The 1,062,845-nt window shown below is 39.7% G+C and overlaps 2 protein-coding genes across 6 annotated transcripts; both read left to right on the top strand.

Annotated features, from left to right (window-relative positions):
* The first annotated feature begins 38,128 nt into the window (after window positions 1-38,128).
* LOC136863104 (U3 small nucleolar ribonucleoprotein protein MPP10) lies at window positions 38,129-166,129 on the top strand. Its single transcript, XM_067139447.2, has 10 exons — window positions 38,129-38,284; window positions 38,405-38,862; window positions 42,488-42,684; window positions 56,431-56,618; window positions 65,132-65,373; window positions 81,273-81,457; window positions 88,782-88,931; window positions 117,095-117,203; window positions 132,911-133,131; window positions 165,884-166,129. Exons 1-10 carry the CDS (start codon window positions 38,202-38,204, stop codon window positions 166,037-166,039), a joined length of 1,989 nt encoding a protein of 662 aa, XP_066995548.2. The 5' UTR covers window positions 38,129-38,201; the 3' UTR covers window positions 166,040-166,129.
* Window positions 166,130-212,536: 46,407 nt separating this feature from the next.
* tgo (Aryl hydrocarbon receptor nuclear translocator homolog tgo) lies at window positions 212,537-991,169 on the top strand. Of its 5 annotated transcripts, none has more exons than XM_067157348.2 (14): window positions 212,537-212,700; window positions 213,461-213,509; window positions 787,884-787,964; window positions 864,012-864,181; window positions 943,065-943,237; window positions 950,022-950,169; window positions 955,511-955,705; window positions 956,414-956,542; window positions 957,012-957,170; window positions 963,275-963,425; window positions 975,515-975,651; window positions 981,378-981,562; window positions 987,287-987,422; window positions 988,442-991,169. In XM_067157348.2, exons 1-14 carry the CDS (start codon window positions 212,670-212,672, stop codon window positions 988,678-988,680), a joined length of 1,983 nt encoding a protein of 660 aa, XP_067013449.2. In that variant the 5' UTR covers window positions 212,537-212,669; the 3' UTR covers window positions 988,681-991,169. The 5 variants fall into 5 exon arrangements, with proteins under 5 accessions (XP_067013449.2, XP_068086512.1, XP_067013436.2 ...); XM_068230411.1 differs by lacking the exon at window positions 212,537-212,700 and adding an exon at window positions 659,936-659,984 and having other exon boundaries at window positions 213,458-213,509; XM_067157335.2 differs by lacking the exons at window positions 212,537-212,700; window positions 213,461-213,509 and adding an exon at window positions 505,418-505,732 and having other exon boundaries at window positions 864,015-864,181.
* Window positions 991,170-1,062,845: the final 71,676 nt, after the last annotated feature.

Genomic DNA, 1,062,845 nt, shown 5'->3' with positions numbered 1-1,062,845 from the left:
GAAATCTGTACGAGTCACTCCAGGTAGAACAACAGAGGGAAGATGAGGGACAGGAAACTGTTGGTGAGGTGTGTGGAAGTAGGAGGAAGGGAGAAGGTAGGAAAGGGAAATGTAGAGTAGAGGATAGGAAAAGACAGGTGGAACAGGGTCATGGGAAGGAGAAAAGGGAGGAGGAATTAGCTTCTGCAGCTATCAGGAAAGACAAAGCTGACCAGGAGGGGAGGGGATCAAATGAGGTGGGTAGGGTTGAGGCTCTGATCATGGGGGATTCCATCGTTAGACACGTGGGGAAAGTGTGTGGAAGAAAGGGAACCAGGGTAGAATGTTATCCAGGAATTAGGTTGAGGCAGATGTTGAGGAAAGTAGAAGAGAGGGAGGAGGGGAAGGAGAAGGTAGTAGTGTTTCACGTTGGTACCAACAACGTGCGGCACGCTGATATAAGTACCAACATAGTTGGAGATGTGTGGGATCTGGTAAATGCAGCACGGGTGAAGTTTAAGAAAGCGGAGATTGTTATTAGTGGAATACTGTGTAGGAGGGATACTGACTGGAGGGTGATTGGGGATTTAAATGAGACTATGGAGTGGGTATGTTGGAAACTAGGAGTGAAATTTCTAGATCCTAATGGGTGGGTAGGAGATAGGGATCTGCGCTCAGATGGCCTTCATTTAAACTGCAGTGGTACGTATAAGTTAGGAAATTTGTTTGGAAGGGTAATAGGGAGGTACATTCAGGGAAACGGGATGGCCTAGGGAGCGGTGATAAGGGAACAGGGAACTGGAAATCAAGTAGGGATGACATAAAATTGTTAGTGTTGAACTGTAGAAGTATTGTAAAGAAAGGAATAGAATTAAGTAATTTACTAGATATATATTTACCACATATTGTAATAGGAGTTGAATCATGGCTGAGAAATGATATAATGGATGCAGAAATTTTTTCACGGCACTGGAGTGTGTATCGTAGAGATAGGATATGAATGGTTTGAGGGGGAGTATTCATTCTGGTGAAAGAAGAATTTGTAAGCTACGAAAAACTTAAAGATGAGACACATGAAATTCTAGGTGTAAGGCTCATTTCTAAAGATAATGGGCAACTAGATATATTTGGAGTGTACAGATCGGGAAAGGGTAGCACTGACGCGGATTCGGAATTATTTGATAGAATAGTCGGCTATGTGGGAAACGACATGGAAAGAAATGTGATTGTAGCGGGAGATCTGAATTTGCCAGATGTCAATTGGGAAGGAAGTGCGAACGACAGGAAGCATGACCGACAAATGGCAAATAAGTTAATATGGGAAGGACAGCTGATTCAGAAAGTGATGGAACCAACCAGAGGGAAAAATATCCTGCATGTAATGCTGATAAAACCAGATGAGCTCTATAGGGAAACTGAAGTAATAGATGGTATTAGTGATCATGAAGCTGTTTTTGTGGTAGTTAAAAATAAATGCGTTAGAATGGAAAGTCTTACATGTAGGACTATTAGGCAGTACCATTTGGCTGATAAAGCAGGCATGAGGCAGTTTCTAAAAAGTAACTATGATCGGTGGAAAACGTTAAATAAAAATGTAAACAGATTCTGGGATGGGTTTAAAGAAATTGTTGAGGAATGCGGAAGCAGGTTTGTACCTTTAAGGGTGGTAAGAAATGGTAAAGACCACCTTATTATAATAGAGAAATAAAGAGACTAAGAAGGAGGTGCAGACTGGAAAGAAATAGAGTTAGAAATGGCTGTGGAAGTAAGGAGAAATTGAAGGAACTTACTAGAAAATTGAATCTAGCAAAGAAGGCAGCTAAGGATAAGATGATGGCAAGCATAATTGGCAGTCATACAAATTTTAGTGAAAAATGGAAGGGTATGTATAGGTATTTTAAAGCAGAAGCAGGTTCCAAGAAGGACGTTCCAGGAATAATTAATGAACAGGGGGAGTGTGTATGTGAGGATCTTCAAAAGGCAGAAGTATTCAGTCAGCAGCATGTAAAGATTGTTGGTTACAAGGATAATGTCGAGATGGAGGAGGAGAATAAGGCCAAAGAAGTAATAAAATTTACATATGATAACAATGACATTTACAGTGAGATACAAAAGTTGAAAACTAGGAAAGCGGCTGGAATTGATAAGATTTCTGAGGATATACTAAAGACAATGGGTTGGGATGTAGTACCATATCTGAAGTACTTATTTGATTATTGTTTGGTCGGAGGAGCTATACCAGATGAATGGAGAGTTCCTATTGTAGCCCCTGTGTATAAAAGAAAGGGTGATAGACATAAAGCTGAAAATTACAGGCCAGTAAGTTTGACATGCATTGTATGTAAGCTTTGGGAAGGCATTCTTTCTGATTATATTAGACATGTTTGTGAAATTAATAACTGGTTCGATTGAAGGCAGTTCGGTTTTAGGGAAGGTTATTCCACAGAAGCTCAACTTGTAGGATTCCAGCAAGATATAGCAGATATCTTGGATTCTGGAGGTCAAATGGACTGTATCGCGATTGACCTGTCTAAAGCATTTGATAGGGTGGATCATGGGAGATTACTGGCAAAAATGAGTGCAATTGGACTAGACAAAAGAGTGACCGAATGGGTTGCTATATTTCTAGAAAGTAGATCTCAGAGAATTAGAGTAGGTGAAGCTTTATCTGACCCTGTAGTAATTAAGAGGGGAATTCCTCAAGGCAGTATTATCGGACCTTTATGTTTTCTTATATACTGTATATAAATGATATGAGTAGAGAGTGGAATCGGAGGTAAGGGTTTTTGCGGATGATGTTATTCTCTATAGAGAGATAAATAAGTTACAAGATTGTGAGCAACTACAACGTGACCTCGAAAATATGAGATGGACAGCAGGCAATGGTATGTTGATAAACGGGGTTGAAAGTGAGGTTGTGAGTTTCACAAATAGGAAAAGTCCTCCCAGTTTTAATTACTGCGTTGATGGGGTGAAAGTTCCTTTTGGGGATCATTGTAGGTATCTGGGTGTTAATATACGGAAAGATCTTCATTGGGGTAATCACATAAATGGGATTGTAAATAAAGGGTACAGATCTCTGCACATGGTTATGAGGGTGTTTAGGGGTTGTAGTAAGGATGTAAAGGAGAGGGCATATAAGTCTCTGGTAAGACCCCAAATAGAGTATGCTTCCAGTGTATGGGAACCTTACCAGGATTACCTGATTCAAGAACTGGAAAAAATCCAAATAAAAGCAGCTCGATTTGTTCTGGATGATTTCCGACAAAAGGGTAGCGTTACAAAAATGTTGCAAAGTTTGGGTTGGGAAGAAATGAGAGAAAAAAGAAGAGCTGCTCGACTAAGTGGTATGTTCCGAGCTGTCAGTGGAGAGATAGCGTGGAATGATATTAGTAGACGAATAAGTTTGAGTGGTGTTTATAAAAGTAGGAAAGATCACAATATGAAGATAAAGTTGGAATTCAAGAGGACAAACTGAGGCAAACATTCATTTATAGGAAGGGGAGTTAGGGATTTGAATAACTTACCAAGGGAGACATTCAATAAATTTCCAATTTCTTTGAAATCATTTAGGAAAAGGCTAGGAAAGCAACAGATAGGGAATCTGCCACCTGGGCGACTGCCCTAAATGCAGATCAGTATTCATTCATTCATTCATTCATTCATTCATACTAGACTCCAAGATTCTACTTGCATGATGTTGACAAATAACACCGCACGTGTCGAACAACAATGTTTAATATAATGAGTATTTTTTTTTTTTGCTACACAGCTGGATTTTTTCCTGCACGACGCAGAATGTGACTTAGCACTTTTATACTTCTATGCAGAAATTATAGGTAGTTTTTGAGAGAATACTTTAATTTTATAGCATACACTTCTAAAGGGTCTTGGCGGCATCTGCTCAAACCCGGGATTTACTAAACTGTCACCCTCAACGCCCTAAGGGCATGCAGTTGACGACTACGAGACGCATAGCTGAGTCTACCGACTACAGCAGTGGGGCTCGAACCCGTTACAAGCTGATAGCTACGCGCAGTAGAAGCGACCGTGGTCTTAGTTATGATACAGCACCAGGAATTTGCCTGCTGTTGAAAGAAAATGGTAACGAGAAGGGCATCTCTCCGTAAAACATATCCCTGTGTTGTTGTTGTTTATGCAGGTATTCGGAGAAATAATATTTTAACTGTTATTTATATTTCTAAACTGACGCCCTCAACGCCCTAAAGACATGTAGTTGACGACTACAGGGCACATAGCCGAGTCTGTATGTTACCGACTACAACAGTGGGGTTCGAACCTGCTACAGGCTGATAGTTACGTGCAGGGCGACTACAACAGTGGCGGTTCGAACCCGCTACAAGCTGATAGCTACGTGTCACAAACCACGCAGCAGAAGCGACCGTGACTTAATTAAGGTACAGCAACATTTGCTTGATGTGAAAATGAGAAACCACGGAAACCTCTCTCCAGTGCTGCCGACAGTAGAGTTCGGACCCGCTACAAGCTGATAGCTACGTGTCCCAAACCGCGCAGTGAAAGCGACTGTGATCTTAATTAAGGTGCAGCCCGCAGTATTTGCTTGATGAAAAAATGAGAAAGAATGGATACCTATCTTCAGGGCTGCCGACAATCACACTGCATCGTAAAAACTTACATAATTAAATTACACACGCGCGCACACACCCATACACGAGTGCTCCTAAGATAAGTGTTCATAGATGCATTCGGTTTTCGAAAGCGTTCAGGTATTCGAATTTTTTTGTAAAAATCAGTAATCACTACCACTATCACACTGTACAGTACAAACTTAGTTAATAAAATTACATGCACGCATACGCATTTATTACCTTACCTGAGATTAACAATAGTTACATATTGAAAGTGAAAATTAATCATGTTTAGAATTAATTTACAATTAGTAAATAAGAACAAAAGTGATTTGTATTTAACACACTGTACAAACGAAGTGAGCATTTTCTTGTAGCGAGTTGGCCGCCACACGTCTCGCAACAGGGAACGAGTGTTAACGTTCTGAAGACACAGCATAGCTTACTGTGTGCACTGACTGATCGTCGTGGCTAGGGGCGATTGCGCAAGATGGCGGGTATGCCCATCTTCCTTGCGCTATCAGGCTGAGACCGCTGAAAGGCAGACCCTCTGATGAAAGTGTGCAACACACATATAATATCTGAATTGGCTACGCTGTTAGGAATGTGACTAGGGCTGAGCAGCGGTCGCTTGGTAGGGCAAGACGCTTCGTGGCTGTTTTTAAGACCCTAATCGGGCTGTACAATCAAACATTCTGTGTTCTATACACCTGTGCACGTGTTAATGTTACTGCAACATACCTATACTAAGCCAATTGGCTACACGGTTACGGATGTTTCGAGGCTGAACAGCGGTCGTTGGTAGGGGTGTGTGATGTCGAGAAGGCAGCTCCACTGCAGGTAGACCCCCTGATATCGTTCCAAAAAACCCACGGCGCGACCTAAGTCCCAAATAGTGTCGGGAAGGGGCATTCAAAAATTCCTCAGCGTGGTTAAGTCCCTGTCTTGATCATTTAAATTCCGCGCTCCTACGTGATTAGGGTGCCAGCAGTGAGGATAGGTTCTGTCAAGATGCCAGTAGTGAGGTTAGCGTGTTTAAATTCTGCGCCCAAGTGGTTAGGAGTTGCCAAGTTGACTGCAGTCAAAACACATGGATTTTAATTTCCGCGTGTCCTACGTTGTTAAGGTGGCAGCGGTGAGGTTAGGCACTGTCAAGTTGCCAGCAGTGTAGTTAGCTCAATTCACTTGTTTCAATTCCGTGCCCATGGGCTCAAAGTATCTGACAGCTGTTAAAAGCACGTGGATTTGGAATTCCGAGCTCCACATAGATAAGATTGCAACAATGAAGTTTGGCCCTGTAAAGATGGCAGCAGTGCGGTTATCTCAGTCCACTTGCTTAAATTCCGCGCCCACGTGGTTAGGTCTGTCAACATTACAGCTGTCAAAACACATGGATTTTAAATTCCGCGCGCTCTACGTAGTTATGGTGGCAACACTGAAATTAGGCCCTGTCTAGATGACAGCAGTGAGGTTCGCTGTGCTAACGTGGTTAAGACCTGTCATCTTAACATCTGTCAAAAAAGGACGTGGATTTTAAATTCCGCGCTCCACATAGTTAAGATGGAAACAATGAGGTTTGCCTCTCAAGATGGCAGCAGTGAGTTTAGCTCCGTTTACTTGTTTAAATTCCGCGTCCACGTCGTCAAAGATGAACTGTAGGAGGAGGGGATTGAACTGACCTCCGAAACTGTGAGGAGAGGGAGGAGGATGGACTGGGCTCTTAGATACAGAAATGTCAGGAGGAGGAGGAACGCGCTAAGCCTCGACCGAGGAAGAGGGATTGACCTGACCTCCATAACTGAGGAGAAGACTAATGAGGAGGAGGATAGCCCAGTAAGGTTAGACCCCTCGAAGTTAGTGTCGAGGGGAAGGGGAAGAAGGGCAGCTTGCATTAAAACTATAATCCTCTATCGGCAAAACAAGTTCACGTAGATGGGACCTGTCAACATAACAGCAGTGAGGTTAGCTACACGTTCAAAACAAGTGCACATAGTTGATGATAGCAGCTATCATCTTAACGGCAGTTCAAATTCTGCGCTCCTACATGGTAAAGGTGGCAGCAGTGAGGTTTAGCCCTGTCAAGATGGCAGCACTGAGGTTAGCGATGTTCTGTTGTCCTCAAAAGTGCGCCTACGTTGTTAGGACCTGTCAAGTTGACAGCTGTCAAAAAGCACGTGGTTTTTAAATTACGCGCCCCTACGTACTTAAGGTGGCAACAACGAAGTTAGGCCCTGTCAAGATAGCAGCATTGAGGTTAGCAGTGCCCACGTGCTTAAAAGTGTGAGGTTATGGTCCTTCAAGGTGGGAGCTGTCATAAAGCGTGTGGATTTTAAATTCCGCACACCTACGTGCATTATATGGCAGTAATTGAGGTTTGACCCCCTCAAGATAGCAGCACTGAGGTTAGTGATGTTCTGTTGTCCTTAAAAGTGTGCCTACGTGGTTAGGTCCTGTTATCTTGACAGCTGTTAAAACAAGTGGCTTTTAAATTCCGCGCCCCTACGTGCTTAGGGTAGCAACAACGAATTAGGCCCTGTCAAGATAGCAGCATTGAGGTTAGCAGCGCCCACGTGCTTAAAAGAGGGAGGTTAGGGTCCGTCCAGATGACAGCTGTAACCTTGACCGCTGTCATAAAGCACGTGGCCTTGCTGACAAACAATGAGACGTCACGGTCACGTGGTCATGACTTCATAAAGTCAATGACCCCGAGTTCAATGACCTCGGGTGCTGAGTCAGCAGAATATAATGCTGACGATGTGGTTTATAACTGTCACAGCTCCCCTACTTATCACGCGTGATAGATTGTGCCCAGTCACTGGGATGATCGTCATCCAAAACCCATCTTCAAAATGGATGTCACTTTCGAAATCACAGTCACTACCTCCTCCGTCTTGCTCCGGGAGTTCCATAAGACACTGTCGGATGCCATCAGGTTGAATATATCTTCTTCGCTCCTTGTAGCGAAAAATAAAAACATATTTGTACATTTATATATTGGAACGTATAATAACTCCTACTTGCAATTATATACATAATGAAGTACCCACCTTCATTAGTCATTAACACTTTCTGGAAGTAATATTGTTACAGTGGCAATAATTTATAACACTGCTTGGAACAGTAAACGTAAGCTCAAAAATATACTTACATTTCTGTGCGCGTTGCGGTGTTAGGACCGCTCTCAGCAAACTGAATGGTGGACACTGTCTTCACGATTGTTCCCACGCTGAATTGCAGCATTACACAACGTACCAGTAGCACTGTCTGATGCTTAGCAGAGTAAGCAAAGATTAGCAGTGAATCCAATCGGTCAGAGCGCGAATTAAAGAATATTACAAATCAAAAATTCAAAAGTGCGGTCCAACCATCTGAGTACGGTCTACATTTTACAAGGGCTGTTTACAGCGGTCGTATTGCATCAGATGTTCTCGTGGCAGTAGTACGCTGGCAACAGAGGAAAGGCGATGCTTATGTGTTTTGCGAAACGTAAATGTAGAAGTAAGGATATGCGCAGTATATATAAACGAATTTTTGTTCTAAGGGATACATATGCTGCGAGTCATTATTTCTCCTCTCAACATTGTCACATAGCAGTATTTCGACATTCAACGACGCTATTTTGATGGATTCATCATACCACCAATTGGTACTAAATGCTTCATCAGACAATTCTTCTTTTGTAACCTAGGACAATATATTGTTATTCATAACTGAAAAGTACTCTCTGCCTGTCATCAGAAGTCCAACCCTTTTAGCTCACGTCAGCTGTTTCCTCTTCATGACAGATGAAACAACTGTTTCTTTGTTTGCTTTCTGCCCAGCATCAAGATACCTACGCTGTATTGTTGAAACCTCAGGGTCAACCCATTAGCCGGAATATATCTCTGAAGGTCATTGCCTGTCTTTTCTGTGTTAATTTACAGTGTCTAAGTATAGATTTTATCAGTTCTGATGCTTGGTTTCACATTATACCTCTCTTTGTCTGTTTGGAGGCAGTGGTCCGGAACCATCATAAGATTCCTCAACACACTAGATTTTCCCACATAAAGAACACAGGCAATATATGCCGTACAGATGTGTGTTTTCTTAAGAGAATCAATTTCTGCCTGCTTACTGGGTTGAAATGTCCATTTTCTTATACACTCTAATATCTCTCACTGAGCACAAAAAATTTAACACACAATACTGTTCCACATATTTAGATGAAGCGGAAATGGTCATTATTGTTTTGCATTGTTTTTAAACTAGTCGAGGCTAGCCCCATCAATTGGCTAAAAGGAAGAATAAAAGCCAGTTCGAGCCAAAGCCACAAACGAAATAAATATGAATTACAATATATATATAAAAGAACATGTCCTGACTGACTGACTGACTGACTGATTCATCATCGCCGAGCCAAAACTATTGAACATAAAGAAATGAAATTTTGAGGACACATTTGTATTACAATGTAGGTGCTCCAAAATGCAAGATGCTAATATTCAACCTCAGGAATCCAGATTCGGCCCCCATGACCAGGAAAGTCATCATCAGCGCCCTCATGCCTATCTTCTCCGATCACATCGCAGTATCGTAGTAATCGAAGAGTCGCATAACAACCAATTGTTGGTCAATCCTTATCGCAATAATTCTATCAAGCATATTCTGGAAGCGCATGAGCACACAAACATCCCTATCCCATCACTATTAATCCCTTCCATAATTACGTCAATCAATAAATTATCTTGCCGCCCAAAACCACGAACCAAGCAACCCAAACCCACCCCACCCGTACATCTCAAACCAAGCTCTCATCAGTGGAAGCAACGACTCCAACAACCTCAACTAATGTTACCAACAAGCACGCCAAGAAAACTCAAGACGCCAGCTGCAAGCCACCGCCAACAGAAGAAGATCGAAGCCAAAAGCTACCAAAACCAATCCTCCCCAACCCACCAAAATCACCCCTCCACAAGCCTCCCCAACCACCCAACAGCGAGAATCCCAGACAACTCCAGACACCCAAGACAAAGCTCAGCAAATACATCCCATGGACGCCGATATCCACACTTAAACCATTCCCACCCATCCCCCACTATCACCCACCGTCAAGCAATAAATCAACTCAAACAACCCACATTACTACCCAGTCACAAACCTCCCAAACTACAGTCAAAAATAACCCACCCCAGATGCAAAACCAACGAAAACAGTCAAAGAATGCCAAAACATTCCTTCCTCCCACACCACATACCAAAACCACATCTCAAAATCGCCCACCACACCCCTCATTAACCATTTTCTGCTATAATTGTCTCAAAGTAAATCACCACGCCGACAGGTGCAAAAATAAGCCCCGATGCAACAGGTGTGGTGGATCTCATCAACACACTGAATGCAAGGTGCCACGTGACCAGGCGGCCTGCGCGTATTGCCACGGCAATCACGCAGCATCGTTCCATGGCTGCCCGTATTTTAATAAGGCAATCAAATAAAATCTTCGCAAAAACACCTATCCAAAACCAAACAGAACACATACACAAGCAAACACATTCCCGCCTCTTCTCACCACACCACCCCCTCCAGCTAACTCAATAAACAATCACCTACTACTCTCATCCTCAACCTACTGCAACACCAAACTCAGTCCAACACAGGGCGCTCTCGGTGGATCGATAAGCCCAGTCCCTGACGAACCTAACTAGACAACCCTCCCCCCCAACACTTGCCAAGAAAATAAGACCTACCATGCCCAGCTTTCACCTCCTTAACTACTGGTCCTCAACAACAACGGCCTTCTTAACATCATAAGTTGAAGCACTAGTTCCCGGAGACCAGGCGCTGCACACACCATAAATGCTGCATATAAACGATGCTAATCAAAATTAACACCCGCAAACCCTCGTCAACGTAAACTCATGTTTAACGAAAGTGGTCGTCACTGCGAACAATGTCGTAACATCTCACAGTTCACACACCAGCAACATTTGGCGTGGCTAGCACTTGGACAGGTGACCATCCGGTATTACCACTTACTGATACATGTAACTGCTGTGCCAGCCATGTTCACTGAATGCACATCAGTCTTCCTAGGCACACCCACGATAGAACAAAACACACTCATACAGAGATAGCAAACAAATACGGAGTTAAGCAACATTGGGAGTAGTCACCAACCGGATGGGTGAGCAAAAAAATACTGTCCGAGTTACAAATATAGAAATATCACCTATACTGGAAATATTAATTTTAAAATCTCATAACTTCAAGTGATAAATCACATCACAGTCTAAAAACATCCTCCGACAGAGGAGCTCCGATGGGAGCACCGGTATCGGTATATCACAAACCACGTGTCCACAAGACAGGTGGACCATACAGAACATAGGGGGGAAACGTATATGCGAAAATGGATAACTAAATTACGTCCATAAAGAAAGAGTAACTAAAATATTAACTTCAAATTTGCTAAATTAATTCTGGATAAATGAATGAAGAATTATTTAAGAGGTTATATTTTATAGACTGAAATTAGACACTGAAACAGGAGCGCCCGTACTTCAGCTTTGTAGAGAGTATGCAAAACGCCAACGCGTGTACGGTACATGCTTTAGAGAGTACGAGAAAAGGGTAGTGAAATGAGTTCATATTTAAAGTGGAACTTGCAGTTTATTCAAAAAATGCATGGAAATTATATCACCTTTTACAGACGAATGGTTTGAATGTCCTCAAAGATGTTAAGAAGGCGTCGTTCAGCGGCATCTGCGTCGTCCCACGTCACGGCGTCGGCGTCGTCCCACGGCGGTTGTTAGCCCTTGATGTTGAAAGATACTCGAACCTGGAGCGGTTGTCTGATGATAGTGCAGCGTGAAACAGTTGTTGAGTTTTGTATTCCACGAAGTCCCATGAAAGGAGCAGAGGAATATAAAACTTTCGCACAGAATGTCAATAGAATCTGATACGACACTCTTCTACCGCACTGCACTGCAAATTATGGCGAGGCACTGTTTACTGGCCGAATAAGTTCCACTATAAATGGTGTTGGACGCACATTTGAAAAAAGAGATGAATTCATAATCACAGTTCTGTAAGAATGATTAATATTGTTCGTGCAATAGTCACTATCGAACTTGAAGTGATAGGCAATGAAAATAATCTGGAACTTTCTGAGATATGATGGTTTACCACTTCACTTAATCTCAGTGCAAAAGAAAATAAATTAAGTCCCTCGGACACAGTCCCTGCACTGTTTGTAATGAGTGCATACAATGTTCTAGCACACACAACGTAGAAATAAATTAAAGTTTCTGCGAAGACAGAAATGAAATAGTTTATGACACAGTCTCGTGAAAACGAACTAAATTCTGTTACGATTCAGTCTTAACAAAAGAAATCACGCAGTTTCTCAGAGATAATTTTTCAACTGAGGCACATTTTTACACGTAATTTAATACAACTTGTCGGCTATAAATGTAGACACAGTCCTGTATGAGGGGAATAAACATAGTCCCTTGAAAAGAAATAAAGGTACCGTATTTCACGAATCAGCACAGTCTTTGAAAGGAAATATCGGCACCATTTTATGAAAGTAAATGTTAGCACAGTTCTGTGAAATGGATTGACACAGTATTTTGAAAATGAAGAATGGCACAGTCTTACAAAAGAGAATGTCGACACTGATTTTTCACGAGGTGAATTGACACAGTCTTTAAAAGGAAGGTTGGCATTGTCCTTTATGAAACAAATTGACACTGTCCATAAAAAGAATTGTACTTTTACTAGGGCACAATTTTACGAAATAGCCTAACACAGTCTCTTGTAGAGGAAACAACTAAACCACAGTCTTTATGCCCTAAGTCCTTTAAACACAGCTTCAAAATATCAAGTGATTACACTCTCTTTAATTACACAATTCTCAAAACGAAATAATGTTACTCGGCTCGACAAACCGATATTATCAGTGAATAAGCTTTCGCTTACACGCGAAGTTAGAGTCCACAGAGAAGGCTTTCACTTTCAAACCTCGGTCCTTAGCCAGACAGAGTAACGAACTGTATCACATCAGCGAGACGACTGGTTCATGACGAAGTACTGTGACACACTGTGACACACTGACACATTCTGATCTCCTCGAGGCTGGCGAACCCTTATATTACTCAAGGTCAGACGCCGAGACTGGAAATATGAGCTTCAAAAAAAGCATATCGGCCATCATTCCGCCGATTTTAATGACATTTTGGGTCGTAGCATTTGTTGTCCAGGCCTACAACATAACGTTCTCCAAAATAACTATCTCACCTTCCGTTCGTGATGAAACGACATAGTATCGAATAGAAATTTCGGCGTGACGTCACTTGGCCTTGGTTGGCACTCTGTAGCAGCGCTTGGTTGCATGCTGTCCCCCATGAGGCCTGCACGCTCGGTGATCGCTTTGAATCCATACAGTGGGATGTTAGTGCGTTCTTCTCAAGAAATACGTGAACGCGAATGCTCGCAGGGAATTCCCGTTTCATCTCCCCCTGCTAAAGAAAAAAGAAAACTGGTGGACGATTTTCTTTTTGTTCATGACCTGGTAAAGTATTTCTTGAGGTTGGCAGAGTTGAAAATTCCCTCGACGTTACCATCTGCTCTTACTACTTCGTAGGCACCACTGTCTTGTGCGGTAAGTATCCTGAAGGGTAATATGAATAAGGGACAGTATTTGGCATAAATTCCCTGGACAGGTTGCGAAACTGCAGGCTTGCTTATTAACACCAGGTCGCCCACTTGTAAGGGTTATGGAAACATATGATGCCGTAGCTTTCTCTCTCGGATTTGAACAGCATGCCGTAGTTGCCGAAGTGCCTTGGTAATGCGAGCTTGTTGGCTCACCGCTGTATCGGGTGGGACAGGCAAAGTTCGATCCCACGGTCTGTCAGGAGTGAGGCCTTTATGTGCTCTCAAAGAGATGTCCTGAATAGACTCATGCATGGTGGTATCCTTTGCATAATGGGGAGAACCTCCACCCACTTCCAATGCTGTTGGCCACGATATAACCTACAGAATCTCGCGATCTCTCGCAAAACACGTTCGGCTATGTTGGCTTCCGGGTGTCGGATGGAGTTTATGATATGCTTTATCTCAAGCTCTTCTCGCGCTGCTTGGAATTCCATAGAGGTAAACTGACTTCCGTGGTCTCTTAAGAGAAATTCCTGCTTGCCCATCTCGGGAATGATGTTTCGACTAATCCTTCGGAGAATGTTCCCTGTGTTTGCCTTCTGAATTGGAAGCAACATAGTGTACTTAGAAAATACATCATTGGTGACGAAAATGAATCTGTTGGCACGTAACGCCTTAGGCAAAGTTCCGTACAGGTCCATTGCGAATATCTAGCCGATTTTTTCAGGAATTAAAGGGCGTGGATATTCCCTGAGGAGCCTGTTGTTTGGTTTAATCTTCTGGCAAACATCACAAGTTCTGATTGCGTGACGGAGGTCACGGCGAAAATATTCTCAAGTAAACCTTTCCCTAATTTGGTTTAGGACCATGTCTGTACCGGCATGCCCAGAGATGGAATGGCAATGTCATATAACAGCAGTCCTTATTCGGGGTGGGGACCTGTTATTCTAGCGTGGTCAATGTACTTGTTAAGTAGACCATCATGTTAACAAACGTTTTGAGTTATACTAGAAATACGAGGATACTCATCGTCATCTGGAGGGATAAATCCTTTAAAAAACGAATCAACCCATGGCTAAGAGGATCTCTTCCTTGAGCTTGCGGTAGGTATTTAAGTCGTCGCAAGAACTCTCCATCTTCGTCATTCATGACTTTGATCGCATGGATCGAAATCTCATTTGTCCGATTCCGACTCACTGCGTTGACGAGGATATTTTTCCTTCCGGGCTTATGAACAACACTAATGTTAAATTACTGTATAAACAGCGCCCACCGGGTTATCCGTTCGCTCGTAATGTCTGATTTGAAAATAAAGGTTAGTGCTTGATGATCCGTGTTAATAATCACCGGATATCCAAAGATTGTCTTCTTCCTGTAAAGGAGAGAATGCACTATGGCATGGGCTTCTAATTCTGTTATTGTGTAAGCCTTTACATGAGGCCTCAACTTGCGGCTCATGAATGGGACAAAGATGCGAACTTCGGGTTCCCTTAGATCAATTTGGAAGAGAGCTGCACTGATCCCTATGCGGCTAGCGTCGCACTCAATATAAAAATGTAGCTCATAGTTAGGATATACCAATTGAACCCTATTCTTCAACATTTGTTTTTTGCCACAAATGCCTTATCGCAAACCTCAGATCACTTCGACCTGTTGTTCTTCTTCAACAACTGCTGCGGGTGTGCCACTGTTCCAGTAAAATTAGGGCAATGTTGCGCGAAGAACTGGCAGAGAGCTAAGAATTGCCTGATGTGCTTCATTCTGGTGGGTTTGGGAAATTCTAGAATACATTGCATCTTAGCCGGATTACGCTTCGTCCCATCTCCTCCAATAAGATGGCCCAAAAACAAAACTTCAGATTTGTAAACCTAGCTTCTCTTGGCGTTATTTTAAAGTTCTTGGACTGTAATTCCTCCAGTACCTTATGAACATCCTGTAAATGTTGTTCCAGGGACTCGGACGCGACGATAATATCGTCCACATAAATGGTGGTGATTGCCTTTACTTCGTTGGAAAATTGTTCTTCAAAGGCCCTAATGAGAACTGCACCAGATTCCTTAATGCCAAAAGGAAGTCTTTTAAAGCATGACATTGTGAAAGATGAACCCGGTAAATTTCCGACTATCTTCGTCCAACAGAATGTGTACATATGAAGAACCCATGTCCATAGCAGAAAAGAACTTCATGTTGTGAAATCTCCTGATTACATCCCGGAGTAGAGGAGGATGGTCATATTCTAGCACAAGCCTACCGTTCAAAGCCCTTGCATCAAGGCATATGCGCAGATTACCATTTGGTTTTCGCACTATCGCTAGAGGATTAATGAAGGGCGTAACACATTTCGATATTATTCCATCATTCTCCATCTGTTTAATGATGACCCGATCTTCTTCCAAGTACTTCATGGGTATCGGAAACGCCGTTTCTTATAGGGTGAAGTGTCAGAAACATATAAGTGGTGCTCAAAACTTGATAACTCCAGGTTTATCAGAAAATACATGTGGAAACTTCTCGAAAAGCTCTTGGATCGCCTCTGCTACTTCATCGTCATTATCATCATCTGGGATTTCAGCTACAATGGCATACATCGTGAAGTTGTAGTGGTCCTCGTTGAACACATCATCGACGATGGAAGCCATCTGGTCCTCTACGGGTCCCACTTCCTCGGGTCTCCCCTCTTCGTGGACGCTTTCTTCGACAGGCGGAGCCTCGCTCAATTTGCCTTCTACTATATCCACAGGGGTCTCAAATTCCGGATGTTTCACTTCATTACGGGCAGCCAACTGTAGCTCTACAGATTCGACGTGGAAAATTTTAATCATGTCAGCAGGATAATCAATGATTCCCCCATGTTGAATGAGGAAGTCCGATCCAAGGATTAAATCAAATTTCATTTGAGTCAAAATCAAAATTTCTAATTCAAGAAACGCCTGGAATTTATATTTAATACCCTTTTCAGGAACTATGCCTTTAACCTTAACTTGGGAAACAGGCAGGATGGAAAAGGTAGTCTCTTGCGCCACATCTATCAATTTTTGCGAAATTAGTGAAGCTTGTGATCCGGAGTCTACTAAAGAATTGAAAATCATATCGCCTAACTTAATAATTATGATCGGTAAGCCGCGCTCTATCTCAGGCTGTCGTGGTGTTGAATCCTGATACAGTAAATCCGTATCCTCTAAATACCAATGTTTGATGACTGTGCTGCATCTTATTTCTCCCTCCTCCGGGTTTTCAGGCAATCTCCTTATTGTTTTGTCAAAGTTTTCTTGCACCCGTAGCTTCGGGATCCATTTCTGTTCTTTCATTTGTTTGAACCTCTGCCTGGTATTCCAAAGAAGCTGATCCAGGTAAACCTTCTTCCCTGTTCTTATTCCTTGCGTATTCTCTAGTCCCTCTCCAAACTTTCTCTAATTCTTCCCGATGGGAGTTCCTATTGTCCTTAGGTTGGCTAGCTGTCTGCCTCCACGAAGGTCCTTTTTGAAACGTGGCCCTCTCTTCGTAGGGACGATTTCTATATCTTCTGTACCGGAACGGATTGTCTTGACGAGTTTCCCTTTCTTCTCGCGGTAATGGATTTACTTGAACCGGAGTCTTCACTTCCGCGGAGTTAGCCATAGTTTCTTGGCTTCTACCCGCTTTTGTTACGTTCTGAGTGTGCGCAGTATCAAGTTTCCTTAGGACGTCATCGAGCTTCTCTAAGTCCTGGACGTTTGCCGCTACCAATATCTCCTGAACGTTTGGAGGGAATTGTAGTGTTATGACCTGAATAAATTCTTGCTCCAGCAAAGGAGGGTCTAAAAACTGCATCTTTTTAAGCTGAGATATCAGATAATCTGATTATCGTGACGAATTGACTGAAGTGTGATACTTTCTAGAGTATAATTGGAGTTTTATCAAGTGCTGAGTTTCAGAACTCCAAAATCGTCTAAGTAGAGCTTCCTTAAATTCTTGAAAAGTACTGATACTAAGTTTGAAAACAGTGTACCACATTAACGCCCTGCCTTCTAACAATCGAGATGCTATACGTAATCGGCGGTCTGTCTTAATGTGATTTCCCAGTAAATACTCCTCAAGGTTAAGGAGAAACTCTTTAGATGTATACTACTCCTTCCCCGAAAATTTGGATGGTTTTTCCTCAGTAATTTTAAAAGCTGTGGAAACATTCATGGTTTCTCCACAAGTACTGTGAAGGCTGGGTGATAAGACATCCTCTTCGATTTGGGATACGTTGTTGTTGAGAGATTCCATACCTCCTTGGAGTTCGAGTTTAGGGTTTTAATTTTCCCCTGTACGGAATTCTCAATTTCCTTGACCCCCTTCTCTAAGTCGGTTTAACTTATGCTACATCGCGACAGATACGAGTAATCTGTGTGTGAGCACTATCTAGTTGTATCTTGACACGTTTATCGGCCTCCTCTTGCTGAGTTTTCACAAGAGTAATTCCGTTTCCCAACTTCACGAAATTATTTTTAACAGATTCATGAAGTTTGTCTTGAATAGAAGCCATTTTGGTTTGAATTGAGCATGGGACCCTTGAAATTCTTCCTTAAGTTTTCTACTTCTTTAAGGACTTCCTTAGAAGATGTGAAAGCAATTTTTATGTCCTCCGCTACTTGTGATGTGATGCCTTGTTTAATGGTTTCAAAGTCACGTGTTAATTTTTCATTTATTTCCGGAAACGTAGAATCCATTCTTTTGTTAGACTCTTTAAATCGTTTCTCAATTTCGGCACCCGCACTATTGAGTCTACGTTCCAAATAGTTATTAACTCACTGCAAACTTTTTATCAACAGACTCGGTTAATTTTACAATGTTAGCCTCATGAGCCTAGTGATGTTGCGATTAGATACTTCATTAGTCTCCCTAAGCTGACCTACACTAGCATTAGTGCCCTCATTAGTTTCTCAAAGTTGAATCATATTGGCATTAATACAATTTTCCAAGGCGGTGTTAGATTCTCTAAGTTGAGACATGTTAGCACCTAATGTAGAGATAGATTCTCTAAGTTGAGCTCCTAAGGTATTATTAGCGGCATCAATACGACTTTCTAGGTGAACGCAAAGTTGGTTTATGCTAGTGTTAGTGGCATCAACACGACTTTCTAGGTGAACGAAAAGTTGGTTCATGCTAGTGTTAGTGACATCAATACGCATTAGATTCAGCAATCTTACGCCCTAAATTAGTGTTACTTTCTGTGATCCTGTCATTAGGACTAACTTTTAAAGCCTCAATAGCAGCTAGTATATTCTCCATATTAATGTCGATATTTTCACAAAATGCAGAAAATACAATCATTCAATTCATACGTAAAATCACCATTATTATCCAATGGTAAAGTTCAATTAGTTCACTAACACAAATATTAAACACTTATATGAGACTGTGCATAAATCAAATATTGTGCCTGAAATGTTTAAGTAAAACGAAAAAATAATCATCACTTGTGCGATAAAAATCAGTCTGAGTTCTGTGCAATGAGTTCAAGATTTTATCAAAGTCATTTAACTGAACTTGGTAAAATTTAAAGTATTCACTGAACTGAAGTTAATGTATAAAGTATTCACTTCTATCTGAACTTGAAAGTAAAGATATCACCGTTTTCGTCAAAGTTAATTATTGTCAGTTTGTACTCTCTTTAATCAGGCACCAATGTCATGGGTGTCTCTGAAACATGAATGTCTGTACTTCAGCTTTATGGAGAGCATGGAAAACGCCAAGGCGTGTACGGTTCATGCTTTAGAGAGTACGAGAGAAGGGTAGTGAAATGAGTTCATTTTTAAAATGAAACTTGCAGTTTTTCGAAAAAATGCATGGAAATTATATCGCCTTTTACAGCCAAATGGTTTGAATTCCTCGAAAGTGTGGAGAAGCCATCGTTCTGCGGCGTCGGCGTCGACACATGGCGTCGGTGGCGTCCCACTTCGCGGTACCCGCGTCGTCCCACGGCGGTTTTTAGCCTTTGATGTTGAAGGAGTCTCGAACCTGGGGCGGTCGTCTGATGATAGTGCAGCGTGGAATAGTGTTTGAGTTTTGTATTCCACGAAGTCCCATGAAAGGAGCAGAGAAATATAAAATTTTCGCACAGAATATCAATAGAATCTGATACGACACTTCTCTACCGCACTGCACTGCAAATTATTTTGAGACACTGTTTACTAGCCGAATAAGTTTCACTATAAATAGTGTTGGACGCACATTTGGAAAAAGAGATGAATTCAAAATCATAGTTCTGTGAGTGATTAATATTGTTCGTGCAATAGTCACTATCGAACTTGAAGTGATAGGCAATGAAAATAATCTGAAACTTTCTGAGATACGAAGGGTTACCACTTCACTTAATCTCAGTGCAAAAGAAAATAAATTAAGTCCTTCGGACACAGTCCCTGTACTGTTTGTAACGAGTACATGCAATGTTCTAGCACACACAACGTAGAAATAAATTAAAATTTCTGCGAAGACAGAAAAGAAGTGGTTTATGACATAATCTCGTGAATATGAACTAAATTCTGTTACGACTCAGTCTTAACAAAAAAATCACGTAGTTTCTCAGAGATAAATTTCCCCTGAGGCACATTTTTACACGTAATTTAATACAACTTGTCGGTGATAAATGTAGACACAGTCCTGTATGAGGGGAATAAACATGGTCCCTTGAAAAGAAATAAAGGTACCGTATTTCTAGAATCAGCACAGTCCTTGAAAGGAAATATCCGCACAGTTCTATGAAAGTAAATGTTAGCACAGTTCTGTGAAATGGATTGACACAGTCTTTTGAAAATGAAGGTTGGGACAGTCTTATGAAAGAAAATGTCGACACGGGGTGAATTGACACAGTCTTTAAAAGGAAGGTTGGCATTGTCCTTTATGAAACAAATTGACACCGTCCATAAAAAGAATTGTACTTTTACTAGGGCACAATTGTACGAAATAGCCTAAAACAGTCTCTTGTAGAGGAAACAACTAAAGCACAGTTTTTATGCCCTAAGTCCTTTAAGCACAGTTTCAAAGTATCAAGTGGTTACTCTACAGGCTCTTCAATTACACAATTCACAAAACGAAATAATGTTACTCGGCTCGACAAACCGATATTATCAGTGAATAAGCTTTCGCTTACACGCGAAGTTAGAGTCCACAGAAAAGGCTTTCAACACTCGTATTACGTACTTTCAAACCCCGGTCCTTAGCCGGACAGAGTAACGAACTGTATCACATCAGCGAGACGACTGGTTCATGACGAAGTACTATGACACACTGTGACACACTGTGACACACTGACACACTCTGATCTCCTCGAGGCTGGAGAACCCCTTATATTACTCAAGGTCGGACGCCGAGACTGGAAATATGAGCTTCAAAAAAATTCATATCTTGGCCACCCTTCCGCCGATTTTAATGACATTTTGGGTCGTAGCATTTGTTGTCCAGGCCTACAACGTAACGTTCTCCAAAAAGCTATCTGACCTTCCGTTCGTGATGAAACGACATAGTATCGAATAGAAATTTCGGCGTGACGTCACTTGGCCTTGGTTGGCACTCTGTAGCAGCGCTTGGTTGCATGCTGTCTCCCATGATGCCTGCGCGCTCGGCGATCGTATGAATCCATACAGTCGAGTGTTAGTGCATTCTTCTCAAGAAATACATGAACGCGAATGCTCGCAGGGCATTCCCGTTTCAACATACAATCAAGATGGGAAATGGACTGCTGTGAAAGGATATTTCATTTATGCATAACTTTTTTAGCTTTAGCATACCTGCCTGAAATTCCACGGCTAGATTTGCTTTTTTCTCATTTAAAAGCATTGTATCAATACATTAGGACACTTGTCAATGAAACTATCGGCACATTCCTTACACACATGATTCAATGAATTTGCATTTAAGAGCTGGACAATTTTCCTTTTAACTTGAAGCCTACTAACAGAAAGAAAATCTATAAATTTAGCCGCAAAGTCATTCAAAATTTTCCTATAAGCAATACTGGCCATTTCATTTGGGTAAAGCAAATGTGCATCACATTGTTTCAACAAAATATGTACATTTCTTAAATCGTCCATATTTTCTTCAGCGCTTGAAAACGCATTACGGCATTCCAAATGGGGTAACTTGGAACACAACCAGCCACACACATTTGCATAAGTATTTTCCTGAATTAAATAAAAAGCCACAGATCACACCTACAGCAGCACATCGGTACTGAAGGTTAACTGCTACACTAATACAATAAAATAAGCTTCTAATATTTTAAGCCAGTTAAAATATGGGTCGCACAGGTCAGAAGTTTAGGAAGTACCGGTACTATAAAAATTTCTTTGTAACTGGAAAAATATATGTGCAGACACAGTATTTACTTACATTTTCTTGTCACGAGTAAGACGGAAGAAAGACCGCGAATCCATCTGCACTTCATAGTTATTGCAGCCTAATGGGGCACATATCTTTCCACTCGTATTGATAGGAGATATAAAGGAATGACACACGCTTCTATTTACTTATGTCGACTTAACGCAAACGCATAAATAACGCCAAATACTTCACAAGCAAATACACGTTCTCTTATGACAGAAACAGTAACTCCAGGTCACTTCGCTAGACAGAGCTCTAATCGCTGCCCTTCGATACCTCGCAAAGAGTCGCATATTATCTCTACTGTCTTTGCTTATGTATCGCTTTTCATTCTGTGTCTCTTTACCACATTTTATAGTTCTCTTTATTTCTCATGGCATGTATATTACTGCTTTATCCTTTGTTACTGTTAATATGATTATTGACATGTCCCATATCACTGTATGATCAGTCATATGAAATTAAAATACAATCAATCAATCAATCTATCAATCAATCCACCAATCAATCAATCACTACTGATCTGCATTTAGGGCAGTCGCCCACGTGGCAGATTCCCTATCTGTTCTTTTCCTAGCCTTTTCTTAAATGATCACAAATGAATTGGAAAATTATTGAACATTGCCCTTGGTAAGTTATTCCAATCCCTAACTCCCCTTCTAATAAACGAATATTTGCCCCAATTTGTCCTCTTGATTTCCAAATTTATCTACATATTCTGATCTTTCCTACATTTAAAGACACCACACAAACTTATTCGTCTACTGACGTCCTCCCACGCCATCTCTCCACCGACAGCTCGGAACATACATCTTAATCTAGCAGCTCGTCTCCTTTCTACCAAGTCTTCCCAGCCCAAACTTTGCAACATTTTTGTAACGCTACTCTTTTGTCGGAAATCACCCAGAACAAATCGAGCTGATTTTCTTTGGATTTTTTCCAGTTATTGAATCAATTAATCCTGCTGAGGGTCCCATACACTGGAACCATGCTCTAATTGGGGTCTTACCAGAGACGTATATGCCCTCTCCTTTACATCCTTACTACAACCCCTAAATATCCTCATAACCATGTGCCGAGATCTGTACCCTTTATTAACAATCATATTAATGTGATTACCCCAATTAAGGTATTTTCTTATATTAAAACCTAGGTACTTACAATGATCCCCAAAAGGAATTTTCACCCCATCAACACAGTAATTAAAACTGAGAGGACTTTTCCTATTTGTGAAACTCACAACCTGACTTTTAACCCCGTTTATCATCATACCATTGCCCACCGTCCATCTCACAACACTATCGAAGTCACCCTGCAGCCGCTCACAATCTTGTAACTTATTTATTACTCCATAGAGAATAACATCATCTGCAAACAGCTTTATCTCTGATTCCATTTCTTTACACATATCATTGATATATATAAGAAAACATAAAGGTCCAATAATACTGCCTTGAGGAATTCCCCTCTTAATTATTACAGGGTCAGATAAAGCTTCGCCTACTCTAATTCCCTGAGTTCTATTTTCTAGAAATATAGCTACCCATTCAGTCACTATTTTTTCTAGTCCAATAGCACTCATTTGTGCCAGTAATCTTCCATGATCTACCCCATGAAATGCCTTAGATAGGTCAATCACAATCCAGTCATTTGGCCTTCTGAATTCAGGATATCTGCTGTAACTTGCTGAAATCCTACAAGCTGAGCTTCAGTGGAATAACCTTTCCTAAACCCAAACTGCCTTCCGTCAAACCAGTTATTAATTTCGCAAACATGTCGCAAATACGTCTAACGGTAATATGAAACGAAGAACATCTTCGTGAGGAATGGAAGATACCGAAGAAGTGTGAACTCTCAGATTGCAATTACTTGAGGGGAATAACGTTGCTCTCATATGTGGGAAAAGTGATGTCAAGAGTTATACTGAACAAAATAAGCATAGCCGTTGACTGGAGACTACGTCAAGAACAGGCAGGTTTCAGAAAATGTCGGTCTACTGTGGATCAGATTAACACACTGAGGCTAATCATTGAACAATTTGCTGAGTGTCAGGCATCTATGTATACACTTTTAATATATTTTGAAGAGGCCTTTGATTCTGTCATAGGGAGGAAAATGTGGAAGGCTATGGACACTTCGGAATACCACAAAAGATAGTCCTTCTTACATAGGCAATGAATGATGGATATACTTGTCAGGTAGAACATAAAGGGAAGCTCTCTGAACATTTTGCTGTAAAATCTGAAGTAAGACAAGGATGTTTACTGTCGCCAATCTTGTTTATAATGACATTTGGTTGTATTGTGAGAGAGGTAACGAATAGAAAGCGTGCCATTCAATGGGGATTGAATAACCGACTGGAAGAACTGGATAATGCGGATGATCTCTGTCCTCTTGCTGAATGTTTTTGGGACATGGAAATGAAACTGCATGACTTAAAAATAGAAGCTAAAGAAGTAGGCCTAAAGGTTAATAACATAAAGACTAATGGAATGCGCATATACCACCGTAACAATTCCAGATTTACACTAGATTGACTGGATATAAAGGGTGGAAGAATTTTGCTATTTCGGAAGCATGGTAAGATAGGATGGAGGTGCAGAGAATAACGAGTCTTGCCTAAGCCACCGACAAAGGAGGTCGCATTGAGCGGTGAGTCCCGGGAGGGGGAGTGGAGTTCGAGAGTGTGGAGTGCTGGAAGGTCGCCGAGAAGTGGACCGACAATGATTGGTATAGAGCAGTACAGAGCGACGATAGGAAGATGGCAGAGGAAAATGAAGAAAGAAGAAAAGAAGCCAGGTGGGTGTAAAATGGATATGGAAAGGAAAGGAGAACTATTGTTATCGGCAGCAGTGATTATAATTTTACTATGTATTGGGGGAGTCGAGTTGAACCCAGGCCCGTCATCTAGTAGAAATGAGGAAAGAAAAAATATGGACGCAATCAAAAGAGCTGTAAGAGAGGTGTTGACAGAAGTTTGCCCTTTCGGGCAAATAAAAGAGATGATTGAAGAACAGACCAGTAAGATTGAAAAAATGGAAGTATGGATAAGAGGAAAAACGGACGACATAGCAGCACAGGTGAGAAATAACACCGAGGAAGTGGTAACATTAAGGGAAAAAGTAGGACGACTTGAAGAGGAGAATTTAAAGGTGAAAGTAGAAGTGGAAGCGAATACTTTATATAGAAGGAAGAAGTGCTTGTTTATTTATGGGGTGCCTGAAGAGACGAGTGAAGTCAAAGTAATTACAACTTATAAAGTAGTGGACCTAATACAGGGAAAAATGAAAATAAATTTTAGTGAAGTGGATATTGACGATGTGCAGAGAGTGGGGAGAACTAGAGGCAATAGGCCTATAAAGGTTCAATTGTTTTCAACATTGATGGCGGATATTGTGTTAGCAAATGCGGGAAATGTCCAGAGGGATAAAATATGGATAAAGAGAGACGTGGGAAGTGACGCGATCAGAAATGAGAGGCTACTCAGAAAACACAAGATACTGGCTGTAAAACAGGGGCTGAGGGGAACTATCAGAGGTCAAAATCTAGTGGTGTCAGACAGAAACTGGAAGAGAATCTGGTCTGTGGATAGATTGATGGATTTAGAATCGAAGTTAAAACAAGAGGGAGAAAAGGAGAGTAGTGCAATAAACTGTAGGCAAGTGAGGCGAAATACAAATAACAATGTGCTGAGGATGGACTTAGAGATGAAGTCAAAGCGGGCTGAAGAAAAAGGGAGTAGTGCAGCGATTAGTGGAGAGGATAGGCAAAATACAAGAAGTAACAGTGCACCGTGTGAAGAGAGGCAGGGAGAGGTGTCAAGTGATAAAGTGACCAATAGCAGTGTTCGGAGTGAAGAAGTGCTGGCAGAGAGGCCAAGTGAGAATGTGAATATTTGCAGAGAAGAGAGAAGTAAGGGAAGTGTATGCAGTGAAGTAAGGGAAGAGCAGTGTAAAAAGGTAACGGCAAGGTTAAACTTGAGGTGTCTCGACCAGAGTTTGGCCGGATTCAGGAACAGAGATATGACAGAAATGTGGGGTACAAGTGGACATGAGAGGGGGGTAGATACTAGAAGTAAAACACAGTAGTAGGTGGTTCGGTTACTGAAAGTAGAGTTGAGAAGCGAGAATTGTATTTATTTGTGGAGGTTGAAATGTTGTGATGGAGAAGTGGTATATAAGTTATGATATGTTATAGGGTTGAAATATGGTGTTGGAGAAGTAGTGGTATAAGATGGTGGATGGCAGTAGGTGAGTGTAATGGTAGAAGAAGTAGAGGTGGTATATGAGGTGGAGTTGGTGTTGTATTGCTGAAATGTGGTGTTGGAAAATATTGAGGGCTTGGTATTTTTGATTATGTGTTATGATTAATTTGAGAAGTGGTGATATAAGATAGTGGAAGGCAGAAGGTGAGTGTAATTGTCGGAGAAGTAGAAGTGGTATATATAGAAATGAGGTGTTGGAAATGCGAATATGAGGTGATGAATGGTTCGGTATTGAGATGGTTTATTTACGGCTGAATTCGTGGGAGTTGGGAGGTGGTGTTATTGTATTGGTGTCTGGTATGAGTATTGAATTTTTGGAGTTGGAGAGAGGTGATTTTATTATCATTTTGTAAATTTTGGTTTGTTTGTATGGAGAGGACGAAGAAATGTGATGTTGGAGTGGTGTTGGTATATGAGTGATTGGTATTTGTTATTCATTGCCGAAATTTTTGGAGATGGAGAGGTAATTTTATTATGGAGATGACGAAGAAATGTGATGTTGGAGAGGTGTTGGTATATGCGTGATTGGTATTTGTTATTCATTGCCGAAATTTTTGGAGATGGAGAGGTAATTTTATTATGGAGTGTTATGACGTAATGAAATGAAATGAAGCAATGTTAACGCGGATTGGTAAAAGTTGTGGTATGGTGGAATGGAATGCAATGACGGAATATTGTTGTTATTATTAGCCTTCTACTATAGGAGGTGGAATCTGAAAGATGGCTGGTTTGGTATGCAATCGTGTAATGTTGCTGTTGTAGCTTATTTTGGAGTAGGTCAGGGAACAATAAAGGTGATGAAAATGCTGAAGCAAGAAGGTTGCGTGATGAGTGGGTACGTGTGAGTGATAACAAGAAGAAAGTTGCAACACCAGCAGTAGAATGTAAATATAGACCCGGCTGAGGAGGTAAGATGGAGTTGGTTTTGGTCTATAACTGTGGCGTTAGGTCTTTTTGTTTTATTGTTCATTTTATTTTGTATATGGTGGAGAGGGGTGGCTTAGGTTGGACTATGTTTATTAATATTATTAGTTATTGATGTTTTAAGTGTGAATTTAGAATTAGACAGGGGAGTAGCTGGACGTGGCATGAAGAGACGGAGGATGACTACCGTGGTGACCTAACTTTTGAGGTCACGTTTCCGGAGTATCTGACGGACTTCATGGCACGGCCAAGGTGTACAGTAGCAGTAGTTAGTATTTATTTATTTATTTATTATTATTGTGAACATGTATTCGGGGCTGAACGCCTGTTATGTTCATTAATAAATACGATACGATAGTTAGGATGGAGGTGCTTTCAGAGATGTGGTGATTCGTATAAATAAAGCCAAAGGAGGTTTTGCACAATTACGATCAATATGGAGATCCCCGCACATGCGTATTAAAACGAAGCTAAGGATAATCAAATCAAATGTTAAATCTGTGTTACTGTATGGAACCGAGGCCTGGAAAGTGACCAAATACATTACCACAAGGTTACATATTTTTAGAAATTTTTGTTTGAGGTACCGAACATTATGAGACCTTTGGGAGTTAACAAGTCAAAGTCCCATACATGGACAGATAATGAGAAAAAATGGAGATGGACTGGGAACACCGTGAGAAGACCACTTCCGTTAACAAATTATATTTATTTCAACAAGTTGTAAGGTGCACAATGCAAAGCTCTTCTATTAATCCATCATTTAACCTAAGTTTCCCTCTTCTTTTCTTAAAAGACATATTTGTAATTCATGTAACAGTAATGTGCAAATTAGCTCCACGCATTCTTGTATTTGTGTACTTGGTATCTCCACTTCAATAAACTGAATGCAAATTCACTGAAAGTTACTAGTGAATTACAACATTAAACCACTGAAGTTTACGTGCGCTTCTAATAAGGCAGGTCTCCACCAATATGTTAAATTTAGCATGTTACAATTGACATGTATATTGTGATTGTGTGTTCCAATTGACTTTGCATGTTAACTCAGAATGTTGAGGTGAACACTTTTAACATGGCGTGTTTTCCGCTCCAAGTGGAAAACAAGTCAATTCGTTGTTTGGAGATGTCGGCACAGCTTCGGCAACTTCCGTGCTGTTTCCATGCCAACATATAGCCTAAACGACGCAAACGACATGCTTCTCGTGAAGTAGGATTATAGTTACAACACTCCGCAACTGCCATCCTCTTTGTTATCAGCTACAAATACAGTTCGGGCACGCACGTGCACGTGTGTCGTTCTCTCTGCACTATAGTAAAATTTATAGTCAGAAATGGAGAAATGGAGTGGAGTGCATATTTTTTAAAATGCTATTTGTTCGGGACGTCGACCTAGAAAGATCTTTTGCCCCTACTTGCACCATATGTGAGGAACCTGCGTGTATTTTTTAATGGCGAAAGTGTAAAGTGTTGAATGTGAAGAAAGGAACGTTAAGAACCACACAAAAACCCAGTCCGCAGGCCAGGGATATTAATCATTTATAATTAAAAACCCCTGATCCGGGCGGGACTCGAACCTGGGGCCGTAGGGGGCCGGCGGACGCGTTTCCCCCTAGACCACGGGGCCGAATAGGAAACAAGGAGATTAGACTTAATTAATGATATCATTGAAAGGCATTGTTTGTGGGATATCTCATCAAACGAATACAGAGATAAAGCGAAGAAAGCCGACAGTTTCCAGGAACTCGAAGATATCTATAATTATTCCCGCGACTGCATCGAAAAAATCTAGCTTCCCTCCGCTCCCAGTATAGTCGAGTATTGCAAAAAAATCAGAAAAGTCGGAAGTCGGGGGGCGGGAGCGGACGAAGATTATACAGAACTTCAAAGAGGTTTGCTTTTAAATCAATGAGCAGGATGAGAGGAGGAAATGTGTCTAAATAAAACTGCATTTCTAAATCATACCAAGAAGCAAAAGTGTCAATAACAAAGGCCAAATCCTCTTCACCTGAGTCCATCTGAGTTCATCTGAGTCTGAAAATACAAGACACCACAGATGAACTACCTATATGTAAACAAAGAAAATCAGGTTTAGAATGTTTATTAAGTGTGGACACAATGTTAAATAGAACAGTATTCAACATTTAACATTTAACATGTTGATGGTGTCACCAATTAACATTTAACACTTTTAACATTTAACATGTGTTTGTTAAATGTTAATCAGTGGAGACCGGCCTTAATAAAACTGCATTTCTAAATCATAACAAGAAGCAGCAGTGTCAATAACAAAGGCCAAATCCTCTTCGTCTGAGTCCATTGTCCTTGTCTGAAAATACTAGCCGCCACCTAAATGTATTACAGCAAATTGATATGATGAACTACCTAACATGTTAAATGTTAAAAATGTTAACTGGTGACACCATCAACATGTTAAATGCTCAATGTTGAATACTGTTTCATTTAACATTGTATCCACACTTAATAGACATTTTAAACTTGACTTTCTTTGTTTATATATAGGTAGTTCATCATATCAATTTGCGGTAATACATTTAGGTGGTGTCTAGTATTTTCAGACAAGGACAATGGACTCAGATGAAGAGGATTTGGCCTTTGTTATTGACACTGTTGCTTCTTATTATGATTTAGAAATGCAGATTTATTATTAAGGCCGGTCTCCACTGATTAACATTTAAAGGCTGGTCTCCTCTGATTAACATTTAACACCAACATGTTAAATTTAACATGTTACAATTGACATGTAGCCTATATTTGTTTGTGTCTTCCAATTGACTTTGCGTGTTAACTCAGAATGTTGAGGTTGGTACAGCTTCGGCAACTTCCTTGCCGTTTCCATGTCAACAGATAGCCAAACGACGCAAACGACGTGCTTCTCAAGAAGTAGGATTATAGTTACAACACTCCGCAACACTCATTCTCTTTGTTATAAGCTACAAATACAGTACCAGTACCGGTATGCGTACGCGTGTCGTTCTGTCTGCACTATACTAAAATTTATAGTCAGAAATGGAGTGGAGCAAGATTCCTTTGGACTTAATTATTGATATAATAGAAAGGCCTTGTTTGTACGATGTCTCATCAAAATAATACAGAGATAAAGCGAAGAAAGCCGACAGTTTCCAGGAACTCTATATTATAATTATTTCCGCGAGTGCATCGAAAGAAACCTAGCGTACCTCCGCTCCCAGTACAGTCGAGTATTGCAAAAAATCAGAAAAAGTCTGAAGTCGGGGGCGGGAACGGACGAAGTTTATACTTCATAGTGTCTTGCTTTTGAAGCAATGAGCAGGATGAGGGGAGGAAATGTGTCTAATAAAACTGCATTTGTAAATCATAACAAGAATCAACAGTGGCAATAACAAAGGCCAAATCTTTTCATCTGAGTCCATTGCCTTGTTTGAAAATACTAGACACCACCTAAATTTATTACCGTAAACTGATATGATGAACTACCTACATATAAACAAAGAAAGTTAAGTTTAACATGTTTATTAAGTGTGGACACAATGTTAAATGAAACAGTATTCAACATTTAACATTTAACATGTTGATGGTGTCACCAGTTAACATTTAACACTTTTAACATTTTACATGTTGTTGTTAAATGTTAATCAGTGGAGACCGGCCTCTAAATGTTAAATGTTGAATACTGTTTCATTTAACATTGTGTCCACACTTAATAAACATGTTAAACTTGACTTCGTTTTTCTATATACAGGTAGTTCATTATATCAGTTTGTGGTAATACATTTAGGTGGTGTCTAGTATTTTCAAACAAAACCAATGGACTCAGATGAGAGGATTACCGATCAAGTTGGCCGCGCGGTTAGGGGCACGCGGCTGTGAGCTTATATCCGGGAGATAGTGGGTTCGAATCCCACTGTCGGCAGCCCTGAAGAAGGTTTTTTATGGTTTCCCATTTTCACACCAGCAAAATACTGGGGCTATACCTTAATTAAGGCCACGGTCACTTCCTTCCAAATCCTAGGCCTTTCCTATCCCATCGTCGCCATAAAACCTATCTCTGTTGGTGCGACGTAAAGCCACTAGCAAAAAGAAAAAAGATGAAGAGTATTTGGCCTTTGTTATTGCCACTGTTGCTTCTTGTTATGATTTAGAAATGCAGTTATATAAGGCACATTTCCTCCCCTCATCCTGCTCATTGTTTCAAAAACATACTACTTTGAAGTATAAACTTCGTCCGCTCCCGCCCCCGACTTTTCTGAACTTTTTACAATTCTCGACTGTACCGTACAGGGAGCGGAGGGACGCTAGTTTTTTCGATGCACTCGCGAGAACAATTATAAATAATTTCGAGTTCCTGGAAACTGACGGCTTCCTTCGCTTTATCTCTGTATTATTTCGATGAGACATCCCACAAACAAGGCCTTTCTATCATTAAGTCCAGAGTAAACTCCTTGCTCCACTCCATTTCTTACTATAAATTTTAGTACCAGTATAGTGCAGAGAGAACGACATACGTGCGCATACTGTATTTGAAGGTTATAACATAACAAAGAGAATGAGTATTGCGGAGTATTGTAACTATAATCCTACTTCACGAGAAGTACGTCGTCTGTGTCGTTTAGGCTATATGTTGTAATGGAAACAGCACGGAAGTTGCCGAAGCTGTGCCAACATCTCACGAACAACCAACTGACTTGACACAGAGCCATCTACAGTTAAAGCCGGAAGGTACTCTTGGCAACGCTGTACCCATCTGTCAAGCGGTGGCCGAGAGAAAAGGGGGGAGTGTCCGACTTTGAATTACTTCACCCATATTCACCACATTTAGACCAACACGATGAGCATCATAAATGCACACTTTTCGTAAAATGTGCTAAGAAACACACCCCCATCAGTAAATGCATTCACTGAAGTTAAAAATACACATATAATATGAATAAAAACAAAACACTTAAGAGCAGGACTCTCAAGCCCATTATTGTGGAGCGTTGACAGCTTCCTCCGGTTAATTTTTTTATCCTCACTGCTGACATAACTCGTGTTCTTCATCTTCTTTCAACACTTATTTAACACGACATTAAAAAATGTGGGCAATACACAATCTTTCGCACCATTATTGTCATGCCCACAATGAAGGCGTTCAAACCAGAACTGTTGATTGTCATCTCTTCCCAAAACAGCTCAGGAAAGAGTGAAGAGAAATTCTTTATAATTTTCACAATCCAGGTAGTCCTCATATACCACTGTTCTGCAGACACACACAACACAATGTGATGGTACCACTAACCCTCCTCTCTGAAATACTTCCAAATAGGGATTACCTGTTTCATAACTCTGCAGGAGACCTAAACAAGTGTCACGGCTTATCCTTCTGGATACTGTCCTTAGTGTATACCCAGAAATGTACAGCATATCACCCCTCACATCTCAAAATGCCCACAAAAATCACATGATAAAAGTGAGTCTAACTTGTTTATTACTTCCGTACTGAGCCCGATAGGATATGTCTTGATGGAATCAGACATTTCTAATTGGCTACAGCCGAATCTCACTTTTCCATACCATCACCGCCACCACCGCAACCCTAGAACAACTTTAACCGTAATTTTCATCTCACTTTCTAGAACTTGAAGTGCAGTATCATTGTAGTTACAACTAATAAGCTATAAGTACTGGCCAAACTTTCTTTCTAAGTTATCACTTTGAAACTTTAATGACAGTAAATAATTTGCTTTCACAGTTCCAAACGAAACTTTTTGAGTAACTCTTATTCCTTTTAGTGAAAATAATAATAATAATAATAATAATAATAATAATAATAATAATAATAATAATAATAATAATAATAATAATAATAATATATGCTTTACGTCCCACTAACTACTTTTACGGTTTCTGGAGACGCCGATGTGACGGAATTTAGTCCCCCAGGTGTTCTTTTATTTGTCAGTAAATCTACCGACACGAGAGTGACGTATTCGAGCACCTTCAAATACTACCGGACTGAGCCAGGATCGAACCTGCCAAGTTAGGGTCAGAAGGCCAGCGCCTCAACCGCCTGAGCCACTCGGCCCAGCCCTTTTAGTGCAAAGTTGGAAATGTTTCCTTAAAATATGAGGTAAGACAAAGAGTGTGCTTCCACTGCTTACCTCACGATACTGTATGAGGTTGTGAAGCATTTTATTAGATTTATTTGTACACATTTAACACTAACATTACAAGAAGTGATTCCTACATAATTTAATAAATATAAATTTAGTTGAGACCACTTTGATATTTTAGTATTTTACCATCTGTTAAACATGTCATTTCTTTTACCAACACCTGATAACTATTAACATATACAGTGACATTCATATCTTGGTGAATTTTGAGTAAATGAGTTATGTTTGGCATATCTTGTTTACCCTACTCTACATTTCCAGGCTCCTACCATCAGGATCTTTTCTTTTAACATTTTTCGATGACTAATATTTTGACAAATTTGAGAAAATAATTGGACATGCATCAGGGAGAAGCTCATTAATTTATTATTGAAAACGCGCACATGCCGTGCACAATACCATTACATTACATTTACATTACTTTCCTTTGCTATAAGCTACGATGGATTTCTGTCTATTCCTGCATTTTACAATATGGTATCTATCACAGAATTCCAAGCACAACTCACACACACATTCGTCATTTGGTTCGTGAAATAATTTGTTGCAGCACACCTTGTGGTGGAAACCATGGATCGCCAATCTCGTTGTCACGTGTCGCATATCATGATTAGCTTCCATCCAGGTCCTGTTTTGCATAGCAGATGTTGCTTAGAAGTCCTCAGGTATGTTGTTTTTATCATGCAGATCTTGTATAAGCTGTTTGAAGCTGGTACTGGCTGGAAGTATGAGCTTGCATCTCAGATCTTCTATTAAAAATGTCTCCCTGGTTAGCCTCGATCTTGCATTCTGCGGGACTCCTAAAATTCTCTTCAGGTATCTAGCCTTTACTCGCTCCAATTCTTCCAGCTGTTTGTACGTGAGGTATTCTCCCACTAATTCTAGGCCATACGTCAGAAAAGGTAGTATCTTTAACCTAAACAGGTCCATAGCTGTGCTAATCGATGGTCGTGTGATGTTTCTGATTTCATTCATAGCTCTAGTGGCCGCCGCTGCTCTATATCTTATATGTAAACTGAAACTCTTTCCCGTTATTTGAATTGTGATACCTAGATATTTAAAATTGTTAGCCCTCTTGAGTAGTTTGCCATTGCATTTGATCTTCTCTGCTTCAATGAGTCTTCCTCTTTTCCTAAATACTGCCAATTCCGTCCTCTCTTCGTTTATCTGGATGTCGTTTCTCTCCCCCCATTCACACAGTGTGTTTAGCGATACTTGCAGTTTATCTATATCTGTCGCTGCGATGGCCATGTCATCAGCGTATACGTATGTGCTTGTTCCTGCCATTCCTTTGGTGACATCGTTCGTGAGAACATTAAACAAGATAGGTCTGAGTGGATCGCCTTGGAGGACACCGTTCGTCTGTGACAGCCAGTCAGATATGCCTAATCCATCATCTATCTGTATGTAGTTTTCTGCTAGTATATTCGATATCAGGGTCGTCGTGTTCGTTCTTCCAATTAGTTCATCCAGTTTATCTATTAATACCTTTCTGTTGACCATATCAAAGGCTTTTGAGTAGTCAACAAAAACCACATAAAGTTTTCCTTTTGGTCTTTCTATTGTCTGTTTTATTTGTTCCAACAGGTTTTCTACTGCCAGAGTCGTGGACCTTCCCTTTCTAAAACCAAACTGTTCCTCTGGTGGAAGGGGTTCTAGCTTCTCTGCCAGTCTATTGGCGAGGGTTCCTGTTAGGAGTTTCAGTAATGTAAATTCCAACGCTATTTCTCTATACGCGTTTGGGTTCTCTGTGCCTCCTTTTCCCTTGTATAATAGCTTGATTGTCGACTTTCTCCATTCGTCTGGTATACTTCCTAATTCTAAACATGTATTTAGAAGGGAGGTCCGTATCGGTAGATATTCTTGTGCTGTCTGCTTTAAGTGTTCACTACTTATTCCATCTACTCCTGGTACTCTGTTATTCCTCATTTTCTGTATCGCTTTCGCAATTTCATCTGTGGTGAAGATCTCATCAGCTTGTGGAGTCATAGGTGTCTTAATCATGGGTCTTGTTTCTTTTGAGCAAATTACAATTCGGAGAAGCTCATTTAGTAGTAGTATGGTTGCGTTGACTTTACTATCGTAAATTTTATCCCCCGTTGAAAAACTTTCGTGTGTGACATGTTTTATACATACGACTGAATCCTACCTAGGTTCCCAATTATCCCGTTTAAAATGATAAATCCATTCTTGTTTTAATTCCTCGTCTGAAGGAAACCTAAACGAGGTAACAAAACCCTTTTTAATGCTATAGTTGTTACGATACATGGGAACCCAACATTTTCTGGGCATCTGCATAACACGAAACGTTTTATTAATAAGCCAAATTCAGTCTTCATCTTCACAGATAATAACGTTATTGATTTAACGTCCCACTGAATACTTTTACGGTTTTTGGAAGACGCCGAGATGCCGGAATTTTGTCCAGGAGGAGTTCTTTAACGTGCCAGTAAATCTACCGACACGAGGCTGACGTATTTGAGCACCTTCAAATACTACCGGACTGAGTTGGGCTTAGAAAGCCAGCTCTACAGTCAAAGCTATTCAGCCCTGCTTAGCCTACACATTATTTCGATAATAGGCTCTACATATGCTTGTTCTATCACTTATCTTGTTATATATACTCGAACATATCCGTGAAAAATTAAACGAAACACGAGACGAAGTTCACTAGACATCAACATGCACGGATAGATCCCGCGCTTTCACCTTAGCCTCCAGTGGACGTTGCCAAACTTACATGATTCCGACTTGTAGCTTTAGTCGGCTATGACTTGACATGTTTTCCACTTTGAGCGGAAAACACGCCAACATGTTAAAAGTGTTAACCTCAACATTCTGAGTTAACATGCAAAGTCAATTGGAAGATACAATCACAATATACATGTCAATTGTAACATGTTAAATTTAACATGTCTATGAGTTTTGTCTGTACATTGCTCAGAATTTGAAAATAATGGTATTTCTGTATCGGTCATGTCCATAGTAACAAGAAAGTGTACTTTTTACTTTTCCGTAATTTCTGTCTGTCTGTCTGTCTGTCTGTCTGTCTGTCTGTCTGTCTGTCTGTCTGTCTGTCTGTCTGTCTGTCTGTCTGTCTGTCTGTCTGTCTGTCTGTCTGTCTGTCTGTCTGTCTGTCTGTCTGTCTGTCTGTCTGTCTGATTGTATGTATGTACACGCATCACGAGAAAACGGTTGAAGAGAATTTAATGAAAATCGGTATGTGAAGTCAGGGGATGAGCCTCTATAATCTAGGCTATAAATCATTTTACTCACGCTGAGTGAAATGGTAGTTTAGGGGAAGGCCTAAAATTGAATTCTCAACTATTTATGTTATTAGTGGTCGTATTTATAGAAAATGGGTATGCAAAGTTGGGGAATAAGTTGTTACAATCTAGGCTATCAATAATTGTATTCACGCTGAGAAAAATGGCAGTTTAGGGGAAGGCCTAAAATATAATTCTCAAATATTGTTGTTATTAGTTGTCCTATCTTGATGAAAATCGGTATGCAAAGTCAGGAAATAAGTCGATATAGTCTAGGCTGTAAATTATTTTATTCACGCTGAGTGCAATGGTAGTTTAGGGGAAGGCCTAAAATGTAATTCTCATATATTTCTTATTAGAGGTGTAATCGATGAATGCTACATAACTAGGGTTATATAGTATTAAATTTCCTATTATTCATGTCTTATACATTGTTACCGTACTGGCTATGATCACAAAGATATTCATGATTTTGGATTTTTGTTACTAAGTCCATATCAGCGCCGAGTAACCAGAAATGGGTAAACAGTATTTAATGAAAATCGGTATGTCAAGTCGGAGAATAAGGAACTACAGTTTATGGTATAAAATATTTTACAAATCTCATAGTCGAAAGAAAACTAAATGTGAAGGCCTACAATATAGAAAGCTCATAAAATTGATCAACAATAACATTACATTTACCATTGTTTGTCGTGATGTGCTTTGTGTCATCTGTTGCCCTTCATCTCCGGTAGATAGGATTACTGCTGCGTACAGAGTATTTTTATTTGATTTACGTCACACCGATATAGATAGGTTTTATGGCGACGATGGGATAGGAAAGGGCTAGGAGTGCCTTAGGCCTTAATTAAGGTACAGGCCCAGCATTTTACTGATATGAAAGTGGGAAACCACGGAATACCATCATCAGCGCTGCCGACAATGGTGTTCGAATCCACTATCTTTCGGATGCAAGCTCACAGTTGCGCACCGCTAACCACACGGTCAACTCGCCCAGTCGTACAGAGTGTAACAGCCTGCCTGAATATTGATGGGAAGTAGCTGGGGAGTTAGATAACTTTCTTCTTTAGCATGACATTCCCCTGGTTTATAAATTTTCTGATACTACTGGTACGTAACACACTGGATCATCATAGCATTCGGGCTATTCAATCCCTACTCTGAGGCACTGATTGGAATGAACAGTGTGCATATTTAGCGGAATAATGGCAGATGAGTGTTCATGGCAATCTGCGGCCTGGTCATCCCAGCTCTGGAACTTTGGACTATTAGTTTGACACCGCAAACTAACCGCAGCACTGTTCGTTTAAAGTGATAAAACGCGCGGCTTTCCATTTAATCGAGTATTTTATATGATAGCATTGCTTTTAATCGCTTCATTCATACTTACGTTTTTGTAATGACCTATGTTGATTTCAGGTTAAGAAAACCACAAAGTCAGTCTTTCTGAGAATCCCGTAGCGAAGCACTGGTACATCAGCTAGTTGGTGTTAAATGTTAATCAGTGGAGACCGACCTTTAAATGTTAATCAGTGAAGACCGGCCTTAAAACAGATAGGAGGCGCTTTCCCTGTCCGATTAAAAGTATTGGCTAGAAGTTTAGAGTTTTGGTGTACTTGACTCTAGTAAACTATTCCCGAGTGAATTAGGCTATGTACATTAGTATGCAATAATAATAATAATAATTAGGCTTAAGCAAATACAACCGAGAATGTGACAGATACCACCTATAACAAACAAGGTGCACTCAAAGAACAATATCATTAACGAAAAATGGTAAGATGTACCTTTTTTTGGCCTTTTGGTTGCAATAAATTTTTATATTTAATAAACTATGTCAAAAGTCAGACTTCCTTGACTTTTCCCGATATTGCTCGGGATTTGTAGCACTGAAGGAGTACTGGTTTATTCGTTACTTATTCTTTGGCTGTCAAAATTGCACGTGGTTTAATAAGCCCGTCGTGTCGTTGTTTTGTTTACTAGCCATGTGTTCAGCCTAAGCTGGAAATGTTCGGAAATGGATATTTTCAATGGTAGCGTCTTAGAAGATGGTTTGAATAGATTAAAGCAGATTACAAAAAAGCCAGAACACTTTCTAGGGTTAGTATGATCATACTAAATTAAAACTTTTCATGGAACTTTTTGGAATTAGTTGCTTATTATTACTACCGGTATGCTATTACTGTGAACGTATAATAACACATTTCTTTTGCGTTGTAGGGTGCAGGAAGAAGTTGGAAAGGAATTGAAACATCTTCTGAAGAATCTCTACGACTATACGAAACGTTCGGAATGTGTATCTTCAAGTAACTTTTCAAATGGCAGTGCTCTTCCAGAATTGGTTATTAAGCATTTTGATGAAGAACAGATATGGCAAGAATTAGAATTACAGAATGATGATATATGTAACAGGTTCATTTCGGATGTGTCTCAATTAGTTGCCCGCAAGGACAAAGTTAACTTCAATCATAGTCTGAACAGTAATGACAACATTAATCAAAGAAATGGCAAGAGTTCAATCAAATCAGATCACTCTTTTGAAAGTGGTAACAGCGGTGATGAATATTTATCAGATAGACTTAAGTCAATTGATGAGGAGGAAGAGGAGGAGCTGGTAGAAGAAGAAAGCGAAGGACCTAAGCCAGAGGATGTAGAGGCTGTTGAATCAAAATCTAAAGGTATTCTTTTTAAATATTTCCTATGTGCAGTTTGTGCCCATAAAAATGTTTGCAAGAAATTTGATCTAAGGTTGTAATATTGAAAGAAGCATTCTGACATTTCTTAGAGGGAGGTCCGTTTAGTACCTGCCTGGGTGGGAATAAGGGAAGAGAAGGTGGTATGGTTGCCATGAAAACGTGGGTTGGTCTGCTGCAGTTGCTATGCAGAGCCTGCTGGCCAGCTCATGTTGATTTGAGTTACCAAACCTCTCACTTCTCTGTTGTGTACAACAGAACACAGCAGTCTGATTGAACGAACAAGTGGGCTGGAAGCGAGCAAAAAGAGAAAGGAATGTGGCAACACAGTGCATTGGCACGTGCGATGCTGCTCCCTATCTGTCAGAATGCTTCTTTCAATATTATAGGTGTAGTACTGAGAATTATAAGGGTTATTCAAAGTTGATATGTGATAACATTGTTTGTAGTATATTTTTAAAGATGTTTTAGAGTGCAGTTTTGAAATATTTACCTACAAAACAGTAGCGTATGCTGGTATTAAGACATGGGCTACCAATAGACTTAGGTTACCCCTTTTCGATGGTTGGTTTAGTGAACGTCAAGCCTTCGGCGTTTTAAGCTGCAGCCAGTAGCCAACGGAGAAGCCTGCTGTGTTGTCAAGACTGCTTTACAGGCTACAGCCCCGGCCTCTGCTACTGCCAATGCTCAACCCCTGATGGAGATGGTAGCCTAAGGTTTAGCAAATGAAAGTCCGGCTTTGTGGCTAAATGGAGAGAACGTTTGCCTTTGGTCCGATGGCCCCGGTTCAGTTTCCAGAATCAATCCCCTTATACTGTTAATTCCCCTGGCTTGGGGACTGGGTGTTTATGACGTTTTCACCATTCATTTTATCCCCATTAGGTCAACACCAAGCCTATATAGATGCCATGCCCCATTATTATTATTATTATTATTATTATTATTATTATTATTATTATTATTATTATTACTATTATTTTACAGCAGTCGTACCCATCGTTCACTGGTTAATTAGATTCCTCGGGAGATCAGTGGTGGTGGCTGACCGATGATCACGGGTTCGATTCCAACCAACAAAAGAAAACACTAAACCTGAAAGATGGCATTTCATTTTAGCAGATCTACCAATAAAAATAAAACTATATTGCTCCTCTAACAACAGCCCTGCAGTCTCTTCCTGCAAGGATGTAGAAGTAAACGGGAGTGAGGAATACCCGCACTCTTTTATCTATATCAAAGTCAGAAGTATGAGGTGAGGAATTATATACGATGAGTAACGCATGGTTGATAGTTAGCAGTGGCGATCTGTCGGACCGAAACCTAGCACACCTAACCTCCGCTCCTATCCGATGTCCAGCAGCAAGCCGCGTGTCAGGAGTCGAGGGGAGAGAGGCGAGAGTCTGGGCTGCAATATCAGTCTCCGATGCCTTGCTCTCAGAAATATGTGCAACGTTTTTTCTCACTGCTTTCAAGTTTTGTAAATGGAACAATGTTTCAGATGATTACATTATAATGTGCTTTAGACTTCCATCATTCTCAATTGAAATTTGGGCTTCACTGATAGCCTTGGTAGCCCTCAGCATACGCCACTGCTACAAAATCAATACTGAAGTTGGCTGAATTCCTGAGAAGTGATCTAGAGGACCCAAACAATTTTTCAAGAAGGGGATGATATTACAATTGTTGAAGAAAATAGGCTAATTAAATGTGTGTCATTATGGTTAAATCAGGTATAAGTGTTTACCTTCAGCAATTGAGACTGCTGTCATGGACTTGATATAGGCCTAATCCTAGAATGGGGACCCTAGGGAGTAGAGTTGGAGGCTTAATGCAGGGTGGTGCTTCTGTGTTGTTAATTGAGTAGTGTCAATAGGAGTGTCGTTAGATGCTATCAACTGTTGAAGGAAATGTGTATTTGTTGTGGGAGGGGGCTGACACGTATTGATTTGCACATGTCCTGGCTAGTGACAAAAAAAACCATTGATGTAACATGTCAGGAGTGTTTAGCAGAAAGCCCCTTGAAGGGAGAGCCCTCAGATAGTGGGTGCTGTGTTTCGTGTCGACTGGCCCACATTTTTGGCGCGCAGGGTGCATGTGCGGTTATAACTCTCTTGTTAAGATCCATTAGCGAGGTGAAGTTTGTTACGTCTGTGTTAAATTATGGGAGTGAGTGTTCAGCAGAAGGTTGCGGGTAATGATGTAAGATTCCTGTGTGTTTGGTTATAAAAGTAAGTTTCTTCTGCTGAGGCATGGAGGGATTCTAGAATTGGTGATGAACACACCTGTCGACAAGCATTCTAAGGTAAAATTCATACATTTTTTCTCGCTAAGTGTTGTGTTTCATGCTCGTCATCATAGAATGCTTCCAGTAATAAACTATGTAAACAATAGCACAAGAAACATCATAAAGGTTGAAAATCATTAACTCAGAAGCTAAATTCAATTACTGAGAGGGAAGCTTTTCTGTAAAATGCACACAAAATTGTTGTGTAATATACCTTTCAGCAGATCTCAATGCATTTAGTTAATCTTTCCCTTCTTTTAGGTTTATCCTGCTTTGCTCTTATCCTATAATTCCCACATCAAGAACAGGGCAAAAGTTCAACGCAGGTCCTAAACTTAAAGTACATAATTTAGTAAGTTGAATCTTATAAATTTTACCTATTACTACATGTAGGAGAGAGAGAAGTATTTATTGACACTGCAGGTGAGGGCCCACCAACCTACCACACGATGTAGCCTATATATACTTTTTATTAGTAAAATGGCACAAAACAAGCAACATTTTCCAAAGAAGCCAATTGAACTAACATTGCTATTGACTGAAATTAATTCTGCATGATATGAGTCTAAGAATTTAACACAGATAGATTTCGTTATTAATTAGGGAACAATAAAATCTCCTAAACAGTAGACCTATAGTCTGCCACAAAACAGCTACTGTTCCCTTTGAGGGGCTCTATGCTAAGCACCCCTGACATGGAGACCATTGGGATTGTCACCAGGCAGGACATGCACAGACCAATGAATTCCTGGTATTTACATCAGAAGTGGGTAGCATAATCTGAGCAACTGACTAAGACTAACAACAACAGAACGTCTCCCTCCATTCTCACTGTAACCTGCTGTTGTGATGCTAACCTAGGGTCCATGCTGAAATTATGTCGTCTAGTTAACTGTTTCCCTCCCTTACGTTTGTCCTGTTTTCTCCTTAACCTGTGATTTCCACACACAGAAAATATCTTTTAAGAAGTGTCCTCTCAATTAGTCTTGCTACCCTTCCTACCGTGATGATACTGAAAGTAGAAACAAGTTTTTCAGGGACAGAAAATAAATAAACTGGATGAAGTAGGGTTGCTGGGGAAAGCACATCTATGAAAATGGCATTCTTTTTCCCATTTCTGTGCCACACTTGTTTGTCGTATCCTTTACTTATGTGTCTTTATACCATTCCTAGCTTCCTTTCATGTATGTATGAACCTGTAGTTGTTCTCATTTTTGTCATGTATGTCAAGTATAGCATATAATGCAAGGTATATGTGAATAATTTATATCAAAGAGTTTACAAGATTAAATTATTTCAAATGCAATGAAAGGTATTATATTTCAGGAAAAATTAAAACCAAGCCCTCAGTTGTGGATGATAAGTTTTTTAAACTACAAGATCTTGAAAGGTACCTAGACAGAGAGGATAGGAAAGAAAATCAACACAATAAGAAAAGAGCTACTGGTATTGATGAGGGTGATGATGATGATGACGAATCCATTGATTATTTTCAGGATACTCTATCAGATGAGGAAGACGAGGTATGTATGTTGTTTAAAAGTTCATACCATTTCTGATCACAACTTTGTTATTAAAGTGATTATGGCAGAACTATCCTAGAGAATAATTTTCATTTCTGTTTGTGCTTAGTAGTATCATATTGTAATTAGGATAGGTCTGAACATAGTTTAAATTTATTGTAGTGAAATGTAGTATCTTATTAGAAATTAGTGTGCTTATTCTATTATTGTGAAATATTTGTGTAGTATAGTAGAAGTATCTGTAGATATTCTCTTACTAGAATTCAGTTGTTGTAATTAGGATAGGCTTAACTGCAGTTTAGAATTGTGTAACTCTTGTGTATTCCTTTCGATATTCAGTAATTAATGGCAGTTTTTATTCTGTTAGGGTGTTGTAGGATAAAAATATAGTAAGACTATGTAGTATTGTAGTGTAGTACTGTAGTATATTAATTACCATATTGTTGTGTGTTCTTTTTATACTATCCTAGACAATATTACTTTCTATCTTTTTTTTTTTTTTTCTTCACATAATAAGTTATTGTTATTTCCTTTCCATGGTTCATGTTTGTGGGTTACTGAGTCACGTCCTAGTTCGTGAACCATGGGCAACGGCTGAGTGGCCTAGTAAGTGGTCCTGAGAGTCGGGATACCAGTTGCTATGGAATGGGAGTGGGCATCTCCGATATATGCTGAGTCCTGGCCCTCCGTGTGCTCAGGCGGCTAGGACTATACAATTCACCGGTGGTCCATGACCTGTTAGAGGAGAGATCCTCACTTGGACTATGTGCAAGTAGGGTAGCATCCTGCTTCATGAATTTACCGAGCTCAGAACATTTTAAGCAAGCCTCGGACCTATGGGAGTAATGGAGTCCCACTCCCATTTGACAGGCGAGGGACTCCTTGGAAACAACTTGGCGAATGCCCCTCGATGGGGAGCTATCAATATTAATGGGGCTTATGGAAGAAAGAAGGTAGAACTGGCTGAGTCAGCAAAGAGGATGCATCTGGGTGTGCTAGGAGTAAGTGATATTCGGGTAAGGGGAGATAATGAGGAAGAGATAGGAGATTATAAAGTGTACGTGACGGGTGTTAGAAAGGAAAGGGCAGAGTCTGGGATAGGGCTCTTTATCAGGAATACCATTGCACGCAACATAGTTTCTGGTAGGCACGTAAATGAGCAAATGATGTGGGTAGATTTGTCAGTTGGAGGAATTAGGACAAAAATTGTGTCCGTGTATTCACCATGTGAGGGTGCAGATGAGAACGAAGTTGACAAGTTTTATGAAGCATTGAGTGACATTGTGGTCAGGGTCAACAGCAAGGATAGAATAGTGCTAATGGGCGATTTCAATGCGAGAGTTGGGAATAGAACTGAAGGATACGAAAGGGTGATTGGTAAATGTGGGGAAGATATGGAAGCTAATGGGAATGGGAAGCGTTTGCTGGACTTCTGTGCTAGTATGGTTTTAGCTGTTACGAATACATTCTTGAAGCATAAGGCTATTCACCGCTACACATGAGAGGCTAGGGGTACCAGATCCATAATAGACTATATCTTAACAGACTTTGAGTTCAGGAAATCTGTTAGGAATGTAAGGGTTTTTTGCGGATTTTTCGATGATACAGACCACTATCTGATCTGTAGTGAATTAAGTATCTCTAGGCCTAGGGTAGAGAAAGTGAAATCTGCCTGCAAACGAATAAGGGTAGAAAATCTCCAGGACGAGGAAATTAGACAGAAGTACATGGATATGTAGTGAGGAGTTTCAAACAGTAGACAGTAAGCAGGTTCAGGATATAGAAAGTGAATGGGTGGCATACAGGGATGCTGTAGTAGAAACAGCAAGGGAATGCCTAGGAACAACTGTGTGTAAAGATGGGAAAAGGCGAACATCTTGGTGGAATGATGAAGTGAGAGCAGCCTGTAAACGTAAAAAGAAGGCTTATCAGAAGTGGCTCCAAACAAGGGCCGAAGCAGACGGGGATTTGTACGTAGATGAAAGAAACAGAGCGAAACAAATAGTTGTTGAATCAAAAAAGAAGTCATGGGAAGATTTTGGTAATAACCTGGAAAGACTAGGTCAAGCAGCAAGGAAACCTTTCTGGACAGTAATAAAGAATCTAAGGAAGGGAGGGAAAAAGGAAATGAACAGTGTTTTGAGTAATTCAGGTGAACTCATAATAGATCCCAGGGAATCACTGGAGAGGTGGAGGGAATATTTTAAACATCTTCTCAGTGTAAAAGGAAATCATCCTGGTGGTGGTGCAAACAGCCAAGCTCATGGGGAGGAGGAAAATGATGTTGGTGAAATTATGCTTGAGGAAGTGGAAAGGATGGTAAATAAACTCCATTGTCATAAGGCAGCAGGAATAGATGAAATTAGACCTGAAATGGTGAAGTATAGCGGGAAGGCAGGGATGAAATGGCTTCATAGAGTAGTAAAATTAGCGTGGAGTGTTGGTAAGGTACCTTCAGATTGGACAAAAGCAGTAATTGCACCTATGTATAAGCAAGGGAACAGGAAGGATTGCAACAACTATCGAGGTATCTCATTGATTAGTATATCAGGCAAAGTATTCACTGGCATCTTGGAAGGGAGGGTGCGATCAGTCGTTGAGAGGAAGTTGGATGAAAACCAGTGTGGTTTCAGACCACAGAGAGGCTGTCAGGATCAGATTTTCAGTATGCGCCAGGTAATTGAAAAATGCTACGAGAGGAATAGACAGTTGTGTTTATGTTTCGTAGATCTAGAGAAAGCATATGACAGGGTACCGAGGGATAAATTGTTCGCCGTAGTGGGGGACTGTGGAATTAAAGGTAGATTATTAAAATCAATCAAAGGCATTTATGTTGACAATTGGGGTTCAGTGAGAATTGATGGTAGAATGAGTTCTTGGTTCTGGGTACTTACGGGGGTTAGACAAGGCTGTAATCTTTCACCTTTGCTGTTCGTAGTTTACATGGATCATCTGCTGAAAGGTATAAAATGTAGTAAGTAGTTTGGCCTATGCTGACGACTTGGTCTTAATGGCAGACTGTGCCGAAAGCCTGCAGTCTAATATCTTAGAACTTGAAAATAGGTGCAATGAGTATGGTATGAAAATTAGCCTCTCAAAGACTAAATTGATGTCAGTAGGTAAGAAATTTAACAGAATTGAATGTCAGATTGGATACAAAGCTAGAACAGGTCGATAATTTCAAGTATTTAGGTTGTGTGTTCTCCCAGGATGGTAATATAGTAAGTGAGATTGAATCAAGGTGTAGTAAAGCTAATGCAGTGAGCTCGCAGTTGCGATCAGCAGTATTCTGTAAGAAGGAGTCAGCTCCCAGACAAAACTATCTTTACATCGGTCTGTTTTCAGACCAACTTTGCTTTACGGGAGTGAAAGCTGGGTGGACTCAGGATATCTTATTCATAAGTTAGAAGTAACAGACGTGAAAGTAGCAAGAATGATTGCTGGTACAAACAGGTGGGAACAATGGCAGGAGGGTACTCGGAAAGAGGAGATAAAGGCTAAGTTAGGAATGAACTCGATGGATGAAGCTGTATGCATAAACCGGCTTCGGTGGTGGGATCATGTGAGGCGAATGGAGGAGGATAGGTTACCTAGGAGAATAATGGACTCTGTTATGGAGGGTAAGAGAAGTAGAGGGAGACCAAGACGACGATGGTTAGACTCGGTTTCTAACGATTTAAAGATAAGAGGTATAGAACTAAATGAGGCCACAACACTAGTTGCAAATCGAGGATTGTGGCGACGTTTAGTAAATTCTCAGAGGCTTGCAGATTGAACGCTGAAAGGCATAACAGTCTATAATGATAATGTATGTATATTTCCTTTCCTTTTTATTTTTCCGTAACGAATGGCTAAGGAGTGCAAGTGTAGGAACTGTGGATGTGGCCAGGCATTAAGGAATATGAGGGAGGAGTTGCAGAGTGTGAGGGAGATAATCAGGATTCTTTCAGAAAATAGGATGAAAGGTAAGCCTCCCTCAAACGATGTACAGCATACAGTAGGTGTAAAAGAGGGATGGGAAGGAAAGGGGGGAATTGTAGAAGACAGGTGGTCTAATGTTCTATGGGGAAGGAGATTGCAGGCTAAGGTCTCTATTCAGGATCAGAATTCAGGACAAGTGTCTGTGAGAAATCGATGAATCACTGCAGGTAGAACAACAGAGAGAAGATGAGGAACAGGGAACTGTTGCTGAGAAGTGTGCATGCAGGAGGAAAGGGAAATATGGAGTAGTGGATAGGAAAAGACAGGTGGACAGGATCATGGGAGGGAGAAAACTGAGGTGGAAGTAGCTTCTGCAGCTGTCAGGAAAGATAGGGCTGACCAGGAGGGGAGGGGATCAAATGAGGTGGTTAGGGTTGAGGCACTGGTCAAGGGGGATTGCATTTTTAGACATGTGGGGAAATTGTGTGGAGGAAAGGGAACCAGGGTAGAGTGTTATCCAGGAATTAGGTTGAGGCAGATGTTGAGGAAAATAGAAGAGAAGGAGGTGGTAGGTTTCACATTGGTACCAACACCATAAGGCAAGCAGGTATAAGTACCAACATAGTTGGGGATGTGTGGGGTCTGGTAAATGCAACACGGGTGCAGTTTAAGGAAGCAGAGATTGTTTTCATTGGAATACTGGGTAGGAGGGATACTGACTAGAAGGCGATTGGGGATTTAAATGAGACTATGGAGTGGGTATGTAGGAAACTAGGAGTGAGATTTCTAGATCTTAATGGGTGGGTAGGAGATGGGGATCTGCACTCAGAGGGTCTTCACTTAAACCGCAGTGGTACGTATAAGTTAGAAAATTTGTTTAGAAGGGAATCGGTGTAGTGTAGGGAGCAGTGACAAGGGTACGGGGATTACATATTAGAGTTTTAATATAGCATACTATAGATGTTTAGGATTTAACTAGTGCAATATTCTATTGTCTACCGGGCGAGTTGGCCGTGCGCGTAGAGGCGCGCGGCTGTGAGCTTGCATCCGGGAGATAGTAGTTTCGAATCCCACTATCGGCAGCCCTGAAAATGGTTTTCCGTGCTTTCCCATTTTCACACCAGGCAAATGCTGGGGCTGTACCTTAATTAAGGCCACGGACGCTTCCTTCCAACTCCTTGTCCTTTCCTATCCCATTGTCGCCATAAGACCTATCTGTGTCGGTGCAACGTAAACCCCCTAGCAAAAAAAAAAAAAATATTCTATTGTCTGTATATATGTATATTAAGGAGTTAAGTATGACAATATGTTGTTTAATGTTTAGATCACCAAGCTCGATAGCTGCAGTCGCTTAAATGCGGCCAGTATCCAGTATTCGGGAGATAGTAGGTTCGAACCCCACTGTCGGCAGCCCTGAAAATGGTTTTCCGTGGTTTCCCATTTTTACACCAGGCAAATGCTGGGGCTGTACCTTAATTAAGGCCACGGCCACTTCCTCCCCAGTCCTAGCCCTTCCCTGGCCCATCGTCGCCATAAGACCTGTCTGTGTCGGTGCAACGTAAAGCCACTAGCACAAAAAAAATGTTTAGATCGCCAAGTTTTTTCGCACTTTCTGAGCAGTTGATGATGGTGTCAAAAATTGAACACCGAAACATGTTCTGTAATAAATAATGTTGTAAATACCATCCAACAACATTGTATTTTGTATTGAAAAGGTGGAACCCGCTAGATTCTAATTTAAGTCGAGGAGGGATGACATAAAAATGTTACTGTTGAACTGTAGAAGTATTGTAAAGAAAGGAATAGAATTAATTTAATAGATATTGTACCGTTTACATCGTCCTGATAACGGAATAAAGGATGTCATACGATGTTAAAAGTTTGCCATGCATGGTAATGAGATCGCAAAGATTATGTAATTGAGCCATACATCTAAAAAAGAACGAATATATTAAGTGAAATAGGCCGTGATTTCAGAGTATATATAAGATGGACGTATAAAATCAAGGAGGCCATGCATGTGACGGCAAAGATGTTCATTTGGTGAATTAAGTATGCCTAGGTCATGGAGTTACACGTAAAGTTATAAAGGATCCATGCGGCCGTGATAAAAAATAATAGAAAGTTTTTAAAATTGTTAAAAAAGAGGAAGAGTGTGAACAATAAAAAAAATTTTTGGTACCAAAACTTCGAAGTAAGTTTATCTACGAAAAAAATAATCCTCGCGGAAAGAAGAAGGGAGATATTTCAATTAATAAGAGCTGAAGAACCTGCACAGTGAAGAGATTTTAGTATTACGCCTATATCTGATCAAATATTGAGGCAGATAGTCAGAAGAAGTTGAATAGTATCCGGACAGTAGTCGGAATATAGACCGAAGGCCGTTACGAAATACCAAGTCAAATTTAACGTATTATAGGTTGATTGGCTGGATAGAAAAAATTAAAGCTAATTTGATAATTTACCTGTTAAAATCTGTCACAAGGAATTGACATTGAATTTCTGACATAATAACCTGAAACAAAAATTTAATCTAGATTCTTTGTAGAACATTCTGAAGGATATGGACGTGATATTAATTTCCATATTGGAAATGTTTCTTTCACATATGACTAACGGCTTCAACATGAGAGGCTAAATCGGAGATGGAGCCGACTTTCCGACTTAGACCGCCCAGCTGCTCCTGCTAACCCGGGTTTTGAGACTACAACCTGATGGTGACGTAACGGATGTTGGGGGCTTTATACGCAGCCCTAAGATGACAACATCGGAGCTATAACCCAGTCATCTAACATCAGCAGCCGCAAGCTAAGTTCCAAAGAATTAATTTATTATCTTGAGATTAATGTATCGTAGACGTAGTATTTATGTATTTGTAGTGAACATTGGTATGTTGCTTGTTACAGAGTTCTTCGTGATGAAATCTCAGTCGATACTATCTTTGCAATGAGATTATCCTAGTTGATTTATCATTATGGGAATAGGTATTTCTTCCAGACTTTATAATCAATGTCATAGTATAGGAATGTTTATAATTGAACAAGGAGAGATTTAAAGTGATGTTTTCAACCATTACGGGATTGAAACAACGTATACAAAAAAGACATATCCCAGACGTAATGTTTAAAAGAAGATAGTTGATTTCTGAGTAACTTAGATCTGGTTACTATTACGACGCGATGACGTGAGTAAATATTAACTTGTTTAGTTTATACATGTGTTTCATTTACAGGAAAACGTGTTCATGTGTATTACAAATGAAACTTAACCTAGAAATGTACCGTTGCAGTACATTAATGATATGTTAAGACGATTTGCCGCTTAGTTGGAAATGATAAATGTTTACGTAGGGAAGTTAGGATTTGAGTGACATGTTGATATGGTTTTACGAATAATTATTAGCTGAGATATATTTATGGGAATGAATAAAGAGATATTATGGTAATTAATATTGGTAAATGGAGAGATAGATATGCTTATGGATAATTTTGGTGGTAAATACGATGTATTACTGGCCAATGGTGATGTTTGACATATGCGGCAAGATATTAAAATGGTAATGCGAGATATATTGGGTTAGTGGTACATGAATACAATGAAATACATCGTAGATTTCGTATGTGGGTTACCGTAAACTGTCTTCAGATTAAATATCCAAATAAGAAATAAATAAGGGGAAACGTGTTGTCTTCATAGAGAATATGTCAACGTTGTACTGAATGTTATTTGAAGTTTGGTATCGAGAATGTCTTTAATTGATAGAGCAATTTCATAATTTGAATCTCTACCACAATTAAATAAAATAGGTTACTAAATACATTCCTACGAATTTTATGATACTTGATTGGACATTGGTGAAACCATAAATCATGATAGGTATATTTTCTATTTGAACTACGATAATAATTGTTCTTTATACGATACCTACATTTAATTTTAGGATGTTATCTGAATATTTTAACCAAATGACATGGTCAAAGTGACCAATATTTTTCATTTAATGATCGATATATATTTGAAATAGCCATTTTGAGCTGTTATATACTTGGAACTTACTTGCAACTGCTGACGTTATAATATTGGAAGATACAAATGTGTTAGTGACAGAATATTAATTTAATATCGACGAAAATAAGCATTTTATTTTTTTTAGAAAGAAACAAGAGCTGATGGACTCAGATTAAGCATATTTGTTATGAAATTTACTAAGGCTTAGGGACTTAATTTTTTTAAACCCATATTAATTTTTTTTTCTCTGCTTAACAATTAATTGTCATTATTATTATGAGATAATTAATTTCAGACAATATTTAACTACATTTTCAACAGATAGAATATGTAACTACGATTTATGTGATTAAGAGAATTTATTCTTTATTCTAATGATGCGGTTAATAAGTGCAAGAGGATCAGTTGAATCAGATTGTAGATAGATTAATTTAATTTTTTTTCATATAGAGAGGAGGAAGATAATTGATGTAAATAAATGTTATCAGATTTTCTTTTATGATTCTAGAATCATGAAATAAATTATAGATTTTCCAATTTAGAGGTTATTATTGAAGATAGGCTAATATCATTATGGTATAGATGATTTTGAATTAATTAATTTAAAAAAATATATATTTTCTTTTCTTTTCTTCGAATGATTGGACTTGGACAACTTAACATTGACTCCGATGGATGGATGGATGGTATCGATGGTAATTTATTAAAAAGGAAATGCGGTTTCCCAGTTGACCTCACGTAAAAATAATACTATTCACAGATGCATTTTAATTATCCCTGAGAGGTGTTGTGTGGCAATTTAAGGATTATCCTATCGATAAATGTGATATGAGAAATTAAGATAGCAATATCGCTTAAATTTTATGATGCGGATACTGTTTATTCAATGAATGTTAGAAGCGAGCATAGCTACCGACACTTAGCATTGTTCTTCTTAAATGCATTGATCCATTTAATGATCTGTAGAAGTGATGGTTGGATGAGGGGAAAATAGCCGGAGCAATTGTTGGGACGCCCAATATGGTGCATTAAAGAAATCCCCTCAGGATGGTGCAATATATACTTACCAAATATTGTAATAGCAGTTGAATCATGGCTGAGAAAGGATATAACGCATGCAGAAATTTTCTCACTGAACTGGAGTGTGTATTGTAGAGATAGGGTAGGAATGGCAGAAGGGGGATTATTCATTATGGTGAAAGATGAATTTGTAAGCTACGGAAAAGTTAAAGATGACAAACATGAAATTCTAGGTGTAAAGCTCATCTCTAAAGATAATTAGGCATCTTGATGTCTTTGGAGTGTACAGACCGGGAAAGGGTAGCGCTGACGCTGATTCAGAATTATTTCATAAGATAATCAGCTATGCGGGAAACGACATGGAAAGAAATGTGATTGTAGCAGGAGATCTGAATTTACAAAATGTCAATTGGGGAGGTAATGCAAATGACAGGAAGCATGACCAACAAATGGCAAATAAGTTAATATGGGAATATGATTCAGAAAGTGATGGAAGCAGCTAGAAGGAAGAATATTGTGGATGTGATGCTGGCAAAACCAGATGAGCTTTATAGAGAAACTGAAGTAATACATGGTATTAGTGATCACAAAGCTGTTTTTGTCATAGTTAAACAGAAATGTGATAGGAATGAAGGTCTTAAAAGTAGGGCTATTAGGCAGTACCATATGGCTGAAAAAGCAGACATGAGGGAGTTTTTAAACAGTAACTATGATCAGTGGAAAACTGTAAATAAGAATTTAAACAGACTCTGGGATGGGTTTAAAGAAATTGTTGAGGAATGTGAAAACAGGTTTGTGCCTTTAAAGGTGGTAAGGAATGGTAAAGATCCACTTTATTATAACAGAGAAATAAAGAGACTAAGGAGGAGGTGCAGATTTGAAAGAAATGGAGTTAGAAATGGCTGTGGAAGTAAGGAGAAATTGAAGGAACTTATTAGGAAATTGAATCTAGAAAAGAAGTCAGCTAAGTATAACATTATGACAAATATGATTGGCAGTCTTACAGATTTTAGTGAAAAATGGAAGGGTATGTATAGGTACTTTAATGCAGAAACATGTTCCAAGGAGGACATTCCAGGAATCATTAATGAACAAGGGGAGTATGTATTTTAGGATCTTCAAAAGACAGAAGTATTCATTCAGCAGTATATGAAGATTGTTGGTTACAAGAATAATGTCCAGATAGAGGAGGTGGCTGCCGACCCCGCGATATAGGGGTAGTGTGCCTGCCTCTTTCCCGGAGGCCCCGGGTTCGATTCCCGGCCAGGTCAGGGTTTTTTACCTGCATCTGAGGGCCGGTTCGAGGTCCATTCCACCTACATGATTAAAATTGAGGAGCTATCTGACGGTGAGATAGCGGCCCTGGTCTAGAAAGCCAAGAATAACGTCTGAGAGGATCCGTTGTGGTGGCCACATGACACCTCGTAATCTACAGGCCTTAGGGCTGAGCAGAGTTCACTTGGTCGGCCATGATCCTTCGGGGCTGTTGCGCCGTGGGGTTCGGTTTGGTTTTAGAGGTTGTGACTAATGCTAAAGAAGAATTAAAATACACCTATGATAACAATGACATTTACAATAAGATACAAAAATTGAAATATAGAAAAGGGGCTGGAATTGATAAGATTTCTGGGGATATACTAAAAATAATGGGTATGGATATAGTATCATATATGAAGTACTTATTTGATTATTGTGTTCATGAAGGAGCTATACCAAATGAATGGAGAGTTGCTCTAGTAGCCCCTGTGTATAAAGGAAAAGGTGATAGACATAAAGCTGAAAATTACAGACCAAGAAGGACATTCCAGGAATGATTAATGAACAAGGGGTGTATGTATGTGATGATCTTCAAAAGGCAGAAGTATTCGGTCAGCAGTATGGAAAGATTGTTGGTTACAAGAATAATGTCCAGATAGATGTAAGCTTTGGGAAAGCATTCTTTCTGATTATATTAGGCATGTTTGCAAAGTTAATAACTGGTTCGTTAGAAGACAGTTTGGGTTTAGGAAAGGTTTTTCCACTATAGTTCAACTGGTAAGGTACAGGAATCAAAACCAATGAGAAAAGGCTGAACTTATGGTTTGCAGAAAACATTAAACTTTTGGCCAACGACATCAATGAACTACAAACCCTAATACGATTATAGATTTCGGTCCTATAAAAAAAATGTATGAGTGACAAATACTTTGAACTTGTTTTTCTGTGATGCTCCTCAGCTTCAGTTTTTTTTTTTTCGTGACTAACAAGTTGTCAGACTTGTATGAATTGTGTATTCAGACCCATTTAGAATTATTATGCTTAGTATTTTAACTTGTTATAGACAGACTTTTATAACTTGTTAGAGCCAATTTTGTGTGTTTAAACTTTACTATGTATCTTTGTATAATTACCCCACTTGGCTGATGACGACGTCCATGGATGTTGAAACCAGTACCATAAATAAATGAGGTTGTAATTTTAACCAACAACACATCTTGTATTGAAAAGGTGGATCTTGCACAATCAAATTCATTGTTTTGTAATCTCTATTCAATACAGACCAAACATGAAATTCTTGACTTTAAATGCCCTCTCCTTTACATTCTTACTACAACCATACCCTCATAACCATGTGAAGAGATCTGTTCCCTTTATTTACAATCCCATTTATGCGATTACCCCAATGAAGATCTTTCCTTATATTAACACCTAGGTACATACAGTGATCCCCATAAGGAACTTTCACCCCATCAATGCAGTAATCAAAACTCAAAGGACTTTTCCTATTTGTGAAACTCACAAGTTTTAACCCCGCTTATAATTTTACCATTGCCTACTGTCCATCTCACACCATAATTGAGGTCATTTTGCATTTGCTCACTATCTTGTAAATTTACTATGTATCTTTGTATAATTACCCCACTTGGCTGATGACGACGTCCATGGATGTTGAAACCAGTACCATAAATAAATGAGGTTGTAATTTTAACCAACAACACATCTTGTATTGAAAAGGTGGATCTTGCACAATCAAATTCATTGTTTTGTAATCTCTATTCAATACAGACCAAACATGAAATTCTTGACTTTAAATGCCCTCTCCTTTACATTCTTACTACAACCATACCCTCATAACCATGTGAAGAGATCTGTTCCCTTTATTTACAATCCCATTTATGCGATTACCCCAATGAAGATCTTTCCTTATATTAACACCTAGGTACATACAGTGATCCCCATAAGGAACTTTCACCCCATCAATGCAGTAATCAAAACTCAAAGGACTTTTCCTATTTGTGAAACTCACAAGTTTTAACCCCGCTTATAATTTTACCATTGCCTACTGTCCATCTCACACCATAATTGAGGTCATTTTGCATTTGCTCACTATCTTGTAAATTATTTATTACTCTATGCAGATCAACATCATCCACAAAGAGCCTTATCTCTGATTCCACTTCTTTACTCATATCATTTATACATATAAGAAAACATAAAGGTCCATTAATACCGCCTTGAGGAATTCCCCTCTTAATTACTCCAGGCTCAGATAAAGCTTTGCCTACTCTAATTCTCTGAAATCTATTTTCTAGAAATATTGCAACCAATTCAGTCGCTCTTTTGTCTAGTCCAGTTGCACTCTTTTTTGCCAGTTGGCTCCCATTATCCATCCTATCAAATGCCTTAGACAGGTCAATCTTGATTACAGTCCATTTGATTTCCTGAATCCAAGATATCATGGCAGTTAATATCACAGCCTTTTCAATATATATATTTTTTTTTTAATAACTGGGGTTCTTCAGTTCGCCAAACCTAATTTTGAATACAATTTATGAACTACCTGAAAAAAGAAAACTATTGTAACAGAATTATACCCGAAAGAGAAACACCCTAATTAAAATAGAATGACATGTTTCTTTCTTGAGAGAACATCATCAGATTCTATCAAATTACACTCAAAAATATTTAGAAATGTATAAACATTTATGTTTATTTCTGTTTAAATTCTTAAAAACTTAAAATTTAGATTTTAATGAAGTCCTCATTTCTCTTCACTTTAGCATAGAATGCAAGTTACTGAGCAAGTTGGCTGTGCGATTAGGGTCACACAGCTGTGAGCTTGCGTTCAGTAGGTGAATTTATCGCAGTTTTACGGAGGGATGCCCTTTCTTTTTTTCTACAAGTTGCTTTTCGTCGCCCCGACACAGATAGGTCTTATGTCGACGATGGGATAGGAAAGGGCTTGGAGTGGGAAGGAAGTGGCTGTGGCCTTAAGGTACAACCCCAGCATTTGCCTGGCATGAAAATGGGAAACCACTGAAATCCATCTTCGGGGCTGCCGACGGTGGGGTTCGAACCCACTATCTCCCGAATGCTAGCTCACAGTTGCGCGTCCCTAACTGCATGGCCAACTCGCTCAGTGGATGCCCTTCCTGATGCAACCATGTGTGAGGGGATGTATTCACTGTTACATGTTTCTGGACCCCAGAGGGCCGGATTACTGGAAAAGCTGAATTATGTAGATCAATAGAACTGTATTAAGATGAATGCAAATACCCAGTCCTCGAGCCAGAAGAATCAGCTATATGCGGTTAAAATCTGAGTTTGGTAATCGGATCCAAATGAAAGCCACTGTTATGACCTTCAGCCAAGGAGCCAGGCTCGCTGTTTAATGACTGATACACAATTGTGTCACTATTGTTAATTCATACCTACTCAAAATTTGTATTGGTATTGAAATTTGTCCGTCTATTCTTTATGGTGATATTTTGATGTTCTTTATATTGTAATAATGCACTGAGATATTTTATTTCCCAGGAAAATGAAGGTGGAGGTACTGATATGTACTACAAAGATTTCTTTGATCCACCTGATGAGGATGACAATGTAGAGAGAAGAGTGGTTGTATCAAAAACTGCAGAAGGTGAAGAACCTAGAAGTGATGAGGAGGAAGAAGAAGAGGATGAATCAGACACAGACAAGAAGTCTGATGGAAAACAAGTTAGGTCAGTGTTAGTTGTATCTCAAGGGATGGTAATAGTTAAGTACGTAAATAGAAATTACAGATCCTCTCTATTCAGGTACTTTATGTAAACAATCCCATTTGGTGCCTATCAGTATAAAATATAATATCCTGAAAAAAGAAAAAATATTGAAAATAACACATGCAAATGCTGTTTTGTATCAAACCTAAACATATCAGAACTGTTTGGCTGTTTGAAGAAAATCTAGTTAAGCTACGAAAAGTTTGCATTAGTGTTCAATACAGCATCCCTCTGGACCCCAGAGGGCCGGATTACTGGAAAAGCTGAATGATTGGGATTCATAGGCTATATTGTCTGGTTTTATAGAAAAGAAATACCTTCTTTACATATCCATAGAAGTTACAGTAAATCATTTTTCAACTTACCCAGCTATCCAACGCTAGCTCGAAACTTATCTTTGCCCATAATTTGTTTGTAGATCTTATATTTTTAATTAAGAATATTTCTGTGTGCATTTCAGCTGCGTTCCTGAATAGACTGCTCTATCAACTTTGAGTTATGCTCCGCCTTCATAATCTGTCTCTAATGTATTTCACAAGCAGCAGTTTTTACAAATATCTGTATTATCGCCCAATTCTTTTTGATATATTAGATTGTTGCACATCCTCCTCTACATTAGATTGCTAGATTGTTCTTTTTCTCACCTCTATTCAGTTTCCTATAATAATATTGCACTTTTCACTTAACAATAATGTTACAGTATGTGCTTGTGTTTTTCTGAGTTTGGCATTGTTCAAATCATGGCTGATCCTTAACACAAACACGAAAATCTGAAGCTGCATGAGGAACACAGAACCCTAGCATACGACACAAACCTAACAATAATCCAAGTGAAGGGTAACAAAGAAGATAGTGGTAATGGGAAAAAAAAAGTGCAAATAAAATCATATATAGAGAGATAGTAATTATCGAGGAATTTCTTTGCTGGATATCACTTATAAGATTTTTTCTAAGATTTTATATTCCAGAATTCATGACCAACTTGATAGTGAATTTGGTGAATATCAGGAGGATGGTTTTTGTCCAGGACGAAGCTGTCCAGATCAAATGATCAGTCTCAAATGGATTATAAAACATCAGAGGATTAGAAGCAAAAGTTTTGTAATCACCTCTGTTGATTTTTAAAAATCTTATGATAGTATCCATCGTGAATCATTATTACATATCCTTACTGAATTTGGTTTACATTGGAAACTTGTTAACCTTATTGCGGTCATTCTTAGAAATTCATAATCTAGACTTAGGTTCAGCAATGAAATCTCTGAGCCATTTGAAGTTCGTACTGGTCTTCGACAGGGGGATGGATTATCCCCATTGTTGTGTAATTGTGTGCCGGAAAAAATTATGCATGAATGGAATAAGTCATGTCCACCGACTGTTAAGATTGGAAGAAATATTACATGTTATAATTCTCATATTTTGGTCCGTATTGAATTGTACAATAAAGTCAAAGAAATATTAATGTTTATTTATTCCACCTATTCAATACATAAAAAGTTATAGGGACATGTTTCACCCTTTATTTAAGGGCATCTTCAGCCTAAATCTCAATCTGAAAGATAAAAAATCAGGATCCTGATTGTTCTTCATTGTGGTTGATTTTAAAAAAAAATTACAAATGAATGTGAGGATGATGTAGGAAATAGTTAAGATATTCTTAAAAAATAAAGTCTTAATAAAGTCTTACAAACAAATAGACGTAATTTATACACTTTCTTGAATGCCCTTGTCTAAAAATGTGGTAACAAGTTGCATATTGGTAGTTCTATAAGAACGCAAATTGCTACGTTGAATCTTGTGAAGCGGCACCCTGTGTTGGTTGAGGACGTTAGAGAAAAGGTTGGATCCTAAACAGTTCAAACGTCAGAATAATGATGAAGAATGTTGCTGATTACTCCAAGTGGAGTTTGAACATGTCCCTATAATTTAAAATCACTTTTTATGTATTGAATAGGTGGAATAAATAAACATTAATATTTCTTTGACTATACTGGAAGAAATATTCGACTAAATTGTCTTGCATTTTCTGATGATCTAGCATTATTAGCAAATAGTACTGAAGAAGCTAAATTTCAAGTAAAGGATGTGAAATGATTGGCAGTGAAGATTGGGGTGGAAATTTCTTTTGAGAAAACAGAAATGATGCCATCTTTTCAAGTTGTTAAATAATACTCAGAAAATAAAGGTTTTAAACAAATTTAAATATCTTGGTGAGATTATAACTTGGAATGCTAACAAAAATAAAGCACCCATAGTAGAACTCAAAAATTGAGACGTGCACAACAAACCACCTGGCCGAGTTATAAGAAACAGTCTCTTTCGATTAATGCTGAATTTCTACATTATTACTCCGTCGTTAAGCCAGAAACATATGCAAGTAAAACATTATTTAAACTGAATACCCAATCAACAACAGACAAACTGCAGAAAGTAAACTATTGATATGCGATTTATCAGGATTGTACATTGCCATAAAGCAGCAGGAATAGATGAAATTGTACCTGAAATGGTGAAATACAGTGGGAAGACAGGGTTGAAGTGCTTCATAGAGTAATAGGATTGTCATAGAATGTTAGTAAGGTACTTTCTTATTGGACCAAAACAGTAATTGAACCCACCTATAAGTAGAGGAACAAGAAGAACAACAACTATTGAGGTATTTCATTGATCAGTATACCAAGCAAGGTGTTCTCTGGAATTTTTGAAAGGAAGGAAGGTGCAAACATTGGTTGGGAGTAAGTTGGATGAAAACCTATGTGGTTTCAGGTCACAGAGGAGCTGTCCGGACCAGATTTTTAGTAGGTGTCAACTCTTGGAGGACAGAATTTAGTTTATTAAATGGTCAGAGATCCAGACCAGCTGGACAGCCCCATCTGTTGAGTTTTTTAGTTTCTGGGAATATATAACAATTGTAGGTCTGACTGAAAGGGGAATCCTCGATTGAAGTTGCGTTGTCCTCCTGCTAGCTGTTTACAGGCTGTGGGAGGCTATTGTATTCAGTCGAGCATGTGGCATGAGTTTTGAGAGAGTTTGCAATTTATAGAGTTATTCTGCAACATGTTTAGTACGAAGAGAGTCAGTGAACAAGAGATTGCTTCAATTTTGGACTCAACAAATGTAGATGAAAGTGATTTTACATTTGAAGAGTCCAAAGATGGAAATTCATGTAGTGAGTCTTCTGAGAGCAACTTCGACTCAAATGCCCCAGAGAACGGAAGAGTAAATGAATGGACTGACATGAGTAATTTAGACCTTTGACCTTAAAGTACCATTCTGATATATAATGTTAATCAAAGACTATTTTTACCTTCATATTTTGAGATGGCAACCAAGCCTATAGAGTAATTTTCACTATTTATTGATACTGAAATTTTTGACCTCACCAGGAGACAGAATTCAGGGAAATAAACGGAAGCAACAGGCAACACCTCCAATTAGAAAGTGTAGAATCAAATATTGGTCATCACCAAGACTATCTGATATAAGGGCATTGATTGGCATAATCATTAATAAGTTATTTGTGAAATTACTCTTATGCATTTTATGCGCTAACATGCTGCCACGAAAAAATTGATAATATCTTACACACCTTTGCGACGGAGTACATCTAATATTCAAATAAGTCATTAATATTATGAACATATGCATGTTTGTAGCTCTGTTCAATTATTCTGGATGAGTTTTAATTTGCCATATTTTCGGTCTGCGAACAGACATGAAACGCTTCCATCCACGTAGAGTTAAGTAGGTAATTGAAATGTTGTGAGGGGAATAGCCAGATATGTTTGTTTGGTAATAATAATAATAATGGTGTATGGCCTCCAAAGAGGCCTGGTGCAGGTCTTTTTCTAGAAGACGGCCTATTAGGCGACCGGCATGTCTGTGAAGAGGAGGGCCCTACCTAGGATGATTTCTAATGTTGAAGACGCCACACACACCCAGCCTCCGAGCCATTGGAATTAACCAATTAAGGTTAAAATCCCCGACCCAGCCGGGAATTGAACCCGGGACCCTCTGAACCGAAGGCCAGTACGCTGACCATTCAGACAACGAGTCGGACTTTGTTTGGTAGAAGGCTTATGACAGAGTACTGAAGGAAAAGATGTTAGCTGTTCTCAAGGGTTATGGGATTAAGGGTAAATCATTACAAGCAATCAAAGACATGTATGTTGACAACTGGGATGCAATGAGAATTGATGGTAGAATGAATAGTTCAGGGTACGCACAGGGGTTAGACAAGGCTGTAACCTTTCACCTTTGTAGTTCATAATTTATGTGGATCACCCACTGAAAAGTAGTGTCAGGGAGGGAGTCAAGTAAGGTGGAAATGTAGTCTGCGAGTCTGATATGAAAACTAACATTTTCAAGACTGAAGTGATGTCAGTACGGAAGAAACCTAAGAGAATGGAATATCAGGTCAGGAATACAGAACAGTTCAAATATTTAGGATGTAATTTCTACCGAGATGGTAGTATAGTAACACAGTGAGTCAACAGTATTCTGTAAGAAAGAAGTCAGCTCTTCAACGAAACTCTTTTTACACTGGTCTGTTACTGAAAGTAACAAAAATGATCACTGGTACAAGCAGGTATAAACAATGGCAGTAGGGTATTCAGAATAAGAAGAAAAAGGCTAAGATAGGAAAAACTCAGTGGATGAAGCAGTAGGCATAAACAGTGTTCAGTGATGGGGTCGTGTGAGATGAATGAAGGAGGATAGGTTACCTAGGAGAAAAATGGACTCAGTCAAGGAGGTTAAGAGAAGAAGAGGTAGACCAAAGATGATTGCTACCAACTTCTTTTCAGTTTTAATGATAATTTCGTGTGGCTATTTCTAGCTGAGTGCAGCCCTTGTAAGGCAGACCCTTCGATGAGGGTGGGCGGCATCTGCCATGTGTAGGTAACTGCGTGTTATTGTGGTAGAGGATAGTGTTATGTGTGATGTGTGAGTTGCAGGGATTTTGAGGACAGTACAAACACCCAGTCCCCAAGAAAAGGGAATTAACCATTTAAAGTTAAAATTCTGACCCAGCTGGAAATCAAACCCGGGACCTTATGGACCAAAGGCCACCATGGAGCCAGACTTTTCAGTTTTGATTGTCATGAACATCTTCAAACCAATAAATATGCTTCCACCTCAGAATATCTAGAATTATCCCGAACTTTTTTTTTTTTTTTTTTCCTTCTTCCTGTTACTTCCCATACAGCCTATGAGGTAAAGAATGCGAATGCCTGTCAGTGCTTGTATCTGCTTTATCCATGAAATTTGCATCAGGTTCATGTTGTAAATTATACTTTGCTTAGTTGTGCCTGGATCTCTGTCTCGTCCATGAGTTTTGCACCATGTTCACATTGAAAAATACGCTTGATTTTGTATATAGCCATAAATAGTTGCGCATGTAGTTATCACTTGAATAATAGTGTTGTGTTGAAAGGTTCTACACATGCCAGCTCGGAGTTTGTTGTTCTTGTTAGGCCTGTAGGCCCAGAAAGATGCAACAAAATGTCATGTGCTTGTGTTCTCACATTCTGAGGAGGATTTTCCTCTTTTCGCTTAAAATTGTCTGTAGCAGTATAAAATCTGTAATTATCTGCAATCAGCATAGATTTCTGTTTCAGAGGAATCTTCATCAGACTGATCATCACTGGTATTTGCTCAGTGTTTGAGGGATGTGTATTTTTATGAAATGGTCCTCTCCACCATTGTCACTTTCTTCAAACTCACTATTGTTTCCAGTATCAAAATTTAACTCATTCTTGACCCACTGAGACATAATATCATCCTGAGGTCTGTCTGGATGATAAACTAATTTTCCAAGCCATTGTAACACAAGTAGTTGCTTCGGCTGTATTTGTAGCCTAGTTGAATTTGACTAAGACTGGCAGCATTGTGTTTACTCTGAGAACATTATAATCACACTTGATGATGGGATGGAAATGTACTGGTACTGAAATTCCCACCACTTGTTGGTCGGTCGGTCTCATCTTATTTTAAACTAAAGCATTAGCACAAATATTTAAGGAGTTTAGTTGATTCAATTATCTTGTGAACAGAGTAGTTCATGTGTTGTGAAATACACTGACTGACAGAGCAAATGCAACACCAAGAAGGAGTGGTCAGAACTTTATGCCAATTGCAGGGTAGACTGACGTCACTGAGGTATGCTCATGATGTGAAATGCGCCGCTGTGCTGCGCACGTAGCGAACGATAAATGGGACACGGCGTTGGCGAATGGCCCACTTCGTACCGTGATTTCTCAGCCGACAGTCATTGTAGAACGTGTTGTCGTGTGCCACAGGACACGTGTATAGCTAAGAATGCCAGGCCGCCATCAACGGAGGCATTTCCAGCAGACAGACGACTTTACGAGGGGTATGGTGATCGGGCTGAGAAGGGCAGGTCGGTCGCTTCGTCAAATCGCAGCCGATACCCATAGGGATGTGTCCACGGTGCAGCGTCTGTGGCGAAGATGGTTGGCGCAGGGACATGTGGCACGTGCGAGGGGTCCAGGCGCAGCCCGAGTGACGTCAGCACGCGAGGATCGGCGCATCCGCCGCCAAGCGGTGGCAGCCCCGCACGCCACGTCAACCGCCATTCTTCAGCATGTGCAAGACACCCTGGCTGTTCCAATATCGACCAGAACAGTTTTCCGTTGATTGGTTGAAGGAGGCCTGCACTCCCGGCGTCCGCTCAGAAGACTACCATTGACTCCACAGCATAGACGTGCACGCCTGGCATGGTGCCGGGCTAGAGCGACTTGGATGAGGGAATGGTGGAACGTCGTGTTCTCCGATGAGTCACGCTTCTGTTCTGTCAGTGATAGTCATCGCAGACGAGTGTGGCGTCGGCGTGGAGAAAGGTCAAATCCGGCAGTAACTGTGGAGCGCCCTACCGCTAGACAACGCGGCATCATGGTTTGGGGCGCTATTGCGTATGATTCCACGTCACCTCTAGTGCGTATTCAAGGCACGTTAAATGCCCACCGCTACGTGCATTATGTGCTGCGGCCGGTGGCACTCCCGTACCTTCAGGGGCTGCCCAATACTCTGTTTCAGCAGGATAATGCCCGCCCACACACTGCTCGCATCTCCCAACAGGCTCTACGAGGTGTACAGATGCTTCCGTGGCCAGCGTACTCTCCGGATCTCTCACCAATCGAACACGTGTGGGATCTCATTGGACGCCGTTTGCAAACTCTGCCCCAGCCTCGTACGGACGACCAACTGTGGCAAATGGTTGACAGAGAATGGAGAACCATCCCTCAGGACACTATCAGCACTCTTATTGACTCTGTACCTCGATGTGTTTCTGCGTGCATCGCCGCTCGCGGTGGTCCTACATCCTACTGAGTCGATGCCGTGCGCATTGTGTAACCTGCATATCGGTTTGAAATAAACATCAATTATTCTTCCGTGCCGACTCTGTTTTTTCCCCAACTTTCATCCCTTTCGAACCACTCCTCCTTGGTGTTGCATTTGCTCTGTCAGTCAGTGTATATATATTAAGCAAGTTCAAAATGAAGTACAATGCTTTTCCAGTAAGAGCTCTTCGTGAGCAAAGCCACGGAAGTCCCTGCAGTAAGACCAAAACCCTGGCGCATGTCCTTGGGCTTTTGTCGTCACGGGGAGCTTTTAGGAAATCATCTCATACGGAAGATGATTGCTAAAGCAGTTACAAAGTTCACGAGGAGATTCACTGCGTGGCTGAAGGTGGAAGTACTTGCTAAATAGACATCATTGCGCTGGGCGGGACAAGGGAAAGAATTTTTATAATTGACTCCACAGTATGCTTCTAGAAGAGTCTGGATCAGCTGGCAGCTGTTGACCAGGAGAAAAAAGAAATTTATGAGACAACAATAAGCTACTTCAGGGAAGCATATAAAATTAAAGAATTGCACGTGGTATGGCTGATGATTGGAAGCCAGTCCCAGAGTTTGTTGTGGAGTTTTTCAAATCCCTTGGGATCCAGCCACAGATTTGCTGGGTTATTGCACTCTACTCTTTTAGTGATTTGATTGATCAATCCAGATACCGACGAACCACCTGTACAACCTCAGGAATTAATACATGTAATTGTCCCATTCCTGTTAAGCTGTTGCTTCTAGTTTCCTCTTCTTACTTAATTACAGTTTCAATGTTTAAATTATAATGTGTGTTGATATACTTCGTCCTCATCAGCAACCCAAACAGTTTGGGAAGTTAAGGTAAAAAATAATGTAAATGTTTTAAGAGAAGAAAGGAAAGAAATGTGAATGAAATGGTTTAATGTTGAGATTTCTTTGTTTCCTTCATTGTGTCTCACTGTTGTAAATATGCCTAAAGACTGGCTTGTAACAAGAACAGTTTCCATAAGAAGTATGGCAAATGTTGTTTTTAGGGTCAAAACAACAAGATCATCAGCCCCAAAGGGCACCTTAACTACTAAATGTTACATGTGATCTCAGGTGAAACTGAACTCTTGTATGACTTTTCAGGTTCAATTTGTTGCCTGCCAGCAGCGGATCTGATAGCTCTGAATCAGAAGATGAAGTACAAACAGATGTCAAGTCAAGTTTTGAAGCTCGACAGGAACGTCTTAAAACACGGATAGAACAGTTAGAAGAAAAGGCACTTGCTGAGAAACCATGGCAACTAAAAGGAGAGGTGTCAGCTGCTGCTAGGCCACAGAATTCACTTCTTGAAGAGATAGTAGAGTTTGATTTAACTACAAGACCTGGTATGTTTTAAAATCTTGGTTTACTATTATATTTTAAAAAAACACTGAGAGTACCGTAATACATTATTTCAGGAAAAGTGGTGGAAGTTAGTTTCTTTCATATCATACGTAAATCAGTTGAAGGATCAGAATTACATCAATATCCATTTCATCACAAATTCTAAATTTTATACTTTTCATTGAACATCACACTATAGATACACGAGGACCTACAAAAAATAGTGTTTTTACTGAAAAGTTAAATTGTTTTTCCAAGAAATTAGCTTAATTTTTTCAGCCTGTCAGAACTTTTCCGTATTTACCTGAGGATGTTCAGAGAACTAATTACCGTTATTATTGAAAAAGTGGGAGCACAGGATAAAATACACTGACCTGCGAATTTAAACTTTCCGATCATTGCATGAAGTTTTCATAGTGATCTTTTATATTTCGGGCATGCTGATTCCAGAACTGAAGTCAGTTTTCCCCTATCACATCAGGTTTTTGTGCAAATTCAAAATGAAAAAATGATAAATATGCAGCATGTGCACATGCAAGATTACTACGAGGGCTATTTTTTTTCAAGGTCCGATTGGTCACGAAATGAAACAGCAGTACAAATTTGACACTTTTCTATTAGTAACACTTACTGATACATCACAGCTATTTTTCAACATAGTCGCCTCGCAGATTGAGACATTTGTCGTAGCGTGGTACCAACTTGTCAATGCCCTCTTGATAGAACGTCGCCGCCTGCGCCTGTAACCATCTTTGTACGCCGGTCTGCAGCGCCTCGTCGGTGTCAAAACGCTGTCCTCCTAGCCAGCGTTTCATGTGAGCAAAGAGGTGAAAATCTGATGGAGCCAGGTCCGGACTGTATGCTGGGCGATCGAAAACGTCCCACTGGTAACGCTGCAGGAGGTTCATGGTGGCAGCTGCAGTGTGCGGCCGAGCACTGTCATGGAGGAGGACAATGCCTGATGACAACATCCCTCTCCGCTTATTCTGAATTGATAATACCAATATAAATGGTCCATTATTGGACATTATAAATTTTCCAGCTAGCTCATTCTTGGTTGCCAGCGTTTCGCCCTCGTGTGCTAGGGTGGGCTCATCAGTTGGTACCTAGCACACCTACCAATACGCTGGCTAGTGCATACCGTGGAGGCCACTGCGTAGGCTAACTGGAGCCACCGGCAGTGCCAATGCACTAAGAGACTTTGTCTCATCACTAAAAATTGATGCCTGCTTGGCCATCAGATGATATAGATGTTGATTCCCATAGGGAATCTGAAATATTTGTCCTGAATGAGCAAATTTATAATACCAATATAAATGGTCCATTATTGGACATTATAAATTTTCCAGCTAGCTCATTCTTGGTTGCCAGCGTTTCGCCCTCGTGTGCTAGGGTGGGCTCATCAGTTGGTACCTAGCACACCTACCAATACGCTGGCTAGTGCATACCGTGGAGGCCACTGCGTAGGCTAACTGGAGCCACCGGCAGTGCCAATGCACTAAGAGACTTTGTCTCATCACTAAAAATTGATGCCTGCTTGGCCATCAGATGATATAGATGTTGATTCCCATAGGGAATCTGAAATATTTGTCCTGAATGAGCAAATTTATAATACCAATATAAATGGTCCATTATTGGACATTATAAATTTTCCAGCTAGCTCATTCTTGGTTGCCAGCGTTTCGCCCTCGTGTGCTAGGGTGGGCTCATCAGTTGGTACCTAGCACACCTACCAATACGCTGGCTAGTGCATACCGTGGAGGCCACTGCGTAGGCTAACTGGAGCCACCGGCAGTGCCAATGCACTAAGAGACTTTGTCTCATCACTAAAAATTGATGCCTGCTTGGCCATCAGATGATATAGATGTTGATTCCCATAGGGAATCTGAAATATTTGTCCTGAATGAGCAAATTTATAATACCAATATAAATGGTCCATTATTGGACATTATAAATTTTCCAGCTAGCTCATTCTTGGTTGCCAGCGTTTCGCCCTCGTGTGCTAGGGTGGGCTCATCAGTTGGTACCTAGCACACCTACCAATACGCTGGCTAGTGCATACCGTGGAGGCCACTGCGTAGGCTAACTGGAGCCACCGGCAGTGCCAATGCACTAAGAGACTTTGTCTCATCACTAAAAATTGATGCCTGCTTGGCCATCAGATGATATAGATGTTGATTCCCATAGGGAATCTGAAATATTTGTCCTGAATGAGCAAATTTATAATACCAATATAAATGGTCCATTATTGGACATTATAAATTTTCCAGCTAGCTCATTCTTGGTTGCCAGCGTTTCGCCCTCGTGTGCTAGGGTGGGCTCATCAGTTGGTACCTAGCACACCTACCAATACGCTGGCTAGTGCATACCGTGGAGGCCACTGCGTAGGCTAACTGGAGCCACCGGCAGTGCCAATGCACTAAGAGACTTTGTCTCATCACTAAAAATTGATGCCTGCTTGGCCATCAGATGATATAGATGTTGATTCCCATAGGGAATCTGAAATATTTGTCCTGAATGAGCAAATTTATAATACCAATATAAATGGTCCATTATTGGACATTATAAATTTTCCAGCTAGCTCATTCTTGGTTGCCAGCGTTTCGCCCTCGTGTGCTAGGGTGGGCTCATCAGTTGGTACCTAGCACACCTACCAATACGCTGGCTAGTGCATACCGTGGAGGCCACTGCGTAGGCTAACTGGAGCCACCGGCAGTGCCAATGCACTAAGAGACTTTGTCTCATCACTAAAAATTGATGCCTGCTTGGCCATCAGATGATATAGATGTTGATTCCCATAGGGAATCTGAAATATTTGTCCTGAATGAGCAAATTTATAATACCAATATAAATGGTCCATTATTGGACATTATAAATTTGCTCATTCAGGACAAATATTTCAGATTCCCTATGGGAATCAACATCTATATCATCTGATGGCCAAGCAGGCATCAATTTTTAGTGATGAGACAAAGTCTCTTAGTGCATTGGCACTGCCGGTGGCTCCAGTTAGCCTACGCAGTGGCCTCCACGGTATGCACTAGCCAGCGTATTGGTAGGTGTGCTAGGTACCAACTGATGAGCCCACCCTAGCACACGAGGGCGAAACGCTGGCAACCAAGAATGAGCTAGCTGGAAAATTTATAATGTCCAATAATGGACCATTTATATTGGTATTATAAATTTGCTCATTCAGGACAAATATTTCAGATTCCCTATGGGAATCAACATCTATATCATCTGATGGCCAAGCAGGCATCAATTTTTAGTGATGAGACAAAGTCTCTTAGTGCATTGGCACTGCCGGTGGCTCCAGTTAGCCTACGCAGTGGCCTCCACGGTATGCACTAGCCAGCGTATTGGTAGGTGTGCTAGGTACCAACTGATGAGCCCACCCTAGCACACGAGGGCGAAACGCTGGCAACCAAGAATGAGCTAGCTGGAAAATTTATAATGTCCAATAATGGACCATTTATATTGGTATTATAAATTTGCTCATTCAGGACAAATATTTCAGATTCCCTATGGGAATCAACATCTATATCATCTGATGGCCAAGCAGGCATCAATTTTTAGTGATGAGACAAAGTCTCTTAGTGCATTGGCACTGCCGGTGGCTCCAGTTAGCCTACGCAGTGGCCTCCACGGTATGCACTAGCCAGCGTATTGGTAGGTGTGCTAGGTACCAACTGATGAGCCCACCCTAGCACACGAGGGCGAAACGCTGGCAACCAAGAATGAGCTAGCTGGAAAATTTATAATGTCCAATAATGGACCATTTATATTGGTATTATAAATTTGCTCATTCAGGACAAATATTTCAGATTCCCTATGGGAATCAACATCTATATCATATTCTGAATTGCCCGTCGTAGACGTTGAATAGTCGCACAGTATGCGGCTGCAGTGATGATGGAACCACGTTCCATGAATTCCACCAACAGAACTCCTTTCCGGTCCCAGAACACAGTAGCCATACACTTTCTGTTGGAGAATGTTCGCTTGAATTTCTTTGGCTTACTCGGGGAGTGCGAATGCATCCACTGTTTGGATTGCTCTTTTGTTTCTTCCGTTTCAAAATGAACCCATGTCTCGTCCCCTGTGACAATTTTGTTCAAAAAATCCGGTCCTTCATCATGGTAGCGCTGGAGAAACGCTAAGGCGGCGCCCATTCGCTGTGTTTTGTGACGGTCAGACAGCATCTTCGGAACCCATCTCGCACAAAGTTTGCGGTACTGAAGTGTCTCCCTCACAATTGTGTAGAGAGCTGACCTGGAAATTTCAGGAAACGAAGCACTCAAAACAAATTGTGAACCGACGATTTTTTCGAATTGCCTGATCCACATGCTGAACAAGATCATCGGTTGACACACGCTTCCTTCCCTGGCCGCCTGCATCATGGACGTCTGTACGCCCTGCTGTAAAGTTCCTGCACCATTGTCGCACTTTGCTGTCGCTCATGCACGTTTCACCATACACACGACTTATTCGGCGATGAATTTCGGCTGCATTGCACCCCTCAGCCTGAAGAAATCGAATTACACCGTGCACTTCACACTTGGCGGGCGAAGCGATCGATGTAGCCATGTTTACGAGCACGCTGCACGTTCACTACTGACGGGACTGAGGTGAGGTGCATAACGGTCATTTCAGAGACGTTGCACAACACATCTGCGCAGTGGTTCATCATATATTCGCGGGCGTTTGACTGTCGCGACCGATCGGACCTTGAAAAAAAAAATAGCCCTCGTATTATCACATGTAAAGAACGCTTCTTTCTTATTATTTTCACCCATCTGGACTCTCCCATCTTACACTGGTATACTTATGAACATAATATAAAGATATGTAGTGTATTGTGTTAACAGGTCTGTAGAAAAACAGCCAAATGGACCAAAATTTACCACGCATTAAGCCTCATAACGTACTGAGAGTGATAAGTCTATGGTTTCAGTTTTATAATGTCCTACCTTTAGCATAAGAAACGTCTTCGCCTTGTTTTTCGTGTGTGAGGAGTAGTTGGACCTTCTCTCTTTAGTACCAAACCAAACCCCATGGTACTACAGCCCTTGAAGGTCCTTGGCCCACCAAGCAACCACCACTCAACCCGAAAGCCTGCAGATTACAAGGTATCATGTGGTCAACATTATGAATGCTCTCGGCCGTTATTCTTAGCTTTTTAGACTGGGGCCGCTATCTCACCGTCAGATAGCTCCTCAATTCTAATCACGTAGGCTGAGTGGACCTCGAACCAGCCCTTAGGTCTAGGTAAAAATCCGTTACCTGGCCAGGAATTGAATCCGGAGCCTCCTCCGGGTAAGAGGCAGGCACACTACTCGTACACCACGGGGCAGGCATTCGTCTTTAGTAACCAGCAGTAATCTGCCAGCATGTTTTTGTTCCATTTCCCTTAATATCTGCATTCCATTTCCTGTAGATCATGATGAAATCTTTCTCCTTGCTCTTCGCTCAGCATTCCTAGGTTCTCAGGGAAATAGTCCAGATGTGAATGTAACATGTGCATTTTCAAGCTCATTTTGCAGCCTAAATCTTGGAAAGAAACAAGCAATCTATCCACCATTTGTTTGTAGTCTGAATCCTTTATGTTTCCAAGAAAGTTTTTGACCACATTCTGGAATGCTGTCCATGCTGATTGCTCTGCAACGCACATAACGTCTTCAAAATTAGCATCAGAAAGAAGTTTTCTGATATCTGGACCTGTGAAAATACCCTCCTTGATTTTGGAATTACTGATGCCTGGGAATCGATGACACAAGTACTGAAAGCATTTACCTTCATTGTTTAGGGCCTTAATGAATTGCTTCATAAGCTCTAGTTTGATATGAAGCGGAGGTAACAGTATTTTGCTCTTGTGAACAAGAGTTTCTTGTTTTATGTTTATCGACCCTACAATCCATTGTCTACGTGGCCATTCTTTTTTAGTCCAGTGATGTAACCTTGCTCGACTGTCCCACTCGTACAGAGAGCAGGGGTGCTTTGTGTAACCTCGTTGTAAACCTAACAGAATACCTATCACTTTGAAATCACCACACACTTGCCACTTGTGTTCCTGGTACTTCAGTTTACACAACAGCATTTCGAGATTTCCATATGTTTCTCGCTTAATAACTGAATGAGCAACGGGAATAGATGCAAGTTTGTTTTCAGTATAAAGAAGCACGCACTTCAAACTACAGTACACTTAGAGGCGTCAATGAAAAGTCTCCAGTCATTAGGGTCATACTGTGGTGCTCCTAGTTTTAAGATAACCTCCGGAATGTTGTTGCAGTAAACCAAGGCTCCCTCTTCAGAAAATAGGGTGTAAATCCTTGTTTGTGATGTCTATATGAATAGTACGTCGTCCCTGGTGCCAACATGTTCCTTTTACGAAGTCTAGACCCGAGTAACTTGACAAATTCCTTTGTAAGGCCAAGATCTCAAACGGTCATTTAATGCACTTTGTTCAAACAGTCTTGGTTATTTTTCAACACATTCAGGGAAGAAATCACAGTCAGAGTTAGTGCCCGCCACTTCTGCGTCAGATTCAGAAGAGGGACAATCCTGTAAATGTTCTGGACGCTGTGGTACTGGTGTATCAGGGCTATGAGAAACGTGTAAAATTACAGGTCGAATATTGCTTGGATACACAATGTTACTTTTGTTACTGCTGTTAAATCCCTTCACATTCACAGAACAGAAGTTGCAGTGAGTACTGTGGTCTGGGGGTTCTCGCCACACCATTGGAATACCAAATAGCAACGCAGTTTGCTTACCGTTCACCCATTGCCGTAACTGCTCTGTACAGGTTCTACAAGCCTTATGTGGTGCCCACAACTTGTCTTGGTCTCCAAGTTTCAAGCCAAAGTAGGCACAGTAGGCCTTTCTCACGAACTCTGTTATATTGGGCCGCTGTCTCATCGGAACGAAACTTCCACATACATAGCAGAATGTGTCTGGATTATTCTTGCAGTTACGTCATGGCATGTTGATATATGTAAGTTCAATAAAAATATTAACACAGTACGTCACTCACATATAGAATGCTTGTGAAGACAAAAATGTATTTTCGCTAGCAAGCGAAACACAACTCAGACTGTCGGAGACGAAGCATAACGAGAGAATGACGCCACTCAGCCAAAACCACGCGTTGCCAGCTATGTTGTACATAGTTGCCGGCTCTAGGCTCTACACTCTGAGCGTGATAATACAGGACTACGAGATGGCTGGAGGATGTCGAATTAATAAAATAATAAAATAAATTAATAAAAGAATATGGAAATCTAAATTAAAGCAACACACTTCCTAACACCGTAAGAAGTGCATTAGTGCATGTGATGAAATAAACATAATATAGGATTTTTGAGAAAATGTAATGTGATGGGGAAAAATTAACATCGGATCCTGATTCAGGTGCAGAAGTCATCCTAAAAAGCAATACAAGATGGCGGCAATGAAACCATCGCTGGACAGTGATATGTTTATAAACATGCTCAACCTATTTTTTTAGAGTGATGCTACAGTTTCTAGTCTTCAAGTGAAAAGAATTTTCATTGTAGTCCAAGTTGCTATCTTTCAAGTTTGTTCAAAGTTAATTTAGAACTATCTTATGAAGAGAAAAATCTCTTGGAATCTACAGGGTGGGAAAAAAATCCCTTTACACTAGCTCATAATAAAAAGTAATGTGTAGACAATTTTTAAATATTTTATAGACAGTCCCTTAAGATACCATAGTAACTGACAACAATGTTCTTAAGTCAAAAACCAACTTTCATTATTATTTCACTGTTCTCACTTGCTTTAGTCGAACATGATGGTGGATACAAGTGGTTTCAGTGTTGAGGAGTGTTTGGTGCTTTCATGTGGTTTCACAAACATCCATTGACGCATAAGACAGTGTGGATAATGTCATGAGGTTTTTGCTGTGCAATCTGGGAAACCGTTGCCATCATGGCGAACGTTATTGTATGGGAGAAGGAAGCTTTTGCAACAGGAAGAGTTTTGTGAAATAATAATAATAATATTGGCTTTACGTCCCACTAAATACTTTTATGGTTATCGGAGATGCCGAGGTGCCAGAATTTAGTCCCATAGTTCTTCTTTTACGTGCCAGTAAATCTACCGACACAGGGCTGACATATTTGAGCACCTTCAAATACCACCGGACTGAGCCAGGATCGAACGTGTCAAAGTTGGGGTCAGAAGGCCAGCGCCTCAACCATCTGATTTGTTAAGAAGAAAGCCACACTTTCCAATGTCAACTCATTTAAATTTAACTTAAAAGCTCTTTAGTCTGTTGACCCACAGGTTAAATATAAATATTATACTACAACATACTCGTAAAAAACCTTACTAAACAAAGAATAAAAAAATTACACACTATTAAACAAAGAATGACATGTTTCATTCTTGAAAGACCATCATCAGATTCTATAAGGTCACACTCAAATACTTAGAAATAATATTTGTGTTTATCTCTGTTTAATGTTTAGGAACTTAAATTCTAGAACTTATCATAATAATGTCCTGCTTTGTCTCCACTCCAGCATTAACTGCGAGGTATTTTGATAACCATTGCTCTGTCATTGGCGTGGGTCCAAGCTGTAATCCACTGACCTACTTTCGCCACGTCATGTCACATTCAACCGTCTGAGCCACTCAGCCTAGCGGAAGAGTTTGTGACATTCTACATAACAGGAGACTAAGCATTCGCACCAAGACTTGCGTTGCTGTGGCAGAATCAATTGAATGATTGCCAGTAAAGTGAACTTGTCAACATTATGCAGAGTTAGGTGTCCTGCAATCGACTATGCAACATCACATGCGGAAGGATGTATATCTTTCATGTTTTCGCCCATCCTCAGTGAATGATTTGAGTGATATGGAGCAATGCGTGCTTGCATGTCAAATGACACTCATACACTACCTGCATGCAGACGATCAAAAGAATGTTATCGCAGCTCTCACAGTCGTAATGCTTTTTGTGGGCAAAAGACATGTTATAGTTTGGGCAGGACCAACAGCTTGATATGTATTTTTTATGGTGACCATGTGAATCAGCACACACGCCTTCAAAGAATTAACAAGCGGTTGCTTCCAGAATTAACAGCCAGAAGAATATCTGACATCATTACATTCCAACAGGATGGTGCTTCACCACATTCTGTACTGAGTGTCCCCAGATGGCGGAATAAACTGTTTACAAAGACTTAATAACAATAAAAATTCTTCCACCTTTTTGATACTTATATTTGTATTTTAGCAAATCAATTAATCATACACAGAACATGTTTCGTTCCTTTTTAGAACATATTCAGCTGTTTTACATTGCTTAGGTGATTCACTAAGTATTTTTCTTTTTAAGAACATTCTAAACAGGTCCTTGTTTTTCTTAAATACTACGTAAATTTAAAATAAATTAAAGACAATGTGGATGATTGAATGGGTTAGTGAAATGAGAGGGAAATGGATCTACTTATAGTTAGACTATTTAAAAAAAAATTATTTCTATTCATTTGAACAGATGTTGTAAAAAATGTTTCCAGTACTTTTATCACTAAAATATTCCGCTTGTCTTCTAATAAAAAGTTTTTGAAAAAATATAACTTTCCTTTGTCACTGTTCTGAATATTGCTAGGTATACACTTCATTTACTCCCTCCAAGGTGGCTGCTATTTGTTTTAAATGTACAAAATGTCTCTGGGATTCGATTAGTTCAGGAACCTTAAAGCGTATTGCTGTTTTGCTATTAATAAAGGAGCTTCCCCATAATCTTGTTGTTGTCAAAATCCACTCCTACTGTGACCTTGGAGGAGCTACGGCTGAAGCAGCCTTCCGTCTTGATAGCAAAACAGCAATCAGCTTCAAGGTTCCTGAACTAACCAAATTCAAGAGACATTTTGTAAATTTAAAACAAATAGCAGCCACCTTGGAGGGAGTAAATGAAGTGAATACCTAGCAATATTCAGAATAGTGACTTCAAAAACATTTTATTAGAAGACAAGCGGAATATTTTAGTGAAAAGGATGCTGGAACCATTTTTTACAACATCTGTTCAAATGATTAGAATTTTTTTTAGGATTTTTTTTAATTTGCTAAAATGAAAATATAAGTATCAAAAAGGTGCAAGACTTTTTATTGTTATTAAGTCTTTGTAAATAGGATTTGATATGGAAAATGAAGCTGATTTCTTGCAATGAATAAACTGTTTCTGAACCTCTGGATTGGGTGTGGATCATAAGATTTTTCTGTCCTATTACCATGGTCCCCGCATAGCTCAGACCTCACCACATTTGCCAGTGTGTTCTCGGGTCATGTTAACAAACATGTGCATAAACCCCCCCACTACCACTACTACCACCACTGCTACTACTACGAGTTGCTATAGTAGCTCCAGTGTACAAAGGAAAGGATGATAAACATCAGTGGCGGCGCGTGACTTTCGTCACTGGGGGTTCAACAGAAGGAAAAATCATCCCCTCAATATCTCCTCTCCCCTGTCACCTGTGCCATAACAAAGTTCAAAGAAAGGTTCTAACGGTGAACATAATGTGCATGCCTAAAATCTTCCCTGATGAGAACTTGCACCCTGAATGGCGACCACTCATTACATTTGCTCCATCGTAACCTTGTGAAATCATCTTATCTGGATTAGCCACAACTTCGCGCAAAGAAAATTTTAAACACTCTACTATTGTCTTAGCATCATGACTAGAGGGTGAGAGGAAACGCCAAAATCTTTCAACTGGCTTACCGTTGGGAAGAACGATAACAAATTGTGCTGTAGTTGATATATCGGCGGTCTCATCTGCAATTACAAGTTATAAATCTCATGTTTAGGTCCGTATTGAAATGTACAATGAAGTCAAATAAATATTAAAGTTTATTGATTCCACCTGTTCAATACATAAGAAGAGATAATGAATTAACTATCTTAATTCATTTTTATCTTTTTTCATGACAGATTTCATACATGCACGAAAGCAAATCATTCTGAATGTCTTTCGAGGTGCCTTTGAAAACAGTAGCTTTGGACAGATGGTCTCTTAATGCAACGTCAGTTTCAGAACTAAAATTAACAAGGCCTTGAAATATGCCAGGATTCGATGATTCACTTGTTTCGTCATGCCCGCACAATGCCATCTCAAACGCATCACAGAACTTTACACAGCATATAACGATTTTTCCATACTTGATCGTTGTCTCTTTCCACAGGCTGCCTGTAAGCACAGTCAAATTACTGACGGTTATCGTGTCTTCCCAGGGGATCGAATTGTAACTGGGCAAGCATATAAGATTTAGAACGTTTGTGTTTCTTTATTTTTTTGGGACAAATGTCCTAAATCTACCACTACGACTTTGGTCCAAGTCCCTTCGCTTTCATCACTCATCACTTTCATCACTTTCGTTTTCAGTACTTTTACTTTTAAGATGCCTCATTATATTAAGATCAGTCATTGGGCATCCGGCATCCTTAAGATCCACTGTTCAAACTCATTATGTAGCTCCTTACCTTTCCTGGGAACAAAGATTATGGACGCAACTACAGTGCACAAAAATACACACACGGACAAAATATAGAACTTCTTTATGTCCTAAAAATTAAGTTTTTGAACGGCACAACAGTGCAGAGGAACACTCACATGCTTGCACAGCGTACAGTAATATTACGAATTATGATAACTATAGCAAACTTGTGTAAACACGAGCATCACACTTGAAGAACACGAGTAAACTTTAGGGATGTATGTTCGCACTGTTCACAATGTAGGTAACTTAATTTTAAGGGCTCCTATGGCTAGGCAATTAGCGTTTTCATTGGTATTACATTCTTGCTACTCGTTGCCTCGGTGATTTTTAAGTTAATTTTCTCTCCAAAAAGTAATTATTCCAAAGAAGGCAAATGAATAGATGTTTAGTAAGTATTGATGTATTTGGGAAAAGACATCAGTTGGAATTTGGCAATTTAATGTGACTGCTGGTAGTAATAATGCTTTTCAACACTACCGCTAATTATATGCACTATTTTCTGCTACGTAGTTGAATTCCTGAAAGGGCAACAGATGGCAGGCACATACTTACCCCTACACCCCCGACAACACGACTTGAGAGAGTGGCATATTGTGCATGTGTAAACCACAGATATCCGTTTCTAAGATATCCTGGTCTTGTCTATGTGCCGGCCGATTCCCCCCGCACCTCACCACTCCCTTCGCCCAGGTACAGACGGAGAGATCGCCTTCCAAGGGGGTTCATTCCAGACAAGTATCCAGTCACGGAACGTGCGCGGTTACATGAATTGAAAGCCAGTACAAGTATATTACGGATAGATGGGCTAAGCAAGAGCTTCGAGATTGACAAGGGAGTTATGAATATTAAGTAGTTGAGTACAATTTGATATAAACTGGAGGTTCATTGCTCCATTGCCCTATACCAGAAAGCACCACTGATAAACATAAAGCCGATAATTAATGGCCAGTCAGATTGACATGTACTACCTGCAAATTCTGGGAAAGCGTTCTTGGCTGAGCAAAGTAGACATTTAGGCTATGAAGTTCGGTACTGTGCCTCACAAAATTCAGAAGCACAATTCCCTGAACTCCTGCAAAGGAGTTACATTCCACAGGGATTTTTTTTTTTTTTTTTGCTATGGGCTTTACGTCGCACCGACACAGATAGGTCTTATGGCGACGATGGGATAGGAAAGGCCTAGGAGTTGGAAGGAAGCGGCTGTGGCCTTAATTAAGGTACAGCCCCAGCATTTGCCTGGTGTGAAAATGGGAAACCACGGAAAACCATTTTCAGGGCTGCCGATAGTGGGATTCGAACCTACTATCTCCCGGATGCAAGCTCACAGCCGCGCGCCTCTACACGCACGGCCAACTCGCCCGGTGTCCACAGGGATTTGGTAAAGGCTTCTGATGATGATATGATCAGGAACCTTGCATGTCGGGGTGTTGACTATGTGAAGAGTTTAAAGAAGTGTGTCGATGATAAGTTGTTCCATACAGGTGCTTTCGTCCTGACCTTTGACGCCCAGCAAGTGCCTGAAGACATCATATTTGCAGTGTACCATTTAAATGGTCGGCCATACATACCAACTCCTATAAGGTGTTACAACTGCCAAAGATTTGGCCACATCTCATGATGTTGTCAAGGTTCAATGACCTGTAAAATGTGTGGAAAATGTGAGCGTGCTGGTGTCTAATGTACACAACTGCCAGCTGCTTAAGTGCGGCCAGTATCCAGTATTCGGGAGACAGTAGGTTCGAACCCCACTGTCGGCAGCCCTGAAGATGGTTTTCCGTGGTTTCCCATTTTCACACCAGGTAAATGCTAGGGCTGTACCTTAATTAAGGCCACGGACACTTCCTTCCCACTCCTAGACCTTTCCTGTCCCATCGTCGCCATAAGACCTATCTGTGTCGGTGTGACGTAAAGCAAGTAGCTAAAAAATTCTAACACAACTGCCTATGGGCATCAACTGCCCAGGTGTGCATGCTCCCATTTCTAAGGAATGTCCTATATGTGGGAAGGAGAAAAAGATCCAGGAGATCAAAATCTGAATAAGCTCTCTTATCCAGAGGCCTGGAGGGAGGGAATTCTCCATCTCCTTCGACAAAATGGTCGTGAATACTGTATACCGATTATGCCAGAGAACGTTGTGCATAGTTCATTATAACCTCTGTGATAAAGTCCATTTCTCACGCAATGAATCAAAGACAGTCCGAAGTTCAGAAATGCTGGTTGCTTTCACAGGCAGATTGGCCAGTGTTCTCAAAACGCGATGATATCCGATGAGATGCTGGAGTCTATTGACTACCATTACCACTGGAATTATGGCTGCTGCAGAGGAAAGAATACCTTCCTCTTCCAGTATCCTTCGCCAGAAACGGGTTCCGCGGTGAACCGATGAAATTGCAGCAGCCATATGTGATCACCGCCAGTCTTTTAAGCATTATCATTGGAATTCTATAATGGGCAGTCATATTGCATTTAAGTGCCTTTGCGCTAAAGCCGATTTATTTATTCAAGAGAGTAAGAAAGCTACTTGGGAAAAGTATATGTTTGTGCAGGGCTGAGTGGCTCAGACAGTTGAGACGCTGACCTTTTGAACCCAACCTGGCAGGGGTTCAATCCTGGGTCAGTCCAGTTATATTTAAAGGTGCTCAGATATATCAGTCTCCTGTGTGTAGATTTACTGGCACATAAAAGAACTCTTGCGGGACTAAATTCCAGCACTACGGCGTCTCCAAAGAACTGCAAAAGTAGTTAGTGGGACGTAAAACCCATAATTATTATTGTTATAAAAGTCTCTTCTATGATGGCACATACTCCGTCAGTACTATTGTGGACAAAATTCTGCCATAGTATTGGAGTCCAGGACTTGCCCTCAGTCCCCAGAATCTCCAGTAATGGAGATGTACTTACAATTCTTTCAGTCATTGTCGATCACATTGCATAACATATTGTAGATACGTTCAGCTCTGGGGGATACGAGCCTGCATTTCTGCCTGTTAAGCACGAGATAGAGGCACATCATCTCTCGTATAACGAGATCATTTATTGTAATCCTCCTATTTAATACCAAGATGCCATCTAATAAGATGGAGTTTTTTACCCATACATGTTTCAACTCTATGGAGTCATCCTCACATAAATTACAAAACCATATTGCTAATAGTATGCTGTTATTACAATGTCACTGATAAATTCCATTTTACTTAATATTCTAAAAGAGTCCATCTTGGTGTGGTCTTAGTTGACATAACTGGCAAAACACATAAACAACTGATGTGAGGTTGGAAATCCTCTTGTCTAATATTTTTTGAATAACACGTTAGTGTTTGGTATAAACATAAAACGTCCATCTTTAGGTTCAGTCAGTAAGTATACAAATATCTTATCTTCTTCCTTTGCACTGAATTGTACAGCCAAATTGCATTGGACATAACAAGAAGCATCAGGCATATTTTGGGTAATGCGTGACAAGGACCAGGAAGAAAGTGCTCAAACCACTAACTAATTTACATCACAATGTGCGTAAGTCTGGAGTTGATTACAGTGATCAGCACATTCACTATAGCCTGTTTAACACAGAACTTTGAAACGGTGGAGTAAATTGTACCATTTTGTAAATGCTCAGTATTTTTTTATACCATGCTTATAGTATTGAATTTTTCAGGTACAAACTTTCAAATATACTAGCATCCAATTCCTCTTCTTCAAAATCATCCACATCTTCATCTGTAATAGCTAAACAATCCTCAATATTATGCTGCAATATATTTTGGCAGGCCTCCATTTCCTCTCACGTGCGCGCGGAGAAGTGGCGCAATAACACTGTCATGAGGAAGGTGTATCCTTGAAAATATGTCAGCTGGAGTGTCATCACTTGCTCAGTGTTGTTGCTGACAGTACGAGGCATAAATCCCTGATGTCCAGACAGTAGAAACACCACTTAGCAAAATAGCATTTGTTTAAATGAGTGACTTCGTAGAAACTACATGCTTGGTAATTTTCAGAAAAACAGCAACCCATAAAATCGATGGGCTTGACAGCGAGAGTGTTAAAATAGAGATGAACTATGTCTACCCCAATCTGACTGCATCTTAACAGGAGAAAATGATGTTTTCTGTTTTGTTTTGAAATCTCCAAATAAATTTTCTTTTGTCATTATATTATTGATTTAATTAAAAACCGAAGTAAGTTTCTATTTATAGTGAGCTGATTACTTTTCAAATATCATATATTTGTGCTTTTAATTTACTGATGATAATCATTCTGAAAATAGTCAACATCTTTGATAATTATCCTGAAGCTTTAATTAGAAATTCATTGACATTTGAGAACAAACATTACCTACTTTCTTGAAATATGCCTGTATCTGTGTGTCTTCCTCCAGCTCCTGTGATCACGGAACAGACAACCTTGAAACTAGAGGATATAATCCGACAACGGATCAAGGACAAGGTATGGGATGATGTGGAGCGTAAAGTAAAGCCTGTGAAAGCTCCCGATGAATATAAGAAGCAGTTGGTGATGGATCAGGAAAAGAGCAAGTTGAGTCTTGCTGAAGTTTATGAACAGGTATGATGAAGTGACTCTAGATCTTGTTTCTTTTAGTAATACCATATAACAGCACTGATATGTTTTGTAATAGAAAGAAACAGACATGTGACAAATCAAATCATTTATATATACAAAGGTTCTGCATGTGGCTGTTTTTAGTGGATACAGTGTGTTTTTGCATCTGTCTACTGACACAGGCTAAAGCAAAAAGTAGCTTCCACTGAAGTCTCAGTCTCATTTATGGCTGTGACAGTTTGGTGACTGCTGAGGTATGGGTGGTGCTAAGTATTGACATTTGGAGCACAATAAGTGCATCTGAATGTTATGAAAGGTGATACCTGTATGGTCAGTCTTACTGCAATAGCACTTGCTTGCCCAGTGAGGAAAGCAGTTGCAAAGCTACCTCACTCCTCATCATGCCTTTTACACCTCATTATGGCACTGCCATGGTTTTTTGTGGTTTTTCTATAACCACATAAACTTCAGTGGTGCTACTTGCGGATTTAACCATCCTTTGGACTGAAGAATTAACAGACAGAAAAGTAGGAATATAGATAGGTCCACATACAGTAGAACCTCAATCCATCGTTCCTGGAACTGTCGTTTTCCCGTATTCATCGTTCAATTTATTCGGTCCCAAAAACGTTCCATATAAACCAGTGTTAAATTTCCCCACATCTACCGTTCCTTGAACTATCGTTTTATCGCACTGATCGTCAAAAAAATATTTGTCCTCAGCCACAATTTTCCCACATGGATCGATCGTACGTAAGAAAAATATAATCAAAAGTTTTTTGAATTTAAAGAGACAGCTCAGTACTATACTATATAATAGTGGCATTGTCTGCTCCCAAGTCCAGTATGGGAAAGGAAGAGGGTTAGCTGGTTTGACAACAAGCTGTAAAAGCAGCAAACGCCGAGTGTCGAGCTGCTGTAAATAACTTGATCCCCCATAGGGGCCAACGGCTTTGGGCAAATGAGCACCTTTAGGTGGGGTGATGGTCCCCTCAGGGTAGGAAATGACACTAGAACCCATCATCTGTGTCTTTGTCCCAACGGCAAAATGGACAGAGGAACCTCCTTTTTGTGGTTCTCATCGGTCGTGGAGGAGGATGAGGTCATGCCAGACTAGACTGTGAAAGTGCAACTCAGTGGTATTTTGAGTCTGCAGCAGTCTGTTGCAGTCGTGGTACTAGAACCTGCATGTCGCATCTCATTTGTGCCACAGGATATGTTCCGAGACCATAGTGTGTGAGTCACTTCCTTGCAAGCTGCGATCCACATTAAACAAAATCCTGCTTGTTGCACTTTTTCCTGCTGTCACTTCCTTCAACTCAAGTCCAATGGCGATGGGATAAGGATGATGGAGGCAGGTTTTCGGGTGAAACTGGAAGAATTTGGTTCGGACCTGCACATTGGCAGCAGATGTGTGATGAACGGCTTTTTGAGACTCTGTGACTACTCAAGAATTCAGTCCTGGGCAGGCCTATTTAGGATCACAGCTGCCCACCCTGAATGGAGAAGGCCCTAGAAAACTTGGGCTAAACATCGGTAGTCACACTCTCAGCCGGCTGGGAGGCCGCACCCAGCGGGTCACCCCTTATGCGGTCGAAAATCTAAGATTACCAAAACTTTGATTTTAAACCTGGAATGTTCAAACCCTACTTGATTTGAAAGACAATAACAGACCTGAGAGAAGAACAGTGCTTGTCACCCATGAGCTTGGACGAATGAACATTGATATTGCTGCCTTAAGTGGAACCAGACTGTCCAGCAAAGGTAAACTTACAGAGTTCAGCTCAGGCTACACAATTTTCTGGAAGGGAAAAGATGAGCTAGAACACCACATTCATGGTGTGGGATTCACTGTGAAGACTACATTGGTGAATGATTATCAGCTAACTCCAACCGCTGTCAATGCAAGAATTATGACTCTCCGAATCCCACTCTCTGGAGCGAAATCTATGACACTCATCTCCTCATATGCTCCCACCTTGGATGCTGATGTAGAAGCTAAAGACCAATTCTACAACCTGCTGAGCACTACCATCACCGAAGTACCACCAAGAGACAAACTCTTACTGCTTGGCGATTTCAACGCCAGAGTTGGTAAAGATCACCAATTATGGGGCAATGCCAGTGGTCTATGTGCTGAGGATGAACTCTTCATTAATATTACTCAGTTCCGCCTGCCTAATCACTACAAGACCACTTGGATGCATCCTCGCTCAAAGCACTGGCACGTTCTTGATTATACCATCACCAGGCAATGTGATAAAAGAGATGTCCTTGTTAAAAGGACCGCAAGAAATGTTGATGACTGCTAGACAGATCATAAGCTCCTTTTTTGCCAGTTGAGAATCTCATCTGTCGCAAACCAGAAAGATCCATCCGCAACCTGCCCAGAAAGAAATTTGATACTTTAAACTTCAATTTGAATCAATTGCTACAGATTACAGAAATGCAATCTCAAACAAACTGGCTAGTCATCCAGCCAGCAGTGATAGTACAAATCAGGAATGGGCCACGCTTCAGAAGGTCATCATTGAGTCAGCTGAGGAAAAAAATTGGTTTTGTGAGTAAAAAGAGACAGGACTGGTTTGATGAAAATAATGAAGAAATCAAATGTCTGATCAGTGCCAAATGGGGAGCCCACCTATCCTATCTTCAAGATCCATCTTCCAATGTGAAGAAATCACATTTCTTGGAACTTAGAGGAAAATGTCAGGCACAAATTGGGGAAATGAAGAATAACTGGTGGCAGCAAAAAGCTGAAGAACTGCAAAGTCTATCTGATGCCTATGACCTGCAAATCTTCTCTGCTGGCATGAAGGAGATATATGGTCCAATTCAATCTTCATCAGGGTTATTGAAGACTGCTGACAACTCCATCATTTTAACTGATAATGGAGAAATTTTAGAGTGTTGGAAGGAACATTTCTCTGTGCTTCTAAATCATGTCTCCAATGTTGCTGAGGACTTTCTTCATAATGTCCCTCAGCAGCCCCAACAACCATGGATGACGGTTCCACCTACGTACAGAAACTTCACCAAAGCACTCAATCAACTAAAACCAAGAAAGGCTTCTGGTTCTGATAACATACCTTTGGAACTGATACAAAATGGAGGTATATCCTTGAAGACTAGACTTTTTACTCTCATCCTCTTGATTTGGGAAACTTGAGAAGTACCTGACGACTTGAAGAATGCTACCATCATCACTATCTTCAAGAAAGGCGATCGTAGTGTATGTGGGAACTACTGTGGTATATCGCTTTTGTCAATTGCAGGTAAAATTCTCGCAAACCGGCTCCGAGTTATCTCAGAGAGGATTTTTCCTGAGTCTCAATGTGGTTTCCGAACCTCCAGAGGCACAACAGATATGACCTTCTGTGCTAGACAACTCCAGGAAAAATGCAGAGAACAACAGCAGCAGCCTCTGTATTTAGTTTTCTATGATCTGGAAAAAGCCTTTGATTCAGTACCAAAATCTGCTATGTGGAAAGTATTAAGACATTTTAGATGTCTGTATCGTTATGTGGAATTGGTTCAAGCTCTTTATGATGGCATGTCTGAACAGGTTCTTCATGGTAACACAGTATCAGATTCATTTCCAATCACTCATGGGTTGAAGTAAGGCTGTGTGCTTGCTCCTACACTCTTTGCACTGTACATGGCTACCATGCTGCATGAATCATCTGCAAACACTTAGGCAGGAGATTAAATTTCGTTTTGATGGAGGCCTTTTCAATCTGGCAAGACTTCGCTCACAAGGACGTAGTCTGGTTACCCGGGTGACAGAACTGCAGTATGCCGATGACACTGCATCTCCTACAGAACTACTGTACAACAGTCAGTCATCTGCTTTAAAACTGCATGTGATCGCTTTGGTCTTGCCATTAATGCGGAAAAAAAAACTAAGATACTTGCACAACCTGCCCCAGGATTAACTCTTCCTGAGTTCAGTATCTCCATCTTAGACACAACACAGGAACAGGTGGATCACTTTTCATATCTTGGAAGCATCTTGTCTCATAATTTCATCCCAGTTTTTAATGTCAATTTGTATATATTTGTTTAATTTGTTTTATGTCAATTGTGTGCACGTACATTTGTTTAGATATTAGATGTTTTACATTAAGGCTGAAGATGGCCAGCCCCGGCCGAAACTAGTCCCTAATTAATGTAATTTAGAATATTGCATATTATAGTATTGAAAGGTGGACCATTACTACATTCATTTAATAATTATATTGTAGATCACCTATCACATGACAACTCGAAAGACCTGCACCCGGCTTCGGAGGCCACACGACATTATTATTACTTATAATTACATGACAAAAAATGCCCAAATACAATACCTGTACTATATTATTTTGCATTCCCCCTATTTTTTTATGTCACCCGCATTTATCGTTTTACCGCATCCATCGTCATTTTCCCTCTCCCCCTTGAAAAACGATGCATCAAGGTTTTACTGCATTAGGGTAAACACAATGACAGCTCAGTATCGAAAGAGGGAACAATAAAAAAGGAGACAAGGACAAACATGAAAACAAAAGGACAAGGACAATCTCCACATCTTCATACAGTGCTCTCTTCAAAATACATAGGCTCCCTCTTCATCAACCCCATTCTTTTACATCTGTTACTTCTCATCCCTCAGTGAGCTCATTTCTGACCCCTCCCCCCAGCATCATCAGCAGGGCGGGCTTCAACACTCATTGTGGAAGCACATTGACCAATTTTCAGTCTTGATGGAGGAAATGTGGGATGATAAGAAAGCCAAATAAACAAAGGAAAAAGAAAGAGATAAAAAGATACCACCACATAATCATCACATTTTTTATACCAAAGTTCTCAAAAAAATAGTAGGGTGCGACCATTATGCAAAAAGAAAAGTTTAATATCGGTATTTGTATTACTGAGAAAGTTAATTTATAACTAAATTGTATTTGATAGAAGTTTAAGGTGCACATATTACTCGTATATATACATCAAAATAATTAAAATAGTCCAAATCAAAATTCATCATTTATTCGCAACAGTTTGGCGAACATTTATCCAATCTGAAAATAAAAATGAACTTGCTGATTTGAGCATTAAAGTTAAAATACTACACTTTGCAAAACATTATTGCATTGCTGGGAAATACAGCCTTATCGGTAAACAATTTACTCCAAATCTTCTGTGTCGCTATCGCTGGTTTTGGTATCTGATGCTTTGTCCTCACCACTGGTCATACCAGCATCAGATTCTTTGTCTCTCTCTGCCACACTGTGTCATCTTTGGATCTGTCTAGTGCATTCGAAATTACAGTCTTTTGAAGCTCTTGGAAACTAGTTCAGGTGGTATAAGATCCCAACTCTTCATTACCCATGTGTATAACAAGTCCAAGGATGGACGCCTAATATTTCCAGTGGGCGTCAATGGCTGATCTCCGCTTATCATCCACTCGTTGTAAAATCGATGTAAGTGGTCTTTAAATGGTTTGTTAATACATATGTCCAATGGCTGCAAAATAGATGTTAGGCCACCAGGAATGAGTACCTGTCATATCTTATTTTCATTAAGAAGTTGCTTCACTTCGTTCATGAGGTGACCTCGGAAACTATCTAAAACAAGCCTGTCCAGGATGAGTTCTACATCCATCCAACCCTTTGGTTGCACTTGTACATGAATTCCACGGGCAAGCTATTTGCTTAGGCATCGTATTCCTCTTGAAAATTACATAAGATGATTACCTGTAATCACAGAAAAATGCTTCACACGTTAATGTGTTGCTATGTAAATTATTGTCCATAACTGTTCAGTATTATTGTATTTGAAAACAAAAAAGGCTACAAACATGCCAGAAACAGAATAAAACTTAAATTCTCCTGCACACATGTTTACAGTAATCACATCACTCACAAACTGCACATTCCAGTGCATTTGATACTTCCGCAATAGTACCTAATAAATACGAAACAGGAACAACCTGCATAGCCTCAGGATGTGGAGAGGCCCACTTGAGTGAAGTACAAGGGTTGCAAGCAGGGGTGTACCTACTCGTAAATTTCCCAATACCGGAACATATGATTATGTATTATAGCAGACCACAAGTATGTGGCCCATAGCCTAGGCAGCTGATTACATGACAATATTATGGAAAAAAGAACGCATTCATTTTGATATTTACCAATGATAAGAACAAATATTAACTTTTTTGTGAATTAGATCCTCAGTGACTCATTTTGTCACCATTTGCCTGCGCATTCTGATACCGATGCACCCTGGTTGCAAGGCTTTGAAAGCCATACTAGAAATTTTACATTGTCTTACAACCACATCCTCAAACTACTGATAAGGTGTTCGTTTCTATGTTCTTACTTCTGAAACAACTAGTACAACACAATCTCGTCTCAAAAAATACCACAACAGGATGTAAATGGATCAGAGAAGTAAGAGAGGATCTGAAGGAAATAGGCCTTACAACAGAAGACACCACAAATAAGATAAAATTGAATACAAAACTCAAGAATACAAACCTCCGCTTTACCCTTATACAAAACAAACCAACAACACGCACATTTTCAACTGAGGAAAGGGCACGAAGATCGGAGCGTCTGAAGAAGTACTGGGAGGACCGCAAAGCCCGAACAATCCCTTCAAAGAGACCTGAACGACGGACTGACTAAAGTGATCCTATGTGGTCATAAAAGAAGAAGAAGAAGAAGAAGAAGAAGAAGTATTGATGTATTTTCTTAGGAAGGACTATGTTACTGTTATTACCATTTTATCACTGGTGATTCTATGACTACAGTATATGTAAGGTTTAGGAAAATGGGTAAGCTGGAATATTTAACATTTACACTGGTATTTGATTTCTAGATACATCTTGTACCTATTTCAAGCTATTACAGTAAGTAAGAGAGTGGATTATGATTTAGGTCAGCAAATAAGTTGAGACTATCTGCAAACTTACTTGCTCTTGTGGAGTATTGTAAAAGAAAATTGACCTTTGTAACTGATTAGGAGACCATCTTGTTAGGTATTCAAACTAAGAGTAGTGGTGGACAAGCATGAAGTGAGACCTTGTATGTGTTGAATGGCAGTACAATAAATTTTTCATAAATGATAAAAATGATTATGATATTTGTGAAATTGGCATTGAACAATCATATCCATTCTCATTCCGTTCCAGGGGTATAAGGATCACAGCCAAAAGCTGTCTTATCCATTGATCTTTTAACAATAATTACCAACTTAACCTCAGTTGCACTGTCTCCCAAACAACGCTTCCTAATTCTAGTAATTTGTATGCACTAATAATTTATTTCTTTATTGTGATATACAGGAGTACATAAAGCAGCGTGAAGCTCAAAATCCTTCCAACCAGGAGAAACCAGAAGAGGAGCCAAAAGAGCACCAGGAAGTGCGTGCTATGATGTCAGCACTTTTTGCCAAGCTAGATGCTCTTTCCAACTTCCATTATACACCTAAACCTGTAAGTTCATTTTTAGCTGGTAACACCATAACAGTTCTGGTAGGAGTTTACAGACTGATGCCGGTACTGTAGATGTATGTAAACGATTTTCCTTTTAATATTAAGTACAGAAGATGAGCTCATCTAACAAACCTAGCACTGCAAGCAGAAAGAATATTGGCTATAATCTTCTAAAAGAATTACACACCTAGAGACAGGATAGAAAAAAATTTGTCTGACTAAAAGTGCCTTCTGCCATTTCCTGTTAACAGATTGAATTACCCCATACTGAGCAAGTTGGCTTCATGATACAGGTCGTGTAGCTGTAAGCATACATTTGAGTCAGTGTAACTAGAATACTAACAGGTAGGCCATTCTGGGGAGCTGCGCTGCCATTGGCTGGTGCACGTGATGTCACCCTGAGGATAGTGCTACCGCCATATTCAGTGCGTTATGTGTTAAATGGTACAGTTAGCTGAGTGTTATTTTGAGTTAATCTTGTTAGGTATTTTAATTACACTACACTTTGTCATGTATCTTTAGGGTACATAACATTTATGATTTAAAATTAATACGAAACATAGAACCTCAAATCTGTAGCGGTAATGATACACATACACTCACAGCGGCCATTGCGAAATTGAGAAAATAACATTTTTATGAATGAAGTACTCGAACTAATAAGCATATAAAACCCCATGGCACTACAGACCTTGAAGGGCCTCGACCTACCAAGCGACCGCTGCTCAGTCCGAAGGCTTGCAGATTACGATGTGTCGTGAAGTCAGTGTGACGAATCCTCTCGTCCGTTGTTCTTGGCTTTCTAGACCGGGGCCACTATCTCACCGTCAGGTAGCTCCTCAATTCTAATCACGTAGGCTTAGTAGTCCTCGAACCAGCCCTCAGGTCCAGGTAAAAATCCCTAACCTGGCCGGGAATCGAACCCGGGGCCTCCGGGTAAGAGGAAGGCACGCTACCCCTACACCATGGGGCCGGCAATAAGCATATAAATGAGGTAAATACTGAATTCGACACCTTTTTACCTTAACATAAACGACAATTCGTATCCAACTTATTATAGTTAACTAGCTGATGTACCCGTGCTTCGCTACGGGATTCTCAGAAAGACTGTCTTTGTGGTTTTCTAACTGAAGTCAACATAGGTCATTACAATAAATGTCAGTAGGAATGTCACGATTAAAAGCAATGTTATCATATACAATACAGTGAAACCTCGATTCTCCGTTTTTCGAGGGACCATGAAAATAAAACATATAACTCGGGAAAGCGGAAAATCCGGGAATGAATGAAAACCATCAACAATTTGGCTAAACATCACAAAAATTAAATATGTATAATTATAATCTTACAAAAACTCCTAAACCAAACCAAACTACAGCCCCAGTGGGACTTTGCCTGCCAAGCGACCGCTGCTCAGCCCGAAGGCCTGCAGATTACGAGGTTCGCATGGTCAGTGCGACGAATCCTCTCGGCAAATATTCCTGGCTCTGTAGATCGGGGTCGCCATCTCACCATTAGATAGCTCCACAATTAAAGGTATTCACGTAGGCTGAGTGGACCTGGAACCAGACTTATATCCAGGTAAAATTGCCTGACCTGGTCGCAATCGAACCCGGGCCCTCTGGATGAGAGGCGGGTATGTTAGACCACAAAACCGCATTAATTACCGGTACGCGAGTTCAAAATCTCGATACCCGGTACTTTATATTCAATTTTACAGGGGAATCTTCGTCAGTTTCCCGTGAAAACTTCTTTCAGTTCAGCAACTTTGATTAGGCTAGCCAAACTTCGAAAAATCTAATAACGCCAAGCCAAACGACAATCGACCACAAGTAGTTTTTAATTCTCTCATCTAATTAAATAAAGCACATTAGATACAAAAGCACCCAAAATGATGGCGAAATCCGTTCATTTCTTAATCTTTCATTGTAATTTGGTCTCCGGTATATTGTTTGTAGTCAGTTTCTGGAAATCTCGTACCACGCAAATTAGGCCTACATCGACTTTTAAAGGTAATGTTGAACTCGAAAACATGGTTTCGAATGTAAGTATCGATTCTTAAAAGTTCTCGAATGCATTATATTCAATTCTGCGCGTCACAAATCCAATCAAATTGGAAAGATAAAAGAAATGTAAACACTTCAGAAATTACGGTTATTCGTGACCTTGAGGTCATCTGGAAAGCGCGCTCGCTGCACATGTCAGTACGAGTTTGAAATGATACCAACCATTTAACATGTAACGTGCGCAAATAAAACGACTGCAGTTTTTGGTATTTTAACACGAAAACGTAACATTCCCAGTCTTACATCAGGACCTAAACAGTAATAGGCAATCCCAAGACCTCCCATTGCTTTCTTTTCTTTCTTTTTTTTTAATGTAGGGTGCAACATCTGTTTTGGTCTCGCTAACATATCATGTACGATAATATCAAAAGGTACTGAATTTGTGTTAAGAAGGAGCAGTTTCGATTCCTGCCTGAAAGCCCAGTTACTCTGCAGTGCCCTGAGCAAAGTGCCGAAAACCTCTTCGGCAGTATGGTCGAAAAAATGTAAAAATATAAACATCTAACCCTGGACATAATATGGACGCTTTATAAGTGCGAACATATGACGAAACTCGTTCCGTCTTCAAGCAGAGCTGTCAAAATGCGCCGTGTCTCCTTGCAATTGTTGTGGGCACCCTCTGCTTTATGATTTTCCGAGATTCTCTAAACAATACCGCCCGAATGCAATGCTAAGATGGTCTCTTATGCAAGTTCACCACCGATCGCTTTTCTAGTACCGGTACAGTACTTGCTTTAATTATCGCAGTGATGGGGTGTTAACGCCAAGATCCATAAATATGCCATAGCCGTCCTTTCGTGAGATACAGTTTATTAAAAAACGATTCATCGAGGATTTAGCATTGATGGGACTGGAATTTCTGGACGGTTGATCCGGGAAAGCGTTTCTTCGAGGAACGGATAATGCGGGACTTTTACAACGTGATTTAATTACGATGCTCGCGGGATCACGTAATTTGAACGCATATTCCGGGAAAACGTATTTTCCGGGAACGGATAATCGAGGTTCCACTGTACTCCATCGAATGAAAAACAGCACATTTTCACACTTTTAACGAATAGTACTACAATTCCGATGTAACAGTCCAAAGTCCAAGTGCTGGAATGACCAGGCCGCAGACAGGCGTGAACACTCCTCTGCCATTGTTTATGTAAGTGAGCACACTGCTCATTCCAATCAGTGCCACAGAGTAGGGATTGAATAGCTCGAATGCTATGATGAACCAGTGTGTTACGTACCAGCAGTGTCGGAAAATTTATGAACCACAGAAATGGCATGTTAAAGAAGAAAGTTATCCAACTCCCCAGCTACTTGCCGCCAATATTCAGGCAGGCTGTTGTACTCCATACGACCGGGCGAGTTGGCCGTGCAGTTAGGGGCGCACAGCTGTGAGCTTGCATCCAGGAAATAGTGGATTCAAACCCCACTGTCGGCAGTCCTGAAGATGGATTTCCATGTTTTCCCATTTTCACACCAGGCAAATGCAGGGGCTAAACCTTAATCAAGGCCATGGCCGCTTCCTTCCCACTCCCAGCCCATTCCTATCCCATCGTCGCCATAAGACCTATCTGTGTCGGTGCGATGTAAAGCAAATTTTTAAAAAATATTGGTATGCAACAGTAATCCCATCTATCGGAAATGAGTGGCAACAGAAGACACAAAGCATGTCACAACAAACGGTGGTCAATGTCATGTTATTGTTGATCAATTTTATGAGCTTTCTATATTGTAGGCCTTCACATTTAGTTTTCTTTCGACTCTGTGATATTAGGGCATCTTATAAAATTATTTATAGCGTAGATTGTAGTTCTTTATTCCCCAACTTTACATACCGATTTTCATTAAATTCTGTTCACCCATTTTCTTGTGACTCGGCGCTGATATGGACTTAAGCAACAAAGATCCAAATTCATGAATTCATGAATATCTCTCTTATCATAGCCGGTAAGGTAAAAATATATGACATAAATGATTGGAAATTTAATACCATATAACTTTACTTATGTAGTATTTATCGACAGGACCACAAACAACATAAATATTTAAGAATTCAATTTTATGCCTTCCCCTGAACTACCATTTCACTCAGCATGAATAAAATTATTTATAGCCTGGATTGTAGTGGCCCATTCTCCGACTTAGCGTACCAATTTTCATTTAAGATAGGACAACTAATAACATAAATATTTGAAAATTAAATTTAAGGCCTTCCCCTAAGGTACCATTTCTATCAGCTTGAATAAAATTATTTATAGCCTAGATTGTAGTGACTTATTCCCCGACTTTGCACACTGATTTTCATTAAATTCTCTTTAGCCGTTTCCTTTTTTTTTTTTTTTTGCTCGTTGCTTTACGTCGCACCGACACAAATAGGTCTTATGGCGACGATGGAACAGGGAAGGGCTAGGAGTGGGAAGGAAGCGGCCTTGGCCTTAATTAAGGTACAGTCCCAGCATTTGCCTGGTGTGAAAATAGGGAAACCACGGAAAACCATTTTCAGGGCTGCCGACAGTGGGGTTCGAACCTACTATCTCCCGAATACTGGATACTGGCCGCACTTAAGCGACTGCAGCTATCGAGCTCGGTAGACCGTTTTCTAGTGATACCTGTACACACATACATACAGACAGACACACAGAAATTACGGAAAATTAAAAAGTGCATTTCCTTGTTACTGTGGACATGACCAATCCAGAAATACCATCCTTTTTTAAATTCTGAGCAATGTACAGACAAAACTCTTTATTTTATATATATAGACTAGCAAGATACCCGTGCTTCGCTACGGTATTATAATGAAATTTATAATTGAATGCTTATCGTTTTATATATAATCCGCCGAAATTCGCGATCTAACTCGTTTTCTGAGAGAATCCGCCAAAATTCATAATTTGACTCTTTTTATGAGAGATTACGGCAAAGTTCCTCCCATTTTTCAATCTTCCTTTCCAGCAATCGATTTCATACTTCCCGGGCTAGGTCCGGGTATTCCACTCAGTCAGTTGGATCTCTAAATCTTTGTTATCTTTTCCTATAAGCATTTTTAATACAGATCAAAATCCTTGAGGTGATCCGGCGTGGTGTGGTCTTAGGTGCCTTGGCGGTACTGAACCCGCGGCCGAGCTGCAATCGTAGTCATTAACCGGCCAGGACCCGTTTCCAGCGCGGTCCTCACATTTTGACGACGGTGCAGAACATTATTATCATTATTACATTATTATGATTATTATTATTATTATTATTATTATTATTATTATTATTATTATTATTATTATTAATGGCCTGAAACCCACAGCAAGATGCAAGACCGCGACTTGGCGGTAAATTACATCCTCTGCCATTGTCATTGCTGACAATGTGACCAGCACCATCGTCGCGCGTAGGCAAGTGCGCGAGATTTCTGGCGACACGAATTATATACTTACGTAAATTATTGACCTTATTATAGAGGTGAACAATTGCACCGTCAATATCATTCATATTGTTCATTTCAAATGTGTTTAAATTTTTATTTACACTTAAGAAAATGGAAATTGCAACACAATGAAGGCATTGGTCGTTTGTGTTGATTTTCAAGATATGGAACGATGCCATGTAGGTATGTAAATGATCAAAGTTTCAGACCCATTGGATTGTTGCTACAGGTCTCCCTACGTGATTGGTCGTGGAGGTATCAACTCCAGTATATGGACTCTGGTGTAGCGTAGTTGACTTGCAGTCTGTGCAGTGAAGTGTTCCCCGTCAAACATGCCTCAACGACAGAGAAGAGCACGCTATCAGCATCTGTCGCCGTTTCAGAGGGCTCGGATTATTGGGCTGTGTGAGGCTGGATTATCGCTAAGGACTGTCGCTGCACGTGTTGGCCGACAGACATCTACGGTACAATGTGTATTGCAGCAGTGGTCAAATGAAGGTACCCACACTTGTAGACCTGGCACAGGCCCAGCGCGACAGACAACTGTGAGAGAGGATCGCCACATCATTCGAATGGCCGGATGGAACCCTATGCAACAGCAGCGCAAATTCGAGCAGCTGTGGCACCCCACGTTACACAACCAACAGTTGGTAATAGCCTGCGTGCAGCTGGCTTACGAGCCCGTGTCCCTGCAGAAGGTGTTCCATTGACCCCACAACAGCGACGTGTAAGGCTGGCCTGGTGTTGAGAAAGATCGATGTGGGTCGATGAATGGCATAGGGACGTCTTTAGTGATAAATCGCGCTTTTATCTTGCCCGCAGTGATCGCCGGAATCGTGTGCGCCGACGTACCGGGGAGAGGGGCCGCCCAGATCTTATTGTCGAGAGGCACACAGGGCCAACACCAAGCATTATGGTCTGGGGAGCTATTGGCTTTAATGTGAAATCACAGTTAGTGCTTGTTGAGGGCACTATGACTGCTCGACAGTACGCTGATAGGGTACTCAATCCAGTGGTTGTCCCTATGATGGCGAACATTGCTAATGGGATGTTTCAGCAGGACAATGCCCGGGTTTACACTGCACCCATCTCCAGAGAGGCTCTCCACGACATCACAATCTTAGAATGGCCCGCCAGATCCCCGGACCTCAGTCCTGTTGAGCGTGTGGGGGACATGATGGGTCGACAACTGGCCGTCCTCAGCCACCTACAACTCTGGAACAACTGACCAGTGCAGTGCAGCAAGCATGGGCCACAATTCCTCAGGAAGTGATCCAGGGCCTTATTGACTCATGGCTTGACGAATTCATCAATGTATTGCAGCTCGTGGTGGGCAAATCCTGTATTGATTGTTGTCCAAAATTGCGGTCAGAGGGACCTGAAATTGTAATCGTCAAATCACAATGGAACACTCGTCCTGCATGTTTAATTGCAGCAATGTAGCACCACTCCTTCTGGGTGTTGCAATTTCCATTTTTTTCAGTGTACTGTATATGCCAGGAGAATCTGAGTACTGTAATCTAACTTTATGTACTCCAAAGGAAAAGATGGTTCTTGAAAACAAACCCAGGAAGGATAAAAAATAAGTACATTATGAACAGTAAAATCAATTGGTCTCAACTCCTTTTTCACCCCACTGCCGTTCAGTTGATCCCCCCCCACCAAAAAAGAATGCGTGTTTCCTTATGTTTAAAGGAGATTCCAAATTTCAATGTTCACGTCTGTTACCTTCAGTTCTGAGATATAAGTATCCCCATAAAAACAATTCATTTTTATTCACTTCCTTTCACACTCCCCCCTTACGAGAATTTCCCGTTAAAAATACTGTCTCTTTAATAGTAAAGTATTTTCTAAATATCAATTATCACGACTCTAATATCTTCATTTTTTGAGATATGTGTCCACGTAAAAGAAATTCAACTCCTTTTCACCCCCGTCCCCCAGAATGATTTCGCCCAAAAACGCTTTTTTCTTTGTTTTTTAAAGGAATTGCAAATATCAATTTTTACGTCTGTAACAACTTTAGTTTTTTTAGATGCAAGTATCCTCATACAATTAATTCAATTAATTTTTCAATTTTTCACCTCCCCCCCCTTCATTTGATTTTCCGAGAATACGTGTTTGTTTCATTTTAAAACAGATTCCAAATACCAATTTCACGTCTGCAAAATCTTTCGTTTTTGAGATAATAGTATCCTCATAGAAATAATTCAACTAATTTTTCAATTTCTCTCCTCCCTTTAGGTGGATCACTGAAAACAAAAAAATACATATTCCTTTATTTTTAAAGGAAATTCCAAATACCAAATTTCACGTCTGTAACATCTTCAGCTTTTGAGATATCAGTATCCTAATTAAAAGAATTCAACCCCATTTTCAGTCACTTTTTTCCCCTCCACCGAAGTGGTTTTTCAGAAAACAAAAAATACACCTTTCTGTATTTTCAATAGAGTTAAAAAATTACTATTTTTCACTTCAGTAACATGGTAAGCTTTTGAGATACACTGTAGAAATGCTCATTTTAAAATTTCACCCCCTTTTTAGTTCCTCTGGAGTTTCCAAAAACAAATCACCTAGGTTTCTTTACTTTTACAGGAGATTCCAAATACCAATTTTTACGTCTGTAACATTTTACGTTTCTGAGATATACTGTAGATATAGTCTTTCTAAAAATTCACCCCAATTTGTCACTCATGTTTAACCCCCATTAATTAGATTTTCCAAAAACAAAAATATACTTTATTCTTTATTTTCAAAGGAGATGCCAAATACCAATTTTCAGGTCTGTAATATCTTCTGTTTCTGAGATATAAGTATCCTCATTTAAGGCATTAAACCCCTTTTTCACCTCTTCGCCCCTCCTATTGGGATTTTCCCAAAACAAAAAATACGTGTTTCTTTATTTTTAATGAAGATTCTAAATACCAATTTTTACATCTGTAAACTTTCAAAGTTTTGAGATATAGATACACTCATTTTAAAATTTCACCCCCCATTTTCACCCCCTTAATGAAGTAATATCCAAAAATCCTCTCTTAGCAAGCACCTACATGTTAATATGAATGTATCCCCAAAATTTCATTTCTTTAATTCCAGTAGTTTTGGCTCGGCGATGATGAATCAGTCAGTCAGTCAGTCAGGACAAGTTACTTTATATATGAGGCGTCTAGTATCAAAACCGGCCAAGTCACTGAAGGCATATTTTTCAGTATAGATGAAAAACCTGTAGAGACAAAGCAATGATAGCCACAAAAGATTTTTTTTTATAGTTATATCCTTAATGGAAAATTATTTAAGTCCCGCTGTTTTGAGAAATTGACTTATAATGAACCCATCTATTTTGTTAATATAAATTTTGACTTGGTCGTTTTTGTTGCAATTTTGTATAATTTTAGGCTTTTTTCTGAAACTGTATTCAATTTAAACTCCAAACCCTTGTGAAAAAAGGCAATTTAATGAAAATAAATTGACATTGTAATTACTTTTCTTTAATGCAATTTAAAAAAAGCTTTTCAGCACACATGGGATAATAATATATATAGGAATAACATCAGAAAGCTGAGGAGAATACAAAAAAGTATTTCTCTCACTAAAAGTTTGTAGTTCACTTAGATCTTGAACACAGTAAAAGAAAATGATCAGCAGTAATAGTCACTTATATTAATAGAATCATTATTAAGATAGGTACTGGTTACACATACTAAGTAATATTCTTGTTTTAAGCCTTCAATTTGCTCTTATCTATAATACAATGTCAGGCACTTTACGTGGACTACTGATGCAGACTTCAGAGACGGTTTTGGAACTCTCATGACCAGTGAAAGCTGTTTCACTTGCTAATATTATAGTTTTATAAAACTGCAGTGATGGATGATCTTGGCATGTTGAGCCAAAGTGGTTCTGCAAGGGATTTTTTATGTCTTTTGTTTTAGAGACAGGAAGAGTAATGCCTTTGATCACTGTGTGAGGTGTCATTTGAGCCAGCGATTTTCCTCTTTTACACAGACTTTGGTACTTCCCAAGATCATTATTGTAAAATACCTCACCTTTTACACGAACAGAATTTTGTGCGAGAAACTTTGATAATCTGTAGTATAATAAAATGAAATATTATTCTTGCCACTCTCGCTTTCGTTGTTGTGATTTCCAATGTGATGTATCTCTTGTTCTCTTTCTTGCAATTGATCTGGGGAGTTTCATCTATTGATGTTTCCATTATGTAGGACAAGGTATGAAAAATAAATTGTTCAGTTCACCACTCGGATAAATATACACGTTATACTACACAATAATGACAAAATATGACACACAGGAAATAGGATTGCTTTTGCACAAATTATGTTAGAAGCCTGCGAATACGTAAATCAGTGTTGCAAACGAACAAAATACGAAATATTATGACTTCAAAGAGTACCCTGTACAATATAAGGAACAATTTTGCCTACTGATATTATCACATTGTTGTATAATATAACAACACAAGATTCCAGAGAATAATGGTGTAACATGACATGGCCGGTTTTTCAGTGCTCTATAATGTGAAGACATGGACGATTTCAAAGCATATTTCTATTTCACCTGGTAGTACTATACTTCTACTTCACGTTAATAACCTTAACTCATTTTCGTAGATTTTGTGACTTGGCCGGTTTTGATACTAGACACCTCATATAGATTATAGCAGCTTCAAAAGAAATAAAAATACGAGTTGTATGATATGTAGGTTACAGGAAATTCAGTAATTTAAGAATAGTTTTTTATACATCTAGACTTATGTTCTATTGGAGATTAGATATTAACTCGTCTTAAATGATGATAATGCTACCCAGAGAAGATTCTTCTTCACAGCATTTCTTCGTAAAATGTCTACATATCTGCTCTGTTTCGTCTAATCCTAATGCATGTTTTTCTTCTCACATACAGCGATATTATTTTGTTGTGAATTTTAGGAAATTATGTGGACCTAAAATCACATCATCAGATGAATCGTAACATACGACCATATATATCCATTTCATCGAAGTAGTTCGTTAACTGCTACCTTCTGTAAGTGCTTAAATGTATCTGCCTTTAGCCTTAATAAGATCGAGAACCTCTGTCAGAATTCCAGGTTTACACTATTACACTTAAAAATGCTTGGCCCAATTTTGAAATGTTGGGCAATAAGGTAGAAGATATCTCTGTTTACGCAAATAAACATATACGTAAGGAAAGTGAGGTGGTGGTGGTGGTGATTATTGTTTTAAGAGGAAGTACAACTGTGCAACCATCCTCTAATCAGAGGGAAAAATGGAAGGTATCGACACTTCGAGAAATGAAGATATTGGCCAAAGGAAGACAAGGGCTATGCAGGGCTAGATAATGAAAGACTCCCCAGCCCTCGCAAACCTAATAGCATCGGGGTTGGAAAAGAACTCAGCTAAGGGCGCCGTGGTCGCGAACGCACGCTCCATAGTTCAGAGCCCCTGGGGCATCTTTTAGTCGCCTCATACGACAGGCAGAGGATACCGTGGGTGTTATTCTACCGCCCCCACCCACAGGGGGATAAGGAAATAGAGCCCTTAAGGTAAAGGCATTTGCAATGTCCTGGAGGCCCCACTTAACTCTCTTGTACTTGTTCAGAAGGGATCGTATTTGGCCCGGACATAAACATTAAGACCAGACACGCTGCAGTTCGCTATGCGATTCTTGTTTTGAATTGTGTTGAGATTGTTTCATAAAAGGTACAGCATATTTTGTAAGTTGGGACCTGTTCAGGGCCATAAATTATTTCCTTAATGACAACTTTTCTGTCTTCAGTCTGTGTATTTCTGTTTGTTTTTTTTTTTTTTGCTAGGGGCTTTACGTCGCGCCGACACAGATAGGTCTTATGGCGGCGATGGGATAGGAAAGACCTAGGAGTTGGAAGGAAGTGGCCGTGGCCTTAATTAAGGTACAGCCCCAGCATTTGCCTGGTGTGAAAACGGGAAACCATAGAAAACCATTTTCAGGGCTGCCGATAGTGGGATTCGAACCTACTATCTCCCGGATGCAAGCTCACAGCCACGCGCCTCTACGCGCACGGCCAACTCGCCCGGTATTTCTGTTTTTAGCCGATTGATTTCTTCTTTGGTATTTTCAGCTACCTCGATAATCGTGTCTGTATTCGTTGACTGGTGAAGTTCTGGAGAACCTAATGTAATCATTTCTGTGTACAAGTAGAAAATCATAGAGAGAAGGAAATATAGTAACAAGAATAGCCTATTCGCAATGATTTCAGACTTTTTTCATTCAGAATATCAGTATAGTAATTATTTTAATACCACTGATGGTGCAAATGTTGTCAGCTGATCATCATTATTTCTTGTACTTGTAGCATTAATGTCATTTCCATACCAGTTAGGAATATTTTGGGAGGATACAGCATCTACCTCCAATTTTCTCTTTTAATGGCAAGCTTAGTAGTTTGTGTTTTAAGTCCTGTTCATAGTTGAAGGAGGAAATGTGCTGAAACAATTCTAGCGGCGTTAGGGTTGATTTTATCAGGACACTTCCTCTAAAGCATTACTTTGTCAATTTTATATATTTTTCATCTAAACAGTGTTATGTGGCTGAAGATGTTGATAATATACGAAACATGTACCACTTTTGACCATTAAAAATTGCCTTAAGCAATCATTGTATCGACTAGGTGGAAAATAAAAATATATACTTAATTGTGAATCTATTGAAGTGCGATACGGACCATGAAGCTGATTTTATGTAACCATAACATCCATTTAACCCATATAATATTTTTTGGAAAGCCGTGATAAATAATATTCTCAGTTTTATAGGCCATACTTTTACACTCTGCAACAGCATCATTATTCCTCCTTTTACTCACTTTACTACCTCCATGCACTAAATAACAGCACGTACCGTATTTCACGGCATAATCGTCGCCACCGCGTAATCGTCGCATCCTTTATTTTCAATACAAAAATCGGACTTTAAACATTTAATTACATAATCGTCGCACGTCCAAATTTTGTTCACTAATCTGGTTAAAAGGTAAATGGAACTGCAACGTAAGTTGCACATGAATGCGCAATTTAAATACGTGTATGGTTTATGGGCAATTTGGCAACACAGTCACGTTTGCGACATGTTGTACAACGTATAAATAAATAATACCGGTATATGTACGACGCATGGCTTACCGGTAGACTATCGGCAGTTTGACAACGTGGTCGCGAGACAGTGTACTATTTATTCACCACCTACATATTATGCTTACCGGTAGGCTATCGGCAGTTTGACAACGTGGTCGCGAGACAGTGTACTATTTATTCACCACCTACATATTATGAGTTCCCATTTGAAATACGTAAGGCTGTAAGTTATCGCTTATCGGCAACGTCGCCAGGAAATACCGGCTAGGTAGGTTGAATGGACCTCGAACCAGCCCTCAGATACAGGTAAAATTCCCTGACCCGGCCGTGAATTGAACCCGAGGCCTCCGTGTAAGAGGCAAGCACGCTACCCCTACACCATGGGGCCGGCTCCTGTGTTATTGCACACGAAGTGAAATCCAGGACGATAACGCAGATTTCCACGGAATTATTCAGCCGAATTATTTACGATGTCTCAGTTGTCATCGCTAGACTCTTATCTTACTACTACGTCATAAGTGTCCGGGCATGGGATGAAAACTTTTATCCAAGTAGTCAAGATAATTATTATCCAATGCTATTAAAGTTTTATTTTATAAACTCGTCAGTAATGTAATGTAAAATCATCAATAACTGGGAAGAAATATTAACCTAATTACCGTATGTTTAAAAGAAATTGAAAAAAATGAATGTTTGTTACTGACGTCTCGGAATACAGTCAACCAAAGAGAGCAGTCAACTATACAGTAGATCTACACCGCGCTAGCTAGAGCTCCGGTTTGCGAGCTTTGCGCAAGCGCAGTAGTGTGTCACAACCAACGAGCTAAACTGATAAATTGTTGCATGCTTCCTTGCTGCCTAACAGTATTGGCTGCTCTGGAATGGACAGGTCACAGATGCATTTATTTGTTTCAGATTTACGTGATTACTGTAGACATGTGTGCGTGAGAATTTGTTTTTAATTTGTGTTTTGGGTGTTTGCAGAAATAATTTGTTTTAATAGTGAACAATTATGGAAAGTCATTTATATCGCAAAACATTAACGTGTGAAGCATTTATAAGCGATTATGGGTAAATATAGAAACTATTCTGCAGGCTTCAAGCTAAGCGTAATTGCCTTCGCTGAACAGCACGGAAACAGAGCTGCAGAAAGAAAATTTTCTGTGAGTGAAAAGTTGGTGCGTGACTGGCGGAAAGTAAAAAACAAGCTAAAAAGCACAAAACCTTCTAGACGTGCGTTTAGAGGTCCTAAAACAGGGAAGTTTCCTATAATTGACGAAGAAGTGTTTAGGTACGTCAGTGAAATACGTAACAATGGCTGCAGTGTATCATATGAAATGTTACAAATTAAGGGACAGGAGGTAGCGCGCAAACACAACATACCAGTAACTCAGTTTAAGGCGACTCGTGGGTGGATTAAGGGGTTCATGCGACGACACAATCTGTCAGTGCGAAGGAGAACAACACTAAGCCAAAAGTCGCCTGCTGATTACACGGACAAGATTGTAAATTTTCACCGATTTGTCATACGTTTGCGCAAGGAAACTTCGTACTTGCTTTCTCAAATCGGTAATGCCGATCAGACTCCAATCTTTTTTGATATGCCTCGCAACAGCACTATTGCGCTAAAAGGATCACGGAGTGTATTAATGAAAACCAGCGGTAGTGAGAAGTTGCGATGCACGGTAATGCTAGCCATTACAGCTGACGGGAGAAAGTTGCCGCCTTACATCATTTTCAAGAGGAAAACGATGCCTAAGAATATACAGTTTCCCCGTGGAATTCATGTACGAGTGCAACCAAAGGGTTGGATGGACGTAGAACTCATGCTGGACTGGGTTAAAACTGTGTGGAATAGAAGACCTGGTGCACTACTAAAACAACCAGCTCTGCTTGTTTTAGATAGTTTCCGAGATCACCTCGTGAACGAAGTGAAGCAAATTCTCACTACAAATAAGACACGACAGATAGTCATTCCTGGTGGCCTAACATCTGCTTTGCAGCCACTAGACGTATGTGTTAATAAACCCTTTAAAGACCACTTACGTCGATTTTATAACGAGTGGATGATGAGCGGCGATCAGCAATTGACGCCCGCCGGGAATATCAGGCGTCCACCCTTGGACTTGTTATGCTCGTGGGTGAAGAAGAGTTGGGATCTTATACCACCTGAACTAGTCTCCAAGAGCTTCAAAAGGACTGGGATTTCGAATGCACTAGATGGTTCCGAAGATGACGCAGTGTGGCAGGGAGACGAAGAATCTGATACTGGTATTAACAGAGGCGAGGACGGCGCATCAGATAGCGAAACGTGCGATAGTGACACCGAAGATTTGGAATAAATTGCGTACCGGTAAGTCCGCATTTCACAACAAAGCGATAATTTTTTGCAAGTGTAATATTTTAACTTTAATACTCAAGTTAATGACAAATTAACTTAATACGATCATTTTTATTTTCAGGTTGGGAAAACGTTCGCCGAATTGTTGCGAAAAATTATGAATTTTGTTTTAGACTATTTTAATTATTTTCATGTATAAACGCGAGTATTACGTGCATCTTAAATTTGTATCAAATACAATTTAGTTATAAATACATTTTTTGAGTAATACAAATACTGGTATTAAATATTCATCGTATAATGGTCGCACCCTACAATTTTTTTCGAAAATTTTGGTATAAAAAGTGCGACGATTATGCCGTGAAATACGGTATTCTAAACGTCACTCACACATTGTACTAATTCACTTAATAAACACCCAATAAACAATTAAACAGCTGACCGGAGACTGCTTACTAATGTTACCACTTGGAACACTATAGAAATGTCCTCACAGTGACGTCACAAACTACGAGACCAGTTAACATAGGAAAGCGATTCTGGCACTCCCTGCATTTGAGTAATGGTAGGTTGGATCTCCACTGTGGTTAGCCCTGGCATTGTCTTTATGCCATTTCCCATTTGCACACCAGGGAAAAAGTGAAACTGTACCTTAATTAGGGCCACAGCTACTTTTTCCTTCTTAACATCGCCAAGAATCTATATTAGCATCAAAACACATAAACTCGCCATAAGAAAACTCCAGTTCTTATTATTTATTAGGTAGCAAATTAGTGATATTTCAAATGGTATATACCATATTTACGTGGATATAAACTTAACCATGATATGTCAGTATGGTTGTTTGATCTGTATTGACTAGTCTGAATGTATTACAGAACTATTTAAAATAGTTTTATTTGAATCTGCCTTGTCAATACACTTATTAATGAAAGAAAACTATTTATTTAACCAAACCATACATGTTTCGGGAAGTCACCCATTCCCTTCATCAGTGGTTAGTTCAAAGAATAAAACAATATAACACAACTTTTTGTTTTTACAATTCAAAGAAGTATTGTGTCCTAATACACCATATCAGTAAATTAAAAAAACTTATGAAATATTATTAAAATGTTCAATACATAAAATTTTTTTGAACTGAAAGAGAATATATAAATTTAAGGTCTTCAGGCTTTTCTTCTTTTTTCCTTCTTTTTGTTCCTTAAATGATCATATGCTAGTCTATACAGTGGGTTATCTTCTGCACTTCTCTCATTTAAACTTGATTCAAAATTAATTTTTTGTGTAAGATAAATTTCTCGGACACCGCAGCACTAGATAAATTTCTAAACTTTCCAAAACTGTCATTAATTTTCCCTTTTTGGCCGAATGTAATAATTTCATGTCATTAGAAATGTCTGTAAATTTATGATTCTTTTCAACCATATGTTCTCCCATTGCCAAATATCTTTTATGTTTGACTGCATTAACATGTTCTTTGTACCTTATAGCCAAACTTCTTCCAGACTGTCCTATGTATCGTTGTTTAAATGTTTGGCATGTTAATTTGTAAATTCCTAATTTATTAAATATTCATTTAGTCTCTATCTTATCTGAATTGAAAATTATCTTATTAGTATTATTATCCATTTTGTATACAACATTGATGTCCTTTTTTCCTGAAAATATTAATCAGTTGATAAAAGTGCTTATTTCGAAAAGTTAGAACTGCATATTTCTTTTTCTCTTTTCGCTCTTTAATTAAAGTTGTTTTTGTTTCATTTTTCACTTTATTTATCATTCTATTAATAAATCTTTTGGAATATTCAGTGCTACGAGCAATTTGATGGATTATATTTATCTCTCTATTATAATTCTTCTTAAACATAGGTATGTTCATTGCTCTCTTAATTAAACTGTAAAATGTTGCCTTTTTATGTTGACCTGGATGATTGAAGTCGTTTCTGATAATAGTATCTGTTTGAGTAGCTTGACTGAAAATTTGAAAATTGAAATGACCAGAATTTCTAGTAATTGTTAAATCTAAATAATTTAAAGTCCTATCACTTTCAGATTCCATCGTAAAATGCACTTGTTTATCCAAAGTATCGATAATAACAATCAGTGAACAAAAGGTTAAACCTGATGTTATATTAGAGTAACCAGCATGTGCAAATAGGATACGGAAGTGGTCAGGTGGTGCTGTTGTCAATGTGTAGTGTGCATTTGACGGGCATCCATGTGGGAGTGTTGTTGCTGTATGGCGTTGAAGTAAAGAGTGTCGATTTCACTGCTCTAAAGCTTGTTTTCAAAAGGTGATCGATGTTCTTGGATTAAAATCGAGGTTGGCCATGGCAAAAGTGCGTCAGAATATTATCGAGGATTACATGAAGCCTGTGGCAAAAGTGCATTACTGTATAAGACGGTTGCACGATGAGTCAAAGCATTTCGTGTGGGTCGGAATGAGACTGCAGATTTGCAACCCACAGGTCGGCCGTCCATTTCTCAAGATCAGATTGACATCGTGAATGGTCTCATTTCCGTGCCTCTAATTGAAATCCATAAAAGAATGAAAGCTGTGTACAATGATGATTGTGTTGACATCAGTAATGTACGATGTTGGGATGTTCGTGCTCATAATGAAGGAAACAATGGTGCAAACCTCAACTTGTGTGACATAGCTCAGAGTGGACGACCGCGTACAGTAAGCGACAAGACTCGTCTTAATTGGGTTGTTGCCCTCTTCAGAGAAAGTTTTCGGATAACACAGAGACAGCTCTCGGGTAAGTGTGGCATATCACGAGAGCATGTACAGGCCATCCTTGCAGAACTGGGGTACAGAAAACTGTGTGCACGGTGGGTGCCTCGAATGCTCATTCTTGATATGAAACATCTGGATATCTGACATATGGGCATCGGTGATCCTTTGCGGCAGAACTCCATTGATGCCCTCTTGGATTCGGGGACATAATGCTGAGCCCAGCTTTCATCACCTGTCACAACGTTGGATACTAAATTCTCCACATGCATAACCTGCCCCGAGTAGTTTTTCCCCACTTTGTGATATTTAAATATTTCCTTCATAAATGTGTACACAATTAGTTTAATCTAATACGATAGTAATTATTATTCCTCAATAATGGGATAATAACATCGTGTACATTATTTACATTGTTATGAATCCAAATGGGTTACTAACATTATTGACATTGTTCTGAATCCAGATGTTTATAGGTTTTGTAGATTGTCATCTGTGTGATATAGGCGGAAACAAGGTGTTACACACAAAGCTTTTTCACAGTCAGGACACCAGTATGGTGTTTCCTTCTTCTTTGCTTGGCACCAACACACAACACACCTTCGAAGAGGTTTTTTCCTTGATGCTGTGCTGGGAATATCTTTCGGGAAGCAGCGACTGAGGAGACGAGATGGCTTTGGTGATTTAGAAGTTCGACCCATTGTGGCTGCACCACCCCTTCAGACGATGACAATATCTCACCAAATGTCAATTGGAAATCGAGTCTCTGAAGTTTCGTGCCTTGTTTCTTGTAGAGGACGTAGGCATTTAGGCAAACCATATCAATCAAATATCGGAACATCTTTTGGTAATACTTCTTGAGATGTTCCCGAGCACTTTTATAGCTGTGAAGTTGACTGTCATTCTTATCCACCTCTCCCATATTTTTATTATAGTGCAGGCCTACCACTGGTTTCTCAATAACTCCTTTTCTCGAGTTCATCGTCTCCATGGAATCATCATGGAAAGTGCTTACAAGAGTGATATCACGCTTATCTTTCCACTTCATTATCATCTGTTTCTTTCGATAACCTGAAACTCTTTCGCCCTTCTGTAATGTTGCCTTCTTCACAAAGTCTGGAAACTCCTTTCTATTAGCCCTCATGGTCCCTACAACATCAGTTTTCCTTTCACAAAGCTTATACACCAATGTCGGGCTAGTATACCAGTTATCAAGGGACAAACAATATCCCTTGTCTAGTAAGTCAAGAAGTTCAAGAACTATTCTTTCAGTTGTACTCTCTCCTGGATGGTTCTGATCATATAGAGTATCCTTACCAATATACACAGGAAATTTCCAAACATATCCAGAACTACACTCACACAATTTGTAGAGTTTCATGCCAAATCTGCTGCATTTTGAGGGTATGAACTGTACCCAGCTTAGTCATCCTCTCCAGAGGAGAACGGATTCATCAGCACAAACATTTTGTTCAGGAGTATATAGAGAGGAAAATTTGTGTAGGAGATGGTCGAGGATTGGCTGTATTTTGTACAGTTTCCTGTTGTGGATCTGAGGATCAAACTTGGTATTATCTCCAAAGTGAAGGAATTTCAAAAGCAGGTGGAATCTTTTTTTGGACATAATTTTGGAGAAAGGGGGTAGCTATACTGTCACATTTTGTGAAGTAGAGACCTTTTTCTGGTTTATTAATGACACCCTGTAGAAGGAGAAGTCCAAGGAGAGTTTTTATTTCAGCAGCATTTGTGTCTTTCCAGCTTCTCACTCGGGGTCGTGGTTTTAGGTTAGGGTTAGCAGCTAGAAATTGGTTAGCATATAAGTTAGTCTGTTCAGCTGATAACTGGAATATATCATCACCTATGAACGCGCTGAAGTATTCTGTGACATTGTGCACATCACTAAAGTCTATATTTATCTTATTTACACCTGTAAAATCAAACCTTGGTCTTGGGGCACCATTCGCAATGAAGTGAGCCGGCTGAGTTACATTTTGAACGTCGCCCGCGTCACTTGGTTCGTCTGGAACAGCTTCACTTTCAGGATCACTTTCACTGTCCTCTTCATCAGTATGAATCCACTCATCATCATCAGATTAAGAAGATACCTCATCATCACTATCCGCTTCTAAAACTGTCGAAATGCCTGCACATTCAAGCCGATCTACTTTACATTTGGAAGCCATGCTTCGCGACATAAATGACTGCGGGGGAACTTCGTGCAAGGCGCCAAAACAAATACAATTCACGAAGCTGTGACAGCTCTAAAAAACAATACACAGCATGATTTCATGGAAAACATATCAACTAATGCAAGAGATACCATGGCAATGCCAAATGCCTTTACCCTCAAGATAAATACATGATAAATTTTATGATCGACTAATGCCATCATACCCACTGTGGAAGCCCAGCGCGAAAACGTCTAAAGACGTCATACCCATTGAAGGGGTTAAGGAACCCATCACCCTCATGCTCAAAATGCAAAAGCAATTGTTGACATATTATGTATATTTATTACTTTCTGTGTGAGGGAATCCAATTCTTGAGCTACTTCAGTTGCTGAGATACTGATTCTTTCCTACACCTTTGTTTCAGATGTAAATACTTAACTCTCATTAAATTGAAGCACCAGGTGAGTTGGCTGTGCGGTTAGGGGCGCGTGGCTGTGAGCTTGCATCCGAGAGATAGTGGGTTCGAATCCCACTGTCAGCAGACCTGAAGATGGTTTTCCGTGGTTTCCCATTTTCATACCAGGCAAATGCTGGGGCTGTACCTTAATTAAGGCCACAGCCACTTCCTTCCAACTCCTAGGTCTTTCCTATCACATCGTCACCATAAGACCTATCTGTGTCCGTACGACGTAAAGCCACTAGCAAAATAAATTGAAGCCAAAGATATGATTTTGGATTCTTTGAATTGTAAAATGTTGGACATCTGCCCAGAGACAAAAAACAAGACTTCAGTCCATGATACATTTCAGTTACTGTCGTAACAGCTGGTAACAGAGACAGACCTCTTGTTTTAACAGGTCCCACCACCTGCTTATACAGGGCATTCTTTTATCTGTGTAGGGGATTGTCAGTCAACCAGTCGCCTGCGCTGTGGGCCTGTCTTCTGCCTAGCATTTTGCCGTAATGTGGCTAGCGCTCGTCCGGCACAGAGTTATAGAGTACTTTCGCACAAGATTTCATGTACTTTATGAAGGTATTATGTACATGCACGCACTCACGTAATGAAAATGGCATTGGAACAACACAGTGAGCACTAAACAAGTGAACACATGATTAAACTAAACCTTATGGTGATAAAGCTCTCAGAAGGTTGCAAAGGAGGGGAACTTGTAGCCCTGAGAAGCGCTTTACGACATAGTGCTTGGCGGGAAACAAGCTCACAGCGCTGGCGACCAGGTGAGTGACAGTCTCCTGCATAGATAAAAGAATGTCCTGTATTTAGTAGCAACAAAATCACAAAACACGTTCAGTTCATCAACTCTTAAAGTATAAATATGTAGCCTAAATATTGAGAAATTTTATTTACTATCATTTCAATGTGAATTGGCAGAATATTTTCACTCATCTGTGCCTCATGGTGAGCAATATGAGCTGTACAACAAATGCCCTGAATATAATAATATACAGTATTGCGCACAATGAGCAAGGTCCTGAAATATTGATTATTTCATCATTAATAGATTTACATCTTTGCCTGCACATAAGTAGATGGTACTGGTTGCACATTTTTTCACGTAATTCACACACATGATATTCACTGGGCTTTGTTTTGCAGATCTTGAAGTGGTAGCCAGGCCCATTACTACCCGCCTCAGTATGAAGCCTTCTTCAGTCCACTCCTGTTCAATCATAGTGCCCGTTGCATAGAATTCTTCCCATATTTCCTCTTTCTTCCAAATCCTTTTCTCTAACACTATAGTTCTCTGTGGCTGACAATAACCATTCTGTTTTGAGATCTGTTAGAAAGAAAGTCATCTCCCAAGTACTCAAACCAGTCTTAATGGTGTATATTTTGATAGCATCCGGGAAATAGTGGGTTTGAACCCTACTGTTGGCAACCTTGAAGATGGTTTTCCGTGGTTTCCCATTTTCACACCAGACAAATGCTGGGGCTGTACCTTAATTAAGGCCACGGCCGCTTCCTTCCCATTCCTAGGCCTTTCCTACTCCATCGTGTGGAAAAAAAAATTTTGATAGCCTTAGGGCCCTTTTTAAAAATCTTGCTTTGATGGATTCTAAATTTTGTAGCTGGGTCCATGGCAGGCTCCAAGTAGCCTGCGCAATGGTCTCCACTATATCCACTAGCCATACGTCTTGGTAAGTGTGCTAGTAACCAGCTGATGAGCCCAAATTAGCACACTGGGGCAAAACACTGGCAACCAAGAATGAGTTAGCTGGAAATTTTATAATAAAGGACCATTTATATTGGAATTACATGTACCTATTCACCAAATTTTGACCTAAGATAGTTTCAGGGCTCTAGCCAGTGATATATCTGTTAGGCATTTGATCTCATGTATGACATACATTACCTCCCCTTTCCTTTATATATATTTGCAAATGCTCTTCCTGTTAACTGTGTAGTTACCCCTCAGTATCTGAATGAATTTGTCATTTTTAAGGTCTGCCCATTGCAGATCACCTTCTGTCAGTTCACCCCCTCCCCAACACACCATCAGTATTTTTTTCCCCCTTGTTTATCTGCATTTCATTTCTAACCCCTCCCCCTCACTCTCTCTCTTAGTGCATCCACTGCCTTGTGCATGTTTGAAAGGTCTTTTGAGGCTAGAACTAATTGTCTGCATGGACATACATTCTAATTTAGGCACTTTTCTTATTGCCTCCACTACATCATACATGAGTTTGTTGAAGAGGAGAGGGTCCATAGGATATCTCTGGTGCAGTCCATTCATTTGACTAATCCATCTTGATCTGCCCACATTGTCCTCAATTTGGAGATAACCATCTTTACTCGTGTATTAGACCCCCCTTTTTTCTTCCACTTTTACTGCTTTAAAGAAAGTAAGGGGTGGGTCCAATATGTGATAACCTCAAATTTTATGCAGTAAACTCATGACTCCTTGTCTATAAAGAGCTATAAATTATACATGTAAACATTCTACACTATTCTTTAACAAACTTATGAATGTATTTGAGTCATACTGGCTATTTTTGTTGGAAGGAAGTATTTCAGAATGTAAAAAGACAATAAATGGTGAACACAACTTTTAGGCCCACATTCCAAGTAAATATAGTCAGTTTTAGTTACTCATATTATGTCATTCGTTTCATCTCATTAATACCTCTGATGGGCCGATGACCTTCGATGTTAGGCCTCTTTAAACAACAAGCATCATCATCATCAATACCTCTGATGAGGTTGATGTCAGGAAGGGCATACGGTCGTAAAAACTCGCTACGAAGATTCATTTTATTTCATACTCAACCCATAGAGAAAAGGGATAAGGGTATCATGCAATATTGATACAAAAGAACTTAATGGCCAGTCATTTGTCTCTGTCAGTTGAGCAGTAGGCCTATCACATAGTAAACCTTTGTAAACCTGATCACTGTTTTCATTTGAATTATCATCTTGTGCCGCCAACGTCCCTGCTACCGGCATGTCGTCATTCCAAATGACGTCATCTTCACTGCCATCTCATCAGCCATGCACTGCCATCGAGAGCATTCAAGATCCCGTCTTTTTGAAACTTTCAAAACTAGTTTCCTTCTCAACTGTAGAGTCTTAAACAGTAAGAATCTATTCCCAAATGGTTTCTGGAGATGGTCTCTGGTATTTCCAGTTGGTGTATGTGTAGCAGAAGCCACTCCTGAATAAAGCCGTGGTGTAGAAAGCGTGCCAAACCACCAGCTGAAAACTAGTGTATGTTAAGAGTTGTACTTCTGAATGTAATACATAGTGCATACCTGCCAAGTATTCCGGTTTTTCCGTAAAATGCACGGCTGCACTTGTTTTCGCTTTCTGCGGTCAAATCGGATTTGTTTGACTTTCGATAGTAGCTGGTAATACGAGATGCAGTGTTTGAAATTCAACCGGTAAATATATCAGTTATCGATTATCACTTTGCCTTTGTCACCTGTTCGACTTCAACTGCTACTTTATTCACTGAGATGTTCCCAAACAAGTAGCAGGCTGTGATTTTGAAGAAAAGAAATCAGTGAATATTAGCAGTCTGTGAATTTATATACAACAACTTTAGTAACTGTGTCATGCTTTGTAGCAGCTGTAAGGCTTTGTTTGTGTGTGGGTGTGAGTAATATTGGTGGTAGTTCTGAAACTCGTGGAATTGTGTGGTGAATTTGTAAGTGATTTACTATTTTTAGTGGTGTGTTCGTAATGACAATGAGTTCAACTAAGAAACAATTATATCAGTCTTTTAGGAAGGCATATTCTGCTGAATTTCCTTGTCTTATACGATCACGGAAAGGCAAAACATTCGCATTCTGTTCCATGTGCTCGTGTGATACAAACGTTTCTCACAGAGAAGGAACAGAATTAGTAAATCACATTAAATCTGTTAAACACGTCTCCAATACAAAATTTAAGGATGACAGTCAGAAAATTAATTCGTTTTTGCCTCTTCTGGAGCCGACCTGGATATAGTAAGAGCGGAATGCTTGTTCATTTAATTTTTAATTAAACATAATATCCCGTTAGCTGCTGCCGATCATGCAGGTGCTCTGTTTAGGAAAATGTTTCCAGGTTCAGAAATTGCAAAAAAATATGGCTGTGGTCATACGAAAACCACACACATTTTGAAAGAAATGGCTCCAGATTCAAAAAGTGAACTTGTTGGTTACAGGCAACGTGAACCATTTTTTTTAAGCTGTAGATGGAAGCAATAAAATATTAATGCTAAGCTTTACCCTATTGTCATCACCTGTTATATGGCAAAGCAGGAAAAGAGTTAGTTCAGTGTTGTCTGTCCCAGCCTTGGTGGGTGATTCAGCGGGATGTAATATTGGTAATTTGGTAATTTCACAGTTAGTGTGTTACAAAATACCAATTCAAAATTGTGTAGCGTTCTGTACCGACAATCAATGCTCCAGTCACGATTGGGAAGAAGAATGGAGTTATTGCTGTTTTAAGGGAAGTACATCTGTCTTCGTACTGGATTGCTCATGCCATTTGATTAACTTAGCTGCTGAGAAAGGTGCAAGCAGTTTTCCTGTTAAAGTTGATGAACTATTAGTCGACATTTTCTGTTATTTAGAAAAGAGTTGTAAGATGAAGGAATGCCTCAAGAAATTCCAAGGGCTTCACAACAAGGAAGCGAAGGAGATACTGAAACATATTTGTACAAGATGGCTATCATTAAGGAGATGTCTGCAGAGGCTGTTAGAGTAATGAGATCCACTACTTGGTTTCCTTCATTGTGCATCAGCTACTCGCTTAACATCATTTACGATCCCAAAAGCCAAGCCTGGTAGTTCCAGCACTGTTCGTGTACTGTGTGAACTGCCCAGTGTAAGTGAAAACATATGAGCACTCATCAAGATGTAACTTTGTGTAAGTATTTAATTTCAGGGATGTTTTTTTGCTAGTGGCTTTACGTCACACCGACACAGATAGGTCTTATGACGATGATAGGATAGGCCTAGGGGTTGGAAGGAAGTGGCCGTGGCCTTAATTAAGGTACAGCCCCAGCATTTGCCTGGTGTGAAAGTGGGAAACCACGGAAAACCATCTTCAGGGCTGCCGACAGTGGGATTCGAACCCACTATCTCCCGGATGCAAGCTCACAGCCGCCTCTAACTCGCCCGGTAGGGGTGATCATAACGTGTATTTGACTTGTATTAGTATTGTTTGTAATCTCCCCCTTGCCGTCCTTTTTCACTATGTCTCAAGACTTTGCGATGCATGTGCGTGCTGTTAAAATTTCTCCGCTTTACAATCTTCTGGATTTCTCTTTTTGAAATTTGGCAGGTATAATAGTGATTGGAAGCATTCTGTGGATAACTGTGGCTGTTCAAAGCCAGGTCCTTATTTTTAAGTATATTTCATGCTTGTTCTCTACATTTATCACATAAGGATTTACCTACAACAGCTGTAAATGAGAGAAGAGAGATCGCATTGTTTAGGTTAGGTATGCTATCAAGTGCCCGGATAATGCCGGAAGTTCCACGACAGAAAGAATAAAAATAAATAACGTGAAAGTTTGCCACATTTACGGATATCTACAGGTGTAGCGGTAATGCGTTTTATATAATAATGTTTAATTTCGTACGATCGTTGTCTCCATTTTTTTTACTAACGTATATTATGTTTTGTTTGCCGTCTCCAAAAATCGTTAAAAGTAAGTGGGGACGTAAAGTCCATATTATTATTATTTGTTAGGTACGTTGGTAAGTAAAATAATTATGATGATTGGATTATTTTTATCACGTTTTAAGCCTACTTCTCTCCAAAAAATAAATATATTGGCATGAGTTAAGAAATATTAAACAATCGTTTTGTTAATGATCTCGCCTGCTGTATTAATAGCAACAAGCTTGAATATTTCTTAACTAAAGTAAACTTGTTTCCTCATCCCGAGGTGTGCAGCTCTTTTTAGTCACGCCCCCAATGGAGTTGCATGTACGATTTTTACTGCATATCAACCTTCCTGCCATTTGTAAATCTCTGGCAGTACGGTACCTGTGGTACCGGGAATCAAACTCGGGGTCCCGAGAATGGCAGCTAATTGTGCTGACCATTACGCTGACGGACATTCTTAACTACAAAACACAGACATATAGCATGACTGATGTGTGCTTGCAATGCGCGGGTCGGACACAAAACTATTCACCTATTTGTGCGACGTCATCAGAGCTGCAGTAAGTCTACACCGCAGAGGCGGACATTTCTTAACTACGAAACAGAGATGAACCACAAAACTTCAACACAGACAACACTATTCACAAATTTATGTGATGTCGTCAGAGCTGTAGTAAGCCATGTACCCGCTTCAAAGTGGAATTGTTGTTATTCTCTGACGAATTACGTTGGGGGATCTTGTATGCAAGATTTATTCGTTTCATTTTCGTCTCGAAAAGCGAGGGGGTGTAATAAACGAGTAAATACAGAATTTTCTGCCATGATATTGACAACCAGTCTAGTGGGCATGGATTTCCTTACCATGGACTCTAGCTTATGAATCGACTTTTGCCTGTTTACTATTTATTTTAGAGAAGTCCACAAATGCTATGTACAGTTTTCCATGTTGTGTAGATGTATGTTATTGGATTTTCCATCACTGTCTTGGTGGATTTCTTCAATCTGAAACCAAACATCTCTTCCTCCATCAGTTTTTCAAGGTACTGTATGCCTTCCTCCTTTGCTTTATCACGTTCTTATAACTGGTTCTATCCCTATGATATTTTCCAAGTCTATGTTGTTCCTTGATTCCTTCACACAGTGAAGACTGGTTAGAGTTCTCTTCCTTTTCTCATGGCACTCTTTATCAACTATCTTTTCCCTTTATCAATACCAAGAGAGGGAAAAGATACATTTTGTCACTGCTCCCTTTATCCATCTGTTGATGTGCTCTGTCACTTTGTACAGTTCCTTGAACTGTATGGTTTTCACCTCACTTGGTTTGAAAGCCCTGAATATTCGTTTTCAAGAAATTGTCCCATTTTGAAAAAACTTTTTTTTTTTTTTTTCCAGCCCTTTTACATCCACCAAGTTAGTATTACATTTCTCTGTACAAAATGCTATTACCTTGTCAGTTAAATTATGTTTCTCCAAAGTATTTAAAATATGACTGGCCAAAATCTATAACACTGCATTGAACACATTTATTACAGATGAAATATCTTGAAAGCACTGGCACTAATTTCAGACTCTTGTGATTTGAAGTGTCAACCAACACAGGCACATATTTTGCATCTTTCAGTTCTGAATGAATTTCATGCTCTGTTAAAAGTGAAAAGAACATTCATTCACTTGTATAGATCACACTTTGTCCATGAACAGGAGAACTATTGTACTATATTGTACTCAATTTATTCCCTTATTGTATTATAGGGAGAACAGTAATAGACAATCTTATCCAAGCATATGAAAGCTGGGACACACTCCATCCATGATTGATAAGAAGTCAAGATTATGGTGAACCAAAATTTCTGGATAAATAGCACAGGAGAATTATTGTTATAAACATTTGTGCAGATTTTTACTTATGTATTGTAGTTTGTAAAGAGAATACCCTAAAATTCTATAAACAATGATTCAAATTATGCTGGTTCTACAGTATTTGACAAAGCATTATAGAAAACTGAATATGTACTTTGGTAATTTAGATTATCTCATTGGGACTAATTTTGTAAGGAGTGCAATTTTTAATTTGTTTAATATTCTTGTAGCATCACTTTTATACATAATATAATTATGTTTTTCAAGTGTGATGCTATGAGTATTGACATACTCTGAAAAAACTTTGGTTTTCTTTCAGGTTGCTCCAGAGATCAAAGTAATCAGCAATCTGCCAGCAATTAGCATGGAAGAAGTTGCTCCAGTAGCTGCAAGTGATGCAAACCTTTTAGCACCTGAAGAAGTGAAAGGTAAATATGCTTGGCTCTTCCAAGCAAGCACTTTTTTTTTTTTTGGTGTCGCACCAACACAGATAGGTCTTATGGCGACGATGGGATAGGAACAACCAAGGAATGGGAAGGAAGCGGCCGTGGCCTTAATTAAGGTACAGCCCCAGCATTTGCCTGGTGTGAAAATGGGAAACCACGGAAAACAACCTTCAGGGCTGCCGGCAGTGTGGTTCTAACGCACTCTCCCTCGGATGCAAGCTCACAGCCGCGCGCCCCTAACCGCACGGACAACTCGCCCAGTCGTTAAGATATTATGCTAAAATTACTGTTACTATAGCGCAAAGGTTTTACACTATTTACTCATTGTGTTATCTAGTTAGCTTAAGGGAAGATCAGTATAGATTAATGCATTCTTATGGTAAATACAATAGCCTTTCACACTTCCATGGTTTTCAGGTAACTTCCACATTGATTCCGCTGATTTACGAGGAGTAAGCCAGCCCTCAGTATGTAGAATAATCAGAAGAATATTGAATCTGACTGCCGGAAAGAGACCACAGTTTGTTTCGTTCCCAAATGAATCTGAATGTCAAAATAATGTGCGACGTGTGTATGAAAGATCCCGATTCCCTGGAGTGGTTGCAGCTATTGATTGCACCCATGTACCAATAATAAGTCCATATGGCAACCATGCTGAGGTTTTCCGTAATAGGAAAGGAATTTTTTAGTTTCAATTTTCAGGGCATAGTCAACCACGAGATGAAGTGTATTGATTTCGTTTTCAGCTGTATCTTTCTTCTCTTTCACTAGTTCTAGTAACACCTCCCTTTCATAGTTATTGAAGGCTGGCAATTTTTTCTTTCCATCCATCGTCGAGAAATAAAAATTAACTGTATTAACTATATTGGATTGAGTTCAGAGTTAAGTGCGATCTACAACGCAGGAGACAGCTGAATTTCTTCTTCTTCTAATTATTTATTAAGAAAAAACATTGAGTGATGGGAGATGCTACACTGCTCTTCCATTGTTTTCATTGCCAACTTCATATCTAATTCTTCACATCATAACTTACCAAAGTCTACTTATACTAGAGTCTACTTTGTAAAAGTTGCGTCTATGAAACAGACTTCCACGAAACTCAACTAAGCGAACTTACGTAAGTCGAAGTCAAAGTCTCGTTCATGAATATGACCCTAAGAGAATCACAGAAAGATCCTACAAACACGTGTGATTGAAAAGGGAACAATTAAAGGTACAACAATAAGCGCTACAAGAGCGGGAAAACATTATTGGCTCACATCCAGCGATGTGTTCTCCAGGTTGCGCGGGAAAAACCAATTGAGGCTAGTGCAATAAACAATCAACAACACTTCATTGTTTACTCGCAAAGCAACGCCAATAGCATACCCCATCTAAAAACAATGGTTGAAGTGCTTCACTTCGATTAAGTAGATTTTATTTATTTACTTGTGTCAGAAGCATACTTAATCATACAGTTGAAAATAAAGTAGTAACTAAACTATTTACAAAAATTAACAGACAAAAGAAAATAGACCAAATTTACTATACATCTAGATGGTGTTTTGCCAAAACTGAGCCACACCTAGGGCGTTGTCTTCAGCAAGCATTAAATCTTGCTGTGAGCATGAAAATGGGCAGAGAGGACATTGATACATATGGCTCATTGTTTGTTCTTCACCACAGTTGCACTTGCTGTCCTCTGATATGAAGCCCCATAACTTAAGTGAGTACTTAGCCCTGCCGACACCAGTTCTTAATCGGTTAAGGGACCTCCAAACACTCCAGTCTACATTGTAGCCAGCCGGAAGTTGTTCACGCGGCTCCATCCATTCTTATTGCTTAGATTTCCACAAGGAAAGTCTTGCCTTGTCTGGTGGTCCTTTCAAGGGCTTTGATGTCTGGAGGAAACTTTTCCTGGATTTCAGCCTAGATTGAGATTGTTGGTGACCAAACAGCGGGTGAGCTTCAATGTTCTCAACCTTCAGTTGTTCTTGATCAGCAGCGACTTCTCGACGAATACTTGGAGGTGCAATGCCAGCAAGACAGTATAGCTTCTCAACAGGAATAAGTTTCAGGCATCCTGTGATTAATCTACAAGCTTCATTTAGGGCAGGGTCCACAGTCTTGGCGTGGGATGATCTATACCACACAGGGGATGCATATTCGGCAGCAGAGTAACACAGAGCCAATGCAGTGGTTCTAAACTTGTGGCTGTGCACCCCAGTTTGTACCTCTCAGCTTCCTCAGGATGTTGTTTCTGGCACTGACTTTGTGTTTGATGTTGGAACAGTGTTTTCTGAAAGTGAGGGAGCGGTCCAGCGTTACCCCTAGGTTCTTTGGGGTGAAAGAATGTTCCAAGGGGGTTCCATTCCAGGAGACATGTAGTTTCCTTGATGCCTCTCTGTTCTTGAGGTGGAAAGCACAAAGCAGAGATTTTGATGGATTTGGCTTTAGGTGGTTAGCCTTGTAATATGTGCCTAATTCCTTCAGAGCACTATCAAGAGTGAGTTCTACGTCTTGAAATGTTGCACTCTGGCAGGCTAGTGCAAGGTCGTCTGCATATAAGAAACTTCTTGTTTTGTTTGGGAGTGGTTGGTCATTGGTATAAATATTAAATAGCAATGGAGCCAGTACACTTCCTTGGGGCAATCCATTTTTCTGTGATCTCCATCTGCTTCTTTGTCCTTGAAAGTCAACACAAAACCTGCAGTTCTGCAACAAGGTTGACATCAATCTGGTAAGTTTTGAATCTTTCGCGAGTGTAAAGATCTTATGAAGCAGTATACGGTGGTTCACTGTATCATATGCAGCACTGAGGTCAATAAAAGCTACCCCTGTAATTTGTCGATTTTCAAAACCATCCTCAATGTACTGCGTGAGGTTCAGAACTTGTGCAACAGCATTCTTGCCTGGTCTAAAGCCTGCCTGTTGTGGAATGACGTTTTTGTTGATAGTCTGGATGAGTCTGTTGAGTATCATCCTTTCAAAAATCTTATATAGGTGGCACAGGAGAGATATTGGTCTGTAGTTCCTGGGGTCTCTGCTGTCCTTTCCAGGCTTCAGAACAGCAATTACACGTGCTTTGCTCCACAATTTTGGAATCTTGAACATCTCTAGGCAGTTATTATAAAACTGTAGCAACCATTCTTTCGTGTTTCTTCCAAAATTCTTTATTTGCTCAACTCGCATATCATCCAGACCCGCAGCTTTACCTGATTTGCACTTGATTATTGCGTTTTCCAACTCAGTGAAATTGAAATGATGCATGAGCTCAGATGTTTCTTCATCCCTACCTGCAGGTACTTTCAACATAGCTCTCCGGGTTTTGGCTTCTTGTTTTATTTTACCATTCATGAGAAGTTGGTGGGCAGTCTGATTGGCTGTTACAGAAGAATGTGTGTTACTCATGGTTGGATCTCTGCTCAGCTTCTTTAGGAGTCTCCAAGCCTTCTGGCTGCTCTGCGTCATATCCAATTCTTCCATTAATTTTGACCAGCTCTCTCTTTTCGATGAGGCATTTTTTGTGCCACTCAGTGTAGAAACAGGATTGAGACAAATAAGTGTTCTCTCATCTATGCTATTTTATTGGTAATAAACAAGAATATGAAGGAAGCAAAAATAGTAAATGAAGAAATAAAAATAATGTTCTTTGCTGTTGATATTCCAATCTGGGGAACGGATAATGTAAGGTACAAGAAATGTTGTAAGTTGAAAGATTGATCAGTGGAGATCGAAGATCAGAGCAGAGAAAAGTAAAACAATGGTAATGACCAGGGTAAAGAGGGAAGGAAAAGGAGGATTAAAAATAGGGACAAGGATCTAGAAGTATTAGAGTACATTAATTATTTAGGATGTGATCTAATGGCAAACACTAGACTGGGTGTGAAAATCAACAGCAAATACGAATACAAGTGGAAAGTACTTTCTACAAAGGTACACCAATTAAGGCTAAGGAAAGAATGTACAAAGACATATTTTATCCCTATAACAACATATGGCAAAGGCTTGGTCTATAAAAAAAAAAGAGATAAAAGCCATATCCAGGCAGCTGAAACAAAGTTTCTGGGAAACATGTTTCAAAAGACAAGAAAGGACAGAGTTAAAAAATGATGACATAAGGAAAGCAATTAATGTGGAGAAGCTAAATGATAAGATAGAGAGGAACAGGTTGAGTTGGTTTGGACGCACGAAACGTATATGCAGTGAAAGGGTGAGAAAACAGGTTGTTGATTCTTTTGCCGGGCTGAGTAGGTGGGATAGTAGAGCACTGGCCTGCTGAGCTCAACTTGCCAGGTTTGATCCTGGCTCAGTCTGGTGGTATTTGAAGGGGCTCAGACATGTCAGCCTCATATCGGTAGATTTACTGGCACACAAAAGAACTCCTCCAGGACAAAATTCATGCGCCGTGACATCTCTGAAAACCATAAATTTAGGTAGTGGGTTGTAAAACCAACTTCACGTTCTTTTTTTATTTAAAACAAATATTGAAACTGCAGCTAGAAGGAACGAGAGGTCAAGGAAGAGATGGATGGATTTAGTGAAGAACAGCCTTAGAAAATGCAACATAGACTGGACCACAGTATTGAATGAGAAGTGATGGAACAACTGGAAAAAAATGGAGAGAAATATTATTTGCCCCAGCCAGAATGAACTGGATAAGGGAAAATGATGATTATTATTATTATTATTATTATTCTGTCTGCAGATAGGGTCACAGACAGATGTGAGTTCTACAAGTTACTTTCCATTCTGCAGTGAACACTCAAAATAGCAACACACTGACTACTTACGGGAGTGACGAAAAAAAATGATAAGTGTATTGGAGTGTATTTTCATATTTAATAGTTTATTTACTTAATCATATAGCAAAAACAGAATGTAGATAATGAAAAAATTGAGATGAAGAGCAAATACCTATCTAAGGACATGACTAATAACTAGACTTGGGATTTTAAGGCAAATACCTATTTTGTTCCTTAAGAAATAACGTTTTCTTTTTTTTAATTATGTTGACGTTTCATGATAAATCCCTTAGATTTTCAGAGTTTTATACAGTAGTGCCCTAAAATACCTATTTTGACCTTTAGAGCCTATTTTACTATTTAGTGCTTAAAATGCCTATAGTGGAAGCAAAAATTTTCAATTCAGCTAATGAAAAACGTAAGTTTAAAATGACTAAATGTTTATAAACTTCAGTGTTCAATAGGTAGGGGATAAAATATGACAAGTGGGCTAGTATACTGCAGAATAATCCAGGTTATTCAGTGCTCAAAGACAACATCAGGTAATGGATGGGGAAAAAGTAGACATACCTAGTGAAGATGTGAGTGCACGTCCCAAACCATATACAACCTCAAGACCACAATAGCAGTAAGTACACGTATAGATTCTCTCACATGACCTAAGACATTCCTTCAACATATTAGTATCACTCACATCTTACTCTTATCTTTCACAGATAATTCTTACAATATCACACAACTACAAAGAGAGAAGGAACCTCCACTCTGGTTTAATGTAACACATCATCATCTTAATATGGCAAAAGACACCATGACTCATCCTTTAATGTAAACAACTGGATTTTATATACGACAAGCAGTAATTTTTACACTTCCTTCCAAGCCTCAACTGAATCTACACTACGTCTATATTTTGTCTTTTAGAGATGCAAAATGTTCTTATCCTTTGTGTACATATGTGACAAAATATTTTTTAAAATGAGATATTGTTATTTTAAATGTAACTCATATTACGATTCAAGCCATTGAGTTTTTTAATATAATGCACAGTTGTGGACAACTAGACTTATTAAAGCACTCAAACTGAAGAATTAAGAAATAATGCAAGAAACTCGAACATTCACAAGCATGAAAGTGTTTTACGCTCATGTTATTATTTTATGAATACTTATAAGTTAGTTTTAAATTTTAGTCAAACTGAAGAACTAAGAAACAGTGCAAGTCATAAACTTGAACATTCACAAGCATGGAAGTGTTCTATGCATATGTTGCTTTATTTCATGTATACTTATAAGTTAGTTTTAAGTTTAAGAATATTCACTTTTCTCAGATGCGCAATTTGACAAATGCCCTACTCATGAGTACCTGACATGTTACCGTCACATGACATTCCTTTCTGAATATGGTAATGTTTACAATTGTACGATGTATTATACGTATAAGTATTACACCCTTCCGGGCTTCGAATGGATGACCCACGCATAAGAATGCCTCCACGTAACGGGGTAAACACCCACGGATGAAATTGGATTGAAGAGCGGGTCGAATTGCTTAACGAGCTTCGAACCACTCCCCTTCCTACTTTCCGTGCTGGCCCGGCAGCCTGAGCACTTGGGGGAGTGGTACGTTCGGAAGAAAGAAAAGAAAACTAATACTTAAGATGGAGCCTTATGTCTATAATATGAAAGTAGGATCTCTGGGTTCAGATGCCTATTGGATACTGCTTAGCACTGCTACAAATGACAAGAATCATAAAATAGGGGTTACGAATACGAATTTATTCAAATATGACAATTTAAAGAAGTTTACACAGCTCTATACAATGACTCTCCACATATGGGAGGAAAAGGAAAATAATAATCACTTTAAAATACGAATCGCCCATGGGCGTCGTCTGCATAACGGTATGATTGAGGTTTTGCGACTTGCTATCGTTCATTTTTCCTCATAGTTCAGACCGTTCATGAAAATTTTATATTATTCTGTCAATCACACCGTGAGATGATCTGATGTCCCTATTCACAAATTACTTGTTGTTCTTAGCACGAACATAACCGGGGCCTACGCTACATCATTATCAAATTAAAAGAAACATTTACATGATACACAAACAAACACACATACCATTTAGCTAAACCCCGGACTCCTCATCTATCACCAAGACCACACAACGTGCATATAGGTTCTGTTTGAACTCAAAAGTATATGCACATAATTACGAAACATACACTGATATATGGATATATACACTTCATGCACAAAGGAGAGCCATTCCTAGAAAAAAAACAGCATGGTTATCAATGTCTCCGGCCCAAGGCGCACGCCTGGAGCAGCCCGCTCAAGGGCGCCATCATAATCCGGAGTCGAACTGGCCAACTCCCGACCGAGAGGTACCGTGGGTTTCTGTAGATCCCTAGAATCGCTATAGTCTCATATCACCGGATATCTGGGGGAGATCCCTACTCATTTATTAAATACCTTTAAAAGAAATCACCGTGATATTATAATTATACAAGTATTCTTAGCTAGGCCATTTAAACCAAACAAAAGAACGCGGGTAGACCCGGGCTAGAATGTCCTAATACAATGGGACACGGGATCCTTTTGTCACGAGGGCGAGAGCCAGACATTCACAAAAAAGGAAGGCCGGCCATTCACTTCGCACGGCCATTTCTCATTCATTTGCCACACCAGATTCTTCTCTCCCTCACACGTCTACCCTCTCATCTCGGGGACACACATCCATGGCCCGCTTCATTTGCTTATTCATATTATCGTGGAATTCCCATGAAATACTCTTTTATTCTCTCCCTTCTCATTATTATCACTGAGCGCCAACTGTGGGCACGATCACTTCTCAATCATCTCATCATAAATTCCTCGGGCATTCGGCCCTCTCACTACGTCTCATATCGCGTATCTTCTTCCCTTGGGCCTATGGCTCTCATGGCTCCTCGTTCATACCACATAAAATACACTTATATTTAAACCTTCTGACCAAAGATTAGGGACTCCGGCCCCTGGGTCTCACCCGGCTCTAGATTAAAAAGAACACTTCAAACCATTGTGGCCAGTTAATAAAAATAATAAAAAAAAAAAATCACGGGAGACTTGCACATGGTTCCACACACCTATCTAAATCACACAATATGTACCTCTCCCGGTCGGGATTTCTTCTTTCTTGCTGTACATGCACTGATCATATGTGTAAGCTAGGCATGCGTTGTCTGACTGACCCATGAGTTTTCCCGGCATACACGACAACCACGTGGGACAGTAACTACCAACATTTTGACATGGCTTTCCCTGCTCGCCAGCACTATTGTTCCAACCACCCCTATGGGAAACTCAAATATTCTCCTAACCTTGTTCCCATATTTGCTAGAACAATCTACATATTACTAAAAATATAACCCTCACGATAAGCTAATCATTAAGAAAGAAATATGAGTCGTCCGGGAATTTAGCTCCCTTGAATTTACTTCAACATTATAAAAATCAATAAAATTTCCATATAGGACATGCATTAACTTACAACATTTTGATATTTACAAAAGAAAGCTAATCCTATCCCTGGGTTATGTGACATGCTTAGAAATTAGATTTGGACATCACTCATCTGTTTGGTGGCCGTTGTTTCTCCTTCCACGGGAGACCCATGGTGAAGTTCTTAGCACTGCATGACCACGTGGTTGGTGGCGGGCGTGCAGTCCTTCATCCCTGGTCCATACAAGTCCGACATCCTGGGGAACTCGTTCACAGCTGAAATCTTACAGTAATCCAAATGGGTAACACTTTACACTCGTCACACGTCCTCTATTTTCAGAGTTTACACCACGAATAAGACGGTCTTTCAAATTACGGCGAGCGCGTCCACAGCAGGTATCGGGTGGCTCACGAGACTCGAGCCCCTGATTCAGAGTAACACTTTGGGTGATGCCCAATTATGAATTTCACTGACTCATTAAAGCCGGCACTGTCTCAGCCGAATTCTGATACTTGTTTGTAAATTAGGTTCGCGGATTAATTAGTTTGACACACAGCACAGAGACAATTCACCTAGGCTCGTTTGGCCTCCCCTTTTACTTCACAAAGGCTATGGACACTATAACACTTCTTTGTACGCAGTCAATGGGTTCGGACTGTAGACTGGAGCACCGCGGGACACACTGTCCTTCTCAACGACCCGTAAAAGAACAACTGTTCTCTGTGATGGCCAGCCCGGCCTATATTATCTTGCCCGCCGGAAGCTTGGGGGTGTCAACGTTCACGGTTCATTAAGAACAAGAGCTCCTTTCACACCAAGAATTGAAGATATTTAAATAGTGCATCTTGTAGCCCTCTGTCTCCTCTTTCATTTTAGCCAGGCGTGCTGGACCTACGATCAGCAGTTTTTATGTAATTTGCTTCCCGCCTTTGATTAATTCATTAGCGTCCCTCGGGAGGTGGAGTCATCTTTGAGCACGACTCTTGGCTTGGGTGACGCCACTGTATTCACATGTGTTAACAATATGTTACAACTTGACAGCTGGTGACCTCATTTCTTCCCCTGAATAAGTTATTACATAATTTTAGTCTGGGAAACGCAGAAAATTCCGCTCTATTCACTGGTGTGTCTCACATAATTTTCCTATGTCTGGATCAAAATATCATCCCATTTTTACGCGCCAAAATCCGACGTTGGCACCCGTGACACGTGCATAAAAAACCGGAAGTTCCTTATGTTAGTTTGGAACTCTGGTAAGCTAAGCCACACCTCGGGGCGTATCTGACTACTCCAGCATCGCGTCCCCTTCTATCTCTCTCTGCAAGTTGAGAGCGTATTTCCGCGGGGGCTTGGCTCTTGCTCTGTCTTTCCTTTGTTCGCAGGCGCTCTTTTCGCGGGTTCCGTTCTGGCCGGACGCCGCTCGATCCCCTTCGCCTATACTGCTACCAATGACGCGACCTTTTGGAGTAAATTTAATGGAGTAGAAAGGCCCACATCATTCCCATGAGCTGTACAGGACACTGTACGGTTTCAGTATGTCCAGCTGAATATGACCCGTTAAGGTCGAAACCAGTCCTGTATTAATAATAATAATAATAATAATAATAATAATAATAATAATAATAATAATAATAATAAACAAGTATTGATAAGGTGGAGTTCTTCTCCTCTTTGCATTTGTGTGATTTATCAATACGGATATGAAACTTATAAATTACGATATTGCTATTACTGTTGTTTATAAGCTTTAAGCTTTTACCACTACATGTGATGTTTTTGTAAACAATACATTTTTAACGCTTGTCAACTGAGGATGACCCCCTAGGGGTCGAAACTAGTCTTGACTACATTTACTTGCTTAATGTAAAATAAATTTGTATTGATAAGGTGGAAACTCATATACATATTGTTTTTTGCTATTACTGTCGGAAAAAACTTCTTCTTCATCTTCCAACTATTCACGAATGTCGCTAGATCTACAAGGATCCATTATTTACTGGAAAATGCCATAAGACAATATATCTAATACAGATAACCAGAAACCTCGACCAGACCTCGCCCGTAAAGCTCAGCAATTCAGAACTACGAAATTATTATTATTATTATTATTATTATTATTATTATTATTATTATTATTATTATTATTATTATTATTATTATTATTAACAAATACATTGCAAATGGGAAATATCCTGGTGGCAATGGTCACTTACAGTAATGTAATAATAAAGTAAATTTAACATAATTACACAACAACACAAAACAAACAAGCAAACAACAAGAGTGCAACAAGCAAATATATGGAAAGAAACTATTGCAAGAATTACTACTAGTTTAGCATTCTAAATCCATCATCATCATCATCATCATCATCATCATCATCATCATCATCATCATCATATACAAACTCACACACAACTTAAGTATTTCCGTGCTTAACACTACAACTTACAATACTATAGGTTGACCTTACTACTAGCTTAACATTATAAGTGATAATAAAGTGAAGTTAAACCGTAATTACCCCACTACAACAACAACAACAACAACAACAAGAAGAGTACAACAAGCAAGAAGTACTACTAGTTTAACTTTCTAAATCCAGCGTCATTATATACAAATTTGCACACAACTTAACTATTTCCAGTACTTAACACTACGAATTACAATACTATAGATTGAACTTACTACTAGCTTAACACTACAAGTGATAATAAAGTTTAAAAAATTGGTAAATACCCAACAACAACAATATGAGTACAACAAGCAATTCCCTGGAAAGAGAATACCACAAGAAAATACTCCTAGTTTCACATTCTAAACCAAGCAGAAAAATCACCTATTCAGTGTCCGTAATTTACAACTTTTACTTTTAACTTTACACTAGCACTAATGGTCTTCATAAATGACTTGATATTGGAAGGGAATCTATCAAAGATTGCTTCAGGTAATTTATTCCAATCCCTTATGGTCCTGTTAAAGAAGGAAAACTTGCCCACATCCGTATGCTGGTTTCTGGCCCTAATTTTATGCTTATGATCATTTCTCGAAAAGTATGAGGGAGTTCCAACCTATTCCTAATGCTACTCCAGGCAGCACTTCCCATATAGCTCTTATAAAGACCACACAGGCGAGCTCTAGTTCTTCTAGATTCAAGACTTTTCCCAATTAATGGTATTCCTCCTATTCCCAGTTACGAAACGCATCGCTCTTCTATGAACTTTTTCTAGGGAATTTATTAAACCCAACCTGTATGGATCCCAGCACGCAGATCCATATTCGAGAATTGGTCTTGCCAAGTATTTATAAGCTTTACTTTTGGCACCAGAATTAGCTTTCTTGAGATTCTGCATAATAAAATGTAATGATCTCCAGGATTTCTTAACTACTTTTTCCACTTGCTCTGACCAGTTTAAGTCTTTTCTAATAGTAACACCTAAGTACTTACAACTATCAACTTCAACAACACTTTCTCCCTCAATTTCGTAATCCCTCTTTCCTGTCATTTTCTTTTTACTGAAACACAGTTTCTTGCTTTTCCCGCTGTGGATTTTCATTCGATTTTCACGCACCCGTTTTTCAATCGTATCTAAATCCTGCTGAAGCAATAGTACGCCCTCCTCTGTCTTTATCTCCCGATATATGACGCAGTCATTGGCAAAGAGGCGCACCTCCGTTTTTATCGAATCAGGCATATCATTCATGTAAAGTATGAAAAGAATTGGCCCAATAACGTTACCCTGAGCCACACCAGATGTAACACTTATTGGAGAAGATAGTGTTTCTCCCACATGCAGCCTCTGAGATCTTCCATTGAGGAGTTCTCGTATCCATTTCTCAACTCTGATATCAATGCCCGTACGTGCTAACTTGTTATGGAGTAGATTATGTGGCACAAGATCGAATGACTTAGCAAAATCAATTACTATTGCGTCAATCCTTGACCCACTGTCGATCTTATCCGATATATCTTGGCATATGGAACAGAGCTGACTTTTGCAGGAGAAGCCTTCCCTAAACCCATGCTGCCCCTTAAATATCATTCCAGAAGAGTCCCATTTTAACCTCAAATAATCTACTATTAATTGCTCCATTTGTTTGCATACGATTGACGTCAAACTTACCGGTCTGTGGTTATTCAAGTCGCTCTTGTCACCCCCTTTGTGAATAGAAACTACAATGGCTGATTTCCAATCTTCTGGAACCTTTGTATTGTTCAGTGATATATTTAAAGATTCTTATTAAATATGGTAGGATTGCTTCACCCCCGAGTTTAAGTGCCTCTCCAGAAATAGAATCTGGCCCACAAGATTTACTTCTTCTGAATTTAGAAAGACCTTTGCACAATAATAAAGCTTTAATTTGGAATTCATTATTAGTTTTCGGAAAATTGTCCCTGAATAACTGTGCTGCCGGATTAAAAACCTTTCCGTATTGCTTATTTAATGCTTCCGCTTTATCTAGATTTGTTGTCGCCAATAAATCATCTCCTATACAAAGAGAAGGAACTTATTTGTTCTATCCCTTCAATCTTCGTATATATTTTAAAGTGTTCCAGGAATTCTGATTTTCATTTAGGATATTGTCAAGATATTTCTCTTCAGCCATTTTCTTTTCTGTTAGCAAAAGCTTCACCAAATGTCTATACTCCGCTTTGCACATATCATTATTATTTCTTCTGTTGAACACTCTCCTAGTCTTACGTTTAAGCTTCCTGATAGTCGTGGTGTAGTACGGCGGATCTGAATTTTCCCTAATTATCCTTTTTGGGATTTATTCAGTTTAGTATTTAAAATGGTTTTGAAGTTCTCCCAAATGTCGTCCATCTCCTTGCCCTCCTTTAACCAGTTAGTAAAGTACAACCTCAGATAGTTCTGAAAACCTATGGAGTCTCCCCTTGCATTGCACCGAATAGTCTTAGAAATTCCCACATGCCTCGTCTTACAAGTTTCCCAAGAGAGATCGAGTACCACTGCACTGTGGTCACTAATCCCCTGAATTACATCACATAACTATGTCATCCAGTCTAACTATAAAAACATATAAGAGTGCTCGTTTACATGTGTTCTTTGTAATGACTTGGGAAAAGCCATTATTCCACACTAATAAGTTAGCTGCTTAGTGTGATAGGCCCCCAGTAATTGACCCAGCCCAGTTTACTGACAGTGGATTTAGATCCCCTGCAGTTATAGTTCCTTTCCCGTAGCTTATATTTGCACGTCAATTCTGGAAGACGAGTGATTGTGTTTAAACCTGATTTTGGCGGGTGAAAAGCTCCAATAATGAATATATTTTGTTTATTGGATGCATTATTTACCTCCACCCCAATTATTTCGCAGTCATCGAGAACGCATTTTGACGTACTGCTTAGCTCTGATGTAACACAAATGATAATTCCCCCTCCTTTAGACCCCTCCATGTAAACATTAAACATTTTGACCTAAATATTTCTGAATTATATGTATTTTTCGATAACCAATTTTCTGTTCCCACAATTACATCAGGGTCACTCGCATTGAAAATATGGAAACATTGCCTCATTTGTTTTACAATCAGTATTCAGAAAAGTCCACAACGGAAACCAGAATTGCAATAGGTACGAAGTTTGTAACGTCTGCTTTGGAGAATGTACTTTGATTCTTATTCCATTGATTTTAAAGGATTTCTATCGATTCACGACGATGACTTCATTGCGTCGCACAGTGCAACGCTCTCACTACAGAAAGGGTGAATAACGTTGCAGATGCAATGTTTATCAGTTCTAGGGTTAATGTACAGTTGTTATGTCTTTTTCTGCTTTGAAGAGTCTCAGATTGGCTGTGGTAATGGTGGTGGTGGTGATGGTGATGTAAAATGTTTTAATACTGATTAGAAAAGAAAGAGTTCTGACCCTTTGAAGAATGAAAGAATTGGTAAAAAAGAGGAAAGGGCCATGAAGTGTAACCTAAACACTCACCCAACGATAATACCCACCAAGTAATCAACCAGAAATAAACGAAATACTGCAGAGTTATATAGATGCACGGTGGTAGCAGTTGAAGAAAATGCTGATGGCCTGTGATTTTCCCCAGAATAAACGTGACAACCCGCAGGAACTATCTACAGTACTAGAATGCTGAAAGAAAAGGGAAGTTAAAGGGAAACACAGTTTATTCATCAAAACAGGGGATAAGATAAAAAGTAGATCAACAGAAATCAAGTAATGGACAAGAGATAAATACTCACAAAGTACTGTTGTGCAGTAACAAAGAGCAGGCTTAAACAAGCTTGCTGTAATATATATCAGAGCTCATTAAAACACATATTGGATTCATCTTTGAGTATATAGGCAACATCAAAGCTCAGTCTTGTATTATCTTAAACCCCCAGTTTGTGGAGTTCAGTAAAATTAAGGTAAATAAATAAAACAATTCACTTAAATCTTTTTGTAGGCCACCTAAAATTCCATCCATAGCCAAAATAATTAACATGGGAAAGAATGCCAAGGAGAATAGGACATAAGTGACATAAACTGAGATCCATATGTCAGGAAGGAAAGGCAACAGTCTGCACACAAAATACAAAATGGACCCTGGGTGACCCTGCCCCCCTCCCCCCCCCCCCCCCCAAGAAAAAACTCACACAAGGTTACCATGTTGTTTCATATAAATTAAAGGGAGTTGCATGATGAAAAGCAGAAACAACAAAGATAACCGCATGCAATATGGAAACATTAAAATGAGTAAAATAAAAGAAATAAGATTAAACAAATAATCTTCCTTCCAAGCAGTCATGTCATACTTTTCACCAAACATACGCACAACCCACGCATCCAGAACCAGCAATAATCCTGGTGAGGATCCCATATACTGGAACCATACTCTAATTATTGTTGTTGTTTTTATTCCTTCAAAATATTGCTTTTCTTGTGTCATTTTAATCTACTATGTGTACACTTTGTATTACTCAACAAGTTAAACTCAGCTCTAGGTACCACCCATAAGAGTTCCTCTTTCACTGCCAGGCAGCAACACTGTTGAAATGTTGAACTAGATAGGCTGGCATCATCATCATCATCATCACCAAATAGGACTTTATTTCCTTGTATAAATTGTAGGACAGACATAAGCATAAAATTTGGTAGCCTCCAAATTGTTTACCCCTTTCCTTTTTTCAGGTAAGCTTTTGCTCTATATCCTTTCCCTATCTATAATTTATTTATTTGCTTAAGTTTTTTGTTGCTGTTATTTTATTTTTATTCTGTGTTCAGTATCGTATTAAAATATAAGTTTTAGCTTGAAAATTACAACAAATTGTCTTATTTCTACTATACCTAATTATCCAAACAGTGAGAGAATAATTCTGCAAATAGTGGATATTCTGTGATTAGTCACATAACTGCTACTTAATTTCTTAAGGGATAGGTTCTAAGTGTCAGATTGTATTTTTATTTGTTTTAATGTTTGCAACAACTTACTTTTATTGCCATATTGTTACAGCAAAACTCAAAGGTGATCTGATTGGAAAAGCTGAACGTACAAAAACTGATAAGAAAAGAGAAAGAAGACACAAAAAAGCAATGCAGAGACAGCGTCATAAGGAGAGAGAAAACAGGGTGAAAACTGTAGAGAAGTTGAAACCTGGCCTTGGGAACAAGTATAGCAAGGAACGAGCTTTGCAAATGCTGGAGACGGTTACTAAGGACAAGAATGTGGAACAGGTTGGTGTTTATAAATTTTTTTTGTTTGCTTTCTAACTTGCTGAGATTTTCTCTGTATTAGTGGTAATATCTCTGTGTACATGCACTAGATTTATAATATTACTTGCAAAATACAGAGTTACTTATAGCTAGGTTGAACATCAGTCCATCATCTTTCCGACATCCTGATATACCATATTACTGGCGTAATTCTCTGACTTTTTCCTCAGAATATAATGACCAAAATCTAGGTGCAACAATTATGCCAGAAGTTCTGATCAACTAAGGAACTGGCATTAACTTTGTCCATTCATATTTATATATTGTACTAACCATTGCCACTCTTTGAGGAACGCACACAGCTTGAGCAGTTGCATAAAATTATATACCATATGGTAATATGGTTTTATATCAGATCTGTAACAAATACATGCATTTTTTCTGTACAAAATTGAGTTAAATACTCGTAAAGCTCATCAAATATACAGCAAACCAGATGGTCACCTCTGTTGCTAGCCTATCGTTCTGGTCTACATTACCCGAATCCATCAATGAAATCACTCCACATGCTGTCATTTTATCAGACAATGTAATGAATAACAGAAATAAAGTAGAAGTCCGTTATAGCGAGAATTCATAATGGCGAAAAATTTATTCGCTATAGCGGATTGTTGTTATATCAGATTTTTTCGTAAAAGTTGGGGAAAACTCCTGCACACATTACAATCAGTAAGTAACTTGTGTTTTTGCAGATTTCCATACTATGGCTTACTCATAAGTTAATTTTCTAATTCTGAGACAACGTGAACGCGGATGTTCAATTTCATTCTCAAGAATTTGAGTAGTATCACTCCAGTGGCTTCGGTGGCAAATTTTTCAGTTTTCTTGTTCAAACAAAGTCACCTAACCTAACTTGACCTCATATGTATCACGAAAACATATTTCAAGCACCAGTAGAATAATGATAACCTTTTTGCTATAAATTTCTCGGGAATAGCCTTTCCGTAATTTAACCAGACGCGAGAAAATACAGTGTAACGTCGTAGTGTAACGTCGTAGTGTGCATTCCTCATTAAGACGATTTGTCGCTTACTATATCGTAAATTCGAAGTCCCGTTTCACGTTGGATTAAATCTATTTAAAAAAACCTCATTTATCACGTCACAAAATTTCATTATTACTGATCAGTACAATTACAATTTTTCCATCCCCGAAATTGTTCTTTATCATCTCTTGTGAAAGGAATATGATTTCCAACACAGATTAGAGCCCTCGCCACAGGAGGCAGGTCGGGGAAAGTTATGCGAAAACTGGAAATGGCTTTAAATTCCGGAACTTTAGAGAGTAAATTATAGCTTTGGGAAGCAAGCCATTAGCTTAAGGAAAGTTCAGTTTTGCTCGCCAGTTTTCATTGACATTGCTGAATAACCCAGTAAGCCTGTTTGTGCTTGTTTTTGCATTCTGTTCAGAAGTTAGAAATGTATTTTGTATTGAGTGGTGCAGTAAAGGGTAGCAAATATTTGTTGCGTAATAGACTACGTAAGGATTAGGAACATAATCGTGTGAAGTTGACTAGCGTAGTGCATATTTGTCTTGCGGTAGCCCCGTTAGAGATACTGAAAAAGTCATGAAATTGTTTGTTAATGAAGACAAATCCAGGGAGTGGACAGACATCTGCATCTTTCAGCGGTGGCTTGTATGTTGAAACTCGCACCATCGAGTTTCGACTCGAGTTGATCGAACTGTTGTTGCATTCAGAAGTCGGTCAAAGTAATTTCTCTTGCACATGGCGAGTTTAACCTCCAAATAATTTATGGTCGAAGAGTGGGGTCTGCAATAATGCTTTGATACTTTTATGGGGCCCCACTGCAAATGTTTTTATATTTGTTGTCAGGTATTTTACACACCTCTTAATACATTGTTTTTATTTAATAAGCCCCAGTGGAAAAGGTTTTGATATATGCTCTCTAATCTTTTTCACGCCTTTTAATACTCTCATCGCATCTTTAGAAATGGTAGATAGACGATGTCTTTCACTGTACCCATACATACATGACATAAAATGCACGTACTTGGAAAAAAAAAAAACAAATATTAAGTGTTTATATATTTGTGTTGGATAGTTTTTATTCATGTATTCAATAGTACGTTTTCTCGCTTAACACATTTTCTTTCCTTGTCCCCTGCAGAAACGTCTAATGAGGTTTTACTGAATAAACTAACCTCCGAAATCAGTCATCCACTCTGCGCTGTATCTTGAGGGGCATCACATTCTTGCTTAATTTCAGTACATAATTTTCAAATAAAGCGATCGTTTACTTCAGCCTTTATTTCTAACGAGTTAACTCTTGCTATCGGCCACATTATTTACGCATTTATTACGGAAACATGTTCTCTTTCATTTAGAATTGTGCGTATAGAACACCAGTCGACAAGTATTACTGATAGACTCTTATATTACCTTCGAGTTCAAATGTCAACGAGAGAGCTCACTAATGCACATAGCCAAAACTCTATATGAAGATAATCGATCACATTCGATATATTATTATTTATAAGTTTTATTTTCCGTATTGATTGGATTCACTGTACAGACAAGAAATGTGTTCCACCTATCAATACTTATTTATTGTAAATGGATTTACATTAGTACCCGGTTTCGGCCTTCCATGGCCATCATCAGCTAATACATAATTATATTACAGCCATTAGACAATATCACAAAGATGTCATTATGTTAGATCATCCGGATGTCTGATGGGTATGAAAATAAAATATATTATAGTAGTGTTTTTCTATGTGGGGTTAAAATATCTGTGATCAAAGTGGTAATGAAGGCTACAGTGAACTAAAACCTATTGAGTATACATTGGACATGAGTATATTAAACATATTAAAATACATAAGGCACAGTAGAAAACACTTAATAAGTTAAACACACTAAAATATGGTACATATATATGTTAAAACACTTGTTAAAATTTTAGTTTGTGTTGCGTGGAGTTCCTTCTTCAATCTTCTATATGGTTCTTGTGTTTCTGTATCTATGTTAATTTAGTTGCATGAAGTGATCTTGGAGATTATTCTATGGCTGATATATGTCATATTGATTTGTGGTGAAAACCCTTGTCGTGAAAAATTTTTGAGCACTAGGCTATGTAATCCAACCATTGATGTTCTATGACAGACTGCAAGAGTTGAGTTTAAATTTGATTAGGAGCTGTTGGTGGCGACACCTCTCTCGTCTGTATTCGTGTTGTATTTAATATCTGTAAAGATAAGCTAATATAAGTATAGTGTGCGTATGAAGGAATGCCCGGTGTGTGTATGGAAATGAAAAGAGTACTTACTATTGTTGTTGTGGAGGTCGTGTAGCGATATGTTTGGAAGCTTGCTGTGTTCTACTACGAGTGCGTCTGGGGCTTATGTTAGCTGTGGAGAGGAATGTCGATGGAGGGGTAGGAGGAGTGGCTACTGTGGAGGTAGGGGTGGAGTTAGGCTTGTGATTCGTCGGTTTATTAGGGCGTGTGTTTACTATTTTGAGATAGTCATTTTTTAATGCAGGAATGGCTTTTTTCAAAGATGATGCTGGTTTTTTCTGTAATGTCGTTAATGTTATGATTGGGATTAGCGTATTAGTCCAGAGAAATATAGAAATCTTCGGTTATGTTGAGCAGGGGGCCCTTAGAGTTTATGTTTAATATCATCATATCATTATTGATGTCTGTGAAACTATGCTTAGATTCTTCTATATGTTGGCCTATTGATGAGAAATGGTTGTGTTTTACTGCATTTATATGTCCATTGTAGCAGATGGCGAAGTTTCTGCCTGTGCGTCCAATATAACTTGTGTCACAGTTGTTGCATTTGATACAGAAATTTATATAGACTACCTAGGACACATATCAATCAATAAAATAGATAATATATATTTTTGGTGCAGATTTGTTGAAGACATCTTCGTAATCATAGATATTAGATCTACTGACGCAGATACTATACTAGACAAACTTAACACTTTAGACCCTCAAATTAAATTCACTAAAGAAACCGAAAATAACCGTATCTTAAATTACTTAGACTTGACAATAACCAGACACGACAACATCTTATCTTACAAGATATGCAGGAAACACACATACACACACCTTAAATACCATAAAAAATGATTCCATCCATCTTAACACACACAAAAGAGCAGCCTATTATAGCATGATGTATAGAGCTTTTAATATTCCAATGATAATAGAAGATCTAAATAATGAATTAAAATTAATCCGCGACATAGCCAAACATAACGGATATAGCAAAGAAATGGTCAACAAAATCATTCACAAAATAAAATCCCAACCTAAAACCAAATTAACTAAAACAGCCAAACCCAAGAAAGATTATGCCTTATTCGCCTTCAACAACACCCATATATATACTGTAACTAATATTTTCAAGAAGCACAACCTGAAAATAGCATTCAAAACCACACACAACAGCACCAACACCATACACAACACCAAAACAGTCAACAATAACAATAAATATAACCAGTCAGGTGTTTACCGTATCAAATGCAACAACTGTGACACAAGTTATATTGGACGCACAGGCAGAAACTTCACCATCCGCTACAATGAACATATAAATGCAGTAAAACACAACCATTTCTCATCAATAGGCCAACATATAGAAGAATCTAAGCATAGTTTCACAGACATCAATAATGATATGACGATATTAAACATAAATTCTACAGGCCCCCTGCTCAACATAACCAAAGATTTCTATATTTCTCTGGACCAATACGCTAATCCCAATCATAACATTAACGACATTACAGAGAAAACCAGCATCATCTTTGATAAAGCCATTCCTGCATTAAAAAAATGACTATCTCAAAATAGTAAACACACGCCCTAATAAACCGACGAATCACAAGCCTAACTCCACCCCTACCTCCACAATAGCCACTCCTCCTACCCCTCCACCTACATTCCTCTCCACAGCTAACATAAGCCCCAGACGCACTCGTAGTAGAACACAGCAATCTTCCACACATATCACTACACGACCTCCACAACAACAATAGTAAGTACTCTTTTCATTTCCATACACACACCGGGCATTCCTTCATACGCACACTACACTTATATTAGCTTATCTTTACAGATATTAAATACAACACGAATACAGACGAGAGAGGTGTCGCCACCAACAGCTCCTAATCAAATTTAAACTCAAATCTTGCAGTCTGTCATAAAACATCAATGGTTGGATTACGTAGCCTAGTGCTCAAATATTTTTCACGACGAGGGTTTTCACTGCAAGTTATAAATTTCATTTTTTGTCCGTATTGAAGATCTACTTGTGATACAAATTCTTATAATTTTGTTAATTACCACCTATTCATTACAATAAAAACGTAATAAAACCTTACATATTTATTAAGTTGTTGATATGGTACATGTTTCGCTCCTTTTTCGTGAGCATCATCAGCCAATTATTATTTACTTAAGGTTATATAAGATCATGAATCTATTCTATTTAAAATAATTTTAAAGGATGCTCACCAGATGAGATTCGTCAATAAAATGTTAGACTTACATAAATTTTAGACAAATATGTTTTAACTTAAAGACATAATTTTATTGTTATATGACTTGTAAATTATAAGATTTGTTAATCAGGTTTACAAGCATAATCTTAATCCAATAGAATAGAATCATGATCTTATATAACCTTAAGTAAATCATAATTGGCTGATGATGCTCACGAAAAAGGAGCGAAACATGTACCATATCAACAACTTAATAAATATGTAAGTTTTTATTGTATTGAATAGGTGGTAATTAACAAAATTATAAGAATTTGTATCACAAGGGTTTTCACCACGAATCAATATGACATATATCAGCCATAGAATAATCTCGAAGATCACTTCATGCAACTAAATTAACATAGATACAGAAGCACAAGAACCATATAGAAGATTGAAGAAGGAACTCCACGCAACACAAACTAAAATTTTAACAAGTGTTTTAACATATATATGTACCATATTTTAGTGTGTTTAACTTATTAAGTGTTTTCTACTGTGCCTTATGTATTTTAATATGTTTAATATACTCATGTCCAATGTATACTCAATAGGTTTTAGTTCACTGTAGCCTTCATTACCACTTTGATCACAGATATTTTAACCTCACATAGACAAACACTACTATAATATATTTTATTTTCATACCCATTAGACATCCGGATAATCTAACATAATAACATCTTTGTGATATTGTCTAATGGCTGTAATATAATTATGTATTAGCTGATGATGGCCATGGAAGGCCGAAACTGGTACTAGTGTAAATCCATTTGCAATAAATAAGTATTGATAGGTGGAACATATTTCTTGTCTGTACACATTCAATATAATCGCTGAGTGCATAAATATTGATAATGGAAAAAATTACGCACGCTTAATCGCTTATAATAATGGATGCATCAGTGATAGGATTCTCGCTGTTACTGAAGGATAATACACAGTTTAATATAGGGACTTTCAAAGGACAGAAAAAAGCTGTTGTTATAGCAAAGTTCTTACTATAGTGGACTTCTGCTGTAATAATGTGAAGTGCCTAGTATCAGACAGGGACAAAAGCCATTTTGTTAACTTTTCAGTAGAGCCACATTTTTGTTTCTCTATGTTAACCCTCCCATTACGAGTGTGAAATTTGGTATATTGCCAGCCCTATGAACAAGAAAACCATGGTCGACACTTAAGAATTTCATCCTGAGTCAATGTAAAACACGTTCATATATTACGATGTCCATTTTTGAAACTGAGATTGTCTTTTGTCCATTTTTGATACAAACATCCATGTAATTGTCCGCTTTTGAAACTATCCCAATATTTGGAGAGAAAAAAATTGCAGGATGACACGAAAATAAACTTCAGTTTTAAGAGAAATTGAAAAAAATAAGGTTATTCTTATACTTTGTTAACATTTTTAACATTCATTTTAGTTCTTGCTGCACTGTATTTCTCAGCAAATAACCTCTGGTTCATCTTGCGGGTCTTCAAAACAATCACATTCATAATCATTAAGAGTTTGTTCATTTTCACTACAACTGTTCTTATTAATGACTTCGACATACCACTTCAGAGAGGCATTTCATTTCCAATCTTTTCTGAAGTGCTTTCCTAGTAATTCATCAATATCTTTAAGTTTCTTTGGGTTTACATTCATGCCAATATCAGTAGGTAAAGGATTCATTATCATTAGACTTACCTGTCCTGCCTTTGTGATCTTGCGCTCAATAACTGTGTCCAAATAGTAGCCTACCTCACCTTTAGCTACAACATTGCCTCATTTTGTGATCCTGAGTACAATTCTTTTACACTGTGAAATCTTGAAATGAAGTTGACTAGCAGATTAACAAATGGAAAACTAGAAAAATACTCCAGGATGCAGGCTTGCAAAGGAACAAGAAGCATACTAAAGAACTGTTGAAACTCAGCAGAGAAAATATAAGATGGGTAGTAGGACTGTTGACATGACACTGCCATCTGAAAAAACACCTACATAGAATTGGAGTAATAAAAGACAACATATGTAGGAAATGCAATGAAGCAGAGTAATCAGCTGAACACATACTTTTCGAATGTGAGGCTCTGGGTAGAATCAGACTCGCCACTCTAGGACTACCAGGTCAGAAAAAATCCAAGAAGACGCAATCTGAACAACCTGCAGCTTTGTGAAGGGAATGAAGGAAAAACATGGTAGCAAAAGATCTTAGAGGTCGATGCTAATTAGGAACTAATATTTAGAGGCCCCATGAAGAAAAGAAGAAGAAGAAGTTAACCAGCAGATTTCAGATAAATCTTTGCTTGTTCTTTCCAATTCAGTGGTTCCCAGGTTTGTCCCATCACTTTCACTGTGCCGTACATTTTAATTATGGTCGTCATCTTGAGGACTTTCTCAATAAGTCCAAAAATCATATCTGAGAGCAAATATGAGTGTCCAGTAACTGGAAATTCCAGTTCTGAATTATCAACAGAGAATGGTGCATACGTTGTAAGCCACTTTGCACACATCGCCAAAATTTTAATATTTTTATTTTAGCCAACGCAGCCATCAGCAGTCAACTTGACTGAAGTGAATCCTTGTAAATCTTTGGATCGTAACTCATTGAAAACCGCTGATGCTATTTCGTTTGATGATTTCTTTACCTCAGTCTCCAGCCACCTATAAACAGACACATTGTCAGGGCGCAGTTTGCTTTGGATGTGCCTTTTACAACAGGGAGATTGTAACAGTAGAGTTGTCTGGAATAATAATCCGACTGATCACTTTATTTTGGCAAAACGAGGTTCTTTTAGCAATCACAGGACATTAAAAAACAGTCCTCCTCTTTTTTCCTTCAGATGTTGATAAAAATTCTCTGCTTATTTTTTGTGGATGGTTCTCTTCAAAATTAAGGTTGATCTTTCCTCTTCATTTTTTTCAAACTTAATACGCTGCTCTGGTTCCAAGCATGTACTGCATGTACTGGTGTCTGGAGAGGAAAACCCTAAATTGAACCTGATATTAAAAATGTGCCAAAAGTAAGCTTCCTTCACTTGCAATTCCACTTCTCTACCTTCATTATACTGTACATACGCCATAGTTTGCTGATACTTAGCTGATATTTACAAATGCATTTTTGTTGCGACCGTAATGGGATTCTTCAGCCTGAAGGCTTTTAATGAAGTTTAGTACAGCCTCTAATTTCTTTTCCATGATCTTTTCTTTTCTTGGTCCTCCCCTTGTTTCTACTGGTACTAAAGCATCATCCAGCTTAAAGTTCTTGAATACTCCGTTGACTTTATGCTTAGTAATATTTTAAAATGATTAAAATGTTTCTCGACACACTGGCAAATTAACACATTCTTGATTCATAACAGTATACCGAAATATTGTAACATTAGGCTTAATTCATCCCCCTTGGCAACTGTGCTGTTTTGGCTGACTTGTCTTGCAATATTTCAGGATGAAAGCATCTTGTTTGGCCTTCTCTGGAATTACATAATATGCGGCATGAAATTCCTTCTTTATGTCAGTCATGGTTAACAGTCTGCAATTTAGTTCAGAATGGTGGTTGCGTTTCGGATAAGTAGGAAGACCTTTTGCAGAATACCTGTAATAAAATAGGAAAATAATGTGATCTTAAGATCAACTTCATATCTGTAACAGTAGACCTAATCTAACATGTTGTAGGAGTTAGGGGTAACAATTCCAGCATCGGCATTAACTGATTTCAAAACAATATATTCATGCTTAATGGGATTAAGTTTTTGAAATAATTATAATTTAGTTCCAAATTAATTAAATATTGATTCTAAGAAAGGGTAACACGCTATGGCAAAACATAATGTTCGTATGGCAATCATTTCTTTTTAGCTAATTTCCACTGTTCAGGATTTGATTTTCGTTTCCTAGCACGTTCAGGTGAACAATCTGAAACATTGTCTTCCATATTAAACAAAAATATTTTCTCAAATACTTATATTATAAGTAAAACACTGAAAACAAACATGAACACCAAACTTCCAAGCATGCACTGACAAGAAAATGTAAAAAATATATATATATATATGGTCGCCATGACAGTTTGATGTCACTTGTAACAATCTGATTGGCTGAAACGGTCATGTCTGTTTTTGATATAAACTACGTTTGGAGGTGTCCAATTATAAAAGAAAGTGCGTATTTCTATGTTAAAAATTAAGTACAAATGTTTGTTTATGAAAGACACGGAGCACTAATTCAGAGAGAGCATTAAAAATACTATAAGGATCAATCCTTAACTCAATTTTGATATAGGTGGCGCATGTCAATGTTTGATATTAGGCACCTCATGTGTATGTCTTATAGTCTTACTACATTTATTTATTGTCACTCCTAGCAGAAGCTGGAAAACCACTGGTGATGTTGCCTGTACCCATGGTGCTTCACAAGAAGAAGTTATTTTCACTTGCACCCTGTGGATTTGATATTCCTTTGATTTGCTAAACTGTTGAAAACAATTGTGAAGAAGTCGTGTTCCATTCATGCAAAATCCAGTCACATAAACTTTCCACTGATAGCCTTTGTATTTTGCCTCCCAAAGCAAACTCTTGCAAACCATGACTCTTAAGGGGATTGTTGTTGGTGATTGTGATTGATATAGGCATATCTGTCTTTGATGGTTCATTATTATATTAATTTTGAGAAATTTTTGGAAGGTTTTGTTATTCTTGTTTATTATTTCATTTCACCTACATTGATGTTAACTGTTATGATTTTTCTCTCCTATTTAATTAATTTAACAGGCTTTTTTGTTAAATTTTCTACCCAAGATTTCTTATTAGTTTGAAGGTGACACTATTGTAATCCTCTTCTCATTTTTGCTTTTGATTACGTAATTTCTTGTGAACCTTGTGTTTCATGATTTCCTTCTTAATCTTGGGATTTGAATATGTAATGCGACTCAAGACTTCACTTTGTATTTAATTGTAGATTCATGAACGTAAAGGTGTGATTTCGAAGAAGTAATGTGTTGTCTTAATCTTTAGTTTTCATGTGTTGAAGTGTTCCAGCTCCATGGCTAAATGGTTAGCATACTGGCCTTTGGTCCAAGGGGTCCAGGATTCGATTCCCGGTCGGGTCAGGGATTTTAACTTTCATTAGTTAATTCCTTTGGCTCGGGGGCTGGGTGTTTGTGCAATCTTCAGCATTAGATTTTGTCTCAGATAGGGCCCCATCGTCACAGATGCGTTCATTTCGCCTATACAGCGTCAACTTAAAAGACTTGCAATAGACCTCTCCAAAGGCCACATGCCATTGTTATTTTTTTTTTTATGATTCGTTATGCCTAACTAAGGAGCGCGTGTGAACTTATTTAGCACAACGTTTCTTATTGTCTTCCCAGAATCTCTCCATCCTTTCACTGTGCTTCTTTTTACGTTCTTCCGTCCATCCTGTAGCTTGTCTTTTAGGTTGATCAGCAAATTTGTCTTTATTTATAAGATTTCTGAATTTTTTCTGTCTTGCATGATTTCTTCATTTATACCAATTCATACCAATCTTTGTTTAATTCTGTAAGCCAGTTGTTGTGATTTTTTAGAGATACTGCGAGATTTAATATTATCTTTGTTAGCCTATTGTTATCCACCTTGATCAGGTGACCATCAAATTTTAATCTTTTTCTAATGGTGTCTGTGATTTTTTCTGTTACTTGATAGATTTCCTGTGATTTCCTTTTCATCCAAATGCCATTTTCGCATTTAGGTTGGAGGATTTTCCTCTCTTGTTTTTTTATGTTTTTAATTTGTGATTTGCCACCAATTATCAGAGTTTCTGATGCATAAAGGGTTGCTGGTTTGACAACTGTGTTGTAGTGTCGTAATTTAGCATTTTGGAATATATATTTTTTGTTGTATCTACTCTAGGCAATTTTGTAACTTTTTTTTGTTTGCTTGCTGATTTATGCCGTTTTGGTTGTATAATTTCGCGTAGGTATTTGAATTTATCTACTTAGGAGATTTTCCCATATCTAGTGATTAGAGGATGATTGTTGAATCCTGATTTTGTACCTTCCATATACTGTACTTTGTCTTTTCATATGAAATTTGCAGACCTGTTCTTGCTGCTATTTCACGAAGTTGTTCTATGGACTGGAGTGCTTCTTGTTTGTTGTTGGAGAGGATTGCCAAGTCATCTGCAAAGGCAAGGCAATCAAGGTGATTTTTGAGAAGTCTACCAATATTGATCCCTTTAGTTCATTTTTCCATACTTGAACCACTTTTTCCAGAACTAGATTGAATAGTAGTGGTGATAATCCATCGCCTTGTCTGACCCCTGTTGTAATTTCAAATGGCTCTGAAATTTCTCCTAAAATTAAACTTTTCCTATTGTGTCTGTTAGAGTTTGCTTGATCAATTCTCTTGTTTTTCTGTCGACTTGAAATTCCTCAAGACGTATGTTGAATTGAGTCTGTCTGTCTATTGAATCATAAGCTTTTTTTGAAGTCAACAAAGGTAATTATTGTTTGGTTTGTTTTACGAATTTGTAAAATAGTTTTTAGGTTTGAGATTTGTTCTGGGCATGATCTTCCTTTTCGAAACTCTGCCTGATATTCTCCAATGAAGTGGTCAGTTTGTTTTTCTAATCTAATCAATGGGGCTTTAGAAAAATTTTTGTAGACGACTGATAGTAAGGAAATCCCTCTGTAATTGTTTATATCTGATTTATCCCCTTTCCTGTGGAGTGAGTGAATTAGTGCACATTTCCAGTCTTCTGGAATTTTCTCAGTATTCCGAATGTTTTGTATAATTTCTTGAATTGCGTAAGCCATTTTTTCACCACCTGTTTTCAACATTTCAGCAATTACCCCATCTTCTCCTGGTGCTGTATTATCTTTCAGTTCTTGAATTATTTGCTTGATTTCTTCTAGAGTGCGAGGTTCTGAGTCTGGATTTGGTGTAGGTTTCTCAAAGGGTAATTGGCTTTGTGGACTTTCGCAATTTAATAGACTTTTAAAGTAGTCTGCAAGAAGTTTTGCAGTTTTCTTGTTATTTGTTTCTAATGATCTGTCTGGACATTTGAAGCAAAGACTGGACCTTTGGTAATTTTGGAGTTCTTCTTTAAAATTCTTGTAGTAGTTTCTAGAGTTGTTTTTCTGGAAGTCTTGGTCTATTTCCTTCAGACGGGTTTGGTCTTGTTTTCGTTTTTCTGTTCTTATAATTTTGGATGTTTCCTTCTGTACTTTAACACGTGGAAGACAATGTCACCCCTTGTGGAGTGACGGACGCTCATACCAAATATAGTATGACACCCCTCATCGGGTGACATGGTATTGTGTCCAGGCCTCTCGCCTGTCACGCGAAACTAGCGCTGCCATTCGCTGTTGTATTGCATTGCTCGTTCACGTAAGGTGTTCATAGAGTGCAGCGCAGTGCCATTCCTTTCTTGGAACGCTGTGCATTGCACAACAGACAGTGGAATTTCTCTGACGTACGGTGTGACACGGGGTGACATATGCAACCATCAGAGTTCAGTTATTAATGGCAAGGAAAATAATGTGGATTGGAGTCTGTTGTTGCTTTATTCTTACATACGGGTTGAAATTTAGCACTCAGATGAAATTGTAAACCGGGGCTACATGTGAATAAAAAATGTTTCTGTAAACCTGAGAATGTTCCCCAGTAATTGTCACAGGCTGGTGATTTGGTTGAATCATCGCCCGATGCAGAACCGGAATCTTTGCTAGTGTCCTCACCACGCAAACTACTGTCCATTTCTGACTCGGAAAAGGTGGCATCACATTGCAAATCCTAAATTTCAATACCACTTGATTCAGCACTTGAACCCTTATTAAGTTCTTCTTCTATATCTGTATCGGTAATCATGGCTTTCTCGACACAGAAACACATATAACATGAATTAAATTCTTGTCACAAAACTGTAAATTACAAGGAACTCGTTGAAAGGCGCATAAACCAACAGCTCACAACACAGAGCACAGTGTTCCACAACAACAAAGGTAAAAAGGCCATACAGGGGTGACGAATGTTTTCTCTGTTGCGTAGTTAACCTAATAACCATATGTCACCCCAATAGGGAGACACAAAAATAGTTGTTTTGAACATAAATTATGTCTTTGATTATCATCTACGAATGAAATTACGCACATCCGTAGCCCATATCGCATTTCCGCAGTTTACTACAAAAAAAAAGCAAATGTACATGTCGGCACTAACGTGTTAAGGAATTCTTGCCATTTGATTTCAGATTTATGAGAGTTCCATATTTGCCATGTTCTAATTCTTAGTTCAATTGCTTTGTCACATGTGTCATTCCACCATCTCTGTTTCCGTTTTCTAGGCGATGTGTCAATTTTCTGGGATGCCTTGCATACTATATATTTTAGATTATTCCAGTATGAGGGGACATTTGATGGTAAATTTGCAAGGAAAATATCGGAATATAATTTGAAAAATTCTCGGTCAATTTTTGGCATTTTCAGTGTTCTCATTTTGGACCTGTTAGGCTGAAACTTCACTTTTACTATGGACAAGTAATGATCTGAATCTATAATTCCTTTTTTGACCTTAACATTGATGACTTCTTTTTGATTTTGCCCGGTGATGGTTAGATGATAATTGAAATTCGCCTGGATATTTATTGGGGGATCTCCAGGTCATTTTCTTTCTGGGTAGGGCCAAAAAGTCTGTTTACAGTAGTTTTAAATTGAAGATTTTGCAGAAGTCGATTAATCTTTCCCATTTCTGTTTGTTCTGTTATGTGCTGGATTTAATCCTACTATGCTCCTAAATTTTTTTCCTTTACCAATTTGTGCGTTGAAGTCTCCTAGCAGTATTTTGACAAGGTGTTTTGGTATCTTATTTGAAACTTCCTCCAGCAGTTCCCAGAATTCATCTACTTTACGTGGATCTTTCCAATTGTGATTATTTGTGGGAGCATGGGCATTGATTAATGTGTATGCTTTGTTTCCCGATTTGATCAAAAGGAATGAGATTCTTTCAGAAGGAGACATGAAATTGAATATACAATTGGTAAGGCTTTTCTTGACTGCAAAGGCTGTGCCGAACTGCAGTTGAGTTTTGGGGAAGGATATTGCTGGCTTCCTTTTATAAATTATGTAGTTCCCCGATTCCATGTGATTTTTGTCTGCATATCGAGTTTCTTGTATTGCTATAATTTGAATGTCAAATTTATCTAATATGTCTGTTAGTTGTTTTAATTTGCCAGTTTCAAGTAATGTGTTGATGTTTAAAGTAGCTATGAAGTGTTTTCACTTTGGTGGAAGAGATTTGGGAAGCTCCAATTCATTCCCGTATGATGTTCTCGGCCCCCCAGAATCCGATGACCAAGATAGACTAGTACTTGTACTAGGGCCTGGGGTAATTGTTTTGTCAAGTGACATTTCCATCATGCTAACAAGTTGAGGACAGTGGGGAGATCGATCGAAGTCGGCCTCAGGGATACAACAAAGTTATTGAGCCTTCGAGGTTCCCTCAAGATGTTTCCTGGCTGTTATTTTACGGCTTTAAGCCAACTCTCCTCCTTTATCCAGGCTTGGGACCAGTAACAGCAACCACTGAGCTACTCAATCCACCCAGTGGCAACTGCAGGCAGAATTATTATTATTATTATTATTATTATTATTATTATTATTATTATTATTATTATTATTATTATTATTATTATTATTATTATTATTATTATTATTGTTACCGTGTTTTTGTGTTAGTTATGCGTGAAAGAAGGTGCGGGTGTGAACGGGTCTCAAACTACGAAAGTAAAATTAATTTAAAATTTAACCAGGTTATATTTTCTTTTCAAAAACAAAGAAATAACAAGCATGGCAGGTACAAAGTAGCAAGTCAAAGGGTAGTTACAATATTTACAGGATTTGGGCTTCGAGCCCTGAAAACACAATGCTTGGGCAATCAGCTCAGTTTTATCTCCAAACACAAATTTCAACAGAGGGGCAGAAAAACCCCATTCATGCCTAGGAGCCCTAGCTCCAAATTACACTGAAAAGCCTCCACGAGGCATACAACACTCAATTTACAAAAAGAGCCACTCGCTCTCAACTTTAAGCCTCTCAAAGGCCACACCGAACTCCACCTTCAAGTTGTCCTCGCTGGACATAGACACAGGGGTAAAATACCCAACCTACTGAGGTCTGTTAAATGAAAAGAAGGTTGATTACATGACCTCTAAAATAACAATTTGAGAGGAGGCGAACTTGCACTCCTGATACACTTGTTTTTTTTTTTTTTTTAAACCTAATCTGGCTCTAGGCCACTAATGCAAGGGCTAATCCCATACTACCGAGGTGACTTTAGAAAAGAACAATTTGTATTACGTTAACGAAGAATAGGTTGAGAAAATAAGTTCACCTCAAAACAATATGAGTGGGAGCTTGAGAGGGTTAGCACTCTCTATCCCAATATGCAGCTTTAAAAGAGAATAGATGAAAAGAGTAGTTACATTTTAGGAAAAGGTTACATAGTGGAAACGCTTCGAACCCGCCCCGAGAGTTAAACTGCCGACCTAGCAAGAAAAGAAGTTATTAAGAGGCCATTACCTGGTGTTGAACAGCTGGAGAAGAAAGAGGCGCTTCCCGCCCCCTGCTATGTACTTTACACACTGAAAGATGGAACAGAAGTGGCCCGGAGACCCTAAAATCAGCAGTTTATATCCTCTCGCGGAAGGTTCTAGGTGTTAGGGGAATGAAAACACCCTCCCACAAACTTTTTATTGGGTAGGATACAGCAACATATTCAAGTTGGGGGAAGATACCTATGATTGGTCAGAAATTAATAACAGAAATTCGGGATTGGTTAAATGCAAAACAAGGGGAAAGAGAGGGGTATACAGCCAACTTAAACAATAACAGAAAGAAATTTAACAAAGAACAAACTTTTGAAATAAAATTTTCTCCAAAGAACAGTTATTTTTCTTCGCACTAGGGTGCACTATTGTAGTTCTTCAGTAGTGTCCTCTAGAAGAGAAAGTTCACACTTCTTACTTCAAGCAAAACAAAAACACATCAACAATGACACAGTTCTAAAACTCCGAAATTTACAGGTAGTGACATCTTCTGTGAAAGTAGAAAATTAATACCGTCAATAAAGTTCAGACTTCCTCCAGCAGAGGAGTTTCAACTGGCGCACATTTTAAATTAGCGGCGTGGAGGTGTACCGCCCGGTACAGACCTCCCCGCCCAAAAGTTCCTCCAGGGGTTACACATGAAATCTGTTTGAGACAAGGTCCAAGTTATGATGTGGATATGAAGATTAATTGCTGAAGAATTTATAAGATTTTCGTAATGAGGTTTGATTCAGTTTCAAAATTTTTGTTGTAACTGGAGAAGTACAGTTTTTATGTTTGTAGAAGTTGAATTCAGAAGGAAAACTTTAGTTTTTAAAGTTGTGGAAAATTTTCTAAGTCCACCAAATTTTGTTGTTGAATTCCCAAGTGTAGTCATTGCTTATAGTAACTGTCCATGTAGTTGATGTTGATTAAGTAGGATGGCCAGACCGGCCGTTGCAGCTTGCGTCCAGAGGAGGCCGCTCGGACCCCTCAAGTACCCTGAGATACCGCACGCCCGCACTATGAGGGGAGCAGTGGTGTTGAAACACGCCGCGCCCGCGGTGAAGATATACAGGCTGCGGGCAAGTAGCAGGTCGTGCGCCGCACGTCAGCCTTGGCCGGGAGGAGAGCTCCGGCTCGCCGTGCACATGTCGTCCTCGCTGGGGTCGAGGGGGCCCATCCTCAAACCCAGACGCGGCACAGCGCCGCGCGGCTGCGGGGACACTGAAACATTAAAACTAGGCGGCAGAATATTGTTGGACCATCATCTTTTTTTTGAGGGCACAGGCTTGGTGGAGAGGTTGAGGGGCCAGCGGCGTGCAGATATCCATGGCATTTAATATAATGAAGCCACAGTGTGTATAGCAGGAGACGGGAGCATGGTAATGGCCGTGGTAAGGACAGAATGGCAGTTTAACGGTGCGGGGAGGGTTTACAAAAATACTTACATATGAAACAAAATATTATAGAAGGGGCAGAAAGCCTTAAAAGTGAAACTCAAAAAAAAATATAACCTTGATATTCCTTTCAAAATAATATGAAGCAAGTTAACACAGAAATTACACCGGTTTCACCTGGGACAGGTGAACCCTAAATATCCTCTCGGTGGCTGGATTACTTAATAGCAACGTAACCGGCGTAAGAAAATCGAGAATGATACAAGGCCCATGAAATCTGGGGGCAAGCTTGCCCGCGGGAACAAAGTTCTTGACCATAACTTGGTCACCTACCTTCAAAGGGGTGGGTCTCCGTCCACGATCATACCTTTCCCTAACCTTTTCATGAGACACTTTAAGATTGGCTTTAGCCTTCTTCCAAAGATCTTTAATGATGTCCGGATCTATTGTCTCGGGTAGAATGTCACTCAGAGACCAGAGGTTAGAGAGCGGCGTGTTGGGAACAAACTTGAACATCAACGAGGCTGGAGTAAATTTATGTGATTCATGAACCGCCGAATTCAAAGCAAAAGCTAACCAATGCAGGGACGTGTCCCACCTGGAATGATCTTCATGATGATAGGCAATAAGTGCGGACCTGAGATTACGGTTAACCCGTTCAGCCAGAGATGGTTGAGGGTAATAAGCAGAAGTAGTTACATGAGAGATGGACAGGTCAAAGCAGAATTTACGAAATAAATTAGATGTAAACGCCTTAGCATTATCAGATACAATATATTGGCACGGACCAAAAGAAGCAAAAATAGAATTTAAGCAAGTAATGGTAGACTGAGCGGTAGCCAGCTTAGTCGGAAATAACCAGGAAAATCTTGTAAAACCATCTACGCATACGAAGATGAACTTGTTAGTGTTACCCTTTGACTGGGGGAAGGGTCCTACATAATCAATATACAGGCGTTCCATGGGGCGCGACGCTTGATGGGAAGACAAAAGGCCTACCTTGGTGGACATGGTTGGTTTACTGAGCAAACAAGATTTACAAGCTTTTACAAGTTCACGGATTTCACCGTCCATACCTTTCCAGATGAACATTTCACGAATCTTTTCACGAGTTTTAAATATTCCCAGATGCCCCCCCAATGGGGTCTCATGATAGTATTTGAAGATCATAGGCACAAGGACAGCTGGAACGACAACCTTCATCATCTTGTCATGCCTCGAAGGGCAACATAAAACACCATTCCTCAGAACATAAGGGACGACATGTTCCCCAGAAGAAAGGGTTTCCATTATCGGAGCCAGCGTCGGATCTTCACGTTGGTATTTCTCAATATCCCTAAAAAGCATGGGAGCATCTGTTAAGATGGCATTAACACCAGATAGTATGGACTCGGGAGGTGATGAACTGTCGACCGGTTCCTGGGTCTCGACGTCGTTAGAAAACATACAGCTGAGTCCATCAGCAACAACATTTTCGGTACCTCTGATATGCCTGACATCGAATTGGAAGGCAGAAATACGGATGGCCCAACGGGCTATACGACCAGTACGACGCGGCCTACCTAAGACCCAGCTTAAAGCTTGATTATCTGTCTCCAGGTCGAATTTGACGTGTTCCAGATAGAGACGGAACTTTTCTAAGGCGAATAAGACTGCCAAACCTTCGAGCTCATAGATGGAATACTTGGCTTCTTGAGCCGATAGAGTCCTAGATGCATAGGCGATAGGTCGTCTCCCTAGTTCAGTCTCTTGAAGAAGGACTGCCGCAACTGCTGACGACGACGCGTCGGTTTGGACGATGAATTTCTTCGAGAAATCAGGCATAGCAAGTACAGGGGCATTACAGAGAGCTAATTTAAGATCTTCAAAAGCGGCTTGTTGAGAAGGTCCCCACTCGAATTTGATGCCTTTCCTACGAAGAAGGTTTAAGGGCGCCGCTCTATTAGCGAAGTTAGGAATAAACTTCCTGAAGAAATTCACCATACCAATGAACCTGGCGATACCTTTAATGTCCTTGGGAGGTTTAAAATCACGGATGGCCTGTGTTCTAGAATGATCGACTGCTACACCATCAGGTGACACAATATGCCCTAGGAATGACATAGAGGGCTTAGCAAAGGCAACCTTGGACAACTTGACAGTTAACCCAGCCTTACGAAGGCGATCGAGGACTTCTCGCAGATGATCTAGATGTTCTTCAAAAGTCTCTGAAAATACGACGACATCATCCAAGTAGTGATATAAGTACTCAAATTTGATGTCGGAGAAGACCCTATCTAGTAGCCTAGTGAGTACAGCCGCTCCCGTGGGGAGCCCGAAAGGCACGCGGTTGTATTCGTATAAGTTCCAGTCCGTAGCAAACGCTGTAAGGTGTTTAGATTCTTCGGCAAGGGGAATTTGATTATAGGCCTGATTCAGGTCCAAGATAGTAAAGAGCTTGGCCTTACGGAACCATGAAAAACAAGAATGAAGGTCGGGAAGGGGCACAGATTGTAACACCACCTTCCGATTGAGAGCCCTATAATCAATGACAGGCCTGAAGCCTCCTTGGGGTTTCGGGACTAGAAAAATAGGTGACGAATACGCCGACTTAGAGGGCCTAATAATACCGTCCTTCAACATCTGATCGATAATTTCTTTCAGAGCCTTCATTTTAGGTGGAGATAGCCTATAAGGTGGAAAACGGACAGGAATCGAATCCGTGACCTCAATTTTGTATTCAATAAGGTCAGTAACACCAAGAGTATCAGAGAACACCTCTGGAAATGACTGACATAATTTACGAATACTATCAGCCTGCTCCTCAGGTAGATGTCTAAGGTCTAACAACATCTCATCCTGGGTAGGCGAAATAGATGAACATGACACAGAATTACACTTTAACAAGGGAATTTTACAATTGGACGCAAATTTGAATGTGCACGACTTACTCTGAAGATCGAGCACAAGACCAGTGTGAGAAATGAAGTCCGCTCCCAGTATGATGGGGCAAGACAAGTGCTTAGCCACAAACAGTTTGGTTTTCCATGTAAATTTAAAAATACGAATTTTGACCAGTAAGGAACCTAGAATTTCTAATGGGGATGAATTAGCCGAAACATATTGAACAGGAGAGGAGACATAGTCAGGTAGTTTACAAACAAATTTCAATTTAGAATACCATTCAGCCGAAATAATCGAACAAACACTGCCTGAATCTAAGAGAGCTGTTATGGGCTCGTTATTTAACTCAATCTTAAGAAAAGGAACAGGTGCGGGGGAATCCGCCGCAATTCTAAGACACTCTTTGGGGCATTCAAAAGATGAATTTGAAGACTGATCGTTCTCTGAATTTACAACCTGTTTACTAGGGGCTGAGTCTCGGGAAGATGGATTAGTCGACTCAGCCGAAGCCACTAGTCACTTTTTATTATTGGCATAGGTGGAATTTGCACCAGAAGTTGAGCAGGAGGGGGTGCTATTCGAATTTGGGCAATTCTTGGCGATATGTAAGAAAGCCCCACATTTAAAACAGCCTTGTGATGAACCAGCCCCATTACTTGTCCCACTCGACTTGATCAGTGGACACTTATTGCGCAGGTGGTCAGGCGACCCACAAGCATAGCATTTACGGGGTGTGACTGGTCGGCGAGGTGGAGGCCGAGTATTACTAAAAGAAGGCGGGGGTTCTTTCGCTACACGCAATGAATCTGCGTATCTAACTCCTTCCGCTGAGACGGCCAATGCTTCAAGTTCCGAGAAAGTTTGCGGGCACGCCGCGAAACACAAATATGACCTATAGGATGGTGAAATACCTTCCACAATAGCTTGTACAATTTGATCCTCAGGGAAGTGAAGAGCAAACACCCTAGTATAGAATTTAATATCTTGTATGAAATCAGCCAAGTTCTCATCCAAGCGCTGTACACGATAATAGTACTTCTGAATAAGGGAGGACCTGGCCCTAGCCGGGATGAAGTTAGCTAGCAAGTGGGCATGGAAATCCTCAATAGATGATTGCTCGGCAATGGCTCTTACGATTCTATCAGAGAGAATACCAATAGCATACGGATAGATAATTTGCAAAATTTGACATGGAGAAAGAGAAAACACAAGGGCATGATCCTGAAATTCAACTAAAAATCTTAAAAAGGAAATTACTTCACTGGTGGTATTAACCGAAAACTTCGCTATACCTCTGAGCAACATTGCCAATGGATGAGGCAAGCTGCTGAACCCGGGTGACATAGTAGGTAAAGGTTTCAATGGCAAGGAAGTTAATTCCGAACGGATGTTACTCAACGATGCACGGCGTTCAGATTCGTTGTCCAATGGGGCAGAGATAGTTTGAGCAGCAACGGTTATCCTATTGACTTCTCCCTTATGAGACTCTTCCTCGCTACCTACATTCACTGTGGTGGTTAGATCGCTTTTGGGAGGAACCTCCCCTGTTAACAATTGAGTGACCTTGCTAGATAATTCAGACATATTTTCAAGCAGCGTACTAGCTTCCTTCTTCTGAACGTCATTCAACTTTAGAGACAACAGATCGTTAACTCTATTTGAAAAATGAAACAGCCTAGCTTGCACACGCTTAATTTGATTGGGAGAAGGATCATTTTCATCAAAAAAACTAACTACAGAAGCTAGCCCAGTAATATTCTCCGTGATCGTGGAAAGAGAGTCGTCAATTTCTTTCTCTCCCAAATTGGGGAGGAAATGGGCAAATCTAGGGACTCTCTAAGCTTATTTGTGTCTACTGCAACCGTGCCTCCAGATTGCACATTTCTAATCGTTAACTCATATATCAACTCCTCTTTGCGCAAATAGTTAAGATGGAGAACATCGCGAGGTCCAGGCATGATGACAGAACAATTTTGAAAAACTCAAAAAAAAAATTCCAGCAACTGAGAAAATTGTTAGAGTTCGGAACAAAACAATGTTTAGCCGTCAAAAGGGGCTAAATTGAGACCCATTCAACCACGCTCTGCTACCACTTGTTACCGTGTTTTTGTGGTAGTTATGCGTGAAAGAAGGTGCGGGTGTGAACGGGTCTCAAACTACGAAAGTAAAATTAATTTAAAATTTAACCATGTTATATTTTCTTTTCAAAAACAAAGAAATAACAAGCATGGCAGGTACAAAGTAGCTAGTCAAAGGGTAGTAACAATATTTACAGGATTTGGGCTTCGAGCCCTGAAAACACAATGCTTGGGCAATCAGCTCAGTTTTACCTCCAAACACAAGTTTCAACAGAGGGGCAGAAAAACCCCATTCATGCCTAGGAGCCCTAGCTCCAAATTACACTGAAAAGCCTCCACGAGGCATACAACACTCAATTTACAAAAAGAGCCACTCGCTCTCAACTTTAAGCCTCTCAAAGGCCACACCGAACTCCACCTTCAAGTTGTCCTCGCTGGACATAGACACAGGGGTAAAATACCCAACCTACTGAGGTCTATTAAATGAAAAGAAGGTTGATTACATGACCTCTAAAATAACAATTTGAGAGGAGGCGAACTTGCACTCCTGATACACTTGTTTTTTTTTTTTTTTTAAACCTAATCTGGCTCTAGGCCACTAATGCAAGGGCTAATCCCATACTACCGAGGTGACTTTAGAAAAGAACAATTTGTATTACGTTAACGAAGAATAGGTTGAGAAAATAAGTTCACCTCAAAACAATATGAGTGGGAGCTTGAGAGGGTTAGCACTCTCTATCCCAATATGCAGCTTTAAAAGAGAATAGATGAAAAGAGTAGTTACATTTTAGGAAAAGGTTACATAGTGGAAACGCTTCGAACCCGCCCCGAGAGTTAAACTGCCGACCTAGCAAGAAAAGAAGTTATTAAGAGGCCATTACCTGGTGTTGAACAGCTGGAGAAGAAAGAGGCGCTTCCCGCCCCCTGCTATGTACTTTACACACTGAAAGATGGAACAGAAGTGGCCCGGAGACCCTAAAATCAGCAGTTTATATCCTCTCGCGGAAGGTTCTAGGTGTTAGGGGAATGAAAACACCCTCCCACAAACTTTTTATTGGGTAGGATACAGCAACATATTCAAGTTGGGGGAAGATACCTATGATTGGTCAGAAATTAATAACAGAAATTCGGGATTGGTTAAATGCAAAACAAGGGGAAAGAGAGGGGTATACAGCCAACTTAAACAATAACAGAAAGAAATTTAACAAAGAACAAACTTTTGAAATAAAATTTTCTCCAAAGAACAGTTATTTTTCTTCGCACTAGGGTGCACTATTGTAGTTCTTCAGTAGTGTCCTCTAGAAGAGAAAGTTCACACTTCTTACTTCAAGCAAAACAAAAACACATCAAAAATGACACAGTTCTAAAACTCCGAAATTTACAGGTAGTGACATCTTCTGTGAAAGTAGAAAATTAATACCGTCAATAAAGTTCAGACTTCCTCCAGCAGAGTAGTTTCAACTGGCGCACATTTTAAATTAGCGGCGTGGAGGTGTACCGCCCGGTACAATTATTATTATTATTATTTTATACATATATATATATATATATATATATAATTTGCTGGGGCCATCAAGGACCACGTTAAGTCTTGTTGCATTTGACACTGAACTTGGCCTTCTTTAGAGCCCAAATTTCCCTCATTCTTTGTGAGTGGGCCTGCTTACGCTCCTCTGTCCAAGACGCACCGTGTCTTCTCTTCGGTTGCTCGTCTCGGTTTAGCCCGTTCGTCAATATTTTCTTGCGGAAGAGATCTCTGTTAAGGGCGTCTTCAGCTGAGATATGTAGCATTTGCAGGTCTTCTTTGGTATTTCTAAACCAGGGAATTGTGGTTTTGGGGTTTGAATCAAAAAAGTGAAAGATTTCTTTAGTTAATTTTCTTCCGTCCATTCTTTTCAGATGACCGTAAAATCGTGCCCGTCTTTTTCTGATTGTGTCGGTAATTTTCTCTATTTTGCTGTAGACTTCCTCGTTGGATCTCTTTTGATGGATTCCATTTCTGTACTTTGATCCCAAGATCCCTCTCACAATTTTGCGTTCTCTTTTCTCCAGTTCTTCAAGGAGTCCTTTGTTGGCATTTAGAGACAGGGTTTCGGCTGCATATAGAACTACTGGCTTCAGAACTGTTTCATAGTGACGTATCTTTGTGTTTTGGGAAAGGAATTATTTGTTGTAGATTGTGCGGGATGTTTGGTAGGCTATTTCCAGTTTGCGTACTTGCTCCTGAAATGCTCCTTTGTCCAGTCCATTTTTCATAATGATCTCACCCAGGTATTTGAATTTGTCTACTTGGGTGATGTCCCCGTATTTTGTATGGAGTTTTGGTGGAGCCTCTTTGATATTAGTCATTACTTTTGTTTTCTCAAACGATATCTGCAAGCCAGTTTGTTCGGCAGTTTCCTTTAAAATTTCAACTTGAGCTCTAGCGGTTTCTGTGTCGTTTGAGAGAACAGCAATATCATCGGCAAATGCTAAGCAGTCTGTTGCTATCCCCTTGGATTTGGTTCCAATTCTCAATGGACTGTAGTTGGTTTCCTGTAATCTCACCCGCCAGGTTCTGATGATCTTTTCAAGAACACAGTTGAAGAGTATCGGGGATAGCCCATCACCTTGTCGGACTCCTGTTTTGATGTCAAAGGAATGCGAGAGACATCCGTGGAACTTCACCTTGGATTTTGTATCGGTCAGGGTGGCTCTAATTAATGCCAGCAGTTTCAAATCAACTCCAAATTCATTTAAGATGTTTAGCAGGACTTCCCGGTCAATGGAGTCGTACGCTTTCTTAAAGTCCACGAAGACAGACACATACTGCTTGAACCTTAGTGTACAATATCTGATGATCGTTTTGAGATTTTGGATCTGTTCAGCTGTTGAGCGACCTTTTGTGAACCCTCCTTGGTATTCACCTATTTGATGTTCGACTTGTGCTTCCAAATGCTCCAGGATGGCAAGTGATAGAATTTTATAAGTCACGGGTAGCAAAGATATTCCTCTCTAGTTGTTGATGTTCTTCATGCTGCCTTTTTTGTGTAATGGATGGATCAAAGCTATTTTCCAATCTTCGGGTAGGGTCTCCTTGTTCCAAATTTCTTCTATTTGCTTTTGCAAGATATCAAGTGATTCCTCTGGGGCATATTTCCATACTTCTCCTACTACTGCTACTACTGAGTCTGCCCTCGGCGCTTTGTTATTTTTGAGGCGGGCAATGTGGCGCTTGATTTCATCTCTGTCGGGTGGTCTGGAATCTGGGTACCTGAGTAAGGGTTCCTTGGTCTCAATGGCGCTTTGCGGTTTAGAGCAATTAAGTAAATTCTTGAAGTAATCTGCCAGAATGCTGCAATTTTCTTCATTTGACGTCGCCAGTGTGCCGTCCTTTCGCTCAAAGCATAGAGATGGTGGTTTATAGCCAGTGAGTTTGCGTTTGAAGGCTCTGTAGTACTCTCTGCTTTCATTCTTCCTAAAGTTTTGTTCTATCTTTTCAATGAGAGATTTTTCGTATTTACGTTTCTCAGTTCTGAACACCCTAGCTGCTTGGGCACGTTGGGTTTTGTAGGTTTCCCAATCATTTTCTGATTTCGTAGAGTAGTACTGTTTCCACACATTGAGTCTTTCTTGGAGGACTGACTCACAGGTACCATTCCACCAGGCTTGCTTTTTGCTTCTCTTGATTTCTGCAACGTCTTTGGCGGCCTCAACAAGGAGACTTTTGGCGTTGTTAAAGTCACAAGTCATTTGGTCTAGCCTTCTCCTGGAACTCCTCGACCCTTTGCCGAAGTTTATCATTGTTGAAGCATGTGATCTGTTTGGTTGTCTTCCTTGTGTTTGCAGGAATTGGTTTGAATTTGATAAGAGACATATAATGATCTGAGGCCACATTGATGCCTTTCTTTACCTTGACATTCATAATCTCCTGGAGATTGCAACATGATCAATTTGGAACTCTCCGAGAGCTTGGACGGGAGAATGCCAAGTCATTTGCTTTCTGGGTGGATGGCGAAAGTGGGTCGACATGACCTGCAGGTTGTGATTTTCGCAAATGGACACCAGTCTTTTGCCGTTGGGATTGGTTCTTTTGTGAGCAGGGTAATTTCCTATAACTTTCTTGTACTTCTGTTCACGACCTAGTTGGGCATTGAAGTCACCCAAAAGAAGCTTGACATGGTGTTTGGGGATTTTGTTTAATTTTTCATCCAGTAGGTCCCAGAAATTATCAACTTCATCTGGATCAGACTTGTTCTTATCGTTTGTAGGAGGATGTGCGTTAACTAGGGCGTAGGTTTCTTTCACGCATTTAATTGTGAGTATAGACAATCTGTCATTCACAGGTTCGAAATTTGCAACCGATTTAAGAATCTTGGTTCTAACAGCAAACGCAGTTCCAAGCATCACAGCTCCATTGAGGATTCCTCTTTTTGCTTTGCTCTTGAAAAATCAGTAGCCTTCGGATTCAAAAATCTCTTCATCTGGGTACCTTGTTTCCTGTAGGGCCATTATGGATATCTGATTTTCGTGAAGAGCTTTGGTGAGGGTTTTCAGCTTGCCAGTTTGTGTAAGTGAATTAATGTTGAAAGTTGCTAGAAAGGTTTTAGATTTTGGCCTGAGTTTTTGACTCTTTGGGGTACACCGAGACGCTCCGACTCGTCTCTTGCATGATGTCGAGTCTCCCCCAGAATCCGAACGAGACTTGTGCGCCGTGGCGTTCACGACGAGGGATTTATCCGAAGATTTATCCCCTGGGGTATGTTTCTTGAAATGTTGTGCCATCATGCTTTTTGACTTGACTTTGCTTTGGACGGGTACCCATCCTTTTACAACTAGGGTTGTTAGCCCTAGAGGTTGCCTCAAGATGTTTTCTGGCTTCTGGTCATTTACCAGTCTTCGCCGTAACCCTGGCAAGGGACCAGTATTTTTTTCTCACGGTGGTATTTTATTTCCCTACTACCCTCTGACTCTGCTAGCGGCAAAGCCAGCGAGCTTCCCCAATTCCAATTGGACGCGCCCGATTGAGGTAACTGGTAAATCCCCACACGAGTATTTTTATTATTTTTATTATTTTTATTATTATTATTATTATTATTATTATTATTATTATTATTATTGTTGTTGTTAGCCTCCGTGGCTCAGGCGGTAGCGTGCTGGTCTCTTACCGCTGGGTTCCATTGTTCAAATCGCGGTCACTCCATGTGAGATTTATGCTGGACAAAGCAGAGGCGGGACAGGTTTTTCTCCTGGTACTCCAGTTTTCCCTGTAATCTTTCATTCCAGCAACACTCTCCAATAACATTTCATTTAATCTATGATTCATTAACCATTGCCCCGGAGGAGTGCGACAGGTTTCGGCAGCCGGCACAATTCCTATCCTCACTGCTAGATGGGGGCTTCATTCTTTCCATTCCTGACCCAGTCAAATGACTGGAAACAGGCTGTGGATTTTCATTTTCATTATTATTGTTGTTCTTATTGAGGTTAACATGAGATCCCACTAGGTTTGAGTAGGAGTGAGTGCTTCGGAGCACTGGAGTGCTGTGTGTGAACTGATGGAATAGTGCAACTGATCGATGTGAGGCCATGAAAAGGACTGCCGTGCATGAGTGCGAACTCTGCCATGAACAGACTTGTGTGACCGTGTTGCACTCTTGTAAACTATTAAGTGTGCGGCCACTTAAGTTGTTCATTGAATTTATTTGTGAACTACACTAGGGTGCAAGCGATAGTGTATGATGCGTGTGTATATAAACTGAACCCTTTGAGGTCCAATTGATTTCCCGCCTGTATCCTGCACAGGTCCAATTTAACATTAGGCAAGTATGGGAAGGAAATACTCATATAAGTAAAAAAAAAGCTGAATTTTTACATTAAAAATATGAACTGCAAATTTATTTATTATCAGTCGAGTTAACAGATTATCAGCAATATTTTTTCAAAGTATGGTACTTCCACAAGCATTTGTTCAGGTGTAGTTTTGGGTTCCCTGGACAGGTCTCACAAAAAAAAAAAAAAAAAAAGTCTCCTTTCTGCCTTCTTTCGCTTTTCTGTCGGAACACGGCACAGTCCGCGTTTTTTTTTTTTTTTTTTTTACGAGCGTCTGTGATATGTAGCTTCCCATTCAGTCAAAATTCTTTGTTACAGCTGCTTAGTCAGCCGTGATTATGGGCATTTTTGTTCCTAACGTCCCCAACAAGCCCCATGATAACTTTGTCCCTGAAAGCCTTCTGATTCACCTCGGGTTTATTTATTGCCTTGTGTTGCAAATTATATAAACTGTTCACAAAAGCTACCTCCAATACCCAGAAGTACAATTTCCTCCACCAGTTCAGGCTTTTCACTACAAAACTGCAAGATGAGCAGTAGTGATCAGCACGATCGACCCCTCCCATTTTGGCTGTGTAATCTACAATGGCAACAGGCTTCAAAATTTTTTCTTCTCCTTGCCCATTCTGGTTGTGTCTGACTACCTCCACCATTGCTGGGTTGTACCATTTTCTAAGATCTGAATCAGTGCGCATGTCTTTCCTCGAAAATACCATGAACGTTTGTTCCTTCGACAGGGCACGGATTTCATGCTTCGTCATATTTAGTCTCCTATCTTTCAGCTGGGGTGGTAGGCCTTTCCAATTGAATAGCACAGTCCCAGTGAGGTGAATTTTTCTGTTCAGAAGTTCTCTTGCCAGTTCCATACTAGTATAAAATCGGTCATTAAACAAATGATAACCTACAGCTTGAGTAACTTGAAGTACGTCTGTCACCAGCTCTAAAACTATTCTACTGCGAAATGTCAAACCAGGGAAAAGTAAATTTAGCATAGTAAACAAGTCAAAGTAAGGAATCGTGGACAAAACCTCAGCAATAACATATATCCTAATCCTCCACTTTGTTGGTTGTTTTGGGTTATACATTTTGAAAAGGACATGCCCCATGAAGCTCACAGTTAGTTCATCAACTGACAGATACTGACTTGGCCTATAAAATTCCAAGAATGACTTTCCTACACATTCTAAGACATTTCTAACTTTACTTGTTCTTGTAACCATTGTTGATGCACTTGATTGTGGAGGGGAAGAAACATGAAAGCCCCAGAATACCTGAAGAAATCGTTACTGAGAAAAAATGTTCTTACAGAAGGTTGATGAATAGAACCACAAGTCTGAAAATTGTTCTTTTAGAGTTTTCTTTTTTTTAAGTGCTGTATTCAGAAGAACACCGTGAAATGCCATCATTTCAGTGACGGTAAAATCGACCCAGTCCCACCATATGGAATGTTGCTGCAACGGCATATGCTTGGTAATACATTCTTTTACATACTTGTTAGTCTCCTTCTGTATTTCGGAGAACAGTGAAACCGAAAACAAAAACAAAAAGAAATCCAAAGGAATCACCGGCATTGTATTCCATAGCACTGTTGTGAGAATACTTGGAAAAAACACGGTCACCTTCTTCATAAACTTTCCATTCGTCACCCCCTACATCAACCGCTTTCGCCACTATCTTCCACCTCAGTTTCCTCCTCCTCCTCATTCAAAATGTTATTCTCAGATTCTGGAATACTAATGTCACTATCAGAATCCATTGGCAAATCATTGTCAATATCGCCACTGTCACGTAACTGTTCGTAAATATCATCAAGCTCCATGCTGCGGCTGGTGGACACCATGTTGATAATGAAAGTAAACACAGCAGTGACAGTGAGGAACTATCTCCAAAGAAAACACAATTCAGCTTAAAGAAATTAACAGCAGATGGCAGTAGGTAACAGAGAAAGGCTGTATACTGCATAAAGCTCAGCTTCATACTTGTTAGTCTCCTTCTGTATTTCGGAGAACAGTGAAACCGAGAACAAAAACAAAAAGAAATCCAAAGGAATCACCGGCATTGTATTCCATAGCACTGTTGTGAGAATACTTGGAAAAAACACGGTAAACAGGGTACCGATCTCTGCACATGGTTATGAGGGTGTTCAGGGGTTGTAGTAAGGATGTAAAGGAGAGTGCATATAAGTCTCTGGTAAGACCCCAACTAGAGTTTGGTTCCAGTGTATGGGACCCTCACCAGGATTACCTGATTCAAGAACTGGAAAAAATCCAAAGAAAAGCAGCTCGATTTGTTCTGGGTGATTTCCGACAAAAGAGTAGCGTTACAAAAATGTTGCAATGTTTGGGTTGGGAAGAATTGAGAGAAAGAAGAAGAGCTGCTCGACTAAGTGGTATGTTCCGAGCTGTCAGCGGAGAGATGGCGTGGAATGACATTAGTAGACGAATAGGTTTGAATGGCGTTTATAAAAGTAGGAAAGATCACAATATGAAGATAAAGTTGGAATTCAAGAGGACAAACTGGGGCAAATATTCATTTATAGGAAGGGGAGTTAGGGATTGGAATAACTTACCAAGGGAGATGTTCAATAAATTTCCAATTTCTTTGAAATCATTTCGGAAAGGGCTAGGAAAGCAACAGATAGGGAATCTGCCACCTGGGCGACTGCCCTAAATGCAGATCAGTATTGATTGATTGATTGATTTCTGCTCCAGCATACGAAATATATAACCTTAAAGTTGTGTTGGACTAGAACCGGAACTGAAAATTAACGATGTCGGACTGAGTCCAAAATTGAACCCCAAAGGGTTAAAGAAAATCTTCCCGGGCAATTTGGCCGTGCGGTTGGAGGCGCGCTGCTGTGAGCTTGCATCCGGGAGATAGTGGGTTCGAATTCCACTGTCGGCAGCCCCGAAGATGGTTTTCCGTGGTTTCCCATTTTCATATGAGGCAAATGCTGGGGCTATACCTTAAATAAAGCCACAGTTGCTTCCTTCCATCTCCCAGGCCTTTCCTATCCAATCGTCGCCATGAGATCTATCTCTGTCGGTGCGACGTAAAGCCACTAGCAAAAAAAATATAAAAATCTTGTAAGACATTATTATTAGTGGGTTAGGATATTCTTACCTGTAGTAAATTATCTGAATTTATGCAGTGTCTTAGCCACTCGAGATATTTTAGTAGATTATTGTTTATGACTAATAATAATGTCTTGCAGGATACGCTTTAACTCAATTCCACACTTTTATTTCATCATTTACTCCGTAATACACAATAATAATACAACAACAATAACAACTGCAATTACAATGATGATAATAATAAAAATAATGATAAAACTACAATACACTTTCATAAATGACGTTGACGTCGCCAGAAAATGATGTAATGGAAATTTACCGGCAAACTAGCCAGCTCATTAAATGCTCATTAAACAACTCTTATATAATTTCCAAAACAAATGAAATACAGTAATAATTTTAATACTAATAATAACATTAATAATAAAGAAAAAATAGCAATTCAAAGTAGCCGTTGACATCACTGGAGCATTATGCAATGGAAAGTTACCAACAAACTAGCCAGCTGGCCTCCCGCCATTGGCAGAGCATTACACCACCTTGCACTCTTTGTTCGACTAGCAAGGAAAGAGGGAGCACTACTGGAACACTTCATTAAGATAATTTCTAAAGAATATTCCTCAAAAAAAGAAGTGTGATCTGATAGAATCTGATGATGTTCTTTCAGGAACGAAACATGTTATTCTTTGTTTAATAGTGTTGTTATTATGGTTCATCATACTGAAAAGCTTTAAAGTTACGTTATGTTTAAGCAGCATAAACTGTATTGTACATTTATATATGCATTTGATAGAATCTGAGGATATTCTTCTAGATTGAAACCTGTCTTTTTTTTTTCCAAGTATATATTGTTAAATGTGTTGTAATTAGTGTTTTCTACAGACTGAAAAGCTTTAAAGGTTCATTAACTGAGTCGAAACAGGGAAGTATGGATTTTATCCTTGTCTGCTCCCTCACGTTGTGAATACACTGAGACAATTCTTGTCCTGATTCCTCCAACCAATAAATCTATCCATATCACTCACATACTTATTTCCATGTCTAACAGAAACTATGTTGTGTGCTATGGTGTTCCTGAACAATTGCACACTCTTCCCTTCCAAATAACTCATATTATTGTGCTTGTATTTCTAAACAGGTCCCCTAAAATTATATTTATCCATTCAACATGAATTTCAATATGCAAACATTTTCTTCCTTTCCTTTTTCTCTGTTCTTAGTTACTCAAACCATGAAAATTATGATTCTTTGTGAGGTTTTCTTTCCATATATGGTGATTTTATTTGCATAAAACTGCCCTTTCTACTTGCAGTTTGTGAACTGAGAAGTTTTGTTGTATGTGGAAAACTGAATTCTCTTTTTTCACTGAATTTCTTCTCTATCTTTTTCAGATGGTAGATATGGGTAAAGACAAGGGCGTCCGGTCTTCTACAGCATTTTTTGCTCGCCTACAAGAAGAGGTCACCAGTCATATTAAGGCACGTACTGAACCTGACAAGAGGAAAAAATTAAAGAACAGTATTTCTGCCAAGAAAATCAAGTTATAGGCTTTTGATATAGGTGGAATGTAAATAATTCTGTTATTAAAATACAAATGAAAGTGACAAATCATGGAATTATATTTTCTATTTCTCTGAGTTGTTTTCTTTTCATTGGTTTTAGGAATTCTGTCAAAATTAATGGCAACTAGTGATATGGAAGCCTCAATGGTATTAGTTAAACATACATTTTATGGCATTTCCTACTTACCAAGCAAGTTGACTGCACGATTTGGATTGCATATTTATGAGCTTACATTTGGGAGATCAACTCCCACTGTCAGCACCCCTGGCTTTCCACAGTTTCCCATTTTCACATCAGGCAAATGCCAGGGTTGTACCTTAAGTAAGACCATGATTGCTTCCTTCCCACACCTACCTAGGCTAGTTTATTTTCCTCTCTTTAGGTGACTTTGCCGTTCAAAAGCAAATTTTATGCGACTGTTGATATCATACTCTTGGCTATGGGATGTCCAGTTTTATGTGGAATACAAACATGACTTTTCATTTTTTAAATCCCATGTGCATTGGCTGGGATTCAAATCCTTGGTCATGTGTGGTCATGTGGTTCATCGACTATAGAAAAGCTTCAATTCTGTGAAGTGCAAGCAGCTACGGGATGTACTCCAGTGCATGGGTGTTACAGACCACCTGATACAGCTGATCAACAACATAGCCAAGGTCTGGGTTAACAAAACCCCCTCAGGAAATTCCAGAACCAAGGCAACATCTACTCTGAGTATATCGTGAGAAAAGTCCTCAACAGCTGGGATGGCAGCATCGGAGTGGGAGGCAGTTATTGGCAACCTTAGATATGATATAGATGTTGATTTTATTTATTTATTAATGCCTTGTTTTCAGTGGTGAAGTTAGGGCTCGAGGCCCTCTCTTCCACTCCCATAGGGAACCTGAAATATTTGTCCCGAATGAGTAAATTTATAATGCCAATATAAATGATCCGTTATTGGACATTATAAATTTTCCAGCTAACTCATTCCTGGTTGCCAGCGTTTCACCCTAGTGTGCTAAGTCGGGCTCATCAGTTGGTAAATAGCACACTCGCCAAGACGCAGGGCTAGTGCATACCGTGGAGACCACTGAGTAAGCTATTTGGAGCCACCGGCAGTGCCATTGCACTATGAGAGACTTTGTCTCATTACCAAAACGATGGCCGGACGGGCATCGATGTTTGGCACTGCCAGTGGCTCCAAATAGCCTACGCAGTGGCCTCCGCGGTATGCACTAGCCATGCGTCTTGGTGAGTGTGCTATTTACCAACTGATGAGCCCGACTTATCACACTGGGGCGAAACGCTGGCAACCAGGAATGAATTAGCTGGAAAATTTATAATGTCCAATAACGGACATTATAAATTTACTCATTCGGGACAAATATTTCAGGTTCCCTATGGGAATCAACATCTATATCATCTGATGGCCGGGTAGGCATCAATTTTTGGTAATGAGACAAAGTCTCTCATAGTGCATTGGCACTGCCGGTGGCTCCAAATAGTCTACGCAGTGGCTCCGCTGTATGCACTAGCCATGCGTCTTGGTGAGTATGCTATTTATCAACTGATGAGCCCGACTTAGCACACTGGGGCAAAACACTGGCAACCAGGAGTGAGTTAGCTGGAAAAATGATAATGTCAAATAACGGACCATTTATATTGGTATTAACCTGAGATATGCTAATCGTAACCAGATGTGCCAGGGAAATGGAGATTGTAATGGATCGTCTGGCTGAAGTGAGCACATATTATGGCTTAGAGATCAACAACAGCAAGTCAAAGGTTATGATCAGGGGCTCTCAGGGTGCATGCGCCGGTGCATTGCATGGCGCAAGGGACAAAAGTAAATTCGTTAGGTTGACCCGTGCAAACCCACAATAACACTGTCTCTTTCTTTCTCTACGCTTGTCTTCCTCGCTCTACCTATCTCCCCTTCCCTCACTTTCGCCACTGTTTCTTCCCTACTGCTAGTTTACGTGCAGTGGGTGGAGACACTCACTTTGAGGGGCAAGGTTACTGGTACAAGAGAGGTTTAAATAAAGAAAACAAATCTTTAAATTTGGTTTGAACAGATAGTTTATCCTCTATCTCCTCTTTCCATTTTTCTTTGCAATTGTACCAGTAACGTCTGGAACAAGGGTTAGGCAGACAGCAAAAACCTTTCACATTTACATGTGGAGCCAAAAATAAAAATAATCTTAGCTATCTATTGCTGCTTGGGAAAATCTTCCTTCGACAAGTTCTAGTAGAATGTTTTTGGTTTTTGGTGATCATTGTTTTGCAAATATATTTGAAATCATCAGGTGGTGGCTGCAGATCAGTAATATCCTCTAACAAAAAACAGTTTTTTTATAAATAAAAGTTATGTTTTAATATATAACATTGCTTTGAAGTATCTAAAAGCAACATGTTTTTATAAACAGGTATTGTAGACTAATATTTCCTAATTTAATGTTATGCTTGTACACTTTAAAAGAACTTCCCCCCCCCCCCCCCCACAGTTAACAATATACCGGTACTTTACCTGAAATCGGTCACTAAACTCATTTTCAAGGGATTGTAGCATATCAACATACTTTTCAAAGTGCACTCCTTCCCACACAGATGCTGGCAAACAAAACCATAGTAACATTTTTAATAAAGCACTTTTTAAAACCTAGAGATCTTATTAAAGGTTCTAATTTATATATCACTTATCTAGCTCAGGAAAGTGTTCCATATTTTTCTCCAAAAGGCTGTTTTTGAAGAGTTGAAGATTCTGTTGGAAAGCCTTTGTTTTACTGATTATGCCTTTAAAAAGATGATTTTGGAGTTTCAGACATAGATCATTTAGGAAAGTTGTTATGTCTGCTAAAATTCAGATAGCCTATACAGTGTCAACTCGAAAGACCTACAATAGACCTCTCCAGAGGCCACATGACATTATTATTATTATTATTATTATTATTATTATTATTATTATTATTATTATTATTATTATTATTATTATTATTGCTAGAGTACGAGCTAGAACCATGTTATCTCGCTGCTTTCGATGCCTATCATATGGACACCTGGCAAGAAACTGCACGGGCCCCGACAGAAGTAAGCTCTGTAAGCTAAATAAGCTCTCAGAAGAAAGTGTGGAGAATCTGGTCACAAGGCAGTAGACTGTAAAAAGAATAATCCACGATGCATGCTTTGTACAGACAAGGGTGTCAATGAAGCTAAGCGAAATCATATTCCTGGATCAGGAGCATGTGCAATATTTCATGAAGCTCTGGAAAAGGCCAAAAATCACAGTAAATGATGCAAATACTTCAAGCAAACATGCACAGGAGTCAAACAGCTAATGATCTTACGACACAGCTGATTTATGAGATGGAAGTAGACATCGTTATTATTAGCAAACCGTATCAAGAGAGGGACCATCCAGGGTGGTTTGTGGATAACCTTGGAACAGCTGCAATTTGAATACCAGATCTAGGAAAAGTTTCAGTAACACAGCATGGATGCGATGACGGTTTTGTTTGGGTACAGACTGGGGGAATCACTATTGTAAGTTGTTATTTTACGCCAAATGAATCTGTTTCCAACTTTCAGATGAAACTTGATGGCCTTTAGGATGTAATACGCAGAATGGAAAAAAAAAAACTAGTGATCGCTGGTGACCTAAATGCTTAATCGTCGGAATGGGGCACGCCACAAACAGACTCCAGAGGACGGCATATAATGGAGATGGCAGCCAGAACGGGTTTGGTGATCAACAACATTGGAAATGTGCCAACATTTCAACGGCCAGGATGCCAGGGAACAATACCGGATGTAACCTTCTCATCAGAGGATATCGCGCCTAAGATAACTGAATGGCAAGTGATCGAGAACTACATGGGGAGTGATCATCAATATATCATGTTTCGACTGCTCCGAGAATCTCCTCAAGAAAGAAACATCTTGCGCTGACCAGCACGGTGGAACGTAGTCGGTATCGACGAGGAAAAGTTCATTGATGTAATACAGAATGTAATGGAGAACATAACTGAAAAATGTTTTGCTCGTAGAGGGAAAGAAGCAGCTGGTGTATGTGTTGAACTCACTATGCAGCTAATCCATCAAGCATGCAACGCCTCAATGTCCCGAAGGAGACCGCGAAATAGCAAGCGCCCAGCGTACTGGTGGACCGAAGAGATAGCTGAACTGAGAAGGATTTGTATGCGACTTCGACGCACGGCTCAGAGGATGAGAGGCAGTCCAGAGAACACCTCAGTCACAGCGGAGTACAAGTCAGCAAAGAAGGAACTCCGTAATGCAATTAGAAAAAGTAAAGCCGATAAATGGTGGGCACTGGCTAAAGAAGTAGAAGATGATCCATGGGGACTAGGTTATAAGATTGAAATGAAGAAACTCGGGACATTTTCAACCCTGAGTGCGGATCTGCAAACTATTAAACAAATTATGGATACACTATTCCCAGACCATCCAGAGAGGATTGACTGTGACAATGAAAAAGAACTGGATGATATACCCCTCTTCGCATTAGAAGAGCTGAATAGAGCTATTAGCTCTCATAGAAACAAGAAAACTCCAAGACCAGATGGTATACCTACAGAAGTGCTAAAGATTATATCAGAACTATGTCCAGAACTGTTGCTAAATATGTACAATCACTGCCTGCAAGCGGGTGTTTTTAGTACCCGATGGAAAATGGCTTGTTTGGTTTTGATCAGCAAAGGAAAACTTGGTGGTTATAGACCTTTATGTTAGACACAGCTGGAAAAGGCCTGGAGAAACTTCTGCAGCCCAGAATCCTCTCAGCAGTTCAACTAGCAGGGGATCTATCTGTTCGCCAACATGGATTTCGGAGAGGACACTCGACGCTAGATGCAGTGTAGGAGGTTGTGAATACAGCAGAAAGAGCACAAACGGGCAACCATCATTCCCGTAAATTGACACTTCTTGTGACCCTGGATGTGAAGAATGCCTTCAATTCGGCAAGGTGGAGCGACATGTTGGTAGCTCTTGAAGAAACTTTCAAGCTACCACAATATCATATGTGCATAATGAGAGATTACTTCAAAGATCGCACTCTGCTGTATGATACGGAAGATGGACAAAAGACAAAACGTCTGACGGCTGGTGCAGCGCAGGGATCAATCCTTGGTCCAGATCTTTGGAACATAATGTATGATGGCTTCTTACGTTTGGAGATGCCAGAGGACACGAAGCTTGTGGGCTACGCTGATAATGTGGCCACCCTGATAGTAGCTCGTAATGTTGAAATGGCTCAAATCAAACTGAACCAGGTGATGCGGCGCATAAAAGAATGGATGATGAGCCACAGTCTAACATTAGCCGAATACAAAACGGAGATAGTTCTTCTGACGAGGAAAAGGATCGAAACTCTTGTACCAATGACTGTTGGAGAGATTGTGATTGAAACATCTGCGAGCACAAAATATCTAGGAGTGACACTTGACTCCAAGCTCACATTCTGGAATCATATTCAGAGAGCAACAGGCAAGGCAGTAAAATACATGACTGCACTTAGCAGACTGATGGGAAATATTAAAGGTCCGAAATCCAGTAAAAAACGTCTTCTCATGTCGACGGTTCAGTCAGTCCTCCTATATGGCTCTGAAATCTGGGCTGAATCCTTGAGATTTGCTTGGTATCGGAGGAGGATAACTGCTGTACAACGGAAAGCGGCTTTATATATTGCATGTGCATACCGCACGGTTTCCGAACCTGCAATCCTCATGGTGGCAGCAATAGCCCCAATAGACCTACTTGCATTGGAGCGACATGAAATCTGGCGTACCCAAGGAGAGCTGGGAAAGAAACGTGCAAAGAAGCGTGCTTTCAGTCAACGGATGAGGCGATGGCAGCTCAGATGGGAAAGTGACCCTCGAGGCAAATGGACCAAGCGACTGATACCACGCTTGGATATCTGGGTTGAAAGGGCCCATGGTGAAGTAAATTACTACCTCACTCAGCTTCTAACAGGACATGGATATTTCCGGAAATTCCTACATAAAGTGGGCAGAGCGAGTGACGCAGCATGTATATACTGTGATGACATCGACAATGTATTTCACACCTTCTTTGTGTGCGGCCATTGGATGATACAGAGAAGATGTGTGGAAACTGAACTAGGAGAACTGACATTAGATAATATTATTTCTGCGATGCTGCGAAACCAGGAATCCTGAGATCGCATGGCACTGTATGTGGAGGATGTCCTTCGTCAGAAGAATAAGGATTTGAAAGCATACTAACGTTCGTAAAGGAGAAATGAAGAAAGAAGAAGTCTGAAAGACAAAGCATGATATCACCCTGAAGTAATGCGAGAGCGGTTCCGGGGTGATGATACACATCGTGGGAAAAGGGAGTGTGGTTATAGTGGGTAAGAATCCCACACACTTGTGGAGTGCGGACCCTTCACAAGTATCTTTTGAAGATTTTCCACAATCCCTCGTAAAAAAATTAAAAAATTATTATTATTATTAGGGAGGGTGATATTAGGTGAATTCAGATTATTATTATTATTATTATTATTATTATTATTATTATTATTATTATTATTATTAGGGTGGGTGATATTAGGTGAATTTAGATGATTATTATTATTATTATTATTATTATTATTATTATTATTATTATTATTATTATTATTATTATTATTATTATGACTGGGCTACCCATGGATCAGCAGAGGTGAAAGAAGGTGATGGGGTGAATGGGTCTAACTACAAATTCATGAATGGATTTAAAACTTTAACAAAGGTTATATTTCTTTGGAATTTCAAAAATCAACAACAAAATTTTAACAACTTTTCACTTAATGAAATAACAATGACATTTCAGGTACCATGACAAAGTTTATACAAGGCACGAACATCCAAAATTTAGTGACTGTTTAGTAATCCGGGCTTCCGGTCCCTCGCTTCACAATTCGTGACCACACAGCTCAAAATTTACAAAGGTACAAAATTAGACAAGGGCAGAAATCCCTCAATGCAATGGAGCACTAGCTCCGTACTCACAATATCAAGCTTCCTAGAGGCACTTTTACAACACTTGAAAAAGAGCTAACGTGCTCTGCGTTTTCCACGCCTATACAAGGCGACACCAAAAATATCTTACACCCTTTTGGCCTTCCATGACCCAACTTACAAAATTTGAAACAGGGGTATCTAGTGCCCAACCTATTGGGCCATAGCAGAAATGAAGAGGTTAAGTAAATGGCCCGAAACACAAATGAAAGGGGGCAAATTCTTGCGCTCCTAGATATTAACACTTAAAACCTAAAGGGCACTAGGCCGATGAAACAGGGGCTATTCCCAAACTATCGAGGTGACTCGTATAAGAATAATTTAAGACATTACGGAAAGGAAGAAAACCAGTTATAAAACGTAGTCACCTCAAACCAATATGAAGGGGAGCTCGAGAGGGTAAATCACTCTCTATCCCCGAATTACAGTTACAGATTTTATGAAATTTTCACATTAGCCGGCAGAACTTACATTCTAGAGAAGTTGGTTACATATTAAAGTTTCGGACCTATCCCTCAGGTTAAACTGTGGAGCTAGCAAGAAATAAAGATGTTAAGCGGCCATTACCTTGCTGAAGAACTGCTGCCTGGGAAAGAGGCGCCTCCCGCCTCCTGCTTGACACACACACACTTAGTTAGATGTTGATCAAATGGCCAAGAGGCGAAAAAATCCGCAGTTTATAAACCCTCGGGGAAAGTTCGAGACCTTTCATGAATAATCAAGACACACCCACAGAATTTTATTGGTTTAACTCAAAAGTTACACTCAAAATCAAAGAAGAAATATGGGATTGGTTGGAAATTAATTGCAGAAATTCTTGATTGGCTAAATTCAAAACTGGCAGAAAGAAAATATAAATATTGCCAACCCAAAAATGAATGAACAAAATTTAGTAAAGATAAAACTTTTGAGTACAAAGTTTCTTCAAAAAGGTTCCTTCACTTCGCACCAGGGTGCATGATCAAAGTTTGTTAGTAGTGACATCTATGAGAGAATGTTCAAACTTCTTGATGAATGGAAAACAAAAACAAGTAGAAATTCACAAATTTCACAATAACAAATTTTAGTGGTGCCATCTTCAGAGAAAATTTATAAGTTAGTCCAGTTTCAAGTTCACGGTTTCTCCTGTAGAGGAGTTGTTTAAGGCGCAAGATTTAAATGTGCGGCGTAGAGGTGTACCTCCCGGTAGAGACCCCCCCCCCCAAATGTCCTTCCAAGGGGTGACACAGAAGAAATTTTTTTAAAAAGTTATTATTTCGATTTGGAGAAAACAAAAAATTTCAAAGTTTTTTGTTGATAGGTAGAAACTAGTCAAACTTCAGCTTGAGAGTGTCTCTGTTGCCATAAATACATGTGAAAAACATATGAGTATTTTTGACGGCAAGTCCTGCCGCCGCTGCCGATATCCACCGGGACCCCTCCGGTACCCTCAGATACACCTCTCCCACTACTATGAGAGGGGCAGTCTTGGTGAAAGACACCGCAGGTCAGAAGTGTATTTACAGTCCGCTGATGGGTTGGTGGTAGGGGCGCCGCACTTCAGCCTTTGTGGGGAGATGGACTCCAGCGCGCCGTACACAGGTAGACATCACGGGAGTGGAGTGGGCCCATACCCCAACCGGTGGTGGTACGGCGACGAACGGCTGCGGGGCACTGAAACAGTAAGATCTCGGCGACAGAAAAGTGTTCTTGGTGACTTGAGAAAATAAGGTGCGATCTTTATTTGGTAGTGCTGACGGCCGGCAGCGTGTAAGGTTTTTCGTGCCACGGTGAGGATATGCAGGAGGCGGGGGCTTGGTAATGGCCACTCAGCAATGGACACTAGGAAAACCGGAGGGAAAGATCGTACATTTAGTATAAATATAGATTACAAAATACAACCAAAGTGCAGAAGGCCTTAGATTTTAAAAAAATATAACCTTCCAAGGTCCTGCTAAAATGTTGATAGCTAAGCTAACAATGACTTTACACGGGTTTTATTTGCGAGATGTGGACTCTTAAAGATCCTCTCTGTGGCTGGATTGCTCACCAACGATGTAACAGGAGTCAGGAAATCTAAAATGATGCATGGCCCATGAAATCTGGGGGCAAGCTTGCCCGCGGAAACAAAGTTTTTTACCATGACTTGATCTCCGAATTTTAAATTGGTGGGCCTCCGTCCACAATCATATCTTTCTCTAATCTTTTCATGGGAAGCTTTAAGATTGGCCTTAGCTTTCTTCCATAGATCTCTAATGTTATCGGGATCTATTGTCTCTGGTAGAATATCATTGAGTGACCAAAGGTTAGAAAGCGGCGTGTTAGGCACAAATTTAAACATCAAGGAAGCAGGAGTGAACTTATGAGATTCATGAACTGCCGAATTCAAAGCAAAGGCCAACCAATGCAGGGATGTATCCCACCTGGAATGATCATCATGATGAAATGCAATGAGCGCTGATCTCAGATTATGATTGACCCGCTCAGCCAGAGATGGTTGTGGATAGTACGCCGAAGTAGTTACATGAGAGATGGACAGATCAAAACAGAATTTACGGAAGAGATTGGAGGTGAATACCTTAGCATTATCAGAAACTAAGTATTGACACGGACCAAAAGAAGCAGAGATGGTATTTAAACAAGAAATGGTGGACTGAGCGGTAGCCAGCTTGGTCGGAAATAACCAGGAAAACCCAGTGAAACCATCTACACACACAAGAATGAAATTGTTGGCATTCCCCTTTGATTGGGGGAAGGGTCCTACGTAGTCGATATAAAGGCGTTCCATGGGGCGCAACGCTTGATGAGAAGATAATAGCCCTAGCTTAGTGGACAAGGTGGGCTTACTAAGCCAACAAGATTTACAAGCTTTTACTAATTCTCGAATTTCACCGTCCATACCTTTCCAGATTAACATCTCTCGGATCTTTTCTCGAGTTTTGAAGATTCCTAAATGCCCCCCTAATGGGGTCTCATGGTAGTACTTGAAGATCATGGGTACAAGAACAGCTGGAACCACAACTTTCATCTTTTGATCATGCCTCGAAGGGCAACATAAAACCCCATTCCTCAACACATAAGGGACGACATGTTCCCCAGAAGGAAGGGTTTCCATAATAAGAGCCAGCATTGGATATTCACGTTGATATTTTTCGATATATCTAAACAACATGGGGGCATCAGTTATGATGGCATTAATGCCCGAAGGTATGGGGGTGGGAAGAGAAGAACTATCTTCCAATTCGGAGGTCTCCACATCATGAGCGAACATGCGGCTTAGTCATCCGCAACAACATTTTCAGATCCTCTTATAATATGCCTAACTTCAAACTGGAAGGCCAAAATCTTGATGGCCCATCGGGCTATACGACCCGTACGACACGGCCTAGCTAAGACCCAATTTAAGGCTTGATTATCTGTTTCCAAGTCGAACATGCCATGTTCAAGATAGAGGCGGAACTTCTCTAATGCAAATAAGACTGCCAAACCCTCAAGTTCATAGATGGAGTACTTGTCTTCTTGAGCCAATAGTGTCCTAGAAGCATAGGCGATGGGTCGCCTTCGGTGTTCAGTTTCTTGAAGAAGCACAGCAGGTACCGCCGACGACGACGCGTCGGTTTGGACGATGAATTTCTTCGAGAAATCAGGCATAGCGAGAACAGGGGCATTACAAAGAGCTAATTTCAGGTCTTCGAAAGCGGCTTGTTGAGAAGGCCCCCACTTTCCTTCGAAGTAAGTACAAGGGCGCCGCTCTGTTAGCGAAGTTAGGAATAAATTTCCTGAAGAAATTCACCATGCCTATGAATCTGGCAATACCTTTGAGGTCCTTAGTAGGTTTGAAATCAACGGATGGCCTGTGTTCTAGAATGGTCGATGGAAACACCATCTGGTGACACAATATGCCCTAGGAATGACATGGATGGTTTAGCAAAAGCTACTTTAGATAACTTCACAGTGAGCCCTGCCTTACGAAAGCGATTAAGGACCTCTTTCAGATGATCTATGTGTTCTTCAAAGGTCTCAGAAAATACGACGACATCATCAAGATAATGGTATAAATATTCAAACTTGATGTCAGAGATGACCCTATCTAGCAATCTTGTGAGCGCAGCTGCTCGCGTAGGGAGCCCGAAAGGCACGCGGTTGCACTCGTACAAGTTCCAATCCGTGGCAAACGCTGTTAGATGTTTGGATTCTTTGGCTAGAGAGATTTGATTATCCACCTGATGAAGGTCTAATATGGTGAAGAACTTAGATTTCCGAAACCATGAAAAACAAGAGTGAAGGTCAGGAAGAGGCACAGATTGTAACACCACCTTCTGATTTAATGCCCTATAGTCAATCACAGGCCTGAAGACACCTTGGGGTTTCGGAACCAGGAAAATAGGTGATGAATACGCCGGCTTAGAGGGTCGAATTATACCATCTTTTAGCATTTGATCGATGATCTCTGTGAGGGCCTTATAATTTTAGGCGGAGATAACCTATAAGGTGGAAACCTAACGGGGATCGAATCCATAACCTCAATCTTGTATTCGATAAGGTCAGTAACACCAAGAGTATCAGAGAAAGCATCGGGAAATGACTGACACAACTTACGAATACTCTCAGCCTGCTCCTCAGGTAGATGTCTAAGGTCTAACATCATATCATCCTGGGTAGGCGAAACAGATGAACATAACACAGAATTACATTTAAGCAAAGGAATTTTACAATTACTAGCAAATTTGAAGGTACACGACTGGCTCTGGATGTCGAGCACTAGACCCGTATGAGACATGAAATCCGCTCCTAATATAATGGGGCAAGACAAGTGCTTAGCCACAAACAGTTTTACTTTCCAAGTGAATTCAGAAATACGAATTTTGGCAAAGATAAACCCTAAAATTTGTAAGGGAGAGGAGTTAGCCGAAACACATTGAACCGAAGACGAATAATAATCAGGAAATTTACAGGCAGAATTTAATTTTGAGTACCAGTCAGCCAAAATAATGGAACAAACACTCCCTGAGTCTAATAGAGCGGTAACGGGCTCACTATTTAATTCCACTTTCAGAAACGGTAAAAGTGCAGGGGACTCCGCTGCAATCCTAAGGCATTCCTTGGGGCATTCAAGTGCGGAGTTAGAAGAACTTCTACCTTGTTCCGAGCCTGAGCTTTCGGACGGTTTAATAGGGGCTGAGCCTTGAAAAGATGAACACACTGACTCAGCCGGAGATACTAGTCATTTCCTATTATTTGAGTTGGTGGAAGTTGCACCAGAAGTTGAACTGGAGGGTGTGCTATCAGTATTAGGGCAATTCTTGGCGATATGAGAAAACGAGTCACATATAAAACAGCCTTGGGATGACCCTACTCCGTTCTTTGTCCCACTGGATTTAATCAAGGGGCACTTATTCCGCAGATGATCTGCCGGCCCACAAGCATAACATTTACGGGTTGTACAGGTTCGGCGATATGGAGGCCGAAAATTATTCGAAGACGGAGGGGGCTCCTTAGCGACTTTTAAGGTGTCAGCATACCTAACTCCTTCGGCTGAGACAGCCATCGCTTCCAACTCAGCAAAGGTTTGAGGACGCGACGCAAAACACAAATTTGACCTGTAGGGTGGTGAAATCCCTTCCTCAATGGCCTGCACAATTTGCCCTTCCGGGAAATGAAGAGCAAATACCCTAGTATAGAACTTAATGTCCTGGATGAAGTCGGTTAAGATTTTCATCGAGTCGCTGTACACTGTAATAGTACCTTTGAATTAATTATGACCTTGCTCGAACCGGAGTGAAATTCGCCAAGATTTGTGCATGGAAGTCTTCTATAGAAGATTGTTCAGCAATAGCTCTGACTATCTTGTCCGAGAGGACACCAATTGAGTAAGGATAAATAATTTGAAGAATTTGAGAAGGGGAAAGAGAAAACACTACAGCGTGATCTTGAAACTCAACTATAAACCTTAAAAATGAAATAACCTCGTTAGTGGAATTAATAGAAAATGTAGAAATTACCCTAAGCAACATAGCCAAAGGATGAGATAAACTACTAAAGCTAGGTGACATAGTAGATAACGGCCTAAGGGGTGAAGATGCTTCAGAGACAGCGTTATTTAAAAAGAAAGGTGGAATTGAGGTACGACGGTCAGATTCATTGCCTAATGGGGTAGAAGTTTGTTGAGTACCGGTAGCTACCGATTTTGAACTTTCTGCATTCTTGAACGGGTCTTCTTCCCTTACGATGTTTACAACAGTGGCTTGGTCGGATTTGGGAGTAGCAGTCCCAGTTAACAATTGACTAACTTTACTGGACATATTGGAAAGGTGTTCAACAAGATTACATGCCTCCTTACCCTGAACTTCGTTTAACTTAAGAGACAATATATCGCTAACTCTATTGTAAAAATGAAACAGTCTAGCTTGTACTCTTTTAAGTTGATTTGGAGATGGATCACTTACTTCAAAAAAACTAACTACAGACGCTAGTTCAGTAGTGTTGTCCGTGATCGTAGAGAGAGCCTCATCAATATCTTTCTCTCCCAAAGTTGGGATACTAATTGGCAATTCAAGGGATTTCTTAAGCTTGGTGGTATCGGCCGCAACCGTGCCACCAGATTGAACATTTCTACTAGCTAATTCATAAATCAATTCCTCCTTGCGCAAGTAGCCGGGATGGAGGACTTCGCGAGGGTCGGACAAGACGACAAAAATTTACAAATTTAGAAAATAGGAAAGGAAAATTCCAGCAACTGAGAAAATGGTTAGAGTACGAATCGAATCCTATGTTTAGCCGTCAAAAGGGGCTTAATTGAGACCCATTCAACCACGCTCTGCTACCACTTGTTACGGGATCAGCAGAGGTGAAAGAAGGAGCTGGGGTGAATGGGTCTAACCACAAATTCATGAATGGATTTAAAACTTATATTTCTTTGGAATTTCAAAAAAATCAACAACAAAATTTTAACAACTTTTCACTTAATGAAATAACAATGACATTTCAGGTACCATGACAAAGTTTATACAAGGCACGAACATCCAAAATTTAGTGACTGTTTAGTAATCCGGGCTTCCGGTCCCTCGCTTCACAATTCGTGACCACACAGCTCAAAATTTACAAAGGTACAAATTTAGACAAGGGCAGAAATCCCTCAATGCAATGGAGCACTAGCTCCGTACTCACAATATCAAGCTTCCTAGAGGCACTTTTACAACACTTGAAAAAGAGCTAACGTGCTCTGCGTTTTCCACGGCTATACAAGGCGACACCAAAAATATCTTACACCCTTTTGGCCTTCCATGGCCCAACTTACAAAATTTGAAACAGTGGTATCTATTGCCCAACCTATTGGGCCATAGCGGAAATGAATAGCTTAAGTAAATGGCCCGAAACACAAATGAAAGGGGGCAAATTCTTGCGCTCCTAGATATTATCACTTAAAACCTAAAGGGCACTAGGCCGATGAAACAGGGGCTATTCCCAAACTATCGAGGTGACTCGTATAAGAATAATTTAAGACATTACGGAAAGGAAGAAAACCAGTTATAAAACGTAGTCACCTCAAACCAATATGAAGGGGAGCTCGAGAGGGTAAATCACTCTCTATCCCCGAATTACAGTTACAGATTTTATGAAATTTTCACATTAGCTGGCAGAACTTACATTCTAGAGAAGTTGGTTACATATTAAAGTTTCGGACCTATCCCCCGGGTTAAACTGCGGAGCTAGCAAGAAATAAAGATGTTAAACGGCCATTACCTTGCTGAAGAACTGCTGCCTGGGAAAGAGGCGCCTCCCGCCTCCTGCTTGACACACACACACTTAGTTAGATGTTGATCAAATGGCCAAGAGGCGAAAAAATCCGCAGTTTATAAACCCTCGGGGAACGTTCGAGACCTTTCATGAATAATCAAGGCACACCCACAGAATTTTATTGGTTTAACTCAAAGGTTACACTCAAAATCGAAGAAGAAATATGGGATTTGTTGGAAATTAATTACAGAAATTCTTGATTGGCTAAATTCAAAACTGGCAGAAAGAAAAGATAAATATTGCCAACCCAAAAATGAATGAACAAAATTTAGTAAAGATAAAACTTATGAGTACAAAGTTTCTTCAAAAAGGTTCCTTCACTTCGCACCAGGGTGCATGATCAAAGTTTGTTAGTAGTGACATCTATGAGAGAATGTTCAAACTTCTTAATGAATGGAAAACAAAAACAAGTACAAATTCACACAGTTCACAATAACAAATTTTATTGGTGCCACCTTCAGAGAAAATTTATAAGTTAGTCCAGTTTTAAGATCACGGTTTCTCCTGTAGAGGAGTTCTTTAAGGCGCAAGATTTAAATTAGCGGCGTAGGGGTGTACCTCCCGGTACTATTATTATGATTATGATTATTATTATTATTATTATTATTATTATTATTATTATTATTATTATTATTGTACCGGGCGGTACACCTCCGCGCCGCTAATTCAAACTTTGCGCCAGTTGAAACTCCTCTACTGGAGGAAGCCTGAACTTTAACTACAGTGCTAATTCTCCAGTTTCTCAGAAGATGTCCCTACTTGTAAATTTTGAAGTGTTCTGAACTGTGTCGTTTTCGATGTATTTTTGCTTTGCCTGTAGTAAGAAGTCTGAACATTCTCTTCTAGATGGCACTACTGAAGGACTAAATGGTGCACCCTAGTGCGAAGTGAAAGAACTGGTTTTTTTTGGAGAAATTTTGTGTTCAAAAGTTTGTTCTTGTTAAATTTCTTTCAGTCATTGTTTAGGTTGGCTGTATAACCCTGCTCTTTCCCCTTGTTTTGAATTTACCAATCCCGAATTTCTCTAATTAATTTTCCACCAATAATGTGTTTCTTCTTCATCTGGTGTAGGGGTTTTCGTTGTTAGCCAATAAAATGATTGTGGGCGGGTGTTATCATTCCTGAAAGGTCTCGAATGTTCCACGAGGGTATATAAACTGCTGATTTTCGTGTCTCTGTGCCACTTCAGTAACACCTATCGTTGTGTAAATTATGTTGCAGGGGGCGGGAAGCGCCTCTTTCTTCGGGCAGCAGTTCAACCACCAGGTAATGGCCGTCTTATAACTTATTTTCTTGCCAGCTCAGCAGTTTGACCCTCGGGGCGGGTTCGAAACCTTCTACCATGTAACTTTCCTCTAAAAAGTAAAAGACTCTTGATTTAAATTCTGCCTCTGTTACTACAAATTGGGATAGAGAGTGCCTAACCCTCTCGAGCTCCCTTTCATATTGTTTTTGAGGTGACTACGTTTTCTCAGCCATTTTTCTTCGTTTCGTAATGTAATAGTTTTCCTATCGTCTCACCTCTTTAGTATGGGATTAGCCCTTGCATAAGCGGCCTAAGGCCAAATTAGGTTTTAATAAAGTATATTCGGAGTCCCTTTTAATTTTCCTGTTTATTTACTAAATCGGCCTCAGTAGGTTGGGTATTTTTTTACCCCTGCGTTTATGTCCTTAGAGGACAGCTTGAAGGTCGAATTTGGTGTGGCCTTTGATAGGCTGGAACTTTGAGAGCGGGTTGCTCTTCCAAAACAAATTGTTTCTGTGTGCCTCGAGGAGGCTTTTACTATGTAATTGGGAGCAAGTGCTCTTGAGCATGATTGGGGTCTTCTGCCCCTTGGTTGAATCATGTATACGGGTAAAGTTGGGCTTATTGCTCAAGAATTGTGTGTCTGGCTCCCGGAGCCCAAATCCTGTAACACTTTAATTGTACATTCTCGATTTGTTGCTAGGCTACTGAGTACCTGTTATATTTGTTATTTCTTGATCTTGAAAAGAAAATATAACCTTGTTAAATTTTAAATTAACTGTAATTTCGTAGATTGAGACCTATTCATCCCAGCACCTTCTTTCACCTCTAACTACCACGGATAACTCCCTAACAATTATTATTACTGTTATTAGTATTATTATTATTATTATTATTATTATTATTATTATTATTATTATTATTATTATTATTATTATTTGAGGTTAAAACATTGTGGAGACCTTTGACCTCTGTGAGGGGGCACACAGCAACATTTGCAAGTGTACCTTGTTTCACTTCGTTTGCCGTTGCTGGCACACACTGCATTTTCTGCTGCACTTTCTGGTTGGATTTTGTTTTGTTTCATTCCTGTAGCTGGAATGTCGACTAGAACATCACTGGGGCAATCCAAATACTTGTCCGCATATAATTAATTAAAAATCTTGTCTGCGTCTAAGCTTGTGTTCAGTCTAGGAAGTGCCAACTTACCGACCCCATGGCTCCTTGAACGATGTAAACATGAGGTCGGAAAACGCCAGCTAGTTTCAGAAGTTTCGACAGATGTCACCGAACGTACAAGTCTCGTGAAGACGAGTTAACTCGTCTCCCATCTGCAACGCTCGGCCAGCCAAACACGAGTTAATTCGCCTCCTGTCCGCAATGTGTTAATATGAGATCCCACTAGATTTTGCAATAATTTGGTTCTGTATTAAGTGATTGAGTAGGACTGAGTGCTTCGGAGCACTGGAGTGCTGCGTGTGAACTGATGGAACAGTGCAACTGATCGACGCGAGGCCATGAAAAGAGGACGGCCATGCGTGAGTACGAACTCTGCCATGAACAGACTTGTATGACTGTGCTGCACGCCTGTAAACTGTTAAGTGTGCGGCCGCTTAAGTTGTTCATTGTCCGGCTCCATGGCTAATGGTTGGCGTGCTGGCCTTTGGTCACAGGGGTCCTGGGTTCGATTCCAAGCAGGGTCGGGAATTTTAACCATAGTTGGTTAAATCCTCTGGCATGGGGACTGGGTGTATGTGCCGTCTTCATCATTTCATCCTTATCACGACACGCAGGTCGAGTACGGGCTTCAAATCAAAAAGACCTGCACCAGGCCTCTCCGGGACCCACACGACATTTCAGTTGTTCATTGAATTTATTTGTAAACTACTCTAGGGTACAAGCGATAGTGTATGATGTGTGTGTATATGAACTGACTTAACCCTTTGGGGTCCAATTAATTTCCCGTCTGCATCCTGCACAGGTCCAACTTAATATTAGGCAAGTATGGGAAGGAAATACATCAGTAAAAATGCTGAATTTTTACATTAAAAATGAACTGCAAATTTATTTATTATCCTTCAAGTTAACCACATTATCAGCAATATTTTTTCAAAGCATGGTACTTCTTGAAGCATTTGTTCAGGTGTAGTATTGGGTTCCCTGGACAAGTCTCACAAAAAAAGATGTCTCCTTTCGCTTTTCTGTTGGAACACACGGCACAGTCTTTGGTTTTTTGTCTTCACGAGCATCTGTGATATGTAGCTTCCCATTCAGTTGAAATTCTTTGTTACAGCTGCTCCATTGGCTGCGCTTATGTGCATTTTTGTTCCTAACATCTCCAATAAGCCCCATGATAACTTTGTCCCTGAAAGTCTTGTGATTCACCTTGGGCTTATTTTCTGCACGGTGTTGCAAATTATATAAACTGTTCACTAAAGCTACCTTCAACACCCAGAAATACAGTTTCCTCTGCCACTTCAGGCTTTTCACTACAAAACTGTAAGATGAGCAGTAATCAGCATGATTGACCCCTCCCATTTTGGCTGTGTAAACTACAATGGCAACAGGCTTCAAAATTCTTTCTTCTCCTTGCCCATTCTGGTTGTGTCTGACTACCTCCACCATTGCTGGGTTGTACCATGTACTAAGAACTGACTCAGTGCGCTTGTCTTTCCTCGAAAATACCATGAATATTGCATGATATTATCCTCATTTTTCCGTACTGAAATTCAGTTAAAGTAGAACAATACAAGTTTGATTTCCACCTATTCAATACTTTACAAGCAATTACAAAATTAGGATCTCATCCTTATTTTATTGCTAAATTATTAAAAACATAGGACATGTTTCGTTCAATTGTTGAACATCTTCAGCTACATACATTTTTAACAAGGTCAAAATCGGTAATACTATTCTAATAACCTGCAACTATTGTTTATTGCTAACAGATTTAATCATAATAACTATTAAAATACTTTTGAATATAAAACATTATATATTACGTCGTCATTGTTAAAACAATATTACTATTTGTAGTGTTTGATATTTTAAAAATCTTGTTCTAAATTTGAATACAATGTCATAAGTTAGTCAGATATAAATAACTTTACAATCTGTTTGATTTTGTTGATTTTCTTAAAACTATCAGTTGGATACACATTAAAATCTTTTTGCTAACTGGCGCGAGCATTACTACATCTTGTAGTTTATGAATACAAAATCTTGGTGCTCTCTCAAAACAGTTGAGTTTGGTTGTGACTAATAATCTTTTCATCCATAAATCAACAAAGTGAAGCACACTGTTGATTATTATTTGTTTATTTGTCTTAATTCAAATCTTTAATGTCCAATTGTTCAAATTCAGGACTTGCTTTTAAACTTTACCAATGTGGAGCAATTCTTCAAAACTTTATCATGAACTCTGTCAAATGGTGACAGTCCAGTTATGATGATAAGTAATTAGTAACTTACTCGAATTTTACGAAAGTAAGTTTGTTGACATCTCTGTAACAGGAAAATAATTTTGTTAAATAATGTTAGATGGTATTAAAAGTTGAAGAAGCTAATGTTGAAGGACCAGCACTTACCCTTTCTACTTCTGCCTGTATGTACATTTGTGCACTCAACTGTTTGACGACTACTTGTGCTCCTCGTGTTGTATGTGTGTCTCCGTATCTGCGGGGTATTGGGAGGGGAGGTAACAGAGGGCGGCGTTCAAGCGAATGGCGTGATTCTTGGAGGGGAATGTTCAGAATATGTGTGGAGGGGTGTTTGTATATTCGTAGATTGACTGTTATTGTTATTCAGGATAAAATTGTTTGTCAGTTTTGTATTATTGTGTTTGAATGTTTGTATTAACTTCGGAATTTGTTCTATTAATGGGTTTTTGATTTCTATTTCGTCGTTCAGGTTTTTAGCTTTATTGAAGTATTTGTCTAGGTAAATATGTATGTTCTCCAGCTCATTCATTAATTTTCCTTTATCGACCTTTCTGATTATTTTTAAATCCTGTTCTATTGTGGTAAAATGGTGTCCTTTTTCTTGCATGTAATTACTCATCGCGGAAAATTTGTTATGTTTAGCTGCGTTTACATGTTTCAAATATCTAGTTATAAAACTTCTGCTAGTTTGGCAAACATAAGAGAAACCACTTTCTGAGCAAATTAGTTTATAGATTCCTGAACTTTGGTATTTGCTGTTGCGTGAATTTACTCTATTGTGGTTGAAAAATATATTTCTATTTGTATTTTGTGTTCTAAATGCAATATTGATTTGCCGTTTTTTGATCGATTCGTGATTTGATATACTGCTGGGTTGGTGAATGTAAATGTTGCGAATTTTGATTTTTCATTTTTGATCGGAATAAGGTTAGTAGCTAGTTTCGATTTCACTCTGTTAATGATTTTGTTGACGACATCTATTTTATAACCGTTGACTGAAGCTAAGTCTTTTATAAATTGGATTTCTTTCTTTAGACTATTATCAGAAAGTGGCATTTTGAAGGCTCTGTATACCAGACTAAAAAAGCGGCTTGTTTCTGTGATTTTGGGTGTAGGGAATCTTTTTTAATAGTTATTGGGACATAAGATGGTTTTCTATAAATCTGAAAGTTAAATTTGTTTTCTGTTCGTGTTACTGTAATATCTAAAAAGTTTAACGAATGATTATTTTCTTCCTCCTTAGTGAATTTTACTCTTTGGTCAAGATTATTTAAGAAGTTTAATATATTATCACTGTCATTAAGTTTTCTATCTATTATAACAAAAGTATCTTCTACGTATCTCAACCACAAACATAGTCCTTTTATGTTTGATTTTATTTTGCTGTGCTCTAGATGATCCACATAAATATTTGCTAAAATTCCTGAGGTGGGGTCATCCATCCCCAAACACATTTGTTTGTAAATTTTATCATTGAATGTGAACTAATTGTTGTTCAAAACAAAATTTAATAGATTTATAAACTCTTCTATTTCGTACATGCTTAATTTGCCCTGTTTAATTAGATTAGATTTGATTATTTCAACGGTTTCTTTATAGGTATGCTTGGATAAACATTGGTTATATCATAGGAACATATTCTGTGATGCGGTTGCAAGCTAAAACTATTTAATTTTTCATAAAATTCAATTGAATTGTTTATCATTGAATCGCTGTCAAATTTGTAATGTTTCTTCAAAAATTGGTGTAAATTTTTTTTGAGATTTTATAAGTAGGACTCCCTCTACTATTGATTATAGGTCTAACAGGCATATTTGCTTTGTGGATTTTGGGTAGAGCTTTAGCTGTTGGTAATTTGGGATTCATATTAATCATTTTTGATACTCTTGTTCGTTTATTTAAAAAAGTAGAATTTTTAAGTACGTTCTTTAAATTCTTCTGTATTTTATTGATAGGGTCTTTGTTAGTTATTACATAATTATTTCCCGAAAAACTCTCTGTTTTGCTAATGTAATCATGTTTGTTTAAAAGAACTGTAGTTTCACCTTTGTCTGCTTTAGTTACTAGAACATTATTATTATTAATTTTGGTTCTTAAGCTATTTATTTGTTTAGATTGAGTAGAATCTGAGTTGTTAATTAATTTTTCAACTAAGGTAGGAAATTTCTTTTTAATATCATATCTAGTATCATTTTGTGAATCTACTGGTACTTGTCTTACATTCGCTTCTGCTTCTGCTATTGTAGTTATTAAGTCGTCTATTATGTTTGGGTTACGCCAGTTGAATTTTGATCCTTTATTGAGTAAATCATTTTCATTCTCAGTGAAAGTAGTACTAGACAAATTTATCGTAGTGGTACATCTTTTAAAGCTGGAGTGGGTTTATTTATTCTTGTTGGCTGATCCCTCAAATTTAATTTACTCTCTTTCAATTGGAAAAGTTTGTTTTCTAAAGTCTTTTGTTTTTCTAGTACATCAACAATCTTTACGTTAGCATACAGTTGGATTGAACCCAATTCTAAAGGGGATAACTGTTGAGAAATTTCTAAATGTGTGCGGTAAAGTTGTAGGTTCAAAAATGACTTTTTTCTATAATGCATTTTGTTTTCGTTCTTCAGCCATATTTCATTCACCTTGTTTTGTGAGTACACTAAGTTTTGTGTTGACAAATTACGTCTTTGTGTAGGCTTTAAAAATTTTGGTATATGTTTGTCTTTTAAACATTTCTTCAAAAACCATATATCTTTCGAGATCTTACCTATTTTAACCTTGAGATTTATAAATCTGTTTTTAATGTTTACCTTAGCCTGGTTGGCCATTACATTGCATGATATTATCCTCATTTTCCGTATTGAAATTCTGTTAAAGTAGAACAATAAAAATTTGATTTCCACCTATTCAATACTTTACAAGCAATTACAAAATTAGGATCTCATCCTTATTTTATTGCTAAATTATTAAAAACATAGGACATGTTTCGTTCAATTGTTGAACATCTTCAGCTACATACATTTTTAACAACGTCAAAATCGTCTATTACATGGATCATCTAGAGCACAGCAAAATAAAATCAAACATAAAAGGACTATGTTTGTGGTTGAGATACGTAGACGATACTTTTGTTATAATAGATAGAAAACTTAATGACAGTGATAATATATTAAACTTTTTAAATAATCTTGACCAAAGAGTAAAATTCACTAAGGAGGAAGAAAATAATCATTCGTTAAACTTTTTAGATATTACAGTAACACGAACAGAAAACAAATTTAACTTTCAGATTTATAGAAAGCCATCTTATGTCCCAATAACTATTAAAAAAGATTCCCTACACCCAAAATCACAGAAACAAGCCGCTTTTTTAGTCTGGTATACAGAGCCTTCAAAGTGCCACTTTCTGATAATAGTCTAAAGAAAGAAATCCAATTTATAAAAGACTTAGCTTCAGTCAACGGTTATAAAATAGATGTCGTCATTAAAATCATTAACAGAGTGAAATCGAAACTAGCTACTAACCTTATTCCGATCAAAAATGAAAAATCAAAATTCGCAACATTTACATTCACCAACCCAGCAGTATACCAAATCACGAATCCGATCAAAAAACGGCAAATCAATATTGCATTTAGAACACAAAATACAAATAGAAATATATTTTTCAACCACAATAGAGTAAATTCACGCAACAGCAAATACCAAAGTTCAGGAATCTATAAACTAATTTGCTCAGAATGTGGTTTCTCTTATGTTGGCCAAACTGGCAGAAGTTTTATAACTAGATATTTGGAACATGTAAACGCAGCTAAACATAACAAATTTTCCGCGATGAGTAATCACATGCAAGAAAAAGGACACCATTTTACCACAATAGAAAAAAATTTAAAAATAATCAGAAAGGTCGATAAAGGAAAATTAATGAATGAGCTGGAGAACATACATATTTACCTAGACAAATACTTCAATAAAGCTAAAAACCTGAACGACGAAATAGAAATCAAAAACCCATTAATAGAACAAATTCCGAAAATAATACAAACATTCAAACTCAATAATACAAAACTGACAAACAATTTTATCCTGAATAACAATAACAGTCAATCTACGAATATACAAACACCCCTCCACACAAATTCTGAACATTCCCCTCCAAGAATCACGTCATTCGCTAGAACGCCGCCCTCTGTTACCTCCCCTCCCAATACCCCGCAGATACGGAGACACACATACAACACGAGGAGCACAAGTAGTCGTCAAACAGTTGAGTGCACAAATGTAAATACAGGCAGAAGTAGGAAAGGGTAAGTGCTGATCCTTCAACATTAGCTTCTTCAACTTTTAATACCATCTAACATTATTTAACAAAATTATTTTCCTGTTACAGAGATGTCAACAAACTTACTTTCGTAAAATTCGAGTAAGTTACTAATTACTTATCATCATAACTGGACTGTCACCATTTGACAGAGTTCATGATAAAGTTTTGAAGAATTGCTCCACATTGGTAAAGTTTAAAAGCAAGTCCTGAATTTGAACAATTGGACATTAAAGATTCGAATTAAGACAAATTAATAAATAATAATCAACAGTGTGCTTCACTTTGTTAATTTATGGATGAAAAGATTATTAGTCACAACCAAACTCAACTGTTTTGAGAGAGCACCAAGATTTTGTATTCATAAAGTACAAGATGTAGTAACGCTCGCGCCAGTTAGCAAAAAGATTTTAATGTGTATCCAACTGATAGTTTTAAGAAAATCAACAAAATCAAACAGATTGTAAAGTTATTTATATCTGACTAACTTATGACATTGTATTCAAATTTAGAACAAGATTTTTAAAATATCAAACACTACAAATAGTAATATTGTTTTAACAATGACGACGTAATATATAATGTTTTATATTCAAAAGTATTTTAATAGTTATTATGATTAAATCTCTTAGCAATAAACAATAGTTGCAGGTTATTAGAATAGTATTACCGATTTTGACCTTGTTAAAAATGTATGTAGCTGACGATGTTCAACAATTGAACGAAACTTGTCCTATGTTTTTAATAATTTAGCAATAAAATAAGGATGAGATCCTAATTTTGTAATGCTTGTAAAGTATTGAATAGGTGGAAATCAAACTTTTATTGTTCTACTTTAATACCATGAACGTTTCTTCCTTCCACAGAGCACGGATTTCATGCTTCCTCAGATTTAGTCTCCTATCTTTCAACTGAGGTGGTAGGCCTTTCCCGTTGGGGAAGATTGTTAGTCGTATTTACATTAGTTCAATTACAGTGAATGGAAGATTAGAATGAAAACAAATTCCTCATTCTTATTCAACCTCACCTTTTGTTGGATTGGTTGGATGTCTCCACGGAGAGCCGGCCCAGGGAATAGATGCACATGGAACACTGTACAAGCAGGAACTGCCGGTGCAAGAAGGTGACAGGTAATATATGCTGTTGTTGTTGGGCTAATTAGTCCATAGACTGATCCTACCGTATCCTGTGCTAACCTTTTCATTTCTTAGTAACTACAGTGGAATCTTGGATTGCAAGCATAATTCATTCCGGCAACATGCTTGTAATCCAAAGCGCTCGTATATCAAAGGAATTTTTCCCATAAGAAACAATTGAAACACGGATGATTCGTCCACAACACAAATATATTTATTCGCGTGCCATTTCTGAAACAAAATATAATGTGAAACAAATTAAAGTACACTTTTCCATACAACAGAATCATCGTTGGTGTTAGGGAGACGAGAGATGACATGAGAAGAGTTACTGTATAGTACGAATTTCACTAAAGGAATCACTGCTATCTGATAGCTCACTGGAATTGGTTTATTTTCGTGCAAATTGATTGAGGAACCTGTCCAATGACTGTTGCTTTTACCTCTTTTTGAGTATTTCACGAAAATGTAACATTGATTGTCCTTGAACTTATTCATCGCTCCCACTGCTACAGCCTTGTTGGCGTGGTGATTTTCTACAAAATTTTTCACCGTTTCCCACGTTTGCACTTCTCCAGAATCTCAAATGATGAGAGAGATTGCATTGACTTTTCCTCCTCCTCTTCCCCGGGTGAGATCTCCATAACCTCCTCCTGTTGTTCGCGATGAAGGTCCATTTCTTTGGTGGTCAGTTCCTGGCTATGTTCTTCCACCAGCTTTTGAATGTCCACGTCATTCATCCCCAGCCCCATAGTCTTCTCTAAGGACATAATTTTATCGACAATCGGTGGGTCATTGTCACCAACAATCCCTCAAGGTCATGTCCAAGAACACAGTCAGGCCTCAGCTTTCCCCAAGCGGAAGTGAGAGCTCTCTTGGTGACTCTATCCCAGGCTTTATTGATGATCTTCAGGCAGTTCACGATGGGGAAATGATTTCTTCCAAACTCTCAGAGGGTAACGTTTGTGCCTTCGGTCACCTTGATGCATCTCTGAAATAATGCTTTAGTGTATAGCTTCTTGAAGTTCGAAATGACTTGCTGATCCATAGGCCGGAGTAGTGTTGGGAGGAAGGAACTTAACCTTAACGAACTTGAATTCCTCTAGTAAGTCGTCCTCAAGGCCTCGAGGAGGATGAGCCAGGAACATTGTCCATAACCAGCAAGACTTTGAACGGCAGATTATTTTCCGAAGGATATTTCTTCACCTCAGGACCAAAGATCTCGTTCATCCATTCAACAAACGAACAGGGGAGGGGAAAATGTAGGCACCCCTGACGCTCGTATTGTGGAACCTCACTCGCTTATCAAGTTACAATTTATTTAAAATGTTTACTCATCTTGCGAAACACTCGTAGACCAAGTTACTCCCATTCTGAGGTTTCACTGTACTATATTCTACATCTGCTTGTCATATTCATCCCTTGGCCTACCCCTATCAGTCTTACTGCATACACTTCCCTCAAAAACCAACTGAATAAGTCCTGGGTGTCTTCAGATTTGTCCTATTATTATATCACTTCTTCTGGTCAAATTTAGCCAGATCAATCAATCTCCTCTCACCAAATCAATTCAGCATTTCATTTACAATTCGATCTACCCATTTCACCTTCAGTAATCTTCTGTAACACCATATTTTAAAAGCTCCTATTCTCTTTCTTTCTGGGCTAGTTATCGGCCATGTTTCACTTCCATAAAATACCATGCTCCAGACAATAGTCTTCAAAAGCATCTTTCTAATTCCAATACAAATGTTCGAAATGAGCAAATTTCTTTTAAGAGGGCATTTCTTGCTTGTACTAGTCTGCATTTTATGTCCTCCTTACTTCTGCCATTGTTAGTTATTTTATTACCCAAGTAACAATATTCATCTATTTCCTTTAAGACTTCATTACCTATTTTAATATTTCCTGCACCATCTGACTTCACTTGATTCTCCATTACCTTTGTTTTGGACTTAAATATTTTCATCTTGTTCTCCTTCTTCAAGACTCTCCATACTATCCAGCAATTTATACAGATCTTCTGTAGACTCAGATAAAATAATATTATCAGCAAATCTCAGATTTCCTCTCCTTGGATTGTGATTCCCTTCATAGGTTATAAACATGGTTTTGATCCGTATTGAATTGTAAGTACAATATAATTATTAAATTAATGTAGTAATGGTCCACCTTTCAATACTACAATATGTAATATTCTAAATTACATTAATTAATTAGGGACTAGTAATTTAATTTAATAATTATATTGTGATTCCCTTTCCAAACTTTTGATTTCTTTTACCACCTGTTCTATGTAAACTCTAAAAGAGAAGAGGGACAAACTGCAGCCTTGCCTCACTCCTTTCTGGATTGCTGCTTCTATTTCAGAGCCCTTGACTCTTATTACTGCAGACTAATTTTTGTATACATTGTAGATAATTCTTCTTCCTTGGTGTATGACCCTGATCGCCTTCAGAAGCTCAGATAGCTTGGTCCAGCAGAGATTGTTATCAACTGGATACAGACTGTGAGGGTAATCAGGGATTTAAAAGAGACTATAGAGTGGGCATGTGGAAAACTGGGAGTGAGATTTGTAGATCCTGCGCTCAGATGGCCTTCACTTGAACCGTAGGGGTTCTTATAAGTTAAGCAGGTTTGTTTAGAAGGGTTATAGGTAGTACATTGAGAAGAAAAAAAAAGAAAGGAAAAAGAATGGACTTGGGAGTGGTGATGACAGTAGAGGGAGCAACTGGAAGTCAAGGACCAGGATCACATAAAGTGTAGAAGTATTGTAAGGAAAGGGATAGAATTAAGTAATATGTATTCATCAGATACTATAATAGGAGTTGAATCAAGGCTAAGAACTGGAGTGTTTGGTGTAGAGACAGGATAGATTTGATGGGATAGGGAATATTAATTTACTTTATTATTGATTTAAGCTCAGTAGGGATCACTTATTACTAGTTCTTTTTGGAGGTTTGCTTTTGTCCACAATATCTATTGAGCCCGGCTAATAATTTTTTCCACCATGTGAGTTGGCCATGTGGCTAGGGTCACATAGCTGTGAGCTTGCATTTGGAAGATAATGCATTCTGATTCCACTGTCGGTAGCCCTGAAGTTGGTTTTCTGTGGTTTCTCATTTTCACACCAGGAAAATGCTGGGGCTGTATCTTAATTAAGGCCATGGCCGCTACCTTCCCAATCCCAGCCTTTTCCCTTGTTTGTTCCTTTCCTATACTTACATTACTATCCCAATGGGATCTTTTTCTCCTTTTGTGTTTGTCCTATGCTCCCATTCTATGTCTCTTCTATGTTTCTTCCCATTTACTATACTTATCCAGTTTTCTTCTTATCCTACACTTATTCCACATCAAGACTGAAGATCTGTCAAGATGGCACCTCAATGAGTGTTGATGCCTGCCCTCCTGATGAAGCTGGGAAGCAGAAATGAGCTCATTGGGGGCTGAGAAGAGATGGATGTAGGACTGGGATTGATGAGGAGGGAGCCTATCTATTTGAAGACAGCAGTGTATGAAAATGTGGAGACTGTCCTTGTCCTTTTGTGTTTCCACGTTTGTCCTTGTCTCCTATTTCTATTGCTCCCTCTTCCCACACTGACGTGTCATTGTGTTCGACCTATTATATGGGTTCCTTTCTTATTACACCCCCCCCCCCCCCTCTTCCTCTCTCTGACTAGATTTGACACTTGTTTGTTCCTTTCCTATACTTATATAATGGCAGATCAGTGCGGGAAGAGGAAGCAACGGAAAGAGGAGACAAGGAGACATGAAAGCACAAGCACATCTCCATATCTTAACATACTGCTGTCCTCTAATATATAAGTAGCTCTCTTCTCATCAGTCCCAGTTCTTCAACCATCTCTTCTCAGTCTCTGACAAACCAGCTTCATCAGGTGGGCGGGCATAAATGCTCATTGACAGATCTTCAGTTTTAATGTGGGGAGAGTAGGATAAGAAGAAAACCAGGCAGATGCAGGAAAAGGGAAGAAATATAAAGATATAGGTGGTAAAATATTAAGAAAACAAGATAAGCACCAATGGATAAGAGAGTCCCAACAGGCTAATATAAGTATTGGAAAGGAATATTAATGTTATTGTTTTTACGTCCCACTAACTAATTTTAGAATTTTCGAAGATGCCGAGGTGCCAAAATTTAGTCCCGCAGGAATTCTTTTACGTGTCAGTAAATATACTTACACGAGGTTGACGTATATGAGCACCTTCAAATACCACTGGATTGAGCCACGATCGAACCTGTCAAGTTGGGGTCAGAAGGCCAGTGCCTCAACCATCTGAGCCACTTAGCCCGGCTAAGTATTCGAAAGGAACAAACAACTGCCAAATGACGTCATATATAAAGATTGGGATAAACATAATGGCAGGTCAGTGCGGGAAGAGGATGTGACAAAGAGAAGACAAGACAAGTATGAAAACACAAAACGACAAGGACATCTTCACACACTGTCGTCTTCCAATCCCAATTCGACTACATCCATCTCTTCTCAGCCCCCCAACGAGCTCTATTCTGCTTCCTACATTCATCAGGAGGTTTCCTTCTTATCCTACACTTCCCACATCTAGACTGAAGATCTGTCAAGGTGGCTCCTCAATGAGTTTTTATGACCACCCTCCTGGTGAAGCTGGAAAGCAGAAACAAGCTTATTGGGGGCTAAGAAGAGATGAAGAAGAACTGAGACTGATGAAAAGTGAGTTACCAATCTATTAGAAGACAACAATGTGTAACAATGTGGAGATGTCCTTTTGTACTTTCATCTTTGTTCTTGTCTCCTCTTTCTTGTTGCTCGCTTGTCCCACATTGACCTGGCATTATGTTTGATCTATTATGCATTCCTTTTCTTGTTCCTCTCTCTCTTTATATGAGTTGGTTTGGTGCTTGCTTGTTACTTTCTATGATTTCATAAGGATAATATCCAGGTAGGGAAGGTAACTGATACTGGCAAAGTACTGAAATTAACCTGTAATAACAAAAATATTTAAAAAGAGTTACAGAAGTTGAAAGCTAAAAATGCAGTAGGAATTGATAAGATTTCTGAGGACATATTACAGGCAATGCACTGGAACAAAGTATCATATCTGAAGTACTTCAATTACCGTTTGCATGAAGGAGCCATATGAATGGAGACTTGCTATAGTAGTCTCATAAAGGAGCTAATTACAGACCAGTCAGCTTGATATACGTTCAATGATGGGAAAAGTACAAGAAATGAGTAATTGGGCTGAATTACAGTAACCTGACAAATATTTTACTCAACTAAAATTACAAATTACTTTTTCAACAAGTAATCAGTAGATCACCAGCCTCAAGAAATCACTCACTTTTTGATCAGATGGGGCTGGAATAATACCAAAGCTTGCAGAAAAAGATTTTACCCCATTCTGTGTTTTTTCTTGGATAGAGAAATTAAGTGGCTATCATCACTAACAATGGGAGGTCGCCATGTGGTTTTCCAGAAAAGTGTTTGAAACTTTGAGGATTTGCCCTTCATTAAAAAATATTTTAGGCCTGTTTGAGCATTTTTGCCAGTGGGCATTATTTTAATCAAAATTTAATGTTTAATAATCTATCCTCAAACTTTTGTAGTCTTATTCCCGCAGTTAATTCCAACTTGTCTCCATGGCATTGTCGCTAGCGCATTGGCATCGGGAACTGATAATTTCAAGTTTGAGTCCAACCTCAATTTATTTTATTTCTTCTGTAAGAGGTTCCTAACTCTATGACTGAATTTACAAACATATTATTATTATTATTATTAAGGAAAGAGCGCACAAACGTGCATAAAATTGGTATACACTGATTGAATATATACAAAATACATTATTCTTTGCTGTATTCCTTTAGAGTCTTGTGTCTCTGTGTACAAATTGTAAAATGATAACTCTCACACACTTTGTTGCATAGTTTGCATAAGCAGTCTTCATCTGGGTCATGGAAGTATGTTTTCATGCACAATTTATGATGAAATCCATGTACAGATAGTCTAGTAATGGCACTTCGCAAAACCAGGTTTGGTCCACTCCATCTTCGGTCTAGCATGGCTTCTGTTGTGAAAAATTCCAGCCATATTTCTTCTTGTTTTTCTTTTCTTTTCCTAAGGACTTCTTCTGCTTGTGGTGTAGATGGTAGCTGTAGGATGTATCTCATATCTTCTATGAAAATTAACATTCATTAAATAAAATACACAATCGTCGAACCCTGGACTCACACTTACTTCTTACCTGCTTACTTACACATACGTTATTTGAAGGGCGCCAGCTACCACTCAGTGCAGCAATAATAGAATGAGAATCTTGACTATCTCTAGGGTGTGGGGTAATAAGCTTACTTTTGACAACATACCATATAAGTTCTGGGAAAAGGAGATTGGTGTTCGGTTTCCCCATTAAATTTGAGCTTATCTAATTCTGTCATTGAAATAATACTATGAATTCATTTGATAGAACAAAATATATTCTTCAAATAATATATAAAAAATAGTGAGTCTTGTTGCGATAAAACAAATGAGAATATGAAATTATGACATTGCAACTGAAAGAAACTAGGCATGAATTTGAATTCTTCTTGACCGGACATTTAACAATTTATACAAAATATCCCTCGCTGTTTCACTTGACTGTACCTTCAACACTTTGAGTGTAATTATGACGTATTCCTTAAATCTGGTGTTTACTGTAGATGTGTCTCGCCTAATTTGGTGATGTATCCATGTGACTGCTTCTTCTCCGTATCATATGATTTCTTGGTAAATCTGTATGGTATTCAACTAAGTGACCTACCAACTTTGGCCTCACTCTCTCAATGACCAAAGACTAATGGCTCACTGAGTCTTCTCCATCTCGTTCACACTCGTTGACTCTCGTTGACTGACCGACTTAGGCCTCTTCATCTCGTTCACACTCCGACCAACTGTCGCCTCTCCTTCCAATTGAATAATGAACTGACTCTACAAGATACAGCCACCTTTTATAGACATTAGGATGGCACACCTACGTAATCTCCAGAAATAGCTATTATCTACTCCCACCCGCCTCAAACTGTTGCATGTAATGGTGAAATCCCCTGGGGCGGCCTGAGTATCTGAGCGCATTGCTAAATGCTCACGATGACATAGCCATGATGTGGCGATAACTTGACAGAAATGTCAGCAGTATTGCACAATATAGCAATGTCATATCCAACATCTGATATATAACAATTCTCACTGTACATGTCTTGAGTGTTATTCTACACATACGTATATATGCATACATTTAACTGCAATTATGCAAGCGACAAGTGTTGCAGAATTGAATTGAATAAGAATGATAATTACAATAACAGTAATAATATCACAGATAAAATAATAATAATACGGACATAAGAATCATCATACAACAATAATAATAATGATATCACAGATAACATAATAATAATAATAAAAATACAGATATCACTTTGTAACGAGATTTGAACCGTTACACTTCTTTCTTTTTCATTTTTCTTTTAATTGTATGTAGGTTTTTGTACAATATTAATTTTTTTAGATTACAGCAAGTACTGTATTATTTGTTGTTGCTTTCCAATTTACAATATTAATAAATATTTACATTATTTACAATATTTGTCACATTTTCACTGTCCGTCTGATAATGAATTGCTTGAACCTGACTCATTATTATACTTACTTGGGTGGTATTTTTTTTATTTTTTATTCTGATGAATAAAACTTACAACACATTCAAATGACAAGGATGAATAATGATTTAAAATATTACAAATAGCTCTAAAACAAAAAGAGACCCCAGATAATAGATTATTGAATAATAATAATAATAATAATAATAATAATAATAATAATAATAATAATAATAATAATAATAATAATAATAATAATAATAATAATGTTATTTGTTTTACGTCCCACTAACTACTCTTTTACGGTTTTCGGAGACGCCGAGGTGCCGGAATTTAGTCCCGCAGGAGTTCTTTTACGTGCCAGTAAATCTACCGACACGAGGCTGACATATTTGAGTACCTTCAAATACCACCAGACTGAGCCAGGATCGAACCTGCCAAGTTGGGGTCAGAAGGCCAGCACCTTAACCGTCTGAGCCACTCAGCCCGGCTATTGAAAAAATAAAAGAAAATAAGGGATGTAACAGTAAAAGAAAAAAGTGCTGAGCAAGGTTGGACTTGAACTCAAAACCTTCAGTTCCCAACGTCAATGCCCTTGCAACTCTGCCACGGAGACAAGTTGGAATTATCTGTGGGAATAAAACTGCAAAAGTTTTAGGATAGATTCTAAACATTAAATTTTGAACAAAATAAGGCCCATTGGCAAAAAAAAAAAAAAAAAAAAAAAAAAAAAAAAAAAAAAAAAAAAAAAAAAACCTTGAACAGGGCTAAAATGTTTTTTAGAGAAGAACAAATCCTCAAAAATTGAACACTTTTCTAGAAAACCAGATGGCGACCTCCCCTTGTAAGTGATACCAAGCATATCTTGGAAGACCAAAAATGATTTTCCCCATAACTTTTATTTTAGTTTATAACTTCTAGCATTTCAAATAATTTGCCATATACTTTACAAAATAATTGGCTCTTAAAATTCTCATTACTAAACTAAATTACATCTTCAGATTTGCTGAAAAGACACTCTATAGTGGCAATGGAAGGAACGCCTGTGCTTAGTTTTAAAAACAAAATAGAACTGAAAAAGTAATATTTGTCATCACTTAATTCTTCCTATTTCTGTTTACATGCAATGTATATCAATTACTACTAGAATGTAACAATTACAGTTCTATTTCGATAAGTAAATTACAAGCAAAAATTACATTTGTAAAAAGTAATGATTACAAGTAAAAAATTACTGAAAAAGTATCTGATACTAGTAAATTGATTACTTTTACTCAGTTACTTCCCAACCCTGTGTCTGTTGCATGTAAACTCTGAGAAAGCATTCTTTCCAAATACATTAAACATGTCTGCAAAATTACCAATTTGTTTGATAGAAGGCAGTTTGGATTTAGGAAACGTTATTCTGGTGAGGCTCAACAAATAGGATTCCAGGAAGTTATTGTAGATATTTCACATTCAGGAAGTCAAATGGACTGTATCACTATTGATCTATCCGAGGATTTTGATAGGGTAGATCACGGGAGAATGCTGACAAAAATGATGGCTATTGGACTAGACGGAAAAGGTGGTGTTGGATTTATACTGACAAAGCAGTTAGGACAGCGAGTGTCAGGTATTTGGGGATATAATGAAAGAATACTGCTCATAAAATTAAAGGCAGGACCTAGAGATACAGCTCTAATCCAGGTGTACATGCCTACCTCTACATACACAGATGACGAAGTGAAGGAAGTGTACGAACAACTGGAAGAAGTGTTGCTAAGGTCCAGGATGAAGAAAATCTCATCATCCTCTGAGATATGAACACAGTTATTGGAAAAGGCAGAGAAGATGATACGGTGGGCGATTATGGTCTTGGTTCCAGAAACAAAAGGGGAGAAAAGCTCATCGAATTTTGTCAAAATCACTCCCTTATAATTACAAATACACTCTTTGAACAGCCAAAAAGGAGAAGATACACGTGGACAATGCCTGGAAATGGTAGTAGATATCAAATAGACTATATAATAGTTAGAGAACGTTATCAAAATCAAGTAAAAGCTATCCTGGGGCTGATACTGACTCCAATCATAACCCCGTGGTAATGACAGGCCAACTGAAACTTAAGAAAAGAAGAATAGAAAGACGCACCCCAAAATGGAATTTGAGTAAATTAAAGAAAGACAGCGAGGCTATCAAAATGTTCAAAGAAGAAACTAATAACAAAATTAATACTGAAGTACTGGCTGGAAGTAGTGCTCAAGAAAAATGGGAAGAAATCAAGAAACAAATAATTGATGCAGCAGAAGATTGTTTTGGAAAAGAAGAGAGGAAAATCTATAAGCCGTGGGTTACACCCCACGTTTTGGAACTAATGAATGCACGCCAGATGGCTAAAAGGAAAGGAAATCATGAAGAATACAAGAAAATAAGAAATGAAATCCATCGAGAAACTATAAAAGCAAAGGAAGAGTGGACCGAAGCACAATGTAAACAGATAGATGAAAATATAACCAAAGGTAATACCGAAAAGCTTTTTCAGAAGTCCGGAGGCAGTTCCAAAGAAAGATAAAGCCCTTGAGTACAATAAAAGGAAGCAACGAAGATGTCATAATAGAGCAGGATAAGACAGCTATAATGTGGAAAGAATATGTAGAACACCTGTATGAAGGACAAATAGATTACAATGTAATAGAACATCAAAGTGAGATAGAACAAGATGATCTGGGACCATGTATATTTAGAGAGGTATTTGGTAAAGCTTTGAATGAGCTAAAACAAAGGAAAGCTCCTGGAGTAGACTCAATTCCAGGTAAAATACTGCAAGCTCTAAGGGATAAGGCAAAAACTTCTTCACATCAACTAGCAAATGATATTTATACTAGCGGAGAAATACCAGAAGATTTTGAGAAAACTTTATTGATATGTATCCCAAAAAGTAACCATGCAAAGAGATGTCAAGATTATAGAACGTGAAGCCTGGTAACACATGCCACCAAAATTATTACAAGAATTGTTTACCATTGCATGGAGAAAAGAATAGAAGAAAATCTCTCAGAGCATCAATTCATGTTTAAAAGAAACAGAGAAACAAGAGAAGCAATTCTGAGCCTTACAACAATTATTGAACAAACCCTAAGAATCAATAAGAACATCCTAATTGCTTTCAATGATATAGAGAAAGCGTCTGATAATGTTAACTGGAATATTATGTTTAAAGCCCTTAGAAGTCTGAAAGTGGACTACAGAGATCGGAAAAGCATCTATCAGCTGTACAAGAACCAGACAGTGCTTATAGAAAAGGAGCAAATCAACCCGAAAATAAGAAAAGGAGTAAGGCAAGAATGTGGTCTGTCATCTCTATTATTCAATGTGTATTTAGAAGAAGCAATGAAAAGAGTTTTCAGCCACCTCCACCCATGGAATAAGAATAAATGGCCAACTATACCAAACAATATGTTTGGCGGATGATATTGCCCTCCGAGCTGAAACTGAGAAAGAGATAGGGACCTCACTAAAGATATTGAATGATCTACTGATACTAAAATGTAACATGAATGTTAACAAAACAAAAACCAAGATAATGAAATGTATTCCGGATGGTAAACAGGATGTTAATGTTTGGTTGGAAGGAGAAAAATTGCCTCAAGTAAATCAATTCAGTTATTTGGGAAGCATCATTGCATCTGATGAGAAGTATGAAAAGGACGTCCGTTCTCGAATAGCCCAAGCTAAAGAAGCATTCACTAAAAAAAAAAAAAAAAAAAAGCAGCTTGTTGACCTCCAAGGCAATATCCCTACCAGTAAGAAAGCATTTCATTAAGAACTTCATTTGGAGTATTGCGACCTATGGCTCTGAAACCTTGACTCTATTAAAGGCTGATAAGAAAAGAATAGATGCATTTGAAATGTTGTGCTGGCGTCAAATGTTACGAATACCCTGGACTCACAGGCTAACAAATAAAGAAGTTCTCAAGAGAGCTGAATAAACCATCAGACTAGAGGAAATGATAACGAAAAGAAGATGTAGATGGATAGGTCATTTACTTCAGCATTCATCATGGTGCACCACACTGCTTGAAGAGAAACTGGAAGGAAAGACTAGAAAAGGACGACCAAGATCAGGGTTCTTCGATGGCATTAATTGGGCGACGTCTATATCAACTAATCAAACAGCTGGCTCAGGATACAAGGTCGTTGGACAAGGACAATCGTACTACCCACCAACCATTAGGTTGAGGAGAACAAGAGAGAGGACTAGACAAAAGATTGGTTTAAAATAATAAACTTCATGGATGGGTTCCGTATCGAGTTAAGACTTAACTTAAAATGAATACAAGATTTATTGCTCCACCTTCTCAATACTTAAAATCATTTAACGTTTAACAAAACATTACAATATGATAGTGTCAGGTACTAGTTTCGGTCCATTTTTTGAACCATCATCAGCCTAGCCGAAATTGCAAGCAAACGACATAAATTAAATTAATAGGGATGAACAAGAGGATGGATGGTAGTGGAATGACATACAAGTAAAAACCTTATACATAAGTTACAATAAATATGACCAGAATATGTTAAAATTAACAAATGAATAAAATAATTGTGATGTCGTTTAAAATTTCTTGATGCCAAAGTCTAGGTTGACGGTTGGACTCATGTTGCACATTTAAATTCAAGTGAAGTCTTAGTTTTCTGGAAAGTTCTGGGGGCAAGTTCCACGATGGCACAGAGGGAATTGTCCAATATGACCAATATAGACTTGACAAATTGAGAAAGCTGGACTTGTTCTATGTAGCTTAAGCAAATGCTGTGTTTAAAGGAAGTCTCAATTCAATCGGAACCCAAAGAACCTGAAGAACAAAATTAGAATTAACTTGAAAAATCTGATAGAGAAAGTACTAAGGGAGGGTGTGTGTGTGAGTGTGTGAATTAACGAGTACTCACCTTGCGCTTGTTTGGAACGAGCTGTTGGAAGGAGTGCAACAGACAGAGTGAGCGTCACGCAGCGTAGATCAGCAAGAGAGGAGAAGGGATGCGGAGGGGAAGGACGACGTAAGTGTGGAAGGAGACAGGGAGGGGGGGAAGGGGAAATGGTTCAGGACGGGTTAGAAGAGAGGGAAGTTAATGGAATTTGAGATGGAAGGGGACCTTTAATTGATTTAAAGAAAGGTTTATTAACAGCTGATTTGTTTTTCCTATAATAGGAAATTTATTTATTTATATCGTGTCAGAAGCATACATAAGTTTAAAATTAAAGATAAGGAAAAACATAAAACATACCGGTAATATAAATACTCCAAAGGCGAAGAGCCACATTAAACTATGTGAGCCCAAAACCTTGCAACACCAAGTGCATTTGGCTTTGCTTTAACCAGGTCTTCTGTTGTGCAGCTGAATGGGCATGAACTGCATTGCAGCAAATGGGCTGTGGTCTGCTCTTCTCCACATACACACAAGGTACTGTCCACTTCGAAACCCCATTTCTTCTGGTTTACCCTGCACCGCGTAACACCAGAGCGCAGTCTGTTCAGTGCTCTCCAATTCACCCAATCTGTGACATGGCCAGGAGGGAGTTCCTCTTTTGGGGTCATCCATTGACTGATCCTCGTATGTTGACTCCTGACGCGCCATTCTTGAATTCTTGCTTGCTGCGCTGTTCCTGCAAGTGTTTCGGTTACTCTCAAGAAGCTTTTCCTAGACTTAAGCCGCTGGCGTGGTGGCTCATATCCAAACAAAGGGTGGGCTTCCGATGTCAACACCTTTCTCTTTTCTTTCTTGGCTGCCACTTCACGGCGAATATCGGGAGGTGCTATCCCTGCAAGGCAATACACTTTTTCCAAAGGTGTAGGTCTCAAACATCCAGTAATAATGCGGCAGGTTTCGTTGAGTGCTACATCAACTGCTTTGGTATGGCAAGATTTGTACCACACCGGGCATGTGTATTCAGCTGCGGAATAGCAGAGCGAAAGGGCAGATGTCCTCACTGTGTCTGGTTGTGCTCCCCAAGATGTTCCAGTTAGCTTCCGCACAATATTGTTTCTAGCAGCCACTTTCTGCTTGATGTTCAAACAATGTTTTCTGTAGGTTAAGGCACAATCCAGAGTGACTCCGAGGTACTTCGGGGTAGGATTGTGTTGTAATGCTATGCCTTGCCAAGTGACCTTCAGAGTTCGGGAAGCTTCTCTTTTGTTTAGATGGAAAACACAGGTTTGCATCTTAGTTGGGTTTGGTGTTAGTTGATTCTTCTTGTAATAGCCAGCAAGAGTGTCTAGAGCTGTGGACAATGTTTGTTCAATCGCCTCGAAGTTATCCCGCTGAGAAGTGATGACACAATCATCAGCATAGATGAAACTATTCGTCCCGGCAGGAAGAGGCTGATCATTTGTGTAAATATTGAAAAGCATTGGTGCCAACACGCTTCCCTGAGGTAGTCCGTTCTTCTGTATCCTCCACCTGCTTCTTTTTCCCTGGAACTCAACGAAGAAACTTCGATTTTGAAGTGGGTTTCTAATGGCACAAGTCAGATGGAAGTCCTTTGTCATGCTGTATACCTTTCCAAGGAGAATTCGGTGATTAACAGTATCATATGCTGCCGAGAGATCTATAAATGGAGCTCCTGTGATTTTCCAGCTTTCAAAGCCATCTTCTATGTGTTGACTTAATTTCAACACCTGTGATGTGCAGCTTTTCCCTCTCCTGAATCCAGCTTGCTGTGGAATCAGAAGTGGCTCGATTTTATCAGTCAACCTATTGAGGATTAGTCTTTCCAGAATCTTAAAAAATGGCATAATAAGGAGATTGGCCTGTAGCTCCTAGGGTCATTTTTATCTTTGCCTGGTTTTAGAACAGCTATGACCCTAGCCTTCCTCCATATTTTAGGTATCATGGAAGACTGAATGCAGTTATTCATGAGTTCTAGCAACCAGCACTTCGCAGTAGGACCAAAGTTCTTAATTTGTTCCATTCGAAGGTCATCGAGTCCTGCTGACTTCCCAATCTTACACTTACTGAGAGTTAATTCCAGTTCAGTTAGTGTGAAATGCTTAGATAACTTATTGCTCTCATCTGGTTGTCTGACTATAGGATTCTTCCCTACTTTCATGGAAAGCTTTGGTTTTCCATTAAGCAAAAGTTGGTGTGCTATTTGATTTGCACTCACATTGGCATGTGTGTTACCTTGCGTAGGATCATTGCTCAAGCGTTTTAAAAGTCTCCAAGCTTCTTGACTGCTCCTACCCATATCGACTTCAGACATCAACTTCATCCATGTCTCGAATAAAATGTTGGATTTCTTGGTAATTTCATTAAGATTGTAGTTGGCATTGAAATATTGATCCAAATGTATGTAAAAGCTCTCAATTATGTTGAGTAGAGGTCCCTTTTTAACTATTTCGAGTATGTCTGTTTCAATGTTCGTGAAACTATGGTTATAATCGACCATATGTTGGCCGATGGCTGAAAATTTGTTGTATTTAGCTGCGTTAAAATGCTCAGAGTATCTGATATTGAAACTCCTACCGGTCTGCCCTATGTAAGAAATATTTGAACATGTGCTACATCTAATTCTGTAGACCCCTGATTTTGAGTATCTGTTTATTTTATTAATATGTGAAGTGTTATGTAATATTTGCATATTGTAGTTGCTGGTTTTGAAGGCTATTTTCATGCCTTTTTTCTTTAAAACATTAGTAATTATGTGAATTCCATTGACATAGGTAAAAGTGGAGATAGAGTCGTGTTTAGATGGTTCTTTTTTAAGTGTGGTCTTAGGTCGGAACTTGTGTTTACTAATGATATTTTCTATGAACTGATTATTGCAGACGTTGAATCTAGCGATGTGACGGATAGTATTCAGTTCCGTGTGAAGATCTTTTTTGTTCATGGGTACGTTAAATGCTCTATGTATGAGACTGTTATAAGTTGCTTTTTTGTGGGGGAAGGGATGAAATGAATCTTGTCGGATTGTGACGGCCGATTGGGTGGGTTTTCTATATATCTTGTAGGTTAAGGATTGCTGTTGTCGAGTGGGACTGACGCACTGTGCACAGGACCTCTGCGCCTCAGTTTGCACACGTGAGATTTTGAGCGTTTGAGAGGCCCTGCTCTAGATATACCTGGAAAAGCATGAGCCTGTTTGAGGTGCCGAAAGTATGATTCATTGTGGGTGAGGAAGAAACACATAGCTACTTCTCTCTCTCCCACACTTTCCGAATAAATAATGTTCGGTTTCCTTGTTCTGCAAAGTGCTAGAAAGCAATTTCAACCACAAACTATCTATGCCCCTCCGCAGTATCCTTTTGTATCTGCTAGTGAGTAGTTCAGTGTAGTTTCAAGATGCCCAAAATAAAGTGCTCTGATAGTGTGAGGTTACAAGGTTTTGTTAAAGATTTTGGTGAAAAGTATTTTAGTACTGATGGATATATTTTATTTTGTACACTTGTGAGGTGAAAATAATGGCTGAGAAATGTTTTACAGTGGAACAACATCGCAATACTACTAGACACAAAAGCTGTATAAACTGAGAATTAGCAGCAGAAAACAGGCAGCAACTGCTCTTTGAGAAACCATTCAGCAGCCCATCTACATTGGGCAGTGCATTTTCCCAGTTTTCTAAGGAACTTTATGAAATGATAGTTTCATCAAACATTTCGCTATATAAAGTAGAAGTACCTACTAAAAGGTCTTCGAGAAGTACATAATTTATCCCATTCCTTCTGAGTCCACGTTAAGAAAGAACTATCGGACTGCCTGTTTCGATGATACAATGAACAAAACAAGAAATAGTGTGGGCAGTAACAAAATATGGGTGTCCATAACATGAAACCACTGACATAGATGGTCGATATGTGGCAAATGTCATTGCAGGCACTCTTAAACATGACCAACCTAGGCAAACATTTCTGTTGATGTGTGAGGTGTTGGATAAGGTGAACAACTCCTCCATCACTGTTGTTTTCAACACTGCAATGAATTTGTTGTGGCCAGGTAAAATACGAGAGAATGTGGTCATCTTCGTAACGGATGCTGTTCCGTACATGATAAAAGTAGTGAAAGGTCTTCAAATGTTGTACCCAAAAATGGTGCACATAACGTGTCTTGTGCCTGCCACACACAGACTGAATGAAGGTATCCGAAGGAACTACCCTGAGGTGGATAAATTCATTACTAATGCCATGAAGATTTTTGTTAAGGCTCCATTTCATGTTCATAAGTTTAAAGAAGAGGCACCATCACTACCCTTAACCCCTCAGCCCCTTATAACACATTGGGCGACTTGGCTTGATGCTGTAAACTACTACTGCGCAAACTACAATGAGTTGAGAAGATCTTCAATGACTTTGATGGAAGTGATTCCTTTGCAATCAAAAATGTACAAGAGTTGTTTTTATCTAACATGTCAAGAAACTTAGTCTGTATAGTTTCAAATTCCTCTGTGATATCAAAATCCATCACTCACCTTGAAACTGTGGGTATGGAATTGTGCACTGTGAAAGAAACTGAGAGCGAGTTATTGAAAGGTCGGGGTGAAATTACAAAGGAAAATAATTACAACCTGTGCTTGAATGAAATCCTGGATATACAACATTGTGTAAACTTGCCAACATTCTTTGTGGAAAAGAAGGGAAATTCAACGAAAATGAAACGGAACTTTCTGCTAAAAATTTACTTGTTCAAGTATGCCCCAATTATGTTGTGCAATGTAGAAAGAAGTTTCTCCACGTACAAGGCTCTACTTGCTGACAACCGAAGATTCTTCAAGACTGACCATATGAAATTGCTTGTCGTCGTCCAGAGTAAATCTACTGAAAATGAAGGCTAAGAGAGATATGAAAATTATTTCATCTTTAACTAACTGTTAAAAGTAAATACATTTTTCTTTTGTTGTTTTATTTTTAGGTCATAAATGCATGCATATTTTAAGAGTTTTAGGTCGTATAAATCTGAGCCTTAGTTACGAGGGTATTTAGGGGTTGTTGTAAGGATGTAAAGGAAAAGGAATATATGTCACTGGTAAGACTCCAATTAGAGTATGGTTCCAGTATATGGGAACCTCACCAGGATTACTTAATTCGAGAACTGGAATAGATCCCAAGGAAAGCAGCATGGTTTAGATGATTTCTGACAAAAGAGTAGTGTTCTCAAAATGGTGCAAACTTTAAGCTGGGAAGACTTGGAAGTAAGGAGACAAGCTGCTCAACTAAGCAGTATGTTCTCAACGGTCAGCAGAGAGATGGGGGGAAATGAAATTAGCAGACAAATAAGCCTGAGTGGAGTTTTTAAAAGCAGGAATTCCAGCCCAAAGTTTGCAACAATTTTGTAATAATAGGCCTACTCCTTTGCCAGGAATCACCCAGACAAATCATGCTGCTTTCCTTTGGATCTTTTCCAGTTCTTGCATCAAGTAATCCTGGTTTGGGTCACATACGCTGGAACCATAATCTAATTGGGGTCTTACCAGAGACTTAAATGCCCTCTCATTTACCTCCTTACAAACACCCCTAAATACGCTCATAATCATATAAAGAGGTATTTATAAACCTTTATTTACAACCTCATTAATGAGATCATCCCAATGAAGATCTTTACTTACTGGTATACAGCACCTTACAGTGATCCCTGTGAGATACTTTCACCCTATCTACTACCCAAAAAGCTTTCTGTGAAGACTTCTTAGAATTTCATTTAAAAATACATACTGTATAACAAGAGACAGGAACATAGAAAAGAATACATAATACAACAAACACAATGATAGGACAGTGTAGGAAGAGGGAGCAATAGAAAAAGGAGAAAAGGACAAACATGAAAACACAAAAGGACAATCTCTAGATCTTCATACATCACTGTCTTCAAATAGGCTCTCTCCTTATCAACCCTATTCTATTACATCCATTTCTTCTTAGCCTGCAACGAGCTTGTTTCCACTTCCCAGTTTCATCAGGAGAGTGGGCATCAATGCCCATTGGGGGCCATCTTGACATATCTTGATCCAGGGAGTGTAGGATAAGAAGAAAGATGTATAAATACAGGAAGAGGGAAGAAACATACAATTAAGGTACAGGAAATGTGGGGTCGCTGGTGTGTGATTCCTCTGCCGCTTTATGGTTCCCTGTCATCTCCTCTTTGTTCCACACACTCCCTTATGTTGCCTATCCATCATCTCCTAGGTCGTCCTGTGCTCTTTCTCCCTGGTGGCTTCACCTCCAACATCTTCATATCAACATATTCATCTCTACTTACTCCCTGATGAGCTTGTTTCTTCCAGGCAGGAGCATTTACAAGCATTTATAACACTTTAGCCAGACCAACCCTTTGCTACGGCAGTGAGGCATGGACAATAAGAACTCAAGACATTTCCAGAATTACAGCACGTGAAATGACGTTCATGCGCAGAACAGCAGGCTATACGAAATGGGATCGTATAAGAAATGAAGATGTGCTTAAAGGACTGAATGTGAAATCAGTAATCAATTACATCTATGATTACCAAGAAAACTGGAAACGTCATGTTCAAAGGATGGAATCTGGAAGACTACCAAAGGAGATCCTACGCTATCAACCAAGAAGACAGAGATCTATAGGACGTCCAATGAAGCGATGGAAAGAAAATGCAAGACCGTAACGGGCCACATGGCCCAGTACTTGGAAGGATGATGATGATGATTATGACATAACCTCTCCTGCCCAAAGGCCAACCTCACCTTCCCGAGATGAAGAAACCTGTTCCCACAGATGAGGCCCTGTCGACAGAGTCACGGCGGTATAACCGTTACATCCATTATGGAGGAAATGCTGTGATTTCAGCTAGTCCATTAGCTGAGAGGTGGCAGCCCCACCAATGGTCTTACTTCCTTCAGGCTAGCAACCCGTCGGAAGGACATTTGATTGCTTTCAAGTCTTGCAAAAGTAAAATGCAAGACCGTAACGGGTCACATGGCCCAATACTTGGAAGGAAGATGATGAAGTGCAATTTTTGTACATAAATCAATGTAGTTATAGATAACAAAGTTTACAGAACCATATTTTCAGTATCTGTATTTGAAACAAGGGATTTTCTGTAATGAATAATTAGCCTAGCCTATTTTTGTGTGATGTAGATCTAGAGAAGGTGCTTTAGAAAGTAAATTTGCCTGTGGAAGAGGTACTAGTTACAACAAGAACTGTGATATCAAGATGATTACTACAACCAAACAAATGTATCTATGTCATTAAGCAGGCTGCAGTGAGATCGAGCAAGTCAGAAAATCGTCCACGCTTATTGTTAATAGTTCACATAGATTTTAATGGAAGTAGCATAGATTAGCCTATATTGGAACGGGTAGATTCAGTTAGGCCTAGGTTGAAATCTTACATGTGGACTATTCTCAGGTTACGTACATGGCCTTGGGGCAGTGTTGTACAAAAATAATTGAAATCAAAATATAGGAAAGTTGCAGCTGTGATCAGTTGTGTTTTGCAAGAAGAATACGAGTTGGTAAAGCAAAATTACTCTTTAATCGCCCTGGTTTTTGAAGTCATCTTCTTATGTGTTGGGTATTCAGCCCGAAAGCTGGTTTGATCCTCCACAGCTCCACCAACAGCTGACATAAACAGCCTAGGTGTCACTGAAGAGACATACTAGGGAAATTAGTGAGGTAGTTTCCCATTGCTTTCCTCGCCGAGCCAGAAGTTGGTATTACAAATCAGTCTGCGAAGCCCACTGAAATGCATACACCAAGCGACCCTATGAGCAATATTTTCACACCATTCATTAGCAGGGAATGACTGAATAAGGAATGGCATTACTTGCATCGTTCATACCTCGGTCACTTTCATATTGCCAAAGCCAAGGATGCGACTGAGACAGGTCAATGAAAGTAACAAATTTATTCTAGCCCATACCCGAAGACATAGTACACTGTAAACACTACACCTTATCACCAAAGGCATCATCTTGCTATACTGGTGGCATAGTTCATTCACATAACCTCAAAAAAAGAAGTCTTGTTTAGAAGCCATATTCTACGTGGTGTAATTGTTTGAGGCGTCAGCCTTCTATGCTGAAGGTTGCATGATCGAATCCTCGTTGGCATTCAAGAGTGGTTCATTCCAAGGACTCTGTGCCAGAAGGTTTACCAACACTAATGAATTTCATCCAAGAGCAAAATTCCGGAACTCGGGCGTCTTTTAAAACACACAGCAATAAAAGACACGATAAGCACACAATAAAACGGATGAAGCCATAATTAAGTGTTGCCTTCCAAGAGGACACAGGCTAAAATATACAATAATAAAAAAAATCTGCAACAGCGGAAGGAATTCGGCGAACATTAGGTGCCGGCGCCGTGCCGATAGGACGAGGAAAGGTAAAATTCCATAAAGTAGCTTACACATACCGGTAATCACACTCTTGTATGTTACTAAGGCTCGATTAGGCTGTCAAAACTTGATGCTGTTATTAATAAATAACGAATGGATTTAAATAAAGAAAATCAACTCAAGTTTGGGAATATACTAGTATATAGCAGATTTTCTCATGCGTGGAATATATCATGATATTGCAAAAACTACGCTTGTGCAAATATTGTAAACTATTCCTTAAACTATGCTGAATGTTGTCTTTGTTGTAATCTCATCTCTTGCGTTATCTTTGTCGGTCCTTATCGCAGCTGATGTTTATTACAGCTGTTACACTTAACCTCACTCGAGTGTAACACAAATTTTCTACACATTTATACTGCTTTCGTACTCACTTAATGCATGGAAATAACCTTAATAGCGGTATTAAATATAAGATCATTTATTTTTTTCAAACATTATATTCCCCTTCGCAGGAAGATAAAAATTTCTTGAAGTAGAGATGGCAGAAGTGTCAATACTTCATTTTCGTTCTCGTTCGTTTTTCTCGTATTTTCACGCCATGTACGATAAAATTAATATGGCTTCCATGTTGCTGTAAACAGAAAGTTTTTGACTTTTTAGAAGCTGTTTTTGAAAGTTGACATAAATCTGTTTTTGTCTTAGTAACAGTTCTGTGTTGGTGACTTCGAAGGAAAAGTAAAGTGTAACGCATGAATTTTAATTCAGATGTCTGCTGTAACTACTCAATCTGTGCCAGGTAATTTTGTCTTTTGAAAGTCGTCCTTGATTTTGTATTCATATTAGAATGGTTAAGGCTTTGTTTATATTTATTTATGCTGGTTTTCATCATAATAATTAATTTTCAAAGCATATAGACAATTCTAATAGCAATCTGGATAGAAAATTTCAAGATAAATCTCAAAATACCAAGAGGTTGGTAAATGAATAGGAAGTGAATATTCGTAATTTATGTCAGTTTATAACTTACAAGAGAAACATATAGACCGTTCTCTTGATACATGATCTATGAGAGTAAATTCTGTTTATTATAGTAAGTATTTTTAATATTTATAAGATACGAAAACCTTCAGGTTACTCTCATAACAAGTTCGACATATTTATAGGTTGTGGCATCTATTTGATGACAGCTTGTGGTTAGTTAACCTTAATGGTACAGTACTTTTGTTTGTATTATTAATACAGATAAAACTGTAGAAGATGCTTTTGAAGTAAAATATTGATTTTAATGGTGCGCTGATATACATGTTTACTAACATTTGAGTTCTAAGAAATGATGTGTATGTGTGACCATTAGGTGTCATTTCGGTGTGGTCTGTATGTACCTGTTTGTTTTTATTGCTTTTGCTTTGCAATAGATTCTCAATACATTTCCTACGATGTACGTATGTTCGTCGTAAACATGTAATTTGAAAATTAGATTAGGTTACTTATTTGCTGTAGTACTGTAACTTGTATGTATAATATTTTTAGTACAATTCATTCTCTTTTTTTATCAGGGACTGACCCAAGCAAGGTCATTCAGAAACGCCGTGCTGGCTCGATAGGGTAAGTTTCCATTTTTGACAGCTTATTTTCTTTCTTCTCTTGTGGCTCTCACTTATCTTCAGGAAGGTTATTTATGTTTCAGCAACTGCCTTTTTTTAGTATAAACAACGTCGTTGTGTTCTTGGTGGAATAAAAATAAAGTTGCTCGGGGGAATTTATTAAAATTTACTGTTGAATATCTGTTGTTTTCTTGGAAAAATGCTAGAGAATTGCACATTTTACACATTTTATCTCTGGCTGAAAACACCTTCTAGATTGATAAGGTAAAAGTTTTGTTTGTAGGAAAAATAAGGTTACGTACGGAAGAAATCTTCGAAGGGACAGATTACTTCTGGTGGTGACAGATTTATCACAATTTTGACTGCGCTACGCTGCTAGGATTTGCACGCATTACAGTGAACTGCCTTGCCGACGGTGCTTCAATGAGATTGTACATCACTTTGTAGCTCTTTATGAGTTATGGTGTTGCCCGATAGATGGTGCTGGTGTAGCCAGTGCGTGTTTTGGGACTTCAACATGAGTAATGTTCAATGGATAGCCCGTTTTTTTTTTTTTTTTTTTTTATTTCTTTCATGCGCACTGAAATTGTTATTCATACCGGCAGGTAACTGTTTCATTATCAGAGATCTCTATGTCCTTGGAAGGGAGACGAAATATGTCGCTATATGTTGAACAAACGCATGCGCAAATAGATCGACTGCATTGTGTGCTTAGACGCTTGCCATTAATAGTAAGATCGCGGGATCGAATCTCGGTGCAGTCGATGCATTTAAGAGCACTTAATTCGAGTGGTCCGTGTACGTAGATTTACTGGCACATCTAAAAACATATATTTCCAGATTAACATTCTGACACCAAGACCGACAGTAGTTGAAGGGATGTTAATTGCATAGCATCCCTTTATAAAGCCCGGTTCCATGGCTAAACGGTTAGCGTGCTGGCCTTAGGTCACAGGGATACTGGGTTCGATTCCCGGCAGGGTCGGGAATTTTAACCATAATTTCTTTCGAAATGTTATTACAGATATCGTGATTCCTTATTTCCATTTGGATTATTATTTCTTTTGACCATAATTGGTTAATTCCCCTGGCACGGGGACTGGGTGTGTGTGTCGTCTTCATCATCATTTCGTCCGCCTCCGTAGCTACGAACATGCCGGGTGGATTACTCCTTACTCAGCGCTCACAGCAGTGCTCCTCACTCATCACTAGAGCCCGGATTCTATGTAATTACATATTCTATTCCCAAGTATGTAGCTACAAGAAAAACAAAAATGTCGGCGAATTACACTAAAAGGACAATTATTCCAAGAGTTTAAAGTTGCATATTTTTACATATTTCGAAGCATAGTAAATATTTTGGTAAATATTACATATTTTAAATATTTTGAAGGATATAGCGCATTTGAAACAAAACAATATTTTTTTCATTAATTTTACATCGATTTAAGTTTTTAATTAAACACTTGAAAATAGTTTTAAAACCCTGTAGGTCTCTAACGTCTAAAAGTAATTTAATAATTTAAAGTAAGGTATTCTGTCAAAGAATCTCATCCCTTAGTTATGCTGACGGTGCAAATCTTGGGTGTCTCGAGTTGTGTCTGTCTATCTTTCCTTGCACAAACTTTGTCACATTGTTCTCCTCTCAGATTTAGTGACTCTTCTTCTTTGATCCCTTTAACAGTCCTTGGTTTAATGTCATATGTCAAAAGCGCCGTTTCCCTTTGTTTGTTGGTTTGTTTGTTTGTTTCTTTCTTTCTTTCTTTCTTCTTTGGTTATTGCTCAATCCTCACTTCCATAAAGGGCTACACTCCACACAAAAGTCTTCAGAAACAATTTTCTAATATGCATATTTGCGTTTGATGAGATCAAATTCCTTCTCTCTTAATAAGGACCTTCCTTGCTTGAACAAGTCTACAATTAAATATTTCTTTGCTGGGCAATTTGAAACACGCGCCAGTGACTTCATATGAAGTTAAAAAGTCTATTTCTATATACAAGAACATCCTAACAGCCAGAAAGCATTCGATGACCGAAAGAAAATTTGGAAAACTATTTAGGTATTAATTGTTCCTCCAAATGAAATTTAGAATTTGAATAACATCTGCACTTTTAACTTTTTCGGTTTTGTTTCCTTTTGTGTGTACAAGAATACATTAAATAAAGCTGAGATATTAAGTTACATATTTTTTACTTATTACATATTTCTCATTTTTATATTACATATAATCCACGCTCTACTCGTCACTCATCATTTAAAGGCGCACATGCCGGATGGGGGAACCTCGCTATTTCTTCATCAGCGAGGAAACTTTTTCCATCCAGTTATGATTGTGCAGCATTCACGAGAAGATCGCGTTGTTGTTTAAATTTAATTTTGTTTTATGCAAATTTCCGTAGTCGTCTGTATATACATCATGGTTAAGTACAGCAGCAGAATTGATGATGAAATTACGATAGCAAGCAAACTGTAGGCCTACTTGATTTCAAGTTCTGACAGAAGGTACAGCGCACTTCCAATTAATAAGAGAAGGCAGAAATTCGAAGAATTCCATCATTTAAGTGAAGAAAGCCAGACAGAAATTCCACGACTATTGAAGAATGTCAATGCAGACATTTCAATGCCCGACTCCTTGGCTGAATGGTCAGGGTTGAGGCCTTCGGTTCAGAGGATCTCGGGCTCGATTCCCGGCCAGGTCAGGAATTTTAATCGCGACATTAATTGTTCTGGCTCGGGGACTGGTTGGTTGTCTTTGTCCCAACACTCTCCTCTTCATATTCAGGCAGCACAACACACTACCAACCACCTCCGAAAGACGCAATAGCAATTCCATCCCTCCACATGCGATTGACGTCACGAAGGGCATCCAGTCGTAAAACAGGGTCAATCCACATGTGTGACACGGTTCACACCCGCGACCCAACAAGGTGTGGGAAAAAGCGGTAGAAGAAGAATGCAGACATTTCAATATTTACTAAAAGAAGCTGAAGGCGATAGGAAACCACGGAATTACAGCAGCTATCATACCAACCATATTTCTATTGAATCAAAACTGGTCATTACTGGTAATATAACATTATTCTCCATTTCAATAAAGTAATCCGCACTACATCGCAAGATTACATTTCCAGAGTATAAATGAAATGGCGTAATGGCTTTTAGTGCCGGGAGTGTTCGAGGACATGTTCGGCTTGCCAGGTGCAGGTCTTTTGATTTGACACCTGTAGGCGACCTGCGCGTCGTGTTGAAGATGAAATGATGATGAAGACGACACATACACCCAGCTCCCGTGCCAGCTTAATTAACCAGTGATGGTTAAAATTCTCGACCCTGCCGGAAATCGAACCCGGAACCTCTGTGACCAAATGCCAGCACGCTGGCCTTGAGCCAACCAATCACAGAACAGCGCTCAAGAAGCACATCGCTCCAAAATCAAACCGATTTCATTCTTGAGGGAGGAGCGGAGAGAAGAGGGATGAGTGAAGTGCCGGCATGAAGGCCACTATTGAAATATATGGGTTTGTTTTGCATCTCTCAGCTTCCTGTGTGAAGAGAAAGGAGTGATGGGCACTGAGTGAGGAGTAATCCACTCGGCATTTTCGTACCCCAAACGGTTAGTGTTATTAGCTGCCGTCCTCGGGGGCCCGGGTTCGATTCCCGGTACTGCCAGAAATTTAAGAATGGCACGAGGGCTGGCATGTGATTGAAATGATACATGCAGCTCACCTGTGCCTTAAAAGAGCTGCGCCACCTCGGGATGAGGACACGAGTTTACTTCATCGTCATTTCATCCTCACCACGACGCGCTGGTCGCCTACGGGCGTCAAATCAAAAGACCTGCACCTGGCGAGCCGAAGTTCTTGGACACATCTTGGCACTAAAAGCCATACGCCATTTCATTTTCATCATATAAATAAGATAAAGAGAGCGAAAGTGGAACATTTTCTTTTGTTATAAGAGATATCGTGATTCCTTATTTCCATTTGGATTCTTATTCTTTTGACCTTTCGGGCGGTGAATATTAGATGTTTCATCATTAGATAGCCCATGCCTTTGCCGTTAATACGGTATAATTCTCCTTTTCATTGTTTACATAGAACAGGCGGTAAAATAAATCGAAGATCAATTTGAAAAATAAATCACAATCCAGGGAGAGGAAATAAAAACTCTTGAGATTTGTTGATGATGATATTTTATCTGAGTCTGCAGAAAATCTTTGTTTCCCATTTTGACACCAGGCAAAAATGCTGGGGCTATACCATAATTAAGGCCACGGGCGCTTCCTTCCCACTTCAAGCCCTTTCCTGTCCCCTCGTCGTCATAAGACCTATCTGAGTTGGTGCGACGTAAAGCAAGTTGTTAAAATAAATAAATCCAAAACAAAAGTATTAATCGAATGAAGTCAGGTGATGCAGGTTAGGAAATAATAGGTTAGGAAATTGAGTCTTAAAGGAAGTAGATGAATATTGTTAATGGGTAGTAGAATAACTAATGATGGCCGAAGAATGGAGGACTTAAAATGAGGACTAGAACAAGCAATGAAGGCATTTCTTAACAAAAGAAATTTGCTCACTTCGAACGTTGATGTAGGGAAAGAAAGGCGTTTTTTAAGACTTTCGTGTGGAGCGTGGCATTGTTTGGAAGTGAAATATGGACGATTACTAGCTCAGAAAGAAAGAGAATCGAAGCTTTTGAAATGTGTTACAGAAGAATGCTGAAGGTGAGATGCGTAGATCGAATCACGAATGAAGAGATACTGAATCGAAATGGTGAGAGGAAAACAATTTGACGAAATTTGACCAGAAGACGAGATAGAATGATAGGACACATCTCAAGACACCGAGGACTTGTTTACTTAGATTTTGAGGGAAGCGCAGGCGGTAAAAATGGCAGGGGTAGACCAATGACAAACAGATTAGAGTAGATGTAGGATGTAGTAGTTACGTAGAAATGAATAGGTTAGCACAGGATAGTGTGGCGTGGAGAGCTACATCAAACCAGTGTATGTACTGATGACCCAGACATTTTTAAAAATTTTTTTTGCTAATTGCTTTACGTCGTACCGACACAGATAGATCATTTGGCGACGATGGGATATGGAAGGCCTAGGCGTGGGAAGGAAGCGGCCGTGGCCTTAATTAAGGTACAGCCCCCAGCATTTGCCTGATGTGAAAATGGGAAACCACGGAAAACCATTTTCAGGGCTGCCGGCAGTGGGATTCGAACTCACTATCTCCCGGATGCAAGCTCATAGCTGCGCGACTCTAACCGCACGGCCAACTCGCCCAGTTTGACCCAAACAACGACAGCAACAACAGCCGTATAATTATTACCAATTAGATGTGTATCATAAATCATTGATATGGCATTGAAGGCTTGATAGGATCGATAAACATGAGTGACGTCGCTGGCTTCTCACCAAGGCGGCGGCGATTCGAATCCTAGTCAGCACATGTGGGGTTTTTAAAATCCACGTATACAGCTATCTTATGTTCTTTTAGCACCAAGTGTTAGCAAGATTAAATAATGTTCAATGTAGAATCAGCCGGCTTCCTCTTTGTCCTAGTCTGTATTCTCTAGTACAGTACATTCCCTTGGTCTTCTGCTGCATTCCAGTTTTGCGGGAGATGGTGGATTCGAACCCCACCGTCGGTAGCCTTAAAAATGATTTTCCATGTTTTCGAATTTTCACACCATGTAAATGCTGAGGATGTTTCTTAATGAAGGCCACGGCCGTTTTCTTCCCATTCCTTACGTCTCCGAAAAACCACGTAGGTATTAGTGCAACGTTAAACTACTAGCAAAAAAAGCCTTCCAGTTTCCAGTCACAGTTAAATTTTCATCTCCTCGCGCAAATTGTAATTCTTCCGATTTCATCGTCTCGTGAACTAGTGGGCACTGTTGTGGTGGCTTGGTATCTATCTTACTAACAAATTGCTCCCTGTATGGGTTCATGTGACATACGTTTTCTATTTTCGTATTCATTATTAAACCACTTGTCTAGCTCCTCGGCTGAATGGTCAGCGTTGAGGCTTTCGGTTCTGAGGGGTCCTGAGTTCTATTCCCGATCGGGTCGGGGATTTTAATCGCGTCTGATTAATTCTTCTGGCTCGGGGACTGAATGTTTGTGTTTGCCTCAACACTCTCCTCTTCATATCCAGACAGCTCACCACCCTACCAACCACCACAGAAAGACGCAATAGTGATTACATCCCTCCGCATAGGGTTGGCGTCAGGAAGGGCATCCGGCTGCAAAACAGGGCCAATCCACGTGTGCGACACAGTTCGCACCCGTGACTCCACAGGTGTGGGAAAAGCAGTAGAAGAAGATTGTTAAACCCACTCCTGCATTTTCCGTACTTGATTTTGTGTTAATATTCTGTCGTCACCTGTCTAGAAATCCTGCGATAGGATTCTAGTATATTGTAGCAAATACAGTAGAGACAATACACGACACTGAGCGAGATATCGAGGGACAGCTATTGGAGCTCACTCTAGCGGATAGACCTGAACGGTACTGATTCTGTCATAAGAGCACGTGTATTTTTGTGTGAAGTTTTTGGTGTTATTTATGCGTTTTCAGTGAGTTGACATAATTAAATAGTAGCGTGTGTCATTCCTTGATATCTCCTCTCAACATGAGGGGAAAGGTATGTGCTGTGTTTGGCTGCAGTAATTACGAAGTGGGCCGATGACCTTCGCTGTTAGGCCCCTTTAAACAACAAGCAAGCAGTAATTACGAAGTAGAGAAAAATGCGCGCTCGTTCTTCAGGTTCTCTCGTGACAAGAACATGTAAGTAATATTGTGTTTGCATATATATTCTTCCAGTGACAGATATTTTTATAGTACTTCATAATCTTCTGACCTGCTCGACCCATGTTTTAACGGGCTTAAAATATAATACGCATATTTTATTGTATAGTGCAGCAGTTAACCTTCAATACCGATGTGTTGTTGTAGGTGTGATCTGTGGGTTTTGAAATGTCACAGAAGCGATTTGGATAAAGTGTACAAGAAAGAAGGGACGTTACGCTTGTATAAGAATTATAAGATCTGTTCAGATCATTTCCACCCAGCGACTTTAAAAATCCTCGACTATACAGCCAAGAGTATGTTACATTTTTACTCTAATTGTACGTAAATATTCCTCAAAGCATCACTATCGACAACATTTTCAAACTTTTCTTTCTTTTATCCCTCTTCTCAGATTAAAGCCGGGATTTTATAGATTTTCTTTCTGTTAGTAGGCTTCATGTTAAGACGAAAATTGTCCAGCTATTAAATGTTAATTCATTGCATCATATGTGTAAGGAATGTGCCGATATTTTTATTGACAGATGTCTTAATGTGATGATACATTGTTTTTAAATGAGGAAAAAAGACAAATCCAACCGTAAGATTTCAGGCAGGTATGCTAAAGCTAAAAAAGTAATGCATAAATGAAAGATCAAGCCATTTCACAGCAGTCCATTTCACACCTTGTTTATATGTCTAATTTCAGTCTTTGAATAATAACCTTTTAAATAATTCTTCATTCATTTATCCAGAATTGCTTTAGCAACTTCGAAGTTAATATCTCAATACCACTGTCTTTCTAGACGTAATTTATTTATCCATTTCCGTATATACATTTCCATTGATATTTGAATTTAGCGCGATTTTTTCAGGTCAAGTCACTAGGAGCGCCACCGTCGAATTGTCTCCCATTTTAGCAAGGCGAAATCCGTAAGTGTCGGGTATTGTCTCTACTGTATTTGATTGTAGGCAACAACTCGTCGTGGCATCTGCTCCACAATTGGACGAAACACCTGTGGAAAAATTTTGACCCATAATGTCTGGATAGTTACGAACAGCTCCTTGCTATGTATAGTGCAAGATCTTGGGTGCGAATGAACCTCTCCACCTCGTTCTGTAAATGCTCGTATCGGTTGTTAAAACTCCCCAACCAATTCTAGACAACTTGAGCCTGATGACACGGTATAGTACTCGAACCTTTTCTTGATACCAAGTTCCGATTTAGCACTAGGGAGCTCAGGTATGAAGAAAAGGTTCGCGTACTATACATTATCCTGTTGGAATAGTCCATCGTTCGTGAAGTCCATGAAGGACTGCAAATGTTCCCCAAGCTGTTCAGCATTGCTGTCAACGATCTGTTAATGTGAATCAGCAGACCCAACCCATGCCACATGAACATACACCACACCATTACGGAGCCACACCAGCTTGTACGGCTTTGTTGACAGATGGGGTACATTGCTTCATGGAGTTTGCACCACACCAGAACCCTACCATCAGCTCGAAACAACTGCAACTGAGTCTTATCGGACCACGCCACATGTCGCCTGTCCTCCAGTCCAGGATCCAATTAAGTAACGTCGCGCGCCCAGGTGAGACGCTGTGTCTGGTGTGGTGTTAACAAGTGCACTCTAGTGACGTCTTCTGCTTCCATATACGATAGGTGCTAAAGAACGCTGCACCGACCTGCTGGATATTCATCTGATACCTCCTGCATTTAAGGTGGATGTGCATGGCTTGTCTGTTACCTCGGACATGCTAGCCGGACGCCGCTGATCATGATCACTAAGAATCCGTGGTCGGTCAGTGGGTTGTTAACACAGACGGTGTGTACACTCTTATCTGATACATGACTGGGGACTCCCAAGACGTCACGTTACTATTACTATTACCTTTTTATTCTGTGATTCCATGACTTTTATCACAACACAATATTTTCCGGGCATTTTTATTGGAATGATTGATATGTTACAGCTATTATTTCTTCTTTTCTTCACATATGTAGTGTTTATACGAAGTGCATTGGCGGCGCGTGATGAGCCAAGCTGTATATTCGGGGGGACGAGTCGGTTCGAACCCGACCGACGGCTGTCCTGAGAATGTTTTTCTGTGGTTTCCCATTTTCACTTCCAAGCAAATGCCGGGACATTTCGCATTTATAGGCCACAGCCGATTCTTTACGCCTGATCGAATTTCATTCACCCTCATTCATTTCATCTTCATTAACTATACAACTGAAGTTGGCTTCAGGAAGGGCTTTCAGTCGCAAAAAGCTGCCATAAGTTTCAGCTCACCTCGTCCCCGACCACCGTTTCAGGAAACAAGACTAAGGGGTAGACATACATATATTTTTGTTGTGTTTTATTATACACGGTAGTTTCTCCATTTCATTACTCAGATTCTGTAACCTACTACAATGATTCACACTCCTTACATTCCACGCTCCGATTCGCAGAATGCCAGTGGTCGTCTTCCTGGTAATCAAGGAATCAGTCAATCAATCAATGTCTTATCGTTGATCTGCATTAACGTCTGTTGCCCAGGTGACAGATTGATTTCCTATCAGTTGTTTACCTAGTCTTTTCTTGAATGATTTCAAAGAACTTGGAAATTTATTGAACATTTACCTTGATAAATTATTCCAATCCCTACTTCCTCTTCTTATAAATGAATACCTGTTTGACCCAATTGTCTTCTTAATTCCAACTTTATTTTCGTTTTATAATCTTTCTTACCTATAAAAACTCCACTGAAGCTTATTTGTGTATTAATGTCATTCCACACATCTCTCCACTGACAGCTCGGAACATACCACTCCTTACTCCCAAGTCTTCCCAGCCCAAAAGTTTGCAACATTTTTATAACACTACTCTTTTATCGGAAATCATCCTGAACAAATCATGCTTATTTCTTTTGTAATTTTTCCAGTTCTTGTATAAAGTAATGTGTGTGTGGGTCCCATATACTGGAACTATACTTTAATTGGGGTCTTACCAGATACTTATATGCCCTCTCATTTACATCCTTACTACAACCCCTAAATAACCTCATAACTAAACTTATATGAAGAGATCTGTAGTCTTTATTTACAACCTCGTTAATGTGATTACCCCATTGAAGATATTTCCTTCCAGTGATCCCCATGAGGTAGTATCACCCTATCAACAGTCCGGCTCCATGGCTAAATTGTTAGCGTGCTGGCCTTTGGTCACAGGGGTCCCGGGTCCGATTCCCGGCAGGGTCTGGAATCTTAACCATGATTGGTTAATTTTGCTGACACGGGGCTGGGTGTATGTGTCGTCTTCATCATCATTTCATCCTCATCACGACGCGCAAGTCGCCTACGGGAGTCAAATCAAAAAGACCTGCATCTGGCGAGCCGAACTTGTCCTCGGACACTCCCGGGACTAAAAGCCATACGCCGATTTTACCCCATCAACACAGTAATTAAAACTGAGAGGACTTTTCCTTTTGGCGAAAGTTACTGCCTGACCTTTCATCCTGTTTACTATAATTCCATTGTCTGCTGTCTATCTTGCAACATTGTTGAGGTCTTTATGTTGCTCACAATCCTCTAACGTTTTTACTACTTTATACAGTATAACATCATCTGCAACAAACCTTATTTGTGATTCCAGTTCTTTGCTCAGACCATGTACATATGTAAGAAAATATGAAGGTCCAGTAATACCGCCTTGTTGTGCCGCCTTCTTAATAATTTCAGGACCAGATATGCTTCTCTTACTCTAATTCTCGGAGTTATGTTTTCTAGAAATGTAACCATCCATTCAACCACTCTTTTGTCCAGTTCAATAGCCCTCATTTTCGTCATTAGTCTCCCAGGATTTATCCTATCAAAAGCCCTGGGTAGGTCAGTAGTGATCCCGTCTATTTAACATCCGAATCTAAAATATCTGCCGATCCAACAGGCTGCTCAAGGTTCCAAAAACCCCATATTGAAGTGAGAATTAATTCTTTGGGTGTAACCAAGTCCATCATATGCACATTTATTTTTGGAACCAAACCACAGATCAAACAAAGTGTTAACTTCATATGACTAAACTCTGCAGCATAATTTCAACAAGATCAAGGAACTAAATACATACCGTATACAAGCTGGACAAACTACCATATGTACAAAACAACGGAGTCATCGTCATTTCAAAAAGATTGTACACTGAAGTGCAATATCATCATGCACCGTATTTTATTTAATATGCATCTATACAGGTGTTACAGTGTGTTTTAAAGTTGTTTTTAGTTATTGTGTTTGCCTGATTTGACTCGTTGGCTGATGATGGCACAAGTTTAGTGCCGAAACTAATACCTCATGTGAACGACATGTGATTGATTCACATTAATAAATGTCTGTGTATTGAATAGGAGGACCCCTATTAATTTCAATTATTGTAATAAGAACTTCACATGATTAATTTATTATTACATTGCCCGACAAAAAAATTGAAGCACCTAGAAGTGGAGAGGGAAACGAAATGAAACTTCACATGTTGAGAAGCAATGTGATGTTACTTCAGTAATTACAAAATTGAGTCAAATTTACAAAGAACTTGGCAGTACGAGCCCACTTTTCAGTATGACGTTGCACCCTCTCTGTCCCTGATTCATACACTGATTCGGTTATGACGGGTGTCATAAAGTCGTTTTATCCTCTCCTGACGTCCGACTCGTTGGCTGAACGGTCAGCGTACTGGCCTTCGGTTCCGAGGGTCCCGGGTTCGATTCCTGGCCGGGTCGTGAATTTTAACCTTAATTGGTTAATTCCAATGGCACGGGGGCTGGGTGTATGTGTTGTCTTCATCATCATTTCACCCTCATCACGATGCGCAGGTTGCCTACGGGAGTCAAATAGAAAAACCTGCACCTGGCGAGCCGAACCCGTCCTGGGATATCCCGGCACCAAAAGCCATACGACATTTCATTATCCTCTCCTGACGCAAACTGGCTCACAGCCATTGTAACTGGTCCTTAATATCCTGGATACTGGCACTGGGACGGAATTGACGTCCGAGCTGGTCCCACACATGTTCTACCGGGGACAGATATGGGGATCCTGCTGGCCACGGGAGTACCTCAACATCGTGCAGACAGTTCATAGAGAAACGTGCCGTGTGTGGTAGTGTTGGCTACTGAATGCATGATTCGAAGCAGTGTATCGATTCATTGAAGTGTCCGAGTGAATCGATTCACAGGAACGGCGAGCTCACGGCACACGATTCAGCTTACTCCCAGCGGACAGTGCTGAGTGGCGCACTCACTGGACGTTGACGGGGAGCCGAGCTTCCGCTGCAGCGAGACAGTGAATCATGGCACATCAAAAGAATCGTGAACGAGCGCGGCTCAGTGAGACACAAGGTACACACGGCTCCTTATCGGCTCACTGGACACGCGGAGAGCCGAGCTTCCGCTGCAGCGAGACAGTGAATCATGGCACATTGAAAGAATCGTGAACGAGCGCGGCTCAGTGAGACACTTGATACACACGGCTCCTTATCGGCTCACTGGACACGCGGAGAGCCGAGCTTCCGCTGCAGCGAGACATACAGTGAGCCATGGCACACCGAAAGAATCGTGAACGAGCACGGCTCAGTGATACACGAGATACGCACGGCTCCTTATCGGCTCACTGCAGCGAGACATACAGTGAGCCATGCTACACTGAAAGAATCGTATGCTATAATGGACTCTCGAGCTCAGCTCATTTGAAAATAATACCCATTTGCATTCACTGTCCTCTTCTTATCGGGAGGTTTAAATAATAGATGGATTTATTTGCAGTGTTAAAAAGGTAGTCACAACATAATTCTGAAGTAGCTAGTAAGTAGGTAGGCTATTAGGTTATACTATTTATTAGTTTAATGAATCTTAGTATTATAACTTAGTTGACATTTGACAATTAAACTCGACTCTAGCCTGCCCTATGACTAAGAGTCATGCTCATGACCTTTCAGAAGTACCTGTTTTATATTGGGAAGAACGGCTCAGTATTCGCGAATATTTGTTATTACACTTACAAGTAGAGAAGCGAACGGCGGCATTCCCTCACATTGGATATGGCGATGTATTATCCAATGTTTTGATAGTTTTAACGAGTCAGGCTGATGTGTCAAAGGAGAGAGGGCGTCATTAAGGAACCAAATGAAGGTATCGCGCTCATTAAAGAGAAGTCCCTGGAGGAAAAAATAGGAAGTAACTTCATAAATACCATGAAATATCAACGGTTCAAGCAGGCGAGGACGCAGGAGGCAGTTTCTAAAAAGTAATTATGATCGGTGGAAAACGGTAAATAAAAATGTAAACAGACTCTGGGATGGGTTTAAAGAAATTGTTGAGGAATGCGAAAACAGGTTTGTACCATTAAGGGTGGTAAGGAATGGTAAAGACCCACCTTATTATAATAGAGAAATAAAGAGACTAAGAAGGAGGTGCAGACTGGAAAGAAATAGAAATGGCTGTGGAAGTAAGGAGAAATTGAAGGAACTTACTAGAAAATTGAATCTAGCAAAAAAGGCAGCTAAGGATAACATGATGGCAAGAATAATTGGCAGTCATACGAATTTTAGTGAAAAATGGAAGGGTATGTATAGGTATTTTAAGGCAGAAACAGGTTCCAAGAAGGACATTCCAGGAATAATTAATGAACAAGGGGAGTGTGTATGTGAGGATCTTCAAAAGGCAGAAGTATTCAGTCAGCAGTATGTAAAGATTGTTGGTTACAAGGAAAATGTCGAGATAGAGGAGGAGACGACTAAGGCCAAAGAAGTAATAAAATTTACATATGATAATAGTGACATCTATATATATAAAATAAGAGTTTTGTCTGTACATTGCTCAGAATTAGAAAAGAACCGTATTTCTGTATCGGTCACATTCACAGTAACAAGAAAATGCATTTTTTACTTTTCCGTAATTTCGGTCTGTCTGTCTGTCTGTATGTACACGCATCACGAGAAAACGGCTGAAGAGAATTTTATGAAAATCGGAATGTAAAGTCGGGTGATGAACCGCTACAATCTAGGCTATACATAATTTTAATCACGCTGAGTGAAATGGTAGTTTAGGGGAAGGACTGAAATTTAATTCTCAAATATTTATGTTATTAGTGGTCGTGTCTTAATGAAAATCGCTAGACAAAGATGGAAAATAAGTCGCTACAATATAGGCTATACACGCTGAGAAAAATGGTAGTTTAAGGGAAGGCCTAAAATTTAATTGTCAAATATTAATTTTATTAGTGGTCGTATCTTCACCAAAATTGATACGCAAAGTCGGGGAATAGGTCGCTATAATCTAGGCTCAATAATGTTATTCGCACTGAGTGGAATGGTAGTTTAGGGGAAGGCCTGAAATGTAATCTATATATAAAATAAGTGTTTTGCCTGTACATTGCTCAGAATTTGAAATGAATGGTATTTCTGTATCTGTCATGTCCACAATAACAAAGGAAAGCATTTTTTACCTTTCCGCAATTTCTGTCTGTCTGTCTGTCTGTATGATTGTACACGCATCAATAGAAAACGGCTGAAGATAATTTAATGAAAATCGGTATGTAATGTCGGGTGATGAACCACTGCAATCTAGGCTACAAATTATTTTATTCACGCTGAGTGAAATGGTAGTTTAGGAGAAGGTCTGAAATGTAATTTTCAAAGAAGCTATTTATGTTATTAGTGGTCGTATCGATAAATACTACATAACTAACATAACTTTAGTCATGTCGTAAGTTAGTAGTAGTTATGTAAGAAGTTATTAAATTTCCGATCACTTATGTCTTATACATTGTTACCGTACCGCATATAATCGTAGAAATTCATGAAGTTTGATTTTTGTTGCTAAGTCCATATCAGCGCCGAGTCGCGAGAAAATGGGTAAACAGAATTTAGTGAAAATCGGTATGTAAAGTCTGAGAATAAGGAATTACAGTTTACGATATAAATAATTTTGTAAGACACCGGAATATCACAGAGTCGAAAGAAAACTAATGTGAAGGTCTGCAATATAGGAAGCTCATAAACGTTATTAACAATAACACTACATGGACCACTGTTTGTTGTGATGTGCGTCTTTTCTTCTCTTTCCTCTCATCCCCGATAGATAGGATTACTGCAGCGTACCGAGGTTTTTTAAATTTGCTTGACGTCGCACCAACACAGGTAGGTCTTATGGCGTCGATGGGATAGGAAATGAATAGTGGTGTGAAGGAAGTGGCCTTGGCTTTAAGGTACAGCCTGGTGTGACTGGTGTGAAAATAGGAAACCACGGAATACCGTCGTTTTTTTATTAACGTCGCACCGACACAGATATGTCTTATACGACGATGGGATAGGAAAAGTCTAGGAAGTGGAAGGAAGCGGCCGTGGCTTTAATTAAGGTACAGTGCCGGCATTTGCCAGGTGTGAAAATGGGAAACCACGGAGAACCATCGTCAGGGCTGCCGACAGTGCGGCTCGAACCCACCATCTCCCGAATACCATCTTCAGGGTTGCCGACAGTGGGGTTCGAATCCACTATCTCCCGGATGCAATCTCACAGCTGCGCGCCGCTAACCATACGGCCAACTCGCTTGGTCGTACCGACTGTAACAGCCTGTCTGTATATTGGTGGGAAGTAGCTGGGGTGTAAGATAACTTTCTTCTTTAGCATGCCACTCCTCTGGTTCATACATTTTCTGATATATCTGGTACGTAACACACTGGTTCATCATAGTATTCGAGCTACACAGTCCCTACTCTGAGCCACTGATTGCAATGTGTAGTGTGCATATTTAACGGAATAATGACAGAGGAGTGTTCACGGCAGTCTGCGACCTGGTTATTCCAGCTCTGGAACTTTGGAATCTTAGATCGGCACCGTAGTACTGTTCGTTGAAAGTGAGAAAGTGTGCGGTTTTTCATTTGATCGAGTATTTTATATGATAACATTGCTTTCAATCGCTACATTCCTACCGACGTTTTTGTAATGACCTATGTTGAATTCAGTTAGGAAAACCACCAAGTCAGTCTTTCTGAAAATCCCGTAGCGAAGCACGGGTACATCAGCTAGTTTACAATAAGATACAAAAGTTGAAAACTAGAAAAGCGGCTGGAATTGATCAGATTTCTGGGGATATACTAAAGACAATGGGTTGGGATATAGTACCATATCTGAAGTATTTATTTGTTTATTGTTTGGTCGGAGGAGCTATACCAGATGAATGGAGAGTTGCTATAGTAGCCCCTGTGTATAAAGGAAAGGGTGATAGACATCAAGCTGAAAATTACAGGCCAGTAAGTTTGACATGCATTGTATGTAAGCTTTGGGAAGGCATTCTTTCTGATTATATTAGACATGTTTGTGAAATAAATAACTGGTTCGATAGAAGGCAATTCGGTTTTAGGAAAGGTTATTCCACTGCAGCTCAACTTGTAGGATTCCAGCAAGATATAGCAGATATCTTGGATTCTGGAGGTCAAATGGACTGTATCACGATTGACCTGTCTAAAGCATTTGATAGGGTGGATCATGGGAGACTACTGGCAAAAATGAGTGCAATTGGACTAGACAAAAGAGTGACTGAATGGGTTGCTATATTTCTAGAAAATAGATCTCAGAGAATTAGGGTAGGTGAAGCTTTATCTGACCCTGTAATAATTAAGAGGGGAATTCTTCAAGGCAGTATTATCGGACCTTTATGTTTTCTTATATATATAAATGATATGAGTAAAATAGTGGAATCGGAGGTAAGGCTTTTTGCGGATGATGTTATACTCTATAGAGTGATAAATAAGTTGCAAGATTGTGAGCAACTGCAGCGTGACCTCGAAAATGTTGTGAGATGGACAGCAGGCAATGGTATGATGATAAACGGGGTTAAAAGTCAGGTTGTGAGTTTCACAAATAGGAAAAGTCCTCTCAGTTTTAATTACTGCGTTGATGGGGTGAAAGTTCCTTTTGGGGATCATTGTAAGTATCTAGGTGTTAATATAAGGAAAGATCTTCATTGGGGTAATCACATAAATGGGATTGTAAATAAAGGGTACAGATCTCTGCACATGGTTATGAGGGTGTTTAGGGGTTGTAGTAAGGATGTAAAGGAGAGGGCATATAAGTCTCTGGTAAGACCCCAACTAGAGTATGGTTCCAGTGTAAGGGACCCTCACCAGGATTACCTGATTCAAGAACTGGAAAAAATCCAAACAAAAGCTGCTCGATTTGTTCTGGGTGATTTCCGACAAAAGAGTAGCGTTACGAAAATGTTGCAATGTTTGGGTTGGGAAGAATTGAGAGAAAGAAGAAGAGCTGCTCGGCTAAGTGGTATGTTCCGAGCAGTCAGCGGAGAGTTGGCGTGGAATGACATTAGTAGACGAATAAGTTTGAATGGCGTTTATAAAAGTAGGAAAGATCACAATATGAAGATAAAGTTGGAATTCAAGAGGACAAACTGGGGCAAATATTCATTTATAGGAAGGGGAGTTAGGGATTGGAATAACTTACGAAGGGAGACGTTCAATAAATTTCCAATTTCTTTGAAATCATTTAGGAAAAGGCTAGGAAAGCAACAGATAGGGAATCTTCCACCTGGGCGACTGCCATAAATGCAGATCAGTATTGATTGATTGATTGATTGATTGATTGATTGATTGATTGATTAATTGCAAGTTAAGATTAGGTGAGAAGTCTAAACTCTGTACATGCTGGCAAGTAAGGTCAGTACTTCGCTGTTGAAGTTCAGTGAAATGTTTACGTTCATAACTCACTCCTCCTTTTTTAGATATTTGTGGAAATAATAATACACGAGTATCGTTATTATTATTATTATTATTATTATTATTATTATTATTATTATTATTATTATTATTATTATTATTATTATTATTATTATTATAAGGAAAGGGCGTCGGACTCTTCCAGGAATACACGCCAGCGAACAAATGGATAAGAGATCACCGAGGCTTATCCTGTGCGGAATGGAGAGAGGCCATCAAGATGACAGCGAACGTGTGCGCCGTTCGCTCCGTGCCAGGAAGGTCCCAGGACAACACTCTCTGTCGGCGTTGCCACAGAGAGCACGAAACCCTTGCCCATGTCCTGGGAGCCTGCCCTCACGGGGAGGTATTGAGAAATTCCCGCCATCATACAATACGACACATGATTGCGACCTCGCTGAGGGATCACGGTTTCACGGTGCACGAAGAGGTCTCTGGCCTAGCTACCGACGGGAGTAACAGACGTATTGACATGATAGCCTTTCAACCAGCTAGCAAGCAAGGACTAATCTTAGATCCCACAATACGCTTCGAGTCGCACGTTGGCCAGGCCGAAGAGGTGGACGCCGAAAAGAAGTCAATTTACCAGCCAACTGTAAACTACTATAAAGATAAATATCACCTAGACAATATTTCCGTCCATGGACTCATGATCGGAGCTCGAGGCACAATCCCTAAATTTCTTGTACAGCTATGGGATTCTCTCGGTCTCAGCCGGACACGACTCCACGACATCGCTATCGCCGCAATACGAGGTTCAGTGACCATACTCCGCAATCATCTATATAACATCTGACGAACCGTATTGCAAATCTATTCCTGAGCCTTTGGGGAATCTTCTACCTGGCACACTAGCAAAGTCAACAGTAACTTAGAAGACAAAATACTGTGCAGTCGACATACTTTGTCCTTGTGGCAGCCTCCGCATGGGGGAAGTTGTAATAATAATAATAATAATAATAATAAATTGTTATTATTATTATTATTATTAGCGTATAGTAACGTACACAAAACAATACAAAGATTAAATATACATGAACACTAAGCACAAACTATTAAATACAAAATTACAAGATATACACTTTATAACATTGAAAACAATCATGAAAGCAAAAGGGTTCAAAGAGCTAGATCTAAATTCTCAAGCCAATGTATGGCCTCAGCAGAAGCCACCACAAATTCCTGGCTGGATCCAGCAAATGCCCTTCCATTGCATTCGGTGACAATATGGTCGATAGTCTGCTTAACTACACCACAGTCACAGGCTGGTGAAGATCTCATACCCCATTTAAACATCATTGATCCACATCTCCCGTGGTTAGTACGGACTCTGTTGATGTCTACCTATGTCTTACAGGGCAAATCAAAGCCAGCTGGAAGGTTCTTATAATTGAACAGTGCCTGCCATTGAGTCGGAGCTACGCTGTTCCACTCTTGTTGCCCATCAGTTTTTGGATTGAAATCCCTACTAACAAGTTCCTGTGCTGTTTGAATAGGAGGAGGTCTTGATTTGAGGCGGCTGAATCTGACGTTAACATCTCCATGGATGGGGAGATCAGGATTGGTTAATATCTTGTTGTATTCTCTGACCAAGTTATTCAATCTTCTAATTCTAGGAGGTTCTATGTGGCTGAGCACTGGCAACCAGAAAAGAGGAGTAGATTTTACTGTGCCACTTATGACACGCATTGTTTCATTCAGGACCGTGTCCACCTTTTTAGCATAAGAGCTGTTGATCCAAACTGAAGAACAGTACTCAGCTGTGGAAAGCACCAACGCCATAACTGAAGTACGTAAAGTAGATGCAGAAGCTCCCCATGTGGAGCCAGTCAGTTTGTGGATGATGTTATTGCTTGACCTTAATTTGGCTGCTAGGTTGGTTAGATGTTTCCTGTATGATACCGTTCGGTCGAGAGCAACTCCAAGATGTTTGAGGTTGGCATTGTGAGGGAGAAGACTTCCATTAAGTGACACTTTCAGGGTGATATTCGCTTGCCGGTTATTTAGATGGAAGAAGCAGGTTTCTGTTTTATTAGGGCTTGGTTTCAAGCACCACGTTTTGAAGTATGTGCACAGAACATCCAGGTCTGCATTTGAAGTTCTCTCTATAACATTAGCATCCATATGCTGACTAATTATTGCCAGATCGTCGACATAAGCAAACTGACGAGAGCTCGTGACAGGTATGTCTGCAATATACAGGTTAAACAGTAATGGAGAGAGAACAGATCCTTGAGGCTCTTACACACTTCTCAAAAAAGGAATTTTTAAGTTTTTTTGTATCCATACTTCCATGATATGCATGCATATTGAAATGAAAAAAAACACGCAATGGAAACTGTTCCGGGGTTATCTGTGGAACGCAGAGGTGAAAGAAGGTGCTGGTGGGAATGGGTCTATCTACGATAGTCAAAGAATTTTAAACTTTAAAATAATGGTTATATTTCTTTTCAGATCATAAATTTTAACAAAACTCTTCACTTGGTGAAAGAACAAGATTTCAGGTACAAAGCAGTTTTTGTACAAAACAGAAAAACCAAGAATTGGTAATTTAAAATCTTGAGCTTCAAGCTCATAATTTACAAAGGTCCCAACATCGCAAATGTTGCGTTTAGTTAGGTAGACAAGGAAAGAAATCTTCCAAAACACAATTTTCAAGAGCACTTTGCCCCAGCAGTTACAAGTTACAGCCTTCCAAAGGCACCACACAACAGTACACAAATATCTATTACATAATCACAAAAGAGCTTACATGCTCTACAAATTCTACCAAGGAGACAGCGCTCCCGAACTCTTACGGCCTACTCAAGGCAACCATTAACTATTACATTTGCACAATACTTTACAATTTCTGGCCTCTCTAGGCACATCCAGCATTTGACAAGATAGTAGCAGTGGTAGTTAAGAAGCAATACAGGGGTATCGAGTACCCATACTACCGGGCCTTCGCGGCCCAAACTCAAAAAGGTGTGGAGGCGTACACTTGCGCTCCTAGAAATAAAGGTTAAAACCCTACTTGGGCTTGCAGCCCGACGATGCAGAGCCGAATCCCACACTACTGAGGTGACTAGGACAAGTTAATTTATGATTTACAGCAGAAAAACAGTTACAAAATCGTAGTCACCTCAATATTAATTGAAAGGGAATTCCAGAGGGTAACAGAATGTTGGCCGGCAGGATAGGGGAGGTGCTGGTATACAATTTTTAATCATTAATTGCGCGCCAAGAGCCTGGATTAAATTCCAAACCTTTTAGTAGTGTTCGTATGGAGTAAGGGCATATGACGCTGTTGGTGGTGATTCGTCCTTCGGATAGAGACGTAAAGCCTCGAGCAGACCGTTTGGTGCTATTAGACAGGAGTAGGTTTTGTGCCAGCATAAGGTTTCACTCTCTCCCCTCCTACTATCGTATATTACGTCATTCATTTCATCTCTCCGATGAGGTTTACGTAAGGAAGAGTATCCGGTCGTAAAAACTCGCTACGAAGATTCATCTCACTTCATACCGGACATCGTAGAGAACCGGGACAAGTTGGACATACAAGTTTGAGGAAAGGCATCTTAACAAATGTTGATCTTGGATGCTTCGTTGTAGGTGTTTCTGTGATAGATATATGATTCGGCTAAGATGAAATTTCATATGCTTGGGTCGGGCTGAGGCGCTGGCCTTCTGACCCCCACTTGGAAATTTCGATCCTGGCTCAGTCCGGCGGTAATTCAAGGTACTAAAATACGTCAGCCTCGTATCGGTAGATTTACTGGCACGTGAAAAAACTCCTGCGGGACTCAATTCCGGTACCTCGACGTCTACGAAAACGGTAAAAGTTGTTAGTGGAACGTCAAGCCAATAACATTATTATTATTATTATTATTATTATTATTATTATTATTATTATTATTATTATTATTATTATTATTATTATTATTCGTATGCTTGGTTCTTTCTCGACAAAATGCCTCTCATTTAGCGAAATGAGATTGTCATTTTGTTGCACATAATATTGGCGTAAGACTAAAACAAGTTCTATTCGCAGGTTTGAAGTTTTCGCGTATTGAATGCGATTACAGACAGAAGACAGTCTTTAATACTTCTCATTCAGACCAGTGAGGTTTTCATTTTGGAGCAAGTAGCGACTTCATCTAATGGAATTAGACTGGACTTAGTCCTGCTGCCTGCTTTGGTGTGTTCGCATTGCAGAGAGCCATATTAGCAAATGACGATAGGCCTAATTCAATTTCAATATGTTTGTGTTCTGTTCACTTAAGTGTCTGGGTAGTAGGCATTGTCTCCATTTTCTCGCATTGTTATGCCAGATTTAATGAGTGAATTAGAATCTAGTGATTATTTATCGGGAGATTGTGTTAATTATTTGTTTCATTGTATTATCTCCAGAAAAACATATTGTTACGTGCCAGCCCTGTAGTAGCCCCTTTCGGTACTTCCTGGAAGGGGCTAGTGAGTCAGACGACGGGGAATCTCCCAGCCGGCCTGGAGGACGGGGCCGGCCTTTCCGTGTATTCTCGTTGGCTGGTGTACCTGTGAGTTTCGGGGAGATGCAACGAGAATGTCCCGTCTCTAACCACGTCGCGGATATTCTGGTACAAATCACCCGAGCTATAAAAAGGGAGGTTAGCCGCGTACAATCGGTCAGTGTTGAACTCCGTGGTGGAGTCAGTATTAGAGTCACTGTGGGACACAGTGTGTTGGGGTTCGGTCGCTGGGCTGAGGGCGACAGAGGTGTTGGCTGTCGCTAGTGTCCCACCGAGGTCTGAACGAGGAGTTGCGGTTTGTTGTTGCATCGGAGTGTAGAGTGAGTAGCTGGACTGAAGACGGCGTACGGGACAGAAAATTGTGTATTGCCTTAGAGTACTGTGTGTGTGCTTCTGTGGACAGTATTGTCGTGAGTCAGCGATTAGAGCAGCTATCTAGAGTGTAATTGAAACTGTGTTAATAATCTTACTGTTTAACACTGTTGAGTTGTTGCTGTTTATTTGTTCACAATGTTTGACTGTGTGAATTACTGGACTGTCTCTGGAGTCGAACCGAAGAACAGTAATCGCGTGTTGTGTAGTTAGTACCAATGTGTTCAAACCCAGCGGTCTGCATGCAGCTGTTGTATGGGGTGACTGACTTGGAGAAGTGAAAGTAAGGCGAGCCTGTGAATACGATTAAAGCTCTCTCGAGTAAATTCCAACGAGCTGGGACTCCCTGCTGCATGTAAAGAACGGGGACTTGTACATAGACAGCAATTAGTAAGTATGGCCGTTCATGGTTAAATTGTGTGTGTGTGTGTGTGTGTGTGTGTGTGTGTGTGTGTGTTCATCCTGAAATAAATTAGAGTAATAAAACGGACGGTGTTTTATTTGTAGCGGTACTTTAGGGTGCAAAATACTTTTTCTTTTCATTGCAGCTTGTATCTTTGGACTTAGTTCAGCACAACAACACATCGGCTATACGTCCACAGAAATCCGTTAGGAGAACATGACGTCCATGAAGGCATGAGGTCTCACCTGAAAATAATTTTCGATCGTCAAAGGCTGTATGGAATTCGTGTATTAAATCAACAAATTTCAAATGAGCCGACCATCCAACGTACTAAAACTCCACGAGGAAGACAAAAAGAGTAAACAATGGCAAAAGTGACTAAGCTAAAATATGCAGTAATCGTTTTAAACAACTTCAGCTAAAACGATACGTTTGGAGAAAGATGAATTGGGTAAAGGTAAGTCACAGGAAAGAAAGAATCATGACTCTAAATTCGCAGAACTCCACGCCTAACATCCGTGGAGTAAATAAGACAGGCTAAGTTAATCATATAGGACGAGGCAACCATGGCTGCCCATTACGCTCTTTCAGTTGTAGATTAGCTACAGTATTTATAATGCACAACAGTCACCTTTCGCTAGAAAAGTAATCTTGCTCGATGCAGCCTTCCGACAGTGCCTGGCAGTAACAGAACAGCTGTTATCCAGTCAAGTTTTAAATATTCTACTTTATGTCTCAAAAGATTTTATTTTCACTGGAGGTCTTTTAAAATTCCGAGACGAAGTAAGTCAAATGGCACTATCAAGATTCAACAGTACCGGATTTCAAAAGATATTTTGGTTTTTTCATCCAAGTGAGAGTACAATGTTTTCCAAAGTAGCATTCCCCCCTCCCTCAAAGAACGAAAAGTTAAAATCACCTGCAAATCCGGTTATACCATTCGTTCTTAAATGGAGGCAATTTCCTGTAAATTTAGCCTTCTCTTTAGCGATGAATAAGCTACCAGGACAAACTTTAAAGGTGGGATAAATCTTCCCACTGCAGTGTTTTGGACAGTTGTATATAGCTTTCTCAACAGTACGCAGATGTGTAGACGTCAAAGAACAACTCCAGCCTACAACTGCACTCAATATGGTTTGTTATTAAATACTATAATACCTGTTTTGATTCCAATGAAATGCCGTATAAAACCTTGAAGGTGTAACTTTTATTCATAATATACAGTATATTGTATTATTAGTCCATTTAGAATTTCCGATTGCTTTATAGATAGTAATTTCGAACGTCGACACTGCATTTTGTGAAGCACGGGAGGACATCCACCCCTAAACTGGCAAGGACACGGGACCACTTCGGGAAGACTCCTTGACGTACTGGGGCTCATAACAAGCGCTGTTTGTTCTATACACTCATACTGCATTATTATTCGCTGAGGAAAACGTAGATACGCCGAGAAAAATGCAATCGATATTAGTCACCTTAGCAATTTTACTCCGCAAACCAGCAGTGGAACCGTAGCCGAACAGTAACCTATGTATGGACCCAGGAAACCCATTATTGTGCTTTATTTGCACCGCAATTCTGAAATGGGTTCTGACGTGATGCATTCATCAGCTCATTATCCTGGGCTAGTGTTGAAACACGGCGCGATCGACCACCTATGCGTCTTCTGGCATTTCCTGTTTCGCGATACTTGTAGCTGTCCTGACAGGAACCCCATGACGTTCGCCGTCATTTGACGCTCATCTACGAATGATATAACTCGCTCGCGGACGCACTGTTCGTGTTGAGGCATGTTGTTACAGAATGATTCTTGTGACCGGGTCGATACCGCATCAGTACCATTTCATGAATACTCGTGACAACAGCGACCTAACGTCACTTAGGGCCAGGTGTGGCCTCGTGGATAAGATTCCCGATTGCTCTTCCCTGTTATTTAATTTTAATAATACTCTTTACCTAGGTCACGAGCTTTGCCACATGCAACTCCTTTGTTTTCATTCAGTTTCGGAATAGGAACATGTCGCGTGCTAAGGCATAATATGTTCATGGTGGACGACTTAGACGGTTCAGTTATACTGCCACCGACGTTTCGTGTAAAGCCCTAAGCCTAACATTTTTCTTTTTACAGTTTGCGTTACGTCGCTCCGACACAGTTAGGTCGTATGGCTACGATGGGATAGGGAAGGGCTAGGAGTGGGGAGGAAGCGACCGTGCCCTTAATTAAGGTACAGCCCTAACATTTGCCTGGTGTGAAAATGATAATTTTTTTTTTTTTTTTTTTTTTGCTAGCGGCTTTACGTCGCACCGACACAGATAGGTCTTATGGCGACGATGGGATAGGAAAGGCCTAGGAGTTGGAAGGAAGCGGCCGTGGCCTTAATTAAGGTACAGCCCCAGCATTTGCCTGGTGTGAAAATGGGAAACCACGGAAAACCATCTTCAGGGCTGCCGATAGTGGGATTCGAACCTACTATCTCCCGGATGCAAACTCACAGCCGCGCGCCTCTACGCGCACGGCCAACTCGCCCGGTGAAAATTATAAACCAAGGAAAACTTTTCCTGGCTGCCAATAGTGGGGTTCGAGCCCACTATCTCCCGAATGCAAGCTGATTTCTGCATGACCCATACCGCACAGCCGCTTGGAAAGCCCTAAACGAAATGGTAAACTATACACGAGGGTCAGACGTTCGGTTCGCCGATTTTCTTCTAAGTTCGCACTTTTCTAGAATGCCATAAAGAAAGGAAAATGTGCAAGCGAGATGGTACAGTACAAAATCATTTTGCGAGAAAAACCGACAGAGAACTTTGACAGATCCCATATATGGCTTTCCATTACAGCATAAAATCGCCGGCGCCACCGTAGTGCAGGGGTTAGCGTGTCCGCTATGGTATACTGCGCTAGTTGGTTCGAAATACTGCAAGCATTTTTTCATTCGTTTTTCTTATTCTTCTTCCTCTTCTTCTTTTCTTCGTTTTCTTCTTGGTGTCTTTTCCGTTGCGGATGTCGGCGATCATCGTGGTGACGTTGTCTTTTGATTCGACAGCCCCGACAAGTGGACTTCATGTCGCACCATCTGTGAGGTTATCCAACCAGTAAGTTCTTCTCCTCCTAGAGCGTCTTCTCCCGTCGATCTTTCCTTGCAAGAAGAGCTGTAAGAGGTAGTACTTGGACTCGTTTCGCATTATATGCCCTACATACTGCAGTTTCTTCCTCTTACCGGTATACATGAGTTCAGGCTGACAACCCATACGACTTCTTCGTTGGACACGTGTTGAACCCACGTAATCTTGAGCAGGCTCGTTTCGATCTACATTTCGAAGGTTTAGACTTTCTTCTCCGTAGCATCGGTTAGTGTCCAAGCTTCAACATCGTAACGATGTGTGGAGTAGACGTAACAGCTCCCTATTCGCCTCTTGAAGTTTAGGCTGAGGTCACGACTGCGTAATTTTTTTTTTTTTTTTTTTTTTTTTTCATTTTAAAGAAGGTATCCCAGTCTTCACTTAAGGTAACCGCGAAATAGGTCAACTTAGTTCAGCTGATGATCATGTACTTCGTCTTATTTTTCTTACATTCGCAGTTCGTCGTGAAAATTCGTAATTTTTATATGTAATACGTCAGCAAAGGAAAACGCACATGTTAATTTATAATAATTTTCAAATTCTCCACACCGGGTGAGTTGGCCGTGCGGTTAGAGGCCTGCGGCTGTGAGCCTGCATTCGGGAGATAGTGGGTTCGAATCCCACTGTCGGCAGCCCTGAAGATGGTTTTCCGTGGTTTTCCATTTTCACACCAGGCAAATGCTGGGGCTGTACCTTAACTAAGGCCACGGCCGCTTCCTTCCAACTCCTAGGCCTTTCCTATCCCATCTGTGTCGGTGCGACATAAACCAACTAGCAGATTCTCCACCTCGCACGTTCTCCGATTGGTCAAGTTACCAGTACTGGAAAATTCATTCGTGGACGCGTAGGATTTAAAAAATCATGAACTTACACGACGAATTTGGGGATGTAAAACGAATACAAACAAAAAAATATATGGTCCCCACAGTGTTTTGAAAAAACTAGTGCGGGATACCGTAGCGTACATTCTAACCGCTAGACAATGGTGGCGACGACTTTACCCTGTAATGGAAAGCCATTTTTTGGGACGTGTCAAACTTCTCTGTTTTCAGAAACGAACACGCGAAAACCAATACTTAGATTTCATGTGTACTTATCCTTACACAGCGTGCTAACCGCGTACGCTATTACTTTGTTTCTTGCCGCGTGAACGATGTTCCGTTTACTAAGACATGTATTCAGTGTCAAACTTACTGTAAATCGTGACAGTCGTAACAGCTGTGATATCGGCCAGACGTGTTCAAAATGCCGTGTTTACGTCATATGAGCAAACATATATCTATTCCACATGTGATTAGGTAAAGCTGAAAAATATATAACGATGGTTGCACTGTTTTTAGTGCCGTACTGCCTTACTCAACTTGAACAGCCACCTTCTGCGACAGCCAATTTTTGTGCACTCGAGTGTACAGTCGCTCAAAACAAAGAGCAATTAGCGCATTGCATTGTATATGTTCCTCGCAGGTACATTTTTCTAAACAAAGAATTGAAGTTATTGTACAGGCAGCTACTATGTATTCAGGTGATGAATGCCGGGATATGATATTGGACGGAGAAGCCATACGTAATGCATGGGAAGCACGAGGCTTATGTCAAGAGCGATTTCTTGCGGTTACATTTTGAAGGGTTGAAAGACGACTGCTGGAAGGGAACCGCCTGTTCGACATGTTCCAGTGAAGTGTGGCGATAACGAAGAAGCTGTACATAATGCAATTAATAACAATCCGCATACAAACTCATGGGCCATTGTATATGGTCTGAATATCAGTCAGGCTTTTGTACTGTGCAAATTACATCGCAATAAATCCCATCCCTGCCATGCACAACTGCACCAGGAACTCCACGGACACAATCACATTGCACATCGGACTGTAGTATCTGGTTCCATGATAAACAGCCCTTTTGAGGGCTACCTAACATGCCAGGAGAGTACGTCGAATGTGATATGTGATCATATTGGTCTTCTTTATTGCGGTTCACAGTGATTGAAATAAATGCATAAAATATTCTGACTGCACCGGGTTTGAACCTCCCAACACACCGTTGGCTGTCAACTATCGCAGCCACGGAGAAGTCTATTTCAGTTGTTCTTATACCGTAACATTTCGGTGTCAACACAGTTTCTGATCTACAAGAAACGCGTCGCGCAAGTCATGGACACAAACGAGCAGAATAAATCTGGGTGGAAAAAGAAACAGGTAAGTAACATTTGGGCGTAGATTTTGGCCAACCCTGAGGATGGGGAAGGGACAAGCGGGACAACGTCACATGTGTTCGTCTTCCAGGAGGTGTGGTTGTGACGCCATCCGCTCACAAATTTACTTTTGCTCGATTGACATTTTCTCGAGAACAGCGTAAGATGTCCCTATGATTAAATATTCTAGCATTACTGGTTTTTCCTTATCAAGGAAAACAATTATTTAACTGTAATTTCATCCGGAAGAAATGTACTCAATGTAATTAATTAGATAGAAACCAGATAAAACATATAATACAGGGTGGCGCACGAATAGTTGACACATTTGAAAAACAAATATAAAATGCAACTTATGTACTATGTTGTTAAAATTTCGCGCACGCCTTCCCCGTTTCATGGAAATATCTGTAGAGGTGACACTGCTGCTTTGTCTCCAAATTCCTGCATTCCAGTGAGCTTTCTGCCATGGCCGACGACGGCCAACTCTCCGTTCTGCAGCGCGCCAAAACAGTTATCTGTTATTGCGAATAAAAATGTGTTACGGCGACACAAAAAAATTCGTGCTGTATTTCAGACTAGGTGGGCACCAGCAAGGAACACCACCCTTCGCTTATACAGAAAATTTTGAAGGACAAGGTAGTGTGAAAGAAGAAAAGCGACAACGTGCACCAGCAGTTCAATCTCCTGAGGGTCGCCATGAAGCGCAGCCCAAGCAAGTCAACACGGGGAGCTTCAAGAGAGAGTGAAATATCACGCCATTCACTTCAAAGAATGTTACCCGGGTACCTTCAATTGTACCCGTACGAAATGGCTGTGCTACACAAGCTAACAGCTCTTCACAGGCAGAAGAGTTAGCAGTACACCTTATGAAATCAAGATAAAGATGAAATACTGTTTAACACTTGGTTCTCTGATGAACCCTGTGAATTCTTTTTATGGGGCTATTTGAAAAAAAAAAAAACTTGTCTGTGGAAATGCGTGCTCGGTTTGTGCAGCTCTCCAGTGAAATTCATGAAGACATGTGCCGCAAAGTCGTCAGAAACATGCGTACTGGTCTCGGAGAGGTTATCCGCCGAAGTGGAGGCCACATTGAACATGTGATATTGTGAAATGTATTTCCAGGTTCCAAGCTGCCTGTGTATAAAATTTCATTAGTGTTCTGTGAAAAATAAAGTTGTTATTCTAAAATTAAATGTGTCAACTATTCGTCCGCCACCCTGTAGGCCTACATTTAACTTTTTTACAATCTCATTGTTACCATAGGCACAGTCAAAGAATAATCCTGGAATAAATATGAGAGACCATTTCAAGGAATAGAGTATGTAAAACAGAAATATACAATAGGTTAGGTATATCTTTTTTTTTCATTGATGAGGTCACATACTTTCGTGGATAGGAGGCGTTCATTTTATTTATTTACTTTTTTCATACAGAATCTATTCTTTTGTTTATTTAAAACAGTTCATTGTGACATGAAAATATCTTAACATGGATATGTTTTCGGGCTGAGGTTTATCTAGAATTAGCACAAGAACTTTTGCGTCGCAAAAACCCGACACCGTAACAAGGCAACCAGTCTACGTCATGGGGATGGAAGAACGACGCCATTTTGATGGACGGGAAAGTATTTTTTGTAAGATGTTGATGTTGGATATATTAGACCTACAAAGAGTGGCTGTAAATAAAGCATTGGCGAATAATTTTAACGGGAAAACATTAATTAAAATTCTGAACACCTCAGAAGGAAGAGAAAATGATGTTGGTTTTTTCTTATTTATCGAAACTCTGTGTCTTCCGTGTGGATGGAGTGAGAGGATGCATTAATTATCCGTAACCCCTGCATATCGTAATAGCCTACTAAGATGAGAACAGCCGAAGAATCTGTATTCGCTCTCTCGTCTTCTAAACCCCAAAACATATCCATGATTCTATATTTTTCCGTGTAACGGAGAAATGTACTTAGTTTTTTTCTTTATTACAACTCACTTATCATTATTCTTTATTGTTTTGGATTCTGAAGTCTAATGACTCCAACGCCACAAATCCGAAGACAAGTTCTGAAAGACTTTCCACGCAGCCAGCATAGACCAATCGTTTACAACATCGGTATGCATATCCCTGTAATAAGGTCTGTACCCCCACCTCGCTGGAACTTCCAAAAAGATGACTGGGATATGTACGCAAACTATTATCCTAGAGTGAAGTTTAGGAATCAATACCTAAAGCACAATAGCTGTCCTAAGTACGTAGGTGTGACATTGGACAGGACACTGACCTACCGAAATCATATTGGAAAAACGGCTGTAAAACTGAAAAGTCGTAACAACATACCGGTACTTAGTAGGTTAGCTGGAACATCATGGGTGCCGACGGCAGTACACTCAGGACTACTGCTTTGACTGTTGTATATTCCCCAGCTGAATATTGTGCAGGTTAAATAGCTCTCACTGCAACTAGTGGATATTCAACTTCGCCAGATAATGTGTATCATCTCTGGTAGGCCTATTCTGCGTTGTACTCCCTCCAGTGGTTGCCTGTTCTATGTAACATCGCTCCACCCCATCTTAGGAGACAGCAAGCTCTTGTTCGCCTGTGGTGTAGGATCATGGTAAATGGTGTTCTTCCAATTCATCCTGATGTCAAACGTCTTTCTAAACAGAGATTGAAATCAAGAACGCCAGCTTGCAAGATGGCTGTAGATCCTATGTCAACCAGGTTCAACCTCCGAAGTACCTTGAGAGATGAATGGTTAAACTCGACACCTCATGGCCTACTTTCAATCAGTGATCCCACTACAAGGCTTGCTGGCTTTAATCTACCTCGGACAGTCTAGTCAAGGTTAAACAGGATTCGATGTGGTACTGGTTGAACTGGTGCAGCCCTGTATCAATGAGGTTGGATAAATTCTCCCCAATGTGATTGCGGTTTTGAATTGCAAACCATCAACCATATTGTGCAGGAGTGCCCTCTCCCGGCTCCTTGGAAGAACTCCACTCAGCATCTACAGAAGGAATCAGATGGATTGAAGACATTTTTATCCATTTTTGAAAAGTGGTCCTAATGCTGTAAATTTTATATATGTAAGAATATAATTTAATGTAATTCTTATTGTCTTGTAAGCATCATATGCTAAATAAATAAATAATAATGTTCAAAGATGCAACGTTGCCGCCCCACGATTGTGTATTCCTTTGCTCACGGCAAATCTTTGCCAATCCAGTAACACTAAGAGCATCCTTAATCTTTTTTTTTTTTCGATATAGTTCTGATACATCCTGAATACTATATGAAACGGTAATATTGAAGAGAGATGAAGACGCGATGCATGACTGCCATGGCAGCGTAAGGAGTTACCATTAGCATACTGAGTCGAAGAATCCTATTGTAGGAATCATATAGCATTATGCCTTTAAAATGGAGAACAAATTATCTTTTGAAATTCTTTGGTACTCCCTTTAAACACATGTTGCAGTTATTTTCTACCAAGTCTACAGATGTTATGTTCCATATGCAAAGTCGTTAAATTACTTTGTTGTAGATTATCGCTCAGAAATTGACGGCTTTCTGCAATAACAGTAACATTCGTCAGTATGTTACGGCAGGTTAAGTTTCGTTTGATTCACATTTGAGGATATTTTAAAGTATCGCGTGGGGAGCGTGATAGCTGTGCCATTGCCCGCCGAATGGTACCTATTGTTCCTGGCTTCTCACCAAGGTTGCCGCGGTTCATATCCCGGCCAGTGCATGTGGGATTATTGAAATGAAAAGCCATGCTCCTGTAGTTCGTATTCCATGTAAAACTGAATGTCTTGTGTCTGTGATCAAGATATCAACTGAAAATTGATATCTAAGGGCGATGAGGATCTCCACGTGGAACTTAGTATCCTCTGGAAGTTGGACGGTGATTAGTTGGCCGTCATTGTGCTTGCAGGGTCATCGCTTCTACGTCATCCGCCGTGGTCTTACTGTTCGATTGGCACAGGTTCGGTTTTTAGCTCTGCTAAATTGAAGTTTGGTTTGAGAGACTGACACGGGGTGCACCTAGTCTCGGGTAATACCCCGCTCCCCAAATTCATTGGTGATACACCAGTATAACTCCACATAGACAAAGATTAATACCAGATAATACTTTGCACATGATTACGCAGGTTTGTTGATCACATATACCTAGTCCCTGAAAATAGCAATTGTTCTCAGTTCTCTTTGATTTGGGAACCTGGCAAGTTATTGCGGAGTTAAAATGCCTTGGAGGACTTCTTCTCAGATGTATTCAGTTATAGAGCGGACAGTCTTGGTATATCACAACAGTGTATTTTAGTTAGCGGGCTCAAACCCGGCAGAGGTAGTCGGATGTTTGAAGGGCGAAAAGAAAAGTCCATTCGGTACTCCATGCCGTGCGTTGTCGGCATGTAAACGATCTCTGGTAACACATTTGGTGTTTACCCGACAACATTAATTAAAACTCAGCCATAGACGCCCAAGAGAGATTCCATTTACTCTGCCATCTAGTAGGCAGAATAAAACGAAACATTGAAATTGACGATCAGCCAGCGAAATGGCGTCAAATAAAATGTCACACTGTAGTTGAGGCCGTATTATTATTGTTACGGGGTTACCCGTGGACCAGCAGAGTTGAAAGAAGGCGCTGGGATGAATGGGTCTGACTACAAAGTCAAAGTTAATTAAAAATTTTAATAAAGGTTATATTTTCAATTAACAACCAAATTTTAACAACTTTTCACTTAGTGAAATAACGATGACATAGCAATTTAGAAACAAGACCTAGAAAGATCCAAGACTTCAGAATTTTAACACTCTTGGGCTACAAGCCCCTAGTTTTACAATTTTGAGCTCCTAGCTCAACTTTACAAAACCACAAATTTGTTCAAAGAGCAGAAATCCCCTAATACATGGAGCACTTGCTCCCAATTTACAATATCAAGCCTCCCAGAGGCATTCTTACAATACTTGAAAAGAGCTGACGTGCTCTCAAGAGTTCCCAGCCTACTCAAGGCAACACAATGTGAAAATCTAATAATCACTGGCCTTACAAGGCACTATTTACAAATAGCAATCTTATTACACAGAGGTATCTAGTACCCAACCTACGGGGCCTTAGTGAAAAAGAACAGATTCAATAAACGGCCCGAGTACAACTGGAATGGAGTCAAAGATTGAGCTCCCCAAAATAAATTTACAGACCTATAGGGCACTTGGCCAACGAAACAGGGGCTAATCCCAAACTACTGAAGTAGCGCGAATGGAGATAACTTCAATACATTGGAGAAACAAAATGCGGTACCTCGAACCAAGATGTAGTGGAGTTCGATGAGCCGAAAGGAGCTTTACATTTAGAGAAGTTAGTTACATAGTTAAAGTTTCGAACCTTTCCCTCGGGTTAAACTGCGGAGCTAGCAAAAGGTGAAGATGTTAAGTGGCCATGCATTGTCGGAGTACTGCTGCCTGGTGAAAGAGGCACCTCCCGCCTCCTGCTTGACACACACACTTAGATGTTGATCAAATGGCCAAGAGACGTGAAAATCCGCAGTTTATAAACCCTCGGGGAAGGTTCGAGACCTTTCATGAATAATCAAGAGACACCCACAGAATTTTATTGGTTAAAATCAAAAGTTACACTCAAAATCGAAGAAGAAATATGGGATTGGTTGGAAATTAATTACAGAAATTCTTGATTGGCTAAATTCAAAACTGGCGGAAAGAAAAGATAAATATTGCCAACCCAAAATAAATGAACATCAATTAGTAAAAAAACTTATGAATACAAAACTTCTTCAAAAAAGGTTCCTTCACTTCGCACCGGGGTGCATGATCAAAGTTTGTTAGTAGTGACATCTATGAGGGAATGTCCCAACTTCTTGATGAATGAAAAACAAAAACGAGTTGAAATTCACACAGTACTGGAAACTTCACAATAACAAAATTTTAGTGGTGCCTTCAGAGAAAATTTATAAGTTGGTCCAGTTTCAAGTTCACTGTTCCTCCTGTAGAGGAGTTCTTTAAGGCGCAAGATTTAAATGTGCGGCGTAGAGGTGTACCTCCCGGTACAATTATTATTATTATTATTATTATTATTATTATTATTATTATTATTATTTTAGTGGTGTTTCGTTATAAAGGTTGGATATCAAAAGTAATGTCTTAAAACCTTGACGAAGATAATTAACAATGAAGGAAGAATTGTATTTCTAGTAGGGCTACCAGAGGCGCTCATAACCTTTTCTGTTTAGAGAAACTTGAAGCGTTTTCTTCACCTTTCCATTCTTAGCTATATTAGTAAACGAAATATAAATGTTCAAATAGTTGTAGTGATAGGGTAAAAGTCAATCTGTACATCAAAACTGCCGTACTTCAATGAAAGTTCAGTGAATGCTATAATGAAGATTCAGTGTAACTGTGGTGTTCTCCAAAGGGAGGAAAATGCATAGGTAACTCGAAAAGAAAGGATAACGCACTGTCCTGAACAGACTTCGCTCGTGTTATGTGAAAACTCTTAGAATACGTGGTTAGGTACGACTGAGGTACGACTTGGTTAAGTACGCTATCATGATAAAAATCCGTAGAATATCACAAAGTTTGAGCCACGGTATATCTTCTGGCATACTAAGTTATCTACGTGGTACAGGTCGTATAGCTGTAAGTTTGCTTTCAGAAGGTGGTAGGTTTATGTTCCACCGTCTGGTTTCCTATTTTCATATCAGTCCCAAGCTGTGACTGTATCTCAACGAAATCCGCGCGGCTAGCTTCTCGGACCTTGCCCTTTCCTATATCAGTGTCGCAGAAAACGTATCTGGGCTAGTGCGACATTAAACAGATACTAAAGAAGTTTACGGGTACATGGATTCAGCAGTTGCGGTGGTTTAGACTGCAACAATTTTCTGGGTCACGCATTTTAGAATATTTTCGCTTGGAATATTTTTTTTTTTTTTTAAACTTGAAAATGCCTCTAATTCTGTTGACCCGAGGCACTCTCTTTTAAAATGATTGACCTGATATGAGATTAAAGCCATGATTTTTGTTATACTGTGCCGGCACTTGGCTGCACTACTCATTCTATTCAGAGAACGCTTAAGAACGTGTGTAACCCAGTAGATAGATTTTCTTAGTTGCTCTAGAAAAGGATGAAGACGTTGAAGGTGTGGCGGCTTGGCGATAGGGAAAAGACGAGCTAAGGAGGGGGTATATTGTGGGCAACTCTATAAAGAGCAGCTGCGTGCGAACACGAGATACAGCAACATAAAGACAAGGGGCTGCCTGCTTGCTACGGCACAGTATCGGAGATACAAGCCACTCGCTTCGCAAACTTTTCGCAAGTTACACATTATTTTAAAGACTTTTAGTTCAGAGATCGAAACTTGCACAAGCTTTATGGTAACATTTTGTTCGCTTCTTTAGACGTTTAAATTTGCATGTTATTCTTCTAAACTTCAGAATCGTACTTCGTATACTGCAATTTTAAGCTTGAAACTGTGGAGTGGAATGGTGTATTGCATACTATTCACATACTGATTTACACGATGTTGTAAAAAGAGTCGGGCAACTTACCATCAGTGAATCTCTGAACTAGAATAATTCGAGGTAGTGCTAGCCTATGAAGATTTACGGCGAGTCCAATAAACGCATTTAGGATCGAATTTGTGATGACAGTGGTGGTAATTTTCTTTTAATGTGAGAAATAGATAATTATCGCTTCCTAACTCGAATCATAAGACAAGGAGGATGGGGCCAAAACCTTCGACGAATGAATTTTATTGGCGAAAGAAAGGAAAGTGCCATGGGAAACTTCCCGGACTTCACAAGCCAAATGCCTTTGGGTTCGTAGGAGAAAAAAGAATTTACCAACAGAATTCGGATAGGAAATAGTGAGCTGGGACAATTAAGTGAAATCAGTGAGAGACTCACTTGGGAGGAAACAACATGAGACTCAGCCTGGAGAAGAAGAGGATAGTTAGTTACCTAGTACCCACAAACACCACCACCACCACCACCACCACCACCACCACCACCACCACACTCAGCTAGGTACCTCGTGATTATCCAACACACCACGGACCTACTACACTGGCGTAGCAGGAGGAGAGATGATACTCCCACGTGGCGCGTCCCAGGTGGCTGTTAGGGGGTTCCTAACCGGCTTACCGGCGGACTTGAGGGAAATAAAATACCTCTCGCGGACCAAAGACTCAACCCCCTGTGGGTGGGGGACGCAGGCGAAGAATACACCCATTGTATTCCCTGCATGTCGTAACAGGCGACTAAAAGGAGCGACCTAGCGAATATCAAATTAGAACCATAATAATACTTGTAATTGGTACCATCATGCACGGAACACCATGGGTCGCTTTTACTTGCGCGTAGTACCACTATGTTGGGTACACAATAGGTTGGTGATTAATAGCGACCATGTGTTCTCAGGATGCATTTTACAGTACCTGCAACTCGTGCCACTATATGAGCGACACCATGGGTGAGCAACACCATGGTTCTGCCTTGCCTATGATTAGTACCCACTATGTGAGGAATACCACGGGATAGTGCGAGTCTTAGCCGTTGGTCGACTTATGTGAGGAACATCATAGGTTTGCGTTGCCTGTAAATAGCGACACAATGTGCGAAATAGTATTAGCTACTGAATGCATGATTCGAAGCAGTGTATCGATTCATTCAAGTGTCCGAGTGAATCGATTCACAGGAACGGCGAGCTCACGGCACACGATTCAGTTTACTCCCAGCGGACAGTGCTGAGTCGCGTACTCACTGGACGTTGACGGGGAGCCGAGTTTCCGCTGCAGCGAGACAGTGAATCATGGCACCCACTATCTCCCGGATGCAAGCTCACAGCCTTGCGCCCCTAACCGCACGGCCAACTCACCCGGTAGGGTCCATTGTTAGCGATGCTATTGTGAAGTGAAAACATCAAGGAAGCACTGAACCCAGTCATCGCTCTGATAGTTCTAAGACCTTAACTGATAAGGGTCGCCGAAATCTAAAGCATACTCTATGAACCTCTCGTTAGACATCCTTGTCAGCTATTACCTGTCCGACTCGTTGCCTGAATGGTCGGCGTACTGGCCTTCTGTTCAGAGGGTCCCGGGTTCGATTATCGGCCGGGTCGTTGATTTTAACCCTAATTGGTTAATTCCAATGGCTCAGGGGCTGTGTGTGTGTGTGTGTGTGTGTGTGTGTGTGTGTGTGTGTGTGTGTGTGTGTGTGTGTGTGTGTGTGTGTGTGGCGTATTCAGCATTAGAAATCTTCCTAGGTAGGACCCTCATCTTCACAGACATGCAGGTCGCCTATTAGGCCGTCTACGGGAAAAAGACCCGCACCGGGCCTCTCAGGAAGCCATACGCCATTATTATTATTATTATTATTATTATTATTATTATTATTATTATTATTATTATTATTATTATTATTATTATTATTATTATTAGCTATTGCCGAGGACTTCCGATGTAGGTCAGGGAGAGGTTGGTGCCACAACGATCCGTAGGAAGGGGGCATGACTCGGTTTTCAGGGTCGTGCTGCTGCCTGAAAGCCACTGATCACTCGAACGATACGCGACGTCGCTTAGAGTGGTGTAAACAACGCCGTCATTGGTCTTTGGAGCAGTGTAAGACGGTCTTTGGGAGTCATAGTTATGCCGTTACTCTCAGACAAGACTGGCGAACGGAATTTTCCTGAGTGTGTTGTGGTGACAGAGAAATTAGGTGGGAGGAGATGTGATGGTCTGGGGCTGCATTTCGCAATTTGGCCTCTGGCCATTATTTCTGGCGTTGGCACAATGAACTCTGGTGTTTCTGAAACATTTTAGACAAAACAAGTTTCCGACACTGTGACAACATTTTGGAATCGGATCTTCTCCGCATCAGCATGATAATGCTCCTGTCCACACACACAAAAAAAGGACCATTGCATCGTGGTTCTAAGAAAATCAGGTGGATTTGCTTTAATGGCCTTCACAAAGCCCCCAACTAAACACCATCGAGCATCTTTGGGATGAACTAAAGCGTCGGTTGTGTGCCAGTTCAATTCGCCCAGCAACCTGGAAAATGCTATTTACTATGTTTCTGGAAGAATAAAAACAGATTCTACCTTCATTGTATCATAACTTAGTGGAAAGGCTTTCTCAAAGATTAAACGCTGTAATAATAGCAAAAGGTGGCCCTGCACGATGTTAGTTTTTTTATATCACAAAGTGTATATCATTGCTGTTCCTCACCTATCTCTAGAATAGCATCAAATTCCCATTCCAGGTCACTTTCCAGTAAGTACAGACTCATTTTACTGTTATAACGCGCCACAGCAAGAGGCACTGTAATACTAATAACAAAATGAGTGCAGAGCTTCAGTAGCAACAACAGCAATTAAGTACGAATAAGATTTGAACTCGAAAATGCAGTATTGTTGCGAATGAGATTTGAACTGTTTCTCTCATAAAAGTTGTCACATGTTGGACCAAGGGAGGGCTATTTATTGCACCTGAAGATTTTATATATAATATGATTTTGAACATAAAACGCTGGACAGTATTTGCTGACATCATTGTATTTGATTTTGTTTGCATGATATAAGAATTGGCTCTATCTGTTATCTTGAGATTCTTACGCCTTGGTTGCCTTTCAGTGCTCCAGGCTCTTCGAGGAACACCAACAGTACATTAATTCTATGATACAGTGTACTTTTCATGCATTTATTCTGAGTCATTTTCATAGATTATCCTTAAAAGAATTAGATATGATTTATGTGCAATATTTTTGACTCTGTTCAGTAATCACTCTTAACCTTAGCGGGAAAGAGAAATGCTACATTTCTCGAAGAGTGTTCACAGTGGATAAGAATGTCAAATATTCAAGTAGCTTGCGCATCCATATCTCCAAATTACTCCGCAACAGCTCATCAAAATATTCTAGCGCTCATACTCTGCCAGGACCATCTACATCAATTTTAAATGCTGGTATCAGTTCCAACCTTGGAAGATTTCGCCCGTGTTTTGATCGCCAGATGACGATGAATTGACTTAACCACGAAGAGAACGATCGTAGTCAAGAAGGGTGCTGTCCTCGTTGTGGCAAATCTTTCTGTAGTTTCAACGGTCATAATTGCCTGCGTACATCCTGCTGTCTACAGGAAAGCAGTACGAAGGGATATGGAAAGAATGAGTCCACATTCACATCAGATCGTAAACCAAACGTTAGTTCGATTGTATATGATTCAATGCTGGTGGATTTTTTTTAGACATGCTAGACAAAGAGACGAGAATAAATCTGAAGGGATTTTTAACCAATTCTCTGAATGATTGCGAAACGCACCGAGGAAATGCAAGGGCCTTGAACACCCTGCTTTAAAATACCATAAAACTAGGAAAGCGAGAGTCAACACGAAAACGGTTTTCCTTATTCTCGATGTGCCAATCCCCAACATTGTGATAAAACGTTTCATGGAAAGGAAATCAACTTTAGTATGATCTTGTACTGTATTACTACTAACTTATTGTAGGAGAAAAAAAGCAGTTCCGAATGTTATGACCATTACATAGGCAATCAATATCAAATTCCACCTTAAGATGTTTTTTGAGTTTCACTCTAATACGATACGCGTGGAAAATTCTGCTACTCTGGTTGCGCACAATTTTCATGAAAGTGAAAATGATTTTGGCTCCTGTGTTACTGATACAGAAATTGAAATAACATTTAAGGGAATTTTTGTAGATACAGCTACTGGTCCTAATAAGGTAGGACTACTAAGAGTGGTGGTAGTGATTATGGTTTTAAGAGGCAATACAACTGGGCAACCATCTCCATTAACACTAACTAGAGGGGGAAAAATTGAAGGGATCCGTCAGTTCGAAAAGTGAAGGTATCGGCCAAACAAAGACAAGGACCACGAATGGTGTGAAAATGAGACACACTCGGCCTCCATACGTAATACCGCTGGAGTCGGAAAAGAACAAGAGTTGGCCAGGGGAGGTCGGATAGGATAGATGAGAGTGAGGAGCCTGGCATAAGTAAGTGGAAGCAATGCCAGGACTCAGTTAAGGGCCCGTGGGGTCGCCAATCCTCGCTCCCAAGGAGCCCCTTTTAGTCGCCTCTTACTACGGGCAGGAGGTACCGTGGGTGTTATTCTACCGCCCCCACCCACAGGCGTTATGTTCCTAAGATGCTCAGGTACCATCTATATATATATATATATAATAACTTGTCCTTCCTGACTGACTGACTGACTGACTGACTGACTGACTGACTGACTGACTGACTGACTGACTGACTGACTGACTGACTGACTGACTGACTGACTGACTGACTGATTCATCATCACCGAGCCGAAACTACTGGACATAGAGAAATTAAATTTTGGGGATACATTAATATTAACATTTAGGTGCTCGCTAAGGGAGGATTTTTGGATATTCCGTCGCTGAGGGGTTGAAAAGGGGGGTTAATTTTTAAAATGAGTATATCTATATCTCTAAAACTTAAAGGTTTAGAGTAATAAAAATTGTTATTTGGAATCTCCTTTAAAAAACACGTCTTTTTTTGTTTTCGGAAAATTTCATGAAGGGGGGGGGGGGTGAAAAGGTGGGGGAAGGGTATGAACACCTTTTATGAGGAAACTCTTATCTCAAAAACTGCAGATGTTACAGTCATGAAAATTTAAATTTGGAACCTCCTTTAAAAATAAAGAAACACGTATTTTTTGTTTTGGGAAAATCCAAATAATAGGGGGTGAAAGGGGGGGGGGTGAATTTTTAAAATGATTGTATCTATATCTCGAAACTGTAAAAGTTTACAGACGTAGAAATTGGTATTTGGAATCTCTTTAAAAATAAAGAAACACACGTATTTTTTGTTTTCGGAAAATCCCAATAGAAGGGGCGAACAGGTGTGAAAAATTGGTTGAATGCCGTTAATGAGGATACTTATACATCAGAAACTGAAGATATTACAGACCTGAAAAAAGGTATTTGGGATCTCCTTTAAAAATAAAGAAACATGTACTTTTTGTTTTTGGAAAATCCAAATAGTGGAGGGTTGAAAGGAGGGGTGAATTTTTAAAATGAGCGTATCTATATCTCAAAACTTTAAAAGTTTACAGATGTAAAAATTGGTACTTAGAATCGCCTTTAGAAATGAAGAAACACGTATTTTTTTCGGAAAATCCCAATAGGAGGGGTGAAAAGCGGTGAAAAAGGGTTGAATGCCTTTAATAAGGATCCTTATATCTCAGAAACTGAAGATGTTACAGACCTGAAAGTCGGTATTTAAGATCTCCTTTAAAAATAAACTTACATGTAAGTTTCTTTTTGGAATATCCAAATAGGGGTGGGGGGTGAAAGGGAGGTGTATTTTAAAAATGAGTGTAATTATATCTCAAAACTTTAAAAGTTTGCAGCTGTAAAAATTAATATATAGAATCTCCTTTAAAAATAAAAGAACACGTTTTTTTTTCTTCTGTAAATCCCAATAGGAGGGGTGAAAAGTGTGAATAAGGGGTTGAAGGTCTTTAAGGAGAATACTTATATCTCAGAAACTGGAGATGTTACAGACTTAACAATTAGTATATGTGATGTCCTTTAAAAATACAGAAACTTTTTTTTTTTTTGAAAATCTAATTAATGGGGGTTAAACAGGAGTGACAAATTGGGGTGAATTTTTAGAAATAATATATCTACAGTATATCTTTAAAACGTAAAATGTTGCAGACATAATAACTGGCATTTGGTATCTCCTGTTAATGTCAAGAAACAGGTATTCTCGGAAAATCCAATGAAGGGAGGGGGAGGTGAAAAATTGAAAAATTAATAGAATTGTATGATGATAATTACATCTAATAAAAACCAAAGTTCTTACAGACGTGAAAATTGGTATTTAGAACTTCTTTAAAAATAAAACGACGCGTTTCGGGGGGGGGGAATCATTTTTGGGGGCGGGTGTGAAAAGGAGTTGAATTCGTTTCATGAGGACACACATCTCAAAAACTATTAAAGAAACAATTTTTTATTTTTTTTGCCGAAAAATTCACTTAAAGGAGGGGGAGTAAAAGTAAGTGAAAAAAGTTCATTATATTTATGGGAATACTTATATCTCAAAACTGAAGGTAACACACGTGAACATTGGTATTTGGAATCTCCTTTAAACATAAAGGAACACGCCTTCGTTTGTTTTGGGGGGGAATCAACTTAACCGCGGTGGGGTGAAAAAGGAGGTGAGACCAATTGATTTTACTGTTCATAAAGTACTTATAAGGAGCCTCCGTGGCTCAGGCGGCAGCGCGCCGGTCTCTCACCGCTGGGTTCCGTGGTTCAAATCCCGGTCACTCCATGTGAGATTTGTGCTGGACAAAGCGGAGGCGGGACAGGTTTTCCTCCGGGCACTCCGGTTTTCCCCGTCATCATTCATTCCAGCAACACTCTCCAATATCATTTCATTTCATTTGTCATTCATTAATCATTGCCCCAGAGGAGTGCGACAGGCTTCGGCAGCCGGCACAATTCCTATCCTCACCGCTAGCTGGGGGCTTATTCATTCTATTCCTGACCCGGTTGAATGACTGGAAACAGGCTGTGGATTTTCATTGTGCTTATTCTGATCATAAACCGATCTTTTTTTAATCTTTCCTGGGTTCGTTTTCAAGAGCCATCTTTTCCTTTGGAGAACCTTCCTATATTACAGTAGATTCTCCTGGCATATAAATAAAAATTTAAACACATTTGAAATAAACGAAAGGAATGAGATCGACCGTCCAATTGTTCACCTCTATAATAAGGTCAATAATGCACCGAAGTATGTCATTCGTATCGCCAGAAATCTTGCGCACTTGCCTACGGGCGACAATGATGCTGGTCATACTCTCATCAATGACAATGGCAGCAGATGTAATTTACCGCCAAGTAGCGGTCTTGATCTTGCTGTGGGGTCCAGAACACCAGTGATGATGATGATAATAATAATAATAATAATAATAATAATAATAATAATAATAATAATAATAATAATAATTGTTCCGGGGTATTTGTGGACCGCAGAGTTGAAAGAAGGTGCCGGGATGAATGGGTCTAACTACACTGTCAAGAAAAGAATTAGAAACTTAAACTGAAGGTTATATTTTCTTAAATTCAACCGTAGCAAACTTTCATAACAATGAAACATCAGGTACAATGACAAATTTTAGAGAAGACAAGAAAATTCAAAATTTAGTGACAGTTTAAAAATCTGGGCTTCAAGCCCCTCGCTTTACAATTCTTGAGCTCCTAGCTCAAATTTACAAATGAGCACAAATTTACTCAAGTGCAGAAATCCCTCAGTACATGGAGCACTTGCTCCCAAAATACAACATCTAACCTTCAAGAGGCATACAGTAATCTTACTTTGAAAAAGTGCTAACAGGCTCTCAGTTTTCCAAGCCGATTCAAGGCAACATCAACTTACAAATTCTGGCCTCTGAAGGCACAACTTACAATAGGAAAATGATTATACAGGGGCATTTAATACCCAACCTACTGGGCCTTCATGTAAAAGGAAAAACGGTTAAATAAATGGCCCGAACACAAAATGAATGGAGGCGAATGCTTGTACTCCTAGATATGAGCGCTTAAAACCTAAAGGGCACTAGGCCGGTGAAACAGGGGCTATTCCCAAACTACTGAGGTGACTCGTATAATGATAAATTAATGCATTACGGAAAGGAAGAAAGCCAGTTACAAACGTAGTCACCTCAAACCAAAATGAAGGGGAGCTCGAGAGGGCACATCACTCTCTATCCCCGATTTACAGTTAAAGATGTTATGAAGTTTCTACATTAGCCGGCAGAAAGTTACATTTTTAAGAAAACTAGGTTACATAGTTAATGATTCGGACCTTTCCCTCAGGTTAAACTGTGGAGCTAGCAAGAAATAAAGATGTTATATGGCCATTACCTTGTCGAAGAACTGCTGCCTGATGAAAGAGGCCTCCTGCTTTGACACACACACTCAATAAGATGATGATCAAATGGCCAAGAGACGAGAAAATCCGCAGTTTTATAAAGTTTAGAAAGTTCGAGATCATTCAAGAATAATGAAGACACACCCACAGAATTTTATTGGTAGTTTTCAAAAGTAACTCTCAGGATCGAAGAAGAAGAAGAAGAAGAAGAAGAAGGTGATTGGTAGAAAATTAATTACAGAAATTAGGGATTGGCTAGATTCAAAACTGGCGGAAAGGATAAATATTGCCAACCCAAAAATAAATGAACATCAATTAGTAAAAAAAACTTATGAATACAAAAACTTCTAATCAAAAGTTCTTCCACTTCACACCAGGGTGCTTGATCATAGTTTTTTTGTAGTGACATCTATGGAAGAAAGTCCAAACTTCTTGATGAATGGCAAACAAAACAAGTAGAAATACAGTCAGTTCAGGAAACTTCACAGTAACAACATTACATCAGATTTCTGTGGTGACATCTTCTGAGTAAATTTATAAGTTGGTCTAGTTTCAATTTAACGGTTTCTCCAGTAGAGGAGTTCTTTTAGGCGCAAGGTTTAAATGCGCGGCGTTGGGGTGTACCTCCCGGTACAACAACAACAACAACAACAACAACAACAACAACAATAATAATAATAATAATAATAATAATAATAATAATAATTTTCTGGACCGTCGTCAAAATGTGCAGACCGCGCTTGAAGCAGGTCCTGGCCGGGTAATGACTACGAATGCAGTGCGGCCGCGGGTTTAGTATCGCCAAGGCACCCAAGACGACACCACCCCAGATCTCCTCAAGGATTTGATCCACATTAAAAATGCTTATAGGAAAAGATGGCAAAGATCTAGGGACCCTACTGACCGGGTGGAATACCTGGAACTAGGCCGAGAAGTACGAAATCGATTGCTGGAAAAAATATTGAAAAATGGGAGGAGCGTTGCCGTAATCTCTCAGAAAACGAATCAGATCGCGAATTTTGGCGGAATGTCTCAGAAAACGAGTCAGATCGCGAATATCGGTGGGTTATATATAAAACGGTAAGCATTCAATTATAAATTTCAGTATAATACCGTAGCGAAGCACGGGTATCTTGCTAGTTTTGCTATACAAGTGTGGAGATCCCAATGTGATCACTATCTGGCGTTCCAGTTTCTTAAGACTCATGGCATACAGCATAGTGCAGAGACCAGTTATTGTCCACCATCCTAATCCTTCTGCTAATATTCAGCAAGTGATTGAAGGAAGCTGATATCCAAAGTGGAATAATCTGCTCCTAAATAAGTTGATTATTTGGTACTGAGTATGTCTCGGTGTGTTAATATATACCTATACCTCAGGGGCTGAGTTGGCTGTACACGGTATTGATCTGGTACACAATGAACGATAATTTTATGTTCAAATTCCCTCATTACCAACTCTATGCCTTTGTTGTGCTCCTGTTGCTGACTCTCTCTCTCTCTCTCTCTCTCTCTCTCTCTCTCTCTCTCTCTGTGTGTGTGTGTGTGTGTGTGTGTACAGGGTGTTTGGGAGATAACTTCAAATAACCTTACGAAAGGTGGGGTTGAATGTCCGTAATTCGTACTTTTTTATTTTTTGTTAATAGAGTGCGATGTTCGCGAGGTAGGTAGTAGCTTCGTTTGCCCCTCGGCTTATATCACTCGTCGTACCATGTTTCAAACAGTTTGCATACGTAATGTGTAAGAAGCAATTCTAAGTACGTCTCTGTACTGCAGCTTCAGGTAGTATACATGTGTACGTTGTACGAAAACATTCTACGTACAAGAAGCTAACGTTTTTACATTGGAAAATATTGTAATGCATGCCAGCAAAGCCGTAAGTCGCTCGTCATTAAATACTACCTGAGCAGCTACAAACATCAACATTTAAACTTCATTTCTAATTTTAACATACTGTAGGACATTGTTTTGACGTCATGTGCCCAGTCAGGGCTTTACCAATAACCAGCAGAAAAAAAGTATTTGTGCTTATTTCCCAAACGCCCTGTATTCCCTTCGTAATGCGCAGAGGAGTCCAGAAAAATCTAGACTCTCTTTGATAGTTAATATCTTTAGAACAAAATTAGATATCCCCGCAATTCTTGCGCGGTAGCGTAGTTCATTGTTTTCTCAACAAATGATGGTCACGTGAATGGCGCAGCAATCTAGGCGCGCGTTTTCTACTAGATGACAGTGCAGTGTCGTTTGAATAACGCAAGGCCGTATTAAAGTGGTACTGAAAGTACGAAAATATGATGGAGGTACAACGGCAGTGCGTAGTGTGTACGGAACTCAGCCGCCAACACGTACAACAGTTTGTCGTATTTGGGATAAATTTGAAGCCGACGGTACTGTTTAGGATGTGCATAAGGAAAGGTGATGTGCATAAGGAAAGGTCTGGCCGACCAAAAACATCAACAAGTCCAGCTTCATCACCTCAGAAATCTATGAATCGGGGTGAAAAATTAAGTTTATCGACAGAACACTGAATGAGCTACGAGAAATTATCGGGGCGTCCTGTGTGGCTATCACGCCGGCAACACTGACAGTCGTATTTTGGTCAGGAGTTCAGCGGCATTGACGTTGTTTGGCTGCTAATGGGGGCCCCTTTGAACACATAAAATAACCTTCCCCTGTCAAGAATTGTAACGGTATGCCATTTTGTTACATTAACATTGACCATCAAAAAGTGTTTACATTTTTCTGGACCCCTCTCTATAATGTACGTGCATGCACATAAAAATAAAAAGTGCACTTTATCAGAAAAATGAAAACCTACAACCTGTTTTCCAGTCATTGACCGGGTCAGGGATGTAATGAATGAAGCAGATATAGGCTGTTAGTACGATGGGGTCGCCACTCCCAAAGTGATTTATTAATGAATGATAGATGCTATGAAATGAGAGTGGAGAGTGTTGCTGGAATGAAAGATGACAGGGAAAACCGGAGTACCCGGAGAAAAACCTGTCCCGCCTCCGCTTTGTCCAGCACAAATCTTACATGGAGTGACCGGGATTTGAACCACGGTATCCAGCGGTGAGAGGCCGACGCGCTGCCGTCTGAGCCACGGAGGCTTCTCCACTTTATCAGAATATGTACATTTTTTAGCACTGTAGTAATATGATGTGTGTATGAATAGCGGTTCGGAAGAATCTTGTGATCCCGGTTGTGACCTAGAAGTGCCGCTGCATTCATGTATTGAGGATGTACGTATGTAGGTATATTGATTTACCTTCCAAAGGCAATTTATTTTACCATCCCAACAGCTCATTAATGTCACCCTCTTAATTGTGGTATTCTTGCTGAAGTGCTGTGGATGCAAGCCTTTGTTCACAAGTACCTAAAGCTTTGTTCGAGCTTGGCATGTTTACGTTGTCCTTTGTCTTGTTAGGTTCTTTTCAGGCCACGGTTGCAGTTTTTCTTCTTTGTGTATTGTACTGTATAAAAGGCATTCAGTGAAACCTCTTAGATAGCCGAATATTTGCTTGGATGATATAATCCAGTTGTAAAAATTCCCAGCTCTCCTGTAGAAATATTTCATGCTGACAAATATTTACTTATTGCATCATGGTCACAACTAAAGAGGTTCCTGAGTACGTGTTTAACTTTCCTCTTGCTATTTTATTTAATGTCTTTGAAGATACTTTTCTGATGTTTACTTTATCTATTGTATAAAGATTTCAAAGAAAGATAGTTTCAAATTCCCCACATATTTATGAAGTCGAACAGACGTTATTTTGTGAGGAATGGTACGTCAGTGAGGGAAGAAACAAAGGAGTATACTTGTGTTTTGTTGGGTTATTTTGCCATGTTAAGGATTTTTATTTCTTTAACATATTTTTTTAATTGAACAAATACATGCCCCGTGTAGACATTATAAATAACCTGCATTAATTACTTAGACTAAATTCAGTCGACGTTGATCACAGTATCACACAACTTACCTGAAGCAACATAAACAACTACCCATAGACATTCTTTCAATCGCTAATGATCCGCATTTAGGGCATTCGCCTAGGTGGCAGATTCCCTGTCTGTTGTTTTCCTAACCTTTTCTTAACTGATTGCAAAGAAATTGGAAATTAATTGAAGCTCTTCCTTGGTAAGTTATTCCAATCGCTAACTCCCCTTCCCATAAGCGAATATTTGCCCCAATTTGTCCTCTTGAATTCCAGCCTTATCTTCATATTGTGACCTTTCATACTTTTAAAGACGCCCCTCAAACTTATTCGTCTACTGATGTCATTTCACGCCATATCTCCACTGACATCTCGGAACATACCACTTAGTTGAGCAACTCGTTTCCTTTCTCTCAAGTCTTCCCAGCCCAAACTTTGCAACATTTTTTTAACCCTACTCTTTTGTCGGAAATCGCCCAGAACAAATTGAGCTGCTTTTCTTTCGATTTTTCCAGTTCTTGATTCAAGTAATCCTGGTGAGGGTCCCATATGCTGGAACCAAACTCTAGTTGGGGTCTTACCAGAGACTTATATATGCCCTCTCCTCCACATCGTTACTACAACCCCTAAATACCCTCATAACCATGTGCAGAGATCTGTACCCTTTATTTACAATCATATTTATGTGATTACCCAATCAAGGTCTTTCCTTATATTAAGACCTATGTACTTACAATGATCCCCAAAAGGAACTTTCACCCCATCAACGCAGTGATTAAAACCGAGAGGACTTTTCCTATTTGTGAAACTCACAACCTGACTTTTAACCCGTTTATCATTGCCTACTGTCCACCTCACAACATTATTGAGGTCATTTTACAGTTGCTCACAATCGTGTAACTTATTTATTACTCCATACAGAATAACATCATCTGCAAAAAGTTTCATCTCTGATTTCACTTCTTTACACATATCATTGGTGTATATATAAGAAAACATGAAGGTCCAGTAATATTGCCTTGAGGAATTCCCCTCTTAATTATTACAGGGACAGATAAAGCTTCGCCTATTCTAATTCTTTAAGTTCTACTTTCTAGAAATATAGCAGCCCATTCAGTCACTCTTTTTTCTAGTCCAGTTGCACACATTTTTGCCATTACTCTCCCATGATCTACCCTATCAAATGCCGTAGATAGGTCAATCGCGATACGATCCAATTGACCTCCGGAATCCAGGATATCTGCTATATCGTGCTATAATCCTACAAGTTGAGCTTCAGTGGAATAACCTTTCCTAAATCCAAACTGCCTTCTATCAAACCAGTTATTAATTTCGCAAACATGTCTAATATAATCAGAAAGAATGCTTTCCCAAAGCTTACATGCATTGCATGTCAAACTGACCGGCCTGTAATTTTCACCTTTATGTCTATCACCCTTTCCTTTATACACATGGGCTACTATGGAAACTCTCCATTCATTTGGTATAGCTCCTTCATGCAAACAATAATCAAATAAGTACTTCTGATATGGTACTATATCCCGACCCATTGCCTTTAGTATATAAAATCCACAACCTGTTTCCAGTCATTCGACCGGGTCAGGAATGGAATGAATGAAGCCCCCATCTTTAGTGTAGTCTTTAGTATATCCCCAGAAATCTTATCAAATCCAGCCGCTTTTCTAAATTTTCAACTTTTGTATCTTACTGTAAATGTCTTTGTTATCATAGGTAAATTTTAATACTTCTTTAGTATATACACCTCCTTCATCTAGACATTATCTTTGTAACCAACAATCTTTACATACTGCTGACTAAATACTTCGCCTACAGCCTGGCTGTGAAGATCCTCGCATACATACTCCCCTTGTTAATTAATAATTCCTGGAATATCCTTCTTGGAACCTGTTTCTGCCTTAAAGTACCTATACATACTCTTTCATTATACACTAAATTTGTATGACCGGGCGAGTTGGCCGTGCGGTTAAGGGCGCGTGGCTGTGAGCTTGCATCCGGGAGATAGGCCTAGTGGGTTCGAATCCCACTGTCGGCAGCCCTGAAGATGTTTTTCCGTGGTTTACCGTTTTCACACCAGGCAAATGCTGGGGCTGTACCTTAATTAAGGCTACGGCCGCTTCCTTCCAACTCCTAGGCCTTTCCTATCCCATCGTCGCCATAAGACCTATCCGTGTCGGTGGGACGTAAAGCCACTAAATTTGTATGACCGCCCATTAATGCTTGCCACCATGTTTTCCTTAGCTGACTTCTTTGCTAGATTCAATTTCCTAATAAGTTCCTTCAATTTCTTCTACTTCCACAGCCATTTCTAAATATATTTCTTTCCAGCCTGCACCCCCTTCTTAGTATCTTTATTCTCTGTTATAATATAGTGGATCTTTACAATTCGTTACCACCTTTAAAGGTACAAATCTGTTTGCACATTCCTCAACAAATACAATATCTGGTAAGTATAACATCTATTAAATTACGTAAATCAATTCCGTTCTTCACAGTAATTCTACAGTTGAACACTAATATTTTTATGCCATCGCTACTTGACTTCCAGTTCTCTGTACCCTTATCACCGCTCCCTAGGCCACCCCGTTTCCTTGAACGTACCTCCCTATAACCCTTCTAAGCAAATTTCGTAACCACCGCGGTTTAAGTGAAGGCCATCTGACCGCAGATCCCTATCTACTACCCACCCATTAGGATCTAAAAATCTCACTCCTAATTTCCCACATACCCACTCCATAGACTCATTTAAATAACCAATCACCTTCCAGTCAGTATCCCTTCTACACATTATTCCACTGATAACAATTTCCGCTTCCTTAAACTTCACCCGTGCTGCATTTACCAGATCCCACACATCCCCAACTATGTTGGTACTTATTCCTGCTTTTCTTACGTTGTTAGTACCAACGTGAAATACTACCACCTTCTCCTTTCCCTCCTCCTCTTCTACTTTCCTCAACATCTGCCTCAACCTAATTCCTGGATAACATTCTACCCTGGTTCCCTTCCCTCCACACACTTTCCCCGCATGTCTTAACAATGAAATCCACCATGACCAGACTCTCAACCCTTCCCACCTTATTTGATCCCCTCCCCTCCTGGTCAGCCCTATCTTTCCTGACAGCTGCAGAACCTACTTTCTCCTCCCTTCTCTCCCTCCTATGACCCTGTTCCACCTGTCTTTTCCTTTCCACTTCACTACATTTCCCTTTCCTACCTTTTCCCTTCCTCCTACCTCCACACATCTCAGCAACAGTTCCCTGTTCCTCACCTTCCCTCGGTTGTTCTACCTGCAGTGATTCGTACCGATTTCTCACAGACACCTGTCCTAAATTCTGATCCTGAATAGAGCCCTTAGCCTGCAATCTCCTTCCCCTTAGAGCATTAGACCACCTGTCTTCTACAATTCCCCCTTTTTCACCCTTTCCTCTTTTACACCTAGTTTCCTGTACATTTTTTGAGGGAGGCCTACTTTCCTTCCTGTCCTCTGAGAGAATCCTAATTATCTCCCTCAAACTTTCCAACTTCTCCTTCATACTCCTCAATGGCTGGCCACATCCACAGTTCCTACACTTGCACTCCGTAGCCATTTTTACGGAAAAATGAAAATAAAAGGAAAAATAAGATAACTTATTCTGTGCAAAATAAAAATGAGAAGAAAGAATTATTGTCTAGGATAGTTTACAAAGATCACACGACAATAAGGTAATTAATATAGGCTGCTACTACCACACTACAATACTACTTAGTTGTACAAAATATTTTTTCCTACAACACCCTAACAGAATGAAAATTGTTGTTAATTACTGAAAACCAAAGAATTACACAATTCTAAACTGCAGTTAAGTCTACCCTAATTACTATAACAGAGTTACTACACATACCATGGATACTATACTACACAAATGTTTCACAGTGGTAGAATAAACACACTAATGTATAATAAGATACTGTAATACACAACAATAATTTTAAACTACGTTCAGACTATGTTCAGATACTACAATACACTAAAATTGTTTTAAACTATGTTTAGACGTATCCTAATTACAACAGGTTATTACTAAGCACAAACAGAAATGGAAATTACAATTAAAGTTTGAAGTTCGCAAGACTACTCAAAATAATAGAATAAGCACTCTAATTTCTAATAGGTTACTACAATACCGTACACTACGATAATATTTAAACTACCGGTACATTCAGAAGTATCCTAATTACAATAGGTTATTACTAAGTACAAATAGAAATGAAAATTGCAATTTGGCGTAAAGCTTGAAATTCGGAAGACCTAATCAAGGAAATGAAACCTGCCGTTTGGTTAAATTGCTAAAGTATCGAAAGGGTTACCGTACACAAAGATACACACGAATATAACGGGCAAGATACTATCTAATATACAATATCTACACTGCAATTCTCAACTGAATTTTGGTTATGTGATTATTAGTCTACAGCTGGTGGATTAATATTATTTTCACTACAGTTGGGCCCACGAGAGTTGAAGTCTTGACATTTGAGCGGCGAAAGCGGGAACTACGAAGTACGCTGCGTTGCCATAGTTACCTCAAACTGCGGCATATCACTCTGTCATACAGGCTGAATATTTAATCAACTATGTTGGCCTAATGGAATTCAATAAATTTTGACCTGTTCCTAAGCTTGTGTTAATAATTTCGGCATTTATGACAGAACATGTTATTGCTGGTAAATACGAGATTTCATATTCACTAACCTGACAATAACCCCAACAGATGTGCGTATCAGATAGAGAATAGAACTGTACAACTAGCCACTGATTAACTAACAACAAAAAATAACAACGAAAATAATATTCAGGAAACAAACATGTCAATAATTACATAAACCAGCAACAACTAACGCAGCTAACACAGTTCTACTACGAATATTATCACAAAAGCGACTGAGAGCAAGCCAACCCACGTGGCGATAGCGTCCTTAAATGTGGCATCTCTGTTATTGTTGCCATAGCAACAACCCATTTTCGAGCAGCGTTAGTCAACTTTTTCTCGCAGGTGGCGCCAAACGTCAGACTTCAACTCTCGTGGGCCCTACTGTACTCCACGGGACGGAGAATAAAAGTGCTGAAAAATACAAGGTTGTCTACAAAGTCTCTTAAAAACACTTCTGTCAAAACTACGCCAGGGACTTGAATTGCAATTATTGGGACATAGGAACTCGATTGTTATTAGCTAACTGCTCATAAATCCTGAAAGATCGAGGGTACTTTAACTATCTACTCAGAACTGCAAATGATCGGAATACAAGAATCAGCTGATTTTTATTTATTTTTTCTTGACTACACTTCACCCCTTGTTCATGACTGTGGGCAACAATGCAATAATTGAATATGAAGAGCGACAATAATCCGTAACAATACAACGACTGTTAACTATTTTCCCAGTGAAATACTGTATATTCTGTTGAAATCCTTTCTTTAAACAAAATTTACCACAGTATCGCTTTATTTAAAGACGTTATTACCTTCGTGATAGGTGGAACCGTTAAACTGCTATTTGAAATACCCTGTCAGTTGACTGCTCTAAAATAACCGCTGCCAAAGTTACGACTCTTTTTTAATATCCCGTCTTTGTAAGTATTTTATCAACAAAGTTACTGATATTTTTATAATAATATTTGAAAAAAAATTTCTTCTTTCACGCAGTCCTAAATTACACCTTGTAATCTATATAGCGAACGCCTATGGAACTACTCAGTGTAAAAATTGTAAATAAATACCACCAATCTCATTTACTACAAACAAACACTAAACACCAATATTTGTGAAACCAAATGTATCACACACCCAAATTTTGCTAAATTTCTACAACTATTAACTACTTTGTCACTAAGATAAGACAGAGTTCTTGGAACAGCCAACCACTCACTAGCTCATCCAACAATGGAAAAGAATATAAAAAATAAAGTTATAATAATATAATAAAGTAATAATACCACTTCTTTGCTCACTATGGAACACTCACTATATATCGTCGCTTAAGAATGGAAACCTCCTATGTGCAACTTTTCCAAATTTTTGTTTTATTGTTTTGTTGTGGCTATAAGAAGCATCCGGATCGTTCTGTGGAACCACGTACTAAAACATCCAATAGAATTGCTTAAAAGGAACCAACACCTTTATCTCGTTTATCATATAAGCCTGTTATAACACTTGTCTGCAGATACCTTGTAACTGCAAAACGAAAATCTTAAAAGAAAAACATATTTTTGTACTGATCAATATTGTTACAAAATGTAATTCATCGTTCGTAATTGGCGTATTTTTTTACATTTTTATCCATCAAGACAGCTTTTTCGCTCTCTTGTAAAAGCAGGTTATTGTTACATACGAGGTCTCCATTATTAAGCGGAGATACAGTATTTCAAATGAATCACAGATCATCACCACCACCATCATCATTATTGGAAAGTTTTGAGAGAGAGATATCACATGCCAGTCAGCTCAGGTAGCGTACTAATAATAATGTGTACTTCCATCCATGACGTGTGAAGCTTTCTTCATTGAGATTGTATGAAAATAATGACGAAACCAGAGTAAGAATTAAACTAGAGATATTAATTAAATTAATAGCTGAAACCTGTCAAGACATGACGGTCAGTGGGGTATATATTTATTGAAGGATTTCCTTATATACGACGTTACTTGTAGTTTATTCTTTTGCAATTTTCTTTACGTCACACGGACACATATAAGTCTTACGGCGAGGATGGAATAGGAAATGGCTAGAAGTGTAAAGGAAGTGACAGTGGCCTTAATTAAGCTACAGTCCCAGCATTTTCCTGGTGTGAAAATAATATATAAAAAAACACTTTCAGGTGACATTTACACTACAACGTAACACAAACTATCTCGGTAGCTTCAGGGTTCTCCTGTTCAGCCAAGATCAAGGAATGGTTCTTTTTTTAGCACTTTCTGTGGTTCCGTTGCGAGCTATAAAGCGGGGGACATTTTTAAATTGAAACATATTCTTTTTCTCGATTACAGTTATAAATATTCTACAGGTATCATTGTTTCTCCATAACAAAGATTATTAATGTAATTCCTGTATTGCACTCTACAGATCTCCTAAAGTATTAGAAAAATAGCTATTTTCTTTGGAACTATAATAAGTAAAATGTTTAGTAACTTCAAAACAAAGAGTAATATTTTAATGACAATATCTGCAGATGTTCCTCTACATATGTATTTGTTTCCTTTGAAAAGTCATAGGCTATGCCTGAGACCATAATTTAAGGACAGGAATCATGTCCATGAAATATGCAGTGTCCTTACATTTTTTATAGGACCTGTATACAAGTCTGTTGATAGAAGTTTTCGTCACACCAGGCAAATGCTGGGGCTGTACCTTAATTAAGGCCACGGCCGCTTCCTTCCAACTCCTAGGCCTTTCCTATCCCATCGTCGCCATAAGACCTATCTGTGTCGGTGCGACGTAAAGCCCCTAACAAAAAAAAGAAGTTTTCGTGCTGTTGTTATTTGTATTATTGGTAGTAAGTTTCATAGGGAACAACTCGTTAAATATTAATTATCTCGGTATATATAAATGTGACCATGTTGGCTATAAAAACACATTAATCATAAGTTGATAAAGTACAAGTTTATGCAGTGGAAATTGTGGTTATTTAGTGCTCTTTTAGCATGGTTGTAATCATATTTTCTTTCTCTTCTCTGAGATTTTGAGCAGACCTCTAATGAAAATTACTATACAGGACTGTCGTCAAACCCCTATTTAACACATCTTTAGCTGCATTATCTTTTGATGATATTCACAGTTTCATTCCGTCTGTCAGGTGGAGCTCAATTAGGCTAGTTGTCACACATTATTAAGCCGGCCGGTGCCATGTTGCGGGCGAATTCTAGCCAGCATATTAACTGCCGCGTTACCTGGCCAGAAGTGCTTTGTATTCCCTGGCCGCAGTGTTCACATGTGCACATTATGGACTACACTTGCACTGCGTCACAGCTTCCAATGCCCTGTTCATTTACTACCACCGGGTTCAACCATCGAATCCATTCTCTACCTACACGCAGCAGATTATACAGTACTCATGAACATTAATGGTCAGTATTACTACTGTTCTGTACAGAGGTGCATTATTATTTTGTTGTTTTTATCGTCCATGCAACGTTTATGTCCTCCGCTGAAAAAGTATACTGTATTAGAAAGTAGAGCTGTTGGTCCGTTCATAAATGTGAATTTATTCGTATCATACGTGACGTATATGCTCAGTGAGAGCACCGTGCACCCCACTGGGTAATGAAATAAATGGGGAAGGGAAAATCTACAGGATAGAGAGTTGAGTAAAATTAAGTTGTTGTTTTTTTACTTCAGTTGAGAGTAATTAACAACTGTTAATTAACATGTGTAATACGACTTACGAAAATCTACTTTAGAAAACCCAATGTTGAAACCGAAACATAAACGTAATACATCGGTGCTCTCCAAAATCGCACGTCATATTTGTCAAATAATTCAGCGTTCTGTTTAACTTTCTTCCTATACCACGAAGTCTTCTGGTATAGGCTAGAGCAATTTTGTTACTTTCATTGATCTGTCTCAGTCTTATCCTTGGCTTTGACAATATGAAAGTGACTGGGTATGAGCAACCCTAGTAATGCCATTCCTTATGCAGCCAGTCCCTGCTATGAATGGTGTGAAAAAGTTGCTCATAGGGTCGGGTGATGCATGCATTTCAGTGGGCTTGGCAGACTGATATGTAATAGCAACTTCTGCCTCGGTGAGGAAAGCAACAGGAAACACCTCACTCCTCATTTCCCTAGTACGCCTCTTCAGCGATGCCTAGGCCATCTATGACAGCTGATGGCGGAGCTGTTGAGGATCCAACCAGCCTTAGGGCTTATGATCAAACATACATACTATACCGTGTATGCTGAACATGCACAGTCTACCAAAGCATGTCTTCTCGATCGATTCAACGTCTTGACACACCGTAATTTAGTAACAGCGGTCAATACCTTTGCGTTAAGTTCGGTAAAATTTCTCCGCAAAGAACATGATTTTATGTCATTTACAACCACTTTGACTATAGAGGACGTTTCAATTCAATGTCCAGTTCTTCACAAGTTTGTTGAGCTTTCTAAGCATTATTGCGATGAGATTGAATCGCTTTTGATCTTTTAGCCTCGTATCGAATGGCCATTTTTACATCCTAGGGTTGGCGAAATAAATGGCAATCCTGATATAGTCACATTATTGCTTGGAATCAAATCAATCAATCAATCAATCAATCAATCAATCAGTCAATCAATCAGTCAGTATATTAGTTATCATTGATCTATAGTTATGGCTGCCTCCCAGGTGGCGGATCCTCTATCAATAATTTACGTAGTCATTTCTTAAATGACCGGTTAGGGGAGCGCGATTGTGAGCTTGCATCCGGGAGATAGTGGGTTCGAACCTCACTGTCGGCAGCCCTGAAGATGGTTTTCCGTTGTTTCCCATTTTCACGCCAGGCAAATGCTGGGGATGTACCTTAATTAAGACCACGGTCGATTCCTTCCCACTCCTAGGCCTTTCCTATCCCATCTCCGCCATAAAACCTATCTGTGTCGGTGCGACGTAAAGCAAGTCGTAAAAAAAAAAAAAAAAAAAAACTCTTAAATGATTTCAAAGAACTTACAAATTTATCGAACGTATCCCTTGATAAATTATTCCAATCCCTAATTCCTCATGGTCTGACCTTCGTCTTCGAATTTAGTACATTCTCTGGAAGCTCTTCAGAACTCGTACGATAATCTGGAAGTTTTGAGAAAATATCCTGGTTCTTTTGAACATTATCAACTAACATGTTTCGCCAGATGGAGGCATACCTATTGGAAATTATGTTCCACCGTAAAGTACTCACTGAGACATTATTTCCTTCGCCGCCCCAACGATATTTCTCAATTCGTTGGCACCATACAATTATGATTGATACAATGAAGGAAAAACACCATAGGTTACTTGCCATTTCCGGCCTAGAATGCTAAGAATAACGGAATCGACGCGCTAATCACACGTCACCTCGTAATCTGCAGGGCTTCGAGTTAAGCAGCGGTCACTTCGTAAGCCAAAGTCCATGTAGGGCTGTTGCGCTATAGGGTTTGTTTGTATACTTATAATTAAATTCTGAACATCGCTATGACAAGCCATTGCAGGTAGTGTTATTTCCTTGGCCAACGAGTCGGTGTAAATACAAATCATAATTTTCTAGGAATTCATTAATAGTTTTTGGAATGCATTTAAAGTTTATCTCTTTCAGCGGTACATACTCTAAGAATTCTTCACAAATCATCGTTGTGGGAATTTTTCAATGCATATACCAAACGCTAGTATTGTTCATTGTTCCATAGTACTAACATCAACAGTCTCACCACGTAACACAGAAACGGCAGTTGTGTGGTTCACATCGGTCATTTAATCTTCGAATATATTTATTTTGGATTCGGTGTAATATGTACAAGTAGTTTCAGTTTTCAGTACCAAATGATCCTTCAAAACCTTATTCCCCGATTCAGTTCTAAAATTTAGGAGGGCTATTAAAACAGAAGCTTCATCCCTTTTTCCCCGGAGTGGAAGGTCTTCCTATCCGCAAAACCACATTTTTGATATAATTGATCGAGTTGTCACTCCGCTTTCTTAAACTTAATTATAATACGTCCAGTCTAAAGCAGAGCCATTCCATATCGAATCAAACAAATCTAGGCATACTTTCCACCTCCAATTTGAGAAAGATATCCGTGATATAATTAGCAGTAAAGTAACAACAATGATAAAATATTTGTTCAATAATCTCAGTAGGTCCTAGGATATGATACAAGGAAGTTCCTTCGATTTTTAAATCAATATTTCTTATCATTTGCTATTTATTTTTTGTTTTAGACAAGAGCATGGCATTTGGCACGTAAGTTGATATTTAAAAAAAACACGGCGCAGCAGCCCGGAGGTCTGCAGATTATGAGGTGTGTAGTTAGCACGACGAATCCTCTCGGCCGTTAGTCTTGGCTTTTTTGACCGGGGACGCCATCTCACCGTCAGATAGCTCCTCAGTTGTAATCACGTAGGCTGAGTGGACCTCGAACAAGCCCTCATATCGAGGTAAAACTCCCTGACCTGGCCGGGAATCTAACCCCGACCTGCGGGTAAGAGGCAGATGCGCTACCCCTACACCGCGGGGCCGGCACATAAGTTGATATAGCTTTATATAAACATTTTTTTCCGGTATTCAAAACTATTTATGTAAATACGGTATGTCCTTTTGGCCATTTTCTTTTTTAAGAAAAGTAAAATCAGCACTTGGCTCTACTTAGACGATAATAAAAATGTGAAGAAGTTTATTTGTGGAGATCACATGTTAGATGAAGAGATTATTTTTACTAATGTTTGCGAACAAGGGGTGCTGATTTATATGTCGATGAAACAATCGCGACACTCGCGAAATGGGATCCAAAAGTGAATTATGAGCACAATCGCGAATTACCCGTATCGTGTCGTTTTATAACGAATTTGATATTTTTAAGAATATGCTTGATAAAGTTTTGTTGTTCAGTTGGAATTGTTGAAGCAGCTGCATATACATATTTAGTATGAAAACAATGGGTTATACTTGTATAGTTAACACGGATATACGTTGGAGAATAGAATGGGTAAAGTTTCCAACTTCGGTTATTTACCAGAGCTCAGGTTTTTACGGCCACTGTCGCCAAACAGTGGTAGGATGTGGTGAGGATGTTTGTCATTTAGGGCCCGGATGTTTATGCAGTAATAGGTTAGAATGCAAACTTACAGTACTGAAGCGAGTAACAAGTAGAGTCTACCCGCACGACGGTAGTGCTATGAGGTTTGCATAAACATTAGGGGTTCGGCCCATTAGAACCCCTAGAATTTATGTTACTCAATGAAGAGCACCGCGGTAGGATTTCATCGGGGTCCGCCTACGGCGCGCAGGAACCGCACGCGGATAACCACGGCGGCCGCGCGCTTTCGACTCGCCACCACCGGCAGGACGTCCCACGAACCATGCCAGTTAGACACCGACGAGCGATGAACCGACAGCGTGGGACACAAATCCAACTACGAGCTTTTTAACCGCAACAACTTTAATATACGCTATTGGAGCTGGAATTACCGCGGCTGCTGGCACCAGACTTGCCCTCCAATGGATACTCGTTAAAGGATTTAAAGTGTACTCATTCCGATTACGGGGCCTCGGATGAGTCCCGTATCGTTATTTTTCGTCACTACCTCCCCGTGCCGGGAGTGGGTAATTTGCGCGCCTGCTGCCTTCCTTGGATGTGGTAGGTTGGTAACCGCTCGCCCTTGCTCGGGCGTGAAAATGTAGCATCGTACGCCTCTCGTACGGTCCTGCCGACCTCGGCAGCGGTCGAAGTGGAGATGTGACGATGGATGGTGAAGGGACCCGATCCCTAGTGAAGGCCCGTCCGGCCGGGTGAGAGCCCGTGCTCGGCGGCCTATGAAATTTTAGTTGGCGGCCACTCGGTCGGCCAACGGAGCAAAGCAAGTCTGTGTCCCGCAGGCCGCACTCGTCGGCGGCGGGCTACGACGCTCGGTTTCGGCTCTCGAGCCAGCCAGCTCCCTGGTTGATCCTGCCAGTAGTCATATGCTTGTCTCAAAGATTAAGCCATGCATGTCTCAGTGCAAGCCAAATTAAGGTGAAACCGCGAATGGCTCATTAAATCAGTTATGGTTCCTTAGATCGTACCACTTTACTTGGATAACTGTGGTAATTCTAGAGCTAATACATGCAAACAGAGTCCCGACCAGAAGTGGAAGGGACGCTTTTATTAGATCAAAATCAATCGGTCGGCTCGTCCGGGCCTGGTGAGGTTTCCCGTGTTGAGTCAAATTAAGCCGCAGGCTCCACTCCTGGTGGTGCCCTTCCGTCAATTCCTTTAAGTTTCAGCTTTGCAACCATACTTCCCCCGGAACCCAAAAGCTTTGGTTTCCCGGGAGCTGCCCGCCGAGTCATCGGAGGAACTTCGGCGGATCGCTAGCTGGCATCGTTTATGGTTAGAACTAGGGCGGTATCTGATCGCCTTCGAACCTCTAACTTTCGTTCTTGATTAATGAAAACATACTTGGCAAATGCTTTCGCTTCGGTCCGTCTTGCGACGATCCAAGAATTTCACCTCTAACGTCGCAATACGAATGCCCCCGCCTGTCCCTATTAATCATTACCTCGGGTTCCGAAAACCAACAAAATAGAACCGAGGTCCTATTCCATTATTCCATGCACACAGTATTCAGGCGCAGCCGGCCTGCTTTAAGCACTCTAGAGCGGGCTAGTCGACATTTCCTACTAACAAAATTATAGGGGTTCTAATGGGCTGAATCCCTAATGTGTATGGAAACCTCATAGCATTACCGTCGTGCGGGTAGACTCTACTTGTTACTCGCTTCCGTAAGTGGTGGTGATTATTGTTTTAAGAGGAAGTACAACTAGGCAACCATCCTCTAGCTTCAGTAAGTTTGCATTCTAACCTATTACTGCATAAACATCCGGGCCCTAGCTTCATTATCAACATCGTCGATATCTTCGATGACTCTTCTTCCGTAATTGCCTTCTTCTCCCACGCCGTAACACGTGGTTGTGAAGATGCGTTGCACAATCATTCCAATTTCCGCTAAAACACGCAGGGCAATATTTGAATGAAGGTTTTTGCGAATGAGGAATTATTTTCCGTAAGTTTTGTAATATTCGGACTTATTACAAGCGAAGTGACAAATGTCCGCCTGGTGGCCATGATCGTTTAAGCGATGGTCTAAACGGTCTGACACCGTGGTTAGCCGGTTCGAGTCCCGTTAATCGAAAAACAATTCACCATCAGATTGTTGGCCGGCAGGGTAGGGGAAGTGGTGGTATACAATTTATAATCACTAGATTGGGTGCCAAAGGCCTGGATTAAATTCCAAACCTCTCCGCATTGCTCATATGGGGTGAGGGCATATGACACTGTTGATGGTGATTCGTTCGTCGGATGGCGACGTTAAGCCTTGAGCAGACTCCTTGGTGCTATTCGACAGGTGTAGGCTATATGCCGGCACCGGGTTTCACCCTCTCCCTTCCTACTATCATATATCACGTCATTCACTTCATCTCATTAACACCTCTGATAAGGTTGACATCAGGAAGGGCATCCGGTCTTAAAAACCCGCCATGACCGATTTATCTCACCTCATACCCGACACCGTAGAAGAGAAACGGGACAAAGGTTGGACGAACAAACTACAAGCGAAGTGACACTTATGGACACATAACACCTTTATCAAAATCCAGTTATGGATTTATACTAGTGAAAAGTAATATTGATATAGAGTTAATACGCAGTTTCAAATTAATGATATTTTCCACAATTTCCATAAATCTCCGCGAAGAGTATAACACAGTCTCATCTGACATCAGTATTTAAAAAAACAAATCTGATAAAATCAGACTCCAGAAATACCTGCCCTCTAGGCCAGGGTGCCCGCCATTATAAACAAATGTTCCAATCTAAAATTTGACTAGCATTAGGCATAGTGGCCTGCTATTTTCAAGGAAACTCACTAATTCTGTGTGACTGGCAGTAAGCTGGCTGGCACCAGTAAAAAGGGCCTGTCATTATAATGATAACTGCACAACTCAATTTTGACTGGTGATAGGGAAGTTTCCTGCTATTATAATAAAAACTCCTCAACTATAATCTGTCTGAAAGTAGGAAATGGGTCTGCCATTGTAACTAAAACTCCCCAAATCGATTGTGACCGCGCAGTAGGCAATGGGGCCTGTAATTATAATGTAAACTTGCTAACTCGATTGTGAATGGCAGTAGGCAAGTGAGCCTGCCGTTATCATCACAACTCCGCAACCCTCACTTTACATTGGAAACAACGTATGGGGACCTCCCCATTCTATTTCTCGGATAAGGCTAAGAGACATGCAATTTGAAAACAATCTCATTTACTGCACGCACAGTATTTACGTCGATATCTGTATACAATGTAGAATACCGTAGCGAAGCACGGATACATTTGCTAGTAATAATAATAAAATTGCTAATGGTTTCAAAGGATGCGCTCTGACTTGGCGTCTTTCCTCTAAGGATGGGTGGGGGAAGGATTAGGAAGGAAATCGACCTTGGTCTTTTATTAAGATACCGTCCCGGCATTTGCCTAGTGGTGAAAATGAGAAACTGAGGAAAACCATTTTCTGGGTGGGATTCGAATTCATAACCTCCAGAGTCCAACGGACACAAATAATAATCCACACCTAACTGATCACATCAGAACACTTAGTCATTTCCTCATGAACTATTTCTATGAATAGTACGTTGACCATGTCGTAACATCGGATAAAAACGGTCCTTTGCGGAACCAAATAAAACTTCACTCTTTGGAACTCGATATGCGGCCATATTACAGTAACTGTAAACGGCGTTAATCAACAACAAAAAGTACTAGCCTGTGAATCGAACCTACTACCTGACAACTTTGCAGGAGCACTGACTTGATGGACTTCGAAGCTGTCTTTTACGATCGATATTCATCATTTATATTCTACATACTGTATGCATCGGCTCGTTGAAGAAATCCTGGGATCGCGGCTTGCATATGAACTATGTACCAGCAAAATAACGCTCGCTAGTACGGATTTCCCAGGATGTTGTCTGATTTGGCGCCAATCGGGCATTTATGAGACCAGGTGAGAGCCAGCAGTGTTTTGTTTTCTGCTTACATCTCCGAAAAGTAAGGCGACAATGTTGAGGTGTTAACGGCAGAAATGCCGATATCGATATCACAGATTTTCGTATGCGGATGAAAGTATTGTACGGTGATTGTTACGTGAGGTTGACGCAAGTTCTCGCGTGGAACGCTCTTAGCGACAACGAGCACCAGGACAAACACAGAAAGCGATGAACATTGCTGTGATGCGTGTGGACGAGTTGATTCGAGGCAGCCATCGTCTCGCCGTGGATGACATCACTGTACTGGTGAATCTCATCTGTGTCACGATACCATTCATCACATCATCGCCAGCAGGCTTCAGTACAGGAAAATCTGCTCTTGGTGGGTTCCTCGTAATCTTGATGAACTGAAGAGTTGCCACATATTGCTCTGCAGCATCTACAGCAGTATCAGCTACATGGTGGCCTGCCTTTGTCAAAAATTGTGGCAGGGGGTGGACTTGGTGTCGTCATTACCAACCGGTAACAAAAAGGAAGAACCAGCAGTGGAAGCGTTTCGACTCCCCTTCACCGAAGAAGTCCAAGGCCATGCAGATTAGTGCAGGTTAAGGTAATGATGCCAGTTTTCGATCAACTTGGGCCATCCCTATTAGAATTCCCGTAAAAAGGAGCAATTGTGAATGCTAAGTGCTTTGTCAAAACATTCAGGAAGTTGCAATCGTCGGAAAAGGCAAAACGTCATGGACTGCTCTCCGATTTTTTTTTTTCTCAACGACTATGCCCGTTAGGCTACTGCCAATCCTGCCTGTGACACATTGCAACCATGCAGGTGAGGAGTGCTACGCATATCTTGCCTGTGACCCTGACGTGTGCCTCTGTGACTTTCACATCCTCGGGGAGATGGAACATGGTCTCACAGATGCCAACGATTCACATCGGACGACGGCGCTTTCCTCTATGTGCCCGCAATTTAACAATGGTTCCTGCAAGAACAGACGCGGTGAGCAGTGGCTAACTCGGGGTTCTTCCACTAGATTTTCTTATTTTAAAATGTCTGTAATTGATCCTATTATTTTGAAAAATCCCACTCTTGACGAGCTTGGAAGTAATTTATCTCCTGTGTTCCGTACTGATGCCGGTATTGGTACCTAACATTTCAATAAATGACTGATCAATACTTCTATTTTGTAAGATCACCTGATAGGTTTTGTCCTTGCGCAGAGAACACCGTTGAGAAGAGCAATGTGTCTCAAGGATCTGATGTTAGTAACACCTATTGCCGCTCACTCCTGGGTGAAGATTGTGTCTCAGTGCCTTACTTCTCTCTTTTATATGTACTGTATAAGGGTTGCACTAATATAACTGAGACTTTTGTTGGTTTCTACAATGTTTTATTGTTTGGAATACATGAACATAAAGGAAGTAAAGCGTTATGCATGGGTGATGTTAAATGTAGTCACTTGTTTGTTCAAGCAAGTGTCCCAGCGGTCCACCTGATTATGGATACCCCGGCAGAACCATTCTTCAGAGGCGTCTCAAACTCGCCATTGCTTACGAACCGGCATCCCCTGAGTTTATTTGTTATTTTCCTCACTGGGCTGCCCACTGTGCCTGACCTACAATAGTTTCGGCACTTACTTACTCGTCCATGATGAAGTTCCCAATACGAATTCCTGGCAAAACTGTACCTGGTCACTTCGCTCCCTCACGTACAAATAGCACACTAGCACTTTCCGATGATTCCAGATTTCTTCCTGACATACGTAACCATCAAGCCATCCACCGACGCGTAACATAATGTTCTCTTTCTTCGAATAAGGACGCTCGTACTAAAGTCTCAGGTTCATTAGGGCAACCCTTATACAGGGTGGTCGGAAACCAATTAGATCGCTTCGCGGGCGAATTTAGAAGGGCCTTGCTATTCGGTGTTGCTAAATCTGCACGTGGCTTAAGATCGGTGTCAGAGCCATGCCGAGAAATCAGCACCAAATACAAAAACACGGTGAATTTCAGCCGGTTTCACCGTAGCGTGCTTGTTATGGCGGGATCCTGTCAGCTCGGGGCTCCATATTTAAATCCCTCTCATAGCAAATGTTTTGTTTCTTCGATTGGTGCTCTCATGTAAATCTTCAGTCGCATACAGATTTAGAAACACCGCCTCTCAAAACCCACTTGAAGTCGCCTGGAAGCGATCTTATTGGCTAACTTCAGCATCTGATAAAACGATAACGGCGTGAGATATCGAATTAATTTTTCAAATTATTTATCTGTACGACCTCGCATCCAACGCTCATATACTCGGTTCACGTTGTTTCCGACCATCCTGTATATACGTTACTTCTTGCTGTCAGTTATAAGAGACGCTGGAGTGCTGCCGGAAATTTCCCCTGAAAAGAGGGTCTTAAACGTGCTGATAGATCCGCCGAGACGTATCTCTTATGTTTGCTCTCATGCTGTCTGCGCTGGGATTCGATCTTTCAACGTTGAGTATAGAAAGTGGTCGCCCAGCCAATTACTCTATGCAGCGAGTGTGAACGCGTGCATTTTTTGTTTATAAGTCTTTAATCTAAGTTAATGTGTTATACTAATGGTTCTTTTTTCTTTTCTTCGAATAGGAGTACCGTAAGTAAGTCAAAATTTACTTTAGGGCACAGATGCTTCTCACCATGCATCTGTACCCAGAATGTTTCTGCGTGCCATAAATATTTATTTAGCGATATAACTTCGGGATGTTTAAAATAGTGACTCAGTTTGACCTTTCCCAGGGAGAAAAGCATTACTATTTTATTTCCAACAAGAAGATATGCCTGGCTATTTTTGTTTTAGTAGAAATATAGCATATTCGCTATGGTAGAAGTTTATAACCATTTTTTTGAACCAAAACGTTTAATATGGACAGCGGTATATGAACATTTCCCCTGGGAAGAAAGTAAGAGGATATAAGTGCTAGATTACTGAGGCGAATGAGGACTCAAAGATGATGCAGTATTGTAAGTGAAGTGATTTACTTCCTAATATGGCTGACTGCTGGTACATGTTGTCACGTATCACCCGCCTACTATCAGTAATAAATTGTTGCTACTTCTCATTATTTATAAAATGGCAGCTCATTATAATACACATCACTCATGCTTGCTGTTGTGATCGACTGATGTCTTGTTCCAGGGTCCTGAGAAATCCACAATAATTGTAATATTGAATGTGGAGTTGAAGCGCTCCGTAGATTAAATGTTCACTCATGCAGTTTTGGAAATATTTTAAACCTGAAGTCAGAGTTTCCCCACTTTCTCACTAAGCAAACTCTGGAACTGAACCTTATTAAGACTGCAGTCTTAGCCTTTCCCCGTCCCTGCGTCGCTGAAAATCTATGCGTTAGTATGACGTTAAACTGATAGGAAAAACATGTCTTGTAATATCCATTGCATATTTCGTTATGGATTTAGTAGATTTTGCATTATTTTCATATATTTAACTTCAACCTTTCGACTTTTTACAGAGTCAGTCTTAAACATGCAATCATCTGTATTTCTATAATTAACCAAATGTTTATATAATTATGACTGTTTTGTCTTTAAACTTATTATTGGGTTGTACTTCGTGGTAACTCTTGGCTATTTTCTCCCTTATCTTAAGATTACCTCTAGTTGCATGTTCGTGATGATATCATTGTGTTATATTCACAGCCTAGAGGATACTCCTAAACTTTAAAAAACTGTAGTGATTATAATAATCTACAAAAAATTAGAATGTGCGAGTGAATTTGAAAAAGAAACCAACTGGAGACAAGCAGTCTATTGAACAGAATGCATTTTCAAGCTGAGGGTTAAAACTTGACAAATGTGAATTTTGATACTTTGAAGTAACAGTATGATAACTAGATTACGAAGTAAATTATTGTCTGTAGAAAATGAAATTATACCTCAATTGTTGTGTAAGCACTGTGCCTAAGAGGTATTGTGTTGAACAGTACAAAGGTCAACTTTCAGGATGTCTATTATAGGTACACAAATATATCTGTCGAAATGTCGACGTACAGTGCCTCGTGATTCTTCCTTTAGCCGTATTTCTTCTTTTTTTCCCACGTGTAGTATTTAGGTATGTTATTAAAAATTGTGTGCTTTCTATTTCCGGTGAATACTTGCTGTATTTTTAAAACGAAAAGTCAACGTCCCTATGGTTCGGATTCCAAGTAAACGTGAAGGTCCCGTTGCCATGATCAGGATGTCAGCAGCTTGCTTGCTCTTGATTCTTTACCTGGCCACCTTGATGTCAGCTCTGAGGTGCAGATGTAGAAACAGTACTTCGGGGCCATTTTATTTCGGCTGTTTGCTTGCATTCGGGAGATGGTACGTTCGAACCCCACTGTCGTCAGTCCTGAGGATGGTTTTCCGCCCGGTCGCTTCCTTCCTGATGTCCTAAGACCTGCCTCTGTCGGTGCGACGTAAACAATTTTTTTTATAAAGTAATTTTCTTTCGAAGGTTGTTGCTTCATAGAGAAGAAATCTTTTACAGTGTGGTCTACATATCGAAATAATGGTACTATGATATAAGATGTACACAGTAGATTCTGCAATATCATCTTGACAGAATCGTGTATCGACGAAATAAATGTGTCGTTTCAGTTCTCGGAATGACATTTGTCCTCTTGAACCTAAACTCCCATACAAGTAGACAGTTTGCGAGTCCTTCGAGATCAATTCATATGTTTTCAAATAAGATACGCGGTTTTCCTCTTCATGGTCTTTGTACTTCCATTACTGTATTTCATTCTACTTTTCTATTCGGAATTTTTTATTGTTTATTCAGTGATTTAGACATAATTAATTCGATATATCATCTGTAGACTACGATAAGTCGTTTAAATAACCCTGGACGTGTGCAGTCCAGGAAAGGCCATGGCAGCCCGAAACCCTACATATACGTATAATATAATCTGGCGGCGACGACCTCATCAGCCATATTCGTGGCTTTCTAGATCATGTTCGCTGCCTATCGTGTCAGATAGTTTCATTATTTACATCCCGAGGCTGAGTAAACCTCATTCAAACCCTTAGACCAGAATGAATAGGCTTAATCCAGCCGGGCCCCTAGGTAAGAGACAAAGACGCTGCCCTTACTCCATAGGAATGGCTTGGGGTGTTTCTGATTTTTAAGAAATATGATTCTGTCTGATAAAGAGTTGTGAATTCGGTCTCTTACATGCACAACTCAAGATAATGTTCCCAGTTTGCGTTGGAGGAAAGAACAAAAGCTGAAGGTGGTTAAAGAAGAGAGTAGCCGGCTAATGGTATGTTGGTGCTCCGAGGTTGGTACTCCATCTCGCACAGCATCACTTCACGGTCCAGTGAGGCTGTGGGAACCCGGACTGCGACCAGCCCACCCACTACAGCACTCCACACTTAATGAAATTGCACTGCTTTGATGTGGAGATAATTTACTTGTTGCATCGCACAAGGCAAAGTCGACGAACGCGTTTGTTTGTCTGCGATTGCCTACTTGATGAACATAGTATGAAACTTTGGATGCTTAAGACATTAACAAAGTGGTTATCTTTATTTAACACATAGGCCTAGTATAGTAATAATAAAATTTTCTTCTTGACTTTTTTCTACAGGATGCGGAGCAAACTTGATAATCGAGGCCTGGTAGAAGAGATTAGAGAATGCCAGATGCAGTTAAGGTTGGCGACTTAAATCTATGTGGAATTCTGGGATTGTGGCGGTAATTACTATAGTGTTATTATGTATAGCGTTACGTAGTCTCACAACAAGGGCACCACATTGCTAATGGAAGGCATTGATGCCAGTGTTAGGATACTTTGGGCATCAGATGACCTTTATGAATAGAAGAAGAAAGGAAAATACAGTCCAAGCAAATTCATGCCCAACATTGTTACGCTGGCTGTATGATGTACTGTATATTCACAGCCAGCATCGTTGGCAACTTCGTAGCTAGAGTGTCTCCAAGGCGACCGAGTTTGTGGTTTGGATGCCTCGCAAATGTCCCTTAGTCCCGTATCCTCATACAGGGTCGGGGATGTTTTACGGTCGGATGTCCTTCCTGCCGCCAACCTCTGTTGAGGTGCTAATGAAGATGAAATGGCATATGATCAGTATATGATGATGCTTGTTGTTTAAAGGGGTCTAACTTCTAGGTCATCGGCCCATGATCAGTATATAAACAGTAACGCAAAACTACCAGAGTTAGTTGCTCGAAATGTAGGTGATTGCTGCTCGCAAGTTTATTAATCTATAATAATAAAAGGAAGTGTCTGTCTGTCTGTCTGTCTGTCTGTCTGTCTGTGTGTGTGTGTGTGTGTGTGTGTGTGTGTGTGTGTGTGTGTGTGTGTGTGTGTGTGTGTGTGTGTGTGTGTGTGCGATGCCCAGCCAAATCTACGGCAGACAAAGATCTGAAATATTTCTCATAAGTGGGCACAGGTTTTCACCTAAGACGCATGGCTGAGTCAAAGAGCAATTCTTGCTCCAAGAAATGAAGCTGTCAGCGTCAAAACAAGCAACTATTACAAGAATTACCCGATGTTCTACAAAGTTACAAGTCTATCGACTACACGGCAGAGCTTTTGAAAGACTTGGAGTCATCTGAAGTACCCTCCAACTTAGAGCGGACGATTGTGGCACCGATTATCCTTCTTAAGAATAAGAATCCTGCCCTCTGCAATGAACACGACTCTGAAACTGATGACTAATATTATTGAAGTCATTCTCATGATTGGGCATGCCGCGAGCGAAGTAATATTCATTCCTCGGAATCGAATAATTTCTTCGGATATACAGTTTAAGTTTAGATGTCTGCAGTTCCCCGCTTGTTTCAGTTTCGCTATGACCATCAACAAGGCACAAGAACAATCTCTTAAAGTTGTAGGACTCCATCTTCGAAAAGGCTGCTTCTCCCATTGTCAGCTGCACATGGTTTGTTTAAGAGTTGGAAAGGTAAACGCACTATATATCTCAGCTCCATTTGGAAGGACAATAATATAGTTCAACTGGAAGCTCTATAAGGAAAAAATATTTTTTATTGTATAAAACAGTTGAAGTAATAAACGCGGGCAAAGCCGCGGGTAAATGCTAGTGTCAGATACCCGTCCTGTAAAATCTAGACTTCAGTGCTGGATTCAGATACAGAAATGATTGAAAGGAGAGAGGAAATTTAGAATTCAATGTTATTTTTTCTGTACTTACATGAATCTGGACTGGTTTGAAGTGTGGTATAATTAATCCCAGTAAACCCGTACACATCGTTATTTCATTACTCATGGTACTGGACGAATAAGTTTGAATGGCGTTTATAAAAGTAGGAAAGATCACAATATGAAGATAAAGTTGGAATTCAAGAGGACAAACTGAGGCAAATATTCATTTATAGGAAGGGGAGTTAGGGATCGGAATAACTTACCAAGGGAGATGTTCAATAAATTTCCAATTTCTTTGAAATCATTTAGGAAAAGGCTAGGAAAGCAACAGATAGGGAATCTGCCACCTGGGCGACTGCCCTAAATGCAGATCAGGATTGATTGATTGATTGATTGATTGATTGATTGATTGATTGATTGATTGATTGATTGATTGATTGATTGATTGATTGATTGGAGGACATAAGCCATACTGAAATGTGCATACGCACAACTAACAACCTTCGTCCCACTTGCTAGAATGTACAAGGAGCTGAAAGTTGAGTTAATTCTGAAACACGATAAATTATATTGATGAGTGTACATAGGAGAGGTCTAGAGGTACACACATTGTACTATGAATACATTTTTTGTGAACAAACGGTCAAAAGTATTAGAGTTAAATTCAGGCTGATGCTTTCGTGGTCCACAATAACTGACACACGATTCTTTTGGACTTATACCGTGTGAATTGAGAAAAAAAACTTTAGATTTCGCGGAGACTTACAGTAAGAACAGTCGTCGTCGGTTGCGAGGAAGTAGAGGAAAGTCCTCGCGAAACGTAGTGTTTCCCTGCATTTTGTCTCATTTCACACGGCATAAACTTGAAGGTATATTGTGATAGTACATATATCACACCCTCGCACTATATGTAGAAGTGAGAGATATTATTGTCAGTATTCGATTTATTATTATTATTATTATTATTATTATTATTATTATTATTATTATCTGTATTTCAGTTGTATATTTTGTCACTGATATTTGTAAGCTGGGAGGTCTCTATATATGTAGTATGAGTAATTTGTTTTGTACCACGGCTGGGAAAACATTGCTATGTTGAACTCTGGTAATTTGGATGAGTCATGTGTCTACCCCAGTGTTTGATGAGATGTACTTGTTGTTGTCGTCGTCGGGAAGTTCTATGAGTCATGTATATATCCCAGTGTGATGAGATGAGCTTGTTGTTGTACTCGGAAAGTTCTATGACTCGTGTGAAACACCCCAGCGTTTGTTTTTGTCTTGGGACCAAGAATGAGTTCACGGCGTGGTCTTGACAAGAGGATCACTCGTGATTGGCTGGAGAGGATCAATCTCGGCGTATCATGTGAGAGGAAGGGGAATGCTGATGTCTATAAAGGTTGATCAAACGGCGGGAACCAGACAGACTGTACGAGAAGGAAGGAGACCACACACTGTACGGGGATGAAGTAGTGCGGTCACACGGTACGGGAGTGAAACTGGATATACGGTACTGGAGTGACACTGCTGCACTATACTGGACTGGACTTCAAACGTTAGTGGAACGTTGTCTGTGCTTACGCATTAAGTAGTGTACCACTTGTGGCAACTTTGCATTACATGTTGGTGAAAGCTATCTCAGACTTTCCATAATTTATGTTCAGGATCGACAAGCGTGTGTTGCTCAAATGTATATATATTTACAACAATTGTTAAAGTCAGTGAATACAGTATTACGAGATACAGTAGCTGTGTGATATTATAAGTGCCGATTACGAGAATCGGCAAGTCGTGTTGATACAGAGACAGTGAAGGGTTCTTATCTACATATGTGTACATTGTTCTACGGACTAACTACAAATGGTGGCTTAGTTCTCGCTTTCGGTTTCCCACTGTTTTCATTGTTGTTGTTGTTGTTGTTGTTGTAAATATGGAGTCTTTCAGCAATCTTTTGTTGGTGTATTATAAGTGTATTTTGGTGTGTAGATGAGGTGCTCATGCACGGATTTTATTGAGAATATAGTTAGATATTTTAGAATCAGTGGAGTTATTTATGAACCTAGGTGCAGTTCCTACCTATTTAGTCGTTTTCAGGAGGTTAGGTAAGGCCTGCAGCAGATGTACCTGAGTAATGTTATTTATTTATATATTTTATTTATTCAGTCATTATTGTTTATTATTATTATTTATTGGTAGTCATCAAATTGTTTCAATATCAAGTCGAGTGTTGCAGTTATTTTGAAAGACGTATTAAACAGCTCTTTGGTATTTAAACTGTCTTTTCTGCAGCGCTTTGAAAATGCTTTAAAATAAATAAAATTTTTTTAACAGTTCCGTCAATATCATTCAGCCCTGGACCAGTCGAGCCGAACATGTCCTCGGACACTCATGTCTCTAAAAGCCATACGATAAATGAAAATTCAAAAACCCATTACTTTTACATTATATGTGTGTGCTTATCCCTACTGATGGAGGAGGTATGGATCTGGGCTGATGACCTAAGTGTGCCTAGTTCCTAAAGTTAACCCACATCGGGAATGGATATCAGTGTATATCGTAGGATGTTTTTCCGTCTTATCGTAAATGATTCCATTTTAGACTTCATTCCAAATTCTCTGAAATTTAGAACAATCTTATGAGTTTCGTATTCATTTCTGCACTGTTGTTCGAGAATATTGGAAAAATTAATTACGGACTTGTAACTTTTACCTTTTTTCGATTAGGTCAGCTGCAAATGACTTACTGTTCAGAGATCATGTTTCAGTTTATGCCGAATTTTATAGCCACTCCAAAATCGACTAACCTTTTTATACCCCCTGTGAGTGGGGGACATAAACGAAGAATACCCCACGGTATCCCTTGCCTGTCGTAAGAGGTGGCTCAAAGGGTCTCAGGGGCCCTGAACTTGGGAGCGTGTGTTGGCGACCACGGGGCCCTTAGCTGAGTCCTGGCATTTCTTCCACTTACTTGTGCCAGGCTCCTCACTTTCATCTATCCTGTCCGACCTCCCTTGGTCAACTCTTTTTTTCGACCCCGACGGTATTAGAGCATTCGAGGCCTAGGGAATCTTCCATCTTCACGCTCTCCGTGTCCCTTGGCTTTCTTTGTCCAGTACTTCATTTTTCGAAGTGTCGGATCCCGTCTCTCTCTCTCTCTCTCTACCCTCTGTTGGTGGGGAGACGCAGACGAAGACTCCACTCTCGGTATCCCCTGCCTGTCGTGAGAGGCGACTAAAAGGGCGACCAAAGGATGATGACATTAGAACTATGAGACTACTTGTGATTAGTACCATTACGTGCGGAACACCATGGCTCGACGTTACTTGCGACTAGTACCACCTTGCGAGGAAAATCATGAGTCTACGTTACCTAGGAGCAGTATCACTACGGATCTGGGCGTTGCTTGTGATAATTATCGTGTGTATTCCACCGAGGCGGGGCGCTCGGTTGCGTCGACAAGTACCTAGCGAGAGTAAGTGCCGAGCGCTGTGCTCCAGTGTGTTGGTTCCACTGTGTTCAGAATGGGTCTGCGTTACCTAAGAGTAATACTAATTGTGAGGAACACCATGGGTCTACTTTGCCTGTTATTGGTACTGTTATGTGAGAAACACCACGGGTTTGGCTGGCGCCCGTGATTAATACCACAATGTGAGGAAAATCATTGTTCTGCGTTGCCTGAGAGTGGTACCATTATATGAAGAACACCATGGGTTTGTGTTGCCTGTGGGCGTAATCATATGTGATACATCGTGGGTCTACACTACCTATGATTAGTACCACTATGGGAGGAGCACCATGGGTCTGCGTTGCTTGCGAGTGTTGCTCGTATCTGCGAAACACCATGGGTTTGTGTTACTTGCGAGTGGTTCCATTGTGTGTGACATGCCATGGGTCTACATTACCTGTGATTAGTACCACCATGCGAGAAACACCATGAGTCTACGTTACGTGTGCTTAGTACCACTATAGGAGGAACACCATGATTCTGCGTTACCAGTGATTAGTACCATTATGAGGGGCCGGGGACTTGGATTTTGGACCCCTTTAGATAATAAGTATCATCCCAGTAATTAAGGCATTGTGAATTGGATCCACTGATTATTTTTATTTCGCGATCATTTTTTTCATCTCCATTCCTTTTATATTCTAGTCAGTGGATACATTTTGAAGTCTTAATTTTCATTTCGTTGCACGTCGTACCATTATAGGCCGATGACCTAGCTGTTAGACCCCTTTAAACAACAATCATCATCATCTCATCAACTAACCTTTTTATATTGAGACTGTTAAAGAACACCCTCCCTTTCTCAAAAGTCTGTAGCAGTATCCTAGTCCCACTTAATTATAGATATAGTGAAAGGTCATCACTCATCAGATATTATTTACATCCGAGTAAGTAGACAAGGCGGACTACAGTATCAGTAATAATAATAATAATAATAATAATAATAATAATAATAATAATAATAATAATAATAATAATAATCTGAGATATGTGAGTGCATTCGGTGTTTCTTCAAGGTTAGTTAAGCGCCACTTGTGTTTAGCTTTTCTTCTGTTTATCGTAGTTATTTAGACACTTCTCCCCTCGCCCTCGTCAATACTTGTGTTATTAGCGGTAAAGTTTCCTTAAAATTGAAGTATAAATCCAAATACATAATATTCCCTATTAGATATACAATACTATTACAAATATATACAGTATATACGTGATATCGGTACTGTAGGAAGGTTTCGAACCTAGATGTCTAAAACCCATTATGCCGGGATGACTGGCTCAGGCCCACTGTACTGTATTAAAGAACAATCTCCCAACCACCTTTCTGACCCCAACTTGGCGGATTCGATTCCGGTTCTGTCCCGTAGTTTAAGGTGCTCAAATATGTCAGCCTCGTATCGGTAGATTTACCAGCCCATAAAAAAACTCCTGTTGGTCAAAATTCCGGCTCCTCGACATTTCCGAAAACAGTAAGAAAGTAATTAGTGAGATGTAAAACCGATATTATTATTATTATTATTATTATTATTATTATTATTATTATTATTATTATTATTATTATTATTATTATTATTATTATAAACCTATTGCATTAAAGTACAGTCTATGTAAAAGAAAAATTGTCTCCCAGCCACCTTTCTGTACAGTTACCTCATGCTCCAGTATTTGGTGTAATATAATTATGTGGCTGGTAATCACGTTGTTTTGCTCCTTAAAACAACAATCACGCCTTTAATAATTAAAATTTGTGACCTTAATATCAAACAAGTCCTCCTTCGAATCATATCTAATATTGTCCGACTCGTTGGCTGAACGGTCAGCGTACTGACCTTCGGTTCAGAAGGTCCCGGGTTCGATTCCCGGCCGGGTCGGGGATTTTAACCTTAATTGGTTAATTCCAATGGCACGGGGGCTGGGTGTATGTGTTGTATTCATCGTCATTTCATCCTCATCACGACGCGCAGGTCACCTACGGGTGTCAAATTGAAAGACCTGCACCTGGCGAGCCGAACCCTTCCTGGGATATCATATCTGATATTTAACACATTATTTCATATGTGAGATGACCAGATAAAGGTGGATTTTACTCATTGTTGTAGGTAAAATATTACGAGTAAGAGACATATGTTATCTTATTTTCATTATTGTAATATCTCATATGGGGTTAGTAAGCCAACAGGTAAAACTTATAACTTATCTCCTTTCAGTACAATATTTTGCTTCTGTTAGATATGTTCACGCCATGGACCTGATTTTCCGTCTGTATTATTCTCTCAGGTGCACGTTAATCTGTCGCAGAATTTAGAATAGTGATTGTGAAGGCTTGTTTCTGCACCCACCATTTGGGAGTGCTCGTGTCAGTTAACTGCCCTGAATCAATCACGATGTGGGACACATATTCTGTAGATAGAATTTTGATGAGGGCTGTAATGTTAACGAGGCTATTTCACTGGCTTTGTTAATAGTCTAGTACTCTAGTATGATGTTTAGTTTGACTACTTTCCATTCTGGCTGGTTAAGGTATGATTAAACTTCCTCTTCACGGTTTGTTTGTGTACTTGATGCTCTTTATGACCTTCCTGTGAAAAATAGTGCTCACTATTGTCAGAAACTATCGACATAAAAGTTAAGAAAACGAGGACGTCAATTCCAAATGTAATCGTGGTATATGATTGTAAGTATTGAACTGATTCAGCTGCATAAGACGTGCATTTTATTTTTTCTGAAGGAATATTCTCAATGTATATTTTTCAAATGTATATCCGATGCATTCAATTTTTTATAATAAACTACAGAAATTCACGTGTTTTGAGGCTTGTCCCACTTTGACGTGGATCATAAATTAATGTAGATTCTGAAAAAAGGCTTATTATTGATATTGCCATGTTTTCATTCAAAATACGAACTCTTCATTGTCAAGATAAGTAGAGGTGGCCCATAAAGTTCAAGTTGTTCAAATATTTAAAATTTATGTTCTGTGCGCTCGGTATGAGAAAGCAATGGGCAAGTATGGAGCATGGATGGTTAACGATTATTAAATTTCTCCACTTAGTGGAAACATATAATCAACATTTACCGCTATTCTTGGGAGGATGTGGACAGTAGATCGATTATACAGAGTAGAAGGCAACTGATACACGGGAACACGACTGTTAATAGATCGTGGGGAGAGGGCTGAGAATGTCGCACGTTTACGCAGTTAGTTTATCAAATATTTACAGAGATGTGCCATATTAATGGCTCGGACCACAAGGGAATTTTCATATCGTTCTTGCGCCTGTGAAAACCGCTACGTGATAATATTTTGGAAGAAATACTGATCCTCAGCACATAGGCTATATTATGAAGAGCGAGAATTCCTTGACAATTGTTGCACAGTATTGAACTTTAGATGACAGGACCTTAACGGTCAAAGTTCTATACTCCGCACGGCCTTCCTTCTAAATTGAAGTTTCGCAAAACAAATGAGCATCGCCTTTCATCTGTTGCCAGCGCTCTACTGCCGCGAGAACAGCTGATGCAATATGACCGCGGTAAACAGCCCTTTTAAATTGTAATACAGTACTCAGAAAAACGAATGAATATGGATTGAAAACAAATTCACAAGAACTACACTTTCTAACAATATCTGGCACTAAAAGAGAATATATTATTAACAATGAATGAGAATGAGGAAATAACACATCACTAACGGCTAATGGCTGGCACAGAAAGGAGGTTATGGCCTACGAAAGGAACACTCTACTGATCTCAGTCACTGGAACCCTCCAACAATATGAAAAACACACTAAATATTGAAGGAAAATGCAAAAGATCGCGAACCGTACCGAATTCCATACACGCTGGGCGAGATAGGTTAACCACGTGGTGCATGTAAATATTAGAGTTGGCAACTAGGTTTCGAGATCGTCCTCTGCCGATATACATCGATATGAATGGCAGCTTGGGATTGGTTGAATGTCAGTGCTTCAGCGCATAACCACCAGACAGAGCCAAAATGTGGTAAAACGTCAATTTAGAAGTAGAGCCGTACGGAGTATAAGCTAAAATATTTCATATAGCGATTTTTGCAGGCGCAATGACGATATACCTCCAAGAGTCGAGCCGTAAGTACTGACATGTTTACATTAATCGGCACAGTACGTCTGACTACGGAGAGAGCATAAAGGCTACCAAACACAGAAAGCTAAGCTAAGCTACGCTATGCTATGCAACCCAACGAAAAAAATCGCTCCAGTGAAGTTAAATGGAATTGTGCACACAGACTGCTATGCTAAGTTCCGCTATCCTAATCGATGCCAAGGTTAAATTTACAGATCGCCAAGTAGGCGATTTTCATATCTGTAGCTGACTTCGCGCATGCGCACAATCACTTTTTGCCCGGCATCTAGCATGTGTGTGTCTTTCATGAATTACATGAATGCGGTCGCTATTATATTGCTTAATTGTTTTTGTGTTTGTTAAATTATCATTGAAGTCCGCCTCTGTGGTGTAGTGGTTAGTGTGATTAGCTGCCACCCCCGGAGGCCCGGGTTCGATTCCCGGCTCTGCCACGAAATTTGAAAAGTGGTACGAGGGCTGGAACGGGATCTACTCAGCCTCGGGAGGTCAACTGAGTAGAGGTGGGTTCGATTCCCACCTCAGCCATCCTGGAAGTGGTTTTCCGTGGTTTCCCACTTCTCCTAACTTAAGGCCACGGCCGCTTCCTTCCCTCTTCCTTGCCTATCCCTTCCAATCTTCCCATCCCTCCAGAAGGCCCCTGTTCAGCATAGCAGGTGAGGCCGCCTGGACGAGGTACTGGTCATTCTCCCCAGTTGTATCCCCGACCACGAGTCTGAAGCTCTAGGACACTGCCCTTGAGGCGATAGAGGTGGGATCCCTCGCTGAGTCCGAGGGAAAAGCCGAACCTAGAGGGTAAACAGATGATGGTGATGATGATGATGATGATGATGAAATTATCATTAAAGGCAGACGAAAGGAAGAAAGACTGATTGAAGAGCTACAAAAATATACTTGTCTGCCAAAGTATTAAAGATAACCATGAAATACAACTTTGGCAAGAAATAAATGAAACTCTGGAAATTGATTGTACCGTACGTATCATTTATTGCTTTTACATACATTTTTACCCTACATTCATTGTTTCTTAATATCATCCTTAGTAACAGAGGGAAGTTCATGAAATTGTTTCTAATTTAGACGAAATTCTTTTTAATTCATCATTTCCATGCAATGCTTGAATCAAATTATGGAATTCACCATGAATTATTCTCCTTCCAGTTTCATAAACACAGAATCTTCTTCTCTTTCTGTTCCTTTCTCTTTCTACGTCTTCCACGACAGTGGTCAATAAAAGAAGTCTCCTCTTCGATTAATGCGCCATCTTTAAACGGCTGCCGAGCTTAGCTTTTTATTCGTGACATTGCACAAGAGAGCTCGGCATCGCTTAGCATAGCATAACATAGCTTAGCGTAGCTTATCTTAGCCTTCTGTGTATGGTGGCCTTAATGCTACTGAACCGGGACGTTGAGAGTCAAGGAGAGAGCAGTGACGTATGTTGATATCCTCGGCATGACTATGTGTGGGTCTAGCAGGCACGGACGTAGATACCCACAAAGCATGGCGAATCCAAAACCATGGATGGCACAGTTCACAACGAGGAAATATTTGGACATGGTTTTAATTTTTGATGAAGCGGTGAAGCTGCAGAGATGAATGCCGAATGATTTCCACAAAGAATGACTCCATACAAAAAAAAAAAAAAAAAAAAAGAAAAGAAAAGAAAAGAAAAGAAAAGCCGACAAAGGAAACGTAATACACAGTCGTGAACATGGTGGTCCTAGGCGTGATCTTCGTGCAGAGGAACGCACGTTAAAACTTGTTGACGAAGAACATCGGCATGGAATGGTCACCGAATCGCGGCAATGGTAGTAGTGTTTCATTGGACTGCCCTAAGAACATTAAGGAAATACCTGTAATGCCTGTTCCATTTGCAACGTGTTCATTACCTATCGGAGAGAGATTGTGCACAACATACGACGTTCTATGAATGGAGTCTTCTTCAATCCGCAGAATTCGTGCTTCATGTTTAGTTTACAGACGATGTTTGTTTTTCGAGAAGTGGCATCGTGAATTTTCATAACTCGCAAGTGTGGTTGTAGAACAATCCTCATAATGTGCGACGTTCTCATCACTAAATCCATTTCGTTTAATGTTGGGACTGGCCTGTTGGGAGGTTTTATGATAGGATCTGTGGTAATATCTCAAGGACTGAGTGGCTTGTCCTGCCGACCTGGAAGACACCCTCACCACTGCTAAAGGATAGTCTATTCCTCTCAACACCAGACGGTTCATGTTGTTCTACCGTGGTGGAGCACCCTCCACACCCCCGTGTGGGCGGAAGTGTTAGAATACCAAGTGTTGTTGTCTCGTTCCGCGCGCATGCGTTTCACTGCCGCCTTGTATGACGTATTCGCAAGACGTGCTGACAGCCTGAAGTTCGGCGGACGACTCGTGTATAGTTCACAGCTGTGTTTTGTGATTGAAGTCAGTCTGTAATCGCCCCAAGTTTCGGTGTAGTTTGCCAGTTGTTTTATAATATGTTATATACTGTAGGTATAAGTAAGTCTTCGTTAACTGTTAAGTGGAGTACTCTCAGTATATAAAGGATGCACGTTGTGAAATATTAAGTAAGACCTTATGTTTATTCATTTATTTTGTAGTAATCTGCAGCGGCAGGAACGATATGTACTGTAACTTTGTGTACAAACACTTCCATTAAAACGAAGCGAAATCGCTCGCAGAAGGGGACACACAAAATGTCACGCTGTTCCGAAATATATTTTAATTAGAATAAATGTGTGCAGTGTTTCAGAGACGTAGGTTGGAATCCTAGAACTTCTTTCATATACTCAGAACATTTTACTATGAAAGGTTATGAGAGGGACCTAACAGCAGAACTGTTGAAATTAGTTCCTAAGAAAACTGAAATAGACTTCTATGATTTCACCTGAGTTAGGTATGCCCAGTGAAAAGAGAGCAAGCAAAATAATTGGCGTTATCTTTTAGAAAACACGTCCATAATCCAAGAATAGTGTGATTATGAGAAAGCTATAAGAAGAAAACGGAACTGATGTCAGGAAGGAGAATTAAATAGCAACATTCGTATTTTAAAGCTAGAAAAAAGAAACCTACCCGTGATAGGAGAGAAATCAACAAATAGGGAAATTATTTAATTAAAACGTAAATGAATTGATGAAACTATCTAGTGTGTTTAAAGGAGTTCGTGAAATACTTGGCACAGCTCTCACCGAATATCAAATAAATATTCTTCTGTGTGAAAAGCAGGTGAATAAACGGACAAAGAAATATCTAGCATTTTCCCTGAGGTACGTCGTCGTTCTTTGTTAGGACTGTCTGCACTGAAGACTGACATCCTCCGAGGACATTAACTATGGAATTCTCCAAGATAATTTTAGAATTTTGACCGTTGCTGATTCATCCCCACGCAGTAAATAAAAATGCTGTTCTTTTTTACGAAAGGAAAGTAAGAAATGTAATGGAGTAAGATTAGTTACGAAGAAGATGAAGTTATCAGCCCGCATTCGTATGAGCAAGTAATAACGGTTCTGGAACTTCTCGCGCAGTTGGTTTTGATGTGAAAATGTGTGGTAACCGTTGAAAATTTGTATTCATACTTATAGAAAAGGGGAAGGTGGATTACAGAAAACTTACTACAATCAACAAAGGGAAGCTACAAGAGAGGTCAGGAATATTCAAATACTAATGTCCAAAAAGTGAACAATCTTACGATAAGTTCTCGAGCAAGTTTTTATTGAGGTATACGCTCACATACAATGACCGTATTTCACAGCCATCCCCTTTCTTTTGCCGATACCTTCATTCTTCGGAGTGTCAAACGTCTTCCATTTTCCTTCTGGTGTTAAGAGAGGATTGTTGCCGAGTTATACGTTGTTCTAAAACAATAATCACTACTACCACCACCCCCGTACATTAGCAACGCAGTACACCGTCACCTGATCGACGTCTATTCTCAGCGAAAGGATTCGGCGTTCAGGCTCCGTTGGCTGGCCGGCAAAAGGCCCCAGTCTAAATCCTTTACGTACGTGAAATCTACGGGGTATCACAGGGAAGTGGAAACCCAGCAAGAGCTATGGGAATGCATGTTTGAATCTCCTCACACGACATCAGTCATAACTAGGAGGAACTGAGCTTGGTCCGAGAGAATTATCTCTGGAGGTGCGGAGCATGTGTTACTGCTAGTGGCAGACATTTCGAACACTTGTTGTAACAAAGTGGATTTGATGTTGTTCAAGGGATGAAATGTTCATTTAATTAAAGATGACTGAAATTTCAAACTTCTGCATTTTTCAAGCTACTGCAATGAAATTTTTGTCATATACATAGATTCTTACTAGTAAGCTGTTTACTAAATTTCATTCATTTAGACCATTTGGTTTTTCGAAATTATTATTCTTTTTGTACAATTCTTTAACGCGCAATAATAATCGCTCTTCGTGACACAGTTTTGTGGGAAATGAAACCAAATTTAGTAAAAATGTATCTTATGGATGTACAAATAAATTTTGCTATAATTTTATAATTCTGGAAAGATTATCGCAGTCAGTAGATTTTTAATTCTTAAGATTTGAATTTTATCAGCATGAAGGCCATGGCCCTAATTAAATGTGAAAAATAAGGCTGTTATACATACTGGATATATAAAAAATCAATAGCAAGTGTTAATTCTGACATTTAACACAGCTTGTAAATACATTTTGTATGATTATGAGGAAAACTCTGTCACGAGGAGCATTTTGTACACAGCAACAACTACTAAAATGTGAAACTGAGAAAACAACACTTAAAAAAGAGACAACCATGTCCTCACCTCAGGACTGTTATGTTATGGCTGTTATTAGCATTAACGATGTCGGATTGGATACTAAATTATTATTTTCTGGTACAGCATGGACTTGGCTGTTATATTATGCAAAAAATGTTGGATATTTTTCGTCAAAATCCTTCATATTTCAGTCATACCTCGCCTTCATTGGTGTATTGGACACATGATACAGATGTTGATTCCCATAGGGAACCTGGAATATTTGTCCCGAATGAGTAAACGGGTGGTGTAGTGGTTAGTGTGATTAGCTGCCACCCCTGGAGGCCAGGGTTCGATTACCGGCTCTGCCACGAAATTTGAAAAGTGGTACAAGGGCTGGAACGGGGTCCACTCAGCCTCGGGAGGTCAAATGAGTAGAAGTGGATTCGATTCCCACCTCAGCCATCCTGGAAGTGGTTTTCCGTGGTTTCCCACTTCTCCTCCTGGCAAATGCCGGGATGGTACCTAACTTAAGGCCACGACCGCTACCTTCCCTCTTCCTTCTCTATCCCTTCCAATCTTCCCTTCCCTCCGCAAGGCCCCTGTTCAACATAGCAAGTGAGGCCGCCTGAGCGAGGTACTGGTCATTCTCCCCAGTTGTATCCCCGACCCAATGTCTCACGCTCCAGGACACTGCCCTTGAGGTGGTAGAGGTGGGATCACTCGCTGAGTCCGAGGGAAAAGCCAACCCTGGAGGGTAAACAGGTTAAGAAGAAAAGAATAAGTAAACGGACCATTTATATTGGTAGTGGACACAGACATTTCATTCCTTTCGGATATCACGTTCTGTTCATATAGCTGTGTACATTAGGTTACACATTCATTGCACTGTGTCGTTCCTCTGCTAAGCGGAAAGCAAGAAGGATGATATGCGAGTTGTTATTGATTACAGCGGACTCTTGACCTTGGGCGTACAACAGCAGGACACAGTATGCGGCATTCGCATAGCATGCTCGCGGGACGCGCACAAAGTGCTGGCGCTCACAGCCGGTGTGTTGTAATTCACAACACATAAAATACTATTTCCTCGAGAACGGTGCAAGGTATAGACACGCGACGCGCAACATTTCAATCCTCTCCTCATGTTACCGTGCATGAATTACCTTCCATCCTGTAGGCTGTACTAGCAGTTATGCTCGTCGTTGTGCGAAAAGCATTTCGCAAGTGTTTGATCGTACTTCTGTCGAAATTCCACCTCCACTCTAGAAAATAACGGTACAGCTATTGGGAACAATAAAAAAACAAAACAAGAGTAAACACTGATCAAGACTGTAAGTAATAGTACTCAGTAGCTGGAAATGTGGCCCATTCATCTGGACAGTTTACCACAGTCATTCTGAAAAAGGATTGAAAATAAGATAGATGCGGTACTTACGGAGAATCAGTATGGATTCAGGAGAGGAAGGGGAACTCGAGAAGCAATTTTAGGTCCATGTTACACATTTGTGAAGTGCTATGTCTATTCACTACTTCTATACGACGCTAAGACATGAATACGTCCGGCCCCGCGGCGTAAGGGGCAACGCGTCCGCCTGTCACCCGGCGGCCCCGAGTTCGATTCTCGGCCGGATCAGGGGTTTTAATTGTAAATTATTAATATCCCTGGCCTGGGGACTGGGTATTTGTGTCGTCCTTAACGTTCCCTTCCTCACATTCAACACTTTACACTTCCTAACATATGGTGCAAGTAGGGGCAAAAGATCATTCTAGGTCGACGCCCCGAATAAATAGCCTTTTATAAAAAAAATAAAAGGCATGAATACTGAAGAGCAACGCCGTAAGTTGAATGGAAGCCTTCGAGATGTGGATCTTCCAAAGGATGCTGCGGATTTCACAGACAGATGACATCTCGCAGTGGTACCGAAGGAAGAAGGATCGATAGCTCGTTCGCATGATCAAGAAGAGGAAGACAGGCTGCTTAGGATATATTATAAGGAACGACAGGTACAACCTCCTAAAATTGATATTGCAAGGCAAAATCAATGGTCGGGGTCGAAAAAGACACTCTTGGCTGAGTAACGTACGAGACTGGTCAGGAATGAATTCAGAAATATTAATGATAACAACAGGAGATAGAACAGACTTCGCCAAGGTTGTAGCCAACCTTCGTTAATGGAGAAGGCACCCAAACAAGAAGTAGTATGATCTCGAAAAGTGACTGAGGAAAGATCAGGATACGTAGAGCTCGGCCGGAATGCCATAGTATGAAAATGCGCGCGGTGTGAACTGAAGAACAAGAGTGGAGGGACACACCAGAGTGTTAACCAAGGTTGTGAGGTAGCAAACTCAGCATTCTACAGTAAAATTACCAGCTGGATAGCTTGTTACGAACTAAACTGACACTCCCTCGGGAGGGCTGCGATGGACGAGTCCATACCACAGACCGAAGCCCATGCTACTTCCCGGCTGAAATCTACATTGCTTTTATCGATCTAGAAAAGTCTACTACAAGGAGTTGTTTACGGGGTTGAAGGAAGTGGGTGTGAAATACATGGACAGGAGAATAATATGGAAGTTATACAAGGCTGAGGTAGCAGTGGTGATGTTTGGTGAACATCAGGAATGTCACAAAACAAGGAGTAGTAAGGATCCAGATACAGAAAGTAACCTGGCTTAGATTCGCAGATGACATCCCCGTGCTAGCTGGTAGTGAACAGAAAGTGATAGCAGTCCTAAGAGATGGAGGCCTCCTTAAAAATAACATGAAAGTGAACTAAATAAAGTTCAGAATCGTACGTAGTAGGAAGCAGAAACGGCACACAGACGAACTTATGCTGGAGCAGGGAGCGGCTGGAAAACGTAGAGGGCAGACGAACATCAGATGGGAGGTGAAAGGGTGAGATTTTAAGCCGAATAAACCAGGCTTAGACCGCCTTTAATAGGAGACGTAACCGTCTCACCTCAAGCAGCATAGACAAAAGCACGTCTTGCCGGGCTGAGTGGCTCAGACGGCTCGTGTCGGTAGATTTGCTGACACGTAAAATAACTCCTGCGGGACTAAATTCCTGCACCTCGGCGTCTCCAAAACCCGTAAAAGTAGTTAGTGAAACGTAAATAAAAAGCAAATAACATTACAAGCACCTCAAAATAAACCTTCATATGGAGTATCCTATTCTATGGAAGTGAGACCTGAACACTCGGGAAAGCGAACAGTGAAAAGATTTCAGCCTTTGAAATGTGGTGTTATCGGAGGATGTTAAGAATTTTCTTGAGTAGATAAAGTGACAAACTAAGAGGATCTGCGAAAGGTTGAATTGGCAAAGCCGTGCTTGTGGAACGTAGAATGGATGTGTGGATTGGGCATGTTCTAAGAAACGAAGGAATACTGAAGACGGTTCTGGAAGGAGCTGTGAAGGTTAGGAATGCCAGAAGCAGACCGAGATTGCAGTACATTGACCAAGTCATGAGGGATACCAGTTATCACTCCTCGAAGAGACTAGCCCAAGCTAGAAAACAGTGGAGAGTTCCTTGTGCCGCCGCCAACGAATCTTTTAGGATTGATGACGCAAGAAAAAAAAAAGAAGAAGAACTTGGAATGTGCCAGCAATGGAACTGGGTAGAAACGGTTCCAGTAACTTGAGAGCCGATACTACCGGGTGTGGTGCCGGTTCTACTGTCGCGTGTGTCGTTATCTGTAAGAGCAATGAAGAACCATGTGTATCTGAAATACTGGGAATGTGGAGAGAGATTTCATGGCCAATTGGCTAGCAGTGACCTTTTGTCCAAGGTATGCCAGGTTCGATTCTCGGCCGGATCGTGGATTTTACCCTTCATTGGTTAATTCCTTTGGCTCGGGGACTGGTATGTTTGCCGTCTTCAACATTTGATTTCAGCCTCGCATACGCGCAGGTCGTCGATGATCGTCAGTTTGAAAGCCCTGCACCTTGCCTCTCCGGAGACCATACGCCATTATTATTTACGACGAGGCCTGCTAGAGACGTGCCAATTTCAGTTCATCCTTCCTTGTTGTTTCATCTTCATCGTTGCACTCCTCAGACCAGTTGGGACCGGGTTTCCTTTTCATTCTTCTGTGGAACACTTCCATTCTTAAATCTTACTTTTAAAAAAATCTAAATCCAAAAACTAACAAAAAACCTCACGGCGCACAGCCCCGAAAGGAGCGACCATTGCTCAGCCCGAAGGCCTGCAGATTACGAGGTGTTGTGGTCAGCACGACGAATCCTCACGGCCGTTATTCTTGGCTCTCTAGACCGGGGCCGCCATCTCACTGTCAGATAGCTCCTCAGGTGTAACCACGAAGGCTGAGTGGACCTCGAACCAGCCCTCAGGTCCAGGTAAAAATTCCTGACCGGGCCCGGAATCGAACCCGGGGTCTCCGGGTAAGAGGCAGGTGAGCTACCTCTACACCGCGAGGCCGGCATTTTTAAAACTCTCTCTTTGTATAATTCCCTCTTCTCTTATTTTCTTTCTTTCTAAATCTTCCTTGACCTCTTGTGTCCAGTTCGTTGATTTTTTTTTCCAAAGATACTTGAATATCTCTTTTGTCAGTCTGTTATCATCCATCCTATAGATCCGAGGGTCGAGTCATAAGTCATGGTAACTATTTCATTTCTCGCAAACAGGAGACAACTCGGAAAATCTACGATACGCATTTGGAAATATAGAGCATGTATTTATGCATAGTGCCTGAAGACAAATTCTGACTTCAGGAGGTTCTCGTAGGAAAGTGACAGAACACAGGCCATTGGTAAACATTGTTTTATTATGGTATAGACAGCAAATACACATGACTGCGTACAAAGGACAGGTCTCCACTGGTTACAGACCTTCGAAATAATCAACCAAGGTTTCCACTGTGCGTTGCCAGGGGTGGGGCAGGCGCTGAATACCATTCGCTGCATGTGTATCGCTAACATGTGACACCTCTCTCCGAAATGCTGTTACGATGTCCTGTTTGTTAGCAAACCGTTGTCCACGTAATGGCTTCTCGACATTGGGGATTAGATCATAGTCACACGCCTAATGCTTCCCGCAGCTCTGCATGGCATTGGCGTGCATTTCTGCCGCGGGGAACTGCTATTTTAATATACGATCGTTGCTCCTGCTTGTTGACATCCATTTTGTGACGCTCTCACTCACACACTGAAGTTGGGGGCATGCTTAGACCCACACTGTTGTTTACATAGACCATCTAGTGGCATCATACGCAAGTACATATCGTACGTTTCCAAATGCATATCTTAGATTTTCCGTGTTGTCTCTTGTTCGCTAGGGGAAGAAAAATAGTTGCCATGACCTATGACTCGAGCTCCGTATGTCCAAAAATAGCAATCTCCTATTCTTGTTTCTGTTATATTTTCTACGTTCGGGTATATTTCCTTATTACTTCTTATTTTTTATTCTGTTGTTTTCATTGGTCCTAAGATTTTTCTCATGATTTTTCTTTCTAGTACTTCCAGTTTATCTAAACTATTGTTCAAAACTAGACATTTACTTGCGTAAAGATAATATTCTGGTCTCACCACTGTATTAAAGTACCTTATTTTAAGATTTTTAGACAAGCATTTCTTGTAAAAATTCTTCGTGATGCCTTGTGTAACCTTCCTTCTACAGCAATTTTTCTAAACCATTTTCTTGAATTATTTCTCCCATGTATTTGAATTTCTGTACTTTCTGTATTCGAACAGTATATTGTGCTGTCAAAAATTTTGGACCGTTTTTTTATGTTTGTAATAAATTTGTTTTTTTCTATAGAGATTCTCAAACCTGCTTTGTTGGCTATTTCTTCCAAGAGATTGATTTGTGTTGTTGCATCTGTCAGGCTCTCTAAAAGTATAGAAAAATCATCTGAAAATGCCAGGCAATTAATTTCAACACCTTTGTTTTTTCTCCCCAAAATTATTAGCGAAATTTTATGTTCCTTTAATTTTGCACTCCAAATTCTTAGTTTTATCTAGGATACAGGTGAACAGAATTGGCATCTTCCTTGCCGTACACCTGTTTTTGTTTTGATAGGGTTTGATATTTCTCCCGCTGGGCCGAGTAGCTCAGACAGTTGAGGCGCTGGCCTTCTGACCCCAACTCGGCAGGTTCGATCAACCTATTTTAAATAAAATACTTCTTCTGAGCAAGATCTGCCTTTTCGAAATCCACTCTGATATTCGCCTAATCGCTTGCCAAGTGTTGTTTCTACTCTATTCAGCAGGATGTTTGAGAGTACATTAAAGCGGCGTGCAGCAGGGATACTCCCCTACGGTTATCGACATTTTGCTTGTCGCCTTTTTGTATGCAAAGGGTATACGAGGGCCACTTTCCATTCTTCCGAATCTTCTCATTTCTTCAAGTATCTTGAAATATTAACTGTAGCTCTTGAATGATTTTCGGTTGAGACCATCTCAGAAGTTCAACTGTTATAGAGTCCTCTCCGCTGGGTTTATTGTTTTCTGGGCTGCTAATAATTTCCTTAATTTCAACAGTGAGTGGCATATCTTCTTCCACATTTTCACTTGTTTCTGGGAATTCTAACTTATGGTTTAGTTCAGGGGAGACTTACTTACGAGGTTGGCCACACAAACTGTAGTCGGTTCTTGGCCTCGCCATTTAGCCTCCTCCACTTTTTTCGATCCGTGTATTCTTCTTCGGTTAGTCCCATTCTGCTCATATCCTCTCTGACCCCATCTATCCATCTCAATCGTGGGCTTCCCTTTGGTCTTTTGCCTCTGAAGTTTTCTTCCACCACCTGCCTGGTTATCTGACCTTCTCGACGCATTACGTGTCCATACCACTTCATCCTCCTCTCTTTAATCACTGCCACAATGTCTAAAAGTTTGTACAATTCCTGAAGTTCTAGGTTTTTCCTTTTCCTCTATTCCCATCTGTCCTTCACTGGTCCAAAATCTGTCTCAGCACAGCATCCTCAAATGTTATGACTTTTCTTTCTGTCTTTTGGGTCAGAGTCCAGGTCTCTGCTCCGTATAGACCCACGGGTTGTATTACAGTCTGGTAGATCCTTATCTTCGTTTGTCTCGATAGAAGCCGGGACTTGAGCAGCTTTCCGACTGCAAACCTTCACCTGTTTCCTGCTTGAATTCTAGCCATTCTTTCTTGGTCTGTCTCATTCCTCTCACTGATTAATGCCCCAAGATATTTAAATGCTCTTACTCTTTCAAAGATTTCTGCATCCACATCTAAGGGCCTTATTACACAGGGCAGCCAGGTCGCGCAGCCACTCATCGGGCATGGACTGTTATTAGAGGTGTGTCGGTACTGGTGTACCGGTACGCGTCACCTATTCTCCGAATGGAGCAGTGACAACCTGCTCCAGGATCCTCTTCTCTACCGGTCCACTGCTACTGTGACAGTGTTGCGATGCGACTCACAGTTTGCTGCTACCGGTCCACTGCTACTTCGACAGTCTTGCGCTGCGACTTGCAGTTTGCTGCTACCGGTCCACTGCTGTCTGCTACTGTGACCAGACTGTGACGGTCTTGCGCTGCGATTCGCAGTTTGCTGTACCGGGAAGTGTTGTTACTGCTATTCGCAAACGGTCCAGTGACACAGCCGTCGTCGTCCCGTACCGTTAGGGAGGTTGTGACAAGAACAGGACGGAGACATACCGATATGGTGTTCAATATTTCATGCGAACGAAAGAAATCCACAGTAATATACTTCAGCATTAAAACGTTTCTAATAATTATAATGATGATAATAATATAATAATAATAATAATAATAATAATAATAATAATAATAATAATAATAATAATAATAATAATAATAATAATATATTATTGTGATTATTATTAATGACTGTTTTTCTTAACATAGTTAAAATATAGTTAAAAGTCACTTTTAATACTATAACTAATCATTTAATTTGGCGAATATGATAAATGAACATTTTAAATTCACAACACTGAATACTTTTTAAAACGTCAGATACTTCAAAATGATCATCGGCGATTTCTAAACAACATTATAGGTCATTCACATGCCAGAATCTTAGGGAAGAATTGCACGCAAAATGTTATCATTTTCCTAGTTGGGAAGTAACTGGGTAAAAGTAATCGGATTACTTGTAACGATTACATTAAAAAAATACCGGTATCGTTACTTTTTCCACAAAGTCTACTTGTAATTTACTTTTTGAAATAAAATTGTGCCGGGCGAAGTAGCTTGACCGGTACAGCGCTGCCTTTCTGACCCCAACTTGGCAGGTTCGATCCTAGCTCAGTCGGGTGGTACCGTATTTGAAGGTGCTCAAATACGTCAGCCTCGTAACGGTAGATTTAGAGGCACGTAAAGGAACTCATGCGGGACTAAATTTCGGCATCTCGGTGACTCCGAAAATCGTAATAGTGGGACGTAAAGCAAATAACATTATTATTAGCAGATTTACTGGCAAGTTAAAGAACTCCTGTAGAACAAAATTCCGGCACCTCGGCGTCTCCGAAAACCGTAAATGTATTTATTGGGACGTAAAACAAATAACATTATTATGTATGACTTTATTAATTGGAGATAAAAAATATTTTCTATCCTTTCGACCTACCACCAGTGTGCCATTATCGAATCAGATAAGACAGGCGTGATCATGACATAATCGAAGAACAGAGCAAATCGTGCGTCCGCTGACTACGTAAGCCTACAATGCTATATTCCTCAGCTCCATTTGTGCTTGTACCGGTTGTCACTGGACCGGTAGCGTGTCACCGCTGAGCCATGCTCCTCAGCTCCATCTGTGGCTGGACCGGTCTGTCACTGGACCGGCAGCGTGTCACCGCGCTCTGCATACTATGCCATGCTCCTCGGCTCAATCTGTGGTTGGACCGGTTTGTCACTGGACCGGCAACGTGTCACTGCTCCAGTCGTGTCACTGGAGCAGTGACACATTATTTCTGGACCGTCACACCTCTAACTGTTATGGATGTTATTACACGAGGGCAGCCAGTCGCGCGACCACACTTTGTTGACCTTGAGGCTTCCCTACCCGGCAACCAATCTGGCGACCACTGGTGGTGGCCGGGCGTTGAAATGTATGGGGCTTATTACACAAGGCAGCCAAGAGACCGGCAGCCACGGTTTAGTTACGTATAGCCACGAGCGACTGTGTACTGCTTTCTTGACGGCAAGTGGAAGTGCGCTATGGATAAAATAAGTCCTACTGGAAGTGCAGGGAAAGGAGAAAAGAAGAAACAGGAACAACTTTTGAAAGAGTGTCAAACGTTCATAGACTCAAAAGTGAACACTGACGATTTCATCTGTGAAATAGAAAGACGCCCTCCGATTCGGAACAGTATAGCAATAAGCATGTAAAATTAAATGCTTGGAACGAAATTATGTGTATATTCATACCAGACTTCGAAGAACGGCCTTTAGTTGAGAAGAACAACCTCCACTATCCCTTGCAAATAAGTTGCAATTTTTTACTTATTTTATTATGTATTACACGTTATTTAAGAAATAATGTCTCATTTTAAAAAATAAGGATATCAAGAAGCATTGCTTAGGCCTACTATAATTGTGAGATACTGTAACAAATTAGTGGGCTTTAATAGTTGCAATTACAGGCAAATATAAAAGAAGAACAACGAGCTGACTGATAATATAAACTTTATTTATTGGAAATATCTACATTGTCTAGCGTCTTGTCAATTAATAAACTAATTTAATAATCGAACTCACGAACACTCGTGTTTTCATCACTGGTCAAACAGACACGGAGTAACATGGAACTGTCTGGCTGCTCCACCAGTCGCTGTGCTCAAGACAGGTCGGGCAGCCATGGCTGCGCGATCTGGCCGCGCGACCTGGCTGCCCTGTGTAATAAGGCCCTAAGGGTTTGTCATTGTTTTCTCTGCTTACTACAAGGTATTTGGTCTTTTCCATATTCATCTTTAAGTCCACACTAATTGCTTCTTCCCTTTAAACCCTTGTCATTTTAACAGGATCTTGCTCATTCTGTGCTATCAGGACTACATCATCTGCGTATGCCAGGGTGTTAATTCTTCTACCTAGTTGAATTCCTGTCCCTAGGTTTGTTATTTTCCTCAGTGCTTTTTCTAGTACTGTACCAGATTAAGCAGAAGGGGGGAGAGGCAGTCTCCCTGTCGCACTCCAGTCCTCACTTCGAACTTCTCCGAACTCTTTCCATTCACTTGCACTGAGCATGTTGCTTCTTGTATACATGCTTGTGTTAGTTTTATTAGTTTCCTGGGAACTTGAGCCCTTTCCAGTTCCTGCCATATTGCTTGCCTGTTCACACGATCATATGCTTTTTGGAAGTCCTGGGCAGTTAAATAGTCGATCAAAATGCTTTACTAGTATTTCACATTTGTCAGTATTGCTTAGGCCAATTCTACCATTTTCATCTGTAAAACATATACTGGGAGTTTGATAGCCCATTAATTTATTCTTTAAAGTCTGATAGAAGTTTCGGGTGTTATTTTTAATAAAACTGTCTTGCAATTCAATAACTTGCCATTTTTCTTTTAACTCCCGTTATTATTCCTGCGGTGGCTTTCCTTTGTTGTTTGAATTGTTCATAGTTATTATTATATTGTTATTCGGAGGAGGAAATTTAATGGATTTATTCACACGCTCCTTTAATCGTATCAGTAACGCTGCAACGACTCAGTCCGATGGTATTTGAAGGTGTTCATATACGTCAGCCTCGTGTCGGTAGATTTACTGGCAAGTAAAAGAACTTAGGTGCGACAAAATTTCGCCACCTCGGCGTCTCCGAAAACCGTCAAAAATTAGATAGTGAGGCGTAAAACAATAACATTGTTATTAATTATATGGTATTTCGCCCATAAATTTTACTTTTGAAACTATATGTAAGTGCTTCCCTTATTAGATTTGCTAATTGAGATTTCATTCCAAATTCCCGTATTGTTGTATCTTTTTTACCTTTTTGAAATGCACCGTGATATTCGCCTAATTGCTTGCCAAGTAAATACTAGTAAATATTACTGAGAGTAAGAGCAGCCTGAAGTGTTAAAGGGAAGAATTTTTCCTTCAATCAGTCAGTCAATCAGTCAGTCAGTCAGTCAGTCGGTCACCACTGATCTGCATGTAGGGCAGTCGCCCAGATGGCAATAGCCTTTTCTTAAATAATTTCAAAGAATTTGGAAACTTACTCAACGTCTTCCTTGATAAATTATTCCGGTCCCTAACTCTTTCTATAAACGAATATTTCTCACAATTTGTCCTCTTGAATTCCAACTTTATCTTCATGTTGTGATCTTTCCTACTTTTAAAAACATCACTCAAACGCTGCTAATATGATTCCACGCCAGGTCTCCACTGGCATCTCGTGACATACCACTTAACTTTCCATTTTCCCAATTCCTCCCAGTCTAAACTTTGCAACTTCATTGTAACGCTACTCTGTTTTCCGGAAATAATTAAGAACAAATCGAGCTGCTTTTCTTTATTTTTCCCAGTTCTCTAATAAAGGAATCCTGGTGAGGGTCCTATGCACTGGGACCATTGGATGGTTTTGATGATGCTTGTTGTTTAAAGAGGCCTAACATCTAGATCATCGGCCCTAGGGTGGTCTTACTAGAGACTTATATGCCGCCTCTTTTACATCCTTACTACAAGTCATCAATACAGCCGCTCCTTCCAGGTGTCTGTGGTAACGTCAAAGACTGGACCGGCATCAGTTTAATATAAGTTAAGGGATAAAGTTGGATAAAGCTGCAATGCTAAATTGGTACGGTGGCATTTAGGTAGGAGTTATGTAACTGTAATCTGTGTCAAATGAAGAGTCTTTTCCGTAGCGGTCGTTTTTATGTAAAAACAATATTTTGACATGGTGAAAGTGATATTTAACGCAGTATGGATCGTAATGCGTTGAGTGGATGGAACGCGACTAGCTGAACGGTCAGTGTAGCGGCCTTCAATTCTTGTGGTCGCATGGTCGATTCCCGGTCGGGCCGGGGATTATATCCGCATCTGGTTAATTTCTCTTACTCGGGAACTGGGTGTTTGTGTTCGTGTTAACACACACACCTTCTTACACACAACAAATTACACTACCAACCACCACACAACAGTGAATACATCCCTCCACATAGGGTGGGAGTCGGGAAAAACATCCGACTGTAAAACTGGACCATAATCACTTAAAATACCGACTCAAGTAAATTGGAAAAAAGGTCAAGAAGATACACACAGTATTTTCACGGAGACGTGCAGACTGAATGTGGTATAGGAAGCATAAATTTGCGATGGTGGTGGAGATCGTAGAGTTGTAAAGAGAAGAGTGAAAAATGGTAATGTAATTTATCTGTAGGTTTGTTGAATATTTTGGTTTTAACTTCATCGGGGAGTTTTATTTTTATTTTTATAATAAACCGCTTAGAATGAATAAATAGTTTTTAAATTGGTTTGTTCCAAGGTCATTTACTTTGTGATCTCCTTGTATCGTTTATGCCACGAATAGATACGAGAATATATTTACTTGTTGCTATTTATCATGACTGTGTAGCTCCATAAATAACTGTGCAGGATGTTGTAACTCAGTCGGGCATGTAGTTGAGCAACCGTGCATCACTTCATTTCACTTCGTTAATCGAGTGGCATAAATGGAGTAACAAGTCAGGAATTGGATTTAACTTGATCTTACATCGTTTCAAAGTAGTAATGTGTTACTAGAACCGTTACGTAAATACCTTCGATGTGGGAGGACTTTGTTAACGGTAAAGGTTTTGTTTCTAGCCCTGTGGTAATGTCGGCAGGAGAGCAGATCCTATCAGCAACCTCGTGCGCTTGTATCACGCATAGCGAGCTTCAGGTGATGTACAATACCGAACGGCAAGGGAAATCAGTTCCGGAAAATAGAACTCCTTCAATTACAAAAAAACGGAAATCGACTGGTTTTAGAATGAATAAGTCAAGAGAGAATTGAATTGATTGAATGTATTTATAATTGACATGCCACTGAGGCTGAAAAGCTCCTTTACATCGTCTTCATGCAATAAGATACAGATTTTATAACTCACTAATAAATTATTATTATTATTATTATTATTATTATTATTATTATTGTTATTATTATTCTTGCGTTCCAGCCTTCTAAGGACCACGTTACAATTTCAATTGTTCCTTCTTAGCTGTTCTTTCCTTTTCTTCCAGTATTCTTTCATTTCACTGTTTCTTTTTCCTGTCTTCAGTCCACTTTGTGCCTGTTTTCCTTTCTTTCCTCCCTTGGAATCCTTCCATTTGTAAGACTTTCTTCCTAAAAATATTTCTTTCCAATAATTCTTCTTCTCGTATGTTGTTCCTTTCCAGGTCTTTCTTGACTTTTTGAATCCAGGTGGTAGTTGATTTCTTTTCCCAAAGGTACTTGAAGATTCGTTTAGTTAGTCTATTGTCATCCATTCTGTAAATGTGTCCAAGAAATAGCAATCTCCTTTTTCTTATTGCTTCTGATATGTTTTCTACGTTCTGGTAAATTTCAGTGTTACTTCTTAATTTCCAAAACTCCACAATTCTTAGAGGACCTAATATTTTCCTTATAATTCTTCTTTCTAATATTTCTAATTTATCAAGCTTGTAGTTCAGTGCTAGACATTCTCTGGCATAAAGGCATTCTGGTTTCACTACTGTGTTGTAGTGCTTTATTTTAAGTTTTCTTGATAAGCACTTTTTGTTGTAAGTATTCTTAGTTATACCGTATGCTCTTTCCATCTTTTGTATCCTCTCCTCTATAGCAGATTTTTCTAAACCTCTTTCTTGAATTGTCTCGCCCAAATATTTGAATTTCTTTACCTTTTCTATTTGACCAATATCCGTTACTAAAAACTTTGGGGCACTCTTTATATTCGTCAAAAATGTTGTTTTCTCGGCAGAGATTCTCAAGCCTGTCATGTTGGCTGTCTTTTCAAGGAGATTGACTTGCATTGCTGCATCTGTAAGGCTTTCTGAAAGTATGGCAAAGTCATCTGCAAATGCTAGGCAATTTATTGCAACACCTTTGTTCCTCTTCCCCAGCATGAGTGGCAATATTTTAGATTTTCTCAGTTTTTCATTCCAAATTCTTACAATTTTCTCCATGACGCAATTGAAAAGGAGTGGAGATAGACCATCGCCCTGCCTGACGCCTGTATTTATTTTGAAAGGTCGAGATACTTCACCCATAAATTTTACTTTCGAGATAGTGTCTGTAAATGTTTCACGAATTAGGTTTGCCAATTTAGTTTTAACTCCAAATTCACGGATTACTTTATCTAGGGTTTCCCTATCAACAGAGTCAAAAGCTTTTTTAAAGTCAATAAATGTTACAACTATGTCTTTGGAGTTTATTAATCTGTGTCGAATTATAGATTTCAGGTTGAAAATCTGTTCGGAGCAAGATCTTCCTTCTCTAAATCCACCTTGATATTCACCCAATTGACTGTCCAGTGTCGATTTTACTCTATTTAGTAGTATTGTTGAGAATATCTTGTAAGCAACTGGCAAGAGAGATATACCTCTGTAGTTGTTGACATCTTGCTTGTTACCCTTCTTGTGTAATGGGTGTATTAGAGCCACTTTCCAATCCTCTGGGATCTTTTCTGTTTCCCAAATTTCTTCAAAGATTATTTGCAGATCTTCTATAATTTTTGGTTCAGCCCATTTTAAAAGTTCAGCTGTTATGGAGTCTTCCCCACTAGCTTTGTTATTTTTAAGATTTTTTATTGCTTCCTTTATTTCTTCTGCTGTTGGAGGTGAATCAGCTTCTAGATTTTCCTGAATTTCTGAAAATTCTAATTTATGATTTGGCTCAGGGCAGTTCAGTAGGTCTTCGAAGTGTTTTGCCAGAATCGCACAATTCTCGGCATTGTTAAGGCCAATATTACCATTTGCATCTCTGAAGCAAATACTCCGGGATTGATAACCTTTCAGGTTATTCTTAAAGGTCTGATAGACATTTCGGGTGTTATTTCTTACAAAATTATTCTCAATTTCTACTAGCTGCGATTTTTCAAAAGATCTTTTAACCTGACTTATTATTCTTGTTGTTTCCTTTCTTTGTTGTTTAAATAGCTCATAGTGTTCATTCTTTCCGGAACATTTCCATTTTTTCCACTTTTTCGTTCTTTCCATTATTATTATTATTCACTATCACTATCACTATCAGCCATATTCAATCGTTTTTACAATGTGGCCTCTTTAAGTCCGAAGCAAGGTAGGTTTTCATGAGGTCTCTCCATCTGGGACGGTCTTGAGCGATGTTCTGCCAATTGATCCCAGTAATCTTCCGGATGTCTTTATCCCATCTGTCCGGTGGTCTTCCCCTTGGTCTGAGATGATCTTTCGGACACCACTCAAGCACTAGTTTTGTCCACCTACCATCAGTTCTCCGAGCAACATGGCCTGCCCACTGCCATTTTAGGGTAAATACCCTTTCTAAAATGTCACTGACCTTTGTGACTGACCTGATGTATTATTATTATTATTATTATTATTATTATTATTATTATTATTATTATTATTATATGGGACTAAACATTAAACTCAATTTTACTGTATTTCAATTAGGATTGTACTTGTACAGATATTAAATCAAGTAAAATTAAAACATACATTATGTTCTAAGTTTGAAAGAGAGGCAAAAATAAAACATATTATAGATCGGAAGTCATTAAGGCAGTGAATCCCAGTAAGTGTACAGTATGTGGGACTTTCGAAATGATTATGTGATTCGGATTATACGTAAAACTGGAGGTTCCGTGGCTATGATCACTGCACGGTCAGTCTCGTAAAACTGTAAATTACTTGGCAGGTTCGATCCTGGCTCAGTCCGGTGGTATTTGAAGGTGCCCAAATACGTTAGCCTCGTGTCGGTAGAGCACGTAAAAGAACTCCTGTGGGGCAATCTACTGGCATCTTGGCGTCTCCAAAAAAAAACCGTCAAAAAGTAGTTGAGACGTAAAAACAGGTATTATTAAACTGCAAATTGACATCTAACGGCAATGAGATTCACCACGTGACACCCAATACTATCCTATGAAAGTTAGACGGTGGTCTCGCCTCGCCACTTTTTAATGAAACAAGTCCTCAGTGAAATGTTACAATTAGTTAAATTTTAATAATTTTATGTATAAGGAGAATAAACCATCCCGGCATACAAGACAGATTTCATTAATAACTTTATTCCCCTTCGTGAACATACTGATTTTCAACCCAGTTCCCATTTCATTTACGGAAATACAGTATCGATTGTAGATATTTCCTTTCCGTCCTAACATTCAAGTGCAAAATTGTACGCACAACATAAATTATAGTATAAAGTACAATTGTATAGTCGCTCAAAAAAGAATGAGCGCATAGTATTGTATGCACCTAGCATTTAATATTTTATCAGGCAATTTTAAATATGATTAAAATACAATTTACTTTCCATGAAGATACAAGCCCTGTGGATACCCGCAACATGCTTTATATCTATAGGCCTAGGCTCAATTATTCCTGATAAATATATACCTGCAACGAACTTAAACAGTACTGTGCCCTCACGTTTTGTTTGTGCGACTGTACATTATTCACCTAGCATCTTCGTTTACTAATAACAAGTCATTTTTTGTCTGTTTTGTCCTGCTTGCCCAGTACACACTTTCTAAATTAAGTCTCTGATGACTTCTTAACAGTCACTCACTGTTGGAAGAGAATTTTCTTCTTCTTCTTCTTCCTCTTTCTTGTAAGAAATGACTAAAAGGGGCCTCAAGGGCTTTTAACTTGGGAGCATGGGTTAGCGACCATGGGACCCTTAGCCGAGTCTTAGCATTGCTTCCACTTACTTGTACGAGGCTCCTCACTTTCATGTATCGTATCCGACCTCCCTCGGTCAACTGTTGTTCTTTTCCGATCCCGACGGTATTAGAACACTCGAGGCCTAGGGAGTCTTTCATTTCCACGCCCTTGTTGGCCCTTGTCTTCCTTTGGCCAGTATCTTCATTTTTTCCGAAGTGTTGTCCCTTCTATTTTTGTCTCTGATTAGTGTTAATAGAGTCCGGCCTCGCGGTGTAGGAAGCAACGCGTCCGCCTGTCACCCGGTGGCCTCGGGTTCGATTCCCGGCCGGGTCAGGGTTTTTGAATTGTACCTGATTAATATCCCTGGCCTGGAGACTGGGTGTTTGTGTGGCCCTTAATGTTCCTTTCCTCACATTCAACACTTAATACTTCCGCATTTTCCAAATACATGCAGGTTCTTAACATATGGTGCAAAGTAGGAGCAAAAGATCTTCCTAGGTCGACGCCCCGAATAAATAGCTTTTTTTTTTTTTTTTTTTTTTTTTAAGTGTTAATAGAGAATGGTTGCCTAGTTGTATTTCCTGTTAAAACAATCATCACCACCATCACCAACACCACCACCTCTTCCTCTTCGTGATCTCTGTGGCCCTTATTCGTAGTTTTCTTTTACAGTATCGTCGTCCGAGTGTGTCTTCGTTGTAACTAGGCCTTCGCCATACGTTTCATAGTCACATTGATTCAGAATATCACAGTCTATTTTTTCGCAGCATTTCAGATAACGGCATATTATCATTGTCATCATCATATCAGCATCGACGTCACTTATTTATAACTCTCGCATGTTGAACATCCTAATCCAAACTGAGATTAAAAATGGCGTTATATGTCGTTAAGCAAGGTATGTTTGTACCATATAATACCTGACACTGTGGATGAGACGTCGCTGAAACTGATATCGCTACTTACGTAATAATACTTTTTCGATATTTTCTTTTCAATTCTTGTACGCAGTTCAACATAACGCTGCACTAACCTGCAGTACGCGGAGTTCACTAAAATAATGGTACTAACCAGCAGTACAGAGAATTGGCTACTTATTTTTTTCTTCCCGCCGCTTTTCTCACACTCTGATGCGGCGGGTGCGATGTGTGTCTCCCATATTAATGTCCAGTTTTACGGCTAGATGCCCGGTCCCACACCAACCCTATGTGGAGGGACGTATTCACCATTGCGTGTCCTTGTGATAGTTGGTAGTGTGATATGGTCTGTGTGAATGAAGAGTTGAATAAATAAAACACATTTACAAATAACCGAACTTTTCCTACTTTCGCTCCTGTAAATGTTTGTTTGTGTTGACAACTAATTGTTGCACATGTCTTGGACGGGAAAATCGCATCGCATGAGCAGCCCAGTCAGTATACACTCCGGGTCAGTTCGATAAAGCAACGTCATCACCACACACCTAGACGCGTAGGTCGCCCATGGGATGCAAATAGTCTTGCACCAGGCCTCTCCGAACGCTACACGACATCAATCAATCAATCAATCAATCAATCAATCAATCAATCAATCAATCAATCGCTCAGGTAAACAAAAACAGAACCTTTGGCAGGCTTGCTCAATTGGATACAACCCTGTTAATCGGAATGTCTCACACAAGAGTCGGGATGACTGGAAAGCGTGTAAGACTGTTACCCCTCTTCCCTCCTCTTCCCAGCGCGTCTATCCCAGCGCTAAACACGTCATTTTTAAAAATTTGTTGTATGAAAAACTGTACAAGAGATAGATTATAGTAAATGGCATTTACTGTAACCTTCGAATTAATACATTATTTCGATTATACTATTATTAAAGGACATGTTATTCTCTCAGAGTCCAAGCCCACCTCTCAACGCGTCTTCTCTTTATCGAGAATCTTAAAACGAGTAGCTAATATTCTAATCGCCCTTATCCTTAAATACTAAATTTCATACATTCCACTGAGACATTTTTCTGTAATGTTGTGACAATTAGACCAGAATTAAACTGAACCCGCTATCGGATATTACTTGCCCTATCTACACACCGGGTGGTTCATCCACCCCTCTCGATCAAGTTTTATGCAACTCACCGCGTTTATTTCAGTTCTGAAATAACATTGGTCCCCCTCCCTAAACCGGGGAGATGTGTGGTTACGGGCTAGAAAACAGCAAAAATTGTGAGCGCCACTATTAATTCATTATGAGTATCCCGAACGAACCCGGAAGACTAGCACAGATACGAAGGACATGTGCCTTACAACAGGTGCACGCACAGACCAGTAACAGGTATTGTATAGGCCGGGAACTGTCCGCTGTATGACAAACGTCGCTTACTTGACAGGGGCGCGGTTGGAAGAAAGTGAAGAGTGCTCGTGCTCGAGGGTTAGGAGGTTCGAATCCCACGCAAGTTGTTGTGGTTTTTTTCAGTCAGTTGCCTGGGATGTGGTAAAGTTGCTTACTTAATAGTTTCCACAGACTGATTTTTTTATTTGGCCCTAAAAAGGGCCGCTTGTATGGTGACATATGGTATGGAGCTGGGTGGAAGAGCTTAGGAAACATGTGACAAGATATCAGTTACTTACTTCGTTTAACGCAGCACGTGCTCGATTTGATGACCTGTCTAAGGTGACCAGGATTGGCCGGCTCCTGTGCATACAGCAATTGTTTTACATGGCCTACATAAAAAAAATCCCCTTTCTATCCATGTATCAAGGTACGTCGCATGGGGACGGCTATCGCCGCACGCGGTGGAACTCCTGTCCTGTTGAAACCACATCTTGCAGTGCTTGAGGGTTGGCACATGTTCCGAGAACTGTGGTAGTTCATTGTGGAGCAACCGCAGATAGCGTTCTCCCGTCAAAGGTTCCTCAAAGAAATGGAAACCAATCAGATGATCACCCACGATGCCACACCGTACGTTAACACCCCACTGTACCTGGAAAACTGCCTGTCGTACCCAGTGGGCATTATCCACACTCCAGTAATGCATATTATGGCGATTGGTGGTTTAATTGTTGCGTAACCGCTCTTCGTCCGTAAATAGGATGGTCGCTAAACAGAAAGGATCAACGTCCACATGCTGTAGGATCCATGGACAGAACGCCACCCGGGCTTCGACATCATGACCAACGAGCTCCTATTGTAAGTGCAAGTGGTACGGGTAAAACCGCTGGGTATGCAATTCCGCATAAAAGACGCCCGGCTGATGTTCGTCTTGTGTGCAATGGCCCATGTACTAGTGCGAGGATAATGCTCGATAGCATCCAGGACAACCCGTTCATTGTGAACAGACGTCGCTGGGTGATCTCGAACAGGCCATGTCCTTCCCAGGGACTCAGTAGCCCGCATGCGTCTTTCCACACTCCGAAATGTCATGCCTGTCGATTATGGTCTATCCGGCTAGCGTTCTTGATACAGGCGTTGTGCCTGGAATGCATTCTGTCTAGCCTCGCCATAGATGAGTAACATATTCACACACTCTCGCTGGAATGCAGCATGAAGCATTGATTAAGCTTTGTGTTATGTCATGTCATGTCATGCAATCGCAGAGGTGCCAACTGTTACGGATTGTCCGTAATTATTACGGATTTCGCCTCACGATTACGGAATTACGGTCAAAGGGGAAATTATTACGGAAAAGCTGACATTATCACGAAAAAAAAATTTCTACGAAAGAAAAAAGAAAAGAAAATATGTCCAATCCTTTCGAGCCTTTCTCCTTAAATCGTCCCCGTTTTAATTCTTGTGAGTTGGCAACGATACTTATTCGATCGTGACTTCCTTTTGCTACCCAAAAGTATTGTAAAATTCTCGAATATCTATGTTATTAGTGGTTCCATCGATAAATACTCCGTAACAAAAGTTACACAGAATATAATTTCCGATCATTTATGTCCTATACAGTTTTACCGTATCGGCTCTGATAACAGAGATATTCATGTAGACTTCTGTTGCTTCGTCCATATCAACACTGAGCCACGAAAAAATAGGTGAACAGAATTGAATGAAAATTATGTAAAGTCGGGTAATACGGCACTACAGTTTAGACTAGAAATGGTTGTATTCATCCCGGGTGAAATGGTAGTGTAGAGGAAGGCCTAAAATGTCATTCTCAAACATCTATATTATTAATGGTACTATCGATAAATATCACATAACAGAAGTTATTTCCGACCACTTATGCCCTATACAGTTTTACCGTAGTGGTTACGATATCGGAGATATTCATGAATTCAGTCTGTCGTTACTTAGTGCTTATCAATGCCGAGCATCGCTAATATGGGAATATTATTCAATCGTGTTTACTGGCGATGGTGGCGATATTTGTCTTGATTGTCTTAAGGTAATAATTTTGTAATATAGTATGGCCTCCGGAGACGCCTGGTGCAGTTGACGAAATGTAAGGCCTACAATATCGAAAGACGATGAAATTGGTCAACAATAACATTACCAGTACACTATCTTATTGTTTGTTGCGATGTGCTTTACCTCTTCTGTGTCACTCAACTTCGAGAGATGGCATCACTGCTGCGTATCCGGTGAGCTAAGGGAGTTACCTACCCGAGTAGAACAGCCTTCCTGAATATTGGCGGGAATGAGCATGCCATCCTTTAGTCCATACGTTCTGATAGCTACTGGTACGTGACACGCCAGTTCATCTCATATTCATACTTTCACTCTTGTGAATCGGGAACATTTTCTCCATTTACCTCAACCACCAATATGGGCGATCTGATCACATTTTTCACAAACTTCCAAGTATTTCTGGAAATATTAATCCTATCTAAACAGTGCGTCTAACGAGAATAAAAAAACTCAGTGTCTCAAACATTTTTACCTTTCGAGCTATGATAATGGTTATATTCGTGAAATTAATACTTAATCGGCAAGTACAACATCGGCGAGCATTGTCGACGGGGATAGCCTATATTGTTCAGTAGTCTTGGCAATCAGCTAGCTAATAATGATGGTAATTATTGTGATTGTTTAAATGTGGTGGTGATGATTAGCGTTTTAAGAGGAAGTACAACTGGGCATCCATACTCTGTAATAATTGGTTGAATAACCTGCCCGCTCGGTCATTAGCTACTATTGTTCAGGAAGCTAATGCAGATGGCTATCGAAATGAGAAGTAAAACACGATCTCTCGAAGAATGAGGGAAGAAGGAATCGTAAGGGAGATGGTTGCTCTAATATAACTAAGCATGAAGGAAACAAAAATGTGATGGCTTACAATGTTCTAAGTCCGTAAAACTTACCAACTATAACATAACATTGACTTATATTGCTAGCTGAGGTGTTCTATCACTTTATTGTCAGTCAAATAGACAGTAACCCGTCAACGACGCGGGTACGACAGCTACAGTAGTATAATATAAAACTAGGTATCATGTTAAAATAACATTTAAAAAAACAAACAGTAGACTGAAGTGGTAAATTATTTTTACTGGACCTGTGAGATTTCGGAATATTTTTACTTAATAAGTACTGTTTAAACGAATATAAGTGAATATAAGTCATATTAACAAATTTTAGATTTCATTCGACAATTTCGTTCCCACTATCGAAGAGAGTTTTTCCTTTTTTTTTTTTTCCTTTTTTTTTCTTTTTTTTTTCCTATAAGCTGAAATATAATTGAGGGTCGTGTTGTAGTTCGGTATATGGATTTTTCTTGGTAAGTACTTCTCGCAAAGAAAACCAAGGTAAAGTTCGGCGTCGTAGGTGCACTTCACGTCGCGCAAGTTGCAGAGCGATCGGTGTATTGTGTAAGGCTAGCTGGAACACATGTTTTATTTGAACATTGTCTAATGAAATTTTAAATATGTAGTGTTAGGATTTTACGGAAAAGCGTTTTATCTTGAAATTTTAAGTTAATCCTGTAGGCCTATATTGCAATAAAATTGTTTTTTCTTATAATTAAAGTAAACATAGATCGTTGAAATAATTGTTTTTGACCTTGCCCGATATAGGTCGATTGTTTTACAGGTTATTTCTTGACGTGGCATCGAAGAAAAGGACCGTGTATGTTTTCATTCTTTTGTGTTTTTTTTTTTTCTCCTTCTTCTGCAAACTTGCAAACTTACCTGTCTTTGAGCAGAGTTTGGGTTATCTGTTCTGTTACACGTAGCATAGATTGGGAAACCCGGTCGTATCAAATTATATGTGTGGAATAGCCTGGATTGATAACCAGGCAATTGCTATTTTATGCTGAATTATTACAATGTGTATAAATGCCCATTGAGAGAATTCCGCATAACATTTGAGGTTGATATTCCGAATTGACTAGGCAATTGTATATGTTAAAAATCATTCATTGTAATCCTAAAATTCTGTTTTGTAATAAAACATGGACATCTTATCTAAATGCTACTATTACGGCAAGGCCAGTAGCGAACCGAGTTTCGAGGTGGATCAAGATCTCTGCTAGTTGCCTGGAGCCGAGCGAGCGCTGTTTGCTGAGCTGATTAAAGGTATCTGTCGATCTCCGCGCTCGGATCCATAGGGCACTGGTTAGTGTTCGTGGTCACACAAATAAATCACGACGAACAAATGATCATAGATAACAGAATTGTGATGTGAACATTTGTTTCACATGAAGTAATGCCTCTGTTCTACTACTCATAAATTGGTCATTTGTCTTTTCGAAACAGTATCACGCTATGCTTCATCCCCCGGGCACAGGCGGTACACAGAATCGACCCTTAGTTGAGAAACCCGACACCATTTGTCATGAGGTACGATACGAACATCTGTATTATACCTCTTAAAGACAGTAACAAATATTTTATAAAGAAAAGAAAAACAAGACACGTGCAATAATTGCACACAGGAGGAATTTGCTGTTTGAGCCATAGTGTCTTCGAGTTACAGACGATTTATATTTTTCTAAGATCTGTTTTATAAGCCGTGGTAGTTCAGACAACATAGCTGCCAGACAGAAATACGTAGTTCAGAGATCTAAGGTTCTGTACCAGTCAGGATGATGGCTTTACCTCTATTTATTTTACACTGGCTGCAGCTACATGGCGTGTTAATATCTAGCTCGATAGCTGCAGTCGATTAAGTGCGGCCAGTATCCTGTATTCGGGAGATAGTGAGTTCGAACCCCACTGTCGGCAGCCCTGAAGATGGTTTTCCGTAGTTTCCCATTTTCACACCAGGTAAATGCTGGGGCTGTACCTTAATTAAGGCCACGGCCACTTCCTTCCCATTCCTATGCCTTTCCTATCCCATCGTCGCCATAAGGCATATCTGTGTCGGTGCAACGTGAAGCAAAAAAAAAAAAAAAAGCTTCCTTCCCACTCCAATCATTTCCTGTCTCATCGTCGCCAAAAGACCTATCTGTGTCTGTGCGACGTAAAGCAACGTGTAATATATATATATATATGTATAGGGAGAGAGAGAGAGAGAGGCATCTGTTCCATCTTAGACCCATAAAACAGCTCCATATCCGTACACAATAAGTACGCTAAAGTAACTTCAGGGTATTGGACGTTCATGAAGCTCATGAGTACACGAAACTGATGACCAATATGTCCCCACGTGCTGATAAAACAACAGTGACAGAAGTCGCTCATCCATCTGAGAAACGAGAAAGGAATTCTAGAGGAGATTTTTTGCTCTTTGGGAAGGAACGAAATGATGAGCCTGTCCTAACATTTATCGTAGATAAATCACGAAGAGATTGACGTCTTGAAGACAGGATATCGATTAAAGAAAAGGACGTTTCTTGAAAGATGATTAAATTAAATACTTCCTAAGATTCTAAAACGTATTGCCGTTGAGTTATACTGTTTATAGAACAAGAGTTGACCAAGAGAGGTCGAATAGGAGTAATGTTGAGAGGGAAACCTGGCACCGGTAGTAAAACTGTCAACTCAGCTGCGGCTTTGTGGTCACCTCACCATATCTCATAAGCAGTTTGAAATAAGCTCTGCTGATCTGTTTTCTCTAGTTCACTTTTATTGAAGAAGTATGTAATAAAGGGAAGGGTTGACTGCATATAAGCTTAGTTGCAGCGAATAGAACTTTGTAGTATCGTTCACACGTGGCCGATCAAGTGTTAACGTGAAGTTGTTTTTTTTTTTAGCGGTTTAACATCGTATTGACTCTTGACGATTTTTGGCGACGATGGGGTGGGGATGGTTTAGAACTGAGAAAGTAGACCCACAATTTGAGTTGTGAGAAAATGACCGTCACGTCGGCACCTCTCAAATGCCCTGTACCCTAGTGAAGATAATTTACCGTTGGGAGTTAAAATCTCACGACCCTGCCGGGAATCGAACCCGGGATCCTAACCCGAAAGCTAAGACCCAGGCCATTCAGTCACGGAGTCAGATACTAATGCAGTTTATAACAGTATTACCGCAACTATACATAAACGGGGCTACGATGGGACGTTTTTTTTTTTCAAATGAAAACCGATCTTACTTGAGCGTACTTATAAATTGGAGAGAAATAACCTCAGTGGTACTGTCTTCTGTCAGATTTATTTTCTTTGGGTAGGAATGGGGGAGGGGGGTGACGTTTGCCCAGCACTATCGTGTGTTCCGATTCTACACAGTGCTCCTTATCTATCAACTGCTTCGAGCAATTTTTCGATGCGTCGCCATAAGACCTACAGTGACAGTCAGAATTTTTCGGACAGAATAATCTATACATGTAATACCCCTGTTATTAAAGAAAGAACAGGTATTCAATTCGAAATTTCTAAACTCTAAATTTAATGCGCTTCACAGGTACTGGAATAATCCAGTTGTGATTTGTAGATGAGTTTACAAAGTAATATCTTTTATTTATTGAGGTACGAAAATTTGCAGGTCAATATTTTTCGGACAGGAGATGTTAAGCTGCTAAAGGTATACTTTGCACTTGTTATGCATTGTGCAGGCAGGTCCCAGTCAGTGTCTTCCTAATGCACAAATCAGACGCAACGATTCATGAGTGAAATGGGCCGCAGAGGAAACAACAGTACATTTGATCAAAGGCAATTAGTAATATTCCATTATGAAAAAGGGAAAACATGTCGACAAATCTCAGATTTGCTGAACATGAAGAAAATTACTGTTAACGATATTATCTGCAATACAAATTTCAAGACAGAATTGAAAATTTGCCACAGACAAGTCGCCCAAGGGTCCTTACTAGGAGAGAAGAGAGGGCAGTAGTAAGAAAAGTGAAAAGAAATCCACGTCTTACTACAACCACTATTGCTGCTGCAGCTGAGAGCGAGTTTGGAAAGAAGATCAGTGCAAGTACAATCTGAAGGGTGTTATACAGAGGTGATTATCACGGACGAGCTGCAAGAAGGAAGCCCTATATCAACAAAATAAGTGGGATCAAGCGACAGTGATTTGCTAAGGAGCATCTTACCAAAGACATGAATTGGTGGAAGACTGTCATTTTCTGCGATGAATCGAAATTCAACGTTTCTGGTTGAGATGGGCGCATCATTGTTTGGAGACAGCCCAATAAAAAGTGTGAAGAAAGAAATATGAAGGCAAAGGTAAAACATGGAGAGGGACATGTTATGGTGTGGGGCTTTATGTCGGCTCAAGGAGTAGGTGAGCTGGTGTTTATGGACGGAAACATGGTCCACCACCAGTATCTTCAGATTTAAAAAAAAAAAACTACCCGAAGAAAAGTGCAAAAAAATATGGGAATTGGGGACTGTTTTAAATTTTATCAGGACAGCGACGCGAAACATACGGCCTATAATGTGCAGCTATAGTTGTTTCAGAACTGTCCTAAAGTTGTGAATCCTCCCCCCACAAAGCTCTGACATTGACCCCATAGAAAATTTATAGGATATACTAGAAAACAACATCCGGAAACTTCCCATAAAGTCCAAAGCTGATATGAAGAGACGACTGCAAGAGGAGTGGGAAAAATTGTCCCATTCCACCACAAGAAAACTCGTGGAGAGCATGCTGAGACGCCTGACTGAAGTGCTTCGCAGGAAGAAAAGAATGACAAAGTATTAATATTCCTACATGGGCTCCATCCTTCATATTTTTCGTGTACTTGCATTTTTGTCCGAATATTTATGAACAGACAATTTTTTGTATCATTATAATTTCATAAATTTCAAATTTATTGTGAATCATGAAATGAAGTGAGTATATATTTTTGGTATCTGTGTGTGTAACTATTCATTCTGGAGTAAGCAAAATTATACTATTTGTGTTTGTTATTAATCTTTTTATATAAAATATAAAGAAACTCTGCCTGTCAAAAAAATATGACGGGCACTGTATATGTGTCGGTGCAACTTACAGCAGAGTGTGGAGAGAAATGCACTTCTTTCATATCTTTGTATTCACTTTAAAGTATCTCGTTATTTCATGCATATACCAGTAGCGTATATTTAGTCAGGAACCATAACTTTGCGTAGTTTCACTTCATATAGTAACTTGGGTTTTTTAGTCAGCCATCGCCTGATGAGTTTCAAATTAATTGGACGACTGGTCGGTTCTTTTGTTAACGTAAAAACACAAGTTAAGTAGAAGTATAAATTAATCACGCCAATTGTTCAGAATACTGATATGAAACTAACGTGAAAGACATACAAAGCCTACTGTACAAGGTACTGTATTACATAAATAACACAAAAGTGTCAAATACCTAGAAGAAGTATATATCATACTTGAAGGAGAGCAAAACGAGTGGGGAGTAGTGGATTGGAGGTTACGTTTTACGATTCTCATGCAGTCATTTTTTTTTTTTTTTGCTATTGGCTTTACGTCACACTGACATAGATAGGTCTTATGGTGACGATGGGACAGGAACGGGCTAGGACTGGGAAGGAAGCGGCCGTGGCCTTAATTAGGTACAGTCCCAGCATTTGCCTGGTGTGAAAATGGGAAACCACGGAAAACCATCTTCAGGGCTGCCGGCAGTGGGGTTCGAACCCACTATCTCCCGAATACACAGTCATGATTAGAATCACGGAAAATTAATTCTAGAATTAATACTACCCATACCAGTACTGTCTATAAACCATTAGGAGTGGTGTTATTGTTTTAAATGCGTCTATAGTATTCAGAAAATGTCTACTGTATTTATAATCAGTCTTTAGAGCCGTTTCTGAAATAAAAAAAATAATCGATTGAATATATTATTCCTAGTCAAGATAATGATGTCTTGGACCTGTCAAACATAATTTATATATATTCTTAGCGAGAAGTAGTATCTAGCTGGTTGTAATTATAATACATGATACCTCGAGGAAATATCACGGAAACGGTATAATAGAGGCTAGAATTCTGAAGTTAAACGTGATCTTGGGGTTAATTTTATTATTTTTTCTCCATGTTAACTGGAAATATCTCAGAACAGACCTATATTATTAATTATGAATTTAAAATATTTGGCGGTATTCACCCGCACAAACTGAGAACATTTCCCTCGATGTGACTGACGTTACAGATGTCTGAACTAGTTACTGTGCAAGTGTTCGCTAAATCCAGTCATTTGAGTAGATTTTATATCTATGTTTTATATTAATGTGTTAATTCGTGAGTGTGTCATCAATTTTTGACTAACAAGTACACATCGATGAACTTGGTGTTGTAATTTTACTGAACCGCGTGACAACTCGACAGTTTATTACGGGGAGAGACATTAATGGTCTGTGTCAAATGCGCTGTGCAGTAGTATAATTCTTTATTGATTCGTGCTGTTCAAGCTTCTCAGTAAGTTTCACTATCTATCATTTGGGCAATTAGTGATCCGATTTAATTCACGATCCTGTGCGTTTTCATGTTTCTTTCGTCGTCTCGTTTTATTCTAATAACGTTCTTGTATCACCGGAGAGATTCACAACAGTACAGGTTCTTCTTTTGTGAGGGATTTGTATTACTTCACTGGAGTTATTTAGTAAATGCATTGAAATAAATACCCTAGTAATTAATAATGCATTAATTTAAAAATGTTCATTCTTCCTGCGTCATAATTTTTGACAATATTAAATAGATTTATGAAATTATTTAGCCATTAATTGTCTGATCCATTTACAGTGCGAATTCTGTACTTGTCACTTTTTAGTTTTTGATATTTTCTAACTACTCTCATAAGAAAGAAAGATTTTCATCGCCACTGGTAATCGAGGCCTGGTAGAAGAGATTAGAGAATGCCAGATGCAGTTAAGGTTGGCGACTTAAATCTATGTGGAATTCTGGGATTGTGGCGGTAATTACTATAGTGTTATTATGTATAGCGTTACGTAGTCTCACAACAAGGGCACCACATTGCTAATGGAAGGCATTGATGCCAGTGTTAGGATACTTTGGGCATCAGATGACCTTTATGAATAGAAGAAGAAAGGAAAATACAGTCCAAGCAAATTCATGCCCAACATTGTTACGCTGGCTGTATGATGTACTGTATATTCACAGCCAGCATCGTTGGCAACTTCGTAGCTAGAGTGTCTCCAAGGCGACCGAGTTTGTGGTTTGGATGCCTCGCAAATGTCCCTTAGTCCCGTATCCTCATACAGGGTCGGGGATGTTTTACGGTCGGATGTCCTTCCTGCCGCCAACCTCTGTTGAGGTGCTAATGAAGATGAAATGGCATATGATCAGTATATGATGATGCTTGTTGTTTAAAGGGGTCTAACTTCTAGGTCATCGGCCCATGATCAGTATATAAACAGTAACGCAAAACTACCAGAGTTAGTTGCTCGAAATGTAGGTGATTGCTGCTCGCAAGTTTATTAATCTATAATAATAAAAGGAAGTGTCTGTCTGTCTGTCTGTCTGTCTGTCTGTCTGTCTGTGTGTGTGTGTGTGTGTGTGTGTGTGTGTGTGTGTGTGTGTGTGTGTGTGTGTGTGTGTGTGTGTGTGTGTGTGTGTGTGTGTGTGCGATGCCCAGCCAAATCTACGGCAGACAAAGATCTGAAATATTTCTCATAAGTGGGCACAGGTTTTCACCTAAGACGCATGGCTGAGTCAAAGAGCAATTCTTGCTCCAAGAAATGAAGCTGTCAGCGTCAAAACAAGCAACTATTACAAGAATTACCCGATGTTCTACAAAGTTACAAGTCTATCGACTACACGGCAGAGCTTTTGAAAGACTTGGAGTCATCTGAAGTACCCTCCAACTTAGAGCGGACGATTGTGGCACCGATTATCCTTCTTAAGAATAAGAATCCTGCCCTCTGCAATGAACACGACTCTGAAACTGATGACTAATATTATTGAAGTCATTCTCATGATTGGGCATGCCGCGAGCGAAGTAATATTCATTCCTCGGAATCGAATAATTTCTTCGGATATACAGTTTAAGTTTAGATGTCTGCAGTTCCCCGCTTGTTTCAGTTTCGCTATGACCATCAACAAGGCACAAGAACAATCTCTTAAAGTTGTAGGACTCCATCTTCGAAAAGGCTGCTTCTCCCATTGTCAGCTGCACATGGTTTGTTTAAGAGTTGGAAAGGTAAACGCACTATATATCTCAGCTCCATTTGGAAGGACAATAATATAGTTCAACTGGAAGCTCTATAAGGAAAAAATATTTTTTATTGTATAAAACAGTTGAAGTAATAAACGCGGGCAAAGCCGCGGGTAAATGCTAGTGTCAGATACCCGTCCTGTAAAATCTAGACTTCAGTGCTGGATTCAGATACAGAAATGATTGAAAGGAGAGAGGAAATTTAGAATTCAATGTTATTTTTTCTGTACTTACATGAATCTGGACTGGTTTGAAGTGTGGTATAATTAATCCCAGTAAACCCGTACACATCGTTATTTCATTACTCATGGTACTGGACGAATAAGTTTGAATGGCGTTTATAAAAGTAGGAAAGATCACAATATGAAGATAAAGTTGGAATTCAAGAGGACAAACTGAGGCAAATATTCATTTATAGGAAGGGGAGTTAGGGATCGGAATAACTTACCAAGGGAGATGTTCAATAAATTTCCAATTTCTTTGAAATCATTTAGGAAAAGGCTAGGAAAGCAACAGATAGGGAATCTGCCACCTGGGCGACTGCCCTAAATGCAGATCAGGATTGATTGATTGATTGATTGATTGATTGATTGATTGATTGATTGATTGATTGATTGATTGATTGGAGGACATAAGCCATACTGAAATGTGCATACGCACAACTAACAACCTTCGTCCCACTTGCTAGAATGTACAAGGAGCTGAAAGTTGAGTTAATTCTGAAACACGATAAATTATATTGATGAGTGTACATAGGAGAGGTCTAGAGGTACACACATTGTACTATGAATACATTTTTTGTGAACAAACGGTCAAAAGTATTAGAGTTAAATTCAGGCTGATGCTTTCGTGGTCCACAATAACTGACACACGATTCTTTTGGACTTATACCGTGTGAATTGAGAAAAAAAACTTTAGATTTCGCGGAGACTTACAGTAAGAACAGTCGTCGTCGGTTGCGAGGAAGTAGAGGAAAGTCCTCGCGAAACGTAGTGTTTCCCTGCATTTTGTCTCATTTCACACGGCATAAACTTGAAGGTATATTGTGATAGTACATATATCACACCCTCGCACTATATGTAGAAGTGAGAGATATTATTGTCAGTATTCGATTTATTATTATTATTATTATTATTATTATTATTATTATTATTATCTGTATTTCAGTTGTATATTTTGTCACTGATATTTGTAAGCTGGGAGGTCTCTATATATGTAGTATGAGTAATTTGTTTTGTACCACGGCTGGGAAAACATTGCTATGTTGAACTCTGGTAATTTGGATGAGTCATGTGTCTACCCCAGTGTTTGATGAGATGTACTTGTTGTTGTCGTCGTCGGGAAGTTCTATGAGTCATGTATATATCCCAGTGTGATGAGATGAGCTTGTTGTTGTACTCGGAAAGTTCTATGACTCGTGTGAAACACCCCAGCGTTTGTTTTTGTCTTGGGACCAAGAATGAGTTCACGGCGTGGTCTTGACAAGAGGATCACTCGTGATTGGCTGGAGAGGATCAATCTCGGCGTATCATGTGAGAGGAAGGGGAATGCTGATGTCTATAAAGGTTGATCAAACGGCGGGAACCAGACAGACTGTACGAGAAGGAAGGAGACCACACACTGTACGGGGATGAAGTAGTGCGGTCACACGGTACGGGAGTGAAACTGGATATACGGTACTGGAGTGACACTGCTGCACTATACTGGACTGGACTTCAAACGTTAGTGGAACGTTGTCTGTGCTTACGCATTAAGTAGTGTACCACTTGTGGCAACTTTGCATTACATGTTGGTGAAAGCTATCTCAGACTTTCCATAATTTATGTTCAGGATCGACAAGCGTGTGTTGCTCAAATGTATATATATTTACAACAATTGTTAAAGTCAGTGAATACAGTATTACGAGATACAGTAGCTGTGTGATATTATAAGTGCCGATTACGAGAATCGGCAAGTCGTGTTGATACAGAGACAGTGAAGGGTTCTTATCTACATATGTGTACATTGTTCTACGGACTAACTACAAATGGTGGCTTAGTTCTCGCTTTCGGTTTCCCACTGTTTTCATTGTTGTTGTTGTTGTTGTTGTTGTAAATATGGAGTCTTTCAGCAATCTTTTGTTGGTGTATTATAAGTGTATTTTGGTGTGTAGATGAGGTGCTCATGCACGGATTTTATTGAGAATATAGTTAGATATTTTAGAATCAGTGGAGTTATTTATGAACCTAGGTGCAGTTCCTACCTATTTAGTCGTTTTCAGGAGGTTAGGTAAGGCCTGCAGCAGATGTACCTGAGTAATGTTATTTATTTATATATTTTATTTATTCAGTCATTATTGTTTATTATTATTATTTATTGGTAGTCATCAAATTGTTTCAATATCAAGTCGAGTGTTGCAGTTATTTTGAAAGACGTATTAAACAGCTCTTTGGTATTTAAACTGTCTTTTCTGCAGCGCTTTGAAAATGCTTTAAAATAAATAAAATTTTTTTAACAGTTCCGTCAATATCATTCAGCCCTGGACCAGTCGAGCCGACTCTAAAAGCCATACGATAAATGAAAATTCAAAAACCCATTACTTTTACATTATATGTGTGTGCTTATCCCTACTGATGGAGGAGGTATGGATCTGGGCTGATGACCTAAGTGTGCCTAGTTCCTAAAGTTAACCCACATCGGGAATGGATATCAGTGTATATCGTAGGATGTTTTTCCGTCTTATCGTAAATGATTCCATTTTAGACTTCATTCCAAATTCTCTGAAATTTAGAACAATCTTATGAGTTTCGTATTCATTTCTGCACTGTTGTTCGAGAATATTGGAAAAATTAATTACGGACTTGTAACTTTTACCTTTTTTCGATTAGGTCAGCTGCAAATGACTTACTGTTCAGAGATCATGTTTCAGTTTATGCCGAATTTTATAGCCACTCCAAAATCGACTAACCTTTTTATACCCCCTGTGAGTGGGGGACATAAACGAAGAATACCCCACGGTATCCCTTGCCTGTCGTAAGAGGTGGCTCAAAGGGTCTCAGGGGCCCTGAACTTGGGAGCGTGTGTTGGCGACCACGGGGCCCTTAGCTGAGTCCTGGCATTTCTTCCACTTACTTGTGCCAGGCTCCTCACTTTCATCTATCCTGTCCGACCTCCCTTGGTCAACTCTTTTTTTCGACCCCGACGGTATTAGAGCATTCGAGGCCTAGGGAATCTTCCATCTTCACGCTCTCCGTGTCCCTTGGCTTTCTTTGTCCAGTACTTCATTTTTCGAAGTGTCGGATCCCGTCTCTCTCTCTCTCTCTCTACCCTCTGTTGGTGGGGAGACGCAGACGAAGACTCCACTCTCGGTATCCCCTGCCTGTCGTGAGAGGCGACTAAAAGGGCGACCAAAGGATGATGACATTAGAACTATGAGACTACTTGTGATTAGTACCATTACGTGCGGAACACCATGGCTCGACGTTACTTGCGACTAGTACCACCTTGCGAGGAAAATCATGAGTCTACGTTACCTAGGAGCAGTATCACTACGGATCTGGGCGTTGCTTGTGATAATTATCGTGTGTATTCCACCGAGGCGGGGCGCTCGGTTGCGTCGACAAGTACCTAGCGAGAGTAAGTGCCGAGCGCTGTGCTCCAGTGTGTTGGTTCCACTGTGTTCAGAATGGGTCTGCGTTACCTAAGAGTAATACTAATTGTGAGGAACACCATGGGTCTACTTTGCCTGTTATTGGTACTGTTATGTGAGAAACACCACGGGTTTGGCTGGCGCCCGTGATTAATACCACAATGTGAGGAAAATCATTGTTCTGCGTTGCCTGAGAGTGGTACCATTATATGAAGAACACCATGGGTTTGTGTTGCCTGTGGGCGTAATCATATGTGATACATCGTGGGTCTACACTACCTATGATTAGTACCACTATGGGAGGAGCACCATGGGTCTGCGTTGCTTGCGAGTGTTGCTCGTATCTGCGAAACACCATGGGTTTGTGTTACTTGCGAGTGGTTCCATTGTGTGTGACATGCCATGGGTCTACATTACCTGTGATTAGTACCACCATGCGAGAAACACCATGAGTCTACGTTACGTGTGCTTAGTACCACTATAGGAGGAACACCATGATTCTGCGTTACCAGTGATTAGTACCATTATGAGGGGCCGGGGACTTGGATTTTGGACCCCTTTAGATAATAAGTATCATCCCAGTAATTAAGGCATTGTGAATTGGATCCACTGATTATTTTTATTTCGCGATCATTTTTTTCATCTCCATTCCTTTTATATTCTAGTCAGTGGATACATTTTGAAGTCTTAATTTTCATTTCGTTGCACGTCGTACCATTATAGGCCGATGACCTAGCTGTTAGACCCCTTTAAACAACAATCATCATCATCTCATCAACTAACCTTTTTATATTGAGACTGTTAAAGAACACCCTCCCTTTCTCAAAAGTCTGTAGCAGTATCCTAGTCCCACTTAATTATAGATATAGTGAAAGGTCATCACTCATCAGATATTATTTACATCCGAGTAAGTAGACAAGGCGGACTACAGTATCAGTAATAATAATAATAATAATAATAATAATAATAATAATAATAATAATAATAATAATAATAATCTGAGATATGTGAGTGCATTCGGTGTTTCTTCAAGGTTAGTTAAGCGCCACTTGTGTTTAGCTTTTCTTCTGTTTATCGTAGTTATTTAGACACTTCTCCCCTCGCCCTCGTCAATACTTGTGTTATTAGCGGTAAAGTTTCCTTAAAATTGAAGTATAAATCCAAATACATAATATTCCCTATTAGATATACAATACTATTACAAATATATACAGTATATACGTGATATCGGTACTGTAGGAAGGTTTCGAACCTAGATGTCTAAAACCCATTATGCCGGGATGACTGGCTCAGGCCCACTGTACTGTATTAAAGAACAATCTCCCAACCACCTTTCTGACCCCAACTTGGCGGATTCGATTCCGGTTCTGTCCCGTAGTTTAAGGTGCTCAAATATGTCAGCCTCGTATCGGTAGATTTACCAGCCCATAAAAAAACTCCTGTTGGTCAAAATTCCGGCTCCTCGACATTTCCGAAAACAGTAAGAAAGTAATTAGTGAGATGTAAAACCGATATTATTATTATTATTATTATTATTATTATTATTATTATTATTATTATTATTATTATTATTATTATTAAAACCTATTGCATTAAAGTACAGTCTATGTAAAAGAAAAATTGTCTCCCAGCCACCTTTCTGTACAGTTACCTCATGCTCCAGTATTTGGTGTAATATAATTATGTGGCTGGTAATCACGTTGTTTTGCTCCTTAAAACAACAATCACGCCTTTAATAATTAAAATTTGTGACCTTAATATCAAACAAGTCCTCCTTCGAATCATATCTAATATTGTCCGACTCGTTGGCTGAACGGTCAGCGTACTGACCTTCGGTTCAGAAGGTCCCGGGTTCGATTCCCGGCCGGGTCGGGGATTTTAACCTTAATTGGTTAATTCCAATGGCACGGGGGCTGGGTGTATGTGTTGTATTCATCGTCATTTCATCCTCATCACGACGCGCAGGTCACCTACGGGTGTCAAATTGAAAGACCTGCACCTGGCGAGCCGAACCCTTCCTGGGATATCATATCTGATATTTAACACATTATTTCATATGTGAGATGACCAGATAAAGGTGGATTTTACTCATTGTTGTAGGTAAAATATTACGAGTAAGAGACATATGTTATCTTATTTTCATTATTGTAATATCTCATATGGGGTTAGTAAGCCAACAGGTAAAACTTATAACTTATCTCCTTTCAGTACAATATTTTGCTTCTGTTAGATATGTTCACGCCATGGACCTGATTTTCCGTCTGTATTATTCTCTCAGGTGCACGTTAATCTGTCGCAGAATTTAGAATAGTGATTGTGAAGGCTTGTTTCTGCACCCACCATTTGGGAGTGCTCGTGTCAGTTAACTGCCCTGAATCAATCACGATGTGGGACACATATTCTGTAGATAGAATTTTGATGAGGGCTGTAATGTTAACGAGGCTATTTCACTGGCTTTGTTAATAGTCTAGTACTCTAGTATGATGTTTAGTTTGACTACTTTCCATTCTGGCTGGTTAAGGTATGATTAAACTTCCTCTTCACGGTTTGTTTGTGTACTTGATGCTCTTTATGACCTTCCTGTGAAAAATAGTGCTCACTATTGTCAGAAACTATCGACATAAAAGTTAAGAAAACGAGGACGTCAATTCCAAATGTAATCGTGGTATATGATTGTAAGTATTGAACTGATTCAGCTGCATAAGACGTGCATTTTATTTTTTCTGAAGGAATATTCTCAATGTATATTTTTCAAATGTATATCCGATGCATTCAATTTTTTATAATAAACTACAGAAATTCACGTGTTTTGAGGCTTGTCCCACTTTGACGTGGATCATAAATTAATGTAGATTCTGAAAAAAGGCTTATTATTGATATTGCCATGTTTTCATTCAAAATACGAACTCTTCATTGTCAAGATAAGTAGAGGTGGCCCATAAAGTTCAAGTTGTTCAAATATTTAAAATTTATGTTCTGTGCGCTCGGTATGAGAAAGCAATGGGCAAGTATGGAGCATGGATGGTTAACGATTATTAAATTTCTCCACTTAGTGGAAACATATAATCAACATTTACCGCTATTCTTGGGAGGATGTGGACAGTAGATCGATTATACAGAGTAGAAGGCAACTGATACACGGGAACACGACTGTTAATAGATCGTGGGGAGAGGGCTGAGAATGTCGCACGTTTACGCAGTTAGTTTATCAAATATTTACAGAGATGTGCCATATTAATGGCTCGGACCACAAGGGAATTTTCATATCGTTCTTGCGCCTGTGAAAACCGCTACGTGATAATATTTTGGAAGAAATACTGATCCTCAGCACATAGGCTATATTATGAAGAGCGAGAATTCCTTGACAATTGTTGCACAGTATTGAACTTTAGATGACAGGACCTTAACGGTCAAAGTTCTATACTCCGCACGGCCTTCCTTCTAAATTGAAGTTTCGCAAAACAAATGAGCATCGCCTTTCATCTGTTGCCAGCGCTCTACTGCCGCGAGAACAGCTGATGCAATATGACCGCGGTAAACAGCCCTTTTAAATTGTAATACAGTACTCAGAAAAACGAATGAATATGGATTGAAAACAAATTCACAAGAACTACACTTTCTAACAATATCTGGCACTAAAAGAGAATATATTATTAACAATGAATGAGAATGAGGAAATAACACATCACTAACGGCTAATGGCTGGCACAGAAAGGAGGTTATGGCCTACGAAAGGAACACTCTACTGATCTCAGTCACTGGAACCCTCCAACAATATGAAAAACACACTAAATATTGAAGGAAAATGCAAAAGATCGCGAACCGTACCGAATTCCATACACGCTGGGCGAGATAGGTTAACCACGTGGTGCATGTAAATATTAGAGTTGGCAACTAGGTTTCGAGATCGTCCTCTGCCGATATACATCGATATGAATGGCAGCTTGGGATTGGTTGAATGTCAGTGCTTCAGCGCATAACCACCAGACAGAGCCAAAATGTGGTAAAACGTCAATTTAGAAGTAGAGCCGTACGGAGTATAAGCTAAAATATTTCATATAGCGATTTTTGCAGGCGCAATGACGATATACCTCCAAGAGTCGAGCCGTAAGTACTGACATGTTTACATTAATCGGCACAGTACGTCTGACTACGGAGAGAGCATAAAGGCTACCAAACACAGAAAGCTAAGCTAAGCTACGCTATGCTATGCAACCCAACGAAAAAAATCGCTCCAGTGAAGTTAAATGGAATTGTGCACACAGACTGCTATGCTAAGTTCCGCTATCCTAATCGATGCCAAGGTTAAATTTACAGATCGCCAAGTAGGCGATTTTCATATCTGTAGCTGACTTCGCGCATGCGCACAATCACTTTTTGCCCGGCATCTAGCATGTGTGTGTCTTTCATGAATTACATGAATGCGGTCGCTATTATATTGCTTAATTGTTTTTGTGTTTGTTAAATTATCATTGAAGTCCGCCTCTGTGGTGTAGTGGTTAGTGTGATTAGCTGCCACCCCCGGAGGCCCGGGTTCGATTCCCGGCTCTGCCACGAAATTTGAAAAGTGGTACGAGGGCTGGAACGGGATCTACTCAGCCTCGGGAGGTCAACTGAGTAGAGGTGGGTTCGATTCCCACCTCAGCCATCCTGGAAGTGGTTTTCCGTGGTTTCCCACTTCTCCTAACTTAAGGCCACGGCCGCTTCCTTCCCTCTTCCTTGCCTATCCCTTCCAATCTTCCCATCCCTCCAGAAGGCCCCTGTTCAGCATAGCAGGTGAGGCCGCCTGGACGAGGTACTGGTCATTCTCCCCAGTTGTATCCCCGACCACGAGTCTGAAGCTCTAGGACACTGCCCTTGAGGCGATAGAGGTGGGATCCCTCGCTGAGTCCGAGGGAAAAGCCGAACCTAGAGGGTAAACAGATGATGGTGATGATGATGATGATGATGATGAAATTATCATTAAAGGCAGACGAAAGGAAGAAAGACTGATTGAAGAGCTACAAAAATATACTTGTCTGCCAAAGTATTAAAGATAACCATGAAATACAACTTTGGCAAGAAATAAATGAAACTCTGGAAATTGATTGTACCGTACGTATCATTTATTGCTTTTACATACATTTTTACCCTACATTCATTGTTTCTTAATATCATCCTTAGTAACAGAGGGAAGTTCATGAAATTGTTTCTAATTTAGACGAAATTCTTTTTAATTCATCATTTCCATGCAATGCTTGAATCAAATTATGGAATTCACCATGAATTATTCTCCTTCCAGTTTCATAAACACAGAATCTTCTTCTCTTTCTGTTCCTTTCTCTTTCTACGTCTTCCACGACAGTGGTCAATAAAAGAAGTCTCCTCTTCGATTAATGCGCCATCTTTAAACGGCTGCCGAGCTTAGCTTTTTATTCGTGACATTGCACAAGAGAGCTCGGCATCGCTTAGCATAGCATAACATAGCTTAGCGTAGCTTATCTTAGCCTTCTGTGTATGGTGGCCTTAATGCTACTGAACCGGGACGTTGAGAGTCAAGGAGAGAGCAGTGACGTATGTTGATATCCTCGGCATGACTATGTGTGGGTCTAGCAGGCACGGACGTAGATACCCACAAAGCATGGCGAATCCAAAACCATGGATGGCACAGTTCACAACGAGGAAATATTTGGACATGGTTTTAATTTTTGATGAAGCGGTGAAGCTGCAGAGATGAATGCCGAATGATTTCCACAAAGAATGACTCCATACAAAAAAAAAAAAAAAAAAAAAGAAAAGAAAAGAAAAGAAAAGAAAAGCCGACAAAGGAAACGTAATACACAGTCGTGAACATGGTGGTCCTAGGCGTGATCTTCGTGCAGAGGAACGCACGTTAAAACTTGTTGACGAAGAACATCGGCATGGAATGGTCACCGAATCGCGGCAATGGTAGTAGTGTTTCATTGGACTGCCCTAAGAACATTAAGGAAATACCTGTAATGCCTGTTCCATTTGCAACGTGTTCATTACCTATCGGAGAGAGATTGTGCACAACATACGACGTTCTATGAATGGAGTCTTCTTCAATCCGCAGAATTCGTGCTTCATGTTTAGTTTACAGACGATGTTTGTTTTTCGAGAAGTGGCATCGTGAATTTTCATAACTCGCAAGTGTGGTTGTAGAACAATCCTCATAATGTGCGACGTTCTCATCACTAAATCCATTTCGTTTAATGTTGGGACTGGCCTGTTGGGAGGTTTTATGATAGGATCTGTGGTAATATCTCAAGGACTGAGTGGCTTGTCCTGCCGACCTGGAAGACACCCTCACCACTGCTAAAGGATAGTCTATTCCTCTCAACACCAGACGGTTCATGTTGTTCTACCGTGGTGGAGCACCCTCCACACCCCCGTGTGGGCGGAAGTGTTAGAATACCAAGTGTTGTTGTCTCGTTCCGCGCGCATGCGTTTCACTGCCGCCTTGTATGACGTATTCGCAAGACGTGCTGACAGCCTGAAGTTCGGCGGACGACTCGTGTATAGTTCACAGCTGTGTTTTGTGATTGAAGTCAGTCTGTAATCGCCCCAAGTTTCGGTGTAGTTTGCCAGTTGTTTTATAATATGTTATATACTGTAGGTATAAGTAAGTCTTCGTTAACTGTTAAGTGGAGTACTCTCAGTATATAAAGGATGCACGTTGTGAAATATTAAGTAAGACCTTATGTTTATTCATTTATTTTGTAGTAATCTGCAGCGGCAGGAACGATATGTACTGTAACTTTGTGTACAAACACTTCCATTAAAACGAAGCGAAATCGCTCGCAGAAGGGGACACACAAAATGTCACGCTGTTCCGAAATATATTTTAATTAGAATAAATGTGTGCAGTGTTTCAGAGACGTAGGTTGGAATCCTAGAACTTCTTTCATATACTCAGAACATTTTACTATGAAAGGTTATGAGAGGGACCTAACAGCAGAACTGTTGAAATTAGTTCCTAAGAAAACTGAAATAGACTTCTATGATTTCACCTGAGTTAGGTATGCCCAGTGAAAAGAGAGCAAGCAAAATAATTGGCGTTATCTTTTAGAAAACACGTCCATAATCCAAGAATAGTGTGATTATGAGAAAGCTATAAGAAGAAAACGGAACTGATGTCAGGAAGGAGAATTAAATAGCAACATTCGTATTTTAAAGCTAGAAAAAAGAAACCTACCCGTGATAGGAGAGAAATCAACAAATAGGGAAATTATTTAATTAAAACGTAAATGAATTGATGAAACTATCTAGTGTGTTTAAAGGAGTTCGTGAAATACTTGGCACAGCTCTCACCGAATATCAAATAAATATTCTTCTGTGTGAAAAGCAGGTGAATAAACGGACAAAGAAATATCTAGCATTTTCCCTGAGGTACGTCGTCGTTCTTTGTTAGGACTGTCTGCACTGAAGACTGACATCCTCCGAGGACATTAACTATGGAATTCTCCAAGATAATTTTAGAATTTTGACCGTTGCTGATTCATCCCCACGCAGTAAATAAAAATGCTGTTCTTTTTTACGAAAGGAAAGTAAGAAATGTAATGGAGTAAGATTAGTTACGAAGAAGATGAAGTTATCAGCCCGCATTCGTATGAGCAAGTAATAACGGTTCTGGAACTTCTCGCGCAGTTGGTTTTGATGTGAAAATGTGTGGTAACCGTTGAAAATTTGTATTCATACTTATAGAAAAGGGGAAGGTGGATTACAGAAAACTTACTACAATCAACAAAGGGAAGCTACAAGAGAGGTCAGGAATATTCAAATACTAATGTCCAAAAAGTGAACAATCTTACGATAAGTTCTCGAGCAAGTTTTTATTGAGGTATACGCTCACATACAATGACCGTATTTCACAGCCATCCCCTTTCTTTTGCCGATACCTTCATTCTTCGGAGTGTCAAACGTCTTCCATTTTCCTTCTGGTGTTAAGAGAGGATTGTTGCCGAGTTATACGTTGTTCTAAAACAATAATCACTACTACCACCACCCCCGTACATTAGCAACGCAGTACACCGTCACCTGATCGACGTCTATTCTCAGCGAAAGGATTCGGCGTTCAGGCTCCGTTGGCTGGCCGGCAAAAGGCCCCAGTCTAAATCCTTTACGTACGTGAAATCTACGGGGTATCACAGGGAAGTGGAAACCCAGCAAGAGCTATGGGAATGCATGTTTGAATCTCCTCACACGACATCAGTCATAACTAGGAGGAACTGAGCTTGGTCCGAGAGAATTATCTCTGGAGGTGCGGAGCATGTGTTACTGCTAGTGGCAGACATTTCGAACACTTGTTGTAACAAAGTGGATTTGATGTTGTTCAAGGGATGAAATGTTCATTTAATTAAAGATGACTGAAATTTCAAACTTCTGCATTTTTCAAGCTACTGCAATGAAATTTTTGTCATATACATAGATTCTTACTAGTAAGCTGTTTACTAAATTTCATTCATTTAGACCATTTGGTTTTTCGAAATTATTATTCTTTTTGTACAATTCTTTAACGCGCAATAATAATCGCTCTTCGTGACACAGTTTTGTGGGAAATGAAACCAAATTTAGTAAAAATGTATCTTATGGATGTACAAATAAATTTTGCTATAATTTTATAATTCTGGAAAGATTATCGCAGTCAGTAGATTTTTAATTCTTAAGATTTGAATTTTATCAGCATGAAGGCCATGGCCCTAATTAAATGTGAAAAATAAGGCTGTTATACATACTGGATATATAAAAAATCAATAGCAAGTGTTAATTCTGACATTTAACACAGCTTGTAAATACATTTTGTATGATTATGAGGAAAACTCTGTCACGAGGAGCATTTTGTACACAGCAACAACTACTAAAATGTGAAACTGAGAAAACAACACTTAAAAAAGAGACAACCATGTCCTCACCTCAGGACTGTTATGTTATGGCTGTTATTAGCATTAACGATGTCGGATTGGATACTAAATTATTATTTTCTGGTACAGCATGGACTTGGCTGTTATATTATGCAAAAAATGTTGGATATTTTTCGTCAAAATCCTTCATATTTCAGTCATACCTCGCCTTCATTGGTGTATTGGACACATGATACAGATGTTGATTCCCATAGGGAACCTGGAATATTTGTCCCGAATGAGTAAACGGGTGGTGTAGTGGTTAGTGTGATTAGCTGCCACCCCTGGAGGCCAGGGTTCGATTACCGGCTCTGCCACGAAATTTGAAAAGTGGTACAAGGGCTGGAACGGGGTCCACTCAGCCTCGGGAGGTCAAATGAGTAGAAGTGGATTCGATTCCCACCTCAGCCATCCTGGAAGTGGTTTTCCGTGGTTTCCCACTTCTCCTCCTGGCAAATGCCGGGATGGTACCTAACTTAAGGCCACGACCGCTACCTTCCCTCTTCCTTCTCTATCCCTTCCAATCTTCCCTTCCCTCCGCAAGGCCCCTGTTCAACATAGCAAGTGAGGCCGCCTGAGCGAGGTACTGGTCATTCTCCCCAGTTGTATCCCCGACCCAATGTCTCACGCTCCAGGACACTGCCCTTGAGGTGGTAGAGGTGGGATCACTCGCTGAGTCCGAGGGAAAAGCCAACCCTGGAGGGTAAACAGGTTAAGAAGAAAAGAATAAGTAAACGGACCATTTATATTGGTAGTGGACACAGACATTTCATTCCTTTCGGATATCACGTTCTGTTCATATAGCTGTGTACATTAGGTTACACATTCATTGCACTGTGTCGTTCCTCTGCTAAGCGGAAAGCAAGAAGGATGATATGCGAGTTGTTATTGATTACAGCGGACTCTTGACCTTGGGCGTACAACAGCAGGACACAGTATGCGGCATTCGCATAGCATGCTCGCGGGACGCGCACAAAGTGCTGGCGCTCACAGCCGGTGTGTTGTAATTCACAACACATAAAATACTATTTCCTCGAGAACGGTGCAAGGTATAGACACGCGACGCGCAACATTTCAATCCTCTCCTCATGTTACCGTGCATGAATTACCTTCCATCCTGTAGGCTGTACTAGCAGTTATGCTCGTCGTTGTGCGAAAAGCATTTCGCAAGTGTTTGATCGTACTTCTGTCGAAATTCCACCTCCACTCTAGAAAATAACGGTACAGCTATTGGGAACAATAAAAAAACAAAACAAGAGTAAACACTGATCAAGACTGTAAGTAATAGTACTCAGTAGCTGGAAATGTGGCCCATTCATCTGGACAGTTTACCACAGTCATTCTGAAAAAGGATTGAAAATAAGATAGATGCGGTACTTACGGAGAATCAGTATGGATTCAGGAGAGGAAGGGGAACTCGAGAAGCAATTTTAGGTCCATGTTACACATTTGTGAAGTGCTATGTCTATTCACTACTTCTATACGACGCTAAGACATGAATACGTCCGGCCCCGCGGCGTAAGGGGCAACGCGTCCGCCTGTCACCCGGCGGCCCCGAGTTCGATTCTCGGCCGGATCAGGGGTTTTAATTGTAAATTATTAATATCCCTGGCCTGGGGACTGGGTATTTGTGTCGTCCTTAACGTTCCCTTCCTCACATTCAACACTTTACACTTCCTAACATATGGTGCAAGTAGGGGCAAAAGATCATTCTAGGTCGACGCCCCGAATAAATAGCCTTTTATAAAAAAAATAAAAGGCATGAATACTGAAGAGCAACGCCGTAAGTTGAATGGAAGCCTTCGAGATGTGGATCTTCCAAAGGATGCTGCGGATTTCACAGACAGATGACATCTCGCAGTGGTACCGAAGGAAGAAGGATCGATAGCTCGTTCGCATGATCAAGAAGAGGAAGACAGGCTGCTTAGGATATATTATAAGGAACGACAGGTACAACCTCCTAAAATTGATATTGCAAGGCAAAATCAATGGTCGGGGTCGAAAAAGACACTCTTGGCTGAGTAACGTACGAGACTGGTCAGGAATGAATTCAGAAATATTAATGATAACAACAGGAGATAGAACAGACTTCGCCAAGGTTGTAGCCAACCTTCGTTAATGGAGAAGGCACCCAAACAAGAAGTAGTATGATCTCGAAAAGTGACTGAGGAAAGATCAGGATACGTAGAGCTCGGCCGGAATGCCATAGTATGAAAATGCGCGCGGTGTGAACTGAAGAACAAGAGTGGAGGGACACACCAGAGTGTTAACCAAGGTTGTGAGGTAGCAAACTCAGCATTCTACAGTAAAATTACCAGCTGGATAGCTTGTTACGAACTAAACTGACACTCCCTCGGGAGGGCTGCGATGGACGAGTCCATACCACAGACCGAAGCCCATGCTACTTCCCGGCTGAAATCTACATTGCTTTTATCGATCTAGAAAAGTCTACTACAAGGAGTTGTTTACGGGGTTGAAGGAAGTGGGTGTGAAATACATGGACAGGAGAATAATATGGAAGTTATACAAGGCTGAGGTAGCAGTGGTGATGTTTGGTGAACATCAGGAATGTCACAAAACAAGGAGTAGTAAGGATCCAGATACAGAAAGTAACCTGGCTTAGATTCGCAGATGACATCCCCGTGCTAGCTGGTAGTGAACAGAAAGTGATAGCAGTCCTAAGAGATGGAGGCCTCCTTAAAAATAACATGAAAGTGAACTAAATAAAGTTCAGAATCGTACGTAGTAGGAAGCAGAAACGGCACACAGACGAACTTATGCTGGAGCAGGGAGCGGCTGGAAAACGTAGAGGGCAGACGAACATCAGATGGGAGGTGAAAGGGTGAGATTTTAAGCCGAATAAACCAGGCTTAGACCGCCTTTAATAGGAGACGTAACCGTCTCACCTCAAGCAGCATAGACAAAAGCACGTCTTGCCGGGCTGAGTGGCTCAGACGGCTCGTGTCGGTAGATTTGCTGACACGTAAAATAACTCCTGCGGGACTAAATTCCTGCACCTCGGCGTCTCCAAAACCCGTAAAAGTAGTTAGTGAAACGTAAATAAAAAGCAAATAACATTACAAGCACCTCAAAATAAACCTTCATATGGAGTATCCTATTCTATGGAAGTGAGACCTGAACACTCGGGAAAGCGAACAGTGAAAAGATTTCAGCCTTTGAAATGTGGTGTTATCGGAGGATGTTAAGAATTTTCTTGAGTAGATAAAGTGACAAACTAAGAGGATCTGCGAAAGGTTGAATTGGCAAAGCCGTGCTTGTGGAACGTAGAATGGATGTGTGGATTGGGCATGTTCTAAGAAACGAAGGAATACTGAAGACGGTTCTGGAAGGAGCTGTGAAGGTTAGGAATGCCAGAAGCAGACCGAGATTGCAGTACATTGACCAAGTCATGAGGGATACCAGTTATCACTCCTCGAAGAGACTAGCCCAAGCTAGAAAACAGTGGAGAGTTCCTTGTGCCGCCGCCAACGAATCTTTTAGGATTGATGACGCAAGAAAAAAAAAAGAAGAAGAACTTGGAATGTGCCAGCAATGGAACTGGGTAGAAACGGTTCCAGTAACTTGAGAGCCGATACTACCGGGTGTGGTGCCGGTTCTACTGTCGCGTGTGTCGTTATCTGTAAGAGCAATGAAGAACCATGTGTATCTGAAATACTGGGAATGTGGAGAGAGATTTCATGGCCAATTGGCTAGCAGTGACCTTTTGTCCAAGGTATGCCAGGTTCGATTCTCGGCCGGATCGTGGATTTTACCCTTCATTGGTTAATTCCTTTGGCTCGGGGACTGGTATGTTTGCCGTCTTCAACATTTGATTTCAGCCTCGCATACGCGCAGGTCGTCGATGATCGTCAGTTTGAAAGCCCTGCACCTTGCCTCTCCGGAGACCATACGCCATTATTATTTACGACGAGGCCTGCTAGAGACGTGCCAATTTCAGTTCATCCTTCCTTGTTGTTTCATCTTCATCGTTGCACTCCTCAGACCAGTTGGGACCGGGTTTCCTTTTCATTCTTCTGTGGAACACTTCCATTCTTAAATCTTACTTTTAAAAAAATCTAAATCCAAAAACTAACAAAAAACCTCACGGCGCACAGCCCCGAAAGGAGCGACCATTGCTCAGCCCGAAGGCCTGCAGATTACGAGGTGTTGTGGTCAGCACGACGAATCCTCACGGCCGTTATTCTTGGCTCTCTAGACCGGGGCCGCCATCTCACTGTCAGATAGCTCCTCAGGTGTAACCACGAAGGCTGAGTGGACCTCGAACCAGCCCTCAGGTCCAGGTAAAAATTCCTGACCGGGCCCGGAATCGAACCCGGGGTCTCCGGGTAAGAGGCAGGTGAGCTACCTCTACACCGCGAGGCCGGCATTTTTAAAACTCTCTCTTTGTATAATTCCCTCTTCTCTTATTTTCTTTCTTTCTAAATCTTCCTTGACCTCTTGTGTCCAGTTCGTTGATTTTTTTTTCCAAAGATACTTGAATATCTCTTTTGTCAGTCTGTTATCATCCATCCTATAGATCCGAGGGTCGAGTCATAAGTCATGGTAACTATTTCATTTCTCGCAAACAGGAGACAACTCGGAAAATCTACGATACGCATTTGGAAATATAGAGCATGTATTTATGCATAGTGCCTGAAGACAAATTCTGACTTCAGGAGGTTCTCGTAGGAAAGTGACAGAACACAGGCCATTGGTAAACATTGTTTTATTATGGTATAGACAGCAAATACACATGACTGCGTACAAAGGACAGGTCTCCACTGGTTACAGACCTTCGAAATAATCAACCAAGGTTTCCACTGTGCGTTGCCAGGGGTGGGGCAGGCGCTGAATACCATTCGCTGCATGTGTATCGCTAACATGTGACACCTCTCTCCGAAATGCTGTTACGATGTCCTGTTTGTTAGCAAACCGTTGTCCACGTAATGGCTTCTCGACATTGGGGATTAGATCATAGTCACACGCCTAATGCTTCCCGCAGCTCTGCATGGCATTGGCGTGCATTTCTGCCGCGGGGAACTGCTATTTTAATATACGATCGTTGCTCCTGCTTGTTGACATCCATTTTGTGACGCTCTCACTCACACACTGAAGTTGGGGGCATGCTTAGACCCACACTGTTGTTTACATAGACCATCTAGTGGCATCATACGCAAGTACATATCGTACGTTTCCAAATGCATATCTTAGATTTTCCGTGTTGTCTCTTGTTCGCTAGGGGAAGAAAAATAGTTGCCATGACCTATGACTCGAGCTCCGTATGTCCAAAAATAGCAATCTCCTATTCTTGTTTCTGTTATATTTTCTACGTTCGGGTATATTTCCTTATTACTTCTTATTTTTTATTCTGTTGTTTTCATTGGTCCTAAGATTTTTCTCATGATTTTTCTTTCTAGTACTTCCAGTTTATCTAAACTATTGTTCAAAACTAGACATTTACTTGCGTAAAGATAATATTCTGGTCTCACCACTGTATTAAAGTACCTTATTTTAAGATTTTTAGACAAGCATTTCTTGTAAAAATTCTTCGTGATGCCTTGTGTAACCTTCCTTCTACAGCAATTTTTCTAAACCATTTTCTTGAATTATTTCTCCCATGTATTTGAATTTCTGTACTTTCTGTATTCGAACAGTATATTGTGCTGTCAAAAATTTTGGACCGTTTTTTTATGTTTGTAATAAATTTGTTTTTTTCTATAGAGATTCTCAAACCTGCTTTGTTGGCTATTTCTTCCAAGAGATTGATTTGTGTTGTTGCATCTGTCAGGCTCTCTAAAAGTATAGAAAAATCATCTGAAAATGCCAGGCAATTAATTTCAACACCTTTGTTTTTTCTCCCCAAAATTATTAGCGAAATTTTATGTTCCTTTAATTTTGCACTCCAAATTCTTAGTTTTATCTAGGATACAGGTGAACAGAATTGGCATCTTCCTTGCCGTACACCTGTTTTTGTTTTGATAGGGTTTGATATTTCTCCCGCTGGGCCGAGTAGCTCAGACAGTTGAGGCGCTGGCCTTCTGACCCCAACTCGGCAGGTTCGATCAACCTATTTTAAATAAAATACTTCTTCTGAGCAAGATCTGCCTTTTCGAAATCCACTCTGATATTCGCCTAATCGCTTGCCAAGTGTTGTTTCTACTCTATTCAGCAGGATGTTTGAGAGTACATTAAAGCGGCGTGCAGCAGGGATACTCCCCTACGGTTATCGACATTTTGCTTGTCGCCTTTTTGTATGCAAAGGGTATACGAGGGCCACTTTCCATTCTTCCGAATCTTCTCATTTCTTCAAGTATCTTGAAATATTAACTGTAGCTCTTGAATGATTTTCGGTTGAGACCATCTCAGAAGTTCAACTGTTATAGAGTCCTCTCCGCTGGGTTTATTGTTTTCTGGGCTGCTAATAATTTCCTTAATTTCAACAGTGAGTGGCATATCTTCTTCCACATTTTCACTTGTTTCTGGGAATTCTAACTTATGGTTTAGTTCAGGGGAGACTTACTTACGAGGTTGGCCACACAAACTGTAGTCGGTTCTTGGCCTCGCCATTTAGCCTCCTCCACTTTTTTCGATCCGTGTATTCTTCTTCGGTTAGTCCCATTCTGCTCATATCCTCTCTGACCCCATCTATCCATCTCAATCGTGGGCTTCCCTTTGGTCTTTTGCCTCTGAAGTTTTCTTCCACCACCTGCCTGGTTATCTGACCTTCTCGACGCATTACGTGTCCATACCACTTCATCCTCCTCTCTTTAATCACTGCCACAATGTCTAAAAGTTTGTACAATTCCTGAAGTTCTAGGTTTTTCCTTTTCCTCTATTCCCATCTGTCCTTCACTGGTCCAAAATCTGTCTCAGCACAGCATCCTCAAATGTTATGACTTTTCTTTCTGTCTTTTGGGTCAGAGTCCAGGTCTCTGCTCCGTATAGACCCACGGGTTGTATTACAGTCTGGTAGATCCTTATCTTCGTTTGTCTCGATAGAAGCCGGGACTTGAGCAGCTTTCCGACTGCAAACCTTCACCTGTTTCCTGCTTGAATTCTAGCCATTCTTTCTTGGTCTGTCTCATTCCTCTCACTGATTAATGCCCCAAGATATTTAAATGCTCTTACTCTTTCAAAGATTTCTGCATCCACATCTAAGGGCCTTATTACACAGGGCAGCCAGGTCGCGCAGCCACTCATCGGGCATGGACTGTTATTAGAGGTGTGTCGGTACTGGTGTACCGGTACGCGTCACCTATTCTCCGAATGGAGCAGTGACAACCTGCTCCAGGATCCTCTTCTCTACCGGTCCACTGCTACTGTGACAGTGTTGCGATGCGACTCACAGTTTGCTGCTACCGGTCCACTGCTACTTCGACAGTCTTGCGCTGCGACTTGCAGTTTGCTGCTACCGGTCCACTGCTGTCTGCTACTGTGACCAGACTGTGACGGTCTTGCGCTGCGATTCGCAGTTTGCTGTACCGGGAAGTGTTGTTACTGCTATTCGCAAACGGTCCAGTGACACAGCCGTCGTCGTCCCGTACCGTTAGGGAGGTTGTGACAAGAACAGGACGGAGACATACCGATATGGTGTTCAATATTTCATGCGAACGAAAGAAATCCACAGTAATATACTTCAGCATTAAAACGTTTCTAATAATTATAATGATGATAATAATATAATAATAATAATAATAATAATAATAATAATAATAATAATAATAATAATAATAATAATAATAATAATATATTATTGTGATTATTATTAATGACTGTTTTTCTTAACATAGTTAAAATATAGTTAAAAGTCACTTTTAATACTATAACTAATCATTTAATTTGGCGAATATGATAAATGAACATTTTAAATTCACAACACTGAATACTTTTTAAAACGTCAGATACTTCAAAATGATCATCGGCGATTTCTAAACAACATTATAGGTCATTCACATGCCAGAATCTTAGGGAAGAATTGCACGCAAAATGTTATCATTTTCCTAGTTGGGAAGTAACTGGGTAAAAGTAATCGGATTACTTGTAACGATTACATTAAAAAAATACCGGTATCGTTACTTTTTCCACAAAGTCTACTTGTAATTTACTTTTTGAAATAAAATTGTGCCGGGCGAAGTAGCTTGACCGGTACAGCGCTGCCTTTCTGACCCCAACTTGGCAGGTTCGATCCTAGCTCAGTCGGGTGGTACCGTATTTGAAGGTGCTCAAATACGTCAGCCTCGTAACGGTAGATTTAGAGGCACGTAAAGGAACTCATGCGGGACTAAATTTCGGCATCTCGGTGACTCCGAAAATCGTAATAGTGGGACGTAAAGCAAATAACATTATTATTAGCAGATTTACTGGCAAGTTAAAGAACTCCTGTAGAACAAAATTCCGGCACCTCGGCGTCTCCGAAAACCGTAAATGTATTTATTGGGACGTAAAACAAATAACATTATTATGTATGACTTTATTAATTGGAGATAAAAAATATTTTCTATCCTTTCGACCTACCACCAGTGTGCCATTATCGAATCAGATAAGACAGGCGTGATCATGACATAATCGAAGAACAGAGCAAATCGTGCGTCCGCTGACTACGTAAGCCTACAATGCTATATTCCTCAGCTCCATTTGTGCTTGTACCGGTTGTCACTGGACCGGTAGCGTGTCACCGCTGAGCCATGCTCCTCAGCTCCATCTGTGGCTGGACCGGTCTGTCACTGGACCGGCAGCGTGTCACCGCGCTCTGCATACTATGCCATGCTCCTCGGCTCAATCTGTGGTTGGACCGGTTTGTCACTGGACCGGCAACGTGTCACTGCTCCAGTCGTGTCACTGGAGCAGTGACACATTATTTCTGGACCGTCACACCTCTAACTGTTATGGATGTTATTACACGAGGGCAGCCAGTCGCGCGACCACACTTTGTTGACCTTGAGGCTTCCCTACCCGGCAACCAATCTGGCGACCACTGGTGGTGGCCGGGCGTTGAAATGTATGGGGCTTATTACACAAGGCAGCCAAGAGACCGGCAGCCACGGTTTAGTTACGTATAGCCACGAGCGACTGTGTACTGCTTTCTTGACGGCAAGTGGAAGTGCGCTATGGATAAAATAAGTCCTACTGGAAGTGCAGGGAAAGGAGAAAAGAAGAAACAGGAACAACTTTTGAAAGAGTGTCAAACGTTCATAGACTCAAAAGTGAACACTGACGATTTCATCTGTGAAATAGAAAGACGCCCTCCGATTCGGAACAGTATAGCAATAAGCATGTAAAATTAAATGCTTGGAACGAAATTATGTGTATATTCATACCAGACTTCGAAGAACGGCCTTTAGTTGAGAAGAACAACCTCCACTATCCCTTGCAAATAAGTTGCAATTTTTTACTTATTTTATTATGTATTACACGTTATTTAAGAAATAATGTCTCATTTTAAAAAATAAGGATATCAAGAAGCATTGCTTAGGCCTACTATAATTGTGAGATACTGTAACAAATTAGTGGGCTTTAATAGTTGCAATTACAGGCAAATATAAAAGAAGAACAACGAGCTGACTGATAATATAAACTTTATTTATTGGAAATATCTACATTGTCTAGCGTCTTGTCAATTAATAAACTAATTTAATAATCGAACTCACGAACACTCGTGTTTTCATCACTGGTCAAACAGACACGGAGTAACATGGAACTGTCTGGCTGCTCCACCAGTCGCTGTGCTCAAGACAGGTCGGGCAGCCATGGCTGCGCGATCTGGCCGCGCGACCTGGCTGCCCTGTGTAATAAGGCCCTAAGGGTTTGTCATTGTTTTCTCTGCTTACTACAAGGTATTTGGTCTTTTCCATATTCATCTTTAAGTCCACACTAATTGCTTCTTCCCTTTAAACCCTTGTCATTTTAACAGGATCTTGCTCATTCTGTGCTATCAGGACTACATCATCTGCGTATGCCAGGGTGTTAATTCTTCTACCTAGTTGAATTCCTGTCCCTAGGTTTGTTATTTTCCTCAGTGCTTTTTCTAGTACTGTACCAGATTAAGCAGAAGGGGGGAGAGGCAGTCTCCCTGTCGCACTCCAGTCCTCACTTCGAACTTCTCCGAACTCTTTCCATTCACTTGCACTGAGCATGTTGCTTCTTGTATACATGCTTGTGTTAGTTTTATTAGTTTCCTGGGAACTTGAGCCCTTTCCAGTTCCTGCCATATTGCTTGCCTGTTCACACGATCATATGCTTTTTGGAAGTCCTGGGCAGTTAAATAGTCGATCAAAATGCTTTACTAGTATTTCACATTTGTCAGTATTGCTTAGGCCAATTCTACCATTTTCATCTGTAAAACATATACTGGGAGTTTGATAGCCCATTAATTTATTCTTTAAAGTCTGATAGAAGTTTCGGGTGTTATTTTTAATAAAACTGTCTTGCAATTCAATAACTTGCCATTTTTCTTTTAACTCCCGTTATTATTCCTGCGGTGGCTTTCCTTTGTTGTTTGAATTGTTCATAGTTATTATTATATTGTTATTCGGAGGAGGAAATTTAATGGATTTATTCACACGCTCCTTTAATCGTATCAGTAACGCTGCAACGACTCAGTCCGATGGTATTTGAAGGTGTTCATATACGTCAGCCTCGTGTCGGTAGATTTACTGGCAAGTAAAAGAACTTAGGTGCGACAAAATTTCGCCACCTCGGCGTCTCCGAAAACCGTCAAAAATTAGATAGTGAGGCGTAAAACAATAACATTGTTATTAATTATATGGTATTTCGCCCATAAATTTTACTTTTGAAACTATATGTAAGTGCTTCCCTTATTAGATTTGCTAATTGAGATTTCATTCCAAATTCCCGTATTGTTGTATCTTTTTTACCTTTTTGAAATGCACCGTGATATTCGCCTAATTGCTTGCCAAGTAAATACTAGTAAATATTACTGAGAGTAAGAGCAGCCTGAAGTGTTAAAGGGAAGAATTTTTCCTTCAATCAGTCAGTCAATCAGTCAGTCAGTCAGTCAGTCGGTCACCACTGATCTGCATGTAGGGCAGTCGCCCAGATGGCAATAGCCTTTTCTTAAATAATTTCAAAGAATTTGGAAACTTACTCAACGTCTTCCTTGATAAATTATTCCGGTCCCTAACTCTTTCTATAAACGAATATTTCTCACAATTTGTCCTCTTGAATTCCAACTTTATCTTCATGTTGTGATCTTTCCTACTTTTAAAAACATCACTCAAACGCTGCTAATGTGATTCCACGCCAGGTCTCCACTGGCATCTCGTGACATACCACTTAACTTTCCATTTTCCCAATTCCTCCCAGTCTAAACTTTGCAACTTCATTGTAACGCTACTCTGTTTTCCGGAAATAATTAAGAACAAATCGAGCTGCTTTTCTTTATTTTTCCCAGTTCTCTAATAAAGGAATCCTGGTGAGGGTCCTATGCACTGGGACCATTGGATGGTTTTGATGATGCTTGTTGTTTAAAGAGGCCTAACATCTAGATCATCGGCCCTAGGGTGGTCTTACTAGAGACTTATATGCCGCCTCTTTTACATCCTTACTACAAGTCATCAATACAGCCGCTCCTTCCAGGTGTCTGTGGTAACGTCAAAGACTGGACCGGCATCAGTTTAATATAAGTTAAGGGATAAAGTTGGATAAAGCTGCAATGCTAAATTGGTACGGTGGCATTTAGGTAGGAGTTATGTAACTGTAATCTGTGTCAAATGAAGAGTCTTTTCCGTAGCGGTCGTTTTTATGTAAAAACAATATTTTGACATGGTGAAAGTGATATTTAACGCAGTATGGATCGTAATGCGTTGAGTGGATGGAACGCGACTAGCTGAACGGTCAGTGTAGCGGCCTTCAATTCTTGTGGTCGCATGGTCGATTCCCGGTCGGGCCGGGGATTATATCCGCATCTGGTTAATTTCTCTTACTCGGGAACTGGGTGTTTGTGTTCGTGTTAACACACACACCTTCTTACACACAACAAATTACACTACCAACCACCACACAACAGTGAATACATCCCTCCACATAGGGTGGGAGTCGGGAAAAACATCCGACTGTAAAACTGGACCATAATCACTTAAAATACCGACTCAAGTAAATTGGAAAAAAGGTCAAGAAGATACACACAGTATTTTCACGGAGACGTGCAGACTGAATGTGGTATAGGAAGCATAAATTTGCGATGGTGGTGGAGATCGTAGAGTTGTAAAGAGAAGAGTGAAAAATGGTAATGTAATTTATCTGTAGGTTTGTTGAATATTTTGGTTTTAACTTCATCGGGGAGTTTTATTTTTATTTTTATAATAAACCGCTTAGAATGAATAAATAGTTTTTAAATTGGTTTGTTCCAAGGTCATTTACTTTGTGATCTCCTTGTATCGTTTATGCCACGAATAGATACGAGAATATATTTACTTGTTGCTATTTATCATGACTGTGTAGCTCCATAAATAACTGTGCAGGATGTTGTAACTCAGTCGGGCATGTAGTTGAGCAACCGTGCATCACTTCATTTCACTTCGTTAATCGAGTGGCATAAATGGAGTAACAAGTCAGGAATTGGATTTAACTTGATCTTACATCGTTTCAAAGTAGTAATGTGTTACTAGAACCGTTACGTAAATACCTTCGATGTGGGAGGACTTTGTTAACGGTAAAGGTTTTGTTTCTAGCCCTGTGGTAATGTCGGCAGGAGAGCAGATCCTATCAGCAACCTCGTGCGCTTGTATCACGCATAGCGAGCTTCAGGTGATGTACAATACCGAACGGCAAGGGAAATCAGTTCCGGAAAATAGAACTCCTTCAATTACAAAAAAACGGAAATCGACTGGTTTTAGAATGAATAAGTCAAGAGAGAATTGAATTGATTGAATGTATTTATAATTGACATGCCACTGAGGCTGAAAAGCTCCTTTACATCGTCTTCATGCAATAAGATACAGATTTTATAACTCACTAATAAATTATTATTATTATTATTATTATTATTATTATTATTATTATTATTATTATTATTGTTATTATTATTCTTGCGTTCCAGCCTTCTAAGGACCACGTTACAATTTCAATTGTTCCTTCTTAGCTGTTCTTTCCTTTTCTTCCAGTATTCTTTCATTTCACTGTTTCTTTTTCCTGTCTTCAGTCCACTTTGTGCCTGTTTTCCTTTCTTTCCTCCCTTGGAATCCTTCCATTTGTAAGACTTTCTTCCTAAAAATATTTCTTTCCAATAATTCTTCTTCTCGTATGTTGTTCCTTTCCAGGTCTTTCTTGACTTTTTGAATCCAGGTGGTAGTTGATTTCTTTTCCCAAAGGTACTTGAAGATTCGTTTAGTTAGTCTATTGTCATCCATTCTGTAAATGTGTCCAAGAAATAGCAATCTCCTTTTTCTTATTGCTTCTGATATGTTTTCTACGTTCTGGTAAATTTCAGTGTTACTTCTTAATTTCCAAAACTCCACAATTCTTAGAGGACCTAATATTTTCCTTATAATTCTTCTTTCTAATATTTCTAATTTATCAAGCTTGTAGTTCAGTGCTAGACATTCTCTGGCATAAAGGCATTCTGGTTTCACTACTGTGTTGTAGTGCTTTATTTTAAGTTTTCTTGATAAGCACTTTTTGTTGTAAGTATTCTTAGTTATACCGTATGCTCTTTCCATCTTTTGTATCCTCTCCTCTATAGCAGATTTTTCTAAACCTCTTTCTTGAATTGTCTCGCCCAAATATTTGAATTTCTTTACCTTTTCTATTTGACCAATATCCGTTACTAAAAACTTTGGGGCACTCTTTATATTCGTCAAAAATGTTGTTTTCTCGGCAGAGATTCTCAAGCCTGTCATGTTGGCTGTCTTTTCAAGGAGATTGACTTGCATTGCTGCATCTGTAAGGCTTTCTGAAAGTATGGCAAAGTCATCTGCAAATGCTAGGCAATTTATTGCAACACCTTTGTTCCTCTTCCCCAGCATGAGTGGCAATATTTTAGATTTTCTCAGTTTTTCATTCCAAATTCTTACAATTTTCTCCATGACGCAATTGAAAAGGAGTGGAGATAGACCATCGCCCTGCCTGACGCCTGTATTTATTTTGAAAGGTCGAGATACTTCACCCATAAATTTTACTTTCGAGATAGTGTCTGTAAATGTTTCACGAATTAGGTTTGCCAATTTAGTTTTAACTCCAAATTCACGGATTACTTTATCTAGGGTTTCCCTATCAACAGAGTCAAAAGCTTTTTTAAAGTCAATAAATGTTACAACTATGTCTTTGGAGTTTATTAATCTGTGTCGAATTATAGATTTCAGGTTGAAAATCTGTTCGGAGCAAGATCTTCCTTCTCTAAATCCACCTTGATATTCACCCAATTGACTGTCCAGTGTCGATTTTACTCTATTTAGTAGTATTGTTGAGAATATCTTGTAAGCAACTGGCAAGAGAGATATACCTCTGTAGTTGTTGACATCTTGCTTGTTACCCTTCTTGTGTAATGGGTGTATTAGAGCCACTTTCCAATCCTCTGGGATCTTTTCTGTTTCCCAAATTTCTTCAAAGATTATTTGCAGATCTTCTATAATTTTTGGTTCAGCCCATTTTAAAAGTTCAGCTGTTATGGAGTCTTCCCCACTAGCTTTGTTATTTTTAAGATTTTTTATTGCTTCCTTTATTTCTTCTGCTGTTGGAGGTGAATCAGCTTCTAGATTTTCCTGAATTTCTGAAAATTCTAATTTATGATTTGGCTCAGGGCAGTTCAGTAGGTCTTCGAAGTGTTTTGCCAGAATCGCACAATTCTCGGCATTGTTAAGGCCAATATTACCATTTGCATCTCTGAAGCAAATACTCCGGGATTGATAACCTTTCAGGTTATTCTTAAAGGTCTGATAGACATTTCGGGTGTTATTTCTTACAAAATTATTCTCAATTTCTACTAGCTGCGATTTTTCAAAAGATCTTTTAACCTGACTTATTATTCTTGTTGTTTCCTTTCTTTGTTGTTTAAATAGCTCATAGTGTTCATTCTTTCCGGAACATTTCCATTTTTTCCACTTTTTCGTTCTTTCCATTATTATTATTATTCACTATCACTATCACTATCAGCCATATTCAATCGTTTTTACAATGTGGCCTCTTTAAGTCCGAAGCAAGGTAGGTTTTCATGAGGTCTCTCCATCTGGGACGGTCTTGAGCGATGTTCTGCCAATTGATCCCAGTAATCTTCCGGATGTCTTTATCCCATCTGTCCGGTGGTCTTCCCCTTGGTCTGAGATGATCTTTCGGACACCACTCAAGCACTAGTTTTGTCCACCTACCATCAGTTCTCCGAGCAACATGGCCTGCCCACTGCCATTTTAGGGTAAATACCCTTTCTAAAATGTCACTGACCTTTGTGACTGACCTGATGTATTATTATTATTATTATTATTATTATTATTATATGGGACTAAACATTAAACTCAATTTTACTGTATTTCAATTAGGATTGTACTTGTACAGATATTAAATCAAGTAAAATTAAAACATACATTATGTTCTAAGTTTGAAAGAGAGGCAAAAATAAAACATATTATAGATCGGAAGTCATTAAGGCAGTGAATCCCAGTAAGTGTACAGTATGTGGGACTTTCGAAATGATTATGTGATTCGGATTATACGTAAAACTGGAGGTTCCGTGGCTATGATCACTGCACGGTCAGTCTCGTAAAACTGTAAATTACTTGGCAGGTTCGATCCTGGCTCAGTCCGGTGGTATTTGAAGGTGCCCAAATACGTTAGCCTCGTGTCGGTAGAGCACGTAAAAGAACTCCTGTGGGGCAATCTACTGGCATCTTGGCGTCTCCAAAAAAAAACCGTCAAAAAGTAGTTGAGACGTAAAAACAGGTATTATTAAACTGCAAATTGACATCTAACGGCAATGAGATTCACCACGTGACACCCAATACTATCCTATGAAAGTTAGACGGTGGTCTCGCCTCGCCACTTTTTAATGAAACAAGTCCTCAGTGAAATGTTACAATTAGTTAAATTTTAATAATTTTATGTATAAGGAGAATAAACCATCCCGGCATACAAGACAGATTTCATTAATAACTTTATTCCCCTTCGTGAACATACTGATTTTCAACCCAGTTCCCATTTCATTTACGGAAATACAGTATCGATTGTAGATATTTCCTTTCCGTCCTAACATTCAAGTGCAAAATTGTACGCACAACATAAATTATAGTATAAAGTACAATTGTATAGTCGCTCAAAAAAGAATGAGCGCATAGTATTGTATGCACCTAGCATTTAATATTTTATCAGGCAATTTTAAATATGATTAAAATACAATTTACTTTCCATGAAGATACAAGCCCTGTGGATACCCGCAACATGCTTTATATCTATAGGCCTAGGCTCAATTATTCCTGATAAATATATACCTGCAACGAACTTAAACAGTACTGTGCCCTCACGTTTTGTTTGTGCGACTGTACATTATTCACCTAGCATCTTCGTTTACTAATAACAAGTCATTTTTTGTCTGTTTTGTCCTGCTTGCCCAGTACACACTTTCTAAATTAAGTCTCTGATGACTTCTTAACAGTCACTCACTGTTGGAAGAGAATTTTCTTCTTCTTCTTCTTCCTCTTTCTTGTAAGAAATGACTAAAAGGGGCCTCAAGGGCTTTTAACTTGGGAGCATGGGTTAGCGACCATGGGACCCTTAGCCGAGTCTTAGCATTGCTTCCACTTACTTGTACGAGGCTCCTCACTTTCATGTATCGTATCCGACCTCCCTCGGTCAACTGTTGTTCTTTTCCGATCCCGACGGTATTAGAACACTCGAGGCCTAGGGAGTCTTTCATTTCCACGCCCTTGTTGGCCCTTGTCTTCCTTTGGCCAGTATCTTCATTTTTTCCGAAGTGTTGTCCCTTCTATTTTTGTCTCTGATTAGTGTTAATAGAGTCCGGCCTCGCGGTGTAGGAAGCAACGCGTCCGCCTGTCACCCGGTGGCCTCGGGTTCGATTCCCGGCCGGGTCAGGGTTTTTGAATTGTACCTGATTAATATCCCTGGCCTGGAGACTGGGTGTTTGTGTGGCCCTTAATGTTCCTTTCCTCACATTCAACACTTAATACTTCCGCATTTTCCAAATACATGCAGGTTCTTAACATATGGTGCAAAGTAGGAGCAAAAGATCTTCCTAGGTCGACGCCCCGAATAAATAGCTTTTTTTTTTTTTTTTTTTTTTTTAAGTGTTAATAGAGAATGGTTGCCTAGTTGTATTTCCTGTTAAAACAATCATCACCACCATCACCAACACCACCACCTCTTCCTCTTCGTGATCTCTGTGGCCCTTATTCGTAGTTTTCTTTTACAGTATCGTCGTCCGAGTGTGTCTTCGTTGTAACTAGGCCTTCGCCATACGTTTCATAGTCACATTGATTCAGAATATCACAGTCTATTTTTTCGCAGCATTTCAGATAACGGCATATTATCATTGTCATCATCATATCAGCATCGACGTCACTTATTTATAACTCTCGCATGTTGAACATCCTAATCCAAACTGAGATTAAAAATGGCGTTATATGTCGTTAAGCAAGGTATGTTTGTACCATATAATACCTGACACTGTGGATGAGACGTCGCTGAAACTGATATCGCTACTTACGTAATAATACTTTTTCGATATTTTCTTTTCAATTCTTGTACGCAGTTCAACATAACGCTGCACTAACCTGCAGTACGCGGAGTTCACTAAAATAATGGTACTAACCAGCAGTACAGAGAATTGGCTACTTATTTTTTTCTTCCCGCCGCTTTTCTCACACTCTGATGCGGCGGGTGCGATGTGTGTCTCCCATATTAATGTCCAGTTTTACGGCTAGATGCCCGGTCCCACACCAACCCTATGTGGAGGGACGTATTCACCATTGCGTGTCCTTGTGATAGTTGGTAGTGTGATATGGTCTGTGTGAATGAAGAGTTGAATAAATAAAACACATTTACAAATAACCGAACTTTTCCTACTTTCGCTCCTGTAAATGTTTGTTTGTGTTGACAACTAATTGTTGCACATGTCTTGGACGGGAAAATCGCATCGCATGAGCAGCCCAGTCAGTATACACTCCGGGTCAGTTCGATAAAGCAACGTCATCACCACACACCTAGACGCGTAGGTCGCCCATGGGATGCAAATAGTCTTGCACCAGGCCTCTCCGAACGCTACACGACATCAATCAATCAATCAATCAATCAATCAATCAATCAATCAATCAATCGCTCAGGTAAACAAAAACAGAACCTTTGGCAGGCTTGCTCAATTGGATACAACCCTGTTAATCGGAATGTCTCACACAAGAGTCGGGATGACTGGAAAGCGTGTAAGACTGTTACCCCTCTTCCCTCCTCTTCCCAGCGCGTCTATCCCAGCGCTAAACACGTCATTTTTAAAAATTTGTTGTATGAAAAACTGTACAAGAGATAGATTATAGTAAATGGCATTTACTGTAACCTTCGAATTAATACATTATTTCGATTATACTATTATTAAAGGACATGTTATTCTCTCAGAGTCCAAGCCCACCTCTCAACGCGTCTTCTCTTTATCGAGAATCTTAAAACGAGTAGCTAATATTCTAATCGCCCTTATCCTTAAATACTAAATTTCATACATTCCACTGAGACATTTTTCTGTAATGTTGTGACAATTAGACCAGAATTAAACTGAACCCGCTATCGGATATTACTTGCCCTATCTACACACCGGGTGGTTCATCCACCCCTCTCGATCAAGTTTTATGCAACTCACCGCGTTTATTTCAGTTCTGAAATAACATTGGTCCCCCTCCCTAAACCGGGGAGATGTGTGGTTACGGGCTAGAAAACAGCAAAAATTGTGAGCGCCACTATTAATTCATTATGAGTATCCCGAACGAACCCGGAAGACTAGCACAGATACGAAGGACATGTGCCTTACAACAGGTGCACGCACAGACCAGTAACAGGTATTGTATAGGCCGGGAACTGTCCGCTGTATGACAAACGTCGCTTACTTGACAGGGGCGCGGTTGGAAGAAAGTGAAGAGTGCTCGTGCTCGAGGGTTAGGAGGTTCGAATCCCACGCAAGTTGTTGTGGTTTTTTTCAGTCAGTTGCCTGGGATGTGGTAAAGTTGCTTACTTAATAGTTTCCACAGACTGATTTTTTTATTTGGCCCTAAAAAGGGCCGCTTGTATGGTGACATATGGTATGGAGCTGGGTGGAAGAGCTTAGGAAACATGTGACAAGATATCAGTTACTTACTTCGTTTAACGCAGCACGTGCTCGATTTGATGACCTGTCTAAGGTGACCAGGATTGGCCGGCTCCTGTGCATACAGCAATTGTTTTACATGGCCTACATAAAAAAAATCCCCTTTCTATCCATGTATCAAGGTACGTCGCATGGGGACGGCTATCGCCGCACGCGGTGGAACTCCTGTCCTGTTGAAACCACATCTTGCAGTGCTTGAGGGTTGGCACATGTTCCGAGAACTGTGGTAGTTCATTGTGGAGCAACCGCAGATAGCGTTCTCCCGTCAAAGGTTCCTCAAAGAAATGGAAACCAATCAGATGATCACCCACGATGCCACACCGTACGTTAACACCCCACTGTACCTGGAAAACTGCCTGTCGTACCCAGTGGGCATTATCCACACTCCAGTAATGCATATTATGGCGATTGGTGGTTTAATTGTTGCGTAACCGCTCTTCGTCCGTAAATAGGATGGTCGCTAAACAGAAAGGATCAACGTCCACATGCTGTAGGATCCATGGACAGAACGCCACCCGGGCTTCGACATCATGACCAACGAGCTCCTATTGTAAGTGCAAGTGGTACGGGTAAAACCGCTGGGTATGCAATTCCGCATAAAAGACGCCCGGCTGATGTTCGTCTTGTGTGCAATGGCCCATGTACTAGTGCGAGGATAATGCTCGATAGCATCCAGGACAACCCGTTCATTGTGAACAGACGTCGCTGGGTGATCTCGAACAGGCCATGTCCTTCCCAGGGACTCAGTAGCCCGCATGCGTCTTTCCACACTCCGAAATGTCATGCCTGTCGATTATGGTCTATCCGGCTAGCGTTCTTGATACAGGCGTTGTGCCTGGAATGCATTCTGTCTAGCCTCGCCATAGATGAGTAACATATTCACACACTCTCGCTGGAATGCAGCATGAAGCATTGATTAAGCTTTGTGTTATGTCATGTCATGTCATGCAATCGCAGAGGTGCCAACTGTTACGGATTGTCCGTAATTATTACGGATTTCGCCTCACGATTACGGAATTACGGTCAAAGGGGAAATTATTACGGAAAAGCTGACATTATCACGAAAAAAAAATTTCTACGAAAGAAAAAAGAAAAGAAAATATGTCCAATCCTTTCGAGCCTTTCTCCTTAAATCGTCCCCGTTTTAATTCTTGTGAGTTGGCAACGATACTTATTCGATCGTGACTTCCTTTTGCTACCCAAAAGTATTGTAAAATTCATTCTAGTGAAGGAGCTCAGGAGCTCTTCTCCTTCAATAATGTTGTATTTGCTGTGTTAAGTGTACCTGACAGTTGACAGAAAGATTGAGAAAGAAGTGAGGCCTACATTAAGCACATCTGCATTGGAATCGCTTTTGGTTCAGAAAACGAAATGTCATCAGAGTGGGAAGGATGCTTCAAGAAAAAGCAGCTGCTGCGTGAGAAACAAGTTACAAGGAATGTTTTATCACAGAACCAACAAGTTGCGTGCAAATGTTGTTGTGTAATATGATATACTTTCGGATAGATCCGTAGAGGGAAGGGCAAAAGGGGTGTCATTATCGAAAAGAAAGGAGCATGCTTTGGACTTGACTCGAAATTTTTCTCGGGGGGAGGAGGGCGATTACTGATAATCCACTTCAAAGTTTGGCACCTCTGTGTCATGTCATGTCATGTCATGTCATGCCTTGTCTTGCCTCGAAGGAGGGGAGTTCGCGCAGCTACATACTTACCTACTATTGCATGGTGTTATCGTTCCACACTTTGCCCTACCTGTGGTCTACGAAGCTTGGAACATGTACACGTAGCTAACCGGTTGCCTGTGTCCTACCCACAGATGATCACCTCATCCTCGTCCAACCCAGCTGAATACTCTGTGCAGCAGGGCCAAATAAATCAGTGTGTGGGAAAGCTATCAAGTATGTAACCTTACCACATCCCAGGCAATTGGTGGTAAAAAAAGGAAAAAAAGAAAAAAGAAAGAAAAAGAAATATTTGCATGGGCTTCGAACCACTATTACATGTGAACTACTGCGAGCCGTGACATGCAGCGCCCAGTTCCCAGCATGTAAAATACTTTCTGTGTGTGCACCTCCTATTTAAGGTAGGCCTACATGCTCGTTTTACGAGTTCGTTCGGGTGCCCATAATGAATTATTAATAGTTGTGCTCACGATTTCCTTCTTCTACCCCGTAACCACACATCTCATTGTATTGTCCCGGTTTAAGGAGAGGGGCCGATGTACAGTATTTCCGAATTGTAGTAAAAGCAGCGGGATGCATAAAACTAGATCGCGAGGGACTGGTGGACCACCCGAAATATAAAATAAGAGTTTTGTCTGTACATTGTTCATAATTAAAAAGAACGGTATTTCTATATCGGTCGTGTCCACAATAAGAAGGAAATGCAATTTTTAATTTTTCGTCATGTATATGGATATTTATGTACGTATGTACAGTATGAACATCACATGAAAATGACTGAACAGAATTTAATGAAACTCGGTATGTAAAGTCGGGGAATAGGGCACTACACTTTAGGCTATAAATGGTTCTGCTCACGCTGAGTGAAATGTAGTTTAGAGGAAGGCATAAAATGTAATTCTTAAATAGACGTGTTATCTGTTATCCTATCGATAAATTACTACATAACACAAGTTATAGAGAGTGCAATTTCTGATCATTTATGTCTTATACAGTTTTAATAATAATAATAATAATAATAATAATAATAATAATAATAATGGTATTGGATTTACGTCCCACTAGCTACTTTTACGGTTTTCGCAGACTCCGAGGCGCCGGAATTTAGTCCCGCAGGAGTTATTTAACGCGCCAGTAAATCTGCCGACACGAGGCTGACGTATTTGAGCACCTTCAATTACCACCGGACTGAGCCAGAATTAATCGAACCTGCCAAGTTGGGGTCAGAAGGCCAGCGCCTCAACCGTCTGAGCCACTCAGCCCGGCTATACAGTTTCACTGTACTGGCTATGGTAACAGAGATATTCATGAATATAGATCTTTGTTGCTCAGTCCATATCAACGCCGAACCACAAGGAAATAGGTATGTGTAGTTGGGGAATAAGGCATTACATTTGGGCTATAAATAATGTTATTCACTCTGGGTGATATGGTAGTGTAGGGGAAGGCCTACAACTTAATTCTCGAATATCTATGTTATTAGTGGTTCCATCGATAAATACTCCGTAACAAAAGTTACACAGAATATAATTTCCGATCATTTATGTCCTATACAGTTTTACCGTATCGGCTCTGATAACAGAGATATTCATGTAGACTTCTGTTGCTTCGTCCATATCAACACTGAGCCACGAAAAAATAGGTGAACAGAATTGAATGAAAATTATGTAAAGTCGGGTAATACGGCACTACAGTTTAGACTAGAAATGGTTGTATTCATCCCGGGTGAAATGGTAGTGTAGAGGAAGGCCTAAAATGTCATTCTCAAACATCTATATTATTAATGGTACTATCGATAAATATCACATAACAGAAGTTATTTCCGACCACTTATGCCCTATACAGTTTTACCGTAGTGGTTACGATATCGGAGATATTCATGAATTCAGTCTGTCGTTACTTAGTGCTTATCAATGCCGAGCATCGCTAATATGGGAATATTATTCAATCGTGTTTACTGGCGATGGTGGCGATATTTGTCTTGATTGTCTTAAGGTAATAATTTTGTAATATAGTATGGCCTCCGGAGACGCCTGGTGCAGTTGACGAAATGTAAGGCCTACAATATCGAAAGACGATGAAATTGGTCAACAATAACATTACCAGTACACTATCTTATTGTTTGTTGCGATGTGCTTTACCTCTTCTGTGTCACTCAACTTCGAGAGATGGCATCACTGCTGCGTATCCGGTGAGCTAAGGGAGTTACCTACCCGAGTAGAACAGCCTTCCTGAATATTGGCGGGAATGAGCATGCCATCCTTTAGTCCATACGTTCTGATAGCTACTGGTACGTGACACGCCAGTTCATCTCATATTCATACTTTCACTCTTGTGAATCGGGAACATTTTCTCCATTTACCTCAACCACCAATATGGGCGATCTGATCACATTTTTCACAAACTTCCAAGTATTTCTGGAAATATTAATCCTATCTAAACAGTGCGTCTAACGAGAATAAAAAAACTCAGTGTCTCAAACATTTTTACCTTTCGAGCTATGATAATGGTTATATTCGTGAAATTAATACTTAATCGGCAAGTACAACATCGGCGAGCATTGTCGACGGGGATAGCCTATATTGTTCAGTAGTCTTGGCAATCAGCTAGCTAATAATGATGGTAATTATTGTGATTGTTTAAATGTGGTGGTGATGATTAGCGTTTTAAGAGGAAGTACAACTGGGCATCCATACTCTGTAATAATTGGTTGAATAACCTGCCCGCTCGGTCATTAGCTACTATTGTTCAGGAAGCTAATGCAGATGGCTATCGAAATGAGAAGTAAAACACGATCTCTCGAAGAATGAGGGAAGAAGGAATCGTAAGGGAGATGGTTGCTCTAATATAACTAAGCATGAAGGAAACAAAAATGTGATGGCTTACAATGTTCTAAGTCCGTAAAACTTACCAACTATAACATAACATTGACTTATATTGCTAGCTGAGGTGTTCTATCACTTTATTGTCAGTCAAATAGACAGTAACCCGTCAACGACGCGGGTACGACAGCTACAGTAGTATAATATAAAACTAGGTATCATGTTAAAATAACATTTAAAAAAACAAACAGTAGACTGAAGTGGTAAATTATTTTTACTGGACCTGTGAGATTTCGGAATATTTTTACTTAATAAGTACTGTTTAAACGAATATAAGTGAATATAAGTCATATTAACAAATTTTAGATTTCATTCGACAATTTCGTTCCCACTATCGAAGAGAGTTTTTCCTTTTTTTTTTTTTTCCTTTTTTTTTCTTTTTTTTTTCCTATAAGCTGAAATATAATTGAGGGTCGTGTTGTAGTTCGGTATATGGATTTTTCTTGGTAAGTACTTCTCGCAAAGAAAACCAAGGTAAAGTTCGGCGTCGTAGGTGCACTTCACGTCGCGCAAGTTGCAGAGCGATCGGTGTATTGTGTAAGGCTAGCTGGAACACATGTTTTATTTGAACATTGTCTAATGAAATTTTAAATATGTAGTGTTAGGATTTTACGGAAAAGCGTTTTATCTTGAAATTTTAAGTTAATCCTGTAGGCCTATATTGCAATAAAATTGTTTTTTCTTATAATTAAAGTAAACATAGATCGTTGAAATAATTGTTTTTGACCTTGCCCGATATAGGTCGATTGTTTTACAGGTTATTTCTTGACGTGGCATCGAAGAAAAGGACCGTGTATGTTTTCATTCTTTTGTGTTTTTTTTTTTTCTCCTTCTTCTGCAAACTTGCAAACTTACCTGTCTTTGAGCAGAGTTTGGGTTATCTGTTCTGTTACACGTAGCATAGATTGGGAAACCCGGTCGTATCAAATTATATGTGTGGAATAGCCTGGATTGATAACCAGGCAATTGCTATTTTATGCTGAATTATTACAATGTGTATAAATGCCCATTGAGAGAATTCCGCATAACATTTGAGGTTGATATTCCGAATTGACTAGGCAATTGTATATGTTAAAAATCATTCATTGTAATCCTAAAATTCTGTTTTGTAATAAAACATGGACATCTTATCTAAATGCTACTATTACGGCAAGGCCAGTAGCGAACCGAGTTTCGAGGTGGATCAAGATCTCTGCTAGTTGCCTGGAGCCGAGCGAGCGCTGTTTGCTGAGCTGATTAAAGGTATCTGTCGATCTCCGCGCTCGGATCCATAGGGCACTGGTTAGTGTTCGTGGTCACACAAATAAATCACGACGAACAAATGATCATAGATAACAGAATTGTGATGTGAACATTTGTTTCACATGAAGTAATGCCTCTGTTCTACTACTCATAAATTGGTCATTTGTCTTTTCGAAACAGTATCACGCTATGCTTCATCCCCCGGGCACAGGCGGTACACAGAATCGACCCTTAGTTGAGAAACCCGACACCATTTGTCATGAGGTACGATACGAACATCTGTATTATACCTCTTAAAGACAGTAACAAATATTTTATAAAGAAAAGAAAAACAAGACACGTGCAATAATTGCACACAGGAGGAATTTGCTGTTTGAGCCATAGTGTCTTCGAGTTACAGACGATTTATATTTTTCTAAGATCTGTTTTATAAGCCGTGGTAGTTCAGACAACATAGCTGCCAGACAGAAATACGTAGTTCAGAGATCTAAGGTTCTGTACCAGTCAGGATGATGGCTTTACCTCTATTTATTTTACACTGGCTGCAGCTACATGGCGTGTTAATATCTAGCTCGATAGCTGCAGTCGATTAAGTGCGGCCAGTATCCTGTATTCGGGAGATAGTGAGTTCGAACCCCACTGTCGGCAGCCCTGAAGATGGTTTTCCGTAGTTTCCCATTTTCACACCAGGTAAATGCTGGGGCTGTACCTTAATTAAGGCCACGGCCACTTCCTTCCCATTCCTATGCCTTTCCTATCCCATCGTCGCCATAAGGCATATCTGTGTCGGTGCAACGTGAAGCAAAAAAAAAAAAAAAAGCTTCCTTCCCACTCCAATCATTTCCTGTCTCATCGTCGCCAAAAGACCTATCTGTGTCTGTGCGACGTAAAGCAACGTGTAATATATATATATATATGTATAGGGAGAGAGAGAGAGAGAGGCATCTGTTCCATCTTAGACCCATAAAACAGCTCCATATCCGTACACAATAAGTACGCTAAAGTAACTTCAGGGTATTGGACGTTCATGAAGCTCATGAGTACACGAAACTGATGACCAATATGTCCCCACGTGCTGATAAAACAACAGTGACAGAAGTCGCTCATCCATCTGAGAAACGAGAAAGGAATTCTAGAGGAGATTTTTTGCTCTTTGGGAAGGAACGAAATGATGAGCCTGTCCTAACATTTATCGTAGATAAATCACGAAGAGATTGACGTCTTGAAGACAGGATATCGATTAAAGAAAAGGACGTTTCTTGAAAGATGATTAAATTAAATACTTCCTAAGATTCTAAAACGTATTGCCGTTGAGTTATACTGTTTATAGAACAAGAGTTGACCAAGAGAGGTCGAATAGGAGTAATGTTGAGAGGGAAACCTGGCACCGGTAGTAAAACTGTCAACTCAGCTGCGGCTTTGTGGTCACCTCACCATATCTCATAAGCAGTTTGAAATAAGCTCTGCTGATCTGTTTTCTCTAGTTCACTTTTATTGAAGAAGTATGTAATAAAGGGAAGGGTTGACTGCATATAAGCTTAGTTGCAGCGAATAGAACTTTGTAGTATCGTTCACACGTGGCCGATCAAGTGTTAACGTGAAGTTGTTTTTTTTTTTAGCGGTTTAACATCGTACTGACTCTTGACGATTTTTGGCGACGATGGGGTGGGGATGGTTTAGAACTGAGAAAGTAGACCCACAATTTGAGTTGTGAGAAAATGACCGTCACGTCGGCACCTCTCAAATGCCCTGTACCCTAGTGAAGATAATTTACCGTTGGGAGTTAAAATCTCACGACCCTGCCGGGAATCGAACCCGGGATCCTAACCCGAAAGCTAAGACCCAGGCCATTCAGTCACGGAGTCAGATACTAATGCAGTTTATAACAGTATTACCGCAACTATACATAAACGGGGCTACGATGGGACGTTTTTTTTTTTCAAATGAAAACCGATCTTACTTGAGCGTACTTATAAATTGGAGAGAAATAACCTCAGTGGTACTGTCTTCTGTCAGATTTATTTTCTTTGGGTAGGAATGGGGGAGGGGGGTGACGTTTGCCCAGCACTATCGTGTGTTCCGATTCTACACAGTGCTCCTTATCTATCAACTGCTTCGAGCAATTTTTCGATGCGTCGCCATAAGACCTACAGTGACAGTCAGAATTTTTCGGACAGAATAATCTATACATGTAATACCCCTGTTATTAAAGAAAGAACAGGTATTCAATTCGAAATTTCTAAACTCTAAATTTAATGCGCTTCACAGGTACTGGAATAATCCAGTTGTGATTTGTAGATGAGTTTACAAAGTAATATCTTTTATTTATTGAGGTACGAAAATTTGCAGGTCAATATTTTTCGGACAGGAGATGTTAAGCTGCTAAAGGTATACTTTGCACTTGTTATGCATTGTGCAGGCAGGTCCCAGTCAGTGTCTTCCTAATGCACAAATCAGACGCAACGATTCATGAGTGAAATGGGCCGCAGAGGAAACAACAGTACATTTGATCAAAGGCAATTAGTAATATTCCATTATGAAAAAGGGAAAACATGTCGACAAATCTCAGATTTGCTGAACATGAAGAAAATTACTGTTAACGATATTATCTGCAATACAAATTTCAAGACAGAATTGAAAATTTGCCACAGACAAGTCGCCCAAGGGTCCTTACTAGGAGAGAAGAGAGGGCAGTAGTAAGAAAAGTGAAAAGAAATCCACGTCTTACTACAACCACTATTGCTGCTGCAGCTGAGAGCGAGTTTGGAAAGAAGATCAGTGCAAGTACAATCTGAAGGGTGTTATACAGAGGTGATTATCACGGACGAGCTGCAAGAAGGAAGCCCTATATCAACAAAATAAGTGGGATCAAGCGACAGTGATTTGCTAAGGAGCATCTTACCAAAGACATGAATTGGTGGAAGACTGTCATTTTCTGCGATGAATCGAAATTCAACGTTTCTGGTTGAGATGGGCGCATCATTGTTTGGAGACAGCCCAATAAAAAGTGTGAAGAAAGAAATATGAAGGCAAAGGTAAAACATGGAGAGGGACATGTTATGGTGTGGGGCTTTATGTCGGCTCAAGGAGTAGGTGAGCTGGTGTTTATGGACGGAAACATGGTCCACCACCAGTATCTTCAGATTTAAAAAAAAAAAACTACCCGAAGAAAAGTGCAAAAAAATATGGGAATTGGGGACTGTTTTAAATTTTATCAGGACAGCGACGCGAAACATACGGCCTATAATGTGCAGCTATAGTTGTTTCAGAACTGTCCTAAAGTTGTGAATCCTCCCCCCACAAAGCTCTGACATTGACCCCATAGAAAATTTATAGGATATACTAGAAAACAACATCCGGAAACTTCCCATAAAGTCCAAAGCTGATATGAAGAGACGACTGCAAGAGGAGTGGGAAAAATTGTCCCATTCCACCACAAGAAAACTCGTGGAGAGCATGCTGAGACGCCTGACTGAAGTGCTTCGCAGGAAGAAAAGAATGACAAAGTATTAATATTCCTACATGGGCTCCATCCTTCATATTTTTCGTGTACTTGCATTTTTGTCCGAATATTTATGAACAGACAATTTTTTGTATCATTATAATTTCATAAATTTCAAATTTATTGTGAATCATGAAATGAAGTGAGTATATATTTTTGGTATCTGTGTGTGTAACTATTCATTCTGGAGTAAGCAAAATTATACTATTTGTGTTTGTTATTAATCTTTTTATATAAAATATAAAGAAACTCTGCCTGTCAAAAAAATATGACGGGCACTGTATATGTGTCGGTGCAACTTACAGCAGAGTGTGGAGAGAAATGCACTTCTTTCATATCTTTGTATTCACTTTAAAGTATCTCGTTATTTCATGCATATACCAGTAGCGTATATTTAGTCAGGAACCATAACTTTGCGTAGTTTCACTTCATATAGTAACTTGGGTTTTTTAGTCAGCCATCGCCTGATGAGTTTCAAATTAATTGGACGACTGGTCGGTTCTTTTGTTAACGTAAAAACACAAGTTAAGTAGAAGTATAAATTAATCACGCCAATTGTTCAGAATACTGATATGAAACTAACGTGAAAGACATACAAAGCCTACTGTACACTTGACAAAAGTGTCAAATACCTAGAAGAAGTATATATCATACTTGAAGGAGAGCAAAACGAGTGGGGAGTAGTGGATTGGAGGTTACGTTTTACGATTCTCATGCAGTCATTTTTTTTTTTTTTTGCTATTGGCTTTACGTCACACTGACATAGATAGGTCTTATGGTGACGATGGGACAGGAACGGGCTAGGACTGGGAAGGAAGCGGCCGTGGCCTTAATTAGGTACAGTCCCAGCATTTGCCTGGTGTGAAAATGGGAAACCACGGAAAACCATCTTCAGGGCTGCCGGCAGTGGGGTTCGAACCCACTATCTCCCGAATACACAGTCATGATTAGAATCACGGAAAATTAATTCTAGAATTAATACTACCCATACCAGTACTGTCTATAAACCATTAGGAGTGGTGTTATTGTTTTAAATGCGTCTATAGTATTCAGAAAATGTCTACTGTATTTATAATCAGTCTTTAGAGCCGTTTCTGAAATAAAAAAAATAATCGATTGAATATATTATTCCTAGTCAAGATAATGATGTCTTGGACCTGTCAAACATAATTTATATATATTCTTAGCGAGAAGTAGTATCTAGCTGGTTGTAATTATAATACATGATACCTCGAGGAAATATCACGGAAACGGTATAATAGAGGCTAGAATTCTGAAGTTAAACGTGATCTTGGGGTTAATTTTATTATTTTTTCTCCATGTTAACTGGAAATATCTCAGAACAGACCTATATTATTAATTATGAATTTAAAATATTTGGCGGTATTCACCCGCACAAACTGAGAACATTTCCCTCGATGTGACTGACGTTACAGATGTCTGAACTAGTTACTGTGCAAGTGTTCGCTAAATCCAGTCATTTGAGTAGATTTTATATCTATGTTTTATATTAATGTGTTAATTCGTGAGTGTGTCATCAATTTTTGACTAACAAGTACACATCGATGAACTTGGTGTTGTAATTTTACTGAACCGCGTGACAACTCGACAGTTTATTACGGGGAGAGACATTAATGGTCTGTGTCAAATGCGCTGTGCAGTAGTATAATTCTTTATTGATTCGTGCTGTTCAAGCTTCTCAGTAAGTTTCACTATCTATCATTTGGGCAATTAGTGATCCGATTTAATTCACGATCCTGTGCGTTTTCATGTTTCTTTCGTCGTCTCGTTTTATTCTAATAACGTTCTTGTATCACCGGAGAGATTCACAACAGTACAGGTTCTTCTTTTGTGAGGGATTTGTATTACTTCACTGGAGTTATTTAGTAAATGCATTGAAATAAATACCCTAGTAATTAATAATGCATTAATTTAAAAATGTTCATTCTTCCTGCGTCATAATTTTTGACAATATTAAATAGATTTATGAAATTATTTAGCCATTAATTGTCTGATCCATTTACAGTGCGAATTCTGTACTTGTCACTTTTTAGTTTTTGATATTTTCTAACTACTCTCATAAGAAAGAAAGATTTTCATCGCCACTATAAGTAGTGTAACTATCTTGAATGTTCATGTACAAACCGGAAAGCCATTCTCAAGTTCTTTATGAACATAACCACATCTGTATGATGCCGTACCTATAGGCCAGGCTTGTCCGGAATGTTGAATACTACAAGCGGGTTTGCGGCAAACATAGCTGTCATGGCAAACGACTGCTGGAGACGTACTTTGGTCTTTGCCAGTGTACTGTACCGGCTGCACGCACAGACATTTCTATAGTATAAACGGAGCACTTATAACCTTGGAATTAATGTTCTTACATTCAGTTCATATTGTTCTTGAAATGTAAAACAATATGTTTAGATATATTTCACATTGGAATCACTCGATAATCGTCGTCATTGAATAAATTATTTCCTTCTCAAAATAATTACGAATCCGTATAAATAATAGATCATTTTCATTTTATTGTGGAAAGAGAGAAATAATGAGGAGATAAAGGCTAATTTAGGAATGAACTCAATTGATGAAGCTGTACGCATAAAGCGGCTTCAGTAGTGGGGTCATGTGAGGCGAATGGAGGAGGATAAATTACTTATGAGAATAATGGACTCTGTTATGGAGGGTAAGGGAAGTAGAGGGAGACCAAGACGAGGATGGTTAGACTCAGTTTCTAACGATTCAAATATAAGAGGTATAGAACTCAATGAGGCCACAGCATTAGTTGCAAATAGCGGATTGTGGCGACGTCTAGTAAATTCACAGAGGCTTGCAGACTGAACGCTGAAAGGCATAACAGTCTATAATAATAATAATAATGTATGGATGTATGTATGTAAGAGAAAAGGAGGTGCTTGTGTTTGCACTGAAATTACACTGATGAGCAATTGCATTAGAGATAGCTGCCGTTTAGGCAAAATAGCGCTGTGGTCGGCGCGGTAAATGTAGTAGCACTGAGTAGCACGTGACTGCGATGCCGTCAGATCTCGTACTGGCCGTGTGAAAAACAGTTGATCACAGGATAGGCAAGACACAAGATCTCTGCGCATTTGATTGTGGCCAGATTATCGGTGCCAAACGTACGGGTCATTCCGTCACCGAAGTCATGCAGCAGGCACTGGGCTTTCCATGGGCCACCGTGTCAAGAGTATTCCATGAGTATGTGGATTTGGGTAATAATAGATAGTAGACAGATAGTTGACAACCAGCGTGAACTGCCCTGAAGTACAACGTGTTGATAACCAAGATCACTGTCGGCTAGCTTGTATGGTAAGAGGAGATAGACCTAGAGTACAGCAGATCACTAGCAAATTAAATGCTGGGCAACAACGAAGTGTACGAGCCATCTCCTCACAATAGGGATTCACCATATCGCAGAGGTACCTCTGCTCACCGCACGTCAGATGGCACAATGACGTGACATGGGCAAAGGAACACTGCCTTTGGACTTTCGAAGTATGGAGAAATGTCACCTGGTCAGATGAGTCGAGGTACCAGTTATAACACGACGATGACATGGTGTGAGTGCGCCCCCCAGTAGGGCCTCCATTAGACAATGTGTCCCTCTTGCCAGTAGGTTATAGCTCAGCCGGTGGTGGCGGTATCCTCGTATGAGGACTGTTGACGTGGAATGAAATTGAGCCGGGTACATCTGCCAATGTTCCTCACCGGCGAACGTTATAGGAACCTGTTGTGTGGCCTTAATTAAGGTACAGCCCCAGCATTTGCCTGGTGTGAAAATAGGAAACCACGGAAAACCATCTTCAGGGCTGCCGGCAGTGGGGTTCGAACCCACTATCTCCCGGATGCAAGCTCACAGCTGCGCGCGGTGTTTGTTTTTTAATTGAGGAAAATGCAAATTCTACGACTTCTTGAAATGGCGTATGGCTTTTGGTGCCGGGAGTGTCCGAGTATAAGTTCGGCTCGCCAGGTGCAGGTCTTTCGATTTGACTCCCGTAGGCGACCTGCGTGTCGTGATGAAGATGAAATGATCATGAAGACAACACATACACCCAGCCCCCGTGCAAGCGAAATTAACCAACGATGGTTAAAATTCCCGAGCCTGCCGGGAATCGAACCCGGGACCTCTGTGACCAAAGGCCAGCACGCTAACCATTTAGCCATGGAGCCGGACTTACGACTTCTTATATTGATGTCATTGAGGTTTGCATATGATCTCCTACACTAGATACTGGGGCTGTCAAAAGAACGTTTTGAAGAAGACGAAGAGGCCGAATTTTTTAAAAAAATTAACACTTAACAACCAGGATCCCAGACAATGCAGATACGGACCCTACGTGAGGCCAGTTTATTGTGGGTGGAACAAAGTACAAGGAAGAAAGGGACAAAAAGCAAGGAAATAGTAGAGGATGAAGGGATTATAGTACGTGTTTAAAGCAGGTAGATCTTATAAATAAAACAAGTGAAATTTTATTCAGGCGAATTATAACAGTGGAAACCATTATGAAATACAGGTTTAATAAAACAAACTTGAATGAGGAAGAAAATACGCTATTTGTCAGACAAGTTTAAAACACTTCAAAATTAAGTGCATCAAAAATTCAAGTAGAGGTTATAAATGAATCATGAATAACCGTTTCAGAGAAAGCAGTGAGGAATGTGCTCCACGAAACTGGCTTTCGTAGACGAACAGCCCGTAGGAAGTCATATACAACGATGCGAACAGAAGGAAACGAATATCTTACGCAAGAAACAACAGATATAGGGACTTCCCGTTTCGTTAAAGGGGTAATCTTCATGGACTAAATACAGGTTTATGCCGTCTTCGGATCGACCGTAGTATAAGCGATGCACTCGTACTTACTGAGGAGAGAAGATTCCTCTGTGTGTACTTGGCGCCCTGACTGGGGGTTAAATTTAATAATAATAATAATAATAATAAGAAGAAGAAGAAGAAGAAGAATGTTATTTGCTTCACGCCCCACTAACTACCGAAACTACCGTTTTCGGAGACAGCAAGGTGCCGGAATTTAGTCCCGCAAGAGTGCCAGTAAATCTACCGGCACGAGGCTGACGTATTTGAGCATCTTCGAATACCACCGGACTGAGCCAGGATCGAACCTGCCAAGTTGGGGTCCAAAGGCCAGCGCCTCAACCGTCCGAGCCACTCAGCCCGGTAGGGATTATACTTTTACCGGGACCACGGCCCTACATTTTGAAGTCTGGAGTGACATGTAGAGAACAAACAATAAATAAGTAAGCAAATAAATGAATAAATTAATTAAGAGATGGAAGAAAGGAGCCTGCTACTACCAAACATTGGAGGGGTTTCGATACACGTTTGGGAGTACAAGAGTGCAAGTTGTGTTATTGAAGGTATCATAGACAAGCAGATTCTGAAGGATCATCTTGTAAAATGTGTGGAAAATTCGTGCCTGACTGGGGATTACAGTTTTACTCGGGACTACGACCCTACATTTTCTTCTAAAAAAAATAATCCTGCATTGTGTAGTTATAGTGCCACGAATATTTATTGGAGCTACTGTTTTGTACGAGTACTTCATATGTGATGCTGTTTTGTGTGTGTGTGTGTTTAATTGTTGTATTAGCTTTTGAATTTGTATGCAGACTGCACGTTTGCTAAGATGCAAAAAAAAAAAAAAAAAATCGGAGGACGTTTTCGTTACCTCTAATCATTTTCCGCAAATATCGGAACAGCTCGCTGGTGAGGGTAAATTGCATCATAGCTGTACCATCCCTTTTTCCAGTACGGTAAGCTGAGAACGATTAAAGGAACAACGAAGGTATGGAAGATATCTCTTTGGGTCTCCTGGAGAGAAGCAGTGGTATTATATGCCGTCTTCAGATCGGCCATAGAATAAGCGACGCACTCCTACTTACTGAGGAGAGAAGATCCCCCGGTACATACTTGGCGGTGCCCATCTGACCGTAGACCCCATCCTTACGAAGCGCAGCCATATGACCGATTTGTGCCGTAGTCTACAACTTCCGAGCACCTAATCTAAAGGGTTCCTTCATTCTGTGAGATGTCGGTAGACCTTGTCATATGTTTTATAACGAAAAGTGGTCTATTTTTTAAATTGGAATACTTTATTGTAGTTAGTTTTTAACAGCAGGCTCAGAAATATCAACGTAACCCAACCAGTGTGGATTCGTCAAGGGCTGAAGCACCATTGATGTAATCCATACTACCCTCCTATTGATAGAAAAAAAAAAAACAGAGAGAGGGAGAAGAGTGTATACGTGGCATTTCTAGGCCTGACCATTCGATCTAGTCCCACATTTCTAATCTAAAGGGTTCAATAAGGTAAGATCCGGAAACGAAATTATTCATCCCCCCAAAACCGTCTGGCCTACGAAGTTGTAATTTTTAGGAGTTGACCCTGAAAATCACAATATTCATTCTTCCGAAACCGTTCCAGGTACATGTTGGTCGTTTCTAGGTCCTAGATGTTAAATAAGATAGGGTTTTAGAACATTCCAATATTATGGGGTTCAAACGAACTTTAGATCACAAAAATAACCATTCCTCCAAAACCGTTTGAAGTACGAACTGAGGATGTATTTACACGCTGAACCGACAGCGGACTCCTCAAAATGTAAAACTTTGAAACATAACTTTCAGTTTAAAACCGTATCAAAGCACGGATATCCTACTAGTAGGTTATATGAGGGGCGTGCGCAGCGTCAGATGGTTAGTGAGCACTGAGAAGGACCACGGAGAATGCCACTTGCTCGTGTGACAACCTATCAGGACTTAACAGGTTTTGAATAATTGGACCTCATTGTGGTTCTGCATGTGGCCGGCTGGTTGAATAGTGCAATATCCAGGCAGGGAGGAAAACCACACGCGTCATCAAGGTTCTGGTCGACCAAGTCTGACCACACCGAGGGGGGATTACCGTATTGTGCGCCAAGCACGTCGTAACCCCTTGACATCTGCGCCTGCCATCCGTGGGCAAGTAATGGACTCGCTACAACACCCCGTATCATCCCGCACCATTGTTCGGTGTCTAGCGTCAGCCGGACTATTGAATCGCTGTCCCATGCGTAGGCTGCCGGTAACACAACACATACGGCTGTGTTTGGAGGGGAAGCATGAACTGCTGAGGAGTAGCGTCACATTTTCAGCTTTGAATCTCGGTTCTGCACTACTTTAGATGACAGTCGTCTGCGAGAATAGCGGCGCCATGGGTAGAGACCACTTTATGCCACTGTTCTGGAGAGACACACCGGTGTTACTCCGTGCATCATGGTGTGGGAAGTCATCGGTATGACTTCAAGTCACTCCAGGTAGTGATTCAGGGAACTCTAACGATTCAGCGGTACGTCACGAACATCCTGCACCCTCGTGTGTTATTCTCCGGGGCACCTTTTGAGCAGACTAAAGTGGAAGAGAGGATATTGACCAGGGGAAGCCGCGGGTGAGAGGGGCTCTGCCTGTGGTGTTGTCACATGGTAGGAGAGGGGCAAGGGGGCGCGCGTTTCATGCCTCGTGTCAGCATGAGTTACGGCAATGCTGTACCCAGTGCGGAGCTACCATACTTATTCAGTAGATATCTTGACCACGTGGGTGCATTTACTATCATATTACGTTTAAAACAGCACTGGCGGTATGAGACTCCACTATTACGAATACGTTAACGCATTAATTCTTTCAAATGTGCTCAAGTTACAGTCGGTGAGCTGTGCTGTGTTAGTGTTTGAGTACAACTTTCAATCGCGCGCCGCTTCATTCGGCAACCAAGGCGAGTGTAATCAGGCAGTGGCGTTACTGCCGCTTTAGTCTGTTTAAAAGATGCCCCGAGTATACCTGTCATGAGGCAGTATCCTGATACCACCTTTCAACAGGAAAGCACTCGTCCAGGCACGGCACGTGTCTTTATGAACTGCCTGCGTGATGTTTAGGCACTCACGTGGCCACCATGAATCCCCGATCTGACCCCGATAGAACATGCGTGGGGACCAACTCGGACGTCAACTCCGTCCCGGTACCAGTACCCAGGAAATCGAGGGCCAGTTACAACAGCTGTGGGCCAGCTTGTCTCAGGATGGGATACAACACTTACTCTTCCTAACCGAATCACTGCATGCATCCAGGCCTGAGAGGGTGCAACATCCTACTGACAAGGGACCAGCAGTGTGCTTGTACTGCCAACTTCGTTGTACGATTCACTTGATTTTGTAATCACTGAAATAAAATTACATAACCTCTCAACACGTGAAGTTTCATTTTCTTTTCTCCTAAGTGCTTAAGTTTTTATCGGCGAGTTTGTTTCGTAAATATGACACCCAATAAAATCATGCAAATCCTCGGTCTAATAACAAGGCAGAGTGAAGTATGTTGTTATATTCTTCTCCGCATGAAAGATACCAGGAGTTCATTCCAACAATGGTATCGGAAAACCAGATTTGAGTGATTCGATCCCAGACAAGTCCAACACTCAGCCGTTATCTTACGAGAAGTTCTTATGCTGTTTTTCCCTTAAATATTTCAGGATAATGCTGGAACTGTTTTTCATATGACTTCATTTGGCCTTTTCAAGTTAGTGAGCATTATTTTAATGACAGTTCAGTACTTGCTTGATCAGAATCGAAAGCGTTTATGTCGGTGACCTCTTCCCCCAGGGGCTCTCAACTTAGAAATGTATTGGCGCCCCTGGGGACGCAAGGTGTGTCTAACATTACTCTTCTTATGTATTGATGCTCCATCTTTCTTATATGACCTCCCTTGGTCAGTTCCTGTTCTCTTTTATTCTGATATTAGATTTGTGACAAGTAGGAAGTTTCTTCATTCTCACTTCTTTCGTGGCCTTTCTCCCTTCTCTTGTAGATACCATATCATTCGAAGGGTCGAATTTCTTCCTTTCTCCTACGATTAGAAGGTTATATTACTTCCGTTTAAAACAATGATCACTATCACTGTCCGGCTCCATGGCTAAATGGTTAGCGTGCTGGCCTTTGGTCACAGGTGTCCCGGGTTCAATTCCCGGCAGGGTCGGGAATTTTAACCATCATTGGTTAATTTCCCTGGCACGGAGGCTGGGGGTGTGTGTTGTCTTCATCATCATTTCATCCTCATCACGGCGCGCAGGTCGCCTACGGGAGTCAAATCAAAAGACATGCACCTGGCCAGCCGAACCCGCCCTGGGATCTCCCGGCACTGAAAGCTATACGTCATTTTATTTCATTTTTTCATCACCATCACTTATCGTTAAAAGTCGTTTCCATACTAGATAATCTGTGTTCAAAACAGTAGCGAATAGTTCAAGGTCCTTTGTCGGAATATTGACTAGAAAACAGTGTTTAAACTTCTCATTGTAGTTTTCATTTTTGCGGATAATTTATGTCTGTAGGTTACGGTGTATCTTCTCTGCAATTCTTAAACCTTAGCTTTGTTCTCTTGTAAGTTATATTTCTGCCTTCGTTGATCCGTGGAATGGCACTCTTTTTAACGGAGTTAAGGTTTATCACTGAGAGTTGTACTCTGACCAGTACTTATGATTTGACACTTTATCAGTATTGTTTGTTACTTGCGGCGCCCCCGTTCCCCACTTCCCCCCATATTTAATTAGCGTGCCCCTGGCTCTGCTTGATGGATGGTTGCACTAGGATTGTGCATGTGCTGTAATCCATTACCTCGCATGTCACCCGGCCGAGAGCTCGCCATTCATCTTCCTCGCCGCGGCCCCTTGTTTGTCGTTGCTTGTTAATGTTGCTATATAATAATAATAAGCACGTGCCGGTCTCTTTCACTTCCATCTCTCACCATAGCCGGACCTGACTCGTAGCTCGTGTATTCAGAATGTCCACTGCCAGGCATGTTACTATTTGTAAAACTTTTCTTCCTTGTTAACAAATCTGAGTATGCGACTGCTAGTGTATTATTTTTACATAACGGCCTTAATTTCGATTATTATCGGTCTAAGGTGAACTAATTCCGACATAAAGGGTTGAATTTTAGTTTTAAAATCTTATTTGTTGTTTCAATTTGATGACATGCCATTGTAGCTATCAGCTCCCTGTTCTTACATATTGTTCGAATTATTTCGAATAGCCCATGTTTCTGTGATTTTTTTTCCTGGAGTGTAAACCTATATTAATCGAGGTAGAATTGTGAAGGTATCCAGTGTGTTCTTCAGAATGGAATGCATAGGAAACCACAAAAATATATTCTTAGCCTACAACTTGTGACAGTGGGCTCCAATCTCCCGAGTCGACGAGTAAGTCTTGTATTTCAGCCCGTTTTAAATTCAGACGAATGCATTGTACATTTCTTGTGATTTCATAGCAAAGTGTATTGGAGACGAGGTTTATTGAAAGACGAAGTTATCTATTTTGCTTTTACATGATTGGTATTACATGGCCATCTTTAATCGTAAAATGTAATTTGTGTTTCTTCTGTCTTGTTAATGAGGCGAATGTGAAAACACTCAGCAGTAACGGACTATTTGAATGTTCGGGCGTTTGGCCATTAGGCCTATTTTCAGGCCGAGAAAGCGCAGTGTTGTTAATATGACTGAAGTCGCCGCACAACATCTAATTCCCAGCAATATTAGCTACTAACGTAAAACTTTGACCACAGTAGAACGATGAAATTTTACCTTCAGAGGTGCGAAAGGCATCTGTCTCGGAATAGGAACATTGTGATGAGATATATTTTCTTAAAAAAGATCATCGTCAGAGTTCACAGAATGATCAAAATAGTCTTTTAACTAGCACCATGAGCAGCGAATGAAGAGAGAGTGGTGATGGTCTTGTTTTAAGTAAGAGGAAGTACAACTGGGCAACCATCCTGTATTAACACTGAGCACAGGGAAAATATGGAAGGGATCTGGCACTTCGAGAAATGAAGGTATTGGCCAAAGAAAGCAAGAGTCCCTGTACTGATCACAAAAGCGAATTCCTACGGTGTGATAAATAACTATATGGATACCCTTTGAATTTATCTTGAATTCTATTGTTTATTTATTTATTTGTTTGTTTGTTTGTTTGTTTGTTTGCAATTAGTCACACTATTGTGTGTCTGTAATCTGTCTGATATCCTGTGAAAATATGATGTACGAGTAATACGGCGCAGCTATTTTTCTGTTTTCGTAATAGCATTTGAACCAGTGACGAAGAAAGCCGACACATGGATACCCATTTAGTTTTTCTAATTTGTTTTACGTCGCACCGACGATGGGAGAGGAAAGAGCTAGGACTGGGAAGGAAGCGGCTGTGGCCTTCCATTTAGTGTAGCCCGAATACTATTGTCTATTTATTTCCTAACTAACTAACTAACTAACTTGCTTGCTTGTTTGCAGTTAGTTATACTTCTGTGTGTCTGGAATAATTTTTATAACCTGTAGAAAAACGATCTGTATACTGCGTACCTATTATTCTGTTTTTGTAGTATAATTTGAGCCGATTATGGAGGGAGTGTGTTTTCTTCAGTGTACAGTACTTTCATCGAAAGAATTCTCAACGTAAATTGGATCATCAGTTTCATAAGTTTTCCTTCGTCGTAAGCAGTAAAATAAATTGATATACCTGCTTGTCGTATGTGTTGATTTCAAGCATTTTAAATATTCAGTAGTCTTATTTTTCTCTGACCGCATTCTTTTGTCTTAAGCTTCATTATCCATCTCTTGCGTTCAATTACCATGTGGTCAGGAGATATTAAAATCACTGTATGTTCATCTATATTCTTACTCTCTTCCGTGCTGATGCTTGGCAACATAAAATTGACTTCAAAGTCAAGGAATGATTGTAAACATTCATTAGCTTTTCAGAGGATATGTTCTAAGTACGGTGTGTGAGGAATTAAGTCCTGGGACGAGGCTGTGTATTTTACCTTTCAAGTGCAATATGTTTGTTAGGATAAAGGATACGCGATTCCCGACCAGAAATAGGTTTCCTATTACATGTTTCTCGTGTGTGTTGTGTTATCGTATAGCCTCCGAAGAGCCTGATGCAGGTCTTTCTAGTTGACGTCTATGTGCGACCTGTGCGCTTGGTTGTGTGATGGTGGTGGTAGTGTTGTCGTAGGACTCAGATAATTATATGCTTAACTCTTCAGAAGTATGTATTCATGTGCTTCAAATGGAAAATGTGTCAATTCCAAAATATGTTATTAAATTTGTACTATAATTACTCTATCTATCTATCTATCTATCTATCTATCTATCTATCTATCTATCTATCTGTCTCTGTCTCGAAGGTATACAGTAGATGAAACATCCAGCTGCTTGAATAAGCCAGTCTACTGTACAAATGTTCAGCCAGACGTACTTCCAACTTGGTAGGCCGGAGCTTGCAGCAGTTTCTGAATTGTATAATATTTACTGCGGATGCGCAATACTAAAGCATGTACGTGCTATTTTCAGATTTGATTCTCAAGAGTGGAATAAAAGATTACTTCAGAACTTTTCATAGCATTGATTGTTTTGTTTTGTCTTATACTGCTGCCAGAATAACCTAAACATGCGTGATTGGTGTAAAAAGTAAATTAACGTTAATAGCCCTCAGGTGCACTAAAATTCGCTATTTGGTTACATCAACAAGTTACATTATACAGAAAAAAATCACTACAACTGCATTTTCACATACAAGACACGTAGAACATATACATACAAAAATAAAAAAGGACTTCACAGTTGCCAAGTTGTGTACACACAAAGAACTTACCTGTAGTTCCACCAGCTGATTGTCAGTGTCTAGAACAAACTAACGAAAAAAAGAAAAAGACTCTATTTATGCCACTCGGTGCGAAACAGAACACGCAAATGGTTATACTGGATCATTTTTCTTGTGCCTTACAGAAATACACGTACAAACTGAAAGAACAAACTGTTTTGGTTTCATAAATGAAGCCACGCTTAACGTAAAAAAAGTACAACCGATCAAGTGGCTGCGCGGTTTGGGTCACGTAGCTATCAGCTTGCACTCGGAAGATAGTAGGAAGGCAGGGATGAAATGGTTTCACAAAGTAATAAGATTAACATGGAATGTTTGTAAGATACCTTCTGATTGGACCAAAATAGTAATTGCACCTACCTATAAGCAAGGGAACAGGAAGGATTGCAACAACTATCGAGGTGTTTCATTTATCAGTGCGCCAGGCAAAGTGTTCACTGGCATTTTCGAAAGTGGAGTACGATGAATGGTTGAGAGTGAGTTGAATGAAAACCAGTGTAGTTTCAGACCACATAGAGGCTGTCAGGATCAGGTTTTCAATGTGCGCAAGGTAACTGAAAAATGCTACGTCAGAAATAGGCAGTTATGTTTCGTAGACGTAGAGAAGACACATGACAGAGTACCGAGGAGAAAAATGATAGCCGTACTGAGGGATTAGACGATTAAGGATAGATTACTAAAAGCAGTCAAATACATATATGTTGACAGTTGGGCTACAGTGATAATTAATGGCACAGTAGAATGAGTTCTTGGTTCAACCTTTAACCTTTGTTCATAGTTTACATGGATTAGTGATATAAATGTGTAAAGCTATTTTTTTTTTTGCTAGTTTCTTAACGTCGCACCGACACAGGTAGGTCTTATGGCGACGATGGGACAGGAAAGGCCTACTAGTGGGCAGGAAGCGGCCGTGGCCTTAATTAAGGTACAGCCCCAGCATTAGCCTGGTGTGAAAAAAAGGGAAACCACGGAAAACCATCTTCAGGGCTGCCGACAGTGGGGTTCGAACCTACTGTTTCCCGGATGCGAGCTCACAGCTGCGCGCTCCTAACCGCACGGCCAACTCGCCCGGTAATGTGTAAAGCGCCAGGGAGAAATTCAATTAGATGGAAATCTGGTAAGTAGTTTGGTTTATGCCGCCGACTTGGTAATAATGGCAAACTGTGCTGAAAGGCTGCAATGTAATATATTTGAACTTGAAAATAGGTGCGGTGAGTATGATGTGAACATTAGCATTTCTAGTACCAAAGTGATGTCGGTAGGAAAGAAACCTAAGAGAATTGAATGTCAGGTTGGGAATTCAAAACTGGAGTAGGTTGGTCATTTCAAGCATTTAGTGTGTGTATTTTTGGGATGGTAGTATAGTAATTGAGATTGAATCAAGGTGCAACAAAGTTAATGTAGTGAGATCGCAGTTGCAATCAACGGTATTCTTTTAAGAAAGATGTCAGCTCCTAGACGAAATTTTCTTTGCAACGGTCTGTTTACAGATCAACGTTGTTGTACGGAAATGGAAGTTGGGCGGGCGCGGGAGATCTTGTTCATAAGTTAAAAGTAACAGACATGAAAGTAGCGAGAATGATCACTGGTACAAACAGGTGGGAACAATAGCAGGAGGTTAAGGCCAAGTTAGGAATGAACTCGATCAGTGCGAGGTGAATGGAGGAGGACAGGCTACCTGGGAGAATGATGGACTCTGGTTGTGGAAGGGTAAGATACGTTGAGGTAGACCAAGACGACGATGGTTAGACTCGTTTTCTAATGATTTAAAGATAAGAGGTATGGGGATACACGAGGCCACAGAACTAGTTACAAATAGAGGATTTTGGAGATGTTTAGGAAATTCACAGCGGCTTGCTGACTGAACGCTGGAAGGCCCAATAGTCTATAGTGAAGATGTTAATTAATATTATTGTTTTTTACGTCCCACTGCTTTTACTGTTTTCGGAGACACCGAGGTGCCGGGATTTTCTCCCGCAGGAGTTCTTTTATGTACCAGTAAATATACTGACACGGGACTGACATATTTGAGCATTAAATACCACTGGACTGAGCCAGGATCGAACTTGCCAAGTTGGGGACAGAAGGCCAGCGCCTCAACCGTCTTAGCCACTTAGCCCAGCGAATGGACAAGTTTGTATGTATAATAATAATAATAATAATAATATAATAATAATAGTATTTATTATGTCATCTGTAATTGGAGAAGTTTTGACTCTCTTGATTAATATACAAATCAAACCATATTTTTTGGGGTAGTCCTAGTGTCTAAAGGGATACATGATGACATGCCTCTAAGCATCGGACCCGCTTTCGGCTATCGCTCTTATCACTGGAACGTAAAATAACAGCTGCAAAACGAAATTCTGGCTCTTCGGTGGTACTGTTAAAGTAGGTATTGGGACGTAAAACTAGTTACATTATTACTTTTAATAATTAACGATTCCTCATTATTCCAACTACAATCAAAGTCTGAATTAGTGTGCAGTGCAATTGCAAATCTCCTGATGCACCGGTCTTCACGTACCGTGGTCTCGATGTGTATGTAACTTCTCCTTTCCATCACAGAAAACACGATGCTCTCTTCTGAATCCACATCTATTCTTTCGGGCGTTTGTCTTTACCACCAGCCTATTCTCGTAACCCCAAGTCTTCGTGCTTAAGGCGCCACGATTCTGTCTCCGTGACATAGCATACTACACGATACTTTTGTTACGACACCTGATAATACTCGCATTGTTCTATTAGCGCCACATGGCCCCGTTGAAGTCCGCAGCGCTAGCATATTGCTACCGTCGTGTAGTAGAATTCTAATTACAATGAATGTATCGATGTAATCGTTTACTATAGCATGGAGAGATTCTACCACATAGTGCATTTTGGTGTTCTGTTTACACCCTTCTCAGTATTTATTTATTTATTCATTTCAATATAAGGCCACGGCCGTTTCTTTTCATTCCTAGGCATTTCTTATCCCATCGTCGCCATAAGACCTACAGTGACTCACATAATTATTCCGACAACACGTTAATTATTGCCTTCGCTACACACTGGCCCTATGGTTCAAAGAAAATGAAATGAAGTGGCGTATGGTTTTTAGTGCCGGGAGTGTCCGAGAACAAGTTCGGCTCGCCAGATGCAGGTCTTTTGATTTGACTCCCGTAGGCGACCTGCACGCCATGATGAGGATGAAATGACGATAACGACGACACATACACCCAGCCCCCGTGCCAGCGAAATTAACCTATTATGGTTAAAATTCTCGGTCTTGTCGGGAATCGAACCCGGGACCCCTATAACTAAAGGTCAGCACGTTAACCATTTACCCATGGAGCCGGACTCAGAGAAAATATTGTACACGCAAACTAGTTTCTGACAGAACCCAGTTTGACAGATTGAACAGGACGTTGAAATGTGTACCTTTACAAAACAGGAGAGAACCACCAGTGACCTCGGAACCTCAGAACAGTTACCGTGCTCCAACAAAATTATTCGGACACAAGTCAGTTGCCGTGCAGAGGTCGTGTGTATAAAAGCCACGGACAGTGTGAACGTAAACATTCAGTGAGTTAGAGTGCTGTGTACAACTTGAGTGAAAATGGGCCGCAGAGGAAGAGAGAGCACAATCGAACAGCGGCAGCTAGTAATTTTTCACCATGCTAAAGGTAAAAATTGTCGTAAAATTGCTGAAATGTTACAAATGAAGAAAATTACAGTCTCCGATATTATCACAAGATTCCGGGAGGAAGATAGGATTGAACATCTACCACATACGGGACGTCCAAGAACTCTTCTGTGAGAGCAGAGTGCTTTATCATAAAAATAAAAAAGAAAAAGAAAAAAAAAAGGAACCAAGTAAAGTGCTCCGAAACTCGGTACGGAGATTGCCGCAGACACCCGACACCAGAAAGAAATTGCATCCCGAAACAATACGGAGAGTGCTCAGAAGAGGTTAACTTTCACGGCCATATTGCAAGAGGGAGGCCCTTCATAAATGAAATAAATCGAAGAAAGAGAATGTTGTTCTTGGTTCAGGGTACTTACAGGTGTTAGACAAGGCTGTAATCTTTCACTGTTGCTGTTTCGTAGTTTACATGGATCATCTGCTGAAAGGTATAAAATGGCAGGGAGGGATTCAGTTAGGTGGAAATGTAGTAAATAGTTTGGCCTATGCTGACGATTTGGTCTTAATGGCAGACTGTGCCGAAAGCCTGCAGTCTAACATCTTGGAACTTGAAAATAGGTGCAATGAGTATGGTATGAAAATTAGCCTCTCGAAGACTAAATTGATGTCAGTAGGTAAGAAATTCAACAGAATTGAATGTCAGATTGGTGATACAAAGCTAGAACAGGTCGATAATTTGAAGTATTTAGGTTGTGTGTTCTCCCAGGATGGTAATATCGTAAGTGAGATTGAATCAAGGTGTCGTAAAGCTAATGCAGTGAGCTCGCAGTTACGATCAACAGTATTCCCTAAGAAGGAAGTCAGCTCCCAGACAAAACTATCTTTACATAGGTCTGTTTTCAGACCAACTTTGCTTTACGGGAGCGAAAGCTGGGTGGACTCAGGATATCTTATTCATAAGTTAGAAGTAACAGACATGAAAGTAGCAAGAATGATTGCTGGTACAAACAGGTGGGAACAATGGCAGGAGGGTACTCGGAATGAGGTTATAAAGGCTAATTTTGGAATGAACTCGATGAATGAAGCTGTACGTATAAACCGGCTTCGGTGGTGGGGTCATGTGAGGCGAATGGAGGAGGATAGGTTACCTGGGAGAATAATGGACTCTGTTATGGAGGGTAAGAGAAGTAGAGGTAGACCAAGACGACGATGGTTTGACTCGGTTTCTAACGATTTAAAGATAAGAGGTATAGAACTAAAGGAGGCCACAATCGAGGATTGTGGCGACGTTTAGTAAAATCACAGAGGCTTGCAGACTGAACGCTGAAAGGCATAACAGTCTATAATGATATGTATGTATGTATGTAAAAAAACAATTTTTCACTTCTGTAACATGTTAAGTTTTTGAGATATACAGTACTCTAGACATGCTCATTTTAGGATTTAACCCCTTTTTAGTTCCCTTTAAGTGGAGTTTCCGAAAACAAATCACCTATGTTTCTTTACTTTTACAGGAGATTCCTTATACCAGTTTTTACGTCTGTAATATTTTACGTTACTGACATATGCTGTAGATATTGTCTTTCTAAAAATTCACTCCATTTGTCACTCTTGTTTAACTCAGTATGTCCCAGAATTATAATTTTTTAATTAATGAATAACTCTGTCATAATTGGTCTCAGTGGTCCTAAATGGATATTAAAATAATAAAATGATTTTCAGATATAAGATATTCTCTCAGGAGGGTGTTGCCACATGGCAACGCTGGGTCATACTGGGAAAAATTGAGTAAAAAAAAAAAGAAAAAAAAGAAAAACAAGAAGAAATGTTTTGTACAATGTTATGTTTATTTTTGTAGTAACTTGAAGGGTAAATCAATTAATTTAAGGCATTATCAGTTAATTTGTTAAGGCTTTTGGGTCTTCCAATAATGAATAGATCACTGTTTGACTTATTCTGTCGATGTAATGGTAACATGCTATTGAGGTCACAATTCTGTTCTTTTAATAAAGGGATAGTTTACTATGTCTGCGGCCATACTGTAGTTTCTACTACTCCATTCCTTGATGTGGTAATTCTCGAAGCATTTGATGCAAAGCCCTACATCACATTTCTTGCAAGCAGTGCGACTGATTGTGGAGCAGTTGTCAGCGGCGCATCTCCTCTTCTTGTCAATGGGAATCGTCCAATGGTTTAGTCCATCGTAGCGTAGGTATTCTCGAGGTGTTCCGCCAGATTTCCGTTTGGGAGTAGGTCCTGGGCCTCTAGGGCCTTCACCAAAGTGGTTGCAATAGTAAAATGCAATTTGACACCTAAATTCTAGTTGTGGCATACTCGGATGAGCTACTCTATGCAACTGCCACGCGTTGTGCACACATACGTCGATCAACCAAGTAAAGATACTTCTCCACCACTTCTTGCCTCGGTTTCCAATGCGATACAGAGACACATTCTGGTCCATGCGATCAGCACCACCCATGTGCTTATTATATTTGCCAATTACATTTGTCCTGTTAACGCCTATTTTCTTTCTTTGTTCCTTGGAATAGCGTTGCATTCTAGAAGTGGGATTCATTCCGAATGTGGTAGATGCAGCACTCACAACTGAATTATCGACCCATTTAGTCACACGTATGTCAGTTACTTCCATTTTCACTGAAGTGGGCACACAACTGAATTATCGACCCATTTAGTCACATGTATGTCAGTTACTTCCATTTTCACTGAAGTGCAATATCCTCGAGGCTTCTTCTTTAGGGTCTGTTGGTTCTCAAGTGGATAGTTTTTGGGAATTCTGTTGTCGCGAATAGTACCTGTGCCCGAATAACCTCGAGATTTCAAATAGACTAGCAACGGAAGGCCGGTAAATAAATTGTCAAAATAAAATGAGAATGGTAGCTGCTGTACATCAGAATGAAAATCATCAATCATACTCAACAGTGGAGCTGTAGACTTCCCAAATCTCTCCTCATAAACTTTATTTGCTCTGGGATTTCTACCTTGATAAATTTCAAAATTTATCAGATAACCTGCTGGAGTACATAACGATCAAACTTTGTACTCGAAGCGTAATGGTTTACCTTTTATAAATTGTTTGCAACCGTGACGACCGAAGTATGCTATCATGCTCTCATCGTAGGAAAGGTGCTGTTCAGAGTGAAAATGTTTGAGCATATTGGACTTCAAATGGTCTGTGATGGGTCGAAGTTTCCACAATTTGTCATTGTCATTTCCTGATTTACGGCTGTCTTCAAAATGAAGAAACTGCAGTATCTCTTGAAAGCGATTTCTGCGCATTGATTTTGAAACCATATCATTCTTCAAATCTTCTTCAGTACTCCAAAGAGTTCTGACACGGGAGTGATAATTGTAACCTGGCACAAGTAAAATGCCGATAAACACTTTGAGTTCTTCAGTAATGATATTTGGATTCGGTTTTCCAAGAAATATTGCATACTTTCCTGACTCGTGGCAAATGTGTTGCAGGGGAACGTCATCTAAAAATATCTCAAATTGCTCATGTGGTTTCAAGTCAATATAGTCTTCAAAATTAGCAGATGGAAATATTGGTATCATAGCAGAGGAATCGTCTTTCACCCACACAAAATTATTATTCTTATTCGAAGGCGGAAGTGAAACGGTAGATATAATAGGCTGGACTTTCTGCAGGCAACTGTTTGTAAATGATGTGGAAGCTTCAGTGCCTGCAACTTGCAAAGAATGTGCTTGTACTTGAAGGTCTGAATTTTCTAATATGTTCATTACAATTTCTTCATCTAGGCCTATACAATTTTCGTTTGTCGGAACTTGCTGTGACTTTCGTTTCGCTCCTGCAAAGGAATTTATTCTACGACCACTTTTGAGGATTAATATTCACAGTTTGCTTTCAGTTGACCGGGACACACATTACCTGGTAGACCTGCTTCTTCATCCTCAGCATCACCGAGCTCGATAGCTGCAGTCACTTAAGTGTGGCCAGTATCCAGTATTCGGGAGATAGTAGGTTCGAACCCCACTGTCGGCAGCCCTGAAAATGGTTTTCCGTGGTTTCCCATTTTCACACCAGGCAAATTCTGGGGCTGTACCTTAATTAAGGTCACGGCCGCTTCCTTCCAACTCCTAGCCCTTTCCCGTCCCATCTTCGCTATAAGACATATCTGTGTCGGTGCGACGTAAAGCAACTAGCATCCTCAACATCATCATCACCATTCAAAGCACCACTTTCAACGTCAGGAGGCTCGATAAACAACGCTTGAGGTTCTTCATCATCGGACAGTATTTCTTCCAAGTAGTCAAGAGCTTCTTTTAGAGTTATCGGTCTGAAAATATAGAAAACGGCATTAAAAGTGCTATACTTTACAAGCAGTCAGGTATTGTGCGCAAACAGTAGTATACAGACTGCTATGGCAATGCTAGGAACGGATAAAAAAATTGAATACCCATTATGGCCCAGCGTTGCCATATGGCAACAGCATCATAAATCGTTATATATCTTCACTTTAGGAGCCAGCATATTTTTCATTTATACTAACGTAATGCTACAACTTTCTAAAGAAATTACCAATAACCAGAAAGGAAGAATTCCTTGCAGGAATGTAAATATACCTGTTCATGAAATTGTGGTCCTCTTGATTTGACATTTCTTTTTCTCACTCTCACTTTGCGATGTTACTGCACACAAACCACTTGAGTAACTGACAAAACGTTTCAGAATTAACAATACAGGTCCCTATAATGTACAATTCTGACAATGGTTTCATTAAAAGTGAATTATTGAATAGCCAACAAATAAAACAGACACATGTAACCCAGCGTTGCCATATGGGCTGGGACATATCGGATTAACCCCCATTAATTGGATTTTCCAAAAATAAAAAAATACTTCTTTTTTAAAGGAGATTCGAAATACCAATTTTCAGGTCTGTAATATCTTCAGTTTCTGAGATGTAAGTATCCTCATTAAAGGCATCCAACCCCTTTTTCACCCTTCCTAGTGGGATTTTCCGAAAACAAAAAATACGCGTCTCTTTATTTTTAAAGGAGATTCTAAATACCAATTTTTACATCTTTAAACTTATAATGTTTTGAGATATAGATACACTCATTTTTAAAATTCATCCCTCTTTTCATCCCCTTAGCGACGGAATATCCAAAAATCCTCCCTTAGCGAGCACCTACATTGTGATATAAATATATCCTCAAAATTTCATTTCTCTATGTACAGTAGTTTTGGCTCTGCGATGATGAGTCAGTCAGTCAGTCAGTCAGTCAGGACATGTTCTTTTATATATATAGATTGCTATAAACCTAAATATACGCCACCATAACTATCTCGAAGTCAGTTCGATACTCACAGCTCGCATTGTTGTGGTTGTGTTGTTTGTTGTCTGTACAACGTTCCCGTGGGAAATCAGATGTTGGAACTGATTAGAAGTTTGGTTAGACGTATAGAAGAAAGACAAGTGCGAATATTGGATGACAGTAAACAACTTATAAGATATTCCTTCAAAAAGAACCGAGTATTATTCAGCAGCTTATTCCTAAGACTCACTATGATAAATATCCATGTGAACTCCATAACCATTAGGATTTGCTATAACCCATGCTTTGAATCGAAAGCGAACTGGCTTGCCACGTATAAATTGCTTGTAATCATCCCTCCCAAAATAGAAAATCACGCATTAATCAACTGGACGGGAACGTTATATTCGAAGAATCTAGCAGAGGTCGGATTTTAACCATCCTGCCTCCTGCAGGAAAATTACTTGTCTGCTGCATGAAGGTATCGGAAAATCTCTTACGTCTCATTACATTTGACACTAAATCATTTTATACAACATTGTATGCCTCCCAATACATTCGTCGTCTGCAGTACTGCGTAATAAATAGTAACAATGTACCATTGATTGTATTTCATATCCTTAAAGGTTGGTGGTGGTGATGGTGATGGTGGTGTTGGTGGTGGTGGTGGTTTTTGTTTTAAGAAGAAGTACAACTAGGTAATCATCATCATCTTCCTCGAGGAGCACTGCGAAGGTTGGATTATTCATAAAAACTGCATACATGCATACATACAATACATGCATATAATACATACATACATACATACATACATACATACATGCATGCATACATACATACATACATACATACATACATACATACATACATACATACATACATACATACATACATACATACATACATACATACATACATAAGTTACATACCGGTACATACATCAAGAATAAGTTCGTCATGTAAGATTAGTTTAATGAAAAACCAACTGGATGACTTTCTCCCCTAAACCTAAGTGGTGGTACACAGCGTGGTAGAATGTGTTTGCAGGGAGCAGTTATGGAATCCCCTAAGAGTTCTTGCCTTTTTCTGTATGCTGGTGCATTGATTTCCGCTTAGATCCATGTATCCATGTATATTTTTAAAGGCACTGTAGGGCCTATTCGTCTTCCGAAGGAAATGCAAAGGATGTAGTTGCAAGTCGTGTGTGAGTTGTAGAAGTGTAGGGATGGTACAAACACTCAGCTCTGTGCTACTGAAATTAGACATCCGCTATTAGAAATCCCACAGTCCGGCTGGAAATTTAACCTAGGCTACGTCGAATAAAAGGCTAGCTCACTATCGCTCAGCCGAGGAAACGATTGCATTCTAGGTAATATCAGCAATTTCTGGGGGAGCTCTTTTTATTCATACAATGTGCTTTACGTCGCACCGACAAAAGTAGGTCTTATGGCGAAGATGGTATACGAAAGGACTGAGAGTGGGAAGGAAGCTATTTGTTTTACGTCGCACCGACACAGATAGGTATTATGGCGACTATGGGACAGGAATGGGAAGGAAGCGGCCGTTGCATTAATGAAGGTACAACCCCAGCATTTGCCTGGTGTGAAAATGGGAAACCACGGAAAACCGTCTTCAGGGCTGCCGACAGTGGGGTTCGATCCCACTATCTCCCGGATGCGAGCTCACACAGCTGAGCGCTCCTAACCGCACGGCCAACTCGCCCGGTGGGGAAGGAAGCGACCGTGGGCTTAATCAAATAGCTTAATATGATAATAGTGGAAACTCCTGCGAGAAACTGGCGACACCGCTTCTACGGGCCATCTAGCGGTTTGAGGAGGTAACTGCACTTGCTACTGCTGTCAGCTGTGAACGTTAGAAGTGTCTCATTTGTACTTAAGATTTGTTTGTGCTTGTTATGCATCACTATTTTGGAAATGGAAGGAAGAGGAGTTATTTGCGGTATGTATGGGTGTTTTAATTACAAAAGACAAAGTGATCGCAAGTCATTTTGCAGATTTCCTAACAACAAAGTGCTATGTGTATAGGCCTACCTGTTAATGTTTACGTGCCTGTATTTTTTTCTTATTTATGTGAACGTACTTTCATGTAGCAAGTTTCCCCGTGCTGAGTGTAGCGATGTATTGCCATTTTATAATAATGATTATAGCATGGGAAATTTCCACACAGAAATGAAGAAGTATGATAATTCTAAAATGATGTTTCCAAATATTTGCGAGGGAAAGTTAGGTGCTTTTTGTTTTTTCTTGCTTTACGTCGCACCAACACAGGTAGGTCTTATGGCGGCAATGGGACTGGAAAGGCCCAGGAGTGGAAAGGAAGCGGCCGTGGCGTTAATTAAGGTACAGCCTCATCATTTGCGTGGTGTGAAGATCCATCTTCAGGGCTGCCGACAGTGGGGTTCGAACCCACCATCTCCCGGATGCAAGCTCACAGCCGCGCGCCCCTTACCGCACGGCCAACTCGCCCGGTTAGGTGCTAAAATATCAGGAACATTTGAAGATAGTTTTTGTCAGTTTTTGTTAGAAAGCACACGTGGAATTAGAAGAAAATGAACTGTCAGGTATTTGTTATTGAATGAATGTAGTGAAGGTATAATGTAACAGCTGCATACAATTTCTAACAAGTTTTTCAAAGTCCTTATAAAGACACATGTGAATAGAACCAATGATTCAACACACAAAAATCTTGCCAGTAAAAATATCAAGTTGAAAAGGATATTGCATGTGTGATTTTGCTCTTGGAGACTGTAGGCCCTAGTCATATCATGACGATCGAATGTTTTAATTTGATAATACATTTGTTTTATTCTTATCACTGGATCTTTCAGATCAACATCCGCCGTTTTCCTTCCCAGTATTATGTCCGCAAACGTCTTAAAATGTGTATTTCGTTGGGTTCAAAGTCGAAATGTGTAATGTTTTAATAGCTCGTAGTGTTAGTGTTCTCCTCGAGCCGCTACATGGCAGCACTACGCGCTATCGCCGCTGCTCTGCATGTTAAGTGAGGAGAGTTTCTACTATTATCATATTAAGCTGTCTGGCTTAATTAAGGTAAAGCCCCAGCATTTTCCGGACGTGAAAATGGGAGTCCACGGGAAAGCTCGTTCAGGGATTGCCGACAGTGGGATTCGAACCCACTATCTCCCGAATGTAAGCTGATAGTTACGTGAACCAAAACAAGCCGCCGGTCGCTCGGTGGAGCTCTTTTTAAATATTTTGATAGTCTTATTTCATATCTTAAAGAATTGATTTGAAAACCCCTTGAAAGAAAACTGTTAACTGTCAGTATGTGAAAACATTGTCATTCTATGTACCAATTACGTAAATAAAAGTTTACCCACTACATGGAAATATAATACCAGAACCAGATGAATTATCACATTATTAAAGAAATCCTAAAGGTATTATTTTCTCATGCTTAGTCAGTCTTTTGGGCTCATCTAGGCTGATGAAAGATATGCTTCTGCTATTATTATTATTATTATTATTATTATTATTATTATTATTATTTATTCAACAAACTATTGTTTGTTTTATTTCTTTTTAGCACCTTCATAATAAAGCATACATGTTAAAGAACCTGGAAATCACAGTCAAGCGGCTCGATATCGGACTACAAGTAGTTTCGGCAGTCATCTTTCTGGGTTTTCAACATTCAAACTAAGCAGATACTGAAATGAAACCGTAAACGTTTTGAACCATAGGCGCAAATATTTCGTTACACTTAACTACCACTATGATTAAGCACTGTGACCTGCCACTGTGACAAACAGTTCCTGTTATGCTAATATATAATGTTCCTTAGCACACGTAAACGGGTGTTGAAGGCATATGTTTCATCTGTTGCGCTGTACTCTGCCAAAACCTATAAGGCACTAAGAGGCTGGAATCTTTCGAATGTGGTGGTGACATCGAATGTAAGTTGAACAAGGATGACCAGCGCTGAGTACTGTTCGAGAGAGGAGGTAGCTGCTTTCTCAGATTAGGAAACGACAACTCATGTGGATAGGCCATTGGCTTCGGCATGGTAATTTCGTGGTTGGAGTGATTGAAGGTAAAATAGCAGGCAAGCGCTCACAAAGAAGATGAACAGCGGTGGCTGGTCCAAATGGTCCTGGGAGAACTCATGGCAGGTATTTACAATTTTACAGCACCGAAGTCAACATCGGTCATTACAAAATCGTCAGTACGGCAGTAGCGATTAAAAGAAATGTTATCACATAAAATACTCGATCAAATGAAAAACTACATTTTCTCACTTTTAACGAGTACTACGGTGCCGATCTAACAGTCCAAAGTTCCAGAGTTGGAATGACCAGGCCGCAGACGGCCGTGAACACTCCTCTGCCATTATTCCGTTAAATATGCACACTGCTCATTGCAATCAGAGCCTCAGAGTAGGGATTGAATAGATCGAATGCTATGATTAACCCGTGTGTAACGTACCAGTAGTATCAGAAAATTTATGAACCAAAGGAATGGCATGCTAAAGAAGAAAGTTTTCTAACTCCCCAGCTTCTTCCCGCCATTATTCAGGCAGGCTGTTACACTCGGCACGACCGGGCGAGTTGGCCGTGTGGTTAGGGGCGCGCAGCTGTGAGTTTGCATCCGGGAGATAGTGGATTCAAACCCCACTGTCGGCAGCCCGGAAGATGGCATTCCTTGGTTTCCTATTTTCACACCAGGCAAATGCTATGGCTGTACCCTAATTATGGCCAAGGCCGCTTCCTTCACACTCCTAACCCTTTCCTATTCCATCGTTGCCATAAAACTTATCTGTGTCGGTGCGACGTAAAGCAAATTTAAAAATATACTCGGTACGCAGCTGTAATCCTATCTATCGGAGATTAGTGGCAGCAGAAGACACAAAGCACATCACAACAAACAATGGTCAATGTCATGTTATTGTTGATCAATTTTATGAGCTTTCTAAATTGTAGCCCCTCACATTATTTTTCTTTCGACTCTGCGATATTAGGGCGTCTTATAGCGTAGAATGTAGTTCCTTATTGTCCGACTTTACATACCGATTTTCATGAAATTCTGTTTACCTATTTTCTCGTGACTCGGCGCTGATATGGACTTAGTGACTAAAATCAAAATTCATGAACATCTCTGTGATCATAGCCAGTACGGTAGCACTGTATAAGACATAAATGATAGGAATTTAATACTATATAACTTAAGTTATGTAGTATTTATCGATACGACCACTAATAGCATAAATAGCTGAGAATTAAATTGCAGACGACCACTAATAGCGTAAATAGCTGAGAATTAAATTGCAGGCCTTCCCCTATACTACCACTTCACTCAGCGCGAATAAATTTAGGGCCTAGATTGTAGTGACTTATTCCGCAACTTTGCATACCGAATTTTCATTAAGATACGATCACTAATAACATAAATATATGAGGATTAAATTTTCGGCCTTCCCCGAAACTACCATTTTTCTCAGCATGAATAAAATTATTTATGGCCTAGATTATAGCGACTTATTCCCCTAATTTGCCTACCGATTTTTATTCAGTTATCTTCAGCCGCTTTCGCTTGATGCGTGTACATACATACATACATACATACATACATACATACATACATACATACATACATACATACATACTGAACCCTTATGGTCCATACGGAAGGATACCTACCTTCTTACCTATCAGCAAAAGTTCATGAGATCTATCTCTTGGGTCGTATCGGGTCCTTCGTCACTTGCTGAGGTAAAGGTAGGGTTCAGTAATTCTAATCTATCTACTCAAATGAAAGGTTTGTTTTTAAAAAAATGTTTCTATTTATTCAAGTAATTCCTGAAGCATTCCTGATTTATCAACGGTATCATTTAACTCAGTCGTGTCCACTGGGCAATCTTTTTTACATAGAAGGTCAGAACACTGGTGTGAGCCTTTGACGTAACTGCCTGATGTGCATTCTTGCTAGAAACCATTGTCTCAATTATTAATTAAAGAAAGGAAAGTCTGGAAATTCTTAAATTCGGCTTCCATGTGAGACTACATGTACCATCATAGTGATTCTTTATGGTCCAGACCTCGTAATACGAGCTCTGGACTCTGGGTATAATTAAGGCAGTCCAATCGGTGTGTGCCACACAGTGGTTATACGGACCCTTAATTGAATCGATGTGACCTGTGACTATGTCATGGACCGACATCTAAACTTCTAAGTTACTTTAAAGTCAATGTGGATGATGACCGCAAGGAAAATGATGCTACAGTGGCATATTGCCCGACTCTAAGTCACTGAGGTTGATGACCCCCCTGACCATCCAAATTTCTAAGCTGAAGGCTAAACACAATTAAGTTACATCGGTTGATGACCAAAGTTTCCACTTTACTAACCCCAGCACATTCACTGCTCAATCAATCAAAGTTAAATAATACAACAACAACAATGCTCACAATACTTCGTGGCAGTAAAATCCATTACCTTCGGATATGTCCCCTTAATCGTTACGTTAACATTTACACATTCCCCAGAAAACAAACTAAGATTTCCAGAATGCATCTCCAAGTTATTCGCTTGATTTAAGGTTATTTCAAAATACGGTTTTCGCTGAATTTAATAATTAAATAAATTTAAATGATTTAATGAAATCTTAAAAAACGACAAATTATATTTCCGCGGACGAATGGTTTCTTCACAAGTCTTAGCGTAGTTCATTTTTATCATGTTTGATGTTTATCTGTTAATTCCTATTGCTGGAAAAGAAATATTACATCATTCATGTCCCGTTTATATCTTGTTTCATGACCTCACACTTTAACATCTAATCTAACCCTAGCCATTATTAACACTTGGATAACCCTAATAATGTAAGCAAATTACGATGTCATATCTCGTCATAGCATTTCATAAAGTTTGCGCACTCCTCACAGACATACAATCATTACCATCGCTCTATATTTTGGACAACCATGAAATTGGCTAACCTTACTCATTATACTCTAAGTTCGTGGTCTCAAATGTACATTACGATCTCAGTTTAAAAAAAAATTACAGTATCTAATAACACACACATTATTCCCGGATGAAAATTTCAACTAAATCCAACATTTAACGTTATCCCCTGCCGAGAAATGCAATCTCAATTCAATGAGTAACACACTCTGCATGTTCCGTTATTCGAGCGGCGAACCCCTATCAGCTGACGGCGTTTCGCCCCAACCCTCGCTTGGCAGTGATATGAGACATCTGTTCATTCTACCTGACTGGCCTCTCAGAATGCAACCTTTAAACTCTGCCGACATAATTAAACAAATACGATATTTCTAATCAACAAACTGCACGTATATTATACTTCAAAATGCCCACACGAATTGTACACGTCGCAAATTAATACCGGCATGGATTCTCTAATTCTACTTTCCATCCCCAAACATTATACGAAATCTTCCTCGGGCTTATGCCTATCCCGGATTTACAAATTCCATCTCAACTCAATACGACAACTCTGAACTCTCGTCTCCACTGGACGGCTCTCACTGACAAACAAGACTGGAATCAAAATACTGGGAATCCACGACGCCTAATTCGTACAAATACCTTACTAATGAACACTTCGCATAATGATCTCGTACATTTCCAAAACTGGACTTTGCAAAGCGACTGTAAAATTCTACTATTTTTTTTATTTTATTGTCAGTCAGACACAGTTTAAATGGGCATAGAAAAACGTTTCACTCCGTGACCAAATTCATCACTCTATAATCTCACCCGACAGCACGCTTCCACTCGATTGAAAATGGGTAACCATGGATTTCTTATATTATTTACGTAAAAAATTCAGACAAAAAATTTACGTCGAATGAACATCTTAATTTGACATCACAAAATATAGGCAATAAACACACGGAAATGACGATCTACATTGGACGCGATATTCCTTCGAAACCCTATTTAACTTAATAACCTTTTTACAACATCACACGGCACTCGCAAGACTTCAAAAATTTATCCAAGTGGAAAATAAAACAAATGACCGTTTTTCGTCGTATTCTGACATTTACAAAAACCACATAGGGGCGACCAACTGCGTCGTATATACCCCCTTCAAATACATATAATTTAGACATCATGAAACAAGATATAATAGGTGGTAAGATGGTAAGTCACATACCTTAAGTCACGCCAGCATTCATCATAGGGCTCACCTGTGACCCTGGCATTTTTATTTAACCATTTTTTACATTTCTGGCTGCACAGATCATTTTTTGTCTTCCGGTTTCCTGGAAATAAAGCATTAAAAAAAGAAAATGCCCTTCACTTGTCGTTCTTGTTGATCGCACACGACGGACTGTAATTATTCCCGCACACGAATTACTTTCTTTACCACACACAAATTAAGGCAACTTTATTCGGTACCTTGACCGTCCTTTTTGTACAATTACTTCCACTCAAGAAAAACTGTCTCCACATGGAGTCAAGACCCCAGCCACATCAGCTAAAATCTATTGGTTGGACTTAGTCTACTTTGTCGTTCGATTTACTGAGCAGTTCAACCCTCTGTCTTCAGCCTCGTGATACAAAATGCAGGGGCTTCATCATGGCGTCCCTCCTTATTTATAGAAACTACCCCCTCTCTCCGGGCATTTTACTTTGCCGCCAAGAAAATTTTCGTAACTTTTCTGACTTAACTGAACTGTAATTACAAGAGTTTTGAAGGTAACCACATACTTGCTACATTGCCGGCGGTAGTGTTCATGGACATTTAAAATTTATACATATTCAATTAGCTGGATAAATGACCTCATTTGATAGACACTATATTTTGTCGACTTGGCTTGAAATAATCCACCGAAATGACTTAGATTCTTCCGCGGTCGACACGTGCGAATGACGTCACGTATCCCAGAGCGTGGGACAGAAGGTAGCCACCCCCATGCCACGTGTCACTCCCGTGCTATCAAGAAATCGAACTTCTTATTCCAATTGACAATTTAATACATGATATTCTTAGGGCACAAAGGTCATGGGTTCAATACATACATACAAACAGACAGGCAGACAGACAGACATTACGGAAAATTAAATCGTCCATTTCTTTGTTACTATGGACACGACTGATACAGACATTCCAACCTTTTTAAATTCTGAGCAATGTACGGACAATACTCTTATAATATATATATATATATATATATATATATATATATATATGTTTTGAGGAAACGCCAGTCGATGTATATTTAGTTTGAACACAATTCTCTGTTACTCGGACATGCATACCTCCCAGTCTGACAGCCAGCAGCCGCCACTGACCAAGAAAGACCTTATGAAGACATTCCTTGATAACCCCTTACTGGGAAGCTATGAAGAGGCGGCAATGTACTGCTCAAGACGGAGCCAAATGGAGAAGACTTATCACAGTGACAAACTAGTCGCAAGGCTGAATACCTCACGACGACGACGACCATCATTACAATTACGAATACTGTGCGGGCTTTTAAGTTGTTGTTGTTTCATTTAAGGCTGCTCAGTTTACTCATAAGACCTCATAAATACTGTATACATGTGAAACCTGCCTGATAAATCAGTGCTAATGCTGTCTGTCATAATACGAACGTTCGTCGTTCGGGTATAGTATTGGGATTGATATTCCAAGGCTTCAAATAATGTTGCATTCCTGGCATTTTCCTGGAGTAAGATTTGGAAAACTACGGACAAAAATGGGCACAGGAAATAGAACTGAAGAATGTCGCGTATCGTGCAGCAAACATGTAAATAGCCAACCTTGATGAAGACTCCAGGGACAAGTTGTTAAAAACTTACTCCATTGTTGGTAACTTAATTAGATTTTATCTGCCCTTGCTAATGTCACTCGTTCACGTTTTGTGCTCAAGAATTGACTTGTCCAGCGTTCGCGTTATGTTTGATGTCTTTCTAAAGCGGAGATTTGCCTCTTCACCCTCTGGTACTTCACTTTATAATGACTCTGTTAAGCGAACACGTTTTTGTTCTTTTTTCTCTTTTTTGTGAGACTTTTATTTTCTAGGTTTATACATAGTCGCATTTTGTGTCGAACACTCTGGTAGGTTTCGTTTTGCTTCTTCATCATGTTGTAAAACATCGTTTGCTTAGAAATCAACACAGGGATTTGGATGCTTAGAAATCATCAGAGAATTTTTAAGAATATGTATTAATTATTAGAAATTATACAGTGTAAACACTTCAGTTATTATCCTAATCAATTTATACTTCTATATTTGAAACAATCAGTAGACTGACTGTATGTTCCGCTTTTTTTAAGAACATTTAAATCACTTGGCTTACATATTCTCTGACAGCTGATGGTGGAACTATTCGAGATCTGGCCGGCCTTCGAGGTCAACATACATACATTACCCCGTTCGCTACATATTCCCCTATTAAGGTATACATAAATGTTTAGATAAAAAATCCACAGTTTTGAACCTGAGTAGCTGAAGTTCTTTCCACGGTTCTGATGCTATTGTACTGAAGGATTAACAGTTGTAAATTCCTCAGTTTATGTTTACACACTTGTAAAATAATTTTTAAATGTAAAAATGCGTACAAATTTCAAACCTCCTAGAAGCCTCAAATATTAACGGATTTTGATGATTCCTGCACTAGTTTGTTCATACTTCTATACATCATGTTATGAAGCAGAATCATTCTTATTGCTTAATTTTTTGAAGTAACTGAACTAAGGTTTCCAAAAAATGTATTTTTTGCAATATATTATTTTACAATTACCTCTAATTTCTCTGTTTTTGATATACATTTCAACAACGGTGGTCCACAACATGCCCTAGTCTATGATCTTTCATTTGACATATAAACGGACTTCCTAGCTCAATTTATACTGCCGTTATTTGATTTTAAGTGCATAAAGTTGCTGTAATTTCTTAAAGCTGAGAAAACAAGGGTTGAAATTTGGCATTAAAATTGTCAAGTCCCTGTTCAACCTTGAACGTTCGATTTCCCCTGCTCCATAGCTCGGGCCCTCGTTTTCAAGTTTTTTATCCTCTTGCAACTTTCTCCTTCCCCTTAGGTACCTTTTGCGCTGTTTTTGTTCGGGTGTAGTCTGGTTTTACTCCTACGTAGATGGAGCTCATCTGCTTTAAACACTCCAGTCACAGTATACTTTTCAGGTGCTACCTTCATTCTTTTTAGGACCATTCGTTCTACTTTGCCACAGCCGAAGTGCAAAACAGTATCCACCGACGTATGACTCCTTTGTACATCGTCGCAATATCGATCCATTGAATGATTCGTTGTTGTTTTGTGTCAAACCATGAAGACATTTAGAAAGCATGTTTGGTCCACAAAATCTCTCATATATACGTTTCACAGCATAGAGAAATTCTAGTGGTATACCAGGTTTATATTTGTAGTTGTCGAGCTGATTATTGCCTACCCCCTGTGGGTGAGGGACGCAGACGAAGAATATACCCACGGTATTCCCTGCCTGTCGTAAGAGGCTACTAAAAGGGGCGACCAAGGGATGTTTGTATTAGAACAATGAAACTACTTGTGATAGTACCACCACGCGGGGAACACCATGGGTCGCTTTTACTTGCGCGTAGTACCACTATGTTAGGTACCAAATAGGTTTGTGGTTAGTAGCAACAGAGTGCGTTGCCGGTTTATACAGTACCTGTGGTTAGTACCACTTTAGGAGCGACACCATGGTTCTGGCTTGCCTATGATTAGTACCCACTATATGAGGAACATGACGGGATAGTGCGGGCCCTGTGGTTAGTACACGTATGTGATGAACACCATAGGTTTGCGTTGCCTGTAAATGGCACAGCAATGTGCGAAACACCATAGGTCCGTACTCCATGTGCGAATTTCATTACCTGTGAGTAGTACCATACTGTGTGGAATGCCGCGAGTCTGCACTACTTTTGATTAGTACCACAACATAACAAATACCATGGTTCTACTTTCCTGGCGATAAGTACCATTATGAGGGGCCGATGATTTTGATTTTGGACCCCTTTAGACTAAAAGCATAATCGATTCAGTATTATGCTATAGACGCAGTCTCTTGGTGGTAACACTATTGTTTCACGTCAGTTTCTGTGAATGTGAGGCATTGCGGATCGGATCCACTGATTGTTTTAAATTCATATCCATCCATTCATTCTTCGTCCTCACGTTTTGAATACTGGTCAATTGAGGATTTTGGACGTTTAATTTGTCATTCCATTTTGTCTCATTTTGTACCATTAGGGGCCGATGACCTAGATGTTAGGCCTCTTTAAACAACAAGCATCACCACCATCATCATCATCATGATTGTTACCTTTGGCTCGCTGGTATGAACACCAGCTGTCCTTCCCTTGGGGACACCCGTGATGTGATGGCCTCTCTTTAGTGGCTGTCAAATGATAAAGTGTTGCCCATATGGCATTCCTCATCTCTTGTATGTTGCTTGTAGCAGAACGCAGGACTGTACCAAAGTAGTTTTGGCAATATCAATCAGGGCTCGAGTTAGTTTCCCTTTCCCTCCCAATTTCTTTTCCTGAACCTGTTTACGGAGGGCTGTGCCTAAACGCTTTTGATAGTGTCCAACACATTCCAGCTTATTTATTGTTTTACCGTTATATGGATCAGATTCAACTACACACTTTTAGCTTTTGGAGTCGCCATCTCCGTAGAAATCAACATATTCTAAACCCTCTGGTTTCCTTTGAACGAGCAATTTTTTTTTTTAGCTCCATATGGCTCCATGTTTTGCTAAATAAGATGCAGATTATTTATCATCATGCAAGTGTTTCTTGCAACCTATACAGTTCTTTGACATAATTGCAAGGTCAAGCACCTTACCAGTATCAAGAGACTGATATTGCTGCCCATGATCAAATGAATCACTCCCACAAACACAACATAAAGTATCCAAATATTCCACCCAATCAAGTTACCAAGGAAACTGTCATTTTTGTTTACCAAAGATAATGAATAAAAGACGGAGAACACATCACTATTCTAAAACATGATATTACTGTAATAACAGAGCCATCTGTAAATGACAGTTTATACTATAAACCAGTACCCTGCCACACGGGAACCAGTAAACGAGTACGAACTGAGGCCACGCTCTCTCCTTGTCATAAAGAAGCGTGCACTGCTCCGTTTACACCCCATTTAAATGTATTTCTAGTCACCCTAGCCGTATGAACCATACATTTTCTGAAAGTACAGAGTTCAGGCGCTGTATGGCGCTAAAAATTTAAAATGGCAAATTTAGGCCAAAAGTGCTATTTTGAACATATATGTACAGTATATACCTTAAAGCGTAGATTCCTTACCACGTTAGTTCGGTACTGTAGGTAGATCACACGAGACCAGTCGGGGCTATGGTTGTTCCATTGGTTAACGGATATGAATCTGTTTGCGTAGGGGATTTAAATAAATCAACTATACCAAAATGAAAACTCTGTCATGATATGCTTGGATATTTTCCCAAAGTTTAATAAAATTGTCCGAATTCTAAAGAAATACAGCTTAGATAAACATTGATCTGACATACGCAAATAAAACAGTTCTCTTATAATATTCTTACAGGTAATCTTGTTTCGTTGACAGTAAATACGGTACTGAGCATATGATTTTTATAAACATGTCATCAACCAAGTATCATATACATGATTAGTCTCCATAATAAGCTTATTTGTTGCCATTATTTGTACTCAGAACGTAAAAGGAAAATCTAATGAACATTAATGACATTCAAAATATAATTGAAAATGAGATTAACTTCATAATACGTATTTGCTCGATTTGTCTATTTTCATGCATCATTTATTTAATGCTGTTGGGATACTCTTTACTTACTATTCATATCATTCCTCTGTTGTAAAGTTTCAAGATTATTTCATATTAAATATGTCCAATCATAAATTATATCTTTGTAACATGAGTAAAAGAAAGCCGCGTTAATAAAAATATAATTTAATCGTTGACAGTAAAATTAAAAAAAAACCACCGCAAATAACTACATTATCTTAATATTGAAATTGAAATAAGAAACCTACGACAACTAACTACGACATACTGATTCTACCATACTTTTCCTCCTCCTAAAATAACACATAATCAGTTAGGTACTTGAAAAAATAATGAAACCTACTAACAAGACAAGCAAACATAGCATACATTTCAACCTGAAGTAAAGACATGGATCTACAAAACGATAATAAAATAAATAGTAGATCCAATACGTTCATATTCATCCATTATTTTGTCTCTATTAGATGATCATAATCCTGTACCGTGTAATATCGTAACAGACAAATCAATGCTATTACTTCGGTGGTAACTTGTAATGGGTTGGGCATTAAAAACATGCTTGAGGCCACTGTGAATTAACTACATATTAACTGCATTGTGATTGTACGATATATTTCGTATAGATCAGGTTTCATCATGGCAGTTTTCTCCTCAAAATGTAAACCTTCAGCACCTTTCAAAGCCTTGCCTTACTCAAGGATTACGTTGTTTTTACGTATGTGTGTAAAAATACTGAATGGTGTAAAGGTGTTGTAATCCAAAGCAGTGTAGCCAATTCTAACAAAATACTGCATCTTTTATGACAGACTTCTTATGAAAAAAATCCCAATAATGAATCACCTCGAAATTATGCAAATGTTCCATGTTTTCGCTATAAATTATTATGTTTCATCTGTGTGAAAAGAATAAATTACGTCGCCATAAGACCTATCTGTGTCGGTGCGACGTAAAGCAAAAAAAAAAAAAGCAGAAACGTCGCGCGCTGTCGCCATTTTAGAATGAAGTATATTTTTTCGAAATTGGTTACTGTGGAAAATAAAGGAAATTTGTCCAAGCAAAACCTTGTTTCATATACTGCATATTTTAAAAAGATTTTTTTTTTTTGGAATTACCCGTTTTTGTAATAAAAATAATCAAGCAAAACCCATGGCTTTACAGCTCTGATAGGCCTTGGTCTACCAAGCGACTGCTCCTCAGCCCGAAGGTCTGCAGATTACGAGGTGACTCGTGATCAGCGCGACAAATGCTCTCGGCCGTTATCCTTGGCTTTTTATACTGTGGCCGATATCTTACCGTCAGATAGCTCCTCAATTGTTCTCACGTAGGCTGAATGGACCTCCAACCAGCCCTCATGTTGAGGTAAAAATCCGTGACCTGGCCAGGAATCAAACCTGGGGCCTCCGACTAACAGGCAGTTCTCTATCTCTAGACCGCGGGGCTAGGTTTTTTATAATGCGAGGTTTAAATACTATTGTGGCAAGGAACTGAAATTTTACCATACCATTCTCATATAATTAGTATCGGAATGTAATGCTGTTACCCATTTCTTCATCAAATAAGTTGTTTGAAAATCTCACTATCTTTTGGATGACGAATTATGACACAGGATAGTGGCTTTTCCGTGTATTCTTCTAGTATATGCGTATGTTGCACGATTGACTAGGCGTTCTTCTGTGCAAGAGGATGTGATAGTCGAGTGACTTTGGCACTGTGGTTCGAATCCTGGTCAAAGCATGTGAAATTTTGAAATGAGAAATCACGTTCCTATGGTTCGAATTTTCCTTAAAACTGGAGGTTTAGTTAGTGGTTATGCTCATGATATCAGCAGTCATGTAATGAACTTCCTTTTCCTCTGGACAAGATTGCAGTATCGAATCTCGATACAGTCGCTGAAATTCTAGAGCATTTAAATGCTACATTGTTAGCAGAGAAGCTCTTCTCGAGGAATATTTTGTGTCTCAACATTGTTCGTGAATGCTGTAAAACTAATAACTTGAATTTGAACCTTTGTGATGAAACATTACAACATTTTCGACCGATAAACTCTCCATAGATGATCGAAGTGTTGGATTGTGGCATGTGATATTCATAATGAACCAAAATTGAGGGAAGTCAGGGATTGGTCTGATCTCTTTGTGGTTTAATAACGTGATAGTAGTTAATAGTGCGCACGTGTGTGTTTTGAGACGTACACAAACACCAGATCCCGAGAGAGGAATTAACCGACCCGGCCGAGAATCGAATGTGGGACCATCTGAACCGAAGGTCGCGACGCTACCCATTCAGTCAGGGTGTCAAACATTGTTGAAAATTAAGTAATCGAGGCATAATTTCTTCCTTATTTTTTCCAATGTTCAATTTTTCCGACGTAATTTCAAATTCTAAAGTTGGCACATTTGATAATTTAATTTTGTACACTCTAAAGACGAATGTCGTAGTGTTTCGAAAAGAAAGTGATAGTATTTTGGTTACTTTCATCATTCCATACTCTTTAAATGTCAGTAGATCGTTCTTAAGTGTAATGCATTTACATTTGATAGATTATAATGATGCACACGTCGTATTACCCGTTGAGTTGAAAGGGATGGTATTCTAAGCCTGCGCCGAACAGTCGACCAAGGAAATAGTTTTAATTTTGATAGTGAGGAGAATTTGTTTCAGGCCATAATATGTCAGCTTCATCACCTCATCACTTCGTGTGAAGTGGCTGTGTAAAGTGCCCATTAAGTGAACATGAACAGAGTAGCTTAACTTGGTAATTGATGGGCTCTGGTCGAGGGTCACAATATATCCATTCCAACAAGCACCTGCGGCTGGTTGGACTACAACAGCAGTACTCATCTTGATGTTCTAAGAATGGAAATCCGTCTACATCTTCAGCACTATCCACCGAACTGACTATTTATTTCGTGATATTATTTTATGTTTCGTCTGGGAACTGTTTCTTTGCGTTATCTACCTCCATTGCATTGCGATTTAAGACCCGTTCCACTAGACCTTGATCAGAATGACGCCAAGATGTGTGACAGTCCCGGTGACTTCTAACGGATAGTGCCAATTTTGATGTTCCGGGTATCATCTTAAAATCCATGCTCCAGAGTATTACTGCTACAAGTGTTACAGAGAGTAGATGGTCACGATTATTCTGTAACCTCTCGGTGTAATAAACAGCTTCGTTGAAAATGGTTGCTCAGGAAGGTAATCGGAGTCGCCGTGAAAATGGATCATCCATTGACGATTGTAATTTCTCCATTTTAGGGAACCATGACGGGTACGAAGTTCTTTATTATTATTATTATTATTATTATTATTATTATTATTATTATTATTATTATTATTATTATTATTATTATTATTATGTCATACTTGCGGGTCCTGAGAAGGAACTCTTTGTGTATTACTTCTTTTTCTCCTTACACTTTGACCGAGAGAGCCTCCGTGGCTCAGGCGGTAGCGCGCCGGCCTCTCACCGATGGGTTTCGTGGTTCAAATCCCGGTCACCCCATGTGAGATTTGTGCTGAACAAAGCGGAGGCGGGACGGGATTTTCTCCGGGTACTCCGGTTTTCCCCGTCGTCTTTCATTCCAGCAACACACTCCAATATAATTTCATTTCATCTGTCAGTCATTAATAATTGCCTCAGAGGAGTGCGACAGGCTTCGGCAGCCGGCACAGTTCCTATCCTCGCCGCTAGATGGGGGCTTCATTCATTCCATTCCTGACCCGGTCGAACGACCATTCGGTCTCATCTTCGCGTTGTCACTCGTTTAACACCATCCAAGGGTCACATACAGCTTCGGACGCGAGTAACTTCAAATGTTGCTGCCAAGATTAAAACATGGAATAACATACTCCAGAAGCTAATAGACACCTCCTGGGGAGCTAATGCTTTCGTTCTTCTATCCATTGCTCTGGCTCTTTGTTATTCCGTTGCTGAATACTTCTCCTCTACCTCGCTAAACAGTGCTTATTCTAAAATAATAGATACCCAGTTAAATCAGTCAATGCATCTCATTACTGGTTGTCCTACCAACACACACTAGTCTGAAGCACCATACCACCACCAAGGAGATCAGATCGCTGGAAGACATGGAGGAAAATTGCAAGCAATCCGTGTTTACCAATCCACGCAGATACATTAAGAACTACAACATAACTACTGGAAACTCGGCAGCTATCATGGCACACAGTAGACAACCTCTTTCTGAGCTCTTTCAACATCTCAGATGGCTGAAAACGTGAATGGATAGCTGTTCTTCTCTCTCACACCATGAAATTGTTAAACAACCTGTGTGTTCAGCGAGCTGGGCTCCACCCGGTCCCACCTTCCCAGATGTCGGCGGAGAATTCTCAATCGAATAAGGACTGATCAAGGCAGGTGTGATGCTACACTCGCCAAATGGGGATGGCGAACTTCTCCGAACTACGACGTTGGCGAGCAGTTGCAGACAACATATTGCTTTTGAGTACCCACTTCGAGCTTTCCAGGGCACTTTGGCAGATGTTAATTTCGCATCAACAGAAATGAAGTCGTCCATTAGCTCTGGATTTGGATTTGCAACCAATATTCCGATATTGTGATCTCGCTGTATCTCTCTTCTATTATACACGTAACTTATATACAACTTTATATTATCGTGAAAATCCTCAGCCTGTTTCCAGTCATTCGACCGGGTCAGGAATGGAATGAATGAATGAATGAATGAATGAATGAATGAATGAATGAATGAAGCCCCACCTAGCGGCGAGGATAGGAATTGTGCTGGCTGCCGAAACCTGTCGCAATCCTGTGGGGCAATGTTTAATGACTGACAGATGAAATGAAATTATATTGATGAGTGTCGCTGGAATGAAAGTTGACAGGAAAAACCGGAGTACCCGGAGAAATGATATCGTACGATAAATAAATAAATAAATAAATAAATAAATAAATAAATAAATAAATAAATAAATACATGATTATTTTAGTCGAAATATGTGGATTTACTCGTATTAAAAGTAAAAAGTTCCCTTATTGTCTATGCATACTGAATTATGATGAAAAATTAACGTACCGTGCAAAGGGAAGGAGTTTACTGTGAACATGAAATGATTGGTGACCCACGGGTCGTGTCAGCGCCGTGTTTACGGTTCTTGTTAGCGCGCTATTGCGGCCAAGGGGTCGGGGCCTGGCGGTCTGGTGGGACACGCGCCATGTCGCCACAACCACCGTCCTCGGTACGGAACTTATCGTCTTACTCTGTGACACGAGTTACTAACCTTTTTTTATTAGCAGCTGATTGTTAATGGGTTAATTAGTGATGAATATCTTGATGGGTGTATCTTCGTCTGTGAAAGTCGCCGACTCGGACATATATCCATAAAACTGTTTCTACGCCTGAGGCAAGATATAATTTTGTTATTTATAATAATATTTGTCAGACTTTATTATTATTATTATTATTATTATTATTATTATTATTATTATTATTATTATTATTACATCCCACCGGATATTTTAATCGTTTTCGGAGACGCTGATATGTCAGAATTTTCTCCCACTGGAGTTCTTTTACATACCGGTAAATTCACAGACACTAGGCTGACGTATTTGAGCACTTTCAACTATATTTCTTGGCTGCCATATTGCTGGACGTAGATATTGATGCTCTCCAAAGAAACTGCACCATTTTGAAACGTTGTTACGTCCCAAGCAATCAGTGCCAAATATATCGAAAATACCCTATGCATTTCAGTCGGAGTTTTCTGTTTTGCCCGCCAAAAAAGCGGTCTTCACATAGTTCCTTTTTTACGGTTTACTTTACGTCACACCGACGCAGATAGGTCCTATGGCGACGACGATGGGCTAGGAGTGGGAAGGAAACGACCGTCGCCTTAATTAAGGTTCGGTCCTAGCATTTGCGTGGTGTGAAAACGGGAAACTACAGAAAACCATCTTCAGGGCTGCCCACAGTGGGGTTCGAACCCCCTATCTCTCGAATGCATGCTCACAGCTTCGCGCCCCTAACCGACGGTCAACTCGCTCGGTAGGTAGTTCTTCAGTGGTGGATGTAACTAATAAACACGCCATCTTGAAATCAGCCAATTTCCTACTGTCTGATTTGACAAATTCACTCCGGTGAAGCTCCAAAGATCTTGGCGGAATGTGATGAATGCAGCATTATACCTACGAAAATAACGAACTCTATCATGGCAGGAGACCAAGATGACGATGTGTAGATTCAGTTTTTAATAATTAATCATGGCTTATAAATAATCATAAAAGGTATGGAACTAAGTGGCGCTACAGAGTTGGGTGCATATAGAGAATTCTGGAGGGGCGTAGTTAATGCACAGGAACCACAGTGTGCAGACTGAACGTTGAAGGCAAAACACGCTATAAAAAAGGTTTGCGTTCTATATGTGTGTATGTATGTATGTATATGTATTTTCGTTTTAGGTCACATCGACACACAGGTCGTATGGCGACTGTGAGATAAGAAAGGGCTGGGGTTGGGAAGGAAGTTACCGTGGCCTTACTTATTGCGCAGTCCCAGCATTTACTTGGTGTGGATCGGGCGAGTTGGCCGTGCGGTTAGGGGTGCGCAGTTGTGAGCTTGCACCCGGAGATAATGGGTTCGAACCCCACTGTCGGCAGCCCTGAAGGTGGTTTTCCGTGGTTTCCAATTTTCACACCATGCAAATGCTGGGGCTGTACCTTAATTAAGGCCACGACCGCTTCCTTCCCACTCCTAGACCTTTCCTATCCCATCGTCGCCGTAAGACCTATCTGTGTCGGTGCAACGCAAAGCAAGTTGTAAAAGAAAAAAAAAACTTGGTGTGGAAGCGGGGAAACCACTGAAAACCATGTTCAGGGCTAACGACAGAGAGGTTCGAACCCGCCATCTCCCGAATGGAAGCTCGCAGCCACGTTTATGTATGTATGTGTACTAGCGACCAAAAGTCTTAATCCCAGTTCTTGTAATTTATATTTCAGTAAACATATTTTTAAAATCGAAATGCAAAACATAGGCAGCCATTTGATCCAAACTGGCTCACTAAAAAGCAATTTATGCTACAAGTAATGGGAAACCCTGTTCAAACTCTGTGCTCATTTGCGTGTCATCCTTTTGGTCTGATCACTGCTCGACAAATACATCACATTTTTCTGGTTAGCTTTTTCAACATCTCTCTGGTCGTTGTTCGCCATGCTTGTAAATGGCATAGCCAAAGATCTTCACAACTGTTGACAGCATATGGTTTTGCCTTTCGGTCGAGTTGATCCCAGGACAACTCGATGGGCGACTGGGCGGGGCTTGAGGGAAAGCAGGTACTTGTAGAACTCCTAATGATTCTTTGTTTCTTACATACTTCTTGCACAACTTTGACATGTGTTTCGAGTCATTATTTTGCTGCAAAAGAAACCCACTATCTCCCGATTGCAATCTCACAGCCACGTTTATGTATGTAATGTACAATTATGCACACTAGCGTGCAAAAGTCTAACCCTAATCCAATACGTTGCTGGGCAGAATGCGATGTACTGCTCCTTCCTCAAGATACATACCATTCTCCCCATCTCCCACGACGGTGGACAAACTGTCAGTTTGACCTAAACTTCTCAAACTTGGACTAATCAGTCCATAGCACACGTTTCCACTGGTCAGTGGTCCAATTCTTGTGTTTTCTGGCCCACTGAAGTCTCCGAGATTTGTGTTTACTTGTTAAAGGAGGCTTTTTGGTAGGTACACATCCACACAATCCAACATCACGCAAACGATATTTCACATATTTCACAGTAGACCCTGGTTGTTCTCTAGTTTTGTTGAACCGCGCGAGTTTGCCGTACGGTTAGGGGCTCGCAACTGTGAGCTTGCATCCGGGAGGTAGTGGGTTCGAATCCCACTATCGGCAGGCCTGACTTTAGCCGGCGCTGCCGTGCAGGTAAACCGGGGGAAAAAATTGCTTTGTTCGCAAGTGGCGGGTACAGAGTGCGCGGTCAGGCAGTGCAGCGAGCATGGTTAGTGGTAAGCATACGGAATGAATGGTTATTTTACGAATGGAATTCTTGTTGAGCGCACGTTGTTAGCGTTGCATTCCTACACTTGTTGAACGTTACTTGTATTAGCTATCAGTATGGTGACATATAGTATTGGGCAACAGATATTTGTAGTTGAGACATTTCTCCTAAGGAAGAAATCGTATGGCAGAACCGTTCGCAAATTTAAGTGTGTCGGGTTTTTATTTGTGGAGAACTTTAAAACGGGAAGTGTACAAGAACAATCCACGTACTCTTGAAGGCTTGGGGAATGAAATTAGACGATTGATACGTGAAATTTCAGAGCTGGGGATACCAGAGTGTTTCGGAATGTTTTATGCCTATGCAAAGTTTGTGTAGAACGATGGACATCATTTTCAAAAGCCGCTTTGACGAAAGGTAATATATAGCCTACATTAGTTATTAACTTCATCATTTACCCTTAACTAATGATTTAGGCCTGCCGTAATGAAACTGAACGCCCTCCCGCGCTTGCTATGGCCTACGGGTGAATCTTAACAGTGGACTGCGGGCAATCTCTTCTACCGACCTTTCTGTCTGTCTGTGTATGTATGTGTGTGTGTGTGTATGTATGTATGTATGTATGTATGTATGTATGTATGTATAAAATAAAATACTGTATATTAAAGAATAGAAATACTGTAAGTACCGTGTGCATGAATCTTTATAAGCTATTATGCCAGATCTTTCCACAGCAAGTAGCTCCATTGTTCTTAAAACTGTATTGGTATTTTAAGGGAATATTATCTCATCTTTACTTGTAAATACTGTATTTTGGTGTTTCATCGGTAATGTTGCACATGATGATCCAATTATTTCTACGGAAGACTAATCAGAACTGTTAAGGTGTTTATAAAGCCATTGTTCATATGATAATAGCTTCTTCTTAAATTCAGCTTTCGAGTGCTTGCATTAAGCTAGTGTTCAGCAGTAGTCACGATGTGTTCGGAGTTCCTTTATTTTCTGACATGATATTTGTGCCTACCAATTCTGCTCTTCATTTCCACCATTCTTCACATCATTGTCCGGCTCCATGGCTAAATGGTTAGCGTGTTGGCCTTTGGTCACAGGGGTCCCGGATTCGATTCCCGGCAGGGTTGGGGATTTTAACCATCATTGGTTAATTCCGCTACCAAGGGGGCTGGGTGTATGTATCGCCGTCATCATCATTTCATCCTCATTACGACGCGCAGGTATCAAAAGACCTGCAGCTGGCGAGCCGAACATGTCCTCGGACACTGCCGGCACGAAAAACCATACGCCATTTCATTTCACATCATTGAGTTGCACCCGGGATTTTTACGTTATGCCACTTTCTATTTCTCTCAGTACAGATTTGAAGAGTCTATTGAATTTTCTTTTCCTCGTAACAATCACTCTCTTTGTGTTCTTCACATAGAGTTTCAAGCTCGTGGCATTACTCTCTTCAGTAACAATCTTGAGTGGTTCTTATAAATCTCGCAAATTGGTTGTTAGCAGTAAAGTGTTATCAGCATATGCTATGTTTTAATTACTGTTTTGGTAACTGGTGCACAAGTCTTTCTATCAATAACAGCTCGATCAATCGTCTCTTTATCAACATTTCTTCTGATAACTGTCTACTCGCTGAGCACCACTCTGGTTCCAGTGAAAGTTTTCAGATTTCATGCACCGAACGAATTCAGATCGCATACTGTGAACTTACATTCGGGTTCGAATCTCACCGTTATAATTATAATTTCGTGTGGCTATTTCTAGCCGGGTGCAGCCCTTGTAAGGCAGACCCTCCGATCAGGGTGGGCGGCATCTGCCACGTATAGGTAACTGCGTGTTATTGTGGTGGAGGATAGTGTTGTGTGTGGTGTGTGAGTTGCAGGGATGGTGGGGACAGCACAAACACCCAGCCCCCGAGCCAGTGGAATTAACCAATGAAGGTTAAAATCCCCGCCCCGGCCGGGAATCGAACCCGGGACCCTCTGAAACGAAGGCCAATACGCTGACCGTTCAGCCAACGAGTCGGACATCTCACCGTTGATAGCCCTGAAGGTGGCTTTCCGTGTTTTCCCATTTTCACACCAGGCAAGTGTACCTTAATTATGTAAGTCAACGGCTGCTACTTTCCTAGTCCTATCCCCTTCCCATGCTTGTGTCGCCGAAAACCTTAGTTGTGTTAGTATGATGTTGCCCTCCCCCCCCCCTTCCCCCAAATGGCTCTACAGCCCTGAAGGGCCTTGACCTACCGAGCGACCGCTGCTTCGCCCGAAGACCTGCAGATTACGAGCTGATGAGTGGTCAGCGCTACGAATCCTCTCGTCCGTTACTCTTTCCTTTCTAGATCAGGGTTGTCATTTCACTGTCAGATAGCTCCTTACTTGTAATCATATAGGCTGAGTGGACCTCGAACCAGCCCTCGGATCCGGAGGAAAAACCCTGACCAGGCCGGAAATCAAACCGACGGCCTCTGCGTGAGAGGAAGTCATAATACCTCTAGATCGAGAGGTCGGCATCGCGTTAAACCACTGGCAAAAAACAAAACAAAACACAAATTGCCAATAAGGCCTATTTCGTTGAAAGGATTTCTGTAACTTCGGCATGCTGAAGTCTATTTCATAATCAGTGAAGCTAGCCGCAGCTTTCTGGATCATCAATTCCTGAAGAGTGAATAAGCTTTCTATAGTCCTAAGGCCACATTTTTAATCAAAATATTATGGAAGTCGGATGGTGAAAAAAGAATCTTGAATGTAACTCAGAAATTATTATTATAATGTATAAAAACAGTACGCATTTATTGTCCTATTAATACGCGTTGAGACATTGTGCAGCAGGAGTCTCCGACTCACGCAAATAGGCCAGCATCCCTCTACAAGTATTACCACTAAAGGCAATGAAGAATGGATATAAAAGTGATTTCTCGTTGACGTTGGAAAATATTTTCTTCCTTAAAAACCCTTTTAGATGTATTACTAAGAATATTCTTAAGGTAAAGACTGTCATCACATTCCCATAACTTAGGATGCATAATTGTAAACCGTTTTATGCATAATTGAATGGGCTATTTTGGAAGATTATGTTTCGGTATCTAAAGTAGTTAGTTTTTATGCATGGTATGCGTGCATTTTTATGTGTGTTTTAATGATTATTTTTGGCTACTTGTTTAATGTCGCACTAACACAGCTAAGGTTTTCGGCGAAGGAGGGATGGGAAAGGGCTAGGATTGGGTAGGTAGCGGCCGTGGCTTTCACTAAGGTACAGCCCCAGCATTTTCCTGGTATGAAAAGGCGAAACCACCTAAAACAATCTTCAGGACTGTCTACGGTGGGATTTGAACCCACTGCCTCCAGAATGCAAGCTCACAGCTGCGCGACTCTAACCGCACTGCTAACTTGCTCTGCTAATGAAATGTTCTCCCTGTTGCAATGTTTTGGCGAATGCCGTATTTTAATACAAGCTAGAGCATAACATAATTTCGACTGTTGTCTCGGTTTCGTTTATTCAGTGACATTATAGAAGCTGCTGTGCTATAGGTGGTGCTGAGTAACGTAGGTGGTGCTGAGTAACGACGTTCAGAGCACAACTAGCTCATCTGGACGTAATGGAAGGTGCCACTCATAGGGCTGGTTGTGCTGCAATGAAACTTAGCTTACTGATCTTGTGAGGAAAGCAATGGTAAATTACCTCACTCCTCATTATGCCTCGTATGTCTCATTATAGCGCCACCATCGACTTTTGCAGTTTTCTTTTAACCACATAACATTTAGTACTGCTGATGAGAACTTAACAAAAATAGAGCAAAATGTAGGAGGTATTATTTGATTGAGAATTGACCTGAAAATTGTTTTGAATGTATGCTCCGACAATTCTGTTAGACAATCACGAACTCCTCTAGCCTGATAAATTAAAATTCTAGAATCGTACGCTTGATTAATTTTGAGTAGTGTTAGAATCTCTAAAATATGTGATACTGCCTTAGTAATTGTGATTATATTTATCGTTTTATAATCTATAATAGATTATGTCTATCGGAGTGGTGGGTAACGTTTGGTTTTAATGTGATTCGTGTTTGATATACGAGTTGATCAATCAATTGATTGTGATTTAATTTCATCCACTTCTTTTAGTAAGGATTTTGATTGTATTAATTATGAAGCTCAGCTCAATGGTTGCTCTTACGGTACATTCGCCTCTCGTGATACTAGGCCAGTTTATATAACCTAAACATTATGTGTAGAATTGCACATGGCAGTCGTGCCAAACCGGGCCATATTGACTATAGTAAGATAATTACTGTGTAGAAGGTTATCATCATTATTATTAAATTCTGATTTTCCATTTTCAGTTGATGTAGTGATACGAGGTAGTCTCTTAAATCATAGGAAGGTAATGATTGGGTAGACTATCGGTCAAGTTAGAAACTTTTTTTTTTTTGAGGCTGTGTTTTCGAGGACGTGATCTGTATATTTGAGAAAGGATGGATGAATAAAATTACGAAAACCTGTACAGTATTATTTCATGCTTCTTTAAATGGAAGAATAATCATAAAAAGTGCTAGATTATTGATAGTGATGGTGATAATTGTATTGTACAACTGGGCAACCATCCTCTATTAACACCAATCAGGAGGAAAATGGAAGAGGCTCGACACTTCGAAGAATGAAGATGTCTGCAAAAGAAAGAGAAAGGCCCCAAAAAGCGTGAAAATGACTCCGTACGCCTCGGACATCTAATACCGTCGGGGTGGGAAGAGAACAAGAGTTGATTAAGGGAGGTCAGATGGGAAGAATGAAGGCGAGCAGCCTGACACAAGTACATGAAAGCAATGCCATTAACGATTGCTAGGCGGGCAGTAATTCCATAGTGGAGATTGTGCCACTTTGTGGGCTTTTGATAAATTCACTTGCATACACCCCAGCGTCAGTGGGTAGGGCCTGTCACATCCCACTTTGATGAAACGTTGGTTTCTTAGAGCAACCGTCTGAAAAGCCTTACGCTTCATTTTTATATGCTCTACCGATGTGAAAAATCGACTTCTCTCATTGGGAACTTAGACTTTTCATTTTCTGAATAGTTGCATTAACCCTCGATGGGACAGTCCACTCCATTGCGTTTAACTGATTAGAATTGCATGTTGAATAAGAATAACTATTGGGTTCTAGTTTTGAGTATGGTCAAATTTTGCACGCTTATAGCGTAACTAATGGCCACTTTTAGACAGAATATTCTCTACAGTGAAGTCTAGAAGCTAGAGATTGTACATACCATCGGAAAGATCTGAACGAGTAGCTTTTATTTATCATTTGGAAATAATTTTCAGTTCAAAGAAGAGAAGAGAGAGAAAAATGTAACAAATTTTCGCGTCCCTTTACCTTTTTTTTTGTTTCTTTTTGTTTTCGCCACTGAAAACAACTATCACCTCTTCCACCACCTGCCTTTCTCTTCAGATAGAATTATATTGAATTAAATGTCAGAATCACAGTAATAAAGTTCGTAATGTTTATTAAAGAAAATTAAATAAATGTGTAGTTTTTCTTTATCACAGGATTTTCCCCCTACTTCTCCTATTACCGAGCTAGATAGCTGCAGTCGCTTAAGTGTGGTCAGTATCTAGTATTCGGGAGATAGTGGGTTCGAACCCCACTGTCGGCAGCCCTGAAGATGATTTTCCGCGGTTTCCCATTTTCACACCAGGCAAATGCTGGGGCTGTACCTCAATTATCTTTATATACATAATCGTTAAGTACATAATACGTGCATGTCGTTAAATTGTCTTCGAAAAGTCACAGTTGTCGGTAAAATGCTCGGCAAATGGTCAACGAACGTGTAATAATTCACAACTGATTTGTCCCGTCAACGACGGCTAGAACAACTAGTTTGGATTAAAGCAAGCAATATGCTATGGTGTTCATAACCGATGGGAAAGGGAACGACCGTTTTGTTGGTCGTTTGAATGGGGTACCTCGCCTCATTCTTAGGTAAATTCAGGAATTTTTATTACCGGGCGAGTTGACCGTGCGGTTACGAGCGCGCAGCGTTGAGCTCGCATCCGGGAGATAGTGGGTTCGAACCCCACTGTCGGCAGCCCTGAATATGTTTTTCAGTGGTTTCCCATTTTCACACCAGGCAAATGCTGGGGTTGTACCTTAATTAAGGCCACGGCCGCTTCCTTCCAATTCCTAGGCCTTTCCTGTCCCATCGTCGCCATAAGGCCTAACTGTGTCGGTGCGACGTAAAGCAACTAGCAAATATATATATATATATATATATATATATATATATATATATATTTCTGACCATTCGCCTCAATAGACTCTAGGTCTAGACGCTTATTTGTGGATCGAGTACTGCATGGACTGCCTTTCTTGCCTTTACCTCCCGTATGCAATTATCAGATTGTGCCTCTGTTAATGGGCTTCTCTTCTGATAAATTCACATACGAATTTAGCGACTATAGATCCTCTATCCTGTCGGTTTTACTGTCTTTTAGAAAATGCTGTTCTCTTTGATTTTATAAATGAGCTACATTTGGTATATTCTCAGAGTTATGAACCTGAATTATCTTATATCTAATCTATTAACTTAGGTATTCCTACTCATGACTATTATGTCAATGATTATCAGTTGTCACCAGATACCACAATTATATACCATCCTTTGAAGATTAGTCTAAATTGTTCACAAGTTAGGAATATTTCTCGTTTCTTCTGAATCGCTTCGTTTGTTTGTATCATTCCTTGTCCACGTGTATCTCAATCCTGCTTATCCGATGTTATTAGGTAATATCTGCAACATAAGTATTCATTAATTTATTGGATGAAGGTTGAGCAGAAAGTATTGATAATAATTGACTAGTCTTGTATTTTAGTAGCCTGGCCTTTTTCACAGTTCTCTGAACTGTTCCCTTGGGATGTGGGATGTACACTTAGGCTTAGTTTCATTCGTCTTTTATTCTTCTTTCTTTCCTAAGAAACAGGATGTTGTCTTTTTCTGTATCTTCAGGAAAACTTTTCTCTCTGTTAAACAAAAGCAGGTATTCCGTCTCTCGTCCTCTAGTGGTGTTGCAGAGAACCACGCTTTAACGAGATGAGGAATCGTGACTTCAATTAACATGCCAGCTTCTCTTACGTCTGGCTGTAGCAATCGCGCGCGGAACGCTATGCAGTGGCCAACAAACTTGAACAAAGTAATTATTCACATTGATTTACATTGAAAGCTGCTTCTTTAAGACCGCATTTCATCGGCCAACTGACATTTTTACTTATTTGAAAACGTATTCTTCTATATTTTGCAATTTTTTTTTCAATAGAATTTCCATACATTAAAGTGATTTCAATGAAGAGAATTTTGCAATTCCACTCCATCTTCCCGATTTGTTGCATGAGTGAGACTTTCCGTTTGTAGAATTTTAAGTTTCAAGATAACCTATGTCTTGTAACACAATGCATTTTTACTTATCCTCGTCCTCCTGATAATTTTCTGTTACTTTTTTGTCCGTTATATTTCAGAGTGCGATGGTTCAGAAATCATTCTTGGTGTAGCTCAGAAGTGAAACTGTCCCCGTTTCTATAGAGTATTTATTCAGATGGTCTGTTGTAGTTTAGCCGTACGGATCGGATTATAAGGCAAAAAGCCTACGAAGAATAAGTTCGGGTAATCCCAGTGCGGTATATGTAATTCGTGAACAAGGATGGAGACAGTCATGCTATTGTAAACTCCTGTAAGCTGACTGTAAGAAATCCTTGGTTGGAATGTCCATGGTGAAAAGGTTAACAGTTGTACTTGTAGATTTTAGAAATCCATATTGAAAGGTCAGTGAGATATTGTTGTATTTTGACTATTACTCTAGGCTAAATTTCAATAGCTTTAAGAAAGACAGATGCATGATTGCAGAACTATCGACCGAGATGCATGATAGCAAAATTATCGACCGGTAGGAAGCTGCTTTCACTGGATCGTTGTTGATTTCAAGATCGATACGATAATTTGCATAGTCCACCCCTTCGAAAGACAGATTCATTATGACAGAACTATTCACCAGTAAGAAGCAGCTTTCTCTGGGTCGTTATTGACTTCAGTAAATGTGCATAGTCTAGTCGTCCGGTAGAATAATTTGCTACCGGACTATAAAAAGTTGCAATAGAATATCTTAGCGTTTTGCACGGCGAACTAGATTTGACCCATACCTGGAGAAATATTTGATGTACTTTTATGAGCTGCTGTATGTTCTCGGATTGTGAATGGTTGCAGGAGAGCGTGGTCTCCAGAGAGATCATGCTTCTAGATGCAATACTTCAGAAGAAATTAATTTATTGGCTATTGCTATTAAGAAAACTATATTTTGAGAAAAAATGCAGTTACAACTTTCACTAATTTTCTGACCAGTTGTACAAAGTTTTCATGACACCGAGTGATGATGACTCGAAGTGTTGCGTAACTTAGTTTAGAAGACCCGTAGGTAGTGCAAGAAGTCAAAACATAGAAATGCAGTGTTTACGCCCGAGACACGTTTGTTCAGCTCTGCTATAAAATTTCCTCGACGTAGGGTCCGTTTCCGCACAACGGATCACATGCCAGGTGTATGCATAAGTCTTTTCTGGTTTCACTAAGGGATGGCGCCAGCGAACAGTACGCAGCGTACGAATTTGACACATTGATGCACATTGGTTGCTTATAATGCGTGTACGTAGAATTTAAGTAACATCACTATTTACTTGTCTTATTACGTTATAGTTTAATAATGTTCTTCTTATGCTTCCGTTGTCATATTGCACCTTACTTGTTTTCGATATAATGTTATGTTTCTTATTATTTTAACATGGATATGATTTTGGGCTGGGGGCCTATCTGGAATTAGCGTCATCAAATTAGCGTAAACAGTTTTGGGTGGACAGAAAACCGACACCGTGGTAACCAGGCAACCAGTCTTCGTCAACTTCTTCCTCACGTTATTGATGATGCTTGTTGTTTTAAGGGGCCTAACATCGAAGGTCATCGGCCCCCTCACGTTATTACCGTGTGCCAGAACTCTGCCTTCTATATACAGTACATACAAATGGCGCCGTGTTTTTAAACGAGTTTCCATTTTTTCTCTGGCTGGCGTTTCGTCTAGGTCACAACAAATTCCTGTACACACGGTAACGTCACCGAAGGCAGCGGTATTTTTCTCATGAAACGTATCTTGCGAATATTAATGGCCTTAAAATCGTGTGTTAAATCAGCGACCATTTTGTTGGACTGTTTCTTTAATTCATTAATCATCGCCCCAGAGGAGTGCGACAGGCTTCGGCAGTCGGCACAATTCCTATCCTCGCCGCTATCAATCAATCAATACTGATCTGCATTTAGGGCAGTCGCCCAGGTGGCAGATTCCCTATCTGTTGCTTTCCTAGCCTTTTCCGAAATGATTTCAAAGAAGATGGGGGCTTCATTCATTCCATTCCTGACCCGATCGAATGACTGGAAACAGGCTGTAGGTTTTAATTTTTTCTCACTTTTATTATCCATAGCATTTAGATACATAGCAGAACTTACCACAATACTTCTGTCTTCTGATGTTAATCTTGAGATTAAGAGTTATTGTTCAATTACAGTTTTAAAATTCAAGTGATGCTGTCAGGAAAGGAGCGTATTCAAAACATAAAAGTTTTCTTTTCTACTTAACCCTTACCCCTCGAATTAAAGTTCTCTGTGTTGCCTCTACTACTCGTATTTTAAATGTACATTTTTATCTTATATGACCTGTATTAATCTTTCACGATTTTGGAGATAGCACTTGATTTTAAATGATGTAGTTAGGCTATACACGTTTACAGCAAGCTATACTGGAGCAAATAAAAGCAATATGTGGAATTTAAGACGAATTATTTTACATTTTTATTATTATTATTGTTACCGTTATCGCATACCGATTGGTTTCGTGAATAATTTAGTGTACAAATTATCGCTAAAAATCAATTGAAAAACTCTATTCAGTCTCTGTTTTCATACCTCACGGTAGTTTGCAGGCTGAAACCACTGTAAACGGCAATTTCTTGAAATCTGAATCTGTTGATCTATAATTGTGCCAGCCGTCAGCATCAGGTACATGTTGAGTTACGGTACACAAACCGACCATCGTTAGTTCACTTTTAGGCATCGTGAAATGCTATTAGATATATTCATTAGGAGCAGAGGTGCGAAAATACTGAGGTTCTGTGTGTTGCCTGACATATACAACATATATATGACTAGAAGAGCACATGGCGGCCATGTTTGTTTACTATTGCTCGAGCTTTCATGTGCGTGATTTGACAGCTGACGGCTACACTGCCATCTAAATAATGGATTTTTGACTGACTGTCGAATAGTATCTGGATTCTACAAAGTTCTACGTGGAACCAAAAGATGGCAGTATAGTATATCATCGTGTATTTTGTCGGCTAAGAGACGGCAGACGAGCGGTGGGCGATAAAACGCCATGTCGGGTCTCCCCCGACATGCGACCGGAACGGGAATATCGTAATGTCGGGCCTCACCCGACAGACGAGTGGTAAAGGTTAAATGTTCAGTGTATGGATAACATAAATATTTTGACTCATACATGTATAAATTCCAATATATATATATATAGTTTCAGATTACATTTCATTCATATCTTGCACTAGAATTTTAAATAAAAATTCAGTGGGAGAAAAGTATTTTGAGTAAGCACTTGGTAAACTGTTCATTGCACAGGTAACACTTAGCTTCATACGTTGGCCTTACTGCCATAACAGTAATTGTCATACTTGTCATTTTTTAAACGTTAAAGTTCAGATTATCTCGGATAAAAATGTGTTGTATTGCTGTCTTGTGGCTAATATGACTCTGCCCAAAGGATTGTTCAATGAAAGAAAATTTAGGAGTAATAAATGCCCGAAGATAGAAAAGGAAATCTAAGATGAAAGTGTAAATTCAAGTGTGGTTGTAGGAAGTTATAATACAAACTTAGGTGTTCCAGTCGTCCTTGTGCTTGTAATGTCATTTCTGCTTCAGGCATATTTTCACTTTATGCTAGTTGTTCTACAGTGAAACTGACATTTGAAAAATTGCCTGTAGAACAGCTTGCATCAGGATTTTGAAAATGATAAGCAGCTTCAACTCTTTTGCGTTTCTTGGGTGAGGGTGGTGCGGTTATAGTAATTTTTCTTTTAGGACTCTTGGTAGTAGTCATCTTATAACTAGGATAGTTAGGGAACCCTGATGGTACAGACCCGGTCTTTAGTACTCTTCTACTTTTGCCTACAAAAGAATAATCATGTTCTTTGAAGTGAAGGCCACAGACAACAGAAGAAGCAGAATTAATGTTAGGGACAAAATTACCGCGAGAAATTGCTTTGAGCCACTCCTTAGTTTTGTCCTGGTCTACAGGGAATTCGTGAAATTATAGTGTCCCCTTGCTCTTTTTCCGGTTCGAAGTACAAAATGGCACACAGCAATACATGTTCGAATATTTCCAAATCCAGTTAAAGAAAAACAAATCACTACACTTCACAATTGAAAAAAACGAATTAGTGCATAAATTAGAATTCTTATTTAGGACGAAGTTACGACGAGAAATCACTTTGAGTCACTCATTACATTTGTTGTCGTTTGCAGAAAATTTATGTTCGAAGTACAAAAAGGCGTACAACAATATCACATATTCCAAGATTTGTAAACACAATTTTAAAAAATCAGATCACCACACTACACAATTAAAAATGAACTAATTAGCGCATAGCTGTCAACTCTCAATAACAAGCCAACAAACGCCTCATTACGAACACATCACCAACACTTACGACAGCAAAACAGTATAAATAAAAATGGAAATGTGGAAATTTGCGGTACACAGCTTCCTGTCAGTGACTTAGGTGGCCAGCGCTCCAGCGGCATTATGGTGAAACGTTCCAATTACAGCTTTATGCTAGGCTTCACAAGCGATAAGGAGCGCAGCGAGGGATCCAGTCGGCCGTGCATCCATCAAAACGATACACACCTTGCTCGCAGGAAGCGCTGCTTTATGCATGCCCCTTTCACCTCGACATTTAATTTCGGAGTTACACGTCTTATTGCCCGGATCCATGGCTAAATGGTTAGCGTGCTGATCTTTGGCCGAAGGAGTCCCGGGTTCCAACGGCAGTTGGCGTTCCCAAGCGGTCACCCATCCAAGTACTGACAACGCCCAACTGTGTTGTTTTCTCGAACGAGATGGGAATGACCGAAAGTTACATCAGTTCCAAGTTTGTGTTGTCGTATCACACGTAAATAATCAAATACAATTTTATTACGTAAGGTAGGAGGGACAAATTCGTCCCCCTAGGGATTTTCCGTTTGCACGGTTGATACCTAATGCTTAGCCACGTGCACATGCGTAGTCTCATCCCGTTGTCTTGTGAGAGTTGGTTGTGTCCACCACGTTTAGTTTTCCGTGTAAAAGGAGGATTCATTTTTCATGCTGAGCTGCGTTAACGCAGCATTCAAATTAAGAGCCTGTTATTCCTAGAGTGAGCACTGATATGTGTATGAAATACTGGACTGCATTTCAATCGTGTGGTGTAGTTCCTGGCGTGTAATCGCTACAGTGAGTTGTTTGGCATGAGTTACTGTAGCGGCCATTATAATAAATCAAATAATGTTCGTAATTTCGTCCCCCTTCATTTTATTTCTTATTTATGAAGTTTATTATTATTTTTAGATGGGAAAACGCAAGCCGTGGGCTAAGGAGGCTACGAAAAAGGGCATTAAGGCTGCTAGGGGCAAGATAATGGGTTACAAACATGCAAGTAAAGCGTTTGACATCCCATGAGCAACGCAGAAAAACTGTTAAAAATACTAAGAATACATTTTTCGTAAATAGCCTTCAAGTAATTCATTATAGGGAAAGTGTTTGGTAAGGTTAGGAAGGAAAAAATATTAAAATTAATTGTACATTTCATAAATTTGGTGGGGACGAAATTACGAATACATTTTTGGTAGTTTAGTTTTTGTGTTTGTGTCAAATTTTGACTACCTTGCGTTATAACAGTTTCATTGTAACTTGCCCGTAAGTGGAGAATATTATTCAGTAATATATATACCAATTTCTAGCCTTGTCTATAATATTCCTGATTTTCTACAAGTCGAAATCTGCTATGGGGACGAAATATGGGCCCCTTATCTTACATGCATACACATTCATTATAGACTGTTATGCCTTTCAGCGATCAGTCTACAAGCTTCTGTGAATTTACTAAACGCCTCCACAGTCCTCTATTTGTAACTAGCTCTGTGGCCTCCTTTAGTTCCATATCTCTTTTATCTTTAAATCATTAGAAACTGAGTCTAACCATCGTCGTCTTGGTCTCCCTCTACGTCTCTTACCCTCCATGACCGAGCCCATTATTCTCCTAGGTTGCCTGTCCTCTTCCATTCGTACCACAGACCCCACCACCGAAGCGGGATTATGCGTACCGCTTCATCCATCGAGTTCATTCCCAACTTAACCTTTATCTCCTCATTTCGAGTACCGTCTTGCCATTGATCCTGCCTGTTGTACCAGCTATCATTCTCACTACCTTCATGTCTGCAACTTCTAGTTTATAAATAAGATATTCTGAGTCCACCCAACTTTCACTCCCGTACAGCAAAGTTGGTCTGAAAACATACTGTGTAAAGATAATTCTGTCCTAGTGCTGAATTATTTCTACAGACTACTGTCGATCGCGCAACTCCGCATTAGCTTTGCTGCACCTTGATTGAGTCTCACTTGCTATACTATCCTGGTAGAATACACATTCGAAATATTTGAAATGATGTACCTGTTGCAGCGTTGTCTTCCCAACCTGACATTCGATTCTCTTAGGTTTTTCCCTACTGACATCCCTTTAGTCTTGAAAATGCTTTTTCATATAATGAATGCTCACTGCACCTATTTTCAAGTTTCAAGATACTAGATTGCAGACTTTTAGCCCAGTCTGACATTAAGACCTAGATGTCGACATAAGCCAAACTGCTTACTACATTTCCACCTAACTGAATCCCTCCCTGCCACTTAATACCTTTTAGTAGATAATCTGTGAAAATTGTGAACAGCAAAGGTGAACAATTACAGCCTTGTGTAACCCCTTTAAGTGTCTTGAACCAAGACCTCAATCTACCATTAATTCTAGAAGCCTAGTTGCATGCTCATATTTTCATCGTTTTCAGTGGTTATGGCGTAAGGCCCACATCAGAATATCAAATTTCCAGTTGATATACACAACCCGAGAAGAGACTCAGTGTACTATTTTTTGTTATTCATATTATTATTCCCATCTGTGGAGCGCGACAGAAATTATTTAGCTGATGATTTTTTTCTTCTCTCAAATGATCTTCATCTGGGCACTGGACATATTAATCCGTTCTTCAGCTTTTTATGAACTAGAGTTGATCTTGAACATTTTCCTGTGGGATGCCAATTTCCTGAAGGTCTTTTTCTATTTCACTAAGCCAGTTCTTTTTGACTTACGTTGAGAGAGCAAGGTTGAGAATCGTTTTGGTGAGCCTGCCATTATTCATTCTGAGAATGTGGCCACAGAACTTTAATCGCCTTTTTCCTGACGGTGTCGGTGATCTTTTCAGAATGCTGATAAAGCTCCCGAGTCTTCCTTTTCATCCAGATTCCCTTTTCCTTTCCTGTCTTCAATAGGTGATCTGCCTCCAATGATGAAGGTTTCCGAGGCGTATAGTTCTTCAGGATTGATAACTGAGTTGTAACGTCTTCATTTTGCATTCCTGGATATTGATTGGTTGCTACATCTGTTCCAGGTGAGTCTATAAGCCTTCTATAATTTTGAGATACTCTCTTTATTTGCTTCACGATTCAAACCCGATGGCTGAATCACTTCTCCTAGGTACTAGAACTTATACCCTTGATTCATTTTGCCGAATTTAGTTTTTAGAGGTTCCCTATCTAGATAACAAGCGGATCCTTCCATGTACTGAATTTTTCCATATGATATTTGAAACCCAGTCTTAGCTGCAATTTCATGAAGTTTTTCAAGGGCCTGAACTGCTTCTTGTCTGTTGATAGAAAGAATAGCTAGATCATCTGAGAAGGCCGAACACTGCAGATTAATTTCATTTTTGTGTAATCGACCAATAGTTATTCCCTTCGTGTCATTTTCCCATGTCCTGATAACTTTTTCAAGCACAAGATTGAACAATAACGGGGATAAGCCATCTCTTTGCCGAAGTCCTGTTGTAATATCAAAAGGGTGAGAAAGTTCACCTTGAAATTTAACTTTTGAAGTTGTGCCAGTCAGCGTCTTGCGAATTAAGTCCCTCGTTTTCTTGTCAACTTTGAATTCTTCTTCTTATTATTATTATTCAAAATTGAGATATCGTGTGGTCTCACCAGCGTCCATTTACCCGGTTTCAAGAAATATTATTTTTATAATGAATAGTCACTTGGTAAGGTAATAGTGTGTATGAAACTTCTGTGCTGAGAATATGACGCCCATAAAATGCGCGAGCTATAAATGTTCGTGTCCAAAAAGTAACATGGCATTGATGTAGCTACTCAGGACTTCCGGCAAGGTTACCTTATTTCGGCTTTCTGTATCACTAGATTGGTAGTGGGTACTAATTTAGCTGCCACCGAGTCGTCCTTCCTTGGGGCTGCAGGTTTCAAGCAACACGCTTAGTTGAGGAACAAGCTTCTCGGTTTGATTACCGACAGTACACTGACTGATGATTAGTCAGACTAGAAAGCACGCAAGGTCGTTGATTTAATTTAGTCTTTTCCCTTTGTGTGATATTATGTAAAGCTCTTCTCACAATTAATTTTAAAGTACGAATTAATGTCTTTCTCAGAGTTTGTGTCTTTATTCTTTGGCTAGAAAGTTTTACAGCGCTGTTTTCTTGTTTGAGTACTATACCTGATTATTCTTTAGGAGGAATTGCTTTTTGCGAACATTGAGCAAAGCGGAGTAGTGAGCAATATTAATGTATGTGACACACTGGTTTTATGTCCGTTCATAAACATTGTAATTCAGCCTGTTCATTGTTCGCATGAAGTGTTTAATTTAAAGATAAATTGATTTTGTTGTTATTTGAAATACTTCAGAAACAGAAATGTACATCTAATATGGTCTGTATCTATATAGACTATATATTTCGAGTTCATTTGTATGTGACGAATTACTGACTTCAAGTTAAATATCTGTTCAGAGCAGGACCTGCCCTTTCTAAATCCAGCTTGATATTTACCCAGTTGACTGTCAAGTTTAGATTGTACTCTGTTGAGTAATATTGTTGTGAATACTTTATAAGCAATTGGTAGAAGAAAAACACTTCTATAGTTGTCGACATCTTGCTTGTTACCCTGCTTATGTAATGGGTGTATTAGAGCCACTTTCCGTTCTTCTGCTATCTTTTCTGTTTTCCAAATTTCTTCAAAAATTATTTGTAAATCTTCAATTATTTTTGGTTCTGATCATTTCAAAAGTTCACCTGTTATGGAATCTTTCCCTCTAGCTTTATTATATTTTAGAGATTTAATTGCATCTTTAATTTCTTCGACAGTTGGCGGCAAAACAGATTTTAGGTTTTCATGAATCTCTGCACATTTTAATTTGTGGTTTGGTTCCGGACAGTTCAGGATGTTTCAAAGTATTTTGCCAGTACTCGTATTTCACAGTTTTCTGCATTGTTAAGGCCAGGTTTACCATTTTTATCTCTGAAACAAATACTCGGAGCTTGATATCGCTTCAAGTTATTCTTCAAGGTTTGATAGAAGTTTCCTGATTTATTTTGTACGAAATTATCCTGTATTTCCAGTAGCTGTGATTTTTCGTAGGATCTTTTGACACTCCTTAAAAATTCTTGCTGTTTCCTTCCTTAGTAGTTTAAATAACTCATAATGTTAATTCTTTCGAGAACATTTTAATATTATCCATATTTTCGTTCTTTCCGTTAGCGCTTCTTCGCAAATGTCATTCCACCAGACCTTATTTTTTATTTTAGCTGACCCAAATATCTTTCTTGCTGCATTGTTAATTTGTTTTGACACTTCTTGCCAATTACCACGTTGAGTTAATTTCTTTCTGAAAATTCTTAATTGCTTCTTGGGAAATGTTGAGTTTATCTGTATTATATTTCTTTAGTCTTTTTGGTTTCTTTTGTGTTTTGGTTGGTAACAGTTTCAGCTTAAGTTTTGAAGGATAGTGGTCAGAGTCAAAATCCCCACTTCTTATTACTTTAACATTAATGACTTCTTTAATATTCTTTTGTGGAATTGCTACAGGGTCTAATTGGAATTCGCCTAACATCGGATTTGGAGATCTCCAGGTTTTAGCTTTTCTTGGGAGTTTCTTGAAGAAGGTCGACATTAACTTCAGTTGGAAGGATTTATATAGATTAATAAGCCTCATATAATTCGTGTTGTTCCTTTGTGTTCTGGATGTTCCCGTGTGCTGGATGTTCCCCTACACTTTTTCTGAAGATCTTTTGTCTGCCTATTGGAGCATCAAAATCACCCAGTAGTATGATAACATTTGATTTTGGGATTTTAGATATTTCATTGTCCAGTAGATCTCAGAATTCTTCAGTTTTACTAGGTTTCTTCTTGTTATCTTCGTTTATTGGTGCATGACAGTTGACTAATGTGTACTTTATGTTCTTACACTTGATTGTGAGAAGAGATAACATTTCTGAACTTGATTTGAAATCTAATACATTATCAACTGTTGTTTTATGAACATAAAAGGCGGTTCCTTAGTAGTGGCATTCCTTTCATAATTTTGATTGCTGGTGTACCCTTCAAGATTCTATAGCTTTCCGCTTCAGTCACATTCTCTTCCACAAATCTTGTCTCTTGAACTGCTAGAATTTGGATTTCATGTTTATTTAACAATTTTTCCAGTTCTTTCTGTTTGCCAGTTTTTAGCAAAGAATTTACATTCAGGGTTCCTGCAAAGAACTTCCTCTCAAATTTAAGTCTGGAAGGATTCCAAGGATGCCGCGACTCATCCTCATTGCAGATGTTGGGACTCCCCAGAACCCTAGGTCCCGATGCATTGCATAGCGCAATGGTAGATTTCTCATTCGAGCTGCCACCTGGGGTAGTGCTATCTTGAAGCGGCCTTTCCATTCTGCAATTGAAATTGTGCATTGTACAGGGTAGGAACTGAAATTCCAGCGTAAGATCGGATTGTTAGTCCGAAATGATTATTTTTTCATGGTTTACTCTACTAGGTTCTTCCGCTCTGTCTGCCGTTGGGAACCGAGATTCCTCCTCCGCCTTCCAGACCGTTGACCACTTTTCACCCGTTAACAGGGTGCTACCATCCGGAGCCAGATGGTCCCTATTTTTTCACGAGGTTGATACTCCTCCCCCTCCGCCTTCCCCATCACTTGCAAGATGAGGCCTCGGGCTTGGGACCGGTATGGCGGAGTTATATTTCCTTATTATTATTATTATTATTATTATTATTATTATTATTATTATTATTATTACTATGGCCTCATTATACCAGTGACAATCTTTGAAGATCATAAGTAACGCACATGTAACTTGTAAGAGTATATCCAGGGCATCAATGTCCATCATTTTTGTGATAAAAACAACTACCAAGAATCACACTGTTTCAACAATGCACCAAGCAAGAACTAGCACTTTTATGCATCTGACACAAAAATCATCGGAGTTTCCTCAAAACTATACAGGCATGCCAACGTAAAATTTTATGCCTCAGAATTTTCCTAATGGACACGCTGGGCTGTTAACGGTTAGAAAAAAGCCATTTCATACCGTTATGTCAAGTTATAGACATTCTGGAAAACGGCTGTTCGTTATCTTATAAATTCCTTGGTACCATTATTGTAGCTGCCTGGGTGGATCAGCCTTAGTGTGCCTGACTCATAATCCTAAGTTTGCAGGTTCGATCTCGGCTGAGGTAGTGGGTTTTTGAAGGACTGTAAGAGTCTTCGCGACATTTTTGTTGCCATAATGAAGATTTCTGGTGGTGCACTCAGTGTCACTTAACAGAATTGAATGAACTCAATCATAGTCTCTCTTCAGTAGAATTATTCTGCAAGTGGCTGTGTGGTTGGGGTCACGTAGCTGTCAGCTTGCATTCGGGAGATAATGGGTTCAAAACCCACTGTCGGCAGCCCTGAAGGTGGTTTTCCGTTGTTTCCCCATTTTCAAACCAGGAAAATGGGCCTGTGTCTCAATTAAGGCTACGGCCGCTTCCTTCCCACTTCTAGTCCTTTCCTATCCCATCGTCGCCATAAGATCTGTTTAGGTGCGACGTAAAGCAAATTGAAATAAAAATCTGCTTTCGTTCTAGACAGTAGCGCGATAGGAACGCCGGAATTGGTGGTCAGGTCGCCTAGAGGGCATCACTTCAGTGTGTCCGCAACCCGGTTACTGATACGATTATTATTATTATTATTATTATTATTATTATTATTATTATTATTATTATTATTATTATTATTATTGGAATTGAGAACAGATTTTCATTATATTTTAACAGTTTAGATTCTCGTTGAGATGAACATTTTAACTAACTGACAGTTTATAACGTTGGACTGTTACCGCACTTATTAGTATTAATACATAAATGAATGCATCTGTAAAAGAACTAGTCAATTTTAGTGATAACTTGGAGGGTTTTCTTTGAATCGGTCACCTGCTGCCAACACAGGAAGTTCGTAGGGGGTGAGGGGAGAAGGTCATAATTTCATGATCAGCAGAGAAGTGTCGTTGCTTTCAAAAGGTTGAGAACTGATGATGTACAAAGCATTTTTAATGAAATTTATTGTTTGTTTATACGTATATTGAATTTGAGAGTACTAAATCATTATGTGTTAACATTATCGAAGAGCGTAGAAGGTTTTCCACCGCAAACAAATTTGACATTATTTAAAGGCGGTAAAGCGCTGGCCTTCTGATACGAATTCAATCCCAACTTGGTATCTGTAGATTTATCACTACTTTAATGAACTACTGAGGAATAAAATTCTGGCACGTCGGCGTTTTCGAAACCATAATACCGTAGTACTACGTGAAACCCAGTCGTCTTCCTTCTTGGCCTTCTTCGCAGTTATCTGCGGTCAGCACTGTTGTAGTTTTACAGTCGGATGCATTCATCAATGTGTGTTCATGTGTGGGTTGGCTAATAATGTTATGTGTTGTATATACATGAAGATGTGTATTAAGATGATCGCAAATACCCAGTACCCGATCTAGAAGAATCAACCAAACACGGTTAAAATCCCCAGTCCGGCCGGAAATCGAACCCAGCAATAATAGTTATTATATTTCAACAAATCTAATTATATCTTAACGATTTCAAACACTGGACTGGCATATTTGGGTTAACAAATACTCTGTGCAAAATGAAAAGAAAGAAAACAAAAAATAAATAAAAACATGGGGAGGAGGAAAGAAGTCGCCACACATAATCGCGGTATCAGGTATCCCTGGTGTCATCTTCAGGGTTACGAAGTACGGTGCAATTTCTGTACTGAAAAGAAGAGGCGGAACAACGTTTCTGTTTCATAAATGTTCTGTGGGAAGGAAGAAATAAACAAGTATAATTGCCAAGTAACCCAGCCTGGGAAGAATAGTGGAATGCAGTTTAGCGTCTTTCGTTCTAACCAGGTCTTGTGGAGCGTAACTTGAAATAAGAGATTTACTGACATCACTGCATGATTGTCTTTATTCCAGCAAATATTAGGCTAATATTAGGCTGCATTCATTCATTTCCGTGTCCTGTCAACATTTCCAAAAAACTGCAGCTGCGATGGCCTTGTCGTTTCCCCTAAAAGCATCTTGTGATGTGCATGGATTGTCCAGGAGGGTACAGATAAGTTGGTGGCTTGGGTTTTGTTCAGCAACACATTCACAGGAGGTGTTTGCATTTGCTGGAAGGATTCCCCATTTCTTCAAGTTGGTCTTGCATCGAGAGACGTCCACTCTTAAACAGTTGAGGGATCTCCATACAGGGTAAGGTACGTCGGCGCTGAGAGCTTGTTCTTCTTTCGGTGACATGCCTGTGGGCAGTGAGCTCCTCCATTCTGTTAAGATGAGTTGTCTCTGGTGTTCCCTTCAGTGGCAGAGTCCTAGCAAGGAAGCTCTTGTGGGATATGAGGCGGGCCCTTGCAGCTTGGTGACCGTGGACTAGATGTCGATGGTCATTCTCCTGCTTTGGCGTCTGCAGCAGTGGCCCGCCGGATGTTCGGTGGGACTATTCCAACAGTCGGGTAGAGTTTCTGCACTGACGTTGGTTTTAGGCGTCCCGAGATTATCCTTGCAGTATCGTTGACCGCAGTATCAACCTGCTTAGCATGTACTGAAGCGTTCCTCACAGGAGCGGCATACACACAGCGCAAGTGCAGAAGTCCTCAGAATGTGTGGGCCGAGCTCGATAGCTGCAGTCGCTTAAGTACGGTCAGAATCTAGTATTCGTGAGATAGTGGGTTTGAACCCCACTGTCGGCAGCCCTGAAGACGGTTTTCCATGGTTTCCCCATTTTCACACCAGGCAAATGCTGGGGCTGTACCTTAATTAAGGCCACGGATGCTTTTTTCCCACTCCTAACCCCCTTCCCTGTCCCATCGTCGCCGTAAGACCCATCTGTGTCGGTGCGACGTAAAGCAACTTGTAAAAAAAAAAAAAAAGAATGTGTAGGCTGGCTCCCCAGGTGCTGTTGATCAGCTTCTTAATTATGCCATTGCGAGCACTGACCTTCTCTTTTGTGTTCAGACATTGCTGCCTGTATGTTAGAGCGCGGTCTAGTGTGACACCTAGATAAACTGGTGTTGGACAATATTTCAGTCGTTCCGCTCGCCATGTGATATTCAGCCGTCGCCGCGTTTCCTTGTTTCTTAGATGAAATGCACACAGTTGTGTTTTACTGGGGTTCGGCTCCAGGTGGTTGGCATCATAGTACTTGGAGAGTTCATTCATCGCTGAAGTCAGCTTTCCTTCTACTTCTTCAAAGGATGATCCCTGAGCAGCTACCGCTGTGTCATCGGCATAGATGAAGAACCTGGTGCTTGCTGGAATTGGCTGATCATTTGTGTAGATGTTGCACAGCGCTGGAGCTAGCACGCTGCCTTGGGGGAGACCGTTCTTCTGAGTTCGCCATCTACTCCTCTTACCTTTTAGCGAGACTTGGAATCTTCTGTTCTGAAGGAAGATGTTGATAAGAGATTTTAGTTGGTGGTCCTTGGTAAGATCATACACTTTTTTCAACAGCTCCCTATGATTTACAGTGCCGCATGCAGCGGTTAAGTCAACAAAGGTGACTCCAGTTATCTCACCACGCTCAAAACCATCCTCTGTGTGTTGGGTGAGATTCAAGATCTGGCTACAACATGATTTTCCAGCACGAAAGCCTGCTTGTTGTGAGATGAACTTCTCGTTCTCTTCGAGGATGATACTGATTCGGTTAAGTACTAGACGTTCTAGTATCTTGAAGGTATGATATAGCAGGGAAATAGGTCGAACATTTTCCGGGTTGTTCGGTTCTTTCCCAGGCATGAGTAGTGCGATGACTGGAGATATCCGCCACATTTTAGTTTTACGGCTAAAGTTCTTTATCTGTTCAACTCGTAGGTAATCGACTCCAGCAGTCTAGTCCGGCTCCATGGCTAAATGGTTAGCGTGCTGGCCGTAGGTCATAGGGGTCCCGGGTTCGATTCCCAGCAGGATCGGGAATTTTAACCATCATTGGTTAATTTCACTGGCACGGGAGCTGGGTGTATGTGTCGCCTTCATTATCATTTCATCCACATCACGACGCACAGGTCGCCTATGGGTGTCAATTCAAAAAGACCTTCACCTGGAGAGCTGAACATGTCCTCGGATACTCCCGGCACTAAAAGCCATACGCCATTTCATTTACCAGCAGTCCTGTACATCTTCAGGCTGGAGATGGCAGCTTCAAGTTCAACCACGGAGAAGGGATCTCGAAGGAAGTGTTTCTCTGTTTTCAAATCACGGTGAAGAGCTTCTTTGGTCGCCCTCCCTTTTGTTTTACCATTCAGTAGCAGCTGGGACGCTCTGGTAAAGTTTTCCTGTCGTTTTACAGGATCGTTGTTAAGGTTTTTAAGCAGTCCCCAGGCCTGTCGAATATTCAACTTCATGTCGAGGGTCTCTACCAGGTTGCTCCACATGGCCTTACGAGTTGCTGTAATGGTTTGCGACAGTGCGTATCCAGCTTGAATAGTTTCTTCAGCAAATGGATCTTCTTCATAAAGGGTCTGATATATTTCTCATAGCAGTGTGTTATCACCGGACAAGCCTGGAACTTATTGCGTTCTGCATCCTCTCGGAATAGTTTTCCTTGAAACTTGCTGGATGCATTCTATAAAGGTGTTGTGCCTTTCTGGTTGTGGAATGTTTATTATCTCCGAGTCAAGCTCTCCGCTAAACCTCGTCCAGTCAGCCTTCTTGAAGTTAACCTCGTGTTGAATGGAACCTCTTCAGGCATCACTACGGAATTTACGATGCAGATGACAGGCCTATGTTGAGTGCGAGCGATGGGTTCTCCCGTAGTCTTCACACATTGCCGAACTACGTTTGAAGGCACGAAGGTATTGTCTGGATTGTACCCTCTTTTCCACCTACCGTTGAAGGAAGATGGGAGCTTCGGATCATGGATCAGATGCAAATCATGAGTCGCGCCTATGTTTCTAGACTTGTTCCATTTGCGTTGGGTATCCCTAAGCTGTGTTTCTACAGTTGAAATCGCCAATGACAAAGTTTACGTCCTGGTGGTTGAAGTTGGCAGGTGTTTCAAAGCTGAAAATGGCCTCGGGTGATTTGTAGACTGATGTCATGCCGAAGTATGGAGTGGGGACTGTAAGGAGCTCGATGTCATTGTCTTCAGTCAATGAGGCTGAGATGATGATCAGGTTAGGTATAGAAAAGATGGTACACTGTCATATTTGTCGTGAGGCCTTTCCAGAATTAGTTCCATACCAGTAATTCTTGGACCGTACCTAGTTCTCCCCCAATGTGTTTCCTGGACTGGCAGGATGTCGTGTGCATATATTTGGCACAAATTAGCTAATAAGACTACCGAGCTCGATAGCTGCAGTCGCTTAAGTGCGGCCAGTATCCAGTATTCGGGAGATAGTAGGTTCGAACCCCACTGTCGGCAGCCCTGAAGATGGTTTTCCGTGGTTTCCCATTTTCATACCAGGCAAATGCTGGGGCTGTACCTTAATTAAGACCACGGCCGCTTCCTTCCCACTCCTAGCCCTTTCCTGTCCCATCATCGCCGTAAGACCTATCTGTGTCGGTGCGACGTAACACAACTAGCACTAGCTAATAAGATTTCTTTCAAGAAAATCCCTCGATGTTTAAAGAGATAAAGACAAGTGGTCTTGAAAATAACCGACCTTTGTGCAATCCTTTTGGATAGAGACCGGTTGTGAGAGGATCAGCTGTCAGCACATTTCGTTGCATCGACCCCATTCTCTCTCTCACATTCTCCTCAACCTGATAGTTGGTGGGTAGCATGACTGTCCTCATCCAACGACCTTCTATCCTGAGCCAGCTGCTTGATTAGTTGATATGGACGTCGCCCTTTAATGCCATCGAGGAACCCTGATCTTGGTCGTCCTCTTCTAGTCTTTCGTTCCAGTTTCCCTTCATGCAGTGTGGTGCACCATCATGAATGCCGGAGTAAATGACCTATCCAACTACATCTTCTTTTCGCGATCATTTTCTCTAGACTGATGGTTTCTTCAGCTCTCTTGAGAACTTCTTCATTTGTTAGCCCGTGAGTCCAGGGAATTCGTAACATTCTACGCCAGCACCACATTTCAAGTGCATTTATTCGTTTCTTATCAGCCTTTAATAGAGTCCAGGTTTCAGAGCCATAGGTCGCAATGCTCCAAATGAAGCTCTTAATGAAATGCTTTCTTACTGGTGGGGATATTGACTTGGAGGTCAATAGGTTTCTTTTTTTTATTTTTATTGAAAGCTTCTGTAGCCTGGGCTATTCGAGAACGGACGTCCTTTTCACACCTCCCATCAGATGTAATGATGCTTCCCAAATAACTGAACATTTACTTGAGACAATTTTTCTCCTTCCAACCAAAGATTAACAACCTGTTTACCATCCGGAATACATTTCATTATCTTGGTTTTTGTTTTGTTAACCTTCATATTACATTTTAGTTTTAATAGATCATTCAGTTGGGGTGCATTAAATGTAGCATGATATTCGTACTGTATATTCCAGTAAAATGAAATGGCGTATGGCTTTTAGTGCCGGGAGTGTCCGAGGAAAAGTTCGGCTCGCCAGATGCAGGTCTTTTGATTTGATTTGATTTGATTTGATTTGACTCCCGTAGGCGACCTGCGCGTCGCGATGAGGACGAAATGATGATGAAGACGACACATACGCCCAGTTCCCGTACCGGCTAAAATAACCAACCATGCTTAAAATTCCCGACCCTGCCGGAAATCGAACCCGGAACCCCTGTGACCAAAGGCCAGCACGCTAACCATTTAGCCGTGGAGCTATATACCGGTGACCTACTCTGATACCCACAGTGGCCTCTCATTGTACAAAGGCCTTTTTGCTATTAAGTCCCATTTTTTAACTATGAACGATCAGAATTTGTCAGTGATTCACTTTTTATCACTCCACTGTCTGTAATCAAATAACGTAACTATTCTTCTCCTTTTCCCTCATATTTTGCCAAAAGTTCATCTTTATTTCTCTATTCTAATGACTCGTTAAAAGCTGATTACTACGGAAATACATTTCTAAAGACTGTCATTGTTACTGTTTAGAAATTGCTTACACTTGTATGCAGTCAGTTATGATTGATCTGTAATGATTTTGACCGTATCGTTTTTGTAAATACTCGTCGTACGCTGACAGCGCTGCAGTAATGTATTTTGGATTTAAGTCTCTAGTTGATAGTATTTTAATTATGACCATTCTCCCCTTATTTTGAACATGCTTTTTACTTCTTTTCAAAAACCAAATGTTGTTTAACATATTGCTGATTAAGTTATTGTTACTAATCGACGTTGTATCCTGTTCAGTACCGGTTCACGCTGTGGGGAAAAAGTGGAAGTGCTCTTTTTTACTGTGACTATCCTGAACGTGTCCATAGCCACGAGTTGTCATGTCGCAGCCGGGTTATCTGCTTGTGCTGCCGAGTTATCGCTTCATAAATACCGTTGCTTGGTTGCACAAACAGTCGTCACTTGTTGGCCCGGGACATTTTCATTTATCTAATTAACATATTCCTGTCCTGAATCACAATAAGTAGCCGCCATGGGACACACATGGATAGTTGGTTCTCGCCTCGCTGCGTGCTATCGTCAGTTGGCTTCATTAGGGCAATCGGACTCAGGCCAGATGAAAAAGTGAAACTTCATTTTGATTTTTTTTTTTTTTTAAGAAGTATCAATCAGTATATTGTTAAGTCTCAGGACTATTATACATATGAACTATCTGATGTTCAGCATTTGTAATTTACTATGAGGGTAAGCAGCCTAATATGGCTTGGTGATTAATATCGTAATTCATTATCACAACTGCTGGATGTCAGAATCGCACAGGAACGTCAAGAAACCACAAGAGCACAGACTCGGATGCGTTCGGTAAAGATGCTCACATTCATGTATGATAAGCTGCTTCAGTGTGCTTTAGAAGGAAACTGTTAACGGTGTTTACAGAAATAAGAAGGTAATTATCGTTTGTAACCAAATTAATGAGATAAGAACCGTGTTTTGTACCTTATCAAGATATCTTCCTGTCCTTCGTTGTATAAATTTCGTTTATCCAAATTCGTGTTCTCCTGACTAGTAGATGGCCTCCTGTGGGTGGGGGCGATAGAATAACACCTACGGTATCCCCTGCCTGTCGTAAGAGGCGACTAAAAGGGGCCCCAGTGGCTGTCAACTTGAGAGTGTGGATTGTCGACTACGGAGCCCTTAGCTGAGCCTGGCATTGCTTCCACTTTATTTTTTGTCAGGCTCCTCATATTCATGTGTCCTATCCGTCCTCCCTAGGACAACTCTGGTCGTATTCCGACCCCAACGGTATTATGTATTGAAGCCTAGAGAGCCTTTTCAGTTACACGTTCTTCGTGGCCCTTGTTTTTCTTTGGCCGATACCTTCGTTTTTCGAAGTGTCGGATCCCTCCCATGTTTCCCCTCTGATTCGAGGTAATAGAGAATGATTGACGAATTGTACTTCCTCTGAAAACACTAATCACCACCAATCACCTGATTAGTTGATGGTTTATTCACTGTGTCTGTTTGTACAGTCATAGGAAGTAATACTTGATACTATATTGTTAGAAATCAAAATAATTAGATCCATTTCTGTCATCCTCATCCTAGCGTGTTCCCGCAGGTACAGGGTCCGCTCTTCGGTTTTTTTTTTTTTGAACGCCACCTCGTTTATTGAAATGTATCTTCGGGATGCAGGCCAGCGGTTTGCAAATCCTTATTAATGGTGTCTTTCCACCTCTGCTTTGGCCGCCCGCGTGGTCGCTGGCCTTCGATTTCAATGTAATTAGTTTTGGCATCTGTGGAGGGTACTGCCGTCAGTACATTTTCAAACCAGCGAAGCCTGCTTTCATAATTATGTTCTGTACCGTAGTTGATTACATACTAAATTGCTTCCGAATGGTGTCTTTGGTTACATGGTCACGAAGAGAGATACTGAGTATCCCTTGGATCTTTTACATCTCCATGGCATGGAGACGGCTCTTGGCGTCCGTCATAGCTCCCCACCACTTGATATGTCCGGCTCCATGGCTAAATGGTTAGCGTGCTGGCGTTTGGTCCAGAGGGTCCCGGGTTCGATTCCCGGCCGGGGCGGGGATTTTAACCTTAATTGGTTATTTCCAATGGCTCGGGGGCTGGGTGTGTGTGCCGTCTTCAGCATTAGAATTCATCACAGGTAGGGCTCCATTCTCATAGACGCGTAGGTCACCTATACAGTGTCAACTCGAAAGACCTCCACCCGGCCTCTTCGGAGGTCACACGCCATTATTATTATTATTATTATTACTATTATTATTATTATTATTATTATTATTATTATTATTATTATTATTATTATTATTATTATACCATTTGATATCATACAGTGCTACAGGGCAGATGACCGACGTGTAGATCATCGATTTGAGCCGGACTGGCATTCGTCTGTCGCAGAGTACACCGCTAAATTCCCGACAGCACCTCCAGAACGTATTAAGTCTTGGTCGCACGTCGCCACTGCTGCTACCATCACTTTTGTGATGGGAACCAAGATGCTGGAAAATGTCCTCCTTTTCTAAATGCTGTCTATTGATTTGAAGGGTTTCAGGAGTTGTAAGTCTCGAAGTAGATCTATTATGTTTCCTGAATGTTCAGGTGGAGTCCGAAATGGCTGAGGTGGTCATTCCGTGGCTAGACTTGCCCCTGCGTTCATCTGTTATTGTAGCAGCAAGCATGTCATCATCAACGTAGTCGGCTGTGCCATCATTAAATATGGGAATTGTTATGCTCGTTGACCCATCATTGGGTACACGCTCGCTGTCCAGTATGGCTCTAGAAACTCTCAGTCGAGGAATTACCATATCAAGCAGTTCCTTCGGTTTTCGAAAATCAGCGGGCAGATCATCGAGTCCAGGGGCCTTCATGCTATGCTGTCCATTACTCTGGTGAGTGGTGGCGGTGATTATTGTTTTAAGAGAAAGATTTTCATTTTCAGAATTACTCTCGTGGCTTCGGGATCGGTCCGAGTGTAGGTGTGCCTTCTGGGATTGGCGGGTGCAGACATTCAGTGTTGGAGATCTCGCTGAAATGATCTTGGCATCGGTCTGGAGTCTCTTGCCATAATTATCCTTAATGCACGTGTAATATTTGATGTCTCAGGCAGCTTTCTTGCGTGCCTTCACTAATTGGTAGATGATTTACTCCCCTTCTCGAGGTAAATAAAATGAAATGGCGTATGGCTATTCGCGCCGGGAGTGTCCGAAGACTTTCTCGGCTCGCCAGGTGCAGGTCTTTTGATTTGACTCCGTAGGCAACCTGCGCGTCGTGATGAGACTGGAATGATGATGAAGATGACACATACACCCAGCCACCGTGCCAGCGAAATTAACCAATGGTGGTTAAAATTCCCGACCCTGTCGGGAATCGAACCCGGGACCCCTGTGACCAAAGGCCAGCACGGTAACTATTTAGCCATGGAGCTGGACTTCCCGAGGTGATTATATAGGTTTTGATATAGTTCAGCTCTTTCTATACTTTATACCGCACCGAGCTCGATAGCTGCAGTCGTTTAATTGCGGGCAGTATCCAGTATTCGGGAGATAGTGGATTCGAACCCCACTGTCGACAGCCCTGAAGATGGTTTTCCATGGTTTCCCATCAGGCAAAAACTGGGGCTGTACCTTAATTAAGGCCACGGCCGCTTCCTTCCCACTCCTAGCTATTTCCTATCCTATCATCGCCGGAAAACCTATCTGTGTCGGTGAGATGTAAAGCAAATTGTAAAAAGTACTTTACCTTTTTTTTCTCTCTCTCTCTCATCCCCATCTGGACACTATTTCTTTTTTTTTTTTTTTGCCTTTCTATGCATGCGCTTCTTAGACTGACTATGTTGTGAATTATTATTACTATAAACACCAAACCATGCAGTGCTGCCACTTATTGGCTGTCCCACCCGTCATTTGCATTGTTGCCTGCTCCATCTATTTCTCTGTTGAACAACCCTTATATTGTACATCATAATTTTCCATCCTGTGGTTTGATTCTGGAATCATATCCCAATGGCACAGCGCACCAAACCGATATTCTTTTAAAAAAGCTGCTTGACACTAATTCATATAGATTTTGGCGTCGGTGGAACAGTGCAGAGCAAGAACTGCTGAAGGTGGCCTTAATGGTACAATCCCGCTACCCCGCTGTTGTGAAAATGGGAACCGCGGATAACCATCTTCAGGGCTGCCAACAATAGGGATCGAATCCTCAGCGTCAGCCCATGAAAACATGCTATTGAGGATACATCCTGACCACTTTAACATAATAATAATAATAATAATAATAATAATAATAATAATAATAATAATAATAATAATAATAATAATGTTATTTGCTTTACGTCCCACTAACTACATGTTTACGGTTTTCGGAGACGCCGAGGTGCCGGAATTTAGTCCCGCAGTAGTTTTTTACGTGCCAGTAAATCTACCGACACGAGGCTGACGTATTTGAGCACCTTCAAATACCACCGGACTGAGCCAGGATCGAACGTACCGAGCTCGATAGCTGCAGTCGCTTAAGTGCGGCCAGTATCCAGTATTCGGGAGATAGTAGGTTCGAACCCCACTGTCGGCAGCCCTGAAAATGGTTTTCCGTGGTTTCCCATTTTCACACCAGGCAAATGCTGGGGCTGTACCTTAATTAAGGCCACGGCCGCTTCCTTCCCACTCCTAACCCTTTCCTGTCCCATCGTCGCCATAAGACCTATCTGTGTCGGTGCGACGTGAAGCAACTAGCAAAAAAAAAAAAAGAAAGATCGAACGTGCCAAGTTGGGTTCAGAAGGCCAGCGCCTCAACCGTCTGAACCACTCAGCTGACATATTATTAAAGGTTTATATGTTGTTGCACAATGTCACAGTTTTGCATGTACTATAATTATCACTCCGAACAGATGCCAGTACCGTGTATCCTGCTAAAACTCGTCAAGATACTTCTTTCTAAGCGTAGACTCGCCTGGAATTCAAGAAATTAATGATTTTCTGAGACCTGAAGTTTGCTCCGCAGAATGTTTGCAGCTGTCATAGCTCACGTTTTGAATCGGACTATCCCATTTGACTTAAGAGTACTCCTATAGATGACGCACGGCGTTTATTGTTTATGTGCATTGCACTGCGTGGATGTTGGTCAGGTTGTAGCTTTATGGAACATCCTATAGTTTTGTTACATACTTGGCACATTTCCACTTTCCTGTCCGCTGTAAAACCTTAGTCAATACTCAACCACGATATTAGTTTTGACGCAAAACTAGACGCTCTTGCAGCCATTTTTGAACAAATTCTTGTAACATACCAGACTAAACAAAACACTACTATTGTACACTCGTCAGCCATCACAATTTGAGGACGTGTGGAAGAGTAGCGATTTGAACTGACCTCAAAAATATGTTAGGTTGAGGCTGCCTTTCTCCCACAGTATTGAACATAAAAACAGTGAAACTTAATACGTACACCAAATACAGACTGGAGACTTTCGATCTGTAATCTGCTGCAGTGACGTAACGTAAGGGCCTGCAATGCAGCCGGGCCCGAAACTTACGGGGCCTCAGACTTTCCCGGAAAAAGTAAATAAATGAGTAAATAACTTCACCCAGTGCCAGTCTGCGCAGGAAAGGTAACATTGTGTTTGTAGAATGGACCGAAAAAAGTTTGTTTTTACAGTTCGTATACCGAGTAACGTCGGATTGTTGCATATGCCTGCATGTTATTGCTATTGCTATTGTGTTGACTCTGAGTCCGCTGTCTATCTTAACACGAGAGACACACTCTCTCACAAATATCTGTGCCAAGTTATTAGTAAGGAAACATTGAAAAATGGTTCCAAAATATCAGCTTTTAGACTTAATTATTCCTATTGATGTTTATTCTGCAAAACGATAATTTTGAAACTGAAACTTATAAAGAACTGCACGAAATGTTATGACCCAAGACAGGCTCTGTGAACTCATCCTCCTCAGCAAGGAATGCGTCATCCATGGATATAAATTGAAACCGTAAATGCCTTTTCATCCATGGCCAGATGTATTTAGAATCAAATGTGAATACAGTGAAACCTTAAAATATAAAGACAGAAGATAGAAACAGCAATTTATATTGTATTTCAATCCCTGTAGAATATTTTAACTTTCAAAATAAAATCTGTGTATGAATTAGTTTTGTACTCATAGCAAGTCCTTTGTATTTATTAAATGGATATAGATTGCATTAAAGTATACGTCTTAGTTAAATTTATATGTAGTATTGCTAGGTATTGTACAGTTTATTTGAGAAGGCCCAATTTTGTTTCCTGGCGGGCCTCTGACCTGCCGCTCAATCTATTGATAGCGTATAGTGTCCAATTTCTACATACTGACCTTGCGATGGGCGATGCTGGAAATGTCCATCTGTAGACACGCATTCCTGACATCGTTTGATGAAATTACTGTTCAGACGCATATGATCTTCGGTACTGTTCCTGATTCCTGTGAACTTTATTTTTAACATTTCCCCACAAATCCAAAGATCGAGGGGACGAGGGAGTCGTAATCCTTTAGAAATAAACCTGTCACCAAAAAGCAATAAAAATAGTTTCTGTTATTCGCCTTGAAGTTACAGCACATCATAGGCCTACTTTTTCGTCATGTAATTGAATTTCGCGAATGAACTCCAGCAACTAGCGCTGCGCATGCATACGCTGTATCCACCCAAGGTCTAGTTAACCGCTCTGTAGTATTTTCTAAATCCAAAAACAATACCGTGGAAGTACACTGTAACAGACAGGGACGTACTAAACTTCATGATGTATATGCCACAACTCACATGACAAGTGAGAGATTTTGTTAATTTTTTATTACGTCATCGTTTAAAAACTGTAGGCCTATACTTTATACCTTTTTGATTACAGGTTTGTAGCATATAATAGTTTACCTGGCTTAATTTTAATTATTATCGAAATACAGTTCACCTCCCATATGGATACTTGTACCTACAACAAATATTATAAGGCAGTAGTTCCTAGAAAAGTGTATATGAATGTGACAAATGTTAAGACACGATTATCGATTATTTGGAAAAAAAGAAAAACCGAAAGCATCCACAGACCACACTACTACTACTACTACTACTACTACTACTACTACTACTACTACTACTACTACTACTACTACTACTACTACTACTACTACTACTACTACTACTACTACTACTACTACTACTACTACTACTACTACTACTACTACTACTACTACTACTACTACTACTACTACTACTACTACTACTACTACTACTACTACTACTACTACTACTACTACTACTACTACTACTACTACTACTACTACTACTACTACTACTACTACTACTACTACTACTACTACTACTACTACTACTACTACTACTACTACTACTACTACTACTACTACTACTACTACTACTACTACTACTACTACTACTACTACTACTACTACTACTACTACTACTACTACTACTACTACTACTACTACTACTACTACTACTACTACTACTACTACTACTACTACTACTACTACTACTACTACTACTACTACTACTACTACTACTACTACTACTACTACTACTACTACTACTACTACTACTACTACTACTACTACTACTACTACTACTACTACTACTACTACTACTACTACTACTACTACTACTACTACTACTACTACTACTACTACTACTACTACTACTACTACTACTACTACTACTACTACTACTACTACTACTACTACTACTACTACTACTACTACTACTACTACTACTACTACTACTACTACTACTACTACTACTACTACTACTACTACTACTACTACTACTACTACTACTACTACTACTACTACTACTACTACTACTACTACTACTACTACTTAAAGACTAATTAATTCATTTTCTGAAAAATAAAATTACAAATGGTTTTCGTATGCCATACACAACTGTCAGAACATATTACTGGAGGGATTTCAAATCGTATACAATGGTTTCTCAACGGTTACATAAAAACGTTATACTTTTTTCTCGAAATCTTCCCAAGTCTCCCCTTCGATCATAATTCATTGTGACATGGGGGCCTCTCCCTAGTGTTTGGCAGCACTTACATCTGGCATTAGTGTCATCTAGTGGCGATACAGTTCTGAGACCTACCTGTAGGTATGGCTTACTTGTTTGAGGTTGCAACCTAGGAGCCATGTTGGAACTTTCCTTCGAGAGAAATGTAATGGTGAGGGGTTGGCACCTCCTGTTAGGTCACTGCTAAGGGTTGCTCCTACTGGTGATTTTTTTTTTACAACCAATCAAAGCCCAGTCTGCCATTATAAAAGGGACTGGCTGATGCGTGCTAAAGTAGGGAGGACTCACAATTCTCTTTTTCGTCGGCCGGGTGACGCCTCACCTATAATTTCGCACCCCGCTGACCATAATAAAGCACAGCGGCTGGCACCGAGATGGAGGTCGGCCTTCCCTCTTCCTACACTTGCCTCGTTTGTGATGTCCACCTCGACATTCTGGAAGAGGATATTCTCACTGCCCTTCGACCATCTGGAGTCCACTGCGCTTCCCGGCTCCTCGCCGGCCCAGGACCTTCAGACGTAGTACTGCTCTATTTGGCCTCTTCAGCGGACCGGGACCACATCATTCATCATGGAGAACTGATCAACAATTGTCTTCATCGTGTGGTAGCTACGCCCCCAAACATCATGGCACAGCTCCCCGACAGCGACCAAGAAACTCCTGCATCAGTCACTTCGTTTCCAGCAACACCACCTTCATACCGCTCACCACCTGTAGCTTCGCCTCCTCACTACACCTCCCCTGCCATTACCATTATCACTGCTACTACCACCACCACCACCACCACTTCTGCCCACACCTCCCCTAACTTTCCTCTCACAACTTCCGTTATGTCCCATCCTTTTCCCCTTATGACGTTTCCTCCCCCCGCTTCTCTCTCCCCTGCTCAAAATCCCGCTCAGCTCCGGCCGAGAAAACTACAGCACGTCGCCTATCATCGCCACCACCACCGCCAGAACAACAGCCAACTTCCAGCTGCGTCGTCTGTGGGGTAGACCCTGGTCTTCCTTCTGACCTCATCGCCCATACCCTTCGCCAATCAGGACTCCCGGTACAACGCGCCTCCCGAATCAACGCCGATGGACCTACATACCTGCTGCGGCTCCATCTACCGACGCCCGAAGATGTTCACCGCCTCGCCCATCATGGCTTATACCTCCACGGCCGCCACCACCGCGTTGAACACTCCCGCTCTCCTCCCCAATCCTTGAAACGACCACCCTTACCTCGTCGACGTCCCCGGCCTATCCCTCTTCCCCAATCTTCTACTTCCAGTCACCATTTCCCCCCACCTCCATCCAGTTCCTTTTTCCTACATCTGCTGCCCTCCGACAGTCTTCGCCTTCTCCTTACGTCACTTGCGCACTTCTCCTCCTTTTATCACCTCTTCGCTCTCCAGTTTTTCCCTCGCACAACTCTTTAAATCTAGTTTCTCTGTATAGCTGTATGATTCACTTCTATTGTACTTAATTCATAATGTACTAATAAAGGCATATGTATCATTACACCTCATTTAGCCAAGAGCCCTCTCCCTCCCATATTTTTTCACATCACCTTCTCCCAACTCCTACTTTCCACACATCTCCTCCTCCCAGCCCAAGCTCTCGGCCAGAGGGAGGGCGTAACCCTTCAGGTGGCCCGCCCCACCCCTTCAGTGTGGGGAATAAAAACTTTCTCGCACGCACACACGTGCTAAAATTTGTCTTCATTCTTGGCTCATCGGCTGAGGTTCCCGCTTCAGGCAGCGTGAACCCTCGTTCCCCTTTTCGCAGTTTTGTTTCTTATGGCTAGGATTTCTGAATGTAACTGTTTCTTCCCATTTTCGACTGTTTGTTTCATTTAGTCATATATATATATATATTATAAAATATATGACGATATTTGACAATTTTTTGAAAGTGTAATACCAGCCTCTCGTTTTTGCATAATAATCTGTTAGGTCATCAGTTCAGAGGTTGGTTGGATCCTCATATTGCACCACTAAAGGCTGTGCGGTAATAGGGAAACCGCAAAAACCGATGACAGCGCCAAAATGAGGTATACTAGGCAAGATGAGGAGTGAGGTAGTTTGTCATTGCTTTCTGCATTGGGCCGGAAAATGCTATTGTAGCACGACTGCCGCTATGAACAACACTTGGACGCCCTAGTCGTTCTTCGAATGTCATTACTCAGCACCACCCATACCCCAGCAGCTTCCATATTGTCAAGCCATTGATGAGACTGGGACTTGGGTGGAAGCTACAGGACTTCGGTGGAAGCTACATTTTACTCTGGCCTGTGCCAAGAGATGGATGCAAAGGTACTGCATCCATCAAGAAACGACAACAAGCAGTGCATAATGATGAGGAAATTTCATACATTTTCTTTATGAGCTTAGAGGTAGTATGCTAGTGGGGAAATATAAATTTAAAGTTGTATGAAAATATACTTATGCTTGTGGGGAAATAAAAATTTAAAGTTGAATGAACTCTCTACTTGAAGGAGATGGTCTTAAAAGCGATTAATGTTTACAGAATAATGATGAATGGTGAATTTTACTGTATTGTTACTGTGTGACAGGTAACTAAGGAAAAACCAATGGAAACTTTCGAGAATAGTCTCCTATCGTGATCGATACTGTTTGTTGTTTGCTATCTTCATTGTTGGAACCCGTGAATTCTAGAAGTTGATGTTTGTATTTCTAGCAATAAATGTTCTCTTTGTAATCTATGATTGTAAACAACTTGGTTCCTATAAACATAATATGAAACAGAAGCATTTTTACACAATAAAGATATTGTGAAATAAACGTATCACAGGTATATTTTAGACTGAATATTCCAATGTTTGGGCGGAATTTAGATCCTGATAAAACACTTATTAGCATATTGGGGAAATGAAAGGCAGAGTGGTCAGTTTCCTTCAGCTAGAAATCCGTATCAGTCGGTAGGTAGGTGGGTAGTTAGTTACGCCCAGCCAGGAACATTGCGTAATGTTCAGTGTAACGATCTATAACAAATACAGTATATATATCAATCAATCAATCAATCAATCAGTCAATCAATCAATCAATACCGATCTGCATTTAAGACAGTTGCCCAGGTGGCAGATTCCTCATCTGTTGTTTTCCTAGGCTTTTCTTAAATGATTTCAAAGAAATTGGATATTTATTGAACATCTCCCTTGGTAAGTTGTTCCAATCCCTAACTCCCCTTCCTATAAACGAATAATTGCCCCAATTTGTCCTCTTGAATTCGAACTTTATCTTCATATTGTGATCTTTCCTACTTTTAAAGACACCGCTTAAACTTATTCGACTACTAATGTCATTCCACGCCATCTCTCCACTGACAGCTCGGAACATACCACTTAGACGAGCAGCTCGTCTTCTTTCTCCCAATTCTTCCCAGCCCATACTTTGCAGCATTTTTGTAACGCTACTCTTTTGTCGGAAATCACCCAGAACAAATCGAGCTGCTTTTCTTTGGATTTCTTCCAATTCTTGAATCGAGTAATCCTGGTGAGGGTCCCATACACTGGAACCATACTCTATTTGGGGTATTACCAGAGACTTATATGCCCTCTCCTTTACATGTTTACTAGAGCCCCTAAACACCTTCATAACCATGTGCAGAGATCTGTATCCTTTATTTACAATCCCATTTGTGTGATTATCCCAATGAAGATCTTTCCTTATATGAACACTTAAATACATTAGATGTGTCATCGAGGTTTTTTCATTAAGCTGGAATTTTGTTGAGCCAGTATTTCCCTTGGTAAGTTGTTCCAATCCCTAACTCCCCTTCCTATAAACGAATAATTGCCCCAATTTGTCCTCTTGAATTCGAACTTTATCTTCATATTGTGATCTTTCCTACTTTTAAAGACACCGCTTAAACTTATTCGACTACTAATGTCATTCCACGCCATCTCTCCACTGACAGCTCGGAACATACCACTTAGATGAGCAGCTCGTCTTCTTTCTCCCAATTCTTCCCAGCCCATACTTTGCAGCATTTTTGTAACGCTACTCTTTTGTCGGAAATCACCCAGAACAAATCGAGCTGCTTTTCTTTGGATTTCTTCCAATTCTTGAATCGAGTAATCCTGGTGAGGGTCCCATACACTGGAACCATACTCTATTTGGGGTATTACCAGAGACTTATATGCCCTCTCCTTTACATATTTACTAGAGCCCCTAAACACCTTCATAACCATGTGCAGAGATCTGTATCCTTTATTTACAATCCCATTTGTGTGATTATCCCAATGAAGATCTTTCCTTATATGAACACTTAAATACATTAGATGTGTCATCGAGGTTTTTTCATTAAGCTGGAATTTTGTTGAGCCAGTATTTCCCTTGGTAAGTTGTTCCAATCCCTAACTCCCCTTCCTATAAACGAATAATTGCCCCAATTTGTCCTCTTGAATTCGAACTTTATCTTCATATTGTGATCTTTCCTACTTTTAAAGACACCGCTTAAACTTATTCGACTACTAATGTCATTCCACGCCATCTCTCCACTGACAGCTCGGAACATACCACTTAGATGAGCAGCTCGTCTTCTTTCTCCCAATTCTTCCCAGCCCATACTTTGCAGCATTTTTGTAACGCTACTCTTTTGTCGGAAATCACCCAGAACAAATCGAGCTGCTTTTCTTTGGATTTCTTCCAATTCTTGAATCGAGTAATCCTGGTGAGGGTCCCATACACTGGAACCATACTCTATTTGGGGTATTACCAGAGACTTATATGCCCTCTCCTTTACATATTTACTAGAGCCCCTAAACACCTTCATAACCATGTGCAGAGATCTGTATCCTTTATTTACAATCCCATTTGTGTGATTATCCCAATGAAGATCTTTCCTTATATGAACACTTAAATACATTAGATGTGTCATCGAGGTTTTTTCATTAAGCTGGAATTTTGTTGAGCCAGTATGTGCTATTTTGTATTGTATGTATGTATGTATGTATGTATGTATGTATGTATGTATGTATCCTTGACACTTACAGCAAATGCTGTATAGCTCCCTCTCTCGTCGAAATATAAAATGTCATCTACTTAGAAATCCTTGTAAAATACCGTAATAGCGGGAGTTGCATACCCGATTGGCATTCACGGAATTGCCTAGATATACGGCGAAGGAAAATTGCAATAACGCAATTTATCACATTTTGTGGCATAGCTCCCACTCTCACTGGGTGCCTTAATTGTATTTGGTTGATGCATAAGTTTGTGCGATTCTTATATTTTATTTTATTTTGTTTTACTGTCAGTCATGCATTGTAACTCACAATCACTCTGTGATGTATTCACCTCCACACACTATGACCTTCTGCCAACGTTCAGGTGGCAGTTGAATGCCTCGCCTGTAGAACTGTTTCGGTTCTGACTTGAAGAAATCTGTTAGCCATTGGTCAAGGAAGCTTCATCAAGAAACACTTGCCCCTGAATGTGGTTAGAAAGAGAGCGGAAAAGATGGAAATCTGAGGGGGCAAGTTCAGGGAATACTGAGGAAGAGGTTCCCAGCCAAGTTCAGCAATCACACCTTTTGTCACTTGCGCTGGATGCGGACGAGCGTTATCAGGGAGCAATAAGACTGGTATTTGCCTTTTGTTGTCAATAGCAACGGCAAGCCGTCTTAGCTGGTCACTATACACAGCAAAGGTAATCGTTACGTTTTTCGGAAGAAATTCATGGTGAAGAATGTCATCTTTGTTCCACCAAACACACATGATTTTCTGTGGATGGGCACTGTCCTTGGCACGGGGAGTTGCTTTTTTGATGGGCTGAACCACTCTATCCTCTTCTTCATGTTGACATACAGGCAATTGCTTTATTCCCGTAAATTTCACAAATTGTTCTCGCAGCTCCTGCTGCACTGGATCCTCGGTTAACCTCAAAGAGTAAAATGTGTCGGAAATTCTCACTTTTCTCAACTTGACATTCTATATCCGTTTGTCTGAAATGTACACAAATAATTTCACAATCAAGAAAACCTGTGTTTCACCACACACAAATTCCAAACTCAATTAAAACAACGGAATAACGATAACCAATCCCTTCGTGCCGCATTGTTGGCAACCCAAAGAATACTGCATGAACTTATGCATCGACCCTATATTATGTTATTGCAGTTTAATGCAACTTAACGTGTCTTTTCTTTTTGTTTCAGGTGAGTGTAATCCCAGTTGAGTTCACGAGGTAGTCTGAAGTAAGTCTGTACAATGTTTTAATATTTTTGGATCCGGAGTTGACCATTATTTGAGACAGATAGAATGACAACACCTCCTCTGTATTTTACTATAGCTGAATATTTTTCTTCTTAGGTGGAAAATTCCCAGTACATGTATGTGTGTGAATGAAGATCTATTAAGATAGATATTTATTTATTTATTTATTTATTTATTTATTTATTTATTTATTTATTTATTTATTTATTGATTGATTTATTTATTTATTTATTTATTTATTTATTTATTTATTTATTTATTTATTTATTTATTTATTTATTTATTTATTTATTTATTTATTTATTTATTTATTTATTTATTTATTTATTTATTTATTTATTTATTTATTTATTTTGCTTTTGCTATACACACTTTTAAAACACAAACTGAACAATAACATAAATTGAAAAGTCAAGGTTATCGACCCTCGTGCCACTTTGTGACAAGCATCGAGAGGTTGACAAAGTCATAGCTGCACCCTCATGGACAACCAAAAAACCATACCCCATGGTTCAACAGCCCCGAAGGGCCTTGGCCTACAAAACGACCGCTACTCAGTCCGAAGGCCTGCAGATTACGAGGTGTCGTGTGGTCGGCACGATGAATCCTCTCGGCCATTATTCTTGGCTTTCTAGCCCAGGGTCGCTATTTCACCGTCAGATAGCTCCTCAATGTTGTTATCACCTAGGCTGAGTGGACCTCGAACCAACCCTCAGATCCAGAGTAGGAATCAAACCTGAGGTCTCCGGGTAGGAGGCATGCACGCTACCGCTACACCACGGGGCCGGCACGTTGACAATATGATAGATGGATTCGAAGTTCTCAGCAATCACAGACAGGAGGCGATCGTATATCTTCACTTATAAAGGAATGAACCGCAACGGCTATGGCCGGTTCGAAACCTACTAAAAGTGATCCAGGTTTTCCGAGGCAAATCAAAACCAGACGGACAATGACTGGTGTCAGATAATGCTTTCCATTCCCACGAAGCCTTACTGAACCATTCCTCTTGTCACTCTGACCTTGCTTTGTAATTCTTGACTGTAATCTGATGTGCTGTTTGAACTGATGGTGATGTAGATTTGAGACACTGGAATCCAACAGCTATGTCATCATGAATGCGAAGAGCCCGGTTCAGAAAAGGTGAATGTGACTGTACCAATGATGATTCGCGTATTTTGGTTCAGCATTGTGTCAGTTTTCTTTTCATGAAGGTTGTTCAGCCGAACTGCAGAGCAATACTCAGCTTTAGAATATACAAATCCCAATGCTGAAAGATATATGATTATGTAGTATAGAAGATAACAAAGTTTCAAAATTTGGACACTCTAACTTGCAGACAAATTTGATATTCCCAGTTGATCTCTTTTTTTATAGTAATAGATATGATTGACATATGTATTATCCTGACCATGGTTTTTTTATTTTTTTATTCCAACACCTTGGTTTGTAAAACTTAAACTATCGGTAGCTTCTGTGTACGCATTGCGAAGACTACTGGCTGACCAAATATAAACTGTGCGCTGAAATCAGCAGACTATATTCAGTTGACGGTATATAAGTCGTAACTTGTAGGATAAATATTGTAGCGGCAGCATCAAAGGAATAATGAATCATTATTATTTAATGCCCTACGATATTTTGCTACTTAAAGTACATTTTAGCCTTTGATAAATATCGATAAGGAAGTAAATTATGCACAGGGCAGACAGCACAAATTACGTGGGTCAATCAAACATGAATAAGAATTTTTCAAAAACCCACCATTGGATTAATTTATATCAAAACAGACTCAGAGAACAATTTGTCGAACTTGCTCTAATGTCTGCAATTTTTTTTTTCATCGCACTGGCAGTTTCATTAGTACAAAATGTTAAACAGGTACGCAACCAATTATGTACGAAGTCTTGTACTTTTTCGCCATTGGACAATTTCTTTCCCCCTCCTTTTTCGTGGGTAGGTGATTCTGAGCTATCCATTGCATTTCTTCCTATTTGATTTTCGTAGCAACAGGATCTGTCTCCCTACTCCATACCAGATATCTTCGTTTCAGGGATACAGTGGTGTGCCCATGAACTTTAATATCTCAGACTGCGCCAAAAAAAAAAAAAAAAAAAAATCTCGGCTTCGAGGTGATTCGAAAGCTTCTCAGGAACTTCAGCTCTTACAGCATTCAGATTTACATTCAGAATTCTTGGTAAACACTTCCGTAACTTATACCACTGGCTGCAATAATTTCACGAACACCTATTTGTGTGTGATCCACCAGTCGGGGTAAACTTGTATAGTACCGGCCACGAGACGGAAGCATACAATTTGTCTAGCTTGCACTAATGTCTGCAATTTTTTACCATCGCACTGGCAGTTTCATTATTGCCTTTTCATAAAGCAAAATGTTAGACAGGTACGTACAAATTATGTATGAAGTCTTATACTTTTTCGCCGTTGGAAAATTTCTTCCCGCCTCTTTTTTCATGGGCATTTTGAGCAGCAGGGCCAAGTAGGATAATGGTAAGCGTCTCCAGGAATTTTAGTAAAACTAAAGACGCCATTTTGTCAGTGTAAGTTTAACAGGGATGGGGATAGTGTGCTTAACATATCCATAGAGTTTCCAAGAATATCTGTGAATCTGAAAGTCTGTGGACGTATTTATATTAACCAACTATTTTTTTTTTCGATGTTTATTTGTCGCCACGAGGGGCATTTTGAATAAGTTGTTATGGGGTAATTTGAATTATGAAATCATGGACTAATATGTATCTGTGTACCAATTTAAAACACATTTTAAGACACACATTATAAGGAAAAGTCTTCAGGTTCATACCTTTCGAGACTTAAAATGCTGTTCCGAAAATATTAAGTACCTCTGATATTTAATTTAGCATGTAAAGAAGAACTGATAAATACAGAATTGTATTCTTATTGTAATTAATGTTACTTTTCAGTGTTATTCAAATTACCCCACGATATATCCACTACTCCATTGTTAAAATTGGAAGGGTAAATCGGATAGTGGCATTACGTCTCTGTATTTACAAATTTTTGTTTCATAAATTGGGTAAATGTTACATAAATATGCTAGTATCTTGCATCATTTTCATCAGAAAGATCAACATACTACTTTTCAAAATAATGATTGAAATTATTCAAATTACCCTGCTTTACCGTATATGACTTATGGACATCACTGAGATCCGATTTAGATCGTCGTATAGCACATAAATAACAAATAGCGAAGGATTTTTGTTTTCGGGGAGGTAAAGGAAGAGCTATATTTCCGATATACTCGTTAATAACATACCTCACCGCAAAGTGGAGGTTATGCGACCTGTTCGAACAGTAGGATGTAGTACTTCGCAGTCTTCATATGAGAAAGGACGTTTGGTGATTTCTCCGTCGCGTTTCTAGGGTAACGTTAAGAGCTATGCAATATAATACAATCTTGCTCACTAAGTGTACACAATCTAACCTAGAATTCTGTATACAATGTAGAATTCCGTAGCGAAGCACGGGTACATCAGCTAGTAGATAATAAAAATAAAAATAAATATCGCGCATTCTCTATATGCTTACCTTCTTACCGAATCTGTTAATGGACTAAGTACTCCTGTACGTATAGATAAATGAAATAAGGGAAATAACGTTGAACAACAGCAATACAGTTCCTCTACCAACTAAGCTACTACATTCCACTCTCGGAACAGGTCGCATAACCCCCACCTGGCGATGAGGTTTGTTATTAACGGGTCAATCGGAAAGATAGCTGTTTCTTTACCTTCTAAAAACTATTTTCTTTGTTGATGAATATTGAATTTTCACGACCGCTTTGTAATCGAAACCAACTTTAAACCTATTAGGACGTGTTACGTACATTTAGTACGTATTGAAGAGATAAGTACAGAACAAAAATGGCCGCAACCGACTCGAAATCGGCAGGTTGTGGGTTCGGATCCCACTGGTGTCCGGTTGGCCATTTTTGTTCTGTACTTAACATCTCTTCAACACGTACTAAATGTACGTAACTTGACCTAGTCGGTTGAAAGTTGGTTTCGATTATTTTCTTTGTTATTTGTTGTTTATGTTTTATGCGTCGATCTTGAAATTGGATCTCAATGATGACTACAAGCCAGACACTATGTGTGCTTCTGTTTCATGGCCGATACTGTAAGTTACAGGTCTACCTTTGATTGTCAGGTCTCTAATGTGGCGGATCCTTTGAATTTAGCTAGCGGCCAAATTTTGTGCGGTTGAGTGTACTTACGTCGTGCCAGGGCATCAGTTGCTCTTCGTGTGGCTTCTATGTAGGGAAAGGATTTTTAGATACTAACTGGTTAGAATGCAAACTTAACCCAGATGCAAGTGTTTTCTATCGCGCACAACGGGTCTGCAGTGAGATTTGTATACATATTAAGGATCTGAACCCTTAAGGTTATGCAATTCACCTGCATAACTGTCGAACGACTACATTATACGTGCGCCTTGTTCAAATACGAGGGCGAATTAAAAAGTATGTTACACTTCCAAGTTGTGCCATTTATGAAACCACGTACACATAGGCAACACGGCTATGACAACGTACAATATAAGTTCACTTTTCCATATAGTCCCCAAGAAACTGTAAACATTTCTCGGAACGGTGAACCAACTTTTCGATTCTGGATGCGTAGAAATCACCTCTAGCGCTATGGAACCACCTGGAGACAGCTGCTTTCACCTCCTCATGGTTTCGGAATCGTCGTCCACCGAGATCCTTTTTCAGCTTACCGAACACATGATAATCGCATGGCGCTAAGTGCGCACTGTATGGAGGTTGTTGCCATACCTCCCACTTGAATCGCTGCAGCAGTTAGGACGTTTGGCGGGCCGTGTGAGGTGTTGCGATATCTTGCAACAAAATCACACCGGCGCTCAATTTTCCCCGCCGCTTTTTCTTTAATTGCCTTACGCAACCGGTTTAGCGTTTGACAATACAAAGCCGAGTTTATTGTCGTGCCTTTCGGCATGAATTCCACGTGCACTACACCCTCCATGTCAAATAACACTGTCGCTATTACCTTTCCTGCTGAAGGTTGGCCCTTGACCTTTCGTGGTGGTGATGTGGCGTGCACCCATTCCATCGATGTTCTCTTTGTTTCGGGGGTGAAGTGGTTGACCCCCGTTTCATCTGCTGTGATGATTCGCCGCAGAAACTCGTTGCCCTCCACAGAATACCGTTGCAAAAATACCAGGGACGATTGGAAACGTTCTTCTTCGTGATTATCGGTGAGCAGACCCATCTTTGACACAGTTTACGAAATCCAAGGTGCTGGTGAACAATGGAGAACAAACTGCCTTACGAAGTGTTCAGCATGCTGGCAATTTCCAGCAGTGTTATGCGCCGATTCTCTCTAATGATCCCAACCACACGGTCAACATTCGCAACGGTACTGGACGTTGCAGGCCTGAGATCCTGCGTCCGGCCTCACATTCCTTACACCACTTTATAATACCTGGGCGAGAAATTGTACGCTCACTATATACAACAGTGATTTCACAATGAATGTCCGTGCAATTGAGCCGTTCAGCCCATAGAAATCTGATCGTTGCACGCACCTCCATTTTGGAGTGAACATCGAGTTGGCGCGCCGTTGAGCCTAGCCCGCTCTGCACACACAACACGACGAGATACCACACCAACCTTCCTGTCGGACGTGTCATCAGTTTCTGTACCTTCCTCTGCATTCGGCACGGTCACGACACACAGCGTGCTCTCGCGGCGAGCTAATGTAATTTACTTTGTGATTCGCCCTCATACGTGTACATTCTGACCTATTAGTGCCTAACGATCATATCCCTACTTGTACGAACATCCAAGATAAAAGTTAATTTAATGTGCCATGCGCGATATATCCTCTCTCACGCGTGATCTATGAGTAATACCTATAACTACGAGACCTCACCAGAATCAGCTGACAGAGGTTAAGAGAGGTCATATAATTGGTAAAAGGCAGGGTACACAGCACATTGAATTTCCTGACCTTGGGCCTTTCGGATTTCACAGTCCTGTCCTATTGGGAGCGATGGATACCTGCAGGTACTCATTCAGATTGGGTTGGTTCTGGATGACGTGCATAGATCACTAGGGGAAAACTGTATTATTTTCAAGTACAAAGAGGTCAATGGCTTTCATATCCATCACCTTCCAGAGAGTTGTGGTAGCTTCACTGGGGCATCTTATCTCTACAGTGGGGTTCGTGATAGGCGAATCTCACGGGCACTGGCTTCTTATCAAGGCGGACGCTATTCGAATCCGGGCCAAAGCATGTGGGATTTTTTTAATAAGTTCTTGTGGTTTAGAATCCACTTAAAACTGGAAATTCCGTGGCTATGATCAGGATATTAAAAGCCAACTAAAAATACAGGCTTGTTCATTTCTACCATAGGCTTCTTTTTTTTTTGCCTAGCGGAGGCACATCTGAGGCCTTTACGTTTTCAACTGTTAACACCGCCAGCATCACCGCCTTCGTTTGCTGTGGTGTCAGCAGGGAACAGAATGTTGTGGAGTAGCATCATATTGTCTGTCCGGCTCCATAGATAAATGGTTAGCGTGCTGGCCTTTGGTCACTGGGGCCCAGGGTTCGATTCCCGGCAGGGTCGGGAATTTTAACCATCTTGGTTAATTTCGCTGGCACGGGGGCTGGGTGTATGTGCTGTCTTCATCATCATTTCATCCTCATCACTACCCGCAGGTTGCCTACGTGCGTCAAATTAAAATACCTGGTGAGCCGAACATGTCCTCGGACACTCCCGGCACTAAAAGCCATAAGCCATTTCTTTTTTTTTTTTTTTTTTCATCATATTGTCTCAAGCGATTATGAAGATTATTATTTTAGACTGAATGGCCACTTTCCAGAGTTTGGAGGACTATGGTTGAGTGCTGTAGTCCTTGCTTCACTTTACAAAGACCACAAATCAGGTGAGAGAGCAGGCCAAGGAAATGTTAAAACATACCGTAAAGACTCCAAGAAAACCCAGCTAAGTGTGAGCGAGCGTTATATTGCAATAAACATGGTTTCTGGACACTCAACCAGAAAATATAGCACACGAAGCCGTAAAATTTCTTCACAGTACCGCTGTGCAGTTAATGGCCCTTATGGCATTGACAGTGACGATCGACGTCTTAGAAGCTGTGGGATATAATTATTGTAACTAAGCGGAACATTGCTCTGCAGCAGTGATTTTTGTACTCTCTTCTTTCTGTTATCTGTACCATCACACTAATGAAATTCCCTTTTTAATCCAAGGGCTCCTTGTTGGAATACGAAAAAGAAATGTCAATAAGTTTGCATAATTGCATTCCAGACTGAATTTGAGCCTTTTCCAAAGTCATTACTTGTTTATGCCCACTGTACTCATGGCTTGCGTGGTGAAAGCCTGTATGTTAAGACATTTGTAAAATTATAAATCAGTACTGTAAGTAATTATAAAATAATCTCCGTACAGGCCATGAAGGCCCGTGGAGGAGTGGAAGGTAAAGGCTTCTAGGGGAGACTCGGCAAATTTGGCAGTAATTTGAACAATTGGGCTGGTTTTACAATTGAAAAATATATTTACGTAAATCTTGTACATTAAGTACGTACTTTACATTCAGATATTTTCTCATAAAAATCTGAATTTTAAAACAAAAGCTAATAAAAAGAAATGCCTCATAGATTAATTACAATTAATCACAACACACTCGTGCAAATTGGCAAGTCTCTAGGATAATTTGGTAAAAAGTTGGTACTCGTTAAATTTGGCAATAGTGTTATTATTTTAAATTGACCGCTTTTAACCTAACAGTCTTGATATATTTTGTAATACTTACGTTTAGTCATTTCTTCCTGCACTCATTGCATTTAAAATTCTGTCGGTATCGATCCAGTCCGTGGCAAATCCCATGATACCAATCCAGACACCTGTACAGTACAATTAATCCAGGATTCACCATTGCGGCCCTTCTGGAATGACAGACCACATGTTTTGCAGACATCTCTGCTTGGCAGCGTGCTTCGTGTGTCAACGTTGCATCTGCCACTTGGGCGGCTCTTCTTCTGACTCTGTCATTTCATCATCAAACTGTCAAACATCCGAGCTCCCGGCGCTACCATGCCGTGTAGCAGCCGTGTCTTGCCACTAGAATGGACGGCTGCCGTTGACTCTGTGGCGCACGCAGCTAAATGCACGCTGTCACACCGTACGGTTTTTTAATCGTACGGCAGCTGTCGAGCAGCTGTAGATGAGATAATGCAACAATTAACTTATTTCTAGTTTAGTTTATACGCCTTAGTATCGTAGTGTTTAGTGGTTTATTGGTGAAGTGTTCAGCGCACTGCTTTGTAGGATTTACGGTTGGTTTTGTGAAATGGCTGACGTGGATTCTGAAATTCTGATTACTCTGGGCCTGTGCTGTGGGACAAAACTCTAGACGTTTATAAAGATCGGACTGCGACAAAAGAAGCCTGGCGTGAAGTTTGCTTAGAACTGAAACCAGATTTTGATGTAATTGAAGATAAAGAAAAAATGCGTTTGGTAAGTGTATTTTCAGTATACAGTATCATTACACAATACAGATTTACAAAAAAATATATTTATGGTACAGTCTCACAATTTAATTTTTACCCATAAACTGCTAATATTAGAAAATCATCCTGTTATTAAAATGAATATTAAAGAGTTGAAGCAATGAACAATCTTTACAGCTTGTATTATTATTCATTAACTGATATTACTGTCTTCCGTTGAACTAATACAGATACGCTTTTATATTAAATAGCAGGATACTAATTATTTCACAAAAGTGAACACTTCTTCACTGCACAGAGGGCCCTTTTTTATCTGACATGAATTATACTCATAATTTATATCTTTGGCATTTGCCATGACACGCTTCGACATTTGACACAAAATATTTACAAAGTGTGTTTCTAACAGTGTTTGCTGTCAGACCTCCTCTTGTGGCGTTCTCTGGTGGCAAATCTTCCAAATCTGTAACTGATGTGGTATCTTCAACTACAAATCCATCTCTTTCACGTACAAAATTGTGTAACACAATGCAAGCGTTGACAGCGATGTCGGCGAAATTAACAGGTCGGTGAAACACACGCCTCTTATTGGTGAGAATGCCAAAGGCACATTCAACATACCGCCGTGTCCTGCACACTCGATAATTAAATATTATTTTCTCAACTGTTAAATGTGTTCCCCGAAAGGCCGCAGGAAATGTTTGTTTAGTCCAAATGCTTCATCTCCGGCGAAAAAGTACGGAACTTTTGGACTTTCCGTTCCTGGTAAAGATTTTTCTTCGGGTAGTTGTTGACTGTTGTTTTCTATTGACTGCCACAACCTGGATTGATTAAATATTGAAGAGTCGCTGTCTTTACCATAGCTTCCTACGTCAACATAGACAAATCGGTATCTGGAGTGAAAATGAAAACTTACAACCTGTTTTCCAGTCTTTGACCGGGCCAGGGATGTAACGAATGAATCAATCATGTATATGCTATTAGTACGATGGGGTCGCCACTCCCAAAGTGATTTATGAATGACTGATAGATGCTATGAAATGATAATGGAGAGTGTTGCTGGAATGAAAGATGACAGGGAAAACCGGAGTACCCGGAGAAAAACCTGTCCCGCCTCCGCTTTGTCCAGCACAAATCTCACATGGAGTGACCGGGATTTGAACCACGAGAACCAAAGAGAAGTAATCTTTGTAATTAAAATACATTGATCCACTGTCCGGCTCCATGGCTAAAGGGTTAGCGTGCTGGCCTTTGGTCACAGGGGTCCCGGGTTCGATTCCCGGCAGGGTCGGGAATTTTAACCTTAATTGGTTAATTTCGCTGGCACGGGGGCTGGGTGTATGTGTCGTCTTCATCATCATTTCATCCTCATCACGACGCGCAGGTCACCTACGGGTGTCAAATCAAAAGACCTGCATCTGGCGAGCCGAACATGTCCTCGGACACTCCCGGCACTGAAAGCCATACGCCATTTCATTGATCCACTGTCAAATGGACACGTAACACGTATATGTTCGCCATCGACTGCTCCTAAGCAATTGGGGAAGTTAGCGGTATTTTCAAATCCAGAAGCGATTGACTCCCATATCACTGGTGTGGGTGTCGAGATGCAGTCTTTTAGCATCAATGATCAGTTTGCTCTGCATAGATCTTTAACAGTTTTACTTGCAGTAAATATCAATTCTGTAGTGTAAGTCAGTAAACGTACAACCACTTGCCAGATATTTGAAAATACAGTAAATCGTTAACTTAGTTTCTGTCGAAAAGAAAGTAAGAGGATAAGTAATAAACTGTTATAGTCAATGGTTTCTTCGTCTTTTTAGGAAAAGAAATAATACGGAGGTGGACAAATCTCCGTGACTCCTTTGCCCAGTCCAAGAAAAAAATTAAGGATATCAAGAAAAACGGCGCGAAGACAAAAATTCTAAGAACGTATGTATTTTCTGACCGAATGCGGTTTTTAGACTAACTCTATCATGCTCGGGAGACGCTGGATAGCTTGGAATCAGAAAGTGATGGAGGACTGGAGAATGTACAGGAAGTAGATATAGAGCCGCAAGCTTTCACGTCATAGGAGAGTACTGGTAATCCAAAGCGAGTACCTCAAACAAGAAGCAGAAAACACAGAAAACCAGATGAGGTCGAAATGCGAGTTTTGAAAGCTCTAGAAGCAGGCAGGCCTTGCAGCAAAATGTCATTTTTACGAAATATGATGCCTCATTTGGATAAATTTGACGAACAGGACTTTCTCCAATTCCAAATAGAAGTACTTAAAGTTATTGAAAGAATTAATGAAAGAAAGAAGGGAATGGTTGCTCACTCTCCTACACCTTTCCACTACTCAACTACCATGCCCGTCCATCAACAACTTCCGACTTAGCCTTCAACTCATCCTAACTAATTTTCTAATCGTCCATCTCCTTTCTTCCTTCAAAACCAAAATTCTTCAGGTCTACCCGTCATTTCCCTCCCAGATAGCAACCTCTAACTAGCCTCCTTCGTACTTATCCCATCAACTGGTGATTGCAACTCAACATGTATTACCACCACAATCAAACCAGACGCCATCCCACATTCATGAGATAAATTCTAATCAACACCCACAGTCAACAGTGCAACACTTCCATCAGTTCGACCAGTGCACCTCTCCAGATAGTGACGTGCTGCTCAGTCCTACAGTTTCAGCAGAATCTTCAAGTGCTAATAATATTGACTTTGGTACCGGTAATTAATAATGTATTAGGCACCCGTAATCATCTTCAGTGTAATGTCAAACAATTTAAGTAAATAGCGAATTTTAAAATGCAGATGTTTCTACGTAGTGTTGTAATATTTCATTCGCCAATAAAATGCTAATTACACTATTCTCAGTCGTTCATAAATCTCCTAACACTGTCTCTATCATGATTTGAAACAATGTTTATGGACTTAAAGAAGGTGCGAGTACTACATTTCTTTTGCGACACAAAGTCACCCCACCCGACGGTACTTAACACGACGCTGTTAAAAGAGATACTAAATAAATACTACCTGTACAAATATATATACATGAAATTATAACAGTATATTAACAGAAGACTAAAAATAGACGAATATATAAAAATATTCAACGCACAACTTCCTAATACAATTAAACTCGTCATGAACGCGAAGTGAAATCAAACATTTTTAAAACAAATTAATTACATTGATTTTTATTTCTTTACCCACCTCAACGTTACAACCAACATTTCAATAGTAACACACCCGTATAGTCCGAGTTGTGGCCCATTGGTGGCAGGAAATAATAGAATTTGTAATCATTGCGAATGAACACACCGGCAGCAAGTGCGTCATGCCATCAAAAAATCACAATTACTTTAAGTTCTTATTCCTTCTAAACACAATTTATGTAGAAACTTTTGATCTTACCTTGCATACTGATAAATCTTCAGTATAATGTATAAATAACTTCCAGTAGGCTGGTATTAAAACTATAATATTAAAATTAACTCTGGTCTTACAATCACCACTTGCTTTCAGTGAACTCCCCTGCGAGCAACTAATGTTTCCCCGTAGAGCCAGTGATAGCGCTCGGACCGCTCCGCAAAAAATCTGCAACATTTGAGAGATGCTGCGCTTTGTTGGTGCACGCTTGAACTTTACGAAAATGACTCGGATAAGTAGGAAATAATTAAAACATAAAATAATGCCAAATTAAACTTCCTGCCAAACTTGCCGAGTCCCCTACTTTCCGTAACTTCGACACTAATTAGGGGCAGAGTGATTAGCTCTTTGCCCGGCCGTCTTTACTCCTAGGAATTAATCTGTTACTCACTTTCGGTGCAGGCTGAGTGAACCTCAGGACCATGTTTCGCTTCAGTAGTGGAAATCTCGTTTCTTCCATTTCTTTACTTCCTAACGGTGAACTGCCTCAGCTAGGTAGTCCCTCACTTTATTTAATAGTGCCTTTATAAATCCTTCGTACAACGGCTCACTTCCAGTAATGAGAGCAATAGCGTTTTCATTCTCGGTCGAACACGACGAAGGCCAACTGAAAAACAGTTCTCCTTAAACAGAATGGTGCTCAGTATTTGGACCACAGGTTCATGCAGTGTGATTCAGTAAAACAAGAAATTGGGATTCCTCTGCTCAACCGTCAACAGTATGAGATAGCGGATGTGACAATAAAGGGAATAGGAATAATGTTCGAAGCCCCTTATGAGACCAAGGGACGAGTTTCCAGATTTTTTTTTTTTTTTTTTTTGGAAGATGCTTTACGTCGCACCGACACAGATAGGTCTTATAGCGACGATGGGACAGGAAGGGGCTAGGAGTGGGAAGGAAGTGGCCGTGGCCTTAATTAAGGTACAGCCACAGCATTTGCTTGGTGTGAAAATGGGAAACCACGGAAAATCATCTTCAGGGCTGCCGAGAGTAGGGTTTGAACCCACTATCTCCCGAATACTGGATACTGGCCGCACTTTAGCGACTGCAGCTATCGAGCTCGGTTCAAGATTTGTAGCCGTCTGTGATGTTAATTAAAACTCACCAGAATCAGTAGGTGCTTTCATTGTCAGTGTTGAATCAAGGCACTGGGGGTTGGGGTGCAAATGTCATAGGCACAAATTGTAATGCACCTGGCAATAAAATAATACTATTATTTTAACGTTTGTCTTATTATTGATGTGTACTAAATCAGTTGCCACACACCGGTTATTTTCTAAGTAAATCTTGTGGAAAACTTAAAATTCGAGCTAAATTAGAGACATTACTGGTTTTTGGCAGAAATACAATAGTTTTAGTTGGGAGGGAACTTGGCGGTCATCGGGGGTGCTTCCCCCCGGTACCCCCATTTGATTCAACACTTGATTGCGGTTAGCGACCGTCATTTTAAGCTTCAGAATGGCACATTTTACATTAGCGTTTGTAAATATTTTGAAAATCATTTAAAGATGCCACTAAATGAAAATCATTATAGTATTTGTAAACAGAGGCAATAAGTGTAAATATTATTTGTACATTTGTTATATACAAACGAATGTGCATACAGTGATCTGTGGAAATACATGAAAATATTAAATATAAACGGTTTGGAAATCAGAACGCGAAAACGGTAGACATGTTTATGGCTATTACTTGTTACTTATCTCGTCGCAGGTACCCAGAATGACAGCCCGCAGACCATTGTTGTTGACAGATAGTGTCTCAGGCTAGCTCTTGGATATGGTTCGTTTCGTGTCCACCCAACATTCTCATTTGGACTTATGCTTGTCTCACAAGACAGTAAATCGAGAAGAAGGATTTGACCGTATCTTACGAAACACTCCTGAACTAACTGGAATTTGTGAACCTTGGACTGGCCATACTACGCAAATGAGATCGTCAGAAATAAGCCGCTCGAAGAGACCATGATGTTTTCTAGATTATGCGAATATTGTTGTGATTTTGAATCCATCAGAACCCTATTTTGTGCTCTGCATCATTCATAATTCGCGTACTCTCACCCATCCTCACAGAGTGCATCCAACAGAATCTTATTTCGTTCTCTGCCATATTCTTAATTCCGTTGCTCTTACTCGTCCTAGATACGCAAACGAACCGCCAACAGTCAGCCACGTATTCCAGATTGTGTTGTATGCCGGAAGGTCGAAATATTGGTACCGGACCATCGTTTGCCGAGGAAAATACTCGTCGGTGAAGATATAATCCGACGTAACATAATGCATATTGTCCTTGACAAATTACAATCGAAAATCCGTATGCTCATCAGTAAGCCTTTGTTCTTAGCAGCACGGCGACATTTCGGATCTGTCACGGTTAGGCATCTCAGGGAAGTTCTGTAGCTGCTGACAACAACGTATAGCCCAATTTTCTTTAAATGTGTCGGAGAGGTATCATCGATCAAATGTTTTGTTTTTCCCAGGACGATACCCTCCATGAGCTCGAGCCACTGCGACGAATTACGATCTCGTTTCTCGAAACTGTTGATTCGTCAAGTGCTCTGTGGAATACAGTGCAGTCGCGTCGGCCTGCCTGTGTGGAAGGTAAGCCTGTCCCGAATCGCCTGCTATTGGTGGACCGTCGCTGTAAAATTAACAACTCTTCCCGTAGTCAATTGGCTACATATCGTAGACGTGGAGAGTGCCAAATGAAAGCACAACTTATTTTACTCGTTAAACTTATCAAACTGCATAGTTTTCTTGGAAACATTTATATGACGATCGATTCGTTGTTTCAGTATTTAACTAGGAAATATATAATAATGTTATTAATTTACGTCCCGCTAACTACTTTTAAGGTTTTCGGAGACGCCGAGGTTTCGGAAAGTATTTCCCGCAGGTGTTCTTGTTCTTTCCGCGAAATACTTTGTATACCGAAAGGAGGCTGGTGTATTTGGACATCGTCAAATTATCACTGAACTGAACCGGAATCGATCACGTCCACTAGGACTTACAGAAAGCCAGCGCTGTATATCGTCTGAGCTACTCAGTCAAACAACAGGAAATACATGAGAACTCGATTAATATAATCTTAACTTCTGGTTGTGATTGTTCATGAGTGCTTGAACTTCTCTCTGCCCCTCAAGTTTGTTGGGAAGAATACAACGTGGCAGATCTATGCATGCTGCGATGTTTATACTCATTATCTGTACGCATAGGTGCCCGCAGGATCTTTTCCAGGGAGGGGAGTGGGCACATTAGCAATTTCTTGAATATAAAAAACAATATAACGTCAGCAACATTAAATTGTTTACAGAAATTTCCGGTTATAACAGATGCTAGATGACTGTCAGTAAGTTCAGTTTATGAAATAATCTGGTATGATATTAAACAATTGAATATCAACCTTTTTAGAATTCCGGGGGGGGGGGGGAAGCCCTTGCGGGCGCCCATATCTGTACGTTATATTTTTTAAATGAACAGATACAAACCAAACCAACTACCAACGCCCACTGCCCAGCCGAAAGGTCTGCAAGTTACAAGGTATCCTGTAGTTAGCATGACGAATACTCTCGACAGTTATTCTTGGTTTTCTAGATCGTGGCCGCTATCTCACCGTCAGATAGCTCCTCAGTTGTAATCACGTAGGCTGAGTGGACCTCGAACCAGTCCCCAGATCCAGTCTGGGAATCAAACCTAAGGTCACTGGGTAAGAGGCAGGCACGCTACCCCTAAACCACGGGGCTGACCGTTATAATTTCGAGTTGTACAAACTGTTATAAGTGTAATCACTATTTCCACATTTTATAGAAATGAGAAGCAAATAATAAAGTAAAGATAGGACCCTAATTTCAAAGCAAGAGAAAAACGTAACGAAATAAAATCAGTCACATTATATTTGTTTCAGAACTTCACGACGAACTGCATTGTGCAGTACCGGGTGAGTTGGCCATGCGGTAAGGGGTGCGCAGCTGTTAGCTTACATCCGGGAGATAGTAGGTTCGAACCTCATTGTCGGCAGTCCTGAAGATGGTTTTCCGTGGTGTCCCATTTTCACGTCAGGTCAATGCTGGGGCTGTACCTTAATTAAGGCCACGGCCGCTTCCGTTCCACTCCTAGGCCTTTCCTATCACATCGTCGCCATAAGACCTATCTGTGTCGGTGCGACGTTAAGTAAATTTTAAAAATTGCATTGTACAGTAGACGTCGTTTTACGTAACTTGCCTTTACTTGCATACCAGTGATTGTTTTTACCCTTAAACATCGAATTACCACCATACTGTGAGTCGTCCTACTGCGATCGCAATTTACATTTCCATGAGTCTAGCCCTATAAGTTTATCAAGCGTAAAGAAAACATCACGACTCCTTCCTGTTAAAAAGAATTGAAAGGGCAAGGCTCCCTGTTTACTGTTTTGCACACTAGGAACGGCCTTTTTTGTCAATTACATATAATGTATACATTTTTTCAGAGGGAATAAAGACTTTCCCCATAAGGAGGTTGCCCATGAGGATCAGTAATATATCCATTGTTATTTTTAAAGGCTATCATATCAGTCCTACGGGTATTACCGTTCTCCGACAATCCATGGACCTCTTCGTGCACTGTGTAACCAGCATCTCGCAATGACTGAGCGATGGAGCTTCGCATGGTGTCTACACTGTCTAGTAAGTCGCAGTGTTTCGCCGTAGGGATAGTATCCCAGGACATGAGTAAGGGTTTATATCTCGTTATGGCAATACCGATAACGATTATTGTCCTGCCTGGCACGGCTCGAGCGCCTGCGACGTTAGCGGTCATCTTTAGAGCATCACGCCAGTCACTGCAAGAGAGGCCATCATGGTGTGTTATCCAGCTGTTCGCTAAAAGTTTTTTAAAACAAGATAACACATTTTCCCTTTTGAGGAAGCTGACATCAATTTTTTGTATTCCTGATCACTCAGTAATTGCCTTATTTTCTTGGAATCCAAAAGACCATTTTTGGAATTTAATAAGCTGACGCAAGTAATACTCCAAGGGGAAATTAATGGAAAACGTGGTCCGGGGAGAAGTAGGACATCATGGCTCGGCAACTTGAGCCAGTGGTTTGGGGTGACAAAGCTTACTCTGTTCAGAACAGCTATGAACAAACAACAGATCATGCTACTGATCGCCAACGTTCTGCGAGGACATGGCACATGAAGAAGAAGAATGTGAAATGTGCAGGTTTTGTAGGCATTTGATATTCTCCTCAGAGAGATGCCTACTTCCCAAAATGCAAAGGTCGCGATTTATTTGTAGGGTAACTAGGGCGCTAATCTGGTGCAGGGCAGCTTCCCACTGTGATCGGAAAAGTCCTAGACCTTTAAAATTTCCGGTGTGTATGTATACCATACCATCAGGTGTGTCAGCAGGAAGCTGGAGGATTTCTTTCAGCGTGCATTTTATCATTTTGTCGCTGTCTTTCAGAAATTTCTGAGGAATACAGTTCAGCGCAACTGTCTGAAATGGATAAATCAATGTTGAGCATGTGGAAGTATTTATGTGATGAACTTTTGGTCTGCCTGAAGGAGAGGAGAAGATGACAGTGACTCCAATCGTCCTGTGTGTGTCAAAGGTAATTCCGTTCCGAAAGTTCACTCCAAAATATCTGATGGATTCATCTTGCCATATCGCTTTTATATCTCCACCGAAGACAATCATTAGGCCATCAGTAAGCTGACCTTTAGTTATGTTGATGGACACTGATTTAGACATATTGATGTTCAAGCCTATCTCTCTGAATCTTCTCATTGCTGTTTCAGTCAGATCTAGTGCAGAAGCTTTGTCTTTACCAAACATAACATTGTCATCGGCAAATCCCAGTACTGTGAGAGGCTTCAAACCTTCTACAAGTGGAAATCCATATTCCCTAGCTATTGATTCCTCTGAGAGTTCATTCAGAATATGGTCCGTTGACATATTATAAAGCGTGGGTGACAATGGTGAACCTTGCAAAACACCTCTCCTCAGTTTTATGCTCTTAGTTCTCGAGTAGTTGGCTTCAATTTGGGTTGTATTGTCCTCTTGAAGAGAGAGGATTAGCTTGACAAATTTTGGTGGAGCGGCAGAATTTTCTAGAGCTCTTCTCAGATGGTCATGGCCAATGTTATCAAATGCCTTTTGGATGTCGAGGAAGACTATGGTTGCATCAGTTCTCGTTCTTTACCTTCGCCAGAATCGACTGTAGCAATGAAGTATTAGTTATCGTGCCGGGTGAGGCAGTGAATGCCCTCTGATTATATCATTGAATGTCACGATTCTCTCAACCGGCGATCTAGAATTCTCTCAATAACCCTACGTAAAATTGAACAGATGGAAATGGGCCTGCCAATTTGGCGCAACTTTCTCATCTCCTGACTTGTAAATCAAGACACTTCTTGCCTTTTGAAAACATGGTGGGCCATGGGACGTTATTAACATCCTCGTTACTATTATAACAATAATATCACACAAAGTTTTTGTAATGCCTATTGCTCACGGTAAAATGTTTCGTAAAATTTGTTGTAAATTAATTTTATAAAATTTTGGTAAAAACAAGTTGTGTTGCTCACGGTAAAATTATTTTTAAAAATCCGTCGAAGCATCAGGATGGCCATCTATGAACTCACTTCCGAACTAAGATTTGTATGTGCTGCCATCTATCGATAAACTTTTAAACCAAGAATCAGCTGTTCAACTTACAGTATGTTTGAGAGTATGGCTCCAACAAACAAAGCAAAACTTGCTGCTTTAGCTGCACTTATATGTTGTACAGTGGTAAAAAGGAAGAAAAGAAATGCCAGGAAATGCTGGACTCGGGATTGGATCAAAAGAAGAGAAGAAGGTAGAGGATTGCTGTCCTTCGTCGAAAATTATTTGAGGTTAGAAGACCAGCATTCATATAGGGATTCGGCGATTGTGTTTTCTGCCTCTCTTCTTGCATTTCTGTTGTGGTCAAGTGGTGTTTTAACTTCGTACAAACAAGAATATTTCTGGTATTTGTCAGTAAAACACTAACAGCTTCCTTAGTCCACCCGGATCCTGCCATTTTAGAAATAAGTGTTTGTTTACAATCGAGCTTCACAATCTTCTCACGGCGTAGCGCCAACATCATCGTGATGACAGCTTCGCTGATTGGTTCGTTTCGTAAAATTAATTTTACGGAATAGAACATGTCCTATTTTATGAAAAATTTTATCAAATGTTTTATAAAACTTGAATATCACCGTGAGCAACAGAAATTTTATAAAATTAAATTACGGTATTGTACAATAAATTTGACAGAAATTTTTACCGTGAGCAACAGGCATAACAGTATTATGAAAAACAGTAAATTGTATTAGGTACTGCTGGATAAACCTTGGGCAGTTGAGATTGTTCCTTAATCACTTTTGTACAGAATACGACGATGATCTCTGTGAAGTTCTTTGGTTCAACGTGGGAGTATGTTGTCTCCTGGGTTGTTAAGGAAATAAAGCTTTTCATGAAATATAGAATCATTTTCATCGTGAATTTTATAACCCAAAATAAATTTTAATTTGAATTTGATAAGGCGTGACTTTCAATATTCTTCTTTAACACTATATTCACAGATGTTTATTATCTCTCTTTCCGATTCAGTGATTGCTGTTTTTTCACTCAAATACAGTGTGACGCTGCAAACCAACGACTTACTGTTACGCGTACCTGCAGTATGTTTCATTCGAGAAAATTTATCTTATTTAGAAAATATTTTTGTGTTTACGCTAGTCTGCTTCTGATATAATTGGTTATTTTTAATACCTAAGTAGCAGTATTCATTTGACCGGGCGAGTTGGCCGTGCGGTTAGGGGCGCGCAGCTGTGAGCTTGTATCCAGGAGATAGTGGGTTCGAACCCGTTTGTCGGCAGCCCTGAAGATGTTTTTCCGTGGTTTCCCATTTTCTTACCAGGCAAATACTGGGGATGTACCTCAATTAAGGCCACGGCCGCTTCCTTCCCACTTATAGGACTTTCTATTCCATTGTCGACGTAAGACCAGTCTGTTTCGGTGTAAATAATAATAATAATAATAATAATAATAATAATAATAATAATAATAATAATAATAATAATAAGAAGAAGAAGAAGAAGAAGAAGAAGAAGAAGAAGAAGAAGAAGAAGAAGAAGAAGTACGCATTTGCTTCCTTTAAAATTTGACCGAAATAAAACTAACTCGTGTCACATACATTCCTTTAAGGACCTCAGCCTACCAAGCTGACCGTTGTCCTGTTAGGGGGTCTGCAGATATTGAAGTGTCACGTAGTCAGCATGGCGACGTCCCCAGCCATCCTCAACTTGCCTTCCACGAACAAGAAGATTCCATTTACTGATTTGATATTTCTAGAGTAGTTACTTGATTCGACTACATTCCATTATTATTGTTTACTAGCTGCGGTACCTGTCGTTGACGGGACGCGATCATATAGAAAGTACAACGTTATCTAACTTCCGCCAATATCTGAGGCATGCTTTTACTCGGGACGCAGCAGTAATGCCATCCATCGCAGATGAGTGGCAGCAGAAGAGACAAATCACATAACAACAGTGGTCAGTGTAATGTTATTGTTGATCAGTTTTATGAGCTTTCGATTTTGCAGGCCTTCACATTTGTTTTCTCTCGCCTCTGGGATATTAGAGCATCTAATGTGAAAGCACTTCCTTCCTTCATGACTCCCTCTTGCTTTATTCTTCAAGCGATCGTTCCCTTACGATTTTTTCTCATTTAAAGGAACACGATATGGACTAAGCAACAAAAGTCTAAATTCATTATTCTATTATCATAGTCTGTACGGTAACTTACAGTAAAACTGTAAGAGCCGAGCTCGATAGCTGCAGTCGCTTAAGTGCGACCAGTATCCAGTATTCGGGAGACAGTAGGTTCGAACCCCACTGTCGGCAGCCCTGAAGATGGCTTTCCATGGTTTCCCATTTTAACGCCAGGAAAATGTTGGGACTGTTTCTTAATTAAGGCCACGTCCGCTTCCTTCCCACTCCTAGCCCTGTCATATCGCATCGTCGCAGTACGATCTATCTGTGTCGGTGCGACGTAAAGCAACTTGTAAACACATCGTGCACTATCAGGACTGACAGTCCGTCGCCGTTTATTACGGTCTGGGTTACCGGCGCGTCGTCCACTTCTCCGCCGACATGCTAGACTGCAGTGCTGTTTGGAATGACGTCACTGGAGACAGGGATGGCAGCAGATAGCGTTGCAAATCAAGGTTTGTGCGTGTCCAGGGCACCGTGACCAGTCTGACCTACGTGAATGACATCCTGCGACCCGTAGCCATACCCTTTTTGCTCGACATCCCAGACGCCATACTGTATTTCAGCAGGACAATGTGCGACCACATGTTGCTGCACGAACACGTGCCTTCTTGTTGACACATTATGTCAGACTGTTGCCCTGGCCCGCCCGATCACCGGACTTGTCGCCGATCGAAAATGTGTGGGATATGGTGAAACGACGGGTGCGGCGCTGTGACCCAATGCCAACCACCAAAGATGAACTGCGGAATCAGGTGAATGTAAGATGCATGGCTATACCCCAGGACGCCTGCTAGGCAACAGGACACATGCTGAACCTAGGTGACTCAAGTGCGAATCGTTTCTGCAGAACACACTAATGAACATGTCCTGTGAATATGAACTTCCTAACTCTAGTCTTTCAAGGTGTTCTGTTTTTTATGAACATAAGTGTATATAGATGGATTGTTTACTCCTCAACAATTGTCCTAAAGTTATTAATATATATGTAAAATAAGAGTTTTGTATGTACAGTACATTGCTCAGAATTTGAAAAGAATTGTCTTTCTGTATCGGTCATGCCCACAGTAAGAAGGAAATGCACTTTTTATTTTTCCGTAATTTCTGTCTGTCTGTCTGTCTGTCTGTCTGTCTGTCTGTCTGTCTGTCTGTCTGTCTGTCTGTCTGTCTGTCTGTCTGTCTGTCTGTCTGTCTGTCTGTCTGTCTGTCTGTAGGTATGTACACGCATCACGAGAAAACGGCTGAAGAGAATGTAATGAAAATCGGTATGTAAAGTCGGGGGATGAGCTACTACAATCTAGGCTATAAATCATTTTATTCACGCTGAGTGAAATGGTAGTTTAGGGCAAGGCCTAAAATTTAATTCTCAAATATTTATACTATTAGTGGTCCTATCGATAAATACATCATAACTAAAATTATATAGAATTAAATTTCCGAACATTTATGTCTTATACATTTTTACCGTACCGGAAATAATGCAGATATTCGTGAATTTGTATTGTTGTTGCTAAGTCCATATCAACGACGAGCCACGAGAAAATGGGTTAACAGAATTTAATGACAATCGGTATATAGAGTCGGGGAATAAAAAACTACAGTCTAAGATATAAACAGTTTTATTCGCCCTGGATGAAATTGTAGTTTAGGGGAAGGCGCCTAATTTAATTCTTAAATACCTATGTTATGGGTCCTATCGAAAAGTATTACATAACAAAAGTTATAGAGAATACAATTTCCGATCATTTATGTTTCATTCAGTTTTACCGTACCGACTATGATAAGAGTGGTATGCCAGAGTAGGAAGAAAACTAAATGTGAAGGCCTACAATATCGAAAGCGCATAACATTGAGCAGCAGTAACATTACATTGACCATTGTTTGTTGTGGTGTTCTTTGTCTTTTATAATGTCACTCAACTCTGATAGATGGGATTATTGCTGCGTACAGAGTACAACAGCCTGACTGAATACTGGCGGGAAATAGCTGGGGAGTTTGAAAACTGTCTTCTTTAGCATGCCATTCCTCTGATTCATACATTATCTGATACTGCTGGTACGTAACACACTGCTTCATCATAGTATCCCAGATATTGGATCCCTACTCTGACGCGCTGTTTTGAATGAGCAGTGTGCACACTTAAGGCAGAGGCTCACTTAGTAGTGGTATGACGTGGTCTAGAATTACAATTTAGGCCTATTCCAAATTACGGTACCACAGTTCACTAAATAACTCAAATTTCAACCCTGAAAAGGGCGGTTCTCAAGAAAAACTTCTTCCTCTTCACTTTTATTAAAATCAACATTCGTTTTATTCCAAATTGGCAGTGAAGAGGGGTTTCCCCACTGCCATGTAGTGAATTGAGATTTTCCGACTCATCGGGTACTTCTAGGAAACAGATTTGTAAAAGGGCATAGTTTTTGCCCTGGGACTCTCCACTATTCGCACCCACTCCTTCCCCCGCCGAAAGAGACGAAGAGTGGCACGGATCACGGCTGTCTGCGGCTTGTCATTGCAGCTCCGGAACTTTGGACTGTTAGATCGGCAGCGTAGAACTGTTCGTTAAAAGTGAGAAAATGTGTTGTTTGTCATTTGATCGAGTATTTCTGCAATTGTATGGGTATTATAGCGTCAATAATCTTTAGCACACATTTGTACATAAATATTTTTCAGTAAGACCTCTCTTGACATCGGCCGGCACATTTGGACTGACTGATATACAGACGGGTTTTCTACATTGATATCTCAATAAGCTACTCGTTCCTAAACGAAAGATCAGAACTACATCACATACAATACATTTTACACTTCCTACTTCATCATTTGTGGCCGCATTGTGAATTACGTATAATTTTTGCCACGCATCACTTTTTAATGGGGCCCCATTTGCTCCTAGTTTCTGAATAGACACATACTCCCCACTAATTTCTCAATTACTTCATTCTTCAATAACGCCGCTTCTTTAACCATTTTACGACTGTATGCTCTCCGTATCCTGTTCCACTTGTACCAAGCGAGTACCAGTGTCGCTCTGTCGCCATTCACCTTGCAGCACGAGCGAGCCAATGACACTAGTCCTCAACTTTATCATAATTATGAGAGACGTTTTTAGTGTCATAATATCACATTGTCATTTTTCATCAGTAAAAAAGAAATGATTTGCCCTAATTTGAAATGGACTGTCTTTATCTAAAATTTTACTTTTCTTAGGCCATAATCGCCAGTCAATCAATCAATCAATCAATCAAACGCCACTGATCTGCATTAGGGCAGTATCCCAGGTGGCAGATTTCCTTTCAGTTGTTTACGTAGGCCTAGTCTTGTCTTAAATAATTTTAAAGAATTTGGAAATTTATGGCACATCTCCCTTGGTAAATTATTCCATTCTCAAACTCTTCTTCGTATAAATGGTTATTGCCCTGAATTCCAACGCTATGTTATAGGAAACAACATCGGGATGACACTCCACAAACCTCTCGTTAGCACTGAGCACTGCAAACTGAAAGCTATGTTATTTTTAATTTCTACAAATTTTACCGACGCAAAGATCAATAAAACATTTTTCGAACACTCCGCTTTGAAAGGTAGAAAGATATCCGCGCGTTCAGCAATGCACGGGAACAGCAAAGCTATGCGCTGTTATTACGTATTACGTACTGTGCAATAAATACTGTAACTGACTGTGTATTACACTTCCAAAACAGATGGAGCTTCTTTAATTCCTTATATATAAGTCAAAGTTCTCAAACGTATGTGTTAAAAACAATTTACTAGAGCATCTGAAAAAAAATGTTTTGCTCTCTTTCCGGTCAGAATCACTTTATATTGAAAGAGCTATTATATTATATTATATTATATTATATTATATTATATTATATTATATTATATTACAAATTTTAGATTATTTAATTTTCGAGTAAAAAGCTCGAATTGACTGGGAAGTATTTGATCCTTTCAAAAAGATAATAAAGCCTATTTACTCGCCGCGCTGAGGATTTCAGCTGTCATTGAGACTGTCACCAGTCAGCTCGGTCATTTTAGACTTGACTTTTAAGGCCCTCTCAGCCCGTCATCTCAATGGAGGCTGAAAGTGGACTTACAGTATCCAGAGCGTCACAATTCGTCTCAGCGGCACATAAACAATGCATTCGACATTAATATTGGTTATTTTCCATTATTTTCTCATGTCATCCCCTCCCATTCCACACCCCGAGCGGTGGTTGGGATGCTTCATTTCCATAGTATTCGTTTTCCAGATGGTAGGCCCTAAGCCATATGTGTACCAAGTTTCGTTGAGAGCTATTCTGCAACATACCTACATACATCCATATTCTGGGTTATTTTTACATTCATTTTCACCCATTCTCAACCTCCATACTGATTGCGGTTGAAGTATGACTTAACCATCCAGAGTGTCACAGTTCAACTCAGTGACCTCGTAAACAATGTATTCAACATTAATATCAGACATTTTCGTTTATTTTTATATTTCACCACCTTCCCTAGGAGTGCTAGGGGTGTTTTACCCCAAATGTATTTTTTTCAGATGTTAAGTCATGTGCCTATCGATTTTGTATGAGCGCGATGCTGGAATGAACACACATAGATCCGTAATTTCGGTCATTTCTGACATGGATTTCAACGATATCCGAAGTGTCATTATTCGCCTCAGCGACCGCGAAAACTATGGACTGTATATTAATATTTGTCGTTGTCCATTATTTTTATATTTTACCCCTCTTCCTGTTTTTTATAATTCACTCGCGCTCCTAGGGGTGCTAAGTGTATCTTACCACCCATGGTAATTTATTCCAGATAGTAAGGCCATACGTGTACCACACGTCCTTTAACTCGGCCACTTTGTACATCATTTTCCTTTCTTCACCCGTTCTCACCCCCTGCCGACTGGGGCTGTACTTTGCTGTAAACGGCATCCAGAGTGTCACTGTTCATCTCAGCGACCCCGAAAAGAATGGATTCGATTCTATTTTCGATTATTTTTCCATCTCACCCCCTCCTACCTCCACCCCTAAAGGTGCTAGGGTTGTCATACCTCCACGCAGTTTGTCTCCTGATAGTAAGTCATAAGTGTACCAAGTTTGGTTCAAATCACTCCAGTAGTCCTGAAAACTATGGATTCGACACTATTATTGGTCGTTTTTATTCATGTTTATATTTCACCCCATCCCCTAGAGTTTCTAGGGGTGTTTTGCTCCCACAGCATTCTGCATCGATATTTGCACCAAATTTAGTTGACAGCTATGCTGGACAATACACCCATATATCCATAATCTCGGTCATTTTAGTAATTTCATTTTTACGTCTTTCTCACCTCTAAGCCAAAGGTGACTGACTTGGGCCAAAAAAATATTCTGGAATGTCACTGTTCATCTCAGCGATCCCGAAAACTATGGATTCGACAGTAATTTCGATTATTTTTTATCTCACTCCCCCTCGCCCTCACCACAAAGGGGCCTGAATTTGGACTTCTAAAAATCTGGAATGTCACTATCCATTTTAGCCACCCCAAAAACTATGGATTCGACACTATTTTCGATTATTTTTATATATTACACACCCCTCGCCCCCCACCTCAAAGGGGGATGAATTTGGGCTTATAAAAATCTGGAATGTCACTATCCATTTTAGCCACCCCGTAAACTATGCATTCGACACTGTTTTCGATTAATTTTCTATATCACACACCTCTTGCTCCCCACCCCAAAGGGGCTGAACTTGGAATTTTTTAAAATCCGGAGTGTCACTATTCATCTCAGCGACGCCGAAAAGTACGGATTCGACACTATTGTCGATTATATTTATATCTCACCCACCTCGTCCGCCGTCCCTTATTGTGCTTGGCGTGTCTTACCGCTACGCGGTTTGTCTCCTGATTCTAAGTCAGAAGGGTACCCAGTTTGGTTGAAATCGCCCCAGTGGTTTAGGAGGAGATGCGGTACATTCCCGCATATATATATTACTAGCTGGTGTACCCGTGCTTCGCTACGGAATTTTACATTGTATACCGAATTCTAGGTTAGGTAATGTACGCGTTGTGAGCAAGATTGTATTAAATTCCATAGCTCTTAACGCTATCCTAGAAACACGACGGGGAAATCAGCAAACGTCTTTTCTCATATGAAGATTGAGTTAGGGAATTTTCATTGTAATGGTAGGCCTGCTTGCCTTCAGTCACAATCAGGTTGGGGAGTTTTCATTATAATGGTAGACACTCACTCTCCACCTGCATTTTTCATCCTCAAAAAGACTGTCTTAGTTGTTTTCCCAACGGAAATGAACATACGTCATTACAATGACGTCAGTAGGAATGGCGCGATTAAATGCACTGGCTTCATATGAAATACTCGATCGAACAGTCCAAAGTTCCAGAGCTGGAATGATCAAAGCCGCAGACAGCCGTGATCCGTGAACACTCGTCATCTTTTTTCGGAAGGGAGGGGGTCGAATAGTGGAGACCTCCAGGTCAAAAACTATGTCCTTTTACAAATCTGTTTCTTAGGAGTACCCGATGAGTCGGAAAATCGTAATTCACTACACTGGCGGCGGAAAATCTATCTGACTTGGAGGTAAATTTTTCCTCCAAGCCAGAGGAGAAACCCCCATCACTGCTAATTTGGAATAAAATGAATGTAGAATTTAATAAAAGTGAAGAGGAAGAAGCTTTTCTTAAGAGACGGCTCTTTTCAGGGTTGAATTTTGAGTTATTTATTGAATTGTGGTGCTATAACTTGGAATAGGCCTAAATTGTTATTCCCCCCTGGTCTGTATGTTCCACCTATCTCCGTAGCGATAGATGGTTTGTGAAATGCCGATACCGGTGTCTCGTTCAAGACTCCTCTGTCGGCCGTTAATGACTGTAATGCAGTTGTGTGTAATAGTGTATTTGATTTATTTATTGTGTATTATTCTCAGTATGTTGGTAATATTAATGTATGTATATTGAGTACGTATTGTTGTTGACTGTATGTGTGTGTGTATGTGTGTGTGTGTATACAAGTGTTGCGGTCACCCATCCAGTGGGTGGCCACGCCCGATGTTGCTTAACTGTTTGTGCAGTAGTGTTTATGTGTGTTGGTGCCTAAGGAGAATCTACATTCAGTAACCATGGCTAGCACAGCGGTTTTCAGTGAACGATGTGGCTCGCCCTGTTGGAACAGAGTTTGCCTAGCTTATTGTTACGTTAAGAAATTTGTAACGCTTCATCGTGTCTTGAGTTCGCAACTTGCGCTTTTACTGTAAAAGTGCAAGTATCTGCGGATGTTGGTTGTATTTGACAGCATCTGTAGATGTTAATTTGGAAATACAGCATTTAATTAAGCAGCATTTATGTTGTGCTCCCGCCTCGGTGTCCGTGTGTTCCAGTGTTTTAAAGGAAGTGAGAAGTGAGGTCATTGCTTGAACTGGGCGGGACGGTTTGCTGGGTGGGATTTAATTAAGGATTAATTGCTTGGCTGGCATGGGAAGTAGGGGCTGATGAGGCTGATCCGGGGCTGTTGACATGGGGGGGTGGGGGGGGGTCTGGTTATGGGTCGTGAGGAGGTTCAGTAATAGGTTAAGTATGGTGGTGGTATCTTGACTGATTAGGTTGTTGGGTTGATGGATGTAGAGTCCTGGGTTTGAGTGAGGTAGGGTATTGGCGGCTGTGTGTGCTGTAGGTTTAGTAGTTGAGTGTAAGTGTTTGGCGTGTCTGTAGTGTTCCTTCACTGCCTTCTTGATGAAGGGGCAACCAGGAAATGAGGCGGCATGACTGCCTTGGCAGTTTGCGCACCTCGGCTGGTCCCGCGGTACCGTGCAATCAGTGTGACGGTGTGAGCCGCCACATCTGTTGCAGCGGGTAGCTGCAGAGCAAGTAGCTGCTGAGTGATGGAGTAGAAGGCAGTTGAAGCATTGTGTAACAAGGGAGGGGCGGGTTGGGTCGTGGGTTCGAGTCACTGTTTTGGTAGGTGTATGCGTTGGCTGTCTGGCAGGCCCAGGGGCGGGTTTTTTGCGTCCGCGCCTGGTCTGAGTGTATTTGTTTGCTGTGTCCGTGCCCGGTTGAGAGACTAATGAGATCTCAGTCCCGGGCTCGGTTGCTGGTGGGGGGGGAAGGGGGGAGGTGGGAGGTGCATCAACTATAGTGTCGTCTGTTTGTGTTTCTGTGTGCTGAGTGTCAGGTTCTGTCTGTGCTGATGTTTCCGTGCCTGTGGTGAATTTGGAGCAGACTCTGTATTGGATGTTCACAGTTCTTAAGTGTGCAAAGATAGCATTGTGACTTAGTTCTCTGTCAAGAGAGAAAATGATAATACATCCATTACAGAGCTCTTGTGCCATTTGTACGTGTTGTATGACTGGTTTTATGGCTATGTAGGTGTTTTTACGGTGGTTGTACAACTGTTTTGGTGAGATATCCCTGTATGGGTCGTAGGGAACTGGGAAGATGAAGGGATAGGAGCTGGAATAGCGTTCCTTGGTACTGATTACAAATGGTACGTTGAAGTTGGGTGGATCCATGGTTTGTAGTGGGAAGGTCGGTGTCTCGGCTACTCAATCCACCGAGGTGGTCCCGACAGGGCTGGGTTAGGGCTGGGGAGGCTTGAGTGTTTGTTATAAAACACTGGAACGGTCAAACTCAAATAAGAGGACCGGCGCGCTGTTAGGTGCTTGCTCGCTCAGTGGGCACGGTCGGAACAAGTGTAGTTTTACCGTGTCGCAACGGGACGAGTTCCGAACCAGTGACCACACTGAGGGCTCTGACAAATTGCTCGATACAGGGCTCTGACAAATTGCTCACAGGTTTGCTTGGTACTGCCTATTCTTGGCTGGCAGTTGGCGATTGTTGAGTTCGAACAGGCTGTATGGCAGGTAGCCTGTTCTCCGAGAGTTAGGGGCTCCCTGGTGACTGGGCTTTGATGCTTGGTTGGTACTGAGTACCGTAGTTATTCGCAGTAGACGTAGTGAGCTAGCTTTCAGGGTGCTAGTCTCTCTGGAGCTTGGTGCTGGGAGCGTCTGCACAGTGCGAGCGCTGGACTGCGAAATTAAATTTTAGGTCTTCCCCTAAACTACCATTTCACTTAGTGTTAATAGAATGATTCATAGCCTAGATCATAGCGGTTCATTCTCTGACTATGCGTACCAGTTTTCATTGAGATAGGACCACTCATAACGTAAATATTTAAGAATTACTTTTTGACCTTCCCCTAAACTACCATTTCACTCAGCGTGAATAAAATGATGCAAAGCCTTGATTGTAGCCACTTATTCCCCGACTTTGCATACCAATTTTCATTAAGATAGGGCCTCTAATAACATAAATATTTGAACATTTAATTTTAGGCCTTCCCCTAAACTACCACATCTATCAGCGTAAATAAAATTATTCATAGTTTAGATTATAGCGACTTATTCCCCGACTTTACATACCGATTTTCATTAAATTATCTTTAGCCATTTTCTAGTGATGCGTGTACAGACAGACAGACAGACAGACAGACAGACAGACAGACAGACAGACAGACAGACAGACAGACAGACAGACAGTCAGACAGACATTACGGAAAAGTAAAAAGTGTGTTTCCTTGTTACTGTGGACATGACCGATACAGAAATACCATTCTTTTCAAATTTTGAGCAATGTACAGACAAAACTCTTATTTTATATATATAGATTTACGTATAGACTCGCCTTTGCTCGTTGGGAATCCCCAGTTGCTCTTCTTTAGGAGTGGGTGATAACTCGTGTCATTCCACTGTTGATATTCTACGTCTATTACACAGCTACATTCTTCAATCTGGGTATATCTACCCAAGTTGGTCCTAGGACATAAAAGTACATCTTGATCACGGCATGTTGGATTGCTATTTCCAAATAACAGGCACGGTCATGAACCTCTTAGCAAGAAAGGTGCTTTATAAAACATGGCGGCGTGTTCCCTTCCTCCTGTATACAGCATTTCTTACCGGACTATCATAATATAGCGTAAGCTGCTGTCGCTTAGCGACAATCTATCCATCACGTCGATCCAATTGTGGTGCGGCTTTGCAATTAAATTACATAAAATTACTGTCCGCCTCTGTTGTGTCGTGGTTAGTGTGATTAGCTGCCACCTCCGAAGGCCCGGGTTCGATTCCCGGCTCTGCCACGAAATTTGAAAAGTGGTACTAGGGTTGGAACGGGGTCCACTCAGCCTTGGGAGGTCGACTGAGTAGAGGTTAGTTCGATTCCCACCTCAGCCATCCTGGAAGTGGTTTTCCGTGGTTTCCCACTTCTCCTCCAGGTAAAAGCCCGGATGATACCTAACTTAAGGCCACGGCCGCTTCCTTCCATTTTTTCTTGTCTATCCCTTCCAATCTTCCCATCCCCCCGCAAGGCCCCTGTTCAGCATACCAGATGAGGACGCCTGGGCGAGGTACTGGTCATCCTCCCCAGTTGTATCCCCGACCCAGAGTCTGAAACTCCAGGACACTGCCCTTGAGGCGGTAGAGGTGGGATCCCTCGCTGAGTCCGAGGGGAAAACCAACCCTGGAGGGTAAACAGATTAAGATAGAAGAAGATAGACACGAAATTATTAAAAAAACTACCCATCGGATTTCATTCAAACCACTTTCTAAACCCTCCCAGCAGTAATAAGAACAAATTGTGAAATTTTCAGCGTTAAAGGTCCAGTCGTTTTCGAGTCCATTCGAGACATACGAACAAACAAACAAACAAACAAACAAACAAACAAACATTCATTTTTATATCGGGTTGTCCACTAGCCCATCGAGATCCAGTTTTATGCATCCCTTCACATTTACCACAATTCTGAAAGACATCGATCTCTCTCCCTAAATCGGGTTAATAAAACAAGATGTGAATTTATGGGCTAGAAGACAGCAGGAATCTTGAGCGCCACTATTAATTCATTATGGGTACCTCGAATGAACCCGTAAAACGAGTATAGATACGCAGAACACGTACTTAAAACAGGAAGTGGACGCACAGGCTGGGAGCACGGTACTCTATAGGCTGGGAAGTGGGCGCCGTAGGTCAAGTGTCGCAGTAGCTCACATGGCAAGCGGGCGGGGAGATATATGATAGTGGACAGTGCTCGAGGTAGGAGGTTCGAATCCTACATAAGAATTTTTTTTAACAGTCAGTTGCCTGGAATGTGGTAATGTTGCATACGTGATAGCTTCCAAGGACTGATTTGTTTACTTGACCCTGTAAAAGATTGTATGTATCGTTGCATAGGGTATGGTGCTGGGTTGAACGAGGATATGGAGATGATGGTCTGCGGCCTGTATAGGCTGGGAGGTGGGTGCCGTACGCCATGTGTGGCAGTAGTTCACATGACTAGCGCACGGTAGGATGTATGGTAGTTAACATTGCTCGAGGGTTAGAAGGTTCAAATCCCATGCATATGTTTTTTTTTAATCAATTGCCTGGGATGTGGCAAGGTTGTGTACTTAATACCGGTATTTTACACAGACTGATTTGTTTATTGGGCCCGGAAAAGGGCCGTTGGTATGGATCTGGGTTGATAGAGGCTAGGAAACATGTGACAAGATTTCAGTTATCCATGTCTCTTTTTTGCTTTACGTCACACCGACACAGATAGGTCTAATCAGGGGGTGTATTCCGGCTTTCCGCACATTTGGTGGCAAACGAGTCAAGGCTAACGTGACGTCACTGGGAAGATGCAGTGAGCTTTGAACTCGCCACTCGCTTTGAAGTCTTGGTTGTGTTGAGTTTGTGGGTGATAAATAGTGAAGTCATCAAAAGGAGTTCGGTTAGTTTCCGCCAAACATGATGAAAACCAACTAACTAACCAACTAAAATCTAACTTATCGGTGCAAACACTTCGTTTCTCATTTAACAGGCGATTGGTTTCTTTAGTGTTCTACATATTCAAGTAAAATGAGTAAAAATAGAACTAACTGTGCCGTTGCTCTGTGTAATAATACTGGTTACAAAACTCAGGACATAGTTTACCATCGATTCTCAAAGAATGAGGCACTCCAAAATACATGGGTAGCTCGGTGCAAGCGAATGGACAAGATATATATTAGTAATGCAAGAATATGTTCAGAACATTTTCTTCCGGATGGTTATGAACTAGACTTGTAAACATGAATTACGGCGTTTTCCAATACGGAATATATTGAAATCGGATGCTGTTCCTTCCCAGAAAATACGGAATTGGCATGGAAATAAAACTGAGGCTAGTGCAGTAAGTCACATTCACTTTCCTTAATCTCGGCTTTTAGTTTTATGTTGTTAAATTTAAAATTACATTTGAGACTTGAAACGCTTGTTACTAACAGTAACATATATCGGGCGAGTTGGCCGTACGGTTAAGGGCCGCGCAGCTGTGAGCTTGTATCCGGGAGATAGTGGGTTCGAATCTCACTGTCGGCAGGCCTGAAGATAGTTTTCCGTGGGTTCCCAAATGCTGGGGCTGTACCTTAATTAAGGCCACGGCCACTTCCTTCCCATCGTCGCCATAAGACCTATCTGTGTCGGTGCGACGTAAAGCCAATTGTAAAAGAAATAGTAACATAGCAACCAACAATACCTTTCTTTTCTGTTTAGGTTATAATGGAGCGACAACAGCGCAGTTACACGAGATCAGTTAGGAAAAGGGCCGTAACAGCATTACACTCCTTATCTCCGAAGAAAATGAAACTAGACCAGGCAACCAACACAGAACCCGCTCCTCATCCAGATATATTAATGAAAGACCAGGAAATTTTGGAGCTGAAAAAAAGAGTGATTCTGCGGAAGAAAAATACTCTCCTGGAGCGAAAAATTGCTGCTCTGAGGAAAGTTAAATGTAAGAAACACGTAATATCTGCCAAGAGACCTATGCATTACAAAATGAGACGTGAAACTATAAGTAAAGAAGTAATGGGAATTTTGTCCCAGTGTTTTACACCAGGTCACATACGATGTTTGCTGAAAAGGAAAAAACGTGACAGTTGGAACCCTGCAGATATTGCAAATGCACTCACTTTAAGAGCACTTTCCCCCAATGCGTTCGCTTATTTGAGGAAAAGGAGATACCCTTTACCCTGCCGGTCAACTCATCAGAGGTGGACAAAAGAGTTTAAATGCAGACCGGGCATTTTGAAAGAAGTGTTAAATTTAATCAAAGCTAGGTCACAAATGTTTAAACCATTCGAGGCAATGGCTGTTTTAAGCTTCGATGAAATGAATATTGACGTTCGCGTGAGTTATGATTCCTCCGATGATGTGATACTCTTGTTGAACGCCATGTGTTTTCTGTCGTCAGAGGTCAGCACAATCAGACTGCTACAGCCCCAGTGGAAGGGGGACAGAGTCATGCGCCTCACCGGCGTCAGTGAGTTCAGAGACTTGGACGAGCGTGGGTAACAGTATTGTGTTTGTGCGCTACAACATGGACCACAGCGTCCTAATGTATATTTTGTACAGTGTAAATAGTTTTGTGAATAAATGAAGTATGTAATGTACATTATGTTGGCCTTCCCTTTGCACTTAATGAAGTACATTTCGTGGACTGTGGGAAGAGCTAGGCCTCGTTCAACACGAGTAAGCAACTCTAAAACGAGACCGAACATTTTGGTCCTCCAGTGCCCGATGTGATTCAGTGACGATATTACATCTCATAATCTGCGCATTTAGGCCTATTAGTGATAACAGTTTATTTACAAGTGTTTACATTTGTGAAGTACGAATGTGTTCGTTTTACCGCCAAACTTACAACCACCCACGTGCTAGTACTGCGCAGTAAGGTACAAATGAGTGACTTCAACTAACGTGCCGTGTATGTGATTCACAACCATTTTCTACATGAAACACTGTGACTTGTGATGTGATTAACTGAGTTCTAATACAGTTCTCATTCATTTTAAACTTCGAGATTGAAGCGTGTGCTGCCGCCATCTTGCGCGGACGAAGACAGTCTTGCCAACCCAATTGATGGAAATTCTAAGGAGTAGTAATCCAGATCCGTAGCAGTAGTTCCAGAAGTGACCACCAGAGTGCAGCCCAGCCGCGCAGTGCTCTTTGGTTTTTTGCCCTGCTGTGGAAGGATACATTCTCCTGATCTGTAAGTAATCTGGCATTCCCAGTCCTTTATAATATATCCATTATTTCTTGTTATCCTTCACCATGGATCCTGTCCAGCGAAAATGTCTCATAAAAAAGAGAGCAGTTATTAAGTCTCGTATAAAACGTATAGCTAGTTTTGTCAGTACATTTAATGAAGGCTCAAATCTGAATGATATTCGAGTTAGGCAAAGGCTGCTATGTTCAAGTAAGGAGGAATACAACGATGTTCAAACCCAGTTAGAAATTAGCGATACCGAAGAAGTTCATGATGCAGATAGGAAATCCACTGAAGAACTCATCCTAGAAATAGAATCTAAGATGGAAACTCTGTTGAATGCAAATTCGAATGCAACTTCCCCCGCAAAATCTAGTTCTTCAAATACCAGTAGCATACATTAAATAAGACTCCCTACAATTTCACTGCCAAAATTTACAGGAATTATTTCTGAATTTATTCATTTTCGAGATATCTTCCAGAGCCTAGTAATTAATAATCATGCCTTAACAGACATACAGAGGTACTATTACCTACTATCATGCTTATCGGGAGAACCTCATAAATTAATTGAAAGCTTGCCTGTCACTGAAAGCAATTTCAAGGTAGCTTGGGAATTAATCTTTCAGAGATATAATAACCCCAAATTGATTGTAGACCTACACGTTAAGCAACTGCTAAATCTTCCGTCAGTTAAAACAGAGTCAGCTAAGGACTTAAGAGTGTTCCTAAATCAACTGTTGAGCAACCTGAGCGCTATTGGAGTAATGGAAATAGATGTGCCTCTGCATGAAATTTTGTTATCTCGTCTAGTGCTAGATGGAATCAGCCTCGGTCTAAGAAAACAGTGGGAAGTTAAATCTTCAGATAAGTAGTTCCCTCGCTTGAAGGATTTAGTAGCTTTCTTGGAGAATAGTTGTCAAACTTTGGAGCTAATTAACTCCGAAAAACACCAAAGCGACCAGCAACAGGTCGTATCCAAACATGGTGGTGATAAGAGCAGTAAGAAGTCCTTTGTCACAACAGCAACTCATTGTAAGTTTTGTAAGGCTTCTCACACCCTAACAAAATGCCCTAAGTTTCGTGAAGCCAGCGTTGGAAATAGAATAGATTTCACCAAGAAGTGTAAACTTTGCTTTAACTGTCTGGGTGCTAATCATACTTTAAAGGAGTGTAGTTCAGGAAATTGTCGAATCTGCAATAATAGACACCATACTCTGTTGCACAAGGAGCAGAGTACATCCTACAATGCGTCTACTACATCAGAAACCAACCAGACTCAGCAGCAAACCTACTGTGCTGTGAAGAGCAACTATACTCATGTAGAAGTTCTATTGTCAACAGCTCTCGTAGTGGTCACAGACAAACGTGGGAATGCACATCAGTGCCGAGCTCTACTTGATAGTGCGTCTCAAATGCATTTTATGTCCAGGCGTTTGGCAGATCGCTTAGGGATTGAATTGAGTCGGCGCTCAATGCCTATAAGGGGAATTAGTGATACTAAGGCAACTGAATCATCACATATTTGTCAAATCCAAGTTACATCTAGGGTCACAGACTACACTACCCCTATTGTTTGTGCTGTACTTCCTCGCATAACTGGTCAGCTCCCTACAGTACAGCTTGACACGTCTGACTGGCAGCTACCACAGAACATTTCCTTGGCGGATCCTCAATTTAGTACACCAGGTGAAGTTGATTTACTACTGGGGGCTTCTGTGTTTTTTGACATACTGCGTCGTGGTCAACTCACGAGAGAAAATCATCCTGTACTACAGGACACTGAATTTGGTTGGATCTTATTAGGCAAGATACCACCACACTCTCTAAAGTCTACCAGCAAGAAAGTAATGTCTTGTCTTGTGCGCGGCAATGAACTGCACGTACAGGTCGAACGATTTTGGCAACAAGAGGAAGTAAAGATGTCTCCCCCGCGTTCTAAGGAAGAAAGTCAGTGCGAAGAACACTTTGTGAACAACACTACTAGGGACAGCGCCGGAAGATATGTTGTAAGACTGCCTATTAAACCACACCATGAGGAACTTGGGGATTCATTTAAATACGCCACTCGTTGCCTCAGTCAAATTGAACAGCGGTTACATCGCCAACCAGACTTGAAGAAGGACTATGTTGAGTTCATGACAGAATATGCTGATCTTCATCACATGGAACTTGTGACAACGCAAACCAATAAGCAACATATTACCTGCCGCATCATGCTGTAAGTAAGCAGTCCAGCACTACCACTAAGGTCAGCGTCGTCTTCAACGCCTCTGCTAAAACTACTAGTAACTACTCACTGAACGATATCTTGATGGTTGGACCTACGGTGCAAGAAGACCTGTATTCTATCATCTTGAGATTTAGAACACATAAGTATGCCTTCACTGCAGATGTTACAAACATGTACAGGCAAAATCTAGTTCATCCTGATGACCAATATCTGCAACGCATTGTATGGCGTTCATCTCCGAATGAACCTATCCAGATTTATCGACTTTCCACTGTAACTTATGGTACTTCAGCGGCGCCCTTTTTAGCCATGAGATGCCTGGTACAACTTGCCAACGATGGTACACTGCAATACCCAAGAGCGTCGGAGACATTACGAAGAGACTTCTATGTTGATGATGTTCTGAGTGGAACAGATACCATTGGAGATGCACTCAGTCTGCAACAAGAGCTGATCGAACTACTCAGTAGCGCAGGCTTTCCTCTTCGTAAATGGTGTGCTAACCATCCTACTCTTTTAGAGCACATACCTCTTGAGCACCAAGAATCACAAATGCCCTGGAGTCTGGATGACAAGGAAGAGTGTACCATTAAGGCCTTGGGACTACTGTGGCATCCTCTAAAGGACATCTTCCAGTTTGTAGCTACCAGTCACACCCAGAAGACCACAACCTGGACAAAACGTAGTGTGTTATCCTGCATTTCATCCATTTTTGATCCTTTGGGCCTCTTAGGTCCAGTAATAATAAAATGTAAAATTTTCTTGCAACATTTATGGCAGGCAAAAGTGAACTGGGATCAGAGTTTGCCTCCTGAGCTATTAACTACTTGGGAACAGTTTCATGCATATTTGCCATCACTCAACGACATTCGCATCCCTCGAAGAGTGACGGGAGACGGAGAGATTAAACAATATGAGTTACACGGATTCTCTGATGCTTCAGAAAGGGCCTTTGGAGCATCTGTTTACCTACGGAGTATAGATGTCAAGGATAATGTAACAGTAGTGCTGTTAAGCTCCAAATCCAGAGTAGCACCACTGAAACAGATTTCCCTCCCTAGACTTGAACTATGTGGTGCATTACTCCTTGTAAAATTAATGGATAAGGTTAAAACTGCACTTAACCTCAAAATTGAACAAAACTACTATTGGACTGATTCTACCATAGTACTAGCTTGGCTTGCAGGAGAGCCCGCATCTTGGAAAACGTTTGTTGGTAACCGAGTGTCTGAAATACAACAACTTTCATCTGTAGAACAGTGGAACCATGTGACGTCACAGGACAATCCAGCTGACATCATTTCGAGAGGGATTGAACCACATCTTTTTCAAGACAATCTGTTATGGTGGGCGGGACCATCCTGGCTCTACCAGCCACCGTCAACCTGGCCTGTCAGCGACATGAAGAAAACTTCCGAACTCACTGATGTACCAGAGCAACGGAAACCAGCTGTTTGCTTACTTGTTGTCAGTCATTTCCTTGAAGACTTAGTCCAACGCTTTTCTTCTTGGTCACGGCTGGTGAGAGTCATGGCCTTCATACTGAGATACATAAACAACCTCAGGCTTGCTGCTTCAAGGAGACAGGTGGGAAGTCTGACTGTAGTAGAACTTCAAGAGGCATCGCACAGGATCATTCGTACTGCCCAAGAACGAGAATATGGTAAGGAGCTTCAAGATCTGCGACTTGGCAGACCGATCGCAAAGGACAGCAAGTTGAAGTCTCTTCATTCCTTTGTAGATGCAAACCAGATGCTTAGGGTGGGCGGCAGATTGGAACAATCGCAAGCTCCGTACAGCCAGAAACATCCCATCATCCTACCACCTAACCATCATGTGACCAGGTTGTTAGTAATGTGTGAGCACATGCGACTTCTGCATGCTGGACCCTAACTTTTGCTTGCAACCATTAGACAACGATATTGGATACCTAATGGTAAGTCTGTCATTAGGCACATAACACACAAGTGTCTCCCGTGCTACAAGTTGAAGGCAAATACATCAACTCAACTCATGGGCCAGCTCCCACACCACAGGATAGAACCCAACAGACCATTTTTGAACTGCGGAGTTGACTATGGGGGTCCACTTTACATTAAGCAAGGGACTCGTAAGAGCAAAACAAAGCTAAAATGTTATATTGCTCTATTCATCTGCATGGCTACCAAGGCGATCCATCTTGAACTTGTCTCTGACCTGTCTACTGATGCGTTCCTAGCTGCTCTGCGTAGATTTACATCGCGTCGGGGTATCTGCCAGAATATCTACAGCGACAATGGAAGTACCTTCGTGGGAGCAAGAAACGAGCTACGGGAGCTTCACACCCTTTTCAGATCTCAAGTACATCAGAGGAAGGTGTATGACTTCGCATCTCAATGTGGAATCCAGTGGCATTTTATTCCACCGCATGCCCCTCATTTTGGTGGGCTGTGGGAGGCTGGCATAAAGTCTACTAAGTCCCATTTGAAGAAGGTTGCAGGAAATCTTGTACTGACTTTTGAAGAAATGTCCACGTTGTTAGTTCAGATTGAGGCATGCCTGAATTCGAGACCAATAACCTAATTGTCTGATAATCCTGATGACTCTTCATTCCTGACTCCCGGTCACTTCCTGATTGGAGAACCTCTCACAACCATCCCAGAGCCAGATTTACTTACAGTTTCAGGGTCTCGTCTGTCCAGGTGGCAACTACTTCAGCGTTGCAGACATTACTTCTGGAAGCGATGGTCAAGGGACTATCTATGTCAACTCCAGCAGCGGACTAAGTGGTCAGCAGGAAGGGTCAACCTTCAACCCGGAACTCTGGTTCTTCTCAAGGAAGACAACTTGCCACCTCTCGTGTGGCAGACAGGGATCGTGGTAGATACGCACGCAGGTGCTGACGGCTTGGTGCGAGTTGCCACTATTTGCACGCCCAAGGGGACCTTCAAACGGCCAATTGCAAAACTTTTGTGTCTTCCCAGAAGAGGTTGAAACTGTATATAGTGAAAAAGTGTAATTAGTGAAAAGGTGTAATCTTTGATGTGCTAAAACTTTGTTTTTTTCATTTGACTTGTTCAGTGTGAGTGCTAATTTTTATTGTTCTTAATAATATTTATGTTTGTAATTTATATATAAATTAGGTGGGCGGTATGTTGAACGCCATGTGTTTTCTGTCGTCAGAGGTCAGCACAATCAGACTGCTACAGCCCCAGTGGAAGGGGGACAGAGTCATGCGCCTCACCGGCGTCAGTGAGTTCAGAGACTTGGACGAGCGTGGGTAACAGTATTGTGTTTGTGCGCTACAACATGGACCACAGCGTCCTAATGTATATTTTGTACAGTGTAAATAGTTTTGTGAATAAATGAAGTATGTAATGTACATTATGTTGGCCTTCCCTTTGCACTTAATGAAGTACATTTCGTGGACTGTGGGAAGAGCTAGGCCTCGTTCAACACGAGTAAGCAACTCTAAAACGAGACCGAGCAACTCTGGCCGCACAAAAATGTTCAGGTGGCGATGATTCGCAGTTTATTTTCAAAATGGAAACAGCCTGTGGATTATCAAAGAGCTGTTACTTGCGACATGGGGGGAAAATGCAAAAGTATGGGATGAACTTGGGGTATCTACAAGCAAGACATGTTTTTCCAACCCGGTGGACAGTAATCGGAAAGTCTGGGTGTTCTTCGACGTCGCTCACTTCTTAAAACTATTACGTAATCATTTCCTTGATGATGGAATCACTTTGCCAGATGGGACTTCTGTGACAAAGACTCTAATCGATCTCCTAAGGCATCAAAAAAGTGACATTTCAATCGTACACCATATCAGAGGTTCACCTGAACGTTACTGGACGTGCTCGTCAAAATGTCAGAATGGCTGCACAGCTGTTTTCACGTCGCACTGCCCAAGCAATTAAATATATTCTACTCAAACATAATGAGGGGAATATTATTGAATTAATAAATGATGTATTCGATGTTTTGAACTCAAGGGTCCCTAACGATAAAAAAGCTCCCCTTGGAAGTGGTTATGACCTCAAACATCGAAGTCAAGAAAACACATTAAAACGATTTTTTGACATTTGCTCGAGTATGCGGCTGGGGAAAAGAAGCAGTCTCTTTCGGTTCCAGAAAGGATTTTTAATATCCATAAACTCCCTTATCAGACTCTTTGGAGATGTGAAAGGCATTGGGGCAAAGTACATTTTGACTTCCAGACTGAATCAAGATTGTCTGGAATATTATTTCTCTAGACTTCGGGGTCTCGGTACATTTTATAACGATCCCACTCCTTTCGAAGTGAAGAACAGAATGCGCCTCTTAATACTAACTGGGAACTAATACTAGCGAACGACATGCCGCTATCTCGTGGAGCCTCTGTTGCTCAGGACAGAAGTCAACTTTCTACATTTTCTGATTCCAGACACCTGACGAAGGAACTGAAGAAGAATTCCAGAATTTCCTTTCCAGCGAACTTTGCATCGACGTGACGGACAACCCGTGCGATGTTTTGAGTTTTGATAGAAGTGAAGAAAATTTGCTACTTGATACTGACCTAAGCAGTTTAACGATTCCCAATGAAGATGTAGCAGACGATGTTTTAAAATACTTAGCAGGTTACGTCGCCTACAAGTGTAAAAACATTGACAGTTCGTTGGGAACAAAAACGGATATATGTCGTCTTGATCCGAAACTATCATCTGAATAAGACTCCTTCCCCTGAGTGGTTGGCTACGACAATGGAGTTTGAAGTTATTTTTGCTTCCTTCCACGGGCAATGTATTTCAAGGTGCTACAAAGTATGGAATCATTAACATCAACTATACACTCGAAATTTCCCGAAGTCGATAGGAAAACCATTGCCTTATACGTAAGGACAAGGACTTTCATTCGTATCAGACATTTGAACAAAAAGGCCAAATGGGAAGTAATGAAGAAGAACGCAGTAAAGAAGAACCTAGTCGGGGTTGTATCTCCTTAACAGCCATAGATTACATTTCCTGCCTTGACATTAAAAAAAAGAAAAAAAAGGCTTTAGCCGGTGACTGTGTCGCTGACTTCAACTTTTGAAGGATATTTAAAACATACCGGGGCAAAAACAGCCCACTGAGCGCCGTAGCCTTCTAAGTCGTGGTAGCTTGCAGATAGTGGAAGGATAGCCTTCCGAAATCCACATCCGTCTTGTCTGATAAAGAAGAAAACTGTTAAAACAATTTTAAGAACTACCTATTCATTGTAATGTGATTATTAACAACAAACATGCCTAACTAAGGCTTACGAGGCTGGCACATACATTATGCACTATAATTTGTCCTACGATAGATATTTTCTATTTTTCTCTCATTCATTAAACATATTCATGATTTAAATATATGTTCCAAGTCATGAACGAAAGACATTCCAGTTTGAAAGCGCAAAAGAAACGATAAATTTTACTTTGCATTCAGCATTTAATGCAAGAGATTATTACAGACCGCAGAAGTGTTCTTCCCGGTGATGTCACAAGCCTCTGACCAATGGCAGCACACATGGCCGGAATGACCTACCTGTTGAGTATTCTAAGTTCCTTGAGGTCTAATGGTGACGATGGGATAGGGAAGGCCTAGGAGTGGGAAGGAAGCGGCCGTGGCCTTAATTAAGTTACAGCCCCAGCATTTGCCTGGTGTGAAAATGGGAAACCACGGAAAACCAACTTCGGGGCTGCCGTCAGTGGGATTTGAACCCACTATCTCCCGGATGCAAACTCACAGCTGCGCGACTCTAACCGCACGGCTAACTCGCCCGGTCCCCGTCGTTTAATACAGCACCTGCTCGATCCGACGACATCCGTGGTAGATACAGAGCTGCGTGCGATATTGTAAGGACCGTCTGGCCCGTTGCAACATCTCTGGCGAAACGAATCAGCATGCCTCTGTGTTGAGCTGTCTAAGGCGGCAAGGACTGACCGACTCCTGTGCATACACCAGTTGTTTTACATGGCCCCACAGAAAAAAAAATCTAGGGGCGTAAGATCGGTTGATCTGGCGGGCCAGGGAACAGGTCCTCCCCTTCCTATCCATTTATCACGATACGTCGCATGGAGATCGATTCCGGACGACCACCGCCTCGTGCGGTGGAGCTCCGTTATGTTGTAAGCACATTCTGCAGCGGTCAAGGAGTGGCACGTGTTCCGAAAACGGCGGTAGTTCATCTTGAAGATACCGCAGATAGCCTTGGCTGGTCAGATGGCCCTCAAAGAAATGGGGACCGACGAAGTGATCATCCATGACTCCACACCATACATTCACGCCCCAGCGTACCTGAAAAGCCGTCTGTCGCACCCAATGGGGATTATCCACATTCCAGTAATGCATATTATGACGATGAACGGTCCATTGTTATGGATTCATGCTTCGTCCGTAAATAAGAGTCGCTAGAAAAGCAGGATCAGTGTCCACATACTGTAGGATCCATTCACAGAACGTCACCCGGGCATCGAAATCATGACCATGGAGCTCCTGATGTAAGTGCAGATGGTACGGGTTAAACCCGTGGCTATGCAATATCCGCATAACAGACGCTCGGCTGATGTTCGTCTCCTGTGCAATGGCCCTTGTGCTTGTATGAGAGTTACGCCGGATAGCGTCAGATAGCCTGTCACCCGGCGGCCCCGGCTTCGATTCACGACCAGGTCAGGGTTTTTTAATTGTACATGATTAATATCCCTGGCCTGGGGACTGGGTGTTTGTGTCGTCCTTGATGTTCCTTTCCTCACATTCAACACTTTACAATTCCGCAATTTCCAAATACACGCAGGTGCATAACTTATGGTGCAAAGTAGGGGCAAAAGATCGTCATTAAAAAAAAATCCATATCCACATACTCGTCGCTGGAATACATCTCTAGGCAGTGAATAAACTTTGTGTTGTGAATTGCTTCGAAGGAGGGGAGTTCGCGCAGCTACGTACTTACCTGCCACCGCATGTTCCAATGGGGCATACTTTGCTCTACCTGTGGTCTACGAAGCTTGGAACATGTATGTATGTATGTATGTATGTATGTATGTATGTATGTATGTATGTATGTATGTATGTATGTATTATTGTACACGCATCAATAGAAAACGGCTGAAGAGAATTAAATGAAAACCGGTATGTAATGTCGGGTGATGAACCATTACAAGCTCGGCTATACATTATTTTATTCACGCTGAGTGAAATGGTAGTTTAGGGGAAGGCCTGAAATGTAATTCTCAAATAAGGTATTTATGTTATTAGTGGCCGTATCGATAAATCTATATATATAAAATAAGAATTTTGTCTGTTCATTACCCAGAATTTGAAAATAATGGTATATCTGTATCGGTCATGTCCACAGGAAAAACGAAATGCATTTTTTACTTTTCCGTAATTTCTGTCTGTCTGTCTGTCTGTCTGTCTGTCTGTCTGTCTGTCTGTCTGTATGTAGGCCTACACACACGCATCACGATAAAACGGCTGAAGAGAATTTAATGAAAATCGGTATGTAATGTCGGGTGATTAACCACTGCAATCTAGGCTACAAATTATTTTATTCACGCTGAGTAAAATGGTAGTTTAGTGGAAGGTCTGAAGTGTAATTCTCAAATAAGTTATTTATGTTATTAGTGGTCGTATCGATAAATACTACATAACTAACATAACTTTAGTTATGTCGTAAGTTAGTAGTAGTTATGTAAGAAATTAAATTTCCGATCACTTATGTCTTATACGTTGTTACCGTACCGCATATAATCGGAGATATTCATGAATTCGGATTTTTGTTACTAAGTCCATATCAGCGCCGAGTCACGAGAAAATGGGTAAACAGAATTTAGTGAAAATCGGTATGTAAAGTCTGAGAATAAGGAACTACAGTCTACGATATAAATAATTTTGTAAGGCACCCTAATATCACAGAGTCGAAAGAAAACTAATGTGAAGGCCTGCAATATAGAAAGCTCATAAACTTTATCAACAATAACATTACATTGACCATTGTTTGTTGTGATGTGCTTTTTGTCTTCTGTTTCCTCTCATCCCCGATAGATAGGATTACTGCAGCGTACTGAGTTTTTTTAAATTTGCTTGACGTCGCACCGACACAGGTAGGTCTTATGGCGACGATGGGATAGGAAATGGATAGTGGTGTGAAGGAAGCGGCCTTGGCTTTAAGGTACAGCCTGGTGTGACTGGTGTGACTGGTGTGACTGGTGTGACAATGGGAAACCACGGAATACCATCTTCTTTTTTTTTGCTTAACGTCGCACCGACACAGATATGTCTTATGGCGACTATGGGATAGGAAAGGTCTAGGAAGTGGAAGGAAGCGGCCGTGGCTTTAATTAAGGTACAGTCCCGGCATTTGCCTGGTGTGAAAATGGGAAACCACGGAAAACCATCGTCAGGGCTGCCGACAGTGGGGCTCGAACCCATCATCTCCCGAATACGATTTTCAGGGTGGCCGGCAGTGGGGTTCGAATCCACTATCTCCCGGATGCAAGCTCACATCTGCGCGCCCCTAACCACACGGCCAACTCGCCTGGTCGTACCGACTGTAACAGCCTGCCTGTATAATGGTGGGAAGTAGCTGGGGTGTAAGATAACTTTCTTCTTTAGCATGCCATTCCTCTGGTTCATACATTTTCTGATATATCTGGTACGTAACATACTAGTTCGTCATAGTATTCGAGCTATACAATCCCTACTCTGAGCCACTGATTGGAATGAGTAGTGTGCATATTTAACGGAATAATGACAGAGGAGTGTTCACGGCAGTCTGCGACCTGGTTATTGCTGCTCTGGAACTTTGGACTCTTAGATCGGCACCGTAGTACTGTTCGTTGAAAGTGAGAAAGTGTACGGTTTTTCATTTGATCGAGTATTTTATATGATAACATTGCTTTCAATCGCTACTTTCCTACTGACGTTTTTGTAATGACCTATGTTGAATTCAGTTAGGAAAACCACCAAGTCAGTCTTTCTGAGAATCCCGTAGCGAAGGACGGGTACATCAGCTAGTATATATATAGATGGATAGATATTACTACGGGCCGAATGGTATGTGCAGGTATGGAATGTCCGGTAGAAAAATGAGAGGAAGACTGATCAGTTCTAACAAAAAACTGAAGAAAGATTTGGCCATATTGTAGAACTGTGTAATGTGAAATTCCTGTCGAGAAGAGAGAATTATCACATTAGAGGGAATCAAACTCAATATTGTAATGGTGTTGAGTTGCATTTCACCTCTGTTCTTTGCACTATTATTACGAGTACTTCCTGTGGTTGAAAGGTCTTGGGTTAACGTATTTGAATGTGAACAAAACCTTCACAGACAAATTGTCTGATAGAGCCATGTATTCCAGTTTCAACATTCCTCTAAGCAATCGTTTTCCTCAAAAACCAAAAAAAGTGCAGACTGCTTCGAATGCTTTCTGTGTAAGTAAATGGGGGTACTCATTAATAGAACGCACATTACAAAGAAATAGGTTAGGTCATGGTTATAAAATTATAAACCCATAGAACGTGTTCCACGTGCTATGAAAGGGCTTCGCTGGTCTATAATGTATGCTGTGCTGAGGTTGGTAATTTACCATTTTATGTACTGTTTCCAACCACGGGTCTATCTATTAGCTTATGTATCATCAGTAATGAAATGACTTAATGCATACTCCTCGTCATATATAATGGCGTTTATTAATTTGTTGTACTCCGTCGATTCATTATGTTTTTATTGCACTCTTCCTTTGTACAGGATTGATGGCACATAAACAGGCATTCGTTAACTATCGTGTCCCATTAATACTCTCTCTCCTGCTTGTACTGTGCAGTTATTGTTCCTCAGGGCTGTTTATCATATGGATCAGACTAGGAACGGTGGTAACTGGATTACGTTTGGTGTCGTTTTTCTCTATGTCGTTCCAGAGATTTTCGGTGATGCTTTTCGGAAAAGACATTAACAAGTGAAGTTTAGTTTCTTTGACTATTAATATAGCGCTACTGGTGGTGTGTTTCATCACAATCTTCTCCTGTCATAATTTCCATGTCTATATAGAGGTGGCGTTTCCTTTTTAATCCTTTTCCTCCTTGCCTTCCTCTTAAGCTTCCTCTTTTGTCTACATTCTGGCTCTAGGTTTATCATAATATTAGGTGTTAACAATTTCGGATTAACTTTAGTACTCTTACGTGGCACGGCAATATCCCTGGTGGTCGGGTGTAAACCTTGAAATGTAAATAATACATACCCACATGTTTGTTGATTTTAACACACCCTTTAGAGAGATTAACATCTATTATTGAATGTTTTTCAATTTATGATTTCGTGGCAACCTTCCATAGATCATCTTGTATTGTAAACGACAAAAATGTAAAATGAAGTAAACATGATTATTATGCTAAGAGCAGAAAATGACATAAATCTTCTGTGTATGAATCCTTGTGTACAAGAAGGAAAAGATCTAAACATGTAATTGATAAATTCCACGTAGAACTTGTGAAGATCGATTTAATTGATAAAATCAGATGAAACTACAGAAAATGATTGTTGGGATTCAATGTATAAACTTAGGAATGGAGGAAAGTTATCGGGGAAGAGTGTACACTAGTTGTAGAAGACTTACAGGAAATGTTATACCAGCCATTGCATGTTAGAGTTTTTAATGAAAAGTCTCGTCACTGTGGTTCGGATTCCGCGTAAACTGGAAGTTCTGTGGTTATGATCGTGATATCAACAGTTATGTAAAACTACTTGCTAGCTAGCTTGCTTGCTTAGAAAGGTAATTAAACAAGAAAGTCGAAGCACTGGAAATTGATTAAATTAGATTATTCTTTCCTTCCACACTACCCTCCAGTATTGTGTGCAGAAGACATTCATGCCTCAAGAAATGTCCAGTCCAATTGTCTCTTTGGTGAGTAAAAAATGAATTCTCAGAATAAAGTAAATAAGCATTGGATTCCTTATTAGACAGAAGTTCAACAAAGGGAAGACAGTATTATCTATTGTTCGATTCACAGACATTAATAAAAGGTAGGCCATACTTTCTGCGATGTGTTCGTTCACCAATTTCTCTCTGCCCTCATATAGTTAATGATTGAAGTAGTATTCTTAGCACAACACACATTTCACGCACAAGGGTAATGTGGAAGACCATCTTCTGTGATATGACCGTGGCAGGGACTTCAGTTGACAGTCTTTTTTTTTTTTTTTTTTTTTTTTGCCAGTTGCTTTACGTCGCACCGACACAGATAGGTCTTATGGCGACGATGGGACAGGGAAGGGCTAGGAGTGGGAAGGAAGCGGCCGTGGCCTTAATTAAGGTACAGCCCCAGCATTTGCCTGGTGTGAAAATGGGAAACCACGGAAAACCATTTTCAGGGCTGCCGACAGTGGGGTTCGAACCTACTGTCTACCGAATACTGTATACTGGCCGCACTTAAGCGACTGCAGCTATCGAGCTCGGTAGTTGACAGTCTAATGAAGATAATAAATTAGTGTGTTATTATTATTAATGTATGCCTTTGCTGGCGAGATGTAGTGTTTACAGTGCACTATGTCTTCTGGTATGTGCTATATCAAATTTGTTACTATCATTGACCTGTCTCAGTCTCATCCTTGGCTTTGACAATATGAAAGTGACTGAGGTATGAGTGATGCTAGTAATACCGTTGCTTTTGCAGCCAGTCCCTGTTATGAATGGTGTGAAAATATCGCCCATAGGGTCGGTTGGTGTATGCATTTCAGTGGGCTTGGCAGCTTGATATGTAATAGCAACGGATGGCTCGGCGCGGAAAGCAACGGGAAACTACCTCACTCCTCATTTTCCTAGCACGCCCCTTCAGTGACGCCTAGGCTATTTATGACAGCTGTTGGTGGAGCTGCAGAGGATCAAACCAGCCTTCGGGCTGAATACCCAATATACAACATTATTATTATTATTATTATTATTATTATTATTATTATTATTATTATTATTATTATTATTTCTCCGTTAAGGTCTTCTAGGGACCACGTGACAGTTTCAATGTTTCGTCCTTTGTTGTTACTTCTTCTTCCTCCAATACTCCTTCATGTGCTCACTATGTCTCCTCTTCCTCTTCTCAGACCATTTGGAACCTGTTTTATTTCCCTCCAAACCTTGGAATCCTTCCATTTTTAACACTTTATTTCTAAAAATCTCTCTCTCTCTTGCTGCTTCTTCTCTTATGTTGTTTCTTTCCAAATCTTTCTTGACTTCATGAATCCAGGTTGTTATCGACTTCTTGTTTCCAAAGATATTTGAAGATCTCTTTGGTTAACCTGTTGTCATCCATTCTGTATAAATGTTTTTAAAAAATCTCCTCTTCCGCACTGTTTCTGTTATGTTTTCTATGTTCCGGTATATTTGATCATTACTTCTTGATTTCCAGAGTTCTGTAGTTCTTATCGGGCCGAGTATTTTCCGTACAATTCTTCTTTCCAGTACTTCTAATTTATTCAGCTTGTAATACAGTACTAGACATTCACTCGCGTATAGGCGTTCCGCTTTGACTACAGTTTTGAGGTTTTTAGATAAACACTTTTTGTTGTAGATATTCTTAGTTATACTTACTGTATGCTCTTTCCATCTTGTGTATCCTCTACAGCGGACTTTTTCAAACCATTTTCTTGAATTGTTTCTCCCAAATATCTGAATTTCTTTACCCCCCCCCCCCCCCCATTATTCGACCAGTTTCTGTTGTTAGAATTGTGGAGTATTTTTATACCTAGGTATTTGTTATAAATTTAGTTTTTCTACAGAAATTCTTAAATCTGTTCTGTTGACTATTTCTTCCAAGAGATTGGCGTGTATTGCTGCATTTTTCAGGTTTTCTGAAAGTATGGCAAAATTATCTGCAAATGCTGGACAATTTATCTCAACACATTTATTCTTTCGCCCCAGTGTTACTTGTGATAGCTTGCGTTCTTTCAGTTTTTCATTCATTCATTCATTCATTCATTCATTCATTCATTCATTCATTCTTTATTATTATTATTATTATTATTATTATTATTATTATTATTATTATTATTATTATTATAGTTCCGTTTGGGCCTCCTATGGACCACGTGGTTCTTATCTCTAGCAGCTTTCTTCTTTGACCAGTACTCCTTCATTCTTGCACTGTGAATGTCTTTTCGCTCCTGAGTCCATTTCACACCTCCTCCCGGACGTACTGTTTTTTCTGTTAGTGACTGGAGAGAGTTTGATGTTCTGATCAACGTTATTATTATTATTATTATTATTATTATTATTATTATTATTATTATTATTATTATTATTATTCTGGCATCTACGTAAGTACAATTAGCTGGAAATAATCATTAAAAGAATTAAAAGGATTCGATCGAAACATTTCCTATATCAGCATACACGGATTAAATGTCGCAAGGTTCTCTTTCTTTTTACTGGGGGTACCCTTACATTTGACTCAGCTGATACGTTCGCTTTATACAGAACAAGAGGCAGCAGTTCGTACATCATATGGCGACACTGAATGGTTTAAAATTGAAAAAGGTGTCCGTCAAGGCTGCGTTTTTTCACCATTCCTTTTCAATCTGTATGCAGAAATAATTATGTGGAAGTTAAATTTAGAGGAATTCGACATTGGTGTGAAGATTGGAGGAAGAACTATGACTAATTTGAGATATGGTGATGATACAACCTTGCTGGCAGAAACAGAAGAAGAACTAAAGCTTTTAATTTCCCGCCTCAGTGATGAAAGTGAATATTAAAAAGATCAAAGTTATGACTACGGATGAGCGTGGTACAGTTTTTCTAAAGCTAAGTGGGAAAGAGATAGAGAGAGTGCGAGATTTCATCTTCTTAGGAGCCAAAATCAGTCAGAGTGGAGACTGCCGTCCTGATATCAAAAGACGGATTTCGCTTGGACGTATATGATGATTATGTCCCCGATCTGGAAGAGCGGAGATATCAGTTTGGTTACGAAGTACAGATTAGTCAGTGCGATTATATTCCCACTGTTCATGTATGGATGTGAGAGCTGGACGCTGAAACAGGCAGACAAAAGGAAGATCGACGCTTTTGAGCTCTGGTGTTGGCGGAGAATCTTACGAATACCATGGACTACAAAAGTCACCAATAAGGTAGTTTTAGAGCGCATCTAGCCCCGTATGTCATTGGTTGAAGCTGATAGCTTACTTTGGCCACGTTATACGATCAGGTGCATTGGGAAAAACAGTCATACTAGGAATGATCAACGGTACAAGAAGACAAGGTCGCCAGAGGACTCGTTGGTTAGACACCATTAAAACAAAGATTTTAAAAAATTGTATCTACAAATCTTCGAATATATGATATTGCTGAGTGCCTTTTCGTACTTCGAACAGAACAAAAAGACAAATGGACACTACCATTTCACGAATTTCCTGCGGACAATAAAATGAGTGGCTCAAAGTGATTTCTCGCGATAACTTTGTTCGAAAAAGTAATTCTGCTTCGTCCGTTGTCTGTAGTCTTCGTTTCAAAGAAAGTAATTATTCATCTGTAGGCAGGATTAGGAGACTAAAATAAGGTGCTAACTATCCTGGTTATAAGATGGCTAGTATTTTTTTTATTGGCTTTACATCGCACCGAAGCAGATGGGTCTTACGGCGACGATGGAATTTGTGAAAGGGTTAGGAGTGAGAAGGAAGAGGCTGTGGCCTTAATTAAGGTACAGTCTGGCCTGAAAACGGGAAACCACGGAAAACCATCTTCAGGGCTGTCGACAGGGGTTTTTGAACGCACTATCTCCTGAATGCGAGCTCACAGCTGCGCGCCTCTAACCGCACGACCAACTCGCTCGGCGTGGCTAGTATCAAGAGTCACCGAAGAAAAATTAGTAAGAAAAAGCACCGTGGTTTCCCTTTTTCACACCAGGCAAATGCTGGGGCTGTACCTTAATTAAGGCCACAGCCGCTTCCTTCCCATTCCTAGGCCTTCCCTGTCCCGTCGTCGCCATAAGACCTATCTGTGTCGGTGCGACGTACAGCAAAAAAAAAATCACCACCCTCACACGAGGAACACAAAAGAGTTGAAGCTGCTTATAATTTTTAAATCCAGATGCAAGCTGTCCGCATCCAATAATTAAGGTACAGGCAATTTTAAATCCAATATGGCACAGTGGTAACTTTACAAAGGTGAAAACATTGAGTGTATGCTCGTAATTCAGTACATCATATATTCCATCATTAGACGGAGCAACCAAATTCAAACATATTTCGGCTCGTTTGAGCCATCTTCAGTGAAAAAGGGTGGGGTTGAAATAATTTGCATAATACAAGCTTAAAATGCCAAAAAACATAATGAAGGAACAAATGAAAAAACAAGAGAGAGTCTAGACGGAAACAAAATTAGCACAATATACAATATTTACATCATGTGGATATTAAAAGATATTAGAATCATTCCGTATTGACCGTATTTCACTTTACAAAGGTGAAAAAATTGAAGGTATCCTCCTAATTCAATACATCATATATTCCATCATTAGACGGAGCAACCAAATTCAAAAATTGGGGATTACGTTATTCAAGCAGTTTTTCCTTGCTAAGCCATACATACAGTGGTAAGCCGTACATCCACCCAGACTGATGATAATTTTTTTTTAAAAATAATACGGTGATGATAATGTTTTCTTCTTCTACCGCTTTTTCGGCACCTGTGGGGTCTCGGGTGCGAACTGTGTCACATGCGGTTTTGGCCATTTTTTACGGCCTGTGCCCTTCCTGACGTCAGCTGTATGTGGAGGGATGTATTCGCAATAGTGTGTTTCTGTGGTGGTTGATAGTGTTGTGTGTTATCTGAATATGAATGGGAGAGTGTTGGGACAGCGATGGTGATTATTGTTTTACGAGGAAGTACAACTACACAACCATCCTTAGTGTTGGGACCAACACTAGCCCCAGTCCCTGAGTCACGATTAGAATCCCCGACCCGACCGGGAATCGAACCCGGGACCCTCTGAACCGAAGGCCTGAAAGCTGAAAACGGGAAGCCACGGAAAACCATCTTCAGGGCTGCCGACGGTGGGATTCGAACCCACCATCTCCCAAATGCAAGCTCACAGCTAATCGACCCTAACTGCACGGCCAATTTGCGCCTTTTATTGCTGTACTTAATCCGGAAATTGGAGGGTAGTCGTAATTATGAGGATGAATGCTGATTTATTAGGAACGAACACTTTAAATGAAATTGTACCTCTGAATGATTTAGGTGATAGAACGAGCAAAAATTAAGTGGGGTACAGATAGACCCAGCCATAAAGGGTGAGAGAAGCGATGTAGACCTAGAAAATAATAATGACCAGATATTTATCGAAGGTAAGAGATATAGAAACAGTTAAGATCACAAAATTGATGCCATGTTTGAGAATGCGGGCTTTTACACTTTCGATGGACTTTACAGACCTCACGCTGAATGGCGTATACATTTCTAATGAATCTGCATGATACTGTTTAAACTAATGCGTGCTTAAAGCCTAATGTATGCCACAGACTTAAATGCGGAAGGTTTCTTGGTATGTACAAAGCTAATAAAACATATCCCAGCACTGATTGCTAGTCTCGAAAGCCCCGCTCTCGAGGTCGGGACTTTTCACCCGTGAGATTGTGCCTGTAGTGTTGGCAGCGCTGGGCGAGGACGTAGCGTGTCGAGTTGAGTGTGTGGCCGCGCCGTGGCTTCAGCTGACTCAGTCTGTGGAGCGCGGCGTGTACGGTTGGGTCGTTGTTGTACGTAGTTTGAAGTGCGTGTTTCGTGTTGTAAGAAAGTGCGTGCGTTGTGCTGAAACCAGCCTGGAAATCCTGCCGCCCCTCAAATGTTGAAGTCAACCATGCTGTGATTCGTGTTGTGACACAACAGACAGACAATGTACACGTACGCCGCCACCACGGCGGGACCGCCCCACTACGCTCCTCCACCAACGTACCTGCCACCCCATCATCAGATCCCGCCCCCAGGATTGCCCCAAGTTGGTGTACCTACACCCCCAGGAGCTACACTTTCACCGCACTCAAAACGTAGAAGGTAAATCTATAAACCTTAAGAGAATCGGATGTTCCTTTCGGGTGAATCGGTTGTGGGAATGTACCATACTTCAACGTAGATTGCTCATAAAAGTGTACTGTAACATAGTCAAAAATAAGCCTACATAATATTATTTGAATTAAATTTAGTAGTCTTTCGTTTTCAAGAATCGTGGAAATTGACAGCATTACCCCATCTGGTACATGTGAAAAAATATTTTCTTTGTCATAAATATTCCTGCTGATATTTAAGCCGTTAGTGTGTTCCTTAAGTTATTCAGTGTGGCCTAATTTTGACGGCTGGCGTCTTTAGTCACTTGTTTCTTAGTAGTGTATCCTTGTTTGTTATCATGACTCGCGCGTAGTTCGTAACACATATTTCGCGAGGAATGCACTTTGAAGTCTGTATATAAAACAAAGTTGCCTAATGTGCGCATTGTCTGAACCGTGCGGTATTTGCCTGTTGCCTTTAGTTGGTAGTTGTATTACCGGGTTGTACACGCTGACAGACTTGAAAATTACGATTAATTTTAACTATACTGATTGAGAGGAATTCACACATTCTTATGTTGTGCTCGTTAACGATACATTTATTTCTATTCGTGTCTGACTGTCTATGGAAGAGCACATCACAATACGCGCTACAAGTGCGTGCTGCCTGGTAATCGACAGTGCTCGTATCATGGAGTCTACAGTAGTCTCTTTAAGTCCTACTTTGCTTTAGAACCGATCGCTCACCAACAAGACGTCTGATGTGATTGTTTCTCTCAGATTGGTTAAAAAAATTGAAAACGTCCATGAACTGAGTTCTTCGAAGTTCTTCAAAAATTTGAGGGGGCCGGTAAGCTCACAACTTTTTTTTTTTTAAACCAACGTGGTACTCCACTCATCAGCTGTGGAAACTTTACTTCTTCGGCCAGTGTTCTGTGGATGTTGCCCTCAGTATATTGAATTATACCCCTACCGTCAAAGTGATAGTTGCCGTTGATTTCCACGGTACGTTCTACGTAAAACTACAAGCTAACTTTTTTTTTTTTTTTTTTACTATTTGCTTTACGTCGCACCGATACAGAAAGGTCTTGTGGCGACGATGGGATAGGAAAGGTCTAGGGATGAGAAGGAAGTCGCCGTGGCCTTAATTAAGATACAGCCCCAGCATTTGCCTGGTGTGAAAATGGGAAACCACGGAAAACCATCTTCAAGGCTGCCGACAGTGGGGTTCGAACCCACTATCTCCCGGATGCTAACTTTTCTTATGCTGGATGTCACTTGTTACATTGCAGATGCCATTTGAGACTACTACAGTACTGCATTTAACATAGAAATGGCGTAAACGTTATTTTAAGCGTCCAGTAATACAATGATATAGACGTCATAGGTGGTGGTGGTGGACGACGGTGAGGATGATTAAGAGCGCTCCGCTTTTCTCAAGTCACAGACATGTCATTGTATCATTGGAACAGTCGCATGGAATTTTTAGTGAAAACCACGTGAAAAACTGTAAATAAAAGAACCCGTGCGTTCGGCAGGAAGCTGATGTAAAAAAATATTTGTAACTGATCTTTACTCAGGATTTGTAGTCGGTGATTTAGCTGACCAAAGTTTCCCATACTTCCTCAGTTGAAGATACCCTTAGCGTCTGAGTATTGCTTTTACAAAACTCTAAGATCAAGATATTGTTAACACGTATCTTATTTACAGTAAATTATACAAACAAAAAATATAGAAAACGTGCTGATATCCGTTATATTATTCACTATGTAGATTATCTTCTTTTCTTTTGTGTCAGCTATTTTAATGTCGCACTAACACACTCAGGTTATCTGTGACGCTGGGATGAGAGGGCTAAGACGGAGAAGGTGGCGGCCTTGGCCTTCATTAACGTATAGCCCCGAACATTTATCTGGTGTGAAAATGGGAAACCACAGAAAACTATCTTCAGGGCCGCCGTCAGTGCGATTCAAACCCACTATTTCCCGAACGCAAGCTCATAGTTTTACAGTCTTACCGCTTAGGTGACTCTCTCGGCAAACTATTAGATTGACTTCAGGTAGGCCTATGCATTTATTTTTGTGACTGTTTTTACCAAACAGTTTCACTTATTAAGTAGTAATAGTATTAATATATAAACATCGTATAATTTGTAAAACACTGCTTAAAATGTATTTTTGTTTTAACAAGGTAATAACCGTTTGAAAAACAAAGGTATACTGTGGCTACATAGACATGCATATGTAGCTCGGGTGATATTCATTTGCAATTAAGTTTTTCAAAGTAGTTTTGACTTAACACACTTCACAGTATGCGAACTTTTCCCCATTGTTGTTAAGTTCTGTATTAATAGGTGATATTGAAGATCAGTATATTTGAATGCATTTGTATGGACGTATGGGTATAAATTTCCGTATGTTATTGGGGAATAATGGAGGCATCGTCAATCTTCTTCTTCTTCTTTTTTTTTCCTTAGAAGAATTGGGTAGCTCGTAGAATATTTCAGAAGACGACTCTCGCAGAAGAACAGACGTAGTGCAACAAGCAATTACAAAATGACAGTATTGTGAACCCAAGTACAACCTATGGATAAGGCTAAATGGACGTTGTATTTATTTTCCTTGTTCCAAATATAGAATCCATGTCCAAGCGAGAAGCGACTGGAAGGTAGGTTGCTTTTCAGCTCTCGACAGTTTCTATCAAAATTTCCCTAAAGCTTTTCTGAAGTTTTTTCATATTGTGAGATTTTTAAAATGTTGTTTTGTTAGTTCTGAGAACTAATATTTATTATGGACTTGTTTATTTTGAAGGCTTTGGTTGTACAAAATAGATAGGATCCTTGTGGTTAGTTTTAAGTGATAGATTTTTGTCCAATAAAATTTTTTCTGATTTTATTTTTCGTACTGTGTTTTAAAAACAGTTTACGTGAAACGCGTCATTCCTTCTGATTCAGAGGATAATACAAAAAGGTGTCTAGTGGATACTAACAGTTGGTTCCTGCCGTACATAAATACTCGCAGCCTAATAAACGTTTGATTTAATAGTAATCGACCGCGCTAGTCGATACATCTCATTCTTTCTCAGTAGTAGTAGCCGATTTCGCTCTGTTCTGTCGAAATGACGTAAGTTCGATTCTCGTAAAGAAGTTGAAACATTTTGGAACGAATCATCCGCTTTTGAAGAGACGCATAGTCCTGAGGTTCACTCTGCGGTGCTTGAGAAGATGAGTGCGTGATGAATTCCTGGGAATGAAGGTGACGGGGCAATAGAGCTATCCGTTTTTTTTCCTCTTAGTGCCCAAGTTACGAATAATGGAAGCCTCTATCTACAAGTCGAGCTAAAATATGAATCTTTGACGTATAACCTAGGTTGTCGTTGGATCAGTAGTTACATGTGCAACTGTTAATATTTGGACCTACTATTGAAATAACTCCCGCAGGAATTCACTTAAAATATTATCCCAGCTCGTTGCTGGAATGAGTGTTGGGTATGCCCACTAAATGACATAGTCAGAAAACTGCTTTTAATGAGGGTTTCATACTTCGAATTATCGAATGGTGCAGATTCCAAGTCCTATAGAGTAAACTTTACTATGGAGTTACTAAGATAGGTTCATATATTATAATATATAAGGATAATAATATACCTAATGACGAGCGGCCTCTGGAGAGGCCTGGTGCAGGTATTTCGAGTTGACCACATTCTTTCGCATTCTTTCCTTACTCCAAATACCCGTGCACATTTTCTAGTTTCTGTTAAAATATGGTATAACGAGTCTTTTCCTTTGCTTTTGATATTCGTTCGCTTTCCGAAATATTCTACACGACCCAAAGGAAACGTGCATTATTCATATTTTTTACTGCATCGAAAGATTCAGTCTCCATTAGGCGGTATATTTCAAAAGGGATTTCACTGTTTAAAGTAACATGTTATCTTAATTTCATGTTCATTCACTCATCAAGGGAAAATACATTTTTGTCACATCTACATAGGAACATCCTAAGGCGTTATCTTTGTGTTATTCTTGCTAACAGAAATCAGAAAGTACCACAAAAAGAAATTGAGATGTGAATTATATAACTCTCTACCCGTACCTATATAACATAATTACTATACCTTCAGAACCGTGCACGATAAACTGATTGGTTCCATTCCGGACCACGACGACTTGCGGTTGTTCTACCTTTGCTGCCCCGGGGAATATTCACTCTTAGCCCAGGAAAATTCTGCAATAGTGCTTATTTCAAGTTCATGGTTGGCCATGACATTCATAGACGCAAATACTGGATTGCAGGTACCACAGTGGCACAGGGTACCGCACACATTTCAGTCACACTGGTACACTATAGTTATCACTCAGATTCTGGATTATTAAGTGCCTGTCGGAATGACTGATTTAATTTGTTTCGAAAAATGTTTTCTTTTTCTTTTTACATTTGAGCTCAACCATGCCTTTGTACGTACCCCTTTCTACTTTCTACTCCTACCCGTACGTTTAATTAACCGCATTATGTATACTATATTCTTCTTCGTATTTAAGAAGTATGGGGGAGTAGATTTAATTCATGTATTGCATTGCGCCGTCCTGCCCGGAAGTCCTTTCCGTTGCTGGTAAAATTGTGTTACGTGTGCTTCACAATATTATTTGTTATTGATAGAGCTTTTACATTATTCAAACGCAGTTATGAGAATAAAATAATTTTCCATTGTTTGTTAATTATTTCCTTGTATATATTGTATCGAGTAGGTCGTTCAAATTCAGAAGATTTACTGCTACAAGTAGAACTTACTTTTAGTACAGAGATACTTTAAAATAAATTTCTTCTTAGGTTATCGCTCCCATGAACCCGTTTTTTACCGTATGAAATATCTTGGCTAGTTTGTCTCTGATAACATTAATTGGCGACTTAATCGAGCTTGTGCACTACTGGTAAAGGTCTCGCCTTAGATGCTCAAATTTGAGGGTTCGGACTCCAACACAACGGACGTTCTGATACACCTGATACAGTATATAATATGATTAGGACTCGAATTTCTGTGACGTCATGTTCTTATCTTGGTCGTTTTTGCAAACCTAAATTAAACACATTTCTATCTTTCGTGAACCCGACGACACAGTTTTTATTGGACATTTAAATGCATATTCTATATATTTAATAATCATATTCTATATATTTAATCATCATATTTGACCAAAAGATAGTATAAAACATATGCCGTTCTCCAAGTATTATTCGCATTCCTTGGTCGATAAACCCAAGTGCTATTTTTCGTGTTTTGTTATTTTGGATTTCCTTTCGTTTGAAATATTATGTGGTTAAATGAAGTTTGAAAGGAACGGGTTTCTCAAAAAGTAAGTTTTCAAGATAGGAAGGACAAAATAATGTTAGAAATATGGCCAGTTTGTTGCTAGTCTTCTAAGCAAATTTTGAGGAATACTGACCCGGTTGCATGACTGGAAACAGGCTGTGGATTTTCTTTTTCACTTAATTTCTTTCGTGTCATATTTACAATTTTTATGTCATAATTTGGGGCACCTATATCTTCAGAAATTTTAGGTAGTATAAATCCGAGCCCTAGTTATGAATTTATGTAGAAGTAGGTGAACAGTAACAGGACTCATTGCTAGGTATATGCATATAGTCACCACTAATCTCTATAATTTGGGTAGTCTTCACGGCAGATCCCCTTATGCGTATTTTACTCAGAAAACTCGAGAAACATTTCTTTATATAGACCTACTTATCTGTCTCAAAATACTGCAGGCAATCATGCGTGCTATATTGTGCTCATTTTATGGAAGGGGGATACATTTATATCTGTATATTAGATAGGTCTTCAGGCATATGCATAAGGGGTTTATGGGGCGACAAGAGTATCATAAGGGAGGAAAATTTTCACCATTCATTTACGTATAATAAACGATTACAATGATTTTTAAGGCTAGAAGTATATATAATATTCAAGAAACGGGAATACCACTTTCCTGTTTATCTTCTCAAATTCTTCATAACTAGGAATTTTATACCGTAGAGGTATAGTCCGGACCTACTGTATAGTATAGTCTCTCTCTCTCTCTCTCTCTCCTTTAGCGCTGGTTATAGAACGATTTCCTGCGTTATTTTTTTCCTTAGCTCTATAATGTATACAAAAATTATAACCGGACGAGTTGGCCGCGCGGTTAGGAGCGCGCAGCTGTGAGCTTGCATCCGGGAGATAGTGGGTTCGAACCCCCACTGTCGGCAGCCCTGAAGATGGTTTTCCGTGGTTTCCCATTTTCACACCAGTCAAATACTGGGGCTGTACCTTAGTTAAGGCCACGGCCGCTTCCTTCCCATTCCTAGGGCGTTCCTATCCCATCGTCGCCATAAGACCTATCTGTGTTGGTGCGACGTAAAACAAATAGCAAAAAGTGTTTAATTTTTTTTAATGCAGCGTTGCTGGAGTCTTAAGTTGAGGAAAACTCTACGTGTATCTGCGTCTGTTTTGCTGTATTCTGTCATTCTAGGTGATGAGGGAGGCTACATCGGGTATGGTCAGCACTTGGATAGGTTACCATGTGCTGTTGGCTAGAGGAGAAATGGAAATGAACTGGCCACTGAACTTACTGCAAGTAAACTCTGGTTCAGGATACCTAATCATTGGCACTTGGACGAGCTGCGGCAGCGTGTAAGCCTACTGTAGGTCGATGTGGCACTTAGTAATCTGGGTGTAGAACTCTTCAGTCTCGGGGCGTATTACTTAATCGTGGTCGTGATTACGTAATAGTAAAAATATTGGGAGTTTTACGTCTCACTAACTACTTTTACGGTTTTCGGAGATGTTAAGGTGCTGGAATGTTGTCCCACCGGAGCTTTTTTACGTTCCAGTAAATCTACTGACATGAGGCTGATGCATTTGTACACCTTCAAGTACAGCCGGGCTGAGTCACGGTCGAACCAGCCACTTCGGCTTAGAAGACCACTGCTGTACAGCCTGAGCCAATCAGCCCGGCTACCTGAGTGATTCTAAGATTCACTGAAGTTAACCCAGTATACAGTATTGAACCAGTGGGATGAATCTGTTGAAGATGGACAGTCGAAAATCTATTATCAGTGTGAAAATCGGAGGAAAAATATTATGTACACTTTATTTATTCATCGTATGGCTTTTAGTAGGCCTACTGGATGTGTCTGATGCAAGCCTTTCTGTTTGACGTCCTAGTGCGCTTATGGATGGATGGATGGATGGATGGATGGATTGGATTGGATTGGATTGATTGATTGATTGATTGATTGATTGATTGATTGATCGATCGATTGATTGATTGATTGATTGATTGATTGATTGATTGATTGATTGATTGATTGATTGATTGATTGATTGTTGGCTGCATTAGTGCTCGTGGCTCTCTCTTATACTTAACCGTTGTAGTGTCACATCATTGGGAGCAGAGCTTAAGATTATGATGATGGGAAAGTATGAAACCCAATGTCGACACGTAGCCCACTCCCGTCGAGTAATACAAGATGTCTGCTCAAGGCTTAACATCTCCATCCGACGGACGAATCGCTATAAACAGCTTCACATGCCCTCACTGCATATAAACACTACGGAGAGGTTTGGAATTGAAGCAAGTTTTGGCATGGAATCTAGTGATTAGAAATTGTATGTCACCACCCCTCCCACCCTGCCGGCCAACATTCTGATGGTGAAAATTGTTTCCACTAACGGGACTCGAACTGGCTAATCACGCTCTCATACGATATAGACATTGACACCTTAACGATCATTGCCACCAGGTGGGCAATATAAGAATAATTAAGCGAAAATGAAGAAGCTAGCAAGCTTGCAGTTTTACGTGCTTGTTACATTGTTATTTTAACCATGGATGAACTAAGTGAACTGTTTAAAGTGATGTTTAAAGTGATTCTACGTAGGCAGAAGTGGAAAAAGATGGAAAACATAAATTGTGTATGTTTGCAGAATGTGTATTAAAATCTTTAGTTTCTTGCACTCTTAGGGGTAAATAAACTGTGTCCATTATTTTAGTTGGGGGTTCACTGCTATATTACCACAATTTCAGTTCAGTCTTGAATTTTCTTATTTTCTTTCATTAAATTCTGGATTAGCCTTTCTGCTCCTAATTTCATACGGTATTGTATACTCTTCCTCTCCTCGGGTCTGTGGTCTTCTGAACTGATTCAGGTACCTAATTTACAGTATTACTTCATTTCCGAATGTCCTTTGTTACTAGCCTTCATAGCCTTATTGTTGAGGTTATTACACACATAGATATGAAATTATACATTTCACGGTTTGTTTGCTATTCGTTTTACGTCGCTCTGACTCAGATAAATCTTATGGCAATGGTAGGATAGCTCAGGGCTAGGACTGGGAAGGTAGCTCCGTGGACTTAATTAAGGTAAAGCCCCGGCACGTACGTGACGTGAAAATGGGGAATCACGGAATGCCATCATCAGGGCTGCTGACAGTGTCAAGGTAACATCGAAATGCTTCGAACCGCGTAGCCAACTCGTTCGGAGGTTTGTCATGTTTTCCAGTGTTGAGTCAGCAAGGTCTGTGAGTGATCTATCAATAGTATACCACACTATAACATTCCATATCATACTTCTATGAATTAAGAATTAACTAACCTTTCCAGTTTTTTAGTATACATGGTGGTTGGGAACAACGTGAACCGGGTAGGTGAGCGTTAGAGGGGTGGTCATACTAATAAATAATTTGAAAGAAAGTAATTCGATATCTCACGCCGTTGTCATTTTATCAGCTGCTGAACTTAGCCAATCAAATCACTTTGCTAAATCTGAACGTGGCTGGAGACTGGTTTGAGAGCACCTATTGATGAAAAACAGTTCGCCCGGGGAGGGATAAAAACACGGACCTCCGAGCTGACAGGATGGCGCCATAGTAAGTACGCTACTACTACACCGGCTGAAACCCACGGCGTGTTTGTATTTGATGCTCATTTCTTAGCATGGCCCTCAAGCCGGCTTAAGTCACCTCGCCTCGCAAAGCCCATTTGAATTCGCCCGCGAAGCGACCTGATTGGCTAACTTCAGAAGCTAATAAAATAGCAACGGCGCGAGATATCGAATTATGTTTCTCAAATTATTTATTGGTATGACCATTCCTCTAGCGCACATATACCCGGTTTACGTTGTTTCCGATCACTGTCTTTGATTACTGAACTGACTCTGTCTATATGCCCTCCGCGATAAGGTGGTACTGTTTGATTAGTGGATTGAACTTTTATCTTTCCTTCATAGTATTCATCAGTATCACTAACGAGGTGCATCAGATTTATAATACTTGGTTCACTTTACCTTCTCATCCTTAAAGGGCCGTGTAATATGTACTATCAACTCGGAATTCGGGATATATTGTAATGTATACGCATCGCTCTGTGCAAAGTTACTGTATTATTTATAACTCTTTCACTGATAATGTGCTTTTGGTTTGAAACGACGTACACTGACTTAGCAAATGTCATGGGATAGTCACCTAATAGCGTGTGGGGCCTCCTCTGGCCCTGCGAACTGCAGTGAGACGCCGTGGAAGTGAGTGGACGAGTTCCTGGTAGTCCTCTGGACGCAGCTGACACCAAATCGTTTGCAGAGCGGCCGCCAATGCTGGTCTGTTCGTGGGTGCAGGATCCATGGCACGGAGCCTGCGTTCCAGGACATCCCAGATATGCTCGATATGGTTCATATCGGGCCTCCTGGGTGGCCATGGCAGTCGTTGGACCTCCGCTGCATGTTCCTGGAACCATTCCCGGGCGACGTGGGAGCGATGTTGGCGGCGCATTATCATCTTGAAACACCGCAGAACCGTCTAGGCGCTGAAAGGCCAAAAATGGGTGGAGACGGTCTCCGAGCAGCTCAACATACCGCGTACTATTCAAAATCTCTTCCAGAACAACTAGGGGGCCCATTCCATACCAGGAAAATGCACCCCAGACCATAACAGAGACACCAGCGCCCTGGACCACACCTTCGAGGCAGGCGGGATCCATCGCTTCATGTGATCTGCGCCATACACGGTGCCTCACATCGGCATGGTGCAGTTGAAATCGTGATTCGTCCGGACCATATCACGTTACGCCATTGTTCCAGTGTCCATTCCTGGTGACTGGCGACAAATGCCGTCGTTGTGCCCGATGGCGTTGGGTTAACAGTAGCACCCGTGTGCGGCGCCGGCTCCCATACCCCATAGAACCCATGTTCCTACGGATTGTCCACTGGGAGACGTGTCTAGCACGGAACCGTGATTTGAGCCCGTCAGTCACTATTGACAATCCGTCTCAGATGTCGCCGGTCACGGTCATCGAGGGTGGCTGGACGGTCGGTCGTTCGTCTGTTCTGGACGGTGACACCCGCATTCAACCATTCACGATACACCCTGGACACGGTTGATCGTGTGAAGCCGAATTCCCGCACCACTTTCGAAATAGCACTTGCCATCCGTCGGGCACCGACCACCATACTCCGAACGGTGTCAGCTCACGATGACGTTCCGTGTTACACCTGTCACATGCACAGCCACTGCTCACAAGGTCTCCTATACAACTGCCGCTGGCACAGGGGGCGTTTGGTGCGCAGACAACACACCTGCGCATCAGTGCTCCGCTATCCCATGACATTTGCTCTGTCAGTGTATTTTGCAGCGTGTTATATCAACACCCAGTATATCAAACTTCAGTTTCTCTTGAAGGTTTTAAAGAACTACATTTTTAGCGACATTTTAGAAATAAATATCTGGCACACTATGTCAGTCATGGTAAATACAAGATCTCTTCGCCCGAATACGTAGCTTACTAAAATTTCGTTCAGTTAGGGAAGGCTTTTTTTATGTTTCTGCATGTGCTAGAAAAACGGAGCATTTCTCTTATTTTATTTTTGTTGAGGTTGGTAACTGCCGAATTACTATCTCTGACTCCACTTCCTCATTCAAGCACGAAGCATGTAAATCCGTTATTGGGCCAGTAAAATTCCTGTAAACACCTCAAGATTACAAAAACATACCATGCATGTTCATTATTTTGAATTTTCTTAAATAATTATTACTGACTTCGTGGTAACTTTTCCTTTTCTTTGAGTTTTCTGTACAAAAAATTTAACTAACGGAGATTTTGTTCGTCTTGATCCATAATCTGATTTCTGTTGTGTGTTGTGGACTAAAACACCTGTCAAATCAGCCAGTTCCGACTTGAAGGATATTTGTATCTCCTTCGACATGTGATGTGAAGTTATCTGATAAGCTGATCCAAAAGTATTTTTTTAGACCCATCGCTAAAGATTGTTCTTGAAGTCAGGGGAAAGCCATATATTCGGTGTGACAGAATTCATACAGTACTGTACAGCACATCATACAGTATTCGAATAATACTCTGTTACTCTGTGGCAATACGTTATTTAAAGTACAGCATGCAGAGCTTTCTCAGTGCTACAAATGTCTATGTGACACGTATACACTAAAAGGTAGTCGACATAATTGCTGTTTTATCGGATCTGTCATACTTGCGAATCTTTCACAGGGCTGTGTAGGCTGAATTTCTTAAGAAGTTTCTTCCCTTGAATTATTCTGACCACAGTTCAAAGTATTGTGACAGTACAAAATCTCCACATTCATCATCGTCATCATCTGTTTACCCTCCAGGTTCGGTTTTTCCCTCGGACTTAGCGAGGGATCCCACCTCTACCGCCTCAAGGGCAGTGTCCTGGAGCTTCAGACTCTTGGTCGGGGATACAACTGGGGAGTATGACCAGTACCTCGCCCAGGCGGCCTCACCTGCTATGCTGAACAGGGGCCTTGTGGAGGGATGGGAAGATTGGAAGGGATAGGCAAGGAAGAGGGAAGGAAGCGGCCGTGGCCTTAAGTTAGGTACCATCCCGGCATTCGCCTGGAGGAGAAGTGGGAAACCACGGAAAATCACTTCCAGGATGGCTGAGGTGGGAATCGAACCCACCTCTACTCAGTTGACCTCCGGAGGCTGAGTGGACCCCGTTCCAGCTCTCGTACCACTTTTCAAATTTCGTGGCAGAGCCGGGAATCGAACCCGGGCCTCCGGGGGGTGGCAGCTAATCACGCTAACCACTACACCACAGAGGCGGACAATCTCCACATTAAGAAGCAATATTTTGTAACTGTACAACTGTTATAGACATGGGTTATCTTATGTTGAAACGTGGTATCTTAAGTTCACCCATGGTTCTAAATTTATTAATTATTAATTTATTTCTTACCCCAGCTATGCTCAAGGATTTATCAGTTATGTTATTGAATATATATCAACTCAATTTAATCTTCACACATTGTATATTAAATTATAACACTTATCCTCACAAATCTCATAGGAATGTAACGTGTTGGCGTGTATGAGTACTCAGCCCGAACGCTGATTGGATCCTCAGGAACTCCACAATCAGCTGTCTGCCAAGCACATTGAAATGCACGCACCGAGTGAGTGGCTGCGCGGTTTGCGTCACGTAGCTGTCAGCTTGCATTCGGGAGATAGTGGAGTTGAACCCCACTGTCGGCAGCCCTGAAGATGGTTTTCCGTGGTTTTACATTTTCACACCAGGCAAATGCTGGGGATGTATCTTACAAGGTCACGGGCGTCCGCTTCCTTCCCACTCGTAGCCCTTTCCTATCCTATCGTCGCCATAACACCTACCTGTGTCCGTGCGTCGTAAAGCAAACTGTTTTTCTGCTAGTGGCTTTACGTCGCACCGACGCAGATAGGTCTTATGGCGACGATGGGATAGGAAAGGCCTAGGAGTTGGAAGGAAGCGGCCGTGGCCTTAATTAAGGTACAGCCCCAGCATTTGCCTGGTTTGAAAATGGGAAACCACGGAAAACCATCTTCAGGGCTGCCGACAGTGGGATTCGAACCCACTAACTTCCGGATGCAAGCTCACAGTTGCGCGCCTCTAACCGCACGGCCATCTCGCCCGGCAAAAGCAAACTGTAAATAAATAAATATAGACCGTTACGCTTTCAGCGTTCAGTCTGCAAGCTTCTGCGAATTTACTACACGTCGCCACAATCCTCTATTTGCAACTAGTGCTGTGGCCTCATTTAGTTCTATAATACATAATAAATAAAATGCACACACCAATCCATCCTATGAGCGATATGTTCTCAACGTTCATGGCTGCATGAGGTATGGCATTTCTGGCATCGCTTATGCCTCATGTCACTTTAATATTGTCAAAGCCAGGAATCATCCTGAAACAGATCAATGAAAGTTACAATTTTGTTCTAGCCCATACCGGAAGATATAGTGTTCTGTAGACACTAGTTCTCGCCAGCAAAGGGAGGGGAAGGTATTATAAACAAGTAAACTCTTGAGAGGGATAAAGCAAGGAGAAGGACTAGTTTATTCTACCACGGTCACATAGACTACACATCCATGGTTAAAGTTTAACAAAATTATAATACAAACAACGGTTCAGAAATTCTGTAAGAATTGTATACTATTCATGCATACCTATCGTATCTATAGTTACACCAGTTTTATCTGATAATAATGAAATCTTTGTTAGGATTTAACTGTCGTTTGTGAAATAATTGCTGAATCCTAGAGAACTAACTTTTGAGTAATGGCTAGTATGATATTTTATTGCTACCTGAGCAAAATGGGAAAGAAACCTTGAATAAATAGACAGGGTACCGAGGGAAAAGATGTTCGCCATACTGGGGGACTATGGAATTAAAGGTAGATTATTAAAATCAATCAAAGGCATTTATGTTGACAATTCGGCTTCAGTGAGAATTGATGGTAGAATGAGTTCTTGGTTCAGGGTACTTACAGGAGTTAGACAAGGCTGTAATCTTTCACCTTTGCTGTTCGTAGTTTACATGGATCATCTGCTGAAAGGTATAAAATGACAGGGAGGGATTCAGTTAGGTGGAAATGTAGTAAGCAGTTTGGCCTAAATGGCAGACTGTGCCGAAAGCCTGCAGTCTAACATCTTGGAACTTGAAAATAGGTGCAATGAGTATGGTATGAAAATTAGCCTCTCGAAGACTAAATTGATGTCAGTAGGTAAGAAATTCAACAGAATCGAATGTCAGATTGGTGATACAAAGCTAGAACAGGTCGATAATTTCAAGTATTTAGGTTGTGTGTTCTCCCAGGATGGTAATATAGTAAGTGAGATTGAATCAAGGTGTAGTAAAGCTAATGCAGTGAGCTCGCAGTTGCGATCAGCAGTATTCTGTAAGAAGGAAGTCAGCTCCCAGACGAAACTATCTTTACATCGGTCTGTTTTCAGACCAACTTTGCTTTACGGGAGCGAAAGCTGTGTGGACTCAGGATATCTTATTCATAAGTTAGAAGTAACAGACATGAAAGTAGCGAGAATGATTGCTGGTACAAACAGGTGGGAACAATGGCAGGAGGGTACTCGGAATGAGGAGATAAAGGCTAATTTAGGAATGAACTCGATGGATGAAGCTGTACGCATAAACCGGCTTCGGTGGTGGGGTCATGTGAGGCGAATGGAGGAGGATAGGTTACCTAGGAGAATAATGGACTCTGTTGTGGAGGGTAAGAGAAGTAGAGGGAGACCAAGACGACGATGGTTAGACTCGGTTTCTAACGATTTAAAGATAAGAGGTATAGAACTAAATGAGGCCACAACACTAGTTGCAAATCGAGGATTGTGGCGACGTTTAGTAAATTCTCAGAGGCTTGCAGACTGAACGCTGAAAGGCATAACAGTCTATAATGATTATGTATGTATGTATGTATGTATGTATGTATGTATGTATGTATGTACAGTGGTGAAGATAATTGTTTTAGAGGAAGTACAACTAGCCAACCGTCCTCTATATAGCATTAGTCCGAGAGGAAAAAATGGAAGGGATCAGATCAGACACATTGAAAATGAAGATATCGGCCATAGAAAGACAAGGGCCATGAAGGGCGTGAAAATGAAAGACTCCCTAGGCCTCGAGTGCTGTAATACCGTTGGGGTCGGAGAAGACAAGAATTGACATGGGGAGGTCGGATACGATAGGTGAAAGTGAGGAGCTAACGCAATTAAGTGGAAGCAATGCCAGGACTCAGCTCCGTAGTCGCCAAACCTCGATCCCAAGTTAAGAGCCCCTAGGGCCTACATGCATACATACATACATACATACATACATACATACATACATACATACATATTTTCTCTGTCGACTTCTCCAATTGTAATGTATCGAGCGAGTTGGCCGTGTGGTTGGGGTCGCACAGCTGTGAGCTTGCATTCGGGAGATAATGAGTTCGAATCCCACTGTCGGCAGCTCTGATGGTGGTTTTCCGTGGTTTCCCATTTTCACACCAGGCAAATGCTGGGAAGTCCGCTGTCGCTTTCTTCCCACTCCTAGCCCTTTCTTGCCCCATCGTCGCCATAAGACCTATTTGTGTCGGTGCGACGTGGAGCAAATTGTAAAAAAAATAAAAATAAAAAAAATAAAAAATGTATGTACAAGCATCTATAAATGTCAGTTATATTTCTTTAGCATGTGTCTTGAAAATTCCGGTGCATGTTCTGGTGTATATGTTCTTGTCGCTAAATTGCACACTGGTGGCCATGATAGTTAAGGCGTCAAGTCTATTTGGTCTGACACCGTGGTTCGAGTCCCGTTGGTGAAATCAGTTTCACCATCAGAATGTTGGCCGGCGGGGTAGGGGAGGTGGTGGTATAAATACAATTTCTGATCACTAGATTGTATGGCAAAAGCCTGAATTCAGTTCCAGGCCTCTCCACAGTGTTAGTAGTAAGTGGGAACAAATACAAATGACGCTGGTGATGGAGATTCGTCCGTTGAATGGAGATCTTAAGCCTTGAGCAGACTCCTTGGTGTTTTTGACAGGGGTAAGCTATATGCCGACACTGGGTTTCTTCCTTTTCCTACCTCTTTATCATAATTATCCACTCCCCCCCACCACCACCAACATACTTATGCGTAGGTCGCCCATGGTTATCAGATAGAAAGATCAGCACCAGGCTAGCCGAACATTTCCTCTGATATTACCGCCATACAATAAAGAAAGAAGAAAGAAATACACAAAGGTTATATGAAATGATTGAATGCAGGTTTGGTTCACAGTTGTCGATAGGGTAGCCATTTTCCTTTTCTGTAAAAAAAAAAAAAAAAAAAAAAAAGAGCCTAAAGATATTTCGATAATTATTTCGAAGAACCCAGTTCAGTAGATGCCAACGGCCGTAGCCGTGTTGAAACACCGGATCCCGTGAGATCTCAGAAGTTAAGCAACTTTGGGCGTGGTCAGGAGTTGGATGGGTTGCCACGCGCTGTTGGTGGGCTGTAAGGGAATGGAGGAGCGGAAAGGAACTGGCCACCCTACTGTACGTAAACTCCGGATCAGGAACACCTCTGCGGAGGTTCGGACCTGCCTTCGGGCAGAATAACCCTTACCTAACTTCAGTAGAGGACTTTAATTTTTAAAACTCAGAAGTTACGATCCATCGTTATTCTTCCTGAATATACTGTATCCGTTGATTCACTTCTGATGCGAATCGGTTAGTATAGCATATCGAATGGTAGTTACAGATCTCAAGATCTTAACAGTTTGCGGAGGGCACAGCAGAATAATAACACGTTACAGACAGTGTAACGTCGAAGAACAAGTCGTAGGCTCGATTGTAAGAAATATGTAATTGCATGGGAAAATCATATTTAATCTTAAAGCAACTAGAAGTTCATTTTGAAGTATTCTTACAGAAGCAGATATTACGTGACTGTCATTAGTTAGCCATAAATTACGACTTTGTTCAAATATATATTTACATGCTGCTAGTGATTGAAGTTTCGAAGCATTCTATACTCTGCTTTAAAATGTGAGAAATGTTCTCCAGAAGAGGATGTGTGAAGTTTCTCGATGGAAGAGATCCAGTGGCTACTTTGAAACAGGAGATCTCTTAGCTCCAAGCGCTGTATTTTGCTTTTCAAGAGAAAGTAAGCAGATGGTGGCATACAGCTCCAGAAATTGTTTATAAAAGAGTACTTATCGATATCTCATCCGTCACTGGCCAATTCGCATCCTGCGACGTTTATGTTTGTTTAGATTAAAAGTTTTTCAAGTACTGCTAACAAGATTTGTAAGTGCATACTCATATGTCGGGTTTAAAATTTCATTCTTCAGAAACTAAACTTATTACAGATGTAGAGTTTTTACATCTGAATGCATTAACCTTTAAGAATAATGCACCATAAGGCATAAATTTGATTGGACCTTAGCTGAGAGCTGATTAACTCTATCAAAGAGTTACTAAAATGATTCCCTTTACGTTTATATTACAGAATTTCCCTCATGGTCTAATTATATTTTTAGTTGTGTGAACATTTAGATTCACTACTTTATCTGTACTTAGAAACTATGGGCATTAAGTTTTTAGGCTCTGTTATTGTTATCTAATACATTGTTAATTTAAATATGTTGAGTAATGTTTTTTTCTTCTTCTGCTTCTTGTTCTTCCTTTTCTTCTCCTTCCGCAGCTTTTCCCACACCCTGGTGAGATCGCGGATGTGAACCGTTTCGCAAAAGTGGACTTTCCCCTATTTTGTACTTGCCGGATGCCCTTCCTGACGCCAACCCTATGAAGAGGGATGTGTTTATTACTGCGCGTTTCTTTGGTGGTTGGTAGTGTAGTATGTTGTGTGAATATAAAGTTTCATGGACATGATAATCTTTCAGGTTTTGCCGTGTCAAAGAAATAAACTGTAGGAGTTCGTAACGTTTCGCGAAGACTTTGCTCCGCGTTCTCGGAAGAGAAACACATACAAACGCAAAGAATTCCTACAGTTTACTTCCTTGAGATAACAGAACACCAAGCGATTGTCATGTCTTATGAGCCATGAAAGCATCAGAATGTATACATGATGGTTGTTAAATGCTGACTGTCTAAATAATTTTGCTTGCAAAGTTTCGTACATGAACCCTATTCTTTTATTTGCGGTACTGGTTTGATGGTGATGATGATTCTGATGATGCTTGTTGTTTAAAGGGGCCTAGCATCTAATCTCATCGGTCCACAGCACTGGTTTAACGTCGCTCCAATTCGGACAAGCTTTTTACGACCACAGGATAGGAAAGGGCTAGGAAGGAAGTGATCGAGGCCTTAATTGAGGTACAGTCCCAAACATTGTCTACTGTGAAAATGGGAAACTACGAAAATCATCTTCAGGGCTGTCGACAGTGGGGTTCGAACTCACCATCTCCCGAATGGGAGCCAACAGCTATACTGCCCGAACTGGCCATCCATCTCACTCACTCATTGTATATCCTTTTCTGAAGATATTATCTTAATAGCAGATAACGTCTGAAGACAGTTAGGCATTAGCTGGTTTGTAGCAATTGGAAAAGAAGAGGACTCACTCACTCAATCACTCAGACTGTGGTCGTGTTTCAAAGACCCGTATTTTTGCCAACACACATTGCTTTGCTGTTACACTTCACTTGCTCTCACTCGTTTACGGAGACGTTTCTGAAGGACCGTGACCAGGTATTCGTCCTTGCTCTCTGCCAGTCGTTTCCGTGGTATGAAATGAAAGTCTTTTAGCCCCTTCTAATTGTCACACTTCTGAATTTGAAAGTTTTCTACAGTATGAGTCTGAATCACTGCAAGTTGTTACAGTCGGTAACAGTTTTGGTCGTACAGCTGGAATGCGAATACAATTTGGATGTTTTATGAAATAAATAGATATTTGTTTGCACTTTTCTGGTAGGAACATGATTAAGTAAAACATCTATTTTTAATACATGAACTCAAATATTATAAATCACATTCAGAAAATATATGAACAAGCTAACAGGGAGAACTGAGGTACTGTATACAATCTTAACAGCACACCTTGATGACGAGTTTGGAACTAGCTTGCAGGTGTACAAATAGAAACGTAAAGAAAGTTCAGTTTTCGGTGGTTTTCTTCTTTTTCAGATTGTTCATATATTTTCTGAGGGTGATATGTGTAATATTTGAGTTCATGTATTAAAACAGATGCCATACTTTATCATGTTTTTACCAGAAAAGTGTACACAAATATATATATATATTTCGCAAAACACCCAACTTGTATTCACATTTCAGCTGTATGAACAAAACTGTTACTGACAGTATGTGGTCTCCGAAAACCATATGAGTAGTTAATGTGATATAAAACAATAATCATAATCATCATCTAATATATGGTGCTTTAATGTTTTATGGTTTCATCATAAAAATAATCAAATTAATGTAAAAAGGAGACGGTCTTATACGAGTTTATTCCTCAGGTCGTCTGCACTGATTTGGATCATGTAGTCCTCAAATCAATACCATACTTCTCATTGATTATTATTATTATTATTATTATTATTATTATTATTATTATTATTATTACCGCCTCCATGGCTAAATGGTTAGCGTGCTGGTCTTAGTCAAGGGATCCCGGCCTGGTCGGGAATTTTAACCTTAGTTGACTAATTCCGACGGTTCGGGGACTGGGATTATGTGCCCTTTTAGTTTGCATGATCTGCTCTCAGGTAGAAAGGTGGTAAGACAATACACTACGCTAGAAAATACGCTAAATGATAATAATCAAAAAGTTCATAATAGGTAGCGCCCCATCCTTATTGCGTCTTATGATTAAACGTTAAAGTCGAAATTTTCGAACGTTGAGCTACTGATAGTGATTAACGTTTGACTCATAACATTGTCTCCTTATAAACGTAATTTCTGTGCTATTTTTCATGACCTTCTTAGAAAACGAACGATTAGTTTTTAATGGAACACACTTTGTGTCTATGGCCTAGATGTGAGATCCCTTACAAAGACAGTCATCATCAGTTAATGGAACATAGTTTGTATATTAAAGTGTAAGTAAGGTAAACTTAGAAAAGTATACGGTTTACAATAGTATTAACGTATTAATGAATTGGTGTATAATGGGGATGACTTCGCCACTAGAATAATAAAGAGAAAGTTCGCATAAATACCCAGGAAGATAGAGAAATATTGATTTGGTTATTTCAGGATTACAATCATAGTCTACATAGGGCTATGAAACCCTTTATAATGTACATTATCTGCTCTCAGGTACATAGGTGGTAAACCAATACACTACGCTGGACAATACGTTAGATAATAATAATAATGGTTTTACATTCCAGTTTCTCGGTACCGCACTGAGCTGGAATCGAACTCGCCAACTTGAAATCGGAAGGCCAGCATTGAATCATCGTTTGACCTACTCACCAGCAAAAATACTAGACTAGAGTACACTAGTAGAATTCTAAAAACGAATTGTGAAGTGGAATAAAAAGACTATTATTTATTTATTTATTTATTTATTTAATTAACTAACTAACTCATGTTGTACTCATAACAACCTTAAACACACAATTATAGCCAACCATCTAGAGGAAAAAGGAGAATAATACCATACATAACTTGAGATAGACTAAAATCGTGTATAGTGCAGTCTCACATATTCTTTAACAGACAATAACATTGGCGTAATGCAAGGTACACAGTAAGGATAAACAGAAAACTGTAATAAAAATCATTCGAGTCACATTGCTGTAACCACCAGCTGTTATCCAGAGTAACCACCATGTGCAGCACAAATAGCGGCTGGATGGTCTGGGAATGATTAAAAAAGTTGCAGGTAGGTTGTAACAGATACCTGGAGCCATGTTCCCGGAGGATCAATACAATGAATACGACGGTCGAAGTGGTCACACACATTCTCAGTTGGTTTGAAGTCTGGGGAATCAGGAGGCTAGTGACGTACCGAAAGCCTCGATCATACTCTTCCAACCACTGTTAGACATTGTTAAGCGTAACACGTCGGCCCAGGGAAGAAATCGGATGTGTTGGTTGTTCATGGTAACATGGTATGTAAGGATGGATTACTAACCAGATCAGTCGAGACTGCGTTCCATGTTGATGAGTTGTGGAGAATACATTCCTCATACCATAATGGTGCCGTTGCTAGTTTGTGTGCTTCCAGCAATAGTTGCAAGAAGTTTTCCTCCACTACTTTTCCTCTTGACACTCCAACACCCATTCGTTCGAGGAAGTTGCATCCCTTCTGTACATTTCAGTAGAAATGCAGTGTGACGTAGGCTTTTAACATCGGACTCATTGCTGAAGGCAAGCCTTCACCATTCAGTAGAGTTGCAGTTCGGATACTGAGGTGTTAATTGAAGTGTTTTCCGCCAATACACCTTCGTTAGCTTCCAGTACGTGAAATAACTATCAGTTTGCTTCGGAGCGCTGTACGCCAGGTTTCGCTGAACTGTCGTTTTTGACACACGCCTGGTTAACGCTTGGTTTATTTTGATGGTGAGCTGTTTCACTGCAGCGTGTCGATCGGCCCTCACGCACCTTTGTATATGACTTTCAACTCTCAAATGACTGGCACTCTGCAGTTTCCCCAGTCGTTATTCGCATTGGTGACATTTGGCCACTCTCGATATACTTTCACCTCATTAGCACGCGGACAGTTAACAAACAACGCTGTTGATAGGGAACACAAATACTGCCACCCTTGGCCTGAAGAGTGATCAGAATTTTTCCAACTGAGATGAATCGTCCCCTTGTACCTATAACAGCAAGTGATACTTGTGTAGACGATATATCGTATAGCCTACCTTATATGTCCACTACTCTAGCTTACGACACCTAACGTAGTTCATGTGAACGTCAAATGATGGTGGGGTTTCAAATGAAGTGAAATGTCGTATGGCTTTTAGTGCCGGAAGCGTCCGAGGACAGGACTTCAAATGTTGACCGGGCGAATTGACCGTGCAGTTAGGGTCGCGCAGCTGTAAGCTTGCATCCGGGAGATAATGAGTTCGAATTCCACTGTCGGCAGAGCTGAAGATGATTTTCCATGGTTTCCCATTTTCACACCAGACAAATGCTGGGGCTGTACCTTAATTAAGGCCACGGCCGCTTCCTTCCCACTCCTAGGCCTTTCCTATCCCATCGTCGCCATAAGACCTATCTGTGTCGGTGCGACGTTAAGCAAATAGCAGCAAATAATGTGACTCGACTGTGTATACAATATATGTGCACACACAATAATAATAATAATAATTCACCTTGATTGCTTAGCTTTCGCAGATGACCTTGCGATCCTTTCGAACAACAGACAAGAAGCAATCCATTCCACAGAAAAATTGCATGAAATAGCCGCGAAAACCGGACTTCAAATTTCATTTGAAAAGACGCAGTTTATGGAAGGAACTAAATCAAGATTCGACAATCAACCATTAATCACCAAATGTGGAATAATTTCCCAAGTAGACAAATTCAAGTATCTAGGTGAAATTATTCGGCCAGTAGGGTTAAATCAGGAAGCTAACAAAGAAAGAACTGCTAAACTGCAAAGGGCTTACAAAATCACATGGAACAGATACAACAAAAGATGAATATCAAAAAGTGCAAAATTACGACACTACAATACAGTCATCAAATCAGAGGCACTTTATGCATCTGAAACACTGATCATTGGCGGCAGGTCAGAAATGTAAAGCATTGAGAAACAAGAGAGGAAAATTCTCAGAAAAATCCTAGGACCAAAGTTCGAAAATGGAATTTGGATGAAAAAGAAACCACACGAAATTTTTCAATTCACAGAAAAGATCACAGGTACCATCAGAAAGAGACGACTAACATTCTACGGTCACCTACACAGAATGGATAACAGGCTGACAAAGAAAATTCCAAATCTATCTCTAACCCTGAAAATCCGCAACAATTGGTTAGCAGAAATTCATGAAGATCTACAAGAAATGGGTATTGAGGACGAAACCATTCAAGATAGAATGAAATTTAGAAGCTTAGTAAACAAACATAAATTTGCAGAGAAACCAACAAGAAAAAATACAGGCTGGACAGAAACACGCAGAAAGGAACACAGTGAAAAATGAAGATATTGGGAAGAAAGGAAGAAGAAACATTGTGCAAAATAAGTTCAAACGCGCTCCACAGTTGAGCACAACGAATCAAAATAATAATAATAATAATAATAATAATAATAATAATAATAATAATAATAATAATAATAATAATAATAATAATGGCGTCTTACTGATTCCTCTTTCCACTAACCTGGAAGTCAAATAAGGATTTTACTTCAAAAGTACAGTAGAATGCCATTAGTCCGGCATCCAGCAGTCCGGAACGCTCGGTGGTCCGGCACCAATCCAGGATTTTGTTATGTTAATTTGTGACGGTTAAAGCGTACGGCGCGGTTCGAAATCACCCGAAAGTGTCCACTACGCATCTACTATTGTTAGACACATTCTGCATTGTTGGCTGTCACAACACACAGGTTCAGTACATTGTTTTGATTGCGAGCACTTTTAGCTGCAGTATTTTTTCTTGCGATCTAGGATCCGTATTACAGTAGTGCAGTAGTTTAGTGAACATACATATCAAAGTGCCCTGTGGAAGTTTTCTTGGTATTTAAGGAGTGACAATATACTCGAAACCGAAACCTTCTTCAAGTTCCAAATCAGGAGAGAAACGTAAGTACGTAACTCTGACCATCAACCAGAAACTGGAAATCATCAAACGCCTGGAGGAAGGTGAGAATAGAAATATTTTGTTGAATGAATTTAAAATTGGCTCGTCGACCATTTACGACATAAAGAAAGCTGTATTCGCTGTACGCCTTAACCTATATCCCAGTAAGAGGTACCGCCCGATAGTCCGGCATTTTCGGTAATCCGGCACCGGGCCGGCTTCGAACGTGCCGGACTATCGGACTTCTACTGTATCTTGATTTTCGGAGCAGGTTGTAGTTAAGTACTGAACTGCTTCTTAATCGAACAATCTTGATAACACATCCTGGACAGATATTTTTTATTCATATGAGGATCGACTTTGTCTATCCTCCTTTGTGATACGTGCACTACATTGTGTACTAATATCCTTAAACATTATTATAATTCAAACACAGTATTACTAAAGTATTCCTTCTATCTATCTGAGTAGAAATACGATGTGACGTACGCTATTAATAATCAGAATTTTAATAAAGATACAGTTATGTTGATAGGGAACACATGTACAATGCTAAGTCGAAAAGAGAAAATTGGAATAGTTGGATCACTTCTAGTGCTTAATATATAGTGCCAAAAGGATTAAAAAAGAATTAGCAGCTGTGGGTTTCGATTTATATTCTGCTAGAAGGAAGTTATTTATCTGCCTGGTGTCTCTCAATATTGTCAGTATCATCTGTTGTACTGGAGTGAAAGGATGTTGTTTATACTCTTATTCCTCTATTGCCTAGGAATTTATGAAAGCAACGGAAGACCAATACTAATGGGGGAAAATGGAAAGAACTTTTTTAGGAAATTAAAATGACTTAAACTGTTGAGAATATGCATCCTATAGACGATATTCAAATAGGAACCCGATGTGACAAGGACGCTTGAGTAGACCTGTAAAGTTACAGACTGATATTTTAGGAAATAGTTTCAGGATGAGACCTCTGTAGGAAAGTGAATTGCAGTGTAGTTGATAATTGTTTATTGGAATATTCAGAAATCTTGAACAGCCCACTTCATTGTAGCGCGAGGGAACAATTCGGAGTAGTAGACTGGTCGTAATTTATATTATAGGTGTTTAACAGGTTTTTTTCTCCCTTCTCCCGAAAACATGGTGTATATGTCACCTCCAGTCTTTGGTGAAAATTTGGGGATTTGTTGTGTATATAAGTTGTATAAAGTATTACATACATTTTTTGTAGACGTCGAGAAAAAGGCTTATGTTCAGAATATATTTTTGAATGAGCAGTCTTTCATAACCCAAGTTTGAGTACCGTCTGTCTGTTTATTGAGTGGGAGTACTAGCTTGGTAAACATTGTGCCGCTTTCGTATTACATCAAGACGGATCCTTGGTCCTCTCAACCTCCATAGTAAAAGGGAAACTATTTTTCATCTTTAGCTTTGACTTGATGAATTCTACCCGTATTTTCTGACCATGCTTTGACTTGCTCCTCTATTTCAACGCTAAGATGTTACAGATTTGATCCCATATACGAGGAATTTATCGTTGTTTATTTCCCTTTACTTGCTATTTTCGAAAATGTATGTGAAAGGTTGGGGAATATATTTGCAATAGATGTCTTTGAAATGATGACAGGCTCGTGACTCGTAGAAAACAGTCTTTAACAACTGTTTAGAAATTTCAAGGTGGTGATTGTTTTAAGAGAAAGTACAACTATAACTACAGATAACCATCCTCACATTGAGATCGATGGGTGGATTGTTCGGTATTTTTTGTAGAACATGAATTACCAAAGTTTGAGTCATTTCCAGTAATTATTGCAGTCCTTCAAGTGAGTTTTGCTCGTGCTGTAAAGGTGTTCATTAAATGTTTGAGGTAAGTTGTACTTAACCCTATAGTATTCACTGTCTGGCTGTAAACCATGCAGAACATAAATACACAGACATCCATATTAAAGACTTGATCCGTGTTTAACGTTGGGGTGTTTCTTATTACTTCTTGGAAAGTATAAATCGAGGCTCACAACGAAGCAAGTAACTACCAACGAGTTATGTTCGTACCGTAAGTGAACTGAGCATTACGTCAAGCTTATTAGGTATAGATGCTCATTTCGACATGTTAAGTTAGGTAGATGTTCACTAAACTTATGAGTGGCCGGGCTGAGTGGCTCAGACGGTTAAGGCGCTGGCCTTCTAACCCCAACTTGGCAGGTTCGATCCTGGCTCAGTCCGGTGGTATTTGAAGGTGCTCAAATACGACAGCCCCGTGTCGGTAGATTTACTGGCACGTAAAAGAACTCCTGCGGGACTAAATTCCGGCACCTCGGCGTCTCCGAAGACCGTAAAAGTAGTTAGTGGGACGTAAAGCAAATAACATTATTATTATTATTATTATTATTATTATTATTATTATTATTATTATTATTATTATTATTATTATTAAACTTATGAGTTAGAGCAAAGTGCTTCTTTCTATCGCACAGAAATGAAAAATGTTTAAACTCTTCGTGACTATTTCACTTCCTTCTTCATATCGAGTTAATAAAAATATCTTACATACATACATACATACATACATACATACACACATACATACATACATACATACATACATACATACATACATACATACATACATACATACATACATACATACATACATACATACATATTAGCTTCACTACTTTATTGCTAACAAGGAGAGTAATGCTTTAACCGATACTATTACAAGATTGAAATACAAATCTTGTAGGTTCCACCTTGTTCAATACAAATTTGTAATTTATTTTAACGCGCACAATGTGCAAAGAATTACTGTATAAAACATTAGTCTTCGTTGCAAAATTTCACCAGTGATTCTGATCGCTGTTTACAATTTAAAACATGGTACCTAGTACAGTGTGTTCCACATCTCAAACATACACAGTTCAAACCTGGTTCATGATAACGCTTTATATTACACAGTTTATAATGGAACCCATGAACGGAGAACCTTGTCAGCAGGTGTCGCAGTTCATATCCACCTTGAACCCACTCGCGATTTAGCATGGCATCGGTAGAGTAGAAATCTTCCCAGATGTCAGCCTTCTTCGATCGTAGGTCTCGAAGCAGATGTAAATAGGGTGTTGTTGCTGGAAGTAACAACTGTAACCTTAGCTCTTCCACATAAAATCCCTCTCTGGATAGCTCATACACGAGCCGGGAAGGAGAATATTTGGAGAGGCACAGAGCCCGTTTCAAGTAGATTGCCTTCAACTTCTCGATTTTATCTAACTGTTTCATACTCAAATGTTCCCAAATGTTTTCCAAGCCATATGTTGCTATAGGGCTGATTTTTAGATGAAAGAGTTTTATGGCCGTTTCTAAAGACAAGTTTCTCAGGTGCTTAATACAGGTGTTCAATACAAATACACTGTTGTTAGATGGTTACAAGACTCATTACAGATATGGCTCGAAGTATCCTCCTCCTATAACTAGTAAACTTTGTGCGATTCTTTACTAAACAAAAAATCCACAGACGCAGTCTTATAGAAATCAGCCAGTTTGTTCCGAAAGACAAGTACCAAAACATTCGCAACCTAGGCGCATGGGTTGCGTCTGTGTTTGGGAAAACATATTCATGTGAACCAATTGTTTTCTAAAAAGAACCTAATGAAATCTCTTGAAAGGAACACTCGTTTCGCTTCGCTTTTATGTGTCATATTCGAAAGACATCTCTTGTAATATCGATAATCTAGTGTCACAAATGCGTTTCTATGTTTGTGGTCAGAAGAAAAAATGTTGCATAGATCTACTCCACTCATTAATTGAAATGCCGACATTTCAACCACGGTATTTGCAATCTGTGTGATACAAAATATAAGTAGTTAGTTAATATAGCCTAATTACGTACTGTATTAAGTACTTAGTCAAATAAACAGCTGAGTAAAGTTCGCACCCCGTGGAAAATTCTTACTTTTCTTTGAGAAAGAAATAGCAAATTAATTTTTCATGCGGCCCCTCAAGACACTAAACATCTACAAATTGCCCTTCAAAGGGTCTGAGAGACCGCTTCTCTACTCCATGGCCGAGTCAGTTATTTTCTCATATATTCGTCTCATTTGACCCCGCTACCGAAGCCGGTTTGTACGAACAGCTTCATCCATCGAGTTTATTCCTAACTTATACTTAATTTCCTCACCCTCCTGCCATTGTTCCCAACTATTTTTAGCACTAATCATTATCGCTTACAACTTATGAATAAGGAATCCTGTTTCCTCCCAGCTTTATCTCTCTCACACTAAACTCGGTCTGGAAGTATACTCGGTGTGAAAGCAGACCGATATACAGGTAATTTCGTCCGGGAGCTGACTTCTTTCCTAGAGAATACTGTCTATCGCAACTGCAAGCTCGTAGTACCTGTATATAATGATAAACAACCACGTGGCTGGAATAGTTTCTAGAATATAAACACTCTTTTTTGTTGTTATTGTTGTAAGTCAGGTGAACTATTGGAAGATTCTGAGCGGATTATTATACAAATGTGGTTATCTTATATTTACATATTAGGGTTGACCATCAGGTTGCTGAGAAATTACCGTGCTGGGATGATCGAATACTCATCTTTATCATCACCATCATCATCGTTATACGTTATGTCAGCTGTACAGTACGGATAATGTAACACGGCTAATAATTCATGTACAATAAAACAATATTATTGGTGCGCATAAAAAACAGTGCCTCTTTTGTGGTATTCACTTACATGTGTAGGCCTACTTCTCCTTGCAGCTTGGTGAATTAACCATGCATTCATTGTAGAATGAAAAGTGAGACACTTAAGGGACAGCCAACGGGACTGAAGGGACAATTGCCAGTGGTAGGCATAGTCGTTAACTCTATCCCTTTTATGTGGAATTGAACATTTAATTGAACATTTCGTAAACTACAGTAGTAGCCTATATATTGTAATATTTCGAAGAGCCTTGCATGGATAATCCGCAAACCGGATAAGCCAAGTGCAGTTAATTGAGTGTTTACTAAGTTACAAGTGTCAGACAATATTGCACCGTTATTGTTGATTGTTTACATTAACCTATTTCAAAAGACATAAAGTAACGGGGTATGATCACCTTAGGTGAAACTCGTGTAACCAGTTTGGTTTATGCTGATGATATGATTGTAATGCAAACTTAGTCGTAAACTTGCTATTAGATAGACTAAATTATTGCATATACATCAGCATCTCCGAAACTATAATGATCCCAGTAGAGAAGATACGGAAATAGTTAGTGCCAGATAAGAAATGTGAAAGTGGGGTAGGACCATGCCAGGTGCTCTAACTTCGCCACTTGAAAGAATTTTAAATAAGGGCATAAATTAATGAATGAATTAATTAATTAAGTGATTTGTTGGCTAGTTAATGCACACAGGTTTATGCACGCTTTGCCAATTGATGAATGCACTTCTACGCTTTTAGATCGATTTTAAATTATAACATTCTATACAAATTGCCCTAAATACTGCTTGTACCTTTCGTTACATAATAGAACTAAGCAAGTTTATTGGTTAATTGTGTATTAGAAAAATGCACTTTGAAAGTAAGACGAAGAAATATTTTATTACGGAAGACCATAGGGGCATGGGGTGAGGTATTGGCCTACCAAGTGTGACAAAAGATTTTTCTGTACAAGAATCTGATCGGCTTTTATGTCAGTGAATGTTATGAATTCGTTTCCTTTTTCGTTCAATGTTGTAGAGAAACATAGGCAGACGTATTGGACGGTAGTTGGACACCATGTTTAAGGATTTATAGCAAAAATCAACATGGAAGCAAAATGCAGCTCACCGCCAGCTGCTGTTATTATATTCGTGAATTTCTCCATTATTGTAGCTCGTACTGTCTTTATGGTTTTCCGTGGTTTCCCATTATCAAACCAGGCTGTATATTAATTAAGGCCACGTTCGCTTCCTTCCCAATCCTAGCTCTTTCCCATTCTTGCGTCGCCGAAACCCTTCAGTATGTCATTGCGACGTTAAACCACTAGGAGAAAAAAAATGAAAATCAGCCGGGCTGAGAAGTCAGACGGTAGAGGCGGGCCTTCTGAGCTCAAGTTGGCGGGTTCGGTCCCGGGGTATTTGAAGGTGCTCAGATACGTCAGCCTTGTGTCGGTAGATTTACTTGCACGTAAAAGAACTTCATAACTCATTCCGGCTCCTTAGCTTCTCCGAAAACCGTAAAAGTAGTTAGTGGGACGTAAAACAAATAACATTTTTGAAAACTGTTTCAAGATATAAAAGATTGGAAAATGGATTTTCTCATCATTTTACAGATATAAGTAATAAGTTATTCCCGAAGGTATATTTGAAAGTGTGTGAAAAATGTAATAATCGCTAATATATCAATTTCCATACGATAAAAATTAATAAAACGTAAAAGGTCGTAAGTGATGTTTTAACAATTTTACTGTGTAAAGAATTTCTTTAAAGCTAAAATTAACAGCGAAATGCAGTATATTCGTTTTTGACACCGTTAATATTGCTATGCTACTGTATACTATTCTCTTAGTATGTATTCTCATATATTTATGATTTTTAAAATGCACGAATATATTTAATGTAATTTTATTCGAGCTACTACAGTATAGCTATGCCCACTTATGCAAGTGTTTGGCAGAGGACAGTTTCTCAGAATGTTTCACAAAATGGCGGTGCGTCAATTAACCTTACAAGAGGAAGTCAAATGTGTACGGCTGTATTCGCTCAACATTAATAAATAGAGGTAAAACGCCGTAGGGCTTTCTAGACCGTGGGACCGCCATCTCACGCTTAGATAGCTCCTCAGTTGTAATCACGTAGGCTGGCTGGACCTCGAACCAACTCTTAGATCTAGATACAAATCCCTCACCTGGCCGGGAATCGAATTCGGGGCCTCCGGGTCAGAGGCAGGCGCACTAACCCTACTCTGCTAAAGCGAGCAATTCTAGAACCAGAAGCTCTGGCGCAATGCTAGCATTCTTCCAAAACTTATTGTTGTAGAGCCTAGCGGTTTTTTCTTCTCATGTTTTCTCATTCTTTCCTACGACCTCTGCCATCGTACTGGTGATGGTGATTCATCCGTCGGTTGGGACGTTAAAGCCTTGAGCAGACCCCTTGGTGTTATTCGACAGAAGTAGGCAGTGATGCTACACTGGGTTTCACCGTCTCCCGACATCTTCATCATCATCGTCATCATCGTCATCATCATCATCATCACCTCACACCCAGACTTGCAGGTCGTCAATGGACATAAAATAGAAAGACCTGCACCAGACGAGCCGAACATGTCCTCAGACACTTCCCTCACTGAAAGCTATAGGCCTACGCAAAATCAATAAATAAAATCGGACTCGTGCCTTCGTCGTTGCGTTTCAAAATGTTGTTTACCCTCGTTGACAATATGTCGCCACATCAGCCGATCAGATGCTGCATCTTCCAAGTTGGCGATCTCACTCTGTCACTTCTTAATATTAGAAGTACATTATTGCATCGTTTGTGCTGTCCTGCCTAATGAGGTTGTCCACCTTTTAATTGAGAAAACTTCACTTGCTTTGGAGGGCGTATAACGGCTTGTTGGAACGAGTCCGACTAATTGAAGTTTGTTTGCTATGTCTCACTGATTAGTATTAGCTTTTTCCATGGCACTGGTGTTCGTTCGATGGTCTTGCCATTTTTTTCGAAAAGGATTCTTGTAAAAAAAATGCGCTGGTGGTATTCTTCCAGACATTTTAAGTGTCTTCTGTAAGTATTCCCTGTCTAGGATCCATAAATAAGTGTTGGTCTTAGTAGTAGTATTGGTAGTATTGCAAAACATATAGCTTGATGTGAACATTGAAGTCATAGTTGTCAAAGACATTTTCTAAAGAAACGACCGACCGTCGCACCTAGCGCATCTGAGATGATTCTGTATTTCAGCGTCTTTCTTAGCATTTGCCGTTGTAGCTGCCAAGGCAAGGAAAGTGTTCGATATTATGTAGCGTTCATTGACCATGATGGAAGGAGCTTTATATAATTGTCAATATTCCTATATAAAATGTAGACAATTTTTTCAAACATCAGTCTTATAAAAAATATGTCCTAATTTCACTGGAATGAGGTGATTTTAATTGAGGAAAGAAAATCTACTGTATGAGTGACCATTTTCAGTCCCCTAACTGAAGAAGCTTTTGAGATACGTGTACCTAACCTCGCAAATATTGACATTATTCATATACAGTAATTCATTAAGTAACTCGTACACCCCGGCATTTCATAAAATATACTTCAGTTGAAGGGACATGTTAGAAATAACATTGCTATTTGTATACAGAGCTGATTCTGACCTAACATACCTCTAATTATTAAATTCAAGGAAGTAGTGCGTTATTGAATAGGCGTATAACTTAACATCATCTATATTTTGACGCATCTAAACAGTGTGTATGGGGAGTTCTAATCTTATCCAAATGTTTATCCTCCGCTTTATTTTCTCAGCTAATATAGGATTAAAGTTTGCCGGGCTGAGTGGCTCAGACTGCTGAGGTGCTGGCCTTCTGACCCCCACTTTGCAGGTTCGATCCTGGCTCAGTCCGGTTCTATTTGAAGGTGCTCAAATACGTCATTCTCGTGTCGGTAGGTTTACTGACACGTGAAAGAACTCTGCGGGACTAAATTCTGGAACCTCGGCTTCTCCGGAAACCGTAAAAGTAGTTAGTGGGACGTAAAGCAAAAAACATTATTATTATTATTATTATTATTATTATTATTATTATTATTATTATTATTATTATTATTATTATTATTGGATTAAAGTATCTGCCGATAGACGGTCGTAACTACTAAAAATAAGCACTCAAGGATATGGTTTTGATCGATGCTTTATAAAAATGATAAGGCTTAGTTTGTAATAACTAGGCGGTGATGAGCATGAGATTTTGACCGAGCGAGTGGCCGTGCGGTTCGCGCAGCTTTGAGCTTGCGTTCGGGAAATAGTGGGTTTGAACCCCACTGTCGTCGGTCCTGAAGATGGTTTTCCGTAATTTCCCATTTTCACACTAGACTTAATTAAGGCCACGGCTGCTTCCTTCCCACTCCTAGCTCTTTCCTATCCATTTGTCGCCATAAGACCTATCTGTGTCGGTGCGGCGTGAAGCAAATAGTAAACAAAGAAAAAAGAAAGGCATGAGATTTTGTCACTGACCGACTGCAGGCGTACATAATTTTTTAAACATTATGGTAATGATATTTTTTCTCTGGATGAAAATAATTACTTGGGATTTCACGACCGGAGTGTCCGTTGATAACAGTCAAATAGTCCTCGACTGACCACTGACAGCAGAGACAGCGGATTGTTGGAATCGTCAAGCTAAGCTCAGTTTTCGGTGAAATGTTGGGAAATTCAGACCCCACTAGAAGACGCCCTGCAAACCTTGAAAACTTCTGTTATGCCGGATACGAAGGATGACGTAATTCATTTACAATTCTTTTAACACTTCCTTTTCGCAAAATGTGCTTCTATGCGCGTCTGAGTGTGATGATGATGATGATGATGATGATGATGATGATGATGATGATCGTTCTGTACCCTGTAGGTTTTAGGTACGTTTATTCTTATGAGAAGTAAGTTAATTCAGAAATAAATACAACTTGACTGCAGGAAGTCTCCAGTTTCATCTTGTATGATTTCAACTGAAGCGAAGTCTGGAAACTTGTTTGGAACTTTCGTTGCACATTTCTCGATATGGTTGTCAATCACTTCCAGAGAAGTTCCTACTTAGTGTAGGTTATATTAATTTTGTTTTGTTTTACTTCTCCTTCATGGATCTCTATATACTATACTGTATACTCTGGTTGTCGGAGATATTATAGTCGCCGCAGTCTCTCCATTTTCTATGACCGTTTGAAAGAAAGTAAGTGGTATCGGTTTATTTTATTTTTTTACAGTAGGCTTTACGTCGCACCGATACAGATAGGTCTTATGGCGATGATGGGTATTGGTATAATGGTAATATAATAATTTTTAAAATGAAAATAACAACTTTGATTTGGAAAGGGATAAGTATGGGAAGGAAGCGACCGTGGCACAGGCCGTGTATTTCCCTGGTGTGAAATGGAAAAGCACGGAAAACCACCTTCAGGGCTTCCGACAGTGGCGGCTTAAACCCACTGTCTCCTGAATGCAAGCTGCTGGCTATGTGACCCAAACCGCACAACCACTTGCTTGGTCGTTGCTTTCATTACGCAATCAAAAATACTATGTAATCGCCGCAAGGAGTACATTACCTTATTCTTGTTTTATTTAATCAGCTTCGTTTATAGTAGGCTATACATCGTTTAGGTACGAATTGTTACCATATGCTCTCCACCTTTTAAGGTATAAAAGTACACAGTTCTAGTCCATCGGATCTGTTTGTTTCATTGTGTGTGAATATTTTGGAAAAGTTTTATTGTAACCCATTAACACATGCATTTTAAATATAAAATTTTAATATACTGTATAATGGTGTCTACGTGTACACGAATGAATCGTTAGCCTTCTTTTCTTTTTGTGTGAGTGAGGAGTCTTTGGTCATATAAACAGATGTTATTATTTTAAAAAAAGTCGTATTAATCCTGAGGATTTATAGCTGAAAATGTCTATTTTATGGGTGATCCTTTCACTTGAACGTGTTATTTTGTTCTTGTCTTTCACACGAGACTTGTCTGGTCGTTAAGTTTCCTGTAAGTATAGGACGCATTGAAAATGTTACAGAATGCTATGACCGGTTTTTAATATTTTTGTTATTCTTCCATGAATATTGAATTTTCACGACCGCATTGTAATCGAAACCTACTTTCAACCTATTAGGTCGTGTTACGAACATTTAGTACGTGTTGAAGAGATGTTGAGTACAGAACAAAATGGGCAACCGGACACCAGTGGGATCCGAACCCACAACCTCCCGATTTCTCGTCGGTTGCTCTACCAATTGAGCTGTGGTGGCCTAGGCCATCTTTGTTCTGTTGGAAATGATCTAAGCTACAGGTCCTGGCACTACTGTACTCAACATCTCTTCAACACGTACTAAATATTCGTAACACGACCTAATAGGTTGAAAGTCGGTTTCGATTACAATGCGGTCGTGAAAATTCAATATTCATTGACTTGGCCCTCAACGGGCGACTTAAACGCACTCTACAGTGTGATGGCAGTAGTGCCAGGACCTGTAGCTTAGATCATTTCCAACAGAACAAAAATGGCCTAGGCCACCATATCTCAATTGGTAGAGCAACCGACGCGAAATCGGGAGGTTGTGGGTTCGGATCCCACTGATGTCCGGTTGGCCATTTTTGTTCTGTACTCAACATCTCTTCAACACGTACTAAATGTTCGTAACACGACCTAATAGGTTGAAAGTCGGTTTCGATTCTTCCATGAGTTACAAATTCTGTGTTTACATGTACGCCTACGTAATCACTTCGCAGCGCTGTAATTTAGTTGAACCACGCTCAGCTGCTTTGGTGGTAAATTGCAGAAACTTTGTGAAACAGGCATGTGGCATGACACTCTTGGCTGACATGGCCAAGTGTTTCGGTCGTATTCAACATAACTAACTAGAAGAACGTCACTGTTTTTCTGTAAAACGCTGAGGAAACGGATATATCGAAGTATACTTGGTAGAGCTTCTTATCAGTCCACTGTAGGTTTCCTTGAATATTGCGGTGTACCAGATAGTCACGAGTTTTAGATATGATTTAACTTGCTATTCTTACCGTATAGATTGAGGGAGAAAAATCAGCCAGGTGTTTTGAAAACGCTGATCGCATCTTGTAATAACTGGTCACGTCAAAATTGTGTATAAACATATATATTAGTAATGCATCTCCGCCAGTTACATTCAGACTCTGCTGTAGATAATGTTAATATGTATTGACCATTGCTGTCACATACATGGAATGAATAGACCTACTTTAGATATTTTTCTTTTTATTTGCTCCTACAAAGGAATGCCGAGTTCGTGTACTTCGTATTGAGCGTAAAATATCTCTTTTTGTGCAAAGAATGTACCGTAAAAACTGCCGCTTGTTGTTTTTGTACTGATATGTACTCTTCTCGTCACAAAATTTGCGCTTATCCTATAGACGGTCACAACTGGAAGTTAGGATGAAATTCTTCACGTTTTCATGCATTTCCAGTTTAATATTCAGAGGCAACATATCTATATTCGAATAAATGTTGTCAGGAAAACGCAGTTCAATGAATGTATAAAGAGTTCAACGGCAAAAACAAGCTGTACCTTGTAATTATGTGCAATGTGAGGAGCAGGAGTAGCCTGTCGTGAAATGTCGCCGTAGCGTTGTTGCTTTCCTGTTAGATTCGCAATATGTCATGAGTCCGAATCCATTCTATAATGTTTTTGCTAGTTTCCTGTACGTTCGATCAAGTTGGTTACGGTTATGGATGTTCTTTCTACAGCAATGACCTACCACAAGCCGGCGATTCGGGAAAAATTTATTGACCTCGTCGAAGTGGTATTTTTGTTCTGCCATGGAAGCAAGCCAACGGACCGTATTCCAGAGAGTACTGTGAGCTCAGGCTCATTAGGAAAACGGGAGACGCAACTTGCCGCGGTGGATCGGGTTCATGGAGGATGTCATCCAAGATGCGTGGCCGAGGCGTACAGACTATTTTCGTGGTTGAAGCGTACAGTATTTTGCAAGAACACGACGGACCGTGGGTGAGGCGTACACCGTTTTCTGGGTTCAAATAGGGAGCAGATAACGGGAAAAACGAGAAAGCGGGCTTTCCCAAGAACGCTGCGGACCGCGGGAGAGGCTATTATTTATCTTTCTAAGGGCCAGTTTTAAGCAGTATGTTTGTGGAATGGTCCTTTTACCATGCTACGAAGATAGCATAGAGACCTTTTCCAGCGCATGTTTGCCTCGTTTTACGTTACTGACATACTGGTAGCGAGCACAGCAATATCTGCTGAATGTTTAGGTCTATTAGTGTTAGATGGGTTGCCTATCTTCGTGAATTGTAAGGGGCTGGTGGACCACCCAATATAAATATAAACCTGAAACTCCTGCCGATATACTAGGTAAACAGAAACTGACACGTCGTCCCTCGCACGCTTTCTGCTTACCTCCACCCTTTTCCTCGTTTCGATATCTGAAACATTCGGAACACAAGTTTGTTCCCTGTAGCTTCTATCGATGAGATGATCGTGGGTGGTTTTTAACGCTCCAGAACAGCGGAACTTTTTCTGGTGTACATAAAGCTAAGAAATAACTCTTTCCTTTTTTAAGTGTCTTGTATCGATATCAATTAAACACCAAAAATGGGTGTTCCACTAGCGGCTATCTTTCCTATCCCGTTATCACTAATTTTATACTGAGCTGATTGCCAAGGCAGGTGAACGAAGAATTCTGTTTATAAAATGTCAACATCGGCATTGAACATAGAGACGAGTTGAAATATTCTCGTTATAAAGAGAGGAATTGGAATTTCCCACTTAGTTGACTTGAACCCAGTGAAAGTTATCCATCTGTACGCCTCGCGCACATAGAAACTTCGCTGTACGCCTCAACCACGGAGCCGCCAACCTCCAGAACTGCCATGAGACACGGGTTTTTAAATTCCGGCGTGTTCCTAAGAAGCAAAAGTATTACCGATTCGCGTTTGCTGAGGACATCTTGCAACCACGATTGCTCGGATACTATTTTTTTTCAACGAGTGGACATTTTTCCTTGGCAAATGATAGACTGGTACTCGTGCTTCAATTTTCTGTTCTGTGGTACAATCCGGTATATGTGGCTGAGAGTCGGCGCTCCGTTGGTGAATCTCTTGCGTGTTGGGGATGGAAAACCGCACGTGGGAAGAGACTTATTTACAGAATCGAACAAGGTCCTAGTGGACCGGCACCCGATTGAGAATTTTAGGGCAGAGAGGAAACAGAGAGTGGCCTCCAACTGACTAATCACGTCACCAGCTCTCTAGGATGCTGTATGCGTCGTTATATCGTACGAAATAACGATTGGGGAAAACTATGGCTTTGCAATCGTCCGATCTTTCTCAAAGCCTGAGGGAGATTGTGGAGAACGGGAGTTCCTGGTACACCTACTGAGGGACCGAAACGGACACAGGCAATCAAAAAACACACAATTTATTATTAAAGAATAAAAACGAAGGAAAGTACACTATTAAAATTATCACCGTGTCTATAAACATGTAGACAGGACTTGTGACTCTGGACGTCAGGATCCGATCTCACACTCCACGTCGTTATCCTTTTGAGTAAACCACCTGGTAGCAAAGTTGGAACTGTTGAAGAGAGTTTAATCATACAATATAATTTGTTGTGAAACACGTACGAGAATTAATAGTTAAGATCAACATACGTAACAGTTTATTTTAAATTACCGTTTGGAGGGCAAGGCGGAACAGTCTACTACGGCTCACGTTCACTGTACTGTGCTGCGAGGTATGTTGCCTACTCTTAGAAATCACTCACAATTTCCGTCGAGAGAAATCGCTCACAATTTCTGTCGAGAAGTGAAAAAAAGTGAAGAAAAATGGGAGAACCTTAAAATAGTGAGGACTTCTAAAGATTTAGGATTAGTAGCTGGTCACTTACGCGTGCATCCTGTTCTGTAATTGAAAGATTATGGAATAAAGTGGTACTTCGCGGCAAAACGTGATTGCAAGATATTATTTTACCTTTAATTGTGTATTACAGTTATTAATGCTGTAGATAGCATATTTAGTAATTAAAATATACTATAAACATTACTGCATTCTAAAACATTTACTATCTATGACAGGTTGAAACAAACTCCCATTCAATATATATTTTACCTGACGGTCTACACTGATGAGCAATTGAATTAAAGATACCTGGCTGGCAGCGTGTAGGACCACCTTTCGCCCTCATGACGGTGGCTATGCGGAGTGGCATGGGCTCGACAAGACACAGGAAACGCTGTGAAGCCATCCTGATCCACGACCGCCTCACAGTCTCCCACAATGCACGGAGATTTTTAGAACAATGTCTAGGGCGCTCACATCACTTTCGACAGCATCCCAGATGTGCTCAATAGGATTGAGATCAGATGACCTTGCGGGCTAGACAAGCATCCTCATGCCCACGGAGTTTGAAGCAATGGCCACATTTTGGGTGCGATAAGCGACTGAATAACATTGCTGTAGGTATAGGTCTTCTGCAGGGTGCTGAAGGCAAAATTTGTGTGGGTATGATCTGACAGTAAGTTTCGTTATCGTTCGCCGGTGAGGGACGTTGACAGATGCACCAGGGGAGCACATTTCATGTCACGTGGATAGTCTCCAGACGATCGAGCAAGTGGCTATGCGGTTCAGGTCACGTGTTATCAGTTTGCATTCAGGAGACAGTGGGTTCGAACCCCACTGTCGGCCGCTCTGAGGATGGTGTTCCGTGGTTTCCCATTTTCACACCAGGCAAATGATAGGGGCTGTACCTTAATTAAGGTCACAATCGCTTCTTTCCCGCCCCTAGCCCTTCCTATCCCATTGTCGCCTATCTGTGTCGAAGCGACGTAAAGCAGATTGTTAAAAAATGTATCCAGGCGAGGATACCACCATCACCAGCCTGATTTGTACCCTGCCATCGACGTGTACCAACTGCTACCTTCACTTATCTGCCCGGGTAATCGTTTTATCATGCTTCGAGAGATTTTATGGCGATGTTCCTTTACCCATGTCAGTCTTTGCGTCTTATGACGTGCGGGGATGAGAGATCCCCCAGTGGTAATGTGGCTTCCGTTCTCCATAGCAAGGAAATGGTTCTGGATGGTACGGCTTCTCACACCTCTCTGTAATCTAGCGTTGGATTCAAGGGTGATTTGCTGCGCTGTCGCCCGGCTATCCATTCTTATAATCTGAGCTTGCCGACGGCGACACCTGAAATCAACACATTGTTTACCATGGGAGTTGACTTTGACGGGGATGTTTTCTTCCGAATCTGCGTACTCACTGTGCCCTCTTGAGACGATGGTCAGTGGAAAGGCCATTGCCTGCACGACTTCAGAGATGAAATGACCCATACGCCTGGAGGCGAGAGTCTAACGGCCATCAATTGTCCTGAGATCTCATGTCTTACCCGTCCTGTGCGTAACTGATACTCGCACGGCCAGTATGAGGTCTGGGGACGTCGCTGTCATGTGTCACGCCAAAATATTACATTTGCCGGGCCGACTGCAGTGCCATTTCTTCAAAACGGTAGCTGTCCCTAATTGTTGTTCATCAGTGTATAATCTGACTTTTGTCATCATGTTTATCCGCCTGATAGTCATTTCAGGTTGGTGCTTGTCTCATCAGTCTTTACATCCTTAGAGATAAATATTTGTTGCATTAGAACTTAGAATCAAAAGTATTCTTTCTCGAATAAATAAACTACTTATCGTACTTTTTTAAATATTCTTCTCTAATATTGTATGTGTGTCAGTGTCAGTTCCACGTTTATACCTTGTATTCTGATATGACTAGTTGAGATCAGTAATAAACGAAGGAAAAAATTAAACAATTTTAGCATTACACTTAAACTTCTCAGACATTTTCTGACCGCGAGAATACTTAGATGCCATCGATATTGAATTTATAGTAGGCTACAACCTCAAACATTATTAGATGTGAATCCTCTCTTCAAAATCTGAAGTGAGACAATGAGACAAAAGTATTCAGGATACCCGGTCTTATGAAGTTATTATTTGACAATAATATTAAGTAATAATTGTCATATTTTACTTGTTTTGACTAATGTATTAAGTTGTATTTATGAGAAAAAGAGAAACCCAGCTATTCTTATTACTGTAGCCATTATTGAACAGTTTTTGTTACCGAGCGAATTGGCCGTGTGGTTAGGAGCGCGCAGCTGTGAGCTTGCGTCCGGGAGATAATGGGTTCGAACCCTACTGTCGGCAGCCCAGAAGATGGTTTTATGTGGTTTCCCATTTTTTACACCAGGTAAGTGCTGAGGTTTTACCTTAATTAAGGCCACGGCCGCACCTTCTCACTCCTAGGCCTTTCCTATCCCAACGTCGCCAGAAGACCTGTGTCGGTGCGACGTAAAGCGAATTGTAAAAAAGTAATTTAAAAACATTATTTGGTACCTTGTGCTGAAGTGGTGAAGAGGAGACTCGCCATTTTTATTTTTCATGGGGCAAAGGAATCATGTTTAGATTTGGTTTACGTGGCTTATTACAAGTTGGGTATCAGTGCTTTTTAATCAGACCCTTTTTTTTTAGGTTAAGTCAACACGCTCGTAGGTTGCGCTTAGAAGAAACTGACTGCGACTGACAGAAATGGGTTGTTATATTCAACCATCGAGACGAAACGAGCGATTGATTTGCTGTCTCATGCTTATTCGGCCCTTAGTTTTTCATTAGGGAATCATGAAATAGATTGATTATTAGAGCACGTGTTCGAGCAATATAAAAGCCGGCGGATCATGTAATGGTGGAAATTAATTCCATTTTCTGGATTCATTGTGCGGTGATCCTACGAGTGCAGTCAGGCGTAACGTTATGCTTGTGACTGGCAGCTCGCCTGCTAGCTGTGCCTCCTGCTGCAGTCTCCGCCGCCACCACCACCACCACCACCACCGCGTGCTGCCATATTTTGCCTTTTCATAGTGTTTTCAGTTGAACGATCTACACGTCTTCAGGCGTATAAAAATGTCTCTTAAGCTATCGGTCAAGAAATACAATTTAAAATTGGCAGTCCAAAATGTATTTGCCTTTTGAATATTTTACTGTAGACTTTCTCCAGCGATAATAGCTTTTCTACTCGGTCTCAATACCGAAACAAACTTGTAGTTATATGTGACTGGCTGTATGTGTCGTCTTTATCACCATTTCATCCTCACTACGACGTGCAGATCACCTACGGGCGTTAAATCACAAGACTTGCACCTGGCGAGCCGAATCGGACACTCCCGATACTAAAAGCCATACGCCATTTCATTTTCATTCTGTCATCATTTCTCGCTGTAGTCCAGTTGTAAATACCTGCAAATACCTTTGATTGCTTTTATTATCTACCCTTAATCCTGCAATCCGCCAGTGTGCCTAACATATTTTCCCTCGGTGCTCTGTCATATTCCATTTCATAATAATAATAGTTATTTGCCTTACGTCCCACTAACTACTTTTTAAGGTCTTCAGAGACGCCGAAGTGCTGGAATTTAGTCCCGCAGGAGTTCTTTTACGTGCCAGTAAATCTGTCGTATTTGAGCACCTTCAAATACCACCGGACTGAGCCAGGATCGAACCTGCCAAGTTGGGGTTAGAAGGCCAGCGCCTTAACCGTCTGAGCCACTCAGCCCGGCTATATTCCATTTCCAGGTCGAAGAAACTTAAACTTAACTCTCTATATCTCTCGTAGCTTGTTTTTTTTCAGTTACTTAGCGTATACTGAAAATGTGATGCTGACAGCCCCTCTGTGGTCTGCAACCACACTGGTTTTCACCCAACTTGCTCTCAACCATTGATCGTACCTTCCCATCCAAAATCCCAGTGAACACCAGTAACGAAGTACCTGGATAGGTGTTGCAATCCTTCATGTTTCCTTGCGTATATAGGCTATAGGTGCAATTACTGCTTTCGTCCAATCGGCATTCCATGCGAATTTTATTACTCCGTGAAGCCATTTCATCCCTGCCTTCCCGTTATATTTCACCGTTTCAGGTCTGCTTTTATTTGTTCCTGCTACTTTTATGACAAGGGAGTTTACGACATTTACTATTCCATATCCGGTACCGTAATTTCACTGCCGTCATTGTCCTCATCCGCATGAGTTCGGTTGTTCGCGATGTCAGCAAAGCTTTCTTTTACATTTAGAAGATTTTCAAAATATTCCTTCCACCTGTTCAGTGGTTCCGGTGATTTACGCAAAACATTATTCATTTCCTTTTTCCTTCCCTTTCTAAGATTCTTTCTTAGCCTACTGTCCAGAAACGTTTCCCTGCCGCTTGATCAGGTAATTACCGATATCTTCTCACGGCTTCTTTTTGTATTCAGCAGTTATTTGTTTCGCTGTTTCTTTCGTCCAGTCTACGTGAAATTTCGTGTCTACATCAGTCCTTGGAGGTATTTCTGATACGCCTTTGTTGTGCGTTTACGAGCTCACCTCATTTCATCATTCCACCAAGATGCTCGCTGTCTCTCCTACAGCATCCTTGTATGCCACCCATTCTCTTTCTATAGCCTGAACATGTTTGCTGTCTGTATTTTGGATCTCTTTACGGATCAAATCCATGTACTTCGGTCTAATTTCCTCGTCCTGGAGATTTTCTACACTTATTCCTCTGCAGATAGATTTCATTTCTCTATCCTAGACCTAGAGATATTTAGTTCAGTCTATATCAGTTAGTGGCCTGAATCTTCAAAAAATTCCCTGAATTCAAAGTCGGTTATGATGTAATCTATTATGGATCTGGTGCCCCTACCCTCCAAAAGGTAGCATAAACAGACTTATGCGTGAAGTCTGCGTTTGTAACTGCTAACCCCATGTTAGCACAGAAGTCCCAATCCTATTAGCTTCTGTATCTACCTCATATTTACTCATCGCCTTTTCACATCCTTGAGTGCTATTTCCATCTCTGACATTGAAATCACCCAATAGCAATATCCCATCCTTGCTGTGGACCCTGATTATGTCAGTCAGTACTTCATAGAAGTCAGCAAATGTGAGGAATTAGGAGGAGAATTTTCACATTCCTCCAGCTGTTAAATCTTCCCCTATCATTCGCTTATGCACGTGCCTAAGAGAAACTAGGTTGCGTGCAATAGTGTTCCTGATAAACAGTCGTACCCCACACTCTGCCCCTCCCTTTTTAATTCCCGTTAAGAATGATCTCCTAACTTTTCCTCGTTATCCCTCCTTACCCGAATATCATTAACTCCTAACACACCTAAGTAATCATGTAATCATAATTGTAATTTATTGTGTTTCATAGTTGCATCATGATTCGTTAACGTAGACTCGTAGAGCAACGACAGAAGTGGCAGAATAAAAGGTCCAGTGCGGCGGGATACCAAATATTGTGGAGTGGCAATGGGCAACTCAAGCGTATTCCGAGTTTTGGCCCTCGTGATCTGGCAGCTAGGACTACTTAATCCAAGAGTGTATCCTTAAACATCTTTAGTGAAAATGTAACTGGAACTGTGTGTAAATGAGACAGCAATAAGTATATTTGCAGACATTTTATCACCACACTCACAGTGCCTGTTGAAAAATTCGGACCTGTGGTAGCGACAGTTCGATTTGCTAGGCCAGAGGCTTCTTGGAAACTACTCGGTATATGAAAGGAGAAATTATTATTAACTGTTTATTATAATTATTATTAGGTGTATTTCGTATATTGCAAGATAGACTAATTCTTACTTCGCAACAGTAAGGTACAGTAGGTGAATAAAATTAGCGTAATAAAAATCTCTGCTTTTTAACCATAGTTGTTGATGATGCTGCTTGTTGTTTAAAGGGGCCTAACATTGAAGGTCGTCGGCCCCTTTTAAACTATAGACTAGGCCTATTCCCACTTTCGTAACACTCCATGTGTTATACGAACAGATTCGATGACTATACGTACATGGTAAACCAAATACGTATAGTTTAAGTAATGGATTCATGATTCTTTCTATTCTTCACAATTAGAATAGTTTCACCTATGAACCGCCTATGTACGAAGCTGTAGCCAGCGCAGAACGCGTTTTTCTATTATTAGTCGTGTTTGTGCTGCGAAATAAGAAACTTGAATGTTCAAGGGCATTGGAGAATTTCACAGTGCTAATGGTAGTGTAGGCTCTGCGATGGCTAATTAAAACAATGTTCGACACCTGTAATTTAAATAGAACCGAGCATCCTTCAGCAGTGATAGTCGTCCTGTTTCTGCACGGACATATCAATAATTAATTGTGTGGTGCTGTGAGTACCACTGAGGATATCGTTAGCCCTGCGAATGTATCGGTGACCACACGCGGGGCATTTTGACAGAGGATCTTAATATGCGTCTTCACACTGGTCCCGGTCTCGAACTTTTTCACTGAACATGCAATGTCTGTGCTTCAGTATCCCGCAGGTTCACCCGACTTTGTATGCCCCTGCGACTTTTACCTCTTTCCGAGGACGAAAGAACTATTCGTCATTTCGTGTAAGCAAATGAGAAAGGACCAGTCTCACAGGCTGCATTTCGGGAAGTTACGTAAGATGGCTTCCATCAAGTACTTCTAGAAATATTAATTGTCGTTGTCAAAAGAGTAATTTGTCCATCGGTGTTTTAAAGTATCCGCGGTAAGTAACTACTCGTGAAGACGTCATTATTTATTGTTAACAGTGTACGAGTAAGGAAGACTGTGGTAACTAACTCTATGTAGCTTTTCGGAATTGTATATTGCACGATAATTTTTATATATGTATTATACCAGTTTCTGACGGACCGGCGAGTTGCTTACGCACACACTTTTTATGCTCAGAATTTAGACATTTAATCCTGGTATCCCAGTTGGAGTGAACAGTGTCAGAATTAATAGCTGTTCAATAATTATATTCCTGATCAAAATTTCTACATCATAGTGCCTCTTAAATCGACAGTAGTTGAAAGAACTTAAAGCATACTGATTGTGATGGTGTATTTTTTTAATAGCATCGCACAAGTTTAGGTTTACTGCGACGCTGGAATAGGGGCGGCTAGGACTGAGAAAGAAGTTACTGTAGCCTTAATTCAGGCTTCAGTTTGGCATTTGCTTGGTTTGAAAACGGAAAACTACAGAAAACTGTCTTCGGGATTACCAACAGTACGATTCCAACCCACCATTTCTCGAATGCAAGCGTATAGCTGCACTATCCGTGCAATGATGCCAACTTGATCAGTTATTATTATTATTATTATTATTATTATTATTATTATTATTATTATTATTATTATTATTATTACATAATATTTTATAATTTTCAACTTCATCTAATGTTGTATTTCTGATATTTTTTTTAATTCGTTCATGTTTCAAGATGAGATTTCTATTTGTGAACTTTGTGTTTTTATTTTCAGGTACGTATGTTGCAGTTGCCTTGTACTTTGAGGTTCAACATTGTCTCCTCTTTCATCGATTCGTTCTGAGCATGTAAGTGAAGTTTACATGTTTTCTTAGAATGTTTTGAGTCGAGGTGCTGAAAATTACTTGGAAACAACATTAGCCTACCGGTAATAGAAAAGTCTGTGTAAATATGTCAGGTGTTAATGGGGCATATTAACCAGTGGCTGTAGGAGCTTTCACTTGACTGCCCGTGGGCTTTTAATTCCTCCAACCTCGTAGATATATATGGATTCAAACGTTGCCGAACTTGTGAGTACAACTGTCAGAATTGTATGACATCTTTCACAAATCTAGCTTAGAAGGGGGCTGGTACCGTGGTCTTACTCGTCACGTCATTTGCCGAAGATAGAGATTCTAAATAGAAAAGCACGCGGGCATGTAGTTTTACATGACTGTTGAATGCCTCCGTTCCTCCAGTTTTAGGCCTACGTGGAATCTGAACCACTGAGACATGACTTTTCGTTCAAAAATTCCACTTAGATTGGCACATTGGGCACCTTGGTGAGAAGGTATGTCACACACAGCTATCACACCCCGGTTGTAAATAAATAATAATAATAATAATAATAATAATAATAATAATAATAATAATAATAATAATAATAATAATAATAATAATAATAATAATGTTGTTGTTGTTAACGTACGTATTCCAGTTGAGAGATATCCCGGTGGCAGTGCTTGCTTACAGTAGTATAGCAACGGCATTAAATTGGAACAAAAATTACATAGTAATAACAAAAAATAAAACAAATACATGAAAATGATATCAAAACAAAGAATTTCATGATAACGAAAGATGAGGAATGAAAAAGAGAAGTACATTAAAAGAAGAACAAAAAAATGTCAGTTAACAAATTATTAGTGTAACATCATACAAAGGGTACTAGGAAAGTTTTGCAATGTGAGTGAATGCTTTAGACTTTTTCAAAATAATTTCCACTACACTCAATACACTTCTCCATACGTCAGAACCAACTCTGCCACTTTTCTTTGGTTACATTTTCACACTCTTGATCCCTTGCTGCCAGAAGCTCCTCGTCGGATGCAAAACGCCGCCCTTTCAACTTCATCTTCACTTCTGGGAAGAGTGCGAAGTCACATGGGGCAAAATCAGGACTGTATGGAAGGTGATCAAGCACAGTCAACCCTGATCTGGCAAGAAAGTCCATTGTTACATTAGCACGATGTGCTGGAGCATTGTCGTGATGCAAGAGCCAAGTGTTGAGCCGTGATGGTGGTGGTGGTGGTGGTGGTGATTATTGTTTTGAGAGGAAGTACAACTCGGCAACCATCCTCTATATAAATCTAAACAGAGAGAAAAAATGGAAGGGGTCCGACACTTCGACAAATGAAGGTATCGGCCAAAGGAAGACAAGGGCCATAAAGGGCGTGAAAATGAAAGACTCCCTGGCCCTCGCAAACCTAATAGCGTCGGGGTCGGGAAAAAACAAGAGTTGACCAAGGAAGGTCGGGTAGGATAGGTGAAAGTGAGGAGCCTGGCACAAGTAAGTGGAAGCAATGCCAGGACTCGGCTAAAGGCTCCGTGGTCGCCAACCCACGCTCCACAGTTCAGAGCCTCTGGGGCCCCTCTTAGTCGCCTCTAACGACAGGCAGGGGATACCGTGGGTGTTATTCTACCGCCCCCACCCACAGGGGGAGTTGAGCCGTGACACATTAGACGGAGCTTCTTGAGAGCCTGGATGGCCTGAGACAGACAAGTCTCACTGTACCACTTCGCAGTAACTGTCCTTTGTGTTTCTAGCACAACTCGAGTCAGGATACCTTGTTTAGTGAAAAATACTGCAATCATCCTTTTCTTCACTGACCTTGACTTTCGCACAGTCACAGGGGTACCCTCATCTTCAAACAGCCACACCTTGTTCAGGGATTTTGTTAAGACATTGTAATAATAAAGCCAAGTTTCGTCACCTGTAACGATGTTATTGACCTTACGCCAAGTCCCATTTTCAAACTGGTTTAGCAGTTTTCGGCACCATTTCACTCGATGTGCCCTTTGTTCCTCTGAAAGTGAATGGGGCACCCAAAGGGAACAAACCTTTCTAACATGGAGATGGTCGTGTAGAATTGAATGAATAGCTGGTGCAGGGATGTGGAGGGTCTCTTCTGCCAATATGTTAACCGCCTCTCTTGCTGCAACGTTTTCTTCACAGCTTCAATGTTTTTCTCAGTCACTGATTCAGACGGTCGCCCAGAACGAGGATCGTCTTCAACCCCAAAATGTCCCCTCTGGAACTCTTTGTACCAGCGGAGAATTGTTGTCCGATGTGGACAGTCTTTCTCCAGCACAGGAGTCATTTCCTCCAGGCACTGGTCAACAGTTAATCCACAAGCAAAATTGTAGCGATTAATTGCGCGATATTCACCTTTAGACCACACTGACATCTTAACTCTTTTTCAATCCCACTGCTTGGTAACAATTGGTGTGAATGTCGCGCCTTGCTGTCTTCTAGACTGGATTTTCACCCCTCTTTTCATCCCTCACCATAACGGGGGTGTCCAGCCAACCGTTCTTGCGTATTGCAAAACTTTCCTAGTGCCCTTTGTAATTACAAGTCGTTGCATAGAAATTCACAAGAAATTTACGGAGAATAACTCAACATGTATATAGTATAATTTTCCCCAAGCTGCCGGGCTGAGTGGTTCAGACGGTTGAGGCGCTGGCCTTCTGATCCCAACTTGGCACGTTCGATTCTGGCTCAGTCCGGTGGTATTTGAAGGTGCTCAAATATGTCAGCCTCTTGTCGGTAGATTTACTAACACGTATAAGAGCTCTTACCGGACAAAACGCCGAAAACCGTTAAAAGGTAGTTAGTGGGACGTAAAACTATTATCATCATCATCATCATCATCATCATCATCATCCCGTAGCTGGCTTATTCGTATAGGCATTGTATATGGTACATAACCGTGCTTACTTCCTTCCAGCCACCATCGTGTCCTGCCAAAGGTTTTCTATCGTTCTTATCGTACTACTACTAGAACTGAAGTTAAGAATGAACTTTGCGGCCCGTCGCTGTACTATACCTAGTCTAATATTGGTTGGAGAAGTACCGTACTGTTAAGTTCATCTCGTGAAACCACGAATAGCTCCTGATGTATCTGCACACCCGCTATACAGCAAAGGAAGGGAAGTTGCCGAATTCACCACAACCAGTTTTACAGCATAGCTGTTCATTCGGTTGTATAGCGTGTAGCCTATATCTATCAGGTGAATATTCGTGATTGCGCGTAATGAACTCATTTCCCCACCCAATGCATTGATGAGCCCTGGTTGGTAATTACATGTATTCTAGGCCTATACTTCGCTTTCTCGAATAGGTAGCCTGTGCTTTAGGCACGATAGTATAGGGTTTTGTCTATCGTCCTGTAGGCCAGTCTACTGTAGTTTTGCACTTGATGTGGTTGATAGTATAATAAGAGTCAGTTGTGTGAATCGTTAACTATTTAATGAAACGTTTTCCAGAATGATGGATCTTGATTAAGTATTTTCAGTTAAGACACGTATCTCCCAGTAACATGAGATGAAATGACATGGCGTATGGCTTTTAGTGGCGGGAGTGTCCAAGGACATGTTCGGCTCGCCTGGTGCAGGTCTTTTGATGTGACACCCTAGGCGACCTGCGCGTCATGATGAGGATGAAATGATTATGAAGACGACACATACACCCAGCCACCGTGCCAGCGAAATTAACCAATCATGGTTAAAATTTCCGACCCTACCGGGAATCGAACCTGGGACCCCTTTGGCCAAAGGCCAGCACGCTAACCATTTAGCCATGGAGCCGGACAGTAACATGAGACAAATGAATATAAGGACAAATTTCTTGGATACTTTCTTGTATTACTATCCCGAAAAGGTCGTATAATGATAAAACCATATTGAAGGCTTCCGAATATGCGTCAGTTGAAGATTTGAACGTAATTATGTAGAGTTGGACGATCTTCAACTTAATGAAATTTATCTAGCCCTGTTATGATTGTTTTTTTATTCATTATATTTGCAGACATTACGGTCTTGGTTCCGTTCGGTGTATTTTATACGAAAATCACTGACCTGAATTGTTAATTTCGTAGGCAGAAAGGGGAAATTATGGAAACGGACAATTTTCTTTTCGTTGTATAACTTATTTAATGCCCAAGAAAATTGCGAATGTAAGTAATCTTCATCGTTCGTCATGCGGGACAGATGTAATCAAACAAGCTTTCTTAAAGATTGTTATTGAGTTGCCCCTAGTAATATGTGTAGTTTCGTGCGTAATGTAGCCTTTTTTTTATTCATGCAGTCCGTTGTGAAGCCTTGTTGAGGTACCCCTCTCGTGGACCAGTGAGTAGGCGTGGCTGGGGCATGCCATTGGTTGACACGGCCAGGTGTGGGCGGGTTCTCTTTACTTGTCTTGATTGGCAGCTTGCCCTAGCTAACAAGATTAGGAGGATGATTTCCTTGTTTCTGTATAAATCGCCCATTTGCAAGTTAGGGTGGGAGACACTTAGGTGGGGATAGGGGCAGCTTTTGGATTGGGATTTTTTTCTTTTTATACTAGTTTCCGGCATATGCTGTCGATACCTTCCTGTTTCATTTTTTATATTATTTCGTGAGTACAATAAATAACTAACGATTTTCGAGGAGAGACAGGTCTGGTCGTTCTTCTAGGATCTAGGGAATGGCGCAGTGATTAATAATAATACATTATACCGCACTCGCTAAAGATTAAAGTTGTTTTAGTGTGATAGATCTGAATAAGGGTGTGCCAGTGTGGAAACGTAATTTTTAAAGAATAATATGGATTTGATGTAACATTGTGCATGAAAAATCATACTGTCATTTTGATAGGTCTATTGTGCGTGAACTTTCTTGTGATGTTCAACAAGACAGTCAACTATCTTTATTCTGAGATTGAATGGATTACGCAGAATACAAGTAGACTATTGTTTTGGTGATGATGATGATGATGATGATGATGATGCTGATGATAATTGTTGTTTAAAGTGGCCTAACATCTAGGTCATGGGCCCCAGACCATTGTTTTGAGGGACTATTTGCTTTAAAACCATCGGTGGTAGCGCCCTTATAATAAAATGCTTCATGATTGCTTTTAATCTGTCCTGTGAGGATGATGATTATGATGATGATGATGATGATGAGGAGGAGGAGGAGGAGGAGGAGGAGGAGGAGGAGAATATGTTCAACACTGCGTTGTAGGCTACGTTCCTTAAAATGCATTTCTCCGGAAACTACAGACTTGGAAGTGAAAGGATTCTGAAAGTTTCAGTTTATATGCAGAAATGAAATTATTATATACGTTAAGGATTAAAATAACTTTCCTGCTAGCCTATAGGCTACAGTAGTTACCTCCCGAATACTGGATACTGGCCGCACTAATCGACTGCAGCTATCAGGCTCGGTGAGATTATTTATTTCTAATAACCAATAATTTTTTCTTTCTTCAGAAATAGTGCTAGGTTTGGAAGCTTTTTGGTCACCCTCTTGTGGAGGGGGATGTAATCACACTAATGCGTTTCTTTATTTTTTTACAACTTATTTTACGTCTCACCGACATAGATAGGCCTAGGTCTCTCGGCGACGATTTGACAGGAAAGGGCTAAGAGTGGGAAGGAAGCAGCTGTGGTCTTAATTAAAGTACAACCCCAGCATTTGCCTGGTGTGAAAATGGGAAACCACGGAAAACCATAGGCCTATTCAGGGATACCGACAATGGGTTCGAACCCACTATCTCCCGAATACTGGATACTGGCTGCACTTAAGCGACTGCAGCTATCGCGCTTGGTGAGATTGTATATTTCTACTAACCAGTGTTTGTTGTGGGTTTTTTTTTTCAGAGATAGTGCTAGGTTTAAAGGTTTTGATCAGCCTATTGGTATCTATTCTGTATAGGTGTCCGACGAATTGTAATCGCCTTTTTCTAATTGTACCTGTGTGTATTTTTTTCTGTGATTTGATAAATTTCATGTGGTTTTTTTGTCATCCAAATTCCATTTTCGTATTTTGACATAGAATATTTCTGAAAAGTTTTCCTCGCATGTTTGTCGATTAAAAAAAAAAATTTTTTTTTGACCTGTCGCTATTTATCAGAGTTTTGGATGCATAAAATGCCTCCGGTTTGACGACTGTGTTGTAGTGTCGTAATTTTGCATTTTGATGTAGATTTTTATTGTAGACCTATCTATTCCAGGTGATTTTGTAAGTTATTTGCAATTTTGTAGTTCTTTCTTTGCTTGCTGATTTATTCCTTCTGGTTGAATAATTCGTACAGATACTTGAAATTATCTACTTGGATTACCGAATTTGATTATTAATGGCTAGTTGTCAATTTTTTATGTAGTTCCTTCTATATAGCCTACTGCGACTTTTGAAATGTCTGTTGTTGAAAAGGATGGCAGGGTCATCTGCAAAAGCTAAGTAATCGAGATGATTTTTGTTTTTAAGAAGCTTGCTAATATTTTTTCTCTTTAGTTTTTTAAAAATCATGGATACCTTTTTCCAAAACTAGAGTGAATATTAATGGGGACAATCCGTACCCTTGTCAGATAGGCCTACCGGTTCTAACTTCGAACGGTTCAGAAATTTCTCCCAGAAATTTAACTTTTGATATTGTGTTGGTTCATGTTTATTTTTCTGTAGACTTGGAATTCCTCTATTTGATCAATGTCTGTCTATCCATGTAGTTGTACGCCTTTTTGAAGTCAGCAAAGATGATAAATGTTTGTTTGGTTTTGCGACTTTGTAGGCTGGTTTTTAGGTTTGGGATTTGTTCTATGGAGATTCTTCCTTTTCGGGAAGTTAGGTGGTATGTTTGCTTTCCTAATCTACGCGTATTAAGTAGGGCTTTAGAGAAGATTTTATAGACGTCAGATAGGAGATAAATTCCCTGCAGTTAATTATATCTAATTTGTCCCCTTGTGAAGGGGGTGAATTATTGCACATTTCCTGTCCCCAGTGTGCTACATGATCTGTAAGCTTTCTTGAATACTTTGGGCCTGTTCGCTTTGATGTATTGTTATTATTATTATTATTACTATTATTATTACTACGATTATTGGGATATTGTTAATTGAGATTATGATGGAGTTAATGCAAAGAAAATGCTGATGTTGGTCTGCAATTGTAAAAAAATTCATGTAGGTCCTATAGTAACTTAACGCCGCACTAACACATTGAAGTTTTTCGGCGACGCAAGGATGTGAGAGGGAAGCTGTCATGTCCGTCATTAAGGTGAAGCCCCAGCTATTGCCTGGGGTCTGCAATTATTGTAACGCCCCTTCGAGGAATATTCGCACCGACAATTCAATGTGGAAGCTGTCATTAAGGCGGTACTTATGAAGATGAGTGGTTATAGGCATAGGTGATCTATAGGAATAAGTCATTCAGTAATAGTTGTTGATATGTTTTGGAACATTAGCACAAAAGCCTGATGTTTTAAATGAACTTTTGTTGTGCAGTTCTTATTAAACGGCGAGGACTAGGCCTAATGAATGTGATGTTACCACGATTTTTGGTGTTGATGAGAGGATGCAAAATCCCAACTTGTTTGCAGAAATTATGTCTATGTATGTTTATTCTCACATATCCCACTCCAGGTCACATAAATCTGCCATTAAAAATAATATCATTGGGTATTTACGTCATTGGAGGTGCTGACCCCGCCCTCTCTATAACAGATAGGCCTTACTTACTGTGGAAGGAATATGAGATTTTCTCTCGTGTAGGTACACGTGTGATTACATGTTTTGTTAAATGAGCTATCTGGTCCGGAAGGATGTGGCCTCTCGGGATATACCCGCATCCTCACCTCTGTTGCAGTTCATTCTCTAGGGAAAGTTCCGGGTTGAGCGCACCCAGACCACAGCTTTTCTCTCTCTTCCCGTAATGATGCGGGACTTGTTGAACGAGTAAAATAAATAGATTGAATTTAATTGCATCCATTGTTTAAAATATATCTTTCAGTTCGTCGAGGAGAATTTCTCTGACTGGCCACATTATTATAGGATACTAGCTGATGTGCCCGTGCTTTGCTACGGAATGAGCAGACCGCAGACAGCCGTGAACACTCCTCTGTCGTATTTCATTAAGTTTACACACTACTCATTCCAATCAGCGCCTCAGGGTAGGGATTGAATAGCTGGAATACTATGATGAACCAGTGTGTTACGTACCAACAGATATCAGAAAATATATGAACCAGAGGAATGGCATGTCAAAATGAAGAAAGTTATCTAACTCCTCAAGCTATTTCCCGCCAATATTTAGGCAGGCTGTTATATTCGGGACGCAGCAGTGTTCTCATCTATCGGAGATGAGTGGCAGCAGAAGAGTCAAAGCACTCAATATAATGTTATTGTTGATTAATTAGCTATCGATATGGTAGGCCTTCGCATTTAATTTTCTCCCGATTCTGTGATATTAGGCCATGTAATGTAAAGTGATTCCTCCTTCCTTTCGTAACTCCCTCTTGGCTTATCGTAATCATCTTCATTTGCGTTTTTACACCTTAAGACAATTATGACAAAATCCATCGCCAGTTAACACGATAAGGAATAAGCAACACAATTCTGTCGTAAGAGGCGATTAAATGTCGCCCCAGGGGCTTTTGAATTTTGGGTGGGTGGGTGGGTGAGTGGATAGACGGATGGACGGACGGACGGGTGCGTGGGTAGGTTGGCTATCACGGGGCCCGTAGTTGAGTCGAGACATTGCTTTCACTTATCTGTACCAGGCTCCTCACTTTCATCCATCCTATACGATCTCCCTTAGTCAACACTTGTCCTTTTCTGACCCCGACAGTATTACAAATGGAGGCCTAGGGAGTCTTTAATTTTCAGGACCTTCATGGCCCTTGTCTTTCTTAGGCCGATACCTTCGTGGTTGCCTAGTTGTAGTTCCTCTTAAAACAATAGTCACCACCACCACCACCACCACCACCACCACCACCACCACCACCAAAACGACCACCACCAGTCTTATCATAGTCGGTACGGTAAAACTGAATAAGACACAAATGGTCGGAAATTGTATTCTCTATCCCTTTTGTTTTGTAGAACGTTTCGATCGGACCAATAACATAGGTAATTACAAATTACATTTTAGGTGCCTTCCCCTAAACTACCATTTCAACCATGATGGATAAAATTATTTATAGCGTAGACTGTAAGTCCTTATTCCCCAACTTTACATACCGATTTTCATTGAATTATCTTTACCCATTTTCTTGTGGCTCGGCGTTCATATGGACTTAGCAAAAGAAAAAAACAAAATTCATAAATATCTGTTATCATAGCTGGTACGGTAAACATATATAAACCGGGCGCGTTGGCCATGCGGTTAGGGGCACGCGGCTCTGAGCTTGCATCCGGGAGATAGTGGATTCGAATCCCATTGTCGGCAGCCCTGAAGATGGTTTTCCGTGGTTTCCCATTTTCACACTAGGCAAATGCTGGGGCTGTACCTTAATTAAGGGCACGGCCGCTTCCTTCCAACTCCTAGGCCTTTCCTGTCCCATCGTCGCCATGAGACCTAACTGTGTCGGTGCGACGTAAAGCCACTAGCGGAAAGAGAAAGAAAAAATGTAGGCTATAGACATGGATGATCTGAAATTAAAGTTTATAACTTTAGTTATTTTAGAATTTATCGATTGGATCACTAATAACATAAATATTTGAAAATTACATTTTATGCCTCCCTTAAACTACCATTTCACTCAGCTTGAATAAAATTGTTTATGGCCTAGATTGTAGTAACTTATTCCCCGACTTTACATACCTATTTTCATTCAATTCCCTTCAAACGTAGACCTACATACATGCAGACAGACAGAAATTACCGAAAATTAAAAAGTGCATTTCCTTGGTACTGTGGACACGACCGATACAGAAATACCCCCTCCCCCCAAACCCCATGGCGCGATAGCCCCGAAGTACCATGGCCTACCAAGCGACCGCTACTCAGCCCGAAGGCGTGCAGATTACGAGGTGTCGTGTGGTCAGCACGACGGGCCCTCTCGACCGTTATTCTTGGCTTTCTTGACCGGGATACAGGAATACCATTCTTTTTAAATTCTGAGCAATCTAAGGACAGACAAAACTCTCTATATATAGCCTAGACTAGCTAAACCCGGCCATGCTTCGCTATGGCTCAGTCTGATATGAAATAAATGGGTTAGTAAATGAATGTATTCTAGCGAACATGAGATCAATCGCACTTTTGAACATCGGAATTAAATCTCCGATGAAATAGATTTGGAGAAATTTATGATTATTACTGGGAAAAGGACGCAAAGGCGAATGATCTGTGGTAAATTTGTCACTGAATTTTGAATGTGTGCATAAAATGCTCTGCTATAACATTAGCGCCGAATGAATGGAGTGATCTGAATACAGGAATTGTAATTTCTTTTGTTTTGAGGAAATGTTTTGAATCATCAATAATTCCATTTAATAAACTTTTCAGTGGTTCTTTTGGCTGCTCAAGTTCAGGTAACTCCAGTTTTCCGCTCGCGCAGCACATTCGAGGGGTTTTGCCTTTAAATTTAATTGCTATGCAGTGCGGACAAACTTTGTCCGTTTTTCCGATTTGAATGAGTTTACATGTATTGAATATTCTGTTCGTATGAAAAAGCAATTCGGTGATGTGAAGCTCGATCATTGAGATATTGCAACTGCATACGTCTTCGCTGTTGATCTAATTGTACCTGGCGTTGTTGAGACTATTGTGCTGCTCTCTTCTCGATTCAACTCGTAAGACTTCAAGTCTTTCTTCCCGCTGATCTGCCGATTCTTCTGCTCACCTTTGAGAAGTTTGAATCTAACACGTTCATTGTCATCTAAACGTTCTTGATCAGTACGGTTTGATATTCATTAACGTTCCGTGATTGCGTGTCGAGAACGGCGGCCTATGTTCGAACGTGGGCGAGGCTTTACATATGATTAATTAATGTGGTACTATGAATTAAGACTAAAGGCTGCCGTACTATGACTAAGAATATTTTATTATTACTTAAGGATATGAAGTGCAGCTGTATACGTCTTAGCTGTTGATCTTATTGTTGTTTACGTTGTTGAGACTATTGTGCTGCTCTTCTCGATTCAGTTCATAAAACTCGTATTATGGCTGGCGAAAACACATTCGACGATCGAGTACTTTTAGAGTTTTGCGAGCACACGACACAATTATTCACATTTATAATAACAGGCAATGAGTTGCCTAGTTACATGAAAGTACATCTCGATCACGCCATATTGGATTCCTATTTCCGAATAACAGGTAATGAGTTGCCTAATTACATAAACCTACTAGCAAGAAAAGTCCTTCATAAAACATGGCGGCGTGTTCCCATCCTCCTATATACAGCAATTCATACCGGACTATAATGATATAGCGTAAGTTGTTGTCGCCTAGCGACAATCTGTCCATCAAGATCGATCCATATGTGGCTGGGAGGCGTGACCAGTCATAAGAAAAATAATGGATAAGAACAGTATTGTCAGATACGCGGTATTAGAACTAAGCCGTCGATATATATGTACGTAATAAAGTGCGCAGGTTGGACGTACGAGGGCAGATCAAAAAATAAGTTGCACTTCCCAGTTATAGCCATTTATTACACCACCTATACAACAGCAACACGACTATAACGACATACACTGTAACGCCACTTTTCCACATAGTTTCCAAGAGACTCCAAACATCGCAGCGCAGTAAGTCGCTGGACACCGATATTATCGTACAATAGGAACGTCAGTATTCAATATTCTCCTCGGAATGACAAACTGCGCATCACACAAACAACTTAAAATATGCAGCGTGTTAACAACAGTGGTAATGGACAAACTACATGTAACTTCTTAAGCAATGTTACACTGACTGGAACTTGGGAAAGCAAGTGTATGCAGGATACTGAAAAGCTGTAGTTGGAAAAAGATGTTGACGTCTGTTTGTAAAGAACAAGAAAGGCTGGGTGCGACATACTCGTGGTGCTGTACGGGAATAGTGGGGATGAGTTACTTAAAGAATTATGACGGAGAATGCCATTTTGAACCAGAAACGATCGATGGAGTTGCTTCATGCGTATTCGCCTCACAAAAAAATTAATTCGAAGTGACGCCTCGGCAAGAAAAGTGATTGGTACCGTTCTTTTAGGATTCAAGGTAATTCTGGTGATAGACTTCTAGGCTCATTGATCCTGATGCATAAGTTATGTGGCAGCCCTAAAGAAACTTCACGCTTGACTGAGTCGTGTTCGACCATATCGACATCGGCAGGATGTTTCGCTGTTGTGCGACAACGTCCGACATCGCGTTAGTTTCAAAACTATACATATCAAATCGTGGGATGGACACCATTGCTATACCCGCCTTACAGCCCTGATTTGGCATATTCTGATTACTATCTCTTTGGTGAGCTGAAGGACTCGCTTTACGGAAGAGGGTTGGAGACGACGACTCTCTCGTAACGTCTGTAGCTTAGACCGGCTTTTTACATGTACATGTACATGTGCTCATTCCGAGTTGGCGTAAGGCAGCTGAAAAGGATGGAGATTATGTAGAGAAGTGACATTTTGTGCTGAAAGGATGTAGCAAGGAGTAAAACATGGTTTTGTAAGAATGTAATGCATTCGTTTTGGAGTGACCCTCGTACATTCACATAGAAGCACTTTTATTCAGCTGATGAAATCGCTTAAGTCTAGACTTTTTCACATATGTTCTGGTAAATATTTAAATTGCTGTTGAAAGATCGTCTTCCTTAAATTCTAATGCCACCTACCTGCTATATACTAAAGTGGGTAGCACGGCGCTTGGTCAAGGATTATCCCAATCCATGAAAGCCGGCCGCGGAATGCCGCGTTAAGTAATAGCAAACACCACGGGCTATTTGACTGTTTGAGTGTCGCGTGTCCGCCTCCATCTTCGCCCCCGCATGCGCTGGACTTGTTCCTTCCACGAAATTGTAAATATGGCACACTGATAGTTGGGATTAATTGGTTATTTATATTTGATAAATTACTAGATATTTTGTTAAATTTCATCAACACATAATCGTTTTTTGTTTTTTGTTTTTTTTTTTACCGTAGAAACCATAAGAAAAATCTGCAGAGGATGACATAGAACATTATTGGATGGTCTGTTGTGGCTCTTGTCGAAACTGTTTACAGCCAGTCGGTTTGGAAATGCATGTTGAAGCGAACCTTCGTATTTAAACCTCCACTGCACGTATCATTACAGGCCTACCTAATAGGTTCAGTTTTGCAGGCGAAATATGCTTAGACGGTTGAGGCGCTGGCCTTCTGACCCCAACTTGGCAGGTTCGATCCTGGCTCAGTCTGGTGGTATTTGAAGGTGCTGAAATACGCCAGCCTCGTGTCGGTAGATTTACTGGCACGAAAAAGAACTCCCGTGAGACTAAATTCCGGCACCTCGGCGTCTCCGAAAACAGTAAAATTTAGTTAGTGGGATGCAAAGCCAATAACAATATTATTATTATTAAATATGTTTACGTATTTTGTATAAGAAGTAATGTTCTCTATAGACCATCAGAAGCAGAACGAGGCAGCACATTTGGTTTCGAAAAATTGAGCTGGAAGTGTTCTAAAAGTATTTTAGTTTTTAAATACACATATGGAGCTATGTACCTAAAGAATTCAGACAATTCAGACCTTCCCGGTGTTGTTTACATTATCTGCGCAGCCACTTTTGAATTTGCTTCGTTGGTAGTTGCTTGTTCTTAGTTTTTTATTACACACAAAAAATTTTTCATGTGTTTCGAGTGTTTCATGAGCGTTTGGAACAAACTTTGTCAAAAGTAACAGTTGCTTCGAAATTCCTCTGTGACTGCTCTTTGGATTTTGTGTATTTATAGGCTTGTAATTAGGTTAAGAGAACAACCAATGTAGACAGTAGGCCCTATCTGATCATTAAATTATTGAATCATTGTCGCGATCATGAACATTATCTTAGGGGGATAAAACTATTCGAATCACAGTTTTTACAGATAAACTGATACGCATTAAAGTAACTATAGTTTTTTGAAAGTTGCTTACGATCTTTGTCGGGAATATTAGACTCGTTCCGATTTCTACAAAACCGTGATTCGAAAGCGTGTAGGAAATAAGTATTGTGTAATTCATTAGTTGCCACTGGAAACTGATGGTGATCGTTGTTTTAAAGGACGAAACAGCGTGATAATCAGCCCCAAGAAATTGAATGGCATCCGGGAGATAGTAGGTTCGAATCCCACTATCGGCAGCCCTGAAGATGGTTTTCCGTGGTTTCCCATTTTCACACCAGGCAAATGCTGGGGCTGTACCTTAATTAAGGCCACGGCCGCTTCCTTCCAACTCCTAGGCCTTTCCTATCCCATCGTCGCCATAAGAGCTATCTGTGTCGGTGCGACGTAAAGCCCCTAGCAAAAAAAAAAAAAAAAAAGAAATTGAATGTTCGGTTAGACCTCCTCAGTTAATGATACGTTATTCATGATATATCTTTTCTGGACATTCCTTGCATCAAATATGATAGCTTTATACTGACTAGAAGAACGCTGCCTAGCATCCAGTCCTGAAAACTGCAGCTAAGCACGTACAAGAGTAGCTTAACCTGTTTCCATACAACTTTAAGGATGTTATATAGTATTTGAGCGTGGCATTATGTTGACGTTCGTCTATCAGTCACTATTAGAATGGTATTTTGATGTGACTGAAACACTCATTTCACTCTTTACTGTCTGTATCACCAATGCTTCGTACTAATATACCGTACAGTATAATGTATTAGCTGAACGAGATCAGCAGCAAAATCAAGTTTCGTTGCAAGTTAAGTCTTTCGTATTTTAATCAAGGATGTTTAGATTGTATCTGCTCCCTAATGTACCTACAGCATGACTTAGATGGACAACCCACTGGAAGGAATTTAGAATACTTACATATAGCCTAGTCGCCGGTTTTATACAGAGTAGGTCAGAAGCCTTGCGTTACTAACTGATAGTGCGTCAAGTCAATCTTCCTTTTATCCCCTCTATACTTTATAACATTCTCCGTAAGTACAGTAGAACCCCGCTTAACTGAACTTCGCTTAACCGAAACCCGGCTTAACCGAAATGCTCTTGCAAAATTGTATTTTAATATTTTGTTTTTACCCTCTCGTTCTTAGCAGTCGATATTTGTAATTCTGTTGCTATATGTGCTGAAAGCTACTAGGTAAACCCTATTTTTTATTTCTTACCCTCTAGTTCGTTCCATGATAACATTTTTCTTCAACAAGCAGGAATTATTATTACTGTATTATTATTGTCATTATTATTTCTGTATTATTCGTCATAAAGATTATGCAGACGACTTAACAGAGTTTATGCATTTTTATGTCGACATTTAACTTCCAAAAATATTTACTGTGTGTCATCCGAAAAAAGTGTCAACCGAAGTGGCTCCGCCCCCTTTATTTCGGATAAACGGGGTTCTACTAATAATTATATTAATAATAATAATAATAATAATAATAATAATAATAATAATAATAATAATAATAATAATAATAAACCTAATCGACGTCGTATGGCCTTAGCTACCATGTGCAGGCATTTTGATTCGACATCATTAATTAGGCTGGCTCTGTGTCAATTTCGACATTCTGTTTTACTCTACCAAATGGCAGAGAAACAGATCACTGAGTTTTGATTAATTTTGTCGGGTGAACAACAAATGTATTACCAGATATCTTTTACATGCAGACACGCTTTGATATGTAGTGCAAAATGGATCTTCTTCCGTCCTTCAAACATATAATTATGCCTTTCGGGTTTGAACCCCCGATCTCGAGATCCAGAGGGCGACACTAATAACGTTATTGGTTTTTACGTCCTACAAGGTACATTTTTATGCTTTTCGGAGACGTTGCGGTGCCGGAATCTTGTCTGTCATGAATTATTTTACGGGCCAGTGAATCTACCAACACGAGGCTGACGTATCTGAGCACCTTCAAACAACACCAGAATGAGCCAGGTTCGAACCTGCCAAATTGAGGCTCAGAAGGCCAGCGCTCTGCCGTCTGAGGTACTCAGTCCAGCAGGTCCACATTCGACCATTGATTCGCCGAGGGAGCTGTCTGATACTAAAATAGATACTCGAGTGCTTTGCTATTCTCTCAGACCGCTGTTTTCCATTTGTGCATTTATGATGGTATTATGGTATTTATTCGTTTTGAATCACTTCCTCGAAATGGACCACACAAAAAAAAACACGGATTTTCAAGCGAATTCTATTACAAATAAGCCTCCGTATTTATATAATGTCAGTATTAAATCGTTTAATATCACACAAAGACTCGAGAATATCATTGCCTGTATAAGAAAATGCAAGGGCCGAATATGATTCGTCATCATATTTATCGTTTTCTCCTTTTTCTTTTCTTTTCCCCTCGATTCGCCTATCTTTAAATTAGCAGCACTGGGAGGTGATACATAACACGGTGGTCAACGTTTTCTTGAATTTGTAAAATGTCACCTTTATTGTCTTAATATTATATTAATATTGCTTTGTTTGGATCTAAATGAACATTGCTATTAATATACAATTTACCACTAACACCTGATATAATCACATGCTCGTGCTAAGTGAATATTAAAGTCGAATTCTGAATTAAAACACATTGCAAACCTATGTAAGAAGATATATTTATTGTTAATTCGAAATCACTATCAACCCATTTTAGGTTTCCGAACATACAGTACTTACAAAAACTTAAATCGTTGGTCTCGTTAAGAAAGAGCTGCAACATTCATACACACACCGAGCATATATTATCCACATTTTTACAACTCCAGTCAGTAACAGAGTTAACGACCTTAACTGAAAAACAAAAGGGAAGTCGTGCTTTTTTCAAAACAGCTTGAAAGCCAGCTCGTGCAGGGGTGATATCTACCCTTGCTGATATACTAGCTTTCTCCATGATAGTCGCGTACATTATTATACACTTGCGTCGAGGAAAAATGTAATGGTAATGTATTTAGTTAAAGAATATATGACTAACCCGCAGATTCCCTTAAAACAGTTGGCTGAACGCTGGAGATTCGCAGAGCATAGGGCCTACTTCGGGAACCATTGTAAGTAGAGTATACTGCTAGTGTCGCTCCCGTGAACTAGCTAGAGATTAGTACATCAGCTCACCGCCCGATTATCCCGAGTTCGATTCCTGGTACTTCCATGGACAATTTAAATCTTGGTAGTCTATAGGAGGTAGAATGGACTGCACTTGTCTCGTGAAGGTAACTGATTAGGCAGTTGGGTTTAAATTCCACTATCGGCCATTCTAGATATGGTTTTCTGTGATTTCCAACTCCACGCTAATCTTTCTTTCTTTTCAGAACTTCAAATAGTACACAAGTCAGTTAGGCTTATCAGACATACAATAAGTACTTGCACATGAAGATCCGCGGGGCTCATCGAACTTTGCAGTTATGGAGAGAAATAAAAACAGATCACGATACGTAAGCTAGGAAGATGTCGGTCGCATATAATCTATGATTCTTCTTCTTCTTATTAATCATAATTCAGTAAGCCACTGTTTATCCTGATTTTCTGCATAATTTGTTTTTTCTTCCTTTGCGAGATATTTCATTGGGTTACACAGTTTTTCAATATTTTCATCGTATGTACTTTCTGAAATACGATATACCATATGGTCTACATCTTAGTATTCATAGTATGTATCATAAAAACGCTCGTTTTCGTATTTTTCTTTTGATCTTCTCCTTGCAAGTACTGGTTTTATGTGATACTGTCCTAAGTGATGTCATAGAAGTTCTTTCCCTTGGTCGTTTTGCATAGGTTGACTGAGCAGACGTCGTAGAGAAATAATTCCTGCCTAGATTTGCTACAAGATTCATTACTTTCTTCTGGCTTCTCCAGTTGTCTCAATATAAGAAAACTTTCATTCTGAAATGTTTCATTGTAGATTTGTCGACTCTCACCATGTCTCGTGCTTATTCTATTTGAATGTCCCATTGAGTAATCACGTTTGATGAAACCCAGTTGTTGTTACATACTTCCCGGCAACAAACAGCGGCTACGTCAAACTCAGCTGAATGAGCCGTCAGGGCCAATTGCATGCTAACTGGACACATTTATTCTATTGGCAGCGGCCTTGCAAGGCGAGGCAAGGGACTGACAGAGTCCGTGCCACGACCTGCATACAATGTGTTTACCAGGGCTGTGATACTTGTTACCACGGAGCGCGTGACCGGGGCCTAAACACCAACAACTTGTTGGGCGGCGCTGCGTATCTGGAGCGTGCCATACGGCTTTTATAGCCAATGTTTTACGAACATTATCTTTCTCTTGAAAGATCTGTCGGTGACAGGAGGGGAGCATCGAGAGGAAGATAAAAGTGTGTTGTAGTCTTACGTTCTTGACACTTACTACCAAAACTCTGGGTTTGTTGGCTAAAAAGCTCTAGTGAAGAGTATGCAAGAAATTACCTTTCTTGTAATACAGTCGATTGTTTTTTTAAATGTTCTTTCAATCGGGGCATTAGAATTTGCATTTTACATGCAATGAGTTTAACTGTTAATCTGGTGACCATAAGTGTCATGGAACTTACAGTAATTCATGCAATCCGATCCACAGGGATGTAACCTGGAATTCCCTTTTGACAAGCTGCCTGTAATGAAAATTCTTATATTACGTGTGGAAACGACGAGCAGAACAACACTATTTAGAAATGAAATGTAACTTACAAGCTTTCAATATTTTTTTTTCGAAAGTTCTTTTTAAGTAAGTAGATATTGTTACTTCGTTATTATTATTATTATTATTATTATTATTATTATTATTATTATTATTATTATTATTATTATTATTATTATTGCCTCCGTGGCTCAGGCGGCAGTGCGCCGGCCTCTCACCGTTGGGTTCCGTGGTTCAAATCCCGGTCACTCCATGTGAGATTTGTGCTGGGCAAAGTGGAGGCGGGACTGGTTTTTCTCCGGGTACTGCGGTTTTCCCTACTATCTTTCATTCCAGCTACACTCTCCAATGTCATTTCATTTCATCTGTCAGTGATTAATCATTGCTCCAGAGGAATGTGACAGGCTTCGCCAGCCGGCACAATTCCTATCCTTGCCACTAGGTGGGGCTTCATTCATTCAATTCCTGATCCAGTCGAATGACTGGAAGCAGGCTGTGGATCTTCATTATTATTATTATTATTATTATTATTATTATTATTATTATTATTATGCATTTGATGTTACTGGAAAAACAGTTGCCTTTGTGCATAGAAGAGAAGTGATTCGACGTTTTCAGATTGACTGATTTTCGTGTCAAATCATACTGCAAAAATGTGGAATTTTCCTGAACCAGATAATGTTTTTGATTTACTCTCCATGCCCTTTTTAATCGCAAATTTACCTCTTAAGTTCCGTCCAAAGTTAGAGGGAAATCGACAACTTGAGTTCGTCACAAGTTCCTTATGGGTTCTGAGAAGTGATGCTTCTGGCAATGGAAGTCCATTGACGAAACAAACAAGCGAACCAACCATCTGCGCTATTGCTCCCTTAGTTGATATGTTGCCAGCAATACAATAAGCGCAGCTGCCAGCGTGATGGAAGACATAATAAACAACCTGCACATAAGATACTCTCCTCGTCACGAACCATACCACAGTGTCACGAGTCACGTACTTCAGTTCATTAACATAGACTTGCGCTGAGTTTTCCTCATTACTACAGCCTAACCGTTTTTAATTCTTTGTTTTATTTCAAATACTACTTCAGTTCTGCGACGGGCTGGGGGTGGTTTTCATAAAACTGAGTATAAGAACGTAGGTGCCAACGGAGTTCATTGGTGCTACGTGTATCAGACATTGTTAGATAACTTAGATTTCACATACTCCAGTTCATGTGACTAACGACTAAAGATGACGCTGACCATTAAATTAAATCAACTACAAACAACGCTCTCTTGATTGCCTATTAATATTCAGGGCGACCATGTGCCACAGCTGTTTTGGCTGTCTTCTCTATACGCACGATTGTGGTATGTAGTCATGACGCACGGCCGTCATTTCAGAGTACCTGAATGCGTGAAACCCGTGTCAGTAGATAACTTGAAAGTTAAAGGACCTCTGCCCGAGTGAAATTACTGTATCTCGACGTAAGACAGTGAGGGGTGGTTGTCATGATGAAGCCCTCGCTCAGAAAATGATAAAATATCGTAATATGTTTAATAGTTGACACATGTTATTTTAAAATCATTCAAAAATAGTCTTCTGTAAGTTTAGAGAAGGTTGAAGGAGAGATTTTGAAATCCTTCCACCTAAACTTTATAGCCCTGCTCGAAAGTTTTATCTAAATATAACTTAGGTTCATTACAGATTGTCAGAAATTCTATGTCAAGTGACGGTTTGGCAAGTGTAAATGTATGTCAGTAAGGAGGTCAGCAATGCATTCCTAGTTAGATATTAAGTAAATATTTAAATACATTTAGTCAAGGCCGGTGAATTGTTTAGAATGCGTGCACCTTCAGAAAGTAAACCGCGGAATTAAGACAGAAGAAACCAGTTGATATCACATAAGCATTGTCATAGTTATTGGTCTGTTAAAATATTAAATCATGTTTTTACTCTAGTATGCTATGATTAATGTTGGAAATTATACAGATGATTTTCCTTTGCGGTAATGGTACATTTCTGGCAAACATTACTAGAGACTGTGCATGTTGGTACCCTATCGAGATTAAGGAAGATTTTTAAGATCAAGAAGTTACCCTTGCTTTTAGCCAACTTGTGGAAAATAATTGTCTGGTAGCATTAGTAGGTATCCCTTTCTTATTGTACTTGACTTTAGATGAAGAAAATCCCAAGTTTCATTTTTGGTACCGGAGATCCAGCTTTGCTTTGTTTTGCCATTAGGGCAATGTCTAACCATTATATTACTGTTGCTCCTTGCATAACAATATTGTATGTACACTTCTTGACACGAAATTTTTGCGTCGGAGAGAAGCTTATGTGCTCATGTACAGTCACGGAGAGAAGTTTGGATGATATTTAACTAAGTTCTGCTCTGTATCTCCTGCTTTAATTCGTAGAGGTAAGACATCGATATTCATATATATGTTACCAAGAAAACGTCACAGTTTGATGATAAGTTCAAAGGATTAAGTGCCGTAATTACGTGCAAAGTGAGCCGCACCAATAGAGTTTACATCTCAAAGCGTGTTGCGAGAAAAGTCGCTGCAGCGGAGTTGCTATAGCGCCACTTAGCAAAGCAAAGTCACCTCCTTACAGGCCATGAAGGCCCTTGGAGGAGTGGAAGGTAAAGGCTTCCGGGGTAGAGTAGTTAGCTCTACGCCCGGCCGCCTTTGCCCCCAGGAATTAACCTGGTACTCATTTTGGTGCAGGCTGAGTGAACCTCAGGGCCATATGCACCTCCGGAAGTGGAAATCTCGTTTCTTAAATTTTACGACTTCCTGACGGGGATTCGAACCCACGTCCTTCCGGGCGAACCGAGCACGCCGTTACCGTTTCGGCCAGGCAGCCTCTAGTGGAAGAGTTGAATCAGTGTAAAATCAAATATAATGGTAAGAGCAAAATTGTTGTTGTTAATAGGCCTATTCAGGTTATGATTTTACTAAACATATATACCGCAGATTAGCATATATCTATCAAAATAGCATTGAATACACTGTTTCTCTATTTTGAGGAGTCCCCTGCACAAGTTGGCGTACAAGTAACCTGGCTGCCTGATATATGAAATTAGAGACCTTGTTAACTGTTTGATAGTATAGACAGATTTCCAGTAGCACAGTTGACGGTTCTCTCGGATTATCTTGGTTGCCACTACTCTGTCCCAGCATTAATTAGGCTTGCAGGTACTGTTATTACAATACACATATCGATCACGTGCATCTGTCCCCTCTCAACGTCCCATGTTTAGACTTTCATATGTATGCTCGGGAATATTGCGAGCTTGTTTAAACGATGAGCCGCTAGTCCCATCAATCCTTTCGTTTTGAGATCTCACCTATTACATACTGATTTTTAAAATAGTATCATTCTATATATTTTTTAAAAAATATTTGTGAATATACTAATGTGAATGTGAAACACTAAATTTAAATAGGAAGCGGGCATCGAAAACATTGAGAAAAAATGACGCAAAATTATAAGACAAATCCTAGGCCCTAAAGTCGCTGGTAAGCAATACTGACTCTCAAACAAACAAGAAATTAGAGAGTACGCAGGTATTAACAGTGACATTATAATAGGAAGATTAAAGTTTTTACGGACCGAGCTCGATAGCTGCAGTCGCTTAAGTGCGGCCAGTATCCAGTAATCGGGAGATAGTGGCTTCGAGCCCCACTGTCGGCAGCCCTGAAGATGGTTTTCCGTGGTTTCCCATTTTCACACCAGGCAAATGCCGGGACTGTACCTTAATTAAGGCCACAGCCGCTTCCTTCCACTTCCTAGGCCTCTCCTGTCCCATCGACGCCATAAGACCTATCTGTGTCAGTGCGACGTAAAGCAAAAAAAAAAAAAAAAGTTTTACGGACACATTAATTGAATGAACTCTGACAAAACGGGAGGAAAGCAAGAATAGACACTGTGATATTGACCAACGAAATAAAAAAATTAAAAAATGAGATTGAGAGGAATCACACAATAATACACTCCGGACAGGAAGATTTTTAGATCTAAAATTCACACTTGCCAAGTTGACCAAGAGGAGAAACCGAAGAAAACTGCCAGAACAACTTGAACCAAGAAGAGAAAAGAAGCCCACAGCAAAAGAATGGAAGAAATATGAGCATAAAGGAAAGCAAACAAACGCCTATGCGTACTTCACGTAGTCCTAAATGGGCGGATTTCCAATGAATGAATGAATGAATAATAATAATAATAATAATAATAATAATAATAATAATAATAATAATCCGTGTTCATTGTTCTTTAAAAACACTTGGTAATAATGAAATGCGTATGTCGGAGTTACAGGATATTATGCGAAGATAGTGAGATCCTCGAATCATCATAAGGCATACAGCATGGCTATGATGGTCCGTGTGTTAACGCCATCAAATCGGTGGTGGGTTAGATCTTCAAATAGCATCACCGAAGATTATGCAGTTATACGGAAATCACAAAGCCGATGACAGCTCTATAATAAGTTTGTACTAGGCAAAACAAGGGATGAGGTACTTTGCTGTTGCTTTCCTCACCAAGCCAGAAAGTTGTATTCCAGCACGGCTAACTCTCTGATTAGTGCAGCATTCGGAAGCACTAGTCATGCTCTAAATGTCATTGCTCTGCACCACTCTTACCTGAGCCGCTTCCATAAATGAGACTGAGCCTTCAGTGGAATGTAATATAAATAGCGGTGATAACATAGATTGCGTTACTTGATAAAGATATTGGAACTGCCTGGAATTATTATTATCGCTGTCCCTATCGTCTTCATTAGTTGTAAATCTTCATTGTCGTAGACTACCATGTTTATCCGGCAAAATTAATTAAAACTCAGCCATAGACGCCCAAGAGAAATTCGGTTTACTCTTCCACATAGTAGTTCTGGAGTAAAACGCAACGTCGAATTGATATATATCAATCCCAGTTTTAAGGCCGGATGCCCTTCTTGACGCCAGCCTAATGTGGAGGGATGTATTCAGTATTGCGTGTTTCTGTGATGTACTGTATGTAAATGAATATATATAGACAAGCTAGAGGAATTAACGAAGAGTGGCTAAAATCTCCGGCATCGCCAGGAATCAAACCTGGGGTCCTGTGAAACGAAGACCACTACGCTCACCATTCAGCTTAGGATCCATACGCGTGTATGTATGTACTTCTGGACGCTTTTGGACTTCATTGTTCTCGTTATTCTAGTTTTTCGGATGTACTGACATGTTGATTAAATGATAAGAGAACGAATATAAAACTGCAACAACCAAGCCATCTTATCTAGAAAATGAAGTTAAAACTGGCTGAGTTGAAACAGCTGAAATGACTCTGTTACGATAGTGAAGTTTCACAACTACTCTGCACATTATAACTGTCATCAGTAGTTTGCTTTTAGCATTTGTTTTAAATATCAAGCAAACAGATGCCTTTTGTTTTGGTCTGTGGTGCGATTGTACGGTATGAACAATATCTGAACTGAATGTTCATTCAGGCTCCATGCGTACTGTGCATGTAAAGCAAGGCATTGAAAACCGAGGATCACGAGATCGTCTGTGACGATGACTTTCGCTTCCAAAAGAGTAATGTTCTCACTAACTTCATTCAAGCCCATTTGGTGCGATTATTATTATTATTATTATTATTATTATTATTATTATTATTATTATTATTTCAGTGGTTTAAAACTACACAATATTCTCTCCTTAGCAATGTTTTTGTGAGGTTTCTTGATCCCTGGTCTGAAGTAGGCCTACTGTAGCCGAGTTTTTCAGCTATTGTCAGAAGAGGGGTCGAAAATGAAAAGAAATCAACATATCTGTTGATAATCTATTTCTATTCAGGGTGAATGAATACGTTGAGAAGAACACCGTAAAATGTGGGCTTGGTCACTTTTAACTGAAGTAAAGGAAACCATATGTCACTCAGTTCTTTGGGTTGCTTTGACGTGCTCCATTTCATGTTGTATTCGGTGCCAGCAATATCTCCTAGTCCAATCGCTTCGTGCACTCCTATGTCCCAAAGGGTGCTCATTCTATCAGCTCCCTTCAATCTCGGAGAGTCGCCACAGGGACGAGGGACTGCCAGCCTGGAAGTCTACATACGATATGAGGGCCTCGTGAATTGATCCCAATCACGTCTTGCTCTCTTGAACATGCATGTCATTGATCTGATGTTTACAGAGTTTTGTCGAATTTTAATTGACATTTTTTCTTTGTATTTGTATTGTAGTTTGTATACTCTCATTCACTAATTTGTTGGGCTGCTCGAACTTTGGCCCCTTAAAATATCAGTCATCACTAATATTGTTGCTGCTGCTTTATGTAAATGCTTAAAACATCGTGTCCAACAGTCCCGTGTACTCAGAAAGAACTGTGTGTATAACGAATGTTAACGTGCTATCTGTGCTAGTATGTCTAATTATAATTAATCAAGGCTAGAGTTGAAAAAGGAATATTCCGTTCGATACGCTAATTTTTGTAATCCCAGAATTCACCTACAGTTGAAGAACGAAACTACAGAATCCGCTTCTAGAGTAGCCGACATTGGGACTATAATCCACTTTTCTTGGTAATGTTTCATCTGATATCGGTAAATCTAGATCACTTTGGTTTCAGGTTTCTGCCGTACACTTACGTGCAGCTTACATTTTGACTTTATACTTGCCAGTTATTGTCCTATTTTATTAAAAATCGCGGACATACTTGTATAGCCTACCTTTATTTTACCAATAACTCGTGTTGTAGAAGTTATATTAAGGAGTCATATTCTCATGCATAGTTCCATCCCATCACGGTGGCCTGGCTCCTGGCATTGCTTCTTCGTACTTGTGCCAGCCTCGTCTCCGTAATCTGTCCTTCCTGATCTCTCTTGTTCTTTTCCTACCCCGTTTGTATGGCTCTTCTCTTTCTTTTGCTGATTTTGTTTTGAGAGTTAGGCCCTCTTCGACTAACAGTAAAAGGAGATTGATTTACATTGTACCTCCTGTCCCTTATCTACACACTGTACTCCACAATCGTACAAACCTGTGACATCCCATTTAGGGCCTTGGTCTGCGAAGGTGACTGCTGCTCAGCTAAAGGCCTTCTGATATGGGAGTGCCACTCAGTCGTTTTGCTTGGCTTTTATGAAAGGGCACTCTACCTCTCATATCTGTTGGTGTCATGAGGCTGAATGCATCCTGTTTCAGTCCTATATCCAGGACTAAGATCATTGGACGAGCTGAAAATCGAACAGAGGGCCTCCTGGTAAGAGGCAGGCGCGTTGCGTCTACTTCTCGGGGCTGCTGGTTAAATCGCACTGTGGAATGAGTACTCTAAACCGACTTGCCTGATCAGATTTATTACGATGTTTGTATCTCTGTAGTTGTAATGATAGGGGGCTGTGTTGTATAACATTGAATTCCTTGGAGCAAATGATAATTCATTTTTACTAGTCTTGAGTCATTTTGAAGTTATCTTAGAAACCTTCGAACGGTTAATAGAATATGAAGGATGATGCTTTTAATTCGCAGTGTGGAGAGAAGCGAATCTACTTCCCTTACTGCTTTTATCAGGGTTTTACATTTATGATAACTGTATTTTTATTTGCCTAAAATATTTGTGTTAACATCTTGAATAATATAAGTGCTGGTATTTAATTATTCTGATTAGAAGAAAGAGCGAAGTATCGTACCGAGCGAGTGGCTACATTGGTTTGGGTTACGTTGTTCTTGTCAACTTGCATTCGGGAGATAGTGGGTTCGAACTGCACTGTCGGTAGCGCTGAGGAGTTTTTCCGTGGTTTCCCATTTTCACATTAGGATAATTCTGGGGCCGTACCATAATTAAGACGTCAGTTGCTCCGTTCCTAGTCGTTCCTATCCTGGCGTCTCCGAAAACGTGGAAAGTTATTACGACGTTAAACGGTTAGCTTAAAAGGCGTAATGTATCAGGATACATTAATGTGATAAGATAACCTTTCTCCTCCGTTATCTACTTGATAACTGATTGCTGAGCCGTTGTAGGTCCAACCAGCCTTCGGACTGAAGAATCAATAGAAACCGATCAGGGGACTAGTGAGACGTGAAACCAATGTGTTAGAATTGCATGTATGTAGTAAGGCGTACCTTGTGTTCACTTTATATCCATACTTTTAACCTCCATGTACTTCGAATTGTCTATCGGTTGTCATTTTGAAGGAAGAAATAAACAGTATGAAAGGCACTTCTGTTTCTAGAAAATACTTACTCAGGATGTGCAGAAATTAATGCAAAGAAATTGCAGTTTTCAGCAAAAGTAAGAAGCTAGCAACTTTGCTCTCCGATGTCGAACATAAATATTGTCATGTTTTTCTCCTCTTCTACCTCTATTTTGGTGTGATCCCCTCGCTCGTCTTCATTTTTTCTCCCTTTCTTCCATCTGTGTGTGATGCCGCCTACATTACTTTTACCAAGTTCTTTCAGACTTCCTCATGAAACTGTAGTGAAACATTGTTTAAACGAACAAAAGGTACAATAATTTTGAAAGGATTAACATTACCCTCTGGACTGCCAGGTTTGTCGAGCTCTTTCGTTATGAAAGATAAAGTATTACTTTTCTTTTAGAATCGAACTATTATTTCTGGTTACAAACTCTAGCATTGTTGACTGGGTTTGTAGCGAAAAGTGGTGATGAATATGTTTGTCAGTAATCCTCATCATCTTGTTCCCGTAAACAAGAAAACAGTTACATTCTTTCCTAGCAAACCAAGGAAAGGAAAATATTAACATGTTTTAAACGCAAACCTAACTGAAATAGTGTTTAATGTGGTCTCTATTCTTCAAGAATATTACGTCGTTGGACCATGGCTGTCAGACGAGAGTGACACAGGCGTTTGATGGTGTTGTACTATGTGGTCGGTATGTGTTACAATTACGACGACCATCAGCACGAAGCCGCGGGCCCGTAACGTTCCTCACAGCCTCAGTGATGAGCTGGGACACACAGACACACACACTGTAATCCCTGATTGCGGCATTGTGTTGGCAAATTAGTGAGCTGCTTGCTTCGTGCTGCTCACCGTTATTAACAATTACAAATCAATACTTCGCTGCAGCCTGGCCGAGTACTTATCTTTTGTCGTGCTACGAAGAACATAGAACCTTTTGCTCTTAGCTCTAATTTCCTACAACGCTATTCAGCTATACAGGAAAATTCGAAAGGTACTAATCTTGAATGACACTTCGTACTTTCATATGATTAATCATCAATATTTCTGGTTGTGTGATCATACAGTGGTATCAAATGTGCAAACTTATTTTATCGTGACGATACATACCTGCATTTCATTCTAGCTACATTGTCTTGATTTTTATGTAGATAGGATATTTGTTTCCTCATCCTCCCCTAGCTCCACAAAACTCGCTAGTGAATTTCTTCTCTGTGCTTTTCTTAGGTATAATTAAACTGACTTTCTAGAATATGACCTCCTAACAGTTGCAATTATTGGTGACTGCACTCAAACCTGCTAGTTAGGAAGAACATTGAGGAACTTCATTATTTGAACGGAAGACATAGGCTATAAATTGAAATATTAATTCGCTGGTGGAAATATTTTTCATTTAGAATCTTATTCAGTGGTCAGTCCTTTCGTGACCGAATGGCTTATAACAGGAGTGCTCAACTTTTTCAGCCCCAAGATCACCTTCATGGAAGGGCCGATGACCTAGATTTTAGGCCCCTTTAAAGAACAAACAAATAACCTTCATGAATTAGTTTATTTAAAGATCGGCCTGAATCTGTAGCTAACATGATGAACCGCGTAGCGGTGAACTTGCATTCAAGAAATGATGGGTTTGAATCCAATCGTCGGCAGCCCTGGAGATGTTTTTCCGGGATTTCCCATTTTCACATCAGGCAGAAACTGGGGCTGTACCTTAATTAAATCCATGGCCGCTCTCTTCCCAATCCTAGCCCTTTCCCATCCTTGCGGTCGCCGAAAATCTTCAGTGTGTTAGTACGATATTAAACCACTACTAAAAAAAAAAAAAAAGAAACGGAAAAAATTATGAGCATCCGTCTCCATAAAGCTCCAACAACAAAATGTGTTAAAATTGAACACAAAAATAACAAAGCGTGTAGACATTTGTAAGAAACATCGGTGTAGGGGAAAGGTAATTCCTAGGATCAAAACAAGAAAATATGAATACGTTCTACAGTGCGTTGATACTGAGGTACCGCTAAGTTGAGTAACACAGAAGGTAGATAGGAGTCCAACTTGGCAGGTTCGATCCTGGCTCAGTCCGGTGGTATTGGAAGGTGCTCAGATACGTCAGTCTCGCGTCGTTAGATTTACTGGCACGTAAAATAACTCCTATGGGACAAAATTCCGGAACTTCGGCGTGTTCAGAAAGTAACAAAGTGGTGGGAAATATAATATAATATAATATAATATAATATAATATAATATAATATAATATAATATAATATAATCCACTGAGAGCTTCGCTGCTATCGAAGTCAGTCGGAACCCTTGACAATGCCGAACGCAGTCTTCGGTGAAACGTCGGGACATTCACTCGCTCCTGGACCACGGCCTACACGCCCGGAAAACGCTGACATTATTATTGTTATTATTATTATTATTATTATTATTATTATTATTATTATTATTATTATTATTATTATTATTATTATTATTATTATTAGTAACTCAGTCAGTTCTTCTGTGAGTTGTTCTTATTGTTCCAATACGCTTTCATTCTTTCCGAGAAGGCTTGCTTGTTTACGTTCTTCCGACCACTTTGGTATTTACTGTTTTTGTTGTGGTTGCTGTGTTGTAGCTTCCCAATTGTTCACTTTGTGTCTAAAGATGTCTCTTTCTAGAATGTCTGTTGAACATGTTTGCGTTTATGAGTTCGTTTCGAAGTTCGCTCTGCCAGGGTGTTGAGTTAAGTGAGGTTACATAATCTGTTATCCTTGTTGTCAATCGATTTTCTGGTAATCTAGTGAGATGACCGTCATTCGTCTTTTCCTAATGTAAGTTTCGATGTTTGAGAACTTATCTGTTGTTTTGATTGATTGTAACCTGGTAATCGTCTTTTCCTAATGATCTTCCTCTGTTCTTTTTTTGATTTCTTCAAGTTCTTTATTAGTAATATGATTATTGATGTACAGGCGTCGGACTTACTGACAATTTTGTCGTCCGTTTTGTTCATCGATGAGGCCACATTTGGAAGATAATGGCATTATAAAGTTGCATAACGCACACATACGTGGGTAGTTGCGAATCTCCATGGCTTGGGTGTGGCTAATGAACAACAGCGCTTTGGACGCAATGTGTGGTGTGGTATTTTCCATGATCAGCTCATCCGTCCGTACATGCTACACGGCGACTGAATGGACCAGCGTATAATATCGTATTGGGGTACACGCAGCCTGTACTACTGAAACATGTGCCTCTAGTAGTTCACCGCGCCATGTGGTTCACGCATGATGGGCCTTCAACACACTTCTGCATGTTTGCCGGTTTTTTGACACCGCCTTCCCATGGCGGGGGATCGGGCGTCAAGGTCCAATACATAGACCTCTTCGGTATTCTGCCCTTAATACACTGGACTTTTACCTGTGGGGACACGTGAAAAGTGTGGTGTATGCTACTCCGGTTAACGACACCGGTGACCTGGAACAGCGTATCAATAACACTTGTGCTGCTGTTCGACGATACCCGGATATTCTCGAATGGCTTCCAACGGCTTTTCCAGTCCTTGCTGAGCCTGCTCATGGTGGACACTTTATTTATTTGAGCATCTCGTATGATTCACCCTCTCCGTTCCTACTATCATATACAGTGTAACGTAATTCATTTCAGGATATACTGTAAATAGCAAGATGTCGATTGTGAAACGTGAAACGAATATTTATCTATGATGTAGTATATATTTTGTATGCAAAATAATATCTTTATTTAAAGTACGTACTTTGAGTTTTAAGAAACATGTTCCCTTTGTTATAAGCCTTCCAAGAAATGCCTGTATCAAAATAATGAAACAGTAATGCATTTAAGGGTTAAAAAAAGGTAAATTCATGTCCCCTTCCCGAGGTGTGGTGCAGATTTTTTCAGCTACAGCCCTAACGGAGGTGAGCTGCATATACGCTTTTAAATCGCATCCCAGCTCTCCTGTCAATTTATCATTTCTGGCAACACTGGGAATCGAACCTGAACTTCTGAGGATGGTAGCCAACATGCCAACCATTCAGCCGGCCGCACACGAGTGGACGTCGTCTGATACAAGACTAGTGCCTGCTCTCAGCCACTAGAAGCACGAGTTGAAATACACTGACTGACAGAGCAAATGCAACACCAAGAAGGAGTGGTTCGAATGGGATGAAAGTTGGGGAAAAAACAGAGACGGCACGGACGAATAATTGATGTTTATTTCAAACCGATATGCAGGTTACACAATGCGCACGGCATCGACTCAGTAGGATGTAGGAGCACCGCGAGCGGCGATGCACGCAGAAACACGTCGAGGTACAGAGTCAATAAGAGTGCGGATGGTGTCCTGAGGGATGGTTCTCCATTCTCTGTCAACCATTTGCCACAGTTGGTCGTCCGTACGAGGCTGGGGCAGAGTTTGCAAACGGCGTCCAATGAGATCCCACACGTGTTCGATTGGTGAGAGATCCGGAGAGTACGCTGGCCACGGAAGCATCTGTACACCTCGTAGAGCCTGTTGGGAGATGCGAGCAGTGTGTGGGCGGGCATTATCCTGCTGAAACAGAGCATTGGGCAGCCCCTGAAGGTACGGGAGTGCCACCGGCCGCAGCACATGCTGCACGTAGCGGTGGGCATTTAACGTGCCTTGAATACGCGCTAGAGGTGACGTGGAATCATACGCAATAGCGCCCCAAACCATGATGCCGCGTTGTCTAGCGGTAGGGCGCTCCACAGTTACTGCCGGATTTGACCTTTCTCCACGCCGACGCCACACTCGTCTGCGGTGACTATCACTGACAGAACAGAAGCGTGACTCATCGGAGAACACGACGTTCCGCCATTCCCTCATCCAAGTCGCTCTAGCCCGGCACCATGCCAGGCGTGCACGTCTATGCTGTGGAGTCAATGGTAGTCTTCTGAGCGGACGTGCCTGCCGGGAGTGCAGGCCTCCTTCAACCAATCGACGGGAAATTTTTCTGGTCGATATTGGAACAGCCAGGGTGTCTTGCACATGCTGAAGAATGGCGGTTGACGTGGCGTGCGGGGCTGCCACCGCTTGGCGGCGGATGCGCCGATCCTCGCGTGCTGACGTCACTCGGGCTGCGCCTGGACCCCTCGCACGTGCCACATGTCCCTGCGCCAACCATCTTCGCCACAGGCGCTGCACCGTGGACACATCCTATGGGTATCGGCTGCGATTTGACGAAGCGACCAACCTGCCCTTCTCAGCCCGATCACCATACCCCTCGTAAAGTCGTCTGTCTGCTGGAAATGCCTCCGTTGACGGCGGCCTGGCATTCTTAGCTATACACGTGTCCTGTGGCACACGACAACAGGTTCTACAATGACTGTCGGCTGAGAAATCACGGTACGAAGTGGGCCATTCGCCAACGCCGTGTCCCATTTATCGTTCGCTACGTGCGCAGCACAGCGGCGCATTTCACATCATGAGCATACCTCAGTGACGTCAGTCTACCCTGCAATTGGCATAAAGTTCTGACCACTCCTTCTTGGTGTTGCATTTGCTCTGTCAGTCAGTGTATTATTGATATTTCAAAAAGTAACTGTGTGATGAATGAATTTTGTGACTGATAATCTGTTGTTAACTAAATGTTTTCTTTAAAAAAAGGGGAGTCGTGATTGAAATTTGGAACGTCAACCATTTACCGCTTATCACAACCAAATTTAAAACAAAGCACGTATTAATAAGACACAGCACCACACAAAATTTGTAGTTGATTAGTTAATTTGTTGCAAAATTATTTAAAAATAGTATTTATTGTTATGTGTTGCATGGAAAATGCTCCTTGATGCACAGTTTTAATTATTTTTGGGCTATAATTTAGCATACTTGTAAAAAATACTCATATACTTCATAATAACTCTGGGATTTGCAGTCATTGATAAACTATTGAAGATATACGTTTTTCATTATTCATACAATAGGCAAAAATTAGTTTGGTGCTATTTTAGGAGCAGATACAGTATATATTAATATTCAACTGATAATAAAATGCAGAACCACTTTTAATTCCTGTACATATTGAAACATTATCTGAAAAATTCAGGAGAATCTAATAAGAACTCTGTCGCATGGAGAATTTTGTACATGGCAAAGAGCTGAAAATATTTTAACGTAGAAACATGCAATTGAAAGTTTTAAGAAACATACGGTACTTGCTTTAAAACTGCTCTGAACTGTAAGTTACTGCTACGGTCTTCTTTCTCCTCTTATGCACAGAGTAGTCTTGCTAGAAAGTAAATATATTCCCGCGGGATTATTGAAATAGTAGTCCGACAATAACTTTGAAGCCAATATTGTCTGACAGTGCGTGAGACAGGGGCGTAGGCTTCCTCTATATACGCCCTGCTGCTACCCTTTAAATCCGGCATTTAGATCTTCAAAAATGCCGTTGGGGCAAAACTAATAATAGGACTTGAAAATGAAAAGTAGGGGCACGCAGCTGTGAGATTGCATCCGGGAGATAGTGGGCTCGAGCCCCACTGTCGGCAGCCTTGAATATGGTTTTCCGTGGTTTCCCATTTTTACACCAGGCAAATGCTGGGGCTGTACCTTAATTAAGGCCACGGCCGCTTCCTTCCCTTTCCTAGGCCTTTCCCATCCTTTGTCACCGTAAGACCTATCTGTGTCGGTGCGACGTAAAGTCAGTTCTAAAAAAAATAGGGGGGATTGGTAAGGTTAAAATTGAAACCTCGATTTTTGGTTTTAAAAAAAAATAGAAACATTTCAGTCATGTAATGTTGCCTACCGGGAGCAGACATGGAGCATCCTAAACTGCATTAAACTAAGTTATCTGGACGTGAAGTGGGGTAGCTATGATCATTCTACGAATGTGATTGGCTGCGACTAACGGTGATATTGTCAATGGTAACAACAAACACGGCGTTGTCTTTAACATCCTTTGATCTGCTCACGGTCCATTTTTTAATCTCATTAGTGTTATATAGAGGATAGTTGCCTAGTTGTACTTCCTCTTAAAACAATAATCACCACTACCACCACTCGATCTACAACCTTTAGCACAAGAGCGAATACCAGTGGAACTATGTTAAAATGGCTGTAAATGTAATCATACATTAGTAAATAGACAAATAACGCCAAGTACCCATTCAAATACAATATTTATTGTATATATATGTGTTTCCTTTATATAGAAAAACATTTCAAAGTTAATAATTTTATGTAAAGACTGTACTAAACTGTAAATAGACTAGTTGGGAAGTACAGTTGATTAGGCGCTCGCCTCTCAGGCTAAAGGTTGCAAAATTGAATCCTGGCCCAATATTGATTGATATATTTTCAATGGTTGCTAAAATAATGGAGCGATTCGTGTCAGCAGACTCAACTGCACATTACAGAACCTCTTTTCAGAGTGGAACCTCTGCGTCAGTTTGGAGTTGAAAGTATACTGATGGAATAGCAATATTAATGCTATTCATTGAATGATTGATGATCTTAACGCGAAAATCGTTTATATTAATCTACGGCAGTATCTCTACGCTCTTGTTAAGGATGATAAGTGATATTCTCACAATGACGACGTTATGTAAAAAATAATCGAATTTGACACCAGCTGAGGGCGGATGACCTTGATGTTAGGCTTGTTTAAACAACACGCAAGACATCATCTGATGGCTCTCGGGTTGGATATCAGGCTTGTTAACCTAAATTTTCAGAAATTAAGTTTGTCTTCATAGTCATGCAGTTTAGTTATCTGAAGTATGACCGGTGTTATATTTTCTTTTTCTCCATAATTATTATATTTGCTGCACATACACAGCTTATTCTTGTCTCGACCTCTCTTTAAGTTTGTAATCATAATTTCCCCTTCATCTCACTATGTGAACTAATGTGGTTACTTCAGTATAAAACCACCCATATTTGAAGACATGGGGTGATTTTTATATTAGTATATATGCACATTGTTTTATTGTTTTATTTTCGAGGTATTAAACGTTCTCCTTCACATATACTGGTCATTTATTGAGCAATATATCCTTAAAAACCTTTGCATCATTCACTCCAACTCTCAATACTTATTTTATGATTACTACAGAAGTCTAGTGCAAAGCATATCTCGATAACTGATGCTGCATATGGTCAAGAGCTATGTTTATGGTTGGAAAGCTAGCTAAGCTATTGTGCTGCTGTACACGTGTTGAAAAGAACGTTGTCAGCAAAGTATAAGTTCGCATTTGGCACCATTGTTCTATTTATACTTGCAGCGCAACTACAGCATAAGTGCCTTTATTTCTTTTTTAAATACTGCCTTCCAACAAAGGTAGACAATAGGATCCAATACGCACTCATAGTATGTTAAATAATATTATAGATTCCATAATATGTACAATTTATGGCTGTACTACAGTTAACTAAGACTAAAATGATGGTCAATATTTGACATGATTTTGTCAGTACAGTATAGTTTCATTCCTTAGAGTAATGGTTAAACCGAAACGCTTCCCAAGTTCCACTTGGATACCGAACACTTCTATGTTAGCCTGCTTTAAATTATCTTTGAAGTATGAAATGGTGGGATGATCTTTCATTGTCTGCATCAGAAGGCTGATCTCCACCTAGTTCGAAGTGAATAATTGTTGGATCGATAATAAACCTCTACCTAGTTTTGATATTGCAGCTAGAATGTCAACATTCTCAGCAACATAAGTGCATTTCTCAGCAACTCTCCAACCTTTAATTTTTAGAGCTGCAGCAATCTTAGAACTTACAATATAATGGCGAGCATTTTGTAGGAGCATTCCATGGTTAGATTGTCCCAAGACGTGTCCAAGTATTTCTCTCTCCGGGCAGTCTTTTCTGCACCGCTTACCATCTTGAGACCTTCCGGGGATAGCTCTAACTGCAGTAACATTCAATTCCAAACGTGTGATCGACTCTGACGTAGTTAACCCATTTGTCGCCTTCTGTAACTTCTGTAACTTTCCTACATTCCCTGTAGGTTTTGTTAATTTAGTCGGAGGTGATAAGTTGAGGCGGGTACAGTATAGTTGTCCGACTGCATTGATATGAGCATTGTGAGATCTCATCAACCCCATGCAAATATTGCAATCCTGGAGAACACTCCTAAACTTTTTTACAAGTTTGGAATGTACGCCGGCGGGAAGATCATTTCTTTGACAGAACTACGGATGATTTTAGTGATATTTTCTAGGTAATATGATGGTAACTGATGTACCATTTACAAGGGATAAAAATGTTTGGGCCAAATATATTGATTTACTACGTTGAGTTTCTGGTCCGGACGTAACACTACAATTAATGTTAAAATTTAGAGATATTTTCGTAATGAGGTTGTTAATGCCTTCAAAGCCGAGTCTGATGGTGTCATGGAATGTAACTCCCAGATATTTGGTAGTTTTCTATGGTCGGATTGACTTGATAAGAGGATTCTTGATCGAAGAGCGAGTCTTTCGCTATAAGGTGTCCATTAATTATATAAATCGATGCTGATTTTGTGACGTTTAATTGAAGGCTTACTTTCTCAAGTTGACTTCTGGCCCTCATTACTCATTCCTGTGCTACCTCCGTGGACGTGCCAGTTGTTACTAGATCGTCTGCAAAAGTTGCCAGGGTAACGATTTCTAAAGTGGGAGTAAACTAAACGTATCAGAATTGTGAATTTTCGGTCAATTTTATATGAATGAAAAGAATAGATGAATTAAAAAGGACTGGAGACGGAGAAAACCCCTTAAGTACTCTCCTAACTTCAGTGGATTCTGATCTGACGAGTGGCATTAATTCTCGTACGATTCCTTCTACTTAAACATTTAATTAGCTCACGCAAGTATGTTGGCAATGGCTGCATATCCAGGCACGGCACTTATCTAGATGGCCAAGGCTTACCATAGCGAATGCCTGGGTGACATCTAGCATTGCCATAGTTAGATCATTCAGGTTTTATTTTTTCTAAACATATGTCTACCAAAGATACATTGATGTAGGTTCCTGGCTGATGAACATTTTCAGGGACAGTGATGCATATGATGGTACCAGTTCTGGAAGTTGTGAAATTCATGTTTCTCTGTTTCTATTATAAGTGAAATATATTTTTCCCTTTTCTCATACACACACCTGTACTTTAACCTTAAAGAAAAATTAGATAGCTATTGCATGTAGTTAATGTGTATTCGTATATCTTTTTAAAAATACTTGTTTATGTTGTCAGAACTTTTATGAAATCAATTCTTTCGTTCTTTCTTAACGTATAAGTTACTTAATTCAAGATGCAGAATGCTACATTTATTCAAATTACATTTATTTTGTTACACCTCTATAATAAATGTGTGCGCGCGTTGGTTCCTCAACACTTCCATTAATATGTTTAAGATTGTGGAGTTGTACTCCGTAAGATTTTTTAAATTTGCTTTCAGGTTATATGTTGAAATCGTCATAGAAGCTTACAGCTTGTGAGGAAAGATGTGATCAGTGCGTATGGCGAGCCAGTTACATTTATTTATTTATATTTTTATTTATTTATTTATTTATTTATTTATTTATTTATTTATTTATTTATTTATTTATTTATTTATTTATTTATTTATTTATTTATTTATTTATTTATACACAACAGGGCATATTATGAACCCCAATTACAGTGTGCCTACATTTTTACTTGTAAGATGCACTTGAAATATAGTAAGTACATAATCATCAGTTACAACACTTACTGTATTATACTCTATTTCATTTTATATATGTAACGCAATTAACTGGAATTAATTTAACTTACTACAGCCCAAGAGGTTTTTAACAAATATGAACTGACGTAGACCTACTAAGTAGCCAGTTATCTAATACAATTAATTCACAGAACATTACATAGCGGTAGAGGTGCCAACTATTACGGATTGTCCGTAATTATTACGGATTTCACCTCACGATTACGGAATTGCGGTCAAAGGGGAAATTATTACGGAAAAGGTGACATAATCAGGAAAAAATAATTTTCTATGGAAAAAAGAGAAAAGAAGGAAAAAGGCTCGAAGGATTGAACATTTCTCCTAAATAGTTCGTTCCAATGATTGTGAGTTGGCAACGATACTTATTCGATCGTGACTTCCTTTTGCTACCCAAAAGCGTTGTAAAATTCATTGTGAATGAAGGAGCTCAGGCGTTGCTATTCTCTACTATAAATCCTTCAATAATGTTGTATTTGCTAAGTGTACTTGACAGTTGACAGAAAGATTGAGAAGGAAGTGAGCCCTACATTAAGCACATCTGCACTGGAATCGCTTATGGTCCAGAAGAGGAAAATGTCATCACAGTGGGAAGGATGCTTCGAGAAAACTACACTGAAAAGCAGCTGCTGCGTGAGAAACAAGCTACATGGAACGTTTTATCACATAACTAACAGGTTGTGTGCAAATGTTATTGTGTAATATGATATACTTTCGAATAGATTGCTAGAGGGAAGGGGAAAAGGGGTGTCATTATCGAGAAGGAAGGAGCATGCTTTGGACTTGACTCGAAATTTTTCTCGGGGGCGGAGGGCGAATACTGATAATCCACTTCAAAGGTTGGCACCTCTGCATAGGCCTAGCATTAATGATCTTCACCATATACATTAAATCACAATGCTGGGGAATGAATGCAGGTATTACTTTTATTGAAAGGCATCCTAAATGTCGGTAACTTTCGTTAATTATCTTGTTGATATGAGCGATGAAAGTTAATTCATGGTCGAACATTACTCCAGGGTCTCTCTTTTCCGTGCTTGCAGTATTTCCTCTCCTAATTTGTAAGAATATCTGACAGAATTTTTGTTGCGAGTAAAAGGTATAGATACGCAACTAAGGTCCATTGCATTATTTTGTCTAGTTCATACTGAGAACAATTTGTAATAATGTGAATGGGCTTAAATGTTTTGAAACCATCGGCATACGATATGTTATGGGAGTGCAGAATATCAGAGCAGCTTCTGATGACGTAAGGAGGATTCTGATCAAGCCCTGCTGAGGATTTCGAGTTTCTGCGGATATTCGGCTCTATATTTCGAATGCAATTGCTGCGTGTTTTCTTAATTTTTTAATTTTTATCTTAATGTCAGATCTTATTCCTTTCAAATCTATCTACTGTTATATCTACATCGGGGCATTCTTAAACCGACTCCCAGTTACAGTCTGCCAGTCCAGAATAAAACTGGCGATAGTCTGTCCTCCTAAAATTAAATGTTGAATGTACTTGATGGTAAATTGCTCTTGACACGAGGACTTTGGAACCTGCAATTTGAAGGGAGAATGATGAGGATCTTGTAGCTCTGGTTACACTTAACATTATTTTGGTAACTTAAACTAGGTCAAGAGTTCTACCGTTTCAGTTATGGGCCGGGTTATATGAAATAAAGTTAAATGATTAATTCAGGTACCAAGTTCTTTGCTGTTGATATTTGTATTAAGGTTTATGGACATACTCTGAATAGACGGAATGATAAAAAATTATTTAACATATATGTTATATTTTAGTCAGTGCTGGCCCTTGCGTTATTTGCGTACTAAGTGGCTCTTTGTTTAAATTCATAACTTTTACCTGGCTCTCATACAAACAGAATTCTCTGAATATGTATTCCATTATATCGTAAGATATTAACATAAAAATTGGACTAGCCTCTCCAGTTTACCAATGAATGCGCTGCCTATGGAAGTCAACTTCAATTAGCACATCCATAAAGCCAAAACTCCATCGTTATGCCGATACCATTATAGTCGTGTGAAACCTGGAAGATGTCATTAAAATCTGCGCACACGCTCACCGTTTTTCATCGACGGTGTCTGAGGCGAATCTTTAAAATTAGCTACCGCGACCTCATTACTAATGAAGTGGTCTTCTTAGCCTACACATTATTATCGTTGCCGAAAGAACACTACTATTTATGAAGCGTGTTCTGCGGATGGGCGACGAAAACTCCCGAAGTCCACACTGATGTACCAGACGGACGTAGGAGAAGAGGAGCTGTACACAGCGTCGAACGTTCCAGAACGATCTTGAAAAAGTAGATGTTGGCTGGGATGAAGTCAAAGGTCTGGCAGCTGACTGGACCCGCTGGAAGAATCTCGTTCCTCGGTATGCTGCAAGGCATGGGAGGAACCGGGCCTTAAGTACTCGTAAGATATGAATGCCTAACATTACTACATAACAACACTATTTTAATTTCAATATTTATGAATGCGGTATTTATACCGTCATCAGTTCAAGTTTGATTACACTCTCTCTCATGGTTCATCGAAATTGTTGCGTATAATTTTGAATGCTGTGATTGTCTTTTTTCTTTTTTTTCTGATAAGTTTAATGATCTTTTACTAAATTACTTGTGTATTTTGCTCCCCATTAGGCAAATATTCTAAGTAATTTTCCTTCGAATCGTCGTTCCTCATTTCAGAAAGCATTTTAGTATGGGAAATAAAAAAGCGAATGAACTGCTGGAAAACTGTAATATTTGTAACAATCAAAAAGATGCAGTGATCACTACCAATTGAACTCGTAGGCGTGAAATGAAATATTTTGGGGTACGGTCAGGATTGCTAATTTAGAAGAGACTATATATAGGTCGTAAGATTTTGCAGGTTAACATATAATGGTATTCGTAATCATGATACACATCTTATATGTTCACGATCTCCGTAATAAATACTTCATATCTTCATAGACTTCAGCATTATGTAATATCATTTGAAAGTTATCTCGAAGGTAGAGAGTTAGTGAAGGTTACTTCTTGGCGTGATTGTATGTAATGGTTCGGTATCTGTGTTTTCCTATTCATTTGATTCAAGGTTGCATTCATAGAGAGTTAGAGCGGTGTAAAAGAATGTGAACTGAATTGTCATGTTGTCGAGAATGTAGGACAGATCTCAGTCGAATAAGAGTGACTGATTTTATAACTCTGGTCGTATCAAACTTTATGGAAAAGTATGACTGTATTTCTATTGATTCTTGTGCTAAAAAGTATTTTGCTTGTATCTAACTTTCTGAAAAATGTATGATTGTATTCCTGTCGATTATTATGACTTCTTGACCATTTCCCAATTACTTGAGGTTAGCACTTTGTGTTTTACGACCGGATGCCTTTCCTTACGTAACCCTGTGTGGAGGAATATATTCACTATGGCGTGTTTCTGTGGTGGTTTGTAGTATGGTGTGTTGTATGTAAATGAAGATACGTATTAAGACGAGCAGAGACGCCCAGCCCCCGAACGAGAAGAATTAACTATACGCAATTAAAATCCACGACCCGGCCGGGAATCAAAACCGGGGCTCTTTGAACTGAAGGCCATTACGTTGACCATTCAGCCGACAAAGGATAAAATAAAATACTTTATATGGTTGCACAAATGGCAGAAATGCAGCGTTTGTCAGTATGCTTCTCGTATTTATGGGCTGCCTAGTGGTAGTAAAGTCGTTCTCGATTCAACGGAAAGGTCATGGGTTTGATTCCCCTTCAGAAAGTCGAAAACATTAGAAACGAGATCTTCACTTCTCGAGAGACACATGGCCCTGAGGTTCACTCAGTCTGCACCGAAAATGAGCAGCAAAAATATCCTAAAACGAATCAATAAGTATAGCATGTCTTCAGGGTAATCTTTCGTGATAGGTCCGTCATATTTTCTTGTTTCTTGTGTACGAAGGTACTGTAGCCAGGTTCTAAAATGTGCCAACGACGACATTTTCTATCTTATACCCTAAGCTGATAGAGAAGCTCTGTTAAGTACTCCATCATGTTTTGCTGTGTTTCGTCATTAGATGAAGGCCTATTTAAAAGATTGAAGTTAATTGTATCTACCTCTTTCGTAACCTAGTGATTATTGACATTCTTAAATAAAATCTACATAATTATAGAGAAACATTCTGGACTAAAATACGGAAAAGTCAAATAATCACTGTATTTTCTATCGTACATATCACGTTGCTGTACTACAGAGAATATTAGTTCACCATCAGCACGCTCTGTCTGAACGATTCATTTTTCACTTGGAGAAATACTGCAAAATAAGATGACTTCCTTTCTAAATTATTGTGGCCAGCTTTATAGTGATAGTGCCAACGGCCGTAGCCGTGTTGAAACACCGGATCCCGTGAGATCTCCGAAGTTAAGCAACATTGGGAGAGGGGGGGTCAAGATTTGGATGGGTTGCCACGCGCTGTTGGTGGGGGGTAAGGGAATGGAGGAGCGGAAAGCAACTGGCCACTCTACTGTGCGTAAACTCCGGCTCAGGCACACCTCTGCGGAGGTCCGGACCTGCCTTCGGGCAAAATACACCCCCTTTTATAGTGATAGTGGTAGCAGCCGGTAGCAGGATTTCTATCACATTTATGCGTATATTTGCTGCCATAGCATAAATAATACATCATTTTTCCTATTTCAGAAAATTGTTCTAGGGGTACATAAGATATCTGCTCTGACGTTCTAACGAGAGTTTCACTTTTATGAAATTCGTTTATAAACCTTGAATTCCGAAGAATGAACAACTTTACAGTTCTTTAGCCCGCGCTGTGTTAACGTATCGTGATGTAATATATTCGCATTAAAATGTTCCTTCTAATGGTCGGTAGAAGCCATTTTCCCCCACGGCCGTCGGAAGTATTGTGCTCAGTCCTGAGATATGAGAAGCATGAAAGTTCGCATTCATCGCGAAATTAAGTGGTAGCATACATTCCATCGCGTTGCATACCTGTATTTAGAAGTTTCTACTGATACAATCTTAGTTTTCACTACAGAGGAAATATTATTATTATTATTATTATTAATAATAATAATAATAATAATAATAATAATAATAATAATAATAATAATAATAATAATCTATACGCGCACTTGCCATGTAGAGTGATGTTCTTAAATAGTATTTTGTTGCCATTATTATTTTGCCAGAAATTTACGGAATTTAGTGAACACGCATTCGTTGTTTAGGAAATAATGTTTTTTTTTCCAGATAATTATTACAGATTTATAGTATTTATTTATGAAAATCTAGCAGAATGTAGGCCTACACGTCGTTGACGGGCCAGTAGTTGGCGATGTCACTGTCCATCGTTGACATGTGAGCTGTCATTTTTAAGTCACTGGTAACGAAATGGGTTTAGTTAACAACTCATTCATTCATTTCCACATTTGTGTCTGTACATTATATCAGTGGTTTATCTAACTGCGGGAAGAACGAAGATGTCACTTCGTTTACTGACTCTTGACATAGCTACCTACAGTACATAGAGCTCGCCTTGGGAGAAGCAACAGGTTTTAAAATCAGCTTCTGATATCTAGAATATTTGTTTCCGATGCAGATTATTAAGGTAGGCCCTACCAAACTAACTAATAATTTGTTTTCAAGGTACAGCAACCTCCGCACACTCTGGTGTCCGATCTGTGAATTACCAGAGCCTACCGAATAGCACTCGGCCGGCAGGGGCTCTGGAACGCATGCGTTAACACATATGAGCATAATTTCCCAGAGAACCATTAAAATTACAAAGAAAATACATATGGCCTTTTATTTTTTAGGAAACTGCATTTTAATTACACGTGGTGCCCTTTATTTTATGATAGAACTATAGTAAGTATTTGTCCGTTATTTTGGTATTCACTCAGTAAATGCCTGCGTATTAATGGCCACCGCATTGAAACTGTTAATTATTGAAAATAAAAGTATTGTTTTAACTGAGTATCTGAAATATTTCCATACCACATTTCCGCTCGCCAAGTAAGTGGCCGCGTGGGTTTAGGTCACGTAGCTGTCAGCTTGCATTCGGGAGACAGTGGGTTCGAACCCCACAGTCGGCAGCCCTGAAGATGGTTTTCCGTGGATTCCCATTTTCACACCTTAATTAAGGCCACGGCCGCTTCCTTTCCACTCCTAGAACTTTCCTGTCCCATCGTCGTCATAAGACCTATCCGTGTCGGTGCGACGTAAATCAAATTGTAAATATATATCCTCTCAATTAGTACTGTGGTTTTGGCGTGAATGAGTAAGACAGAAACTGTCACCATCTCATTTTAAGCCGTTAGACCATTTTTTACAAATACTTTCTCAAACTATGCATATCACAAACCAACATTTTTCATTAAACTTCCTAAACACAGTCTTAAAATACACAAAAACCCCCGTTTTCAGATAATTGTTTTGAAATGAATCAATGACAGTTCCCTCTGAGAATGTTTTTGCAAAATTTCGTGACATTCCGCTCAGCGGTATAGATGTGATGTTTCGGAAGTCGGGGTGGCAGACGACATTCCATTTATGTAGGCAGAGATCAACTGTTTTCTTCCATCCTGGTGCTTTATGATACTTCTCTTATATCTGCCGAAGAACCTATAGTTTTATGTTGAATCTCAGTTACGAAGACAATTTTTCACCTGTGCATTGCGTGCAATGTTCGCATTCGAACGATAATCATGGGAGGACCAGCTCGCGATGGTCTGTAAGGTGTCAGTATTTCAAAATGTCCAAGGAAGTTGTGATATTGGACCTTAGTATAAAATCTGAAATCATCGTAGCTAGTCCCTGGCACAAATGAAAAGTCGCAAGAGACATTAATATTACCTCGTGAGCAACGTAGAATAAGAGTGCTATTAGGGTTACGGAGCTGAGTGTATCGTAGGTAGATAGCGGAGTCCATCCATCTCTATTATTTCCCTGGTTGCTGCCACACGCCCCCCTCATGATCGGGGTTGGAGGGTGAGAGGGGTAGTGAACTAATGAGCCCTTTATCGGAGCATCGGGGCACGTAAACCAGATTTGCGGCTCCTCCGCTCCCTCCACATGTACAAGCTGGGGCATATCTCAAGCTACCGTTCCGTTCGCTCACTGTACGCTGGTTCACGGTGAAATAATCGCTGCATTACATCATTCTGTTTTATCTGTAGGTTTTTTACATTTGTATTATTTCATTCTCTCCGAGAGATAGGCCTAGTGAGTTTGGTATTATTTGGTTGTTTTGAACGGCATAAAGTTGTCATTGAGTTACCTTTACGCCTTAAATTGATTCATTTTAGAGGTCTTTAGTCATCATCTAGACAGTGGATGTGGAAATTTTTTTTTGTGGCTTCCGGGGATTCATTTTGGAGGTCTTTGGTCATCATCTGTACTGTGAATATGGAAACTTTTATTGTAGCTTGTGGGGAAGTTGATTGTAGGTTCCGGGGAAGTATATACAGCTGTAATTATCTATAGAATATATTAAAAAAAATTATGAAAACTAAAGTCAGTCAGTCCAGCCATTCTATCCGGTCGATTTCCTTCATTCTTTTTTTTAACTGAGTGGTATTCATGCACAGATTTGTCGTCAGTTACTATAAATCACTTAACTTCCGCCTTCCTCAAATTATTAGATTTTTCATTTGTTGTCTCTCTGAAGCAATCATATCTTTGGTTCTAATTGAGGTACGGAGTTCGTTTTGGCCTAAGAACACTCAGTGGATCAAGCTCTTTCATTTCAGCTCTTAACTATTCAAATTGGTTGATTCTGAGGAAAGTTATCTGTGCACATTCAATTTGACGTCTCATTTCTTCAACATTTTTTCTCATTGAATCAATCATATCTTTCGTTCTAATTGAGGTACGCAGTTCGTTTTGGTCTAAAAACACTCAGTGGATCAAGCACTTTCTTTTGAGGCAATAACTACTTAAATTGATAGATTCTGAGAAAAGTTATGAGTACATTTGTCTCCATGACGAATAACAGTTCGGCGCGTAGTGTTGTTCCAAGGAACGTTTAATTCAACTTCTTTGTGTGATGTATTTTCTAGTGTTTTGTTGACATAATATTACATTCTATTACCACAGCAGATCATGTGCTTTATTTCATTAACTCGAAACTTTGCAAATACATCCGTGAGGATAGTAACGAACAACACAATACTTTGTACATTGCGGGCAGAGCCAGCGGGAAACTGCTAGTTTGGGATAAATGTCAAAAATATTGTATCGCAGCAATAAATTTTTGTAAGTTTTGGATACATCTGGGGAGAAAAATACACGGAGGTTAGACGCTTTAATTCGTAGACTGAGATGGAATCATTCCACTGTAGCCTTTCTGCTGAAGTACGAAACATATATCCAGACACAAAAGTGAGTCCCTATTCATTCCCCAACTTGACTAATTAGTATATCACACATGACACTTACCCGACAAATCCTTGTCGACCGTGAGGTTTCATTGTATTATTATTATTATTATTATTATTATTATTATTATTATATGACTTTAAATATTCTTTTTACGTCATATGAGTCAAATACGTCTTTAAAACCCCAGACCATATTTTTAGACTAACTGACGTTACGAAATTACTTTATGTTTTGTATTGGCATTCCCAAGTTGAATATGAGGTTTTTGATGTTTGTATCAATCAATCAATCAATCAATCAATCAATCAATCAATCAATCAATCAATCAATCAGTAAGTCACTCAATTAAACAATCATCATTGATCTACATTTATAAGTGTCCCCCAGGTGGCATATTCCCCATGAGTTGCTTACCTAATGATTTCTTAAATTATTTCAAAGAACTTGGACATTTTTCGAACATTTCCATTGTTAAATTATTCCTATTCCGTAATTCATTTTCGTATAAATGAATAATTGTCCCAGTTTTTCCTTCTGAGTTCCAACTTTATTTCCATATTATGAACTTTCCTACCTTTAAAAGCTCCACTTAAGCTTATTCGTGTACTAATGTCATTCCACGCCCTCTCTCTTCACTGGCAGCTCATCTCCGTATTCCCAAGTCTTTCCAGATCAACATTTGGAACATTTTCGTAACACTGCTCCTTCCTTGCAAAATCACCCGGAACAGATTTCCTTTGAATCTTTTCAAGTTCTTGTACCAAGTAATCCTGGTGTGGGTTCCACACACAGGAATTAGGTATGCTCTAATTAGGGTCTTAGCAGTGCCTTATATGCCCTCTCCTTTACACCCTTACTGCAACCCCTAAATACCCTCTTAATCATATGGAGAGATGTGTAACCTCTATCTACAACCCCTTTAATGCTGTTACCTCAATGAAGTTTTTACCATATTAACATACAGGTTACCTACAATGATCCCGTGAGGTACCCTCATCTCATCAACACAATAATTCAAACTGAGAGGATTTTTCCTCTTGGTGAACCTTTCAGTCTGACATTTCATCCCCTTTACCATCATACCATTGTCTGCTGTCCATCTCACAACATTTCCGAGGTCTTTTTGCAGTCGATCGCAATCCTGTAACATTATCCACAAAAGGCCTGATATGTGATTGCAGTTTTTTTACTGATATAATTTCTGTACACAAGAAAACATAAAGGACCGAGCGATTTGGCTGTACGGTTAGGGCTGCGCAACTCTGGGAGATATTGGATTCGAATCCCACCGTCGGCAGCCCTGAAGATGGTTTTCCGTGGTTTCCCATATTTTATAACTTGCTTTACATCGCACCGATACAGATAGGTCTTATGGCGACGATGGAGGTAGGAAAGGGCTAGGAGTGGGAAGGAAGCGGCCGTGGCTTTAATTAAAGTACAGCCCCAGCATTTGCCTGGTGTGAATGAGAAACCACGGAAAGCCATCTCCAGGGCTGCCACTATCTCCCAGATGCAAGCTTACAGCTGAACACCCCTAAGTGCACGGCCAACTCGCCCGGTATTTCCCATTTTACACTAGGCAAATGCTGGGACTGTACCTTAATTAAGGCCACTGCCGCTACATTTCCACTCTTAGCCTTTTCCCATCCTTGTGCCACCGGAAACCTTCGATGTGTTAGTGCGACGTTAAACCAATAGGACAAAATCCCACCAACAACATAAAGATCGATTAATACTGACTTGCGGAAACTCCTCGCTCCCCGCCTCTTAATCGTTATAGGATGAGATAATACTTCACCTACTCTAATTCTCTGAGCCACCCATTCAACCGTTCCGACACCCGAGCTATCTTGTATCAGACCATGTAATAATCTCACAAATCCGTCTAATATAATCAGAAAGAATACCTTCCCGGAGCTTACATTAAACACTTGCCAAGCCGACTGGCTGTAATTATCCGCTTTATCACCATTTCCTCTGTACACTGGGGCTACTAAAGCAACTCTCCATTCATTTGGTTTAGCTCCTTCATGCAATCAGTAATCTAAATATTTTAGATACATCACTATATCTCAACCCATTGCATTAGTTGCTTGTGATAGTCTGCATTTTATGTCCTCCAAGAAACAATTTTCGTCTACTTCCTTTGATGTATCCACAAAGACGCACGCAAGATACTGTCAGTTGTGTACAATGTTTTATTTGCAAGTTATTTACACATATTCTTACACACACCCATTAATGAACCGCCATCTTAACAAAAATATGACTGCTACAGTAGCATGTCACAACCAACTTCCAACATAACCAATTCGCATACTTGACTTCAAACTCTCGGCTAACACGACTTCCACACAAGTCATTAAAACAACTCAACTCTACTCCCAAGACTGCCTCTTTATATGCGTTGCCTGACCAGGCTTCTAGAAGAATATGATATAACATGTTTTCTCGTAATTTCGAGAGCCTCCAATAGCTTATTTACAATGTATAGTGCGCGAACCTTTTCTTGAGCCCTAGTTCCCACTCAGTACTATGGTGCTCAGGGCTCAAGTAAAGGTTCGCGTATTATAAGTAAATTTGTACACAATTCTAGTCGCACATTGCGTTGTTCTGGACTTATTTACAGTGTGTTGCACAATTCTGCATTGGATTATGCATCATATATACAGGTAATAATAAATCATATACTATTAATTACGTGTTCTTACATTAAATAAACTCATATTAATATATATGCCGCAGATGGTTCGTGACATAACCTCACAAATAATACCATGATTATACCAAAGAAAGTTCGTACACAACCACGTAATAATAATACTAATACTAACAGATGTAAACAACTTCATAGCCACACCTCGCAAGTAATAATAATAATAATAATAATAATAATAATAATAATAATAATAATAATAATAATAATAATAATAATAATAATCATCATCATCATCATCATCATCTATATTTCCATTATTTACCGATAGGTTAGAGAATATGTTTCCAAGTTATATTAGTCTATTACACTTACGTCACCTTTAAGGCTTCATTTCCTAATCTAACATTTCGTGCATCGCCTAACATGTTCGACTGCACTCCATTTTACTTTCGTTTTGGATTTAGTTTATATTCATCTTGTACTCCTCCTCCAATACAATAACAATATCATCAGCAAATCTCATTTTGGATTTTTCTCCTTGGATTGTGACTCCCTTCTCAAGTTCTTCTTTGATTTCCTTTACTGCATATTTTATATAAACATTGAGGAGGAGAGAGGATAAACTGCAACCTTGCCTCACTCTTTTCTGGATTGCTGCTTATTTTTCTAGCCCTCGATTCTTATCATGAAAGACATTGATTTTTGTACAGATTGTAGATAATCCTTCTTTCTCAGTCACCTTCATAATCTTACATAGCTTAGCCCAATCAGAATTATCGAATGCTTATTCTAGATGTACTAATGCCATGTACATGGGCTTGTCGTCCTTAATTCGATCCTCTAAGGTAGGCGTAAAGTCAGGATTGCTTCACGTGTTCCTACAGAAACGTGCTCAGCTTAAACTCTTGTCTTTTCATTTTTCTGTAAATAATACGTGTTAAATTTTGCCGTGAGGTACTAAACTGATGGTGCGGTACTTTTCACACTTAGCTTCTTCCTTGAAAATGAAGTGTAACAGCATTCTGTCTAAAATCGGATGGCACTTCTCCTGTGTCATAAATCTTACAGACTAAAGGCAATAACATCGCCATGCTGGTTTATCCTAAGGCAGTCAGGTGCCTTGTTCCTGTTCAGATGTCTCAAAATTTGGTCTCCCATTTCAGCAGCATCGTCAGCTTCTCGTTCCAGGACCTTATCTATTTATTTCTCTTGATACAATTGTTGAATATGTTCCTGCCATTTCTCTGCCTTGTCTTCTTTTCCTAAAAGTGGTTCTCTAACTGAGCTGTTGATATTCATACATCTAGTTTTCCTTTCTCCAAGGGTTTCCTTAGTTTTCCCATATGCAGCATCTACTTGTCTTATAGCCATACAATCTTCAACATCCTTGCACTTTTCTTTTAGTAATTCTTCTTTAGCTGTCCTGCACTTTCTGTCTACTGTACTTCGTTCTTAAATCGCCTGTATTCTTTTCTGCCTGCATATTTTTTGCATTCTTGTACTTACGGAGTTCGTCAGTCAGGTCTAGTATCTTTTGAGTTATCCACTGATTCTTACTTGATCTTGCCTTTCTTGCTAGCCTTTCTTCAGCAATTATGATGACTGTCCACTTTTCATCTATTGTGCTTCCTTCAGCAATTTATTTTATTCCTTATGCAACATCTTACTTGAAACAATCCTTCACACCCTTGTCATTCAACTTGTCTAGGTCCCATCTCATTGCTTTCCTTTCTTTCGCCATTCAATTTCTTCAACATCAGACGGCATTTCATGACCGCCAAGTTGTGGTCAGAGTCCACGTCTGCTCGTGGGAAGGTCCTGCAATCCAACACCTGGTTTATGAATCTCTGCCTAGTCATAATGAAGTCTATTTGAAACCTTCCAATGTCTCCAGGTCTTGTCCACGTAACAGCTGTCGTTTGTGGTGGTTAAACCCAGTATTAGCAAGGACTAAATTATGATCAGTGCTGGATTTTACCATCCAATTTCCTCTTTCATTTCTCTGTCCCAGTCCGATTTCTCCTACTACATTACATTCTCTTCCTTGGCCTAGCACTGCATTCTAGGACTCCAGTTTATTGAAATAGAGCTGGAAATATAAATATTTTCCCTCCTCATGAAGTATTATAGTTGGTATTATAAATGTTGTTTTAAGGGTAGCATCGTTTAACTTCAGTTGCTCGATTCGAAAATAAATAGTCCATTTCGTAAAAAATATTCAGACGAGAATGTGTTGGTGTCGCGGCCGCAAATGTTGACGTAGCACGCGTACCGCATGATAGCTGTTGCCGAAATCAAGTATCTAATAGGTATAAAATGTTACCACCCAGCCAGTAGGCCGTACGATTAGTATCCGCAGCTGTGAGCTTGCGTTCGGGAGATAGAGGGTTCGAACTTCACTGTCGGCAGCCCTGAATATGGTTTTCCGTGGTTTCCCATTTTCACACCAGGCCGTACCTTAATTTAGGCCACGGCCGCTTCCTTCCCACTCCTATCCCATCGTTACCATAAGACCTATCTGTGTCGGTGCGACGTTAAGCAAATTAAAAAAAAAAGACCAAATCTTTCCAACACTGCGGAAGTAGCCTACGTGTGTTTGGCTGGGGCTGTACTTGCGCTGAACTCGCCTCACGACGCTTGGCCGACTTAAATTTGAGACGCTCCCTATAAGCCTTTTTAAGCTCTAATAGGTGATTGTGCACTTTTTATAATTCTGACAATCCGCTTTATCCTCTCGAATGCGTTTCGATAATTTTGAAGTCACTTATTGTCTATACGTCGCGACATTTCGCACTTCTTCACACGACAGTTTTCTTAGATGTTTACAGTGTGATTTTGTTTTCGCCATATAGCCTACTAGTAGAACTGGCGACGTGCTACTAATTTGAAGTCCAGAACACACTAACTGTCAGTCGCTCAGCATGGCGCTATTACATCAGCCGACTACAATATAATGAGGTATGAGCACTGATTCTAGGTATACTGGTCCTTCCTCTTTATTGTGGGATATAGGCCTAAAATGTCGTCCCACGTGTTGTCCTGACGTTATTTCGATTTTAAAACGCGTGTTTTTTGGAATGCTCATCAGCCTTGTACGATTTCGGAAGTATAGAATGTTCTATTTATTCTTATTTAGATTGATACTATCACGGTCCTGATTCTTAGAGCTGTTTTAGGTTTATGCCATGTGAAGAGACTACTAGCTGTAGCACCAGACGGGGCATTCACTTAGCATCTACATGATTACCTGATTTAATTTAGATACTAGATATTGTACCTGTAGCCTCCGTGGCTCGAGCGGCTGCGCGCCGGCCTGTCACCGCTGGGTTCCGTGGTTCAAATCCCGGTCACTCCTGGTTTTTCTCCGGGTACTCCGGTTTTTTCTGTCATCTTTCATTCCAGCAACACACTCCCATTTCATTTCATCTGTTAGTCATTAATCATTGCTCCAGAGGAGTGCGACAGGCTTCGGCAGCCGGCACAATTCCTATCCTCGCCCTAGATGGGGCTTCATTTATTCCATTCCTGACCGGTCGAATGACCGGAAACAGGTTGTGGATTTTCACTGGATATTGTATGTCTGCGACAGGTTGGCCACGCAGGTAGTTGAAATAAATGGAGAAAAGCTGTTTGATTCGCGGGTGGAGTGAAAGCAAGAATATTACGGTCTGTGCGTGAAATAATGCGCTTGTGATCCACCGGTGCCAAGTTTCAGTGCTGGAATGTGTTGACCAGAGACAGGGGGAATACTGCTCTGCTACGTTCCGTTCAGTACATAAACTTCCCATTCCTCTCAGGGCCTCTAGTCTGATGGACCATTGTATCAGGTACCAGAACATACCAGAATAGGTATGCTCCAGGGAATAATAATAATAATAATAATAATAATAATAATAATAATAATAATAATAATAATAATAACAACATGACGAATATAAGACCAAGTGTGAGGACTCAGCCATTATAGCATGGTAGTTTGTGTTCCCGCCACTGCAAGCACTGCAAGCGATTATATCCAACACGTGTTCCAGTAGTTCCGGCAAGCCGGGTGTAGAAAAATGCGGGAGATGTTATTGTGCGAGGTATTTCAGTGAATAAGTTGAATTTTCTTTCCTTTCAGTTCCTAAACTCAGTCCATTGTGTGTTGTTTCCGGCTCCATGGCTAAATGGTTAACGTGCTGGCCTTTGGTCACAGGGATCCCGGGTTCGATTCCCGGCAGGTTCGGGAATTTTAACCATCATTGGTTAATTTCCCTGGCACGGGGGCTGGGTGTATCTGTTGTCTTCATCCTCATCCCGACGCGCAGGTCGTCTACGGGCGTCAAATCAAAAGACCTGCACCTGGCGAACCGAACTCGTCCTGGGATCTCCCGGCACTAAAAGCCATACGCCATTTCATTGTGTGTTGTGTACTTCAAGCATGTTTCTTAAGTGGTTTGATTAATTTAATAGTTCAGCATGCCGTACTGTTTTGTGTCGGGCTGTAAGTCAGGCTATGGTAGAATAGTTGATGATACGCAATTGTTTTTCACCACCGAAGGATAGATATCAATTTGAAAAATGGGCTAGAGCTATTTCACGGAAGGATATTGAGTTAATGCTTAATAGCAGAATTTGTCATGTTCATTTCTCTGATGATTTGATAGTAAAATCGGATAATTTTATAGTGAATGGTGAAAAAGTGGATATCTCTATCGTGTGAGATGCAAATTACGTCCGAGAGCAGTGCTTCACACTTTCCCTAATTTTCCGAAATACCTTTCAAGTGAGATTAAGTCCCGTGAAACCAACAGGAAAAAGAATGTAGACACCATCAGGGAAAGGACGGGAGTGCAGCAGCGAATGGGAAATTAAAAGGTCAGTCTGATACTGATCAAAATTTGGGTCATTCTAATGTACTTTCTGATGCCGAAAAGACAATATTATCGCTCAAAAGGCGCCTAAAAATGTTTATCATTATCTGAAGTGCCGTTTTTTCTTCAGAACGAAGGAAATCCGATGAGAGATACAATCTCGAACATCCGCCAAATCTTCACGCGAGCTTTCGAAAGTCCAGTAACCGAAAAATTGAGTTAGTAAGTAGAGTATTACCTTTAAATAGTTCATGGGTGTTTGTTTTAATATGCTGGGAGTTTTGTGCTATTTATCTGTATATGTACACTCCGCAACATCTGATGAAGGCCGTAGCTCTTATTTCCATGTAGCCTATGATTTTTTCATTGTACCCTGCCGTGGTATTTTAATTGCGATCTTTTATTGTTTTTAAAATATAGTGTATATACTTATCAGTTACGGAATAATACTTCTCCTCTGGCATCAATCCTAAGACCAGCTGATCGGTTCTGTGAAGCTTGCCCACTCTAGCGCTGCCTGGCGGGATGCGCTTGTTCTTATATTCGTAGTAATAATAATAATAATAATAATAATAATAATAATAATAATAATTATTATTATTATTATAATTTTATTGGCTTTACGTCCCAGTAACTACTCCTATGGTTTTCGGAGACGCCGAGGTGCCGGAATTTACTCCCGCAGGAGTTCTTTTACGTGCCAGTAAATCTTCCGACACGAGGCTGACGTATTCGAGCACTTTCAAAAACCTCCGGACTGAACCTGCCAAGTTGAGGTCAGAAGACCAGCGCTTCAACCGTCGCAGCCACTCAGCCCGGCTGCTCTGGAGGAATGGCAAGATGAAAAAGAAGGGAAGTTATTTAACTCCTCTAGATCGCGCGCATCATGCAGGCATCCGCTCTCGGCCAGTTTACAAGTATCGTTACTGGTAATTTTTGTAGTACGATAAAATATATGTGAGACATGGAAGATCAGAATTTACTATACCTCCTCTCCTTGTTACAAAAGATTATTTGGTAACATTGACAATAGCAGTACGGTACGCAGGAAATAAGTAACAAAATTAAAATCGTAAACATTCCCATTATTATTCGTTGTGGGATCAGTTTACTGCAATAAGAGTGGACATATTATATTATTTTCTACAATTTTTATTTTGTTGCAACATTTATTGATAAGACCAGAATTAACGGCGATATTTGGGAATTAATTTTTAGAACTTTCCCTAACTAGACTACTATTTCAGCCAGTGTGAGTAAAATTATTAATAGCGTAGATTGTATTGCCTTATCTAGTTCGCCTGGTGGTCATGATCGTTATAAGGCATGAAATCTATAGGGTCTGGTGGTTAGTCGATTCGAGTGCCGTTGGTCGAAACAAATTTCACCGTCAGAATATTGACCGGTACGGTCGAGGAGGTGGTGGTATACAATTTCTTATCACTGGATTGCGGGCTAAAAGCTTGGATTAAATTCCAAACTTCTCCGCAGTGCTCATATGACACATGACATTGTTGATGGTGATTCGTCCTTCGGATGGTGACGTAAAGCCTTGAGTAGACCCCGTGGTGCTATCTGACGGGAGTAGGCTATGTACTGGCACCGGGTTTCACCCGCTCTCGTCACGCCATTCATTTCATCTCAGTAACATCTCTGAGGAGGTTGATGTCAGAAAGGGCGTCCGGTCGTAAAAACTCGCTACGATGATTCATCACACCCCAGAAAGAAACGGGAAAAGGGTTGGACATACATACATTGTAGTGCCTTATTCCCTGACGTGAAATGCCTATTTTCATTAAATTCTGTTGAGCCGTTTTCTCGTGATGCTGGCACATACTGGCTGACTGACTGACTGGTTGGCTGGCTGACATTTGAAAAAACTACATTATCTCATTATTTTGGATGTATGTTGTGTATTCAACCCGCAGGCTGGTTTGATCCTCCACAGCTCCGCCAAAAGCTGTCATAAATAGCTTAGACGTCACTAAAGAGGCGTACTAGGAAAATTAGGAGTGATGTAGTTTCCCGTGAATATGACAAACAAAAGCATTTTTTTCCTAAAAAAAAGTACAGGTAAAAGTCATATTTTATTTATTTACTATCGTCGTTGACATTCACTTAGCATGTGCATGATTCTCATTCTGATTGATCTTCACAACGTTCCTTGTCAGTATGGGCTAATGGCCCCGCGGTTTTTCACCGTAAGCCAATAATGACAAAAATCACCACCATTGCCATTTAAGCGATTGAGCAATATTTCCATGTTAGCGATGCTCGGCGTTGATATGGACTAAGCAATACAAGTCTAAATTCATGAATGACTCTGTTATCATAGCCGGTACGGTAAAACTGTATAAGACATAAAAGATCGAAAATTGTGTTCCCTGTAACTTCTTTTACGTAGTATTTATCGATAGGACGACTAATAAAATTTGAGAATTCAATTTTATGTCTTCCCCTAAACTACCATTTCACTCAGCGTGAATAACCTAGATTGTAGTGCCTTATTCTCCGACTTTACATTCCGTATTTCATTAAATTATTGTCGGCCATTTTCTCTTAATGTGCGTGCGTGCATACATGTTGTTGTTGTTTGAGTCATCAGTCCATAGACTGGTTTGATGCAGCCCTCCATGCCACCCTATCCTGTGCTAACCTTTTCATTTCTACGTAACTATTGCATCCTACATCTGCTCTAATCTGTTTGTCATATTCATACCTTGGTCTACCCCTACCGTTCTTGCCACCTACACTTCCTTCAAAAACCAACTGAACAAGTCCTGGGTGTCTTAAGATGTGTCCTATCATTCTATCTCTTCTTCTTGTCAAATTTAGCCAAATCGATCTCCTCTCACCAATTCGATTCAGTATCTCTTCATTCGTGATTCGATCTATCCATCTCACCTTCAGCATTCTTCTATAACACCACATTTCAAAAGCTTCTATTCTCTTTCTTTCTGAGCTAGTTATCGTCCATGTTTCACTTCCATACAATGCCACGCTCCACACAAAAGTCTTCAAAAACATCTTTCTAATTCCGATATCAATGTTTGAAGTGAGCAAATTTCTTTTCTTAAGAAAGCTCTTCCTTGCTTGTGCTAGTCTGCATTTTATGTCCTCCTTACTTCTGCCATCGTTGGTTATTTTACTACCCAAGTAACAATATTCATCTACTTCCTTTAAGACTTCGTTTCCTAATCTAATATTTCCTATATCACCTGCCTTCGTTCGACTGCACTCCATTACTTTTGTTTTGGACTTATTTATTTTCATCTTGTACTCCTTACCTAAGATTTCATCCATACCATTCAGCAACTTCTCGAGATCTTCTGCAGTCTCAGATAAAATAACAATATCATCGGCAAATCTCAAGGTTTTGATTTCCTCTCCTTGGACTGTGATTCCATTTCCAAATTTCTCTTTGATTTCCTTTACTGCCTGTTCTATGTAAACATTGAAAAGGAGAGGGGACAAACTGCAGCCTTGCCTCACTCCTTTCTGGATTGCTGCTTCTTTTTCAAAGCCCTCGATTCTTATCACTGCAGACTGATTTTTATACAGGTTGTAGATAATTCTTCGTTCTCGGTATCTGATCCCTATCATCTTCAGAATCATAAATAGCCTGGTCCAATCAACATTATCGAATGCCTTTTCTAGATCTACGAATGCCATGTGCGTGGGCTTGTCCTTCTTGATTCGATCCTCTAAGATCAGACGTAAAGTCAGGATTGCTTCACGTGTTCCTACATTTCTTTTGAAGCCAAATTGATCTTCCCCCAACTCAGCTTCAACTTGTTTTTCCATTCTTCTGTAAATAATACGTGTTAAAATTTTGCAGGCATGAGATACTAAACTAATAGTGCGGTAGTTTTCACACCTGTCAGCACCGGCTTTCTTGGGAATAGGTATAACAACATTCTGCCGAAAATCGGATGGGACTTCTCCCGTCTCATACATCTTGCACACTAAATGAAATAACCTTACCATGCTGATTTCTCCTAAGGCAGTCAGTAATTCAGAGGGAATATCATCAATTCCAGGTGCCTTGTTCCTATTTAGGTCACTCACAGCTCTGTCAAACTCTGACCTCAAAATTGGGTCTCCCATTTCATCAGCATCAACAGCCTCTTCATGTTCCAGAACGAAATTATCTACATCGTTACCTTGATACAACTGTTGGATATGCTCCTGCCATCTTTCTGCTTTGTCTTCTTTCCCTAGAAGTGGCTTTCCATCTGAGCTCTTAATATTCATGCACCTAGATTTCCTTTCTCCAAAGGTTTCCTTGATTTTCCTGTATGCAGCATCTACCTTTCCCAGGACCATACAGCCTTCGACATCCTTGCACTTCTCCTTCAGCCATTCTTCCTTAGCTACCTTGCACTTTCTATCCACTTGATTCTTTAATCGCCTATATTCTTTTCTGCCCACTTCATTTCTAGCATTCTTGTATTTTCGTCGTTCATCAATCAGGTCTAGTATCTCCTGAGTTATCCACTGATTCTTAGTTGATCTTTTCTTCCTTCCTAACATTTCTTCAGCAGCCCTACTGACTTCATTTTTCATGACTCTCCACTCTTCCTCTACTGTGTTTCTTTCAGCCTTTTCATTTAGTCCTTGTGCAACATGTTCCTTGAAACGATCCATCACACTCTTTTCTTTCAACTTGTCTAGATCCCATCTTTTTGCATTCTTTCCTTTCTTCAATTTCTTCAACTTCAGATGGCATTTCATGACCAACAAGTTGTGGTCAGAGTCCACGTCTGCTCCTGGGAAAGTTTTGCAATCCAACACCTGGTTTCTGAATCTCTGCCTAATCATAATGAAGTCTATTTGATACCTTCCAGTGTCTCCAGGTCTCGTCCACGTATACAGCCGTCGTTTGTGGTGTTTGAACCAAGTATTGGCGAGGACTAAATTATGGTCAGTGCAGAATTCAACCAGCCGACTTCCTCTTTCGTTCCTTTGTCCCAATCCAAATTCTCCTACTGTGCTACCTTCTCTTCCTTGGCCTACCACTGCGTTCCAGTCTCCCATCACAATTAGATTCTCGTCACCTTTGACATATTGTATTAAATCTTCTATCTCCTCATATATTCTTTCAATTTCTTCATCATCCGCTGAACTAGTAGGCATATAGACCTGCACTATTGTGGTGGGCATTGGTTTGGTGTCTATCTTGGCGACAATAATTCTTTCACTATGCTGGTCGTAGTAGCTTATCCGCTGCCCTATTTTCTTATTCATTATTAAACCAACTCCTGCATTACCCCTGTTTGATTTCGTGTTGATAATTCGGTAGTCGCCTGACCAAAAATCCTGTTCTTCCTGCCAACGTACTTCACTTATACCAACTACATCTAACTTTAGCCTATCCATCTCCCTTTTCAGATTCTCTAACCTACCACAACGATTCAAACTCCTAACATTCCACGCTCCGACTCGCAGAATGTCAGTATCCATCTTCCTGATGATCGCCCCCTCTCGTGTAGTCCCCACCCGGAGATCCGAATGGGGGACTAGTTTACCTCCGGAATATTTTACCCGGGAGGAAGCCATCATCAGTACATCTTTCATACAGAGAGAGCTGCATGTCCTCGGGAGGTGGTTACGGCTGTAGTTTCCCGTTGCTTTCAGCCGTGTAGCAGTATCAACACAGCTAAGCCATGTTGAGTATTATTACAAGGCCGTATCAGTCAATCATCTAGACTGCCGCCCTTGCAACAACCGAAAGGCTGCTACCCCCCTTTCGATGAACCATTCGTTAGTCTGGTCTCTCAACAGATACCCATCCGATATGGTTGCACCTGCGGCTCGGCTATCTGCATCATTGGGACACGCAAGCCTCCCCACCGCGGCAAGGTCACATGGTTCGCAAAAACTATTACAAAAATGTAAAAGCAAAATTTAAAGCAAATATGTGTAAGAAGAGTGAAGTTTTCTAATATTATCGTTCATATGTAGAACATCTTGCATACATCCTATACAGCTGACACATTATGATACTCTGCAAAGCAGTTCTTTTTTTCATTGCAGCAAAGAAAAACACTACATGTAGTAAACTTTGAATGCGGTCTTGACTGCAACTTCTTTCTCGAACACACCTCACATCGACCACGGCTTTTTACAAAATCAACAAAATGATTTCCACGATTACTTAGTCTGACATCACTGGGCAAAGAATACTCTGTTTTCCTCCTTTTTGGTAGACAGGTTTGCTCTGGTGACTTTGATGACCTCATATCACGTGAAAGTTTTTCTGGAAGAGGAATTTATTTCTGGTTCATCAGTCCTAGGGCCACATTATGCTGGAATGCCATTAGAGGGACTTTTTCATGCAGATTACAGTATATGATGTAGGCACTGACAAATGCTATCTCAATCATTCCCAAACAATCTATGCCACCATTTTTGGATCGACAGTCTAAACCATATACGCCTCGAAGTCTGTCAGCAAGGTCCACTCCACCCATGTGTGCATTGTAGTCTTGTACAACAACCGGGCAATCAACAGTAACATTACTTCCGTCCCTCTGTTCCCTAGAAACAGTTGTCTTCTGTCCCATGGAAATTAGATGCTAAGCACACACCTTTACTGTCTTTCTATAGAAAAACACTGATGTCCATCGAAGGAAAGCATTACTTTCGGTTTTGGATATGACTAACATGAGACGCTCCATATGGCCTGACAGTACTTCTACGTACCTCGCCATTTACTAGCTATATATCCACACCAATTGCAAAGTTCATCAATTTGAGTACTTTATTGCATTATAGAAGCATACTTACATGTACTAAGATCACTTGCAGGTCGAATGTAACAATAGGAGCAAAGAAATAATCAAAATGTCATTTGTTTACAGTGGTAACACTATGACTACACCCCTAAGAATAAAACGATCTCCCGCGTTTTTCATCAATACCAACCTCAAAACTGAAATATCTCTGTTTCAAGAATTAGTTACTTGAAAGTACCATGAGGAAAATACAAGGTTAGGATTTACTGAATAATTCCAAAGCCATGAAATATAAGATGGTACTTTAAAGTACCGTCAGGCAACAAAGGGTTAATATGTTTGGATATATCACCCATAAATTTCACCTTTGAACGTGCATACATAGGCCTACATATATACATACATAGGTGACGGAAAATTACAAATTGCATTTACTTCTTACTGTGGACACGATCGGTACAGAAATGCCATTTTTTAAAATTCTGAGCAATATACAAACAAAACTCTTATACTGTGTAGATTACCCGTCGTACGCGTAGCTTTGTAACTGCAGCAGTAATACCAACTAGCGGAGATGAGCAGAAGAGACAAAGCGCACGTGAGCTAACAGCAATAGTCAATCAGTGTAATGTTAATGTTGATAAGTTCGAGGAACTTGGGACATTCTAGGCCATCACATACGGTTTGCTTCCGGCTCGTTGATATTAAAGCATTCAAGGTTTGTGCTTCCATGCCCTTCTTTTATATTTCCTTTTTCTCTCGTTCTTCAAGTGACAGTTCCTTCATATTTTTCTTCTCATTTCTATAGACTTCTTCGTTATATTCTTGATCAATAAGAGATAATTACTATATGGTTTCTCAGCTTATCAGAAATCCACAAGAATGACCACAATCGCCAGCTAGTTCGTTATTAAGAAGATTGGACAGTATTTCCACGTTAGCGATACCGGTACTTGCTGTCATAGACTTGACAATAAGAACTTAAATTTGTTAATATCTCCATTGTTATGGCTCGTACGATAAATATATATACAAAATATTTTAAAATAGACCTTCCGTTATTATATACACTTTCTAGATAGAACTAACGTTGCCAGAGATACTTGGAAGTTTGTGAAAATATAATAATCGCGAATATGTCCGTTACTGTTCTTCAGGTAAAAGTGCATAAAACATAAATGATCGAATTAATATTTTACTCAACTTTTTTAAGTGCAGTTTTTCGATACACCCTATATTAACGGAGGATTTTGACATTTCCTGGTTTGGTCCCCTTAATGTTATTACGCCACTGTTCACTAATCAAATAATATATAGCATGGTGCACTATCCGGATGTCCTTGAATAAAAAATTCTGTCACACTGTTTTCCCGTGATGTTGAGACAAACATCCAGCAGACAGACAAAACTTGAACTGAGTTTTGTAGACCTAATTCGAGATAAGTACGAAGAATGAGACCAAAATCTGCAGTGTACAGATATTTTCATTATATACGGTAGTCGTGCGTTGCGATAGCCAACGGGCGTATGTTCGAACCTGACTACATCGTCCTGCCGTAAAAAGTGGCTGTGGTGCGTGGGGGAGCGAAGTGAAAATTGAAACTTGTCAGTCAATAATACAAAGCATCGCCCGTTCTGAGTAAAGACTGCCAGCCGAAGACCTGCTGTGAAGACAAGGGGCTTTTGTAAATACCCTGTAATTAGTGAAGTGTTGTCATTCATTGTCGAGTATTATTGCGTGGGTACTAATTGGGTCATCCTCGTTATAATTAGTTCAACATTCATTATTTTATTCATAACATACTTTAACGCTTTTCGGAGACGCCGAAGTGCCGAAATTGTTCTCTCAGGAGTTTTTGTAAATGCCGGTAAATCGACCGACCCAAGGCTTGGGTGTTTTAGCACCTTCAGGTACCACCGGGCCCCTAGTAGGGATTGGCAGCTCAGCACTTATCACAATTACTCGTTGCACAGGAAGCAAAGAAGTTACCATCTTACTATTATATGATGTTGGCAATTTATTCTTTATGGAACACTCAGTTTGTGTGTTGTTTTATAGTAGTTCTATTGTGGAACTTTTATTCGCTGGCCGTTAATTACTAGTTTATTTTTGAAACTATCCTGGTTGTTCGGAAGCAGTGAAAATCCGCATTATCGTCTGGCTTTTGTTTCAAACCCCTATTGGGAGGGTGTGCACCCGGGACACGCGCTTCCCTCATTAGGTCACGTGAGACCCGACGCGGCGCCCTGCTTGGAGGCGGCATTAGCATTGAGCCGTTGACGTAATTATTAATGGCCATTGATCACTGCCGTTGTGGCAGATGGTAGCATGGCTTTCTGTATACGATATCGTCGTCTTGGGGTCCTAAACGATTTTCACCATGGAAATAGACTAGGGCTGATGATCTAGGTGTTAAGCCCCGTTAAACACCAAGCACAAGAAATAGACTAACTCAGTTTGACTTTACAGGCACAGCATTACCTTGCTCTCCTTAATGTGCGATTCGGAAGCATCTGTCATCCTTGCCGTTCTTTGTGAACTGTAACTCATCTTTTTGTAATCGAAATGAAATAACGCTTGCGTTGGTGTTTCTTCGTAAAATCGGAAGCTTAAGTAGTCAGGTATATTATAAATGTTACGGATGTAACAGTTTTGTTTGTCCAACCCCTGTCCCGTTTCTCTACGGGGTCGGGTATGAAGTGAGATGAATCTATCGTGGTGGGTTTTTATGACCGGATGCCCTTCCTGACGTCAACCTCATCAGAGAAGTTAATGAGATGAATGACGTGATATATGATAGGGAAGGGAGAGGGTGAAATCCGGTGCCGGCACATACCTTACTCCTGTTGAATAACACCAAGGGGTCTGCTCAAGGCTTAACGTAACATAGGGGTCGAGGATCCGTAATATAAGATGCACTGGTTCAAGTCATTTTTATTTGAAAATCGAAACGTCATTAGAACTGGGGATATTATACCATCAGCTAGCTATGCACGTATGCTCTTTTTAGTTATGCCCTCTCAAGTCCGGTTCCATGGCTAAATGGTTAGCATGCTGGCCTTTGGTAACAGGGGTCCCGGGTTCGATTCCCGGCAAGGTCGGGAATTTTAACCACCATTGGTCAATTTCGCTGGGCACGGAGCTGGGTGTATGTGTCGTCTTCATAATAATTTCATCCTCATCACGACGCGCAGGTCGCCTACGGGTGTCAAATAACAATATGGATCTGGCGAGCCGAACATGTCCTCGGACACTCCCGGCACTAAAAGTCATACGCCATTTCATTCCCCTCTCAAATCCTTCAGCTATCGCATCTGTGCCTCGATTTATTCATAATTCGTTTCTTGTAAATACTTTATATGAATACAAAACGGAGAATTTATGAAGCTCCAGTAGTTAAGCGTCATAGTTGCATTATCGGTACATGATTTCCTGTCCATCTCTTTAAGAGAGTCCGGCTCCATGGCTAAATGGTTAGCGTGCTGGCCTTTAGTCACAGGGGTCCCGGGTTCGATTCCCGGCAGGGTCGGGAATTTTAACCATCATTGGTTAATTTCGCTGTATGTAACTTCTTCATCATCATCATTTCATCCTCATCACGACGCGCAGGTCGCCTAAGGGCGCCAAATCAAAAACCTGCACCTGGCGAGCCGAGCATGTCCTCGGACACCCCCGGCACTAAAAGCCATACACCATTTAATTTCTTTAAGAGATTCAGCTAAGTAAGATCTCAAATCCAAAGTTAGAGAGAGCTGCTTCGAATGGGCTCAGAAGCCAAAAGCCATGATTACCGGTAATGTCCTCCTTGCAACTGCCTATTCCAGTAGTCTGTCTTTTTTTGAAAGGAAAAGATAATGTGGAGTAAGTATTGTACACTGCATCTTGGTAATATAAATTTGTAAGTTTACTTCATCTTCCAAAAGCCTATACATGTTATGGAAGACCTACCATATCTCTTTCCAGTTACACTTGAAACGAATTAATGTCAGTCTTCATTCGCAGCTAACGATGTTCAGCAGAATTTGTTGGTCTCTTAGTTTGTCTAGCATCTTCCATTCACACCTTATGACTCATAATTATTTAAGCCGTGTTGATGGTCTTCTTTTGTTACAGAAATGCCGTTTTCTCTCACGTGATTATGTTGTTATATCAGTCATAATGGTTTTGTTGTCATATAACATGAGGCATTTTTTTTCTTGCAATATTCTATAACGATAGCAGATGACTTCATTTGTATAGGATAACATATTTTCAGACTATTTTAAATGTGTGTGTGTTTTGTATTCCAAATATTACGTAATCAATCAATCAATACTGATCTGCATTTAGGGCAGTCGCCCAGGTGGCAGATTCCCTATCTGTTGCTTTCCTAGCCTTTTCCGAAATGATTTCAAAGAAATTGGAAATTTATTGAACATCTCCCTTGGTAAGTTATTCCAATCCCTAACTCCCCTTCCTATAAATGAATATTTGCCCCAGTTTGTCCTCTTGAATTCCAACTTTATCTTCATATTGTGATCTTTCCTACTTTTATAGACGCCATTCAAACCTATTCGTCTACTAATGTCATTCCACGACATCTCTCCGCTGACAGCTCGGAACATACCACTTAGTCGAGCAGCTCTTCTTCTTTCTCTCAATTCTTCCCAACCCAAACATTGCAACATTTTTGTAACGCTACTCTTTTGTCGGAAATCACCCAGAACAAATCGAGCTGCTTTTCTTTGGATTTTTTCCAGTTCTTGAATCAGGTAATCCTGGTGAGGGTCCCATACACTGGAACCATACTCTAGTTGGGGTCTTACCAGAGACTTATATGCACTCTCCTTTACATCCTTACTACAACCCCTAAACACCCTCATAACCATGTGCAGAGATCGGTACCCTTTATTTACAATCCCATTTATGTGATTACCCCAGTGAAGATCTTTCCTTATATTAACACCTAGATACTTACAATGATCCCCAAAAGGAACTTTCACCCCATCAACGCAGTAATTAAAACTGAGAGGACTTTTCCTATTTGTAAAACTCACAACCTGACTTTTAGCCCCGTTTATCAACATACCATTGCCTGCTGTCCATCTCACAATATTTTCGAGGTCACGTTGCAGTTGCTCACAATCTTGTAACTTATTTATCACTCTATAGAGAATAACATCATCCGCAAAAAGCCTTACCTCCGATTCCACTCCTTTACTCATATCATTTATATATATAAGAAAACATAAAGGTCCGATAACACTGCCCTGAGGAACTCCCCTAAAACCGAATTGCCTTCTATCGAACCAGTTATTAATTTCACAAACATGTCTGATATAATCAGAAAGAATGCCTTCCCAAAGCTTACATACAATGCATGTCAAACTTACTGGCCTGTAATTTTCAGCTTTATGTCTATCACCCTTTCCTTTATACACAGGGGCTACTATAGCAACTCTCCATTCATCTGGTATAGCTCCTTCGGCCAAACAATAATCAAATAAGTACTTCAGATATGGTACTATATCCCAACCCATTGTCTTTAGTATATCCCCAGAAATCTGATCAATTCCAGCCGCTTTTCTAGTTTTCAACTTTTGTATCTTATTGTAAATGTCATTGTTATCATACGTAAATTTTATTACTTCTTTGGCCTTAGTCTCTTCCTCTATCTCGACATTATCCTTGTAACCAACAATCTGCTGACTGAATACTTCTGCCTTTTGAAGATCCTCACATACACACTCCCCTTGTTCATTAATTATTCCTGGAATGTCCTTCTTGGAACCTGTTTCTGCCTTAAAATACCTGTACATACCCTTCCATTTTTCACTAAAATTTGTATGACTGCCAATTATGCTTGCCATCATGTTATCCTTAGCTGCCTTCTTTGCTAGATTCAATTTTCTAGTAAGTTCCTTCAATTTCTCCTTACTTCCACAGCCATTTCTAACTCTATTTCTTTCCAGTCTGCACCTCCTTCTTAGTCTCTTTATTTCTCTGTTATAATAAGGTGGGTCTTTACCATTCCTTACCACCCTTAAAGGTACAAACCTGTTTTCGCATTCCTCAACAATTTCTTTAAACCCATCCCAGAGTCTGTTTACATTTTTATTTACCGTTTTCCACCGATCATAGTTACTTTTTAGAAACTGCCTCATACCTGCTTTATCAGCCATATGGTACTGACTAACAGTCCTACTTTTAAGACCTTCCTTTCTATCACATTTATTTTTAACTACCACAAAAACAGCTTCATGATCACTAATACCATCTATTACTTCAGTTTCCCTATAGAGCTCATCTGGTTTTATCAGCACCACATCCAAAATATTTTTCCCTCTGGTTGGTTCCATCACTTTCTGAATCAGCTGTCCTTCCCATATTAACTTATTTGCCATTTGTTGGTCATGCTTCCTGTCGTTCGCATTTCCTTCCCAATTGACATCTGGCAAATTCAGATCTCCCGCTACAATCACATTTCTTTCCATGTCGTTTCCCACGTAGCTGACTATCCTATCAAATAATTCCGAATCCGCATCAGTGCTACCCTTTCCCGATCTGTACACTCCAAATATATCAAGTTGCCTATTATCTTTAGAAATGAGCCTTACACCTAGAATTTCATGTGTCTCATCTTTAACTTTTTCGTAGCTTACAAATTCTTCTTTCACCAGAATGAAAACTCCCCCTCCCACCTTTCCTATCCTATCTCTACGATACACACTCCAGTGCCGTGAGAAAATTTCTGCATCCATTATATCATTTCTCAGCCATGATTCAACTCCTATTACAATATCTGGTAAATATATATCTATTAAATTACTTAATTCTATTCCTTTCTTTACAATACTTCTACAGTTCAACACTAACAATTTTATGTCATCCCTACTTGATTTCCAGTTCCCTGTTCCCTTATCACCGCTCCCTAGGCCATCCCGTTTCCCTGAATGTACCTCCCTATTACCCTTCGTAGTGGATTTAAGTGGAGGGGTTCTCGACAAACGTGCATGATCATATTATCGTTGGACAGAGTAATACTTTAACAAAGGCGTCTTCTGCATGTTTGTAGGTACCGTATTGTATACGAGTATATTTGTTTTATAGTGGACAATACAGACTGATCGTTTTTTTAAATGTTGAGTAAATCCTGAAAATATAGCTTGTATACGTTGGACGTGTATTGAGGAAAGATAACTGATCAATATTGTCTTATCTACAGTTCCTTCTAATTACTGAATACAGGAGGCACTTGGTTCCGATTGTGGATTGGATTACAAGCTCTTTGACACCTGGAGAAAAGTGTTCCTCCCCTTTGTGCCTGTGCATTCCCGTCTGGAGGCTAATTGTGTTATATAGTGTGAGACGCCCCCATGCGGCTTTGTGTTGCTTGCTAAACTAATATTCCGTCCCTTTGGTTCCCTGCTGGACTCGCCTCTGGCTGTGTATGAACCCTTCAACTAAAGACTACAATGCATTCTGACTACTATTTGGGAAACCGTATTTCTAGCTCGTAATGGTACGTGAATTTCTGAATTCTTTTCATCAAATTTTATTCAGAAATGCTAGTATCATGCTGGTGAAATAAATGTTGCTGCTAATTGAAATTATGCAGTTTTCGTCGTACTCGTCTCATGTAGCTCGTTACTAAATGTTCTTTCTTTTGGATATCTGCATGCTAAAGTAGATGACTGATAAGAAAAAAATGTTATTACAAATCATTAGACTGATCACTCTTAATTTTTCTTCACACGGCCTTACAGACAGATAACGTATTCACTTCACAATAACATGCTGCTGATTTCACGAAATTGGAGGGCAGTATCCTTTTGGTTGAAATCTTATCTTTCGTTCACAAAATATCTCTTTGTTATTACACAAATTGGATGTACAACTATCCTTATTGATTACGCGCTATTATTTTAAATACACCTTCTCTTTTGAGTCATTGACCCTTTTAACTGTCGTATATCTCCTAATTTCACGTTTTTTGTAACGTAATACATAGGCCTACTGCTTATCAATACCATATCGTGTTAGGAAGAAACTCTGACGCATAACTACAGTGCGTAAAACTATAACAACGTGTTGAATTGCATTCCATTATCACATTTAGCGCTAGATACCGTGTGTGCTATGCTGCTGTTATACTCGGCATGCTCGAATAATTTGAACAATTTGCACCATCCAAAAGAAGTTAGGTATTTTCTCATTTTTCGTGTCAGTCCATGGAAAAAAATACACATAATCATAATTTGTTTTTATTTTATTTTAAAGTAATTAATACTTTTTAAGTTATGCGTAGATATCCCTGTGATTTCTTCGTGTTACTACATTTGCCAAGCTCACAAATAATGTTTATCTGAAAGTTGTAATTTGACCTGCTGGAACAGGAAGGGAATTAGAAAGACTTGCAGCCTAGATGGTTCAGAAACGGGATTTATGATTGTCAAAATGGAGATTGAGCTTGTTACTTTGTTAATTATATTTTTCGATGTTTTCCATATTTATTTGTACTTGATTTTTATATACCTTTAACTTATTGTATATCCCTTTGTTAGATTATTCACTTCATGCTTAACAACCATAAATAAAACCAATGTTGACATAACTATTCGCAGAGCAGTCAGACAAAAGTTCGGCGTACGGTGTTTAAAGAACGAGGAATATGCATAGCTTTAGCCAACAACATTCTATATTCGAAGCAGGGAATCGAAACCGGGAATTTCTGGTAAGACAGTGTACGGATAATCTAGCTTGGAGGGATATAATTCGCACTGAATACATAGAAAAGACAGACATGCGTTCTCAATTGATAACAAGGACGACGAAGGAAAAGAAAGAAGAATTTTGTATTCTTCGCTTACGAGGAAATCCATATTTAGGGACGTGTATTCAGTTACTAAATAGCCCCCAAGTAGACTCTATAAAATACATTTTTAATTTTTTTAAAGCTTAGAACTGGGTACTTGTATATTTCTGTATAGGTATGAATCATAAACCGAAGTGTGGAATTCATAGCTGTTACGCTTATAGTGGCTAACGGCTAATATTACAAAAGATAGTGCTAATTCCACGGGCTGCCGGAACGTGAGGTGATTCTTGATGGTTGCACTACACAGCAATTATGCGTATCACACTTCCTGCGAGTGAAGACACGTGAATGTAGCTGGCAAGTGACCTGTTTACATTGAGAAGTGTTCCGAATTAGGTGATTGCGTACATTCTTGGCATCTTTTAGAGATCGCTGTCTGAAAGAGCTCATAGACCAATTCGAGGCAACTGTGAAGTACACTCCCTCTTGCACTGACAGTGTGTGCTGACGGGCTGTTCCTCATAGGAATAATAACGTCGGCCTGACATTATAAAATCACAGAAAGAGGAAAGGGGCAAATAGAATCTTCCAGCGTAAATGAATGTTCTCATGGATAACTTACTGAAAAGTGTAGATGGCTTGGGTCCTGCCTGAGATTATTATTATTATCATCATCAACAACAAGACAATAAATGAAATCATGCAGCGGAAATTGTCCATCGGTGTTCTGATATATCAGTCTGCACACTACCAACGCTCCAGCTTGGAGTAAAGACCTTAAACCAATCAAAAACCTGTGGAGTGAACCCGAAACGAGAGTCAGAACACGTGAAATACGTAGTAAGACATCTTTGAACGGATGTCTCTGAAGAGATGCATTGCTCCGTTCCATGCCAAAGAGATTGACGGGCATACGAAGTATTAAAACAGTTTGGGCTTTCTGTCCTTTTGATGTATGATAAATTTATGTACATGCACAGCTACAGTTGTGAATGTAGAATGCTAAAAATCCAGTGGATTTTATTGTCTTAATAGTGACAGAACTAAAGTGTACTTTCCTACTCTTCAGTTTATGATTATTCATTTCCAGGGTTGAATATAGAAAAATATTTCGTGTAATACATTTAGCCATAAGGAGGATTGTTTGTGTCTCAACATCTTATCCACAAGTATTGATTTCAACGACTTGTTGAACCTGGCATGGCATGCAAGAATCTGCCAGATCTGAAATATTCCGTATGATCCAGATGGACTTCTTTCACCCACGGGACTTGCGTTTTCCTGTTCTCCTGAAAAATCACAATCCTGTTGACGAGCCTTTCTGGTTTCATCCATTTAATATGTCTGTAGAAAGCCAATCTCCTGTTCTTCATTGTGATATTTTCATATCTTTGCTGTAGTTCTTGGTTTGGTCTTAAGTGGAAAGTAAACCCATCTGTTAGTTTCCTGGGTCCATGAATCTTTCTGAAGAATTCCCCTTCTTTCTTTTCCAGGTCGAGAGCTCCTTACGGGCTATTGTCTCAGCTGCACATAAGCATTTAAAAGTGAAAGCAAAGTCACCTCCGTACAGGCCATGAAAGCCCTTGGAGGAGTGGAAGGTAAAGGCTTCCACCATTGTTAACCTCGGCACGTGATGGGGTAGAGTGGTTAGCTCTAAGCCCGGCCGCCTTTGCCCCCAGGAATTAACCTGGTACTCATTTTTGGTGTAGGCTGCGTGAACCTCAGGGCCATACGCACCTCCGGAAGTGGAAGTCTCGTTTCTTAAATTGTACGACTTCCTGACGGGGATTCGAACTCACGTCCTTCCTGACGAACCGAGCACGCCTTTACCGCCTCGATATAAGCATTTAGGTTTGACTATTGCATTGTAATGCCTGAATTTGGCCTCATGAGTGATTTCGATTTGTAAGTGTTCTGACATAGTCTGAATGCCGTTTCCATCTTTCTCGCCCGTTATTCATTGGCTCCCTTTTCACTGAAGTTGGATGTCATAATCTCACCTAGGTACTTGAATTTCTTAGCTCTTTTGATATCACCGTACTTGGTCTTCATTGTCTAAGATGGATGTGGCATTTGTGTACATATACTCCGTCTCTTTTTATTTTTTAATATTTGAAATCTTGTTTTATCTGATGTTTCCTTGAGGATTTCAATCCGCTTAGTTGCAATTTGTAGGTTCTCTGCAAAAAACACGACATCATCAGTAAATGCGAGGCATTCAAATTTAAGCCCGTTTCTTTTGTGACTTAATCTAAATCCGTTTGGAAAATTGAACTGACTTAATTTCTTTTCGTAATTCCCGGTAACCTTCTCTAAAACATATTTGAACAAAATAACGACTTGTCTTTAACCTGTTTTGATTTAAAAGGGTTCTCATAGTTCTCCCAAAAATGTAACCTGCGATCGGGTGTTTGATGGGTAAGTGTAGTATGAGTTTTATTATTTATTCCAACTTCTTTAAGCACTTCTATTAATGTGTTCCAGCCTATGGAGGCGTATGCTTTTTAGAAGTCTCAAATTTCATGATCACTTTCTTGTCTGGTGCTAAGGTCTTCGATTACATCAAGGTCTTTATGGTAAAAATCTGTTCTGCATATGACCGTCCTTTTCTAAAGCTGGCTTGGTATTCTCCTAGCTGTTCTACGTGTTTTTATAACCTGCAGTGGAGGGCTACGGAACGTTTCTTGTAGAAGTTATATTCATCTGTAATCATTGACATTTGTTTTGCCACCTTTCTTGTGCAGCGGGTGGATTGCAGCATCCCTCCATTCATCTGGGATCTCTCCTGTGAGTCAGATCTGTTGAAAGAGTATTTCAAGTTGTTCCAGTAAGTTATCTCCAGCCTACTTCAGAAGTTCTGCAATAATTGAATCTTTTCCAGATGATTTGTTATTTTTTAAGCTCTTGACGATTTCCTTAATTTCATTATTATTATTATTATTATTATTATTATTATTATTATTATTATTATTATTATTATTATTATTATTATTATTATTATTATTATTATTATTTTGACGAATATGACACACCTCTGCAAGTTCTGTCCTATATCGCTATTAATTTAAGTACAAGTTTGTGATGATGATATTCTATCGTCGTTCGAAGGGCATTTAGTCGTCCGAGCATACAAGTAATTTTCTGTTCCCTGTCTGAATGTCAGGTACATCTTATGGTAGATGTTGTGACACGGTGGTCCATTATAGAGACGTATTATACTATACTGCTTTCCCCAAGATGTATAAAGCTATAGGCCTACTGGGTCGTTATCATATTTAAAGAATGTAGATCCGTTCTGCAGTAGAGGTCCTCCTCATGTATTCGTATGCATCTTTTTACGGACATGTCCAATAAAGCAAAACTGTACTCAGTGGATTAAATATTCAGAAGTTGTTCTTGAGCATGTAGCATTATTTACGAAAAGCCATCGGTAAAGTCAAATTATATTGTCTTCTTCGCCACTAAGATAAAAAGATATGCATAATCAATAGCAGGTTCAATTCAGTTACCTCGCCAAAAATTACTAAACGAATTTGCATAGCTGCCACCATTATTGAGGCAATAGTCAGAACGCTCCAAAAATTACGATTCATAAAACGGTGGCTACAGAAAAATTAGATTTCCATCTGTACGGACGCGGATACCGACAAATTAATATTTTTTTAAAGCCGGAGTGTTCACAAACCGTACCGTACCCTATGAAACACAAACATATAGTTCAAAAATACTGATTGGCATCGACAATGTATTAAATATAATCCCCATTTTGTTCATAAAATATTGCGGATAATGGTTAAATAAGTATTAAAATTTATCTTTCTACTTAATAGTGTATAAGAGTTATCATACATTAATGACTTCGGTAAGAATTTCGATCAGTATAAAATGCTGTCTTCCCCTGAGGCACATAATTAATATAAATTGTAATAACATTTATTATGGTAATGCATATAGTTTTTAATATGTTTCTATAAAACTTGTGAGTGTGTTGTAAAGTTACAGTAAGTAACTCGGGAGACCACGATAAAACTATAACTGTTAACAATTAACAAATTAACTGGCAGTCAGAACGATACGTTGGCGAGACTTGTGATTTCCGAATACGGTTTTAGACTAACAAACTTCGCCCCTTTTCTCCACTTAGATCCTATTTACTGCAGAGGTGAACATTTAGGTGGGGAAAACAAAAATAACTTAAATGTGTATGCCAGAGAATAGGTTCCCCACACCTGTTGGGTTTTCTTCAGGCTAGAGATTCCCTTTGTGGGCATTTATTTTCCTGCTTTTGAGGCAGGTATTGCCCTTTTGTTAATCGACTGACACAAATAAAGGTTTTAAAAATGCAATCATTCTAAGGAAAATTCAAAATGATAAAATTGTTTAGTGACCACCACGAACTGTTTAAAAATAATTATTTTTATTTATAAAGCATGAATGGGTGACAGCGGTTCTGGATGAAATCCAGTAGGACACTGGAAAATGTGAGACTTGAAACGTAATATTTTTAAACGAAAACGAATTCATTTTATTTCTTTGATATTAATCATCGAAAATTATCTTAAGAATGTCTATTTCAGTCTCTTAATTATATCTGAAAGTCCGGCTCCCAGGACGAATTGTCAACGTATTTGGCGTAGGGCCTTGAGTTCATTTCAAGGGAGGATATCAACCACGTTTGGCTAATTCTAGCTCGGAGACCTAGTGTTTGTGATCATCATAATACACCTTCCCCTACACACAACATATCACACTAATAAGTGCCGATCCCAGATGACTAGGAAAAAGCCAGGAAAGTAGAAGAATATCTTAACTGCATGTATCTGAAACATAATAATAATAATAATTTCGTGTGGCTATTTCTAGCCGCGTGCAGCCCTTGTAGGGCAGACCCTCCGATGAGGGTGGGCGGCATCTGCCATGTGTAGGTAACTGCGTGTTATTGTAGTGGAGGATAGTGTTGTGTGTGGTATGTGAGCTGCAGGGATGTTGGGGACAGCACACACACCCAGCCCCCGGGCCATTGGAATTAACCAATGAAGGTGAAAATCCCCGACCCGGCCGGGAATCGAACCCGGGATCCTCTGAACCGAAGGCCAGTTCGTTGACCATTCAGCCAACGAGTCGGACATCTGAAACATGATCCACACGAACTGACAACAAATGTGTCAAAAAGTGAAGATTATGGTAAGTTTCTGGGTATATAACCATTAAAATAGCCCACATGTAGGTATTTCAACGCTTACAATATTTAGACAATATACTTTGTTTTCCGTTTTCTGTATTTATACGACGCTAATAAAAGGCCTAAGCGAAACATTTTAAAGAATGGCTTGTGCTGGAGTGTAAATAATTGCATTATAGTGCAAATATTATTAAAAACATAAAAAACAAACAAATCCCATCAAAATTTAACATTTCATAAAAAAAGTAAATTTAATTAAATTATCAGAGGAACCTTTAAAGACGGCACAGTTTCATAGGTTTCATAAAAGTTTTCATTTAATGAGTTGACCTTTTGAAAATCAGTACGTGCTGTTTAAATTTGTCAAGTCAATTTTTATTTCGCCCCTTGCCTGGGTACGGACTTGGTCCGCCCGAACCCTTTGCAGGAGCTTGGCTGAAGGGAATTTAGTCTCACTGCGCCCACTACAGGTTCTGTCATTGACACCCATCCACGGTCTTATCTGTTTATAGTGATGTGAACGACAGACCTTTGCTGCTACGAATTGGGACCAGGTGGTCTTTAGTGATGAAACCAGGTTTTCTTTGTGCACTCACGACGGCCATATTCGTGTTTGGCTAGTTGCTTTACGTCGCACTGACACAGATAGGTCTTATGGCGACGATGGGACATGAAAGGCCTAGGAATGGGAAGGAAGCGGCCGTGGCCTTAATTAAGGTACAGCCCGAGCATTTGCCTGGTGTGAAAATGGGAAACCGCGGAAAACCATCTTCAGGGCTGCCGACAGTGGGGCTCGAACCCATTAACTTCCGGATGCACGTTGCCCTCTCGTCGCCCCTGCTGCTGGTATGCTGGTCTGTGGAGGCCATCGCATAGGACAGTCGGTCACCCCTAGTAGTGGTAACAAGGATCATTGGAAGCACAGCGATGTATATAAAACATTCTGCAACTGTATAAGTTGCCCTTCATAGTAGGAGTTCCAGGAGGCATTTTCCAACAAGAAAATGCTCGGCCGCTTAAAGCAACAAGGGTGTAACAGGAATGCCTTCGCAACATTGCCCTACTTCTGTAATATGCCCCGACGCCGGATTTACCGACCGAACATTCTGGAACCACCTGGGATGCCAACTTCAGCAGTCTAGGCGTTTACACAATGTAGGCCCGGTTGTATAAAACTTTTGATCGGAGTTTAAAGAGGAAAAATGGCTGCCAGTCAAGTTGAACTTCGATTTTCCGTTGTATAAACGCTAATCTAAGATCATCTCGTCCTGATCTAAGTTCAGATTTGACTGCCGAATATTCGTCGGTTAATCTCCTTGAACTTAGATCATTATTATTCACATTAAACATTGAACTAGACCTGAAGACTTGAGAAGTGTTTCCTTGTATCGTATCTGCGTAAGAATACCGTACCTTAATAATATCGAGGTGCGTTATAAATATATTGAATGCTAGTAGTTAAATAATATTGCTAAAGATCGCTTGATTTTTTCAGAAGTGAGGTTATGTGAATTTCATATAAACAATAGCCTACTGCTATACCAACATGTTGTTACTTAGTTTTTTATTATGTTTCAAGTTTACAAAACAAAGCATATATATATTTTCTTTAGCAGGGATGTCAGATTATTCCGACTTTTCGTCTGATGAAGAAGAGTTGATTTTACAACGAGCTCCTCGCGTCTTTCGGCACAGATGGAATCCGATTATTGAATTGTGTGAAATGTTCAAAATAAGATTTCGTTTATCGAAAGATGTAGTGGAACGACTGGAACTAAAGTGAAGGGAAATACTACAAAAACCTAGTCAAATAAATGATCCCCTGTCACCCATGTATATGTTCCTAACAACTTCTAGGTTTTATGCTACAGTAAGTTTTCAAATGGTTGTTGGAGAGCTCTTTAACATTGACAAGTCAACGGCTTTCTCTTTCAACTTTGATGTCACCATATAGGCTCTTTTATTTTCTATTATATGTTTGTACCTTGATAGTACAATATCCACTAGATCGCCCTTTTCTTTCTGTGTGAAGTTCCTTCCATGTTTACTTCACGAGATTACAATATTATCTTCTTCTCCTCCTTCGACAGTCACGGCAATTTCGTATTTCATTTGTTGACAGTCACGGCCAGATCAATCCCACTATTTAAGTATTATCCAACGGGCCGAGATATTTCGTATTTCATTTGTTTTGCGGTGTTGCCACGTCCAATTTTTTGAACTCCGATTACATTTGAACTACACATGTGTAAACCGAGTTCAGTTTTATACAACGCGATGAAGTCGTAATCTCAGTTCATTTTCAGAACTAAGTTCTTAATTGATCTCCAGTCAGATATCTTTATACAACCGGGCCGTAGAGTAGTAAATATGGACAGACATGTCGCAGATACCATGCGAAACCCGCGACAACTCTTTCTAATAATAATAATAATAATAATAATAATAATAATAATAATAATAATAATAATAATAATAATAATAATAATGTTATTTTGCTTTACGTCCCACTAACTACTTTTACGGTCTTCAGAGACGCCGAGGTGCCGGAATTTAGTCCCGCAGGAGTTCTTTTACGTGCCAGTAAATCTACCGACACGAGGCTGTCGTATTTGAGCACCTTCAAATACCACCGGACTGAGCCAGGATCGAACCTGCCAAGTTGGGGTTAGAAGGCCAGCGCCTTAACCGTCTGAGCTATTCAGCCCGGCACAACTCTTTCTTGGTGCGTGATATATGTATATATTGCAATAAATGTATGTATAAAATATACCTAGTCAAACATCGAAACGAGCACACAGACAACCAAAGATTTCAAAATAATGAATCGAATGAAGAAATAGCCATTATATTGTTTTGGGTTTATGCCTGTTGTACATGGCGTATATTTTTTCTGTCTAGGTTGTGGATGTTGAAAGCATCAATCTAAACGAATGAAAAATTCCTCACTGGCAGAGTTTTCAACCCGGACTGTTGTAGCTATACCGCCTTATTTCTATGTGTCTTAGCGGTGCATATAAAGTACTTTATGTCAAAAATATATTGATTTGTTTATTAATTTCAGTTCTTACGGCTAACATTGAAATAAATTTTTGTTTGCTTAAAAGCAACAACGATGTCTACTACTACTAAAACGTTTAAATATCAAAGAGGATTCGTCATGTTATGGATACATTTATGACATCATCATCATCATCATCATCATCTTGAAACTTCAGCAGTTGCCTCAATTCGATTTGCAAATGTCTTCCACTTGTTTTTAAAAAAAGCGCATTTCTTCCCTCTGGGTCTATAATTTGCTCCATTCTTCCTTTTTTTTTCTGTGCCTTGTTTTATTTCATCCCTACCAAACAAGTGGCTTAGCGGTTTGGCTCACGTAACTACCAGCTTGCATTCTGGAGATAGTGGTATCGAACCCCATTGTCGGCAGTCCTGAACATTGTTTTCCGTGGTTGCCCATTTTCACACCAGGCAAATGCTGAGGCTGTACCGTAATTAAGACCACGTCACTCTCTTCCCAGTCGTAGTCTTTTCCTATCTCATTGTCGCCATAAGACCTATCTGTGTACGTGCGTCGTAAAGCAGATTGTACAAATATTTCACTCGTCTATTTTTTCCTGATGGTTCATGGTGTGGGTTATTGTAGTGACGTCCTAGTTCGTGAACCATGGGCAACGGCTGAGTGGCCTGGTAAGTGATCCAGAGTGTCAGGATATCATTTGCTATGGAATGGGAGTGGGCATCTCGGACATATTCTGAGTCATGGCCCTCCTTGTGCTCAGGCGGCTAGGGATATACAATCCACCGTTGGTTCCTAACCCGTTAGAAGAGAGATCCTCACTTGGACTATGTGTAAGTAAGGTAGCATCCTGCATCATGAATTTTCACCGAGCACGCTCAGAATGTTTTAAGCAAGCCTCGGACCTATGCGAGTAACGGAGTCCCGCTCCCATTTGACAGGCAAGGGATTCCTTGGAAACGAGTTGGCGAACGACATGGAATTCGATGGGGATCTATCAATATTAATGGGGCTTTGGAAGAAAGTAGAAGTGGTTGAGTCAGCAAAGAAGATGCATCTGGATATGCTAGGAGTTAATGATATTCGGTAAGGGGAGATAAGGAGGAAGAGAAAGGAGACTATAAAGTTATTTGACGCGTGTTAAAAAGGGAAGGCCAAAGTGTGGGGTTGACCTGTTCATCAGGAATACTATTGCACGCAACATACGGTAGTTTCTGTTAGGCACGTAAATGAGCGAATGATGTGGGTAGATTTGACAGTTGGAGGAATTAGGACGAGAATTGTCTCAGTATATTCACCGTGTTTTTAACAAAAAAAATATGGCGTTAGGCCTCGGAAGACCATGGGGCCAGCATTTATAGAGTGAGCATACAAGTTGTGGCCTCTGTGGATCCGTGGTAGAGTGTCGGCCTCCGGATCCCAAGATAGCGGGTTCAAACCCGGCAGAGGTAGTCGGATTTTTGAAGGGCGGAAAAAAGTCCATTCGACACTCCATGTCGTACGATGTCGGCATGTAAAATATCTCTGGTGATACATTTGGTATTTACCCGACAAAATTAATTAAATCTCAGTCATAGACGCCCAAGAGAGATCCGGTTTACTCTGTCTGCCATCTAGCGGACCTAGAGTAAAACGGAACGTCGAAATTGACGAGCAGACAGCCAGATGGCGTCAGATCGAAATATCTGCAAACGGTAGCTGAGGCCATACGATTATTATTATTATTATTATTATTATTATTATTATTATTATTATTATTATTTATTATGGTACATACATTTCATGCTTGAAAAGAAAAGTCATATCTTATAAATTAATATTACAGTCTGATAAATATTGGCATATTACAGCTCATAAATGTGGAAGGAGGTTTTATAACAGGAATGGCAGCTGAAGTTGGCAGTGGGGTATTTAACTTCACCAAAGAAGAGTACAGATTGTTCTGTTGTTGGGAGTACTTCTTACAGGACAGTATGATGTGGTTCAAGTCGGCTATTTCTCCAGGGTCTTCTGGGCTGTGTGGGTTGTCGAAGACCTTGCTGCTGTGTAGATGACTCGGATAGGATTCATGCCCTAGACGCAGTCTTATTAAAGATGAAAGGTGTCTGCGAGTTAGTTTCAATTTCTTGAACCATATTTGCGTTGGTATGGTCGGCTGAACTTTAGCATAGTGCTTTCCTCTTGTAAGGTGTGATATTTTCCAGTACTCAGACCATTCCCTGTAGACCTGTTGTTTGATTATGGGCAGGAAATCAGAATATGGTAACTGTTTGTAAAGGCGGAGTTCACAAGTTGTGGCTTCTTTTGCTAGCTGGTCTACTATCTCGTTCATCGTTATACCAGCGTGGCCTTTAATCCATAGGAGATGCACTTTCTGAGCTGCTTTCTGCGCGGTATAGATTACATTCAAAATGTCTAATACATACTGATGTGCAGACAGGTCCCAACGAGAATTTTGTAGCTTTTGAAGGGCACAATGTGAGAAAGTATTAGAATTTTGCGGAAGAGACGAATTCCATAGCTAATGGCTGAGTGGATAGCTAAAATGTCTGCAGTAACAATAGACGTCTCTTGAGGTAAGGAGTACTTTCTTGACACCTGAATTGCAACACGCCTGTTGTTGTCTGGGATCCCTCAGTATAAATATGAACAAAATTGGGCCAGGTGGTAATGAAAAAATATCGAGATGATTTCACTGATGGAAACACTGCTAGTAATGAAGCATGGTAAGATGAATATGGAAGGTGTAAATATAAGAAGTTCGTACTTATGTTGAAATACAGGGAGTCTTTCAGACTGAAGTATGAGGGGAATCAAGTGTTGGAAATTCTTGAAGTTTTCATATAATAATATAGTCCGTTGTTTCTGACTGAAGTTATTTCTGTCAATTGTCATTTGTAGTAGTCTTAATTTGCTTATCAGTTCATTGGTCCCCAGTGTTGACCGGCGAATAAAGAAGGTATTCGCAAGATATTGTCTTATCGTGAGAGGCGTCTCCGGAATCCAAACTGCGTCGTTGAAAAAACTGCATGATGTTCCATCCAGCATTCAAGCCGAACTTTCAAGATCCTTTCAAAAGTCTTAGCTATGCAGCATGATAGTACTATAGAACGATAGGATGACGGATCGTTGGGATCCTTCCTTGGTTTCAGTATTGGAACAATTATTTGAGTAGTCCAATGTGTTGGAAAGTCAATTGCCTTCCATATTCGGTAAATAGCTGAAGAAGGATCTCTTCGGCGCACCGAGGGAGGTTAGATATCATCAAGTAATAGACTTGATCATACCCTGGAGCTGAGTTGGATGATGCCTTCAAGACCAATTCTAATTCACGGAATGTGAATGGTGATGTAAGAGGGCACATATAGGACATCCGCTGATTAGAAGATGACGAATGTAATCTTTCGAACGATGTGGTCGGTGGAGCGATCAAATTCGCAAAGTCTTCAATCCAGTCGCGGAGAGCTTATACCTGTGGAGACTTCTTTCTCATTTTGTTAACTGTTGGCGATACCTGCAATAACGGGGTATCATTAGAGCAACTTTTCACAGTAGGTTTTCCCCGATTTCTTCCGTTTCTTTAGGAAACGTTTAACTTGGGCGTCTGTGTTAATCGCCCAAACTTTAATGTACAGTCATGCTTGGTTCTTATACATGAGATAGTTGTTCAGTGTTATTTCACGTTTCAGTCGGCTGAAGGCTTGTTTCCTCTTATCAATCATACAGGAGCATTCCTGATTTCATCATGGATTAGCCTGGTTCTTTGTATGATCTCCACTTCTTCTCTGTGGTATCGCTACCGAGGCTGCTTCGTTAAGAATGTGTAGAAAAATCTGGTATCTGATATGAACTGTTTCGTGTTTGGGTACTGTAAGAATGAGGTATTCTATTCTTCTTCTATATTTCATGCACTCAGCTTTTGTAGTATTTCATTTCACTGCCGGCTTATATGGGGTATAGAGATGTGGATCATTGCAGGAAATTAGGATCCCGTAGTGATTTTAACCTAAAGGATAAGATAACGTCTTCCATAAAAAGTCCTTAGATATTGTTGCTGAGCAAAAAGATACGTCTTTGTCCAGGTATAGGTAGAAGTGTAGGTGAACCGTCATTCAATATATATAGATTGTATTCATCCAAATTGCAAAATATCATCTCCATAAATGTCATTTATTGTACATCCCCACATAGTATTGTGAGCGTTGAAGTCTGCGCAGAAGAGATACGGAGGGTCTAGATTGCGAGTAAGGTAAAACCATTGTCGTAAAGTGATGACTGTCCTTAGAGGACAATATATAGAGACGATTGTAATGTTTTGGTTACGTATGCGAAACGTAGCTGCCACTGCTTGAAGACTGTCTATTTGTGTACCATCTATAACAGCCTCCGAAAAGGGAATTGTACACTTAATTAATAATGCTGATCCACCGAATCCGTCTTCGCGGTTATGGCAAAGTACATGGTAGCCTGGAAATGTAACTGTTGTTCGTTGTCGAAACCATGCCTCTGAGAAAGCTGCAATTGAGATATTTTCAGTTTTTAATACCCGTTGTAAGGATTCTTTATTCGCACTAGCAGACCGGGCGTTCCACTAAAGAATTTTAAACGTCATCATTAGACGTGAAAAGACTCGCAATCATATCATGAATAACAGTCGGACTGAAGGCTGCTGGTGAGGACTGAACCTGGGTTAAAAATCTTATCTATGATTGCATTGTTTCTAAGAGGTGTATTTATCATTCTGTTATGTTGTTGAGGGGAATATGGATTATGACGTACAGGACTGTACGATATATGTTGAGGAATAAATAATCGTTCTGTGACCGGAGAAAATTGAGGTTGATGAAGTGGATGTGGGGTAGGTCTCGGTGACTTGTCCTGATTGACAGACTAGGCTGATGGGTATCTAATACTGGAATTATATGGCTGAATAAGTTGAGGTTATTGTTGTTGTTGTTGTTGTTGTTGTTGTCGCTGCTGCTGCTGCTTTATTTATTGTATCTGAGGTGTTTGTGAATCTTGATGGGAAATATCCTCTTGGTGTAGTTAAAAATGAGGAATGTTGCTCACTGGAGGCTTTGACGGGGAAACGTCTGATCGTACAGGGACTGGTGGTCGTAGTGCGGTTATTACGTGTTGTGCTGAGAGGGGAGGGAATTCTTGGTGTCATCGCCAGTTAAATGTGGGCGTATTTACAGTCGTCGCATATCGTCGGTTATTATATAAACTGAGTGCACTTTCTTTTGAAATGTTATTGTGAGCCATTAGATGTTTGATTTCGACCAACTTTTTATATCCTGGACAATCCCGGTCGGTAGACAGATGAGGTCCTTGGCAGTAAACACAGACAGGGGCTACAGTTCCGGGACACAATCTCATATCGTGAGGGCCACTACAACGACCGCAACGTTGATTACTACGACATCGTGACGTAGAATGGTTGAACCGTAAACATCGTTCACATTGGAATACTGAGAAGACGTAAGGTTGAATGACACAGCGTGTGCCTAGAATGTAAACATATGGTGGTGGGCACTGTGGTCGGAACGTGATTAAGCAGACCGGTATTGGACGGGAGTCCCAGTCGATGCCTTCCTTGTAAAGCATTTAATGTTCACGAGGTACCGGGCGAGTTGGCCGTGCGGTTAGAGGCGCGCGGCTGTAAGCTTGCATCCGGAAAATAGCGGGTTCGAATCCTACTGTCGGCAGCCCTGAAGATGGTTTTCTGTGGTTTCCCATTTTCACACCACGCAAATGCTGGGTCTGTACCTTAATTAAGGCCACGGCCGCTTCCTTCCAACTCCTAGGCCTTTCCTATCACATCGTCGCCATAAGACCTATCTGTGTCGGTGCGACGTAAAGCCACTAGCAAAAAAAAAAGTAATGTTCACGATAGGGACTTCGCCTTGAGCTTCTTGTAAAAGGTATTTTTCACTGAGTGAGATATCTACATCCTTAATAACTCTAAGCCTATGAATAACACTTTCAGGGATATATACATCAAGATGTCTATCTTTAAAAATGGGAGATTCTACTGGGTGATTAGCTATTGAACCTGATACAGTTTCCACACGTAATGTATTGCGCCCTGTTTTTGAAATATTTATGATGTTTTCTTTGGAACACATACTTTCTTGGAATATTAGCCTACCAATTGCCACCGGATGCTAATTACCCACAGATTTTTCTGTTCCTTCTATAATTACAAAGAAAGGACCATTATCAGTGTTAGAATAACGGTTATTTTTACTACGACGGGGTTTCAACTGGTTAAGCAAAGGGGAACCTCACCTGACTGAATATTATTCCCACATTCCACTCGGTTCCGTATTGGCAGGTTCCAAACTACCCATTTCAAGTGTTCCATCTGGGATTATTGCTGAATCTACTAATGATTTGTTGGCACGAAAACATTTACGTAGATTGATGGCACATTTGATCACAAACATCGGATGGATAAAGCATATTGTCTGTTAGTAATGGTCGTTGTATAGGTTCGGTATTAGTTGTGTTGGATGTTATATTTCCTTGTTTTGATGAATTTCATGTGACGGCTCCATTGGGGCAGCTGCTTGTTCATACAGGGGATGTTGCACTTCCATTAGAGACATATGTTCAGGTTGCGCTTCACTATAAAACGTCTGAGGAGCAGAATGCACTACCTACCCGATATCGGGAGGGTCGTTCATATTCTTACTTACACTACCTTCTGTTGCACTAAACTGCTATAAGCCATGGAGTGAGTAAACACGTTCCACTGCACTGAGTTCACACTTGCAGAGAGAGCACGATAAACACAACCTGCTTGGCCGGCTGTACGCTGTAGAGTGTAGACTGATTCACCATGTGAGCGTACAGACGAGGATGAAGTTGACAAGTTTTATGAAGCATTGAGTGACATCATAGTCAGCGTCAGCAACAGGGATATGATAGTGCTAATGGGCGATTTCAATGCGAGAGTTGGAAACAGAACTGAAGGGTACGAAAGGGTGATTGGTTAATGTAGGGAAGATATGGAAGCTAATAGGAATGGAAAGCGTTTGTTGGACTTCTGTGCCACTATGGGTTTAGCGGTTACGAATACATTCTTCAAGCATAAAGCTGTTCACCGCTACACACGGAGGGTCCTGGCACCAGATCTATAATAGACTATATCTTCACCGACTCCAAACTCAGAAAAAGTATAGTCGGCTTTTCCGTGAATCTTTCTATGATACAGACCATTATCTGATCTGTAGTGACTAGGCCTAGGATAGAGAAAGTTAAATCAGTCTGCAGACGAATAAGGGTAGAAGATCTCTCCAGGACAAGGCAGTTAGACAGGAATACATGGATATAATTAGCGAAAAGTTCCAGAGAGTGGACAGTAAGCAGGTTCAGGATATAGAAAGAGAATGGGTGGCATACAGGGATGCTATAGTAGAACCGGTAAGGGAATGCCTTGATACAGCTGTGTGAAAAAATGGGGGAAAAGCAAACTCCTTGGTGGAATGAAGAAGTGAGAGCAGCTTGTAAACGTAAAACGAAGGCGTATCAGAAATGGCTCCAAACAAGGCCTGATGCAAACAAGGAATTGTACGTAAATAAAATAAACAGAGTGAAACAAATAGTTGTGAATCCAAAAGGAGGTCGTGTTAAGATTTTGGTAAAAACCTGGAAAGGCTAGGTGAAGCAGCAGGGAAACCTTTCTGGACAGCAATAAAGAATATTAGAAAGGGAAGGAAAAAGGAAATGAATATTGTTTTGGCTGATCAGGTGAACTCATAATATTGATCCCAGCGAATCACTGGACAGGTGGGAGGAATATTTTGAAAGTTTCTCAACATAAAAGAAACTCTTCCTGGTGACGCCGCGAACAACCCACCTCTTGGGGAGAGGGCAATGGTATTGGTGAAATTACGCTTGATGAAGTGGAAAGGGTGGTAAACAAATTCGAGTGTCATAAAGTAGCAGGTCTAATTTAAATTAGACCTGAAATGGTGAAGTATAGTGGGAAGGGAGGGATCAAATGGCTTCATAGAGTAATAAGACTAGGACGGAATGTTAGTAAGGTACCTTCTGATTGGACACAATCAGTAATTGTGCCTATCTATAAGCAACGAAACAGGAAGGATTGCAACAACTATCGAAGTATTTCATCGTTCACTCTACCAGGCAAAGTGTTCACTGGCATGTTGGAAGGGAGGGTGCGGTCCGTGGTTCAAAGTTAGATGAAAAGCAGTGTGGTTTCAGACCATAGAGGGCTTTCAGGATCAGTATGCGCCAGGTAATTGGAATTGGAAAATGCTACAAGAGGAATAGACAGTTATATTTATGTTTCGTAAATCTAGAGAAAGCATATGGCAGAGTACCGTGGGAAAATATATTCGCCGTACTGGGGGACTGTGGGATTAAGGGTAGATTATTAAAATCAGTGAAAGGCATTTATGTTGACAATTGGACTGCAGTGAGAATTGATGGTAGAATGAGTTATTGGTTCAAGGTACCGTATTTACAGGGGTTAGACAAGGCTGTAATGTTTCACCTTTGTTGTTCATAGTTTACATGGATCATCTGCTGAAACGTATAAAGTGGCAGGGAGGGTTCGGTTAGATAGAAATGTAGTAAGCAGTCTGACCTACGTTGACGACTTGGTCTTAATGGCAGAATGTGCCAAAAGCCTGCAGTCTATAATAATTTATAATTTCGTGTGGCTATTTCTAGCCGAGTGAAACCCTTGTAAGGCAGACCCTCCGATGAGGGTGGGCGGCATCTGCCATGTGTAGGTAACTGCGTGTTATTGTGGTGGAGGATAGTGTTATGTGTGGTGTGTGAGTTGCAGGGATGTTGGGGACAGCACAAACACCCAGCCCCCGGGCCATTGGAATTAACCAATGAAGGTTAAAATCCCCGACCCGGCCGGGAATCGAACCCGGGACCCTCTGAACCGAAGGCCAGTACGCTGACCATTTAGCCAACGAGTCGGACGCCTGCAGTCTAATATCTTGGAACTTGAAAAATAGATTCAGTGAGCATGGTATGAAAATTAGCCTTTCCAAGACTAAATTGATGGCAGTTGGTAAGAAATCCAAGAGAATTGTACATCATATTGGGGATACAAAGCTGGAACAGATAGATAATATCAAGTATTTAGGACGTGTGTTCTCCCAGGGTCGTAGTATAGTAAGTGAGATTAAATCAAGGTGCAGTGAAGCTAATGCAGTGACTTCGCAGTTGCGATCAACAGTATTCTGTAAGAAGGAAGTCAGCTCCCGGACAAAACTACTTTACATCGGTCTGTTTTCAGACCAACTTTGTTGTACGAGAGTGAACGCTGGGTGGACTCAGGATATCTTATTCATAACCTAGAAGTAACAGACTTGAAAGTAGCGAGAATGATTGCTGGTTTAAACAGGCGTGGACAATGGCAGGTGGACACTTGGAATGAGGAAATACAGGATAAGTTAGGAATGAACTTGATGGATGAAAGTGTACGCATAAACCGGCTTTGGCCGTGGGGTCATGTGAGGCGAATGGAGGAGGATAGGTTACCTAGGAGAATAATGGTCTCTGTTACAGTGGGTAAGAGAAGTAGAGGGAGAACAGGACGACGATGGTTAGACTCAGTTTCTAACGATTTAAAAATAAGAAGTAGAGAACTAAACAAGGTCACAGAACTAGTTACGAATAGAGAATTGTGACGGCGGTTAGTAAATTCACAAACGCTTGCAGACTGAACGGTGAAAGGTATAACAGTCTATAAGGAAGATGTATGTATGTATGTATGTATGTATGTATGTATGTATGTATGTATGTATGTATGTATGTATGTATGTATGTATGTATGTATTTTTACTGTTCTACTTTAGGGGCTCCCTTTTCCTCCAGTTTCGGTACCCTGCAGTTTTCGACCATTTCCAGCCAATTTACTTGGCCGTACAGTCTAAATGTTTCATTGGGCAAAGTTCCTCTTTGTGACTGTTTCACTTGAGTCTGTTTGTTTCTACTTCGACTGAAACGTAGTTTTTGACCCACCACCATTGGTATCACAGTAAGTGACCAACCACTACGAAGATGCGCGTAGGTAGATATATGTATTGTTTCAGTGTGTTATGAAGCCGATGATATTTAAGCACGTCGTGGAAAAAGTTCACAATGATGGAAGGTAACTGGAGTAAAAATAGCAATAATTTAATTCGCTCGATAAACAGAGATCAAGGTTGTAGCCGCAAAACGTGCTCAACGGCAAATTATCATGGACCGCCTCTTCCACCGCTCACTGGCGCTTGCGTTAATAAAAAGGACCCAAGGTAACTTATCTTGTTTCAAATAATAGTGTACCTCATTTGTCTTTATTCCATCTTTTCTGTATCGAATTGAGAATATCGAAATTTAAACGACGTTGGGGGTTCAGGCAATTAATGATCTCAGAAAGATTAATGGAAATCTTAAAAAAAGCAATTTCTTTGGAAGTGCTAATTTTCTGATATTAAACGTTAAAACTGTACATTCTAAGTCAACTATAAAAACCTTCAAACGTATAGCTAAAACACACACATACACACATTTCAACCCTCCTATTTTTAATGTGTATTTTGTTTAGAACCTGGAACGTTTTAAGAGTTTTCAACAACCTTTGTTACCTGCGTAGGTAACCTACATTTTTCAGAATTGACTGGAAATCTCTAGAAATCATTGACATGGAATGAGTTTTTTGAAGTGTGCGTGAATATTTTACGCGTTGCAAGTGATACGGCGGAATTTAACGTACCCTCCCTCTCTCTCCCTCTTCTGGGGAAAGCTGTAATGCTAACATCCTAGCAGTTCAGCTCATTCTACTTTATTACGAGGTAGAGGTATCTTCCTTGCACGTGTTAGTGAAAATAACTTTTTGCATTTTACTGGTATAAAGTTGGTTTGATTCACAAAGATTTTGAAGAATAGCAAGTGAAGTTGTTACATGTGCTATTCCCCTTTATGATAGAAAAGAGTGCGTTACAGAATCGTATTGGAGTGGTAGAACTTAAAGAGCAGTATCACTTTACATTTAAATTAAAACACTTCTTTATAATTTACTTGACATGATATAGTTTGTGTTTATACTGTGTGAAATATACAAGCTACAGATAAACTTTACGTTTCAAAGTTTTTTTTTCACTTCCTAAGAAGAGAAACGTTTAGAAAAATCGTGATCGGTCGAATTCTTCTTTTGAGGAAGCAGAACAAAAGTCTTCGCGAAACCTAAAGTTTCGGAACGAAGTCTTCGCGAAACGGAAAGTTTCCCTCTAGTTTGCCACTTTCACACGATATGAACCCAAAATACATCTTGACTTTTAATATGGGCCATGAAAGCATCAGTCTTCTATTAATTAACTTAATTCGCCGAAACAAGTTTCTTTTCTTCGCTGTTTTCTTCGGTTGTTGTGAAAGATCATAAATTTCTGTTTTTTTTTTTTTTTTTTTTTTAGATGCAATTTCAAAATACGTCGGCTGTGGATTTTTCCTCATACCATGAGTAGCTAATGGCAATTTCCCTTACGTGGCGATCCGCGCGCGCTCCTGAACGATAATAAGGTTACTCTGTTCATTAATGTTGATGGTATTTACTGAGCTTGACTCAACATTTTGCGGCCCAAGTATTTATCATTGTTCGTACTGAAAGTATTTCGTGTTTAATCAGTTGCATTCCGTATTGATCTTGCTCTCTCTTTCTGTTTTAAGCTCAGGCAAGATTCGAGGCCGTCGTCTTTTTCTATGGCCTGTGATTCTCATGTCTGTGTAAGGTGGAGAGTTAACATCTGGAGTCCATCTCGATTATCATATAATAGCATAGTGATGAGTGGCTTTTATTGCATTTGATTCCTACCCATGTAGTGGTAGAACAAACACGCCTAGTAACCTCACTGTTCAAGTCGCACAGGGAAGAGATATCAGTCTGACTGAAAGATCCACCAGCTACTATAATTGTAATAATGTTACGTGTTTAAGGCGTTTTCTTGCTGCTAACGGTCGTACCCCGCATTTTATCCTGCATGAGTAGGCCTACTTTAGGCCAATGACACAAGCTTGCCGCATTTAAACACATTTCACTACCACCAAACCCGCTATCCGGAGAACAAAAGTCCAATCATTAACCAGTTACGCCACAAAGGTATCGATAGTCCTACTCTTTAGCCTGGTTGATTGTACGGAATTCATGACTAGTCTTAAAATACTTCTTTGTTTCGTATTCTCATTACACATATATATGTATTCTATTTATGATATATATGTTCGTATATATGCTTTTATTGCTTGCATTGTATCGTGATTCGATGTGAGATGTCTTGTAGCCATGTCTGAATTTGAGAACAAGAAGAAAGTGGGTATTGGGGCAGTAGGTGGTCCTTAGAAGTAGGGGATAACTAATTACTATGAAATAAGAACTTATCTCGGGCATGTTTTGAGTTGTAGTAGTACTCATTGGGTTTGTATGGATGTAAGCGTAACAGTGGTTTCACATATATTCTACTAACACGCTTACAAGTTTTTTTACAAACAAGTATCGGGCAAGAATAGAGCTGCTGTAAATAGCGGATTGTGGTGGAGGCGCTTAGTTAATTCATAGACTTGCACATTGAACGCTGAAGACATATTTTGTATGTATATATATATTTAAAGTATCGAATGCATGGTAATGAAGAAATCCTAGTTCCATCTGAAAGGTCAGGGACTCCTCGGAAACGACCTAGCATAGAGAATGACAGTGAAATGAGCATCCAGTCAATCAATGGGACTCTTGGAAAGAAGAATGTAGAATTAGCTGAGTTCGCTAATAGGGTGCTATTGAATGCGTTAAGAATTATATCTATTCGGATAAGGGGACAAAAGGAGGAAGTAGAAGTTTCTTTAAAGTGTTAATAGTCACTGTCAGAATGGGTAGAGAGAATCAAAATTCTCCAACAAGAACCAAAGCTCGCCTGTTGTTTCTCTGGTGCCATGAAGCATGTGTCGGCAACCCCGAACTACTTGCTAATCAACCCGCAAAGCCAGAAAACACCACGTAGACCTAGTTCGGAACGAACGAATGGTTGCTGATTTTTACACAGTCCCTGATTACAGTTTATAATATCTACTTTGAGCCACAGTAAACACCTAGCAGATTACAAGATTCTGCTTTTAACTACATTTATTTTACATCTGCAGTTATTTTACAAATCATTTCAGAATATGAAAGAGTCCGGTCTAGAGAGCCAAGAATAACGGCTTGGAGGATTCGTCGTGCTGACCACACGACACCTGGTAATCTGCAGGCCTTCGGGCTGAGCAGCGGTCGCTTGGTAGGCCAAGGCCCTTCAAGGGGTGTAGTGCCATGGGGTTTGGTTTGGTTTGGTTTGGTTTGGTTTATATGAAAGAGTGATGTACGAATGGAATGAATACTGACCTCCTGCAGGTGCCATCTCTTGTATCTTGCGTGAAGGTTATGGACCACTTGTGGTTCGTGAACTATTAAATGCGCATACATACCTTTAAGGGGCGATGTTGGTAGATCGTGGGAATCTGGGCTATTCTTCTTTCAGTATTCATCGTGTTAAGGAGTAGACGAAGATGAAGTGGACATGTTGAATGATACATAAAATGATGTAGTAGTGGAATGATTTAATTGATATTGCTATTTGCTTTACGTCGCACCGACACAGATAGGTCTTATGGCAATTTTCATTGATAGGATTGTGAATAGAAAATAACGGCGTGAGGAAAATATGGGTGCTAACACGTTTGGGAAACTCTTACATTTCTGTGTTAGAATGGAATATGCCGTTTCAAATTCATTCTTCAAGAAAAACAGCCCATTCACCACCACATTGGCAAGTTAAAGCGAGCGGATCAATATATAAAATTATTGCATAACATTTCAGAATTTTAAAAATGACAACGGCACTTAAAAGTTATTCGTGTAGAGTTTGAAAGAAGGGGCAGTTTTTTTAAATCCATCTTTACGATACGGGATAATTGCCATATAAGATGCAATATAGTATTAGAAACTCAAGAGTGTGTCTTGGATGAAGAGCTTATACTTGGTTGTATTGTATTAACTAACAAATAAAGCGCATAAAAATGACTGCAAACAATTGTGGATAGGAAGCGTTGCGTATGCGAAAAAGTACCCTTGAACAGATCAACAGGACATCTACCATAGTAATTTTGTTTTCATATTGAAGAGCATCCAACATCTTGTAGAGAACGTAAACGTGTAAATACAGTTCTGTATTATTCGACATTTCTTGACACACTTGTCAGATCTCCTTTCTTCTGTCTTTGCTGTTTCCGTGTAAATGAAAGCTGAATTTACTAATAGGAAAGGTCTTTGTTCAATTTACGAATAAGTTATTCATCGGAATCGTTATATCGGTTTGCACAATAAATGCGTATCTGGTTGTTTTATCAATTCGTTGTTTGGTACAAAAAGTCCGATTTTTGTACGGAATACAGTGCGTATAGGCTCTAATGAGAACTCAAGATGAGAGTGAGAGAGGGGGATTCTTTTTCACTCATTTTATTCGTGCACTTCGTTTAGAGTAGAATTACTAATGGTATGGTAGTAATATTACTGACAAACGTAGTACCGTTTACTGGACAAGTTGTCTAAGCGGTTCGGGCCGTGTACCTGTAAACTGATGGGTTTGAACTCCACTGTCGGCAGGCCTGAAGATGCTTTCCGGTGTTTCCCGCTTTTACAACAGGAAAATGCTGGGGCTGTTAATTTAAAAGGCCATGATCGGTTCATTTCCATCCTTCTTACCCCATTGCCGCCATAAAACTTGGCGTGTGTCGATGCTACGTAAAACCAATACAAAATAAATAAAGCATGAAGTTAAAGGAAGTAAAGTATCAATTTAAGTGGAGCATCTCAGTGGTTACGGCATTGGCTTTGCGGTGAAGAATTAAACGATAATTGCGGCCGATGACGTCAATATTTGGTTCCTTAAACTAACAATCATATTACTATCAACTAACGATGGATTTTTGGCATGTTCGTCAGTAATCGAACCGTTCAGTAGGCCTACACAGCACTCAGACCTGTAACCTATGTGTTATATAACGTTATGTATAATTATTGATCTTTTGTTATACAATACAAATTGTTGTTAATTTACGTAAAAGAGCTGCATGTCTTTATATGATTGTCGCGTGCAGTTTCATTAAAATGTTAAAATTTCAAGCTGTTTCACTCCTTTTACTCGTGCACTTCTTTTAATATTGCCGATGACGTGGGAATAGCACGACTGACGGAAACATTAATTATTGGTCTAAGAAGAGGAAAGAAGGAAATACATGTAATTTTCACGCAGATACTGTGTAGATTAAATTCGAGTTATTTAACATAGAATTTCTCTTCAGGCTATAAAGACAAAATTGACTTGAGAATGTGAAACATGCGAAGTTTCCACAGTCTGTTATTGACGGGTTTATTAAATTACACATGCCTTTGCTAGTCAAGTGTTCTTTGTTACGTAATAAGTTGTTTTACAGTAACTGGTAATGATAGCTAAGTGCATTTTAGAACTAATCTTTGCGGACTCGAAAGACATGGGTTCGGATCTCTCCGTCTTGTCGGTCCGGTTTTTTTGACAATTGTTTTACTGATTTTTCTCACTTATGGTGCGCGGAAGAGCTAGAATTGTGTCCGATTAGTGAGCAACGATCTCCTATTTCGACATTACATAAACAGCTGCACCTCCCGGCGCCAATTATCTGTCTGCGGTCAAAATCTCTTAAGTCGCCGCATTTACCCATCACTGTCGAATGCTGTCGACTGACGTACAAAGGAGAGGTCATCACGTTATCTGTGTGCCGCTCGTGATCGCCAGTAAAAGGGAATCAACCCGTTATTAGGTAGGTGTTCCTAGTAAAGTGATCGTTCAGTTTATTGCTATGCTTTCCTTTGAATAAGAACTGAACATGTAGATAATCCAGTTCTATCGTTCTTAAGAGAATTCAAACTTATATTAAAACTCAGCCTACCCACACCCGTCTTCTGCTTTCTGTTTGACGAATATGAGAAATCCATAGTGTATTGGTTATGTTTTGTTAGTTTTCTCTTTTCAGATGAATATTTTTAGATGTTGAGTTTATTGGGAAGATTATATTAAACGTCTTGAGGTAGTGAAATAATTCATATTTTTTTGTACACATTCTTTCGGAGAACCGATCTTATGTTTTGTTCATATATCTGTTTATATATATGCAAATAAACACAAAATCTCAATGAAGTTTAGTTGTTTTTCCTGTACAAAAAGTTGTATTTCGTGAGGTGAGAACCGTGCTTGAGTATATGTATAGTTCCACAAGCCTTGTATTCCATAGATAAACCCAGCTTTATGCTTCTTACATGGGAGTAGTCTGTAAATACGGTTTGTAGTACTTATAAAGTTGGCTAACAAATTACGAATTCCGGTAAAAGCGGAACTTTGCAGTTGAGTTGTGGAGAAATTTCTATGTGGTAGCGCACCAACAAGATTATTTTATTTCTGATATGAAATGCCAGTTTTACTGTTTGTATGTTGAGGCAACAGTCAATTCTGATGTTTTATACAGCTATCCGTATCAAGTTCCCGCTATCACGGCCCGATCCTTATGTAACAGTTTACCAGTGAGCCTCCTAAACACCTTATCTAGAGTCAATAAGATGGGAGTAAAGTGACATTTGAAGGTATTCTTCTCCACTGAGACACTGTAGACAATTCCGGAATTTGAACAGCCGTTATCTTTAACAAACATATTAAAAATCAATACTTTTGTAATTGTTTTATTAGGCAAATTACCTGAAGTCCTACAGACATTCCAGTTTGCGAAAAAAAAAATGATTTCAGCATAAATATTCGCTTGCCGGATTACAGTGCGTTATTGATATATTCCTTGCTTTCTTCTCTCTTGTTTCGTGATATTTGAAAATTGAACGTTTGGAACCCCTTCGACTAATTCTGGTGCAGAAAAAATGGTAATATGCGTAATTTATTTTATCCAAAATACGCAAACGTAAGCTGTGCGAACACACTGCCGTACACAAGTTAGGATGACAAATTCTCGACGCACATCCTCACTTAATCGCGAAAATATTGTCACCATATCCAAACCTTCTTCCTTTATTTCAGTCGATACTCCACTCGAAAATGAAGTTAGGGCAGTTTTAATGCAACTGGAGTATTCACTGCTAATTTCCGCTCTTAATTCTGCTAAAAATCACAAATACCATTTTTGTTTCAATGCATTGAAGCTCTCTTTAACTATTTGTACGTCCTTTCTTCTAATTATTCATTTTGCTCATAACGTCTTCAAACTCTGATTCCAGGATAAGGTAAGCTCCTCAGATTTCATATTGATTTTCGTTAGCGACTGACGCCTCATGTTTATCCGGATGACCACTCATAAAGTAAACTCTTCCACCTGCTTCCATTTTTTCTCGTTCCTATTATTTTATTCTCGCCTCACTGACTGCGTCGTCTTGTTTCGAAAAGGGAGCAAAAACGTGGAGAAGATTATTTACGGAATAAAAGTGTATTGTTTGTGATCGGACGATGTTGGTAACGGAATAATTCAGCAAGTAGGGAATATATCACATTTACTGCCAGGCTGGATAGCTTAGACGGTAGAGCGTTTGCCTTTTCAGTTGAAGTTGGTGGGTTCGACGCCTGCTCAGTCCAGTGGTATTGGAAGGTGCTAAGTAATGTTAGCCTCACGTCGGTAGATTTCCCGGTGTGTAAAATAACTGCGGGACAAAATCCCGGCAATTCGGCGTCTCCGAAAACCGTAAATGTGGATAATACGACGTAAAAACATTTTTATTATTATTAAACCACCTTTATTTTAAATTCAACCGGCCGCTTTCGTATTGCGATCTTGAGGGATATCAGACTGATGGAATTTTAATGTGGGTTTTTTGTTTTATTTAGTTGATTAATAAAATGAATGCTGTCCAATTGTAACTTCTCTGAAAATATCATTTAAACCTTACGGCAGTCTTTGAATAACATTGTGTTGGACGGTTTATACAATACACGAATATACGTTGGGCACAGTGCAGAAAACCTAACACAAAAGTATGATTCACAATTTGGTTTTAGCTACGGTTAATACATATATCGTAATTTTTCCTGTTATTTAATACTAAAGACCGTATGTTACAGCAATGTTAGAGAGAGTCTAAAGACTGTTGAAGAACGTTATTCATGGTAACGTCTGTAGGTCTGGACTTAATCACCACTTAACAAAACTCTGAATCCGTCATGGTGAGTCGAAGTTACGAACAAAATTTAAAGAAAATATATCAAAAATGAGTATTTCAACAGGCCATCCGTTGGAAGATTTTTGGATATTTTCTTATAATTAAATATCAGCAATTACTTTGACTTGAAGATATAATTGTAATGTTATTGAACCACATATTTTTCATATTACAAGCAACTAAATTGCATGTCAGAAAACATAATTGAGTAACAGATACGTGTTAAAATCACAATGAACAAAAATGGAGCCCTTCGTATCCCACCCACCCACCCACACACACACACACACACACACACACACACACACGCGCGCGCGCGCGCGCGCGCACACACACACACACACACACATATATACACCATTGCCATCGCTATCCAATCCCATAGCGTCCGGTTCTCATCTTCCGTATGGACACATTCACGACGTCAGGCCTTTGTTACGGAATTGTCTCCGTTGTCTTCCAGGATCTTTCCGGGCGGGTGTATGAAGACAGGAAGTTTCTGAAAGAGATCTGTTGGCTTACGCGTCCTAATTCCTAAATTACTTACGGGAATCAACGATTCGAATTCGAATAAATGGAATACATTAGTATCTCTTACTGTTGAACGCCTCGGTGAACACATTCAGTAAGCCCAGTTTTCTTCAGTGTAAAATATTAGTGGATACTTGAAGTTCCATAAATACCTCCAGTGGGTGGGGGACGCAGACGAATAATACAACCACGGTATCCCCTGCCTGTTGTATGAGGCGACTAAAAGGGGCGACCAAGGGATGGTGGCATTAGAACCACGAGAATACTTGTCATTAATACTATTACGTGCGGAACACCATGGGTCGACGTTACTTGCGACTAGTACCACCTTGCGAGAAAAACCATGGGTTTACGTCACATAGGATCAGTACCATTATACGAGGAACACTACGGGTCTGGGCGTTGTTTGTGATAACCGTCATCGTGTGTATTCTACCGGTCAGTTCCATGGTCAGAATGTGTTTGCGTTACCTATGAGTAGTACCTCTTTGAGAAATACCATGGGTCTACGTTGCGTGTGATTGGTGCCACTAAGTGGGAAACACCGCGGTTTGGTTGGCGCTCGTGATTAGTACCACTATGTGGGTAAAACGATGGGCCTGCGTTGCCTGAGAGTAGTACTACCATTATGTGGGGAACACCATGGGTTTGTGTTGCCATAATGTGTGATACACCGTGGGTCTACATTACCTGTGATTAGTACCACTATAGGAGGAACACCATGATTCTGCTTTACCAGTGATTTATACCATTGTGAGGGGCCGGTGACCTGGATTTTGGACCCCTTTAGATAATGAGTATCATCCCAGTTATGAAGGCATTGTGAGGTGGATCCACTGATAGTTTTGTTTCACGATCATTTTTTATCATCATGTAAAGATTCTAGTCAGTGGATACATTTTGTAGTTTTAATTTTCATTTCGTTCACTCGTACCATTAGGGGTCGATGACCTAGCTGTTAAGCCCCTTTAAATAACAAACATGCTCATCAAGTTCCATAATAGTTCTATATTCGGTAATAGAAGTCAGAAATTCTCAGTAGTGTACCTTACTCTTCTTTCCTGGCCACTTTTCCAATCATTTGGGGTCACCACTAAATGTGGATTAATCTGGCTACGCTTCCTGACGCCAACTTTGTTGGGATATACACACTAAGTTATTGCGTGTTTCTGTGGAGTTGATAGTTTGATGTGTTTAATGCAGATGTGTATTAAAACGATCACAAACGAGCAAGAGAAATGAAGCAAACGCGTTAAAATCCCCGGTCGGGTCGGGAATCAAATCCAGGGCCCTCTGAACTGAAGGCCGATACGCTGACAATTCAGCGAAGGAGTCGGACTCTAATGAATTAAAAGCGGGATTTGAAACTCCGCCGTCTGGGTGGAAAGCCAGCAGCTAAGCCACTAGGCTATTTAAATCCCCCTACAAGAATGAAAACACGCTATTACAAACTTCTGATTAGACTATGAAGATAGATTCCTTGTGCTTTTCTTTGTTTAATGCTATCTCTTAGCGAGGTGTGCTTCTTACAGTAAATGTTCATATCAAGTGCTGCAACTTGTACAGTATTTCGTTTTGTTTACTGTATAATTGTAGGGAGTTTTATGATGAGGCATTTACATTAAAATTTTTATGAGATTTTTTTTTCACCGAGCTCGATAGCTGCAGTCGCTTAAGTGCGGCCAGTGTCCAGTATTCGGGAGATAGCAGGTTCGAACCCCACTGTCGGCAGCCCTGAAAATGGTTTTCTGTGGTTTCCCATTTTCACACCAGGCAAATGCTGGGGCTGTACCTTAATTATGGCCACGGCCACATCCTTCCCACTCCCAGCCCTTCCCTGTCCCATCGTCGTCATAAGACCTATCTGTGTCGGTGCGACGTAAAGCAACTAGCAAAAAAAAAAGGTGATGACTCATTTGCCTTTTGAATTCTCTTCTATTCTCTCTCTCTCTTATCTACGGACTACAAGGCTGACGAAATTGTATTCTTGCAATGTGGTCGATAAGAACCATTGTTGTAATTAGGTTTATGAAGTTTGTACAGTAGCGTTACAATGCTCATTTCTGTTAACTGCGTAAGGGTCTTTCGTTAATCCCATTTTTTTCTCTGAATATAACTGAACACAATACTACTTCTCATTATATAAAATTACTCGAGGGTTGGCTCTGTTCTCTGTTAATTTTTCCCTCCTTGTAAGGCTTCTGTTCGAATTGTTTCTGCTGAATTTCTCTACGTAGATGAAGCTGTGGAACTATATTCACAGCATATTTGGGAAGTTCGTTCTTGTATAGTAATCAGTTCTATTACATCGATGTCCAGAACGTTCGCAGATTTAGAAAACAAAGATACATGTATCAGGCAATAACGCACAATTTTCACCCTTTACAAGTAAAGAGGAGTTTTGTACCTTGTTGTTACTAGCTTCCATCTACGATTGCTGAGATTATATCCGGGTTGTATAGCATTGAGAGATATGAACAGATGAGAGAAAAATGTGGCTCTGTCTTGGTCGAAAGGATAGGTCCAATAATCAGTCCTTCGTGCAATTAGATGTAGCATACTGGATTAAACTAAAGGTTTCAGAAACCATTCAAAGTGAAAATCTCAATTATAAAAAGCGCTGATTAGGAAACGTGCATTTTTAATTTGGTGAGGGTATTAAAAATTCCATTGGTTGTCTGCGTTGCACGATTGGTTAAAATAGCAGAATCAAATCCCGGCACATCCTATATTTACTTGCTCCTTCAAATTACAAATCTGGCTCTTCTTCGTCTCTTCAAACCGATTATAATCGAAGGTACGTCTTATAACGTTATTTAAAATGCCATTAGAATTGTTCTACATGTTTAATGTTCTTGAAATGTTAACTGAAATATATTTTCCTATAAATATTGTGTTACTTTGTCTTTGAGTTACCAGACAACGAGTAACATAGATCAACAAGAAAATAATTTCGTTGGATATCCTGCTATCCAACAAGCGTTCTAACACAACTGAAACGTATTGATTCAAAATATGTAAACAATTTGTCTCTACCATTCTTGAGATATACATCAACCACTTACATATTTTTAACATTTTATCAAGGGAAACAACTCACAGACAGAAGTTTCAATAGAGCATTGATTGGTACATGGAGTACCAATGAACATGGCTTTAGCCAGGATGAGTGTACAGAACACATTGGATTTGTCTGTTACATAGCCGCACACATAGCACAACAGATCTGGTGAATTTATGCAACCTCTGGAAGCCGTAATCGCTGACATTAAAGGAAAAACAAATGAATATTTTCGGATTTTATGAAAAATAACGAAAGACAAGGAAAACAATTTTCGATGAACGCTGTTCCATGGAAAATAAAACTTTGTCATCATCTTTAAAACCTGACGTGATAGAGCAAAACGGTTTTCAGATTTGAAATCAGCATAAAATGATGCACTAGAAACAGTAAACATTATGTTAGATATCTACCCCTTGTAAATCAGTGTAATTAGTTTATGCTGTTTGTTAGTACAGTGATGTCGGTAGTAAAGAAGCCTAATGCCAGTGTCAAGTTGGGAATGCACAACTGAAACAGGTAAATCATTTCAAATATTAAGGATATGTATTCTCCCAGGATGGTAGTATAGTAAGCGAGATTGAATCAAGGTACAGCAAAGCTAATTCAGTGAGCTCGAAGTTGCGATCAACAGTGTTTTCTAAGAAAGAAGTCAGCTTCCGGACTAAACTATCTTTACACCGGTCTGTTTTCAGACCAACCTTGCTGTACGGGAGAGAAATCTCGGTGGACTCATGATGTATTATTCATAGGTTAGAAGTAACAAGACATAAAAGTAGTGAAATGATCGCGGGTACAAACAAGTGTGAACAATGAGGAGATAAAGGCTGGCAAGCAAACATTTTCATGGAGCAGATACAATTATTAAGTTTTTATCATACTATCATATGGTCATTGCGCGAGCAATATCGCTTATCTGACATTGCTCTTCCTATCCAATATTTTCCTTATGACTGGTCACGCCTCCCAGCCACATATGGATGTGCATTCCGTCAGAACAATTTTCGTTGCGTCTATTTGTCTATCTCATGTCGAAAGGAAAATGGACATTACCGTACCGGTACCGCATTGTATGAATGTGTGTTCGCAAGACGTATTTACGCACTCCTACAGTATAATGCATTTAAGTCATTTTCCTTTACACATCAGCGTAGGAAAATGAACACAACGAAAATTATTCTAATGGACTGCATATACATATGTGACCGGGAGGCATAACCAGTTTTAAGGAAAACAATGCATAGAAAGGGTATTGTCAGATACGCGGTATCACTCACCCAGCGACGATATTTTCCTTTACTAAAAATGCATAATTGACCACAGAACACGTTATGAAAACTACAAGTAGTATGTATCACCGAGCGAGTTGGCTGTACGGTGAGGGTTACGTAGTTGTGAGCTTGCTTTCCGGAGATGGCGGATTCGAATTCCACCGTCGGCAGCCTAAAAGATGGTTTTCTGTGATTTCCCATTTTCACAGCAGGTAAATGTTGGCCGTACTTTAATTAAGGCCACGACCACTATCTTCTCAATCATAGCCTTTTGCTATCCTTGACTCGCCGAAAACCTTCGTTGTGTTAGTGCGACGTTAAAACAACTAGCAAGTATGTATCTTTAAATATATGCTTTCTTCCTAATTCACGCGCTCGAAACTTGCTGACTTTAAATTCCTGTCGTGTGGACGACACACAAAAGGTCAGACACATTCTTGAAGAAGCACAACATGACCCTGTTAAATTGACGATTAAATTATCTCCCAACCCAACATAATATGCGCTTCAATCTATCGATAATGTTCCTGTTTTTACAAATACAGTACATGATACGTTACTTTTTACGAAATGTTGATTTCGAACAGTCGGCTAATACTCTGCCGCAGCAAAATAAATTATATCTTCACTGGCATACTAAAATTCCTCAAATCGCGATTTCAGCGCCGTCGATTACTTCTCATGAACAAAACTACTTTCGTGACACCATTCTTCTAGTCCATTTATCTCCCAAAGTCATGAAATGGGTATGAATACATACTTTTACATTCTAAATGCGATAAAATAAAAAACTAAATTTTTTATCTGTCCCCATCAGAATGTGTGTGTGTTAGTTAGGAATGAACTTGATTGATGAAGCTGTACCCATAAACCGGCTTCGGTGATGGGGTCATGTGATGTCACAGTCACAATTAATGAGTAACTGACTTACGTGCCCCCATGTGAATTCTGGATGTTGAGACCGCCGACCTGTACTAGTCTTTGTTCCATGTCTGTGTGAAAAATTGTTTGTTTTGGGGTTTTTGTTAGTTCCATTAGTTTCATATTTGAGACATATAACATCGTTGCGACAAGTGATACTTTCTGTATTTTCAGTGCTCTATTTGAGGTTAGAATATTGATTATGGTTGTGACGAAGTTGCGATTGTTCTATCATAGGCTCGGACAAGATTTGAGAAGGGAGAACTTCTAGCTTACAAAGAAGCAGCCAACCATCTGTACTGGCTCGCTTGTGAGGTTGTTACCTTGGAATTAAGTCATGGGTATGTTGGGTAGTTTGGGATGCAGCATTTAGTAGGGGGGGGTGTGTGTGTGTTGGATGGAGTGGTCTTGGCTGTCAGAGGCTCGGCTACTCGATACGCCGAGTTACCCCGACTACGGGACTTCTGGTTTAGACCTGGTGGTTTTGGGGCAGAGGACCTGGTTCCGGTTAGGTTGAGTAATTGGTTTGGTTAGTGGGGTTGGGGTGAGTGTTTAGCAATTAATGCTAGTAAGATTGTTTGTATAAGAGAGTTTAGTCTGAATGAGTTGGCAACTGGGTAGTGTTAGGCGGTTCGGTGGTGACTTGAGTGGTGGTAGATGTTACGTTTGATAATGTTTGTATTAGCTGATAATTGCCTTCTTAATGTGGGGGGCAGCCTGAAAAGGAGGCGGCGTGGAATTAGCACACTTTGCCTGGTCCCGTGGCAGCATGCAGGTAGTGTGGCGATGATTACCACCACATCTGTTGCAGCGGATGGAAGATACAATTTGCTGTCTGAGGCAGTTTATAGCATAATTTGACACGGGGTGTTTGTGGTCGTGGATGTGTTTGAGGAGAAGGTGGGGGTGGGGATGCGGCTATGTGTGCGGAAGTTGTCAGTCCCAGATTCCGTTTGAATAGAGCCATCAGTCATGGGTACAGATTCAGGGGTATGTTTGATCTGTTTGAGTCTCTTTGGGATTTGAGGTGGGGTTTTTTTTCAGTGAGAGTCGATAAAGTATGAGAATTTAGAAAAAAAATACTAGTGGGTCGTGGGTTTTGAGTGCCTTTGCTGATAGTACAATTCGTGAGGTGATGAGTAGTTTTGAAGAGGAGCTCAGTTTTGGTCAGGGCTTTGACGAATGTAAGGATGTGCTTGTTTGTATTTGGGAAGATTCCCGTCTTGAAATTTGCTATTCAAGTGGCTATGTTGAGATGCATGTTCAGATAGAAGCAGGCATTATAAATAGTGCTACTGCAGTTTTATGTTCTTTTCTTCGCTTCTGATTGGTGGGGAAAAATAGTGATACGGTCAACATTGTAGACATGTTGTGTGGATGCTTTGGAGGTGGCTCTTAATTTAAAAGGTGTTGTGCGTGGGTCTGATTTTCTGGAGAAGGGGTTCTTGGCTGACTATGGGTGGGTTTTCCTCGGCTGCTAGGTTCAGCAAGGTGGTCAGGACGTCTGGGCATGGTTGTGCTGGAATGGCGGGGGAGGAGAGGTACGTTTGAAGTACTGGGTGGTCAGATGCCCTTGCGGACCGGGCTAAAACACACAACTTGTTGCCTGGGTCGTGACAGGGCTAGGTTTTTGAGTGTTTAACGCCACAGACAAGTCACGAACCCAGGACATCAAACTGTCAGATAGATTTGTTCGATTGCCGCTGTAGTGACACTTGAAGTCGCTGGTGCGGTACTGGAGTGGTAGTAGTGGGCGTGCCGGCTATCAGGGCTGCTGACTGTTGCTGCTTGGGGCTGGATCTCTCCTTGGTGCCCTCCGAGCAGGGTGCACGGCGAGTGAATGGAGAATGTTACGTAGGAGAGGGCTGGGGAGCCATGTGAAGTGATGATGATGATGATGATGATGATAATAATAATGTTATTGATCTTACGTTGCACTGACTACTTTTATGGTTTTCGGAGACGCTGAGGTGCCGAAATTTTATCCCGCAGGAATACTTTAACGTGTCAGTAAAGCTACCGACACGAGGCTGACGTATTTGAGCACCTTCAAATACCACCGGCCTGAGCCAGGATCGAACCTCCCAAGTTGTGTTCAGAAAGCCAAGCGCTCTACCGTCCGAGTTACTCAGTCCGACGATGTGAGGTGAATGGAGGAGGATAGATTACCTAGGAGAATAATGGACTCAGTGAGGGATGGTAAGAGACGTAGAGGGAGATCAGGATGGCGATAGTTAGACTCAGTTTCTAATGATTTAGAGATAAGAAGTATGGAACTTAATGAGGCCACAGAGCTAGTTGCAAATGGAGGATTGTGAAGAGTTTAGTAAATTCACTGAGGCTTAGTGACTGAACGCTGAAAGGCATGAGTCTATAACGGAGATGCGTGTGCGTGTGTGTTTATGAGTACTATTTTGAAGAATACTTCAATACATAATGAGATTTGTGCGACAACATAATTTCAATCCAGGTACTTCTTATTTCCCTTTGGAGAAATAATTTAAGTATGAAGTCGGTAACTGGAGATATAAGTTGAAAGAGAAGTAAGTTTTAGAAAATTATGAAATTGGTTCCGTCGAATCAATTATGGAGATACTAGCCTTGAAGGAAAACCTCTCTCAGGACGACTTTCAGTTGTAGAAAATAAAGTTCTACGCCGAGTACCCGGAGAAGTGTCACTTACCGGTAGCCGGGATTTGCCGGTAATCACTAATGTTCCTGAGGCTACAGTTGCTACACATTTCCACCAACTCGACACTTGGGCACAAAATTCGACATGTAGATCTATTGCAATTAACCACAGTTCATGACCAACGACAAGTTCATATCTGCAGACTATTTCTGAAAATGTTGCAAGAGTACTGATCTGGAAACTCATTATGACATGCGATGATAAAAGGCTCTGTTTGCTTAATCCTGAGAAGAGGAATCAGTACTTGATAAAGAACCTCAATCAGTAGATTGTTAAGGCCAATCTGTGCAGTGGACGATGTTCCCTTCTGATTGGTCGTAATGACCGTGAAGTTGACTCAGAATTGTATTGTGAGCAACTGGTTCGGGTTTAGAAAGGTTTGAGGAAATTACTCTGCTTTAATCGATGGAAATCGCGCTATACCGCATTATACTGTTCTAGCACGTAGAGTAAGATTGTCACAGGATTCAAATCGAATATTTTTACAAGCTGCTTTACGTCGCCCCGATACAGATAGGTCTTATGGCGACGATGGGACAGCTAGGAATGGGAAGGAAGCGGTCGTGGCCTTAATGAAGGTACAGCCCCAGAATTTGCCTGTTGTGAAAATGGGAAACGACGGAAAACCATTTTCAGGGCTGCCGACAGTGGGGTTCGAACCCACAATCTCCCGAATACTGGACACTGGCCGCACTTAAGCGACTGCAGCTATTGAGCTCGGACAAATCGAATATAATTTCTATCTTGACCAACATACAGTCCAGAATTAATACGTTCCGGTTCATTGCAACATCGTTTGGCGTAAACGATTGGATAATCTTGAAAACGCCGTAGATGCCTGTGCAAAGTTTTTCACCTGCAATTTCAAGGATTGATCTTCTTCTTCTCTCACACACTGCTAAAGATGCGGATGTGATTGTGTCGCACGCGTGGACTGGGCCCATTTTTATGGCCGGGTGCCATTGCTGACACCAACCAAATCCGAGGATTGGTATTACGAACCAATTGGGATGCTGACGTAGAGATGGGAGCACGTCTTCGAAAATATGGGCCTTTATTTTGAATATAGTAATAATTTTTGTTGTTAATCACAGATAGCGGATTCGATCATGGTTGAATTCGTTGACAACTGAGGCTGCTTGGTTGACAACTCCCTGTCGTTGGCTTCCGGCACATTAATGAACTCCTCCGGGACAGCATTCATACACACTGGCGTGTCTTAAAATCTATAGCAAGCGAAGGGACATTAAATAAATAATATTTTTAATTTGTTCTATGAATGTTAGTTCTAAAAAAAACATATTTTCAACCGTCCTAAAACACCATGTACTAATGGGATATTGGGATTATGTACATAGTTACTAGTATATTTTTCTGGGCAAAATTATGCCACTGCATATAATATGGGATGTTTTATGCTCTCGCGATGAATGTAATTTAGTATCGAATTATTACATAGTAATAGACCACTTGTTATTGTGTCAACACATCTATCAACTCAAAACTATTGTTGGATTTTGAAAATAATTGCACATCCGAATTTACAGTTATCATGATGCTAATGCTAGGTGTAGAAATTTTGAAGTCATTTAAAAAGAAACAAATAAAAGAGAAACAAAGTTAATACAGTTATTTCGGCGGATAATGACGCTTTGGAAAAGTACTGCAAGCTCAATTATGAGCCTCTTGATAATATTACTGAAAGTGAAATATTTCGATGCCTTCAACGGTTTACGAACAATACGAGGTGAACGTCTTAGCTGACTCACCCTGTCTATATATCTATCCATGTCCTGTAGATAGATAGATATAATAATTTTACTACTCTTAACGTGTGTCATTCTTCTTTTAGTAGAAATTGATTATAATTTGTACTAGGCAAAACAAACTATTTGAACCTTCGAAAAGAATATGATGCAGAGAATACGAGGCTTCTCCAACACATGTCTCTCTGAATAACTAAAGGGATTCACTGTCTACCTTTGAAGTCTTCCAAAAATTGTAGTTTCATTTGCATGCTGTTTCTAAACATTCGAGACTATGAGGCAGTTGTGATTGACGTGTAATACAGGATATGTTTTATGCAGTACCGAAGAAATTAAAATTTCACTCAGATTTGCAGTATCTGCACACTATTAATGCGCTTTATGACCATTCCTGACCGTTTGATGACATCTCAGAAATTTTAGTTAGATTTGGTGATGTAAAGGGCCACAAATGAAATGTCACTATCGTTAAAGAAGACATGCCATGTGTAATCACCGAACTATCGCCTGGGGGATGGCTTGCATGGACTAATACCCTATTAATTTGATGCTGGTGCTGCTGCTGCTGCTGATGGTGATGATGGTTTTGTGGGGAACCAAAATTCGAGCATAATGGGCCCATCTACTGGTTTCAGTATGTTATTGGTGTAATAGATACTCGTGATAAGCCTGCAGATTCGCACTAGAATTTATACTTAATAACACCATAGTCCACTCATGTTGTACTGGGGTGTATGCCTTCTGCAAATACCAGCCTACTGATGCCTCTCACAAGTTCGTGGTCTACCAGAAATGCGTCCTTCATGTTTGCTTTAAAAAATAATAATAATTAAAAAAAGCTTGCATTGGTAAACGCAATACTCTCTCATTCCTATTTTAACTCATTTCGTTTGATACTCTATTACGGCTTGACTTCCTTTGTTGGCTTGTCAATGGCAGTATTTTTTGGAGGGCGGGGACGACGAATGCGCGAGCTTTAATTTGTAAATGAGTATGAACGTTGCAGAAGACACTAGATAATGTGTTAATGTTAGCTGATGTTGCACTAAGGCCGCGGATGAAACAAGGCTGATTCACTAACATTCCTTCAATATGATGTTTCTCTCAAGCACTTCCCAGTGTCGGACGTTTAAGTAGGTGTTACTGGAGTTTATCGTACTTCAGCCACTGTCCTGTATGTGTATCGTTGTCGAAGAAAACTCACCTTGATCATTGGTTCTAGTGCGAAAGAGCTCCTCTTCGTAGCTAAGGAAGAGGGATTATTGCATTTCAAACATGTGTTCCTAATATTGGGTTATGTTTTGTGCTTCCTACGTATCCGAATTCATATTGTTATTCTGGTAATGTTTAAAAATGATTGATGCTGAAATACATTATTCTTAGCCAAATTTCTTACAGTGACTTCATTCATAAAGTTGTTAATCAGTGTAAATATAGCCTACTCATCATTGTGCAGGGTGGTTACTGGGGGACTTTTTTTTTTCAAATCGCCAATGAATAGTATGTTTAGATCAAAGGCGGGCACAATTTGGCTCAATAACCAACGCTCCGGCTCAGGCAGGTAAAGGAGAGCAGAGTATGCGCTCTGACGGAACGTACAGCCTAGCAGCTGCTTGCACGGCTCATAGTTACACCTAGTGAAGGTGAGCGTGTCCAAACAGATTTAAATTTTTAACGATTTTTATTGTAACTAATGTCTCGTTCTGTTCAGTGTATTAGATTATGGTGAGGAAACAAAGCAAGTTATTTTGTATACAAACGCCTTGTGCTAAGTAAATACGTTTAATTAGATTCGCTTCATTAGGTTATGCATAGGAAACGAAATTAATTAGCCGGGTTGAGTGGCTCAGATGGTTAAGGCGTTGACTTTCTGAGCCCAAGTTGACAGGTTCGATTCTGGCTTTGTCCGGTGGTATTTGAAGGTGCTCAAATACGTTAGTCTCGTGTATATTTACCGGTATGTAAAACCTCACGTGGGACAAAATTCCGGCACCTTGGCGTCTCCGAAAACCGTGAAAGTATTCAGTGGGACGTGAATGAATTTCTTCTTCTTCAAAATTATTTTGACATGTGGTAACTCAATACTCCTTCGACTACTGCTTGTACTCATAGAAATACTGCAGACCAACATAAAAGCTTGCTTAGGAGTACAGCATAAACAATGAACGACATAACGAACTGTACGATAGTCCTCGCAGGCAGGTACATTGCTGTGGCTTTGCTTGCGCCTTGACTCCGCATATCGCCATCTAGTCCTTACAGCACAAACTGTAAGAAGTCAGCTGCTCTCGGCTGTTCCGCGCTCATGCCGTTAGCTCAAAGAGCGGGGCTCTCTCACTCTCCACATATGGTTTACATGTAGCTTCATCGCTACATGCCTCGCCCACTTTGTCTCTTCGGTTTCTACTCTACACTATCTCTTACTTTGAGTTGACTGGTGCGCTATTGTTTGTTAGACACGTAGCTTAAAAGCTCAAGATTGCTGGATCGAATCCCCATACAGTCGGTGGAGTTTTAAAATATTTAACTCAGGGAAATTCCAGAATTTCTTAAAATGTGTAACAAATGAAGGGAATTTTAATAAGTAGCATTATGATATTTGTTTGAACTCGTGGAGGAGAATCGCCTGCAACTACTCGTTCATTGCATGTTCTGCATGCTACTCTTTAAGCGACTAACAATATATTACTACTGCCTAGTATGTCACAGCTTGTTGTGGGTGCTAAATTAGGACTGTCAGCAGAATGAATTTCTATTTCGAAAATTTTAACGAACGGCTTGATAATTGTGATACGTTAATTAACAGTTAAACACTTTTTGAATTCTGTAAATGAAATATATATATTAGCTTGATCGCTCTCATAATGTTGTTTGTTCTTTTTTTCAGGTAAGTATCATCCTCATACCGAAGAGGTCTTCTTCTTGCCATTTACAAGGTATTTATTCATAATTAAAAGTGATAAATTTCATGCGTTGTTGGTCATGTGGGTTTGTTGACTTTTTCTTGTGATTTTCTTCTCATCTTAATTCCAGTACAGTTACATTTACTGTGCTCGCAGGCGAAGTTTGTTGTAATTGAAATTAACTTTGTATTCTTGTATCACTTGCACTGCTGAATTTGTGTTATGGTACAATATTTTGTTGTGCACAATATGTTTTCATATCTATATTTGAGGAGTTTGATAAGCTGCTTTCTCAGCCCTATTATTAATTTTCAGAGGCAAAGTAGCAACTTTATCCCACGATGGGGTTATAGTTTTATTGGTCTGTAAATTAAACACTTAAGCTAACTGTTACAGAAAATATAATATTACTTTCTGTAGAAATTTCTCACCCTACCGAAGTAATTAGTAGCTTTGTTCTAGTTGAATAAATCTTGTTAGGTGATACAGTATATTAACTACCAAATTAATAAAATTTTCCATGTTGGAGGATGGCTTAACTGTTACCAGTTTGTCAAGATATTTAAGTAGATGTGCCATTTCCGCGTATTGTTGTATCCAATTTAGAACGTGGAATTTTATTGTAAATCAGTGCGAAAAATAAATAATGCAATGTATGGTTTGTTCGGAGATGTAGTTTATTTCAATTAATTTACTTCCTTACTGGACTCGGTTAAAGGGTACATGGATAAAATTGTGACATCAACCTGTAGGCTGAATTTGTAATTTACTCTACATTCATCACGTCTATCTATCTATCTATCTATCTATCTATCTATCTATCTATATACATATGGAACCTTGTGATCTTCAGCCCTGGGTACTTGCTAAGCGTGTGAGATCTGTGTAATAAACCATTTTATTGTTGCACAAATCTGTATCAAGAAGTTAATTGGGAAGAAAGCGGCCATAAACTAACTGTGAGCAGTCACCTTCCCAGTATTTCACTAAATTTCACACGAAAAAGCGCGAAATATATTTCAAGGATAGACGAAAGTTGACTTCCAATCCATCTTTGTCCCAAGTCCATGAATTTTGACTATATGAATTAGCCTTAAATACGTTGAATTATCCCTTTTATAGTCTTACACAAAATACAGGCATTATAGTCAAAATGTTCACACACAGCTTCACTGACGTTGCTAGTGCACTGTCACACTTCCCTAATTAAACAATAGTATGCCTATTATTATTATTATTATTATTATTATTATTATTATTATTATTATTTCTTTTTCTTTCTTTCTTTCTTTCTTTCTTTCTTTCTTTTTCTGTCTTGGGCCGATGACCTAGAAGTTAGGCCTCTTTAAACAACAAGCATCATCATTTTTCTTTCTTTCTTTCTTTCTTTCTTTCTTTCTTTCTTTCTTTCTTTCTTTCTTCGTTATGCCCAACTAAGGAGCCGATTGAACTTATTTAGCTGATGTCGTTGCCGTTTTCTTCTCCCAAAATCTCTTCACCTTCTCGCTGTGGCTTTTGTTGCGATCTTCTCACCAAGTTTTGTTGGTGGTAGTGTTGGATGATGTTTAAAGTGGTGATTATCGACTAATTTCCTGAACTTAGATCTAACACAACGTCATCTGTGAAGCCTATTTCCTGAATATCTTTTCCAACTTCCAGCAGCCAATTGTATTTTTATTTTCATTGAGAAATCTTTTAGTCAATCTCTGATTACTCATTCTGAGAATGTGTCCGTAAAATTTCAAACGTCTTTTCGTAAATGTGTCTGAGATATTCTCTGAGTGTTGGTAAGGTCATGATATTTCCTTATCATCCTAATTCCCCCTGTACAGACTGGTCCAAACATTTTCCTTAAGATTTTTCTTTCTTGCTTTTCTACATCTTTAATCAATGATCTTCCCCCAGTGATCAGTATTTCAGGGGCGTATAGTGCTTCAGGCTTCATTACAATGTTATAATGTCTTAATTTTGCATTTCGGGATATAGATGTTTTTGTTATATCTGCTCCAAGTGAATCTGTATGCTCTTTGTAGTTTAGAGACTTTGTTTTGCTTCACGATTGAGCCCTGAAGGTTGGGTGACTTCTCCCAGGTATTTGAATTTAGACACTTGGGATATTTTGCCATATTGGGTTTTCATTGGTTGGTTGTCCATCTGGAGTCCTGTTCTGGCAATCGCTTCCTGTCTGTTATTGGACAACACTGCTAAGTCATCAGCGAAGGCCAAACACTGTAAATCAATTTTGTTTTCACGTAATCTGCCAAGGGTCATTTCTTTAACTTTATTATTATTGTTATTATTATTATTATTATTATTATTATTATTATTATTATTATTATTATTCCTATGCCTTTTAAATGCGCAAGTTCCAGAATATTCCAGTTTTATTCATTTTACCTTTACTTGCTTGAGAAATACTGCGTCCTTTCGTATCACTTCATCTTTGTAGTTCCATATGCAATTGTAGTTTCGACCCCGCTATCTCCGCACTGTTATTGGCGACAGGGCATATTAATTTGGGACAGATGATATCAGATGGTTAAATTTTCCGAGTATTGTAATATGTTCTTTACATATTGGATGTTTATTGCAGGGATGTAACCGCTATTTGACACGAACAGATTGTCGTTAGTAGATAAATCCACTCACCAACTAATACCGGGCAAGCATCACCATCCACATGCTTTCTTGTTCAGTTTTACTGATCACTAACTGTTGTTCTACAAGATTCCAACATGGGCAGCATCATGTGTATGTAGTGTACAAAAATCAGCTTACAGTATTTATGCTAGGAATAGATACACATATATTGGCCAGGTGTGTCCGACGTATGATCTCAAGTTCGCAGGTTTGATCTCAACCGAGACAGTTGGTTTTCTAAGAACTCCCGCGCTCTAGGTCATAATTGTTGGCACATTAAAGACCTCTGGTTACGCATTTTGCAACCATCCACAAAATCATCTCAACCTTAGATAACGTCCACCTGACTTTCGCTTCGTTGCTAGATGTTAACACGTTTTCAGCCCTGAAATTTGTATACAGGCCGAATAGGCACCTTCCAGAACACTTGCAACCCCGTAGGCGAGGTCGTACAATTATTATTATTATTATTATTATTATTATTATTATTATTATTATTATTATTATGAGAAGAAGAAGAAGAAGAAGAAGAAGTGAATCGAAACGTTCTGATCATGTCATTGATGCATGATAATCTACTTCAATCTAACCACCAGTCAGTCGATTGAGACTGTCTGGAAGGTTTAGTATTTTATATAACTTGTTTTTGTGAAGATAGATTTTCTAGCAATAAAACAAGCTTTATAGATTTCGCGACTCGGAACGCGAGAATTGTAGAAGTTTCGCAAAAAACGTATCCGGCGTTAACCTATCAACCCCCACTGTCGGCAGCTCTGAAGATGGTTTTCGGTGGTGTGGTTTCCCATTTTCACACCAGGTAAATACTAGGGCTGTACCTTAATTATTGCCACGTCGGCTTCCTTCGCACTCCTAACCCTTTCATATCTCATCATCGCCGTAAGACCTATGCGCGTCGGTGCGACGTAAAGCAAATTGAAAAAGAAAAAAAGAAAAGAAGTTGAAATTAGTCAAGAGAGAGACAACGAAACGGGAAGATTTTAGATGGTAGGTTTTCTCCTGAATTAAATTTATCGTTCGTTTCTCGGTGCCATATGGTTCTCTTCGTGCTATGCGTTATTCTGGTTCACGGTAGTACAAACTGCAGAAAATTTTGAGGAAGATCGAAACAAATGTTAGTAAAGGGACCATTCTCCCCAGAACTTCCGAATACTTTCGCAGTATTTTACAAAGTGTACTATGCACGGAACGCTAGTACAAACTAGACCACGAGCACGTAAGACCTTGAGTTATAGACCAAACTTGACAACAGTTCAACGACTTAAGTCAGCAAGGTCACATTGCAGGGCATTCGGAGCACAGTAGGGTGCTGTGTCAGGAAAATGTGAGACCTTGAAATACAAGAAGCTTCAGGCTCTAGTTCCTACGGAGAGTCGTAGTCTACAAAGCCTTCAGTCTGTACAATGTGTACTTATATCCGTCACAAATATGCATCACAAAAGAACAAGAATTGGAACAGGTACCCAATTGCATGCGTTAGAAAAGGTAATAATTGCCTTCCTTCCTTCCTTCCTTCCTTCCTTCCTTCCTTCCTTCCTTCCTTGACTGCTTGCTTTATTTAGTTGCCACTCTTTTTATTTTTACCGTCGTCATAAGACTTGTCTGTGTCGATGCGACGTAAAGAAAATAATAATAATAATAATAATAATAATAATAATAATAATAATAATAATAATAATAATTCCTGCTGCTTATTGTTTCATTCAAGGTCACATTTTTATTTAGCCTGCTCCATTTCTTTCTGTCTTTTCCCAGTTCTTCATCTAGACCTTTCTCCGTGAGGTCTTCCCAGATTAGCTCCATCTTTACTTAATCCGCCCTCTCTTCCTTTAGCATTCATCTTCCATCTTTGGAACCTTCCTCCCCACTAGCCCCACATAGTTCTCGTTCCTCCGTGCAACGTGACCGTACCATCTGAGCCTGTCTTCTTGGATTTTCACTGGCACAGCGCAGTCCATTGGTTAGGAATTGTATACCACCACCTCTCCGACCCTTCCGACCGGCATTCTGGTGGTGATTTTTTTTTTTTCCACCAATAGTACTCGAACCGGCTAAACACTGTCTCAGACCATATAGACTTGAGCCTTAACGATCATGGCCACCTGGTGAGCTTACAGCGAGGTAATATTTGTAGACAATGGATAACTGCCTTGCCTACTGAGCAGTCAGTGACGTTAGAACCGAACCAAACTTCACCACTACAGTGTGCGTAGCGCAAGTTATCTGACGTGGGTGTAGTGTTGGCCTACAACTTACGGACAGATACGTGAACTACTACCGAGTGTTCTCCAATGCATTTCCACTAGTGTAGGTACTGTATAATATAAAATTCGAAGAAAAGATATACCCATATCAAATATGGTGCGATTTGATGCCTTTGCTGGCAGGACCTAGTGTTTACACTGCACTATGTCTTCTGGAATGGGCTAGAGCAATTTTGTTACTTTCATTGATCTGTCACAGTCTTATCCTTGGCTTTGACAATATGAAAGTGACTAAGGTATGAGCGATGCTAGTAATGCCATTCCTTCTGCAGCCAGTCCCTGCTATGAATGATGTGAAAATGTTGCTCATAGGGCTGGTTGGTGCATGCATTTCAGTAGGCTTGGCAGACTGATATGTAATAGCAATTTCTGGCTCGGTGAGGAAAGCAACGGGAAACTACCTCACTCCTCATTTCCCTAGTACGCCTCTTCAGTGATGCCTAGGCCATCTATGACAGCTGATGGCGGAGCTGTTGAGGATCCAACCAGCCTCAGGGCTGAGGACTGAACATACATACATATTCATTTTGAAATATGTGTAATGATTTATTCTCGATTGGATTCGTATCGTCACTGTTTATTGATATGGGACACCAGTATGATAAAACTTGCAGACAGATATGAATTTTTTTAAATGTCATAGACTATTCCGAGTTTTGTCTCCATAACTTGTTCCACAAGATTTATCACACAGTTGTCCGGCTCCATGACTAAATGGTTAGCGTACTGGCCTTTGGTCGATTCCCGGCAGAGTCGGAATTTTAACCATCATTGGTTAATTTCGCTATCACGGGGACTGGGTGTATGTGTTGTCTTCATCATCATTTCATCCTCATCACGGCGCGCAAGTCGCCTACGGGATCAAATCAAAAGACCTGCACCTGGCGAGCCGAACATGTCCTCGGACACTCCCGGCACTAAAAGCCATACGCATACGCCATTTCATTTCATCACACAGTTGTTGCAAGCTTTTAAAAACATGGCTCCTCTTAACGTAATATTTTTAAAATCATTTTTTGATCGTGGTGAGCCCCTGAAACAACAAAGCTCACCATTATAGTGATCTGTTTATCTTATGGCAGATACTGATATCAGACATAACTGCTTTCACACGAATTATGCTATTAATTTAATTAAGGAAGACGCAGGTTACATTGCCCATCAGCTCGAGTTCAAGAGAAGCCAACAGCCGCTAGCACACGAACCGGAGAAAGGCAATTAGATTCGCTTGATCGCCTTCTGTTTGATATCTGCATTACTCTATAGCCTACTAAATGTAGGCACCTGTTGAATCGCAACAGTATTAGTTACTACAGTAGGATATATATGAAAGCATTTTATTTTGAAAAACTGCCTTAAAAGCATCATGCAATGATTGTATTTTGTAGGTGAATTTGTCCCTTGCCGAATACTCTTGGTATTTCATAAATGCTTTTCAGAATATATCTGATTACATCGTGAATTTAAAATTTAATATTCTCTTCATGGCGAAAGATAAAATTTACATTCTCTGCTCAATAAAACTAGGCATTTGAAGATATGGGGCGTTCAGAGCACAAGGGAATCAAGTCCATTTTTGGTCATTTTGGACTTATTCCACCTTTAAGTACTATTTATGAAGCTGCTTTCAGAGCATAAAAGATTCATGTCCAGATAATGTAAATAACTGTTATATGATTGGCAATTCTGTTGAGCACGGAGGGAAGCAGTCCTTTGTTCAGAGCACAATGGGAACATGTCCATTGGCACAGTTTCGATGGTTTGCTTTGTCGGTGTGTGAGATTTAATTAAAATGTCATTGTCTCGGATGAAGTTGTGTCAAGATCCGAGCATGATAGTCTCAGCCATTGATCACAAATTCTTGGTATCAGGACATTATTACTTACCTAATGACAGTGATTTTAGTTTAGTGGAGAAAGCCAGTAGGACAATCTCGCACTTTTACGCACCAAATGATTGGATGGATATCGTTAGACAAGCAAAGAAAACGTCCCCTGGATTTGAGGTAATTGGAATGAAATTCTCAGACTTCTTATCCACCAGAAACTAGGAGAATTCAGTAACGAACAGAAAAAAAACCGGTTGATGGTTATGACATCATCTGGCTGACTATGAGTTGGTTACTTTATAAAAGTGAAGATACAAGTACAACACATTCAGAGCACAAAAGAATCAAGTCCAAATCCAAGGTACAAGTTCAATACATTCAGAGCACAAAAGAATCAAGTCCAAAACTTTACTTTTCTATTTTAGTTAGCATGTATTAGCACTTATATTTACCCTTTTGTAATATGCGAATACATTGTACAAAATAACTTCTATTATTGAAACACTTTAAAACATTGTAAACGTCTTCCTGTAATTAATTATTCAGCAAAACCTTTATGTCTATTTTTCTCAAAACATTCTTATTGTGACTTGATTCCCTTGTATACTGAACGCCCCAGTCCAACCCTTTTAGCTGTGCTGAGAAGACGTACTAGTATTCCAGCCGCAGTTTACGGCCATGTGTGCGGAGAAATCTCTTTAGGAAGCGAAATTGCTAGTGTTCTTAACCTGAAATAGTGTTTTACTGTATTCTCTGAATAAGAAAATAAATATCGAACTTAAAGACATTTAATACAGTTAATACAAATTTTAATGATATCTTAATATATTTCATTTATGTCCAAGTGTTGTGGAATTCAAGTACGGTACAAAGTAAAATCAACGCATTTTCATTTCAACCACCATTCTCTTGAATGAGTTGACTTCTAGTAGGTTCGATCATAGGAATGTAGTTACCAAGTCTAGGTAGTAGAACTAGGATCAAACTCGTGACTTCCAGTGTGTCAACTCCTGTTCTGATATGGATTAAGTTATCCAACGATATCAATAAAGAAACTGACGGCGAGGTATCTGGCCCTATAAGACAATTATCATCATCATAATCATCATCAACAACAACGGGCCGCCTGGTGGCTATGATCGTTATGACATCAAATCTGTATGGTCTGCTTCCTTGATTTACCGGTTCGAATCTCATTGATGGAAAATATATCACTGTCAGAACGTTGGCCGGGAGGGTAGGGGAGGTGATCGTATAATATTTCTAAACACTAGATTGCGTGCCAAAATCCTGGGTTCAGTTCCAAACCCCTCCGCAGTGCGCATATGGAGTAAGGGCATGTGACGCTGTTGATAGTGATTCGTCCGTTGGATGGAGACATTAAGCCTTGAGCAGACCCTTTAGTGTTATTCAACAGGACTAGGGCATATGACAACATTGGGTTTCACCCTCTCCGTACCTCGTTATTATTAACATCTCACAACCAGGCGTGCAGGTCGCCCATGGGAGTCAAGTAGAAAGACATGCACCTTGCGAGCCGAACTTGTCCCCAGACACTCCTGGCACTAAAGGCCATAAGCTAAATATATATAATACAGAAATCACCAACAATAATAAAGAAATTACATTTTATTATCAAAATTTTCAGCTGATAGGACAAATGCACTATATTCGTCTCTCGGTTAAATTTGATTAACTGAAGCACCGACTTTTAGAACCACATAGAATTCTCACTCTTTACTCTCCACTTTGTAGTTTCGTTTATAGGAAGCCTGTAATTATGATGTGGATAAAAGTGGCACAGCGAAATATAGCGCTTGAGAATTGTATAGATAACTATTAGTCTGCTGGTTGAGTCGTATTATTCATAGCTCTCCAGACAGAAGTAAATATTGTTTTATGCATGAGCTCTCGCCAGCTACACTTCACAAACCATTACAACGAGATGTTTCGTATGTTAATGTCTAGGTGGTTTGGGTATGCTCTGACATAAGTGAAGCCGAAATTAGAATTTTTTAGGTGTGCTCTTGCATGGTTGCTGTCTAAGTGGAATAACTGATGTCGGTTTATATTGCTTTTTATATAGTCTTAAATATGGTCGTAGAGTGTCATCGTTGAGTGTATATGATTTTGATTAGTAATAGAGAAGTACCGGGCGAGTTGGCCGTGCGGTTAGGGGCGCGCAGCTGTGAGCTTGCATCCGGGAGATAGTGGGTTCGAACCCCACTGTCAGCAGCCCTGAAGATGGTTTTCCGTGGTTTTCCATTTTTACACCAGGCAAATGCTGGGACTGTACCTTAATTAAGGCCACGGCCGCTTCCTTCCCACTCCTAACCCTTTCCTATTACATCGTCGCCATAAGACCTATGTGTCGGTGCGACGTAAAGCAAATAATAAATTTTTTTAAAAATAATAGAGAAGTTTCCTTTAAAGCGGGTTTCGGCGAGAATTCAGTAAGTGTTCATGGGAGATCTGTATTTTATTTACCGTGCGAATTGGCTACGTGGTATGGGTCGTGTAGCTGAAGTGAGTTCGAACGCCACAGTCATTAATCCATTGTTTCCTGTGGTTCGCCACTTTCACATCAGACAAATCAATCAGTCACTACTGATCTGCATTTAGGGCAGTCACCCAGGTGGCAGAATCCCTATCTGTTGTTTTCCTGGCCTTTTCTTAAACGATTGCAAAGAAATTGGAAATTTATTGAACATCTCCCTTGGTAAGTTATTCCAATCCCTGACTCCCCTTCCTATAAACGAATATTTGCCCCAATTTGTCCTCTTGAATTCCAACTTTATCTTCATATTGTGATCTTTCCTACTTTTAAAGACATCATCCAAACTTATTCGTCTACTGATGTCCTCCCACGCCATCTCTCCACTGACAGCTCGGAACATACCACTTAGTTGAGCAGCTCGTCTCCTTTCTCCCAAGTCTTCCCAGCCCAAACTTTGCAACATTTTCGTAACGCTACTCTTTTGTCGGAAATCGCCCAGAACAAATCGAGCTGCTTTTCTTTGGATTTTTCCAGTTCCTGAATCAAGTAATCCTGGTAAGGGTCCCATACACTGGAACCATACTCTAGTTGGGGTCTCACCAGAGACAAATATGCTCTCTCCTTTACATCCTTACAATAACCCCTAAATACCCGCATAACCATGTGCAGAGATCTGTACCCTTTATTTACAATCATATTTATGTAATTACCCCAATGAAAATCTTTCCTTATATTAATACCTAGGTATTTACAATGATCCCCAAAGGGAACTTTCACCCCATCAACGCAGTAATTAAAACTGAGAGGACTTTTCCTATTTGTGAAACTCACAACCTGACTTTTATCCCCGTTTATCATCATACCATTGCCTACGGTCCATCTCACAACATTATCGAGGTCATTTTGCAGTTGCTCACAATCTTGTAACTTATTTATTACTCTGTACAGAAAAACATCATCTGCGAAAAGCCTTATCTCTGATTCCATTTCTTTGCACATATAATTGATATTTATATATAAGAAAACATAAAGGTCCAATAATACTGCCTTGAGGAATTCCCCTCTTAATATTTACAGGGGCAGATAAAGTCTCACCTACTCTAATTCTCAGCTATTTTCTAGAAACAGAGCCACCCATTCAGTCACTCTTTTGTCAAGTCCAGTTGCACTCATTTTTGCCAGTAGTCTCACATGATCTACTCTATCAAATGCTTTAGACAGGTCAATCGTGATACAGTCCAATTGACCTCCTGAATCCAGGATATCTGCTATATCTTGCTGGAATCCTACAAGTTGGGCTTCAGTGGAATAACTTTTCCTAAATCCAAACTGCCTTCTATCAAACCATTTATTAATTTTGCAAACATGTCTTATATAATCAGAAAGAATGCTTTCCCAAAGCTTACATACAACGCATGTCAAACTGACTGGCCTGTAATTTTCAGCTTTATGTCTATCACCCTTTCCTTTATATACATGGGCTACTATAGCAACTCTCCATTCATTTGGTCAAGTTCCTTCATGCAAACAAAAATCAAACAAGTACTTCAGATATGGTACTATATCCCAACCCACTGTATTTAGTATATCAGGATTACATCTTACTTAATATCGCTACCACCACCTTTCCAGTCCTAGTCGTTTCCAATCCCAGAGTCGGCGAGAAACCTGTCTGTGTATTACTACGTCAGAAAGTGAACAAATTTATTTTGCACTGCATCTGTTGAAATCGTTGCACATTATATTTTTGACGTTTTATTTCCTCAGTTAATGTAGAAGATCGCTGTTTAGCAGTTTTTCTAATTGTACTTTTATTAAATTTGCTACCTTGAAGTACTCAGTCAGTGGGTTGAATGTTCTAAATTTTAACAGTATTAGCGCTATGCGACTCGCAGACTAAAACCAACAAAAATAGAACAATATATGTCAATTCAAGTGTTAGATAAACATCACTCGTAGACTCGTATTGAAGTCAGGTCGATGGCAGGATAAGGACGCTACACCATTCAGAGATCCTACATTCGGAATCAGATCCTGGCAACATCTATCCAGGACTTTGTACACTCATACTATTACAAGCTAGGGACTTGCCGTATGTACTAAAAAATTTACAGTGACGCCGAATACTACAGATTCTACGGAAACAAAGGTTGTCATACTGCCTCTGTACTACCCGCGGCTGAAGACGTAAGGTAGTCCAATTTTCTATTCCTCTCCTTACTCTACTACTACGGAAATGACTGGCGTGCCAAAACCCTGGATTCAGTTCCAAACCTCTCCGCAGTGATCAGATGGAGCGAGGGTATATGACGCTGTTAATGGTGATTCGTCCGTGGGATGGAGGTGTTAAACTTTGAGCAAACCTCTTGGTGCTATTGGACAGGATATGTGCCGACACTGGGTTTTACCCTCTCCATGCCTCATTACTATCATCATCTCACACCCAGATATGCAGGGCGCCCACGGGAGTCGAATAGAAAGATCTGCACCAGGCGAGCCGAACATGTTCTCGAACACTCCCAGCACGCAAAGCCATACGCCAATTAAATTAACTTTGCTCCATTCCTAAGGGCCGGTATTATAATAGAGGTTTAAACTGTTGGTTCGGTTTTAACTTCGGTTTATCTGTTAGTCGCGTATTATAAAACTTAAGATTAACTAGAGATTAATTTTACTGTCACTCATCTACCGTTTAAACTGAAGTTTAAGAATACATAACCTTACAACATGGCAGAATGAATGGATCTGGAAGATATTTTTGAGGCTTTTGAAGAAATACTAAGCGATGATGAAAAAAGTGGTTCAAATTATTGAATGACCACGGGCACCACGAGTTTTTCGAGCAAGGGAGATTCATCCGTGGGATGGAGGTGTTAAACTTTGAGCAAACCTCTTGGTGCTATTGGACAGGATATGTGGAATGAAACAAGGTTTTAAAATAGGTTTAGGCTTACAAAACAGACTGCCATAACCCTATTTCAGTAAATTGGTTCTAGAATAAAACATACAACGTAAAGGTAAGAATGTAAAAATGACTGTTTGAACTGTTTGAATGTCAAAAGTGTAAATTTTAGAAAATAAAGTAACTTCCTTTTATTTCAGAAATCATTCTGTAGAACCCCTCAGTCAGCTACTAGTAGCATTGTGGTTTTATGCCTCTGGTAGTATGTTTATTACAATGGGAGATTTCGGAGGAATGCATAAGGCCACTCTTTCACGGACTGTATAAATTTTTCTATACTAATTGCACAAGCAATTCCATTTCCTTACAAGTAAAATTACGACAACGTTTCTTGTTTTTATCCGCCATTTTACCTACAAGAATTAACAAAACATTACCGATAGTCATCCTTTCTTGCAAGTCACTGCAAAACATTATCGACAGTCATCTTTTCTCGCAAGTCACTGCTACAAAGATCGTATATTTCCTTCTTCACCTCAGTTTAACTTAGGCCGGCCATTTTAAGACTCAACATCGGTTTAAACTCAGGTTACAGCTTAACTCAATCTTCAGTTTAAACCTTCATTATAATACCGGCCCTTAATCTGATTAAATTTAGCTACAGATGAAAGGTGGAGCAAAGCAGTACTTCCCCCATGCCAGATTTAAATGAACACGAGTATGAAGGATTTTAGGAGCAATTCCATTTTTTTCAATGTTTTAAAAACAATTTGTTATTATTACTAATATGCAAGCCCGACTTCGACAGTCAAGATTGGTATGTGAAATGCAATTAGAAGTTTGAAGTGAACATGTTAGTACATGTTACAACATTTCCGATGTTTCATACATGTCAATTGTATAGAATCATAACAGTTATTATACAATTTCCTTATGAACCATATTGAGTGTATCTTAGAAGTGAAGCTTCCACGGTGTGTAGAATTATTTAGTTCTTTTTCCGGGTTGAACTGTGTTGTTGTTTCCTGTACATTCCGTACAGTTTGCCGGCATTTCGAATGCATTGCAGTATTCTTTGTCAAGGCGACTGAAATACCCCTACTCGATCCGAGGTAATCAGTCTCCTAGGCAGCAATCACTGCAATTGTTGCCCCTGGAAGAACAGAAGAAAACAGAGCGAGTTGGCCGTGTGGTAAGGGTCGCGCAGCTGTGATCTTGCATCCGGGAGTAGTGGTGTGGGCTCGAACCCCCACTGTCGGCAGCCGTAAAGATGGTGTTCCGTGGTTTCCTATTTTCACACCGGGTTCATGTTGGTTAGTACCTTAATTAAGGCCACTGGCCCTTTCCCAAGCTTGCGTTGCGATTTAGTGCGACGTTAAACCGCTAGAAGAAGAAATTGTGGTGTCTCAAAGTAATCATTGAAACAGGACACATCAAACCACCTCGAGTTAGAGCGACGATAACTACAGCATTTGGAAATTAATATACTAGCAACTAACCTGTTTTGAATTATGTACGATGGTCACTTTTCGTATTCCACGAAAAGCAACGAAGACATGCAACAGTGACCTGTTTTGTGAACCTATCAGAAAAGAAGGAAACCGTTTCCTTACAAGTGCTAACTTGGCTACCGGATGGCTCTAATACATTTTTGAATTCTGACCAAAGTAGTCCCAATTTACAGTACCTTAATAATAATAATAATAATAATAATAATAATAATAATAATAATAATAATAATAATAATAATAATAATAATAATAATAATAGCGTCTGGCCTCCAGAGAGGCCTGGTAGAGGGCTATGGTATTGACATCCACAGGCGACCTGCCCATCTTTGAGGATGGGGTCCTATCTGGGATTAAATCTTTGAAGATGGTACAAACACTCTGTTCCCGAGATAGCGGAAATAACCAGTGAAAATTAAAATTCCAGACTCGGCTGGAAATCGAACCCGAAACCCCTTGGATCAAATGTCAGCAGCCACGGTGCCAGACACCTTAGGAGTAGGTGTGCCACTGAGGTCGGTCCAGGTATGTGGTAGACATATAAAGCGATTTATTCCTGTTTATTTTGAAAACTGGTACTCTCTTGTACTTCAAATACGATTAAATTCTACATGTAGAGCTCATATCCTAGATTTTGAACCCACATTTGGGTAAACATCAGCGTGGATAGCTTTGATATTTCCTGCTGTAAAATAATTTTCTACCGCTGCGATCCTCCATGTCCCATCTAACTGAATGAGGGTAAAATGAAGTGTACAGCTTTTCAATATACGGCCTCGTAAAAATAATGTACCCGTGTTTGTATACAGTTGGTTGTATTCACTGTTTAGAATTTTCTTTTGTTAATGCTTCATTCCCTTCGTGGCTCAAGTGGCAGCGCGCCGGCCTCTCACCTCTGGGTTCCGTGGTTCAAATCCCGGTCACTCCATGTGAGATTTGTGATGGACGAAGCGGAAGCGGGACCGGTTTTTCCCCGCCATCTTTCATTCCAGCTACACTCTTCAATATAGTTTCATTTCATCTGTCAGTCATTAATCATTGCCCTGGAGGAGTACGACAGGCTTCGGCAGCCGGCAGTTCCTATCCTCGCCGCTAGATGGGCCTTCATTCATTCCATTCCCGACCCGGTCGTATGACTGGAAACAGGCTGTGAATTTTCATTTTCAGTGCTTCACTTCCTACCCTCTTGATCCCAGAAGCAATTTATTTTTTCTGACCCTCCGTTTCACTGATGAAATAATTTGGCTCCTTTTTCGACTTCGCAAATGTTCTCGGATGTTGTTAGCTTACCACAGATCTCAGTATTCATAAACACCTCAAAATTACCGGTTATATAAAGAAATTGGTGTTAATCGGTGCAGACATACAGACATTTAAAACATTTACTCCTCCGCAGCTCAGACGGTTAGTCCCACCGCAGTTCCAGGTTTCAAATTCCAGTGACTACATTAGTGCTGGTCAAAGCAGTGGAAGGACATTTTAGAAAAACTCTCCTGTTTTCTCTCCCAATTTTATTCCAGTAACACTCAATAATCATTCGTTACTGCCCCGTCGGTATGCGACAGCCCTTGCCAGCCAGCACATTGTTGTGTCTGGCGCTCCCACCAACTGACTCGGCACTGCTGAAATTTGGGTAAATAGATGTTATACAAGGAAAACTCTCGACTATTTCATTCAAGTGAGTAGAATACAGTTCATATTTGGTCATTTGTTTCCCTTCTACTACAACACTAGTTTGTTTATATTTTGACCACCCTGTACACCAATGTGTTGTAACCCCGTTACACGCTACTAAATTTAATCTTGAGGTTGGACGTTATAAGGGATGTTATCTGTGGCAGTTAGCACCTGTATGTTAGCTCCTAGCTCCCAGATGTAATTGTGCCAGCGAGTAAGCCATCTTTCCCAACAAGACAATTTCTCACCTTAACTTAGAGTTACGGAGTTGTTGCTGCGGTGTGAATGCAAGCTGTGCTTGAAATTGTATCAACATTGGCTTTATTGTTTATTTTGTTCTTGGCATCGAGTCGGGATGACATTATGAGCTCCAACGCCCTAAGTGAGATTTGTGGATAATGGAATGGGCTTTGCCATTTCCATCCATCTACTCTTACGACCATTTCATTTGAAACAGTGGTAGAATTCTTTGCGTCCCTTGTTGGACTGACTTGTGAGCCTCGTTCCGGTGCCTTACTGCCTCGTCGTATGGGAGGCGTGACTACGACTTTGCTTATCTTCATGTGGGTAGTATCTGCAGAAATATTGTAGTTCTGAAATAAATGCGTTGGCGTGTATATAATATCGGTGACATAATTAGAACTCGCATTCCTTTACTTTAAATGCTTCCTTAACTTAAAGTTTGCCTGACAGACAAAGCATATAAAAGAAATATGTACGCTCAGCCGCACACAATTTGGCCGCTAGCTAAAATCGAAGACTCCACTACATGAGAGACGCATAACCCAGAGTAAATTCGTACAATACTGGCCGTGAAACGAAAGTATACATAGTATCTAGCTTATAGATATCACTGGGATCCTATTTGTAGATCGACCCATAAAACACAAATATCAAATAGCGCAGGAAATTGTTTTTAGAAGGTCCTGGCTTTTACCCGGCACAGCTCGCACTTCAGCCGCATTGCACGTAATTTTAAGCGTATCTTTCCATTCACAGCTGGATAGACCATCATGGTGCCAGATCCATTTATTTGTAAATGCATGCTCTTTGTAAAAGATTGCACCTTTACCATTACCCTCACCCGAATATGGTAGTTTGCATCATACCTTGTATTCCCTGTCCCTGAACTCCGTCTGTACCTTATTCAAATCAATCGCTTTATCTCTTGTTGATAAACCTTCTACTAGCCTTAAAGTGTCAGAAAATACATTTGAGCTATTTCACATTTAACTCTTTCTGCTGAATATTTAAGCCATTCGCCATTACATTACCATCTGTCTAGATTGTTAAACACTACGTAAACATTACGACAAGCGGAACGAAAACTTATAGTATCTGGATAGATTTAACGGACTGCACAAGGATTGTGTATCAATGCCCGACCCTTGTCCCGTTTCTCTACGGGGTCGGGTAGCGAGGATTATGTATGGGTGTTGTTACTGAAATGTGGCTTACGAATTGTTTATACTCCGTCCTTAAATTGTAGGCCTGTCACATAGTTAACAGAACCCAAGAACACTTTGAGTTTCTCCTCAGCACTGTGCTGCGTTTGATAAATTGAAATTTAGGTGAGGATTTCTGGCTGTTCATTACTCTGCTGTCCGGCTCCATGGCTAAATAGTTAATATGCTGTCCTTTGGTCCAGGGGGTCTCGGGTTCGATTCCCGGTGGACACAGGGATTTTTACTTCATTGGTTAATTCCTATGGCTGGGCGGCTGGATGAGTATGCCATCTTCATAATTAGAATTCATCATAGAGAGGGTCCCGTCCTCACCGACGCGTAGGTCGCCTATACGGCGTCAACTCAAAAGACCTGCATCAGGCCTCTTCGGAGGTCACACGCTATTAATTGTTACTCTGCCGTGGTGGATAACGCTACTGGCTAAAAGTTCTGTAGATTCAGCTTCGAATAAGAACGTTATCGAATATTTTCACCTCCGTTTTGGTTCGAAATGTTTAAGTTATATGACACGTTATCTTTTAAATCCTTCACACCCATAACGAAGTTCTAAAACTACTGAAAATAAGAATTAGAATTCCCTTGATTTGGTTATGTTTTAAGACCAGGAGTAATCAATCTCTTCAAAGTGATATCGCATAGGCCTACAATTTCTTGAAATATGCTCGAATGTTCAAGTGACACCTCTGTGCATTAGCGACCAAGATTTGTCTGGCAATTTAAATAATTAAACGTTTATAGACTAAAAATCTCTCCGATTTGGTGAGAGATATCAAGAAACAGCTTGATACCAGTTCTGTATTGTCGTGTGTAACACATGTAAGCAAGATTTTTTTCTTGGTCTCAATTAACTTGGACGACAGTGTCGGCAATATCAGCTTAAGTACATTTTTTGAAGTCCAGCAGCTTTGAATATTTTTTATACCAACTTGGATGAGTGTCTGTGTAATAGAAGAAAAGAAAGGAGAGACTTCATTACTGCACGTTAACACGTAGGTCCTTCTGCTGTTAAACTGAGCAAGTAGTGGCCGGTGGGAATTTCTCATTTACAGTAGTTTGCTAACCTGCAGGATAGAACTGCCCTAAGTGAGACGAACTTAATAAGCTCTTAGACAAAATATTGTGGTTGGTCATTATTATTATTATTATTATTATTATTATTATTATTATTATTATTATTATTATTATTATTATTATTCCTCCCTACCTACAACTCACATGACTGACTAGTCCCCGATACATTCAATATATTCTTAACGTCATTGTTAGGCCCAGCAGACTTACATGGTGAACCACAACTTTCTAGTAGATGACATTGCAAGACCTCAGCCTAACGGACTAACTGGCGCAGTCATCAGACATGAATGTAGTAGAGCTTACGTGGCACATGGTGAAAGTAGCAATTTCATGGTGTCCACCACAGCCTGCTACTCTTCCTTAACCGAGTAATACTGATCAGTTAGCCTGAGTCAGAATTTACTTGAGTTCATCTGGCCTCTTTCTTTCATTCCGCTCATCTACCAGCCAATAATCTTGACCGTGCGCATTTTTGCATGACTTTGATAATGTACATGATGAGGCGGCCATGTGGCCGTGTATATGTGAATTATTATCTAACATAATATAGTGTAGTACCACTTAAACTTCGTCGTACTTTTCTCCTTTAAATTTAAATTAAAGGAATGGTTATGAGCTGAATTATACAGTGGCGGTTGGAGGCTGAGGAGAAAGAGGAGAATAAAGTGAAATGATATTCCCCTCCTCGGTGACCCAACTCTTTAATTCATACCATTTCTCAAAATGTTCCATAAGTACAGTATTTCCTTCTGTAGTGTTGCAAGGTAGGGGCTGCCTGGCCAAGACGGTAAAGGCGTGCTTGGTTCCTCCGGGAGGGCGTGGGTTCGATTCCCCGTCAGGAAGTCGTAAAATTTAAGAAACGACATTTTACTTCCGGAAGTGCATATGGCCCTGAGGTTCACTCAGCCTACAGCAAAAATGGGTACCAAGTTAATTCCTAGGGGCAAAGGCGGCCGGGCGTAGAGCTAACCACTCTACACCATCAGGTGCCGAGGTTACGGATAGTGGAAGCCTTTACCTTCCACCCCTCCAGGGGCCTTCGTGGCCATTACGGAGATGCCTTTGCTTTTACTGTTGCAAGGTATGTTCTTCACCGTTACGGTACCAAAAGTGCAGCTTTGCTAAGCGCTTTGTATTTCTCTTGTTTATAACGTTGGAAATCATATCAGTAACTCTTGCAAAGGTTTCTCTCCATTGCTATCGCTGGTAAGTTCTGGTTGGGGTTACTTGCCTCTTTTAGTTCATTTCAAGTGGCATAGTCAATGAGGTCTGCCCAGCTGAGTTTCTCAGACAGTAGAGCGCTATCTTTCTGTATTTAAGTTGACGGGTTCGATCCCAGCTCAGTCCGTTGGTATTTGAAGGCGTTCTCGCCAGCCTGGGGGGTCGATAGATATACCGCCACGCAAATGTACTTTGTGGAACAAAATGCTGACACTGCGATGTCTACGAAAGCAGTAAAAATTATTAGTGGGATGTAATTTAGCATTATTATTAATTGGAACCGGTTCAGAGGTCAAAAAGCCAGTTTTGTAATATAGCCTATATTAATTTTCTTATGGTTTGATCATTCCTTTGCCTCTTTAAATACTGTTCACGTACTTCAAACTGAACTTGATATTCAAATCTCACTGTTGTGTCCAGTATCCTGAGCTCCAAGATGACCTCGGTTCCCCAATATGCTGGCCTGCGCTGGAAGGCCGTTGGCCTGGTGACCTCAGTGCGATATGCTGCCAACTTCATAACAACCCATTGTCTCTGCGCGTGTCCTGTTATACTTACTGTTAAAAAAAGAAAAAAGAATGGTGATAGAGCGCCAAACTCAAACTACTACTACTACTACTTCTTTTTTGTCGTGAATGGGTCACTTAGGACCACGCGGAATCAACATTTGTTGGCTTTCAAACTCGAACTATACTATACTATGATTCTTCTTCTTTCCTGGTTTCTTTCCCGATTATCTGGGTTCGGCACTAGTGTGATTGAAGCCCAATTTTACGGTCGGATACTCTTTCTGACGTCAAACATTCACCGTTGCGTGTTTCTGTGGTGGTTAGTAGTGTGGAATGTGCTGTATGTAAATGAAGATAGGTATTAAGACGATCGCAATCATCCAACCCCCGAGCTACAGAAATTGATCGAATGCATCTAATTCCCGGCCTAGTTGGCAATGTAATTCTGGGCTCTGTGATGAGCCGAAGGTCAGTACGATGACCACTGGACCAAGCAGCCGGACTTTCAGGGAGTTATTTAAAATTAATGCTAATAGAGAATTGTTAAAATTGTATTGCAATTGAAAGCCGAATGCAAGTGATTATTTAATGTACGCTGACAATATGGCCGTGTGAAAAAAACATTTTCAGCCTAAACGTAAAGAAGTCAATGATTAATTCTTCAGTGTTTGATTTCAACCATATATTTTATTTCAGGTATTTATATTTCTATGGTATAGTTAAGAATATTTTCTGTTTATAAAAATGTAGCCTAGATTGAATTGTTTTGTTCGATTGTATCTAACAATCTCACCAACAGTTGCTGTTGTATTGTAAGTGTCTCATATATTTTTACGAAATTTAGTAAAGTTTAGTATTTATGATGCTCAGTTTTATATCGTGGTAAGTGGAATAATAGAGTACTAATTTGGTCGCAGAGAAGAGAGAAGAACTTACAAATTACATTCTGAAATCAGATATGAACTACACAATCATTAAAAGCAAATCACTCCCTGATGGAGCCATCGCAGGGGCACGTAAATGGGTGCAGACATAGGACATGATAGTACAAGGAAAATATCATAAATAGTGCACCACACCAAGCATTTATTGCTGGGTAAACACATGCAGGATGCACTTACAGCTAGTACGGTCCATGGAGACAGGCTGCGATACGGTCAGGAATGGAGACACACACATATCCGATGTGCAACTGGCCTTCCAAATCTGGCATAGTTGTCGTTGGCCGATGTTGCCGTAAGATCTGATTCCAAACGTTCTCGATGGATGAAGATCTGGGGACCTTGCTGGCCAAGGAAGCATGTTGACATCTCGATACGCGTGCTGTATGAGGCCGGGCATTTTCCTGCTGGAAAATGGGTTTATCGAGGTGCACTAGAAAGAGAAACACACACGATCGCAGAATTTCATGGACATATTGGCGCGTCAGGGCTCCTTATGTATCCACCAATGCGGAGAGGAAATCGTAGGAAATGGCACCCCACATCATCACATGTCTAGTTAGGGCGGTTTGCCGCTCTATAATGAAACTGGTCAGGAGGTTTCCACCCTCTAATTCGGCGGGTCATATTTAACCGGATAGAACCGTGGTTCGTCACTGAACACCACTCGTCGCCAATCTGTGAGCTGCCATGTTGCCCATTTCGGGCAGAAGTTCAAACGTGCTGATTCCGCTTTGCTACCCGCTGGTGATCCGTCGGGATCGACGCGTGTGTATACCTTCACGTACCCATTGTGTCGAACACCGACGCACATTAGTAGGCAGAACAGTTCACATGGCGAGCAGAGAGCCGAAACGTCCAACTTGCCTCTCTTAATCGGACGATGCGGCCTCTCTGACTCATTTAGCTGATCAAAGTCTTGCGGAACGTGCCGTCGAGGCTTGCTGCGTGTTCACTCTGCTTAACCACGGCCAACTCGAAATTCCGGCCTGCTACACATGACAGTTCCATAGTGATGACGTCAGATTTTTAGTGCCGCGATGTCGAGGTACGAGTCTTGTTTACATGGTGGTTTCGCAGCACGTTGTTGTTATTTCAACGTTATTAGAGGTGTTCGTTCGTGTTCAGAAGTGATAACTGTATGAAAACGCATCAGTAAAGGATGTATTTTCAGCAGTAGTATGTGTTAAATACTATACCATTCTAATTTGAGCAGCCTGATGTTAGGAAGTATTGCTAGGTTATGTGATAGGTTAGGTGAACCCACTGAGCTATTATGAATTGTCTAAAGTAGGTACGGTACTATAAAGTTTATTATTTTATGATTATTATAATAATGTGTTAGTGTAGTGTATGCTCCTCTCTGCAAAATGGGACGAACGTGTAGTGTGCCTGGATGTACATCCAATTACCGTTCGAATAAAGAGGTGGCTATCTCAACATTTGGGTTTCCTAGCGATAAGGAAAAGCGAGCTAAATGGATTCATGCTATACACCGAGCTAATTTTGAACCCAGTAAATATGCCTGTGTCTGTATTAAACATTTTTCCGAAAATCACATCATTCGAGTTGATACTGCAAAACGACCAGATGGTTCCGTTTTAAGTGTACCTAGGGTAAAACCAAAATTAACTGACGATGCTGTGCCAACTATATTTCCTGGGCAGCCTTCATATATGTCTCAACCAACACCTGCCAAACGAAAATCGCCAGAAGAAAGGAGAGAGGATATTTTGAAGAATGACGAACGAACCTTCAAGACATGGTGTGAAGGAGACAAGATACCAAATTATGAGGACTTGTTGGGTAACTTAACAACCCTAAATGTACTTGAGTTTTCTACCAAAATTGATGTCGATAAAGTTTTGTTTTACAAGCTTCAAACCAGAGACATTCCGACTGTCGAGGTATCTATTACAATTTTGAAGGACTTAAGTGTGCAAGTTTGCTTAAATGGTTGCAAGATTCCTTCTAAAAAATATAGCTGGATTTTAGGAGATAGTCTGCTGTGTACCACATGTTCAGCACTTGAGTGTTTACTGAGTCATTTGCATGCTTTTGGTAACTCTTCTACATCAGGGGATACAGTTAACAAGTTAAATAATATGTGCTTAACTCTAAATGACTGTATTAGTGAGTTATTGAATTTAGACAGTGATGACACGTTGCCACTTGCTCAAAAACTCCAGTTTTTAAGAGAACAACTTGAGTTCAGTGTGTCTAAAGAAAGGAAGTATTCATCAGAGACTTTTTTGTGGGCATCTTCAATATTTTTTTCATTTCCTGGTGCATATATTCAATTGAGAAATTCAGGTGTTTTGACCTTACCTCATCCTTCTTACTTAAGAAGATTAGGTGCTGATATGAAGAGTGAAGCAGGGTTGAAGGACTCTCAAGTAAATTATCTTAAAGAAAAAGCAAAATGTTTAAAACCACATGAAAAAATTGTCAATGTTCTTTTTGATGAAATTCACATAATGCAGAGAGTGACATACAGAGGGGGTCGTTTAGAAGGTTTTTCAGAAAACAATGACATTGCTACTAAAATTCAAGCATTCATGTTAACTTCTTTATTTTCTGCAAATGAGGACATTATTGCATTATATCCTGTAAAAACTTTACAGGCAGAAGAATTAAGGAAATTAACACTACAGGTACTGAAAGTGTTACATGAATGTGGATTTGTTGTTTTGTCACTGATATGTGATAATAACAGAATGAACCGTAACACATTTAAGCTGCTTTGTGATGGTACTATTACACCATGTATTGACAATCCTTTTAATCCAACAGAAAAATATTTCTGTTATTTGATACAGTGCACCTATTGAAGAGTGTTAGAAATAATTGGCTAAACCAGGGTAACGAAGAACAGAGCTTCATTTTTCCATACATTGAAGACACAAGGATAGTTCTAAGTCCTAACTTGAAGGATTTAAAAGTTCTTCATTTTTCAGAAGAAAGAACTTTAGTGAAGTTAGCACCAACTTTGTCAAAGAAGGTCTTGTATCCCTCAAATATTGAACGCCAGAATGTCTCACTGGCTGTCCGTCTTTTTGATGAGAAGAACATTGTGGCTTTGCAGACATTTTTAAAGGATCATTGCTTTGTGGGTACAGCAGAATTCATAAAGACTGTCCTCACATGGTGGAAAATTGTCAATGTAGGAACCCCAAAAGCAGGAAAACAACTTAGAGATCCATTACGGTAGCCAATTCGAAGTGGTGAAGATGAAAGTGTGTTATTTCTTAAGAAGTTTGTAGAATTTCTGGAGTTATGGCAAAGTTTGAGTGTACAGACATCTTCTAAGCATACAGGGAAATTAACCCAGGACACATTTTTCGCATTAAGGCATACAACAGAAACTCTCATTAGATTGACTGAATATGTATTTAGAACATTTCAAGACTGCAAATATTTGCTGTTAAGGAAATTTCAGACTGACCCACTTGAAGCCAGATTTGGTCGATACAGGCAAATGTGTGGCTCCTGTTACCATGTCTCTGTTTCTCAAGTGCTTGATTCAGAAAAAAAACTTAAAATTATAAGTGTTTTAAAGTTGAAGTCCTCATCATATGGAGAATTCTCATTGAAAGACTTTTCCTTAAAAGGAGATCTAAATGAATCCGTGAAGGAAGTTTCATACAATGAAGATCTAAATTTGGCTATCACTAAATCAAGGGACTTAGAAATTGATTTCAATACTGCATCAGTATTGTTTTACATAGCAGGGTACATTTCACACTGTTTATTGAGAAATGTCAAAGGATGTGTTGATTGTAAAACACTTAATTCTTTGGACAAAGAATTGTCAACAGTAGGACTGAATGATGAAACAAATTCATACTTGCTAAACCTGTGCAGAGGGGGGTTGAAACAGCCTACAGATTTTGTTTTTCAGATTGCTGTGGAGGGCTACACTTTATTTCAGACCTTGATATCTGATTTTGAAGATGCCTTTTTGAACACTGGAAATCACAGGGATGTTTTTACAAACCTTTTGAAAATGAAAATTGAAGAAACTGGCAATTACTCTGATAAGTGTGTGTGTGGTATTGAGTTCATTAGTATTGTGTCCAAGATCTGCCACATTTTGGGAAACATTTTTAGTAACAATTACTCAAAAATAATTAACAACAACACTGTGCGCACAAACAAGCATAAAATAATGACATTTTAGAGACAACAATTCGCCTAGTGAGCATCAAATGATTTATTATGGAGGTCTACATGTTAATTCAGGCCTTGATATCTGATTCAAAACTGTATTTTTAAACAGTGGAAATCATAGGGATGTTTCTTTCAATGTTTTGATAGAGGAAGTTGAAAAACCTGGTAATTTCTGTGACAAGTGTGGGTGTGAGATGCAGAATTAATGAGTGTTGTGTCCAAGATCTATCATATCAAGGCAAATACTTTTCCCAACTGTCATTCATAAATAATTAATAACACTTTGTGCTCAAGTGTAATATAATGGCATTTTAGAGACAACAACAGTTTGCCGAGTGACCATCATACTACTTTTCAAATTGTGGATAGCTACACGTTAACTGAGACCTTGATATCTCATTCAGTAATAATTGTAGGGATGTTTCTTTCAATGTTTTGATAATGGAAGTTGAAAAACCTGGTAATTTCTATGACAAGTGTGGGTGTGAGCTGCAGAATTAATGAGTGTTGTGTCCAAGATCTATCATATCGTGGCAAATACTTTTCCTAACTGTCATTCATAAATAATTAATAACACTTTGTGCTCAAGTGTAATATAATGGCATTTTAGAGACAACAACAGTTTGCCGAGTGACCATCATACTACTTTTCAAATTGTGGAAAGCTACACATTAACTCAGACCTTGATATCTTATTCAGTAATAATTGTAGGGATGTTTCTTTCAATGTTTTGATAATGGAAGTTGAAAAACCTGTGACAAGTGTGGGTGTGTGCTGCTGAGTTAATGAGTGTTGTGACCAAGATCTGTCATATTTTGGAAAATACGTTTTGTGACTTGTTCATGTGCTCAGACAAGCATAAAAGAATGACATTGTTTTGGGAGAAAACCATTCGCCTAGTCATCATCATCGTACAGTCCAGGTGAGTAGCCTTCCGTCCAACATTTTACAATATGTGATATATTACCTTGAGTACATATAATTGTGTATTCGTATGTATTCTTTTGATAGTTTTTCTTCGATTTTATGTGTTTATAGGCTTATTATTGCATTTTCTTTGTCACATGATAAAAAGTATCGTATCAGCAATGTAGGAATTACACGCGACAATGGAGAGTGAGCACTATACGCGTGACGTCACAACTCTTGGTAGCAGGCCTCTATATATCAAGATGGCCGTGGCTTAACTCTTTGGCTCATACTTTCCACACTGCCACTAAAGCCTTTTTTCGCTGTCTTGCATCTGTAGATGGGGGAGGGAATTGAAGACCCCTTAGTGGCACTTCCGCGCAAGCAATCGGCATTAAACCTATGACGATACTGTGTGGCAGGTTCCAGGAAGGACATTCCAGGGATCATTAATGAACAAAGGGAGTGTATATGCGAGGACTTCCAGAAGGCAGAAGTATTGTCAGCAATGTATAGAGGTAGTTGGATATGAAGATAATGTCCTGATAAAGGAGGCGACTAATACTGGCGGAAAAACTTAAGTTTACCTATGATAGTGAAGACTTTATAATAAAGTCAGAAATGCAGCCGGGATTGATAGATTTCTGGGATTATGTTAAAGGCTATGGGTTGTGATATTGTGCCACTTATTTGATTACTATTTGTGTGTAGGAGCGATACGAAATGAATGGCTCCAGTGTACCGGACTACTTGATACGAGAATTGAAAAAAAAAAAATCAAAGGAAATTAGCAAGATTTGTTCTGGTTGATTTCCAACAAAGGATTAGTGTTACGAAAATGTTGCGAACTTTGGGCTGGGAAGACTTGGGAGTAAGGAGACGAGATGCTCGACTGTGTGGAATGTTTCGAGCTGTCAGTGAAGAGTTGGCGTGGAATGACATAAGTAGACGAATAAGCTTGAGTGGAGCTTTTACAAGTAGGAAAGACCATCATATGAAGGTAAAATTTGAATTCAAGAGGAAAAATTCGGGCAAATTTTAATTTATAGGACGATGAGCAAGGGATTGGAATAAATTTTCAGGTGAAAAGTTCGATAAATTTCCAAGATCTTTGAAAATGTTTAAGTAACAGTTAGGTAAACAATTGATAGGGAATCTGTCACTAGAGCGACAGGCCTAAATGTAGATGATTTATTTATTTATTTCATATGAGTTTATCAACAATTTATAAATTATATAAAATAGCTGTAATCTTTCGCCTGCTAGCTAGAGTCTTGCTACCAAATATTGTGAGCATAGCCTTATTGAGATCGTTGTCATAGTTCGGGTAAATTCATGTTCTTTTGTTTTTCATAATTATGTCTTATGGCTAGGGGTCATCCGTAAAGTTGTGTAACGTGGCGCCGCCGCCACCGTGTAGGCAGTGATGTAAGGTCAGACATTGTTACTTAGCAAGCGTGCAGGCTGTGTCTTATGACTGGTTGTCATTTGAAATTAGCAGCCGTTGATGGATGCTCATGATCGGGAGACATATTTATGATCATTTGATTTTCGCAAAGGGAAAGGTGGGTGGGTTTTAACAGTAGCATAACACTGTTCAGGTTAACGGAGTCCTGGGAATATCTTCGTATATATGCACTAACATTTTATATTTACCGCTGGGCTAGGTGGCTCAAACAGTTGAGGCGCTGGCCTTCTGATGCATGCTTGGCACATTCGATCCTGGCTCAGTCCGGATGTATTTGAAGGTGCTCAGATACACGAACCTTGTGTCGGTAGGTTTACTGGCACGTGAAACAACTCCTGCGGGACAAAATTTCGGCCTTGGCGTCTCCGAAAACTGTCGAAATTAGTTCGTGGGACGTAAAACCAATAACATTATTATGTATATGCAATAACTACCAAATTATTTATGTGAGAACAAAAAGTTAAATTTGTGAATCAAAAGTTGCTTCAAGTTCGTAATAGAATTCACTACTCGGGATTATGAGTTTGAGATATTCAAAATTATCTTCAGGGTGTTGTCTGATAATGTTTTAACAGAGCACCTGTTAGTGTTGAAGTTCAGATGATTTATTCCACTCCATTGTAAAAGTCTATTAAAGTCTTCCTATAACAGCTTTCTAGTCCTGTACTGATTTAATTATTTGCATTTTTATAACATTGGCGAATACCGGAATATTGGAATTATTTATATACAGTATACACGTAAAACACTCAATGGTTTGTAGAATATTTTGGAAAGGATGTTGTACGAATGTAGTCTCCCACGCTTCGTCGATTCTTGGCTCTCTTCCCACCATTCATGGCTACTTGCAATTCATCTCTCTTGGTCATTGACTAGCTTTTTCACGGTGTAAGTGTCCATTTCATGACAGAATCATGAACGCTGAAAATTAGTAACCACGATAAACTTTGTTTGTCGTCCGTCTGTTCAGTGAATGTTTACCACTGTTTCATGAAAGAATACCATGATCCATTTTTCATCTCACATCTCCTCAGAGCTAAAGTAATTTTTTCAACGAATGATTTAGATGTTAATTGAACACGGAAATAACATAGAATAAACTAGAGAAAGTTTAGGTTATAATCACATGCGAGAAGATGCCTCCTCGGAATCGATTAATCATATATAGTTGTATCTAGAACTATGTAACATGTAATATGAGCTACATTCTATGCTGTGTAAAATACGGGTTGATTGTCTATATGATAATCAGTTGTTTTTCTGCAGTACCTCTTTTCTCCCTCCCTGTAACGCATCTTATATAAACTGAAGGAATCTTTGATCTTCCTCAGATATTTTTATAAAAATGGTACTGATGAAACTCATAGATGAAGAGACAAAATAGACAATAGCCCATTCTTTCTTTCTCAGATCTTCCAATGTTGTCCGGCTCCATGGTTAAATGGTTACCGTGCTGGCCTTTGGTCACTGGGGTCCCGGGTTCGATTCCCGGCAGCGTCAGGATTTTTAACTATAATTGGTTAATTTATCTAGCCCGGGGGCTGGGTGTATGTGTTGTCTTCATCATCATTTCATCTTCATCACGACGCACAGGTCGCCTACGGGAGTCAAATCAAAAGGACCTGCATCTGGCGAGCCGAACGTGTCCTCGGACACTCCCGGCACTAAAAGCCGTACGCCAATTCATTTCATTTCATCCAATGTTGGCGGATAGACATGCGTTTGTGTGTCCTCTTGTGAATGCAGGTGTACGCGAGAATTCTCGAAAAAGGTTTAGGTTATTGTCTCTGTTACATCTCGGAAGTGGAGACCGAGTTACAGTATTCTCTGCTGTAATATTACTGATTTAAGTGATAGCATCTTGTTCATACCTTCATTTAACGGTTGGTTCGCTTCAGACCCAGCTGAGTTAGGTTATTGAGAAGGCTACAGTTTTTTTTTTGGACCCACCTACCATTAGGCAACCGCGCCAGACCAACTCCTTGCCAAGCGGGAGAAAGTTTTGCTCGCCTCGCCACGCAACGCGGAAGTTCCTCCCGCCTGCTGCTGTACAACAGCGAGACCGCCCTTCCATAACTATCCTCACAGGGTTGTCCTGGTCCTGGTTGCTCAGTACGCACAACAGGGTCAGGGCTTGATAACTAGAGGTTGGTAGTTCGCATTGAAATTAAAATATCTATATTGTTGGTTATATTCTCAGTAGGAAAGTGCCCATTAGGGGCTGGTCCTTTTTCTTTCTGCCGTGTGGGTAACAGAAAATAGTGTTGAATCTCCAGTCTTTTCAGTGTTGTATATTGGTAAGGCAAGATCTTTGTATGTTCCCCGTTGTGTAGTGTTCTAAACATTTGCATGCAGCCCTCCCTGCCCATTTTGAATAGGCCGCCACTGCAGCAGTTATGTATGAAATTCGACCTTAGACGGTAAGAGTTCTAGGAATCAGTGCATGATTTCAATTTCAGACGTGCAAGCTAAAGAGGTGACAGTTTTAGCTAAGTTGTATTATGGATAATGTCTAATTAATTCATTGAGTTATTCAGGCTGAATTATTATTATTATTATTATTATTATTATTATTATTATTATTATTACATAAAATATGAATAAATATGAATAGAAAACCTTTATGGAGAATGTGTCTCTATTGATTATACCTTACTCTGAATCATAAATGTACAAAGAGAATATTACAGGCTTCAATATACGCATTTCTGAATGAAGTTGAAATCTTAACTCTGTTGAACTTTCAGAACATGTATTATGAAAAGGACTTATTTTAGATATTTTCAAATTCTTAAAAACGAAATATTAGAATGTTTTAGATTTGTGTCTAGTCACAAGTTTATAGTATATCCGTAATATTAAGTTATGTTGATGCTATCTGCTTTTTAGAACATGCGCAGATAGCATAGGTAAGTGTAGTTAGTACTGTATTTAAGGCAGAATTACATGTGCAAAATAATAGTGCTCTGAAGATGATATGATAAATAAAATTCAAGGAAATAATAATACGAGCCAGAAGTGTTTATCACGTAAATCCGGTAAATTGTATTGTACCAGTAAGCCTTCTCTTTCAACTGCAGTTTTAGTCAGTTTCGCTGTTAGTTTGTTAATAAACAGAAGACAATTTCGTCTAATTACGAAGTGATGTAAGGAATACTGCTTAACCTCCTGTTTGCCTTACGAGTGACTAAGCAGACGGTAGAGGTGGATGTTTAAAGGACGGGAAAATGTCCATTCGAGGTTCTATGACGTAAAATGTCGACATTTGGAAGATCTCTTGCAACGCAGTCTGTGTGTACCCTACAAAACTATTTAAATCTTCTCAGTTGATGCTCAGTAGGGTTCCAGTTTATCTGCCATCTGGTGGTTTGAAAGTTACCGTTAACATTGACTTTCTGATTGCGTGTCTTCAAGTCAAAAGTCCTGCACACTGTAGTTGAAGCCATACAATATAAAATAACGTGATGAAGTACCGTACTTTTTTGTTCTAATGATAGTAGACATAGTTTATGCAGCGTCCTCTAAAGTTGCCATTTTCGAAGTTATCTTAGACCATCGATAATTTTTTAAAAATAATGTTCAGCAGTAGAGAATAATTGAACGAGAGAAACTAGCACTGTATATAAGTAAAAACTTTTTTTTTAAGTCTGATAAGATCACGATCTTATGAACATCCTTTCGCGCTCTTTGATATGCATTTTATTCCATTTGGAGACCGCCGAATTTTGCTTGTGGGCATACACGGTATAAAGTTTACAGAATCACAAATTATTTTAAGGAATTATTTGATTCGTGTAATGCTGATTGTTAAATGTATTCCTTGGACGTCCCTAGTTTATAGATGCGTCAGCTATTTCGTAAACAGTAGCCTATATCAAGTTACGCAAAGAAGAACAACAATGCTCCCAGGAATACAAGCGCGTGCTAAAGGAGAAACTGATGATGTTAGTTAGCTTGTCTAAGAAATGGGTTCTAGGAGAGGATGCTGAATCTCATTTTATTAACGGCAGTTACTTTCCCATGATTTTGAAAATTATAAGCAATTTATACAATACTACCGCATTAATATTTTAGAAGAATACCGCAATCTTTGCACTGCCTGATTACTGTTAAAATACCGCGTATATTTATTCGCCATTGTTTCATTTTTTTCCAATTTTAATGGGCTTTTTACACCATCATTTACTCGCATATACGCTCAGTAAGATGGCGTTTATGACTTGCTTTATTAGTAGAGCAAATTTGAAAAGGTATTCTTTTAGACAGCTTTCTCACTTAAAGCTTTTTACTCATGTCTCTTTACTTCGTGTGTATTCACATGGGCTCATAACCAGGTCGCCCTTAGGCGTCAACTCGAAAGACTTGCACGAAGCCGGTCCGGAGGCCACACGCCATTATTATTACGTCTAATTGCGTCATGTTTATGATTTGCTTGATACGATTTAGTTAGTAAAAAGGAGAGAGAGATTTCATGTCCCATGCTCCAATACCCAAGAATTATGTTGCCACAGCAGATTAGACCTCTTTCCCTTGTACAAATCTTGTGGTGGGTTAGAGTAAAAAGACTTTATCCCGATAACCTTAAGGTTGGTACTTTCGGGTTATACGAAACAACCGCACAGTTTCCTGAATTGCGACCCTCTCCTCTGTCTCTGTCTCTGTCATGTTTACCTTTTTCTTTTCCCTTTTTTTTGGGGGGGGGGTCTTTTTCTCTGTCTAGAGAATCTCATTTTTTGAGAGTTCAGGACTTTTTCTCGTTTTTAAAACCTTTCATAATCCATAATAATAATAATAATAATAATAATAATAATAATAATAATAATAATAATAATAATATGTATTTTTCCTGGTCAGGTAAATTTAATCCAAAAAAAAGGTTGTAATTTGCTTTTTGTCTTTATTATTTATACAAGAGGGTAGTGAATGTGGAACTCCGCGGAATGAAGTCTATGACGCAAGATTAGACATTAGTGGTACCTCTACCACATTGGTGGTATCATATAGGCCACCAGTAGGTAGCCTATTACAATCAGTTACGTAGTAAATTACGTTCGAGGTCGCGGTCTAATTTGTTGTTTCTAAAGAGATGAACTATTTTGATTACTGACCGAACATTAAGTGTGTCAGTTGGATCGTATTCACCCAAGTGCTGCTACTTCTAGTTGCTAGTCGCTCATGCGACTCAACACTTCTCTTCTCTCGCCTTTTCAGTCTTGGCGTGTAATGAAGATAGTGAATGACTCCTAATTGTCTGGCCCCATGGCTAACTGGTCAATATGCTGGTCGTTGTAACAAGGACTCCCAGGTTCGATTCCCGGCCAGTTCGGCGATTTTAGAATTCATTGGTTATTTTCCCTGGCTCGGGGACTGAGTGTTTATGGCATCTTCAAACGTTAGATCTCATCATAGGTAGGGCCTCATCCTCACAGACCCAAAGGTCGCCCTTGGGTGTCAACTCGGAAAACCTGCACCAAGCCGCTCCGGAGGTTACACGCCATTATTATTATTATTATTATTATTATTATTATTATTATTATTATTATTATTATTATTATTATTATTATTATTATTATTATTATTGTACCGGGAGTACACCCCCAACGCCGCGCATTCCAATTCAGCGCCCAAACGAACTCCTTTAGTGTTAAAACAGTGAAACTGAACCTACACCAACTTAGAACTTCACTCAGAAGATGTCAGCACAGAAATATGATGGAATTTTGTTATTATGAAGTTTCCTAAACTGACTAGGTGGGCCGGCACAAGGTTGCACTTGACAGTTGTAAGTCATGTTGGCACCACTACAAAAATGAAATGAAGAACGTCACCCGTCAGTCAGAATCACCAATCCACTACTTTTTATGTCAGATACAGTTACGCATTTTATTCATGTTAATTCGTATTTAATTCCGTATAGTGTTCATAATATTTTATTTGCCTACACAAATATGAGCATTTAAAATATATTATAAGGTTTAAGCGAGCTACAAAACAAATACGAACTATTTTCAGTTGATTGATGTTGGCAATATAGGTAGTATAGTGGTGCCATCTATAAGTAGCTTGACTACTGTATTGAAGTGTTGCCGTTTTGTCTGTCGCCGCTAGCACGTGGCCGGGTGTGATTCGCGCGTTTGTGAAAGTTTTGTTTTCATTTTGAGATAACTGTGAAATTTTATTTTAACGAATGCAGTGCGATGTCTCGGAAATGACAACATAGTCATGAAGCGCGAAGTGATAATCCTTTGAGCCGCGGAGTGTCCCTTAATAGTCAGGCATTAGAATTAGTGCTGAGAACTCGTGAGTTTTACGAGAGAGAGACGAAATTCGTACGCTTGTATAGCCGTCTCTCCGTTCCTGTAGATCATGTTGTGGATCGCATATCTCAAACATTAGGGCTTTCAAAGCGTACTGTCATTCAGACAGGTGTTCGCCTCCAAGAACAGAAGGAAAAAATGACTGGGGTACATAGCAATAGCGAAAACGGGGCTGATAGTAGGGACTTGTTTCACAGCACTCCGGGAAAGAAACGAATTAAGCTATCTCCTGTAATAGGAATTAATTCTTTCCAGGCTGATGCAATACGAAGACACGAGTACGATTTTTACAGCTCAAAGTCCCTTCTGTCATTGTTATGGACAATGCACGTTACCACTCCGTAATAATGGACAAGACCCCTTCTTCGAGCGCCCGTAAAGAACTGTAAGTGGAATGGCTGCAGTAAAGAAATATCCCAGCGCATATGTGTACGACTAAATTAGTCGACACCGGGCGAGTTGGCCGTGCGGTTAGGGGCGCGCAGCTGTGAGCTCGCATCCGGGAGATAGAGGGTTCGAATTCCACTGTCGACAGCCCTGAAGATGGTTTTCCGTGGTTTCCCATCTTCACTCCAGGCAAATGTTGTGGGTGTACCTTAATTAAGACAACGGTCGCTTCCTTCCCCGTCCTAGGCCTTTCCTGTCCCATCGTCGCTATAAAACCTATCTGTGTCGGTGCGATGTAAAGCAAATAGCAAAAAAAAAAAAATAAATAAAATAAAATAGTCGATGAGGTAGCGAAGGAACAAGGGCACGAGGTTATTAGGTTGCCGCCGTACCACTGTCACTTCAACCTCATTGAGTTGGTACGGTATGGGGTGAAGTAAAACATTACGTACGCACTTATAACACGTCCTTCACAGTTACTGAAGTGGAAGGACTGTTCCGGGAGAGTATTGCTCCAATGGATGCGGCTTTGTGCAGGAAGAAATTTAGCCATGTCGCAGCATTCATTAATTCGGCAATGGCAATACATGGCATCATCAGTGACTCTCAGGAGTTGATGATCTGCCTAGACGATGATGACAGTGACAACGAAGGCGACGGTAGTGATGGCAGTGAACTGGAGGGTATCGAGCCTCTGCCTTTGTGAATCAGGTATGAAAATAAGGTTTCTGAATTTTCGTAAATTTTATAGAATTTACTTGAAACATTTTGTGTTAGCACCGGTGTATATTATTCTAACATTTATTAGTGAAGGTGTATATGAAGTGAGATCCTTGTCGGCCGATTTCTTCCGTGTTTTGTAACATCGCGACAATAAGAACTTCATAGTATATTTATCTCGTATAATTTTGTGTGATGAATAATCGGCGAGTTGAAAGTTCAATTTTTGTCGGCAGATTTCATTTGTATTGTGTATCATCGCGATGACATTAAAATCATTTCTCCCATGTTTTTAAAAACACATGTGTCGTGCAATCAGCTGTTGTTACAGCGGCAACATCGCTTCGTGCGCCATTGCAGTGTGACCAATATTGTGCGCAGCTGTCATGTGCAACCTTACGCCGGCCCACCTATAGTTTTGTTTGCTATGCATCAAGAAGTTTGGACATTCTTCTACAGATGGCACTACTAAAAACTACGGTCATGCACCCTGGTGCAAGGTGGAAGAACTTACCATTTACAGAAGTTTTGTATTTCTAGGTTGTTTTTTTTTTACATACATACATACATACATTATCATTATAGACTGTTATGCCTTTCAGCGTTCAGTCTGCAAGCCTCTGAGAATTTACTAAACGTCACCACAGTCCTCTATTTGTAACTAGTGTTGTGGCCTCATTTAGTTCTATACCTCTTATCTTTAAATAGTTAGAAACCGAGTCTAACCATCGTCTTCTTGGTCTCCCTCTACTTCTCTTACCCTCCATAACAGAGTCAATTATTCTCCTAGGTAACCTATCCTCCATTCGTCTCACATGACCCCACCACCGAAGCCGGTTTATGCGTACAGCTTCATCCATCGAGTTCATTCCTAAATTAGCCTTTATCTACTCATTTCGAGTACCCTCCTGCCATTGTTCCCACCTGTTTGTACCAGCAATCATTCTTGCTACTTTCATGTCTGTTACTTCTAACTTATGAATAAGATATCCTGAGTCCACCCAGCTTTCGCTCCCGTAAAGCAAAGTTGGTCTGAAAACAGACCGATGTAAAGATAGTTTCGTCTGGGAGCTGACTTCCTTCTTACAGAATACTGTTGATCGCAACTACCTGTTCTAGCTTTGTATCACCAATCTGACATTCAATTCTGTTGAATTTCTTATCTACTGACATCAATTTAGTCATCGAAAGACTAATTTTCATACCATACTCATTGCACCTATTTTCAAACTTCCAAGATATAAGACTGCAGCCTTTCGGCACAATCTGCCATTAAGACCAAGTTGTCAGCATAGGCCAGACTGCTTACTACATTTCCACCTAATAGAATCCCTCCCTGCTATTTTACACCTTTCAGCAGATGATCCATGTAAACTACGAACAGCAAAGGTGAAAGATTACAGCCTTATATAACCCCTGTAAGTACCCTGAACCTAAAACTCATTCTACCATCAATTCTCACTGAAGCCCAATTGTCAACATAAATGCCTTCGATTGATTTTAATAATCTACATTTAATTCCATAGTCCCCCCAGTATGGTAAACACCTTTTCCCTCGGTACCCTGTCATATGCTTTCTCTAGATCTACGAAACATAAACACAACTGCCTATTTCTCTCGTAGCATTTTTCAATTACCTGGCGCATACTGAAAATCTGATCCAGACAGCCTCTCTGTGGTCTGAAACCACACTGGTTTTCATCTAACTTCCTCTCAACGACTGATCACATCCTCCCTTCCAAGATGCCAGTGAATACTTTGCCTGGTATACTAATCAATGAGATACCTCGATAGTTGTTGCAATCCTTCCTGTTTCCTTGCTTGTAGATAGGTGCAATTACTGCTTTTGTCCAATCTGAAGGTACCTTACCAACACTCCACGCTAATTTTACTACTCTATGAAGCCATTTCATCCCTGCCTTCCCACTATACTTCACCATTTCAGGTCTAATTTCATCTATTCCTGCTGCCTTATGACAGTGGAGTTTTTTTTACTATCCTTTCCACTTCCTCAAGCATAATTTCACCAACATCATTTTCCTCCTCCCCATGAGCTTGGCTGTTTGCAACACCACCATGATGATTTCCTTTTACATTGAGAAGATGTTCAAAATATTCCCTCCACCTCTCCAGTGATTCCCTGGGGTCTATTATGAGTTCATCTGAATTACTCAAAACACTGTTCATTTCCTTTTTCCCACCCTTCCTAAGATTTTTTATTACTGTCCAGAAAGATTTCCCTGCTGCTTGACCTAGTCTTTCCAGGTTATTACCAAAATCTTCCCATGACTTCTTTTTGGATTCAACAAGTATTTGTTTCGCTCTGTTTCTTTCATCTACGTACCAATCCCTGTCTGCCTCGGCCCTTGTTTGGAGCCATTTCTGATAAGCCTTCTTTTTACGTTTACAGGCTGCTCTCACTTCATCATTCCACCAAGATGTTCGCCTTTTCCCATCTTTGCACACAGTTGTTCCTAGGCATTCCCTTGCTGTTTCTATTACAGCATCCCTGTATGCCACCCATTCACTTTCTATATCCTGAACCTGCTTACTGTCTACTGTTCGAAACTTCTCACTAATCATATCCATGAACTTCTGTCTAATTTCCTCGTCCTGGAGATTTTCTACCCTTATTCGTTTGCAGACAGATTTCACTTTCTCTACCCTAGGCCTAGATACTTAGTTCACTACAGATCAGATAGTGGTCTGTATCATCGAAAAATCCCCGAAAAACTCTTACATTCCTAACAGATTTCCTGAATTCAAAGTCTGTTAAGATATAGTCTATTATGGATCGGGTACCCCTAGCCTCCCATGTGTAGCGGTGAAAAGCCTTATGCTTGAAGAATGTATTCGTAACAGCTAAACCCATACTAGCACAGAAGTCCAGCAAACGCTTCCCATTCCCATTAGCTTCCATATCTTCCCCACATTTACCAATCACCCTTTCGTATCCTTCAGTTCTATTCCCAACTCTCGCATTGAAATCGCCCATTAGCACTATTCTATCCTTGCTGTTGACCCTGACCACGATGTCACTCAATGCTTCATAAAACTTGTCAACTTCATCCTCATCTGCACCCTCGCATGGTGAATACACGGACACAATTCTTGCCTTAATTCCTCTCACTGACAAATCTACCCACATCATTCGCTCATTTACGTGCCTAGCAGAAACTATGTTGCGTGCATTGGTATTCCTGATAATGAGCCCTACCCGAGACTCTGTCCTTCCCTTTCTAACACCCGTCAAGTGCACCTTATAATCTCCTCTCTCTTCCTCCTTATCTCCCCTTACCCGAATATCACTTACTCCTAGCACATCCAGATGCATCCTCTTTGCTGACTCAGCAAGTTCTACCTTCTTTCTTCCATAAGCCCCATTAATATTGATAGCTCCCCATCGAATTCCATTTCGTTCGCCAAGTTGTTTCCAAGGAGTCCCTCGCCTGTCAAATGGGAGTGGGACTCCATTACTCCCATAGGTCCGAGGCTTGCTTAAAGTGTTCTGAGCTCGGTAAATTCATGAAGCAGGATGCTGCCCTACTTGCACATAGTCCAAGTGAGGATCTCTCCTCTAACGGGTTATGGACCACCGGTGAATTGTATAGTCCTAGCCGCCTGAGCACAAGGAGGGCCAGGACTCAGAATATGTCGGAGATGCCCACTCCCATTCCATAGCAACTGGTATCCCGACTCTCAGGACCACTTAGTAGGCCACTCAGCCGTTGCCCATGGTTCACGAACTAGGACGTGATTACAGTAACCCACAAACATGAACCATCTTTTTTTTTTTTTTTTTACTGATTGATGTTCATTTATTTTTGGGTTGGCAATATTTCCTTTTGATTTCCGCCAGTTTTGAATCTAGCCAATCCCTAATTTTTGTAATTAATTTTCCACCTATCAGAGGTTTCTTGTTCGATTTTGAGTGTTACTTTTGAATTGACCAGTTAAATTGAGAGGGTGTGGCTGGTGTAGTCTTGAATGATCTCGAACCTTCCCTGAGGGTTTATAAACTGCGGCTTTTCGCGTTTCTTAGCCAATTGATCGTCATCTTACTGAGCGTGTGTATCAAAGCGGGAGACGGGCGTGCTCTTTCATCGGTCAACAGAACATCTACAAGGTAATGGCCACATAACTTTGTTCTTTCTTGATACCTCCGCAGTTTAACCCGAGGGAAAGGTCCGAATCTTTAACTATGTAACCTGCCTTTCTAAAATGTAATTTCTTCCGGCTAATGTAAAAGGTTTCATTAAATTTTTTGACTGTAAATCGGGGTTAGAGAGTGATGTACCCTCTCGAGCTCCCCTTCATCTTGATTTGAAGTGACTGCGTTTTGTAACTGTTTTCTTCTTTTCCGTAATGCATTAATTTAACCTTATACGAGTCACCTCAGTAGTTTGGGAATAGCCCCTGTTTCATCGGCCTAGAGCCCTTTAGGTTTTTTTTTTTTTTTAGTGTTCATTATCTCGGAGCGCAGTTCGCCTCCATTCAGTTTGTGTTTCGAGCCGTTTACTTAACCTGTTCTTTTCCGCAAAAGCCCTATAGGTTGGGTACGAGATACCCCTGTTTCAAATTGAAAGTTGGGCCATGAAAGGCCAGAGAGTGTAAGCTTCTTGAGGTTGCCTCGAGGAGGCTGAAAGAAACGTTGAGTCTGTTAGCTCTTTTGCAAGTTTTGTAACTGTAAAGTGTGCCTCTAGGAGGCTATATATTGTGATTAAGGGAGCAAGTGCTCTTGAATTAGGGGATTTCTGGCCCTCATAATACCTCTTCCTCTTGTAAAATTGTAAAACTAGGGGCTTAAAGCCCAAAGTGTTAAGGTTCTAAATCTTGGAATTTTCCCAATCTCTTTTAATGATTCCTATTTGTACCTGTAACATTGTTATGAAAAATTGTTAATTTTGAAGTCCTAAAAGAAATATAACCTTTGTTAAAGTTTTAATCTAATTCTTGACATTGTAGTTAGACCCATTCACCCCAGCACCTTCTTTAACTTCTTTCTGCTCCACGGGTAACCCCGGAACAATTATTATTATTATTATTATTATTATTATTATTATTATTATTATTATTATTATTATTATTATTATTATTATTATTATTGCGCCTAATTGCATCATGTTTATGGTTTGCTTGATACTATTTAGTAAATAGAAAGGGGAAAGAGAGAGATTTTTACAGTTCATGTCCCAGGCTCCAATATCCGGTAATTTATTATGTAGCCGATCGTGGACTCGGGCACATGCATAGTATTTACGGATGAGCAGTTCGATTCCTCGCATGGTAATGACTAATGGCTTTCCGAGGTACGATTTTCTTCTTATTCCCGACCCCCCCCCCCTTTTTCCCCCTTCCCAAATACACTAAGAAATCACTGGGTGCATGAGTACATTTTTTTAAAGTAGTTAAACTCGTGGCACATTCCATTGAACTACCTTCGGAACTAGCGTCCGATTCTTTTCGTTTGTCTCCGTTTCGATTCTTTATTTTGCTGTCGATAATATTTTCAATTTCTCGATTGGGCTTTCAGTCGCTGACTTACCAGTGGCAGACTACGTGAGGATATCAGATAATTTCATTTCGTTCAAATTTATTCGTCATATATTTCTGAGTTGGATTATATTTCTTTCCTCAGGCGAATCAGCTGCCCCTACCAATATTGTTTTATGCAAACAGCACTTTTATATACATACTGAAAACATCTGTCCTTCTGGTACGCACAGCAAACACAGTAAAACGGATATATTTGTATTTACAGCCTACATAGAAATAGGAAGTTGTTTTGCCATAATATTAGAAACCACGAGTGTGTTCTCAAAATAGTCTGATTGGTAAATGAAACTCTGTGAAACACGTGGCGGACATTGCGACCGTGTTAAAACGATCACATGAGCTGCAATCTACACGTACCGTACTGCGCCGCGGTGCAGTGTAATGTAGATGGTAAGATCAAGCCGAACTCTCCGGTGCGCCAGTCTAGACTCTTATATTATGATTTATTTCGTTTTCACCGTCCCTTATTGTACGTTAGATATCCTCTTTTATGCACATTTTCGGGAAATGAAAGTGTATATGGCCCTAAGAAGGGCCGATATGTCGTCAGGGTCGGACAAAAACGGGAATAGGTAGGGGGGTGGGGCATCAAGCTGGACTGACGATGGTTATTTACTTTAGCAAGTGCTCGAAATGATAGCTTATGCATATCTAGGTTCGCTGTTGAATGGATATTCTAGTGCGGTGTAGCATAACCGGAGTTATTGATCTGCAGGTTTCGGCGATGATTTGTATAAGGTGCTCAGGATTTTCTGGCTCCTGTCAAATGTCCCCACAGGAAGAAGTCTAATGGCGTTAAATCCGGTGACCTGCGAGCCAAGAGACAGGTCCTCTTCTTCCTACCCATTTTGCTGGATGTCTCATCCAGATGGTTACGGACGGCGAACGTCCAGTGTGATTTTCTCGGAAGAATCGCGATACCACAATAATGGTACCGTCAACCGCCATAACATGCGACAGCCAGCCTATCAAATGCAATGGGGAATCTTGGGTGATCGCCTTATGGGACCGTATTTCTATGAGGGTCATTTTATAGGCGCACGCTACCTGCACTTTCTTCTGCTGGAGTATGTGCCACTTGGAGAACAGACGTTCTGGACACAGCTCGCAATAACCCACACATGATTACAGGGCAATTGCACAACAGATGAATTTCAGCCAGGCTTCTATATCACGAATGCTGCATGCACATAAATATCATCTCTGCCAAGTACAGCTAAACCAGGAGCTCCACGCGCAGGTAGAAAATAAAGAACATCCCATACAAAAGTGCACGTTATATGATATGAATCACCACTTCAGAAAGCTTTGCTCAGCCTACTTTTAAAATTCAAATACGGAATAACTAATTTACCGAGCGGAAGATTCTGAACACTACTATCATTCCCGCCCAGGTGACTAAAGACCATTCGAAAAATATGACATCCTTTCAACCATTTATTATACGCCAACCTACCATGTAAGTACGTTAAAATGCCGTGTCAAGTGACTACAACTGAAAACGGCTTTGGCGTAGACCAGCGTCCCTCGAAGTCACGGAAACACACTGTATATGGAAGCACGCTCTGGTGAATACATGGGGTTATTATTTCGTCGGTAGAGACTATTTCATACGTTTGTTGGACTGCAGAACAAAATATTGGCAGGGGCAGCTGATTCACCTGATATATATATGTTTAATAGTCTTCCGAAAAGACAAATTCTGTTGTTGGAACGTATGAAAATAATTTGTTTCGTTTTATGTCATTTCCTTTTTACCATTTCTGTATTTTATTCATTGTACACTAATTGGAAACTAGCAAATGTGCCTGTGCTTTGCTACGGTTTTCTTCATCGTATACGGATTTCTACATAATTTACTTTACACGCGGTAATTGAGATTTTATTAAATATCTTAAAGTACAGACCTCTACTTCAAGATTCACTACTTCTAAATGGTACATCGTATTAACAAACGGTTTGCGCCATTGGAGGTCCCTTTTATCCTTCTTCATGTTTGGTTCTAAAACATTTTCTACTCTATCTCCCATACTTATGGATTAATTTGAGTTCGAAAATTTGAATAGGGTGAAATTTGGGCACATTTTTAACGCTTTACATTACTCTTTACATACGTATATATAAGCTAGAATCATGAAATTTGGTCCACATATGGCCTTCGATCGTGCCAATGTGCGCACCAAACTTTATGACTCTATCTTTCCTATAAGTGTGCCGAACACTGAAATATACGTGTAAAAATCACCAAACTTACGAACAGTCCGGAAATACAGCCAAATCTAACGTATAAGGGAGAGAGATACGACAAAAAGTCATAGGACCAAAGTCGTAGATCACTCGAAATTGAACTGAGATTATGCCATCCGTTTTGTGATACGACTTACCGTTCAGCCAACAAATAGCTCAAAAGCAATGTCTGCATAGTCTGTAAAATTCCGTCATATTTCGATATTTTGGGGAAAAAGTGAAAAATTTGAACATCTTAGAATTTTTCCGTCGGTTACAGGCTAAAAGCTATAATTTCGCCAAATTTCAGTTTTCTGTCTCGTCTGGCAGATTGTGCCGATATCTTGATTTTGGGGGAAGGGGGAATAAAATTCGGAAATTCACGAATTTTTTAAAGCCCACGAAACCTATAGGTTGTCGCTTTGGATAAATTATGCGACTGCGTTCTTATACTGAGCCCAAAATTTTTTTAATTTTCGATTTTTCTTGTGATGCTGGGGTCATCAGCTTCTCCAGTACCAAGTTTCAAATTTCTGAAGTATTTGGAAGTGACTCATTAATTCACGTCTATTTTCATTTTTATACCTTTATATACAGATCGTTCCAGACCGACTTGCTTTTATAAAGAGAGATGACAGATAAGCATGAGCAAGTTTAAAAGTGCAGACCTCCACTTCTGATTCACTACTCCTAAACGGTACATCATATTAACAAACGGTTGGTGCCATTAGACGCCCCATTTATCCTTCTACATGTTTGGTTCTAAAACATTTTCTCGTATCTCCCACATTTATGGCTTAAATTGAGTTCGAAAATTGTAATTGGGTGGTGAAATTTAGGTACATTTTTAACGCTTTACATTATTTTTTCATACTTATGTATAAGCTAGAATTATGAAACTTGGTCCACATGTGGCCTTCAATCGCGCCAATATGCGCACCGAAATTGATGACTGTCCTTCGTATAAGTGTGTCAAACAATGAAATATACGTGTAAAAATAATCAAATTTACGAACAATCCGGAAGTACAGCCAAATCTAACGTATAAGGGAGAGATATACGACAAAAAGTCATAGGACCAAAGTTGTAGATCACTCCCAATTGAGCTGAGATTGTGCCATCTGTTTTGTGATACGACTTGCCGTTTAGCCAACAAGTAGCTCAAAAAGATTGTCTGCACAGTCATTAAAATTGCGTCCGTATTTCGATATTTTGAGGTAAAAGGTGAAAAATTTGAACATCTTAGATTTTTTCCGTCTGTCAAAGGCTAAAAGCTATAATTTTGCCAAATTTCAATTTTCTATCACGTCTGGCAGATTGTGCCGCCATCTTGATTTGGGGGAAAGGGGGATAAAAATGAAGAAATTCACGAATTTTTAAAGCCCACGAAACCTATAGGTTGTCGCTTTGGATAAATTTTACGACTACGTTCTTATGCTGAGCCCAAAATTTGAAGCCCCCAGCGTGCCCCCTTCGGGGAATTTTGAGAATTTTCCATTTTTCTAGGGATCGTAGGGTCATAACCTCTCCGGTACCAAGTTTCAAATTTCTGAGATATCTGGAAGTGACTCATTAATTCACGTCTGTTTTCATTTTTATACCTTTATATTATATAGATCGCTCCAGACCGACTTGCTGTTATATATGTAGATGACCGATAAGCATGAGCAAGTTTAAAAGTGCAGACCTCCACTTCGAGATTCACTACTCCTGAACGGTACATCATATTAACAAACGGTTTGCGCCATTAGACGCCACTTGTATCCTTCCACATGTCTTGTCCTAAAATATTTTCTCCTATCCCATATTGACAGGTTAAATTGAGTTCGAAAATTTGAATAGGGTGAAATTTGGGTACATTTTTAAAGCTTTACATTATTTTTTGCATACCTACGTATAAGTTAGAATTATGAAACTTAGTCCACATGTGGCCTTAGATCGTGTCAATGTGCGAACCAAACTTGATGACTCTTATCTTCCTTATGAGTATGTCAAACAATTAAACATACGTGTAAAAATAACCAAATTTATGAACAATCCGAAAGTACAGTCCAATCTAACGTATAAGGGAGAGAGATTCGACAAAATGTCATAGGACCAAAGTTGTAGATCACGCCAAATTGAGCTGAGATTGTGCCATCCGTTTTGTGATACGACTTACCCGTTTAGCCAACAAATAGCTCAAAAGGAATATCTGCACAGTCAGTAAAATTCCGTCATATTTCGATATTTGGGCGTAAAAAGTGATTTTTTTAATATCTTGCAATTCTTCCGTCGGCTAAATTTCAATTTTCTATCTCGTCTGACAGATTGTGCCGCCATCTTGATTTGGGGGGAAGGGGGAATAAAATTAGGAAATTCACGAATTTTTTTAAAGCCCATGAAACCTATAAGTTGTCGCTTTGGATAAATTATACGACTGCGTTCTTCTGCTGAGCCCAAAATTGGAAGCCCCCAGCGTGCCCCCTTCGGGGAATTTTGACAATTTTCTATTTTTCTTGTGATGCTTCAGCTTCTCCGATACCAAGTTTCAAATTTCTGAGATTTCTGGAAGTGCCTTATTAATTCATGTCTATTTTCATTTGTATACCTTTATATATAGATCGCTCCAGACCGATTTGCTTTTATATATAAATAAAAGAGCATTTTATCCTCTCCCTTTGTCAGGAAGATCAGAAGAATATGCTATAGAATTTTTAATTAACTAGTCTGCTATTGTTCAAAGACCGGGATTCGGTTGTTATTGAATTTTTTTTCTAATATATACTAACTCTCAGTACTAGTCAGTTAATAAAACTTTGTATTAAGTGTTTATATTGTCCATAATATACTTGAGGATTTGCTCAATGTTGCCAATGTCATTATTTAACATTACTGATTACTGCCAGTTTAAATGCGAAGAACTGACTATTCTCCTGTTTGTTTTTGTTATTCAAGCCATTCATTGCCATTGTCCTGAAATACATTTTACTCACAGGTATTCTCCATGGAGGAAATGATCATCAGAGAATGGGAATAATCTGTATTTACAAGTTTCATTCGCACCGTTTAGTTTTTTTCCTTTTTTTTTTCCTTTTCAGATTAGTAAAAATTTGGGAACTCCGAATTTTCATTTGCATACCACACGGATTAGTTCAGCGATTCGTCAAGGTCCCAATGCTTGCAATGTTATGTGTGGAAGTCTGTATTTCTTCTTTGCTGAATCTTTTTAATTTGGAAGTGAAACTTGTTAGAAAATACAATAATGTATGTTCGTTTCTCGACATTCGTGGAGATAACTTTACAAAGCCGCTATTACATTTTGCTCATGGTGAAAGGTACAGTATATGATTCCAGTCTTTAAGTACTGTACCTCTGACTCGGTTGTTTTGTTTAGAACTAGTGGTCTGATGGAAATTCCACAATGTATTTTCTCTCTCGTTGAAAATGAAGGCACCTACACGCCACCAAGTTGGATTATTCTAGTATACATGGTTCCAGATAATTTACAGTTGCCGTGGAACGTTTTCGTGAGCCTATTTTATTTTTTCGTGCACATAATGAAGTAGGTGTATTATACTTCGATCTGTTGTTCCCATGGCAATGAAAGTAATAAAATTGACATGCACTACAGCCCATTCTTTCCATTTCTATATCTGGATGTAAGCGGGAGTTGGCCAAGTAGTATTACGATGTTTACAGACGTCCGGTTCCTTGGCTGAATGGCCAGCGTCGTGACCTTCGGATGAGAGGACCCACGGTTCGATTTCCGGCCGGGTTTGGGATTTTAATCGGAGACTAGGTGTTTGTATTTATCTCAATACACTTCTCTTCATATACGCATACCACACTGCACTCCCAACCAACCAACCAACCAACCAACCGACCGACCGACCGACGACCCACCCACCCAGAAACACGTCATAACGAATACATCCCTTCAAATAGGTTATGCGGCAGGAAGGGCATTCGTACGTAAAACAGACCTAACTCCCATGTGTGACACAGTTCGCATTCGCTACCGCCGCCTCCCCCATTTGCCTCCCCTTCTGTCGCAGTAGGGATTCATTTATTCCGTTTGTTTTATTTCGATGTAGATAATGGTGGTCAATGTTGTATAAAAAGAGACAACGTAACGGAATCATCAACTCCCCTTAACACAAATCATAAAATATAGGAAGAATATTTGACTTCATAACAATAAATTTTTCGGCTAAAGAAAGGGGAAATTCTTGAAAGGCAGGAAAATGGAAAACTCTGTAGACCTGGAAGCCCTAATACCGTCAGGTTCGGAAGAGTACATGGAAGACAGTGTGAACTCCTGAGGGAAGCTAATCATATTCAATTCAATTCCCATCCTGCTTCCTTCTTCCCCATTAGATGTACATTTTTAATTTTATTGTATTTTACCTTTACCACCTGAACTGCAGTATCACTACATCTATTTTATTTGTTAATTATTCTGCCCCAATTCCTCTACTAGCTACCAGGAAAATATTTATCTCGTTCCATGCACCAAAGTGTTTCTATTCCATGATCTCCTTCTCGGTCTTGTGAATGTGCAAAATTGTTCATTCTATGCGACTCCTAAACCTGTCTTGCTGTAAATGTAAGCGGCTTTTTCTCACCTGCTTTACATTTCATTTTATCTTACAGTTTATTATCATCTTGTGAAATGAAAAATCAGGCGTATGCTCTCAGTCAGGGGTGGGGACGATTTGTATTTTGTCTCCATTACATTTGAATAACTGCTTCCACTTTATGTTGGTGAATTTTTGAGTCCGTTTACGATTTTTAGTAAATTGCTTATCACACTCTGTCAACGCTGATCTACATTTCGGGCTATCGCCCAGGTGGCAGATTCCCAATCGGTTATATACCTATTATTTTCTATATTGTTTCAAAGAAGATGGAACTTTATCAAACATCTCCCTTGGTAAATTATCCCAATCTCTAATTCCTCTTCCTATAAACGAGTATTTGCCCCATTTTGTCCTCTTGAATTCCAACTTTATCTTCATATTATGTTGTTTCCTGCTGTTGAAGCTTATTCATCTACTAATGTATTTCCAAGCTCTCTCTCCACCGACAACTCGGAACATTTAGTTGAGCTATTTATCTCCTTACTCCCAGCTCATCCCAGCCCGAAGTTTACAACATATTCGTAACATCACTCTTTTGTTGGAAAGCACCCAGAACAAATCGGGCTGCTTTCTTTCAATATTTTCCAGTTCTCGATTCAAGTAATCCTGGTAAGTGTCCTACAGGATAGAACCATACTCTTACCAGTGACCTCTTACGTCTCCTTTATATCCTTCCTACCACCCCTAAACCTCATAACCATTTGAAGAGATTTGTAATCTTTCTTTACAATCCCGTTTCTGTGGTTACCCCAATGAAGATCTTTCCTTATACTGTATTAACACCTGGATGCTTTCACCGTTTACTTTCACCCCATCAACATAGTCATTAACCAATAAGTCAGAAATCATACCACGAACACAGACACAGCTTCGAGAATTAGCCCAATATATATAAAATAGTTCTTGAACAGCCCATTGGCGCAATCTATACTTGATCAACAGTTTTTAAAGTGCTCTTTAGTTAATTAAGTACAACTCACGAATTAATGCATGAATGAACAGCAAACTTTAGTCTTTTAAATTTGTTGGAATGTTTGTGTTTATTCACAAGTTATTGGGAGACCTTAATATTAACGGATCTTGAGCAGCTCAGATCGCAACTGTTCGTTAGTTAAGTACTGGGTAGAGTTGATGAAAAATTTGAGCATTAACCACGAGATTGGAAAGCACATGAAGTACATAACGTAGCACATTTGGTTGCGACATACACGAATGCCAGTGGCAGTAACTTCAAATGATAGATGCCCTGATATCAATAATAATGATATCTTTTTCACTTATCTGTTATTTAATGTTTTCTTTTCCAGGTAATTTCTACATTTATTTTTATCCTGAATTAGTTTTCGACAGACTGAAGAACCTAACAGTTATACATTGACGTTACGTTTGAAATAAGGGGATACCATATTAGTTAAGTAATACGGAGAAATAATAAAGAGGCCAGTGTTTCTAAATCTGCACAGCATGAGGCCAAAGAATGATTGACTAGCCTCTACAACACAGTAACAGTTCTATGGACCAACATAACGTTTGTGTATGGATAATATCCTCTTGTCTAGATCGTTTCGTCATTGCTGAGGAACATTATCTTTCGTGATATTTTTGTGAGAGTTCTCTCGATGTCCTCTCCTGAGCTTTCCCTTTAGGTAGGGGCGGTAGAATAACACCCACGGTAGACCCTGCCTGTCGCAAGAGGCGACTAAAAAGGGCCCCACGGGCTCTGAACTTGGGAACGTGAGTTGCGACCAAAGGGCCGTTAGCTGAGTCCTGGCATTGCTTCCACTTACCGGTACTTGTGCCAGGCTCCTCGCTTTCATCTATCCGATCTGACCTCCCTTGGTCAACTCTTGTTCTATTTCGATCCCAACGGTATTAAAGCATTCGAAGCCTAGGGAATATTTCATTTTCGCGTTCTTCGTAGCACTTGTCTTTCTTTGGCCGATACCTTCATTTTCGAAATGTCGAATCTCTTCCATTTTTCTCTCTGATCAGTGTTCTGTAGAGGGTTAGAGAGGATGATTGCCCATTTGTAGGCCTACTTCCTGTTAGAACGATAATCACCACCATCGCATTAGCTTTCCTGTAGCCTATGTGCTAATAACTGTAGTACTAACACTACTTTTAATTTTATGAGACTATTGTAGTGGCGCTCTCCCACGTGGTCTTCTATCAGGTAACCGGCCGAACATCATCGCCTTCTCCAGAGATTACCCTACTGTACATGCAATGCGCCCAGAAAACTGCAGTTTTCATTGGAGACAGAAAGAACAACTTCTCAAATTTCAGTTCGCTTGAAATTGAGTCCTTGGTTTTACGGAGCATTCTTCCCAACACCACATCTCAAAAGCATCTATCTTCATGAATAAGCTGATACCCTGTTAATTAGTTTACCAAATTGTACTTTATATTTAGCGGAATATGACTTGTTTCGACACATTCTGTGGAACTTCGTAAGGTGTGATATACCGTATGTAAACGACATGTTATTGGGAGTAGATCAAGTAAATAACTAAGTAATAATACATAATTAATGCGAACAGTCAACACAACGCACTGGAATTTTTACATATTTTTTTAACTTTGAACGATTCAACTGGAATGTGCCAACTGGAACAAAATTGATGATGATATTTCTGATGATAATTTCTCAAAATGGAAGAACAGTTCGTTCCTACCAACTTCGATTAGAAAATTCTCATATTTTCAAGTCCTTGCATGAACACTATTCATACCACAACCCCCTTGTAATATTCCTATTACAATTGAGCCGTACATTAGTTGAGATTGGTAGCTTGGTTTATGCATTTATGTAGAAATCATATGAGGTTCGAAATATCCTTAAATATATGTTCGATTTCGGTATTTTTATTTTCAGTGTAGAAGTTGTATATTAATGAGTCGTGCCACTGAAGTAACAAGGAGCTAGCTCTAGATAAGACTGGCAAATATCTTAATGGGATGCGCTCTTTTCCACACGACCTTCGGAAATATGCTCTATGATATGTTTTATTTATTATTATTATTATTATTATTATTATTATTATTATTATTATTATTATTATTATTATTATTATTATTATTATGAACATTGAAAGCATCTTAAAAGTAGATTGTATTGACTGGATATACGACACATTAACATGCTCAGATCTCCCCTGGCTTCTAAGACATTCAGTTTCTAGATATAATAATTGATAGTTAATTCTGGGAATTAAACCTCTAAATTGGATTAGATTTTGTGAGAAGTCTTGTTTTTTCTTTATTTTTTCTTCCTTCTCTCGTCTGTTTGCTGGAGACATTTCCTTCTGCTCTTCCAGACATGTTCTATCCCTCATATTAGTCCTAAAACAAAAGAAATGTTTGGTTAACTTCGCAATGCGAGGCTTGCCATGTACCGTTTATTCCTTTCAGTTTCAACAATGACTGTGACTTATTCTGAGGAAGCTAACTGTATTCCTCAACGCTGTGAGTCATTAGCATATGGCTTGTCGTGGCGAGTTCCCGAGCCAAGAATAGCGTAGAGCAGAAATACTGGAATTCATGGCAGTCATCGCAGAATTCGATCTTGTTTTTTATGCCGAGCGTATTTTTCCCATGTCCATAGAGTTTACCACAATATGAACTCTGTTGTGAGCGTTCTTGGACAAAAATATCCATGTCTAGCATTAAATGAATTCAAAAGTGAACAGGAAGTTCGTTTATTCTGTTGTGATAACATTGAAACATACAAATAATTTACCGAGGGAGAGATAATTTCAACTTCTTCGAAATCATTCAAGAAAAAAAACAGGTAAATAGTTGGTAAGAAATCTGCCACTTGACCGACATCCCTAATGCTGATCATTGGTGAACGATTGATGATGAAACGAAATTATATTTGTATCTGATGTAGTAAAATTTGCTGCATGGATCTTTGTATGTAATATTCACTAAGATATTTGTAACTTTACTAAAATAATAATAATAATAATAATAATAATAATAATAATAATAATAATAATATCTGAAATTATTTTCGATTTATCTCATGTGAAACAAGGCTCCGTGGTCGAGTCGCATAGCAAAATTTCCACATGGCGAGGTTTGCAGATGGATCATTTCGCGGGTCCAAGTCAGCAAAGTGGTAAATTTCTACTCCTTATCTGTGTAGACGAAATGTGCTAGCTCGTCTTTGTGTTCCATGCAGATGTTCACATTTTGTAAACAGCATTCTTCGTTCATCTGTCTTGGCAATTAGTTCAGTATAAAAGGAGTGATAGCGGGATAGAAATGATTAAGACGCGATTGGATAACCAGCCTTAGTGTTAAACGGATATCAACACAGGACACACAGGAAAAGGAAAGGAGTTATTTCGTGGCTCTGTGTACATAAGAAAATGTTGCTGCGCTGTTCTGGAGTGTTAAAAACCACTGTAGACCATCATCTCATCTAGGGAAACTACAGGGAATACACTTCTATTCTGAATGTTGCAGATATCGAAATGAGGAAAAGGACGGAGGTATGCAGAAAGCGTGTGAGGGACGAGGAGTCGGAGGGGGGAGTGATGTGTGTGTGTGTGTACACTTGAACCGCAGTGACGTGGTTATGTCGTAGGCCGTGAAGTTAAATGGGGGTGAAGGTCTGCCAGTCAGATTCGATCATTGCGATTCCCCACTGCGAAATGGAGGCAGAAACAAATGAAAAGGAGAGGGCCTTGCCGAATCTAACTGTAGAAAGCCGATGTGAAGAACCATTTTATATAATTCGTTTTACTTTTTTTATTCGAGCAGTGGACCGTGCAAAATACTTTCTATATGGTCAGTTTGTTTTATGGGAAAGGTGTGATATAGAACGTCATACGAAATGAAGCATGCTCATTCGCATTATACAGTTGTAGGGAATGATCGAATAAAAATGGTTGAAGATAGGTTTTAAATACTGTTTTCAGAAAGTCGATGAACAGGTAAAGTCGCAAAACACTAGAACACTGCGCAAAATCAAGCGTAAAGCCTTTTGAATTCGGTATTATGTTTTACTGAATAAATAACAGGAATTTTACTTTTCTTAGCGGAAATTCTTTCATTCCCGTCCAAGAAATCTTAAATCGTAGCGTGCACGCTTCAACCCCATATCTTTGTACAGTCGCTTAGAAAGAACGCATGGCGGCATACAAGTTCCTCGCAGATACAGTGACCGTCATAATTTTTCGGACAGGCAGAGTTCCGTTAAAATTAAAAAAATAGATTAATAAAAACATATATAGTTTAATTCTGCTTAGTTCAGAATGATTAGTTACACATACAGATAACAAAAACAAACATGCACTTCATTTCATGATACACAAAAAATCTGAAACTTATTAATATAATTACAATAATATAAAATTGTCTGTTCATGAATATTCGGACAAAAAAGCGCAAGTACAACAAAAATATGAAGGATGGAGTCCAGGTAGGAATATTAATACTTCGTGATTCTTCCCTTCCTGCGAAGCACTTCAGTCAGGCGTCTCGGCATGCTCTCCCCGAGTTTTCTTGTGGTAGGATGGGGCAATTTTTCCCACTCCTCTTGCAGTCGTCTCTTCACATCAGCTTTGGAATTTATGGGATGTTTTCGGATGTTGTTTTCCAGTATATCCCATAAATTCTCTATGGGGTTAATGTCAGGACTCTAGGACAGTTGTACAACAACCATAGCCGTACATTATACGCCGTATGTTTCGGGTCGTTGTCCTGACAACATTTTAAACAGTCCCCAACTCCCATATTTTCTGCACTTTTCTTCAGGTTGTTTTCTAAATCTGAAGATACTGGCGGTGGTCCATTTTTCGGTCTATAAAAATCAGCTCACCTACTCCCTGAGCCGACATACAGCCCCACACCATAATATGTCTCCCTCCATGTTTTACCGTTGCCTTCATATTTCTTTCTTCAAACTATTTACTGGGCTGTCTCCAAACTATGATGCGCCCATCTGAGCCAGGCACGTTGAATTTCGATTCATCGCAGAAAATTACAGTCTTCCACCAGTTCATATCTTTGCTAAATGCTCCTTTGCCGTTTGATCCTACTTATTTTGTTGATATAGGGCTTCCTTCTTGCAGTTCGTCCGTGATAATCACCTCTATATAACACCCTTCAGATTGTACTTGCACTGATCTTCTTTCCAAACTCGCTCTCAGCTGCAGCAGCAATAGTGGTTGTAGTAAGACGTGGATTTCTTTTCACTTTTCTTACTACTGCCCTCTCTTCTCTCCTAGTAAGGACCCTTGGGCGACCTGTCTGTGGCAAATTTTCAATTCTGTCTTGAAATTTGTATTGCAGATAATATCGTTAACAGTACTTTTCCTCATGTTCAGTAAATCTGCGATTTGTCGACATGTTTTCCCTTTTTCATCGTGGAATATTACTAATTGCCTTTAATCTAGTGTACTGATCTTTCCTCCGCGTCCCATTTCACTCGTGAATCGTTGCGTCTGCTTTGTGCATGAGGAAGTTACTGACTGGGACCTGCCTGCACAGCGCATAACAAGTGCAAAGAATGCCTCGAGTAGCTAAACATCTCCTGTCCGAAAAATATTGACCAGCACATTTTTGTATCTCAAATAAGTGAAAGGTATTATTACTTTGTAAACTCATCTACAAATCGCAATTGGATAATTACAGTACCTACGAAGTGCATTAAATTCAGAGTTTAGTAATTTCGAATGTATTACCTATTCTTTCTTTAACAACAGCGCTGTTATATGTATAGACTATTCTGTCCGAAAAATTCTGACTGTCACTGTACTTTTTTCAAGAAATAATTTAACCAATAGATATGTTTTTTGCGAGTATCTATAGGGCTTTTCCTACATGGGAGGTGAATTATACTTTGATAATAATGAAAATTATGTCTGATAAGGTGTTAAGTGCGAGCAACTTACAATACCATGCGCTCATTCTCTTTTTGAGTGTCTGTACGTTGTAATTGTGAAGTGTCAGTTTTCTTTTAATATATAAATATACGAAAATAAAACTGCGTCTTTTAATTTCGAGCGCAGTATAAATCAAATATGAATATTTGAATAAGAAGTTATCTTTCTTGCGATTATAGTGTATTTCTTTATGCTGTACTCCAAACATTTCGTTGAAAATGTTGCGAGGAAAGTTTAATAGTCATAACCGAACGTCATTCCTCCCGAGTTGTAGCGAATGTGTTCGCTCTTTTGCTTGACTGTGGCATACGCTTGGCACGTAAGCTGTCCGTATTTACGTCAAGCCAGCCCGGCCGCACTGGGCCAGTCTCAACGGGCGCCGAACTGAGCAACTCTGATCTACTTATAGTGTCGATCCCCAAGTAAATAGAGAAGAGATCAATAAGAAGAAGAAGATTCATCATTGTGGCAACATAGTCGAGATAAATACCATTTTACATATCTTTCGAAAGAATGTCGGTGTGCAACCGTTCATTTAACTACACCGTTTCTTCGTGTGAATAATTATCTTTCTCTGCCTGTGGTCTCCCTCTCTCTCTCTCACACACAGTATTTATTATGCTATGTCTTGTTCTTGCAGTTGAACTTTACTCTTTATTGCATTAAGCCAGAAGTAGTTAAATAGGAAGTAGTGGCTGATAATCTGTGGGTTTTTCTGGTTCCCATTCAGTACGCATGATTATCATAGGATGACGACGGGCCACGTTCTGAATGCTCTTCTAGGACTCCTCTTCAATCCTCTCTGACGTCCTTTTATACACTCTTTTTCATTCTCTTCCAGTCTCTTTGTTCTTTGGTTCGGTAAGCCTTCCAATAATGGGCCTGGAAACGTCGGTGATATGTCCTTAAACTAAAACAGCAACCGATCATTAGAACAGCCGCCGCCGCCACCACCACCACCACCACCACCATCATCTTCATCATCATCATCGTATAACAATAACTTCTGCTCTATTTACTGAAACAAGGGGTCGGCTAATCATGTTAATCATATTACTGTATTTTGGAAGTCACCATGCCATTATATACGAGGGTAACCTGTTAGATGTACTGTATGTGAGAAAGTTCAGAATTACACTGCTGTACTGAAACCGGTTTTGGCACTCTTTTCGGTGTTCACGGTACATTGAGTATGCCATTGATCAAATTTCTTTAGAAGATTCCCCGTGCATTGGATATTATCCACGGATTAAATATTTTAAATGACGCCTATATCACTCATTAAAGCATTCACCTATTTACACGCTCGCTGTGAGTGATTTGCAATACGAAACGACTGTGGTATGATTCCGGTCTCTTCAGTTGCCTGTGGCCGTCCTGTGTTTTGTTTTTCTCTGTTGTTCATTCTAGGCGCTTCACGGTAAGCCTAAGAAACTGAATTTATGAGTGAAACTGAGATAATTTTTGTTTACATTTTTGCACTCAATTTCTTCCACACACCAGCTAGAATCGAGAATGGTTCATATTTCAAGTCTTGATGATAACAACCGTCTTCCTTTTAGGTCCGTACAGTCGCAATTATTACACTACCATATACTCCGCATTAATATAGTTTATCAGACAGTTTCTGCTCTTAATCGGAGTTGACTCAAGTCATTAAAATGAATCAGCGACATGATCGTTAAGTAAATTCGGTACTAACTTCTCGCCAAGACAGCCGTGGTCCGTATTTCGGAAAATGCTAGTGAGGTTTTAGAAATTAAACGTTACGTCCACCGAGCTCGATAGCTGCAGTCGCTTAAGTGTGGCCAGTATCCAGTATTCGGGAGATAGGTTCGAACCGCACTGTCGGCAGCCCTGAAAATGTTTTTCCGTGGTTTCCCATTTTCACACCAGGCAAATGCTGGGGCTGTACCTTAATTAAGGCCACGGCTGCTTCCTTCCCACTCCTAGCCCTTTCCTGTTCCATTGTCGCCATAAGACTATCTGTGTCGGTGCGACGTAAAGCAACTAGCAACAAAAAAAAAAAAAAATGTTACGTCCGAGTATAGGTCTTTGGACGTTTGGCAATGTTAATAGGCATGTAAAACGCGAAGCTTGCTTGTATCGGCAAAATGAACGACTACAGTTATCTTAACTACAACATTTAATGTATTTTTAATTATTGTTTTACCACGCGCAGTGTGCATACATTTACTGTAATTCCTTTTCCTTTTGTTTGCCATCGAGTATTTGATCCAGTAGCCTACATGAAGACAGCGGCCTGATGCCCAGCCTGCACCTTGTTGCTAATACTTTTAGCGACAGGCTCACAATTAGTCACGCTATAGTGTGACATTGCTCTGGTCTTTGACTGTCATCACACTGTCAAGGTTTTATTTATGACGCGCAACGCTACCCTGGTAAAGCTCTTTAGTAATGTTCTGCTTTTTAACTTTAGGGGCTGCCTTGCCGAGGCGGTAAAGGCGTGCTCGGTCCGCCCGGAAGGACGTGGGTTCGAATTCCCGTCAGGAAGTCGAAGAAACGAGATTTCCACTTCCGGAGGTGCATATGGCCCTGAGGTTCACTCAGTCTACACCAAAAATGAGTACCAGGTTAATTTCTGGGGGCAAAAGCGGCCGGGCGTAGAGCTAACCACTCTACCCATCACGTGCCGAGGTTAACAATGGTGGAAGCCTTTACCTTCCACTCCTCCAAGGGCTTTCATGGCCTGTACGGAGGTGACTTTGCTTTTAACTTTTTAAAAGAATTGGAAGATCCGGAGAGATTTCGCTGACCACATGTTTCGTGCCATGTTTTTCCCTTTCTTTTCTTCTCTTCTTTCTCTCTCTCTCTCTCTCTCTCTCTCTCTCTCTCTCTCTGTGTGTGTGTGTGTGTGTGTGTGTGAGAGAGAGAGAGAGAGAGAGAGAGAGAGAGGAAATGTTAGTGCTGTTACGAATACTTTATAATGTGGCTGTTGCTAATGTAAGAATCACAGGACTTTGCGGTCGATAGCATTAATGTTAAGTAATTTAAAACTCTTACTAGATCATTAAAATGAATCAGTAAATTAGTCTAGGATTGGAGAGAATGGTCTGTGAAGAACAAATTTCAAAACGACCCCGAAAATAGCTCTCAGTAACAAATTCAGTGTTCAGATTCAACCGTCACGTTGTTACTTAAAGTAGATACTCGTTATTATTTAGTTTATTAAAAGCCGTTCATCTTTAGACTGAGAAATAGTACCGTGGAAATATGCGAGAGGAATGTGCGTTCCCACCGCAAGTGGTTGGTAGGTGATGAGGCGGGTCGCGTCACGACGCCTCCTCGCGTGGCCCACGGCCGTTAGCGCCGCACCACGCCGCCCCTCTCAACAGTTGGCTTTGTCTTCTAACAGCACCAACACTTTAATTGCGCCAAACAACACTTCCTTGTCGACTCGACCTCTTTTACACACGGGCTGCTTTGGGCAAATGAATATGGAGTCCACGACAACGTTTAGTACACATTCGAGACATTACAGTAAATGTAGCGTGTTATTAGGTGAACACAGATCCGAGGATAGACGCATCTCTTCATTGTCCAGTAAATAGCTACACTCAGTCTTCTTTTCATATAAGAATATCCTGTAGAATCGAAACAAAATGCAAGGACTGATATTACGTCGTCACGTAGAGACTTACATTGCTTGCTGGGTCATACTTGTAGACAAGAACAACAGTGATAGATGAATCTGATTCGCAAAAATTTAAAAGCGTCTGTTTTATTTCTTGGAAACGTTCAGGCGATTTCTTGAAAAGGAATTTCCTACTCTGCGATGTTGCAGTTATCTAGTTAACAAAAATGATACTTTACGGTTTTTTTTAACGGAAGCAAAAGCAGTTTGATAATATTCTCTCTCTCTCAGGCCGATGCCCTTCGATGTCAGGCCTCTTAAAACAAGCATAATAATAATAATAATAATAATAATAATAATAATAATAATAATAATAATAATAATAATAATAATAATAATAATAATCTCATTATTGTAACAGGAGTGAGGTTATGAACATGCATAATTACCATACGGATATATCAATGAAAGTTGCATATTGCATGATATAGGCTTTGATTTGTTACCTTTTACCATCTGATAATTGAGGTAAAATAAATTACTGACCTCTCCTCCAAATACAATACTCATAAGAGCGCCCTGATGTAAATATTATTCGGAGGAGCTGTAAATGAAATGGGATTGCTAAGAAATGCTTTATTGTAATTTTGGCGCGAATCTCAGTCTGCTCATTTTTTTAAGAGTAAAGGAGAATTCTCCGTGGGCCTCTTAGCTTAAGGGGATCAGTACAGTAAACAACCTTCAAAAATTTGATTTTTCAAAGTATTTTTTAATGTTTAACCACACTCTTCTAGTTAATTTTGGTGAAATAATTATTTAAATATCTGCACTAGTATAGGAGTTATGATTTAAAATGCTAGACATTGCATAGGATATTTAGAGAATTCTGAACGTTCTGGAGATAAGGTATGGCGTACGGTACATAACATACATTGGTGAAGGTGACACAAAGTCATTCAAAGCTGTGTAAGATTTGCAACAGTATGGTCCTAGTGTATCAATCACCAAAGCTGAATGTGTTGAACCATGTTCAGAAACGTATGCGCACACGACTGAGAAATCTGAAGAAAGAATTCAAGGCGAAAAACATTCAGATGGCAGATTACTGTCTGGAAAGAAGATACTGACAGATTCTGCAATAAAAACTCTGACGACTTACAGTGGAAATGCTATAAGAAGTAACTCAACATCAGTAAATGATATGAGAACTGCTATCTGGGCTATTTGGTACGATAAAAACTCATCTGATGAAAATCCACTTCATTACTTCTGCCCAGAAGGAGATAATTCCTGGTGCCCGTACCAGCGCGCTGTCAATGCAGGTAGAGTTCAAGAGTACAGACACAAAAACACATTACAATCAGCCGTTATGGATGTGATTAAGCCTGTTTTCAAGGATTTAGTTGCTACTAAACTGTTGAAAAAGTATTTAGGAGGTTATACACAGAATGCTAATGAGTCTCACATTGCTAGGATTTGGAAAATGTACCCAAAAACTGGATTCTGTGGAAAGACAACTGTGAAGATTGCCATAAATGATGCAGTTATGACATTTAGTGATGAAGTGAAGAGTAGGTTGGCTGTGCTGCAAGAAATGGGTTTGAATCCTGGTGTCTTTTGTGAACGTGCAATGCTACAAGAGCACGTGATGCGTATGAAGTCTGCTGGAAAAAGGGTATGAGAAGCCACAAAAGGGGCCAGACAAAACAGAAGAAAATTAATACTGGAATATGAAGCTGAGAAAACGGTTTTTGAGGGAACATTCTATGCCCCAACAGCATTTTTGCACACACTGGAAGGCTGCAGTGTGTTTACAGGCGTCATATAACTTTGGAGCACATTTTCTCAAAACTGTATTTTTCAAAACCATTTCCCTTGTAACTCGTAAATTATATGGTGTATTGCAATGGCACTTTTCTCACTTGATCTTAGTGACAGTGTCTACAAAACTGACCTAACTCATATGCCTAGGGTTGATAACAAAATATGCAATATTTAAGTAACACAAAATTAAAAATACTAATTTGGCAAATATAATTCTGGAAGTGGTCAGTTTTGTAGCTGTCACTTCAATCAGTACACTTAAAAAAGCAGAACACTAATATATTGATAAATGGCCCAGCTATGAAGGAAACGGTGAGTACAGACACACAAGGAGCCACCATTTTGAATAATTAATTGGCGAATTCGATAATGCCAAAATCAATTCTGAGATATGTGCATGCATAGAAAACATGTAGTATGCTTCATTTAGAAAGTTTCAATGTCATACATACAGTAGAAGCTGATATATTATTTAAAATGTCCAAATTTTGAAGGTTGTTTACTGTACCCATCCCCTTAAGTAAGAATGTGGATTGTCAACTGCAGGGCTAGTAGTTGAATCTGGAATTGCTTCCACTTGTGCCTGACTGGTCACGTGTATCCTTCCTATCTGACCAACATTGTACAATTTCTTCCGACCCCGACAGTTTGCGAGGTGTAGGAAGTTTTCCATTTGACATTTTCTTCATTTTTCAAAGCGTAGGACAACATCTTTTTCATCTTTGATTAGTGTTAAGAAGTAATGGTCATCTCATCTTATTACCTGTACAAGTTCACTTTAATTTGTTTACTGTCTAAGATACAATTATAACAACTTGATTGTACAATGCATATATGCTCATTGAAGTTTGAAAGTTAACAAACTTAATTTGGACGAAATTCATACCTATATATAAAAAAAGAAAGGGTGTCGTATATTGTGAAATCTTCCATCCCTTCTCTAAATTAACGGGATGTTTTAGCTCCGCCCTTATTTAATGAATTCTGTCGATGAAGCCTTCGATAAAGCCATTTTCCTAGGTAATAAGAGTTGTGTTTAATCTGCGAGGAACCAGTTGTTATCACTTTTTATTCATGCTGTCTGCAGACAAATGGACTGACATCTGAATAGGGAAATATTTCAGAAAATTACTACTCGAAAAGTGCAGAGGATTTGAAGTAATTGTTTCCTCTGCTCCTACCGTAAGTTCGTGTTCGTGGACCGATAGAATCGACACTTCAGGCACAAGTGTACACTTTACATGAACAGTGTATCTGTCGTTGGATGTTCACATTTCAGACAGATTCCTGATATCATCATCATCATCATCATCATCATCATCATCATCATCATCATCTTTCTATCTATCTCTTATTCTTTTATTTTGTAAATACACTGACTGACAGAGCAAATGCAACACCAAGAAGGAGTGGTCAGAACTTTATGCCAATTGCAGGCTAGACTGACGTCACTGAGGTATGCTCATGATGTGAAATGCGCCGCTGTGCTGCGCACGTAGCGAACGATAAATGGGACACGGCGTTGGCGAATGGCCCACTTCGTACCGTGATTTCTCAGCCGACAGTCATTGTAGAACGTGTTGTCGTGTGCCACAGGACACGTGTATAGCTAAGAATGCCAGGCCGCCGTCAACGGAGGCATTTCCAGCAGACAGACGACTTTACGAGGGGTATGGTGATCGGGCTGAGAAGGGCAGGTTGGTCGCTTCGTCAAATCGCAGCCGATATCCATAGGGATGTGTCCACGGTGCAGCGCCTGTGGCGAAGATGGTTGGCGCAGGGACATGTGGCACGTGCGAGGGGTCCAGGCGCAGCCCGAGTGACGTCAGCACGCGAGGATCGGCGCATCCGCCGCCAAGCGGTGGCAGCCCCGCACGCCACGTCAACCGCCGTTCTTCAGCATGTGCAAGACACCCTGGCTGTTCCAATATCGACCAGAACAATTTCCCGTCGATTGGTTGAAGGAGGCCTGCACTCCCGGCAGGCACGTCCGCTCAGAAGACTACCATTGACTCCACAGCATAGACGTGCACGCCTGGCATGGTGCCGGGCTAGAGCGACTTGGATGAGGGAATGGCGGAACGTCGTGTTCTCCGATGAGTCACGCTTCTGTTCTGTCAGTGATAGTCACCGCAGACGAGTGTGGCGTCGGCGTGGAGAAAGGTCAAATCCGGCAGTAACTGTGGAGCGCCCTACCGCTAGACAACGCGGCATCATGGTTTGGGGCGCTATTGCGTATGATTCCACGTCACCTCTAGTGCGTATTCAAGGCACGTTAAATGGCCACCGCTACGTGCAGCATGTGCTGCGGCCGGTGGCACTCCCGTACCTTCAGGGGCTGCCCAATGCTCTGTTTCAGCAGGATAATGCCCGCCCACACACTGCTCGCATCTCCCAACAGGCTCTACGAGGTGTACAGATGCTTCCGTGGCCAGCGTACTCTCCGGATCTCTCACCAATCGAACACGTGTGGGATCTCGTTGGACGCCGTTTGCAAACTCTGCCCCAGCCTCGTACGGACGACCAACTGTGGCAAATGGTTGACAGAGAATGGAGAACCATCCTTCAGGACACCATCCGCACTCTTATTGACTCTGTACCTCGACGTGTTTCTGCGTGCATCGCCGCTCGGGGTGGTCCTACATCCTACTGAGTCGATGCCGTGCGCATTGTGTAACCTGCATATCGGTTTGAAATAAACATCAATTATTCGTCCGTGCCGTCTCTGTTTTTTCCCCAACTTTCATCCCTTTCGAACCACTCCTCCTTGGTGTTGCATTTGCTCTGTCAGTCAGTGTATAATTTCCTTTCATGTCTTCGGTTAATTTTATTCGCTCTGGTTGTTTCTAAAACACGTGGGAGATAACTGCCTAGTCCGCCATTCAGTCGGGTTTCTTCTTCACATGACAAATACATTGACAATCACCGAATCTACCTATATGTACGTCACTCGTTCATTTTCATGCCTGACAGATGTCGTACGTGGTGTTGTGGTTTTCCTTACAGACTATCAAATATAGACTAGTATTACGATTTAGTGGTCACAGAATACTCCCTAAAATGAAATAAGCAAAGCGAATAGATGTGTAGTAGAATAATTGAGTGAAACAAAAGTCGACATTTTCCGAGAGTGTAGTGTAAGGACTAACTGAAGAGTGTGAGGGAGGGACTTTAGATTAAGAATATACAGTTTTTGCTGTTTTAAAGGATGAGATAGATACGGCTACTGATGTCTATTGAAAATCGCCGTATAACCCAACAGATTCTGAATTTGATTGATGAACGACGAAACTGTAAAAATGCAATTACTTTTTTTTAGCGCCACCTTTCTATTTTCAACGTGGGTTTGGCTGACTACCCAGGCTTAGTTTTAATCTTGACCGAAAGTTCGAAACCTCTAATCTTGGCCGAGGGTTTGAGGCTCTTTGCCCTTCCAGTTGCCATATTGTGGTCGTATTCAAAAACCCACTAGAATTCACTGAGATGTAAACTCGGGGCAAGAATGTCAGAAATAAGAGGCACAGAGGAGGACAGTCGTAACAGGAAGTCCAAGATGGCTAGAAAGGAATAGCTGAAAGAGAAGTTCAAATATATTGCTTACCTCATGATAGCTGGAAAGATATGTACTGCAGATTAACTTTCAGGTAAAAATTCCTAGATTCACGAATCTTAGGAGCTCGGGTGGACTACCCACTTTTAAGGACAGAAGATACAACAGAGAGATGTCAGGATCTCGTAGAGCAGCTGTATTGAGGTAAAATGCTAGTGTATTTTTTTTAAAAGAACGATTTTGACGAGAAGGAATTGGGGCACCCGATTTTGAGGTCAGAATTTGATGCATCAGTAGGGGACATAATTCACGTCTTAATTGCTTTGTACTTAAAGTGACCAAACGTCGAGATCATCAACCCTGAGAATAAGCAGACTAGAAGTATCCCATTTAATGTGAATGATTTTTAATAAAATTATTTTTATACCTATGACAATTAAGTGCCGATAATTGTAAAAAGTTTCCGTAACAGTCGTTTAACACCACCCAAGTAAAATTCAGAGATGTTTGGAAGACAATTTGAGCATCACCTATTCAGAATGTTGGTGATATAGAGTTGTAGATTATTTCCTCTTCTCCTTAATGAGTGTATGGAAGAGGCAGAAAAGGGACTCGAAGAGGAATTTGGAAAAGGAATTATTCAAGAAGAGGAAATATATTTTTGTACATGTCGATTATGTTATCATTCTGTCTGAGTCTCCTGAAGGTCTGAATAAGTTACGTTATTACAGTGACTTAGTCTTGGTGGAGTGCAAACGGAAAGTAAGTGTAAAACAAAAGTAATGGGAATTCAGAACGAAGTCAAGTGATGCGAGAATATAGAGTTGGAAATGTAATTTTAGATGAACTAGATAAATATTGCTGCTTAGGTATTAAATAATCAGCGATGGGAGAAGCAAGGAGGACGTAAAATGTAACTATTCTAAGCATGAAATGTCATTCTGAAGAAGAGACTTCCTCACCTCTTACCTCAGGTACGTGTATCAGAAGGACGGACATGAACAATAATATTGACGGTGAGATAAATAGATCGGGCTACAGACGAAGAGATACTGCATCAGGTTGGGCGACTTTAACAAAAGAAGAGAGTGAGATTGATGGGACACATCTTTTTGACATCAAGGGCTAGTTCAGTTTTAGAGAGAGAGAGAGAGAGGTTTCCGAAGGGACCTTGATAAAATAAAATATTTGAACAGTGGATGTAACCGTTAAGGTTTGCGCTAGCAGTGGTTTTGCTGTGATCAGAGAACAGCGTGTTTGAATTTTAGCGTCTTTCTGCAAATATACAATATTGTTTTGCAATTAGACAGACTAGGAATTACATAACATTTCAGATTTTTAAGCCGATGTTAAGATACTAGTGTGTAGTTGTAATCGGATTGAGATCCTAGTTGTTTCTCAATGCCGAAAGTTGCATCATGAAGTATTGCTAGAATTCAGAAGTGTGTAGTGTACAGAAGGTGTCCAGTGGTGAAACCGCTGTTCCTCGATGGTGAAAAAGTGGAATAATCATTTATGTGAGCCACCCGCTTGCGCACTGTGTTAAAATGTACAAGAAGGCACCATTAATTAAACTGAGCTAGCCCACGTATGTTCGAAGAATGAGTTGAATGTATTTTACGTACCTTAAATATTAATTGGGTTACATTTAAAATGTCCTCCAACAAGAACATTGGAATGGAATTTAATTGTGCACTAACGTGAGGTTGATTGTTTTTCTAAGTCTGCAATCTTTTCGTATAGTGGAGCCGAGACAGCATCGGTGACGAACATTATAGTACATGATGTACGGTAACTGTATTAAATAATTGTGCAATAACATTTGTGAATGCCATCATAAGACTAAACTAGAGTAGGCTGTTGCTCATGTATCTTATTTTTAACTTCATGGGAATATTCCGATAACGTTTTATGTCCACGTATCAGTTACTTTTATATGAACTGCTAATGGTGGCATGTGTGTCATTTGTGATAATTGTACATCTTTCGTAAATTTTCTATTCCGAAATGTTATGTGAACGAAACTAAAAGCTTAACGGATAACTTGCTGGTCATGTAAAGTAACAATTTACCTTTGTAATGTGCCCGATAGAAAATATGATTTAGCTTTGTTTTTAATTTGAAAACTTTTTCTTTAATGTCCGTTCATTTGTAGGTTATAGGTGGAATGTATTAGTGATTCTCCTAGGGTGTAACGTAGTAGCTTCACTTCCAAGAGGACCAGGCACATTACCCTCTTTACGCCAACGTTAAATTCAGAAGTTCCAACGTCTAGAATGAACTTCGAATTCTCCTTATTTGAATGTGCAGATTCCAAGCAATCTAGAAAAGTATCTTGACTTAGGTGATGCGTCAGAAATACCTTCAAAACTTATTTTGCCATAACTTGCCATAACTTCGTTTTCCATTCTTCTTTATTAATTTGGGGCGTATAACCTTAATACATTGCCCTTTAAAACAGCATGTAGCATTATCATCATCATATATTTATTAATTAACTTTTGAAGCTACAAACGCTATCTTCAGGCGTAGCCTATGTACTTGTTTGTTTAAAAATTTATCTTAAGTTGAAAATTCCAACCCATGTGACCTTGTAGTGAATATTAAATTTGTAACAAAGTAATATTCCTTCTACGTTTATAGTAGTTAGGATTTCCTGAGACTTGCATTGAAGCACCACTTCAGCATTTGACCGAAGCGAGTAACGGAGAAAAACCACGCTCGGAAGTCTTAAGCCGCTATGGTTCGGGAATGGACTTCTCAGCTCTGGTTTCACAGATGAATGTGAAGAATGTCAACGATTACTGTTTAAAAAAAAGTGACCTAGAAATCGGTAGCCTATAGTAGCTTTCCCTGCAATTGGATCGCGATTGTTTGATCGCTTTGCCGTGAATTTGAGACATTTGGAGACTACAACGAGGTTCATTCAGAGTCAGGTAATCCAGTAGGGAAGTCGGTTAAAATCTCTTTCTTGAGGTCATCCTAAAAGTAATATTTCGTGATTTTCTGCTTCATTTCCATGTGAATGCCGAGGTGATACCTAATGTATAGACCACAGTCTCATGCTTCCCAATGATAATCGCAAATAATTACAAATACTCACCTCTGTACAGACACCACAGCCGGGCTGAGTGGCTCAGACGGTTAAGGCGCTGGCCTTCTAACCCCAACTTGGCAGGTTCGATCCTGGCTCAGTCCGGTGGTATTTGAAGGTGCTCAAATACGACAGCCTCGTGTCGGTAGATTTACTGGCACGTAAAAGAACTCCTGCGGGACTAAATTCCGGCACCTCGGCGTCTCCGAAGACCTTAAAAGTAGTTAGTGGGACGTAAAGCAAATAGCATTATTATTTACAGACACCACAGTTCCACAGGTTATCTGACCACTAAATATACAGGACAGTTGACCGAGATTTACGAACCCCTTTACATGAAGCAGCATCATCAAAACAAACGTTATGTACAAAGGTGAGTGGCTCCTGCTTAGAATACGCATCTCTTTCCCTCTCCTCGTTTGGTGATGCCTATTGGTTTTAAGGTTCGGGTTGTCCATAAGCGTGTTGAGCTATAGTTCGAGAATATTTTTGAAACAAAATATCAGCATCACATTATTCTTCTGAAACCACAGAAGTGACATTGATAACGCTGGAATATTTTGGGTACTGTAGTCTAAATACACTACTTTTCTTCAGCTTATTCCAAGTTTTTCTGGGTTCGCTGATGCCACCTGGCTCATTTTGGATTTTGGCTGGGGGTTTAAGGTCCAGTGCGTTTCCTGACGCCGTGAGATTTTCCAGTTTAAAATGTCAATATATTTGAACTTATCATTAACAAAGTAATCATACTTCTACATTCATGGTAGAGGTAGGATGTCACTGTTTTCATATTTTATTCCCTGGGAGAGATTTAGAGGCTTCTAACAGGTAAACCTCTTCTATGGATTTAGGATACTCCTTGTTACATTTTATATTATATTAGAACTCCAATTCTTCGGAGTAACTGAGGATGAACATGGTTCGGATATGCAAAAATGCGGATAATTGGGTCAGAACTGGACATCGTTCTAGCAATATGTTACTGCTTCATGTAGGCCTATTAAAGAAGAACATGTCAAATATCTGAACACAAAAGTAAATTCAATAGGCAACGGAACATCAAAAGGAATTCTTCATATTGCACTACAGAAAATTACTTTACTTATGTATATACACCCCTAAGCAGCATTTTTGTTTAAACATACCCAACATAGAGTAGTTATTTGCTTTGAGGCCAGTACTCTCTTTCATGCTGCCTGATGTTGCAGGAAATACGGGTGGTGGAGGGAAGGAATGGAATGTAGAAAGGTCTTTGAGCTGCCATGCAAATCGATCCGGATATTGGGCATTCGAATAATTGACTGTACCTATGTATGCCTAGTTGAAGGTTGATGACTATTTGATGAATACGATCCTATAATTGTTGTTTTGTTTAATTTTTGATATAAGATTTCGAACGATTTTATTCGGGCTGTTGACTGATTAAAATTATAAGCGGTTAACTGGATATATTTAACCAGTTAATCGACGGCGTTAGAGGAACGTAAATACATTCTTAAGTGTATCGCCGCTAGCAATACAACACTTGCCGTCACATATTTACACCATCCAAGAAAGTTGTATATTTCCATACTTGACTAGACAAATAGTTAGGTCCTGGATACTGAGAAATGGAAACAATGTTCGGATAATGTATTTGAAACGGGAAGGATTTTTTAAGGAAACATACAAGTGGTGGAATGGTTCTATCTGGGCAGCATGTACACCGAAGAAGACACAAAGCAAACTATCGTATCGATAGTTAACAGTAAATGCGCGAAAAGGAAATCATCGGAGAAGCTGGGTAGTAACCTAGAAATGCTCGGTAGAGCACAGGGAATCGTTTCTGGGGCATAATACACGGCGGAAAGGAAAAAAGTAAAATAGTTAACTTATTGAGTAAATAATGTGAATTTGATACATAGGAAGTTACTGGCCAGATAAAAGGAGTGTTTTAAGAATTTCATCAGTGAGATTATAAAATTTCTGAACAGAATTCATTGGTGTGAAAAGGATGATGGTAACAAATTAAGCAATTGCGAAAGTGAAGAGAGCACGAAATAAACTTCAGTGTAATCCAGTACTTGCTTAACTGGCATTGACGAAAAAGTAAGCCACTTTAAGAAATATTTCCTAATACAGAATTGTTCCACTACGTACTACTCCTCTTGATAAGACGACCTTGAAACTCATGAATTTCCCAAGCTGTACATGATTGCATGGCAATCTCGAACACTACTATATTCATTATCGTACGTTAATTATCAATATTAAACAGTTTGCAGAAGTACACAATACTCCGCAACCACACTGCGTAGTTGAATAGGAAGACTAAAATACGGCGCTCGCATACGGTTTCAGATACCTACAGTTCTGTTCAGACCGAGTTCGATAGCTGCAGTCGCTTAAGTGCGGCCAGTATCCAGTAATCGGGAGATAGTGGGTTCGAGCCCCACTGTCGGCAGCCCTGAAGATTGTTTTCCGTGGTTTCCCATTTTCACACCAGGCAAATGCCGGGGTTGTACCTTAACTAAGGCCACGGCCGCTTTCTTCTAATTCCTAGGCCATTCCTATCCCATCGTCACCATAAGACCTGTCTGTGTCGGTGCGACGTAAAGCAAAAAAAAAAAAAAAAAAAAAAAAGACCCAGTTCTGTTCAGATTTGGAAATCCTTTTGTAGAGTGGATTTAAGCAAAAACAAGACAGATGGCACCAGTTGCCCAAATGAAACGGCGACTTTTGTTGGTTTTTGTACTGATTTACTGCTCAAACTGCGTAAACATACAGGAAGTAAAAAAATTGATGTACGGGCGATAAATCTGCATAAATACAGTCACTTTGTTGGTTCAAGCAGTGTTCTAGTGGTCCCCTTGATAACAGATGTCCCGAGCGAACAACGTCCGTGGTTGGCGGTGGAACCATTCTTCAGTGGCTCTTCAGACTCATCATTGCTTGCGAACTGACCTCCGTTGATTTTCGTTTTTTTCTTCCATCAGGCTGCCCGCTATGCCTGACCTGGTTTTGGCATGTCCGTACTCGTCCATGATGAAATTACCAACACCATCTGAACATGTACGATACATGGCTCAAATGGGCTATCTTTCTGCTTTTGATAGTAACCAGTAATTCTCGTTTACTATGTTGCGTGTTGGAAAACGTGTTCGTTGCCTACATGTTAAACCTAGGAGACTTTTAACATTCTTCTGTGTGGCCACATTTCGAAGGTTTCCAACTTCTTAAGTCTGTTTCAGAGTCCATGCCGCAACACCATAGAGCAGGGTGGACCACTCACAGCATTTTACCTTGCCCCGGTGGAGTAGTAATTAGAGATCATTGGATATTTAAAAAAAATCCAGCCTATCAAACACACAAAATTTCAATAAAAATTATAACACTATAAACATACCTGTAAAAATACACATTATTACACTATTTTACAGGTATGTTTATAGTGTTATAATTTTTATTGAAATTTTGTGTGTATGACAGACTGGAACTTTTTTTAATATCCTATTTGACTAATTCGACACTGGAAAGTATGGCTTCCTTCTTTTTTAAAAAAGATCATTGGATAACAAAGATTCCATTCTGTTAAAATGCGGTTCTATTTCTATACGGGTCTTGGTTTCCTTATCGGGATCTAGGACGTCACCAGCGCAGCAACCAAGGTACATAAAGTTGCTTAAGTTTTAAAGTAGCCATGTTTTCGTTATCTTGCTGAAAATCATGCAGTCGAAAACTACTCGGAGTATCTCCTGTATAGAATACCTGAATTCGAAGTCAGTTTCAATATATTGTTTTGTGGATCTGGTTTCTCGACCCATCCAAGTGTAGCAGTCAATTGTCGTGTGCTTGAAGAATGAATTAGCAGTTACTAATTCCATATTAGGCCCGCCTGTAATGTGGGGATGGCATGTCTTCCGCTTACTTGGAAGACCTCGCGTTCGACCCTGCTCGTCCAAGCATTTTGTTCTCAATTGAGGGCTGGAACGAGGTTCACTCAACTTTGTGAGATTAAAAGAGAAACTGCGTGATATGAGAGAGAGCAGATCTGGTCAAGGAAGCCAGGCAATAGGCTGAGGATTTAGTCTCTTGACCACCTGCACTCCAATATCTCAGGCCATATGGCTGTGCAGGAACTTGTTTTGCCTTGCCATGGCTCTTAAGGGAAGTGAAAGGAAACATTTAAAAAAATGGCTTACAAAATGTTATCTCAAGTATTTGTACTCTGCTGAAGGAAATTGTATATAATTTATTATGATACGCTACCTGTAAGCGTTTAAACATATTTTGGAATAGTAATACACAAGTGACAAATTTTACAACTTCGGGGACGTTTCTCTTTGAAGTTACCCATTTCTGCAACCTTTCTGTCTGAAAGGCTGTGGTTTTCACTGATCTGTTTCGGAATTTTGTGTGAAAAGGTTTCTGATACTGTTGTAACAAACGTTCACGTACGTCAGATTGACCGGAGTTTAATTTGTGATTTTCTTGCTGTGTACATTTGTTTGATCAGTGTATGTGCATTATCTGTTGGATATATAGGTGATGTATTTAAATGTTAACCATGAACAGCCAAAAGGTCTGTTTTTTGTTTTGTCTTTTTGCGGAAGTAGATACAAACAAGCTGCTGATCCATATGCTGATATTGTAGATATTGAACCTAGTAATGCATCTGTTGTTGAAAATGACACTGCCACGCCCACCAGTGCATATTAAACTTGAATCTTCTGAGGTAGAATTTATTGACAAAGAAGCAAGTATAAATACGTTAGATTATGTTTTGACGGAATGAGACAGAAAGGGGACCCAGATAATGCTGACTGTGAAGCAGGCTGTGTTTAGATGCTGATTTAGGTGAATATGTGTATGTTTTACAGGTATGTTTATAGTGTTGTAATTATTATTGAAATGTTGTGTGTTTGGCAGACTGGAAAGTTTTTATACTCTATTTGACTAAGTCGACACTGGAATGTATGGCTTCCTTCTTAACAAATTTTCTGCCAGTCAGGCAAATTACGAAGCCAATAAACTCAAGTCACTTAAAATCAAAATCATGAACATTGACAAATCAGTTACATCTAATAAAATTTATTTTAGAATTTAAGCTCGTTCCTAGGTACACCACCCATAGAAGCTAAACCTACAACAACTTCGGCTAAAATATCAACATCCAATCACAGTTATTATGGATCAGAAACGAAATTAAATTTGCGTACGTAAAGAAACAGGAAATCAGCAAACAAATTCTACGCATCCATTTAAACCTAAGCAACTTATGGTACCACACTCAATGGACATCCTACTCTAACTTTTTACACGATTATATTAAAAAAGAAGCAATCAGGAAACAGATGGTCATTGACAATAAAAAACGTAACCTAATCTTTAAACAGAAAAAGAAACAGAAAACAATAATCATGAAAAACTCGCTAATTTTCACCCTAGACTAGTTAACAGATCAGGCACTACCTTTTCAAAGAATGAAACAAATCTACGAGTGAGGATTTTGCCTTACTTTGAACTCAGTTTCTGAATATTGACTTTCTTTCACATGCTAGACCCTATATCTCAGAAAGTAGATCAATTAAACAGCGTACCCTATTGTTTGCAGAGAGTTAATTTACGCCTTGATTCAGCTACTGACCTAGAAAATATTATTTTCCTTATTTAGTTTCTAATGTAGAGATATTTTTAATGACATTTTAAGTACAACGACAATGGCGTATGGCTTTTAGTGCCGGGAGTGTCCGAGGAAAAGTTCGGCTCGCCAGATGCAGGTCTTTTGATTTGACACCCGTAGGCAACCTGTGCATCGTGATGAAGATGAAGTGATGATGAAGACGACACATACACCCAGCCCCAATGTCAGCGAAATTTATCAATTATGGTTAAAATTCCCGTCTCTGTCGGGAATCGAACCCGAACCCCTGTGATCAAAGGCCAGCATGCTAGCTATTTAGCCATAGAGCCGGAAGACATTTTAACTAAAAATACGAAATTATAACAAAATTAATGTATTTACAATTGCTCACTCAAACTACTCCGTTCTACGTCAGTATTTATGGATTGTATTTAGCAGTAGTAAAAATTTCTATGTTCTATCCATAATACTCCCTGACATAATGGGGTACCTTTTCTACCAAATTAACGTTGTCAAGTTAGGGCTTTCCGACTCCCCTTAATGAGCCGTATATACCATAGCGAGAATTCGGTATTAGCGCGGTAAGCCATTTAAGAAGTCTTAATTGTCGGCAACTTCTGTATCTCGGACACTTTCTGTACCTGTTTTGTGCCGGGCTGAGAGGCTCAAACGGTTGAGGCCCTGGCCTTCTGACCCTAAATTGGCAGGTTCGATCCTGACTCCGTCCGGTGGTATTTGAAGGTGCTCCAATACGTCAGCCTCGTGTCGGTAGATTTACTGACATGTAAAATAACTGCTGCGGGAATAAATTTCGGCACCTTGGCGTCTCCGAAAACTAGAAGTAGTTAGTGGGACGTAAAGCAAATAACATTATTATTATTATTATTATTATTATTATTATTATTATTATTATTATTATTATTATTATTATTATTATTATTATTATTAGTTCCGTTTTCTATATATTGTTGCATTGAAGTCCTCCTTGGTGTTCCAGCAATGTCCATGCCAGTTGATCTGAAGTTTGTTTTAGGGTACGTACACGGATGGTGGTGGTGTTGATTATTGTTTAAAAAGGGAGAACAACTGGGCAACATTCCTCTATTAACGCTAATCAGAGGGGAAAGAATGGAAGGGGGCCAACACTTCGAAAAATTAAGGTATCCGCCAAAGAGAGACAAAGGCCACGAAGGGCGTTGAGAATTTAAGCCTCCCTGTTAACCAAGGGAGGTCGGATAGGATAGACGAAATTGAGAAGTCTGGCACAATACACACACACACACACACACACACACAGAGAGAGAGAGAGAGAGAGAGAGAGAGAGAGAGAGAGAGAGAGAGCATGGTAAGGAGAGCTGCGTGATTGAATGTAGGAACGTATTAATTAATGTAGTATGTTATTCTGTAAAGTATTCTACGAATTTAAGAAATCATAAGCCATAATTTTACAAATACGTTATTTTATGTAGCGCAATTAGGCCTATATATTTATATTACAAAATAAATAAAAGGGACATCCTTCTGACAAGGATGCACGTTAATAAAATACGACATACTTTAAATATTATTTAAATATTATTTGTGTGTTTGTGCGTATCGTGAGGCGTGAAATATGTGGACAGTTCGCGCTACTTCAGTGCAGCTAAATTACCCCTCTTAGCAATGCATGTTTAGGTCCTAAACCATCTTTACACCATCCTCTCCTTCGATTGAATTATGCGTAACAGAATGTTTTTCATAGTGCCGCCCTACATTATACATTTCTCTTTGGTGATGACAGTACCACACATCAAAGATCTCGATCGTCTCTCATTTGTTGGAAGAAATTCTTTTCTTTCCAATCTATCTCCATAGTTAAAAGTTCCTGACATGAGTTTCCCTTTCGCACTTTTTGATTGCGTCCTGTATCTACTTGCTACTTTCCACGATGAATGTGCTTGGCTGATCGTAGCTCCCTCTGTAGACCGGTGGTAGAGTGCTGTACCTCAGATCCTGACTCGGCAGAGGTGATCGGAGTTTTGAAGGGGTGGGGAAAACTATCCTTTCGGTAATCCATGTCGTGCGATGGCGACATGTAAAAGATCTCTTGGTGACACATTTGGTTTTCGTCTGAAAGAAAAGATTAATTAAAATTTGCCCATAGATCGCCCAGCAGAGGTCCGTAGAATAAAACAGAACGTTGAAATAGTCTCATAGACAGCCTAGATGACGTCAAATCAAAATGCCTGAACATGATATTTGGAGTTATGTTGTTGTTGTTGCTATTATTATTATTATTATTATTATTATTATTATTATTATTATTATTATTATTATTAAACTGTCGTTGTTCTGATCCTTGTAATCACCTAATCTTTGCAAACCTGTTGTCATTCTTTCATCTAACCATGGCGAATAACAGAAACCATCCTAGTTTACTGGTGATACGAACACCTTTTCTCGTTATCTCCCTTCATACGAATATTGCTAGTTTCCAGGGCATTCATTCGCATCCTTTTTGGTGATATGATCGATTCTTCCTTCCTTCCTTCCTTCCTTCCTTCCTTCCTTCCTTCCTTCCTTCCTTCCTTCCTTCCTTCCTTCAACAAAAAACCCTTGTTATTGAGTGTGAAAAAATGAAAATCCACAGCCTGTTTCCAGTCATTTTACCGGGTCAGGAATGGAATGAATGAAGCCCCCATCTAGCGGCGAGGATAGGAATTGTGCCGGTTGCTGAAGCCTGTCGCACTCCTCTGGGGCAATTATGAATGACTGACAGATGAAATGAAATGATAGTGGAGAGTATCGCTGGAATGAAATATGACAGGGAAAACCGGAGTACCCGGAGAAAAACCTGTCCCGTCCCCGCTTTGTCCAGCACAAATCTCACAGGGAGTGACCGGGACTGAACCACGGAACCCAGTGGTGAGAGACCCGGCGCGCTGCCGCCTGAGCCACGGAGGCTTTGATATTGATTATACTCCATCAAATTTAATTTTATTTTTCTGAGTTGTTTCGAAGTAGTTTCCGACATGTCAGACGGAAGTGGGACTCCGTTACTCCTGCAAGTCCTGGTCATGTCAAGAACGTTGTGACATGACAACCTTAATGAGCCTATCTCTCTAATGGTTTAGGGCCATCGGTGAATTTAACAAGACTTGCCGCATGAGCACGATGAGGTCAACTACGACCCGGAATATGTTCGTGGTGCCGAAGTTGTAAAGGGAAATTACTCGCTGAGTATGCCTTTGCTGGTGAGAAATAGGATTTACAGTGCACTACGTCGTCTGGAATTGGCTAGAACACGTTTATCGATCTGTCTCAGTCTCGTCCTTGATTTTGACAGTGTGAAAGTGACTGAGGTATGAGCGATGCTAGAAATGCCATTCGTACTGCAGCCAGTCCCTGTTATGAATGGCGTGATAATGTTGTTCATAGGGCAGGTTGGTGGATGCATTTCAGTGGTTTTGGTGGACTGGTATTCAGTAGAAACATATGGTTCTCTGAGGAAAGCAACGGGAAACTATCTCACTTCTTATTTCCCTTGTGCCTCTTCAGTGATGCCTAGGCTATCTGTGACAACTGAGGGTGGAGGTATTGAGGATCCAACCAGCCTTCGGGCTCAATTCTAGAGTATTATTCATTTATATATATATATATATATATATATATATATATATATATATATACACGTATATGGGCCGATGACCTAGATGTTAGGCCCCTTTTTAAACAACAAGCATCATCATCAAGCACATACATACATACATACATACATACATACATACATAATACTTGCCGAGAGGTTATTCTCCTGAGGTCAGCCGATCTTTTGTGCCTAAATTTATAGCAGTGATTGAGCTATGAATTTGAACCAGGACTACTGAAGTCATATAGGAACTCTGTTTATGGAAAGATAAGAATCATGAAAGAGTAAGCCCGCACTCTCTTTCTCTCTCGCGCGCGCCATGTTCTTATCACAGAAGTGGAGGCTATATGCCGGTACAAGACCTTTTTTGGCTTATCTTTTGAATTACAAGGTTCGGGTAGGGAGCGTTTTATGTGCTTAAATCACTCACGGTCCATTATCATTCCCTAAAGCACATAAAGCACGGCCTTGTGGAGCTCCCACCTGGGTCGCGTCGCGTGATTACACCAGATATGAAATTGGGAGCCATGTACACTCAGTCATGAGACAGATCGAATAAATAATAATATCCCCGGACAACAGTAATTGTTGACCACATCAGGAAAATTAAGAGCATTTAGGTCAAGAATTACTGGCAAACATAATTCATTGATTATTATTTGTTCAATTTCAGTACTTCAGTTCGCATGGAGTATGGTTTCAGGGGGCTAAGTGATCTCTTTCGGTCTCTCCTTTGATTTAATGCCTATGTGGTGGCGATAATCATTAAGGCGTCTTTTTGGTCTGTGACACCGTGGTTAGCTGGTTCGGGGTCACGTTGGTGGAAAAAAGTTCACTATCAGAATGTTGGCCGACAGGGTATGAGTTGTGGTGGTATACAATTTCTGGTTACAGTACTGATTTACGTGCCAAAAAACCTGAGTTCAGGTCCAAACTTATCCGCAGTGTTCATATGGACTGAGGCCATATGACGCCGTTGATGGTGATTATTCCGTCGAAAGGCGACGCTAAGCTTTGAGCAGACATCTTAGTATTATTTGACAGGGGTAGGCTATGTGCCGACACCGGGTTTTACCGTCTTCCTACCTCATTAGCGTCATCATGACGACACACCCCCACCTAGAGGCGCAGGTCGTCCATGACCGTCAACTAGAAAGATCTGCACTAAGCCTCTCCCGAGGCCACTCATTATCATCATCATCATCATTATCATCATCATCGTCATCATAATTCGATTTAATTTAATTTAGTACTTTATTTGTTGATGCATTTATCTCTTACACACTCCTTACACACTCAGTGCAGAAATGTGATGTTTTTGTTTATTTTTAAATTACAATTTGCTTTACGTCGCATCGACACAAATAGCCGGAAAACCATCTTCAGGACTGCTGTTATTGGGGTTCGAACCCACTATCTCCCGAATGCAAGCTCACAGCTGCACGTTCGTAACCGCACGGCCAACTCGCTCGGTAAATGTGATGTTTTGTATGAGATGAAGCACATACAGATTTCTAGATGTCGTACGTCTCTCTTCCAGAAACTGTAAAGGTTTGTGATTACCCAGTCCAGTTTTTGTACCCTTCAGCATCATATGATAATTATCAACACTTCAAACTGACCTCCACCCACTCATTTCTTCAGTAGGAGTTTTCTCAAGCAATTTCTCCCGCGTATCCGGACCATCAGTCATTTTGAGCTTTAAGTTGCGGTTTTTTTTTTTTTTTGCAGATCCAGTTTATGTGGCTAGAATTTTAAAAGGTCTTGGTATAATTGGTAACAGAATTGTCCAACCTTGTGCGGACCATTACGGATATGTTCCATGCTAGAAATGAGAGACGAAAGGAACTAGTCGCCCTTTTACTCGAGATCAGAGATCTTTACTGCTACAGGAACAGTTTTCACTATCTCACCAATCTTCTTGTTGATCTTTTACCAATTAGCACAAGTTAGCACTTTGTATATATGGATTTAGCCCAGTTTTACGTCCGGATGCTTTTTTTTTTTAATGTTTGCTTTACGTCGCACCGACACAGATAGGTCTTTTGGCGACGATGGGAGAGGAAAGGCCTAGGAATGGGAAGGAAGCGGCCGTGGCCTTAATTAAGGTACAGCCCCAGCATTTGCCTGGTGTGAAAATGGGAAACCACGGAAAACCATCTTCAGGGCTGCCGACAATGGGGTTCGAACCCACTATCTCCCGATTACTGGATACTGGCCGCACTTAAGCGACTGCAGCTATCGAGCTCGGTGGATGCATTTTCTGACGCCAAGCGTATGTTTAGGGATGTATTCACCATTGCGTGTTTCTGAGGTGATTTATAGTATGATGTGTTGTATGTAAATGAAGGCGACCAATAACACCCAGCCTCCCAGGTAAGGGAATTAACCAGACCAGGTTAAAATCCCCGACCCGACTAGGTCCTCTGAACTGACCATTCAGCCAAGGAGCCGGATACACAATCGCACCCCTATGATGTCCCTTAACGTGTGCCCAACCCGAGTCCTGTTTCTCAGCGGGGTCGGGTATGAAGTGGGATGAACTTTCGTATCCAGTTTTTACGACCGCGTACCCTTCCTGACGTCAACATCATCAGAGGAGTTGATGAGATGAAATGAATGACGTGATATATGAGAGTAGGAAGGGAGAGGGTAAATCCCGGTGCCAGCACACAGACTGCTCATGTCAAATAGCACCAAGGGGTCTGTTCAAGGTTTCACGTCCCCATCCGACAGACGAATCACCATTAACAGCATCATTTGCCCTCACTTCATATGAACACAGCGGCAGGCTATATAGTAATTAGAAATTGTATACGACCACCTCTCCTATCCTGCCGGCCAACATTCTGATGGCGAATATTTTCTCCACCAACGGTACTCGAACTGGCTAATCACGATGTCACATCATAGAGACTTTACGCCGTGATGATCGTGGCCACCAGGCGGACTAAAGTCCCTTAGTATTGATCAGTTATGTATAAAAGCATATTTGTTAATGGAGCAGCCTAAAATAATGTGGAAGTTTATCAGCTGATGATGTTACTCGCGATACATTGTAAGGCCTAAAGAATCACTTATTGGAATTAAGAATAAACAGAAAAAACTACTTTACGGTATATCTGTTGAAATGACGTTTTTTTTAGAATCTTGAATACAAATGAATTAATTAATTTATAATATAGTACTTGATAATTAGGGCAATTAAATTTAGTTCTGTCGTGGTCCACCAAGTTGTCGAAATAGTGATCTATTTCAAATTAATGGAAGCATGGTGTTACAGTATTCGACAATTTCCTGCTAAGTAGTGATAGACTGGCTGAAATGAATACCGCCTGAATGGCTGTTCCAGAAGACACCATTAAATTTATCGGACGCTCAGATAAAAAAATGCGGGAACGTTATCGGTTGCAGTAAATGGGAAATGTTGTTTTTGTATTATTTTTTCAAGTGTAAATTACATTTGTATTTTAGCCTCTCTTACGTTTATGTTCGTAGCTTGCAGTCTGATGTATTGATTTATTTTGCTTGGCTTTAGGATTGTTATCTACGGAGTGGCTAATTGATGTTATATGTTACGGAGCCAGTTACTTGAGTGAGTCTTAAAATGCAATTGGAAGCAAGGCAAATTAGAAAATACTTACATACCGGGAACTTAGTTCTTGGGCAGTCCTTTATTGTCGTGGTAATTGAGAGTTAAACCTCATCCCACTATGGGCATTGCGTGTATCCAGTGTAGTCGTTAAGACAATCTAATGAGAGTCATAAACCCGAGGAAGTTAGTTGAGGAATAAGGTAATATATTACGAACTTTCTGGTTGGTCATAATCTCTTCAGCGACAATAGATGTCAGGCAACAGCTGTTTAAATTTCAGTTATTTCAAATAGATGGTGAAAGATTTTAGGCTACTGCTGCTACGTCCTGCCTTGTATCAGGTAAAATGCTAGTGGGTTTGAAAGCATACAGATAAAATTAAGCCATTTTATTGCGGTACCCGGAATCGATTTTCCATTCAAACTTTTCGCAGAGACTTGTTTCATAAGAGCCTCCGTGGCTCAGGCGGCAGCGCTGGCGTTCCGCTGTTCAAATCCCGGTCACTCCATGTGAGATTGTGCTGGACATAGCGAAGGCGGGACAAGTTTTTCTCGGGGTACTCAGGTTTTCCGTGTCAAATTTCATTCCAGCAGCACTCTCCAATATAATTTCATTTCATCTATCAGTCATTAATCATTGCCCCAAAGGAGTGCGATAGGCTTCGGCAGTCGGCACAATTCCTATCCTTGCCGCTAGATGGGGTCTTCATTCATTCCATTCCTGACCCGGTCGAATGACTAGAAACAGGCGGTGTATTTTTCGTTCACTTGGTTCGCAACTGCATCTTTCCATTGTGATTCATCTATCCCGCACTTTTGCCGTAGCTGTCCTTTCCAGCGATATGCGCAATTACTACGATCCACTAAAATTCGTATTCTTAAAGGTAACTAAAATGTCGCCTAGATGTTAAAATGTAGAGAGCAAAGTTATTTAATAATTAAGAACTATTTCTAAACTACAAATTGATTGAATCACACGCCAAGAACTGCTCCAAAAACGAACTTAATCGTGAATAATAATAATAATAATAATAATAATAATAATAATAATAATAATAATAATTTAAATGAAGTTCAATGTAATTTACTTACTTTGATTATGTACAGTCGAATATGTCACAAATATGCTCCAAGAATCCGGGTAAATAGCCTACGATACGTTTAACGCTCTTTCATTTCATATAGATTTGAAGATACGCCTGGGTGCCTGAATTTTGCCTTGAAAAGAGGTTGTTTATCGTGCTTGAAACTCTTTTGACAGAATGGCAGAATTGTGCGTGTTGAAGTATCGAGATCATGTGGTTGAATACTTAATATGATCTTCCATATTTAAAAAATGCCCAAATTGACCCCTACTATTTTGGGTTTTATATCGTGTGATAAAAGAGGGAAACTGCAGGGAAACTCAACGCTTTGAAAATACATTGTTCCGCTTTCTCATTCATGAGTGAGGGGTATACTGTAATCTTAAAAAAAGATGAAAAACCTCTGTTGTAGAGGATCTTTGCTGATATACTCGTATCGAATATTGCATATGCACAACTTCATCCAACGTTTTTGCCTTTTCATTACAGAAACTGTTACCATTTGTTTGTACTAGTACTGTGGCTAATTTCGGATCCACTTTGACTCACGAATAATATTCCAAGCTCGCCCAGCTTTGTTACACATGAAGGCTGCAGATTTTAATACTGAACAATAAAGGGATATGTTAAGACTGAAGCTTTCACGGTCCAGAATAATACAGTATGTACATTCTCTTGGGTTCACAACGCGTAGAACGAGACAAATTGTCAGAAAACTTTACATTTCGGAAAGACTTTGCTTCTTCAGAAACGAACCACGACCTACAATAACTGTTCACTTCTAAAAGTTTAATGTATTCCTACGATATTTTCTAAATGACGGGTTTGAAATCTGTGTTTCTGTCAGGTTATTTTTTACAAAGCTAGAATGGGAAAATATATTTATAAATAAATCTTTTCGCTTTCTTTGTATTTAATTTCATTTTTTTTTTTTTTTCTTCATATTATTCCTTGAAAGTTGCTCGCATATCCCCTCTAAGTCTCACGCACTAAGTTTAAGAGACATTACCCGAGAAGGCAATGCTCTCAACTGTTGACAGAAAAGGAGTTGAGTAGACCCGTACCCTGTTAGTTGCACTTGGTATTCAAATTGTTCATGTTAAGAGTAGTATTATCGGCGAATGAAGGATCATGGGAGTAATCAGTTCACTCCAAAGGACCCCACTGATAATAGTGGTGGTTTACATGGGGTGATAAATAAGCCGTTATTATCAAATAGTAAATTACTGTTCATTTATTTATTTATTTATTTATTTATTTTTAGACCACCACCTTTCTATATATCAGGGCAACTGTCCTCTTTCGGGCTGGTACATATTTTGATAATAGGGTTTACTGCGACTCCAGCTGTGATTCTATGAATGCAATAGGTTATGGACCGTACAGAACGAAGCCGAAATTCCGCACTCGCAATGTAACCGCAGTGAACTTTGGACGTGGCCTGTAATATTTTAGGGTCGGATTTACTTGACTATCGCTATTCTTATTGGATTTGCAGATAATCTAGAGGTGTTTTCATTAGAATCATTTAAGAGTTTTGTTCGTGCACACATTGGTCTCCCACGTTGACAGCGTACTTGTTCGGTGAAGCTTTTCTTTGGGGGGGGGGGGAGTAAATGGAGAGTCCCTGGGCGAAAGTTATGCCCTCTTACTCATATTTATGTTAGGGACAGTTTCGTTGCAGGTTATAATCTTCAGCCAATCAGCCTTACTAAATGCAGTGGTATTAAAGCAATCAGAATAATGACAAATAGGAGTGGGCTGTGAAACCACACTATTTACCATAGACAAGTTGCTGCATTTATAAATAAGTTGCTTGGGGATTATCAGTTGCGTGGTGTTTTGCTACAAGGAACCAACCCTCAAAAATCACAATCATATTTTTAACTTCTTTGACGTTAGAAACGATCGATTTATTTTTTTGTCTAAATTCGTAGGATGACATTAATGCTGTGTTTCCATCTAAAACCTCCAAACCTATCAACTCCCCTATGAAATGGTAATTTTGCAACAAGGAAGTTTGGTAATGTAGGTTGGGTTGGTACTTTGTTGTAATAACATCGTTCATTTAATCTCTGATGAAGTGGGTTGTATTTGTTCTTTGTACCCTCATAAGCTTGCACTACTTCTCGAGTCAGGACTCATCTATTGATGTCTGATTGCAAGTGCTGCTTTGCGTGTTAGTGGGTTTATTGCTGCATGTTTTACTGCTAGCGGGCTTGACTGTGCATTGTTGGTTTTAATATCTGCGTAAGATCCAGCTGTACAACTTCATTATGACTACTTTTGTTTTATTAATATCTTCAGGATACTGTACGTATTATCGTATCTATCATTCTCCGTTTGACTTCTTAATACTTCATTTAGAGAGCGAAAATTTGTATAATGATATACTGTATAAGCTAACAGAGTCCGGCATCCGGTATGGTGCAGGATGTCATGTATAAAAGGTGTAACAGTAAGGTACGGCCGAACTATCAGGACACATTTCTCACACGTAGAAGAAGACGAATATATGTTACATGGGCATTTGTCCGGATTTCCATATTATAGCTCAACTCTACATAGTACATCAATCATGGGAAACACACAGGAATAGAACGTGTCAGCATACCACATAAAACTCTTTCTTACATGAAAAATTCGAAATGCCTTCTCTTGGCATTGATACATGCATCAACCCGGCATCAGTACACCCGAGATTCAATGCGACGGCGGGTTGATTTTTGAATTTTTCATGTAAGGAAGAGTTTCGTAGAGTTTCACACGGTATGCTAGTAGATTCCTTATCTGTTGTTTTCTTCTAGTAGGTCTATTTTCTTAAATAATTTCAAAGGATTTAGAAAGGAATCAAATATCTCTTAACTAATCTTCCTGTAAAATATTTGCCCCAATTTGTCCTCTTGAATTCCAACTTTGTCTTCAAATTGTGATCTTTTCCTACTTTTAAAAACACTACTCAAACTTATTCGTATACGAATGTCATTCCACGTCATCTCTCCACTGACAGCTCGGAATATGCCGCTTAATCGAACAGCTCGCCTCCTTTCTCCCAAGCTTTGTAATATTTTCGTAACGCTACCCTTTGGTCTGAAATCACCAAGAACAAATCTAGCTGCTTTCCTTTGGATTTCTCCAGTTCTCATTTCATTTCCAGTTTTCGAATCAAGTAATCCTGGTGAGGGTCCCATACACTAGAACCATACTCTAATTGTGATCTTACCAGAGACTTATGTGCCCTCTTCTTTACTTTCTTACTAAAACCTCTAAATACCTCCACAACCATGTGCAGAGATTTGTAACCTTTATTTACAATCCCGTTTATGTGATTACCCCAATGAAGATCTTTCACCGGGCGAGTTGGCCGTGCGGTCAGGGGCGCGCAGCTGTTACCTTGCATCCGAGATATAGTGGGTTCGAACCGCGCTGTCAGCAGCCCCGAAGATGGTGTTCCGTGGTTTCCCATTTTCACACCAGGAAAATGCTGGGTTTGTACCTTAATTAAGGCCACGGCTGCTTCCTTCCCACTCCTAACTCTTTCCTATCCCATCGTCGCCAAAAGACTTATCTCTGTCGGTGCGACGTAAAGGCAAATTATTAAAAAAAAAAGGGGAAGTTAGTAGTGATACAAGTACAGTGTGCGGAAAAATAAACAGTAGTGAAATTACCAACATGCTCTGGATAAACAGCACTGAACGTTTCCAGAAACCTGTTTCTATAACCACAATGGATGCAGCAAGATAAAGCTTTAGCCTACACCGGAGGGGGTCACGTGCCCTTCTGCAACAACGCTTTGGAGATAGCTCAATTCCTGTAGCCTTTCCACTCTCCGGATTTCACTCCCATTCCGTTTTTCCGGTCAGATGACTCACAGGAGAATATTTCAGAGTTACGAGAGAAATACAATCTTATTTTTTTATTATGTTCTTGCGGCAGCCTGTGCTAATCAACATGTTCGACCATCTACAGGACCGTTATGAACAATGCGTGAGACGTGGAGGTGCACATTTTGAGCACGTGTTGTGCCGACGCAGTTAGGTACTTGTCGCCGTCGTCACCTTGCATGTTATAATGACGTATCTTGATGTTCATTGTATGGTTGTCATTTCAGTACTGGTTTTTTGTTGTTGTTGCTTTATTCTATGTCATGGCGTACAATACGATGCAAATATTTGCAGCTGAGAAATAAAAGATGTTAGTCTTTTACTCTTTCAAAGTAATCTGTGACTAAGTCCTTCAGTCTGTCGAAAATAATGTATAAGTAAATCAAATTTTAAAAATAACCTGAAAAAGGACACATTTAACAACAGATTATACCTTAAAAACAAACAGTTTATTAAAGGTTCTTCCGAAGTAAGTTTACATTGAATGCCTACTTCCCCCTCTGTTGAACAGGTGTTCTAGTTTCAGCCAGACTAGTTCTGAGTGCAATTCAAAGTTTGCGGTTATGTCGCTGTGGTAATTTCTACGCTTCATGTATTTGCGTGTAATTTGGCGGTCACTGTTCATTGCATGTACAGTATAGCGTATAGTTGCAGCGAAGCAAGGAGATGAAAATATTGATGAATAAGATTTGAGCTTTTGTAGCGTATGTATTCCTGTTAAATTTTCTAGTTATCAACTTACAATATGGTTATTGATAATTTGTTAAGAATCAATTAATTTCCTATAAGTATCTATCTCGTTATTGTTTTATGATACGCATTATAGGTGGAAAAAAGTTAAGGCCTATAGTTGCTTGATTTATTAAGAGAGGAAAGACAAGAACTCGCACTCCCCGACGAACAGGTTGCTAGGGGAAGGGCCATGGCAGTAAGGGTATGAAAATGGGCTCTATAGATCTCGGATGCCCTTATTAATAACGAATTATAAAATTGATGATTAAATTAGTCGTGGTCAGTCTTTTTCTCTACTCCACAGAAACTACGTTGAGTTAGAAATCTGTCTGTTAGGTCATCAGCCCAGAGGCCAATTAACAGACCAAGCAAACATATAGCAGTATCCATCCACACGTTTATATTTTTAGTGTGACTGGTGCTGCATTTATTTCTTCGTGGAACTCTGTACATCTCAGTATACTGCAATTTAATCCAGACCAAGAAATTTAAAACACTGCAGTATAAACTTTGCAAGTCATAGTTCTCAGTAATATCCCAAGTAAACCACCATGTTGCTGTTTTTATATTCCTTTGTCCCTCCGGGGATGAGGTGAGATGAATTTATATGGTACTTTTACGGCCGGGTGCCCTTCCTAACGACATCCTAATGAAGATTAAATGAATGATGGTGCATGAAAATGGGTAAGGAGGTGAAAGGAATAGGCTGTGATCTTTGAATTGGAACTGTCCCGGCATTTGCTTGGAAGTGAAAATGGGAAACCACAGTAAACCATTCTCAGGACAGTGGACGATCGGGCCCGAGCCCACGCTTCTTCTGAATGCAAATCTTGGCTCCATAGCCGCAGCGCGTTAACACACGCGGCCACTCCGCTTGGTTCCAAGTGAACTACCATGCTAATATAGATTTAAACTAGTACATTTTACCTATTCTTATTAGTTAATAGTAGAATCTTGTTTGTGTGCTATTGATAAGTAATACGTTTGTCTGTTTTACATATTATACAACAATTGTCGTGAACACTAATTGGGACTCATGACCGTTTATGTTCACAAAACTAAATGAATAAATAAATAAATAAATAAATAAATATGTTTGTTTCAAGATTGTTTTATTGTAGTAGGAAGAAACAATGCAATGAATGAAAGAAGCGAAAAGTACAGAGACTTCTGCAACGGTTATTGCAAACACATTACTTAAATTTCCTCTTAGAAGGAGATACACGTGGAAAGCGCCAGACAAAAGAAGATTTCAATGAGATTATATACTGATAAAACGAAGGTACAGGAATCATTTAAAATCATTCCACAGTTATCCAGGACCCGATATACATAGTGACCATACTCTTCTGTTAGCCAAATAAAAAGAAATAGCGAGTAGAGGGGTTGAAATAAGAAGCAACAAAGAAAGCTTTCTAAGCACAAAGAAAAACCAATAAAATAGCTAATAGAAGTGATGAGCCAATGAAGTGAAATAATATAAAGACTGGAATAATTGAAACAACAAATGCGGTTTTAGCGAAAAGGAAATTGGAGCCGAAGAAACCTTTGATGACAGAATAAACACTAAACCTAATACAGGAAAGAAATAAGTTGAGGAAGGAAAACAATATGGAGGAATATTAAAGAATTAAAAATCACATTACAACCAAATGAAGAGAAGAAAAAGAAAAAAATGGACTAAAAGCATTGCTGAAGAGAGGAAGAGAAAAAATGAACATGAAAACAAGCTTGTAGGAAAATCAGATCTCTCTCATACAAACCAGCCTAGTGCAGGTCTTCTGATTTGATTCCCGTAGGCGACCTGCGCGTCGTGATGAAGATGAAATGATGATACGGCACATACACTCAGTCCCCGTGCCAGGGGAATTAACCAATTATGGTTAAAATTCCCGACCCTGCGGGGAATCGAACCCGGGACCCCTGCGACCAAAGGCCAGCACGCTAACCATTTAGCCATGGAGCCGGCCATCTATAATAGTAAAACATATACAGGGAAGATTATTGGTGAACAGTGATGAGGTATGTGCTCTTTGGAAATAGTACTGGAAGAACTGTACATGGTTTTCCGTGTTTTCCCTTTCTCATAACAGGCAAATGCTGGGGCTGTACCTTAATTAAGGCCACGGCCGCTACCTTCCCAATACTAGCCCTTTTCCATCCTTCCGTTGCCAAAAACCTTCGATGTGTTAGTGGAACGTTAAATAAGTGGGAAAAAACTGTACTACAATAAGAACTTAAAGGATGAAAATAATTTATTTGAAAATATGTCTTGAGTATAAAGAAAAAAATGCAAGGTTCCCCAATTATGAGACATGAATTTGAATGTTCTCTGGAGTCTCAAAGAAGGTAAAGCAACACGTGTAGATGACTTCTCCGAAGAATTGGTGAAAAATGTAGGTAATTATATAAAGGACAAATTATTCAGAAAAATAAATGACTCCTATGAAAGAAGAATCGTCCTAGAAGACTTCATAAAATGTAGAACCATCACCATAGCGGTATATAATATAGGAAAGGCAGTTGATTGCATCAATTATAGAATCACTCTTATCACATGTCTCAAAATACTCATTAATAAAGGGATAAAAGGGAACGTAGACCAGTATATAGACGGATTTCACTGATTTAGAAAAAGCCTTTGACAACTGGGAGCTTTTTTCGAACTATGAAGAAAACTGGATCGGACAGAAAGGATGGCATATTGATAAAAAAAGCTGTATCAATACCAAAGCACAAAAAGAAAATGAAGAAACATCTGTGAGGTATAAGAAGATGCAAGAATCAGAGTTAAACAAGGTTACCCTCTTTCTCCTGTTCAGTCAGGAAGCTGTTCAAATCATGAAGGAAAAGACAAAGGGAATATAAGTCGATGGTGAAAGGGTACACTGTGTCAGATTTGCTGATGACGTCGTAATAATTCCAGACTAGGAAACAAAAATGAATAGAATGCTGCAAATATTTTCAGACACTCTTAGAAAAAATATGGAAATTTAAAGTCAACAAAAGGAAAATGAATGGAATGGTAATACGAAAGAATATTAAAGAAATCAAGACCAATCTAAAAATTGATTATGTCAGAAATGATTAGGTGAAACAGTTCTTTTATCTTGGCAGCATGATCACTGAGAACAATAGATATTCGGTGGAAGTGAGACGGATAGCACTGGCAAAGCATGTATTTATGACAAAGGAAAACATTTTGACCAACGAACACATTAATATAGATGACAGATAATCCTTGGAAAGTCATTTGTATGGAGTGCATTGCTCTATGGAAGTGAAAGTTGGACTCTGGGTAAACCGGAAAGGAACCGCCTTGAAGATACCGAAATTTGGATATGGTACACATTTACAAGGACGAACTGGATGGAAAGAAAAATCAAACTGGAAGTTTGAAGTCCATGAAGAAATAAATTAAATAATAAAGAAATAAAGGAAATGTGTAATGGAATGGAATAAAAACAAATGTGTTGGATATATAATCAGACACAATATATTTTTTTTTCTGGTGCTTTAACGTCGCATTAACACATCGAAGGTCTCCGGCGACGCAAGATTGGGAAGGTAGCGGCCATGGCCTTAATTAAGATACAGCCCCAGCATTTTCCTGGTGTGAAAATGGCAAACCATCCTTGGGGCTGGCGCCGGTGGGTTTCGAACCCACCACATCATGAACACAAGCTCACAGCTACGCGGCCTTAACCGCGCGGCCAATTCGTTCGGTACACAGCACTTCCCTCATTAAAATTCTTGAAGGGAAAGTGTGGAGGAAGAAAGGAAAAAGTACTTGGAAGACCTCGAGAAGAGACAAGGAGGTAACAATAACATGGCACTTAGGACAACAAAGCCAAGAGAAGAGTGGTTTCGTCAAGAATATATAGGATATGAGCAAAGTTAAAATACGCATTCGTAGCAAATCCTCGATGTGTCGAGTAAAGGTGAAGTACGCCTCGTATAGACGATCTCGTGGTCGTAGTTAAAGAATCGTCTTGTTCTAGCCGGAGGAAGTATTTTTTTCATAGCTGAGGACTGTTGGAGGTAGGTTAGTCGAAAGAGTGCGATTTGTTAAAATCCTGGGATCATTTCGGTATCTCACACTTTCTGCGTGTGTCCCTACTACTGATGTTTGCCACTCAAATGTATTGTCTACTTGCTGGTTAATAACCTACATTGAAGGTATTTCGTGAAGTTTTCGATAACGACGCCTAATCTCACTTGGCTCATGCTATTTTGCATGAGTTCACGCGCCACCTGGCTTTGTTTGTCGCACTGACTGGTAACTTTCATTATCTGATGGGCTAATATGCAAAAGGAACACTGATTCTTGTATATCTTTGCACTGATTTACTCACCGTTAATCCATAAAATACATACTCCATTGCTCTGTGAAAGTTATAATGGGCGTATCATGGGCAGTGTTATACTGGGACATACAGTGAGGTGGTAGTACTTGGTTTCGTAAACAAATTGACGTCATACTGGCTGAGTAAAGCAGTTAGTAGGCGCTTCCAGTATGTGCTCGAAGTTACAGGGCTGTCGCTTGGCATTTAAGTGTGCTTAAGTGCAAGAGACGCGCGTCTTTAAGATTAAAGAACCTCTTTTAAGTTCAGGGAGACTGTATATACGTTGAGGGCTTCAGGCACGAATAAATAAATAAAAAGAAATAAAGTACAAATTTCAGACACTCCGCCGCCTCTTAAAATTGGTAGCCAATGAAGGAACCTTATGGACTTATTTAGCCATCATCATCATCATCAGCAGCAGCAGCAGCATCAGCACCCTCCCAGGTTTTATGTGGAGACAGCTGAGCACCCAGTCAGTCTGAAACTTGCGCGCGGGTTATTTTTTGCTATTTATTTTACGTCGCACCGACACAGATAGGTCTTATGGCGACGATGGGATAGGAAAGGCCTAGGAATGGGAAGGAAGCGGCCGTGGCCTTAATTAAGGTACAGCCCCAGCATTTGCCTGGTGTGAAAATGGGAAATCACCGACCTCGATAGCTGCAGTCGCTTAAGTGCGGCCAGTATCCAGTATTCGGGAGATAGTAGGTTTGAACCCCACTGTCGGCAGTCCTGAAGATGGTTTTCCGTAGTTTCCCATTTTCACACCAGGAAAATGCTGGGGTTGTACCTTAATTAAGGCCACGGCCGCTTCCTTCCCAGTCCTAGCCCTCTCCTGTCCCATCGTCGCCATAAGACATATCTGTGTCGGTGCTACGTAAAGCCAATAGCAAAAAAATGGGAAACTACGGAAAACCATCTTCAGGGCTGCCGACAATGGGGTTCGAACCTACTATCTCCCGAATACTGGATACTGGCCGCACTTAAGCGACTGCAGCTATCGAGCTCGGTACTGAAGTTTTAAAAGACGGGTGTACATACATACATACATACATACATACATACATACATACATACATACATACATACATACATACATACATACATACATACACGAGGGGCGTTTTTATTTTTTATAGTAAGTTCTATTTCTGTACATTTCTGGTACAGACCTGCGGTTGCTTTGTTATGCATGCACGATGGCTTCTTTCATCTGTTGATATGCCACATGGAACGTTGGAGACATTCGCATAATGTGGCCATCTTGTAGTGAGTGTTTAAAATGTTTAGTGCAATAGATCAACCCGCCGACTGAGAGATAGATACTCCGTGATTCGTTTCTTGAATGCACGGAACGTTAAAGGCGAGTTGACACGTTGCGAGCGGGCATTAATCGCTCGCTACTCGCATTGTGTCAACAGGTGAAGCGAGTCCGGTTGCTGGGATTAGGCGAAGATTTTACACTCGGACCGTGTCCAACTTTCCACTTGCGAGTGTTATGCAAGTTAGGATTAAAGATGTCTGAAAGCTTGAAGTTTGTGCAACGAAGTAAGTGGAGTGAAGAACAGTAACATTTGAGCAACTATTAGGAGCTGAAGAAGTTTTGTGGAACGTACGACTATCTAAAGAATAAGTCCAAAGATCACAGAGATTCAGCATTAGTAAGGGTTGTAGAAAAAATTAATATTCCGGGCGTAAGCATTGATTAAGTCAATAAGAAAATTAAGAACATTCGTACTACGAACAGGCAGCAAATTGTGAAATGTACAAACTTAGGGAAAACAGGCACATAGCCCAAAGAAACTTATTCACTGACGATTCAGAGGTTTGACACCGCTGACAGATTCCTGTGTAGAGTTATGATCGAACTGGTTGCCTGTGAGTCTTTTAAATTTACTTTCATTTCCGTCAAAATTACGTCGAAAATTTGCCTAAGCAATCATTGCATTGCGCATTAAAATCTTCCGCGTCCTCGTTCTCCTCTTCTTATCTTCTCAACATTATTAACTAACTCGATGTAAACGTACAGTATCAACAACAGTTGATGTCCCTTCGCGCTCGGGATCCGCCATCTTATGTCAGGTGCTGCCGAGCGAGTTTTGGCCATGCTGTTAGGGTCGCGCAACTGTGAGCTTTCATTCGGGAGATAAAGGGTTCGAATCCCACCGTCGGCAACCCTGAAGATGGTTTTCCGCGGTTTCCCTCTTTCACATCAGGCAAATGCTGGGAGATGTACATGAATTTAGGCCACGGCCGCTACCTTCCCAATCCAAGCCCTTTCCCATCCTTCCGTCGCCGAAAACCGTCGATGTGTTCGACATTAGACCAGTAAAAAATAAACAAACAAAAAACCGTTAGGTGCTAGTGCAACGTCATGTCAACACCCACAACATTCGAGTCTACTCGGTGCAAGTGAGTGCGAGTATGCTCACATCGTGTCAAACGAGCACTCTCGCACCGTGTCAACACGCATAAACCCAGCTTACATTCATCGCCAAGTGTGTGAGGTGTATGGTGAAAGTGCAGTGACGGATCGAATGGTGGGGAAATGGGTTCGAATGTTCAGTGAAGGTCACCAACATGTGCATGACGTCCCACGGAGCGGCCGACCGTCTGTCGTCACACATGATTTGATGTGTGCGTTTGAAACAAAAGTCGATAAAATTACAAGTCAGTGGAAGAGTATTCGTTTTCATAAGTGGATAAATAGATCCTCCACAACTGAATATTGACTAGAATTGAATGAGTATAAAGATGCAGCAGTAGAAGACCCCTATTTAGAATTGATCTGATTTGTTTTTTCGCTTTAACTTTCCCCTCATTCAAGCGCAGAAGTTGAGCGTGTGTTCAGCCGTACGAAAAAAATATTGTTTGTCGTATGTTTTTCCATTTGTTGGAACAAGTGCAGCTTATGTGTAATCAGAAAAAATTAACGGGCTCCCCAAGAGAAGGGATTATGATGATGATGATGATGATGATGATGATGAATATATATGTTAGGTTTGTTCAGTACCATTGAAGACAAATTATACTTTCATATATTTTTCCTCAGCTGTTACCCTTTAAAAATTGTTGTGTGTGCGTGAACCTAAACCGTCTTATGATTTACACCTGTGGATATAGCGACTATTTCAATCTATTCCATATATTTAGTCATTTCGGCAATCAGTTTTAGCTACGTTTTGTCATCAAGTTTTGCCATTACTGTACACATACATACATACATACATACATACATACATACATACATACATACATACATACATACATACATACATACATACATACATACATACATACATACATACATACATACATACATACATACATACATACATACATACATACATACATACATACATACATACATACATACATACATACATACATACATACATACATACATACATACATACATACATACATACATACATACATACATACATACATACATACATACATACATACATACATACATACATACATACATACATACATACATACATACATACATACATACATACATACATACATACATACATACATACATACATACATACATACATACATACATACATACATACATACATACATACATACATACATACATACATACATACATACATACATACATACATACATACATACATACATACATACATACATACATACATACATACATACATACATACATACATACATACATACATACATACATACATACATACATACATACATACATACATACATACATACATACATACATACATACATACATACATACATACATACATACATACATACATACATACATACATACATACATACATACATACATACATACATACATACATACATACATACATACATACATACATACATACATACATACATACATACATACATACATACATACATACATACATACATACATACATACATACATACATACATACATACATACATACATACATACATACATACATACATACATACATACATACATACATACATACATACATACATACATACATACATACATACATACATACATACATACATACATACATACATACATACATACATACATACATACATACATACATACATACATACAGTTTGCAAGTTACCCTGTGTTTGCAGCTAGACCTCAAAATCATCAAATACAAGACCTATCTATCGTCTTCAAGATATACTGTACACAATGCTTTCCTTTCTTTCCGTAGCCGAGGGTCATTGCTAGGATATCGCACACAAGTTGGATCCCATTGCTCTCCAATCAGGCCTTTTATATACAGTGGAGTACTTTGACGTGGTCTTTGGTTCATTGCATAACTGACAAGTTAACTGACGAAGATAGCCGTGAATCAAAACCTGAAAAGAACGAAACTCGTGGCATATGCATCATTATTAAGGGACTAATGCCCAGCCAGTTAATGTGCTGATATTAAATTGCCGCGTGATCAACGCGACGACTTCTTTAGCGATATTGCATGCATTTTTTGACCAAGGTCACTGCCTCCTATATCAATTGCTATTTATTTGACCTCACAATCATTAGTGAACCGGGGCCGATGACCTTCGATGTTAGGCCCCTTCAAACAACAAGCATCATCATCAGCATCAATTAGTGAACCCCGTTCCAACCTCCTTCCAAGATTAAAATCATTGAATGAGCCCGGTAATCGAAGTTGGGGCCTCGGGCAAGTGACGTACACGCTATCCCTACACCTCGCAGCTGTCGCGAGTTCTACCATGCTCGTTTTTTTCTTTCCCGTAACATTCATTTTTAAAAGATTCCTAAATTTATATTTTTCAAAGTCAGAAATGGTTTAAACTCCATTATTTTATTACTTTCTAATATTCTCTGAGCTAGTACATTTGTAGCCGCTTCGATTAACATAGATCTGATATCCTGTCCTTTTTCTGACCGCTTTCTTCTCCTTTACTTTGTCATAATCAGTCTGCACTGCGAAACGATGCCTTAATTTTCATATATTTGTCCGTTGGTGATTTTTAATATGGTAACCTTGACTGTTTCGCCCGAAGAAAAGTTCACATCAGGAATCTCTGTTCTCACATAGTTTAAAAAATATATATTACGTAAGTTTCGAAACTATTTGACGGAAGGCTAGCAGTGGCCTGTAGGTTCGTCCATCGGAAACAAGCTTGGCAGCTTCTGGTCTCTAGGGAGATGCGTGCAGCAGTGGGAAGGGGTAGCAGCCCTATTGCATTATCATAATTAGCTTGCCTTCTGTTATTTACTGCCCCTAAGCGAACTCCCTGGCTTCAATAGAATTCTTCTGTTTTGTGTGCGTTGTTTTTTTTAACAGAAACTTTTATTATTATTGTTATCGAAGTCGCTGTATATTGCTCTTATTAGTATAGCTCTTGCCCTGTGGTTACAAGAGGCTAAACGCTCGCTTTTCATGCGGTTAATGCAAGAAGCTAAATTCTACGGAATGCTCACTTTTTTAATGTCCTTATTTTGGGGGCTTATTATAGATTGTTTCTAAAAGCTTCGTGTATAGTTTTTGTTGTTGTGTTGCGTGCAACATGCGGATATCCAGACTCCGAGGCGCCGTGGGGGCAAATCAGAGGCACCAATACGTACAGGCACGTCCATGAATTTCGACATGTAGGGATTAAAACTGCGATCCTTAACTTCTGATGTTGAAAACTGAAGAAACTTGAATTGCCAGCGTAGATTAGTATTCCTCCTTGAATGAAATTGTTATTAGTGAATGATTTTCTATACGCTACTAGCTCTACACACTCATCTTCCCCAGACCTACCAGGAATTAGTATAGTTGAAGATGATTATAAAATGTTTTCTACGATCTACACCTTCTTCCTTATGTACTTTCTAATGATTCGTTACGTTACGTTGCGTTGCGTAGCGTAGTTTTTGTGGTGAAGGTGATGATATAGTGATTGTTGTTTTAAGGGTTTAGTGTTACTGTCCGTGGAAACGATCAAGGCAAGTGGTTAGAGATGAGATAGTACATTAGTGTTAACTAAGAAGTATTTCCATGCGTGTAACGGGATTAACTTATGAGATTGAAAGTTATATTTGCCATCAACAACCTCGACTCAGAATCAACTGACACTTGACTGATTTAAGGAGAATGTGCAGCTTGACTGAACTGACACCACTAGATACATATTCCATTCAACAGCTGATTCCTTTGGCTAGAATATATATGTATTTTTGTTAATTACTTCACTTCAATATCATCATCATCGTCCATTTGACCAATACGTTCAGCTTCACATACTTTTAATGACGCTCATTTCACATACAGCTTTTCTCAGTGATAAATATCGTCGTTACCATTGTGTAAGTTACGTCCATTTCATCAGTCGCGTCCTCATAATCCTGTTAATGTTCAACGTAGTCGATGTATGTACTGACCAGGAATAATTGGAAGTATTTCGTGCAGAATGATGCTGATTGCATCTAAGAGCTTACTTTCTTAGCATTGATGTGACCCCCCTTGATTTCGTTTATTTCAGCTACTAAGTACGGAAGATACTGGAGCAATGGCATTGAAGACTGCCTTCAATCCGGCTTTATATTTATACTAGCAAGATACCCGTGCTTCGCTACGGTATTATACTGAAATTTATAATTGAATGCTTATTGTTTTAGATATATAATCCGCCGAAATTCGCGATCTGACTCATTCTCTGCGAGAATCCACCAAAATTCCCGATCTATTATTTTACGGCACGTTTCCTCCCATTTTTAAATCTTCCTTTCCAGCAATCGATTTCGTACTTCCCGGGTTAGGCTCAGGTATTCCTCCAGGTCAGTTGGGTCCGTAAATCTTTGCCATCTTTTCCTATAATATTTTTAATACGGATATAATCCTTCAGGAGATCCGGCGTGCTGTCATACTGGGTGCCTTGGCGGCACTGAACCCGCGACCGGACTGCATTCTTAGTCATTACCCGTCCAGGAGCCGTTTCCATCGCGGTCCGCAATTTGACGACGGTCCGGATTATTATTATTATTATTATTATTATTATTATTATTATTATTATTATTATTATGTGTTGCTGGAATGGCTGATGACAGGGAAAACCGGAGTATCCGGAGAAAAACCTGTCCCGCCTCCGTTTTGTCCAGCACGAATGCCACATGGAGTGACCGGGATTTGAACCACGGAACCCAGCTGTGAGAGGCCGGCGCGCTGCCGCCTGAGCAACGGAGGATCCTTATAAGTACACTAATAACAGTAAAATCAATTGGTCTCACCTCCTTCTACACCCCACCCCTGTTAAGTTTATTTACAGCCCGCCCCCCCGAAAAAGAATTAAAAGGATGCTTGTTTCTTTATGTTTAAGGGAGATTCTAAACACCAATGTTCACGTCTATTACCTTCAGTTTTGAGATATAAGTATCCACATAAAAATAATTTACTTTTTTTCACTTCATTTTACAATAATCTCTCCTCCCCCTAAATGAATTTTCCAGCAAAAAAATACTTGTTTCTTTAATAGTAAAGGATCTTCTAAATACCAATTATCACGACTCTAACTTCTTCAGTTTTTGATTTATGTGTCCTCATGAAAGGAATTCAACTCCTTTACACTTCCGCCCTCCAAGATGGTTTCCCCACCAAAACGCCTTTTTCTTTGTTTTTAAAGGAGATCCAAATACGAATTTTCACGTCTGTAACAACTTTAGTATTAGATGTATGTATTCTCATACAATTGTCAACTAATGTTTCAATTCTTTCACCCCCCCCCCCCTTCATTGGATTTTCCGAGAATACGTGTTTCTTTACTTTTAGAGCAGATTGCAAATATCAAATTTCACGTCTGTAACATCTTCATTTTTGAGATATCAGTAGCCTAATTAAAAGAATTCATCACCATTTTCAGTCACTTTACCCCCCCCCCCCCCGCCTTTCACGCAAGTGGTATTTCCAAAAACTAAAAATACACTTTTCTTTATGTTTAATAGAGATAAAAAAATACTATTTTTCACTTCTGTAACATGTTAAGTTTTTTAGATATCCGTAAAAATTCTCATTTTAAAATTTCACCCCTTTTGGGTTCCCCTTAAGTAGAGTTTCCAAAAACAAATAACCTATATTTCTTTACATTTACAGGAGATTTACACCCACTGTTTACGTCTGTAACATTTTACGATTCCAAGATATTCTGTAGATATAGTCTTTCAAAAAATTCACCCCAATTTGTCACTCCTGTTTAACCGCCATTAATTGGCTTTTCCAAAAACTAAAAAATACGTCTTTCTTTATTTTTAAAGGAGATCCCGTATGCGAATTATCAGTTCTGTAATATCTTTCGTTTCTGAGATATGTGTATCCTCATTAAAGGCATTCAACCCATTTTTCACCCTTTTACACCCCTCCTATTAGGACTTACTGGAAACAAAAAAATACGTGTTCCTTTATTTTTAGAGGAGATTCTAACCACCAATTTTTACATCTGTAAATTTTAAAGTTTTAAGATGTAGACACACTCATTTTAAAAAATTCACCCCCGTTTTCACCCCCCAATATTTGGATTTTCCAAAAACGAAAAAAATACCTGTTTCTTTACTTTTAAAGTAGATCCAAAATACCAATTTTCAGGTCTGTAATATCTTCAGGTTCTGAAATATAAGTATCCTCATGAAAGGCATTCAACCCATTATTCACCCTTTTACACCCTTCCTATTGGGATTTTCCGAAAACAAAAGAATACGTGTTTCTTTATTTTTAAAGGAGATTCTAAATACCAATTTTTACATCTATAAACTTAAAAAGTTTTGAGATATAGATACACTCATTTTAAAAAATCACCCCCTTTTCACCCCCCCCATTAATTGTATTTTCCACAAACAAAAAATACGTGTTTATTTATTTTTAAAGGAGATCCCAAACACCAATTTTCAGGTCTGTAATATCTTCAGGTTCTGAAATATAAGTAGACTCATGAAATGCATTCGACCCCTTTTTCAACCTTTTCCACCCCTCCTATTAGGATTTTCCGAAAACAAAATATACGTGTTTCTTTATCTTTAATGGAGATTCTAAATACCTATTTTTACACCTATAACCTTTAAAAGTTTTGAGATATAGATACACTCATTTTAAAATATTACCCCTTTTTTACCCCCCTTAATTGGGTTTTCCAGAAACAAAAAAATACGTGTTTCTTTATTTTTAAAGGAGATCCCAAACACCAATTTTCAGGTCTATAATATCTTCAGTTTCTGAGATATAAGTAGCCTCATTAAAGGCATTCAACCCCTTTTTCACCCCTTTTCACACCTCCTATTGCGATTTTCCGAAAACAAAGAAATACGTGTTTCTTTATTTTTAATGAAGATTCTAAATACCAATTTTTACATCTGCAAACTTTAAAAGTTTGGAGATATAGATTCACTAATTTTAAAAATTCACCCCCTTTTCACCCTCCCATTAATTAGATTTTCCAAAAACAAAAAAATACGTGTTTCTTTATTTTTAAAAGAGATCAAAAGTACCAATTTTCAGGTCTGTAATATCTTCAGTTTCTGAGATATAAGTACCGGTATCCTGATTAAAGGCATTCAACACATTTTCCCCCATTTTCACCCTTTTTCACCCCTCCTATTGGGATTTTCTGAAAACAAAAAAATACGTGTTTCCTTATTTTCAAAGAAGATTCTAAATACCAATTTTTACATTTGTAAACTTTTAAAGTTTTGAGATATAGGTGCACTCATTTTAAAACTTCACCCCCCCCTTTTCACCCCCTTAGCAACGGAATATCCAAAAATCCTCTCTTAGCGAGCACCTACATCTTAATATGAATGTATCCCCAAAATTTCATTTCATTATGTCTAGTAGTTTTGGCTCGGCGATGATGAATCAGTCAGTCAGTCAGGACAAGCTATTTTATATATATATAGATTAGCCTCTTGTAAGTGTGATTACCCTATGTATCGGAGAACTAGTATTGATGAAATTAAATGAAATGACATATGGCTTTTTGCCGGGAGTGTCCGAGGACATGTTCGGCTGTCCAGGTGCAGCTCTTTTGATTTGACTCCCGTAGGCGACCTGCGCTTCGTGATGAGGATGAAATTATGGTAAAGATGACACATACACCCAGCCCCAGTGCCAGCGAAATTAACCAATGATGGTTAAAATTCCCGACCCTGCCGGGAATCGAACCCGAGGCCCCTGTGACCAAAGACCAGCATGCCAACCATTTAGCCATGGATCTGGACACTAGTATTGATGACAAGTCCCCAGTATGTACCCTCTACGCGGATTAACGTACTGAAAAGTATGCTAAAGAATTAGGCCTATTAAATACCGATAGAATCCACACTATTACTTGATCGTCCGAATAACAGCCTGTAGTACCCAGAATGTACAGATATGAAAATATGTATTCGAACAGTGTAACAGCAATTATGAAATCGATTTTACAACGTTAAGAGTTAATGTTTAATTCCTTAAAGACAAGATCTGTTACAGCATTAATAATAGTGCATTATAACAACTATTTATATGAGACCTTCCTGTTCTGTAACATCGCGACATGAACCCGTAGTGTGTACTAATGCCAGGACAGAAATACTTGTACACGTGATAGTGAATAGAGAAAGAACGTATAGAGTAGTTTCCTACCACAGTCAGTTGCCTTCAAGCTGCTTATTGCTCGACAAATTTTGTTGTATTGTGTGACTGGTTGGCTGAAGAACGTTGAAATGGGTCGCAAAGGAAAGGAAATGACGATGGAAACGAAGCACATCATTGTATCACTACATCATAAAAATAAATAATATTCTGAAATCGAAAACATTGATCAATCAATCTATCAATCAATCAGTCAATCAATCAATCAGTCAATCAATCACCATTGATCTGCATATAAAGCTGTCGCCCACGTGGCAGATTCCCTATCGGTTTTTTACCTAGTCTTTTCTTAAATGATAGGCCTATCAAAGAAGTTGGAAATGTATTTAACATCTCCCTTGGTAAATTATTTCACTCCCTAACTCCTCTTCCTATAAACGTTTTATTTTAAATCTACTTTACGTCGCACCGACACAGACATGTCTTATGGCGACGATGGGATAGGAAAGGGCTAGGAGTGGAAAGGAAGCGTCCGTGGCCATAAGTATGGTACAGCCCCAGCATTTTCTTGGTGTGAAAATTGGAAACCACCTTCACGTCTTCCGACAGTAGGGTTCGAACCCACTATCTCCCGAATACAAGCTCACAGCTGCGCGCCCCTAACCGCACGGTCAACTCGCTTGATCCTATAAACGAGTATTTGTCCAAATTTGTCATCTTGAATTACACCTTTATCGTCATATTATGGTCTTCCCTCCTTTTGAAAACTCGACTCAAGCTTATTCGTCTACTTACGTCATTCCAAGCCATCTCTCCATTGACAGCTCGGAACATTCCGATCTGTTCGTGTCCGTACTCCCAACTATTCCCAGTCCAAAGTAGTTTGCAGCTTTTTCGTTACATCGTTGGAAGAATACATTCAGCTGTGCAAAATGTAATCCAGAGATTTTAAAAAACTAAAACCTTAATAAACAAACAAAAGATTGGGTCACCCACAAACACTGACTTATAGGCAGATTTCTTCCCCAGTGTCTGCTTAAGTGCACGAACAGTGTGGAAAGGAACATAAAGAACAATGAGACGGCGTATCAATCATGCCGGATTCCGAGCCAGTATACCTAGAAAGAAATCCTACGTAAGGAAGAAGAATCAAAATAGCTGGCTAGCATTCGCAGTGGAGTAGGCCTATGTAGGGAAGGACCGAACTTTTGGGACAGAGTGTTATTCCCGGATGAGAGTAAGTTTAATATTTTCCATAATGTAGGCCTTTTTTTTTTCTTTCTTTTTTGAGGAAGCCCAATACTGAAACTAGGTATGCGGAATCTTAAAGCCACTGTTAAGCATGTAGTTGGTGGTGTTCTGGTCTGGGGGGTGAATGGCTGCTTCTGGTGTAGAGGTAACTATATAATATTTATTTGGCGTGTGCCTTTTAGTGCCGGGTGTGTTCGATGACATGTTTGGCTCGCCTGATACAGGTCTCTCTCTATTTGGCTCCCATGGTTGACCTGCGTGTCCGTGTATGATGATGATGATGATGATGATGATGATGATGATGGTGGTGGTGGTGGTGGTGGTGACGATGAGAGTGAAGTCCGGTGTCATCACATTGCCTACTCCTGTCGAGTAACACAAAAAGGGTCTTCTCAATGCTTAACGTCTCCATCCTACGAACGAATCACAATCAGCAGTGTCATATGCCCTCACTCCGTACGGACACTACAGAGAGATTGGAATTGAATCCAGGTTTATGGCACGCAATTTATTAATTCGAAATTGTATACCACCACCTCTCTTACGCTGCCGGCCAACATTCTGAAGGAAGATTTTTCTCCACCAACGGGACTCGAATCGGCTTACCACGGCGTCAAAAACTTGATTCCTTAAGGATCTTGGCCACCAGGCAGCACCTGCTGTAGTTTTCATTGAGAGAAATGAGGATGGATTTGGTTATGGATAGATTTAGTTATCCATCTAACTAAATACGACACTGGGTTTATTGACCTATAATTACTTCCCGCGAGATAACGATCCCAAACATACGGCAGAGATTATCCGACTCTGATTGCTTTAAAACTCCATCCCAGTCTCCATATCTCAATCCGATTGAGCATCCCTGGAGAAAGCTAAACAAACGGGTAAGGAAACATCGTATATCAACAAAATCGTAACTGAGAAACATACTTCTGCATGAATGGTGTAATGGACCAGAAGATAGCTTGTGATTCCAAGCCAAAACGGTTTAAAGTCTTTCACAGACCAGACAGACCTACAAAGTACCGGGAAGAGGGAATCATCGTTATTTTTAGCTGGAAGACAAATTTTCTGTTTGTGTACGGATACGTGTGTCCAACTTAAAATGTCAACTGTGAGAAAGACTAGGTTATACTTTACTGGCGGATGTGCATGTTTGAGAAGAAGAAAATCACGTAAGAATCACGTGAGACGATACCTGAAGTATCAGAGAGGTGAGATCCTTCCTTTATTCTTGCCAGAGACCCATCAATCGACCCCTAGAAACATTCTAACTTACATAGGAAAATTAAAACGGAAGCAATGTAAATCAGCGAAATATAGCCATTTTCTGTTATCTTACTGGCTTTATTAGCCGGAAAATGATGATCAGTTTACTGTTGTCTCCGATAGAGCTCGCATCATGTCTGTCCACAGGGCTGCCACATTCTGCGAAAATAATGAAACCACGAAGTGCTGTCCCCGACGTAAACCCATGAAGTACGGAACCAGGCGATATTCCATTTATTCAAGTTTGTCCATTGTAGAATGCGCTGGTGTCTCCTCAGGGGATACTAGTACTTTAATCTGGCGACTAACGCCTCCAGACCCCCTTTGCTTGCCCAACCCAATGGTCCTGTCACCGCTAGGGCAGTACCTTAATTAAGGCCACGGCCGCTTCCTTCCCACTCCTAGCCCTTCCCTGTCCCATCGTCGCCATAAGACCTATCTGTGTCGGTGCGACGTAAAACAAAAACAAAAAAAAAAAAAGTCCTGTCACCAGTCGGACCTAACGAATCCAGACCAATGGTTTCTGCACGGATTCCTAACCTCTCGTTTGGCCCCCGTTAGTGAAGTTTAACCGAAATACTATTTGTTTTTTTAAATACAGCACGTTATACATATGAAAAGTTTGTATGCGTTTTTTGTTGAATTGGTTAATTACCTTTATGTCTACGAGGAACATTACGTGTTTCATTTTTTTTCTTAGAACACTCAAAAAAAATTACTTGTGACTGTGAATGGCCTGAGTGGGTCAGATTGTAGAGCACCAACCTACTGACCCTTAACTTTCCTGGGACAAAATTCTTAGTTAATCGTAAAACTGATAGTAGTAGTCATCGTATGTTCAGTATGTCTGTGGTATGGAAGGAAACTGTCGAGGAAGTTCCTGTCAGCTTCTGGAAACTGTGGCCAATGCAGCTTCTTGTTCCTGTATTCGCTTTGAGTATTTTAGTCTGTTTAGGTGACGGCTATGAATAATAAATTGTGTTATTGGCTTTACGTCCCACTAACTATTTTACGGTTTTCGGAGACGCCGAGGTGGCGGAATTTAGTCCCGCAGCAGTTCTTTTACGTGCCAGTAAATCCATCGACACGAGGCTGACGTATTTGAGTACCTTCAACTACCACCGGACTGAGCCAGGATCGAACCTGCCAAGTTGGGGTCAGAAGGCCAGCGCTTCAACCGTCTGAGCCACTCAGCCCGGCTGATAGTAAGGATAAGTTTTCTTCACATTGAATAATAGGCTTGATTCTTTCACGGGATATGCCGTAGTGTGCTGAGACAAATTATTGTAACTCTTTATATTCCATGTTTGTATTGCAAGCATCCACACTGTTGCAAAGTTAGCGATTACATACTGCATGATAGGACCTAGAAAACTAAACCGAGTGGTTTTAACTTGGACCGCTGCAAATGTCAGTATCTTTCCTGAATATTAAGTTTCTCAGGTTTATTCCACTTCGCTAGTAGCAAAACGTGAATTATTTGCGTACGTGTTGAAATCTTGATATCTAGATGACCTGTGTAGTTGTTAGTTGTCATTTGGAAAATAGTGGATTCGAATCCCACTATCGATTTGCCATTTTCGTTTCTATGAAATTCTGCAACTGTCCCCGAATGAAGGCCATAGTCGTTTCCTTCCTAAGCCTTGTTCTTTTCTATCTCATCATCGCACACAAGGAAAAGGAGAGAGGCTATTTAAGTCGGTGCGACATTAAACCACTGGTAGAAAAGATGTGTAGTTTGAATCAATTAATAAAGTATATTTTTAAAAATATCTTTTGCTTTCTTTTTCTTTCTCTCGTTTTATAAAATGTGGATTTTATTTAAGACTAAGCGTTTATTGGCTGAAAGGTGCGAGAAACAGGGTTTTCTGTTGGTCTTCTAACGTATTCTAGGAAGAAACCAATTGTCTTAGCCCGGGCACTGACCGGTATCCGATTCGATGCTTGTTCGTAACGCTTGAGGCGTGGAGAATGTTGAAAACAGCGGCCGACGTGAGTCATTGCTACTGAGAACGGCTTGTGCTCGGTTGAATTCAACTTATCTGCATGAGTAATCGGAGCAACGGTTGTCCAGCGTATGAGAGAACAATCTAAATAATTGTGACTTTTTCGGATATTAATTAGGAAATGTAGATACTACTGGGATCTTAGAATACTGTGCGGAAGGGAAAGAAGTTCTAATAAACACAAGAAGTCATGGCGCGGGTCGAGCTTATTGTCTTCGGCCTTCTAATTTTTAATGATGTATGTTAAAACACACATTAATAATGATCGGTATTTGTCAACAGCCAGAGTAGACACTGTTGTAAAAGTGATTTTAAGTTACAAGATTTAGCTGGTGATTATTGTTGAAGTATGTTAGTGGGAATAATATAATACTTTAATTTATCTAATCTTCTTCATATCTTTTAATACTTGCTGAGCTGAGTGGCTCAGATGGTAAAAGTGCTGGCCTTTTGAGCCGAATTGGCGAGTTCGATTCCGGTTCAGTCCGGTGATATTTGAACTCTTATGGGACAAATTTCCAGCACCTCGGTGTGTCTGAAAACCGTAAAAGTAGTTCATATGATGTAAAACACATAACACTATAATAATAATAATAATAATAATAATAATAATAATAATAATAGTCGTGGGTATATTTATCACATTTTTATGCGTACAACAGGTTTTTAAAAAAAAAATACAGATTTTGTTGCACATAATTACTAATATGTACTGTTTTGTATGTACGATTTTGTTTCATACAGTACGTGGTTGTGTTTGAAAAAGTACTATTAGCTGCAAACGGATGTTTAACTGTTGCTAGGTGACTATAGTTTGAAATCGATGTCTTTACATACACATTTCTAAGCCATTAATGGATTTCTCGCATAAATACAGTGCAAGTCTCGGTCAAGTTGCCGGTTATTCCCTGTGCCTGTCTGGGCGAGTGGATGACTTTTTATTTATTTATTTATTTATTTATTTATTTATTTATTTATTTACTCAAGAAAGGGCACCTGAGCCGTGGCTCTTAACGGTGCAATACAAGGATTAAATATAGGCAGAATTTACAAAATATTTACAATACAATAATACCTTATTTCTAAATATGTTACAGTCTTAGAGAAGAGGAAACCCTTACAAATATATAAGACCACTGAACATTACTTGGTTTGTAAAATTTACTGCTCAATTTCTTTAGTCCATTGATTATTTATTTATTGTTTAAATTTTGACATTGTTGTTGCCTGTTGTATATGTTTAGGGAGAGCATTGTACACCTTCACAGAGTAGAGCCATAGGAGTTACAACCATACTTACTAGTTTTTCCAAATTCGCTATGCACTCTCTCTGCTCCTCGAGTGTTACATGAGTGGATGTCAGAATTTATGATACAGATAGTGTTTATACGAAGCAAATTATGCTTAATTTTATATACCATCATAGCTGAAGCTCTATCACGTAACATGTGGAGTTGTAGAAGTCTGCATTTCTTACACAAATAATTCGTATGTGTTAAGGGCGGTAAATTATGAAGTATTTTAGTGCTCTTTGTTGTAAAATGGCAACTTTCTCAAAGAGTTCCTTATTGCAACATTTCCAAACATGTATCATATAAGTCACGTGACTTTCAATTAGTACGTTTACATGGGGATTGAGATCGATTTGAGTACACTTACCGTATTGAATACGATCCCCGTTTACATGTACAGTAGTTGAGTATCGTATTGAATCCGCCAGGCAACATCGACGTATACGAACGATGCAGAATTGTAGTAAAATCGATATCACCTCCTAAAATTTAAAAACGCCAAATGCAGTACAGTACAAATAAATAGTAGAAGCCCAGGAGATAACTTTCAGTTTTGAAAGTATGTGTGGTATTCCAAATGTAGCTGGTGTGTTAGGTGGAACGCACATTTCAATTTCACCCCCAATAGAAGATTATCGTGATTTTGTTAATCGCAAGGGGTGGCCGTCTTATAATATGATTGCAGTTGATGATCATTTATACAGGTAAATATATTTACTGGCTTATTATATTTGTTATTTCGACAGAACTTTGATGATGACGATTCCGTCAGAACCAGCCAGAACAAACATGGAGTGTGTGCGCAGCCGTTTTCAATACGATCTCAGTACGATCCGCGTTTACATGGAACTCAATTCGAACCGAGTACGATACGATCCCAGATTTTACCGTATCGACCTTGAGACTCAATCCGAACTGAGTCTCCGTTTACATGGCGTTTTCAATACGGAAAGTGTACTCAGATCGATCTGAATCCTGCATGTAAACGTACTAAATGAGAGCACGATAAATAGATTTTAAAAACGTATGGTTGAATTTATATCTTAGTCTGTGAAGCACACCAATTGCTGGAGGGTTTTTTTTTTTTGCATATGATTTTAACTTACTCGTTCCAGTCAAGCATTTCATCTAATTTTAAACCTAGACATTTAGCAAATTGTACTCTTCGTAAAGGATGATCGAAAAATGTTAATGTAAGATGAAGAGGAGTTGCACATGAGGGCTTGTGAAAAATCATGTACTTGGTCTTGCTAAGATTGATGGATAGGCTATTGTTTGAAAGCCAAGTTTGTAATAAGCAAGTGCATTTTCACCCCAAGTTCTTTAGCAGGACTACCAACATAAAAAATATTTGTATCATCTGCGAAAAGAGATATGTCCTTGTAATTTTAAGGAGCTTATGTAATTCAAACATATTTGAAATAAAATTGGACCCAGTACTAAACCCTGAGGAATTCGAATTGATATAGGAAGAGATAAACTTTTTGCATTTTTATATGAAACGAACTGTGATCGATTACTGAGGTAATCCTTAAACCAGGTTATCGCTACACCTTTTACTCCTGCTTCTTCCAGTTTTCTGATCATGATCTCTTGATCAACTGTGTCAAAGGATTTTCTTAAGTGTATAACTAACCCAGAAGCTAATTTTCGTGAATCAAGAGCTTCCTGCAGTTTAATGATAATATCCTCAACAGCAATGCATGTGCTGGAATTTGGAATAAAACCATATTGATACTTATAAAAGTAATTATTCTTAAGAAGGAATTTTAATCTTATTTTAACAATTTTTTCTAATATTTTGGCTAAAATGGGAACGGTAGAGATCGGTCTGTAGTTGTTTGTCTGATTTTTCTAAGCCCATATGAATGGGTATAAATTCGGCAATTTTTAACAATGGAGGAACTGTACCTTCAACTAACAATTTGTTAATAAATGCAGTGATGTATGGAAGTAATTCGGTTGATAACTGTTTGAGAATTGTGTTGCTTAAACCTTAACAATCGCACCTACTGGAATTTTTCAGTTCTTTTATCATACATGCTAGTTCTTCGTTGTCAGCTGGATGCAAGAATAAATAATTTCTTGGAACTGTGTGGTAACTGTGTGGATTACTGGTATTGGTTGTAGGCAAATTAACAAGCTAGATCCTGACCAATACTAGTAAAATATTCATTTAATTTTGTTGAAATATCACAGGGGTTGGGGATTATATTATTAATTTTTAGTTTAATATCTCTATTGTTGCTATTTATTGTTTGAAGTATCTCGTTAATTAATTTCCAGGGATTTTTACTAGAAACTAACCTGTTTCTGTAATGATGCAGTAGCCGCTTGTCCCTTGTAACTCGCCCAGTGATGTCATGGTCTCAGCTAGTCCCTCTGATAAGCTTCTGTACAGCTTACAGCGTGATTGCAATTCATCGGTTTAAAGCGTTTCATGGCTTTGAATTAGAAGCATGACGGAAGGATCTCTTTGTCACAGATATTTCTTCGCTATTTAATACACGGAAATTAATGTAGCCTACATTTTGCCATAAAAGGGTCTTCTATTGTTTAAAAACGAGTTTGAATGATAATATTCACTACAAATTGTCCTAAATGCTGCTTGTAACTTTCCTATCATAATGAATAGTGAGACTGTGCAATTTTACTGGCAAAGTGTGCATTGGACGAATATATAGTATGTAGGTACATATATATTTTTACGGAACGAGGTATACAAAGTTTGCAGTTGGTTCTTCCGTACAAAAGTCCACTCAGTTTTTTTTTTTTGTTAGCTAGTGTATATTAATGGTATCGATACATACATACATACATACATACATACATACATACATACATACATACATACATACATACATACATACATACATACGCGAACTGTCATCTCTGCTCTTCTTTACAAAGGTTTACACTGCATCTTTATATTGATTAGTTTTTATTGTATATGGTAACAACTATTTGACATACTCTCCTCAAATCAGATTTAGACCGATCCACTGATTTAAAATATAATTTGATTTTACGCCGTGAGAAGTGTAAGTATTGCTAAGGCATGTACCAGAATTACTTTTTCCGTCATTCCCAAACGGTTGTCTGAAGCTATAGCGGATTGAGTAGTAGGTCTTGATTGCAATTCCCAGTGTATGCTCTTCTAAGTAAAATAATGTTGCCCTAACTGTGGCGTAAATGATGGTTGTACTACATTTAAAAAAACCCGTCATGTTCAGCCAGCGATAGGAACTATATACTTTTTTATGTTGCAAGGTAAAGTAGATATTACGAATGACTGGTGAAATTGATTACTGTAAATGTAACTTAGCAGATACTGAAACTTTGGAATTTGCTAGACACTCTATTTGATTGCATGAATGAAAATAAAATATTTTTTAAGATTATCGATTTTGTTCACATAAATACCTGGAGCTATCAGCTCTAAAATTCAGGAACAACGATAGATTTGAGATATGTTTTCCATGTTATTCAGATTCAAGAAGTAACACGAGTACTGTGCATTGGCGTTGCTTTTACGTTTTGATGAGGGAGTAAGGACCTGGTCAGTGATTGCCGTGTAGCATCGTCACTGGCTTCTCACTAAGACAGTTGCGAATTGAATTCTGGCCATTGCACGTGGTATTTTTGAAACGAAAAATTGCGTCGCTGCAGTTCGAATACTATGGCTCTGATCAATCGATAGTCACTCAAGACTACAAGGTTGCTTGTTTTTAATAATAATAATAATAATAATAATAATAATAATAATAATGGCGTGTGGCCTCCGAGGAGGCCTGGTGCAGGTCTTTTAATTTGACGCCGTAGGCGACCTGCGCGTCGTGATGAGGATGAAATGATGATGAAGACGGCACATACACCCAGTCCCTGTGCCAGAGGAATTAACAAATTATGGTTAAAATTCCCGACCCTACCGGGAATCGAATCCGGGACAGCTGTGACCAAAGACCAGCATGCTAACCATTTGGCCATGGAGCCATACTGTTTTAAAATAAGGACCAGTAATTTGGAGATTATTTCTGCGCTGTTTTGAATTGGTAAAATTCCTATCAACGATCTGTCTTAAACGATGGCATCCTATTTTGCAAGAGGGAGTGCGTATCACTTCCATGTATTTTATAAGTATTTTGTTGTTATGGCTTTTGCCCCTCCGATTATAATTTTATTTCCAACCAGTTCTTACATTTAATGATAATTTGCCATGCATATTTTGAAGCATATTCCGTTTGCAACATACGAATATAAATATTATATTATTCCTGTGTCATGGCTGCAACCATTGTCTAACAATGTTCCTTAGCCATGAACATATTTAAAGAGCTTGATGTAGAGGTTATAAATGTTTATGGGTGTTCTTTAGTTTCAGTCTGAGTTTTTGATTCTGCTAGTGATTTATACGTCATTTTGTAACCGTGAAATCATGTTGGAAGTTAATTATTCCGTGAAATTGCAGAACACAAACACCAGTCACAATGTTGTTTTTGGTAACAAAAAGAAGCTAGATTCATGCCATTTGATACGGGTCGATAACAATGCAACCATATGTATAATTTTATAGGTCGTAGTGCTTACAGAAGTAGCGGCTATTTGGAACGTGTAAATCATTGTTTTAGTGGCTGTTACTCAAGATTATACTTCACCTTCACTTGCTTTACTGATGTGGAATTAGAAGATAATTCATGTTGCAGTTCACGATAGACAGCTTTAATTCTAGAATATCTGATATTCAGCTCAAGGAATATATACGATTCTATTACTATATTGGTATTGTGACGGGATATTCGATCCATCAGTTTATAATTCTCGTTATAATTATAGACCTTTCTTCGTCTTCTCCTTGCAACTACCCTCATGTCGCTAAAACGATCGCTATGTGTCCAATACATGGCTTTCGTCACGCTGATAAAAACCTCTGCCTGTCTGGCGGCCATGATCGTTAAAGCATCAATTCTATATGGTCTGACAACGTGGTAAGTTCGAGTCCCGTTGGTGGAACGAAATGTTCACCATTTAGAATGTTGGCCATCGGGGTAAGAGATATGGTGATATACAATTTCTAATCACTAGAATTCGTCTCACTTAATTTACAAAAGGTATACATTTATTGTTCAACCTATTTTCAATTTTCAATACGAACGAACAATGAAAGTAATGACTTGTAAACTCGAATTCGTGCCAAAATCCTGGATTCAGTTCCAGATCTTTCCGCATTGTTCATATAGATTGAGGGCATATGACACTAATCATAGTGATTCGTCCGTCGGACGTAGACTTTAAGATTTGAGCAGACTCCTTGGTATTATTCGTCAGGCGTAGGCTATGTGCCGACACCACGTTTCACCCTCTCCCGACTCCATCATCATCATCATCATCATCATCATCATCATCACAGATGCGCACGTCGCACATTGGCTTCACATAGAAAAACCTGCATCAGACTAGCATAGCTAATCAGAAGGTAATCTCAACACTGATGTGAGGTCATGACTGTTAATACTTGCGATTCTTAACAGTTCGCGTGTCGTTATCATGCTGGGTAATATGTTCAGCGCATAGCATTTTTTTGGAATATCACTGCAGTGTAAGACTATCTAGTGACACACACTGATTTATTTATAAACAACACGCCAGGGCGCCAAGACTCATTCAAGTGGCAATATGCTATCCCAGAGTTAGCCACATCGTACCGTGCAAGCATATGTCTTTTCACGAGAGTTTAATCCTGATGTAAACATGGTATGTCCACGCCTCCGCCAAAGACAGAGTTGTGATTCGCTGAGCGTGTAGTACCGACCTCCACCTCGTCAACGTCTCGTGTTCTGATGTACAGGGCTGCGCATCACATACAACAGTGCGAAGATCTGAACTTCTGAATAAACGACTAAACCTGGATTCTGTTCACTTAGTTTATTGAACACATTCACGATGCACTGCCTATGGTCATTTCTAAGCGATTTTCCTCTTTTGTGCTTCACTACACGCGATGGTCCTACCTCTTAATCCATTTCTCACACTATGAATACTGACACTGGCTGCTGCTGCCAGATGCAACACCTTATCTCCACGCTGGTACAGCTTGGGACTTTCAATCAATCATCAATCAATCATCAATCAATACTGATCTGCATTTAGGGCAGTCGCCCAGGTGGCAGATTCCCTATTTGTTGTTTTCCTAGCCTTTTCCTAAATGATTTCAAAGAAATTGGAAATTTATTGAACATCTCTCTTGGTAAGTTATTCCAATCCCTAACTCCCTTTCCTATAAATGAATATTTGCCCCAGTTTGTCCTCTTGAATTCCAACTTTATCTTCATATTGTGATCTTTCCTACTTTTATAAACGCCATTCAAACTTATTCGTCTACTAATGTCATTCCACGCCATCTCTCCGCTGACAGCCCGGAACATACCACTTAGTCGAGCAGCTCTTCTTCTTTCTCTCAGTTCTTCCCAACCCAAACATTGCAACATTTTTGTAACGCTACTCTTTTGTCGGAAATCGCCCAGAACAAATCGAGCTGCTTTTCTTTGGATTTTTTCCAGTTCTTGAATCAGGTAATCCTGGTGAGGGTCCCATACACTGGAACCATACTCTAGTTGGGGTCTTACCAGAGACTTATATGCCAATTATGCTTGCCATCATATTATCCTTAGCTCCCTCACTACGAGAAAACTTCCTGTATTCCACCACGCCGGCATATATGACAACCATATTTTAATTTGATTACGTACTCTTCCAAAATAAAATAAAATTAATGCAACGTACTACTTTCCTTCGAGCTCACATACAGTCGAGTGAGTGAGTGAGTGCGACGGTTGCTTCTCCAATCAACTACGTACGTCCATGCACATGTGCATAGCCCTTTCGTGGCCAGTGGGTGATATAATTTCCACTAACATTTTTCCGCTATTGGGCCATTGGGTGACCTGATTCCTACATTTGATTTGTGCTGCTACCTGGTGTGGACATCAGAAAATCTAGGAAAAAATTCTGCTCGGGTATATTTGTTTTTAGGTTGGTGGACGTGTTTGTTTACATGTGTGTAGTGTTATGACTGCCAGGAGCGCGCATTTTTGGGAAGTGAAGTAAATATTCTGCACCAGAAAGATGGATAGTAGTAATTCTAAGCTATTTACGTTATCATAAAATTATTATGTAGTGCTTCAGACATAGATTGAGCATATTTTGTCTCAGTATGGGTAAATAAGTAGGATTTATGTAAAGGTGAAACACAGGAACATAAGTTCTTCATATTGCCATGATTACCCATCTCCAGAATTATTTTGTTATTTTATTTCATCTTACTATGTTACTGAGTTCCAGAAATTCCATGAAAAGTAAAATGTAATGTATTGGTAGCTTGTATAAGAAGTGGTTTTATTAATATAATGACTTCTTATTCTGAAATCCAATACGGTTTTATAATGAGATTTATAACTTGTATTGGTAGCTTGTTTCACGACAAATAAATTTGTTCAGATTAACTTTCCAATATACAATTGTGGATCTATTATTCGTTTGGCTTTCACTTTGTACAACCCATATTCTACCTGAAATTATGGCTTCAGCTGTATTCGGTGTAAATTAGTTATTCTGCGTGGTATAAGATAAATGCACATATTCGCATTCTATGTCTATATAGCCACTGGGATATATAGTTCCCACATATTTTTTTCACAGTTCCAGTGTTTGAAATTTTTTTAAATAGTCTCTCATTCTTTGACATTCCATCACTACAAAAATGTGTTTAGTTCCCAAAAATTAATTTCTTAAATAATTTGGCCACGAAAGGGATAGGCAAGGTGCTCCGCCTATTTGTTTACATCAGGATTAAACTCTCATGAAAAGCGGTTTAGCAGCACTATCAACTTTCCCGCCGAAAACTGCAAGCTTTCCGGTACCGTACTGTCATAGTATAGTATTTGGTACAACTAACGAAACACACCTGTTCAGTTGTACTTCCTCTTAAAACAGTCACCACCACCACCTGGTGGCCATGATCTTTAATGCTTGTGTGGTCTGCCATCGTGGTTAGCCGGTCGAGCCCGTTGATAGAAAATACACAATATAATACGTATACAATTTCTAATCACTAGATTACGTACAGACGTGCACATTAATGGTGTCCCGACATAAACAATCAACACTGTCCCACTCCAGTACTGAAAAGAAGGGGAGAGAGTGAAGGGGTAGTGTTGAAGGCCAATCCAGTACAAAACATGGCGGAAGGGAGTGAAGGGGTAGTGTCGAAGGCACAATGACTCACCTTCTCGCTTAACGCATTGCTGCATGGACTGCATGCAGATAGCCCGCTGCAAGACTTCGTTGTGATCGAAATGGGCACAGTGGCGGATGTATTGAAGTACAGCATTAGGTTACCTACTCATCCGGCCCCGCTGTGTACGGGGCAACGTGTCCGGCCGCCCCGGGTTCGATTCCCGGCCGGGTCAGGGTGTTTTAATTGTAAATGATTAATATCCCTGGCCTGGGGACTGCGTATTTGTGTCATCTTTAACGTTCCTCACATTCAACACCCAACACCTCCGCAATTCCAATTACATGCAGGTTCATATATTGTGCAAGTAGGGGCAAATGAACTCTATAGGTCGACGCCCAAAACAAATAGCATTTTAACATAAAAAATTAATTACAGTATTACAGTATTAAGACGAAAAGGAGGTTTTTAACCGAAAAGTATTTTATACTAGTTAGGAATATTTTGTAGCTGCGTTATATCGGGTCTACCAATTCTTCTTCACCTCGTTCTTGCCATATTTCTATCCATCTCCAAACTGTCTTAAGACTGCATGGTATTGCTTGTGCTATTGCTTGGGGGACCATGTGAGCCTCCCACATGCCAATAATACGGCCTCGATTCACCTGTGATAGGATAGGAGCCATCTTATTACAATGTTACAGTATAACGCCGGAATACATACACTGTGTATTCAGCACTACCTGTTCACTCCCTTCCCCTCCTTTTCAGTACTGGAGTGGGGCAGTGTTGATTGTTTATGTCGGGACACCATTAATGTGCGTGCGTGTACCAGTTCCAAACCTATCCGCAATGTTCATATAGAGTGATGGTGATTCATCCGTCGGATGGAGACGTTAAGCTTTGAGCATACCCCTTGGTGCCATTCGACAGGAGTAAGCTGTATGCCGGCACTCGGTTTCACCCTCTTCCTACTATCACATGTCACGCCATTCGTTTCATTTCATTAGCTTCTCTGATGAGATTGACGTCAGAAAGGGCATTTGGTCGTAAAACCTCGCTACAAAGATTCACCTGGCTTCATACCCGAAACGGGACAAGGGCCAAGGACAGGGGACGAAACATAACACCAAACACACACGCAGTAGACCGAAAATTGACTATGTGGGTCTGACAGCACTCAATGTTATCTCTGCAAGATTGAAACCGTAATTGTTATCCTTAGTATTTCTTGGACTTAACGTCAGACTGGTATGTAAACTTTTAAGCTTTCAAGTTTTAAAGTTGTTTCGTAACATAAATTAAATAAAAATAAACGCTTGAATAGCCATTTACTTTCAGACCGCTCACGTCACATTTATTCACTCCGGTGGAGTCCGACTCGTTGGCTGAATGGTTACCGTACTGGCCTTCGGTTCAGAGGGTCCCGGGTTTGATTGCCGGCCGGGTCGCGGATTTGAACCTTCATTGGTTAATTCCAGTGGCCCGGGGGATGGGTGTTTGTGCTGTCGCCAACATCCCTGCAACTCACACACCACACACAACACTATCCTCCACCACAATAACACGCAGTTACCTACACATGGCAGATGCCGCTCACCCTTATCGGATGGTCTGCCTTACAAGGGCTGCACTCGGTTAGAAGAAATAGCCACACGAAATTATTATACTCAGTTGGAGCCTTTAATTCATCTGTCTGTAATCTGGGATTCGTTTGCTCACAGTAATTAGCATGTTCCTATATATACTGTAAATACATAATTGCTCCACTTACATGCGTGCGTTTTTCGTATGTTCTTTCAAATAATTGATATATCGAATTTTATACAGACGTCCGTAACTTGCAGGTATTGCTTTACGCTGTCGTTGTTTAATGATGTACGTATGGAGGTTTCGTACTATTGAGCTAATGTGATTTCAATTGAAGTTAACGATGTCGTGTTGTTAACGTTACAGGCAACACACAAACATGTCAGGAATATGTCCGAGGACTGGTCTGCCAGCCAGACGGCGCTTGTCAGAGCCGCCATCTCAATCTTATCGCTGTTAAATCCTCTTCGGCCGGATATATGCGAGTTCCGCAGGGATTTACCGTTGAGGAATACCGTTCGTTCATTGTATAATTGCATGTATCACGTTTAAAGCTCTTTGTGAAGGAAACCACGTAAATGAACTATCTCCAGCACATTCCGAACGAACTTTCAATTCAATGCATTATAAAACCTACGTGTGTTTGCCATTCGAATGCAGGTACAATGCAAACCTGATCGAGTGAGAAAAACTCGCCTTGGCGCTGGACAAGGTTATTCGTATATAATTATAACTGGAACATGTTCAACGTGGATAGAAGACGGATAGAAAGAATGGCCTTCAAGCGGTATACAACAAAGTATGCATCATAAGCATTTAAAACAACGTATGCCAAAGATGTAAAAAAAAAAAAAAAAAAAAAAAAAAAGAGAGAGAGAGAAAAAGAAAATAAAACATCATGCTTATCTCTAAAATGTAAGAAGTAAGAATTGTTGTAAACTATTATACTTACATATCCTCACATACTGTATTCACATTTTGTCTTAAGCTTGATTCTATATTGATAGGGGGCCTCCGTGGCTCAGACGGCAACGCGTCGGCCTCTCACCGCTGGATACCGTGGTTCAGATCCCGGTCATTTCATGTGAGATTTGTGCTGGACAAAGCGAAGGCGCGACAGGTTTTTCTCCGGGTACTCCAGTTTTTCCTGTCATCTTTCATTCCAGCAACACTCTCCATTCTCATTTCGTAGCATTTATCATTCATTAATACATAACTTTGGGAGTGGCGACCCCATCGTAATAATAGACTATGCCCTTGATTGTACGCACCAACATCCGTTCCCTCCTCACGGCCTGAGTACGACAGCATTGGAGACGTAGTCAGCCCACGATATCAGTAACATGCTTCGGAAAACCCATATCTCGAAGGCATTTATTTTCCTACTGGTGTTACATTTCAGAGTCCATGTTTTCAGCGCCGTACAGAAGCACTGAATCAGACGAAGTTGTGGAGTGTCTCCAAGCTGAGACTTCTGTCACGCAATAGATTCCTCATTTTCAGAAAGCTAGCACGAGCCATTTTCATTCGATATGCTAAGAATGTTATTCATTAACATGTTTAAATTGCGATGTGACTGTTATCAAGAATGATGATAATGCTGCTATAACATCATGCTATTCTGCGTTATCAGTAACTTAGGATAATGTTTAACTGATAATCTGTATTATACGATGTACGAAAACAAGATGTCCCTTATCATTTTATGAGATAATTAAATTATTTGTTCCGAAAACAAATGCAGTAATATATTGTGAATAGTGGGTAAGTTGTAATATTATGTGTTAATCACATTATTTCAGTTTATACAGCAGTAATGTTTGTCATTCATGACTCATTAATTATAATAATTTCTTTCTGTATTTATTCTCTCTCAACACTGCAATTTTGCACGTTGAAGCCGTACGGTGGCAGAAAATATTTCCGTTTCAATGCCCATCTGCTTACCGTAACTCCCTGCGGATAGGAACATTTTGTTTGTAAATTCAAGTTGGAAGATAATGTTGAAAAGAAGCACAAAACTTAATATTCTAAATATTTCTGTTGACGTGGTGTTTACAGACGGATACCAAAGAAGAAATCCTGCCTAAAGTTCAGTTTACATAATCTGTATCAAACGTTAGTTGGGAAAAGGTTTTATATTTTCGTGTTCGTGGTCTTCGAGCTTCCCTTCTCCTACCAACCACAGGATCGACATCCTGATTCGTATAAACTCATCAGCGACCACTAGTACAATAGACTATTAATGCGTCCAAGAAATATTATTGTGGTACGCTATCTTAATTTTCTTCATGGCAGATTGTCCCGAATGCCTACAGTCTATTATCTTCGAACTTGAAGTAGGTGCATTGAGTATGATATGAAAATTGGCATTTCCAAAACGAAATTGATGTCAGTAGGTAAGAAATCTAAGAGAATTCAATGTCGGGTTGGGAATACAAAGCTGGAGCAGGTAGATAATTTCAAATATTTAGGATGTGTGTTCTCCCAGGATGGTAGGATAGTAAGTGAGTTGAATCCAGGTGCAGCAAAGCTCCTGGAAGAAACTAGCTTTACACCAGTCTGCTTTCAGACCAACTTTGCTTTATGGGAGTGAGAGCTGGGTTGATTCAGGATATCTTATTCATAAGTTAGATGTAACAGATATGAAAGTAGATGTAACAGATCTGAAAGTAGCGAGAATGATTGCTGGTACAAACAGGTGGAAACAATTTCAGGAGGGTACTCGGAATGAGGAGATACAGGCTAAGTTAGGAATGAACTTGATGGATAAAGCTGTACGAAGAAACCGGGTTTGGTGGTGTGGTCATGTGAGGCGAATGGAGGAGGATACGTTACTTAGGAGAATAATGCACTCTGTTGTGGAGGGCAAGGGAAGCAGAGGGAGACCAAGACGACGATGGTTAGAATCAGTTTCTAACGATTTATAGGTAAGAGGTATAGAACTAAACGGAGCCACAGAACTAGTTACAGATAAAGGATTGCGGCGGCGGTTAATAAATTCACACAGGCTTGCAGACTGATCGCTGAGGGGCCTAACAGTCTATAATGAAGATGTATGTACATATGTATGAGGATTGATTCACTGGTTACCGGGCGAGTTGGCCGTGCGGTTAGGGTCGCGCAGCTGTGAGCTTGCATCCAGGAGATAGTGGGTTCGAACCCCACTGTCGGCAGCCCTGAATATGATTTTCCGTGGTTTCCCATTTTCATACCAGGCAAGTGCTGGGGCTGTACCTTAATTAAGGCCACGGCCACTTCCTTCCTACTCCTAGGCCTTTCCTATCCCATGGTCGCCATAAGACCTATCTGTGTCGATGCGACGTAAAGCAAATAGAAAAAAATTATTTACTGGTTGTGTTATTGTCACACTTACCGATAAAACGCTGAATTATGTCAACATACATACAGTGTGAAGTCGGATCTCTACTTTGGAAATATCGACCGTATTGTATCAGCAGACCATTCTCTGGCTGAGGAGACTATGTTGTGTTCATCCAAATAAAATAGAAACTGCTTCAAGTATTTTTGAATATGTGACATGCTGACTGGTAGTTTGAACTTCCGTTTTATAACATTCATGTAGGAATTTGTCAATAAGACATCGTTTGTTATTTTGAAGAGCACGTTCCGTTTTAAGAGTTGGGTTCCCCGTTCCTTCTTTCATCGGAAATCAGAACTAAATTTTCATTAAATGATAATGTTCATTTTCTTTGATTATAACTCACATGGTCTCGCAAGCATCAAAGTTCAGCAGTGCAAAACCAGCTTTTACTACTAGCTAGTGCCTTTACGTCGCACTGACACAGATAGGTCTTATGGCGACGATTGGAGAGGAAAGGTCTAAGAGTTGGAGGGAAGCGGCCGCGGCCTAAATTAAGGTATAGCCCTAGCATTTACCTGGAAACCAGCTTTTAAAGAACGTGAATAATACGAAGTATAGGGATATTCTTTGGTTAAAAATGTTACTAGATATATAATTCAACAGACGCAGCATCCCTTATAATATATAGAGCAAACTGACAAGGTTAAAATCAGCTGGTTATTTAAAAAAGGTCATGTCCTTTTTTCTGACCACATAGATCTAAAACTGGTGGTGTAAGGATTTTGTAGTTGTTTAGTAATTGTTAGTTAATGCTTATTTATTGGCATTACGTGTACCCGTTTGAGATGGGGCAGGCTATAGTTTTATGAGGCAGTTGATATCGTGGTCATAGCCATGACACCTGAAGTTTTGCGTGGATTACGAACCACTTGGATGTGACTCTTCATTTTAAAATCTAACATACATTAGACTATATTTGAACCACGGCCGCCTTGATGAGACTGTCACTCGGCTATCAAGCTCCCATTGCAAGTTATGTATATTTCTGTTTGAGCTGCATATGGTCGACTTTCTGACCTCCAAGTATACTGTGTAGTCGATCTTAATTATCTCTCTTGACAAGAACGGAATCTGGGAAGGAAAGCTCAAGATGTCATACATATTATGTATGGTTTTCTGTTTTAGAGAGCAGGATAATGTTTCATTACTGTAAGCTTGAAATAGGAAAGCTGTTATCGTTTCCTCCGTTCGATTACCATCAGCGCAAAGCGATTACCGGTAGTAAAAATATGACATATAATGTGCCCAATGTAGTAGACATTTTATAGTATACTAGCGCAAATACAGTCCGCGGCTCCTCTCGCATCGACTAGGTTTTGCAAATTCAAGCGATTATGTCCTTTGAGTAGATAGATAATGCCTTTATTGGTGGCGAAGTTGGGGCTCAAGGCCCTCTCTTACACTTAACCACTAGATGAGTATACATATACATAACTTATAATTTCGAATACAAATAAAACAAATAATACTAATAGCAATAATAATAATAATAATAATAATAATAATAATAATAATAATAATAATAATAATAATAATGAAAGAATCCTTAATTTTAAAATACACAAAATAACGTACACTTAAATTATTTAACTGCAGTAATCCATTCATTCATCCCATTGATTCCTTCATTCACTCAACAATTATCCAGCAAGTCAGCGGGATCTACCCAGCAAATGCTCCCGGCAAGCCACTTTAAACTTGCGATGAGAAGGATTTTCTCTAATGTTCGCAGGTAGCGAATTCCATGACCTAGACACAGAGATTATGAAGGAGCGGTTGTACACAGCAGTACGGTTTATAGGTATGGCAAGAGAGGAACCAGATCTTGTATTGTGTTTATGATAGGACGAGAGGTAAGAAAAAGATGAAGACAGATAGTCGGGAGTATTAGTGGAAAGAACTTTGTGCAGAAGCGATAGCATGTGAAGTTCACGGCGCTGGTGCACTCGAAGCCACGACAGCTCCTTATAATAAGGTGATATATGAGCATCATATCGCAGATTAAAGATGTATCTTATGGAGCTGTTCAGGCTCCGGTCCAGTTTCTTGTTACTGTCCCAGGTTATTCCAGTCAACACAGTGTCACAGTAGTCAAATATAGGTAGTATAAGAGAGCGAATTATTTGTACTTTAAGTCGAACAGAGAATATATTAGCGAACCGTTTCAGGGGATATAAGCTTTTATGTACTTTATTGCATGTGCTTATCACCTGTTGAGTCCAGTTTAGAGTCTCAGTCATGATAATTCCTAAGTTGGTCACTGAAGTAGAGTAGGGTATGATTTTATTGTTTAAAATTATTGGGGGGATGTTCTGTTGCTTGAGGGAATAAAGGTTTTCACTGGTACCGATAATAATAACTTGAGTCTTATTTGGATTCATTAATAAACTGTTTTTATTTGCATAGTCACTAAGATGTTGAAGGTCAGAATTTATTTTAGTAATTGCAGTATCAATATCACTCGGTTTTGAATGATAGTAAATCTGTATATCATCCGCGTACACTTGCAATTTGCAGAATTTAAGAGCTTTTGATATATCATTAATTTGGATGATAAATAGCAGTGGTCCAAGAACCGACCCCTGAGGGACGCCGAGGGTCTTCCTTTGCCATCCTGAACTCAAATTTCCAACTGTTACACGTTGCCGGCGATTTTCAAGATAAGATAAAAAGAAACGAAGTGATACACTGTTAAAATTTAGCTCTCGAAGTTTCTGCAGTAGTAACTGAGGATTAACAGTGTCGAAGGCACTACTGAGATCTAATAATGTCAATACAGTCACGTCCCGTTGGTACATTGCTGTCACGTGGTTTAAATAATAATCACAAACGTATGGTAGAATTATCTCGGTGCGGTTACTGCAAGTACTGTCACTGTGTTCATGTAAACAAGTCTGCTGCTCTGTTCTTCCTCGGTAGCAAGCACTGCTTGCTTGCCCAACAAGTTGATTTAAAAGGTAGACGATATTTGAGAAACTCTTGTATTAGGTGGTAAAATGTGCATGCAAGCTATACTGTAAACCAATATTCGAGTTGGTAATGATATCGGAATTATTCCGGCTCCTTCGTTGAATGGTTAACATAGAGGTCTTCGGTTCAGAGGATCCCCCGTTCGATTCCGGGTTCGTATGGAGATTTTAATCCAGTCTAGTTAATTCTTCTGACTCAGAGACTGGTGTTTATGTTTTTTCCAACCATCACCTCTGCATACACACGCACACCACAGAATCGCGCAATAATGAGGGTCGTGAAATTACGACCGAATAACGTCCATTTGTTTACTTCGAAGTTGACTGTATTAAGACTGTGTTTTAAAAAAATTACTGAAAAGTTTAGCGGTACCATTCTACTCATAAAACAAGTAATCATAAGCTCCGATTTGAAAACACAGACAGTGCATCGCGTGCTCTAGGATGCAGTCGCTCTAAAAAGTGTATAGAAGAAGATAGAAAAGAACTAGAGTTTCAGCTGTAGTTAAAGTCCATCATCGTCGTCATCTATAGGCTACCTGGTTTCGAACCTTCTAAAATGGTGTCATTTAGACAATCTACGCATGGATTTCTTTGTTCTAATTGCACTTCCATCTATCAGCGAAACCGAGCTTCACTGGACAGTATCTGCGGTTGAATTAATAGTATCAGTTGGATGCAGAATGGAACACCAGAGGTCTTATAGCGTGCCAACAACTATGGGACGGCGTGCCAAGATGTTTTCTCGCTGGGATCGAACTTGCAGAATTCGGACCATGAATCAGACACTGTGCCTCTGATTCACCGTGACAGCTACTACCGTGTAATAAATCATTATTGAAAAAAAAAAAAAAAGCTATTATATTGGAAAGAGAAAGTCGTGTTTCCAACTCCATCAACATTAAAGTGTGAGTTGTTTTAGTTTATTCATTACATAACGGAATCGTAAATCTCTTGATGCTATTTCATGTTAGAAAGGAGAAACTTATGCTTTCTTTCAACCACACAAAAACAAGGACGAGATTTTTATTGCATTTCTTATAGTAAAATCATTGTGGTGTTTCTCATTCTATCGTCCAATTGCTGGTTTGTTTAGGGGCTTAAATCGTTGTTTTTTTCAATTTTCTGCTTTTTCTATACACCAGAAATGACCGAGGGCTTATGTAATACTAAGTTATCGGACTTATTTCTAATATTCTGGTGTAGACTTTCGTGGCCAGTTACATAATCGCTAGAGGGAGTTTTCGGCCTTCAAAGCCCAAAAGACTACTCAAGAGATTATCCATATCTTACTTTCACAGGTAATAGTACTACAGATAGTGTTTATTCCCTTACCAGGATTTTATTTTGAAAGGGTTGATGGATAAAACCGAAATGTATAGTGCAGAAAATTATTCGAGGCTTGGCCACGGTGTTTATAGAAACTAAAACCAGTCGGCTTATTCAAATCTTTGTGTGTAGGTCAATGTTCTCGAACATATCCTAACGTCAAGGTTTATTCCAGGTTTTTTATTTTATTTATTTTTATTTTTTGCTAGGGGCTTTACGTCGCGCCGACACAGACAGGTCTTATGGCGACGATGGAATAGGAAAGGCCTAGGAGTTGGAAGGAAGCGGCCGTGGCCTTAATTAAGGTACAGCCCCAGCATTTGCCTGGTGTGAAAATGGGAAACCACGGAAAACCATTTTCAGGGCTGCCGATAGTGGGATTCGAACCTACTATCTCCCGGATGCAAGCTCACAGCCGTGCGCCTCTACGCGCACGGCCAACTCGCCCGGTATATTCCAGGTTTTACAACACTTTTTCAGTCTTTCATCATGCCTTATATATACGTTTTTTCACTTGCTAGGCTTTCCTATCTCGTTCCGTTTAATCAAGAAACTTGGACGAGCTGCTTCATCTTTCAGGCATTTAATTAATAAATAGCTATTGGGTGTTTTCTTCCAACTATATTATTTAGCTTCCTGTGTCAGCCTTCAGCGAATTATTTATTCGGTGTTATGCCCAGAAGCGTTCCACGGTTTTACAGGTACCTTCACATTATCCAGCTACTGAGGTACAAAATAGTCGGAAAATACCGCAACTTTATCTGACTGTGGACCGTCCGACGCGACTATCAACCAGCCTTCTTCAATGAAATCCGGTGGTATTAACGCCAGTGTTGCACACATTTTACAAAGCCGTTGAACCTCCATGTTTTCCTTGTAGGCCTACTCTTGTGTCAGGCCTATGTCCTGGTTCTTTCTCCAAAGGCACTGATCAAAAGGAAAAATGAATCCAGTCGGAAAGACGCTTCGTAATGTGTTTTTCACGGCGCGGCGGCGGTTTCGAAATCGTTTCTTAATGTGGCAGTAACTAATTACTAATACCTACAGAGAGGTAACTGTATGTGTCTTCTGACATATCCAGAAGCAAAGACAAAAGTATGGGGTATATTTGTGTCTCATCTTTGATTGTGCCGATGTCCACATGAATGCCACACAGTTCAGTGAACTGTCTTGGACAGCTATCGAATATCCCGTCCATGAAGAAGTTTTCGCCATTATTTAGTACATCGTGAGCTCTTCCACTCCAAATACCATCAGTCTGCGTTCTGTAACACAAGAATCGTCCACTTCCAGAAAACTACTGCCACCAGGAAACTTCATTACACTTTCTGACAAAAAAAAAAAAAAAAAAAAAAAAAAAAAAAAAAGTATCCAGAAGAAATGGTCGTATGTCAATGTAATTTCGTACATGTCGGCGTACACACCATCGGCGGGTATATAAATGATTAGAGTTGACATTCTCTGTGACAGGTAGAACTGCCACCAGAGTGCATTAGTGTTGTTACCAGGCCTGGCAGGATAGGGGCGTGAACAGCGTCAGATATTGAGTGATCACTGTGAAGGACACGGAGTTGCTGTGTACTCGTGTGATACAGTTTTATCAGCACCTGACAAAGTTTGAAATGGGCCTCCATGTGATGTGGCCGGCTGGTCGAATCGCTCAATATCCAGATTTGTGGGGCATTGGGATATGATAGCGACCCAATGATGGACTGCATGGGAACGTGAGGGCAGGCATACCGTCGTCAAGTTTCCAGTCGACCACGTCTGACCACAAGGGAGGATCTCCATATTGTGCACTAAGCTCATCGTAACCCCTTTACATCTGCGCCTGCCGTTTAAGAAGAATTTATGGACTCCCTGCAACATTCTGTGTCATTCCGCATCATTGGTCGGAGTTTAACAGCAGCCGAACTGGGGAATTACCGTCCCAAGCGTAGGCTGCCGTTAACACCACAACACAAACGGCTGCGTTTGGAGTGGTGCCGTGACCGGGAAGCATGGACTGCTGATGAATGGCGTCGCATTGTGTTCAGCAATGAATCGCGGTTCTGCACTACCCCGGATTTGCATCGTCTGCGAGTATGGTGGCGACCTGGGGAGGGGGTCTCATTCTTCCGAGGCATAGCGGTGTTACTCCTGGCGTCATGGTGTGGGGAACCTTCGGGTATGACTTCATGTCACGGCTGATGGTGATTGAAAGATCTCTGACGGCAAAACTGTACGTCACGGACATCCTGCGTCCTCGGGTGTTACCTCTTATGCGACAGTATCGTGGTGCCATTTTCCAACAGGGCAATGCCCGTCCACGCATGACACGTGTCTCCATGAACTGTCTGCGTAATGTTGTGGTAGACCCTGTGGCCAGCAAGATCCCCAGATCTGTCCCCGATAGAACATGTGTGGGACCAGTTCGGGCGCCAACACCGTCCCAGTTCCAGTATCCAGGATATCAAGGACCCGTTACAACAGTTGCGGGCCAACTTGCCTCAGGAGAGGGTACAATGGCTTTATGACATCCTTCCCAACCGAATAAGTGCATAAATCCAGGTCAAAGGGGGTCCAACGTCATACTGATATGGGCTTGTACTGCCAAGTTCTTTGTAATTTTGTCTCGATTTTGTAATCACTGAAATAGCATAGTTAGGAGCAAGATTCCTACTCTTTGTGAGGTCTCTGGACTATTTAGCTCCGATTCAGTCGAATTTGGCGATTTAAGGCCGGTTGTTCTTCCTGGAGACTATTGAAAATCCCACATATTGAGAAAAGCAGCTCGATTGGTTCTGGGTGATTTCCGACAAAAGAGTAGCGTTACAAAAATGTTGCAAAGTTTGGGCTGGGAAGAATTGGGAGAAAGAAGACGAGCTGCTCGACTAAGTGGTATGTTCCGAGCTGTCAGCGGAGAGATGGCGTGGAATGACATTAGTAGACGAATAAGTTTGAGTGGCGTCTTTAAAAGTAGGAAAGACCACAATATGAAGATAAAGTTGGAATTCAAGAAGACAAATTGGGGCAAATATTCATTTATAGGAAGGAGAGTTAGGGATTGGAATAACTTACCAATAAATTTCCAATTTCTTTGAAATCGTTTAAGAAAAGGCTAGGAAAAGAACAGATAGGGAATCTGCCACCTGGGCGACTGCCCTAAATGCAGATCAGTATTGATTGATTGATTGATCGCTGGATTGTGAATCCTCGTGACTCGGATTGACTAACGACTAGTTCACTTAACCATCGCATTATTGTTATTATTATTATTATTATTATTATTATTATTATTATTATTATTATTATTATTATTATTATTGTTGTTGTTGTTTGTGCTTAGTTAATGCAGAAACCCACATATTAGTTAAAATCGTTAAATATAATATTCATTAGAATCATCCATCATGCAATCGTTGTTAGCTTAGCATGTTATAAATTAAATGCTGAGCCATTTGCTCTCTCGTTACTCATTACATTCGTCTGTAGCAGTATAGATTCAGTGCAGGAGGTACTTTTGAGGTAATTACACTAATTGTAGTTGTTTCCAGCAGGTCTTGTAATGAATAATATGTTTTTGTATCAGAGGCATGAGGTTGAGTTTATGAAACTAAAATAAATGAGGAAGAAAAAAATATGTAGAGCAATGAAAAGAAGTTGGGTAGTTGTCCTGTTAAGATAACGCACGTTTGAGAATCGCAGCAGTTTTTTGGGGCTGGTAATCACGTTGTTTTTCCTTTGAAACAACGATCACTACAAAAACATTACATAGATTCATGAGTTGAAGAGCTCATTCATTCATTCATTCATTTACTTATTCATTCCTATTACTAATCTGTCCACAAGCGATTCTTTCTGGAACAGCTCTGCATTTACTATAGCTTCAGCTAATTGCATTGACTTGCCAGAAGTCATTGTTTAGTAGTATTTAAAGGTAATAGTCGGTGGCGCCGCCATACCGTGACGTTTTGGAACTACCGCGACCTGTATCAGGTGTGATCTACCTCGTGACTGTAAACACTGTCTGTGCTGGTCGTTGGCAAGGCGACGCGAATTATTGTTGTTTCAAACGGGGCGTGGTAATGGGGGGTCGCAGATGGATGGAACATTTCATTGTCGAAGTAATGCAGACATTTAAAATTCCTCCATCGATGGTGCCATCTGTGTATCGGGAATACCTTATGAAGCGTATTACCACCCGCAATGAACAGCGTAGTGGCCGATCGGGGGTGCTTAATGGTCGCGATTAGCGGCGTCTGGCTAGAATTGTCCATGGTGATAGACAAGACACTCTGGCTCAAATCACATCCACATTCAGTGCAGGAGGTACCAGACGTATAGCCAGCAGGTCAGTGCACTGTTCTTCAACTCAGTGCGGTACCAGAGTTAACACAAGCCCGGGCACATCCTCTCGCCTGGGCGCGTGACGTTGCTGATTTGATCCTGTTTCAGTTGTTTCAAGCTGATGGTAGGTTTCGCATATGGCGCCGGTCCCATGAAGCCATGGACTACAGCTTGTCAACAAGGCACTATACAGGCTGGTGGTAGTTCCATAATGGTGTGGGATGTGTCTGCGTGGCAGGGGTTGGATCCGCTTATCCAACTGAACAGGTCGTTGACCAGTAACTGCTACGTTGAACTACTTGCAGCCTTTGTGGTCTTCGCATACCCCAACAACGATGAGGTATTCCAGCAGGACAATGTACCGTGTCATCGGGTCCAAGTTGTCCGTAATTGTTCCGATAAGCTGTCTAGAGAGTTTCAACGACTGCTGTAGCCACCGCTTTTACCTATCGAGCATTTATGGGACGTGATGATGAGGTCCCTTCACACCGAAAGCCCTGCGCCTACAAATAGCAGGAAACTGTGGGTAGCTATCCAAACGTCATGGGTCAGAATCTCTCCAGAGTTCTTCCACTTGTGGAATCGATACCACGACTAGTTACTGCACTTGGCCGAGCTAGAGGAGGACCTGGACGATACTAGACCCTATCGCACGATAACTGACATGTCAGCGTATAGCAAGTGAAACAATGTGACGATCCCTAAATTAATTTCTGAACTAGCTAAACGATCGTCAAATCACAACTAGGAGAACGTCTCAGTTCCTTACCTTCGGATTTCGAGAGCTGAGTCTAATTTTCCATTGTTTTAATTTGGATAAATCTGTAGATTACTTTTCTGGCACATTAAAATGTTTGAATAACTATGTAATTAATTAATTCGGTTAATTACTTTAAACAAGATTTATTTTTATTTTTAACAGATCCGATGAGGACGACCCCAGTGGTAGCAAATATAGCCGGATGGAGGAGGAGAGCATTCAGGACAAGGAACGCTTTGCCAGGTAAATCTTTACTCTGGTCATTTACTTTATTCTCTCTCTGTGTCTTTTATTTTCTGGTGTTTGATTATTTTAAGATATTTCAAATAAGAATTTACTCTCAAAGTTTCGAGCAGTGTTATACAAAATAAACTGATATATCTATGCAATACAATTTTCAAAAGTAGTGGAATGCAGTCGAACGAAGTCAGATGATGCGGGAAATATTAGACTAGGAAATGAAATCTTAAAGGAAGTAGCTGAAGATTGTGAGATAGGTAGATATAATTACAAGTGAAGAGATACTGAATCGAATTAGTGAGAGGAGAATGCTGTGGTGAAATTTGACTGGATGAAAGGATAGAATGATAGGGCAGATTTCAAGACACCCAGGACTTGTTCAGTTTATTTTTTTAGAGAAGTGTAGGCTGTAAGTACGGTAAAGGTAGACCAAAGCATGAATATCACCAACATATTAGAATGGATCTATGATGTAATAGTTAAGTAGAAATGAAAAGGTTAGCACAAAATAAGGTAGCACGGAGAATTACATCAAACTAGTCGAGAACTGAGGACCCAAACAACAGCAAAAACACGTGTTGTTCGGAGGGTCATCTGACATTAAATGTATATAAATGGATTCCATGCAGCGGAAATGCAGTTTGATTGCTGGAGAAGAATACTTTTTTTTGCTTACTTCCAAATTATTTGAATCAAAGTGTGCTTTTACAATCTCTTTGAACCATTCATACAATTGTCCATGTTAAGGATTAATTTTGATGACGCTGAATATACTTATACAGTTGTGCCTGTAGAGTTGATCAGATGGGTTGATATTCTCAAGTTGAGTATTTGGTGATACTAATTTAATTAACTAATATAATTATAAACTGTAGAACAAGGGAGCTACATGCTGCAGCACATTCTTCTTTTTACCTGTGAGTGCATGTTATCCAATCAACATCCTTACGTTCACGCATACACCCTTTTTTGATGACGTGTTCAGATTACTGTTCTCATTCTGTAGTGATGTTTAGTATGTAGTGAAGAAATCATACTTCTAGTGCTATGAAGTGTTATAAATCTACTGTATAAATTGTATGCTTTACAGGTAAAGCTTGAAAAGGTAACGGAAGAAGATAAGATCTCCATATTACCCTTCTTGGTAATTATACTCGTAGCAGAAAATTATTTCAAGAAGTCGAAGTGAGCGGAAGAATATAACATCTACTGGGTACTATGTATCTTCTTATATTATTCTGGATAGCCCAGTAGGAGCTGCGTGAGTGAGTGAGTGAGTGAGTGAGTGAGTGAGTGAGGTTTAAGGAACAATACGAGGTAATTTTCAGCTCGAGTCAGAGTAGGTTTTCTTTTTCATTTTCCCGTTCTTGTTAAATGGAAGTTTCAAGAGCTATGCCTTTTTAATTTATTGTCGGCTTACCTAAGTAAAAGAAGAGTCTGAATATTTGACAAAGAATATAATCTGAGCATCACCACGTTTAAAAATTGAACCTTCTTCATAGGAATTCGTTAGGAAAGAAGAATTATACCGTTCAGAGATCCAAATTGGAATCCCTGTAGTGATGTGTTACATTCTCTCCTGGAGAGTCCGGCTCCATGGCTAAATGGTTAGCGTGGTGGCCTTTGGTCACAGGGGTCCCGGGTTCGATTCTCGGCTGGGTCGGGAATTTTAACCATAATTGGTTAATTCACCTGGCATGGGGACTGGGTGTTTGTCATTTAATGTCATCTTCAATCATCATTTCATCCTCATCACGACGCGCAGGTCGCCAACGGGAGTCAAATCAAAAGACCTGCACCTGGCAAGCTGAAGTCCTCGGCCACATCCCGGCACTAAAAGCCATACGCCATTTCATTTCATTTCATGTCATTTCATTTCTTCGGGCGATTCCACAGTCATTGTAAGAAAATATATTGTATAGAGACATAATCTACATCCATCTTCATATGACTGCCCTCAGTATGGTTTAGATCAACAATATTTCTTTTTGAACGTATATTTCACTTCCATAAGCGCAGTAGACTACGAATTTATAAACTTTTTGTAGTATTCGGAATCCCCGTGTCACCTATAAGTTCAGCCAGATGAATAAAAAATCAAGTAAGGGACCGAATCCAATCCCATACCGAAATATCTAAATGCACTTTCTGCACCATAGGTAAAAATTACTCAGGGCATCGTACAAGTTCCTACCTTTAGAAGTATATAACCATGGTGGCCTATTATATGAAATGGACTACAGTTATTGCAACAAAGATGACGACGACGTAAAATTGAACTTGAACGATCCATCTTTCCACCTGTTATTGCTCTACGTACTGCAAATTTGATGAGATTCCAACTTAATACATTATAGGTTTTGCATTTTTTTAATTAGAAGAACTTCGACAAGAATAGTCACGATGACACGTATTTTATAAGAATACGTATACTGAATCTTAAAACTATACACCTCTACAAAAATGCGGAATACCATTAACTCATTAGTGCTCAGAATTATTTACTTTATATTTCCAACATATATTTCTCGTGTAACTTATTAATGCATCACTTTTGTACAGGGGAAAGTAGCAAGATGCCAGTAATAATTCTACGACCTTACAGTACTTTTAAATCTTAAAACAGAATATCACATCTGTACTATACAGCAGATTACTTTGGAATGAAGGATTGTAACAGATGTAAATACAAACAGAATGCAAACGTAATGCATGTCTTATATTCTGCTTGTTCATGTTTGTACAGAAGTATTGAACAATTAAACATAATCAACTCCCAAACAATACCACATTTTTGGCTAATGCAAAAAAAAATTAGCCCGCCTGATAGCTATGATCGTTAAGACGTCAAGTCTATTATGGTCTGTCACAGTTTGTTAGCCGGTTCGAGCCCCGATGGTGGGAAATAATGTCACCATCAAGATGTTGGCCGGCAGGATAGGAGAAGTGGTGGTATACAGTGTTTAATCACTAGATTGTGTGCCAAAAATCTGGATTCATTTCATTTCCAAACCTCTCCGCAGTGTCTGTTTGGAGTGAGGGCATATGCCGCTTTTAATGGTGATTTGTTCGTCGGATGGAGCTGATAAGCCTCGAGCAGATCCCTTGATGTTATTCGATAAGAGTAGGCTATGTGCCGGCACCGGGTTTCACACACTCCCTTCCCAGGGGAGGGCATGTAGTCGTAAAAGCTCATTACGAAGATTCATCTCACTAAATTCCCGATTCTATGGAGAAGCGGGACGAGGGTTTGAGAAAAAAGAATATTCCTTATTACGCCCGTGTCTTGAAAGTGCGCCCCGTTCCAGCTCGTAAAATAGATTTAAATTCTCTAGAGAAAGACCAGGAATTGAACCCGGAGCAACCTGGTGGAAAATTTGCTATGCTAATTCCTCCTCAGCACATGTCTCGTCTGTTTTTTTTTGGTGGCGCTTTGCTAACTAGCTGTGGCACTGAGAATAACATTCATACTGTTAATGGGCTATTATTAGCATTATGATACCACAACTGTAATTTAGTGGTTATACCCACTAACTGTCAGAGCAACCTGGAGCTAACCTCCTATTGACTGCAGGTGGATTTTGTGGTTTGCTTACGGTCGTTGGGTGATATCCCTTCATCCTTGTGTGTGTTGTATCACTTTGGTTCCGCCAGGCAATTATACCTCTGTGCTGTTCGCTTCCTGAAGACTTTGTTTAACTAGATGCATATATATTTAGATATGGCTGTTTCGGCACGGCGAATAGCAACTTAAAAGAGAAGCGAGTTCGTATTCCGAAATATGTTGTTCTTCCTTCCTATGTGCGAACTATATTTAATTCCGCTCACTATTTTGATGCCATTGGATGTTGGGGAGGTTGTAATAGCTGACGGCACAGCCACTGGCAGAGCAACCGCGCTTCGAATTCCGGCCATTGCACCTCCCTGTGATTTGAATTCCACGTAAATCTAGAGGTCTTGTGACTATGATCAGAATATCAACAGCTACCTCAAACTGTAAGTTTGCTTTTGATACCAGTATTTTTCTCTGTATTAAGATCCGAAATCTGTCCTATATAAATAATTTAACATCAGCGTCCAACGTGAGTAGTCTCTTTATCTTAAGATTAGGTTCGTCTGTAAGTCAGATCTATACAAGTCGTTCGTCCGCGTGTTGATCATACCTACGGCGAATTAAATGCTGAGATACTGAAATATTTGGTACCAGGCTGATTAATTTTTCATATATCAAATTGAGCTCATGGCTTAAAATGGCTTTACGTACCGTACGACAAACGACGTCAAATGTCATAAATTTTATTTACAAGTCGTGCTTATTATATAACTTATTCACAAACACAGGGTCCACCTGTCGTAGTTGGATGGTGCTTACTTGGCTGTAGGCTGCCTAGCGAGGCCTTGAGGCATGATGGTACGTGCGATTAGAAGCTAGCTGTGCTTGCACCTGAGGCTTGGCTTTCAGACTGCCTCCAGACAAGCACCAGAGAACGACTACATAGTAACTGTTTAAATTACTAGTAACATCCAACTTACAGGTCATGCAGTGTAATAGCATCTCTTTAAGTACATGTAACTTAATCATCACTAAGTCTACCTGCTTCTGACGAAGGGAGCTCATGCTAACTGAACTAGTTGGAATTAGTATATTGATGTTTGATGTTAAGAATTAATTTATTAAATACGATCTCATGATGCAACAATTAATCTGAAATTCAGTGAATTAAAAAAAAACTTTCCTTGGCATATACGGGAATAAGTTTATTTAGTCTCTATATTTTATGCACGATTTGTGCTTGTTTTACGTTTCATTTTATTCGAAATAATGCAACGTTAAGATCGGAGATAATGATAGTGGTTTAATGTCCCGCCAGTTATGGCTTCCGGAGACTCCGAAGTAGCGGAAATTTTGTCCCACTGGAGTTCTTTTACGTGCTGGTTAATCGAACGACACAAGGCTGGCTTATTTGAGCACCTTCAGTTAGCACCGAAATGAGCTTACTCAGGAAGCCACTGCTTTACCGACAAAACTATTTAGCCGGACCGGAGTATATTTAACAGTCTCTTTGGTACTAATAAGACAAAATACTGTGTGGTTGATAAACTTTGTTCTTATGGCAGTCTCCTCATGGGGGAAGTTGTATTAATAAAATAAGATTGAACGTTTCAGCGATCATAAGTCTATCTTGGTAAGAGCTTTCTTTACCTTGTTCCTCGATGTTTCCCATTTTCACACCACGGCCGCTTCCCAGTCCTTTCCTATCCTATCGTCGCCATGAGATATATCTGTGTCGGTGCGACGTTGAGCAAATTGTAAGAAATTTACCCTGTTCCACAGTTTCTCCTTGGTCCTTCTATCCTGCATTAGTTATAATAATAAATATTCAGTGATTTAAAACTTAGTCTCCTTCTTCTGCTACTTCACCTTTTGAAGTGACGTAATTTTCGTGTTTATCTTTTTCGTACACTGTACACTTAATAAGTGCTAGGGTTCTTCTGTTGAGACAAAGTAGTGAAATAACAATATAAACAGTCTGTCCAGGGACCGACACAATGGCACATACATTGTAAGGTTATGTAAGTAAATGGTTGACTTTGTTTATCTATCGCCGGTCCGAGTGGCTCAGACGTTTAAAGTGCCGGCTTTCTGATGCCAAGTTGACAGATTCTATCCTGGCGGGAAAATGTTATGGCACCTCGGCGTCTGTGTAACTGTAAAATTAGTTAGTGAGACGTTAAACAATGGTATACTCATCATCAGGAGTGTCACAAGCTGATGAGGCACGTGTACGCAGAAGTCAGCTTCAGAGCACTGCTGAACAAAGACAGCGAAGGAGCAACACCACCTAGATCGTTGGAACGAAATTCTCGCGCTTTATTGCACATATCCATTTCTTTTTTAGATCTTCATCTTTCGGAAATCTAAAAATCTGTACTTTGCTATTGGCACTGTAGTTTCCCCTACAATTAGGCACACAACATTTGTAGACCATTATTGTATTTTGTATGACAAAATTACGGATCACTTTCACAAGGCATTGCCTCAACAGTCTGCCACTTTCCATTTAATCTCGACACCATGCACAGGCCTTATATCTAGGTGGTGTTGGAAGGAGGTACCTCAGGGGAAGAAGAAAGCTTTAAGAGGACGAGAAATTGAAGAGGAAGGTCCCACCTACGCAGCGGGAGAATTCTAATACTTTTAAAAAGAAAGACGTCTAATCATAATACAAAACTTTAAACTTAATTTACTCGCAAAACTAAGAATGATGTTTTTTTCAGGTTCGAACAACAATAAGTCGAGTTCTAATTAAGATATCTACCTCAAAAAGGTCTTAGATTGAAGATAAGTAGTTTAGGAATGTCTTGTGCTAGAACTGATAAAAAGATGTATCCTCGTTCAAAAACTGAGTACGAAGAAATGAAAAAAATAAAATTTTGCATTTTTGAAAGAATGTGTTATAATTCTTCGTGTAATCGTGATAAACTAATACATTTAGTAGGGGACATCAAGGACACTAACGATAATAGTTCGGCGAAAAAAATATTAAAATAAATGCATCTTTCTAGTTGCTAGGAAGTCTCAAAAAAGTGCCATTTTTAACAAATTCTTGGACACCCCTTAAATTATAAATTGGACAATCTGATAGCATAAAGTCTTCACTTACCTTCCTGTTAACTACAGTACTAACAGAATTTTAAAAGTTTTGGTGTAAAATAATGGATTTTTAATGAAATGTATGTGAATACCTTCAGTTGGTCGTTGACATATTTCCGTTTATTTTGCCTTAGAATCTTAGATGCTTGTTTTCGAACTTCGAATTTTTTTCTATGTTTCTTCTGATATTTTGCAATTCTAGTTCTAAAATGCCTTTTTCCTTTCTTCTAGTGCGCTCTCACATTCTTGATTTCACCAAGGATGTTTTGGTTTCTTGTGAAGGGATGAGATCTTTCACCGTTTTGATGATCTTAGTTTGAAATTTCTCCCAATTCTTCTGCAGGTTGTTTTTCCCAAACCAAACCAAACCAAACCAAACCAAACCAAACCAAACCAAACCCCATGGCACTACAGCCCTTGAAGGGCCTTGGCCTACCAAGCGACCGCTGCTCAGCCCGAAGGCCTGCAGATTACGAGGTGCCGTGTGGTCAGCACGACGAATCCTCTCGGCCGTTATTCTTGGCTTTCTAGACCGGGGCCGCTATCTCACCGTCAGATAGCTCCTCAATTCTAATCACGTAGGCTGAGTGGACCTCGAACCAGCCCGCAGGTGCAGGTAAAAATCCCTGACCTGGCCGGGAATCGAACCCAGGGCCTCCGGGTAAGATGCAGGCATGCTACCCCTACACCACGGGGCCGGCTTGTTTTTCCCATTCTTTTATTATTTTGGAGTCTTTGATTTTGTGTAGATCAAATTTTGAGATCACCGGCGTTTTGTTATTGAATTTCCTTTTGGGTGTGAATTTAAGTTCCTGGTTAAATAATGATTGGAATTGATGTTAGCGCCTCTGCGCACTTGCACATCGTGAATTTCGTTTTGGTAATCGTATGATATTGCCACATGTTAAATCTGGAATTCTCCTAAATGGTGTTTTTTCTTTTTTGGGATTTTTCTGGGGTGAATTGTTGTTTTGTTGGCAGAACCCAATAATACGTGTGTCATTATCATTTGGTGAACCTGTGTGCCGGATAGTCTCCCACTGTCTTCTTGTATTTGCATTCCCTGTCATTTTCTTCTTCTTCTTTTTTTTTTACATTGAAATCACCGAGTAGAATTTTCACATCTTCTGGGATTTGGCCATCCCTTGCAAGTTCTTCCCAGAATCTTTCCGGTTCTTTTTTTCGGACTCTTTTATATTGTCATCATTTGCTGGTGCATGGACATTGATAAAAGCGTAGCTTTTGTTGGTGTGTTTGATTCATAAAGTCGTAAGTCTATAGTTGATAGGTTTAACTTCTTTTACGGTCCGACTCCATGGCTAAATGATTAGCGTGCTGGCCTTTAGTCACAGGGGTCCCAGGTTCGATTCCCGGCAGGGTCGGGAATTTGAACCATTATTGGTTAATTTTGCTGGCACGGGGGCTGGTTGTATGTGTTGTCCTCATCATTTCATCCTCATCATGACGCGCAGCTCGCCTACGGGAGTCAAATCGAATGACCTGCATCTGGCGAGCCGAACTTGTCCTCGGACACTCCCGGCACTAAAAGACATACGCCATTTCATTTTACTTCTTTTACGCATTGGACTTGTTTGTGTACAATGAAGGCCATGCCAAATAGTGCGGATCCTTTGCCGATTTTCTTATTTGTTCCACTTTTGAAGATTCTGTAATTATTGTAGTCTATTGTTTCTGAATCTGTGAAACGTGTTCCTTGCAGAGCCAGAATTTGGATTTTCTGCTTCGTGAGTTCTGTTGTGAGATTGTATAATTTTCCTGTTTGAATGAGTGTGTAAATGTTGAAAGTACCAATGTAAGTGTGTGTTTTCCGTGGAAGTTTACAGGAGCACTCCGACTTGCTCTCTCGTAGAAGTCCAAGCTTCCCAAAATCCGAATGCTTGGTTGCCATTTTAGCGTGGGTGGATCGTCCACCTGGGGTAATGTTGTCTTTACTTAGCCTATACGAGTTATGATTGCTTGTAATCTATCTTCTAGCTTTCGCTAGTGGTGTAGAATCTTGGATTGTTATTTCCTGGAGTATGTTTGCAGCCGCATCTCTGGTGAACAGACGCTGACCACTTTGCCGCTTGCTACAAGTCGGACGTGACATGGTTTTGAAGTGGTTCTTCCGCCCTTTCTGCCATTGGGAAATGTCCTTTTCTGCCATCCAGGCCGTTGACCATTTTTCTCTTTACCTCAGGTGATCCGCGAGTGCTTATTTGGCTAAGCCTTATTCACACCTGCCCTGCATATCTACAGGGACTTCCCGTATCAGTCATTGGGACGCGCCGTGTCGGGGTTGAGGTGCCCCCCACCCCAGTGTCGCACGCAGGGTTATGCTTACCTGTTACTCAGTTCGGAGCTAAACCCCCTCGCAAGCTAACCAGGTAATAGTGTAATATGCTGTTCAGTATAAAAGCTTCATATTGCCTGTCTTAAAGATGGCTGACAAAATATATATTTACAAGTTGCTTTACGTCGCACCGACACAGATAGGTCTTATGGTGACGATGGGATAGGAAGAGGCTAGGAATAGGAAGGAAATGGCTGTGGCCTTATGTAAGGTACAGCCCCAGCATTTGCCTGGTGTGAAAAATGGGAAACCACGGAAAACCATCTTCAGGGCTGCCGACAGTGGGGTTCGAACCCAGTATCTCCCGATTACTGGATACTGGCCGCACTTAAGCGACTGCAGCTATCGAGCTCTGTTTTGCTGACAATATTGGCAGGCTGTGTGACCTAGGCAACGCCGAGAATACTAAGGAAAGTGCATATCTTCTTAGTGGTTAACATGGGAGTAATTACAAAAGAAAGAAACTGTGTGACAGTTACGGCAAAGATTTTAGGCAAATATAACGAGTGACTCTCTAGATAGTGTTATCTATGGATTATTATTATTATTATTATTATTATTATTATTATTATTATTATTATTATTATTATTATTATTATTATAGATCGGCTCCGTGACTAAATGGTTAGCATGCTGGCCTTTGGCCCAGGGTTCCGGATTCGATTTCAGGCTGGGTCGGAGATTTTAACCTTCATTGGTTACTTCCGATGGCTCGGGGGCTTGGATGTGTGTGCCGTCTTCATCGTTAGAATTGTCCGCCTCCGGACTGGCCTTTGGTCATAGTGGCCCCGCGTTCGATTCCCGGCAGGGTCGGGAATTTTAACCATAATTGGTTAATTTCACTGGCGCGGGGGCTGGCACCTTCATCATCATTTCATCCTCATCACGACGCGCAGGTCGCCTACGGGAGTCAAATCGAAAGACTTGCGTCTGGCGAGCCGAACTTGTCCTCGGACACTCCCGGCACTAAAAGCCATACGCCATTGCATCATTAGAATTCATCGTAGGTAGGACCCCATCCTCACAGACGTGTGTGCCGTCTTCATCATTAGAATTCATCGTAGGTAGGACCCCATCCTCATAGACGCGAAGGTCTCTTATACAGCGTCAACTCGAAGGACCTGTACCACGCCTCTGCGGAGGCCACACGCCAACATTATTATTATTATTATTATTATTATTATTATTATTATTATTATTATTATTATTATTATTATTATTATTATTATTATTATTATTATTATTATTATGTATCTTTATGTATATATTTTAGTTATTTATCGATGTATATCTTATGCTCACAACGTTAAGTCCCTGTAATGCGCGAAGTGTTGGAGTGGGGAAAGAAAGGGCTTGTGTTGAGACATATTATATAAGGGTTGCCCAAGTGAAACTGAGACTTTAGTATGAGCACCATTATTCCAAGAATGGGAACATTGTGCCTGTGTTGGTGGATGACTACATAATTATATCAGGAAGAAATCTGGTATCGTCGGAAAGTGTTAGTGTGCCGTTTGTACGTGCAGAAGCAAAGTGACTAGGTACGATTTTGCCATGAATTCGTCATGATTGCCTAGCGTTGGTTACTCGGTTTTGGCAGATGGTGTCAGCGGAGCTGAGGATGGTTACCTAGTTGTACTTTCTCTTAAAACAAAAGGCATCGCCATTCACCATTAGCAGAACTGACACATACTGTCATATGTGAAGGATGTGTATAGGTATGATTGTGTATCACGCTGTACAGTGTTCATATGGTATCGGGAATGTCATCATGTCAAGTGAAGACGTGCCAAAACGAGGTCAGGCACAGTGGGCTGCCTGGTGAGGAAATGAATAAAAAACAAACAAGGAATGCCGGTTCTCAAGTATTTTTTCTTTACGTCGCACCGTCACAGATAGGTCTTAGGCGACCGCAAGCAACTGAGAGTCCGAGGCGCCGTTGAAGAATGATTCCGCTGGCAACCACGGGCATTGTTCGCTCGTGGCACCTGTCATCAAGTCGACGGCTGGGATACTTGAACCGACAAGACGACTGTATTTAGGCAGATATGTCACCTATACATCACTTATTATGTCGTGCATGTTCATATATTCCAAAGAATAAACCATTACAGAAACCAAAAGTTTAAATTTCATTTGGGTAACTCGTATAAGTATTATAGTGGAACTACACTCATTTTCAAAATAAAATGTGCACCATGAGAGAGCCTTTACAAGGGTTCGTAGGTGGGTACAGGTGCAGGACATGGTAGTATAAAGAAAACATCAAAATATTGTGCCACATTAAGTAGGCCCTACTTATGCAGGGTAGCAAACACTCGCAGGGTGTGCTTAGTACGGTGTTGGATCATCCGTAGGACGGAGACAGGCTAAGATACGGTCGTGAATGGGAATACACAGGCGTCCGATATTCTTCTGAGGAAGATGTTCTACAGCTGGTGCAACTGAACCTCCATATCTGCCGTAGTTGTCGCTGGCCGAAGTAGCAGTCCATTCTGGTCCCAAACGTTCTCGATAGGTTAGAATTCTAGGGTCTTTCCTGTCCAAGGCAGCATGTTGACATCACGAATGCAGGCCAGAGATACCCGGAATGAGGGAGGCCGGACATTATCTTGCACGAGGCAGGGAAGCACAAACGGTCGCAGAATTTCCTGGATTTTCGTCGCCCTATCAGAGCTCATTCAATCACCACCAGTGGGGAGCCAAAATCGTAGGAAATGGCACCCCACACAATGACACCTCTCGTTGGGGTTATGCACCACTCTACAATTAAATTTGGATCATTGCGCTGACCAAGACGTCTCCGGACTCTAATACGGCGGTCGTCTGGCTGAGGCGGTAATAGCGTGCTCGGTTCGCCCGGAATGACGTGGGTTTGAATCCCCACCAGGAAGTCGTGAAATTTAAGAAACGAGACTTCCACTTCCGGAGGTTCACATAGCCCTGAGGTTCACTCGGCCTACACCAGAAATTAGTACCAGATTAATTCCTGGGGGCAAAGGCGGCCGGGCGTGGAGCTAACCACTCTACCCCATCAAGTGCCGAGGTTACGGGTAGTGGAAGCCTTTACCTTCCAGGACGTCTCCGGACTCTAATTCGGCAGTCGTCTGGCCGAGGCGGTAAAGGCGTGCTCGGTTCGCCCGGAAGGACGTGGGTTCGAATCCCCGTCAGGAAGTCGTGAAATTTAAGAAAGGAGATTTCCACTTCCGGAGGTGCATATGGCCCTCAGGTTCTCAACCTACACCAGAAATGAGTACCAGGTTAATTCCTGGGGGCAAAGGCGGCCGGGCGTGGAGCTAACCACTCTACCCCATCAAGTGCCGAGGTTACGGATAGTGGAAGCCTTTACCTTCCACCCCTTTAAGGGCCTTCGTGGCCTGTACAGAGATGACTTTGCTTTGCTTTGCTTTGCTTTTGAACATTTTTAATTGACTGTACCGGTGCTCCTGAACACACCAACCTCTTACCAGAGATTACAAATACCGAATGGGAATATAGGCTAATAATTATGATATTCGTATGGGCACGGCTACTGTGTGAGGGTATTTTAATTTAGTGATATTTGGGCTGTCTGCGTGTCAGTTTTGACTCTTCATTTTACTCTCATCAGATAAGAGAAACCCGAACTAAATTGAGTGACCTTTGGTTGAGTGTAATTAAATTTTGTCTGATAAACACCGAATGAGTCACTATAGATCTTTTTAAAGCCAACATCATGTCGAATGGACTATTTTCCGTCCTCCAGGAATCTAGCTTCCTCTGCCGATCTTATATTCAGAAGCGACAAGCTACCACAGATTCACAGAGGAAGCTGAGAATATTGGTAAATAATTTCTTATGAACAATAGACGAAATTGGCTGGAGTTCTTATTTTGTACTTTTAGTAAGAATTATTCTCCTGGATTACATGGAAAATCCCTTTGTTACTTAAACGTGTCATGTCTCACGTACCATGCATAAGTTTGCTTGATTCAGTTGTATACGACTCTCAGTTCATCAGCAGTTACCGCTATTAGGTACCGTCCTCGGAGGCCCAGGTTTGATACCCGGTACTGTCGGAGACTTAAGAATAACTGGTATGTGGTTAAAATGGTAGATGCAGGTCACCTCTACTGGGATTGTGCCTAAAATGAGCTGTACCACCTCGGGATATGAGTTTACTTTGTCCGACTCCATGACTTAATGGTTGGCCTTTGGTCCAGGAGTTCCGGGTTCAATTCCCGGCCAGGTTGAGGCTTTTAACTTTAAGTAATTAATTGCTATGGCTCGGGAGCTAGGAGTTGGCGCCGTCTTCAGCATTAGAATTTATCTTAGGTAGGGTCCCTTCCTCACAGACGCGCAGTTCGCCTATAAGGAGTCAACTCGGAAGACCTGCACCAGGCCTCTCCGAAGGCCACACGCTATTAAAATTAAAGTTGTTCGGCTTTCATTTTTTGCCCCCAGGTATAATTTTCCTTCAATACGAATAACCGTAGTCTCTCTTGCATCGATCTACTCCTCGGCCTGATAATAAAGTTTTTAAAGTTTCACACGAAATGTATACTCTCTGCCTCACATAAAGAGCTAATATGTTGTTAGTCGAGATATTTCAGGATTTGAATCTTCATCAAGGGTGTATTTCTGGGGATGCGGTTCGGTAATTCTTTTACCATCCCACTGCGCAAGATTTTCTAAAAGCGGTCTCTTGCCTGCGATGCGTGCTAATACTGACCCGTGAATAGTCTCTTTTAAGGTTGTAATGGTTCGTTCTTCGTGCTGTATTGAGATGAAAGATGTCAAAATACCGTCTGGTTCGGAAAGGGAGAAGAGTTCACTTCTGAAGGTGTTCAGTGCGACTACTTCGCGACGATGGCTTCTGGCTTCCGGCTTCGAGACAAAATTATGGCAACCTGGTGTCTCTTAATGGGACACACTGATGACTGGGAAATTAGGCTACATCGTTGGGAGATCGGGGATTGGTATCGCGGAGTTGACAGAGACTATCGTGAGTGCAGTTTGATACTGGACAATATTCTACTTTCAATCCTAGCATATATTGAAATATTGTCGAAAAAACAGAGTTCCTACTCTATCGTAGACCTCGGTAATTACTGTCGTTTCAGATACACGCACTACCATCACCCCACAATGTACCACAATTCTTCAGTTTCCTCGTGCACAAGTATTCATACGGACCTCATTGCTAAAGATGTCCCAAAAAACCTTGAATGAAACTGAAATACACTGACTTAGCAAATGTCATGGGATAATCACCTAATAGCGTGTGGGGCCTCCTCTGGCCCTGTGAACTGCAGTGAGACGCCGTGAAAGTGAGTCGACAAGTCCCTGGTAGTCCTCTGGATGCAGCTGACACCAAATCGTTTGCAGAGCCGCCGCCAATGCTGGTCTGTTCGTGGGAGCAGGATCCATGGTACGGAGTCTGCGTTCCAGGACATCCCAGATATGCTCGATATGGTTAATATCGGGGCTCCTGGGTGGCCATGCCAGTCGTTGGACCTCCGCTGCATGTTCCTGGAACCATTTCCGGGCGATGTGGGAGCGATGTGGCGGCGTGTTATCATCTTGAAACACCGCAGAACCGTCTGGGCGCTGGAAGGCCAAAAGTGGGTGGAGATGGTCTACGAGCAGCTCAACATACCGCGTACCATTCAAAGTCTCTTCCAGAACAACTAGGGGGCCCAATCCATACCAGGAAAATGCACCCCAGACCATAACAGAGACACCAGAGCCCTGGACCACACCTTCGAGGCAGGCGGGATCCATCGCTTCATGTGGTCTGCGCCATACACGGTGCCATCGGCATGGTGCAGTTGAAATCGTGATTCGTCCGACCATATCACGTTACGCCATTGCTCCAGTGTCCATCTCTGGTGACTGGCGACAAATGCGCGTCGTTGTGCCCGCTGACGTTGGATTAACAGTGGCACCCGTGTGCGGCGCCGGCTCCCATACCCCCATAGAACCCATGTTCCTACGGATTGTCCACTGGGAGACGTGTCTAGCACGGCCTGTGTTGAATTGAGCCATGATTTGTTGCACGGTTGTCCGTCTGTCACTATTGACATTCCGTCTCAGATGTCGCCGGTCACGCTCATCGAGGGTGGCTGGACGGCCGGTCGTTCGTTTATTGTGGACGGTGACACCTGCATTCAACCATTCACGATACACCCTGGACACGGTTGATCGTGTGAAGCCGAATTCGCGCAACACTTCCGAAATCGCACTTCCCATCCGTCGGGCACCGACCACCATACTCCGTTCGAACGGTGTCAGCTCACGACGATGTTCCATGTTACACCTGTCACATGCACAACCACTGCTCACAAGGTCTCCTATACAACTGCCGCTGGCCCAGGGTGCGTGTGGTGCGCAGACAACACACCTGCGCATCAGTGCTCCGCTATCCCATGACATTTGTTCAGTCAGTGTATATCTGTTCGTCTTCTTTCGTAGCCAATACAGTCATGTTGCTTTGGCTATATTGATAGTTCACTCCATACTCTGCCTTCCTGAGGCATGAAGTCTTTCATTTCAAAACAGGTGAATCGATGACTTCATACTCGCTAGGATTGTACTTCACTCGAAACGACTGCTATCACCGAGCAAGTGGCTGAGCGGCTTGAGTCATGTAGCTTTCAGCTTTCATTCGGGAGATAGTGGGTTCGAACCCGACAGCTCTGAAGATGGTTTTCCGTGATTTCCTATTTTCACACCCAGCAAATACTAGGGCTGTAGCTTCAACTAAAACCAGGCCGCTTCCTCCCCTCACTTTCCTATCCCATCGTCACCATAAGATCTCTCTGTATCGGTGGGACGTAAAGCAAATTAAATAAAAACAACTACTGCCACCGAGTTACGTATTCATCCGGTTCCTTGTCCGTACATCATCGTCATCATTATCTCCGCATCTCCTTGCACTTTGACACACAGATCGCCCTTGGATGTCAAATAGAAAGACTTGCACCAGGCGAGCCGAACATGTTCTCGGACACTCCCGGTACTAATAGCCATACGCTGAATAAATAAATAAATAAATAAATAAATAAATAAATAAATAAATAAATAAATAAATAAATAAATAAACGGGCACTGTTACTCTGTAAGATTATAGTATACATTTGTGTTAAGACTTGTTTTTGTCCTTACTTTGCACTACGGTATTGGCAGACTTTTCTATCGTAGAGATACTACAATTTCCTTTAGTTTGTTGGCCTAAGTAGTGTAATGTAATGTCGTGTGACCTCCGAAGAGGCCTAGTGCAGGTCTTTCTAGTTGCGCCCTTGCGCGACCTGCGCGTCTGGGTTAGTGGTGATGGTGGTGGTGATGATGATGATGATGAGGAGGAGGAGGAGGAGGAGTAGGAGAAGGTAGGGCGAGGATGAAATCCGGTGTCAGCTCTTAGCCTACTATCGAATAACACTAAGAGGTCTGCTCACGGCTTAACGTCTCCATCCCACGGTGGAATTACTATTAACATCGTCATATGCCGTAACTTCATATGAACACTGTGAAGAGGTTTGGAATTAACCCCAGGCTTTTGGTCGCGATCTCTTGATTACGAATTGTATACCACTGCTTCTCCTACCCTGCCGGCCAACATTCTAATGGTGACATGTTTGAGGAAGGATCAAAAATCAGCAAAAACGTATATGAGACCCGGACCAGGTTACTGTATACAGTATTCATTTTCTTGTACCTCTATCTCAGGTCTATATTTCTTAATTTTATGGTAAGGCTATGCTGTATTATTAGAGGCATGACTTTTTCGCATAAACGATAAGCGCGTCAAGAAATATTTTGAAGCGATTTCGAGATATCTTAACGAATCATATGCATTTGGTTAAGAAATTAGTGATTTTGTTTTCGCGAATTACAGCGAATTAACGCGACAAAGCCAGTTTAAAGCGATTTTGCGATAAGTGCGAAAATGCAACGGAATTCATGGAAAATAACGATCTTGAAATTGTATTCCAAAATTATGCGTGAAAAGAGAAACAGAAGACAGAATAAGGTTTTTTCATTTCGACAGAACTCTCTTCATATAAATATTCTATTAAATCCCTTAATAGTATGGCCACGTAGTCTGAAAGGGTAATTTGTTATGTAACCTTCGTTAGGGCTATATTGTAGTTCTAATCAAGATTACATACGGAATGATGAATAATTATCAATATTGTTTCTCTTTATTTATCTTTCACATAAATAATTCACAAGTCTCACGAATTAAAACTTTTATGAATAATTGCAGGAAATTATTAACGTGAAGTTATAGCGATGTGGTCAGCCCTATTTCGCGAAATAAGGCGAAAAATTATTTCCCTTTCGCGAAATTGATCATAAATTAATGTGGAAAAAATCATGCCCCTATGTATTATTATTATTATTATTATTTTTATTATTAGTTACAAATAATCACGACTACTATATCCCTCTGAGGCGTCATATGTGTAAGCCGGAGATGTGAGAAGGGCGGAGGGTGTAGGGCTGTAGTATTTTTAACTCGAGAGGAAACATACCTCATAGTTTAGTTCTGCTGGTGGGTGGGATACTCAACACCCCGTTTCCGCTATAGCAATAGAAATGCGACCTCATACATCCAAATGTTAAGTAACGGACAGGCAGTTAGCCTCAATACGCATTTACTATTTCAGTGTTATGTTTATTTGCAGAATGATTTAGCATAGCAGTCGAGTTACATCGACTACTTAATCTGAGTTTTAGTAACGTCTCTTCAGTAAGGCATTATTTATATCATTAATCATATCTGTGATTTATATTTACGGGATTAATCCCGGAACCTCGAAGATCGAAGGATATCTGGGGAGGGAAGGCTAAATCCAAAGTTATAAGTGGATATTTCATGTTTTTGAGTTTCAAAAATTAAAAAAAATCAAATACGGTTAAAGAATTAGTCCTCTCACTTCATGTTCTGATTCCGCATTTTTCACTAGATATCGTGAGCTATTATGATCTTGGACATTCTCGTGCGGAAGAATATAGAACGTGCTGAATCGGTAAACGGGATGGGACTGGATATATTAGGAATTAATGTTTGCAAGAATTAGAACTAGGAATGCGTTAGTGTATTAAACTTGTGAAGAAGCAGATGGTGCAATATAAACGCTTTATGAGGTACTGCGTGGTGTAGTAATCGGGGTCGAACAATTCACCGTCCCATGGGCTCTCAATCTTAGAGTGTGAGGTAGTGACACCGGAACCCCATTGAGGTTAAGATTGCTCCCACGTACTTTCCTCAGGTACCTCTATGCCATCTCTCATATCTGACCTCCTTTGGTTATTTCTTGTTCTCTTCCTACCCTCATGATGTTAGCCTTGTGAGGCCTAGGAAGGTCCCCATTTTCATACTTTCCATTGCCTTGCTTTTTCTCCTAGTATTAGTGTTAAGATGAGCTGATTATTATACCAGTGATTTGTCACCACAACTCAGGAGGAGCAACAACTTCATAGTGACGAATAGCAATAGAACAGAAATGTGAAATGTGCTAGATATTAAAGCTTAGAGAAGTGAGGAAAGTTTGGTGTTAATATTGGATTAATAGTTGCTAATTCATTCAGACGTGAGTCTATTCACCACTACATTAGGGAGATAGACAATACTGTTAAAAAATTTGTCCTCTCACTTCATGTTACGATTCCGTATTCTTCACTAGATATCCTGAGCTATTATGATCTCGGACGCTCTCAGTATGTTTATGTAAGGAAGAATGTAGAACTTGCTGAATCGGCAAACAGAATGGGACTGGATATATTAGTAATTAGTGTTAGGCAGTGACGCAGGTAGTGGCAGTTTTAGAGAAAGTTCAGCGGGCTAATTGTCCTCCTTAATTTTTAATCGCAGGAAAAGAGAGATCCTAATCGTAGGAAAAGAAAGAAGAGATCCGACCCTGCGAAGAATGGTATCGACAAAATGAGTGTCGTGAAAGGTGTAAGTGAACAGTTGCATAGCCCTCGCAAACCTAATACTATCGGGATCGAAAAAGAACGAGAATCGACCAAGGGAGCTTGTATAGGAAAGATGAAAATGCGGAGGGACCCGTTCATGGCTATTCTACTTTGTGTCTCAGTAGTATCTAGATTGTCATAATTACCTCTGTTGGACTCCGAAAACTCTCTGGATGATGTACAATCACATAATATCCACGGAATGTGAGCGTAAGGGAAGATTTGTTTGGTAAATACGAATTAGGATCATATCTATACCTCTTAAAAGACTTGTTTTTATGGGAATACTTTGCTTGGGAATGTACTTTGTCAACATGATGATACTACGTACTGCACAGTTTGAGAATGTCTAATTGGCTTTCTTAATGCAGTATAATCTGGTAGATGAATTTGAAGAAGGGGATAAGTTTTCCATACTTTCTGTTTGCTCCATATAAAGAAACCTCTCTAAGTGCTTTTTTCTATGGTATATCGTCTGAATTATGACATCTGTGAATCAGTACCTGCCTTAAGCAGAAAGTTTTGTTAGCTAATAACGAAATTCTCTACATATTTGTAACCTGTTGGTTATGTTATTCTTGTTAAGTAGTCTGCACGGAAATAATCAAATTACTCCGGAACTATTTCGGCTTTATTTGAAAGTAGCTTGGCCCTTATTCATGGATTAACAAACATTTTATGAAGAGCAAAGTACATTTTCAGAGGGTATTAGTTTACTTTTTTCTTTACATTTTTATGACTTCCCGTGTCGTTGCATTAATCCTGTGTCATGTAAAATATTATTTTCCTGGGACTTTTATTTTAGAATAAGTCATTTGTTCAATTAACAATCTCTCGTAAGTCCAAACTCGGGCAGTAGTCTAAGAGTACAGGCCTACTTTGATTTAAATGTTGTTGTTTTTCATAGAGTTTATGGCGAAGGCAAGTCCTGTAAATCTAATCTAATCTTGCGTACCGACATTACACTCAGCTAAGGATGACAATAGTTGCGGACTAAATCGCTTATACACTCTAATTGAATCACCCTAGTCCAGGACTAGCAAAAATCGCACAGTTGAAATACGTAGCAAATAATGCTGCTGATATACTGTACCTCTTTAAGGTTTTCTTATAATATTGTTGTTGACGAAACTTCCCTTGAATCATTTACTGTAGCACTGTTCACGGTTTTAAAATCTCACTGATTTGATATAGTGTAGGATAAATTTTGACCTATAGGAAGTCCATTGCCGAAGTTCAACATATGAGAGTTGGATTGTAGGCAAATAATATAATTTGGGTTTCAAAACAAATCTCAGTCATTGTATTGGGTGACTGCTGGCCCTCTTGCCCTATTTTCTTGGCGTCAGATTCAGGGATGGGGGTTTCTCTTTAGTACCTCTACCGTCTGCTTTCTTAGGGGTAGAACCTGGACATGTCATATGGTCCTCTTGATGGATCACATGGACGTCAACGTCCACTGATTGTTCTTGTTCGATTGAATTCAGTTCTAGATCATGATACCTTTGGCTGCGATATATGACTAGTTTAATCAGTGCTGAAATCCTGCTGTTTGTGAAAACATGTGGAGTTCCGTGATCTAGGCTCATCTTGCAGTATTCCTTGCATCACCGTTGCCACGAGCTATTCTTATAACCGCAGGCGTTTCGCAATGTAGCTAAACGTGCATTAGTCCCTTCAGAATATGTAAATGTACGACTTTAATGTTATTCATTTTATTATTCATGATTGTTGTTTATTTAGTGAGCTTGCTAGCAAGAGAGTGAGTTACATTACTTGTGTTTCTACTTATTGTGTTGAGATTGTTGATAAGGTGCTTTATGCCGTCATGCGGGTGTGTTGTATTATTGATTTGGACCTATATCCGCCAATCTCTAAGCATATTCAAGCTATCTTTTGATGTCGTTAACATAAGAAAGAAGAAAGAAGGTTCACGCATTTTAAGATGCATGAACGAAGAATTTCGAGATATTAGTTAAAATATAATTACAGTATTAACAAGTGTACACTGGGACTTGTTACTTCGTGAACATTGTTGGCCAGAATTTTGTTCCGCAGGAGGTAGTCTTCGTGCTAGAGACAGCCGTGGCTGAAAGCTGATAGAGAATTGTATTTTAACACTCTCAGATGCCACCGACTTCAACCAGGATTGAATCACCTATGTTCGGAACACAAGGTCATTCACTTACCGACAGTTCCACTGAGGTCGGTTGTACGCTAAAAATAGCAAAAGATAAGAAAAATTGGAAGTGTAGTAATTCCTTATTTCCTCTGTGGTCTAAAGAGTAACCTGTAAACAATAATGTATCTTATCTACTCATGGTAAACTGGACTTCTTACCTTTAGAAGTAATGGACTGAGTAGTGAATATCTTCTTCGTTGGCTTTTTTTCAATTACCTGGGGTCAGCACTTTGTTTGGATTAGCCCATTTTAAGGCCGGATGCCTTTCTAGAGATGTATTCTAGTTTGATGTGTTGTATGTAAATGAAGATGTGTTACTAAGGAATTAACCAGACATATTCAAAATTCCTGAGAATCGAACCATGGCGCTCTGAACTGAAGTGCACTACGCTGACCATTCAGCCAAGGAACAGAATAAAAAGGTAATATATTCTTCCAGTATGATATTAGCATTCAATACAATGGCGTAAAATTTAAAATCCGGTATAGTCCATATCTTTAGGATTGGAAATTCTCTGACGCTTCTGTTACTGCTGTTGCCTATATTCACTTAAACGTTGCATTTGTGTTCCATCTATGGTATATCGCATATATTCCATTCAGTTATACGTTTTATCGTAGTATCGAACATCCCCTCACCGAACGCCTTTAAGGTGATGCAACCACGTCAAACTTTCAGACTCTTCTGAACGAAAAACTGTCTTCGGAGCATCCAGATGGCAGTGAAGAACACTGGTCAGTATTTAAACCAGCATTCTCCTAGCCTGTGAGGAGTTAGTACGAATCAGCACGAAACATCAGGACTGGTTTGACAAAAATTAATGAGAAATTAAAATATCGTTGACTACAACCGAAAAAAACAAACATAAACGCTTCACAAAATGATCCTAAATCAACCTAAAGGAACTTAAAATAGACTACTAATAGGCTAAATTAAAGCTGAAGTACTGAGAAGAACTCAGACGCTGAATAACCGTTGTTAGACAGCAAAATCACTACAAATGCAGTACCATCGATCCCTAAGCAAAAGATACCAGAGCTTTTCTAATACCGCCTACGCTGCGTATGACTCGTCAACGCAAGGTCTAAAGCCTGTGTAAACTAAACTTCACACTCGACGCCTCAAAGACAAGTACAGTGTATCTTAATTTTAAAATTCTCCGTTCTTTCAGTCGCATATTAGTCGCCTCGTCTTTCGTAAGAGTTTACTCACGAATAATTGTTTTATTTAGAAGCCAGAGGGAGAATCGGAATTGTTTGGAACTCCATTTCAATGAAAATCAAGTCGTATTTTGTATCCTTATTATGAACAATATACATTTTGTATCCTTATCGTGAACAGTATAAACAGACTGCAAAAAATCTCTGTAAAATTAGAAAATTCAACAAATTTGGAAATTTGCTCTTGGGTAGCTGATGAAATCTTGAACGTGTTTGCATTTAAAGTAGGTAGGTAGTTAACTCGTCGGTGAACATTAATTCAACTGTTAACTTATGTCTTGCTGGAGTAGAATATGTCTCTTAAGCGAATAGAAATTGTTTGGAAATTTTACTGTGCGTGCCACTAGAATAATTCTTGATGCATTTGTTCTTAGAGTTTATTATTAGCATGCAGCAACATAGTATTTCCCCACATGTTTTGTAAGTTAAAACTAGTGTGTAGAATACGCATGAAAATCTCACATTCTCTGTGATGCATTTGGCGAATTCCCATGACATTCCCATGACATTCCCAGCGGCATGTTGGCACCCCTGCTGCAGGTGGAATGGGTAGATGCAAGAGGGGAGAAGAGCGGGTTTCTGAATAATAACTACAATCAGAGACTTGGTTCCCCGAGCGGCGGAGAAACAATGATAAAAACAAAACAAGCACCAGAAGCTAAAAAGAAAGCAAGTGAGCTAGTTGTAGTGCACTGGATATGTGCTATAGCTGGACCAGAGTAAGAAGAGTCTGAACAGTCAAGCTATATATCGCGGACAAGATTAGCTGAAAGTACGTGCAATAATTAAATTATATCATCATTGTTTGCCCTACACGATATTATTATTATTATTATTATTATTATTATTATTATTATTATTATTATTATTATTATTATTATTATTATTATTATTATGGCAATACCTCAGGGTTGGACGAGGTACGGAACCTGTAAAAATTTGGTTAATCTATTAATGATTTAGTTCACTTCCTCTTAAATGAATAAACAAAAGGTAAATACAGTAGATGTCGCAATAACAATTAATTAAACATTTGAATAGAATAACAACTAAATTAAGTGTGCTCCATAAAAACGAGAATAGAATATTAAGCCAATAATAATTTTGAAAGTTTAGGAAACGGCATTACAACAAATCTAAATAACAACGTGAAACTAAAGCTCACAAAGCAATAAAAGGTCTGATAAAGGGTAAACATTAATATTAGTGGGGCCAGGGGTCCCATTTTACACGGAGAATAGTACATTTACGTACCGCAAAGGAGGTTCGATATGAGATTCTCGGTAGTTTCTAAAAGGAAACATGAAAACCAGTTCCAGCACACATGGAAACTATTTGGGATAATTCATCCAAGAAACAAGAGCTATTCATATTACTGGCCTTCAGGAAGTTTAACACCAAACTAGAAGAGAGAATAGTTTAGATAAGGTCAAAAATAGTAAAAGACAGGGGTTCAATATCACAAAAAATCTCCAAAGTCTCATACAAGTAATGAAGAAGTATTTAAAATACCTATTCGCAGAAAGAGAAAGGAGATGAGAATATGAGGGCAAATCACTCGAAAATTCGAATATAATTTACATTTAAATCCTGGAACTAATGCTAAGCTTGCATGGCAAAAAGAGTTAATAATAATAATAATAATAATAATAATAATAATAATGTTATTGTTTTCACATCCCACTAACGACTTTTAGATGTTTCTTTTCGGAGACGCCGAGGTTGTAAATCCCTAAAACTTACGAATAACATTATCTGGATTACTAATGTTACTTGAGGTGATCTTTCTCTTCTTATGTCACTCGTCCCCGTTAGATGGCATTACTGCTGCAATTGCAACGAAGTCATATACCGAATAAGCAAACAAGCCCAGCTTACTTTTGTAAACTTATAAGTTACTTCATTGTAGGTGTCGGTGAAGATCCTATTGCATGCGTTTGAGTTCCTATATATGGATCAAGTGGTGTAATTTTCCACTGATGTATTTCAAGTGATAGGTGCGACCAGTATCCAGTAATCGGGAGATAGTGGGTTCGAGCCCCACTGTCGGCAGCCCTGAAAATGGTTTTTCGTGGTTTCCCATTTTCACACCAGGCAAATGCCGGGGCTGTACCTTAATTAAGGTCACGGCCGCTTCCTTCGACTTCCTAGGCCTTTCCTATCCCATCATCGCCATAAGACCCATCTGTGTCGGTGCGAAAGCGAATAGCAAAAAAAAAAAAAAAAAAAAAAAAATCCAAGTGAAGAGCTTTCAAGCAAGTATTTGCTGTTCTTCGGGAACCTTGTATTACTAATTTTTGAAATGTCCGTAGTATGGCTGTGTTGGTATCTCAGCTAGGTTTAAATGCTCTGGTGTCATGTAACAAGCCAGTCAAACTTTAGTTTTGCGTGACTGTTGATATTGTTATCATAGTCGCTGAACCTTCAGTTTTACGTGGAATCCGAACTGCTTTTCATTTCAAAAATTACGTATGTTTTTTCCGGTATTGAACCAGGTTGTTTTAGCGAGAAGCCAGCGATTATGCCACTCAACTATGTCGTCTTGTCGTGTAACATGGATTGCATTTTGGTACCGCAGAATATCGAGGTAATGGAATAGCGCACCACCATATTAGTAATTTGCTTTTTGATGGCAAACTGTTTGAATGCGTATTTCTGTTAATTATCGATAATTACCTTTGATGCTGGTTCTTAGCTACTGCGAGAACTCACGTGCACATCATTGTTAATTATCTTCGTATGTCTATACTTTTTTTTAAATTATTATTTATTTGATTCTTTTAGTCTGTAAACTTCGAAGTGCTGTCCCATAATTCATTTTGACAGATACAAGTTAAAATAAGGCCGTTACTTTTTCATCAGTTTGACTGTAATGGCATCACGTGAAAACGGTGAAACTTTTCAAAAATAGGAAATTAAGTTGGGAAAGGGAGGGGATTGGAACTTAGGCGTACAATATAATTTCAGTAGGTCAGTGTAGAGTGCTAAAGTGGAACACATAAAATGAATTCTCAGTTGGCTCCGTCCGGCTCCATGGCTAAATGGTTAGTGTGCTGGCCTTTGGTCACAGGGTTCCCGGGTTCGATTCCCGACAGGGTCGAGAATTTTAACCATCATTGGTTAATTTCGCTGGCACGGCGGCTGGGGGCTGGGTGTATGTGTCGTCTTCATCATCATTTCATCCTCATCACGACGCGCAGGTCGCCTACGGGAGTCAAATCAAAAGACCTGCACCTGGCGAGACGAACATGTCATCGGACACTCCCGGCACAAAAGCCATACGCCATTTCATTTCAGTTAGCTCCGTTAATAATGATCCTATCGAAAAACTACATATGGAAAAATTGGCAGGAAATATAATTTTAGATCTGTCTGTACTATTTTTCCGTATAGCGAATAACAAAGATATTTTCAATTTCCCTAAACGATGTCCTGGTCGTTGAACAGAGTAGATGAATGATGGTGATCTAGACAAGAGAGCACTGTTTGTCATATTCATAACTTAGTCTACCCCTCCTGTTCGTACCGCCTACACTTCCCTCAAAAACCAACTGAACAAGCCCTGGCTGTCTTAAGATGTGTCCTATCGTTCTGTCTCTTCTTCTGGTCAGATTTTGCCAAATCGTTCTCCTCTCACCAAATCGATAAAGTATTTCTTCATTCGTTGCTCGATCTACCCCTCTCACCTTCAGCATCCTTCTGTAACACTACATTTCGAAAGTTACCTTTTTTTTTTTTTGCAAGTAGTTTTACGTCGCACCGACGCAGATACATCTTACGGTGACGATGGGATAGGAAAGGGCTGGGAGTGGGAAGAAAGTGGCCGTAGCCCCAATTAAGGCACATCCTCAGCAATTACCTGAAAATGGAAAATCTACAAGGCTGCCGACAGTGGGGTTCGAACCCAATATCTCCCGAATGCTAGCTCACAGCTGCGCGCTCCTAATCGCACGGCCAACTCTCTCGGTCAAAAGCTTACATTCTCTTTCCTTATGAGATTGAACTGCTTGGAATAATTGTACTGACCCAGATTATTGAAACCAGTATGGACATTCATCTTCTCCGACATCGTTTGGCAGACCAGTTTGAATTCGAGAGAGAGACCTTGACCTCATGGTCGTCTCCATCTGAAGCAATTTATACTCGTAGAAAGAAATGATTCCCATCCCCCACTAAAACCGATCAGTGAAAGGTGCAGCCTGCTGTTAGTTCTAAATATTGCATGCCCAGCATTTTAGAAATATCTTTTTCTTGTTATGGCAGTGAGGGCTAATGATTCAACTAACCTTTTGAACAAAAGTTCAACACATGTGTTTTTTTTTTCAAAAACGGTTACCAAATAGCCTTAAGTTACAATCTAATTTTCCGAACACGCTAACTTAAAAGGTTTACATGAACTTCCTAGAGCGGAAGTTTTTATTTCTTTCTGACCGTTGGTTACCTGCTGAGTCCTGGTAACTTCTAAGTTGGCTGAAGTCTTTAACAAGGAAGAAAGAGAGGTGATATATGAATACGTGAATTTGAGCGATGAACTATTATAACCTTAAAAACCTCTTTTAGCTTTAGAGGATCGAACACTAGCTATCTTGCACCACGAGAGTTACATTTGGCGCCTTACAGAGAAGTAATGAAAAAAAAAAGCCATGGTTAGTGTCATAATATCGTTGGTGGAAGATTTGCGTAATGTAGACATCTAATATTTCGTAAAGTGGTCCTAAAAAGGAGATGAGAAGCCAAACTTCCTGAAAGGTGTCACGAGAAACATGACTTTCTAACGAAATGATAACTAAGAATATGACATTTGAGGCTCTGACATGGGAACGGCTGCCATAAAAGTAGAAATTTTATAGAAGAGGCAAAAGTTAGTTTTGAGAACACCGGTAAGTACAGTTACGAAGAAATACATCATTGTTTAGAGAAAACAAAAACTTACATGATTTTAAAAGAACAGCAAGCAAATTTTTCCTAACAAAAGTATAGTCTTCTTGCACGAAAGTACAGTAATTAGAAATGAAAGTAAAATAAGTTTATGATTTACCAAAACAACTTACGCCACTTTTAATTTTTCAAGCACAAATTTTCGGGTAAATTTCATGGTACTTCTTGTCCAGAAAATCCAGCATGGCTAGTTGGCCTTTCTTTTCGGCCTCACGTATGTCCGGCCGCTTTCTAAGAGGTTGTAATGGGTGGAGAGTCTTCTTTGTTGTAAAGTAAATGCATGTCTTCGTCCCGAGGTGGTGCTGCTCTTTTTAGGCACACCCCCAATAGAGGTGAGATGCGCGTATCATTTTACACTTATACCAGCCCTCCTGCCACTCTTAAATTTCTGCCATTAACGGGAATAGAACCCGAGCCCCAAAAGACAGTAGCTAATAGTGTTAACCGTTACGGTACGGAGGTGGATGTTGTTGTAGTACTAGCTGATATGATCACTTTCAGGAGGCATGATGCTACCCCATTTTCTCCTCAAGTACATCTGTCACATTCCTTGGCAAAGTCACAAAAACCATTCGGCATGATAATGATGTGGGAGTAACAATGCGAAAAAACAAAGAAAACATTAGAACAAGATCCATTTACAACAATAATGATTTAAAGGCAACATTATTGGAGGAATGCGTGAAATTCCAATAAGCACGACTGAAAATTTGACGAAATCGTTGCCAGGAAGGATGACAAAGATTATTTAACGAAAAGGTGGTCCTACGAAGTGCTGAACTCAAAAGAAGTGTTGAAATAGCAAGGAGGTGGTACAGGCGGATACTTCTTGGAGACAACATTAAGTACTGTTATGTTTTTTGTTTGTTTTGTCTGTAAATACATGTGCGATTTTCTGTTTCCTTTGTAAAAATAATTATTGTGTATGAAGATCAGAAATTCGTACCATCACATCTGAATCTAAAGTTTAATTTCAAGAAACAATTTTACATTATGTAGTTATAGTGCGACGAATACTTAATGGAGCACCCCCTGCAGGTGGGGGACGCACATATAGAATACACCCGCGGTATTCCCTGCCTGTACTAAGATGCGACTAAAAGGGGCGACTTAGACATGCACATGGATTGCGGTTGGATATCATGTGTTGGACCTCCTGTGGATGGGGGGGGGGGGTCTGAATACATTCACTGGTAATCACTGCCTGTCGTAGAAGGCGACTAAAAGGGTCATGTAGCCATGGTCCACTCTTTATTTTCTGTTGTTTTTTTAGGGTTAATTGTGGACCTGTTCCAAATTTTTGATGTTCATGCTGCTCGGAGATGGACCTCCTACGTGTGCGACTACGCTCGAAAGCCCGTGTCAGTAAACATCCAGGAAGCGGCGGGTGGGAGTGTTATGTACCCAGGCAGTAGTATCCGCCTGACAACACAGGTCCCCGCACAGCCGAATGCCAGAAGGACATATTATTATTAATTATTTTTATTTATTTCTACCTATATTTAGTGCTCTGTACATGCTATGGGGTACATGCTATGGGGCACATGCTATTGCGAGTGACTGGAGGAAGGGAGTCCTAGTGCTCATTGTCTCAGTCCTCCCGTATTAGGCATCGTACAACATCGGATCCCGGGCAGTTCCGGCTATGGCCAGGTGGGTATTGCCTTGACTGCTTGGTTCGACAGAGACTCCTGATCGGAGTGAGTGGCATTCGGGGAGGATGATTTCGGGCATGGCGTCGAAACAACTTCCGCCTGCCTCCTCGGGTAGTTCGCTACCCAAGCCTTTAACGTTTGATTCTCTAAGGGGGGCAACCCATTGGGAACAAGCGCAGCGTATTAGTCTGGGTTCCAGCTTCCCTAGGTTCCTGGTTGCTACCATAACCGATGGGCACGATTTCCAGCTGGTCAAATCGATTCTCTTCAGTCGACACATCAAAGGTGTATACGATGAGCTTGAGGATCTTAAGAAAATGCGCAATGGTGGTTTGCTTCTGAAGACGAGCACTGCGCTCCAAGCAGATCGGTTGCTTATGCGCGACCACTTTGGCGAAATCCCCGTCAAAGTGGAAGAGCACAAAACCTTGAATCTGGTTCGTGGAGTTATTTTCCACCGTGATCTCGTTCTGAACACTGACGATGAATTGATAGCAGGCATGAAGCACCGTGGCGTGACACACGGGTGCGTTCATAGTATCCTTCAAATTGTCAGTGTTGCCAGAGAAAGTCAAGGTAACAACATATCGTTGCGATGTGAAGCCGTACATCCCGCCTCCCATGCGATGCTTTCAATGCCAGAGATTTGGACACATGGTATCTCATTACTCGAATCAGTCTGTGTGTGGTACATGTGGAAGAGTAGCTCACGGCGCAGAGAAGTGCACAGCTCCGTACAAGTGCACTAACTGCTCTGGTCTTCATTCTCCTCGAGATCGAAACCGTCCGACCTATCTGAGTGAGAAGAAGATCCAGGAGATCAAGACCCTGGAGGGTCTTTCCTACCAGGAAGCGCGCCGTAAGTTTAATTCTCTGAATGCACCGGCCAAGACACTAGACTTCAGCATGATAGCAGAGTCTTTCCCAGGTTCCTCATTTTCAACTGGAACACCTTCCCAGAAGATCGCTGTGTCCAAGGCGGCAGTTGCTCCTGTGAGCAACGCCGCAAAGAGAACGAGCTCGAAGGGTGGTCCATCCCGGCCTTCGACCACCAATAAGTCTGTGCCGGCTAAGAAACCTACTCCGGCACAGCAGGTGAAGAAGACAACGTCTCCTTCCCTCACGAGGTCGGCGAAAGCCGCGCCTAAGCCGGCGGAGGCGGTATCGTCTACCAGGGCTGGGAAATCACCTCCCAGACCGTCTAAACAAGAATCGACGGCGGGGAAGAAAAGCGCCCTTACCAGGCGTTCTTCAACATCTCTTACAAATGGGGCCTCACGCCCTCCACCCGGAGGGTCTGATTCTGCGCCAGCGGGTTTTCCTCCTGGAAAACCGGCGCGCTCTCCTCATAGGAAGAAACCCTGCCCCCGGACTACGTCGAAGAAATTCAAAGCATGCATGGTGACTAGATGATGCACATGGAGCATTTATCTCTATCTTCGGATGGGGTTGTGAGTGTAGGTTAGGTAGCATTACGGTGCTTTTAACCTAAACCTCAGAAGTCCACACCCTCACTATGGCACTGTTACAATGGAATTGTAACGGTTATGATAGACATCTTGCTGAGCTGCGCCAGCTCATTAGCGAGTATTCGGCGAGTATAGTCTGTATCAGGGGACAAACTTCAGACCAGGTCATCATACGGTCTTGAGAAATTTCCGACTATACTCGACAGAACGATATCATGCTCACCGGGCGTCTGGTGGCGTGGGTATTTTTGTTCGTTCTGATACATATAGCGAAGAGGTTCCTCTAAGGACCCCACTGGGCGCCGTTGCGGTGCGGGTACCGCTGCTTGTCATAGCAACAGTGTGTAACGTTTATTTTCCACCAGGCCAACCTCTTAACATAAATGATGTCACTGATCTTAAGGATCAACTTCCACCTCCCTTCCTCTTGCTGGGACATTTTAACGCCCATCACCCCATATGGGGCTCTGAGACGTCTTGCCTCCGGGTAAGAGAGCTGGAAATATTAACAACAGAGCTGGATTTTTGTATTTTGAACACAGGGGAAAAATCTCACTTAAGTGTACGTTACGGCACATATTCTCGCATAGACGTAAGTGTTAATAATCATGATATGTACTGTCTAGTTTGAAGGAACACAGTTTTGATGGTATCTGTGAAGCCCCAAAATCACTGGTAGGGGTAATTATTTTGAAATCATTGTATTTGTCAAATTATTATTATTATTATTATTATTATTATTATTATTATTATTATTATTATTATGTGGTATCAGTATCTTCCGAAGACCTAATATCGGGGTCACGAGGTGACCAAGAAGCAAGTAGGAATGACGAAGGAGAATATATTTGTATTGTTTCGCTTCGTAAAAATCCTCTTGTTGGATGTTCATAAAGTAAATCTGTTATTGTTGGAAAAGGCATAGAGCAATTTGCATCGGTTTTGTTACTTTTGAAAACTCATTTGAATATCTGGCTACATTTATAAATTGTATGGGGATATTTATATTAACATAGTATGTGCTGAAAAAGTACCATGGAAAACATTGTTCTTGTAGAATGAATTATATTACATCAGAATGTTGGAACATATTAGCCTGCGAGATCGTTTGATGTAAGCCGCGATATGTACCTTGTGGCTATGCTATTTATGAGATTGACTCGTGTGATCTACCGTAATGTTACCGGTCGTGATTTGTCGATGGCGGTGTTGTGGTTGATACGGAACAGTAAGTATGGTATATGGTTTCGTGCCTAGCCTCAAGGTAGAGATGAAGCGTTGATACCATAAAGATTGCTACTGGTCCTCAGCTGAGAATTGTCAGTAAGGTAGGAAGCAATGATCCTCAGCGATTAAAGACCGCAGCTGAAATCCAATTGTCTTAACTACGTTGATTAGTAATTTTCGATACCGCCAGAGTCATGAATGACTTTTTTTAAATTTTATGAAAGGAAGAGTTTCTGTTTTTCTAGCATACACTTAATAAAAACGTTATCGATGAACTATAAATTTAAACAAACTACTTATTGAATAAATTATATTCGTAAGCGTAAGTGTACCATGTAGTCCAAGATATGTCAGTGGGCTAGTCGCACACAAATTCAAAAGCCGCGTTAGTTATTCTAGGGGTTCATCACAGTCCCGGTTGGAGTTATTGTAATACATTCTTACAGTTCATTTGTTTTTGTTTCAATTTTCTCAATTATCTGTATGTGTCTTTCTTTGAAACGAAAATGAAAATCCACAGCCTGTTTCCAGTCATTCGACTGGGTCAGGAATAGAGTGAATGAAGCCCCATCTAGCGACGAGGATAGGAATTGTGCCGGCTGCCGAAGCCTGTTGCACTCTTCTGGGGCAATGATTAATGAATGACAGATGAAATGAAACGATATTGGAGAGTTTTTCTGGAATGAAATATGACAGGGAAATGTCCGGTTCTTTGGCTGAATGGTCAGCGTAGTGGCTGTAGGTTCATGAAGTTCGATCTCCAACTGGGTTGGGGATTTTAACCACGTGTGGTTAATTCCTCTAGCTCGGAAACTGGGTGTTTGTGGTCGTCTTAATACACATTTTCACTTACAACTTACCCTAGTACTAACCACAACAGAAACACGCAATGGTGAATAGAGTCCTCCACATAGCGTTGGCGTCAGGAAGGGTATCTGGCCATAAAACTAGGACTAATCCACTAGTGCCGATCCCAGATAATTTAAAAAAGGTCAGGAAAGAATAATTCTAGCACAAAAATACTTCACAGATCCTTCACAGAAAAAAAAATGTCCTGGAACTGGTAAGGATTACCTAAGAGTGAGGTTAGAAATTTTGCACCAGAGTCTACTTACGATTCTGCTTTACTTTTGCCAGGTTCGTCTCTTCCAACCAACCTTCCTTGGCCAAGTATTGTTCTATTCTTACCCTGCCGTTATTAGGTTTGCGAGCCCTAGAGAGTCTCATTTTCAGGCCGTTCGTGGTCATTCTCTTTCTTTTGCCGACATTCTCATTGTTTGCATAGTTGGACCGGGCATGTTAGTTGAAACTCAGATGTCAACAAAAATCATATCAGAGGAAAGTACACTTGATATAAGAAATACAATGTTAATATTAATTTTTCCAGTGGCCACTAGGCTCCTAACTACACGCGCTTACCAGTCTCTACATCACGTTCTGCGAGCGGCTAGCTTTCTGTGAGTTTGCCTGTGGAGTATTCACTCGTGAGTTCGAAACCACCGGACGTCTGAAGCAGGCGTCACACAATATTTGAAGTATCTTGATTATCACTGTTTTAATGTCTGAGTACTGTATAGTCCTTGATATAATAGTTGTGCATAGATATGGAGATAGAATATAGTGAGTTGCATTTGGCAAGTTAATAGTACGTAACCTGTAGCAAAGCAGAGATGTTGACGCATGATGATACTTTACCTGCATACTCCAACTCTTAAACGTTACCTATAGACATCAGTTTCCTTCTAGTGTTTTATAGAGCGATAACCTGCCACCCGATATCTCGCTACATGTTGTTCCATTGACGGATATCATTTGTACAATATTGTACAAAAACAGTAATTCATCACGTTTGTGCTGTTGGCTCTAGTATTCGGATTGTAATTGTTCTTTTCGTTACAAAACCATGGAACAAAGTGATAGCGTAATTGAAGAAAAGCCCGGCAACATTCAATCTGAAAAAAATTATTCGTTTAAAGTATGAACTTAAAACTGCATGGATTGAGGAACTAGATAAGTTTAAGTGCTATAAAGGAGAATATTTATACGGGTTGGATGAATAAATTCCGTGCTCTGACGATCAGTCATCCTTCACGGTAAGTTCTCCAACAACGTCCAGTGACATATAATCAATAAACGATTGATAAATACAAACGCAGAAAGTATGGTAGGTTGCCTTTAAATCTGAAAACAAAAGCAGTTAACCTTGCGAAACAACACCGTATTGGAGTATTAAAAAATACAGAAATATAGTGGAAGCTTTTTAAACGAAAAGGACAATTGAGGAGTGTGTCTTTAGAAGGTGCTATTTCTACTTAAAAAAATAAATCTATTTCGTCCACATGCGTTACAGTAGTTGAATATTATTGATAGCCATGAGCAATCCAGACCAGTAAATATATCATTCCGTAAATGTTGTACCAAACCCGAGCACGGGTACGTTCCATGTTCATTTTATTTTACGTTTCTTGTGCTTTTCCCATAACTTTCTTAAGGTGGAAATCGGCCGTAGCCTTAATTAAAGTACAGCTTGGTGTGAAAATGGGAAACCACGGTAAACCGTCTTGCACTCCTCAATTAAAGGCGTGGGAAAAATACATTAAAATGGTGGAACACGGTTGGACAAACTCGACAGACTTTCTAAATTGACATTCAAACGATGTATGGAAGCAAGAAAACATAAACATGCAATTCACATATACACTTCTCCAATAGGCCTTTAGCGCGGCAACGTCACAGTTTTCATTGTCTGAATTCAGATTCACGGCTTTGGATGAGCGGCAGAAGTCCTTTTAAAAATAGCACAGAATACGTCAACGCAAAGTATTGCGCCTTAAATTCTGCGGATAGGTTCCAAAAATGTGTCGCTTCACAAATCTCAGAATATACGGTAATATACATTATGTAATTAATTCGGATCAGACTGTCTGTGAATATAGAGCAAATGTAAAGCATACTCCAACCCATATAGGGAATAAGATACAGTAGTCGAAGCAAATAAAATTACACATTCTTATACCTTGCAGGAACCAAAAGGATCTTTTGGACTGCACATTAAAATAATGATTCAATTATCAGACGAATATAAGAACGGGTGTGTAACAGCTTCAAAATCGGGCAAATTAAATTCCACATTTTTTTCCTTTTAGAAAACGTACTGAAGGTGTATATTGGAAAAATAAATTCCTTTTCATATTTTATTCTTAGTGAATACAAACAAATCCTACTTATTTTCCATGAGGAATTCATTGACGTGTGTGGCGAACGTACAAAGCCAGTGGAAATAATCTCACCCGGTTGCACTTGTTCCCTTTTGCCAACCACGCATGTGTACTTTGGTAGACAAGTGAAGCTCATCATAAATAAGCTACAGTATAGCCAGTATTTATTACAAGAAACAGAACAGGTTAGTGAAAGGAACGATATCGTGAAAATTCATTCACTTGTTGACAACTATTATCATCTCCAGTGTTTCATGACATGATAAGGTCCGTATGGTTCACTTCAAAGTCACTTCCTGAATGAACGGTGTTAATGAACCCGAGTGAAGTGTATTTTCCTACGGATTTTCGATCGAAGAAATGTAACTGTGGAAACTTTTCTTTTATGAAGTGTTCCTGGTGTAGACACGTCTTGTGTTGTGTTTCCTGTTATGAAATGTACCATCCTAAATACTATGTCTGTTCGTACCCTAATAGTGACTGAGAATAAGGGACGTAGCGTCTAGCCATTGGAACAAAATATTAAAATTGTCTTCTTTTACTATACTTACGCCTGATATCATTTGTATTGATATCGGAGTTTCAACTGTTCAGCACGGTCTTTTAAGATGAAAATTGCATGGAGAGTTGGTCGCGCCGTTCGGATCGTGTAGTTCTGAGCTTGCATTCAGATGACGGGTTCGAATCCCACCGTAGGTGACCCAGAAGATGGTTTTCCGTAGTTTTCCAATTTCACACCAGGCGTTACTTTAATTAAAGCCACGTCTACTACTTTCCCAATCCTAGCCCTACCCCATCTTCGGCGTCGTCGATGTGTTAGTGTGATTTTAAGGCACCAGAAAGAAATGCATGTGGGGGTAAAGAAAGTATATTTTACATTCTAAGGAATATACCATACTTTATACAAGAGTTTATATAAGCTCCATTTATTTCAGACGCTAGCGTGACACTTGCGAAAAATATGACTGTATTGCATGTTGGCTTCACAATATATTGATTCAATATTGTAATGTCATCTCATCACTAATAACAGTGACTCAAGATTAAGCATATTGGATTGTGATTCGGAAGTCTCGCGTTCGATTCCCTACAAAACTAATATGTATACTACAATTTAGTTTCATAAAAATGTTTTCGAATTATTTTCATTAAATCTTTATTTTACTCGGCTGTGAATATTTATTTAATCGTGTGATAGTGAAGTCTGTTTCTTTCTTTCTTTCTTTCTTTCTTTCTTTCTTTCTTTCTTTCTTTCTTTCTTTCTTCTTCTTCTTCTTCTTCTTCTTCTTTTTCTACCGCTGTTTCCCACACCTGTGGGGTCGCGGGTGCGAACTGCGTCGCACATGTGGATTTGGCCCTGTTTTACGGCCGGATGCCCTTCCCAACGCCAACCCTGTATGGAGGGATGTAATCGCTATTGCGTGTTTCTGTGGTGGTTGGTAGTGTAGTATGTTGCCTGAATATGATGCGAAGAGTGTTGGGACGGACACATACACCCAGTCCCCGAGCCAGAAGAATTAATCACAAGCGATTAAAATCCCCGACCCGGCCGGGAATCGAACCCGGGACCCTCAGAACCGAAGGCCAGTACGCTGACCATTCAGCCAACGAGCTGGACTGTTTCTTTGAAGATAACAAATTAACAGTAAACCTGTATAGATTGGACCCCTGAATAAACCGGAAACCTGCCTTAATCGGATTTTTTATGTAGTCCCATGAAGCTGCATGGCACTTCATACAGCCTCAAACGGAACCTGTCGAATGCGGAAGCAGGCAGACATTCCTGTTCCGCAAGGGGGAAAATCTCTGAATAAAACAGGACTTCTGTCAGTGTAATGTACCATGTAGGCCTAATACGTACAATAGAAACGGCAAGCAAGGAGTTCTACCATTCTTATTGTTCTTATACTGTAACTAGCTGATGTACCCGTGCTTCGCTACGGAATTCTACATTGTATACAGAACAATAGGTTAGGTAGAGTACTCGTTGTGAGCAAGACTGTATTAAATTGCTTAGCTCTTAACGTTACCCTAGAAACGCGACGGAGAAATCACCAAACGTCTTTTCTCATATGACGACTGCATTAGGGAATTTTCATTGTAATGGTAAGCCCGCTTTCCCACCATCAGTTTCAATCAGGTTGGGGAATTGCATTGTAATGACAGACACTCACTCTCCACCTGCCTCTTTACATCCTCAGAAAGATTGTCTTAGTGGTTTTCCCAACTGAAATGAACATAGGGCATTACAACTGCGCGAGTAAAAGCAATGATTTCACATTAAATACTCAATCAAATGAAAAACCACACATTTTCTCACTTTTAAAGAACAGTACTATGCTGCCAATATAACAGTCCAAACTTCCAGAACTGGAATGACTAGGCCTCAGGCAGCCATGATCCGTGAACACTCTTAGTCTTTTTTCGGGGAGGAGGGGGGTAATTCTAGACCAGGTCATACTACTACTACTAAGTGATCCTCTGCCTTGAGAGAGCACACTGCTCATTCAAAGCAGCGCGTCAGAGTAGGGATCGGATAGCTGGAATACTATGATGAACCAGTGTATTACGTATCAGCAGTACGGTATCAGAAAATGTATGAACCAGAGGAATGGCCTGCTAAGGAAGAAAGTTTTCTAAGTCCCCGGCTATTTTCGCCAATATTCAGTCAGGCTGTTATACTCGGTACGCAGCAGTAATCCCATCTATCGGAGTTGAGCGGCAGCATAAGAGACAAAGAACATCACCACAAACAATGGTCAATGTAATGTTATTGTTGATCAATATTGTACGCCTTCACATTTAGTTTCCTTCCGACTCTGAAATACCACTCTTATCATAGTCGGTTGAATAAAACATAAATGGTCGGAAATTGTATTCTCTATAACTTTTGTTAAGTAGCACTTTTCGATAGGACCAGTAACATAGGTACTTAAAAATTAAGTTTTAGGCGGCTTCCCCTAAACTACAATTTCATGCAGGGCGAATAAAGTTGTTTTTAACTTAGACTGTAGTTTGTTATTCCCCGACTCTATATACCGACTTTCATTAAATTATGTTAACCCATATTCTCGTGGCTCGGCGTATGGTATGGTAACAATGTATGGCATAAATGATCGGAAATTTAATTCTATATGACTTTAGTTATGCAATATTTATCGATAGGACCACTAATAATATAAATATTTAAGAATTAAATTTTAGGCCTTCCCCTAAACTACCATTTCACTCAGCGTGAGTAAAATGATTTATAGCCTAGATTGTAGCGGCTAATACCCGGACTTCACATACCGATTTTCATTAAATTCTCTTCAACCGTTTTCTCGTGATGCGTGTACATACATACATACAGACAGACAGACAGACAGACAGACAGACAGACAGACAGACAGACAGACAGACAGACAGACAGACAGACAGACAGACATTACGGAAAAGTAAAAATGCATTTCCTTGTTACTATGGACATGACTGATACAGAAATACCATTCTTTTCAAATTCTGAGCAATGTACAGACAAAACTCTTATTTTATATATATAGATTACAGATTACAGGTCCCACTAATCACTGTAATTGGTTTTAGATTTTTAAATTTAAATTTCACAAATTCTTCTTTTAGAATTTTCTAAATTTTTAATGTTTAATTTCACAATTGTTTAAATTATATTTTAAGTGTTATGTTTTGAAACCATACATCTATGTGCATTGTGTATTTTTTGTCCTCGGGCGGAGGTAAACATTAAAGTTAATCGTATACAGCAGTACAGTACTTACACGCAGTGAAACGTTTGTTTGTACCAAAGAAAACTCTGCACATTCTGTTTTTCGATGCATGAGCACAGTAAGCATCAACTGTTGATCAATCCTACATAAAACGGAAATATTTTCTAGTCCCTAGCAATTCCGTTTAGACAGGTTTTACTGTATCTTAATTCTGTCTTACAAAGATATGATACAGTCTCCTTTTTTCTTTCTAATCCTTGACTGTTGGTCGCACACAGCGTTTTGCTTGGTTTGCTGGAAGAACGAGAATATTTGGCAGCAGGCTGTTCGCGTTTCAGTAGTTCACCGCTGTGATCTTGAGGGTTTAGGAAGAAGCTGTGTACCCCGTTGGGCCCTATTCGATTTCCCGTTCTGCCACGAAATTAAGAGTATTTAATGGTACCGAATACTCTTAGTCTTTGGTAACACAATTGAGAATATGAGTGAGTTAAATCAACTCTTGGACATCCTGGAAATTGTTTTCTATGATTTCCTACTTCAGCCCGGGGGCGAATAGCTGATGATACTCAACATTTACTCAATTCCAGCTCCAGTTACCTAAATACATACCAATACACTCATTGCAGCCAGACGTCTCATCAGCCATTTATTACACGAACTAAGTTCTGGTTTCATTGACCACGATGTCTCAAGTTTCTCAAAGAAGACGAAGAAGGATGTTTTTCGACGACGACAACAACAACAATAATAACAACAAATTTTACTTTGTAATTTGTTGATAACCCCAGTCTTCTCCTGGTCATCCTCAACACCAAATTGGAGATAATTTTTAGTGTTTATACTGCTGTAAAGAGTTAAAAGATGTTAAATAGACGTACTGTGAAAAAATAACACAACTTTGATGTGGGATTATTTCTACTAGGAGACACGTTATATTCTAAATACGAACTATTGGTATTTTATTCAGTAATATATTCTATACAATGGTTCATATTCTTAGATGTATCAAAACGTGTCAACATTTGATCTCACCCAATATTTCTCTATTATTTGAGCAATTTTTATTTGAGTTATTTAAATACTGGCCTGGCTAAGTCCATAGTCGGCGTGTGTTTATTATTTTTTCTTTTCTTTTTCATCAGTTAGGCTCATGGTATTGAATGTGACAACTTTTCCTGGCGGAAACTTGAAATTTGAATAACGTCAGAAACAACATAGGGAAAGGAAAAACTCTGATAACCTAATGCCTGTGGAAATTATTATTATTATTATTATTATTATTATTATTATTATTATTATTATTATTATTGACTCATCGCCCTATTTCGGAGAACATGTTATCATGAGCATGGTTATTAACTGCTTGTATGGTACAATTTTTTCTCTGCCTCCGAAGTGCAAATTTCTTTTAGAATTTCTTATTTTTGTAGTTGATGTGTTCAAATCTTTTTTTTTTTTTTTACCGCCGCGAATGAAATACATAAAATATATTTAGAATTGTTTGATGGAGAAGGGAAGGGGGGCGGTTATGCTATCTTGGTGGCACTATACAGATCCGCATCGCCTCAGATCGTGACCCGTGCCGTTCCCACGGTCGACTCGCCGCAGGAGTTCAACTCGAGCACTGGTAGGGAGTGGGGAGGAAGATGCTGCGCTGGCCCGAGGGCAGGCACAGACCCGTGGGCCTTGACTCTCACCGCTGGGAAACTACATCATGTTGTGGGAGTGAATGAAGCGGAAACTCAACTCTTCCAGAGTATTGATTCCTAATCTGTCTTCTGAGTCTAATAGACAGCTCCATTTGGGTGTAGCCTCGCATACTTAAACGCCACCTGGGCACCGTGATTTCTGCTGTCCTCCTCCTCATTTTTCCCCCCTCTTTCCTTTCTTTATTCGCTACATTAGCAACCCGCCGCTTTGATCTGCGCAGTTCGTTCTGACTTTCTCTGCTGGCATTTTCTAAAGACATGAAGTATTACCACTTGAATCGTTCGAGGAACTCGTGTTGATTGCTACATGTACATTATTTATGACTTCTGATTTAAAGTCGGAATTCTCCTTGCACTTCAATTGGGTAGTTTCTTGTTCTGAATCAGTTTGGATTACCCAGAAACCGAGCGAGTTGGCCGTGCGATTAGGGGCGCGCAGCCGTGAGCTTGCATTCTGGAGATAGTAGGTTCGAACCGCACTGTCGGCAGCCCTGAAGATGGTTTTCCGTGGTCTCCCATTTTAACACCAGGAAAATGCTGGGGTTGTACCTTAATTAAGTCCATAACCGTTTCCTTCCCACTCCTAGCCTTTTCCTGCCCCACCGTCGCCATAAGACCTACCTGTGTCGGTGCGACATATATCCAATTGTAAAAAATAAGTTACCCTGAAAATATATTAATTTGTTAGATATTGTATTAAAAACATTCCCCCCCCCCGACTGATTAGTTGTAGTAATACTTGTGTTAGTAGCGCAAATAAATTTGAAGTACCATTCTATCATAATCCACGCGTAATTTCCTGTATATATGCCTTGTTCAATTCACCTGACAAGTCTTTAAAATATTGTTATCCTCGCCCGTTTTAGACGATCCTCTTTATTGTACTCTCGAATAATCAGGTATATTTCCTGCGCACACACTGTCACTCTCTCCGGTACGATTGGGTAGTGCGTTTTATGAAGTCACGGAACAACCTACCTACTGTAATCTTAGTCCTAAACATTGACACGCTTTACTAGAGACCCGACAACAATAGTTCTCACACAGTCTCCCTACTGCTACATTTTAACATTATACTTGACTTTTGGATCAATATCTGAAAGACTGTCGACCAAAGATATCAAAAGCCCTAATATCACAAAATAACAATGTATTGCACTATTTTCCTAGTTACAATTTCTTGCATTAAAATATATTCAGACCGTTGGATTTACAGCAATTAAACTATTTTGAGAATGTCATCATCTTCAGGAAGCATTCTGCCCGTATAAGATTGTTACCTTGAGTTAGATCAACAGTCGTTGACTCTTGAGTGAAATAATTGGTGGACCGGAGGGGCGCAGTAGTGGAATACATTCAGCCTAATCACTTGTCGAGAAGAAATAGTACCATTAAACTGAGATAAGCTGACGGCTGGTAAATCTAGACAACCTTCTTTCGAATTTTTTAAAATAAGTATAACATTAATCGAATTAGAATGTTTCAGTCTAGCTGTATTTCGTTCCAATAACTTTCATTAAAATAGTGCTATTATTTATCACAGACCAGAAAGAAATATCGTGCTGGTATCTAAGGCTTAACTTCCTTGTTTTAAAATAATAATTATGCTCGTAGAAATTGCGAGCACGGTACAGTTTGATACGTATGTAGGTTTGACAGAATGTAGATAAGCTGTAATGACGGACTGCGGAAGCAGTATCATTCGTGTTATTTCATTAACCATGGCACCGATAATCCTTTTGCAACCCATTCTTAATATGTTAAGATTACATAACTCTGGAGTGAGTTATTACATTCAGTGAAATTTAATGGTACTCGTCACTTTAACATACATTACTAAATCTAGACAATTCGAATGCGACTCATTTTCCATTGATATCACTGAAAGAAATGATTTGCTTTTACTGTTTTTGAACACAATTTGTAGTGGAACATGGCTTGGGCCGCTTTCATCGCCCAACATGTTATTTAATCTGATTTGTTTCAGAATATATTACGTCGAAGCTCTTGTGAGAGATTGATTTGGTTCTGCATGTCTCCCACTTTAGCTATGCCTATATCATGATAACAGCCCTTTACATACTGAAGTCAATCGATGTACATTATTTCTGTCTTATATTTCGTCATTTTCGCCTTTATTTGCATGCATACAATTTCCTCCCGTTTATCTCTTCAAGCGGTTAAATCGATCCCTTATGGATCCAAAAATAAACACCATTCGTAGATCCGAGATTCGAATCCCGGCGTTGACATCGTTTATCCTGAAAACGGGTATCCTATTCTCTTCCCCCTGCTCCCGGGACTTTTCAGCTTAGGAACGTTGAGTGGCTACCAGGAAGTCTTGCATTGCTTCTGCTTTCTTGTACCGTGTTTATCGACTTCATCTCTCCTCTCCGATCCCCTGGGCAATCTTTTTTCGTCTTCTGACCCTGACGGTATTATGTTTTCGAGGCCTACATGTCTTTTATGCTCATATCCTTTCTATTGCCAACATCTTCATTGTCTATGGAACATAATAATTTTCTGGTCTTTCCATTTGCCTTTTTGCTACCGTCATTCTTTCCGAATCCCTCCCAATGCATTTTGAATTTTTAAACTGAAATGTCGCGTCCCTATGTTTCGTATTCCACGTGGAACTGGAGGTCCTGTGTCAGTGATTACGATGCCAACGGGTACCTTGAGGTGAGCCTGATATTGTTCGTGATGGTGTCAGAATTCTCTCTTTCCTGCCTAGATTTCATGATCAGTTCTTGTTTTGTACGATCTGATTCACTTAAATTTTTCGGTACTGAGCCATATCTTATTTTCCGGTGAACCCTCCCTTCGAGAGTTTAGAATTCGGTAGTCTATTGTCATGAGGCTGTTAACTTATATCCCTCAACTCTGTTAGTTAATAATCATCGAACTGTCATGCGTCGTCAATATATCCTAAAACTGACCATGACATTCATGTTCAAGCATTTAATCACTGATTATCATGGCTACTAACCATGGATTCGGAAGTCAGAGTCAGCTATTCGTGAAAGTATTGTTTCCTCATTCAACTGTAGTTGATCAATCAATCAATCAATCAATCAATCAATCAATCAATCAATCAATCAATCAATCAATCAATCAATCAATCAATCAATCAATCAATCAATTCAATCAATCAATCATCTACAAGGGCTATCGCCTAGTTGTCCGACTCGTTGGCTGAACGGTCAGCGTACTGGCCTTCGGTTCAGAGGGTCCCGGGTTCGATTCCCGGCCGGGTCGGGGATTTTAACCTTAATTGGTTAATTCCAATGGCACGGGGGCTGGGTGTATGTGTCGTCTTCATTATCATTTCATCCTCTTCACGACGCGCAGGTCGCCTACGGGAGTCAAATAGAAAGACCTGCACCTGGCGAGCCGAACTCATCCTGGGATATCCCGGCACTAAAAGCCATACGACATTTCATTTCATCGCCTAGTTGGCAAATTCCATATCATTTGTTTACGTAGTTCATTTTAAGTTTTCAAATTGACAGCGGTGGTTCTCGTCTCTTTTTTTTTCTCTATTAATAAAAAGTGTAGGCCTACTTACTAGCGCACATATCACAACATAAGAGTTTATCAGATAGTTTTTATTAAGTAAATTCTGAGAATTGTTATCCATGATGCAGCTAGACCAAAAAAACGAGTCAAAAACCTATGAGTTGTTAAAAGATAGACGGTAGTTTAACATTAGATGTTTTTTAGCTCATTCCATCTTTCCTGCAACCTACTGGATGTCGAAACGTTTATCAAAATATTACTTACGCCGTCTGTTAAAATCGAGTTACATAACCAATGTCTCTCTTCCTGGTAAGGAAGCCTAAGCATTATTCTCCGTGTATCCCATGATATTTGGTCACATTTGCACATACCATTGTATTTCTGAAGGCATTAACGATCATATTTTACGTATCGTCACGAATGAAAAAAAAACCCAGTGGGACTAGATTTATAAACTTTGTTAGTGAAATGAACAGGGAAGAATGGGAATGGCAGTGAAGAGTGGGAATGTTTCCCTTATTAATATAAAATGGCTACAGGAGTGAGGTATTACAGTTAAATTGTTTTCATGCCGAATATCAGAGATCTTAATTGAAGAAGTATTCCGAATCACAAATTTATAAACAATAAATCGGTCCGACTCAAACTGGATTTTGTTTCTCTGTGGGCCACAAAATCTTAATTTCCAATATCTGTGTTCTGTAGAGGAGTGCAATGCTCCCGGGATCCGCCTCGCGACATGAACTGCAGGAAGGGCAGGGAACTAGCAGACTTCAAGGTGGGGAGGGTGCGCGGCCTGTCGGCCAATCCACCCGCTATTATGTGGCGGCCATCACCATTAGCCGGCGGTCCACGCTAATGATAATCATCGGACTGACCCTGCCCTTTCGTCCCTTCATGAAACTCAGCTTTTTTTTCTCATCTGACCGGTTTAGTAGCGCTGCATAAAACTAAATAAATTGTTGCTCCATATAAGTTGATAATTTTCAACAGTAAATGAAACAGGAGACGTTACATTTATTTTCATTTCGATTTTAATGTTCATTTTAATCTTCGTTGTTGAGTAATAGTTTAAAAATAAGACAGCATGTAATATACACAGGGTTATTCATCGTAGAAGTTACCCAGAAATAACTTCTAATCCATGAAATATATCGATATTCTGTTTTCAGATTCTTAAACGGCATTAAGGGGATCGTAAAAGCTGTGCTGCGTTTTTCCGTGAGATTTTTAATAACGAAGATGTCGACACCCACTACAAAAAATGAAATTATAATTTCTTACACTAACAGAAAAGCTCGTGCTGTTATGACTACAGACATGTAATTAATTCACACATTGGACAGTTAATATTGAAATATCAGTATTATCTCCATTTGCATTTCTAATGACTGAGAGTAGGCACTGATCTTGCCGTATCAGACGGCGTTCACAAACACAAGCTGTTTCCTCGTGATCTGAGCCACACAATTGGTACTCTACAATACGAACAAGCGTGTCTCGTAAATATAATGTCATGTACCCTTTTAGTTTACTTTGTGTTTATGATAGACGAACTGAAGACGGGATAAGGGGATACATGTTTTTAAAATAACAAAAAGAAAGTGTATCAGCGCAGCATGTGCTGCAATATCGAGGGAAACCTTTCGATCTGTGGCATCATCTCTCGAGAAAATATTGCAAATATGTATTGCCATTGTTGGTCAACATTTCGAACACATAATAAAATAGAAACATTAGTATGAGGATCAGAAGGTCCGACTAATTGGCTGAATGGTTAGCGTTGAGGTCTTCGGTTCAGTGCGTCCCGGATTCGATTCCCGGCTGGGTCGGGGATTTTAATCATCCCTGATTAATTCTTCTGGTCCGGGGACTGGGTGTTTGTCTCAACACTTTCCTCTTTATATTCAGACAATACACTACCAACCACCACAAAAATACGCAATAGTGATTACATCCCTTCATATAGGGTTGGCGTCAGGAAGGCCATCCGGCCGTGAAAAGGGCCAAATCCACATGTGCGACACAGTTCGCACCCGCGACCCCACATATGTGGGGAAAAGCGGTAGAAAAAGAAGAAAAGAGAAGAGTATGAGGATCAGAAGCCTCCGTGGCTCAGGCGGCAGCTCGTTGGCCTCTCACAGCTGGGTTCCGTGGTTCAAATCCCGGTCAATCCATGTGCGATTTGTGCTGGACAAAGCGGAGGCGGGGCAGGTTTTTGTCCGGGTACTCCGGTTTTCCCTGTCATCTTTCATTCCAGCAACACTCTCCTATATCATTTCATTTCGTCTGTCAGACCACGGCCGACTTGATGCGTCGCTCTAGCTAGCTCCTTACCGGCCTTGACAATCGGGTCTACGCACTGTAATCGGAGTAGTTACACAACTCGACACGTGGCGCTGGCGGCCGACCTATTTGCGGTAGAAATGCATACTTCTTTATGGAAAATATATTGACTTTGGTTGCCGATTTATCGTAATTTAAAGCTATGGAGAATATTATATGGGTTAGTACTGTTAAAATGATTAATCTTAAAGGTTACTTCCGTTGATATTTACCAAAATGATGTCGTGAAATGAAACTGCGGGGAGATGACTTAGTCCAGCTGACGTTCTGATATTGACTCTGATTGCCGATGTATCTTAATTTAGGAAATAAAACAGTATCTTACATTGACTAATATTGTTAAAATGATTAATCCTTAAGGCTACTTTCATTGATATGTGCCAAAACAACGTCGTGAAATGAAACTGCGGATGATGGAGTAGTCCAACTGACGTTCCTTAATTGTGAGGAATAATAGTAATCGTTTTTATTATCATGGCATTTAGATACATAGCAGAACTTACCACAATACTTTTGTCTTCTGATGTTAATATTGATATTAAGAGTCATTGTTCAATTTGAGTTTTAAAATTCTTCAAGCGCTGCTCTCAGGAAGGGGGCTGGATAAAATATAAAAGTCTTACTTTTTCCATATTCGTTGTATGCAGAACATAAATATTTTGACTCAAACATGTTTAAATGTTAATTTCAATATATATAGTTTCAGATTACATTTCATTCATACCATCCACTAGAATATTAAATACCGGGCAAGCTGGCCATGCTAAATTCAGAAAATAAATTTTACTTGAAATGCAGTAGGGTGGAACAAGTTGGCCGCGCGGCGTGGAGCTGTGAGTTGTGAGCTTGCATCCAGGAGATAGTGGGTTCGAACCCCACTGTCGGCAGCTCTGGAGGTGGTTTTCCGTGGTTTCCCATTTTCACATCAGGCTGTACCTCAATTAAGGCCACGGCCGATTCCTTCCCACTGCTAGCCCTTTCCTATTCCACCGGCGTCATAAGACCTATCTGTGCCAGTGCGACGTAAAACAAATAGCGAAAGAAGAAGAAGAATTTTAAATAAAAATTCAGTGAGAGAAAAGTATTTTGAGTAAATAAAATGTAAACTTTTCTCTGCTCGATGATGATGATGCTTGTTGTCTAAAGGGACCTAACATCTAGGTCATCGGCCCCATTGCTCAGGTAACAACATTTCATACGTTGGCCTTACCGTCATAGCAGTAGTGATTCTTACTTGTCAATGTTTAAATGTTAAAGTTCAGATTATCTTGAACAAAAATGTGTTGTGTTGCTGTCATATGGCAAATACGACACCGCCTAAAGGATTATTCTATGAAAGAAAATTCATGGGTAAAAATACCTGATTAGCGTGATTAGCGGCCACTCACGGAGGCCCGAGTTCGATTCCTGGCCCTGCCACGAAATTTCAAAAGTGGTACGAAGGCTGAAACGGGGTCCACTCAGCCTTGGGAGGTCAACTGTATAGAGGGTGGTATCGATTTCCACATCACACATCCTCGAAGTGGTTTTCCATAGTTTCCCACTTCTCCTCCAAGCAAATGCCGGGATGGTAACTAACTTAAGGCCACGGCTGCTTCCTTCCCTCTTCCTTGGATATGTCTTCCAATCTTCCCATCCCCAACACAAGGCCCCTGTTCAGCATAGAAGTTGCGGCCGCCTGGGCGAGGTACTGGTCATCCTTCCCAGTTGTATCCCCCGACCCGCAGTCTCACGCTCCAGGATACTACCCTTGAGGTGGTAGAGGTGGGATCCTTCACTGAGTCAGAGAGAAAAGCCAACGCTGGAGGGGTAAACAGACTAAGAAAAGAGAAAGAAAGAACGAAGGTAAAAACCCGACATAGAAACGGAAAACTAAGACGAGAGTGTTACCTGCTTTTATCCACTCCGTAGTTTTGTCCTGGTCTACAGAGAATTCGTGAAATGATAGTGTCCCTTTGCTTTTTTTTTCCTGTTCGGGATACAAAAAAGGCACACAGCAATATATATTCGAATATTCCTAACACAGTTAAAGAAAAGCAAATCAACACACCATTAAAAAACGAATTAGCACATAAATTAAAATTCTTGTTCAGGACGAAGTTACAGCGAGAAATCACTTTGTTCTTGTTTCCATAAAATTTCTGCTCTAAGTACGAAAAGGTGCACAATAATGTCTCAAATTCCAAGATTTGTAAACACAATTTAAAAAATATAATCACCACACTACACAATAAAAAATAAACTCACTAGCGCATAACTATCAGATCTCATTATCAAGCCAACAAGCACCTCATTGCAAACACATTGCCAACATTTACGACAGCAAAACCAAAAAATAAAACTGGAAATGAGGCAATTTGCGGTATACAGCTTCCTGTCAGTGGGTAGTAGGCCAGCGCTCCAGCGGCATTATGGTGAAACTTTCCAATTACAGCTTTATGATGGGCTTCACAAGCGATTGTCAAGGCCGGTATAAGGAGCGCAGCGAGGTATCCAGTCGGCCGTGGTCAGACATTAATCATTGCCGCTAGAGAGGGCTTCATTCGTCCCATTTCTGACCCGGCTGGAAACCGGTTGTGAATTTTCGTTTTCAGTATGAGGATCGCTAATGTAATTTGAATTTGAATCTATTGTTTTTACGATAATTCCACCTACTGTACAGCCAAGCAACGATTGACCACGAGTAAAAAATCAGCATAGCGGCTTTATCTCATGTTGCTTACTTCATCTCTAAATGCAAAACTCCCGTCAGTGTCATACCAATTAAACATACTGTATTATGTTCCCGATGTTCCATCATTACCAATGAAGTCAGACATAATTAATTTGTTTTTCACTGAGCGAGTGGCTGCGCGGTTTAGATCACGTAGATGTCAGCTTGCATTCAGGAATAGTGGGTTCGAACCCCACTAAGCCCTGTAAGTGGTTTTACATGGTTTCCCATTTTCACCCCATGCACATTTCGGGCTGTACTTTAATTAAGGCCATGGCCACTTCATATCCCATTGTTGCCGTAAGACCTACCTGTGTCGGTGCAAGCTAAAGCAAATTGAAAAAAAAAAAAGGTTTTTATATTAAGAGCTGTTTAAAAAAATATATTTGTTCGTGGCGTCGACCTCTGCAGATCTTTTGCCACTACTTTCACCATATGAGAGGAAGCTGCGTGTAAGTGTAATTGCGGATAGTATTTCTATGTTATCTTCATTTTTCAATATGGTTTTTGAAAACACAGACAATAACGTTTTAGGTACATTCCTTTGTAACGTACACTGTTATTTCTTACGTTATTTCTTTTAAAATCATAAAACTCCCTATCCCGTCTTTATTTCAAGTGTCATTAGCACTTTGCAAACCCAAGGCATATATTACATTGTATTTACGAGAAATGCCTGTACGTATTGTGACTGTGATCACAACAAGAATGCGCTCTGATACGGCTAGACCTATGCCCGTTCTTAGCCACTAGAAATGTAAACTGAAGTATCATTGATAGTTTGCTATTTGCGTTACGTCGCACCGACACAGATAGGTCTTATGACGACGATGAGGCAGGAAAGGCCTAGGAATGGGAAGGAAGCGGCCGTGGCCTTAATTAAGGTACAGCCCCAGCATTTGTCTGGTGTGAAAATGGGAAACTACGGAAAAGCATCTTCAGGGCTGCCGACAGTGGGGTTCGAACCCACTATCTCCCGGATGCGAGCTCACAGCTGCGCGCTCCTAACCGCACAGTCAACTCGCCCGGTATTGATAGTTTGAAAAAGTAGTTTCCCGATGGCTGAATTAATCACATGGCTGAAGTCGTAATATTATGAACTTTTATACGAGTGTAAGAAATTACTACAATTCCATTAAAAGATAATCTTAGTGTCGATAACTCCATTATTAATAATCCCCCGGAAAACGCAGCACTGCATTGCATGAGCTCCTTATTACCATTGAAATGTGAAAATAAGTTCAAAATTTGTTGAACCATTATTTAAAATTTGCACTTAATTAATGAAAACAGAAATGGCGTTAACTGTAATGGATTAGAAGTTATTTTGCTGTGACATCTTAGGTGAATAATAATGTGTACTGTATATACAGTACTCATTTGCAAAAATTAAAGTACCCACCATGATCGAATCGCGCGAGTACAGCGAAGGTTGCCACTCAGTTTCGTCATAGGCTGACATCCAAAACTGATAGCTTGCGCGAAGGTGCTACTATGGGACGTACATGTCCCTCCCTCATTTATAGGTGCAAGTCACCGAATAAGGCATCAGTGAAGAATTAGAGCCACAGAGCTAAGTTCAGCGTACACGAAGCACTTCCCGACGGCACATTCTTCGACAAGCCTTTGACCAGCTAGATGAGTTTGAGAGCGGCTTCATCCTCGGACAAAGAGAGGCAGGTTGGATGTTTCGAAGCATTATTCGCCACTTGAGCCCTCCTGACTACACCGTGCGTCGGTGTTGAACGCGGTGGGAACGTGAGGGTACGTACACACGTCGAAAAGGCTCGGGGCGATCCCGGCGGACTACCAACAAGGAGAATCGTGTGACAGGCTGTAAACACTCCGCGGGCGTCGATGCGCAACAAGCAGAGACATGTCATGGCAGCTGGGGATACGCCTGTGTTCATCAGTACCATATCCAGACGGCTAGCATAGCAGAATCTGTCGTTATGGCGTCCTTTACAACGCTACCACTACAACATGAGCATCGCCGAGCTCGTTTGAACTTCCTACCGGGAATGGGCACCATGGCAGCTTGGGGATTGGCGACGAGTAGTGTTCAGCGACGCGTCACGGTTCTGACTGGATATACAGATGACCGCCGAATTCGAGTCAGGAGTCGTCCTGGTCAGCGCAGTGATCCACGCTTCATTGTAGAGTGGTGCACCGCCCCGGTCTCGTGATGTGAAGTGCCTTTTGCTACGATTCCTGCGTATTCGCTGGTGGTAATTGAAGGGAGCCTGACGGCGTGTCGATACGTCCAGAGTCCTGCAGAGCGGCCCAGCCCATGAGCTGCTTCGGCAATAGACTGCAATGGGCTTTGAAAGGCTCGAACATACGAAGCCCGTGACGTCATCGCACGCCCCGGTCTGGGCCAACGCTATGTCATTCCTACGCGGTGAGCCAAGGACAGCGCTGTGGTAGTTCTATGGGCTGACTGCTTCAATGTGTACAGTGTACTGCGTGACAGCGGAGTGCGTTGCATTATTATTATTATTATTATTATTATTATTATTATTATTATTATTATTATTATTATTATTATTATTATTATTATTCCAGATTGATTAAAATATTGGCAGATTTTACACCAGCTGATTCGTTTGTTTTAGTTTGAGTAACCTTGCCCATTACAAAAGTTGCAAATATACAAATATTCCAGGAATACACTATTTATATACTTGCTCTCCTTAATATTAAAGATACCGTATGTTTAATGTCTCGCCTGTACTTCTGGAATTGGTTCCGAAGCCGAACTTCCGCAGCTCGAGTTGGTTCCCGTTAATTTTAGCCCTTGAATTATTTAGAGTTCTTAATATTCATCATCATTAGAGATAGTAATATTATTTCCCATATTTTCGAAAGATGCCGGAACAGGGTGAGTTCACTTTTAAACTATAATCGATCACATTTTTACGCCAAAGGAGATGAGTTTTCAGTTTTCTTCCTGAAGGGCGAGTATTCTATACGCCCATCTATTCGGGTTCATTTTCTTTAGATGTCCTCAAAAGGCCAGCCTCCTCTTTCTGATTGTGGTGGTAATATTCTCTCAGGAAATAGGCTGTACGTTAATTAAGGCCACGGCCGCTTCCTTCCAACTCCTTGGCCTTTCCTATCCCATCGTTGCCATAAGACTTATCAGTGTCGGTGCGACTTAAAAGCAAATATATATATATTCTTATACAGTTCCCTGTTGGATATCAGATGGAATGTAAAACCCTCCAACACTTTCTTGGGTCCTAAATTGTTCCTGAGAAACTTCCTTTACTTTCTGTCAATGATGGGATTGTCTATTTTGGTTAGTGCGTCTGTAGCATAGAGGCATTCTGGTCTGACGTGCAGTAGTCCCTCAGTTTTGCCTGGAAGGAGATCGATCTGGACCTGTAGGTATCACAAAGCCATTTCTATCCTCCTTGCTCTTTCTCCTGGCGATTCTTTTTTCATTGCCATGGGGAGTAAGGATCTCACCAGGTACTTAAATTTCTCAGTCCTCCGGATACTTCCAAACACCGTTTCAATCTTGCGGATAGAGTCTTATCAGCTGAATTTATAGTCATTGTGTTTTCAAATGAGATATTCAGGCCTGTCGTATTAGATGCGTTTTGTAGTACTTCTATTTGTTACACTGCTATTGGGAAGTCATCTGCAAGGATCACCATCATCAGCAAGGGCTAGGCAAAGAAATATAATATCAGTGTTGTCGCAGCTTTTTCATTTGAATGTATAATTTATTTACTTAACCGCGAAACTTGGGAATTAATTTTGAAACTGTGTAACGGCATTTTTCACCATATATATACTGTAGCAGCAGTAGACAGTCCTCAGTCAGTTAAAAATGGGAAGGAAAATTTACTCCTGTACTGACCCTTCGACAGTTTGGGAACCAACTCCAGTCCAGTCACCTCCTCAACTACAATCGACTTTAAGAGACAATAAAGTACCGGAATTTTGTCCTGTTACATATTTTATCGTTTTGAAATAATTTTTGTTTCTGCTTGCCATGCTCACTGCTCTCAGTACTTTATTCGGAAACAAGACGCAGAACAGCACTTACGTTTTGAAGAGGTAACGTGAATTACTTTTCCAGATCTCTTAACAGTTCAATATACAAACTTGAAATTAACATGTTTTTCGCCATTACAATTAATAGAGAATAATTTGGTTAAGTGTGAAATTTGTGCAACTTTTAGGAAAGTATTGCGTAAATATTCCAGTTCTACAAAATATTTTTTATACGTTACACCGGCATAGATAGGTCTTATGGCGACGATGGGATAGAAAAGGAATAGGTGTGGGAAGGAAACGACCGTGGCTCTAAGATAAAGCCCCAGCATTTTCAGTTCTGCCGACAGTGTGGTTCGAACCCATTATCTCCCGGAGCCACTCGCTCGGTCGAACTACGGTAGTTTTGTGATTTATTCTTGTAGATTACTTCAGTGTTGAACTTATTTAGAAAACGGTTGAATCTAACTAGGTTTCAAGTAATTTCAGGTGATCTCGGCGTGGGCTTGTTTATTCACCGCGTGGACGTTTGGAGTGAACTCATGCTCATCAAGAAGACTATGAAGCGAAGAAGGTTCGAATCCCACTCACGGTCTTTCTGAAAGATAATAGTGTATCTTACCCCTTTCAACTTCAGACGAATGTCGGATTGGTATCCAACATACACGCCAAGTCCATCCGTTTCAAACTAGTGGGAGTTTACAGGGGCATATCCCACCAAATTTGAGCAATTTTTGCCTTACGTCATCTAAAATAACAGGTAAACGGTTGACCTTATTAAAAAAATAAAGTGCACTTTGTGGCCTTGAAATTAAATCTTCTACAAGAAACGTCATATGCATTTTCTTCGTATCTTTAACGGTTTTTGAGGAAATTCAGCTTTCTTTGGTTTGTTGGCTGTGGCCGCCTTCACTAATGAATAGCCTACTCATTTTGCGTGTAAATAGAAATCACGTGAAATCACGTGAAACCGCGTTCGGTATCATTTGTATTTTAAAAAGTCGTTCAACTGAATAGGGAGCGCAGTCTTTGCTGAGCTGAGCTAGTGAGCAGACGTGCGTGGTAACGGTGCGGAAGTGCAGGGAAAGCAATATGGGCGTAACAGTGCAGCAGTATAGGAGTGTGATAGGGCGATGGCACAACCGGGTCAAGTGGATCAAGACGGACTGTAAATCAGGATTTAATAAAGAAATAGGACTGACAGAACTGTTGATGGCGGCAGCTATAGTGGCTACTCTATTAGTCATCGGAGGCGTCGAGATGAACCCAGGCCCATTGACATGGGAGGACATTGAGAAAATCAAGGAAGTTGTCCGCGATGCTTCTCAGGCTGACCAGACCAAAGAAATGTTCGAAGCACAGTTCCAACAAATCAACGATATGAAGGAAAGCATAACCAAAGAAGGATTGGGCAGAGGCAAATCATATGCCAGTATCTATAAAATTAATTATTCAAGAGAGGAGCGCAAGAGATCGTTTACGATAGCGTACAGGAGAGGAAAATAGCTAGGTATCGTTGGAGATAAGAATTAGGAAATGAATTCAGAGAGTACTTCAATGGAGAAAATTTTGAGATTTGGAAAATAGGTATTGTAAAATTGATAGAAGAGAATAGAGTGGAGGAAGCCCTAACCAGGATAGAAAATTTAATAGGAATGGCAGGAAAAGGTATGAGGCAAAATCTAAGTAAAACGCAGATAAGAGGTGGATGGTATAATACAGAATGTGTAAAGAAAAAGTCACAAGTTATGAAGGCACTTAGGAGATACAGGGTGGATGGTGGTCATGTAGCTAGAAACGAATTTTGTAAATAAAGGAAAGAATACAGAGAATTGTTAAGAAAGACGAAGTTGGAATGGCAACAAAAGATGGCTGCAGACATAAATAAAAAGTGTAAGGACAATGACAGTAGGAAAGTATGGGATAAAATAAATCAAATAACCAAGAAGAAGTCGGGCTCTGGGGGGACCAATATAAGTTATAGTACATGGGTCCAGTATTTCGAGAAATTATTAAATAAAGAAGACAAATGGAGAGCTCAGCATGAGGGGATTACTGTTTCGAGGGGTTTGAGTGTCACTCTGCCTGAATTAGATGAGGCTATTTCGACTCATGAAATAAGGAACCTGTTACAAGGAGCCAAAAAGGGAAATTCAGGAGCTATTTCAGGTATCACATATGAATTTTGGAAAGAGGTGGGAGAACGAAGCGGCATGTTGGAAATTTTGACAAAGATATTCAATAAGATATTCGAGAAAGGGATATTTCCAAAAGCTTGGAAAGAGGGGATTATATGCCCTATGTACAAAAATAAAGGGGATAGATTAAATCCAGGAAACTATAGGGGAATAACCTTATTAGATACATTGGGGAAAGTATATACGGGTATACTAGCAAATAGACTAAGGAACTGGGCAGAGAGATATTCAATCCTCTCGAAATTTCATAGTGGCTTCAGAAGAGGGAGAACAACACCAGATAATGTTTTTATTGTGAGAACTCTTATTGACAAATATGTAAAGAAAAAACGTGGAAAGCTCTATATTACATCAATAGATTTAGAAAAAGCATTCGATACTGTGAACAGGGGGGGCAGTCGTTACTAGATTGAGACAAGTAGGAGTGTCATGTAAAATGATAAGGGCTATAGAAAAGATATATGCTGAAGTAAAGTGTACTGTGAGAGTCAAAGAAGGAGTAGTAGTAGGAGATATTATTTCTAAAATGGGTTTGAAACAGGGATGTAAATTGTCACCGATTTTATTTTTATTGTTCATTAACGATATACTAGAATTTGAAGTTGAGGAAAGATTAGCACTGCCGTGTTTAGAAAATCAGGATATTCCTGGTCTTGTCTTTGCTGACGACATACTCCTGTTCACACTAACGCCAGTTGCAATGCAAAAAAGTATTGATGGTATCGAGAAGTACTGTAAAGAGTGGAATATGAAAATTAACGCACAGAAAACTAGAGTAATGGTGTGCAAAAACGGGACAAATTAGCAAAAAAGGAAAAATGGTATCTTGAAGGAGTAAATCTGGAAGTAGTTAATAAGTTAGAATATTTAGGAATTATCATATCAGGAAATGGAAATTGGTTGGAACACGTCAAGAGAGCAAAACTGATTGGTACAGCAGCCCTAGCTAGTATAAGAATATTAGATAACAGGATGCCTAATATTGATTTTAGGGTACAAAGAAATGTATACAACGCTGTGATTAAATCTAAAATGATATACGGTTCAGAAGTATGGGGCACAGAATAGGGAGCGCGCCGTTCTACGGAAAGCGTTTGAAGGCTGCAGTTGTGTTGTTGAGAGTGCTAAGTGTGCTTACTCTTATTTGAGAACTGTTGTTGTCTGTTTATTTATTAGCCATTTTCATTATTATCTTTTTTACAGTTGGCTTTACGTCGCACCGACACAGATAGGTCTTATGCGACGGTGGGATAGAAAAGGGCTAGGAGTGGGAAGGGAGCGACCGTGACCTTAATTAAAGTACAGTCCCAGCATTTGCCTGATGAGAAAATGGGGAACCACGAAATTCATTATTATCGTATTATATTTATATTCCGCGTTTCTGTCTTTTTAATATTGTGTAGGTTTAGGATCCATATTTAGCGGGTTTATAATTCGTCATCTTGCGTCATTGTCATATTTATATTCCGTGTTTCTTTTCAATATCAGTAATAGTGTTTAGCAGGTATGGATTTTACATTTCATTTTGTGTAGTCTTAGAATTCGCATCTCTCATTCATTTATTTGTATTGTTATATTCTTTACAATCTCCCTTTTTATTTATAATCAAATCTTTTCTAATATTTTATTGTGAGGCGCGGTGTGACGACCACGGGCCCCTTAGCTTAATCCGGCATGGATTCCACGTATGTACTTGTGTCAGGCTCCTCCTTTAATCCTTCCTTTGCGACCTCCCTTCACCAACTCCTGTTCCTTTCCGACCCCGACGGTGATAGAGGATTCGAGTATTAAAGTGGCTTTATTTTCCCGCCTTTCATGGCTCCTTCCTTTTCTTTGCCGATACTTTCATTTGTGGATGGTTTGTACCTTCTTTTCTTCCTCCTTCAAGTTGTTTAAGTACTCTAGTATCGAGTGGGCATGACGTATATATTTATGTACCCGATGAAAAGATCGTAAATATTGTCTACACAAGCGTATTGTTGACGCGCACATACTTGCGAGCACCCTTTATTTAACAGCTTTAATCCTTCCTCATAAATCCGTACGAAGAACGGGTACTTTAGGTAGTGTAACTAGCTATTGTACCCGTCGTTGAGGGTTTAGTTTTTGTACAATTACAGCAGTAGTGCCATCTGGTGGAGATGAATGGCACTAGCAAAGACAGAGTACACTTCAGTTTTAAAAAAGTCAATGCCATGTTATTGTTAATCAGTTTTGGGTGCTTTGGACATTTTGTTTTCTTTTGGTTCGGTGGTATTGGATCATACATTGTCTAGGGAGTCTCCCACCCTCCTTTTATTCCTTTTCCTCTCATTTTTCGAATAATCGTTCCTTCACCTGTTTCCTCTCATTTCGTCATTTCGATAGTGTTCGGAGAGGCCTGGTGCAGCAGGTCTGTCGAGTTTGACGTCCACAGGCGACCTGCGCGTCTGTGAAGATAATCCTACCTATAATGAATTATATTATTAAAGACGACACACCACACACACACATACAGAGAGAGAGAGAGAGAGAGAGAGAGAGAGAGAGAGAGAGAGAGAGAGAGAGAGACCCCGAGCCAGAGCAATTAAGCAATGGAGGTTAAAATGACCGAGAATCGAACCAGGAAGCCCTTTGATCAAAAGCCTGCATGCTAACCGGACGCTCTAAAATTATGTAAGGACAGTATAGATTGGACTCGGCTCGATTTAGGGCTATTCTGCTCTGACTTTTCTAAAGTATTGAAAGTAGTAGTTTATAAAACTGGTGATGTGAATTCTTGCTTCCATCTCTTTATATTGTTTTTATTTGAGGGAACCTAACAGTTGTGGTTGAGGCCTAGCCATAGTAATGAATTTTCCCTTTTAATTGTGGTTTGTATCCATGTCTGTTAACACACCTCCGTATCATCATCATTCAGTTCATCTGTAGGCGTGCGTAACTTTAAGTCAAGTCATTTTCCATTGTGTCATTGTATGGTTTATGTAATTACGTCGAAGAATGTCGTGTGGAGAAGCAAGGTTGTTTTGTGGTAAAGTTCTGAGGTTCTCACCTGGCAGTTGTGGTTATATTTCCGGTGTCTTGTATAAAACAGAGCTCCATAGTCTTGTCGAAACTGCTTTATAGCCTTCAGGCTGGAGACATGCACTTCATGGATTGCTGTAGATTAAGCGTGTGGGTAGTGGTTATGTTTTCGACTTATCTGTTCTTTCTTCGTTATGTTTCTAACATACAGTCCAGTCTGTTGAGTGTTTAGTTATCTTTTCATTGGCATTTATGCCTTTTTCACTTTGAGATACGTGACCCTCAAGCTCTCATTTACTGAAACGGAATGTTACACTTTTTGGACTGTTCGTTGGGTGACACTACTCTCATTATTTTTCTCAAGCATTTGAAGTACAACAAATTCTGAATAGTGTATTTTACGTTGAAAGCTTCTTTGCACTTTTTGGTAAGACTTTGAAGGTCATTATACTGGACTTCACTTGGTTTCTGCTGAAGGTACGAGATATATGTACTTCCACTGAGAAACATCTGGAATTTTGTCCTTTTAATGTTCAGTCGTAATCTCACAAAATATTATGTTCTATTGTCTTAAAGAGAGGTTTAGAGAAGAGATCATTGGGCTCAATCCTAGCATAATACAGACTTAGTAATTTCGTTTTGATCGTAAGGATGCTGATTATAATGGCTTTGGACACAATAATCAGCTTCGCGTTCTTTGATTGTATGATAAATCTGTTGTATTAAATGAATAATTTTACTTTTTATAGTTCAAAGCGGAAGATTCGAAATTCGTTTGGCAGAGTCGTATGTAGTGTGGACACTTTTTATCCCATTTCCACTGCTGTTCTGTGCAGCGGCTCGAAAATAATATACGTCTCTAGCGTTTTAGAGATTGTGGGAAACTAAGGTCCTGGACCAAGACGCTCTACTTTGGCTTTCATATTCTCTCGTGAGACTCGTACTACTTCAATATGGCAGGTATATACTATACCATATGATCAGTGTTACCTTTCCCGACTATCTTATGTTGTCGCGCCACGTTGGGCGACCAATTTTATATATGCCTTATTTTTGAGTTGCGACCTTTACCAGCATATCTGTCTTACGTTTTTGAAGTATTACCTGTGCATTCACATAGGTAAATATTACTCCGGCCTCTTAATTCTAAGTATTGGGTCGCAAGTCACACAAAGATTCCAAACTGGAATTGTATTTACGAGCATAAGTTCTAACATATGGCATATAATCATTTCTCAGGGTAAAACTCGCTTCGTTGTTCCTATATGCATTAATTAAATCGCGGATTCCGTTGAAGAGTCGCCATCCGTTGAAATATTTATAATATATCCTTATATTAAAAGAAGTTATCAGATCCTCACCTAATATTAAGCGTAAGCTAGCTCAATAATTCCATATGCTATCCTACTACTACCTACTTAAGGATTATAAATGCAAAATCAAATCTATATACAATTTATTAGCATGCTAATATATAATTACAATGAATCATATATATTCATTGGCAATAAGGAAAGGAAAATCGTAATATTTTAAGTATCATCCTCAAAGTGCTTGGATTCCGGAATAAACATATTTGAAAAACGTCCAAATCTTCAATACATTTGTTTACATAATTGATAATAACCAAATTATACCATATCTTCCATGATTAAATTCGTATGAGGGGACAAATAGGGATCAGAACTTTATTAAATCAAGGAGGAGTGGAATATCTTTCATTTAATGTTGTTTGGAATTTTCTTTGGGGCATAAGTTAAGTTTTATTTTGGTTTTCGGTCTATTTGACCAACAATTTAAATATATACGTTTGGCTTCTTGTTTGTGACTTTCCACGTTACGAGATAAGCATTCGCATTTTTTAATTATGGGATCAAAACACCCATACAGTTACCAAAAATTCCTATCATAACCCAAGTGAATAGATTAATTCAGTACATCACCATCTGTACAACATAAACCAAATAAATCTAGTACGGAGTGCCATAGATTTGACGGTACGTCATTCTAATCTGCGAAAATCGTGCCATACAGTGCAAGTCATGTGCTAAAATATTTACATACTCCCAAATATTTCTTCGCTGTGCCATAGTTTCGATAAAGCAGACCGTACTTCGTGTAAGCGCTAACATGCTGACCTTCAAATACGTAAATGTGCGAGATTTCATTATACTCCTAAAGATATATATATCGTAATACGTAACAAACACGTAACCTCACCATATCCTCTTCCGAAAGTTACAACGAAACAAAAACAGCATGGATCGAAACATGCATTCAACTCAACATGGCCTATATTCATTACTTGCAGTGCTAACCAAAATCTAAATATATTACGTAACACAGGAATCCGCATTCTAATTATCTATCCCATTCTTCAATAACGAACAGAAGCATGTTTCCTCATTCTACATATAACATGCCACATTAACATTTCATTTCCTCTGTAAATATATATATATTCATATTTAAAATATATCATCACTCAATTCCACTAACATAACCCCTGTGTTACGGACGCAGTATTCAATAACCTGACTATTCTTTATACACTGCAACTTCGTAATATCAAACACTTCTTTACCATATTATTATCATACTGGCCATGGTTGGTATACATATTGACCTGAATTTCTAGGTTACGTCTTATATCTCGCTTATATTTATACATCCACAACTGGTTAAACGCTTCACGGTCTATACGTATTAATTGGCACAAAACATGCATAAATACTCAGTCAGATCTAGTTACCAATAACCTTAACATTACCATATGTCTGTTTGGACACCCCCTAGGGGGTGCCTATTGCGGTGCCAGTACCGGTGCGCTGTGTAGCGCTCCTCACCTGGCCTGTAGTAGAAAATAATGTTTAAGAATAATAGGTATATGAGAGTTGATAATAATAATAATAATAATAATAATAATAATAATAATAATAATAATAATAATAATAATAAAAGAAAGATGGTGAAGTTTTATACTGTAATTTGGTAACGGTTTTGTAGTAATATGGCGGAACGCAACATAATTCACAGAGTGCCATGGCTGAGTGGAAGTATATCTAAATTAGTGTGGTCCAGCGGCAGGGGCCGAGTCCGGATGGTGACCCATCCAAGCTCTTACCACGCCCGATGTTTCTTAACTGTATCGGGCCCTGACGCTGGGTTGTGAGCTAGAATAGGGTGCCTATTCTTGTGTACCAGGTGTTTATGGCACTAGTAATTTAGATTGAGGGCATCTGCTCGCCTCAGCGGTCTTTGGTTCGTGGCAAAGGTTACAGAGGAAAAACGGTCCTTATCTTGTTGGGTGTGTATAGCTGTTTAGGCGTGTAGTGTTATGTGTTGGTGTATTTTAGTCTGGGTTTTGTAGTATGTCTTTTATTAAGAATATGTATTTGGGTAAGCGATGTATTTTGTCGTGACGGTCTGGTTCGTATTGGCCTAGTGATCTGATTAACGGGTTGTTATGTTGTTGTGTTTTGTTGTAAAAGTTCGTTGTTTGGGCGAGGGCGAAGTCTAGTATGTAGGGTATTTTTGTAGTGGAGTGTAGATCTGCAATGCTTGTGTTGTAGTTTTTAACTGCTAGTTTTAGAGCCCAGTTTTGTATGTACTGATATTTGTGTATGTTTGTTCTGGAGAGAAAGCCTATTGCTGGTAGAGCGTATGTAATGATAGGTCTGATGAATGAGGTGTAGATTAGTAGTACGTTTTTTCTGGATAGTGAGCTCTTGCTGTGTATGAGTGGGTAGAGTGTTAGTATTTGCTGTTTGGCTCTCTTCAGTGTTTGGTTTACGTGTTCTTGTAGGTTCAGTCTTGTGTCTAGTGTGACTCCTAGGTATTTGTGTTTGGGGACCCATTCTATGTTTTGATTTAGTAGTGTTAATTGTTGTTGGGGGCGGCGAGTTCTGCGTGTAAAGTGTACTGCCTTTGTTTTCTGTATGTTGACTTGTATTTTCCATTTGGTGAGCCAGGGTTCGAGTTGTTGTAGGTGTTGTTGTAGGTGTTCTGTGGCTAGGTCTGGGTTTCTGCTTTTGGCAAGAATTGCTGTGTCGTCGGCATAGATGGCTGTGAGGGTGCGTGCGTTACGTGGGATGTCGTTAATGTACTGTAAAAACAGGGTCGGGCCGATAATACTGCCTTGTGGCACGCCTGCCTGTATGTTTTTGAGCTGGGAGTTCGTTCCATCTAGGTGTACGAAGAATTTTCTGTTTGTGAGGTATTGGTTTATGATTTTAATGTATGTAGGGTGTAGTTGCAGTTTTATTAGTTTGTATATGAGGTATGGGTGGTGTACTTTGTCAAAGGCTTGTGTATAGTCTAGGAAAACTGCAGCTGTGCCTTGGTGGTGTTGGAAACCTTGTGTTATATGTTCCGTGACTCTTAGTAGCTGTTGTGTGGTTGAGTGCTGGGGTTTGAACCCGAATTGTTCATTTATTAAGTTATTATAAATTGTGTATTTTATTCTGTTGTGAATTAGCTTTTCGAAGACTTTAGAGATGATGCTTAGTAGGCTTATGGGGCGGTAGTTAGCTGGGTTTTTGTGATCTTTACCTGGTTTGGGGAAACAGATTATTTTAGCTATTTTCCACTGATGTGGAAAATATTCAAGATTTAGCATTGCGTTAAATATGTTTGTTAGGATGTTTAGCATGTTATTATTGAGGTTTTTTAGCAGTAATGATGGTATTCCATCTTCCCCTGGAGCTTTATTATTAGGTAACTTTTTAATAATGTTTTTAATTTCAATAGGTTTAAATTGGGGGACGGGTGAATGGTTCTGTGTGTTTAGGTAGTTTATTATTTTGGTTTTTACTTGTTGATCGTGGGCATTGTTTATTAGCTGAGTATTAGGAGTAAAGTTAGTCTTTAGTGTATTAGCTAGTAGTTCTGCTTTTTCTTTATGCGAAGTTATTTGTGTTCCGGCTGAGTTTACTAGGGGAGGAACAGGCAATCGCTGCGATCCGAAGACTACGTCATCTGCGGCTTCATCTTGGGTCTTGGCTTGAGCTAATCAGTCTTGAGCAAAACATTTCCTCTGTTTAAGCTGAGTCCATGTCACCAATCATCATGCAATCATAAAAGAACAAATACATGGTAGAGTATATAGTATGCTGGTGAAAAATAGGCAATTCAATTCCCAATACTTGTTGTTGGAAACTCGTGTTAGACGAAAATATTCTTTTCTTTAAATTTATAATGTTCTCTAATTTGGCCTATTCCTTGTTCTTTCTTTTGCTTAAACAGCTATTGCCTCCCTCCTGGAAACAATAAATTTTGCCGTTATGGTACTACTTTCGGCAACGTGTAATTCAGCTGAAGCTTTCTTTCCCCGATTCTGACTTCAGATCTCACAGTGACGAATATTTCTTTCAAATATACTCCTTTTCCGTATTGTATTCTTGCAGATAGAGTCTTCTATTCCGTTAATATATCAATATTTCCGTATGTGACGTTGAGTTGATCTTTTAATAATCTTACTATAAGCCGTGCAGCTTCCCTTGAACTTGTAGCTTTTTTTTAGTCACAAAGTAGTCAAGAATCGTTCTCTTTCAAATTTTTCCGTCCGTCATTATTTAACTCTTGAAATTCTTTTCCCTTGCGGCCGGGCGATATCGATTTATTCGATCACTACTCTGTGTACTTGCACCTGAAGTTATTGTCCGCCATCTTTGTCCACTGTATTCATTACATTGACGGCCGCTAATGTAACGTAATGGTACAATACCAGTCTCTATTGATAGTATCTCTAATTCAACTTCGTCACTGATATCGCCGGGCTGCCATGTAACCACAAGGAAAGGCTTTCCACTTGACGGCTTCAGCTCATCAACGTGCAGCGGGCACACACTCATTATTCTTTGGTTTCGTAGTTAACGAGACTCTTATTATAGTTATTACAGCAATGTTCATTTACCTACCGGATACTTATTTACACGGATTTGTGCAAGACGGTTGACAATTTTACTTACTTGAAATAATTGGTAGCCTACCTTTGGTCCCGCTCTATTATGTGGATGAACGTTAATCCTGTTCTGCTATTGACTGCCTTGCACTTGCATTCTTTTCTCAATTTGGTGTTATATATAAAATTTTTCTTTGTTTTAAGTCATTCCTTTATGCCATTCAGCGAAGACAAAGTGAATCTTACTTTAATATAGACTAATAGCGTGTATCATTGTTTCGAATGGTAGTGACAATAGTTGACAATAGTCCAGAGTTTTGGATATCCTTTGTTAAATTGAAATATTCGAGAAAAATACATGTCTTCAGCTTTGCGTTACTAAGTGAAATAGTTAATATTTAATGTTTTAAAACATTATACCTTCAACTGCTATAGATTTTAAGAGACGCTAGACTGTCGGAATTTTGTTCCACATAATTATTTTACGTACTAGAAGCCAAGAACTTGGTGTTGTCGCATTTAAATGCTCTTAAATGCGACCGCCCTTAGCCGGGATCGAACAAATTATTTTAATAACAAGATACCAACAACTAATCAAATGCACCACTGAGGTCAGCGAATAAAATTGAGCAGAAATCGTGTTAATTGCAAACATCTTAGCATGTGTCTGAAAGGTAATCTGCATAACCTAAAAACAATATCTTTTTTTTTCTAGTTGCTTTACGTCGCACCGACACAGATAGGTCTTAGGCGACGATGGGACAGGAAAGGGCTAGGAGTGGGAAGGAAGCGGCCGTGGCCTTAATTAAGGTACAGCCCCTGCATTTGCCTGGTGTGAAAATGGGAAACCACGGAAAACCATTTTCAGGGCTGCCGGCAGTGGGGTTCGAACCTTCTATCTCCCGAATTCTGGATACTGGCCGCACTTAAGCGACTGCAGCTATCGAGCTCGGTATATCAATTTCTGTGGTTCCGTATTCAAGATCTGCTGGTCTTTTAAAAAATGACTTTTGATTTAAGACGGGATTGACACAGAGGTAGTATTTAAGATGTACCGCCATAAAATCGAAAAGTTTACAGAGTTAGCGAGCGAAAAGTACAAGTCTGTCTTTGAAAATTCTTCACAGCTATCCGAATATTAAGCACTTGCCTGTATGGATGACAACCTCTCCATTATCAATACGTCATCTTCAGTAATCACCACCTCCACCTCTCTATTATCAGTTTGGTGTTACAGTAACACGCAGTTTCCCCATTCGCGACAGATGCCGCCTACCCGCGTCAGAGGGGCCTTACAAAGGCTACATCAAACTAGCAGTAGCCACTCGAAATTAAAATCATTGGTTTTATGTGCAAACAGGCCAAAGATCTCAATTGTAAATGATATTCATCAAAAGACGAAGGAGCTGCATTTCCCTTATGCCAGTCCAATCATTGATCGATCATGTGGCAACGCTATCCTGCAAAGCTGAATGGCTCAAACTTTATATTTGCAATACTTATAATTTATAAAATGTATTTGTGACAGTGCTCGATAGAAATTTTCGGGAACAAATTGTTTGGACGAATATCTGTTTAGTATTTCTGTGGGTACTTGATGAAAATTGTTTGATAAAATCCTGCACCTTTATCTGTAAGATTCGATCGTTCAATCACATTCAGTTTTATGAAGGACTGGCTGTAGTACCGGGCCTTGCCCGATTGGTTTTTGAATGTTTACTTTTAAGATTAGTATTAATAGTTTGTTATGTGCGAAGTGAATTTTTATAGAATTCCTTTTTGGGATTAAAATTCAGGAAACTCAATCGTCAAAAATTACCAGTGTTTCGCCCAGAGTGCGGCATGGGCTCATCAGTTGGATACCGCACCTTTTCCAAGACCCTGGCCGGCTAGCACGCCGGTAGCGACACCACTGCAAGCCGTACATGTGATAAGCACAATGCAGTGCCGACGTACTAGGGGAGAATTGCATCTCCACTTGCTATATTGCCCTACCGGGCTAGCATGACCAAAATATGGCTTCCGATTGAGATAGCTATTATGAAGCTTTAGAGTTATCTAGATTTGTTTGATTTCAAGTTTTCGATTATTTAATCATCAAGTAAAACTTTATCCTTGTGGAAGCTCGAATGGACTGGGAAGTATTTGACCCTTTCAAAAATGAATAAGGGGTAACTACATGTATGTATTAGTCGTGCTATAGATATGATCTACACGATTTCAACTGTCTTTGAGACTGTCACCAATCAGCCTTGTGACTTCAAGAAACAGCGGATACAACACTAATTTCGGTCATTTTAGACTATTTGCTATCAAACCCTATTCTGCCTCCCGTCTCAATGGAGGCTGAACGTGGACCTACACGGTATTCAGAGTGTCACAATTCATCTCACCGACACATAAACATTGGATTAGACTTTAATATCGGTTATTTTCTATTATTTTCAAATGCCATCTCCTCCCATTCCCCATCCCAAGCGGGGGTTGGTATGTTTTATCTCCATAGTATTATTCTTCCAGATGGTAAGTCATATGTGAACCAAGATTCTTTGAGAGCTATTCTGTAACATACCCACATACACCCATATGTAAGACTTAACCATCCAGAGTATCAAAGTTCAACCCAGCGACCTCGTAAACGATTTTATTCAACATTAATATCAGTCATTTTCGTTTATTTTCATATTTCACCACCTCTACTAGGAGTGCTAGGGGTGTTTTACACAACAGTATTTTTTTAGATAGTAAGAAATATGTGTACCAATTTTGTATGAGGGCCATGTTGTAAGAAACACTTATACATCCGTAATTTCGGTTGTTTTGGTCAATTTCCTTTCCATCCCTTCTCATCTCCATGCCGATGGGGGCTGAAGATGGACTTCAGCGACGTCCGGAGTGTCACTATTCTTCTTAGCGACCACGAAAACTATGGATTCTACACTATTTTTGATTATTTTTACATCTCAACCCCTCCCCTAGGGGTGCTAGGGTTATCATACCTCCTCGCAGTTTGTCTCCTGGAAGTAAGTCATAAGTATGCCATGTTTGGTTGAAATCTCTCCCGTAGTGCAGAGAAGTATGGATTCAACACTAATATAGGTCGTTTTTAGTTTTAATTATATTTCTCCCCTTCTTTAGGGCTTCTAAGGGTGCCTTGCCCCCACAGTTCTTTTTTTTTTCAGATAGTCGGTAAATTTTTTACCAAGTTTAGTTGACATATATGCTGGAACAACATATAATCATCCATAATGTATGGTCATTTGGACATTTTTATTTCTTCATCCCTTCTCTCGCCCCTGCCGATTGGAGCTTAACTTGGACTTATACGACATCCGGAGTGTCACTATTCATCTCAATGCCTCCGAGAACTATGGATTCGACACTATTTTCGATTATTTTTATATCTCCTACCCCCTCGCCCCCACCCCAAAGGGGGCTGAAATTGGACTTTAAAAATCCATAGTGTCACTATTCATCTCAGCGACCCCGAAAACTATGGATTCAAAACTATCTACAGTTATTTGTATATCTCACTCCCCTTCGCCCCCGCTCTAAACAGGGCTGAAATCGGACTATAACTAATCCGAAGTGTCGCTATTCATCTCAGCGACCCAGAGAACTGTGGATTCGACACTATTTTTGATTAGATTTATCTCACTCCCACCCTCGCCCCCACTTCAAAGGGGGCTGAACTTGGATTTTAAAAAAATTCGGAATTATGTACACTATTCATCTCAGCGGCCGCAAAAGCTATGGATTCAACACTATTTTCGATTATCTTCATATCTCCCCCTTCGACCCCCACCCGTAAGTGATAAAAAGTCCGGAGTGACACTATTCATCTCAGCGACCCCGAGAACAATGGATTCGACACTATTTTCGATTATTTTTATATCTCACTCCCTCTCGTCCCCAGTCCAAAGGAGGCTGAAATAGGACTTTAATAAATCCGCAGTGTCACTATTCATCTCTGCGACCCCAAAACTATGGATTCGACACTATTTTCGATTATTTTTATATCTCACTCGCCCTCGCCCCAAACGGGGCTAAAATTGGACTTTAAAAATCCAGAATGTCACTGTTCATCTCAGCGACCTCAAAATCAATGGATTAAACACTATCTTCGATTATTTTTCTCTCTCTCCCTCGACCCCTACCCCTAAGGGATACAAAATCCGGAGTGTCACTATTCATCACGGCGACCCCGAGAGCTATGGATTCGACGCTACTTTCGATTATTTTATATCTCACTTCCCCTCCCCTACACCAAAGGGGGCTGAACTTGGATTTTCAAATTACCGGAGTGTCATTATTCATCGCAGCGACCCCGAATATGGATTCGATGCTATTATCGATTATCTTATAAATCAGCCCCTCGCCGCCCACCCCCCCCCCCCTCCTACTCGCATTTAAGGGTGGTTGTGGCGTCTTTGCCCCAAGAAGTTTGTCTTCTGATACTAAGTCACAAGTGTACCAAATTTGGTTGAAATCGCTCCAGTGGTTTAGGAGATGTATGAATATCCACATACAATGCCATTGATGTACATAGATCTATAGATAGATTACATAGACTCGCCTTTGCTCGTTGGGAACCCCTAGTTGCTCTTTGTTAGTAGTGGGTGATAACTCGTGTCATTCCACTCTTGATATTCTATATGTTTCACAGTTTCTTAAATATTTTACACATCTAATAGAGAGCTACATTCTTCAAAGTTGGTCCTATTAATTGAAAGTTCGTCTCGATCACGGCATGTTGGCAGGCCCCGATTTACAAATGGGCGGACTGGGCATTTGCCCAGGGCGCCAGTTTTTGAGGGGCGGCGGCCGGCGGATCGAGTAATTATGGACTGCGTGAATTACGTCTTAAATTCATTTCCCTCAAATTACTTTTACATTCCACAAATTATTCCAATTATTTTATTAGACTATATAAAACACTTTAACCTATTCTAACTTTTAAACCTGAATTTAATCTATATATTTAAGTTTTATGAAGAAAACGTGTCTTATTTCTAAAATTATTTACTTACATAGAAACTATCAAACTGAACCAACGGTTTTTGAAATAAAAATAAAAACAGTCTCATTCGTATTTGGCTGTTATCTTTGTTTGACTTGATAAGTTTAATTATGAGAACTGTATTTGCATAATGTGCTGTTTTAAAACTCATAATCTTGAAAACTGTAATATTTAATTTGTAAACAATTATTTTTTTAGAGGAACAGGAAAACGAGCAGAGGGGCGGGCGGCTAAATATTGTTTGCCCAGGGCGCTAACTACTTGAAATCGGGGCCTGCATGTTGGATTGCTATCTTCAAATAACAGCCACGCTCATTCATGAAGCTCCTAGCAAGGGATGGTACTTTATAAACCATGGTGACGTGTTCCCATCCTCCTATATACAGCATTTCTCAACGGACTATCAGGATATAGCCTAAGCTGCTGTCGCCTAGCAACAATTTGTCCATCAAGTCGATTCAATCTTGGTGCGGCTTTGCAATTTAATAAAATTATATAAAATTTCTCATAATAATAAAACCACCTATCCGATCTCGTCCAAACCACTTCATAATCCCTCTCAGATGTAGTAAGAACAAACTGTGAAAATTTCAGCGAAATCGGTCCAGTAGTTTTAGAGTCTATTAATTACAAATATACCAACATCCAATTTTATCTATATAGATAGATTAAGCGGAAATGGTCAAAATACAAGTAAGAAAATTGAACTAGAGACTCTCTCAATGTAGTTGAGATAAACCCAAACAAATCAAATCCATGGCGCATAAATGCCATTAAGCCCCTTGATCTGCAAAGGCAACTGCTGCTCTGGCAAATGACTTGCAGGTATTGGGTATCATGTGGTCAGCGTAAAGAGATTCTTGGCTGTATTGCTTGGCTTTCGAGATCGGGTCCTCTGCAGCTCGTATTAGACAGCTGCTCATTAGGTTCGTTAGGCTGAATAAATTCCATTCCAGCCCTCAGCTCAGAATTAAAATCTTTGCACTGGCCTGGAAACAAACGTGGGCCTTCGTGCAAGACGCAGGCACATCACCTCTGTACCGTGAGGCTGGCTGTAGTTGAGGTAGATGAAGAGGAAACTTTTTATAAGGTCCACAATAATCTTTTGCAGCGGGCGGAATAGCTCAGTTGGTAGAAGTGCTGCCCTTCCGAGTCTAAGTTGGCGGTTTCGATCCCGGCTCAGCCCGGTGGTATTTGAAGGAACTCAGCTATGCCAGCCTCGTGCCGGCAGATTTACCTACGGGACAAAATTCGGACTCTGTGGTGTCTTTGAAAACCGTAACAGCAGTTAGAGGGACGTAGAACCATTATTATTATTATTATTATTATTATTATTATTATTATTATTATTATTATAAATCATTTGGATAGTTGATGGTAAAGTCTGTAATGATGTGCCCCCATGCGTGTCAATCCAAATTTGTGAATTTTGTGGAGCAAATCCAAGTAGAATGAATAGCATAAGTGGTATAGATATGTAGAACGTAGATGAAATTATTTTATCCTTTGGACTGGTATGTCATATATTCTTGGATACGATTTTATGTTAAGTGTATAGATCTACTCCACAAATATAGATTGGGCATTCAGTCGTGGCAGGTTTAAGGAGTAGAACATGAAAATAAAGTAGCGGAACAAAATAGCAAGTGTGAGACCACTTCAATGTATTTTTTTGAAATATCGAGTAATGATATACAGCTCCATAGGTTTTCAGGAATCCAGATAAAGCTGCTGAACTGTAATTAATATAGTCCTGGTCAAACGCTTCGATGTCATTTTAGAGTATCTTGATTCTTGATTGTGGTTTTGCAATATATTCAGCAAAATTGTGGCGAGTACACAAAGCAAACTAAGCATTATATTTAAGATATTATTGATGCTCTATGCGAGTAAGCGTGCATAAAGTGCTTTCTCATGGAAGCGACATTGTAGCATTCCACCAAATGTACAAGAATACCAAAGAGGCTTGAAATAAACACTGCAGACAATATCGTGAATTGTTTAAGAGAAAAACTTATCGAATTGATTCCTATTACTGTTGCAGTTAGTATAATCAGATCTATTCCTTGCTACTTTGCGGAGTCTTTTTACAACGGAACATAGTCAGCTAACACCAGAAGGGTTCGATTTGCTTTTAAAAAAATAGATTTTAGTGTTGTTTAATAAGGACCCGTCAGCATTGTTCTGATGTATTGCAGCGTATAGGCTTATTGTACTACCCCGTTTGGAATTAGCACCATTCCATAATTCCCGTGTTCTTAAGAGTGTACATTCTCAGTAATGAGTCTGTGATTATTTTGTTTGGTTCGATTATTGTATTCCTAAATATGTTGTACTCTTGCGGACTATAGCATCTCGTGTGCAGATTATATGATGGGTTGTTTCCAACTCCCTCATTCATAATAGAACCTGCCTTATCTCAGCAGGTAATTCATTACAAATTTATTAGGTTATACTCATATGCACAATTCGTAAAAAGCACATGAAACATACTTGTTGTTAACTTGATGTTCTAAAACGAGCTTTACTTTTATTTAAATGCTTTCAGAATGGAATATCTAACTTTATACTGTACTATAATATATTAATGTTGAGTCAAGTTAATCGATGACTGTTCTGCGTTATACGTTCATGCACAAGTTTGTGAACGAAGTTGGTTGAATAAAAGGAAAGTTAGGTGTAGGATACTGATTTTATTGAGTAATAACTTGGAACACTCACAAAAAGTGCTGTAATTCCGCTACCTGCAAAAATTAAGTACTCATGGCTATGCAGTAGGATATGTATGTAATGTCAGTCATACTGTCAGAAATAATAGCATTGGCATTCTCGGGAGAGAAGCCTTTTTGTGTATTGTGTTACTCCCATTTATTTCGTATATTTCTTCCGACTTATTGCTTTATTGTAACGAGAACACAGCCTAGTAATGTGTTGCACATCTTAATCCAATACAGCACGAGATTGTTTCGGATCATTTCGTGCATACAGGACTATTTTTACTCTTGATATTTCTTTTGAAGTTAATTGAGCATGACAGATTGAAATCCGATGGATTACATACATGAAGCGTAGCCTTATGACTCCACTTGGTTCTGGAAGGTATAAAATTAGGTTCGAGTGCAGCTGAGCGAGTTACAGGAATTATATGACCTAAGTTGGAGCGAGCTGTGTGTCAGCACTTAGTCATTGGCACCGTAGAATACTGTTCCCTTTGATTTAATTAGACTGTATTGCACTATTGCTGAATGAGTTATTGTTCTCCCGAATGGCTCGCAAGTTGCGAGGCGAGTGAGGCTATCACGGAGCCCCATTTTAGTTGGGGAATTGCTTCCTCAGAGTTTGCTATACTCCTATTGCTGTCGACCCATTCCAATCTCCCTAGGTCATCTCTTGTTCTTTTCCGTCCCTGCCAGTATTAGGTTCTCGAAGTCTAGGAATCTCTTTATTGTTTCGTACTTCATGGAATTCCCTTTCGTTACCCAATACCCTCATTCTTCGTAGGTTCGAATATGTTTCATCTCTTCTTCCTTCGATTAACGCTAGTAGATCAGACTGTTTAGTTTATTTATTTCACTTTGAATGAAATTGATGCTAGCTTTTCCTGAAAACTTACTCTGCGTTTGATCTTTGTTAACCAACGGGTTTCACCGACTGTGTGTGTCTGGTTATGGACATAATGTATTCAAATAGATTAACTTTCCAAATATTTGTTTCGGAACCTCTTTTCCCCGAGATTATGTTCGTATCGTTTATTATGTTGTCCCGGTCTAGAAAGCCAAGATTAACGGCTGAGTGGATTCGTCGTGCTGACCACACGACACCTCGTAATTTGCAAGCCTCCGGGATGAGCAGCGGTCGCTTGGTAGGCCAAGGCCATTCAGGGCTGTAGTGCCATGGGGTTAGTTTTAGGTTATTAAGTTGTCATTCATCTGATTTTTAGCAGCTTTCGAGTATTATCTGCCCAACTCTTCCCACATTTGGTGATGTACTGTCAGGGTAACACCTTAGCTTACGACGATCACCGTGAGGATGCGAATGCGAAATTTCTCAGATTGTCATCTTTAGTCTCTTAACGTTCATATGCATCATCATCATCATCATCATCATCATCATCATCATCATCATCATCATCATTTTCTTCTTCTTCTTCTTCTTATTCTTCTACCGTCCCCTCACAGAAGGTCGCGTCCATTACAGAGTAAGCTTCCCTACTTTGTGTTTTCCGTATTATAATTGCCGCATCGTGGATGTCGAACCGCTGTTGGAGCTTCCGCGTCCAGGATAATCTTCTCCGCCCGCGTCCGCGTTTCCCTACTACGGTATTTTGCTCTTTATGATCGGTTATATCAGATTGCATTTGTCATTTCGGAATATGTGACCGAAATCCTTCGACACCGTAAAAGCAGCACCGGCAACACATAGCACGTCATGACGCGAGAATTCATCAGTTGCGCTCAAGGTATCCGTGATCGGAACGAATCAGTTGCACTCGGCTGTCAGATGACCCCAAATAGTGTGTACATTAGTTGCGCTTGTGGCCAGTTTCCGCGCGGCAGCATTCTCTTTCCCATTTTATAGAGGCTTAGAGCTCTCCGTCCTGTGAATGGGTATGGTTAAAAGTGCTGTTTAATGTTATCGTACCAGTACATTGGTACTTGATAGAGAATGCAAAATAATTGTAGTAGTAACTTGCTACTCGTCAGAGAATTAAAATAATATCTAACTTCTTTGTACATATTTAATCTTTATGCTTATAATAATAACTGATGTAGTGTACTAATATCTCCTTGTCTACGTTGAGAAGCTCTTCAGCGTACTGTTTGCGTTTTTAAAATTATTTTGGATTGACCCTATTATAATTTTGTGTATCACTGAATTTAATATGTGTACTGGTTTGTATTACAATGCCTGCCTGATGGCCATGATCGTTAAGGCGTCAAGTCTATATGGGCTGACACGATGGTTAGCCGGTTCGAGTTCTGTAGGTCGAAAAAAATCACCATCAGAATGTTGGCCGGGAGGGTAGGAGAGGTGGTGGTGTACCACTTCCAATCACTAGACTGTGTGTCAATAGCCTAGACTTCATTCCAGACCTCTCCGCAGTGTTCATATGGAGTGAGGGTATATAGCGCTGTTGTTTGTGATTCGTCCATTGAATTGAGGCGTTAAGCTTTGAGCAGACCCGTTGCTGCTATTCGACAGAGGTAGGCTGTGTGCCGGCACAGAGTTTCATCCTCTCCCTTCCTACTATCATATAGCATGCAATTCGTTTCTTCTCGTTAACTCTGATGAGGTTGGCGTCAGGAAGAGCATCTAGTCGTAAAAGTGGTTACGAATATTTATCTCCCTTCATACCCGACCCCGTAAAGAGACGGGGCAAGGGTTGCACACACACTGGGTTTGCATTACAATGATAGCGTCAGCAAATTGGTAAATATGTGGATGTGCACTGTTAAATTGCAGCGAGAAAGCGGTATGAAACGCCTCATATGCATCTGTAGTTCTTTCAGAAGTTATTCTGTTCGAAGCCCAAATCTCTAGACGAGGCAGATTTTATGAATTTTGTAACCAGATAATCGACGAAGTCTGGCAGTTTTGGATTGTCTGGTTGGATGCGCATCAGTTCAGCAAAAACATCTCCAACTTCAGCAGGATGGAAAAATGTTTAAACCAAACGTCTATTGTAACCACTTTACAGTGTCAGTAAGCCTATGCTCATCATATTCAGTTGAAAAAGCCTACGACTGAATTTTCCTCCACAACTCCTGAGATAAATGAAACCTACAGCCTGTGATAGATGACGAAGGCCACGCGTTATTCATGGCTTTATGTGTGGCTATTTCGAAATCTGCAACAACAAATGGAGATTGAAATTTGCATTTGATATTGTTGCAAATTCAGACCACTTCGAGAAACATGTTTTCGTACTTACCTGTTGATTTGTTCGTGAGAAAACTAATGGAACATACTGATTGTTTCTATAAACATGTAGGTGTATAGTGAAAAATCGATGTAGAAATTTACAACTAAAAATTTTCATCAGCTCCTGCATTTGAAACTTCAGTTCATATAAGTTTTAACAGCCTTTTGAATAAATCATTAAGGGCGTTTCGTTTCACACTTGTTAATCCATTCGAGCGCAACCCCATGACGCGCCAATGAGTTTGGAATCGTAGGTCACGATTGCACGCAAGATGATTTAATTTTAGCAACCCACTTCTTGGAGTCCCAATTCTGGTTTTGATTTCTATATCCAGATCCCATTTTTTTGTTAGCCATTATCGTAGGTTTAGTATAATGTACATCCGTAATATAATACCTGTAATGGCGTACCTATTTATGTTTTTAATTGCTCGCCATTTCTCTTGTGTTCTTTTCATATAGTTTTCATAATCCGATGTATTTGTGTATCTGGAGTGGTAAACGATCGAAACAAAAATGAGTGTACTTCAACTGCCGAAAGTGCTTTGCTGTACAGTTAGACTTTCCTAATTGGTCTTATACAAATGATACTTATTTTTCATTATGACGAGATCAAAGTAGCATTAGAATCAGACTATTGTTTACATATTTTTTCCTCCGACCACCAGTTATTTTCACGGCTACAGTTTTGCTAAACACTTGTCAAGTAGGGTGGTGGTTGTGGCGATTGCTGTTTTAAGTCTATTTGGAAAGTCTGTCATTGAAAATGAATTCGGGAAGTTGGAATTTACGTAACGCATTTTGAAATCGACCATTCGCTCTGTTATTAAACCGGAGCCACTTTAAACTACTAGTTTGCCGACCTATGTTCCTTTCGGTTTACAACATTGTGGTTAAAGTAAAGAGCGCTGTTATTAATGTATTATTTAATTATTATTATTATTATTATTATTATTATTATTATTATTATTATTATTATTATTATTATACTGCTCTTCAAAATAATTTCTGAATGTGCAAATTAAATTGTTGATTGCATAAACTGATAGTATTTTGTATAACCAAGAGAAGTTATGATTACCTTTTGTTTGTTTTTCTCTTTTACTGCAGGGAGAATCATTGCGAAATCGAGCGTCGGCGCCGCAACAAGATGACTGCGTACATCACGGAGCTGTCGGATATGGTGCCCACGTGTAGCGCATTGGCGCGGAAACCAGACAAGCTCACTATCCTCCGAATGGCCGTAGCGCATATGAAAGCGCTCCGCGGTGAGTCAGGTAGTAGTGCTTACGCATTGCTTTCTACTTATTATTTTTACATATCTTTTATCCAAAGTTGTCGTACTCTGCATATAGGACTCCACTTACATACTGAAATTAGGCACTTGCTGACTGGATGCAAGCATATTGCGCACCGATCTCGATAGCTGCAGTCGCTTAAGTGCGGCCAGTATCCCATTTTCGGCAGCCCTGTATATGGTTTTCTGTGGTTTCCCATTTTCACACGAGGCAAATACTGGGGCTGTACCTTAATTAAGGCCACAGCCGCTTCCTTCCCACCCCTAGCTCTTTTCCTGTCCCATCGTTGCCATAAGACCTATCTGTGTCAATGGGACGTAAAGCAACAACAAAAAAAGCATATTGCGTGCGTAATGTTGCGTATTGTATTACGTTTCTTTCGCATTATTTGCAAACGATCTATGCAGTCTGATACTTGTTAGCAACAGCTGTTTCTAGAAAGCTGCCGGTATAGACAACATGAATTGCCTGGAAAGTCATTTTTCTTAGATTGAAATAAAATACGTTTTGTACGTTTAAGATGAACTCTCTCTTTTCAACGTGTCGTTCATTTTACTGGAAGTTTCAAGCTTTATGCAAGGTTACGTTAGGTCTCGCATTATCTTGAAGGAAGATAGTATCTTTAGATATATTTTCCAGAGTTAAAAAAGTGTTTTGAAATCTCTTCAGACGCAAAGTATAACCTTCTCTGCGTGACTATTCCGTTTCACTATTTGGATGTCGTGAACAATCCGAATTTCGTCTCTCTGTTACCATAGTATACAAAAACGAGCTAAAAATGTCTATGCTAAAGCTGTTTTTTGTCTACTGTATTCAAGGAGGAGCTAATAATTCTCCCATAAAAAACGGTCACTGCAATCATCATATTCCGAATCTACTAAATGGGTGTAGGAAGACTTCGGAGACGAATAAACAATTCAGTCAAGAGGCTATAGTTTTTGTAGAGGGTGCCGGGAAAAGTGTGACTATTATCATCCGCGAATCGGATGCCATATCGAGAGCGTCTATACTGAGATGAGTCTCGTCGTTGCCCACCAACAACAGAACACTTTCTCTTTTGAAGGGCTTCACAAATTCAATAAAATTCTACCAATACTCTGGCATCGTGTACCATAACGGACGTTTTGTATTCCAAGGTACAATAGGATTCACTTTCAACAAACTTGGCTCTCCAAGTTAGAAGTGATAAAAAAATCACTGAAGTCAGTATATGCGTTACCTTATCACATGATAAGAAACACACAGCAGGTGGTTGTAGTAACAAGCGTACTTTCGTCTCTCTGTTAACATAGCATAAAACAACGAGCTAAAATGTCTATGCTAAAAGTGTTTTTTGTCTACTGCATCCGTGCTTGTTAACATAACCAGTCAGAACTTAACGCCTTTTCTACCTAATGTCATTTTTATAATTTGGTATCTTTGAGCTTGCTAGATAGTACAAATCGGAACAAAAAATGCTCCAAGTTACACTGTGCTCAAGGTAAAAAAAAACACACTCCCATGCCCAGTCTTCACTGAATATTGATCAATATTACTTTTACGAACTTGCCACATCTATGTTTGCTCACAAGTCGTTCCTGGGGTTGGCCTGGATGAGAGCGTCGTCCATTCCTGAAGATCTTACAGAGTGATCTACATTTTCTAACCTGAAACCCGTAATTTTATATCTCACTGAACTGTTAATCCTCCAACAACAAATCATGGTCTGCGTAAATGTTCTACACGTCTGTGCACTTTCCTTCCAATTTTTATGGAAGTTAATCGCCACATGCCGAAAATGAAACTTTTGATCATACATCTCAAACACTCAATAGCAATCCAAAGCTACTGTTGGTAGTAATCGAACTTAATAATTAATATCACCATATAAAGTGTTTTCAAACAGCACGACTGCATATGGAAAGCCCAAACTTAGAAACATGCATTATGAACTTTTCAAAACGGTTCTCAACTTGACGGATAACCCATTCGGTCACGATTTTTGTCACATGGTTACAGTACATTATGTGTGTATGTAAAAAAAAAAAATAGGGAGAGTGCCATATCTTCATCAGACTACCAGTGCTCGATATTAATATTAAGTTTGCATTCTACCACGTAGACATAAATTTGGGGATCACTTCTTAGTGGTGTTGCGAATGCAAATCTCCCCATCAGTTTAAACCTGGACGGTTTTAGTCGATTCATATCATCGCTGTTCTAGTGTAGTAAGTTGGGACGCCAGTTTAGGGATAGCCCGACCTATTCCACCACTTGTTCTTCTACCTTTTGATCATTCAGCGGGTTGACTGTCGGCAGTCCATCTCCAAGTTCATGTTCCCGGAGTTACGATCATTGTTGGGCTTCGCTTATTTTAAAGAATTTCATTCATTCGTGAAGCATACGTTCACAACCTTTTGTCTTGAATACACCGTAATTATATATCAGATATTATAGATGCAGCCGACTGATAAATAAAACCTTCATTCTTAAAACGTTGGTATTCTGTGTAGATATAAAATGAAAGTATACACACACAGTTTCACACATTACACACATTTACAAATATCTCGCCATAAAGAGTAGGCTAACTTTAATTTCTACGGATGAAAGATGATGTTTTCTTTCTTCAGGGTGTGATTTGAAATTGGATAAAACTTAAAGAACCGCAAAATTAAAAGCCTATTTTTTGATGCGACTTCTCTTCTTGTAGTAGTAGGCTGACCTGTCTTCCCAATAGAAGCAGGAGGTTGAACGTCACCCAGCGATCGAACTGTGTGGCCACGGAAGTCAGCGGTTAAGTATTCATGAGCGTGGCGAAGAAGAGGACATTGCAGGCTTCCGCTGCCCGTTAATATTGCACGAGACTTGAGGAGTTGGCACAGCTCGCCTGCAATTCCTTCAATCAACTTAATCAAATGACCCTCCTTGCTCAGTTCTAGATGTGGTCTAGGTGACCAGTCCAACTAGTGCTCGGTGATACGATCTGCTAAAAAGATGAGTTCATGCCTGTTGCCCTCTGCCACGTGCATGCTGCGATTTGGTGGCTATTTTATAATTCATAGGTAATTGGTAAAACATACTGGAAAATGGGCTTGGTAGCTAGATTAACATATCTTAGTAAATGATTATATTGGCCATAAAATAGCTTCATTTGATATTCGTTGATATTTAAATAATTGTCCAGAAATGAATAGAATTTAAACATCCACAGTGTTTCATTAACTTCTATGTTATTTATTTAACTATCTCCTTACGGTCCATGTTCATGTTGAATTTGCTAAGCCTATTCCTTCTTTAACATATGCAACCTGGTAGGTATTAATGTCTCTTAGTCGTATCACAAGCAGCATCTTGTAGGAAATTTATGTAGACAACATAATATAGGCTTCCCCGTACAATGCAAAAACGTACTAGAGACAGTAAGTAAGGTCCATCTTAAAAACACTGTACACTTTTACATGGCGTGGAGTTCACTTCTCTAATACGAGGGTCGAGTCATAAATCATGGCAGCTACTTTTTTTCTCGCGAAGAGGAGACAACATGGAAAATATAAGATATGCATTTGGAAATATAGGGCAGGTACTTATGGAAAGTGCCTGAAGACAAATTCTGACTTCAGGAGATTCTCGAAGGAAAGTGACAGAACACAGGCCTTGGTAAACATTGCTTTATTATGATGTAAACAGGAAATACACAATACTACGTACAAAGGACAGGTCTCCACTGGTTAGAGACCTTCGAAATAAACACTCAAGTTTTCCACTGTGCGATGCCAGCGGTGGGGCAGGCGGTGAATACCATTCGCTGCATGTGTAAAGCCAGCGTGTGACTCCTCTCTCCGAAATGCTGTTACGATGTTGAACGTCTCCACCCACTTCGCCACTGTTCTGTAGGGCATGGCATGCACACCTAATGCTTCCCGCAGCTCTGGATGGCATTGGTGTGCATTTCTGCCGCTGAGAACTACTATTTTAATATACGATCGTTGCTCCTGCTTGATGACTTCCATTTTGTGACTCACTCACACACTAAACTTGGGGGCATGGTGTTTACATACACCATCTAGTGGTATCATATGCAAGTACATACCGTACGTTTCCAAATGCATATCTTAGATTTTCGGTGTTGTCTCCTGCTCGCGAGAAAGAAAATAGTTGCCATGACCTATGACTCGAGCTACGTAATTTTTTACTGTACTGTACAAACTACATCCACCCCTATAGCTGCTGCAGGAGAATTGTGTATATGATTGGCCCAAAAGGCCACATTTTCTTTTGAGATAAAAGGACGGTCGCAGTATCATCGTTGAAGTTTATGCATCTTACGTTATAAAGAGATCCTTTGTAATATTGGTTTTATGTTGGCGCATAATTAAATGATTAAGATACTATAAATAATAATGTGAGTGTGTAGTATTCTAGCGGCTCCTGATATAAAGAATACCTAGATGTATATAGTTCCTAATGTTTTCATTGACTTTTGTGTTTTATTTCATAAAAAATAATTTTGTCGCGCTAGATAGCAGTGCTGGTACACTGCTCCGTGTAAAACTGTTAGTTCCGTACGTTATGAATTTAACGCAAAAGATCGAAACTTGCGTTTACTTTGATTCGGGGCATATCTACAGTGCAATGCTTCAGACATAACTTACCGATAATCGTTAACCCATGCGAGGAGGAGATTTCTGTCTGTTAGAATAGGGACAGCTCGTGTTTTAGACTTTGTAAAAGGAAAGTAAAGCCATCTCCGCTCAGCACATGAGGACCCTTCAAGGTGCTGTATATGCGACCGTCTTTGCCCCTAGGAATTAACATGCTACAGCACTCATTTTTGGTGCAGGCTGAGTGAATCCAAGGGACATATAGATTAAGAACTAGAATTCTCGTTTCTAAATCGAACTCCAGTCCTTTCCTGATGAACTGAGCACGTCTATACTCTTTGACTTGCAGCCTCATAGTCCACTTATACATAGCTGTTGACTGTCCAGTTATTGCAGTGTCCGCAATATCGAGTATCTTCAATTATTTGGTTACTTTTAGCCAGTTTTCAAGGTAATTTTCAATCGTTGTGATAATGACTAAGCCCCTTCTTTAAGATTCTGATTTCTTGTTGAAAGCATTGTTTGCTATTTTCAATGGTTTCCTATTTTAAAATTAAACACTTTCACAGTGAAACTTGCATTTTTACTGGTAGACTTATACCGTGTTTCGTCAACTTTCTTTTTTGATCTTTATTCAAATCAGCTGTTAATTTTATCCTACGGCTGCGTGAAACTGTTTCTTTGGGCAGACCTGCGAAATAAGTTGGCGTACATTTGCATGTGTTGATATCTTTTATGTGAAGGCACGTGTATATTTTGAGTTGGGAAGGATTCTTAGGATACGGAGTACCATTTTAGTAATATCCTTCGAGTGTTTGAGGCGATAAGCGCACTGGTGTTGTAAATCAGTCCTTGATTATTGGTTAGTTCCTGAGGATTCTGACTATGGTGGTCGGTGATCTGAGGGCTGGTTCGAGGTCCACTCAACCTACGTGATTAGAATTGAGTTGCTATCTGACGTTGAGATAGCGGCCCCGGCCAAGAGCATTCGTCGGGCTGACCACACGACACCTCGTAATCTGCAGGCCTTCGGGATGAGCAGCGGTCGCTTGGTAGGCCAAGCCCTTCAGATTTAAGAATGGTAGGTGGGCTGGAATGTGATTAAAATGGTACATACAACTCTCATTCACTGCGTGAAAAGAGCTGCACAGCATCGGCACGAGGACAAGAATTTTGTCCGGCTCCATGGCTAAATGGTTAGTCCAAGGAGTCACGGGTTCGATTCTGGCGGGATCAGGGATTTTAACTTTCATTAGGTAATTCCTTTGGCTCGGGGCTATGTGTTTGTGCCGTCTTCAGCATTGGAATTCATCTTAGGTACAGCCCCATCTTCATAGATACACAGGTCGCCTGTACTGCGTTAATTCAAAGGATCTGCACCAGCCTCTCCGGAGGCCACACGCCTTTATTATTATTATTATTATTATTATTATTATTATTATTTGCTGATTAACACCGGAACTAATATTTTCTTTGTTTTTTGTATGCACAGTATTAACACAGCTTTGTCTCCACTGACTTTGAATATCCTTTAAATGTTTTAGTAGAATGGAAAGTAATCCTGCAGTATGTCGGCAACGCTTATCGAAACGTATATTTCGTGTATCTTTGAATACTCATTGTCATTTCATTTATTTCGAAACCTACATTGAAAAGTTGTACTGAGACCAGTCTGATTATTATTTTCCTGTTGTGATATATCTGGGATCCTCATTATGTTTCGGATTCGACATATTACCTTAGGAGAAAGGATCCCGCTGTGTGTTCAGTAATTTATGGATAAAGATAAGCAACTCTTCGTTGTTTCTTCAAATTGTGTTTGTAGATAAGTATTGTAACTAGTTGTCGACCCCATGTTGAGCTTGATTGGTGGACCAATATTAATATAAATGTCAGAAGTGTCTCGTAAAGTTGTGGCTAGAGCTCCTTTTCCATGTTCGTTCGTGCATAGCTTGATGGCCGGAGCTGTATGACGTCGTCTGCAGAAGCACTCCTACCTAAAGTCGACCTGTATATCAGTTGCTGAAATCAGAGTTTGTAGGTATTGAGACAATTTTACTTAAATTCTACTTCCAAAAATCTTTTACTGAAGTCACGAAAAATTATACTTTACCTGAAATACATTTCAAAGAGGAAATATTTTTTTAAACAATTATTTTGGTAAAAGAACAAAGATCCTATGCGAGAAGGATTCCAATTATCATTCGGAATATTTAAAGATTTTCAACTAACCTTGTATCTCACCATTTTTTCAGATAATTGGCAGTGTGAACTTACGATATCATCTTTGTCAGGAGCTGCTGTATTATTTTGGTGTCTTTTGTCTTTGCTTGCATATCAGTTTGATTACTTATCAAGAAACTAGACAGGCACAAAAATAAAGTAAGGCTGAAGAAGTCACCAGAGCTTGTTCTTGGACTGTGGGAGAATGTAGAATAAGAAATATGAATGATCACGAAAGTGATAGTGTATATTTGGATAGGGGTTTTTAAAGAACGCCGGCCCAGTGGTGTAGGGGTAACGTGCCTGCCTCTTACTCGGAGGCCTCGGGTTCTATTCCTGGCCAGGTCAGGGATTTTTACCTGGATATGAGGGCTGGTTGGAGGTCCACTCAGCCTACGTGATTTGAATTGAGGAGCTATCTGACGGTGAGAATGCGGCCCCGGTCTAGAAATCCAAGAATAACGGCCAAGAGCATACGTCGTGCTGATTACACGACACCTCGTAATTTCCAGGCCTTCGGGCTGAGCAGCGGTCGCTTCGTAGGCCAAGGCCCTTCAGGGCTGTAGTGCTATGGGGTTAGTTAGTTAGTTAGTTAGTTAGTTAGATTTTAAAGAACTATTTTCAGTGACAAGTGGATATTTTTTGTTACTTTTGGTGGTTTGTTCGGTTGATAAATAGATTTAAAAATATTTAGATTACATCTCAAAAAGTTTTGAATTTTCTACGTTATCATTCTGAGTGGTGCTGAGATTGTGTAAGGAGATGCTAATCTTATGTAGTTTGACGCTATTAGGATGATGGTAGATGCAAAGTCGAGAAATTTGTTTTAAAAATTTCTCCCCTAGATCTGGATGGTGGTATGTTTGTCTTTTGCGTCAGTTGATCAGTACGGTGGGGAATTCGTTACTGACCTGTATCGAACTATCAAATATTGACAGGAGTATTAATATGCATCCCGTCACGCTGGTGACTCGATCTCGAGCAGTGGACAGGGGGTGGTAATGTTTGACCCTTCGATTCTACATTCCAGAGACAGTCCTGAGCAGTATCATCACTAAGGTTGGAAACTTGTGTAAAACTTAAGTGCATTTTCTTTCGTCATTGAAGCGATAATTTCGTTGTCTAGCCTATAAAATTCCACAGTGTTTCTTGTGTAACACTTTTGTTAGATAACGAAATACATGAGTAAACACACGCGATTGGAGTAAACATAATACTTCGAGGTATATGTCGGTAGTCATTCGAATGCAAGATTGTGCTCATTGGCATATTGGATTTCGTATCGTAACTCGAAATTCGTGCTTTGCCTGATAATTAAGCTGTCTTTTCTTTGTGTCATTTATATGGGCAACCAGTAATTAAGTTCACCGTTCTCCTGAAAATCCACCGAGCACAACGATCTTCGCTGTCAGCTGCCAAGTTAGAGGCCAGAGGAAAACTAGGAAGGAGTTGATTTCAGTCCTTGCGCGTTCTTCACATAGATAGGTGAATAATCAGAAATGACAGGTGGTCAACATGGTGATAATGGGAGAGGAAAGGGGAAATGTAATATCCAAACTCTCTTAGGAGGGGAGAGAGATTAAGAGGCGTGAATATAAGCAGTGTTATACCATTCTGAATATACGTTTCGTATTACATGCGCATCCCTGAGTGGGAGACAAAGTTTGTCATTCCATTTCCTAAAATCTGCTTCTGATCATTAATTTACTTTCAGTTGGTTTTCGCTTTTCACTTAATGGTCCCATCACCAAATTGAGGCACATCTAAGAGAGCATGTTAATTTATATCCGTGACTATGATGACGATGTTAACAGTCATATCAAACTAGGCACTACAGTAGTTTGCTTGCTTTATTGTTAATTTGTACATAAGATGGAATTTTTCCTTATGTCTACAGCATTTTATGTCACTCGATGGATGTAAATTGTGTTACTCCGTACAAATTAAAAGAGATAAGTTACATGGAGAAGCAAAGAAACAGAATGAAAGACAATAGAGGGCTGTAGAATACGTCTAATCGACGAGGTACTGCTGTAGCTCCTGAAGTACTGTACGTTAAGCACACAACACTGCTACACAATCTAAGAATTATTATTACTTTCCATCGAAGTGAAGAATTTGACATGAACTTAGTTGCTATTATTATTATTGTTATTATTATTATTATTATTATTATTATTATTATTATTATTATTATTATTATCCTTCTCCATGGCACTACAGCCCTTGAAGGGCCTTGGCCTACCAAGCAACCGCTGCTCAGCCCGAGGGCCTGCAGATTACGAGGTGTCGTGTGGTCAGCACGACGAATCCTCTCGGCCGTTATTCTTGGCTCTCTAGACCGGGGCCGCTATCTCACCGTCAGATAGCTCCTCAATTCTAATCACGTAGGCTGAGTGAACCTCGAACCAGCCCTCACGTCTAGGTAAAAATCCCTGTCCTGGCCGGGAATCGAACCCGGGGCCTCCGGGTAAGAGGCATTATTATTATTATTATTATTATTATTATTATTATTATTATTATTATTATTATTATACTGAAATTCTTTTACCAGGTGGTCGGTTGAGAACATTCCAAAAGCTAAGAGTTCTTCATATATTCTTGGAGCCATGTGACGAATAAAATAAATAGTATTACATGGTCATGATAAGAAAATACTTGTAAGACTGTATTTCCAATGTTCGCTGCGTTCTGAACAGCGACCAGCGAAACTGGAAAATTCGGACTTTTTTTTTCTTTTACTTAGCTGAACAGTCATGTAACTTGCATATTATGGAGATCATAAGTTTGAATACATACGCTGGTAGCAACTATCCTGGGAGTAAACATTTTCAAGTCCCTAGCCTCGTACACCGATCGTAAACCCTAAGTAGTCCTAAATATAAAGACCGACCTACTAGTACTGAGCTACCTATGTGCAGGTAATTTGATTTGTGCCATCTGGGCTATGTGCGCGGCACTTTCAACGGGTCCGTGTTATTCTAGCAGACGGCAGAGTAAACCAGATTTCTCTTGGGCGATCTATGCCTGAATTTTAATTAATTTTGTCGGGTAAACATCAATCTTTTACATACCGACATCGTGTGATATGTTCGTGAGGATTTTGAAGATACTAATTTACAAACCAGATGTGCGAAAGGATCAGCATTTCAGCATTGTGGAACAGAGTAGTGATCTAGCAGCATCTTTACGTCAAGAGTAAGATTATTCACTGCCTACTTTATGGTATTTGCAGGAAGTGATAATTTTAACTATTATTTACTCCTTGTCTTCGTATTTGAGAATTCTGTAAAGATAGCATAGCATAGCTTTCTTTATATGTAGGGACCTGCTCAGTGGTCACTTTAATTTTATTTTTTGGCATTTGGACCGCATGAACAGAGATGCAGTACTGAAAATGCAATACTTACCGCTCAGACTTGTTAATGATTTATGTTGCTAAGGTAATATACCTGTCAAATAATTTGTGCACTGAACTGTACGTCTTACTCGAAAATGAATACTTTACAATCGGTTTCATATGATGACCTCCAAAGCAGTGCGTGTTTACTTGTATACTGTGAAAAAGTTTCGAAGTAGAGGTCACACTTGGGTCGTACTGGCTTTTGGAGGTCATTTGGAGAGATTCGTTTCTAGCCTATTTTTACATAATCTAATTAGAAACTAGTAACTAGAAACTGTTGGTTATTTCTTCTTTTCCGAGGCCCCGCGACTGATTTTCCATATTTCTCATGCTGAACGTCACTATGGTACTTGACGTATTGGTTGGTACGACTTCCTTCCCAATCTCATTTCCATTTTATTACAAATTCCCACGCCGATATAAATATTGCGTGAAAGCGTAACATGGTTACGTCCACCAGGTCTTGAAGCAAATCATGAGAACTAGGTTCGCGCCAATTATTAAATAGATTGCGCACATTCCAAGTTATTGACGATATGCTGTCCGGGTCCATGGCTAAATGGTTAGCGTGTTGACCTTTGATCACAGGGATCCCGGGTTCGATTCCCGGCTGGGTCGGGAATTTTAACCATAATCGGTTAATTCCGCTGGCACAGGGGCTGGGTGTATTCTGTATGTGTCGTCTTCATCATCATTTCATCCTCATCACGACGCGAGGATCGCCTACGGGCATCAAATCAAAAGACCCGAATCTGGCGAGCCGAACTTGTCCTCGGCACTAAAAGCCATACGCCATTTCATTGACGATATGCTAAGTCACTAAAAAAAGAACAATAATTTTCTCCACTTCTCTTGATTCTTCAGCCCTGTAGAGCTGCCTCAGCGAGATGGTCGATGTTTAAAGGACGGTCAAAAATGTAGGCACTTCATGTCATTTTTTATTCTTTCTGCATGTTAAGAGATCTCTGGGGGCTGACTCATTTTCACCGGACAAAAACAACATTAACTCAGCCACAGTAACCGTTCCAGGAGAATTCCACTTTCGTTCTTAGCAGCGCAATCAGAATGCGAAATTGATGGACAGGCCGCCTAGATGGCCCCGCTAGGACATACAGGTATTGTTAAAGTTGATCCTCCCCCCAGAAATAACGGTATAAATTACATGTTGTAATTGTCCACCGATAGTGTGAATTTTTGGGATATTTAGAGGGGAATATATTCCATGACTCAACTCTTTGTTACCTTCCGCGAACATTTTCGTGCGATCATGGTAGAGATGACTATTGCGCATGGTGAAAGCGTAGCACGGTTACATCCACCAGCTCTTGAAGCTAAGCACGCCAACTTGGTTCGCGCCAATTATTTGTACGTAGCCTACGTGTATGCAGGGTGAGTAGAACTGTTTGCTTATTCTCTATGCTGGCCAGGTGGGAGTAGACACGGCAGGCCCTTTGACTTCGCCAGAAACTCGCATGCTAATATGGCTGTCTTCACTTTAATTACACGTGAGTGAGCTCTTATGTGTACTCCTAGACAGCAACATCAAACAGTTTGCCGTATGCTATCATCAGCTCTAGTCTTTCTGTGCATTAATTGGCTATATACTGTTATCTCGTATATGAATGAGGAAATGATTTGTATAATGCAGTATTAATTCCTGTTGACATACGAGTGTTGCTGGCCTAAAACCTTATAGAGCGTGGTTAAAATTAGAGCCATTGTTTTCAGTAACAGTAGGGAGTGTCTTTTCAGTTCGTAAAGATCCATTCAGACTTACAGACTTCTAGAATTGGCTTTCAAATACATATTCTTGCAAATACGTAGGATTAAACGTCGTTAATGTGGCGGTGTAGTATTTCAAGGCACAGAGCCAAATTCATGCTTTTTTAAAGGAAGGACTTTATAAAAAATATATATACCAAAATTTATCAAAATATTACCTGCATGTTCTATGTGGAAATCCACAACCAATTTCCAGTCGTTTGACCGGGTCAGGAATGGAATGAATGAAGCCCCCATCTAGCGGCGATGAGAGGAATTGTGCCGGCTGCCAAAGCCTGTCGCACTCCTCTAGGGCAATGATTAATGACTGACAGATGAAATGAAATGACATTGGAGAGTGTCGCTGGAATGAAAGATGACAGGGAAAACCGGAGTAACCTGTCCCGCCTCCGCTTTGTCCGGCACAAATCTCACATGGAGTGACCGGGATTTGAACCCAGAGGTGAAAGTATTAACCAAATATTAAACTGCTAGGATTCATGCGAGGAAAGTGTTTTATGCTTAGCCAAAATCCTGTAGTTATTCCCAAAAAAAGGACATGAAATATGAGGAGTATCTGTTCAAAAGGTGCTATTTCCTCTTCAGTCTTTTTCTTAGTATTTCGGTCACATGCATTGCAGTAGTTGAATGTTATCGAATGCCATGAGCACTCCAGACCAGAAAGCTGAAGACCATACCCGATGATGGTACGTTCCATGTGTCTTTTATTATAAGTTCCTTGCGTTTTTCCACAGCTTTCTTATGGTGAAAATAGCGCTTTTTGAACAGACACCCCTCATATTACGAAGATTCATCAATCATCATTAACCAAGAGCCGATCTTTTTTGACGTGTCGAGCGGCTAGGTTGGTTAGGCTCTCTCCATCTGTGTTCAAAATTAGGAAACGAATTTGACTATGTCGGGTACCGTGAGTGCAAACATACGAGAGACCCGCATTAGTGGTATTACTAACACGTTAAAGAACCTTTTTCCGTGACAAAATTCCGACGTTCTGACATCTTTAAAATTTTCAATTTAAGTATAAAATATTATTATTATTATTATTATTATTATTATTATTATTATTATTATTATTATTATTATTATTATTGACGAGTCATGACGTTGTAGTCAGTTATGTCGTGGAAGGATTCGAATGGTCAAAGTGACGGGCGGGTTATTGAGACAGTGTAGGAATCCAGTTGTTTAAGGGCAAGACACAGCGCAGCCAGCAGCCTTATACGATCAGATTACGGTTTGGGTGTTACAGTCCAGAGGTGTAATGCTCACTTGTCAGCGAGACTGGCCCTTCTCTCCTTACCTTGCCGGATCTGGTCACGAGCGCGGTGGACACTGACAGCTTCTACCGGGATGACTTCATCTTGTAAGCGCGCGTTCAACCTAGCAACCGTTCGGTTCGGTTTCATGCTGCGTCCTGCCGTCGCAGGAAGGACAGAACAACAGATCTGTCTGTTAAGCTAATGATGTAACAAATGGACGCGCAAAGCCCAATGTGCGAGGTAGGGACGAGGTTATTAAATGAGCTCATATAAAGTGTTATGTAACTTACCTTTTCAATTTCCATATTATTTCAGATTTTTCTCCTCGCTGTTGGCTTCTCATGTTTATTCTTCTTCCGCTTTTCCTCACACCTGTGGGGTTGCGGGTGCGAAGTGTGTCGCATATGTGGATTTGGCCCTGTTCTACGGCCGGGTGCTCTTCCAGACGCCAACCCTTATGGAGGGATTTAATTACTAAGTGCGTGTTTCTGTGGTGGTTGGTAGTGTGGCGTGTTATCTGAATATGAAGAGGGAAGTGTTGGAACAAATACAAATACCCAGTCCCCGAACCAGAAGATTTAATCAGGCGCGATTAAAATTTCCGATCCGATCGGGAATTGAAGCCGGGAAACTCTGAACTGAAGGCCTCAACGCTGACCTTTCAGTTAAGGAGTCGGACATGTTTCCATTCTTTTTCAAAGTCTTAAATTATGTGTAAAGTATTTGACATAGCCCTTATTTACTCTCCTAGTAGGTCGTATTTTGTGATGTATTATTTATTGTGAGGTGCAAGGATGGGTGTATTTCAGTGTTTCAGGGAAATGAAAGGTAGTTCACTAGTATAATCTAATTTTCTGTACAAGTAGCAATTAGCATTCACCAACAAAGCAATTTTAATTCCAGTAAAGGATCGACCGCTGACGCTGAATCGCTCCACTGTGGGCTGATTTATTTGAGTGGGGGACGTTTTTGCATTCCCAAATCAAATGTATAATCCAGCAATCACATAATAAGTTGCAGTTCTACCAGGGAAAACTGCACACTTGTAGGATATTTTCTTACTTTAACATATGAAGTGGATACTCTTCGACCGAGCTCGATGGCTGCAGTCGCTTAAATGCGACCATCATCCAGTATTCGGGAGATAGTGGGTTCGAAACCCCCTGTCGGCAGCCCTGAAGATGGTTTTCCGTCGTTTCCCCATTTTCACACAAATGCTGGGGCTGTATCTTAAGGCCACGGCCGCGTCTTTCCCACTCCTAGCCCTTTCCTGTCCTATCGTCGCCGAAAGACCTATCTGTGTCGGTGCGTCGTAAAGCAATTTGTAAAAAAAAAATAAAAAAAAATACCCTCTTCGATGCCAAGTTAGTTTTTGAAAGTGTGCGGTGTTAGATAATTAGTGTAAATGTGTGTGTTAATAATGAGTATGTGACTGGTGCTTTGAAGGCAGATTAGTTGGAAAGGAACCGGCTAAGTTGCCATTTTAGCATTATTTAACTCTATATTGAATTTGGAAAACTTGATGATGTGCATATAATTGACACAAAGATACAGGGGATGAAATGAAAATGAAAATTGACTATAAAAGCCTTGGCAAACAGATGGATCTTTTCCAAAACATCCACTAACATATTGTCGTTTAGCTCTAATTATTACATTGTAAGAACAAAAACAAGATTACTGTTCATGGTAGAGTTTGTCTTCGTTGCTGAACAGTTTTACGTGACGTTTTGATGGCTGATTAAAGACTGGTTGGAATTAATTAAGAAAATAATGAACATGGATATTTGAGAGATTAGTTGTATATAACACTGAGAAGACTCGTATTTTATTTTTTGTATTTACTGGATATGACTCGGGACGTAATTGGAACTAGTGAATTATTATTTTTTTTTTTTTTGCTAGTGGCTTTACGTCGCACCGACACTGATAGGTCTTATGGCGACGATGGGATGGGAAAGGCCTAGGAGTTGGAAGGAAGCGGCCGTGGCCTTAATTAAGGTACAGCCCCAGCATTTGCCTGGTGTGAAAATGGGAAACCACGGAAAACCATCTTCAGGGCTGCCGATAGTGGGATTCGAACCTACTATCTCCCGGATGCAAGCTCACAGCCGCGCGCCTCTACGCGCACGGCCAACTCGCCCGGTACTAGTGAATTAAATGCTATTATTCATTCTGTGAAAAGCGGAAAAGTCTGTAAGTGTGCTTAGCCCGGTGTGTCTTCTTTTCTTCTTTGCACACATTGAAATGGGAAACATCTATTAAACAGCCATTAAATATAACTACAGGAGAACCTCTGAACCTCCGACCATCGAGGCAGTCGTGTAGACCCACAGCCCGCAGTCCGTGGCGTTCGGCACTCACCCGTCAGCATTTTTTTTTTCGGAACTTATTAGCGACATTTTAATTAGAATGGGGGAAGGGGAGGTAAAATGGAATAATAATATAAATTCTTTATATCAACATAATGTAGGTAACCTAACCAATTTTGCAACGATCATTTTGTTTCATTGAGCTAAATGAAACAGAATAACGAAAAATTGGTTTCCTATTGGGGTAGCAACTACCTCCTCCGAATTACGCGTATGGGTTTACGTGATCTTGAACCTTCTTCGACACATCCACATTTCAAAGGCCTGCAGTTGGTTCATTGACGAAACCTTCGGTGTCTGTCGTTCTACACCGTAAAGGAGCATTGCTAACTTCACAACACGCCAACGAGTCTCGATTAGGAGGTTACAGATGTATACAAGGTGTTTCCATTTCAGAAACACACTTCTTGTAATGCCGATTCTGGTTTTGTTTTCTTCATCCAGATCTCATTTTGGAGTTGACCAGCTTTCTAGGTACTTGAAACGTAACGTCCTTTCAGTGATATAGCCATTCAGGGTGAGTGATATTCTGCTTGCTGATTGCTATGAATTTAGTTTTATGGATGTTTATTTCAAGCCAAACTCATTGCTTGCTTCTTTGATGCTGTTGAAAAGGTTTTGGAAGTCTTCTAAATTGTCAAGTAATTATGGCGAGTGTCATTTGCTTAGCGGATGGTGTTCATTTGCTTACATTTCCAGCACTTCCGCCTTTAATAGCGGTGGTTGTGCGGGAAGGTATCCTCCAAAGCCATTCGATACTAATGATCGTGTACTGCTGGCCTGGATGAGAAATAGCCGTACAAAAATAAGAATTATGTCAGCTATTTCATTTTAAAGTCGCGTATTGTTTATTTTAATTTCACGGTTTCTTCCTCCAGTATGATATTAGATGTTGTAAAACTTGTTTACTGCACACGCCAGTATTTTCAAGTAAAAGAAGCCCATGTTGTGACGCTTCGTCTCAACAAGTCGAGGGTAATTCAATAGTCTTGAGTCCCAAATTAATTTTACTTTTAATTAAAGTCTGTGTAAAGGAAGTCTGAGTTATGTTAATTTTAAAGGCGTCAATTTACACTTTGTGAGGCGCAGACACCTAGAATGTGCCAGCCATGCTTCACTCCACTCTTTCATGCCATATTTTTCTGGGTTTCTCTTACTAGAGGTGATAGTTGAGCATCGAAATAAATTCAACGGTTGATTGTCTATCGCTCGGAACAACATTTCGCTCCCCTCTCGTTTCTCTTTAAGGAATCGGAGCCAACATGTTCCTTCTAAGGAAGGAACGTATCCGATAGTATCAAATTATTTGATATATTATTTTTCTCCTATTTTTAGATTGTTTTTGGCTCTGTTAACTTGAATAATTTACCCTTTTATGACGACTTTGTTTACGTTTAAACTAGGTTTTTTAAAGTGTGTACAAGTTTAGGGGTGTATCTTCCTTCCTGTGTGTTTTCTGCTTTGGAATATTTTCTCTGTTTCTGTCGATTGTTGGGTTATGCCAATCGAGAGCATACATCATACTTCTTCATTATAGGCTGTTATGCCTTCCAGCATTCAGTCTGCTAGACTATGTGGATTAACTATGCGCCTCTGTAGCCTCGTTAGTTCCACACCTCTTATCTTAAAATCATTAAAACTTATCCTTGTCGCCCCGTTCTCCCTCTTCGTACAACAGAGTCGGTCTGAAAATAACAATGTTGAGGTAATTTCGCACGATGGCTTATTTATTAATGAAGACGATGATGATTATGATAATAATAAATACTCCGAGAAAATGAATACCAGGGCCAATAAATCATTGACTGAAGAACGGAGGAAAATATTTAGTGCCCAGATAAACAGCTTTTGGAAGAAGGAAAAATCAACATCAACTAAATAAGTTCTATCGGGCTCCACAGATGGGCATAACGTTGTAAAAATATATACTCTAGGAGAATAATGGACTCGTCATTGTATGGTGAGAGAAGTAGAGGTAAGGAACTAAGCGAGGCAAAGAGAGCTGGTTTCAAATCGAAGATTGTGTTTAGTTAATTCACAAAGGCTTGCAGACTGAACACTGAAAGGCATCAACAGTCTATAATGAAGATTTACTGAATAATAATAATAATAATAATAATAATAATAATAATAATAATAATAATAATAATAATAAGGTTTAGGGAGGGGGCAGAGGAGTTGGTCTTAGTTCATACATAGGTACCAACTTATTGTTCCACCTGAGGCTGAGTGGATCGCGTCCCAGTCTGTCACATTACTCTTAAATTCGTATCAGACTCCAGAATAGAACTACGGTCAGCAGAGGAAGGAACTGCTATGCTAATCGTAGTATGTGGCGACATGTGGAAAAATGTAAATATGATTTTGAAATGTGTAATCTGCCCGTCTCCTGCAGTCTGTTGTTTTGCTTACATCCATTAAGGAGAGGGTCCAAGCATTTTTGGAAAAACTGAAAGTAGATCATCCTATAGGATACATGTGTAACACTCGACAATACCATCGGGGTAGTTCGGCGCGTAAGTGCGCTGGCCGGTGTGGCGGATATTCTAGTCTAGAGAAGGGTGGGTGGACCGCATTACAGTTAAAACTGTCAGACAATAATTGAATTATCATATGATATATCATATCATATATCATAGTACACATCATATCATATCATTGAAATATTCATATCAGACAGGAGTTTAGATTCACAATACATCAATGTCGCGAGCACCGAAACGAAACTCTGGCAACATTGTGTGTCTGAAGAAAAAATATGTCTTCTGCTGATTAGTTATCAACCATTTTTTTGTATGTTTGCATTACATGGGGAGTATTATGATGATTTTTTTTCTTCTCGACATCGAAGTCATCGGCAGTGTACATCAAGAGAGAGACCATCGAGGGTGTGAGTTTTCGGTGTTTTCATAATCCTTGATTTGCATTTGAAGTAATACCAGTACAAGAGGTCTGATTTCAAAGTAATTTGTCATCTTAAATTAACTGTGAAAATGAAAATTATACAATACCAGCACTTGAGATAGATTCGAACAAGTTGGCTACACGGTACGGATCGTGCCATTAGAGGTCTAGACGTCAAAATGTTCTGGCCACAGTAAATATTTAAACTAAAATTTTCCTCAGGTATTTTCATAGTCGCTTCTGGGAAATAATTGATAATGTGCGGGAGGATCCACCTCATCTTCATTCTCCTCCGATCAGGCTTGCTGTTTCATATTATTTGTGCAAGGTTAGCGTGACATAGTTGTATATTTACTGATACGTTCCTGAGAAAATAACCACATTTTACATTCGACTGCCATATGGAAATCAAAATGGACTAATTGCCGTCCGTTTTCTTTCAGTGTTGTACACTTTGCTGCATATTTCAGAGGATCAGAGGTGATACCTTGTACCGAACGCTAACTCCTCCGGTTGTTCCAACCGCAGGAGAATGTCAGGAATCCCAATCGTTGTGTAATGTCTCTAGTATAAGCTTCAAAAGTGAAATTCTTCAGTGGTTACGTTCATTACGTAGGCTAGTGTTTATAACAGTGATCACGAATTTCATCCAAATTAGTACTATGTATTAACGACAAATGAGTTACCGCGTTGGATCTTTTTCAGGTGTTTTGTTGGGGTTATTCATTTACCAGTAAAATACAGTAGGAAGTCAGCATTATTTAATTTTACTCAAAAGTTGCTTCTTATCTTTGATAACGGTGCTATTAATAACAAAATAACAAATACCAGTACAAATTTTTGTGTGTTACCTCCCCCCTCCCCCGGTCTCCGTGCATGTCCCGCCAGTAACATTTCATCACCTTATATAATAAATAATATGGAAAGAAATTCTCTCATGTTTACAAATAAACGCAAACTATTGCATAAATTATCTAATCATAGTTTCTACCCTCTCTGTCATGATATATAGATAACGATTTGCCTGTAAAACGTATCTTAAGGGGACCAAGCCTCTCCTATGTGTACATTGTTAAATTGCTCAGTTTCCAGTAGGCTACGCTCAGCTTCTAAACCATCGAAACTAGATAAATAACTATGTTGTTTGTATGGCTTATGGTCTAATATGGTCTAACATAATAATGAAACAGTAGTGATGGTGGAATTTTGTAATTTTATTTGCAAACTTTTTGTTGTTGTAATTGTTCAGAACTCTTTCCACAACTAGAGCAAGAAGCGGACGTTAATAAATTTACATTAATCATGAACATCAGAGATTGAAATATATACGCTGAACGCAATACGTTTTGAGTTGAGAACACCAAACTTCTGAAAATCATAAACTGAGGAAAAAGGAGTTTAAAATTAAGGCATACAAAAACACAACATAATTTGTTGATCGGAATAATCTTCCAGAAGATGAAGTTACTAAAATTTTCATCTGGGTTCTGCGAAGTTTTATGACATTCATATTAAATTTTATCTTTCATACGATGTATTTCAGAAACTCGGAGAGATGAATTTCGTTTACATATTACAAGAAATGAAATTTAGGCCTGTGCATACGAACGTGCGAACTAATTTTTAATGCACTTTTAATGCGTTCCATGGAATACAACTATAAAACTTCAGGTCATGATACAACACAAGAAGACGTTCAAACCAACAACAAATATATATTTATTTCGGGCTTGGTCCCTTTAAAACTCCTATGAGCCGAAATGGTTTCTACCATTTAGAGAATATTACTGGACTGTAACCTGCTTATTAAATGCGAGTGAGTTTTCAAACACAGTCTTAGTGTGGGAATCTTAGCCTGTAATCCATAATTCTAAGTGCCGTGTGTTGGCTTATGAAACGGATGCATGGATGAAAGTGTGCCAGGGGAGGTTTAGCTTATAGAGTGCAAAATGTAGGCACGGGAGCTCCCTGGAGGCTTTAAATCCGCCGGGGAGAACACAACACACAAAGCTTTAGCACTAAACACTGAAGAGTAGAGCACAGTCCCAGACAGGATTCCTGTAGTGGGTTCCCGGGTCCAGCTTAATCCAATTGCTGCTCGCTAGAAGGGCTCTAGGGAGCTACGTAACTTTACAACTGCAGTTGTCTGTTTTATTAGGACAAGCACATGTGCGTTGTCACGGACACAGCTGCCTCTTCCTCGCCTATTTATCAATCACCTGGAGTTCTGTGCTACACGGGTAATTACCTCCTCTTGATTGTACTTCCTATAACGTATCATAAAATCAGAAATTACCCAAGAGCCAAATCCCTGTTTAAAACCGCATTCCTTTAGAAACATGATTGAATGATTAGTTGGTTTATTTCCAGTGCTATACACTTCATTGGACTTTTTTTAGATCGACCTGCTCTCTTAACTGGGTTACAGGCCTATAGAGCGCTTGGGTCCTCGTCTAATCATAAATTGCCCTTTGTATTTTTTATATGGAAAGCGTTCCACATGAGTGAATGAAAGGCATAAAATGCCCTAATCTGTATGTTATTCTAGGGCACTGACCGTGGATGTCTCGGGACTTGAAACATGAAAGGTAAAAATACAATATAAGAGTTACGGGATCTGAAAACAAAATTTGATCATGAAATGGTGGACGAAAAAGCAGTACTACAAATGTCTCAAGGCCTGACTCATTAATTGACATCCACTCGGCATATGCTATAGGTCTCAGAGATGGAGAGCTGATATTATTCTGTAAAGATGAAAATGAAAATGAAAATCTACAACCTGTTTTCCAGTCAATGACCGGGTCAGGGATGTAATGAATGAATCATACATAGTCTATTATTACGATGGGGTCGCCACTCCCAAAGTGATATATTAATGAATGATAGATGCTACGAAATGAGAATGGAGAGTGTTGCTGGAATGAAAGATGACAGGGAAAACCGGAGTACCCGGAGAAAAACCGGTCCCGCCTCCGCTTTGTCCAGCACAAATCTCACATGGAATGACCGGGATTTGAACCACGGTATCCAGCGGCGAGAGGCCGACGCGCTGCCGTCTGAGCCACAGAAGCTCATCTGTAAAGATATTCCTGTATAATACTAAACTTTCAAACCATGAAGAAGATTTGTAACGGCTGTTGGCATCACATAAGCAAGGTTAATCTAACATGTCATGTGCCAAGTGAGCCAGGTGTAAAGCTACATGTATTGGCTGAGATTTCATGGCGCTCGCGATGTTTTATTAGTGAAACAATATTGTTCTTCCACAGTCGAGTATCATAAATAAATATCTGCGGAGCTGAACGTGATTGCCTGCACCATTAAGTTCCATTTGGACTAATCTTCATTACAAAGACAAACAAATACGGCTGAACTACGTTTAAACACTTGCACGAAACCAGGGTCGACGAAATATCTTAGGCTATAACCATTGTCATATAATTATTATGCTTTGGGCTCAGTGCATGGTATCGTTCAGGGTTGGAACGTTCTATTACTTGTAATAATAGTAGTAGTCTTGAAAGGCAGATAGGTATAATAGGAAATTTTGAAAATTGTCACTCATGAACACGATCATTTCCTCCTAGGTATAGTTCTTATTAACCTAAATTAAAACATCCGTACGGGTATGAGGTCGATGACTACGATGTCCGCCGGGCTGAGTGGCTCAGACGGTTAAGGCGCTGGCCTTCTAACCCCAACTTGGCAGGTTCGATCCTGGCTCAGTCCGGTGGTATTTGAAGGTGCTCAAATACGACAGCCCCGTGTCGGTAGATTTACTGGCACGTAAAAGAACTCCTGCGGGACTAAATTCCGGCACCTCGGCGTCTCCGAAGACCTTAAAAAGTAGTTAGTGGGACGTAAAGCAAATAACATTATTATTATTATTATTATTATTACTACGATGTCCCATGCTCTTATAGAAAACACAACCGAGCTCGATAGCTGCAGTCGCTTAAGAGCGGCCATTATCCAGTAATCGGGAGATAGTGGGTTCGAACACCACTGTCGGAGGCCCTGAAGGTGGTTTTCCGTCGTTTCCCATTTTTACACCAGGCAAATGCTGGGGCTGTACCTCAGTTAAGACCACGGTAGCTTCCTTCCCACTCCTAGTCCTTTCCTTTCCCATCGTCGCCATAAGACCTATCTGTGTCGGTGCGACGTAAAGCAACTTGTAAAAAAAAAAGTGTATAGAAAACACATTTTATAATTCCTTGAAGTACCTGTGGAGAAGAGTATTCCATTGTTCTTTCAAGTCAGATATGTAAGAATAAAACTCTCTTAACTTCTTATAAATCAGAACTATTGCTCCTGCGTACAAAAGAAAGAGTGAACCTAATGTGGAATCTTTTTTATTATGAGGAGAGTGTGAATATTTCTTCACAGTTAGAACCCTTGAGTTTTCTTTGCATGTTGTCGAGATAACGGTGCCACTCAGACAGTCACCATGATATCTTAAGAACCACAAGACCGATGAGAGTGAAAATTGGCTTTAGAGGTTCCTATTAGGCCATAAGTAACAGCTAAGAAGCCTTGTTTGAAAATTTCAAATTCTTAGGTGTAAATGTAAGCACGAAAAGTGGGCTGTATTTCGGAGTGAAATGTCGCAGGCTGCTATGGAAGTTAATTTTTATGCCGCTAGAAAAGAAAATCATAGATACCCCGTCGTACTGTTCCTCTGGCATCCTAAGAATCAAGGAAGATTATTTTTGTTTCTTAACAGTCACACTGCCCGAACCACGCAGGAAACTCGGTCGGTTTACGTAAACAAGTTCAATCTCTCATTTCTGGCCTCAGTCTCGAATCTCCATTGGCAACATTACTATCTAACTGATGATTTGGAACATACGAGGTTGATTTTTGATGGTACTGTATTTGGTGACAGTGCCGCGTGAATTACAAAAGAAGCATACGTCTGAGCTTATGATAAGTCCAAGATGGTTGGAGACTGCATGCTGACCGAAAGACCGAAAGCTATACGCATAAACCGGCTAAGGTATCGCGGCCATGTGAGGAGACTGGAAGAGGATAGGTTACGTAGGAGAATAATGACTCCAGTCATGAGAGTAAGAGAAGTAGAGGAAGACCAAGGCGACGATGGTAAGACTCAGTTTTAAATGATTTGAAGATAAGGGGTGTGAAACTAAACGAGTCTACAGAGCTAGTTACAAATAGAGGATTGTGGAGGCATTGGGATAATTCTCTGTAGCTTGCAAACTGAATACTGAAAGCTATAACAGTCCATGTTTCTTACATGCAAAAGAAAAACGTTGTTATTTACAAAAAGACCCGTGCTAAGAACGGGTTATTCCTCTAGTTATTTATAACTTCAGCGTGATCATTTTATAGTTGCAGAAATGACGGGTAACCTAACATTTTAGTTGTTTGATGTTATTTGCTGACATTTATACTATGCTAAGAAAATAACTTACACTATAATTAATTAATTTATGAACTTTAATTTTATTGTACTGCTAACCTGGTGCAATTGTAGAAAGTCGGAAAATTGATGGAACATGAAATATTTGAAAGTAACATAGATTGCAGTTTCATAACAACGTATTCATTAACCTTACGCAGTTATTATGAAAAATTTACTGTGAGTTAGTTTGCTATACATTCGTTTTTGAAATCGGTATACACCTTTCATCGCCTTTTTTTTTTTTTCAAGTTTCTACGTGTTCTTCGTTTACTTTACGCATAAAGATTTTTTGAATTGGTTTTACGTGGCTCCGACTCAAAACTGGTTTCATGGCGACGATGGGCTAGAAGTGGGAACGAAGCGGTCATGGCCTAATGTATTCGGTGGCAATGCCACATGAGTTACGAAACAGATGTGATTTAAAAGAGACGTAAGCCTAAGCTTATAATAAATGTTATATATGAACAGTGGAGCTTTTCTCACCGAGCTCGATAGCTGCAGTCACTTAAGTGCGGCCAGTATCCAGTATTCAGGAGACAGTAGCTTCGAACCACACTGTCGGCAGCCCTGAAGATGGTTTTCCATGGTTTCCCATTTTCACACCAGACAAATGCCGGGGTGGTACCTTAATTAAGGCCACGGCCGCTTCCTTCCCACTTCTAGTCCTTTCCTGTCCTATCGTCGCCATGAGACCTATCTGTGTCGGTGCGACGTAAAGAAAAAAATCTTTTCTCAAAATGAAAGTTATGTGGGACTATTATTTGTCTGGTATTAAAATGGGAAACCACGGAAGATTTTTAGGCCATTCGACAGTGGAGTTCGAACCCACCATCTCCCTAATGAACATTAACAGTCACACTGCCCGAACCACACAGGAAACTCGCTCGGTTTACGTAAAAAAGTTCAATCTCTCATTTCTGGCCTCAGTCTCGAATCTCCACTGGCAACATTACTATCTAACTGATGATTTGGAACATACGAGGTTGATTTTCGATGGTATTTGGTGACAGTGCCGCGTGAATTACAAAAGAAGCATACATCTGAGCTTATGATAAGTCCAAGATGGTGGAGACTGCATGCTGACCGAAAGTTGCAGCGAAGTGTATCGAAGGTTAAGAAGCAGACATCTATGGTTTAATTATTAAGACATAAGTAAATAGAGAATCATAAATGTTTTTAATTTCAGGGACTAGCATACTGCTCAGAAGGCAGAGTAAATTTTAATAATGATGAAGTACAAGGGGATTTTTATTAACACGAAAGTTGTGTAGGGCCATGTCATATAACGTATTTATCTCCTGTCGCGGGAGAAAAGATGTTTCTTATCGTGTTCGATCTGTGGTGCGGAGGTTGCCTAACTGCCAACTGGCAAAGGAATAATTATGCACGCCCATGCTGCTGTCTCCGCAGTAAACTTCATAGATCAGGAGGTTATCTTTCCAAGAATAGCATAGGTATTGTGAACGTTCTCTCACCATATTGTTTTCCTCCTCCTCCCCACCACACCCCTCACACTTCCTTTTTACATATTAAAGTTCACAATAGTCGTTACGAGTTTATGGTGTGAACATGTGTTTTCTTATCACCGTGTACTGGTAGTATTTACACAGGCACAATTGCGTTCCTTCACTAGCAGTCAGAGACTTGCCTAAGAAAAGTAACCGAATCTTCTCATAGTTTGCAGATTTGGAGCCAATAATTTGTCCTCCCAAGAGTGATTTTTGTTTTTAAACTTTCACATCTATTTTAGAGATTTTAAACAAATCAGATTTGCAATTTCTGTTGTTTGCAATCTCTTAGCGCGTTTTCTGGAAGCTTACATATTATGTTTTCCTCAAAGTGAAATCTGATACACTGCTTACCTGCAGTTTGCTTTTCTTCTTTTAGGAAGTAAAAACGAAAAAGAAGTTTGTAGTTTTACATAACTGTTGATATCGTGATCATAGACATGGGACCTCCAGTTTTGCGTGGAATCCGATTCACGAAGACTTCATTTTCAAAATCCTACATACATTGGCCGGGATTCGCGGCTGCTTTGGTAGGAAGTTAGTGACAATGCTACTCGATTATTGCGTCTCCTTTTTTGGGGTGTAATACAGTTTTGCTGTCATTACCGAAATTATTATTATTATTATTATTATTATTATTATTATTATTATTATTATTATTATTATTATTATTATTATTATTATTAGTGTATGATGTGTACATGACAGTCAAAATATACAAACATAATACAAAATATACAAATATACAAGTTGGTGACAGCATCAGGACTTCACTTTTATATTTTAATGTCCAAATTTTTTATCCATGTAATCACTTCTGGTGTTACTTCAAAAAATTCATTCGTGTCTACAAAATTAAATCCGCTGTCAAGCGTTTTTGGCATGGGAGTTTTCAAACAGTATGCTAAATATTTTAAATTAAGGTACTACAATTGTCTGTTATGTTTTGTTTTTCGGCGAATAATATAATGTGCTGCACTAAAAATAATTGAACACACTAATTGATAATGGAAATGGCAAGTGCACTAAGTTAAGGCAGTTGCTGTCGATCGTTAAGTTTTGTAGTCCTTTATTCATAACTTTCACTTTTCCGGCTCCTTGGCTGAATGGTCAGCGTACTGGCCTTCGGTTCGAAGGGCCCCGTGTTCGATATGCACACTACAAACCACCGTGAAGACACATAACAGTGAAAACATCCCTTGATATAGGGCTGGCGTTGGGAAATCACTCAGTCACTACTGATCTGCATTTAGGGCAGTCGCCCAGGTGGCAGATTCCCTATCTGTTGTTTTCCTAGCCTTTTCTTAAATGATTGCAAAGGAATTCGAAATTTATTGAACATCTCCCTTGGTAAGTTATTCCAATCCCTAACTCCCCTTCCTATAAACGAATATTTGCCCCAGTTTGTCCTCTTAATTCCAACTTCATCTTCATATTAGGCATCCGGCCGTAAAACTGAGCTTAATACACGTTAGTGCCGGCTGCATGTAGTTGAGAAAAGGCCAGGAAGAAAATAGAGATAATTCATAACGTACATTTGGGAAATGGCGTAGCATTGTACGTGAATTTATTTAGAGCTTAATGAGCTGTCCTCTTGATAGCGTAATGAGTGAGAATATGTATAAATAACAAGATGATTGTACAAGCTGGATCGTTATAATTTTCTTGATAAACTATACTGGCCCAAGAAGCTCCTACTATGGTACAAATCACCGGCCTGTTATTAGTTTCTGTTGGCGCTCTAACTCGTTCTTGGCGGCTCACTTTTAATTTGCAACAGCGTGCGATTTATCTTTCGTTTCATTAAGCTGTGCGAACAGTCGCAGCCTCTGCCTCTGGAGCACTATCTTCTTATTTAACCCTTAACAGTGCGTGTTTCCATTTTTTTATCGAAATGGTATTACCTGTTTTGGTCCTATGTGTGTTAATCTAAATACAGTATTGTATTTCTGGCAAATAATTTCGTTGCTCAGACTGCTGTAGCTACTGGGTTTTCCACTCGCCACATGCCATTTTTACTGAACTTGTTTATTGGATGCAGGTAACAGTGTTTCGTTACCAATTCATTGGATGATACACACGAGAAACACTCTAGCTGTAAGTTACCTAATATTTTTACATTCCTGTTTTCGCATTTCTTTGATTAAACTGATTTTTACGGCGCAGTTTAAAGTAGTTGCTGAAAGTACTTAATCTAAGACTTTCTTTGGCATAACTTCGTGGACCGGGCGAGTTGGCCGTGCGGTCAGGTGCGCGCGGCTGTGAGCTTGCATCCGGGAAATAGTGGGTTCGTATCCCACTGTCGGCAGCCCTGAAGATGGTTTTCCGTGGTTTCCCATTTTCACACCAGGCAAATGCTGGGGCTGTACCTTAATTAAGGCCACGGCCGCTTCCTTCCAACTCGTAGGCCTCTCCTATCCAATCGTCGCCATAAGACCTATCTGTGTTGGTGCGACGTAAAGCCACTAGCAAAAAAAAAAAAGAAAAAAAAAAAGAAAACACCGTGGTTTATTGTGAAAGGTCTGATTTGTTTAAGTTCTTGTAGAATCATCAGTTGTATGAACAGTGTAGTCTTAAAGTGAATTTTACTTTTAAATAGCACGTTAAAGACATCCATAATTACATAATGATGATGGTCGATAACGAATAGCTATATCTAAAGAGCAAATACCTCGTTGCAATTTTTTCGACTGCTATTCTCCGTTATCAGTACGGGATACTAGAACAATATATCATATAGGCATATACAAATGACCGACTTTAGTATATTTATTTAGATGTAAACGATTGAAGGGAGTGCTTTCTCATAGATACTAATTTTTAATTATTTATTTTTGGAGCTTGAGACAGCTTTGTGTCGTAAGGCCTTCGGGCTGAGTACTCAGCATACAGTACACGACGATGGATATGATGCGATTATGAGACCGTGCATATGTGTAAAAAGAAAAGTCGGCACCTTATTATAGTGCAGTACTGTTCTAAAATATCCAAACTTTGAAGAAGCCATGAGAAACATCTGGGTTTCAAAGGAGAGATAACTGTACTGTGCTGATGACTTGATCGGGAAAGTGCTCTAATTAATCTAGGCTTATCAGATGGTGCAAAGTGCCATGACGTTAAATACTTCGCCGTTTTGATTCAAAACTGACAGTGCTTGTTTCCCAGTGGTGTAGTGAAGCTGTCAGGAATGCCACGTCTGCTGTAAGACAGCCATACAATCGGCCTTATGAGTTTGAAAGATATGGCAATGTTGTCATGCGAGAGTAATGTCTCGTTCCGTGGGATTGCTCAGCCAGTTGGGCGCATTGTTTCTGCTATGCCGAGTGTAGAGAGAACCTTCTCGAACATACAATATTGGCACATGCTGCAGAGAGGATATTTGTCACGTTGTACTGCCTCTTGAAACCACCACCACCACCACCACCACCACCACCACCTCATGCTACAGAGAATCGTCATCCTGTAGGAATCTCAGTGAGCGACCATTAATGCAGCATTGGTGAACAATAGTTTCACTGCCTTCAGCAACTATTCTTTCCCGTTCGTTGTAACAGTTTGGTAGTTGTCGCACTCTCTACAAACACCGTTTACAAACCATCACAAGACTGCCATAATGCAGTGGTTATCGATCAGAGTGACTGGAAGCAGGGATAGCAGAATGCAGTGTTTCCCGGTTAATTATGCCTCTCTTTAGGCGAAAATAATGATTACGTTGATTACATCGTTTTCAGACGACATGGTGAGCAATGTAGTCAGGACTATATTCATATGTTTACCATACAAACGCAAGGTATTATGGACGCTATTGGACAGTATGGCAGGAAATCACCCATAGCGCGCATCCGTAGTTATTAATCGCGTCCTACTAACTACTTTACGGTTTTGGATGACGCCGAGTTGTCGGAATGTTTTTCTCCCAGGAGTTCTTATATAAACTCACTCACTCACTCACTCCTATGGCGCTACAGCTATAATGGGCTTTGGCCTACCAAGCGAACGCTGCTGAGCTCGAAGGCCTTCAGATTACGAGGTGGCGAATGGTCATTGCGACGAACCCTCTCGGCCGTAATTCTGGTTTCCTTGACCAAGATTGCCATCTCATCGTCGGATAGCTTCCCGTTGCAATCACGTGGGCTGAGTTGATCTTGAACCAACCCTCAGGTCCAGATAACAATCCCTGTTCTGGCTGGGAATTAAACCCGGGGCCTCCGGATGACAGGCAACTTTCAAGAAAGGCAATTCGTAATGCATCCGTTATGGCACGGGGGGTAGGGGGGGGGGGGCGGCCGTAGATTTTTTTTTTTTTCCCCGAGATCTTACTAACTTACATATAATTGAAAAATCAATGAACAACATACGATTCAACCAGATGTAACATATTCGAAGACTGGCATATAAAGAGAGTATGATTCTTACCTGCAGTATATATCTGAGTGGAGGTTGAAGGATAATTTCTTTTGTTGAGTTCCCGTTTGGTAAACGTATACTGGTGACATGCTTTTTTCTTTTTCTTTTTGATATAATGTGCATTCTCTGCACTAACAGAGCACTTAACAGTACGGAGTTCATATTAGCACGGAATTCAGTCTTGCTCTTTCTCATCATGCGCATCTGAAAAATCGCAGCTACACACTCTACAAAACACGTGTGAATGAGATTTTGTGGAACGCAGTAAACAGGGCCATTCTTTCGAGTATTCCTCCCTAAATGTTTTAACTATTTTTGGTTGATTACTAGCGTCACTAGTCACGGAAACGTCATCACACGTATTTTCCTGCACAAGAAATCGCTTCATTATTTCAAACCTTTCGGATTTCGTAACACACGATTAGCATATATCCTAGAAGAGCAATATGTAAATTTGGCAACCAATAAATACTTCTTCAACAGACACGCACACAGTATTCACAATGAAACGGAGCAAACGGAGTTTGTCACCACTTTGCCGCCAAAACAAAGACAAATGAGCTCGCATACTTGCATGGAAGTCTGATCATGTGACGAACAAAACAACTCCGCAATATATACCACTTCACAGGTACCTATTTTTCCGGTACTGGAAGCACACACTGCGTTCGGCGCGTGAAAACTCGAAATATTCTTAACCGAGGGACATGAAAGGGGTATAAATGATTACTGAGAAATCCGAAAATAATATTCTGACAATGAGAATTCAAGCTGTAATGGCATTCCTTGTGTATCCTTTTGAACACTTCAAACACTTAGATTTAAAAATAGTAAAAAATCGTAATTTGTGGTGTGTGACTCGTAAAGGCGTAATTATGATGGGTAATTCGTAATTATTACGATTGAATCGTAATAGTTGGCAACTCTGTACCTCTAGACCGCGGGACAGGGAGAATTTCTTATATGTGCTGGTAAATCTACAGCCACAAGACAGGCGTGCTTGAGCACCTTGAAATACCATCATACTGAGATGAGATCGAACGTTCACAAAGCAAGTACTCTACCATCTGAGACACTCAACCCAACCGCACCACTACTGTAGTACGAGTGCCCATTATGCCGGTAGCCCGGTAGGGCTACAGTTCTTTCTGCCTATTATTCCAGACTCTTTTTGCAATATGATACCAGTCCGCCACACATGCTTTCTTAAGGAAAGAATCCATCTCCACTTTGGTCTGCTAGAGCGATAGAACAGATAATGAAAATCTCTCGAACAATATCGAAGCGGCGGGTCCTTCACATCTTTTGCATACAAATGTTAGTGCATGTTGGACATGACGAATGACGCGTGGATGATTATTTCTCTGGATACGTTCTTTGATTCATTACTCAAGTATGGCTAATTCTACAAGGTAGAGGAGAGTAAACCACTTAATGATTTATTCTGATGTACGGCTCCTTGGTTTAAAGGTTAGTGCAGTCGCCTTCGGTTCAAAGGGTCTCGGGTTCGATTCCCGGCCGAGTCGGAGATTTTAATCCTAAATAGTTAATTCACCGGCTGCGGGAGGACTGGGTGTTTGTAGTGTCCCCAACATTCACAACACTATTCTCCACTACAGTAAAACGCAGTGTCCCGTACAGCCTCGTCGAAGCTGCCTCTTGTACATCGTGTTTCTAGGTATGACCATGAAATGTTATTCATATATTCAGTAATGCATACTGTAAAAATTTGACGACTATGACTTCATGGTGTTCAGATATTTATGGGGAGCAGAAGATATCTCAACTTGGTATTTTATATTGATGCCATCTTAGTAAACAAAATTCTGGCCACCGATTTCATTTAACAGCTACTGCTTAAATATAATTCCCGGATCAATCGCAAAAGTTGTCCAGCATGTACTGTCGTATAAGAAAATTTAGAAGCTCTCGTCGCAAGTTCTTTAACAGTGTACACTTGCGGGTAAAAATGTCTGGCGATATAGAAACGGTGATTTAGGTTTGTGATGAAATTTCTAACATCACCGCCTTTTACAATGTCAATCTTGTTTTTCCTGTTGCATACTTCTAGCAACATGATTGACAAGTTACTTTACCTCTTCCTAAAATATAGTGGAAGGTAACACTCACACTCTACTCTACAAGGTCTAGTCTCTAATCATAATAGCAATTTTCTTTAGGGGAGGCTTACACACTCTTAATTTTATACCAACTGCAGCATCGTTCATTGGTTACTTCGAGCCAGTCATAGAGAGAAGCATTAAGGACTAGGCGGAGACAGGTGTCAGGTAAATGCGGTAACCTTACAGAAGAAAAAACACTTTTGCGTTCTATAGGTATGGGCAGAATTTTCTGCACGTAGGTGTACATTTTTGAAGGCGATCGATGCAAGTTTTAAACAATGACTATGGAGACGATTATCACGAAACTTAAAATACAGTTTCTTCCTATAGATTTTGAGTGCATGTTATTGTCGTTATGTGGTTAACTCGGTAGTCGGTAACTTGGCACAAACGTATTTTCGTACTGGAACCGTTCTTTGTCTGTATAGAATTTTAATCGGTATAACTCCTGAATTATTTGTTTTGTATTACAAACTTTATATGGTTAATTAGTTACTTACTTTTCAGAATTCGTGCTTTTTGGCGTAATTTTCGAACTTAAAAAAATACAACTTTGCCAAAACATCTGTCACATTTTTATTTTCGTATTGTAAAATGTTAATTTCATCGATAGATGAACCCTTTCTCTGAACCAAATTCCTGCATTCTGGCGTCTTTTAAGACTAATAAAATGACTTTAAATGGCGATACAGTATTACTTCACAGTCCGTAATAAATCGCTTTGCCTTCATATAGATGTACAGTTGTAGTTAAAAATAAAGATACATCTGAAGTTATGTAACTAAGTGGAATTGTACGCTAAGGTCTGTGGACTCAAGCAAGATTTCCAAATATTGTGGCCAGCGGTAATATTGCGGAACCTATAATGATGCCACATTACACATATAATGTACATTATCAAGCAACACATTTTCACCACGAAATGTAATGTTTTTTCGTATGTATCTATTGAGAAACTCAACGACTTTCCATACATTCTGGATTGCTACAATGACAAAGTTCAACTACATAAAAAATAACAAAATTATATTTGAACATTAATACCATCTGATAAATAACTCTAACAATTGAAAGATCATCGGCAACACAATAGTTTACACCAGGGAAGGCGAAGCTATGACACGTGTGTCACTAGGTGACACACGAATACGACTTCTGTGGCACGTCAGACATGTTTTTAACATGTTATAAATAGGTCTAAAATCTAGCAGATTTTAACATTACGCTTTAATAAAGAGGTCTGTCACAATTAATTCTATGGGCATATTTCCTACAAATTTTATTAGGTTAAAGAAAAATGTACCTCGTTCTTAAAATGAAGTCAGATGCGGGGATTCATGATGATTTTAAAGGAAATTAACCGCTGGCACACTAGACAATATAAAAAGTAATAAACAAACAAGACCTTAATTGACACGCTAGTCGGTAAAGGTTTGCCATCCCTGGTCTATATGCCATTAAACATCTGGAAATTTTAAAAAAATAATTAAAGAACAATACATTCGTTATTAGGACATTAACGGGAATATGGTACTGTTGAATATCAAATAAGGCCTGAAAGTAATTCAAACCACCAAGTTAACCATACTTATCAGGAATGTAAAGTACGAAGAAATGCATTGATTGTAATTACTGATGATAGTTCATAGGACAAAGGCAATGGGAGAGATAGAATTATATTCTGATTGTATTGTTGATTCTCTGATCTTGAAGTTCCGAGCACAATACTAGGTATGGAGTTGATTTCTGTGACGATATTAGTAACCAGAATGTACCCTCCGAGTAATGTCATCTAGTGAAGAAAATTAAACGCACAAGTCTTAGATACAGGGGAAGAAATAAAATAAATGTTATAGCTTCTGAATTTTATTGGAGCTTTCTCCCAGAATGGCTGCTTATAATTAAAATAGTTTTAGAGCAAGTGTGTCCAACGCACGTCCTGCGGGGCACATGTGGCCATCGTCAACGTCGTATGCGGCCCGTATACGAATTTTTAAATTAAATATAATTTTTAATGTAGCAAGTCGTATTGAAATAGAACGAAACTACAACTACTGATATTTTTGTGTGAATCCCAAATTCATTCCAATGCATCTGTTTCCTATCGTAAGAAAGACATCCAGATGTGTAAGGTGTTTGTTTTATTACTTTTCTGTTTATTATATCACTGGTTTCCTACATGACCCTTACAATACCTATTAAAAAACAACTCGTAGCACTGTGAAGTCTCCGCCCATTGTTGACTTTGAAAGTATTGGATTACTGTTTTACTTACAGTTAAAAAATAAATCAACTCACTACATAAGTTACTCTTAATTAGTAGGGCAGTGTAGTTACATTTACAGTTTTTCAGCCTTATATAATAATAAAAGTCACATTAAATAGATTTAATCTGTTCATTTTTGTTTAATTTATGGTCATCTATATATATAAAATAAGAGTTTTGTCTGTACATTGCTCAGAATTTGAAAAGAATGGTATTTCTGTACCGGTCATGTCCATAGTAACAAGAAAATGCACTTTTTACTTTTCCGTAATTTCTGTCTCTCTGTCTGTCTGTCTGTCTGTCTGTCTGTCTGTCTGTCTGTCTGTCTGTCTGTCTGTCTGTCTGTCTGTCTGTATGTATGTGTGTACACGCATCACGAGAAAACGGTTGAAGAGAATTTAATGAAAATCGGTATGTGAAGTCGGGGGATGAGCCTCTACAATCTAGGCTATAAATTATTTTACTCACGCTGAGTGAAATGGTAGTTTAAGGGAAGGCCTAATATTGAATTCTCAACTATTTATGTTATTAGTGGTCTAATGAAAATCGGTATGTGAAGTCGGGGGATGAGCCTCTACAATCTAGGCTATAAATCATTTTACTCACGCTGAGTGAAATGGTAGTTTAGGGGAAGGCCTAAAATGTAATTCTCAAATGTTGTTGTTATTAGTAGTCCTATCTTGATGAAAATCGGTATGCGAAGTCAGGAAATAAGTCGCTATAGTCTAGGCTGTAAATTATTTTATTCACGCTAAGTGAAATGGTAGTTTAGGGGATGGCCTAAAATGTAATTCTCAAATATTTCTTATTAGAGGTGCAATCGATGAATGCTACATAACTAAGGTTATATAGTATTAAATTTCCTATTATTCATGTCTTATACATTGTTACCGTACTGGCTATGATCACAAAGATGTTCATGAATTTGGATTTTTGTTACTACTGTAAGTCCATATCAGCGCCGAGTAACGAGAAAATGGCTACACAGTATTTAATGAAAATCGGTATGTAAAGTCGGAGAATAAGAAACTACAGTTTACGGTGTAATATATTTTATAAATCACAGAGTCGAAAGAAAACTAAATGTGTAGGCCTACAATATAGAAAGCTCATAACATTGATCAACAATAACATTACATTGACCATTGTTTGTCGTGATGTGCTTTGTGTCTTCTGTTGCCCCTCATCTCCGGTAGATAGGACTACTGCTGCGTACAGAGTATTTTTTATTTGATTTACGTCGCACCGACATAGATACGTTTTATGGCGACGATTGGATAGGAAAGGGCTAGGAGTGCCTTAGGCCTTAATTAAGGTACAGGCCCAGCATTTGACTGGTGTGAAAGTGGGAAACCACGGAATACCATCTTCAGCGCTGCCGACAATGGGGTTCGAATCCACTATCTCTCGGATGCAAGCTCACAGTGCGCACCGCTAACCACACGGTTAACTCGCCCAGTCCTACAGAGTGTAACAGCCTGCCTGAATATTGATGGGAAGTAGCCGGGGAGTTACATAACTTTCTTCTTTAGCATGCCATTCCCCTGGTTTATAAATTTTCTGGTTCGAATCCCACTATCGGCAGCCCTGAAGATGGTTTTCCGTGGTTTCCCATTTTCACACCAGGTAAATGCTGGGGCTGTACCTTAATTAAGGCCACGGCCGCTTCCTTCCAACTCCTAGGCCTTTCCTATCCCATCGTCGCCATAAGACCTATCTGTGTCGGTGCGACGTAAAGCCCCTAGCAAAAAAAAAAATAATTTTCTGATACTACTGGTACGTAACACACTGGATCATCATAGCATTCGGGCTATTCAATCCCTACTCTGAGGCACTGATTAGAATGAACAGTGTGCATATTTAGCGGAATAATGGCAGATGAGTGTTCATAGCAATCTGCGACCTGGTCATCCCAGCTCTGGAACTTTGGACTATTAGGATGGAACCGCAATCTAACCGCAGCACTGTTCGTTAAAAGTGATAAAACGTGCGGCTTTCCATTTGATCGAGTATTTTATATGATAGCATTGCTTTTAATCGCTACATTCAAACTTACGTTTTTGTAATGACCTATGTTGATTTCAGTTAGGAAAACCACAAAGTCAGTCTTTCTGAGTATCCCGTAGCGAAGCACGGGTACATCAGCTAGTAATCTATATATATAAAATAAGAGTTTTGTCTGTACATTGCTCAGAATTTGAAAAGAATGGTATTTCTGTATCGGTCACGTCCACAGTAACAAGGAAATGCATTTTTTTCTTTTCCGTAATTTCTGTCTGTCTGTCTGTTTGCCTGTCTGTATGTATGTATGTATGTACACGCATCACGAGAAAACGGCTGAAGAGAATTTAATGAAAATCGGAATGTAAAGTCGGGTGATGAGCCGCTACAATCTAGGCTATAAATTATTTTATTCACGCCGAGTGAAATGGTATTTTAGGGGAAGGCCTGAAATTTAATTCTCAAATATTTATGTTATTAGTGGCCGTGTCTTAATGAAAATCGGTATGCAAGGTCGGGGTAATAAGTCGATATAATCTAGGCCATAAATAATTGTATTCACGCTGAGAAAACTGGTAGTTTAGGGGAAGGCCTAAAATTTAATTCTCAAATATTTATTATATTAGTGGTCGTGTCTTCACGAAAATTGGTATGCAAAGTCGGGGAATAAGTCGCTATAATCTAGGCCATCAATAATTTTATTCACTCTGATTGAAATGATAGTTTAGGGGAAGGCCTGAAGTGTAATCTATATATAAAATAAGAGTTTTGTCTGTACATTGCTCAGAATTTGAAAAGAATGGTATTTCTGTATCTGTCATGTCCACAGTAACAATGAAATGCATTTTTACTTTTCCGTAATATCTGTCTGTCTATCCGTCTGTGTGTATGTACACGCATCACGAGGAAACGGCTGAAGAGAATTTAGTGAAAATCTGTAGTAAAGTCGGGCGATGAACCACTACAATCTAGGCTATAAATTATTTTATTCACGCTGAGTGAAATGGTAGTTTAGGGGAAGGCCTGAAATGTAATTCTCAAATAAGTTATTTATTCATTTCTCAAATAAAGTTCTCAAGGGATACCTGGTAGGAAGGTATCGCTAAATACTACATAACTAACCTAATTTTAGTTATGTCGTAATTTAGTAGTAGTTATGTAAGAAATTATTAAATTTCCGATCACTTATGTCTTATACATTGTTACCGTACCGCATATAATCACAGAGATATTTAATGAATTTATATTTTTGATACTAAGTCATATCAGCGCCGAGTCACGAGAAAATGGGTAAACAGAATTTAGTGAAAATAGGTATGTAAAGTCTGAGAATAAGTAACTACAGTCTACGATATAAATAATTTTGCTAGACGCCCTAATATCACAGAGTCGAAAGAAAACTAATGTGAAGGCCTGCAATATAGAAAGCTCATAAACTTTATCAACAATAACATTACATTGACCATTGTTTGTTGTGATGTGCTTTTTGTCTTCTATTTCCACTCATCCCCGATAGATAGGATTACTGCAGCGTACCGAGGTTTTTAAAATTAGATTTACGTCGTACCGACACAGGTAGGTCCTATGGCGACGATGGGATAGGAAAGGAATAGGGGTGTGAAGGAAGCGGCCTAGGCTTTAATTAAGGTACAGTCTGGTGTGACTGGTGTGAAATGGGAAACCACGGAATACCATCTTCAGGGATGCCCGCAGTGGGGTTCGAATCCACTAACTCCCGGATGCAAGCTCACAGCTGCGCGCCTCTAACCACTCGGCCAACTCGCCTGGTCGTACCGAGTGTAACAGCCTGCCTGTATATTGGTGGGAAGTAACTGGGGTGTAAGATAACTTTCTTCTTTAGCATGCAATTGCTCCGGTTCATACATTTTCTGATATATCTGGTACGTAATACACTGGTTCATCATAGCATTCGAGCTATTCAATCCCTACTCTGAGGCACTGGTTGGAATGAGTAGTGTGCACATTTAACGGAATAATGACAGAGGAGTGTTCACGGCAGTCTGCGACCTGGTTATTCCAGCTCTGGAACTTTGGACTCTTAGATCGGCACCGTAGTACTGTTCGTTGAAAGTGAGAAAGTGTGCAGTTTTTCATTTGATTGAGTATTTTATATGATAACATTGCTTTCAATCGCTACATTCCTACTGACGTTTTTGTAATGACCTATGTTGAATTCAGTTAGGAAAACCACCAAGCCAGTCTTCCTGAGAATCACGTAGCGAAGCACGGGTACATCAGCTAGTTTATATTATAACTACATAATGATTTGTACGTATCCATCCAGTATACAATTAATATAAACAGTATTCTGTAATATCACATTTATACATGCGGTCTCCGTAAAACAGCATCCGTAATGACGGTAGTGGCCGCTTTCCAAACAAAAAATGTTGGGACGTCGCTGGTTTAGAACATCACCTCGGGAATATTCCATATTTGATGAATTCACAGTGCTTAGTGAACTAAGATATTCAATTATTGAATATTGACGTATTTTATGTAATTAAATATTATCCAGAAATTTTATGTTTGAGATTCAGTTTGATTCATTGCACTTTCTTATGGTGCAGGGTTTTAAAATATATTTTGCATTTAACGCTGTTTTTTGATAACGATTTAGGTGGTAGACTAATACTTGCTTCGTTTAGATTTGCTATTTAATACTGCACTCTCAGTTACGTTAACATTGTGACTGATTGTTTTAGTTGAAACTGTAAAGTTGGGATATACAATTTATAGACTGGAAGTTTAGGACTACTGTACGAGGGTCGAAAGTTTTTTTTTTTTTTTTTTTTGCTAGTTGCTTTACGTCGCACCGACACAGATATGTCTTATGGCGACGATGGGACAGAAAATGGCTAGGAGTGGGAAGGAAGCTGCCGTGGCCTTAACTAAGGTACAGCCCCAGCATTTGCCTGGTGTGAAAATGGGAAACCACGGAAAACCATTTTCAGGGCTGCCGATAGTGGGGTCGAAAGTTCGAATAATCCATTAGCATTAATGAATTTGTCATAATTAAGTTTGGCGCCGGTCTGTTTATCCAGTGGCTACCTCGTAATGTTACGAGGAACATGTAATGTTAGAAAGGCAGATTATTAATTTCGGAAAGTAATATCTCGTGAATTATGGAAAATGATTCTTGCAATTAATGTTATAATATTTTAAAATATTTATGTATGAATGTAAGTAAAAGGTATACGTTAATTAATTTTCTTGTGAATTTGCTACCCTAAATATTTTAAGTTAGTAGTTTTCCAATGTTAAATGTTTTCTGAAATGTTGGAGATAATTGCCAATAGTCATTGCTGTACCATGTGCATGCTTCATACATTTTAATGGCAGTATAGGAATAGAATGTTAACAGGCTCCAATTTCCAACTCTTCATTCTAGACTCATCGTATTGTATTTTAGCGTGCTGTTTTTCCATGCTTTCTCTCCAAATATTAGGCCTTTTTTCATGCAGTTATCTTAATGATTTAACTCATAAAACATTCCTGTGCTAAAAGTTATTCAGCAGCAGCCTCTGTGAAAACATTTTATTTAAAAATATCATGGCGTGGTCTGGACTTGTAATGGGAAGCACAAAAAATAATATAAAAATGGTAAACTAATGTACATAGCTATAGAACAAAACGGTCATGACCGCAATGGCTTAGTGAAATATAAATGTGCAGAGGGCTTTAACGATTCATGGGCCTTAATGCGAGAAATATATTATATAGAACGTTCAGAAGCTCAGTTTTAAAAACGCATTTAGTCAGTGTTCACTTTTATTACTGGTTGATACCAAATTCACAATCATTATTTTTAATTTTTCTTTTTTTGAAATGCTTTTTCGGAGAGTATTGTTTGAACACTGTTTTACTTGACTAGGAGCGGACAGAAGCCAGGAGGGTCATTTGTTAAGAGCTTGTTTCAATTACTGACATTCTATGAGCCAGCTAGAAGGGGTTGGGGTGTGGGGGTGGAGAGCCCCATTTGTATGCGCAGGGGGTTGTGTTGTATCGCTAGACAGCAGCGCCATCACGGTCCCGCGGCAATGCCAGTAATCTTGCTAATTATGCACTCCCGGTTTACACAGATGTGTTAGTGCCGTAATTATTTACATGTAAAGCCAAATGTTAGGAGGCTACGACTATGTTTAGCATAGTGAGAGGTAGTAAGTTAGTATATACGTAAGTTGTGTATCAGCCTCACACTAGACGAGTTATAACATCATTTATATTTGTACGAATAAATCTACGTGAAGCCTCTTTGGTGGCGCGGATAATTTTTCTCGACTTCGTTTATTATTATTATTATTATTATTATTATTATTATTATTATTATTATTATTATTATTATTATTATTATTATTATTTCGAATAACCCATTTGGAGGGTACGATGAATCCACTTTGGTTACTTTTCATTGTGTTCGATTTCCTTTGCTTCCAAATTTCCTTCATCCTTCGAGAGTGTCGTTCCTTTTCTTCTTGAGTCCACTTTCTTCTAGTCGCTGCTTTCTTCCGTTCCTGAAACGCTGCCTTTTGAACTGATTCTCTAAAAAGTGTTCTGTTTTTTATTGTATGTTTTAATTCCAGCATTTTGCATGTCTTTCTCAATTTCAATGAACCGTGTGGGTTTAGATTTGTAACTATTCAGAAGGTTGAAGATGCGCTTGGTTAGTCTGTTGTCATCCTTTCTGTAAACGTGTCCAAAAATTGTAGTCTTCTTTTCCTCATTACGTCACTTAGTTTTTCAAGTTTCAAATGTAGCTCTCTGTTTGGTCTTAACGTGTATTCTGCATTATTATTTCGTTTAGCTCCCAGTATTTTTCTCAAAATTCTTCTTTCAGCCTTCTCTAGTTTATCGAGACCTCCAGTTCTTGTCAGTTTAAGTGTTTCTGCCGCATACACATTTTCAGGTGTGATTACTGTTTGGTAGCGTCTCAGTTTTGTGTTCCAGGATACGGATTTTTTTTAATATACATTTTTTGTCATGTGAAACATCCATTCCATTTTGTGCACTCTAGTTTCTATACCTGTTTTTTCTTTTGTGTCATACTCTCCTAAGTAATTTTTTTTTGCTAGTTGTTTTACGTCGCACCGACACAGATAGGTCTTATGGCGACGATGGAACAAGGAAGGGCTAGGAGTGGGAAGGAAGCGGCCGTGGCCTTAATTAAGGTACAGCCCCAGCATTTGCCTGGTGTGAAAATGGGAAACCACGGAAAACCATTTTCAGGGCTGCCGATAGTGGGGTTCGAACCTACTATCTCCCGAATACTGGATACTGGCCGCACTTAAGCGACTGCAGCTATCGAGCTCGGTACCTAAGTATTTAAAGCAATTTGTTTTACATATTGTGTTGTCATGAATTGTCATATTTTGCGGGGCATCACTGATATTTGTCATGAACTTTGTTTTTTCAAATGATATTTGTAGTCGTATTTTAGCTGCTTGTTTTATTATTATACTATTTTAAGACCGTAAATCTCAGTGATGCGTTTACTTTGAAGGCGAAAATACAATATACTGTAGATCAGATATCGTAGCGATGGAAACTCTTTTCTCAGGGTTCAACATTTCACTGCATTTTCTTTTGCTTCCTTAGAAGAAAACTTCAATAATCAGGCCCTGGTTTTGAAAAAAGCATCCTGGCTCTAAGACACCATGCGCTCATAATATTCCCACCTTAGTTATCATTGAAAATTGCTGTGGCTCTCGACGTCCAGTATGTAAGGTCTAGACCTCGAATTTAACAGTTTACTTTCACATTGTATTCGGCTAAACCCTTCTCCTTTCTTGTACGATTATCCTTCAGTTGGAATCGGAAGTGATTAACACAGTCTCCAGTTTTATACGTATATCCTTAATGCCAGGGGATACTAAACGCCTACGACGCAACGACCACTAATGTGCAACACTCGTGCCTCACAGATTGGAGGTATTCGATAGTAGAACATTCAACGTAATGGAGCTGTATTTCGTGGCCTTTTCCTTTCTTTTTCTGATACCTTGATTCTTCCAAGTGTCAGACCTCTTCAATTTTCCTTCTTATTAGTGTTAAGGGATGGTGGTTTCCCAATTGTACAATAACCACCAAAATCATTCCACGTCGGTATATACAGTACACACATCTCAGGAGTAGATTACTCTGCTGCATGTGGTCACTTTCACGCAATACGTAGAAGCACCACGTTAAAGAAAATGTAATAATGAGGTCTTGATGTAAAAAAGCACCAAATAGGTGTCGTGTATTATATTTTTATAGTGACGGTGGATCTACGAATACTACTTTAGCTTGTCAGTTGATAAGTCTAATGTTCGGTCTCCGGTAATAGCAGATATTTAAGGAGTCTTTCGCACTTTACATGTGTTTCTTACTTGACTCAGCCAATTGTCCAAGTGTTTACCTGAGGGATTTTTTCTCTCATCGTATTCATTCTGCGGTTAAGAATCAGTCGATGCACGCTACCCTAAATCTTCTGCATCAGACATCAGTGAAGCGTGGTGCCTTAATCTCCAAATGTGTGTTTCGGGTACGATTCCCGGCCGGGTTAGGGCTTTTGACCTCAATTGGTTAATTCCAATGGGGGTGTGTGTCGTTTCCAGCATTAGGCCCTCATCCTCACAGACTCGCTGGTCACCTATAGGCGTCAACTCGAAAGATTTGCACCAGGCCTCTACGGAGGCCACACGCCATTAAATTACCATTAGACTAGAGTGTTTCTTTTACCTTTATGTGTTCTCGAATGGCCTGGAAGTTTATTTGTAAACAAGATCTGTTTGTCTCAATTTCTGAATCATCTAAATATCTGAGCAGTCCGTTTTTGACTGAAACATTCTGGCAGAGTTGGAACAATTTTAAGGTCTTTTTTTTTATTTCGCCGATCCATTTCGTAGTGCCTGTTTTTATTTTACTTTCGTGTTCATATAATTACACTGGAATATCAGTTCTACAGCGTTTACATTTATGTAAGAATTTCCGGGTTCGAATTTGTGTATAAGTAAAACAAGATGCTCCTTTATCAAAAGATAAGGTTCCTAGAAGAAAACCACAATTTCATTTCATCGATTGCGTAATGAGCTTAAGTGTTTTAAGACGTTCCTTTATCAAATTGGGATTTAATTTCTTAAAAATATTTGCTAAATTGTGTTAAATATAAATTACCTTTCACCTAACATGCCTAAATCAAACAAATGACATTAGTTTTGTTGCAGTCGTATCTTAAATCAACTAAACGTGTACGGTCCAGATTCTGACTATGATTTTCAAATTACTGTACATATAATCACAAGCTATCTAAACACCAAATTACCCCCCTCCTTTTCTTACTCCTTTCATTAAAAGTTGTAGCAAGTTGCTATCATGGATCTGTTTTCAAGTTTCTCTCACAGCATGTGAGAGTAGGGAAATCATTGAGTAAAAGTAATCGAATTTCTGGCAAAGAATATTTTAGTATTTTCTTTTACTTATAATCGTTACTGTTTAGCAAATTACTCGTTATATTCCAGGCTAGTAATCGTTACATTTAAAGATATATATACGTATATCGCATTGATAGTTTGGCAGCATCGGAACTAAAGCACTCACAAGGCGTCTCGTCAAGGGCATAAACTGTACAGCCAAGAATACGTAGGGAACTTGCGATACCCCATTCGATACAATATTTTGGTATCGTTACTCAAGCTACAAAAATATCGGAAACAAAATTATCACTTCCAATAGTATCGTTCGATATTGACAGTATTGTGCCGGCAGCTTCAAACCTGAGGTAACGAATTAGCGGTAACGAATTAACCTTCAGGACTCGATTTCTACACGCAGATGCATTATGGAAACGTAATATGTAAATCGAATCCGCATACATGATTTGATTCGATGTGGTCAATTGCAAGGGTGTGTTCCAGAAATAAATGTATTGAAAAAAGCTGGCATTCTTCTTTCTAGCCTTTCCCCAGTTTATTGGTGTCGGCACTTTGTGTGAATTTGACCCTGTTTTTCGGTCAGGTGTTCTTTCTGATGCCAACCCCCTGCAGAAGGATGCATTCACAATTTCGTATTCCTGGATTGGTTAGTAGTGTGGTGTGTTGTATGTAGATGAAGAGAAGTGTCTTTAGACGAATTAAAGAGGCTAGCATTATGTTTTGATTTATTAATAGTTAGCAGTTTCGTTTTTGACTCGCTTTCCATTGGAATAACAGAAGATATGATAGAAGTCCTGCGTGATCCACGAACGAACAACTAGCTGGTCACGCCGTTAATGTGCTAGTGTAGTAACCTAATATAAGTGGGGAAACAGGAGAGACCTATATAGATGTCAGGCCTGTGGTTTGGGAGGTCATTAAGAGATAGCATCTGCCATACGTCCTATAAAGGAAACAAATCTGATAATTTGCGCTACATTATTATGCTCACTGCCGTAAAATCCTCCATAAGTCTACTGAAGCCATGTTACCAGAGGAGATATTTTTACAACTCTGCCGTTAGTAGACCTCTAAAAATGTTATCTGCTTCATAAAAAGAAAAGTTATGTCTACCATTAGAAACATAGCATTTAAATACGCGTTTAATATACTATAGGTAAAGGGAAATTGACTTTCCCTCAGATAGCTGAGGAGTTGCTTTCTCTACCTCCTTTGTGGGGGAGGGGGTTATCGGTGTTATATTTTCAAGTATGTACTTTAACGGTCCTCTCTATCAATATTCTTCCCGAATTGTAGTGTGTCTCGCAGTGTATATTAAACAAGAGAGAAAATGTCCTGCCGGGCTGAGTGGCTCACACGGTTGAGGCGCTGGCCTTCTGACCCCAACGTGGCAGGTTCGATCCTGGCTCAGTCCGTTGGTATTTGAAGGTGCTCAGATACGTCAGCCTCGTGTCGGTAGATTTGCTGGCACGTAAAAGAACTCTAGCGGGACTAAATTCCGGCACCTCAGCGTCTCCGAAAACCGTAACAGTAGTTAGTGGGACGTAGAGCAAATAGCATTATTATTATTATTATTATTATTATTATTATTATTATTATTATTATTATTAAGAAGTCTTGCAGTTGGTGACAAAGATAAAGGAATATCTTCCATATTTTCCTGCACTTTTGGTATGAAAGAATGGTCTGCTTTTGAAATTTACTCTCTAGGTTAATAATTCACTATTATTTTATTATCGCTTCGAAATATACATTAGCATAGTATAAACATTATTGGGACTATTTTGAAAGGAATATGCGGATGAGCTTGATGTTCCGAGTAGCAGAAGCAAGGTTAATTGCACGGATGCCACTAAAGCTGAACAACTATGCTGTACTTCTAAGAAATAATTTGTCCTACAGAGAAGTACTTCGTTATCGATTTTTTCAGGACATTTTACATACTCTCTTTATGTATCTAACTTGAAAACTTATTTGGTGATATTTCTGTCGCCCATATTTCCGTTTTTTCAACAGCTATTCACATAAATTGTGTATTTGTTTCTTACAAAAAGCATTTAGTAAGTACACAGAAAAGGTTTTTTGCTAAAAAAGAACAGCATCAACAAAAAGTCAGGCAAACAAGTGAAATTTTGTGGAGTTCTTAACGTTCTTTATAGCGTTGTTACTACAACAGTTTTTACTGAGGAATGTGATCGCTTTTATTCTTGTGGATAAAGAAGAAACTTCCAAGGACATCTAATCATTGGGCAATACCTTCATTATCCTTTGCAACTGTGTGAGAAATGTTGTGTTTTTTCTTGCCATACTGGGTACTGATACTTTTTTCGATTTTCTGCGACTATAAGAAAACGACAAAAGCTATTCTGTCTTCAGATTTGAAAACCAAGACATACTGGAGTTCTGTTATGTTCATTCTAGATCTCTACGCAGTCGGAATGAAGTACTGTATATAAGTGATGGTCGTATTTAGGTAGCAAAGCAATGGGTTTACCAGTTCCTCTTAACACTGAACATTGGACAGAAAAGTCAGGACGGCCATGAGAGATAAGAAAACGAGAGACTTCTTGAACCCCGTAAAAGGAATACAGCGGAATTAAAAGAGAAGAGAAGAGAAGAGAAGAGAAGAGAAGAGAAGAGAAGAGAAGAGAAGAGAAGAGAAGAGAAGGGTTGATCAAGAGAGATCGAATAGGAAAGGTAGCAGAAAGAAGCCTGGCTCAAATAAGCATTGGTAATGCCAGCTGGTCTCATGGTTGTCTTTTAACACTCGCATGTGATGAAACAAGCGTTTCAACTTGCATAGCCTTGTATTCTCACGTAAATGTTCTGTTTGTCGCGCAAAGACGCTTACCATTTCGGCTTTTCATGACTGTGAGCATTAAATTGCCTATCTCAAGAAAGGCAATAAATGTCAAAATTAATCTGAATTGGATACGATAATGTACAGGAATTCTGTGGGTCTTTGTTCGTAGACTTCTGTGACCGGAGCTGGTGCTGTTGTGTGTTTCATCATCGTTGCAATACGTTTTGTCATGCTTTGCCAGGACGCGGCATCAGCCTCAAGGTTCACGGATAATGCAGTCGACTAGTCGTTCGTCCCCTTCTTCCGAAGATAGAGAGTTCGATACTTGAGATAGTATTTGAGAATGTTTACGTGCGACACCACCTTATAATTTACTTCTGGACCGGATGAGTTGGCCGTGCAGTTAAGGACGCGCAGCTGTGAGCTTGCATCCGGGAGATGTAGTGGGTTCAAACCCTACTGTCGGCAGCCCTGAAGATGGTTTACCATGGTTTCCCATTTTCACATCAGGCAAATGCTGGGGCTGTACCTTATTTAAGGCCACGGCCGCTTCCTTCCCACTCGTAAGCCTTTCCTATCCCATCGTCGCCATGAGACCTATATCTGTCGGTGCGACATAAAGCAAATTTACAATTTACTTCTGGTATGTTATAAGACTCCTGCTGGATGTAATTTCGACAGTCCAAGAGTCTTTTAAAACCGGTGTTAAACGAATTACATTATCATCTTCGAGTCGTTGTGGTGCTAGTACTCAAATTTGGAATGCAGCTTACAGGGAAAACATTACTGTAGATGACTATTGTCAAAATATACTTAGGGAAATTTTGTAAAACATATTCGATATTCCGCCCGACAATCAAAGACTTAGGGGTAATAATTAATGAAACATTAAACGCCCATATTACAAAAACAACCATTGATGCCAATCGTAGGCTCGAACTCTAAATTATTTACTCAATTTTCCATACTCATTCAGTTATTCACTAACCTTGTAATTTGTTTGTAATTTGTAATTTGGGACCCGCTTTCAAAGGAACAAATGCATGCTATTTAAGCTATTCAGAATAAGCTTTTGCGGTATTTTTTATTATAAAACCGTAACATCTTGCCCTTTCGATGCATCAACACGATATTTAAGAATTATGTTTAACTTCATATTTGGAGAATGCTTATTTCGTTGCAGACGTTAAACAGAATTATAAAACAACAAAATTGTTTCCCTAAGACTATTGAGTCACCTTTCATGTTCCACATCTTATAGCTGCCTAGAATAAATTATTTCATGTTCAAAGATCCAGAACATCTCATAAAACTTGAATTCACCATAAACTAAAATGCAGTATTGTTATAACACATTACAGAAACAGATATATTCTCAGGATTACATACTGTAAGTAATAAACACATTGAAGGAAAGCGTTTCGTGTTTATAAATTCACGTGCTATTTTCTTGTTCTGTCATCATCTGTCCTTCCTTAAGGTATTTTTGTTGTAGTTTTTAATTTACTTTCTGTTTTAGTTCTGTCTTTGTTGTAATTCACGTATATTACAAACCAAAATCAAATCCCATGGGGCAACAGCCCCGAAGGGCCATGGCCTACCAAGCGGCCGCTGCTCAACCCGAAGGCCTGCAGACTATGAGGCGTCGTGTGGTCGGCACGACTAATCCTCTCGGCCGTTATTCTTGGCTTTCTAGACCGCGGCCTCCTTCAGATCCAGGCAAAAATCCCTGACCTGGTCGGGAATCGAACCCGGGACTTCCCGGTAAGAGACAGGCGCACTACCCCTACACACGTATATTCCAGTATGGAAAAAAATCTGAATATAATTTAGATTTATTTGAGTGTTTATTTACTTCTTCGTTTCTCATTCTGCTTTGCCTTTATTTTGTTTGTATTTTGTTTTTATTCGTACTTGCATATGTATTACAAGTATGTTGAGAGGGCATTATATCGAGCAGACTGCCTGTGTACTTTCAAATAAAGAAATTAAATAAATAAATAAATACATAAATAAATTGGAAGCTATTGCTATGTTTGTAGAAAACGAATAGTAGTATAGTACTAGTAATATTTCGTGAGATACTTTATTCTGCGCCTGATAGCACCATTTTTTGCCCCTTAAATCATCAATCAATATCATTATTACAACAATTTTCCCTTATGTACGTTTTACTTGATATTTTCTTTTTGAATTCAGTCGTTAACATTCGTTAACCTAATTTTTCTCAGAAAGGAAGGGTGTCAGAATTGTGAATGCTCTTCAAAATCCTGTAATGTTCTTGTAAATTTCAAGCCTGAAATATGTTTTCGGATGTGACTTCGTAGAAATTTAAGCGACTTGACTTCTGTCGTGTTATAACGGCCGTGTACTAGGCGTTAATCTAATGCGAAGAATTATTTAGAAAACCTGTCTGACAAATAATAATAATAATAATAATAATAATAATAATAATAATAATAATAATAATAATAATAATAATAATAATCACCATTATCAGTAGCAGTAGAAGCATAAGCATCATCTGTCCGTCTGAACTGGTTTGTACAACTGTGCTAACTAATGCAGCACTACTTTCGGATATAGTGCAATGAAAAGTGTAGAACTTGCTCACATATTCCTTTTTGTAATCTCTAGTTGAATTACTATTGTAATGTTACTTCATATTGCATGTGTCACAATACATCTACAATAAACTGTTCTTAGGTAGTGTTCCAGTCTTGTAACGCTTTCGTTCATCTCTTAATAGGTGCTGCTATTACACCTGTATCTGACGCAATATTATTCTTTAATATCTGGAACAGAGGTGACTATCCAGTCATGTATCTGATATAACTTGTTGGCGAGTTCATAATCAAGAGAGTGAACATGCAGTGAGTCTTGTTGTTCGAGAACTGACAGTCCTGAGTGTTTATAAACTACTCTTCGTGTCATTGTTTGTTTTTGGAACAATTTTCATACCGTGATTGTCTTTGGCCATGAAATTCTACCTTCTTTAAATTCCACACCATTATCAAAAAAGAAATGAAAAGATCTAACGCAGTTTGTTACTTACGTGTGTATCATATACGTAGAATAATAAGAGCGTGAACGTTCGGTGGTGAAGTACTTTCAGGTTTGTAGTCGAAAGCCAGCTTCACAGTTTTATTCGTATATAGACGAATACCTCGTGTAGCATGGACTCAGCCCGGACGTGATTCCATTCCCGCTTTCAAGCTATCTTTGTAATTATTTATATCGCGACAGTGGGAGAAGTTACTCATTGCTAGCCCCCTTACGGCTAATGAGATCGCTACTTCGATTTTCACGTAGCATTCAAAAGTCTGCTTGCTTGCTTGCTCGCTTGCGTACTTGCTTTATTTTCTGCTCTGGAACTGATAGATCAAGTGGCTTTATTATCTCTTGGGCATTGCATGTGAAAAACAAAGAGTAGGAATATTCCGAAATGGTTCGTCGTACTGATAAGTTACTGATTAGTGACTTGTGATGAACTTTAATGTGTACTATTTGGATTCCTAGTTCGAACATTCTATTACACCCATTGACAACAAGGGAAAAAAAAAAAATGCATTCTGGCCGGATCTTTCGGTAAGCCTTTATAGAGTTGTCAAATATTGTACAAATTATCTTATTTCCGCTTCAAATGACTTTTAATTAAAATTCTGCATGACATTACAATCAGTAACCGTTATACTTATGTGAAGACATTTTGGTGCTTCCTTCTGATAATTTACTTCGTTAATAATAATAATCGTATGGCCTCAGCTACCGTGTGCAGACATTTCAATTTGACGCCATCTGGCTGTCTGCTCGTCAATTTCGACGTTCCGTTTTTACTCTAGGCCCACTAGATGGCAGACCGAGTAAACCGAAACTCTCTTGGGCGTCTATGGCTGAGATTTAATGAATTTTGTCGGGTAAACACCAAATGTGTCACCAGAGATCTTTTACATGCCGACATCGTACGACATGGAGTGTCGAATGGACTTTTTTCCGCCCTTCAAAAATCCGACTACCTCTGCCGGGTTTGAACCCGCTATCTTGGGATCCGGAGGCCGACACTCTACCACTGATCCACAGAGGAAGCTATTTACTTCGTTGAAGGTACCGTTAAGAATGTCTACCGAACGTCGTGAGAAACGTCATGCAAATTTAGTCCGAAAGGAATCATTTTTGTGGACTGTGGGGAAGCAAGGCAAATCATTACATCTAGACTGCTGGTGTCACCTTTCTGAGTAGTCTCTGAGGCGAAGTCTGCGAGACTGATCTGAAGTGCCCGGAATGATTCTCTGTCTGCCATCTGCCATCTGCATTGTGCAGTATCATCGGCCTCTGTCCGCCTCCGCAGCGTAACGGTTACCGCTATTAGACGCCCGGGTTTCGATTCCCAGAACTGGCAGAAATTAAGGCTGATATATGGCTAAAATGGTACATGCAGCTCACCTGCATTGGGGATGTGCATGAAAAGAGGACAATAGTTTATTTAGCGGTCTCTGAATAGCAGCAAATAAATTTATTGCGATTAATTAACGCATTTGGCTGGACAGATGAAACCTTCGTATTAAGATTTGGTGAAAAACAACAGAGCGCTCATATTCTTCTTCTTCTTCTTCTTCTTCTTCTTATTAAGCGACTTTATTGTGGCGAAGTTAGGGCTCCCGGCCCTTTCTTGTACTTAACCACTTCATGTATATAAATATAATTTTTACATATTAAATCTTTACAACCTAAAGTATAAACTAAACTAACTAAAGTATTACTAACTGAATTAAATTAAGTAAAGTAAAACTAAAGTATAAACTAGAACACATTACAATAAACAACCATATTCACTCTCATTCATGCATCCCATTCATATTCAAGAAAGACTGGAAGTGCTTATAAGATGATGCTGGCAGAGGATTTTAAACTTTGTCTTAGATTTAACTTCCCTGATGTCATTGGGGAGTTCATTCCACCAGCTCGTGGCGGTGATCGTGAACGATCTGTTGTACGTTGTGGTTCGATGTACAGGAATTTCTAGCGTATAGCCTGCCGGGTATTGAACGGTTGTAGTGAAGTAAGGTAGTGAAATCTGCTGGATAGGTAAGGAGGAGTGTTTTCAGAAAGCACTTGATGCACCAAAGTAGTTGCATGGGGTCTACGTCTGTCATTCCAGTCGTAACCAAGATAACTGCCTGTAGTATGGTGATACGTGGGCATATGGTCGTATGTCGAATGCATACCTGGTGCATGCATTTTGGGCACGTTGAGTATTCGAGAATTGAAAACAGAGTTGACTGAATGAGCTTTATTTTCAGGGACCAAGGAAATATATTTTTAAACCGCTCCAGGGGATGCAGGTTTTGATATATCTTTTGGCACACTTTCGTCACATGTTGCGACCAGTTCAATGTTTCGCTTATAGCCACACCAAGATTCATAACTGTTTCACAATGTGGAATAATGGTATTGTTTAGTGCTGCAGGAGGAATTTCGTATTGTATTGAGACGTGTACGTTTTTCGAAGTAATAATGATTATTGCTTGCGTATTAAGAGGATTAATTTTGAGATTGTTACTCAATACGGAATTACTTATGAGACTTATCTGCGTTAACTTTTCATACAGCACTCTGAATTTTATCAGTTCTTGAATGGTAGTAGATCTGCAGATCATCAGCAAAGAGATGATAATTGCAGTGTGTAATCGATTTGGCAACATCGTGTATATAAATTGCAAACAGCAATGGCCCAAGTACAGACACTTGGGGGACACCGTAGAGTTTGTTAAGCCACTCAGATATGTTATTATTTACTGTGACACACTGACGGCGATTTTTGAGGTACGAACTGAAAATGTATTTTTCCGTCTTGCTGAAATTTAATGAATCCAATTTTGAAAGTAACAGTCGAGGAACAACAGTATCAAAAGCACTAGAAAAATCGAGTAAAACCAGTACAGTCACTTGTCGAGTGTCCATCGCGTGTCGGATATCATCAGTTTCTTTCAGTAAGTCAGTCGTTTTGCTGTGTCCTTTCTCGAAACCAGATTGGTAAGCGTCACGCAGTGAGTAGTTAGTCAAGTAAGTAAGGACTTGTTCATGTACCAAGCGTTCTAGTACTTTGGAAAGGGGTGGCAGAATGAATATAGGACGATAATCTGATGGTAAGCCAGGAGCATTCTTCTTAGGAATGGGAATGACGATACCATACTTCCACACAGTTGGGAATACTCCCTGTACGAGGCAATAATCAAATATATGCGTCAGAATATGTAATATTGCACCAATAATATTTTTTTATGAAAGATAATGGTATGTCGTCATAATCCGGAGCATCTGACTTGAGGGAGTAAATTGCACGCTTCAAACCGTTCGCATCAACTTTTTTGAATGCGAATTTTATTTTATTTACTCGGGTATGAGTATTTATGGCGTTAATATTTATTTGAGTATTTACTGACTTTGAACTTTACAGGCCTTCGCCCATTACAATGTTCAAATCCATAACAACCAAGCAATAACTGAATATTAATCACAATGATAGTAATAGTTAAATTAGAATTGTAAAAAAATGGCTCACGGTCAAATCGCTACCGGAGTGCCGCTAGCCCGATGGAACTAAAATACAGTTATTAATAAGGCCGCGAGGCTGGTCACAACAATAATAGTGGGGTCCCCCTGCAGTGATCACCATCCGTAGGAGTCCCGTGATAACCAGGTGAACTATAATTGCTATGGCGTCAATATCATCAGCAGCAATTAGGTCATCGTCTGGATTATTATTATTATTATTATTATTATTATTATTATTATTATTATTATTATTATTATTATTATTATTATTGGTAGTAGTAGTAGTAGTAGTAGTAGTAGTATAGTTATTATCGTAGTCATTATTATTAGTAATATTATTAGTGTATGCTGCTTTCGTAAAATGAGAATTTAGATCATCAAGGGGTATACTGGGTGTCTGCTCTGTCAGGCTGCGACCTATACCCGTCTGAATCAAATCCATATTAGTGTTGAACTTCCCCTGTTTGTTATCTCTTGAATATATTTATACTTGCTATTACGAATTCATTGCTTAACTTAATTTCGAAGAATACGGTCATTTTCGAAATCACTAGTGCTTTCAGTTCGCCTAAATCGCCTATACCATATATCACGATTTGCCATGACCGACTTGATTTCATTTGTTAGCCGAAGAGACGAAGGGTGAGAAACTCGAATTTGCTTCTTCGGGGCGTATTTGTCATACAGTCCTAGTATTAATGTGTTCAGTCTGTCAACCTTATCATCAATGTCATTAGTCAGTAGAATGTCATTCCACGGCAGTTGATATGATTCATTTCGTATTACCTCAGTGTCAAAATGCTTGGAGTCCCTTCGCATTATGTACCCGGTTTTGTACTTTGGTGCCTTGAGAGAGTAACATAAGTATATGAGATCGTGGGTCGAAATACCTGGTACAGCAAGCTGCCCACGTTTTACCACTTTCTGCGGATTGTTTGTTATAATAAGGTCGATCAGTGTGTGAGACGTGTGGTTTATTGTGTGAACGTGGTTAGGCGTGTCTACTTTCAGTATATTGTAATCCATGCCATGGAATAAGTTTTGTAAGTATGTTGATTCGTTATTTGTAACTAGGTGATTAGTATTGAAGTCACCAAGAATGATTATGTTTTCGTACAGTGGAGTTAACTTCGATAATGCTACTTCTAGCTATACTACATACCTTTTTTGGATCGGTCGAACGTGGCTGATAATTGCCAGGAGCTGAACCCGGGCCTCTTAGATTAATGAACGAAGTGTAAAAGGCGTATCCCCAAAACAGAAAGACAATAACGTAGAGCAGAGATCAATTCAAATTAAGTTTATTAACATAAAAGCAAAGGAAACGGTCTGAAAATTAGCATAAAAACAAATTAGTGAGGATACAGGGAGTCAAATATTCACATACACAATGTGTAACGATACTCCAACCACCGTAAAAATCAATTAACTTATCAGTCTCTTTTCTTTGTATCTGATCCAAAGTATTCCTTTCATAAAAAGGAACCATTCACTATCTCGAGGTGGAAGTAACCGCCTTCATACAATAAGATCCAACAGCTCCGTAGGTAACGTACAGGTTTCAAAAAATATCGTTATCAACGATCTCCATAGAGAATACACCCACATAAATCAAAGACGCCAGTGAATCAAGACTGGCAGAAAGGGAAACAAATATGGAATACAAGAGGGTAAGAAAGGAGTTACCATAGTTTCAGAAACAAATAAATATGAGTCAGAAAGCAAGTAAAATGAGAGCAAAATCCCGAAATAAATATATTAATTGGCTGAGGAAGCCGGAAACAATAACAAGATAAAATAAGAATAATGTCCATAAAACAAATATTCATAAGACACTGAAAAGTAACACAGGTCCGATAACCACTCCACACCCACACACACTCAGAGACCAAACATGTGAAGCAGAGGCTATAAAAATATAATAACAAGACGCGTTACGAAAAAATCGTTAACAGTCAACGGCTCATGACCTGACCTAAGTGCACAGATCAGAAACCTGGGTCGCCGCAAAGAGGCCTGGCTCACCCAGTCTAAACACATAACGTAAATAACTTGCACGCTGCATAACACGTATTCCATCGCACATCTATGCGAACGTGAATCGTACGGTATCAGCGTTAAACCACAAAGCAGAACATAAGCTTGAGCCAAAACGTCGAAGATACAGAGAATTAAAAGGTCTACAATCAAAACAAGCAAACTCATCACACACACAAAATAATCGGAACGGTGCCACCTTTCGCTCTATTGCAGGAACGAGTATACATAAGCAGACATGAAAAGAAAGGAAGGGCAGTGAAATAAGTCTGCAGCAAAATTATAAAGAATAATACATTAAACAAGGGATCTATCAGTAAAAAAACCAGCATAACTATGGCAAGCCAGGAAAGGATAAGTAGAATAAATACCTCGAAATTGAAATAGTCATATTCACGTGTAACTCTTTTACAGTACCATTTGTACGAAATGAAAGCCATCTCCCAGGTCAACGTCTCCATCTTTTCTCCAAACTTATTATTGTCAGACGACCAGAGATAACTCGAATCAAAGGTAAGCTAGAAAGAAATGCTTTGGCAATTCTCTGTTACATGAGGTACCATCTGTCTAATCGGGACGAACTACACGTCAAATCTGCATAGAGAATACTAAGCACCCATAACAGCTCCCATCATCTATTGAATGTTTCAGAAACTGTTGACTCTTTCAATACATTCCGGTATTTCATATTGTTAATGTAATAATGATAGAATAGCTCAGTATGAAAGTTTTGAAAGAATGTGGTATAAGTAAAATGCAATAGCAAGATATGGAGGTAATGAGGTGCGGCGGCACATAGGCCAGGTATGTGTTGTATGTCCGGCGCCTTGTATACCGCTTCCTTACTGAGGACCTTTCCAACACTGGTGCTCTCGTGAGATTTATCCGTCTCCATTAGCTGTTATACAATGTTTACGGACGGTATAGAGATACATTTAGGAGATCCTGCGACTAGACTTGTTCTCCTAATGAAATGTGTCCACCATTCCTCTGTGATGTTTCTATTGCCACATCTTCAAAGTATCACCTATAGGACATGCGCACGAGTTGTTTAAATAACTGTTCTCATCGAGGCATATGATAGGTCTTAAGCAACAGCTACAGAAGGTTCTATGTTTGTGTTGATGCAAAATTTATGGCGAGGGAATTCTAACTGGTGATGCTGATTATTCAGCCTCAGTGATATATTTTATCCTAGTTATTCCTGGAGTAGCTAGATCCACCGTGGCTTATTTTGTTTTGATTGAGATCTTTAACCGTCCCATACGTAAAGAATTGATTTTTAGATAAAAATTAATTTTAGAGCTATTGAATAAGCCACAGATAGACAAATTATAATGCAAGTTCAAATTTCTGTAATAAGGGGAAAAGTGACGGTTCACTTCACATGAGTAGGCGCTAATTCATTCGCTGCTGCTGTGTGCCACGTTGAACACTCTTTACCATAATCCCACCTTTCCACTGACTGCTTGGTTTTTTCAAGGACTTCCAATTGAAGGTCAGTATTCCGGAAATTAACAGCTCCCGTCATCTATTGAATGTTTCAGAAACTGTTGACTCTTTCAATACATATTTCATGTTGTTAATGTAATAATGATAGGATAGCTCAGTACGAAAGTTTTGAATATAACTTCTCATAATGTTGACACAGTGCATGAGAGAGTTGTATTCACTAAATAGTGAAGATTCCATCCCGCAGTTTTTAGTATTGGAACTTCCTGCGTTAGAGTGAAAAGTCGGCAGTTACTGTATTTCGTCCTTAAACGCTTGGATTTTGAACATGCACAGTGAACATTTAACAAGCTTCTTGACCTAGTTTCGTTCAATAGTACCGAACGAGTTGCGCCATTCGGAATATGGTGGGTTCGAATCCCACCATTGGCAGCCGTAAAGACGGTTTTCCATGGTTTTCTCTTTCACACCAGGCGAATGTCAGAGCACTACCTAAATTAAGACAATGGCCGCTTCCTTCCCACTCCTAGTCCTTACCTATCCCATCGTCGCCATAAGTCTTATGTGTGTCGGTGCAACGTAAAGCAAAGTGTAAAAATTTAAAAAAATTAAACTGCTAAACACTTAGAGAGTAAAAGAAAAATGAATATTCTAACTATGAATGCAGTTACAAAAGGAAAAAGGAAAAGTAGGGGAATTAACTTGATCAGTTACGTTGTGTGATGTTGACCAAGTCTCTTATTTTATCTACGGAATTTTAAAATAAGTAGATAAGCAAGCAACCCGAACACTTGGTAGTCTCGTCACCATGCGTCTGGCGTCATAGACTATTGTTTTCATAGCGTGGCTTACGTGATAAACACGTGTGTGATGACGTCATGTGTTGTATTTGGTGCTTAAGCGCACGTCTGAATTTTGAACATAAAATCTTAGGCGAAGAGATCATCGATTTACGTCATCGTGTCTTCATTCCTCTTAACTGGGGTTAATCGGCTGTTATCTGCCGTATGATTAATTCATAGAGCTCTTTCGAAACAGATACTTAGTGTTGCAGAAACTTCGCTTGCGGATTCAGAGAACTACTACTCCTTTGACGGGTTTCGTTGTTGCTAAATGAATCGTATTCTTCTTCAGATGATGTAGGGCCGTTATCACGCTTGCATCATTATTACAAAATACTGTATTCAATTTATCATCCATGCCAGAAATAGATTGTTTTTTATTAAGTTTATCGAGTGAATTAAATATGAAGCCTTTGATCTAATCAAACGGAACTATTGAAATAGCGTGTACATTATTCTGGAGCCATGTGGTCAGCTCTATCTACAGTCAGATGAATATATTTATCTCTCTCTGCACTACTATCCTATTTAAAAAATTATAGATTATTAGCCCTATAGATTGCATAGTATTACACACTGTATATATTTAAAACGAAAATGTGTAGTTTTGGTACCGATTGATTTATTTTAAGTTTTGATTTATTTCATTATAAATCATGTCCATCAAATCTTCAACGTCAAATCGGTTTATTTCAATAGTTGATTATGCTGTATTCATATACTTAAATATGCCTAATTTTTCCTAATTGCTTACTTATATTTGACGGGAAGCTATTCTTTTGTCAATAAATTTTACTGCTCGTTGAGTTAACGTCTTAACATAGCTTTAAACAGGCCGCAGCATATTCGTTCCTCTAAGGAATACAATCGTATTTCCATATTCTGTCGTCCAATTTGCGTGTGTCCAGCAATAACCTGATTTCACCATTGTAATTCTAATACAATTGCTTAAATAACATGATGTCATAGGAAGTGTATCTATTGGACTTACGATTACTTTCAGGTTCTAAACGACGTTCAGTATTCTGTGTGCCCATTCAATACACACAGAATGCACTTGATGTAGATACGATTTGGCCTAAATATGTGTAATGTTACTCAGTATAATTTTAACTGTATATCTAGATGTTTCTGACAACATAACAATAAACCACAGACACTTTAAGTTTCGTCATAATGAATATGGATGCGGTATTTGAAGTAATCTCTCTATTAAAAAATTTAAGAAGTAATTCGGCATCTATGCCAAAACATTGTTGATATTCATGGCTGTTGCTTCTGTTCACTCTAGCATCTACTTCATTGATACAGAACACCCTTTAATTTTATCAAATAATAATAATAATAATAATAATAATAATAATAATAATAATAATAATAATAATAATAATAATAATAATAATAATAATAATAATAATGTTTGCTTTTCGTCCCACTAACTACTTTTTACGTTTCTTAGAGACGCCTAGGTGCCGGAATTTAGTCTTGCAGGAGTTCTTTTTTGTGTCAGTAAATCTACCGACACGAGGCTGACATATTTGAGCACCTTCGAATACCACCGAACTGAACCAGGATCGAACCTGCCAAGTTGGGCTCAGAAGGCCAGCGCCCCAACCGTTTGAGCCACTCAGCCCCGCCTTTTTATTCTATTAATGTGGCTTTTGATCTCGTATTTGTCCTCTTATTATTATTATTAATAATAATAATAATAATAATAATAATAATAATAATAATAATAATAATAATGATGATGTAAACTGCTCTCCTAAACGAGAGTACGAATATTTTGTGACTAAGAAGAGTGGTCGTCATAAAATAGATAGCATCATTCAGCTTGTGTTTTACCGGCTAACAATTCAGCAGAAGTAGCTGTACTATAATAGGTACTTTGTACGCATTAGTCAGCGTGCCTGTGGGCGTGCTGTAGATGAAAATCCTGGCAGATACTTCATTGAAAAACGCTTCGGCAACGTATTTGTTGGATTGGTGGTTAGATCTTTCGGCTTCTGGTACACAGCTTGTACGACAGAATCTGCCTCTGATTTTCTGGTTTACTCATTTGCTATCACACAAATTGACGATTAACTGAATATTCTGTACAAATCTCTCTCTATATAAAATAACAAATACTGACTGACTGACTGACTGACTGAACTGACTGACTGACTGACTGTGCCCGATTGATTTTTCGTTTTTTTGCCAGTTGCTTTACGTCGCACCGACATAGATACGTCTTATGTCGACGATGGGACAGGAAAGGGCTAGGAGTGGGAAGGAAGCGGCCGTGGCCTTAATTCAGGTACAGTCCCAGAATTTGCCTGGTGTGAAAATGGGAAACCACGGAAAACCATTTTCAGGCCTGCCGACAGTGGGGTCCGAACCTACTATCTCCCGAATACTGGATACTGGCCGCACTTAAGCGACTGCAGCTATCGAGCTCGGTCTCACTGACTGACTGACTGACTGACTGACTGACTGACTGACTGACTGATTCATCATCGCCAAGCCAAAACTACTGGGCATCAAGAAATGAAATTTTGGGGACACATTTATAATTATTAGAGTGTAGGTGCTCACTAAGGGTGGATTATTTGATATCCCATTGCTAAAGGGGTGAAAACTGGGGTGAATGGTTTAAATGAGTATATCTATATCCCAAGAACTTAAAAGTTTACAGACGTAAAAATTGGTATTTGGAATCTCCTTTAAAAAGTTTGTTTTCGTAAAATCCCATTGGGGGGAGGGGTGAAAATAGATGGGAAGAAGTGGTTGAATAACTTTCATGAGGATACTTTTATCTCAAAACTGAAAATATTACAGGCATGAAAATTGGTATTTGTGATCTCCTTTAAAAATAAAGAAACACAATTGTTTTGTTTTTGGAAAATCGAATTAATGGGGAATGAACAGGAGTGACAAAGGGGGTGAATTTTAAAAATAGTCTACAGTATATCTCAGAAACGTAACATGTTACAGACGTGACAATTTGTTTTTTAATCTTTTAAAAATAAAGAAATATATTTTTGTTTTCGAAAAAAACACTTAATGGAGGGTAGAAAGAAGTGGGGTTGAATTATTTTTATTAGGATACTGATATCTCAGAAACTGAAGATGTTACAGGCGTGAAAATTGGTATTTGGAGTCTCCTTTAAAAACAAAGAAATACATATTTTTTTGTTTTCGAAAAATCCACCTAAGGGGTCTGAAAGAATCGAAAAATGAGTTGAATTATTTGTATGGGGATAGTCTGTCTACTTATATTTCAAAAACTGAAGATGTTACAAGACGTGAAAATTGTTATTTGGAATGTGCTTTAAAAATAAAGAAACACGCTTTTGTGGGGGGAGGGGGTAATCAGCGCGCGCGCGCGTATGTATGTGTGTGTGTGTGTGTGTGGAAAAGGTGTTAAATTATTTTTATGTGGATATTTATATCTCGAAACTGAAGATGTTACAGTCGTGATAATTAGTAATTGGAAGCTCCTTTATAAATAAACACGTACTTTGTCTTTGAAAAATTCACTTGGGGGGCTGAAAGGAAGTGAAAAAATTAATTCTTTTTACGGGACATATCTGAAAATCTGATGGTTACAGATTTGAAAGTTGGTATTCGGAATCTTCTTTAAAAATAAAGAAACATGTCTTTTTCTATTTTGTGCGGTGGCGGGGGGGGGGGGGGGATCAACTTGATAGGGGAGCGGTGAAAACGTAGTTGAATTATTTTTATGAGGATACTTATATCTTAATAACTGAAGATGTTACAGACGTTAAAATTTTTATTTTGAATCTCCTTTTAAATAAAGAGACACAATTTTTTTGTTTTGGGGAAATCCACTTATGGGGTTTAAAATAATTGAAAAAGGGGGGTGAATTTTTTAAAACGAGTACTGGTATATCTACAGTATATGTCAAAGACTTAATATCTTACAGACAAGAAACTTAGTGTTTGGAAAGTCCTTTAAAAATACAGGAACATGTATTTTTTTTCCGTAAAAGCACTTAACAGAGATGTGAAAAAAGTTTAATTATTTTATGGTGGTACTTATATCTCAAGAACTGAAGATGTTACAGACGTGAAAATTGATATTTGGAATCTCCTTTAAAAATAAAGAAACGTGTAATTTTTTTGCTTGAGAGAAGACAGTTTTTCAAAGTGTTTCTGGGGTAAATGAAACTCAATTTGTCGATGAGTTTTTATACTTTAGGGATATTCATATAATGTTTTAGTACTGTACCGAGGAACGATTACTTTTATCAAATTACGAAATCCACGCGAGCGAAGCTGTGGGTAACCGCTAGTAATAAATAAATACGTGCATTGTAAAAAGTTAAATTTCGTTAGCCGAATTTTCACATTCGGGTTCTTATAATGCGTACTTTGTGCTGTCCTGGGCACATACGACTAGATTATCCTTTCTCATCACTCCACCCCGATTCGCCCCTCACTGTTTTAAAGTATAAACTAGTCATTTATTTGTTTTTTGACATTCCTAATTTTGTTGGAGTTTGGTTCCTTTAACCTATTCTTATGGTAACGAAGACTTGAAATGTACACCTTCAACAGACTTCAAGATTCGTTGTCTAGAATCTGAATTTCGTTTGGAGTTGGATGATTTTACGATAGTTTGTGTTTTCGCTTGCAAGTTGTGGAATATTTGCAGTCCTTAATGTACATGACTTTTTCAACATATTATCCATGCCCTTCATCACATCTCTTCCTTTTGTGTTCTTGAATACAAATACTTAAGATAATAATAATTATTATTACTGTTATCATCATCATCATCATCATCATCATCATCATCATCATCATCAGTCCAACTTGGCTATAATACAAGTAGGTTTTCTCCGACGCTGGGATACGGAAGGGGCTGGGACTGAGTACGTAGTTTTCGTCACCGTATGAGGTACAGCATTCGCCTGGTGTGAAAACGGGGAACCATTTTCAGGGCTGCTGACGAGGAGTTTCGAACCTACCCTCCCCCCATTGCAAAATGACTACTACACGAAGTTATTTATACACGAATTTTTAATCGATGAAAATTTCTTGCTTTCATCAATCAATCAATCAATCAATCAATCAATCAATCAATCAATCAATCAATCACTACTGATCTGCATTTAGGGCAGTCGCCCATGTGTCAGATTCTCTATCTGTTGTTTTCCTAGCCTTTTCTTAAATGTTTGCAAATAAATTGGAAATTTATTGAACATCTCCCGTAAACGTATATTTGACCCAATTTGTCCTTTTGAATTCCAAGTTTATCTTCATATTGTGATCTTTCCTACTTCACTCAAACTTGTCTACTAATGTCATTCCACGCCATCTCTCCACTGACAGCCTAAACTTTGCAACATTTTTGTAACTCTACTCTTTTGTCGGAAATCATAACGGCATCATCGCTCTTAAATATTGTTCCTTGCAAACTTTGTTTCATCTTAGGAATAAAAATCACTAGGAGCTCCAGTGGTTGATTTTGGTAGAAATTGAATCACATCTAACTAATCTTATCATGAAGGTATAATCACATCCTTCTCCGCTTAAGACTGAATAATAAATAAGCGAATCCTACATGAGAATACCATTGATTTTAAATCTGATTCTTGCTTTCCTCATTTCATTTTCAGTGGAGTTAGAGAACGGTGCCTAATATACAGGCCGCGGCCATTTCCTTCCCTTTCTTACTTCCGATGAATCACGAAGACTCGCACTACAAGAATAAACGCCAGGATTACGTTGGTTATTAAGACCTCACCTATACTAAGTAGGCCTACATGGGGTTGTTGAACACGACTCCCCAACTTTCTGCAGGTGGGGAGGGGGGCCAACCATAACTTAAATAACTCATTGCCGCCCTTGGGGGCGTAATTTGTAATGTTACCGAGATAGCGCGTGTAGACAGTGCAATTCTTTCTACCTAACAGTGACATTTGATTCGCAGTTGTTCACTATTTTATCTGGAAATTATAAATAATAGAACGTTTAGAACACATACTTCTTAGTTTACAGGATACCGGGCGAGTTGGCCGTGCGCGTAGAGGCGCGCGGCTGTGAGCTTGCATCCGGGAGATAGTAGGTTCGAATCCCACTATCGGCAGCCCTGAAAATGGTTTTCCGTGGTTTCCCATTTTCACACCAGGCAAATGCTGGGGCTGTACCTTAATTAAGGCCACGGCCGCTTCCTTCCAACTCCTAGACCTTTCCTGTCCCATCGTCGCCATAAGACCTATATGTGTCGGTGCGACGTAAAGCCCCTAGCAAAAAAAAAAAAAAAAGTTTACAGGATAACTTCTCCCCCGCATTCCATCTAAGACTTAAATCGAGCTATTCAGAGGGAATCAGCTTATCGATATCAACGTTGTAAGAGCGCGCACGTGCGTCCTTTTAGTCTGCACTCTTGCTCTAATGGAGGAGGCTGACTGCTTTACCTATTCAATATATTGTGCGTGACTCCTGAATCTAAATACGGAGCCATTGTTTGAGTGTGTGTGTGTGTGCACTCTTTGTGGTATATTTTGAGGTGTAATTCTAGAGGCGGAGGATATATGTAAAGCGTGATTAGATGTTCGTGGCTTGAAAGGTATAAAATCCGATCGATAATCCCTTATTTTAATTGTAAAAATGCGAATGGAAACTTCCTCTTTCTACTCTCTTAAGTTCAGAGAAAACATTTGAGAGCAAGTTTCTCCTTCACTGAGATTGCAGAGGTTGAACACACACGTTTATTCTCGTTTACTACGGGGGAGTTCGTGAGAGTTACATGATGGCAGGGTGAGTCGATTACATCCCATGCGGATTTTGCCGTAGTGTTTCAAGGATATTTTATGCCCATTCTTCTATATTCATCGACGAAGGGGAATGGATACGCCTCTTTTCTCCTTAACCATTCACATGTTACTCGTGGAGATATTTGAAAATATACCTCATTGATATGATTCAGTGGCGAGACCTTTCGCAAAAGGAAATGCATACAATCTTGCTTCCTAAATATTTTGTTAATTCAGTACGCCGTTCTGATATTAGTGGATATACTGTCGTTTATTACGTATCGCTTCTTGTAATGGTTCTGGTACTTATTCATAAAATTTTGATTATGTTATGATGTTCAAACGTAATTTTGATTTGTGATTTATTAATGCTTCTTACTTCGCAATTTTTAAAATGAAAGGAACGAGCAAAGTCGATTGAAATTTGTAATCAATTCAGTATTAAGATGTCAGTCAACCATCGTTGTGTGCGTGCCGTAAATAGAAGTGAAAGTTGTATTTAGCGATGATGGTTAATATAACTATTTTCTCACATAGCCGACTCATGAAAGGGAAAATACGAAATTGTAAAGTTTATGTCATTCTGATCATTAGTAATCGGATAATGTCGAGTTCAAAATATCTTTGATACACCCGCAGATTCCCGTCCCTTACAGTTAAACAGTTATTGAAATGAATTATTTTCACCAGAGAAAGGCGAGTTGTCATACTTCTAGACTATATCTCCAATAGCCAATCGGCTAAAATTGCAGTGTTAAGTAATTAGTTCGTTCTTCTTTTTAATCATTTCACTATTGAGTGGTCAGCCGATTGTTTTTTTATGTACCCAACATAGAAAACAAAAGTGTTTTATAGTGCCTAATGCTACGTAATTCTGCAGAAAGTGTCCAGTCAAATGTAGCGGTGTTGTTTGAATTTTTTTAAAGATGAGCTGTATATATGATCACACTGGCTGCTAGCAACATTCGAATGTTTCTTGTGAACACCTTTTCGTTCATGATGATGGACTATTATTATTATTATTATTATTATTATTATTATTATTATTATTATTATTATTATTATTATTATTATTATTATTATTATTATTATTATTATAACAACTACACGCATGCATAGTGTAATACATCTTCATTATAGACTGTTATACTTTTGAGAGTTCAAAGCTGAGTCTTCCCATCTTCGCCCTACTCTCTCTTTCTTTCTCTTACTGTCCATGGACGAGTCCATTTTTCTCCTACGTTACCTATCCACCTCTGTTCGCCTCACATGACCCCACCACCGAAGCCGGTTTATGCGTACAACTTAATCTATCGAGTTTATTCGTGTGTCCTCATTCCACCCTCCAGTCATTGTTCCTGCTTGTACCAACAATCATTCTCGCTACTTTAATATCTATTACTTCCAATGTATGGATAATATATTCTGAGTCCACCCGGCTTTCACTCCCATACAGCAAAGTCGGTCTGAAGACAGACGAATGTTTCGTCCGAGAACGCTTTTCTTTCTTACAGAATACAGTAGATCGCAATTGCCAGCTCACTGCATTAGCTTTGCTGCAACGTGATTCAATTTCACTATCATCCTGGAAGTATATACATCCCAGATACTTGAAATGACCTACCTGTTCCAGTTTTGTACTCCGAACTTGACATTCATTCCTCCTAGATTTCTTCCCAAATGACATCACCTCAGCCTTGAAAAATACTAATTTGTATATCGTACTCGCTGCACTTCTTTTCAGCCTTTTCAGGCTTTCAGCACAGTTTGACATTACGACCACGTCATCGGCACTGGCTAAACTACTTAGGCCTACTATATTTCCACCCAACTAAATCCCTCCCTGCCATTTTATACCTTTCAATAAGTGATGCATGTGTACTATAAATAGCAAACGTTTACAGACTTGTCTAACCCCTATAACTGTTTTGAATCAGGAATTCATTCAACCGGGTCGGGAATGGAATGAATGAAGCTCCCATCTAGCGGCGAGGATGGAAATTGTACCGGCTGCGGAAGCCTGCTGCGCTCCTCTAGGGCAATGATTAATGACTAACAGATTAAATGATATTGGATAGAGTCGCTGGAACGAAGGATGACAGGGAAAACCGGAGTACCCGGAGAAAAACCTGGCCCACCTCCGCTTTGTCCAGCACAAATCTCACTTGGAGTGGCTGGGATTTGAAGAACGGAACCCATTGTTGCCGCCTGAGCCACGGAGGCTCAATAATAATAATAATAATAATAATAATAATAATAATAATCGCTTGGCGTCAGCTACCGTAGAGAGTCATTTTGATTTTACGCCACTTAGGCTGCCTACGTTTAAATTTTGGCGTTCCGTTTTACTCTGCCTGATGTCACAGAAGAGAATCACTTTCGGGCGATCTAAGGGTGAGTTTTAATTAATTGTGTCTAGTAAACACCAAATGTAACACCAGAGATCTTTTAGGTGCTGATTTCGTACGACATGGAATGTCGAATGGACTTTTTTCCGCCCTTTAAAAATCTGACTACTACTGTCGAGTTTGAACGCGCGAATTTGGAATCCGGTTGTGGACACAGTACCACCGATCCGCAGAAGGATTTTGATTGATAATTTATCTGTTTATGATAAGTGTATTGGTCGGATTAGTCGCATAACATCTCACAGCAAATCAAATGTATCGTCGTTTGACTAAAAACCGCCTAGTATTCATATCGACGAGAATGATCTCAGCGTTCTGTGTTATTCATGTGCTTGAAGAATGTTGTAAGGCACAACCCTGTCATTGTAATTTTTAGTTCAGACAATAAGGAATCAGAATAGTGTACCATATTACTGTCTTCATTTCACTTAACAATGTTAGTAACATGTAAACCCTATCGTTCAGCGAATATAAATGCATTGGATCCTTCTGCTATGCTGTACCTTAAAAAAGAAAAAGGACGAATGAATAGCCATCAAAACGAATTTTTATAATTAAGTGAAAGTGATCTATCCAGCCATCTATATTTTAGAAAAATAAATGCAAGGAAATCACGTTGAAGAGGAGCATATTATCACGGTACGATGTAGCGTATTACAGGATCTATTAAAGTGTATAATAATAATAATAATAATAATAATAATAATAATAATAATAATAATAATAATAATAATAATAATAATCAATGTGAAATTATTATGACTTCGCTAAAGATACCGTAGACACAACGCAAATTTACCAAAACTGAAAAAAAACACTATTTCTACTTTCTTTGGTTTCATAAGATAGAAATTGAAAGGTTAGAAAAATGAAAGAACTCACAATAATTTTTATTAAATAGAAAATGTACTTCGCCTATAACACAGTAGAGTTGCTGCGTAGTATAAGGTAAGTTTAAGGCTACATGCGAAAATGTAAGCGAAGTCCTACTCTTAATAATATTAAAAATATTAAAAAAAAACACGACTGGCAGGCGCTCCGGTCGATTCCTAAAGATAACAGCAACACTACCCCTGCTGTCTTTTGTGTGGGCCACCATCGAAACAGACCGGCTGAGTAGCTTGCCTATGTGTCCCATATTGCAAAATCTAATCCTGACGCGGCCGGCTGACATTGATATTGCGAAGTGTGGGAGATCCTGCCCCTTTTCAACGTCAAATTTCCGCACTGGACATTCTAAAGATCCGGCCAACACATACCATTATTATATATGAGAAGGTAACACACGAAGCTGGAAGCTGGAAATTGGAAACTTACAAGTCAGTCTACATCACAGTCTGCTTAGCCACTGGTGGTATATTTGGTACTCACATGTATTGGGGCTCGTTTATTGAAGCTACAACTTTACCGTGGGCAGTGAATAGCAAAGGAGTGTTAGTCCTAAAGTCTGTTGGTATGATCTAGTTGTTGAGAAAGCACGTAGGCGTCCGAGGGGGTTGTAACCACTACCTGTATCAATGAGGTGGTTATTCTTTTTATCAGATACGACAATAAGTTGTGTAACTTGAGTAGAGATGGGGCAGCTACTGTGAATGTCTTCTCCATTGTGTTGACAAAGCTCGGTCCAATCACACAATAGATGCAGCCTTATTATTCCCTCGGCGTGCCGCGGGCGCCGTGACCATAAATTCTGTCCCTCCCGCTAGCCAGCGGTGGTGTTCCACTCACCGGATGTGCCATCCTCTGCATAGAGACGCACCTCATTCAAATCTCCACATGCAGCAGCGGATGTCCTTTAAGATGCTACCTGTGGTAAGCTGACGTGACAAAATGTACAGTTCCGACCATATAGCGACGGTTCTCTTCGCTTTCTTCAGAATACTGTATTTTAGTTTTGGGGGTGAAAGGCATTTATCTCGGACCTCCTGGCTTCTAACACGATAAAAAGACTCTTTACCCGTTGAAACTGATTAGTCATTACTTTCTCTTTCTTGTACATGATTTGATTTTCAATTCTAACGTCTGTAAATCGTAGCAATTAATGATATATACTGTTTTCATCCAATTTCATACATTCGCTGCTCTTCTGCTTCCATGGACGAGGTCATGCGGCCTTACGAACTACACTACCATCTGAAAAGTACTGCATTACTAGGTGTATGCATACGTTTTTGCCGGCTTTTATGGTAAAGAAAACACGTAATTTTCAAGAGAAATTAATTTTTTGTTTATTCAGAATATTGGCCATCGGCTTCTATACACTTTGCCCATCTTTCAGGTAAATTATGAATATCATACCAAAAAAAAAGTGCTTGTCTTTTGCGGCAAACCATTCGTCGAGCTATTTTCCTCCTCGAAATTGAAGTGCTGCTCTACAAGCGCGTGCCCCATTGATGCGAAGAGGTGATAATCAGATGGCGCCAGGTCGGGGCAGTACGGCGGGTGTGGAAGGATGTCCCATCCAAGCGATGTGTGCTGTGTGAGACGGCGCATTGTCGTGTAACAAAATCACTTTGCCATGTCTTCTGGCCCATTCCGGTCGTCTTTCAATCAATGCGTGATTTAAATTAATCATTTGTTGGCGATAGCGTTGTGCAATAATGGTTTCGCCGGGCTTCAAGAGTTCATAATATACAATACCGCTCTGATCCCACCAGTCACAAAGCATGGTCCTCTTGCCAAAGTGATTTGGCCTTGGTGTTGAAGGACCGGCTTCACCAGGTGACTGCCACGATTTTCTCCGCTTCGGGTATTCAAAATAAATTCACTTTTCGTTACCCGTCACAATTCGGTACAGAAATTTTCTTTCGTGGCATTGAAGCAGCATTTCACAAGTGACTAAGCGATTTTCCATTTGCCGTTCATTCAAATCGGGTGGGACCCATTTACCGAGTTTATTGATCTTCCCCATTGCTCGTAAACGTCTGTTGATTGTTACTTGTGACACATTTAATGCTTGTGCCAATTGCTGTTGAGTTTGAGTTTGGTCATCATCCAGTAACGCCTGTAATTGCTTGTCTTCGCACTTTTGTGGTCTGCCAGAGCGCGCACTGTCTTTTCCACTGAAATCACCACTTTTAAATTATCGAAACCCTGTCTCGCATGTTCTAATCGATGGAGCGTGTTCACCATATGTTTCTACCAGCAAACGATGACTTTCCATAGCCTTTTTCTTTTCATTAAATAAGAAAAGCAATGTGTGCCAGAAATGTACTTTTTCTGGCACAGACGTCGACATGATCACTGAACACTACAACACAGACGCTAGTGTTTGGCGGACTCAACTTGTGTGTGTTGGTAGGTTAATGTCAGACGAACTAGCTGACGTATGTGTCAAATTCCTTCGTTGCGTACTGTTCGCTGGCGCCATCTCTTAGTGAAACCGGAAAATACTTACGCATGCACCTAGTAGATCAGTAAGCTTGAGGTATCCTCTCTTGATGTTCTTTTTTTGTTTTTGTTTTTTTGCTAGTGGCTTTACGTCGCACCGACACAGATAGGTCTTATGGCGACGATAGAATAGGAACGGCCTAGGAGTTGGAAGGAAGCGGCCGTGGCCTTAATTAAGGTACAGCCCCAGCATTTGCCTGGTGTGAAAATGGAAAACTACGAAAAACCATCTTCAGGGGTGCCGACAGTGGGATAAATAATAGATAATAAAAAAATAATTTAAATCCCCCGGATGCAAGCTCACAGCCGCGCGCCCCTAACCGCACGGCCATCTCGCCCGGTTTCTCTTGATATCAAGACCAAATCATTGTTTATATTATTATTAGTTAAACCTTACTCTGGTATTGCCTTGCCTTCTCTGATCAGAATTAATGGTTAGAGGTTGTTAAACTTCGTTAAAGCCTGTTTTACTTGCTTATATAAACTGCAATTTATTGCGACTGCCTTATAACGCTATTTTCTTGCCATGTTTCTACGGGTAATAACCGGGGAGTCCGCCTCTGTGGTGTAGTGGTTAGTTGCCATCCCCGGAGACCCGGGTTCGATTCCCGGCTCTGCCACGAAATTTGAAAAGTGGTCCGAGGGCTGGAATGGGGTTCACTCAGCCTCGGGAGGTGAAATGAGTAGAGGTGGGTTCGATTCCCACCTCAGCCATCCTGGAAGTGGTTTTCCGTGGTTTCGCACTTCTCGTCCAGGCAAATGCCGGGATGGTACCTAACTTAAGGCCACGGCCGCTTCCTTTCCTCCTCCGTGTCTATCCCTTCCAATCTTACCATCCCCCACAAGGCCCCTGTTCAGCATAGCGGGTGAGGCCGCCTGGACGAGTTACTGGTCATTCTCCCCAGTTGTATCCCCGACCCAGAGTCTGAAGCTCCAGTACACTGCCCTTGTGGCGGTAGAGGTGGGATCCCTCGCTGAGTCCGAAGGAAAAACCAACCCTGTAGGGTAAACAGACTAAGAAGAAGAAGAAGAACCGGGGAATGTACTTCAGTTTTCGTAAAAATCATGTAAGAGCAATGTGGAAGTATTTTGGCTGAGCTAGTATTGTATGGTGCGCTGCTGATACATGTTTTACTGTGAGGATTTTTCGTTCGCGTGATTATTCTATATGGACATGATAGGTTCTTTCAAAAATCTTAGAAAGTAATGTTTATTTATTTACAAGTTGCTTTACGTCGCACCGACACAGATAGGTCTTATGGCGACGATGGAATAGGAAAGGGCTAGGAGTGGGAAAGAAATGGTCGTGCCCTTAATTAAGGTACAGCCCCAGAATTTGCCTGGTGTGAAAATGAGAAACCACGGAAAACCACATTTAGGGCTTCGGACAGTAGAGTTCGAACCCACTATCTCCCGAATACCGGATACTGACCGCATTCACGCGACTGCAGCTATCGAACTCGATAGAAAGTAATGTACCGATCAGGTTAGCTCTCTCTACGCGTTAAAGCATTGCCAAGTATGTTGGGATTCGGAACACTTGCCCGGAATGACAGTTTCACGAAACCATCGAAATCATCGGCTTGTGTAATATTCATATAAGGCTGTGTGTCCTCTCAGGGTAAACTAACTACAGTAGTAATTCCCTCCACTTCACTTTTATTTCTTCTTTTTTTCTTTACGTCGCACCGGCACAGGTCTTATGGCGACGATGAGGCAGGAAAGGTCTAGGAATGGGAAGTAAGTGGCCGGGGCCTTAATTAAGGTACAGCCCCAGCATTTGCCTGGTGTGAAAATGGGAAACCACAGAAAACCATCTTCAGGGCTGTCGACAGTGGGGTTTGAACCCACTATCTCCCGGATGCGAGCTCACAGCTGCGCGCTCCTAACCGCACGGCCAACTCGCCCGGCACTTCACCCCTGAGTTTCTGTGCAAATGTGACTGTCTAAAATCATCACAGATTAAAATTTCCCAGGACCAGTGACCCTTCCACACAAGTGCCACTCAATGCAAGTGTCACAAACTCCCTAAGGACTCGGGTCTCTGAGTGATTTTCATAAGGTGTTGGCTGGGCTGAGAGGCTCAGGCGGCGGACGCGCTGGCCGTCTGAGCTCAAGTTGGTGGATTCGATGCTGGCACAGTCCGTTGGTATTTGAAGGTGCTTAAATATGCTGGTCTCATATCGGTAGATTTACCGGCATCTGAAAGAACTGTTGCGGGACCAAATTCCGGTTCTTCGATGTCTCCGAAAATCATAAAAGTAGTTAGTTGGACGTAAAAACATCGTTTATGAAGATTTGACAATCCTAAAGTGTCGAATATCCTTATAACGAAGTTATAATAATTATACAAAACAAATATTGCAACCTAAACGCCGACTGCGGACAAGCACGTTGTGTATAGCCTACTACTGTCAGCATTATGTCGGACGCATCCATTCAAGTAATAGATATAGTCATTCAAAAACAAAACCAAAAGGATGAGCACATGATATTGTACAGTATATTCCTCGAATTTAATATTTTATCAGACTTAATGTTAATTATCAAAATGAAATGGGTGCCATGTAGATTTAAACCCTGTGGATACCCATAACATTTTATCTTTAGGTTCAGTTATTTCTTAGAATTTACCTTTGAGGAACTTCCATACGCTCTTGCTTCTTTTGAGTGACCGTACATATTCCACTATCAGGGTTTAAGATGGGCATGATTCAACGTTCCGTGGTCGTTACAGCAAGTGAAATGTCTATATCTTCTTCTTTCACATAGGCCGACTATGGGCCACAATACAGAACTAATGCGTTTGGGGTGGGTTTTGTTTTGTTTGCCAAGTAATTGCGCATTCTCTGGCTCTGTGGCTCCTTTCTCTCCTTTGTCCAGAGGATACCTGTCTTCCTTCTTGGTGGTTTGTTCTGGAACCTCGTTTGTTTAAGCATCCTCCTGAAATATGTCCGGTCTCTTTCTGTTCCTCACAGTTTCTGCTCTTTGTTTACTTCCAGCAACCATGGTGGCTTTTTGCCAGTAAACGAGAAGCTGGTTGGTCAGTCTGGCATGATACATCCTGTAAACGTGTCAATAAAATGGTAGGCACCGGGCGAGTTGGCCGTGCGGTTAGGGGCGCGCAGCTGTGAGCTTGTATCCGGGAGACAGTGGGTTCGAGCACCACTTCCGGCAGCCCTGAAGATGGTTTTCCGTGTTTTCTCAGGAAAATGCTGGGGCTGCACCTTAATTAAGGCCACGGCCGATCCCTTCCCACCCCCTATCTGTGTCGGTGCGACGTGAAGCAAGTTGTAAAAAATGTTGGGCGTCTCTTCCTGGCCACGTCCGTATTTGTAGAGCTCTTGGTTGGGTCGCCTTTTGTATTCGTTCCCTTCCTTGACTGGTCCTAATATTATACTCAATATTTCGAGCTTGTCCGTGAGCCCCTTCCTTTTGAATATTAGACATTCTGAAGCATATTAGGCTGCCTGACTGCCTGGCAGTGCTTCATTGTAGTGTTTCGATAAACACACTTTTTAATGTATGTGTTCTTAGTCACCCAGGTCTTACCTTATTAAATAGAGTTGATAATGCTACTCTTTCGGAGAGATTGGGTTCCAGCCATTCCCCCAGGTACTTAAACCTGTTGGTTTTCTTGATCGTTCCTTGCTTCAGATGCAGTGTACAAGGAGATCCATTGATGTTTGTGATGTATTGTGTTTTCTCAAGTGAAATGTGTAGCCCTTCCTTTGCTGCTTCTTGTCTGAGAATATTGAGTTGTTTCACTGATGTTTCTATTGAATTACATAGAAGTGCCAGGTCGTCGGCGAATGCCAGACAATGCTCTTGTGCTCGAGAGAGATACTACAAGGTATACCCTGTCTAGTTAAATCCTTTTCGCTATTCTCTTATCATCGTTTCCATTGCACAGTAAAAGAGGAGAGATAAGAGGCCGTCTCCTTATCTTATCCCTGTCTTGATTTCAGAACTTTCTGAGAGCGTTCCTCTGAACTTCACTCGTGACCTGGTGTTATTTAACGTCTGCTGGATAGGGTTATAGATCTTCTGGTCCAGCAAATCTGTCTGTATATTTTATATCTGCCACTGGTTTAACGGCGCACTTACACATCGGAGGTTTTCGGCTACGCAGGGATGAGAAAGGGCAAGGATAGTGCTTTCGAAACAGAGTTCTAGAATTCGCTGTAGAAGGCGTCTTTTATCGCTTATGTATTGTTTTCATTTTGTAGTATCGTCATACAGTGTTATTTATATTTCTTTTAATGTAATTTATGAACCTTCACTCTATTTTTTAATACAGATGAGACAAATTGTAAAATACAAAGTTCGTAATTATCATTCAACGTTACAATAAAGAAACTTACAAAAAATCACTTCATACATAATACAAATCCTAAAACTAGACATTCAAAAAGTACCCGGACAGCGCATGGAGCAATTTTATATCAAGACACGTTATCGCACCTGTTTATAATGAATGCTACGGAGCAGCACGGATCTTCTAGTAGACTGAAATTTTCCTTGAGAGTTATTTCATTATCAGACACATCGGATGTCTTGCTTTTAACAGAACTGACTTTCACATGCGCCTGAACTTCTATGTTAAAATGACGAAAAATACCGGCAAAATTCTTGTCGATGGTGGTTGCTAGTTTCTGTTGAAACAGAGACGAAATTTGCTGTACTTAAATCATCCAGCAATCTTTCCTTGCACCATGGTTCTGATTGTTTACAATCGCCTCGGTGTTGGTATGCACACAACTGAACTTCACATTGTGTATCTTGTAACTTTCGACATACATTCCATAAATGCGTAACTGTGATTGAAACAGACCGTATGGTAGCTCATACATAGTTCCTCTTTAGTCACCAATTCACGTTCTCCCTCACCTACAAACATAATAACTTATCGAATACAGTAATTTCTAAAGAGAAGAAAATTTTGGAAACTGAGCATTTACTACGCTTTTTTCAGATCTTCATTATTATTATTATTATTATTATTATTATTATTATTATTATTATTATTATTATTATTATTATTATTATTATTATTATTTATTTATTTATTTTCGAATTGAATTTTAAAAAATGCAGAACTTTCCGAATAACAGAAGTTTTGAGCGCTGTTTAATGTTGGTTTTTAAATCTTTCTTCGTGATCCTTGACGTCCGAGTTACCTCTGTGTGCCTCTGAATATGTGCATTTAACAAATCGTACAGAAAGCTTCCCATTTCAATGATCCCAGCTTCAAAAACCTGTTAATTTCTTATAAAGATGTAGTAAATAAACATTTATGCTTGGGAATATTGTATCCGAAAATACGTTCAAAGGGCAGACTATCTGTCGTAAAATATACTTACGGAGCTAAAAACAAACATCAAGGCCAAAGATAACGTTAATACAACACTTTCACTGTCAATTGTTTCTTGCCTGAATTTACTAGCTGCCGGGCTGAGTGGCTCAGATGGTTGAGGAGCTGGCCTTCTGACCCCAAATTGGCAGGTTCGATCCTGGCTCAGTCCGGTGGTATTTGAAGGTGCTCATATATGTCAGCCTCGTGTCGGTAGATTTACTGGCACGTAAAAGAACTGCGGGACTAAATTCCGGCACCTCGGCGTCTCCGAAAACCGTAAAAGTAGTTAGTGGGACGTAAAGCCAATAACATTATTATTAATTCACTAGGCTCTAATATCACGACCGACTAGATATACAATCTTGACGCTTACCTCTCTATGTATATCAATGAATCAAAATGGCTGTGGTCAGTATCAGCGCTGTAGTACCAGAATTTTCACAGGGTGCACTCTAAGTCAGGGCATGACAAATCCCAGACGCCAGATCGCCTCGGCGCCTAAAATTAATGGGTTTCGAAGAGTTACAACAAACTTTCATTAATTTGGCATAAAAGAGGCATATAGGAGATATTTTCAGATGAAAATTTAAGAAAATCAATATTTTAATGCACACATTAAAACATAAAGGCTAGATTAAAACACTGGTTTGGAAACCTTTTTACACAGTAGTCTTCTACTGGACCTGGTTCCAGCTATTTTTAAGAAACATTTCAAAGTTCCTCTTTTGAACTGTGATCACACTTCTCACTAGAACAAACTCTTGAATAGGTTGGTTTGCAGCCACGGCTTCACATATTTCTCAGGCATAAATCGGTCAGTTGGTGGGGCATTTGAATGAGACTGGAGACATTAGGAACCAATATTGATGACCTGCAGTTGAGCATGGCAATGTGGAAATTAGCTCTGGTAAGATATTGTCTAGGATGGTTCCTACTCCAGGATTGGTTGTCTGCTAAGTCTCTGAACCCTTGTATTGGAGAGGATTCATTTGGATTGAAATGTCTGGAGACTCCTCTTACTTCATTTTCATCGTCAGGCATGGCTCCTTTCGTGATTTTAGCAGGATCTGCAATGTCTATCAGCAGTCGGTCATCTTGAATCAGTACATAAAATGAATCTCATTCTGTCTCCAAAACTCGAATGAACTGTGTTTAGCATTTATGGGGACTATATTCGGGCTGTGTTCAAGTATGACATTTTGAAACGCACGTCATTGTAGCCAGTGTTAAAACTGAATTTAAAAATAAAGAAACCACAGCAGGAGGTATACGGAAAAATCAAAAGACATAATCTATTGCGTGGGGTTAACCAGAGGACTTACGGCGGATACCTGCGTATACACTCGAGTACAGCCCTGATTGTGGTTATTGAAACCATGATAACTTACAAACAACAATGTGCAGATGCCGGCGCAAACTGTTTATTTTAAAATAGGAACGTTTACGCTACTAACGGTTCGGAGAAGTATCATTAACATTGTTCTGCTCTGTTGAATTACTCAGGGTTTTCTTCGAGACATGGGACTGTATACCTCCAAATCGGGACGGTCGTGGGATATCCGGAACGAATGGTTGGTTTTATTGTGGTGACTGCCACACCACTCCTCGTCAGCCGTATGATATGGGTCAGATAGAACATCATATCACCCGAGGGTCTGTTGGATAATGTCTGTTATGAATGTCTTTAAATGTGATCTTAACTAAAATGACACAGTTTTACCGGTTCTCATGTCTGTGGAAATGCTACTAACCTACGCTTAATTGATGCGTGTGTTTTATATTGAAAAACATTCATTTGTTAGTTCATATTCATTACAGAAGTCTGTCAGATTATTTTGCCAAATTGATTGCTTAAAGTTTCATTCTGATTAAAAGTTGCTGTTTTGGAGTTCAGACTGGTTTGATGCAACTGTCCAAGCTACCGTATTCTATGCTACTCTTTCCATTTCTACGTAACTACATCCTACATCTGTTCTAATCTGCTTGTCATATTTTTACCTTGGTCTAGCCCTACCGTTCTTACCGCCTACACTTCCTTCAAAAACCAACTGAACAAGTCCCAGGTGTCTTAAGATGTATCCTATCATTCTAGCCCTTCTCCTCAAATGTAGCCAAATCGATCTCCTCTCACCAAATCGATTCGGTATCTCTTCATTCGTGTTTCGATCTATCCATCTCACCTTCAGTATTCTTCTGTATCACCACATGTCAAAAGCTTCTATTCTCTTCCTTCCTGAGCTAGTTATCGTCCGTGTTTCACTTCCATACAGTGCCAATTTCCATACGAAAATCTTAAAGAAAACATCTTTCTAATTCCTTGTGCTAGTCTGCATTTTATGTCCTCCTTCTGCCATCGTTCTTTATTTTACTACCCTAGTAACGATATTTATCTTCATCTTCCTGTAAGACTTCATTTCTTAATCTAGTATTTCCTGCATCACCTGACTTCGTTCGACTGCACTCCATTACCTTTGTTTTGGACTTATTTTTCATCGTGTACTCCTTCCCCGAGACTCTGTCCATACCATTCAGCAATTTCCCCAGATCTTTTGTAGTCTCAGATAAAATTACCGCACAATATCATCGGCAAATCTCAGGGTTTCGATTTCCTCTCCTTGGATTGCGATTCCCTTTCCAAATTCCTCTTTGATTGATTTCCTTTATCGCCTGTTCTATATGAACATTGAAACATTGATTAAAAGTAATTGATGCATTATATTAATAGTACATGTTTGCACACAATAGCTGATGGTTGAAAAAGTAGGAGAGACAGTGTACGGGAAGAAAAATGCTAAAAATCACCGTCCTCGAGCAAGACAGAATTGTTAAAGTCGAATGTATTGAATGTTTTTTTTTTACATTGACTGTACCGGTACCTGGAAAACGGCGATTTTCATTTAGACACTGACCAATTTTTAAATCCAGAAGAGACATTCTAAAAAGTTTCCTTAACTTCCATAAACAGACCAGACTTGTTCGACCGAGCTCGATAGCTGCAGTCGCTTAAGTGCGGCCAGTATCCAGTATTCGGGAGATAGTAGGTTCGAATCCCACTGTCGGCAGCCCTGAAAATGGTTTTCCGTGGTTTCCCATTTTCACACCAGGCAAATGCTGGGGCTGTACCTTAATTAAGGCCACGGCCGCTTCCTTCCTACTCCTAGCCCTTCCTTGTCCCATCGTCGCCATAAGACCTATCTGTGTCGGTGCGACGTAAAGCAACTAGCAAAAAAAAAAAACTTGTTCGAGATATACTTCTCCATTTTATTTTTCTTATACACATTCTGTAGTTGCTATGATGATCTATTTTTCTGTTTGGCATCGTGGCTGTAGTAGTGGTCGCTCGTTTTAAGAGTCAAAACAACAGTATTATCAGACCTGATTGACATCATGGGTGACATTGTTAAAGAGGGGTCATCATTTCCAATATGAGATTTCTAAAAGTTATACTGGTTATACACTTCGTTTTCATATTTTAAATTGTATTTGATTACAGTAGTGAAAGAGAACTACTGCAGAATCTAGTAACATTAATAGAAGACAAAAGCCCTTGAATTCTGTTTCAGGTGCGGGAAATACCAGTACAGATGGCACGTATAAGCCGTCATTCCTCACGGATCAGGAGCTAAAACACCTTATATTAGAGGCTGCAGATGGCTTCTTATTCGTTGTGACGTGTGATACTGGACGGATTATTTACGTGTCTGATTCAATCACTCCTGTCCTCAACCAACCCCAGGTAATTATGTCTCCTATTTCTGTTAAGAAAATGTAAATTATAATCTATTAGAATGCAGCTTAGCATTAATGGTATGTTTTGCTCAACAGTGTTTGTTAGAGTTTGTTATTAGACTGAGCAAAATGGCTACGCGGTTTGGATGACGCAGCTGTCAGCTTTTATTCAGGAGTTGGTGGGTTCAAACCCCCACTGTCAGCAGCCCTGAAGATGGTTTCCCATTTTTTTACACCAGGCAAATGCTGGAGCTATACCTTAATTAAAACCATGGCCATTCCATTCCCAACCTGAGATTTCTGAAAGTAGTTCTGTATTAGGTATTAGTCGTTGACAGTTGTAATGGTTACAGTAGTGAAACATCCCATCATAGCCATAAGACCTTGGTGTCTGTGTGCTGTAAGAGAACAAATAGCAATATATACATAAAACACTTATGCTATAATAGCAATTGGTCTCTTAGCATTTGTAGTATGAGCTCTCAACATACTTACTGTAGGAATGGATGTTGACACATGAGCTTATTTCATTTCAGTCACTATAATTATTGCCAGCCCTACGAGAATCAAAATCTTCAGTTGATTAGCAACTCTTCACGGGACCCAATTAACTTACAGCCCATCCTTACTCTAGGTATTAGGATGTCTTTCATTATTAACGCAGTTAAAGGACTCCAGTCTTTAAAGTAGCCCAAGTTATTTGATTGTTTGTGCTTATAGGGAAATACTCTTCTGAGGACAGAATTTCCAAATTTCACATGCTATGTCTCAGAATCCAGAGTTTATCTACAACCATTTTATCAGAGAAAAGCTGCACCATAGTTCCATTCATTTGGCACACACTACTGCTCAGGGTTGTGAGGATTAGTACTGGAGCAATCGATCAGCATTTAAAGAGTTATACTGAGTCAGAAACATCTGAACTTGTTGATGTGTGAAAACCACATGCCTCACATGAAATGGTGTTATGCAGTTTCAAAAATCCCACCTGCATTGACTAGGTTTCCGCAAAGAGGATTACAACTTCCTTTGATTTACAGTGAGGTTGTGAAGTGTATTTGTCTCCACTTACGGACAACTGTTTTCACTTATAAATATCAACATAAGCATGAAAATGCCTAAAATTGACTCTTTTGGAGGAGGTAAGGACAAACCAGTCTTTTAAAAAACATATTCAGCTTATCCCAGCTATTTCTGGGGTACTGGAGCCACTCGGGCTATTTTTAAAATGTTCTTTACAAATTGCTTTACAGCTCACCAACACAGATAGATCTTATGGCAACGATGGGATATGAGAGTGGGATATAAAGTGGGAAGGAAGCGGCCGTGGCTGTAATTAAGGTACAGCCCCAACATTTGCCTAGTGTGAAAATTGGAAACCTCGGAAAACCTTTTTTAGGGCTGCCGACAGTGGAGTTTCAACCTACTATCTCCTGAATGCAAGCTCACAGCTGCGCTCCCCTAACTGCACCGCCAACTCGCTCGGTCATTTTGGTTTTGGCCGGGAGTTTAAGGCCGGTTGCTCTTCCTGATGCCACGTAATTTTTGGATGAAAATTTCAACCCAGGATCGACTGGGATTCAAACCTCAGCCTTCTGGGTGGGGAAACCAGCAGCTAAGCCGCTGAGCTAATCATCCCCCATTACTACTACTACTACTACTACTACTACTACTACTACTACTACTACTACTACTACTACTACTACTGGGTCACATAGCTGTCAGCTTGCATTGGTGAGATAATGGGTTTCCTATCTCATTGTTGCCATAAGACCTATCTGTGATGTAAAGCAAATTGTAACTAATTATCATTATTTCTTCTGGTTCTGACCTCAAATATTTCATACCAGTTTGAGGATCCATTTAAAGCCTAGAACTCCTCTACGGATACACAATTGTCATATTAACCTTTTATGTATTAATCTTATAATTTTTATTTATTTTGTGGATATTATGCCATGTGAAATGAGATAAACTGCTGGGAAACTGTAGTATGTACTTAATTACGTTGAATTGGTTAAGTTAATATCTGATAACATTAAAACTTGTTTATTTTTAAATTTTGTCAGATGAAGATTTGGTTGTTTCCTTCAAGACAAAAGATACAATTTAGCTGGAACCATTATGACAAATACTGTAGGCTCCATCTGAATGATTTCAATCTTGTTATGTTTTTTATAATTGAAGACTGAGAGATCCTTTTGCAAGGATATCTGTTCAAGTTATTCTTAAGAATGAACAAAGTGTAACCCTAAACCAGTTCTTTTCAACTTTTATCAGTTTGAAGATCCATTTAAATCCTAGAGCTATTCCACCGATACAGAATTGTCACGTTAACCTTTTACGTATTAATCTTATAATTAATTTTCTTATTGTGTAATTTTCAGCATAAAATTAAACCATTTTGAATAACTCTAGCAATATTTGTCATTTCATTGTTAATAATGAGTGAAATGAGGAAATAACTTATATTTCTTTAAAAAAAAAAATTAAGTTTCATCAGAATCACTTTTGGTGTTCACATCTGTTTCATTGAATTTTTGTTTTGAAATCCCCATTTGAAGTATTTTTTCATCAGTTAAAATAATCTAAATTATATTTCAGAACTAATTTCAGATTAATTGCACTTTATTTTTACATTGAGTCCGACTCGTTGGCTTAACGGTCAGCGTCCTGGCCTTCGGTTCAGACGGTCCCGGGTTCGATTCCCGGCCGGGTCGGGGATTTTAACCTTAATTGGTTAATTCCAATGGCACGGGGGCTGGGTGTATGTGTTGTCTTCATCATTTCATCCTCATCACGACGCGCAGGTCGCCTAAGGGTGTCAAATAGAAAGACCTGCACCTGGTGAGTCGAACCCGTCCTGGGATATCCCGGCACTAAAAGCCATACGACATTTCATTTTTACATTGAATATAGTTAACAGCACAAAAATAAGATAATATTTTTGCATATAGAATTTCTGATTTTGAATGGTTAGTATGCGTATACAGTAAGAGGCTAACAAATTATTCTCTTCCAAACATTTGTTATTCTACTTGCCAACTTAATCCCTTAGACCCGTTTTCTTTATTATTGGTTCCATCAGTAGATATGCTGACAGATAATGAAGTAGATATGTTCATTTCCCATAGTCATGGTACAGTTATATGAGGAAAGTATTGGAGCCATGTGTTATAGAAGGGAAGGATCTCTGAGGATGCCCTCTAAACAATCTTGTATGGATAGACTAAAGTAAATGGGAATATACATTCACAGTAGTATTTTTCTTACGGTCGCTGTAAAAATTATTTTTGTATCTTCACTTGTGTAATTTCGCTAGTATTTGCTGTTAAACTCTTTTATCTTTGTATGCTGATAGGAACTGTAAGTGTTGTTGCAATAATCTGCAAGTCATGAAATGTAATGTACTCATAAAATTTTATACAATGACATCTGTAGCCCGGGGCTGATGTCTGCTTTTGCTATATATTGCCTTTTGTTCATTGTTAAGTTAGGTTTACTGGAGATATTTTCAGAAGGTGTATGATAAGTAATTTTATATCCATTTGTTCAGTTTATGCTGTAGTTACGACCCTTTGTGGACATTCTGTTTGCCTTTAATGTTTTGCAAATCATTATACATTTTACTGCTGCATTTTTCCAAATTGACCAGGTGACTCAGTGGTTCAGGTGCTACAGGCATGTAACAAGGAGGTGGGTTTGAACCTCACTCTTATCCGTTCCTAACATGATTGCTGTGATTTCCCTATTCAACTTGAGGCCAAATGCTTTGAAAGTGCTTTCATCATTTGTACTGCTAATTCTGTGCCATTTTCTGTGTTGGTGTCTGGTATATGGGTTAGTGCAGCTGTACTCTCAGACAAGTTTCATGCATGCACTCTACATTAAATACACTGACTGACAGAGCAAATGCAACACCAAGAAGGAGTGGTCAGAACTTTATGCCAGTTGCAGGGTAGACTGACGTCACTGAGGTATGCTCATGATGTGAAATGCGCCGCTGTGCTGCGCACGTAGCGAACGATAAATGGGACACGGCGTTGGCGAATGGCCCACTTCGTACCGTGATTTCTCAGCCGACAGTCATTGTAGAACGTGTTGTCGTGTGCCACAGGACACGTGCATAGCTAAGAATGCCAGGCCGCCGTCAACGGAGGCATTTCCAGCAGACAGACGACTTTACGAGGGGTATGGTGATCGGGCTGAGAAGGGCAGGTTGGTCGCTTCGTCAAATCGCAGCCGATACCCATAGGGATGTGTCCACGGTGCAGCGCCTGTGGCGAAGATGGTTGGCGCAGGGACATGTGGCACGTGCGAGGGGTCCAGGCGCAGCCCGAGTGACGTCAGCACGCGAGGATCGGCGCATCCGCCGCCAAGCGGTGGCAGCCCCGCACGCCACGTCAACCGCCATTCTTCAGCATGTGCAAGACACCCTGGCTGTTCCAATATCGACCAGAACAATTTCCCGTCGATTGGTTGAAGGAGGCCTGCACTCCCGGCGTCCGCTCAGAAGACTACCATTGACTCCACAGCATAGACGTGCACGCCTGGCATGGTGCCGGGCTAGAGCGACTTGGATGAGGGAATGGCGGAACGTCGTGTTCTCCGATGAGTCACGCTTCTGTTCTGTCAGTGATAGTCACCGCAGACGAGTGTGGCGTCGGCGTGGAGAAAGGTCAAATCCGGCAGTAACTGTGGAGCGCCCTACCGCTAGACAACGCGGCATCATGGTTTGGGGCGCTATTGCGTATGATTCCACGTCACCTCTAGTGCATATTCAAGGCACGTTAAATGCCCACCGCTACGTGCAGCATGTGCTGCGGCCGGTGGCACTTCCGTACCTTCAGGGGCTGCCCAATGCTCTGTTTCAGCAGGATAATGCCCGCCCACACACTGCTCGCATCTCCCAACAGGCTCTACGAGGTGTACAGATGCTTCCGTGGCCAGCGTACTCTCCAGATCTCTCACCAATCGAACACGTGTGGGATCTCATTGGACGCCGTTTGCAAACTCTGCCCCAGCCTCGTACGGACGACCAACTGTGGCAAATGGTTGACAGAGAATGGAGAACCATCCCTCAGGACACCATCCGCACTGTTATTGACTCTGTACCTCGACGTGTTTCTGCGTGCATCGCCGCTCGCGGTGGTCCTACATCCTACTGAGTCGATGCCGTGCGCGTTGTGTAACCTGCATATCGGTTTGAAATAAACATCAATTATTCGTCCGTGCCGTCTCTGTTTTTTCCCCAACTTTCATCCCTTTCGAACCACTCCTTCTTGGTGTTGCATTTGCTCTGTCAGTCAGTGTATATTGGGTTAATGACAATGAACCAAGTTCCTAAGAGTTTAACCCTACAGTAGGTTTCTCTGAGCTCAAGGTGTATCCGGAAATGGAACAATACCATGGCTAGAACTTTGTTTTTGTAATGTGTGAGACCTATTTTCCTATTTTTTATCTAACAGTTGAATGTAAGCGTTGTTCAACTCCTTGGCTGAATGGTCAGCGTTGAGGCCTTTGGTTCAGAGCATCCCGAGTTTGATTCCCGGCGGGGTCGGGAATTTTAATCATGCCCGATTAATTCTTCTGGCTCGGGGACTGAGTGTTTGTGTTTGTCCCAACACTTTCCTTTTCATATTCAGACAACATGCTACAATACCAACCAGCACAGAAACATGCAGTAGTAATTACATCCCTCCATATATGATTGGTGTCAAAAACAGAGTCAAATCAACATGTGCGACACAGTTTGCACCCGCGATGTCACAAGTGTGGGAAAAGTGGAAAAAGAAGAAGGAAGAAGAAGAATTGAATGTAAGCATTGTTTAATGTTGCTGATGTTTTGAAATACTATGAAAGTTATATTTCATCTTATCTTGTTCTTGATTTAGTTAACAAGGCTCTTGGAAGTTTTGGACTCCTTAGCCAAGGTGGTAGAGACAGGCTCAGTTTACCCAGAAAGACATAGGTTCAATTCCCTCTAGGAAATAAAAATATTTAGAAACAAGATTTTCACCTTCTGGAGAGGCATGGGGCTCAGAGAGTCTTCTTCTTCTTCTTCTTCTTCCTGGCATTTTCCCAGTTATGTAGGGTTGGCACATTGAATGGATTTAGCATAGTTTTATGGCTGGCTGCCCTTCCTGACACCAAACCTATGTGGAGGGATGTATTCACTAGCACATGTTTCTGTGGTAGTTTGTCGTGTGATGTTTTGTATGTACCTATTTGAAGATGTGTATGAAGACGAGCTAGAGGAATTAACTAGATGTGATTAAAAGTGCCAACTTGAGGCCCTCTGAACTGTAGTTCGGTAAGCTGATAATTCAGCTAAAGCATCAGACTGCACCAAAAATAAGTACCAGGTTAATTTCTGGGGTCATGTTGGTCAGGCTTAGAGCTAACCACTTGATCCCACTTAGTGCTGAGGTTACAGATTCTAGTTGCCTTTACCTTCCACTCCTTCATGAGACTTCATGTCCTATATAGAGATGGCTTTGCTTTGCTTTGCTTTGCTTTGCTTTGCTTTCTTTCTTGGAATGTAACAAGTTGAGAGTCCCTAAGACTTAGATAGGTAATAATTTTAGGACCTTGTTGCTATTTCAGAAATTGTAAACCTTGAGATGTTCATTTTATCGATGTAAAATTTAATCTGTGAAATGCAGGTACAAGAAACAAACTTAAGGAATGCAGTTGTCTCTCCTGAAATAATTGATACTTGGCAAATATAGCTGTACAATAGGAAATTTCATTACAAGAGATTTAAACTGTTGCCATGATTTTTGTTGTAGAATGAATGGTTTGGATCCTGCATCTACGATAACATACATGCAGATGATGTAGAAAAGGTCAGGGAACAGCTGTCCACTCAGGAGCCACAGAACACTGGACGCATCCTTGACTTGAAGACAGGCACTGTTAAGAAGGAAGGCCATCAGTGTGAGTAGGACTTTTTTTTCTCTAAAGAATAAATTCTCATTTGTCTGGACTTGCATTATTACTTAATAGCAATATTTTTGAATATACTATTCCTTTTTTTCTGTAAGTGGTTAAAGAAATGTATTGATCCTAGAATAGCTGTGTCCTGTGGTGAATGCTAATAAATAGTGACTTTTTAAAACTGTATTTTTGGAGAACTTCAGAATTTCAGAAGAATTTTTCTCCACCATCATGTAGAAAGGTTCCTGTGATTAAAATAATTTATTGTGTAGTATTAATTACAATAACATGTATTATACACCCTTTGTCAGAAAAGTTCTGGGACAAGTGTTGTATTTCTGAGGTTGCAATGCAAACAAAGGAACAAATGTTGGTTTTATGTTACCTGGTATATGTACGTTCTGAGATGGCCTTGGCCATTCATTCTCTCTCTCCCTCTCTCTCTAGCAAAACACTGTTTGGTTTAGTGACAGTGACACAATGGATGCTCATTGTGAGCAAAGAGTGAACATTAAGTTTTGCATTAAGTTCAGGAAAACCCCTAGTGAAATGTGGACAGTGATTACAAAAGCATATGGAGGCAGTGCACTGTCAATAAGTCCTGTGTTCGAGTGGCACAAAAGGTTCGGGGAGGCTGAGATTCAGTGCAAGACGATCCCAGAATTGGCCACCCGTCTATAGCATATTCCGAGCCAGACGTGATCCCACATTTCCAACAAAGGTTATTGCTGAGGATGAAAGTTGGTGTTACCTGTATGACCCTCCCACATGAAACGTTAAAGTGCAGAATGGCGGAGTCCTGGCTCACCAGCCTTGCAAAAAGCCAAACAAAGACAATGTTGATCGCATTCTTTGACAGTAAAGGGTTAGTTCACCATGAGTACGTTCCACCAGGAGAAACAGTAAACCAAAAACTCTTTACATCAAAGTCTTGAAACGTTTACAACAAGCCATTCGACATCGCCACCCTGATTTGTGGCAGTCGCAGGACTGGTTCTTACTGCACAACAATGCAAGACCTCACGGTGCTTTATCTTTTACCGAGTATCTGGCCAGACATTCTGTCACTGTCGTCCCACATCCACCATATTTGCCCGACCTCTCGCCTTGTGATTTTTCCTTGTTTCTGTGAGTGATATTGCGACTAAAAGGAAAGCTTCATCAAGATATCGCAGACATCCAACAGGCTGTGACACATAATCTTACAAGAATCGCAGTTGACAGTTTCCCTGCTTGCTTCCAAGACCTCAAGAAACGCTAGCAATTGTGTATAGATATCCAAGGGGACTACTTCAACAGGAGCTAAGATTATTACTTGGTAAGTGCAACTTTTCTATTTTTTACGACCTCAGTCCTGGAACTTTTCTGACATAGTAATACTGTATGTAATTAATTTCATATAGATTGTAGCCATTAAATTAGAAACAATATATGTTAAATTTATTGTAAGTATACGGTTCAGTCAGCTAGTAACCGCACTGATGAATGTACAGATTCATCCATTGATAAGTGTGTCTGCCATCTGGCTGGTTTGCTCCTCTAATGATAGATCTGCAATTTTTGCGGCAGAGAGCCCTTTCGTTTAGTTGCCCACATGTGTGAAATCCCACTTCTTGGTTTAATTGGTCTATAAAAGTGTGACATCATCTTCCTTACTGTTTTTTTCCTCTATTCTACCTTTCCATCACAGAGGGTATTATGGCAAATGTAATGTGGTAGTTTCCTGTTGCTTTCTTGATCACAGCTGTGCTCAAGAGTGCTCAAACAAACCACATTGGACTCCTGTCTGTTGGCTCATCAGTCAGTCTGCTGCCCCTGTCAGGTATAAAACTGATACCTGCTCTTGGCAAAGAACACATTCCTCTTACTCATATTAATCCCAAGTACTGGAGCTGAGTTCTCTGCCACCTACACTGTAAAAAAATACATCATCTCCAGCATAATTACTGTTGAAGTCTTCACTCATTACCTTGAACTTGGGCCCTCCATATTTATGACTCCTGAGGAGAGGGCATCCCAGTAATTTATCCCTGCCTCCAAGAGTTGGGCTGCCTCTTTGTCTGCTGGTTCATTTCTGCAGTACTGAACCAACATACATATGTGTAGGTCTCTTATCTGCCACCTGGGGATGTGTCCTCTTGTGGTTACAGGCTCCCCTTAAGTGAATTTGCAAATAAGCTTTGAAAAACAATGAAGAGCAGATAGTATGATGTGTGACTTGCATTATAAAAGACTCCTAATTCCATTAACTCTGTGCCCTATGATTGATTATCTCAATATCTCCTTGCTTCACTTCTTGGTGGAAGATGGGTCTATCCTATCCTGATAGTGTACATTACATACATTAGTAGCTGTACTAAGATTGTGTTCAGTGGATAAGACAGTTTTCAGATGGGTTTCAGAAACCTTGAACATGTTCTGATCTGGAAGTTTCTCTATGAGTTTTGTATTTCCCCTCAAGCAAGTTATTTTCCTGTGGCCTTAACTATATAAAAGCAGTCTTCGTAATCAAAGTTGAGAATATATTTTGTGCTCAACTTTGCCATTCATAATATATGAAGGACTCCACACAGACACTCGACTACAGTAGACCCATGGTTCTGTAGGCCTACTGGTCATTTCATGATATTTGATAAAATATTAAAACATCCTGTAGGCCTACTGTACAAAAAATTACTTTACAGTGATTTCACTTGAAAAGTCTGTAAAGTTCTTTTTTTCTTCTTCTTCAAATTAGACATTCTTGATTTTGTGGCTGTATCCCTCCATTTCTTTAGCCCGCCTGGTGGCCATGATCGTTAAGGCGCTGAAGTCTAAAACGGTCTAACACCGAGGTTAGCCGGTTCGAGTCCCGTTGGTCGAAAAAATTTTCACCATCAGAATGTTGGCCGGCAGGGTAGGGGAGGTGGTGGTATACAATTTCTAATCACTAGATTGCGTGCCAAAAGCCTGGATTAAATTCCAAACCTCTCCGCAGTGCTCATATGGAGTGAGGGCATATGACGCTGTTGATGGTGATTCGTCCGTTGGATGGGGACGTTAAGCCTTGAGCAGACCCCTTGGTGCTATTCGACAGGAGTAGGCTATGTGCCGGCACCGGGTTTCACCCTCTCCCTACTATCATATATCACGTCATTCATTTCATCTCTCATTAACTCCTCTGATGAGGTTGACGTCAGGAAGGGCATCCGGTCATAAAAAACCGCCACGACAAATTCATCTCACCTCATACCCGACCCCGTAGGGAAACGGGACAAGGGTTGGACAAACAAACATCCCTCCATTTCTTTACCCACAACATGTCCATAGGTGTTGCCGGTGGTTGCTGTTCGATGTATTTCAGTGCTACTGTCTGTAGAGTAACTAATTATTTTTGCTTCCTTTTCTGTTTTTGTTGTCTGTACTATCTTCATTAACTACCCCACTATCGGCAGCCCTGAAGTGGTTTTTGGTGGTTTCCATTTTCACACCAGGCAAATGCTGGGACTGTACTTTAATTAAGGCCACAATCACTTCCTATCCTACTCCTACCCTTTTCCTATCCCATTCAGCATAAGACCTATTTGTCTTGGTACAACATAAAGCAAATTGTAAAAAAAAATAAAAAAAATTAAAAAGAAATATCTTCCTTTAAATGAGCCTGGAGAACAGAATGATTAGATCATTGTTAAGTTCTTTCTTGGTGACCTCAGTGGCATCTCCTTCAGATAGCCACTTTTCTCCATTGTTCAGTTAAATGCCCTGATGAATAGTCTTTAAATCTTGGATGATTTCCGCTAAATCAATATCAGCACTTTCAATAACTCAATGTCTCTATTTTTTTGTGAAAGAAAAACAATGCAGCATTGACTCACTTTCATATTAAGAAGACACGCTCCCATTTTCTCACCAGGCAAATGCTGGGGCTGTACCTTAATTAAGGCCACGCCCGCTTCCTTCCCACTCCTAGCCCTTCCTTTCCTGTCCCATCTGAAACCTATCTGTGTCGGTGAAAAAAAAAAAAAATGCTGGGGCTGAACCTTAATTAAGGCCACGGCCGCTTACTTCTCACTTTTAGCCCTTTCCTATTCCATCGTCGCCACAAGACATGTCTGTGTCAGTGCGACGTAAAACAAATTGAAAAAAAAAAAGGCACAGCGGCCGGGCAGTCAGATATCCTGAAGTTGGATACAAAAGGGTCTCTTGTAAATCTAAATTTCGTAGATAAAGTTCAAATTTTTTGATAAGACAGGCACACAGAGTTTGGACTGGACAGTTGAGTTTGGTGGAAGAAGGGCTTATGCCACACTTTCATAAGTTGTGTTCTTAGGGAAATATGATGGGTAATACTGTCTAGTGAGTAATTTTACAAGTTTTTATTATGTTATTTTTTATTCAAGAAAAACAGAATATCTCAATGATTCACTTTTTGATGGAGGAAGGGTCTATCCTATGCTAGTAGCATGCATTACATACTGTATCTGAGTAGCAAGCACAAGTTTGATTGGCTGAATGCGAATCATCTTTCTGCTTAACTCCAATAATAGAAAAGTAAAATTTTGCAGTTACTGTTCAAGGTTTACTGGCGGGTAGAAACTAGATATCAGATATACCTGTGGAAATATTGAAGACTAGCAGTTACCTGGAAGGACAGTAGAAATGTCATTCACTTACTGACTTTCAAATCAGATACCAAAATAGGGTAGGATTAAAAAGGAAGAAACTCCAGGTCATTCTTGCCTTTCCGAAGTTTATTCCACCTGTGCATGATGAGTTGTATCAACATCTCTGATAGGAGAAATATAGCTAAAGAGAACAATAGTGATGTTAATATCTATAAGAGATTGCTAACACAAAGTGGATTTTTGATATTTTACCCTCTCAATTAAATCATAATCAACTTATGTGGTAAAATATTAACAGTTCCTTTGGGAAGCATTGATTTAAATTATTTTCAATATTTAGTAAGCTTACTTTCATGATTTTTTTTTTTGTGAAAAGTTTACACAACTCCTGATCCTTTTTTGTGGAAATTTTTACTTTCATTTATACAATATTTTTCAGTAACATTTTGCCTGTATATATGTAGATAAAAGTGTTTAACTCCAACTGTTACACCTAAATTATGTACAGTAACACACAAGGTACCCCTGGGTACACTGGACTTATATAACTTATTTTATTTAGTATAAAGGCAAACCACTAGATTAGATTTCAACATTGTGCATGTAATAATGGTTTGTTACTACTGTCCAGAATATATGTTCAATACTTTTAGTTATCTTCTACAGAAGTTATATGAGAAGATAATTATTAACACATTATTTGTTAGCTAATGGTGTACTTCAATTTGTGTCTACAGCATCCATGCGATTGTGCATGGGTTCTCGGCGTGGTTTCATCTGCCGCATGAAAGTGGGCAGTATGGCTGCCGACAGTATGGCTGTGGGTCATCTCAACCGCCTAAAGCAACGGAACAGCCTAGGTCCATCTCGAGATGGACAGAATTATGCTGTTGTCCATTGCACTGGTTACATCAAGAACTGGCCCCCTACAGGTTTGTCTTTACTAGTGTACAAAGTTATATGTTTGGATGTAGGAATCCATTTTCACAGTAAAACTTTTACATAGTTTCATGGTTAAAAAAAGTGAGTGAAGAGTGATTGTATCATCCTCTGTTGACACCTATCCCAATCTTTTTATTAGAAAGAAGTAGACAGTACAGGAAGATTGATGGAAATTAAGAATAGTGATGATGATGTAGGATTTTGAAAGAATTTTCTATCACATATAATAACATTGTATTAGGTGATATTATATGAGGTACAGTTGTATGACTCAATAAATACTACAGGATTAATTTGAACTTCTGAACTAAGGCAGCATACGCAGTTAGCCTGATTTTTTACCAAAATATTGGAAATGGTTTAAAAGGTTCCGGTATGTCTCTTAAATAGGATATTCTAAAGAAACATAAGGGGTGAATGTCAAGACATTACTTGTATCTTCTTGGATTCTAGAAAACTATAAGAAGCAGAAATTTTTACTGTGATGTGAAGCATTAGCAAATCTATTAAACTATACTGGGATTGGCTACAGGTGGATAAGGTGCATTTTGTATCAGTATACAGCTTACATTTGATAATGGGTTTCAGTTCAGCTATCTTAGTGAAATTTTGCCTAAATAATATTTTAATTTTTTTTTTATTTTAAAGATTTTTTCTTAACATAAATCTGGGCTGTAGCAATATGGTTTCATGTTTAGGTGTACAAATGGATCGAGGGGCTGATGATGATGGCCATGCTTCACATTGCTGCCTAGTAGCCATCGGACGGCTACAAGTAACCTCTACTCCCAACACCAGTGATCTAGCTGGTGCTAATAATAATGCCGGTAAGTACCATGGGTAGTATCTTGGTGATATGGATAAGAAATGTGTTTTACTGTAGAATGAGATTGTACATTGTATGTTGTTTTATACACTACATTAATGTTGCTGTGGTAATTATTTTGGTGGTGCTAAGGACATGATGTTTGTTTAGAAAATGTTATTTTATTCTTGGAGAACATGATTACTTTAGTATTGATTTTAAAACATAATAATATAGAAACATCAAAAGATCAGAAAGCTTTGGACTTAAAATATCACAATTTCAATAAAATTGTATAACTGGAGTATTTAATCATTGCTGTTTTTGTTATTTTCACAAATATACATATTTATTATATGTAATCATTGGTATCTATGGCATTAATTCAGTTATTCCATTTTTCTCAGTTGATTTTGTTTTGATTCTGTGGCATTTTATGAAACATGATATTAGTGAATTTCACTTTAATAGCTTTCCATTTATCCGAACAGAATTCATCTCACGTCATTCTATGGAAGGTAAATTCACGTTTGTTGACCAACGAGTGATGGGGATCTTAGGCTACACTCCACCAGAGCTGTTGGGAAAATCGTGCTTCGACTTCTTCCATCCAGAGGATCAGACGCATATGAAGGAAAGCTTTGAGCAAGGTAGGGATGGCTTATCACGTTCTTTCTGCTGTTGTGTTATGAACAGTAATCCAGTAATGAACAGTAATTCCATTTTGTAGAGTGAACTATGAGCTGATTGCTAAGGATTACTACTCCACTGTGCTTATTCATTCATTCATTCATTCATTCATTCATTCATTCATCTGTTTATTTATTTATTTATTTAATTAAGCCATGCAAGCGAAGCAAGGCATTGGTGGTTGTTAAACACACTTATGGCTGATAAGAAATCTCTTAGCACTACGGTCAAAATATTTCAGAACCATTTTCTGCTTTTTTTTTTCTTCTTCTTTCCATATTTGTTTTTTTGTATCCATCTGTTATGCATTGTATGTTTAACATATTGGTAATTTATCAGATCAGCAGCACTCAGATTTTCTGTGCTTTCCTATTTTCATTCAAATTTAAGAACTGTACCGGTAAAAGAGCCCGACTCTCAGATTATATTTTAAAGAAAGCAAGAATATAGTTCTCAGGGCTAAAACTGGGTGACTAGTAGCTAGGGCTCGGTACAGGAGGTAGGGTCCTATCTACAAGAAAACTTTGATTCTGACTGAACATGAGTTTATTCATATAAGACATGAAATTGCACATCACCTCCAGGTAGATATAAGCTGTCGTCCACATAGTGCTATAATATGGCTCGGATTCTCCAGTTCATCAAGCCGAGCAGGTTGGAACACGTTCCAGAAGATTCCAGGGACTCCGTACAGAAGCGGCTGGACTGGCTGGGTTGGTAGAAGGTAGAGATGCCTCGAACTTTCGAGGCCCAGGTTGAACCCCGATGATCCAGGTGATGTTGCAGATGATCATTTACTACCTCAGTCCAACATGACTGAGAGGGTTGATGTCTCCAAGGTCACTCGCAGTACTGATAAATCTGAGTTCATAAAAACCTTGGGTGATTAACCTATTAGCGAAGTCACTGGTTATTATTCATCAAGACTTTCAAAATTTAACACTTGTAAAATGATATGTCTCTGTATACGAGGAAAATAAATAATTTCAGAGTTCACCACTAGCAAAAGTCTTCGTCTCTGAATAAATACTGGCAAAAAAAACACAAGTCCCTTCTCATGAAACTATGACCAAATTTAAAGTTCACCACTGGCGAAGGTTCAAGTCTTTGAATGAACACAGACGAAAAACATAAGTCCATCCACATGAAAATCTGAGTAGATTTAAAGTTCATCACTGGCGAAATTTATAAAGTTTTGAATCGACACTGGCGAATGTACAAGTCTTTGAGTGAACATGTACGAAAACCCAAGTCCATCCACATGAATAAATTTACAGTCTATCACTGGCGAAATTTATAAGTCTTTGAATCAACACTGGCGAATGTACAAGTCTTTGAGTGAACATGGACGAAAACACAAGTCCATCCACATGAATAAATTTACAGTCTGTCACTGGCAAGATATCCAAGTCTTTGAATAAACACAGGTGAAATCCTAAATTTATGTTTTAAAGATGTTGAATGAAGTTAGAGTTCATCACCGGCAAAGTTTATAAGTCTTTGAACCAGTACCGGCAAAATCACAATTTTATGCTTACGGGAACTTAAAGCACATTCAGAGATCATCACTAGCAAAGTTTATAAATCACTGATTATTAGAGGAATGAGTCTCTTAACACTCGCAAATATTGCAGGTTCAATTTATGAAGAATTCGTTCTTTAACACACGTAAATAATACAAGTCCAATTATGAATTTAACACACGTAAATAATACAAGTCCATTTCATGAATAATTGGAAAAATTCCAGTCTCGAACACCCGTAAATATTGTAAGTTCAATTATGAAGACTTAGAAAATGTTCTTTAACACTCGAAATATTGCAAGTCCACTTGAGAATACTTGGAAGAATTCGTTCTCCCACACTCGAAGAAACTACAAGTTTACTTCATGAATACTTAGAAAATTACAGAGTTCCTCGTCGGGGCTGTCACTACACGGTGATAGTAGCAGCGAGAGTGTCCACGTTGACTACTCAGCTGTAACTGAGTGAACAGGCTACAGTGGGCCCTCCTTTTATTCGATCCGGGATGTCTACGTCACAATACGGCTTGACTGAATATCTCCCTAATCTCTCGATGGATTTACTTGAAACTTGAGCATTGCGACGTTCAGGTGATCCCAAACAAGATGACATATCGCTCAAGCCGCTAGCATAATTATTACGGGAGTTACAAAATTTTCCCCGTCGAACATTCGGGAAGATGTGACGTGGAATCTAGAATATACGAGTCCAGGCTGGGAACACGTGGTGTGACGGGCGGGCGGTCTAGCTAGCCCCTGTGACTACGTCACAGCTCACAGCTGTCCTTCACTCGCTTGCTTGCCCCGCTGACGGTAAACAAACCAGGCGTGCTCAGAACATTACGCGTGATAATTAAGTCATTTATACTCAAAAAATACTCATGTACAGGTCGTAATCGGTACAGAACATTGTGTATCCATATAGAACTGAGAATAGAAAAGGAACAAGCTAATGGGTCCACCTATTCAATACAAAACAATACTATAATATTTAAATTACAACATTTTAATTAATAAATGGATCTAGTTTCAAGGCTTTTTCTGCTGCATCATCTTCAGCCAAAAAACTGAGAAAAACAGACATTGACATATATAAAATAAATACAAAGCAATGCACATTATAAATGAAAATATGGCTAAAATTGTGAATGAATTAACATGAGGAAAAATCATTTCTTACAACACTAAGTTACAGATTAAATAAAAGTGTAACACCCTTTCTTGAATCACTGCATAATGGTTACCGGTATTTAGATAACTGATAGGAACTTGAAGTTCTGGGTTCAACTTAGTGTTGCCAAAATTCAGTATACGAAGAGAATGTGCATCACTGTTCACAGATCAAGTACATGTCTTCTCTAGACGAGACATACAAAAAAATGCACGGGACCAATATGGCCATATTAAGTGGTTAAATGCACTGAAAGTTAAAATGAGTATCACATTATAATACAATAAGTTAATTTGTTTTCAAAAACTTAACACCAAGTCTTAAGTCGCCAAGTATTATAAAAGTTTTCTTTGAAATCATGAGGAACTTGAGTACAAGTTTGAATTTCAAACTCAAATTATTTATTATATACTTGTAGTTTATGTGAGAGTGAGCTGGAACAGTACCAGATTAAAATGTAATATTCCTTCTTAAAACACAACGTAGCACTTTAGGGTATGTTTATCTATAAGCCTGAGAGGAAATTTGAGAGTTTCAAGTTTGACTTGCGTTACCAATTTTCAAAGTGTGAAAAGACTTGTGTCACTATTCAGAGGTAAAATACATGTCTTCTCTAAATAAAAGCTCATGTTGACGTCTTTTGGCTGAAGTTGGCCTGGATAGAATATTCTTCTGTGAGTTTAATTATTACTGTCATTTGTAGAATTAATGTTAAGTAAAGAGGGCACCATTTTTGTGCCAGAGTCCTAGAGGTGTTCTTAGTTCAATACGGGACCAGAAGCAAAGAAGAAAAAGGGGAAGTTAGAAAAGTGGAAAGAAGGAAGCCTACCTTAAAAAATTTTAAGTGAAAGTATGAAACCCACCTCTGGCGCCGTGTGTTGTGGTGCACGTTAGAGAAGACACTGAGTGTAATAAGAAAATCAGACACACACGTGCTGTGTATTGTGGTAGGAGGGGAAGGGGAGAAGGAGAACCAGGGGAGGTGGTAAGAGGGAGTGAAAGTAGGGGCAGGGGAGGAGGGGAAAGGGAGAGGAGAGGAATTTAGGTAGGGTGGTGTGGCAAATATGCATGCCGTGAAAACGTATTGTGTATATTTTGGAAAAACTAATTTATTATTGGAAATTTTTCTAATCCTAAACAATGCAATCAGAAAATGAAATAATATTTTTAGTTTTTCAGATATGTCATTGAGGTTTAAGCCTGAATTGAAATATTGGTCTAGGTGAATATATGTGATCTCTAGAAGCCTTCATTGAGAGTAATTAATAAGTTTAGGGATCGTCCTAACACTACCCTATTAACAAATAAGTCCAAAGCTCACCTTTTTTCAACATTCACTTTTAACAACAAAATTTACAATATCACTAACGTTTTTAAAAAACGTAACGTGAAAGTATCCTTCAGAACTAGTAATAGAAGTATTGACATCCTTCATAACTCTACCTCAATAGACAAAAGTAATGTTTTTCACAAATCCGGAGTATACAGATTTTGCTGCCAAGACTGCAATAGTTCATACCTGGGACAAATAGGACAAAATTTTAAAATCAGATATGCAGAACATGTCAATGCCATCAGATATAATAATTTCTCAGCAATAGGCCGGTGACTTTGAACATAATTTCACTAAAATTGAACAAGATCTTGCAGTGCTGCAAGTTCTCAACAAAGGTCCTTTGCTAGACATCACTGAGCATTGTTATATTCACCTAGACAAGAATTATTTGATTTTCTGATTGCATTTTTTTGGATTAGAAAAATTTCCAATAGTAAATTAGTTTTTCAAAATATACACAATATGTTTTCACGCCATGTACGTTCGCGCACCACCCTACATAAATTCCTCTCCTCTCCCTTTCCCCTCCACGCCTGCCCCTACTTCCACTCCTTCTTACCACCTCTCCTGGTTCTCCTTCTCCCCTTCCCCTGCTACCACAATACACAGCACGTGTGTGTCTGATTTTCTTATTACACTCAGTGTCTTCTCTAACATGCACCACAACACACGGCGCCAGAGGTGGGTTTCATACATTCACTTGAAACTTTTTAAGGTAGGCTTCCTTCTTTCCACTTTTGTAACTTCCCCCTTTTCTTCTTTGCTTCAGGTCCCGTATTGAACTAAGAACACCTCTAGGACTGTTGCATAAAAATGGTACCCTCTTTACCTAACATTAATTCTATAAATGACAGTAATAGTTAAACTCGCAGAAGAATATTCTGTCCAGGCCAACTGCAGCCAAAAGACGTCAACATGAGCTTTTATAGAGAAGACATGTATTTTACCTCTGAATAGTGACACAAGTCTTTTCAAACTTGGAACCCTCAAATTTCCTTTCAGGGTTATAGATAAACATACCCTAAAGTGCTACGTTGTGTTTTAAGAAGGAATGTTACATTTTAATCTGGTACTGTTCCAGCTCACTCTCACAGACACTCCAAGTATATAATAAATAATTTGAGACTGAAATTCGAACTTGTACTCTAGTTCCTTACGATTTCAAAGAAAACTTTTATAATACTACTTGGTGACTTAAGACTTGGTGTTAAGTTTTTGAATTTTTTTAAACTTATTGTATTATAATGTGATACTCATTTTAATTTTCAGTCCATTTAACCACTTAATACGGCCATATTGGTCCCGTGCTTTATTCATATATCTCATCTAGAGAAGATGTGTACTTGATCTGTGAACAGTGATGCAAATTCTCTTCATATGTTGAATTTTGGCAACACTAAGTTGAACCCAGAACTTCAAGTTCCTATTAGTTATCTGAATACCAGTAACCGTTATGTTGTGATTTAAGAAAGGGTGTTACACTTTTATTTAATCTGTAACTTAGTGTTGTAAGAAGTGATTTTTTCCCTCATGTTAATTCATTCACAATTTTAGCCATATTTTCATTTATAATGTGCATTGCTTTGTATTTATTTTATATATGTCAATGTCTGTTTTTCTCAGTTTTTGGCTGAAGATGATGCAGAAAAAGCCTTGAAACTAGTTCCATTTATTAATTAAAATGTTGTAATTTAAATATTACAGCATTGTTTTATATTGAATAGTTTGTTCCTTTTCTCTTCCCATTTTCACACCAGGCAAATGCTGCGGCTGTACCTTAATTACAGCCTAGCCATTTCCTATACCATCATCACCATAAGACCTATCTGTGTCGGTACAGCATAAAACCAGTTGTAAAAGATAATAAAAATCAAATATTATATTCCTTATTAGATTTATTTGTAGAATTGTGCTGTATATATTTCTAGAGGTTATTTTCTTGCTGATGCTCAAATGTATGTAGTTTGTACTTTATGTATTGGTTATCCTCAAAATATACATCTGAAATTTAAGGCTATTTTATTTGTTATATAGTGCTGAAGCTGAAAGGACAAGTGATGTCTGTAATGTACCGGTTTCGTGCCAAAAGTCGTGACTGGGTATGGTTAAGAACTTCAGCATTTGCGTTCCTCAACCCGTATACAGACGATGTGGAGTATATTGTTTGCACCAATACAAGTGCCAAGTAAGTATGTGTTAAAACAGCCCAATTCTTATTAAGCATACAATCTAGAGTTGTATCATTAATAGGCCTTAGATGTTATGAAAGTCATATTTTGTTCTTCTCTGTTTTTATGCTTATTGGGTTTTAATGCAAATTTGGTGATTAATATCACAATTTTGTTTTTATATGTCATATAATTGCATATTTAGATTCTTTTACTATTAGGTCCTATTTTGAGTATTTTTGGTGGTAAAAATGTCATATTTTGGTCATATTTTGGCAGTTTGGCAACAGTTGTAGTTGTACAATCATCTTCAACTTGCCAGACGTGAAGAAATGTTCACAGAAAATGCACCTCGAAATCATATGTGCAATTAATGCAAGTGGATGGAATAGAAAGGGGTATGGGGTGAAGGTCATTCATAGCCCTTACTGCATCTCTCACCCTAACTGCTGTACTCAGCAAGCCGATTGCCTGGGTACAGACAGAAATGATGCTGAAAAACTGATCCCAGCAGTGGGCTAATTACTTCCGACAATTGCTCGCTTCTCCTTGTTGACGTATTAGAATCTTCACCTCCTTTCACTTACATATCAGTTGGCAGTGTATGGTGAATCGCACCCAAGTACACATTCTATTATGCCTGAGGAAAGGACTTTTACTAGTGTTAAGTTACGAGGCTTTGTTAAGGGATATGGAGAAGATTTCTGTATGAATGGTTTAGTTCTAATTTGCAAGTTGGGTGAAGTGAAAGTGATGGCTGAAAAACGTTTTAATGTGTTTCAGCGTTGTAACACAGTAAAGCATATCAGCTATGTCAGTCGACAACGCGGCAATAAGAAGAGACAGCAGTTGCTATTCGGAAATGCTGTAACACCCTCAGATTTTTCGAAGGAACTTTGTGAGATGATGGTGTCTGCAAACATTCCTCTGAACAAAGTGAACACTCCCCATTTCAAGAATTTCGTGGAGAAATACGCAAAGAAACCTGTTCTTGTAGAATCAACAAACCTGTTCTTGTAGAATCAACAATGTGCAAAAGCTATTTACCACATTACTGCATAGATTATATCCAATATGGCACAATGTAGCAGACAACAAGATTTGGGCGTTAGTTGATGAGACAACGGACACTGCAGGCAGACACAGTAGATAGGAAATATAATTATTGGAACATGTCATGCTGATCGCTCCAGGGAACAATTTTGTTCTAACTTCGGAATTTGTAGAGATAGCAAATCATTCAGTGATTGCAATTCTCTTTTTTGTTCTTTTTAATGCAATGAGAATTTTGTGGGAGGATGAAATTAAGCAGGAAAGCATTTTTCTCTTTGTTACTGGTGCAGCCCCGTATGTGGTAAAAGCTGCTCAAAGCCTTGAAATGTTTTAACTAAGAATTATTCACCTCAATTTCCTTGCACATGCTCTATACAGAAGTTGATAAATTAATATTGAATGTCAAATTTTATTGTAAAACTTCCACTGTGGGTTGTGACCTTCAAGGAGCTAGCTCCTTTGACACAACTCACTCCACAACCAGTTCCTAGGGGAAGCGGCTCAGTGCCGCCATGTATTATTACAAAAACTACTACTGTTAATAGCTTCAACAAAGATGATGCCTCTTTTATCAAGATTAAGTCGAACTTTGGAAATACAGGTATATCGAGTGCGATTACTCGTTCAGAAGCTGCTAGTTTAGAAATTCATGAAAGTATTGAAATTATGAGAAGTGTTGAACTTGCAGTACAGCAGTCACATGAAATAGCTGGTGACAGCATCAAATGCAAACTTCAAAATGTGCTGTGGCAAAATGGCGGTTATCGCCTTGTGCATGAGATAAATGATGTTCTTAGAGGAGAAGGTATGAGTACACTTGAAAATGAGTTCATGCTCAACAGCAGTGATTTAACATCATTTAAATATGCACCAGTAACATCTTGCAGTGTAATAATAAGCTTCTCTACTTACAAGAATGTATTAAGTGATAATTGGAAGTCTTTTGCACCTGATACTTTGAAGAAGAAACTCGTCATACACTTTAATTCCAACCACAGAGGGGAAGGAAAAAGGTACATGCATTGAAAGACAAAAGAATGTTATGTGATCTGATAATCTTTACGAACTTACTTTGTAGGTACAGATCCTCAGTTAATATTATGTTTGATAAATGAATCAAGGACTGTATATAACTATTTAAGCATGTATATTCAGAAAATTGGTATGAAAACAACAATAAAGAATTTAGTTAACAAATTCAAAGAAACAGCAAGGTGGAATGAGGATGTAAAAGCTGCTGACAAAGCTAGAAATGGCTCAAGAAAAGTTTTGTACCATGCCAGAGTGCGAGGAAATCCAAGTGAAATCCAGGATAAACTATCATTTCACAGAGAAAAGAGATTACAGGACAAAAGAATAGTTGACATTGAGAAATGGAAATGCAAAGAAAATCATGCCAATAGAATAGGGCAAGATAAATACAAGAAACTCCCGTATAGCATTGTTAAAAACAAAAGAAATGGTAGTACTATCAACACAGTAGAGCTTCCAAACAGAGAGGTAACTAGAAATGAAAATGAAATATTACAGGAGTTCAGTAGATATTACTGAACTGTAATACAACGGACGACATACAAGATGACCCTCTAAACCCTATCAATTATAATGTAGAAAGTTTGACCTGGCTGGAAGTGGAAACACCAATATGTAAAATTAAAAACAACAAGTCTGCAGGATTGGATGAGTTCAGTGTGGAGTTGATCAGAGCACTTGGAGAACCTGGAATACAATGGTTGTACAGAATACTAAATAAAATTTGGGAAGAAAATGAAATCCCCCAGTGACTGGAGGCAAGGAGTGATTATTCCAATACTTAAGAAAGGTGACCAAAAGAAGTGTAACAACTATAGAGGCATAACCCTTCTATCTCATGGGTTAAAAATATATGAGACCATTCTGGAGAGAAAAATCAGAAAATTTATTGAACCTAAACTTGAAGAAGAACAACATGGATAATATGGATTTGGAGCGAACAGATCAACGCTAGACCTCATTTTTTCGACAAGAAAGCTCTTTGATAAATACTGGGATAAGAATAGAACGGTTATAGTTGATTCATGCCTTTGCTGGCGAGATGTAGTGTTTACAGTGCACTATGTCTTCTGGTATGGGCTATATCAAATTTGTTACTTTCATTGACCTGTCTCAGTCTCATCCTTGACTTTGAAAATATGAAAGTGACTGAGGTATGGTTGATGCTAGTAATACCATTTCTTATGCAGCCAGTCCCTGTTATGAATGGTGTGAAAATATCGCTCATAGGGTCGGTTGGTGCATGCATTTCAGTGGGGTTGGCAGACTGATACGTAATAGTAACAGCTGGCTCGGTGAGGAAAGCAACGGGAAACTATCTCACTCCTCATTTCCCTAGTACACCTCTTGTGAGCTTGCATCCGGGAGATAGTAGGTTCGAATCCCACTATCGGCAGCCCTGAAAATGGTTTTCCGTGGTTTCCCATTTTCACACCAGGCAAATGCTGGGGCTGTACCTTAATTAAGGCCACGGCCGCTTCCTTCCAACTCCTGGGCCTTTCCTATCCCATCGTCGCCATAAGACCTATCTGTGTCGGTGCGACGTAAAGCCCCTAGCAAAAAAAAAAGTACACCTCTTCAGTGACGCCTAGGCTATTTATGACAGCTGTTGGCGGAGCTGCAGAGAATCAAACCAGCCTTCGGGCTGAATACCCAACATACAACATACATACATAGTTGAATTCTTGGATATTGAGAAGGCATATGATAATGTAGCACGTAAGCACATATGGGAATGTCTGAGACGTAAAGAAGTACCAGATGAGATTATAGCTCGAGTAAAACAACTATATCGAGAGACTAAGAGCTGTGTGTGAATTCAAGGAGTCAGGTCAAACTGTTTTGAAACCAAGAGCGAAGTCCAACAAGGAAGTTGTCTATCACCACTTCTCTTCATTTCTATAATGGATGAGGTTATAAAAGCAGTGAAAATGAAGGATCAGACAAGAAATGCATGTGTATTTGCTGATGATGTTATGCTATGGGGTGAGACAAAAACAGAAGTTCAAGCTAAACTAGATCTTTGGCAAGAAGAATTTGAAATAATGGGAATGATCATCAGTCAAACTAAACCATCAGTTTGGTGATGAGTTGAAATCCTGAAGCAGTCCACCTGCAAGTGCAAAATGAAGAAGTAGACATTATCAATAACTTCAAATATTTGGGGAGCTTTGTTTCTTCTGACAATACCATAAACCAAGAATTAGGCAATAGAATACAAGCTGCATCAACATTCTACCACTCCGTTCGTCAGTTACGTTGGGATGACTACTTTCCCCAAGCTTGCAAGCTCACGCTGTACAAAACATATCTTGTACCAATTCTAACATACGGACTGGAAGCAGCAGCAACGTTGACTAGATCTGCACAAAGTCGTTTACAGGCCACTGAAATGAAGTTCCTTCAGTCATGTCTCCAAAAGACAAGGAGAGACAAAATAAGGAATGAAAGTATTCGGCAACAGCTTGGATTGGATAGGAGCCTGTTGGAAACCTTAGAATTAAGGAGATTACGATGGTATGGACATATGAGAAGGATAGATCCAATTAGGACCCCAAGAGCATGCTATGAAAGGAATGGTGTTGGTAAGAGACCCAGAGGGAGGCCTCGTGATATTTGGTAAAAGCAAATTTTCAAAGACCTTGCCAAACGTGATATAAATTGGCAGCAAAAGGTAGAGCATCAGCTGTGGATGGACAGGAAGAACTGGAAGAGGCTCGTAAACACCCGCACCTGGCTTGCTGGAGCGGAAAATCTATGGTGATAATGATGATGAGGAGTTAATGTGGGTAGCTCTAACTGGCTTAAACAGTTGTTATTTTACAGGTCAGATTGATATTTTTATTCTTGTCGTGCCGTGTTAAAAACAATCATTGATATGCTAATGTACGAGTTGTTTCCGATCTCTGGTAATGACTTTCAAGTGTTGCTGTAGCTCTGTGTGTTGTGATCCAAGTTCAGTATGATGACTAAGCCAATTGAGAAGTTGTCTGTGTGGCATTTGCAAACATGTAGCTGGAATGAGACTGAAGCATATTAAACTGTATTGGGGATACTACATAATGGCACTATACCATGACTTACAAGTAGGAAGGAGGAACTACATCTGCCACTAATTGATGTAAAGGAAGCACTGCTACAACGATATAACGATATGATTTTTATATACCACTTGGAGGTCTCTCAACCATTTATGTGTTGGTGTATCCAGATGTAAGAATAACTTAATGAACACTCAGAATCAGGAACATCTGCTAATCTCCCCAAACATGAATTAGTTGTGCTCCCAAGTTGATATGCGAGTTACCAATACCAGAGGTGTCCTTGCTGCTGAGTTCTGGGATAATTATGTTTGATCTGGACACAGAAATATAATATACAGTGCAATCATTATAAAAATTCAAAGGTTAGGTAATATAGTATTAAAATTGAAATTAAACTTGCTTGAATAATTTCCTTTAACTGAACAGGAGTCTCTTGATCTCAGTTTCTCCCCCTCCCCCCTGCTAATCGTATCTGTATTTTCGGGGATCGTAGGCCGTGTTTCAGGAGCATGTGATGGTCCCGATGTTTCAGTGAAGACTGCATTTGGCATTATCAAGAGTTCCGACCAACTTTGATAGCTGTGAAGCTTACAGCGGATTGGAGTGGTGTAGCAATTCCACCTCATTACCGCATTTACTCTTGTATTAGACTCCCTCGCGTATCAGACCCTCTTGGCTTTCCGAGACAAAAAAATGAAAAAAATAAATCTCGCTTGCAAAACCCCCAACGTAATTTGTCCGAGAAGAACGACGATTCCACTTTGAAGCGGCTACAAGCTTATGCAGCTCTGATGACATCACACAAATTTGCGAATAGTTTTGTCCGTACGACCCACGCAATGAAAACACGCGTCGAAGGCATGTGGTACATCTGTGTTTCGTAGTTGAGAAAGTCCGTCTTCATAGCGTAGGCCTACTGCAGCTGTGATGACGTCGCACAAATAGGTGAATAGTTTCGTGCCCAAGCCGCGCATTGCAAGCCCACATCAGTCGTGTATATATGTCTGTGTTTTGTAGTAAAGAATGTCCGCCAGCGTAATAGTTAGCACAATTAGTGACCGTTCTCGGGAGCCTGGGTTCGATTCCCGGTACCGTATTGCCAGAGATTTACAAATGGCAGGAAGATTGATTTGCAGTAAAAATGGTACATGCAACTCCCTTCCACTGAGGGCCTGTCTAAAACAGAGCTGCACCACCTCGGAATGAGGAAACGAGTTTACTTCAGTTAAGAAATATTCACGGTTGTTGCTAGGCCTAAAATATAGGCACGAAGTGATCGTTTAATATCTTGTAACTCGGGTCAATATAGCTTTTTTTGGGGAGAGAAGTAGATTTAAAAGTGATAAAAACAATCCAATCACAATTGTTTTACTCGCCAACATTCCTAACAAATAATAATAATATTGATTTTTTTATGTCCTCACTTACTTTCAACAATTTTTGGAGATGCCAAACAAAACATACTAGGGTATGCATTAATAAAAAATGGGAGACAACGAACATACGAAATTAAACATTATGATAATAAAACGCATTACTGCCACACCTGTAGATATCCATAAAACCAGGCGAGTTGGCCATGCGGTTAGGAGCGCGCAGCTGTGAGCTCGCATCCGGGTGATAGTGGGTCGGAACCCCACTGTTGGCAGTCCTGAAGATGGTTTTCTGTATTTCCCATTTTCACACCAGGCAAATGCTGGGGCTGTACTTTTAATTAAGGCCACAGCTGCTTCCTTCCCACTTCTAGGCCTTCCCTGTCCCATCGTCGCCATAAGACCTATCTGTGTTGGTGCAACGTAAAGCAACTAGCAAAATATATATATCCATAAATGCGGCAAAATTTCCTGTTATTTATTTTTATTCTTTCTGTCGTGGAACTTTTGGCACTATCCGGGCGCTACCATATCTAACCTAAACAAAGCCATCTTTCTTATCTCATTCACAGCTGTTTAGGTAAATCCTGATGTGATAAATGTAGAGAACAAGCATGAAATTTACTTAAAAATAAGGGTCTGGCTTCCAATAGCCGCAGTTATCAGAAGAATGCTTCCAGTCACTATGTAGTACATTAAAAAATACAACTCGTAACATATGCTGGTTATCAGCTGGTGGTTTGACACGCTTTCAACAACACGGCTTCATTCAGAAGGAGTGGTTTCTGCTCCACATACACCAGCTGGGAATATCAGAGACCATCTCCAGATACCATTTGGGAATAGCTTCAAACTGTTTGGATTGTATAGTCGAAAACAAAACTATTTTTAAAAGGTTCAAAACAAGGAGAATGAGAGAATGGTTCAAAAAGACGGGACCTCGAATGCTCTCGGTCTCGATTGTAGTGGATGACTGATGAGATGGCAGTGAAGATGACATCACGTGGAATGACGACACGCTGGTAGCAGGGAAGTTAGCGACGCAAGGCAATTAAAGTGAAAGCCGTGATCAGGTTTACTGTGTGGTAGGTGTACTGCTCAACTGACAGAGACAAATGACTGGCCATTGAGTTATTTTGTATCAATATTGCATAATACGATAATATGATAACCTTATCCCTTTTCTCTACGGGGTCGAGTATGAAGTGAGACAAATCTTCGTAGCGAGTTTTTACGACTGTATGCCCTTCCTGACGTTGACTTCTTAAGAGGAATTAATGAGATGAAACGAATGACATGATATGAGTAACTAAAACGGATTATATTTACTTTATATGTAGGCCTAAAAGTCGTGTTCACCTTTTGTCAACTTTTTACATTTAGAAATACTGCCTTCCAATGGAAATAGCCAGTATAACTCAAATACATTCATAGGTTTGTTAAAGAACAGTGTAGAATGTTTACGTGTACAATTTATAGCTCTTTATAGCCTAGAAGTCATGTGTTCACTGCACAAAATTTGAGGTTATTGCATATTCTACCCCCCTTTACTTTTTTTGGCTGTAAAAGTGAGGAAGAAAAGGGGTCTAATACGCGAGTAACGGTGGTATATAGGCTACGGTACACTGCTCGCCCATAGGTCTACCCTGCTGGAGGGGCAGTTGCTGATTGGCTGTCCTTCGGCCAATAATTGAAGCATTAAGGAGCCTGATGATGGTTGACCTGCCTTGGTGGAGACAGGTAACTGATCACTCTTTGCTTTTTCTGATCTGCCGCAGCCATCGTGTCTTTCAGGTTTAAAGCTTTCAGACTGGAAACCAGGTTTTGTTGACCCATTCAGATTCCTCTTTATGGTTGAAGCTGTTGGTGTGCTTCAAGGATTTCATTGGCTTCCCTTTGTATCCGGACATGATAAGGTACAGTATAGTTCAGTTATTATGAGTTTCGACTTGACGTTTGAGCGCTGCCTTTTGGCGGAGGGCAAGTGAATTAATCAACAGCCAATCACAGACAGCCGATCGCTCCGATAGAGCGCGTTAGACTCCAGTTGCGGTTAGCGGTGTTGTCGATTTGTTGTTTACTGTAACCACGTGCTATCAGCTGTGTGTTGTATTGTGCTCAGTTCTTTTTGCGGTCTTTGTGTGTCTTTGTGCTAGGTTGTTGTTCGTTTATATTTCGCAGTGTAGAGTTTATAAATGTATTGTTTAGTATTTTTAATAGTATAGCGCGTTATATTGTAGTAAATAGTATGTACAGATCTGTTCAAATTATTAGACTCAACAGGCAGATCAAGCACTTTTTTACTTCTCTTCCCAAAATCATGTTGAAAAACATATTTATATTAACAAAACTAGTATTTTAGCAAAACATCAGTCCCTTGCATAATTGGTTTGCTGTTTGCAGGTATCTCCAGTTAATCTAGCCCACTTTTGTCATTCATCACACCAACTTTTTAACTTCATACGTAAAACTTAATCAACCTACATACAATTAAATCCCTGATTACAACTGAGCATTTTAGTACTTTGTGTGGTACCCTTTGCATTGAATGACACTCTTTAGCCGTTTTGGCATGCTTTTCACAAGATTTACGTACATGTCCTTCAGTTCCACATCCGTGTACTACAGATTGTTTATTTCTGCAATTAGCTGATGTTTGTTGGTTATGTTCTTTTTCATCATCTTGTGTTTCATGAAGCTCCATACATTTTCTATTGGATTCACGTCAGGGCTGTTGTCCAGCCAATGAAGAACACTGATATCCTTGTCCTTTAAAAATTTTATGACTCTTTTGGACACTTTTTTGGCCTTATGACAAGGTGCATATCATACATGAATATGAAAGAGCCACCGTCAAACCATTCTTTGGCCTGAGGAAGGAGTTGTTCTTCAAGAACCCGTTTGTAATTGTCCTGTTTCATTGTTCCCTCTACAATTTGAATTCGTTCAGGCCCATAGATGAACATCACACCCCGCACAATCACTGCAGTTGGGTGTTTCAGCCTGTTGTATGCACTCCAACTTGTATTCCTCTCCACGTCGACGACGTACATATCTTTAACATTCTTCAGTAATGCTGAAATACGACTCATCGCATAAACACACTTTCTCCCATTCATCGGACCAGTGCTGAAGTTCTTTTGCCCATTCCAGACATGAATGTGCCATTGATGGGGTGATCTTTGCTTTCTTCCTTGATCTGCGCCATTTGATGCCCTCACTACACAAGATCTCCGGACACTTCCAGGAGGAACAGCTGATCCATGACCTGCTATTTTAATGCTCAAGTCCTTAAAAGTGCATTTTCTATTGAGAAGAGCCTCGTCTAAAAAGATGAGATTTTCGCCCACACTTTCCCACTCTATTATGGTGATAAGTTGTATTCTTCCTCAATTCTACACTAATTCTACCCACTGATTTTTGACTTAAAGACACTTTACGTGCAATTTGCCTATGTGAATACCTTCCTTCACTCAGCAGAGTATTGACAACTGCAACTTTACGTGGGGAAATGTCTTTGCCTTTCCCCATTATCAAAAAACATTCCGATTATATGGTACACAGCACTAGAAGTTGGAAAGAAACAACTGATTGAATAAAACTGTATGGACTCACCTCAAAATTAATGGTTAGAGATAGCTACACTTCCCTAGCAACAGTACAATCCACCAACAGTGGCCATAACTACACATTTTCACTCTTGTCTGAAGCAAGAATCCAATTGCTACTTGCAGTCACAGAACAGGCAATGACCCTCCCTCCAAAACAAAACAGCTAAAGGTCAAAACAGAGTTGCCAACAGCTTGATGCGTTCATAAACTGTGTGGGAACTGATGTTGCACATGTTCACCAATAATCTGACAAGAAAAGGCCCTTTTATGAAGAGGTATCTTAAATATATTTCAAAATAGCATGAATTTGTCTGTTGAGTCTAATAATTTGAACAGATCTGTAACAGGTGATCTATTTTATATAGTAGCTTAGTTTAACATTTCGTTCGGTAGTTATATAGTAGGTTAATTTTAGGCCCGTGTGTGAATTTGATGTTCTGTCATGTCGACGCCTACGTCTAAGGATGAAGCTCCCAAGAGAAGAAAGCCCTTCGGACGAGGTACTCCACTAAGGAGCCGGGCCCGGGAAATTGTTTGTAATGTTAGAGAGTCATTCTTGACAAAGCACTAACAATGTTGGCTAGAAAATATGAGTTGATTAAGTGGTTGAAGGAGCACAATATTTCGGTTCGCGATGACATGGGGAAAGGGGATCTTATGCATCTTGAAACAAAACAAGCCCCAGTACCCAGTTTATGTGGTGGATAGCCAGAAGAAATGGGCATAAAGTAGTTCAGACGATTATGTTGAAGACTTTATTATCTCTTTAGGGCCAAGCAAGAGTGAAACCTCAACAGACGATGACAATGCCGATAGTGACTGAGAAATGAGTGGTATATTCGCTTTGTAGGATTATTTCCTTCGTTACGGGAAACTGAATTTAACAGCAACGCGAGATCGTCTACATGGTGAGTAGAAATTTAATTTAATTTTCTCACGGTTTATCTGTTCGAGCATTGACATATTTTTATCTTGTAGCCTTATCCTAAATGTGTTGTGCATTATTGATCTTACGTGAATCATGTATGTTGCTACAAAGAATAACCGATTATGGACTTATATTCCAGTATTTACATTTCTGTTCGTGTTGTGTATCGTAAATCAGCTGTTTGTATTTGTGGCAATTTGGCACCACCGGCTGACTTCCGGCTAACTGTCAAGTCGAAACTCATAAAAACGGAACTATAGTTGACAGTACTTTGGTTTTGCTGTACTGTATGCCATGGCCTGTAGCTTGCACGGCATACACGCCCGGAAAATACAGATATGATTTGTAATGCCGGCTGTGAAAGCCTCAACTGCTATATCCTCCCATGCTGTTTAGCACATTGAGTTATGTGGTCTCTCCACTGCTGTAGGTCTCCAGCGAGCAATTCTGCTTCATCCCATGTTATACCAGTGGGCTTGAAATCATTGATAAATGTTCACTGCCATATGTTCTAGGGACTATCTCTTGTTTGATTCCTGATGGGACCCAGTGCATCGATACTCAGGGTACACCATATCAGAGCTTATCAGCTAATTAGAGTTGGCATTGGGCAACGATGACATTGACTGCAGTACTACCTCATTTTGTAATTTGGTCAATGTACAATGTTCTCAACTGTGATGGCCAACACTCTTCTTCCTAATGATACTGGCTGACATCTTTGATGTTTCGCTCACGTATATTGTGATGAAGAGGACTATGGTAGAGTATGGTTGCAGCATGGCCTGGAGTTGTTAAAACATAACTGTGGCCTTTGCGTTATGAACATGAACTTCTGCCTCAGTATCACTGTTGTGAGCGATTGTACTCCCTAAATAAGTGAAGCAAGTGTTGATGTTTGCTTGCACTACTGCTGTCGCAATCTCCATAACTTGCAATGAACAAGATCTTAATACTCATATTATTGATTTTCTCAAATGTTAATATCTCACTTTTGAATCAACATTTCTTTCTAATAGAATATAGCCTACGTATTTTTTAAACTTGGTGTTTTCTTGTTTACAGATCTCTCCATACGCAGCAGGACAGTGGAGCTACTGAGGCGAGTGATCAGGTTGCGTACCAGCAGCCTGGTTTAGATTACAGTCTTCAAAGACGAGAACCTGTTTATCCTCACATGATATCGTCTACGCATATCCAGAGTATGATATCTTACATTTTTCTTTGCTGTTTTGGTATATGGCATTGCTTGATATAAATGTTCATATCTGCTTATTTGTCTCAAGACCAGGGGGAACAGATTATTTTCTGGTAATGATGTATTTTTATGCCTTGAAACTTCAGCTTCTATTATAAGAAAAATTCAGTTAAAATTTTTAAAAATGTTGGCAGATACTATTATATGTCTGACATAATCAAAATATGAATACTTTTCTCCATATCATTTAGGCAAAATTTTACCTTGTGTCATGCAACATTGGTACTTTGGGTCACCATTTGCATCGCAAATATCTAGACATGGTATGGCTATAATTTGTTTCTCTCTCATGGATGATGTGATCATGTGGTGCACAAGACTGCCAAACTGTCTACTTAGAAACGAGGAAGAAGACAATTGGTGTACATTGTTAGGTGCGGCAAAAAGGCTAAATGACTTTTTTACTTGCCATGCGAACAGTATGCACCATGGCCATAGAAAAAAAAAAAGCCCCCAAAGGGTCCACTGTCTTCATGACAGAGGTTAGCCTGAACGTGAAAAGATAGGTTATAGCTACTAAATGACTTTTTTCTTGCCGTGCAGACAGTGTGCGCCACAGCTATAGAATAAGCCTCTCGAAGGGAGTGTGGCCCCTTTCACTGTTCTCATGGCAGAAATTGGCCTGGATGAGCAAAGATAGGTTCTATTTACTTGTGCTTTTATTCTGCACGGGTTGGTAGCTGAATATATTTCTCATCAATGCTGGGAATGACATCATATCTGATTATATGTCAGCCAATAGCAGTGCTAGTAGCTACTCGAACAGTAGAGAATGGCATGTACTACTCTTTATCTATATAAATAAAGTTGTAGGGGTCCGCTGTCTGTAATTTAGTTTGTGTTGCCAATTTTTCAGATATTTATCCGTTTTAGGTCAACTCAAGACCGAATCGGTGGTTTTTATTTTTAGTGTCTGTTTGTCTGTATGTTCCACCATCACGGTGAAACAGCTGGATAGATCTTGACCAAACATTATATTTGGAGTATACTCATCGTGGGGAAGGCTTTGATATGCATATGATATGAAAATCTTTGAATAGATGGGGAGTTTATAGAATAACCAGGATAGTTTTCCACCATTTTCTCTTATACTATTGATTTTCTGTAAAATCCATGAACTGTATATGAAACGTCTCTTCATTATAAACAACTTTTGTTATGTTCATAATTTAGCTTACTCTTCAAATGACTGAGAAAATTACTATTTTCTGTGGGTATCATGCTCTGCATTGAGTGACCGACCAGGCCGACAACCAACCTACAGGTTACCATGGCAACGTCTCTGACTGCTTGCCAGCAGGGAAGTAACGTATTGCCATTTTTGTCATCATTCCTATAAACTTGTGGTTGTTCCTTGGGTAGAAAGCAAGAGAAACGTCAGTCGGCCATTCTGCGGGATATTGGTGGAATATCATTGGAGGTTATAACCTTCTTTGAATAGCTTAAGTAATAACACCTTAGGTCATCTTTGTATCTGTTTACCTAAGAATCCCTGCGCCTGAATCTCTCCTCTGGTACTGCTTTCTTATATCCGTAACTCATACCAGCATAATTTATTGAGGGGTATTTGATTTTCCAATACATTCACTTAGAATTTACATATTTGTACTCATCCCGCTGTGCTCAGTTATAATTTATTGAGGGACATTTGATTTTCCAATACATCCACGTGGTATTTACGTATTTGTCTTATCCGGCTTTCCTCAGGTATAATCCTATTTTCTGTTAATTTCAACTTTCTTAACTGTATCACTTCCTTCCTTAATTTCTCTGCATGTATGCGAGTGCTAATCTCGATACCTGGACACTCTTTTCTTTGAGGAAATATTCCAAGCTGTTAAAATATACATCTTTTGGCCCCGGAAAATATCGAAATATGGATGCATTTTAATGACGGTGCAGATCTTCGTTTCGGGATAATTGGTGGCTAAACAGTAAGTTGTATTGCAAAACAGATAGCATAATCGCCGTTCTATTAGAAGAGATCAAGAACATTGGTCCTATGATTTATTGTTGTGTCTCAATTGTTGATACGTTAGATAGTGCTGCACTTCTCGCTTATAGTCAAATCTTTTGAACTCGGCTGTGACTTGCATTACGGAAAAGGGCCTGTCTTTATAACGAAAACTCTCCATCTCTGTTGTGAATGGCAGTTGCCAAGCGAGCCCGCCATTATAGTGGAAACTCCCAAATTCAATTGTGATTGGCAGTAGGAAATTTGGCCTGCCATTACCCTCAAAACTTCTCCAATGCCTACCTTACTTCGGAAAGAACGTATTCCGTCCTCCCTGTTTTGTTTCTAGGATAGCGCTAAGAGACATGCAATTTTATATAATTGTACTCGCTGCAAGCCTTTACAGTAATTTACAGAAAAATCTGTATACAATGTAGAATACCGTAGCAAAGCATGGGTACATTTGCTAGTTAGGTTATAAAAGTAAATGTTCTCCTGGGGATGGGCTGGTGGGTTCCTGGACATAGTGACGAACACATCTTTCCTCTAAAAGGAATACCACATAAGATTTTAATTTTTTTCTAGTGGCTTTACGTCGCACCGACACAGATAGGTCTTATGGTGACGATGGGATAGGAAATACCTATGAGTTGGAAGGAAGCGGCTGTGGCCTTAATTAAGGTACAGTTCCAGCATTTGCCTGGTGTGAAAATGGGAAACCACGGAAAACCATCTTCAGGGCTGCCGACAGTGGGATTTTAACCCACTATCTCCCTACTTTCTTATTTTGTTATAAAACTTCCACGGTGCATATTCAAGTTCTACCATAATGTATTTTAAAGATAAAGGTTATCATTTATGAAAAACCAAAGCAAAACCCCATGATGCTACAGTCCTGATGGGTTTTAACTTACCAACTTACCAACTCACCACTACTCAGCCTAAAGGCTTGCAGATTACGAGGTGACTTGTGGCCAGTGCGACAAATCCTTTTGGCCATTATTCTTGGCTTCTAGACCAGGGCTGTTATCTCATTATCAGATAACTCCTCAGTTGTTTCTACATAGGCTGAGGGGACTGTGAGCCTACCCTCAGATCCAGATAAAAATTACTGTACTGTCCAGGAATTGAACTCTGAGCCTTTGGGTAAGAAGAGGCAGTCTTGCTGCCTTGAGGGGTGCCCATAGCAGTGCCATGAATCTGGTGGAACAATGAGGAAGGTAGTATAGGGCAGGGCATTGGGTTGTCGTATGTTCAAGAAGGACTTGATGGCCGTAGGTCTGTCCGTGTGAGGGATGTGGGTGTATAGCAACGTGATGTCATTAGAAACTAGAAGGCAGTCTGAGGGAAGGGGTTTAGAAAAGGTGGCAGAACGTTGTAGAAAATGACCGGTGTCATGATTGTGAGAACTAAGTGAACATACAAAGGGCTGAAGATGTTTGTCAACCAGTACTGCAATGGGTTCCATGAAAGAACCTTTGCAGGAAACGATGGAGCTTCCTGTATGTTGGCCTGCAGCCTTTGCTTTCTTAGTTTATTTTAGTTTCTTTATTCATTAATTTCATTTGTCTGAATCATCTTGGTCTATTTTTTCTCCATTTTCTCTCTCTACTTTTCTACCATAGTTGTTCTCCATATGTCTTCATTTCTCACTCTCTCCTTGTCTTCCACATTTCTAAGAAATGTTATTTCTGTTGCCTGTATTTGACTTCCATCTGTTTTTGTCATTGGCCAGGTCCCATTAACATTTGTTTTGTTAGGTTTGTACATTATTTCATTAGCTTTCATTGGTACACGTTTGTTCTATAGTAAATTGTATTACTTCGGGTAGAAAATACTCTCAAGCTGTATCCTCATGCTGAGTTCTACTAAGAACTTCAGGTTCCCTGCAACTTAATATCTCTGTCTTTGATTTTTATTCTCTCTTGTCATCTCCACTTTGCTTTTCTCCACTGTGATGCTCATTCATTGTACAGTGTATTGTGCTTCTGTAGATGTCTTTCTTATATTTTCTCAAAGCAAGTATGATCTGGAAAAAATATTGCATTCTTATTTTGAGAGCCGCTTTTAGCATTTCTCCGTCCAAAGGCACTCGTGTATCTGTTGCCCTTGTAAAGTACCGTATTTACGCGAATATTCCCCGCACTCTAACTTTAGGCAAGCTTATTTTGAAAAAAAAAAAAAAGAAATGCCAACTTTTCTGCAAAAAACCGCATCCCAATTTCATGCCTCAAATTTTTTTAAAAAATGTGCGGGTATTATGCGCGTAAATACAGGTATACAGGTATTTACACGAATAAAACCCGCCACCAAATAATCCTGCACCCTAAATTTAGGAAGGCTGATTTTGAAAAAAAATGCCAACATTGACGCAAATAAAACCCGCACCTCAATTTTGTGCCCCAAATTTTTTTTAAATGTGCGGGTATTATTCGCGTAAATACGGTATTATATAACCATTTAGCAGATCACTTATAAATGTAGATTTTGATAGACAGCAAGAGTGTTGTGTTCTCGTGCTGAGTATTGTCAAATTTCTGAGTAATCATCAACAATAGTGATTAGGAGTATTAGGAGCACTGTTGACATCAGGTGAATGTACAAAATTGAAATAGACTGAGTTTTTTCTTCCCTTACAACAGCAAAACCTCATCCAAACCTACGACTACATCATCTTGTATTTTTATGACCTCATGAGGTTTGGATCTGCAAAGACCAGAGCCTTCCAAAGATTTCTGGAAATATGTTTTCTGGTTTTAGCCAAAATTTCAGTTTGTTTTTCATTTTTTCCTTTGCTAATTCTCTATATTTCGCTCGACTAAGATGTTTTTACTATCAATTGTCAATACGGATCATAATGAAATTCATAACTTATGATAAGATGTTTTTTTCCGGACACCCTTGGCTAAAATTTAAAAAAAATAAAGTATCAATATAACACTAACACAGTGTGTTATAATTGATTGCTCAGTGTTTTCACTATATCTCCTGTAATAATATTTCACTTGACTTTAGTTTGAGAGCACTTTACTTTAGCGTGCCTGAAGCAACATTAAAACTGATTTGCTGTCTCGCAATGCCAAGGCACTTTTAAGTTCCCGGATATACAGAACCGATTGGGTGCAGCTTCACCTGGAACATCAGAGAGACTTAATACCCCCTCCTTCCTCCTCACTCCCTGCTCCATCATGCCGACAAACCAGAACTCGAAATATTGCTGTATCAGTGAACTTACAACTGTTAGGTTATTCAGTCTGCCAAAACTAATTTTGAATATAAAATTTATAAACTTCCTGAAAAAGAAAATTCTATTTTAGTTAAGTTTTTTCTGTTAGCATATGTTACCATATGTTTTCATTTTCAGGTAGTTTATAAATTTATTTATTCAAAATTAGTTTCGGCAGACTGAAGAACAGAACAGTTATAAATTAACTGAGTCTAAACTGAAAAGAGATGGCTTCAGATATTAAAAAAGAAACAAAAAGCTGCATCATTGTATAAGAACTGTATAGGTAAACGAACCATGAAAACTGCCAGGTTTAAAAGGGGGGGGGGAAAGAAAGAAAATTGCAACAAAAGCGGTGATGGTACATTTCTCTATTATTTAGTTCATTTCTTGAGAAATTTGGGAGTCTAGAACTTTCAAAAGATTTATTAAATTTATGAAGTGGTGAGTCATATGTTTACAATATAATTGAGTTTCTGTTACTTTCTAGGTACGCAACCTCAGGCTCGTCCAAATAGTGCGCAGAATGTATACAGTAGTTATGACCCTACTCATTCTCCTATTGGGTATGGATCACCCAATGCACAAACCAGTTCCGGCTCTGTTCTTAGTCGTATCAGCAAGACGGCTACAACCAGTCCCACACCTGCACAAACGGCGTGGAGCCTTAGACAGGTAAGTGTAGTATTAGTTCTTCTGTGATCAGTGATAGCTCCAACATTGGAAGTAATGATTGAAGATCAACATGAACCATACTTTTTTACACTAGTGAAGAGTCGTGAAAACGAAATTTATTTTCTCCAAGGTAGAGATAACAGAGTTTTAAAAGGCCACCAGTGCCTAATAGCATTGTTTCTGAGAGTATGGGATATATATTTCTTTCTTATGTGGGTTGAATTGCTTAGTGCTATACAGTGATCCTGATCGTCTTGTATTCTTGAAGTACGAGGGCAGATCAGAAAATAAGTCGCACTTACCAGTTATAGCCATTTATTGCACCACCTATACAACAGCAACACGACTTTAACGACATACACTGTAACGTCACTTTTCCACATAGTTTCCAAGAGACTCCAAACATTTCTGCGAATGCACAACCAACTTGTCGATGCCGGATGCATAGAAATATCCTCCAACGTTCTGCAACCACTCGGAGATAGCGGCCTTCACCTCCTCATCGGTCTGGAAACGTCGACCACCGAGCTCTGTTTTGAGCTTACCGAACAGATGAAAGTCACATGGCGCTAGGTCGGGACTGTAGGGTGGATGTTGCCAGACCTCCCACTTGAAACGCTGCAGCAGTTCTCTCGTTTGGTGGGCCTTGTGAGGTGTTGCGTTATCGTTCAACAAAATCACACTGGCGCTCAATTTCCCCCGGCGCTTCTCTTTAATCGCTTTATGCAACCGGTGCAACGTTTGACAATATGGCGCCGCGTTGATCGTCGTTTCTTTTAGCATGAATTCCATGTGCAGCAAACCCTCCATGTCAAAGAACACTGTCGCCATAACCTTACCGGCTGAAGGTTGAACCTTGGCCTTCTTTCGTTGTGGTGATGAGGGGTGCACCCATTCCATTGATGTTTGTTTTGTTTCGGGGGTGAAGTGGTGGACCCACATTTCGTCGCCTGTGACGATTCGCCGCACAAACCTGTTGCCGCCTGCGGCATAGTGTTGCAAAAATGCCAGGGAAAATTGGAAACGTCCCTTGTGTTCATCGGTGAGAAGACGTGGGACCCATCTTTGACACACCTTACGATATCCAAGGTCCTCGTGAACAATGGCGAACACACTGCCATACGACATGTTCAGCTGCGTCACGATTTCTCTCAGTTTAATGCGCCGGTTCTGTCTAATGATCGCATTCACACTGTTGACCTTTGCACGGGTCCTGGATGTTGCGGGCCTGCCTTTGTGAAGGTTATCCGTGCGTCCGGCTTCAAATTGCTGACACCACTTTACAATACCTTGCCGGGAAATGGCCCGCTCTCCATACACAGCACTAATTTCACGATGAATGTCCATGCAATTCTTTCTTTTGGCCCATAGAAATCGGATTGTCACACGCACCTCATATTTGGAGTGAACGTCCAGTTGACGCACCATTGCATTTGGCCACTATTCACACAATACTAGATGAGACACCACAGCGACCTGCCTAACAGACATGTGGCCAGTGTCTGTCCCTTTCTGCGCTCTGCCCACGTTTGCGACACACAGCGCGCTGCTGCGTCGCGTTAGTGCAACTAACCTTTTGATCCACCTACGTATTTGGGAATAGCATTTGCAGGGTATACAAACGTCTGTGTATGGAGGAGGATGTTTTTGATTTTCACTTGTAAGTACACCATTAGAAATTATACATACATAGAAATAAAAGTTGAGGTTTTTTACTAGAGAAATACATGTAGGATAGAATTTCTTCCATCTACATATATTGTTACATTGTCTGCCATTTTAATGTGAGACTTTGGAAGGAGCACGTTAGCCTAGTCTAGTGAGTGACATCACCAAGTGGGCCCTACTAGTGACTTAGTCAGAGACAAGCTATATGCACAAAGCCGGCCCCTGGTACCACCCCTACTGTTGTCACCAGTTGCAGGCCTCTCCAACAGTGCAAAAGAAACCCAGAGCATTCCACTTCCAGAGATTTCCATGAGGCTTCTATTTTCACGAAGTATCTGAAAGGGTCGGCCTGCCTATTTAAGACATGCCGAACGCGCATGACACTGTTCAGTTTGAGTCCAGTTCTGCCGGCGATCAAGACAGTTCAGTCTATGAGTGACAGTGCTGTGGAGCAAGTTCTTTTGTTTGTGAACTGATGAAGAATGCAGAACATTGCAATTGTATCTGTGCGATAAAATATGCATACAATGCGCGTCAAGCTACAGCCGCCAGTAATGGAGGGCACACCGTCCAAGTGAGCTGGCTGCAGAGCAACTTAACATAGGGGATCTTGTACAATATTATACTCTTCAATTTCGTTCTCTATAATCAAGACCATATCATCTTAATCGAATTTTGAGGAGTCTCCTTCTCCATACAACTATATATTTTAACACTTCATAACAGTTTTAATCATAATTTTTTTTATAAGCTTTTAAGAACAAGCAGCAACATAACTTGCTCACAAGTGTAGCCCCATATAACTATGTATACTACAAGACAAGTTCTCATAGGTTTATGTAAGGTTCGAATTACATGTCTCTCAACAAGTCTTTAAGAGACATTAAAAGTTGTGTGCTACAATTTTTATTATTCACACTTGTTCACATTGTCGTACTTGTTACGAACCTTTCAGGTGATGTTATGTTCACACCTCCTTTTTATGGTGTTTTATAGACATTTTCAAGATAATACTGTTTTGAAGAATTTTTAAGAACGTGACCTAAGTAGTGCATTTTAGTGATATTAATCTTTTCTTAGCAGCTGAAGATGCCTGAAATAGGAGTGAAACATGTCCTGCTTTATTAATTTTATTATATGTAAATATACATTGTATTGATAAGGTGGACCTATTTAAAAAAGAAAAATTAATTTCTCCCCACTGAAGTCAGATAACAATCAATACGGACCATAAACATGAAGTTCATAACCTGCAACATACCGCTCAGTCAAGCAGCTTATCTCTTTACCCCCACCCAGACCAAAGTTTATTATATGTTCGTAACACTACTCTTTTAATTTTTAACTGAGTTGAAACTGGAAAGAGATGGCATCATATATTTAAGAAAAACAACACACTACTCTTTTGTCGGAAATTACCCAGAACAGATTGTGCTGCTTTTCTTTTGATTGTTTCCACTCTTTGACCCAAGTAATTCTGGTGAGGGTCCCATACCCTGGAGCCATACTCTAATTAGGGTCTTGCCAGTGACTTATATGCTCTCTTCTTTACATCTGTTCTACAACCCCTAAATACCATCATAACCATGTGAAGATATCTGTAATCTTTATTTACAATCCTGTTTATATGATTAACTCAGGTAAGATCTATCCTTACTGTAGGTACTCAGTGATCCATATGACATACTTTGACCCCATCAACACAGTAATTAAAACTGAGAAGATTCTTCCTCGTGGTGAAACTCACGACATGACTTTTCATCTCGTTTACCATCTGCTGTCCATCTCACAACATCGTCAAGGTCTTTTTGCAGTTGCTCACAATCTTGTAACTTATTTATTACTCTATACAGTTTAACATCATCTCAAAAAGCCTTATCTCTGATTCCAGTTCTTTACTTATATTATTTATACAGTAGAAATCTGTTATAGTGAGAATTCATAATGATGAAAAATTTACTCGCTATAGCGGATTGTCGTTATATCACATTTTTTGTAAAAGTCGGCCGGGGGGGCACACACACATTAAAATTGGTATGAAACAACAATTGGTTTCTTCAAAACTTGCATTTTCATGGATGATTTCCATACTACAGCTTACTTGTTAGTATTTTTATAATTCTAATACTATGTGAACACGTATGTTCAATTTTATTATTAAAAATTGTACTAGTATCACTCTAGAGGCTTCTGTGGCAAATGTTTCAGTTTTCTATTCAGACAGAGCCACCTAACCCAGCTTAACCGTATATGTATCATGAAACATTTCCGGCACCAGTAGAGTAATGTGTTATGAAGGAGGCCATACTTCCCAGTGTCGACTCATTTAAATGTAACTTAAAAACTTTTCTGTTATAGTAGAGTAATAACCTTTTCACTATAAATTTACCTGGGAATAGCTTTTCCAAAATTTAACCAGATGTGAGAAATTATAAACTAGCCTCTGAAATCAGTGATGCACTTTGCTGTATGTTGAGGTGTGACTCATTTGTGAAAAGCTTCATTGACCAGTATTCCACAGTCCAGTTCCAGTATTGATGTGCAAATTCTAATCACTCTGCTCGGTGCTGGGGAATAAGATGCACACTAGTGGTGGGTCTTTTAGACTTCCAGTTGGTCTCCAGAATTCATCATCTTACAGTGACGTTTCTTACTGCCTTGAGATGATTTCTCACCTGGACTGTTGCAATGTGATGACCTCACAAGACATGAAGGACCAGGAACCTGTCATCCATAAATTTTTTACTTGTGAAACATTTTTTGCCTTATGATGATAATCCATCAATAGCTTCCACTATGGAATTGCAGAAGCTTTTAACTAAAAAGGTTTTATTGCCCGTAGGTGAATACTTGTTTCTTAGCTCATAACATCTCCCTAAAAGGAAACCATCTTAATATTATGTCGGTGTTTATTTGTTTCCAATTCAATTTTTTTACAAAGTGTTCCACTTTTTTTTTACAGCCAGTGTAGTTTGTTTCTATATTATTTTATTTTACCTCTGTTTGTTGAGAGTTTTTATTTGTGTACTGTGATGGTGCAGATCTTTTAGCTCTCTTTAAAGTTCAGGTTCAATCCTGGCTCACACTGGTGGTATTTGAAGGTGCTCAAATATGTCAGCATTGTGTTGGTAAATTTACTGGCATGTTAAGGAACTCTTGCGGGATACAGTTCTGGCACCTTAGCTCCTCCGAAAACCTTCAAGAAAGTAGTTAGTGGGACATTAAAACAACAATATTATTCTCTTGAAGTTAGCTAGGATTGCACTGGAGGGGAAACTTATATTAGCGTTTAAGATAGTTATGGAGTCCTACATAAAAAGTTTGAAAGAAACACATGATAGGTAAACTTGATAGGTTAAGGTGCAAAGGGAGAAATAGAAAGTATTGTAGAAATAGTATGAAGATGTGCACGTGTTTATTCCTTTCCAGTACTTATATTGACAAGTTGGGTTCCTTTTCTCCTATATATATATTTGTCTCATTTTCTGTTTTACCTGTGATGTTTCTAGTCCTTTATCACCTGTATTCATCTTTACCTTTTTGTCTCTCCCCTTTACCTGTGTTTATCCAGCTTTCTTATTATCCTGTACTTCTCACATCAAGACAAGATCTGTTAAACGTGCCCTTCAGTGAATGTTGAAGCCCACCCTCCTGATGAAGCTGAGGAGCAGAAATGAGTTATTTGGGAGCTGAGAAGAGATGGATTGATTAGGAGGGAGCCAGTCTGTTTGAAGACAGCAATGTATGAAGATGTGGAAATTGTCCTTGTCCTTTCTTTCTACTTCTCTTACTTCCCACACTGACCTGCATCCTGTAATGTGTTCCTATTTGTGTCCAGGATCGTTCTTTGTTGCAAAATTTTGCTGTTTTTCATATTTCGATCTGTTTTTATTAACTGTATAATTCCCAGATGATAAAAGTAATCTCTTTGTCTGTAATTGGCGTTTATAATAGGACTTGAAAAGCTTATTATGGTTCTCTTTTATGAAAGACACTGTAATGGGTAAATTGTTTATACATATAAGTTTTCTAGTTTCTTTTTATTTCTTTTTTTAGCAGCCAGTAACTGAGGGCTATCAGTATAGCCAATTGAGTCCCTCCCGTTCACCCAGTGGGCCAACATATACCCAGCTCAGTGGGGGAGCTCGTGCAGCAACGTACCACACACCCACGTCAGCACCAGGCAATGCAGGTCAGTATCTCAATACACCCCTGGAGTTAGGGAACAAATTACTGTAAACATAAGTAACCTATACTTTATTTTTTAATAATATATGATGCTAATATGGAGTTTGGGCTATCGTCCATATGATAGGCTTTCAGTTGCATAACATATAAATTATAAACAGGAGAAAGAAACACAACTATGTATTGAATAGGTGGAAATCTCTCCGGTTTATAATTTATATGTTATCTCAGTTCAATATGGACCAACAACATGTAGTTCATAACCTTTTCTGTTGCTTGTTATGAATGTCTTGCACTTATCCCTGTAGCTTCAGTCATATCTAATTACTAGAGACGGGAATTATAGGCACGAATAGGTTAGAATGCAAACGTATTTGAAGAAGGCGCAAGTGTAATCTAGCCGCTCTACAGTTATGTCGGGGAGTTGCATAAATGTTAGGGGATCTGTTTGTCCAGATCGATAATATATATGCAAATCTCACCGCAGAACCGGCATGCGGGTAACATGCACTTGCGCCTTGGTTAAATACGTTTGCATTCTAACCTATTCGTGCCTATAATTCCCGTCTCTACTAATTACATTTCAAAAAAATCTTAGATCAGTAGGTTACTATTTGTATGAAGTGCAGGGTATTGAGAAAGTAAGATCAATTACCTGTACTATATTTACTTTATGCACTGTTTTGACTTAAAATATGGGTAAAAATCCAGCTGTGTAAATTATTTGCATAATTTTGTTTTACAAAGAACTACTGTATTTACAAATGACTGAAGAATGCAATTGTTTTGTAATTTTTATTTTTTCCATATTGGAGGCAGAAAATTTATTCTAGGGCATGAGAAAGTCTTTGACAATGCGTATAAAAATTATAGTTATCCATTGTTCACCAGGTGCGTGCCTTTTAGAACCAGTGTTTAGCAGATACTGCCCTCAGAGTGCCATTTCATTCCATATAGGTTTTGAGCATAGTAAATATCAACAGTAACTTTTAACTTAAATGTTTTCTTGTATTCCTGTGATAGGCATGTGGGCCTGGCAGGGCTCCAGTCAAGCTTCAGACTCTGGCCCTGGCTCCAGTGGATCTGGTGGACATCCTGGTGGTTCAGGTGGACCAGTAGCAGCAGGTGCAGCTAACTCCAGTCAGCCAGGCACTGGTGGACCCCCTCAGCAACAAGAGCTGTCAGATATGCTCCAAATGCTGGACCAAGGAGGAGGCACATCTTTTGAAGACCTCAACATGTTCAACGCAAGCTTTGAGTGAGAGTGCAGTGAGCGCTACTTTTACCAAGTGTGTTTCAAGATCTCAAAAGTAAAGTGAAAAGTGAAGTAAAATTAATCTTCCATGTCCATTTTCATTAAAAAATTTCATTTTAATTTTTAAATGCAAGTATACTGTTGTTATTTGTATGATAAAGTGAACCCCTAGAACCATGAATGTTTAGAAGACATTCTCCGAGTGGATTTATGGTGAATGTGTAATTTGAAATTACAGCCTACTTGGAGTACTGGTATATGAGGGGTTGATGCAATTGTTTACATAAAATAGTAAATTGATACTTTTGATTTGATTTGCTTTCCAACTCATCTGGCATCTGATGTCCAAGTTTAAATTCAATTTCTAGAAGTTGAATATGAATGCATGCTAGGTTTTTCAGAATAGTGGGAGACTTTGAATTTGGGCATGTAGATGTTGTCTTAAGTACAAGTATTAGGTTGGGTCACACTCACTTTTCAAAATGAACTCACAGTAACCAAATTACAGTCACTCTGGAAGAATAGTTACTATTTTTGTATTGTTTTTATATGGAACCAAGATTGACTTGCACACCTTGAAATTGATGTGAATTTCATGTTCATCTTTAATATGCTATACAGAGAAAAATAGCCAAAACTGTACTGTTTGATTTTACATAGAACTTGAGCTGAAATGATGTTCTCCCTGGGGGTTATCATCAGCTGTGATTTGTTGTAGAAGCCATCAATTTCACTGTTTCTAGTTATCATTAATATTTTAAATAGGGAATTTTAGTTGTTCAACATGTTATAAATTTTCAATAAAATTGGATGAGAGGTCAATTAAAATTTTAAGAGATGTAAAAGCATATGCTAGGCAGAAGTATTACATAAAACTAATTAAGTTACATCAGTTATCTAGAATACTGCTGGAAAATGATAATGATTGTAATCTTACATTAAGGGGGAAAACCAGTAACAAAGCCTGAGATTAGACAGGATAAGCTGAGTTCTTTTCCAAAAATGCTTCCATGAATAAAATATTTTAAATTAATATACTACAGAAAGAGGTAACAAATCTGTGCTAACTTAGCAAGCAAACTCTGTTTTGAGTTTACCAAAGCACCGGAGTAAGCCGAGCGAGTTCATCCTTCCCTAGTCACCTGGTACGCTCATTGATACATGCACTAATATCTTCTCCATGCGTGCCTAGCTACTGCAATTTTGGGCAGGCTTTCCCTATTGAGTTTATGCTCTCTATAGTGAAAAATAGCGGTACGTTCGGGATGGGTTCCGTGTTCAGGCAGGGCACATATTCACTTTTAAGGGTTCCAGACATACAATTTTTCCAACTAGCTGTACTTTTCTTAAAAGCTACCTACTCATCTGAGAAGCTAGCATAATGATACATAGTCTCTGATGACCTTGAAGAAATTAGCTCTCTAACGGTGAAAGAATTACTGAAATTAGTTGAGTGTTTCTCGAGATTAGCCTCCATGTACAAAAAATCTGACAGATTTTCTCTCATTTTAATATTCCAGACAATGGAATACCAGAACAGTTTTGATGATGCTTGTTGTTTTAAGGGGCCTGACATTGAAGGTCATCGGCCCCAGAACTGTTTTAAAGATGATTGAAACTTTTCTGTTGAAGATGCCTTACCTTGCACATAACACATGACAATTCTTCTGTGTAAGCCCACTAAACCCCATGGTGCCACTGTCCCGAATGGCCATGGCCTACCAAGCAGCCACTGCTTAGCCCGAAGGCCTGCAGATTACAAGGTGTTATGTGGCCGGCATGACCAATCCTCTCGGCTGTTATTCTTGGCTTTTTAGACAGGGCTACTATCTCACCATCAGATAACTCCTCAATTGTAATCACGTTGGCTGAGTGGACCTCGACCCAGCCCTCAGATCCAGGTAAAAATCCTTGGCCTACCTGGGAATCAACCCGGAGCCTCCAGGTAAGAGGCAGGTATTCTACCCCTACACTGCAAGGTTAGTCTTCTGTATAAAAGTGTCATATAATACTTGATTGGGGTCCATGACCTTAGATGTTTGGCCCCTTTAAACAACAAGCATCATCATCAATACTTGATTGCACTATATTATGCAAGAGATCCATCTTTTGGACCTAGTAAATAAATTATTATCTCAAAATATTTTTGGGGGTTGTACTTCATCACCAGAAGAGGATATATCCAAATGGTAGAGTTTATTCTTCAAATTACTCTACTTTAAATGCTGGCACTTCATGCTCACAACAGTATAAGTGCTATCGGTAAGATAATGTATGACCCATGTGTTGCTCTAGGTAAGGGAAGAGCCAGTTCATGGAGAAGGAATTTTTTTAAATTGGTTGTAGTGATAGCAAAGCAAAGTTATCTCCGTACAGGCCATGAAGGCCCTTGGATAGATGGAAGGTAAAAGCTTCTACTATCCGTAACCTCGGCACTTGATAGGGAAGAGTGGTCAGCTCTATGCCCAGCCGCCTTTGCCGCCAGGAATTAACTTGGTACTCGAATGGTCAGCTCTATGCCCAGCCGCCTTTGCCGCCAGGAATTAACTTGGTACTCATTTTTTATGTAGGCTGAGTGAACCTCAGGACCATGTGCTCCTTCGAAAGCGGAGATCTTGTTTCTTACATTTTTCGACTTCCTGATCGGGAATCAAACCCACGTTCTGCCAGGTGAACCGAGCATGTCTTCACCGCCTCGGCCAGGCAACCCCTTGGTTGAAGTAATAATACTCTATACATATTTTGTAGAAAGTGTGCTATTACATTTTTAATATACCAGCAATCTCTTTGTAGGAAATGGAAGCAGTGTTGGACTTAGCTTGAAGTAGGCTGTGACTTTCAGTGGTGACACCATTTGATTTTAAATTTTTAGTATCATGTTTTGAGAATTGGATTCTAGATGGAAAGGTCACCTTACTATAAATTACAGTAGCATAAAATAAGTAAGCAATGACATAAAGGATCATTTTTTAAAATTAAAATTTAAGTAATAGAGTTTGTGTATAAACCATTCTCTTAATTTGCTTGGGATCTTGAAACACATTTCATTGTGAGAAAAATGCCTTTGTGCTGTTCGTATGTGTGAGTGACATAGACCAGTATGAAGTGCAAAATAGAGTTGCAATATAGGGATGATGAGTGCCATAGGGATTAGGGAAATGTGTGAGAGATTAAATAATTAAACTATGTGGAACACAAACCATGAAGACTCTTATAATGCACTTATTATTCATTTGTTCACAAATGTCAAAATGACTTTAGTCTTCACTTGTAAGTTTAATACTACTTTTGAAAGGTAACTTGCCATATATACATACACATTGTTTTAATTTCAAATAAAATAAAGTTCAATCATTAGAGAAAAATTTCTTGTTATATTAATACTATATATTAAAATTACCACATCATTTAGGATTTGCCTAAAAATATTGCAAAAACATTTGGAATTGAAGTGAAGAAAAGTTAAAGATATTGTGGAATAATTACTAACTATATTAGCAGCGGTACATTGGAAGTCATCATATTAAAGCAGATATATATTTAGAACTGTAAAAATTTTACCCTATTTCATGAAGTTGATAACAATTTCATTACTTAATCTGAGGCAGTATAAACGTAGTATAGTATTGTTGATTGTAAAAGTTGAGAAAATATAAAAGAAACACCCAGTTAACATTCATGACACGCAGACATTTTTAATAATAATGTTATTGGCTTTATGTCCCATTAACTACCGTACTTTTATGGTTTTCGGAGCAGACATTTTTATTGATCTAAGAATTTGCCTAATGCACCTCAGTAATATTGTTGTAATTATTGCAACCAGTATCATATTGGAAACTTCTCATATGTATGTTTTACAACTGTTTGCTTTACAAAGACATTGTTTCTTTTATATTTCATCTCTATAATTATTCAGTATTAGTTAATTTATTATAGAAAAGAACCGTACCATGAACATTTCTCTTATGTTAATGAGTATGGAATGGAAGTCCAGTGCAAAGAATACTTATAAAATCATATGACCCTTTGAAAAATATTTTGTTTGCCTACATATTTCTAAGATATTCCTTGATTCATAACTCCAGTCAACTTGCATAGCAAAATACTGTATGCTTCTTGCATAATATAGTTATCAAGAAGAAAATTATATACAGTATCATGTAAAAAAAGACTTTATTGTAATTAGACCTTTAATGAAGCATTTAATACAATAACTTCTTGTAATGGAATGTAATGTAACTGTAATATTGTACATTTGTAGCTTATTATTCACATTATAAAACCACACCATGAGGTTCCTAGAGAGTACCCTTCAAAGTTGTTGATCTCTTGACCTAATTGTGCTGTCAGGCTTAGATTTCAGTTAAGTTGTAAATATTGTGTGATATTTTTATTGTTGCTTGTACTGAGGAATGATATAAGAAAATTATAAGCAGAGTGGCATGCAACAAGATATTCTGTGGAATTCGTAGTTTGAAAAGAAGCAGCTGAAATTCCTGTCTCATCGTGCATTTACTCATACAGTGTGTGGCAAAACAAACAGTACTGAAATTACAAACATACTCATGAGAAATGCTGATGATGATGATGCTTGTTGTTTTAAGGGGCCTAACATCGAAGGTCATCTGCCCTCATGAGAAATGACTGTATCTTCTCTCATGATTCGGGAACATTCCTAGGGTGGTCATCTGACCGGTCGAATTATGAGAGAAGAATAATTTTTGTATCGTTGTGGCAACCTGTGTTCATCAACATGTTCGACAATCTACAGGACCATTATGAACGGTGCATGAAATGTGGGAGTGCACATTTAGAATAAATGGTGTACTGACGCAGTTAGATATGTATTGCCGTCATCACCTTCCGTGTTATAATGATGCATTTTGCTGTTCAGAACATGTTTGTAATTTCAGTATTGTTTGTTTTGACAGATACTATATAAAAGAAGAAATACTTATGAGACTAATGCAGTAAACACACACAGCACAGCATAGAAATAGAAGTGTAAAGGCAGTTAGGTGATTTTGTTATTTGAAATATGTGCAAAATTTTTACCTGCAGTTAGGAACTCCACAATTGCTTATGAGTACATTCTTATTTCTAGTGCAGAGCGTGCTTGATCAGCATGTTGTTCTACATTGGCTGTCCCATTCTAACTTCTTGTCCATCTCCATTCCTTCCCTCTTCTTCTGTCTGCTCCTATGTGTATTGTTCAGTTCATATTCCCCTCTGCTGTTTAACGTTGGATTGTTCTTCATCTTACACAGATGCTAAGTTGAATATCAAAAGATCCAACTGAACAGTACGTGTTTCAATCACATCCTTGGATAGATAAGTTTTTCATTCTTTCTAGTTTTATTTTCTAGTTTGGATGATCGTTTACTAGTTAACTATAGTATATAGAAACACGCATAAAGATTATACCATGAAAGCTTTCTTTTTTAATCACTTGGTCACTGATTGTTTGAGGAGAATAAAGATCTTGAAACCCTCAGCATGGTGGTTTTAAATGCCCACTCATCTCTGTGCTGTGGGAGGAGTTCTAGGCAGGGAACTCTCAGAATCCTACAGGACTTTGTGTCAAGCAGCATAGCTTCAGTACTATTTTATGGATTTGAATAATACTCTCAGATATATGTTATACAAACTCCATTCTTCCAGAAAATATGATGCAGTCTTACCATAATTGTTGAGTTTAGAATCACTCCACTAATAAATCCTCTATTTCCCCACTCGGTAACCCACAGTTACTTGTAGAAGCTATCTCCACCCACAACTGAACAAATCCAAGACAGATGGTGACAAGGAAATAGATTGGGAAAAACCATCTCAAGAGAGCCCTTATTAAACAGAATTTATGTTTAAGTTTACAGTCTGGTTCTTCCTTGAGAGGAAAAACAGGTATAATGCAAGAGGTATGCATAGTGGTCACTAGATAGCAGACAAATGCAGCAGTTTCATCAGGTGGTGAGGATAATTATTCCCTGGAATATCACTTGAATGTCAGCAAACAAAATATGATCAAAATAGGGATCATGGTAAATCATTCGAAAGCCCAATCCTTCCACTACAAGGAGAAATAAGTTAAAGCTCAAACAGTTGAGGTCGCATACCTCATCACTCCACAGCATGATGAGCGCTGGTCGACGGTCCACGCCAAAAGGTTCATTGTTTAGCCTCTGTGTGGAAAAAATGCTATAATAGATTTTATTGCTGAATGTTTTGTTCGTTTTCCCTGGGTAGTGTAAGATCTTGTTTACAGACGTTCATTTGTGAATCATGGGTTAATAGAATTTTCCTTGGAACTTTGTACAAGTACCCTCCCAGCATTTACTTGGTATATAAACTGAAATAAAGTTTTTCATATTATAGCTTTCTAATTCAGTGCATCATTTTCCTACTGAACTCCATTAATGAAAATCGTTGGGGCTCGTGAGAATAAATTAGTTTATCATTATATATACAAGTTTCCTTGAGTAGTTACTAGAGCTTTGAACTAGAGAGAGTCTCGGTTGGTCTTCTTTTTTACACCATCACCAGCAATCAGAAAAATTTGAAAGAAACAGTCTTCTTAAAGTCACTGAAAAAAAAATAAATAAATAAGCGACAGATTCATTACATAATCACCTCTTTCTGACTTCATTTTTCTAGCATAGCAGTTGAGCAATGTCCTTATTTCCTGTTCTAGGTCTCATGGAGTTTGATTCAGAGGTTTAAGGAAGGTAGTTTTTCAATTCAGACAAACGAGAGGAAAGGAAAAATGCTGGCCATCCTGCCTTCTGAAAACTCCAAGCTTAGTGACCATGGTATGGCAAAGCCTTTCAATGTGATCAGAGATCCATAGCATCCATCTTTATCTGCTAATTTTTATGATCATTTTATGCAGCCTCTAACTAAATACTGTAAGGAATGTCTGGTTTGTTGTTCAAGTGTACATTTTTTCTTTTATTCTTGCTGAGTACTGTGATTGTCATTTTAACACTTACCCCTCGAATTAAAGTTCTCTGTGTTGTCTCTACTTCTCGTATATTAAATGTGAATTTTTGTCTTATATGACCTGTATTCATCTTTCACGATTTTGGAGATAGCACTTGCTTTTAAATATGTGCAATTTAAGAGAAATTATTTTGCATTATTATTATTATTATTATTATTATTATTATTATTATTATTATTATTACTATCGTTATCGCATACCGATTGGTTTCGTTAATAATTTCACTGAACAAATTATCGGTAAAAAGCAATTGAAAAACTCTATTCAGTCTCTGGTTTCATACCTCACGGTAGTTTGTAGGCTGAAACCTCTGCAAACAGCAATTTCTTGAAATCGGGATCTGTTGATTTATAATTGTGCCAGACGTCACCATCAGGCACATGTTGGGTTATGGTATACAAGCCGACCATTGCCAGTTCACTTTTAGGCATCGTCAAATGCTATTAGATATATTCATTAGGGTACAAGGAAGGAGTAGAGGTACGAATATACTGTGGTTCTGTGTCTTACCTGACATATACAACATTGAACAGTAAGTTATATATGACTAGAAGAGCATATGGTGACCATGTTTGTTTACTCAAAGATATAAACTTCATTTTGTTTCCGTATTGAAGTGAGATCACAGAGATAAGTTTTAGTAAGGTTCAACTATCTCTCGAGCTTTCGTGTATGTGAGTGGACATCTGACAGCTATCCTGCCATCTAGATAACAGATTTTTGACTGACTGTCAAATAGTATCTGGATTCTACAAAGTTCCACGCTGAACTAAAAGATGGCAGTACAGTATAGCATTGTGTATTTTGTTGGCTAAGAGATGGCAGGCGAGCGGTGGGCGATACAATATCATGTCGGGTCTCGCCCAACATGCGACCGGAATGGAAATATCATATGTCGGGCCTCACCCGACAGACGAGGGGTGAGGGTTAAGAGGCAAAACAATGTAATTATCAGCCCTGCAGTATTTAGAATATGCTGAAAAATCTAGGTGCTGTGCAGTGTGTGTTTCTACATAATATTTACTCCCTAATCTTGAATCTTGTTGCATGCTTTGCTGGAGATGACATCCATTGTACATCTGCTTGAATACTAACTTGCCTTTCCCTGAAAGTAAGTTAGTATTCTTATAGTATAGTGCCTTCCTGTAAGTATATATAGATATCAGGTTTATTAAATTAAATTATTGATTGGTTAATGAATGAACTCGAGGTGATTAAATTTCCTCTTATGTGTCCTTTATATTTACAGTATTTAATACAAATTATTTATTTCCATGTGGCTAAGAAAATGTTTGATATACCAAATTTATCCAACAATTCATGTACTGATGACTTTTAAGATTCGTGCAAATATTAGAACCTGTTGGTCAGCATTTTTAATAAAACTGTTTTTATAGACATTATTGCTATGTGCATTCATTTACTGCAAGGTATAGTTATGCATATTTTCACTTTGCAGTATTATTGCGGCTGGTTCTTTATAAAAAGTATGTGATAGGCCACACAAAATTCTGTTAGGAGAAGCCATGTCATTTGACATTGTGTGGGACTGCTCCCTATGGTATTTGTATCATTTCTGTTCATTGCATCTCACTTCTGTTGTTGAGTATTGTGATTGTGAGTGAAGTCTGCAAGAGAAATGGACCAAGTCTCGTGTGAGTGTGTGCTGATTTGACTATTTTTGACTTTTTGGAGATGTTGTACTCCATCCCAGGAACAAAGTAACTAGCTGAAATGCACTTAATCTGTCTCCTAATAAATCAAGTGTCTATTATTTTTTAAAACACTGTGGCTTTGATGAGGGCAGAAGAAGGAACTTCCTCCTCTTCTAGAAATCCACACATACAGAACAAGAGAAATTAAAAAAAACCAACAACATATCTCGTGTAAATGTTAAAACTAACTTCCCTCTAGTGGATGCTTAATCTTCTGAGGGGTTTCTTGGAAATAAAATTGAATTGAAAGACGATTTCACCATCTCCAGATTATATTATTTACTTACTGTTTATGCATTTATGTTGAAACTTTGTAACTTGAGAAACCAAAGGTATGTAAAGATAGTGTTTCATCCTTTTATTTTAATTTTATAGATTATTATTTATTAATATGGTGAATTATCTTAAAATTGTTTTTCATATTATCAGTACTTTATAGACGTTTATTACTTCCCATTTTCGAGTTATTGTGATTCATCATGCATAAGTGGTAAGACTTTGTTATGATCTCCACAGATATAAGTTGGAAACTATTTTTACAGGCTAATAATATATTGAATTCATTGCCAGAATTAATAATAAAACCTTCATGAGTCAGATTATCTTCCCGGACTCTTATTCCTGATTATGTTAGGCTGGGAACACATGTACCATGTTGCAACAACACCACAACCACTGAATGGTGGTTGGCTGTGGGTGGTTTCAAATTTATATGATATGTGAGCGATATCACCCATTAAAATGTGGTTGGTGGTGGTTGAAATAAACACACATCGCTGATATGCTGGTCACTGACAAACAACATGCAATGTAGCAAGCACAAACACCCATCCCACATCTTGTGCACACCCTTTTATTTCATTAATTCTGTTTTTCAAATGATATATATTTTCTCATAGGGGTGTTGTTCTATTACAAACCATCTTTTAATTGTAATAACAAATAATCAGATATATCTTGGCTTGTCCTAAAATAATTTTAAAACTTGTCATCGTAGATTCTGAAAGACTGATACAGTAAGTGAAACTGACTTTCGCTCCTATTTTCTGTAATAGGTTGAACACAATAACCTCTATTTCAATGACACCATATTCATCGATGTAATAATAACTACAATCATCAAAATCCATTTCAGTATTATGCTTGCAGTATGGTTGAAATGTGGTTGATACAAACTTCTAACAAATACGTACATTGTGGTTGAGAATGGTTGATTGTAGTGACTGGCTGAACCACCCCACAACCACTGTGTGTGGTAGCAAAGTAGAACATGTGTTGCCAGCCTTGTTGTGGTGATGTGGTGGTGATTATTATTTAGGGGGACAAGATGACAGGATTTTCTGTCCCTTATTAGTTATCATGTTAATGAAGTGCTGAACAAAATATATTTTCTTCTGTGCCCGCTGGTTTGAGTCTGGATTGGCCTGTGTTTAATTGAAGGCTTATGATATCAATACAAAATTATTGGCTTGAGAAATAAGTTAATTCTATGCAATCATGAATATTCACCTGGTGAGCTCATTTGCTATACCACTGAATGAACAGCTGACTATGTTGTTCTGCACTTGGTTGTGGTGATCTTGGCACTTTATCTGCTTTAGCTATTGCAGCTTCATCAGGCACCATTCATGGTTGCATGGAATGAACCTGTTCTCCCACCCAATAATATTGATGACAGACTACAGAAAAATGAATGAGCCCTTGAAAATTTTGGTTACTACCAGTCTTCTGACATGGAGGTGAGTAAAGAGTTTTATGGAGCAAATCATTATTGACATTTAGAGAAGAAAGTGTGAATGTACATTGTTATGCAAGTTACAATATAATAAATTTCATCTTGGTCCGTGGAGGAATTATTATATGTAACAAATTCTAAATTGTAAGTTTGAGAAGTTCCATCTTTCCACCACTTTAAAATCTTACAATTTTTCTTAGATTAAAATAACATTAATTTATTTTAAAAATAAATTATCATTATAATTTTAAAAATCCTAATGTAATCAATATTAATTTTGTATCTAGGTGTGGGTGTGGTCTGCTTCTAGTATCCTATTAACATACCATGTGTCAGTCATACTAACTAAACCTTTATCTTTATTAACATTAGATTGTTACAAATAACATCTCACAGGTGAGTTGGCCGTGCGGTTATGGGCGCGCAGCTGTGAGCTCGCATCCGGGAGATAGTGGGTTCGAATCCAACTGTCGGCAGCTCTGAAGATGGTTTTCCGTGGTTTCCCATTTTCACGCCAGGCAAATGCTGGGGCTGTACCTCAATTAATGCCACGGCCGCTTCCTTCCCATTCCTAGGCTTTTCCTGTCCCATCGTCGCCATAAGACCCTTCTGTGTCGGTGCAACGTAAAGCAAAAAAAAAAAAACCATCTCCTTTCCCTTCCTCCTCTACTCAACACCATTGTCTTACCTTACTCTCTTCCATGTTGATTTTCATTCCAGTAATCTCGTTCAACATGCCAATTTTCTCTAGTACTTCCTCCCTGTTTACTCCCCACACCACAGTATCATCTGCAAACAGTATTACATTCAGTTCCCTGACCAATTCCATCCATAATCAATATGAATATCAGTGATGACAGCACACTTTCGTGTTATAGTCCAGTTTCATTCCAAAACCACTCTGTCCTCCCCTCATGTATCTGGACATCATATACAAAATATTCGGCTACGTCCAGTCCTTTTCTGTCGCATTCCAGTCTCCCAGGACAGTCACTGCCACATCCTTTATTTCTCTCTCCAATATTTCCAGGTATTTGTCCATATCTTCTTTTCATCCAGTCTGCGGTACACTTGGATGAAATCCTTTGCTCCATTCTCTGCCCTTAACTGTATCTTTACTATCATATGTAATCCACTTTATCTACATACTCACTGAAGATCTTATTGGTCATTATCCCCACTCAGTTCTTTGTCTTATGTCCTCTACTCCAGTAGAGAGTGAATCTCTTCCTCTACTACTTCCTTCCTTTTCCTCTCCACATAACCTCACTCAATCCCATCATAGTAACATTCTCCTCCGTTAAATCAGTCACCTCTTCTGACTTTTCCAGTCAGTGACATGAAGTTGATTATTGCCACCTTCATAATGTTCTCTGGTGGTCACCCAGTTCCTCCAGCATAAGAACTGCACATTGCTTCTACGGAACATCCTAGCCTCTTCTGAGGTTGATTTTAAAGCGCCATAATTAAGGCCATGGTCACTTCCTTCCCACTCCTAGCCCTTTTCCTATCCCATCATCCCCATAAGACCTATCTGTGTCGGTGCATTGCCGTCTGTTACGCTTATAACGCCTCGTCACTCCAGCTGGAACCCTGTACATTTAGTATGGTTACAATCCTCTGCTACTCAACTAGAGCACTGCAAGGATGTCCCTCGCTGTCTTCGCATCTGCTGAAGGCAGCTTAAACTTTTAATATGTTCCAACTTAAAAGTTTTCCATTTAGATACTTAACATGTTCAAGTCATTCTGTTGTTTTGCAAGCACTTTTTCAAGAAAGATAGGAGTTGCTATTTTACAAATCAGCTTGCTTAACTACTCGTCATGACTGCTGTCAGAAGATGAGGTGCACATTATAAACAGGATTTTGTCAGTACAGGCAGAACAATGTCCATCAACGTTTCACATATTCTGGTAGACACAAACTTAGCAACTTTGCACACAAATTTGAAAATTATTGTCATTATCCACACCAATACAGCTTATCTGAAGCATCTCTGATGTAAATTAAATCTGTCAGCAGGGAACTAATTTTACTCTTGCTGATCAGCCAATAGCTAGTGATGGGCAATGCTCTCGAGACCATTTCTCCTGTGCTGTGAAATAGTGTTCTCATATGGAAACGTGTGTGCCGATAAATTTTGTCAATAGCCTGGTAAAGTCCTGCATGTTCAACTATGAACCCCTTATTACCATTAATGAAAGTAGAAACAGAAAGTCAGTATCTTAAACGGTTCAAGAGTTATTTGAGGTGAACTTCTTAGCTGAATAACATAATTTGTTAGTAATTGTAGATAGGATGTGCACGTACTTAGATACTTTGCAGTTGTCAACAGGGTAGTGTCTTGTGATGCAGGCTGGGCCAGAGGTGTTCTCTGTGATGATTCCCCTTCTGAGATGTAACGTGTTTTTAAGTGCTGGATCATGCCAGACCGTAATTACTCATGTATTAGACACCCCCCTTGGATTTTTGAAATGAAAAAAGTTAAAAAATAAATCTTGCATACAAGACCCCCTAACGTAATTCGTCAGAGAAGAACAACGATTCCGCTTCGAAGCGGGTACAAGCCTTATGCAGCTCTGATGACATCACACAAATTTGTGAATAGTTTCATCCGTACAACCCACACGATGAAATGCGTCTAAGTCATGCTGTACATCTGTGTTTCGTAGTTAGGTAATGTCCGCCTCTGTAACATAGGTCTACTGCAGCTCTGATGACGTCGCACATATAGGCGAATAGTTTCGTGTCCGACCCGCACATTGCAAGCATGCATCAGTCATGTACTGTATATATGTCTGTTTTCTGAGTTAAGAATGTCCGCTAGTGTAAGGGTTAGCACAATTAGCAGCCGTTCTCGGGAACCTGAGTTCGATTCCCGGTACCGTATTGCAGAGATTTATGAATGGCGGGAAGGTTGATATGTGGTAAAAATCGTACGTGCAACTCCCTTCCACTGGGAGCCTGTCTAAAAAGAGCTGCACCACTCGGGATAAGGAAATGAGTTTACTTTAGTTAAGAAATATTCACGGTTGTTGCTTATTAATATAGCAGGCGAGATCATTAACAGAGTGGTCGTTGAATATCTCGTAACTCAGGCCAATATAGGTTGGGTTTTTTTTTTTTTTCTTTTTTTTAGTGAAGTAGGTTTAAAACATGATGAAAACAATCCAACGATTGTTTTACTCGCCAACGTACCTCACGAATATTAATAATTTTATGTCCCCACTTAATGATTTTCGGAGACGCCAAACAAAACATACTACAGTATGCGTTAATAAAAAAATGGAGACAACGATCGTATGAAATTAAACATTATGATAATAAAACGCATTACCGCCATGCCTGTAGATATCCATAAATGCGACAAACTCTCCAAACTATCCTGTTATTTATTTTTAATCTTCCCGTCGTGGAACTTCTGGCACTGGATAGCATACCTAACCTAAAGAGTGCGGTCTGTCTTATCTCATTTACAGCTGTTTAGGTAAATCCTGATGTGATAAATGTGGAGAACAAGCATAAAACATACTTAAAGATAAGGTTTGGCTTTCAACAGCAGCAGTTACCCAAAGAACGCTTCCAGTCACTATGTATTACATTCGGAAGAACAACTCGTAACATACGCTAGTTATCAGTTGGTTGTTTGGCACACTTTATATCGAAGCATGGCTTTATTTGGAAGGAGTAGCTTCTGCTACACATACACCAACTGGGAATACCAGAGACCAACTCCAGAAACTGTTTCGGAATAAGATTTTCACTGTTTGGACTCTATAATTTGGAACAAAACTATTTTTAAAAGTTTCAAAAAAGACTAGACCTCGAATGCTCTCGATGCATGGCTGGGTGACTGATGAGATGGCAGTGAAGATAACGTCATGTGGAATGACGACATGCCGGTAGCAGGGAAGTTGGTGGCACAAGACGATAATTCAAATGAAAGCAGGTTTACACAAGTTTACTGTGTGGTAGGCCAACTGCTCAACTGACAGAAACGAATGACTGGCCATTAAGTTTGTTTGTATCAATATTGCATAATATGATAATATGATACCCTTTTCCCTTTTCTCTGCAGGGTCGAGTACAAAGTGAGATGAATCTTTGTAGCGAGTTTTTACAACCGTATGCCATTCCTGACGTTAACCTAATGAAAGGAATTATTGAGATGAAACGAATGACGTGATATGATTAACTAAAACTGACTATATTTACTTTATATGTAGGCCTAAAAGTCATGTTCACCAACTAATGTCTTTTTTCAGTTAGAAATACTGCCTTCCAATGAAAATTGCCAGTATAACTCAAATACATTCATAAGTTTGTTAAAGAATAGTGTAGAATGCTTACATGTATAATTTATAGCCTAGAAGCCATGTATTCACTGCACAAAATTTGAGGTTATCGCATATTGACCCCCCCCCCCCACACTTTCTTGGGCTGTTAAAGTGGGAAAAACAGAGGTCCACGGGGCGAGTTGGCCGTGCGCGTAGAGGCGCGCGGCTGTGAGCTTGCATCCGGGAGATAGTAGGTTCGAATCCCACTATCGGCAGCCCTGAAGATGGTTTTCCGTGGTTTCCCATTTTCACACCAGGCAAATGCTGGGGCTGTACCTTAATTAAGGCCACGGCCGCTTCCTTCCCACTCCTAGCCCTTCCCTGTCCCATCGTCGCCATAAGACCTATCTGTGTCGGTGCGACGTAAAGCAGCTAGCAAAAAAAAAAAAAACAGAGGTCCAATACGCGAGTAAATACGGTGTTTCTGCTGACGTATTTTAGTTCTTTGGAACAAACAACACAACTGTGCTATGTGGTATCTTTTCAGAACAATCCCAAATCCACAACTTACGTTGCATTTCGAACATCGTCTGAAAGGTATCGCGTACAGTTAGACCAATTACACATTGTTCAGTCGTATGCCGAAGTACCTGATTATGATGCAAGTACTCTATAATATTGTAAGGGCTTCTTTCCTTCGTCACCTTTATGTTGGTAAATACAAGCATGTGGGGTCTGATCAATTAGTGATGATGATGAAGGACGTACAGTAGCTGCCAGTTTCTGTACATAGCCTACTCATTTGTGTACTTACCGCTGCATACAATCTCAGTATATGCATCCTCAGTACAAATGAACGCTCTAGTCGCTTGCTGACAACCATTTATGGAATGGAGAGCGCTCGTGGTTGGCTACTCGCATACTTTGCACAAATAACTTTCAGCTCCACCTACCTGTGAGTCTACGACATGCTGCTCACTGTACAATGCAGGGGCAATGGTCTCGAGATCTCTCAGCACTTCTTGCGAGAAATAGTGCCTGCGCTATTCTCGAGATATCACGAGACCCTGTCTCAGACTGCACATCACTACCTTGAGTGATATTGTGTGTTTCTAAGTGCCGGATGATCCCCGAAGTATTTCTACTGACATATTTGACCTCTTTTGATTGAACAACACAGCAGGCTGTGCTATGTGGCATCTCTTCAAAATAATGTACATCCAGGACCTACGTTGCGTTTCAGACATCGTCTTAAAGTTGTCGCGTACAATTAGACACAATTAAACATTGCACCGTCATACCGAAGTACCTAATTATGATGCGAATACTCTAAGGAATTATTTCCTTCATCACCAAAATATCGGTAAACACAGGCAATGGTCATATGATATTAAATGTGGGGTCTGAAAATGATGTACACCTACCTGTCGAAAGAATTGGAACAAACTGAGGCATTTTAGATTACATGTTCCACTTATGTGTAATTGTGGTTGCATATGCAGCAAGGGGCACTTTGCCCCATCTCGAGTTTGAATAATGCATGCCTCTAGTATCCAGGTAGGTGTACAAACAGTAGCCGTCAGTTTCTGTACCTAGCCTACTAATTTGTGCACTTACTGCTGTATACATTACCAGAATGTGTATCCTTTATAATTACGTTATATTGTATCAAAATAGACCTTAGTAGAAATAAAAAAGAAATTAACGCCCTCATCGCTTGTTGACATATTTAGAGAATGGAGAAAGTTCGTGGTTGGCTACTTGCATACTCCGCACAAACAACATTCAGCTTAGTCTACCTATAGGCCATTACAGACTATGAATCTCATTGTTGAATCCGTATTAACGGTTGAACTTGCAAAATTGTACAGAACTGTTTTAATCCTCCTAGTCAATACTATATATTTTTACGTCCAATTCAGATGAAACTTCACACATAAATAGACATGTTTCAACCCGGCATTGGGTCATCCTCAGTAAGACATGTATGATGCATTAAAAACATAGGAAACACAAAATAAAATGTTAGGTAAACAGGAAGAGATAAAATACGTTATGAAAAACAAACTTTTATCTTATCATAAACAAGTATTTAATAACACAGACTGATCCATTAATAAGAAAGTTAACAACCTCAAAGAAAAATTAAAGGTTAATAACCTAATAGCAACTAAATCTGATAAAGGGAATGCAATAGTAATAATGAAGAGGCAAGGTTATATTAATAAAATGCATTCGTTTTTCACGGAAAACAAATTTGACGTAATCAAGAAGAATCCCTTAAATAACCTGAAAAAAAATTAAAATCAATAGTAAACAATAGTAAATAAATAATAGACCGAGCTCGATAGCTGCAGTCGCTTAATTGCGGCCAGTATCCAGTATTCGGGAGATAGTAGGTTCGAATCCCACTGTCGGCAGCCCTGAAGATGGTTTTCCGTGGTTTCCCATTTTCACACCAGGCAAATGCTGGGGCTGTACCTTAATTAAAGTCACGGCCGCTTCCTTCCAACTCCTAGCCCTTTCCTGTCCATCGTCGCCGTAAGACCTATCTGTGTCGGTGCGATGTAAAGCAACTTGCAAAAAAAAAAAAAAAAAAAGTAAATAATAGTACTTTCCTTTTCAATGAATTTGAAAAGAAAAAACTCATTGCCATGAACCCTAAGTTACCTGTACTGAAATCGTTACCAAAAATTCATAAGGCTATCATCCCTATACGACCTATTATCAATTTTAGGGGTAGCCCAACGAACAAATTATCTCAATTTATTGTCCGACTCGTTGGCTGAACGGTCAGCATACTGGCCTTCGGTTCAGATGGTCCCGGGTTTGATTCCCGGCCGGGTCGGGGATTTTAACCTTAATTGGTTAATTCCAATGGCACGGGGGCTGGGTGTATTGTGTTGTCTTAATCATCATTTCATCCTCATCATGACGCGCAGGTCGCCTACGGGAGTCAAATAGAAAGACCTGCATCTGGCAAGCCGAACCCGTCATGGGATATCCCGGCACTAAAAGCCATATGACATTTCATTTCATCTCAATTTATTCAAGACTTCCTTAGTACACATTATCACTACCAAGTGAAAACAATGATAAAGAACTCCATAGAACTTTGCAAAAGAATAAAACACATAAAGATACCAGAACACCACAAGATCCTTTCATTTGACATCAATGTGTATGCCAATATCCCCATTAAAACCACTATAAAGTTGATATGGAATAATTTAACCAAATTCAGCAAATTAAGCATTGGTGAAATAGACGAGTTCATAGGCCTATTAAATTTCTCTTTGTAATAATTATTTCATTTTTGACAATAAAATCTACCAGCAGACAGGTTTACCTATGGGACCACCGTCCTCAAGTATTTTGGCTAACACATATATGGACCACTTAGAACACACAAACATCATAGATAAGATCAAAGCTATAAAATACTGGACACGTTACGTCGACGATGTGCTAGCCATCATAGATAGCAGTGTTAGACATAACACTATTACATCGTAAAAACAATCATCTGGCATTTAACATTTACCGGAAACCAACTTACAATGCTAACACCATTAAACAAAATTCAATACAAAGCTGCCTACAATAGCATGTTAGAAAGAGCTTTCAAAATCCTGCTCTTAAAGAAAAATTTGAAAAAAGAAATTGAGACCATCCGCGAAATAGCTTTGAACAACGGATTCAGCACAAAATTTATAAATAAGCTAATCAATAAACATACTAACAAGCCCACAACTACTCTAAGGAAAGATTCAAAAACTAAAGAAAAAAATGCCACATTCACATTTAGCAATAATAATATACACAGAATCATGAACGTACAAAAAACAGAACCTAAAAATTGCTTTCAAAACTAGCAACACAAGTGAAAGAATATTATTTAACTCTCACACACTAAATACTAGCAATAAATACACAAATTCTAGGATATATAAACTAGAATGTCAGGGATACACGTCAAGTTACATCTGAGAAACTGGTAGGAACTTCCTTATAAGATATACAGAACATCACAACAATCGTTTCTCTGCTATGAGTAACCATCACAAAAACTATGATCACAATTATACTACAATAGATCTAGATCTAAAAATTCTACAACGTGAACAAAAAGGTCCACTACTCAACATTTTAGAGAATTTTTACATTACTATGGATTAATATAAGAACCCAGCCCTCAACTGAAATGAGACAAAAAAGAACATAACATGGGAAACTTTTATTCCAATCACTTGTAGTAGAAAAACAGGAACATAAGAACTCACAATTATTACATTTGATTTCAGTCACCGCCCCCATTATTCTGCAAACTCCCATTCTCCTACAAGCCGTGCTTCATTTCCCCACTCCACTTCCTTGCAGCAACACGTCTTGTGTCTCGACTGCGGGAGCAAGTCAGTAGAGAGGTGGACTCCATAATCAGAGAACACGGGTGATACAAGCGGGCCACGTAATGTAAATTAATTTTCGTTCTTCATAACTTAATCTAAATGTTGTACTGTTCGTCACCACTTTTCAACCTTAATTTGATTTGTATTATCCATTTTACAGACTAAAATCAGACGGTTCAACTACAATAATGCTTATGTATATCAGTCCACTATAAATTGAGGATAGTTATGTCCACCTTTTCAATACAAAAACAATGTGAGGTCATTAACACATCACATATTTATTACCTTTCAAACATTGGGACCGGTTTCGGCATTATTTGTATGCCATCATCAGCCATAGGAAACTTAGTGACAAGGCCTAAGTACAATATTAACATAACTTACAACATACATATATGTATATATAAAAATGAACATATTCTTACAATGACTATTAAAAAATTTTTGGTGTACACCATAAAACCTTGTATTAAAATTGGTAGCATATTTTATGCGATATATTATGACTTTATACAATTATTTGACTAAAGTTAAAGCTTATTGTCAGTTTTCTAAATATTACAAAATGTTAAAAGAGCATCCAGATAACAATTTTCAATCTTTAAAAACTTTTATAACTCCTAGGCGTTAAAGATAATAGTACATTTGTTTGGTCGATAGTACTAAATTGACATGCATTAAAATGAAATCGCCTACTGTCAGATGGGAAACAGTGACCTATTTGTACTAGGTATGGAGATAAGTTACATTATAAGTCTGTAGTAATTCTATAACTTGCGTTAATATAGTTTGGTTATTTAATAACAAGTCGAATAAAATGATAAATTCGGCTGATATTTTAAACTTTAAAATATTAATTGTCCATTATAGAGGTCCCTTTTTCAGTGAAGATATATAGTGAGCAAAGCAGTTCCTCTTAGAATCGATTGCAGGTTCACTCTATTTTAGGTGGATTTTGGATTGAATAAATTTCTTATTTCGTAATGTAATGTCGTTGAGCAATGATCGTAATGTAATATTCCGTCATTTATGCTAATGTTCATAAAATGTAGATCGACTTGGTCGAAGTGGACTGGTGAACCAAATTTTCTTGGACCATAACATTCAAGGTCTTTGAGGTTCTAGAAATATCTCGATCCAAGAAGGACCCTAAGCACTGTGTTGTCGAGAATGAAGCCGATGAGGAACTTAACTTTAAATATCAGTCCAGGTCGGAACACAAAAACTAAGCCAACAGTATACAAATACTAGTCGAACCACACCAAAGGACAACAAAAAGCATTGAAACAGAAAGACTTCCAGCTCAAGACTGTTTTAATGATCAACATTTCACAGTATCTTTTAACTTTAATCATGCTTTTTTTTAAAACTTTTTAACTAACATTTCATTTTGTGTGTTTCCTATGTTTTTAATGCATTATACATGTTTTACTGAGGATGTCCCAATGCCGGGTCAAAACATGTCTATTTGTGTGTGAACTTCCATCTTAATTGAACGTAAAAATATATAGTATTGACTACGAGGATTAAAATAGTTTTGTACAATTTTGTAAGTACCTGTAGGCCTACGACATGCTGCTCACCACATCTGTGGGGTCAAGGCTCTTGAGATCTCTAGAAATTTCTTGCAAGAAACAATGCCTGCGCTAGGCTCGAAAAATCTCGAGACCCCGTCTCAGACTGCCTATCACTACCAATAGCACAGTTTACATTGAGTTTCCTTCTGCACTTGGTGTACTATAAAATCTCCAATGTACGTCATCAATGCTTGTTCCATAGTAACGAATCCAAGACCTGAAATTCAGATAAATAGTGAGTGCCTGCAAATTACAGTAAACATAATAGAACATACAAGAAAATATTGTGGATAATTGAACTTATGTGGAGGTTCATTAAGGTTGTTTAAGATATTCATCACTGAGCTTGGAATAGTACTCCGTAAAACTTCTTTCCTCTGCACATTCATACCTGATGTGTTCTTCATTTCCATTGTTCCTTTAAGTCTTTGTGTGTGGGATGATAAAGCAAATAAGCTTTTTTTCAGTATCCTGTTCATGCTGAATATTGCTGCCCTAAAATCCAGCGTATCATTATTTCCTGAAATATATCTTAATTTACTGAAAAAATTCTCTGTTGAATTGCCATTAAATGTTCTCGTTAGTACAAAATTAAATCCAGAGGACAGAAAATAGTCAATAGAAGAGCTTCATATGTTTCTTTACTCAGAAACCCACACTAGCTTTTTCTTTACTGGATTTCTTAATTTCCTAGTACTCAATTGTTCAAAATAAAGTGTTGCAAACATTACCTACATATAAGAACATAATCTATAACACATATCCTCGTATAATTTACTTTCTTCATGTAAATATTAACCGTAGGAACTAGATAAACTTTTCCACTTGGTCTATAAGTTACACTAGCATGTAGCAGAATTGAACATAAATTAAGCAATGTATTATGGTTGGGCATAATAGCAGGCTCCATAGCCTGAGCCATGCCATAGAAAACCAAACCCCATGGCACTACAGCCCTTAAAGGCCCTTGGCCTACCAAGCGACCGCTGCTCAGCCCAAGGCCTGCAGATTACGAGGTGATGTATGGTCAACACGATGAATCCACTCGGCCGTTATTCTTGGCTGTCTAGACCGGGGCCGCTATCTCATCGACAGATAGCTCCTCGATTCTAATCGCATAGGCTGAGTGGACCTTGAAATAGAAAACAAGGTGCTAATAAATAAATAACTAAATAAATAAATAAAACCAAGGTAGTCTTTCATCATGTATCTCAAAAAAATGCATTAATGCTATTTATATCATGAATATAAAACCATTTCTTTATAAATTTCAAAAAAGTAATAGTTAGACCTCAATTCTTGAAAGCTTATGCATTCACATGGGAAAGGAAAGGAACCGGCTTCATTATTTCCTTTGACTGCAGTTCATACAAGTTTTCTAGATCCCTTTCGTGTTATTTTTTATGTCCACCTGTCATTGTCTTTTCTAGAAGAAAGTTTCTAACATTCTTCAGTATGTGGCACTCATCGAAAGTTAGAACTAAAGATCTGCTTTATTCTTCCGGATTTCATATTTGTGGCTTTATTGGTTTTCCTTCAGACAATCATCTCATCATATTTGCATTAATTTTGTGATTCAGAATATTAATATTATAATACTAGAAGCCTCCACTGTTTAATTACCGACAATGTTAGAGTGTGAATTTAGAGGCCAGAAAATTTCTTTGAGAAAAATATGCCACAGGAATTTGGTAGTTGGTTGATAAGCCATTTATCAGGAAGCGCAATAAATGGTTCTCAAGTACTGTCCTATTTTCTCTCCCACCTTGAAGAATAGGTACATCATTGGATCTATTTTCACATCTAAGAGCTCTTGTAAGTGCTGAAGCGTCTTTACATCCACAAAATGTATCTAGTTTCGTATCGTACTGTAACTGCTGTTTGATAGACACCTCATAATTAATTAGGGGCTGCCTGGCCGAGGCGGTAAATGCATGCTCGGTTCACCCGGAGGGATGTGGGTTTGAATCCCAGTCAGGAAGTCATAAAATTTAAGAAATGAGATTTCCACTTCCTGAGGTGCATATGGCCCTGAGGTTCACTCAGCCTACACCAAAAATGAGTACCAGGTTAATTCTTGGGGGCTAAGGCAGCTGGGCATAGAACTAACCACTCTACCCCATCACGTGCCGAGGTTAACAATGGTGGAAGCCTTTACCTTCCACTCCTCCAAGGGCCTTCATGGCCTGTACGGAGGTGACTTTGCTTTGCTTTTTCATAAATAATTAGAGAACACATTCTTTCGACTTCATTCATCCTTTACCGTTCTGCTTGAAGCCTGTTTTTCACTAGGTCTGTTACAACTGTTTCAGATCTTGTAAAAGTAGTTACCTATAACTTAAAGAGATGGAGTTAGCCCTGTATCACATAAAATTCAATTATAACACTTTATCAATGGCTTGTGTGCATACACCTAAATAAATAAAATTGTGGATTGCAGAACACTTGTCCTGATAATACTATCGCAGTTCCATATTCCTTTGAAATAATTCACTTCAAATTTCTCCTCGTGTTATCTCACACTTTGTATTATTAGCAGTCACTGGATACCTTCAAAACTTCACGATATTACAAGATACGAATTTCACTCGCAGCCGTATCTTCTCGATGGTGGTCCATTGTTAGGATGCTCCCACAAAGTTTACAGAACCAAGCTGCAGATAAGAGTATAGGTAGACGCGACGCTCGGCTTCTTTCATCCATTGTAGTGTCACACCAATAATCATGGCATGGTATAATAATTTTTCTTTATTCATTCCTATCAAAAGATTGCTTTAAAATGTCATTAATAGCATTGATTACAAAATTAATTTAGACTTCTCTGGTGTGTTATTCAAAGTGTGCGTCATGGAAGTCGGAACTGCTGGATTCAATTACTGGTCCATTATACAAATTTCTTCTGTTTGAATAATCAGGACGAGCTTATTGTCTTGAATATACTGTTTTTAAAATATACCTTACATTGTTACTTTATCCATCCATACACCAAAAATACACTCTTAGAATTGCCAAAAAAATAAGACTGTTAATTTAATACATAATACCAATATAATGGTCCGTTATTGGACATTATAAATTTTCCGGCTAACTCATTCATTGGTTGCCTGCGTTTCACCCTTGTGTGCTAAGTTAGGCTCGTCAGTTGGGATCTGATGGCCAGGCAGGCATCAATTTTTAGAAATGAGACATAGCTCTCATAGTGCATTGGCACTGCTGGTGGCTTCAAGTAGCCTATGCAGTGGCCTCCTCGGTATGCACTAGCCTTGCGTCTTGGGTGGTGTGCTAAGTCCCAACTGACGAGCCTAACTTAGCACACGAGGGCGAAACGCAGGCAACCAATGAATGAGTTAGCCGGAAAATTTATAATGTCCAATAACGGACCATTATATTGGTATTATAAATTTACTCATTCAGGACAAATATTTTAAGTTCCCTATGGGAATCAACATCTGTATCAATTTAATACATCATATTGTAATGGTAATAGCGTCTGCCATGCCAACTTGCTATGGGCCAAGCTCGTCACCCATTGCCCCACCCCCCTTACGCTCGACCGCGCCAATCGCGAGCAACATTTAAGTGCTGGGCCGGCCCTTCTCTCTTCTATCCATGGTCGCGCCGCATGGGACGACGGAAATTACTCGACTGTTAATCTGGAGTCTTCTATCTTGCGAGGTTCATGGATACGTCTAGCATCCAGACTGTTCTGGAAGGCCCAGAGCAGGTATATAAGGAGAGGAGTAACTTGGAGTTAGTTAGACGGAGTGAGTGAGAGCGAGATTGAGTTCGCTGGTGTGAGTTAGCGAAGAACACAGTCAGTGATAGCCTGGGCTGAGATGTCAGCCTGACGGAGTATCTGCCTGTTGGAGCCGAGGACTCGTTCCTGTTTCCCTGACGTCATGTGTGTGAGTCCCTTGAGGCCGGCTGCTGGAGAAGAACCTTGGGTGTTCTGGAGCAGCACGAAGGGAACATTGAGTGCCGACGTGTGCAGACTGCGAACGGGATTCGACAGGTTGAGTGAACAGCGGATGCTATCCCGACCTGCGAGACTGGCGTGTAGGCTGTGGACCGTGACAGCGCTAACAAGTGTGACTGAGTGGCTGAGTGAGTGTAGTGTAAATAATCAATGACTCTGTGTGTGTGTGTGTGTGTCATTGTAGATGGAACAGGAGAAACTAAGAGAGAGAGCACGAACAGTGTAAGTGTGCAACCATGAACGTGTGTAAGTTGTGGCTTGGCTATCGTCTGTGTGTGTGTAAATCTGTAATTGTAGTGCTTAGTTAATAAATTGTAGAAATAGGACGCTACCATGTTCTGTACTCATTTATTTACTTATTTACCCCACCAACACATTACAATATCATAACACATCAGCAGTGACTCAATGTGATTTTTCCGTGCATATTTTGCTTCATTCATATGCGCTTCAGTCTAAATTAAGGTTTTACAGTCCGCCATTTTCCGCCCAGTAACGAGCGATAGTTAACCATTTTCTGTCCAGTAACCAGCGATAGTTAACCATTTGCCATCCAGTTACCAGCAGTAGTAGAAACTTGTTATCTTACATCCAATGCTCTCACAGATAGATCACAATTTCCAAGTCAACTGTTGCAAAATGGTAGTAATAATAATGGCGTATGGCCTCCGTAGAGGCCTGGTGCAGGTCTTTTAATTTGAATGGCGTATGGCCTCCGTAGAGGCCTGGTGCAGGTCTTTTAATTTGACGCTGCATAGGCGACCTGTGCGTCTGTGATGATGGAGCCCTACCTATGATGAATTCTAATGCTGAAGACGGCACACACACCCAGCCCCCGAGCCATTGGAATTAACCAATTAAGGTTTAAATCCTGAAACCGGCCGGGAATCGAACCCAGGACCCTTTGGACCAAAGGCCAGCACGCTAACCATTTAACCATGAAGGTGGACAAGAAACTCTTGTCCTAATCCCGAGGTGGTGCAGCTCTTCTCAAGTACACCCCCAATGGAGGTGAGCTCCATGTACCAATTTAACAACATACCAGCCCTCCTGCCATTCTTAAATTTCTGGCAGTACCCCCGATGACAGTAGCTAAAAACACTAACTGTTATGCTACAGAGGCGGACAAAATGTTAGTGACAAAATAATAGAAGAAGTTAACATAGCAAAGCATTTTGATATTGTGGTTGACTCTACTCCTGATTTGTCACATATTGACCTACTAAAATTTGTATTAAGGTATGTAACCAGTGATGGTGTGCCTGTAGAATGATTTTTGTACCTTTTGCCTAATGTTAGACACAAAATTGAAAAGATAGTGAATGATATTGTAGATGATCTTGAAGAATTTGCTTTGGATGTGACTAAATACCACAGTTAGTCACATGACAACACCAGCTGTATGTTAGGTGTCTACAAGTTCGAAACAAGGTGTTATGTTCTCAGGATAAATACATCCCATGTGCTGCTCATTCCATTAATCTGGTTGGATCATGGGCTGCAGGTTCATGCATTTCCACTGTTTCCTTCTTTCTTGCTACTTCAAGAATTGTACAATTTCTTTACTTGTTCAATGCATAGATGGCAGCTCCTTTTAAACCATAAGTTTAACCTGTTTGTCTAAAACATGATGGTCAGCAAGAAATTATGTGTGTTATGCTCTTAAAGAAAACTGGCAAGCCATTCTGGAAACTTTGAAACTGATTGAGAGAGATAGTCACAAAAAGCCTTATTGTCAGAGTGAAGCATCTGCTCTGAAGTAAAATTCTGACACTTTTGAAATTACATTTTTGTTCATATTTTTGAGTAGTGTTTTGTAAAAATTAAAGAAAATTAGTGCCAAAATTCAGTACTAAAGTGAGGTAGTATTTCCGTTCTTTGGCTGAATTCATTACAGAGATTAGAAATAATTTTTATCATGTTGAAACTTTAGCAGAAAAGAAGTCAGGTCTAAACTAGTATACATATGAGATTCAGAGAAAAAGAGGTGAATGCAAAAACAATGATGGTCTCTTCTCAGGATCTGACAAATTCAGGATTAACAACTTGTATGTCTTTACAGACACACTCAGCACTAAGCTTAAGAGGCTTACAGAAAAGTACAACAGTCTACAGAGCATCTTCAGATTCTTGGAAGAGATGAAGCAATTGTCATCTTTGAAGGTTTCTGAGAAAACTACAGAATTGTGGAGAGCCTATCTCAATGATCTCGAACAATCAATGACTGATGCATGCTTGCACCTTAAAGCATTTCTGGAACAGAAAACTTCTAGTGAAAAAGAAAAGACTGCTAGTAGCCTAATTGAATTAAGTAAGTTTATGAGATAAGAAGACATATAGATGTGTACCCAAACATTGAAATCACCCTGAGAATGGCTCTATGTACACCGGCTACAAACTGCACGGAGGTAACATTAATCCTCTACACTCAGCTGAATAAATCTGTTTATGGTTAGTAATAAATTGATATATTAAATTTTAAAAGACTAATCTTTATTAGAAAATTCTTTCTAAATATCTCAAACAATACAAAAATAATAAACTAAAAATGTCAGCTTGTTATTAAATACTGGTATCTTTCATTAACTTTCTTGTACAGACTCCAGTTAGAAAGACAGAATGGTTTAGAAATGAAACTGGACTAAGACGGGAGTGTGCTGTTACCTATTTTTTTCTAATGGTTATGGACCAAATTTTAAAGAAAACAAAGGAAGCATAGGAATAGGGAGATGAAGTTATTACTATTTGCAGACTATATTATGGTCTGGCGAACGAACAGCAAAGAAGTACAAAAACAACTTGATACACTGAATGAGAAAATTGTAAAGTATGGTATGAAAATCAGCACAGACAAAAGCCAGACCACAGTGCAAGATGAGAAAGACAAGGGAAAGGCATTGTAAAAATTGGTCAAAGCCTTGAAATTGCTGATAGTTTCAAATATCTAGGGAGTGAATTAATGCAGAATACAAGGCTGGACATGGAGATTAGCAAGAAGGTGCAACAGAGCAATGCATTCTACCAGAAAGAAACCTTGTCTGGAATAAGGAAGTGTAAAGAGATAGTGTATAAAATGTTTCATGCACCCACATTTACTTGTGTGGCTGAAGCCTGGAGAATAACAGATGGGGAGGAGAGTAAAATTCAAGCCAGAAAAATGAGATGTCTAAGAAGTATGATAGGAAAGACAGATTGAGAAACTAAGATGTGAGAAAAGAGCTTCAAATGGAAAACCTAAATGAGAGAATTGATAGGAATAAACTAAGATGGTCTGAACATGAAAAGAAGATGGAGGAGAAAAGAATACCAAAACAGATTTGGAGAAGAAGTTGGAGGGAGAGCGAGAGGGAGACCTGGTGGATCGATTCTATAAAAAGGATTGCAAAAAGAAGAAACCTGGACTGGGACAAAACGATTAGAAGAAGAATGGTGGAAGGAGAGAGGAAGGTGGAAATGTGTCAGATTGCTTTTATCTATGAGATATTTGATTGTATAATCCATATTTTCTATAATGAGTTAAATGAAAATAATAATAATAATAATAATAATAAAAAGAAGAATGAGTTGGGTTTTGAGGGTATTTAAAAGTAAAATCATTATTCAGAGTGGTAGCATATTTTTACTATAGACTAAACTTATTAGAATACCATTTACTGTCATTTACACGTTCAAATTTTTCACTTCACACAGTTTGCACTCACAAGTATGGTAGAACACACTGATCTCTGGCGCGCCGATCTCTTACTCTCCGACAAGGCCTCTCACAGGCCAGAGTCGTTCACTTCCCAACTTGCCGCACTTTGCGAAATCAAGGCCATCTTACTCCTCGCAGATGCACTATACTTCACAACTGTCTCGTTCCTCACTCACGTTCATTCACGATTGACTCAAGACTGACCAGCATTCGCCAACTCCACTCTTTATATAGGCCAGTGGGACAGCCTCAAATTTTCTACTTCCAAATCATCCTGGGCGCCTTCTATAGGCCAACGGGAGATCCTTGAAGTTTCGACTTCCCAATCATTCTGGGCGCCCCCAATGGAGGTGAGCTGCATGTACCATTTCAACCACATACCAACCCTACTGCCATTCTTAAATTTCTGGCAGTACCAGGAATCGAACCCGGGCCTCCAAAAACAGCAGCTAATAACAATAACCATTAGGCTATGGGGGCAAGGAGGATGATGATAATGATGAACTTTCTTATGACTTTCTTCTCTGTACTGTAGTTCCATTTAAAAAAACTAGTCTTAGTATTTCTTTCAAGATGAACCATAGGAGCAGACAGAGTGTCATCCACAGCACTACTTACCACAGAAGCAGAAATCATGAAGGTTGATTTTGAAAATGTTATTGATGATTTAGTTACAGAAAAAAGTACAGAATAAAGTATTGTATACATTCAAAAGCCAAACTGTGCTTTTATTTTTCTCTCAACTCAAGTGAGTGATTGTATTTGTAATGTACTTTGACACATTTGAGAGTGTTTTGTATTTGTCCAAGATGTTTACAAAGTTCCATTTTCCATTCTCTGTACTTTTTTGTCTCATATTCTGATAAGTGTATATACACACATAAATAATATAAGGTAGGTATTTTTAAGTAAATTAATTTCTTTGCATATACTTACTTGTTATATCATTGTGTTCTTTTATAAGGAGTACTGGAGCAGTAGTTATTATTACACATAATATATTTCAAATTGTGTTCTATATTGGTTTACAATTAAAATATAATAAAACATGTCCTTAATAAGAATACTTGATATTGCATATTGAAAGGTGGATTTTACCAATGTATTTTCACAGTATTTATTAAGTGGGGGAGAGAAAAAGTAAATTTAATTTGACTAGACTTCCATCAGTATTTTCATTTCTTTTTTCAAGCAATAAGTAAACGTTGTTAGGGTTAAAATAGTGGGCGTGGTTTGAGTAAGCAACATTTTCAACGGAGTTCTCGCTTTTTATTTGCAACTGGAAAAAGGAATGTATGCTGTTGTTGGGGCATAGCACTGCGAAGATCAGTGTCTAGCCAGTTTCAACAGTTAAATCCGGCCTTGCCTAAGAAAACGTCAAACCTGAGCTGTATGACAGAAAGCTTGTATTATGCGGCAAACCGAAGGCAATATTAAAAAGGGAAACTTGACTAGCGGCCAGCAAACTAGACAAGCTGTTGCCTGAGATGCTCGGTTATTAGAAGAGGGACATTCTTAATTCAAGTGTGCCAAATTAATAACAGAAAAATGTGAACAAATGGACACAGAGGTGTGTGTTGCTAAAATAGACAATGCCTGAATATTCACAATTAAAAAAAATAAGCAGTAGCAAGGCAGTAAATAAATTAATAACAACAACAACAACAACAACTGTGTTTTCTTCATTATATTGAAATCTGCTTAAAAATTCCTTTTGTTGTGATTGAACATCTGTATAATACTACAGAACTGTATGTAAATTACAAGCGATAAAATTTTTGTTAGTACGAATTTACCAACTTTGCTATTTAATTAACATGTCTGTATCGTATCCATTCCTGCATTTAGTCATTAACCTTTGTGAATAAACTAAGCAGTTTCACACCGCTCTATATGCAGCTAATCCTGTGACCCCTCCCTGTTCAGTCTCTTACCTTGAAATCATTCAAAATTTGAGTTTAACCAGATCTCATAGTCTCCTGTACTTCTCTTGCTCTTCATGGCTGAGACTGTTATTCTCCTCAGTAAGTTATCTTCCCCCACACACCTCATTTGACTCCACTATTATAGCCAGTTCATACTTACAGCTTCTTCCATTAAGTCCATTGCTAACTTAGCCTTTATTACCATATTACTATGGTGCTGTGGAATTGTTAATATCGTCCAAGTACTTTGTAAGAATCCTTCTGAGTGTCTGGCAGGGTATTATCCTTGCCTATATATTTATAACATCATATTACTATTATCTGTTTCTTCACTTGCCTCTCCATTGCTTTCTACAGAAAGATTGGTCTTCTTTGACTACTTCAGGTTCACAATCATTGTCATGAGGATGGTCCAATATTTTCTCTTCCCTCTCCTCATCTGACAACCACTGAAGATTTAACGTTAAGAATTTCATTCTTCGGGTTCCGTATTGAATCAAGATTCACAATAAACAAAGAAAATAATAAGATCCACCTTTTCAATACTATATATTATGTGAAAGAGCCTCCGTGGCTCAGACAGCAGCGCGTCGGCCTCTCACCGCTGGATAACGTGGTTCAAATCCCGGTCACTCCATGTGAAATTTGTGCTGGACAAAGCAGAGGTGGGACAGGTTTTTCTCTGGGTACTCCGGTTTTCCCTGTCATCTTTCATTCCAGCAACACTCTCCATTCTCATTTCATAGCATCTATCACTCATTAATATAAATCACTTTGGGAGTGGCGACCCCATCGTAATAACAACCTATATATGGTTCATTCATTACATCCCTGACCTGGTCAAAGAGTGGAAAACAGGTTGTAGGTTTTCATTTTCATTTTCATATTATATGAAAATTTCTACATTTCTGTTAAATCATCACATTTATGAACTTTTGGTACCAGTTTCGACAAAACTATATGTCATCATCAGTCTAGGACAAATTATACATAGACAATAAAATACATTGATTGTGACTCTTATAGTACTATCATAATAGTAATTTAAAAATGAACCAGACTGTTCAACAGATAAAAATACAACAGATCAAAAGCTGATGATTATATTTTACTACAAATATATAGTACAAAAACCAAATTTTCTTTTAACATGCCATTCTTTTTAATTATAATTACTAAGGTGTACACCTTATAAAAAACAACCACTATTGCATTAATGACTATCAGCTTATATATGTAAATATTAGTTTTAACATGTATATTTTTTAAATTACTATTATATTACTATAAGAGTCACGATCAATGTATTTTATTGTCTTTGTATAATTTGTCCTATGCTGATGATGACATATAGTTTTGTTGAAACCGGTATCAAAAGTTCATAAATGTGATGATTTAACAGAAATCTAGAAATTTTCACGTAATATAATAGTATTGAAAAGGTGAATCTTATTATTTTCTTTGTTTATTATGAACCATTGAAGACTCTGCAAAATTTGATCAGGATCTGATAATTGATCTCTGTAAAGATGGAGCAGTGCTATTTATTTGAAACTGAAATTTATTAAAAAGTATTTTGGTTAGCTGAAATTCTCCTATCCTTATCCGTCTCACCCTCCATGCCCCACCACCAATGTATTTTTCATCCAAGCAGTGAATTGATAAAAACAAAAATACTGAAGAAAAAGGAATTAGTAAGTAAAAGATACACATACTTAGATTGTTGCTCGCACTGGGGTTTGCAGAACAATTGTGCTCATGCAGAGGGTTCTGAACTGCACTTAATGTCCACTCACAAGGTTACTAACTTTCATACTAAACGCTGTAATACAGAGTTGCACCAATTATGTGATTTGTCGACCACATCGTAGTCGAGTCTTAGCAGTGGTGTCCCTCCCACCATGATGAAGCAGCTGTATCAAAACTTAAAATGTGCGGTCTAAATGCCGTGTATGCAAGCGCCTTGGGGTTAGCTTGTGGAAATTTATTCCTTATGGTTTCTGAGATCTGGTGAAAGTCGTGGAGTAAAGAGGTGACAAGAATCATGAGAAAGTAGAGTAATAATAATCATAAGGGACTGATCATAAATATGATGACACATGCATGAAAAAGTATTATGAATTTAAAAAAGAAGAGAAATACACTTAATTCTTGACATGGAATATTCAAGGCATTGCCTATAAAAATGACCAATTAGATGATATTCTGGCAAAGAAAAGTATATTAATTGCAGCCATTTCAGAAACAAAATGGAAACTCCAAGGATCAAAGAAAACTGTAACTTACCAACAGTTTTACAGTAGAGTTAAATCAAACACATGAGCAAAAGCAGGAATTATGTTCTTGGTTCTAAAATATGTAAGATCTTCAGTACATAGTTATATTTTCTGGAATGAAAAAATTATACAGTCATGATATAAACTTTCTCACAATTATTGTACAATTATCAAGAGAGTATGCACCATTGAAGTGACATGTGGAAGAAAATGATATATTTTACCACAAACTTCAATGTATAGTCTGATATAAAGATTTGAATACTAGAGCTGGTAATTTGAAAATAGACCAAAGTACTGGAATACATAGTAGAAATGGCACTAGATTAATAAAGTTTGTCCTCTGTAATCAGTACAAAATGATGAATACCATATTTCAATGCAAGGATAGCCGAAAGATTACGTGGGAAGCATGTGGTCATAGATCCATAATTGACTATATAATTTTCAATAGAAGACTCTGAAATGGTTCTATACCAGTGTAATTATTTATAAAACAACCTTATCCCCTTCAAAATACTCTCCATTACAACTAATGGAAATTGAATCTGATCATTATTTACTTATATGCCATATTCATATGAAGAATAAATGGTACAAGAATAAAATGCAACAAATACATCTTTTAGTGTAAGCCTTATGAATGATCCAAGTATAATATGGTTATCTCAGAGGAGAGAGCCTCAGTTGAATCAACACTGATTACTGATGTTGAAGAAGATAGGGATAATATTAAAACCATGTTAAAACAACCTGCTTTCAAGAGTCTTGGTAAGAAAAAATGATAGCAAGGAAAGAAAGATTGAGGACATTGGGATGAACATATTGAAAAAGTAATTACAGACGCTGGGCTTCTTAACAGGTTTGACCCTGGCCCAGTCCAGTGGTACAAGGGGGGGTACCCAAAACAAACGTAATTATTTTTTAAAGCTATATATTTTCAATTTTTTTTATAAAACAACCTTATCCCCTTCAAAATACTCTGCATTACAACTAATACATTTGTCCCACTGGTGCTTCCACTGTTCAAAACATTTTTTGTAGTCATCTTTAGAAATGGCTTTTCATGCGTGGAAATAAGAAAAAGTCGCACAGAGCCAGGTCAGGCAAGTAAGGTGCATGGGGCAGCAGAACCATCCCATTTTTAGCCAAAATCTGTCCACCAGATCTGTCTAATAGATATGTGCGTGCTGGTGTGTTGTCTCGTGGAAGAACCAGTCTCCTGTCTGCCACAAATTTGGTCTTTTTTTATGAACACTGTCGCGCAATCTTCTTGAAACTTCCAAATAAAAGGTTTGATTGATGGCCTGACCTGGGGGAACGAACTCTGAATGAACTATGCCCTTGGCATAAAAAAGAGCATATCAGCATTGTTTTGATGTTTGATTTGACTTGATGACATTTTCTTGGATGGGGTGACAATGATGTCCTCCATTGGCTTGACCGTTGCTTTGTTTCTGGGTCAGAACCATAGCACCATGACTCATTACCAGTAATGACCTTTGACAGAAAATCTGGATCAGTTTCAAGCTGTTGTTTCAAAACAACACGACATGTTTCAACTTGACGTTCGTTTTGATTGTCAGTCAGAACCCAAGGAACAAACTTGGCAGCAACCCTTTTCATTCCCAAATCTTCTGTTAAAATTCACTGAATCGAGCTCCAAGATAACCCACTAATCTCTGACAATTGATCAATTGTCTTCAAGCACAAGCTCTCAAATTTTTTCAATATTTTTGTCAATTCGGGCAGTTGATGGACGTCCAGAAAGAGGTTGTCATCAATCGACACGTCGCCATTTTTAAACCGAGCAAACCACTCGTACACTTGAGTTTTTCCCATAGTGTCATCTTTGTAAGCTGTTTGCAACATTAAAACAGTTTCAGCAGCATTTTTATAACACAGGGGGTACTGAACTGGCAATGAGTTGTGCTATTCACGCCTAGCAGTAGAAATGCCATTTTTTTCGGGTACCCCTTTATATTTGAAGGTGCTCAAATATGTCAGCCTCATGTCGGTAGATTTACTGGCACTTAAAAGAACTCCTGCAGGACTAAATTCTGGCACCTCAACATCTCCAAAACCCGTAAAAGTAATTAGTGGGACGCAAAGCCAATAACATAATTATTATAGGTAATTAAATTACAGACAAGAAATATTTATCAGCCAGAAGTTAGAAGGTAAGTTAAACTACCATCGAAAGAGAAGTTCAGAAAAGTCATAGAGAAAGCTGGGAAAACTTTATCTTCTATCTCAAAACAGACATAACAAGATCTCAGACCATAACATACAAAAGTTGAAAGCACTTGAACCAAGGGGAAAAATAAAAGACAACCTAAAAATAAATAATACACCCCTTGAAATATGGATTAACTCTTTTTAACATGTGTGGTCAGAACAATGCCAGGAAGAAGTCCAGGGAAGTCAAGTAAGTCCAGAAGACAGTTGAGATCATTATACAGTAAAACCTGCCTTTAGCAGAATCTTTATGAATCAGAAAACTGTCCATATCATGAATTATGGTTTAATATTCATATAAGTTTACCTATTTTCAGCAGAACCTGTCTGATGTAGAAACAGAAGGAAATTTTGTGACTATAATGGAAAGAATGTAGATTTCCTTCCTAACCCTTTCCAGTATAGGTATATTCAGAATGGTCAAGATAGCATTCAGCCAGGAAATGGACTCTATGACTGTAACAACTTTATCTGTAGACCATGACAGGGATATTCTATGTGGTTTGGGCATCCTTTAATGTAGGAATGCGGGAAGACCAAAAGTTGAGGCAGGAAACTTAGGGGCCTCTATCATCTCTTATCTAATTTCGTTGCCATAAGAGTGTAACCTTAATGAGATTTGGTCAAACAGAAAGCAGGAATTTGGGAGGGTGGGGACTCTACCTGCTTAACAATGCAGTGCAGTCTTCCTATAGGTCACAGATTTAGTGTGCTTACAGTTAGCAATCGTGGAACTTGTGCTATAGTTACAGTGTAAATTTAAAAGTAATTTTAAATATTAAGGTTTTAGAAGCTAGTGAGAAAGATAAATTCTCTGTTAAGCAGATCGTAGCAAAGTTTAAGGTTGGAATAATGCAAGTCTATGACATTCTTAAGAGAAAAAGGTGAAATTAAATGAAGAGTGGTTACGGGGAAATGGGGCAGTGGAATGAAAGTTCAGAGTAACTGAAAATGAAGAGATAAACAAAATTGTTTGAGAATGGTTTGTTAATGCAAAAGAAATAAATTTGTCCATATCATGGACAATGCTTCAATATCATGCAAGAGAACTTGCAGAAAAGCTTGGAAAGGAAGATTATACCGCTTCCAATGGGTTGTTGGAAAGTTTTAAAAGATGGCATCAGATTGATAGTGTTGAAAGAGGTCTACGGAGAGGCTGGAGATGTCGCTGAGGAAACATTTGCTGATTGGACTTCAAAAATTGGCTCTCTAATTAAAGGTTCCCTATGGGAATCAACATCTACATCAAAGGCTATGAACCCCAGAACATAGCTAATGGTGATGAAACCGGACTATTTTTCCTAGCACTACCTAGTAAAACATTATTCTCTGAAAGGGGAAAGATGTATAGGAGGGAAAATTTCTGAAAAGAGATTGACAGTTTTCTTATGTGGTTTTCTTTCTGCAAAACTTGAAAAGCCATTAGTTATAGGAAAAGCAGAAAAACCCAGATGCTTCTAAAACATTGATATAGAGTCTAGCAGTCAATTGGAAACCCAATAAGAGGACACGGATGATGTCACACTTAATGAATGAATGGTTGTGTCATTCAATTCGAGAATGAAACAACAAAACAGGAATGTTATTCTCTTTCACGACATTGCTACATGCTGTCCAGCGATACAGCTTTGTTTTAAATGAAGAGTGGTTACGGGGAAATGGGGCAGTGAAATGAAAGTTCAGAATAACTGGGAATGAAGAAATAAACAAAATTGTTTGGGAATGGTTTGTTAGTGCAAAAGAAGTAAATTTGTCCATATCATGGACAATGCTTCAATATCATGCATGATTCCCTCCGAATACTTCTATTGTAACTCAGCCAGTTGACCAGGGCATTATTAGTTATTTTGAGATTAATGGCATCATTGCTTGCAAACATGCAATCGGTGGGCTCTGGCACCAAACTAAGTCTGTCTCTGTGCTTGACAGTGTAATTTTGATTGCAGAAACAGTGAAAGGGGTGTTGCCCAATAGGGTATATTAGGTGCTTTCGCAAAGCCAAGTTTGTCTCGCCAACTTTATCTTCATCTTTCCTACTTTTAAAAGCTCAACTCAAGCTTATTCGTCTACTAATGTCATTTCACACTATCTCTTCACCAACAGCTTGGGACACACCGCTGAGTCTAGCACCTTGTTTCCTTACTGACAAGTCTTCTCAATTTAAAGTTAAAAATTTCATGATTGTTCCATATTGAATAGAGATATATAGAAGGAAGGATCCACCTTTCAATATTCCGTTATTAAATTGAACCAAATAGAAGTTACAACCTGTTCATTTGGGACTGGTTTCAACACATTTGAAGTGTCGTCATCAGCCAATGAGCAAAGCAGTGCAAAAATTAAGTCATAAAGGTCTAAAAACAACTAACACAATGATCCCAGGCAAAAATGTAACACTATTTTGTGCCGAAGCAATTCCAGTAGATGTTCATAACACAATGATCACAGTCAAAAGATAAAAAGGACACCACTATTTAGTGGGGCTTTTCTTTGGATTTTTCCCAGTTCCTGAATCAATAATAAAAGAAAATAGTGATGTGGTACAACAAACTTTTGAACAGTGTGATTATGGTAATGTCAGGGGGGCACTAAATAGTGATGTCCTTTTTATCTTTTGACTGTGATCATTGTGTTATGAACATCTACTAGAATTGCTTCAGCACAAAATAGTGTTAAATTTTTGCCTCTGATCATTGTGTTAGTTGATTTTAGACCTTTATGACTTAATTTTTGCACTGCTTTGCTCATTGGCTGATGATGACACTTCAAATGTGTTGAAACCGGTCCCAAATGAACAGGTTGTACTTCTATTTGGTTCAACTTAACAATGGAGTGTTGAAAGGTGGATCCTTCCTTCTATTTAATATTGTATAAGTCTTCCCAATCCAAAGTATTCATCTGCTAATGTCATTTCACACTATCTTTTCACAAACAGCTTGGAACATACCGCTGAGTCTAGTACATTGTCTCCTTACTGACAAGTCTTCCCAATCCAAAGTTTGAAACATTTTCATAATGCTACTCTTTTGTCGGAAATCACCCAGAAAAAATTGACCTGCTTTTCTTTGGATTTTTCCCAGTTCCTGAATCAATAATAAAAGAAAATAGTGATGTGGTACAACAAACTTTTGAACAATGTGATTATGGTAATTTCAGGGCAGAATATTACTTAGCCATTGATCTAGAAGTAGAGACAGAGGGAGTGTTAGAAAACATCAAAGAGTTTGTCACCCATTACTTCTAAGAAAAGAAAACAGAAATGGTGATGATGATGAGAACGAAGATGATGAAGAAAATGGTTTCTCTAAAGTGAAGTACTACCGACATGCCCTATCAGCCATAAAGGACATTCAGTCTTTTGCGCTAGCGAAAAATAACGCGCAATTGTTCAATATTATTTGCCGTGCCCACATTTTAATTGAAAACCATGCTACCAGGGATAGTTGCGTCTGGTGTACATTTCTGGTTTACTGGAAGAAGTGAATGACAGTATGGAACAGTATTACTATTGGTGTTATTTCTATAAAACATGTAATGTGTATTAAATAAGTTTATGTACAGTACTACTGTGTGCTGCGAGGAAGTTCTAAGCAAGAACAAATTTGTGTTAGTGCTGATGAACTAGTGTATATATAAGTGTGTGATTAGTATCATTATTGTGTCCTACTACTGCACAAAATCAGATAAATCTACAGTACTGCCAGAATATCTAACAGAGGTATGTACTTATGATCTTTATTCTATTTTTAACCTGGAATCCAGCCGTTTCCTTGGGTTTCCACTGAAGACATGTTTTACTGTATTTTAGAACAGCCAAAGACAGCAAATACTGATACTGAAGGAATTACATTACCAGAACTTAAAATGGTTTTAGAGAACTAAAAGTACAATAAAGTTCCTGACAAAACTCGGAACTCTTTAACTACTCAAGTGAAGAATATACTTACAGGTTACTAATACTTCTAAATATGGTTTGGAATCAAGATTTACCCAAAATCTGCCAAAAGTCCATAGATATTCTGATACATAAGAAAGGGAAAACAATGATTTAGGAACTTTTAGAGGTATTAGTCAGTTGAACTTGGCCTACAAGATTTATACCAATATGATAAAAAGTAAGCTTGGATACTACGATGATAAAATTGGAAATGAACAAAATGGGTTTTGTAAAGGTCAGTCCTGTGCTAATGACTATTTTACAATGAAAATCCTTATAGAAAAACATAGGAAGTTTAATCTAGAAACACATATTTCATTCATACATTAATTTCAAAAAGGCATTTGACAAAATAAACAGATCTAAATTAAGGGAAATTTCATTTAAAGACAGTGTCAGTCCACATGTTTTATTTATCTACAATATATCAGAACAATTTGAAATCCATTAGAATTGGGGGCAGACAGAATGGAAATCAATCGAGGTGTCAGACAAGAATATGGACTTTCCCTTGTGCTGTTTACAATTTACATGAAGACTGTTATGAAAGAGTGGAGGCAAGAGAAACTTGACTATAAACATAATCACAAAAGCCTGAAGTTAAACGCTATCTTGTTTGCAGATGACGTTGCTCTAATTGCCCCTACTCAAGATGACCCTGCAATGATTGGTCCACAATTTCCATAAAACTGCAATCCAAGTATAATATGAGCATATGAAAACAGAAAAATAAATTGTATGTCTTTTAAAGGAAAATAACCCATTCCAAGTAAAATTTGTTTAAAGAATGAATTACAGGAAAGAGTAAAATAAATTTACTTATCTGGACTATAAATTATCTTATAGAAAGGAAGCTGACCTACAACATAAAATCACAAAATGTACAAAAACTTTGGGAGTTATAAGTCAGGTTATGAGCTATCCTTAGTTCAAAGGCATATCCTCATTCATGTATATGAAACCTTAGCAAGACCAGTCTTATGCTATGGAAGTGGAGAATGGACAATAAGGAAGACTGCTGTTAATATAATCATTACGAATGAGATGAAGTACATGAGAAGAACAGCAGGAATGGAATCATAAAAGGAATGAAATGGTATTGAAGGAACTCTGGATTAGCAGTACAATATATACATGGTTACCAAGAAAGATGGAAAAATGATGAACAAAGAATAGTTACAGCAAATACAGTAGAGACAATATGCAACACTCAGCGAGATATCAAGGGTCAGCTATTAGAGCTCTCTCTGGCGGGTAGACCTGAGAACTACTGATTCTGTCATAAGAGCACGTGTATTTGTGTGTGAAGTTTCTGGTGTTATTTATGCGTTTTCGGTGAGTTGACATAATTAAATAGTAGCGTGTGTCATTCCTTGATATCTCCTCTCAACATGAGGGGAAAGGTATGTGCTGCGTTTGGCTGCAGTAACTATGAAGTAGAGAAGAATGCGCGGTCTTTCTTTCGCTTCTCCCGGGACAAGAAAATGTAAGTAATATTGTGTTTGCATATATATTCTTCCAGTGACAAAGATTTTTATAGTACTTCCTAATCTTCTGACCTGCTCGACCCATATTTTAATTAGCTTAAAATATAATACGCATATTTTATTGTATAGTGCAGCAGTTAACCTTCAATACCGATGTGTTGTTGTAGATGTGATCTGTGGGTTTTGAAATGTCACAGAAGTGATTTGGATAAGGTGTACAAGAAAGAAGGGACGTTACGCTTATATAAGAATTATAAGATCTGTTCAGATCATTTCCAGGCCAGCGACTTTAAAAATCCTCGACTATACATTTTTACTCTAATTGTACGTAAATATTCCTCAAAGCATCACTATCGACAACATTTTCATACTTTTCTTTCTTTTATCCCTTTTCTCAGATTAAAGCCGGGATTTTATAGATTTTCTTTCTGTTAGTAGGCTTCATGTTAAGATGAAAATTGTCCAGCTATTAAATGTTAATTCATTGCATCATGTGTGTAAGGAATGTTCTGATATTTTTATTGACAAGTGTCTTAATGTGATGATACAATGTTTTTAAATGAGAAAAAAGACAAATCTAACCGTAAAAGTTCAGGCAGGAATGCTAAAGCAAAAAAGTAATGCATAAATGAAAGATCAAGCCATTTCACAGCAGTCCATTTCACATCTTGTTTATATGTCTAATTTCAGTCTTTAAATAATAACCTTTTAAATAATTCTTCATTCATCTATCCAGAATTGCTTTAGCAACTTTGAAGTTAATATCTCAATAATACTTTCTTTCTAGACGTAATTTATTTATCCCTTTTCGTATATGCATTTCCATTGATATTTAAATTTGGCGCGACTTTTCAGGTCAAGTCACTAGGAGTGCCACCGTCGAATTGTCTCCCGTTTTAACAAGGCTAAATCCATAAGTGTTGCATATTGTCTCTACTGTATTTGGTTACAGGAAGATTTTCCAGAGACTGCAAGAGATTCATTATAGGATAATTAACAGACCACTAGGTCTAATACATGAATGGATGATGATGGTGGTGGTGGTGGTGGTGGTGGTGTATGGACTCTAGAGAGGTCTGCTGTAGGTCATTTGAGTTAGTGTCCATGTGCACCTGCGCATCTGTGAGGATGGCACCCTACCTAGGAAAAAATCTAATGGTAACGATGACACAAACATCCAGTCCCTGAGTCAAAGGAAATAATCAATGAAAGTTAAAATCCCTGATCTGGCCAGGAATTGAAAGCAGGATCCCTTGGACTGAAGGCCAGCATCATCAAATCATCATTCATCTGCAGTTTTGACTGTCACCCAGGGAGCAGATTTCCTATTGATTGTTTACTTAGACTTTTCTTAAATGATTGCACAGAACTTGGAAATTAATCAAACATTTTCTATGATAAATTATTCCAATCCCTAATTCCTCTTCCTATAAATGAATATTTGCACCAATTTGTGCTTTTGAATTCCAATTTTATCTTCATCTTTCCTACCTTTAAAAGCTCAATCCAAGCTTATTCGACTACTAATGTTATTTCATGCCATCTCTTCACTAACACCTCAGAACCGCTGAGTCTAGCACCTTGTCTCCTTAATGACAAGTCTTCCCAATCCAAAGTTTGAAATATTTTCATAACACTACTTTTTTTTTCGGAAATCATCCAGAACAAATCAAGCTGCTATTCTTTGGGTTTTTTGCAGTTCCTGAATCAAGTAATCCTGCTGAGGGTTCCATACACTGGAGCCATACTCTAGTTGGCATCTTACCAGATGTCCTCTCCTTCACATCCTTACTAAATACCCTCAAAACCATGTGTAGAAATCTGTACCCTTTCTTTACAATCCTGTTTATGTGATTACCCCAATGAAGACCTTTCCTTATGTTAACACCTAGATATTGGTACTTACACTCATCCCCATAAGGTACTTTCACCCCATTAATGCAGTAATTTAAACTGAGAGGACTTTTCCTGTTAGTGAAACTTACAACCTAACTTTTAACCTCGTTTATCATCATACCATTGCCTGCTGTACATCTCAAAACATTGTTGATATCTTTGTTCAGTTGCTCACAAACTTGTAAATTATTTATTACTCTATACAGTATAACATCATCTACAGAAAGCCTTATCTTTAATTCCAGTGCTTTACTCATATCATTTATATATATAAGAAAACGTAATGGTCCAATAATACTGCCTTGAGGAATTCCCCTTTTAATGATTACAGGATCAGATAATGTTTCACCTATTCCAATTCTCTGAGTTCTACTATCTGACTTTCTTCTTATCCTTCACTTCCCACACCAAGTTCAAATGTCTTTCAAGATAGCCCTACGATGAGTGTTGAAGCCCACCCTCCTGATAAAGCTAGGAAGCAGAAATGAGCTCGTTGGGAGCTGAGAAGTAATGGGAATGATGAGGAGAGAGTCAATCTATTTGAATATGTGGAGATTGCCCTTCTCCTCCTGTGCTTTCATATTTGTCTTTGTCTCCTCTTTCTGTTGCTCTCTCTTCCTACATGATCTGTCCATGTGTTTGTCTTATTATGTGTTTCTTTTCTTCGGTGTGTGTAAAAAAAAACACACACACACACACACACACACACACACACACACACACACACACACACACACACACACACACACACACACACACACACACACACACACACACACACACACACACACACACACACACACACACACACACACACACACACACACACACACACACACACACACACACACACACACACACACACACACACACACACACACACACACACACACACACACACACACACACACACACACACACTTGATTGTTCCTTTTAAATACTTAACTGTGTTTTTGGTTATCTGCGAAGTGGCTGCCATCCATTACCACTGATAATCAAAAGTTGAGTGTGTAAAGCTTTGTAAATTTGGTCCTCTCCACTAATACATGCATGGCAGTTGACTTGTCTGAAGTAGAATGTTTGTGACACACCTTGCTAAGACCCTCTTTCCCAATCTGTTGTATTTCCACTCATCTTCACTGATGTAGGTAGTTGAGATTGAGTTTTGTAAATACCCTGACAGACAAGGGCAGTTCTATTGCTCCCTCTACTCTGACCTATCAGTGTTTAAAAGGCAATCTTGTAGTTCTACTTGACTGTTCATATTATGATCATAGCTATGGGACCTTAAGTTTTAGATGGACCGAACAAGTTAAGTATGCAGTTTGGGTGACAGCAGCTGTTAGCTTGCATTCGGAAAAAGGTGGATTCAAATCCCACCATCGGTAGCCCTGAAGATGGTCTTCCATTTTCACATCGGGCGATTCAGAGGCTGTAGCTTAATTAAGGCTACAGCTGCTACCTTCCTTATCCTGGTCTGTTTGCATTTTTGTGTCACCAAAAACTTTACAAATTAGTGCAATGTTAACCACTGGCATAGAGGAAATAATATTTTTTTTTAAATAATTTACTTGAAATTAGAGATGCTCACCAAAATTTCATATAATATTGTGTTTATCTTTAGTGCATGTTCTCATCCCCTACCTGACTTTTTGTCTTTGTTAAATATTCATATACCTAGTTTTTATTTTTACTTGTAGACTGTATATTATACCCATGCAATTCCTTCTCATTTCCTTCTGTATTTGTTTCTTCATTACCTCTTATCACCTACATAAGTTTTTCTCTTTTCCGATGATTATCCAACTTACCTATACTTCTCCCATCAGAACAGAAACTCTCTCAAACAAAGGCTTACTTAATGATGAAGCTAATGATTAAGTTAGGAAACAGAAAACCAAACGAGTTCGTCATGTGTTTAGGGGTGCTCATTTGCGAGCTTGCATTCAGGAAAAAGTGGATTCGAACCCCACCGTCAGCAGCTCTGAAGATGGTTTTCTGTGGTTTCCCCATTTTCACACCAGACAAATGCTGGGGCTGTACCTTAATTATGGCCACAACCACTTCCTTCCCACTCCTAACCCTTCCCTATCCCATCGTCGCCATAAGACCTATCTGTGTCCGTGCGACTTAAAGCAACTTGATTAAAAAAACAAAAACAAACAGAAATGAGCCTATCAGGAGCTGAGAAGAACTAGAATTGATGGTTAGAGAGCTCACATATGAACATGGCATCTCTTTTCTCTTGCTCTCTTCACCCTCATCAATTGATCGCTACATTAATTCTTAGAGAATATTGCTATCCTCCTTTCTAGCTTTGATTATCATTTTTTGCCCTGTGTGCTTTATATCTCAAGTCTTGAACAACATTTATAGAGCTGATAGATGAAGGTCTTACATTTTGATAAATCATGCAAAAATAAATGACACTTTTATATAGTTATTCATATCAATGAAGACACCATTATTTTGGAATTAATGCTTTTATTTAGTAGTTTACAATAATCACTACACATTGTTGTTAAATATAATTCAACATCAAAATTTCATTATTTCTATAAAAGTAGTTCATTGCACTGGCTCAGTTACACGTGTGTATGCAAATCCTTCCAAGGTGCAACTTGATGCTGAATTTGGTCCATTAGAAAATACTTTTCAGAGCTTGGGTGCACTCAGTATGTTCTTCTGACGGGACTGTGAAGTACGATAGGTTGGCTTCAGGTAGGCTGCAATATCATCTGTCAGAAAGAAAAAAAAAAAAAAATCAGAATAACTTTGAGGTAACCAGGATACACATTATCAATTACAAAAAAAAATTTCCAATAAAGTACATTTTTTTGTTTTTAGAAAAGTCTTAAAATCTGTGGAGAAAACAAGTTTTAGAAAGGTACGACAATGAAAATGAATGCTTGAAAGGCTAATGTGTCCTGCTTTTCATGTTCTTATTGTTCTATCTGTTACTTGATTTCTCACGTGTTTGTTCCTTTCCATTACAAAAGGTGAGTATAGTTGGTGTTAGTGCTGGGATTTGACCCATGGATCTCTGCCATGTGTGTTCTTTTTTAGTGCTAATTATTTTGCACGTGGCACAGTGTTTGTCTCAGTATACACCTCTTCAAATACACACTGCACAGCACTACCAACCACCAGAGAAACATGCAGTAGTGGAATACTGACTACACACCTTCAAATAGGGTAAAACAGGGCTAAATTCATACAAAGTGCCGACCTCAGGCAATTGGGAAATACGCCAATAATAATAATAATAATAATAATAATAATAATAATAATAATAATAATAATAATAATAATAATAATAAGAAGAAGAAGAAGAAGAAGAAGAAGAAGAAGAAGAAGAAGTCAGGGATGTACTGACTGGCAACAAACCTAATTTTTTAATGTTGTAAACATTTCTTAGCAGACAAAGTAGCGAATAAATTCTTGCCCACAACGTGGAAAGGGCGTCTTTCAAAGCTGACCAATGAAAATGATTGTTCGTCCATTTCTAGGATCGTAGTATGCAAGTGCAAATGGATTCTAGAAGACCCGCTGCAATCACTTGACGATTAAGATGCCAGATACAATACCATCTGGACTACATTTACAAAATAAAAAACATATGCCTCAACCCAGGATCGACTCCTCGTCCTCCTGCATGCCAACCCAAAACTCTATCCACTGCACCAACTGTACAGCATGACTAATATGTGCTGACAGAGGTAGTTACCCTACATGTGGTTACAGTGTTGCCAGATTGCCACTCTTCAACGTCCTTTTTCTGCCAGATATACTCGCAGGACGAACTTTTGTGAGAGACAGTTTTTTATTGCTGGCATGTGAGGAATCGCGCTGCAACGCCCGAGTGCACAAATTTCGGTTCACGCTGTAGTTTGATACTGATGGGGAAAGTATATCAATTGAATCAAGTCATGCTAAAAGGGCCTCGGTTATAAAATTAGCCAAAATGAGTCAAGCCCAAAAACATGTCCTGCAGATGTAGATTCAGCATTTTCTACTACTGTAAAATAATAACTTGTCTGATATGTGTCTGTCATAGAAACCAACATGGAAAAACAGTGTGTAATGCTATGCGGTCTTCAGTCACTGACCAAGGCTATTCTAGCAGCTTATCTACTAGGCAAAGTGCTTTTAATGCATGCTGAAATACAAGACATCAGTAAACTTCTGGCCTACATTCCACAGAAGCATCAACACTTCTAATAGCTGGCCTGGCGGCCATGACCATTAAGGTGTTAAGTCTTTACGGTCTGACGGTTAGCTGGTTCGAATCACATAGATTTAAAAAAATTATTTTGTGATAATTTGCTTTAAAAAAATCACCATCTGAATTTCACCATCACAATTTCTAATGACTAAATTTGTGTGCCTAAAGCCAGGGTTCAGTTCCAAACCTCCCCACAGTGTTCATATGGAATGAGGGCATGAGACTATTGAAGGTGATTTCGTTAAGACTTGAACAGACCTCTTGGTGTTATTCGACAGGACTAGGCTATCTCATATCATCTGTATTGGTAAACAATTACAATTAGAATTAATTATGAAACAATTTTTCATTTTCATTCTAATTGTAGGAGTAGTCAGTACAGTCAATAATACAGAAGTGCAAATCCAACTAGAGGCTTTCAATGACAATATTGACCGGGTGAGTTAGCCGTGCGGTTAGGGTCACGCAGCTGTGAGCTTGAATCCGGGAGATAGTGGGTTCGAACCCCACTGTCAGCAGCCCTGAAGATGGTTTTCCATGGTTTCCCATTTTCACACCAGCAATTAAGGCCACAGCTGCTTCCTTCCCACTCCTAGGCCTCTCCTATCCCATCATCGCCATAAGATCTATCTGTGTCGGTGCGACGTAATATCCAATGAATGTCTAAAGGCAATGCCTTGTTGATTCAACTATTGTCTTCTGTCTTCAGCTTCTCGTTTCATCTTACAGTAGGAACTACATCCAACGTTTTGCATCAATACTTGAAGGAATTGCTTCCTAGGTCGACCTCTTCCCTTCTTTCCTAAGATCTTTCCTTCTAGTAGATTGGTCAGAAAGGTATTATGATGCACCGTGTCCAATGAATTTAGCTGCTCTTCTATGTATTATTATCATCAGCTGTTTCTTCTCCTGTATTTCTCACAGGATACTTTCGTTGGTTCTTTTTTTCAGTCCAACTGACTTTTAGCATTCACCACCAGACCCACATTTCAAATGCTTCAAGCCGTTTCCTATCCTGTTCCTGGATTGTCCAAGATTCACATCCATATAAGAATATGCTCCACACAAATGATATCACAAAACTTTTCCTAATCTCAATATCTAGATGTATATTGATCAGAAGATTTCTTTTGTTGCTTAATGCTTGTTTGGCAAGCGCTATTCTTCTTCTTATCTCTTTGCTGCAACAAGTGTCATTTGTGATTAGACTTCCAAAGTAAGGGAAACTGGTGACTTGTTCCACTACTTTGTTAGCAAGCATGATGTTGGTGTGATTTTGCTCAGGATGTTTAGTTACAACTAATATTTTTGTTTTCTTCACGTTAATGTTTAAGTATAAATTGACTAAATTTGATGACAGTATATTCAGTATCTTGGATAATTCCTTTTCTGAGTCTGCAACCACTGCTATATCATATGAAAATCGAATACAATGAATTTGTTGTCCATTTATTTTAATTCCTTTTGTGTTGGTCTTGAACTTTTGTATAGCTTTTTCGATGAATACATTAAAGAGGTACGGTGATAGTGGGCAACCCTGTCTTACTTCCTGGCTGCTTCATTTAATGTCTACTATTGTGGTATAATCTTCATAAAGTCGTAGTATCACCCTCCTATCTTTCCAGTCTAATCCTGAAGATTAATAATTTGAAGAGTTGGTCCCAGTTTATATTATCAAAAGCCTTTTCATTATCTACAAATGCTATATACTGTATGTGTTTCTATTCATCTCCAATCTTCTTTCTAATATTGTTCTAAGAGCCAAAATTGCTTCTCTTGTTCCCATCCCTTTCCTGAAACCAAACTGGTCTGGATCAATTTGGAAATCAAGTTTTTTTATTTATCCTGGCTTTTATTATTGACAGTAATATTTTGGATGAGAGCAGTGTTATGGTTCTGTGTTCAGAGCATTCTAAACTACTTCCTTTCTTTGGTATCATAACTGTTCTGCTTTTGGTGAAGTCTTCAGGAATTTTGCTACTATCGTAGCATCTGCAGATTACATCATAAAGTAGGTCTTTCATTTTCTCACCCATATTCTTTAGTAGTTCTCCAGCTATGTTATCTGGACCGCAAGCTTTATTGTCACTTATTCCCTCAAGCACTGATTTAAATTCTCTTCTTGTGATAACAGGTCCCTTTTCATCTTCTTTTATATCATTTTCCAGTTCAATATACCATGTTTTATTAGATACATTCCCATCATACAGTTCTTCAAGGTATTGTTTCCACTGCAGGCTGACTTCATCCGCATCTATTAAGATTTTCCCATTTTTATCCTTTATTATAGAACTTTTCACTTTCGGTTTCTGGTTTAAGGCTCTGATGTGTCAAAGAGCTCTGTCAGTTTTTCCTTCAGCAATATCGTTTCCAGTGTTCTTAGTTATCTCAGCCATCCATTCCATGACAATATTGAGAAATATGGTATAGAAATCACTGTAGAAAAGAGCAAAATAGTGGTGATGACAAGAGGAGAAAGAGAAAGAAAAAGGATCGTTAGTATCATGGGACAAAGTCTTGAGGTTGTTGAATACTTCACATATTTGGGAAGTGAAATAATGTAAGATACAAGGTTGGATAAGGAGATCAGGAGAAGGGTACAAGCAGGGAATACGTTCTACCAAAATGTAAGGCACCTGGAGTGGAACAGAGAAGTTCCTATGAAATGTAAAGAGATAATTTACAAGATGTACGACAACCTTATACTGTATTAACATATGCATTACAGACTTGGACTTTGACAGCAAGAAATGAGAGTAAAATTCAGACCAGTGAGATGAAGTTGCTGAAGAGTATGGTAGGAAAGACAAGGAGAGATGGAGTAAGAAATATTGAGGTCAGAAAAGAAATATGTGTAGAAAAACTGAGTGATATGATGGAGAAGAATAAATTGAGTTAGTTTGGACATGTTATGAGGATGGCGGAAGGAAGGGTAACAAAACAAGTGTTAGAGGCTAAGATAGAAGGAAAGAGGGCAAGAGGGAGGCCTAGAGCAAGATGGATGGACTCTGCCAAGAACAGTAACTTATAAGAAAAAAGAAGACTGGACTGGAATACAATTACTGAAGAGGAGTGGAGGAAGGAGAGGCAATGGTGGAGAAGTACCATCAACACCCTGAACTGGCAGGAGCTGGACAAGGGGAAATGAAAATGATGATGATGATGATGATGGAGTAGGCTATGTGCTGATACCAAGTTTCACCCTCTCCCTACCTCATTACTAACACCACCACCACACCCAGATGTGCAGGTCACCCATGAGTGTCAACTAGAAAGATCTGCACCAGGTTGCTCCAGAGGCCACATGACCTCACATCACATTAGTGTTGGCTACTGAGTGTATGATTCGAAGCAGTGTATCAATTCACTCAACCGTCTGAGTGACTCGAACCACAGTGACGGCTAGCTCACGGCACACGATTCGGCTGAGTGGTGCAACACACACGGTTAATTATTGGAACAATGGACATTCACGGGGAGCTGAACTTCCGCTGAAGACGAGACATACAGGCTTGCTGAAAGAATCTTACGCTGTAACAAATTCTTGCTCTCAGCTCATTTGAAAATAATACCCACTTGCATTCACTGTCCTCTTCTTACAGGGAGGTTTAAAGTAACAGTTATCTATTTGCAGTGTAAAAAGGTAGCCAAAACAATTCCAAAGTAGGTAGGTTATCCTATTTATTAGTTTAATAAATCTTAGGATTATAACTTGGTTGACATTCAACAATTAATTCAGTGCAGCTCTCCAGCCTAAACTATGACTATGAGTCATGCTTGTGACTAGTCAAAATTATCTGTTTTATATTGGGAATAACCACTCAGTATTCTCTCAGTTTGTATGTCGCATCATTGCAGAAGACTTCAATCATCGAATCACTAAATCATCAGTGTACGTAGACAGTGAGTAAGTGAGCCAACTGATGCAGTAACTTAACTAAGAAGACATTGAATGAGAAAACCATGAATACAGTACAATTCCAAGTTTTTTAAAATCATTTAAGAAAAGTCTAGATAAATAAATGTTTGACTCTAATGTGCTGTGAATCGGATCACAGTATCAATTCAGTAACATGAACAGAATGAAATTAATCTTCATTAAAGTCAATCAAATATCCCATCACTACATCACATCACAACACTTCAATGATGAAGTAATGAACTGGTCTACTGATGTAAGCTAAGAAGGATCACATAAGAACTAAACAGGGTCAATAATGGTTAAGCTACATTCATAAAATCTGTGCAGTTGCAGTGAGAAAAAAGCCTTCTGTGCAGCCAGGTCCATAGCAGACTTGTCCAGTGAGTAGTTAGAGTGAAAGGAATAAAAGTGAGAGACGGAGAATCATGTTGACACTGGCTGGCTGAGAGAGAGTCAGGTTTCACCCTCACCTGACTGAAGTCAGCATGACAGCAAATGCCACAAAGTGGTTCCTTAATCTTAGGAATCAAGTCAAAGTCACAAGGGCTTAAGTCTGGGAGGTATAGTGGATGGTACAGCAATTCCCAGCCCCATCAAATGAACAAATCATCCACAGCCTGCGCAGTATGCAGCCGAGTGTTGTCAAGCAAAGTCATGGGTAGGTTCTGCAGAAAGTGTCGCTTGTCCTTTATCAAAGCTGGTTTTAGCTTGTGTTCCAAAAATGAACAGTAATACTGCACATTGACAGTCGTATTAGGATAACACTGTCACAGTCGTACATGAGAACAACCATAACTTTCATACTGCTGGGGTTCTGACGAACTTTTGATTTTCGTGGTGACCCGTAATGATACCATTCATTTGATTGGTGTTTCAGTTGTGCCTCATACGATTTTACCCACGTCTCACCCAACGTAATGATGTGGTGTAAGAAATCCTTTCCTTCATGCCCATAATGCTCCAAGTGGTTACGAGCAGCGCCATATCATAACCATTTCTGCATTTCCATCAAATCATACGAAATCCATTGTGATGCAGTTTTCTCATGCCTAGACGTTCCTTCAGAATGTAAAGCACAGTCATTTGTGCTAATCCGGCATCTCAGACCAGCTCACAAATTGTATGGCTTCGATCAGTGTCCAGTAACGCGGCAAGAGCATGCACTTCTTCTTCACTGATACTAGGACGATCTGGCCAACACATGTCTGCCACATTTTGGTGTCACTCGTTAAAGGCTTTTACCCATCGTGCCACTGTTCTGTATGGCAGTGCAGATTCCCCGCAAGCCTCTTGAACCTCTTGAAGACCTTGATGTCACTGTCATGCTGTACGACCTCCAGCACATTCAATCTTCATCCAACTCCGCTGTTCCTGTTTCGAAAACATCATGACAACACTACCTTAGACCACCAACTAACACGAGGTTCTACTCCTCTTGCCAGTTAGCATGCGCGCAATGTGGGAAGGGAGAGTCCATGTACTCTGAAGTAAGGTAGGTATGTAACTAACATGTGCTATCAGCAACATTATTAGATCCCGTTGCATGGCGTCCTTACAGCAGTGTCACCACTATTAAAGTTCCAACCTTCGTATAAGCTGAAAGGGTCTCTGTCAAGTAATTTAAAATGGTTTTGGTAGAAGAACAGAAAGAAAAAATAATACTACTTACGTGCATGAATTTTTTACCATTCATTGATATCACTTTCTTTCCTTTCTGTTGGACATTTCATTTTTGCCTATGACTATAAGGACAGAGTGTGAGGCAGTGATTGGTCCTCATAGATATGGAAATATAAACCCTGAGGGTGAATGTCTCCCTGACTTCTGCATACAAAACAACCTTGTAATCAAGAACACATAGTTCAAAAAGTAGCTGAGCCATAAGATCACAAAGTACAGCTGGATTGGAGATCAGAAATCTCTTATTGACTATGTTACTGCAGACAAAGAGGCTGGAACATTTATTAGAGATATGAAAGTACTGGCAGGAGGAAGTTCAGGTAGTGACCACTGGTTACTAGTAGCCACCTTAGGAAACATCATGGTAAAAAAGATTCATCAACCCAAGATAAAAGTTTGGGAATGTGAAAAACCAGAAAAGAGGTTTGAATACCAGATGAAAATTAGAGACCAACTGCCCAAATGTGAACCATGAACAAGTGAAGAAAAATGGCTTAGATTTAAGAAAACCCCAGGGGACACTGTGATCAATATTGTTGGCAAAACTAACAGCAGAGTAAGAGAGGAAGAAACCCCATGGTGGAATGAAACTGTCCAAACAGCAATAAAGGAGAGAAATAAAATGAGGAAACTAAGTGATGGAGAATTTCAGAAAGGTGTGGCAAGGAATAAAGAGAAGTTAGCTCAACAGAGACCTGAAGTTTAAAGTGAAAAGAATAATTTCTAATGAGAAAGAGAAAACCTGTAATGAATTTGCACAGAAACTAGAAGAGGACAGCACAAACCAACAAGAAACTGTTAGGTATATCAATTAGTGAGAAGTAAAAATAAATTCAGATAGGAAGGAATGAAGGTCCTGGAGAAAGAAGATGGAAACATCACATGGATGACAAAGAGATAAGAGGTGAGATATGAAATGGGACAGTATTTAAAAAAAAAATTAATGGTGAAAATGTTTAAATATCAAACAGCAGGAGACCATGGAAAAATAAAATATTCAATATTTGGAACCCCTTATAACATGGATGAAAGTGGAAAATGCCCCAAAAATATAAGTAAAGCTGAGGCAACAGGTATAGGTGAGGAATGTGTTGACATGATCAAGGCTGCTGGAGTGCAAGGACTGTAATAGCTGTTTAGGGTCCTAAACAACATTTGGAAAGAAGAAAACTACCCGAAGACTGGACTAAAGGCATCACCATCCCTCAATTTAGGAAAAGAAACAGATGAAAACTCAGAAACTACAGGGGTATATCATGGACTCAAAATAATGGAACAAATCATAGAACAGAGATTAAGAACCATCATTGAACCACAGCTTGAAGAGGAGCAGTATGGTTATAGAAGGAACAGGGCAATAACAGACCTAATTTTCTGTAAGGATGATCATAGAGTAGTACTGGGAAAGAGGAAAAGGTGTCATCTTTATATTCCTAGATATTGAGAAGGCTTATAACAGTGTACAGACACAAAAAATCTGGGTGTGCTTGAGAATAGATCTATACAATGTGCTTTAATTAAGAAAGTCAAAATGCTGTATGAACATTGCCAGAGTTCTGTCCAAATAGGCAATGGATATTCGGAATGGTTTGAGACTAGGTTGGGTGTACAAAAAGGCAGTGCACTATCACCACTGTGATTCATGAATGAATGGCTGAAATAACGAAAGGAGTTAAGAGACTCAACAACTCTCAGTTTGAAGCTCTTGCCTTTGCAGATGATGATGGCATTTAGGGTGATAATGAGGCTGAATTAGAACAGAAGCTGAATGACTGGAATGCTACATTCAAGAAATTTGGTACAAGATAAGCAAATCCAAAATGGTCTTGTTGCCTGTTAGTTGACAAAACATCTGTAGGTACTACCATCACTCTAGATGGATCGAAGTTGAAACAAGTAAATCAGTTCCACTGTATTGGCAGTGTAGTAACAACAGATAGCTGCACAGCTTCAGAAATTACTATTATAGTACAGAATACAGCACAGTTTTATCATCTTGTGAGAAAACTTCTTTGGGATAAGTAAGTTCCATTAAGATCAAAATTAATACTCTACAGAAGCTTCTTTGTACCATTTATCACACACAGTCTAAAAACTGCATCAAAACCAACAGAAATATCAGAAAAATATAAGAAATGGAAATGAAGTTCTTAAGAACTGATTCAGAAAATAAGAGGGGACAAAATAAGAAACAACAAGATACGCCATCTTGTCCAAGTGAAAAAACCCTTTAGTGAAATCTGTGTCGAAGTCAAGCTGAAATGGTTTGGTCATTTTTAAAGAATGGACCTACAAAGAACAGCTAAAGTTTGGTTTGAGAAGGAACTCGAAGGCAAAATATCAAGTTGTTGGCCAAGGAAAAGATGGATTGATCAAATTAAAAATGACCTAGATGGGAGAGGTCTGGATTTGCAGCAGGTTATGGAAGAAGACACAGAAATAATTGGAGAGCGCTCATTCACCACACCTGGAGCTTGTTCATGATGATTACCATTTTATTTAGTTTTCTTGATACTAGGTGTGATTAATTAAGGCCCGTTTAGCATGAGGTGATTCAATGCAAAGGAAAATATCAGATTTAGACATTTAAACAAAATCTCTGTACCTTAGAGGGTATATTTTCACCATTTGTCATATCAACAGGTTCTGCATAAAGGCTGCTTGACTCACTGCATGGATAACAGGTGTCACTATGGCGACGACGTTGCTCTTCACTGTAAGACTTGCCTGTTTTCAAGTTGTTATTCTTTGTACTTTGCCACTGATCACAGGCATTGTAATCTTCTGAACTTTTGAGATCTGCATCACAGAAAACGTTACCTATACAGTGAGAAATAACAAATGTCAGAATGAATAGTAAATCAACATGTACAAATACTCATCAGGAAACAAATGTTTCCTGACCATTTACAATAGAATTGCAATTAATTGAGCCCTATGTCCGAAACATTGTATTACCAAGATTAATTTGCAATTGTAATATATATTTTCTTTCTTGCGATACTGCTTTTAATACATACATGAAACATATCAAGACAATGAAGACATAGTTCAGGGTGTTGTAGGAGTGGTGACAATGCGGATGGGTCAGCAGTGAGCAAAACAGTAGGTCAGGCTCCTAAGATGGTGCTGGAAACTCGCTTTTTATGGAAAGGTGCCCAAAATTATCTGGAAATAGAAACTGTGAGATACTTTCACAAGAATATTCTGTGGACCTGTATGAAGAGCAAAGCTGGGAGAGAAAGTCAGCCTTGTGTCAAATGCGTGTGCTAACTATGTCGCACATGTGGATCTGGCCCAGTTTTACAGCCGTATGTCCTTTTTGATGCCAACCCTATGTGGATGCATTCACTATTGCATGTTTTCTATGGTGTTTGGTAATGTGATGATATGTTGCGCAAATATGAAGAACGTGATTATTATTGTTACTACAGAGTTTAATGGAAGTAGAGGGAATAAGGAGTAGGGCCGAGTCATCTAGACAAATTTTAGAATGTATTTTCTAAAATCATCTTTCATTTTCAAAGCAACAGCAACAAAATGTACAATGAATAAGGTATTACAATAGGTAAAGCTTCAGAACTTTACAGTTAACAGGGTAAAAGGAGCTCCCATTCTACAAGACTCATCAGTCTTAAACACACAACAGGTAGATCATCTTTGACAGGCATATAGCAAGACTAACTAGTTTTGACATAATCTTTGGTACATGTATTGGAAATATGAAATGATTAAGAATGTTATTAACCAAAGGGTTCATAAATATCTGATCCTGTCTTATATTCTTGAGTACAATAATTTCAGCTATTTTGCTCATTGTTCCAATGTCCAATCTGGTAAAGGAATATCAGTAACTTCTATCACTACAATTATTTTCATGTTATCTTTTTACATTTTTTACCCCTTCGTGCACTTGTTTTTATGTGAATTCATCAGAATAGCACACTGAAACATCTTGAATAATATCTTTGACCATAGACAGAAAAATCAACAGGACATAAGTGTGTTATTCTGAGACTGCACCCCAAAGAAATTAAAAGGAAAAATTAAACAACATATTTCTGTGCTGAAAGTTTTGTTCCTTGTATAGGTTACGAATACCTATGTATTTTATTAGTTCCACATTTATGAGCTTTTATCATCATTACTTATTTGATTTTGTAGTTATTTGCTAAATAATCAAAATAAATACAACTCGAGCTACAGATTCTCTATAGATAAATTCTGGCGCTGTCATTATATTACTACAGATACATTTCCTATAAATATTCACACACCTTACATACCTACTATGGCTATTCATTTCTTTTAGTCTATTGATTTACTGTACAACCTTTTTTGAACTTCGGAGATTCATCATCATCATCATCATCATCATCAATGTCCCACTCCAGTCACTTCGGTGTGGTTAACAAGCCTCCTCCACTCCTTTCTGTCCTTCCACTTTTCCTGCTCCATTACTTCAGCCACATCCAATCCAGCTTCTCTAATGTCCTTCCAAATCTGATCCATCCACCTTCTTCTCGGTCTTCCAACTGGTTTCTTTCCCTTAACTTCTCTTTCTAATTCCCTTCTTGCTACCCGTTCCTTTCCCATTCTTTTTACATGTCCGAACCATCTCATTCTTGCTTTCTGTATCTTCTGTACTAACAGTTCTATATTTAGCTCTTCTCTGATTTTAATATTTTGGATTCTATCTCTTCTTGTCTTTTTAACCAATGTTCTTAAAAATTTCATTTCTACTGCTTGGATCTTACTATCTTTTCTCTTATTAGTTACCAGCGGTTTTAGTCTGTATGTAACAATTGGTATGAAATACTATTTATATAATGTTAATTTTATTCTCTTGGGTACTTTGTCATCCCATAAAAGCTCTCTGACTTGATGATAAAATAGTGTACCTTTACTTAGTCTGTTATTAATTTCAGGCTTGATTTCATTACTTCCATCAATAATACTACCCAGATATGTAAACCGTTCTCCATCTTCGTTCACTTGGCTTCTCTTTTCCACAGCGGATGGCTACAGTTTTCTTTTTACTAATTACCATTCCAAACTCCTTCAGATTTTCATTCATCAGCAACTTGTCTCCTGAACTCTTCTCTTTAAGAAAGATGTTCATTGAGACAGTGGCTTCTCATGTCCACTCCACTCATCTATCTCTACTTCCTACAGGTGGGGGCAGTAGAATACATCCACAATATCCCCTACCTGTCATAAGAGTTGACTAAAATGGGACTCCAGGGGTTCTCATCTTAGGAGTGTGAATTAGCATCTATTGAGTTCTAGCTGGGTTTGGTGTTTCCTTCACTTTCTTGTGGTAGTCTCCTTACTTTCCTCTCCAATATTCCATGGTCAACGCTTGTTCTCTTCTGACCCTGATGGTATTAGGTTTGTGAGGCATAAGGAGTCTCATTTTCATGCCCTTCTTGGCCCTTCTGTTCCTTTTCCTGATAGCTTCATTCTTCAAAATGACAGACCTCTTTAATTTTCCATGTCCTGGATGGTTTTCCTGTTGTACTTCCTCTTAAAACAATGATCACCACCATCACTACTCCCCTATCTCCACCTTTGCCTATTGCATCACCATATCAATAAAATTAAAACTGGTTTATTAGTCCAATTAGTTTCTTTTTTTTTTTGCTAGCTGCTTTCCATCGCACCGACACAGATAGGTCTTATGGCGACGATGGGATAGAAAAGGCCTAGTAGTTGGAAGGAAGTGGCTGTGGCCTTAATTAAGGTATAGCCCCAGCATTTGCCTGGTGTGAAAATGGGAAACCATGGAAAACCATCTTTAGGGCTGCCGACAGTGGGATTCGAACCCACTATCTCCCGGATGCAAGCTCACAGCCGCGTGCTCCTGACCGCACGGCCAACTCACCCGGTCCAATTAGTTTCAGTACTGTAATTGGAATTTCTTAAGGGGTACTGTTATAATAATAATAATAATAATAATAATAATAATAATAATAATAATAATAATAATAATAATAATAATAATAATAATGAAAAGTGAAATGAAATGGTGTATGGCTTTTAGTGCCAGGAGATCCCAGGACGGGTTCGGCTTGCCAGGTGCAGGTCTTTTGATTTGACTCCCGTAGGCGACCTGCACGTCGTGATGTGGATGAAATGATGATGAAGACAACACATGCACCCAGCCCCCGTGCCAGGGAAATTAACCAATGATGGTTAAAATTCCTGACCCTGTGGGGAATTGAACCCAGGACCCCTGTAAGCAAAAGCCTGCATACTAACCATTTAGCCATGGAGCCGGAAATAATAATAATAATAATAATAATAATAATAATAATAATAATAATAATAATAATAATAATAATAATAATAATAATAATAATAATAATAATAATAATAATAATAAATATGGCCTCTGCTATTTTGCACAGACATTTTGATTTAATACCATCTAGGATTTCTGTGTGTCAATTTCAACATTCCATTTTACTCTAACAGATGGCAGAGCAAACCAGATCTATCGTGGGCAGTCTATGGCTGAGTGTTTGAATTAATTTTATTGGGTTGCCAAAAACCTTCAATGTATTAGTGCAACATTGAACCACTAGCAGGGGCCGATGATCTAGATGTTAGGCCCCTTTAGACAACAAGCAAGATCACTGTACCACAAGAAAAAAAAATAAAAAAAAAAAAATAAATAATGATATAACATTTTTGGGATTATATCATGTAATAAACTATAAAACACACTCAGTGTGCGCTTCAAAAGATACCTTGTCTTTCTTCATCAGGAGAAAACAAAACGGAAATACGATGCATCAATGGTTGCTAAGAGAAAGCAACAAAGAACTTAAAATGGTGCCCTAAGATGTAATAAGACACCATTTTAGCTAGGGACAATGAATGGCAGCAGTAAAGCATCACTTTCTGATGGTTCTGATAATAGGTAGCCATGATCCACTAAGGTTGTAGCTTGTATCGCTGTTGAAATTATCCGGGTGGTTATGTATTTCAACCGCCTCCCTGATGATTCTGGGGTGATATTGTTATATATGGGCAAGAACATTCACTCCTTGGAATATGACATCATGACCAGGTGTTAAGGCATGATCAACAACAGCTGATTTATCAGGTTGGTTGAGTCTGATACACCTATTATGTTCTTTAATGTGAGTACATATTGTTCTCGAAGGCCGCCCAATATAAACCTTGCCACAAATACAGGGAACTGTGTAGGTACTTGATAGTTGCAATTTAGGCAAACTGTCCTTAGCTGGTCACAGGAGTTGCGTAATCTTAATTGAAGTTCCAAATACAGTTCGTATATTGTACCTATGTAAGATCTTAACAATGCGATCCGTTGTGTTACGTATGTAAGGTAGGTAAGCATTTCCTCTTACATCTTTTTTCTCAGCAGATGTCCGATTCTGCACTGGTTTCAGAACTGTAGAGATCAAAGCTTTGCTATAACCATTACTCTCAAAGGTGGTTCTCAGGGTGTTAATTTCCTCTTGTAGAGCAGACACTTCACAAATCCTCCTAGTACTGGTAGTTAGAGTTGTAAGGATATCATATTACTGGGCAGGGTGATGGTGAGAACCTGCGTGAAGATGTATATTGATATGTGTTGGCTTACGGTAAACGCTATGTCCTAAAGATCCATCCTCTTTCTTGGTGACAAGAACATCTAAAAATGGAATTTTGTCATCAGATTCCATTTCAATGGTGAAACAAATGGAAAGGGGCTGGCAATTAAGGTGATCCAGGAAATGACCAAGATTGTCCTCACCTTCTGTCCAAACAATGAATGTATCATCTGCCTATCGCCACCAGATCTTTGGTTTGCAACGTGCTGACAACAGAGCTTTCTCTTCAAAGTTCTCCATTAGGAAATTAGCCATAACAGGAGAGAGAGGACTTCCCATGGCCACACCATTAGTCTGCTAATTTTCTCAAGGTGTTAATTTCCTCTTGTAGAGCAGACACTTCACAAATCCTCCTAGCCAGATTTGAGTGTGTTTTATAGTTTACGAAGTGTGTTCAAAAAAAAGACCGAACTTTGTAAATTGCGCGCAAACCGCAACATTGAGCGAGTTGTGACTGTGGTGGCGGCTAGCGGCAACTTCTGACAACAAACCGCTGCTTTCCGCATTCCATTGCCTGCATTATCAGTTGAGTTAGAGCCTCTGAAGTGATTGCGTGTGTCACATGTTCGTCGAATTCTATAATGAAACAGCTTGAGGAACAACGCGTGTGCGTGAAGTTCTGCTTCAAAGTTGGGAAAACGTTTGTGGAAACATTTGAAATGTTGAAGCTAGCATACGGGTTACGATGTCGAAACCAAAAGGCAATCATCACAGTGGGTGGGGAAAGGTTCTCCTCGACCGAAAAAAGCACGAATGAGTCGTTCAAACATCAAGGTGATGCTGATTGTGTTTTTTGATTGGAAAGGCATTGTCCATCACGAGTTTGTACCCTGAGGCCAGACAGTGAACAAAGAACTGTACCAGAATGTTTTAACGCATTTGAGAGATGCTGTGCGCAGGAAGAGGCCTGAACTGTGGGAAAACAAATCCTGGATGTTGCACCATGACAATGCGCCAGCACATGCCTCTCTCTCGGTCCGCAGTTATCTGGCAAAACACCAAATTCCTGTTGTGCCCCATCCGCCCTATTCTCCCGACTTGGCTCCAGCAGACTTTTTCTTATTCCCCAAATTGAAAACCACCTTGAAAGGACATCGTTTCCAAGACATTGAAGAGATCAAGGAGAATGCGACGAGGCAACTTCGCGCCATCAAAGAAAGTGCATTCCAGGAAGCATTCCAAAAGTGGAAGAAACGTTGGCAACACGCTGTTTATAGTGCAGGGGACTATTTTGAAGGGGACAGTCTGTGAAATGATGTAAGCTACATAATAAAGTTTTTCTAGCCACAGTTCGGTCTTTTTTTGAACACACCTCGTATTACGCGGCATGATCCCCAAAATTTTAGATCATGAATAGTTACATGGGCCGTGAAAGTCTAAATGATAAAATAAATAAATTTATTGGGTAAACACCGAATGTGTAAAAAAAAAAATCTTTTACATGCTGACATCATATGACATGGAGTGTTGAATGGTTCGTTTTTTTCTCCATCCTTCAAAAATCAGACCACCTCCACCAGGTTTGAATCCATGATCTTGGGATCTGGACACTATCACTGATCTGCACAGGGAGTTATGGTTATAATTACTTACCATTATATCAAAGAAGGCTCCAGATGGGCTTGTACTGCCCTTCTTTTGTGGCACTTTTATTACACTTACTATACTGATATCAACTAGCCAGTATTTTCAGACTAAAGAATGCCAGCCTGAAATTTAAAATAGTTAAACTCTTTTATTAATAATGAAAATCTCTTATCTTTGAATATGGCTGAGCAATACAGTTTTAATTGAAAGTTAAAGAAATTCTGGGGCTAAGTAATTCCTTAGAAGCCATAAGTTGTTGTATTGACACAAGTGGAAAATTAATTCCTCCTCTAGCAACCTGACAGATAGGCGTTTTAGCAATTTTTTAAATAAGCGAATCACTGCTGTATAATTCGTATGGTCCCACATCATAAATTTAGTATGCACTGGCCAATTTGAAGGCAAGCCACAAAATTTTGAAATTAACTGATCACATTACAGTAACTCTCGAGATGACTGACCATAGTTTTCAAGAAAATTAAACAAAGGACAAGTGTTTCAATAAAGGCAATAAATTGTAATATCAAAATTGTTATAAAGGTTTCAAACAGCTAACAAATATTGTAACTTCATTTTTGTTAGGGAGTATTTTCTATTCTATAATTTTTCTTGCTGGTATGCTAACTGCAAGTTTTCATTTATGCAGGTATAGTATACTGGCCCAACCTAATACTGGGTTTATTATATTAAATGAAAGATTTACATACCTGCAGTGTGATGATGCAAGGAATTTCCAACTGATTTATCCCTTTCTGCATGTATCAAACAGTCTTTCTTGTGCTTGGTCTTATCATTTAATAAGTGGTTTTGTAGAGAACTCCTGTTATCTTTATGTTGGTAATGAATATGATGTCCAGTGTAGCATGGATTTGGTTGATTCCTGTGGGAATTGTTGTCTCTCGATGAATCATTAGTGAATCTCAGAGGGAAATTAGGAACCTATCATCAGATTAAAGAGCATATATGAAAACTCATTCATAAAGGTAATTAAATGAACAACAAAACCATTTTCCTTCCTCAGATACTGATGCTGTAAAGATTTACCTATTAACACTGTTCAAAGAATGTGTTTGTTTCTTAAACTACTCAGTGTATGTATGGAACCTTACATAAATGACAAGAAGAAAGGTGGGAGGATAGGAAAATACAATGATGGACCTCATGACAGGTCAGTGTAGACCAGGGATGACCAGGTGTGATTAACAACCTTGAAACTATGATGCAAAGAGACTGGTATGTTGGTATGTAGCACGTGGAGTACATGTACATATTTCGATTTATGTTCTAATATCAACAGCACAGACAATTAAATATCACCCAGATCCTTTTCTTTGTTACAAAACAATACTGCCAGAGCTTGACTGTACAATGATGCACGTTGACTAGTACTTTCCAAAGCTGAGGCTGAGTGTGTTGTTGACATTAAAACACACAACGAAATACAGATGCATGCCGGTTGCTTCACATCATAGTTTCAAGGTTATGAATCCAACTTGGTCATCCCTGGTGTAGACAGAGGAAGCAGAAGAAAAGAGACACAAAGACAAACTCAACACCTGCTGTCTTTGTGGATTGCCTCTCTCATTAAAACATTTCTTTCAAAATCTCAATAAACATAATATAAAAGGAAGAGATAAAGGGAAACAGAGAAAAGTATTGATACTGTATAGGCTTTTGGGCTTATTCCGTGTCAAGAAAATAAGGTGAAATTCTTTACGTTTCGCAGAGAACTGTGCTCTGCGTCATCAGAAGAAAATCTCGACTGCCCACGAGAAAGGCTTCTTAAACAATGACACTTTGAAATTTAGACATTATAATAGAGGTAGAAATGGTACGTTCATTCGTCAGCAGATGGCTCCCGGATGCGGCACAGCGCTAGTGTTTGAAGCGGAAGCTGACCGAACCATCAGAATCAGTCTAAGAGGGTCACATAACATGTGTACATAACATATGACATTGACAGTTGTATGGCATTGACACAAGCCTGTAATGAAACATCTGGCGATGAGGAATGTACGAATTTGTAAAACACTGAGGCAAAATAACAATAGTGAAGGGACAGGGAAGGGAACTACCTACGTAAATTCTTAATGGCTGGCAAGCAGGTATTATTTAATTGATAGCCGGTGTCCCTGTTGAAATTGTTAGGATTTCTACGTATTTCCACAGCTTCCCGTATAATCCTGGACCTGTAGTGTCTAGTGTGGGTAAGAGCTCGAGCATCTTGGAACATGACATCATGACCCGACGATAGAGTGTGCTCCGTTATTGCCGATTTGTCTGGCTGGTTGAGACAAATATTACGTTCATGTTCCTTGATACGGGTACCAATGGACTGGCATGTTTGGCTGATGTATACCTTACTGCAAGTACTAGTTTCATTTTTTCATTCCATTCCATTTCATTTTCTCTCTTTTTCAGACACGGTTCAAATATATGGATTCACTAGAGGAAAGATGTTTAAAAGGTGATGAATGAACAAATGATGATTCGAATTGAGAATGTGAAGTTGGAAAAAAAAAGCCATTATGACTTAAAAAAGGCTAGAAAAGACCAATAAGAAAAAAAACGGAAAAGGCAAAATGGGACAAATAAAACCCACCATTTTCTGACCTACAATGGCCCAGAATGAACATATATTATGTTGGGTCTCGTCTTTGGACACTCGAGAAAAAAGGATTTTTCCTCAACTTCCGAACCCTAGTCATTAGGTTTGCCAGGCCACTGACCTAGACATTAGGCCCCTTTAAACAACAATCATCGTCATCATCATCATCTTTCCCTATAAAGAAGAGTCCTTTTCTTTCTTTACGTCACACCAACACAGATAGGTCTTATGGCGATGATGGGATAGGAAAGGGCTAGGACTGGGAAGGAAATTGCCATGGCCTTAACTGAGGTACAGCCCCAGCATTTGCCTGGTGTGAAAATGGGAAACCATGGAAAATCATCTTCAGGGCTGCCAACAGTGGGGTTCGAATCCACTATCTCCCAGATGCAAGCTCATAGCTGCATGCCCCTACTGCACGGCCAACTTGCCCGGTAGATGAGTTCTTGCAAACAATGAATGTGTGATTGGAAATGTGGGTGACAATTATCATTATATATTGCTGACAGGATAATAAGCTTTTGAGCTTTTGCCATGTCAGAAAACAAGGTGAAATTCTTTACATTTCAGAGAACTTTGCTCTGCGTCTTCAGAAGAAAATCTCTTCTGTTCAAGAGCAAGACTTCTCTAATAATGAATGTTTGAATTTAACATAAAAATGAAAAACTTCAGCACTGTCAAATTAGATTGCAAAAAGCTCTCTTTCATCTAACAAATTATGCTGTCTGTAATCTTGAATCTCATTCACAAAATAGTCTGTGTTTTTAAATATATATTACCCTCTCCTTGCAGTTTCATAATGCACCACGCGAACTATTTCACTTTTCTCCACCTCTGCAACATCTTCCACCTCTGGGAAAGGTGAAGTGTGCATTCATACCATCATTCTCTTTTCTTAGAAAATTAATTCTGCAGATATCCTTAGCAACTTGTTCCGCTATTCTACCAATGAAATATCAGTTTCTATTTATTGGAAACTTAACTAAAACAAATTCTCCTACTGACAGTTCTGAACTTTCATCCCTTTCTTCTTTACTTCCCTCCCTTTCTTTTCAATAGCATGGTCAGAAACATCCGTCTTCTTTGCTGTCCTTCACCTACTGTGGTGAATAATTTGGCATTTTGAGATCTCCCACAACAACTCCCTTACCTGGCACCAAATCTAAATGATTCTTGCCAGTTGCTCTTGGTATTTTTTACACTCGATTTTCCTATTTGAGCCTTTTTCAGGTGATCTACTAAAGCTTCTATCCATGACGTTTCCTGCAAGTCATAAGATCCATGAGAAGAATCGGCTGCAATCTGGCAGAAAATGTTTTCTCAGCAAGAAGTGAAATTACCTGATTTTTAAAGCAAGATATTACATTCTGTGTTTGATAATCATTAACAAAGTCAAATGCTTGCTTGAGGAGATGAGGAATTTTTGACCTAGGAACTACACCTCTGTTGTGTTGCTTCCATTCGTCATGTTGGGAGGTAAAATTATTATACTTTTGGTCTGCCAAAACTCATTTTGAATAAATAAATTTATATACTACCAGAAAAAGAAAACATATGGAAACAGAATTATACCTGAAAAAGAAACCACTTAATAGGTCTAATTCTGTTACAGCATTTTTTCTTTTTAAGGTAGTTAATAAATTTTTTTTATTCAAAATTATTATTAACAAATACATTGCAATTGGGAAATATCCTGGTTCACAAATACGCAAGGGAATTATAAGGTCCACCTATTCAATACTGAAGAAAATTATGTGATAGATTCTACAAGTCTGTTAAATCTTCACATTTCATTTATTTAGTCATATGGGACCGGTTTCGACAAAAATTGTATGTCATCATCAGCCAAGAAAAGAAAACAAAGACATTAGAAATACATTAAAATTTACATCTCTAGTAAAATCATACCAATAATTTACAAAATTATTCATAATCGGGCTAAAATGTTTATACAAATGTGAACTGGTAATTGTATTACATCGATGTATGTTTTATATGATGAGGTGTACACCATAATAATTATAATTGAGAGATATGCTAAAAATCTTTGTACAATATGCTTTGTAGTAAAATGTATACAATTGTCAATTTTTCAGTACTAAATAAGTGTAATATTTTTGTTTACACACAATTTAATACATTATTAAAAATAGATGGGTATTATAATCAACTTTCATGAGGCCAGAAAAAAACAGGTACTCAATTATAAGTTGTTCCACAGAAGTTTTTTTTTTGCTAGTTGCTTTACGTAGCACCGACATAGATAGGTCTTATGGCGACGATGGGACAAGAGAGGGCTAGGAGTGGGAAGGAAGCGGCCGTGGCCTTAATTAAGGTACAGCCCCAGCATTTGCCTGGTGTGAAAATGGGAAACCACGGAAAACCATTTTCAGGGCTGCCGACAGTGGGGTTCGAACCTACTATCTCCCGAATACTGGATACTGGCCGCACTTAAGCAACTGCAGCTATCGAGCTCGGTGTTCCACAGAAGTATATACAATGATGGTGTTAGAACATTCTAACTGGAATACAGCTTTGTACTTAACAGAAATAATGATAATATAGTAATTGCCAATTTAAACAAAGTAGGCAGGTTGAGTTTATAGATCGCTGGTGTCTTGACATTAAAAGCAAAGTACTAAAAAAGAGTTTTTATATCAGGTTGCTTCACTTTTATGTCCATGATTGTCATGATAAATTATGATATGAGGTTGATTAATATAAAATGATCAAGGCTCTTGTTAAAACAGTGTGTCAAAAAACGACCTTTTATGAAAAATCTGTGGTTACATAGGTGGGTCTAGAACGGTCTCGAACCAAGACGGAACCTACATGAAGAATAAGACGCGATTAGCATTACGAAAAGGAGGCGGAAAAAGATATATTAATGAAACATGAGACTCACGTCAGGTGCCAAGCTGATAGAAGTTAAGGTACAGAGGAACTGACAGACTAAACTGACTGGCAGTACATCGTGAGAGAGAGCGGAGGGGGGCGGGGTAGCTAAGTGGGAGGAGGGGAAGGTGTGGTAGAGGCGGGGCTATATTCGGGCGGGCTTGGACAGTGGTAGGGGTAATATATGAGCGTATTATGTATTATTTGAAATATTGATTGATTTTTGGGTAATTTAAGATGATTTAATATTGTAATGAGTGTGCCGAAGAAAATTGTAGGTCTTTCGGATAAGTCATTCAGATTGAGATTTGGGTTGTAGTATTGGTCAAGTGAAATGTAACATTGTTCAGTTATGTCGAGTAGGGGGCCTTTATTAATTATTTCAATAATAATAATAATAATAATTCATGCTCTATACCATGAAATATGTGATTATAATCGTTCACATGTTGACCTACCGCGGAGAATTTTCTGTATTTGATTGCATTTATGTGTTCCATATATCTAATTTTAAATTATCTACTGGTCTGTCCGAGATATGTGCTGTCACAATCATTACAATGGAATCTATAGACACCTGATTTTTCAAAAGGGTTAGAAGAGGTAATCGATTTAGAGTTATGCAAAATGTCTAAGTTTCTGTTATCAGTTCTAAAAGAAATATTAATATTCTGCTTCTTAAGTATGTTTGTAACTTGATAAATATTGTGGTTGTAGGTAAAAGTTGCAAACTTTTTGGTTTAGTTGTTTCTTTAAGAAGATTAGATTTTGGGCGGATTCTGTGCTTGTTTATAATGTGTTCTATAAAATTCTTATTGTAACCATTGTGGAATGCGATGTTATATATAGTGTTTAGTTCTTTATTAAGGTTAGATTTCAACATGGGAATATTAAATGCTCAGTGTATTAGGCTATTGTAAGTGGCACATTTGTGGTTGTGAGGATGTACAGAGTCGTGTTTGATTGTTGTTGCCGTGTGCGTAGGTTTTCCGTAAACGTTATATTTGAATGAAGAAGGGAGTCTAGTGATAGTAAGGTCCAAAAAATTGATAGAATTGTTGATTTCAATTGTTGATTTCAGATTCAAGTGTAAATTTAATATCTGTGTTGATGTTATTCAGGTGTATTAAGGTGGTAGCTGCATCTGTGGTGCTTTGATCCAGAATAATAAATGCATCATACACATATCTGGACCACAGGTGTATGTTATTGAATGTTGGGTCTTTGTCTATTTTTGTGTTTTCTAAAAAGTCCAAATATATTTCTGCTAGAATACCAGAAGCTGGTGAGCCCATAGCTAGTTCATCTTGTTTGTATACTATCTTGCCAAATGTAAAGAAGTTATTATTGATTAAGAGTTTCAAGATAGACATAAAATCAATAATTTCAACAAGATGGCTCACCAACTTCCGGTATTCTAGCAAAAATATATTTGGACTTTTTAGAAAACACAAAAATAGTCCTGCGCATTCACCTGGAAACTGCTGTCCTTTAGCACCCTCGTCACGAAGTGTAAGGACTTGTACGCTTTAGTAATTACAGTAGAAGTTCGCTATAGCGAGTTCGGCATATAACGAGAACTCCGTTATGGCGACGACTTTTTTATATCCCTTCAAAATTCCTATATTAAACTGTGTATCGTCCTTCGGTTACAGCGGGAACCCTATCACTGGCGCATCCGTTATTATGAGCGATTAAGCGCGCCCGATTTTTTTCGTTACCGATATTTATGCACCCCAGCGATGATATTGCATGCGATCGATTACCTTCGGCATCGTTTCCTCGCTAAGTACACTAGCGATTTTTCTCGTCGACATTCGAGGGCGATGTCGGAGTCGATTAGTAATATCCGTCGACAGCTGTTCCGTAAAGAAAATTCGAAATGAAAGAGAACGTATTTTCGTAATAAATGCATAAATAACGTGTCCGATAACGGTTGTTAACTCGTTAAAAATTAAGGCTGACTAAACGACCGCTTAATTTTTAGGCTAAATACTGCAATTAAGTAAGAATAGGATACACCTCGAGATATGGCAGAGTGCTTTATTGATTTCATACGTTAGTTTGTATTTTGTCGCGTCTGGTTAAATTACGGAAAGGCTATTATGAAAATTTATAGCGAGAAAGGTATAATTTCTCTACCGGCGCTTGAAGTGTGTTTTCATCATACGTTTAGTACGGTTAAGTTAGGATACGTAACGCTGTTTGAATAAGAAAACTGAAACGTTTGCAACAAAATGCGATCGATCATCTTCGGTACGGTTTTTCTCTCTTTGTGCATTTGCGAGCTCTCTCGTTGACATTCATAGGCGATGTTGGAGTTGATTAGTAATACTCATCGACTGCTGTTCTTTAAAGAAAATTCGAAATGAAAAAGTGGCTAACACGTTTTCGTAATAAATGCGCAAATGACGTGGCCGATAGCAGTTGTTAACTCGTAAAATTAAAGACTGAATAAACGGTATCTTAATTTTAATGTTATATACGGAAATTACGTAAGAATGCCATGCACCTCAAGATAAGGCAGAGTACATCACTGATTTCAGAGGATATTTCATATCTTCTCGCGTCTAGTTACGGCTATTTACCTGTAAATTGTTCGCGAGGAGTTTATTTCTCTACATGCGTTTCAAATATGTTTTCATGATAGGCTACATATATACGGTTAGGTTAGGTGACGCTGTTTGAAGAAGAAAGCTCAGGTGTTTGCCACAGAAATCTCTGGAGTGATACCGTATTTCTCCGACTCCAAGACTTTTTTCTCAGAATCTCATGCGAAAACTCAAGGGTTGTTGCATTCGCGGCCTAACAGTAAGTTAATGGATTCCACTGGCAACTACCGCGGTAACCACGCTGCTGCTTTTCACACGCGCACAGAACTCATTGACAATAAACGACCGCCTCTTGACTACATATCGCTACCGGTTGTGCAGTGTACAGTGCCTGTGTGTTTCTCAAATCTGCAGAATGGCATCAAAACATGCGACCCTTCGAATTCTTAGAAAAGCCATGGCAGAGTCATAACGCGTGTATTGCACTTGACGCTTAGTAAAATTAAGGTTTATAGACAGCAGGAATATTTTCGTGATGGATAGTGGTATTGTAAAGATACGTGGAAAAGGTATTGCCGGCAAATTTTCAACAGGTTCTAGTCTATATTATGCCAAGTTTAAGTTAATGTTTATTAAACACTCGAAAATGTAGAATAATTGTGCAGCCGCAAGAAAATACGGCATAGACCTAACTAAAGCTAATTTTCGGCGTTAGCGTGAAAAAAAAGAAGAAGAAGAAAAATATGTGTTCAGTGGTCCGCAACAAGGACGCTTTAAAGAAGTCGATGATGAATTTGTGAGGTATGTGCACGAAAAACGCAAGGGCGGTTGGCCATACCGTGGCGCAATAAACTCGTTCGTTGACTTTCAACGTTCGCGATTAGGCCTACAGTATACATCGCTAGCCGTTGAATTTGGCCGCACCCGACAAGCGAGACGTGCGTGTAGCGGTAGCCGGTTATATCTGACGCTGCATAAAAGTAACAGTTTTATAGACAGCAAGAATAATTTCCTGATGGTTCGTTGTATTGTAGAGACGCATGGAATAGGTATTGCCGGAAAATTTTCAACGCGTTATCTTCGGTATTATGATGCCAATGTTAAGTTAATGGTCCTTAAACCCGCGGAAATAAAGAATAATTGTGCAGCCGCAAGAAAATGAAATACGGCGTGACGAAAGTCAATGTTCGGCGTCTAAAAATAGTCTAAAAATGCGTAGGCTTGTATGATTTTACAAACTTCTTTTTGAGCCTGATTTAAATTTTTTGAAGGAAAAAGTGGTGTTAATCTTGGATTCGGAGGAATACGGAACTATATTTTTTTCAGAATGAAATTAAACATACACTTTCACGTAGTATCGGATTACGAAAAATAGCAGACAAGTAAGTCGTAGTGTGGATATCATCTGCGAAAACGCAAGTTTTGAACAAACTGATTGCCATTTCATACCGACTTTAAAGTGAATGAAGGGTTTTCCGACTTTTATACAAAAATCGGATATTACGACAATCCGTTATAGCGAGTAAATCTTTCGCTGTTATGAATTCTCGCTATAACGGACTTCTACTGTACATTTCCTACGTGGGTGTCACATTTTAGATCTCTCTTTACATGGATTCCTGGATACTTTCATGAGTCACTCTCTACCACAGAGCGTCCAATCCAAGACAATATTGAAAGTCCCCTTGCCTATGTTTCCTTCCCATTCTTATGAAACTACATATTAGAAAATTTATTTTCTTTTTGTTATTGAATGCCGACTTATGGAGTATATTTATATTAGCTTTTATGAGTGATAACCTATGGTCATTAGCATTCTGTATTTTTCTGTATATTATGCAGTTGTCCACAAACAATCTGCATTCACTTTGAATTTTGTTTGGTAGATCGTTGATAAATGACGTAAAAAGGAGTGGCCCTACAACACTACCCTCTACTACTCCCGATGTTATAGAAACTTTGTTGGAGTATTTACTTCCTACCTTTACCTTCTGCATGTGGTCTGTCAAACATTCCCAGATCCACAGAACCACCCTTTTACCAATGTTTGTTTCCACCAATTTTTGGATCAGAATGTCATGTGATACTATATCAAATGCTTTAGCAAAATAAATTACTATAGCATCAACTTGCACACCTTGTCTAATGACTCGCTGATATCTTGAAAGAGTGACAACATCTGGCTCTCGCAGGAGAAACCTTTCCTAAAACCATGTTGCCGGCCATGCTTCAATAGATTGAAGAACTTAACAATTACAAATTAACAGAGTAAAAACTGAAAAGAGATGGCTTCAGAGATAGATATATATTTGAATGTGTAACACAATATTATGCCATTTAATAAATGGTCTGTCTAAAATACTACATAGGAGGACATGTTTCGACCTAGCTTAGGGGTCATCTTCAGCTTAAAATAACACAAGGGTGACAAACATGTATAAAAACAGTGATACATAAAATACTATCAACAACTGTAATAAAAATCCATGTCTAGAAAAGTTCATTGCTTCAGCCTTGTTGTAAGATGAATCTAGCTGTAATAGGTGTTTATGGAGGAGGCATCCACTGCTGTCACCATTACATGTACACTGTTCTTTGAGGAATCTATTATCCTTTTTGGTTGTTTGACTCCTTTTTTGACGATGATCCTAACTTGGCCTGGGTCGTCAGAGATGTTAGTCTCCTCATAATTAATGATGTTGTATGGCAGTACCACTTCCAGATTCTCCAGATGAGAGAAGTAGTTGGCCACAGCAACACGTGCGACAACTGCTCTTACTCCTTTTTTACATTTTCACCCAACTTAACACTAAACTTCTTGTTTCTACCCAGAAACACATGTAACCAGTCATTTCCGGGCCAGTAAATAGTCTTTCTGATCTCTCTATCCTGTTTAGATAACTCAGCACAACAATTCTGAATGTCCCAATCTCTCAAGATAAATTCCATTTCAAACACATCAATAGCTCTTCCACTAAAAATTCTTCCCTACTTAAAGCAGTTGGGTCCTCCAACTGATATTTTTATTTTTTATTTTGCTTGGCATGCAATGTTGTATGAGGTGCTGCATATTTCTCTGATGCCTTACAGATATCCAGTATCCCTGATTTGATAACATTTATGGCATTAGTTAGATAAACAGGGTTATACTGGCATCTACCTTTTGGTCCAGGTTTCTTTCTGTACTTTCCCATACTGATCAGATTTGCCCTATAATGCAACATGTTTTGCATTAGTCAATCTATAAACCAAACATGTTTTGGGAATTGGCAGTATTAATAGCTGAATAAAAATAACAATTGCTGAAAATATGCAAAGACTTACCTCAAGATTGTAAAGTATTTAAACACATGGCAGAAGTTTTCATACACAACTATGCCACCCACACTATGACAAATTCAACTTCTAACAGCTACAGTCAGAGCCCCTACTGTTACCAGGTGTATGCATAAGTTTTTGCCAGTTTTTGTGGTGAAGAAAACACTTAATTTTCAAGGGAAATTAATTTTTTGTTTATTCAAAATATTGGCCATCGGCTTCTACGCCCTTCGCCCATTTTTCAGGTAAGTTATATATACTATGCCAAAAAACTGCTTGTCTTTTGCGGCAAACCATCCATTGAGCTATTTTTGAGGAAGTGCTGCTCTATGAGCACGTGCCCCATTGATGCAAAGAGGTGATAGTCAGATGGCGCAGGTCGGGGCAGTACGGCGGGTGTGGAAGGATGTCCCATCCAAGCGATATCAAGGCATCTTTCACTGGTTTTGCTGTGCGAGTTGGCGCATTGTCGTGTAACAAAATCACTTTGCCATGTCTTCTGGCCAATTCTGGTCGTCTTTCGAGCAATGCATGATTTAAATTAAATTAATAATTTGTTGGCGATAGCGTTGAGTTTGAGTTGTGTCATCATCCAGTAATGCCTGCAATTGCTCGTCTTTGCACTTTTGTGGTCTACCAGAGCGCACTGCCTTTCACACTGAAATCACCAAGTTTAAATTGTCAAAACCATGTCTCACATGTTCTAATCGATGGAGCTTGTTCAAGATATGTTTCTACCAGAAAACGATGATTTCACAGACTTTTTCTTTTGATTAAATAAGAAAAGCAATGCGTGCCACAAATGTTCTTTTTCAGGCACAAACGTCGACATGATCACTGAACGATACAACACAGACGCTAGTGTTTGGTGGACTCAACTTGTGTGTGCTGGTAGGTTAATGTCACACGAACAAACTGATGTATGTGTCAAATTCATATGCTGCACACTGTTCGCTGGCTTAGTGAAACTGGAAAAGACTTATGCATACACCTGGTATTTCACTGTTGTGGTCCAAAGCTATTGTAGTACTGAGCATGTGAATCAGATGTTAACAATAAATGTTCCTGATGTTAATAATAATTATTTAACAAAACTTATGAATGATCAGAGTTGCCCTCCTCTATCAGAATCATCCACTTTTATGGTACACTTAAAAGATTTCACTTTACATCAATTGTGTGCATCCTGTATAAAGAACATCTAACCATGTCAAGAGAATTAAATGAAAGGCTAACTCTTGAAACTTACTGGACAAGGATGGGCTAGTGGAGGAAGCAGAGTAGATCTTATACCTCCCTTGTTACATGGTCTGCCACCATGAGAATCACCTGGTATCCAAGAGTTTTTACTGTCTCCTCTCAATTGTGGAATTAATGGGATATTGTTGTAGTTGCCTCCTGAAACTATATAAAACCTACAGTAAGGCAGAGTGTGAATATAATGTGAACTGTAGCTAAGGATGTGAGACATGTTTCGAGGTTATAAAAATTACAAGATCTGTTACTTTATTTGTGACAACTAAGGTTCAGAAGTTAAGGGAAAGCCACATTTCTTTACTGAGCTCATTGGCCTGAAATATGTAAAGTGTAAATGATGGGTCCCTGACCCCATTT

This window comes from Anabrus simplex, chromosome 1, assembly GCF_040414725.1.
Source record: "Anabrus simplex isolate iqAnaSimp1 chromosome 1, ASM4041472v1, whole genome shotgun sequence".
NCBI classification, from domain to species: domain Eukaryota; kingdom Metazoa; phylum Arthropoda; class Insecta; order Orthoptera; family Tettigoniidae; genus Anabrus; species Anabrus simplex.
This window is presented reverse-complemented; position numbering and strand designations above follow the sequence as displayed.

Excerpts from the sequence above, each read along its gene's own strand:
- LOC136863104 (XM_067139447.2), top strand. The coding sequence starts at position 38,202 with ATGGATATTTTCAATGGTAGCGTCTTAGAAGATGGTTTGAATAGATTA. Across the intron at positions 38,863-42,487 it reads TGTTGAATCAAAATCTAAAG|GAAAAATTAAAACCAAGCCC; the intron begins GTATTCTTTTTA and ends ATTATATTTCAG. Across the intron at positions 88,932-117,094 it reads TCCATTATACACCTAAACCT|GTTGCTCCAGAGATCAAAGT; the intron begins GTAAGTTCATTT and ends GTTTTCTTTCAG.
- tgo (XM_067157324.2), top strand. The coding sequence starts at position 505,575 with ATGTACACGTACGCCGCCACCACGGCGGGACCGCCCCACTACGCTCCT. Across the intron at positions 943,238-950,021 it reads CTGTCCTCAACCAACCCCAG|AATGAATGGTTTGGATCCTG; the intron begins GTAATTATGTCT and ends TTTTTGTTGTAG. Across the intron at positions 987,423-988,441 it reads GTCAGCACCAGGCAATGCAG|GCATGTGGGCCTGGCAGGGC; the intron begins GTCAGTATCTCA and ends TTCCTGTGATAG.